This window comes from Geotrypetes seraphini, chromosome 3 (assembly GCF_902459505.1).
Source record: "Geotrypetes seraphini chromosome 3, aGeoSer1.1, whole genome shotgun sequence".
In the NCBI taxonomy this organism is placed as follows: domain Eukaryota; kingdom Metazoa; phylum Chordata; class Amphibia; order Gymnophiona; family Dermophiidae; genus Geotrypetes; species Geotrypetes seraphini.
Genome location: NC_047086.1, coordinates 328316551 through 329436877, shown reverse-complemented (window position 1 = coordinate 329436877; position 1120327 = coordinate 328316551). Strand labels below are relative to the sequence as shown.

At 44.4% G+C, this 1120327-nt stretch overlaps 4 protein-coding genes and 2 long non-coding RNA genes across 23 annotated transcripts; 5 read left to right on the top strand and 1 right to left on the bottom strand.

Moving 5' to 3' along the window:
* The first annotated feature begins 54149 nt into the window (after positions 1-54149).
* On the top strand, positions 54150-203350 carry PNPT1 (polyribonucleotide nucleotidyltransferase 1). 2 transcript variants are annotated; one of them, XM_033938048.1, is made up of 28 exons: positions 54150-54399; positions 55350-55410; positions 63649-63723; positions 67240-67366; positions 78674-78723; positions 79796-79859; positions 80639-80686; positions 83893-84006; positions 90705-90891; positions 105857-105908; positions 114242-114299; positions 124657-124753; positions 131476-131578; positions 135066-135136; positions 135590-135626; positions 144403-144469; positions 144704-144793; positions 159963-160016; positions 161239-161348; positions 165695-165766; positions 166189-166252; positions 171794-171877; positions 184318-184401; positions 185155-185261; positions 185353-185408; positions 188960-189038; positions 199107-199154; positions 203052-203350. In XM_033938048.1, the coding sequence occupies exons 1-28, from the start codon at positions 54200-54202 to the stop codon at positions 203205-203207; spliced, it is 2415 nt and encodes an 804-aa protein (XP_033793939.1). In that variant the 5' UTR covers positions 54150-54199; the 3' UTR covers positions 203208-203350. The 2 variants fall into 2 exon arrangements, with proteins under 2 accessions (XP_033793939.1, XP_033793940.1); XM_033938049.1 differs by having other exon boundaries at positions 54153-54399; positions 67240-67345.
* Positions 203351-242034: 38684 nt separating this feature from the next.
* Positions 242035-476920, top strand: PPP4R3B (protein phosphatase 4 regulatory subunit 3B). Of its 5 annotated transcripts, none has more exons than XM_033937914.1 (16): positions 242035-242562; positions 258464-258519; positions 293433-293531; positions 299921-300544; positions 312294-312371; positions 336952-337068; positions 341246-341362; positions 353834-353965; positions 383542-383644; positions 392191-392232; positions 393525-393683; positions 410196-410365; positions 430803-430942; positions 456189-456346; positions 465849-466039; positions 475507-476920. In XM_033937914.1, the coding sequence occupies exons 1-16, from the start codon at positions 242421-242423 to the stop codon at positions 475600-475602; spliced, it is 2424 nt and encodes an 807-aa protein (XP_033793805.1). In that variant the 5' UTR covers positions 242035-242420; the 3' UTR covers positions 475603-476920. The 5 variants fall into 5 exon arrangements, with proteins under 5 accessions (XP_033793805.1, XP_033793804.1, XP_033793806.1 ...); XM_033937913.1 differs by having other exon boundaries at positions 456162-456346; positions 475510-476920; XM_033937912.1 differs by having other exon boundaries at positions 242038-242562; positions 456162-456346.
* Positions 476921-503655: 26735 nt separating this feature from the next.
* CFAP36 (cilia and flagella associated protein 36) lies at positions 503656-743662 on the bottom strand. Of its 5 annotated transcripts, none has more exons than XM_033936498.1 (11): positions 742977-743500; positions 698219-698283; positions 670283-670384; positions 661927-662041; positions 652171-652258; positions 631797-631845; positions 571578-571698; positions 553381-553562; positions 521211-521372; positions 506027-506115; positions 503656-504467 (listed from the first exon to the last, which is right to left on the bottom strand). In XM_033936498.1, the coding sequence occupies exons 1-10, from the start codon at positions 743077-743079 to the stop codon at positions 506065-506067; spliced, it is 1038 nt and encodes a 345-aa protein (XP_033792389.1). In that variant the 5' UTR covers positions 743080-743500; the 3' UTR covers positions 503656-504467; positions 506027-506064. The 5 variants fall into 5 exon arrangements, with proteins under 5 accessions (XP_033792389.1, XP_033792391.1, XP_033792386.1 ...); XM_033936495.1 differs by lacking the exon at positions 506027-506115 and adding an exon at positions 743514-743662 and having other exon boundaries at positions 503667-504467; positions 742977-743104; XM_033936496.1 differs by lacking the exon at positions 506027-506115 and having other exon boundaries at positions 503670-504467; positions 553381-553553; positions 742977-743361.
* On the top strand, positions 743300-787067 carry LOC117356796. The gene is made up of 3 exons (XR_004538714.1): positions 743300-743435; positions 744298-744398; positions 786665-787067. It is a non-coding gene; the product is annotated as an uncharacterized LOC117356796 (long non-coding RNA).
* Positions 787068-802938: 15871 nt separating this feature from the next.
* LOC117356795 lies at positions 802939-815113 on the top strand. Its single transcript, XR_004538713.1, has 3 exons — positions 802939-803025; positions 814353-814480; positions 814743-815113. It is a non-coding gene; the product is annotated as an uncharacterized LOC117356795 (long non-coding RNA).
* Positions 815114-920136: 105023 nt separating this feature from the next.
* FOXA2 (forkhead box A2) lies at positions 920137-1015725 on the top strand. Of its 9 annotated transcripts, XR_004538874.1 has the most exons (6): positions 920137-920271; positions 921130-922509; positions 925411-925558; positions 1006598-1006628; positions 1009511-1009570; positions 1011512-1013194. XR_004538874.1 is itself a non-coding variant. In XM_033939020.1 (2 exons), the coding sequence occupies exons 1-2, from the start codon at positions 920185-920187 to the stop codon at positions 922357-922359; spliced, it is 1317 nt and encodes a 438-aa protein (XP_033794911.1). In that variant the 5' UTR covers positions 920137-920184; the 3' UTR covers positions 922360-922727. The 9 variants fall into 9 exon arrangements, 1 of the variants encoding a protein (XP_033794911.1); XR_004538879.1 differs by lacking the exon at positions 925411-925558; XR_004538875.1 differs by lacking the exon at positions 1006598-1006628.
* The last annotated feature ends 104602 nt before the right edge of the window (positions 1015726-1120327 follow it).

Here is a 1120327-nt window from a genome sequence, read left to right as displayed (position 1 = left end):
TTTTTGAATAGAAAAAAACAATTAGAAAATTATAATTGAAGACTAAATATTCATCTTTTGAATTTTCTGAAGGCTTGTGGTGTGGTGCCTATAGATATGTTGAAGAGATATTTGATTGAAGTATTAAAAATGTCCCCTGAACATATACTGCCATTGAATCACATATATTATTTGCCAGCTAAGAAAGTAGTAGGTGCCAGTGACGTACCAAGGGGGGGGGGGCGGTCCGCCCTGGGTGCACGCTCCGCCCTGGGTGCACGCTGCAAGGGGGTGTACAGCCGGCCGGGTCCGGAACCTCCCGCGCTGCTGAAAACCAGGGCCAGATCTTCCCATTTCTGCCATGGCAGATCGCAGCACGGGGAAAGCTTCGGGGCAGCAGAGACAGCAGGGCTGCGGCCAATCCATGGCGGGAAGCAGACGAGCATGCGAATCAGGAGGAGAGGTGGGGGTGAGCAGCAGTCCAGGCGAATCGATGGGCTTCGGTGGGGCTCGGCGACTCCGGAAGTGAAAATCGGCAGTAAAAATCCTCCTGATTCGTACGCTCGAAATCGGAGCAGGGCAGTGGAAGGAAGGATGTGATGTCACTCGCCCAACGAGTCCCTCGTCTTGGGGCGCGAGCTGCACTGGGATCGGGATGACCTCGGACCGATGCGCTTTCTCATGGCTCCCCTTCCTGTCTCTCACCTGTTCGTGTTGGTACGGGCTGGCCGCGCGCCCAGCGTCTGGGACTACGAAGTGCCGATTCCATACTCAGCATGCGTCCTGCCATGCTAGGGTGATGGTTGCAGCATGCAGCTTTTGTGTAAGGGGAATGGGTGGCATGGAAGGGCATGGAGGGTGACAAAGGGGGGTCAGGATGCTATGGAAACATGGTGAAAGGGGAATCAGGGTGCTAGGGAAACATGGTGAAGGGTGACAAGGGGGGGGGTCAGGGTGCTATGGAAACATGGTGAAGGATGACAAAGGGGGAGGTCAGAGTGCTATGGAAACATGGTGAAGGGTGAGGGGGGTCAGGGTGCTATGGAAACATGGTGAAGGGTGACAAAGGGGGTGTCAGGGTGCTATGGAAACATGGTGAAGGGGGTGTCAGGGTGCTATGGAAACATGGTGAAGGGGGGTCAGGGTGCTATGGAAACATGGTGAAAGGGGAGTCAGGGTGCTAGGGAAACATGGTGAAGGGTGACAAAGGGGGGGGTCAGGGTGCTATGGAAACATGGTGAAGGATGACAAAGGGGGAGGTCAGAGTGCTATGGAAACATGGTGAAGGGTGAGGGGGGTCAGGGTGCTATGGAAACATGGTGAAGGGTGACAAAGGGGGTGTCAGGGTGCTATGGAAACATGGTGAAGGGGGTGTCAGGGTGCTATGGAAACATGGTGAAGGGGGGGTCAGGGTGCTATGGAAACATGGTGAAAGGGGAGTCAGGGTGCTAGGGAAACATGGTGAAGGGTGACAAAGGGGGGGGTCAGGGTGCTATGGAAACATGGTGAAGGATGACAAAGGGGGAGGTCAGAGTGCTATGGAAACATGGTGAAGGGTGAGGGGGGTCAGGGTGCTATGGAAACATGGTGAAGGGTGACAAAGGGGGTGTCAGGGTGCTATGGAAACATGGTGAAGGGGGTGTCAGGGTGCTATGGAAACATGGTGAAGGGGGGGTCAGGGTGCTATGGAAACATGGTGAAAGGGGAGTCAGGGTGCTAGGGAAACATGGTGAAGGGTGACAAAGGGGGGGGTCAGGGTGCTATGAAAACATGGTGAAGGGGGGGGTCAGGGTGCTATGGAAACATGGTGAAAGGGGAGTCAGAGTGCTAGGGAAACATGGTGAAGGGTGACAAAGGGGGTCAGGGTGCTATGGAAACATGGTGAAGGGTGACAAAGGGGGGGTCAGGATGCTATGGAAACATGGTGAAGGGGGGGTTAAGATGCTATGGCAACATGGTGAAAGGGGAGTCAAGGTGCTAGGGAAACATGGTGAAGGGTGACAAAGGGGGGGTCAGGGTGCTATGGAAATATGGTGCAGGGTGACAAAGGGGGGGGTCAGAATGCTATAGAAACATGGTGAAGGGTGAAGGGGGGTCAGGGTGCTATGGAAACATGGTGAAGGGGGGTCAGGGTGCTATGGAAACATGGTAAAAGGGGAGTCAGGGTGCTAGGGAAACATGGTGAAGGGTGACAAAGGGGGGGTCAGGGTGCTATGGAAACACGGTGAAGGGTGAAGGGGGGGTCAGGGTGCTATGGAAACATGGTGAAGGGTGACAAAGGGGGGTCAGGGTGCTATGGAAACATGGTGAAGGGTGGGTCAGGGTGCTATGGAAACATGGTGAAGGGTGACAAAGGGGGTCAGGGTGCTATGGAAGCGTGGTGGATAGAGAGAAAGGGGCAGATGCTGATGGAAGTGGGGGGAAAGAGAGAGAAGGGACAGATGATGGAAGTGGAGAGAAGGAGAGAGAAGAGGGCAGATGATGGAAGTGGGGGGGAAATAGAGAGAAGGGGCAGATGATGGAAGTAGGGAGAAAGAAGAGGGCAGATGATGGAAGGAGGGGATAAATAAAAGGAGGGCACATGATGGGGAAAAGGATTGAGTTAGGGAAATACTGGAGGAGGTGAGGGAAAGAATGTGATTAGCTGTAGGTAGACAGTAAAAAAGGAAATTGATGAGAGGGTAGCAAGAACGTAATATAAATGGATGCAGAAAATAAATTGAAAAGGAAAATGAGGGAAGAAAGGGATTGCAGAAGAGAGTTGTGGGTGAGGGAAGGAGAGGAGATGCCAGACCAAAGGAGAGATGAAAGGGGGAGGCATACAGTTTCTGGAAGGGGCATAGAAGGAAAGAAGATGCCATATACGGGAAGAGAGACGGCAGACAGTGGATGGAAGGAAGAGAGTTACAAGAAGATGAGGAAAGCAGAAACCAGAGAAGACAGGTAGAAAATAATTTTCTATTTATTTATTGCTTTAGGAGACATTTGTCACTGTTTCTATGTTGTTGCATTGTATGCAGAATCCAGCTTCTTGCTGGTTCAATTTAATCTTTGTCTATGTATTTCTATTTTATCCCCCCTTTTACAAAACTGTGGAGCGTTTTTTAGCGCCAGCCGTGGTGGTAGCAGCTCTGATGCTCAGAATTCTATGAGCGTCACCGTGGCTAAAATCCACACTACAATTTTGTAAAAGGGGAGGGGTTCGTTTGTGATGACATATTCCATTCTATGCGAAGGTGTTTCTGTGTGTTCGAAAGACATGGTTTTCTGTTAGGATTGACGGTATAGGATTGATCTGTACTAGTCTGGCTTGTTTAGTTTTACAATGGGTGTATTGATGTACTGCTCACTGCATATGTAAGATGCTGCTTTTTCCTAGGCGTGACGTGTGGCTTGTTACTAAAAATCATGTTTTTCGTATAGATGGGGAGGTGCCAAAAAATGATGGGCCCCGGGTGTCACATATGCTAGGTACGCCACAGGTAGGTGCTACACCAGAAATAGAGGAATTACATACAAAAGGGCATGATTCATTAAATATTACTGAATTGTTAGAAACCACATTGTCTGAAACTACAGAGAGGGCTACTTTATTGATATCTTTTGTTTGTAAGCAAGACGTTAATGTTGTCATGAGACTGTATTTTTGGAACTCTCAAAGTTTGTTTCATGGAAAAAAAGTTTGGATATTCCCCGATGTCACAAGAACTACACAGGAGCGGAGAAAATTGTTTCTAGCTATGAGCATTGAGACATTAACTCTTGGAGCAACATTTCTTTTGGCATACCCATGTAAATGTTTGATAAAGTATCTGGGAATGTAATATGTCTTCTATATACCAGAGCAGTTACGAGTCTTTCTGGACTTGAAGAACCTGGCAGCTGGGAAGGTTTGCAATTGTTGAACAGCAGTTAGGTTATGGGGTCTTTGCTGTTAAGCCTATTCCTTAATTGGATTTTTTCAGTTGAATTTCTCTTCACTCATTATATCCTCCTCTCTCAAAGTTTGTGGTCTAAGAAAGATTAAGCCGTTTTGTATGGTTGTATTACTGATGAGTTGCTTATTTGATGTTTTCCGTCTGTTTTTCTTGTACAAGAGAATTAAACTGAAATTAAATGAAATTTTAAATAAATGGCAGAAGATTGCAGGATTAGCAAAAGAATCTTGTGAGACTGCGAGGGAAGACATCTAAATGTATCTGTTTGTTGGGAGTTTTAAACTGCATTTATGAAGACATTACTCTCAAGACAGAGTACAGAGGTATACCTTGACATAAAACTTAAAATTTAGGGGCTCCTTTTACAAATCCACAGTAACGAGTCCTGGCATGGCAAATGCGAAGCAACTATTGGAATTGAATGGACTATGGGAATTGCTACCAAAGTTTTGTAAAAGGGACCCTTAGTTAACAGCATTAACAATAAATTGACCAAATATAAGGATAAATGCGAGGTAAACATGGAGATTGAATCCTAGTAACAGGACTAACACCTTTAATAGTACTGAGGGGCATTTTCGAAAAGAAAGTCCAAATCAAACTTGGGATGTCCTGCTCATAATGTCCAAAAAAAACATCTATCTAGTAGCCATTTTCGAACAGGAAATATAATGGGTTTCCTGTTCGAAAATATGTGCCAAATGAACAGTCATTTTACAAACTGAAATGTCCAAATAATGATTGCAATAAATCCAGGGACAAGAATCTCTCTCTGCAAGCATTTTAACTGAAAAGGCCACACAGATGTCATTGCAGAACAAAGGGGCAGCACAGTGGTCAGTGCAGAAGACTGTAAACCAGGGCACCCAGGTTTATATCTCCTTATACACATCCCACTCCATATTCGTGGGTTCAGAACTTGTGACTTCGGTTATTTGCAGTTTTCATCTGGGTGACCCACCCACCTCCCGGACCTCTCCACTTTAAAAAAAAAAAAATTATTTATTGATTTTATTAAACATATCAAAAGTGCAACAGAAATACATTCAAGAATTCAAAACAATAGCACTTACATACTTGCCAATTGCTTAAATCTCATTATCTATCCCCCCTCCCTTTTCCTCCCCCCCTTCCTGGATGCATGGAATTACAATCAACTCTGCCGCTGATGACTTGATGCACAAATATAACACCTGAAATTGCTTCTTTAAGACCATGTCCAACCCTGCGATCCTGAGAATTCTTTAGCATCACTCCTCCTTCTCTTCGGAGAGCTATTCACTTAGTGACTTCAGCCACTGCAGAGTCCACCTTCGGCTGGTCAAACAGCTGCTGAAATTCTGGGGCTATGGGATAAAGCCTGGACATAAGCTTTCATCACCTTTAAAAAGCCTTCAGGGGTCTCTCATTGCTCTGTGACCAGAGCAGTAGGAGACCAGGTATGCTGGAAAAACTCAGCTAATCTGCGTCTGAGTGGTCATTGGCACTAGGAACCAGATCACTAATCTCTGGAAGAGAAGACACTCTCTGGAAACACAGATGTGCTCTCCGTCTACAAAGTGTGGCCCAGGTCCATTAAATACACGCTCCACATGAGATGGACAAATTCTGGGGAGAACCCTTGCACAAGGGCAATAACTGACTCCTGATGAACCACTGGCGAGGCTCTCGTGAAATCCATAGGCTCCATGCACTGGCACTTCACCAGTTTAGGGTACCAGGCAAGATTTTGTCCCCATCTCCCAGATGTAGGACTGTTCCTCAGCCCTGGAAGACATGGATGGGGCTAAGCTCAAAGCTCCCATCCTTTCCTTGTGTGTGCCAAAGCACGTGGTACATGTATGTTCCTCCGTCAGCAATCTGGTGCAATTGACACTTGAATTCATGTTATCACCTGTTGAGGAGTCCATCCCTATCAATTTTGTAAAATTGAAGAGTTTTGAGAAGAGAGCACATGTTTCAGTGATGGTCCAAAGAGAAGAGAGCCACATGGTTCCAGCAATGGTCCCAAGGGAAGATAGAGCACATGGGTGAATCTTCTGGTTTTATGGATGTTTGGTGGATTGAAATTGGTCCAATGAGGCACCAGGAGCAATTGTCCAATCCCATGGCAGGAACTCAGGGGGCTATATCTCCCCCCTGAGATTGGCATTGCATCCAATCACAGAGCAGTATTCCAATTCCAGCTTTTCCCGTTGTTTCTAGGTGGATGATGTCATCTGATTAAATTTTGTCTGAGTGGCTTATTGTCCTTGCAGACTGGGGGTAATCCTGAATGTGGTATGAAGTGATACACCCTGCCCTTCTTTTGTTCTCCACTGATACACCTTCTATTATGGTGCAGTAGCACTGATATCCACCCTGGCCGCCTTTTCATTCATTCCTGAATGAGGCACCTAACTTCTGGGCAGATGGTTGAAAGCAGTGCTGGCTCAAGTCTTTCAGAAACCAAGTTAGAAATATACTTTCAAAATTCAATCATTTGTTGGCTCAGGCAATAAATTTATACTTTAACTACCGACCCATTGCCAATCTCCCCTTTATCGCTAAATTAATAGAAAAGGTTGTTTTCAATCATGTAAGCAACTTTGTAGAAAAGACACATACATTAAATCCAAATCAGACAGGTTTTAGATCTAATCATTCAACAGAACACTCTATGATAGGTCTTACAACCAATATCCAATGCCACCTAGATCACCATAAATCTGTCCTCCTGATCTCACTTTATCTATCTGCAGTATTTGATACCATTGACCATCATTTACTCATCAAGAGACTGTCTTCCATTGGCATTTTTGACCAAGTGCTAAACTGGTTTAAATCATATTTTCAAGATAGGTCAGCCAAAGTTATTTTCAACAATTCATCATCAAACAACTTTGCAAACTCTTATGGCATCCCTCAAGGCTCAATCTTGTCCCCTCTTTTATTTAATATTTTTTTGTCGCCACTACTCACTCTAAGTCAATCCATTGGATTTTCCTCTTTTGCCTATGCAGATGACATCCAGCTTTTATATCCATTAAATATAGCTGATTCCAATGAGATAATAAATATAAATAATAAGTTAAAACAAATAAGTCAATGGCTTAAAGACAACATGTTGGCCCTGAACGCAACCAAATCTTCAATAATGGTTTTTCCATGGAAAAAGGATCTTACATTCTCATCACAAATATGCCTAGATAATTTCCCATTACAAAAAGTAACAATGACGAAAATATTAGGAGTATCATATCTACATTGCTGGAAACTTCTGCCCAAGAGTTAGTTACTCCTGCTACTCTGTTAATCACAATGGCTCTATCTCCGGATAGAGATTGGCTGTTGAATATGTTCTTCAAGAATAGGAGGAAAGCATTCCTGGGATTGAATATTCAAGTATTACCTGATGTTTCAAAGGAAACTTGAAAAAGACGTTGTCAGTTTCTTTTGTTAAAACCTGGGGTGATTCAGATCAGAGGAATTTTTTTCCTCCGATATCTTGTAAATGCATAGTTAGATATAATTTATTTAAATATGTTTTTTTTTAATCTGAGCTATTTGACATCATTTATATCTCAAAAATGAGCAGAAAAAGAAGGAACTATAACAACAATCACTCATGAATAAATTTTGGGCTACTGGTTTAGCAGCAGACATTTAAGTTTCATTATAACTTTATTTTTCCTGAAATGTTGTTATTCAGTAATTCTTGGATCTGATAGTCAGTAATTCTTGGATCTGATAGTCAGTAATTCTTGGATCTGATAGGACTTGAGTGTGATTAATTAATTATAACTATACTACTTTTTTCACTTAGTATGGTATCCTTATTGTTTGTTCAATGAACTATGTCTTATTTTTTTTATAGGTTAACCACACTATCTGTACAAGATTAATATGCTTGGATGTTTATGGAAAATTGAATAAATATATAATAAAAATAAAAAAGGAGTATTATTAGGCCAAGAACTTTCTTTTCATGATCAGATCAGTTCCGTAGTTAAAAACTGTTTCTATTAAGTTACGTCTCAGATCTTTATCCAAAGCCTTAAAACCAGAAGCTCTCTTCATATGATACTGTATTATTTGGTATGTCAATGAGAGCAAAGAGTCAGATATCATCAAATAATAACAAGTTACTACTCATAATGACTGGGGTTGCCATTCAACAAATTACTTATAACTGGAAGAACTGGAGTAGACTAAATTATAATTTTTGGTGGAATTCATTATGTTATATGTATAAAATGGAAAGAGTAATAGCAACATAGTGAGGATATATTAGGAAATTTCAAGATGTGTGGGAGCCATTAACAAAATTTTGTAAATGATTAGATGTTACTTTTCCCTTAATTCTTAAAGTTCATTTTTCAGGGAGGGGGGATTTTAAGTATAGCATCCTATATAAAGTAATTTAATTACTTGTTATGAAGGGGTGGGAAGGGAGGGAGATAAGATTTTATGATTGGTATTTTTGCTGAATATTAAGTGATATTCTCAATGTGCAAATGTGTTTATGTATTATCACACTTATTGTATGTATAAAAATGAATAAAGATTTACAAAAAAAAAGAACTATCAAAAAACAACCAGAAGCTCTTAACATTCTAATTCATTCCTTGGTTATTTCTAGGCTGGAATACTGCAATACATTGTATCATGGCATAACTCAGAAAGAAATAAGAAGGCTACAAATTATACAAAATACAGCAATAAAAAATATTACTAATTCCAAAAAATATGATCATGTCACACCTCTTCTACAAAAAGCACACTGGTTACCAATTTTGCACAGAATAATCTATAAAATTGCACTGATAACCTTCAAAATCCAACAAACCAACACACCAATATTTCTAGATCATTTCTTGATACCAAACTCTCCAGCCAGGACACTGAGATCAACAGAACAGCATTTGCTGACTATCCCTTCTCTAAAAATAATAGGTACCAGAAGAGCTACAATTTTTTCAGTCATAGCACCCCAGCTTTGGAACAATTTACCAATCTATTAACGTGGAGAAACCTCATTAGAAAAATTTAAAAGCACATTAAAATGCAACCTGTACAAAGACACATTTGAGTCATAGATAGGATAATTCATCTATCATTAATCCCAGGCTCAAATATCTAATTTTAACCAGACCTATTTATAGGTCACAACCTTCCCTATCCTCTTTTTAGGCTTAGCCATATTTTTAAAACATTCTTCATTACCCTCCTGATGTTGTTTTTTCCTTAAATGTATTTTTACTTTCCTTAAATATTGTAGTTCACCCCTCTTCCCTTTTGTAGCGCTAATTACTTGTGTACATACATAGTATGTTTAATTGTACAAATTGTTTTATTTTGTCTCCCAATTTTAAATTGTCATACACATTGAAGTATTTGATATTGCGTGTACCACAAACTTTTAATAAACTTGAAAACTCCAGCAAAATTAATCATATCATGCTATACATACACATGCAATCCTTTGCGGCACATCTTACGCTCATCATGCTTTTCATGTTCACTGTATTTGCTCTGCTTCTGACACATCAACTATTGTCAGCCCTATTCCTGAAACCCTATTCCTTATTCATCATTGAATGCCTATTTATTTTCATTTTTCTGCGACGTTCTTTTTCGCCACCATGGCTGCCTGAGGATTTTACTTGTGTTGCCATTGGCCACGTAAGTTTTTTTTTATGTTTAAATTTACCTATTGGTAATAATGCATTTATTTTTTCTTCATACTTCACATGGGATTTTTTTTCCTGTTATGGGAAAGCCTTTCATGCTTATGTCTTTCAGTTCAGTTGTTTCATGTAGTTTAGCTGCATTTTCTATGTGACAGCCCTCTAATGATTATTTCTCTGTACAGTATTGTTTCAATTCCCTACTTATTTATTATCCTATTTTTGATTTTCAGTTTTTATATTTACGTTTTTCATATTTTCATTTTACTTGCTCCGGTATTCTTTTTGTCACTATTAAGTGCCCAGTCATTTTGGTTTCTTCAGGGCGCCTCTTTTGCTGTAGTGGTTGTGTTAAATTTTTACCTGCTTGGCAAACGTAATAAGCAAGTTTTGGGGAGTTTTTTTGCTGCTCTTCACCTGAAAGGCACACTGCGTGCATATTTACATTTTTTAGCTTATTGCTTAGTGCTCATTGTATTATGGCTGGCTTTACTAAGCTAGTATACAGTATTGTGCTATGACCATCCTCTAATTTTTATGTTTTAATATTTTTGGTTTTAACATTTTAAGTGCCCAAATGGGCTTATCAGCCATTATCATCTTCATTTTTTATTATTTTAATCTTGTTAGGTTTTTATTGATTATCTTTGATTCTTGTTCATCATTTCAAGGTTGGTTCCATTCATTTGTTCTATATCCACATTTGATACCTTCTTTGTATGTATTATTTTATTTAGATTTCCTCACTTTGCACATCGTCCTGCGCTTTGCTGTGGCCTAATAGTTTGGCACCTTCGTATTAATCCATCTAGCTTCAAGTTTTATTAAAATTTGATAACAACACAAGAAATTTCCAAGCGATTTACAATGTAAAAATAGGCATCTTGAAATATATAAACGACAGACAGTACACAAGTCAAACTTGTTAGGGAGGATAAAAAAGAAAAGCTACAATTTTCTTAGAAAAGCACATAAATGAGGAAGAACATTAGGGAAGGGATTAAGAGCAGTCTAAAATATAAATGTATTTGTTCTTGGCAGGACAAAGATTGTGAGGAGGTAGACCGATCAATCAAATTATTCTTGTTATTTTTCAAAAGCATCTATATAGAGAAAGCTTTTGAGGGAGCCTTTAAATCTCTCCAGTATGGTTTCTTCTCTAAGGTAAAATAGCAAATAATTCCACGTTTGGGGAGCAGTAATCGAAAAAATTTCAGCACACCTTGTATTTATAATTCTCATTGAAAGAATAGATAGGTGTTGGTTTGTGGATCTGAGTGTCCTCGGAATCACGCAAGGTATTAGAAGCTTATCCAGAAATGCTGGAAGTTTTGACTGTTGACTTTTGAAGGTCAGGAGGGCTATTTTATAAGTGATTCTGTACGAAGTTGGTAACCAGTGAACTTTTTTGAGAAGTGGAGTGACAGTCAAATTTCCTTGAGTTTCTAATTATTTTTATTGCGGTGTTTTGGATTATTTGTAAGCGTCTTATTTCTTCATACTCAACAACATTTTTATTTTATTTTTTGACTAGATCACATATTATCTTATGTATCCATCACCTTTTGCTTTTATGCATTAGTGTTCCATATTGGTTCTGTCAGTTTACCGCATACCTTAGTTATATACTTTATAGCTAAATTCAGATTTTCACACATTCATTCACTACAGTTTCATCCTCATTCATTCTCATTTCATTTTGTTCACTCATTTTAATCATGACTCAGTATCTTATACACATATTCACACTTTCTAGGACCCCTGAAGATGGCATTTTAGTCAAAACATGGACCATGTCGGGTACATACCATCACATGTGGAACCTGTAATTTGATTGTATTATTGCATTGTTTCACTGATTGAATAAACGACTGAATCAGGAACATCCTCTCCACAGTACTTTTTTTGCTTTTGACTTTCCCTGAGAAACAAGTCTGTTTTGCCAGCAAGCGAGTTATGAGATGACAGAGAGAAACAGAAACCAAAGCCTGGGACCAACATTGTCTGAAAAATAAAATGACCAGACAAAAGGTAGAAAAATAATTATATATTCTATATTGTGATTAGAATATATGAGAAGTTCTTGGAATTTTGTTATATCTTTTCTATTTTAATAATTGTTTACTCATGTACTTTAACTAGATTGCGAGCCTTCGGGATTGATAGGGAAGTTCTAAGTACCTGTATTTTATTGTAAACTGCTTAGATCTGTAATATGCTTAAGCAGTATATCAAATGTTAAAATAAAACATAAAACATAAACTGAAATGTTTATCCTGCCAGTGCTGGTGTTAGACAGTAGTAGGGCCCAGGGCAGAAATTTGGAAGGAGACTCAAAAGTCTACTACTAGCCCATGCCATCTTCAGCTTTCTGCAGGCTTAGAGCTTTCTCTAGCCAGGAGGCACTAGAATGTGGAACCTCAAAAACATCCTGTGATGTGGGGAAATGGGGATATGCAGATAGCCCTTTGTTAAGTCCAGCGAGGCAAGAAATTCCCCCAGTGCCATGGAAGCAATGACCAACCTTACTGTTTCCATACAGAAACATGATACCTTGAGAGCTACATTGACCAATTTCAGATCCAGAATCAGCCTCCAGTCTTCTGAGTCTCGTTTGGGTACAATTAAATATATGGAGTGTCTGCACAAACCCAATTACATTACATTACATTACATTAGTGATTTTTATTCCGCTTGTACCTTGCGGTTCAAAGCGGATTACATAAGAAGAGAACTGGACATTTCCAGGATGGTACATGACAATAGAGAATACAGTTTGAGGATTGAGACTTAATGACAGAATGATAGTAAAGACTTAATAACATCGGAAGATGTTTTGGACGGCAGTGTTTTGGTTTCTTGGGGGAAGGGGTGAGGGAGGTTAGGTAGATTGTATATATTTTTTGAACAGCAGTGTTTTGATTTCTTTACGGAATGTCTTGAGGTCTGATGTTGTGGTTAACAATTTGGTGATGGAAGGTTCGAGTTTTGCAGCATGTGTTGCCAGGAGGCTATCATAAAGCTTTTTGCGGTGAGTACCCTTGAGTGGTGGGTATGTGAATGATGTCAGTGTTCTTCTTGTTCTGGTTGGAAGGTTACGGTTTAGGCGGTCATTTAGGTAGGTGGGTGCAGTACCGTTAATTACTTTGAAGAGTAGACAGTATAGTTTGAATTGAATTCTGGCTCGAATTATTCATCTGAGATGGCTTCTATGGCTGCTAGATCTAGTAGCCTCTTTACTGTCGCTTGGACTTGGACTGCCTTCTCTGCTGGAGAATCCAGAAAGAGGTCTGAAAGGGGACAAAAGAACTTGAGCTTGTACCCCTCCTGAGTAATTGCCAGTGCCCAGTGGTCTGATGTGATCTTCGCTCATGCTTCCCAATAAGCTGCCAACCTCCCTGCTATCCTTGGAGATACAGCTCCTAATCTGGCATCAAAACTGTTTCTTGGGGGCTGCTGGGGTGAGATTTGGAAGACTGGGGATGCTCAGCATCCCCAAATTCTTTGCAAACATTCAGCAAAATTCATTTTAAAAAAGACATCCTGTGGATAAGTGTAACTTAGTGGTATTAAAATTTCAATTTAATTTGGTTTGTGATTCTCAGGTAAGGTAACAAATCTTGGTTGTAATTTTTTTTACATAAATTCTGTTTTTGCTTTTTGATTTAGAGGATATTTTGGTTGTTGTTTTTGGAATTTGGAGGAGGTTGGGGAAGGAATGATTTTCTATGCTGCTTCTGGTACTTCAATTTTAACAAAACTGGATAAAAAAAAGATTGATAGTGTCCCTATATCAAGATGACAGTGCCAGCATCTATTAGACTTAGAACTATCAAACTTTTGCAAACGAACAGGGGTCCAGAAAATTCTATACAACAGAAAAAACCAAGTACATCTCATCCTCCAAGTCCAAATCCGTGGCCATTGAGTAGCAGAAATCTGTTCTATTGTCCCTTGATACTTAGATTTTGGAGGTCTTTATGGGGTAAAATCAATATGATATTGGAAGTTTCACTGTCATTGTCATATGACATAGGGCCTGTTTTACAAAGCCGTGCTAGCGGCTACTGCGCGGTAACGGCTTCGAAGCATATAGAGATTTAAAGGGCTTTGGGGCTGTTGCCGCGTGGCTTTGTAAAACAGGCCCATAGTGTTATTTGGAACTCTTTTAACACCTATTAAAAGAGTTCCATTCGCATTAATTGGACTAAGAATAATGCGAATAAGAATAGATTAATGCGAATAAGAATAATTACTGCGAATAAGAATAGATTACTCCTTATCATGACAGGAGTTGCTATGCAGCTAATTACGAAAAACTGGAAAAATTGGGACAGAATAAATCATAACTTTTGGTGGGAAACCTTGTGCCAATTTTATAGGTTTGAGTGAATGAACTTGATACAGTTGGGACATTATAATAAATTCATGGAAATTTGGGGTCCATTAATAAAATTTTGTATGAATTGATCATTAGTATTATCCTTTGATTTCTGAATGAGTTTCACACCCATCCAGGGTGGGCGGGAGGGAGGGAGGTGGAGGGAGATATGAACTAATCTTATTATTTGATAGTTATAAGTGATGTCTGTTGTATCAATTGTATGTTCTGTTGTACTTGTGTTGGATTAAAAAAAAAAAAAAAGAATAAAAAATTGAGAAAAAAAAGATTTAAACTGAAGCATATAAGTATATTCTATTCATATCTTCACTGGAACCACGATTATCACTGCAGGCACCTCAAGATAAGATAGTGCCCTTTTGATATGCAACCATCCTATTTAGCTATTTTCTGCAGTAGAGAAATTTGAGTACATAAAAGGGCAGGAAAGCAGTAAGTTCATCCAGACCCAATGGACACAGCCCTGGGGGGGGGGGGGTTAATCATTTATTTTATTTGGAAGTCTTAAAATGCGCTTTTTGTCTTGTTGAATTCTGTTTCTATGACTGCAAGCAGCAAGCACTGCTTATGTTTTGCATGGCTTTTCGTGTTTATTACTTTAAAACTGCCATTAAAATATAGAGCATCTGGTGTTCTTTTCATATGCTTTGCATATGGGGCCCACCAGGGAAAAAGACCTACTTTTAACATGAGATATTATTACGCCCTCACATTGCTAACCCACAGCATCATTCCAGCTTAGTGGCAGCTTTCCATGCTTTCCAGCTGGGGGAACACCTGCATAACACAAGCCCACACTATGGTACAGCTGGTTTTTAAATAAAGCCCAACTTTTTTTTTATTTGCCAAGCAGATATAGCTATCAAACAAACTGATCAGCAAAAGGCTAAAATGTTAAACTTCCATCTTATTTAAGTGAAGACAGATGTCTTATTAAACCTCATATTTCATATGTAAGCAGAAAATGGGTTCTATATGAAAAAAAAATCAAACTGGAGCTGCAAAGACATTTTGCTGCTCAGTACTACTGTGCACAGTTTTCTCATCTTCTTGTACAAGCACCAGAAAAATGAGACCTTTTGATTTTTAAATAGTTATTAATGAAAGATTAGGTCAGGCCTGCACAACTCAAAAATATCCAGGGCCAAAACGAAGTAGGAAAATGTAGCGAGGGCCGCAGGTAGTGGCCATGGCTCGAGGCACCTGGAACTGTGTGGACGTTGCCATGATGACATGTGTGACATCATCACGTTGACATCTGCACATACACAGAGGCCATCCAGATGGGCTCTGAGGCGCCAGTAGGGAGTGCCAGCAGGGAAGAGAGGCACTGGTAGCGGCTGATTGCCTACAGTAGTGTTTCTTAACTACTTCAAGCTAAATACCCCCAACCACAGACCTCCCAAGCTCCGCCCTAAACCCACCCAAGCTGTGCCCCAGATCTTGCCCCTTTACTAACTGTAATGCAATTTTTTCCTTTCATTTTTCATATAAACACACAATACACACAGCAGATATAAATTCTCAAAACTGACACATTTCGATCACTAAATTGAAAACAAAATCATTTTTTCTATCTTTGTTGTCTGGTGATTTAATTAGTTTCTGGTTGGACTTCCTTCTGACTGTGCATCCAACATTTCTTTTACAATCCAGCCCCATCCCCTTTGAGTCTATCTCTTTTCCCTCTGCTTACCCTCTCCAGATCCAGTGTCAGTTCTCCTTTGCACCTACCACCACCTTTGTTCCAGGTCTCCCTCTCTCTCCCTCCTCTGTTATGATCTTCCATCTCTCTGTTCTTTCTCAGGGTCTCTCCCACAGTCCAGTATCTACCTCCTGTCTTTCCCCTTTGAGCCTGTCTTTCTTCTGCATACAACCCTTCCTCCTACCACCAATATTTGTTCTCCTTTCTCCCAGGTCTTTCTCTGCTTCTCTCTTTCTCCTCCCTTCCTCCCTCCCTGGTCCAGAATCTTCCCACCTCTCTCTTCCCTCTATACACCCTCAAATCCAACATCTGCCCCCTTCTCTTCTGCCTCCCCTTTGTTTCAGGTTTCTCTCTCTCTTCCTTCTGCTAACATTTTGAGTCCTCCCACCTTTGATCCAGGCCTTTCTGTCTCTCTCCCTCGGTCTTCCCCCTCCTCAGGGCCTGGCATCTCTCTCTCCTCGGTTCAGGGTGTTTCCCCTCTCTACCTCCACTAGACCAGCATCTTCCCTGTCTTTCCCTGTCTTCAAGTCTATTTTCCTGCCCCTTTTCTGTCTCTCTCCCCCCACCCACCTCTCCTCAAGGTCCTTTTCTGTCTCTCCCCCTCTCCTGGTGTCCAGATCCAGCATCCTGTTGGGGCCCTCGTGACAAGTGGGGCCTTACCTCTGCTGCTTCCCGCACTCAGCAAGAGAAGTCGTCTTCCGCGGTCCGCCACTCTGCAGAGTGAACCTAGCAGGCTGCCATTGTGTGCAGAGACTGATGGCAGCCTGCTAGGTTCGCTCAGTAGGCTGCCGTAATTAGCTTGTTGGTCCTCAAAAATGGCAGCGGCACTTTTAAAGGTGAGACTAGGAGGGAAGAGCAGGAGCAGGAAAGCGGAGTAAGAGCTGAGCCTCAGTGAGAGCTGTTTTAGGCTGCATGCAGCCTGGGGTCATTTGTTGTGCAGGGCTGGATTAGGTTCTTACCTCAATAATCTTCTTTCTGGTAGATGTGTCTAGGAGTCCTGAGTATAGGTAATATACATCTGGTCACGAACTGATTGCAAAAGGATGTCATATACATCTTTTGACTCTGCCTCCTTACCTAGTGAACTGTACTTCCACCTTCAGTTTGTACCAAAACAGTTGATCAGAACTATAATATAAGAAATCAGAAGGAAGGGAATGGGGAAACCTCCCCAACAATACATTTCTGTTCTGCTCTGTAACAAATAAAGTGAACAATGATAACTCAATATTATAAACCTAGGTGGAACTAACCACCCACTGTGTGCAACCAGCACTAACACATTTGGAGCTCTTAAAGTCTCTTCAAATACTTTTTTTTCCCAAGATTTGATAAATTCTCATCCTACTGTCTGGAGAAGATCACCATTCCAGACCCACACATCTGTCCAAGGCAGCAAGCAGGTGAATTCTAACTGACAGGGTGGGGCATCAGAACATCTACCAGTATGATTATCAAGGTAAGAGCCTAATCTTCCATTCTGGTGCAATGTGTCTAGGAGTCCTGAGTATAGGTGACGTATCAAAGCAGTATATTACATCTAGGTTGGGACAGATGAACCTTCCCATAAAACCAAAAGACTCAAAAGTGGCAAATTCACTTGCCACTATGTCCACCCTGTAGAACTTAGTAAATGTATGGAGAGTAGATCATGTAGCTGCCCTACATATCTCCTCAGATGGAACTTCCCGAGACTATGTCCATGAAGAAGCCACACCTCTGGAAGAGTGGGCTTTCAGTGAGGCTAGCAGTTGGTTACCACAGCCAATGTACGCCAACAAAATTGCCATATGGATTCATCTAGAAATAGATGCCTTAGTAGCTGGACTGCCTTGTTTAGCCTAATTAGAACAAAAAGATGGTCTGAGAGACAAAAGTCATTGGTCTTCTCCAAATAGTGGAGCAATGCTCTTACAATGTCTAGCATCTGCAATAACTTATCTTTCTTTGATGAACCCATGGACTGAAACGCAGGTAAATTAACCTCCTGGTTGACATGGAAGGCTGAAACAACCTTCTGCAGGAAAATCCTCGCTTCTGTGATCCTGAGAAATGGCTCTTTGCATGAGAGTGCTTGTAAAGCACAGTTACTTTCCATAACAGGTGTTATCTGGGGGCAGCAGGTAGATATTCTCAAATGTGGGTGACATCATCCACGGAGGCTGATACAGAGAGTTTTAAAAATGCATTATTACTTTAAGTTTTTAGAAACTTTGTGACTGCCCACACTGCGCATGGACAAGTGCCTTCCTGCCCATTGGTTCGCGGTACCTCAGTTCTGTAAGAAAGCTAAGAAGCCAACTAGGGGAGATGGGATGGATGTGATAATATCTGCCTGCTGTCCCTGGATAAAACCTGTTATGGTAAGTAACTGTGCTTTATCCTAGGACAAGCAGGCAGCATATTCTCACATGTGGGACTCCCTAGCTTACTGCAATGGGATGGAGGTCATTAAGAAGAAAATTAATTCTGTAATCTGCTTGGCCAAAATGACCATCTTATCTGGAATAGGATTCTAGACAGTAGTGAGATGTGAATATGTGAATTGAGGAGCAAGTAAGCAAAAATCTTCAATAGGAGTGGAATGCAAATAGTCACTGATGCTGCCATAGCTCCTACCTTAAGTGCTGTAACACGCCCCTTGAGCTGCAGCCCAGCCTGAGCATAGCAGAGGAAATACAGGCCACTAACCATGTGGAAATATTTGTTTGGTGACAGGGAGGCCCAATCTGTTAGGATCAAATGAGATGAACAGTTGAAGTGAAGATCTGTGTGGCTTAGTCTAATCTAATCTAGTCTAGTATTGAAGATTTCCTGTTTACAGATGTGATAGTTGTCACCGATATGAAAACTGAGATTGTGAATGAATCAAAATTAAGTGAATATATTCAAATTTGGAACCTCAGATGAGGTTTAGGGACAAAGCCTTGAGACCTTGTAATTAAAAGATTAAGCTCACAGATTGGCAGTCTTTGTCTCAATTGCTGATTCTATATTCTGTTAAGGTAAATTTTGTGACTCTTAAGACATAAATTTATGTACCATTCTTCATATACATCCATGGAGTTTATAGGTTCTCAGAGGAACAGGAAACTTGGGTGTTTTATAGAGAGAATCTGTTCCTTGTAGATTAGAACATACAGTGCTAATTGGGAGGTCATACAGATGCCAGGATGTAGATGTCTTTACTGGTTTTTTTCTGATATGATTGATATTTGAAAAGATCAGAGATCAAAAGTGATTTAGAAAGAAAAAGTAAAACACTGCCACCTGCTGGGTTTAAAAACTTAACAGAATGGACTGCACATTAAAATTAAGGATTTAAATGTAAAATTGACGTAAGGCATTTTTGGAAAGGAAGTCATGTGATCAAATGTGCCATCACGGATCAGTCTATTCTAAGAGCCCCTTCCAAGTGGGTCCCTCCAGGCCCATTGGATCCGGCCCTTCATACTTTTCGTGAATTAATTCTCAAAGATCTAGACAACTTGGAAAAATCTCTTAGTAATACACGTAGTTATTCCAACCTCACTAAAAGTGAACGGGCTGCTCTTATGTCTCTTAGTCATGACGATCGGTGTGTGATTAAGTCTGCCGACAAAGGCGGCTCGATTGTCATTCTGAACGATCAACAATACGTCACAGAGATCAATAAACATTTATCAAACACTCGATTTTATTCCATACTTTCAGGTGATCCCACAGATTCCCTCATTTCCACTATCGCGCAGATAGTGGATAAAGCATACGATGAGGGTCAACTTACCAAGGCGGAGACTAAATTTCTTAAACTAACATCTCCCCGCCGCCCCACTTTTTACATTGTCCCCAAGGTCCACAAGAAGGTTTGTCCTCCTCCAGGTAGACCTATTGTGTCCCTCCGGGGCACGGTTCTGGAGCCCTTATCCAAATTTATAGATTGGTTTCTCAAACCGTTAGTAACCCGTGCACCTTCTTATCTTAAAGATACTACTCATTTTCTTACATGCATCTCTCAGTTGACAGACATTCAAGATTCGCACATACTTGTTACCATGGACCTTGAGTCCCTTTACTCTAACATACCCCAGTCAGCTGCTCTTGAACTTATTTCCAGAACATTCATGCAGGATGTTCATCATGATAGGATTAGGGCAGATTTTCTTATTCAGTTAACACAATTAGTATTAAACCACAATTATTTCCAGTTTGACCAGCAATTTTTCCTCCAGACACACGGGGTTGCAATGGGTACAGCCGCTGCCCCCAGTATTGCCAATCTATATGTAGCACGGTTTGAGGAACGTTATTTATATTCCTCAGCCTGGTATACATACATCAAAGTATGGTACAGGTTCATAGACGATGTTTTTTGCATCTGGACGGGACCCATAGAACTATTACCTCATTTCGTTGATTGGTTAAACTCATTGGACTCTAATCTGAGATTCACCATGGAGTCCAATTTATCCCATATATCTTTTTTGGATGTATGGGTCACTAAGTCAGAACTCATTTTAACTACTACAGTGTACAGAAAATCGGTTGAAGTTAATAACTATCTCAGTTACACCAGTTGTCATCCTACAAAACTAAAACAGTCCTTACCGGTCAGCCAGTTCCTCCGTGTCCGTAGGATTTGTTCTGACACCAAAGAGTTCCGCTTTCAAGCGAGGAAACTTTACGCCAGATTCAAGGAGAGAGGGTACCCTCATAACGTTCTACAGAACGCTTATACTAGGGCCCTTTTCGCTAATAGGGAACTCCTCCTTTCAACGACTTCTACTCAAGAAGCGGAGGGCACCACATGCATATTGACTTTTTCTAATCATGCTGCCCGTGTTGCCCAGAGCATCCGGAAACATTGGTCTATTCTTCAGCTTCACCCGGTCTTCCAGGATTTTCCCCGCATAGCGTATTCCCGGGCAAAGAACTTAGGAGACTACCTGGTTCATTCTAGGTATAGCAAGAACAGGGGCTTTACTATGCGGGAAGGCCGTCATTCCAGATGCAGTGACACTTGTGACATTTGTCATACTACCATTCAGGGCAATCAGTGGCAACATCTTAATACTGGCAGATTATACACTTTAAAGTCAGACACCACTTGTAAATCCATGTGGGCTATTTATGTTATCATCTGCCCCTGCACTATGATCTATGTGGGTCGCACACAGAGAACTGTCAGAACCCGATTGATAGAACATCGGTCACGGATCAACACTCAATCATTGAATTCTCCTATGGTCCCCCATTGTATCCAATATGGCCATACTTTCCGAGACTTACGCTGGTTCATTATTGAACATCTGTTTGCTGACTATCTGGGTAATAAAACCAAGTGGTTACAGAGAAGAGAACAATACTGGATATTTGAATTACAGACCCTTATTCCTAACGGACATAATGAGTATATAGAATGGCAACTTACATACTAGCCTTTTTTGCGAACTGACTTTTGCCTAATTTCCTTTTTTTCGTACACACAGTATAATCCCATTTGCATTTTTTGTGGGACTTACTTCAGCTGATATGCTGTCATTTTTTACTCTTTTTTGGTATTCAGGGAATTTCCACCTCTTCCCTCAAGAAATTGGTCATCTGACTTTTTCATCCAATAATACTAGTGGCTGCAGTTTAAATCTGGAGGCGTTTCCCTCTGTTAGGTGCCATTTTCTGCCTTACTTTCCAAGCCACGCCGGAGGAATCACCAGTCTTATTACAGTCCAGTTGTTCCTGAGGAAGGGGGTGTGCACCCCCGAAACGGAGTCCCGTTGGACGGATGATGTTACACATCGGCTGGCTGTTCTACAGTCTAAAGAAGCTAAGTACTTCCATTTATTGACTGGCTTGGTTCTGATTTGGACAGATTTGGACACTTTCCTTCCTTGTTTGGCCCCCCTGGCAAGGAGTAGAGACAAGAATTTCTTAACCTCATAGTGTGTTTTTTTGATTTCTAGAATCTTTTTTCACACGTAGCACTTTTTGGGGGTGCACTTGATTTATTCTCACTCACAGGAAGAACCCGGGGATGTTTCACAGTTTACACTCTTTCTGAGTGTCAGCCGGTGACAGCCTTTCCCTTAGTGGGTGGCTGTGTTACTGAGGGTTCTCCTGTTTCACACTATGTGCAATTTGCTGATTAATTTAGATTGAGGTTTCTTCTTGTCTCTCCCCCTTGTCAGTTGGTTTTCTTGGGGTTGGGGAGGTTTTGCAGCAACCATTGTATTCTAAAGCATGATAATTATTACAAATGTCACATAGGGTATAAATCTGTTTGTCCTTGCTTTCTCCCTTTGAAGAGCACTAAAATTGTGAGGACTTGCTCTTCCCAGACAATAGGAGCACTGTTAATAAATTCTAATTGTTTATTACATGGCTTTTCCTCATGTCTGTTATTTGAATTCACAGAATGAAGTCTTTAGCCCAGTCATGTGGGAGAGAGAATCCATTCTGGTAATTCTTTTGGCCTCGATGTTCAAGTCTTCTAGCGTGGCTTGGACACTAGTCTTCAGTTTATATATTGGGTCATCTCTCATCGGAGCTTGACTCGGTTTACAGATGATCAAAGACCAGAATATGCATTAGTAAGAGAGATGAGATTAGTTAATCTGTCGTAAAAATGGGTCTTACAATGCTGTCAGTAAGTTTATTCCATAGATAAACCATTTAAATATTGTGAAAACAACAAAGTTTTTAAGACCTTACGAAATCGTTGTAGCTGACCTATCAATCTAACTGAGTCAGGAGGTCCATTCCAAGTCTCTACCAACTTAAAAGCAAGGGATTAACTAAGCTTCTCAACAGATTTAATTCCCTCAGGTAGCAGGATCTGAGAGTATTCCAGTGTAAGGGAATCAAAGGGTCAAATATTCCATAAGTTTAAAAACAACACAGACGCATTTGAACTGAATTCTAAAACGGATTGGGAGCCAATGGAGCTTTCTTAGTAAGGGAGAGACATGATCGTACTTTCATTTTCCGCTGCCGTGTTTTATATCAATTGAAGGCGTTGTAAACAGAGTTACAGTAGTCCAATTGAGCAAGCACAGGGGACTGTACCAACACTGAAAAATGTTCCTGATGGAATAATGATCTAACTTTTTTCAGCATGTGCAGGCTAAAAAAGTACTTTTTCACCAAAGAGTTTATCTGTTCATGAAATGTACACAGATAATACCCAGAACTCCTGGAAGAAAACTTGATGTGTAGTTCTTTGCATGTAGTAAGCCAAGGCACACTTAGTCCAAAGTGTGTAGAGCTGTTTCTCCAGGATGAGAATGAGGCTTTGGGAAAAAAAACTAGAAGCACAATGGATTGATTCAGGTGAAATTCAGTTACTTCTTTTAGGAGAAATTTAGGATGGGTCCCAAGAACCACCTTGTCATAATGAAATACTGTGAAAGGTGGGTCGCAAACTAATGCTTGAAGTTCACTCACTTGATGAACAGAAGCAATAGAGATCAAGATCACTTTCCAAGTGAGAAACTTAAGATGAGTAGTTGCCAGTGGTTCAAACGGCAGCTTCATCAAACTGGCTAGAACTACATTAAGATCCCAAACAACTGAAGGTGACTTTAGCGGAGGTTTAGAGTTGAAAAGTTCTTTCATAAACTGGGAAACAAGTGGATGAGTGGCTAGAGGTTTATTGTTGACAGAAGCATGGAAAGCACGATGACGGGACTAAATCGCGTGAGACAACGGCGCGCCGACAACTGAGCGCAGACAACTGAGCGCAAGGTTGACGGTGCGCCGAAGAAAAGCACTATTTTAAAGGGCTCCGACGGGGAGTGTGGGGGGGAACCCCCCCCACTTTACTTAACAGACATTGCGCTGGCATTGTGGGGGGTTTGGGGGGTTGTAACCCCCCACATTATACTTAAAACTGAACTTTTTCCCTAAAAAACAGGCAAAAAGTTCAGTTTCAAGTATAATGAGGGGGGTTACAACCCCCCAAACCCCCCACAACGCCAGCGCAATGTCTGTTAAGTAAAATAGGGAGGTTCCCCACCAACATCCCCCGTCGGAACCCTTTAAAATAGTGCTTTTCTTCAGCGCACCGTCAACCTTGCGCTCAGTTGTCTGCGCTCAGTTGTTGGTGCGCCATTGTCTCGCGCAATTTTGTCTATGAACCGGAAAGCACTAATAGCACTGACCAAAGTAGTCTTGTCCAGAATTGGATAAATGGAGAAGATAGTCCAACACTGAAGGAAGAGAAAAGGAGGAAGCATCCAGGTCAATGAGATTACACCATGAATTGAAGAATTTCCACTTATTTATTTATTTAAAACATTTCTTCCCCGCCTATCTCCTAAGCAGGTTACAATAGAAAACATACATATTCAAAACTTACTCAAACATAGTACAACAGACACACCCTATCCATTCTTTCCAAATATAATCTTTGAAAAAAGCATAATGCTAATAAAAGGTTCACTCTATCCTGCGCAACATAAATGTTGAACAATAGGACAGATAATGCAGACCCTTGGGGTGCCCCTTTCTTCATTGCCTTGATCTCAGAAGGCCATGATCTACATTTTACAACAAATTTCTGATCCATGAGAAAAGACCTAAATCAATTTAACACCACTCTGCCCATTCTACCCTACTGTAATCTATCTAGCAATATCAATGTATCCACAGTATGCTGCCTGTATATCAAGAGATACCAGGCAAAAAAGCCTACATCAATTCCCCTTCTCAAAACATCAGAAGTCAATAGCAACAAAGTTTTCACTCCATGCCCTTCCCTGAACTCATGTTGTTCATTATCTAACCAACATTGGTTGCTGTACATGAAAAAGGACATAATACTACTCGAAAGGGTTCAGAGAAGAGCGACAAAAATGGTTAAGGGACTGGAGGAGTTGCCGTACAATGAGAGGCTAGAGAAACTGGGCCTCTTCTCCCTTGAAAAGAGGAGACTGAGAGGGGACATGATCAAAACATTCAAGATATTGAAGGGAATTGACTTAATAGAGAGAGACTGCTCACCCTGTCCAAGGTGAAGAGAACGAGAAGGCACTCGCTAAAGTTAAAAGGGGATATATTCCGTACAAGTTCTTCTTCACCCAGAGAGTGATAGAAATCTGGAACCATCTTCCAGAGGCTGTTATAGGGGAAAACACCCTTCAGGGGATTCAAGAAAACATTAGATAAGTTCCTGCTGGACCAGAACATACGCAGGTAAGGCTAGACTCAAATAGGGCGCTGGTCTTTGACCTAAGGGCCGCCGTGTGAGTGGACTGCTGGGCACGATGGACCCCTGGTCTGACAGCAGCGGCAAATCTTATGTTCTTTCTCTCAAACAATTATGTTGAGACAGGTCAGAATTGACATCCAGCACTCCAGGAGATTCTCTGTAGGATGAAGATTTTCTAGGTTGAGGAGTCCGATTAGTGTGAGAGCATCAAGAAGAGCTTCTTTGACAACGTCGGTATTGATCCGATGATGATCGATGTCAATGCAATGGAGAGTCAGGCAGCAGTACCATGTGATGTCGATGTTTGGTGATGCTGCATTGCAGAGCAGCACTGTACCAATGCAGATCTCATACCGGTACCATGTGGCCTTGATGTGCTAAGCTCAGGCTGGGCCAGTACCGAAGGAGTCGATGTAAGCACCAGAGCTGAATGCAACTTATAATAGGTCACCGAACTCCCTCTGGAAGAAGTCTTTCAGTTGTTCTCTGAATACTTGCATCGGTACCCTTAGCTCAATAGCTGGTACCATCGGTGCTGCAGGGTGTCGAGGAGTGAGAGGCCTCAATGAGGATGCACACCCCATAGGAGATACCGCTTGCACTGAAGGAGATCGATGGGTCAACTCTTGGCTTGTATCGAGGGACTCAATGCTGTAGAGGCCTGCCAAGCTTGTTGGGAAGAGGATAGCTTCTTAGCAGGCTTGCCCAATGATCAGCATCTGATGTTGATGTGGCTCAGATTTATCATTGGAGACCATGGCTGAGCAGCTTTTCCTACTGGAAAAGGCAAGCCTTTAATGAGTGTATCTGTAGTGTAGAATGAATATAAGTGTCTACTTAATGCTCAGGCCCCAAACACTGTATGCACCAACTGTGTGAGTCAGTGATTGAATAAGGGCACCAGCACTGACAGCACTTTTTGAAACAACTTGAAGGTTTAGACATGGATGGAAAAATCTCAGCAGCAAAGTCAAAAGATTCAGTGGTGACACCGAGGACAAAATACCATTGAAGTGGAATAAAGAGGGCCCAAAGACCCGACTGCGGTAACAAAAAGAAAAGATATATATATATATATATATATATACATAAAAATAATAATTTTATTCTTTTATACCACCATAACCAAAAGTTCTAGGCAGTTTACACTAAAAAGAGCTGGACAATCAGCAAAATACAATAATACAGTAAAAAATATAAATATTTGTAAAATAGAATTTCAGAATTAAAACTCACTAAGTAATAAACTTATCGAACAAAGTGGTCTTAATTAATTTCCGAAAACTGCAATAGGATAACATAGCTTACTGAATACATTTACCTAACCAAGATTGTTACATTTACCTAACCAAGATTGTTTCCTAGCTTAAAATGCTAGGGTCCTATCTAAGAAGGTCTTATATCTACAACCATTCATTTTTGGATAAGCAAATAAGTAGAAGTTTCTAGTTTCTCTTGATGGTCTGTGCAACACAAAATGAGGAAAAAGGTAAGCTGATATAGGAAAATTTGAATAATACTCTTGCCTCCAAAGGCAGCTAATGAAGTAAATCATAATATGGACTAATATGGTCGTTCTATTTTTAAACCAAAAATCAATCGAACAGCTGTGTTCTGAATTATCCTTAATTTCCTTTGAATTTTTTTGGGTGCTCCTAAATAGATGATGTTACAGTAGTCTAAAATAGATAAATCTAATGCCTGCACTAATAGTCTGAAAGATAAAGGATCAAAATATTTTTTATAGTTCTTAATTTCCACAATGTAAAAAAGCATTTTTGTACCACTAAGTTCGTGTGTTCTGTTAATGTTAAATGTCGGTCTAGTGTGACTCCCAGAATTTTGATAGATTTAATAATTGGATAGATATGACCATTAAGATGAAGCAAGAAAAGTTTGGTCTTTTCCGTATTGAGTTTCAGTTTGAAATTAATTGTCCACTGTTCTATCTGAGTCATAATAGAAGATATCTAGTTTAAAATTTCAGTGGTAAAATTATTTAGAGGGATTAAAATAGAAATGTCATCTGTGTATATATAAAATTTTACATCTAAACTCTGTAATAAATGTCCTAAAGGGGAAATGTAGATGTTGAATAAGGTAGGCGATAGCAGAGAACTTTGGGGCACACTAGATGGGTTGCTCCATGAATAAGAATAGTTACCATCACAAATCACTTAATAAGATCTTTTGTTCAAAAAACAATAAACAAAAGGGGAAAAATAAATTATTAGTTATAATCAATCCATACAATATTTTGTTAATGGCTCCCAAACATCATTAAACTTTTTTAAACGCCTTTGCTGAATAGCTATTATTCTTTCCATTTTGAAAATATGGCACAATGAATTCCACCAAAAACTATAATTTAGTCTATCATAGTTTTTCCAATTTTTCATAATATGTTGAATGGCAACTCCTGTCATTATGAGTAAAAGTTTATTATTTTTAGAAGATATTTGGTTCTTTGCCCTCATTGATGTACTAAACAATATTGTATCATATGAAAGCGATACCGGATTCTCAAGTAAATTATTAACTTGACCCCAAATAGATTTCCAAAAGCTATGTATCAGAGGACAATAAAACAATAAATGATCTAATGTCCCAGCTTCAAGATGGCAGTGCCAACATCTATTAGACTTAGAGCAATCTAATTTTTGTAAACGAACCGAAGTCCGAAATGCTCTGTGTAACAGAAAAAAACAAGTTTGTCTCATAGATGCTGACACTGTACATCTCATCCTCCAAACCCAAATATGTGGCCATTGAGATGCAGTAATTTGATGCTTGATCTCAATGCTCCAAATGTCTCTAAGACTAGTCTTTGGTTTCTTATTTAAAAATCCAGATATTTGTTTATTAAAGTACAGAGGGGGGGAGGGTGAGTTTATTTTAATGATATCTTGAGCTAAAGTGTTATTAATGATTATAAAGGAAGGAGGGAGGGTATTTGTTATGAATTAGTCTTTGCTGGATTAGTAAGTGATATTAAAGTGTACATGATTGTATTTTTGTTGCATTCATAAAGAAAGATAAGTTCTGTTTCAGGTTTTAAATTCCTTTGTAAATCCTGCAGGCTTAAAATAATGTCAGCCTCAGCAGGTTCAGTAAAACACAAAAGAAAAGCAAATGTTCATTTCTGAGCACTGGGGCACTCTTCAGTCAGAAAAAACCCCAAAAAGTCTTTGAAACCTAGCAGTGAGTTCTTTAAACACAAAGGGCTAGATTCACTGTGGGCGATTGGAGGCAGGCCGACCAATTCATCAACCATCTTCATGCAAATAGGGGAAATCGGAGGCACCCCCCCCAAACCGACTGCACAGATCACTAGAGCTCTGACAGTAGTGACAGGAGAAGCAGCCTCCTGTCACAGCTGTCAAGGCTTCTGCCAGCTTTTAACATTTTTTTTTTAATCGAGCAGATATTTTGCATGTTTTACACACACAAAATATCAGCCCGATTAAAAAAAAAAATTAAACCCCCCCTCCCCCTCCCTCTCCAAACCAAAAAATAATGTGTGCCTCCCCTCGCCGATGCCCGACGCCACTTTTAAAATTATGGCAGGAGGGTTCCCCCACCCCCCAAAAAAAACAAATGACAGGAGGGATGCCAATGGGGTTGGAGAAAGTAGTAGAGCTGGCAGGAGGGAGTGGGAACCCTCCTGCCATAATTTTAAAATTGGCATCAGCGCCTCAGCCAATCAGGCCGCAGTCGTCATTGGAGGAGGCCTGGAGCAGGAGGGACTGAGCACCACCTCCTGTTCCCAACTGTTTAAAGGTATGGGGAGGGGTGGGTTGATGGTGGGTTTGCAATGGCAGGAGGGAATTGGCATCCCTCCTGCCATATTCATTCATTTATGCGCAGGAAGGGGGTGGGCAGCGTTGGGCCCAATGGCAGTGGCGATGGTGGTGGATTTCAGTGCGGGAGGGGCATTTTTTGGTTCAGGGAGGAGGGCACACTGTCGGATTAAAACCACTGACTCGCAAAGTTTTGCAGAATATATAAAAAAAGGAAAAATTCCTTTTTTATATATTCTGCTAAAAAGCATTGCGAGCCCGTGGTTTTAAAGGGCAGAAGAGGGCAGGAGAGTCGGCAAAGATAGAAGCTTCTTTTCTGATCGGCAAGCCCAATCGGTATTGTAGAAATTGTTTAGTGAATCGGTGCCTTCCAAAATTTGCATGCCATTTCCCTCATTTGCATGCGCTGATCGGATCGGGAGGAAGGTTAGTGAATCGAGTCAGGGAACAATCGGGTCACAAAGGGGCAGTTCTTTAGGTTTGGCAGGAAAAATAGTGACCTTCTTAAAACAGACATTTAGGAACTCCAGTTACCAGCATAAGTAGAAAATAATAGCAAATCTTCCTTTGCAACTCCCACAGTAAGAACAGATTTTTCACTTGCCTTTAATCAGCCAGCACAAGTCCCTGTTCTGGAGGGTTGCTGTTCTACAGATCTTCTTAGTGGAGCTTCCTTCTTCCACGTCCTGGGGCTCTGGATTACGTTCCTTCCTTCTCCAGCTAACCTCTCAAGGCTCCTGTTTCTCTTTCTCCTCTCATCTCCAACTACTCATCCCCTCTTAAGGACCTGCAGCCCCGCATCTCCCCCCCCCCCCCCAACCTTCAGGTGCGGGACATCCCTATAGTATCTCCTGACAATCAAGGAGAGATCCTGCAGTGTGCTATGTGGGGGTGTGCAAGATACCAAAATTTTTTCCATAGAGTAATAGTTGATTAAATGCAAAAGCTTCAGTCCCACCACTCCACCGCTGTTAGGATTCTGAACCGTGGGAAGAAATTACGTGGTGACTTTCATCATTGGCTCTTGTGCATTTACCAATAGTCCAATACTAATATCTCTAGTTTTTTATATATATTTAAATATTCATTTTCTATTTTTCTTCAGCTATTTTATCATATATAATGTGCACTTATCTCTGCATTGGCCAACATCTGGGAGCCTGACCCGACATGTTTCGCGCCGTTGCGCTTTATCAAGGGTCTCCTGAGGTGGCTGCTGTCATCCGACTCCAAATGTAAGCTTTTAAAGGAGATCCTCGGGAGGCCCTTGATAAAGCACAACGGCGCGAAACATGTCGGGTCAGGCTCCCAGATGTTGGCCAATGCAGAGATAAGTGCACATTATATATGATAAAATAGCTGAAGAAAAACAGAAAATGAATATTTAAATATATATAAAAAACTAGAGATATTAGTATTGGACTATTGGTAAATGCACAAGAGCCAATGATGAAAGTCACCACGTAATTTCTTCCTGCGGTTCAGAATCATAACAGCAGTGGAGTGGTGGGACTGAGGCTTTTGCATTTAATCAACTATTACTCTATGGAAAAAATTTTGGTATCTAGTCCCATTTCTTACCATTAAATCATAACAGTATATGGACGGATATTAAGGTTGGAATAATACAACTAACATAGCCATTATTCAAGTGCTTTAAATGTGAGGCTGGCACTGTGTGAGTTCCTAAATGCCTTGCTGTCACTGAGCCACTACTAGCAGGCATAGGCTTGCTCACCACCACTTTTAACACTGTCCATACCGGGGTCCTTGAACGGCGACACCTATATGTGAGAATATGTTGCCTGCTTATCCTAGGATAACTCTCATAGAAACAATCATTACTAGAAACACAGACTTTACTGTGAGATTCATCAGGAAAGCCTGCTGAAGAGGCTTGTATGGAGCCCTACTAACTCCCCCTTTTATGAAGCTGTGTGTTTTTTTATCGCCGGCTGTGGTGGTAAAAGTTCTGATATTCATAGGAATTCTATGAGCATTGGAGCTTTTACCACTGTGACCGGTGATAAAAAATGCTAACGTGGCTTCATAAAAAGGGGGCTAAGTCCCTTCAATGTTAAGATTCCAAGACCGGAAAAGCTGCTATACAGGCCGCAGGCGGAACCTGAGCACTCCCTTTAAAAATCTGGTCATGTGTGGGTGCAAAGCCCAAAAATCCTTTAATATTTGGGCTCAAAAACACAAGTGACTTGCTACTTGTACTTTAAGTGATCCCACTGCCAGATCCTTTTCTAGTTCAGTTTATTGGAATACCAGGATCACCAAAATTGGAGCTTTAAAAGTGCTCCATATCATCTTTGGCACTCCAGTGCTGAAAAATCTTTCAGGCCTTTTCATAGGCTGCAACAGTCATAGGCTTCTTAGCTCTGAGTAGGGTAGAGATAACTACTTCCGAGTATCCTTTACATGTTAAGACTGCGCTCAAGATCAAAGCATTCTGGGAACTGTTCCCTGACTGAGAAGATCCATATTAGAGTTGTCCAGAAAAACCTAAAATTGGAAAAACTATGTAAATTGAAGTTTTTCCCATGAATTTGATTGTGCTTGATCAAAAAAAAAAAGGAGACCCTCAAAGCCACTGATTACATAAAGCTCCATGTTTCTTTTTTTTTAATTTATAAATTTAATAGTTAACAATATCAGACGATACCAAGGAAAAAAAGGTTTCTTAAACAGAGTTTAACAGTACTTATACAACACAAAAATCCTTTTCAAGCCCACAATACTGGGGAGATATGCTACTTACATTTAAACAAAATTTAAGGAAAACTAAGAAATTGGTTCTTGATTCATATGAATCTTAACCATTCCCTACTATTTGGAACTTCTAACATCCTACCATTTTCTCAGTGATGAATCATTTAAAGGCAAAGGAAAAAACTCATTTCTGTTCTTGAGCTATTAGGAATTGTTGCAATTGAATAGGATCCCAAAATACATATTCAATGTCTTGTACTTTGACAAGACATTTACATGGAAATTTTAGGTAAAAAGATGAATTTCAGAAATTATTTCCTTCTTAGCTGCATTGCTCTTGAGACATCAGGAAAAATTCTAACCAAATCTCCACAAAATTTAGTCAACCTATTTTTAAAGTAAAGTTTCATTATTAGCATCTTGTCTATCTCACTCATGCATGTTATTACCATGGTGGACCTACTCTGGATCACATCCTGGGTGTCCTCCAAAAATTCTGTCAAATTTATTTCATCTGTTACCAGGTGGTCCGCCTCCTGGTTGGATTGTATTTTCTTTTGCGGAATATAATAACAATTATTTATTGGGAAATTTTCCGCATTGGGTAATCCCAGTATTTCTTTAAAAATTTTTCTTAACAATATTTCAGGAGATAACAAATGAGTTACTGGGAAATTAACCAAGCGGAGATTCCTCGCTCTATGCATATTTTCCAACATTTCCATTTTAGAATGTAACATCATAGAATCCTTAACAGCAGATACTGAGACAACTTGCAGTGTATTACTTTGAGTTTCAACCACACTTAATCTTTTGTCCAGACAACTTAAGTTAGAATCCACATTCTCAAACTGCTTACCTTTTGTTGGGATGTTTGGAGGAGATCTTAGTCGCTGCCCCGTGTTACCCTCAGCAACAGCAAGGCCCGGAGGTGGAATTCGGGCAGGCACTATGGAAGACGGACCCTTGATGTCATCAGGTACGTCTTTCCTTGCTGGGATTTTCTTTAAATTCAAGTCTGTTGCCGCGGAGTGCCTGGGAGCTGCTTACCTTTTGTTGGGACGTTTGGAGGAGATCTTAGCCGCTACCCCGTGTTACCCGCAGCAGCAGCAAGGCCCGGAGGTGGAATTCAGGCAGGCACTGTGGAAGACGGACCCTTGACGTCCTTCCTTGCTGGGATTTACTTTAAATTCAAGTCTGTTGCCGCAGTGCGGCCAAAGTCGCGTGGCCAAAGGGGCGTGCCCTAAGGGGCAGGTCTCGCCCCTTGGAGCAACGTAGAGCCAGGGAGCGGGAGCTCAGGTCATATAACTCTAATCTGTTATTATAGGTAAAAGAAAAATTAAGCCCAAGAGCTCAACATCTGCTGTTTCTGGTCCTATGGACAGACATTTGACATTCCCTACAGAAATTCCATCACAACCTTCACTTGATATGAACTCTCCCACATCAGGAGCATCGTTAAGCCCCCTCAAAAGGACACCCCCCTTCATCCAGTATCTGGTGGTAGCGGGAATATTACTCCCGCTATTTCTACTGGATTAGTGGTATCCTCTACTCAGACAAGTAAACTAGCTTTTACTGAAATACCTAAACCACTTGAATTCTCAGGTGTAGTAGAGGATCAACCACAAACAGTGGAAAAACAAGATATTACCCTTAAAGATTTGTGGTTAGGTATTTCTAGAGTTGAAGGGTTTCTCAGAGAATTAGTGAAACAAACACTGTAATATTCACATTCTGTGTCTCAAGCTCCATGTTTCTTAAAATTTGCTATTTTGGCTTAATGGTGCAAATTTCTTGGTATTATAGCTACAACTTTTATATTTTCACACTCAGCAATGATACATTGATAAAAAGACATCACAACTCCTCGTAACAAGATACTGAGTGCAGTGTGAGGCCTTGATGCAAGGACCTGAACAGTTTCACAGGCTTTATCCAATCTCAAGAAGTCATTGACCGCTTGAATGTTTGGATGACCTACACCAAAGTGTACGTGTTTAGCTATTAGCGAAGTATGTTAAATTTCTGTTATTTTTCACAATAAAGTGCAGAAATTGAAGGTTCATTTAATAAAATACTGTTAAATATTTTTGCATAAAATGTCCTTTTATCATTATTTGATAATAGAAGAATGTTTTCATATTCTTTTGTGGTTGTAACACTGTATTAGTGGGGTTCTAAGGAATCGAAGCGTATCGAACAGCAGTTCTGTCACAAACCAAAAACTCCTGTAACCAATCAGAAAGGATACGAGCATACCTTTCCAGAGAAGGAGTTGCTCCATGGAGATGCATTCAACAACCAAAGAGGATGTCCTGCACACAGGAAGCTTCAATCAGTTGGCACAGCTCCATCTTCGGATGTAGAGCGTGCCTACAAACCTTACCATATATGCTTGACCCCTGCGATGGCGTTGTGTATAGTCTGTCAAAACCGAGCTTTGGATAGCAGCTCAAATCCGAGCTGTGCTCCACCTTGGAGGTGCAGCCAGTCTCTACTGATGAATCAGTGTGTGATATCCTGAGATGGAGCTTCACCCATAATCAGCTTCGTCATACTTCTAGCGAGAAAACTGTGCCAAGCAGGTAGTTAGCGCAGCACTCTACACCAAAAGATAAAGTTGCGCCAAGTATGCACTTGGAGTGATGCTCTTCATTTAGAGATAGAGAGGCAGGCAGTCAGCATCCGGAACAGCGCTCTACATCCAAAGATGGAGATGTGCTAGGCAAGCATCCAAAGCGGCGGTCTACATCTGAAGATGGAGGCGTGCCAAGCAGGCAAGAGGAGCCATGTTCTACATCAAAAGTTAGTGCTGTACCAATTGGGCAAGTGGAACCGCGCTCTACCTCCAAAGATGGAGCAGTGTCAAACAACCTCATGCTCTACATCCAAAGATGGAGCTGTGCCAAACAGCCAAATGGAGCTGAGCTCTATTATCCAGATATTGAGCATAACCAAACAGTCTACATCCAGAGATGGAGCAGTGCCAAGACTGGGAGCCAATGGCAACCAGATATATGAAGCCACGATTCATATCTCAAGATGGAGCTTGGGCCCATGCAGTTGGGGCTGTGCTCCACATTCCAGCAAGGGAGCCTTGGCATCGATGCAACTGGAGCTATGCTCTACATCCAGTAAAGGAGCCTACACAAACAGGTCTGCATTCAGAAATGGCACTGCCCCACAAAGATTGAGAACCATGAAAGGAACTGTGACAAACTAGCTTAAGGCACCCCATCCTACGTCCAGAAATGGAGCTAAGTCATAGATGATGCTGTGCTGAAAGGGCAGGAGGCTCCCTCTGCAGATTACGAGGTGGAGTAGACCCCTAAATGGAGTCACCCCAATTAGGCAGAAGGTGCTAAGCGCTACCTGTACAGATGTAACTGGACCCTAAACAGGCAGGATGAGCTTCGCTCTATAGCCAAAAAAAGGACTGAACCATAGAAAGAACCAAGCCCTAACAGAAGGGGAACTGGTCCATTGATAGAATTTATCCAGAGATAGAACTGAGCCAAACAGGCATAAGGCACTATGCACTACAGCAAAAGAGGAGCATGCTAGGCAGAAAACAAACCTGGAAACGTACATGCCAGTGCACTAGCATGTACGTTTCCAGGTTTGTTTTCTTCCTAGTAAGGAATATGTAATCACAAACTAACTCCTCCCTCTTTTACAAAACTGTAGTGTGGATTTTAGCTACGGAGGTAACAGCTCTGATGCTCATAAAATTCTGAGCATCAGAGCTGCTACCACCAAGGCTGGTGCTAAAAACGCTTCACAGTTTTGTAAAAGGGGGGATAAAATAAAAATACATAGACAAAGGTTAAATTGAACCAGCAAGAAGCTGGACTCTGCATACAATGCTTCACAGAAACAGTGACACATGTCTCCTAAAGCAATAAATAAATAGAAATTTTTTTCTACCTTTGTCTTCTGTGGTTTCTCCTTTCCTCATCTTCTTGTAACTCTCTTCCTTCCATTCACTGTCTGCCGTCTCTCTTCCCCTATATGGCATCTTCTCTCCTTCTATGCCCCTTCCAGAAACTGTATGCCTCCCCCTTCCATCTCTCCTTTCACCCCATTGGTCTGGCATCTCTCTCCTCGCCTTCCCTCTCCCACACCTCTCCTCATAGTCTGGTATCTCCCCTTCCCTGATTCTCTGGCATCTCTCTCCTTTCCTTTTCTTCCATCTTTCGTTCCCCCTCCATGCTCTCACATCTCCCCCTTCCTTTTCCCTTAGACTGGCATACCTTCCTCCTATGCTCCAAGCCCTGGCATCTCCTTTAATTCCCTCCCTCATCTTCCTTCTCCCTCCAGCTGGGTACCGCAACACTCTTCCCTGCAGCTCTGCACTTCCCCACAATTGCCATGCTTCGGTTCCTCTTCTTCCTTCCTTCCTCCCCCCCCCCCCCCCCGCGGGACCCTGCGGCACCATCAACTCTTACTCCCTCTAATGTCGGCCCTGCAGCTCCAGACTTCCTCGCACCTTCTCCCCTCCCCCTTTGGATCGCTATTATTTTAAATGTTATAGCCGTGGAGATGTCTAACCTCGGCCTGCCCCGGAACTCTTACTGCAGCAGCCGCCCGTCTAGGCAGGAACAGGAAGTCACTGTTGCAGTAAGAGTTCCGGGGCAGGCCGAGGTTAGACATCTCCACTGATGGATACAGCTCCGCGGCTATAACATTTAAAATAATAGCGATCCAAAGGGGGAGGGGAGAAGGTGCGAGGAAGTCTGGAGCTGCAGGGCCGACATTAGAGGGAGTAAGAGTTGATGGTGCCGCAGGGTCCCGCGGGGGGGGGGGGGGAGGAAGGAAGGAAGAAGAGGAACCGAAGCATGGCAATTGTGGGGAAGTGCAATCCCCCCAATGCGTCCCCTTACCTTACCTCCCCTTACCTTTGCGACGCGTGTGTGCACTGTGAAGAGAAACTTTGCGCTGCGATGTAATATTTTGTGCGCGCGCGCAGGCCAGCGCACCTTAGCGGGAACACTGGATATAACTATACCAGGATACAACCTGATTCGGCAAGACAGAGAGTTAGGAGGAGGGGTAGCACTTTACATCAAAGAAAACATCATAACAACCAGGATCACGGATGTCAAGTATACTGGGGAATCCATCTGGGTAAACCTGGCCAGAGGCGGAGAAAAATGCCTGTACCTTGGTGTGGTGTACAGACCTCCAAGACAATCGGAGCTCAAGGACGCTGATTTAATTGATGACATTGAAAATATCACCTTACGTGGGGACGTTGTTCTATTGGGGGACTTCAACATGCCTGATGTAGACTGGAACACACTCTCAGCGACAACTTGTGATAGCAGGAGGATATTGACGTCCATGAAGGGAGTACGGCTCAAACAATTGGTACTAGAGCCCACTAGAGCCCAGGCCATCATGGACCTGGTACTTACGAACGGGGAAAGTGTCTCAGAGATCTCGGTGGGAGAACCGCTAGCCACCAGTGACCATAACATGGTATGGTTTAACCTTAGGAAAGGCTTTCCTAGATCACAAACAAAAACAAGGGTACTCAACTTCCGGGGTGCTGACTTCGCACACATGGCAGACTTCGTCCATCAGACGCTTCAGGTTCAAGAAGGAACGGATAATGTGGAGGTTATGTGGTCAACCTTGAAATCGACCCTTCATGAGGCAACTATCCACTACATAAAATCAGTAACTAAACAACAAAGAAGAAAGAAACCCCAATGGTTCACTGATAAGGTCTCGCGCCTCGTCAAGGAGAAGAAAAGAGCATTTCTCTCGTACAAACGCACCGGGGAAAAAGAAGCAAACATTGAATACAGGACAAAGTCTGCAGCGGTCAAAACGGCAGTTAGGGAGGCCAAACTTCGAATGGAAGAAACTCTAGCGAAAAACATCAAGAAAGGGGGCAAATCATTCTTCAGGTATATTAGTGACAGGAAAAAGAACGCAAACGGGATAGTACGCCTTAGAACGCCAGACGGGAATTATGTGGAAACAGATTCTGAAAAAGCCAAACTTCTGAATGATTACTTCTGCTCAGTCTTTACCTGCGAGGCACCAGGGCACGGGCCACAGCTGGAAGCAAAGCAAAGTAAGGAAGACCCATTTCAGAATTTTGAGTTCACACCAGCTGATGTTTACAGAGAACTGTCAGGACTCAAGGTGAACAAAGCCATGGGACCGGACGAGTTGCATCCAAGAGTGCTCAGGGAACTAGGCAATGTTCTGGCAAAACCGTTAGCCATGCTCTTCAATCTCTCCCAAAGTACAGGGAAAGTACCCCTGGACTGGAAAACAGCAAACGTCGTTCCTCTGCACAAAAAGGGTTGCAGAGCAGAGGCAGCGAACTACAGACCAGTGAGTCTCACATCAATAGTGTGTAAACTCATGGAAACTCTACTTAAAGGTAAATTAGACTCGATATTGGATGAAGGGAATCTAAGGGATCCCTGTCAACATGGATTCACCAGAGGCAGGTCATGCCAATCTAATCTTATAAGCTTCTTTGATTGGGTGACAGGAAAACTAGACTCAGGAGAGGCTCTGTACATAATATACTTGGATTTCAGTAAAGCTTTCGACAGTGTCCCACACTGTAGACTATTAAACAAGATGAAATCGATGGAGTTGGGTGAGAAACTAACTGCATGGGTCAATGATTGGCTGAGTGGAAGACTTCAAAGGGTGTTGGTCAACGGCACCCTCTCTGAGACTTCGGAGGTGACTAGCGGAGTGCCGCAGGGCTCAGTCCTGGGATCATCCCTTTTTAACATATTCATAAGGGACCTGACCCGGGGGCTTCAGGGTAAAGTATCACTGTTTGCCGCCGCCGCCAAACTGTGTAACATAGTAAGTGAAAGCAACCTCAAGGACAGTATGACGCAGGATCTGATCATGTTGGAAAACTGGTCCTCGACATGGCAGCTGGGCTTCAATGCTAAAAAATGTAAGGTCATGCATCTCGGCAGCGGAAATCCATGCAGAACATACTCCTTGAATGGAGAAACGCTAGCTAGGACTTCAGAGGAACGGGATTTGGGGGTAATCATCAGTGCAGACATGAAGGCTGCCAAACAAGTAGAGAAGGCCTCATCTAAGGCAAGGCAAATGATGGGATGTATCAATAGAAGCTTCATCAGCCGCAAACCTGAAGTCATAATGCCACTCTACAGAACCATGGTGAAACCTCATCTGGAATACTGTGTGCAATTCTGGAGGCCACATTACCGGAAAGATGTGCTTCAAGCTGAATCGGTCCAGCGGATGGCCACTAGGATGGTCGCCGGACTCAAGGGTCTCTCATACGAAGAAAGACTGGGCAAACTGCAGCTCTTTACCTTGGAGGAGCGCAGAGAACGGGGTGACATGATTGAGACATTTAAGTACGTCACTGGTCGTGTCGAGGTGGAAAACGATATATTCTTTCCCAAGGGACCCTCGGTCACAAGGGGTCACCCCCTCAAACTCAGAGGGGGGAAATTTAGTGGTGACACCAGGAAGTATTTCTTCACGGAAAGGGTGGTAGATCACTGGAACAAACTTCCGGTGCAGGTGATCAAGGCCACCAGCGTGCTCGATTTTAAGAATAAATGGGACATCCACGTGGGATCCCTACGAGGGTCAAGTTAAGGAACTAGGTCACTAGCACTCAATGGGGTGGGTCAATAGAGTGGGCAGACTTGATGGGCTGTGGCCCTTTTCTGCCGTCGTCTTTCTATGTTTCTATGTTGTTTATTTTAAGTAGGTTACATACTATAGACAGGTACTATTCTGGGGCAAAGAAGAGAGAAGTGACTTGACCAGAGGTACCAGGAGCTGCCGCAGGAATAAAGCCCTCAACTTCATATAGCAGGGGTAGTTACCCTAATCAGAAGGGCCTCCCTTTTTAGCAGGTGCTTATATGGATTGAGGGGAGGTCATAATACCAGCTATAGATTCCAGAAAATGGAGAATCAAGCCACTTGTAAAGGATTACAAGGAAATAAGGCGGCACTAGCATAGGGATTGCTATCCCAATGCAAAATGTATGGTGCTGCATAACTCTAGTAGCGCTATAGGAAAAACAGTATGCAGAGGTCCAGAGAGAGCAGCATGACTTAAATCTGGGGGAAGAGCAGAACAATCCCTGGGAGGAGGGGTCATGGTGCATACCTGTTCAGCAAAGCACTTGGAAAGAAGGCCACAGGCTCACTCCTCCGGAAGAGGGTGCCAAGATGCCTCAGAGAAGCATAGGAGAAAAGATATATAATTGCCCCCATGCTACCATAAGTGTGAATGGCCCATAGGAGCTAAGGCGCATGCTGGGGACAATGTGACAGAAGGCAGTGTGGACCTGCCTAGAAATGTGATCCAGTGGCCAAAGAATGCCTCCTTACTGGATAGAGTGGCTGCCATTTTCTCTCTCCTGGCCAAGATAGCCGAGGCTGTAGGGCAAAACAAAGAAATGCGTACATGCAACTGAAATGCGAGAGGCCTCGAACCTTGGCACAACCTGACAGCACAAGAAAAGCCAACTTCCACCATGTGGGAAAAACTGGCATGGCAGCCACCCACCAAAAATAAACCTTCCCTGCAACGCACACCTGTTGCGAGTTCCCAGAGTCGGACAAGCTTGAGCTTCAGAGTTACAAGGGAATGTGGTTACAGACTAGTATCGGTGAATCTCTGTAAAGCACCCCTCCAAGGAGTGCTCACTCATCCCTGAGAACAGACAATATCCACCAATGTAGAAATTAAAATTTGAGTGCAGCCACCCGACACAGCTCTTCGAAGGGGACAGGGAGAGGGAGGCAGTTTGAAACAGCCAGCTGGGCTGCATTCTGTAACTGAGGCAGGCCTAACTCGGACTCAGAGCCTAAACAGCTCCCCTCCCCTGTGCTCAATGGTCAGTGGAATGCACCCCCAGCCCAAACATGGGAAGGCTATGGGAACTAGGGTTACCAAATGTCTGGATTTACCTGGCCATGTCCTCTTTTTAGAGGACTGTCCAGGCGTCCGGACAGGTTTTCAAAACCCGGCACTTTGTCTGGGTTTTGAAAACCATTGAACTTAGAGCCGTATCTGGAGGTTTGTGTGAGGCTGGGGTTGGAGTGAGGAACGGGGCAGGGCTGTGGGTGGAACAAGGTGGAGATGGGAGCAGAATGAGGCAGGGCCATGCATACTCTTTTTGGAAGTAAAAATCTGGTAAAACCTAATTGAGAACTGAAACAGCAACAAATGTGAATAGTAAAAGAAAAAATAAACCACAACACATTTATTTATTTATTTAAAAAATTTATAGCCCACATTTCCAACAATTCTATGCAGTAACAACATAACATGCATAATAAAATCACAATTGACATAAAAGACGTACAATCAAAGCAAATCATTATAATGACATAATAAACATACAAAGTACAATTTACTATGAAACTAACAGCATTCCTTCTTACTTTTAAAATTCACCAACATCATCAAAAAATACATAATAAAAAAACAAGACTTCAAATCACTATACTTCATTAGGAGCCCTGAGTATTAGATCTTCCAACTAGAGAATGACACGGGGAAAAATATCTGTCCCCGTCACTGCACCAGTTCCCAGCCCACCGTCCCCTTCACTGCCCCGTCACCATCATCCCATTCACCGCCCCGTCACTGTCACTGCCATCCCATTCACCGCCCCGTCACCGTCCCCGCAACATCCATACAAGCCTCAGTACTGCAATATTTAGCTTATTCCTTCCTTATAAATCAAAGGGCTGGCTGCTGAACTGAAGAAAGAGATGTTCAGCTGGCAGGGCTTTGTTTATAAATTTTTATCAACACAACTAATATACTACTTTATCCTAAAGAAAAAAAAAAAAAGAAAAAGAAATAGAATTTTTTTTCTACTTTTGTTGTCTGATTTCTGCTTTCCTCATCTTCTCATTCAATTCCTTCCATCCACTGTCTGTCTTCTCTCTGTATCTTCCATTTGCTCTGTTACTATGCCTCTCCCTTTCTCCCCCCTTCCAAATTGATCTGGCACCCATCTTCTTCCCTCCGCTCCACCCATAGTCTGGCATCTCTGTCTTCTTCCCTGCCAGCGTCTTCTCCCACTCTGTCTTCCCCATGTGCTTTCAGTGTCCTTCTCCCCCTCTGTCTTCCCCATGTGCTTTCAGCGTCCTTCTCCCCTCCTCTGTCTTCCCCATGTGCTTTCAGCATCCTTCTACCCCCCATCTTCCCTATGTGCTTTCAGCGTCCTTCTCCCCCCCTGTCTTCCCCATGTGCTTTCAGCATCCTTCTCCCCCTCTGTCTTCCCCATGTGCTTTCAGTGTCCTTCTCCCCCCATCTTCCCCATGTGCTTTCAGCGTCCTTCTCCCCCCCTCTGTCTTCCCCATGTGCTTTCAGCATCCTTATCCCCACTCTGTTTTACCCATTTCCATTCAGTGTCTTTTCCTCTCCACCCCAAATTTCCTCCTCCCTGCCCCTTACCTTTGTGGCGCTTTCACCCCTCCACCCCTGGACAACAGGCCCAGTCCGACAAATCTCCCTGCCCTTTACCTGTGGCCAGCAATGTCTAAACTGCCTTCTTACAGCAGCCAGAGTGTTGTAGTTGCATATGGCTGCCATAAAGGTCATCTCTGATGCAACTTCTGGTTGCATCAGAGATGACCTTTATGGCAGCCACACGCATCTTCAATACTCCGGCTGCTGTAAGAAGGCAATTTAGACTTGCGGCCACGAAGGTAAGGGGCAGGGAGGGAGAAAGGGAGCTGATTCAACTCAGTGGCGGCAGTAAGGAGGGAGCGCTATAGGTGACCGCACGCATTCCCTCCCTTAACTGCGGGGACAAGGCCATTCACTGCTCCACGGGGCGGTGAATGGCCTTGTCCCCATAGCCACGGTGAACACAGGTTTTTCCTCACCGTTTTGACGGATTACCCGCAGCTAGCCATGGGTAACAGCCACCGTGTCATTCTCTACTTCCAACAGACACCAAACAGATAGATGTCTAAGTACTTCAACTCATATTGCAAATGTCCATTCAAATAATACAGTTTTTAACATCTTCCTAAATTGTAAAACACTTGAAGCTTGCTTTATTTCCAAAGGCAACATATTCCAACAAATTGGTCCCTGTACTGTTAACATGTTTTTGTGATGTCCAGATAACCTCACCACTCAAAGGAGAACATTGTTCCATAGCTGCCTTCTTATGTTTGCAAAGCCTCCGGTCTACTGCACTCCCTCTGGGTTTAATCTTTTTTTTGTATAACATGAGGAGGAAGACAGAAGTATATCTTAAAATAGTCACCCAGAAGGCTTAATCCCCATGCTCAATTGAGTTAGCAGAGCCAAAACAGGAGCTGAGATGCACCTGAAGCTGGACCAAGACCCCACTGGTAGGCCAGCCTGAGCAACAGATGCAGAAGCAGGAGAAACGAACATCCATTCACCTGTGGAGATAGAGAATATTGAATTATATGACAGAGCTCAGCTTGGTGCTATGTCTGCCTGTTGGTAGATGGACACAACCCACTCATCTGGATTCGTTTGTTGCTGATGACAAGGAAATCTGTTTTACTCTTTTGGGATCTTGCCATGTACTTGTGACCTGGATTGGTCACTACTAAAAACAGGATACTGGGCCTCATGGACCTTTGGTCTGTCCCAGTATGGCAACTGTTATGTTCTTATGATGTTTCAGCAGACTGTCCCAAGCAAAAGTTTTAAGCAAAGTTCTAACAGAGTGCCCCTGCAGATGACCTAAAATGAAGTCCCAAATGATGTTCCAAAAAGGCAAAACATAGGGCTTCTTTTACTAAGCTGCGCTAGTGTTTTTAGTGCCCGCAAACCCCTGCGCTACACGAAAAATACTAATGCCAGCTCTATGGAGGCATTAGCGTGTAACGCACAGCAATGTAGCACACGCTAAGCGTGCGCTAAAACCGCTAGCGCAGCTTAGTAAAAGGAGCCCATAGAGTTAGGATTATACTTTCATCAGGAAGGGGGTAAATGTTTTCTGAAGCCAATCAGAAAGATGGATATTTTCCTTCTCATGGTGTCTGGTAGTGTCTTTCATGAAATGATAAGAAGGGGCTAAGCACTCATATTTTTTTTGTAATAATGAGGCAGGATCTCTCATAATCAAAGCAGAGGAAAAGAAAACATGATCTTGTAGCAGTCTGAGAAATCTCGTAGCCAAAGAAGAACATATGTGGTTTAGCAATGAGCTAGACTCACTCAAAATAATCAGTTTTCTCCATCCTGCATCAGCGATACCTTAATTTACGTGCAACTTTTATAGAATTGCCATGGTATTCTATTACAGAATTTGAACGTCCAGATGCTTTTATAAAATAGGCTTTAATAGGGTAGCATCTGGGTGCTTAAAATAGGGGGGCACCCACTTACAGAATTCCTCCCCAGGCAGAGAGTACAGAACTTATCCCAACTTATCCCAACAGTGACAATATTCAGTCCGCTATCCAGCTAACTTATTCAGAAAATTTAGGACAGATAGAAAGCTGTCCTAAGGTATCCGGATAGCAGACTGAATATTTTCACTATCCAGATAAGTTCCATCACTGACTGCCTTTACTGAACACTAACCAAATGTAGTTCTAAATATCTGGATATTGTTTGATCACCCACAGCCAGCATTGAAAAATAAAGAATGCTGACTTCTGGGAGTAATAGTTCCCAAAAGCTAGCCAAATCAGTCCATTAAAAAGATATCACCTTATAATTTTTGTTGTTTGGTTTGTTTTCTTTCTTATCCTTTCTTTCTGTACATTCAAGTGGACTAACATAGAAACATCACTTCTTTAGACAATTGCTGAAAAACGTGCTATCATTTGGTTTTAACATTTAATATAACCCAACAAAGCAAACCTTATTTCATCACTTACCCACAGTATAGGGAACAATAATGTTTTTGTTAGTAACTTTATAGCATAATATTTTTTGGCTGCAGTATGGAAGTGAAAAAGCCAATCATTTGTTTGGTCTTGCCTTATTTCATGTTTTACCCTGACAAAGTTGTACTTCTTAATTGAGAGAAGGATATATAAGGAGAGGCTATATTTATGTGTTATCACTCTTGTACAGCAAATATATATTAATCCTACAGCAACTAGTATTTTGGATTTTTCAGAAAAGTGGCAAAGGTAGTATTCTACTTCAAAAGTAAACAAGTAGGAACTTGCAGAAAATTCATTAACTGGCAGACAGGCTATTTCATTCTTAAAACCAGAGCCATGATTAAAATAGTAACATGAAACCTTAAGAGAAGAAGAATACATTTTCTTTCCTCTTGTGTGCAGAAATAAAAATTCTAAATTATGAGTAATTAATGAAGCACAAACATTTCATATAACTAAGATAAAACTATGGGCTCCTCCTTTTACAAAGGCGTGCTAGGGCCTTAACGCGCGGAATAGCATGCGCTAAAATGCCCCGCGCGCTAGCCGCTACCGCCTCTTGAGAAGGCGGTAGTTTTGTGGCTAGCACGCGCTAATCCGGTGCGTGCACTAAAAATGCTAGCGCACCTTTGTAAAAGGAGCCCTATATCTTTTTCATACAAGATTATCAAAACTTAAAACTTACATAGGATATAAACCAATATTTCAGTAAAGTGCTCCTTCAACATGGCTATGAATAATCATAACATTTTATAAGGACTGAGACATTTCAAAAGTTATCACAAATCTCTAATAAACAATCTACAGTCATACTTCAACATTTTGATACACACATGCATAATAAGAACTTGATAGATATTTATAATCAGTGTAGAGAATACTAGAATTCTGCTTCATTAAGAACACTAGAGCCCTCTGGTGGCTCTATTAAATTACTGGACTTTGATTTCTAAATACAGTATTCCCACAGCTTCTGGTACAAGGGGAGTGCTCTCTTGACCAGTGGGAGACCATCTAGGAGGGAAATGATGGCTGATATATAATCCCCAGCTACTTCTGAATTTTTTGCCTTCTGCTTTCCTGATGATCATACCATACCAGAGGTCTTTCCTAGCTTAGCCATAAAACCAGGAGCAAAAAGGAATGGATAGTAGTGACAGGGCAGCAGAGTCTTCAGCACTAGCTATTTAGGGGGCAACTCTATAATTGTTGCTTACATGTGTATTATGGCCCTGATTCTATAAATGGTGCCTAAAACGGTAAGCACCTAGGGAATTTGTGCCTACCGCATGTCAATCAAATTTAGGTTCAAAGGACAAACAGCAAATGGGACCTCTGTGTTCAACAAATTTATTGGTTGAAAGACTCAACATTTAGGTGTTTTGGCCTAACCGATCTGCATCAGGAGTCTTGATGACTGATGAGTATAAATCAGTAACCCACTGTTATCATCTGGGATTGAACACTCTCGACACTATGTTGTTTTTGAATGCTCGAGTCTAAGCGTAATGTAATTGCAAATAAAAACCTGCTGTTGCGTCTGTTCACAAAGGAGTAGTGAACAGATGCAACAGCAGGTTTTTATTTGCAATTACAAAGACTAGGGGACACACGATGAGGTTACAGGGAAATACTTTTAAAATCAATAGGAGGAAATTTTTTTTCACTCGGAGACTAGTTAAGCTCTGGAACACATTGCCAGAGGTTGTGGTAAGAGCGCATAGCGTAGCTGGTTTTAAGAAAGGTTTGGACAAGTTCCTGGAGGAAAAGTCCATAGTCTGTTATTGAGGAAGACATGGGGAAGTCACTGCTTGCTCTGGATCGGTAGCATGGAATATTGCTACTCCTTGGGTTTTGACCAGGTACTAGTGACCTGGATTGGCCACCATGAGAACGGGATACTGGGCTTGATGGACTATTGGTCTGACCCAGTAAGGCTATTTTTATGTACTTATGTTCGTTGTTTGTCCTTTGATTCTCTGCTGCGAGGATTTTTTTCTTCTGTGTGCATATCCAATCAAATTTAGGTGCCATTTGTAGAATCACACTTACCAGTATCTAAAAAGAGATTATGTCCTTACCTTGATAATATCTTTTCCAGTAGATAGGTTAGATATTCTAGACATGTTATCTCCCAATTACCAGAAACCATCTGCAGAAGGAATCCACTCTGGATTTTTTCTCTGACCCTCTTTTACTTCAGTAAAAGCTCTACTGACATCTGTAGTTAGTACCTAAGCACAAAGAGCTCTAACAACCGCATGTGAAGTAGGGTCACTGTTCTGCTCAAAAAGGACCCTTAGAACAACAAACAGCCAACAAAAGCATCAAAGGAGCTCAGGAAGTATTCCTGCATGTGCTTTGAACATATTTACAGAATTCTTCAAGGCCCAAGAAGGGTTGGCTGGCATCCAACAAACCGGCCCGGAGTAGCAGGGAGCGAGGCGAAGTCGGGAGGCAGCAGGAGAGAAAAGCCAACTAGCAGGAGAGAAGCAAAAACAACAAACCAACGAGTGCAGGTGGAGAAGGCAGACGAGAGGGGCAGCGGCGAGAGGTTGCTCCGCCCACCCCTCTGACGTCGGCGATCAGATCCGTAGCTCCGCCTTAAAGGAGGAGGGGCCAATGGCGCACAGCCGTTCGGCGCACGTCGAAGGCGAGCATCAAAGGCGCTCGCCTTAGCGAGAGCGCCTTTGCGAAGGGCCTTAAGAAGGGCAGCCACACTACCAGCCAGAGCAGAGGGAGACGCTAGCAGCCAGAGCAGAGGGAGACGCTAGCAGCCAGAGCAGAGGGAGACGCTAGCAGCCAGAGCAGAGGGAGACGCCAGCAACTAGAGCAGAAGGAGAAGCCAGAGCAGAGGGAGAAGCCAGCAGTCGCACCAGCTAGCAGGGAGAAGCCAGCAATGGAAGCAGCAGATGGAAGCAGGATGTTGAGCTACCCAGTTTTCTGCATCGTTTGCCATATGTATGACTACCTCCCCTCTGGGAGGCGGTCTTATATATGCAGTCGATGCGGGGAACTGGAGCGCCTGAAGAAACAAGTTAGACTCCTGGAAGGCAGAATACTTGAACTAGAGGCACTTCATTCAGCGGAGGACGAGGACAAAGAGGCAGACAACTTCATGACAAGGGAAACTACTGAAGAAGAAGTCCGGGAGTTAGAGAAGTTCATCGAGGAGGCGTACAGAGAGGCCGTGGAGAATCACCAACAACAGTGGAACTACCAAGACACACCCACAGTGAGTGAGGACCATCTAGAGCAGTGTTCTTCAACCTTTTTACACCCGTGGACCGGCAGAAAAAAAATAATTATTTTGTGGACCGGCAAACTACTAGGACTAAAATTTAAAAATCCCGTTTCCGCCCCATCTCCGCGAGCTCGGTCCCCACAAATCATCTGATCCCATCCACACAAGCCTCAGTTATGATTTTATATTGAATGTATTTTATTAAAGTATAAAAAGAAACAATATTCTATAGAATTGTCATTTTATAAATACAAATAATTCAGAGCAAGGATCAACAAAACCCCTGTCTCTCCTCCCCTTCACATATATCCCCTCTACTATCAAGAAAACTGAACAAGCCAAATTATTACAGAATGCTACACAGAAATATCATGCTAACAGAATACTGAAGTAACACATGACAGGAATAGTTTTAGGGGAGTGCAACTAGGGCAACTGCCCCCTGGTCAGAGAACGCCCTAAGCCAGCTGAAAGCTAAAGAAGCACTGCCTGGGTTTTGCAGTCCCCAGTTATGTCTAACACCAGCTCTAGCAGGATATATATTTCAAATCTGATATATTCTAATCACAAAATAGAAATAAAATTATTTTTTTCTACCTTTTGTCGTCTCTGGTTTCTGCTTTCAATCTTTTTTTCACTCTCTTCCTTCCAGCGTATGCCCTCTCTGTCTCTTCAATCCAGCATCTGCCCCTTCCATCCACTATCTGTCCTCTCCCCCTTCCATATGGTATCTGTCTTCTTTCTATGTCCCTCTCCCCTTTCCATCCAGCTTGTGCCCCTCTCTCCTATTTACATGATTCATTCCAGCTTCACTGCTCTCTTCATTTTTATCTCTTCTACACCAGATCTATCATCGTTGTCCCTCTGCTTATTTTTCTGCTGACCCCTTCCTATCATCAATCTCTCTACTTTCTCATGCCTGTGTCTCCTCTTCCCCTCCTCTAATCTCTCTGCCAGCTGTTTCCTTCCTTTTTTCATTCTCCCTTCCCTCCTCCTCCTGTCCAGCAGTAACTCTCTTCCCTTCCTCCCCTCCCAGCAGCATCTCTCCGTCTCCCTCTCCAGTAGCAGCTGTCCCTTTTTTTTCCTTGCCCAGCAGCTTCCCAGATTCCTTTCCCTCCTCCCCTCCCAGAAGCATCTCTCCTTCTTCTCCCTCTCCAGTAGCAGCTGTCCCTTTTTTTATCTTGCCCAGCAGCTTCCCAGATTCCTTTCCCTCCTCCCCTCCCAGAAGCATCTCTCCGTCTCCTTCTCCCTCTCCAGTAGCAGCTGTCCCTTTTTTTCCTAGCCCAGCAGCTTCCCAGATTCCTTTCCCTCCTCCCCTCCCAGAAGCATCTCTCCTTCTTCTCCCTATCCAGTAGCAGCTGTCCCTTTTTTTTCCTTGCCCAGCAGCTTCCCAGATTCCTTTCCCTCCTCCCCTCCCAGAAGCATCTCTCCTTCTTCTTCTCCCTGTCCAGTAGCAGCTGTCCCTTTTTTTTATCTTGCCCAGCAGCTTCCCAGATTCCTTTCCCTCCTCCCCTCCCAGAAGCATCTCTCCTTCTTCTCCCTCTCCAGTAGCAGCTGTCCTTTTTTTTTCCTGGCCCAGCAGCTTCCCAGCTTCCTTTCCCTCCTCCCCTCCCAGATGCATCTCTCCTTCTCCTTCTCCCTCTCCAGTAGCAGCTGTCCCTTTTTTTTTCCTGGCCCAGCAGCTTCCCAGATTCCTTTCCCTCCTCCCCTCCCAGAAGCATCTCTCCTTCTCCCTTTCCAGTAGCAGCTGTCCCTTTTTTCCCCTGCCCAGCAGCTTCCCAGACTGATAGTGGTTTTCTCCCCTCCCAGCAGCTCTTCTTACTTCCCAGCGAAGCGATTCACGAAGGCAGCCTCGGGTCCTTTGTTGGGTCGCGCCGCCTCTGAGGAAAGAGGAAGTTGCATCATCAGAGGCAGCCGCGACTCAGCAAAAGCCCCGAGGCTGCCTTCGTGAATCGCTGCGCTGGGAAGTAAAGGAGAGCTGCAGAGAGGGGAGAAAGCCACTGTCGGAGGCTCCCCAAGATCTCTCCGGCCCAGCGCACGCTTCCGATGCTGATCTTGCCGGTCCTGCGCGGACCGGCAGGAAGTTCAAATGAGTCAATCTTGCCGGTCCTGCGCGGACCGGCAAAAATTTCCTGCGGACCGATACCGGTCCGCGGACCGGCGGTTGAAGAACTGTGATCTAGAGGACACCCACAAGGAGGAAATGAGTAACACAGCAGCAACACTTGGAAACAGTGAAGGGAATCCACAGGAAGATGAGACCAGAGCAAGCCAGCACCAGGATGAGGGAAGATGGAAGTACACGAGGGACACGGACCTACGGCTGGAGAGATGGACATTCACCAGGGACATGGACCTGAGGCTGGAGAGGCAAGAGAAGACAGAGAGGACAGCGATCATCGTGGGGGACTCCATCATCAGGCAAGTCGACAGCCACATAGCAGGAGGAAGACAAGATCGCTTGGTGACCTGCCTACCAGGAGCCAAGATAGAAGACATAGTGAGCCGCATCGACAAGATCATCGACAGTGTGAAAGAGGAATACATGGCAGTGGTGATCCATGTGGAGACTAACAACGTGAGCAACAGGAATTACAGCAGAGAAGTACTGAAGGATCAGTTCCGGATGCTAGGAAGGAAGCTGAAGACCAGAACACAGAGGGTAGCGTTCTCGGAGATCCTGCCTGTACCCAGGGCTGATGAGAAAAGGCAGATGGAGCTGCAAGCAGATAATGCGTGGATGAGGCACTGGTGTGAGGAAGAAGGATTCCATTTTGTACGCAACTGGACGACGTTCTGGGGGAAGATCAAGCTATACAGGAAGGACGGACTCCACCTCAGCAGAGACGGAACGAGGCTACTTGCAAGCAACATCAAGAGAGAAATCGAGAAGTTTTTAAACTAGGAAAAAGGGGAAAGCCGACAGTCGACCAAGAGAGAGAGTCGATGATTCGGGAACCGGTATACCCAGAGAATACCGTGCAGGAAGATAGTGGGGAAGATTCACCGGATCTCAGGCAAGACAGATCTAAAGAGATGCAAGGGGAAAGGAAATGCAATAAAGGAACAGGCCACAAACTCAAGTGTATGTATACGAACGCAAGGAGCCTAAGAAACAAGATGGGTGAATTAGATGCTGTGGCACAAAATGGTAACATTGACATCATCGGCATCACGGAAACATGGTGGACTGAAGAAAACGTCTGGGACACTGTGCTACCGGGATACAAACTATACCGCAGAGACAGAGTGGGACAAAAAGGTGGGGGTGTTGCCCTATATGTCAAAGAAGGCATCAAATCTACTGGAGAGAACACGCCTGAAATGACGAGTAAGTTAGAGTCTCTATGGGTCAAAATTCCGGGAGCCAGTGGATTGGAAATGAAGATCGGCATCTACTATCGACCCCCAGGGCAGTCCGAAGAAATTGATGGAGAAATGATAGATGAGATCAAACGCAACTGCAGGGGAGGCAATGCAGTTATCATGGGGGATTTCAACTATCTGGGAATAGACTGGAACGTAGGTACCTCCGGCCAAAGCAGGAGACCCAGCAGAAACCTGCCCCTGTTTCTCCAATACAGGGGGAAGGTCACCTGAGGCTGCAGACAAGATAGAGGAGCTTCCTGCCAAAATCGCCGTAAAATCTGCTGAAAAACCTTCCCAGAGGCCTGCAGCAGCTGAGAGGTCTGAAGTGAACCGCCCCAGCTGCTAAAGCAGGCAAGCCGGCAGCAGCGGTAAGCGAGTCCCCAGTACTATCAGCAGTAAGGGAAACTTTATTTCCCTGACTGTCAGCAGCTGAATAAATCCCTGTGTGGGCAGTGAGGAAAGCCCGGGCTTCCCCACTGCCTGCTGCCAGCTCGCAAGACACTTGCGAAGGGGATCCCTGGATGCCAGCACCTGAAGCCGACAAGCATTCCCCTTCGCGGTGGCCAGTGCATCGCGAACACAGGCTGGTCACATCGACCTCACATCTGGAGCGCAATGAGCACTTTTTCTCTTTAAAAGTGCTCATTGCGCAATATGTGACCTAGCAGGACTCGCGAGAACTGACGGCAGTCATTTAGGGAGTGGAACAGGGCCTGGCTGGAGCACAAAAAGCTCACTCCTGCCTTGTGCGCCGCTGGCCGCAAGATATGATGAGGCAGCCGTCCAGCAAAGGAGGGGCAGGAACGCGGAAAGTTTGCTCCTGCCGATACACCGCTGGACCACCAGAATTTAAAAAGGTACTGGGGAGGGCGTAAAAAAAATGGTTATATTCGCTCCATAAGACGCACAGACATTTCCACCCACTTTTGGGGAAAAAAAGTGCATCTTGTGGAGTGAAAAATACGGTACATAATCTCTTTTTCCAGTGCAATAGGTAAGACATTCTAGATAGCTGGGACGTACAAAAGCAGTCCCTCAAATAGCTAGGGTGTTAGCAATGAGGACCTGAAAGCTGAGTTCTGTCTTGCAGCTACATCCACGCTGTAGAACTTGACAAAAGAGTTAAGAGAAGACCACATTGCCGCCCTGCAAATCACCTCAGAAGAGACAGATCTAGCTTCGGCCTATGAAGAAGCCACACTCCTGGTAGAATGTGCCTTGACGGAAACAGGGGAATGTTTCCCAGAAAGAATGTAGGCTGACGAAATGACCCTATGGATCCATCTGGAAATTGTGGCCTTAGAAGTGGAAGTGCCCCGCTTAACTGAATGAGTCAGCACAAACAAATGGTCAGAGAGACAAAACTCTCTGGTAACCTCCAAATAACGTAGAAGAACTCTGCACACATCCAGTTTCTTCAACAGGCAATCCTGTGTCTTGGAACCTGTAGACTGAAAAGGCAAACAAATACACTTTCCTACTGGGAAATAGACACAGCATTCAGCCGTAGTGAATAGGATTCTCAGTCATTCTAGCGACTGCGTGAGCATCAGATGGCTCTTCCTGAAGTCAACAATCCAGCCCAGGTCCTCCAGCACCTGCTCTACCGTGAAGCGTCCCTCGGCCAACAAGGGAGCTCTGATCAGCTAGTCTGCCAAGCAAGGGTGAACCTCTATACCCATCTTTCGGAGGTAAGCCACCCTACCACCATCACCTTGGTGAAGGTCCAAGGCACTGTCAGCAGCCCAAAGGGCAGGGCCGAGAACTGGTAATGCTGTTCCAGAACATGAAACCCCAGAAATTTGCGGTGGGCCGGAAAAATGAAAATGTACAATTAAGCCTCTGTGGCACTAGCAGAAGATCTAGACTAGGCCTCCAATCATCTGAGCCTGTCTTTGGCATGAGAAAACAGACAGAGTATCTGCCTGATTCCGAGAGGTCAAGGAACCGGCTCTACAGGCTGAACATCTAGCCAGCACTGAACGGTTGCCTGAACTCTGAGCGCTAAATCTGGGCACCTCAAAGGAGAATCCACGAAACAATCTGACAGACCTGGCAAATTTGAGCATGTAGCCTAACCGAAAATTATGCAAGACCCACTGGATTGATGTGAGTTGCATCTAGGCAGGCCCCCTATCTGCAGAGGGGCATTCCTCGGCCTGTCGGCCTCATGGCTTTCTAGCAGGAAGCGCAAATTTAGAGGTGGAAGGCTGGGGACGCCTTCAGCCATCATACCATCGTCAGCAGCTCTGTGAAAATCTCTGCAATGTGGCAGAAACATACGATCTGGAGCAATGTAAGCCACGAAAATGAGAATAACCAGAACCCCAAAAGGGTTTGGGTCCACGATCAGGCATGGGCTTAGGACAAAGGTCCAGCACAGAATCCATGAGACCATCCAGGCCTTTGCCAAGCAACAAGTGCTCCTTAAAAGGCAGCCTAGCTAATATTGCCTTTAAAGTGGAATCACCAGTCCACTATCTGACCAAGAGCAATTGGAAAGCCAAGAGCGAGTACGCTGACAATTTTGTTAAAGCTCTCAAGATGTCCTAGAAGGCATCCGCCAAATAATCCAGTCCAGCCATAAGAAGCTGAGGAGGGGAAACCACTGCTGCACTCTCCAGTGTGTGCCGCCAAGAGAGACAGGCGCATGCCACAAAGATGTCACTGAAGCACCTTTGATACCTAAAGTAGCTGCATCAAAAGGTTTCCCGAGGACCACAGGCACACAGTGGTCTTGCATATCCTTCAACACCATACCATCCCCACTGGAGAGGGGGGTGTGCTTGGACACCTGCACCACCAAAGAAGCCACTTGGGCTGACCCAAACGCTGCAGATACTCCTATGCAAGAAGGAAACAAGCATGACAAAGCCCCATAAATTCAGAGCATCCGAATCAAACTGCTCCAAGACCAGAACACCTATATCCAGATGTCAGCACACAGCACAAAGCCAGGAGGTAGAAGTAGACGGGGAAGGATGAGGGACGAAGTTCAATTCCTGCAAAAACTCATCAGTAAGGTCCGGCAGAGCTGAAAACTGAAATAAACTCAGTACCGTAATATCCACATCAGGATCCAAGATCCCTGAAAAGTGCTTCATTAAGTAGAAAACAATGTCCAGCTAGGAATTAAAAAAAATGTTTGTAAGTAGTCAAAACCAAAGAAAGAGTCATACCTGACCCAACTATAAACTACCAGCCTAATGTCTGTGGAACGTACGTAGTGGGCGTGGCCAAGGCGGTTAGCCGGTGTCCAATCAACTGTGGTATTACTGCCTTGTGCTATCAGTGACCGAGTGTCATGGCGGCCCACAGGGTCTGGAGGAGAGGAGTGTTGGAGAGCAGTCGTTTAAGGTCGCTTTTATTACCTCTAATTATTGGACATCGTGCCATTATGGGCCGGTTTGTACCTGAATTGCTGAGTCGTTTGCTGCACGGAGACTCGGCTTCTAACGGTAGTGCTATGGCCGGTAACAGGGTTTGCCTGAACGTGGACAACAGGTACAGAGGCGACTTTTCATTTTAAGCCTTTGCTACATAAAGCCAATATTCTTTACCCTCAGAGAAAGGATGTGGAAGTCGAAGGCTTCTGTTCCTCTGGCTCCCCAATGAAGACGTTTAAACTGCTAGTCAGGCTCTCAAAACTGATGATGTGATAGCACAATAATTATTTTTATAACTTGTTTCTTTTATCCTATGAATCTTTGTGGAGAAAAAAAATCGTATCTTTAAGTTTTGAAGATCAAGGGATGTAAGTGCTTGCAATGAGATTAAAATCGAAGTTGATTGAACTCATTAGATTGGAATGCTTAAAATTAAAGAGCTAAGGGCTCCTTTTACCAAGCCGCGCTAGCGGGGTTAACACACGTGACATTTCATCACGTGTTAACCCCTGTGCTGGCCTAAAAACTACCGCCTGCTCAAGGGAGGCGTTAGCAGCTAGTGCGGGCGGCGGTTTGGCATGCAGTATTATGTGCGTTAAACCGCTAGCGTGGCTTGATAAAAGGAGCCCTAAGTGTATATATTTTATATAAAATGTCAATGGTTCACAAGTATTAGGCTGCCTTGCCTGGTCTTATTGTCCTGTCTCTTTCATTATGTGACTTGTCTTCACTAGAGTGTAAATCTAAAGGAATAGGAACTGTTATTCTTTGCTCATAACAGCCCTGTGTACATCTGGTATGTGCTATACATAACATGGGGCTCTTTATCAAGCCACGCTAGCAGGGTTAACGCACGCATCCCCGATGGCCTAAAAACTACCGCCTGATCAAGGGAGGCATCAGCGGCTAGTGCGGCCGGCGGTTCAGCGCGGCTTGATAAAAGGAGCCCATGGTGATTATGATAATATAAATATAAATATATATATATATATATATATATATATATAAATATTCTACCTAAATCCAGCAGATAAAGCAGTATTAATTGTTGTCTTGTTTGTTCAACAGAAAATTGGAAATATCATCTGGGAAGCTAGCAAGATTTGCTGATGGATGTGCAGTTGTGCAGGTAATGGATTTGTCATCTATTAGAGGGAAATAATGCTGCCCCCCCAAAAAAAAATAAAAGTGTTTAGTTAAAGAATGGCATAATATATATTACCTTCTTTCTCTTTTCTCTCCAATTTAATTTCCCTATCACTTAGTCTCCCTCTCTCCCTTTTCCTCTCCTCTTCCTCATGTTCTTTATTCAGCCTGCATGAGTCCCACAATAGGAAAAAGCATCAGAGTTGTCCCTGGTGGTGGTGTAATCTCTTCCTCTCCCCACCATCCTCCTCTGGTCCAGCACCTCTCTTATCCTCACCTGCTGCCCCTCCCTTAGCCATGCAGCAGCAGCAATAAAACAGTAAGAAAATGTGGCACCTTTGAGCCATGCATGTCCTGAAAACCTGCTGCATCCACCCCTCTGATGCAGACATTTTCTTCTGAGGGAAGTAACATAGCTTTCAGTGCATTCACAGACCCAAAAGCCTCATTATTATTGTTTTGTTGCCATTGCTACACATCTAGTGTAAAAGCAGCGAAAAGGGGGAGGGGAGGAGGTGGATCCAAGGATCTTTTACACTTGGGGTTGGTGGTGCTGGACTGTTTGAGCATGGAGAGGAAGGGATGTGGAATATAGTGAAAGACTGAGAAATAAGATGTAGCTTTCAGTCTCTTTCCTTCCTAGCAAATAGATGAAATAAAAATTGAGGAAATTGAGTACTGGATGGAAAGAAAAGGGAGTATAAAAGCAAAATGTAAATGGAAGAGCACTGAAAGGCAATAATCCATCTATGAGATGAATATAGGGGAGAAAATGGAAATAGGACTAAAAAAAAGAAATATCAAAAGGACAGGAGACTTCTGGAAAGAGCTGTAAATGGCCACTGGACTATCTCTCCTGTAGCTCTAGATCTCAGCTAAATTCTCTTATAATGCGTCCAGAACCTGCTGTCTCACTTTGCCAGTCTGAAATATACTATTCTTGTTAATAAATGTCCCACATTTGATCAAGTCCTCCTTCCCAGCTTAAGTTTTGGGTTCTTGTTTATGGGATTCATTTGTTTTCAGCGTTTTGATATAGTTGTGTAAACTTACATTTAACATCAGTGATGATGTAGCTCTGAGAGACATAATAAAAGAACAAGAGAGCATTCAGAAAAGTTGAAATGGGACAGATTCAAAACGAATGCTAGAAGTTCTTCTTTACCCAATGTGTGGTGGACACCAGGAATCCGATTCCAGAGGATGTAATAGGGCAGAGTACGGTACTAGGGTTCAAGAAAGGATTGGACAATTTCCTGCTGGAAAAGGGGATAGAGGGGTATAGATAGAGGATTACTGCACAGGTCCTGGACCTGTTGGGCCGCCGCGTGAGCAGACTGCTTGGCACGATGGACCTCAGGTCTGACCCAGCGGAGGCATTGCTTATGTTCTTATGAAGATATGTATATGCATGAGAGAAGATCTCTGTCATGCATATTCATTGTGAAAATCCAACTGTCCAGATAGTCCCTGGGCTGAAACCTACTGCTTTAAAGGATTGGAGAAAGGCTAATTTGGTCTTTCTTCTCAAAAGCAAATCAGAACAGGAGGGAAATTGTAAGCTAATAAGCCTAAACTAAAACTTAAATTTATAGATTGCCCTGAACCTTGAACAAGGTAATGATGGTAGTGGCGGCTCATCTGAGGAAGATGGGGTTGCAGGTTCACCCTTATCTAGACGACTGGCTGCTCAGCACCCCTCCTTGTCAGAGGGGCGACGCTTGGTGGGGCAGGTTCTCCAGGTAATGGAAGACCTGGGCTGGATTTTCAACTACAGGAAGAGTCATCTGATGCCTACGTAGTCACTGGAATACCTGGTAGTTCTTTTCGATACTGCAGCGGGCCGTGTTTACCTTCTGCAGGCTAACAGGCAAAAGTTGTATGCTTAGATTACAGCTCTTTTGAAGAAGTCTGCTCCTGCGGCGTGGGACTTCTACAGGTTCTGGGATCCATGGTGGCCATGCTGGATGTCGTCCTTTGGGCGAGAGCGCACATGCGTCCCCTTCATCATGCCTTGCCTTCCCGCTAGGCATCCCATAGGGATGCTTTGCAGATGTGTCTGCCATGGACTTTGGAGGCCCGAGCAAGCATGAACTGGTGGCTTTGTCCTCAATCGCTCTGCAAGTGTGTTCCATTGCACATTGCCTCCTGGACTATGGTGACTATAGATGCCAGCCTTTGGGGCTGGGAGTGCACTGCAATTGTCATCCTCTTCAGGGATGTTGGACTCCTCAGAAAAGGTGATCAATCAACATCTGAAGCTCAGGGCCATTCATCTCACCCTGAGAACATTGCAAGTGCCCCTGGAGGGACAGGCAGTTTGGGTCTTCTCCGACAATGTGACGGCTGTGGCCTATGTCATTCAGCAGGGAGGGACTAAGAACTCTCCCTTGGCTCTGGAAGCCCACCTGCTTTTCCTTTGGGTGGAACATCATCTATGTTGCTGGAATGGACAACGTTCAAGTGGATTTTTTCAGCTACAGACTCTGGATCTGGGTGAGAGGGGGGTCCTCTCACGGAGGAGTTCCAGACAATTGTGCGGTGCTGGGGGCAGCCCAGCTTCGACCTCATGGCCACAGCAAGGAACAAGAAAGCACAGCACTTCATCAGTCGCAGATCTTAGCCCAGAAGCGAGGGGCTCGATGCTGTAGTGCAACCGTGGCCTCCAGGAGTTCTTCTCTTGCCTTTTCTCCATGGCCAATGATTGGCTAAGTCCTTCGGAGGATTGCAGGTCATCCTGGGCGCGTCATTCTGGTGGTGCTTGATTGGCCTCAAAGACTGTGGTACCTGGATCTGCTGCAGCTGCGCATGGGAAGCAGTCTCCATCTGGACCTTCTCTGTCGGTCTGGTGGCCATGGAAGATCTGGGTCGCTTTGCGCTTATGGCATGGCTCTTGAGCATGCTGCCCTAGAATATAAAGGATGTTCGGATCTAGTAGTTGATACGCTTCTCAGAGCTAAGAAGTGATCCACAGTGTTGTCTAATGTGCTAAGGCGTGGAGACCTTCCAGCAATTGGCTCTGGTCGCATAGATTCTCGCTTTTGTTCAGGCATGTTTGGATAAAGGCCTCACTGTGGCTTCTCTGCGGCTTCAGGTGGCCGGACTGTCCTGTTTTAGATCCCAGGACAGTCAGTTCTCTTTGGTGTTGCATCCAGATGTTGCTCGATTCTTGAAGGGAGCTCTTTGGGTCCGGCCGCCCGTTAAGAGTCCTTTCCCAGCTTGGGACCTTAATTTGGTGATGTCGGGCCTTGCTGGAACTCCCTTTGAGCCTCTTCGAGATGCCTCTCTTGGATTAACTCTCAAGACTGTTTTTCGTGTTGCCATCAGCTCTGCCCATAGGGTTTACGAACTGAGGCATTGTCTTGTAGACATCCTTTTCTCCGTATTTCGGAGGTGGGGTTTGCGGACAGTTCCTTCCTTTTTGCCGAAGATTATTTTGGCTTTCCGTGTCAATCAGGAAGTGTGTTTACCTGCTTTTCAGCCTACAGGCTCCAGAATTCAGGATCGCCTGCTGAAGAAATTGGACGTGCGCAGGATGCTTCTACGTTATTTGGAGGTCACTAATGAATTTTGAGTCTCTGACCATCTGTTTGTGCTGTTTCATTCTTTTTTTTTTCTCAGATTTTGGGTCAGACTCCCTGAGCCTTGGGCCACAGCCCTTGGCTCAGTGGTTGAGATTTCTCTGAGAAGACTTCCTCCCAGGATCTGAGCCAAAGTCAGACCACTGGTTGAGGTAATAATAATAATAATAGTTTATTCTTATATACCGCCATACCCAGCGAGTTCAAGGCGGTTTACATCGAATTAGATTAGGATCTGCATGGACAGGCAGATTTACAATAATTTGTCAGAATTACAGAATTACAGAATTATTTATCAGAATTACAGAATAACAGAATTACAATTATTTATCAGCTTTAATCGAACTAGACAGAGGAAGAGGGAAGTAGGGAAAAAGGGGAAGGCCTCAAGAGGGAGGCGGAGTGGGGAGGGGGGGAGTTATTGTCAGGGGGGGGGGGACAATTTGGGTCTTGTTTGATGAATAGGTAGGTTTTAAGTAATTTTCTAAAGCCAAGGTAAGTGGGGGCCTCTAGTATCATTTGTGCTAGCCATGGGTTCAGCTTAGCTGCTTGGAAGGCGAAAGTTTTGTCAAGGAATCTTTTGAAGTGACAAAGTTTGAGCGAGGGGAAGGCGAACAACTGAATACGACGGGATTTCTTGTTGGTATGATAGAGGTTGAAGTGGGGGTTGATGTAACTTGGTGAGGAACCATTTACAGCCTTGTAGCAGAAGCATGCGAATTTGAAAAGGACTCTAGACTCGAATGGCAGCCAGTGAAGTTGGTGGTAGAATGGGGTGACGTGTTCCCATTTCTTTAGGCCAAAGATGAGGCGCACGGCAGTATTTTGGATTATTTTTAGTCTCCTGGTTGTTTTCTTCGTGGCGTTAAGGTATATGATGTTGCAATAATCTAGAATGCTGAGGATGGAGGATTGTACAAGAAGGCGGAAGGAAGTGTCATTGAAGTATTTTTTTATGGTGCGAAGTTTCCAAAGAACAGAGAAGCTTTTCCTGACGATGAAGTCGGTGTGATTTTCTAAGGAAAGATTTTTGTCCAGCGTGACTCCCAGGATTTTTAAGGTTGGTTCGAGGGGGAAGGTCATTCCTTTCAGTTGAATTGAAGCTTCTTTGATTTTGTCATTGGGGGTGGCTAGGAAGAATTTAGATTTGTCGGGGTTTAGTTTCAGTCTGAATGATAGCATCCAGAGTTCAATCTGGTTGAGAATGTTTGTAATGTGGTCGAGTATTTCTTGTGAGAAATTGGTTAGTGGGATGGATATTGTGATGTCGTCTGTAGGCTGTTGGTTCCTCCTCAGTGGCTCAGAGCCCCAACCTATAGGCTTTTGCTATATGTGCGGGGCTGCACTGGGGCCTGTGGTGACATGAAGCAGGGGTAAGTTCCCATCTACCTCTGCACCCCCTCCCCTTCCCAAGTTTATTTGATATACTACATTAAAAATGTATAAAAATTGGGAAAAATAATTAATACTTAGACAAATACAAGACAGACTGAGACATAAGGGAAGAGAGGTAGAACTACAATCATTTATAGGAAAGAGGCTCTGGGAAAAAAAACATTAGGGTCTGATTCTATTTCTTCCCTGTTGGTGGAGAACAGAAAGCTGAATCACAGTAGCCTTGCCCAGCCCTGCTCAGGCAGGTGTCAGCCCTGTTATAGGATCTGAGGCAGGCAATTTTGTCTCTTTGGGGGCTGAGAGAGGGCCATGCCTCTGATACTGCATCCTAGGGGCCAACAGGAACTTGTATTATGCCGGTTAAGGGCTGTTCCCTTTAAAACGGGGAGGGGGTATCATTCCATTCAAGTCATCCTTACATGGCAGTCTTGATCATAGCCTGGAGCTTAATTCACTAAGGGTCTCGTCTATTAAACTGCGCTATGAGCGTCGGGAGCAGTGCGGGCCATTCAATGCGGCTCTTTGTGCTAGAAACTGCTAGCGCAGTTTAATAGAAGAGGGAGTAAGGGTCCAGGTAGCAGTATGGATTGATTCAGTGGCAAAGTTGTTAGGGCCTGTATTGCAGCCCAGCTGGATGCAGTGCATGTTTTATTGGTGATTAAATTGATTTGACCCCCACTTTGAGCAATAGTGCCCTTATAGGATCTTGGTTTTTGATGGTGTTGACCCTTGCCGGGCACTCCTTTTAAATCCCTTAAGTGTGCCTTCTCCAGTATGAGCTGGCATCAACTAGGTAATTGACATTCTTTTTTATGGCTCAGTCATAGTGAACAAACTTTCCTGTCCACTAAGAGAATTCTCCTATCTAAATTTTGATAGCCCTTGAACACATTTATTTTCTCAGGTGTTCTTGGACTCATTGCCCCTTAAGGCGAGTGTGTGTGTGTGAGGTGGGAGCACATAACAGCTCTCTGGTCTGTTTAGCTTTTTCTAATTTTGCTTTATCTTCTGTGCTATAATTTGGATGAAGTTCTTTGAAAATTTGTTTTTCATATGCTGCTGTCAGTTTGTGATATATCAGATAAAATGCTCTTAAAGAGGTTTTCCCTGTGGTTGTCTGGCCAGAAGGATTTCAGAACTGCAGGTGCTGTCTTGCAGGATCTTATTTGTGCATTCTTATATTTTGTCAAGATATTATATCTTGGGGAAAGTGTAGTTATTATTGAGTATTCTTGGGATAAAGATTTTGGTATTTTGGATTTTGTTCTCATATTTTGTTGCATACTGTTCCCTTCTTTCTGGCAAAGGTATTTTTTTTTCATTTGAACCATATGGTATTTCTTACTACCTTTCAGAGTTCCTTAATGTTGGAAACATAGTGGAACTTTTATGAACTGGATGTTAGTGCTACCTGGGAGATTACTAATGCTTTTTGGATATTGGATCTTTTTTGTCCTTTTTTATGGTCCTTGCAAAGGACATGTAGATCTAGGTCTTTGAATGCATAGTGGATTAAGTAGATTATTGAGTTAGCCTATATTCTTCAGAGAAAACAAAATGGTTCCTCAGGCTGTGTCCTAGGCTGAAGCAGGAGCTGTTGCCTAGAAAGACACTTGCAGGGCTGCAGCATGGTCCTCCTGTTCCCTTGTTTCAGACCATAAGCTTGATGTTTGGGCTAGGCGATACAGTACCTTTGGTAGGACAGTCCTGGAATATATTGCCTTTCCACCCTGTGCAATAAAAGCTCTTGTACTTTTCATAGATCTTAACATCCTGTTAGTTTAGGCAAGTAAAATTTATTCTTAATTTCTTTTCCTTGAGTCTTGCTAGACAAGACTTGGTTCTTCTCTGGAAGACTGAGGGATTCTGTAGATTTTTGAGTCCTAGGTCTGCTGTCTGTCTGTATATAGTCAGTTCTGCAAAGGTAGCCCTATGAGGCCTCTATTCTAGGTTGTTTGGTTCTCTTGTGTTTTTCCTCCCTATTAAAATGGTTGGTGGTCTTTGTCATAAGGCATTTTGGTCTTTCTGCCTGAGTTTGGCTTTAGCATACTGGAATGTTCCTTGGCTGCACCACTTGTTAGACTGATTTCATCAGAATTTTCAAGTCTTTGCTTCCACCTGCCAATAGAGGGACATATAATCGTACATCTGGACTGGCTTAGCAGGAGTCAAGGAAAGGAAATTTAACAAGTAATAACAAATTCCTATTTATATCTTCACATCATTCCAGATTGCTTTGTCAGGCACCTGTACCAGCCAACGGAGCCTGTGTAGTCCTTAGGGTGTCAGTGTTTTTCAGTCTCTAGTAGATGGTGGACATGTTTAAGTCTGTGTGGTCTGGACTAGCTTGGTAGGCTCAGGGGTCTGGTATCCATCCATTATTTTATTTAAAAGAAAAAAACTTGTGGCACAAAAGAGGAGTGGAACTTGGGTGTGATAGTGTATAATGATCTTAAAGCCAAACAGTTGAAAAGAAGATAGCGAAAGCTAGAAGGATGCTTGGGAACATAGGGAGAAAAATGGCCATTAGGAAGAGGTAATGATGCCCCTTTATAAGACTGATGAGACCTAATTTAGAATATTGTATACAGTTCTGAAGACTGCACCTTCAAAAAGATGTAAACAGGATAGAGTTGGTTCAGAGGAAGGCTATTAAAATGGTTGGTGGTCTTTGTCATAAGGCATATGGGAACAGACTCAAAGATCTCAATATGTATACTCTAGAGGAAAGGCAGGAGAGGGGCAATATGATAGACATTTAAGTATCTGCATGGCATAAATACACATGAAGCAAGTCTCTCTTTCATTTAAAGAAGCTGCAGAGTGAGAGGGCATGGGATGAAGTTAAGAGGCAATAGATTCAGGAGTAATCTAAGGAAATACCTTTTTACTGAAAAGGTGGTAGATGCATGGAATAATCTACCGGTAGAGGTGGTAGAGACAAAGATTGTGTCTGAATTCAAGAAAGCGTGGGACAGGCATGTGGGATCTCATGGGGAGAGGGAGAGATGAGGCTGCAAATGGATAGGCTGGATGAACCATTTGGCCTTTATCTGTCATGTTTCTATGCAGATATCGGTCTACCTTCTCAACCCCTTCCCCCATTTCAGCCTACATAGTACTCATTTTCTTCTAATGCATGCTTGACATAAAAATGAATTCAGCACACTTTACCATATTCCCTACACTGTTAATTTTGTATTAAGTGTTCTAATATTTATGGGTTTCTTTTTTTCCCTACACAGTTAGAAGATACATCAGTGATGGTAACAGCAGTGAGCAAAACAAAGCCCTCACCATCTCGGTTTATGCCTTTAGTGGTAAGTACACACTGTGCAATATATTCCTTCTAAGCATATACATTTAAAATGCTGCTTTAATACTAGGATTAGTTTTAATGTAAAATGCATAGGTCTTTCTCTTGCTACCTTTTAGAGTTCCTTAACGTTGGAACTGTAGTGGACATTTCATGAACTGGGCATTAGAATAGGTTAAAAATCCAGGCATAAGCCGAATCTTTAAAAATTTACTAGATCAGTGTTTCTCAATACTGAGGACTGGAGAAGGATGTGGTCCCTCTACACAAAGGTGGAAGAAGTAGGAAATTACAGGCCAGTCAGTCTGACTTCTGTGGTAAACAAATTAATGTAAACACTTTTGAAACAGAATGGTAAAGTTTCTGGAATCCGGTGAGTTACAGGACCGGAGGCAACATGGATTCACTAGATGTAGGTCTTGTCGGACAAATCTGATCAATTTTTTTGACTAAGTGATTAGAGAATTGGGTAGAGGGAGTGTGCTAGATGTAGTGTATTTAGATTTTAGCAAATCCACATAGACATCTAATAAACTGAGTGCCTCGGGATAGGCCCACTCTGTGTTCCCCATTTCCCTTCAGCATCTTTTCCTCTCCATCCCCCTACTCCCAGCACCCTTCACGCAGTCCAGGAGCTCCCTCCCACTGGCCAGCCGTGCATCTCCCTCCCTTTCCCTTACCTTCTCTTTGTGGCGAATCTGGCGATTTCTATAAGTCTATGCGCTGTATTACAGCCAGAGCCATGAAGTTGCGTCGCATTGCCTGCTGGAAAAGTCTCCTCCAATGCAACCGGAAACAGGAAGTTGCGTCAGAGGAGATTTTTCCAGGAGGCAACGTGACGCGACTTGAAGGATCCGGCTGTAATACAGTACATAGACTTATAGAAATCGCCAGTTTCGCCACAAAGAGAAGGGGAGGGAGGGAGATGGCCGGCGGGAGAGAGGGAGCTGCCGGACCGCATGCTCGTTCACCGCACATGCTCACCATTCACCGCTCCACAGGGCGGTGAATGGCCTTGTCCCCTATCTCACGGTGACCTTTTTTTTGTCATCGTTTTGGCGGGTTAGCCACAGGTAACAACTACCGTGTCATTCTCTAGGCAGCGTGACCCATCAAAGAACTCAAGGCTGCTTAAGTGAATTGCTGTGCTGGCAAGTACCGAGAGCTGCTGGGAGGGGAGAAAGCCACTGTTGGAGGCTGGGAAGCTGCTGGACAAGGGAAAATAAAGAGACAGCTGCTACTTGACCTGGAGGGAGGGAGAAGGAGAGATGCTGCTGGGAGGGGAGGAGGGAAAGGAAATGGAAGAGAGTTACTGCTGGACAGGGGAAGGAGGGAAGGGAGAAGGAAAAAATGAAGGAAACAGCTGGCAAGGAGATTAGAGGAGGGGAAGGAGTCAGGGTGGAATGGAGAGATCAGATGAGGGAAAGGGGAGAGATAGAAATGAGAAAGTAGAGAGATTGATGCTGGGAAGGGGATCAGGAGAGAAATAAGGAGAGAGGGACAAAGATGCTAGATCTGATGTAGGAGAGATAAAAATGAAGAGAGCAGTAAAGCTGGAATGAATCATGTAAAAAGGAGAGAGGTGGCGCAAGCTGGATGGAAAGGGGAGAGGGGATAGAAAGATAGCAGATACCATATGGAAGGGGAAGAGGGCAGACAGTGGATGGAAGGGGCAGATCCTGGATTGAAGAGACAGAGAGGGCAGACGCTATATATCCTGCTAGAGCTGGTGTTAGACATAACTGGGGACTGAAAAGTCCAGGCAGTGCTTCTTTAGCTTCCTGCTGGGCTCACAATCTATCTAACGTACCTGAGGCTATGGAAGACTGAGTGACTTGCCCAGGGTCACAAGGGTCACAAGTTCTAGTACTTGATCAAATCACAAATATCTCTCTCTCTCGCCTATCACTTCCTCTTTCTGTGATCTTTTGTAGTTTATGAAAGCTAACCTCTTATTCCTTACCTTCTCACTACTACTTTTGAGAACCAGCCCTTGCAATAACTCCTTTCAGTTTTGCCCACTACATTTCTAATCCCATCCAGACAACAATTCCTTGACGTAATCTTCCCCCCAAAGTTGTTGTTTTTTTTTAAAGTCTAGAACCTTTACTTTTGAATGAGCCTTCTCCATACCTGTCTTAATATTAAACTGTACCATGCAGTGATCACTCATGCCAGATGATCACCAATTGTAACATCAGAAACATTTTATAAGTTTAGTAACGATTTTGTGCTGGCAAGATATAATTATGAAAAAGGAGAGACTATCATAACAAACTTTGGGGCTCATTTTTATAAGTGAACCATTTTAAGAAGAGATAATAAATAATAAAATGGTGACAAAAGAAAGTAGTTTCAGTATTAGGATTTATTTACTGCTGTTTTGAAGGAATTCATTCAAAGCGGTGTACAGCCAGAATATATCAAACCTAAGCAATAGACAATTATACAAGTAAAAATGTTCAAAGTATGGCATTGTATGCTACATTACAGCATCATCACAGTATGCAATAAAATAGTTTAATGGACAGCAAAGGGTAATGTTGAAACTTGTCATGGAGACCTTGGAATATGAGGAACGACTTAAGAGACTGGGATTGTTCTCCCTTGAGAAGAGGAGACTGCGAGGGGATATGATCGAGACTTTCAAAATACTGAAAGGAATTGACAAAATAGAGCAGGAAAAAAAGTTATTTACAATGTCCAATGTGACATGGACAAGAGGACATGGACTGAAGCTAAGGGGGGACAAATTCAGGACGTTCTGCTTCACACAATGAGTGGTGGACACCTGGAATGCTCTCCCAGAAGAGGTAATTGCGGAATCCACCGTTCTGAGATTTAAGGGTAAGTTAGATGTACATCTCCTTATGAGTGGCATAAAGTGACATAGGTAAGGGTAAGCTAGATGCACATCTCCTTATGAGAAGCTTAGAGTGATATGGGGACTAAAACTATGCCATGCTACACCTGGTGGGGCCTCCGCTTGTGCAGATCGCCGGTCTTGATGGACCTAGGGTCTGTTCCGGAGATGGCACTTCTTATGTTCTTATGTCTACTTGAACAGGAAGAGGAAGACAGAACTGAATAAATGATGGTATTTCAAGAAGTTGTTTAAAATTTAAATGACCTTTATAATGACTATAAAAATGAAGGAATTGGAGCTAGAGAGAAACTCCAATTTAAATAGAAGGAATGTGGAGACCCAAAGAGTTCTGAGGCATAGAACTGGCACATGGCTAGAACAGAGCCAGTAAATCCCAGAGATGAAAGTATACGCATATGGCTGATGGCACTAATAGCAGGAATGGTCCAGGAAAATGAGTTTAAAGACACCAGGCTTTGGTTGAGGAGTCAGAAACAAAACAATTTAGAATCATAACTGCACAGGAAAGATTGACAGGGGATGGCATGGATGTGAAGGTCTATTCCTGGGATTAGTGGTGGGGAGGGGTCCATCTATCATTCAATTAAAATTTTTTAACCTCATCATTAAACCGTAATTCACTTGTGCTTTTAGGTTGATTATCGTCAGAAAGCTGCTGCAGCAGGAAGGATTCCAACCAACTATCTCAGAAGAGAACTTGGGTCTACTGACAAGGAAATTTTGACAAGCAGAATGATAGGTACAACAGAAGTGTTGCCAAGTATGCAAGATTTGAGATGTATGGCTATTGTGTAATACTTAACCTTTTTGTCTTGCTGTATATGCCTGGAAAAAAACTTAAATTGCTAAGAATGCTGTATCTGAGATTTATATGTAGCATGGACCAAAGACTATTTTTATGAACACAGGGTTGTCTTGAGAAGGTTAAAATATACCAGAAACTTGCCAGTTGGAGAGAAATTATCAATACTCTGACATGATTCCATCTGATGGTGTTTCTCCTTGCCTGCCTGCTTACTGCAGGGAGAAACACAGGCCTGGCTGTGAAGTTAAAGCAGCTTATCAAACAGACAATGACTCAGTGCATCTGCAGAGGGCCCATGGTGGTCCCATCACCTCCCATGTGGGGGTTTTTTTTTCCCCCAAGAAGAAGCCTGAAGAGAGAGGACTGGGCCTTGGTATTATTGTAAGCATGCTGTTGTTCTTACTTCTTTTCCCTTTCAGTCTGCAGTGGCTGTTCTGCCTGTAAGCAACCAGACAGAAATTCCCCCTTCCACCCTGTACATCTCACTTTGGCAAAGATAAAGTAGTTAGGAAGTGGATGTATGAAGCCCAGTAGCAAGACTAGGTGGTTCTTTGACACTTAGTTTGTCTGAATACTAGAAAAATAAAAATCTATGATTTGGTTAGCTGTTAAATAAAATTTACAAATTTAGGGCCCCTTTTACAAAGCCACGGTAGCAATGCTGCTGTGGTAAATACACTGAAGCCCATTCAATTCCTATGGGCTTTGGTACATTTACCGCAGCAGCATTTCTACTGCAGCTTAGTAAAAGAGTTCTTTAAGTAGAATGGAGCCAAAAGCAATACTTATAAGATTCCTCATCTGTTTCAACTTCTGTATGCAGCCCTTTGAGTGGCCAGCTTTCAACTCATACACAGCTAGCATGTATTATGGGGTCTTGCAGCTAATAAATCTATCCATTTTTATTCCAGGTGATTCTTTTTGGATATATGCATCAGTGATTTGGTTCTTATCTTTATCCTGTTGACTGAATGCTGTGGCTGCTAGGCTATCCTGATTAAGCCCATGAATGTGTATGGCACATATTAGCATAAATTGTTATATTCTCATGTCTTCAGGTGCAGAGTCACTTCCAGGAAAGTCTGAGACTGTTTAAGTAATTTGCCCTTTCTTGAAGTCTCTGCTTTTGTTAACCGCATAGAACTTAACGGTTATGCAGTCTAGAAATTGATTTTGTTATGTTTTGTTATTTAATTGAAATTAACTCTTATTTCTTTAAAAATTCTCTGTTTCTTGAGACACACTATACAAAGTAGGAACAATAAGATTAATTCAGAATTGGTGGGTGAAATAGTAAGTGAACACCAACACTTAGTTTCCCTTTGCACTTATTGACTAATTAATATCAAGTGCTTAGTTGCTGCCAAATTATTTAAACAGCCAACATAAGTAAACTTGCTGGGATGGAGTCCTTGGGCTCTCCTTATGTGGATTCTTTCCAGGATTGCACAAATGTAGCGCTTTTCGGCATGTGGCACAGCCGGGGGGCTGCAGTATCCAGCTTAGCCTCTCCCCCTGCTGAAACAGATGACCAAACGCTCAGCTAGCCTGGCGGGGTGGCCATCGTAGTTTTCAAGGCGTGGTAAGGCTGGTAATTCTGTCTGCCAGGCTGTGGACCCTAAGCAGCCTCAGAAACGTTCAGTTTAGCACCTTAGTGTGACCTATGCACCAAGAGCTGGCCACCTTTTCAGAATTTTTTCGCTCTGGATTTCGGACCAATGTATTCTACCCCTGCGCAGTCCCAATCCACCTACATGACATCATTCAGTGGTGTTGCTCCTTTGGACACATCCTAAATTCACCCTGCCACTATGCTTACGCTGCCTGATCCTGATCTGGAGGATCCGAATGTGGATGATTTGCTTGCTGACCCCTTATTCACAGGTGCAGCGCTTCCCAGGGCGAGAGATCAGAGACTGTTTGCTGTATCTGTGGAAAAACTCAGACAAGACTGCACCTGTTTGAGTCTATGGCTTTGCCAGACATTCTTTCTGAATCTTTACAGGAGGTCCTTTTGGTCACTCAGCAGCTTTGTCCTGGCTTTGTGGTGTGTGCTGACAATCTGCTACCTTCCCCTGGCATCCTGATATGTGTGTTCTGGTCTCAGAGCAGTTTGACTCTCCAGAGAGTGCTCTGCCTAATATTATCCCCAACCTGGTGCCTTCTAAATAAAGCTAGATTGGTCCAAATGTATCAATCCAGTTAGCACCTTGCCCAGTCAAATAGCCAAAACTTTAGCTATGATCTTGGCATCTACATTTAAGAGAGATATCGGTCGATAACTCCATGGCCAGTTAGTTCTTATCTGGCTTTAAAATCACAGCTTCCCCCATTGATTTAGGCAAAGGTCTACCCTCTTGCACCCCATTCGCCATCCACACTAACCAAGATGCCAGAGGATTCTGTAATTGTAAAATTTATTGGACTATCCATCTAGTGCCGGGGCTTTCTCGATTTCAAATTCTCCATAACCCCCCACAATCTCCCGTGCTAGGAGAGGCTCATTTAATTCCCTCATCATCTGAGATAAACTCAGAATATTCAATGGCTGTAAAAACCAGTCTGTGCTCTGTGTCCACCTCTTTAATTGGAATATAAAGTTCTATATAATATTTGAGAAAAGTTTAGCCAATAGTAGCATCAATGCAATGCTCAGCCCTCTTAGAGTTTCTAATTGTAGTAATAGATGTTCTAGCTTGTTTAATTTTAATAAATCTAGCCAACATGGAACTAAAGCCCTATTACTGTACTCATATATTGCCAGTTTAAGCCTAGCTCTCAAAAAATCCAGCTCTTCCATTTGAAGAATATGTAATTCACACTTTTTTAAGCTGCTCATAAACAAGGAGATCCTGGTTTCTCTTATGAATACTTTCTAATGCCACCAAATGCTCCTTTTTTTTTCCTGTTCCTTTTTTCTGCACTTCCCATTTAATCAATATCCCCCGAACAACTACCTTTAGGGCATTCTATAAAAGTGCATCAGAAACAGTCCCATTGTCATGCCGGAGATAAGAATTTATTGTAGAATGAACTTCTTTTACAACATGGGGATTGAGGGATACAGATAAGGGTAGATAAGAGTATGGAAAGAGTATAGATAAAAACAAGAGGGCTATAGGGCTAAATCAAGATAACATGACAGGTCATGGACCTGATGGGCCGCCGCGGGTGCGGACTGCTGGGCACGATGGACCTCTGGTCTGACCCAGCGGAAGCAAATTCTTATGTTCTTATGGGTATCCCCCAAGAGGGACTCATTAAGTCTCCAATAATGTGTTCCTTTTTCCCCCATAACCCCTTCACAAGTAATCCACACAGGGGAGTGGTCTAAAATCTGCATGACCCCAGTTTCAGCCCGTTTTATCGTCCTCCATAAATTCCTATGAAGCCATATACCATCTATGCGGCTATATGTCTGCTGTGCATGGGAGTAATGTGTACAGTTTTTGTGTGAGCCATGTAACTTAGTAACATAGTAGATGACGGCAGATAAAGACCCGAATGATCCATCCAGTCTGCCCAACCTGATTCAATTTAAATTTTTTAATTTTTTCTTCTTAGCTTTACCCAGTACTGTGCTTGGGTTCCAACTGCCGAAATCTCTGTTAAGACTTACTCCAGCCCATCTACACCCTCCCAGCCATTGAAGACCTCCCCAGCCCATCCTCCACCAAACGACCATATACAGACACAGACTGTGCAAGTCTGCCCAGTACTGGCCTTAGTTCAATATTTAATCTTATTTTCTGATTCTAGATCCTTTGTGTTCATGCCACGCTTCTTTGAACTCAGTAATCTCCAGCAATCCACTAATCCAAGTGTCTGCATTAGTCAGCAAGGCTCTCCTGTGTCGTCTAGATCACAGTTCTTCAACCGCCGGTCCGCAAAAAAATCTTGCCGGTCCGCAAAGGATTCAGGACCCCGCCGCAGCAAAAGGTGCCGGCGTCAGCTGACGTGCAACTTCTTGTTGCCATCGCTATGCCGGCACTCCTGCCTGCCACCACCGACTCCTGCCGCGTATGTCTCAGCACCCCAGAAAAGCAGCGGCAGGTCTGTGTGCTTTTAATTTCGGCACACAGCTGCCCCTAGGCAGTATTTTAGCGCGGTTTCATGAGGCAGCCTCGGAGCCTTTGGTAGGCCGGCCCACATCGCATCATCAAAGTGGGCCGACCTACCAAAGGCCCCGAGGCTGCCTCATGAAACCGCGCTAAAATACTGCTTAGGGGCAGCTGTGTGCCGAAGTTAAAAGCACACAGAGCTGCCGCTAGCCTACATAGAGGAAACATTTGCTGGAGAGGGAAGGGAGTAGAGGTGCTCCTGGACAAGGGAGGGGAAGGGGCTACTGCTGGCAGGGGAGAAGGGAAAGGGAAGGGATGAGAATTACTGTTGGATATGGGGAGGAGGAAAGGGAGAAGGGGTACTCCTGGACAAGGGAGGGGAAGGGGCTACTGCTGGCAGGGAGAAGGGAAACGGAAGGGATGAGAATTACTGTTGGATAAGGGGAGGAGGAAAGGGAGAAGAGGTACTCCTGGACAAGGGAGGGGAAGGGGCTACTGCTGGCAGGGGAGAAGGGAAAGGGAAGGGACAATAATTACTGTTGGATAAGGGGAGGAGGAAAGGGAGAAGGGGTATTCCTGGATAAGGGAGGGGAAGGGGCTACTGCTGACAGGGGAGAAGAGGAAGGGAAGAGAGTTACTGTTGGATAAGGGGTGGAAGAAAGGGAGAAGGTACTGCTGGACAAGGGAGGAGGAACATTGGAAGGAAACAGCTGCAGGGAGATTAGAGGAGGGGAAGGAGTCAGGATGGAATGGAGAGATCAGATGAGGGAAAGGGGAAAGACAGAGGAATGACAAGGTAGAGAGAGATTGATTCTGGGAAGGGGGGTCAGATGAAAAATAAGGAAAGAGGGACAAAGATGCTAGATATGGTGTAGGAGAGAGGGGTATAGAAAGAACGCAGATACCATATGGGAGGGGTAGAGGGCAGACAGTGGATGGAAGAGGCAGATGCTAGATTGAAGAGACAGAGAGCAGACGCTGGATGGAAGAGAGTGAAAAGACGATGAAAGCAGAAACCAGAGATGACAAAAGGATTTAAAAAAATAATTTTATTTCTATCTTGTGATTAGAATAGATCAGATTTAAAATATGTATCCTGCTAGAGCTGATGTTAGACATAACTGGGGAGTGCAAAGCCCAGGCAGTGCGTCTTTAGCTTCCAGCTGGCTTAGGGCTCTCTCTGACCAGGAGGCAGTTGCCCTCCCCCTAACACCATTCCTGCCATGTGTGACTGCAGTATTTTGTTAGCATGATATTTGTGTAGCATTCTGTAATAATTTGGCTTATTCAGTTTTCTTGATAGTAGAGGGGATATATGTGAAGGGGAGGGGAGATGGGGGTTTTGTTGATCCTTGCCCTGTATTATTTATATTTATAAAATGACAATTGTACAGAATATTGTTTCTTTTTATACTTTAATAAAATATGTTCAATATAACTATTTGAGGCTTGTGCGGATGGGATCAGATGGTTAACGGGACCGAGCTCGCGAGGACAGGGTGGCAATGGGGTTTTAAAAAATTTCAGTCTTATTAGTTTGCCGGTCCACGAAATAATTATTTTATTTCCGCTGGTCCATAGGTGTAAAAAGGTTGAAGAACACTGGTCTAGATCAATGGTTCCCAACCCTGGCCTGAAGGACCACCAGGCCAGTCGGGTTTTTGGGATAGCCCTAATGAATATGCATGGAGCAGATTTGCATGCCTGTCACCTCCATTATAGAAACATAGAAACATAGAAATAGATGGCAGATAAGGGCCCACGGCCCATCTAGTCTGCCCACCTTAATGTCCCTCCCCTACCTTTGCCCTGTGAATAGATCCCATGTGCCGATCCCATTTGGCCTTAAAATCAGGCACGCTGCTGGCCTCAATCACCTGTAGTGGAAGACTATTCCAGCGATCAACCACTCTTTCAGTGAAAAAGAATTTCCTGGTGTCACCTCGTAGTTTCCCGCCCCTGATTTTCAACGGATGCCCTCTTGTTGTCGTGGGACCCTTGAAAAAGAAGATATCTTCCTCCGCCTCGATGTGGCCCGTAAGATACTTGAACGTCTCGATCATGTCCCCCCTCTCTCTGCGCTCCTCGAGCGAGTATAGCTGTAATTTGTCAAGCCGTTTTTCGTATGGTAGATCCTTGAGTCCCGAGACCATCCGGGTGGCTATTCTTTGCACCGACTCCAGTCTCAGCACATCCTTGCGATAATGCGGCCTCCAGAATTGCACACAGTATTCCAGGTGGGGCCTCACCATGGATCTATACAATGGCATAATGACTTACGACTGACGAAACCCCTTCGTATGCAGCCCATGATTTGTCTTGCCTTGGACGAAGCCTGCTCCACTTGATTGGCAGACTTCATGTCCTCACTGACGATTACCCCCAAGTCTCGTTCTGCTACCGTTTTTGCTAGGATCTCGCCATTAAGGGTATAAGACTTGCATGGATTCTGGCTGCCCAGGTGCATAACTTTGCATTTTTTGGCATTGAAGTTGAGTTGCCATGTCCTAGACCATCGCTCCAGTAGGAGTAGGTCGTGCATCATGTTGTCGGGCACTGAATCTTCGTCTGTTGTGCATTTGCCCACTACATTATTCAGTTTGGCGTCATCGGCGAATAATGTTATTTTACCTCGAAGCCCTTCTGCCAAGTCTCTTATAAAGATGTTGAATAGGATTGGGCCCAAGACTGAGCCCTGTGGTACTCCACTAATCACCTCCGTCATTTCGGAGGGGGTGCCGTTCACCACCACCCTTTGGAGCCTACCTCCAAGCCAGCTCCCAACCCATTTCGTCAATTTATTACCTAATCCTATAGAACTCATCTTGCTCAGTAACCTGCGGTGTGGTACGCTATCGAATGCTTTGCTAAAGTCCAGGTACACGATGTCCAGGGACTCCCCTATATCCAGCTTCCCCGTTACCCAGTCAAAGAAGCTGATCAGGTTGGATTGGCAGGATCTCCCCTTAGTAAATCCATGTTGTCGGGGATCCCGTAGATTCTCCTCATCCAGGATCTTATCTAATTGGTGTTTGATTAGAGTTTCCATTAGTTTGCTCACTATCGATGTTAGACTCACTGGTCTGTAGTTTGCCGTCTCCATCTTTGAGCCTTTCTTGTGGAGTGGAATGACGTTAGCCGTCCTCCAGTCCAACGGGACGCTGCCTGTACTAAGGGAGAGGTTGAAGAGCGCGGACAGTGGCTCCGCCAAGACATCACTCAGCTCCCTAAGCACCCTGGGGTGCAGGTTGTCTGGCCCCATTGCTTTGTTAACCTTGAGCTTTGACAGCTCACCGTAGACACTGCTGGGCGTAAACTCAAAGTTACTAAATGGGTCAACTGAGCCAACCCTTGTCTGTAGCTGAGGGCTGAGCCCTGGCGCTTCTCGGGTGAAGACTGAGCAGAAGTATTCATTTAATAGTTGGGCTTTTTCCGAATCCTTTTCCACATAGTCTCCGTCTGGTTTCCTAAGACGTACAATCCCGCCTGAGTTTTTTCTTCTATCACTGATATACCTGAAGAAGGATTTATCTCCCTTCTGGATGTTCTTTGCTAGAGACTCCTCCATGAGGAATTTAGCCTCCCTGACTGCTGTTTTGACGGCTTTTGATTTGGCCAGGTAGTCTGCTCTAGAGTCCTGCTTCCCTGATTGTTTGTAAGAGATGAATGCTTTTTTCTTCTCCTTGATCAGGTCTGAGATCTCCACAGTAAACCACTGTGGCTTATTGTTCCTTCGCCGTTTACTTACTGATTTTACATAGCGGTTTGTTGCTTCTTGTATGGTTGCTTTCAAAGTCGACCACATGTCTTCCACGTTATCGGTTTCTTCTTGGCTTTGTAGCGCCTGGTGAACGAAGTCTCCCATTTCTTTGAAATTTGTGTCCTTGAATTTGAGGACTTTGGTTAGTGTAGTAGATTTAGTGAAACCTTTCCTGATATTGAACCATACCATGTTGTGGTCACTGGAGGCCAATGTGTCGCCCACCGAGACCTCTGTGACACTTTCTCCATTGGTAAGTATCAGGTCCAGTATTGCCTGATCCCTTGTCGGTTCCAACACCAGTTGCCTGAGGCTTGCTCCTTTCATAGAGTTTAATAGCCTCCTGCTGCTGCCGGAAGCAGAGGTAAGTGTAACCCAATCCACATCAGGCATGTTGAAGTCACCTAGCAATACTGTGTCCTCACGCAAGGTGATATTTTCTATATCTTCGATTATTTCCATATCCAGGTCATCCTGTTGTCTTGGGGGTCTGTAAATTACGCCAAGATACAAGCATTTGTCCTTCCCTCTGGCCAAATTAACCCAAAGGGATTCCCCAGTATACTGGACATCTGAGATTCTCGTGACCTTAATGTCATCTTTAGTATATAATGCTACACCCCCTCCCTTCCTACCCTCTCTGTCCCGGTGAAGCAAGTTGTAACCCGGTATGACCATGTCCCACCCGTGGGAGTCTGTGAGCCAGGTTTCGGATATCGCCACCACATCCAGGTTGGCATTCCTTATTTCTGTTTCCAATTCCAGGATCTTGTTTCCTAAACTGTGTGCAAATCTCTCTCATGCATATTCATTAGGGCTATCCCAAAAACCCAACTGGCCTGGTGGTCCTCCAGAACAAGGTTGGGAACCACTGGTCTAGATAATATCCCCCACCTCTCCTAGAATGGTAAAGTCTAGCATCCGGAGCAACATTAAAATCAACCCCTAGATCAGGGATCTCAAAGTCCCTCCTTGAGGGCCGCAATCCAGTTGGGTTTTCAGGATTTCCCCAATGAATATGCATTGAAAACAGTGCATGCACATAGATCTCATGCATATTCATTGGGGAAATCCTGAAAACCCGACTGGATTGTGGCCCTCAAGGAGGGACTTTGATACCCCTGTCCTAGATATATAGAACTTTCCACAAAATCCAGAAGATCAGGTAGAATAGAGCGAAAGAACTGATCTTGGCCAGTGTTGGGACCATAAATAGTAACAAATGTAACTGGCTTCCCCTGTAGAGAACCCCACAATGCGAGGCATCTACCCGAGACCTCATGACATACCTGAGACACCACCAACCCCAGTCCCTTCTTTATTAAGATGGCCAGTCCTCCCACTATTTTGTGCGTTCTAGGTAGCAGTCTTGGTAGTTCTCAGCTACTACTACTATTACTATTAATTATCTATAGATTGCTACCAGATGTGTGCAGCGCTATACAGAGTCACAGGACGAGAGAGGAGACAGACCCTGCTCGAGTGAGCTTACAATCAAGGCAGACAAACAGGATGCCAGGGTAGGGGTTACAGAGGGAATGTAAACTACTAGCTAAGGTGGTGAGCAGATTTCTTGACAAATTGGCTTAATTTAGAGACAAATCCAAAAAAATGAAGAGAACAAAAATATCCAAAAAAACAGAATCTCAACGAATGGAGAACACAGGAAAACAAGTAAACATAAGTAACCAGACCTTAAGTTTCCCAAGGCATCTCTTTTAATCAAATAATTGCCCTTTTAGAGAAAAACAGTTCAGTATTGGTCATTAGGTCAAGTGACATGTGCTGTGCAAAAAATTCACATTTAAAGTGCATAGAATGTCCAATGGAAGGCATTTATCATACTCGCTCGACGGCTGCCCAACCGTTTCATATTTTCAGCACTTTAAGCACTTTATATGTGAATGTTTTGCACAGCACATGTCACTTGACCTAATGACCAGTACTGAACTGTTTTTCTCTAAAAGGGCAATTATTTGATTAAAAGAGATGCCTTGGGAAACTTAAGGTCTGGTTACTTATGTTTACTTGTTTTCCTGTGTTCTCCATTCGTTAAATTGGAAACAAAGCAACTTTCTATAATCTTCGAGAGAACATCGATTAGAAACTGGCTGATAACGCACTAATACAGAAGGGTCAAGCATTAGCTTTTTAAATATTGGTTGGAGTATAGCTTTTTTTTTTCTATCAAGAATGTCATCTGGCCATGTCCTAACTTAAGACTGACCATGGAAAGAACAAACGAAAGCAAACCTAAATTTGAAATTTGTATGTTCTCCTAAATGATTTGTACAGATTAAACCAAACATGGAGGCAGCCTTGTTAAACAAGAGTGCCAGCTTTGAATGAAGAGGCAATGCTTTATTTAGGTTGCAAATAACAGTAGAAAGGATTGTACTTGCTGCAAATTGAAAATGGAGTGCTTCTCCAGATTGATCTTAGGTAGTCTACAAGTTGGATCAGTGCGATATGTACAGACTGACTGTACTCTGCCTTCACAAGCTGCATCTGTTTGAGAAGAGATGATGGAGCTTTCAGAGTTGGAGTTAGCTCATCGGTGAACAGACAGCTGGAGAGGATTATTTATTGTATAATGTTGAATTGGAGAGAAGGAGAGGAAGGGAAAGGAGGTTGAGGAAGGTTCGTGTAAGGGGTAGGTGTACTGAAGGAAAAAATGCATCTTCTGTTCAGATTTTTTTAAATCTGTTTTTAATAAATTTAAGGAAAAATAAATCTAGTGGGGTTGCATCTTGGATAGACAGAGTCAGTGTCCTGACCGAAGCGCCATTGAAATGTAAATGAGCTGAAACAAGCCCTCAAATGTCTCATAGGAGAATAGGGCGAAATTCCTCAAGGGCGATGTGATAGGCTGATCAACAGCTAAAGTTAACATTTAGCTGAAGGAATTTAGCTGCGCAAGGAATGAAAAGGTTCATGTACTTTTTTTTTCATTTGAGTGTACTTAGAGCTCCTTTTACTAAGCTGTGGTAGTGTTTTTAGCACGCGCTGCGGATTAGCACGCACTAACCCCCGCGCTACGCAGAGACACTAACGCCAGCTCAATGGAGGCATTAGCGTCTTAGCGCGTGCGCTAAATCCGCTAGCGCAGCTTAGTAAAAGGAGCCCTTAATGTTGGAAATATTTTTGATGAATAAATCAGAATATATTTTGATCATTTCATAAGGTCATGTGTTGTCATTACTTAGATTAAAATCTAATCATGAAAAGTGTTGAAAAGCTCAAGCTATCTTTTGGGGGGATCACAGGTATTTTCTCAGCACTGGAAGGAGAAAACGAAGATTCAGGAGTTCTTTAAACTCTGATTAGTAATTGCATACAATGTGTTTTACCCCATTATAATAAAGAGAATTGGACACTGCATTGTATTTGTCTTTTTACTATATTTCTAACTATAGACTCATCCTTATAAATGTTTTACAGATCGCTCAATTAGGCCCCTTTTCCCAGCAGGCTACTTCTATGATACACAGGTGGGTTATGTGAATCGTATGTTGTTTTAATCCTTATGAGGCTCTTCAGCCATTCAGAAACGGTCTATCTCCCGAGTACATTTTTTAGTTTTATTTTGTTTTAATAAATTTATTCAATTTTCTCATTTTAACAAATATTTCTGAAAAAAATCATTCCCGATCTTGCTGGCCTGAACTGTAAAAGAGCTCTCTTGTAACCTTTTAAAACAGATATGGAGGGATAACTCTGACTTAAGGATGTGTCAGGGAGTTCTCAAACCTGTCCTGGAGGAACCCTCAATCAGTCAGGTTTTTAGGATATCCATAGTGAATATTCATTAAATCAATTTTTCATGCACCATAAATCCAATCTCATGAATACTAATTGTGGTTATCCTGAAAACTTTGCTAGCTGGGCTCCCTCAGGGCAGTTTTGTGAATCACTGGGATATTTAATCAGATGCAGAAATTCAGATCATAATTCTTATAAAATTTTAAATACAGTGCAAGTAGTTTTAAACTCAACACTTGTTTGTATGGGCAGTCAGTGACAGATGGATAATGGTGTAACTATCATATTTCTGCAAGTCATAAAGCTTTTTGACAACTGTATTCTGGCAGAAGCTGAAGCTTATGAAATAAATTAGAAAAAATATTAAGTAAAGCAAATAGCAGTAATCAAGCTGTGAAAGAATTATAGCCTGAGCAGTCTTTCTAAAATGGATTACTTGAAAGGAGAACCTAAAAGATCATAATTGCCTCAGCCTGAAAAATATTCTCCTGGCTATATTTACCTGTGGCTCAAATGGTAAACTACAATCCAATATTATTTGCAAAACTTGAACCATGAAGTTTATTATCCAACAGAGACCTGACATAATTGTATTTTGGTGAGTGTGCCTACGCAAGGGTCAAAAATTCATTCATGGAGTGGTCAGCAACCATGTACCGTCCAGTTTGTCAGTCAAAAGTGAACTGTCACAGTGGCTCAGTGTTTTATGTTAATAGCAGCTGTCTCATAAAGAACATGTAGTATGTCTCTTCTAAAATTTAATAAATTTTAATGCTTTCTTTAATATTTGTCTTCCACCAGATCATTTGTAATCTACTAGCTGTGGATGGTGTCAATGAACCTGATATCCTTGCAATTAATGGAGGTACAGAAAGACAAATCAACAAAATTACCGTAAATAGCATGATTTGAATATATAGGCAGCAAGGTTATATATAGTCTGTTAAATTTATATATTCTGTTAAAGCATGAGAGATCACAGAATTAACTCTAAAGCGCTTTATTCCAGTGGAATCTTGGCTTGTCCTTCTAGTTTGGTCCTTACTGCTGTACAGGCGAAGTGTGTTCCTTTTTTTGGAACAGATTCTTACTATGTTTGACATGTAGGCAGGGCCCAGCTCAAGTGGCTGTGAACACACATAGCTTGAAAACAAATCCATAATGATTCTGGAGAGAAAAGATGGTTCATGGCCTGATAAAGATGTAAAGCCTCCAAAAGGCAAGGCAGGGACACCCTACAGATACTGCAAAACTTGGGCTTGAAGCACTAGAGGATGCTAGTGACCTCAATTAGTACATTGTCAAACCCAAGTACAAGAAGGTGTTTTCTATAAACCCTTGCTTCCTGTCTTATCACATATCTTTTATCTTTAATGAACCACCTAACCCTACGTTTTTAGCAAGATTAAGAAAATTGATTGTTTGGTTGGTTGTTAGCTTGATGTATATTCACTGTTGATCTATATATTTAGCCAGATGCTATCAAGAGCAAACAGCGTGAATTATAATGGCTCGTGATGCCTGATCTGGAGGATGATGGGCTCACAATATAGAACCCTTGTAATGGGGTTTATGCATGCCTTCAAATATAGTAAAAAACAGTTGATAAGGAAATGATTTTTTTGTTTTGTTTGTTTTTTTTAGCCTCTGCAGCTCTTGCACTGTCGGACATACCATGGAATGGACCCATTGGTAAGCAAATATTTTAAAATCAGGAAGCATAACATAAATTATTTATATACCACAATACCTTTTGGTTTGATTATTATTATTCATAAAAGAATAAAAACTAAACATATTCAGTGAATAACGCATGTCAGTTAACATAATGCAATAAATTTGGAATACAAATACATTTTCAACAACTTCCTGAAGTTCATATAAGATACTGAAACTAAAACCAAAGGTCGGAACTCAGAATCCCAATGGGCAGCCTGATAGAAAATCTGCCAATCCACATATCTTTTATACAAGCAACCCTTTACTGAAGGAAAAGTAAAATGTGAAGGCTTGCACATGGAGCAACCTGATATAGTAAATAAAAACTGGTCAGTTAAGTAATTTGGTACTAAACCATGCAACACTTTCTAGAAAATGCAGCTAAACTTATACAGCACTCGAGCCTGAAGGAGTTGAAAAAAATGATCCCATAACTTTTCTTGAACAATTCCTTCCTAAAGTTTTACCCTTAAAATCTAAAGTGCCTCTTGAGATTGAGAGAGCGCACAGGATACCTGGTCAAAGAACACCCTCGCAAAAAGATCCACAAGAAACTGACGGAGGGTAGTGAAGGTAAAACTGATATCAGAATTAGAGAATGACTCGGGGACAAATTTGTCCCCGTCCTCACGAGTTTTGTCGCTGTCCCAGCCCCATTCCTGTAAGCTCTGCTTTAACCGCACAAGCTTCAAACACTTATGATATTAAAGTGTTTGAGGCTTGTGTAGATGAGGATGGAGCTTGCAGGAATGGGGCAGGGACAGGGAAAAATTTGTCTTTGTGTCATTCTCTAATCAGAATTTCTAAAAGCACAGACTAAAATACACAGGGTCTCTGGCAAGAGAGTGGGGATGAAGCACTGGAATAATCCTTCATGAACCAGTGGTTCTGCATGAACTAGTCTGGTAATATTTCTTGCAGCAGGTACAGAAATTGGTTACAGTGAGTAAGTAACGTGGAGGAATACATTGAGACCTACTTGAATAACAGTAAAACATAATGTAGGACACTGGTTCTAAACTTAATCTTTGGACCATGTAGTGTGTCTGATTTTTAGACCATGTGGTCATCCAGAATCAGGTTAAGAAATCACTCATCTTAGAATATGAGCAACAGCATAAAATAAACTCTAGGAGAAACAGATCTTAGATACTGCTCACAGTATGTCAGTTGTAACTAGCATATTGTGATGTAAGTTACACTTGGAATATTTTAATATTCAATTTTTTATTGCTTATGTCGTAGTTACACTTACAGTACAGAGCCTTAGATGAATTTCTGAAAAAGGTAGTAAATCCAAATAAATCGTTTTTATAATTGATGAGGTAGAAAGGAGATCCTTGCTTCCTATATCAAAGAATACCATATTTAAATGCAGTAAAATGCAGGAATTCTATGTACTGGTAGTATGTCTAAAGACAAAAAAAATAAGTAATATGCACACAGCAGTGTAGAAGATGACGACAAAACAAGACTACAGTAGACTCTCAGCTATCCAGCACCCATGGGGATTGTTGAATGCTGGATAACAAATATCTTGATAATTTAATCATGTTTTTTAAATGGGCATAACTAATGGGCAGACTGGATGGACTGTTCATGTTATCTGCTGTCATTTACTATGTTACTATGATAACTAGTTTCTGGTTGCCTGAGAGTTACTGTAAAAATAGTTTTGTCTTCCTTTCCACCTCACTCTATCATCCCCCTACTACCACTTATAGGTCCAGCATCTGTTCTTCCCTTCTTTCTGGGTCACTTTCCCTCCCTTACCCAAAGTAGCAGAGCTGGTCCTGACAACCCTCCCTCCCTCCATTTCCAAAGCAGCAGAACCGATCCTGACAACCCCTTTCCCTCCCTCACTCACCTGAAGCAGTATTGGTTGCCGGCGAGCAGATGAAGCACTGGTAAATAGGCAGCTTTTGGCCAGCCCCGGTAGGGCCTTCCTATCAACCCACTCTCTCCTTCCCTCCTTTCTCGAAGCAGAAGAGCCAGTCCTGATAACCCTCTCCCTCCCTCCATTCCCAAAGCAGCAGAACTGATCCTGACAACCCCCTTGCCTCCCTCCCTCACCTGAAGCAGTATTGGCTGCTGCCAAGCAGAGGAAGCGCTGGTATAATAGGCAGCTTCTGGCCATCCCTGGTAGGGTCTTTCTTCTGCTCCTGGTGCCTCTGGGCTGGGAGGGAGGGAGGTGGATGTTGGGTCAGGAGCATGACTTTGGATATTGTCTGAGGAGTGTGGGAGTCTTTTTTTTCTGACAATTTTTTTTCTGGTTGGTTGAGAGTGCCGGTTAACTGCGAGTCTACTGTAGGTGGTCCACTAAGTCTGCCCATTTGTATCTTCCCTGTTTTATTATCATGGTCCTCCCTTAAGCTGCGCTCTTTTCTTTCTATGCCAGTAAAAGTCCCTTTCTGGCTATTTTATGCATACTTGAATTCTGCCATCATACTGTAGTAACTCATATAATGTCCTCTTGTCCTTAAAACTTTTTATTCCAACAAGAACGAAAGAAGTTATCCTGCCGCTGTACCGGGCAATGGTGCGTCCGCATCTTGAGTACTGCGTCCAGTATTGGTCACCATACCTTAAGAAGGATATGGTGTTACTCGAGAGAGTTCAGAGGAGAGCGACACGACTGATTAAGGGGATGGAAAGCCTTTCATACGCTGAGAGATTGGAGAAACTGGGTCTCTTTTCCCTGGAGAAGAGAAGACTTAGAGGGGATATGATAGAGACTTACAAGATCATGAAGGGCATAGAGAGAGTAGAGAGGGACAGATTCTTCAAACTTTCAGAACATAAAAAAAACAAGAGGGCATTCGGAAAAGTTGAAAGGGGACAGATTCAAAACGAATGCTAGGAAGTTCTTCTTTACCCAACGTGTGGTGGACACCTGGAATGCGCTTCCAGAGGACGTTATAGGGCAGCGAACGGTACTGGGGTTTAAGAAAGGATTGGACAATTTCCTGCTGGAAAAGGGGATAGAGGGGTATAGATAAAAGATTACTGCACAGGTCCTGGACCTGATGGGCCGCCACGTGAGCGGACTGCTGGGCGCGATGGACCTCAGGTCTGACCCAGCGGAGGCATTTCTTATATTCTTATGTTAAAACACTAACTTGTACTTCTGTGAAGTCTGCTACACTTAAATGATGGCTTAATTTCTGAATTACTTGTAGGTGCTGTCAGGGTAGGCCTGATAGATGGAGAGTTTGTTGTCAACCCAACGCGAAAAGAAATGTCATCAAGCAAATTGAATTTAGTGGTGGCTGGAGCTTATCACAGTCAGATTGGTAAGTTGTGATTAAGTTTTGTTTTTCAAATGCTGCTCCAAATGCTGCTCCAGTTGTATCTTTCAGTAAAATACTGTTATCACATGCCATAGAAGGCATTGTTTTATTGCCTTTGTAGTGCTGGATGTATAACAATAAATTCACATGAAACTTTCTCTTCCAAAGGGATTCTGTGCTGTTGGCGTGCAGCACAGACACTCTGATGTCTCCAAAATAAATTATTGAGGCATTGAAATACTTAAAAACACTTTTCACTGTAACATCTATTTTAAGGGTCAATTTCACTAAAGCTACTCAAGCCCTGACATTACTTATATTTTTGGTTTGTTTTTTTGTGGTCAAGGCAATTCATACCTTGTATAGTGTTGCACACATGCTAAGGAATAAGTGTAGAAAAACACACAAAAAAAGGTGGACAGCTATTCTTGGAGGTGCATTTTTCCTCCCAATGCTGTAATTAAATTTCTTGGTAACTTGCATTAGTCATGTTTTATTACAAATCTATCAATATCCGTCGTTCCTCAGTGTGCTGCCACACTGTGTTCACTGGTGGGACTGCAGCTCAAAAATTCCCCCCCCCCCCCAAACACACATTTTTTTTATCTGAGGTGGTGATGTCTCTTCAAAAAAATATTCTGGTTCTCTTCTGCTTATCCTGAAGATATAGTTTCTGCAGTTTTAAATGGTTAAAACACAGATAAAGCAAAACCATTAAGAAAAATAAAAGCTGCATGGTGGTATTTGCACCTTACCAGAACCCTATCACCATGACTGTGTAATCGGCAAATTCTGAAACATATCCTACTCCTTGGTAGAAACAGATAATAGATCTTTCCACATCCCCTTAAGGTCAGTGCTGGAGTGAAGGGCTGGTTGAAAAACTTTTGTATAAGTGTAGGCAAGTAGATGTTTGGTCTTCAGTTGCTTTAGAATGTGCTGTCTTATCTGTACTTTGTAGCCGGGGACCTGATGTATTGCAGGATTTGTTTTTTTCACCCCCTCCTAAATCTTATCAAGCAGCTATTTCATGGTCTCCTTTCTTCACAAACCCCTTAACCAGCAGGTGGAAAATAAGTTGACCTGTGGTACTTTTCTACTACTCAGCCTCTATAAAGCAGCAGATTGCTAGTCTGAAGCCAATGGAGGGAGGAGATAGACTCTGACATAGAGAATGGCGTCAAATAAAGACCATACATCTGTGCTTTTCTTGCTTTCTTAAAGTCTGATACAGTCCTTGTCTACCACTTCACTAGGAGGCTATTCCATACGTCGTCGTCATTTTTTAAAAATTAAATATTTCACTAGATTACGCCTGTCTATTCCCTTACCTTCATCTTATAACTCCTCATTCCAGAATTTCCTTTCAATTGAAGGAGGCCCACCTCTATGGTATTTGTGGAGGTTTTAAAATCCTCTATCATATCTCCCCTTTTCTGCCTGTCTTTAAAGTATGTATGTTAATATTTCTGTCATTCCCTATATGCTATGTTGAAGATTACTGATCATTTTAGTTGCCACCTTCTGTACACAATACTTTTAAGGTCTCACCAGAGACTTACACAGAGGCACTACTGTATCTCCTTTTTCCTGCTGGCTATTCTTCTTGCTATTCACCCAATCATCCCAACTTTTTGTTGTCATCTTATTTTGGCCACTTTGAGATCATCAGATACAATCAAACCTAGGCTTCTTTCATGCACAGTACTTGACCCCCACCCCATACCAGGTATTCTTAACTTGTGGTGTCCACATCACAGTGTAAGCTGAAGGGACTGCAGAGAAGTCTTGAAATCAGAGGAAATGTATTGACATTTTCTAGACAGTTGTTGATTGTATAATTCAGGGATCTCAAAATCCCTCCTTGAGGACCGCAATCCATTATTGGGGTTTTCAGGATTTCCCCAATAAATATGCATGAGATTTATGTGCATGCACTGCTTTCAATGCACATTCATTGGGGAAATCCTGAAAACCCGACTGGGTTGCGGCCCTCAAGGAGGGACTTAGAGATCCCTAATCTCAAATGTTGCTCCAGATGCTAGACTTTACCATTATAGGAGGGGGGGGGATATTGTCTAGACCACAGTTCTTCAACCGCCGGTCCGCGGACCGATACTGGTCCGCAGAAAATTCCTGCCGGACCGCGCAGGACCAGCGAGATTAATTTCTTCAATTTCCTGCCGGTCCGCGCAGGACCAGCAAGATCGAGGAGCGCAGGGCTGGAGATAGAATGGGGAGCCTCCGACTGTGCTTTCTTCCCTCCCAGCGGCTCTCCTTACAAGTGCAGCGATTCAGGAAGGAAACCTTGGAGCTTTTGCTGAGTCGGGCCGCCTCTGATGATGCAACTTCCGCTTTCCTCAGAGGCGGTGCGACCCAACAAAGGAACCGAGGCTGCCTTACTGAATCGCAGCGCTGGTAAGTAAGGAGAGTTGCTGGGAGGGGAGAAAGCTGCTGGCATGGTGAAAAAAAAAAAGGGACAGCTGCTACTGGAGAGGGAGAAGGAGAGATGCTGCTGGGAGGGGGGAGGGAAAGGAGTCTGGGAAGCTGCTGGGTAAGGGGGAAAAAGGGACAGCTGCTACTGGACCTGGAGAAGGAGAGATGCTGCTGGGAGGGGAAGAGGGAAAGGAGTCTGGGAAGCTGCTGGGTAAGGGGGAAAAAGGGACAGCTGCTACTGGACCTGGAGAGGGAGAAGGAGAGATGCTGCTGGGAGGGGGGATGGAAAGGAGTCTGGGAAGCTGCTGGGTAAGGGGGAAAAAGGGACAGCTGCTACTGGACCTGGAGAGGGAGAAGGAGAGATGCTGCTGGGAGGGGAGGAGGGAAAGGAAAAGGAAGAGAGTTACTGCTGGACAGGGGGAGGAGGGAAGGGAGAAGAAAAAATGAACGAAACAGCTTGCAGGGAGATTAGAGGAGGGGAAGGGGAGAGATAGGAATGAGATGGGAAGGGAGGGTCAGCAGAGAAATTGAGAGGGACAAAGATGCTAGATCTGGTGTAGGAGAGATAAAAATGAAGAGAGCAGTGAAGCTGGAGTGAATCGTGTAAAAAGGAGAGAGGGGCATAGGCTGGATGGAAAGGGGAGAGGGGCATAGAAAGAAGACAAATACCATATGGAAGGGGGAGAGGTCAGACAGTAGATGGAAGGGGCAGATGCTGGATTGAAGAGACAGAGAGGGCAGACGCTGGAAGGAAGAGAGTGAAAAGAAGATGAAAGCAGAAACCAGAGACAACAAAAGGTAGAAACAAATAATTTTATTTCTATTTTGTGATTAGAATATATCAGATTTGAAATATATATCCTGCTAGAGACATAACTGGGGACTGCAGTATTCTGTTAGCATGATATTTCTATGAACTTGGCTTGTTCAGTTTTCTCGATAGTAGAGGGGATATATGTGAAGGGGAGGGGAGACAGGGATTTTGTTGGTCCGTGCTCTGTATATTTGTATTTATAAAATCACAATTGTTCAGAATATTGTTTCTTTTTATACTTTAATAAAATGCGTTCAATATAAAATCATAATTGCGGCTTGTGCAGATGGGATCAGATGGTTTGCGGGGACCGAGCTCGTGGAAATGGAGCGTAAACAGGGTTTTTAAATTTTAGTCCTATTAGTTTGCCGGTCCACAAAATAATTCTTTTATTTCTGCCGGTCCACGGGTGTAAAAAGGTTGAAGAACACTGATCTAGACGACACAGGAAGGCCTTGCTGACTAATGCAGACACTTGGATTAGTGGATTGCTGGAGATTACTACATGGCTCACACAAAAATTCTACACATTACTCCCATGTACAGCAGACATATAGCTGCATAGGTGGTATATGGGTTCATAGGAATTTATGGAGGACGATAAAACGGACTGAAACTGGGGCCATGCAGATTTTAGACCACTCCCTGGTGTGGATTACTTGTGAAGGTGTTATGGGGGAAAAAGGAACACATTATTGGAGACTTAATGAGTCCCTCTTGGGGGATACCCATGTTGTAAAAGAAGTTCATTCTACAATCAATTCTTATCTCCGGCATGACAATGGGACTGTTTCTGATGCACTTTTATGGAATGCCCTAAAGGTGGTTGTTCGGGGGATATTGATTAAATGGGGAGCGCAGAAAAAAGGAACAGGAAAAAAAAAAAAGGAGCATTTGGTGGCATTAGAAAGTGTTCATAAGAGAAACCAGGATCCCCTTGTTTATGAGCAGCTTAAAAAAGTGTGATCTGAATTACATATTCTTCAAATGGAAGAGCTGGATTTTTTTGAGAACTAAACTTAAACTGGCAATATACGAGTATAGTAATAGGGCTAGTTCCATGTTGGCTAGATTTATTGAAATTAAATAAGCTAAAACATCTATTACTACAATTAGAAACTCTAAGGGGGCTGAGCATTGTACTGATGCTACCATTGGCTAAACTTTGCTCAAATATTATATAGAACTTTATAGTCTGATAAAACAGGTGACTTTTTACAGCCATTGCATATTCTGAGTTTATGTCGGACGATGAGGGAGGAATTAAATGAGCCTCTCTTAGTACGGGAGATTGCTCCAGCACTAGAGATTTTACAAACAATTACAGAATCCTCTGGCATCTTGGTTAGTGCGGATGGCGAATGGGGTGCAAGATAAGCCAGATAAGGACCCTACTAGCTGTGGAGTTATCGACCGATATCTCTCTTAAATGTAGATGCCAAGATCATAGCTAAAGTTTTGGCTATTTGACTGGGCAAGGTGCTAACTGGATTGATACATTTGGACCAATCTAGCTTTATTTAGAGGCACCAAGTTACTCACACGAAAGAGTTAGCAGAGGACCTAGTACTCTCATAGTGCACTGCTGAGAAACCTGTCAACGACAATCGTACTGATCGCAATGCTCTGAGGGGCCTATAAAGTGTCATAGCTTATGACAAATAACATGGGGATCCCTTGGTGAATGACCTTGAACACCATCATTGTCTTAAAAATAATAGGTGATCGTACAGAATTAAGTTTTCTCAGACCACAAATCAACCGTGCAGCAACATTTTGAATCATCTGCAGAGCTTTACATTGTATGGTCTTAATCCCGAGATAAAGGGCATTGCAATAGTCTAATTTCAAAATGATTACTGCCTGCACCACAATGCGAAAATCAAATATCAACATCATCATTTTTAATCTTCTCAACAACCGCAACTGAAAAAAGCAGATTTTACTACAGAAAATATCTGGTCCTTCATACTAAGGTTCTGTCCAACCAGACCCCTAATATTTTTAGATTTCTCTATATCACAAATATCTGATTACATACCCCAACTTCTGTAGGCCATTGTGGGTCATTCTTTCTGCCAATCAAAATATCTGATTTTGCAATATTTAAGACCAGTCTGTTTCACCAACCACTCATTCACCACTTTCATACATTCAGTTAATCTTTCATTCAACTCTTTTCTTGCATCAGAAGGAAAAGTTAGATGTCGTCTGCATAAAGACGATATGCCACTCCTGTATTCCAAAAACTCTCACCTAATGATGACATATACAGATTAAATAACAGTCATTTGCTGCTCTAATTTATCCAATTTACTCTGTATACTTTTCAAGTTCTCAGAAGTTATTTTGCAGACGTCAGAGGGAAGGCTTCTGGGTCAGTGGACTGTGTGCAGGAGCCGCCAATGGTAGGTTTGCAAAGACCAGCGGACCGCATGCAGAAGCCACTGCTCGTGGCTTTGCCAACAGAAGTGCAGCTGGGAGGAGGGAGCCAGCCAGAGGAGGCAAAAGCAGGAGGCACGAATTTGGTACAGAGTGGGGCGACCAGGAGTGTGTTGGGACATGGAAGGGAGGAACAGGGTCATGTTGGGACAGGAAGGGAGGAAGACGGATTGCGTTGGCATAGGGAGGGAGAAACTGGGTTGCGTTGGGACACAGAAGGGAAGGGGGACACAAACATCGGACAAAGGATGGAATAAAGGAGGGAGGAAGCATGAACATGGGACACAGAGTGGAGTGAGGGAGGGAAGCATAAACTTGAGACAGGATGGAAAAATGGAGGAAGTGAAGGAAAGAGATTCTGAGGTGGGGGAGTGAATAGGGAGAATTGTTGGGCATGGGTGTCTGAGTGAGAGGGAAAAAGAAGAGGAGAACTGTTGGGCATATGGAGGGAGAAAGAAATATTGGACATGGTGGTGGAAGGGGCGTGAGGCACAGATGCATGGGGAAGAGAGAGATGAGAGGGCGAAATGTTGGATGTGGTGGAGAGGGAACAGTGGGACTGATGAACAAAAATAAGTGTAAGCCTCCTATCTTTTCTTTCTATTTAAACTACAGTACATTCTTTTGAGGACTGTTTCTTTACTGTTTAATATTTTTATGACTGTATACTGAACAGGATTTGAGTTACATTCAAATTCAACTTAAGAATGATTTTAAAAATGGAACTCGTTCTTAACCTGTGGACTGCCTGTAGTAGTTATGCATGAAAATTTGCAGAAAGAAGTCTGCTTCTGTTCATTTAGGGATTTATTGGATTTGGAGCTAAATGTTTGCACACTACTTTATTTACTGGAAGGGTTTGCCTGCAAACTTATCAATACTGTACTAGAGATATAATCATAATAAAGACATAAACCAAATGGAGAAACATTGTTCAGTCTACTCTATGCTGATGTTATAGCACTTGAAAATCTGGTTCACCATAAATTTTACATTTTTGGTTTAACAGTTATGATGGAAGCCACAGCAGAAAACGTATTGCAGCAGGATTTTTGCCAAGCCATCAAATTTGGTGTGAAGCACACTCAGAAAATAGTTCAAAGCATAGAGCAATTGGCAAAGGAACACGGGATGGCCAAGAGAATTCCCGAGAAGATTTTCAGTGCTCCAGTGGAGATAGTAGAATGTGCAAGGCAGTAAGTACAAACTGCAGCTTTTTCATACTGAAAAGCAGTGAGAATGTATTCTGGTAGAAAATTATGAATTGGCTTGCTGTGGGGAAAGTTTTATGTTTAGTACTCTGAAGTATTGTGGGCAAAAAAAAAAAACTTAGAAAAATACTAAAACATTTCTGTTCCCTGATGTTGGAGAGTAGGAGCCAGAAATGTTTTGTGTGAGTTTCTCCTTTCTGCCATTACACAGCTGACTTGCATTTTTTACTCTTGGTCAATGACATAGAAACAGAGAAAAATGAAGGCAGATAAAGATCATATAATAATAATAATTTTATTCTTATATATCGCCAAAGTCATGGTAGTTCGAGGCGGTTTACAATAAGAAGAGCTGGACAATCAGCGAAGTAGTCACAATATTAAATCATCGGATACATGTATACAGAATAGGAGAGATAATGAAATATAAATCATTAGGTAACAAATCAGTTAAACAGTTTCGTTTTCATTAATTTTCTAAAACTAAAATAGGATGAGGGTGCATAATAATATTACCCAGCCAATCGTTCAGTTTACCTGCCTGAAAGGCTAGAGTTCTGCCAAGGAATCTTTTATAATGGCAGGCCTTTATTGTTGGATGGGTAAACATGTGGATTCTATGGGTGGGCCTAATAGCACAGTCCAAATTAAAGTGGGAAGCCAGGTATAAAGGGGCCACACCAAAGATTGATTTGAAACAGAGACAAGAAAATTTAAACAGAACTCTTGCTTCCAGAGGCAGCCAATGAAGTTTTTGATAATAGGGAGTTATATGATCCCATTTTTTAAAACCGAAAATCAGTCGTACTGCTGAATTTTGAATAACTCTGAGTCTTTGAAGGGTTTTCTTGAAAGTTCCCAGATAGATGATGGTGCAATAGTCAAGCATGCTTAGAATAGAAGTTTGCACCAGTAGATGGAATGATGCTGGCCTATCTAGTCTGCCTAACCATGCCATCTTCTATTCCTTCCTCTCTCTTAGTGATCCAACATACTTATCCCAAGCTTTCTTGAATTCAGGTTTATATTCGCCTGGATTCTCTAACCAGTGTCGTTGTCAGCAGCCATCTTAAAAGCAGCAGCCGGGGGTGTGGCTTAGCGCGCACACAAAATGGTCGTGTGATCGCAGCGCTCCTCTTACCTGGGCAACCGTTGAATAAATAAAGATTTCCTTTTAAACTATTTTCGGCTGAAAACATCGGAGAGGACAGCGGGAGCATGGCGAGCACCCGACAGAGTAAGAGTGAAACCGGAGGGGCTGTGAAAAGGCAGAAGCAGGATCAAATTACCCCGAGTAAGGTTCCGCTTCCTGCTGATGTATCAGAGGAGTTAAGCAAAGCTGAAGTTATGGGGGAACTGAGGCAAATCAAACAAATGCTGACAGAGACTGTGAGTAATATGGCAGAACTGAAGGAAGAAATCCTAAATATACACAGACAAATGGAAGTAGCTAATAAAAGAACAACAGAGTTAGAAGTTAAAATGGAGAGCTTAGAATGTGAAGGAAAAAGATGCAAAAATGACAGTTTGGAAATAATTCAATTGAAAAGTCAGCTGGAAGATTACGAAAACCGTGGAAGAAGAAAGAATATAAAACTTTTTGGAATACAGGAAAATTTGGAAGGGAAAAATGCAATACAGTTTTTAGAAAATTTAATTCCTAGATTATTGCAGTTGGATTTCAAACAGCCTTTGGAAATAGAACGGGCACACAGGATTCCAATAAAGAGTCTGGAAAATCAAGGGAGACCAAGACCATTAATATTCAAGATGTTAAGATACCAGCAAGCAATAGAAATTTTAAATGCTGCCAAAAAAGATAAAAACTTAAACTATAAAGGATCCAAAATATGGTTTTTACCAGACTTTGCTAAAAATACAGCAAATATTAGGAAGAAATTCCTTGATCTGAGATCTCAATTAAAGGAAAAAGGATATAAGTATGGGTTATATTACCCAGCAAAAATGAGGGTATCTTGTGGGGATAAATCTTTGTATTTTGTTGATCCGGAAAAACTAAAGACCTTTCTTTCAAAATCAGAACCTATGTCATTTTAGCACAATGGGTGTTGAAATGAAGGGATAAATACTAAGACTGGATTGGTGGATATTGAACAAAAAATTAAATATAAAGAACTATGGGACTTTTGTTTGTTGGAAAAAGAAGAATATGCAACAAAGAACAGGAAATAAAAATGAACAAGTGAAAAAGAAAATAAAAGAATGTAAAGAAGAAAGTAGAAAGAAGGATAGACTGGAAAGACATTAAAGTGAAGTTATTAGACTGAACTTTTAGGAGACTGAAAGATGGATGGTTGGAGTAAAGAATGAACAAGAAGGATTAAAGGACTGGACAAATTAACACAAAAGGAAAAGTGAAGACTGAATAGGAAAATAAATAGATGTGAAGAAGAAGAAAGCAGGACTGATAGACTAAAAGGATATTATAAAAAAAAAAAAATGAATGACAATTGGCAGTCAAAAGTCTTTAAGAGTGGATGGATGGAGATAAGAAATAAATATGAAAGTTCAGTTTATTTAATAAGTCAGAAAAGGAGAAAGTAAAGAATGAAAAGACAATAAGGAAAAGATTGCAGAATGGACTAATGATAGAAAGGACAAGTTATATGATATTTAAATGCAAGTAAAGGAAAGGAAAATGAATAATATAAAAGAAAGATACATAAGAATTTATTGGTAGCTGAAGGAATGTAAAGATTGATGTTGTGATAATATAGTTTTAAAAAGATTGGATTTAATTTGGAGAAGAGGAAATATAAAAAGGGGGAAAAAAATTATTTTGAAAATTAAATACAAATGTTTAAATACAAATAGGGGATAAAAACTTATAAAATTGAATTTTTTTTTTTAACAGAAATATATGAAGAGATGGATATTTGTTGTTGGATATTTAAAGGAGGATATGAGAAGATGGATTAGATAATATAAGATATAGGAAAATGATACTTTTTATTAAATATATGACTATGATAGTATTTTCTTGAATGAAATAAAATGTTGGGAAATGAATTAGAGATTGGTAAAATGATAAAAATGCATTAATAGAATGTTAGGAAATAAATATGGTTATGTGACTAAAGGTTAAATAATAGATAGAGAAATTAATTACTTTAAAATGGAAAAAAGAAAAAAGGTTTTATGATTAGAAGAGAGATATAATTAGATATATTGTGGAGAGGTAGTGAGTTTGTCTCAATAAAGGATAAAGGGGTTATTAATAAATATTGGTTGCCTGGGGGGGAGGGGGGAAGTTGGGATTACTGTCCAATGTGTGTCCTTAAGCAGTCATTATATTGGGGGGGAGGGGTGGGAAGAAGGTGGGTATTAAAGATATTACTAGGATGATTAAGGAAAAGATTAATAAGGGATTGGGTAATTTGGAGGTAAGAATGTGTGCCATGGGGAGAAGTTTTTTAGATCTTAGTTATGGAAGAAGGGAAGAGGAAGATTATGATAAGGAGTATAAAATATATTATGTCTTTCAAGATATTTTTTATTAATGTCAATGGCCTGAATCATGTAATCAAAAGGAAAAAGGTATTATCATTTTTAAAGAAGCAAAACACGGATGTTTATTGTCTGCAGGAGACCCATCTTAATATAAAGGAATCACAGAAACTAACGGGTGGGTGGGTGAAAGAATGTTTTTTTGCTCCAGCAGAGGGTAAAAAAGCAGGAGTAGCAGTTCTTATAAATAAAAAGTGTATGGCCAATTTTAAGATAGTAAATTCGGACCCACATGGAAGATGGCTACATGTTGATATAAGTATGGGAAATAATGCCCTGACGTTGTTCAATATATATGCCCCTAATTCGAATCAATCAGAATTCTTTAAAAAATTGCAGAGTATGTTGTTACCACTGGCTGCTTCTAATTTAGTGGTAGCTGGAGATTTTAATGCTGTAATGGATCTATTAATGGATAAAAAACCAGGTAAAAGTATAAAATCTTTAGGTTTAGATAATTTGGTTCAATCATGTGATTTGAAGGATATATGGTGTATTCTTCATTTTAATGATCAGGAATTTTCATTTTGTTCACAGGTTCATAAATCATTTTCAAGAATAGATTATATTTTGATTTCATCACATAAGGTGCAGCAAGTGATTAAGGCTTCCATTGATCCCATTATCATTTCGGATCATGCAGGAGTATGGATAGATTTACAATTAGATCAATTAGAAAATAGAAGACCTCTTTGGAGATTTGATAATGCATTGCTTGTGGATGAAAAATTTTTGGAAAATTTTAACACACAAATTAGTGATTTCTTTCAAATTAATTTAGTGGAAGATACATCTATTGAAAATGTATGGGACGCTTTTAAAGCGACTATGAGACGTCATATTATATCATATTCGGCTTTTGTTAGGAAACAGATTAAAAAACAGTATATAGAGTTAGAAAAAGAAATTAAAATACTAGAAACTAAATTGGTAAGCAAATGGGAACATGATGTATTACAAGCTCTTTTGAAAGCAAAAGGTAAATATAACGAATTAGCTTCAAAAATGATAAGAAGAGACTTGTTTTCCAAACAGACAATGTATTATGGAAATTCTAATAAGGCGGGAAGATTATTGGCAAATTATCTTAAAGCAAAAAAAAAGAAGAACTAACATTAATGGGATAAAAGATGATAATGGTATAATAACCAATCAAACGGATATAATTTTAAAGCAATTTCTAAAATTTTATAAGGACCTGTATTCTTCCGAGCCTTATTTGGAGAGGCAAAAAGATGGTAAAAATTTTTTAGATTTAATTATTGGACCTAAGGTTCCTGAACATATAAAACGGAGTTTAGATGAACCTATATCATTAAAAGAATTAGAAACAGCGTTGAGATCTCTTAAGAGTTGGATCCGCTCCAGGTGGTGATGGTTATACAGTAGAATTTTATAAAACATTTCAAAATGTCCTTTCCCCATATTTACTAAATTTATATCAGACACAACTTATAAAAGGTGATATTAAAGGTACTATGGCTGAATCAATAGTAATTGTTTTGCCTAAGCCAAATAAAGATCCTACTTTGGTTTCAAACTACAGGCCTATATCTTTAATAAATGTGGATAATAAACTTTTGGCGAAAATTTTGGCTTTGAGATTAGCCAAAGCTCTCCCACATATTATAGACACGCATCAGACGGGTTTCGTTGCTAAAAGACATTCCTCTAATAACTCTAGATTATTGTTTCATATGTTAAATTTATCAAAAAAAATGGATGAACCGGCTTTTACAGTTTCCTTGGATGCAGAAAAAGCGTTTGATAGGGTAGAATGGAATTTTATGTATCAGGCTTTAGAATGGTTTGGTATAGGTTCTGGATTTATACAAATGGTAAAAACATTGTATAGCTTCCCGATTGCAAGATTAAATATTAATAATATGATATCTGATGGTTTTCAATTGCAGAGGGGAGTTAGACAAGGTTGTCCTTTATCTCCTTTGTTATTTGATGTTGTATTAGAACCCTTATTGTTAGCAATACAGCAAGCAAGGGGGATACAGGGTATTCTATATTCTGATATGGAATATAAAATTTCAGCTTATGCGGATGATATTTTACTTTATTTGATGAATCCAGAGTCTACCTTATCTTGTCTATTGGAATTAATTGATATGTTTGGCAAATTTTTAGGTTATAAAATTAATTGGAGTAAGTCTGAACTTATACCTTTAAATGTTCATTGTGTAAAATGATTATTTGACGCTTTTCCGTTCATATGGAAAGAAGAAGGATTTAAATATCTTGGCATTCAAGTTAAAAATACAATTGAAGATACAGTAAAAGAAAATGAAAAATTTGTATTGAAAAGAGTTACAGAGTTATGTGAGCAATGGAATCCGTTACATCTTTCTTGGTGGGGGAGAGTTCAAACTATTAAAATGATGATGTTGCCTGTAGTTTGCTACCAAATGAGTATGATACCTATTTATTTTCAGGGGTCCTTTTATAAAAAGCTTAATAGCATTTTAACGAAATTTCTTTGGCTTGGTAAAACGCATAGAATAGCTTTGGTATCTTTGCAAAAATCAATTAAGGAGGGAGGGGTAAATTTTCCAAATTTTTATAGGTACCATCAAGCCTATATTTTACGTCAGGGTATGTATTGGATCCTCCCAGAACTGATAGATAATGCACCGGATTGGTTATATTTGGAATGGCGCTTTATGTTTCCCCTAAATTTAGTTCATCTTCCAAGTATCAACATGCCTAGAAGATACAGAGAAAATAAGATATTAATGGATACTTGGAAAACGTTGAGGTTTATTAGTAAATTAACACCTGTCCCAATAAACAAGTCAACTAATCAGTCTTTATGGATAAACTCCAAGATTAAAATTAGCGGAGCTCAAATCCTTTGGAAGGACTGGATTATTGCAGACATCTGAATGATGTTATTTCGGAAGGTAAACTGCTGGAATTTTCACAATTGCAACATAGATTTGGTCTTAGTAAAAAACAAAGTTTTAAATGGTTGCAATTGAAGCAGGCCATTCAGGTTGGGTTCCCTGAATGGAAAACATTGAATAATCAATATAGTTTAGAGTTCTTATGCTTCCAAGCAGACTTCCTAGGGCATCAAGCCGCATTGTGGTATAAATTAATATCTGGATATTTGAATAAAAAACCAAAAAATGGTCTAAGAGACATTTGGAGCATTGAGATTAAGCATCAAATTACTGCATCTCAATGGCCACTAATTTGGTCTTGGAGAATGAGATGTACAGTGTCAGCATCTATGAGACAAACTTGGTTCTTTTTATTACATAGAGCTTTTTGGACCCCTACACGTTTGCAAAAATTAGATAGTTCTAAGTCCAATAAATGCTGGCACTGTAATCTGGAACCTGGGACGTTGGATCATTTACTATATCATTGTCCCTACATTAAAAGTTTTTGGAATGCAATTTGGCCACAAATTAATAAATTGATGGAAAATCATGTAGCAATATCATATGATACAGTGTTATTTGGAATGATGATGAGAAAAAAAAGTCAAATTTCACCAGAAAATAACAAGCTTTTACTAGTCATGATAGGGGTTGCCATTCAGCATATAACCAATAACTGGAAGAATCATAGTAACCTTAATTATACATTTTGGTGGAATACAATTTGTCATATATTCAAAATGGAAAGAGTAATAGCAATACAAAGAGGGACATATCCTAAATTTATAAAAATATGGGGGCCATTGACAAAGTATTGTACTGAATGAATAGTAGGATTTATCTTCTTCTTTTCCTCTTTTTCTTGTCTTCTTTATGGCACACATGGAGGGGGGGTAGTGAAAATAATTTTACATAACATGTTATAATATGGTATACAATATGTATAAGGTGATTGGAAAGTACTTGAAGGGTGGGGGGTGGGAGAGGGGATAAAAAAAATTTGTTCAGAATATTATGTAATAGATATAAAAGTGATATTGTGTATTCATTAGTTGTAACTCAATATTTTGTACACTTCATGTAAAATATGAAAATGAATAAAGAATTATAAAAAAAAAAAAAAAGCAGCAGCCGATCGCGTGTCAATCACGTGATGGCGCTGGTTAGAGAATTGGACCTCCGGCAAAGGTAGATGTGGAAATGTAGGCCAGTTTTTCCAGGCCAACATATCCAGGGCTTGCCTTTGATGTGAATTGCGCCTCTGTCGGCACTTTATGGCACCTAACACCACTTTCAGTGTTAGCCACACCTATAATGGCACTAGTCCCTGTAAAATGCCTATGGAGGCCCGATTCCAGCACTGATTTTATAGGCACCTTGAAAATTGGTGAAAAATGTCGTTAAACACCATTGTTCACTGAGCTTGGGCACCTAAAATACCAGCGCCTTTTAGAGAATTTGGGCCTTTTTGTTTCCACCACTTCTACCGGGAGGCTGTTCCATGCATTCACCACCCTTTCCGTGAAAAAGTATTTTCTGAGGTTACTTCTAAGTTGGTCCTCTTTCACCTTCATTCTATGCCCCCTAATTGTAGAGTTTCCTTTCAATTGAAAGAGACTCACCTTATACACATTTATGCTATTAGGTATTTAAAAGTCTCCATTATATCTCCCCTCTCTCGCTTTTCTTCAAAATAATATATATTGAGATCTTGAAGTCTGTACCCATATGCTTTATGATAAAGTCCACAGACAATTTACCTTTCTGTGGATCGACTCCATTCTGTTTATATCTTTTTGAAGATGTGGTCTCCAGAATTGTATATAGTAATTTTAATGAGGTCTCATCAGAGTCTTATATAAGGGCATCATTACTTCCTTTTTCCTACTGACCATTCCTCTTCCTGTGCACCCAAGCATCCTTCTAGTTTTCGCCATTGCCTTTTCAACTTGTTTGGCCACCTTAAGATCATCACATACTATCACAACCGTCGCACTCCTCTTTCGTGCACAAAAGTTCTTCACATTCTAAACTTGTACCATTCTCTTGGGTTTTTGCAGCCTAAATGCATGATCTTGCATTTTTGGGCATTAAATTTTAGCTCCAACATCCAAACACCACCTGACTTTTATCTCAACATCACATTTTTAAGTGTAAAAAGTGCTCAGAACCATATTTGGTAAAAAGATCACAAGCAGGGTACTACCCCAAAAGCTGCATCTTTTTCTTTCAATCACTGCACTTGAATTACTTATATGGTCACTAATGATCCAAAACTTTGTCATGCATATAAACAATTGCACTTATCTCAAAAAGAAGATTGTCCAAATCCTTTGGGTTCTGACGCGCTTCACCAGACTGGCTTCTTCAGAGAACCCATTTGACTAGAAAGTCTTGTAACAACCAATGTGATCTGTGAATGAAGTGAAACAAATTATTACTGCTTGATCTCTGTAAATCTATACTCACAGTGTACTCCCGACAGCTCTGGAGGTTACCTCACATCCTTCAAACACTTCACTTCCTCTTACTGATGATTCACCCGCCTCCTGTTCGTTTATCCTGATGTAACCAGAAATGATGTATCAGCTGTCAATGTAGAAATGCCCACCATTCTACCTCACGGTTAAGACCACGAGGCATAACTGTTTGCCAGTTGAAAATCCAAGACTGTTCTTTCTTCCATAGGCAGACCTGAAGATTACCACCCCTAGTCAGGTCAGGTGCCTCCATCACTACATATTTCAAGTCTTCCACTGTGTGACCGCTGTCCTGCCAATGTTGAGTCAAGGGAGCCGTAACATTGCCTCGTCATATTTTGCTAAGATGTTCCATAATCCTTACTTTGATGGTTCTGGTAGAGTACCCAATATAAAACATTTTGCACGGACATTCATTAAGATATACTACTCCAACAGTTTTACACTTGGTTTGGGAACGTAACTTATATGTGCGTTGTAAATGTGAATGAATCACAATGTCAGTATTCATAGCTGGTTCACACACACTGCAATGTCCATACCTGTCTTGTCCATGAACATCAAATGCTGTAGACCTATCAAGTGACAGATAGTATGACTTGCTTAACATTTCCCGCAGATTTCTGGTTCGTGAGAACGCAAAATGCGGGATGGAATGAAAAGTCTCATGATGTTGAAGAATATGCCAATTTTGTTTGATAATTTGTTTAATTTGGAAAGCTTTATGTGAATAAGGCAGTACACAGACCAAAGCTGAATCCTCAGTTTGTACTGTATCCTGTAGCAATAATTGTCTCTGCATAGAGAGCCCTTTAATATGAGACTAAGATTTCAAGAGAGGGGTTGCCCTTTGAGGGTTGTAAAAAAAAGCATATAAAAGGGTTCTTTATGCACATAGACAATTGCTACAAATAACTCAAATTCCTATTTGTATTTTAGGAAATTATTGAAAGCTTATCTATTTGTTAAATTTTTGGATTATAAACTGTTTACTAGGATCTTAGCTAAACGCTTACAGATATATATGCCCCATTTGGTGGTGGATGATTAATCTGGGTTTGTATGGGGTTGCCAGACATTTGATAACATTCGAAGAGTGTGCCATATATTGTGGCAAGCTGCTAGTGGACACGACTCAACTCTTATTTTGGGTATTGATGCTGAAAAGGCATTTGATAGGGTATATTGGCCCTATCTATTTTAAGTGTTAGAAAAGATGGGGATATTGGGATTTTTTCTCCACTGGCTTCGATTGCTATATATAGATCCCTTGGTTTCGATTAATATTAATGGAAGCTACACTGATTGTTTTACATTGAGGAGGGAGACCCATCAAGGTTGTGCATTATCACCTGTACTCTTTGCGTTAGCTATGGAGCCCTTTGCCCAGTCGGTACAACAAGCTTTAAATATTACAGGCATAAGTTGTGAAGGTATGGAAACAAAACTATTATTATTTGAAGATGACATTCTCTTTACAATTTGAGACCCTCCCACCTCGTTGAAAGCTGTAGTAGACATTCTGACAGCCTATGAACAGGTGTCAGGATAAATATGTCTAAGTCAGAAATTTTGGATCTTATCCTATCAGATTCAGACCGTAGGTGGATTTCCAATAATTATTCTTTTAAATGGGCTCAACAAACACTACGATACTTGGGGGTCAACTTAACTAAGCAAATCGATATGTTGTATACAGCTAACTACCCTCCCCTTCTGAAATTGTTTTGGCAGGAATTGGAGAAGTGGAAACACCTTGATATTTCCTGGTTAGGCAGGTTGCAAACAATTAAGATGGTGGTGCTACCGAGATTATTGTACCTTTTCTCAGCTTTACTGATCCCTTTACCTAATAAATTCTTCCTCCACTTGGAGCAAAAGATATTTGCTTATATATGGCAATATAAGACGCCAAGAGTAGCTCAAGCCATGATGTATCAACCTAGGAAGTTGGGAGGAATGACTGTTCCCCACTTTCGATATTACTATCAAGCGGCCCAATTACGTTATTTAATCAATTGGAAATGGGATAAGGAAAAATCATGGGTGTGTATGGAGCAAGAGCTATTGGGAGAATTCCCGCTTTGGGCAATACCCTGGTTTCAATATTCACAACTTTCTATTATAGCTAAGAAATCGAATCCTATAATATGACACACTCTCGATCTGTGGACCCAGCTGTATAGGTGATGTTTAGGAGATAAGATTTATTTCATGGGTGCAGCTATTACATATATGCCTAATTTTGCTCCAGGTGACGTTGATGTGGCCTTCAATATATGGGGTAAGAAAGGGCTCAAAACATTGGATCAATTACTGGATGATGGGAAAGTTATTCCTTTTGAAATATGGGTGGAAGAATACGGTCTTCTACCGAGAGATTTATTTTTTTATAAACAAATTGAAAGTTTTATTAGGAAAGTAGTCATTAAAGAAAAGTCAAATTTAGGCAGAGCTATAATAAAGGAAAGTGGGAAAGGCAGTATTACTAGATTATATAATGCACAATTGGAGTATCTTCAATCACCTTTGAAATATAGGCGCCGCTGGGAAAAGATCATTGGCAAACATTATACTGAGAAAGAATGGTCTAAAATAAGGCACTCCCTTTTATATGTCACTATAGCTAGCAATATGATAGAAAATGGTTATAAGATGTTATATTGCTGGTATTATACTCCAGTCCGATTGCAAGCTATGTATGGGAAAGGATCAGATAAATGTTGGAGAGGATGTGGGGAAGTAGGTACGTTTGAACATGTATGGTGGTATTGTATAAAGGCACAAACATACTGGGATAGAGTGATATACTTCATAGAAGAAGTGCTAGGAAGTCCAATACCTAAGACCAGGGCTGCCCAAGTCAGGTACTCGAGATCTACTGGCAGGCCAGGTGTTCTGGATATCCGCAATGAACATGCATGAGAGAGATTTGCATACCAAGAAGGCAGTGCAGGCAAATCTCTCTCAGGCACATTCATTGTGGATATCCAGAAAACCTGGCCTGCCAGTAGATCTTGAGGACCGGACTTGGGCAGCCCTGCCTAAGACTATGGAGTGCTGCTTGTTAAATATAGGACCATCTGCTTTGCCAGTTAAACAGTAGAGATGGATTCATTTGATAATGACAGCTGGGCAATTGGTCCTGGCATCGGCTTGGAAACAGCCAGATTTGACGGCACTTCAAGTATTGCTGTCTAAAGTCCAATACATACAGCAAATGTCAAAATTAACTGCTCTCCGAAGAAACCAGATACAATACTATTTGGGGTACATATGAAAATTGGATTAATCCCCATGAAGGAACAGCGCTATAGATCTCTAAATTATAGCTTATCACACCAGTATAATTCATGAATCTCCTGCACGCGTCCCCTTACCGAGGTGGGGGAGTAAGGGAGGGTTATAGAAGGCATTTGTTTTTTTTAAAGCTAAATTGATATTTTCAGTATGTATTAAGAAATTAGATATAAAAGGAATTAATGTATATTTAAATATTGATTATATAAGATTGATGTTTTAAAATATTTGAATCAATAATAATAAAACGCTAGAGCGCGCATGCGCTCTTGAAAAATCATGAGTCCTGGCGCCATGAGGTGTGCTTCTGTGGCAGTATTCTAATTGATACCTCACGGCGCTTGCAGGGGCTGGAGGCGTGCAACTGTGGAGTTTTTTCAGCGCGGTCGTCTTCAGGAGCATTTGGCTGTTTGTGGACCAGCAGGAGAGTGGTGGTGGCGGTGGCGGTTTCAAGCGGCAGCGCCGGCATTTTCTCTCCTGTTAGTGGAGAGTGGCGGTTCCGGGGTGTGCAGCCGCTGTTACAAAGTTAAAAAAAAAATACAGCTCAGGGAAGTGGAGGGGGAGAGGGAAAGGGGGCTACTTTGAAGGGGGTGTGTGCTGGGAGGCCGACAGAGAGAAGGGGTTCAGAAGAGACAGAGAAATACAGGAAGAGAGACAGAGAGAAAGAAAAACAGGGAGCCAGGCAGAAAGACAGAGAGACAGACAAACAAAAAATGGGGACCAGGGAGAGAGACAGCCAGAAAGATAAATAGGGGGCCAGACAGAAAGAAAGACAGCCATCCATACAGTGGCCAAGGAAAGAGAGAGAGTCAGAAAGAAAGGCAGGGGTCAGGCAGAAAGACAGAGAGACAGAAAAACAGGGGGCCAGGCAGAGAGACAGACAAACAAAAACTGGGGGCCAGGGAGAGAGAGAGGGGGCCAGGCAGAGAGACAGCCAGAAAGATAAACAGGGGCCAGGCAGAAAGACAGACAGAAAGAAAGACAGCCATCCACACAGCGACCAAGGAAAGAGAGAGAGAAATAAAGAAAAAATGACAGTGGGCCAGAAAGACAGCCAGCCAGCAGCCAAAGACAGAGAGAGAAAGAAAAAAACCAGACAGATAGACAGCGGCCACGGAGACAGAGAGAAAGAAAGAATGACAGACAGACAGAGGGCCAGAGAGACAGACAGAAAAGGAGAAAGACAGACAGAAGGAAAGACAGACAAGGGGTCAGAGAGACAGATAGAAAGAAAGATGGAAAAACAGACAGGATGCCAGAAAGACAGACAGACAGAAAAACAGATAGCCAGCAGCCAAGGAGAGAGAGAGAAAGAAAAAAAAATACAGAGACAGACAGCGGCCAAGGAGAGAGAGAGAAAAAAAAAGACATACAGACGGCCAGCGGCCAAGGAGAAAGAAAGAAAGAATGATATACAGACAGGGGGAGAGAGAGACAGACAGAAAGGGAGAGAGATAGACAGAAATAAAGACAAGACAGCCAGAAGCCAAGAAAAGAAAGATAGAAACAAACAAAAAAAAAGACACAGTGGGCAAGGGAGAGAGACAGAAAGAAAAGGGCCAGGGAGAGAGAAAGAAAGACATACATCCTATATAATGTTCCCTGCCGCCGTGTTTTCTGATCCGTGGCTGGATTCTATTTTAGAACGCGGCGGCAGGGAACACTCTGGCCACTCCACTCCTCCCATCCTCGCTCACCAAACGCTGGAGGAAGCACAGGCAAGCTCTCACCCTGCCCGCCGCCCTGTCATTCCTCACACGCGCACGACGCCGAGCCAACAGGTCACTGCCCAGCAGAGGCCCCAACACAGCGCCGACCATAAGGGAATTGCGCACAGGAGCCCCGCCCCGACACAACCCTCCGAAGGCAGCCCGAGAACACGTGCCGACTCTGCCGAAAAGGCACCGCGCACCAACTGAAGAAAACGCCATGGATGCCCGCCCGCAAGGCAGGCTCTCAGGACGACGCTTGCAGCTCCAAGCAGCCAGCGCTCCCGACTTGCAGCCCGCCAGGAAGAGGTGCTGTTGGACAGGGGGAGCAGGGAAGAGGTGCTACTGAGCCGGGGAGCAAGGAAGAGGGACAGGGGGAGCAGGAAAGAGGTGCTACTGGGCCGGGGAGCAAGGAAGAGGGACAAGGGGAAGCAGGGAAGAGGTGCTACTGGGCCGGGGAGCAGGGAAGAGGTGCTACTGGACCGTGGGAGCAGGGAAGAGGGACAGGGAGAGCAGGGAAGAGGTACTGCTGGACAGGGAAGTGGAGTGGGGAGGGAAATGCTGCTGGTGAGAAAAGGGGGCTCAGGCTAAAAGGGAACAGATGGGAGAAGGGGGCTGGTGGGGGGGTAAAAATGGGTTTGGAGCTGGGGCTGAAAATAGGGGACATGTGAGGGAAGGAGGCTTTACTAGCACCCGTTAATGTTAACGGGCTTAAACACTAGTTATCAATAAAGTGGTTTTGGAAAAAAAAGAAAATTGATGGTTTGTATTTTGCTGTGAATTACTCAGTCCTCTTTTATTTTGTTAACCGCACTGATCTGCAAGATATTGCTGTATATAAATTTTTAATATTATATTGTCTGTCCAGTAATGCTCTAAAAATAAGTACTACTAATAATAAAATAGATGCTGTCTTAGTCTTTCAACACAGAATTTCAATTATAACCTTCCACAATGTATAAAATTATTTTTTAAACTGTGAATTGCTTTTTCTTAGAATAAACTCTTTTTGTTGGCTTTTCTTCTTGTCTGATAGGCTTGCTTCTGACAAGATATATGCTGTGTTTTCAGATTGTACTCATGACAAGGTAAGAATTCTCCATTATAAATTTGATTTTGATTTTACAGTTTGCTACTCATGTTTTCTTTCCTTTACTTGACTGTACTTTTCTGTTTCATGCATTGCATTGATACATCTCAGGTATTAAGGAAATGCAGTTAATACAATTTTGAAAGCAGTTTCTGTTGGTAAAACAATACTTGATGGTTTTAATGGTTATAAACTTCTTTAATAAATGTATTTTAAGGGCAGTATATCAAGTATATTGAGTGAAGGTTTGGCCTAGTGGTTAGAGTTGCAGTATCGGCACCTTGAGGTTGCAGGTGCAAGCCCAACGCTATTCCTTGTGACCCTGGACAAGTCATTTAACATTCCATTGCCCCAGGTACGTTGGATAGATTGTGAGCCTACCAGGACAAATAGGGAGAAATACCTGAGTACTTGAATGTAACCTGCTTAGGCTAAGTGGTGTATAAGTACTAAAATAAGTATTGGATTAAACTAAATTTGCCTGCAGAAACGGGCTTCTGGTGCAATAGGTGTGTCATTCTGAACAGTATGGTATTCTCCCCATGCTCTCAAGTTGTGCAGAAGGAATGTAACTCCTCCTCCAGAGGGCTTTGCTACCCCTTTCAGTTTTTCCTTCTGACCGTGAGCCTGAAGGTTCTTACCAAACTTTCAGGAAGTCAATCAAAACTTATCTCTTTGATAAATTTCTCTGACTCCACTTCTGCCTTAATGTACTTCTAAAACACTTCCAGGAAAAATTTGATCATACCATGCTAAGTTTTCTGCAATATTGCTGTCTATACAGTCTCTTCCTCTGTAAACCACTTTGACCTGTTTGTGGTATTGCAATATATAAAAATAAAGTTATTATTATTCTTTAGCACTCTCCAGACCAGTAGAGGTTAATCTTTACGAATGGTATATCCAATCATGACCAGAAGGTGGAGACTGAAAACAAAACTGTGGAATAGTATATAATATCCGTCTTCTTTCAATCTCCAGCAGGTGTTGAGTGAGCTGTACCCATCTCCCTTGGTAGGGCTGTTGGAATTTGTTTAGGGGGTTTCTAGTCCCTGTTTTTGGCCGTCCCTGTTTTTGGCCGGACAGAGCTTGGGCGGGCCCTGTTTGGGGGTCCGTCCGACCTCGGAGGTGTCAAACCCAGCGGGTCTCGAGCGGGGTCCCTCCCCCCCACTTCCTCCACCTCCCCACATTTTTTTAGAGGAGCCTCAGCAGTCAGCCTTGCCCCCTAAATCAAGCTTCGAGAGCCTGTGGAGTCTGTTCTGAGAAAAAAAAATAAAAATCCTGAGGTAGTGCAGGGTTGCTTCCCTGTCAATTTACTGTATTTTACTGTATTTTTGCACTAACCGGCACTTTTCTACTAGCTAGGTCGCATATGGAGCAATTATGCCCTTCTCCGGGGGAGTGGGACACAATTTGGTCCAGCCGCAGGCACTTGCAGCCGGCCTGAACTCGGCGATTTGGGCCGGTGTGGTCATGGAGCTCTGTCGGCAGCGGCTGCAGGCATCCAGAGCTCCCCGGCCTTAGTACCTCATGAGCCGGCTGAAGGCAGTGAGGCAGCCTGGTCTGCTCTCACTGCCTCCAGAGGGATTCCCCGAACCGCCGACGCGGCTTGGCCTGCTTTAGTGTCTGGGACAGTTTAGGTTTCCCAGCCGCTACAGGCCCTGGAGGGTTTATTTTTGGCGGGATCTTCGCCATTTTGACAGACCCCTCTATTTTGTCTGCAACCTCAGGTGACCTTCCCTCTGTATTGCAAACACAGGGGCAGGTTTCAGCAGGGACCCCTGGGGGGTTTTTGCCCCCGATTTAATTTCTTTCTTTGTGCAGATAATTGGGGGTCCCACATGCGCCTGGGGGTTTCGGGGGTGGTTTCCCTTCGCGCCCCCTGTTGCTTTGCCTCCCTCTTTTCATTTGGCGTCCCCTCTTCTGCCTCCTTCATCCAAGCGCCCACGGGGGGCTTGGATTGCACATTGGTGGTCAGAGGAGCATGTTGGCGTGGATGAGGACCTGGCTGCTATGGCGGGCTTCCAGGATCCTCTAGAGGGGACGGCGGGGCGTCAGGTTTCCCGTCTTCCGGCGCAGATGTGTCCGTGGTGCGCCTTTGATTCAGAGGGATGCGCGTTTAGACCTGATTTAGCAGGTCTCCTCGGTGCTGCATTTTTGAAGTTGCGTATGGGGGCCCCTCTGCTTCAGGCGGTCTGTCCTGTTTCATGCTCTTTTCCTGTGCGTCAGGATTTTTGGGATTTTGTGCTGGCGTTGTGGAATACGCCGGGGGTGCCATTTCAGTTGGTGCGCCTTGGCTTGTTGGTATCTCATCCCAGAGGGGGATAGGGCTACCTTAATTTCGCCAGTGGTGGACGCGGTGGTCTCGGCGATTGCTAAGTGGATATATGGCAGATTCATGCTCGTGAATTTTCTTTTTGCTCACTTGTTCATAAATCATTTTCATGTATTGATTACATTTTTGTGTCAGATCATTTAATTCAACAGGTTATAAAAGCCAGCATAGACCCAATCCTTTTGACAGATCATGCTGGAATTTGGATAGAGTTTCATTTTACTGAAAAAAGATTCTAATAGACCTGTTTGGAGATTTAATAATACACTGCTTGCAGATTCAAACTTTCTTGAGGAAATTCAAATAAAAATGCATGAGTATTTTCAACTCAATACCTCGGAGGAAATCTCTTTAGAAACTATTTGGGATGTTTTCAAAACTACAATGAGAGGGCAAATAATTTTGTATTCGGCACATATTAAGAAATTGTTAAAATTAGAATTTTCTAATTTGGAACAAACTATTTTGACTTTAGAGTTACAATTGGCCTTGAAATGGGATCAGATTACCTTGCAGGCCCTTTCGAAAGCTAAATATAAATATGAGATTTCCTCACAATTGGCTAGGAAAGATTTGTTTTCTCAACAAGCTCTGTATTATGGAAACTCGAATAAAGCGGGAAGATATTAGCTAATTACCTTAAAGCAAAAAAGAGAAATGTTAAAATTGTGGCCATTACAGATGAAAAAGGTAAAAAACATACTCAAATTGGAAATATTTTAAAACAATTTTTGGAATTTTATAAAGCTTTATATTCTTCTGAGCTTTATTCAGATAAAGAACTTGAAGGGTCAGAATTTTTAAAGTTAATTAAGGGGCCAAAAATTCCCGAGCATATGAAAAGAAATCTTGAGGCACCTATATCACTTAAGGAACTTCAGAAAGCGTTGAAGTCCCTCAGAGCTGGATCTGCTCCGGGTGGTGATGGTTTTATGGTGGAGTTTTTCAAATCATTTCAAATTTTTCTTTTACCTCATCTTCTAAATTTATATCAATCTCGACTAACTAAAGGTTGTATTTCAGGTACTATAGCAGAATCTTTAACCATTGTTTTGCCGAAGCCAAATAAAGATCCCCTTTTGGTTTCAAACTAAAGGCCTATTTCTTTAATTAATGTGGATATCAAACTCCTGGCTAAGCTAATGGCTCTAAGATTAGCCAAGGCTCTCCCTTATATGATCGGTATGCACCAAACTGGTTTCATTGCTTAAAGACATTCTTCAAATAATACTAGATTGGGATTTCATATGCTAAGTTTATCAAAAACAATGGCTGATCCGGCTTTCCCTGTCTCTTTGAATGCAGAGAAGGTCTTTGATCATGTGGAATGGACTTTCATGTGTCAGGCAATGGATTGGTTTGGTATAAGATCCAGATTTATTCAAATGATTCAAACCTTGTATAGTTCCCCCTCAGCCAGGCTATATATTAATACATTTTCTGAATGTTTTTGTCTGAAGAGGGGAGTTAGACAAGGATGTCCCTTATCTCCTTTGCTTTTTGATATTGTTCTGGAATCCTTGTTGGCTATACTGCAGGCAAAGGAGATACAGGGGATTCCTTATGCAGGTTGGGAATAAAAGATCTCTGCTAATGCAGATGATATTTTGCTTCATTTGAAGAATCCCAAAACCACCATTCTGCATTTACTGGAATTAATTGATAGGTTTGGTAAATTCTCTGGATACAAAATAAATCGGAGCAAATTGGAGGTTCTTCCGTTAAACGTGCATTGTGCAAAAGGATTATTTGATCCATTCCCCCTTTCCTTTGGAAGGAAGAGGATATAAAATATTTAGGTATTATGATTCAGAAAACATTGGAAGACACGATGACAATAAATGAAAATTTTTTATTGCTGAAAGTCAAAGAAATGTGTGAGCATTGGAATCCCTTACTTCTCTCTTGGTAGGGGAGAGTCCAAACTGTCAAAATGATGATTTTTCCTGTAGTTTGCTACCAAATGAGGATGTTGCCAGTTTATTTTCAAGGGTCCTTCTATAAAAAAAAAATTAAATGGTATTCTTACTAAATTTATTTGGCTGGGTAAAACTGCTAGAATTGCTTTAGTATCTTTACAAAAACTAATTGCGGTGGATGGGGTAAATTTTCCAAATTTTTATACATACCATCAAGCATTTATTCTGCGTCAGAGTATGTATTGGATCCTTCCTGAGGTTTTGGAGCATCTTATAGATTTGCTTTATTTAGAATGGCTACTCATGTCCCCAGTACGATTATCTGAAATTGTTGCCACAAAATTAGTGCTTAGCAATATATCCACTCTTATTGGCACTAACTCTATATACTGAAATCTTATTATATCTTTTTAGGTAAAGCTATGTGATGCTCGCTCATTGATGGAGGCCCTTAATTGATTTCTTTCCATTACACTATTCTGAAGGTTAAAACAGCAACCCATATATATTTTCTATAATATAATTCTATTTGCATATCGTTCATACACACACACATACACATTTTCATACACTATTTCTTATTGGAGCTCCAATCAACATTCACTTCATATTTCAAAAATTCAAGAAAAAATTAAAAGGGGGGAGGTAGAGTAGCCCATATAACCAGAGAACAAAGAGAGTCTTTTTAATTTTTTACCTCTACAAAGCAAATTTTTAATACATTTACCCCCTCTTTTACTAAGGTGCGCTAGCGTTTTTAGCGCGCGCTAACCCCCGCGCTACGTGTAAAAACTAACGCCAGCTCAATGGTGGCGTTAGCGTCTAGTGCGCGCTAAAACCGCTAGTGCAGCTTAGTAAAAGGAGCCCTTAGTCTTTCCTGAATCCTGCTATCTAGTATACCTGGAAAGTAGTGGAAATGCAAGTAACTATGTAAAAAGATCCGCATTAGCCTAGACCTTTATATGCTATTCTCCCATGTTATCCAGAGCACCATCTCAGGAATGTTTGAGCTCCATAAATGTTTGCTTATATTGGTGATTTCAATGTTTGGAATGTTCAATTATAATGTTTAACATGTTTGTTATACAGTGGAACCTGGGTTTACGAACATAATTTGTTCCAGAAGTATGCTCGTAAAGCAAATTGCTCGTATATCAAAGCGAGTTTCCCCATAGGAATGAATGGAAACTCACTTGATTCGTTCCCCCCCCCCCCCTCAAGGCCACCGGCGCTGCTCCATACACCCCCCTCCCCGAGAACCGGCATTGCACCCCCCCCCCCCCCCCGCCAGCGAACGCCCCCCACGTGATCCGGCATCCCCTCCGCTTGTGTGCCCCCCCCCCCCCCCGCGATCCTGCATCCCCCCGCTGAGCACCCAAATAGCATCCCTTACCCCGATTTGGCACCGGCACCAGTACCAACGCACAGGACATGCCGGTGCCCGAAGATCCTCCCTCTTGACTGAGCTGGGCTGGACTGGGCCTTGAGCATTTGCGCATGCTTAGGGCCTTCTGGTCTCGCTCTCTTGGCCCAGTCCAGCCCAGCCCAGCCAAGAGGGAGGATCTTCAGGCACCGGCATGTCCTATGTGTTGGTGCTGGTGCCAAATTGGGGTAAGGGATGCTATTTGGGTGCTCAGCGGGGGATGCAGTATCGCGGGGGAGGGGGCGACATGAACAGGGGGGATGCCATAACTTTGGGGGGGGGGCGCTCGTAAATCAAATCAAGCTCGGTTTCCAAGGCGCCGATTTTGCGAATGTTTTGCTCATCTTGCAAAACATTCGCAAACCGGTGCACTCAGAGCAGAACAGAAATGTATTTTGGAGAGTCTCCTTGTACCCCTCCTTCTTATGTTTTCTATATAGTGCTGTCACTTGCTTTGGTACAAAGCTGGGTTTTCCCAGCAGCGATTCAGTCAGGCTTCTTCCGGCCACCCCGGGGACTTCTCTCTTCTGCAGCTTCCTGTTGCCAAATGGGAGGGACGTACAGAGGGAAGATCCCTGGGGTAGCTGGAAGAAGCCTGGTTGAATCACTGCCGGAAAATCCCAGCTTTGTAAGACCATCAAATGTGGATGGGAGGGAGGCAAGCAGGCCGGCTGACTGAGAGAGAGCCAGACTCAGACTTGCTGAAGGGTAGAGGGAGAAGAGGGTGAGAGAGACCAGACTGGACTGCATAGAAAAGGGATAGAGTGAATGATGCAAGGTCATGATTGGGGAAGGGGAAAGTAGACAAATTCAACAGACTTGTGAAGGGGGCAGGAAAGGATGGCTAGGAAGGAGAAAGACTAGATGGACTGGGCAGGAGAAAAGGGAGGGCTACAGTGAGAGATGCCAGCCCGCAGGAGATATGGGATGAAGAGTGCAAGAGGAAGGATAAAGAAAAGGGAGAAGCTGGGCATTGGGAGGGAAAGAGATGAAATGTTGGAGGGAGCACAGGAACAGGGATATGGGGTAATGCTGGAAAGGGGGAGAAATAGAGATAGAGGTGTGATGCTGTATGGAAAGGAAGAGAAGTGAGAAGGAGGGAGGAGATGGTACACATGGCTGGATGGAGGGGAAGAGAAGAGAAAAGATTTTGCACATGATGGAAGGCAAAGAATGGGAAACAAGCTGGAGGAGATGGTTCATATAGATGGAGAAGGGAAAAGAGCAGGAGGGAGAGGATGCACATGGAGGAGAAGGGAAAGTAGATAGATTTGAGGAGGTAGAAAAATGGAAATATCAGCACCAATGATTAAGGCAGAAAGTTAAGAAAGGAAAGAAAAAAATATCAAATGGACAGGAGGCTCTGAATTAAGAGCAGAGACTGAGAACAAGATGATTAGAAAATAAAATCACCAGACAAAAAAAAAAGTAGGAAAAATAATTTTATTTTTTGTGTATTGAATGAAATGTGAGTATTGAGTATTTACATTTGCTGTCTTTTGTATTTTGAACTGTACACAAAGAAATGCATGTTCTCTTTTTCTTTGGTGGTGAAGTGCATTCAGAGTCTGGTATCTTAGTATAGAGCCTTAGTTAGTAATGTGCAGCCTAAAGGCGTAACCAGCCACCTAAAGTGGGTGGGCACAAGAATCCCATCCCCCCCCGGCTTGGCATCTTTCCTTATACTCCCCCACCCCAGGCAAATGATCAACTCTAAATTGCCCTCCCACTCCTCCATACCTTTTCAACCCTGAAATGCTTTACTAACAGCAAATAGTGACTCAGGGCAAGATTCTCAAAAGTTTAACGCAGTTGCTAAACTGTTTTCCGGAGGTTTAGCCTGTATGCAGTATAGCGGTGGATTATAAAAACGGATTATCTCCGTCTTTAGCGACGCTAGCAGTCTCTGACATTGACATGCAAATGCACTCTTCAACATTGAAATGAGCCATCTGGTGGATTCTTAAAAAATGCCGAGCCATTTTTAAAAAGCGACATCGGCTTTTGGTGTCTAAAAAAAACCCGACTGGTTCAGGGGTGCCGGTCAGTGTCAGATTGTTAGAAAACCCATCCAATAAAAAAAAAAAAAAATCTTGCCTGAACATGCCCCCCCCCCAAGCAGCAGGAAAGATGCCCACTCTCCTGCTGCACTAAATAAAAATAAATCCTGCTTGACCTAACCCAAATGCCCCCTCCTCCCCCCCGGCAGCAGAAGAGATGCCCACTCACTCTTGCTGCAAATAAAAAAAAAAATAATTAAAAATCCTGACCGGAACGCACCTTCCCCCCCCCCGCAGCAGGAGAGATGCCCACTCTTTCCTGCTAGTAGTGACTCTCTTCTCCTGTCTCTGCTGTACCCCTTCCCTAAACAGATAGCCAACAGGACATCCTCCTTGCAGCTGCTGCTGCCTGGGATGCACCGGGGTGGAGCCTGAGGCTTCTGGGGTCACTATAACTAGGGCTTATATTAAGACCTACCCTGAAAATCATGCTAGGGCTTATTTTCAGAGTAGATCTTGTTTTTGGGGAAACTCTGTAGGATTAAATTGCATTGATGGTTACAAGGTGTCCTGAATCACAGGGTGGCAGGATGGCTTTTAAAAAATGTGTTGCTTTTTAGTTCAGGGATTCTGATGATCTCAATTTATTCCTAGATTTCCAGAGATGAAGCAGTTAATCAGATAAGACTTGAAACAGAAGAAATACTGAAAGGTATAGTGAATAGATAAGGGGATTTATAAGCCTTTGCTGTATTGCTATGTTATGTTATGTATTCCACCTTTATCTATTCAGTTCAAGATCGAATTACATTACAAGAGGTTGAATCAGTTACCCAGGAAGTTAAAATGGACAGTTTGATACAGACATTCAATACAGTTTCTAGTACAGGTAGATCAGTACAGTTATTAATATAGTTAAGACATAGTTACACGTTCAAGTAGGTCATCATTGGCTCATCATTATGTCCCAGGAGTTGTATTAGACAGTTTAGAAATGGGCTTTTTGCATTTACCATTTTAGTTAATTCAGGCTTGGCTCCCTGTCTTTGTACAAAAATGCTTTTAAAAGTTTTCTGAATCTGAGATAGTGGTCACAAGATCGTAGTTGGTTCCAGCATTTTGCTAATTGATATCAGATTGGTAAGATAATTTGCCTGGTAGACTTTATATTGTTGCATGCTGGGAATTTTAAGTGGAAAAGATTTTTGGTGGAATATCTGTTGGAGGCACCTTGAAGTAGGATGGGGGCATTGCTTGTCAGGATCTTAAAAACAGTGATGCCTAATTTAAACTTGATCCTTGTAGTTATAGTCCGCCAATGTAGATTCATATAGTAGGGCTGTGAGTGTTCAGATTTCCATATACGAGTCTTACTGCTGCATTTTGAATTAGTTGAAAATGTGGTAGCAATGTGTTAGAGCAAAGAACTAGTATTACACCAGTAGTCTAGTCGAAATAAGATTAAAACTCAGCCTCTGTTTCAAGTATTTTCTGATGGAGCTTAGCTTTTTCATCACAAGGAAAGATTGTTTTATTATTGATTGATTGTATATGGCTCTTCATGGCTAGGTGGTTATGAATTTCTATTCCTAAGATTCAGGATTGTAGTTCTAATGGAAAGTCTGTGTTGTCTACTGAGGTGTAGTGTGGATCAGTTGAGATTCTTAAAAAAAGGAATTTGGTTTTGTTCTTATTTAGTTTGAGGCGGAGGGTTGAGGTCCAGTTTTCTATGAGGTGAACACATTTTATGACAAAGGTGAAGGTGTTGGCTAATGCAGCTGTTAACAGGTAGCATGATCGTTATGTCTGCATAGGCAAAATGTTTTATTTGTGCGAGATCTAGGATGGCTCCCAAGGATTTCACTGATAGTGAAAGTGGGGATCCTTGGGGAACCCTGCTGGAAGGGTGCGACATGTCAGAAAGTTCACTATCCTTACATACAGCATAGTGCAGAGAGGTTAGGAAGCCTTGGAACCAGGAGAGGACTGGGCTGCTAAATCCAAAATCACTGATGATCTCGGACATTCGATCGAAGTCTCCTCTCTCGTTCCTCCCTGCCCTTCTCATGTGCCCTGTGGAACGCCCGCTCCTTATCCAACATACTTACCTTCATCCATGACCTCTTTATCTCTAAAAAGCTCCACCTGCTAGCACTAACTGAAACCTGGATCGGCCCTGAAGACTCTGCTTCAGCTGCCGCCCTGTGTCATGGAGGGTACCTTTTCTCACACATGCCTCACCCAGATGGTCATGGAGGCGGTGTTGGACTCTTACTTTCACCGTCTTGTAAATATCAACCCCTTCTTCTGTCTCAATCTCACTGTTCTCCTTCCTTTTGAAGTTCACTCCATCTGTCTATTCGCAGTTATCTACCGTTCCCCTGACAAATCCTTCTCCTTCCTCACTGAGTTTGACTCCTGGCTCTCCTTTCTTGAACCCTCATTTCCCTCCCTTATCCTCGGCGACTTCAACATCCATGCCGATGACCCTTCTGACTCCTATACGTCCAGGTTTCTCGCTCTAACGTCCTCATTTGACCTCCAGCTGTGCTCCATCTCCCCTACTCACCAGAAAGGCCACTGCCTTGACCTCGTCCTCCAACTGTTCTGTCACCGAATTCTGCACCTCTAATATTACCATCTCTGACCATCAGCTGTTAATCTTCACAACTCATCACTCTCCACCCCTTCCCCAACCGGTCACTACCCATACATTTAGGAACATTCAGGCTATTGACCCTGACGTGCTCTCTACCACTGTCTCATCTCTCCTTTCTGCTACTATGTCAGATAAGTCTACTGATGAAGCTGTCCTCTCATATAACCCCCTTCTCTCATCTTCTATCGATACCTTCCCATTTCCCGTCTTGTAAGACGTGCCAAACCCAGCCCTGGTTGACCACCAAAATCCGTTACTTGTGCTCCAGTGCCCGAGCTGCTGAACGTCTTTGGCTTAAATCCTGCACATTTACTGACTTTGTTCATTTCAAATTCACGCTGACGTCCTTTCAATCTACCCTCTTGCTTGCCAAATAGGACTACTACAACCATTTAACTAATTCTCTTAATGCCAACCCTCACCGTCTCTTTGCCACATTCAGTTCTCTACTCAAAATGCCCCGCCTCCTATCCCCTCTTCACTCTCCCCCCAGATGATGACAGAGCTCTTCCATGACAAGATTCACCTTGAATTCTCTACAGTGCCACCTCCCCCACCACCCCTTCCGACTGTCCGCTCTGTCAACCTCCCTTCAGCAACCCCTACAACCCTTTCTCCCTTTCAGAAGAGGAAACTGCTCATCTTCTCTCCTCCTCTAAACCCACCACCTGTTCCTCTGATCCGATTCCTACCTGCCTACTCTCATTCATCGCTCCCACTGTAATCACTCCCATCTGTCACAACCTCAACCTTTTCACTCTCCACTGCTACAGTTCCTGAAGTCTTTAAACATGCTGTAGTTACACCCCTTCTTAAGAAGCCCTCACTAGACCCTACATCCCCCTCCAACTACTGCCCTATCTCCCTCCTCCCCTTCCTGTCCATACTATTTGAACGTGCTGTTCACTGCTGTTGCCTAGACTTCCTTCTCATAATATTCTTGACCCACTTCAATTGGGCTTTTGCCCTCTCCACTCTACAGAAACTGCCCTTGCTAAAGTCTCTAACGACCTGTTCCTGGCCAAATCCAATGGACTCTACTCTATCCTCATTCATCTCGATCTGTCTGCTGCCTTCGACACTGTTGATCACCACCTCCTTGTCCTCGCTGGGATTCCAGGGTTCTGCTTTCTCCTGGTTTTCTTCCTGTCTCTCTCGTCGTACCTTCAGCGTATGTTACGTGGATCCTCTGCCGCCGCAATCTCGCTGTCTATTGATGTACCCCAAGGCTCTGTCCTAGGCCCTCTCCTCTTTTCCATATATACCCGCTTTCTTGGTACATTGATCTCCTCTCATGGTTTTCGATATCGCCTCTATGCTGATGACTCCTAGATCTACCTCTCCACACCAGATATCTCTACAAGAGTTCAGGCCCAAATTTCAGCCTGCCTGTCCGACATTGCTGCCTGGATGTCTTACTGCCATCTCAAACTGAATATGACTAAAACTGAACTCCTTATCTTTCCACATAAACTCACTTTCCCCCTCTTGCCGTTCTGTTTCTGTGGATAATACTATCCTCCTCCTTGTCTCGTCAGCTTGCAACCTTGGGGTGATTTTTGACTCCTCTCTCTTCTTCTCTGCTCAGATCCAACAAACTGCCAAATCCTGTCGCTTCCTCCTCTTTAGTATTACCAAAATCCATCCTCTTCTCTCTGAACACACTACCAAAACTCATCTCTCTCCTCTGCTCAGATCCAACAAACCGCCAAAACCTGTTGCTTCCTCCTCTATAATATTACCAAAATCCACCCTCTCCTTATCCATGCTCTCATCACCTTGCGCACCCATCTCTCACCTCTTCAATCCGTTCAAAATTCTGCTGCAAGACTCATATTCCGTGAAAGCCATTATTCTCACATTACCCCTCTCCTCATGTCACTTCATTGGCTCCCCATCCATTTCCAAATACAGTTCAAACTCCTCTTGCTGACTTACAAGTGCATTCGCTCTGAAGCCCCCCAATATCTATCTTCACTTATCGCCCCCTATGATTGTCTATTGTTTGTTAAATGTACAGCACTGCATACACCTTTCAGCGCTATAGAAATAATAAAAGTAGTAGTAGTATGTTGAGAGTCTTAGCTCCTGTTGTAGAAGTGGAGAATTCTCAGGCTGACTATCTCAGCCGGCAGACACTGGACCCAGGAGAGTGGTGGTCGTCCCCACAGGTGTTGGACAGCATTGTGCGGCAGTGGGGATGCACACTAATGGATCTGATACCATTAGCAGTAAATGAAAAAGTGGATTGCTTTTAACAAGCCTTTTCATGTTTCAGAGCTCAAGGGAAGAAAGTCTCTCTAGCCTCTCATCCGGATGTGGCAAGATTCTTGAAGGGGACCCTCCTGTTGCACCCGCTGGTGCAGATGCCCTTTCCTTCTTGGAATCTTCTTAGAATTATCATACAGTGTCTCAGCAAGGCTCTGTATGAGCCTTTGTTGGAGGCTTCCTTACTGGATCTCACTGTCACGACAGTGTTCCTGGTAGCAATTGCTTCTGAGACGAGTCTCTGAATTGCAAGCACTTTACTGTAGGGAGCTGTTCTGTAAATTACGGAAGCAGGGCTTTCCTTGCACACAGTCCCATCCTTTTTACCAAAAGTTGTGTTGGCCTTCCACATCAATCAAGAAGTCCAATTACCTGCGTTTCATCCCACGGGATCAAAGAAAAAGGACAAAGTTTTGAGGTTACTGGATGTTTGGAGGTTCTTCTCTGTTACCTTGAAATTACCAATGAATTTTGGCTCTCGGATCATCTTTTTGTTCTGTCTAGTCAAGCTAAACATGGAAGGCCTGTGTCAAAGGCTTCTATCTCCAAATGGATTAGAGTGGCGAATTCTGCTGCATATGTTGGCTGTGGGAAGCAACTACCAATCTTTTTGAAAGTGCATGCCATCATGCTTCACTCTTTTACCAAGTTTTATAGGGTGGTCGTGATAGCCAGTGAGGACACCGCTTTTAGGGCTTCTGTATTGAAGTCCCACCATAGATTTTTGTAAAACTCTACTACTAACTGCTTCTAACAAGTCAACTGGCCATGTCTAACTCCTTGTAAAGACCTGTTTGTTACCTCTTGGCAATTTCCTTATTAACTGCCTGCCAATTTATACTGTAGCTCACTGACTCTAGTCAGTCTAGGCTTTTGCGTTATGATTCAGGAGACTGCTTTGGTACATCTCTAGCATTCAGGACTACTAGACACATTGCACTAGAAAGAAAGATCAGGTTCTTACCTCTATAATCTTCTTTCTTGTAGATGTGTCTAGTAGTCCTGAAGCACCGCCCTGTCAGTGATATTCACCTGCTTTCTGTCTTGGTGAGAGTGTATGTCTGGAACTAGAGAATTGTCTGTGTCTCAGCTAGGAAAAAAAATGTTTTCTGACTGACATCAGGACAGCAGACTAGCTACGAGCTCCATAGTTAGTGCAGGTTGCACGCCATTGCTATCATAGATTTTACTAATGTTTTTTGTTAATAATTCTTTCAGAAAGGAATTGTATACTCGGGGAGATTCCCTATTCCCCTCTTATTTGTCTATGCCTCTTATACTAGTGGTTTGTTAAATGTACAGTATTTTTTGACTGCTTTAATACAAACTGAGCCAGCATGGGCCAGTCTACAGTTCGGCCCCATTCAGTGACAGTGCTGTTCCCCTCTGCTCTTCTCGCGTCCCACCGCCCATGGGTCTCGGGAGTTGCTGCTGGTTTGGCAGGAGCAGTCTTTTGGTTCTCAGGACCTGGACCTTTTGGGGAGCTCTCCAGGATCCTCTGGGGGATACAGTTTTCCTGCTAGCGGCAGCTTTGCACTGCATCTGCTTGTGCCAATGCGTCCATGGGGTGCGTTTTTTGGCAGGACGAGCTCCGTGAGATGCCTTTTCCGGTCTCCTCTTCTGTGCTGATCTGAGGACACCGTGTCGGAGCCCCCTTGTGAGGTGGACCCTTTGCTTTAGATGCTCTGCCCTGTTTCCCGCTCTTTCCCTATGCATCAGGATATTCGGGATATTATGCTTGCACAGTGGTAGGTGCCGGAGGCGCCCTTTCGCTTTAAGCGTTCAATGGCCCACCTATACCCCATCCCGGAAAGGGAGCGGGACTCTCTGAAGTCGCAGGTGGTGGACGCTATGGTCTCGGCCATCTCGAAGCGGCATACCATGCCTGTGGAGGGCGGTTTTGTCTTTAGGGACCCTGAGGAACGTAAGTTAGTCTCTCCTCAAACAGAGTTTTGATGTGACAGCTCTGGCAGTCCAGGCGGCGATTTGTGGTGGGCTGGTTGCTCGGGGGTGTTTTCACTGGGCTGTTCGTGTCCTTGACAGTGGGTCTGATAATTGGGACATAGTAGAGCAGGAAGTTGCCAGAATTGAAATTGGTGCTTCTTATCTCTTAGATGCCTTGTATGATCTCTTGCGTGCTTCTACCAAGTCTATGGCTTTTGGAGTGGTAGCACGCCGTACCTTGTGGCTTTAAGCATGTTCGGCGGATGCGGTGTCCAAAGCTCAGCTGATGAAATTCCCCTTTAGGGGTCTTTCTTGTTTGGTGAGGATCTGGACAAGTTGGTCAGATTCTAAAGTGCCTCGTTTGCCTGAAGATATAGCTAGGCCACTGGCACGGGGTGGTACTGTTCATAGATGTGGGTGTGATTTCTGCCGTCGCCACCCTGGGCAAGGGGCCTCTTCTTTTCAGACCCCTGGGCTTTCCAGAGGTCAGTATTTACAGTGCATGCAGTCTTTTTGAGGGGCCCGCCGGGCTGCTGGTTGTGCCCCCCCTGGTTCACCTGCAGCCTATCCTACCCAATGACTCCTTTTTGGCGCCTGCTCTAATTTTGGTAGACGTCCGGCTGCATGATTTTAATCTACAGTGGGTAGAGATCACGTCCAATCAGTGGGTACTGGAGGTGATTTGAGACAGTTACGCTTTGGAATTTGCCCATTCATTGCCAGATCATTTTCTCGCTTCTCCCTGTCAGGCAGCGTGGGAGAAGCAAGCTTTTTGCCAGACCCTTAAAGGCTTGCTAGATCTCAAAGCAGTAGTCCCAGTGCCACCTTGTGAGTGGTACATACTCAGGGATTCGATTTACTTTGTGGGGCCACAGAAAGAAGGGACACTTCAGCCCATCTTAGATTTGAAAGGGGTCAACAGGGCTCTCCAAGTTCCGTCCTTCCACGTGGAAACTCTGCGGACTGTGATTCTGGCAGTTTAGCCAGGGGAGTATCTAACTCTTCTAGTTCTGATGGAGGCCTACTTGCTTATTCCAATTCGGGCTTCTCATCCTTGCTTCCTGCGCTTTGCAATCTTGGGGCAGCACTATCAGTTCTGTGCACTTCCCTTTGATCTGGCCGCAGCTTCCCGGACGTTCACCAAGGTTATGTGGTCGTCATGGCGGGATTGCACTAAGAAGGTATTCTGGTTCATCCCTACCTGGACGTCATTGCAGAGTCATTGCAAAGTCATTGCAGGAGAGTCTGCCTGGACGTCATTGCAAAGTCGTTGTAGGAGAGCACCTTGGTCACGGCTCGGGTGGTGGAGTTTCTGCAGTCTCTGGGATAGGTTATCAACCTTTCCAAGAGCCAGTGGGCCCTTCTCAGTGCCTGGAGTATCTTGGAGTTCTATTCGACACCTCCTTGGGGAAGGTCTTCCTTCCAGAGGCCCGGGTAAGCACATTACAAACTCAGATTCGCCTGCTTTTGGCAGCCTAGTGTCCTCGGGCACAGGATTTCCTCCAAGTCTTGGGGTCGATGGTGACTTCCTTAGACATAGTGAGGTGGGTTCCTGCCCATTTGCATCCTCTTCAGTATGCTTTCTACGGAAGTGGTCACCTCAGAGGCACAGTCTGGATCTTTCTGTCCTTCTGTGGGGCTTGGCTCGCTGCAGTCTTCGTTGGTGGCTCCAGACCTTTCATCTAGTGCAAGGGTCGAGTCTGGATCAGCCGCAGTGGCCGGGGCTGCTCATGGATGCCAGTCTCCTCGGTTGTGGAGCACAGTGTCTAGGTCACTCGGCTCAGGGCACCCGGTCCACGGAGGAGGCGTCCTGGTCGATCATCAGTGTTCTAGAAACAATAGACATCCATTTAGCGCTGTTAGCCTTCCGGTCCTTTCTGATGGGCAAGTCAGTCAGGGCTGGGCAGAGTCTCACCTTCATGACGTCTCAGCCTCCCATATAGCAGGCGTGGAAAAAGTGTAGGTGGACTTTTTGAGTCATCATGCCCTAGATCCCGGGAAGTAGTGTCTAAGTCACGCAGCCTTTCAACTAATAGTGCAGTCTTGGGGTCAGCCCCTTATGGACCTGATGGCCATGAGTATGAACGCCGCTTCTTCGGTCAGGTCGAGGGGCTGGATGCTCTGGTTCACCCATGGCCAATGGAGGGTCTGTTGGATGTGTTCCCTCCGTGACCATTAGTGGGTAGAGTTCTTCTCCACATTGTTCGTCATCCAGGCCTGTTGATTCTGGTGGCTCCAGATTGGCCCAGGCGCCCGTGGTACACGGTCCTGGTGAGGCATCTTTTGGCGGATCCTCTTCCTCTTTCGACTTACCTTCTGTCTCAGGGCCCCATTCCAATGTTCGATCCGGGTCACTTTGGTCTTAACGGCTTAGCTCTTGAAAGGGACCACCTAGGTAAGAAGGGTTATTCAGATAGAGTGATCTCAACCCTTTTGGGGTCTTGGAGATTTTCCACTTCTTGGGCTTCTGTGCGGGTTTGGTGTATATTTGAGAGGTGATGTGCTGCGCAGAGTGGTCTCTTTTTGCACTTCCCTACCAAACATCTTAGAATTCTTGCAGGATGACCTGGACAGGGGCCTGGTTTGGTCTTCTCTCTAGGTTCAACTTGCGGCCTTGTCAGCCTTTTCATGGGTTGTTGAAAGGTCAGCGTGATTCGCTTCTTGCAGGTGGCCCAATTACTCAAGCCTCCCGTGCGGCCCTCTGTTCAACTTGGGATCTTAATTTGGTCCTGTCTGTTCTGGTGCGTCCACCCTTTGAACCTTTGGGTGACCGCTCTTTGAAGGACCTTACTCTTAAAGTGGTCTTCATGTTGTCAATTTCATCTGCTAGACATGTTGCTGAGCTGCAGGCTTTCTCTTGTAGGTCTCCCTTTCTCGAGTTCTCTAGGGAGTGGGTTATCTTGTGGCCTGTTCCTTCTTTTCTGCCCAAGATAGTTTCGCATTTTCATGTCCATCAGGCAGTGGTCCTCCTGGTGTTGGGTAGTCGGGAGAGATTTTCTGAGCAGAAACAGTTGCGCAAGTTGGATGTTAGTCGGGTCCTTCATGCTTATGTTCAAAGGACCCAGGAGATCAGGAAGTCAGATTATCTTTGTCCTGTTGTCAGGAGGATGGTGTTTCTAAGGCTACCATTGCATGCTGGATCATGGAGACTATTGCGTCCACTTCTCTTCTTCAGAACAATCCTGTTCCTGAATTTCTCAAGGCTCATTCCACTCGGGGTCAAGCAGCGTCTTGAGTTGAGTCTTCTCTTGTGCCTCCGGTGGATATTTGCAGGACTGCAGTTTAGTTTTCTCTGCATTCCTTTGTCAGACACTACCATGTGGATGTTCATGCACGTTTGGTGTATTCATGAGCGTGTTCTGGTGTTGGCCCTTCGGGGGTCCCACACTTGTAGGGTACTGCTTTGGTACGTCCCATCTGTACAGAATAACTATACTGGTCTAGCAGGTGACACAGAAGGAGAAATTAGGTTCTTACCTGCTAATTTTCTTTCTGTTAGCCTGTAAACCAGTATAGTTTCCCACCCTTTCTGTCTTTATGCAGTGTTTGTGGGTTTTGCTCACGTGCAGATTTTGATTTTTCTGCGGGTTCTACTATTTTTCTAGGGCCGGGGAGATATGAGAACAGTGGCTATGGCTCAGCTGGCTTAGCTAGTGAGTTGTGGGGACATTTTCACTGCAGGATTTTAGTTCTGTACATGTTCCAGCAGTTGTTACCATGTGTTTGTTGTTTTTAACCTCCTGGTTGGAGTGTTTTTACTGTTCTCAGTTAGTATTTTCCTAGGTTCTGCTTGGCTATTTGCAGACTGGATTGCTAGATGGAGCCTCAGCTAATATACTACAAGTTTTTGTCTCAGTCTCCACCTGCTGGTCATAGTGAGGTATATACCCATCTGTACAGAATAACTACTGTATACTGGTCTTCAGGCTAACAGAAAGAAAATTAGCAGATAAGAACCTAATTTCTCCTTTCAGTTCTTTAGTGGCTACTTCAGGCCATATCTTAATTTGATGTTCTCTTTTCAATTAGCTTCAGTTACATTGTGTAGCTATTCTGTCATAACATAGATGACAGAGATAGAAATAGTTTATTTAATCTGCCATTCTGTGCAATCTTCCCCCCCTACATGCATATCTTTTTCTATTTTAAATTCTTCCACTTTCATATTTTAATTTAGTTTTTTCTCTGCACTTTTCAGAAAAATTCCCGGAGGCTGATCAATTTGAAATAATGGAATCCTTCGGTACTGTTTCGAAGAATGTTTTTAGAGACCTGACTTTGAATGAATATAAGCGGTAAAATTAACTACTTTAGTTTTTTTGTTTGCATTATAAAACCTAATTTTTTATAAAACATCTAGATGGAAAAAGAACCATTCAAGTTGGGGTGTTCAAAGATAACTGGAAATTTTACAAAAGGCTTGCTACAAGTGTAGCTTTTTATGAAATGGTTAAGACCTTAGAAAAATGTATGCATATTTGGCTCCATATACAGTGTGAATATCCATTTATAAAATGACATGTTACAAAACTTCAATTCCTTAGCAAAGCAGCAGATGAATCCAGAGACAAGTGGGATATAGCTCACATCGACCAGCAGGTGGAGATAGAGAAACTGATTTACAGTTGGCCTTATAGCCTGGTGTTCCTCCTGTTGAATCAGTTTTGCTCTATCTCCCAGCAGGGGTGGAGCTATCTCACTAGCTCCTGGATTCTGACGGTGCCTGGTGGATTGGTGATCATTTAGTCTCCTCTGTTGAGCCTTTGGCTCTTCAGTAGGATCGGGGTGCCTGGCTGAGTGGTGCCGGCTTTAGGCCCTCCCAGGTCCCTTCTCCACCCTCCCCTCCGAGTGATTGAGGGATTTTCCTGCTCTCAGCGTTGGTTTCTTCATTCCAGTTTAAAAAAAACAAAAAAAAACGCTCCTTCCTGTGAATCTGAGCTGTGCCCTTTTGAGGTAGCTTTCGGTTTAATTACCAGCTTTATCCTTACGGAAGGGGGGCGGGCTGAGAGTGTGGTGAGTAATTTGCTTTCTTTCTTCATTTTTTATTTGCCGCCTCAAGTGCCGGTCCGGTTGGGGGGGGCGGCGTTGTGATGGCAGAAGATTCTCGTCAGCGGTGTTCACGCTGTGGGAAGCGTCGAACACCGGCGGGATTGTGCTCAGCCGGGTGCTTAGAGGCACCGGCTGAGGATCCTTTCTTGCAGGCTTGCGAGGGGGCCATTGCCCGCGTCAGTGAAGCGCGCTCGACGTCCCCGCCCCTCGCGGTCGGCTCGGCCTCGCGGCGAGGTGCTTCCACGGCCGAGGGGGGGTCGGCAGGGGGCGGGGAGTCAGAAGTGCTAGAGGGAGCGGGGGCTCCGCTCTCCGGCGCCGAACAGGGGGTTTCAACAGCGGTTGGCCTGGGCTCGTTCACATCGGAGTTCATTATGCTAATGCATAGGGCTTTCATGCTTCAGTGCAGTCAGCCTGCTCATCCGGTCTCGGTGAACTTGCCGGTTCTTACTGTGCCCTCTTCCTCTGCTGTTCCCCTGAAAGTGGATGCGGGGGAGGCGGCGAAGGGAGATAGTTCTCCAGTAAAATCGCCGGTACTTAAAAAGCGCAGGCTTGCGTCCGCGGACGAGCCTATGGTAGTTTCCCCTTTTTCCCTTCCGGAGTCTTTGGAGGAAGGTGAGGTAGAGGAGTGGGAAGCGGAGGATCCCCCGTGTAGGGAAGTGGATGACCCTTCCGCGCTCCGTCTTTTCCATCGGGAAGAACTTTCCTCCTTAATTTCGAAAGCATTACTGGGTTTGAACATCTCTCAGGTAGATTCGAAAGTTTCGGGTAACCCTCTTATGGCAGGTACCTGTAGGCCGCCTAAGGCTTTTCCGGTGCATGAAGCCATGCAGGAGCTGATCTCGGCACAATGGGATACGCCGGAGGCCGGGTTACGGGTAGCAAAGGCCATGCGGCTTTTGTATCCGGTGGACCCATACGAACTTGAGAAATTTAAATTGCCTAAGGTGGATGCACTGGTAGCCGCGGTTACCAAACGGACGACCTTGCCAGTAGAAGGGGGGGTTACGTTAAAGGATGCCCAGGATAGGAAGGTTGAATCTTCCCTGAAGTTGTCTTTTGAGGTAGCTGCAGTTACTTTGCAGGCCGCAATTTGCAGCTCTTATGCGGCAAGAGCCTGTCTGCAGTGGTCTCAAGTGATGGCGGATAATATGATGGAGTCCGGGGGTTCTGTCCCTTCGGAACTGGCTGATTTGGAATCAGGTTTGGCTTATTTAGCGGATTCCTTATATGATATTATTCGCTCTTCGGCTAAACAGATGTCGCTTTCAGTTGTCTCTCACAGGTCTTTATGGCTTCGCCATTGGGCGGCAGATGCGGCTTCTAAGCTTCGACTGGTGAAACTCCCTTTTAAAGGGGGTTTATTGTTTGGAGAAGATTTAGATAGATTGGTAAAGGATTTTGGAGATACCAAAACTCAGCGGTTACCGGAAGATAGGCCTAGGCCCCCTTTGAAGTCCTCATCATCTAGACCTCGTTTCAGAGAAGTGAGGAGATACAGGTCCGGGAAACCATTCTTCGGTTCCGCGTATGGTTCTTTCTCTTCTTCTAGACCTAGGGGTCGGCAGAGAAGTTCCTTTCGTACGACGAAACCCGCTTCAGGTCAGCCAGCTTGTACCCCGGCAAATCGCGCTCCACAATGATGGGGTCTTGGCCCCCTCTGCTTTTCCATTAGGGGGACGCCTGTCAGCGTTTTGGGCGGAGTGGGCCAAGATCACGTCAGATCGTTGGGTGTTGGACATTATTCAAGAAGGGTACAAGTTAGAATTCGCCTCTCCCGTCGCCGATTCTTTCTTGGTATCCCCGTGCAATGGGGCGGCCAAGGGAGACTCGGTCCGCTTAACTCTTCAGATTCTCCTGGATCTAGGGGCGGTGGTGCCAGTACCGCCGGAAGAGGTGGGCCGCGGCATATATTCCCTTTACTTTATTGTACCAAAAAAGGGGGGTTCCTTCAGGCCGGTGTTGGATCTAAAAGGAGTCAACAAATTTCTCAGTGTTCGCCATTTCAGGATGGAGACGGTTCGCTCGGTGATTGCGGCCGTACGGCCGGGAGAGTTCCTCACGTCCCTCGATCTCAAGGAGGCGTACCTCCATATTCCGATCTGGCCTCCGCATCAGAAGTTTCTGAGGTTTGCGATCCTCGGCCAGCATTATCAATTTCGGGCTATGCCCTTTGGCCTGGCGACGGCTCCCCGCACCTTTTCAAAAGTTATGGTGGTGGTGGCTGCCTTTTTGCGCAAGGAAAGGATTCGGGTACACCCGTATTTAGACGACTGGTTGATCCGCGCGTCGTCCAGGCAGGAGAGTGTGGCGGTAACTCAACGGGTAATCTCGCTCCTTCAGTCGCTGGGGTGGATCGTCAACTTTCCCAAGAGTTCTCTGTCCCCTTCTCAGTCTTTGGTGCACCTGGGGGTCAGGTTCGACACTGGTCTGGGAATGGTGTATCTACCCCGGGAACGGGGAGAGAAATTACAGTCTCAAATTCGGGGTCTTCTCGGGTCACCCAATCCTCGGGTTTGAGATTATGTTCAGGTTCTGGGCTCGATGGTGGCGACTCTGGAAGTGGTTCCCTGGGCTCGGTTCCATATGAGGCCCCTGCAGAAGTCGCTTCTTTCTCGGTGGTCCCCGGCATCTCTGGACTACAGTCGCCGGCTCCGATGGAGTCCTCGGGTGGCTCGCGGCATGCACTGGTGGCTGAACGAGGTCCATCTTTTCCGGGGCATGCCGCTAGCGACGCCGGATTGGGTCGTGATTACGACAGATGCCAGTCTTCGAGGATGGTGGGCTCAGTGCCGGCAAGCTTCCGTGCAGGGGGTGTGGTCCTCGGTAGAGACCCAGTGTTCAATCAATTTGTTAGAACTGAGGGCTATAAGGCTTGCGCTACGGGAGTTTCGGTCCATGATTCAGGACCATCCGACCAGGATCTTTTCGGACAGTGTCACGGCCGTGTCATATATCAATCGTCAAGGGGGGACTCGGAGTCCTCAATTGGCCGAAGAGGCGATGCTGCTGTTTCAGTGGGCGGAGGTGCATGTTCCGCTTCTTTCAGCAGCACACATTGCGGGTCACGAAAACATTCAAGCGGACTTCCTCAGCAGGAATCGTCTCGATCCTGGCGAATGGGAGCTGTCTCCGAGGGCGTTCGAGCTGCTGGTCCTTCGGTGGGGGCTTCCAGACATGGATCTCATGGCCTCATCCCGCAATACAAAGCGGCCTCGGTTCTTCAGCAGACGGAAAGAGAGGGGCTCGGAGGGGGTGGACGCATTAGCTCTCCCGTGGCCTCCGAATTCCCTTCTGTATGTATTTCCCCCTTGGCCGATGATCGGTCGAGTGTTACAACGCATCGCTCTCTTTCAGGGCAGGGTGATCCTGGTGGCTCCGGATTGGCCGCGTCGGTCTTGGTACGCGGATCTAATGCAACTCTCGACGGGCGATCGGTTGAAGTTCCAGGTGACTCCGGACTTGCTGACTCAGGGTCCAATCTCCATGGACAATCCGGCCCACTTTGGTCTTACGGCCTGGCTATTGAACGGTCGCGGTTGAGAAAGAGGGGCTATTCGGATCAGGTAATTACCACTCTTCTTCAAGCGAAGAAGATTTCTACTTCTACCTCTTATGTTAGAGTTTGGAAAGTTTTTGAGACTTGGTGCGGGAAGCAGAGTATTGCGCCCTTCCAGGCGTCTCTGTCGGCTATTCTGTCTTTTCTACAGGAGGGCATATCTAAAGGGTTAGCCTATAACTCGATAAAGGTTCAGGTGGCGGCCATTGCTTGTTATAGGGGCCGGGTGTCTCGCTCGTCAATAGCTTCTCACCCGGACGTGGTGCGATTCCTTAAGGGGGTTCACCATATCCGTCCGCCGGTAAAGCGCACCTGTCCAGCATGGAATTTGAAGCTGGTCCTTAATAGGTTGCAGGCGGCTCCGTTTGAGCCTCTGTCTGCGGCGACTCTGAAGGATGCCACGTTAAAAACAGTGTTTTTGGTAGCTATGGCGTCTGCAAGACGGGTGTCGGAGCTGCAGGCGCTGTCTTGCAGGGATCCTTTTTTGCGCATTTCGGATGCTGGTGTGTCTGTGCGGACGGTGCCGTCCTTTCTTCCTAAGGTGGTTTCTTCGTTTCATGTAAACCAGAGTTTATTCCTCCTGGCCTTTCGGAAGGAGGATTGGGGGGCGCGTTTCGCGTTGTTACGGCTACTGGATGTACGCCGTATGATTCTTCATTATTTAGGAGTGACTAACGACTTTCGCCGGTCAGATCATCTCTTCGTGGTATTTGCAGGTGCAAACAAGGGTATGGCGGCGTCTAAAGCTTCGATCGCTCGTTGGGTAAAAGAGGCTATTGCGTCGGCTTATCTGTTGGCAGGGAAGGTCGTGCCGGAACAACTTCGTGCTCATTCAACTCGTGCATTGGCAACGTCTTGGGCGGAGTCCGGTGGTATGTCTTTGGAGGAAATTTGCCGAGCGGCCACTTGGTCTTCGGGGAACACCTTTTCAAAGCATTATCGTCTGGACGTGGCAGCCTGTGCGGAGGCAAATTTTGGCGCTTCGGTTATTGCAGAGGCGACTTTGGCTTCCCACCCAGTTTGAGTTTGCTTTGCTACATCCCACTTGTCTCTGGATTCATCTGCTGCTTTGCTAAGGAATGTAAAATTATGTCCTACCTGTTAATTTTCTTTCCTTTAGAAGCAGCAGATGAATCCAGAGCCCCACCCAGATGGTCTCTCTCTCTCTTGATCTATTGGGTTCTTAGTTCGGTTGGGATATTGTTGGTGATTATTATTTTTTCTTACATTTCTGATTAGAAGGTTTTTCACTGGAATGAAGTTTTTCCTTTGGTTTGAATGCTCATGCTCCTTTCTTGGGATGCTGGGGCAAAATGCATAACTGATTCAACAGGAGGAACACCAGGCTATAAGGCCAACTGTAAATCAGTTTCTCTATCTCCACCTGCTGGTTGATGTGAGCTATATCCCACTTGTCTCTGGATTCATCTGCTGCTTCTAAAGGAAAGAAAATTAACAGGTAGGACATAATTTTACAATGATGCTGTATTATTTTGGAAGTACACATGTAAGAAGGAAAGTTATCAATGTAACCCCAGTTATTAGTAAATAGCTCTCATTTCATAAAAACAGGATCTCTCCCTATTTTACTACTAAAGGACTATTTTGGTAAAGGGGATGGGATTTGATATACCACCTGTAGTAATCAAAGCAGTTTGCATATATATATATATATATATATATATATATATAGCTACTTATTTTTTTATACCTGGGGCAATGAAGGGTTAAGTGACTTGCCCAGAGTCACAAGGAGCTACAGTGGGAATCCACACAAGTAGAAAAAATTAATTTTTAATTTAGGATAAAGTAGTGTCATCATCATGTATCCTACTCTAAAGATTAAAATGTATAAAAAATTAAACAAATACGTAGACAAATTTAAACCGAACCCTTAAGAAGCTTGGCACAGAATGCAGGCAGTCCCCATTTTATGAACATCCAACTTACGTCTGACTCGTACTTACGAACGGGGGTCCTACTCTACCTTCGGTGTCCCAACGCACCCCTCCCTCCATTCTGTGCTCCAAATATGTTCCTCCCTCCGGTGAGTGTTTATCTTCTGGCTGGCTCCCTCCTCCCAGCCGCAGTTGTTTCTCTGCACAAAGCCATATCATGCGGCTGAGCCGGCAGCCTTCCCTCTGACATGGGAAGAGCTTCCTCTGATGTCAGAGGGAAGACTTTTGGCTCTGCCGCGGGATGCGCATAGGAGCTGCTGCCGGTGGCTTTGTGCAGAGAAACTACTGTGGCTGGAAGTAGGAGGGAGCTGGTCAGAAGATAAACTCTCGCCCTTTGGGAGGAGAGGCTAAAAAAATCAAATAAATAAATAATGCCCAACCTTTCTAAAATGACCTGCATAGTGATATTCTGTAAACATACCCTGATTTTTGTTTTCCATTATCTTTTTCACAGCTGTGATGGCAGAGATCTCACTTCTCTCAGAAACATAAATTGTGAAATTGATTTGTTTAAACCTCTCCATGGATCGGGATTATTTCAAAGAGGGCAAACACAGGTAATATAGTCTTAAAACAGTGGAAGTCACCAATCTGCAGTTCATTTCCAGGAGTTCTTCAGGAGTTCTTCCAGGAGTTTTTCAGTTGGCATTAATTTTTAGTACATGTACATAGAATTGGTTCAGAAGCGCTACATTATTTTTGCTTACAAAAGGGCCATGATAAATACAGGTGTATAGATAATTTTGATCCTGGCTGTATTTTAAGTACAGATTACTTAACCTGTATTCTATTATATCCTTTTTCTTTTTTGTTTTCTGTTTAACGTTCGTTAAAGTAACAGGTCCTTTGTTTGTTGCATTGTGTATTTATGGAGATGGTCTTTGTATGGCGGTTGAAAAGAATAAATATGGAATATTGCTATAAAGGACAATGCAGTTTCAAAACTCGCAGACTTCTGAGATGAGTGATTATAGCATTCATTTGCAATAATCCTTTTCTCCAGGGGTAGCAGACTAAAGAGTTGTGCGGGGACAGAAATCAAACCTGTCTCCATCCATCCTTGCTGGAATTCAATCCATCCCTGCCGTCCCCATCGACTTCAGAAGTAGTTATTTTAATTAATTATGCTACTGATTTTGACGGAAGAAAAAGATTGCGTCCTGAGCAGAGCACATATTGGAGTGCTCTCCGTCAATGGGGCAATTTCTTTTGAATTACTATAATTTCCACTGCTATCCAATGTCCAAAAGACGTGGGAAACAGAGGGGACTCCCTCCACTTACCTCTGTTTTCGCCAACATGCGACAGACTATAATGCCATCATTTACAGTCCATCCAACCACTTTGGGCGGATCTGCTGCTGAGTCTAGGGGAAGACTCAGCTTGGACGGCGATTTATCGCTGAGCCCAAGAGAGCCACACATGCCCCCAATGCCTGGAGGAACATCGAGGGACCGGTCGCCGTGGGGGAGCTCCCCGAATGTAGCGGGGGAGACGCTACCGAAACCCGATGTTGACCCGGAAGTGTATACATCAACGCCGACATCGATTCCTGCTGGGGAGTCGCAGCGGCTAGGGAGCAGTGAACCCCAAGCAGCAAGTGGTAGAGAGGCTGAAGGAACCCAGGATTCGGCACCTGGAGGAGTCGCTGAGGAGAAGCTAGCGGCTATTTCCCCCCTCAAGCCACTTGTGAGGCCTCAGGCGGTCACACTTGACTCTATCTGGACAGCTTTGGAGAACCTGCATTTGGTATGTGTTAACTTTGTCTCAATTACTTTAAACTCAACTTCTAAGATAGACCTGTTGGAGACATCACTTCAGCAGCAACAAATAGAGATAAAGAATCTAGAGAAAACAACAACAGAGACTAAAAATTTGATGACTAAACAAGTTTCTGATAAAATGCTTCTCCTGAGGAAGATTGAAAACTTGGAGAATCAACATAAAAGTTTGAACCTGAGACTTTTAAATTTTCCAATAGCCAAGTTTATGTCACCTTGGGAAACTTTTAGGAATTTCATGACAACTATATTGAAGATATCAGAATCTGATCTTCCACCATTACAAAAAATCTATTACTTAAAGAAAAATTCCAATAAAGAAGGAGAATTAGTTAGAGGTGGAGACCAGATAGATTTATCTGATATATTACAATCATCTGATATCGAAATAGAGGGTCGGGCTACTTTACTAGTCTCTCTTGTATTTCATCAAGATAAAGAATTGCTGCTGAAATTGTACTTTAAATTGAAACAAGTGTCCTACTTGGGAGGACGAATATATATGTTTCCTGATGTCTCAAAATGGACGCAATCTAGAAGAAAAGAATTTCTAACATACCGAATGAAAGTGATATCAGTAGGGGCAGTTTTTCAGTTAAGATTCCCTTGTAAATGTGTGGTTTCCTTTCAGGAAACTAAATATGTATTTTTTGAACCTGCCCAATTAGGCTTTCTCTTAGAAGATAAGGGTGTCTCTATGCATCCAAATTGAACCAGGATTGTGTGGCGTTAATTTATGGAAGGCTGTTACTGCTCTTTATTTTAGAATTCTTAATTTGGTTAAAGTATCCCTTCACCTAGGGGTTGTTTCTTTCTCTTCTTTTCTCCTTCACCTATTGTGGACTATGTTGAATGCAATATTTCCTTATGTTAATTTTGCTTATCAGCATGTACTGATTGTATTGTATTTCCTTATCATTGTGATGTAATGATAATTTGAAATGATAAATAAAAATTAAAAAAAAAAAAAAAAAAATTATGCTACTGATTTAGAGGCTATGGTAGAGACCCATTTACAAATAAGCAAAGACAGTTTATTAATTTGGAAATATTTAAAGGGAAGAATACATATTTTGCAAATGGGTCTCTGCCAGAGCCTCTAATTTAAATATAAATACTCCAGTTGTTGAGAACCTTCAAGCTATGTCAACTGACTACTTTCTCTGAAGGTACCCCAAAATCCCTTTTAACAAGCTTTTCAGCTGGTCAGATGTTGAAGATGCTAATCTACATGCCTCCACAGTTCATGTATCTCCCCTAATCTACTTCAATTTGAGGCAGATTCAATAGACTCTATCAAGTGGTCAGAGGTCATGGGGAACCTTTAGGACATTTCCATCACATTCCACTTTGGATCTTACTGTCATGGTACAGTTCAAGTCCAAAAATCTGGACTGCTTGGGGATTGGGTCAGTCTGAATTTTTGGATTTTTCAGATTCTCAGGCAGTACTTTAAAAATTCACCTTTTCTGTCTTCCTTCCCCTACACCCCACCCGGTGTCTCTATCTCTGTGGCTTCCTCCCTCCCCCCTAAATCCAGCATCTCCTTCTCTCTCTTTTTTTGCTGCTATCCTCGGCTTCTAAATGGAACTGCAAAGATGCTGATGAGGGACCGTGTTCCTGCACGCATTGCTGCAAGGTTTGCCGATCCCACCCTTATGAAATAGACTTCTTATATAACAGAGATTGGGACTGGCAGACCTAGAAGCATTGTGCACAGGTACATGGTCCTGTGTCAGCATCTCTACAAGTACGTTTAGGATGTGAGGACCTCATCAAACCCGAGGTAGGGAGGAGATGGGTAGAGAAGGGTGCCCATGGAGAAGAGAGGGGAAAAGATGATTATAAAAATAAAATAACTAGATTTTATTTTTAGTAGGGCTGGACATGCTAAATTTATTTCAGCTCTTTTACATTTGGATCATGTGATTAAAAATTTTAATCTATGTATAGCCCTAATAAATATTGGTCTGAATATGAAAAAGGTGGGCCTTGCACTTGATGATGAAAAGATTGCATTTCCTGTTTCATTTTTTGTTTCTCTCTATTCACTTGGTTTTCCATCTTGGACAGAGCTGCCTCCATCTCATTCTTTCCAAAGCCATGTTGTCCCATTTGCTGAGATTTCAAGATTTCTGAGGTTGTCTTTAACTTGATGCATATTGCAAAACTTTGGTTCAAATTTTCTTTCCATAAATATTGTAATGCAATAAATTTATTTTTGAAGACAATGCCAGACATTCCTTTTTTTATTGCATTGTAGGTCCTTTGTACTGTAACATTTGACTCTTTGGAATCAAGTGTGAAGTCTGACTTTATTACAACAGCTATAAGGTAGGCTCTTTTGCTTTTTGGTGTATTTTGTTACCTGTGCATTAAGGCTCTCGGTCTGGCTTTTGGTTGAGACTCAGGATCCCAGGAAATAATGAGTTGCACATCTTTGACTTTGATGTGAGGTAGAGAGCAAATAAAGCCATTTTTCCTGCTATGTTCAAAGCTTGCATAACTCTCTCTAGCTGTGTTTGTGTCTACTATCTGATTACAGGATAAGTTGTATTTATTCCCTGACATGGTTTGCTTATACTTCTTGTATTAGCAATGAATGATGTCACTGGTCTCCTCCTATAGCCTTGCACACACTAAAAATAAAATCTTTCTTTGCACTTAATTTAACTGATACCCAAATCCTTGCTACAGCAAAATTTGTTTATAGTTCATAGTGAATATAATATATAGTCAAATTAAATTGCTCAATGCTTGTTTCTAATACATGTTCTCCTCTTCCAGTGGAATAAACGAAAAGAATTTTATGTTGCATTATGAGGTAAGTTGCATGGTATAAAGTCCCTTAAAAAATGAGTTGAACATTATGGACTAGATTCAGTAGATGGCACCCAAATTTGTGCACAAAATTTTGGCGCCAAGTGCTATTCTATAAATGGCACATTGAGTTGCGTTTCATTTAGGAATCCATACCCAACTTTAGGCACTAGTATTAACATCAGCTGAAACCTGGTATAAATCCTGGTGCATAAGTTAGGCACAGATCCTTCCCTGCCTCCTCCAAACTCTGTAATACTGTGCCTAACTTTAGTGAACCCTCTGGCCAGCCTATGCTCTTCTCATTGTCACATCCCTTTTCAGTTATGCGCTAAATGATTTGAGCACACGTTTTATAGAATAGCATATAGTAAGATGCACATGCAAATTCTAATTGGAACAAATGATTGCTTCTGTTACGGATCCACAGAAGTCCATACTTGAGATGTTGATTCCTAGGGGGACCCCAAGCTCCTGAAGGAACCCAAAGCAGGCTGACTCCTCAGGTACTCAGAGATTGACCTGGGAGCAGCAGTCCTCCCACGCGGCACTGCGTCCTTTACCCAGCAAAGTATGCCTGAGCAGGGGAGCTCCAAGAACCAAAACCACAAAGAACTGCAAAAATCTGGCAGAAAACCCACCAAAAACAATAAAGGAAGAGCAGAGCAATACACACCTCCTGAATTCACTTGCAGAAGGAGTAATTGAGGAGGATGCTGTGCTCCACCACAGAAGGGGAGAAGTTTTCAAGTTCTTAAAGGGATATCCTTCTGCAGTTTGTGGGAAATGGGAATCAATAGCTCAAGTATCCTGCAGACTCATATGTACAAGATGCAGGCAATGTTTATTATACCAAATATTTTAGCAGTTGAAAATACCACCTTATAACAAACCAAGGGACCTGACACGGTCCGTGTTTTGGAAAACACTCCTTTTGCTTTACTAGTTTTGCGTCGCACATTTTCAGTGGAGAAGGATACCATACAGGCGGTTGTTTTATACCTTTCATTGCGGTTTATTTTATACCTTAGCAACCATGGACCTCTGAGGAAGGAGTGTTTTCCAAAACAAGGACCGTGTCAGGTCCCTTGGTTTGTTATAAGGTGGTATTTTCAACTGCATAAAATATTTGGTATAATAAACATTGCCTGCATCTCATACATAGGAGTCTGCAGTTTGTTTTTTGTTTTTGCTTTGGCTGGCGATACTGCAGTTTTTGTTGGATTCCTTTGTGTTCTCCTGTGTATCCTAACAGAAGTACAGAACCCAGATTACCGAGGTTAAAACCTAATCTGTCATTAGCGCCCAATTATTGCTAGCTATGGATATCAGATATTTCCCTGTTTTAGTATGCTGGGTGAGGCTAGTTTCCCTCTGATGTTCTACTGTAACTGTACCATATCTGTGGACTTCTCCTGGGGTGCAATTCCTGTTTATAAATTCACTGTTTGTATTTGTATTTTTGTATTCGCACTTTTGGGTCACTGTTGTTCCTGTTATCTTGTTGAACCCTTTCTAATAAAAATGATTTACAAAAAAAAAAAAATGTGTGTGCAGTTTTGGGCACCATATATAGAATCCAGGGGTATATGTTCAGAGGTTTTGTTTGGTTAAGTCAGGGGTGTCCAATGTCGGTCCTCGAGGGCCGCAATCCAGTCGGGTTTTCAGGATTTCCCCAATGAATATGCATGAGATCTATTTGCATGCACTGCTTTCAATGCATATTCATTGGGGAAATCCTGAAAACCCGACTGGATTGCGGCCCTCGAAGACCGACATTGGACACTCCTGGGTTAAGTGGTTCTCAGCATGTGTTGTGGGTTGTCGGCATATCTTCTCTGTACCATGACTGAGAATAGGAGTGTTCTTGCTGTTAGTGGCACCAATATCCAGGGTGAAGGATGGAGCACTGTTGCCAGTAATAGTGGCTTTTCCACAGTGGCTCTCATGCTGTAGCCCAGGCTCCAGAAGAGAAATGAGAAATGGACAGCAAATGCTGGCAAAAGAGCTAAGAGAGAGAGACTGGGACCAATACAACTGAAAAAATATACTCAGACAGCAAAAGTAGAAAAATATTTTATTTTTTACTTTATTTTCATAAGTTAACATTCTGGTTAATAGAAATCTATTTCTTGTACAGAACAAAGAATAAAAGGCATTCACAATGTACATTTTCTATTCTTCAGTATTGTGGTACTGAGTGTTTCAGTTCCCAGTTCAGTTTTCATCATCATTTCTATTCTTGTTTGTGGTCCCTTGTTCCATATTTGAGGATCTGTTTGTGGGTTTTTTGTGTGGCTAATGTGTGATACTCTAAAGGCATATAATACTCTATGGGGTTCATAATAAAAAAAAAAAAAAAAACGTCTAAAAAGTGTCCTAAATGGCTACTTGGACGATCAAAAAGCCTGATCGTCCAAGTACCCATAACCAAAGCTGGTTTTTAGACGTATCTAAAAACAGCTTAGGCCTTTCCCCTGCTTCTAAACGCACAGAGAGAAAAGAGGCGTGTTTAGAGGAGGGGAAAGGGCGGGCAGTGGGCGGGAGGTGGACCGACCTACACCTAGGCAGGCGTACAACAGGTATAACCAAAACATTTGACAGGTTGCCTAGTCGGCACTTGAAAATTTTTGACTTAGACGAAGTCAAACCAGGTCTAAGTCCCGAAAAAGGGGCCGCTGACCTGATGGCCGCTGGCGCGATCAGTTCAGCGGCCCGGCAACCTACCCACCGCAAGCATCGCTGTAAGAGAAATGCCTCATCTCCCCTATCGCGATGCGATCACCCCTCTACCCGAACTGCCGCAACCCGCAGCAGTTCGGGTACAGGAGTGATCGCATTGCGGCAGGGGAGATGGCCAATCTCTCCTGCCGCAATACATCACCCCCCCCGACAATATCGGGGCAAGAGGGAGCCCAAGCCCTCCTGCCCCGCGGCAGCCGTGGCACCCCCGACGATATCGGGGCAAGAGGGAGCTCAAGCCCTCTTGCCCCAGCGATCGTGCCCCCCCACCCCCCCGCCAAGTACGAGCAGGCCAGGAGGGAGCCCAAGCCCTCCTGGCCCCGGCAACCCCCCCCGACTGGATTGGGCCAGGAGGGTACCCAAGCCCTCCTGGCCCCGGCGACCCCCTAACCCCTACCCCCCACTAAAATACGGGCAGGAGGGATCCCAGGCCTTCCTGCCCTCGACGCAACTCCTCTCCCTCGCCGACCCGCAAACCCCACGACCCCCCCACCCCCCTTTCCCCATACCTGTTAAGTTGGCCAGACAGACGGGTGCCAAGCCCGCCCGTCCGGCAGGCCAGCTGGGTCCAGAATGGGGCCGGATTGGCCCAGGCGGCAGAAACCCCGCCCACAGGTGGGGCCTGAGGCGCCATAGGCCCGGGAGCCTTAGGCCCCTCCTGTGGGCGTGGCCTTAGGCACATGGGCCAGTGGGAGGGCTGATCGGGGGTTCTGGGGGGGTGGTTGTTGGGGGGAGAGGGAGGTTGTGTCGAGGGCAGGAGGGCCTGGGATCCCTCCTACCTGTATTTGGGTGGGGGTAGGGGGTCGCTGGGGCCAGGAGGGCTTGGGCTCCCTCCTGGCCCAATCCAGTCGGGGGGGGTCGCCGGGGCCAGGAGGGCTTGGGCTCCCTCTTGCCCCAATGTCGTTGGGGGGGTCGTGGATTGACAGGGCAAGAGGGCTTGGGCTCTCTCTTGCCCCGATGTCATTGGGGAGGGGGGTCGCGGTTCGACATGGCAGGAGGGCTTGGGCACCCTCCTGCCTGGATCGTTGTGGGGGGGATTCTGTAACCGGTGTTGTTTTTGACAGACACCGGTTACTGAATCCAGCTTTTAGGCGAAGGACTGGCTCCTCCTTCGCCTAAAAGCTGTTCTGTTGGACGTTTGGGGCTTAGGCGTTTTTTTGGTTCATTATGGCCAAAAAGTGTAGTCGTCGTGGGGATGTACTTGTAGACGTAGTGGTGATCTGGGCGTTTAGTAGAGGCAGGCCATAATCAAAACAAGGACGTTTGTTTTGGTTATGGACACCTTTCCTGCTTCTGCTTTGAACGTTTAAGGACTTAGGCCAAAAAGGGACTTAGATGTTTTTTTTGATTATGCCCCTCCACATGCATAAAATTGTTAAGCTATGCGGACAATATTTCCATCTTTTATTTATTTATTTATTTATTTTTTATAAATTCTTTATTCATTTTTACATCTTACAACAAGTGTTTCAATAAATGACAGTTGAAATTGAATACATCACTTTAATCTCTATCATGTTTAATATTAAATCATAAAATTTACCCCCTCCCTACCATAACCTATGTAATCACATATTTCCTATACCATTTTTTTTATTAATCTAAACATCTAATAAAATTCTAAAATCCCTCCCTCCCTCCCTCCCCCATATTTACATTGTATTTATAATGGAAAAATGGTATCTATTCATTACAATAATTTGTCAATGGCCCCCATATCTCTTTAAATTTTTTATAATTTCCTTTTTGTATGGCTATTGTTCTTTCCATTTTATAAATGTGACATAATGAATTCCACCAAAAACTGTAATTGAGTCTGCTGCAATTCTTCCACTTACTTGTAATATGTTGTATGGCGACTCCTGTCATAATCAATAAAAGCTTATTGTTTGATGACATTTGGCTCTTTGTTCTCATTGACATACCAAATAGAATCGTATCATACGATAAAGTCACAGGATTCTCCAATAAACAATTTATTTAGGTCCAAATTGATTTCCAAAAGGTCAGGATAAAGGGACAATATTATAACAAATGATCTAATGTCCCAATATCAAAATTACAATGCCAACATCTATTAGACTTAGAGCTGTTTAACTTCTGTAATCTAACTGGGGTCCAAAGTGCTCTATGTAAAAGAAAAAAACAGGTTTGTTTCAGATGCGGACACTACATTTCATTCTCCAAGACCAAATTCGTGGCCATTGAGATGCAGAAATTTGATGCTTAATCTCAATGCTCCAAATATCCCTGTCCATTTTTAGGCTTTCTATTTACAAATCCATTTTTCAATTTATATCACTGTGCGGCCTGGTGTTCCAAAAAGTCCACCTGAAAGCATAAAAATTCCAAACTATATTGCGTATTAAGATTTTTCCATTCAGGGAACCCTACCTGAATGGCCTGCTTCAGCTGCAACAATCTAAAGCTTTGTGATTTATTAAGACCATATTTATGTTGTAGCTGTGAAAATTCAAGCAAGTTTACCATTTGAAATAACATCACCTAAAATCCTTATAACTGCTATCATCCAATGCTTCCAGATGACCTTAAATCCGCCAATTTGAATCTTGGAGTTTAACCATATAGTTTGATTCATCGATTTATAGATTGGAATAGATGTTAAATTACTGACATATCGTAAAGTTTTCCATGTATCCATCAATATTCTATTGTCTTTATACAATCTAGGCATTTTGATGCTGAGAACATGACATAAACGTAAAGGGAACATAAGTCGCCATTCCAACCACAACCAGTCTGGGGTATTATCAGTGAGTTCTGGGAGGACCTAATACATACCCTGGCGTAAAATATAGGCTTGATGATACCTATAAAAATTAGGAAAATTTACCCTACCCTCTGTAATTGGTTTTTGTAGAGACACTAGAGAGATTCTAGGAATCTTACCCAGCCAAATAAATTTTGTAATAATACGATTTAATTTTTTATAAAAGGACCCCTGAAAGAACATTGGTATCATTCCCATTTGATAACAAACTACAGGCAAGATCATAATTTTGATAGTTTGAACTCTTCCCCCACCAAGAAAGATGTAAAGGGTTCCATTGCTCACACATTTCTGTTATCTTATGTAATAAAATTTTTTCATTCTCTTTCATTGTGTCTTCCAATGTATTTTTAATCCTAATACCTAAATACTTTATTCCTTCCTCCTTCCATAGAAAGGGAAATAGATTAAACAAGCCTTTTGTACAATGTACATTTAGTGGAAGAACTTCCGATTTGCTTCAATTTATTTTATATCCTGAAAATTTTCCAAATTTTTCTATCAATTCAAGTAAACATGGAATGGATGTTTCTGGATTTCTCAAATGAAGCAGTATTACCATCATTTTACCAATTTCTCAATCAATCGTAAACATTAGGTGAAAAATTGAAAGGACATTTCAGACTGTTGAAAACTGGATGTCAGAATTTAAATTGAAACTTAATCCAGAAAAAACAAAACTCTCTATCGCTTCTCCATTACATACACCTACTGAAACATCTTTGAAACTAAATAACATAATGTATCCAATTCAATCTATCAAAATTTTAGACGTAATTTTAGATCAGAACCTAACCATGCAAGATCAAATGGATGCATTAGTGCGGAAGGTATTTTATACATTATGGAAATTGCATAGTATAAAATCATACATTAATGTATCAATGCTGGTCCAATCTTTGGTATTGAGCCAATTGAATTATTGCAACATAGTGTATTTTGCGGGCACACAAAAGAATCTGTCAAGATCGCGAATAGTACAAGATGCCGCAGTCCATTTAATCTTCAGATTGAAGAAGTTTGAGTACCTGATTGTAAAAACCGCTTAGATAACCTTGATAGGCGGTATATAAAATCCTAATAAACTTGAAACTTGAAGTTTGATCATGTGTCCCCATATTATCGAGAATTTCATTGGTTGTCCGATGAGGCCCATGTTAAATTTAAGTTCAGCTGTGTCTGTTACATAGCCTTATTTGGTTTGTCTTCCAGCTACATAATGGATTCATTCACCATTGCTCACTCTATACCTATGCGAAGATCTCAATCTTTTCAATTTTCCCTCGGTAAAAGGTTGTCATTGCAAAAATTTTAATCAAAGTCTTCTCTCCTTTCAAGCAGCACTCTGGGACAAGCACTTGAAGTCTCTATTATAATAATAATAATAATAACTTTATTCTTGTATACCGCCATACCCAGAAGAGTTATAGGCGGTTCACATCAATTAAAACAGAGTAACAAGCGGTTCAAGACGAAATTGATCAGAGTTGCCAGGGGGGAAGGGGGAGAGGTAGTGAGGGGGGGAGGTTTATTTAGTTAGGAAGGGACATTAAGGATCCTGGTCTTGGAAGAGGGTTTTGAGCATTTTTCTAAAGCCGAGGTAGTTGGGGGCCTTGAGGGCCATTTGGGTTAGCCATGGGTTTAGCTTGGCAGCTTGGAAGGCGAAGGTTTTGTCAAGGAATTTTTTAGAGTGGCATAGTTTTAGGGAGGGGTAGGCGAAGAGTTGAATTCTTCGGGAGTTCTTGATGATGCGATTCAGGAGGAAGTGAGGGATGATGTAGCTTGGGGATAAACCAAACACGGTTTTATAGCAAAAGCAGGCGAATTTGAATAGGACTCTGGATTCCAGTGGTAGCCAGTGGAGTTTGTGATAGAAAGGGGTGACGTGTTCCCATTTTTTCAGGCCGAATATGTGGCGGTCAGCGGTGTTTTGGATCATTTTGAGTCTCCTGATGGTTTTTTTTGTGGAGCTCAAGTAAATAATATTGCAGTAGTCTAGTAAGCTGAGGATGGAGGATTGTACTAGCAGGCGGAATGAGGTGTCGTCAAAATATTTTTTTATGGTGCAGAGTTTCCAGAGCACCGAGATACTTTTTCTGACTGTGATATCAGAAATTTATCAAGGGATAGATGTTTGTCCAGTGTGACTCCCAGTATTTTTAAGGTTTGTTTGAGGGGGAAAACGGATCCTTTTACTTGAATTGTGGTGTCTTTGATTTTGTCTTTGGGGGTCGCTAGGAAGAATTTTGTTTTGTCCGGGTTTAGTTTTAGTCTGTAGGATAAGCATCCAGTGTTCTATCTGGTTGAATATGCTTGAGTTTGGAGTCATATTATCACTTTAGAAAACAATTGAAGACTTATTTGTTTCCTAAGTAGTATCATTCTTAATGTTTATATGGCTTTGAAACTAGTAAGACATACTTCTCTCTAGTGCTAGCAAAAAATGGCAAATCAAAAATATATTAAAAAACAGCACAAATAATTATAAGCATTAGCATGGCTAGTAATAGGAGAAAAATGTACTGTTTGCCTCTGGTTGGAAAATACAACCAAAGCAGTCACAGCAAATGTCTTCACTGTGCTCTGTAGTCTTTGATGGGGGAGGAGCCAGAGATTTCTGTGGATGCAAATTGTTGGGTTTTTAATACCTTTTGAAGGAACGTATGATAAAGGGCTGTGACTCAATGGGGGTTAATAGTGCATTGTCCTATATTCTTTCCCCCCTCCCCAACTCAGCCTGTAGGTGCTGAAGCCCACACTACTGCTCTCAATGCAGTTATTGTGGCAGGGCAGGTGGCAATCCTAACTTGGCAGTGAAAAAGAGAAAATCCACAGGTGCCCACAAATGCAATGAAAAACTAAGAAAATTTGTCAGAAGGATTCAAAAATTGTTTCAATTTGTCAGACAACACCAATCTGTTTAAAAAGAATTTCCAATCACATCTTGATATGTTGCCTGTATACTGTATATTGTACCTTATGACCTGCCAAATGAGTTTTTGGAACATTGCAAGTGTTAAGATGAGCATTATCTCAGTCTCTCAGATTTACCTTAGCAAAGGGTTAGTTTTATGTATTACTATGAGAGGAAGAAATCTCACCAAGTTGGAAACATTACCCTTAGAGAGATTGTGTAAACTTCACTGGGATACCAAGGTGACCTTTTGTTTTAAGATATGTAACTTTTTTTTAAAGATATTAGGAAAGGTCTTAGCAATAATTTCTGCGTCTTGTTCTTTTTCCACAGTTCCCTCCTTTTGCAACAAATGAAATTGGCAGAGTTACAGGCTTTAACAGAAGGGAACTTGGACATGGTGAGTGATAACCTAGAAAAAATAATGAAATCCACAATATTTTTGTATTTATCAAACACTGTTAAATCCTATGCGTGATACAATTCTGAGTAATTTTGTAAATGAATTTGAGAAATATGCTTGTTTGTAATGCTTATTTTATTCATATAGAAACATACAAAACAAAATGACAAACAATATACACATAACTGAAGTGCTGTTCTTGTATTTAAATTACTTTGTTTTTAAGTACAGGTGCCCTGGCAGAGAGAGCCTTGATATCTGTAATTCCTAAAGATTTCCCTTTCACAATAAGAGTCACTGCTGAAGTCCTGGAGAGTAATGGTAAGTACAGGATTCACAATGAAGAAAATACTAATTAGAATATGAATGAGCAAATTTTCATAGTCTGAATCCAGCAAAGGATAGGCTGGAGTAAACTTCAACAGCAACTCCAGTAGTTGGAACCTAAAGACAGTACTGGGTAGACTTCTAAGGTCTATGGCCCAGAAATAACAATGAAAAAAGACATTTAAATGTAATCATGAAATTGTAATGCATGTGATTACAGGGCAGACTGGATGGACCATTCAGTATCTGCCGTCATTTACTATGTTACTATGTTAACTAGATCATGGTTTTACAAGTAAGGTTGTTATACAGTACAGTGGAAACTCAGTTTGCGAGTTAACCCAGTTTGCAAGTGTTTTGCAAGACGAGCAAAACACTCTCGCAAACCTTAAGTCGCAAAACGAGCACTGTCCCGCTAAACGAGCACCCCCCCCCCGCTCGAATCGGCATCGCACCCCCCACCCGCGAATGCCCCTCCATGAGAACCGCATTGCACCCCCCCATGCTGGAAGTGGCATCCGCCCACCCAAACAAGCTCCGTACCCCATCTGCTGCATGCCGGTGCCATTTAAGGAAAGATCCCACCTCTTGCCTGGGCTGGGCTTGAGCATCTGTGCATGCTCAAGGCCTTCTGGCTCTCGTTCTCTCTGAGATCTCCGAGATACAATGGTTCCTGCTAGCACTGTGAGAAGAGTTTCTTCAGGCTTTTACTTCCATCGCTTCCTTAAGAGGTTGGCAACTGGCCATAAAAATCATATTGCCAAAATGACGTTCATATCAAAAGTCTATCTCCCACAGCCCTGAAGTAATTTTTTTTTTTTAATAGTCACAATTGTGTGTGGACTTGGGTGGTGGTACTGGTGTGTATATTTCAGAATCAGAGACACCACTTTGACAGTAAGGGTAGAAGACTGCTTGCTGACAATGTAAACTCACAAATGTTTCCCCGTTGGAATTAACTTTTATACCCAGGCATGTATCTATCTGAAGTTAGTTGATCTACACATTCTTTAAGTACATGAAGGCCTTATATTACATTACATTACATTAGAGATTTCTATTCCGCTATTGCCTTGCGGTTCAAGGCGGATTACCAAAGAATTTCAAAAAAGGTATTACATGAAGAAGATATCTGGTAATTTCTAGAGGAGATAAGGAGTAGATGAGGTTGCTTTGGGGAGTGGAATTGGGAAGGAGCTAGCGGTATTACATCGTTTGCAGGAATTTCTTGAAGAGTTGAGTCTTTATTTCTTTTCTGAATGTTTTGTAGTCTGGGGTCATAATTAATAGATTGGAGATTTGGTTGTCGAGTTTTGCTGCTTGTGTGGCTAGGAGGGTATCATATAGTTTTCTCCGTTTGACTTCTTTGATTGAAGGGTATGTGAATGGAGTGTGGGTTTTCTTATGTCTAGTTGATGTAGTTTGGATGAGACGGTTGTTCAGGTAGGTTGGGCTGTCGCCGTTTATGGTTTTAAATAGTAGTAGAATTATATAGATATATGGTCACATCAACATGGTCACACAATAGTTGAATGAATTTTAATTACTGATGAGGCCTGGAGAATGAGTGACCAGCTACCCTTTCCCTCTCAGAGCTGCAGGAAGGAGAATACAGTCCAAGCTCCTATTACTGACCTATAAGTGTGTTCATTCTACTGCCCCTCAAAATCTTGCTTCTTTTCTCTCTCCTTATACACTACCCAGAAAACTCTGTTCCTCAGATAAGCTGCTCTTAGCTGTACCTTTCTCCTCCATTGCCAATTCCAGACTTCATTCCTTTCAACTAACTGCCCCCTTTGCCTGGATTCAAATTCTGTCACCCCAGTATGGGTAAATATTAGCAGCGTGAAGGACTATTTCATTATCCTAGGACAAGCAGGCAGCATATTCTTAACGTATGGGTGACGTCACCGACAGAGCCCCGGTACGGACATTTTTAACTAGAAAATTCTAGTTGGCCGCACCGCACATGCGCGAGTGCCTTCCCGCCCGACAGAGGAGTGCGTGGTCCCCATTTCATTTGCTTTTATTTTAAAAAAAAAAAACAAAAAAAACTCGTCGAGTTTTCTTATTTTTTCGGCCCGGCCCCGGCAGGGCCTGTTGCCACCATACAGGCCTCCGGCTTCGATTTTGCGGAGGCCGTGTTTCCCTTCATGCCCCCGCAACCGGGCTTTAAGAAGTGCCAGCGGTGTGCACGCCCGATCTCTCTCACCGACCCGTACAATTGGTGCCTGCAGTGCTTGGGTCCAGAGCATCGGGCTGACACCTGCACCCACTGTGCTACTCTTAAAAAAACTCACATTGAAAAATAGGCAGATCCAGCAAAATATTATTTTCGGCACCGGATCTGCCATGGAACCTGCCGCGACGTCGACAGCACCTCAAAAGTCGGCACCGACTACTTCGATGACGCCAGATCCTTCTTCGGGGTCGCTGGCCCCAGGTAAGCCGGCTAAGAAGCCTTCCACTTCCCTTGAGCGCCCTCCTGCCACGGTTGCGACGCCGGTCCTTCCGACACCGCACCGACCCCGCAAACGCTCCGCTCCGATATCAGTGAGTGCCTCGTCATCGGCCTCCTCATCGCCGGAGCGTAGAGCGGCACCTATGGTACCGAAGAAGAAAAAAGCGGTACCGGTGCCTCCCCTGGACGACCGCATCGCGGCCATACTCCAGACCCAATTACAGGAGCAGCTGCAGCAACAACTCCAACAACTGTTGCCGGCACTGCTGGCCCCACACCTTCCGGTGCAGGACCGGTCCGAGCCTCGCACGATCCCATCGGTGTCGACCCCCTCGGTACCACTTAACACTTCCATGCCGGTGCTCTCGGCTGAACCACACCGTTCCCAACCTGTGGTGCAGGCCCGTTCTGATACCGACCCTTCCCGGTACCAGGCACGGCACCGGTCTTCCTCTCCCGGTACCGCCTCGGTACGCTCCGGCAAGTCTCTCTCCAAGACCCGCCATGCCGAGCCCTCCACACCGATGGCCTGCCGTGCGCACCCCGACATCAGGGACCTTGACTTATGGGAAGAATCCCCGCACGGTACCGAGGAAGACGCTTCCTCGACGGACGAGGAACCCTCGACGATTGATACCGGTTCAAAACCTGAACAGTCCTCTTTTACCAAGTTCCTCAGGGAGATGTCGGCTGCTCTTTCCATTCCATTAGAGTCCGACTCTAAAAAGAACCAGGCTTTTCTCGATGCCCTAGACTTTGAGCAACCTCCCAAGGAATTCCTTAAGTTACCCGTCCATGACATCCTACGGGAAACTTTTTACAAAAATTGGGAGAACCCCCTCACTGTTCCCGGGGCCCCTCGCAAACTGGATAGCTTGTACCGGGTCATTCCGATCCCGGGGTTTGACAAGCCTCAATTGCCCCATGAATCTCTCCTGGTGGAGTCCACCTTAAAGAAATCTCAGGGCTCCAGTGTCTATGCCCCCACCCCTCCTGGCAGAGAGGGGAAAACTATGGATAATTTGGCAAGCGCCTTTTCCAGAATGCAATGCTGGCCAACAGGGCAAATAATTACACTTAAACTTCTCCTATATGAAGCATCTGGTGCAACAACTCTCCTCCTTACAAAAATACATTCCTGAACGTAAGGTCCCTCTTTTCCAACAGCAAATTTCCAGTCTGCTCCAACTTCGGAAATTCATGGTATGCTCCATTTATGACTCATTTGAGCTGACCTCTAGAGCATCTGCCATGGCTGTTGCCATGCGGCGTCTGGCCTGGCTGAGAGTTTCTGACCTCGACATTAACCACCAAGACCGCCTGGCTAACGCACCTTGTCTTGGTGACGAACTCTTCGGGGAGTCCCTGGACTCAACCACCCAGAAACTCTCAGCGCACGAGACTAGGTGGGACACTCTGGTCAAACCTAAAAAGAAGACTCCGCCTGCTCGCCCCTAAGACAGCAGTCCTCCTACCAACGCAGGTTCTCGGCCAGACCTCTCAACCCGCCTCAGCAGCAGCCTCGCCGTCCTCGTCACCAGCATCAACCTCAGGCTCGTTCCCAGTCTCATCAGCCTGCCAAGCCTCTCCCTCCATCAAAACCATCTCAACCCTTTTGACTCCTTTCTCCAAGGCATAGCCAGTCTCCCACCATCATTGCCTCTTCCTCAGCCTATCGGAGGACGCCTCCAACTCTTCCTCAGCCGTTGGGAGGTCATCACATCAGACCAATGGGTCCTCAACATCATTCGCCACGGCTATTCTCTCAACTTCCAGACTCTTCCACCAGACAATCCTCCCATAGAGTCTGCTTCCCAATCCCCCCTCCTCCTGCAGGAGGTCCACTCCCTCCTTCTTCTCAACGCCATCGAAGAGGTACCATCAGACCAAAGGGGCCAGGGATTCTACTCCCGCTACTTCCTGGTTCCCAAGAAGACAGGAGACCTCCGTCCCATCCTCGATCTCAGGGACCTCAACAAGTGTCTGGTCAAGGAGAAGTTCAGAATGCTCTCCCTTGCCACGCTTTACCCTCTTCTCTCTCAACACGACTGGCTATGTTCCCTAGACCTCAAAGAGGCCTACACTCACATCCCAATCAATCTGACTTCACGGTGCTACCTCCGATTTCAGGTACAGCACCGTCACTATCAGTACAAAGTGCTACCCTTTGGCCTCGCATCATCGCCCAGGGTATTCACCAAGTGCCTTATTGTGGTGGCGGCCTTCCTCAGGTCTCACAACCTCCAGGTGTTCCCCTACTTGGACGATTGGTTGGTGAAAGCACCTACGTCTCCACTTGTGCTACAAGCCACTCAACACACCATCTCTTTCCTCCATCTCCTGGGGTTCGAGATAAACTACCCCAAGTCGCACCTACTTCCCACAAAGCAACTTCAGTTCATTGGAGCAGTTCTTGACACCACTCTGATGAGGGCGTTTCTCCCCTCCGACCGACAACGGACCCTGCTCCACCTCTGTCATCAGGTGCTCCTTCATCACTCCATCCCAGCTCGGCAGATGATGGTCCTCCTGGGCCACATGGCCTCGACGGTCCATGTGCTTCCTCTGGCGCAACTCCACCTCAGGACACCTCAATGGGCTCTTGCCACCAAATGGTCACAGACCACGGATCCTCTTTCTCATCCCATCTCTGTGACATCGTCTCTTCAGCAATCTCTTCAATGGTGGTTGAACTCCTCCAATCTTTCCAGGGGTCTACTCTTTCATCTACCCCCTCACTCCATGATCATAACCACAGATGCCTCCCCCTATGCGTGGGGAGCTCACCTGGGAGATCTTCTCACCCAGGAACTCTGGACCCCTCAGGAGCGTCAACATCACATCAATTTCCTGGAACTCAGGGCCATGTTCTATGCTCTCAGGGCCTTCAAGCACCTCCTCTACCCACAGGTTCTTCTCCTGTGCACAGACAACCAAGTCGCCATGTACTACATAAACAAATAAGGCGGCACCGGATCTCCCCTCCTTTGTCAGGAGGCCATCCGCATCTGGACCTGGGCCACGGCCCACAGTCTCTTCCTCAAGGCTGTCTACATCCAGGGCGAACAGAACTCCCTGGCCGACAATCTCAGCCGCATCCTTCAACCTCACAAGTGGACTCTGGATCCTCCCACACTCCGCTCCATCTTTGCTCGCTGGGGCACTCCTCAGGTGGACCTCTTTGCAGCTCCTCACAACCATCAGCTGCCCCAGTTCTGTTCCAGACTCTTCTCTCCTCATCGTCTGGCCCCGGATGCATTCCTGCTCGACTGGACGGATTGGTTCCTCTATGCCTTTCCTCCACTGCCTCTGATGTTGCGGACGTTATTCAAACTCCGCAGGGACAGAGCCACCATGATTCTCATCGCCCCTCGGTGGCCTCGCCAACACTGGTTCTCCCTCCTGCTCCAGCTAAGCTCCAGAGAACCCATCCCTCTGCCTGTGTTTCCTACTCTACTTACGCAGCAGCATCAGTCTCTACTACATCCCAATCTGTCCTCGCTCCACCTAAAAGCTTGGTTTCTCTCGGGCTGACCTCTCCAGAGAATCTGTCTCAGCCTGTCCGTCGTATTTTGGATGCCTCCAGGAAACCGGCCACCCTCCAATGTTACCATCAGAAGTGGACCCGGTTCTCCTCTTGGTGTCTACTACATCATCATGATCCCACCTCATTGGCAGTGGAAACTGTACTGGACTATTTGCTCTCTCTGTCCGACGCTGGCCTCAAGTCTACCTCAATCAGAGTCCACCTCAGTGCCATCACTGCGTTTCATGAGCCTATCCTGGGAAAACCTCTCACGGCTCATCCCGTGGTTTCCCGGTTCATGAGAGGCCTTTTCAATGTCAAACCACCTCTGAAGCCTCCTCCAATCGTCTGGGACCTGAATGTGGTTTTATCAGCCCTCATGAAACCCCCATTTGAGCCTCTTGCCACAACTCCGCTCAAATTTCTTACATGGAAGGTGCTTTTCCTCATTGCCATCACCTCTGCCAGGAGGGTTAGTGAACTGCATGCACTTGTTGCCGACCCACCTTTCACTGTTTTTCACCATGACAAGGTGGTTCTGCGTACCCATCCTAAATTCCTTCCCAAGGTGGTCTCGGAATTTCACCTCAACCAGTCCATTGTGTTGCCTGTCTTTTTCCCTAAGCCCCATTCTCATCCTGGGGAACAGGCATTGCACACACTGGACTGTAAGCGTGCCCTTGCTTACTACCTTGACCGTACCAGGGCTCACCGCTCATCTCCTCAGCTCTTTTTGTCCTTCGACCCTAACTGTCTGGGTCGTCCTGTCTCTAAACGGACGCTTTCCAACTGGCTTGCTGCCTGCATTGCGTTCTGTTATGCTCGGGCCGGTCTCTCACTGGAAGGTGCTGTCACGGCCCACAGGGTCAGAGCTATGGCTGCTTCTGTGGCTTTCCTCCGTTCCACGCCCATCGAGGAAATCTGCAAGGCTGCCACTTGGTCCTCAGTTCACACGTTCACTACTGTCTGGATACCTTCTCCAGACGGGATGGGCACTTCGGCCAATCTGTGTTGCACAATTTATTTTCCTAATGGCCAACCATCCCCCCTCCCTCTCTGTTAGCTTGGAGGTCACCCATACGTTAAGAATATGCTGCAGAGAGGGTCACGTGATGCCGGGCGCTTGAACGGACGTGTCTCTCTACAGCTCCGGGCCATGCCGATATAAACCTGCACAATACCCTCCGTAAATTCAGATTTTTTTCTGCTTTTTTCTGCTATATCTTTGTGCCCTTTGCTTGGCTGACTTGGTGGCACGATTCTTTGGAGCGCTTGTACGTGCGATGACCGTAAAAACACAGCGGGGTGTACGGGACAAAGTGAAACAGCAGGAGCCAAAGATGGCGGAAGGCCACGAGGTTCCAATGTTTACACTACAAGAGGCCGCAGTGCAGGAACTCACCCGATCTCTAACCTTGGTGATGGAGGACAAGCTTGCCAAAATACATACATTTATGGAGGATATCAAAGAAAGCCTTGATTCTCATGCGGGTCGTTTGCAGCGTGCAGAAGATCGCGTGGCACGCCAGGAGGATCAGGCTGCTAACTTTGAAGAACGGCTGCGCGCCCTGGAGTCCACTAACAAAACCCTGATGGACTGTGTAGATGACCACGAAAACCGAGGGAGGAGAAAGAATTTGCGATTCATCGGTTTTCCCGCTTCTATCCGAGACGTGGATCTCCGCAAGTGCCTAGAGAGCTGGCTGCTAAAGATTTTGGACCCTACGGATCCGGGCATGTCTATTCAAATCGAGCGGGCGCACCGCGTGGGCCAAAGGCAGGACGTTGAGACGTGGCCGCGCCCTGTGCTCGCCTAGTTCCTTAACTTTGCGGTTAAGGAAAGGATCCTGGCTCACTATCGCAAGGGGGCGGATTTTATCTATGATGAACGCAAAATCTTAATTTTCCAAGATTTTTCCCCCCAAGTTTCCTCCCGGCGCAAAGCGATGGCACCACACTGCAACACCTTGTATCGCCGTAACATCCGAGTATCCCTCCTTTATCCAGCCCGGGCTCGGGTTTTCTATAACAATAAAGTTCATTATCTGGAGACACCTAGAGAGCTGGAGCAATTCGTTCTTCAACTGCCAGCTCCTGTGCATCCTGAATCGGTACCTACCTGACCTCATATGCCGGGGACTTGGATTTTTGCATTGCGGCATGGCCGCATGTGCTCCTCTGTGAGCCTAGCGGTTGGCGGCAGATGGCCTTGATTTTCGCTCCTTAGCCAGCGGCAGTATTGTCCTGGTGGCTGTACCTTGACTTTTATACCTTATTTGCCAGCAGTGCACCAGGAGATTTGTTTCTTTTGTTTGTTCATGCATTTTTCTCTTGGATGAGGCTTTGATGCCGGTTTATCATTAGTTGCCTTTTCTTTTATCATTAGTTGCCTTTTCTTTTATTAAATGCTGACATAAAGCTGCTTTTATGTTATATTGTTCTATGGTATTGTCGGTTATGCCTTTACCCTATGTGTGGGGCATGGCCTGGAGCTGTTATTTGTATTTCATCCTCACTTACTGTTTGTTGTTCTGGGACGCTTGTATGGTTCTGGGGGGAGGGGGGACTGGATTGAATGTGGGGAGGGGAGTGCATGGGGTTTTTGTATGAATGTGTATGTATGGGTTTTGTTTGGGTTCTGTGCTTATGGCTGTCTGGCTCACGTAGATTATTCTCTTGTGCATTTTTGTACTGCTGTCACTCATGTGTGGAGGGGGGATTCGGCTGGGACGTCCCCCGCTCCGTGTTTCTGTAAGTATATGCTTTGCTATGTAACTGTTACCATACATGTAATGCTATGTCTTCTCTGACAGTGACATCCCTCAATGTGGATGGGATCCACTCTCCCATCAAACATGCCAAACTCCTTGCATACCTCTGACGAGAACGCACGGACGTAGCTTTTCTCCAGGAAACACACTTCACAGACGAGGAACATCGTAAACTAAAGCGGGATTGGGTGGGTCAGATTGGCTTTGCTTCTTACAGCTCTAGACAGCGTGGGGTGGCTATCCTCATACATAAACGCATACCGTTTACTGTTCTACAACAGGTCTCGGACCCTGATGGGAGATATGTCTTGCTAGTGGGTGAATTATGGGGCCAGTACATCGTTTTTTGCAATATATATGCCCCTAACACTTATTCGCACGCTTTTTTCTCTCACCTTGTAACTCTCTTGGCCCCCCATGATTCTAGTTTGCTTGTGTTGGGGGGAGACTTCAATGTGCCTGCTAACCCAGCCTTAGATTGCCAGCCAGTGAGAGACGCCCCTAGGGAACATTTCAACAGGGGTGTGAACTACCTCATGGGAGAATTGGGCTTGTTGGATGTTTGGAGAACTCTACACCCCGAAGAGCGTGATTTTTCCTTTTACTCCCACCCCCACCTGTCTTATTCTCGTCTTGATTATTTCCTTGTTTCTGAACTCTGGTTCCCTAAATTTGCCTCGGCCTCCATGCTCGCTCCGACTCTATCTGACCACTCTTTGCTCTCTATCTCTCTTCAGTTTTTGCAGTCCTCCGGTGAACGCACATGGCGTATGTCACCACAGCTTTATACCGATAAGGTATTTCATGAATATTTTTCCAAAAAATGGGAGGAATTTCTTCACACTAATTCTGTCTTGGATGTGGGGCCTGTTGTCTTCTGGGAGGCTGCAAAATCTGTCATGCGTGGTCACATTTTGGCATATTCTTCTGCTCTGAAGAGGCGACGGGAAGGTGAACTCTTCGCCCTTACTCGGGAACTGCAAGAGCTTCGACGGGTACACATCTCCCAACTTACCCCATCGATCAGGGCCTCACTGAAACTATTGAAAGATAAGATCAATCATCTCCTTGACGTGCGAGCCCAACGTAGCATATATTTTTACAAATATAGACTGCATGCCTGGGGTAACAAAACAGGACGTATGTTAGCAAATTTGGTCAGACCACCCAATGCCAAGCACGTCATCACCGGTATTAAGGATAGGACGGGCCACCTACACACTAACCCTACGGATATCGCGGCTCATTTTGTCAGTTTCTATCGAGACCTTTACACGGCCTCCCCGGTTGACTCCCAGGCCCGAGATGATTTTTTCAGGGACCTCCCTCTGCCATCTCTTTCAGAGGAATAGGGGTGGATATTGAACTCCCCCATCACGGGGCAGGAACTACAAATAGCTATTGGTAAACTTACACTCGCAAAAACACCGGGCCCGGACGGTATGGGGCCGGAATTTTACAAATTGTTGCCCCCTGCTGTTTTGCCGACATTGCAATCCTACTACACCGGACTATTGACCGACCTTCCACCTGGGGACACTCATAATCGAGCACACGTTATCCTTCTCCCCAAACCAGGCCGACCCCAGGACCAATTGGGCTCATATCGACCAATTTCCCTTCTCAACCAAGACGTCAAGATTTTAGGTAGTATACTGGCGGCCCATCTTAATACCTTTCTGCCGGAGCTGATCCACGAGGATCAGGTCGGCTTTGTTCCCGGCCAACATGCATCTCTGAATCTTTTAAAGGTTTTGTCGGTTTTGCAGTCATCCCATGCGCCGGGGGACAGGGCCCTTATCGCCAGTCTTGACGTTGAGAAGGCGTTCGATATGGTCTCCTGGGAACATCTTTTTTGGGTCCTGGGGCGTTTTGGCATCACTGGTGATTTTGTTCGGTGGGTGACGGCTCTCTATACCCGACCATCTTCGCAGCTTTTGGTGAATGGGGCATTGTCTGATTCTTTTCCTTTAGGACGTGGCACCCGTCAAGGATGTCCGCTGTCCCCTCTCCTCTTTCTGCTCTCCTTGGAGCCTTTGGCACAACGTATCCGACAAGACTCGTGTCTTGAAGGTCTCCGTGTAGGGACCCATGAATTCCGCATTAGTCTATTTGCGGATGACATGCTTCTTTACGTAAATCATGCTGACACCATTATGCCCCGTCTTATGACACTGATACAAATTTACGGGCGTTTTTCAGGCCTTAAGATCAATTTTGAAAAGACGGAGGCTCTTTTACTTGGGACGTCTGGTGTGCCTCGATGGACTGAGACCCTGGGCGTGGGAGTGGCCCCTGGGAAGCTTAAATACTTGGGAATAATGTTGTATTGCGACCCTAAGCGTTTATACACAGCCAATATTTCCGCCGCGCTTGGTAAGATCAAAACCTTGTGCCATCGGTGGTGAACCTTACCACTGTCCCTTATGGGAAGGGTTGCATTAGTCAAGATGGTACTTTTTCCCAAATTACTGTACCCTATTCAGACTATCCCCGTTTGGGTGTCTTCTTCTGATGAGCGTTCTTATCTTGCCACTATTAGATCTTTTATTTGGCGAGCTGGGGCACCTAGAATCAGTTTTTCTAAACTTTCTCGGGCTAAACAGCACGGTGGCCTGAACATCCCTGACTTACGCATGTACAATGTGGCAGCTTTATTTCGCTGGATACACCCACATTTGGCACCTGATTCCTGTTCTTCTCCCTCGACCCTTTTGGAATCCTGCTGTGCCCCTATCTCCTTTTCCTCTTTTCTCCATGGCTGTTCTGGGGGGGGGGGGGTTCAGCCTTCCCTCTTCTTCTTCTACTTTCTCTTCCTCTTCCTTCCTTCCTTTTCTTTTCTCTTTTCAGAAGGCTTGGGCATGGTGGCGCAAGAAGCAGAATCTGCTACCTGGTTTTTCCCCTTTTGTTTCTCTCCTTCGCAATCCTGATTTCCCCCCTGGCATGAAACGTTTATGGGGTCTGTTAGATCGAGGAGAGCGGGATACAACTGTGGGGGCGGTTCTGGACATGGGAGGGGGGCTCTTTCCCTCTTTCTCTCAGGTGCGGGCGCATTGGGGTCTCCCCTCCCAACTCATTCATACATATTTACAGATACAGCACTATATTACTCCTCAACTAGCTCGCTATGCGAGCCGATGGGAGAGTGGGTCCCTTGATAATATTTTATGGAAACCCCGTCGTCCAGGAATACTATTTCCCGCTGGTATTCTGCGTGTAGAGACCACCAACCTGAGTTGGGTTTGGTGACACTAGCTAGGGACTGGTCCTCCAAGCTGGGAAGAACTGTCACTGTTCAGGATTTGCATATGTTCTTTCAGAACATTTATACCTTGGTTAAAGCAGTCTCTCTTCAGGAGACACAGTTTTAAATCCTCCATAGAACATATATAACAAGAACTCATGGGGTGCTCATGCACTTATGGACCGATGCTCTCTGCACTCGCTGTTCACAAAGCCCTGGTACCTTTCTCCATACCTTTTTTGACTGTCCAACTCTCACGATGTAGGGCCGGGTTCATCACTGCCTTGAATCGGTCCTTCAATATACTTTTGAATGGAACTGTGTGGCGCTTCTGCTAGGGGATGTCCAAGATTTGATACAACAAGGTGTAGACCAGGGGTGCCCACACTTTTTGGGCTTGCGAGCTACTTTTTAAATGACCAAGTCACAATGATCTACCAACAATAAAATTTTAAAAAAACACAACGCACACTGTACGCATAGAAAATGTTAATCATCATTCCTATTCCAGGGTTTTCAAAGAGGTCAAAGCAGATGACTCTATGCACTATCACTTCAGTAACAACCATACAAAAATAGACAAATATACTCCCTCCCTTTTTACTAAACCACGTTAGCAGTTTTTAGTGCAGGGAGCTGCGCTGAATGCCCAGCGCTGCTCTCGACACTCCTAGGCTCCCTGCGCTAAAAACCTCTATTGCGGTTTAGTAAAAGGGGACCTTAGTGTAAAATATAGACAGCAGATATAAATTCAGACACATTTTGATCACAAAATTTAAAATAAAATCATTTTCCCTACCTTGTCTGGTGATTTCATGAGTCTCTGGTTGCACTTTCTTCTTCTGACTGTGCATACAATCTTTCTTCCCTTCTTTTAGCCTGTATGCTTCTTCTCCTCCAGACCTCATTTCTTCCCCCAACTTTTCCTTCCTCTTCCCTGCCCTTTCTTTCTCTCTGCCTCCCTTTCATTTTTTTCTGTTTCTCTTCTTTCCTTCTGTCTCCCTGCCTGCCCTTTTTCTTTCTTTCTCCCTGCCCTCCCCCAAGCCACTGCCACTGCCATTGCCATCGGGGACCAGGACCCAAACGCCACCAATAACAGGCCCCAAGCTCTCCCTGCTTCGGCCAACCAGCATTCCTCTCCCTGACGTCAATTCTGCCATCGGGAAGAGGAAGGCTGATCAGCCCAAGATCGCGATCGACCTATTAGGGGAAATGCTGCCGGGTCCTGCCTTCGCGGAAACAGAAAGTAGGCAGGACCCGGCAGGAAGAAGAACAAATGCTTGTCTCCCGCATTAGCCCGTAGCGAACGCTTGCTTCAGGGCTCTCAACATGTGCGCGCCGGCTTCCCTTCTCCCCTCCCCCCCCCGGACATAACTTCCTGTTTCGGAGGGAAGAGAAGAGAAGCCGGCACGCACATGTTGAGAGCCCTGAAGCAAGCGTTCGCTACGGGCTAATGCGGGAGACAAGCATTTGTTCTTCTTCCTGCCGGGTCCTGCCTACTTTCTGTTTCCGCGAAGGCAGGACCCAGTTTTTTGTTCAGCAGCGGCAGATGACAGCTGGGCGGATCGCCCAGCTAAAAGGCCCTAGGGAGAAAGAAAACTGAAGAGGAAGGCTGATCGGCCCGTAGATCAGGACGGCAACACGAGTCTATCACAGAGCCCGGGATAGGCTCCGCGATCGACTCGCGTTGCCTTCCTGAGCTACTGGTCGATCGCGATCGACGCGTTGGGCACCCCTGGTGTAGACCTTCCAGCCCAGAAATTCGTCTTGCATGCTGTTCTTCTGGGCAAAAAACTTGTTTTGCAACAATGGTCTACTGCAGAGGCCCCTGCCTTCAGTCTATGGCTTGCCAGAATGAGGATGCAGGCCAGATTTGAACGCGATACTTATTCCTCCAGAACTCAAGCTGTGTGGATTACTTATTGCGCACTATGGGACTGTTTTTTGGCTTTGCACCCACCTGCAACTACACCTTCCTGACTTTTGTGTATTCCTGAGGCAGACTTTGAAATGGAAGGCTTGGGTTCTCGTTTTCACATTTCACATTTGACCTACTGTAATTTGCTTTCCTCTTTTGAGTTATGTTTATTTTTTGGCAGCTCTGTTGAGCCTCGGTTAATGCGTGCAATGTCTGCTTTGGGTTTGAATGGGAGTATGTGTGTGAGTAGAGGAATGTCTGTGAGTTCGTATGTTGATCTGTGAGATTGCATTGGTGAATCATTTGGGGATTCACAGGTTTCTCTCTATTTCTTTGTTAAGTAAAAACTGGGCAAGTGTGAACCATGTTCTTTTTTGTACCATCATTATTGCTATTGTTCTGCGAATTCTATTTGTTCATTTCAATGAGCTGGTTTTCCGCTGTTCTGCAACCTGTACATGGTTTTGATTGCCTAATAAATATGATATTACAAAAAAAAAATAAAAAAATATGCTGCCTGCTTGTCCTGGGATAAAGCACAGTTACTTACCGTAACAGGTGTTATCCAGGGACAGCAGGCAGATATTCTTACGTCCCACCCTCCTCCCCGGGTTGGCTTCTTAGCTGGCTTATCTTAACTGGGGACCACGCACTCCTCCGTCGGGCGGGAAGGCACTCGCGCATGCGCGGTGCGGCCAACTAGAACTTTCTAGTTAAAAATGTCCGTACCGGGGCTCCGTCGGTGATGTCACCCATACGTTAAGAATATCTGCCTGCTGTCCCTGGATAACACCTGTTAAGGTAAGTAACTATGCTTTTTGTCTAGTTTAAAAAAAATAAATTGTGATAGAATGACTTTCTTTTTGGACAGTGTTTCAACTTAGGAAAATTAAGCTGGCTTTATAGTTGATGGCTCTCTGAAAACACTGACCCAATATTTCCTCCTCCTACATGCTAAATGTGAATATCTGTCCTTTTTTTGTTTGGAGAATTAATTATACCTTTGCACAGGTGAATGGATGAGCATTTATTCCTTCTTTATTTTTCCGATGTTCTATATGTGGGGAACTATAAAAAGTCAGAAACTGAAGTTCACATTCTTTAACAATAACTTGTGTAGCTATCAAAAACCTTAATTTATATTTTCAATTTCCCTGTTTGCTTTTTTTTCTCTTAAGTATTGTTCATATTAAATCATGTGAGTAATATGTGACTTCTCATTCTGCAATTGTAAATCCTGTAGGATCATCCTCCATGGCTTCTGCATGTGGTGGAAGTTTGGCCTTAATGGATGCAGGTATAGTAGGCGATATGACAAATTATCTTACATGTAAATTAATTCATGCTTTTTTTTTTTTTAATTCTTTATTCATTTTTAAGCTTTCATCACGTGTACAAAATTCATATTAACAATATTAAATAGACCATTTGAACATCTTATCAGTATACTTTATAAACATAAAAGCAACCCTCCCCCGCCCTCCCTCTAAGCCAGGGGTCTCTAAGTTCCTCCTTGAGGGCTGCAATCCAGTCGGGTTTTCAGGATTTCCCCAATGAATATGCATGACATCTATGTGCATGCACTGCTTTCAATGCATATTCATTGGGGAAATCCTGAAAACCCGACTGGATTGCGGCCCTCAAGGAGGGACTTTGAGATCCCTGCTCTAAGCCCATTATTAATTGTAAGATCATAAACCCTCCAATAGAAACCCTCCCCCCTCCCAACACTAAATGGTGTATAATTAATAGAAAAATGGCATTTAATCATGACAAAAAGATGTTAGTGGCTCCCATATTTTTATAAAATTTTTATAATTTCCATTCTGTACTGCCAGTGATCTTTCCATTCTATATAGGTGACACAACGAATTCCTGTCATGATCAATAAAAATTTATTGTTACACGATGATATCTGACTCTTTTTTCTCAGACATTCCCTCTCACTCCTTATCCCATTCATAGCTTTTACTGCTCTGGTTTGGATGCTATGGCGAATTGTACAATACTGGATTACTCTCCTTGTTTACCAATTATTATGTACTTTCGCTGTATCTCAGTTTAAAGACTGTTGTTTTGTTCTACTATAATCCTAATAAAAATTTTGAACTAAATAAAAACACCAATTTATTTGATCCCAGATTGAATTCCAAAAGGCTAAGATATGAGGATCCAAAGTCCCTACATCAAGATTACAATGCCGGCATCTATTAGACAAGGAACTATTTAATTTTTGTAATCTAACTGGGGTCCAAAAAGCTCTATATAAAAGAAAAAACCAAGTTTGTCTCATAGATGCATTGTACATCTTACATCTTACATTGTACATAAAGGCATTGTACATCTTATTCTCCAAGACCAAATTTGTGGCCATTGAGATGCTGAAATCTGATGTTTAATCTCAATGCTCCAAATATCCAAATTAATTCATGCCTTTATGATGATAAACATTATCAGCTGTGATATATTTAAAATATTTGTATGCTATTGCTTTTTTTTCCTCTTATCACAATCATTAGGGGTCCCAATTTCATCTAGTGTGGCTGGTGTGGCAATAGGTCTGATTTCAAGAGTCAATCCTGAGAAGGAAGGAGAAATTGAGGATTATCGCTTGCTGACAGATATCTTGGTGCGTACAGTTTTTTGTACTGTCACATTCTTTTCTCCTATAGAAAGCTATCTTATTTTTCTTGGCACAGAATGGTTTTCACACAAAAAAAACCCACCTCTGTTCCTCTTTTATGCACCACCTTTGTACGCAATATTCTGAAATCTGAGTCTGTATTAGTGCAGTCTACTAAACTACTGTGATCTTATTTAAAAAATAAACCCAAATTTGAGACTAAGGCAGAGAAAATCAGCTCTCTATAAAGTTGGCTTGATAATATTGTATTTTCAGTTTGAATTATTTCCTTATATTTGTTTGTATTATCTTAATCTGTTATAAGTTGTAACAAATTAATAAATTTATAAATAATAAAAAATAAAATAAACCCAGTAATTGGAGCTTGCCCTAATTAGGCTCATGCTTCTGTAAACCCTTAATTAACAGCCATTAGTTTTCTGCCTTCTCCACCCTATCCTCACCATTTTTATTCTCTTACTCTCTTCCCCACTGCAACATATTAGACTTAGCCCTTGATAATAGACCTCATATAATGACAACTTCTAGTGCAATGTGTCTAGTGGTCCTGGAACTATAGGTTCTATATCTCAACTCGCAAGTTGCTTGTAGAAAACTGTCTATCATGTTTTCAATTCTACCTTCTTCCCAGGGAGCTGCTCCTGCCCCCTCAGTTTGTTTTCTGTAAGCAAGTTGCTCAGAAGTGCTTCTGATCTGCTCTATAGTTTTATTATTTTTAGGTATTTTTTTTCTCTGTGTTCATTTGGAGGCTTGGTGCCTAGAGGTTCCTACTTGTTGGGGATCCCTCTGCCTGGGAGAAGGCATAGACCTGTGTGGCAGAGGTCTGCTGCTAGCAGGATCAGCCCTTGGGGACACCTAGCTAGCTAGCCTTCTTTTTTATATTTTAGCTGCTCGCATCCCTGATTTATTCAGGCTATTTGGCTTCTTCCCAGCTTGGCAGGGGCTAATAATTTGCTGGCTGCGTGGTCCTCCCCTCATTCGCGGCAAGGCTTTTTTGGGGTTGAGGCTGTCTGACCTCGGCCCAACTGGCAGCCAGAAGATCAGGTTCATCCAGCGAATCAGTGAGGCAGTTCTTCTCCATTTGTTCCACCTGAAATCCTATGCTGAGGCAGACAGGCAGGCACCGCATGGCGCAGTGAGTAAGGCTATTATAACCTATGGAGAACATCGGGGGGGGGGGGGGAGTTCTCCAAAACTCATTTTTGAAGGTTTCTGCAGCCAGAGCCTAGGTCCCACACCTTTAAAACCCTTTTCCCTAAATTTTTTTTTTACTTTCAGGGTAGTCTCTATGAGCTATTTTTGGCGTGATTTTTCTGATGGTGGCCATCTTGGATATTAAACAATCTTTTTTTTCTGAAGCCTCCATCTGCCTCAAAACCTCTTGATTTTGCTTAAGATCAGAAGGAACTTTACGATTGATAACAGATGTACATTATGCAAATACTAGAGCATCTGCAATTTTCGATGGTAGGTATATCATTGTGGAATAATTTGACAGGTTTATTACAAATGCTTCCTGATATCCAGAGATTCAAAAAGGTTTTGAAAACTACTTTGTTCATGGAAGCTTATACTTGATTGGATTGTGTTATTGCCTGAGGTAGATATCAGATAAATTATGTTTTATTATTTTAATGTTTGTATGTTAGATTATAATTGTTTGTATTTTTGTAAATCACTTAGGTTTAAGAGGTCCAGGCGATTTTTTAAATAAATAAAATAGACAGGAATGGATTCATCAGGTCTTATCTCTATATCATGCCAAGTTTGTGCTGGATGGTCAGCAGGGAGTATCCAGGTCCTGTTTGTGACAGAGTGTGCTGGGGAGGGGTGGAAGCCTTGGGCTCAGCCTCCTAAGAGTTCTCCAAGGCTGGGGATCTGCAGGAGGTGCATTCCTAGAAGAGACCCTTTCTAGTGCAATAGGTGAGACATTCTAGACAAGTGTTTGGTTGTGTTCCCATGGCTGCATGCCATCTGCAGAAGGAATCCACTCTGGAATTTTCTGTGTATCTGTTGTACTTCACTGGGCTCCTTAGCTCCATCTACAGCCTTTCCCTTCTGCACGCGTGCGAGCAGGCGTGTGTTTTGCTCTCCATTTTATTATTTTATTTGGTGCTATCTAGTCTTTCCAAGACTCCCTTGAGCCCCTTCGGGATGTTTCCTTCTTGGGCTTGATGCTCAAGACGGTCTTTTTTTGTTGCTGTTCCACCAGTGAGGCATGTCTCCAGATTTCAGGCTCTTTCTTGCTGTGAACCTCCGGATCTTGAAGAAGGGGATTTCCTTGTGCACGGTTCCTTCCTCTCTGCCGATGATGGTTTTAGCTTTCCATGTTAATCAGGGAATCCGTTTGCCTGTTTTTCAGCCTACTGATTCAAAGACACAGGATTGTGTTTTGAGGAACTTAGATATGCATAGAGTGCTTCTTCGCTATCTGGAGGTCACAAATAAGTTTTGTCTTTCTGATGATTTGTTTGTGCTGATTCATTCTGTCAAGTGGAGTGCTCTGGCTTATAAGGCTACAATTTCCAGAAGGATCTGTGAAGCCCTTTCGTCAGCCTACATTCTTTCTGGGAAACAGTCTCCTGTTTCCATCAAGGCATATTCTTCTAGATAAGTGGCTTCTTTGTGGGCCAAAACTAGTGCTGTCTCACTTGAGATTTGCATGACAGCAACGTGGTCCTCTCTCCTATGTTTGCCCAGATTTACAGAGTGGATGTGGCAGTGAGACAGGACTCTGCCTTTGGGTTCTTAGTCTTGAGGTGCAGTAAACCCACCCTAGCTTTTTGGGGACTGCTTTTGTATGTCCCACTTGTCTAGAATGTCTCACCTATTGCACTGGAAAAGGAGATTATGCACTTAACCCTGATAAACCCTTTTCAGTAGGTAGCTGAGACATTCTAGACTCCTGCCATGCCCTTTCTGCACCTGACTACTTCTCAATTTGTTTCATGTGTCTCCAAGTTCGAAACTAGGATGCCAGTCAGCCGTTGGAGGCTGGGGAGTATACTGTGTATATACAGTATAGATAGATATATTCCTCTTTTCAGTGGGAGTAGTTTCTGAGTGCCCTTGTGGTTTTTAACAACTGTTCGCAGCCAATATTCTCATGTTACTCCATTGAGCAGAACAGTTACTTATAGCCTTGATTGTTATGGGTATCTCTACTTCATGTTGGTTTGATGGCTGTCGGTGCTTGGGTACTAACTGTAGGTGGAGTTAAGGAGCTCAGTGAAGTACAGAGGAGGCACAGAGAAAAATTCCTTCTGCAGATGGCATGTGGTCATGGGGACTCTACCCACTTGTCTAGAATGTGTCACCTATCTACTGGGAAAGAGCTTACCAGGGTAAGTACATAATCTTTTAACTTCCTCCAACTTTCCCACAACCCTTTTATGTTTTTACCAGCATCACACTTTGCATATCCTTCTTCTATTTCTCCAGAATCGTGATCTGGTAGCTTGGGATTCCCACCTGTGAAAATATTATACCTGCTTGTCCTCGGAGGAGGCAAAGAAATTTATGCAGCAGGTATATATTTTCACAACCCTCCCACCTCCCGTATTTGGCAACTTAGCTTTGTTACAGAACTACAGGTCCTATGAATTGATGTTGGGCGGGAAGGCATGAGCACAAGCATGGTACAGGTAGTGCCTTAAAATTTAAAGTAATCAAAATGAAAAACCCAGAGGTAGAACACCTCAAAATCAAATTCTATAATAGTTCTTCAAGTGCGCACTGAAGGTGAAGCAGAATCCCCTCACACAATTGTATCACTATAAATAATAATTTAGTGATGTGGAAGTCCTCAGTGTGAGTTGCATAAGTCAGAAAAACGCAAAGCGTTCAATACTTATCTCATGCATGAGCACAAGGCTCAATGCAGCACACCATCACAGGATCTTCCTAGTGCGTAATGATAATAATAGTGTAGGGTGTAAACCCATTCAAATAATAATATAAACAAGAAAATAATAATGGAATGAGTGGAGGAACTCAAAAGTGCTACAACACTTTACAACCTACTAAGAGTACAAAAATGAAAAACTTATATTGTGCTGGAAAATGTTGCCATAAGGGAATTTGCAGCTCCCGGTTCTATGACCACCCCTTCATCAGAAACCTCCAAATTGCTGCTTGAACAATAACTCTCAGTTTTAAAGTAGAATTTTCAGCAGAGCAAAACTTGCATGCTGAGCTGGGCAGCATATGAAATTCACTTATGACAACATTTTTCAGCACAAGATAAGAATACAGGTAAGTATTTTTGCTTTTCCTGTTTTTAAAGATGGCTGTTGTGATTCAGGCTTCTAAATTATCTTTTACTTTGGCAGGGGATTGAAGATTATAATGGTGATATGGACTTCAAAATGGCAGGCACAAGCAAAGGAATAACTGCGTTACAGGTATATTTTGCTTTGTTAATTTCATTATTATGAGAAAGTCACTGGGCTAATACACTTCATTTTTTATAGTTTAGCCTGCAATATTTTTCATCCTTGTGGAATTCTGGCCCCCTCTTAGAGCAACAGTGATATTTGCCTTCATTGTCAACTATGCAAGAGTGTTTCCTACTTGAATCTTCTCTACATTTTCTGGTCCAACTGTTGGAATTAGTTGTTTTGGCTTAAGAGCATGGATTGTGTTTTTCTCCAGTGCTGTCTGCTTTGCTGTTTCTTGGCATTTGGGTCTCCTTGATGGGGGCTTTTAATGCAGTCTATATGGTGTAAGTTTTGTCACGAGGAGCAGGTCCACAAATTTCTTCTTGGTATATTGATTTGTTTATAGTTATGGGTGGTATTTTTTTTTCTTTTTTCTTTTTTGCTAGGCAGACATTAAAATACCAGGACTACCTTTGAAAATTGTAATGGAAGCCATTCAGCAAGCTACAGGTATCCACATCACGCCGTCCATTTTATTTTATTCTTAATTTTAAGATATTTAGGGGTGTGAAGTTTTACTGCAATAAATGCTTGCTTAATTTTAAATGTATTGTACAGCATAATGACATGTTTAAAAGCAGATTCTAGTTAAGTCAGGATTTGTAAACTCATCTGCATATGGCTGTCATTCTAACATGCTGCATTCTTACTTCATTTGCATGTTTTCATTAGCAAATGAAGGTCTCAGTTTAGCATAAAGTGTAACTTCAGGGGTAACATTTTATACATTTCCTCCAGGGTCATCTGCAAAAAGCTTGGCATTTTTTAAATCTACACACCAAGTTACTTTGCATATAAACATTTGACATCAATAGCCAATTAAAGAAGCCCATCATCAGCTCTTATTCTCATCTAGTCAGAGCAGTTGCATTCATTCTCTCTTCTGATCAGAAACCAATTAATGGAGTTGTTCAATATATTCAGTTCCACAGTGTTCCTAAGGGACCCCCTCCCCCACTTGTTCTAATCTCAGCAGAGCCTTTTCTTGATCACTACTGCAACTGTTTAATTTCTCTTTGGTGACAGGATGGCTTTTGCCAGCCACATAAGCACCTGTCTTGAACTTCCTAAAGAGTGATGTCTATCAGCTGCCCCAGGTCCCTTACAGAGGCAGCTGACAGGGTGGGCTTTAACAGCCATGTAGGCACTATATGAGGACAATATGCAGGATAATTTTTAGACCATTTTCCCCTTGCTTTATTAGCTGAATTGTAAAATTAGCTTCTTTTTTTTTTTCACAGTTTGAGTTTACAGCTTGACTTTCTGCTTTTGTGAACAAAATTTAATCAGTCCAAAATCTTGTGTAAGTTCTGAAATAACAGTCAGCGTTCTGAATTTTAATTTCTTCTCCTTAAACCCAGATGACGCTATATAGTCTTTTTTAGAGGGAATAACATAATCTGTGTTGGCAAATGTAGACCAGTTAGTCTATCCATTCACCTGGATGCCCTCTAATGACGTCCCCTAGTTGTACAATGCTTGACTATATAGGCTCTTCTGGTGTTAGTTATCACTTAGTAGGAATATCTCTTAGTTGTCATCTTTACAAGCTAGACCACACTGAGAGAAAATTTAAATAGAGATGCAGCACAGCTTGCCAGCACCAACATTATCATGAGGCAGGATCTAGTCATGATTTAATAAGCAAAGAAGTGATGTCAGCCTCACAGCACTGGTTTTTTTTTCTCATCTTTTAATGTAATGGCTCTCTTCTAATGGTTTACACTCCAAAGTTGGTTCTATTGTGGTAGCCACCTTCTCAAAGTAAATGGGTCTTTTGAGTGAAGACATTGATTTTGCTTATCTTCATGTACTCTTTCACATACTTTGTTTTCTTTACATCTGCTCTAGGAAGAAATACCCTACTAACAGAGGCTTAGCATTGCCTGCAATGTGCATAAAAACAATTTCTTAATTTTATTTTTTAGAGTAAATCAGAGGTTTATTGATCTTAGGTAGATTTATTGGAAAGGCTAGTGCTGTAGATGGGGGGGGGGCACATTGTTTCAGGGCACCTATCTGGCTATCCTGCACTAACACTGAGATAGCTTGGGAACTGTTCCCCTTAAAGCACTGCTTATTCCTTGTATCTGTGGATGTTTTTGGGTCTGAGCGCAGGCTGATTGGCACCTGTGTCGGTTCCCGGGGCTTTATTGGGTGCTGGCTATATCCTCATCCCCACTGAAGGGGAGTGAGGAGCTGCGAGGTCCTGGGATTCAGGCTGTAATCCAGTCTGAGAAGCAGCCAGAAGATGCAACAGATCTTTTTGGCTAGCTTCTTTTTTATTCTTGGCTGAGGCAATAAGCCTTCACCAATTTCCAGCTTGGCTGAGGGAGGCTGTACTGTGATTACTGAGCCTTTATTTTCTATGGGGTAAATTGAGGGGGCTCTCTAAATCTATGTTTTGGGGGTTTCTGGGGCATGTTTTTGAGTTCCCCACCTCCAAAACCCCCTTCACCGTGATTTTGGAATTCTTATATCACTGCTTCTTGCCGTCTTTTATAACCATCATGTAGCCAGGGCGGCCATCTTGGATTTTGGGGCCCAATTTTCAAAGCCTCTATTTGCCTAAAAAATGGCTTAATTTGGTTCAGAATTGAGAAATATGAACTCTTCACGGAATTTGACATCTGGATTGTCAGATTTTTCCTGGATGGGCACCTGAGGAGCATCCATGCACCATGTACATGTGGCATGTGAGGGTGGGTAGGCTCCATGCAGTTAGCCCCCACTGACCATTCTAGGGTATCAAAGTTGCAGGGTTCCCCTTCCCTTGAGCTATTGGATAGCAACCTGCCTTCTTCAGTGAAGTGCAGTCACACAGGACCTTCAGGAAGCACACAGGGACAGAGGGAGCCAGGGAGGTTAATAATTGTACACCCCCACTGAGCTTTACCCCTGCTCTTGTTTGGCTGATGACACTATATAAAATGGGCAGTAAGAGTAATTTCCTAATTGTTCATGCCTAAAAAGTATAGAAAATGTCTGTTATTCCCATAAGACTTTGCTTTTGTGAACAGGATAGTAATCAGATTTTGCAGTTTACCTATTTAAAATGTGAAAACACTGAATTTTCATCTTTTCATTCTTATAAAGTCATAGAAAGCATCATATGAATCATAATTAACATTTATATTAAAGTTATACAAAGATGACCACAGAAGATTTAGAAGTGAGTTTTTCGAGATTTGCAATTACTTTACCAAAAAGTCCCCTGATGAAGTCTCCCATCATGTTCTCATTATATCGTCCTTGGAAGCAGAGTTATAAGTCCAGTATATCCTGGTGGAAGTACTCATCTTGCTCCTCTTGAGTATGCTCACATTTTATCCTTGAATGTCTCAAGATGAACATCAGGGACATGGACTTTGAGAGACATCTCCTACAGCTTATTTTATTGTAGTTCTTCACCAGATTCTCAACCAACTCCACATAGTTTTTTTCAGCCTTGTGATTGCCCAAGAAGCCCTGAACCACTGCAACAAAGCTTTCTCCTTCCTAGTTGGCTTCCTGGAAAATTCCTTGCACTCCAGGATTTTTCTTTATCTGTGATCCAACGAAGACACCAGTTTTGACCTTTGCCTCAAACAGATTAGGAAAGATGTCTTGAAGGTACCTGAAGACTGCTTATCTAGAGCTTTGACAAATTCTTTCATTAGGCCCAATTTGATGTGCAGTGGTGGTATCAGCACCTTCCAGGGGTCTACCAATGGTTCCCATTTGACATTGTTTCTCCCCTCAGAGAACTTGGTCTGCTGTGGCCAATCCTGCCTTTGGTAGTGCGCCTTTGTGTCTCTGCTGTCCCAAAGGCAGAGCTAGCAAGGAAACTTGGTAAAAACCGCCTTAGAGACCCATTAGGAATGCCATCATTTTGAAGTTGTACTCATACTTCAAGGTGCCTAGTAAGGTCTTGATGCTGTTATAATCCTCTTTGAGGTGCACTGAGTGAGCCAGTGGAGAAACATAGAAACATGATGGCAGATAAAGGCCAAATGGCCCATCTGGTCTGCCAATCTGCAGTAACTGTTATCTCTTTCTCTCTCTGAGAGATTCCACGTGCCTATCCAAGGCCCTTTTAAATTCAGACACAGTCTCCATCTCCACCAGTGGTTCCATGCATCTACCACTTTTCTGTAAAAAAGTATTTCCTTATATTACTCCAGAACCTATCACCTCTTAACTTCATCCTTTGCCCTCTCATTGCAGAGTTTCCTTTCAAATGAAAGAGACTCGACTCATGCACATTTAAATTACAAAGGTATTTAAATGTTTCTATCATATCTCCCCTCTCCCGCCTATACAGATTGAGTTTCTAGAGTTTTCACCAACTCTAGAAAAAGGCTTCCCTTTGAAACTCTCTCTGATAGTCAACAGTTGAACTATCAGGTTTTCCCCCAGGTTTTCTCTCAGTGTGCCACTTGATCTGCTCCTGCTCTGGAGTCCGCAGAGGGTTGAATATCCTGGACAGCTCAACAATTTTTAGATGGACACGTCTGCAGAGGTAAAATTCTTCCTGTTTTGAAAAAAAAAAAAAAAGTACATAAATTATGAACATATCCGCCTCACATTGTATGGTTATTATTTCAGTGTTAGTGCTTGTTGCTTTGTGGTATGGTTTGCTATATGTTCATTTTCTAATCAATTTTCTTTACGATCAGAGCCGACTTGGGCTAAGTGGGGAGTTCTCCATACTACATCTTTCTTTCGTTGTATTACCTTTTTGACTGCTTTGGCCCAGACGTATAAGGCCCCACCCTTGGGGAGGGGAAGGCCCGCCATTTTGAAGAGGCCAGAGGGAGTAGGCATCCCTCTGGCCAACTATCTGAAAATAAAGTAAGGGGGGTCGTCGGAGGTACGGGAAGTGTGTTGTGTGGCGGCGGGAAAGCTTGGGCAACTCTCCCGCTGCCAAGGGGAGTTGGGGAGTGTGTTGGTTGGGCGGGAGAGATTGGGCATCTGTCCTGCTGCCGAGAGGAGTTGGGGTGGTGGTGTTTGGCAGCAGGAGACATTGGGCATCTCTCCCACTGCCAGGGAGGAGGGTGGCGGGAGAGACAGCATCTCTCCTGCTGCCAAAGAGAGCTATAATGCAGTCAAAACACATGCCACAAGATGCACTTTTTAACAGTGTTATCACTGTTCCGACACCCCCGAACCAGTCGCCGATTTTTGTTGCCAAAAGCTGCTGCTGCGTTTGAAGAATGGCTTGGCGATTTTTGAAGAATCCACCGGAGTGCTCATTTCAATATTGAAGAGTCCAATTTGCATGTCAGTGACAGAGACGGCTAGAAAGCTTGCTAAAGACCGAGATAAGCCGTTTTGATAATCTGAAGCTAAAATGCATGCAGGTGAAACCGTCGGAAACCAGTTTAGTGACAGCGTTAAAGTTTTGAAAATCTGGACCTTAATCCTTCATTGCCCCAAGTACCACAGTTAGATTGTGAGTCTGCCGAGACAGATAAGAAAATATTTAAGATTACCTGATTACTGTTCAATGTACTATAATTCTGGTTTGTATCACTACTGTTGATAGTAACTCCCTTATGTCAACAAAGGAAAAGCTTAAGGCACAGAAAAGACAACTAGATTTCTGTTTTTTAGATGCAATACTACCACCACAGATAGCACCATCAGTTCATGCATACCAGGGCATGTTTCTAACAATGAGAGTATGTATGTTAGCCCTCAAGTGCTATGGAAAAGTTTCCAGAATGTTTGAGATTAGTTTAATATATTATTCAAGGTAAATATACTTGGATATCCTGAAACAAGAACCATTTATGCCAGTTTGCTGTCCCTCTTCCATTGCTTCTTTCCAGGTTCCCAGCATTCATCAAACACCAAAGAGAAATTAGCATTATTACAACTTTTCACCTCAGTGCTCACATATGTGACAGGAGAATTCTGCTATAAACGTACATTGAAATGGAGGGAAAACAAACAAATACATAAGACCAATATCTGCTGTTGTATTAAACTGCTGTCTTTTTCTTCTAGTGGCAAAGAAAGAAATCATACAAATAATGAACAAAACCATTGCAAAGCCCAGAAAAAATAGAAAGGAAAATGGACCCGTTGTTGGTAATATCAGTTGTATTATAGCTTTAAAAATAAGTAATGTTTACTTAGGCCACCCTTTTTCAAAGACTGGCAGTGCCCATAGAAACTGAATGGCCATCAAAGCCAAACACTTGCCTGCACGGCTTTGTAAAAGGGGGCCTTAGTTTGATAATCATGAATTGTTCTCTAATTATTAATCAAATTACTGAACTTTGGCTGCTAGCAATCCCAGTGCAAAAAGCACACGAGTCCTGAACCTGTAGATAGTAGAGCTGTCTGATTTAGGAAAAAATATTTTTTTGATTTGATTTTTGCCAATTGAATTGATTTTTCAATATGATTCTGTACGATTCAATTCACTTTCTATGATATAGCTTTAAAATTAGGGTCCAGTCTTAAGGAGAAAAAATTCTGCCTGTCCCTTCTTCTTATGTCTTCCTCTTCATCCAGCTACCCCTGGCAGTTTGTGAGGAGCCAGTACCCTCACTCTCTTCCCTTCCAGCCCCTCCACTCCATGTGGCCAGCACCCTCTCTCTCTCTTCCCTTCCCTCCAGCCACCAACACCACCACCACCCCATCCCACCTCTTGTGGCTAACACCCTTGCTCTGTTCCCTTCTTTCTAGCACCTTGACCCCATATGACCAGCACCCTTTCTCTCTTCGCTTCCCATCAACCTCAGCCAGTCAAGCCCCTCTCACTTCCCGCCCTCCCCCCCCGGGTCCAGCATTCTCTCTCCCTGCTGGGCCTTCCCTCTATCTCCCCCACGGGTCCATCCGTGGCAGCAACCCCCTCCCCCCAATGTGGGTCTGAGTCCAGCAAAGGCAGTGCCCACCACTCCTTGGGTCCAATGGAGGAAGCAGCACATATAGTACCAGAGGGAGTCCTTCCTTCTGATGTAACTTCATGTTTTGCAAAACAGGATATTGCATCAAAAGGAAGGACTCTTGCAGAGGGAAAGCTCAAGAGCAGGCCTGAATTGGTGAGTCCATTTTTTTTTTAAAATGAATTGATTCAGCCAAACTGAATTGGTGAATCAATTCGAATTGTGAATGGTGCAACACTAATGGGTAGTGCATCTTCCCCGCAAGGGATGCAGAAGGTATCTTCTTATCATTTTCAACTCCTTTCTCTCTCATATTTTTCCTTTTGCAAGTGAGGAAGATAAGTCTTTCATCTGTACTGCTTAATATTTATTATTTTCAGGTATTAATCTGAGTTTTTTTGAGGCTTTGGGTGCTTTAGATCTCCCCAAAGAAATCCAAGGACATATATAACTACCAAAGTACTCAAATTATGTCCTATTGGAAACACCCTTTCTCTATTCTCTTCCTTCCAGCACCTTCACCCCATATGACCAGCACCCTTTCTCTCTTTGCTTCCAATAGGACATAATTTGAGTACTCTGGTGCTTTAGATCTCCCCACTAGTCCGGGGTCACCTCTGCCTGGGAAAAACTGCAGACTCGTGGTTCTGAAGTCTTTAGTTGGGTGGGCCACCCTTGCTGCAGAGCACCTGTCTGGCCTTCCTGCTGTACTACTTAGATCAGCTTGGGGTTCGGCCCCTGGGAATCTACTCACCTGGTTTTATTCAAAGTGCTGTTTTCGGGCTCTGTAGTGGTCAGGAGACCTTGCAGGTGCTAGCTGCGCCCCCCCCTGAAGAAGTGTGTGACTAGTGGGGTAGAAAGTTTCAGGCTTGTTCATCCTGTGTAAAAGGCAGCCAGAAGAGACAAGACCCTGGATATCCTGCTTGCCACAGTGTAAGCTGATGCAGATACAGCACATGGCAGCACAGTGAGCATACATAATTGCTGTCTATGAGAAACATTGGACAGAACTCGTGGTAAAGATGTTTTTTTAGTAGCTATCATTTCAGCTAGAAGAGTTTTGGAGCTTCAGGCACCGTCATGCAGAGAACCATCTTTCAGAATTATGGAGGCAGGAGTGTCTGTGTAAGATTCCACTTTTCTGCCGAAGGTAGTGTTTGCATTCCATGTGAATCAAGAAGTCCGACTGCCAGCATTCCAGGCCACAGGTGTAAAGAAGCAGGATAAAATACTATCATGCCTAGATGTCAGAAGGGTTCTCCCTCATTACCTGGAGGTGAGCAATGATTTTAGGTTGTAAATTCATCTTAATGGGCTCTGGATGCAGAGGAAGACTGGCCTCAAAAGCCTCGATTACCAGATGGAAACGGGCAACTATTTCCTCTGCTTACATAGGATGTGGTAAAAGTCAACCAGTTTCTTTGGGAGCTCATTCCACCAGAGGTGTGGCTTTGTCATGGGAAGAGTCCAGGACAGATTTGCCTGAGGAGATTTTTAGGACAGCTATGTGGTTCACACTACACACACTTTGTTTTTTACAGAATGAATGTAGCAGCAGGAAAGTACTTCACTTTTGGGTCAGCAATGCTAGCAGCAGGCTCTTCTTTCCCTCCCTAGGCTCGAGGGGCTGCTTTGATATATCCCACAGGTTCAAGACTCATGTGCCTTTTGCACTGGAACAGAAGATTAGGTTCTTATCTCAATAATCTTCTTTCCAGTAGAAAAGCACAAGTCCTGAAGCCCTGTCCTATCAGTTTTCAGTGTAGCCTGCTTTTAGCCTCAGATAGATATATTTCTGCAGAGGTTTATCTAATGGCACTCAAGCAAGATGAAACTATATAAAGCTACAGCCTCAGAGAGACAGGAGTGTCTATACAGGTTTGTTCTTGACAAAGTCAGATCCAAACAAGCATTGCAGTCAGGTAGGTGGTTGTTTTCGTACTGCCTTTTTGGTGCTATGTTGCATTTGTTAATAAGTTGTGTTTTTTTGCAGAGCAGATTAAAAAAAACTTATCAGGAAGTTTCCCTGTACCTTTCCTTGCTTTTGTCTCCTCTGTCATAGAAACAGAAACATGATGGCAGATAAAGACCAAATGGCCCATGTAGTCTGCCCATCTACAGTAACCATTATCTGTTTCTCTCTCTGAGAGATCCCACGTGCCTATCTCAGGCCCTTTTGAATTCCGTCTCCACCACCTCTTCTGGGAGACTGTTCCATGCATCTACCACCCTTTCTGTAAAAAAGTATTTCCTTAGATTACTCTGGAGCCTATCACCTCTTAACTTCATCCTACACCCTCTCATTGCAGAGTTTCTTTTCAAATGAAAGAGACTCGGACTCATGCGCATTTACATGACAAAGGTATTTAAACGTCTATCATATCTCCCCCTCCCACCTTTCCTCCAAAGTATACAGATTGAGATCTTTAAGTAGCCTTCTTCTGGACCGACTCCGTCCTTTATATATCTTTTTGAAGGTGCGGCCTCCAGAATTGTACACAATATTCTAAATGAGGTCTCACCAAAGTCTTATACAGGGGCATCAATACCTCCTTTTTCCTGCTGGCCATACCTCTCCCTACACAACCTAGCATCCTTCTAGCTATCACCATCACTTTTTCAACCTGTTTGGCCACCTTAAGATCATCACATACAATCACACCCAAATCCCGCTCTTCTGTCTTGCACATAAGTTCTTCACCCCCTAAACTGTGCCGTTCACTTGGGTTTTTGCAGCCCAAATATATGACCTTGCATTTCTTAGCATTAAATTTTAGCTGTCAAATTTCAGACCATTCTTCAAGCTTTGCCAGGTCTTCATGTTATTCACACCATCCGGCGTGTCTACTCTATTGCAGATTTTGGTATCATCTGCAAAGAAGCAAATCTTACCTGACAACCCTTCAGCAATATCGTTTAAAAAATGTTAAAAAGAACAGGCCCAAGAACAGAACCTTGAAGCATACCACTGGTAACATCCATTACATTACATTATTGACTTCTATTCTGCCATTAACTTGTGGTTCAAGGCAGATTGCATAAGAGGTTATCTGGACATTTCCAGAAGAGTTGCAGAGTTGAGTGAGTTACTTCAGGGGATTGAAATGCTTCCTGCGGAGTTAGTTTATTTTGATGGATTTCTTGAATATCAGGGTTTTTATTTCTTTCTGAAAGTTTTGTAGTCTGGTGTTGTGATCAGTAGATTGGATAGTTGGTGGTCAGGTTTCACTGCCTTTGTGGCCAGTAGGCCATCTTACATTTTTTTGCGTTTGACGCCCCTGATTTGGGGATGCGTGTATGGTGTCTGTGTTCTCCTTTGCCTGGTTGTGGTAGTTCGGATACGGATAAAATGGTTGTTCAAGTAGGCTGGGCTGTCTCCATTCATGGCTTTAAATAGTAGACAGTAAAATTTGAATAGTATTCTTGCTTGTATTGGGAGCCAGTGTGAGTCAAGGTATGTGATGATGATGTGGTCATATTTCTTCAGCGAATAGATCAGTGTCAGGGCTGTGTTTTGTACTGTTTATAGTTGCTTTTATCATGACTGCGGGGCAGGGGAGATAGAGGATGTTGCAGTAGTCTAGAAGTCCTAGGACTAGGGATTGGACCATGAGTTGGAATTGTTTTCTGTCAAAGAATTTTCGGATTTGCCTTAAGTTTCACATGACCGTGAATGATTTCTGTATTGTTTTGTTGATTTTTGGTTGCATGGTACAGCAGCTGTCTATCATGACTCCCAGAAGTCTTAGGGTGGGTTGAATGGGGTATGTGATTGAGTTTATTACTAAGTTTGTTATGGTTGGGGTTTTGTTTTTTTCGAGAAGAATAAATTTTGTTTTGTCAAGGTTCAGTTTTAGTTTGTGGTCTTTCATTCATATAGCCACTGTTTCTAGTGTTCCCTTTCCTCAGAGCGATCTCTACTGATCACTACCCTCTGTCCCCTTCCACTCAACCAGTTCTTGATCCAGCCCGAGGGAGTTTATTTATTAGATGTCTGTGTGGCACACTGTCAAAGGCTTTGCTGAAATCTAAATACACTATATTTAACACACATCCTCTATCCAATTCTCTGGTCACCCAGTCAAAGAAATTGATCAGATTTATCTGACAAGACCTAGCTCTAATGTTGCCTCCGGTCCTGTAATCCACAGGATTCCAGAAGCCTGACCACTTTATGTTTTAAAAGTGTTTGTTTCCATTAATTTGCTTACCACAGAAGTCGGACTATAATTCCTTACTTCCACTTTTGTGGAGAGGGACCACATCCTCCCTTCTCCAGTCCTCCGGTACCACTCCCGACTCTAGAGACTCATTGAAAAGGTCAGTCAGTGGAGCTACCAGAACTTCCCTAAGTTCCTTCAGCACCTTCGGATGTACACCATCCAGTCCCATCACTTTGTCTACCTTTATTTTAGCTAGCTCCTCATGAACACAACCCTCTAAAAATCGATCAGGGTCTATTTACTCCTCCATCCATTCAGAGAAGAGAGAATAGTGCCCAGGGAGGCAGAGTTGAAAATGTAAGATGATACCTTCTTCATCCCTCATGGGTGAAGATGCACTACTCACAGGTTCAGGACTACTGGAAAGAATATTATTGAGGTAAGAACCTAATCTTCCATAAGCATTTTGAGTTTCAAATATACTGCTTAAATTTCCACCTTATTTTCAGCTGGAAAGTCATCTTAATTTTTAGGTCCTTTAAAAGTCGTGCTTATAAATTTAGACCTGCTATTCACTGGCCTATATGAGCCTAGAGCTGGAAATCAGTGCAAAGCTCCTAGCTTTTTTAACTGTCCTAAATCCACCTCTGTTTATGAGCATTACACTCAAGTGCATAAATCCTATTTTTTTTTTTGTCTCTGCACAATTGAAATGTAGTAATTTAATAGAAATGTTACTAGCCGTGGAGCCTGTTTACTTAGTGTGATACAATTTTGCAGTCACAGAATGTTAAAGGCAAACATTGATATGTGCTAAGCACAAAACTTGTGCAGCCAGTATGCGCTCATGAAGTTACTGCATAGGGCAGATATTTACTGCATGGTAGATGCTTGCTGATTTATGCAGATCCACTTGCCAGAGAAAATAATTACATCTGTATGCATTTGCAGTGGCCCTGACATTCAGCCCCTTCCCTATCCTTTATAAAGTTTTATTCTTTAGCACTCTCCAGACCAGTAGAGGTTAACTTTACGAATGGGTATATATCTAATCATGACCAGCAGGTGGAGACTGAAAACAAAACTTTGGGACAGTATATACTATCCTCCCTTCTCTATTTCCCTCAGTCTTCTTTCAGTCTCCAGCAGGTGTTGAGTGATCTGTACCCATCTCTCTTGGTAGGGCTGTTGGAATTTGTTTAGGGGTTTATTGTCCCTGTTTTTGGCCGGACGGAGCTTGGTCGGGCCCTGTTTGGGGGTCCGTCCGACCTCGGGGGTGTCAAACCCGGCGGGTCACGAGCGGGGTCCCTCCCCCCACTTCCTCCACCTCCCCACATTTTTTTAGAGGAGCCTCAGCAGTAAGCCTTGCCCCCTAAGTCAAGCAAGGCATATTGCTTCGAGAGCCTGTGGAGTCTGTTCTGTAAAAAAAAAAAAAAAAAAAAATCCTGAGGTAGTGCTGGTCTGAAGGGTTGTTTCCCTTTAAGAAAACTGTATTTTACTGTATTTTTTCATGTAACCAGCACTTTTTTATAGCTAGGTCGCGTCTGGAGCAATTGTGCCCTTCTCCGGGGGAGTAGGCCACAATTTTAGTCCAGCCGCGAGGCACTCGCGGCCGGCCTGAACTCGGCGGTTTGGGTCGGTGAGGTGGTGGAGCTCCGTCGGCAGCGGCTGCAGGCACCCAGAGCTCCCCGCCGATGGTGCCTCGCGAGTCGGCTTGGAGCAGTGGGGAAGCCCGGTCTTCCACAACCGCCCACGGAGGGATTCCCCGAAGGATTCCCTCTCAGCTGATTTTTTGACAGCTGATGCCGACTTGCCTGTCTTAGCGGCTGAGACTGTTCAGTCTTCTCAGCCGCTACAGGCCATGGAGGGAGCATTTTTGGCGGGAACTTCGCCATTTTCTTTGTCTGGCCCCTCCATTTTGTCTGCAACCTCAGGTGACCTTCCCCCTGTATGGCGAACACAGGGGCAGGTTTCAGCATGGACCCCTGCTGGGGCAGGGAGTCCCTGGGGACCCCCAGGGGTTTTTTGCCCCCAATTTATTTTCTTTCTTTGTGCGGACTTTTGGGGGTCCCACGTGCGCCTGGGGGGTTTCGGGGGGGGTTTCCCTCCGCGCCCCCTATGGCTTTGCCTCCCTCTTTTCGTTTGGCGTCCCCTCTTCCTCCTCCCTCATCCAAGCGCCCGCGGGGGGGCTTGGATTGCGATTTGGTGGGCGGAGGAGCGTGTTGGCCTGGTTGAGGACCTGGCTGCTTTGGCGGGCTTCCAGGATCCTCTAGAGGGGACGCCTGTTGGCAGCGGGGCGGCGGGTTTCCCGTCTTCCAGAGCAGATGCGTCCGTGGTGCGCTTTTTTATTCAGAGGGATGAGCTTTTAGACCTGTGTAGCAGGTCTCCTTGGTGCTGCATTTTTGCAGTGGCGCCGCCGGAGACCCCGCGTATGGGGGCCCCTCTGCTTCAGGGGGTCTGTCCTGGTTCCCGCTCTTTTCCTGTGCGTCAGGATTTGCGGGATTTTGTGTTGGCGCAGTGGCCTATGGGCGCAGTTTCGTTTGGTGTGCGCCTTGGCTCTTGGGTATCCCGTCCCGGAGGGAGGTAGGGCTACCTTAATTTCGCCAATGGGGAACGCGGTGGTCTCGGCACTTCCTAAGCGGCATACCGTGCCTGTTATGGACGGTTCTGCTCTTAGGGTCTCGGAGGCGCGTGCGTTAGAGACTCTTCTTAAGTATGATTTTGATGTCTCTGCCTTTGGGGTCCAGGCGGCTGTTTGTGGGGAGCTAGTCGCTCGCGCCGTGTTTCGGTGGGCTGAGCGTGTCCTGGATCGGGAGTCTGATGACTGGTCTCTAGTGGATCAGGAGGTAGCGAAGATTGCGATGGCTGCCTCGTTCCTCTCAGATGCTCTTTATGACTTGGTGCGGATTTCGGCTAAGTCTATGGCATGGCCGCGCGGCGTATTTTGTGGCTGCGCGCTTGGGCGGCGGATTCTGCGTCCAAAGCTAAGTTTACTAAAGTTCCCTTTAGGGGGTCTTTTTGTTTGGAGAGGAATTAGATGAGTTGATTCAGACTCTGACGGACTCGAAGGTGCCCCGTCTGCCTGAGGACCGTGCCCGCCCTGCGTCTAGGTGTGGGGCTGCCCGGGGGCGTTTGCGGGAATTTCGCAAGTATCGCCCGGGGCGTGGGGCTGCTTCTTTCCCGGCTCAGGGTTTTTCCCGGGGTCGGTTCTTCCAGCGCATGCAGCCCTTTCGGGGGGCCCGTCGGGGGGCAGGGAATCCCTCCGCCGGTTCCCCCGCTTCCCGTCCTGCGCAATGACTCCTTGCCGGCGCCCCCTTTGGTTCCGGTGGGGGCCCGGCTGCGCAAATTTTTCCCCAAATGGGCCGAGATCGCGTCCGATCAGTGGGTCCTTGAGGTGGTGCGGGACGGTTACGCTCTGGAGTTTACCCGCTCTCTGCCGGACCTTTTCCTCGCTTCTCCATGTCAGACTCCATGGAAGACGCAGGCTTTTCGTCAGACCCTTCAGCGTTTGCTAGATCTCGAGGCAGTGGTGCCGGTGTCCCCTACGGAGTGGGGCACCGGCAGGTACTCCATTTACTTTGTGGTGGCCATAAAGGAGGGGACCTTTCGGCCCATCCTGGATTTGAAAGGGGTCAACAGAGCTCTCAAGATTCCGTCTTTCCGCATGGAAACGCTGCGGTCGGTCATTCTGGCGGTTCAGCCGGGGGAGTTTCTTACGTCTCTCGATCTGACGGAGGCCTACTTGCAGGTTCCAATTCGGGCCTCTCATCAGCACTTCCTTCGCTTTGCGATCTTGGGGCGGCACTTTCAGTTCTGTGCGCTTCCCTTTGGTCTGGCCACGGCTCCTCGGACGTTCACCACGGTAATGGTGGTCGTCGCGGCAGCCTTGCGGTCGGTGGGCATCCTGGTTCACCCCTACCTGGACGACTGGTTGATTCGGGCAAAGTCGTTGCAGGAGAGCTCCCGGGTTACGGCTCGGGTGGTGGAGTTTCTCCGGTCGCTGGGCTGGGTGGTCAACCTTTCCAAGAGTCGGTTGGTCCCGGCTCAGCGTCTGGAGTGCCTTGGGGTTATGTTCGACATCTCCTTGGGGAAGGTCTTCCTTCCAGAGGCCCGGGTGAGCAAATTGCAATCTCAGATTCGCCTGCTTTTGGCGTCCCGGGGTCCTCGGGCGCGAGATTTCCTCCAAGTCCTGGGGTCAATGGCGGCGTCCCTGGACGTGGTGAGGTGGGCGCGGGCCCACATGCGTCCTCTTCAGTATGCTCTGCTCCGGAGGTGGTCTCCCCGGAGGCAAGATTTGGATGTTCCGGTTCCCCTGCGAGGCTTGGCGCGCTGCAGTCTGCGCTGGCGGCTCCGGACCCCTCACCTGGTTCAGGGGGTGGGTCTGGATCTCCCGCAGTGGACGGTGCTCCTTACGGATGCGAGTCTCCTCGGTTGGGGGGCTCAGTTTATGGGCCACTCAGCTCGGGGCACCTGGTCCGCGGAGGAGGCCTCCTGGTCGATCAACGAGTTGGAGACCAGAGCGGTCAGGCTGGCGCTGTTAGCTTTCCACTCCCTTTTGCTGGGCAAGTCGGTCAGAGTCCTGTCGGACAATGCCACGGCGGTGGCTTATGTCAATCGTCAGGGGGGCACCAAGAGCACTCCTGTGGCGCAGGAGGCGGCTCGGCTCATGGTTTGGGCGGAGTCCCATCTTCTGGACCTCTCGGCTTCTCATATAGCCGGGGTAGAAAATGTTCAGGCAGACTTCCTCAGTCGTCACTTCCTGGATCCAGGAGAGTGGTTTCTCGGCGCCGGAGCGTTTCGGTTGATAGTGCAAGATTGGGGGCAGCCCCTGATGGACCTGATGGCCACGAGTGGCAACGCCAAAGTGCCCCGCTTCTTCAGTCGTCGCAGGGAAGGGCTGGCCGAGGGTCTGGATGCTCTGGTCCAGCCGTGGCCAACGGAGGGGCTGTTGTATGTGTTCCCTCCTTGGCCGCTGGTGGGCAGAGTGCTTCTTCGCATTGTTCACCATCCGGGTTTGGTGGTGCTGGTGGCTCCGGATTGGCCTCGACGTCCGTGGTATGCGGATCTGGTGAGGCACCTGGTGGCGGTTCCTCTTCCTCTGCCTCTCTCGGACGACCTTCTGATGCAGGGTCCCATTCCCTTGTTCGACCCGTCTCTCTTCTGTCTTACGGCGTGGCTCTTGAAAGGGGTCGCCTTAGCAAGAAGGGATATTCAGACAAGGTGATCGCTACACTGTTGGGGTCCCGGAGGCTTTCTACCTCTCGGGCTTATGTGCGGGTTTGGCGTCTCTTTGAGGAATGGTGTCGGGCGCGGGGAGTGACCTCTTTTCGCGCTTCTCTGCCTAACATTCTAGAGTTCTTGCAGGATGGCCTGGATAGAGGCCTGGCTTGGTCTTCTCTCCGGGTTCATCTTGCGGCCCTGTCGACCTTTCGAGGGTTGGTGTCAGGTCAGCGTTTATCGGCTCTTCCTGATGTGATTCGGTTTCTGCGGGCGGCCAAGTTGCTTAGGCCTCCCCTACGGCCCTCGGTTCCCTCTTGGGATCTTAATCTGGTTCTCTCTGTTTTGGTGCGCCCGCCTTTCGAGCCCTTGGACGACTGTTCTTTGAAGGACCTTACTTTGAAGGCGGTCTTTTTGGTGGCCATTACTTCTGCTAGGCGTATTTCTGAGCTGCAGGCTTTCTCTTGTAGGGCTCCCTTCTTGGAGTTGTCTAGGGAGCGGGTCGTCTTGCGGCCTGTTCCTTCCTTTCTGCCGAAGGTTGTTTCTCCTTTTCATGTCAATCAATCGGTGGTTCTCCCGGTCTTGGGTGGTCGGGAGGGCTCTTCTGAGCAACGGCAGCTGCGCAAGTTGGATGTCGGTCGGGTCCTTCGCTCTGATGTGCAGCGGACCCAGGAATTCCGGAAGTCCGATCATCTCTTTGTCCTCCTGGCTGGTCCTCGTCGGGGAGCTGGCGCTTCTAAGGCTACTATTGCGCGCTGGATCAAGGAGACGATTGCTTCCGCTTATCTTCTGAAACAGCAGCCTGTTCCGGAGTTTCTCAAGGCTCATTCCACTCGGGGTCAGGCGGCTTCTTGGGCTGAGTCGTCGCTCGTGCCTCCGGTGGATATTTGTAAGGCTGCGGTTTGGTCCTCCTTGTATTCTTTTGTTAGACATTATCGGGTAGATGTTCAGGCGCGTCGGGACGCGGTGTTCGGTGAGCGTGTTCTGGTATCGGCCCTTCGGGGGTCCCGCCCGTGAGAGGGACTGCTTTGGTACGTCCCATTCGTAAAGTTAACCTCTACTGGTCTGGAGAGTGCTAAAGAAGGAGAAATTAGGTTCTTACCTGCTAATTTACTTTCTTTTAGCTTCTCCAGACCAGTAGAGGTCCCCACCCTGTCTGTTGTTGTTGTTGTTGTTGGGGCTGTTTTCGCGGGCAGTTTTTGTTTTTTGCTGCGGGTTCTAGTATTTTTCTAGGGCCGGGGAGAATTAAAGAACAGCGGCTGTGGCTCGGCTGGCTTAGCTGGCGAGCTGTGGGGACATTTTCCTTCGGGTATTTCTCCTCTGCATTTTCCAACAGCATTTGGGTATGTTATTTGTTACTCCTGTTCGGAGTATTGTTTTCTTCCTGTTTTCCAGTTCTTGGTTCTGCTTGGCTATTCGGCAGACTGAGGGAAATAGAGAAGGGAGGATAGTATATACTGTCCCAAAGTTTTGTTTTCAGTCTCCACCTGCTGGTCATGATTAGATATATACCCATTCGTAAAGTTAACCTCTACTGGTCTGGAGAAGCTAAAAGAAAGTAAATTAGCAGGTAAGAACCTAATTTCTCCATTTTTCCTCCCTACTCCAGGCTTTTACCAGTATCCCCTGGTGCCTAGTGGGGGATCAAGCAATCTCCACTTGCACCATCAGTGATCTAGGATCAGAATTGAACTTCTGATCTCCAGTGGTTGTCTCATGGTACTGCTGCTTGTAATCAAGCTGACATAGATGTAGTTCCAAGAGACAACTGCTAGGGGTGAAAGAAACTATCCATTTTGATCTCAGGCCACTGGCAGTGCAGAAATGATTCCTAATAAATGGTGGTGGAAGGGGAGGGGGAGCAGATAGTGCAAAACTTTGTAAAGGATGAGGGTAAGGTAGGAGGGTATGAGAATGGTGGTGTTGCACTAAATGCATTTGCAAGTAGTGCAGATGTATTTAGCATCCCCCCTTTATAGTGTGTACTGAAACTTTGCAGTTAGCATTGGTATGTTTAACTCCTCCTAAAGTACCATCCACAAACTGCAATGTCCAGTCCATGCCTATTCTCCACCCATAGTCCACCTATTTTCCATCATATAACACAGCTTGCAGTTAGTGTGCAAATCAGTGCATACTGTCATACCAGCTGTTCAGTAACATCATGTGCTAATTTGTGTATTAACAGCTTAGTTCAGCTATACAAGAGATTCAGATAACTACTTTTTAGAATAAATTTTTGTCTTGTGCATTTCAGAGACTGTTCAGGTGCCACTGTCCAAAAGGGTGCGATTTGTTGGCCCTGGTGGCTATAATTTAAAGAAACTACAAGCAGAAACAGGTAAGCATGTGCTCTAGTAGTGTGTATTTAGATATGATTACACAAGATGAGCCAGGGACTCTTATTTTTTCACTGCAACACTTTGTTGCTAGTGCCTATAGTAAACTAAACATGTCTCTCAAAATCATTTTCCTATGAGTTTATCTCTTGTTCTTTTGCAATAGAAGAGTTCTTGAAGTCATTACTCTGAGTCAATATTTTATCACGCCACCTTTAGAGTCAGCGTTTATGCTCTAAAAGCTTGATTCATTGAGAAACATCAAGAACTACATTTCCACAAGTCTTGACCATTATCTAAAGGCTGTTGTAACACTATTAAGCTTTTTGAAAGCCAACAGAACTAAACTAAACTAAACCTTAAGTTTATATACCGCATCATCTCCACGGATGTTGTGGAGCTCGGCACGGTTTACAAGAACTTAAAATATAGGAAGAGAAGGAAAGAAAAAGGTTTACATGAACTTATATGTAGAAGAGAAGAGTAAGGGGGGATAGAATTACATTTTAGTGAAAAGCCAGGTTTTCAGTTGCTTGCGGAATAATTGGAGGGAGCCCAAGTTCCGCAGCGGGGTAGTAAGGTTGTTCCAAAGACCTGTGATTCTGAAGAGAAGGGATTTTCCCAGTTTGCCTGCAGAAGTCTGATTTATGAGGTTCCATTGTCAAAGGTTATTTCATAAATTTGTAGTAACTTTTCTTGCCATTGCTAGTCTTAAAAATATAGTAAAAAAAAATGTAATTCCTTATCTTTTTAAGGAGTTACAATAAGTCAACTGGATGAAGAAACATTCTCTATATTTGCTGCAACGCCTGGTGCAATGCACGAAGCACAGGAGTTTATTAGTGATATCTGCAAGGATGATGTAAGTGCCATGTTTATTATTTTACCTTTGCCTCTTTTTTTTTTTTTAATTGTATCAAAATGCTGTTTCTAACTCTTTCCTTTCTGTACAGCAAGAGCAGCAGTTGGAGTTTGGCGCCATTTATACAGCATCAATAACAGAAATTAGGTAAAACCCTCATCTTTTCTGAAAATGTTCTTTCCTTGCATATGATTTCTACTGCTAATATTCCTAACTTGAATTTATTTAAAAAGGTGAATTGAAAAATAAACTTTATGGAGTAAAGTTTCAAATGGCTAGTTGGGAACTGCCCATGTTAGGACAGGTGGTATACATGCTGAAATGGGGGTTTCAGCCTACTAAAAGTCTGAGCATGCACTTATGTCACCTAAAATGAGGTAAAGTATGCACCTTTGTCTATCCATACATATGTATTTAAAACTAAAGGTACACATCTAGCTCATTTTTTCTGCCTTCTCCCAACCATGTTATGCCCTCAGAAGTGCTTATCTTTTCTAGGGATAAATGTTTGTGCACTGTGAAAATACATGCAGATTACGACAGGCTGAAAATTCACCAGCAGATTGCATGCTATCCATATAAACCCAGTTTAGTATGTCGCAGCCTGCACTGGTGGATACAGTCTTCCAATCTAATTTAGGGAGTGAGTCTAGATCAGCCCCAGTGGACAGTGCTTCTCACAAATGCCAGACTCCTTGGTTGGGGGGGAGGGGGGCTCAGTGTCTCGGTTGCTTGGCTCAGGGCAACTGGTCGCCGGTGGAGGCTTCCTGGTTGATCAATGTTCTGAAGACAAGAGCCATTTGGCTAGCATTGGTGGAATTCCAGTCCTTGCTGGAGTGGAAGTCAGTTCAAGTTCTCTCAGATGATGTCACAGCAGTGGCCTATATCAATAGTCAGGGGGGGTACCAAGAGTCATCTAGTTGCGCTGGAGACCTCCATCTTTCTGGAATGGGCGGAGGCCCATCTTCTAAACATCTCGGCCTCCCACATAGCTGGAGTGGTCAATGGCCAGGTGGACTTCCTCAGTCCTCATGCTCTGGATCCCGGCGAGTGTTGTCTCGGGCTAGAGGCCTTCGAGTTGATTGTTCAGTCATGGGGATGGCTGATCATAGACCTCATGACCTCGAGTGTCAACGCCAATGTGCCAAGGTTCTTCAGTTGACACAGGAATTTCCATGCCGAGGGGCTGGATGCTCTGGTACAGGCTTGGCCTACAACCGGCCTGCTGTATGTCTTTCCTCCATGGCCTATGGTGGGCAGAGTTCTTCTTCAGATTGTGCAACACACAGGCCATGTGATCCTGGTAGCTCCGGATTGGCCCGAATGTCCATGGGACACAGATATGGTTTGTCTGCTCGTGGCAGATCCCCTCCCACTGCCCCTCTTGCCTGAACTTCTGACGCGGGGTCCCATTCCAATGTTCATTCCGGGTCCCTTTTGTCTTACGGCCTGGCTCTTGAAAGCCTAAGGAAGAAGGGATATTCAGATAAGGTGCTTCACTCTATTAGGGTCTTAGAGACTTTCTACCTCTCGGGCTTATGTGCGTGTTTGGTGTCTCTTTGAGGAGTGGTGGTCCATGCGGGGAGTTGAGCCCCTTCACGCTGCTTTGCCTCACATCTTGGAGTTTCTGCAGGATGGCCTGGAGTGCGGCCTCACATGGTCCTCTGTTAGGGTGCAGATTGCTGCGTTGCCTTCCATTCGCAGTCTCTTGCATGGTTGGCCTCCGAATGTGATTTAATTCCTGAGAGCAGCGAAATTGCTACCACTGCCTGTTAGGCTGTCAGTTCCTTCTTGGGACCTCAATCTGGTTCTCGCTGTGCTCGTTCGTCCTCTGTTTGAGCCTCTCAATTTCTGTACGTTGAAGGACCTTACTCTTAAGGCAGTCTTCCTGGTGGCCATTACTTTTGCAAGACACGTTTCTGAACTGCAGGCTTTCTCTTGTAGGCCGCCTTTCTTGGAGTTCTCTAGGGAGTGGGTCAGGTTGCAGCTGGTCCCCTCATTTCTGCCTAAGGTGGTTTTGCCTTTTCATGTCAACCAGTCCATGGTCCTCCCAGTCTTGAGTAGTCGGGAGGATTCTTTGGAGCAGAGACAGTTGTGCAAATTGGATGTCAGTAGGGTCCTTCGCTCTTATGTTCAGAAGACCCAGGAGTTACGGAAATCAGATCGTCTTTTTGTCCTCTTAGCAGGTTCTTGTAAGGGGGACAGTGCTTCCAAAGCTAGCATTGCGCGATGGATCAAGGATGCTATCGCTTTGGTGTACCTTCTTCAAAACAAGCATGCTCCGGAATGTCTTATAGCTCATGCCACTCGGGGGTCAGGCAACTTCTTAGACAGTCTTCTCTTGTACCGCCGGTGGAGATCTGTAAAGCTGCAGTTTGGTCTTCTCTCCATTCCTTTGTGCAACACAACTTTGTGGACGTCCAGGCGCGTCAAGACATGGTGTTCGGTGAGCGAGTTCTAGTGGCAGCCCTTTGGGGGTTCCACCCACGATGGTTACTACTTTGGTACGTCCCATCCATTTCTGTACCGGTCTGGAGGGCCAAAAAAGGAGAAATTAGGTCCTTACCTGCTAATTTTCTTTCTTTTAGCCCCTCCAGACCGGCATAGAATCCCACCATGTCATATTATTATGGGTTTTTTGCGAAGAGTATTTTTTTTTTTTTCTGTATGTGTTGGGTGTTGGTTGTTGGTTCGGCTGGTTTAGCTGGCAAACTGTGGGATGTTTGGGGAAGGTTCTTGTTCTAATCAGTATCCAACAGTGTTTTCCTGGTCCAGTTGGGCTAGACTTCTGTTTTCTCAATGTGAGTGTGGTGTTGTATGTTCTGGAATCAGTGTACTTGAATTCTGCTTGGCTATTCGTAAAAACTGATTGTAAGAGAAACTGCAGAGCCCACTTTTACTGATGCCAAACGTTTGTGTCTCAGTCTCTACCTGCTGGCAGAGGAGCATAAACCCATCTGTTTCTGTACTGGTCTGGAGAGACTAAAAGATAGAAAATTAGCCGGTAAGGACCTAATTTCTCCTTAGTGCATAGGAAAGACCTTTCTAAGGGCGTCTTAAGGCCAATTTCTACCACATCTTAGTAAAAAGATCCCTAAATGACTAAAAATATGTGGGCAAAAGATACACAGTTTTCCTGATATGGTGCATTCCAGTCATCCATGGTGGAAAACTTCTTATGAAAACTAGAGTATTGACAAAGGGTGGTACTTTTTTATGTGTAAATATCTTACTCTCTGAGCCCACTCAGCTGAGAAATTATTGGAGGAACCTTTGAATTTTTGTTTAGCGTTAATGGGTGTTAAGAGTAATTGATCTATCTATATTATAGCCACTAAGAAGTAAGGATCATATTCAGTAACCTTTAGGGCTCCTTTTACTAAGCTGCGTTAGGGCATTAATGCACGGAATAATGCATGCTGAATTGCCCCGCGCGCTAGACCTTAATGCCAGCATTGAGCTGGCGTTAGTTCTAGCTGCGTAGCGCGCGGTAATATGCTAAAAACGCTAGTGCACCTTAGTAAAAGGAGCCCTTAGATTTTCTTCACTTCCCTGGATGTGGGCTAGTGTGTTCATACTGGACAGTTTTTATAAATATGTATTCAGGGTTATGGAGGTGTGCCATTTTTGGTATGTATTGTTTCAAAAGAATAATAATAAAAACAAACTGACCAAAAATGTTTCCTTTTTTGCTGCAGAGATATTGGCGTGATGGTAAAACTATATCCGAATATGACTCCTGTGCTACTACATAACTCACAACTTGATCACAGAAGGGTAAAGAGAAAAGTTTGTCTGATTTCTTATTAATTTCTACATGTAAAGTTTTGAAACAAATCAAAACCCATAAATACTCAAACTTGGTATGCTGTTGTAAGACCAAATAATTTTGAATTGTCAAGAATTTTATTACAATTAGTGATAATATAGTTGGATCACAATCATAATTGATTACTACAGATTAGGCCAATGTCTCTCAAATATTTTTAACCCTGGCACACTAAACTAAGCAAATATTTTCGTGTCACATTAAGTGGAACAAATGTTCTTCGCGGCACATTATAATTGAAATTATAAAATTTTGCAAAACCAAAAAAATTTAAAATTTGAAATTTATTTAATGTTCTTTTAAGTTATTTATGGGTAATTGTAACAATGGTGAAACTAAAATAAATAGAATTGCTAGTCAATACGATGGATGTGCATGCTTTTGAGTGCAAATTAACTCAAAACGTGGTTTGTTAGTTGACAAGCAAACACAGATTTCATTATCTACCATCTGCAGTCGTTCTCTTTTTTTCAATTTAATTTCTGTCAGAACTGAAAATCCAAGTTTACAAAGGTAAGATCCAAATGTTAACGAAGCCTCGATTGCTTTGTTGCTCAAATTAGGACAAAAATAAAATAACTTGTTAGTTTTCAAGGACCAATCGCGTCAAAGAATGCTTGTCTGGGCGGTTGTATCCTTTTGCACACAGATGCTCATAACATTGACAGACTCTTGCATATGTCATCTATTCTAGTGTTAGGGTGGCATATGGACCTAGGTCCCCTTCTCTGCAGTCCATGGAATGCCCACCATGCTACTCCAAAGACTGGCTTGCAGTTATACTAGGAATGGCCATAGTATCTAGCTATCAGAGAAAGATATGAGTATATTATTTCATGCAGATTTTTGAGGGTGAGTGGGAGGGGGTTAGTGACCACTGGGGGAGTGTGTGTGGGGGCCATATTTTCATCCCTCAGTGATCATCTAGTCAATTTGGATACCTTTTTGGCCCTTATTCATTTTATAAACAGGTCTAGCCCAAAAGTCCAAATTGTCAATAGGAAATGGCTGCCATGAGCTCTCGCCATAGTCTCGAGAGACTACGGGAACTCACGGCAGTCATTCCCTATTGGCGATTTACACAGGGCAGGAGCGTAGGAAGATCACTCCTGCCCCGAAAGCCTCCTAGACCACCAGGTAAGGCCGGGATGCCGGTGGGTCAGAGCCGGACGAGAAGATATTCGCGGTTTTTCTCCACTTGTGGTCTGGCTCTGCCCCTATTCCCCACGAATACCGAGGGAGAAATGTACAGCTAAAAGCGGCTCTGGGGACGAAAATAGTTGTCGGTTATATCCGAAAGTCCGTTATATGTGAGTCCGCTATATCCGATGATTTTCTGTTTGCTTATAATGGCGCTCGACCGGGACCAGCAGACCTCGTCCGCTATAGGCGAGTCCATTATAATGAGATTATACTGTACAGTGTTTCCTCGGATTATGAGCATAATCCGTTCCAGGAGCATGCTCGTAATCCAAAATGCTCGTTTATCAAAGAAAATAGTGGCAACACCAAAGATTCGTTCCAGAACCCGGGGTCTGTACCTGTCGGGTGCCAGGTGCTGCAGTGCCGTCTCCTCCATCTGCCTCCTCCGTCCATCATCTGAAGAAGAACCCTACAGTGCCGCTTCAGGGAAGATGCCTCTAATGTCCGCCAGCCGCCGGAGAACCCCGCAGTGCCGCTTCAAAGGATGCCTCCTCCATCCGCCGGCCAGCCCTCCACGTCGGATGCCCCATGCATGCTTGAGAGCCCCCACCCGAGCCCACGCAGCTGAGCGCCGGGGCACCCGCACGACACGCACAACGCAACGCGCAGGCGGGACGGCACCCGGCCGTGCAGGCTCAGACAGAGGTCCTCCAACCTGCGGAAGGCACCCGACATGGAAGGCTAGACAGAAGAGGAATCCCCCGAAGCAGCGCTTCCTGGACTGTAAGTGCTCGTTTATCGGAGCAGTGCTCGGTTTGCGAGTCAAAAGTTTGCTGAGTGTTTTGTTCGTCTTGCAAAACACTCGCAAACCGGGTTACTCGCAAACCACTGTATGTTTATTCAAACATCAAAGAAATGAAGCAAATTGGTGAGGCAAGACTTCACTTGGCTGAATCCATGCTGACTTTATACCATTAGACCATGCCTGTATTGTGTACCATATATACTCGAATATAAACCGGGATTTTTAAATGGGGGTCCCGGTTTATATTCGGGTCAATGCCCTCTCCAAGAATTTTTTTTTTTTAAGGCTTCTGCCGCCAGGCTCTGCCCCCGCCTCCCTCCCTGCCCTATCCTCATACAGTACCTCATCTTGGCGATCCGCGGTGGAGGTGCAGTAGGCAAGAGCGAACTTTCCAAGTTCCTGCCCTGCTGCTAACTGGCTTCCACAAGTTCCTTCGGTTGCTGAGCGTCACGAGCAGAAGCGCAATTTTGCACTGCTGCTCAGTACTGAGAGGCATCCTTACTGGCTCCTGCAAATTTTCATGAGAATTTGCGGGAGCCAGTAAGGATGCCTCTCAGTACCGAGCAGCAGCGCCAAATCCTCATACAGTACCTCATCTTGGCAATCCGCAGTGGAGGTGCAGCGGGCAATAGCGAACTTTCCAAGTTCCTGCCCTGCTGTTAACTGGCTGCTGCGAGTTCCTTCGGTTGTTGAGCATCACAAGCAGTAGCGCAATTTGGTGCTGCTGCTCAGTACTGAGAGGCATCCATACTGGCTCCTGCAAATTTTTCTGAGAATTCGCGGGAGCCAGTAAGGATGCCTCTCAGTACCGAGCAGCAGCGCCAAATCGCGATCCTGCTCGTATCGCTCAGCAACCGAAGGAACTCGCGGCATCCAGTTAGCAGCAGGGCAGGAACTTGGAAAGTTTGCTCTTGCCCGCTGCACCTCTACCACGGATCGCCAAGATGAGGTACCGTATGAGGCTAGGGCAGGGAGGGTGGCGGGGGCAGAGCGTGGGAGGGTCTGAGGGTTCAGAGTCTGACAGGGGAGGGGGGAAGGAAGGAAGGGGGTTGGTGCAATGCCTGACAGGGGAGGGGGGAAGAAAGGAAGGGGGCTGGTGCAATGCCTGACAGAGGAGAGAGGGAAGGGTGCTTGGTGCAGAGCCTGATGGGAGTGGAAGATTGAAGGATGCTGAGCGTAGAGCCTGACAGGGGAGGGGAGGATGGGAGGGTGCTGGGCGCAGAGCCTGACAGGGGATGGGAGGATGGAAGAGTGCGGGCGCAAGCCTGGGAGGGGAGGAAGGAAGGGGGCTGTGTGCAGAGTCTGATGGGGCAGGACACTTGAATATTAAGCCGCCCGATTTATATTCGAGTCAACCATTTTTTTTCTCCTTTTTCGGGGGAAAAGGGATTCTCGACTTGTATTCGGATCAACTTATATTCGAGTATATACAGTAATTTTTATTCTTTGCGATAATTTTCCACTGTTTTGCCCAGTAGTGAAGTCAGGCTTACCAGAATGCAATTTCCTAGATTGCTCCTGGAACCCTTTTTAAAAATTAGTATTATATTTGCCACCCTCCAATCTTCAGAAACTATGGACTATTTTAATGACAGGTTACCGATCACTAACAGCAAATTAGTAATTTCATTTTTGGGTTCTTTCAGTAGCCTAGGGTGCATTCCATCTGGTCCAGGTAATGTACTACTCTTTAACTTGTCAATCTGGCTTAGTACATCTTCCAGGTTTACAGAAATTTTTCAGTTTCTCTACATTGTCACCCTTGAAAATCATTTCTGGTACAGGTAGATTTCTTACATCTGTAAAGACTGAAGCAAAGAATTTGTTTTGTCTCTCTACTATGGCCTTGTCCTCCCTGAGCGCCCCTTTTACTTTTTCATGATCTAACAGTTCCATGGAGTCCCTCAGTCTCTCTGCTTTTGATGTACCTAAAAAAGTTGTTACTATGGTCCAGATTCTTTAAACGGCCCCATTAAGTTAGGCGCTGGTAGGCGCTCTACCGACGTCTAACTTAAGTTGAAAACACCATTTTAAAATTGATTGAAAGCATTTTTTTTTTAAAATGTAGGCGCCAGAATTGTGCCTACAGAGACGTTTTACAGTGCTGAATGCAACTGGTGTGGCTAAGGCCAGAAATGGCGTTGGGTGTTGTAAAGCGCCTCCATAGGCACAATTCACATCAAATGTAGGCACCAGAAATATAGACCTTTGAAAACCCTGGCCTATGCTTTCAGCACCTACCTGTCTCGAAGGCACAATTCTATAAATGGTATGTGGACCGGCAGCTCTCACTGGCTCCATCTGTGTGTGTTGACTCTCACTTCAGTAAATATCAGCAATCAAGTTTATTAGGGTAAGCACAACTCACTGGCCCTTTAAATTCCAATACACTCAGCTAGGCATCATGGTTCAGGATTGTCTTTGTATACGAATCTTAATCCTCTCACTTTTCTTCAAGACAGCCCCAAATCACAGTCCCTAGTTCCATGAAGGCAAGTTACAGACTCCAAACAAAAATAAAAGTATAAAGTATTAGTTAAGCTGGTTGCCCTGGGAAAGCTCCTTTCTATTAACAAGGTTTAAACTTCTCAATCCTTACTGGTGTAACGCAGATAGGTTTACTCCCTTTTAAAGTTAATTTTTGAGAAAACCCCCAAAAAACTCTTAATCTGCTTCTCTCTTTCTTGGATAGACTGACTGCCCTAATTAGGGTTACCAGATTGTCTCTTAAAAAATAAAAATAAAAAAAGGACACTTGGCCGCACCCCATTCTGCCCCCCTCCCCCCCCTTGCAAACCTCCTGTGCCCTTCCCTAAGCTCTGGGCTGCATCTAGAAGGCCTCCAAGCATGCGTGGACATTGATGTGATGACATCACATCACTGTCCACACATGCGCAGAGGCCCTCCAGACACTGCTCAGTGCCTTCCAAAACACGGATAAACATCTTCCTACTTGGGGCAATGATACCATTAACGCTTCATGACATTCATTCCTACCAGAACACTTGGTCTTGGTCACACTTGTAGAACACAGATAAGCCCTATGCAAATACAGGACCACAAACTAAAAGTCCTAATATACACAAAACCCTAAGATGCCAGGTTCTGTGTGCAGTACAATACCAGAGAAAAAGAAAAAAATACATTTTTTTCCTGAACAGTCAAAATATAGACAGCAGATGTAAATTCTGAAAACTGACACATTTCAATCACTAAATTGAAAATATAATCACTTTTCCTACCTTTGGTGATTTTATTTTTCTATTCATCTTTTCCCAGTCTTCTGTACTGTTAACTGTATTTCCAGGGCCGCCTTATCCAAATGCTGTTTTTCTCTCCTTCATTTTATGTCCTACATCCATCTTTGGCATTAACTTTTAACATTCAACTTTCTTCCATTTTTCTGCTTCCTCTTCAAATCTACTTCCTTGTCTTCCCTTCCCATCTATCCATGTGTACCATCTTCTCCCTCATTCTCCCCTATTCCCATCTATCCATAAACAGCATTTCTTCCCTTTTCTTACCTTCCCCATTCCTCCCATCCCTAAGCACCATCTCCTCCCTTGCTCTCCCGTCCCTGTGCACCATGTCCTCCCTCTCTCTCCCCTTCCCCTCCATCCCTTTGTGCCATCTCGTCCCTGTCTTTCCCTCTTCTATGATCTGGGATCTCTTTCCTCTCCTTCCTTTCCCTTCTCCCTTTGTGGTCTGGCGTCTATCTGACTTTCCCTTCCCCTCCCCTCCCCCTGCCATAGTCAGGAATCCTTCCCTCCCTCCCTCCTTTTTCAGGTATGAAATCTCTCTTTTCTTCTCCCCCCCCCTTTCTTCATCCAGTGGTCTGACATCTCTCTTCTTCCCTTCCCCCTCCTCCCGTGGCCTGGTATCTCTGTCTGCTCCTTCCCTTTCTTCCCCTGCAGGTCTAGGGCATCTTTCTTAACCCCCGCCCCCCCCCCCCCCCCACACACACACTTTGGGATCCGGTCCTTGGTTATTTGGCGCTACTATAACTCTTCGTGCTGCCTTTGCCAACCCGGAAGCTTTTCCTACGGAGAATTATAGCAGCACTGGGTGAGCAAGTACAGGATCCTGGAGAGGGAGGAGGACTCTGGATAGGGGCGCGAGCTGCTGTAGGATTACTAGATGTCCGGTTTTGCCGGACAAAAGTTGTAAAATTCAAAGACCGCCCAAACTTCTGACAGAGTCCTCAAAAAGAGGACGTTTCCAGAGAAAGCAATAAAAACTTACCTCTTCTCATGAATCCAGTCACTCCCTTCAAACCATATATATTTTAATGTAAGCTGAACTAGATTCACTATGGTTAACTGAAGATGGAAATAACCATATGTTAACTTATTGTAACTACTTTGCTGATTGTCCAGCGCCTGTTGCTGTAAACCGCCTCAAACTATCATGGCTTTGGCGGTATATAAAAATAAAATTATTATTATTAAAGACTAAATTGTATGCTAAACTTGACTCTGTATAACTAAGATTACTGTACAAATATAAATTCATAATTTGTTTGTGTATGCTTTAAGTATCTTGTTACTCATTCTGAGCTTGTTGGGGAAGATGGGATATAAACTAACCAAATAAATAAACTTGGTAACCTTAGCCTTAATCCACGCTCAGCCTAGTATAGCTTTGCATTCCTTTCTTCCTCATACAGGGGATTCACCCACAAGGATTCTAGGAATTTCCCCCAAAACTCACAGTTCAGCTTCATTGTTAAATGGGTCCCAGTTTCCTGTAAAGAAAATGTCCATAGCTTCTTCTGGGGAGAGTTCCCTCTTGCTGGCCAGGTTTCGTTTCTCAGTCTCCCCCTCACTCGTGGCAGCTGTAAGCTCTTAAAACCCCTTGAGATCAATTCCCAGGGGAGAACCTCAAATCATGGAAGAAATTTGGGCTGGGCTTGGTTTTGACTGGGACTACCCATTGCCTCCTCTTTTCTCAGTCCAGTCCAGTTTTACTTCCTCTAGTTGTAATCCTATTTGGATTGGGCCAGCTCTGCAATACAGGGAGCTAAGCTTTCCAGCCTGTCTTTAAGGGGTATGGGGGAGGGGATCTCTGTGCTAATCTGCTGAGGATTTCCTTTAAAGGTACAGGGACTGTTTTGAGGGGCTGTTTTTTTGGCTTTCTGTCACAGGTGCTGTTATATGATTGACCCTCAAACGGCGACCCTTTTTAAAAGCTGCTGATGACAGCACTGTATATAGAATCCGGGCCTATGAGTTTTTGCCTCAATGGCAAGTTTCTCTTCATATTCTTTTAGCCACCTTTATCAGTGCTTTACATCTAACTTAGTGGAATTTATACTGCTGCTTATTTTCTTAATTCAGATCTTATTGCCATTCTTTTGAAGGTTCTTGTAGCTCTAATAGCTTTTCTTTTAAAAAGGTTTTGAAAGCCTGGCACTTTAAACCAGCATCTGATGAGACTTAAAAGGAATGCCAAATTGTCTATATTTTTGTTTCCCTGCTTCTCTCTCAACTGCTTGCCTATTTTTCTATAATTCTTTTTATATCTTTGTGACCATCCTAAATTGATTGATTTTACATTGTAAATCATCTTAATGGCTGTTAAGCTTGAAGGGCAATCTAATAAATGGCTGTAAATAATGGTGTTACAAGGGTTAAAATCATACACTGTATGCAGTGTTAAAAGAAAATTAGCTGAGTGGTTAAGTTGAAATGCTGCCGCCTTCTACAGGTAAATAGTGTGTTAAAATGCAGGCTCATACTCTGGAAGAAGTAATTGGAGCTAAAAAAAAAAGTACAAAGACATGAGTTTTTAGCAAATTAGATACTTTTGGAATACATTTCTGAAGCTTTGCAGGTAAATGTGTGTGTTTAAATATTCTTTTACCCAAAGCACAACAACTGGGTGTAGAGTAAACAAATTATTGTTCCAAAAGGTAATAATCACAAAAAACGTAAAGGGAACAATACATAGAAATTTTCAACACCTTTTTAAACCCGAATGGTGCTCAGAATCCACAAGTGGATAGGAAAAAGCTTTAGCATGGGGAATAAACCCCTAAGGCATTTTCACGGAATCTATCATTGCACCACCGATTTTGGTAGAAAGGTGAATAAAATGTCTCTAAAAAACCGGTGTAATAATTATTATATATCCATAAAGTGAAAAAATATCCAATACGTAAAAACTTCAAAACTGGTGAACTTAATTAAACTTATCTCAAATGTCCATGCAGCGATGATCTTGACAGGTTCTGACGCGTTTCGCCGAAATAGGCTTAGAAGGCTTCTTCAGAGAACCTGTAACGCTGTGTGAAAGATTCAGTTTGTAAATCCTTCCTAAACAAAAACACAAGGTGAAACTGTAATGAAATTCAAAAAACAAGAATAATACAAAGTCTCGACGCGGTCGGCTGGATACCTGGTACAGAGGAAAAAACCTTTCATTTCCTGTGACGTCAGTGCTCAGCTGAGCACCCTGTATTTGTAATGTGCAAAACTGTCCATCATCAGTGAAGGAACGCCCACCATTCAACTTCACGGTTCAATCCAGTGGGAGTCACTGTCCTCCAGTGGTATATCCATCTCTGCTCATGTTTCCATAGCCAGGCTTGAACATTACCGCCTCTCTTGAGGTGAGCTACTTCCAAGACTAAAAATTGTAAGTCATTTAGCTGGTGTGATAGCGAGTGCCAGTGCTGCACTAAGGGGGCTCCCATATCACCCCTCCTGATCTTGCTCAAATGCTCGGTGATACGTACCTTAATGCTACGAATAGTGTGTCCTAAGTATAACAATTTACATGGGCACATGATCATATAAACTACACCCCGAGTGTCACAGTCCGTATGATGTTGAAGAATATGGGATTTAAATAAACTGGGGTGGTCAATTCGAGTGGTCTCAAGAGCATGTGAGCATATTGTGCAGCGACCACATCTAAAGTGACCTTTAGACTGAGCTGAGATGTTAACATGTGCACTAACAAATTGAGAGGTCGTAATGTGATCACGTAAATTTCTGCCTCGCGAAAACGCAAACAGAGGGGGTTGAGAGAACCCTGGATGTACTTGTAAAATGTGCCAATGGGCTTTAATAATCTTTTTGATGGCAAAAGCTTTATATGAGTGAGGTAAAGTGCACACCATACGAGCTTCTTCAATGGCAGGGGAATGCTGTAATAAATACTGGCGGTGAGCATATAAGGCCCTTTTAAAAGCCTTTTTGATGATACCACTCGGATATCCTCTGTCTATGAACCTTTGTCTCATTTCCACAGAGCGTGCCTTATACTCCTCTTTATCACTACATAATCGTCTGAGCCGCAAAAATTGGCCCATGGGCAAATTATCCCTCAAATGACGTGGATGGTAACTGTCATAGTGCAATAGATTGTTCCTATCTGTCTGTTTACGGTATATCGTGGTATCAAAATGCCCCTGACTTAGAGTGATACAAATGTCAAGAAAAGCAATCTGAGTAGTAGAAATGGTAGATGTGAATTGTAAATGTGGATTACAGGTGTTTAACCACAACAAAAAACTGTGAAAAGACTCCACCGTATTGGTCCATATCAAAAAGACATCATCTATATAGCGCTTCCACACATAAATATCTGTGGAGTAAGTGGAGGTATAGATGTAAGTCTCTTCAAAATCTGTAACATACAAACATGCCAAAGTGGGGGACTTTTTGAAGAGACTTACATCTGTACCTCCACTTATTCCACAGATATTTATGTGTTGAAGCGCTATATAGATGATGTCTTTTTGATATGGACCAATACGGTGGAGTCTTTTCACAGTTTTTTGTTGTGGTTAAACACCTGTAATCCACATTTACAATTCACATCTACCATTTCTACTACTCAGATTGCTTTTCTTGACATTTGTATCACTCTAAGTCAGGGGCATTTTGATAGGGGTTTATTCCCCATGCTAAAGCTTTTTCCTATCCACTTGTGGATTCTGAGCACCATTCGGGTTTAAAAAGGTGTTGAAAATTTCTATGTATTGTTCCCTTTACGTTTTTTTGTAAATATTCTTTTAAACATTTTTATGAAAAGAACATACTATATGGATTTTTTTTTCCAGATTAAACATCCTAGTGCCCTGGGATTAGAAGTTGGACAACAAATACAGGTATTTTATGATGAGTGATTTTTGAAAGTAAGCATAAGCATCTGGGAGTGAGGGAAGCAAAAATTTATAGCATTTGTTAGACATATAGATATATTATACAACTGAAATAGAAAATGGGATTTTCTCTGCATAGAGTGTGCTTTGGGGGGGTTATTTTGTGGCTACTATTATGTATTAAGATTATATTGTGTGTATATGAAAAATGGAGAAATTGCATTACAATTAGTACTATTATTATGGGGGTGGGGCAGGGAAAGAGCTTGGGTGGGTCTTGGGGGAGCTGGATGGGGGGGTACTCAGTTTAATTTGTTAGGCTTAGGGGGTACTTGGCTTGAAGAAGTTGAGAAACACTGGCCTAGAGAATACAAAGTGCCAGTGGCCTGCAAAGCTGCCCATGGAGTTTGTCGTCCTCTCTAAAGCTTATTTTCCAAGGAAGATGCAGTCTCTTGTAATGTAGCTTGTTGTTGCTATATCTTAAGAGTTATGAATACGCTACATTTCTTCCATTTTTCATTTACACACAATATAATCTTATTAATACATAATAGTAACCACAAAATTTAAAAAACCCCACAAAGCACACTCTAAGCAAAGAAAATGTTAATTATCATTTATATTCAGGGGGGGTTCAAAGAAGTCAAGGCAGATGACTTTAAAATATGCAATCAGTAACAGCTATAGAAAAATAGACAAATATAGAGTAAAATATAGACAGCAGATATAAATTCACAAAACTTGACGCATTTTGATCACTAAGTTGAAAATAAAATTATTTTTCCTACCTTTGTTGTTTGGTGTTTTCATTAATCTCTGGTTGTATTTCCTTCTGACTGTGCATCCTATATTCCTTTCTTTCTGTCTCCTGCACACTTCCTCTCCTCCGGACCCCATTCCCTTCCCCAACCAACATCTCTCTGTTTCTGTCCCTCCATGAGTCCAACTTTTCTTCCTCTCTTCTCCACCCCTATTGGCAATATGTCTCTCTTTCTCTCACTGTCCATCTGTCTTGAGAGATCCAGGCATCTCTGCCAACATTTCTCCCTCTCTCATCCCCCGGATCATTTGCAGCATTTTTCACCACTGCCCACCAGCCCCATGCCCATTTCTCCTTCTATCAGTCCCTCTCCAGCAGAATGCCACATTTTTCCCTCCATCACTATGTCCAGCATTCCTCCCCCTTACATCCCCTTCAATCTGTCCCTCTGTTCCCTCTCCACCATTATATCCAACATTTCTCCTCTCATTCTTCTCTCCCCATGCACCTCTAACCCTCCTCTTTTTCTCTATGCCCAATCTTCCTCTTTCTTTCCCTCTGCACAACAATTCTCTCTTTCTATTCCCTCCTTCTGTCCCAAGTTAGTGCCCCCTTCCTCCTTCCCTTCTGTGCCCCATGTTCATCCCCCCACCTCCTCCCTGCCTTCCAAAATTAAGTTACATGCTGGGGATCCCTGCCTGCCCAGCCTGCACCACCCCTCTTCCGAAGCCAACCCAAATTGTCCACAGAAGCTGGTCCCTGCCTGCCTCACTCACCTGCACCCCTTCTCCTGAACTGTCCACAGAAGCCAATCCCTGCCTGCACCCCCCCTCCCCCGGAAATCAACCCAACCCGTCCACAGAAGCTGATCCCTGCCTGCCTCACCCGTACCCCCCCCCCCCCCGCAACAGAAGCCGATCCCTGCCTGCCTCGCCTGCACCTGCCCTCTCCCGATCCATCCACAGAAGCTGACCCTTGCCTGCCTCGCCTGCACCTCCTCCTATCCCGAAGCCAATCCTATTATTTTGTTGGAGCCGGACTCGCTCCATCCTCCCCCAACAGCAACTTCATGCAGGGACAGTGCGTGCAGTGATTCACATGCTGCACGTGGATGGCCCACAAGCCTTCCCTCTGACATGAATTCTGGCGGAGCGTAGGTTCTAGGTCAGCTACGCAGCATGTGAGTCTCTTCTGGGGGAGTGCTGCTGGGGGAGGAGGGAGCCAGTCTGGCTTCAATGAAGTAACAGGGTTGGCATTGGGGGTGGGGGGTGGTGCAGTGGGAAGACAGGCAAGCAGGGAGGGAGGGATCCCTGGCAGCAGCTTGAGCAGCGGGAGGCAGGCAGAGATCCCCGGTGGTGGTGGCCAGGCCGCGTATCCCTAACAAGCCACCCGCATACTTCCAAGGGTATGCGTATCGCATATTGAGAAACAATGCTCTAGGCCTGCAAATAATTTTTTGGGATGGGGTAGAAACTCTGCAGTTTCCCTCTGAAAATTCAGGTGTTATTCACAATGTGGATAGTTCCTGCAAACAGGTACAAAGTACATCTGTTGGGGAAGGGGGTAACAAAATTAATTCCTGTAAAATATAAACAAAAGTATTTTGGCTGCACACCCTTAGGGGTAAATTCTATAAACAGCGTCCCGATTGTAGGCAGCGGTAAGCATCCTACCGCTGTCTAACCAACCAACCAATTGGGATGCATGTAAAAATAAATAAATAAAAACCCTGATGCAGACTGCCTACACTTTAGGCATCTGTTGCATGTACAGGGATTTTTAATTCTTGGATTTCAAGAAACTGACTACTTGAATATTCCTGCATTGCCATCCATATGCTGGATTTGTTCAAATGCTCAGCTGCATATCTACAGTAATAATATGCACTTCTTTCTCAAACAAGGTAACAAAACAGTAATTCCCTTGAAAAATTTGGAGATCAAATGTTAAGCCGGTTCTTGGTTAGAGTTATCTTTATTTGATATACTACCTTTCCTCAGCAGATATCAAAGCAGTTTATATTACACTTCTCCCTCGGTATTCGCGGGGGATAGGGGCAGAGCCAGACCACAAATTGAGAAAAATCACGAATATCTTCTCGACCGGCTCTGACCCACTCCCGCCTTCCCCCCGGCATCCCGGGCAGGGCCTGGTGGTCTAGCAGATCGCCAATAGGAAATTACTGCCGTGAGTTCCCGTAGTCTCTCAAGACTATGGCGGGAGCTCACGGCAGCCATTTCCTATTGGCGATCTACATAGGGCAGGAGCGTAGGAAGATCGCTCCTGCCCCGAAAGCCTGCTAGACCACCAGGTAAGGCCAGGATGCCGGGAGGAAGGGTGAAGAGAGGCGGGGACGTGATAAAATATGGGTTCCCCCCCAAAAAATGTGAATTTGTGAAACCGCAAATGGGGAGGGGGAAGTGTACAATACATTAAATAGTAAGTAGGTCCTCTAATTAGTTTCCCTATCTGTCTCATGGGGCTCACAATCTAACTATGATACCTAGGGCAGTGGAAGGTTAAATGACTTGTCCAGGGTCACAAGAAGCAGCGCTGGGATTGAACCCGCAACCTTGGAGTGCTGAGCAGCAGCTGCCGTAACTACTAGACCACTGCTCTACTCTACTCCTTCTAGCATGATCCCATCAAAAAGAAGTTGCCATTCTTTCAATTCCAAACTCCAACCCACCTTCTAAGCATCAATATATCTTATCATTTCTTCTCTAATTCTCCCACCTGAACAGTGTATTGATGCTCCTTCTTATCCAATTTGTCTTGACTTGATTGTAAGCTCTTTTGCGCAGGGGCTGTCTCTTCTGCGTTCCGATGTAAAGCGCTGCATATGTCTAGTAGCGCTATAGAAATGATTAATAGTAGTATTTTGATAGGGCTCATGCAAAGAGGAGCACATCCAGCCCTTCTTTATTGTAAACCACCTAGAACTATTACGGCTTTGGCGGTATATAAGAAATTATTATTATTATTATTAGTTCTGGCATTGAATTACCTTCAGATATATAGTGGAAATAAGTCATTGTTTGAAGAATTATTTGCTGCCCTTCCCTACCCAAAGTGTTAGGATACCATGAGAAAGGGATGCTATTCATTGAGCAATTGTTAATAGTGATTTTTTTGTCTTATAGGTGAAATACTTTGGACGTGACCCAACAGACGGTAGAATGAGGCTTTCACGTAAAGTGCTTCAGGCTCCAGCTGCAACTGTAGTGAAAAATTTAGGAGACAAAAACAGTATTGTAATGGGAGGTACAGTTCCTGAATCATCTAGTTCTTGCTCCTAATGATCTTATGGATAATGGGAGATATTATGGACATTTATTCATGGACATTTCGTTCAATTCAAATTCACAACACTTGGATACAACAGGCTACTATCATGTATAGCTATTTTAATTATTTGTATAAAATCTATTTGATAAACTAACTTTGCCTTGTAGTATTTTCTGTGTTGACTCAAGAGTGGTGTCCTTTTTACTTTTAGACTTCAAGCTTTAGTAGAATTGTCCTATTTTGAGCATGAACCTTCCTTTACAACTAGTCATTCTTGTCTCTTAATTTTCATCCCCTCACTACATAACCCAGTTATAGTAACATTCCATCCGATTTGGCTCCTGCCTACTTAAATACCTTGGGGCCACCTAACTCGATATTCAGCAGCACTAAACCGGGATGTGGGGGAAGGAAGGAGGGGCTTTGTAAGGAAATTGGAGGGGGGGGGCTTTAAAATAAAATTATGTAGGTCCTAGCCAATATTCAGCTTGGGCTCACATAATTGCCTTATATGGGGCCCTAGATGAATATCAGTCGAAACTGTAAAAGCTCCAGTAACCTACCCACCCACATTAAACCCCTGTAATTCAGTGCTGGTGCCTGGACATAGCCCAGCACTAAATATTGGCAGCTAATTTAGATAGTGATGGTAAGCATTTTTTTTTAAGTGTTGACCACTAATGATAATAATTTTAGTCTTATATACCGCCATATCAAAAAAGTTCTAGGCGGTTCACAACAAGGTGAGCTAATACATTGGATACAGATAAAATACAAATTAGAATAATGGACTTAAAAACAGATAAAGACAGAAAGCATTTACAATATAATGCAGAAAATACCGTCATGGCAGGGAAAGAAATAATACATAGAACAGATAAAATACATGAAGTTGAATATAAGGAACTTGTTTGAAAAAATGAAGCAGAATGCATTAAGATACCAGCCTATCAAAGATTTGAGTCTCTAACAATTTTTTAAAATCAAGATAGGAAGAGACCTCTAACATAATTTTTCCAAGCCATACATTCAATTTAGTGGCTTGAAATGAGAGGGTTCTCTCAAGGAACTTTTTATAATGACAGGATTTTATGGAGGGATGTAAAAACAAGTGCACTCTACGTGTGGTCTTTTTGCCATGACTCAAAGAAAAATGAGACACAAGATAACCTGGTAACAAACCCGAAACAGATTTATAACAAATACAAGAAAATTTGAACAGAAAGGAGTGATATGCTCCCATTTTTTAAAACCAAAAATGAGGCAAACGGCAGTATTCTGAATCGCTCTCAATTTTTTGAAAATTTTCTTGTAAGCACAGATATATAATGTTACAATAATCAAGAATATTTAAGATAGAAGACTGTACCAGTAAATGAAAGGAAGTTTCATCGAAATACTTCTTAATGGTACAAAGCTTCCAAAGCACAGAGATACATTTCTTAAACAATAAATCCATATGTTGTTCCAATGTGAAATGTTTATCCAGAGTCACACCCAATATTTTTATGGATTGTTCTATATTATAGTCCAACCCATTCACGCATATTGTTGTTTCTTTAATCTTATTGTTGGGAGTTGCTAAAAAAATTTTTTTGTTTTTTCCGCATTTAATTTCAATTTATAAGCTGAATATCAGTTGTATTTTTTTTTTTTTGCCCATGGGGGCCAAAGATCATTGCTACCTCCAGAGCACATTAAGCAGATTATCTCTATTGGTTGAGTGTGAAGGAGTCAAAGATTCTTCCTCATGAATGATGCTATTATATCAATGGGCAGCAGAGTGTGCTAGTTCATTGAGCTGGCAGTTAGGCTATCCTCCAGGAAGTGGTGCTAACTGACCAGAACAAGTCCTGTCTGACTCTGACGTGGGGCTTAAGCAGAGAGCAGTATATCTGTTCCAGTTTGGAATTCATTAAGGGAGGTCCCTGTGGGAGGAGACTTCCCTGAGCAGAAGAAGCTCAGAAGGGCTGCCTGGGGGCCCTTAGGATGAGATGGTTAGTGTTTAGCTGAGGTCTGTGGTAAGCCAACTTTATTACTTGAATACTGTGAGAGCTGGGGAATTGATCAAAAGCTGAGGCTGTTGAACTGAATGTAACATATAAAAGTTAAGGGTATATCTTTGCCTTCATTTAGCCTATGAGGGAATAGGCTCGGGTGGATCTCTCAATAAAAGTGTTTGTTACACCTTCTAAAATGGTTTAAGGAGAAATTAGGTTCTTACCTGCTAATTTTTTCTTTTAGTCCCTCCAGACCGGCACAGAAACCGATGGTTAATAGCTCACCATGACCAGCAGGTGAAAACTAAGACAAACTTTTGGCTTTAGTACAAGTGGGCTGTGCAGTCCCAAGTACAATCAGTCTGACGAATAGCCAAGCAGAACTAAGAACATAAATGCCTGCACCGGATCAGACCTGGGGTCCATCCAGTCCGGTGATCCGCACACGCGGAGGCTCAGCCAGGCATACCCTGGCGAATACATTAGTCACTCGTATCCCTCAATGTGTCCCGCAAGAAGATGTGCGTCCAATTTTTCCTTAAATCTTAGAGTGGTGGTTTCCTTCACCATCTCTTTCGGGAGAGAGTTCCAGGCGTTCACCACTCGCTGTGTGAAGCAGAATTTTCTGACATTTGTCCTGGCTGTGTCCCCTCTCAGCTTCAGGCCTGACCTCTGGTCCGAGTCTGGGTCACATTTGCCAATGTGAATAACACTGTTTCTTGCTCACCATCCTTTCCCTCTGCCGGTGAGTGAGCTTGCTCCATTTTGTCGATTCCTTTTAGCAATTTAAAAGTCTCTATCAGATCCCCTCTTAGTCTTCTCTTCTCAAGGGTGAATAATCTCAGTTTTCCGAGGCGTTCTTTGTAGCTCAAGTTCTCCATACCTTTTACTAGTTTCGTCGCTCGCCTCTGCACCCTCTCCAGCAGAGTTATATCCCTCTTCAGGTATGGAGACCAGTGTTTGACACAGTATTCCAAGTGTGGTCTGACCATTGCTCTATAAAGTGGCATTTTGACCTCCCTTGATCTACTCGCCTAACATCCTGTTAGCTTTCTTTGCCGCCGCTGCACATTGAACCAACGGCTTCAGGGTCCTGTCTATCAGTACCCCCAGGTCTTTTTCTTGTTCGCTCTTCCCCAATGTTATACCTAACAGTTTATACTCATACTCCTTGTTTTTGCTGCCCAGGTGCATCACTTTGCATTTTTCTACATTAAAACTCATCTGCCAATTTTCTGCCCATCTCTCAAGTTGCTTCAAATCTCTCTGGAGTTCCTCGCTGTCTTTTTGTGACCTGATTGCCCGGCATAGCTTTGTGTCATCTGCAAACTTGATGATAACACTGGTCGTTTCTTCTTCCAGGTCATTTACAAAACTCCAAGCTAACCCTCTCTTACTCTCTCCACCAACAAATTGTATCTAAACGCATATAACTTTCCTTAAACTAAACTACTGTATTTCCCCCTTCTCTCTTTCTGCTATACTCTCCCTGTACTCAATTCTCTCCAAAATCTATAAATCCAATTACTAAACCTGTTGTATTACTTATATATCTATTTACTCTCCACTATGTATGTTCATTGTAGACCGTTCTGAGCTACTGGGAGGACGGGATAGAAATCCAAATAAATAAATAAATAAATAAATAAATATTGAATAAGATAGGCCCAAGAACCAAGCCCTGAGGCACACACCGCTAGTTACTTTCTTCCAGTCTGAGTACTTCCCATTTATGCCAACTCTCTGTCTTCTGTTTTCCAGCCATTTTCCTATCCATCTTAGTATATCCCCTTCTATTCCATGGCTTTGTAGTTTATTGAGAAGTCTCGCATGAGGTACTTTGTCGAACGCTTTCTGGAAGTCCAAGTATATTATGTCCACCGGTTCTCCTTTATCGATTTGTTTGTTCACTCCCTCGAAAAACTGAAGTACCGTATTTTCATGCATATAACGCGCGCGTTATACGTGTTTTTACAAACCGTGCATAACCTTGTGCGGTATACGCGTGAGCGCGGTATATAAAATTTTTTTTACATAGTTCCCACCTCGCCCGACACCCGATTCATCATCTGGAAGGACCGCTCGCACTCCCACCCCGATGGACCGCTCGCACTCCCACCCGAAGAACCGCTCACACCCCCACAGTCTCCCCCCTCCCCCATGGAGAAGCTGTCTACCTTGTTTCCGGATGCCAGTGAGCCCAGCTGTTTCCTCTGCCGGCGGTCCTGCCCCTTCTCTGAGCCCTGCTGCGCTGCTTCCTCTTCCGGCGGTCCCGGCCCTTCTGTGAGCCCTGCGCCTGCGCTGCTTCCTCTTCCGGCGGTCCCGCCTTTTCTCTGACGTCAGAGAAAGGGCGGGACCGCCGGAAGAGGAAGCAGCGTAGCGCAGGGCTCAGAGAAGGGGCAGGACCGCCGGCAGAGGAAACAGCTGGGCTCACTGGCATCCGGAAACAAGGTAGACAGCTTCTCCATGGGGGAGGGGGGGAAGGCTGTGGGGGTGCGAGCGGTCCATCGGGGTGGGAGTGCGAGCGGTGGGGGTGCGAGCGGTCCTTCCGGATGATGAATCGGGCGTCGGGGGGGGGGGGGCATCAGGCTTTCAGGATGGGGACAGGACTTCAAGGGGGGGCAGGCAGACCTTCAAGGGGGGACAGGACTTCAAGGGGGGACAGGCAGACCTTTAAGGGGGGACAGGACTTCAAGGGGGGACAGGCAGACCTTCAAGGGGGGACAGGACTTCAAGGGGGGACAGGCAGGACTTCAAGGGGGGACAGGACTTCAAGGGGGGACAGGCAGGACTTCAAGGGGGGACAGGCAGACCGAAGGGAGTGAAAAAGCTATAAAATAAACCCACCAGCATGTCAATGTGTTGAGAGGAAGAGATGTTCTGGGAAATTCTGCTGAGAAAACTCCGGGTCCATTTCCACCCCCCAGTTACCGTAGTCCACTCCACTGAACTGGTTCACACACTGAGTGGTGTTGTGCCTGCGTAGTTGTTTTGGGATCTCTTCTAGTGGTTTGTCAGTATCTCCTTGTGGTCCAAGGAAGGAAACTTTGTTAACCTTAGCATTGACCTTCAGAATATATTTGTGTGGCATTAGGCTATGTAGTGATCGAAAGAAAAAAACAGACCTTTGCACATTTTTGCACTATATGGTGGGTGTATGAGGAGATTCACATTTCCTGCACAGCTAAGTCCTTGTGAAGTTACCTTGTTCTTTCTGTATTTGACATCTAGCAAGGTCTCTGTTTGGAAGGAAAGATTTAAGTTATGGTAAAAGCAGATAGCGTTGCTGGTTTTAAAAAGGTTTGGACAAATTCCTGGAGGAAAAGTCCATTGTCTGTTATTAAGACATGGGGGAAGCGTCTGCTTGCCCTGGATCCGTAGCATGGAATGTTTGCTATTCTTTGGGTTTTGACCAGGTATTAGTGACCTGGATTGGCTACCGTGAGAATGGGCTACTGGGCATGATGGACCATTGGACTGACCCAGTTAGGCTATTCTTATGTTATGTTCTCATCTGTAGGGGCCTTTGTTTTCACTTCTTATTTTAATGTATTTTTTTCTGGAAACTTATCAGTGTTTTTTATAATGGGAACAAAAATGGAAGAGAATTACCGTAATGTGTGTGGAATGGGGGGGGGGGTGTTTAACTACCATAATTTCTTCAGCTAAATACCGGTAATTCAATCCACCTCAACCAGACATAGGAGAACTCACGCACCATTCACACACCCTCCAACCAAACACGTGAAAAGAAAAAAACTGTTCATTCTTATAAACAACCGTATAACTTTTAATCTAGAGTTAGTGAGTATGAATTCAGCAACAAGAACAGAAATTACATGTTCATTCTTATAAACTATAACATTAACCGGTAGATCAAACGAAGTATCGAGGACAAAATAATCTAAATACAGTTACCGTAATTACGGTAAAGTTGTAAATAAACAAAGTTTACAGGTTTATTCAGTCATCATCATCACAGTCATCTGAATCCTTGAATCCATCAAAATCTGAATTGTCATCATCGTCATTAAATAAAGTGAGCACGGCCTGCAGACGATCCTCGTTTATTTCCGAAGTAATATCGTCATCATCATCGCTGATATCCATGTTGTTGCCTCCTTCCGCTGCACTGGTAGTACCCGTAGTGTCATTGGTTTCATAAACAATGCCCGCTTTTCTAAATCCGTTTCGAATGGTATCTGGTGTTATTTTGTCCCATGCTGAAGCCACCCACTTGCAGACTTCTGTGAAAGTTGCCCACTTCAGCCGCCCCGCGGGTGTGTACTCGTGCATGCCACTCTGCATCCACTCCTTCCACTCCTTTCTAATAAAAGTCTTGAATGGATGATTCACTGCGATGTCAAGTGGTTGCAGCTTACATGTTAGGCCTCCAGGTATCACAGCGATGTGGGCACGAGTAGAATTAATGTAGGCCTGAACATTTTTTTTCTTTGTGGGCAGCCATGGCATCAAAAATTAACAAGGATTTTTTTGCAAAGAATCCACCCTGTCTTGCCCTAAAGCATTTATCTACCCACAATCTCATTACGTCGCAGTCCATCCATCCCTTCTTGTTGCAGTGCACAACCACACTGGTGGGCAGCTTTTCACGGGGCATAGTGACCCTTTTGAAAATGAGCATGGGCTTTAACTTAACCCCGCTAGCTGAGCAACCAAGAACGACTGTAAAACACGTTCTTTCATGCCCAGTTGTGGTGATGGCAACAGATTTAGTACCTGTGGGGGCTATGGTTCTTGTCGCTGGAATGTCGAATGCCATTGGAATTTCATCCATGTTGATGACGTCCTTTGCAGTGATGCCAAGTTCAGATATTTCTTTGGCGACAAAGTCACGGAAATCAATCAATTTTTGCTGCCAGTCATCTGGAAGTCGCTGGCCAACAGTTGTTCTCATTCTAACTGATAGTCCGTTCCTTTTCATAAATTTTGAGATCCATGTGAAGCCAGCTTTGAAGTCGGGTATTCCTCTTCCATTGGCAAGTAGTTTTGCCTTCATCTGAATCGCAACAGTAGAGACTGATTGATTTTTCTCCCTTCTCGCCAGAATCTACTGCTTCAAGTCATCCTCCAGCTGAGGCCATTTTGGTTTGGCCCCACGATGTGCCCGTTTTCGCGGATTGCATTTCTCCAGTTTCTTCTTATCTTTTCTCCATTCACGCACCGATGTTTCTCCAACATCGAACTCTCTCGCTGCGGCCCGGTTGCCTATTTCCTCAGCTTTCGCAATGACTTGAAGCTTAAAGTCCGCTGTATATGACTTTCGTCTCATTCCTGCCATTATGGCGGTAAATTTAATTGATAAACTCTACTACCGGGTAGATATATGCAGAATACCAATCTGAAGAGATCAAATTAAAATGAGGGCTCTACATGCAGCATTAATCTTTTATAGGCTTACCCAAAGGCTGAGATGCTGTTATATAGTCAAAATAGTATTCACTGGGCAAATTACAAGGCCAGATAGAGGGGGGCCACAGCCACGTGGTGAAAAGCACACCGCCAGAAAAACCGCCTTGGTGACAGGTCAAAAGCGCGTCCCCACAACCCGGCGCAGAAAACTAAGCGGCAAGCATGCTCAGACCATTGCGCATGCTTACAGAGTCGGGGCAGCGAACGGAAAGTCAGGGCAGCCAGAGGAGAGTCGGGGCAGCGCACGGAGAGTCGGGGCAGCGAACAGAAAGTCGGGGCAGCCAAAGGAGAGTCAGGGCAGTGAACGGAAAGTCAGGGCGGGTGAACGGAGAGTCAGGGCAACCAGAGGAGAGTCGGGGCAGCGAATGGAGAGTCGGGGCAGTGAACGGAGAGTCGGGGCAGCGAACGGAGAGTCGGGGCAGTGAACGGAAAGTCGGGGTGGGTGAACGGAGAGTCGGGGCAACCAAAGGAGAGTCGGGGCAGCGAATGGAAAGTCAGGGCAGCCAGAGGAGAGTCGGGGCAGTGAACGGAAAGTCGGGGCGGGTGAACGGAGAGTCGGGGCAACCAGAGGAAAGTCAGGGCGGGTGAACGGAGAGTCGGGGCAGCGAACGGAAAGTCAGGGCAGCCAGAGGAGAGTCGGGGCAGCGAACGGAGAGGAGAGTCGGGGCAGCCAGAGGAGAGTCGGGACAGGTGAACGGAGAGTCGGGGCAGCGAACGAAGAGTCGGGGCAGCGAACGGAAAGTCGGGGCAGCCAGAGGAGAGTCGGGGCAGCCAGAGGAGAGTCGGGGCAGCGAACGGAAAGTCGGGGCAGCGAACGGAGAGTCGGGGCAGCGAACGGAAAGTCAGGGCAGCCAGAGGAGAGTCGGGGCAGCCAGAGGAGAGTCGGGGCAGCGAACGGAAAGTCGGGGCAGCTGAACGGAGAGTCGGGGCAGCTGAACGGAGAGTCGGGGCAGCCAGAGGAGAGTCGGGGCAGCCAGAGGAGAGTCGGGGCAGCAAACGGAGAGTCAGGGCAGCGAACGGAAAGTCAGGGCAGCCAGAGGAGAGTCGGGGCGGCATGCGCGGTATACCCGTGAGCGCGGTATATAAAAATTTCTTTACATAAATTTGTGTTTTCCGCGCGCTATACCCGTGTGCGCGTTTTACACGGGTACGCGTTATCTACGTGAAAATACAGTAAGTTTGTCAAGCACGACTTCCCTTTCCTAAAGCCATGCTGACTACCTCTCAGCAGGTCATGGTTATCCAGATGCTGTACTATGTTGTCTTTAATCAAAGCCTCAACCATTTTCCCAGGGACCAATGTGAGACTCGCAGGTCTATAGTTTCCTGGTTCTCCCCTTGATCCTTTTTTGAAGATTGGGATGACGTTCGCTATCTTCCAGTCTTCTGGTATCCGTCCGGTTCTAATTGACATGTTAGCGAGGGATTGCAGTAGTTCTCCGATTTCCACCTTTAGTTCCTTTAATACTCTCGGGTGAATTCCATCTGGGCCAGGGGATTTGTCACTTTTTAGTTTGTCAATCTGATAGTATACCTGGTCCAGATCCACCTTCACTGTGGTGAGGCTCTCCTCTATTTCCCCCTTGAAAACTTTCGCTTTCAGGTATTGATTTGGTGTCTTCCTTGGTAAAGACAGAAGCAAAGAAGGAATTTAATCTGTCTGCAATCTGTTTGTCCTCTTTGATGTATCCTTTTCTTCCTTGGTCGTCGAGAGGGCCCACTGTCTCCTTTGCAGGTTTCTTCCCTTTAACGTATCTAAAAAAGGGTTTGAAGTTTTTGGCCTCTTGGGCTATCTTTTCCTCATAGGCCCTTTTGGCTTCTCTCACCGCCTTGTGGCACTTCTTCTGGTCGTCTTTGTGACTGTTCCAAGCCTCGGTTGTTTTCTCACGTTTCCATTTTTTAAATGAGTCCTTCTTTTCCCTAACTGCATCCTTCACCTCTTTGGTTAGCCAAGCTGGTTCTCTTTTGGCTTTAATTTTCCTTCCTTTGGCTATCTGCGGAATGTATAGATTCTGTGCTTTGGTGATAGTATTTTTTAGTAGGGACCATGCTTGGTCTACCGTTTCGATTTCGGCTATCCTTTTCTTGATCTGTTTTTTTACCATGGCTCTCAGGTTATCGTATCTTCCTTTTTTAAAGTTAAAGGTCGTGGTTAGGGTCTTGGTTCGCTTCCCCTTCCCGATGTCGAGTTTAAAGTAGATCATACTGTGATCACTCGTCCCCAGCGGGACTGTGACTTCTACTTCTTTTGTTTGCCCAGTTATGCCATTTAGGACCAAGTCCAAGGTGGCGTTTCCTCTTGTCGGTTCTCCTACCATTTGTTCTAGGAAGCAGTCACCCATCATTTCCAGGAACTTTATTTCTTTGCCGCAGCTTGAGGTTACTAGGTTCCAGTCTATTCCTGGGAAATTGAAGTCTCCCATGATTGTTACATTGCCCGTCCTACATTCATGTCTTATTTCTTCTATCATCTCAGAGTCTGTTTCCTCCGTCTGTCCTGGGGGTCGATAGTAGAGACCTATTTTTGTCTGCTCCGTTCTGTCTGGGGATCTTTACCCAGAGGGACTCCAGTTTCTTTTTCTCCTCCGCCTTCCCTTCTCCAGTAGACTCTACTCCTTCCTGGACATATAGGGCAATGCCTCCCCCTTTCTGCCCTGTTCTGTCTCTTCTGTAAAGCTTGTATCCCTGCAGTACTGTATCCCATTCATTTTCCTCGTTCCACCATGTTTCTGTTATGCCAATGATATCTATTTCTTCGCGTCTTGCTAGTGTCTCCAACTCCCCCATTTTATTTCTCAGGCTTCTGGCATTTGTGTACATACATTTAAGCTCCCTTTGTGCTGCTTTCTTGGACTTCTTGGGCTTCACAGTCCTTATTGTGTCTTTTACGGCATCTATTTACGCTCCATTGTTGTCTCCTTCATTTGCTGCAAGTTCTTCCCCTTAAGAACTGTGAACTATAACAGCAACAGCACTTCCAGAAGGAGAATAGCAACTAACAGAGATATTGATTAGAATAAGAACCTTCAAAAATGTCCCCACAGCTTGCCAGCTATGTCAGATTAACCAAATGCTGCTGTTCTTTTAATCTCCCCTAAAAACCCAGACAAAAAGTTACCACAGAAAAAAACATACTCTTCGTGCAAAACTCTGAATAAAAACGACAGGGTGTGGTCTGTACCAGTCTGGAGGGACTAAAAGAAAGAAAATTTGGCAGGTAAGAACCTAATTTCTCCTTCTTTCTTATCTCTCCAGACTGGCACAGAAACTGATGGGACGTACCAAAGCAGTACCCATCATGGGTGGGTCCCCCGAAGGGCTGCCACAAGAGCGCATCGAACACTGTGTCCCGATGTGCCTTAACATCCACACGATAGTGTTGTGCAAACTAATGGAGAGAAGACCAAACCGCAGCTTTACAGATGTCCATCAGAGGTACAAGAGAAGACTCAGCTTAAGAAGCTGCCTGATCCTGAATGGAATGAGCTTTGAGAAATTCAGGAATAGGTTTCTTTTGAAGAAGGTACGTTGAAGTGATAGCCGCCTTGATCCATCGCGCAATGATAGCCTTGGAAGCGACCGAGACACTGAGCTCCTTAACCGAGAAGACTGGCATCCTTAATGAGCACCGTCCACTAAGGCTGGTCCAGATTCACTCACTGCACCAGATTGGAAGACTGTAGCCATCAGCGGAGGCTGCAGCAAACTAACCCTGAAGAGGAACGGAAGAGTCCAGATCGTGCATCTGAGGAAACCACCACCAAAGAATGGCATACTGAAGGGGGCACATGTAAGCCTGAGCCCACCTGACCATGTCCAGGGAGGCCGCAATCGACCCCAAGACCTGTAGAAAATCCTGCACCCGAGGACACAGACAGTCCATCAGGAAGTGAATCTGCGACTGCAACTTGCACACTCGGGCCTCTGGAAGGAAGACCTTCCCTAGGCAGGTGTCTAAGAGAATCTCGATATATTCCAGGCGCTGAGACGGAGCCAACCGGCTCTTGGACAAGTTGACCACCTATCCCAGTGACTGCAGGAACTCTACAGCCCGAATTGTAACTCTGGAGCTCTCCTGAAAGGACTTTGCTTGAATCAACCAGTTGACCAGATAGAGATGGACTAGGATGCTCTCCTTGCGTAAGGCCGCCTTCACCATCGCCATAATCTTGCTGAAAGTCCACAGAGCCGTGGCCAGACCAAAAAGAAGCGCACAAAACTGATACTGCTTTCCCAAAATTGCAAAGCGAAAGAAATGCTGATGGGAGGCCTGAATAAGAACATATAAGTAGGCCTCTGTCAGATGAGGGAAGTCAGGAACTCTTCAGGCTGGATCACCAGAATGATAGATCTCAGGGTCTCCATATGAAAAGACGGAACCCAGAGTGCCTTGTTGACACCTTTCAGATCCAAAATGGGCCAAAACGTTCCCTCTTTCTTGGGCACCATAAAGTAAATGGAATACCTGCCGGTGCAAACTTCCCAAGGGGACACTGGGACCACCGCTTTGAGGTCAAGCAACCTTTGCAGCGTTTGATGAAAAGCCCACTTCTTCCAAGCTGCCTGACAAGGAGAAAGAGGAAACAATCTGGCAAGGGCCAGGAAAACTCCAGAACATACTTCCAGGACCCACTGATTCATTGTGATCTGGGCCCACCCCTGGTAAAATTCTCACAATGAGACTCCCACTGGCATCAGGGAAAGGGCCTGCAAGGAGTCATTGGGGGCCGGGCGGGTGGCAGAGGGGCCTCCGGATGAGTCGCGCCTCCCCCCGGCTGGTGCCCCAAAAAGACTGCATGTACTGAAAGAAACGGCCCCTTGAAGGAAAAGCCGCCCCCCTGGGCGACTCCACCCCGCAAAGGTGGGTTAGAATGGTCCTCAGGAAGATGGGGCAACTTAATCAGTCAAGGCCTGAACCAGCCTGTCCAAATCCTAGCCAAACAAGAAAGAGCCCCAAAAGGGAAATTTACGAAACTTAGCCTTAGACGCCACAACTGCTGACCAACCCTGGAGCCACAGGGTACGGCGAGCAGCTATTTTGAGAGCCATGGACTTGGCCAAAGCCCACACCAGATCATACATGGCATCTGAGACATAAGCACCCAGCTCAATTTTAGCAACCTCTTTATCACCAATGACCAGTCACTCCTGGTCAAGAACACGCTCGGACCACTGGAAACAAGCCCGGGCCACCAGACCGCCACACCTTGCCACCTGGACCGCTAGGGCATCCACGTCAAAACTTTGCTTAAGAAGATACTCCAACCTACGATCCTGAGAGTCCCGCAAGGCTGAGCCTCCTTCAATTGGCACCGACAAGCGATGGCTAAGGACCACAGCATCAACCACATGCAACTTCAAGGTATCCATATCCCCATCAGGAATTGAATAAAGCCAAGCCATGGACCACGCCAAACAAAAAGGCACTTCCTTCCATTGCACGTTCACTACACCTGAATATCCTGATGCATAGGAAAAGAACAAGAGGCCAACCAGATCCCCCAAAGCAGGATCCACCAAACACGGGGGCTCTGCGTCTTCCTCAAAGTGCAAAACCGATGAAACCTGAAGAATAAGCTTCTATAGCTCTTCCCACTGAAAACTACGCACCACCGATGCATCCTTGGCAGCCGGCGTCTCTGAAAAACACATGTCCATGTTATCCGTCCCCTCCTAAGAGGATCTTGGGGATCTAACACCTCATCAGACGAAAATGCATCTGTAAACAGAAAATACTTGTCCCACGAAACTCGCGACTGCTTGGACGAAGGTTGAGGGGGGGGGGATTGGGCTGTAGCCAACGCTGAGGGGGGCAGAATGGGGGTGGACATGGAAGGCAAAAGCCCCCCGGGAAAACCAGAGACCCTCAGGGAAGAAACAGGACCCCCCGACGCCTACAAGTAAGCCTTATACATGGCTAAATCTAAATCTGGGGCAAACCCCCCTGGTGGAAAAGCAGGACTCACTGCAAAAAACCTGCAAAAAAAAATCCCCTGAGTCCTGCAGCAGCAAAGAGGCCTGAATAGATCCAGCCATTAAAGCCGGCATCTGCGAAAAGGCATTATTGGCAGTAAGGGAAACCTCATTTCCCTGACCTTCGGCGTCTGAGAAAATCCCTGTGTGGGCTTCCCCATTGCCTGTTGCCGATGAGCAGTGCACACGCGAAGGGAAACCCTGCTTGCCGGCACCTGAAACCGACGAGGATCCCCCTTCATGGCGGCCGCTGCACGTGCCTGGAGCACAATGAGCTCATTGCGAAAACCACTACAGGGGAAAAGAAAAATGATGGTTAGCAATAAAATGCAATTAACCTTAATTGAAGGCTTCCCTTCAGACTGGCACTGCCTTAGAACTTTTTTTTTTTTCAATACAACTTTAATTAAAGTTGAACAGACCCCATTGGCTCTCAAAGCTATATGCCTGGCCGGTAGTTGGTGGCAAGGCTTACAACTGAGGCACCTCTACAGAAAAAAATTCAGGGAGGTGGGGGGAAGGACTCGACCAGCCAAGTGTGACAGACCTGAGATCTGATGGACCTCCGAAAGGGTTTCCCAGGCTCAATCTGGCACCACAACCAGGGACAAGAAGGCCAATTAAAAACAACATCCAACAGCCCTACACTAAACCAAGGAAAGACCTCCACCTGGAGACTGAGAGCAGACTGACTGTACTTAGGACTGCACAGCCCACTTGTACTACAGCCAAAAGTTTGTGTCTCAAGTCTCCACCTGCTGGTCGTGGTGAGCTATTACCCAGTTTATGTGCCGGTCTGGAGGAACGATAAAGAAGTGTGCTGTTTGGGGTGAATGTGCAGGATTCCTGGAAAACCCGGCCAGGAATGCATCAAATTGAGTCTTCATATTGCTTAGCACAAAAGTTTAAACACTGCTGTTATAGCATCTCAAGCTTGTCTAGGAGCAAAGTGAGACCCAAGAATTAAACCAAGATTTTTGCTGTTCAAAGAGTCATTGGATTTGTTTTATTTAATTAATTTTTATACCATTCTCCTAGGGGAGCTCAGAACGGTTTAGATGAACTTATTCAGGTATTCAAGCATTTTTCCTGTCTGTCCCGATGGGCTCACAATCTATCTAATATACCTGTGGCATTAGGGGACCAAGTGACCTGCCCATGGTCACAAGGAGCAGCGTGTATCAGATCCCACAACCCAGGGTGTTGAGGCTGCAGTTCTAACCCCTGTGCCATACTCTAATATAATATGGTAAGATATAGCATGGCAAACATTGTCTGACAGGGATGGCAAAACAGTTAACAAATCATGGTAAATCATAATATGACAATCCAATAAACTGCTGCTTCTTTCTCAAACCATATAAATTCTGTGTAAATGGATGATAAACACTTGTTTACTCCAAAGGTCTCAAACTCAGGTCCTCAAGGGTTGTGAAAAAAATTATGCAAGTTATATGCCCACTCTCTCCACTGCATATACATTTACATTTTTCCTAAAGTTCAACTGGTGTTCAGCCTGGTTTACACAGGGGCAGCCTGTAATAAAAATGGATAATGTCTGGCCTGCAGTACTGATAAACAGTTACATGCATTTTTGTGATATGAGTTTATATTTTTAATTTAGTAGAACAGGCATTGCTTCTGTAGCAAATGCCAACAGATTGACTTAATGATTTCTATACTCATCACCACCACTATTCAGAGAAGCACTTCAATGTTTAGAGTTCTACTTATCCTGTTCCCATTTGTCCAGTCACTAAAGGTGGTGACAATGTTGTTGCTTTCCAAGGGAAATAGAGAATTTCTAGAGTTATGAGGTCTGGCAATTAAGTTTGTGAACTCATCCTAGAAGAAATGCTACCCGCATGCTGAGGACCGCGTGCTGAGGACAGGCAGGGAGTGAAGGAGAGCGGGGAAGAGCAGGAGAGGCTCGGAGAAGCAGGAGAAGGGAGCCGCCGAAGGAGTTGGAAGGCGGACAGGCAGGCTATCAGCAGGGTTAGCGGCGAGAGGGAGCTCTGCCCCCTCCCTCACCGCATCAGAGACAGCATCAGCGCTCGGGCTCCCCCTTAAAAGGAGGCGAGCCAACGGCGCGCGGCCGTTCATTGCGCAGTAAAGGCGAGCAGCAAAGGCACTCGCCTTAGCGAGAGCGCCTTTGCGAAGGAGCCTTGTGAGGGAGCCAGGAGCCCAGGCCGCACAGCATACCAAGTTTTAAATCGTCAAAAAAGGTACTGTACTTCTTTTCTCTCATTCATTCATTCATTCTTTCTTGTTCTTCTCTACTTTTCCAGCACAGCAGGAGCCACCTTAGCAAACCACACACAGGGAAACTAAGAAGGAGGAAAACAAATGGAGGCGGCAGGAACCCAGAGGAGCTTCCCGGTGTACTGCACTGAGTGTCATATGTACGACTACCTCCCTTCGGTTAATGCAGTCGGTGTCAGGAACTGGAAAGCCTGAAGAAGTAGGTCGGTAGACTGGAGGATAGGATCCAGGAGCTGGAGGGACTCCACACCTCAGAAGAACCGTGCTGGGCGACTGAGGATCCCGTGAGAGAGAGCCACTTCGATGAGCAAGTTAGGGAGCTTGAGAGATTCATCGAGGAGGCCTGCAGGATGGTGGAGATACAGGATCACCAGCAACACAGACAGGAACCAGCAGATGGAAGACAGAAATCACCAGACACCGGGGGAGTAGGACCTTACGAAGAAACTGAAAATACAGAGGAGGCAAAGACTCACCAGAACCCTGAGGGAGAAGTAACGTACCACACTAAGGACACATACCTGAGACCGAAGAGGAAGTTGAAGAAGGGAAATTCTGCTATCGTAGTGGGAGACTCAATCCTGAGAGAAGTGGACAGTCGTGGCAGGAGGAAGAGAGGACCGGCTGGTGACATGTCTCCCAGGGGCAAGAACGAAGGACATCACTGATAGAATCGAGAGGATCCTGGATGGAGCTGAGATGGAAGAGACAGTGGTGATAATCCACGTTGGGACCAATGATGTCAACAGAAGACACTACAGCAGGATTGCACTAACTGACCAGTTCAGGATCCTGGGAAGGAAACTGAAGCTGAGGACACAGAAGATAGCTTTCTCAGAGATCCTGCCAGTACTGAGGGCGGATGCAGAGGCAGGCCGAGCTACAAGCAATAAACGCATGGCTGAGGAGATGGTGCGACGAGGAAGGTTTCCACTTCATAAGGAACTGGACAACCTGGGGAAAGAGCAAGCTCTACAGGAGGGACGGACTGCACCTGAGCGCAGCAGGGACGAGACTGCTGGCAAATAACGTCGAGAGAGAAATAGAGAAGGCTTTAAACTGAGGAGAAGGGGAAAGCCGACAGCTGACCTGATGTTGATGCTTCGGACAAGAGTATCCAATAAAGATACTGAACGGGAAAAATGCGTGGAAGAGGTCAAAGGTGAACTACAGGGGTCCAAGGACCAAGTGAAACCAGAGATCAAAAAGAAGAGGAAACAGCAGGAGCATGAAAAATGTTGGGAAGAACCTAAAAGCCAACTACAGGACAAAAAAGACGTACCACAGGGAGAGGAGAATCAAAGCGAATTTCAGGGGTTGGCAGCCCGTGAGGGGGACAGCAAGAGAAACAAATCGCGAGAAAAAGCAGCAGGGGCAAAAAAAAAAGCGGGACTTAAATTGCCTATACGCCAATGCCAGGAGCCTAAGGACCAAAATGGAAGAACTGGAGATCATGGCCATAAGAGAGGACCTAGACATAATTGGAATCACAGAAACATGGTGGACAGAGGACAACAAATGGGACGTGGTACTGCCGGGGTACAAACTTTATAGGAGAGACCGGACTTGTAAGAAGGGAGGAGGAATAGCACTATATGTAAGGGACTCCATCCACTCAGTCAGGATGGATAAGGCAGCAAAGGCGGAAGGACTGGAATCAATTTGGGTCAAATTAACAGGGAAAAATGGAGCTGACATAAAAGTGGGACTGTACTATCGCCCACCTGGAAAACCAGAAGCAAACCTCCACGACCTGGAAGCAGAATTGAGATGGGAGTGCAAAAGCGGAATTGTGATGGTGATGGGGGACTTCAACTACCCAGGGATTGACTGGAGTATTGGTCACTCCAACTGCGCAAGGGAAGAGGAATTCCTAGAGGCTGTGAGGGACTGCTTCATGGAACAGCTAGTCAAGGGACCAACGCGAAGGGACGCCACTCTCAACCTAATCCTCAACAGATTAGGGGGACCTGCAAAGGAGGTGGAAGTAGTAGGGCCTCTAGGCAACAGCGATCACAACATGATCCTGTATAAATTAGAAGTAGGGACCTCAAGGGTGAAGAGAACCACATCGACAGCGCTCAACTTCAGGAAAGGGAACTATGATGCTATGAGGAAAATGGTGAGAAAGAAACTCAGAAACAGCTCTAGAAAGATGGGGACCATAGAGGAAGCATGGTCCCTTCTCAGGGACATGGTGCAAGAAGCACAAAACCTATACATCCCCAGGTTTAGGAAGGGGTGCAAAAAAAAATCGAACAAAAGACCCGGTATGGATAACAAACGAAGTAAAGAAGGCGATAGGTGACAAGAAAGTGTCTTTCCGAACATGGAAAAAGGACCAAACTGAGGAAAACCGGAAGGAACACAAAAAACACCAAAAGGAATGTCACCGAGTGGTTAGAAATGCTAAGAGACAATACGAAGAGAGGCTTGCTGGGGAAGCAAGGAACTTCAAACCATTCTTCAGATACATGAAAGGGAACCAGCGAGGGAGGAGGTGGGTCCGTTAGATGATGGAGACAGAAAGGGAGTGGTTAAAGAGGAAAAAGAGGTAACCGATAGGCTAAACCGGTTCTTCTTGTCAGTCCTCACAAGTGAGGACACTTCCAATGTACCGGAACCCGAGGAGACCATAAGTGGGGATCAGGATGAAAAACTGGAGACCTTAGAGGTAAGCTATGAGGATGTCCTCCGACAGATAGACAGACTGAAAAGTGACAAATCACCGGGCCCGGACGGAATCCACCCAAGGGTACTAAAAGAACTGAGGACGGAAATAGCGGACACACTTCGACAAATCTGTAATCTATCCTTAAGCACTGGGAAGGTACTGGAGGACTGGAAGCTAGCGAATGTCACACCTATCTTTAAAAAGGAATCGAGGGGTGACCTGGGGAACTACAGGCCGGTGAGCTTGACTTCGGTTCCGGGCAAGATGATGGAAGCATTAATAAAGGATAGCATCTGTGAACACATAGAAAGAAATGGACAGCTGAAACCGAGCCAACATGGCTTCTGCAAGGGAAGATCGTGTCAAACAAACCTACTGCACTTCTTTGAAGGGATAAACAGCCAGATGGACAAAGGGGGTCCATAGATATCATTTATCTCGACTTCCAAAAGGCCTTTGACAAGGTGCCCCATGAGCGGCTACTTAAGAAGCTGTGGAACCAAGGAGTGGGAGGGGATGTACACAGATGGATCAGGCACTGGTTGGCCGGCAGAAAGCAAAGGGTTGGAGTGAAGGGCAAATACTCCGACTGGCAGAGAGTCACGAGCGGTGTTCCGCAGGGGTCGGTGCTGGGACCACTGCTGTTCAATATATTTATCGATGACTTGGAAATGGGGACGAGGTGTGAAGTTATAAAATTTGCTGATGACACCAAACTCTGCAGCAGAGTTAGGAACACAGAGGAGTGCGAAGACCTGCAAAGGGACCTAAGCAAACTGGAAGAGTGGGCAAACAAATGGCAAATGTGCTTTAACATAGAAAAATGCAAGGTCATGCATATAGGCAAAAGAAACCCGAGGTTCAGCTACAAAATGGGGGAACATTGCTGGGGGAGAGTAATCTTGAAAGGGACTTGGGTGTACTGGTGGACACAACAATTAAATCATCAGCGCAATGTGCAGTGGCCTCGAAGAAAGCTAACAGAATGCTGGGCATCATTAAGAAGGGAATTACAACCAGGACGAAGGAAGTCATCATGCCACTGTATCGTGCAATGGTGCGCCCGCATCTGGAGTACTGCGTCCAATATTGGTCGCCATACCTCAAGAAAGACATGGCGATACTTGAGAAGGTCCAGAGAAGAGCTACGAAAATGATAATTAGTATGGAGGACTGTTCATACACTGACAGGCTGGACAAGCTGGGGCTCTTCTCCCTGGAAAAGAGGAGGCTTAGGGGAGACATGATAGAAACTTTCAAGATCATGAAGGGCATGGAGAAGGTAGACAAGGATAGATTCTTCAAACAACGGAGAATCACAAACACAAGAGAGCACTCTGAGAAACTCGAAGGGGACAACTTTAAAACCAATGCCAGGAGGTTCTTCTTCACACCGAGGGTTGTGGACACATGGAATGTGCTCCCGGAGGAAGTGGTCGGGCAGAGTATGCTACGGGGATTCAAAGAGGGATTGGATGGATTCCTGAAGGATAGGAGGATTGAGGGATACAGATAGGGGTAGATATCAGCATGGAAAGAGTATAGATAAAAACAAGGGGGCTATAGGGCTAAATCATGATAACCTGACAGGTCATGGACCTGATGGGCCGCCACGGGTGCAGACTGCTGGGCGCGATGGACCTTTGGTCTGACCCAGCGGAGGCAAATTCTTATGTTCTTGTATCTCATTGCTGAATATCACTATGGTCACCTGTGAAGTAATTCCCTGGAGCAACTATGCACCAGCGCCTAGTCCACCCTTCAAAGCAATTTTGGAACTCTTTTTCTAGCATGCCCATCAAAGCTGTCATTGTACTATTCTTGATGTCCTGAATGTCATCAAAATGTATTTCAATATTTCCTTCTGGTAAAGAAAAAAAGTCATTGAGGGCCAGATCAGGTGAGTTACATAGTAAATGATGGCAGATAAAGACCTGAATGGTCCATCCAGTCTGCCCATTAGTTATACACATTAAAAAATACATGATTAAATTAGCGTGTCTCTTCTTTTATATTTCTGGGTTTTAGACTGTAAAATCCACCTGGTATTGTCCTAGGTTCTAAATGCTGAAGTTGCTGTCCAAGCTCAATCCAGCCTATCCAACCATCCTGTTTGCAAGATACCTACCATAAAGTCTGGCCAGTAACATCCTCATGTTCCAAGTTAGTAGAGTTCCCATTGATGCCCATCCTACACCAAATTACCATATATGGAATACAGACCGTGCAAGTCTGTCCAGTAGTAGCTTTAGATCTTTAATTTACATCCTTCGTTTTCTAATTAGAGATCCTCTATGCTTATCCCACGCTTTTTTTAATTCCATCACCGTTTTCCTCTCTACCACTTCCCTTGAGAGGGCATTCTAGGCATCTACCACTTGAAAAGGCTTAGGTCCCAATTCCTGCCCCATACTTTCTGTGTCTCTGTCATTTGAAAGTCAGATGCATCTGGGGACATATCTTAAAGACCAGAAATCATCTTCCAAAACATGTCCGCTTTAATATCAGCTTCACATTCCTTTTATATCTTTTACATGAATCAGTGTTGTCAGCATGTGTCAGCATGTGACGTAAACACAAACCATATATGGACACAGGTCACATGAAACTTTAAACACATCAGCATTTTCCTCTATCTCTGGCTGGAGTCCAAAAGGTCAGAAAAAGCCTTAACCAGCAGAACTTCTAATCTAAATCTGTCTGTAAATACGGCTTAACAAAACAATTGAATTCACTTCACAACATCTCTGTTCAAACATACATGTCCTTGTAGTATTTTCAAAGAGGGAAAGACAAACAGAGTCTGGCTTTCTTACAGCTGGAAAACATGGCCTAAGGACTTGATACGTGTCCCTTCACCACTCTCTCCCTGAAAAAGAATTTCCTAACATTGTTCCTGAGTCTTCCTCCCTGCAACCTCAAATTATGTCCTCTAATCCTACAGACTAAAACTAAACCCAGACAAAACAAAATTCTTCTTGGCAACCCCCAAAGACAAAATCAAAGACACCACAATTCAAGTAAAACGATCCATTTTCCCCCTCGATCAAATAAAAATACTAAGAGTCACACTGGACAAACAGCTATCCCTTGAGAAACACACTGATATCACAGTCAGGAAATGTATCTCGATGCTATGGAAACTCCGTACCATAAAAAATACTTTGACGACACTTCATTCCGCCTACTAGTACAATCCTCCATCCTCAGCAAACTGGACTACTGCAATATCATTTACTTGAGCGCCACAAAGAAAACCATCAGAAGACTAAGGATAATCCAGAACACCACTGTTCGCCTCATATTTGGCCTGAAAAAATGGGATCACATCACCCCTTTTTACCACAAACTCCACTGGCTCCCACTAGAATCCAGAATCATATTCAAATTCGCCTGTTTTTGTTTCAAAACAATATTTGGTTTATCCCCTAGCTACATCTCCCCTCACTTCACCCTAAACCACAACACTAAGAACTCCCACAGAATTCAACTCTTCGCCTTCCCCTCCCTAAAACTATGCCACTTAAAAAAATTCCTTGACAAAACCTTCGCCTTCCAGGCCGCCAAACTAAACCCATGGCTAGCTCAAATGGTCCTCAAGGCCCCCAACTACCCTGACTTCAGAAAATTACTCAAAACCCACCTATTCCAAGACCAGGACCCTTAATACCCCTTCATTAATCTCCACCTCTCCCCTACTGAACCCCCCCTGCCTCCCCCCTCTCCCCCATACTTCTCTTCGCTGTTCGCAACTCTGATCAATCTTGTATGGAACCACTTGTAACTCTGTTTAATTAATGTGAACCGCCTAGAACTCATCTGGGTATGGCGGTATACAAAAATAGTTATTATTATTATTATTATAATGTCACCATTTTCTCTTCGCTGGAAAAGATTTGGTTCTATATTAATATCTTTCAAGCATTTAAATGTCTGTATTATATCTCCCCTGTCCCTCCTCTCCTCCAGAGTATACATATTTAGGTCTTCCAGTCTCATACTTTTTTTGGTTCAAACCCCTTACCATTTTTGTTGCCTTCCTCTGGACAACTTCAAGTCTTTTTATATCCTTCACCATATATGGCCTCCAAAACTGAACACAATACTCCAATTGTGGCCTCACCAATGACCTATATAGGGACATCAATACAGTTATTGTTTTCTGGCTAAAAACTAGACAGTACTGTGTGAGCTGGTGTATTGTTGTGATGTAATAGCCATGAGTTGATGAAAAGTTCAGGTCATTTTTGTTTAACTTTTTCATTGTCTTTTCAACACTTCCAAATGGTACAAATTAATAACAAACCAATACCTCTGATATCAAAAAAAGGTTAGCAACACTCTCTTGATTTGGATTGGCAGAACTTTTTTGGTCATGGAGAATTGGCTGACTTCCACTGTATACTTTGATGCTTTGTTTCAGGGTCATATTGGTACACCCATGTTTCATCACCAGTGATAACATGGCCCAAAACATTGTCTTGCCTCTCCAAAATGTCTTGGCAAACTTTGATTCTCCTTTGCTTTTGTTCATCGGTAAACTCCTTTGGGACCTTTTCTCATGCCAAGGTTTTCAATTAAGATTTTCCTTCTTCTCTATCTATATTTAATTTGTTTGCTATGCTTCTCATAGTCAGCTGACAATTTTAATTCACAATTCGACAGTTTTGCAATGTTTTCATCATTTCTGCTTGTTACTGGCCGTCCTGACCTTGGTTCATCAACGATGCTTTCTTTCCTTTCAGAAAAACATTTAATCCATTTGTACACGGTCTTTTTCTTTATGGCATTATTCCCATAAACTTGGAAGAACATGTCCTTGATTTTACTTCCACTCTTCCCAAATTTAACAAGAAATTAATGTTTGTTCATTGCTGTAATTCAAGCTCCAATATTCTTGTGATGGCATGCAACAACAATAATGAACGACACTTCTACATGTTGACACTTATATACCCCATGAACGCCTACTTTGGAAACTGAACAACCATGGGATGGAAGGAGACGTACATAGATGGATCAGAAACTGGTTGGAGGGTAGAAAACAGAGGGTAGGAGTGAAGGGCCACTACTCGGACTGGAGGAGAGCCACGAGTGGAGTCCCGCAGGGCTCGGTGCTCGGGCCGCTGCTATTTAATATATTTATAAATGATCTAGAAACAGGGACGAAGTGTGAGATAATAAAATTCGCGGACGACACCAAACTATTTAGTGAAGCTCGGACTAAGGAGGACTGCGAAGAATTACAAAGGGACTTGAACAAACTAGGGGAATGGGCGACGAGATGGCAGATGAAGTTCAACGTTGAGAAATGTAAAGTACTACTTCTGGGAAGCAGAAACCCGAGGTACAGCTATACGATGGGAGGGATGTTATTGAATGAGAGTACCAAAGAAATGGACTTGAGGGTAATGGTGGACATGACAATGAAGCTAACGGCACAGTGCGCAGCGGCCGCTAAGAGAGCGAACAGAATGCTAGGTGTAATCAAGAAGGGCATTACTACCAGAACGAAAGAAGTTATCCTGCCGTTGTATCAGGTGATGGTGCATCTGCATCTGGAGTGCTGCATCCAGTATTGGTCGCCGTACCTTAAGAAGGATATGGCGTTACTCGAGAGGATTCAGAGGAGAGCGACACGTCTGATAAAAGCTATGGAAAACCTTTCATACGCTGAGAGATTGGAGAAACTAGGACTCTTTTCCCTGGAGAAGAGGAGAATTAGAGGGGACATGATAGAGACTTACAAGATCATGAAGGGCATAGAGAGAGTGGAAAGGGACAGATTCTTCAAACTTTCAAAAAATAAAAGAACAAGAGGGCATTCGGAAAAGTTGAAAGGGGACAGATTCAAAACGAATGCTAGGAAGTTCTTCTTTACCCAACGTGTGGTGGACACCTGGAATGCGCTTCCAGAGGGCGTAATAGGGCAGAATACGGTACTGGGGTTCAAGAAAGGATTGGACAATTTCCTGCTGGAAAAGGGGATAGAGGAGTATAGATAGAGGATTACTGCACAGGTCCTGGACCTGTTGGGCCGCCGCGTGAGCGGACTGCTGGGCACGATGGACCTCAGGTCTGACCCAGCGGAGGCATTGCTTATAGGCATTGCTTATATTCTTATGTTTGTACAGTGCTGCCAACATAAGCCCAAGGAAGCAAGTTCATGATCTTAATTGTCAGACCTCATATGTTCTAGAGCACTGTATCACAAACTGTGTGCCTCCTGAGATTTCAGGTGTGCCGTGAGATGCTGGGGAGGAGGAAAGGCACCGGCTGCCTTCCTATAGGATGTACCTCTCACCGGGAGAGGCACATCCTATCCTTTTCTCCACACATCTTCCTTTCTGGCATCCCTCACTGGCAGCTCAGGGCCCATCTGAAGGGCCTTCACACATGGCAGTATCGTGTCGACATCTGCGCACTTCCGGTTGCCTGGAGCCACTACATTTAGTGTGCTGCAACTTGACAAAGTTTGCGAGACACTGTGCTAGAGATATCAGAAATAACTTTTAGAAAAGATGCTAGGTAAGTAGTAAATTAGAAAGTATTGAAGGATTAGATAGCTATATGGAGAGCATCCTACACTTTTCAAAAAAAAAAAAATACAACTCCAAAATAATCTCCAAGAATATTGCCTCCTTCCTTGAAATACCCAGAGAAAATCTATTGCAGTACAAAGACAAGAAAACCACAGAGATTGCCCCTGGTAGTGCCATACTGGAGAATGACATGATGACAGAATTAACCAACATTCCCCTCCCCACAGATAACTGCGGGAAACCATCCCATTTCATTGTTTAGTGTCTTGTCTCCATTTCAGTCCTTCTACAACAGCATTCTTCAATGTATGTCTTGAGGGTCAGTGGTTGTGCCCATTCATACTCTGATTCTTTCTTCTCCCCTTAAAGAATGATACGGGGATGGTTTTCTGTGGTTATCCACAGGGATGGGACTGGTGATTAATTATGTTACCGTGTCATTCTCTACACAACCCAGGGCTCGAAAAACAGAAAAATTATAAAAGATTTACAGCCATACTCCAGGAGCATGAATTACTTTTAAAAAATATGCCCAGCTCCATCCATACTTGCTTTCTAACTAGAGAGCTGCAAGGGATTAGGGCCAATGGAAATCCCACAGGGATCCCGCAAAGATGGATGAACCTCTTGTAGGGCTCCTGCAGGTGTATTGTAGTTCCTACACACTGCCCATAGCTGACCAGAGAGAGGGTTTCCGGGTCAACCATGGGCAGTGTGTAGGAACTGCTGCCTGCAGCTTTGTGAAGAAGCAATTTCAGCTGGAAGGCAGGAAGAAGGAAGCTTATATGGATGGTGCTGGTACACACTCGCAGGAGGGGGAGCGTGTTGGGACAAGAAAGGGAGAGAGGGGGCATGAACTTTTCAGACAAAGGAGGAAAAGGGCAAGGAAGGGGCATAAATTTGGGACAAAGGCTGGGAGGAGACAGAAGGGAAGGAGGGAGCATGAACTTGGGACATAGGATAGAAGAATGGAGGGAAAGAGATGCTGAGGTGGGGAAAGGAATAGAAAGGGAGAATTGGGCATTGTGTGAGAGGGAAAGATTGTACACATGGGGAAAGGAGAATTGTTGGATATGGTGGTGGGAGAGGAGTAAAGTAGAGATGCAGAGGGAAGAGAGATGAGAGAGAAATGTTGGATTTGGTGGTGGAGAGGAAACCGTGGGACAGATAGAAAGGGATGCAAGAGAGGAGGCATGTTAGATGTGGTGGTAGAGGGAGAGATGTGGCATGGTGCTGGAGAGGGGTGATAGCAGAAATATTGAGCATGAGGCTGGTGGACAAAGGCGAAAGATGCTGCACACGGTCCAGGGGATGAGAGGGAGAAATGTTGGATGTGAGAGTGGAATGGGTGGGAGAGATGCACCCTGGATCCCTTTCTTCATTCCCTTTGCAGCAAGGGAGGGAATGAGAGAGATGGTGGACAATGAGAGAGGGAGACATGTTGCACATGGGGGTGGAGGAGAAAGAAGAAGAAATGCTGTGCAGGGGTGAAGAAGAGAAAAAGAGGGAGATGATCCAGGATAGAAGGGAGTGAGGATGCTGTATAATGGGAGAGAGGGAAGAGAGAAATGCTGGACCATGGTAGGAGGACAAACAAACAAAAATTGACCCTTGATGCTACATAGAACTGAAATGCAAACAAAAACAAAAAACACTGTGGAGAAGATGTGCAATATGCAGGCTTTATTGAAGATACAATTGTTTAATCCACTTGATAAAATGTCTAGGACCCAAAAGATGGGGACTATGGACCTAACACGGTCTGTGTTTTGACTACCCTGTCTTCATCTATGGCGAAAACACGTCTTTGATCCAAGAAAAATTTGCATAAGAAGGAAAGCTGAAAAAATGAGAAACTGGAATCAACTTGATGGAAAAATAAATCTCCAGACAACAAAGGTGTTAAAAAAAATAATTGAATGAAATATGTTAGTTTTGGGAAATGTATATAGGAGATGCCTTTGTATTGTGTTAAAACAGAAAATGAAATGTATTTCTAGTTTTATTTCTCCAGTGTTGAAGAACTTGCTGACCCTTACTGTAGCTAGTGAGGATTCCCAAGCACCACCAGCTCTGGATCTCCTCCAAAGGTGGCCAGAACTCCCTTCTACCAAGTGTTAGCAGTTGCTGGCAACATCCTTGAGCCCCTGAGGTGCCAGCATCTGTGGTTTAGGGATGTTGCTGCTGCCTGCCAAGCTTGGTAAAAGGGATTTTTGGCCAACTTCAGAGGAAGTTTTCAGCTGACATAACTTGAGGATCCTCATCAGCTGGAGTATTTTATATTTACATTGGAGGCTCTGGCAGAGACCCATTTAGAAAGTGTGTTCTTCACAACTACTATTTCCAAATTAAAGTGTCTTTGCTTATTTGTAGAGACCAATTTACAAATAAGCAAAGACACTTTAATTTGGAAATATTAGTTGTGAAGAACACATACTTTCTAAATGGGTCTCTGTCAGAGCCTCTAATTCAATAGCATAATTAAATGAAATAACTATTTCTGAAGTTTATGGGAATGGATGGGGACAGATTCATTTCCACCGGGGTTGGGTTTGATTTCTGTCCCCACGCAACTCTACTTTCAACAGCCAACTAATCTAAATCAAAAAATTGGTGAAAAACATCTCCTCAAATCACAAAGAAGAGACTGGCACACATCCCTGCAATATAACAAGCTTCAAACTATGCCGACACATTTCACAGAACCCCACAGTCATTCACATGGGATAAACATTCATTAGAAGGGAATCCTATACATACTCATCTTCTAATGTGGAAGTGTAAAGAAGGGTGCTACATTAGAGAAACAAGCCAGACGCTAAAGACTAGGATTAACTTACTCAGATATCATATTAAAAATTGCAATGCCAACTCGGAGATCACCTGTCTGTTAGAACACTTCAGAAAACCAGAACACTGCATCAATGATTTTCTGGTACAATAGAGCTAAGAGTCCTGACCATAGGTAATATCCCCCTGCTCATGAGTTGTGTTGCAGAAGGATGAAATTTACATTCTTCAACTCTGCTTCCTTCTCCAGTGGCTATAGTGCCCTCTTCAGTTTTTCCTTCTATTAGTAAGTTGAGAAAGTGGTGTTCTGATCTGTTCTTATCATTTGTTTCTTATTTTTCAAGTTTTTATCTAAAGCCGGAGGTTTTGCGATACTCAAGAGGTTCTCAGTGGCCCTCAGATAGGACACAGATTTGGGAGGAAAAAAGTCTGAAGCTAGCAGGAACACCCTTGGGTTACCTATCTGGCCAGCCTGCAGTAGGACTTCTGGAGCTCTGGGTCCACTCCCCTGGAAGTTGGCTCGCAACCTGATTTATCAGGTGCATCAGCATAGGCTCCTTTGCCCCTGTAGCGGTCCAGTTGGGCTTTGGCGGGTGCTGGGTGAGTTTTCCCTCCCCTTTAGTGCGTGGATCCATGGGGGTTGAGGTCTTAGTCTGACTTTAATCCAACTGGCAGCCCAAAGATTGCAGCACTTGGATTTGTTTTGGTGCACTGAGGCAATGTCTTTTCCAAATTCCAGCTCCTGTGATATCTGCAGCAGGCTAGCACCAGCACAGACCATGAGTAAGGGTATTGTAGCCTATGTGGGGGGTCTAAAATTCCATGTTTAAAGCATTTCTGGGGCTAGATATAGGGTCCCCAGCCTCCAAAAACCCCTTCCCAGATTTTGACCGTTGTTTTTCTTGGGCCATTTTTGGTGTGACCAAGCTGCCATGGTGACCATCTTGGATTTCCTGATTTTTGTTTAAAAGCCTCCATCTGCCTTAAAACCCTTCAATTTTGATTTTGCTAAAAATCACTTGAAATGGACCACTAAGCTGGCTAGTCAGCTGAGGAGCATCTGTGTGCTGTGGAGCACATGAGGAAGGGATGGAAGCTTGGTCTTAGCCTCTCCCAGTACCTCCAGGGCTGGGAGATCACAGATGGCTCCTTTGTTTGGGAAAAAAATCCCCTCTAGAGCCTCTGGATAACGATTGGGCAAAGTGCAGGTGCGTGTACCCCAAGGTGCCCAAGAGGAGACCACAGGAAGCCTTGAAGGGGTCCTTGGGGACCTTCTAGTCAGGGCTTTACCCATGATTTTGTAAGCCTAATGTGTACAGCCTATTTAAATTGTTGGGGTTCTCAGGCTCCAGTGGAAGGAGCGCTGGTGGCTGCGCAAGGGGGATTGCCCACTTCAAATATTAACCCTTCAGAAGGGGTCCCGAAGCAAGATGGCTGCGGTGTAGACGTGAGGACGCCAACTTTCTGTTCTGCTGAAATTATTCTTACCTCCGAATGAAGATTTCCCCATGCCGAAAAGGAGGGGGAGAGCAGCTGCCACAGTCCGGCAACCCGAACTCTCCTCGCGACAACGGGGGACGATAGACAGCCGGCTATGCCAAGTCAGAGGGAGGTCTCGGCACTCGGGAGCGAGGTATCGTTCAGCCCAGCAGGACCTGTCCCTCCCCAGCAGCAACGAGAAGGGGGAACTACAGCGGCTCAGAAGGGACAGGTAACTACTTCCCTTCTTGAGCTGGAGGACTTACCGGTGTCCCTGGATGTACACCTGGCAACTGAAGAGATCGAGGAGAGGGCAGACAAGCCAATTCCAGAGGGAGGACAGATTCCATCTATTCCCCCACTGGAAAGGTAAGCAGAGTTCACGTTGGAGTCTATCTGGAAGGCTTTAGACTCCTTGTATCAGCTCTGTACAGGAACTCTACCCCTAGTCAAGGATTATGGAAAAAAGATTGAAGAACTACAGGAAAGAATGAAGACACAGGGGGTAAGAGTGGATTCCTTGGACCAACAGGTTCAAGGGATACAAAAATCTCAAGTTACCTTAATGCAGGATAGACTATTGCTAGTAAGGAAAGTTTAAAATATGGAAAATTATACTAAAATGCTCAATTTAAGAATTCTTAACTTTCCTAAGGTACTGGCTATGTCTCCAAGAGATTTATTTAACAAATTTTTAAAGGAAGTGTTTAAATACCCTGAGTCTGGACTTCCACCTTTACATAAGATATATTTCCTTCCAACATCTAAGAATCAGAGGCATTACCTGATTCGACAAGTGCAATGGACTTAACAAGAATATTGGAAACCTCAGTGAATGAAGCCATCTCATATTCTACACTTCTGGTGACTTTTGTTTTCCAACAAGATAAAGGGGCACTTCTTAGACTTTTTTTTAGGCTTAAAGAGGTGACCTTTATGGATTCAAAGATTTATATGTTTCCAGATGTTTCAAAGATAACCCAGACTAGAAGGAAAGAGTTCCTGCAATTGAGACAATCCATAAATTTCAACTTAGATACCCTTGTAAATGTTTGATCCTTTTGGATCAACATTCTTATACTTTTTTTAACCCTTCCCAGTTACAGTTTTTCCTTGAAGGAAAAGGAGTAACCCCTCCCAGTACCTCCACGTGGACTTAGTCCTTAATAATTTAGAAGATGTACACTGCATTATTGATATGGTTAATTTTTATATTACTTTGATGAACTATCAGATCCCGTGATGGTATGTGTATTGCTTCTCCCAAATTCTGGACTTACTTTTAGACAGATTGTTTAATTCCTAGGGATTATACTTTATTTTATTTTCCTGTTTAACTATATGTAATAAGAACATAACATAAGAACATAAGCAGTGCCTCCGCCGGGTCAGACCATAGGTCCATCATGCCCAGCAGTCCGCTCCCGCGGCGGCCCAAACAGGTCACCTGTCTGAATCACCAGAAGGGGCCCCCTTGCCACCCTGGTTTCCCATTGAAGTCCTATCTTCCCATCGAAGTCCTAACCCTCCGGTTTTGCACATGCACGACCTGGTCGGGATTCTATACTTATTTCCTGGATACTTCTCTCAGTATCCCACGATCCCTTTATCCCTCAGGAATCCGTCCAATCCCTGTTTGAATCCCTGTACCGTACTCTGCCCGACCACTTCCTCCGGCAGCGCATTCCAAGTGTCCACGACCCTCTGGGTGAAAAAAAACTTCCTTGTATTTGTTTTGAACCTATCTCCCTTCAGTTTCTCCGAGTGCCCCCTCATACCTGTTGTCCCCTTCAGTCTGAAGAATCTGTCCCTATCCACCCTCTCTATGCCCCTCATGATCTTGAAGGTCTCTATCATATCTCTCCTGAGCCTCCTTTTTTCCAGGGAGAAGAGCCCCAGCCTATCCAACCTCTCGGCGTATGGGCAGTGTTCCAGCCCTCTTACCAGTTTCGTCGCTCTCCTTTGGACTCTCTCAAGCACCGCCATGTCCTTCTTGAGGTATGGCGACCAATACTGAACGCAGTATTCCAGATGCGGACGCACCATCGCTCGATACAATGGCATGATGACTTCCCGCGTCCTGGTTGTGATGCCCCTCTTTATGATGCCCAGCATCCTGTTGGCTTTTTTTCGAGGCTGCTGCGCACTGTGCAGATGGCTTCAGTGATGCATCCACCAGCACACCCAAGTCTCTCTCAAGTCTGCTGTCTCCCAACAATGCCCCCCCCATTTTGTAGTTGAACAACGGGTTCTTTTTCCCTATATGCATGACCTTGCATTTTTCCACATTGAAGCGCATTTGCCATTTGTCTGCCCAGTCCTCCAGCTTCTCCAGGTCCCTTTGCAGGTCCTCACACTCCTCCCTGGACCTAACTCTGCTGCACAGTTTGGTATCATCTGCAAATTTTATGACCTCGCACTTTGCCTCTTTTTCCAGGTCATTGATAAATATGTTGAAGAGTAACGGCCCCAGCACCGATCCCTGTGGCACACCGCTTGTGACTCCCCGCCAGTCAGAATATTGGCCCTTTACTCCAACCCTCTGCAGTCTACCCGACAACCAGTGCTTAAGAACATAAGAACATAAGAAGCGCCATCTCCGGATCAGACCTTCGGTCCATCAAGTCCGGCGATCCGCACACGCGGAGGCCCTGCTAGGTATACACCTGGCTTATTTTATAGCCAACCATATCTTTATATGCCTCTCTCAAGGAGATATGCATCTAGTTTGCTTTTGAAGCCTAGGACTGTCGATTCCGCAATAATCTCCCCTGGGAGAGTATTCCAGATGTCAACCACTCTCTGTGTGAAGCAGAACTTCCTGATATTAGTCCTGAACTTGCCCCCCCTTAGCTTCATTTCATGTCCTCTTGTCCGTGTCAAATTGGACAATGTAAATAGTTTTTTCTGCTCTATTTTGTCGATTCCTTTCAGTATTTTGAAGGTTTCGATCATATCCCCACGCAGTCTCCTTTTCTCAAGGGAGAACAATCCCAGTGTTTTAAGTCGATCCTCATATTCCAGTTTCTCCATACCCTTCACTAGTTTAGTAGCTCGTCTCTGCACCCTCTCCAGCAGTTTTATATCCTTCTTTAAGTAGGGAGACCAATGTTGGACGCAGTATTCCAAGTGGGGTCTGACCATTGCCCTATAAAGCGGCATTATAACTTTCTCCGATCTACTCGAGATTCCTTTCTTTATCATGCCCAACATTCTATTTGCCTTATTTGCCGCTGCCGCGCATTGTGCCGACGGCTTCAGGGTCCTATCTATCAGTACACCCAGATCCCTTTCTTGTTCACTTTTTCCCAGAGTTGCACCTGACATTCTGTACTCGTATTCCTTATTTTTACTGCCTAAATGCATTACCTTGCATTTCTCCACGTTGAACTTCATCTGCCATTTCTCCGCCCATTTTTCTAACCGACACAAGTCGCTCTGGAGTTCCTCACTGTCCTCCTGCGATCTGATTGCCCGGCAGAGTTTTGTGTCGTCTGCAAACTTGATGATCTCACTGGATGTTCCGTTTTCCAGGTCATTGATATAAATATTAAAAAGGATCGGCCCAAGTACCGAGCCTTGGGGTACACCACTAGTCACTTTCTCCCAGTCGGAGAACTTCCCATTTATGCCCACTCTCTGCTTCCTGTTTTCCAGCCATTTGCCTATCCATCTTTGTATATCTCCCTCTATGCCATGGCTTTGTAGTTTCCTAAGAAGTCTTTTGTGTGGAACTTTGTCAAATGCTTTCTGGAAGTCCAAGTATATTATGTCCACCGGCTTTCCACTATCAATTTGCTCGTTCACGGTCTCAAAGAATTGGAGTAAATTCGTCAAACACGATTTCCCTTTCCTGAATCCATGTTGACTGGGTTTCATCAAGTCATGTGTGTCCAAGTGCTGAACTATGCTATCCTTGATCAGTGATTCAATCATCTTGCCGGGGACAGATGTAAGACTCACAGGTCTATAGTTGCCCGGTTCTCCTCTCGATCCTTTTTTGAAAATTGGCGTGACGTTCGCTTTCCTCCAGTCGTCTGGTATCTGACCAGTTCTGATTGACAGGTTTGCAAGTTTTTGCAGTAACTCTCCGATTTCGACCTTCAATTCCTTCAAGACTCTCGGGTGAATTTCATCCGGTCCAGGGGATTTGTCACTTTTAAGTTTGTCGATCTGGTAGTATATCTGATCTAAGTTCACTTCAACTGTGGTGAGGCTGTCCTTTATTTCTCCTGTAAACAGTTTCTCCACTTCAGGTATTGTTGAGGTGTCCTCCTTCGTAAAGACAGACGCAAAGAAGGAATTTAGTTTGTCTGCGATTTGTTTATCTTCCTTGATGTACCCTTTTCTTCCCATGTCGTCCAAGGGTCCCACTGCCTCTTTTGCAGGTTTTTTCCCTTTCACGTATCTAAAGAAGGGCTTGAAGTTTTTGGCCTCCCGGGCTATTTTTTCCTCATAGTCCTGTTTTGCATCCCTCACCGCCTTGTGACATTTCTTCTGTTCATCTTTATGTTTGTTCCAGGCTTCGGTTGTCTTCGTGCATTTCCATTTTTTGAAAGAGTCCTTCTTTTCTTTTATGGCTTCCTTCACCTGTATGGTAAGCCATGCTGGTTCTCCTTTGCCTTTAGTTCTCCGATCTTTGGAAATCCTCGGAATGTAGAGATCTTGTGCTTCTGCAATAGTATTTTTCAATAGGCACCATGCCTGGTCTACTGTTTCAAGTTTGTCCACCATCTTCTCGAGTCGTTTTGTTACCATGGCTCTCATGCAATCGTATTTACCCTTTTTAAAGTTTAAGGTGGTGGTTAAGGTTTTGGCATGTTTCCCTTTCCCGATGTCAAGTTTAAAGTTGATTACATTGTGATCACTCGTTCCCAGTGGAACCACGACTTCTACTTCTGTTATCGGTCCGGTGAGACCATTTAGGACCAAGTCCAAGGTGGCGTCGCCTCTTGTCGGCTCTTTTACCATTTGCTCCAGGAAGCAATCCCCTAGCACCTCCAGGAACTTGGCCTCCTTGCCGCAGTTGGAGGCTCCTAGTTTCCAGTCTATTCCTGGGAAATTGAAGTCTCCCAATATAACTACATTGCCTGTCTTGCATACTTGTTTGATTTCCTCCATCATTTCTGAGTCAGTGACCTCCGCCTGTCCTGGGGGACGATAGTAAAGGCCAATTTTTGTATCTGCGCCATTGTGACCAGGAATTTTGATCCAGAGGGACTCCAGCTTCTCTTTCCTGTCTGTTGTAATCATTCCAACAGAATCTATTCCTTCCTTAACATATAGGGCAATACCTCCACCTTTCTGCCCTTCTCGATCCCTTCTATATAGTTTGTATCCCTGTAGTACTGTGTCCCATTTGTTTTCTTCATTCCACCATGTTTCTGTTATGCCAATGATATCCATGTTCTCATGTCTTGCTATCGTCTCTAGTTCTCCCATTTTGTTTCCTAGACTTCTAGCATTTGTATACATACATCTAAGTTCCCTTCGTGTTACCTTTTTGGACCTTCTACTCTTGGCTGTCCTTACAGTTTCATTTACGGTATCCTTTACTGCTCCTGTGTTATCTCCCATGTTTGCTGTGTGGTCATCCCCTCCTGTGTCTGAGTTGTCCCTTCCTGCTTGTTCTCCTTTGTTGGCTGTGAGGTCGACCTCTCTTGTGTATGAGTAGTAGTCCTTTGTTCCTACGTCGGGGCATCCTGTTGTCCGTGCCATCGACCGGTGGTCGACTGTCGGCTTTCCCCTGTCCTTCAGTTTAAAGCCTTCTCTATTGCTTTCTTCATGTTGCCTGCCAAAACTCTTGCTCCTTCCTTGTTGAGGTGTAGTCCATCCCTTCTGTAGTATTTACTTTTTCCCCAGAACGCCGTCCAGTTGCGCACGAAGTCGAAGCCTTCGTCTTCGCACCATCGTCTCATCCAGGCGTTGATCACTTGCAATTCCCCTTGTCTCTTTCCATCTGCTCTTGGTACAGGGAGGATTTCAGAGAAGGCCACCTTCACCTCCCTGATCTTCAGTTGTCTTCCGAGTGAGCGGAGCTGGCCCTTCAGCTCTTCCCTGTCATACTTCCGCCCGCTCACATCATTTGTTCCTACGTGGATAAGCACAGCGGTGTCCACTCCCCGTGCGCCATCTATGATCCTGGAGATCCTGTTGGTCACATCCTTTACTCTTGCTCCAGGCAGACAGGTGACTACTCTGTCCTCTCTTCCTCCTGCGGTATGGCTGTCCACGTGTCGTATAATGGAGTCGCCTACGATGATCCCCATCTTCTTTATTCGGGAGTTCCTTGGGGGGCGTAGGTCCACGTCCTTGGAGTAGGGCCTGTCTTCTTCCTCCAATGATACTCTTGAAATTGTTTCCTGTTCTTTGGGTGGGGGGACATCTTCCTGTGCTCTCACTATTCCTCCTGGTGTGCGGTTGTCTCCTACCTCGTCTTCATTTTCTTCTGTGTTTGCATGGGTGTCTTCTCTCCTCACTTGGGTTTCCTGAGTACAGTTTTCCAGCCCTGGGATCTCTACGTGGTGCTGATGGGCTTCCTCTATGAACATTTCTAGATCCTTGACCTCGTCGTTTGGGCTGTGCTCCACTAGAATCTTCTCCTGTGCTCGGATTCTGTCTTCAAGTTCCATCACTGTTCCCTCCAATAGTCTTACCTGACATTTCAAGCTATCCATCTCCATGCATCGATCGCAAATGTATGCCTGGATCCCCGAAGGGAGGTAGTCATACATATTGCAGTCGATACAGAAGACAGGAAAGCTCATCTTCTGACTTCCTTGGGCTTCCATTTCGTGACCTACTGCTGCTCTTTTTCCTACTGATCCTACCTCCCCCTTACCTTCTGACTTCCTGACTGCAGTCTTCCTATTTGAGTGAGTCTGTTTGTGTTACAGTGCCTGTACCTTTGTGTGCTTGTGTTCCTTACCTGCTGCTTCCTTGTGTTTCTTGCCTTGTTGTCTCTCTCGTGTGTGCTGTCTCTGCTCTACCTCACCTTGATTGTATGTGCGGGTTGGTTTCTTTTGTGTCTGTCTCTTCCTTCTCTTCTGTGCTTGTCGGTTCCTTACCGGTCTGTTCTCCTCTGGTGTTCTTGAGAGTAGCGCTCGTCCCTTGCAAGGCCCTTCGCAAAGGCGCTCTCGCTAAGGCGAGCGCCTTTACCGCACGCCTTCGCCGCGCGCCGAACGGCTGGGCGCCGTTGGCTCCTCCCCTTTTCAAGGGGGAGTCCGGCGCTGCCTGTGACGCGTGGGGGGGGGCGGAGCGAACTCTCGCCGCTACCCCGAGCCTACTGTCCTCCTACTTCCTTCGGTGCTCAGCACCAACGCTGCCTGCCTCCTCTGCTTCCTGCTCCCCTTCTCTCCTCTCTCTCTTCGGCACCGCGTGTGCCGCGCTGGCTCCTCCCCTTTTCAAGGGGGAGTCCGGCGCTGCCTGTGACGCGTGGGGGGGGGGGCGGAGCGAACTCTCGCCGCTACCCCGAGCCTACTGTCCTCCTACTTCCTTCGGTGCTCAGCACCAACGCTGCCTGCCTCCTCTGCTTCCTGCTCCCCTTCTCTCCTCTCTCTCTTCGGCACCGCGTGTGCCGCGCTGGCTCCTCCCCTTTTCAAGGGGGAGTCCGGCGCTGCCTGTGACGCGTGGGGGGGGGGCGGAGCGAACTCTCGCCGCTACCCCGAGCCTACTGTCCTCCTACTTCCTTCGGTGCTCAGCACCAACGCTGCCTGCCTCCTCTGCTTCCTGCTCCCCTTCTCTCCTCTCTCTCTTCGGCTTGATCCATCTGTGCACATCTCCTCCCACCCCGTGGTTCCACAGCTTCCTAAGCAGCCTTTCATGTGGCACCTTGTCGAAAGCCTTTTGAAAATCGAGGTAAATGATGTCGATGGGTTCCCCATTGTCCACCCGACTGCTTATTCCCTCAAAGAAGTACAGAAGGTTCGTTAAGCACGACCTTCCCTTACAGAATCCGTGCTGGCTTGTTCTCAGTAGACCATTTCTTTCAATGTGCTCGCAAATGCCGTCTTTGATCATAGCTTCCACCATCTTCCCTATAATTGAAGTCAGGCTCACCGGCCTGTAGTTCCCGGGGTCACCCCTCGATCCCTTCTTGAAGATAGGTGTGACATTCGCCAACTTCCAGTCCTTTGTTACCTCTCCAGTTTTCAAGGATAGGTTACAAACATGCTGGATTGTGCCCGCTATTTCCTGTCTTAGTTCCTTCAGAACCCTTGGGTGGATCCCGTCCGGACCCGGTGATTTGCCGCATTTTAACCTGTCTATCTGTTTGAGGACATCCTCCTTACTTACCTCTATGTGTTCCAATTTTTCAGCCTGTTCCCCATTCATGAGCTCCTCTGAGTCCGGTATATTAGATGTGTCTTCTCTCTTTTTTTTCCCCCCTATATATAGATATTGTTATTGTATATCTATAAATTGAATAAATATATAAAATAAAAAAGAAGAGGTCCCCAGGCAGGTCCAAAGCTATCAGACAAGGTCTGGGTAGTAGCACTGGACAAGAGGGAGGACCTGTTTGTTGACAGCCTTGTTAAAGTTTATTACAGAGATGCTGTGAGAGATAAAACTGGATTCTCCACAAGCGGCTACTACGCAATGCTCTATTATGAGTGCTTTCCAGGCTCAGACTTCTTTTTATCCCTCGCATCCTGATCTCACTTCCTTAATTACGGAGCATTGATGATTATTAAGTGTTATATTTATTGTTAATTTGTTTGGATATATTGTTACACTTATTGTAAATTTGAAAATGAATAAAGAATTAAAAAAAAAATAATTATGGAGCATTGGGCCCAAGGCTCCTGTCCCTCCCCCATGCAGGACACAGATGCTCTTCAGCCAGCCATCTAGCACAAACCTGGCATGATACAGAGGTAGGAAGGTCTGAGCGGTCCATTCCTATTGTTTTAAGTAAAATCGAGGGGGTTTGAAGCAGATGGAGGCTTAGGAAAAAAAAGGATAATTTAAAATCCACGATGGCCACCACCATACTAGTCTCAAGCACATATTCTTGCTAACTTTTCAGGAGCATGTATTTGAAGTCCTGGTGAGTACTGTGGTGAATTTTGCAAACAATATACCATCATAGCAGGGTGCAGACAGAGCTCTGCCAGTTAGCAGCCAAGTAGGAAGAGTTCCACTGGAATCCAGTTTGTAACTATCATGCTGCATAGTAATTCTAAACAGTTTTTTTTAAAAAAAGTAGCACTGGCCTTTGGATTTTTTTCAATTCAAGTCCCAATGGTAGCTGTTAATTTTTAGTCGATTGGCAGTACAGAATGGAAAGTATAAACATTTTATTAAAATATGGGAGCCATTTAACATCTTTTTGTCATGATTAAATGCCATTTTTCTATTAATTATACACCACTTAATGTTGGGTGGGGGAGGGTTTCAAATATAGGGTTTATGATCTTATAATGAATAATGGGATTGGAGGAAGGGTGGGGGAGGGTTACATTTATAGGATATAATGATAAGATGTTCAAGTGGTCTAATTAATAATGTTTATTATGAATTTTTGTACACTTGATGAAAGTTTAAAAATGAATAAAGAATTAAAAAACAAAACAATCTGGCCAGGTGGCGAGCAGCACACTAAAACTGAGAACCACTTCTCATCTGTAATAGTAATGCTGCTCGCGCCGTCGTGACGTTGGGGCGCACATGCGTCAGTGGTCTTCAGCCGCTTTGTCTGGATCCATTTGCTAGCGTAATGAGGTTTTCCCGGAAGACTGTGGAGCGTCGCGCTCAGTCTCCTCCTCGTCGCCTCTTGAATGGCGTAACACTTGCGCGACCAGCCCGTAGCGTCGGGGTCGCCGGCTGACTGGAGGAAGAGAAAGAAGAGAATCAGGTTACAAGATGGCGACCGAGTAATAGTTACCAGGAGAGAGAAAGAGAGGAGAGCTGAAGCGGCCGTTCTCCTCTTCTGTTCCCGCAGAGGCCTGGTTTGTTCACCGCTGACCTGTGCGGTAACTGGAGCGGTGAAACATGCTGGTGCAGTTCGCCTGTCCGCGGTAGCAGCTGAGGTGCTGGAGGGGTGGCGGTAAGCGCGCGGACGGCATCATGTCGGATACGCGGCGGCGGGTGAAGGTGTACACGCTAAACGAGGAGCGGCAATGGGACGACAGAGGCACCGGTCACGTCTTATCCACTTATGTAGAGCGGCTGAAGGGGATGTCTCTGCTAGTGCGGGCTGAAGCGGACGGTAAGAGCCCGGGAGCGAGGGTACTGAGAGATCAATTGGCTGAAGCAAATCAATAGAGGTCTTGTCCCCGTAAAGTTCCCCGGTGGGCCACCTAGACCCCGACCCAAACTGCCACCCATCCCTAATTCGGCAATCAATACTCCCTTGCTAGCACCCCACTGTGTATCATTGTGTTTTTCTTATCTTTTTCTATTTCAAATCATTTTGTTCCACAAGAGTCATCGCAGGTTGACTTGTATACAGTCGGCCAACGAAAGTCTTCATTATATCTATTTCGCGGCCAGGGCTGCTTTTCCTCTTTGAAGATCACGGTTTTTATAGACTGGTGAAACTGCTTTATTAGGGGCCTTTTATCTCCGTCATTGTGGTTTTTTTTTTTTTTCTTCCCTGCTGTTTTTTTGCAGAGGTTTTCATGAATAGATTGTTCGGGTTTTTAGTTCTGGTTGTTTGTTTAAAAAAAAAATACTGTACATCTTAAGGACTCAGGGTTTTTTTTTTTTTTTGTAGTACTTGCAACTAAAATTACCTTTTGTTACTCTGATGTACTTACCAGGCACACATGAAACTTGTCTTGAGCTTTGCAGCTTTTGTAGCCTCTTTATTAGCTGAAAAAAGTGGGGAAGGGTAGAAATATTATGTATTCTAGTGGCATGATTGTGAAGCTTTGGGATTGTCAGAAGGCATGATAAAGAGGGTAATATAAAGTATTAAATCCCATTCCCAGGGGACATGTAGGCAACTACACAGCCTAGTTTATTTGGCAGACCCTAGGACAGTGTTTCTCAGACTGTATGCCATGGCACAGTGGTGTGCCCTGAAGAAATTCTAGGTGTGCCAAGAGAGATTTCAGAATTTTACTTTATTTTAAAAAATTCCCTCCATAAGTATACACTAGTATAGATGACACGTAGGTTGCATTTGCAAGAGTCTATCAATGTTATGAACCCAGACAAACAACATTCTTTGACGATTGGTCCTTGAAAATTAACCGCAACTAATTTTAGTTTTATTTTTTAATGCAGTAGTTATCCTAACTCGGTGTCTCAACTACGGCACAGTGGTGTATCCCAAAGAGATTCTGGGTGTGCTATGAGAGATTCCAGAATTTTACTTTATTTTTTTAAAAATTCCCTTTATAAGTATACACTAGAATTAATGACATGCATGTCGCATATGCAAGAGTCTGAAATATTATGTGTCTGTGTGCATAAGGATACAACCACCCAGACAAGTATTATTCCTTGAATTGATTGGTCCTTGAAAACTAGCTGCAAGTAATTTTTATCTTTTATGCAGCAGTTATCCTAACTTGAGCAACAAAGCAATCAAGGCTTTGATATAATTTGGATCTTCTTATCTTTGCAAACTTGGATTTTCAGCTCTGACAGAAATTAAATTGAAAAAAAAAAAAGACTGCAGATGTTGGTTGATGAAATGTGCACTTGCTTGTCGACTATCGAGCTACGTTTTTATGTAATTTGCACTCAGAAACAAGCACATTCATCACATTGATTAGCAATTCTATCTATAGGCAGTCCCTGGGTTATGAACTGTTCTTAAGTTGAATTTGTATGTAACTTGGATCTTGTACAGCACATTAAAGAAACAGTCTTCAAAACAAAGTACTGTAGTTTAAATAGAAACTTTTGTTCTTCATTCCTCCCACTGTTCCCTCTCCACCACCACATCCAACATTTCTCCCTCTCATCTTTCTTCCCCATGCATCTATACTTCAGGCCTCTCCTACCATCATGTCCAATATTTTTCTTCCTCCCTGTGCCCAACAATTCACCTCTTTCTTCGTTTCCTCATATGCACTGTCTCTCTTTTGCTCTCAGGCACCCGTGACCAACAATTCTCCCTTTCTATTCCCTCCCCCACCTCAGCATCTCTTTCCCATCACTCCCTTCATTGTTCCATCCTATCTCCCAAGTTCATACTCCCTCCCTCCTTCCATCCTTTGTCTGAAGTTTATGCTTCTTCCCTTCCTTCTGCTCCAAACGCGACCCTCCTCCTCCCTTCTGTGTTCCAATACGCCCTTTGTCGTCTTTCCCTCCGTTCTGCATCCCAAATTCTGCGGGTGTTTACCTCCTCTGGCCAGCTCCCTCCTAACGCAGTTCTCTTTGCAAAGCTGTGACTTGCAGCTGACCTGCTAGCCCATTTGTGCCTCCGCTGATGTTTACCTCCTCTGGCTGACTCTCTCCTCCCAGTGGCACTTCTTTTCACAAAGCCGTGGCCGTTGGTTCCTGCATGTGGCTCGCGACTGACCCAGAAGCCTTCCCTCACGTCAGAAGGAAGGCTTCCAGGTTAGCCGCAAGCCACATTCAGAAACCAGTGTCTGCGGCTTTGCGAAGAGAAATGTCACTGGGAGGAGAGAGCCGGCTAGAGGAGATAAACACCCGTGGGAGGCAGGAAGAGGTTGTCGGGGTCAGCTGCTGCTTTGTAAAGAGAACTGCAATGGGAGGAGGGAGCCGGCCAGAGAAGGTGAACACACGTGAGACGCATGAATTTGGGACGCAGAATGGAGGGAAAATTGACGAGGGGCGCATTGGGACAGAGAAGGGAGGAGGAGGGTCACATTTGGACAGGAAGAAGGGGAGCGTTGATATAGGAGGGGAAAAGCAAGACCCCGTTTATTTTTTTAATATGAGTTTAATGTAAGTCGAGCATTCTTAAACCGGGGACTGCCTGTACTTTAGTTTCACCATTGTTATAAATACCCATACATAGTTTATGTTGAATCATTTTTATTAAATAGTACGAGAATAACAACGTTCACAGCAAAATGCTTTTCAAAACATACCAGAAAGCCAATCCCCCACCCACCAAACCAAACCCCCCACCCACCCCGGCAGCAGCGGTGGAATCAAGAGAAAAGAAAAAATAACTAAGGAACTCAAACATTCCAAATTTGAGATTGAACATAAGCAGTAAAAGTCAAACTAAATAGGTACCAGCATTGATAATACAGACGTCCAGGTTTGGACGACAAGTCCATAATCTCACGGCGTTCCAACAACATTTGTTGTAGCATTAATGCTCTCCATTGCGATATATCAGGGGGTTGTGGCGATAGCCATTGTAGTAATATACATTTCCGTCCCAGCAGCACTGTTTTTCGGAGAAAGGCTGCACAGCCTGGTGTTGGCGGGTGAAATCGAATCTGCATAGTAAAAAGGAAACTGGGGTGTAGTCTCCAAGAGCAATTCCAAAGTCGTGCCACCCAAGTCACCACTTGTATCCAAAAAGAAGATATCATGGGGCATGACCAGAACAAGTGTCCAAACGATGCCATAGGACAGGCACATTTACCACAACAATGCCCCACACTAAGTCCCATTACATGTGTCCTCTTTGGTGTATAGAAGGCTCGTAGGAGGAACTTATAATTCCGATCTCTTTCCACAGCAGATATTGTAGCGGCCCTACCAGCACGCAGGCCCTTTCTGATTACATCAGCTGATATTTGCAATTGAAGATCCACAGTCCATTTCTGTGCCAAATAGGAAAAGTCCAATTCACCAGCACGCTCCTGTAACCACTTATGATAGAAACGAAGCGGTATGGACTCTTGTGCTGTAAGAGAAAATGCTTCTTGAAAGTTGTCCTGAATCTCCTCACAGAGCCCCGCTGGAGACAAAGCGTGTAAATAATGCTGGAGCTGTCGGTAGGCCAACCAATCCGTGGGCAATAGGTAATATTTCACTTGCAGATCGCTAAAGGATAATGGAGAACCAGTAGGTTGTATGGTCTGAAACACATAGGTGAGGCCTGCACGGGACCAACGTCTAATCACTTTAGAGTCCAAGCCAGGTAGGAAGTCCCCATTACCCGCTATGGGCAGGTATGGTGTAATGTGCGAGGTAGTCCTAAGCGTCTTGCATAACAATTTCCAGGCTTTACTCATTGCAGGTAGAAGAGGGTGAGACAGCAACTGGGGTATATCTGGCAACCTGGATGTATGTAGAAGATAGCTAAAATGGAAGGGCTGAAAAAAGAAACATTCAATCACAGGCAAAGAGAAATCTGTAGTATTACAAAACCAATCATGTATGTGACGCAGCTGACATGCAAGATTAAATCTAGCTATACATAATAAACCTAACCCCCCTTTAGTGAGCGGCAGCGTTAGTTTGGCCAAGGCTATCCTCGCTCGTTTACCCTGCCACAAGAATTTAGATAAATGAGACCTATGGAGCGCTAAATGTTTTGCAGATAACATGACTGGTAACATTTGTAGAATATAAGTCCATTGTGGTAGTACCATCATGTTATAAAGGGCTATACGGCCGGACAGTGAAAGGGGGAGTTGTCGCCAACCATGCAAGGTACTAGAAGATTTACGAAGTAAGGGCAAAACATTAGCAGTGTATAGTCTATTCAAATTCCTGGGAATAATCACTCCCAAGTACGTCAGGGAAGAGGAGGCCCACTGCAATGGAAATACACCCGGCCAAGTCTGTTGTACCTCCAATAGTGTAGGGAGTGCTAGAGATTTCTGCCTATTTAATTCCAGGCCCGAATAGAGGTGAAATTCATCTAATATTTCCAACGCTCGTGGCAAGGAAGTATGTGGGTCCCCTAATGCAAGCAAGAGGTCATCCGCGAAGGCTAACACTCGCAATTGCGACTCACCTTCCGATAGACCTGTGAGGACATCATCTCTGAGGATGGTACGCAACAACGGGTCTAAGTATAATAAAAATAATAAGGGAGATAATGGGCATCCCTGTCGGGTCCCCCTACCTATTTCAAACGGTGAGGATCGTACCCCATTGACCAACACCGAGGCCGTCGGACTAGCGTATAGAGCTTGTATGTATGACATAAATCCAGCAGGGATCCCTATAAAGTGAAGGACCTGGAACAGGTAATGCCAGTGAACTTTATCAAAGGCCTTAGCTGCGTCAAGTCCAGCTAACAAACCCGGGCGTTGTTCCAGTTGCGCACGAGAGTAAGCTAAAAGTATACGGCGAACATTAACCGTAGATTGTCGGTTCCTAACAAAACCTACTTGTTCAGGTACAATAATGGAGGGTAAAATATGAGCTAGTCTGTCAGCCAAGATTCGGGCCAGTATTTTGACATCTACATTCAATAGTGAGATTGGGCGATAGGATTCCATGTTGTCTGGTGGTTTAGATGGTTTCGGGATCAATGTAATCAGAGCTACATTACAGTGTCTTGGGAAAGCCCCACTTTCCTGAATAGATACATAGTAATTTAACAAAGAAGCACTTATAACCGGGGACAAAATTTTGTAAAATTCAGGGGAATATCCATCCGGTCCTGGTGCAGTACAGGATTTCAAATTTTTTATGGCCTGGGTCACCTCAAGGGCATGTAACGGACGATCTAACCTAGATATCTGGGCAGCTGTCAGGCGAGGTAATCCCGCATCTGCAAGATAGTCACATACATCAGGACCTGCGTAGGGGCCAGGGGACGCATAAAATGTCTCAAAATATTTCTGAAAACCAGCTGAGATATCTCCTGGAGTAGTTAAAAAGTTCCCAGAACCATCTCGTATTGTGGGGATATATCGAGATACCTTCCAACTTTTAGTTATGGAAGCTAGTAATTTCCCGGCCTTATTACCATGTTTGTAGAAATGGAATTTACGGTAAAACAGGAGTTTCTTAGTACGTTCATGAATTAAAGAATTAAGTGCCGTTAGCACCACCCTATACTCTTCATTGGTGGCTTCTGAGGGGTCTTGCAATAAGGCTTGTTTCAGCGTTGTTAACTGTCGTTCTAGGTGTACTATGCGACATGCTATTCGACGGGTTCTAGTCGCAACATATGCAATAATATCGCCACGCAATACCGCCTTAGCAGTATCCCAAAATAAGGTTGGCTGGTTTACATGTTGCGCATTATGTGTGCAGTAAGTCTCCCACTTTTCAAGCAAATATGAGTTGAAGTGTGCATCAGTATGTAAATAAGAGGGAAAACGCCAACCTAGCCCAGGACCTGGAGGACCACCCAATGCCACGTCAAGCCAGATCATATTATGGTCTGATATTTCAAGGGGACCTATTGTGACCTCAGTGACTTTAGGAAACAATGTCTCAGAAAGTAATATGTAGTCAATTCTGGAAAAGGAGCCATGTGCTCTGGACTGGTGTGTATAATCCCGTTCAGTCGGGTGTAGCAATCTCCAGGGGTCTACCAACCCCAAGGTTCGACACAGGTAGGGAATGCCCCTGACCTGGCTCCCCCCTATCCCACTGGCCAACCCTGAGCGGTCCATAGCCGAATTGTGTACTTGATTCAGGTCTCCCACCAATATTAAGGGGCCATCCTGATCTTGCACACAAATATTCACCAAATTCTGAAAAAATGAATGCTGATAGCCATTAGGACCATAGCCCACCAATATTCTAAAGGTCCCACTAGGCCCCTCCACTTTCACTAGTAAGTACCTGCCCTGGGGGTCGCGTCGTAAGACCCGTATGACCCCTAAAAAGCCCTTACGGAACAATATTGCCACCCCAGCTTTTTTCCCAGGTGAGGAGGCAAAGAATATCTCTCCAACCCAGCCTCTCTTGAGTTTCAAGTGTTCACTATCAGTAAGCCTGGTCTCCTGTAAGCAAGCTATATCTGCAGAGTGATGTTTCAGTTGAGTCAATATTTTAGTGCGCTTAACAGGTGAAGTTATCCCTGACACATTCCAAGAAAGTATGCGTAATTTCCGATCACCCATAAGATATTATATCCTGCCTGGAAAGATAGCTATGCCCACTATGAACATATGTCCCAGGGCGCCCAGCCTCACCCCGAGGACCAACACTCAACCCCCAACCGGACCATCTATTGAGCTGTATTTGTACCTGGAAAGCATAAAAAATAGAACTGTAAATAAAAATATACCACACCGCTGCTGCCCCAAAACAATTCCCAACCCCCACATCCCTGTGCACACACCCAAAACCTCCCATTTAGGAGATCTAGAGTCACTGAAAATGACCCCTCCGGGACAGCCCTGACAGAAAATTGTCAGCCCCAATGATAACAGTCCTGAAGCGTTCAGTCCTCAAGATCAATGCAGCCCAAGCATCCATGTCAGCCACAGGCCCATTCAACTCGCGGCCAAACCAGTCATGCAAGTCACGCATTCGGGACCACTAGCTGTTTTATGTAGTCATCTGCGGCCTCCGGGGTCTGGAAGGATTTCCAAATTCCATTACATTGAATCTTCAGTTGAGCCGGGTAGGTAAATTGGAAACGTTGCTTTAAATCCACCAGGCGGGAGCATAGAGGATAATAGGGTCTCCGCCGTTCCTGCAGGGCCACAGAAAAGTCCTGGCTAATGCGGACCGGATTTCCGTCGAATTTCAGAGTATCTTTCATGAGTCTGTATTGGCGAAGTAATTCAATCTTGTGCTGGTAATTCAGGAGCTTTAGGATCACAACACGTGGGCGCGCCTCCAGACCAGGTCTAAGGCCTAAACGATGGGCCCGCTCGATGCGCAGGGGACCCATCGAAGGGCGCAGATCAAATTCCGCCCTAAACCAGCTCTCCAATTGCTCCGGTAGCGAGCGGTCCGGCAGTGTCTCGGGAATGCCCATCAGACGCAGGTTAGAGCGACGAGACCTGTTCTCCAGGTCATCGAGTTTGTCTGCCTGAGCTCTAACCTGCGCCTGCAGCGTGCCAAGGTCAGTGTCCCGCGCCGTAGTGGAATCTTCTAGGTCCGACACCCTCTTTTCCAGTTCCGTCGTGCGGGCTGCGGCTGTTGCCATTAAGGTTTCTATATTTGTTATCTGGGCAGCAAGCGTCTCCATTTGGGGCCCCAGGACCTGTTCTAAAGCAGTTTTAATGTCTCTCAGGGCCGACTCAGTCAGGCCAGAGACCGCCGTCGCGGGGCTCGCCGCCATTTTAGGATCCACAGGTCTGGCGCGTTCTCTGTCCTTTTTAGCGGTTTTCGGTGGCATAGAGTCGGGTGTCCTGGTGAGATAGCGATCCATACAACGGCGGATAGCGCCGGATACCGCACACGCTGATTCTGTTTACGGGGGATCAGTATTTCGTGCAGAATTTAGCAGGGCTGCCCCGGAGCGAACGAGGAGACGTCCTCACTCGCTCATATCATCACGTGACTCCCCCATACATAGTTTAAAGAATTTTAAATACCGTATTTTTTGTTCCATAAGACGTACCGAATCATAAGACGCACACTAGATTTACAGTAGGAAAACAAGAACAAAAACATTCTGAACCAAATTGTGTACTAATATATATACCAGGCTCTGCACCCTGTCCCTCCTCCCTTTCGACAAACAGTAAAAGGAAAATGAGCGACACTTCTTCCAAGACATTCCAATAGCATCTTTTCTGCAAGATTAAAGTCCTATGCTGGTTTTGCTTTTCTTAAACTGTGAATTTGTGTTTGCAAAGATAATATGCTTCACAGCAAAAATGTTATAAAATATACAGAGTTGAGAAAAAGAACTTGGCCCCATTATTCCTTTTTAAATCAATGTACATAGAATCAATCCCTTACCTCTTAAGTGCTAAGATTATAATGTATACCTGCACAAAGAGCTAAGTATGAGGAGGGAGGAGCAAGCAGTGAAAGTGAATATGAATGATTAACCTATTAAACTGGAGATTACATTACATTAGTGACTTTTATTCCGCCATTTCCTTGCAGTCCAAGGCGGATTACATAAGAGGTTATCGGGACAATTTCAGAAGAGTTACATAGTTGAGTGGGTTTCTTTGGGGGACTGAAATGCTTCCTGCGGAGATAGTTTGTCATGACTGCGAATGATTTCTGTATTGTTTTGTTGATTTGTGGTTGCATGGTACAGCTTCTGTCTATCATGACTCTCAGAAGTCTTAGGGTGGGTTGAATGGGGTATGTGATTGAGTTTATTATGGTTGAGGTTTGTTTGTTTTTTTTCCCCGAGAAGAATAAGTTTTGTTTTGCTTTGTTTGGGTTCAGTTTTAGTTTGTGGTCTTTCATTCATGTAGCCACTGTTTCTAGTGTTCTGTGTAGTCTGTCAGTCATGGAGTGTGTTGGTTGATCAAAAGGAAGGAGGATGGTGATGTCGTCTGCATAGCTATAAGAAGTTAAGCCTAATTTGTCTAGGCAGGTGCCGAGGGATGCAATGTAGAGATTGAAGAGTGTTGGGGATAAAGGCGACCCTTGGGGTTCGCCACAGGGGTTGAACCATGGTTCTGATTTTTCTTTGTTTATCTTTACTGTTTAGGTCCTGGATTGTAGGAATCCTTGAAACAAAGTGTACGCCTGTCCTGTGATTCCTTTTGTTTCTAATATTTGTAGTAGAATGTCATGGTCTACCAGGTCAAATGCTGCGGTGAGATCTAGTTGTATAACCAGCATTTTTTTGCCTGTGCTGAGATGTTGTCTAGCTGTGTCCAGGAGGGTTCCTAGTAGTGTCTCTGTGCTGTAGTTGGTTCTAAAACCAGACTGTGTTGGTAGTTGGTGAGGTGTTTAGCTTTGAGGCCTTCCATTAGCTTGACATATAATGGTATTGAGGCTATGGGTCTGTAGTTGTATGGTAGATCTGTTGCTACTTTTGGGTCTTTTATGATCGAGGTGATGATGATTTCACTGAGTTCTTGTGGGAAAAGGCCTTCTGTGAGCAAGGATTGTATCCATTGAATGAGGAGAGTGTAGAATTTTGTGCTGGAGGATTTTAACAGGTATGGAGGGCAATGGTTGAGGTCGCAGGCTGCATGGCTGTATTTTTTGTAAAGTCTGCTTAGGTTGGACCATTGTATTGTGGTGAAGTCGGACCAAGTTCTATCTGCTGCAGCTGATTCTTTTTCTGTAGGGGGCCATTGTTATCACATCAAGGTGGATTGGGGTTCCTGCGAAGGTTGCCTGGCTATTATAATTTTGTTTCTAAAGTATTCGGCTAGAAGGGTGGCTGAAGGGGGTGCAGTGTCGTTATTGGCTAGGAAGGGTTTAGTGTCTGTGAGTTCTTTTAGTAATTGGATTAGTATTTTTGTGTCTTGAACTTCTATGCCTATGTGGTTGGTGTAGTATATACTTCTCTTTTCTTTTAGCTTTTGCTTGTATTGTTGGTTTAGTTTTCTCCATGATGTTTTTATGTGTTCTTGGTTACTTTTTCTCCATTTTCTTTCTAGTCGTCTGCATTGTCTTTTGAGTAGGAGTAATTGGTTGTTGAACCATTTGTCTGATCGTCTGTTGATTCTGGTTTTTGTTTGTACTGGGGCAAGCTCATCTAGGATAGCCATTAAGGAAGCTACTCAGCACTGAGAAGCAGCGCCAAATAGCGCGCCTGCTCGTGCTTCTCAGCGGCTGAAGATACTCGCGGAAGCCTGTTAACAGCGGGGCAGGAACTTGGAAAGTTCGCTTCAGCCCGCTGCACCTCCACTGGGGATCGGCAGTAAAGGTATGAGGCTAGGGCAGGGAGGTGGGCAAGGTGCAGAGTCTGACAGGGGAGGGAAGGAAGGGTGCTGGGTGCAGAGTCTGACAGGAGAGGGAGGGAAGGAAGGGGGCTGGGTACAATGCCTGATAGGGGAGGGAGGGTGCTGAGTGCAGTGCCTGGCAGAAAGGGAGCTGGGTGCAGAGCCTGAAAGGTCAGGGCACTTGAATATTAAGCCGCCCAATTTATATTTGAGTCAACCATTTTTCCTCCTTTTGGGGGGAGGGGTCTCAACTTATAGTCGGATCAACTTATATTCGAGTATATACGGTAGTATCCACGTTTTTCACATCTGTTCCTATGCTCTGAAACTCATTGCTTTTGGAGATACGTTCAGAGCTTTCTTACATGAAGCTTAGTGCACTCTTGAAGGTTTACTTATTCCAGAAGGCATTCTTGTGGGACTCTTAACCTATAAGAATAGCCTTACTGGGCTAGACCAATGATCCATTTAACCCAGTAACCCATCTCTATGGTGACCAATCCAGGTCACAAGTACCTGGCAAAAACCCAAATAGTAGCAACATTCCATGCTACTGATCCAGGGCAAGCAGTGGTTTCCCCCCTTGTCTGCCTCAATATCAGACTATGGACTTTTCTTCCAGGAATTGGTAACATCACTTTATTTTTATTCTGCAAAACCTTCCAGTTTTATGCGGATAACAAAATAAGAAAAACTGCAAAAACACAGTGAGCTACAAAATTGTAATCAATAAAACACATTAACCAGCCAAAATAAAATTTTAAAACAAATAAGTCTTAAGTAACTTTCTAAAATGAAAACACGAAAGAAACAGAGGTAAGTATTAATGGATGAAACCCAGATTCCCAGCTAGCAGCCTGATAAGAAAGTAGTCACCCATAATGTTTCTTGTAAACATAGGGCCTCTTTTACAAAGCCACGCTAGCGGCTGCCCTGCACTAAAGGCCCCAAAGCCCATAAAGATTTAAAGAGCTTCGGAGTTGTTGCTGTGCAGCTTTGTAAAAGAGGCAGATAGCCTTTGGGCAGTGGAAATATAAAAAAAGACCAAATTACACTGAACATACAGGAGTAAAAAAATAAATAAAAATAATTTGGTAGCAAACCATGTAACACTATGTAGCAAAAACAACCAAATTTAAAAATAACCCACACTTCCATTGGAAGCCAGTGTAATTTGTGAAGGTAAGGTGTTACATGTTCAATTCTGTCCAAATTAAAATGTTTATTCAAACCAGACCTTTTTTAAAGCCAGCTACATTGCCAGAAGATGTGGTATGAGCAGTTAATGTGTTCCAAAGCTTAATTATAGACAGAGTAAAAAAATATTTCCTCCTATTGGTTTTAAAAGTATTTCCTTGTAACTTGGAGTGTCCCCTGGTCTTTGTAATTGTTGTGGGGTAAAAAATCGATCTACTTATATCCATTCTATATCACTCAGGATTTTATAGACTTAAATCATATCTCCCCTCAGCCATTTCTTTTCCAAGCTGAAGAACCCTAACCTCTCTAGTCTTTCCTTATATGAGAAGAGTTCCATCCCCTTTATCATCTTGGTGACTCTTCTTTGAACCTTTCCTAATTACACTATATCTTTTATGTGATAAGGTGACCAGAATTGAATGCAGTACTCAAGGTGAGGTCACACTATTGAGCATTACAGAGGCATAACATTCTTAGTCCTGTTTACTATACCTTGTCTATTAATTCCTAGCATCTTGTTTGCTTTTTTGGCCACCACCGCACTTTGGGCAGAAGGTTTTAGTGTATTGTCTACAATGACATCCAGATCTTTTTCTTGGACGGTGACCCCCAAGGTGGACCCTAGCATTAGAGAATGACACGGGGACAAATTTTTCCTTGTCCCTGCGGGAACTCATTTTCCTATCCCTGCCCCATACCTGCAAGCTCTGTCCTCATCTGCACAAACCTCAAGCACTTTAAAATCATAAGTTTGCGAGGCTTGTGCAGGTAAGGCAAAACTTACAGAAATGGGGCAGAGGTAAGGACAGCGACAAAACTTGGGGAGACAGAATGGGGAAAGTGAGTTCCTGTGGGGACAGGGAAAATTTTGTCTGCGTGTCATTCTCTACCTAGCATATAGTAACTATGATTAAGGTTATTCTTCCCAATGTGCATCACTTTGAGTTTGTCCACATTAAATTTCATCTGCCTTTTGGATGTCCTGTCTTCCAATTTCCTAAGGTCTGCCTGCAATATTTTACAGTTCACATGTGTTACATAAGAACATAAGCATTTCCAATGCTGGGTCAGACCAGTGGTTCATTGTGCCCAGCAGTTCGCTCATGCGGCGGCCCTTAGATCAAAGACCAGTGTCCTATTTGAGTATAGACATACCTGCATATGTTCTGGTTTGAATCCCTGGAGGATGCTTTCCCATATAACAGCCTCTGGAAGAGTGTTTCTGATTTCTACCACTCTCTGGGTGAAGAAGAACTTCCTTACGTTTGTACGGAATCTATCCCCTTTTAACTTTAGACAGTGCCCTCTCGTTCTCTTCACCTTGGAGAGGGTGAACAATCTCTCTTTCTCTACTAAGTCAATTCCCTTCAATATCTTGAATGTTTCGATCATGTCCCCTCCGTCTCCTCTTTTTAAGGGAGAAGAGGCCCAGTTTCTCTAGCCTTTCATTGTACGGCAACTCCTCCAGTCCCTTAACCATTTTTGTCGCTCTTCTCTGGACCCTTTCGAGTAGTACTATGTCCTTTTTCATGTATGGCGACCAGTGCTGGACGCAGTATTCCAGGTGGGGGGTGTACCATGGCCCAATACAGTGGCATGATAACCTTTTCAGATCTGTTTGTGATCCCCTTCTTAATCATTCCTAGCATTCTGTTTGCCCTTTTTGCCGCCGCCGCATATTACACAGATGGTTTCATTGACTTGTCCACAAGCACTCCCAAGTCCTCTTTCCTGGGGGATCTCTCAGAGTATAGCACCAGACATCCTGTATTCGTGCATATGGTTTTTGTTACCGACATCACCTTGCACTTATCCATGTTGAACCTCATTTGCCATTTCGTGGCCCATTCCTCGATTGTGTTTGTGTCTCATTGTAGGTCTTCGGAATCTTTCTGTGTCCTCACTACTCTGCATAACTTTGTATCATCCGCAAATTTAATTGCCTCACTCGTACCAATTTCCAGGTCGTTTATAAATATGTTGCTTTGAATAGTTTAGTGTCGTCTACAAATTTAATCACCTCACTTGTTCCAATTTCCAGATCATTTATACATAAGTTCAGTAACACTGGTCCCAGTACTGGTCCCTGTGGCACTCCACTATTTATCCTCCGCCATTGAGAAAAATGGCCATTTAAACCTACTCTCTGATTTCTGTCCGATTAACAAATTCCTAATCCACAACTGAACATTGTCTCTTATCCCATGACTTATTTTCTCAGGAACCTCTTAGGAGGAACTTTTGTTAAATGCTTTCTGAAAATCTAGTTATATTACATCAATCAGATCACCTTTATCCACATGTTTATTCGTACCTTCAAAGAAGTCAAGCAGAGTTATTGTTAGTAATTTTTCATTTATCTTTAAAATTCAGCATGCTACTAGAAGATTGGAGGGTGGCCAATGTAAAGCCAGTTTTTGAAAAGGATTCCAGAGGTGATCTGGGAAATTATAGACCGGTGAACCTGACTTTGGTGCTGTGCAAAATAGTAGAGACTATTAAAAAGAGCAAAATGACAGAGCATAAGCATAGATTAATGAAACATTCAACATGGATTTAGTCAAGGGAAACCTTGTCTCTCCAATCAACTACATTTCTTTGAAAGGGTGAATGAACATGTGGATCAGGGTGAGCCGGTTGCTACTGTGTATCTGGATTTTCAAAAGGCATTTGACAAATACACTTCTCCCTCCGAATCCACAGTTTCAGTATCCGCGGAATTGGTTATTTGCGATTTTTTAAATTTTTTTTAAAAAAAGCTAATTCTGGAACTTCCCTGCCTCCCTCCCAGCATCCCAGACCTTACCTGGTGGTCTAGTGGGCTTTCGGGGCAGGAGCGATCTTCCTAAGCTCCTGCTCCATGCAGATCACTCATAGAAAATGGCTGTGGGGAGTTCCCTTTAATCTTGAGAGACTATGGGAACTCACGGCAGCCATTTGCTATGAGTGATCTGCATGAGGGAGGAGCATAGGAAGATCGCTCCTGTCCTGAAAGCCCGCTAGACCACCAAGTAAGGTCTGGGATGTCGGGAGGGAGGCGGGAAGGTCTGGAATGAGGTGGGGGTGGGTCAGAGCTGGTCAGAAACTTATTCGCAATTTTTCACACTTTGCGGTCCGGCTCTGCACCCAACCCCTGCGAATACTGAGGGAAAAGTGTAACTCATGAAAGACTTCTGAAGGAATTGGATAGTCATGGGATAGGATTTTAATGTCCTATTATCACATAACATAAAATTTTATTTCTATCCTGCAAAACCTTACAGTTCAATGTGGGTCACAAAGAAAAGAGAATTGTACATTCAAAGTGAATTCCAAATTAATACATACAATAATATTAAAACAGTTTAAACATCCAAAAATTTCTTAAATATATTTTCAACAGTTTCCTAAATTGTAAATAGGAAATAGAGGTCAATAAGAGGATATACTTCAGTTTATCAACTGTTTTTGTCCATCTGGCCCTGTGTCATTTATCATTTATTTAAATCTTTTATTCTACAGTATCTACAGTTATGTTACAGCCTCTTCTTTAATTTTACACCACAAATGACCAGAACATTAAATTAGTTTAATAGTTGTCAACAATAAATAAATACACACCAGAGAAATACTAATTTTTAGTACTTTCTTGCACATCCTATTGCTTCCCTTCTGTTTTTGTTCTTTTCCATACTATCACTTTCAGCTACACAGATGTATGTATTTTATTCAGTTGGAAAAAGTTCCCAGAAAACAATAATAAAAGTTGACTTTTGTGTACTCTCCCCACTTACTCCCCCTTTTTACTAAACCATGATAGCAGTTATTAGCATAGGGAGCTACATGCTGTACACTGCTCCCAACGCTCATAGGAACTCTATGAGCAGCGTGGAGCATTCAGTGTGGCTCCCTGTGCTAATAACAGCTATCGCTGTTCAATAAAAGGGGGGGAGGTTAATTAGGTGGCGTATAAATACCTAAATATTCAATTTATTTGTACCTAAGAATGTAAGCCTTAAACATGGTTAAAGCATATTTTTATTTAATAGGCATTTTGGGTTATTTTTTTTGCAATTCTAGAGCCTTGTTTTCACTCTGTGCTCTTGTGTGCCATCAACAGGTCAGGTTTTCAGGATACCTCAAATGAAAATGCATGAGACAGATTTGCATACACTGGAGGTAGTAGACATGAAAATCTCTCATGCATATTCATTATGGATATTCTGAAAATCTGATCTGTTGGTAGCCCTCGAGGAATTAGAGTGAAGACCAAGGTTCTTGAGCTCAGTACTGATTTTGTTTGTTTTTGTCTCACAGGTTCACTTCTTTTGGAATCAAAAATAAATCCAAGCACGGCATATCAGAAACAACAGGTATGTACTTGTTTTCATTCTTTGTTGCTGAAGTGCTAATTTGAGAATTGATGATTTGATCTAACCTAAAAGTTAGAGCAGCAAGCTGAGAACCAGAGAAGCCAGGGTTTAATCCCATTGATGCTCCTTGTGGTCTTGGACAAGTCGCTTAATCTGCTGTTCTCTCAGCCATAAGTGCAAATATTTCAAAGTGATTGGGTTTGTCAAACATAGTAAAAATTATTTTTCCCTGGATACAGTAAAAGTTTGCTTAATATTGGGGGTGCTCAGCAGCCACTGGCATCCACAGAGCTGGCTTTTATGGCCTCTGGTACAACCTTAAGATTGTGAGCCCTCTGGAGACAGGAAGTTGCCTGCTCTACCTGAACTTAACTCATCTTGATCTATTATTGAAAAAGCATGAGATAAATCTAAAACCCCTATAATCCTAATAAAGGACAAATCTGGATATCTTAACTAATTCAGTGGACAGCTGGGATATTTGAGCATTTCAAAGGTTACCTACTGTTGTTAACTGTAGAAATATAAAATGGAACATAACTTTATTTATTTAGATTTATATAGATTTATATCCCATCCTCCTCTAAGAGCTCAGAATGGGTTACATTCACAGTGCTAAATCTACTTTACATGTATTGTAGCTACCTTCACTGTCCCAAATGGGGTCACTAACTAAAATACTTTAGAGAAAAACATAAGTTAGATAAAGATAAATAGAAAAGAGGGAAGAAGGAAAAAGACCCCCCAGAGAAACATTGTTAACAAGGAGCCCAGAAGAAGAATGAAGTAATATGGGTAGAGTAGTCAACTTTTAAGACTTCCCTGTGGTCCCAAAGTTGCATGGTGGAAGAACAAAATGAATTGATTAAACAGGCTATGTTACTCTATGGGGATTTTCTTTTTAAGTCAGAGAGAGCACAGTCCTTCAAAGATTTAGGTATACTGTATATATTCAAATATAAACTGAGATTCTAATTTTTGGGCCTATTTTTGGCCCCCAAATCTCAGTTTATATTAGATTATGATAATCCACTTTTCCTCAGCAACAGCAGCAGATGAATCCAGAGACTAGTGGGATAGCACCCATCTACCAGCAGGCGGAGAAAGAGAACTGATTCAGTGTTCTCCCCAGAAATTTTTTCCAGCCGGGTGGCATGAAAAAGTAGCCGGGTGGGGCGGGATGGGGAAATTTGGTGGTGGGGAAAATTAAACCCCTCTTTTACTAAGGTGCGCTAGCATTTTTAGCGCGCGCAAACCCCTGCGCTACGTGGGAAAACTAGCGCCAACTCAATGCTGGCGTTAGCATCTAGCGTGCATGGCAATTCCTCCGCGCGCTAAGCGCACACTAAAACCACTATCGGAACTTAGTAAAAGGAGCCCTAAATGTATACTATTTTTATTAGTTAATTATTATTATTATTTTCCAATGCTCATTATGACTTCCTTTTTTTTTTTTTTTTATGTTTGAATCATTTTTATTAAACAGAATTTGCGGAACAACAGGCACAGCAAAACGTTTTTCAAGACATACCAGAAATCCAATCCCCACCCACCCAACCAAACCCCCCACCCTCCCACCCACCCACCCCCCACCCCGGCAGCAGCGGTGTAATCAAAAACAAATGGAACTAAGGAATTCAAACAGTCCAAAGTTGGGATTGAACATAAGCAGTAAAAGTCAAACTAAATAGGTGCCAGCATTGATAATAGAGACGTCCAGATTTGGACGACAAGTCCAGTATCTCACGGCGTTCCAACAGCATTTGTTGTAGCATTAAGGCTCTCCATTGTGAGATAGTAGGGGGTTGAGGCGAGAGCCATTGTAATAATATACATTTCCGTCCCAGAAGCACCGTTTTTCGGATAAAGGCTGCACAGCCTGGTATGGGCGGATGAAATCGAATCTGCAGGGTAAAAAGAAAACTGGGGTGTAGTCTCCAAGAGCAATTCCAGAGCCGTGCCACCCAAGTCACCACTTGCATCCAAAAGGAAGATATCATGGGGCAGGACCAAAACATGTGTCCAAACGAGGCCATAGGACAGGCGCATTTACCACAACAATGTCCCACACTAAGTCCCATGGTATGTGTCCTTTTCGGTGTATAGAAGGCTCGGAGGAGGAACTTATAATTCCGATCTCTCTCAACAGCACAGATAGTAGCAGTCTTGCCAGCACGCAAGCCCTTTCGAAGTACATCAGCCGATATAGGTAGTTGAAGATCTACAGTCCATTTCCGTGCCAAAGAAGAAAAGTCCAATTCACCAGCACGCCCCTGTAACCACTTATGATAGAAACGAAGTGGCACAGACTCTTGTGCTGTAAGAGAAAGTGCTTCTTGAAAGTTGTCCTGAATCTCCTCACAGAGCCCCAGTGGAGTCAAAGCGTGCAAGTAATGGTGAAGCTGCCAGTATGCCAACCAATCCGTGGATAAGAGGTGATATTTCTCTTGTAGGTCGCCAAAGGATAATGGAGAACCAGTAGGCTGAACGGCCTGAAACACATAGGTAAGGCCGGCACGGGACCAACGTCGAATCACTGTAGAGTCCAAACTAGGTAGAAAGTCCCCATTACCCACTATGGGCAGGTAAGGTGTAATGTGCGAAGTAGTCCCAAGTGTCTTACAGAACAATTTCCAGGCTTTACGCATTGCAGGCAGAAGTGGGTGAGACCACAACTGGGGTATATCTGGCAACCTAGAGGTATGGAGGAGATAGCTAAAATGGAAGGGCTGAAAAAAGAAACATTCAATCACAGGCAATGAGAAATCAGTAGTATTACAAAACCAATCATGTATGTGACGTAGCTGACAAGCCAGATTTAGTCTAGCTATACATAATAATCCTAACCCCCCTTTAGTGAGCGGCAGCGTTAGTTTGGTCAAGGCTATCCTCGCTCGTTTACCCCTGCCACAAGAATTGCGATAAATGAGACCTATGGAGCGCTAAATGTTTTCTAGACAGCATGACTGGTAACATTTGTAGTATATATGTCCATTGTGGTAGCACCATCATGTTATAAAGGGCTATATGGCCGGACAGTGAAAGGGGGAGTTGCCGCCAACCCTGCAAGGTGTGAGAGGATTTACGAAGTAAGGGCAAGACATTAGCAATGTATAGTTTATTTAGATTCCTGGGAATAATCACACCTAAGTATGTCAGGTAAGAGGAGGCCCACTGCAAAGGAAATTCACCCGGCCAAGTCTGTTGTACTTCCAATAGTGTAGGGAGAGCTAGAGATTTCTGCCTATTTAATTCCAGGCCCGAATAGAGGTGAAATTCATCTAATATTTCCAACGCTCGTGGTAAGGAAATATGCGGGTCCCCCAGTGCAAGTAAGAGGTCATCCGCGAAGGCCAGCACTCGCAATTGGGACTCACCTTCCGAAAGACCTGTAAGGACATCATCTCTGAGAATGGTACGCAACAATGGGTCTAAGTATAATAAAAATAATAAGGGAGATAATGGGCATCCCTGTCGGGTCCCCCTACCTATCTCAAACGGTGAGGAACGTATCCCGTTGACCAGCACCGAGGCCGTCGGACTAGTATATAGAGCTTGGAGGCAGGACATAAATCCAGGAGGGAGCCCTACATAGTGAAGGACCTGGAACAGATAATGCCAATGAACTTTATCAAAGGCCTTAGCTGCATCAAGGCCAGCCAACAAACCCGGGCGTTGTTCCAGTTGCGCACGAGAATAAGCTAAAAGTATACGGCGAACATTAACCGTAGATTGTCGGCCTCTAACAAAACCCACTTGTTCAGGTACAATAATGGAGGGCAAAATATGGGCTAGGCGGTCCGCCAATATTCGAGCCAGTATTTTGACATCCACATTCAGCAGTGAGATGGGGCGATATGAATCCATACTGTCCGTTGGTTTAGAGGGCTTTGGAATTAATGTAATCAGAGCTACATTACAATGTCTAGGGAAAGCCCCACTATCCTGAATAGAAACATAATAATTTAAAAGAGAGGTGTTTATAACCGGGGATAAAATTTTGTAAAATTCAGGGGAATATCCATCCGGACCTGGTGCAGTACAAGATTTTAAATTGTTTATGGCCTGGGTCACTTCAAGGGCATGTAGCGGACGATCTAACCTAGATATCTGAGCAGCTGTCAGGCGAGGTAACCCCGCATCTGCAAGATAGTCATATACATCAGGACCTGTGTAGGGGCCAGGGGACGCATAGAATTGTTCAAAATATTTCTGGAAACCCTCCGAGATATCACCTGGAGCAGTTAAAAATTTACCAGATCCATCTCGTATTGTGGGGACATAACGAGATCCCTTCCAACTCTTAGTTATGGAAGCCAATAACTTCCCGGCTTTATTACCATGTTTGTAAAAGTGAAATTTACGGTAGAACAGGAGTTTTTTAGTACGTTCATGAATTAACGCATTTAAGGTCGTGAGCACCGCCCTATATTCTTCATGATTGGCGTCAGAGGGGTCTTGCAATAAGGCTTGTTTCAGCGCTGTTAACTTTCTTTCTAGGTGTACTATGCGACATGCTATTCGACGGGTTCTAGTCGCAACATATGCAATAATATCGCCACGCAATACCGCCTTAGCCGCATCCCAAAACAAAGTTGGCTGGTGTATGTGTTGGGCATTATGTGTGCAGTAGTTCTCCCACTTTTCCAGCAAATATGAGGTGAAGTGTGTATCAGTATGTAAGTAAGAGGGAAAACGCCAACCTGACCCAGGACCTGTAGGACCCCCCAATGTTACGTCAAGCCAAATCATATTATGATCCGATATTTCTAGGGGACCTATTGTGGCCTCAGTGACTTTAGGAAACAACGCCTCTGAAAGTAGTATGTAGTCAATTCTGGAAAAGGAGCCATGTGCTCTGGATTGGTGTGTATAATCCCGTTCGGTCGGATGGAGCAATCTCCAGGAATCCACCAACCCCAGAGCTCGACACAGGTATGGAATGCCCCTGGCCTGGCTCCCCCCCTTCCCACCGGCTAACCCTGAGCGATCCATAGCCGAATTATGTACTTGATTCATATCTCCCACCAATATTAAAGGGCCATCCTGATCCTGCACACAAATATTCACCAAATTCTGGAAAAATGCATGCTGATAATTATTCGGACCATAGCCCACCAATAATCGAAATGTCCCACTAGGCCCCTCCACTTTCACTAGTAAATACCTGCCCAGAGGGTCGCGTCGTAGGACCCGTATTACCCCTAAAAAGCCCTTACGAAATAATATTGCCACCCCAGCTTTTTTCCCCGGGGAGGAGGCAAAGAATATCTCTCCAACCCAGCCTCTCCGAAGTTTCAAGTGTTCACTATCAGTCAGCCTGGTCTCCTGTAAGCAAGCTATATCTGCAGAGTGATGTTTCAGTTGATTCAATATTTTAGTACGCTTAACAGGCGAAGTTATCCCCGACACATTCCAAGAAAGTATGCGTAATTTCCGATCACCCATAATATATGATAGGGTGCCTGGAAAGACATCTATGCCCACTATAACTATAAGTCCCAGGGCGCCCAGCCTCACCCCGAGGACCATCACTCAACCCCCAATCAGTCCCTCTATTGGTCAGTATGTGTACCTGGCAAACAGAAAAAATAGAACTGTAAGTAAAAATATACCACACCGCTGCTGCCCCAGAACAAATCCCAACCCCCACATCCCTGTTAACACACCCAAAACCTCCCATTTAGGAGATCTAGAGTCACAGAAAATGACCTCCCCGGGACAGCCCCGACAAAAAAATTGTCAGCCCCAAAGATAACCTTCCTGAAGCGTGCAGTCTTCAAATGTAATGTAGCCCAAGTATCCATGTCAGCCACCACTCGCAGCCATATCCATCATGCAAGTCACTCATTCGGGACCGCTAGCTGTTTGATGTAGTCGTCTGCGGCCTCCGGGGTCTGGAATGATTTCCAAAGGCCATTACATTGAATCTTCAGATGAGCCGGGTAAGTAAATTGGAAACGCTGCTTCAAATCCACCAGGCGGGAGCACAGAGGGTAATATGGTCTCCGCCGTTCCTGCAGGGCCACAGAAAAATCCTGGCTAATGCGGACCGGATTTCCATCAAATTTCAGAGTATCTTTCATCAGTCTGTATTGTCGTAGCAATTCAATCTTGTGTTGGTAATTCAGGAGTTTTAGGATCACCACGCGCGGGCGCGCCTCCAGGCCAGGTCTAAGGCCTAAACGATGTGCCCGCTCAATGTGCAGGGGACCCATCGAAGGGCGCAGATCAAATTCCGCCTTAAACCAGCTCTCCAATCGTTCCGGCAGAGAGCGGTCCGGCAGCGTCTCGGGGATGCCCATCAGACGCAGGTTAGAGCGACGAGACCTGTTTTCCAGGTCATCGAGTTTGTCTGCCTGAGCTCTAACCTGCGCCTGCAGCGTGCCAATATCAGTGTCCCGTGCTGTAGTGGAGTCTTCGAGGTCTGACACCCTCTTTTCAAGCTCCGTCGTGCGGGCTGCAGCTGTGGCAAGCAAGGATTCAATGTTGGTGATCTGGGCAGTAAGCGTCTCCATTTGGGGCCCCAGGACCTGTTCCAAAGCATTTTTTATGTCTCTCAGGGCCGATTCAGTCAGGCCAGAGACCGCCGTTGCGGGGCTCGCCGCCATTTTAGGGTCCACGGGTCTGGCACGTTCTTTATCTTTCTTTGCTAATTTCGGCGGCATAGAGTTGGGCGACCTGGCGAGATACCGGTCCATGCAACGGCGATTCGCGTCGGATACTTTACAGGCTGCGGTTAAAGTCGGATGAGCGTTAAATCAGGCACGATTTTACAGGGCTGCCCCGGAGCGAACGAGGAGACGTCCTCACTCGCTCATATCATCACGTGACTCCATGACTTCCTTTTTTAAGGTTTGACACTTGTACCAGAATATTTTTACTAAATTTAAGAAGTATTTGCCCTCTTTCAAATGGTATAGAGGTCTAAAAAAGGGAAAGGCATTAATTAAGTCATTATGTTCAATCTAGCCATTTATTTGTGCATGAATTTAAACTAAAAAAAAAAGATAAATATAGCTCATCCAGTCATACAAGAAATGACTGTACAGCAGGGGTGCCCACACTTTTTGGGCTTGCGAGCTACTTTTAAAATGACCAAGTCAAAATGATCTACCAACAATAAAATTTTAAAAAAAAACCCCACAAAGCACACTGTCTGCAGAGAAAATGTTAATTATCATTTATATTCCGCGGGTTTTCAAAGAGGTCAAGGCAGACGATTCTATGCAATGTCACCTCAGGAACAACTATACAAAAATAGACAAATATACCCCCTCCCTTTTTACTAAATTGTAATACTGGTTTTTAGAGCAGGGAGATGCACTGAATGCCCTGCGCTGCTCTCGATGCTCATAGGCTCCCTGCGCTAAAATCCGCTATTGCGGTTTAGTAAAAGGGGGCCATAGTGCAAAATATAGACAGCAGATATAAATTCTTAAAACAGACATATTTTGATCACTAAACTGAAAATAAAATAATTTTTCCTACCTTTTTGTCTGGTGATTTCATGAGTCTCTGTTTGCACTTCCTTCTTCTGACTATAAATCCAATATTTTTTTCTTTCTGCCCCTCCCCTTTTCTTTCTGTCTCTCTTTCTTTCTCTCACCCCCCTGCCCCCCCCCCAAGCCATCGCGCCAATTTCTCCACTTCCCCGATTCTTTCCCTACCCCCTAAGCCACCATGCCGATTTCTCCCTGCTTCCACGAGCCAGACCAGGAATGTACAAGCGCTGGACTCACAAGACTTCACCTCTGATGTCAATTCTTACGTCAGAGAGGAAGAGCCAGGCAGCGATTGGCTGGCCCAGAACTTCCTCTCTGACGTCAGAATTGACGTCAGAGATGAAGTCTTATGAGTTCGGCGCTTGTACGCACCTGGCCTGGCTCAGGGAGGCAGGAAGAAAAAGATTGCCAAGGCAACGCGATTGACTCACATTGCCTTTGTGATCTACTGGTCGATCGCGCTCGACCATTTGGGCACCCCTGCTGTTATGGTATGGTATCCTGTCCTGACCTGAGGAAAGGGGTTTAGTCCCCAAAAAACTGCCTTATTTCCATTTCCTATTTATAAACTTTAATCAATAGATACAATACTACTTGATTCTACGTAAAGCAACAAAAAAATTTTTTTCTACCTTTTGTCGTTTCTGCTTTAATCATCTTGTCTTCACTCTTCTTTCTAGCCAGCATCTGTCCGCTCTGTCTTCCATGCAGCATCAGCCCCTTCCATCCACTGTCCACCCTCTCCCCGTTCCATATGGCATCTTCCCTCTTTTTATGCTCCTTCAATAAACTGTCTATCCTGTGCCCCTTCTCTTCTCCTTTGTACATGATTGATTTCAGCTCTGCCACCTCTCCATTTTTCTCTCTCTGTCAACACCCCGTCCCCTATGCTCTGGGAACTCTCTCTTCTCCTTTCTTTCCTTCGCACCCCACAGTCTGGTATCTTCCCTTCCCTGATTCTCTGGCATCTCACTTCTTTCCTTTTCTTCCATCTCTCCCTCTCCCTCCATGCTCTGACATCTTCTTCTTCCTTTCCCCCTTCCTTTTCCCTTGGTTTGGCATACTTTCCTCCATCCCTCCAATCCCTGGCATCTCGTTTCATTCCCTCCCTCATCTTCTTTCTCCCTCCAGTTGGGTGCAGCAAGTCTCTCCCCCTCTGCTCCTTTTCCTCCTTCTGTCACCCAAGGCCTGGCGTCATGAACTTCTTCAGGCAGCAGCATTCACAATTCGCTGCTGTTGCCAGCTTCGGGCCTTCTTCTCTGCCGGGTCCTGCCTTCATAGAAACAGAAGTAGGCAGGACCCGGCAGAGAGGAAGGCCTGAAGCTGGCAACAGCAGTGAATTGTAAATGCTGTTGCTAGCTGAAGAAGTTCATGATGCCAGGCTGAGTACCTGGGGCAGACTGCTACTATCCCCCCCACAACCTTCCTATCTCTTCCTCCTCCCATCACGAGACTCTAAACAGCACTGCTCTACTCTAAGCAGGCTGCTTCAGGGCTTTCTCCTGCCGTGATTCCCTCTGGCACCTCACTGATGAGGGAAGGAGGTAGAGATAGGAGGGTCAGATCGGGTTGGGGGGGGTGCCCAGGATGATGATGAGGCTGCTGCTGCTGCTGCCAGCGAATCCAGCAAGGGTGAGGCCCCAAAGCACAGCACTGGCGGGACCCCCCTGACCATTTCAGGTCCTAGGCCTGTGCCTACTGGGCCTATCCTTTAATCTGGCCCTGCTTCCCCTCCCCCCCATATGCCCTGACATCTCTCTCTTCCATTCCATGATATGGTATCTCCTTTCCCTCCCTCCCATGGTCTTTGCATCTCTTTCCTCCTTTTCCTGATCTTCCTTCTCCCTCCCCAATTGGGTGCAGCAGCATTTCTCTTCCCCTCCCCCCATTAGGTACAGCAGTATCATCATTTCTCTTTCCTCCCCCCAATTTGGTACAGCAGAAGCAGCATTTCTCTTCACCCTCCCCCCTAATTGTGTGCAGCAGCATGACTCTTCCCCCTCCCCCTATTGGGTACAGCAGCAGCATTATCAGCATTTCTCTTAAACCCCCCCCCACAATTGGGTACAGCAGAAGCACCAGCATTTCTCTTCCCCCTCCCCCTCTAATTGGGTACAGCAGCATTTCTCCTCCCATTAACCCCCCACCCCGCCGTCTCACACACCTGGCAGATTCGCTACAGACAAAGGCAAGTAGCAAGTTTCCCTTCGTCGCTGACCTATCTCCCAAAGGTCAGTGACAGAGGGAAGCTTACAACTTGCTGCTCTTGCTTACTTCGGGCCTTTCTCGTTGCCGGGTCCTGCCTTCGCGGAAACAGAAAATAGGCAGGACCCGGCAGCGAGAAAGGCCTGAAGTAAGCAAGAGCAAGTAAGCTTCCCTCCGTGGCAGGCCTATCTCCCACATGCTCCGGTGCTCTAATGGTCCCTGCCGGCTTCTCTTCTCTACCCCCCCCCCCCCGACGTAACTTCCGGTTTCGGAGGGAAGCCGGGTTCGAGTCGCTTGCTTGGTTTTGTTTATTTTAAAGTCCGGCAGGAGTCTTTCGGCGGCTCTTCAGGCTGCGCGTTAAGCAGTGGTGGCAGCAGGATTCGGCAGATGACAGCCGGGCGGTAATCTAAATTTGCTGGGCGGAGCGCCTGGCTGAAAAGCGCTGGGGAGAACACTGTGATTAACAGGTGGACCTATTGGTTGGTACTCTCCCTGTATCCTCAGTATTCTCTATCTCCCAGCAGGTGATGGTTGCTGTTCCACAAGCTCCTGGATTCTGGCTGGTTTTAGGATTACTCTACTGTTGAGAATTTTTCTCTTCAGTTAGATTGGGGTGATTGGCTGTGCGGTGCCAACTTTGGGAGTCACACCTGGGCCCCCCCAGGTCCCTGCTCCACCCTCCTCTCTGGTGGATTGAGGTTTCTTGCTGGTCTTCTGTGTTTTCTCCTTTCCCTGCATCTAGGCTTAGAATATTAAAAAAAACAAACTAAAAAAACAGTATGCTGCTGCTGGACGGTGCTTTGCTATCTGTCCAAGACTGCAACTACCAGCCTTAGCAAAAGGGTGGACTCGGGTGAGAGTGATTTTATTTCTGTTTCATGTGCTGGTTTTCTTGGGACTGTCGTTGGTCGCGGGGGTTGTTGTGCTGTTGGGTTTCTTTTGTGCTTGGCAGTTGTAATGGCGGCAGAGGCGGATAAGAGGTGTTCTGCTGTGGGAAGCGGCGAACACCGTTGGGCCTCTGTTCAGCGGGTTGCACGGATGTTGTAATAGAAGACGTACAGATCACGCCTGATGCGCCGGTAGTTTCCCGTGCTGGGGGAGTCAGGCCTGCTTCTCCCGTGCTTGCGGCGGCTGCCATTCCGCTTCAGTGCACGTCAGTGGCTGCACCAGCGGTCAGCGGCGTTGCTACCTTTGCAGGGCAGATTTCGGGGCAGGAGAAATCTTTTGCTCTGCATGCCCCATTGACTCTGGTGGCGTTTTCCCTGGAGTTTGTAATGTTAATGCACAAGGCCTTTTTATTGCAGAGCTCTCAGCCTGCTCAGCGCCTGGACTGTTCTTTGGACTGGTGGTCCTTCTCTGGAGTCTCAAGCCACTAAGAGATGCAGGATGGCGCCTGTGGACGGCGGTGACCCTGCTTCAGACTTCGCCTTTTCTTTGTCTATTCCAGATTCTCTGGAGCATGGGGAGGTGGCAGATTTGGAGCTTGAGGATGCACTGGCTAGGGAAGTGGATGATCCTACTGTACTCCGTCTCTTTCATAGAGAGGAATTGCCCTCCTTTATTACCAAGGCTCTGCGGGGCCTTAATATTTCTCAACAGGAGGCTCCCGCATCGGGCTCGGCTAATCCTCTTATGGCGGGCACTAGAAAACCTGCAAAAGCGTTTCCAGTGCACGAAGCGATGCTGGAGCTTATTTCAGCGCAGTGGGACATGCCGGAGGCTGGTCTGCGGGTGGCGAAGGCTATGCGCCAGTTATATCCCGTCTCTCAGGATGAGCTTGACAGATTTAAGAACCCCAAGGTAGACACTTTGGTGGCTGCAGTTACCAAGAAGACTACCTTGCCGGTTGAAGGGGGTATAGCCCTCAAAGACATTCAGGATAGAAAAATTGAATCTTCTCTCAAGCTGTCTTTTGATGTAGCGGTAGTTACCTTGCAAGCGGCGGTGTGCAGTTCCTATGCGGCACGGGCTTGCCTTCATTAGGCTCAAGATATGTCAGATAAGATGATGGAGACCATGGTGCCTGTACCGTCCGATTTTCCGGATGTGGAAATGGTCTAGCTTATATGGCGGACGCCCTCTGATATTATTAGGGCTTCGGCGAAACAAATGGCACTGTCTGTTGTTTCTCGACGTTCCTTGTGACTCCGTAACTGGGCAGCAGATGCGGCTTCCAAGCTTAGACTCGTGTGGCTTCCTTTTAAGGGTTGCTTGTTGTTCGGAGATGATCTCGATAAATTAGTGAAGGATTTTGGGGATACCAAAACGCAGCGGTTGCCGGAAGATAAACCTAAAGCCCCGCTGAAGGCTTTGTCTTCCAGGAATCATTTCCGGGATGTCAAGAGGTATCAACCTGGTAAGCCGTCCTTTCCGCCTTCGTACGGTTCTTCCTATAATTCTAGGCCTAGGTTTTCGCAAAAGAATTCCTCTTGTCCTGCAAAATCTCAACCTGCTCAACCAGCCCGTACCCCGGCCTTGTGCAATTCCCAATGACGGGATGTCGGCTCCCTCTGTCGTGACCATAGGGGGTCGTTTGTCTTCCTTTCTGACGGAGTGGGCCAAGATAACGTCCGATCTGTGGGTATTGGACATTATTCGAGAAGGTTACAAATTAGAATTTTCCTCTCCCGTCGCAGATTCTTTCTTGGTCTCCCCGTGTTCGGGGGTGGTGAAAAAGGAATCGATGCAAGTCACCCTTCAGGTTCTTTTAGAGATTGGGTCAGTAATTCCCGTTCCTCCAGAGGAAAGGGGGCAGGGAAGATATTCCATTTATTTCGTGGTGCCCAAAAAGGGGGGCTCGGTCAGACCTGCCTTGGATCTCAAGAGTGTCAATCGCTTCCTCAGGGTCAGGCATTTCCGGATGGAGACAGTACGGTCGTTCATTGTGGCTGTACAGCCGGGGGAATTCCTTACGGTGCTCGACCTCAAGGAAGCTTATCTGCACATTCCTATTTGGCCCCCCGCATTAGAAGTATCTGCAATTTGCGATCCTTGGCCAGCACTATCAGTTTCAAGCCATGCCATTTGGCCTGGCCACGGCTCCTCGTACGTTCTCGAAGGTCATTGTGGTAGTGGCGGCTTTCCTTCGCAAGGAAGGGGTTCGGGTACATCCTTACTTGGACGACTGGTTGATTCAGACGTCTTCCAGGCAGGAGAGTTTGGCGGTGACCCAGAGAGTGATCTCTCTTCTCCAATCTTTAGGGTGGGTGATCAGTTTTCCGAAGAGCTCTCTTACCCCGTCTCAATCGTTGGAGCATCTGGGGGTGCATTTAAACACTCGTCTGGGGAAGCTGTTTCTATCCAAAGACCGGGGAGTGAAGTTGCAGTCTCAGGTTCATCTGCTTCTCCAGTCACCCAGACCGAGGGTTTGGGATTATGTGCAGGTCCTGGGGTCGATGGTGTCGACTCTGGAGGTGGTTCCCTGGGCTCGCTTCCACATGGGACCGTTGCAGCAGTCCCTTCTCTCCCGGTGGTCCCCGGTGTCTCAGGACTACAATCGTCGTCTTCAGTGGACGTCTCCTGCGGAGCTCAGCATGCATTGGTGGCTCAGCGAGATCAGTCTGTTCAAAGGACTTCCACTTGCGACACCGGACTGGATCATAGTTACAACAGATGCCAGTCTAATGGGATGGGGAGCTCAGTGCCTTCAATCGTCGGCGCAGGGGGTCTGGTCTCCAGAGGAGACTCAGTGGTCCATCAATATGCTGGAGTTGAGAGCGATCAGGCTAGTGCTTCTCGCGTTTCAGTCCACGATTCAGGACTGTCCGACGAGGGTTTTTTTGGACAACATAACAGCAGTAGCTTATGTCAACCGGCAGGGAGTCCTCAGTTAGCCAGCGAGGCTATGGTTCTGCTTCAGTGGGCAGAGGTTCATCTTCCTCTTCTCTCGGCGGCGCACATTGCGGGGCGAGCAAATGTTCAGGCGGACTTTCTCAGCCGTAATCTTCTAGATCCCGGGGAATGGGAACTCTCCGCTCAGGCATTCGACCTGCTTGTTCAGAGGAGGGGTCTTCCGGTGTTAGATCTCATGACCTCATCTCAAAATGCCAAGCTGCCTCGGTTCTTCAGCAGACACAGGGAGTTGGCGTCCGAGGGGGTAGATGCGTTGGCTCTACCGTGGCCTCCGAGTTGTCTCCTTTATGTGTTCCCTCCTTGGCCGATGATAGGTCGGGTGTTACATCGCATCGCTCGCTTTCCGAGCACGATGATTCTGGTGGCTCTGGATTGGCCACGTCGACCTTGGTATGTGGACCTGATGCGTCTGTCGACGGGCGATCAGTTGGTGTTTCTTGTGACTCCGGACTTACTCAGGGCCCGATATGCATGGAAAATCCGTCCCACTTTGGTCTTACGGCCTGGCTCTTGAAAGGTCACGGCTGAGGCGGAGCTGGTTATTTCCACTCTTCTTCAGGCCAAGAAGAGGTCTACTTCTACCTCGTATGCTAGAGTCTGGAGGGTTTTTGATTCCTGGTGTTCGGCTCAGGGTCTTTCGCCCTTCAAGGCTTCTCTCTCTTCCATCCTTTCCTTTCTTCAAGATGGGGTTGCCAAAGGGTTGGCCTTTAATTCTCTTAAGGTTCAAGTGGCCGCTATAGCTTGTTACAGAGGCCGCGTGGCTCGTTCTTCTCTTGCATCACAACCTGATGTGGTTCGATTTCTTAAAGGGGTGCAACATATTCACCCTCCTCTTAAGAAGATATGTCCAGAGTGGAGTCTTAAAGTAGTCCTTGGGGGATTGCAAAAGCCTCCCTTTGAGCCTTTGTCAACGGCAACTCTGCAGGATGTGACGTTGAAAGCGGTTTGTCTTGTTGCAGTGGCTTCGGCCAGGCGAATGTCTGAGTTACAGGCGTTGTCTTGTAGAGATCCCTTTTTGCGTATTTCGGATTGGGGGTTTCAGTGAGGACAGTCCCTTGTTTCTTCCTAAAGTGGTCTCAGCCAGGATTGGGGGGAGAAGTTCTCTTCATTGCGGTTACTGGATGTACGTAGGATACTTCTCCATTATCTCGGGCTTACTAACGACTTTCGCCATTCAGATCACCTCTTTGTGTTGTTCGTGGGCCGCAACAAGGTTATGGCTGCGTCTAAAGCTTCCATTGCTCGCTGGGTTAAGGAAACCATTGCTTCTGCTTACTTGACTTCTGGTAGGCGGTTGCCTGACAAGCTGCATGCTCATTCCACTAGGGCGATGGCTACCTCTTGGGCTGAGTCCCGAGGTTTTTCTTTGGAGGAGATTTGTCGGGCGGCTACTTGGTCTTCTAAGAATACTTTTTCTAGGCATTACCGGTTGGATGTGGCAGTGCGTGTGGAGGTTGCCTTTGGTGCATCGGTTATTGCAGAGGCGGTGTTCGCTTCCCACCCTGATTGAGGATTGCTTTGCTAGCTCCGGACATTCCTGATTCTCTTTGGACAGTGCTGCAGTTCCCAGATATGGGAATCTGGACTTAAGTGCTGGATCTGCGGATCCTTTCGTGTTTCCGGATCCTAGAGAAGATCCGACTGTCAGGTGCTTGTTTAAAGTTTGAGGCACTACCGGATCTCATTGCTGCATCTTTACCAGAGTTGAGCATGAATTCCCAGCCCACTCCTTTCATTTCTTCAACTTTTCTCCCTAGCTCTGCATCATTTGCTCAGTGAGGTTCAACGTGGATAAATGCAAGGTGGTACATGTTGGTAACCAAAATCATATGCCCGAATACGGGATGAATGGTGCTATACTCGGAGAGAGCCCCCAGGAAAGAGACTTGGGAGTACTTGTAGACAAGTCAATGAAACCGTCCGCGCAATGTGTGGCAGCGGTGAAAAGGGTGAACAGAATGCTAGGAATGATACGGGATCACGAACAGATCTGAAAAAGTTATCATGCCATTATACCGAGCCATGGTACGCCCTCACCTGGAATACTGTGTCCAACAGTGGTTGCCTTACATGAAAAAGGACATAGTTCTACTCGAAAGGGTCCAGAGGAGAGCAACAAAAATGGTTAAGGGGCGGGGGGGAGTTGCCATACAACGAGAGGCTAGAGAAATTGGGCCTCTTCTCCCTTGAAAAGAGAAGACTGAGAGGAGACATGATCGAAACATTCAAGATATTGAAGGGAATTGACTTAGTAGAGACAGAGAGATTGTTCACCCTCTCCAAGGTGAAGAGAACGAGAGGGCACTCGCTAAAGTTAGAAGGGAAAAGATTCCGTACAAACACAAGTAAGTTCTTCAAATAGAGAGTGGTGGAGGTCTGGAACACTCTCCCGGAGGCTGTTATAGGGGAAAGCACCCTTCAGGGATTCAAGACAAGGTTGGATAAGTTCCTACTGGAACAGAACATATGCAAGTAAAGCTAGACTCAAATAGGGCACTGGTCTTTGACCTAAGGGCTGCCGCGTGAGCGGACTGCTGAGCATGATAGACCACTGGTTTGACCCAGCAGCGGTAAATCTTATGTTCTTATCTGTGACTTTTCCTGGCATCCGGATATGAGCTCATAGTTCTGGAGCAGTTTGACACTTTGGAGGGTCTTTTATGGAATGCTCGGGTTAATGTCTAGCTTGCATCCTTGGGCGTAGGAGTGTCTGCAGTTTTGTGTCAGCCCAAGGGAGCTTCCCTGATGGCTCAGCTGATCTGGTGCAACTCTCTCCTTAGTGACAGGATAGTTGTGCTGAAAGCTATGCAAGAAAGCCAGGTGGATGTGGTTCTCCGGAAAGTTTTGAACCAGTATTTAACCATTGGAGGTGCGGTGCCTATGTCCTTTGTGGCAAGCGTCTGTCTAGCTCAGTTACAAATGCCTTTTCCTCAGCTTTATGGGCTGAGATGGCCTACCAGGCAGATGGCTTCTATGACCTTTTGAAGGTGCTGGCAAGGGTGTCAGCGGATTCTGTTCCAGCCCACCAAATACTCTGTGTTCGGCAGTGGGCTGGTGATTCCTTCTCCGAGGCAACTCTGGCGCGGCTACCTTTTCAGGGGCAGTTGTTGTGTGGCAAAGATCTGGTTGACCTCTTGAATTTGATATGGACTGTCGCCTGAAGACCTGGTCGGATAGTTGAGCATGGCCCAAGGGTGCTGGGCAACCTCCCTTGCGTGGCTCATAGGAACATAAGAATTGCCGCTGCTGGGTCAGACCACTACAGCGGCTCCTGCCGATATTTTCATAACTACAGTCAAGATTTTTCATGCTCTTCGCAGAGATTTTCTCAGGGTTCCAGGCTGCAGGTGCTCTCTGTCTACCGCTGCTCTTCCTGCATGTACACCCTGCCTGTACGACCCAATGACACCAAAGAGCCAAGGGCCCCTCTGCGGATAGGAGGTTTGGTCCTTGCAGTTTTGGCCTACCTGGTTGCACATTATTAAAGTTCAAGTGGGTCATGGAATTTATTCAGTTGAGCTGCAAGCTGGTTCGTATCTTATGTCGGGAGTCCAGACACTGTGAGCTTTCTCCAGGCTGCTATTTCAGTGTGTGTTGGAGATTAAAGCAGTACGGCGAAGAGCATGCAAAATCTTGACTGTAGTTATGAACCTTCGGGTTTATACAGATACTTTGTTTATTTTATCATTCCTAAAACAGGAACAAAATTTTGCAGAACGATTCTGCTTTTGCAGCACTTCCATCCGGTTCTTAAGCTTCCTCGGTTCTGGATGGAGATCCTGTGATGCGTCCTTCCAGCAATGGCTGCAGGGGAATTTCTGGCCTCTCTGCATCTTACGGAGGCGAATTTGCACATTCCCATTTTTCCAGATCACTGCAAATTTCTGCGGTTTCCTGTGCTGGATCAGTCCTTTTGGGCTAGCAACTGCACCCCGGACCTTCGCTACAGTGATGGTGGTAGTAGCAGCTCCTCTGAGGTGAGTGGAGTGGCAGACTCACCCTTACCTGGCCGCCTGGTGGCTCAGAGCGCCCCCGGGAAAAGGGGCACACTACAATAGCGACAATTATCCCAGGACAAGCAGGCAGGTATTCTCACTAGTGGGTGATGTCATCAGACAGAGCCCCGGTACGGACGTCTCACAAGCACGTGTTGCTTGTAGAAACTTAAAGTTTCTAGATGCCCGCACCGCGCATGCGCTGGTGCCTTCCTACCCGGAGATCCGGGCGTGTCTCCTCAGTTCTTTCTTTTCCGCGGAGCTGAGAAGTTCAACTTCTTCATGCGCTAGCTGAATTCAGTTAAATTTGCCTTCCTTGTCCGCGTTTTCTTTTTCTTTTAATTACAGTTAACAGTTCTTTTCTTTTTCAAAAAAAAAAAAAAAAAAAGAAGATTATTTCCTCCGGCGGGTCGAACGGGCTGGCCACGTGGCTCAGGCCCACTGGCTTCGACCTCGCGGCGGAGATTTTCCGGCCTATGTCCCGGCCAATCACCGGGTTTAAAAAGTGCAGCAAGTGCCAACGCGCGATTTCACTCACAGACCCTCACTGGCGCTGTTTGCAGTGTTTGGGCCCTGACCACATCCCGAAATCGTGCGGGCCTTGCTCTACCCTTACGGCACGCTCATTCAAGCGGCGTTGCCTATTGTGGGAATCGATGTTCAAGATGGACGCAGCTAAGGATCCCACAGCCTCCACTTCATCTGATACCTCCCCGGTTCGGGCGAAACCGGCATCGACCACCCCTGCATCGAGTGTGGTGAAACCGGCATCGCTCACCCCGACACCATCCACGAGCTTGACGTCGGTGCCTGCCCCGGTCTCCTCGGTTCAGGTACCTCTTCCTTCCACAGTGCCACCAATGGTCATCAAAGTGCCGAAAGCTACTAAGCAGAAGCACTCGACCTCGAAGGAGCGCGATGTCCGTGCAGGAGGACCCCCTTTCGGTGCGGATCCCTCCCTATCGGCTTCGCTACGGTCCGTGCTGGAAGCTCAATTCGTTGAGCTCATGCAGACCATCGGACCCGGGCTCATCGCTGCCATACAGGGTGACCTCCCGGTACCGATTCAAAGGGGCGGTCCGCCCCCTCCCCCTCCCCCACACCGTTCGACCTCGACAACCGACGAGGACGAACGGGGGAGGGCGGCGATGCCCACGCGGCAAGCCTCGCTTACCGATATGCCGCCATTAGAACCCATTACGCCTCCGCGCCAACATGGGACCAGACCTCCGCTCGATACTCGAAGCCCTGGGCATAGTCAGGAAGAGTTCTTCCGTACTCCTTACCAGACTTGGGTAGCATCGCAAGAACCCGCATCGCAAACCCAGTTGCGATCCACCGCTTCCAGCCCTATCCACTTGGGGGCCTCGGGAGACCATGCGATGCACAGACGATCCCGATCCCCGTCCCGCCACCGAGACGGGCACCGATCGAGACACTCATCCTGGCACTCCTCACGCCATTCGGAGGTGTCACCGCAGAAAAAACTGCAACGTAGGGGATACTCCTCATCAGAGGTGTCCCCTCCGAGGGGCCCGGAGTACGAGGAGACACCGGTACCCGATTCTCCTTGTCACTCCCCGATGTCCACGGACCTGGAGGCCTCATCCTCCTCCAGCCCGTCCCACAGATCGACGCTGGCGGAACAATTGTCCTTCTCATCATTCCTCCGACAAATGGCGGATGATCTGGATGTGACCCTTGACACGGGCTCCAGATACTCCAAAGAGTATCTGGACACCATGCACTTACCTAACCCTCCAACGGAGTCGCTTCGGCTCCCCTTGCATAAATTACTGGACCAGACCTTCATGCAGTGCTTCGAAACGCCGTATTCCATACCGGCAATCCCCAGCAAACTCGATGCTCGATACCGCATCGTGCACCATAAAGGGTTCGAGGGCCCCCAACTCTCCCACCAATCCCTACTGGTCGAGTCCTCCCTTAAACGCTCTCATCCCTCCCAGGTCTACGCCTCTGTACCGCCGGGCCGAGAGGGAAGAACGATGGACAAATTTGGTAGAAAATTCTACCAAAACTCCATGATGGCGTCACGGGTGCTAAACTACAACTTCTTTTTCTCTTCCTATCTGGAGTTCTTCTTGCCGGTACTCCGCAAGTTCACTCCGTTCATAGACAACCAAGCTCGATTCGAGTTCGAGGAAGTGGTAGCCTCCCTCTCCCAATTACGACTCCAGCTGATGCAATCCTCCTTCGATGCATTCGAACTCTCGGCACGCGCCGCCGCAAGCGCGGTAGCTATGCGTCGCCTGGCATGGCTCCGTACTATCGATATGGATCCCAACCTACAGGACAGACTCGCCAACGTACCATGTGCTGGAGCTGACCTGTTCGATGAGTCTATCGAAACTGTTACCAAGAAGCTGTCGGATCATGAAAAATCCTTTCAATCCATCCTACGGCCCAAACCCAAACCTCAACAGTCTCGACCCTCCAGGCCACCCCTGATTTACCAGCGGCGTTACATGCCCAGACAAACGCCCGCTGCGAGACAGCCTGCGAAGAGACAACCCCCCCAGAAGTCTCAGCAAAAACTCCAGCCACCGGCTGTACCTAAGGCTCCCCAGCCCTTTTGACGCCCCTCCCGGGAGCATAACCTCGGCCTCTCCCATAGGGGGCCGCCTCCATCTTTTTTACCACCGATGGGAGGCCATAACCACGGACCTATGGGTCCTCTCCATCATAAGAGAAGGATACTCTCTTCAATTCCACCGGGTCCCCCCGGACCATCCTCCAAGAGAGTATCCTTCAAGCTCGACGCAGACCGCCCTTCTTCTTCAGGAAGTCCAAACCTTACTTCAGCTTCGGGCTGTCGAGACGGTCCCGTCAGACCAATTGAACCGAGGGTTTTACTCCCGGTACTTCCTCGTCCCGAAGAAAACGGGCGACCTGCGACCCATTTTAGACCTTCGGGCCCTCAACAAGTTCCTGGTCAAAGAGAAGTTTCGCATGTTGACTTTGGCTTCTCTATACCCCCTCCTCGAGCAGAACGACTGGTTATGCTCCTTGGATCTCAAGGAGGCCTACACTCACATCCCCATTCACCCGGCCTCCCGAAAGTTCCTCAGATTTCGGGTGGGAAATCTGCACCTACAGTATCGAGTGCTACCATTCGGCCTATCTTCGTCCCCCAGAGTCTTCACAAAGTGCCTGGTGGTAGTGGCCGCAGCACTCCGGGACAGGGGTCTACAGGTCTTTCCATACCTCGACGACTGGCTCATCAAGGCCCCGTCAGCCCCAGAGGTCACTTCGGCGGCCTTGGCTACAACCTACTTCCTCCAGAATTTGGGCTTCGAGATCAACTTCTCCAAGTCCCATCTACAACCCACCCAGTCCCTCCCCTTCATCGGAGCGGTCCTGGACACCACCCGACTCCGAGCATTCCTGCCCCGGCATCGCATGGAGTCTCTTCTTCATCTCTGCCAGTCGGTGGTCACTCACCAAACCATACCGGCGAGACAACTGATGGTGCTCCTGGGCCATATGGCCTCCACAGTACACGTGACACCCTTTGCCAGACTCCACCTCAGGATTCCCCAGTGGACCCTGGCATCACAGTGGAATCAGACATCCGATCCACTATCCAAACGCATCGTAGTCACACCTGCTCTTCGGCAGTCTCTACTTTGGTGGATGACCTCTTCGAATCTATCCAGAGGTTTGCTGATGCACTCTCCCCCCCATCAGAAAGTTCTCACAACCGATTCGTCGAATTACGCATGGGGGGCCCACCTGGAGGGTCTCCGCACCCAAGGATTCTGGACCAGTGCGGAAAGACTACACCAAATCAATCTACTGGAACTCAGAGCCATCTTCAATGCGCTCCAAGCTTTCCAACATCTACTTCACGACATGGTAATCCTCATTCGCACAGACAATCAGGCTGCCATGTATTACATCAACAAGCAAGGGGGCACGGGCTCGTCCCTCCTTTGCCAGGAAGCTCTACGAGTCTGGGACTGGGCGGTGCGCCACAACGCCCTACTCAGAGCAGTATACATCCAGGGGGAGAACAACGTCCTAGCAGACAAACTAAGCCGTCTGCTACAACCGCACAAATGGACTCTCCATTCCAACCCCCTTCACCAAATCTTCACGCAATGGGGGACGCCTCAGATAGACCTCTTTGCGGCTCCCCACAACGCCAAACTGCCTCAGTTTTGCTCCAGGATCTACACTCCTCATCGCCTCGAGGCAGATGCTTTTCTACTGAACTGGGGGAAACGATTTCTATATGCGTTCCCACCATTCCCGCTGATCCAGAAGACTCTGGTCAAGCTGAAACTCGAACGGGCCACCATGATCCTAATAGCTCCTCGGTGGCCCAGACAACCTTGGTTCTCCCTCCTACTTCAACTCAGCAGCAGGGAACCAGTACCACTTCCAGTGTTTCCTTCACTACTTACTCAACATCAAGGATCACTACTTCATCCCAACCTGCAGTCTCTCCACCTGACAGCTTGGTTCCTCTCAACGTAACCCCTCACCAATTCTCACAAGAAGTGAGGGAGGTCTTGGAAGCTTCCAGGAAGCCCGCCACTCGACAATGCTACTCCCAGAAATGGACCAGATTCTCCTCATGGTGCGTTTCTAAGTCAAAGGAACCTCAGCGAGCTTCCTTATCCTCCGTGCTGGACTATCTCCTGCACCTATCTCAATCTGGGCTCAAGTCCACATCCATACGAGTCCACCTGAGCGCTATTGCGGCGTTCCACCAGCCTCTACAAGGGAAACCCCTCTCGGCCCATCCGGTGGTCGCCAGATTTATGAAAGGACTCTTCCATGTTAACCCTCCTCTCAAACCGCCCCCAGTGGTTTGGGACCTCAATGTAGTCCTTTCCCACCTCATGAAGCCCCCGTTTGAACCACTCAACAGGGCCCCTCTGAAGTATCTCACCTGGAAAGTGCTTTTCCTTGTAGCCCTTACGTCCGCTCGCAGAGTCAGCGAACTCCAGGCATTGATGGCGGACCCACCATTCACAGTATTCCACCATGACAAGGTGGTACTCCGCACTCACCCGAAATTCCTGCCTAAGGTGGTCTCCGAATTTCATCTCAACCAATCCATTGTACTTCCAGTATTCTTCCCTAAGCCTCATTCTCACCACGGAGAATCGGCCCTTCACACTCTAGACTGTAAACGTGCCTTGGCTTTCTACCTGGATCGCACCAAGCCACACAGAACCACTCCTCAACTTTTTGTCTCCTTCGATCCTAACAAGTTGGGAAGACCCGTATCAAAGCGCACCATCTCTAACTGGATGGCGGCTTGTATCTCTTTCTGCTATGCCCAGGCTGGATTATCACTTCCTTGTAAGGTCACAGCCCATAAGGTCAGAGCAATGGCAGCCTCAGTAGCATTCCTCAGATCAACACCAATCGAGGAAATTTGCAAGGCTGCCACCTGGTCCTCGGTTCACACATTCACCTCACATTATTGTCTGGATACCCTCTCCAGACGGGATGGACAGTTTGGCCAAACAGTATTGAAAAATTTATTCTCTTAAGTCGCCAACTCCCCCTCCATCCCACTGAGGTTAGCTTGGAGGTCACCCACTAGTGAGAATACCTGCCTGCTTGTCCTGGGATAAAGCAATGTTACTTACCGTAACAGTTGTTATCCAGGGACAGCAGGCAGCTATTCTCACGTCCCACCCACCTCCCCTGGGTTGGCTTCTCAGGCTAGCTACCTGAACTGAGGAGACACGCCCGGATCTCCGGGTAGGAAGGCATCGGCGCATGCGCGGTGCGGGCATCTAGAAACTTTAAGTTTCTACAAGCAACACGTGCTTGTGAGACGTCCGTACCGGGGCTCTGTCTGATGACATCACCCACTAGTGAGAATAACTGCCTGCTGTCCCTGGATAACAACTGTTATGGTAAGTAACATTGCTTTCTCCGTGTACTGGAATTCCTGGGCTGAATTGTCAACTTACAAATAATAATTTTTAAAAACCCCACTCATGCAGTCGCTGGAATAGTCGATACAGCAGTGGGCCATGGTTACCTGCCCAAGGCTCGAAAATAGAAGCTCTGGGCACAGATTTTGGAGATATTGAAGGTGGCAGCCCCTTCGGCATGGGATGTCCTACAGTTTGTGGGTTCCAGGCTTACCAAGCTGGACGTGGTTCACTGGATGAATGCACACATTCATTCTCTTCAGAATGCCTTCCTTTCTCACTGCCCCCCCTCCCCCCTCATAAAGATATCTTAGAGCTGAGTCTGTGGTGGACTCTGGAGGCCAGAGTGTGTATGACCTGGTGGCTTTGTCCTCAATCACTCTGCCAGAACGTTCCATTAAGCTTTGCCTCCTGGATTGTAGTAACCATGGATGCCAGCCTTCGTGGCTGGGAAAGGCTTTCTACGGTCGTCGTAATTTTCAGGACTGTTGGGCTTTGTCACCACAGAAGAGGTTGATCATTGATGGCAGTGGTGTCTGTTATTTGTCAGAAAGGATGGTGGCGTCTCTGCGGATCCCGGTGGCTAGTCTCTCCGGTTCTAGATCCCAGGATTGGCAGTTCTCTTTGGAGTTTCATCTAGATGTTGCTTAATTTTGCAAAATATTTTCGGGTCTGGCTGCCCTTTAAGAATCCATTACCAGTCTGGGACCTTAATGTAGTACGGTCTGGCTTTGCAAGGCCTCTTCGGGTCTGGCTTTGCAAGGCTTCTCTCTGGGATTTAGCTCTCCAGACTATTTTTTCTGGTTGCTCTCTCTTGGGACCTTAGAGTTTCTGGATAGTAGGAGTTGTCATGTCTACACCCTTTTCTCCGAGTTCTGGGAGCGGGCAGTTCCTACTTTTTTTTTTTTTTTGCTGAAGGTAGCTTTGGCTTTCCATGTCCATCCAGAAGTGGGTTTCCCGGTTGTTCAGCTGAAGGGTTCCAATCTCGGAATCGTCTGCTAAAGAACTTGGATGTGTGCAGGGTGTTCCTGCATTATTGGTGAGTCTCTCATGAGTTTTGCTTTCTGACCACCTGTTGTGGTGGCTCATTTTATTCTACGGGGTTCTCCCGCTTCTAAGGCTACGATCTCTTGATGGATCCGTAGAGCCGTTTAGTCAACTTACATTCTTGTGGGACAACTGTCCCCTATTTCTGTTAAGGCACTTTCTTCCAGGAGATAGCTTCTTCATAGACGGAAGGTAGTTCTGTTTCTCCTGAGGAGATTTGCAGGGCGGTGATGTGGTCTTCTTTTCACATGTTTGCCAAGTTCTACAAGCAGGGGTATCCAACCTGCGGCCCCGGTATTTTGTGCGGCCCCGGTCGAGGGCAATGCAGTGTTTTCCTCTGCTGCCCCCGGGTGTTTACGTCTTGCCAGTTCCCTCCTCTGTCTTGCTGCAGCATTTGCGCGGTCCCAGAAACATTTTTTTTCGGCCAATGCGGCCCAGGGAAGCCAAAAGATTGGACACCCCTGTTCTACAGAGTGGATATTGCTGCCAGACAGGACTCTGCCATTTGGGTCCTCAGTCTTAACAGCCGGCGCAGCAAGCCCACCCTAGCTTTCTTGGGGGACTGCTTTTGTACATCCCTATGGTCTAGAACACAGTTCTTCAACCGTCGGTCCGCAGACCGGTGCCGGTCCGCAAAAAAATCTTGCCGGTCCGCGAAGGATTCGGTCCCCGCCGCAATGAAAGGCCGGCGTCAGCTGACTTGCAACTTCCTGTTGCAGTCGCTGTGCCGGGACACCTGTCTTCCACCGCGTTTGCCTCCTGCCTTGTCTCCGCACCTCCAGACCAGCAGCGGCAGCTCTGTGTACTTTTAACTTCGGCACAGAGCTGCCCCTAAGCAGTAGTTTAGCGTGGTTTCATGAGGCAGCTTCGGGGCCTTTGCTAGACCGGCCCACATCGCATCATCGAAGCGGGTCGGTCTAGCAAAGGCCCCGAGGCTGCCTCATGAAACCGCGCTAAACTACTGCTTAGGGGCAGCTCTGTGCCGAAGTTAAAAGTACACAGAGCTGCCGCTGGTGGTCTGGACTCTTGGGCCGCTGAAGGAGGGCAAAGAGCAGCTGTCCTGGAGGTTTCCCTTCCTCTCGCCTTTGCAGGTCCCTTTTTTCCACCTTTTTTTTTCCTTCAAAGGCCAAGGGGCCCCAGCATCGACATCAATCAAGTAAGTTCAACTGTTCCTTGCAAGCGGTTCTGCTCGGTCAAAGCTTCCCTTCTGACATGAGCCACCCTCAGGGGAAAGAAAGTGACCCGCAAAGGTGAGGGGAAGGGGGGCAGATGATGGAAGTTGGGGGGGGGGGAGAGAGAGAAGGGGCAGATGATGTAATGGAGGAGATGAGAGAGAGAAGGGGACAGTTGATGGAAGTGAGAAGAAGGGAGAGAGAGAGAGCAGAAGGCAGATGGATGTCAGTTGAGAGGGGAGAGCAGATGCTGAATGGAAGTGGGAAAGAACACATACTGGATGGAAGGAGGAGATAAAGGGGGAAGAAAATAGTAAGATAATGGAGGGGTGAGGGAAAGGGGTGACAAGCTGTGGGTAGACACAGTGAAAAGAGGGAAACGGGACTAAATAGTAAGAAAGAATTTAATTTAGATGGAGGAAGAAAATAGAGAAGGAAGACCAGAGAAGAAAAGGGAAGAGAGAGCAATGAATGATATCAGATCTGAGTGGAGGAAATGAGAAGAGAGAGATGCTAAAAACCACAGGGGGGAGGGAAGGACAGAGATGCCAGACCATGAGGGGAACAGAAGGAAGATGATGGATACCAGACCAAATTGGGGGGAGGGGGGGCAGGAGGAGAGATGGCAGGGAAAGACAGACAGTGAATGGAAGGGGCAGATGCTGGACTGAAGAGACAGAGAAGGTTATCATGCCGCTGTACCGGGCCATGGTACGCCCTCACTTGGAGTACTGCGTCCAGCAGTGGTCACCGTACATGAAGAAGGACACGGTACTACTCGAAAGGGTCCAGAGAAGAGCGACTAAAATGGTTAAGGGGCTGGAGGAGTTGCCGTACAGCGAAAGATTAGAGAAACTGGGCCTCTTCTCCCTTGAACAGAGGAGATTGAGAGGGGACATGATAGAAACATTCAAGGTACTGAAGGGAATAGACTTAGTAGCTAAGGACAGGTTGTTCACCCTCTGCAAGGCAGTGAGAACGAGAGGGCACTCTCTAAAGTTGAAAGGGGATAGATTCCATACAAACGTAAGGAAGTTCTTCTCCCGGAGGCTGTCATAGGGGAAAACACTCTCCAGGGATTCAAGACAAGGTTAGACAAGTTCCTACTGAACAAGGACGTACGCTGGTAGGGCCAGTCTCAGTTAGGGCGCTGGTCTTTGACCAAAAGGGCTGCCGCGTGAGCGGACGGCTGGTCATGATGGACCTCTGGTCTGACCCAGCAGTGGCAATTCTTATGTTCTTATGTTCTTAGGGCAGACACGAGTTGGAATAGAGTGAAAAGGCAATGAAAGCAGAAACCAGAGACGACAAAAGGTAGAAAAAAAATAATTTTATTTCTATCTTGTGATTCAAATATATCAGATTTGAAATATGTATCTTGCTAGACATAACTTGGGAATGCAAAGCCCAGGCAGTGCTTCTTTAGCTTCCAGCTGGCTTAGGGCTCTCTCTGACCAGGGGGCAGTTGCCCTAGTTCCACTCCCCTAACACCATTCCTGTCATGTGTGACTGTGGTATTCTGTTACATGATATTTGTGTAGCATTCTGTAATAATTTGGCTTATTCAGTTTTCTTGATAGTAGAGGGGATATATGTGAAGGGGAGGGGAGACAGGGGTTTTGTTGATCTTTGCCCTGTATTATTTGTATTTATAAAATGACAATTGTATAGAATATTGTTTCTTTTTATACTTTAATAAAATATGTTCAATATAAAATCATAACTATTTGAGGCTTGTGCGAATGGGATCAGATGGTTTGTGGGACCGAGCTCGCGGGGGACGGGGCGGCGATGGTTTTTTTTTTAAAAAAATTCAGTCTTAGTAGTTTGCCGGTCCACGAAATAATTATTTTATTTCCGCCGGTCCATAGGTGTAAAAAGGTTGAAGAACACTGGTCTAGAATGTCTCACCTATTGCACTGGAAAAGGAGATTATGTACTTACCCTGGTAAGATATTTTCCAGGTGATAGGTGAGACATTCTAAACACCCGCCCTGTCCTTGCTGTGCCTGTTCTCAGTTTCTGATTTCAGATTTCATTCTCCTGCTTATCCTATCTGTTTCTTAGAGACTGGTCAACCTTTTGGGGTTAAGAAGAGTTTGTACATATGTATAGCCTGTTGTGGAAGTAGTTCTGAACTCCTTTGACGCCCCTGTTGGAGTTTAATGGTACTGTTTAGTTGTTTGAGCAGAACAATAGTTTAGCCTATCGTTACAGGTGTCTCTATTTCACAGATAAGTGTGTCACTCTATGCTTGGATACTGACTGCTAGAGGGTTGTAAACTAGCCTGTGAAGTACACTAGAGGCAGAGTGAAAAACCTGTAATGGATTTCTTCTGCAGACCATGCGAGTAGTGGGAAATAATCCTATGGTCTAGTGTCTCACTTATCTACTGGAAAAGATCTTACCAGGGTAAGTACATAATCTCCTTTTATGGTATATGCCTGCCATCTCCTGATGATGTGGGCCTATTTGAGGGCCCGAGCCACAGTTTGGGAGTCACTGATCCAAACCATCATTCCTTATTATGCCTGCAAGTCCAGTCCATAAGTGGGTTGTGACCCCTTCTTACCAGCAGATGGAGGTAGAGATACTGAATTTTTCCGGTGACATCACTAGTATAAGGGCTTATGCACCCTGGAAGCTTGCCAGTATTTCTCTGCTTCAAGCAGATGGTAAAGGTTTGTTTGGACTGGTGGAGTAAGTCCTAAGCCAATATCCCCAGAGTGCAGTCTACAGCCTACACTCCTGTACTTGTGCCTCAGAGATTTGCTTCTGGAGCTTGGTCGTACAGATTTTTGTCCAATTGAGTCAGAAGGCGTTTATTCCCTTCAGAGATCAAATAGCTTAGTGAGGCTTCCAATTCATGTCTGTGCAGGGCCCATGCCAGCAGGAGAGTGTAGGGTCCACCCCCTCCCTTTTGGTCCCATGGACTTCCTTTTTTGTTTTATGGAGCTGTAGGGAATTTGGCTTTCAATATTTCCTACGTTCTGGTCAGATCCTGAGGAGCAAGGTGACTGTGGCAGTTGGGTAAGTGTCCTTAAAGCTGGGAGCCAGATTAGGCCTGCTGGATGGGGTGGGACAGTGCTGTGCACAGTGTGGAAGCCAGAAGCTCTCTTTGCCTTATATGTGTCGGGCTGTTCTCAGTTGTGTTTGGAATGGCACCCGAGGGCCCTCTAGATCATTTGTCTCAAACTCATGGCCCGCCAGGTACTATTTTAAGGATCTTGGTTTGTTTATCATAATCACAAAAGTAAAATAAAACAATTTCTTGATCATATGTCTCTTTAGCTATTAATTATTATTATTAAGACTTGACCAAAAGGAAAGATTTATAAACTACAGTATAAGAGTTTTACCTCATGCAAAATTGTCATTTCTTTAATAAGACATGAACTATTTTTTTCTGAAGCCCTCCAAGTACCTACAAATCTAAAATGTGGCCCTGCAAAGGGTTTGCGTTTGAGACCACTGCTCTAGATGGTGGATCAGGCATTTCCCAATCTGGATCCTGCTGCTATTCCAACACCTGCAGTTCCTTTGACTTTGCTACATAGATTTAAAAAAGTAAGAAAATATATTCAGCAAGATAAATTTAGGCTAGCCCAATCATTGATATTGTCTAAATTAAATTACTTTGTGTGTTTTAAGGGCTTTGAAAATGAGCCACTTAGGGCTAGATGCGCTGAAGATAGCGACTCTATTGCTGTTGGCTGATTCTCTGGCCGATTCTCCAGCAGCGATCGATGTGCTATCAAGATTGCATGCAAATGATTTCGGAATAAAAATCTCTAATGTAATGTAATTTGCACGCAAACGCAACTGATCAATTGCTTAGTGAGCAATTGACAAATGTGCCGAGCCCTAACAGCAGTGACAGGGGAAGCAACCTCCTATCACTGCTGTTAGTGCTTTTTTTTTAATGGAACAGATTGTGTGTGTGTCTGTTCCATTAAAAAAAAAAAAAAAGAACCCCCCCATGGCAAAACAGCAGGAGGGATGCCTACTCCCTCCTACCACAAAGGCCCCCCATGCCAATCGCCCCCCCCCAAAAAAAAGAAAAAGGCACTGCCACCAGAAGCCTCCCTCATCCCCCTCCCTTGTACCTTTTAAGTTGGGAGCACGAGGGGTGCTCATTCTCTCCTGCTCCGTGGCCACCTTTTACAATACCGGGCCTTAGGCCCCTCCCCGGTGTATCATATGGTGCACGGGAAGGGGCCTAAAGAAGTCCCAGATTGGCTCAGATGCTTTAGGCCCCTCCCCTTGGGAGGGGTCTTAGGTGTCTGAGCCAATCGGGGACTTCCTTAGGCTCCTTCCTCTCTATCCCTGAAACAAGGGGGAGGAGCCTAAGACCCTGTAATTACACTTTAGATATTCAAACTAGAGTTTTGGGCATTCAGTTAGTTTATTGAGCTTGGAGCATCAAGTCAATCTGGTTAGTAAAATTATTTTATTTCTTTTAAGGAAATTACAAGGATTGCCCATGACTTCTCCAATTCATCTTGATAACACCCAACTAGAAATGGTCACTAACATTAAAATATTAGGTGTCGTCATTGACCAAAAACTGGCCTTCCATGATCATATCAGCTCAGTTAAAAACTGCTTTTACAAGCTCAGGATGATTAGATCGTTAGCAAAGTTCTTAGAGCCAGACTCACTAAATGTCCTGATCCATTCTCTAGTAATTTCCAAACTATATTACTGTAACTCGTTGTTTAAAGGCATCTCACAAAAAGAAATACGAAGGCTTCAAATTATCCAAAATACAGCAATTAAAATCATTACAAACACAAGAAAATACAATCATGTCACACCTCTTCTTAAGAATGCTTATTGGCTCCCAATAAACCATAGGATAATGTACAAAACAGCGCTAATAATCTTCAAAATTCGATCATCAAAAGAACCACATTCCTAGATAAATTTCTCATTCCTTACTCCTCATCCAGAACACTTCGATCAAATGAACAACATCTTTTATCTGTTCCATCATTGAAAGCGATCAACACATGATGTAATAGTATTTTTTCAGTTACAGCTCCCTAACTCTGGAACACTGCCAGCTTATTTAAGGGAGGATAAAGTTTTAAAGGATCTTTAAAAAGCTTTCTCTACGCATTTGAACTTTAAGAAATTGAACATGAATACTGTAAGAAACTTCTCTTTTATATTTAGGACCACCTTTTATTCTAGTCCTATACTAATGGTTCCAACCAATACCCTTCCCAATCTGTTTTTTCCTTACATGTTCTTCTGTTCTATATTATATTGTAGTTCCTGACCCCTCTATCCCAATGGTGAAGTAAGTATAATGTACGTCTGATTGTATTTGTCTGATTGTTAAGCCCCCATTTTTAAATTGTATATCACTTAGAAAACCGATAAGCGTTTATATCAAATTTTAATAAAAATTTGAAAAACTTGAAGGTAGTTTGGAAATATTTTAATAAGTCAGTTTTTGCACTTGTGGTTCAATCGCTTATTCTTTACAAGATAGACTGTTGTAATGTTGTTTATTTAGGATGTGCTAAAGGATTGTTGAAAAGATTACAAACCACAAAATACTGCTATATTTCATTAAATTACATTGGTTGCCAGTAAATGCAAGGATTTATTTTAAGCTTTGTATTATGATTTTTAATATTGTATATGACATGGTGCTGTATTTATTTTTAAAATTTCTATTCCAATTAGAACTTTGAGCAGACAGACATAAAAATTACACATTGATTTAACAACAATTACAAATCCCACAGTGGAATTGATTTAATTACTAGCAAGAAGACCAGAACATATTGTATGAAAGCATTTCTATCTACAGTTTCCCTCACCAAAGACAATTGGATCCTTTGTTCAATGGAAGGCATCCTTTTTTTATCAGGCTTCGTTAATTTGGCATGATCTCTCTATTTTAATAAGATCAGTAGGTTAATATACTGTGTTAAAAAACTTTTAGAGACATTCTTGTTTAAAAAATTTTTGTCTTGAAATCTATCATCTTCTACTGTTAATGTACTATTTGAATTTTTGTTATTGCATTATGTTTAACTAGGTTTGTTCCCAGTAATAGAAATATATTGTTATCCACCATGAACTCGTAAAGTCTTTGGCAGAATATACAGTCATGTGAAAAAATTAGGATACCCCATGAAATATTCAGTTTTTTCTTAAGAAATGTTCACATATCGATGTCAAAAATGTTTTTTTATTTATCTCTGGAAAAGAAAGCAATGTAATTGCAGGTAAACAACAAAATATTTTCCTTGATTTACTCATGAAACAAAAGATATCCACAAAAATTTATTCTAACTGAGGAATAAATTAGGACACCCTATACCCTAATAGCTAATGAAATAACTGCAGTGAGACGCTTCTTGTAGCCATCTACCAGTCTCTGACATTGGTCTGAGGAAAATTTGGCCCAAGCTTCAATTCAGAATTCTTTCAGCTGAGATGTTTTAAGGGGGTTTCTTGCATGTATAGCCCGTTTCAAATCACCCCACAGCATGTCAATGGGAATAAGATCAGGACTCTTCATTTCTTATTTTTCAGCCAGTCCTTAGTGGATTTACTGGTATGTTTTGGGTCATTGTCGTGTTGCAGGGTCAAGTTCCACTTCAGCTTTAATTTTCTTACAGATGGTCTCACATGTTCCCCAAGTACCCTCTGATACACGATAGAATTCAAGGTGGATTCTATAATTGTGAGCTGGCCATGTCTTGCTGCAGCAAAAGCATCCCCAAACCATGACACTTCCACCTCCATGCTTCACAGTTGGTATGCGGTTCTTTTCCTGGAATGCTGTATTTGATGTACGCCAAACATGTCTTCTTTTCTGATGTCCAAATCAATTTTAGACTAATCTATTCATAGAACACTATTCCAAAAGTCCTGGTGTTTGTCTACGTTCTCTCTGGCAAACCAGTCTGACCTTGATATTTTTCTTAGAGAACAAAAGTTTCCTCTTTGCACACCTCCCATGCAAGTTAAATTTTTGCAGTCTCTTTCACATCAACAGTAGCAAGAGCCTGTTGTAGGACCCATGATGACATTTTAGGGTTTTTGGAGACTTCTTTTAGCATCTTGCTCTAGGGGTCAATGTGCTTGGACGACCAGACCTGGGCATGTTGGCAGTTGTTTGGAAAGTCCTCCACTTGTGCACTATTTTCCGGACCGTGGAATGGCTAATGTCAAATTCTTTTGAGATCTTTTTAAATCCCTTACCAGTCTTATAAGCTGCTTCAATCTTCTTTCTGAAGGCCTCAGACAGCTCTTTTGTTCTCACCATGGTGTTCACTCTCACCGCAGCAGTCATGAGCACACCAAACTAAATGTCTGAGGTTTAAGTAGGGCAAACCTCCTTCAAAATGCTGAGTAACGATGTTCTAATCATGTGCATCTGATGTGATACACCTGTGTGTGATTTGAGCCACTTTATGTGGGAGGATATGTGTGAGTGTCCTAATTTATTCCTCAGTTAGAATACACATTTTTGTGGATATCTTTTGTTTCATGAGTAAATCAAGTTAAAGTTTTGTTGTTTACCTTCAATTACATCACTTTCTTTTCCAGAGATAAAAAAAGATTTGACATCGATATGTGAAAGATTTGACATCGATATGTGAACATTTCTTAAGAAAGACCTGAATATTTCATGGGATGTCCCAATTTTTTCACATGACTAAGTCAGAATGTAATGTAATGTGTTATCCATGGACAGCAGGCAGATATTTTCACAACCCTCCCACTCCTCTAGTTGGCTTTTTATTGAACTGATGGTTCCGCGAGCCAACGTCTGGTGGGAAAGGCACTGGTACATCATGTACGGTATGGGCGGTCTTAAGACTAATAAATAAATTTGAAGTGACCATACACTTTTGCACTGTATGTATGAATTTGGTTTAGAATTGGTTTTTTTCTTGTTTTCCTCCTCTAAATCTAGTGGCACAAATGGGTGACTTCTCTTCAAACTTTGGAGTGGATCTTTAAATTTCCAAAGAGATCTTTTATCCCAACCCAATCATTGGTATATCTGGGGGAAGTGTTCAACACGAAGGTGGGGAATGTGTTTCTTCCCAGATATAGAGGCATAAGTTCGCTGCCTTCTCCTTCAGTCACACAGTCCGATAGTATGGGATGCATGGATGATGTCGCCCATCTGTGAAAATATCAACTTGTTGTCCCTGGATAACCCAAAATACAAAATCAATTACAAACCACTCATTTAGGAAAGTACATCTAACAGCTCTCAGCTAGTCTTACAGGTATTTTTTACAGGCCTCAGAGTTGGAGCCTATGCACAGTTGTGATATCACAAACTGAGATCCTCAGCGTAGTGTTCTTGCTCCTGCTCCAATCATCAGCCAGGGGACCTGATGTTATTTCTACTTTATTTGTAAAATTTTTTGTTTTTTTATATATCTATATTCTCAAACTTCATGAATGTTCTATTAAACCATTTTTAAATCTTATTTGCAACGGTATTTTCTTCACCATATTTCTTCACCAACGTCCACATGTTCAGCAATTTGTTAGCGTGCACTTATCCAACTGGTTGTAAAAGATTGACAAGAAAACTACTTATCTTCAGCAATGCTACTTGTTCTTAAAAATGTCGACGCAGCCAGCGTTTCGCGGAGTTTATTCTTATCCTCTGCTTCAGGGCCAGTGCTCAGGCATCAACTCTGCCCTTCTGGAGTATAAGGCTCTGGTGCACTTTGGTTTCCTGGCAGAGAAGGTCTGGTTCCCTTTTCTCTCCCTGCTGGGTTGCTCCTATATGGGCTCCTAGTTACAGGCGGTTTGCTTATCCCTGTAGGCTTTCTGCACGCATCACCAGTGCCCCAAGTTGGCGTTTCAATTTTTAACCAAATTAGTAGGCAACGGAGGTGTACTGTGCTTAAATGTTTGGGTGGGTAGAGGAAGAGGTTTCCAGGCAAGTTTTCGTAGAATTATTTTACTCACTGAAAAAGCCTGATAGTGCAATGTCAGTATTCTATATTTGTGTCACATGTAATTTTGATTTGCTCAGTGTTGTGGGTATTTGTTCTCATATACTACTGATTTAATTTTATGTTCAAATGTTTTTAGGTTTAATTGTTGTATTTTACATTTGAGTTTGTGTTTTCAATTTTATTATTATATACTGTACATAGCTGCTGTAGAAGGGGTGATATACAATGTGAGAGAAAAACTAATTTATTCTTTTAAAACAGGACACCCTAATTGTTTGGTCAGAAGCTGAAAACTATGACTTGGCCCTTAGCTTTCAAGAAAAGGTTGGCTGTGATGAAATCTGGGAAAAGATTTGTCAGGTAAAGATTTTTGTTTTATTCAGCTTCTGTTTATTTTAGAATTTGTATGTGTTTTTGGTTTTGGATTCAAGTACATTTCTGCGCTACTTTTCAAAAAGAAAATTGTGACCTTTTATGAAAGTTTAATTCACCTCTTTTTGTTTTTAGAAAACAAACTTGGTGTTAATTTATCCCTTTGTTTTAAGCTCTGTCAAGTGATTAGTGCTGCTGAATAGTAATTGTCTTACAAAGGCCTATTTGAAAAATATGCATTAACTCCTCTCAATCTAATCAGTAGTCTTACATTCCACTATTTTTCAATTCATATTCAGAGTGGATTACAACAAGAAGAACCCTACATTAAAGGGAGCACATATACCATATTTTTCGCTGCATAAGACACACCCTTATTTACACCCCCAAAATACCACGTACCCCCACCCCCCGGTACTTGATGTAATCCTGGCGGTCCAGCACTGCATCGGTAGGCTTCCCTGCTAGATGGCCGCCAGGCAGGCTCGAGCTCCGAGCGTGCCTGCCTGGTCCCGTGCCACTACCCGAATGGTGTCAGCTCAGCCCAGCGCTGCATCTGCAACCGTGAGCCCCGAGCGCGCCAGCCTGGTCCTGTGCCGCCGCCTAATTGGTGCTGTTGGTTCTCGCGATACTCGCGGGAGCTGACGGTACCATTTGAACGGCGGCGAGGGACCAGGCTGCCTTTCACTTTCGGAGCAGATGGGGGAGCCTGCCGATGCAGCGCCGGTCCGAGCTTACACCATTCGGACGGCGGCACGAGACTAGGCAGGCGCGCTCGGGGCTCGCGTTTGCCTCTCACTTCTGCGGCAGATGGGGACTTGGGTGGCTGTCCAGCAGGGGAGGTTGGCGATGCAGCGCTTGACTGCATCAAGGGGGGGGAGAGGGTCCTGCAGAAACTGGTTCCGGGGGAAGGGGGCCCTCCTCCTGCCAGAATTAAATTAATCAGGAGGCTTCCCAGCTCTGCAGAAAGTTACCCTACAGAAAAATACCAGGGAAGGGGGCCCTCCTGCTTGAATTGCAGTAAATTAATCACTATTTACATTTACAACAAATGTTCAGCTGAGGCAAGAGGCCTTGTGCTGGACATGTGAATTGCTTTAAAAAAATTTAAAAAGAGTAAATAAAAATTTAAAGGTATTAGAGAGGTGCATTTTCCAAAGCTGAGCAGGAAACAGAAAGACTTCCCTGTCCCTACCTGCCTGCCAGCCACTAGGCATTGCCTTGTCCCCGCCTGCCCTGTGCCCTGTCCCGGCCTACCACTAGACCACAAGAGGAGGGACAGGGTACAGAGCCTGACAGGGAGGGGGAACAGGGTGCAGAGCCTGGCAAGGAGTGTGGGGTTGGGTGAGGAGCCTGGCAGGGAGAATTTGGTTTAGAATCGTTTTTTTTCTTATTTCCTCCTCTAAATCTAGTGGCACAAATGGGTGACTTCTCTTCAATCTTTGGAGTGGATTTTTAAATTTCCAAAGAGTTCTTTTATCCCAATCCAATTATTGGTACATCTGGGAGAAGTGTTCAACACGAAGGTGGGGAATGTGTTTCTTCCCAGATATAGAGGCAATAAGTTCCAGTGTCAGGTTTGCTGCCTTCTCCTTCAGTCACCCAGTCTGATAGTATGGGATTATCTACCTGGTTCTAGAATCCAGGGTTGCGACTCTAGAAGTGGGACCGCGGCAGCATTCACTTCTGTCCCAGTGGTTTCCGCTATCTCATGGCCATAATTGTAGTCTTCAGCGGTCTCCTCAAACATTGATTAACATGAATTGGTGACTCAGCGAGATCATTCTGTTCAAAAGCTTGCACACACTGCTCTATCTCATTGTTTCTAAGAATGCCGTCCGTTGGGTAGGGGAGCTTAGTGCCTTCAATTTTCAGCGCAGCGAATCTGGTCTCAGGAGTGATCGCTCAATCTTCTGGAATTGTGGACAATCAGGTTGAGCTTCAGGTGTTTCAGGCCATACTTCAGGATGGCCGATGAAGGTCTTTTAGGACAGTGTCACGGCGGTGGCATTTCTCAGTAGCCAGCGAGGTACGCAAAGTCCTCGGTTGTCTAGCAAGGCAATAGTCCTGTTTTGGTAAACGGTACCTCATCTTCTATAGGTGGCTCACATTTCGGGACAGGAGAACTGTTTTAGACTTATTCAGCATAACTCTTTTACATCCCGGAAATTCGGAACTGTCAGCTCAGCTCTTCCAGCTCATTGTGTAGAGGTGAGATCTCCTAAACTTGGTTATCATGGCCTAGTTTCAAAATGCAAGCTTCCTCCGTTCTCGGCTTTTTTTTCTTCCATTTGCATCTTTGCTTTCCTGACTACACGACCAGCTTCTCTTAACTTTTCCAGATATATTTGCCAGTCTTTCTCTTTCTGTGATCTTTTGTAGTTTATGAAAGCAAACCTCTTATTCCTTACCTTCTCAGTTACTAATTTTGATGACCAAAGCGGCTTTCTTTTCCTCTTACTTTTACTTACTTACCTCGCAAAAAGGTTTGTTGCTCTTACAATTACTCCTTTCAGTTTTGCCCACTGCATTTCTACTCCTTCCAGACGTTCCCATCCAGACGACAATTCCTTGACGTAATTCCCCATCTGAACAAAGTTAGGTGTTTGGTTTTTTTTTTTTTTTAAAGTCTAGAACCTTTGCTTTTGAATGAGCCCTCTCTATACCTGTCTTAATATTAAACTGTACCATGCAGTGATCACTGGATGCCAGATGATTACCCACTATAACACCATAAACATTTCTGTCTTCAGCCAAGCCTACTACGTGCCCCTCAGACCCTATTCCCACCCCTCTACTCGACCCCATCTCACATATTGTTATTCCTCCCATATGCCATATTCTCAATCTATCTCTTTCCACTGTAACTGTCCCTGCTGCCTTCAAACATGCGGTGGTTAAGCCGCATCTCAAAAAACCCTCACTAGACCCCTCCTGCCTGTCCAACTATCGCCCTGTCTCCCTTCTTCCGTTCCTATCCAAGATACTCAAGTGTGCTATTCTCCATCACTGCCTGGACTTATTTTCAACTTGACAGATTCTCGATACTGGTTTTTGCCCCCAACACTCCACTGAGACTGTCCTCACTAAGATCTGTAATGACTTGTTCATGGCCAGATCTAAGGGCCTTTACTCTATCTTTATCCTTCTTGACCTGTCTGCTGCCTTTGATACTGTAAATCACAGCGTACTCCTTGATACACTGTCCTCGTTTGGATTCCGTGAATCTGTCTTCTCCTGGTTTTCCTCCTACCTTAACCAATGCACCTTTAGTGTATGTGTTGGTGGGTCCTCGTCTGCTGCTACCCCGCTAGCGATTGGCGTACCCCAGGGTTCTGTCTTAGGACCTCTTCTCTCTCTACACCTCTTCCCTCGGTGCCCTGATCTCCTCCCATGGCTTCCAATATCACCTATATGCTGATGACTCCCAGATCTACCTCTCTACACCTGAAATTTTAAATATTAAATATTTAAATATTAAAGTCCCCCAAAAGTCTCTGCTTGTTTGGCTGACATTCCTGCCATCATCTGAAACTAAATATGCCCTAGACTGAACTGCTCCTCGTTCCTCCTAAACCCTCTGTGTCTGCTCCTCCTCCTTTCTCCATCTCAATAAATAATACTGTCATTGTTCCAGTCTCCTCTGCTCGCAACCTTGGAGTGGTCTTTGATTCCGACCTCTCAGTTTCTACGTATATCCATCAAGCTGCTATGCTAAGACCTGTCGCTTCCATCTCTTCAATTTCACCAAAATTTGCCCCTTCCTGTCTGAGCACACTACCCAGACCCTTGTCCAAGCTCTCATAACCGCACGCGTAGATTACTGCAATCTACTCCTAACTGGTATCCCGCAGTGTTGCCTTTCTCATTGCAATCTATGCAAAACTCTGCTGCACAACTCATCTTCTACCAACCTCGCCATGTCACCCCTCTCCTTAAGTCATTTCACTGGCTTCCTATCTGCCATCGCATACAGTTCAAGATCTTATTGCTCGACCTACAGGTTCTGCTGCCACTCAATATCTCTCCTCGCATCTCTCTCCTTATACACCTCCCAGAGAACTCCATTCCTCAGATAAGTCACTCTTAACATTACCCTTTTACTCCACTGCCAATTCCAGACTTTGTTCCTTTCATCTAGCTGCCTCCTGTGCCTGGAATAAATTACCTGAGTTTGTCCATCAAGCCCCTTCCCTTGTTTAAAAGCAGACTTTTTGATATAGCTTCAGTCCTTAACCCTACTCCTCTGCCCTCCAACCCAGCCTGCTGATTAACTGTTCCCCTTAACTGTATCCATGACATCCTGTTTGTCTGTCTTGTCTGTTTAGATTGTAAGCTCTTTCGAGCAGGGACCGTTTTCTTATTCTTTATGACTGTGCAGTGCTGCGTGTGTCTGGTAGTGCTCTAGAAATAATTGATAGTAGTAGTAGTAGTAGTAGCAGCAGCAATAGTAGTAAGCACTTAGTCCAGTATGACCCTTTTCCGCTTGGGTTCTATTACCAACTGCTGGAATAGTTATCCTTGTAGAGAATTCAGGATCTTCCTACTTCTAGAAGGCCCCGCAATAGGGATACCCTAATCAATATCCAACATGTTAAAATTACCTATTAGTAAAACTTCCCCTTTTTTAGATATATTCTGAATGTCTACTATTAAATCTCTGTCCACTTCTTCCATGATGAAAACATGCACCATTTTAGTAGCCTTCCTCTGGACCGACTCCATCCTTTTTATATCTTTTTGAAGATGCGGTCTCCAGAATTGAACACAATATTCTAAATGGGGCATCAATACTTCCTTTTTCCTACTGGTCATACCTTTTCCTATGCACTCTAGCATCCTTCTAGCTTTCGCTGTCACCTTTTCAGTCAGTCTATTTGGCCACCTTAAGATGATCAAATACAATCACACCCAAGTCCCACTCTTCTGTCGTGCACATAAGACATTTTTGGATGAGACTAAATCTGGTCATTCTTAATTGAAGCACATACATAAAAATAATAATTTTGGTTGCAGCTAAAGGCAAAAACACTGTTGATAGGTGCTGTTATCTGGATAAGTGATTGTTTGAACATACTAATAATAGTGTGTGAAATCGTTTGAGTTCATTCTGGATTTCTAGTTTTCTTTTTTTATTCTGTTCTATATCAACAAGTAAGCAGAGTATAAGAAAATTACTCTGTAGGGTTCCTTTGATCTCTAAAAAAACAGTTAAAGGAACATTTAGAAGGGAGAACATTTGCCTTGTTTGGCCAGTAGGTAATAAATTAACAGGATCAAAATCAGCTTAGGAACCAGTTCTTCATTTTTTTAGCTTTCCTGTGAACTCAGTTATGTCTTATCAAAGTTGCAGCAATTACAAGTCCAGAGAATCTGTAAAGCATCTCTGGTTCCACCGGGGAATATGTATAAATTGTCAACAATCAGAATGATAGTAGCAATCTATTTAGACTTCAAAGTACATGTACTAGTATTTGGCCTGATATTCAAAAGATTTATGTTCTATGAGAGTTATACTTATAAATTGGCCTCTTTGAAAATTTACTAGGACTAGTTGTGTAGAGGGACATTTTCAATGAGTGCTAAATCTAGCAGAGCAGTGAGGCATCCTAGGGGGCACTGCAGTGAACTTCACATACAAGTACACATCTCACCAATATCTGTGTTATTCCCTCTATAGTCCTCTACCCCATCCATCTTGTAAATCCTTACCTGAGCAATATTCATAGATTCACCTTTTATCATGTGTCTGTCTCAATTAGATTGTAAGCTGTTTAATGTACAGTGCTGTATGCATCTAGCAGTGCAATAGAAATAGGCAATATTAGTAACAGGCCACTTTGCAACACACAACGACCAGTCAACAACATGAGAGGTGCCTGAACTTGACACACGTAATAATATGGGGAAACACATGGATACTTAACCAGAACTGGGAGGAGGGCCTGCTAAGGGTTATCGGAATCCTAGTATTTTTCTGGGTAGAACATTTGAAGGAAGAATGAAAGAAACCTTGGCTGTAGTGGATGTTGTGCTGCTGTCATTATAACAGTAGCACATGACCTCTGCAGTTCTCTGTACTAGGAATCACCAGTGCTAGGTGGTATAGAAAACTATTTTATTTTGATATGGATTTGTAATGTTTAAAAACTAATTTTATAAATAAAATAATTTAAAGGAACTTTGGTCACATGGAACAATAACTGAAAAAAATCCATGTGTTCATTTCACATTGAAAAAAGACAAAAAATTGTAAGTAGCAGCAGTCATTCTAACTCTAGATTTGTCCATTCCTTTCTGCATGTGATGAATGTATTTGTCTCTACTAATTTAATCAGGGTTGTGGGGTTTTTTTTGTGTGTGTGTGTGTGTGTTAGGTTCAAGGTAAGGACCCTTCAGTGGATGTCACACAGGACCTCATTGATGAATCGGAAGAGGAACGCTTTGAAGAAATGCCAGAAACAAGTCAACTAATTGATCTTCCTATTTGTGAAATCAACAAACTTGAAGAGATTGCTGACCTAGTGACCTCTGTTCTATCCTCTCCCATCCGTAGAGAAAAGTTAGCATTAGCCTTGGAGACTGAAGGCTATATTAAAAAACTGTTGCAGATCTTCCAAACCTGTGAAAACTTGGATAACACAGAAGGCTTGCACCATTTGTATGAAATTATTAGAGGGATTTTGTTCCTCAATAAAGCAACTCTCTTTGAGGTGATGTTTTCAGATGAGTGTATTATGGATGTTGTGGGTTGCCTGGAGTATGACCCAGCTTTGGCTCAACCAAAAAGGCACAGGGAATTCTTGACCAAAACAGCAAAGTTTAAGGAGGTTATACCTATAACAGACTCTGAACTTAGGCAAAAAATTCACCAAACTTACAGGGTCCAATACATTCAGGATATCATTTTGCCAACGCCATCTGTTTTTGAGGAGAATTTTCTTTCCACCCTCACTTCCTTTATTTTCTTCAACAAGGTTGAGATTGTCGGCATGTTGCAGGTAAGTGAATCCAAGATTGCCTTTAGAGTTGAGTTACTTTCATTTTTGTGAAATAATATGAGCTTTATAAATGTAAAGGCTAGTTTAATTTCTTCTCTGACTATGCATAGGATTTTTTTAATTCTTTGAAAAATATTTGCAGTCATTTTTATTATAATAATGGTAAGGTAAGTTGGATGGAAATAGTGGTTTCTAAAAATGCAAATTATTGATCTATAAAGTTACTTTATATGGCAGTATATGTATATATTAGGGATACATTTTTAATTAAAATTTTAATCATGATTAATCATGTGATTAAAGGTATGTTTATTTTTCCCCACTGCAGCTCCTTATGACTCTGGATAAGTCACTTTAACCCTTCATTGCCAAGAATCACAAAGAGCTGTAGTGTGGGGGAAAAAAATGTACCTTTTTTTTTTGTTCTAATCTTTTTTAATAAAAAGAAATAACCATAAACAAAATCAAATATACAAACAAGCTTTTACAATAAGATCCACCCACCATGGAGAACTGGGTTCTGATATCCTCCACAGCCTCTGCTAGACACCTTTACCCCAAGCAGCAACCCCCACCCGAACTCCCACCTTTTTCCCCAACCCTCAGCAATCAATGCACAGACAGATAGTAGGACATAAACAGGTGGGTTGGTATACAGCTGAAGTTGATTGAACATGCGACTACGACTCCCTGGAGACAAAATGTTCAAGTAAGGAGTCCAAGTATTGACAAAGTCTCTGCTCCTTCTACAAGAAGAGTAAGCCAATCTAGCCTCCCAGCCCATCAGTTCATGCAGTTTGTTTCTCCAATCCCAAAAGGAGAGTGGCTCTGCAGACATCCAGTAATTCAAGATACATTTATTCCCCGAAATTAAACATTTACCAAGAAACTGTCTCTCTGCAAAGGTATACACAGAAAGCAGAGAAAACTGAGCAAACAGCATGGAAAGCGCAGAGGCAGGAATAGGGACCTTGCAATAACCCTCTCAGGAAGGAAGCCAGGCCCCTCCAAAACCTCTGGATCCCCTCACAGCGCAAGAGCCCATGAAAATAAGAATTCACCTCAGTAGAGCGCTGCACACATAATTGAGTATACACACATCCCATATAATAAGCTTGACTTTGGGACACATACGCTCTCAGAACTGTACAATAGTGACATTCCCTCAGCTCAGCATTATATACCAGACCAGGAGTACATTTCAGCACTCCTAGCAGAAAGTCCTCTCTAAATTCCCTCCCTAAATCCTGTTGCCAGGCCCCCAATATAGAAGAAAAATCCCTGGGGAGACTAAGGTCAATGATCCATTTATGAAATCGAAATCTTGGTCTCTGGATCTGCCTCCAAAAAAGAACAGAAACGGACCCCAAAATTCCCAGCCAAGAAACCCAATGGAAGAGATCCCATAATGATTTAGCTGACAATAAACTATATTAATATATGGTCTCTAAGGTATATCTTCATAAGTACTTTCAAAGGTTTATAAACCTCATTAGGGTCTGCTGTATGAAAACAAACTTTCTTCCATACAGACAAGTGACACGCTGAGATTGATAGTACAATTTCTTTATTAGCTCATGAAGTATAAATAGTCATACTCATCTCAGTCTACGCGGGTGGGGACAGCACTCCTGACATAGAAACTATGTTTCGCCCTAGTCGGGCTTTATCAAGGAAAGTCCCCCTATAAAGTGCAAACAGCAATTCAAATATTATAAGAAGCAATAAATATACTTTTAAATAACTCAATAGCATTTTATAAAACATTAGCAAATATAAATAGATAGATAAATAAATACCTTACGCCATACAGCTCATGCTCCCTGCTCTAAATTGTTCAGTCAGCTAGGGAACATGGCCGCTGCGTTCTCTCAATTTATATTCTTTCAAACAGATCATGTGATGATGACATAATGTTAATTCGTCCCGCCCCTGGCCAACCAAAAATAAACCTATCATACTAACGTCATCCACTCTACTGCTGAATTCAAACCCCAGGGTTTCACACAGTTTAAATTGTAAATTCATTTTATTCTTTAAAATTTAGTTTTTCTTAAAAGTTCCCTCCCTCCCACCCAATCTGTATCTGATATATAACTCTCCAGCGAATGTCAGAGATTTTATGTTTCATTTCTTGCCAATGTTGGACTAAAGGTGCCTCAAGGGCACACTGGGTCTCTGGACATACTATTTGGAGTTATTTGGCTTTTAGCTGACAATAGGCATAAGGGAGACCAAGACGTGGGACTCCCCTCTTCAACAGATCATCACAGGAGAGCAGGGCTCCATCATCCTGCAGTACATGCATCAGCTTCTCAACTCCCTCAGCCCGCCACTTACCAAAAACAGGAGTTACCTCGTTGGGGGGGGGGGGGGTAAACTTAAATTCCCTACGAAAGACAGCAGGACACTAACATGAGAATCCTGGTGCCATAAAAATATCTTCTGCCATCATCCAAAGAGGTTGAAAAAGTATACTACCTCTATACTGTCTAGGCAGCACTGCTAGTTTTGCATGGAGAAGATAAAGAAGATGAAGGTAGAAATAATCTTACTCCAAATCAGATCAGTATATAGTGAAGTACCCAGAATCCAATCGCAGATATGATGAAGCAGACAAGCCTGGTTATAGGATAAGATATTCGGCACTTCCAAGCCGCCCCGAATCCAAGGTCCCAATAACTGATGCCAGCGCAATTTGGGCTTCTTCCCCCTCCCCCAAACAAAACATCGATAACATCGAATATAAGACTCTAACATCTTTCTGCAATAAGTATAAGGGAAGAGTCTAAAGGTCATAAAACCACTTTGGGAATAAAATCATATGAAAAAGATGTACCCAACCCATCAAAGAGAGCAGCAGATCCTGCCATTTAATCAAAAGCATTTGTGTATCGGAAAGCAATTTATCCACATTCAGGTAATATAGTTGAGTAAGATCCATAGATAACCTGACCCCTAAGTACCGGAAAGAGGACCCTGCCCATTTCAACGTAAAGCTCCCCCCCCCAACGACCCTTAAAGTTGCTCTAAGGAAGCCAGCGCATCTGACTTCCCCAGATTCAATGCAAATCCCGAAAAGTCACCATATTCTCGTAAGCTTTCCAATAAAGTTGGCAGAGACTGATGTAGGTTAGTCAGAAACATCAAGAGGTCATCAGCTAACGCTGCAACCTTAAAATGAACCGCTGATGCCACATTAGATTGTATCTCTCAAATCAAAGGATCCAAAGAAAGCACAAACAAAAGCAGCGACAAGGGGCACCCCTGCCAAGTGTCACAATGAATCGCAAAGGGGGTCGATAATTCTCCATTCACCTGAATTCACACTGCAGGATCACTATACAATGCTTGAATAGTGATAAAAAAAGAAAGGACCCACCCCATAAGCCCAAAGCACCGCAAAGAGGTAGCTCCACTGTACTTGATCAAAGGCCTTCTGGGCATCAAAGCTAATAAGAAAGGAGGGGCTACCATCCGCATGCGCCCTTTCCAGGGCCAACAAGATATGTCTGATATTTTTAGACACTGGTCGATCTCTTACAAAGCCCACCTACTGTTCCGATACCAGAGAGGGAAGCATCCGGGCCAAGCAATTAGCAAGAACCTTAGCCAAGAGTTTAGCCTCGTAATTCCTCTAAAGTGCTAGGCTGCATCCTGGATGATACGCTCACGATGGAACCACAAATCTCCAACCTCCAGAAAAAGGCCATCTTCACCATGTGTCAACTAAAGCTCATTAAACCATACTTTCATCAACACCATTTTGTTCTGATCGTCCAATTGATGGTTTTGCCTCAGCTGGATTATTGTAACTCTGCTTACATGGGAATCAACATCACCCTAGTCCACAAACTGTAACTCATCCAAAACACGGATGTTAGACTAATTTTCATTTTAAAGAAATACGACTCGATCTCTGCCTTTTTCAAACTACTGCACTGGCAACCCATCCCATCATGGATATACTGCAAAATATCATGCATCTTACACCACATAACCATGGAAACTCAGCCACCCCTCTCACCCTACTATTCTTAATGGCCTGGTCCACCTCCAGGAGACTCATTAATAAAATACAACTAAATCTGCTGTACACAAAAAAATTTCCATTACAGGCGAGTGTTCCACTCCATGTTTACATTCCTGGGCGTAAAAACTTGAAATGCCCTACCAGAAGTGATCCGAACAGAAACTAGTCACACCCTATTCCGGAAGAAGTTGAAAACCTTCCTCTTTGACAACTTAACCTACAAGCTTTTCTCAGTAAAAATTAACTGCACCTCCACTTCAGAAGAAACTGTAAAACTCTTCCCTTTGATTACAGAACTCACATGCTTCTCTCCTCTCCCTCCTTTCTAGCCCCATAGTCCTCCCTGCCCTCTTCTAATCCCTCCCTCTGTAAGTCACATAGAGCCTGTATAGGTATGAGCGACACACAATAAGGAGATTGGTCTATATGATTCTAGTAAGGTCGGATCCTTTCCTGGCTTCAGACGTACAATGATTTGCGCTAAATTCAAATAACGGGGCAGGAAACCTTTAGCCAAACTCAAATTGAAAACCTCCGCCAATACCGGAGCAACCTCAGTCAAACTCACCCCTTTATCCATCCAGTCCCGGTGCCTTTCCCAAAGGACTAGCCTGGACCGCCCACTCCACCTCCTCAGCTGATATATGACTCTCTAAAGTGGCCGAATTTCTAGGAGACAGGCTAGACAAATCCAGACTGCCCAAATACACTTGCCAATCAAGAACTTCCGACCCTGGATCAGCATATAAGTCTACAAAGAAATGCTGTGAAAAAATCACTAACCTTCGCAGTCTGATGATGGAGAATACCTTGCGAATCTCGAAGAGCAGTAATGCCCTCATGCCCCTTTTGTGAATTTACCAAGCGGGCCAATAGGCGACTACTTTTATTGGCAAAGTGAAATAACTGAAATTTATAATAAGTCCATGCTCTCAGTGCCCCATGATGCAGTAACTCGTTCAATTCCTGATGGGCCTCCAACAACTGTTTCCAAAGTGACAAAGAAGCCTGAAGACCATACTGCCTCTGCAACAATGTCACTTGACATTCCAGGCCAAGGATAATCTTATGATGCATCTTAGACCGATGAGCCACAAATGCTAAAATTTCCCCGCACAACACTGCCTGCGCAGTTTTCCAGTAAAGAATGGGATCGTCCTGATGTTCCCGATTGGTATGCTGAAAGTCCTTCCACTTTTGCATCAAACTCATAAATCAAACATCTTGGTACAAATAGCAAGGAAAGCTCCCTTGCCGACTGTCCCAGGGATCCCCCCAATTCCAACGAAGTCCCACCCAAGCATGATCTGAAATCTCAATAGGGCTCATCATTATCTCCTGCACTGTGAGGAGTAATTCACGAGAAATAAGAATGAGATCAATACGGGAAAGCGTCCCATGCGCCTGGGAGAGATGAGAGTAATCCCACTCTAAGGGTGTAATACTCGCCATATATCTAGCAGCCCCAAAGAATCTTCCAATAACAAAGCCCCTGTACAACTCTTAGTAGTCTCCCTTCCAGAAGACAGAACGATTCACTTTCGGGTCAGGGACTTTATTAAAATCTCCCCCCACTGTTAGCGGAATATCCCCAAATTGCAGCAATTGATTACATAGTCTCCGAAAGAACCTAGCGGAAGGATTGTTAGGGGCGTAGACGTTACACAGTAGTAAAGGCCTATATTATTAAGAGAGACGGAGGCAATAAGATAGCGCCCATTGGAATCCCGTATTACTCTATGGGTCGTCAGCTGAAGGCCTTTATGAATTAAAACCAACACACACCCCTTCCCACCAAGGGCCGGGGCCTCCAGATGTGCTCCCACCAACCATGTACAAAGCTTAGCATGCTGGGACAAATGGGAGTCAGCATGTTAGTAGCACAGATGGCTCCTATTGTCCCATTTGTGAGAGAGAGTAATTTCTTCCATGGGCGACTCTGGTCATCTCAGATACAGCTGGATTATTGATAAGGTCAGACAGTAGGCTTTCACTGGGATTTCTGAGGAACTGGTTTTGGCAGAACAATGGCCATTTTGTCATTAGATTACCATCGTTGGCTCTGGTGCAGTTTGCTTCAGATTCCTGCAGGGCTTTGGGCTCTCTTCTTCCTACTATAGGGAAGGGGAGATGAAGGTGATGATTCAGGGCCCTGTATGTTCAATCACTATCTGATTATTTAAGGTTTTGCTCCAGGGTTTTCAAGGGGGTGCCTAGCCAGGGTTCACAGGTAGGTCCAGTTTCACAGTGAAGGCTTTGAGCATGTTCAGAGCCCTCACTATGACAGTGGACCCACTTGTGACATATGGAATGTAGATGCAGTGCATGATGGTTTCCTCTTGGGTTTCCTCCTTAACTGCATGAAGATGAGGAAAGAGCTTGCTTCCTGGAGCAGGACTCTGGCTCTTTGCATTTTTGTATTCACTCAGGAGGAGACTTCTGATGGGGATTCCATTCTTGGAGGTCTCTGCAAACATTTACCGTAACCTTTTCCTATCATAATACATTTTATGTTACGCTAGTTCCAATCGTAATTATTTTAGCAAAGTTTTGTATTATTCACCGTTATCATTTACATTATGTTTATATTGTAAACATAATGTAAATAAATCATAAGTCTGTAAATTCAAATATTTTGTGTTCCTGGCTCTTTATTAGTATGGCAAGATCAACTCGGATGTGTGAAAATTTAATAATGCTCAAATATACACTTTCACCAGAAAGATACAAAAAAATGTCATATAAGAAGTGAACAGTGCTGCTGTAGTTTAAATAAAAGGAGTTTCAAAAAAATGGAGGAAAAGCCTCAGACTGGAACCCTCCCTCCACCACAATGGTGGTCCAAGGTGGTTGGGCGATCACCTCACTGGCAAAAAACCTCCATTTGCTCTCCCACAATATAAAAACTTTAAGCAGGGCTGTTTGTGCAAAAATGATAGAAGAAACTTTCAACTTATCTTCGGTTGATCGGTACACCGACGGTGGCCAGCGTTTCACAAGTCTGCTGCCTCAGGGTGTAAAATGATCCGATCAAACTTTAAATGGGACACCGAACCGCATCCCATTTAAAGTTTGATCGGATCGTTTTACACCCTGAGGCAGCAGACTTGTGAAACGCTGGCCACCGTCGGTGTACCGATCAACCGAAGATAAGTTGAAAGTTTCTTCTATCATTTTTGCACAAACAGCCCTGCTTAAAGTTTTTATATTGTGGGAGAGCAAATGGAGGTTTTTTGCCAGTGAGGTGATCGCCCAACCACCTTGGACCACCATTGTGGTGGTGGGAGGGTTCCAGTCTGAGGCTTTTCCTCCATTTTTTTGAAACTCCTTTTATTTAAACTACAGCAGCACTGTTCACTTCTTATATGACATTTTTTATATCTTTCTGGTGAAAGTGTATCTTTATTAGTATGGGACATACGATGGCAATAATATTTTTGGAATGTCCCGTCATCCAGGACACACGATAGGAAAAGGTTAAGGGCCTGCTCATTTCATTAGAGTGACAGTTGCTGGACAGGTTTCTCTGGGGCCATAAACTCATGTGCAGGGTTGCTTTCCTTCCACTAGAGGATTTTGATAATGGAAGAAAACAGAAGAGATGTTTAAAGGAGACAGACCCTCCAACATGATTAATTTTTTAATTGTGATTAATAATTAATGCATTTTTTGCAGCATTAACTGTGATTAACTTGAAGCCCTAAGCTTAAAATAGATCAAACAATCCATGGCAACCAATGAAGTTTTTCCAAAACGAAGAAATGTGATTATGGTGGTCTCATTTATTAAAAGACTAGTTGCTACATTCTGAGCCTGTTGAAGTCTCTAATTGGGTTTTAATAGATTATTGTAATAATCTAGCTTCTATGTACGATATGTGTGGATTAATGTGACATGTTCTTCAATTTTCTAGTTAAAATCTGTTGGTATAACGTTCCTTTGTACAGAATGAATTTAATTTCATTCGATATTCTTATATTAGTCCACTTATCCCTATCCTTCGGAACATTTTATCTTGAAACATTTGTTCAGAATCATCATTCCCAAGATATGAGTGCTCAAAACATGCTGCTTTCAGTAAACTTTTCCTTCTAATTAGATTAGGTATCCTTCCCAATGGAGCAGAGGCTATAATATGAGATTGGTGAGAATGAGAGTTTATTCATTCATCTAGATTATTCTCCTAATCCTTACATTTTATTGTACACCATTTAGATCTTTTTAGCCAAAAATAGATGAAACTTGAAAACTAAACAAAAATGCCTAACTAGCCATAAGATAACAAATTGCTGCTTTCCCAAATCAAGGGAACAGTGTCACAGTACTAGGACTCCCCTTTGAAGCCTTGCAAAAGAGACTGCTGGCATTTTGTCTTCAGCTCAAGGAAAGTTTGAGAAGGTGTATCTGTATCTACTTAAAATGAAGCAGACATTTTGATTCTGATTCTGGAAATGGCACCTGCAAAATGGGTGCCTACTGCGTATCAATCACTGGTAGGTGCTGTGTCCAGAATCACATCTATTTTCTTCTACAGACGCCTTAAATGTAGGCCAGCATTTTACAGGCCTACATTTATGGCGTCTGACTTGTACCTATGAGAAGCAGTTAGGCAAGCCTATGGATGCCAAAGGCCACTTCCCCACTGTTCCCTCTAAGCTGAGCAGGAGTCCTCCACCCACAGTCTCACCAATAGAGGGTGCTGTTTTACTGTCACATTTTTCAATTGTGAGGGACAGGCAAGTTCTGCAGGACTCCAGGGAACATACCTGTCCTTAGCGACTGAAAATATTCCACCCCCTAGTGGTAGCAATGCAGCTGGAGGACACCTGCTCAGCTTAGAGGGAACAAGTTTCCAGCATAAACCATGCCTTCACCGGCCTTGTGTCTATATGCATGCCTATACGTCTCCGTATGTATGCGATCCCCTACATTTTAGGCATCCTTTGCTCAATTGATTTAAAAAAAAAAAAATGCATCTCGGTTCGTTAAATGATGGTAGGACACCTACCGCCGCCTACAATTGGGACGCTGTTTAAAGAATCAGGCCCTTTGAGCAGAAGTATTCAGAATAGTAAGTTTCTAGTGGTCCAGTTGAAAGAGCAGATGATCCTTAGTCAAGGCAGGGAGAGATGATCTTTAATGAGGATGAGATCAGGGCAAGGTTTGCCTGGTACTATGAGGAGTTACACTTGATTGAGGTAGAAGGAGGAGAATTTCTTTGCCTGGTTGTCAGGTTGTACCTCTGCATCCTCAATGTGCTTCCTTAATTTTATAATCTCTATTGGAAGTCCACAGACAGGATAGCAATCAGATCACACTGTTATGATATCCTTTTTTAGATTTCCAAATAGCTTTTTAAACACACTGGTGAGATCTGCTTATCACTTTGGAGTCCATCACCTTTCTCTCCCAATGCTTTACGCTGCATATGGTCACTCAATGCCATATTTGATCTGTCATGTCACAGCATGCAGGTCCCATTGTAGAACTATTCCTTGAAGATTAACTGGTTTCTTTTTAGAAGTTATTGGGCAGTTACACAGCACACTTCAGTTAATACAGGCATCCTGTAGGAAGCTAGGGAAGATGTGGCATTGTCTAGTTTCTTTAAGTTTGGAGAGGCTATTCAAATAGTTTATTGGTTTTAGTCAAAAAGAAAAAAGTACAAACATAACAGGAACAGAAATGGTAACAGGTAAGTTTGGAGAGGCTGAACAGAACTACTGGCTTATGCAGCATCCAAGGTGGTGACATTGCTTACTTCAGAAGCTCACTTTTATCATTACTTTCAAGTTAAAGTTAGACATTATCAAAATGAAGCCTTAAAAACATGAATGAAGCCATTTGATTACTGTTCATGGAAATGGTAGCACAAAATGACTGAGAGGGTAATTTTATATGAAACCATCTAACATATGGCAGGTTTGCGCATAGGTTGCCCCAATTTTCTAAGGAAAGGTATGTGCATTTTTTCTCTACTACCTCACAGCAACTGCACGCACGTACTCTTTCTGTTAGTAAACAAAGGTTTCCTGACTTGACTTGTATATATGTGCTTATTTTATGAAGGGTTTATAAACGCTAACTCCCTCCCAGCAACACCCCTAAGAATTCTCCCTGCCAGGCTCTGCACCCAACCCCACACTCCTTGCCAGATATATGAGCACCCTGTCCCCCTCCCTGCCAGGCTCTGTACCCTGTCCCCCCCTCTGGTGGTCTAGTGCTAGGCCAGGACAGGCCAGTCAAGCCTAGTGGTAGTCAGGCAGGCCTAGCGGCCTAGTGACAGACAGGCCTAGAAGACTAGTGGCAGGGCAGGCAGGCAGGCAGGGCCACCCCTCCCCCTCACGACAGGGCCCCCCAACCCGAGGCAAGCAGGCTGGGCCCCCCACCCTGAGGCAGGCAGGATCCCCACTTACCTTAACTCCGACTGCGAGAACTGGGGCAGCCATTCACAGAGCAGCATGGGACAAGGCAGGAAGAGAAAAACTTGTACCTGCCTGTTTGCCGCTCTGCTGCTGCCGCTCGGGGTGGGGGGGTGGGTGGGAGAATGCAGGAGACAAGGGCAGGAGGCTGAAAGCTCCTGCCCTACAGCGCTGGACCACCATTCATGGAGCGGCAAGGCAGGAAGCGAAAAACTCGCGCCTGCCTTCTTGCCGCTCCGACTGACGCTGCCTGGGGAGAAAGCCGGATGGAAGGGCAGGAGGCTGAAAGCTCCTGCCCTACAGTGCTGGATCGCCCATACCGCCGGAGAAATGAAGGTAGGGGAGGGGGGGGGGTTAGTTAGTATTCACTCCATAAGACGCACCCTTATTTCCACCCACTTTTTTGGGGAAAAAAGTACGTATTAAAGAGCAAAAAATACAGTATATAAACTTAGATACTTACAGCATAAGTTTATGGGTATATAGTGCATACGTTTATGGGTATATAGTCTGGACCAATTTATAAAAGGCTATTTCTGTATACAGTGGAACCTTGGTTTAGAGCATAATTCGTTCCAGAAGCATGCTCGTAAACCAAAATACTCGTATATCAAAGCGAGTTTCCCCATAGGAACTAAGGGAAACTCGCTTGATTCGTTCCCACCCACCCCCACCCCCTGAGGCCAGCGGCGCTGCTCTACCCCCCCAAGAACCGGCATTGCTCCACCCGCTCATGAAGGCCTCCACCCGCATAATCCACCATCCCCCCACTCGTGTCGTCCTCCCGCTTGATCCACCATCCCCCCGCTTGTGGCTCCCTTCCCCCCCTCCGCGATCCGGTGCTCCCCCCCGCCGCGATTCGGCATCCCCCAGGCACCCACCCACCCGATCACATTCCTTACCCCCCATTTGGCACCGTCACCAATGCACAGGACATGCCGGTGCCCGAAGATTGCCTTCTTTATGCTGGGCCTTGAACATCTGCGCATGCTCAAGGCCTTCGGGTTCCCGTTCTCTCCGATATTCTCGGATCTCCGAGGTGCTGATTTTGCGAGGTACCACTGTATAACAATATTTTTTACATGTGGGAATGTCTTAATATTTCTTAAGTGACAAAATGTATTAATGTTCCATATCACGATCTAATTCTGAAATTCATGGTTTGCTTTGTAGTTCCTACATACAATATTTCCTGTTTTTGAAGTTACTTGTCACAATCCTTTAAAATGGAATCTTTTGTATTGCAGGCTTTTGTTTTATATTTCTGTTTTATGAGTAATTCTGTGTTATACAGGAGGATGAGAAATTTTTGTCTGAAGTTTTTGCACAGTTAACTGATGATGCTACAGATGACAGCAAAAGACTTGAACTGGTAAGTTTTCTCTTTCTGGACGCATTCTACTACTTAAGTGCAGTGTGTGTTCAATTTTCTGTTAGCTCTGTCTCGCAGGAATATTTTTTTATTTTAAATTTTCTATTTTGCTTAAAACCTAAGTTGATTACATGTAAAACAAGCATATCCAAAGGTTCACAAATTTAAGAGACTGCTAGATACAGTTATTTATGTTAGCATACAACATTGAGCTAGGCCTAATGCAGTTAAGGAGTTAAAAAAAGCACTTAAAACTGTTTTGTTTCAGAAATTCAATCTTGGTAGTTAATAATGGGATAACGTCTTAATATTTATGTTTATCCCAGGACAAGCAGGCAGGTATTCTCACTAGTGGGTGATGTCATCCGACAGAGCCCCGATACGGACATCTTGAAAGCATGTCTTGCTTGAAGAAACTTAGAAGTTTCGAGATGCCCGCACCGCGCATGCGCCAGTGCCTTCCCGCCCGATGTACCGGGCGTGTCTCCTCAGTTCTTTTCTTTCCGCGGAGCTGAGAAGTTTGTCTTCATTCTGCGCTGACTGAATTTCAGTTTTTTTGCCTTCTTTAACACGCGTTTTTGTTTATTTCTTTAAATTTATTTCACTTTTATTTTCTTTAAAAAAAAAAAAAAAAGTTAAAAATTATTTCTTCCGGCGGTTCGGCCGGGCCGGCCTCGTGGCTGCGGCCTAGCGCCTTCGACCTTGCAGCGTCGATTTTCCGGCCTATGTCCCGACCAATCACCGGTTTTAAAAAGTGCAGCAAGTGCCAGCGTGCGATTTCGCTGACGGACCCGCATCGACGCTGCCTTCAGATTCTTGGTCCGGAACACGTTCCGAAATCGTGCCGGCCTTGTTCCACGCTCACTGCGCGCTCGTTTAAGCGGCGCTGCTTGCTCTGGGAGTCGATGTTCAAGATGGAGACTGCCAAGGACATCTCTGCTGCTGCGGCTGTTGAGGTTTCGCCGGTCCATTTGAAACCTACATCTGCGACTCCTGCATCGAGCATCGTGAAGCCCGCATCGTTTGCCCCGGCTTCAGCTTCGAGTTCAGCATCGGCGCCTGCCTCCGTCTCCTCGGTTCAGGTACCGCCTTCCACTGTCCCTCCCGTGGTCATCAAAGTGCCTAAAGCTAGCAAGCAGAAGCACTTGGCCACGAAGGAACGCGAAGACCGTGCAGGAGGACCCCCTTTCGGTGCGGATCCCTCCATATCGGCTTCGCTTCGATCCCTGCTAGAAGCTCAGTTTGTCGAGCTTATGCAAACTATGGGACCCCGGCTTATCGCCAACATTCAGGGTGAGATTCCGACCCCGGTTTCAGGGGGCGGTCCGCCCCCTCTCCCTCCTCCTCGTCGTTCGATCTCTCTGCTCGACGAGGGGGATCGGCGGAGGGCGGCGGAATCCTCCAGGAGGGCTTCCCTTCCTGAAATGCCGCCTTTGGAGCCCATCACACCTCCACGACAACAGGGTGCTAGGGCGGCTCCTGATAATCGTAGTCCTGGGCATACTGCATCGCAGGAGGAGTTCTTCCGCACTCCATACCAGACATGGGTGGCGCTGCGTGAATCCGCATCTCTGCCACCTCTGCGATCCACTGCATTGAGTCCTATCCATTCCTTTGAGGCTTCGAAGGATCAATCGATGCATAGAAGATCTCGTTCTCTGTCCCGTCACCGGGAGGGGCATCGATCTCGGCACTCTTCTCGGCACTCCTCACGTCATTCGGAGGTGTCTCCGCAGAAAAAGATGCAGCGTTTGGGGTACTCCTCGTCGGATGTGTCCCAGCCGGAGGGGCCAGAGTACGAGGAACCATCTACCTCCTATTCTCCATGCCGATCTCAGCTCTCCCTGGACCCGGAGGCTTCCACTTCTTCTAGTCCGTCTCGTCGGCCGGCCTTGGCAGACCAACTGTCTTTCTCATCCTTTCTCCGACAGATGGCGGATGACTTGGATGTGACTTTGGACACTGGGTCTAAATATTCTAAAGAGTATTTGGACACCATGCATTTGCCTCACCCTCCGGCGGAGACACTTCGGCTTCCTCTGCATAAACTGCTGGACCAGACTTTCATGCGCTGTTTTGAGACACCGTATTCCATGCCTGCAGTTCCCAGTAAACTGGATGCTCGATACCGCATCGTTCACCACAAGGGGTTTGAGGGAGCTCAACTTTCTCATCAGTCCCTTCTAGTCGAGTCCTCTCTCAAGCGTTCTCATCCCTCCCAAGTCTACGCTTCCGTGCCTCCGGGCAGGGAGGGGAGAACGATGGATAAGTTTGGTAGACGTATCTATCAAAACTCGATGATGGCGACTCGAGTGCTCAATTACAACTTTTTCTTCTCTTCATACTTGGATTTCTTCTTGCCGGTGCTCCGCAAGTTCATTCCTTTCATCGATGCTCAGGCTCGTTTCCAGTTTGAAGAGGTGGTGGCGACCCTGTCCCAGTTACGTCTTCAACTGATGCAATCCTCCTACGATGCCTTCGAGCTCTCGGCTCGAGCTGCGGCATGTTCGGTCGCCATGCGTCGCCTGGCGTGGCTTCGAACCATCGATATGGATCCGAACCTCCAAGACAGACTTGCAAATGTACCTTGTGCAAGAGCGGATCTGTTTGATGAGTCTATAGAAACTGTTACTAAAAAGCTGTCGGACCATGAAAAGTCTTTTCAGTCTATTCTGCGTCCTAAACCGAAGCCTCAGCAGTCTCGTCCCTCTAGACCGCCTCAAATTTACCAGCGGCGTTATCAACCGAGGCAGACTCCTCCTGCGAGACAGCCTGCGAAGAGACAGCCTCCTCAGAAGACTCAGCAGAAGCCTCAGATGCCGGCTGCACCCAAGGCTACTCAGCCTTTTTGACTCTCTTCCAGGGAGCATAACCAACGTTCTGTCTTCCCCTGTTTTTCCCATAGGGGGTCGTCTCCATCATTTTTGTCATCGATGGGAGTCAATCACCACAGACCTTTGGGTCCTTACCATCGTAAGAGAGGGATACTCTCTTCATTTCCAACGGGTCCCCCAGGACCACCCTCCAAGAGAGTATCCTTCCAACTTAACGCAGACCGCTCTTCTTCTCCAGGAGGCTCAGGCTTTGCTTCGGCTTCGGGCCGTCGAGCCGGTTCCGTTAGATCAGCAGAACCAAGGGTTTTACTCCCGGTATTTCCTGGTTCCGAAGAAGACGGGCGATCTGCGGCCCATTTTGAACCTTCGAGTCCTCAACAAGTTTTTGGTCAAGGAGCGGTTCCGTATGCTGACCCTTGCCTCTCTCTATCCCCTCCTCGAGCAGAACGATTGGTTATGCTCTCTGGACCTCAAGGAGGCCTACACTCACATCCCGATTCATCCGGCCTCCCGCAAGTTCCTCAGATTTCGGGTGGGACATCTACATCTGCAGTATCGAGTGCTTCCATTCGGCCTTTCCTCTTCGCCCAGAGTCTTCACGAAGTGTCTGGTGGTGGTGGCCGCTGCACTCCGGAACATGGGTCTCCAGGTGTTTCCATACCTCGACGACTGGCTCATCAAGGCCCCGTCGGCTCCAGAGGTCATTTCGGCGACCTTGACTACGATTTGTTTCCTGCAGAACTTGGGCTTCGAGATCAACTTTCCCAAGTCACATCTTCAGCCCACCCAGACTCTCCCCTTTATCGGGGCGGTCCTGGATACCATCCAACTTCGAGCGTTCCTTCCTCCTCAGCGCATGGATGCTCTTCTTCTCCTCTGCCAGTCGGTGTCTTCTCGCCCGTCCATCTCAGCGAGACACATGATGGTCCTCTTGGGTCACATGGCATCCACAGTTCATGTGACGCCGTTTGCCAGACTACATCTCAGAATTCCTCAATGGACCTTGGCATCTCAGTGGACTCAGGTGTCCGACCCGTTGTCCCGCCACATTGTAGTCACTCCTGCTCTACGGCAGTCTCTTCTCTGGTGGATGACCTCTTCGAATCTATCCAGAGGTTTACTGTTTCACTCTCCTCCCCACCAGAAAGTTCTCACCACCGATTCATCGAACTATGCATGGGGAGCTCATCTGGATGGTCTTCGCACTCAGGGGTTCTGGACCAGTGCGGAACGACTCCATCAAATCAATCTTCTGGAGCTCAGAGCCATCTTCAATGCTCTTCAAGCTTTTCAACATCTGCTTCACGACATGGTGGTCCTAATTCGCACCGACAATCAGGTCGCCATGTATTATGTCAACAAACAAGGGGGCACGGGCTCGGCCCCTCTTTGCCAGGAAGCTCTTCGAGTCTGGGATTGGGCGGTCCGCCACAACACCTTCCTCAGGGCTGTCTACATTCAGGGGAAAGACAATGTCTTGGCAGACAAATTGAGTCGTCTTCTCCAGCCTCACGAATGGTCGCTCCACTCCGACCCTCTTCATCGAGTCTTTGCACAGTGGGGGACGCCTCAGATAGACCTCTTTGCAGCCCCCCACAACTTCAAATTGCCTCAGTTTTGCTCCAGGATCTACACTCCCCATCGCCCCGAGGCAGACGCTTTTCTACTGGGTTGGGGGAATCGCTTCCTATATGCGTTTACTCCTTTTCCTCTCATTCAAAAGACTCTAGTCAAGTTGAGATCAGACCATGCCACCATGATTCTAATTGCTCCTCGGTGGCCCAGACAACCTTGCTTCTCCCTTCTACTTCAACTCAGCAGCAGGGAGCCAGTACTTCTTCCAGTGTTTCCTTCACTACTCACTCAACATCAAGGTTCACTACTTCATCCCAATCTGCAGTCCCTCCACCTGACAGCTTGGTTCCTTTCAACATAACTCCTCACCAGTTTTCTCAAGCAGTGAGGGAGGTCTTGGAGGCTTCCAGGAAGCCTGCTACTCGTCAATGCTACTCCCAAAAATGGACTAGATTCTCCTCCTGGTGTATTTCCAATGCCACGGAACCTCAGCGAGCTTCCCTTTCTTCTGTATTGGACTATCTTTTACACCTGTCTCAGTCTGGTCTCAAATCTACCTCCATACGAGTCCACCTGAGTGCTATTGCGGCTTTCCATCAGCCTCTACAGGGGAAACCTTTGTCTGCTCATCCTGTGGTTTCCATATTTATGAAAGGGCTTTTTCATATCAACCCTCCTCTCAAACCTCCTCCTGTGGTTTGGGATCTCAATGTTGTCCTCTCTCATCTCATGAAGCCCCCGTTTGAACCTCTCAACAAGGCTCCACTTAAGTATCTCACCTGGAAGGTGGTCTTTCTGGTGGCCCTCACGTCTGCTCGCCGGGTCAGTGAGCTTCAGGCCCTAGTGGCGGATCCACCGTTTACTGTATTTCATCATGACAAGGTGGTTCTTCGTACTCATCCGAAATTCCTGCCTAAAGTGGTCTCTGAATTTCACATCAACCAATCCATCGTGCTTCCAGTGTTCTTTCCAAAGCCTCATTCTCATCCTGGGGAAGCTGCTTTGCACACTCTGGACTGTAAACGTGCTTTAGCTTTCTACTTGGATCGCACAAAGCCTCACAGAACTGCTCCTCAACTTTTCGTCTCCTTTGATCCGAACAAGTTGGGTCGACCTGTATCGAAGCGCACCATCTCTAACTGGATGGCGGCTTGTATCTCTTCCTGCTATGCCCAGGCTGGATTATCCCTTCCCTGTAAGGTCACAGCCCATAAGGTCAGAGCAATGGCAACCTTTGTAGCCTTCCTCAGATCGACACCGATTGAGGAGATTTGTAAGGCTGCCACTTGGTCCTCGGTTCATACATTCACCTCTCATTATTGTCTGGATACTTTTTCCAGACGGGATGGACAGTTTGGCCAAACAGTGTTACAAAATTTGTTCTCTTAAAATTGCCAACTCTCCCACCATCCCATTGGGGTTAGCTTGGAGGTCACCCACTAGTGAGAATACCTGCCTGCTTGTCCTGGGATAAAGCAATGTTACTTACCGTAACAGTTGTTATCCAGGGACAGCAGGCAGCTATTCTCACGTCCCGCCCACCTCCCCTGGGTTGGCTTCTCAGGCTAGCTACCTGAACTGAGGAGACACGCCCGGTACATCGGGCGGGAAGGCACTGGCGCATGCGCGGTGCGGGCATCTCGAAACTTCTGAGTTTTTTCAAGCAAGACATGCTTTCAAGATGTCCGTATCGGGGCTCTGTCGGATGACATCACCCACTAGTGAGAATAGCTGCCTGCTGTCCCTGGATAACAACTGTTACGGTAAGTAACATTGCTATATCCTAGTTTAGTTAATCTAGTTCTTTGTATATAATCTGCTATGTACTATTTGTTGACTTAAGTCCAGTAGTATATGGGGAAAACCAGAAAACTGGTACTCTACTAAGAAGAGTGATTAAAGGGAAGCATACACAAGTCAGAAAATCAAATCACTCAAAAGGTGTAATGATGAGATTCATACTTCTAGAACAAACACACTTAGGGTCCTTTTATCAAGCCGTGCTAGCGGGGTTAGCGCGTCAGACATTTCATTACGCGCTAACCCCTGCGGTCGGCTAAAAAACTAATGCCTGCTCAATGCAGGCGTTTGCGGTTAGTGCGGCAGGTGGTTTAACGCGTGGTATTACGTGCATTAAACTCCTACTGCAGCTTGATAAAAGGACCCCTTAGAATTAAAAAAAATATGCTCAGAGACACAAAGGCAAAAACGAGCTACAGCCCTAAGAAAAAAATTGCCTCACCACGCAGTCATTGCATATTATAGATTCAAGTGACAGCAAAATTTGTTGCTGTAAACTAGCATAGAGCGAATTTTCTTATACTTTAAGCTGTTACAAGCAAAACACTTAGCTTGACCAGAGGTTCTGATGGGGCCCGTTTCGATCCTGCATCGGGGAACTGAGTGGAGAATTCAATAAACTCTCAAAAAATGTGGTGGTGTCTCAAAAATTCAAGTTTCATTCATATATATGAGCCTCCTCCACTGATTTCTCCAAGCTTGTTTTAGAAGTATGAATCTCATCATTACACCTTTTGATTGATTTTCTGACTTGTTTATGTACTATTTGTTGGCAATAGCCGAATATAAATGATTTAATTGTAACTATTATAAAAATTTGTGCTGCGTTTTGTACTAATTATGAAGAAAATGCCATTGTATTGCTTATTTCTCCTCATCTCCTTTGCTTTGTAAAGGGGATGGGAGCAAATATTTTGTTCCCATTTTCTTAATTGGAGAGGGCTGTCTTTGGCTTCATTTAGTCTCCACCCTGTGTTCTAGATCAGTGTTCTTCAACCTTTTGATACCTATGGACCGGCGGAAATAAAATAATTATTTTGTGGACTGGCACCGGTCCTCGGACCGGCAGTTGAAGAACATTGGGCTAAGTGATGGGCCAGACTCCGCCTATCTTCACCCAATCTCCACCCCAGACCCCGCCCCCATAATAATACTAATTGTAGCACCATTTTTTCCATTCATTTTTCATATATGTACACAATATAATTGTATTAAGACCACATAATGGTTAACCACAAAATTAAACTACTCAAAGTTAACTATGCTTCTCAATATTCATTCCTACCAGAACACAGATAACCCCATGTAAATATATGATCAAAAACTAAAAGTACTAATATATACAAAGAAACCCTAAGATGCAAGACTCTGCATGCAATACAACCCCAGAGGAAAAGAAACAAATGCATTTCTTCCTGAACAGACAGCAGATGTAAATCAATCACTAAATTGAAACATAAAATCATTCCCCCTACTGTTGTTGTCTCCCTCCCTCCATGCTGTGCCTTGCCTTCTGGCCTGCCTCATCTGGAAGCCTTCCCTCTGACGTTGAGTTGTCAGAGAGAAGGCTTCCGGTTCAGTCGCAGGATGTGCGTAGGAGCCTCTGCTCATGGCTTTGTGCACTGCAGCACTGAGGAAGAGGGTGCTGGCTCGAAGACAATGCTGCATCGATCGCACCATGGACTGGTGGCTGAAGATCACTGTCTGGGGCCTGATGCACGGGCCGGCCCTGCAGACCAGCAGGAAATTTGGACCGGCGGTTGAAGAACACTGTTCTAGATTGTGATCTCACTAGGGACAGAAAGAGAACCTGCATATAGTTTATGTAAACCTCTTTGATTGTACCTACAGAATGGCTATCCCCCCTGTTATTTAATCTCTATGTTAGACCTGTCCTAGACATAGCCTGCAAGTACTCTGAAAAATAAGAAACTACTTTCAGAGTCTGACTTCACCCAACTACTCTATGCCTTAGTACTCTGCCACATGGATTATTGCAATGCACTATTCAGTGGTCTCAAACAGTGAAGAATGTACAACATCTCCAGCGTGTTCAAAACGTGGCCATCGGTCTCCTAAAATTGCTCCGTGCCCATGACCCTGTCTCCCAGGCTCTAGCGTCGGCTCATTGGCTGCTTGTAGCCAAACGCTGTGCCTTGAAGGGCCTGTTGCTAGTGATCAAATCTTTGTACAATATGGCCCTGGCTACATGATGGCTAAGCTTCCTCCGTACGTGCTGAACTGGTCCCTCTGCTCTAGGGATGAAATGCACCTCAAAACAACTCCTGGTCTTGCCCTTCAACTACAAACCGCCAAACGACGATCCTACTCCACGCCGAGCCACTGGAATTGACTGCCCTTGCATATCAGATCCCTTCAAGTACTCCTCAGCTTTAAAAAAGTAATAAAAATATACCTCTTCACCTAAACCCCTGCCCTTGACTGATGACTACAATGAAATGTATATTGTTACCAGAACCAGTATGTTACATAAGAAAAACTTGTACTGAAAACCTTGCACTGTAAGGAGAACTATGGCAAATTGTAAACGGTAAACTGTATATTATGTTTATTAGACCCTAGTATGTGTCAAGTTAGGATAAAAACCTGTTTTGTTAGCTTGTACTGAAATTATGTATGTTAACCAGTAACCCGTTCTGAGCTCTTTGGGGACAATGGGATAGAAAACAAACAATAAATACTTTATACAGTATACTTCATTGTGCCCAAGAAAGACTCAGATGACTGGAGGCCAATCCTGGATCTGAAGTCAGTCAATATAGCACTAAAAGTGCCCCGATTCTGGATGCTGCTTGGCTGGCCCGGCCCTTCTCTCTGACATTAGAATTGACGTCGGGGGAAGGCTGTGGGCTGGCCGTGTGCAATCGTTGCATGCGCCTTTCCCTTCCTTAGTTCCCGCGGTTATAGTTAAATGCGGGTGGCGGCGGGGGGTAGGCAGGCTTTGGAGGAATCAATAGCAGAGAGGCAGGCAAGCTTTGGCTTGGAGGGAGGGAGGCAGGCAGGCTTCGGCAGGGAGGGAGAGGGGCAGGCAGGCTTTGGTGCAGCAGGGAGGGAGACAGGCTATCTTCAAAGGACAAAGGACAAAGTTTCAAGTTTATTATGGTATTTGATATAATCGCAGTATCCAAATCCAATGCGATTTACAAAATTAAAAGTAGGTAAAATAAAAAATAGATTTTTTTAACAGACAGGGCATTGAAGACAATTATGACATAAAAACACTAAAGAAAATGAGGGGGGGGGGGAAATGGATTAAATACAATATAAAAATAAATGAAAGGGTGGGTAAGGAAACAGAAGGTTAGGGGACAGTACCATCTTAATCTCTACTTAACAGTGTTCCTGGTCCAGATAAGTTCAAAGAAAGAAGTAATGTGATTAAGAAAGATCAGTTAAAGGCATCCCTAAACAGCCAGCTTTTTAGTAAGCCTTTGAATTTAATTTTTCTTCTCTTATATTGAGAGGAAGAGAGTTCCAAATTTGGAGAGCTGTGACTGAAAAGATCAGATCCCTCCTTGAATAAATGTTTTTAGTGAGGGAGTTACCAGCAAGGATTTTTCTTCTGATCTGAGAGATTTTACTGGCGTGTATGGTATTAAAAATCTTTCTAAAAATGCTGGAGCTTTATTTACTAATATCTTATGTGTCAATAAAGCTATTTTATAAGTAATTCTGTGATTTACCGGTAGCCAATGATTTTCTTAACAGTGGGGTTACATGATCAAATTTTTTCCTGTTCATGATAATTTTTATTGCGGTGTTTTGGAGAATTTGTAATCTACTCGTTTCTTTTAAGATAATCCCTTTGTAAAGAGCGATACAATAGGCTGGAAAACAGTGAGGGGGAGGGGCACAAACTTGGGACATAAGGAGGGATGGAGGAAGGGGGCATTAACTTGGGATATATGGAGGGAGGGAATAGAAAAGAACAATTGTTGGGCTTGATTGTGTGAGAGAGGGAAAGAGATGGGTACACATGGGAAAAGGAAGAGGAAAATTGGGCATAGAGAGGAGTGAGGTAGAGAATAGAATAGAAGGATGAGAGGGAGAAATGTTGGATATGGTGGTAGTGCAAAAGGGTTTCCACATGTTGTGGAAAATATGCACCATTAGAGCATATTTTGTTTCTTCCTTTAAATTGTTGGTACAATCTTTGATCTTGAGTCACTTGGATTACTGTAATATTGTTTAATTTGCTGGCATTGAAAAAAATCTTTATAGGTATCATCCAGAATGCAGCTGTTCGATTGATTTTTAAGCTGAATAAGTCTGACCATCTTACCCATTTTCTTCGCGACTGGTTGCCTGTTGAGGGTTGAGTGAAATTTTAAGTTTGAATGTATTTGTTTCAGGGTGTTATCAGGTCAAATACCAAACTATCTTGGCCCAAAAATCCTGGTTTATATTCGAGTATATACGGTATTTTCAGTGTCTTTATTCGTATCAAGCAGCATTGTGAGATAAGGATCTCAAATCTATGATATTAGCCTCTAGCTCTTATCAACATTTCAGGAAATCAGGGCTGTGGAGTCGGAGTCGGAGGAAATTTCGGGTACCTGAAGTCGGAGTCAGAAGTACAAAAAACTGAGGAGTCGGAGTCGGAACATTTATCTACCGACTTCATTTTTGAACTTGGCATACCAATCACGAGCGATTCTTTCAGCTATAGCACTCACTATATACACAGCACAAATGTTGCGAGCAGCTTCTGCGGCCTTAGAATCTTGATTAAAAGCAAAAAGAAGGTGGTGTCGAAAATGCTCATTTCTCTCAACTTGACATTCCATTTTAACGATCTGAAAACTTTACCCAACAACTTCCAACTTATTGTGCCGATATTGCTTCTGATGGAGTCCTGGATGCGGGATTTTAAACTGAAATTAAATTGGGACAAAACTAATTTTTTTTTCATTTTGTCTCAAAAGATCCCTCTTGAACCAATAATGAAGATTAATTCAGTATCATACACACTAAGTCCAACAATTAAAATACTGAGAGGCGTTCTCAATCAATGCTTGACTGTGAAGAATCAGATCGATACAGTCGTCCAAAAAGGATATTATACTTTATGGAAATTACACACCATTAGACCCTATTTTGAGGTTGCTGCTTTTAGAACCCTTGTTCGGTCACTATTTTTGGACCTATTGGACTATTGTAATATAGTCTATCTGAAAAACACCAAGAAAAATATGGTTAGACTGACCTTAGTGCGTAATATGGTGGTAAGATTTATGACCTCAGGAAGTTTGATCATGTGACACCTTGCTACCGTGAATTGCATTGGCTTCCGGTGGAGACTTGGGTAATTTTTAAGTTGGGATGTTTACATTATTATTATTATTTTTTTATTATGCTTTTGAATACTTTACAATATCCAATATTTCCAAAGGAAAAAAGGAAACAAAATCACACAAAGTAATACATAATCAAATCATACATACATAATTCCTTTCAAGCCCACATCAATGGGGAGAACATGTTACTATTTCTAATCAAATAAATTTAAGAAAACTAAAGGACAATAATTCTCGGTTTGTACTAACCTACCTTGAATCATTCCTTACTATGAGATATTAAATTAATTACTCCTCTTATTCTCAGCTAGGTGAAACAAAATCATTTCTATTCTCTCGCAACTAGAAATTGTTGTAGTTGAATAGGATCCCAAAAAGCATATTCAATATCTTGTAACTTAATTAAACATTTACAAGGAAATTTCAGGTAAAAAGATGCCTCCAGAGCCAAAACTCTATCCTTCAATTTCAGAAATTCTTTCCTTCTCAATTGAGTGGTTCTGGAGACATCCAGAAAAATCCTAACAAGATCCCCACAAAATTTCATTAACCTGTTCTTGAAATAAAGTTTCATAATTAATGTCTTATCCATCTCACTCATGCATGTTATCACCAGAGTGGACCGACTCTGGATCATATCCTGTGTATCTTCCAAAAATTCAGTCAAATTTACCTCTGGTGTAGCCAGATGGTCCACCTCCTGGGCAGATTCTATTTTTTTTGGAGGAATATAATAGTAATTATATATTGGAAATCTCTCCGCATTAGCCATTCCCAGTACTTCTTTAAAAAACTTCCTTAACAAAATTTCAGGTGACAATAAATGAGTTACTGGAAAATTGACTAAGTGGAGATTTTTTGCTCTATTCATATTCTCCATAGATTCAATTTTAGAATGTATCACTGTAGAATCTTTAACAGCAGATACCGAGACAGCTTGTAAATTATTACATTGAGTTTCTACAATATTTAATCGTTTGTCCAAGCGACCTAAGTTAGAGTCCACATTTTCTAATTTTGAAGAAACAGACTGAGAAAAATCCCCCATTTGTTTCATCATTGTCCTGAGACGGGATGTTTACATTATAAAGTAGCCTTCGGACTTGCCCCATAAAATCTTGTTGACAGGTTCGATATTTTGTCGCATAAAAATAGTAGGAAAACACATGCTCTGTTTACGTTTCCTTTGGTCAAGGGCTGTAAAAGTAAGAAATATCACAAACATACTCGCTTATCAGGCGGTGTATTATGACTAAGATTTCCGACTAATGTTAGATCTATTTCATATGAACATTTCAGAAAGTTGTTGAAAATCTTTCTTTTCTAAATTTTTGATTAGATACCTTTGTAATCTTTATAACATTCATTATTTTTTTTTTCCTTAGTATAATCTTTTGTAACCGCATTGAAGTCATGGCTATGCGGTCTAGAAATCTGCTGTTATGTTATATTATGTCATTAAATAGAAAGCTTTTATGGGTGCTCTTGAATTTATCTAATCGTACTTCTTCTCTTATGAATAATTTATTTGTTTACTAGATTCTTGGGCAACTAAAGCATTTTATCTGATTGTATATTTACTCTTCTTTGTAAACCGCATTGAACTTAATGGTATTTCAGTATAGAAATGGATTTTATGTTATGTATATGTTATGTTATGCTGCCTCTGTATTGCTGTTCTTCCACCCTCTGCTGCCATTTTCAGCTAGTTGTCTTCATGCTATTCTTTGCCGTTTTCATCTGACTAACTACCCAGTTCAGTTTAGCATTGCTAATATGAACAGTCCTGATAACAAATTGAATGAATCAAAAATATGGCTTGCGGCATGAAATGCTGCAAGTGAAATTCTTATACAATAAACACTGGAATCTTCACCAGCAGGTTTGTGTATTCTCTAGTTCTGAGCTGCAGGTACTCCAAAACAAACCTTTTGCCCCTTCCTAGGTATATACATCCTGTCACGTGCCTTAGAATTCGTCTGTTCCTGCAGGTTTGTCTTTTCTGCTCGTGCTTCATTGTACATTTCTAGTTCTTTTAATTCGTCTTTTGGCACGGGTTTTGCACTTGTGCTGTGGATTTCAGCCTTCAGGGACATTCTTTGGTGAGAGATTGCAGACTTGGGTATTTACATCTTATGTTTCTGAGAGAGCACTGTTAGTAAATCCCTCAGACAGCTTGCAGGTCAGATCGGGTTTCTGGATCGGGAGCCACCTCAACCTGGGTTCATCCACGATAGGGTAGAGCGCAGGCTGCTCCGGTTCCGTGGAGGTACGCCGGGATTGGAACTGGACCGTGTGTCTTCCCTAATTTTCCTGTGAGGTCCTGAGAGTCCCTGTCTTGGGTGACTGAGAAGGTGAGGCAGACAGAAGATCTGAAATCCAGTTTTTATCAGCTCCTGAGGTGTATGATCTCTCTGCTTGCTCTGTTAGTTAGCTGCCATTGATTTCTATTGCAACACATGTCTCTGTGTGTGTTTGTGTACTCCCAAGTTTGGCGATTTTGGGGGAGTTCTGGAAAGGGGTTTATCCCAGGACAAGCAGGCATGATATTCTCACATGTGGGTGACGTCATCTACGGAGCCCCAGCGCGGACAGCTTTTCAAGCAAACTTGATTGAAGTTTCAAGTTTGCTACACTGCACCACGCATGTGCATGCCTTCTTGCCCACTAGAGGGCGCATCCCACCTCGTGGTCCTCAGTTCAGTTTTTTCTGCGGAGCCAGAAGCCCTGTGGAAATTGAGCTCTGCTGTTTTTGCCTTCTGTCACCGCGTCCGGTGGTTTTTGATCGGTCGCTGTGCTTTTCTTCATCTTTTCTTTTGTTTTGGTAGTTTTCGTTAAAAAAAAAAAATAAAAAAAGTTTTCATCCGTTCGGCTCTGGGGGCTCCCTTGAGCCGCGGCCGCGGCCGACCTTGCTTTCGGCCGGTTCGGTTTTTCATGTCCCGTCCCTTGATGGGTTTCAAGAAGTGCACCCGGTGTGAGCGGTTACTTTCCATTACCGACCCACACCGGTGGTGCTTGCTCTGCTTAGGACCCGAGCATCCGACTGACTCTTGCGATCGGTGCTCCACCTTTCAGGCCAGAGCGCTCCGCCGACGCCGTGCAAGGATGGCGGAGCTCTTTGCCGTCGACTCCGCACCGGGGAAGGCCTCGACGTTGGCCTCGGCTTCGGCCCCGGCCTTGACCTCGGCCTCGGGATCCTTGGCTTCGCCGCATCCCTCGACATCGAAGCCTACTCCTTCGACTAAGCCTGCCTCGGGTAAGTCCTCTCTTCCATCCTTGACTCCAGGGTCGACCAAGAAGCCATCTTCGGGCTCCTCAACGGCGGGTGGGTCGTCCTCGGCCCCGCCCAGAACTACGGCCACTAATGCCCCGAGGGAATACTCGAGACTGAGGTCGCCCTCCAGGGAGCATCCCCTGGCCTCGGACATGCCCACCATGGTGGGGATCCCGGCGTTCCAAGATTTGCTCCGAGCACTGATTGCCTCGGAGCTGTCTGGGGCCCTCGAGCACTTGCAGCAGGCTTCGACCTCGACTGCTCCGGCCTCGGGGGCTCCGACCTCGGCCTCGGGTACCGGGGCGGCACTGACCTCGGCCCCGACCTTACCCTTGACTTCGGCCTCGGGGGCCCCGCCTGAGAGAAGCGTAAGGCCCCGTGACAAGGTGCGCAGGGTGCGGCGGATCTCCTCCTCCTCTTCCTCGAGGTCCTCACGGGGCTCCTCACCCTCGGGCCGGCCTGGGGCGAGGCGTCGTCCGAGGAAGCCCAAGCGTTCGCAAGGTTCTCCTTGGCAACGTGGTCGCTCCTCGCCGCTCGGGGGTGAGACCTTGCGGGTCTCGGAGCTCCGCCTCGACAACCCGAGGCTGCTCCGTTCCCCCGCGAGAGGGGGTTCGCGTGACTCCTCACCAAAGAGGAGGGGGCGTGCCTCGGTACCTCGGACACCTGGGACCTCTCCCAGGGGTTTTTCGAGACGTAGACGTTCCCCGACCCCCTCGAGGCCATTGGATCTGGCTTCTTGGGACTCGGGGTCCGGTAGGGAACCGCGCTATTCCCACGAGGCTTCCCCCTTCTGTTCGGCGGAGAGGTCGAGAACCCCCTCGCCGCCCGCCAGACCGTCCTCCTTCTCCAGTTTCGTGCAGGACATGGCACGTGCCTTGGGTCTGGACCTCATGGCTGGATCTCAATACACCAAAGAGTTCCTCGAGGAGCAGGACCTTCCCACTCCCCCGAGGGAAACCCCCCGACTTCCTTTGAATAAGGTCCTTCATCAGACCTTCCTTAAGAACCTGACTTCACCTCTTACGGTCACAGCGGTGCCGTCTAAGATGGAGTCCAAGTATAGGACAATACCACCCAAAGGATTCGATAAGGCTCAAGTCTCCCACCAGTCCTTGCTTGTCGAGTCGGCGCTGAAAAAGACGCAACCCTCCAGAGTTTCTGCGGTGGTCCCGCCCGGCAGGGAGGGTCGAACCCTGGACAAGTTTGGTCGTCGCCTCTATTCGAATTCCCTTATGGCAACCAGGGTTCTCAATTATGCCTTTACATTCTCATCCTATTTACGTGGCATGGTGAAGGACCTGCCTCAGTATCGCGAAGCCCTGCCGGATTCCCGTAGGGAAAGGTTTGCCAGGTTCATGTCCAACCTGTCTCAATTGCGCCTGTACCTGTTTCATGCTGTGTACGACGCGTTTGAGCTTGTGTCGAGGGTGTTGGCATTTGCTGTAGCTATGCGCCGGCTAGCGTGGCTACGCACCCTCAATATGGATCCAAACCTGCAGGAACGCCTAGCGGATTTACCTTGCGTGGGGTCCGAATTATTTGATGAATCCTTAGAGGCGGCGACCAAACGGTTGTCGGAGCAGGAGCGCTCGTTGGCCTCTTTGGTCCGTCCGAAACCTCGGGCCATGCCACAGAAACCCGTCCGGCCTCCTCCAAGGCGTTACCCTCAGAAGTCGACGCCGGCTTTTTCTAGGCCTCTGCCACGGCGTCCACCTCAACAGGGAAGAGGGGGACAATCGAAACCTCCGGCGCAGGGTCCGTCCAAGCCAGCGCCGTCCTTTTGACGGGCTATGCGGATGGGGCCGGCCCCCCTCCGCGATCGTGCCGGACCCCCTTCCTATAGGGGGTCGACTCCGGTCCTTTTATGCGGCTTGGACCGAGATAACATCCGACGCTTGGGTGCTCCGGACCGTCTCCGAGGGCTATTCTCTCAACTTCTGGTCTGCGCCGTGGGAACAGCCACCGGGGGCTCGCCCATACAATCGGACCCAGCTCCCCATCCTCCTGGCAGAGGCCAGGGCCTTGTTGAGGCTTCGGGCGGTGGAACCTGTACCCCCCGACCAGCGGGGGGGGGGGGTTTACTCCCGTTACTTTTTGGTCCCAAAAAAGACCGGGGACTTGCGCCCCATTCTAGACCTCAGGCAGCTCAACAAGTTCCTGGTCCAGGAGAAGTTCCGTATGTTGTCGCTCCCGGTATTGTATCCTCTCTTGGAGGAAGGGGACTGGATGTGCTCCCTAGACCTGAAGGAAGCGTATACCCATGTTCCGGTGCATCCCGCCTTCCGCAAATTCTTACGGTTCCAGGTGGGCGAGCTTCACCTACAGTACCGGGTCCTCCCCTTCGGCCTGGCTTCGTCCCCTCGAGTCTTCACGAAGTGTATGGTGGTAGTCGCTGCAGCCCTGAGGTCTCGGGGACTTCAGGTCTTCCGCTACCTGGACGATTGGCTGATCAAGGCCCCGACCAGGGAGGGGGTTATCTCAGCGACCCTACAGTCTATCGTCTTCCTTCAACGACTGGGGTTCGAAGTGAACTTTCCCAAGTCCCAGTTGTGCCCGACCCAATCACTTCAATTTATAGGCGCAGTGCTGGACACTGTTCGCCTCCGTTCCTTCCTCCCTCCTCCTCGTTTGGAGGCTCTGGTTCGGTTGGCTCGTCTGGTTTCTCGGCTACCTGTTGTGTCGGCTCAGCGTATGATGATGCTTCTGGGCCACATGGCGTCTACGGTCCACGTCACTCCGTTCGCCAGACTGCATCTGAGAATTCCTCAGTGGACTCTGGCCTCTCAGTGGCGCCAGGATTGCGATCCTGTCTCTTGTCTCATAGCGGTGACTCCTTCTTTGAGGCGGTCGCTCCGTTGGTGGACCGACTCTTCGAATCCTTCCGGGGGTTTGCTCTTTCTCGTCCCTCCACATCGCAAAGTTCTGACCACGGACTCCTCGGAGTACGCATGGGGGGCCCACCTCGACGGTCTGTGGACCCAGGGTCTGTGGTCGGCGGAGGACCGACGCTGTCACATCAATGTGTTGGAGCTTCGTGCCATCTTTCTGGCGGCTCGAGCATTCTGCCACCTACTCCGCGATCAGGTAGTCCTCGTGCGAACGGACAACCAGGTGGCCATGTATTATGTGAACAAACAAGGTGGAACGGGCTCTTGGTCCCTTTGCCGGGAAGCACTGCGCCTTTGGGAATGGGCGATCTCCCAGAACATCTTCCTACAGGCGGTCTATATCCAGGGAGAACGCAACTGCTTGGCAGACAAACTCAGTCGGCTTCTCCAGCCGCACGAGTGGTCGCTCAACTCCAGGGTCCTGCGCGAGGTCTTCGACCGCTGGGGGACTCCGCAGGTGGATCTGTTTGCCTCTCCGGAGACTCACAAACTACCCCTGTATTGTTCTCGGATATACTCCCTGGACCGTCTCGAAGCAGATGCCTTTCTTCTCGACTGGGGAGGGAGGTTCCTTTATGCGTTTCCTCCTTTTCCTCTGATCTTGAGGACGTTGGTTCATCTCAAATCATCCAGAGCCACTATGATTCTCATTGCGCCTCGGTGGCCTCGTCAACACTGGTTCTCCCTGCTTCTTCAACTCAGTGTCAGGGAGCCTCTGCTTCTGCCTGTGTTTCCCTCTCTGCTATCTCAGAGTCGGGGTTCGCTGTTGCATCCCAATCTTCAGTCTTTACACCTGACCGCTTGGTTCCTTTCTCCTTGACTTCGGTTCCCGTTTCTCGGTCTGTGCGGGAAGTTTTGGAAGCCTCGCGCAAGGTCTCGACCAGGCTTTGTTATTCCCAGAAATGGACCAGGTTTTTATCCTGGTGTGCCTTGCATCATCTGGATCCGGATTCGGTCCCGGCGTCTTCGGTGCTGGAATATTTGTTGCATCTGTCGAATTCGGGCCTGAAGATGACATCCGTTCGGGTGCATCTCAGTGCCATTTCTGCTTTCCATCGTCACTTGGACGGCCGTTCTCTCTCGCTTCATCCTCTGGTGACTCGTTTCATGAAGGGTCTAGTCAATGTTTGTCCTCCTCTGAAACCGCCTCCCGTGGTTTGGGATTTGAATGTGGTCTTGGCTCAACTGATGAAGCCTCCCTTTGAGCCTATCGACAAGTCTCTCCTGAAATTTCTTACTTGGAAGGTGGTATTTCTGATTGCGCTCACATCTGCTCGACGGATTAGTGAGCTGCAGGCTTTGGTTGCGGACCCACCTTTTACTATGTTTCATCATGACAAGGTGTTTCTCCGCACCCATCCTAAATTTTTACCTAAGGTTGTGTCTGATTTCCACCTCAATCAGTCCATTGTTCTTCCTGGGTTTTTTCCTAAGCCCCACTCCCATCCTGGCGAGACGGCGCTCCACACGCTTGACTGTAAGAGGGCGTTGGCTTTTTATCTCCAACGTACCAGGTCTCATCGGAAGGTTCCTCAATTGTTTTTGTCCTTTGATCCTAATCGTTTAGGACATCCTGTTTCCAAGCGCACCTTGTCCAACTGGTTAGCTGCTTGTATTTCTTTTTGCTACGCTCAGGCTGGTCTTACGCTCCCGGGTCGAGTCACAGGGCATAAGGTCCGGGCGATAGCAGCTTCTGTTGCTTTCCTCCGGTCTACTCCTGTGGGGGACATATGTAAAGCTGCCACTTGGTCTTCGGTTCATACGTTCACCTCCCACTACTGTCTGGACACTTTGTCCAGAAACGACGGCCAGTTTGGCCAGTCGGTGTTATGTAACCTGTTTTCCTAATTGCCATCCTCCCACCTGCCCTTTTTTGGTTGGCTTGGAGGTCACCCACATGTGAGAATATCATGCCTGCTTGTCCTGGGATAAAGCACAGTTACTTACCGTAACAGGTGTTATCCAGGGACAGCAGGCATATATTCTCACAACCCGCCCTCCTCCCCGGGGATGGCTTCTTTGCTAGTTATGGAACTGAGGACCACGAGGTGGGATGCGCCCTCTAGTGGGCAAGAAGGCATGCACATGCGTGGTGCAGTGTAGCAAACTTGAAACTTCAATCAAGTTTGCTTGAAAAGCTGTCCGCGCTGGGGCTCCGTAGATGACGTCACCCACATGTGAGAATATATGCCTGCTGTCCCTGGATAACACCTGTTACGGTAAGTAACTGTGCTTTTTAGGTGGTTTCCCTGCATGCCCTAGCCCCCCCCTGTAAAATCTAAAAATCACCGTTTTCTGGGTTTCCTGTGGGGTTTTTTTCCCCCCTGGGGTGTTTTAAGGAAAAATTGGCACCCGCAGCGGCCATCTTGGATTTACTTTCAAACGTTTAAAAGTATATTTTTTACCCTTAGAAACTTTGTTTTTGCTCCAGATTTCACAGATAGCCACCTCAGGACAAGATGGCATGCATTCATGCCTCGATGGTGGATTCGTGGCTGCAATTCATGTGCGCTGCGGCCCGCGTTGGGGGTGGGATGTGCGCAGATTCAGCATTTTCCTCCAGAGAGTCCCTCTTTACCTCCACTTCTACCAGAGATGCTTTTGGCGCATCAGGTCCCCCTCAAACGGGTGCGAACCACGCTGCATGGAAATGCAAGAGCAGCTTTGGGGGAGAATGTCTCATTTTTTTACTAAGAGCATCAATCCTGCGGCACGCAGAGCGGCTTTCGCTGCCAGTGCCTATTTCCCGTCTGCAAGTGTCAGATAATGTGTCAGGCTTTCTGGTTGAAAGAGGCTGTGCCTGCTTCTTCCAAGTTGAATCCAGTGCTGCAGATGGGATCTGCCCTCCCTCTGGATGCCATCAAGTCTTTGTGTTTACTTTCAGTGACACCGAAGAGCAGACTGTTGGTTTTACCAGCACTTCTGCCCCGGTCTCTGTCCCTTTGCTGGCGCAGTTTTTTTTCTACAGCTTCCACTAGTGTGGCTTTTCTGGCAGATATTCGGGATCCCACTGACGGCGAGTTCCCTGTACTGGGGTTATCCTGGCTGTGCACAGGTTCTTCCGGTCTGTCAAGTGACCTGCCCTCCTTTCTGAGTCCTCGGGTCCCTGAACCTGATTTCAGACCTCCGGCTGCTGACAGAATGTACCTTCTTGAGTGATCACCGCCTGCTGCCCGCTTCCTTTCTGGACTGGGATGGGATGCCTTTAGTGACTTGGGAATCCCAGGAGGGTTCCCTTAATTGTGCCGGGGTTTTAGCGCTCTTGCTCCCATGGACCCGGAATTCTCCAAGGGTGTAGCTTTGCTGACAGTGGTTTCGGCTGTGGTACAAATCTCTAAATGCACTTTCTTGCTCTCTGTTGGAGGGATTGGGCTCCGGGACATACTCAATATACTTCTTCATACCACAAAAAGGCTCCAAAGATTGGAGGCCTATTCTGGAAATCAAGTCCATGGATACCTTTCTGCATGTACCCCGTTTCTGGATGGGAACGATGCGTTCAGTTTTGGCGGTGGTAGCGCTTGGAGAATTCTTGGCTTCCCTGGATCTCATGGAAACTTACCTCCTCATTCTGATTTTTCAGGAGCATAGGAGGTTTCTGCGGTTTCCTGTACTCAGTCGGCATTTTTGATTTGCAGCTCTGCCTTTAGACTGACAGTGGAGCCCTGTTCTTCCACAACAATCATGGTGGTGGTGGCTGCCCACCTGCGTTTGCAGGGCATGCTAGTCCATCCGTCCCTAGACGTCTGGTTATTCAGGACCCCCTTAATGGAAGAGGGCTGCTGGGTGGTTCACCAGGTGGTTCAATTGCTGGAGCATCTCGGGTGCTCAATTTGAAGTAGAGCCATCGAGTATCAATGCAGGCATTGGAATATCGGGGAGTTCAGTTCCACACGGGCACGAACCAGGTGTTTCTTCCGGACTACCAGACGCTCAAGCTATGGAGTACCATTCAGGCCCTGTTGCAGGTTCCGGTGCCGACAGCCTGGCTGTACCTGCAAGTCCTGGGTCTGATGTTTGTGACCATGGATGTGTTTCTGTGAACTGGAGCACAACTTCGACCTCTTCAACGGTCTCTCTTGGATCGATTGAACTCCCAGCGAGCTTTGCTGGGTGTGAAACTGCTTGGGTTGGCAGCAGCCCGCAGCAGCATGCCGTGATGGCTATCTCCTGCGATGCTAGACAGGGCTTCCTCTGAGGGTCCTGGCCTGGGTGACCCTGCCGACAGATGCAAGCCTGTCTGGTTGGGGGGCAGTTTGCAAAATTATCCAGCTCAAGGCTGGTGGACGGTGCTGGAGTGCAGATGGTCCATCAATCGCCTGGAACTTCGAGCGATCCGGCTGGCCATATTGCAGTTTTAACTCTCTCTCTCCATTGGAAGGCAGTTTGGGTGTTCTCCGATAACGTGACAGCGGTAGATTTGTCCGCCGTCTGGGGGTCGCAAATAGTTCCCTGCTGAGTCTGGGGGCTCGGATGCTCTTTTCACGGGGGCAAAAGCATCTGGTGACTTTGTACGCGGCCCACGTGGCCGGCGTAGACATCGTTCAGGCAGACTTTCTCAGTTGTCAGATTTTGGACCCGGGAGATGGGTCATTATCCAGGATGGCATTCGAGGCCATAGTTCGGTGGTGGGGCTGTCCAGCCTTCGATCTGATGGCGTCCACCTGGAACCGGAAGGTGGCCAAATTCTTCAGCCGATGCAGAGAAGCCGGCAGCGAGGGGCTGGATGCTCTGGTCCAGTCTTGGCCCCGGGGGGTGAACTTCTGTATGTGTTTTCCTCCGTAGTCCCTGATAGGATGCGTTTGGTGCGTTGAGTGCCTGCTCAAGTAGGCCTGGTGATCCTAGTGGCCCCAAATTGGCCCTGGAGAACATAGTGCGCAGATCTGATGCAGTTGCATAGGGACCGGTTGTGGCTTCCCTGTCTCCGGAGGTTGCTTACTCAGGTCCCCATAGCACTTCAAGTTTTGGACTGCTTTGGTTTTACGGCTTGGCTCTAGAGCGCATGGCTTTGACAGCTTGGGGTTATTTTCCTGCGGTCATCACTATGCTGCTTCAGTGAGCGGATCTCTACTGTCTGCCTATGCCAAGGCCTTGAGGTGTTTCCAGGTTTGGTGTGTGAGGGCTTGGGTGGATCCTCGACTTCCTGCAGGCTGGGCTCCAGGGTCTGGCAGTGCCTTTGCTCTGTGTCTAGTTGCGGGACTTTCGTGTTTGGGTCCCACTGCTCTCAGGGGTTCTCTTGCGTCTCTTCCAGACGTTGTCCAGTTCTTGCAGGGGATGGAGAGGCTGCGGCCTCCGTTAAGGATGCCTTGTCCCACATGGGATTTGACTTTGGTTCTGCTTTTGCTGGCTAGTCCGCCCTGCAAACCCCTGGCTCAGATCTCTCTCTGAAAGATCTTACCATCAGGACCGTGTTTCTTGTAGCGGTCCTGTCTGCACATAGAATGTTGGCGTCTCCTTTTGAGATGCCTTTCAGACCATTGGTTTGTTCTGGCAGGTCCAGCTCACAGGGGCCGGCCTGCTTTTATGGCTACCATCTCTAGATGGAGCAGTGCAGCCATTTCCGCTGCTTATATATCGGCAGGGGTGCCACCTCCCCTTGGGGTGGAGGCTCATTCTGACAGAGGCTTCCTCTTGGGCCGAGTCACCCGCTGTTTCTCCTGTGGAGATTTGCAGAGCAGCCGCTTGGGTCTTGCTTCATATCTTTTCCCATGTTTTCCCGACTTGATGGGACGGCTAAGCAATATACTGCTTGTGGAGTTTCTGTCCTGGTGGTGGGCTAATGCCCCCCCCCCCCAAAGTGTTGGGACTGCTTTGATAACGTCCCACTGATGAAGATTCCAGATTTTATTGTACAATAACGAAAGATTAGGTTATTTAACTCTGCTAATCTTCTTTCTTGTAAATAGACTCTGGAATCTTCACACTCGCCCATCTATTCTATCCGATTCGCAGATCGCCTGACAGTACCTGGTAAGTGGATGTCTGTCTTGACCAGCCTCCTTGAGACTCCCATCTGGTCCCTTCTATGTGGGGTTGGGGTTTAGAGGGTCCCTGGGTGGTGGCCCGTCTGCGCCCTCAGGCTGTGTCTCTTTTTCAACGTTATACTGTTCTTTGACATTGTTCCAATTTAAAGTTATACAAAGTTTGGCCGTTTACCACTAATTGTTCTGTTTTGTTTCTCCTGAGTAGAATTGAAATGTTGCGGAAGTCCCCGCACCCCTCTCTTTCCTTTCTGGTGTTTCCTGTTTTTCTTAGGTCTCCCTGGCTTGTGTACAGACTGGAATTCTTAGGCACGTGACAGGATGTATATACCTAGGGAGGGGCTAAAGCTTTGTTTTGGAGTACCTGCAGCTCAGCTAGAGAGGATACACAAACCCGCTGGTAAAGATTCCAGAATCTGTTTACAAGAAAGAAGATTAGCAGAGGTAAATAACCTAATCTTTTGTTGGTAAAATAGGGTACCATCACAATCAGTTGAGAGAGATGGAGGTAGACATATAAGGAAGATATGGAGAGTGTAAAAAGGAAATCCAAGAGGGAAAGGAATTAAATTAAGCAAAGAGAGAGAGAAAAGGGCATGAAAAAAATGCATAGAACGAAGAGGGTAGAGAAGAGATCAGATAAGAGCAGGGTTAAGAGGGTAGGATGGGTTGATGTGATGCTGGGAGGAACAGAGGAGGTATTGGAGAAAGGAGAAAAAGATAAGGGAGGGAGGAAAGGAGGAGAAACTGATATTGTGACTGAGGTAGTGGAAGGAGTTAGAGAGGAGTAGGAAATAATAGCCAGTTATTTCACTATAGTTTGTGTAGCTGTATTTACACAAATTGCATCTGTGTACAACATATATTTTTCAAAATGCAGGTTTTCAATATCTTAAATTTATCTTTTTAGGTAAACTTTTTCAAGGAGTTTTGCGCATTTTCTCAGACATTGCAACCTCAAAACAGGGATACATTTTTCAAAACTCTGGCAAATCTGGGAATTCTTCCTGCCCTTGAAATTGTGATGGTGAGTGCAAATTAGATCATATTGTTTGGAAACTCATCAGAAGTTTAATTTTCTTTCCAGTACTGTTACAATAACATTTATAAAAATGCATTTCTTTTCTCCTTAAACAAGCAGGACTTGTATGGCTTATTTTTTTCTTCTTGCTTATAGAGAAAATAGAGTTGTCTGCCAGGAACAGATGTTCTTCAGAGACAAGCAGGGGAGATGCAGTCCACACTTGGTAAAGTCCTAAGACTGATCCTGTGTGTCAGTGCTCTCCCCTTGCAATTGAAAGCTTTTGGCAGACTTGCAGAGACTCCCACCATCAAGTATCAAGGGGCTCCTCCCCTTGATACTCAGTTTTTTTCTTAGCTGATCTTGACAGGTCTAAGCTCTTTCCTCTCTCTCACACACTTAAAAAAAAATCAAAAGGAGAGAAAATATATTTATCAATTTCTTTTTTATACTTTTTTTCTGACAAACCTATCTTTAAAAAAAAAAAAAGAGCAAAGAAAAGGAGTAAAGGAAGAGGACCCTCCTCAGAGGCATTAGGGCCCTACAAAAAAAAAGAAGATTAAGCTGTGCTTGTTGCAGGTTTCCAGGTCTCACTACATCTTTGTCAGGTTGAAACAAGTTTCAGCCATCATGCTGTGGTTGACGGGACAAAAGCGCGCGAGACTTTAGCGCGCTGACATTGCAGCGCAGACAATTCGGCGCAAAACCCCAGTGCGCCACTGAAAAAGATACTTTTAAAGAGCTCCGAAGGGGGATGTGTGGGGGAACCCTCTCACTTTATTTCATACTCTTCGCGCTGCTTTTGGGGGGGTGTGGGGGTGCAACCCCCCACATTATAGAGAAAACTTAACTTTTTCCTAAAAAATTGGGAAAAAGTTGTTTACTCTATAATGGAGGGTTCCAAACCCCTCCCAACAGCAGCGCAAAGAGTATGAAGTAAACTGGGGGGTCCCCTACTCACACCCCACGTTGGAGCTCTTTAAAAGTAACTTTTAGGCGGTACGCTGGGGTTTTGCGCCGAATTGTCTGCGCTGCAATGTCGGTGTGCTGAAGTCTCGCGCGTGAATGACTATGAACCATGCTGTGGCTTTCTTCAGAGTGTGCTGTGAGGTCTACACTGTGACTTTGGAAATAGTGAGTTCACTGACCTGATTGGGAACAGGGCAGTCCACCAATTTGAATTTTGGTGGGAAAGTCAGTTGGTTGGAAGCACAATGCCAGCTTAGGAAACCCTGAGAGAACATCTAACCGAGCTCCACGGGGAGAACATCTTTAAACCTACCAGAGACTTTTTCATTCTATGGACTTTCACAACAAAATTCAAATTTCCTGCTGAAAAAGAGCAATAGCTCCAATTTCACTGAGGCTTCTCCCTTCAATGACATGACCGTACTGTATTTGACATCCTCATTAATGGTTCCCTTCCCCTAGGGCAGGGGTGGGCAAACTTTTTGACTTGTGGGCCACAATGGGTTGTTAAATTTGACAGAGGGGCCGGACCAAAAGCAGATGGATGGAGTGTTTGTGTGAACTAATATAAATTAAATGTAAACGTCATAACATAAACATCATAACATAAAAGGTTTCTGTATTTTTTGCACCATAACATGCACCTGACCATAAGATGCACCCTAGATTTGGAGGAGGAAAACAAGAAAAACCCCATTATGAACCACTTTCATTATCTGCCTTCATTTTCTCTGTTTCTATAATAATCCTATTTTTAACCTGCATTTCAGCCTGGGCACAGGAGCATATCCCTTCAGTCTGTACACCAAAATGTAGTCAAATAAACAAGAGATTTGAAAACTTTAGTTATAGCAACATCATGGCTTTAAAGAACTGAGGAAGTAGGCTATAGTTCAGTGAGTAAGGGTCAAGCAATCCATATACCCAAGTCAACTAACATGGCAACAACAGAAGAAAAGTTAAATTTTTCCCAAACTAGCACCGAACACACCTTTCCAAAGTTAGCAGACAACGTACTCTTACCTTACTGATAATGAGGGACTCCCCATGCTCCCTGCCCCCCTTGAGGGTGAACTCCCAGGGAGCTCTTGCATCAGCTTCCAGCCGTCAGCCTCCCTCCCCGGGAGCTGTGCCGACCCACTCGAGTCTCCACATGCACCGAGGAACGAGAGTGACACCTCGTCAGCCGCTTTCTTTTCTCCTTCAGGGCCAGCAGTGCACAAGGCAGGTGTGAGCTTTTCACGCTCCAGCCTGGCCCCGCGCTGCTTCCTGACGGCAGCCATTCAGGGAGCAGTGCGGGCCCATGCTGGAACAGTTAAAGTTCGCGCCTGCCTTGTGCACACTGGACCAGCACAATTTAAAGGTATATTCACTCAGAACAAAAAATACAGTAGTAATAAAATTTAGACAAATTCGGCGGGCCAGATTAAAAAACTAAACGGGTCAGATATGGCCCGCGGGCTGTAGTTTGTCCATGTCTGCCCTAGGGCCTGGTTTTAGCACCTCTGGGGGAGGTGATTTGCCGCTTCCTGACAGGATTTCAATGGGAAGGAGTGGCAGAAAGAAGTGGAGCACAGCAGTGAACAAAACAGCCGATGAGGTTCCCATTCCTCTTGTTCCCTTCTACCAGGGTCCTGTTTCGGCCCACTGGAGGAAGTGAATTGCTGCTCCCTACTTCCCAGGGTCTTGTTTCGGCCCGCTGGGAGATTTGAATCACCCTCACTGACACCGACTCATGAAAAGGAAAAAAGATAATCAGAACTGCAATACATTGCTTCCCCTTTGTCTCCAGCAATCTGGAGCAATCACAGACAGAGAAGGTTCCCATGGGCCAAGTTTCAGCCTTGCAGTCCTCTCTCGTTTCAAAGAAGTAGAAACTACAGACTAGGAGGATTCCTGCGGGCCAGACTTCGTCCTCGCAGTTTCTCTTTCACTTCAAAACAGCAGCAGTCTCCAAGGAAAGGTAAGCACCCTCATCAGTAGCAACTCCCTCCCACCCCCAATCTAAGACTCAGATTAGGCACTGCAGGAGGAATTGAAATCAAGAGACCTTTTCAGCCTCAATTCCTACCGCCCTCCTACACCTAGCTTTGGTGATGGAGGGGGCAGACCTCAGTTTGGGGAAAGCCAAATAACCAGCAAAAGGATCGCTGCTTTCACTACACAAAGCCCTGCAATTACTTCTCCCGTAGGCTCACAGAGATTAAACATTTTTACATCAGGCTCATTCCAGGTCCCCTGCTTCCTCCTCTAACTATTCTGAGCAGACAGCAGGCATTAAAAAACATTAAGCAATTCAGAACTTCACACCAGTAGAAGATCTTGCTCTCCTGCAACCAGACTGTTAAAGGGGCTCCTTTTAACACTTTCTCTATTATTCCCTATTCTAGAATTTTGCTGTCAGGCACATGTTCAGGCATAAACAACAGGTCTTTTACATTTATTTACCCTTTTTCTACAGAATGCTCTAGGTCTTCTAGATATAATTATCAGAGTCGCACTCAATACAGGCTTTTAGTGCCTCATACCTCTGCACATAACCACGTTTATATATTAGTAATCTTCATTCTTTTTAACAATAAGATCCTAGTTTTAGCCATACTCAGCCAGATCCTCTTTAGAATTGCATATCCTTCCTTAAATCTTTGCCTTTTAGTTGCTCATCTACTGAAATGAACAGCTTTCAGTGTCCTAATCCAGAGCAAAAACCATATGCTGAAAATCACCAATCCAACCTCTTCCAGTTGCTTGGCATCTTAATGTTATACTTAACCACTATGAAGAAACCTCCCATCAACAGCTCAAGTAAAGTTGTGTGATCTACCATAGAACATTACCAACCTATCAGGCAGAAGTATTAAGACCAGGTGTCCATTTTTATTGCCTTGATCAAGAAGTTCACAACAGTAAAATTATGGGCCTTAGTTATCATTGTAACCTAATGAGGCATGTGGTAAAACTTATTTTACCACATGCCTCATTTTATGCAGCGAGATCTAGTTACTAATAACTAGAGTTGAAAGTAAAATAGCATGTCTCAATTGTAGCCCACATTGATAATTTCCCCTGTTTATTTCTTTTCTTTGCCATTTGTTGGTTACTTGGTTACAAATATCTCAAAATGGGCATCCTTTTTGTAATGTACAGTATTATTGTACTGGTATATACAATGAAAGAATTTTGCTGATATTAACTGCATGCTGATTTATTCTAGGGTATGGATGATTTACAGGTCAGATCTGCTGCTACAGATATATTTTCATATCTAGTAGAGTTTAGTCCCTCCATGGTCCGAGAATTTGTTATGCAAGAAGCCCAGCAAAGCGATGATGTAAGTAATAAAAGTTTTCATATTTTTGAGTCTTATGCCAGAGGGTTTCTCTAGTACTTTGCATATGGAAGTATTCAATATAGGACTAAATACCATTTCCAGTGCAATAAGTGAGACATTCTAGACCAGGGGTGCCAAAGTCCCTCCGAGGACCGCAATCCAGTCGGGTTTTCAGGATTTTCCCCTAATGAATATGCATGAGATCTATTAGCATACAATGAAAGCAGTGCCTTGCGCGAGTGCCTTCCCGCTCGATGTAGGCGCGCGGTCCTTCAGTTTCTTAGTTTCCGCGGAGGAAAGCAGATGCATTTTCAATGGCCGTTGAAATTTTTCTCGCTGCCTTCCCGCTCTCGTGGATTTCTTTGACTGTTTCAGTCATTTTTTTCTTTCTTTTCTTTTGCCTTGTAAAAAAAAAAAAAATATCATTTTTTCCTTAGCAACAGCAGCAGATGAATCCAGAGACCAATGGGATAGCACACATCTACCAGCAGGTGGAGATAGAGAAACTGATTAACAGGTGGTCCTATTGGCTGGCACACCTCCTGCATCTTCAGTATGCTCTATCTCCCAGCAGGTGATGGTCGCTATTCAACTAGCTCCTGAATTATGGCTGTGACTGGAAATTATTTTCTCCTGTTGAGGTTTCTCTTCAGTGAGTTGGCAATTTTATTTCTCCTGTTGAGGTTTCTCTTCAGTGAGACAGGGGTGTCCGGCTGAACGGTGCTGGCTTTAGGGGTTACACCTGGGCCCCCCCCCCAGGTCCCTGCCTCACCCTCCCTCCAATGATAGAAGGTCTGACTGGGTCTCGGTTTTTCTTCTTTCCCTTCACTGTAAGAAAAAAAAAAGAGACCACAGTGACTATTAAACAATTCTGTCCTCATAGTGCTGAGCAACCGGCATCTTCTGACACTATCAACAAAGTTATGAGTATATGCTTTATTTGAACTTTGTTTCTGGTTGTGGTGGAGCTGCGGATTCGATGTAAGTCTACAGAAGAAATATGTTTTTTATCAAACACTATATTTTGTAGAGTTGTGGAAATGGTTTAGTGACTGACAAGTAAATTTACATTTGTATGAAGTTTATTCAGTAAAGGGCTTCTGGTATATGGATAGAGCTCTATTGACGGAACTAGTGCCTTCCCGCGTGTTGTAGATGTTCGCTTGTTTTCATACTCTGGCAGCAGCACCACAGCGGTAGTGGGATTTCTCCCCGAGGTGGACTCTGCTTGGCAGTTCCCGCGGCTGGTTGGAGGTAAATATTTGGACAGCTCCGGGTGTGTTCTTCACATAGCCGGTTCCTGACTGAGCGCAAGAGGCATGCGCTTATTTTCCTAAGTTGAGAACGAAGCAGCATTCATTTATTTCTCTCCAGTGTTCATTTTAAGCATTTTACACCATGACAGTGTGAAAAATATTTTAATGGTTGGCTCTGGATAGTTTTTTAATGCATTTTTGATAGAGACAGCTCATTTTGCCATTAAACAGGCACGCGCTCGAGTCTCCAGCGCTAGCGGGAGCACCGCAGCGTTCATGGAGTTTATTTTGCAGCTGACTTAGGTCACTATCCCGCGGCTTCCCTGTTTTCGGGGTTCTACGCGTCAGGAGTGTTTCAACAGCTTTTGCCACTGTTGCAGTGATATACCTTGTGTGTATGTTTCCCCACTCTCTCTGCTTGAAAAGACTTAACTACTTTAATTGCGACTGTACTGTTATGCCTCACAGTGCTTAAGAAAGAGATTCTGCCCTGTGCTCAGCCGCCCAATCTCAGTTTTTTTGCTGTTATGGGTCGGCAGAAGGCAAATTGCTGCACAGTGATGTCAGCGGCATGAGAGTACCCTGTGTTTCATACGGGTATCTTCTTGTCTCTCTCGGTGTCCCTGAAGAGTGAGTCTATGGAAGTTTAGAGCTTTTCTTCTTCTTTGAGCCTCTGTGCAGCACTGTGTATGTCTGGTAGCACTAAAGCGCTGTGTGTGTCTGGTAGCACTATAGAATTGATTCCTGAACTGTCTTTTCTATTTCTAGGGTGCAGTGACTGCAAGTTTCAAAGCTTCTCGCACAGATTTCTCAGGTTGCCATCTTCTCATGGCACCTGCTAGACAGTCCTTCAGACTGGCAGGAAGAGCTGTGTGGCTCCTTCTAACGAGGGGCAAGTCACTCAGTCCTCCATAGCCTCAGGTATGTTAGATAGATTGTGAGCCCAGCAGGAAGCTAAAGAAGCACTGCCTGGACTTTTCAGTCCCCAGTTATGTCTAACACCAGCTCTAGCAGGATATATAGCGTCTGCCCTCTCTGTCTCTTCAATCTAGGATCTGCCCCTTCCATCCACTGTCTGCCCTCTTCCCCTTCCATATGGTATCTGCTATCTTTCTATCCCCTCTCCCCTTTCCATCCAGCTTGCGCCACCTCTCTCCTTTTTACATGATTCATTCCAGCTTTACTGCTCTCTTCATTTTTATCTCTCCTACATCAGATCTAGCATCTTTGTCCCTCTCTCCTTATTTCTCTCCTGATCCCCTTCCCAGCATCAATCTCTCTACTTTCTCATTTCTATCTCTCCCCTTTCCCTCATCTGATCTCTCCATTCCATCCTGACCCCTTCCCCTCCTCTAATGTCCTTGCCAGCTGTTTCCTTCATTTTTTCCTTCTCCCTTCCCTCCTTCCCCTGTCCAGCAGTAACTCTCTTCCCATCCCTTTCCCTCCTCCCCTCCCAGCAGCATCTCTCCTTCTAACTCCCTCCAAGTCCAGTAACAGCTCTCCCTTTATGCAACAGCTTCCCAGCCTCCTACAGTGGCTTCCTCCCCTTCCAGCAGCTCTCAGTACTTGCCTGCAGGAAGTTGCCCGTTAATCACTGCCCTGACAAGTAGGAGAGCTGGTGGGAGGGGAGACAGCCACTGTGAAGGCTCCCCAGGATCTTGCTCGCACACGCTGACCATCTCCCTCCCTCCACCTGCACCTGTATCTGCAGCTCTCTGCGTTCCAGTTGCAACTTTCCCGCGGCCCTCTTCAGCAACTCGGTAGGGGCGGCGATAAAGACAGGCTGCCGACGTCAGGACCTTCACTCTCTGAGTCATGCCTATTTTGTTTCAACTTCCTGTTTCCTAACAGGCAAGACTCACAGAGGGAAGGCCCCAACATCGGCAGCCTGTCTTGATCGCCTGAGGCTGGGAGGAACCGCAGTCGGCAGGAAATTTAACTGCCAACTTTATCTCGCCGACCCTGCACGGACCGGCAGAAATTTTCTGCGGACCGGCACCAGTCCGCGGACCGGCGATTGAAGAACAGTTGCTCTAGAGCAACTGTGACCTCCGGAGGTTCTTCTTTATATATTTTTACACCTTGGCTGCTGTTCGGCTGGGTCCTTCAGAGGATTGCAACTCACCCCGGCCGTGTCATTCTGTTGTTGTCCGGTTTGCATTAAAGGCCATAGTGCGCGGATCTGATGCGGCTATGTGTGGCATACAGTTTGCGCCTGAGTGATTTTCCTGAGTGTCTCAACTTGGCCCAGTTGCCAAGAAGGATCTGGGTCATTTTGCTCTTATTGATTAGCTCTTGAGCGCACAGGTTGAAAAAATAAATAATAATTCAATAAATAAAGGCTATTTGGAGCTAGTCATAGCTACAGCCAATAACAGATAGGCCCTTTTTCAACTCAAGTGTAGCGACTCAGCGGTCACGCTTTTTCAAAGCGTGTCTTTCTGGATAAAGGCCTCATGCCCTGTGGATCCTGGTGACAAGTCTATCTGGTTTTAGATCCCAGTGTTCTCTTGGGCATTACATCTGGATATTGCTAGGTTTCTACAGAAAGATCTTCGGGTCCGGTTGCCCATTAAGAATCTGCTCCTGGCCTGGGAACTTGATATGAGGCTGTCTGACTTTGCCAGGGCTCATTTTGATCCGTTGGGGAATACTTTTCTCGGGGATTTATTACTCCAGATTGTTTTTCTGGTTGCTCTCTCATGGGTCTGTAGGGTTTCAGACTGGCAGGCGTTGTCGTGTCTTTGCCCTTTGCTCCAAGATCCTGAGACTAGAATTTCCTGGCGGACAGTTCCTTCTTTCTTTTTGCCGAAGGTGGTTTTAGCTTTCCATGTCCATCTGGAAGTTGGATTCCCGGTTGTTTAGCTGAAGGGTTACAATCTCTGGATCGTCTGCTACAGCACTTGGACATGCGCAGCATGCTCCTGCATTATTGACGACTCTTTCATGAGTCATATTTATTGGGGAAATCCTAAAAACCCGACTGGATTGTGGCCCTCAAGGAGGGACTTTGAGATCCTTTGTAAGTTGACTAGAATGTCTCTCATATCTACTGGAAAAGATCTTACCAGGGTAAGTACATAATCTCCTTTTGTACTCAAACATTGAGATTTTTTTTGCTAAATAAAAGGCATCAAAAATTGAATCTTGATTTATATTGGAGACCTATCTCCCTCCATGGTGTCCAGCATTCCTCCCATTCTCTTTCTTCCTGTGTTATCCCTCCTCCTCTGCAACCACCACTGCTGCCTGCACCTCACCTCCCAAACAGGCAGAGCTCCCACCTACTCCCTTGCTCCCTTCTCCAAATACACAATCCCCCCTTTCCCAAGCCAACCATAATTTCCTGGTGGTCTGATGGCACATTGGGGCAGGAGCAATCCCTACTTGTGCCCATGCCATCTCAGTAGTAAAAAAATGGCTGTCATGACCTCCAGCACAATCTTACTGCTGGTAGTTGTGACAACCATTTTGGGGTTGGTGTTAGCTCCATTCCTAAAATGGCTGCAATGACCTCCAGTGGCACGCGTATGAGATGACCACTGGGGGTCACAGCAACTATTTTTATTAAAGAGGCAGCATGAGCAAAAGCAAATAGGAATCACTCCTGTTCCAGTTTGCCTCTACAGCACGCAGCCACTTTGGTAGGCCCAGAATCATAGGCAGGGGAAGCTACCAGTAGGTCCAGGAGAGGGGTTCATCTGTTTGGGGAAGAAGAAGTAAGTAAATGGGAGCTCTGCCAGTTTTGTGGGAGTAGAGAATGACACGGGGAAAAAAATTTGTCCCTGCGAACTTTGTCCCTGTCCCGCCCAATTTGCGTGAGCTCAGTCCCCGTCCCGTCCCCGTCAGCTCGGTCCCCATCTCCGCCAACCATCTGATCCCATCTGCACAAGCCTTAAATAGTTTTATACTGAACTTATTTTAAAAGAAACAACATTCTGTACAATTGTTATTTTAAAAATTAGAGTTCTGGCTGCTGAACTAGAGGAATAGATCTTCAGCTTTCAGGGCTTTGTTTGTAAATGTTTATCAACACAGTTACAATACTACTTTATCCTAAAGCAGAAAGAAAAGAAATATAATTTTTTTTCTACCTTTGTTGTCTGGTTTCTGCTTTCCTCATCTTCTCATTATTCTCTTCCTTCCATCAACTGTCTGTCTTTTCTCTGCCTCTTCCATATGACATGTCTGTATCTCCCTTCCATCTCTCCCTCTCCCCCCCATATTGGTCTGGCACCCATCTTCCTCCCTCTGCCTCCCCATGGTCTGGCATCTGTCTTCTTCCCTTTCATCTCTCACTCCCTTCCCCAGGTGGTTTTTAGCATCTCTCTCCTCCTTTCCTCCCTTCAGATCTGGTATATATCTCCTCCTCCAATGCTCTGGTATCTCTCTCTTCTCTTCCTTTTCAATGTGTCTACTACCTCTTGTCTACTTTCTTACTTTCCAGTCCTCAAATTCCCTTTCATTGTGTCTACCTACAATTTGACATCTCTTTCCCTCACCCCTTCCTCTATCTCACTAACTCTATCCTCTTTCCCCAATCTAGCATGTGCCCTTTTTCTTTATCTCTTCCTTCCATCCAGTATGTGATCCCCTCTCTGTCCTCCCCACTTCCCTTCATTGTCTGTTCGCCTCTCTCCCCTCCCCACTTCCATCCAGTGTCTGCTTCTCTCTTTCCTCTCTACTTCCTTCCAGTATCTGTTCACCTCTCTCTCTCCTCCCCACTTCGGCACCACTCGACCTCTTCCCCTCATTGGACCATCTCCCTTCCCGTCACCTTTGCGGGGGCTTTTCATAATCAAGGTTTTTTCTCCGAGTGGCCCAGACACCAGCCTTATTGGAAGGTCACACACAGCTTTTCCGAAGCTTCTCCTCTGATGCAACTTCCTGTTTTCACCTCGGCAGCTCACATCAGAGGAGAAGTTTTGGGGCAGTCGTGCAAGACTTGTGAGAAGGCTAGTGTCCGGGCCGCTCGGAGGGAGATGGCCTGACAAGGGGAAGAGATGTCCGGACCAGGGCGATCGGGAGGGAGGAGGACTGCTGACCGGGAGGGGTGGGAAGGGAGGCAACACGCGGCAGATACTTTACTGCAGGGACAAGGCTATTCACCACTACATGGGGCGATGAATGACCTTGTTCCTGTAATTGCAGCTATCAGTCTTTGCCCCCCCCTGCCGTTCCTGTGGGTTAACCGTGGTTAACATTCACCATGCCATTCTCTATGTGAAGGGAAAGGGGCAGCAGAGGAAGAAGAGGAACAACACAAGGGAGGGAAAGGGAATGTCACACATCATGGGGGAGGAGGGAATGCTAGAATATAAACCTTCAATTATTTCAATTTAACATTCCCTTTCCCCTTTTTTCTTTCTTTTTTTTGGGGGGAGGGTTGACTGTTATCTCGGTTTTTATTTGGATGGATTTATATTCAAGTATATATATTGCTGTAGTTTAGGAACCAGATAACTTGAAGTGTTTTCTGAAATTTTCTCATTCCTTTAGCTAATATTTATTTTATTTTTATTTATTTATATACCACTTATCCTAAGTGGTTTACATTCAGGTACTTTATCATATTTCCCTATCTGTCTCAGTGGGCTCAAACTCGAGGGGACTAAGTGACTTGCCCAGGGTCACAAGGAGCAGTGAGGGTGCTGAGGCTGTAGTTCTAACCCCTGCGCCACACACTCACTAATATTTAATGTTTTATTTTTTTTCTTTTCAAAGCAACACTGTTGGGAAAAAAATTGTACATGAGTACATAAGTGCTTGAAAATCCATCCGTCTAGGACAAAATGACTTTCTGAAAAGTGGATGTAACAGGCCCAGAATTGGCTTGGGGAAGAATCAGTGAAAAGACACATCAAATTTCAAAATGGGCTGGTTTGAACTTAATTCTAGAGAAATTTTTACATTCTAAAAGGGTCCCAGGGTTTTTTTGTGGAAGAGACAATTGCAGCAGCTACAGATTCTGTTTCCTAAGCGTCTCTCCAGACCAGCACAGCTCACTGATGGGTAATAACTCTCCATGACCAGTAGGTGGAGACTGAGACATAAAGTTTTGGCTGTGGTACAAGTGGGCTGTGCAGTCCCAAGTACACTCAGTCTGTTCTCAGTCTCCAGAATGTAAGCTTGTACAGTCTTCCCTGGTTTAGTGTAGACTTCCAATGTGGAGGAGGCGTCTTGGTCGATCAATGTCCTGGAGACCAGAGCCATCCAGTTGGTGGTGTTAGCTTTCCAGATGTTGCTGATGGGCAAGTTGGTCTGGGTTCTCTTGGGCAATGCCATGGCGGTGACTTAGGTCAATCGTCAGGGGGGGAACCAGGAGTCATCTGGTGGTGCAGGATGCGGCTCTATTCATGGCCTGGGCAGAGACTCATCTTCTTGTCATGTGATAGATCCCGGAGAGTGGTATTTCGATCCTGCAGTTTTCAGAATGATTGTGCAGGCTTGGGGTCAGCCGGTCATGGACCTGATGGCCATGAGTGTCAATGCCAAAGTGCCCCAGTTCTTCAGTCAGCGTAGGGATGTTCAAGCCGAGGGTCTGGATGCTCTAGCGCAGCCTTAGCTGTCAGAGGGCCTCCTGTACGTGTTTTCTCCATGGCTGATGGTGGGCAGAGTCCTTCGCATTGCTTGGCACTCCGGCCGCGTGATCCTGGTGGTGCCAGACTAACCCAGGTACTCATGGTATGCAGATCTGATTCGTCCTCCACTGCCCCTCTTGCCTGACTTTCTGTCTCAGGGCCCCATTCCAATGTTCGATCTGGGTCTCTTTTGTCTTACGGCTTGGGTTTTGAAAGGGAACGCCTAGGTAAGAAAGGTTTTTCAGATAAAATGATCTCCACTCTCTTGGGGTCCCGGAGACTTTCCACTTCTTGGGCTTATGTGCCTGTTTGGCGTATCTTTGAGGAGTTGTGTTCCATGTGTAGTTTGGTTTCCATTCGCACCTCTTTGCCTCACATCTTGGAGTTCTGGCAGGTTGGCCTGGACAGGGGCCTTGCCTGGTCTTCCCTCCAGGTTCAGCTGGTATTTCGAGGTTTGCTGCATGGTATGTGTGATTCATTTTTTGAGAGTGGTCAAATTGCTTCAGCCTCCGGTGCAGCTTTCGATTCCAGCCTGGAATCTCAAGCTGGTCCTGTCTGTGCTCGTGCGCCCTCCCTTTGAGCCCCTGGGTTCTTGCTCGTTACTCTTCTTCTTGGTGGCCATTACTTCTGCAAGATGTGTTTCAGAGCTGCAGGCTCTCTCTTGTAGGCCTCCCTTCATGGAGTTTTCTAGGGAGCGCGTTGTACTACGGCCTGTTCCTTCCTTTCTGCCGAAGGTGGTTTTGCCTTTTCATGTCAACCAGTCCGTGGTCCTCCCAGTCTTGGGTAGTCAGGAGGACTCTTTGGAGCAGAGGCAGTTGCGCAAGTTAGATGTCTGCCGGATCCTTCGCTCTTATGTTCAGTGGACTCAGGAGTTCCGGAAATCGAATCGCCTTTTTGTCCTCTTAGCTGGTTCTTGTAAGGGGGACGGTGCTTCCAAGGCCACCATTGTGCACTGGATCAAGAAGACTATTGCTTCTGCATATCTTCTTCAAAAGAAGTTGGTTCCAGGCTTTAAGGCTCATTCTACTTGGTATCAGTCTGCTTCTTGGGCTGAATCTTCCCTGGTGCCTCCGGTGGATATCTGTAAAGCGGTGGTCTTGTCTTCTCTCTATTTCTTTTTTTTAATTCTTTATTTATTCATTTTTCCAAAGTTACAAACAAGCACATTAATTACTTGAGTACAGATTTGCATTAGAAATCAAAGAAAACTAATAATCCTAATCACTGCTCACAAAGGCAATGTAAGGTAATTAGAAATAAAATATATATTATTTAGTCCACAAATAAAAGTAAAGGTAAAGATCCAAGTATTGGAATTAATATAAATAAATATACATATGTATACAAAACATCAATTACAAGAGCAGCCCAGGAGACGGTGATATAAACCCCCCAAGAGCCTGTACTTTAAACTGTAGGAGCTACTAACGGACCAATCACCACTCCACCCCCTTCCTTGGCCGAAATAAATTCCAACAATTGCTTTGGTTCAAAAAATAAAAAAAAATTTCCTTGAAGTGATACATAACATTTGGTCGGAAATTTCAATAAAAAAGATGCACCCAAAGCCAGAGTTCTGGGTTTATACAACAGAAATTCTTTTTGCCTCTTTTGTGTTACTTGAGCAATATCTGGAAAGACCCGGATTGTCGAACCAAAGAACTTATCATTCATGTGTCTGAAGTAAAGTCTAAAAACCAAGTCTCTGTCATGCTCTAAGGCAAATGTCACCAGGAGAGTAATCCTTTCCGTGACTACTTCCAAGGAATTCTCCAGAAAGTCTGTTAAATTAATTCTTTCTGAATCAGCAGGAGTTGAACTATCCTGTTTCTTCCCTGAAGATATAATTTGAGCCGTGGTGATAGTTGGTAGATTATCCTCCGGGATCAATAAGATATCCTTCAAGTATCTACGCACCATTTCCAATGGAGATATTACTGGAGATTTAAGAAAATTAAACAGTCTTAAATTGTTTCTTCTCTGTTTATTTTCCATAAACTCAAGGTTTTTTTGAATAAAAGATCTTTCTTTAATAATCTCCATTTCTACCTTTTTTATTTGCACAATCTGTTCTTCATGCTTTTTTAAATTCATCTCCCTATTCTTTTAACTTTTTCTCATGGACCCCCCACCTGAGAGTCGACAGAGACACAATCTGCCTGTACCTTAGTCATTGCCTTTTGGAGGTTAGAGTCCATGACTTCAATAGTCCTCCATAGTTCATCTAAGTTAACTATTGCTGGCTTTGTCAACAGTCCAAACTGAATATTACTCATGAAGGTTGAGATGTTTCTTGCCTCTGCTTCGAAGGCCGATGTTTGGGCTCCAGTAGAGTATTCTTCCAATGCCCCTTCTCCTCCCACTGCTCCTCCGTGGCTAGACAGCATACCACCTTCCTGGATATGCTGGTTAGCCACTTTCTCTGCAGGGCTACTTCCGGGTTGGGCTGGACTTCGCCCCTGAGGAAAACCCGATCATTACTGAGGTTTGTCGTGATCAGCGTTCCTCCCAGAGTTGAGGGCGTCTTCTTCATCTGAGACATCAACATCCCATCCAGCGTCATCTGCACCTGGGGTTTGGCGGTTCCAGTTGCCGGAGGAGTCAGCTGGGTAGTGCCCTTCCTTTTCCCCATCGGGTCGCGTCTGCGCCTGGTCCAAAGCGCCGTTCAGGGCCCTAAAGGAAAAAAAAAAGTTATCTCACCGGTAGAGAAAAACAGCTGCCGGCGATATCCAAATTCCCACGGGCAAGCCGCGTTAGAGGTAAGAGGGAAAAGGTATTCCTCGTAGTGCAGCAGCACTAGAGAGGAGCTCACCTCTCAGCATCTGCTCTGAACGCCATCTTGGATATTGTTGCTCAGCTTTCTCCTTCTCTCCATTCCTTTGTGCGGGAGTACCATGTAGATGTTCAGGCGCGTCAGGACGAGGTGTTCGGGGAGCACGTGCTTGTGGTGGCCCTTTGAGGGTCCCACCCATGATGGGTACTGCTTTGGTTCATCCCATCAGTGACCTATGCCAGTCTGGAGAGACATTTTAAGAAGGAGAAATTAGGTTCTCATCTGCTAATTTTCTCTCTTTTAGTCTCTCCAGACTGGCACAGCCTGCACCCTGTCAGTTCTTTTGGGATTCGCATTGAGTGCATTTTTGTTCAGCAGGATCTCGTGTTTTTCCCCTGTCCAAATGTTCCCCCTCATGTCTCCTCCTCTTCTCTCCCTGCCTCTCTCTGCTTCCTCTCACTTCTCTTTGTAAGTCGCCTTGAGCCTGCTTAGGTATGAGTGATGCAGAAATAGAAGATTAGGTTAGATATGAGTAATGTATCTGGAGCAATATTCAGGACCAAATCAAATTGAATATGAATAAATAAGCATTGCATAGCTTAGGAAACTTTTTGCACCTCACTTTCATTGACAATATTGGAACTTACTAAGAGTGATTGTGTTTGTGTGTCTGAATGTTCATGTGGATTTGTTTGTTACAGTGGTTCTCAATCCAGTTCTTGGCATATAACCAATCTGTTTGGATTTCAGGCTATCAACAGTAAAATATTTATGACACAGATCTGTATACAAGGATGGCAGTGCACACAATTGTTTTATATATATTCATTATGAATACAGGCAGTCCCCATTTTACGAACATCTGACTGGGATTCTGTTCTACCTTTGGTGTCCCAATGTGCCCCTCTCTCTCCTGAGTCCCAACGCATCTCTCTCTCTCTCTCTCTCTCTGTCTCTGTCTCTCTCTTTCTGTCTCTCTTTCTCTCGTCTGCAGTCATTTCTCTACACAAAGCCATGGGCACCAGCTCCTACATGCATCCTGCGGCTGAGCCGGAAGCCTTCTCTCTGACATTGGAGCAAGCTCCTCCCACGTCAGAGGGAAGGCTTCTGGCTCAGCCACGGGGCGTGTAGGAGCCGCCGCCTGCGGCTTTGTGCAGAGAAATGACTGCAGCAGGAAGGAGGAGTGATCCGGCCAGAAGGTAAACACCTGCCGGAGGAAGGCACGTACTTGAGGCATAGAATGGAGGGAGAGTGGTGTATTGGGACTCGGGAGGGAGGGAGCACAAACTTCAGATAAATGATGGAAGGAGGGAGAGAGCATGAACGGGACACAGAATGGAGGGAAAGAGGGAAGGGAGCATGAGCCATAGGATGGAAGAATGGAGGGAGTGAGGGAAAATGATGCTGAGATGAGAGGGAATAGAAAGGGAGAATTGGGTATCTGAGAGAGGGAAATAGAGATGGTGCACATGGGGGAGATAAAGAAAGAGGAGAATTGTTGGTCATAGGGAGGGAGAGAGAATTATTGGATATGGTGGTGGGAGAGAAGTGAAGTAGAGACGCAGGGAGAAGAGAGAGATGAGAAGGAGTAATACTGGATGTGTTGGAGAGGGAACAGTGGGATGCAAGAGGGGCCTCAAGGAGGTAGAGAAGGTGGGAAGAATACTAGGATCCGAGTTACATACAAATTCAACTTAAGAACGGTTTAAAAAAACAGAACCCGTTCTTATCCCGGGGACTGGCTATCCCAAAAATCTAATTGGCTTGGTGTGACCCAAAGGCTGGTTGAGAACTTTTAGTCTATTAATATAAGTAGGGTTTTTAAGAAAATGTTTTAAAACTGTATTTTGATTTTCTACAGGATATTCTGCTCATTAATGTAGTAATTGAACAAATGATCTGTGATACTGACCCTGAACTTGGAGGAGCCGTTCAGTTAATGGGACTGTTACGTACTCTAATCGATCCAGAGAACATGTTAGCCACAGCTAATGTAAGAACAAACAAATGGGGTAAAGAATGTTTGCTGTTTCATCAAATGTCATAGGTGGTTAAACCTTCTAATTGAAACATAATACAGTGTGTTTAGTAGTTGTCCTCAGATTTTATTTGATAGGTCATTTATGTATCAAACATCAGCACATTGAACCCAGCATTTCCCTGATTCAACATAAAATAGCATAATAAATCAGATAATCTGTGACATGATAGTATGCATGCACATTTATCGCAATATGCATTTGCTTCTGTGGAGTGTAATGATTTTTTCAAGCAAGATTTGTTTTGACTGGTATCTATTTAATTGCTTTGTATTCTGGTAATATTAATCAGGATGCTTCCCATTATTTATAACCTTCTAAGTAAGTGCTTTTGGGTAGAATTGTGTGCTTGCAAAGAGTACCTGTTACAGATAAGCAATTTTTATTTTCTCTGTCAACAAAGAAGATTGACTTGGGCACACAAGTGGATGACGCCCAAGTTCAGAATTTCTTGAATTTCTTAGATAAATGCTTCAGTGTTGAAAGTTGAATAGAGTTGAATGCACTATGTCTGATTGAACCAAAGAATGTCATAATATCAATATCAATATCATAATACCTATTGTGAGCTCTAATATTGGCTTTGAGTGGCACATTATGAGAGTTCCTCCATTATTATTATTTTTATTGCTGCTCTGGATATTTATAACAAGGGTTTTTACAGTACAGGCAGTCCCTGTTTTACGAATATCTGACTTACGTCGGACGTTCACTTATGAACATGGTCCTTATTAAACCTTCGGTGGTCCAACGCGCCCTTCCCCTCCCCCCGTGTCCCAATGCACTCCTCTCTCTCTCTCACTCCATTCTGTGTCCCAAATTCGCACTTCCTCCCGCGGATGTTTACCTTCTTGCCGGCTGCCTCTTCCTTCCTGCCGCAGTCATTTCTCTGGACAAAAGCCGCGGGCAGAGGCTCCTACACACGACTCCTATGACTGACGTGGAAGCCTTCCCTCTGATGGAGGGACATGAGAGTGAGGGGCACGTTGGGACTCGAGAGGGAGCACAATCTTGGACAAAGGATGGAAGAAAGGAGGGAGAGGGCATGAAGTTGGATCATGGGATTGAAGAATGGAGTGACAGAAAGAGATGCTGAGGTGGGAGAGGGAATAGAAAGGGAAAATTTGGTGTGAGAAGGAAAGAGAGATGGTACACATGGGAAAATGAAAAAAGAAGAGAATTGTTGGGCACAGGGAGGGAAAGAGAATTATTGGATTTGGTGCTGGGACTGGGAGAAGAGTAAGGTAGAGATGCATGGGGAAGGGAGAAATGTTAGATGTGGTGGTGGAGAGGGAACAGTGGGTTGGATGAAAAGGAATGCAAGAGGGGCCTGAAGGTGGAAAGAATGCTAGGATCCGAGTTAAATACAAATTCAATTTAAGAATGGTTTAAAAAACGGAACCTGTTCTTAACCTGGGGACTGCCTGTATATAAGTACTATAATTTATTGAAGCATGGTCCAAGCAGTAGTATGACATTAAGCTATAGAGCATTGTCCTCAAACTCGCGGCCCGGGGGCCACATGCGGCCTGCCAGGTACTATTTTGAGGCCCTTGGTATGTTTATCATAATCACAAAAGTAAAATAAAAGTGTTTCTTAATCATATGTCTCTTTAGCTATAAATTATAATATTATTATTAAAACTTAGCCAAAAAGAAAGATTTATAAACTATAGTTTTACCTCATTCAAAATTGTCATTTCTTTAATAAGACATTAACTATTTTTTTCTGAGGCTCTCCAAGTACCTACAAATCCAAAATGTGGCCCTGCAACGGATTTGAGTTTGAGACCACTGCTATAGAGCAAAGCCCATGTAAAGGGGTGTCCATTAAGTAGATTGACTTTTATGGTCCACTCTTGTAACATGGCTTTATATAAGATAAATGGCTTTTTCTTGGAAGACAAACGCCGGAACTTTTCCATTAAAACCTGAAGTTGTTTTCGTTTTGATTTCTGAAAGACAGGACTACATGCATTGCAGAAGCCATGTGGCCTAACATTTATAAATAAGCACTAGTTGTGACTAAAGGGGAGCACTGAGCAGTTTCAACTGATAGGATCACTGTTTCTTGTCTTTCCTGCAGAAGAAAAACTTTTGTTTGCTCTGGGTCCAAAAAATGCTTCTATAAAGAACATTTTCTTTTAGGCCAGTAGTTCTCAACCTTGTCCTGGGGGGACCCCCTGCCAGTCGGGTTTTCAAGATATCCCTAATGAATATGCATGAGAGAGATTTGCATATAATGGAAGTGACAGGTTTGCATATAATGGAAGTGACAGGTATTCAATTCTCTCTCATGCATATTCATTAGGGATATCTTGAAAACCCGACTGGCTGAGGTTCCCCCAGGACAGGGTTGAGAACCACTGTTTTAGGCAGAAGGGCTGACTTGTCAACATTTACAAGGAAATTGTGGGATTGAAGAAGGTGGATAACTATCCCTTAGGAGGAAGGCCAGATCTGGCAATGGTGTCATTAGAAGCCATTCCTTATAATCCTGCTAGATATGAATACAGTATAATCTCGTTATAACGAACTTCAAGGGACCTGGAAAAACAGTCCTTTATATCCAGACTCCGTTATATCCAGAGTTGCATATTTTAAAAACTTTATTTAGGGCAACTTGAAACAACATTCAATCAATGAACAACAGTCACTGCACAAGCATATCAGCAACATCAAGAACAAAACTCAGCAAAACATTGGTATGGCACAAAATGATTGCAAAACCAGAACACTAAAAGATGTTCTAAAGCATTGTTCTTCAACCGCCGGTCTGCGCAGGGCTAGCAAGATTGAGTCGGCGGTTAAATTTCCTGCCAACTGCTGTAGTGTTGACGGAAGGCTGCTGTTTCACCCTGTCTCGGGCGATCAAGACAGGCTGCTGACGTCAGGGTCTTCCCTCTGTGAGTCTCGCCTATTTGGAAACAGGAAGTTGAAACAAAATAGGTGGGATTCAGAGAGAGAAGGTCCCGATGTCGGCAGCCTGTCTTTATAACCACCCCTGCCGAGTCGCCGAAGAGGGCCGCAGGGATTGTGCAGGTGGAAGGGAGAAAGTTGCAGGTACAGGTGGAAGGGAGATGGTCAGTGTGCATGGGAGCAAGATCAATGGGAGCCTTCGACAGTGGCTGTCTCCCCTCCCAGCAGCTCTCGTACTTGCCAGGGCAGTGATTCACCGGCAACTTCCTCTTTCCTCAGAGGTGGCAACGGACCCAAGACTGCCTAAGTAAATTGCTGCTGCAGGCAAGTACTGAGAGCTTCTGGAAGGGGAGGAAACCACTGTTGGAGGCTGGGAAGCGGCTGGATAAAGGGAGAGCTGCTGCTGGGAGGGGAAGAGGGAAAGGAATGGGAAGAGAGTTACTGTTGGATAGGGGGAGAAGGAAAAAAGGAAGGAAACAACTGGCAGGGAGATTACAGGAGGGGAAGGGGGTCAGGGTGGAATGAAGAGATCAGATGAGGGAAAGGGGAGAGAGAGGAATGAAAAAGTAAAGAGAGATTGATGCTGGACAGGGGGTCAGCAGAGAAATGAGAGAGGGCTAAAGATGCTAGATCTGGTGCAGGAGAGATAAAAATGAATAAAGCAGTGAAGCTGGAATGAATGATGTAAAAAGAAGAGAGGAGGCACAGGCTGGATGGAAAGGGGAGGGGGCATAGAAAGAAGTCAGATACATATGGAAGGGGGAGAGGGCAGACATTGGATGGAACGGGCAGATAGAATAGAATAGAATAGAATATATGACGGCAGAAAAGGGCTGTAGCCCATCAAGTCTGCCCACGCTAATGACCCACCCCCAGACTTCACCCGGCTAGAGATCCCACATACATATCCCATTTCTTTTTGAAATCGAGCATGCTGCTGGCGTTAATCACCTGCAATGGAAGTTCATTCCAATGATCGACTACCCTTTCGGTGAAGAAATACTTCCTGGCGTCCCCATGAAATTGCCCACCTTTGATTTTCAGCGGATGACCTCTTGTGGTTGAAGGTCCTTTAAGAAAGAAGATATCGTCTTCCGCCTCGATGCGGCCCATGATATATTTAAAAGTCTCAATCATGTCCCCCCTCTCTACGTTCCTCGAGCGAGTATAGTTGCAATTTATTCAGTCTTTCCTCATATGGGAGGTTCTTGAGTCCAGAGACCATCCTGGTGGTCATTCGCTGAACCGACTCGATTCTCCGCACATCTTTTTGATAATGTGGTCTCCAGAATTGAACACAATATTCAAGATGAGGTCTCACCATGGATCTGTACAGGGGCATTATGACTTCGGGCCTCCGGCTGACGAAACCTCTACGGATGCATCCCACCATTTGTCTAGCCTTGGATGCAGCTTTCTCCACCTGCTTGGCAGTTTTCATGTCTTCACTAATGATTACTCCCAAATCACGTTCTGCCCTAGTCCTAGCTAAGGTCTCACCATTCAGAGTGTAAGTTCTGCACGGGTTTTTGCTGCCAAGGTGCATGACCTTACATTTTTTGGCATTAAAGCCTAGCTGCCAAGTCGAGGACCAATGTTCCAATAAGAGCAGGTCCTGTTCCATACTGTCGGGCAAGGTGCTGTTATCTACTATGTTGCATAGTTTGGCGTCGTCGGCGAATAGTGTTATTTTACCTTGAAGCCCTTGAGTCAGGTCTCTTATGTATATGTTGAAAAGGATCGGTCCCAAGACCGATCCCTGTGGCACTCCACTGGTCACCTCCGATGTATTGGAGGGGGTACCGTTAACCACTACCCTCTGGATTCTACCGCTTAACCAGTCATTGACCCATGTCGTCAATATCACTCCCAATCCCATCGAAGTCATCTTGCTCAACAATCTGCGGTGCGGGACGCTATCAAAAGCTTTGCTGAAGTCCAAGTACACGACGTCTAGAAACTTCCCCATATCTAGTTTCCTTGTAACCCAGTCAAAGAAGCTGATCAGATTGGATTGACAGGACCTTACCTTTGTGAATCCATGCTGGTGGGGATCCTGTAGATTCTCCTCGGTCAGGATCGTATCTAATTCGTGTTTAATAAATCTTTCCATGAGTTTGCTCACTATTGAGGTGAGACTGACCGGTCTGTAATTCGCAGTCTCCGTTCTGCAACCTTTTTTGTGCAATGGAATGACGTTAGCTGTTTTCCAGTCCATGGGGACTTTTCCGGTACTTAGGGAAAGATTGAACAGCACGGATAGCGGTTCCGCCAGGACATCACACAACTCCCTAAGAATCCTGGGGTGTAGATTTTCCGGTCCCATGGCTTTGTTCACCTTGAGTTTTGATAGTTCGCCATGGACACTGCTGGGTGTAAACTTGAAATTTTGAAACAGGTCTTCCGAGGTTTGCCTTGCCTGCAGTTGTGGACCGGTCCCCGGCGCTTCACAAGTAAAGACTGAGCAAAAGTATTCATTTAGTAGTTTGGCTTTATCAGAATCCGTTTCTGCATAGGTCCCGTCTGTTTTCCTGAGACGTACTATCCCATCTGTGTTTCGTTTCCTCTCGCTAATGTATCTGAAGAAGGATTTATCCCCTTTTTTAATGTTTTTCGCTAGTTGTTCTTCTTTTTGAATCTTGGCCTCTCTGACTGCCGCTTTGACTGTTTTAGACCTGGTCAGATAGTCTTCTTTTGCCACCCTGTTTCCAGTATGCTTGTAGGAAATAAAAGCTTTTTTCTTTTCCTTGACAAGATCCGAGATCTCTGCAGAGAACCACTGGGGCTTGTTCTTCCTCCGTCGTTTGCTTACTGTTTTTGTATAGCGGTTTGTTGCCTCATGTAAGGTGCATTTCAGGGTTGACCACATAGCCTCTACATTATTGGTTTCAACTTGGTTTTGTAGCGCCATCTCCCATGCGTTTAAAGTCAGTGCCCCGAAAGTCGAGGATCTTTGTTGCTGTTTGATCTAGTGAAGCCTATCTTGATGTTGAACCATACCATGTTGTGGTCGCTGGAGGCTAGTGTATTATCTATCGAAACTTCTGAAACGCTTTCTCCGTTGGTGAGTATCAGGTCCAGTGTCGCCTGATCTCTGGTGGGCTCCAGCACCATTTGTTTGAATCGCGACCCTTTTATGGAGGTTAAAAGCCTTCTGCTGCTGCTGGTAGTAGCGGAAAGTGTCTTCCAATCAGCATCAGGCATATTGAAGTCCCCTAGCAGAACCGTGTCCCCGCGTAAGGTGATGTTCTCAATGTCTTTGATTAGTTCCATATCCTGTCTTCCTGCTGTTTTGGTTGCCTGTATACTACACCGAAATACAAGCATTTTTCGTTTCCTCTGGCCAGGTTCACCCAGAGTGATTCCCCGGTGTAGTTGACATCTGTGATTCTGGTGACTTTGATGTTATCTCTAGTGTATAGTGCTACCCCACCCCCTATTCTTCCCTCTCTGTCCCAACGAAGTAAGTTGTATCCTGGTATAGCCATGTTCCACCCATGTGAGTCTGTGAACCAAGTCTCAGATATCGCTATTACATCGAGGTCGGCGTTCGTTATCTCTGTATCTAATTCTAGAATTTTATTGCCTAAGCTGTGTGCATTAACATACATAGCCCTCCATACTTTATGTTTGCTAAGACCCTGTGTAGAATTTCCCGCCTGAGTTTGAGTGGCTTTTATATGATTGTTTTTACTGTGTGAACTTACCTCGGTCTCAGAAATAGAGTGTCGATTCACCTCTCCTGGAAAATTACTTACTGCGCTAGTACATGAGTGGGTACCCTCCCCCAACTTACCTAGTTTAAAGCCCTTCGGAGTAGGTGGGCTAGTCGATGTCCGAAGACGTTCTTGCCTCTCCTTGTCAGGTGGAGTCCATCTGGTCCCTGCAGTCCCTTTAGTGCCTCTCCATGGTCCAGGAAGCCGAAGTTCATGTCCCTGCACCATTCATGTAGCCACTGGATTGAAGAGACAGGGCAGACACTGGAAGGAAAAGAGTGAAAAGAAGATGAAACCAGAGACAACGAAAGGTAGAAAAAAATAATTTTATTTCTGTTTTGTCATTAGAATATATCAGATTTGAAATATATATCCTGCTAGAGACATAACTGGGGACTGCAAAGCCCAGGCAGTGCTTCTTTAGCTTCCATCTGGCTTAGGGCTCTCTCGGACCAGGGGGCACTCCCCTAACCCTATTCCTGCTATGTGTAACTGCAGTATTCTGTTTGCATGGTATTTCTGTGTAGCATTCTGTAATAATTTGGCTTGTTCAGTTTTCTTGATAGTAGAGGGGATATATGTGAAGGAGAGGGGAGACAGGGGTTTTGTTGGTCCTTGCTCTGTGTATTTGTATTTATAAAATGACAATTGTACAGAATATTGTTTCTTTTTATACTTTAATAAAATACGTTCAATATAAAATCATAACTGCGGCTTGTGCAGATGGGATCAGATGGTTTGCGGGGACCGAGCTCGCGGAGACGGGGCAGAAATGTTTTTTTTTAAATTTCAGTCTTAGTAGTTTGCTGGTCCACAAACTAATTCTTTTATTTCTGCCGGTCCACGGGTGTAAAAAGGTTGAAGAACACTGTCGTACTATACTGGAAAGAAAAATACTCTGTCATTTTCTTCTGGGCTGCATTTTGATACTATATCACCGTGCCTTTTAGGCGGAGCCTGCATATCCATTATAGCCAAAGAAAACTACAGCTAAAAGCGGCTCTGGTGACCAAATTGGTTGTCTGTTTTATCCAAAAGCCCGTTATATTCGAGCCCGCTATATGTGATGATTTTCTGTATGCTTATAATGGCGCACGGCCGGGCCAGCGGACCTCATCCGCTATAGGTGAGGTTCCGTTATAAACGAGTCCGTTATAACGAGATTATACGGTATGTGCCATCCTGCCATTAGATTGTGAGCCCACTGAGACAGAGAGGGGAAAATGCTTGAGTACCTGAACAAATTCATGTAAACTGTTCTGAGCTCCTCTGGGTGAAAGGTATAGAAAACTGAATGAATGAATAAATAAATAGATGGAAACAGAATACAGATATGAGAAGAGTCCTAAATATGCATACCTTAAAAGAGAAGGGAAACAGGGGATATGATACAGAACTTTAAATACTTGAAAGGAATTACTGAATAAAGAACCCTTTTCCAAATGAGGAGAAGTTCTAAAGCTGGAGGACATGAGATAAAGCTACAAGGAGATAACATCAAATGCAACATCAGCAAATATTTTTTCACAGAAAGCTGGATGTCAGAAATTTGAAGTGTGAATTTGCTATGCCAAGTAGGAAGTGAAAGCATAGAATCTTGTTTGTTTATAGGAGTGGAAGAGGATGTTTGGTCAGAACAGCATGAGCTAAAAAGGATCTATATTAGATAGCATTGGAAATTTGTGCCAGAACTGTGAAATTGTTTTGTATGTGCAGATGATGACACTGAATTGTTTTATAACTTCTTGTGCTTTGGGTTGGTGCTATGTAACATGATTCCTGTTCTTATCTTAACAAGTTTTTTTATATTCCACCTTTACTTAAATAGTTCAAGGACAGATAACAAATAATAATTTTAAAAAACAGACCAATTTGTTTGTAAATTACAGATTTAAAACATAAAACTTACATGGCAAAATTAAGCCCAAGTTAAATCGAAACAGAAAAGATTTGAAAAGTTTTCAAAACCAAAGATAATACCCACAGAAGCATAATCTCAAAGAAAGTTGGCCACAAAAATGAACCAGTTGATATTGACTTGACGAAGAAATGGTATAATATAGACACATTCTGTTGCAAAAACACAGGATTCTGTACTGAAGCTCTGTTGTCATCCTTTATTTGCAAACTTTACAGAAGGCTGTCACTCAAATCTATGTTCTTCTCCTTCAGCAGTGGAGAATAGCTCTCTCTTCAGGTTTTTCTTGTTCAAGTAAACTGTGTTCTCTGCTCTCTCATTATTTTGGGGCATTTTTGGCCATCAGTTCCTTTTTTTCCTGCGTGGCTTCAGTGCTCAGGCTCCCTTCTTGGACTTAATCCACCAGAGAAAGGAGGGCTTGCAGGACAATCTCTTGGAGTACCTGTGGAGCCAGCCTACATTGCAGTCCATCATGAGCATGGGGTCCATTCCCCTGGGAACTTGCTTGCCTGATGATTTATCAGAGTGTTGACTTTAGGGCCCCTGTGTAACAAATCTCTGGGTATTAGAACCGGCTACAAATTACCTCCCCCAACGTGTCACATGGGTTTTGGGGGGTCGGAGTCCTTGGTCAGAGTCCTGATTGGCAGCCAGAAGATTTCCAGTGGTGGATCCATTCCCAGCTGCTTCTTAGGCAGACATCCTTTCCCTGCAGGCAGGCTGCTGCAAGCTGGCAGGCACCAGAAGTCACAGTAAGTACTCCCATTATTCCCAATGGAGAGAATCGGACGGGGATGGTTTCTGAGTAGGACTGTGGAGTTGGTAGATAAATCCTTCAACTCTGACTCCTCAGTTTCTGGTACCCACAACTCCAGGTACCCAAAATTGTCTCAGACTCCTCAGTTTCTAGTACCCACAACTCCAGGTTCCCAAAATTGTCTCAGACTCCTCGACTCCGACTCCTCAGCCGACATTGCAGCGCTGACAATTTGGTTCAAGACACCAGCGTGCCGCCTAAAAAGTGACTTTTAGAGAGCTCCGACGGGGGGTAGCACCCCCCATTTTACTTCAGACTGTTCACGCTGCCATTGGGGGGGGATGCAACCCCCCACATTATAGAGAAAACTTAACTTTTTCCTAAAAAATCTGGAAAAAGTTAAGTTTACTCTATAATGGAGGCTTCAAACCCCCTCTCAACAGCAGCGCAAAGAGTATGAAGTAAACTGGGGGCGTTCCCCACTCACACCCTGTGTCAGAGCTCTTTAAAAGTCACTTTTTAGGGGGTGCGCTGGTGTCTTGCGCCAAATTGTCGGCGCTGCAATGTCGGCGCGCTGAAATCTCGTGCACGAATGACTATGAACCATTTCTGAGGTTGGAGATAGGTTCCCACACCTCCAAAATACCTTTTTCCGTATTTTTTTTTTTTTTTCAAGAAAGTTCCCACGGGCCATTTTTGGGGTGATTTTACTGATGGCACCATCTAGGATTTTTATTTATTTTTTTCAAATGCTTCTTTTTGCCTCAAAACCCATCATTTTGACCTGGCATCATCAGAGGAGAGACACCAGCAGCCACACCAGTAAGCAGAACAGAGGGGAAACACCAGCAGCCACACCAACAGAGGGGAGACACCAGCAACCACACCAGTAAGCAGAACAGAGGGGAGACACCAGCAGCCACACTGACAGAGGGGAGACGCCAGCAGCCACACTGACAGAGGGGAGACGCCAGCAGCCACACTGACAGAGGGGAGACGCCAGCAGCCACACTGACAGAGGGGAGACGCCAGCAGCCACACTGACAGAGGGGAGACGCCAGCAGCCACACTGACAGAGGGGAGACGCCAGCAGCCACACTGACAGAGGGGAGACGCCAGCAGCCACACTGACAGAGGGGAGATGCCAGCAGCCACACTGACAGAGGGGAGACGCCAGCAGCCACACTGACAGAGGGGAGACGCCAGCAGCCACACTGACAGAGGGGAGACGCCAGCAGCCACACCGACAGAGGGGAGACGCCAGCAGCCACACCGACAGAGAGGAGACACTAGCAGCTGCACCAGCAAGGAGGGAGAAGCCACTTCATATGGACCAGCAAGCAGACAACAATGGAAGCAGCGAACGGAAGCAGGATGTTGAGCTACCCAGTTTTCTGCACCGTTTGCCATATGTATGACTACCTCCCCTCTGGGAGGCGGTCTTATGTATGCACTCGATGTGGGGAACTGGAGCGCCTGAAGAAACAAGTTAGACTCCTGGAAGGCAGAGTACTGGAACTAGAGGCATTTCGAGCAGTGGAGGAGGAGGACAGAAACGCAGACAACTTCAAGATGGACACTTCAAACATACCGGAACCTGAGCAATTCTTTCATGGAAGTCAAACAGAAAAATTAACATCCATAGAAGTGAGCCTTGAAGACGTACGCAGGCAGATAGGAAAACTAAAACCTGACAAATCCCCGGGTCCGGACGGAATACATCCAAGGGTTCTGAAAGAATTAAAGGAGGAGATAGCGGAACTACTACAGCAAATTTGCAACCTGTCCCTAAAAACAGGCGTGATCCCGGAGGATTGGAAGATAGCCAACGTTACGCCCATCTTTAAAAAGGGATCAAGAGGAGACCCTGGAAATTACAGACCAGTGAGTCTGACCTCGGTTCCGGGAAAAATGGCAGAAGCTCTGATAAAAGAAAACATCGATGAACATTTCGAAAGGAACGAACTACTGATAACCAGTCAACATGGTTTCTGCAAGGGTAGATCGTGCCTAACGAACTTATTGCACTTCTTCGAGGGAGTTAACAAACAAATGGACAGAGGAGACCCCATAGACATCATATATCTAGATTTCCAAAAAGCCTTTGACAAGGTGCCCCATGAACGTCTACTCCAGAAGCTGAAGAACCATGGGGTGGAAGGAGATGTACATAGATGGATCAGAAACTGGTTGGAAGGTAGAAAGCAAAGGGTAGGAGTGAAAGGCCACTACTCTGACTGGAGGAGGGTCACGAGTGGTGTACCGCAGGGCTCGGTGCTCGGGCCACTGCTATTTAATATATTCATAAATGATCTAGAAACAGGGACAAAGTGTGAGATAATAAAATTTGCAGACGACACCAAACTTTTTAGTGGTGCTCGGACTATAGAAGACTGCGAAGAATTGCAAAGGGACTTGAACAAGCTAGGGGAATGGGCGACGAGGTGGCAGATGAAGTTCAACGTTGAGAAATGTAAAGTATTACATATGGGAAGCAGAAACTTGAGGTACAACTATACGATGGGAGGGATATTATTGAAGGAGAGTATACAGGAAAGGGACTTGGGGGTAATGGTGGACACAACAATGAAGCCGATGGCACAGTGTGCAGCGGCCGCCAAGAAAGCGAATAGAATGCTTGGTATAATCAAGAAGGGTATTGCGACCAGAACGAAAGAAGTTATTCTGCCGTTGTATCGGGCGATGGTGCGCCCGCATCTGGAGTACTGCGTCCAATTTTGGTCACCATACCTTAAGAAGGATATGGCGTTACTCGAGAGGGTCCAGAGGAGAGCGACACGTCTGATAAAAGGTATGGAAAACCTTTCATATGCTGAGAGATTGGAGAAATTGGGTCTCTTTTCTCTGGAGAAGAGGAGACTTAGAGGGGATTTGATAGAAACTTACAAGATCATAAAGGGCATAGAGAAAGTAGAGAGAGACAGATTCTTCAAACTTTCAAAAAATAAAAGAACAAGAGGGCACTCGGAAAAGATAGAAGGGGACAGATTCAAAACGAATGCTAGGAAGTTCTTCTTTACCCAACGTGTGGTGGACACCTGGAATGCGCTTCCAGAGGACGTGATAGGGCAGAGTACAGTAATGGGGTTTAAGAAAGGATTAGACAATTACCTACTGGAAAAGGGGATAGAGGAGTATAGATAGAGGATTACTGCACAGGTACTGGACCTGTTGGGCCGCCGCGAGAGCGGACTGCTGGGCACGATGGACCTCTGGTCTGACCCAGCAGAGGCACTGCTTATGTTCTTATGTTCTTATGGAGGACACCATTGAGGAAGAAGTCCGAGAGTTAGAGAAGTTCATCGAGGAGGCGTACAGAGAAGCCGTGGAGAATCACCAACAACAGTGGAACTGCTGGAACACACCCATAGTGAGTGAGGACCACCTGGAGGACAAACACAAGGAAGAAATGGGTAACACAGCAGCGACACCTGGAAACAACGAAGGGAACCCACAAGAAGATGAAAGACATCACCAGGTTGAGGAAAGATGGAAGTACACAGAGGACATGGACCTACGGCTGGAGAGATGGGCGTACACCAGGGACACGGACCTGAGGCTGGAGAGGCAAGAGAAGTCAGAGAGGACAGCGATCATCGTGGGGGACTCAATCATCAGGCAAGTTGACAGCCACATAGCAGGAGGAAGACAGGATCGGCTGGTGACTTGCCTACCAGGAGCCAAGATAGAAGACATAGTGAGCTGCATCGACAGGATCATCGACAGAGCGTGAAAGAGGAAGATATGGCGGTGGTGATCCATGTGGGAACTAACAACGTGAGCAACAGGAATTACAGCAGGTAAGTACTGAAGGAACAGTTCCGGATGCTTGGAAGGAAGCTGAAGACCAGATCACCGAGGGTAGCGTTCTCGGAGATCCTGCCGGTTCCCAGAGCAGATGAGAAGAGGCAAATGGAGCTGCAAGCAGTCAACGCGTGGATGAGGCGCTGGTGTGAAGAAGGATTCCACTTCGTGCGCAACTGGACGACTTTCTGGGGGAAGAGCAAGCTATACAGGAAGGACGGACTCCACCTCAGCAGAGACAGAATGAGGCATCTGGCAAACAACATCAAGAGAGAAGTTGAGAAGTTTTTAAACTAGGAAGCTGACAGTCGACCGAGTAAGAGAGTCGATGTTTCTGGAGGATACCGTGGAGAAAGATAGCGGAGAAGACTCGCCAGATCTCAGGCAAGACAGATCTAAAGGGACACAAGAGGGAAAGAAATGCAAGAAAGGAACAGGCCACATACTCAAGTGTATGTACACGAACACAAGGAGCCTAAGGAACAAGATGGGCGAATTAGAAGCTTTGACACAAAAGGATAACTTTGACATCATCGGCATCACGGAAACATGGTGGACCGATGAAAACATCTGGGACACTGTGCTACCAGGATACAAACTATACCGCAGAGACAGAGTGGGTCACAAAGGTGGTGGCGTTGCCCTATATGTCAAAGAGGGAATCGAATCTACTGGAGAGAACACGCCTGAAAGTATGAATAAGTTAGAGTCTCTATGGGTCTAAATTCCGGGAGCAAACGGATTGGAAATGAAAATCGGCATCTACTATTGACCCCCAGGGCAGCCTGAAGAAATGGATGGAGAAATGATAGATGAGATCAAACGCAATTCAAGGGAGGCAACACAGTTATCATTTCAACTACCCGGGAATAGACTGGAATCTAGGCACCTCCGCCTGCGGTAGGGAGACCAAGTTCCTGGATGCTGTAGGCAATTGCTTCCTGGAACAACTTGTCAAGGAAAACACGAGAGGAAACACAATTCTGGACTTTATTGTAAATGGACTACGAGGACAGGCGCAAGCTGTAGAAGTAGAGGGGACTTGGGCCTGGGGAGCACTACACTGCCTATGAGCACGCAAACTCCAGGACAGGGAGAGTTCTATTCCATGCAGACCTCGCAGCCTCGGAACAAGCCGGCTCTAAGTATCGGTGACCATTCAGAGCAGGACTGGGAGGACTGAAAGACCCTTTCTGTGTCTTTATTATCTTAGGCATCCGCTGCATCCTTGGATGATATGGGATCCCTGTCTGGGACTGGAGGTCAGAAGGCTGTGGCTGCTGTTGATCAGAATGATGATCCCTCAGTGCGCTGTCTCTTCAAGTCTGCAACTTCTTCATGTCATTTCAGACACTCGAGTTGAAGTTGGATCCTCAACAGCCCTCTACCTCCCAGTGTTCTGTTATGTGGTGCAAGCACTGACTACCTTTTTTCCAGTCCATCTGGACATCACTTCATTAGTCACTGACCAACAGAAGGCTCCCTAAAGGTGGCAAATGGTATTGTACCTTCCTCCCTAGCAAGGGAGGGATGATGCTGAAGAATGCACATGATTGCAAGGTGGACATGGTCCTTAAAAGACAGATTGAAGCACTAGGATCACGCAGCAGCTCCACCAACAAAAAGCCACAAGCAGTCTATTAAGCCTTCATATTCATATAAGCACATAAGCATTGCCTCTGCCGAGTCAGACCATAGGTCCATCATGCCCAGCAGTCCGCTCCCGCAGCGGCCCCCCCAGGTCAATGATCTGTAGTGATCTATTATTCAAGAGCATTTTGTACTGTATAGTAACCCTCTAATTGTACCCCTGGATCCCCTTTCCCTTCAGGAACTCGTCCAATCCCTTTTTGAAACCCAAAATCGTACTCTGCTCAACCACCTCCTCTGGAAGCGCATTCCAGGTGTCTACCACCTTCTGGGTGAAGAAGAACTTCCTAGCATTTGTTCTGAACCTATCTCCCTTCAATTGTTTTGAGTGCCCTCTAGTTTTTGTTGCCCCCGCCAGTCTGAAGAATCTGTCTCTCTCTACCTTCACTATACCCTTCATGATCTTATAAGTTTCTATCATATCCCCTCTAAGTCTCCGCTTTTCTAGGGAAAAGAGCCCCAGCTTCTCCAGCCTCTCAGCATATGAGAGGTTTTCCATGCCCTTTATCATTTTTGTTGCTCTTCTCTGGACCCTCTCGCGTATTGCCATATCTTTCTTTAGGTATGGCGACCAGTACTGATCGTAGTATTCCAGATGCGGTCGCACCATTGCCCTGTACAGCGGGAGGATAACTTCCTTGGTTCTGGTAGTGATACCTTTTTTGATAATGCCCAACATTCTGTTCGCCTTTTTTGAGGCTGCTGCGCATTGTGCTGCCGGTTTCATTGTTTTATCCACCAAAACCCCCAAGTCCTTTTCTAGGTTGCCTTTTCTCAATGTCATCCCCCCCATCATGTAGTTATGCATCAGGTTCCCTTTCCCTATGTGCATAACTTTACATTTCTCCACATTGAAGCTCATCTGCCATTTATTTGTCCACTCACTCAGTTTGTTCAGGTCCCTTTGGAGTTCTTTACATTCCTCAACAGATCTAACCATACCCGAGAGTTTTGTGTCATCCGCAAATTTTATAACTTCACACTTTGTCCCTGTTTCCAAGTCATTAATAAATATATTGAATAGCAGTGGTCCCAGCACTGACCCTTGTGGGATGCCACTTGTGACCCCTTTCCATTCAGAATAGTGTCCCTTTACTCCTACCCTCTGTTTCCTGTTTGCCAGCCAGTTTCTGATCCATCTGTGTATGTCCCCTTCCACCCCATGGTTCCACAGTTTCCTTAGAAGGCACTCATGAGGTACCTTGTCGAAGGCTTTCTGGAAGTCCAGGTATACTATGTCTATCGGGTCTCCTTTGTCCAAATGTTCGCTTATCCCCTTGAAGAAGTGCAGCAGGTTTGTTTGGCAAGATCTTCCAGTACAGAAACCATGCTGGCTTGTTCTCATCAGCTTATTTTTTTCTATGTGCTCACTGATACTATCCTTGATTAATGATTCGGCCATCTTCTCCAGAACTGAGGTTAAGCTGACCGGTCTATAATTCCCCGGGTCGCCTCTGGATCCCTTCTTGAAGATAGGTGTAACATTCGCTATCCTCCAATCTTCCGGTATTACCCCTGTTTTCAGGGATAGGTTGCAAATCTGCTGCAGTAACTCCGCTATTTCGTCTCTAAGTTCTTTTAGTATTCTTGGGTTAATTCCGTCCGGGCCCGGGGATTTGTCAGTTTTTAGCCTCTCCAACTGTTTGAGTACGTCTTCGAGGCTTACCTCCATGCATGATAATTTTTCCTCTTGGTCCCCCTTGAAGAATTTTTCCGGTTCCGGAACATTAGAAACATAGAAAGATGACGGCAGAAAAGGGCTACGGCCTATCAAGTCTGCCCACTCTTCTGACCCACCCCATCAAGTCTGAGTGCTACTGACCCAGTTCCTTAGCTCGACCCCCTGTAGGGATCCCACGTGGATGTCCCATTTATTCTTAAAGTCGAGCAAGCTGGTGGCCTTGACCACCTGCACCAGAAGTTTGTTTCAGTGATCTACCACCCTTTCTGTGAAGAAATACTTCCTGGTGTCACCATTAAATTTCCCTCCTCTGAGTTTGAGCGGGTGCCCCCTTGTGACCGAGGGTCCCCTGGGGAAGAATATATTGCTTTCCGCCTCGACACGACCTGTGATGTACTTAAATGTCTCAATCATGTCTCCCCTTTCTCTACGCTCCTCAAGAGTGTAGAGCTGTAGTTTGCCCAGTCTTTCCTTGTATGAGAGACTCTTGAGTGGCCATTCGCTGGACCGATTCAGCTCGAAGCACATCTTTTTGGTGGTGTGGTCTCCAAAATTGCACACAGTATTCCAGGTGAGGTCTCACCATGGTTCTGTAAAGTAGCATTATGACTTCAGGTTTGCGGCTGATGAAGCCTCTATTGATACATCCCAACATTTGCCTTGCCTTGGATGAGGCCTGCTCCACTTGTTTGGCAGCCTTCATGTCTGCACTGACGATTACTCCCAAGTCCCGTTCTTCTGAAGTCCTAGCTAGTGTTTCTCCATTCAAGGTGTAAGTTTTGCATGGATTTCCGCAGCCGAGATGCATGACCTTACATTTCTTAGCGTTGAAGCCCAGCTGCCATGTCGAGGACCAGTTTTCTAACGTCATACTATCCTTGAGATTGCTTTCACTTACTATATTACTTAGTTTGGTGTCGTCGGCGAACAGTGTTACTTTACCCTGAAGCCCTTGGGTCAAGTCCCTTATGAATATGTTGAAAAGGGATGGTCCCAGGACTGAGCCCTGCGGTACTCCGCTAGTCACCTCCGATGTCTCAGAGAGGGTGCCGTTGACCACCACCCTCTGAAGTCTTCCACTCAGCCAATCACTGTGTCCTCTTTCGTGAAGACCGACGAGAACGTGTTTAATCTGTCTGCCACTTCCTTTTCCTCCTTTACCACTCCTTTCCTATCCCCCTCATTCAGGGGTCCCACCTCCTCCCTCGCCGGCTGTTTCTCTTTCACATATCGAAGGAAAGGTTTAAAGTTCCGTGCCTCCTTTGCAAGTCTCTCTTCATACTCTCTCTTTGCTGTTCTGATCACGCGGTGACATTCTTTTTGGTGCTTCCTGTGCTTTTTCCAATTTTCCTCGGTTTTATCCTTTTTTCACGACCTGAAGGATTTTTTCTTATCTCCTACCACCTTCTTAACTTCTTTTGTTAACCATGCTGGGTCTTTTGCTTGATTCTTTCTGCACCCTTTTCTAAATCTGGGTATATACCAGTTTTGCGCCTCGTTCACCGTGTCCTTGAATAAGGTCCAGGCTTGGTCCACCATCTGTGCCTTTCTGGAGCTGTTCTTGAGTTTTCTCTTTACCATGTGTCTCATGGCATCATAGTTCCCTTTCCTGAAGTTTAACGTTGTTACAGTGGTTCTCCTCCCCTTTGGCATACTTAGTTCCACTTTGAATTGGATCGTGTTATGGTCACTGTTCCCTAAAGGACCCGCTACTTCCACTTCTTGGGCAGGTCCTCTCAGCCCGTTGAGGATTAAATCCAGAATAGCTGTCCCTCTCATTGGTTCCTTGACGAGCTGTTCCAAGTAGCAGTCCCCTACAGTCTCTAGGAACTCCAATTCCTTTGAACAATTGGAAACTCCATGGCTCCAGTCTATCCCTGGGTAGTTGAAATCTCCCATAACTATGGTGTTTGCGTTTTTACATTCTCGCCTCAACTCGGCTCTCGGTTCTTCATCTATTGCTTCTGTTTGCCCGGGTGGGCGGTAGTACAGCTCCATCTTTATCTCGGTTCCCTTTCTTCCTAGTATTTTAACCCATATTGATTCCAGTTGGCCATTAGTTGTTGGTGCATCCACTCCGATCAATTGAATTGTATCCATTACGTAAAGTGCTATTCCTCCTTCTTTCTAATGTGTCCTGTCTCTTCGGTAGAGCTTGTACCCTGGTAGTGCTGTGACCCATTTGTTGTCCTCGTTCTACCATGTTTCCGTGATTGCTATGATGTCTAGATTCTCATATTTGGCCCTGATTTCTAGTTCCCCCATTTTGTTCGTCAAGCTTCTTGCATTAGCGTACATACAGTTTAAGTCTCGATAGTTTTGTTTTCTTGTTGGTTTCCCTTGCGATTCATTATTCTTTCCGTCCCCTTCTCGTTCTGCAGACTTTTGCTTATTGTCTCTCTTGTCTTCCTCCTGTGGGGCGTGGTATGTTTCTTTTTTACGTTCATTTTCTTCTTCTTGCTCCTTATTGACTTCCCCATGTAGTAGATTCCTCCTATCCCTTTCCTGATTTGTCTGGCTCCGCTGGTATTTTGTTGCTTGTTTGACGTTGTTGGTGTCTTCCCTGCACTTTTCCCACTCAGTATCCTTTCGGGATACTGTCTTCTGAATCATCAACACCTGGTCGACTCTCGGCTTTCCCCTTCCTCTCAGTTTAAAGCTTGCTCTATTCCTCTCTTGACGTTGTTTGCTAGTAGTCTAGTTACCGCCGTGCTCAGGTGTAGTCCATTTCTCCTGTAGAGCTTGTTCTTGCCCCAGAACGTTGTCCAGTTCCTCTCGAAGTGAAATCCCTCTTCTTCACACCATCTCCTCAGCCATCCTCAGCCATGCCATCTTCAGTTTATGAGAGGTTATAAACTGATAAACCTTCTGCTTCTAGGCCACCACCGCAAATTAAGCAAAATCAATAGCGGCCTCAGATAGCTCAGGTGGCAGCTCCTCAAAAACCTGCCCAGTCTTTTTGATGTGTTCATGGAGAGCATAGCTGCTTTTCCCCTCTCTCAGCCTCTTACTCAACCAATCTGAGGTCTACAATTATGCCATCAATGTTGGACTCTGATAACAACCAACCTGTGGGTTCTCAAATTCATCAAGGAAGGTTACTCTCTTCATTTTGTCACTATACCTCCAAATCATCCTCCAAGAGAGTCCTCTTTAAACCCCCAGCAGATGTCCCTTCTTCTTTGAGAAATAAAGACTCTGCTTCATTTAAATGCCATAGATTTAATACCCCCTGCTCAGAAAAATCAGGGGTTCTACACCAGGTATTTTCTCATCCCAAAGCACATGGGATGTCTACGTCCAGGTCTCGACCTCCGAGGCTTAAACCAGTTCTTCGTAAAAGAAAAGCCAAGAGTGTTCACCAAGTGCTTAGTAATAGTAGCAGGAGCTTTAAGAGCACAAGGGTTCCAAGTGTTTCCCTATCTCGATGATTGGCTCATAAAGGACGCCTCTCCTCAAGGGGTACTCTCAGCAACACAACTCAGCAACACAACTCAGCAACACAACTCTCAACAATCCTGTTTTTCAGTAGTTGGGGTTTGAAGTCAACTTTCCAAACTCTCAACTTTCCAAAATCTCAACTTCAACCCTCTCAAACTCTACAATTCATAGGAGCCCTGCTAGACACAATTCAACTAAGGGTGTTCCTGCCTCAGCAAAAACAAGACAATTTGCTTCAACTTTGCAATCAAGTTTTATCATCATCCATCCATCTTAGCCAGACAAATGATGATCCTATTAGGACACATGGTGTCTACAGTCTGTTACCCCTTCGTGAGACTCCATCTCAGGACAGCTCAGTGGTTCCTGGTGTCTCGATGATCTCAAGCTTTCGATCCATTCTCACAAGAGATTATAGTTACATCATAGCTTCATCAATCTCTGCAGTAGTGGATGAAATCTTAAAATCTTTCCAAAGGGCTGCTGTTTCAAATCCCTCCACATCAGAAAGTTCTGACCACAGACTCATCCAAGTATTCTTGAGGATCTCACCTGGTTGGTCTTCTTACACAGGGTCACTGATTTGCTCAAGAGCAATAGTTCCACATAAACCTCTGGGAACTCAGAGCCATTCACAATGCTGTCAAAACTTTTCAAGACATTATATCTAATCAAGTCCTCCTAGTACACCCGGACAATCAAGTTGGGATGTATTACATAAACAGACAAAGGGGAACGAGTTCTTTGATTCTCTCCTCAAGTCACTTCTTTGGCTCACCATCCATTTCCAAAAACAGTTTAAACTCCTCTTGCTGACTTACAAGTGCATTCACTCTGAAGCCCCCAATATCTGTCTTCACTCCTCTCCCCTTATGTTCCTCCCCGTGATCTTCGTTCATCAGGTAAGCCCCTCTTATCTGTACCCTTCTCTTCCACTGACAACTCCAGACTCTGTCCCTTCTTTCTTGCGGCACCGTATGCCTGGAACAGGCTGCCTGAATCAATACATCATGCTCCATCCCTACCAGTATTCAAATCCAAGCTAAAAGCCTAATTTTTTGAATCTGTTTTCAACTCTTAACTCCCACTCACTGCTGTCAGATACCTATACCTACTGTCTCATTTCCTCTACCATAATCTCCCCAACCCTGAAATGTCCTGTCTAAATTAGATTGTAAGCTTTACTGAGCAGGGACTGTCTCTTGCAGGGGTGCCCAATAGGTCAATCACGATAAACCTGTAGATAGCCAAGGCAAAGTGAGTCGATCACGGAGCCCATCCCGGGCTCCGTGATAGACTCACTTTGCCTTGGCGATCTACCGGGCCGATCAGCCTTCCTCTCACCAATGTCAATTCTGCCGTCGGAGAGGAAGTTTGGGCCAGCCAATCGCTGCCTGGCTGGGCCAAACTTCCTCTCTGACGGCAGAATTGACGTCGGGGAGAGGAATGCTGGTCAGCCCGACGCAGGGAAGCAGGGAGAGAGCTTGGGGTGGCGGCTTTGGGGCCTGTTACCCGATGGCAGTTGCGGCTTGGGGGCCTGTTCCCCAATGGCGGCAGCAATGGCTTGGGGGAAGGCAGGGAGAAAAAGAAAGGGAGCAGGCAAGGAGACAGAAAGAAAGAAAGAAAGGAAACAGAAAAAAAGAAAGGGAGCATGAAGAGAGAAAAAAAGAAAGGGAAGCAGGGAGAAAGAAAGGGCAGGGAGAGAGGAAGAAAAAGTTGGGGGAGGGAATTAGGTCTGGAGGAGAGGAAGCATACAGGCTGAAAGAAGGGAAGAAAGATTGGATGCACAGTCCAAAGAAGAAAGTGCAACCAGAGACTCATGAAATCACCAGACAACAAAGTTAGGAAAAATGATTTTATTTTCAATTTAGTGATAAAATGTGTCTGAATTTATATCTGCTGTCTATATTTTGCACTATGGCCCCCTTTTACTAAACCGCAATAGCGGTTTTTAGTGCAGGGAGCCTATGAGCATTGAGAGTAGTGCTGGGCATTCAGCGCAGTTCCCTGCGCTAAAAACTGCTATTGTGGTTTAGTAAAAAGGGAGGGGGTATATTTGTCTATTTTTGTATGGTTGTTACTGAGGTGACAAAACCCCAGAACAGGAATGATAATTAACACTTTCTCTGCGTACAGTGTGCTTTGTGTTTTTTTAAATTTTATTGTTGGTAGATCATTTTGACTTGGTCATTTTAAAAGTAGCTCGCAAGCCCAAAAAGTGTGGGCACCCCTGGTCTATTGTATATTAAAATGTAGAGTGCTGCATATGCCTTTCAGTGCTATAGAAATAATAAATAGTAGTAGTAGTAGGCTATTGCTCAAAACATATTTCTAAAAGCTGTCTATGTCCAAGGAGCACAAAATACTCTTGCCTACAAACTAAGCAGATTTCTTCAATCACACGAGTGGATGCTCAACTCCTTAATCTTGCATCAAATATTCTTTCTTTGGGGGACTCCTCAGGTAGACCTGTTTGTGTCCCCTATCAATCACAAGCTGCCTCAATTCTATTCTAGGAAATATTCTCCTCATTGTCTTGGATTGGACACACAAATTCCTTTATGCGTTTCCAATGTTTCCTCTACTCCCCTCCCCCTTCTCCCTCCTCTCCCCCCACTTCACTCCCTGCTGTTCGCAACTCTATGATCAATTCGATATGCAACCACTTGTAACTACTCTCGCCTTGCTGTTTGCAACTCTATGATCAATTTGATATGTAACCACTTGTAATCTCTGTTTAACTAATGTGAACCGCCTAGAACTCTTTGGGGTATGGCGGTATACAAAAATAAAGTTATTATTATTATTCTTCTCAGGATGCTAGTCAGGCTCAAGCATCAGTCGAATAAAGAGAAATGGGGAGACCCAATGACCCACAGTGAAAACAATCCACCAATGAAAACAAAAAACTGTGGATACAGATATTCTGGAGATAATTTTTTATACACCGACATATAAAAACATGAAAATTCAATGAAAAAAAGTACAATGATAAAAAATACAGTGGTAAAAATCCAACTGGACCCTACACGGTCTGTGTTTTGGCGAACATGCCTTCCTCAGGAGTCCAATTGTTTGTGAACTCACATATATAGAATTGGACAGTCTATTGTCTTTAAACATGTGAGCAAAGAACACCGCAGACTAAGATAATTTTCAAAAAAGCTAAGTGAAGTGTTCATTAACTATTCCAGTGATTTCTTTGCTTATTTGCAATTTAAGATATTTAAAAATTATCTAAGAAAATGAAGAGCTGATATAATTTAAATATTTAAAAAGTGAAAAACATATATAAAATTCATTCAAGTCTCGGAGAGTGATCATATATATATATATATATGAAGTTCGCAATTACTGGACGGTGAACTCTTACCGCAAGGGGGGTGATATACCCCCTCTTTTGGAGTTTCATATTAGAGAATGACACGGTGGTTGTTACCTGCGGGTAACCCACTGAAACAGGGGAGAAGAAAGGAAGTGGTCGCCGTAGGTACGGGGAGAAGACCATTCGCCGCCCTGTTGAGCGTGGAGAGTGAAGGTAGGGAACGTGTGCGATCACCGATCGCGCTCCCTCCATACTGATAGCCGCCGCCCGATTGACGCCACCGCTAAAGCATCTCCCTCCATCCTGATTGCCGCCTGAGCACGATCACATCTCCCCCTCCCCCCCGGCCTTACCTTTGCGGCAGGGAATTTCTCTAAAAGTGCTACTTTGCCAGCAGCCGGAGCATTGAAATCACATGTGGCTGCCATAAAGGTCGTCTCTGATGTAACCGGAAGTTGCATCAGAGACTATCTTTCCTGCAGCCACACACGATTTCAACGCTCCGGCTTCTGGTAGGAAACATATTTAGAAATTGCCTGCAGCGAAGGTAAGGGGCAGGGAGGGAGAAAGGGAAGAAAGGTGGGGTGGAGTAAAATTTTAATTTTAATTTAATTCTTATATACCGCTAATAACCGTGAGGTTTCTAAGCGGTTTACAAAAATGATGCATTAAAAGATACAATAAATAAAAATAAATAAGATAGGTACTTGGAAACAGACGCTGAAGCCGGGACCTGGGGAAGGTGGGGTGGAGAAAGTGAGGCGAAGACGCTGGGAAATCGGGAAGAGAGAGTGGGAGAAGATGTTGAAGGGAAATGGAGAAGAGAGTGTGGGGAGAAGACGCTGAAGGGAAATGGGGAAGAGAGAGTGGGGAGAAGACGCTAGAAGGGAAGAAGACAGAGATGCCAATCTTTGGGGGAGTGGAGGGAAGAAGATGGGTGCCAGACCAATTGAGGGAGAGGAGTGAAGGGAGAGGCACAGTAACAGAGCAAATGGAAGGTGCAGAGAGAAGATAGACAGTGGATGGAAGGAATTGAATGAGAAGATGAGGAAAGCGGAAACCAGACAACAAAAGTAGAAAAAAAAATTATATATATATATATTTTTGCTTTAGGATTAAGTGGTATATTAATTGTGTTGATAAAAATGTATAAACAAAGCCCTGCCAGCTGAACAGCTCTTTCTCCAGTTCAGCAGCCAGAACTTTGATTTATAAGGAAGGAATAAGCTAATTATTGCAGTACTGAGGTTTGTATGGATGCGACGGGGACGGGACAGTGAATGGGATGGCAGTGACAGTGACGGTGAGGTGAAGGGAATGGTTGTGACGGGGCGGTAAAGGGGATGGTGGGCCAGGGCAGTGACGGGGACAGATTTTTTCCCCATGTCATTCTCTATTTCATATCTCTGAGCGTATTATATAAAATTTGATCACTCTCTGGAGACAGTAACTTCATTGAAGTCAGTCTTTTTCACATTAATCCTAAATGCTTTTCTGACTTCTCCTGTATTGAATCCACATTCCCTGACTTCTCTAAGGAAACAGACTTGCATCCATCTTTGGCATTAACATTCAATTTTTCTGCTTTCTTCTCAAAATCTGCTTTTCCATGTCTTCCCTTCCAATCTTTCTCTCCTTCCCTCCCTATTTCCATGGTCTGACATCTCTCTCCTTCCTTTCTCTTCCTCCCTCCCTCCTTCATTCATTTCACCTGGTCTGGCATCTGTCTCTTTCCCTCACCCCTGGCATTTCTCCCTCCCCCTCCATGGTCTTATATCTCCTCCCATGGACTTGGCATCTCTCATTCCTCTCTTCTCCCTTGTCTTTCTTCTCCCTCCTTCTCTCTCTCTCCCCAATTGGGTGCAGCAGCAGAATTTCTCTTTCCCCTTCCCTCCCCCCTTCCCTGTGCAGCAGCAGCATTTCCCTCCCACCCTTCCCTGTGCAGCAGGGCAGCAGCATTTCTCTTCCTCGTTTCTGCCGGCTTTCTTGCTGAAGTCATCTTTCAGTTCAAAGCCGCGGGTGGTGGCGGCTCCTTGCACGATCCGCGCCTGCATCGGAAGCCTTCTCTCTAACGTTGTGACGTCAGAGAGGCTTCCGACGCAGTTGTGGCTCGTGAGAGGAGCCACTGCCACGGCTTTGAACTGAAAAATAACTTCGGCAAGGGAGCCAGCCTTCAGAGAAGCTTCTGACACAAGCCCGGATGCAGGAGGAGCCGCCACCACTGCCCGCGGCTTTGAACTGAAGAATAACTTCAGCAAGGGAGCCGGCCAGAATAGTACTGGGTGGCCGCGAGTTTGAGACTGCTGCTTTAGACTGTAAACGAACCTGGGCTTACTGCTTACTACTTACAATGGACTAAGCCACATAGAACATCTCCTCAACTGTTCATCTCCTTTGATCATAACAGGTCGGGCTGGCCTGTAACCAAGAGAACTATTTCCACATGGTTGATGGCCTGTTTTGCCTTCTGCTATTCTTGGGCTGGGCTGCAGCTCGGGGGTCGTGTAACAGCACATGAGGTCCGAACTATGGCAGCTTCAGTTGCTTTCTTACGTTTTGCTCCCATAGATGAAATCTGCAAAGCAACTACTTGGTCCTCAGTTCACATGTTCACGTCTCACTACTATCTGGAATCTTTTTCCAGATAGGCTGCTTATTCTACCTCAGTGGAGATCCTTCCTAAAGGCATTAACCACGGACTGATATTTTATATTCCAAATCAAATGCAGTCGACTCCGCTTTAGTGCAAGGCCTCTGGACTGAACCGCCATGTGCACTTAAACGAAGTGTGCGCTTAATCAGAGTACCATTTTTTATAGCCATGAAAAATCACAGTACGCTGTAGTCAAATGCAATAAAACTTTTATTCAGCAATAAAAACCACCTAAAACAATTCTACATGGTTCAGTTTTAGAAACAGCACTATTCCGTCTAATGCAATAAATATACTGTAAACCTTTTTCTAAACCAACATTCTACTGAAATAATCAGTCATTGTTTTCTGCACGCAGATTGCACGATTCAGGCTGTGTATCTGACTACTGATGCTGTAAAACTGGCCATAGTCATTACATCCATTTATCTGCAGATAACAACGCAGCGGTTGTATGGACTTCAGTGCGTCCAAGAAGGAAACAATCTCTGCAAATGTTTCATTAGTCGTGATGCCCACAGCAGTATCCTCGTCATCATCAGACTTTTGGTTGTCTGCAGTGTCCTTTATGACTATACAGATATCGGAATTAGTGCTGTCAGATGATGTGGGCACATCATTGTCAACGACAACATACAGCTCAAACTCTTGTGGCGAGAGTCCAACTGGGAGTTCAGTGGATGAAGTGTCAGCTTTAGTTCTCTCATCAGATGCGTGAATGAAGCTCGCCCGTTGATAGCAATTTGAAATCGTTGATGAGACTGGACTCCACGCCTCCCGTACCATGTGAAGCGAGTCGAGCACCATCATTTTTCTTGCGAGTCCAGCAGCTCTGGGGGCTGGATTCCGTGCTTGCATCAATCACTGCCATCACATATCTTAGGACAAGCGGCCTGTAATGATGTTTGAAGTTGGCAATTATCCCCTGGTCCATCGCTTGAATCAAAAAGGTTGTGTTTCGTGGCAGAAACACGAGTTTGATGTTGGTTAGTCGTACGTTATTGCTGTGTGCTGCACAGTTATCACACAGCATTACAATGTGTCTCCTATGCCTTCTCATCAGTTTGTCAAGCTTCTGCAACCATTCAATCCACAGTGTTGCCGTCATCTATGCGTTTTTGTTGCTTTCATATTCAACAGGCAGGCATTTAATGTTTTTGAAGCACTGAGGATTTCGATTCCTCCCAATCACCAGTGGCTCGAGCTTTTTACTACCGTCCATATTGCAACTGAGCAGCAATGTCAATTGTTCCTTTGGCACCTTGAAGCCATCAGTTTTGCTGCGTTTGAAAGCCAATGTTCCATCAAGGATGGCACGCCAGTACAGGCCCGTTTCATCGTCGTTGAAAATGTTGTATGGTTCATATCTACCAATGACTGATGGCAACACTTCCATAACTAATGTGACCATTTATTTTTTTCATCAAAACGGGACATCTATTAATATTCAGTCCCGCCCCCAATTTCTTCCATTCATTTTTCATGTACACACAATATCTTATTATTTCATAATGGTAACCATAAAATTAAAAAAAAACACAAAGCACTCTATATGCAGAGAAAATGTTAATTATCATTTATATTTGGGGGGTTTTCAAAGATGTCACCTCAGTAACTATAGAAAATAGACAAATATAGTGCAAAATATAGACAACAGATATAAATTCTCAAAACTGACACATTTTGATCACTAAATTGAAATCACCTTTGCTGTCTGGTGATTTCATGAGTCTCTGGTTGCGTTTCCTTCTGACTATGCATCCTTTCTTTCATTTCTTTCTGCACTCAGGCTCAACAATTCTCCCTTTCTATTCCCTCCCTCTTTCCTTCCTATGGCTTTAGTGCCTACCTCCCCCAGAATTATCTGCCTGCCTACCTCCCCCAGAACCAGCCTACCTCCCCCAGAGCCTGCTTGCCTCCCCCCAAAGCCAGCCTGCCTGCTTGCCTCCCCCAGAGCTAGCCTGCCGGCCTGCCTCCCCCAAAGCCAGCCTACCTGCCTACCTCTCTGCCGCGCCAAAGCCAGCCAGCTTGCCTGCCTCCCTCCTTCCCTCCCTACCACGGAAAAAAAAGCCTCCCTCAATTCTGATGTCGGAGAGGACGTTCCGGGCCAGCCAGGCAGCGAATGGCTGGCCTGGAACGTCCTCTCTGACGTCAGAATTGACGTTGGGAAGAAGGCTTCTGGGCGCGATTAGCAGCAGGGAAGTAAGCAGAGGAGCAGCGGCGGTGGACCGGGGGAAGTTTAAATCGGGCCTGGAGGGAGGCTTGCATTTTTTTTTTTTTTTGGTGCAGTAGGGAGGGACAGGAAGCGATCGCCTGTCCCGTTGTCCCCGCGCACAGCTTCGGGATGCTGTCCCTGAAAACGTGACATTTTGGCATCCCGAAGCTGTGTGTGGGGACAACGGGACAGGGGATCCAACAACGGGACTGTCCCGTTCAATACGGGATGTATGGTCACCTTATCCATGACCCATCTTTCTGTACCAAACTCAGCGTCTTGTTTTTCGCCATGGTGCAGTTTTGAAAGTTCAAACATCTGGCCAGGCCTAGACTGCTGATCCGAAACACTTGGCCCATCAGTGTGAGGACGTGATTGCTTTTAACCAGAATGAAAGTAACGTGAACGAATAGAAGTGGGACCTAAAACATCAGTGCACATAAGCGGATTGTGTGCTTATCAGAATTGCAATTAACTGGAATTTATGTCCATTGACTTAAAAAAAAACCCAAAAAAACGGGACCATGGTAGTAGGCTGCGGATAACCGAAGCGTGCGCTTAACTGATGTGCACTTAGGTGGAGTCGACTGTAAACTTTTATTGTTAGAATAAAAAGTTATAGCAGCATAAGCATATCGGAATTAAAATCAGTCTAGATATACAATGGAGTGAAATCATACAGAGTGCCACCATATTTCTGTAAGTATGGCGCGCATCTCTGATCACTCTGCCCAAGCATGGGGAGTTTATACAGAAAGTTTCTTTGTCCTATAAAACACACCTCCAGCTCTGTTTGTGTACCGGCACTATTGGTGCAAATCTGCTGCCTGTCTAACCTACCCCCAATCCACACCTCTATCCTTCTCTGGGGGGCCCAGGACAGGAATGTCTTCTTGAACTTTTCTGCTTCTCGAACTTTCCATTCTTCACACACATAAACTAAAGGAAAATATCAAAAAGCGCCTGAAAACAAGAGAAGAAAATACTATTTTAGTGAAAAAATTGGAAGAGCATTATTTCTATGTTCGAGTGGATAAAAACAAAACTGAGGAGACCGAGGGTAATCCTGCTTGTGGGAAAGGGCCATGATCATTCAGAATTTTAATCTAGTTCTGAGCTCTGGGATAGCTGGTCTGAACTGGCACTGTCAAATGATGTTGCCACTTGTGTGGCTGATTTCAGTTGTATTTGTTAATGAATAAAGTTACCTATGCTGCACAAATAAATAGTTTGCTTTTCTTTATTTCAGAATTTTCAAATTTAGTTCAAAGTATAGTCTCCAGTAAGGAATGTATTCAACTAAATGCTCAATTCCCTTTAAATGTTGGTACTTAGTGGGCAGCTGCTATGCTATATTTTGCTTTTTATTAGAAACAAATTATTATTATGTTGCTTAACAACTGTTGAACTTAAAATTCTATATTTTTCAGAAAACTGAAAAAAGCGAATTTCTTAATTTCTTCTATAATCATTGCATGCATGTCCTCACTGCACCACTTTTGGCCAATACTTCAGAAGATAAACTTGAAACAGGTAAGATCACTGTTCAACTGATATTTCTTACAATTAGATTCCTTATGTATTTTTAGATGCAAGCTATCTGGTTGCTAATTACTCACTTAACATTAAGATGTGCTAAAATTACCAAGTTTATGTGCAGTGCTAGATATTTACTGAGGCTTCTATTCAGATAACAAATAATTTTAGGCTCCATATCTTCTTCCTTATCCTAGTTACCGTATTTTTCGCTCCATAAGACGCACTTTTCCCACCCCCAAAAAGGGGATGGAAATAAGGGTGTGTCTTATGGAGCAAATTCCCAACCTCCTTCCTCCCCCCCATTACCTTTTTAAAATTCTGGCGCCCTCCCTCACTGGACGTGGCTGCCTGCCTGGTCTCCGCCGGTTCCCGCGAGCACTGACAGCTGATGCAGCTGCCTCCAAATCCTCTTCCCTTGCAGAAGAGCAGTGCACAAGGCTGCAGCCTTGTGCGCTGCTCTGCTGCAAGGGAAAAGAAGAGGACTTTGGAGGTACCCGCATCAGCCATCAGTACTCGTGGTGACCAGGCAGGCAGCCGCGTCCAGCGAGAGAGGACGCCAGAATTTTAAAAAAGGTAATGGGGGGAGAGGGAGGCTGGGAGCTGCCCTGCCGAAATAAAAAGAGGGGAGAGAGGGGCCGGGGCCTGCCTACCCACCCTGCCGAATTAAAAATGAGGGAGGAGGGAGAGACCAGGCCTCCCTGCCTGTCTGTGTGCCCTGTCCCTACCTACCAGCCTGCCAGCTACTAGGCCTGTCTACCCTGTCCCTACCTGCCTGCTAGCCACTAGGCTTGCCTGCCCTGTCCCGGCCTACCACTAGACCACCAGAGGGGGGACAGGGTGCAGAGCTTGGCAAGGAATGTGGGATTGGGTGCAGAGCCTGGCAGGGAGAATTTGGTTCAGAATGTGTGGGGGGTTTTTTTTGGGGGGTTTTTTTTTTCTTGCTTTCCTCCTCTAAATATAGGGTGTGTCTTATGGAGCAAAAAATACGGTAATTTTTCTTACTGGAAGAATTAGTGATCTTCCCCCATACTATTGAAAGTTGTACACTTCTCCCTCCGTATTTGCGGTTTCAGCATTCGCGGTTTCGATTATTCACGTTTTTTAGCTTGCTGGCTCCTCCCCCCAAAATTACATCAACTTGCATAGAGAAATTGCTGATTCCAAACGTTTACAGAGAAAATCGCTGATTCCCAGAACTTTGTTCACCGTGTTTTGCCTCTCCTTCAGAAACAGGTCTCCCACCATGTTATTTGCGGTTTCACCATATTCACGATGGTTTTTAATAGAAAACGACAAATAACACATAAAGTTATTCACGGTTTTTCAGTATTTGCGGTTCTGTTAATCCTCTATCACAGCGAATACGGAGGGAGAAGTGTAGTATGAGAGAACTGTTGCATTACCTTTTGGGCACAATTTTACTTGTACATAATTCTATAATAGAATATTGTAAAGCACTGTTAAAACTGTGAATCAGGAAGGAGATTAGAGAGCAGCATCAGGAGAGATCAGATATCCTCTGGTTATAGCTGTATTTTTGTTTGTCGTGATGATGATTTTATAGAGCGGTGTTTCTCAACTTCTTCAAGCCAAGTATGTTTAGCCTGTAACCCGTTCTGAGCTCTTTGGGGAAAATGGGAAAGAAAATGTTTTTAATAATTAAATGAGTACCCCCGTAAGTCTAACAAACCCACCCTAGCCCAATCCCAGACCCACCCCCATAATAATAGTACTAATTATACTGCAATTTATTCCATTCATTTTTTTATAAACACACAGAGCTCCTTTTACTAAGGTGCGCTAGCATTTTTAGCGCATGCACGAAATTACCGCATGGTACGCTTCTAAAATAACACCAGCTCAATGCAGACGTTAAGGTCTAGCGTGCGCGGCAATTTAGTGTGCAATATTCCGCCCATTAAGGCCCTAATGCACCTTAGTAAAAGGAGCCCACAATATAATTTTATTAACAGTACATAATGATAACCACAAAATTAAACTACACAAAGCACACTATATGCAGGAAATATGTTAATTATCATTTGTCCTGTTTTTTCAAAGAAGTCAAGGCAGATTACTTTAAAATATGCAATGCCACTTCATTTAGAGCTACAGAAAAATAGACAAATATAGTGCAAAAGATAGACAGCAAATATAAATTCTCAAAACTGACACATTTCTATCACTAAATTGCAAATAAAGTCATTTTTCCTACATTTGTTGTCTAGTGATTTTATTTTTCTAATCATCCTTTCCCAGTCTCTGGTTGCACTTCCGTCTGTCTGTGCTCTTAACTGTGTTCCAGGGCCATCTTATCCATTGACTATTTTTCTCCTCTTCTTCACTTTTTGCCCTGCATCCATCTTTGGCATTAACTTTTAGCATTAAACATTTTCCCATTTTCTGCTTTATCCTATTGCTTCGGACTTCCAAAAGCTGTTTGCACAGGCAAAGGTAGATTCAAAGATTAGATTTAATATTAAGACATTTTTATTCTATATATTGTCACCTGGAAGCAAAAGTAATTTGTATATAATTTTTGCATGAAGAGAGACAGACATATGGTACATTTCAGTACACTGTTGTAAGATTGTCTTAAATGCCAAACCTTCTTAGCTCCTGAAAGGTCATATCTCAAGTAGAAAAAATTAAAATGTTGATATATTAGTGATTTATGTTTAAATCTTTTTATTAAGTTTTCAGAGTAACTAACAAGTACAATAAACAGTAACATAGAAAAGCAAAAATACAAGAGAGACAAACCCCCCTCCCATCCCCCCACTCCCCTTGGGAACAGCTACTCAATTAGTCCTCAACCATGATGAGCGTGTCAATTCAAGTCTGCTTCTGGTAGTTGGAGTTAAGAGTAGAACAGAAGGGCAACCAGCATCGAAGAAATAATGTACCAGGTTTAGAGTCCATATCAGAGAGAGCTTGGCGCTCAAACCCGGCTAATTGAATCATCTGAGTACGCCAATGCACCATCATGTGATTATGTGGGGACAGCTAGCATTGAAGGATAGTTTTGAGACCCATAAAAATAGCCTTCTGAACAAAAGCAGCAGCGCCCAGTCGAGCTGGTACCAGCAAGAGTTTCAGAGTAAAAAGGAACTTGTCCGTGGGTAGATTTTATCTGGGAACAGAGACGTCTCCAATAGGCCCGATTGCCAGGATAAGACCAAAACATATGGCCTAAAATGGCTCGGGAAGCCGCACATTTTGGACAACAGTCTGTGGCACTGATATGCGCCCTATAAGCTCTGTTAGGTGCAAAGTAAGCCCGAACCAAAAACTTATAATAGCATTCTCTTTCCACTGCTGAGATCAATAGTTGTGCACTGAGCGTGACACTCCGCTTAATCAGGTCTGCGGAAATCTGTATGTTGAGATCAAGAGACCAATTAGTTGCCAGTGCCTCGTAATCCAAATCACCGGCCAGCTCCTTCAGGAAATGGTGATGAAAACGTAGTGGTATCGGTACTTGTGCAGTCAAACAACGGGATTCAGACAACTTCTCCTGAATGTTTTCCAACAAAGCTACTCTGGGTAGAGAGTGGACATAATGCTGCAATTATCTATATGAATACCAGTCCTTATTCTCCAAATGAAAGGACTCTTTCAGCATCTGAAAAGGTTGCAGAGTTCCATCAGACTTTAACACCTGGGATAAATATAACAAACCCTTCATAGGCCACATATGGAATGTCCCTTGACTCATCCCAGGGATAAAGTCCCCATTTCCCCCAATGGGCAAACACGGGGTCACATCTGGCCTAATAGTCAACTGTGCACATAAACGTTTCCAAGTTTTGCACGCTGGAAACAAGTACCTATCCCCATAAGAATGAGCATGCTCAGGCAAGCGTTTAGCATGGAGTAAGTAACTAAAATGATAAGGTAAGTATGCATGACATTTTGCTTCTGTTGCTGAAAAATGATCTGTCCTACAGAACTAATCATTCACATGTCTAAGTTGACAGGCTATATTAAGTCTTCCCAAATGTAATAACCCCAGACCTCCTTGATCTGTAGGAAGTGTTAGTGTATATAAAGAAATCCTAGGATGTTTGCCCCCCCCCCCCCAAGTACCCTGTCAGAGATCTGTTTAGTAATGTCAAATGACAGCACTGTTTTAACAATGCCAGTGTCTGGAGAAGGTAAAGCCACTGAGGTATCACCATCATATTGTACAGTGCTATTTTACCAAGAAGAATCAGTGGGTATGATTTCCAAGTCCGCACCTTCTGTCTTGTTTTCATGAGCAGCGGAAGCACATTAAGTGTGTAAGTTGGGTCAGATCCTGAGGCAATGTAATGCTTAAATATCTTAAGGAAGATGGAGCCCAGCCCAAGGGGAAGGACCCCGTCCAGTTGTCCCTAACCTCCATTTATAGGGGAAGCACCATGGAGTTTTGCCTATTCAGTGTTAATCCTGAAAATATATTGAAGTCAACTAGTAATTCTAGAGCTCGAGTCAACAATCTCTGGGGTTGCGCCAACATGAGCAGCAGATTGTCAGCAAAGGCCAACACCCGTAATTGTGAAGATTCCTCTGGTAGCCTGGACAACTCTTCATCCCTCTGAATGATACGCAGAAAGGGCTCTAAATACACAAGGAAGAGCAAAGGGGACAACGGGCAGCCCTGACATGTCCCTCTGACTACCGTAAATGATCTAGTTGGATCCCATTCATCAGGACTGTAGCCGTTGGGGCTGAATATAATGCCCTCAAAGAGGTCATGAACCACCCTCCGATGCCTACAAAGTCTAACCCTTGAAAAAGATAATGCCAATGAACTTAATCGAAAGCTTTAGCAGTGTCCAGGCCCACTAAAATGCCCGGTATCTGAGTGGGTTGAGCTCTAGCCATAGCCAACAGAGCCCGCCTAACATTTAGTACCGAGTGCCTGCCTTGCACGAAGCCTACTTGTTCTGGAGATATTATATGCGGTAAGAGGGGTTAAATGGTTAGCAAGCAGGTGAGTCAAGATCTTCAGGTTCACATTTATTAAAGAAATAGGACAGTAAGACTCGATCTCATCTCTGGGTTTATCGGGCTTTAGAATTAAGGTAATTGTAGCTTTGTTCGCATAAGTTGGAAATTCACCATTCACCAGAGCACTAACATAATAACCCATAAGAGGCTTACATACCTGCAAGGATAACATTTTTTAAAATTTGGTGGAAAACCTGTCTGGGCCTGGGGCCATACAGGAGCATAAATGTTTTATTGCCTTTTGAATCTCTGTGCCTTGTAATGGTCGATTCGCTATTTGTTGTAAATCTGAGAATTTTTGCATACTTACATCCTCCAAATAATCCAGAATATCTGGACCGCAGTAAGGGCTCGGACTGGCATAGAAGTTTGAAAAGTGTCGGTAGAAGGCGTCAGCTATGTCTGTAGGCCTTGTATAATAGGAACGGGAGCATATTTAATCTATGAAATATAGCGATCATCCTACCAGTTTTTAGTCAGTGAAGCCAACATTCTGCCCATTTTATTCCCATAGCGATGAAATTTATATTTCCGGTAAAAGTAATTTTTTTTTTTTGGTACGGTCATGTAATAATGTGTTAAGTTCAACCTGCACCGAGTGTAATTCTTCATGCAATGCGGGAGATGAGTTCCGAAGGTAACGAGCTTTCAAGGTCGTATATTGCTTTTCCAAACGGAGTATACCACTCAAAATTCATTTACGGCGGGCCGCAATGTAGGCTATACTGTCCCCTCATGATGACTGCTTTAGCGGTCTCCCAGAAAAGACCAGAACTCTATTGATGTTGTCCATTCGTGAGTAGAAAAACATCTCATCTCCTTCGAAGGTAATCCAAAAAATCTGGATCATCCTGCTGATACGAGGGGAAGTGCCACTGAGAAGACCCTAAAGGAGAAATCCCCCAGGACAGATCCAACCAAATAAGACAATAGTCCAAGACCTCAAGGAGGCCTATATGAGCATCAGTGCCCTTTGAAAATAGAGTCAGAAATTAAAAGGTAATCCAGTCAGGTAAAAGTCCTATGGACATGAGATTGGTGGGTGTAATCCCGTTCAAAAGGATGGAGTAGCCTCTATGGGTCCACCAGTCCAAGGGATTTACACAAAAGGGGATACCTTTAGTGATAGTTCCAGAAGAAGTAGCTATTGGACTAGATCTATCAAGCATAGCATCTAACACTTGGTTGAGGTCTCCCACTATGGTAAATGGCAGTGAAGTGTCCCGAAGACCCAGAGAAACCAATGTGTTAAAATAGTCCTGTGAGTAAGTGTTAGGACCATAGGCTATCAATAACCGAAAATCTTTGCCCTGTAAGGAGATATGAAGTAGCAAGCATCTGGCCTGGGGATCTTGATGTTGGATTTGAAAAACACATTTCAGGCCCTTGTGGACCAATAAACTAATTCCTGCCTTCTTTCCCGGGGAGGAAGCATAGAATATTGTGCCCACCCAACCTCTCTGCAATTTTTTATGTTCTTCCTCTGTTAATTTTGTTTCCTGTAAGCAGGTGAGATCAGCTTGGTGATGCTTCAGCTGTCTCAAAATTTTTGTACATTTAACCGGGGATGTTATACCAGAAACATCACGGAGCGGTCGGTCACCCAGGGGCACTAAACATTAATACAATTACAGTGTAAGAAACACAAACCCCGCACCTGGGTGCCCAGCCCCACCCCAGTGCTTACCAACAATCGCCTGCATGAATTAGCCCAAGAGTCAACAACCTTATCATACATCTGAACAAGTACGATCCATCCAAGAGCAGACCCCAGAATAACAAACAAAAATGTTGTTCCCAACCAATATCCCTTCCCCAAACATACCCTTGTGGCATATCCCTAACAGGAATATGCACCAGGCCCGTAAAAGACACCTTACGGAACTCTACCCTTCCAAATACCAAAACAAGAAAAAATGCAACTCTGGAGCATCAGCTTACAGTAACAATTGACAATTAGATATTCAGAACACAGACAACCCTAGTATGAGGCCCAGGATTCCCTGTGGCCAGGCAACATTCACGGAGGGTCCATGGACTGTCCAAAAATCACATTGATGTGATCCGCTGCCTCCGAGGCCATGGTAAAGGAGTGCCAAGTGCCATCATGTTGTATTTTCAGTAGTGCTGGGTATACAAACAAAAAGTGTGCCCTATAATCCACCAACTTTATACAGAGGGGGTAAAAGGCTTTTAGTGGAGTAATTCTGGCTGATACGCACAGTGGCGCCCTGAAATTCAATGACTCTCTCTTAGCTCGATATTGACAAAGGATGTCCATCTTATGCCGGTAGCTAAGAAATTTAACTATCACTACTCAAGGCTTCGAGTCTCTGGTAGGGCACACTCCAATGTGATGAGCACGCTCCAAGCAAGCTGGGCCAAGAGAGGAGGTGTCTAGGAATTCCAGCTCCAACCAACCTTCCAACTCGGTCAGCAAAAGTGCATCTGGAATTATCTCCGGAATGTTCAAAAAGTGGAGATTACCTCTGCGAGACCTATTTTCTAGGTCCTCAAGTTTGTCTGACTGAAGCCACACCGTTTCTTTTAAGGCAGCAATATCCAGCTCATGCGAATTAACTGTGTCTTCGCCGTGGACACCCGATGCTCAAGATCAGTAGTCTGGGCCACCGTCTCCGTCAATAGCTGTTCTAGGCGGGTCATCTGCGATGCCACGCTCTCTATTTGCGGCCCTAGCACTTGTGCCACTGCTATTTTTATTTCATCAAGTGCCGTGACCGTGAATTGGGAGACCGTGGTGCCCGGTGTGTCCGCCATTTTGGAATCCCCAGGTTTAGTACGATCATGGTCTTTACGCACTGATTTCATACTTGCGAACTCCTGGGAGCGAGTAATATATCTGTCCATTAGTTCCCACACACTGTGAGAGTCCAAAAATCAGCTGTTAAATTAAGTAAGCTAATATACTCTGTTTAAAAGAGCAGGGCCCCGGAGCCGATCAGGAACACATCCTCACCCATTCATAGCATCTTGTGACATCCCATATTAGTGATTTATAATAAGCATATTAAAGTTCACTTCTTATTTTCTCTGTTTCATATCATATGCAACACTTTTACTTTCAGACAGCAATATAATTGATAACTGGTAGTCAAAATAATCATTGATTCATATAATTGATAACTGGTAGTCAAAATAATCATTGATTCATATATTCACAATGCTCCCTCTTTTTAGAGAATATTATATAAGCTAATAATGCATTCACAATTCAGATTTCACCTTAAAGATATGCAGGGTGATCAAAAAGTCCCTGTGCACCTACCATACACTAATGTAAGTACTATTGTTATAAGTACTAAGGACCATTTTATCAATTTATTTTGGATTATTAACAAAAAGTAAAATGGTATGCCAGAATTATCACTGATGATCCACTGTAAATGCTAATTTTTATATAAGCAATTTCCACCAAGAATTTGACTGCTTATTACATTATGGTTGCACAATGTCTTTTCAGTCAACCAGTATAAATTATTATAACTTTACAAAAGCTAAACTCTCTATTGGTTTATACTTATCAGATGCAGTAGTTGAATCCAACAAGTCTAACACAGTTTGCCCAGGTAAGTGCTAGCTCTTTGCATATAGATACACTAAGAGGGGCATAATCGAAAGGAACGTCTAAGTCCGTTTTCGTCCAAGTCGTCCAAAGTAAAAAAAAACAGCTTAGGTCACATTTTCAAAAAATACGTCCAAATTATTTTCCGTTTCGAAAATCGTCTAAGTATACGTCCTGCCGATCTGATCGTCCAAGCTACTAAATTGTCTATCTTTATACCACATTTTCATCCAACTTTTCATCCAAGTCAAAAACGCTTAGAACAAGCCCTGTTGGACATGGGAGGGGTCTGCAAAGTGATGGACTGAACACCCAGACATGGCACCTAAATAGTGGGGTACCTTACATGCACTGCTGTGAACTTCACAAAAAGGGTGCCATCTCATCTCACTACAGCTCCCTTATAGGTCATGGTGAGACCTCCAAACCACCTCCAGAATCCCTGAGATCCACTTATCTATCACCCAATAGCTCTTATGGCTGCAGGAGCCACTTATATGCCAGTACAAAAGGATTTTGGGGGTGCATAGGGGAGTGCAGTGATTACAGGGGCTTAAGAGCATGGGTCCTCCTCTCCATTGGTCCCTAACCCACCCCCAAGATGACTTAAGACGCCTCTGTGCAGCACGACTAGGCTTTCCTATGCCAGGCTGCCAGGTGATGATGTTCTGGAGGCACAATTTTCAAGTTGTTATTAATATTTTTATGGGGGGGTGTCGGTGATCACTGGGGTAGTGTGTGTGGGTCTGTAGTTTGTGTCTGCAGTGCTTATCTGGTGACTTTAGGTGGGTTTTTGTGACTTAGACCATGTTTTAAATGGTCTAAGTCACAACGTCCAAGTTCCGTCTATGCTGTGCTGTATCACTTTCGGTTATACATGCAGTATGACTAAGTCTAAGCCTGCCCACGTCCCGCCTAAATCCCACCCTCAACATTCCTCCTGAAACGTCCCATTTAGCTATGGTCGTTCAGCGGCACTGTGAAGGCCTAGGTCATTTTTAAATACGTGCAAAACCCGGTTTTATTATCGGCACTTGCACGTTTTTGACTTATGATCGTCCAAGTGCCAATTTAGGCCGGTTTATGGATATTTTTCTCTCTTCGATTATGAGCCCCACAGGGTTTTAAAATCCATATTATGGTTTCATATTTAATTTGCATATCGTGTCTTGGTAGTAATGTTGAGCTTGTAGAATGTACATTTAATCAAGTTATGGGAAACGGTGCATAATTAATAATTTAGATATTGAAATGTGTTTCATTTGGATAATTGTATTTCCCCTCTGTTCTTTGTAGATAACTATCAGACAGCACAGCTACTTGCCTTAATTTTGGAATTGCTCACTTTTTGTGTGGAACACCATACATATCACATAAAAAACTATATTATGAACAAAGATTTGCTGAGAAGAGTGCTGATCTTGATGAATTCTAAACATACGTTTTTGGCCTTGTGTAAGTATTAAGTGTAATTGTGATATATTAGGCTTTACATGGGAGAAGGGAATATCAAAAGCCATGTTTTCATTTTAACCTTTTGGCCTCAAATTGTGAAGTGAATTTATACACTCAGATGCACTGAGTATTCTTTAACTATTTGACTTATTTGATTTATTTACTTAATATACCGCTTAACACGGAAGTACCAAAGCAGTTTACAATAAACCATTTTACAATTTTTGTTTTAAAGTCACACAAAACAAAGATAGTAAATTGCAAATGATCAACATTACCAAAATCACCCTTTCCCATCCCCCAATATTCCTCCCACCCAAACCCTACCCATAGAGTGCAGCAGTGATCAAACAACAAGTTTACAATAGTGTACAAAACCCAAATTCTGGTGCACATAGCATATGAGTCCTGATGAATGGGTTATCTTCCCCCAAACATAAGCTGTGCAGAAGGAATCGCATACTTTTTCTTCAGCTCTGCCTCCTTCCTCATTGGCAGGTTTCTTCAATTTTTTCCTTCTAAACTTGAGCTGAAAGGTGTCTTTCTGATCTTCTCTTAGAAGTTTTATTATTTTTGTGTTTTTTATCCAAAATCTGAGGCTTTCAGTGCTCAACAGGTCCCCAGTAGCCTTGGGGCAGCTCTGCCTGGAAGAAGATGTAGATCCTCTGAGTAGCAGTCTGCAGCTAACAGGGCCTGTGAAGAATCTTTCTAGCCAGCCTGCACTAAAGCTTAAGGAGCTCAGGGACCATTTCCCCTGGGAGCAAGGCTTGCACCCCAATTTATTAGGCGCTTGAGTGCAGGCTGGCTCTGCAGCAGTTCGGGAGGACTTTGATGGGTGCCGGATGTGTTTTCTTCCCCTGTTGCTGCATGTGGGTTTGTGGAGGTCTGAGGTCTCAATTAGAGAATGACACGGGGGAAAAAAATCTGTCCCCGTCACTGCCCCGTCCCCGTCCCACCATCCCCTTCACCGCCAGCCCATTTACCGCCCTGTCACCGTCCCCGCAGCATCCATATAAGCCTCAGCACTGCAATATTTAGCTTATGCCTTCCTTATAAATCAAAGTTCTGGCTGCTGAACTAGAGAGAGATGTTCAGCTGGCAGGGCTTTGTTTATAAATTTTTATCAACACAACTAATATACTACTTTATCCTAAAGCAAAAAGAAAAGAAAAAGAAAATAGAATTTTTTTTTCTACCTTTGTTGTCTGGGTTCTGCTTTCCTCATCTTCTCATTCAATTCCTTCCATCCACTGTGTGTCTTCTCTCTGCGTCTTCCATTTGCTCTGTTACTGTGCCTCTCCCTTCACCCCCCCCCCCAATTGGTCTGGCACCCATCTTCTTCCCTCCGTTCCCCCATAGTCTGGCATCTGTCTTCTTCCCACTCTGTCTTCCACATTTCCCTTCAGGGTCTGTTCCTCTCCACCCTCCTTCAATGTCTGTTCTATTCCTTTCTACCACAATACTTCCCTCCCTTCTTCACCATCTGTTCCTTTCTATTACCCTTTAGCTCCTCTCGCGCGGCCTATCTATCTACCTCCCTCCCTCTTACTTTTGTGGCACATTACAATGTAATTTGTGCAAGCAGCTGGAGCCTGCAAACTCGGTCCCCAAACAATCTCGCTTCTGTGTTCCTATTTTCCCCATTTCTAATATCTCCCCTATGTATCTGGCATTACCCCCCACCCCTGTGTCCATATACCATCCCCATGGCATGTATGTCCCCTTTAAGTCTCCCATGCACATAATTTCCCCTGTTTCTGTTATCTTCCTGTGTCCAGATTTCCCCTCTCTTCCTCTTCCACACCAATGTGTCTCTTCTCTTCAACCCCATCTAGCATTTTTCCCTCTTTCTTCCCTCCTTCCCTACTTCCAGCATCTGGCTCACCTGCCTGTCCTCCCCTTTCTTTCCTGCTGTGAATTTCTTTCTCTCCCTCTTCATCTCCTTGGCCCAGAATTAGAGAATGACACGGTGGCGGTTTACCCGCGGCCACCGCATTTTAGCCGCGGGTCACCCGCCGAAAACGGGGAAGAAAACTAGCAGTCGCTGCGGCGACGGGGACAAGGCCATTCACCGCCCGCGGGGCGGTGAATGGTCTTGTCCCCGCAGTGAGGCATGAAGGATCGCGCGGTCCCCGCAGCTCACACCCGCCTGCCCAATCGATTCTAGTGTTTAGCCAGCTCTCTCCCTTCTCCTCACCTTAGTTTGTAGATTTTCTTTTTCGGCGACCCGCACGCTATCAGAGAGCCGCGCACGCGCGGCTGCTCAGTGTTCAATCTTCTGCTCTGACGCAACCGGAAACAGGAAGTTGCAGCAGAGCAGAAGATTGAACACTGAGCAGCCGCGTGTGCGGGTCGCCGAAAAAGAAAATCTACAAACTAAGGTGAGGAGAAGGGAGAGAGCTGGCTAAACACTAGAATCGATTGGGCAGGCGGGTGTGAGCTGCGGGGACCGTGCGATCGCTATTGTTCCCGGCTCAAATTGGAAGGAGGGAGTGAAAGGGAAAAGTATTCTGGGCCAAGGGGATGAAGTCAGAAAGAAAAACCCACAGCAGGAAAGAAAGGGAAGGACTGGCAGGTGAGCCAGATGCTAGAAGCAGAGGGGGGGGAAGAAAGAGGGAAAAAAGCTAGATGGGGTTGAAAAGAAGAGACACACTGGTATGGAAGAGGAAGATAGGGGAAATCTGGACACAGGAAGGTAACAGAAAGAGGGGAAATTATGTGCATGGGGCATAGGGACAGAGACATAAAGGGGACATGCCATGGGGATGGTATATGGACACAGGGGGGGCAATGACAGATACATAGGGGAGATATTAGAAATGGAGAAAATAGGAGCACAGAAGCGAGATGGTTTGTGGGGATGGGACAGGGACCGAGCTCGCAGGCTCCAGTGGCTTGCACAAATTACATTGTAACGTGCCATGAAAATAAGAGGGAGGAAGGTAGATAGATAAGCCACGTGAGAGGAGCTGAAGGGTAGTAGAAAGGAACAGATGGTAAAGGAGGGAGGGAAGGGTGGTGGTGGAAAGGAATAGGACAGACATTGAAGGAGGGTGGAGAGGAACAGACCCCGAAGGGAAATGTGGAAGACAGAGTGGGAAGAAGACAGATGCCAGACTATGCGGGAGCGGAGGGAAGAAGATGGGTGCTAGACCAATTGGGGGGGGGGGGTTAAGGGAGAGGCACAGTAACAGCAAATGGAAGACGCAGAGAGAAGACACACAGTGGATGGAAGGAATTCAATGAGAAGATGTGGAAAGCAGAAACCAGACAACAAAGGTAGAAAAAAAAATTATATTTATTTATTTATTTTTTGCTTTAGGATAAAATAGTATATTAGTTGTGTTGATAAAAATTTATAAACAAAGCCCTGCCAGCTGAACATCTCTTTCTCTAGTTCAGCAGCAGGAACTTTGATTTATAAGAAAGGAATAAGCTAAATATTACAGTACTAAGGCTTATATGGATGCAGCGGGGACGGTGACGGGGCGGTGAATGGGATGGCAGTGACGGTGACGGGGCGGTGAAGGGAACGGCGGTGACGGGGCGGTGCAGAGGATGGTGGGCCGGTGACGGGGCGGTGACGGGGACAGATTTTTTCCCCGTGTCATTCTCTACCCAGAATCTCTTTCCCTTTCACTCCCTCCTTCTTCATGTGAGCCGGGAACACGTACGATCGCACGGTCCAGCAGCCCCCTCCCGCCTGAATGCAGCGTTCCATCATCTCCCTCCACCTCACCTTAAATGCCAAGTTTGCCGGCTTTCTTTTTCGCCCAGCCGCACGCTTTCAAAGAGCCGCGCACATGCGGCTGCTCTGTTGTTAAATCTTCTCCTCTGACACAACCGGAAACAGGAAGTTGCAGGAGAGGAGAAGATTGATCAATTCCAGCAGCCGCGCGTGTAGCTGGGCGTAAAAGAAAGCCGGCAAACTCTACATATAAGGTGAGGTGGAGGGAGGGAAATGGCAGAACGCTGCGATCGGGCAGGTGGGGCTGATGGACCGCGCGATCCATGATTGCCTCACTGCGGAGACAAGACTATTCACTGCTCCATGGGGCGGTGAATGGCTTTGTCCCTGTCCCTGCAGAGACCACTATTTTTTCTTCCCCGTTTCGGCGGGTTATCCCGTGGCTACTCGCTGCGGGTAACAATCACTGTGTCATTCTTTAGTCTCAATCTGGCTTCGGCCTGACTTGGCAGCCCAAAGATCACATCATCCTGGACTGGGGATATGCTTGTTTGAGTCAGTGGTCTTCACTATCCAGCTGCAGTGTGAGCTGAAGCAGGCAACAGCACCAGTGCAGCATAGTAAAGTGAGTACTGGCAATTGTAGGAAAAATCATGGGGATGAGTGTCTCAGGATTGCAGTTTGGTGGTTTCTGGGGCTAGCTATAGAATCCCCCACCTCCAAAAAGTCCTTCCCTGAAATTTTTTAGATTTCACTGCAGCATGCCTGGGCCGATTTTTGGCACAAAAATGTTGCTGTGGTGGCCATCTTGGATTTCCCAATTTTGATTAAAAAATCTCTTATCTGCTTTATCTGCTTAAAATTGATTATTATGGAATCCTCAGACCCTTCTACCCCTATATCATGCCAGGTTTGCACTGGATGGTTGTATGAGGAGCTTCCATGTGCCACAGCGCATACGAGGGGGAATGGAGGCATGGGCTTTGCCTCCTCTTGTACCTGGGGAAGTGCTAGCTAGGGGCTCATTTTTCAGGGAGAAAATCCCTCCTGGAGCCCTTGAAAAGCAGTTTGGCAAAATGCAGATGGATGGACACCGCTGAGCCCAAGAGACATAAAGGTGAGTCCATGAAGGGGGTCCTCTGGGTTTCCTGCTCAGGGCTTTACCCCAGATTTTGTGATTTCTATGTGGAAAGCTTACATAAGTTGTTGTGGTCCTGTGCCATCTGAAGGTGCAACAGTTCCTGCACAAGGGGGTTTGTCCTCATAAAGCACACTCCCTCCAGAAATGGCTACTGATCAGGAACCAGAAGACCAGTCAGAGTAGGACTGGGAGGACTAGGAATCAGAGTCCATGCCTTTATTGCCACAGAGTAAATCCTTGCTCTGAGGAGATTCAGGGTTTCAAGCTGATGCTGGTGGTGAATAAGCATAGGTAGCTCGTGACCAGAGGGAAGACTCAACAGTGTGTCATCTTTTCAATCCGATAGCCTTGCTTGAGATTATTACTGACCTCGGCAACACAATGTTTGGCTATGAGTGGCTCTAAGACTTATACCACATTTTTCCCCTCACATCTTGACATTACTGTTAGTCACGGAGCATTGGGAGACTCCAGAAGGACTCCTTATGGGTCGCTAGGACTATGTCATTCTGGCATCCCATGGCTCCTGAATTTCAGCAACTGTTAAGCCTAAAGTGGATTCATTGGTAGTGCAAATTATCAAATGTATTTCTCTACCTAGTGAAGGAGGAATAATTTTAAAGGATGTGCAGGATCGCAGAGTAGATGTTGTCCTTAAAATGCAATTTGAGACCCTGGCTTTGGGTATTAAAGCAGCAACAGTGGCCTCATTCGTGGCATGCGCTTGCCATACCAGATTATGTCAGACTTCCATGATGGATGACTGCGTTTACCCCCAGCTGATAATGGCTATGTAGCAGATGCCCTATATGACATAATCAGAGTTATGAGAAAAGTTTCTGCTTAGGCTGTCTCTACTCCATTATGCTCTGGATCAGACAATGAACAGGAGATTCTGCTTCTGAGCAACACTAAGCACGCTTCCTTTTAAGGGACTAAAGATAAAACTTGGTCAGTCAGCAAACCACGAGCCCTTAGAGGGTTGAGTTGAGCTAATTATTTTAGCTCTCGGCATTTTGTCAGTACTCAGGAAGAGCCTCTGCATAGAGATCATATCAGGCATCTCAACAGAACTATGGAAGCACTAGGTGACCTCAGTCCTCTGGTTCTTGCTCCATAGCAACCTCCAAGAAATTTGAATGATGCCAGGTAACCATACCTCCCCAGATAGACAGGAGGTTGTCAGCTTAGGAGTTGGCCTGGGTGCTGATCTGCTCAGACCGTTGGGTGCTAGACAGCATTCAAGAGGGATGCAAGCTCAGATTCTGTTACCCATTCCTGGATCTATTTGTGGACTCTACGGCCAGGTGGCAAGAGAAAACAGTCAAAGTCAGAGCAATGGTGATAAGGCTGTTAGACAGTCAAGTCATGAAGCCTGTTACACCCGAAGAATCGGACTTGGGCAGATACTTTATATACTTCATAATGCCCAAGAAAGACTCAGACAACTGGAAACCAATCCTGGATCTGAAGTCCATCATGAAAGTGCCACAGTTCTGTATGGAGCCCATATGTTCAGTCATGGCGGCAGTACCACCAGGGGGAATTTCAAGTCTCCCTAGATTTGACGGAGGCTCATCTTTATTTTCCAATATTCCCAGAGCACAGGAAGTACTGGAGAGACATTTTCAGTTCTCTGCACTCCCATACTGTCTAGCAACAGCTCCACGCACATTTCACCATGGTGATGGTTGTGGTAGCGGCGCACCTTCATAAGACGGGAATACAGGTGCATCCATACTGAGATGATTGGCTGTTCAAAGTCCTGTCTAAGTCAGAGAGAGAAAAGGCAGTGGTGAAAGTGGTCCAACTGTTGCGAAACCTGGGTTGGATTGTCAACTTCTGGAAAAGCCACTTAATACCTTCCCAATCCCTAGAATATTTGGGAATTTGTTTTAATATGGCAGAAAGCTGTGTTTTTCTTCCTAGGCCACACAAACAGAAGATTTTGCGACAAATTTCAGACTTATTGATGATGCCAGAGCCTACAGTGTTGCACTGTCTTCAGGTGTTGCAGTTGACAGCAGCAACCATAGAGGTAGTTCCTTGGGTAAAGGCTCATATGCATCCATTCCAGGACATCCTATTGTATCACAGGTCCCCACAGACTTATCCTCTTCAGATACCGCTGGCCTGGCCGGAGGAAGCACAGTCTGCGTTAGTGGCTTCAGTCAGAGTCTCTGTCAAGGGATATGCCCTTCTGGATAGTTTCGTGGGTGATATTGATGACAGATGCCGGCATTTAAGACTGGTGAGGTCATTGCAATAGCTATCCAGTTCAAGGCCAATTGACACCTTCTCAGAGGCAGTGGTCGTTAAAAGGACTGGAGCTGCGAGCCATATGCTGGGAAAATTTCTGGAAGGCAAAGCGGTCAGGGTTTTCTCAGACAATGCCACAGTGGTGGCTTATGTCAACCAGCAGGGAGGCACCAGAGGTTCCATTGAGACTGGAGACCCAGTTGTTCCATTGGGCATAAATTCCCCTACAAGCAATCTCTGCAGCTAATGTAGCGGGAGTGGAGAATGTGCATGTTGACTCTCTCAGCCGGCAGACATGGGACCCAGGATAGTGATCGTTGTCCTGGAAAGCCTTTCAATGTGTTCTGCGTCGTTGGGGATGATAGACGGTTGACCTTATGGCTTCAGGAATGAACAACAAAGCAGATTGTTTCTTCAGTCAAACATTAAAATCCGGAAGTGCTAGACTTGGACGTCTTGGCTGGAGAAAGAGCTGTTGTACGTGTTCTCCCTGTGGCCCCTGATAGGCCAGGTCATCCGCAGGATAGCACTACATCCAGGATTGATAATCCCGGTAACCCCAGATTAGCCGTGTCAACTCTCGTATGAGGATCCAGTGTGCCTGCAGAGAGACAAGGAAAACAATGCTGGTTCATGTGGATTTACTATCACAGGGTTCAGTGTATATGGAGAATCCAGAGTGCTTTGGGTTTCTGACATGGTTCTTGAGCATACAGCTTTAATGTGGAAAGGGTATTTGGAGGTGGTTATCACTACTCTCCTTAGAGCTAAGAAGCTAGTGAAGGTTGTGGCCTATGCTAAGACTTAGAAAATGTTTCAGCTTTGGAGTACTAAAGACAATATGAAGCTCCTATTTCAGTAGTCCTAGTATTTCTGCAAGATGGACTTGAGAAGGGTCTAGCGGTTATATCTCTCAAGGTACAGATAGCTGACTTTTCGTACTTTAGAGCCCGAGTGGAAAAGGTTTTCCAGACTTGTCATTCAGATATAGCCAGATTCTCAAAGGAAGCGCTCAGGTTGTATCCTCCAGTAAGACAACCTTTTCTGACATAGAACCTTAACTTAGGATTCTACTGTGATACATGCTAAAATTGAATCTATGGAAAATATGCATAGAGTGAGAAATCTCCGCTTGGTCAATTTCCCTGTAACTCACTTAATATCACCTGATATTTTGTTAAAGAAATATTTTAAAGAAATACTGGGATTGCCCAATGCGGATAATTTTCTAATAAATAATTATTATTATGTTCCTCAAAAAAAAAAAAAGAATTTGGCCAAGCATGTGGATCATTTGGTCACAACTGAAGTTAATTTGACTGATTTCTTGGAAGATACTCAAGATGTGATTCAGAATCGATCCACACTAGTAATAACATGCATGAGTGAGATGTTAATTATGAAGCTTTATTTTAAAAACAGATTAACAAAGTTTTGTAGTGATTTAGTTAGAATTTTTCCTGATGTCTCTAGAGCCACTCAATTTAGAAGGAAATAGTTTTTCGGTTAAAAGTTAGAGTTTTGGCTCTAGAGGCGTCTTTTTATTTGAAATTTCCATGTAAGTGCTTAGTCAAATTAAAAGAAGTTGAATATGTTTTTTGGGATCCTGTTCAACTACAGCGATTTTTAGTTGCCCGAGAACAAAAATAGGATTAATTTCTATTAAGTTTCATCACTAAGAAAGGTGAGGTGAAATTTATCCCTAGTACAGTAAGGAATGATTCGAGGTTCGCATAGGTGATCTGAGAATTATTCTTTTATCTTTTCTTATACTTTTCTGTTGTAAATTGTCTTATGTCTCCCCTTTTTGTGGGCTTAAAAAGGAATTATGTATGATAATTATGTATATTTGTTTAGAGATTTCTCTTTTTTTCCTTATTTGGATAATGTATTATTCAAATTATAATAAAAAAAACTATTGAACAACGAGAACCTTAACTTAGTTTTGCAGGGTCTCAATAAGGCTGCATATGAGCTGTTGCAAAAGGTGTCCCTGCTGTTGGATCTCTCAAGCCACAGATAGCCAGCCTTTATTGCTTTAGAGCCCGAGTGGAAAAGGTTTTCCAGACTTCTCATCCAGATATAGTCAGATTCTTAAAAGGGGCGCTCAGGTAAGACAACCTTTTCCAGCATGGAACCTAGTTTTGCAGGGTCTCAGTAAGGCTCCTTATGAGCCATTGCAAGAGGCATCACTGCCGGATCTTAAGACAGCCTTTCTAGTGGTAGAAACATAGAAAAATGACGGCAGAAAAGGGCCCAAAGCCCATCAAGTCTGCCCACTCTAGTGACCCTTCTCCTTGATTTTGCTCATCACCCCCTGCCTTTACATTATTAGAAATCCCACATGAATATCCCATTTATTTTTGAAATCTGCCACGCTTGTTGGCCTCAATCACCTGCCATGTCATTCATTCCAATGATCGACCACCCTCTCGGTGAAGAGATACTTTCTGGATTCACCATTAAATTTCCCTCCCCTGATTTTCAGCGGATGCCCTCTGGTGGACGAAGGTCCCATAAGACGGAAGATATCCTCTTCCACCTCGATACGGCCCGTGATATATTTAAATGTCTCAATCATGTCCCCTCTCTCTCTTCTTTCTTCAAGTGAGTACAGCTGCAAGATGAGTCTCGGAGTTGTAGGCACTTTCATTCAGAGAGTCGTTCCTCAAGGTTCCAGAAGCCAGGGTCTCTCTGCACAGTTCCTTCCTAAAAAAAAGTCTTATCTCCCCATTTTAGCTATTTTTTCTTCCATTTGCATCTTTGATTTCCTGACTGCTCGACTAGCCTCGCTTAACTTTTCCAGATATTTTTGCCTGTCTTCTGCTTTCTGTGATCTTTTGTAGTTTATGAAAGCTAACCTCTTATTCCTTACCTTCTCAGCTACTACTTTTGAGAACCAAAGCAGCCTTCTTTTCCTCTTACTTTTACTTTCTTGCCTCACAAAAAGATTTATTGCCCTTACAATTACTCCTTTCAGTTTTGCCCACCTTTAGCCTTCGGATTGGTTCCACCTTTGAATGTTGAGCAAGCATGCTAGCACCACTAGCCTTCGGGGGTGGATGAATTTGTGGTGGTCGAGCAGAAATGCTGCCACCTCTAGCCTTCAGGCATGGCTGCATCTCTGGTTGTAAAGTGAGGGCGCTGACTTCTCTACACTGCGGGCTTGGCTTCATCTGTGTATAATGAGGGCACTGGAACCACTAGGCTGCAGGCCTGGCTCCATCAGTGGATATAGAGCAATAGCACTGACACCTCTAGCCTGTGTGAGTAACTGCATCAGTGGATGTACAAAGACAGTGCTGACTTCTCTAGCCTGCAGGCATGGATATAGAGTGGATATAGAGTGAGAATGCTGGCTCCTCTAACCTACGGGCATGGCTCCCTCTGTGGAATTGTAGCAAGAGCGCTGATGTCTCTGGTATGTGGGCATGACTTCAGTTTGTGGATGGAGAGTGAGAACACGGGCAACTCTAGCCTTTGGAAGTGGAGCGAGCTCACTGGCTACTCTGGCTCTAGCTCTATCAGAGATGGTATAGTGGGAGCGCAGTCATCTCTAGCTTTGAGGGCAATGAACTAATGTCTCCAGCCTAGCATGGAAGCGCTAGTGTTGGCAGCCATTTCTGAGGGTGGAGCAGGCGCATGCCCATCTCTGGTCTTTGGGAATAGGTCCATCGCTGGATGGGAGAGGGAGAGTGCACTGGTTTCTCTATCATCTGTGTATGTCTCCCTATCACAAAGATGGTCTATTGTGAACTGCCTTCATACTTTGAGAGAAAAGTGTTGGCATCATATACCATGGGCTTTCTGAAGCAGTAGCCGTAAAACGTGACAGAACCCAAATAATTCACGAGTCTTTTGAAAAGTGCAGATAAGTGAATTTTCTAATAATATATACAGCATTGGACAATAGCAAGTTAAACATGTGCGATGATTGAGAGTCCAGACACAGACTTATAGCAGTGCGAACAAGACCCGACATTTGGTCTGAGATTGGAAACTTTGAGCACTGTTTGAAGATAGCTTGAGTTCATTCAGTTCCTAGGAGAGAATGTAGTGTGCTAGTTGCAAACTTTTATGTTTTGGTGTTACATGACTTCTAGCCGATCTTTAAACCATTTTCCCTGGATTTTTAGGTTTTACCCTATGTTCAGCATCTCCCTTCTCCATCTCCTATACTTCTCTTTCTAGTATTTCCCCTATGCCCATCTCCCTACCTTCATCAGCATCACCATTGTGTCCCTATCTCCTCTTCCTATGTCCAGTGTCACTCCTCTGTTTCCCTATGCCCCTCCTAAGTCTAGCATCTCTTTTGCATTCCTATTCTCTCTCATGTCTAGCCATCTTTCCTCTGTGTCCATATACCCGCAGATGTCTGGCATTGCCCCACTGACTGTGTACATATACCACCCTCATTCAGCGTTCCCCTTTGTGTCCTTGTTCTTATGCTCCCATCCATGCCCACCATCTCTACTTTTTTCATCTACCTCCCTGTTTCCAGTTTCTCCCTTCATACTCCTTTAAACCAATGTGTCTCTCACCTACTCTTCCTTCTTTCCCTCCCACTCTCCTTATGCTGTGTTAAATATTTCACTCCCTCTTCCTTCATCCCTTGGTTCAGTATCTCTCCCTTCCCATCTCTCTCCTCCTCCCTGCAGGTCCAGCACCTTTCCTTCAGCATTTCTCCAATAGATTGAACACCTCTTTCATTCCTTCTAGTCCTCCTGCAGGCCAGCACCTCTCCCTTACCTCCAACACCCCCCCCCCTATGAATCCAACATCTTTCTCCCTAACTCCAGCTCCCAGCCGCAGGTTTGGTACCTCTTCCTTCCCTCTAACACCAGCCCCCTCCCCCACTCATGGGTACAGTACCTCTCTCCCATCCCACTAGCCCCCAACATGGGTCCAGAATCTCTCTCCCGCCCAGCCCCCAGACCTGATCCAGCGCCACCCTTCACTTCATGTACAGGTTTGGAGCACACCCCTCCCTTTTGCAGGTCCGTTCAGCTCTGGAACCAGCCAGCCAGCAGCCCCCTCCCATGGGTACAGCTGCAGCAGCATCCCCACCCCCCACGGGTCAGCATCTAATTTCCAGAAATTACATCAAGGATGAACTCGGCAGAAGGAAGACCTCAAAGCAGGCTTCATCATGGTATGGCTGGATTCTGAAGGTAAAACAGGTTCAAGGGGAACTGGGGAGGAGATGCCAAGTCCAATCTGGGCTCAATTTTTTTTTTACCATGGGAGTAAGACTTTTTATTGCTCTCAAAGGGCAGTAAACTGTTTTGCTCCCGTTCTCACTGTAAACGAGTAGCAATTTTCCCATTCCCGCAGTTTTGCTGCAATTTGCCACAGGAACCTATCCTTGTATCATTCTCTATTTTGGCTGTTCAGTATGCTTCCTCTCCAGCTCGTGGTTCGGCATGGTTCCCTTTCTAGATGTGAATAGCAGCTTCTCCTGGATGCTCGATATGGCTTCATCTTTAGTTGTCAGGCACAGTTCCTCCTCTCTGCTTAGCATGGCTCCAGCTTAGATGGTTGTAGCACATGGTCTGGCGGGTGTTTCTTCTTGGTTACATCTCTGGGGGTGGAGCTCTTGTCCTACAATCCATTTTGCAAAGCTTTACCTGCCTTTCCACTTATGCTCTATCTCTGGTGCAGGGTGTGGCTCGTACTAGTTGTTCTCACAGCTCTAGTCTCCTGTCGGTATAATTATGGCTTGAATTGTAGAGTGGGTCCAATTTGCTTGTCTAGCTCTTGTCTAGCCCTGAATATGTATACCCTAGAAGAAAGGAGGGACAGGGGAGATATGATTCAGATGTTCAGATACTTAAAAGGTATTAACATAAAATAAAATATTGTCCAGAGAAAGGAAAATGGTAAAACCAGAGGACATAATTTGAGGTTGAGGGGTGGTGGACTCTAGAGCAATGTAAGGAAATTCTTCTTTACGGAGAGGGTGGTGGATGCTTGGAATGCGCTACCAAGGGAGGTGCTGGAGAGGAAAACAGTGAGAGAGTTCAAAAAAGTGTTGGATGACCACAGAGGATCTCAAATCAGAAAATAATAGTAAATATTGAAGAACTAAGGCCATTACTGGGCAGACTTGCACGGTCTGTGTCCATTTGGTTGAGGATGAGCTGGGGAGGGCTTCGATGGCTGGGATGGTTTAGATGGGCTAGAGTGAGCTTTGAAGGAGACTTAAGTAGATGGAACCTAAGCACAGTACAGGTCAGAGCTTTGGGGTTCTGGCCCAGAAATAGCTAAGGTTGAAAAAAAATTAAATTAGTAATTTAAAGAGTAGGTAAAGTTGGGCAGACTGGATGGACTATTCGGGTTTTTATCTGCCGTCATCTATGTTACTATGCTTGCCATATGCTGATCCATAGCTTTAGGTCATGTCTTGTTTCATCTCTCCAGGTGCGGTTTATTGAGCAGTCTGAGGCAAGCTGACTTTCTTAGCATCTCTTCTGGCGTTGGAGGCATTTTCCTTGTTTGGCTTTTGGTCAGCCCCTTCTTTTTTGGACTCATTCTTCGCTGCCTTGGCGAGGCGCCTTCCTGGTTAGAGTGTATCCTTGGTGCAGCTATCCATTAGAAGGCTGATTGGGCGGTATAAGAAATTTTAAATAAACTTGAAACTTGAAAATGGGCATATGAATCTTCTTCCCAGTGCACCACCTAAACTGCAGTTGCAGCTCATCCTTTAAGGCTCAGAACGCAACTGCTTCGGGCTGTTCAACACCGGTCGGCTCCTTGAAGAACCGCGGACTACTTGACTCTTATCTCTTGCTCTTCTCCATTGTAGTCTCAGTCCCACCCTACTGAGGACTGCTTTGCTACATCCCACTTGTCTCTGGATTCATCTGCTGCTGATGAAAGGAAGGAGAAATTATGTCTTACCTGTTGATTTTCTTTCCTTTAGTCACAGCAGATGAATCTAGAGTGCTACCCTCTTTTTTTCTTGTTTCTTTTGCTTAGCAGGGGTTATACCTTCCAATAACTTGCACTTGAACTTGTTATACACTGCTGTGTTTGGAGCTGTGAGGAGGAAGTTACTGGCCAACTGGCTATTCATGTTGGTCCGGCTGCTTGTTAAGAGAAATACTGGATTACCAAGGAGCATCCCATCCTATATGATGATGAATGTATTTTATAGTTTGTATTGTGCAAATTTTTTATTAGTGTTATGCTAGTGTTTTGAGATTTTGGAAGAACAGGACAGGATGATGTTTAGTCTTATAATATGTCCGAGTATATTTTGATTATGTATGTTTTTATTGTAACCTGCTTAGGCAGTAAGCAGGAAGAAATTTTTAAAATAAATAAATTACAGAGAACACCAAACTGAGCTCTATCTTCACCTGCTGGTAGGTGGTCATAACCCATTCATCTCTGGATTCATCTGCTGTGACTAAAGGAAAGAAAATTAACAGGGAAGACATAATTTCTTCATTTCTTTAGTCAAAGCATTTCATAAAGAAGGTCAGATATAGCAAAAGCTCTATATTTAGTAGCTGTCAAATTGACCTGTGACAGTAAAGGAAGTTGCAATGACTGATGCTGACAGAAGTGCAAAAAAATCCTGAAAGATATTTAGGAACGCCTATCTTCAAGCATTTGAATACTAAAGGGTATCAAACATAATTCTTTTTTTTAATTCTTTATTCATTTTAAAACTGACAAACAAGTGATTAATATTAAAACATTACATTACTAATAAAATATACAGCACTTGACATTCTTATACATATAATCCATTAAAGTAGAAATTATAACCCTTTCCCCCCACCCAACAATTCTTCAATGAAATTTTCATAATACAACAGAAATCCAATCATTAAATAAAAATATTAATCATCCAATTTCCCCCTCTCCCCAATAAAATACATGTAAACATAATTCTTGATGAAATTGCCAAAACCAGTGAACATCAAATAAGATAGTAATAACATGATCTGTTACTGTATATACTTGAATAGATGAGATTTTTGGGCCAAAAATGGGGGTCTCGTCTGATATTTGGGTCACTGCCCAGTGTCCACCTGTCCTTCTGGACATTTTGCAGGCCACTGCCAGCCTGCCGGGACAGGAGGGATCCCTCCCGACTTAACATTTCCCCCCCCCCCCCCCGCTTACCTTTTGAATCCCTGGTAGTCCCACGAGAACTGGCGGCAACCATTCAGGAAATGGCGCAGGGCCAGGCAGGAGCGCAAACTCGCTCCTGCCTGGTGCACCACTAGATCTCAGGCAGCCATTCAGGGAGAGAGGAGCTCAGCGCGGGGCAGGAGCATGGAAAGCTCGCTCTTGCTCGATACATCATTGGACTACTAGGGATTCAAAAAGGCGCAAAAGGTACGCAGGGGGAGGCACAAAAGGTACACAGGGGAGGGGAGTAAAAAAAAAAATGTTAGTCGGACAGGAGACGGGAGGGATCCCTCCTGTCCCGGCCTACTGCTGGACCACCAGATCATTCGACAGGCTCGGTGGAGGTCTGCAAGACATCAGGAGAGAGGGGGGTACAGGGTAGGAAGGTGGGACAGGGTGCAGAGCCTGGCAGGGAGTGAGGGGGCTGGAGGCAGAGCCAAGGAATGAGGGAGGGGACGCTGGGTGTAGATACTTGGCATGGCACTTGAATATTAAGCCCCGTTTTATATTCCAGTCAACCATTTTTCTTTCTTTTTGGGGGGAGAAATGGGGGGGTCTCGACATATTTGAGTATATATGGCATCTTTTTTCCAGCAACAGGTTGAGCGGTAGTTCATCTTAAGCTGCTTTTCCGTAAACACAATGGGAGAATATTTGTAATACATACGGTCCCATGTTTCTTATATTTTTAAAATTCTTATTTATGCAGACAGCAAGAAGACCGACTGTACATCATATTGAGAAATCACATGAACCAATACACAGCAACAGTATAAAAAAAACAAACAAACTCATATTTCCTCCTCAGTGGTTTCTTATCTTAGAGGAAAACCAATGTCAGGCAACTCGCCCACATTTCTTAAAATACATCTGTTCATCTACTTAAACTATATTGGCTATCCTTTTAATTTTATGAAATAATGGAAATTATCCAATCTTCTGAAATAACAAATTGTTAATCATAGTATGACTAGATGCTCAATCTGACAGTACAGCATCCTGCAAAAAATTGCCTCATTATGCTGTATGACTGGGGGGGGGGGTGCTCACTAAATAGAGAAAAACATGCTCTTATATTTTCCTGGGCATGCTTCTGTCTTTTTTTTTTTTTCTTGTAAAAGCAAAAAGTGTGTGTGGAGGGGGGAGGCATGCAAGTTGATTTATAATTGGCAATGTGTGACACGTGCAGTGAGCAAGAAAACCTTTTTATTTTTATTGACAAAGATACTCCAACAATTGTATTAGTGCTTTGTAACTATTTTTGTAAATGTTTAATCAGGTGCTCTACGATTCATGAGGAGGATAATTGGTCTAAAAGATGAGTTCTATAACCGTTACATTATAAAGGGAAACCTTTTTGAGCCAGTTATAAATGCCCTCTTGGACAATGGAGCAAGATATAATCTGCTGAATTCTGCAGTGATTGAACTGTTTGAGTTTATTAGAGTGGTAAGTCTAAATTGAATTTACACTATTAATAGAAAGGCACTTTAAACTGGTAGAATATCCTATTAAACCTTAAGTGTGGAAGTAGCTTTTCAATTAAAATGTCATATGAAAAAGGATTTATTATTGCTCATGTAGAGATCACTAGTGAGATGCCATCTGATGGTCCGTGTTTAATTCTGGAAGCTGTACTTTTGTAAGTGCATTGAGTGGATTGAAACAGTTCTCAAAATAGTGACCAAAATGGTACGGGGTAGCATCATTGAACAGTCTGACAATGCATGATGAGGCCTTTGCTCCCAAATACTGATATTTAGTGCATATTTATCATTAATGCATGGTACTGACATCCAGAAATCTACATGCACAGGAAACTGAAATTTAAAACTACCTTGGTCACTTAACAAAAGTGTTAGAATGTCTGATCAAAAAACATTCATATGCAGTATAGGAAAAGCTAGCTGCCATAGAGAAAGTAAGAAATGGTGAAACATGGATTGCTTGAAAATGAAGACAAGCTCAAAGAATTTGTGAGCAGCATTGACAACAGCATGTGACAAAAAAACCCATGATGTTAATTCAGCTTAACTAGTATTGGACAAAGCAGTGTTTACCTGGTTCAAACAAGAACAAACCCCCTCTTTTACTAAGGCGCGCTAGCCGATTTAACACACGCTAAACGCTAACGCATCCATAGAATATAATGGGCGCGTTAGCGTTTAGAACGCGCTAAATTGGCTAGCGTGCCTTAGTAAAAGGAGCCCAAAGTGAAGTTGTGCCTCTAAGGGCATTTCCTTAGTAGTTTAGCTTGCCTACTGATTCACAGGGGATTGAGCGAAGGCTGTTAGCATCTGCAGGGGGCTCTTCAAGGTGCTTGCTGCGATTTCACCTCCTTCTTTTGTGTTCACGGTTCCACGGGAGTTGAGGATCAGTCCGACTTCGGTCTGACTGGCAGCCCAAAGATTTCAGCATTTGAGGCAGAGATTCTTTTTCCAAAGCCACATAAAAAAAGGATAAATACAACAAAAAATATAATGTATAATACTTTGGATGTAAAAATGTGTCGCATAAGATCGAAAGTAAAAGCGAGTGCAGGGTGGATGTGGGAAGATGACATGTTTAGACAAGTAGCTGACATCATCAAAACTTGTACAAAATGTACGTTGACAAAAGCTGAATGAAATTGGAAGGTGAAAAAAATGAAAAGTGCATCCAATAAAGATTTAAAAAATGGGCCAGCAGCATAATGGGATAAAAAATAAATAAATGAAATAAGATTGAAGACACTTATGTAGGAGGGCTAGCAATGACCAATCATGAAAGATGTACAAAAAAGAGACCAACCAGGAGATATTGTATGGTCGCTATATAAAAAAGGGATTTACAACAAATAATAAAAAAGTTAAAACATATGTAATAATGGTGATATTAAAACTGCTGCTATAGAAAACACTATACCTAAAAAAAAGAAAAACAATTAAATGCGCCAGATGATGGGTGTGTATGGTTCTCAAATGCATGACACAACAAGGGGTACCACAACAGAATATGGTGGGTCATAACACTTGGTCTAATAAATATTAAACCATTACAATGCCCTTTGGGTCAGAAAACAAATTAAATCCAATAAACAGAGCACACGTATTCTCCTTTAGTGTTAGCGAAAAATGCTATACAGCTCCCCCTCCCGATTCGCGGTTTCCCCACTCGCGAATTTGGTTATTCGCAATTTTTTACGCCAGATTTTTTTGCCTAGTTTTTAAAGGCTCCCTGACCTCCCCAGACCTTACGTGGTGGTCTAGCAGTGTCGCGGGACAGGAGCGATCTTCCTACGCTCCTGCTTTGTGCAAAGCCGTCATCAAATGGCTGTCGTGAGTTCCTGTTGTAGTCTCGAAGTTGCAGAAATCCACAAACTTTTCTGAGCACATGCTCCACTCCCTTGGCCTGAGAACTAGCAAACATATTCAGTTACAATTTCTGCAAGCAATCCGTTTAGAAGTCTTTTGCATTTGCTCTGCTTCTATTTCTTATTTTTTTCACTTAAAGTTTGTTCAGTTGGTGGCTTCAGTACTTTGAGACCCCTTCTGTTGAGACCCTTTCTGTTGGTTCCCTGTCAGAGGAAAGGATACAGTCCCACGGTGCCAGACTGCTGCTTCACAGTGAAACTCTGGTGGATCTATGAAGCCAGCCTCTATGTGCCACCCTTCTTTAACTCAGGGTTCCTTCCCCTGGGAGTTTGCATGTCTGCTGACTTTGTCATGGGCTTCAAGTGCAGGCTGTGCGCGTCTGGAGTGAAACCCCCGGGTTTCAAGGCACAGGCTACTTTTCCCGCCCCGACTGTGTGGTTCTGGTACTGAGCGTATGCACTGGACAGTGGCATTCATGTAACAAGTGTTCCCAAGATTTGTCAAACCACATGGCAACTCCTCTGTCATGTCTTCTACAAAAACAGGTTGAACTGGTTCTTCAGGAAGTGCCTCAGCTGAACCCATCATTAATAGTGTCATTTCATTCTTTACTTTTATATTGCCCCACTCATCCTTTAGAGTTCCTCCTTTCTCCGTGACTTTCTGTCTAGAAGGCTGTGGGGGACGGATGTCACAGTTGGTGTTTGGCCGACTGGCAGTCTGAAGATCTTAAAGTCTGATCAATTGGAGCAGTTTCTGAGGCATAAATATCCTCCCTTCCATTCTGACACTGTGAAAAGTGCTGGCAGGCTGGTACTGCAGAAACTGAGTACCGTATTTTCTTGCATATAACGTGCGCGTTATACGTGGTTTTTACGTACCGCGCATACCCTTGCGCGTTGTACAAAATTTTTTTTACATAGTTCCCCCCCCCGACGTCCAATTCACCCCCCGCAGGACCGCTCGCACCCCCACCCCGAAGGACCGCTCGCACGTACTCGCACCCCCACCCTGAAGGACCGCTCGCACCCCCACAGCCTCCTGACCCCCCCCCATCATGTAGAAGCTCCTACCGGTGTTCTGCTGCTTCCTCTTTTTTTTTTTTTTTTTAATTTAATATTTTATTGAACAAAATGAAAACAATACACAGGCAGCATGCCAACAGCAAAAGTACATTGCCCATATGAAACAACATAACCCCCCCACCCTCCCACCGAGTGATACAATATAGGCCTAAAACAAAGGAAGATGAAAATGAAAATAAGAATAGTTCAAAGAAAACCCCGCCAGGAGCCATAACGAGACCACTGACGATGAAACGTACCACAGGAATCATTATTTAAAGCAGTCAGTTTAGACATCAAGTAAATTTGGTCAATCTTTTGTAACAGTTCAGTACGAGAAGGCAAAGAGGCACGCTTCCAATAGGTAGCCACAGTGAGTCTAGCTGCCGTAGCAACTAGGGCCACAAAGTGATTCTGATCTACATCCAAACTCCCCAAAGGATAGTTAAGTAAAAATATTTCCATACGCAATAGAATGGGTAGGTGTAATACATCAATCATCAGTTGTTGAACCATCTTCCAAAAAGGTACAATCTTAACACAATCCCACCAGATATGCCCAAAAGTGCCCAGACACCCACAGTTACGCCAGCAGTGTCCATCTCCACAGTGATAGAAACGGTGCACCTTTTCCGGCGTAAGGTACCACTGAAATAGCATCTTATACCCTTGCTCAACTAAGGGGGATGCTAAAGAGACTCTCAGCAATGTACCATAAAGGCAGTCCCATTGTTGATAATCAAAGGCCTTCCCCAGCAAGAGTTCCCAACGATGTTCATATGAGCGGGCCTGTGGCCTAGTGTATAAAAGAGCCCTATAAAGACGTGAAATAAGGCCCACCCCAAATCCCATCCTAAAAACTTGAAGAAAAGCAGAGTCTGCCCCTTCCCACTCAGGGATCACCCTCTTCACCATAAAATCTCGAAGTTGGACATAGGCGAAAAAATCCGTCGAGGGAAGGTCATATATAGATTGCAAGGCAGCAAAGGGTACCAGATGTCCACCCACTATCAGCTGACCTAGGACCCTAAGTCCCTCCATTTCCCAACGCCGAAAAATCACAGTATCTCTAGCAGGCAGAAAATCAGGGGCAAATCTAATGGGAGTAGCATAGAAATAGCGCTGACGTGGGAACCAAGCTCGTCGAACCCGGCTCCACGCATGCAAAGTACACTCCATCCCATAAGATGTCCCAGTCTGCAGATCCCGAAGGATATCAAAAGACAGCCAGGGCACCGCTGCCAATGGGTAGGTAGGTTGTAAAGCCTGTTCCAGAGAGACCCAGCGCTGGGAGGGATATGCCCAATGAAACAGTCCTTGCAGTTGGGATGCATAATAATATGTAGAAAAATCAGGGACACCCATTCCCCCATGTAACCTGTCCCAATACATACGTTCCCTCCGCACCCTAGGGGGTTTACGTGTCCAGATATAAGCAAAGGCCCGCCGTTGTAGCCTAAGCAAGAACCGTTTAGGGATTGAGAGAGGCAGGCAGGAGAACAGATACAAAAAACGAGGCAGCACATTCATACGCAAAGCACTAATCCTACCCATCCAAGACAATCTCAATCCCTCCCATCGATCCAGATCAGCAAACACAGTTCGTAGCAACGGAGGGTAATTCAATTCAAAAAGGTCAGAAAGTCTTCGAGATATACGCACACCGAGGTATTTAATGGATTTAGCCGCCCATCGAAACGAAAACGTAGCACGTAAATCCGTTACCAACAGGTCCGGAAGGGAAACATTAAGCAATTCAGATTTTTCAATGTTAATTTTAAAGCCAGCCACCACACCAAACATAGTCAAAACACGAAGCACCTCCGTCAAAGAATGATGTGGGTGGGTCAAGGTAAATAAAATATCATCAGCATACAGTAAGATCTTATGTTCTTCGTCACCCACCACAATCCCTTGAATATCAGCATTCGCACGTATAGCAGCTGCTAAAGGTTCCATAACCAACGCGAAAATCAGCGGTGACAAAGGGCACCCTTGCCTAGTTCCTCTACGAATCATAAAATTAGCAGTATATCTTCCATTAACCCTTAAGCAAGCCTCCGGAGCAGCATATAATAAGGTCACCCAATGTAGAAAAGCACCCGAAATGCCCATCTTCTTCAAAGCTGCTAGCATAAACGGCCAATAAACCCTATCAAAGGCTTTTTCAGCGTCAACTGATAACAAGACAGCTGGAACAGAATCCTGATGGGCCACTCCAATAAGATCTAACACTCTTCGAATATTATCACCAGGTTGCCTCCCTGAAATAAAACCACACTGATCACCATGAACCAGGAAAGGCAAAAAACGTTGCAACCGGACTGCCAAAATACGGGTAAACAGCTTATAATCAACTCCTAACAACGAAATAGGGCGGTAAGACCCACAAAGGAGGGGATCTCTCCCGGGTTTAAGAAGAAGAGAGACCGCAGCCTGACGAAACGAATACGGCAAACAATCCCCCTCCAAAAAAGAATTAAACAATCTAGTCAAAGGAGCGACTATATGGGCCTCCATTTTCTTATAAAACAGGGGCGAAAAACCATCAACACCCGGTGCTTTAGAAGCAGCCAAATGATGTATAGCCGCCACCACCTCAGCGGGTTGAATAGGGGAAGAGAGCCACTCCGCATCAACTTCCGCCAAACAAGGCAAAGTGACGTTAGATAGAAAAGCATCTATCTCCCCCTCCGTGGCTTCAATTTCCGGAGAGTACAGAGTCCGGTAGAAGGATAAAAAAGCCTGATGAATGGCCCCGTCATCTGCACAAAGCTGTCCCGATTCATTACGAATCCGAGTTATGGAATGTTGTGCCTGAGTTTGCTTGATCTGTGTAGCTAACAAGCGACCCGCCCTACCACCCCATTCGAAAAACCGTTGTTTCCGTCTCTGTAGGGCCCAAGCCATGCCCTCTAAATCAAGGTCCTGTAAATCCCTCCGGCACTCCGTCAGCGCTACCCCCCTCAGCCACCGACGGAGCTCTCTTATGAGCATTCTCCAGGCGTCGAAGGCGGGACACCAGCTCTAATCTACGAGCCACTCGACATTGGTTACGATACGACCCTCTCGAAATACAACAACCCCGAAGGGTGGCTTTAAAACTTTCCCATAGAATCGCAACATTAATGCCAGCCACGTCGTTAAAAACAAAAAATTCCTTGACATCAGCCTCTAATAGAGTCAAGGTATTGGGATCTTTCAACAAAGAGTCATTCATACGCCACAAACGACGACCACCTCTAACCTGTCCAACCTGTAACTCCAGAGTCAAGGGAGCATGATCTGACCACACCCGGGGTTCAATACTGGAGGCCAGGGCTCGAGGCAGAGCAACACGAGGCAGCATCCACATATCAATTCTAGTATATGAATCATGTTTTGATGAATAAAAGGTGTAATCCCGCGTGCCAGGGTGTAAATAACGCCACACATCTATCAAATCCTGCCTACGCAGGAAGCGCAGAAAAGCCCTTCTGTCGCTTCTAGCATAGCGGATGGAAGAATTGGAATTATCCTCCTGAGGATAGCAGGTAAGATTAAAGTCTCCACCTACAAGGAGAGTACCTTCTACATGATCTAACAGCACACGTTCTAACAACGTAAAGAAGGCCCCCTGACCAACGTTTGGGGCATAGACATTCAGTAAACTATATAAGGTGCCATCTAACTCAGCCTTGACCAGTATGTAGCGGCCCTCAACATCCCGCACCACCTCTCTCAATACCACCTGGACACGTTTATGAATTAAAATACCCACCCCCTGGGTCTTTTTCCGGACCTTATTAGAAGAAAGGAAAACATGTGGATAACTATGGTGTGTAAGCAATTTCTCATAGTGAGATTGAAAATGGGTCTCCTGAATAAATCCAACCGCACTATTCAGGCGGCTCATTTCCTTAAATAACAAGCGTCGCTTTTGTGGAGAATTCAGACCATGTACATTATAAGACAGCAAAGTAAGTTTATCCATTTATACTAGAGAAGAAAAAGCACTTCATCACCAAATCAATATCCTGTTCCAAAGCAGCCAAATCAACCAACCCCTGCAATCGCAACCCTAAGAAAAACAATACACAAACATACTCCCTTACAATCATACAAAAAAGCACTCGGTCACAACCCTTCCCAACACCAACACCCCTCCCTCCCCCCAACCCCCCAACAATACCCCACATGGTCCAGCTACCAAAGCACCTGGCAACCACGGTACAGGAAGTGTAGAGAAACAGTTCACAAAGGGACCCCCAGAACAAGCCCTATAAACAACCTTCGCGACAGAAGCCGCTCAGCAAAAAGAAGAAGAAACATACACAGCACAAAATTTCAGGAACACATCTCACAAACACAAATGTTCAAATGGATGAGGACGTGGCCGCTTCCAAAGGGCGATGGGCTGCAGCCGACCTAGCCACTCTCTGCCATCCCAACCCTCTTCCAGATTTGGGTATAGGTGACCTCTGAGGAAGTGGAGCCATTTCCGAAGCCGTCATCAAACCCGCTTCCACCAGTCGAGACTGAACATCCGCCACAGATATTGCAGTGTAGTTCTTGCCTGCATGTGTAAAAGCCAATCCGATAGGATAAATCCATCTATATCGAACACTGCGCTCCTGCAGTATACGGGTACAGTCTCTATATGTGCGACGGCGGGCCAGGGTTGCTGGAGCTACATCAGGATAGACATCAATGTCCGCTTCTTCCCATTTAACAGTTCCCCCAGAACGCCTTACCGCCCTAAGCACATGTTCTTTATCCATATAACGATGGAAACAGGCCACAACATCACGAGGGCGGTTCACATCACGAGGGCCAGGGATGCGATGAGCCCTATCCAGCAATGATTTTCCCACTTCCACAGGTAAACCAGCGGACTCTAGTGCCTGTATACATATATGATCAATCACCTCCATACAGCGAGAGTCAGAAACAGTGTCAGGCACACCCCGAAAGCGAAGGTTGCACCGTCTGGAGCGATTCTCCAGATCCTCCAGCTTTAGGGTGCTCACATCAGCTTTTTCCTCCAGCGCTGCAATCCTGTCTCTTAACTGTGTTAGTTCAGAGCCATGTGCCTCCACTGCAACCTCTGTCTCTCCCACTCGATTCCCGATTTCACCCACCTCACGTTTTAGCTCAGCAACAACAGCATGGATATCAGCTCGAACTGCAGAGATTTCAGATTTCAATTCCTGGAACCAGCCACGCATCTCCAGCTGTAAAGTCGGCAACGCTGCATCAGCATGTGAGCCCTCCGCAGCCGCGGTCGGGTCGGGCGCCATTTTAGAGCCAATCTTAGGAGGCCCATTCGGGATCGGTGAAGAAAACGCTTTTATATCGGTTTGTTTTTTTTGCGTCGCCATCGAGACGCAGCAAAGCAGCTACACAAACAAGCTGAGGGAAGTAGACAGTGCAGGCACGCGAAATCGCGCGAAGATAGCCGAAATCAGCACGGGGGTCCGCGGAGCTATCGCTCTAGGCTGCCATCAGCCACGATGACGTCACTTCCTCTTCTGCTGCTTCCTCTTGGCGGTCCCGACATCCGACACGATCGGAGCAAGAGGGAGCTCAAGCCCTCTTGCCCCAGCCAACTGCGGCACCCCCGACACGAACGGGGCAAGAGGGAGCTCAAGCTCTCTTGCCCCCCCCCTGACTCCCCAACACGATCGGGGCAAAAGGGAGCCCAAGCCCTCATGCCCCGCCGACTCCCCAACTCCCCGACAATATCAGGCCAGGAGGGAACCCAAGTCCTCCTGGCCCTGGCGACCCCCCCCCCCCCCGCTAGTTGTTCGGGCCAGGAGGGAGCCCAAATCCTCCTGGCCATGGCGACCCCCCTACCCCACCCCACACTACATTACGGGCAGGAGGGATCCCAGACCCTCCTGCCCTCGGCGCAAACCCCCCTCCCCCCAACGACCGCCCCCCCCAAGAACCTCCGACCGCCCCCCCCCAAGAACCTCCGACCGCCCCCCCCGCCGACCCGCGACCCCCCTGGCCGACCCCCACGACACCCCCACCCCCCTTCCCCGTACCTTTGTGTAGTTGACCGGACAGACGGGAGTCAAACTCGCCTGTCCGGCAGGCAGCCAACGACGGAATGAGGCTGGATTGGCCCATCCGTCCCAAAGCTCCGCCTACTGGTGGGGCCTAAGGCGCCTGGGCCAATCAGAATAGGCCCGGGAGCCTTAGGTCCCACCTGGGGGCGGGGCCTGAGGCACATGGGCCCAACCCGACCATGTGCCCAAGGCCCCGCCCCCAGGAGGGACCTAAGGCTCCCGGGCCTATTCTGATTGGCCCAGGCGCCTTAGGCCCCACCAGTAGGCGGAGCTTTGGGACGGATGGGCCAATCCGGCCTCATTCCGTCGTTGGCTGCCTGCCGGACAGGCGGGTTTGGCTCCCGTCTGTCCGGCCAACTACACAAAGGCATGGGGAAGGGGGGTGGGGGTGTCGTGGGGGTCGGCCAGGGGGGTCGCGGGTCGGCTGGGGGGGCGGTCGGAAGTTCTTGGGGGGGGGGCGGTTGTTGGGGGGAGGGGGGTTTGCGTCGAGGGCAGGAGGGCCTGGGATCCCTCCTGCCCGTAATGTAGTGCGGGGTGGGGGTAGGGGGTCGCCGTGGCCAGGAGGGTTTGGGCTCCCTCCTGGCCCGAACAACTAGCGGGGGGGGGGGGGGTCGCCAGGGCCAGGAGGACTTGGGCTCCCTCCTGGCCCGAACAACTAGCGGGGGGGGGGGTCGCCAGGGCCAGGAGGACTTGGGCTCCCTCCTGGCCCGAACAACTAGCGGGGGGGGGGGGGTCGCCAGGGCCAGGAGGACTTGGGCTCCCTCCTGGCACGATATTGTCGGGGAGTTGGGGAGTCGGCGGGGCAAGAGGGCTTGGGCTCCCTTTTGCCCCGATCGTGTCGGGGAGTCGGGGGCAGGGGGGGGCAAGAGGGCTTGAGCTCCCTCTTGCCCCGATCGTGTCGGGGGTGCCGCAGTTGGCTGGGGCAAGAGGGCTTGAGCTCCCTCTTGCCCCGATCGTGTCGGGGAGTCGGGACCGCCAAGAGGAAGCAGCAGGACACCGGTATGAGCTTCTACATGATGGGGGGGCAGGAGGCTATGGGGGTGCGAGCGGTCCTTCAGGGTGGGGGTGCGGGTGGGAGTGCGTGCGAGCGGTCCTGGGTGGAGGTGCGGGTGCGTGCGAGCGGTCCTTCGGGGTGGGGGTGCGAGCGGTCCTGCAGGGGGGGGTGAATCGGACGTCGGGGGGGCATCAGTCTTTCAGGGTGGGGACAGGACTTCAAGGGGGAGAGGAGAGTCGGGGCGGGCGAAAGGAGAGTCGGGGCGGCCAGAGGAGAGTCATGGCGGGCGAAAGGAAAGTCGGGCGGCGATGGGAGAGTCGGGCAGCATGCGCGGTATACGGGTGTGCGCGGTATATAAAAATTTCTGTACATAAATTTGTGTTTTTCGCGCGCTATACCCGTGTGCGCGTTTTACACGGGTGCGTGTTATCTACGTGAAAATACGGTAACCCTCCATTATGTCCTATAGGAACTTCAGGAGTGGATTATTTAAGTTGTTTAAAACTGTTTTTCAGTTTATGAGGGTAGGGTTCAGGTCCCCCACCTCCCCAGACCCCAAATCGCCGTTTTTTGCACCAATTCATGACGGCGGCCATCTTTGATTTTAAAACTTTTTTTTTTTCAACTTTTATATCTGCTTCAAAAACTCCTTGATTTCATACAAAATCATTTTGGATATACTACCCAGCCCCTAATCTGTCAAATTTATACATTGTTTGTGCCAGATTGGCGCCAGTTTAGCGACTGTGTACCACGTGCCGTATCATGCTGGGGGAGGGGGCAGGAGCTTCAGACTTTGAACATATGAACATAAGAATTTGCCACTGCTAGGTCAGACCAGTGGTTCATCGTGCCCAGCAGTCCGCTTCCGCAGTGGCCCCCAGGTCACAGACCAGCCCTACCTGCTTACGTACTGATTCAACAGGAACCCGTCCAACTTTGTCTTAAATCCCTGGAAGGTGTTTTCTCCTAAAACAGCCTCTGGAAGAGTGTTCCAGTTTCCCACCACTCTCTGGATGAAGAAGAACTTCCTCACGTTTGTCTGGACACTGAGAAACCGGCCTGGGTACGTGACTTTGGTGAGATAAAATCTTGCCCAGAGACCGTTCTGCAGTTTGGCGCAAAACGCCTGTGTTCTGAATCTGGGGACTTTTTTTGGGCGGCACATGTGCCTCAACAGAGCCCTGCCATGATTGTGGAGTGTACCTTTTCTTTGGATTTATTTGACTTTTCTGGAAGGCATGTTCTTCATACCCCGCTTGTTTGATGCGGCTGGCAGGAGCATTGGATTTTTCTCGCAGGTGACAGAGCTTCCTGTTCAGGAGCCCTCTTGTCTGGTTGTGGCAGGCCTCAATTGCAGTAGTTGCCATGCAGATATTATGCCTTTTCTGTCTCCTGACACTGCTTTTTTATTGGATCCGGCTACTATCCTTCCCAGGGCTAGTCTCCTTGGCTGCCCTGAGAGTTTGGATTTAGGTGATGATCCTTCTGTCTGCAGGCTTTTAAGCATGGTTCTGTCCACCTTTTTGCTCCTGATGTTCTGAAAGAGCTCCAGTTGGATTCTCCACCTCCCACTTCTCGGGCTTTGGGCATGGACTGTTATAATGTGCTATCTCCCCATTTTCCATCCCACCCACAGCTTCTTAGTCTGGTTTCTGGACAATGGGATACCCCAGAAAACTCTTTCCGGCCTGCTAAAGTTTTTTCATGGTTTACCTTGTGGCTCCTGATTTTCAGCAGCTTTTGACAGTCTAAGGTGGATTTTGCCGTGGCGCAGGTTATCCGGTGCACAGCCCTACCTAATGATGGGGAAGCAATGCTTCAGGATTCTCAAAATTGCAGGGTGGACATTATGTGAAAGAGCCTTTTGAAGTGACATCTTTAGGTATCAAGGCGGTAGCCACCACTTCCTTTACGGCACAAGATAGTCATACCAGTTTATGTATTGCGTCCTCTATGGAGCTGTATGCCTGTTCTCCGCTGGTGATGGATGGTATGGATTACATAGCAGACGCCTTTTAGGATCTCTTTTGAGTTCTCAGTAAAGTCTCTTCTTATGTTTGCATGCCAGCCTTTTTAGATCCATAATTGGGCTGGGGATGCTGCCTCAAAGTACACTTTAAATAAACTTCCTTTCAAGGACTAGCTTCTTTTTGTTATAGATGACATCATGACCAGTGTTGCCAAGTGCCGCTCTCAGTCTCTCCCTGTGAACATTTCACCGGAAGTCAGGAGGAAATTGTAGTAATTTTCGTTCTCCCAAGGTTTTGTCAGGGATCCACAGGATTTTCCTCCCAGAGATATTCCCAGGGCTACTACCCTCGTTACGACAGTTCACATTCTAGACATCTTCAGTCCTCTGGTTCCCGAGCAGCGGCTGTGCCTGAAAAGCCCCAATGTCACCTGGGTTAGGCGGGGTTTTCTTCATTTCGGAGGCTGACTTTTCTCAGTTTCTCAGAAACTGCACTCACATTTCATCGGACCAATGAATGCTGGACATCATTTGGGAGGCAGGGTATTTTCTTTTACCTGACTCTGGATTTGTTTCTGGACCCTCCGGCAGGTCGGCTGGCAATGGAGTTCAGGTTCAGCACTACTCTGCAATGTCTCTTAGACATCGGAACGATAGAACCCATTCCAGAACACGAATTGGGCTTAGGCAGATACTCCTTATAATTCTTCATACCAAAGAAAGGCTTGGAGGACTGGAGATCCATTCTGGATCTAAAGTCGGTTAACCGCTTCTTACAGATTCCTCATTTCCACATGGAAATAGTGTGCAGTCATAGCTGCTATCTCTCTAGGAGAGTTCTGATGTCCTTGCCTATTAATGAGGCTTGCCTCCATGTTCCAATCTACCCAGAGCATCTTAGGTTCCTGCGTTTCCATGCTCTGCAATAGCATTTCCAGTTAGCAGCTCTGCCCTTTGGCCTCGCAACTGTGCCCCCACACTATCACCAAGATGCTTGTGGTGGTTTTTCTCCACTGGCAGGGGTCCAGATAAATTCTTATTTGAATGATTGATTGATCTGGGCAGTGCAGACGGTGGTGTCTCTGCTGCAGGTGTTGGATTAGATTGTCAATTTCAGGAAGAGCCACTTGACACTCTCCCAATCCCTGGTGTATCTGGGCCTTCTCTTTAACACTAGACAGGGTCGTGTGTTTCTTACAAGGCACGTTGACAGAAACTTCCGAATCAGATCAGAGGTCTTCTGGACTGTTGGCTTCCACGGCCTGGCGTTATCTGCAGATTCTGGGGTCCATAGCAACATCCTTGGAGGTGGTCGTCTGGGCCAGAGCACATATAGGAGTCCCTCATCTCTTGGTGGTCTCCATAGCATTATCCCCTTCAGATGCTGGTCTCCTGGATGGAGCCAGTTCGCAGCAGTTTGAGCTGGTGGCTTCAGTGGCTCTCCACCAGGACAGGCTTCTTCGGATTTCAGAGTGGACCAGCCTGTTGGGTTGATGTGCTCACTGAGGGGACCGCTCTATTCAAGGGCAGTAGGCTCCTCATCAGAAGCATTGGTTGATCATTCGACTGGAGCTCAGGGCAATTTGGCTAGCTTTACTTGTAGAGAATGACACGGTGGTTGTTAACCGCAGCTACCCACCGAAACGGGGAAAGGAAAAATAGTGGTCGCTGCGGGGAAGGGGACAAGGCCATTCACTGCCCTGTGGAGCGGTGAATGGTCATGTCTCCGCAGTGAGGCAATCAAGGATTGTGCGGTCCAGCAGCCCCCACCCGCTCGATCGCAGCGTTCCGCCATCTCCCTCCCTCCACCTCACCTTATATGCAGTTTGCAGCTTTCTTTTTCGCCCAGCCTCACACTTTCAAAAAGCTGCGCAAGCGCAGCTGCTTGAGTTTTTCAATCTTCTCCTCTGCTGCAACTTCCTGTTTCCGGTTGCGTCAGAGGAGAAGATCGAACAACTGAGCAGCCGCGCGTGCGGCTGGGCGAAAAAGAAAGCCGGCAAACTCGGCATCTAACGTGAGGCAGAGGGAGGGAGCTGACGGAACGCTGCAATCGGGCGGCGTGTTCCCGGCTCACACTATGAAGGAGGGAGTGGAAGGGAAAGAGATTCTGGGCCAAGGGGATGAAGAGGGAGAGAAAATCCCACAGCGGGAAAGAAAGGGGAGGCCAGGCAGATGAGCCAGATGCTGGGGGGGGGAAGAAAGAGGGAAAGCAGCTAGATGGGGTTGAAGAGAAGAGACACATTGGTGTGGAAGAGGAAGAGGGGGGAAATCTGGACCACAGAAAGGTAACAGAAACATGGGAAATTATGTGCATGGGAGACATAAAGGGGACATACATGCCATGGGGATGGTATATGGACACAGGGGTGGGGGCAATGCCAGATACATAGGGGAGATATTAGAAATGGGGAAAATAGGAACACAGAAGCGAGATTGTTTGGGGACCGAGCTCGCAGGCTCCAGCTGCTTGCACAAATTACATTGTAATGTGCCACAAAAGTAAGAGGGAGGGAGGTAGATAGATAGATAGGTCGCACAAGAGGAGCTGAAGGGTGGTAGAAAGGAACAGATGGTGAAGGAGAGAGGGAAGGGTGGTGGTGGAAAGGAATAGAACGGACATTGAAGGAGGGTGGAGAGGAACAGACCCTGAAGGGAAATGTGGAAGACAGAGTGGGAAGAAGACAGATGCCAGACTATGGGGGAGCAGAGAAGAAAATGGATGCCAGACCAATGGGGGGGAGGGGGGGGTGAAGGGAGAGGCACAATAACAGAGCAAATGGAAGACACTCAGTGGATGGAAGGAATTGAATTGAGAAGATGAGGAAAGCAGAAACCAGACAACAAAGGTAGAAAAAAAAATTCTATATATTTTTTGCTTTAGGATAAAGTAGTATATTAGTTGTGTTGATAAAAATTTATAAACAAAGCCCTGAAAGCTGAACATCTCTTTCTCTAGTTCAGCAGCCAGAACTTTGATTTATAAAGAAGGAATAAGCTAAATATTGCAGTACTGAGGCTTATATGGATGCTGCGGGGTGGTGAATGGGATGGCAGTGAAGTGGATGGCGGTGACGGGGGTGGTGAAGGGAATGGTGGTGATGGGGCGGTGAAGGGGACGGTGGACCGGGGACGAGCAGTGACAGGGACAGATTTTTTCCCCGTGTCATTCTCTGGTTACTTGCTCTCCATTCCCTTCTGGAAGGACAAGCAGTGTGAGTATTCAACAACGATGCTAAGGCAGTGGTGTACTTGACTCGATCAGAAGTGCTCCCTTGGGTCAGAAAGCTTGCATGATGTTTTGCTGGGCGGCAGCACATCTTCTGTCTTTCTCAGCAGCTCACGTGGCTGGAGTCAACACTGTTCAGTCAGGTTTCCTCAGCCGACAGGTCCGGGACCCAGGAGACTCTCGCAGAAGGCTTTCCGCCTGATTGTACAGTGCTGGGGTCAGCCCCAGATTAACTTCATAGCTTCAGCAGAGAACTCGAAGTCCAGATTTGACCACCATAGTGCAGAAGCATGGGGCTGGATGGCTCACAAGCTCCTGTATATGTTCCTCTTTGGCCTCTGGTTGGTTGGGTCATCCGCCAAATAGCATCCCAGCCTGGTTCTTCTAGTAGGTTCAGGCTGACCTCATCGCCCATGGTATGTGGATCTTGTCCGTCTTCATTGGGGTGAAAAACTCGGGTTCCCTCTTCATCGATAAGAAGCCGATACCCATGGAGAACACACAACGATTTGGTCTTATGGCATGGCTCTTGAGCTCTCAGCTTTGATGAAGCATGGTTTTTTGGATGTAGTTATCTTGACTCTATTGTGTGCTATGAAACCCTCTACTATAGCGTCTTATGCCAAAGCCTGGAAGACTTTCCAACAGTGGTATGTTAAGGATTCTGTGGAGCCTGAGAGAGCTCCCATTTCAGTGGGTCCTGGTTTTTCTTCAAGCGGGCTTAGAAACAGGTTTAGAATGTCCCCCTTTAAAGTTCAAGTTGCAGGCCTTTCATGTTTTAGAGCACGCAGAGGCACAAGTTCATTTACTCCTCCTCCAGCTGTTTCCAGGTTTCTGAGAGGGGCACTTCATTTGCGACCTCCCTTGTGTCTTCCTTTCCTTTCATACAATATTAACATCATTCTGCAGGGCCTTGGAGAGGCCCAATTTGAACCACTGAAGGATGCTTCTCTTCTGGATCTGACAGTCAAGACTGTCTTTTCTGCTCATCATTGTCTCGGCACGGGATATATTGGAGCTTCATGCTCTTTTGCGCACAGAGTCCTTTATATGTATTCCGGACGTGGAAGTTTTCTCTGTACTGTACCTTCCTTCCTTCCTTTCTACCGAAGGTGGTTTCTGCTAGAGAATGATATGGTGGCTGTTACCTGTGGCTAGCCACGGGTAACTCGCCAAAATGGGGAGGGGGGGAGTGCTCATTGCGGGTACGGGGACAAGGCCAACACCACCCTGTGGAGCGGTGAATGGCCTTTTCCCCCCAGTTAAGGGAGGGAATGCACGCGGCCCCCTCCCTCCTTCCTACCTACCCGAATCTATCGATCTCCCTCCCTCCCCCTTACCTTTGCGGCGCGTTTTAAGATTGAGTAACTTGTTCAAAGCTGTCGGAGCCTGTGTTCAGTCACGTGCGTCTGTGGGCAGAAGTTTCTCCTCTGATGCAACTTCCGGTTGCGTCAGAGGAGAAGCTTCCGCTCGCAGACACATGCTACTTCTTGCAGGCTCCAACGGCTCTGAACAAGTTACTCAATCTTAAAACGTGCCACAAAGGTAAGGGGAGGGGGAAGAAAGAGATTCGGGTAGGTAGGAAGGAGGGAGGGGGCCACGCGAAGGGTGCCAAAGGACGACAGTGAGGTGGTGAGAGGGAAGGGTGGTGGAGGAAAGGAACAGAGGATGAAAGGGGTGGAGAGGAACAGACACTGAAAGGAAATGGGGAACAGATAGTGGGGAGTAGACACTGAAGGGAAATGGGGAAGAAGATGCTGAAGGGAAATGGGGAAGACAGAGTAGGGAGAAGACACTGAAGGGAAATGGGGAAGACAGAGTGGGGAGAAGACGCTGAAGAGAAATGGGGTAGAAGATGCTGAAGGGAAATGAGGAACAGAGAGTGGGGAGAATATGCTGGAAGGGAAGAAGACAGATGCCAGGCTATGGGGGGGAGTGGAGGGAAGAAGATGGTTGCCAGACCAATTTGGGGGGGGGGGATGAAGGGTGAGGCACAAGTTCAGCAGCCAGAACTTTGATTTATAAGGAAGGAATAAGCTAAATATTGCACTATTGAGGCTTGTGACAGAACGCTGGAATCGGGCGGCGTGTTCCCGGCTCACACTAGGAAGGAGGGAGTGAAAGGGAAAGAGATTCTGGGCCAAGGGGATGAAAAGGGAGAGAAAATCCCACAGCGGGAAAGAAAGGGGAGGCCAGGCAGGTGAACCAGATGCTGGGGGGGGGGGAGGAGAAGAAAGAGGGAAAGCAGCTAGATGGGGTTGAAGAGGACGAGACAGTGAGGACGAGTGGTCGTGGGGATGGGACGGGGCGGTGACAGGAATGGTGGTTGCGGTGACGGGGATAAATTTTTTCCCCGTGTCATTCTCTAGTTTCTGCCTTCAATGTCAATCGGGAAGTTCTTTTCTCTGCATTTTCCTTCTGCAGGCTCAGAGCAAAAGGATTGCATCTTGCCAAAATTGGCTGTCAGAAGAGTCTTGCTCCACTGTTTGGAGAGGACTAATGCTTGCCGGATGTCTGATTGCCTATTTGTCCTGACTGCTGCGCCTCTCTGGGGTCGGGCGGCGGCCAGGGCTTTGATTGTTCAATGGATTTGAATGGCCATTTATGCGACTTCCATTGCCCATGGCAAGCAGCCGCCATTTCGCTTAATGCCCACTCGTCTGTTAGTGTGGCTGCGTCATGGGTGGTGTCTCGCACAAGTCATCCTAATGAACTTTGCGGGGTGGCTACTGGGTCCTCTCTCCATACTTTTTCCCGGTTTTGCCAAGTGGATGTGGCGGCTCATCTGCCACTTTTGGGACCTCGGTGTTGAGGGCAGGCTCTTCTGTCCTTTCCTAGCTGTTACCATTGCTTTGGTACATTACCTAGCGTATGGAATCTGGAAGGGACATACCAGAATGGAAGGTTAGGTTTATACCTTCTATAATCTTCTTTGTTAGTCTCTGTAGGATTCCATACGACCCGCCCTCTCTGTGTACACTCAATTGTTTAGAATAGCTCGCTTCTTTCTGCCTTGATTATTCTCCTTACAGGCTTGAGCGCGTTCCAGCCAGTTGACAGATCCTGCAGAGCATTTTCTGTGAGTATGCGCATTACTGAAGGCCTGCCTTGGGGTGCTCGTTGCACATAGCAGGTTAGTTCAACATTGTTTCTCAATGTTTTTCTGAGTTGCTTTTGTGCCTGTTTATCGCTTATTAATATTTTGCAGAGTAAACCAGTTCAAAAATTACTTATGTTGCTTGGGATCCTCCCCCCCGTGCTCCCTTTTCATGGATTTGTCCAGGTATGTTGCTTGGTTTTGGGACTTAACTGAATATGTTTGCTAGCTCTAAGGAGGTGGAGCATGTGCTCTGAAAAATTTGTGGATTTCTGCAACTCCCAGATTGCAGGTTGGGATTGAACATCTAGCATACGGAATCCTACAGAGACTAACAGAAAGAAGATTGTGCAGACTACAAATATTTAAAGTGAAGACATACAAAGTGCCCTCTTTGCTTCCCTCAGCATGCACACAATAGCTGTCTCTCGAAGATGAGTACCCCATATATCTTCCTGTATCTCAAACTTCCTCTCTCAAAGCTGCCTCCTACCTGTATAACTGAATTTCTTAATCTCTTCTCACCCCTGTACATACCTCCCCAATTCCTTCACCCCAACACTCACTCAGCTTTCTCTATTCATGCTTCATCCCCCTTCTCTCCACAAAGACCTCCAGCCCTTTCTTCTTCCTATGGTCCACGGACATCTATCTTTTGCTCTCCCCCCCATCCCATATCCAGGCACACTGATACCAACCTCTTCCTCATACCCCTCTCAGCACACCAGTGCTCCCTCCTGCTCCCCCACCTCCCTCCTGTAACACACAGATACCCATCTCTTGTTGCCTCCCCTGCAGGTCTAAGACACCCATGTTTTGCTTCCTTCTTCTCTTCTGGATATGAAATGAGGAGTAGTGGCTCGTGGCCAGCAGGGGGTGATTTTATGGGACGGTAATGGAATGGACATGATAGTGCAGTATTTTTGTGGAGTTTTTCTATAAAAGCGCCTGTTTTTCGTATGATTCTGGGTAATTCTAGTTAGATACAAGTATATGTGTCAGGGACACGCCTAATAGAAGCGTACGAAAAAAGGGTGAATAAAAATCTAAAAATGAATGAAACCAAGGCCAGAAAAACACACTACAGATTAATATAAGGGAAAGCATAATAATATCTGTTTATGTACTTTGCTATTAGGCTAGATCATGGAGGAAATCATAAAGGAAACCAGAGAAATCCATTTTGGGTTCTTGGAATCCATTTTGTGTTTCCAGGTCTTTGTTCCCAGCAGCGTGGTGTTAATTAATACCACATGTGCTTGCTTTAGACTAGTTAGTAACGTGTCCCAAACTAAGATATAACAGGAATTAAATATAGTTTTGAATGAATGTATGGAAGCTTGGCCAAGCAAAGTATAAATCAAGCAAATATGACTGGAGTGGATGTGTGGCTGTGTGTTGAACAAAGGAATAGGTTTTGAAAAACATAATATATATTTGCAACCTAAAGAAATCCTAAAGCAACATCTGGAAGTAATTGTCAGAGATTCCTGCTCTAACATAGGAAGGCTTGTGTGTGAGACTGTCAGCTCAGGCATCCCCTCCTCCTCCTCCTGTGGGCTACAGCTATGTAATTTGAACCAGTCAATTTAGGGAGAGTTTTTTCCTCTAAGACAGAACTTTTCAGCATCTTTTTAACAAATAATTTCTCTTAATATACTTTAGTGAAAATTATGATTTATATTCAGAAACGACTATAAGCAAACAAATGTATTTTTCTGAAACTTTTCTCTTTGTCTAATTTGAAACACCTCTTTTGTTATTTTATTGGTTGTCAAACCTGATGATGTCACTGAGCCAAAAGTATATAATAGAATGACCGGAGATATTAAGGCGAGTTCGTTATTAGAAGGCCAGCATTTGGCAACTATAACGATCTCCCATTAGCGCAACTGTTAAGCAATTATACTTGATTCTTTTGATCTCATAATGGAAAAATAGAAACAATAACTCAATAAATCTTAATTATAATTTTTAAACCCTTGCGCTGGTGTCATTTTGCATATTTTATTATTTTTAAAACCGTGAGCTTTCATGAGGGCATCAATTCCTATGCTCAGTAAGTAAGAAGCAAAAAATGTCGAGTTTAAAAACTATATTGAAGTTTAAAAATTTTTCATTTTACAGGAAGACATCAAGTCACTAACAGCACATATAGTTGAAAACTTTTATAAGGCACTTGAATCCATTGAGTATGTTCAGACATTCAGAGGGCTGAAGACCAAGTATGAACATGAGAAAGACAGACAAAATCAGAAACTGAGTAGGTAAGCATCATTCCATTATTATGAAGCTAAATTATTATTTCAGTTAAAGAAATGAAGCAACTGAAGAGCTGTGTTAGATTATAGATGAAGATTCTGTTCTTAAATGTTTATAAATTTAAAATGCATTTGTTTATTACCAAGTTAATTAGGGGTTCTTTAATGATAGAAAAAAATGTTCATGATGGATACTATGTCACAGATTGTATGTTTGTGTCACTCAAAGGTGCCAGCTCTGAATGCCTTAGCACCCACAAACTTTTCCCTGTAAGTTTGTAGTTCTAAGGCAGCAAGCTCCATGTTGCAGAGCTACAGGAAAACACAGGAAGAAAGTGCTTCTGTATCTTAACTGCTACTCCCACCTCTCCCTGCAGCCTATTGGCTGGCTCCTGGCTCATCCTGCAGCCTGTCCAGTAGACTGCAGAGGGAAGAGGAAGTTGCTTCTACCAATGGTGAAAGGAAATGCATCAAACATTCACAAAAGAAATAGACAGATTCAGATAATTTTCTTGGCATGACAGTTTTATCTCTATTGCCAAAGTAATACCTATAGCAATTAAAAACAAACAAACCTGAAGTTCTGGGAAAGTAATAAATGGGCTAGGGTAGGGTTACCAGATTTTTATTTTAAAAAAAGAGAGTGCATGGCCCTGCCCCGTTCCACTCACCAACCCCAGCCTCACACAAATCTTGTCTCTTCAGGGCTGCATCTGGAGAGCATTTGCACATATGCAGATGTGCCACAATGACATCACACGCACAGATGCCCTCTAGACATGGCACAAAGCTCAATGCTTTTCAAAACCTGGCCAAACTTCCAGGTTTTGAAAACCTGTCCTTACGCCAGGACATGTTCTCCAAAAAGAGGACATGTCCAGGTAAATCTGGACATCTGGGAACCCTAGGCTAGGAAGAAGTGAAATGATTTAAAGGGTTTACTGACTGGGGTAGATGTTGGAAGAATGAGAAAGGACTTGTAAAGAGAGAAGAGAAGACTGAGTGATGGGGAGAGGGATTGATAATGGAGCTGTGGGAGAGGAATAGACAGAGTGAGAGGAACTGGGGGAGCAGAGCATGAGCTTTTTGGGAGAAGGTTGCTAGCAGAAGGAGACATGATCTGGGAGAGAGGAGAAAAAGCATAAAGGGGACGTATGCTGCAGTCAGAAGAGAAAGAGTAGCTGACATGGAGAGCAGTTGTGTGGGTCTGGGAGAAAAGTGACTAAGGGAAAGGTGGGGTCATGGTGGAGAGAACAGACATGAAAAGTGAGAAAAGGGTAAGAAACAGAGGAGGGAGTAAGTCTAGAAGTGAGATGAGAGAAACAATGAAGGAACAAATTATGACAACATGAACAGAAAACTGGAAAAGAATCCTTAAAATAAGGAATGTGAGGACAGAGAGAAAAACAAGAACAAGTAGAAACAGAGGACTGAAGTTAAATTACAGATATAAAGATTGAAAAATTAGGTTTTTTAATAAAGATTTCTGTACCAGCTGGGCTGGACCAAGGTTAGGCAATAGCTGTATTATCCCAGGAGAAGCATGTGGGTGACGTCACCGACGGAGCCCGGATGCGGACGCCTCACAAGCAGATTTGCTTGAAGAAACTCGAAGTTTCGAGTCGCCCGCACTGCGCATGCGCGAGTGCCTTCCTGCCCAGCACAGGGCGCGTCTCCTCAGTTCTCAGTTTTCCACGGAGCCGAGAAGTCCGTGTTTGACTCTCTGCGTTTAACTTCGTTCACTTTGTGCCTTCTCTACAACCACGGTTTGTGTTTTTTTCTTCATGAATCACAGTTTTATTTTATTTCTTTTATTTTAGTTAAATAAAAACATTTTTTCTTCTTCCGTTCGTTTTCCGGGACAGACCGCTCTGCCGCTGCCTGAGGGCTTCGACTTTGCGGCGGCTATTTTTCCGTCTATGTCCCGTCCTGCTACGGGCTTCAAGAGGTGTAGCAAGTGTCAGCGCGCGATCTTTCTTATGGACCCTCACGGACGCTGCCTCAAGTGCCTTGAGCCGAAACATCATCCTAGGTCTTGCCTGCCTTGCCAAACACTTCAGCCTCATGCTTTTAAGTGTCGTTGCATTCTGGTGGACAAGCTTTTCGAGATGGAGTCTCCTTCTGATCCCTCGACTTCGAAGGCGTCTTCGGCCTCGACTTCCACCGAGGCTCCTTCTGCGCCTACTGCTTCCACCCCGAGCCTCATCAGACCTTCATCGTTTGCAGTGGCTCTTGCTTCTGCGTCATCTGCTGTATCTTCCCCTGTTTCCTCAGGTCAGATAGCTCAGCATTCGATTCCGCCGGTGGTGATTAAAGTGTCTAAGACTACCAAGTCGAAGCACACTCACACTACCTCGAACTACCAAAGCAGGTGGTCCGGTTTCAGATGCAGATCCATCCTTGCCGTCTTCTTTCCAGAAGCAGTTTATTCAGTTCCTTACTAACATGGGACCCAAACTGCTTCCTCTTATCCAGCCTGGGCATTCAGCAGCCTCCTGCGAGGTCGAGCCGCTTCCTCTGCCCCAGTCTGAACTTACACACTCTTTGCAGGGAGCAGAGTCTCTGCGAGTGTCTGGTCTGGCATCCAAGCACGAAAAGCAAGGAGCAGATTCTTTGCGAGTGCCTCAAGAATCCTCACACTCTAAACAAGGAGCAGAGTCTTTGAGAGTGCATCGAGGTTCCTACACCAAGCCTCTGGAGCTTAGATCTACAGCCTCTAGTCCTATTCACACATCGGCATCGGCAGTCTATGTCTCCGAGGCAAAATCTCCTCGATCCTCGAGATCTGGTTCCAGACACAGTTCTCACCGATGTTCGAGACCTTCATCAAGGCATCCTTACAGGCATCGTTCTTCTCATGATAGACCATCTTCCTTGAAGCCTCAATCTACTCCAACCTCGACCAGACCACTGATTCCTCGTTTGAGGTCTCTGATGCCGGACCTCGATGATGTTCCGGTCTCGATTGCTTCGTCCAAGTCACCAGGTTCCCTTGATGCCTTCTTCCCTGCCGAAGCATCTTCTTCGACACAGGCTACCTCGACATCCTCGAGTCCTTCTCGAGGCAAAGCATTGGCAGATCAGCTATCTTTCTCTTCTTTCCTGCGACAGATGGCTGTAGACTTGGATATTCAATTGGATACTGGCTCCAAGTATTCTAAGAAGTATCTAAAAGTCATGCATCTTCCTCAACCTCCGGCAGAGTGTCTTAAGCTTCCACTTCATAAGCTTTTGAATCAGACTTTTGGTCGATGCATGGAAACACCTTTTTCCATACCAGCTGTTCCAGGAAAATTGGACTCTAGGTATAAAACTGTGCATCGTACAGGGTTTGACAACTCACAGTTATCTCATCAATCCCTACTTGTTGAATCCTCCTTGAAGAGATCTCATCCTTCCAAGGTTTATGCCACAGTTCCTCCTGGAAGGGAGGGGAAAACTAAGGACAAATTCGGCCGTCACATTTATCAAAATGCTATGATGACCTCTAAAGTCCTCAATTATAATTTTTATTCCATCATTTTTACAACCGATGGACGATAATTACATCCGACCTCTGGTGCTTACCATCATCAGGGAAGGATTCTCTTTTAATTTCACTCAGGTTCCACCAGAGCTTCCTCCAAGAGAGTATCCTTCCAATCCATCCCAGACCGCCCTTCTTCTTTAGGAAGCTCAATCTCTGCTTTCTCTCCATGCCATCGAACCAGTTCCCTTGGAACAGCAGAACAGGGGTTTTTACTCCCGTTACTTCCTTGTTCCAAAGAAGACGGGCGATCTGCAGCCCATTCTGGATCTCAGGGCTGTCAACAAATTTCTAGTCAAAGAAAAGTTTTGAATGTTGTCCCTGGCATCTCTTTATCCCCTTCTCGAGCAGAACGACTGGTTATGCTCTCTGGATCTCAAGGAGGCCTACACTCATATCCCTATTCATCCGGCCTCCCATCAATACCTCAGATTTCGGGTGGGGAAATCTGCATTATCAATACAGAGTACTACCTTTCGGCCTGGCCTCATCTCCCAGAGTGTTCAAGTGCCTGGTAGTGGTAGCAGCAGCTCTAAGGAATCATGGTCTTCAGGTATTTTCCTACCTCGACGACTGGTTCATCAAAGATTCCACATCTCAAGGGGTTATTCTAGCGACCCAATGGACTATAGTTTATAGTTTATTCAATTTTTGATTAAACGCCTTTTCGATACTACAAAGCGTTGTACAGAGTAAAAAGTATTAACATTTCACAAAAATGACGATTAAACATACTTTCCTATAGTAAACTACAGGAATACAGACCGTACAAACTGGGTAAATGTTGACCTATTTGCCATAGAAACATAAGGATAAGTGGGAAGAAAGGACTACCTGGTTCCTACAAAGTTTGGGATTTGAAATCAAATTTCCCAAATCTCAACTTCACCCCTCACAGAATCTACAATTCATTGGAGCTGTTCTGGACACTGTCCCAACTCAGAGCATTCCTTCCACAACAATGTCTGGAACCTCGTCTTCAACTCTGTCATACAGTGTCTTCCCGCTCTTCCATCTCAGCGAGACACATGTTGGTACTTCTGGGTCACATGGCCTCCACAGTACATGTGACTCCTTTTGCCAGAATTCACCTCAGAATTCCTCAGTGGACCCTGGTATCTCAATGGATGCAAGTTTGCGACCCTAATTCTCGCCACATTTCAATCTCTCCTTCCTTGAAGAAGTCTCTCCATTGGTGGATGCTCTCTTCCAATCTTTCCAGAGGCTTGCTTTTTCAAATACCACCTCATCAGAAGGTCCTCACGACAGACTCTTCGACCTATGTTTGGGGCGCTCATCTCGATGGTCTCCGTACTCAAGGCCTCTGGACCAGTACAGATCGTCAGAATATCAATCAGTTGGAACTCAGAGCGATCCTCAAAGCTCTCCATGCTTTTCAACATCTGCTTCACGACACGTCCTCGTTCGGACGGACAACCAAGTCGCCATGTACTATGTCAACAAACAAGGAGGGACAGGGTCTGCCTCCCTTTGTCAAGAAGCTCTGGAGGTTTGGGACTGGGCAATCCGCCACAACACCTTCCTCTAAGCTGTCTACATTCAAGGGGCGAAGAATTGCTTGGCGGACAACTTGAGTCGTCTACTGCAACCTCACGAATGGACTCTCCATTCCTCGCCTCTTCGTCACATTTTTTCACAGTGGGGAACGCCACAGATAGACCTCTTTGCAGCTCCCCACAACTACAAGCTGCCTAGGTTCTGCTCCAGGATATACTCTCCTAACCGCCTCAAGGCAGATGCTTTTCTTCTGGAATAGACAAATCTTTTCTTCTACGAATTTCCTCCATTCCCTCTCATTCTCAAGACTCTGGACAAATTGAAGAACGATCATGCCACCATGATTCTAATTGCTCCTCGGTGGCCGAGACAACCCTGGTACTCTTCTACTTCAACTCAGCAGCAGGGAGCCATGCCTTCTACCAGTTTTTCCTTCTCTGCTTACACAGAGTCAAGGATCTTTGCTTCATCCCAACCTGCAGTCTCTACACCTGACAGCCTGGTACCTCTCAACATAACCCCTCTTCAGTTTTCTCAATCTGTAAGAGACGTTTTAGAAGCGTCTAGAAAGCTTACAACTAGACAATGCTATCACCAAAAATGGACTAGATTTTCTACATGGTGTTTTTCTCATCATAAGGAGCTTCAGCATTCCTCCTTATCTTCTGTTTTGGACTATCTTTTGCACTTATCCAATTCTGGCCTGAAGTCTACATCTATACGAGTCCATCTCAGTGCAATTGCGGCTTTCCATCAGCCTATTGAAGGGAAACACCTCTCTGTTTATCTGTTTCCAGATTCATGAAAGGATTTTTCAATGTCAAACCTCCTCTCAAACCGCCTCCTGTGGTTTGGGATCTCAATATTGTCCTTTCTCAACTCATGAAGCCTCCATTTGAACCAGTTGATAAGTCTCATCTGAAGTATCTCACTTGGAAAATGGTGTTTCTTATTGCCCTCCTCACTTCTGCTCGACAAGTCAGTAAGCTGCAAGCTTTAGTTACTGACCCACCATTCACTGTGTTCCATCATGACAAGGTGGTTCTTCGTACTCATCCTAAATTCCTCCCTAAAGTGGTCTCGGAATTTCATCTCAACCAATCCATCGTACATCCAGTGTTTTTTCCAAAGCCTCATTCTCATCCTGGAGAATCAGCTCTTCATACTCTGGACTGTAAACATGCTTTGGCCTTCTACTTGGAATGCACCAAACCACACAGAACTGCTCCTCAACTTTTTGTTTCCTTCGATCCAAATAAATTGGGCCATCCTATTTCTAAGCGTACCATTTCCAACTGGATGGCGGCTTGTATCTCTTTCTGCTATGCTCAGGCTGGATTACCCCTTCACAGTAAAGTCACAGCCCATAAAGTCAGAGCAAATGCAGCTTCAGTAGCTTTCCTCAGATCTACACCTATTGAGGAAATTGGTCCTCGGTTCATACCTTCACTTCTCACTATTGTCTGGATACTTTCTCCAGAAGGGATGGACAGTTTGGCCAAACAGTATTACAAAATTTATTTTCCTAAATTGCCAACACTCCCACCATCCCATTCTGGTTAGCTTGGAGGTCACCCACATGTGAGAATACCTGCCTGCTTGTCCTGGGATAAAGCACATTTACTTACCGTAACAGGTGTTATCTAGGGACAGCAGGCAGCTATTCTCACAACCCACCCTCCTCCCCTGATAGGCTTCTCTGCTAGCTATCAGAACTGAGGAGACGCACCCTGTGCTTGGCTGGAAGGCACTCGCGCATGCGCGGTGCGGGCAACTCGAAACTTTGAGTTTCTTCAAGCAAGTCTGCTTGTGAAGCATCCGCATCCGGGCTCCATCATTGACGTCACCCACATGCGAGAATAGCTGCCTGCTGTCCCTGGATAACACCTGTTATGGTAAGTAACTGTGCTTTTTATCCTTCTCCAGCCAGAATTAATGTTTATTTTCCTGGAAGGATATTGGGGAGCAGGAGGGGATTGTGGCAGCATATGATGCCATGATCTGAAAAAATATATTTAAAATTGCTTTACACTGGAGGCTCTAAAATGCAGAGACCTATGATCAAGTCTCAATTTGAAAGGGGAATAAAAAGCAACTCATCTTTTTTCATCATACCTTTGTTACATCTTATGGGAGATTGTGGTGTTACATTAAGTGGGCTCATTATGCTGTATCATCTCAAAGAAATAGCATGGCAGCAAGAAGATGTTACAGGAAGGGGGTAAGGGATTCACTGCCCTCCAACTATGTGGTATTTGGTTTCCCTCTTGGCTCAGTTACTAAGTCCTGTCTTTCCATTCTCATTCCTAGGACAGCACTGCTACAGCATAGCTTTTGGGATGTGTGACCTGTGTGCCACCCCCATATCCTTCCACATCATGTGAGCTGTGGAAAAAATAAAGTGGGGAGATAATGGTGCTGGGAAAAGAATATAGGAGAAATAAGGGGATGTTTGGTAAAATGAGAGAGAAAGAGTGCTGTTGTACTGGAGTCACCACTAATAAAGACAAGGCTGTTAACACCAGTGAGTTGCCAGTTTCCATTTTTGCAGAAGGCACTAGAATCAATGCTAACTCAGCTTGTAGGGCAAAGGATTCCAGATGATGGGTTTTATACCCCTGGTCGCAAATTGCTTGCAGAAGGATGTTGTCTACTTCTTTCAGCTCTGCCTCCTTCCGCAATGGACTGTACTGCCACTTTCCGTTTTTCCTTTTGCAAGTGACTTGAGAAGGTGTCTTTCTGATCTGCTCTGCTTAATTTTATTATTTTCAGGGTTTTCTCTTTTAGTCGTCAGTGCCCAGAGGTCCCCAACTTGAGACAACTCTGCCTGGGAGAGGATGCAGACCCTGGGAGCAGTCTGCTGCTAGCAGGGCAATTCTCAGGTGTACCTGTGTAGCCGGCCTGCACTAACAGTTTTTGGAGCTTGGGGTCTGTTCTCTTTGGAGCTAGCTCTCACACTGATTTATTAGAGGCTTGAGCATAGTCTGTTTTGCCCCAGGGGAAAGTCATTTGGGCTTCATGGTTCGGCTACGATTTTCTTCCCATCGCACACGGTCTCAGACTTGACCTGATTATTAGCCCAAAGATCAAGTTTTTGGACTTGTGGAACTCTGTCCAGAAGCAGAAAGTCTTCTCCTTTCAGCTGCAGCAGGATTGACACAGGCAGTCACCATCAAGGCACAGTGAGAAAGGCTATTACAGTCTATAGGGAAAAATTGGGAGGGTCTGAATTTGCCTGTTTTAAGAGTTTTTAAGGCCAGAGATAGTCCTCCACCTTCAAAAAGCCTTTCTCTGACTTGAGTTTCAGGGTAGCTCCCCCCAGCCATTTTTGGTGAGAGATCACTGCCGCAGTGGCAATCTTGGATTTTCCCAATTTAATTTTAAAAGCCTCTATCTGCCTCAAAACTCATTTTTTGTTAAAAACGATAAGAATAGACTCTTCTTGTTATTCTATCCTAGTTTTGTGCTGATAGTCAGTGGAGGAGCATCTGCGTACCATGGGGCACATGATGGAGGTGTGGGAGCCCATATGCTCAGCCTCCTCAGAGATCTCTAGGGCTGAGGAACTGCAGAGTGCCCGAGTTTTATGAAAAAATTCCTTTCAGGATGCTCAGAATAGCGAAGGCACCAAATGCAAGCATGTAGAAGATGCAGCGCCCAAGAGAGATCTGTCTGAGCCCCTACATGAATCCGTGGGGCTGTCAGCACAGGGTTTTACCCTGGACTTTGTTAATTTCCTAGGGAACGCCTACTTAACTTGTTGGGGTCCTCCTGTGCCGCCTACAAATGTGCCACTGCTGTCACAGGGGGAGTTTCACCCCCAGAGTACCTCCACTCCGGAGAGCAGCATGTCTCTGGGCCAGCAAGCCCAGCTGGAAAAGGTCAGATGTCATACCTTTACTATCCCAGTGTGAGGCTTCGCTCCTGGAGGATCTAGGTTGTCCTATAAGGCTTAGAAATCAAGATGCAATGGAGGTCTTTCACAAGGGGGAGGGACCTCTCAGTGTGTTGGCTTTTTAAATCAACATCGGTGCTGCACATTATTACAGACTCCCTGAGGGAGTTGAAACTAGAATCGCAGACCACATTTTTTTCCGCACATCCAAACAGCACTACATAGAAACATGATGGCAGATAAAGGCTAAATGGCCTACCCAGTCTGCCCATCTGCAGTAACCATTGTCTCTTCCTCTCTCTAAGCAATACCACGTGCCTATCCCATGCTTTCTTTAAATCAGACACATTCCCTACCTCTACCGGAAGACTGTTCCATGCATCTACCACCATTTCTTTAAAAAAGTATTTCCTTAGATTATTCCTGAGCCTATCACCTCTCAACTTCATCCTGTGCCCTCTCATTCCAGAGCTTCCTTTCAAATAAAAGAGACTCAACTCATGCGCATATACATCACGTAGGTATTTAAACGTCTATCATATCTTCCCTCTCCCACCTTTCCTCCATAGTATGAAGATTGAGATCTTGGTCTGTCCCCATATGCCTTATGACGAAGACCACGCACCATTTTAGTAGCCTTCCTCTGGGCCGACTCCAACCTTTTTTATCTTTTTGAAGGTGTGGTCTCAATTGTATACAATATTCTAATTGAGGTCTCACCAAAGTCTTATACAGGGGCATCAGTACCTCCTTTTTCCTACTGGCTATATCTCTCCCTATGCACCCTAGCTTCCTTATAGCTTTTGCCATCATGTTTTCAACTTATTTGGCCACCTTAAGATCATCATATACAATCACACCCAAGTCCTGCTCTTCTGTCGTGCACATAAATTCTTCACCCCCTAAACTGTACTGTTCCCTCGGGTTTTTGCAGCCCAAATGCATGACCTTGCATTTCGTAGCATTACATTTTAGCTGCCAAATTTCAGACCATTCTGCATGTTTCGCCAGGTCTTTCTTCATGTTATTCACATCATCCTGGGTGTCTACTCTATTGCAGATTTTGGTATCATCTGCAGAGGCAAATCTTACCCGACAGCCCTGCAGCAATATTGTTTATAAAAAATATTAAAAAGAACAGGCCCAAGAACAGAACCTTGAGACACACCACTGGTAACATCCCTTATCCCAGGACAAGCAGGCAGGTATTCTCACTAATGGGTGACGTGATCCAACGGAGCCCCGATGCGGACGCTTCTTTGAAGAAAACTCGAAGTTTCGAGTTGCCCGCACCACGCATGCACGAGTGCCTTCCCGCCCGATGCACCGGGCGTGTCTCCTCAGTTCTTACTTTTCCGCGGAGCCGAGAAGTCCATCTTCGACTCTCTGCGCAAAGTCCCTTCGCTTGTGCCTTCTAAGTCCGCGGTTTTGATTTTAATTGATCGTAATCGCTGATTTTCATCGTGTTTTATTGTTTTTTTAAAAATTTCTTCGTACCGTTCGACCGGGCAAGCCACGTGGCCGCAGCCCCGCGGCTTTGATCTTGCAGCGGAGCTTTTTCGGCCTATGTCCCGGCCTATCACCGGTTTTAAAAAGTGTGCCAAGTGCCAGCGTGCGATTTCGCTAACGGACCCTCATCGACGCTGTATTCGGTGTCTCGGGCCTAAACACATCCCGAAATCGTGCCAGCCTTGCTCCACACTCACCGCATGTGCTTTCAAGTACTGTTGCATCCTGTGAGAATCGCTCTTCATGGAGTCCTCGATGGAGCCGTCGACCTCAAAGGGACCTGCTCCCTCGACATCATCCGCAGTCCCACAGTCTTCCACCTCTACAACACCGAGTCTCATCAAGCCTGCCTCGTTTGTCCCGGCTCAGACTCCAGCGCCTGCTGCAATGCCTTCCTCAACCTCCTCAGGTCAGGTAGCCCAGCAGCCCATTCCCCCAGTCGTGTTGAAGTGCCCAAGGCCTCTAAGTCCAAGCACTCACACGCTGCTCTGAGGGAATGCGAGGCCCGGGCAGGTGGTCCCATTTCAGATAAGGATCCATCCTTTCCGGCCTCGTTCCAGACCATGCTACAGAAGCACTTCATTGAGCTCTTTACCACGATGGGGCCTCAGCTTCTCTCTCAAATCCAGTCTGGGCATGCGGAGGCCTCCCGCGAGGTCGAGCAGCCTCCAGTGCCTCAGTGGGGAACACACTCTCAACAGGGAGCAGAGTCTCTGCAAATGTCTGGTCTGGCAACAATGCATGCATCGCAAGGAGCAGAGTCTTTGCCCATGCCACCTTTGGAACCGATACACTTGATGCAAGGAGCAGAGTCTTTGCGAGTGCCTCCGTTGGAGCCGATTCACTCGATGCAAGGAGCAGAGTCTTTGCGAGTGCCTCCGTTGGAGCCGATTCACTCGATGCAAGGAGCAGAGTCTTTGCGAGTGCCTCCGTTGGAGCCGATTCACTCGATGCAAGGAGCAGAGTCTTTGCGAGTGCCTCCGTTGGAGCCGATTCACTCGATGCAAGGAGCAGAGTCTTTGCGAGTGCCTCCGTTGGAGCCGATTCACTCGATGCAAGGAGCAGAGTCTTTGCGAGTGCCTCCGTTGGAGCCGATTCACTCGATGCAAGGAGCAGAGTCTTTGCGAGTGCCTCCGTTGGAGCCGATTCATTCGATGCAAGGAGCAGAGTCTTTGTGAATGCCTCCATTGGAACCGATCACCCCAACGGGGTTCGAGCCCCTACGGCAGCAACCCCTGCTTCAATCGACCGCTTCCAGCCCCATCCACTACCTGGGGGCCTCAACGAAGCCTGCCTCACCCCGTCCATCGAGGCCAACCTCTCGACACCGATCGAGGCATTCCTCGAGACATTCATCCAGGCATGCCTCGCCTCGGCGGAAACAGGCATACCTGGACTATTCACCTCCACCGAAGCCAGAACTCGAGGACACAATGGGATCTTTCTCACCATCTCGATCCCTGTCCCCAGCGGACCCGGAAGCCTCGACCTCATCGAGCCCATCACGGAGCCAGGCAACGGCAGACCAACCATCCTTCTCCTCTTTCCTCCATTGGACACGGGTTCCAAATTCTCAAAGGAATACCTGGAGACTATGCGCCTCCCTCAACCACCCGCTGAGTCCCATAAACTTCCGTTGCACAAGCTTCTGGACCAGACCTTCGCTCGATGCCTCGAGACACCTTACTCCATCCCTGCTGTCCCGGGTAAACTGGACACCAGGTACCGTACGGTCCATCGCAAAGAGTTCAACAGCTCTCAACTCTCACCAGTCCCTGTTGGTGGAGTCATCATTGAAGCGATCCCATCCCTCCCAGGTCTACGCCGCCGTCTCGCCTGGCAGAGAAGGAAAAACAATGGACCGATTCGGCAGGAGAGTGTATCAGAACTCCATGATGGCCTCGAGAGTTTTGAACTACAACTTCCACTTTTTAAACATACTTGGAGTTCCTTCTATCGGTATTCCAGAAGTTTATGCCCTACGTGGACACGAGGACACACTTCGAGTACCAAGAAGCGCTGGCCTCGCTATCCCAGCTCCGGGTACAGTTGATGCAGTCCTCGTACGACGCTTTTGAGCTCGCGGCTCGGGCAACAGCATGCTCAGTGGCCATGCGCCGCCTGGCATGGCTGAGGACCATCGACATGGATCCCAACCTCCAGGACAGGCTCACAAACGTTCCCTGCGTTGGCACCAACTCTTCGACGAATCCATCGAGGCGGTGACCAAGAAGCTATCGGACCATGAACAATCCTTCCAGTCCATCCTACGTCCGAAGCCCAGGCCTGCTTCTCCTCACCAGCCTCGCCCGCCGCTGGTATACCAGCGGGGCTACCCTCCAAAACAGGCTCCCCCCAGCAGCCTGTGAAGAGACAGCACCCGCAGAAACACCAGCATAAGCCTCAGCCACCGGCTGCACCTAAGGCCCCCCAGCTCTTTTGACTGTCTCAAAGAGGACATTTTCTCCATTGTCCTCCATTGTCCTCCCTTCCTCAGTAAATCCACCCATCGGAGGTCGCCTCCATCATGGACAACTATCACCACAGACCTCTGTGTTCTCTCCATCATAAAAGAAGGATACTCCCTTCAGTTCCACCAAGCTCCTCTGGAAGAGAGTATCCTTCCAACTTGACCCAGACCGCCCTTCTTCAGGAAGCTCAGGCCTTGTTACAGCTGGGGGCTGTCGAACCGGTCCCCCAGGACCAACAGAACAAGGGGTTTTACTCCTGATACTTCTTTGTTCCAAAGAAGACGGGTGACCTGCGACCCATCTTGGACCTCAGGGTACTCAACAAATATCTGGTCAAAGAAAAGTTTTGCATGCTGACCCTGGCATCACTGTACCCCCTGCTCGAGCAGAACGACTGGTTATGCTCACTGGATCTCAAGGAAGCCTACACTCACATTCCAATTCATCCAGCCTCCCGTCAATATCTCAGATTCAGGGTTGGACACATTCACCTCCAATACCAAGTGCTACCCTTCGGCCTGTCCTCGTCAACCAGAGTCTTCACCAAATACCTGGTTGTGGTGGCCGCAGCACTCAGGAGCCTTGGCCTCCCAGTGTTTCCTTACCTGGACGATTGGCTCATCAAGGATTCCACGTCTCAGGGAGCCGCTCTCGCGATCCAGAAGACAATTTGGTTACTGCAATATCTGGGATTCGAGATCAACTTCCCCAAATCCCACATGCAACTGTCCCAGACTCTTCCCTTCATTGGAGCGATTCTGGATACTACCCAACTCAGCGCGTTCCTCCCGCCCCCACGCAGGGACGCCCTTCTTCATCTCTGCCACTCAGTGTCCTCTCGCACGTCCATCTCAGCGAGACAAATGATGGTCCTTTTAGGCCACATGGCCTCTACAGTTCACGTGATTCCACTTGCCAGACTTCACCTCAGGATTCCCCAATGGACCCTGGAGTCCCAGTGGTCCCAGACGTCCAACCCTCTGACTCACCTCATCCGGGTCACTCCTGCTCTACAACAGTCTCTTCGCTGGTGGATGCTCTCCTCCAATCTATCCAGAGGCTTGTTATTCCACACCCCCCACCTCCAGAAAGTCCTCACGACCGACTCGTCAACTTATGCCTGGGGGGCCCATCTGGACGTCCTCTGCACCCAGGGTTACTGGATCAGCACGGACCGCCAGTGCCATATCAATCTCCTGGAACTCAGGGCGATCTTCAACACTCTCCAGACCTTTCAACACCTCCTTCGCGACCAGGTTGTCCTCATTCGCACAGACAACCAGGTCGCCATGTACTACGTGAACAAGCAGGGAAACACGGGATCGGCCTCCCTCTGCCAGGAAGCTCTGAAGGTGTGGGATTGGGCGACTTGCAACAACACCTTCCTCAGAGCAGACTACATTCAGGGGGCGGACAATGCCTTAGCAGACAGCCTGAGTACCGTCTTCTGCAACCTCACGAGTGGACCCTCAATTCCACGCCCCTGCATCATATCTTCTCTCTGTGGGGAACGCCTCAGATAGACCTCTTTCCAGCCCCCCACAACTTCAAACTGCCTCACTTCTGCTCCAGGATCTACACCCCTCAGCGCCTCGAGGCAGATGCATTCCTCCTGGACTGGGCAAATCGCTTTCTATATGCGTTTCCTCCATTCCCTCTCATCCAAAAGACTCTAGTCAGGCTGAAGTCGGACCATGCCACCATGATCCTGATTGCTCCACGGTGGCCCAGACTACCTTCTACTTCAACTCAGCAGCAGAGAGCCATACCTCCTACCAATCTTTCCATCTCTGCTTACACAGCATCAAGGATCTCTGCTTCACCCCAACCTGCAGTCTCTACACCTGACAGCTTGGTTCCTCTCAACGTAACCCCTCTCCCGTTTTCTCAACCTGTGAGAGATGTCCTGGAAGCTTCAAGGAAGCCGCTACTAGACAATGCTACCACCAAAAGTGGACTAGATTTTCTGCTTGGTGTTTTTCTCATCATCATGAGCCACAACACTCCTCCTTGTCTTCAGTTTTGGATTATCTTTTGCACCTTTCCCATTCTGGTCTCAAGTCTACATCGATACGAGTCCATCTTAGTGCAATTGCTGCTTTCCATCAGCCTCTTCAAGGGAAACCTCTCTCTGCTCATCCGGTGGTTTCCAGATTCATGAAAGGACTCTTCCATGTAAATCCTCCCCTCAAACCGCCGCCGGTGGTTTGGGACCTCAATGTGGTTCTTTCTCAGCTTATGAAACCTCCATTTGAACCTCTTCACAAGGCTCACCTGAAGTATCTCACTTGGAAAGTGGTGTTTCTCATTGGCCTCACTTCTGCCCGAAGAGTCAGTGAGCTACAAGCCTTGGTTGCGGACCCGCCTTTTACAGTATTCCATCATGGTTCTCCGCACACACCCGAAATTCCTTCCTAAGGTTGTCTCAGAATTTCATCTCAACCAATCCATCGTTCTACCAGTGTTCTTTCCGAAGCCACACTCACTCTAGAGAATCTGCTCTTCATACTCTGGACTGTAAGCGTGCTTTGGCATTCCACCTAGAACGCACCAAACCTCACAGATCTGCTCCTCAACTTTTCATCTCCTTCGATCCGAACAAGTTGGGACGCCTCATTTCCAAGCACACCATCTACAACTGGATGGCGGCTTGAATCTCATTCTGATATGCCCAGGCTGGATTGCCCCTTGACAGAAAAATCACAGCCCACAAGGTCAGAGCGATGGCAGCTTCTGTAGCCTTCCTCAGATCAACACTGATTGAGGAGATTTGTAAAGCTGCCACTTGGTCCTCGGTTCATACCTTCACTTCACACTATTGTCTGGATAAGTTCTCTAGACGGGATGGACAGTTTGGCCAAACAGTATTGCAAAATTTATTCTCCTAAATTGCCAACTCCACCACCATCCCATTCTGGTTAGCTTGGAGGTCACCCATTAGTGAGAATACCTGCCTGCTAGTCCTGTGATAAAGCAGCGTTACTTACCGTAACAGTTGTTATCCAGGGACAGCAGGCAGCTATTCTCACGTCCCACCTACCTCCCCTGGGTTGGCTTCTCAGCTAGCTGAACTGAGGAGACACGCCCGGTGCATCGAGCGGGAAGGCACTCTTGCATGCGTGGTGCGGGCAACTCGAAACTTCGAGTTTTCTTCAAAGAAGTGTCCGCATCGGGGCTCCGTTGGATCACGTCACCGCATCGGGGCTCCGTTGGATCACGTCACCCATTAGTGAGAATAGCTGCCTGCTGTCCCTGGATTGCAACTGTTACGGTAAGTAATATTGCTTTTCCTCAGAGCGATCTCCATTGATAACTACCCTCTGTAGCCTCCCACTCAACCAATTCTTGACCCAGCCTGTCCCTTTGGATCCATTCCCAGGGCACTCAGTTTACTTATTAGATGTCTGTGTGAAACACTGTCAAATGCTAAGCTAAAATTTAAATACACCACATCTAGCGCACTCCCTCTATCCAATTCTCTGATCACCCATTCAAAGAAATTGATAAGATTTGTCTGACAAGACCTACCTCTAGTGAATCATGGATCAGTGGGAGACTCCAGAGGGCGCCTTACAAGTAGCTAAGACTGTGTCTAGGTTTCACCCCATGGTTCCTAAATTTCAGCAGGTTTTTGTTCAGCCGTAAATGGATTCCACAGTGGTGCAGTTTACCAAGCATACCTCCTTGCCTAGTGAGAGAGGCGTGATGCTAAAGGGTGCATAGGATTGAAAGGTGAACATTGTCCTAAAAAGGCAATTTGAGGCCCTAGCTTTGGGAATCAAAGCTGCAGTGGCAGCCTTGTTTATGGCACAGGCATGCCACAGCAGGTTACATCAGACTTTGGTACCAGGTTATGACATATGTCCTCAGCTGGTACTGGAGGGAGTAGATTATGGCAGATGCCCTGTATGATATCAGAGTAACAAGCAAAGTTTTGGTAATGGGCAGGAGATTCAACTTCCAAAGCTACTTTGAGCAGTCTTCCCTTTAAAGTACAGATACTCTTTGGTAAATGACTGGATGACCTTATGGCCAGTGTAGTGGATCACCACCTTAAGTCCAGAAGAGGTACTATGAGAAGACTTCTAGAGACAGAGATATCTTCACTGTTTGAATCAGCAAGTAACTAGCAGCACATAAATAGGACACTGCTGATTTCCCCTCTCAGTCCAGAAGAAGGTACTATGAGAGGACTTCCAGAGACAGAGATCTTCATTGGTAAGACTTTGCTGAGTAATTGCTTACAGATTTAGGAAAAGGGAATCCTAAAGTTAAATAGATAAGCTCAAGGACTTACTGTATTTTTACACTATAAGACGCACCTAGGTTTAGAGGAGGAAAGCCACTCCATGGAAAACAAAAAACTGATGACCTCGTGAGCTGGCATCAGGTGGGAAGGCACTCGCGCATGTGCAGTGCATGCAGTCTAAAAAAACTTGCTAAAGCTTAAAGTGATACTACACTTTTCACTGCTTTGCTGATAAATTGCTTACAAATTTAGGAAAAGAGAATCCTAAAGTTAAATAGATAAGCTCAGGGACTTACAGTATTTTTTTGCACTATAAGACGCTCCTGACCATAAGACGCTTAAAGGTTTAGAGGAGGAAAATCACTCCACGGAAAGCAAAAAACTGACAACCTCACAAGCTGGCATCAGGCGGAAGGCACTCGCACATGCGCGGTGCTTGCAGTCTAAAAACCTTGCTCCATATGTACATAGAAGAACAAACGTCCGGATGCTGTGGAGCAAAACAAAAGGGGGGACCTGTTCTTGAAAAAGCCTTCGGGCGAAACTGGTTGAACCTTAAGGTCCTTCCTGAGGTTTAAAAAAAGAATGAAGAAATATCTAAAGCTAAGTACAAAAGTTTTAAAGTTGTATAAGAAAAGTTAATCGATTTGCACAAAACATAGAATATAGAGCACAAGCACTTTAAAAAAAACAACTAAGATCTGATGATGAATAAAAGCCAGAAAGAGAAACAAGCTTTCAAATAATTTGGCTGGTGGTTGGCTGGAACTAAAGACCATAGAGGTACTTAGAAATGTATTATCTGAAAAAAAGATCACTTAGAAATTAGGCACTTTGAAGTTTATTATATGCCGTTGGGGATTGATGGTGTATTTTCCTGGATTAGGACACATGAAGAAGCCAACTGAACTTCCAAACAGATTTCCTATATTGTTCCGTAAATATAGAGTGCCCAGAAAAACACTCCTTGATTTTAAATGGTTACAAAATCAAAACTTATTGGAATGTTTACAAATAAGATGACAGCAAATATAAGTCCCAAAAAGCATGGTTAGCAAGATCTTACACAGTTGCTTGCACTTTCATCCTTATAAGTTGCAATTGGTGCAGAAGTTATGACCTTCAGACAATGCAATGCAACAAAATGACCAGGTGTTCTTCAAGTGGCCCTCGAGATCACCAGACAATACTGTTTGTGACTTTTTTCTTTGAGGGTACGTGAAAGACAGAGTGTATGTATCTCCACTACCTGCAACTATGGATGATCTGTAGGAACGCATCACTGAAGCTATAAACGCAATTATGCCAGATATGTTTTGGAGAATCTGGTCCAAACTCAGTTATCAATGTTTGCTTAGTAACAGGTGGGGCGCACATCGAGTGTTTATAATCAACAGATACCATATGAAACTTTGAGTTGAGGAAACTGTATCCTAAAAGATGAAAGAATATTCCAATAAATTTTGGTTTTGTAACAATTTAAAATCAAGGAGTGTTTTTGTGGGCACCCTGTATGATTCAAATCAACCTCCCATTGTTTTCTGAAGGAACATGAAAATTTCTCCCAGCCCCTGAGATAGGTATATAATACAAAGATTGGCCTGGGAACCCTACCCAATAAGGACCATAAGATTTTACAGGTACTCGGAGGAAAATGGGGATACATCCAGCCAGCCTTGCACCTGCATAAAGTGGCGTAGCTGCATATACTGTAAAAAGAAAAAAAAATTCCTAGAAGGAATCTGATATCTATCCTGAAGAGTGCTAGCCTATTTCCCTGAAAAACCTATAAACCCAAGGCTTCCCACCTAGAAAACACCCCACTATCTCTCCCCGCTACAAAAGTTGGTTCCCCCTGTACAGCTGCTAACATAGATATCTTATGCTCTCTGCCCAATTTATTTTGAAGAGTTCCCCATAACACAATCAAATGATGAACAAAGGGGTTCGTCACCTTGAGCAATCTGTCTCTACGGGAATGGGAGGCTCACATCCACCATCTCAAGGGCTGTGATCCTACAAAAAATTGTTTGATATGTAATCCTAGGTTGTAATACCAAAGTAAATTAGGGACAGCTATACCACCTTGATTCCTAGGAGCCCATAAAACTTTTTCCTCAGTATGGGAAATTTAACCCCCCTCTCAAAATAAACAAATAAATAAAATAAAATAATGAATTTCTTCTGTAAGTTCTGTAACAACCTTTTAGGGACTGATATGGGCAAAGTTTAAAATAAGAACAATAAGCGTGGCAGGGCGTTCATCTTCAAGACCGCTATCCTACCCCACCAAGACAACCAGAGCCCCCTCCACTTTTGAAGATTGAGTAATATGTTGCATAATCTGTTCATAATTAATTTGATTAAAGAAAGGATTAGATAATTTCCTGAAGGAAAAGGGGATAGAAGGGTATAGATAGAGGATTACTATACAGGTCCTGGACCTGATGGGCCGCCGCATGAGCGGACTGCTGGGCACGATGGACCTCTGGTCTTACCCAGCAGAGGCACTGCTTATGTTCTTATGATACAGATGATTCAGCTTGAATGGTAAATATATCCCTAGGTACTTAATATGAGGCCCCACAATTTTAAACGAAAAAGCCACTCCTATCCTTTGTTCTTCCTCAACTGTCAACTGCAGACCCATAAACTCAGACTTGTCCAAATTGACCTTAAATCCTGCCAAACCTCCATAATACTTGAATATCTCCAAAAGTATTGGACGTGTAAGCCCAGGGTCTCTAATATAAAGCAGAATATCTTCTGCAAATAGTGCAATCTTGTATTCCTGTCCCCCCAACCCATATTCCCCTAAAATCTGGATGATCTCTAATGTAAGTTGACAACTTAGAGATAGCAAATAATGATGATAAGGGGGCATCCTTGCTTCGTACTCCTCCCTATCAAAAAGAAATCTGTATAGCAACCATTGATCTTTAAATATGCTCTTGGTTGTGTATATAGGGCCCACACCCAAGAGCAAAATGTAGCCACCAGACCCATTTTTTTGCATCACTGCTCATAAGAAGTCCCAATTTACTCTTATCAAATGCCTTTTCGGCATCGATAGCCATAATTGCTGTTTTCTCCTTTTGCCTCACTGCATTCCAAATCAAGTGCATTGAGTTGTGCACATTATCACACACCTGCCACCTCTGAAATTTGAATGGCCTGTATTTCAGCTTTTCCTAAATCCCCCCACTGATTGCAATGAGCCCGTATGTCATCTATCCGTAAATAAGTTTGGGTTGCATGTGAATGTTTATCCTACACTTTTTTGAATTCCATCACTGTTTTCCTCTCCACAACTTCCCTCGGGAGGGCATTCCAGATATCTACCACCCTCTCTGTGAAAAAGAATTTCCTAACATTGCTCCTAAGTCTTCCTCCCGCAATCTCAAATTATGCCCTCTAGGTTTACCATTTTCTCTTCTCTGGAAAAGATTTGATTCTACACTTCTCCCTCCCTATTTGCGGTTTCGATGTTTGCAGTTTCGATTATCCGCAATTTTTTTTTTTTTTTTTGGGGGGGAGGGACCTGCGTTTCGGACCTTACCTGCCTCCCTCCTGCCTTCCCCATGGCATCCCGGTCTTACCTGGTGGTCTAGCAGGCTTTCGGGGCAGGAGCAATCTTCCTACTCTCCTGCCCTGTGCAGATCGCCAATAGGAAATGGCTGCTGTGAGCTCCCGTCGTAGTCAACTTCTGGAAGTCAATAAGGGGACAGATTAACCTCATACTGGAATCAACAATCCCTTTGACTTATGAGGCAATTATATGTGGAACATTGCTGCATATCAAGCCTCCCATGGATCGCTACAAATGTAGGCTTTTTCTAATTATGACAGAGATAGCTATGCAAATGATAACCTGCAATTGGGAAAATTGCAACTGCCTCAACTGTCCTTTTTGATGGGCTAGTTTATGTTTAGGTTAAAAAGATGAATGATATGTTGGGGCATAGCAATTTTTTAAATTTGGTTTGGGGCCCGTTGACATCCTTTGTTACTTCAACATAGTTGTCTTTTATTTTATATTATTTCTATACATATCCGGGACGGGGGAGGTGGTGGGAGGGGAAATCTTTTTGGTTTATTTCTTGATTAAATTATTGGATGGGAGGGGAGGGATATTTTTCTTCCGCATTGTTATTGATGGAATTTAAGTGCTTACGTTGATTATTAATGTCTGTATAATTCCTGGGACTTTGTATTAGTTTTGAAAATTAAAAAAAGATTAAAAAAAAAGAACTCTTGACTCTTCTCTAGCAGAATGCAATAGAGCCTGCTCCTCTACAGAAGAGAGTCCGGAAGTTCTACTCAGATTATTTCCTGATGCCAAGCTAGGGTGGTGTTGCAAGGCCATTTAACTGCCCACAGTGTACAGACTATGGCTGCCTCAGTAGCTCATTTCTACTCTGCATCTATTGAAGACATCTGCAAAGCGGCTACCTGTTCCTCAATATATACTTTTACTTCTCATTACTGTTTAGAACACAACTCCAGAATAGACAGTCAATTTGGGCAAGCAGTTCTGCAGAACTTAGTCTGTGCCTAAAGCTAACTTTTCTTCTGGCTCTGTTTGAATTTGCCAGGCTCCTGTTTGTTCAATGTTTAACCTCTTCCAAAGACATGATCCTGGTGGTTTGGGAATGCCATATCTAATATAATAAAACGCTAAGCCGCGCATGCGCACTTCCTCTGCGTGCGTCCGTTTTCCGTGAGCTGTAGCAACCCGCAGGTAGGAGTTTGCATGCGCGGCTTAGGGTTCTGTTTTTCGATCTGACCTGCTCCCTGCTGCTCCTTGCCCTATTGTATTTTTTAGTTGAAAGACGCAGCGGTGGCTCCTCTCACGATCCCCGCCTGTGTCGGACTTCCGACGCAGGTGGGGATCATGAGAGGAGCCACCGCTGCGTCTTACAACTAAAAAAAAAATACGGCAAGGCGAGCAGGAAGTAGACCAGACCGAAGCTCAGAATTGAACTGCCAGTTGGCCGGCTCCCTTGCCAGAGTTATTTTTTCTGTTTAAAGGTGCCGCCGCAGCTCCTGTCACCAGCCACACCTGGCTAAACACTAACACACCGCGACTCCCCTCCCCCCCCCCCCCCCGACGACCCTACCCGGCACAACTGAAACCCCCGTTGGCCCTCCCACCGCTACAGGGCTGACAAACCCGGCAGGAGCAGCAGCGTCCCAGGCACACTAAACGCTGCTTCGGGTCTTCTAATGGCCTAATTTCTTCTGCCGCGTCAGGGACGCGTTTAGTGTGCCTGGGACGCTGCTGCTCCTGCCGGGTTTGTCAGCCCTGTAGCGGTGGGAGGGTCAACGGGGGTTTCAGTTGTGCTGGGTAGGGTCGGCGGGGGAGGGGGGTGTCAGGCAGGCATCGGGGTGGGGGGGTTCAGTGGAAGGGAAAAGGGAGGCAGGCAGGCTGGTATCGGAGGAGGGGTGGGGGGGTTCAATGGAAGGCAGACAGGCAGGATGGCATGGGGGGTTCCATGGAAACATGCTGCTCAGGGGGATGGGAGGCAAGCAAGCAGGCAGGCATGGGGGTGGGGGGGAGTTCAGTGGAAGGGGAATGGGAGGCAGGCAGGCTGGCATCGGAAGGGGGATGGGGGGTTCAATGGAAGGCAGACAGCCAGGATGGCATGGGGGGTTCCATGGAAACATGCTACTCAGGGGGATGGGAGGCAGGAAGGCAGACTGGCATGGGGGGGTTTCGGTGGAAGGGAGGCAGGCAGGCTGGCATTGGAGGGGGGGTGGGGGTTCGATGGAAGGCAGGCACGCAGGATGGCATAGGGGGGGGTTTCCATGGAAATATGCTGCTCAGGGGGATGGGAGGCAGCCAGGCTGGCATGGGGGGTTTAAATGGAAGGGGGATGGGAGGCAACGGAGGGGGTTGGGGGTTTTCAATGGAAGGCAGGCTGGCATCGGAGGGGGAGGAAGGAGGCACTGGGGGCACTAAGGACATAGAAAGGGGCACTATGAACATAGGAAGGGGCACTAAGGACATAGGAAGGAGGCACAGGGAGATTCACAGACAGAAAAAATGACAGGCAGCATGCAAGGAGAGAGAGACAAAGAAAAAAATACCCAGACAGACAGACATGAAGGGAAGGGGGGGCCGACTAAGAAAAGGACTCGAGCCGCAAGGAAGAAGCTGGGCCTGCCTGCCTGTGGGGAACTCTATAAGGGAAGGGGTGGCCATGGAGCAGGCTAGACCACGGGAAGGGAAGGGAGAGTTGCTGAACAGAGCAGCCAGATCGCAGCAGGACACAACGCGAGGGAGGGGCTGAACGGAGCAGGCCAGATCGTGGTAAGAGAAGAGAAGGGGTGGGGGAAATACTGCAACTGCTGCACAGGGACCTGGAGGGGAAGGCAAATACCGCTGCTGCTGCACAGGGAAGTCGGGGGGGGGGGGGGGGAGGGAGGGAGGGAAATGCTGTTGCTGTTCCACAGGGAAGTGGGGTGGAAATGCTGCTGCACAGGGAAATGGAGGCAAAGAATGACAGACAGACAGCAGGGGGGAGGGAGACAGACAGAAAAAGGGAGCCAAGGAGAGAGAGAGAGAGACAGAAAGAAAGAAAGAAAGACAGACAGACATATATTCTAGCACCCGTTAATGTAACGGGCTTAAAGACTAGTGTGAGAATATTATGCCTGCTTGTCCTCGGAGAAAGCAAAGATACATGCCTATTAGAGAATGACACGGTGACAAAATTCATCACCGTTCCCGTCCCCGTGGATAACCGCGGGAAACCATCTTCATGTCATTCTTTAAGGAGAGAGGGAAGAATCAGAGTATGAATATCCACAACCACTGACCCGCAAGCTTTGCTTTGAAGAATGCTGGTGTAGAAGGACTGAGTTCAAAATAGACACTAGAAAATGACATGAGATTATTTCTCGCGGTTATCCGCGGGGACGGGAACGGTGATGAATTTTGTCACCGTGTCATTCTCTAATGCCTATGTTTTCATGTTTCTTTGTTTACCTGTAGCAGGTGTTCTCTGAGGACAGTAGGCATATATTCTCACAACCCACATTCCTCCCCTAGTTGACTTCTTAGCTTTTTACTGAACTGTTGGTCTTGCATGCTGATGTCAGGCGGAAAGGCACCTGCTTGTGCATGGTGTGGGCACTACCTAATGTTTTAAAATGAGAATGCACTTGGCAGTGTCCATTCCAGATTCTGTGGATGGTGTCACCAACGTGTGAGAATATATGCCTGCAGTCCTTGGAGAACACCTACTACAGATACGTATTTTTGCTTTTTGTTTTGGAGGTGTTTCATTGGTGTATATCACTTAAAATCTAATATTAGAAGCTTAGGTATAGATCAGAATTGGATTCTTAGGCCATCATATTCCTCTTTTTTTGAGTAAGAGGGACGAGCACTGCAAAATCTGCATTCAGCCTTAGTATAGAAGTCACCAGCAGCTGATGGCTGGGATAAAAGGATCATTGAACAAGCTTTAGAAAAGAGAGGTTTATGCTGCCTTCCAGACCAGTAAAGTTCTTTGTGATGCCCCAGGGTCAAGGCATGAGGAGTAAGGTGTGTAATTTCCTAGAGTATCCATGAAAGCTCTGTTGGACACCTTTCCTTATTCAAGGTCTTTTCTTACTGTCAGTCTTTTTGTTGCTTGCAGAGGGAGTTTGTTCATTCTGAATTGACTTTGTTTTATGTTAAATGGTGAATGTGACAAAAACCAATACAGTTGGTTGCTAAGTAATACTTTATTACCTTCAGCTATTGAATATTTGTGAAATATATCATAAAGTCTCAAACTTCGCTATGAAATGGCTTGACGTTTTGACCTACCTTATTAATCTGTTAATATTATGAATTCACAAGTTGCATGGTTTTATAATTGCATTGTTTTCCCCACACCATGTGATCTCTCTTTTTCATCACTTTGATTCTCTTATATAATACTATATATCAATAATTAGTAAAATGTGTTAATTTTCACATAGATATGTTAGTAGCAAGTAGACTATATTATTTTAGTTATCCTATTAGTCAAAAGAAATGACATATCCATGTAACTTTCTTACAGTGTGCCATCTATATTGCGTAATAATAGATTTCGCAGAAATACAAGAGCCCTTGAAGACGACGAAGAAATGTGGTTCAATGAGGATGAAGAGGAAGAAGGTGAAGCTGTCGTGCCTCCTGTTGAGAAACTGAAACCTGAAGATGAATTTCCTGATAGTTATGAAAAATTTATGGAAAGTAAAAAAGGTATTTTAGATGACTTGGCTGAGCTGTAAAAATAGAATCTGTCCAACTATATTTAAATTGCATTAAAGTGCTGTTTTGGTAAGCCATTCTTATAACTTCTATACTCAGTCAAGTGCTAAGACCTTCACTTATGTCTTAACACCAAGTTTTGTAATAGTTCAAATTGCCATCAAAACTAGTGAAGCAGTTGTCTGAGCTTATAACCAACCCTTTCTCCTGGGAAAAATGGTTCTCCATGCTTGTTACCACAACCACCTTAGAAGCCAATGCAGCTCTACTAGTACTTCTTGCACAACTCAAACGCTCTCCCTCATTTGTTTTATTCAGTTCACAGCAGCCAATAGCCAAAAAGGATCAAAATCAGTATAGAACCCCATTCTTTTATAATCTTTTCCCCCCAAAGGTTCGTACCCATCTTAAATTTGGGTGCATTTGTTATTTTTGTCCATACTAGTTTTGGTTGTGTTCAACTTTACCATACCTATTTTCAAATACTAACTGAATGTAAAATAGTTTCAAATACTAACTAAATGTAAAATAGATGTATTTCCAAATTTTGCATTTTAGGGCACATCTGCTAATTAAATTGTTATGTCCCTTCTGGATTCCATATGCTAGGTGTTCAATCTCAACCCGCATTCCAGAAGTTGCAGAAATACACAAACTTTTCTGAGCACATGCTCCATCCCCTTAGCCTGAGAGCTAGCAAACATATCCAGTTACAATTTCTGGAAGCAATCCGTGCAGAAGTTTTTATAATTGCTCTGCTTCTTTTTCTTATTTTGTTTCCTTAAAGTTTATTTTCTTGGTGGCTTCAGTGCCTTGAGACCCCTTTCAGGTGGTCCCCTGTTGGAGGAAAGGGCACAGTCCCACGGTGCCAGACTGCTGCATCACAGAGAAACTCTGTTGGATATGTGGAGTCAGCCTGCTGTGTGCTACCATTTCTAGACTCGGAGTCCCTTCCACTGGGAGTCTGTTTTCCAGTGACCTTGTCACAGCTTTCAAGTTCTGGCTGTTTGCGTCTGGAGTGAAACCCACTCGGGTTTCAAGGTGCAGGCTGCCTTTCTTGCCCCCAACCGCATGGATGAGGATCTGTGGGGGCAGAGGTCAAGATCAGTGTCTGTCCGTCTGGCTGTCTGAAGATTTCAAGTCTGGATCCATTTCGAGGAGTTTCTAAAGCATAAAATCCTTTTCCTCCATTCAAATGCTGTTTAAAGCTGCTGACAGTCTGGCACTGCATACTGTGAGTAAACCTCTATTCTCTACTATAGGAACTTCGGGAGTTGGCTTGTAAAATGATTTTAAAGTTGTTTTTCACAGTTTCTGAGGGTAGGGTTCAGGTCCCCCAGAACCCAAATTGCTATTTTTTGTTTTCGGTTTTTATTTTTGCTGTTTTTGGCACGAATTCGTGATGGCTACCATCTTGGATTTTAAAATCAATCTTTTTTCTAACTTTTATTTCTGCCGCAAAAAACCTCAATTTGGGCCAGACCTCGATTGCAGTAGTTGCCATGCAGGAATTATGATTCTTCTGTCTCCTGTCACTGTCTTTATTTTGGATCTGGCTGTTGCCTTTGCTGAGGCTGGTCTTCTTGGCCGCCCTGAGCACCCAGTTTTGGGTGCTTGCTCTTCTTCGCAGATTTTTAAGCAGGCTTCTGTCTGCCTCTTTATGGATGATCTGAAAGAGCTCCATTTGGATTTTCTACCTTTCACTCAGGCTTCAGTCCTGGACCATTCTCCTGTGCCCTTTTTTTTCCATTCTGTCCACAGCTCCTTGGTCTGGTTTCAGAACAATGTGATACCCCAGAAAGCTCTTTCTGACCTTCTAAGCTTTATCACCTGGATCCTGATTTTTGACAGGTTTTGAACAGCTTGAAGTAGATTCCGCCATGGCGCAGGTTATCTAGCGCGCAACCCTCCCTAGTGATGGGGGAGTGAGGTTTAAGGACTCATAGGATCACAGAGTGGATATTATGTTGCAAGACATTCTTTTCTAGCGGCATCTTCAGGTAGCCAAGCAGTGGTGGCCACTTCTTTTATGGCACGTGCCTGTCATTGATACCTCACAATGCATCCTCTGTGGAGGTGCAAGCCTGTCCTCCACTGGTGATGGTTGGAGTGGATTAGGTGCTTGGCGCCCTTTATGACCTCATTTGAGTTCTTAGTACATTCTCTGCTGGTGCAATGTCTGTGTGCCAGACTCCTTGGATCCGTCTTTGCATTGGGGACGCCTCAAGGATCACCTTAAGCGGACATCTTTTCAAGTGCCAGCTTCTTGTTGGTATAGATCTGGATGACCTCTACTCAGGTGTTGCCAAGCACCGTCCTAAGTCGCTACCTGTGAGCAAGTCGCGCTGGACATCAGGAGGGGGACGTAGTACTCTTTGTTCCTCTCTCAAGTGTCATCAGGGATACATAGTAACATAGTAGATGACGACAGATAAAGACCTGAATGGTCCATCCAGTCTGCCCAACCTGATTCAATCTAGATTCAATCTAAAAATTTGTTGGGGTTTTTTTTTTTCTACTACTACTTAGCTATTTATGGGCAAGAATCCAAAGCTCTGCCCGGTACTGTTCTTAGGTTCCAACTACTGAAGTCTCCATCAAAGCTCACTCCAGTCCATCTACACTCTCCCAGCCATTGAAGCCCTCCCCAGCCCATTCTCCACCAAATGTCCATATGGACAGACACATGCTGTGCAAGTCTGCCCAGTACTGGCCTTAGTGCTTCAATATTTATGATTATTTTCTGATTCTAGATCCTCTGTGTCCATCCCATGCTTTTTTGAACTCCGTCACTGTTTTCATCACCACCTCTCTCGGGAGCGCATTTCAAGCATCTACCACCTTCTCTGTAAAGAAGAATTTTCTTACATTGCTCTTGAGTCTACCACCCCTCAACCTCAAATTATGTCCTCTGGTTTTACCATTTTCCTTTCTCTGGAAAGATTTTGTTCTACGTTAATACCTTTCAAGTATTTAAACATCTGAATCATATCTCCCCAGTCACTCCTTTCCTCTAAGGTGTACATATTCAGGGCTTCCAGTCTTGCCTCATACATCTTTTGGCACAAGCCTCCTATCATTTTCATCGCTTCAAGCCTTTTTGTGTCGTTCGCCAGATACAGTCTTCAAACCTGAACACAATACTTCAAGTGGGGTCTCACTAATGACCTGTACAGAGGCATCAACACCTTTGTTCTTCTACTGGGATACACAGGATTTTCCTCCCAGAGACATTCCAAGGGTTACGCCCGCGTTACAACGGTTCCAGTTCCAGGCGTCCTCAGGTTACTGTGCAGTGGCTACGCCTAAAAAGCCCCGATGACGCCGGGGGTCGGGCACAGCTTCCTCATCTCGAAGGCTGACTTCTCAGTTTTTTCAGAAGTTGACTCGACTTTCATCGGAGTAGTTAGTCCTTCTTTTCCCTCCTCTAGTTTGGTTTCTGGACTCCAGCAAGTCGACCGGAACGAGGTCCATGGTCTGCGATTCTCTGCAACGCCTCTTAGACATCGGGATTCTGGAACCTGTTCCAGAACATGAATTGGGGCTTAGGCGGATACTCCTTATATATCGTACCAGAAAGGCTTGGAGGATTGGAGACCCATTCTGGATCTAAAATTGGTCACCCACTTCTTGCAAATTCCTTTTTCAAATGGCAACAGAATACATGGTGATAGCTGCCGGCTCTCCAGGATAGTTTCTAGTATCCTTGGATCTACCAGAAGCTTACCTCTATATTACAATCTACCCGGAGCATCACAGGTTTCTCCGTTTCCATGTTCTGCAACAGCATTTCCAGTCTGCAACTCTGCCCTTTGGCCTCACGATGTCACCCGCACTTTCGACAAAGTGATGGTAGTTGTAGCAGCTTTCCGCCATCAGAAGGTCCAAATCCATCCTTCCTGGGACTGCTGGTTGATCTGAACTTCATCTTGGGTGTATGAAAGTGCGGTGGAGACAGTAGTGTCAATGCTGCAGGCATTGGCAAGTTCAAGAAGAGACGCTTGGTGTCCTCCCAGTCCCTGGAGTTTCTGGGGCTCCTCACCATCTCCAGACAGAGTTGTGTATTTCTTCTCAAGGTACGTAGACAGAACCATCGACAACAGATCAGAATTCTCCTGGACCGTCTGACTTCCTCGGCCTGGTTTTATCTGCAGGTTCTGGGGTCTCGGGCAACCTCCTTGGAGGCGATCCCCTGAGCCAGAGTGCCCATGCGCGCTTTACAGAAGTCCCTCCTATCTCTGATCTTCTTAGAGTTTTCCCCTTCAGATGGCACTCCCTTGGACGGTGCCAACTAGCAGCAACTTGAGCTGGTGTCTTCAGGGGGACACTCTCTGCCAGCTGGCTTCGTTGGATATCCAAGTTGATGATTTTTAGGATGGATGCCAGCCTTTTGGGTTGTGAGCTTACTGTGGGGCCCGCTCCATTCACTCCTGGTCCAAAGCATTGGTTGACAAATCATCTGGAGCTTCAGGCAATTCAGCTGGTGCTACTCGCTCTCTAGCCCCTTCTGAAAGGACCAGCGGCGCAAGTTTCTACGATGATGTCAAAGCGGTGGCATACGTACATCACGAGGGAGCTCTAGTGCTTTCTCTCTTGGGCCAGAAAGATCATAGAAACATAGAAAGATGACGGCAGATAAGGGCTACAGCCCATCAAGTCTGCCCATACCATTGACCCCCTTTTAAGTCTACTGGCCCCCTTAACTCTACTGACCTGCTCTATTAAGTCTATATCCTAGCGACCCTATTCATTGGTATGACTCTCGCAGTGATCCTACATAGGTATCCCATTTATTCTTGAAGTCTGGGATACTGCAGGCCTCGATCACCTGTACTGGAAGCTTGTTCCAATGCTCTATCACTCGTTCCGTGAAGAAGTACTTCCTGACGTCTCCACGAAACTTCCCTCCCCTGAGTTTGAGCGGATGTCCTCTTGTGTTCGAGGGTCCTTTGAGAAGAAAGATATCATCTTCCACCTCGACCCGTCCCGTGATGTACTTAAATGTCTCAATCATGTCTCCCCTCTCCCTACGCTCCTCGAGAGTATAGAGCTGCAATTTGTTCAGTCTCTCTTCGTACGAGAGACCTTTTAGCCCCGAGACCATCCTGGTGGCCATCCGCTGAACCGACTCAATTCTGAGCACATCTTTATGGTAATGTGGCCTCCAAAATTGCACACAGTATTTCAGATGAGGTCTCACCATGGCTCTGTACAATGGCATCATGACCTCAGGCTTCCTGTTGACGAAACTTCTCTTGATATAACCCATCATCTGCCGTGCCTTAGATGAAGCCTTCTCCACTTGAGTAGCAGTCTTCATGTCTGCACTGATGATCACTCCCAGGTCTCGTTCTGCTGTAGTCTTGGTCAAAGTTTCTCCATTCAAGGTGTAAGTTCTGCATGGATTTCCATTTCCGAGATGCATGACCTTACATTTCTTGGCGTTGAAGCCCAGCTGCCAGACAGAGGACCAGCTTTCTAAAGTACAGAGGTCCTGTTCCATAGTATTCTGCAGATTGTAGCCGTTTATGATATTGCATAGTTTGGCATCATCAGCGAATAAGGTTACCTTACCTTGAAGCCCTTGAGTCAAATCCCTAATGAATATGTTGAAGAGGAGTGGACCCAGGACTGAGCCCTGCGGCACTCCGCTGGTCACTTCCGACGTTTTGGAGAGGGTGCTGTTAACCATCACCCTCTGAAGTCTGCCACTTAACCAATCTTTAACCCATGCAGTTAGTGTTACTCCTAACCCCATTGATTCCATCTTGTTCAGCAGTCTGCGGTGTGGGACACTGTCAAAAGCCTTGCTGAAGTCAAGGTATATGACGTCTAAGGACTCTCCCGAGTCCAGCCTTCTTGTTACCCAGTCAAAGAAGCTGATAAGATTGGACTGGCAGGACCTACCCTTGGTGAATCCATGTTGACTGGGGTCCCGGAGATTCCCCTCATTCAAGACCGTATCTAATTTATGCTTAATTAGTATTTCCATGAGTTTACACGCTATTGAAGTGAGACTCACCGGTCTATAGTTCGCAGCCTCAGCCTTGCAACCCTTTTTATGCAGAGGAATGACATTGGCTGTTTTCCAGTCCAATGGAACTTTCCCCGTGCTTAGTGAGAGATTGAAGAGTACGGCCAACGGTTCCGCCAGAACATCTCTCAATTCTCTAAGCACTCTTGGGTGTAAATTGTCCGGTCCCATGGCCTTGTTCTCCTTGAGCCTTGTCAGCTCACTGTAGACGTCTTCAGGTGTGAACTCAAAATTCTGAAACGGGTCTTCCGCAATTTGTTTTGCCTTCAGCTGTGGTCCGTGTCCCGGTGCCTCACAGGTGAAGACTGAACAGAAATATTCATTTAGTATTTCCGCTTTTTCAGAATCCGCCACTGCGTAGTTTCCGTCCGGTCTTCTAAGGCGTACTATGCCGTCTGTGTTCCTTTTCCTATCACTAATATACCTGAAGAAAGATTTGTCCCCTTTTTTAATGTTTTTTGCCAAAGTTTCTTCCACCCGAAGTTTGGCCTCCCTAACTGCTGTTTTGACCGCTGCAGACCTGGTCTTATATTCTACTTTGGTTTCCCTTCTCTGCGTACGTTTGTAGGAAAGAAATGCTGTTTTCTTCTCCTTAATGAGGTGCGAGATCTCCTCAGTGAACCATTGGGGTTTATTGTTTCTTTGCCGTTTGTCTACTGATTTTATGTAGCGATTAGTAGCTTCGTGTATGGATGATTTCAGGTACGACCACATAGCTTCCACATTACCGGTCTCTGCTTGGTCCTGCAGCGTCTGATGGACGAAATCTCCCATGCGTGTGAAGTCGGTGCCCCGGAAGTTAAGTACCTTTGTTTTTGTGATTGATTTAGGGAATCCTTTCCTAAGGTTGAACCATACCATGTTATGGTCGCTGGAGGCTAGCGTATCTCCTACCAAGACCTCTGAGACGCTTTCCCCGTTGGTGAGTACCAGGTCAAGGATCGCCTGGGCCCTAGTGGGCTCCGTTACCATCTGTTTTAGTTGTGCACCATTTATGGAGGCCAAAAGCCTCTTGCTGCTACTGGTGGTTGCTGAAAATGTGTTCCAGTCTGCATCAGGCATGTTGAAGTCCCCAAGCAGTACAGTGTCGCCCCGTAGAGTGATATTCTCTATGTCCTCAATTAATTCCGTGTCCATGTCTTCCATTTGTCTTGGGGGTCTGTATACCACACCAAGATACAGGCATTTATTGCCACCTCTTGCCAGGTTAACCCAGAGGGACTCCCCGGTGTATTTGACATCTGTGATCCTGGTGGTTTTGATGTCTTTTTTAATGTATAGTGCTACCCCACCACCTAACCTGTGTTCATCATCTGTGTTCCACTGTGATCATCTGTGTTCCACTGGATGGAAGTGCATCTTCTGTTTTTCTCGATGGCCCATGTGACCAGAGTCAACAATGTTCAGGCAGGCTTCCTTTGCCGAAAGTCCAAGCACGTGGTCCCTCTCGCAGGAGGTGTTCCATCTGATCGTACAGAGCTGAGGTCAGCCCCAGAGGGACTTGGTTTTGGCAGAGAATTCAAAGGCCAGGCACTTTTTCGGTTGATGAACAGCGAGGAAGCTAGGGCCAGATGCCTTGGTTTGGCCCTGGCTGGCTCACGAGCTCCTGTATGATGATCCCTCCGTGACTTCCAGTTGGTCGGGTCGTTCCCTGGATAGCAATGCATCCCAGCCTGGTGATTCTTGTAGCTTCAGACTTGCCTCGACGCCCATGGTATGCGAATCTTGTCTATCTTCTGTGAGGTGAGAAACTCCAGCCCCCTCTTCGATATCTTCTCAATCAGGGGCTGGTGTTCATGAAGATCCCATAGCACTTTGGTCTTAAAGCATGGCTATTGAGTGCTCAGTTTGGAGGAAGCATAGTTTTTCAGATGTAGTTATCTCGATTTTTTTTTTTGCATTTGATAAAACCCTCTACTATGGCGTAATATGCCAAAGCTTGGCAGGTTTTTCAACAGTGGTGTGCTAAGAATCACGTGGAGCCTTAGGATGCTTCCTTTTCGGTGGTCATGGTTTTTCTTCAAGCTGGTCTAGAAACAAGTTTAGCAGGGGCATCCCTTACTATTCAGGTTGCAGGCCTTTCATGTTTTAGAGCGTGCAGAGGCGCTAGTTCGCTTACTGCTCATCCTGCTATGTCCAGGTTTCTGAGAGGAGCACTTTGTTTGCGACCTCACTTTCACTTTCTTTTCCCTTTGTGGAATCTTAACATCATTCTGCAGGGCCTTGGAGAGGTCCATTCAAGCCACTGAAAGATGCTACTCTTCTGTATCTAACAGTCAAGACTGTCTTTTTGGTTGTCGTCTTTGCACAGTGTTTTGGGGAAGGGGGTGCCATACAGGGCATCCGTTTTCTACATTCTGTACCTTCCTTCCTTTCTACCAAAATTGGTTTCTGCCTTCAATGTCAAAGTTCGTTTGTATGCCTTTCCTTCAACAGGCTTGGAGCGAAAAGATCTGATCTTGCACAAATTGGCTGTCAGGGGGAGTCTTGTTCCACTATTTGCAGAGGACTAATATTTTCTGTCTGTCTGATTGCCTATTTATCTTGACTGCTGTGCCTTGCTGTGGTCAGGTGGTAGCCAAGGCTTCAATTGGTCGATGGATTCAAATGACAATTTTCCACAATTTCCATCACTGCATGCAGCCGCTGATTTTGCTTGTTGCTCACTCAACTGAAAGTGTGGCTGCATCATGGGCAGTGTCTCGTGCAATTAAACCTGATGAACTTTGCAGGGTGGCTACTTGGTCCTCTCTTCATACTTTTACCCAGTTTTTACTGAGTGGATGTAGTGGCTAGTTCTGATGCCACTTTTTAAGGACCTCATGCTCTTCTATCCCTCCCTGGATGTTACCATTGCTTTGGTACGTCACCTAGCGTATGGAATCTGCAAGGGACATAACAGAATGGAAGATTAGGTGTATACCTTGATAATCTTCTTTCTGTTAGTCCCTGTAGAATTTCATATGACCCTCCCTCTCTATGTACACTCAGTTGTTTGGAATAGCCTGCTTCTTTCTACCTTGATTATTCTCCTTACAGGCTTGAATGCTTTCCAGCCAGTTGACAGATTCTTTGTGCCTGTTTATCGCTTGTTAATATTTTGCAGAGAAAACCAGTTCAAGAATTACTTCTGTTGCTGGAGATCCTCTCCCGTACCCCCTTGTCATAGATTTGTCTAGGTATGTTGCTTGGCTTTGGGACTTAACTGGATATGTTTGCTAGCTCTCAGGCATGTGCTCGAAAAAGTTTGTGGATTTCTACAACTCCCAGATTGCAGGTTGGGATTGAACACCTAGCATATGGAATCCTACAATGGTATAAACCTAATCTTGCATTAGCTAGTCTAGGGCTTGCAGTGAGATTCTGTATTACTGTGGGTTAAAACTTTGTTATCTGCATATTAATGTCAGCCCATTGCTAATTTTGATATTCAGGAATGTAATGCTGTTATTTCTTCAGCTAAAGAGTGTGAAGACAAGGAAAACTTTCCAAAGAGGACAGCTACAGGTGGCTTCAAATTCACATTTTCCCATTCACCTACTACAGCTAATGGAGCAAATAGTACCAACAGTAAATCTGTGGCAACACCACCAGCAAGTTCTAATGGTTCATCTTCAAAAAATACAAACTTAACAGTAACTACAACAAAGGTGAGAATTGGCAGCATGTTAAATGCATTGAGAGATATATTGGTTTATAGCTGCTGTTAAGACTCGGTAGTATTTTGTCATGTTTTTCTTATTGTTTAGCCTGTCCTCATCCAGGTGAGATTAATGCCCTCTCTTTTCCAGTTTCTGTATTTTGCATTTATGGGTCTGAAGTTTTAGAGAAAACCAATGTGAGTGTTTGTGAATGGGGCATAAGACTGCTCAACACGACAAAGAAGTCCCTTAGTACTGCTCCACTCAGTTTTCATGGCAGACTCTCTGGATTGAGTCTGTAGCTAGCAGGGGAACCTTCCTTGCCAGCCTACACTAACAATTTTGAGGCTCAGGGACTATTCCCCTCACAGCAGAGCTCACTCATGGCTATCCAAAGCGTGAATGCAGGCTGTTTGGCCCCATGCCGGTCCTGAGTGCTTTATTGGCATCCAGCAGCATTTCCTTCCCCCTATGACACAATTGAGGTCTCAGTCACATTTATTGGTTTGACTGGCAACTTTTGAAGCCATTTACACAAATGTCTGAGGCAGAAGTCTTCTCTGTATTTCAACAGGATTCCCAACTAAAGCAGTCTCAGCAGCAGCAGCAACTATAAGTACAGGCTTTTGCAGCCTATGGGAGACATTGGGAGTGGTTATAAATTGCATTTTGGGGGGCTGCTGGGACTTCCTTTAGGGTCTGCAATCTCTAAAAACGGTGACGGGACAATCGCGCGCCAGACACCAGAGCGCCGACAATTGAGCGCTGACAATTCGGCGCAAGACACAAGCGCGCCGCGGGAAAACTTAGTTTTAAAGAGCTCCGATGGGGGATGTGGGGGAAACCCCCCCACTTTACTGCATAGTATTCGTGCTGCCGTTGGGGGGGTGGGGATGCAACTCCCCACATTATAGAGAAAACTGAACTTTTCCCGAAAAAATCAGAAAAAGTTCAGTTTTCTCTATAATGGAGGGTTCCAACACCCCCCCGAACAGTAGCGTAAACACTATGCAGTAAAGTGGGGGGGGTCCCCACTCACACCCCGCTTCGGAGCTCTTTAAAACTAAGTTTTTTCGCGGCTCGCTGGTGTCTTGCGCCAAATTGTCAGCGCTCAATTGTCGGCGCACTGGTATCTCGCGTGCCACTGACTAGGAGAAGAAAAAAGCATTTATTTCTTACAAACGAACGGAGACTAGGGAAGCTAAACTAGAACATAGGGTGAGGTCTGCAGCGGTCAAAACGGCAGTCAGGGAGGTCAAACTTCGAGTGGAAGAGACTCTGGCAAAGAACATGAAGAAAGGGGACAAATCCTTCTTCAGGTATATTAGTGATAGGAAAAAGAACACAGATGGGATAGTACACTTTAGAAAACCAGATGGGAACTGCGCAGAATCAGATTCCGATAAAGCAGAACTACTGAATGAATACCTCTGTTCGGTCTTCACCTGTGAGGCACCGGGGCACGGTCCGCAGTTGCAGGCAAGGCCCAGCTTGGAAGACCCGTTTCAGAATTTTGAGTTCACACCTGGCGACGTCTACTACGAACTGGCAAGACTCAAGGTGAACAAAGCCATGGGACCGGACAATCTACACCCCAGGGTGCTCAGTGAGCTGCGTGATATCCTGGCAGAACCGCTATAAGGACTCTTCAATCTCTCCCTAAGTTCGGGGAGAGTCCCCATAGACTGGAAAACAGCTAATGTCATTCCACTGCACAAAAAGGATTGCAGGGCAGAGGTTGCAAACTACAGACTGGTGAGTCTCACATCAATAGTATACAAACTCATGGAAAAACTAATCAAACGTAAATTAGATGCAATCTTGGATGAGGAGAATCTACGGGATCCCAGTCAACACAGATTCACCAAGAGTAGATCCTGCCAATCAGCTTCTTTGACTGGGTAACAAAACAGCTAGACTTGGGAGAATCCGTGGACATCGTATACCTAGACTTCAGCAAAGCTTTCGATAGTGTCCCGCATCGCAGGCTGTTGAGCAAGATGAAATCAATGGGGCTGGGAGAAACACTAACTACATGGGTCAATGACTGGCTGAGTGGCAGACTTCAGAGGGTGGTAGTTAACGGTACCCTCTCTAAAACATCAGAGGTGACCAGTGGAGTACCGCAGGGCTCAGTTTTGGGCCCGCTCCTTTTCAACATATACATATGGGACCTAACTCAGGGGCTTCAAGGTAAGATAATGTTATTCGCTGACGACACCAAACTATGCAATATAGTGAGAGACGGCAATTCACCCGATAGTATGACACAGGACCTACATTTGTTGGAGCTTTGGTCATCGACCTGGCAGCTGGGCTTCAACGCTAAGAAATGCAAGATCATGCACCTCAGCAGCAGAAATCCGTGCAGAACTTACACCTTGAATGGTAAGACCTGAGTTAGAACTTCAACAGAACGAGACTTGGGAGTGATCATCAGTGCAGACATGAAAACTGCTGATCATGTGGAGAAGGCTTCATCTAAGGCAAGACAGTTGTTAGGTTGCATCCGCAGGAGTTTCGTCAGCCAGAAGCCTGAAGTCATAATGCCATTATACAGAACCATGGTGAGACCTCATTTGGAATACTGTGTGCAATTCTGGAGGCCGCACTACCGAAAAGATGTGCTGAGAGTAGAGTCGGTGCAACGGATGGCCACCAGGATGGTCTTGGGGCTCAAGGATCTATCGTACGAGGAAAGGCTGAAAAATTTGCGGCTGTACTCACTCGAGGAATGTAGGGAGAGAGGAGACATGATTGAGACATTTAAGTATATTACCGGCCGTATCGAGATGGAAGAAGAGATTCTCTTTCTCAAAGGACCCTCAGCCACAAGAGGGCATCCGCTCAAACTCAGGGGCGGGAAATTTCATGGCAACACCAGGAAATATTTCTTCACCGAGAGAGTGGTTGATCCTTGGAACGAGCTTCCGGTGCAGGTGATCGAGGCAAACAGCGTGCAAGAATTTAAGAGCAAATGGGATGCCCATGTGGGATCCCTTAGAGCAGGGGTGTCAAAGTCCCTCCTCGAGGGCCGGAATCCAGTCGGGTTTTCTGGATTTCCCCAATGAATATGCATTGAAAGCAGTGCATGCAAATAGATCTCATGCAGATTCATTGGGGAAATCCTGAAAACCCGACTGGATTCTGGCCCTCGAGGACCGACTTTGACACCTGTGCCTTAGAGGGTTAAGCCAAGGGAACCTGTCATCAGGAGTGGGATCCCTAGGATAGTAGACTTGGGGGTGGGTCAATAGAGTGGCAGACCTGATGGGCTATGGTCCTTATCTGTCGTCATCTTCTATGTTTCTATGTTTAGGAACCCTAAAAACTGCTTCCCTGAACTTTTTGCTCTTCTGGGCTGTTTTTGGCACCAGAACGCTGTTGTGGCTGTTAACTTGAATTTTTCATTCCAACTCAATCTGCCTCAAAAACACCTCAATTTCATTCAAAATCGATAGTAGGACTCTTCAGGTTGTTATACTCCTATACACCAGATTTCTACTGTATGGCCGAAAGAGGAGCATCCATGTGCCATATGCTATGGAGCACAAGGGGGGGGTGGTGGAAGACATGAACTAAGCTCCTTTGATCCCTCCAGGGTCATGGATTCGCAGATGGTTCAGTCTGTGGATCAACCCTCCTCCCCCCTTCTCAGAGCCCAGAAATAGCAACTTGGCATCTACGGCAAAGCATTATTGCACGATCACCCCTGAGACCTCAAGGAAACATAGAAACATGATGGCAGATAAAGGCCAAGAGGTCCATTCAGTCTGCCTTTCCAAAATAACCATTATCTCTTCCTCTCTCTAAGAGATCCCACATGCCTATCCCATGCTCTCTTGAATTCAAATACAGTCTCTGTCTCCACTACCTCTTCTGGGAGACTTCCATGCACCTACCACCCTTTCTGTAATAAAGTATTTCCTTAGATTACTCCTGAGCCTATCACCTCTTAACTTCATCCTACGCCCATCTCATTCCAGAGCTTCCTTTCAAATGAAAGAGACTTGCTTCATGAACATTTATGCCACATATGGTAGAGATGTTTAAATACCATCTTTCCTCCAAAGTATACATATTGAGATCTTTAAGTCTGTCCACATACACCTTATGATGAAGACCATGCACCAATTTAGTAGCCTTACTCTGGATCGACTCCATCCTTTTTATATCTTTTTAAAGGTACGGTCTCCAGAATTGTACACAATATTCAAAATGAGGTCTCACTATAGTCTTATACAGGGTCGTCAATACCTCCTTTCTTACTGGCCATACCTATTATTATGCACCCTAGCATCCTTCTAGCTTTCATCGTCACCTTTTCATCCTGTTTGGCCACCTTAAGATCATCAAAAAATGATCGAAACCTCTAAGAATGACTATTCAAAATCTAAAACCAGGTTTCTAGAACACAACTTAAAAGTTGTCTGAGTATGTTGAGAGGAAAAGGTCTCAGAAATCCTGCTCCTTTCAATGAATAAACATTGGAGTTCACAAATGCAGGTTGGATTTTCTTTCATTGACCAAAAAACCTCTCACTCATTAATTTAAATCCTTTAAATTATGTGCTTAATATATATGTGCTTAATCAATATCAGCTAAAGTACACTTATTTTAAAACTTGTACTAAAGTGCCTTTGTACGATATGCAGTGTACTTCACAATAGTCGCCCGACGGGGCCCGTTTCGCCAATTGATAATGGCTTCCTCGGAGGTCTTTGATGGAAATTGTAACATAAAATTGCAGATTCTATTGTGATCCTTATAACTTTTAAATTGTAAAAAATGTTTAAACAATGTACTGTTAACAATTATAGCGTTAACTTCCACAAAATGGTGCCTAGTAGATTGAAGACGCCAGACATGCGCATTAAATACAATGACGATGGAGTCAATTGTGAATTCAATTGGATAAAACTCACTAACCATTCAAACCCATTCCACCAACCAGAATGATAGTATCAAAAACAGAAATAATGAATGAAAAACAGGAAATGTGAATGCAACTATTCGGATTATTGAGGAAATTGTTAAAAAATGTCAAAAAAATGATTTCCATCCAATGTTAATATTCAATCCGTTAGGTATCAATGAATGCAATTTAAAGATCCATCTTGCCTCACACTGTAACAGTCTTTTTTGACAGTCGCCTCCTCTCATGTTCTTAGGTTCTTTATCAATACAGAGACATTTGAGTTGGCTAAACTGGTGATTCATTTGTGACTATGCCCCGTTTTAGACTGGATTTATGTTCACTCATTCTAATGCGGAAAGCTCTGATGGACCATTGATATGGATCCCAACATTCAGGATCGTTTGGCCAATATTTCTTGTGAAGGCAATGACCTCTTTGATGAATCCATCGAAGCCACCACCAAGAAGTTGTCTGAGCATGAGAAATCCTTTGCTTCCATCGTCAGATCAAAACCTAAACCAACTCCTCCTAAACCTTCTCAGCCTCTTCCATCCTATCAGAGGCGTTATCCTCCGAGGGCAGCTCCTTCCACTTGAGCACCCCCAAGAAACAACAACAGCAGAAGAAACAGAAACCTCAGCCTTCTGCTACACCAAAGGCTTCTCAGCCTTTTTGACTGTCTCAAACAGAGCAGAACCTCCATCGTTCTGCCTCTGTCCTCCCCCCCTTCCCATAGGAGGTCGTCTCCATCATTTTTACCATCAATGGGAGATCATTACATCTGACCTCAGGGTTCTATCAGTAGTCAGGGAAGGATACTCTCTTCATTTCGCTCAGATTCCAACAGAGCGTCCTCCAAGAGATTATCCTTCCAATCTATCCCAGACCGCCCTTCTTCTTCAGGAAGCTCAAGCTTTACTTCGTCTCCGTGCCATCGAGGAAGTTCCCTTGGAAAAGCAGAGCAGGGGGTTTTACTCCCATTATTTCCTAGTTCCGAAGAAGACGGGTGATCTATGGCCTGTATTGGATCTTAGGACCCTGAACAAATTTTTGGTCAAAGAAAAGTTTTGCATGTTGTCCCTGGTATCCTTATATTCCCTTCTAGATCAGAACGATTAGTTATGTTCTCTAGATCTCAAGGAGGCTTACACTCATATTCCCATTCATCCATAACCTCATATTTTGGGTGGGGAATCTGCATTTTCAGTACAGAGTGCTACCCTTCGGCTTGGCATCATCTCCGAGAGTGTTCACCAAATGCCTAGTGGTGCAGCACCTCTGCAGAACCTTGGTCTTCAGGTGTTTCCCTACCTGGACGACTGGCTCATCAAAGATTCAACATTTCAGGGGGTTATTGTAGGGACCCAACAGACTACGTGGTTCCTACAAAACTTGGGATTCAAAATCAACTTTCCCAAATCCCACCTTCAGCCCTCTCAGAATCTGCAGTTCATCGGAGCTGTCCTGGACACTATTCAACTCAGAGCATTCCTTTCTCAGCAATGTCTGGATGCTCTTCTTCAGCTTTGCCACAAAGTGTCTTCCCTTTCTTCACTATCAGCGAGACACATGATGGTATTACTCGGTCACAAGGCCTCGACCGTTCACGTGACTCCTTTTGCCAGACTTCACCTCAGAATTCCTCAGTGACCCTGGCATCTCAGTGGGCGCAGGCTTGCGACCCACTCTCTCAACACATTAGTCACTCTGAGACAGTCTCTCCACTGGTGGATGCTCTCTTCTAATCTCTCCAGAGGTTTACTGTTTCAGACACCCCCTCATCAGAAGGTACTCACAACAGATTCCTCGACCTACGCTTGGGAGGCTCATCTCGACAGTCTCCATACTGAAGGCCACTGGTCCAGCACGGATCGTCAGTGTCATATCAATCTTTTGGAACTCAGAGCGATCTTCCATGCTCTCAAAGCTTTTCAACATTTTCTTCACGACCAGGTAGTCCTTATTCAGACAGACAATCAGGTCGCCATGTACTACGTCAACAAGCAGGGAGGAACAAGAAGCTCAAAAGGTGTGGGACTGGGCGATCCATCACAACACCTTCTTGAAAGCAGTCTACATTCAAGGAGAGAAAAACTCTGGCGGACAAATTGAGTCATCTTCTGCAACCTCATGAATGGACATTCAATTCCTCGCCTCTTCATCACATTTTTTCTCAGTGGGGAACTCCTCAAATAGATCTCTTTGCGTCTCCCCACAACCAAACTGCCTCAGTTCTGCTCCAGGTTATACTCTCCTCATCGCCTCGAGGCAGATGTTTTCATTCTGGAATGGACAAATCTCTTCCTGTATGCATTCCCTCTCATTCTCAAGACTCTTGTCAAGCTCAAGAACGATCATGCCACCATGATTCTAATAGCTCCTCAGTGGCCCAGGCAACCCTGGTTCTTCCTTCTACTTCAGCTCAGCAGCAGGGAGCCATACCTTCTACCAGTTTTTCCATCTCTGCTTACACATTCAACGATCTCTTCTTCATCCCAACTTGCAGTCTCTACACCTGACAACTTGGTACCTCTCAACATAACATATATTCCATTACTGAAAGAAAGGAAGTTTTTTATGCCAATCACATTCTTTTGACCCTGATTGTACATGACCCAATCTCTGGAGGGAAGTGGCAGGGCTCTGAGGCTTTTTCCTCCTTATCTTATGTGGTCTATATCAGTGTTCTTCAACCTATGGACCGGCGGGAAAAAAAATTATTTTGTGGACTGGCAAACTACTAGGACTGAAATTTAAAAACCCCGTTTTTGCCCTGTCTCCGCGAGTTCGGTCCTCGCAAACCATCTGATCCCATCCGCACAAGCCTCAGTTATGATTTTATATTGAATGTATTTTATTAAAGTATAAAAAGAAACAATATTCTGTACAATTGTCATTTTATAAATACAAATAATACAGAGCAAGGATCAACAAAACCCCTGTCTCCCCTCCCCTTCACATATATCCCCTCTTATCAAGAAACTGAATAAGCCAAATAATTACACAGAAATATCATGGATACACAGAAATATTCTAACAGAATACCACAGTCACACATAGTAGGAATAGTGTTAGGGGAGGGCAAACAGGGCAACTGCCCCCTGGTCAGAGAGAGCACTAAGCCACTGGCTTGGCTTTGCAGTCCCCAGTTATGTCTAACACCAGCTCTAGGATATATATTTCAAATCTGATATATTCCAATCACAAAATAGAAATAAAATTATTTTTTTGTACCTTTTGTTGTCTCTGGTTTCTGCTTTCATCTTCTTTTCACTCTCTTCCTTCCAGTGTCTGCCCTCTCTGTCTCTTCAATCCAGCATCTGCCCCTTCCATCCACTGTCTGCCCTCTCCACCTTCCATATGGTATCTGTCTTCTTTCTATGCCCCTCTCCCCTTTCTATCCAGCCTGTGCCCCCTCTCTCCTTTTTATACGATTCATTCCAGATTCAATGCTCACTTCATTTTTATCTCTCCTATACCAGATCTAGCATCTTTGTCCCTCTATTTCTCTGCTAACCCCCTTCCCATCTCTACTTTCTCGTTCCTGTCTCTCCCCTTCCCCTCCTCTAATCTCCCTGCCAGCTGTTTCCTTCTCCCTTCCCTCCTCCCCCTGTCCAATCATAACTCTCTTCCCCCTGTCCAATCATAACTCTCTTCCCTTTCCCTCCCAGCAGCATCTCTCCTTCTATCCAGGTCCAGTAGCAGCTGTCCCTTTTTTTCCCTTGCCCAGCAGCTTCCCAGCCTCCAACAGTGTCTTACTCCCCTCCCAACAGCTCTCCGTATTTGCCAGCGCAGCTATTCACTAAGGCAGCCTTGGGTCCTTTGATGGGTCGCGCCACCTCTGAGGAAAGAGGAAGTTGCATCATCAGAGGCGGCTGTGACTCAGCAAAAGCCCCAAGGCTGCCTTAGTGAATCGCTGCGCTGGTAAGTACTAACAGCTGCTGGGAGGGGAGAAAACCACTGTTGGAGGCTCCCCATGATCTCACCGGCCTTGCGCGGATCTGCAGCTCGTCGATCTTGCTGGCCCCGTGTGGACCGGCAGGAAATTGCAGCTGTCGATCTCGCTGGCACTGCGCGGACCAGCAGGAATTTTCTGCGGACTGACACCGGTTCACGGACTGGCAGTTGAAGAACAGTAAGACGTCTACATGAGCCAAGCAATTGTTAGAATGATCTACTCACTTAATAACAGTTGAAGATATTCTCTGTCTGGACACTCCTTATGTGAGATTTAAGGAGTAGTACACGGCTTCACATTTATTGCTCTGTAGCAGTGTTTTTTGTTTTGTTGTGTTTCATGATAAGACATTTATAATCACATTTATGCCCCTCTAATCACTACTTCTCTAAGTTGTTTATAGTCCTGACTTCTGCAGAAGTCTTTATTGATTTTTATTTCTGAGCTGTTGGCATCTTCCTTGAACAGATTTCTGCTCCTGGTAGAAAAAGTGACTTTTCAACAGGCATTAGTGAAATATGTTTGATATTATTTTGATGAATTCTGAGTGTGAAATTAGCCCTTTTTATTGTTTGTCTTTTTTTTGTTTGTTTATACCAGCAGGGGAGTCTTGTTGGCTTAGTAGATTATCCAGATGATGAAGAGGAAGAAGAAGAAGAAACCTCCTTAAGGAAAAGACCTCGTCTTGGCTCATAAAAAAATTACCTTTATTTCAAGACTTGTTAAAATGCTGCAACTGTTCTTTAAACTTAGTCCAAATCAGACAGAGTTCTCCCTTAATACTTGGCAATATATGTAGGAAAATAGTTAAGTAGAAGGTTTTAATTTTGTAAACACCAAGCTTCCAGTGAACTTGTTGCTTTTGTAGATCTTAGGGAGTCTGTTCAGACTGTCTGCAGTGGTGGATTAATTATCAAATTCTAAATGGCTGGTTTCACAGCAAGACATGTTTGGAGTGTATGGAGGATCTTTGGAAGGAACAAGTCAGAAAATAGTTTTAATATTGCCAGATTGCCAAAGTATATATCAGAACTAGAACAATATGGATAAAGCTTTCAGTTGCAACCCAGTGTTCTTCATCTTGTAATGGTGCTGTCTATAGTATATTTTATCAATTGCCTCTTTTAAAAAAAGGAATAGAAATATTACTCTACTAGACTAAAATATAAAACAAAACATTCTTTATGAGAAACTGGAAAGGGCAAAGGAACACATTGCAAATAGTGCAAGTTGAGTTTAAAAGAAAATTTTCAGTGTATACGGTATCTGAAACATTAAAAAAAGCTGTAATTAGTATGGAAAGATCTGCAAAGATATATTTTTTGGGCTGCACTTCCAGCAATAACTGATGCCATGGATAATCTTTTGTCAGAAATTACGTGTCGGTCAAACAACTGCAATGTTGTGTGACTGGCAGTGTTTGTTTTTACTATACAAAATATACAGTATTAAATCGCTGTCTGTTTTGTTAGTAAACATATTTTCCTGTTAGCACAGCTTATAAAGTGTGTAATTTAGATGGTTATAAGAAACACTAGCAACAGGAAGCTTGATTGTGATGAATGTAGTGTGTTTTAAACTGAAAAGTCATTTTGGACCAAGATGGAAAGTGGAGATTTTGATAAAAATCCATCAGTCTGTTTGAGACAACACGCAGCTTTTAACTATATTTTCAGTCACAGCGTAACTTTGGAGAACTTATTTTAAAGAAAAATGGAAAACAAACATTCTGCAGATGTAAATTAATTACAAAACTAGTTGAAACAAACAGTTCTGGAGATTTTATTTTAAGAAGCTGCATATGAACTGTAAATATTTTAATGTTCACCCATATATGATCTGAGATCATGCTGAAGTGAGAAGATTCCCCAAACTGTGAATGTTTAAAAAAAAAAAAAGAAAGAAGGGGGGAGAGCTCAATATTAAATTGCAGTCTGTTAATGTATAGAATGCCCCAGGAATGTGTTGGATCAATTGTTTTCTGAAATAGTTTAAAATAAAGCAGTTTTCCTGTTTTGGAGATTGTGTTAATTTCTGTTTTAGCTATTTGGAAAAGATGGACTGTTTTGTGTAGATATGAAGAATAATTTTTCCATAAAGTTTATTTTGTATTAAATACCACTGGACTTGTTTTACACTATTTGTTTTATGTGGTGATATTAATACTGAACTGTAAATTCAGGAATTAAAATGTGACCCAGTAATTCCATAATTACTGATTTTGTTTCATTTGTTGGAAATAGTAAATAAGTATCACTATTTTTAGAATATGATTTCTAATAAGTGAATTCAAATTATTTATACAAGCTTAGAAATGTATGTATGTGTATATATATATATATATATATATATATATATTTTTTTTTTTACTAGATCAAAAAAGCAGTTACTTACCATAACAGGTGTTATTTGGGGACAGCAGGCAGATATTCTCACATGTGGGTGATGTCATCCATGGAGCCACTTTGTTTTTAGAAACTTTGCGACTGCTCGCACTGTGCATGCGCGAGTGTCTTCCCGCCCAACGCCGGCTCACGGTATCTCAGTTCCATAAGCAAGCTAAGAAGCCAACCAGGGGAGGTGGGAGGGATGTGAGAATATCTGCTTGCTGGCCACGGATAACACCTGTTAATGGTAAGTAACTGCTTTATCCTAGGACAAGCAGGCAGCATATTCTCACATGTGGGACTCCTTAGTTTTCTGTAATGGGATGGAGGGAGAGTTGGCCATTAAGAAGAAAATAAATTCTGTAATACTGCTTGGTTGAAACAACCTTCTCATCAGGGTTGTCTGGGCCACTGAGTAACTATTAGGATCATGGTGGCTGATTTGCACTTGAGCTTGACTAAAGTCTAGAATGAGAAGGATTGGCAGAAATGCATAGAGGAACCTGTTCATCCAATCCAGAAGAAATGCTTCTACTTCGAGACGATGAGGAGAGTACTGTCTGGAGCAGAATTGAGGCAATTTGTGGTTATGAGGAGATACAAACAGGTCTATCTGAGGAGTCTCCCATAGAAGATGTAGCGCAAGACTTTGGAGTTGAAGTCCACTCGTGCAGCCAAAATCTGCTGGGCTTGTGGGCTAGGGTATTGCCCAGTTCCAGATATGCGTGACTTCTTGATACAGAGGAAGAGTCTGTTCCCCTGTTTTTTGATGTAGTATATCACTACTTGATTGTCTGAACAAGGATGACTTGGTTGGAAAGACTCTCCTGAAAGGTTTTTAGAACATTTCAAATTGCCCGCAGCTCTAAAAGGTTAATGTGGAATGTCTTCTCTTGAGCAGATCATCGATCTCGTGTCCTGAGACTGTCCGGGTGAGCTCCCCAAGCATACATGGACGTGTCTGTGGTGAGCACTCTCTAATGGGGGATGTGAAACAGCAACCCCCTGGAGAGATATTTAAAATCCATCCACCACTGAAGAGATTGGTGAAAAGGCAAGGTGACTGATCCTTCGGGATAAGGGATTGAGAGCTTGAGACCATTGAGATGCTAGAGTCCACTGATCTAATCTGATCTGAAGTCATTCGAAAGGGGTAACATGAACCGTTGATGCCATGTGACCTATGAGTCGCATCATATGTCTTGCTGAGATGGTTTGTAGAGTGGAGACCTGATTGCAAAGATGAAGTAAGGTGTCTTGTCTTTGTTGAGGTAGAAAAGCCCGTAGCAGGGTGGTGTTGAGTAGGACTCCTATGAATTGCAGTAGTTGAGAGGGTTGAATCTGCAACTTGGGGAAGTTGACTTCAAACCCTAAAAGCTGGAGAAAAGTTGTCAAGTGTGTCTCTTCTTGAAGAGATGTGGCTTTTATCAGCCAATTGTCCCAATATGGAAACACTTGAAACCCGTAAGTATGTAGGGTTGCTGCCACAACCACTAGATACTTGGTGAATACTCTTGGAGAAGAATTGAAACCGAATAGCAAAACTTTGTATTGGAAGTGTTGAGCTATCCGAAAACGTAGAAACTTTGTGATCGGGGATGTATGGATGTGTGTGTATACGCCTCTTTGAGGTCCAGAGAGCACAGCTCTCTTTGTTCTAGAAGTAGGTATAGAGTTCCTAAATATAGCATGCAAAACTTTTTTTAATAAATGTTTGTTTAAGGCTTAGAGGTTGAGAATTGGTTGAAGACCTCCTGTCTTCTTTGGAATTTGGAAATACCTGGAGTAGAACCCTTGATTGTTTTTCTGAGAAGGGAGAACTACTTCTATGGCATTTAGTTGAAGTAGAACTTCAATTTCCTGAAGAAGGGACATCTGTTGTTATGTTAAAAGAGGACTCTCTTGGAGGGTGGTTTGGAGGAATGGTTATAAAATAGAGAGAGTAACCTTCATTGATCTTGAGGACCTAGGTATCTGTGGTGATGACAGTCCAGCACCAATGATACAACCTTTGATGGGTTGAGGAAGAGTCTGAGGAGGAATTTTGGCTATAGAAGATGCGCCAGAAAGACAGGGCTAGTTTTTGAGGAGCCAAAGACTAAGGCTTCTAAGGTCTCTGTTGTTTCTGTTTGTTCTGTGGTGAAAGCTTAGAAGAAGAGGATGTTGTAGGATACAGTCTCTTATAGGAATAAGAGAGAGATTTTTGAAGAGGCTTAGTCTTAGATCTTATTAAAGAATTCCAATTCTCATGCTGATTAAGTTTTTGAGTAGCAGCCTCTATGTTGTCACTAAAGAGTTCTTCATCAAGACAAGGGATGTTGGCTAACCGTTCTTGAAGATTGATATCCGTGTTAGAGACTTGTAGCCAAGCAGGACATCTCGTAGCAACAGACATGGCAGATGCTCTGGATGACATTTAAAATGCATCAAATGCTGTTCCTTGCCATATATTTTTGTGTTTGAAGTAGACTTTAAGTAATCTGCTGAAAATCTATTAGGCGGTCAGATGGAATATGCTGCTTAAAATCAGCTAACTTCTTTATGAGATGTTTAAGGTAAAAAGACATGTAGAAGTTATAATTATGAACTCTGTTGGCCAATACACAGTTCTGGTAAAGACACAACCAAATTTATCCATAGTACGACCCTCAGGTTCTAGTGGTGCAGTGGCATAAACCCTTGAGCTTGAGGGTTTTTTTAAGGGTTGATTCAACAAGCAGCGATTGTTGTGGCAGTTACGGTTTATCAAAGGCAGGGCAAGATATGATTCTATAAAGTGAGTCAATTTTTCTAGGAGCTATAGTGACAAAGATGATTCTCCAAGTTCTTAAAGAGCGCCTCTTTGAGGTAGATTATATAGAGACAGCTTAAGAAGCTCTTTAGGAGGCTCACTGAAATCCAAAGCATCAAGGAGTTCTGCTCTGAGCTCAGTGTCTGTCTTCAATTTAACAGATCTAAACTGTCTGGTATACTTGGTAAAGGAAAGTCCCTCAGGAGGAGATCTTCTAGGAGAAGGAGACATATCTGAAGGATAGCATAGGATTTAGGAGCTAGATAATGTAGACTCATACTCGGTATGGTGACGGGACAGGTTAGAATCAACTTCTTGTACCCCAGGAGATTCTCTGTAAGATGAAGATTTTCTAGGTGGAGGAAACCGATGAGTGTGAGAGCATCGAGAAGAGCTTCTTTGACATTGGTACCAATCCAGTGGCAATGACAAGCAACGCGAATATCTTTTGGATCTGAAAGCATGGGATGTGGATGTACATTTATGCTGTGATGCGGAACTTCGATGGAGTGTCCATGCTTCGATGGAGAATGTCGATGCTGAGAATGAAGAGTGCCAATGCGATGTAGAGCAGTGCTTTGATGCACACTTGTAATTGATACATGTGGCCTCGGAGTGCTTTGCTCAGGCTGTGCCGGTACCGACGGAGTTGATGTAAGCAATGGTGTTGAGTGTAAGTTAAACAGGTCACTGAGCTTCCTCTGGAAAAACTCATTGAGTTGTTCTTTGAAGATCTGCACCGGTACCCTTGATTCAATAACCGGAACCATCAGTGCTGCAGGGTGTCGAGGGGTGGGAGACCTGGATGAGAATGTACGGCCCTGTAAGAAATACAGCCTGCACTGACAGAGATCGATGGTGTCGACTCTTGGCCTGCATCAAGGGACTCAATACTGTAGAGGCCTGTGACACTTGCTGAGAAGATGGATTCTTAGGCTTGCCCAATGGAGGACAGTTTCTGCTGTCAATGCTGGTACCAATGGCTCGGATTTATCACTGGAGTCCATGTTCGAGCTGAACAGCTTTTCCTGCTGGATACATTGAGCCTTCAGTGAGCATTTCTGTAATGTAGTATAACAAACCCACTGTCTCAAGACTTTGTTCCAGTGGGGGTTAGGAAATACAGACAGCCCCAGTGCCATAGAACTGACCAGGTCAGTGTGATAGAGCCTGAATGTGATGACTACTGCTGGATGAGCCAGCATAATGGGGAAGAAATACAGCAGAGTTTGTCTCCCTGTAAAAGGGGATCTAATGCTAATAGGAATGCAAAGCATAATTACCTCCCTGCTCTGTTAGGAAAGGGTCAGGAAAAGCTCCCTGGTGCTAAGCTAAGACAATCAGCCAGAGAGCTAGCCCCCTTCACCCATGCCAAGCTGAGAGGGCTGGGTTTGGAGCATGCTAAAAGCCAGCCTGCTGCTGAGAGAAGAAGGGAGAAAGAGAGAGGGTGCGTCTCTTCAGAGCTCCAGGAGTTAAACCAGGATGTCTGTGAGATAGAGGTAGACACTCTTCAACCTGAACCGATTGAGTGTATGGACTTCCAGGAAGCAGGATTTAGCCCTAGTGGGAGTGAAGAGGCAATTGACATTAACTGGTGCAAACGTGAGTTTGTAAGCTTGCTGTAATTAATGACTGGCTAGAAATGTGTTTGGAGCTACAAACCTGGGTGGCTTAAACCCTGGAAACCACTGTTGTTCTTTTTGGTTTTCTTACATGAAGTTTTGTTCTAAAGAAAGCTGGGACATTATTTTGAGAAACTCTAAGCTGTGCAGAGTTGATGAACTGTTTGTTTTTCCTCCCGTGAGAGACATTTTCTTGGAGCTCAGGCAGACTGCGGTAGCTAATTAAAAAAGCTTGCAAGCAGCTGTGACCAGGAGCTGCTGTAGAATGGCAGAGTGGCAGAGTATTTGACTGCTGTATATGTTGTGACAGGGAAGCACCTGTCACGAGGAAAAACCCTGCTCTAAAACTCTCAATCCCTAAAGCTAAGCCAGTTCAGCAGCCAGAGAATAGGGTTTTAGGCAGAGTAAAACAAGCAGGGTTAAAACAAGAGAGCCATCCATCAGGAAACCCAATGGAGAGGGCTCCCAAACCAGTCTTAATTGCCATTATTCTTTTCCCAAGAGCAGAGAAGTTTCCCTGCAAAACCAAGCTGTGAAACAGAGAATCAACCCAGAAGGGGGCAGGGCTACACCTGGGAAGCTGCAAGCATGTTAGCCTTCAAGGGAAATAAACACAGCTGAGGCTGGAAGAGAGATTGGAGCCCAACACATAGCTCCATGCTGGACATGCCCTCCACAAAGAAAGGCAGCTCTTTGCCACCCAGAGAAGGACAAACAGAAATTCCCCAAGCAGCTAAGTACTGGGACCTTGCAGAGGAATTTGTGAGGGAAAGGCAAAGTTATGCTACACAGGGAAAAAGGGAAGCTTGGCCAGCCAGTTCTTCTATCTACAATGTAAATGCAGAAAGCATGGATATGGCTGATTATGATACCAGTATGGGCTGGGAGAGTCATCCTAATATCCCAGAAGAATATAATTTGCCAGAAGAAGGCATGGAGTTGTAATATAACTGCTCACCAACACTGCTCTTTGCAAAACGTTTCTCCAGCCAGAATATTAAATGAGCTAGTAATATGTACGTGCTGGGGGAGGGCTACAGAGTGCTGACAAGAAACAGGGACCAAGCACAAGTGCTAGGGGAATTAGCCATTCCGTGAACAAACCTCTAAACTGCCGTGAAGTAGAAAGGGGTGCTTGGAAACTCGGAGGAGGGGGGGCATAAAACAACTATGCACAGGAAGGGTTGTTTGTTTCCACCCCCGCTGCTTGGCAAAATGGGAGAGGTCCCAAGAGAGAAAAGCAGTGAATGCTGAGAAGTTAAAAGCCAATGAATATGATTTTGCTTTATTGTTGGAACTGGCTATCTTATAATATAGCAGGCATTGCCTTGAGAGAGGGGAGTTACAATAATGGATGCTTTACCCAGGTGGCAGTGAAGAATGAACTGCATTGAAATTATCACTGGATTTAAATTTGATATATTTTTTTGGGGGGGGGATTCTTGTGGACAAATAAAGTGTAAACCTTATTTTGAATTGAATCCAGAAAAATTCCGTGTTTTTCTTTTCAACCAAATCAAAGGTGCCCAAAATCTTGCCTGTGGTCCGAGCCAGATCTTTTGCTAGCCGAGAGAGCTTGGCCTGGCCACATTGTTTACTTGCCTTTTGGTGCTATATTTTGAAGAGTTCCTGTGAATTACTTTTGCTGAGCTGGAAAATAACTGAATTGAACATTTATCATATTATAGAGCTATGGCTAACGGACAGGCTGTGGTGTGGTAAATAACCTGCTGAATCAGTAGGAGCCTATAAGAAGCCAGTTGAAAATCCTAAAGCCCTTTTTCCTTTTTTTTTAATTCCTTTGAATAGGAAACAATGTGATATGTTTTGGTTTGAAAGTTAGATTTTCCCTTTTATACTGTTTCCCTGAAGGAAGAGTGTTTTGTGACTTGCTGGGTCAGCAGCAGAGTAGTGCTGTGATCCATAATAAAAGCTTGAAAACTGAAGCCATTCTGACAATTGTGCTTTATTACCAAGAGGAAAAGGGTACTTAACAATGTCAGCTTGTAGACCACAATAAACCTGGTAAAAAGGGACCTGAGAGTTCCTCAAGTTATAGGGGAAATGTCAAACTAAGAGCTGTGGGAGACAGCCCGGAACCTGGGTGTCACAGTATCCCCTTTACACTACCCTCGTAGAGATCCGACGTGGGCATCCCACTTTTTCTTGAAATCTTGCACGCTGCTGGCCACGATCACCTGCACTGGGAGCTCGTTCCAATGGTCAACCACTCTTTCTGTGAAGAAATACTTCCTAGTGTCGTCATGAAACTTTCCGCCCCTGAGTTTAAGCATATGCCCTCTTGTGGCTGAGGGACCTTTGAGAAAGAAAATATCATCTTTCACCTCGATACGACCAGTGATATACTTAAATGTCTCAATCATGTCTCCCCTCTCCCTACGCTCTTCGAGAGAGTATAGCCGCAATTTGTTCAGCCTCTCCTCGTACGAGAGATCCTTGAGCCCTGAGACCATCCTGGTGGCCTTATCTGGAGTACTGTGTACAATTCTGGAGACCACATTACCGTAAGGATGTGCTGAGAGTAGAGTTGGTTCAGCAAATGGCCACCAGGATGGTCTCGGGGCTCAAGGATCTCTCGTACGAGGAGAGGCTGAACAAATTGTGGCTATACTCTATCGAAGAGCGTAGGGAGAGGGGAGACAAGATTGAGACATTTAAGTATCGAGGTGGAAGATGATATTTTCTTTCTCAAAGGTCCCTCAGCCACAAGAAGGCATATGCTTAAACTCAGGGGCGGGAAGTTTCATGGTGACACCAGGAAGTATTTCATCACAGAAAGAGTGGTTGACCATTAGAACGAGCTCCCAGTGCAGGTGATCGCGGCCAGCAGCGTGCAAGATTTCAAGAAAAAGTGGGATGCCCACGTCGGATCTCTATGAGGGTAGTGTAAAGGGGATGCCATCAGAGTGTGTCCCCTAGGAGGGTAGTTTGGGGGGAGGGTTAATAGAGTGGGTAGACTTGATGGGCTATGGCCCTTTTCTGCCGTCATTTCCTATGTTTTCTATGTTTCTACAATGAGTAAAGTGTCTACTTGATGCTCAGGCCTCAAATACTGTAAGCACTAACTGTGTGGGTCAGTGATTGAAATAGGGTGCTGGCACTGACAGCACTTTTTGAAACTGCTCCTTTTTGAAACTGCTTGAAGGTTTAGACATGGACAGAAAAATCTCGTCAGTGAGGTAAAAAATCTCAATGACGAAAAACAAGAATGACAGCTGCCGAGTTAGGAAAAAAAGGCCCATCTGAGGCACAAAAGATAAAAAAGGAAAATAAGAAGGATAAGTTAAAAATAAAACAATAAAGTCGAAGGGCCAAAAATAGAAAACTGTTGAGGGGAGTCCAAAAAAATAGCACTTCGCTCTGCAGAAAACAAATTACTGAGGTACTGCAAATTGGCATTGGGCGGGAAGGCAATTGTGCATGCATGGTGCAGGCAGTCGCAAAGTTTCTAAAATCTTAAAGTGGCAATGATCTTTTACCACTGTCCATATCGGGCTCCTTGGATGATGTCACCCACATGTGAGAATATGCTGTCTGCTTGTCCTAGGATAATAAGCTATTACACATTTTTCTTTTCCTAAAAATACGGTAGAAACAGATTGCTGTAATAAGCATTCTGTTGCAAAGACATAGGATTCTGTACTGAAGCTGTTCTTTAGTTGCGAACTTTGCAGAAGGATGTCACTCAAATCTCTCAACTCCTCCCCTTCAGCAATGGAGAATAGCTCACTCTTCAGTTTTTCCTTCTGAAAGCGAACCGAGGTGTGTTCTGATGTGTTCTGCTTTCTATTATTTGTGTGTGTGTGTGGGGGGGTTCTGTCAGTTCCTTTTTCTTCATGGCTTCAGTGTTCAGAGGTTCCCTTCTTGGGCTTACTCCGCCGGGGAAAGGATGCAGACCCCATGAGGGTCAGTGCTGCTTGCAGGCCAATCTCTTGGGAGTACCTGTGGAGGCAGCCTGCTTTCTTGTCTGAAGCTCAAGGTCCATTCCCGGGGGAGCTTGCTCATCTGCTGATTTATCAGAGGCTTGAGTACAGGCTGTGGGTGAGACCTCTGTATAAACAACCCTCTGGGTATCAAGGAGTCAACTGTGAATTTTTTTCCTCGACGCAACATGTGGATTTTCAGGGGTCACAGTTCTTGGTCAGTGTCTGTCTGACTGACAGCCAGATTTCCAGTGGATTCCATCCCAGCAGTTTTTGAGACAGTAATCCTTTCAGGCAGGCTTCTGCAAGATAATAATAATAATAACTTTATTCTTCTATACCGCCACAATCTTGCGACTTCTAGGCGGTTTACAATCAAGAGTGCTGGACATTCATGTCAGACACGTACCAAAAGCCACGAGTACTCCCATTATTCCCTATGGAGAAAATTAGGCTGGGGTCTGAAAAAGGCAGATGAGGGTTTCTGGGGTTAGAATTAGGTTCCCCCACTTCCAAATCACCTTTTTCAACGTTTTTTTGTTTTTCAGGAAAGCTGCCATGGGCCGTTTTTGGTGCGGTTTTACTGGGGCGGACATCTTGGATTTTTATTGCTTTTTTCAGAAGCATTGCTCTGCCTCAGAACCCCTTGTTTTGCCCACGGATCATCTGCAATGGATTCCCCATACCAATCTGTCCCTGTTTCATGCTGTTTTTGTGCAGCTTTAGCAGCAGATGAACGACCGTGTTCCATGGGGCTGATGATGGTGTCACTATGGCATAAATGGCAAGGTATGGCAGGTCTTTCACAGCCTGGGGAGTGTAGGAAGCAGTTTGTGAGTATATGCAAATATATGTATGTAGCAAGTAGATGAATAGGATAACTATGAACAAAGAGGGTAGAGAAAGAAACAATATAAAATAAGTGAGTTCTTAATGCATCTTTAATAAGAATTCAGGTAATAAGAGTTGAATTAAAAACTAAAATTTGCAGAGGCAGATATTCAGAAGTTTACCTTATAATCAAAATACTTTTTACTCCATTCCTTACTTCTTGTCCTTAGCCCTAAGTATATATTAGCTGAACCCAGTTTTTCTGTCTTTGCTTTCTGTTGGTTCCCCCAAACTGACTTACAATGCATTCCAAAAAGCAATAAAAACCGCCCTATTCGACAAATTCATTGACTAAAACAGACCTCCCTTAAACTAAAACAAACCCCCCGTAAACGCTATTCAATCTCCCAGGAAGCTCCAATTTTCATGTATTATTTACCCATGGAACTTAAATTAGTATGTACCTTGTTTATGTAACTTTTCTATTTTAGGCTCCTTATCATTCGCTGACTGTCCAGCCTTCTTACAATGTGAACCGCCTAGAAGTCGCCTGACTGGCGGTATAGAAAAATAAAGTTATTATTATTATTAAAGTTATTATTACAGGAAAACCTTGGATTGCAAGTAACTTGGTTTGCAAGTGTTTTGCAAGACAAGCAAAACATTTTATTAAATTTTAATTTGATATACAAGCAATGCCTTGCAATACAAGTACACACAGTATACACACATCACAACTGAGCCGATGGTTCTTCTCTCTCTGACACTGCAAGAGTGTAGTGACTTCTAAACAAGCAAAGTCTTGAATTACAAGTACACACAGTATATACGCATCACATCATCACAACTGAGCCGATGGTTCTTTTCTGATGCTGCAGGAGTGTAGTGACTGTTCTAAATGAGCGAGGTCTTGCAGTACAAGTACGTATATAGTATTTTGTATTAAAGTTTTTGGGTTGTGGAACAAATCGTCTGAGTTTCCATTATTTCCTATGGGGAAATTCACTATGATATACGAGTGCAATTACAAGCATGCTTCTGGAATGAATTATGCTCGCAAACCAAGGTTTTATTGTATAATGCTTTAGGTTTATATTTAGATTTCAGAGTTAACAAGCCTTATTTGCTAAGATTGTGTTGTGTGAAGTGTCTGGGCCCAGAAAGAATGCATGTATATATGAATTGGAAAATATTGTGTGCAACATTTAAACAGTGTTATAAAAAATATTTATTTTACTGTTAGAAGGATGTATTGTAAGAATAGTTTGGCAGCGGGCCTCTTTTATCTTTCTTACATAGACATGACTTGCAGAAGGTAGCATATGTTCTGTATGCTGTACTAAGACACAACTAGAAAAAATGCAGGGTTACATTTCAGGGTATACTATATTGTGACTTTTTATATTTTATAGTGTTATAACATTTAAGGTTTTAATGCGTTAAATAAGAAACTTCTTATTGTATTTTATAGAACAAACTGCAAGAAGAATTCCCTATGTAATAGAATGGAAATGCTTTTGACCAAGGGGGTGTGGAGCATGAGAAATGTCACATAGCTATTTAATAGTATATAAGAAGGGACATGCTGAAAAAGGCTTTGAGAACTTTGAACAGAAAGTCAGATGATTTGAAACTTTCTGTCGTACTTCTCCTTGTACAATTGTATCTTTATTGGAACTCTATTGGAAAGGCTGCATTTGTAATTAGCTGTTTTAATAAATATTTTCAATTGAAAATGCATATAATTGTACAATCTTTCAATTTGGGGTATCCTTGTTGGGCAAGTACCTATAGTCTTTGCCCCCTGCTCAGGTTGCAGGAGGAAGGGGCTGGAGTTTCAGGCTTAGCCTCCTTAGTCCTTCAGGGTGAGAGAACCCCAAAAAAGCCATATGGGGAAGAGATCCTATTCAGAGGCTACATGCAATGAGGGTGCAAAACGCAAGCGTGGAGGCCCAAGTACCCCAGTCAGGGGTCTTGCAGGGGACCTTGGGGCCACCTGTCCAGGGGTTTTCAGACTTTGTCAGTCTCTTGTAGAAAGCCTATTTGAAAGGGCCTAGGAGTGCTGCTCTGCATGCAGGTGCCAGCTCCGGGGGGAGGGGGAGGGGCTCGATGCAGTGAGGCTTTCCTGCTTCAAAACAAACTATCTCCAAGCATCAATGACCATTCAGTGCAGGACTGAGAGGACTGGAAGTCCCTTTCCATGCCTTTATTATCTTAGGGATCTGCTGCATCCTTGGATGAGTTGGGTTCCCTGTCTGGGACCGGAGGTCAGGAGGTTGTGACTGCTGTTGATCAGGGTGATCCCTCAGTGTGCCGTCTTTTTAAGTCCACCACTGTTTCTCACATCATTTTGGACACTCCTGTGAGTTAAAGTTGGACCCTCAACAGCCCTCCACCTCCCAGTGTTCCATTATGAGCGGTACTAACACTTTTTCTGGCACATCTGGACATCACCTCACTAGTCACTGACCAACAGGAGTCCCCAGAAGGCTCCCTAAAGGTTGCAAAAGCTATGTCTAGGCTTTATCCTAAGGCTCCGGACTTCCAATAGCTGTTTTTGCAGCCAATGGATTCCGCGGTAGCTAAAATGATTAGGCATACCTCCCTTCCTAGCGAAGGAGGCATGATGCTGTAGGACACACAGGATCATAAGGTGGACATGGTCCTTAAAAGATGGTTTAAAATACTAGCTTTGGGTAGCAAAACAGCAGCAGCTGCCTCCTTCGTAATGTGAGCTTGTTATACCAGGTTATGGCATTGTCCTTCGGAGCTGGAGAATGTCTGTCCCCATTTGATTAAGGAAGGAGTGGATTATGTGGCCAATTCTCTTTGACATCATCAGAGTCATGAGCAAGGTATCAGCTTGTGCCATTTCTGCCTGCTGGATGCTAATGGCAGTAGGAGGGCGATTCAGCCTCCAAGGCTTCTTTAAACATTTTACTCTTTAAGGGTCAGATGCTTTTTTGGCAAAGGTTTGGACGACCTTATGGCAAGTGTGGTGGATCACCATCTCAAATCTTTACCAGACAGCAGAGTTTGATGTTCCACTGGGGGCGGCAGAGGCAATTTTTGTTCCTCTCAGAGGTCCCACCAGTTCTCCAGTTCCTTCCAGAGACCTTTACAAGGGTCCAGATAGAGATTTTGCAACTATAGACACCAACAGCCCTCAGGGTTGCACGGTGGCTCAATCAATAAAACTAGTAAAAGGCCTAGCAGTTGCATCTCTCAAAGTACAGGTGGAAGGCCTCTGATTTTGGGTTCGAGGAGGCAAGCAGTCACTAGAGTCTCAACCAGACATCACATGGTTCTTGAGAGGGGTGCTCAGATTGTGTCTTCCATTGTCGACCTTTCCCTTCATGGAATCTGAATGTCATTCTGAAGGGCCTATCTTAGGCCCTATTTGAGTCTCTGCAAGACACATTCCTTTTGGACCTCACAGTCAAGATGGTCTTTCTGATGCCCATAGCAAGGAGAATCTCAGAATTACAGGCTCTCTTCTGCAGGGAACTGTTCATCAGTTTTATGGAGTTTGGTGTTTCTCTGCGAATGGTACCTTCCTTTCTACTGAAGGTGGTCTCAGCTTTTCACGTCAATTAAGAAATTTGTTTGCCTGCTTTTCAACCTACGGGTTTGGCTAAACAGGAAAGGGTTTTGCAGAAGCTGGATGTGCGAAGAATTCTACTTCACTACCTGGAAAGGACCAATGATAATATAAGAATAGCCTTACTGAGTCAGACCAATGGTCCATCTAGCCCAGTAGCCTGTCCCTACTAGTACCTGACAAAAACCCAAAGAGTAGCAACATTCCATGCTACCGATCCAGGGCAAGCAGTGGCTTCCTCCATGTCTGTCTCAATAACATGGGAAAGTCACTATGGACTTTTCCTTCAGGAAATTGTCCAAATTTCTTAAAACCAGATACGCTAGCTGCACTTACCACAACCTGTCAACCACCTTTTTGGTCTGATCCGGCAATCAAGATGAGGCAGGCCAGTCTCCAAGGCTTCGATTGCCAAATGGATTTGAATGACAATTTCTTTTTCATATATTGCCTATGGGAAACAGCCACTTATCTTTATCACAGCACATTTGACTAGAAGTGTTGCTGCTTCCTTGGTGGAGTCCCAGGTAGTTCCACCTGATGAAATCTGTAGAGAAGCTACTTGGTCTACTGTTCATATCTTTACAAGGTTCTACAGAGTGGATGTGGCAGCCCAAGAGGATGCAACATTTTGGTCCTTAGTGTTGTGGACAGGCTCATCAGTCCCTCCCTAGACGTCTGTCGCTGCATTGGTACATCACCTTCAGTACAGAATCCTATGTCTTTGCAACAGAATGGAAGATTAGGTTCTTACCTTGGTAATCTTCTGTTAGAAGACACAGGATTCTGTATGGCCCACCTCCTACAGACTTCTGATTTGCCTGTTTACTGTCTCAGATATTGCTGGTGTCCATCACAGGATTTCTTTTCCTGTCATTGGAAGGGTAAATAAATGAAGCTATTTTTAGCCCTTGAGGCCTTTATAAGATAGGAGTATGCAGGAACCAAACTGCTATGTGGAACTCACACTGAGTTCAGGTTATTGTTTATCGTTAATTATTGTTCTTTTGTCATGATTATTTACAGAGCAGAACAGAAATGTAGTTTGCCTCCGGGGACGTTCCCAGTGTCCCTCCTTCTCTTTTCTTCTGTTTTACTGGAGTTTGATTGCTTTAGTACTAACTGGAGGGAACTATTCTCCAATACTGAAGGGGAGAAGTTGAGAGATTTAAGTGACATCCTTTGCGACTAAAGGACAACAGCTTCAGTACATAATCCTATGTCTTCTAACAGAAAGATTACCGAGTTAAGAACCTAACCTTCCATTCTAATTTATAATTCATTTGAGAGCCCAAAGATGTCTTATCAAAATACACAACAGATAGAGTTTAGCATCAGTGTCATTTTAAAAGTTGGTAAATCTGAATTTTTCATTGTTAAAACACTGTTTAGAATCCAAAAGATTTATGGTGGCCTTCTCAAGAAATACAAATTTGAATATTTTGTGTCATACTGCCAAAGAAGGTTTCATGGAACCTGTTTGGACATCATAAACCTTGTGGACACTGCTCTGTTTGTGGAATAATGGATTCATTTCATTCTTTTAGGAAGCTTGGATGGGTAAAGAGTATCGTCTCATGCATAAAACCACTTCATTCAAATTAAAAAGAAAAAGGAATTACTGTATGTTGGTCAGACATCAAGAAAATTTGTTACCAGATGAAGCATAGAAGCTGTTTAAACACTAAGAAAATGTTGGCTCTTTTAGTGGCTCATTGTGTCAAGAAAGGCCATCAATTTTTGACACTTAAATGTATCATTATTGATAAATTACCAGATTTATTATGCCTGGGGGATTTCAAAAAAAGTATTATGGCAGAAAAAGCAACAGTGGATTTATCGCTTAGAAACTATGTATCCTCAGGGCTTGAATACTGCCATGGAATGGCAACCTATTTTTGACTAATCAAAGGGAACATAACAGAAAGATGTCATCAGTAGGTGCTTTTCAATGTTAGCATTTGTCCCAACAGCTGTGGCCATTTTGAAAGAGTTGAGAGAAGTGGAATTAAGAGCCATATAGAATGTGAAATGTAAGTTTTCTTGTGATCCCTGGTATAGTTTGATATAAGTGAAACAAGAGGTTCTGTGGGGAAGTAAAATGAAAAGAGAATTCATGTTGACAACGGAAGTTATGTAAGAAGACTATGAAATAATGAAGATAAGTAAAGCTTTCACTGTTGAATTGTAGTTGAATTTTGTATTTTGAAATGTTTTGACCCACATGAACATATATAAAAAATGTTGTATCTTAGAAAATAGAAGCAATTTAATATGGACTCACATCAATGTTATATTATTCACACAAGTTAACAATTGAGATAAAAGGATGAAGATAATGATTATAGTGGAGGGTTGTTTTTTTAACATCAACCTGATGATGATGTGCTCTTATAGATTTATTTAAAGCTGAAGAGCTATGATATTGAGGTCTTCTTTTTTTTCCTCTACAAATTTTTGAATGAGAGGTGTGTTTGTGAGTCCCATGGCTTTTCAGTGATTTTGGTTGGACCGAGCTTTGTGTTATCCCAGACCTGTCATCTGTGAACATATACACCACAGTGACCCCTGATGCAGGTGTTCCATAGATGCCGAAACACAGTGCTGTGTCGGGTCCACAGCTTCTGTTTATGTCCTTTTCTGAAATAAACAAGTTGGTTTTACATCAGTGATCTTCAGTGGAGTGTTCATTGTTCGTTCCCACTTCCTTTTGTACTGTTTTATATCTGTGGGTTCTCTGTCCTGTTGGACTTTTTGGTGTTTGCTCTAACCACTGCACCATACACTCCTAAGTGTGCACCACACAATCTAAGTGAATTTTCCAAGATTATTGTTTATATACCACCTATCAATGAAAGGTTGTCTGAACCTGGATGCCTAGTTCTAGAACAGCCAAGCCTCCACTTCTATGATTTATGTGCAGAGAAGTCATAAGAAAACCCTAAGGGAGAGAGATTGGTAAAGATAGGCTATGCCAGAATATTGTGTCCAGGTCTCAGTGAGACATAATCAGATATTGTTTCCCTTTAATTGAATGAGAATTTAAAACTCCTAATTGTCTGCTTTGAAAATTGAACATATCTTGGTCAGTGGCTATTTGTGTTGAGACTCTTACTTGGAAATTCCTTGTAATTAATGAATGAGAAGACCTGTTTTCCCTTATAATTGGAATTTGAGAGGGACCATCTATTGAAATGATATATAAAATGAATGCCAAAACATAACTGCTAAATTCTAGTTGCAGAAGTTGCACATGAAAGAGCACACTAAGAGCACATTCTCTTCCTCCTCAGGGTACATGTGCAGTAATAGTTTGAATTTACAAAGATAAAGAGCCTACGTCACTTCCAGGTGTCACTATGGGTGGTGTCAAGATTCCACAGTTTCACGGGCTCACATGGGACTGTATAGGAGAAACACCTCTGGTGTCTGCAACACATAAGAGAAAAGTGGCAGAACATTATAGTACACATTTAGAATAAAATATGCCATAGTGGCTTAAATTTACAAGGTTAGAATGATTACCTTAAAGGCCTGGTGTTATGAACGGGATGTTTCAGCCTTAATGGCTTCAGTAGTAGAGGTGTTAGATTTTCTACAGGCAGTTTGGACAAAGGTTTAGCTTTAGCCTTGCTCAAGGTTCAGCTGGCAGCTTTGGCTTATTATAAAAGTCTGGTTAAAGGCAAGACCTTGTTTTCTTACCTGCACATGATGTTAAATGGTCAGCCATGATGTCCAGTAGTTTCACTGTGGGACTTGACTCCCATGTTAGCCTTGGTTTGATCTCTATTTGAGCTATTGAGATCCAGTTCTTTGAAAGGCATAATGTAGAAGATGGTATTTTTGGTAGTTATCTAGCAAGAAGGACTTTGGAAACCCTTCTTCCTGGTGTTTTCTGGCGAAAAGTGGTTTTGAGACCTGTTCTTCCTTCTCAAGGTGGTGTTTGCCTTTCATATTAATCAGTTTATTTTAAAAATTTCTATACCGTTTAAAACCTAAACAGTTTACATAGTGTTACATACATAAGTTTACAAAACAAAATAAAAACAGGCAAACATAAATAATCCTCAGGAAAATCAGCAATAGGAAGACAATAGCCAAAAGAGGTTTATACAAACAATTATGAAAAAGTTCTCAAGTCAGCAGTCATAAAGAGTCACTATCTAAAAGAAGGCATCTAGAAACAGTTGTGTTTTAATTAGTTTCCTAAATTTGCCTTTTTTCACCATTTTTCCACATTTCCATAATTGACTCACAAGTGAGTTCTACAATTTAACCCCTGTACAACAGAAAGTCTGAAGCCCCTTCTGGTGATTCAGACAGGTCGTGACCTGTTTGGGCCGCCGCGGGAGCGAACTGCCGGGCAGGATGGACCTATGGTCTGACCCGGCGGAGGCACTGCTTATGTTCTTATGTTCTTAACTGGTCTCAAAATATTTTTGATTTACATTTGCCTTTAATAGGGCTAAATTTTCAGAGCACAGTGATCTATTCGGTAGTCATGTTGCTCTTAAATAATTCAGGTATAATGCCGTACAAGAATTGATGACAAATCATCACTGCTTTATACTGAACTCTGAAAATGACTGTCAGCCAATGTAGTTGTTGGAGATAGGGTCAAATATTAACATATTTGTTCCCATTATCAATCTGGCTGCTGCGTCTTGTACAACTTGCAGTGCCTTGCACCTCATCTTAGTTATTCCAAGGTACAAGGCATTGCAATAATCAAGCCTCGACAAAACCATCGCTTGAACAACAGTATGAAAATCAAAGGGCACCAGCATAGATTTCACTTTATGCAATAAATGTATCTGTGCCAAACATGCTTGTACTGTCTTAGCAACTTGTTGGTTCATTGTAAGGCTGGAATCCAGCCTTATGCCTAAAATAGTCATAGACTCACTCACTGGAAGTACATAATCACTTTCAGTTCTTTAGGCCACTTACGATCAGGTTTCCCCACAAGCATTACCTCTGTCTTGTCCACATTCAGTCTCAAACCCTGCTCTCCCATTCATTCAACAATTTTACTCATATAATTGCTCAATAACTTTTCCAAATCTTCTCCCCATCCACAAAAAGAAAATGTCATCTGCATATATTCGATATTCAACTCCCAGGGATTGAAACAATTGATCGCAAACTTTTTCGAGTCGGGGCACACTAAACCTAGTGTCCCTAGCTTGAGACACCTAGAAATGTGCTGGTGTTGGCGTGATGATGTCACACGCATGCGCAAAGGCCCTTCAAATGGGCCTTGCGCCGAGGAGAGAAGAGTTGGAGAGAATGGCTGGTAGAGAGAAGAGGTGCCAGCATCGGGAAATTACTTACAGGACGTGCCTCTCTTTGCGAGAGGCATGTCCTGTAGACAGCTGATGCCAGCATCTCTCCTCTTCCCCAGTGTACCGCAGCACACCTGAAATCTCAGGAGGCATACTGGTGGGCCACGGCAGTTTTCAATACACTGAATTGACCTAAAGCAGCCATATAGATATTAAATAGAAGCGCTGAAAGTGCCGATCCCTAGGGAACTCCAGTTTTCACTAAATATTCACCTGAGATCTTAAACCGTTTCTCATGTATTGAACCATTTGAAAACAGCATCTTTCCATTTCAAGGTTGATTTATCTTCCTGTGCTGAAAGACACCAATGAAGATAAGGAGCAAAGGCAGATTCACATGCTGGATGTCCAGAGAATTTTGTGAAAGTACATTAGAATAGATGAGTTTCATTGTTCAGATCAGTTATTTTCTTCAGGGGATGAAAGTGAGGAAAAGCAAATTGAAGACCACAATAGCCTGTGGGTTCAATGAGGTAATTGTCTCAGTCTATGTCCTCAGGGGCCGTCCTGTCCCTGAGGTACTGAAGTCCCATTGGACTAGCGACCATGCAGCCTTGTGGGCAGAGCATTGGCCTGATTCCCCTGCAAGACATCTGCAGGGCAAAAATCTGGTCATTTGTACATTCTTTTGTGACACACTTTTATTGGATGTTCAGATTTGGCAGGATGGAGCTTGAATGAGCCTGCACTATGAGGGGGAGCTTCTTTTCGGCTGCCACATAAGCCGCAGAAATGGCCATGTGAATCCACCTTGAAATAGTAGCCTTAGAAGCTGGCCTACCTTTGTGGGCAAGACCCACCAGAACAAACAGGTGGTCAGAGAGGCGAAACTCGTTTGTGACCTCCAGATGCCGCAATAAAAGTCTGTGCATGTCCAAGGACCATAACACCTGATCCTGCTCCCTCAAACCAGAGGAAGCAAATGCAGGAAGCTGATCTTCCTGATTCACTTGGAAAACAGAAACCACTTTCAGAAGACAAGCAGGAACAGTCCGCAGCATCACAGCGGAATCCGTAATACACAGAAAGGAAACCCTGCAGGAAAGAGCCTAGAATTCCGAGACCCTTCGGGCTGAGGTAATAGCCATCAGAAAGACTGTCTTGATCGTGAGATCAATCGGAGACACCTGATCCAAAGGCTCATATGACAAACGAGCCAGAGAACGAAGAACCCAGTTCGGACAGGGAAGGCACAACGGAAGCAGAAGCCATAGAGTTCCCCGCAGAATGCAAAGTTACTTACCGTAACGGGTGTTATCCAGGGACAGCAGGCAGATATTCTCACATATGGGGTGACATCATCCACAGAGCCCTGGTAATGACAGCTGCAAAAGTGCATCGGCACTTTAAGAACTTTAGAAAGTTCACAACTGACCGCACCACACATGCGCGAGTGGCTTCCTGCCCGATGTAGGTGCACAGCTCCTCAGTTCAGTAAGCCTATTGGCCACAGAGGAAAGACATAGAGGAGACCTTCCAGTGGCTAGGGCTGAACCAGAGCATCCAGGCCTTCACTGCCGGCCTCGTGACGATGACTGAAGAATCAATTGGCTTTCTTGTTGGCTGCAGTCACCATGAAGTCGAACGTGGGGCGTCACCACTGATCTACTATGCACTCGCACACTCTTTGGGACAGGGACCACACTCCAGGGTCCAGCATCTGACAACCGAGAACATCTGATGAGCTTGAACATTGTCCACTCCTGCCATGTGGGCTGCTGACAGCAACACAAGATGTCTTTCTGCCCACCAGAAAAGAAGCTGAGCCTCCATGCTCAGAGAGGGCTCTTTGTGTCTCTCCCCCCCCCCCCCCTTGACAGTTGATATAAGCTACTGTCGTGGCATTGTCCAAGAAGACACATACGTCTTAATGAGAGAGACTACTCTCGAAGCGGAGAAGAGCCAGCCGAATCACCCAAAGCTCCAGGCGACTGATCGACCACTTGTGCTCTGAGGGCACCCACTGGCCCTGAACAGGGACAGTCATACACACCACTCCCCAGCCTTTTAAACTCGCACCCATAGACAGAATCATCCAATCCGAGATCTGGAGGGGAAGGCCCCTGGAAAGCAAGAAGGGTCACAATGACCATGTAAGATTGTTCCATGCCACAGTCGTCCAGGGCAGGGGTGCATGTAACAAGTCCCGCTGGGGATTCTAGCCCGAAAGCAGAGCATCCTGCAGCGGACGTAGATAGGCTCTGGTCCAAGGGACCACATCGATCATTGCCACCATGGTCCCCAGAACCTGAAGGTACTGCCATGCCATCGGAACTGGAGTGGCCAGAAGGTCCCTGACAGCTTGTCAAAGCTTCTGACGGGAGACAGACAGGAACACTTTGTTCTGTCCCATGTGAAACTAAACTCAAATGTATTCCAGATCTTGCATTGGCTCAAGGTGACACCCAGGTGCTGCAACTGCACCACCTGCTGAACAGCCTGACACCCCTCGGACAGTGAGGGAGCAAGATCAACCAGTAGTCCAGATACAGGTGAACCAGGACACCCAGGATGCGAAGATGGGCCACTACCATCACTTTGGTGAGTACCATCACCAATCCAAAGGGACCTCAGATACTTTGGTGTTCAGGAAAATGGAAATGTGGAGATATGCCTCAGTCAAATCTAGAGAGGCTAGAAACACTCCCGGTGCCACTGATGCTATCACTTAGCGCACTATCTCCATGCAGAAGCGGGGCACTTTCAGTACCGTATCGAAACTCAAGGTGAACAAAGCCATGGGACCGGACAATATACACCCCAGGATTCTTAGGGAGTTGTGTGATGTCCTGGCGGAACCGCTATCCGTGCTGTTCAGTCTTTCCCTAAGTACCAGAAAAGTCCCCATGGACTGGAAAACAGCTAACGTCATTCCTTTGCACAAAAAAAGGTTGCAGAACGGAGGCTGCGAATTACAGACCGGTGAGTCTCACCTCAATAGTGAGCAAACTCATGGAAAGACTTATTAAACATGAATTAGATACGATCCTGACCGAGGAGAATCTACAGGATCCCCACCAGCATGGATTCACAAAGGGAAGGTCCTGTCAATCCAATCTGATCAGCTTCTTTGACTGGGTTACAAGGAAACTGGATATGGGGAAGTCTCTGGACGTCGTGTACTTGGACTTCAGCAAAGCTTTTGATAGCGTCCCGCACCGCAGATTGTTGAGCAAGATGGCTTCAATGGGATTAGGAGTGACATTGACGACATGGGTCAATGACTGGTTAAGCGGTAGAATCCAGAGGATAGTGGTTAACGGTACCCCCTCCAATACATCGGAGGTGACCAGTGGAGTGCCACAGGGATCAGTCTTGGGACCGATCCTTTTCAACATATACATAAGAGACCTGACTCAAGGGCTTCAAGGTAAAATAACACTTTTCGCCGACGCCGCCAAACTATGCAACATAGTAGATAACAACACCTTGCCCGACAGTATGGAACAGGACCTGCTCTTATTGGAACATTGGTCCTCGACTTGGCAGCTAGGCTTCAATGCCAAAAAATATAAGGTCATGCACCTTGGCAGCAGGAACCCGTGCAGAACTTACACTCTAAATGGTGAGACCTTAGCTAGGACTAGGGCAGAGCGTGATTTGGGAGTAATCATTAGTGAAGACATGAAAACTGCCAAGCAGGTGGAGAAAGCTGCATCCAAGGCTAGGCAAATGGTGGGATGCATCCGTAGAGGTTTTGTCAGTTGGAGGCCCGAAGTCATAATGCCCCTGTACAGATCCATGGTGAGACCTCATCTTGAATATTGTGTTCAATTCTGGAGACCACATTATCAAAAAGATGTGCGGAGAATCGAGTCGGTTCAGCGAATGACCACCAGGATGGTCTCGGGACTCAAGAACCTCCCATATGAGGAAAGACTAAATAAACTGCAGCTATACTCGCTCGAGGAACGTAGAGAGAGGGGAGACATGATTGAGACTTTTAAATATATCACGGGCCGCATCGAGGTGGAAGACGATATCTTCTTTCTTAAAGGACCTTCAACCACAAGAGGTCATCCGCTGAAAATCAAAGGCGGGCAATTTCATGGCGACGCCAGGAAGTATTTCTTCACCGAAAGGGTAGTCGATCATTGGAATGAACTTCCATTGCAGGTGATTAACGCCAGCAGCATGCTCGATTTTAAAAAGAAATGGGATATGTATGTGGGATCTCTAGCCGGGTGAAGTCTGGGGGTGGGTCATTAGCGTGGGCAGACTTGATGGGCTACAGCCCTTTGCTGCTGTCATATTCTATGTTTCTATGTTGAGGTCCAGAATAGATCTCCAAATGTCGGAGCCTTTCTTTGAAACGATTAAGTATGAGTATCTCCCAGAGCCTGAGTCTCGCTCTCTGGAACGGGTTCTATGGCCACAATATCCAGAAGCTTGTGGACTGTGGCTTGCACCTGAAGCACCTTCTCGGGGTGGCCCGCAGGAGAATCCAGAAAATACTTGGTCAGAGGACAGAGAAACTCTAGCTTGTAGCCATCTCTGGGAACCTCCAGCACCCAGTGGTTGGAGGTAATTGCCTGCCAATCTGCCAGAAAGGCGGACAACCGCCCCCCTATTCACAGGGGGAGAGACACCACATTGGTGCCAGAATTGTTTCTTTGCTGGAGCCACCAGCCGACTTCCTATGGATTGCTAGCGTCGGGACCCGTTGAAGCGTGGTCTGGCAGATGAAAAGAACTGCTGTCCTGAGGACTGACCCACATATAGACAAGAGCGCCTGCAGAGATGAAAATTAGAATGCCCCAAACCCCTGGTAGGATGGGATCTATTCACAGGCAGCGACTTAAGCCTGCAATCCTATACATTGGCCATAAGGTCATCCAGACAACAGCAGGCCTTTAAATAGCAACTGACTCAAGGTCGCCTTAGAAGAGGAATCACCAGACCACTACCGGATCCAAAGCATCCTGCGAGCTGAAATGGAATAGGCGGCATGCTTTGTGAAAACTTTAAAGATGTACAAGGCATCAGCCATAAAATCCACACCAGAGATGAAAAAATCCAAGTCGCAAAGCACCAGTATCAGGATCATGGCGCAACTTGGAATGGCATGCCCGAGCCACAAAAGAGGCCGATGCCAACTTGACACCTGCAGCAGCAGAATAAGACCCTTAAGGACAAAATCAACACATCTGTCCTGAACATCCTTCAGGACCACTCCCCCATCACTGGGGAGAAAAGTGAGCTTGGGGACCTGCGCAACCGAGGAATCCACCTTTGGGCAAGCAAAGTGCTTGTTAAGGCATCCACCATGGGATAAAGCCATGCCATGGCACAAGCACATTTCAGGGGATCCTCAGGAGTCTCCCAGATGGCCGTAAGAATCTGAACAAAGTCAGGATGATCAGGAAAAGAGGCGGATTGTTGCCTCTGGTCACTCATGAGGGAATATTCTGCAGTGACAGGCTGCTCAGACTGCAGTTTAAATTTCTGAAGAGATTCTGAGATAAATCAACAAGGTACGTGTGCTTGAAAAATCGTCATACAGTGGGATTGTCCCCAAAATCTGGGGCTCTGCACTGATCTGGATCCTGGAGATCCACCAAGTTTGCCACATCTGTGACCGCCGCAGTGCCTGCTGGCCAAAGCAAAGCATAGAAAGAGCGCCTGGTGCAACAGTGGGCTCAGCCGGCTTAGCTGCCCGCACCCCTGAAAGAAGATAAAAGACCTTGGTCCTGCATGGCAGGGGTCCCTGTGATTGGTGCCGGAGCTGGCGGAAGGGAAAACAGAGACTTTTTAAGTATGCCTGATAAAGCATATTCATGAATTCTGGTGTGAGCCAACCTCTGTGCATCTGGTTTGGACTATTTGAAGGATTTGCGAGGTTTCTTGCCAGACATGCTTGCATTTAGTCGAAACATCGCCAGTGCGCTCCCCAGGGTCCCTCGATGTCATTTTCGTGGGAATTGGGGCAGAAGGTGCTAGAAGACCCTCTCTGGAGGTCAAAGGCACCAAATCCGGACATGTCTTATAACCCTTGCGGGCCTCAGCGCACATTGAACATGACTGCGCATCCGACAGGCATCCACTGCAAATGAAGCATGAATCCATCTTATCCTGACTTGGGGAGGCCATCTATTAAGTTTTATTGCAAAAACAAAGCTTGGAAGTATGAAAAATATATTTAATTCAAATCGGGAAAAATCCAAGATGGCCTTTGCAGATGACGATGTTGAAGAAAGAGCCCAGGAAAAATTCAGGAACCATCGGAAAATGGCAATTTTGGGATTTTAGAGGTGGGGAGGGGTAGGGAATGCAGGGAAACTACCCCAAACCTCCTTTTTAAGACCATCCAAAATCAATGATTTAGGCTGTCAGCCTGTACTTACTGTGACATGTGCTGAATGAAACTGCAGGCAGAGCTGAAAACATCTCACGGGGAGATCCTGTGCGTCAGTGAACTGGAAATCTGGATTTCAAGTCTTCTGATTACTCCAACGTCCTGACCATCGGGCCTGGAGACCTCTGCCACCCTTGGATACATCATGCAGACGTCTGGCGGAAGAATGCAGTCTGGCTCCGACCCTGGTCATACCTCTATGGAACTGCTCAGCCTAGCGGACGAACCTGGGGTGAGCAAGCTCCCAAGGGAACAGGCCCTGAGCCCTGGCCTGTTGGGCAGGCTGTCTAGGGGGCTTACTGAGAAACAGAGAACCTTCTAGAATCAGACTTTTCCGAAAGGTCTGCAATCTCCCACAGTCAAGGATGTGCCCACAGGGGACTTCCACAGCACGTGGGTGAAAACCGCGAATGCAAAACACTGAAAACTATGCGAAAAAAACCATGAGCAGGCAAGATAGACTCCTACAGCCTGGCTTGTAGGAAGGAAGAGTGAGGAACTGGGATGCTGGCAGTGATGAGGTATGATGGGGAGGGGTTTAAGTCTTTGACATTCTGAGGCTTCCTACAAAGTCCTGGTAGGTAGAGGGGAAATAACCACCACTGGTTCCGGAATAAGTGGGATTGTACAAGAACTAAAGATGTACAGAGATATGCTTACCCTTGCATAATTTTGAGACCAGACTCAGAAAGGTGAAGAAAGTATTCAAACAGTTTTTGTGTAGAGCAGGAGAAAGGCCCTAGGACTTTTTCCTCACAACAGATGGCAACCTTCTTTCACTTAAAATTGTATGACCTCTTAGTGAAATCCTTAGAAGAAAGCAGAATATGGGAGACAATCTCATGCAGCTTTAGGGAGTTTGAGATGCAGAAGAAATCTCTTGTGTTGTGTGTAATGAGGATTGGAAAGCTCTCTAGTTTCCAAAGGCCTTTGGAAGAAAACTTCAAAAGCAGAGGGACCTATATCTGCCTCAGTCAGCAAGACACAGTTGGGATCATAATTTCCTGGTCCTTCCTGACTATTAGCAGGTTTCCCTATGAGAGAGTATTTAGGAGGATATGAATACAGAAAACCCTACCCCCAGTGCAAGAGGAAGATATTTGAGGGTAGTCTGCAATGTGATCCATCTGAAGCAATACTGAGGAACTTTGTTGTTGAGATGATTGGCAAGAAGATCCCCTAAGAATGGACTAGGGCAGCACCAGAGCTAACACTGACACCTTTGAAACCTTGGCTGAGCCAGGGTATGCTCCAACTGTTCCTGCAAAAGGACCCAGAATTGCTCGTTGAGGACAGATATTGGGGAAAGCCTGGGCTGGTACCAGTGTGGTCAGGTCCTGGCATGTAGGAGACTGGCAGATCTGTGCCTAATCAATTCTATTATTTGTATAGGAAGAAAATCTACTTATGAGAGTCAAATTCAAATGTTCAATGAACTTTATGTATTTTTTTTAATATGCTGTTACTTTAGAAATTTTTTTGTCTTAATAGGTGAAATATGAGCTAGTCAGTTGATGTGGTGGACAATTTTTAAGTTCTTTGTGGAAGACTAAAATCCAGTCATGATATTAGAGATTCCTTCAGAAGCCAACCATAAATTTCAAAAGAAATGACACATTCAGGCTTTGGTTAAGAGCTTTTTCGCACACTAAGTTGAAAGAATGGCTATCTATTAACTTCATGGGGGAAATGTGATGAAGGGGGCAGTATTATATAGTAACAAAGTGATGTGGGTTTGCTAAAAAATCTTCCCAGATCTGATCAATTACATTTTCAGCAAGACAATACCATTCCGTGGGTTCTATGAACATCTACTTTTAACTATTTTGTTTTTTTGTAACAACCTGATTTTCTAGACTGCACAATAGCAAGAATTCAGAAACAGATGCCAAAGAGTTAACAAAAGTAGATAGAATACATATTGTTGTATTTTATTATTGTTTTAGTGCACAAATACAACAGTTATGATTCAAATCCTTTTGAAGTCATAGCTTATATGAGAAAGAGGGAATTTGCTGTATAAAGGAATGCATTAAATAATTCTTTTATTTAAAAAAATTACAGGATTTCAATGAAGACTAGATCTTCGTGTTGCTTTTGAATTGTTTAAAGAAATGACAGGAATAGGAGAGGTGTATTTTAAAATTCTATAAAATGATATATTGTAGGTTCATGGCTTTAAAAAAAATTGCAATTCTGTGTAAGTATATAAATATGCTGTTGAACAATTTGGAAACAAACACAATTTGGAAACATGACAATATTCAATATCTACAGATTTTTTACAAAATTAGGGCTCCTTTTACAAAGCCGCAGTAGAGGTTTCTACTGTGGGCCAGCGAGGTAAATGCTCTGACACTCATAAGAATTCTATGAGCATCGAAGTATTCACTTCGCCAGCCTGTGATAAAATCCTCTACCACAGCTTTGTAAAAGCCAACATTAATTTAAATAACCTTTCCTCTTAAACTGAGATTTTTATGTCTTAAGATGCAGAAATTACACCCAATGTGAAAATAAAATGGTCTCAGTTTCTGATTAAATAATTTTATATAAAATATTTTGTCCATAATGTTTTCTGCTGTGAATTTCTGCAAGACATCACTTATTAATCACTTCCTTTTTAAGCTTTTCTGCTAATTGTCGTCGTCTTTGTAAGTTTTTAATTTCCTCTTCTGTCATGCCCTGTAAAAATAAAATTGTCAGAATTACACATATATTCTATTGTCGTATCTTATTCAATTAACTAAAACTGAAGAGATGGGTTGTTCAAAATATTTTTCTTATTTTGTGACGATTACTATATTTGAAATACCTCCCCCACTGTACAAAAAACATTTTTTTACTCCCTGCCATCCACATTTAAACTGTTAAAACTCCATCTTTTATTTACTTATTTATTTAAAACTTGCTAGATCACTTTATCCAAAAACAAATAAGGAAAGGAACTAAAATACTTAGGGCTAGATTCACTAAACTTACCAATCCTGTAATGATGGTCGGAATAACAGCTTTACTAGTTTTGCGATCGTTAGTGTTCTCCAACCCGATTCACTAAACTGCTGTCCGATGATTCTCCTATCTGATCCACCCATGTAAATGAGTAAAACCCCATGCAAAATAGCCAAGCGATTGATTCCGTAACAATTGCTTGGCTAGACTGCTGTTTACCAACAGGTCTGCCTGGTTTTTTTGTTTTTGTTTTATTTTTTAATGGGCCAGATATTTTGCATATATTGCACATGCAAAATATCTGACCAAGAAAAAAAAAAAAATCCTCCCCACCCTCCTGACAAAGCGCTCCCTCCCTTCCCCCTCCCAAAACCCCAAAAAATGGCAGTAGGGATGCTCACTCCCTGCTGACATCGGCTGACTTCTTCCTTCCCCTCCTCCCCAAAACAAATGGCAGGAGGAATGCCCACTCTCTACTGCCACTGGATGCCCCATCCCCCTCCCCATACCTTTAAAAGTTGGGAGGAGGGATGCTCAGTCCCTCCTGCTCCATAGGCCTCAAGTGACGCAACTGGGCCTTAGGCCACGCCCCAATGCATCATGGCCAATCAGGGACGTCCTTAGGCTATTCACTAAGGAAGTCTCTGATTGGCTTAGGCACCGCAGGCCCCTCCCAAGGGAGGAGCCCAAAGCGCCTGAGCTAATTAGGGCCTTAGGCCCCTCCCCATGCATCACATGATGCACCGGCGCATCACTGGAGGCCTACAGAGCAGGAGGGACTGAGTACCCTTCCTGATCCCAACTTTTAAAGGTCGAGGACATCCCTCCTGCCATATTTTTGATCACGGTGGGGGGAGCACTGACGGCAGGAGGGAGTGGGCATCCCTCCTGCTATTTTTGGGGTTCGGGGAGGGGGGAAGGGAGGGAGGGAGCACTTTGTCGAGAGGGAGAGGGAGAACTTTTTTTATTGGCCAGTTATTTTGCATGTCCTGTCACTACTGTCAGGGCTCTGCCCCGACTCAATCGCTCACTGAGCGATTGAGTCAGGGAGTTTGCATGCAAATAATTTGCACCTTCGTGCAAATCATTTGCATGCAAAAAAGATAGTGAATCAATCACTGTTTAAAAATCAGCCAGAGAATCAGACAACAGCGATTGAGTCACTATCTTTAGTGAATCTGGACCTTAGATAGAACAAAGGTTGCTCATCCTAGCACAACACTAGGTCATTCATCCCAACATAAATTAAACAAAAACATTTAAATACAATTTAAGTGTCAGAGTCCTGCTACCATTATGAGTGGCGGAGAGGAGATGAAAGCCTCATTCTTCACAAACCCCTTTGGATCTGTCTGACAGTACCTCTTTTATCTTGAACTATCTAAAAGGAAAGGGAACAAATTTTCATGTGAAGTGCAAATGCTACATGAAAACTGCTGTTATAACACTGACTGTACCTAAACTGAATCACTGGAGTACAGCTGCTTGCAGTCATTACTAGAGAGTGACACAGGGATAAAGATTTATCTCCATTCTATCCCCGCAACCAAAGATTTTTTTCTGTCCCCACACCATTCCCACAATCAAGCAGACTTTTTGCAGCTCCATCCTCTCACCGACCCGCATCCTCTATACCCATCCCTTCAGTCCTAATTTTCTTCCTGCAACTCCCCACTCAAAGCTGAAAGAATGATTTTATGCAATTTTATGGGCCTAATAGGTACTGTATACAATTTAGGACTACAGTTAAGACTAATAATATTTAATACTGATATCGAAACACAAATAATAAAATTATTCATGTATTCAGAAACTGAATTGACAGTAAATCATCTATTGTCTCAGTGTTTCATAATGAAGTCCACCAATCCTCAACTATACAACCAGAGAACACAATTACCAAGACAATTTTGGCAACAGATGAAAGCTTTGGCCAGACATAAGATTTCATATGCCAAAACTTAATAAGTCATCTGATGAACCTGTACCTGTAGAGGCCAAATAACAAATCCAACTTATCAGGAATGTCTGAGACCATCTTATAGATGCCATTAATGGTACACAACCAATGTTCAATATTCAGCTCTTATTAGTACCTTGCTCACTCATCAATTCCAACAAACTACAAATATAGAAAGGAGTAGAGCAATATAAACCATCTATAACATTAGCATAAGCTCTTTTATTAGGTCATCAGATGTGCTTTCAACATTTGATCACTTTTAATCAACAGAAATACTGTATGTGCTCAGCTTAGGCAATGATATGAATTTAATCATTACTTAGCTCTCTTCATTGACCCAATGCATAAAATTGGGTCAATGAAGAGTGCTAAGTAACTATTAAATTCATGATATTGTTGCCTAAGCTGTGCACATATTTCCGTTGATTAAAAGTGATCAAATGCGGAAAGCACATTTGATGGAGTCATTCAGCAAATGGCCAATAGGATGGTCTCAGGACTTAAAGATCTCCCATATGAAGAACGTCTGAGCAGGCTGCGATTATATTCTCTCAAATAGCGCAGAAAAAGGGGGGACATGATAGAAACATTTAAATACATCACGGGCTGCATTGAGGTGAAGGAAGAAATCTTTTTTCTTACGGGTCCTACAGCGACAAGAGGGCATCCGCTAAAACTCAGGGGGGGGGGGGAAGATTTCATGGGGACACCAGGAACTACTTCTTCACCAAAAGGGTAATGGATCGATGGAATGGTCTTCCACGTCAGGTAGTTGAGGCCAGTAACATGCTTAACTTCAAGGGACGATGGGACAGACAGGTGGGGTCGCTCCAGAAGAATGCTTAAAAGATGGATTCTCGAGGGAGAGAGGGTTCTTGAGTGGGCAGACTTGTTGGGCTGTCGGCCCTTTTCTGCCGTCATACTCTATGTTTCTATGCAAAGGGAAATGGCTGTCAAAAATGCCGCAGTTTAAGTTTCTGATTAGAGAATGACACGGGGACAATTTTTTCTCCATTCCCGCAGGCACTTATTTTCCTGTCCCAGAGAGTCCTTTTCCTGTCCCTGCCCCATTTCTGCAAGCTTTGTCCTCATCAGCACAAGACTCAAACACTTTAAAATCATAAGTATTCAAGGCTTGTACAGCTAAGGCAGAGCTTACAGAAATGGAGTTTATGCGGGGATGGGGACAAATTTGTCCCTGTGTCATTCTTTATTTCAGATACCAATCGTGATTTTTATTTTAAAAATAAACTTAGGTTGTTTTTAGTCATTGCCACTGAGCTGTAAAAGAAAATTAAATACAAATGGCAAATGAGTGAAATTTGCAAATCAGGTAACAGTTGATGATGGCAGCTAAAGATCCAGTTTGCCCAACCATAAGGTATATGATGTGATACCAACAACAAAATAGAGATAAAAAAATGAAGTTTTCGAATATCTAATATAAATACAGCAAGAGAATTCAATCAAGCAAAGGAATAGATACAATACATAGTTTGATAATTTAATAATTAAACATACTAATATTAATATACTCTAAAACCAGAGGAAGGCAAAAACATCATTCAGTACTTCTAGTAATCTAAATACACAGATAATCATTTAGACACATGAGATAGGCACCATGATCCAAAAAGGGAACCAATCTCAAAATGATAGCAGGTGTCCCAGTAGTCCAATAATGATCCGATGATACAAAAATCAGCAGAGAAGTACCAGAAGAGTCCTACACCAACTGGAAAATATATTCAAATGTCTGAATGTTACTCAGTCCCAGCTTCTTCACACAAAAAGGAAAAGGTGCAAGTGCATCAGTGAAAATCCAAATTCATTATTCATGCAAATTCAATATGTGAGATAAAATGTAAAACTTTCAACACGAAATAGACATCTTCAGCTCCCTCAACACGAGACATGTTTTGATAGGTTCTTTCTCAAGATGAAAGAAAGCATGGAGAAAAAGAAAACATACAGACATCCAACATAACAAACTAGATCAACCACCATAAAAACATAAAATATCCAAAAAGCACAATTTAAACATATCAAATAAAGAATATTATCCCAGGACAAGCAGGCAGCTATTCTCACATATGGGTGACATCATCGACAGAGCCCGGATGCGGACGCTTCGCAAGCAGACTTGCTTGTAGAAACTCAGAAGTTTTGAGACAGCCGCACCCCGCCCAGCGCAGGGCGAGTCTCCTCAGTTTTCCACGGAGCCGAGAAATCTCTCTTTGACTCTCTGCGTTTAACTTTCTTACTTCGTGCCTTCTCTCACCGCGGTTTGTGTTAGTTTTCTTCACGAATCGCTGTGTTTTTTTTATGTTTCTTTTATTTCTAGTTAAAAAAAAAAAAAAAAAAATTCATTTCTTCCGGTCGACTGGAGGGGCAGGCTGCCCGGCCGCAGCCCAAGGGCTTCGACTTTGTGGCGCCTATTTTTCCTTCTTGTCCCGGCCAGCAACAGGCTTCAAGAAGTGTAGCCAGTGCTAGCGTGCAATTTCTCTCATGGACCCACACCGTCAGTGCCTCAACTGCCTTGGGCCGGGCCATCAACCAAAGTCTTGCGAGTACTGTGCTACTCTTCAACCTCGTGCCCGTAAACGTCATCAAATTTTAGTGGAGAAGCTTTTTGGGATGGACTCTTCAGTCACACCCTCGTCTACAAAAGCAGCCTCGAGTCCACCTTCTACCGAGGGTACTCCTGCCTCCACAACTCCGACCTCGAGCATCATCAAGCCTTCGTTTGTGGCAGCTCTTGATTCGAGTACACCTGCTGTATCTTCCCCTGGTTCCTCAGGTCAGATAGATCAGCAAAAAGTTCCAGCGGTGGTCATCAAGGTTGCTAAGACTTCCAAGTCAAAGCACATTTCCACTGCCACTTTGGAAACTCCAGCCAAAGCAGGTGGTCCGGTTTCAGATGCGGATCCATCCTTGCCGGCTTCTTTCCAGACCATGTTAGATAAGCAGTTCATTCAATTCTAACTAATATGGGACCGAAGCTAACTTCTCTAATCCAGCCTGGGCATTCTGCAGACTCCCGCGAGGTCGAGCCTCTTCCTATGCTTAATCTGATCTTATGCCCTTAAATGCAATCTAAAAGTATAACCGTATTTTCACTCATATACCGCGCACACAAATTTATGTAAATAAATTTTTATATACCGCGCACACCCGTATACCGCGCATGCCGCCCCGACTCTCCCGTCGCCGTCCGACTCTCCTTTCGCCCGCCCAACTCTCCTCTGGCCACCCCAACTCTCCTCTCCCCCTTGAAGTCCTGTCCCCACCCTGAAAGCCTGATGCCCCCCCGACGTCTGATTCACCCCCCCCTCCCGCAGGACCGCTCGCACCCCCACCCCGAAGGACCGCTCGCACTCGCACCCCGAAGGACCGCTCGCACCCCCACAGCCTCCCCACCCCCCCACCCCCATCACGGAGAAGCTCCTACCGTTGTCCTGCTGCTTCCTCTGCCGGCGGTCCCGGCCCTTCTATGAGCCCTGCGTCTGCTGCTTCCTCTTCCGGCGGTCCCGGCCCTTCTGTGAGCCCTGCGTCTACTGCTTCCTCTTCCGGCGGTCCCGGCCCTTCTGTGAGCCCTGCGTCTGCTGCTTCCTCTTCCGGAGGTCCCGGCCCTTCTGTGAGCCGGAAGAGGAAGCAGCGCAGGCGCAGGGCTCACAGAAGGGCCGGGACCGCCGGAAGAGGAAGCAGCACACGCAGAGCTCACAGAAGGGCCTGGACCGCCAGAAGAGGAAGCAGCAGACGCAGGGCTCATAGAAGGGCCGGGACCGCTGGCAGAGGAAGCAGCAGGACAACGGTAGGAGCTTCTCCGTGATGGGGGTGGGGAGGCTGTGGGGGTGCGAGCGGTCCTGCGGGGTGAATCGGACGTCGGGGGGGGGGGGGGGGGAGGGGGACTATGTAAAAAAAAAGTTGTAAAATGCACTCACGCTAATGCGCATGGTTATGCACGGTTTGTAAAATCGTGAAAATACGGTAATCTAGACTAAAACTCTCAAGGCTACATTAGTGCCTAAGTAATTTTGCTGAACTAAAAAAGAGAACTACAATGAAATAACCTACTGAAACCCAAGTTTACTTTTTCCAAGTGTGAATGCCAGCAGACAAGATATTCCAATGGATGTTTCTTCTCCTTAGCAGAGCATATCTTCCCTCAGTACCTCTTCATGTGTGGAGAAAGGGTGAGTATCCATTAGAGAATGACACGGGGACAAATTTTTCTCATCCTGCAGGGACTCATTGTCTTGTTCTGTCCCCACGAGTTCCTTTCCTGTCCCATTCATGCAAATTGTCCTCATCTGCACAAGCCTCAAACACTTTAAAATCATAAGTGTTTGAGGCTTCTGCAGTTAAGGCTTACAAGAATGGGACAGAAAAAGCGACAACACTCATGGGGACGGGGCAGGAAAATTGAGTTCCTGCGGGGATGGGGAGAAATTTGTCCCTGTGTCATTCTCTAGTTTCCAGATCTGGTGAAGAAGGTTCGGAATCATCTCTCCTCCCTCCCAGTGTGAGAGATGACTCAAAGATGGGACAGATGCCAGAGTCCGGAGAAGGGTGATGTAAGGAGGGAAGAGAGAGAGATGTCAAGACCACTGGAATGGGAAGGAGAGAGAGAGAGATGCCAGACTGCAGAAAGGAGAGGAGAGAGAGGTTAGACCTCGGGAAGAGGGAGGGAAGGAGAGAGTTTTCAGGCTATAGGAGGGAGAGGAGAAAGATGCCAGACCATACTACCATTGTACAGATCCATGGTGAGACCTCACCTGGAGTACTGTGTCCAGTTCTGGAGGCCACATTATCATAAGGATGTGAAGAGAATGGAGTCGATCCAGAGAATGGCCACTAAGATGGTATCAGGACTTAACGATCTCCCTTATGAGGAACGTCTGGCTAAACTGCGCTTATATTCTCTCGAAGAGCGCAGAGAAAGGGGGGACATGATAGAAACATTCAAATACATCAGGGGCCGCATTGAAGTGGAGGAAGAAATTTTTTTTTCTCAAAGGTCCCACGGCGACAAGAGGGCATCTGCTGAAACTTAAAAGGGGGGAGATTTCATGGTGACACCAGGAAATACTTCTTCACTAAAAGGGTGATTGATCGATGGAATGGTCTTCCACGCCAAGTGGTCGAGGCCAGCAATGTGCTCGACTTCAAGAGACGATGGGACAAACACATGGGGTTGCTAAAGACTTGCTTGTAAAACTTTTAGAAAGTTCGCGACTGCCGCACCGCACATGCGCGAGTGCCTTCCCACCCAAGGTAGGGCGTGCTTCTCCTCAGCGTCTCCTCAGTTCAGATAACTAGCTAAGAAGCTAACCAGGGGAGGTGAGTGGGTTGTGAGAATATCTGCCTGCTGTCCCTGGATAACACCTTGTTACGGTAAGTAACTGTGCTTTATCCAAGGACAAGCAGGCAGCACATTCTCACATGTGGGTGATCTCCAAGCTAACCAGAATGGGATGATGGGAGTGTTGGCAATTTAGAAGAATAAATTTTGTAAAACTGCCTGGCTGAAATGGCCATCCCGTCTGGAAAAAGAATCCAGACAATAATGAGAGGTGAAAGTATGAACCGAGGACCAAGTGGCAGCTTTGCAGATTTCCTTAATATGAGTACATCTAAGGAAAGCTACTGATGCCGCCATGGCTCTGACTTTGTGGGCTGTGACTCGAATCTGTAGATGCAGTCCAGCCTGAGCACAGCAGAAAGAGATGCACATAGCCATCCAGTTGGAGATAGTGCACTTGGAAATTGGATGTCCCAACTTGTTTGGATCAAAGGAGACAAAAAGTTGAGGAGCAGATCTGTGTGGCTTAGAACATTGCAAGTAGAAAGCCATTATAGCCCAGAGTATGAAGAGCTGTTTCTCCAGGATGAGAATGAGGCTTTGGAAAAAACACTGGAAGTACAATGGATTGGTTGAGATGAAATTCTGAAACCACTTTAGGTAAGAATTTAGGATGAATACGGAGGACCACCTTGCCATACTGTGAAAGGTGGGTCCGCTATTAAAGCTTGTAGCTCACTAACTCTGAGAGCAGATGTGAGAACAATGAGAAAAATCACTTTCCAAGTGAGATATTTAAGATGAGCCGAAGCCATTGGTTCAAAACGAGGCTTCATCAATTGAACAAGAACAACATTGAGATTCCAAACCACTGGAGGCCGTTTGAGAGGTGGCTTGACACTGAAAAGTCCTTTCATAAATCTGGAAACCACAGGATGGGTAGAAAGGAGTTTTCCTTCTATAGGCTGACAAAAAGCAGCATTTGCACTGAGACGAACTCGAATAGATGTGGATTTGAGGCCTGATTGAGAAAAATGGAACAGGTAATCAAAGATAAGGAGGTAGACTGAGGCTCCTTGTGGTGAATAGTGCACCAAGCAGTAAATCTAGTCTATTTTTTATTGTAACATTGTCCAGTGGTAGGTTGAGAAAACTGTAGAGTGGCAGTTAGGTTGAGACGTACCAAGCTGTCAGGTGTAGAGACTGCACATTGGGATGAAGTAGAGACTCCTGACTCTTTGTAAGCGGAGAGGGAAACACTGGTAGAAGTAGTGGCTCCTTGCTGCTGAGTTGAAGCAGAAGGGAGAACCACGGTTGTCTGGGCCATCGAGGAGGAGCTTATCAGAATCATGGTGGCATGTTCATGTTCGAGTTTGACGAGTGTCTTGAGAATGAGAGGAAATGGAGGAAATATATATAGAAACTGGTTTGTCCATTCCAGAAGAAAAGCATCTGCCTCGAGGCAATGAGGAGAGTACATCCTGGAGCAGAATTAAGGTAGTTTGTTGTTGTGGGGAGATGCAAATAGATCTATCTGAGGAGTCTCCTACTGAGAAAAAATGTGATGGAGAGGCAAGGAATTGAGTGTCCATTCGTAAGGTTGTAGAAGACGACTCAATTTGTCCGCCAGACAGTTTTTCTCCCCTTGAATATAGACTGCTTTTAGAAAGGTGTTGTGAACGATTGCCCAATTTTACACCTTTTGAGCTTCCTGGCAGAGAGGGAGAGATCCTGTTCCTCCCTGCTTGTTGACGTAGTACATGGCTACTTAATTGTCTGTCCAAATAAGGACTACTTGATCGTGGAGAAGATGCTGAGAAGCTTTGAGAGCATTGAATATCACTCTGAGTTCCAAAGGATTTATGTGACACTGAAGATCTGTGTTGGACCAATGGCCTTGAGTATGGAGACCATCGAGATGAGCCCCCCAAGCATAGATCGAGGAATCTGTTGTGAGGACCTTCTGATGAGGGGGCGTCTGAAACAGTAAACCTCTGGAGAGATTGGAAGAAAACATCCACCAGTGGAGAGACTGTCTTAACAAAGGAGTCAATGTAATGTGCTGACAGGGTGGGTCAAAAGCCTGTGCTCATTGAGATACCAGGGTCCACTGAGGAATTCTGAGGTGAAGTCTGGCAAAAGGAGTCACATGAACTGTAGAGGTCATGTGGCCTAGGAGAACCATCATGTGCCTCGCTGAGAGTGAAGTGACGGATGACACTTTGTGACAAAGTTGAATGAGAGCATCCTGACACTGCTGAGGAAGGAATGCTCTGAGTTGCACAGTATCCAGTACAGCTCCGATGAACTGTAGAGTCTGAAAGGGCTGTAGTTGGGATTTTGGGAAGTTGATTTCGAATCCCAAGCTTTGGAGGAACCAAGTAGTCCATTGGGTCGCTACAATAACCCCTCAGATTTGAATCCTTGATGAGCCAGTCGTTCAGGTACGGAAAAACCTGAAGACCTTAGTTTGCTGAGCTGCTGCTACCAGTACTGGGCACTTGGTGAAGACTCTGGGAGATGATGCCAGGCCGAAAGGTAGCACTCTGTATTGAAAATGATGATTTCCCACTCAAAATCTGAGGAACTTGCGAGAGGCTGAATGAATGGGAGTATAAGCCTCTTTGAGATCTAGAGAGCATAACCAATCGTTCTGATCTAGGAGAGGATACAAGGGTGCCAGAGACAGCATCCGAAATTTCTCTGTGACAAGAAATTTGTTGAGTGCTCTGAGATCCAAAATAGGCCACAGATTGCCCATCTTTTTCGGAACTGGGAAGTAATGGGAGTAAAACCCCTTTTTCTGCTGAGGAACTTTCTCGATGGCACGGAGACGAAACAGAGCTTGAGCTTCCTGAAGAAGAAGGGCAGTCTGGGAAGGATTGAAAGGATACACTCTTGGAGGAAGATCTGGAAAGACCTGGATGAAATGAAGAGAGTAACCTTCCCTGATGATAGAGAGGACCCAGAGGTCAGATGGAATGAGTTCCCATCGATGATAATAGAGATGGAGACGGCCCCCTATGGGAAGAGGAGAGGACAGAGGAAGAACTATTGAGGTTATGCTCTGTGTTAGATGGTCAAAAAGGCTGAGAGGCCTTGGGTGCAGCAGGAGTCTGAGTTTTTTTGCTGACGTTGTTGCTGCTGCTGCTGTTGTTGTTTCTTAGGAGGCGGCCTTGCATAAGGAGTCGCCTTCTGAGGAAATCACCTCTGGTAGGATGGAACAGGCCTAAAACCTTTGGCAGTGGTAGGCTTTGGACTGATGATGGAAGCAAAGGACTTCTCATGTTCAGATAAACGCTTGGTAGCTGCCTAAATAGAGTAATCAAACAAGTCATCGCACTGGCATGGGATGTTAGCCAGGCGTTCTTGGAGATTCAAGTCCATGTCCATGGTGCAAAGCCAAGCAAGATGACGCATGGCCAATGAAAAAGCAGTGACTCTAGAGGACAGTTCAAACGCATTATATGAAGATTGAACAGGATTCATGCGAAGTTGCCCCAGAGTGTTGTGAAGTTGTTGAAACTCTGGAAGTCTATGTTGAGGAAGATATTTGAAGAAATCAGGCATGGTGTTAACCAAATGCTTAAGATAAGATGTGAAGACAAAGTTGTAGTTCAAAACTCGGGTCACCATGAGTGAGTTTTGATACAGGCGATGACAAAACTTGTCCACAGTCCTGCCCTCTCTTCTATGCGGGACGGTGGCATAAACCTTGGCAGGGTTGGTTCTTTTTAAAGAAGATTCCACATGTGGGATAATTGAGACTTGTCAAATCCCTTACCGTGGACCAACTTTGCTGGCACAGCAGGAATGGAATATGGTGTCTCAAGATTTCTCTTGAAAGTTTGAGAAAGAATGCCATTGATGGGTAATTTGAGAGACTCTATAGGAGGATGAGGCATTCCCAGCTCTTCCAGATTCTAAAGATATGTTAAAATCTTTACTCATTTTAGAGAGAAACTTGGTAAAGGATACCTGGTCTGAAGAGGAATGACCTCGTTGAGGAGAAGGTGATCAAGAACCCCTCGAGGTCCCTCTCATAGCAGAGAATGAAGGTGAAGCCTCTCTGGAGTATTGATACCTAATATCCAAGTCCAGAGGCAAAGATGACTCACTTCTGGAATGTGAAGAGAACCTCGGAGAAGAACTCAACTGACGAGAATGGTGAGGCACTGCAACTGACAAAGGAGTATGAGGTCTTGATATTGGATAAACGAGACTTGTCTCGAGAAGACTTAGGTCTCGATGAATGCCTCAACGGATGTCTCGAATCACGGTCCTGTGATTGAGTCGGATCCAGTCTGGAAGATGAATGTCGAGGAGTCCTCGTCCTATTCCTCAAAAAGGGCAACACCTTATGTGAAGAGGAAGGACTGGTAGACGAAGTTCGAGAACGAGATGCCAAAAAGGACTCAGCTCTTTGTAAAGAGGTATCTTGATGCACTGTCAAGGACTTGACTCCTTGTATAGTGTGTGCAGACTCTTCTCGAGGCACTCTTAAGGATTCGACTCCTTGTATAGAGTGACTAGGTTGAGCTCGAGGCACTGCCAAGAACTCGACTCCTTGTACAGAGTGACTAGGTTGAGCTCAAGGCACTGCCAAGGACTCAACTCCTTGTATAGTGTGTGCAGACTCCTCTCGAGACACTCTTTAAGGACTCGATTCCTTGTACAGAGTGACTAGGTTGAGCTCAAGGCACTGCCAAGGACCCGACTCCTTGTAATACTGCTGAGTGCTCAGGCTGGACTGCAGGAACCAGAGTTGAGACAGGAGTTAATTTGGCAAGCATGTTACCAAACTCCTGATGCAGAATAATCTCTATCATACTCTGCAAAAGCGGCACCAAGACCACTGGATCTGGTACATTTGGTGCGGCTATAGTCTCTGAGGAAGACGACCTTTGAGGAAGACGACCTTGAAGAAGAAAGGTCTGGATTTTGAGACATGTTTCTTAGGCAGCTTCAGAACCACCGGTGCTAAGGGTGGCATATCTGAAGAAGGTGGTTTAGCTACCTTACCCGAAGGAGGCAGTGAGGATAACAGCTCCTCAGGAGAAGATTTAGGTGATTTCCCCAAAGACGAGGATTTTGCAAATGAGGAAAAAGCTAGATCCCCTTAGAAGACTTCACTGGGGTCGGAGTAGAGGTCGAGGCTAGGTCTGGAATCGAGGTCAAGGCCTTATCCATACCGTCAAAGAGCTTGTCTACCTGAATTCGACGTTTCAGGACTTGAGGCTGAAGGGAGAATTAGAAGTCCTTGAGCATGCCCAGATGCATCCTCAAGGCCGGCAGAAGCAGGAAGATCTTCTAGCGGCACCAGCACGTCCTGTGGGCTACGTGCCGGTGCCAGACGGGGGGTAAGTTTAAGTTGTTCGGGCGGAGGGTGCCGGTTCGCACGGGGGGGGTGGGCGGTTCCCGCGGAGGGGGTCTTTGCGAGTGGGGGGGGAGCAGCGCCGCTGGCCTCGGGGTGGGTGGGAACTTATCAAAACGAGTTTCCATTATTTCCTATGGGGAAACTCGCTTTGATATACGAGTATTTTGGTTTACCAGCATGCTTCTGGAACAAATTATGCTCTTAAACCAAGGTTCTACTGTACATATTTTAAATGAAACACGCAAATAAACACAGCAACCCTATAAAGAAAAATATACGCGCCACGGTGAGAGAAGGCACGAGTTGAACTAAGTCTAGCGCAGAGCGTCAAAACGAGTGGCTTGTCAGCTCCGCGGAAAACTGAGAACTGAGGAAACGCGCGCCCTACCTTGGGCGGGAAGGCACTCGCTCATTCGCGGTGCAGCAGTCGCGAACTTTCTAAAAGTTTTACAAGCAAGTCTGCTTGCGAGGCTGTCTGCTCTGTGGATGACGTCACCTTCATGTGAGAATATGCTGTCTGCTTGTCCTGGGATAAACTATTTTATTTTCTATTTTGTGATTACAATGTCAGATTTGAAATGTGCATCCTGCCAGACCTAGTGTTAGCGAGCATGAGCTAGGACCTAACAGAGAGAGGAAAAGCACAGTTACTTACTGTAACAGGTGTTATCCAGGGACAGCAGGCAGATATTCTCTACATGTGGGTGACATCACCGACGGAGCCCCCTAGCCGGCGATGTTACAAAGTGGTTTGGCAGGAGGGCAGAGATGGTCTGTGCCAATCGGAGACCAGGCCGATAAAAAGGCTAATAGCTTGCCCCCTATCTGGGGGAGCTCAGCCTCTGGCCTGGCGTTATTGTGCTTTCTTTGCAGCTGGTGAGGGGTGAGAGTCCAAGGCTTGCCGGCCCCCGCTGAATCTCTGATGCAATCTCTGAAAGAGCCTTTACATCGTTTGTCCTTCCAAATACATACAAAATCATCAGCAGCCTCAAAAATTGCCCTGACCCAAACTCCGGGCAGTCTGGGGTCTGCTGTCCAGTAAAGATTTGGGGTGATGGTCCAATACACTGGCCATTAGATCATCTAGCTGCCAGTCGTACTGAGGTCAGATTGAACCTTGACCCCCCAGAAAACCGTACTTCAAAAGGGGTAGGATCATACAGTCATCTTATTGTTAGTCATGGCAGAACCAGGAAGACCACAAAGCCTGCACTCAGGGATACGAGCAGCTACACAGGGGATGGCCCCAGAGCTATAAAAAAATTCTTGCAGGCTGGTTAACTAGGTGTCCTCAAGGGGCTGATCCTGCTAGCAGCAGACTTCTACCGTGCAAACTTCTCCCAGGCAGAGGTCCAACCAAGTGGGAACCTCCAAGCACTGAGCCTCCAAAGAGCACTGAGCAAACAAACCTGAAAATAATAAAACCACAGAACAGATCAAAAACAAAATGAGGGGACAGAAGCAACACTCTTGAAGAAGGCAGAGTTAGAAAACATAATTGACAGTTTTCTGCAAGCAACTTTCTGGATCAGATAACTACACATTGCACTAGAAATTGTGATTACCCCCACTGATGTGCATACGTAAAACTATTCCATTTGGAGAAATTGCCCCTAAAAAAGAATTTAAAACTGAAAAAAAGGAGAAATCAGGAAGGCAAAAATAATGGCTCAAGAACATATGGAACCCTTTCTCAAAAATTGGCGTTGCACTGCCACCCTCCAATCTTCCTGTACCATGATAGATTTTAAAGATAAATTACAAATAACTAACAATAGCTCTTCAAGTTAATTTTTCAATTCTAGTAATACTCTTTGTATTACCAAAGTTAGATTATGGCAATTTAGTATATGCAGGCATTGGGTTAGGACAGCTGAAGCGCTACAAACTGCAGAATACCGCAATTAGATTATTAGGTCGGGCATATATTTGTGATCACCTTTGTATCTAAAATTCCATTGGTTACCAATGGAATTTAGGATTAAATTTAAAATTCTCATGTTGGCACATAGAGCATTATTTCAGCTACAGCCTTCATATCTTTTTAACTTGGTGATATTTTACACCCCAAGGCGACTATTACGATCTCTGAATAATAGGGTAGTCATTCCTCACATTTCGAAGGCACATCTTGCGTCAACTAGAGATTGTGCATTCTTTTATTTAGTTCCACAGTTATAGAATAACCTTCCCATAGACTTGAGAAAAGAAGAATCCTAAATAAATTTTAAAAGACGTTTAGAAGCACATTTTTTCAATTGGCTTTCTCAAATTAGAATAGAGTTAGGGATTGTGATCTGTGTTTATGTAATGATTGATTTTGCAATGGAGAATTTTTAGTTGTATGTATAAATTATGGTTCATTGAGATTTGAATGTTTTATTGTTTTGCCATTAGAATGGTTCTTATTGAGAAGTTTGTTATAATATTTACTAGTGTTTAAGCCCATTACATTAATGGGTGCTAGAATAGATGTGTAGAATTTCTTTCTATCTCTCTCCCTCCCGCTGTCTATCTTTCTTTTTCTTTCTTTCTGTCTCTCTCACTGCCCCATCTTTCTTTCTTTCTGTCAGTCTCTCTCCCTTTCTCCCTGCCCCTGTCTTTCTTTCTTTCTCTCTCCCTGTTCCCTTTCTTTCTTTCTTTCTTTCTATCTCTCTCCCTGCCCCTGTCTGTCTATCTCTCTCTCTCCCTGCCATCTGTCTTTGTCTTTCTTTCTTTCTCTCTCTCTTCCTGCCCCCATCATTCTTTCTTTCTCACTCTCTCTCTCTCCCTGTCCGCTTTCTTTCTGTCTTTCTTTCTCTCTCTCTCTCTCCCTGCCCCCTGTCTGTCTGTCTTTCTTTCTCACTCTCTCTCTCTCCCTGTCCCCTGTCTGTCTTTCTGTCTTTCTTTCTTCTATTGGCTTCTGGCGCTATCCATCACCATTTCCTTAGTCCCTTTTGGCCCTCATTGATCCTCCACTGCATTTATCACCCTTTCAGTCCCAGCTCCATTCCTATCTATCCTTCCTTCCATTGCCTCCAAGGCCATTCTTCCTGTCCCTATACCCCCCCCCCCAGTTTCTCTTCCTTTTTTATCCTTTCTCTTGTACCCAACCCCAGGACCAATTTCTCTCTCGTCTCTCCCCTGCCCGTCCCCACGGTACTGCAACTCTCCACTTACCCATTACTTTAACCCTCTTCACCAACACCAGAGCCTGCACTAATTCAAACCTCCTCCCCCTCCCCCACCTACTGCACTGAAACACTTCCCTGCTTCGCGGTTCCTCCCTGTTCGGCGGTTCTTCTACTCCGCATGCGGAGGCACGGAGTTTCAAGTGTGCGTGCGTGGCTAGGGTTTTATTATTATAGATGAAGAAAAAAAAAAAAAAAAAATTTAACTTCTGTTCTTAATCTTTCCTTTTCTATTTTTAATGGAGGTCTTTTAATGATGAATGTAATTTATGCATTGTAAACCACTTGGATCCTTTTAGGCCGTTATGCAGTATATAAAGTTTTTAATAAACATAAATATTCTCTGAGATGTATATCATTTGGCCAAGTCAATTTGCTACTCTTTTTTTGCCTGAAGTGGCCTGTAGCAGCAGTCATTAATATTGTAGTAGTGGTCATTAATAGCAAATTTGTCAAAACACTGTATTTTAAGACTTACCCCCCTCTTTTACTAAGGTGCGCTAGCAGATTTAGTGTGCACTAACGATTAGCGCGTGCTAAATGCTAACACGCCCATTATATTCTATGGACACGTTAGCATTTAGCGTGTGCTAAATCGATTAGCACGCCTTAGTAAAAGGACCCCTTAGTTCAATTAATAGCAGAATTTCAGTGTCTTTACCTGCTGTGATGCCGAAGAAGATGCTTTTACTTCATGATCTTCATTTGCTTCTTTATGTAGCTTAAACCTTGATTCCATCTTTTTAGCCATTAATTTATCTCGCTTTTGCTTTAAATACTCTGCTCGTTGTCTTAGCTGCTCCTTTTCAAGAGATGTTAAACTCTGGAATGATTTCAAAAACCACACATGGCAATAGACAATCCATTAACAAGTAACCATTATACTAAAACAAAAATATGTACTTTTTAACATTAGAACTGCCATACTGGGACAGGCAAAGGTCCGTCAAGCCCAGTTTCCTGTTTCTAATACTGGCCAACCCAGGTCCCAATTATGGTACCTAGCTAGATCCCATGTTGTAAAACAGATTTTATGCTGCTTATCCTAAGAATAAGCAGTGGAATAAGAGAAAGGAATTCAGTTTCTCTAGTAAAGTTTTGAATCTTAGCATTTAGATTACTTCTTTGTATTTCCTTAAAGCAGCAATGTTTCTTATTCAAAGTAAAATGCAAACATAAGGAATAATCTTATTTTAAGGCAAGCATCAGATTTTGTTATCAGGCGAAAAGATTTAGTGGCAGGAATGAAAGATGCTATGATTAGATAACCCACTAGGATTCCGAGTGCTAGATTTTCAAAAAATCGCATATAGTAGAGATTTTAGGTTCAAACAATTTTTATTGATGCAAACAACAACTCCAGGGCACTCCAAGGGTGCACAGTACAAACAATGATGCATCATATACAATAATAGAACAAGCATGTACAGAAGAAGAGTAGCAGCAACCAAACTCCCCCCACTCCCCTTCCTACTCTACATAGGGCGAGCAAGACTAATGAGGACAGAAAGGCACTCCGAGGCCCTGGATTCTTATGAGCCCCGAAGATGCCACACCACCCCCTCCCCCCACCGAACCCCACTTATCATATCCGTGACTAAATGCCAGAACGTTTCAATACCCCCCACCTTCCCTCCCCAATTCCTCCCTCCCCCCCAGTTGTACTCTCTATCCCGTCCCACCAGTACTCACCATTGCTCTCCCAGCCCTACTTACTGAGCGCCCAGATTACAACACCCATCTTAAAACCTCACTGCGACCCTTTGGATGCAAGGCTTGCAAATATGGCTCCCAGATATTGAAGAACAACATCTTTTGCTTCCTAGCCCCTCCGGCATCTCGCGCCTCCCAGGTGACCAACTGATGCAACTGGTTCTGCCAATGCCAAAACGCCGGGGGTCAGGGACCGTCCAGCCAGGCCCTAAGACAGACCGTCTTGAAGAATTCTAAGAATCAAGGCACTGACGGAATCGATGGATTATTATGTTTCTGGATACACCAGATCTGATAACATTTCCAAGCTTTCTCATAGGCCGCCAACTTGGAATTCTTTTTGCTACAGAGAATAGTCACTGTCATGGACGAGGAATAGTCCCTGTGAACTAAGGCCGCGGTCTCAATAGCCAGGCCATAAGACCAAAGCAGTACAGATCATGAAGTGCACTGGGGCCCTGAGCGAGAAGGTGAGGGTGACAAGGGGGCTTGAGACCCTGATCCAGTTGCAGCCAAAACAGGTCGGCATATATAGGTGCCTAGGCCAGTTGGGCGCCATGAGAATCACCCGATCCCTGTGTGTCACAATTCTTCTCAACAGGCAATCTATCATGGGCCATGGAGGAAAGACATGCAGCATACCCTCCAATGGCCAAGGCTGAATAAGGGCATGCAATCCTTTGCCGCCAGTTCCACGATGGCAGCTAAAGAACCGATCTGCCTTCTCGTTGGACGCAGACACCATGAGGTCGAATGTGAGATAGCCCCAGCATTCCACTATACAGTTGAACACTCTCCAGGACAGAGACCATGACTGAGATAATCTGCCTGGATGTTGTCCACGCTAACCACGTGCGCAAATGAAAATGCCATTAGGTGGTTTTCCACCCACCGGAAGGGAAGCTGGACCTCCATGCGCAGGGAGACGCTCCTGGTGCCCCCCTGGCAATGGATGAAAGCCACTGCTGTGGCGTCCAAGGTGATGACCTTAGAAGTGGAGAGAGCCACCCGGAGCGCCTGAAGCTCCAGGAAATTGAGTGACCACTTCCGCTCAGAGGGAGCCAACCAGCCCTGAAGAGGAACTTCCAGCAAACAGCACCCCAGCCTATGAGACTGGCATCCATCATCAGAATCACCCAGTCGGTGATCTGGAGGGGAAGACCCATGGATAGGGAAAGAGGACAAAGCCACAAATTTAGGCTGCTTCGCGTCACCGCAGCTGGGCATGCAGAGGAACAATTTGCAGACTCCAGCATGAAATCAGAGCATCCTGGAGAGGGTGCAAATGAGCTCAAGCCAAAGGGATCCCATCGATCATCGCCACTATGATCCCCAGAACCTGGAGATACTGCCATGTCTTTGGAACTGGAGTGACCAGCAATTTCTGGACCATCTTGCGTAACTTGTCCTGGCATGATACGGGCAGTAACACCTCATTCTGACCAGTATGGAAGAGAACAACCTGATGCCTCTTTGACTCCGACAGGGCCCGGATCAGCCAGTCAGCTAGATACAGGTGAACCAGAAACCCTAGGGTGCGCAGATGAACTGCCGCTACCGCCATCACCTTGGTAAACGTCCTGGGCGCCGTCACCAGAACAAAGGGCAATGCCACAAACTGATGGTGCTGCTGCAGAACGTAGAATCTCAGGAAATTCCTGTGGTCTGGAAAGATGGGAATATGGGATATGCCTCCATCGGATCCAAGGAAGTCAAGAATTCCCCCAGAGCCACTGAGGCAATCACTGAATGTACGGTCTACATCTGGAAAGTGGCATTCTTAGCGCTGCAATGACCACACTGAGGTCCAGAATTGGCCTCCAGTCATCGGAGCCTCTCCTTGGCAGGATAAAGTATATTAAATAATGCCAAAACCGGGTCTTGCTCAGGAATGGGTTCTATGGCTGCAATGTCCAGCAGTCTGCAGACAGGGGCCTCCAACCTGCCAGAGAATCCAGAGAATAATCCGCTAGGCCATGATGCAACTCAAGTTTGTATTTTATTAACTGTAAACCGCCTAGATATTTCTTTTGATAGATGGTGTATCAAGAAAATAATAAACTTGGAAACTTTGTAGCCATCCCAAAACGTCTCCAGGACCCAACAGTCTGAAGTGGTGGCCTGCCACACCATCAGGAAGGCAGAGAGCCACCCTCCAATCCGTGGAGGAGCGGCCAAGGGCCTGGTGTCAACATTGTTTCCTAGAAGGCGCTGCCGGACAGCTCCTCGGGGATGGAACCACCAAACCTCCACCTGGTAGGCTAATTAGAGTGCTACCCAGAGAAGGTCCGAAAGTACTAATGGGATTGTCGGAAAGGATGAAAATGCAGGCACCCCAATCCCCTGGAGGGCTGGGGCCTGCTAACTGTCAAGGACATGGGCCTGCGGTCTTGCACACTAGCTATGAGGTCATCCAGACCTTTGCCAAACAGAAGTTGCCTCTTGAAAAGCAATCTGTTCAATGTCGCCTTTGAGGACGAATCCCTGGACCACTGCCGGATTCTCAACATCCTACGCATTGAGAAGGATGTAGACTGACAGCTTGCTGAACACCTTGAACACATCGTACAGGGTATTCATCGTGTAATCCACCCCTGAAAACAGGAAGGTGAGGTCTTAAATCACGAGAGTGTCAGGATTAGGGCGGAGTTTAGAATGACGATCTCTGGCCACAAAGGAGGCCGCCGCTGCCTTCAGTCCGGCAGCTGTAGTCACAGGCATTTAAGGATAAAATCCACTCTGTAGTCTTGAACATCCTTCAGCACCACAGTCCCACACTGTAGAGAATAATACATTTAATAACCTGTACTACTGAGGAAACAGACAAAGCGCTGGCTAAAAGTGTCCACCATTGGGTAGAGCTGAGATATGGCCCTAGAGCCTTTTAAAGGGCCTATAGGAGTCTCCCAGATGTCCGTGAGCATCTTGACTATGACTGGATGAACAGGAAAAGTAGAAGACTGCGGTCTCCTTGCCATTCATAAGAGAGCATTTTATATGGACCAGCTGCCCAACCTCCAGCTTCAACTCCAGGAAGGACTTCAAAATCAAACCCACCAGATTCGCAGGCTTGAAAAATTTCCTCACCATGGGATCCTCCCCTATATTTAGGGGTCCACCCGGATCCTGGTCCTAGAGATCTGTGAGGGCTGCAACAGCCCCTGCTGAGGTGGTGCCTGTCTACTTAAGAAAGGGCATGGTCACGGCATCCTGTTTGATGACAGAAACTGCCGGTGCAAGAGAGCAAGGCACAATCCCCATGTTCTGGGAAGGAGGGGAACCCACAGCTGGTGAGAGAACCTGTGGAGTGGTGGCTGGCACCAATTTCTTTACCAAAGAAACCTGATACATCAATTTGATAAATTTGGGGAAAATACATTATTTGGAGCAGAAGCTGCCTCCTGTGGAATGTTCTGTCAAGTCTTGGAGAACTTGTTGTGAGCTGATAAGGGAGGGGGAGGAGAGAGAGAGAGTCTTGTACAGGTGAAGATTTTAAGTTCTCTATGAAACTATAGATGAAGACAAAACCCCCTGAAAATCCCCCAGAATAATAGGCCAATAAACAGTACTAAAGGCCTAAGATGGCTGAGAATGCTCTGACTAAAGCTGTCAGCCTTTGCACAATCTAGGCTTGCTGAAATCAGCAAGCCAAGCGAAACTTATTCTTTTACATGGCAACTGGTACTATATCTGCTGTAGTGCCATAAGAACAGGGAAGTGAACACAAAAAGGATGAGGACATTTCCTGACCAAGAATATAAAAATACATCATTTTGCAAGATATATCCTGGAACGGGTGGTTCCTTAGTGGACCCTTTGCTCAAAACTGATGATTTGATATTAAAATGGCATTTGACGGGACTAGATAGTTATTTTAGTAAACAGGGCGTGCATACAGTATGACACAGCATGACACAGATAATGTTGACCAATTAATAAACTGATAAATGTAATAACGTTTGTAAGTAACCAATAAAAACTAAAAATGTAATATACACCCACGTGGGCTTGGGCTATCAGAAGCATATAAAAGATAGCTCTTTTGGCTATGAGAGGAGGACAAACATCCAGGTATACTCAAGCGCTTGAGGCATACTATCTGTCAGCTCCATACGCTGTAATGATTTTTTCTTGTAACCTGTTATTGATTATTAATAAAATATATATTAATTATACCAGCATATTTGGTTTCCGTGAGGTCAGTTATTGAAGGCCGTAAACAGGTGTTTTTTTAGAGCTTTGGTCGCCAAATTGCAGCTGAATTTTCCTCAGGGCCCATTTTCGACTTTTTTGCATGCCCCCAGGAAGGAATGGCAGTAGTGCCTCCTTCAGAAGTCAAGGGTACTTCGGCCGATGAAATTCCGCTCCCTCCCATGCTGCAATGCACATAGAAAACAGCCGTGCGCCTGATAGCTACCCACCGCAAATAGGGCATGAATCTATCAAATTCTGCCAAGGGAAGTCCATCTGGGCGATTTTCTTACGAAAATTAAGCTTCTAGAGGCTAAAAATAACTTTTTAATTGAATTGTAAAAATCCAAGATGGCCACCACAGGTGCTATTTTTAGCACAAAACAGCCCGGGAAAGGCACAGATGCCACTAAAAAACTGTGACTTCTGTATTTTAAGGGTTGGGTGTGGGGCACGGCACACTCCCAAACCTTCTAAAAACCTACTTTTAGAGACAAACCACCCCCTCCCCCCCCAAAAAAATTGCTGATTCAAGCTTTCAGTCCAGTAATCTCTGTGCCATGTGCTGCTGTGGACTGCTGAAATAGAAGCTAAAACTGCTTACTAGGAGATCCTCTGTCTCAACAAACACACAAACTGGACTGCCGGTCTTATGACAGCCCCACCAGCTGACACCTACAACCGGGACCTCTACCACTCTGGGACACACCGTGCACATGACCTGGCGGAGGATGCAGTCAGCTCCAGTACCAGGTGTACCTCCATGGAGCCATGCAGCCTGCACTCGATCCACTAGCAGATGAACCTGGGGTGAGCAAGCTCCCAAGGGAATGGTCCCTGAGCCACCTCCTGGAAACAGACTTTACGCAAAGTCTGTGATCTCCCACAGTCAGAGCTGTCCCTGTGGGGAACCTCTGCAACATAAGGGCAGCAATCATGAATGAAACAAACTGGGTAATAAACACGAGCAGAAAAGCCAAACACCTACAGTCTGGTTTGAAGGAAAGAAACTGGATTCCTGGGGGTAAGTTCTGAGGTTAAGAGGGGAGGGGCTCAAGACTCTGTATAATTAGGTTTTCTACAAGCTGTCTGGTGACCACAGGAAAATAATCCACTAGTCCAGGAATACAGTGGGATTGTACAAGAAAGAGGGTTTTAAAATTATATTGAGAAAATCAAGGTGGCCACAGCGGCAGTATTTTTGGTGCAAAAAAACAGCCTAGGAGAATGAAATAAAAGTTTTTTTAAAAGCAGGAAAGGGGTTTATGAAGGTAGGGGACCTAAGTCCTAGCCCCAGAAACCTCCAAAAATGCTATTAAAGACACCCCCCCAAAAAAAAAAAAAATGTCTCCCATAGACTGCAATGAACTGTACTAAAAGTTCAGTTGGTGCTGTGCCTGCTTTAGCTTAAACAGCAGCTGGAAGGTGGAGAAGATTACTGCCTTAGACAAGCATGTAAAGATCTAAATGCTTGTTTCTTTGGGCTGACAGTCAGACCATCAAATTTACTGATATCCCAGACCCCCTACAGCTCCACATGCATCATCAAAGGGGGTGGGAAGAATGCAGTTGGCACCTGATAAAGTCCTTAGGACCAACGCAGAGCCACACAGGCTACACTCAAGATCTGATAATAACCAGGAGTGAGCCTTGCTACTAAGGGAGTGGTCCCCGAGCCTTCCAAAAGTGTCAATGCAGGCTGGCTAGTTAAGTGTCCTGTAAAAGGATTGCCCTCCCAGTTACAGACTTCTGTGTCTTCTTCCAGGCAGCCGAAAAATGTAGATAATGCCTCCAATACAACTCACAACTAGAGGTGAATAACTCACTAGTTCAAGACTCATATGCTTTTTGCACTAGAAAGTATGTTTGAAGATCTAAGGAGAAATTAGGTTCTTACCTGCTAATTTTCTTTCTGTTAGCCTGTAGACTGGTATAGTCCTTACGACTGGGTTATATACCTCACTGCTACCAGCAGGGGGAGACTGAGAACAAACTTGTATATCAGGATAGTTCCCTCTTGCAATAGAGTCTGCCAAATAGCCAAGCAGAACCAAGGAAAGACTTCAACTGAAAACAGTAAAACATACTCCGAACAGGAGTGTAAAAAATAACAAACATTTGTAAACAACTGTTGGAACATGTGTAGAACTCAATCCTGGTATAGAAAATATCCCCAGAGCTCACCAGCTAAGCCAGCTGAGCCATAGCCGCTGTTCTTAATTCTCCCCAGCCCTAGAAAAATACTAGAACTCGCAGGAAAAACAAAATCTGCACGCGAGCAAAACAAAAACTCGCAATCACTGCACAAAGACAGATAGGGTGGGGGACTATACCAGTCTACAGGCTAACAGAAAGGAAATTAGCAGGTAAGAACTAGAGAGCTGCACGGGAACGGGGACGACGGGAATCCCGCGGGACCCGCGGGCATCCCGCGGGTTCCCCCTTCGGGTCACGGGGATCCCGTGGGGACGCCCCTAGGGTCGCGGGGATCCCGTGGGGACGCCCCCTAGGGTCGCGGGGATCCCGTGGGGACGCCTCCGGGGGTCGCGGGGTTCCTGCGGGGCTGGATTTACTCAGTCGCGCGGCTCTTCTCCCTACCTTCTCTGCTTGCAGCACAGAGCCGAACGGAAGTCTTCCCGACGTCAGCGCTGACGTCGGAGGGGAGGGAGGGCTTAAACAAAGCTTAAACAAAGCCCTCCCTCCCTCCGACGTCAGCGCTGACGTCGGAAAGACTTCCGTTCGGCTCTGTGCGGCAGGCAGGGCAGGTAAGGAGGAGAGTAGCCTCGCGGTTCGAGTGGCTACCAAGGGAGGGGGCGGTCCGCCCCGCCACACCCCGCCCCGGGTGCAGCACAGCCGGCCAGGTCCCCTTACTTTTGTGGCACTTCCCCGACCGACCGACAACAGCCCCGGTCCGACAATCCTCCCTGCCCTGTAGCCACGAATCTAAATTATCTTCTTACAGCAGCTGTAAGAAGGTAATTTAGATTCGCGGTTAAGGGCAGGGAGGTTTGTCGGACCGGGGCTGTTGTCGGTCGGTCGGGGAAGTGCCACAAAAGTAAGGGGACCTGGCCGGCTGTGCTGCACCCGGGGCGGTAGAAAAGGAGGGGGAGAAGGACGATGAAAGGCCATGGGGAAGACGGGAGGGGGGGGAAGGACTCTGAAAGCACTTGAAGACTGAGGAGGGAGAAGGACGCTGAAAGCACATGGGGAATACAAAGGGGTGGAGAAGGACGCTGAAAGGCCATGGTAAGGGCGGGGGGGGGGAAGGACTCTGAAAGCACTTGTGGAAGACAGAGGGGGGAGAAGGACGCTGAAAGCACATGGGGAATACAAAGGGGTGGAGAAGGACGCTGAAAGGCCATGGGAAGGGGTGGGAAGGACTCTGAAAGCACTTGTGGAAGACAGAGGGGGGAGAAGGATGCTGAAAGGACATGGGGAAGACGGGGGGGGGGTGGAGAAGGACGCTGAAAGGCCATGGGGAAGACAGAGAGGGAGAAGGACGCTGAAAGGACATAGGGAAGCAGAGGGGGGAGAAGGACACTGAAAGCACATGTGGAAGACAGAGGGGGGAGAAGAACGCTGAAAGGAAATGGGGAAGAGAGAGTAGGGAGAAGACGCTGGCAGGGAAGAAGACAGATGCCAGACTATGGGGGGAGCGGAGAGAAGAAGATGGGTGCCAGACCAATTTGGAAGGGGGAAGAAAGGGAGAGGCACAGTAACAGAGCAAATGGAAGATGCAGAAGGAAGAGAGACAGTGGATGGAAGGAATTGAATGAGAACATGAGGAAAGCAGAAACCAGGCAACAAAGGTAGGAAAAAAATTATATTTCTTTTTTTTTATTTTGCTTCAGGATAAAGTAGTATATTAGTTGTGTTGATAAAAATTTATAAACATTAGAGGCTCTGGTAGAAACCCGTTTGCAAAGTATGTATTCTTCCCAATTAATATTTTCAAATTAATAAAGTCTTTTTGCTTATTTGTAAATGGGTTTCTACCAGAGCCTTTAATTCAGTAGCATAATTAAATGAAATAACTATTTCTGAAGTTTATAGGGACGGGCGGGGACGGAGGGGATTCCTCGCGGGGACGGGTGGGGACGGAGGGGATTCCTCGCGGGGACGGGTGGGGACGGAGGGGATTCCTCGCGGGGACGGGTGGGGACGGAGGGATTCCTCACGGGGACGGGTGGGGACGGGTGGGATTCCTCACGGGGACGGGTGGGACTTTGGCGGGGACGGGTGGGGACGGGTGGGATTTCTGTCCCCGCGCAACTCTCTAGTAAGAACCTAATTTCTCCTTCTGTAGCACCTGGTAGACTGGTATAGTCCTTACGAATGGGACATGCCAAAGCAGTACCCATCAAAGGTGGGACCCCCGAAGGGCCGACACAAGTGGCATACCTAGTATATGTATATCTATAAACAACTCAGATGTATTGGAAACCAATGTATATGTAAGCAACTCTTCCAATGGGAGACAAGTATGGTCATAAGATGTTCTAAATAAAATTATTGCAGAAGCAAAAGAGAAGACAGTATCAAATCTTTATTGCTCTAAAGGAAGGAAAACGCCTCAGAAAGGGCCCTCCCACCTCCACAATGGTGGATCTTAAAGGTGGTTAAGCGATAACCTCATAGGCAAAACCTTCTTGTTAAAGTGAGCAATTAAACCATAAACTGTGCTTCACATAAATGCTGAAATAGATAGAGGCAAAACAACCACTTATCTTAGAGCTGATCGGCACACCGACGGAGGCCAGCGTTTCACCGACAGGCTACATCAGGGTGTGACCCGACCGATCAGTCTGCAAAAATAAAAGAAAAAACACAGGAACTTAGCAGTTTCACAATGAGTTAACTTTTTAATATAACAGAGCTAAAACGTACCTAATCAAGAGCGTATACAACGCTTCAAAAGTCCAAAAAATGGCTCCCCTGGGGCGGCTCCAAAGTTACAATTTTTAAATCTACGCGGTGGGACACGTCACCACCGGAAGTGAATGAAATGACAGCTGAGAAGAATCTGACAAACACAGATCTCATCGCCTCAAACAGAAACAAAAACAGGAACACGAACCAAACACAAATGGTCTTGTTGATATAAAATGTGTAGTTACAATTATGAATGTAACCACCATTTGTTTAAATGTGTTTCTCTCTTTCAGTTTTCTGTTGTTCATGATTTTATGTTTGTATCATTTATTAGTTGTCCCACCGCGTAGATTTAAAAATCGTAACTTTGGAGCCGCCCCAGGGGAGCCATTTTTTGGACTTTTGAAGCGTTGTATACGCTCTTGATTAGGTACGTTTTAGCTCTGTTATATTAAAAAGTTAACTCATTGTGAAACTGCTAAGTTCCTGTGTTTTTTCTTTTTATTTTTGCAGACTGATCGGTCGGGTCACACCCTGATGTAGCCTGTCGGTGAAACGCTGGCCTCCGTCGGTGTGCCGATCAGCTCTAAGATAAGTGGTTGTTTTGCCTCTATCTATTTCAGCATTTATGTGAAGCACAGTTTATGGTTTAATTGCTCACTTTAACAAGAAGGTTTTGCCTATGAGGTTATCGCTTAACCACCTTTAAGATCCACCATTGTGGAGGTGGGAGGGCCCTTTCTGAGGCGTTTTCCTTCCTTTAGAGCAATAAAGATTTGATACTGTCTTCTCTTTTGCTTCTGCAATAATTTTATTTAGAACATCTTATGACCATACTTGTCTCCCATTGGAAGAGTTGCTTACACATACCTAGTATATGTGACACCCGGGCCCATCATTTTTTGACACCCCCCATCTGTATGAAAAACATGATTTTTAGTAACAATCCACACGTCACACAAGTGTACCTAGGAAAAGGCAGCATCTTACATATTGCAGTGAGCAGTACATCAATACACCCATTGTAAAACTAAACAAGCCAGACTAGTACAGATCAATCCTACACAGTCAATCCTAACAGAAAACCATGTCTTTTTGAACACACAGAACACAGAAAAACACCTTCACCTGGTATTTAATCCAGGGCTGTGGAGTTGGAGTCGGAGTCAAGGAGTCGGAGGAAATTTCAGAGTCGGAGTCAGAAGTACAAAAAACTGAGGAGTCGGAGTCGGAACATTTATCTAAGGTGGTGTCGAAAATGCTCATTTCTCTCAACTTGACATTCCATTTTAACGATCTGAAAATTAACCAGTGCTGTGGAGTCGGAGTCGAGGAGTCGGAGGAAATTTCGGGTACCTGGAGTCGGAGTCAGAAGTACAAAAAACTGAGGAGTCGGAGTCGGAACATTTATCTACCGACTCCACAGCCCTGATTTAATCACAAACTAACTCCTCCCCTTTTTACAGAACTGTAGTGTGGTTTTTAGCCATGGAGGTAACAGCTCAGATGCCAATGCTAAAAAACGCGCTACAGTTTTGTAAATGGGGGTAGAATAAAAATACGTAGACAAAGGTTAAACTGAAGCACCAAGAAGCTGGACTCTGCATAGAATGCAACACCACAGAAACAGCGATGCATCTCCCCTAAAGCAAAAAATAAATAAATAAATAAATAGAATTTTTTTCTACCTTGTCTTCTCTGGTTTCTGCTTTCCTCATCTTCTAGTCACTCTCTTCCTTTCATCCACTGTCTACCCTCTCTCTGCCCCTTCTATATGGCATCTTCTCTCCTTCTATTCCCCTTCCAGAAATTTTATGCCTCCCCCTTCCATCTCTCCCTTCACCCCCATTGGTCTGGCATCTCTCTCCTCTCCTTCCCTCTACCACACCCCCATGGTCTGGCATTTCACTCTCTCCTCTCCCTTCCCCACTTCCATCAGCATCAGCCCCCTTTCTTTACCTCCAACCCAATTCCATCCAGTATTCTTCCCCCTTATGTCTCTTCCCCTTTTCCCTGCAATTCCATCAGCAGCTGCCCCTTTCTCTCCCTCCACCATGCTTCCATACCACCCTGACCCCCCTTTCTCACCCTTCACGCTTCCATACCACCTGACCCCATTTCACACCCTTCACCACGCTTCCATACCATCCTGACCCCCTTTTTCTTCTTCCACCACCCTGCTATGCTCCTTTCCATCCAAATCAGCAAGGTCCCGCAATGACTACTTCTGCTGCCTCTGCTCCGGAACAGGTAAGTGACGTCGGAGGGGGGCTGGGCCGGCAGATGCAGGGATTTGCAGCAAGGTGCCGTCCACCCCCTCCCTCCCGACGTCACTTACCTCTTCCGGAGCAGAGGCAGCAGAAGTAGTCATCGCGGGACCTTGCTGCACTTCAGCGCAGCTGCCGTACATATTTCAGAGTAGAGTGGGCAGTCGCGCTGAGGTGCCATTTTGAGCAGTGCGGGAGCTTCTGGACCCGGCCGGCTATGCACCCCCTTGAAGCGTGCACCCGGGACGGACCGCTCCCCCTGCTCCTCCCCTTGTTATGCCAATGGCCGACACCAGAACACGTTCACCGACTACCATGTCCCAACGCGCTTCCACACGGTAGTGTTTGACAAAGGAATGCAGAGAAGACCAAACTGCAGCCTTGCAAATATCCACTAGAGAAGACTCAGTCCAAGAAGCTGCCTGACCTCGAGTGGAATGAGCCTGGAACAGACTTTTTCTTCAGAAGATAAGCGGAAGCAATAGTCTCCCTAATCCAGCGCGCAATAGTAGCTTTAGAAGCACCATACCCCTTACGAGAATCCGCGAGAAGGACAAAGAGATGATCTGATTTCCTGATCTCCTGGGTCCTCTGCACATAAGAGGGAAGGACCCAACTGACAGCCAACTTGCGCAACTGTCTGCTCGGAAGAGCCCTCCTGGCTATCCAACACCGGGAAAACCACTGCCTGATTAACATGGAAAGGAAAAATTACCTTTGGCAGAAAAGAAGGAACAGGCTGCAAAACAACCTGCTCCTTAGAAAAATCCAAAAGGGAGCCCTACAAGAGAAAGCCTGCAGCTCAGAAACACGTTTAGCTGAAGTAATTGTCACCAAGACAGCTTTAAGAACACTGCACAACAAAGTTTTTGCTTCCTGAACACTGCTGGGTGTTTCTTATAGAATTTTGGGTGCTGATCATGAATATTACATCAAAAATTACCCATCACGTACCATTTCAGAGAAATCTTCAATTTTGTCGTGATTTTTTCTTATATTTGGATGCAAACAATTTTTTCTCCCATAAGTGTCTTATCAACAACGGTTTGTGCCGCCTGGGTATGTCCATGCATAAAATCTAGCCAGGTTGGAAGCTGTTTTATGGAAGATGACATCCTGGGCATGTCTGGGCAGGTCTGAACGAGCTTGCGCTGTCTCACCATGCTATAATGGTGGCTTCCATACACCGATCCTGCTCATTTGGTTAATATAGATAGTCCGTGTGTGTATATAGTATCAGTATAGTAAAGTATAGTAGTATAGTAGCTGTAGCAATATAACAGTAAGTAAGCTTGATGCTATAGACGTTTTGGTGTCGGGCAATATGTCTCGTCGGTGTCTTAACAGCCGCGACACATTCTGCTATATCTGTGGGGAATATACACTTACGCCTCAGAGACGTTCGATGACTGCCCTTGTAAAGAAAGCCTATCATCTGTATTTTGGCTGCAAAATAGGTGATCAAGACAAGCAATGGGCGCCTCACATTTGCTGTGCGACATGTGCTGTTAGTCTGAGAGCCTGGCTCAGAGGTACTCGAAAGACGATGCCATTTGCTGTTCCGATGATATGGCGAGAACAGAAAGACCATGTGACGGACTGTTATTTCTGTTTGACTAATGTGTCTGGTTTCTCTGCCAAAAACAAGAAGTCAATTGAATATCCTAATCTGCCTTCAGCAATGAGACCCATGCCACATGATGACAGTCTTCCAGTTCCGAAACCACCAGAGGATTGGACCTTAGACGAACCAGATGAAGAAACTGCAGTGCAGGGTTCTAACAGTGACATTGACCCGGATTTTGAACCATCCTCATCAGGCGATCCACATCTGATAACACAGTCCGAATTGAACGATTTGGTCAGAGATTTGGGTCTGTCAAAAGCAAAAGCTGAGCTGCTAGGTTCGAGACTGCAGGAATGGTGTTTGCTATCACCAGGTACGAAAATTTCTGTGTTTCGAGACCGGCATCATGATATAACCAAATTTTTTGCACAAGTCGACAGTCTCTGTTTCTGTTGTGACATTGAAGGATTGTTCTCGGTCTTTGGTTGTGATCACAACCCGGAAGAGTGGCGTCTTTTCATTGATTCGTCAATGTTAAGCCTGAAAGCTGTTCTGTTGCACAATGGCAACGTTTATCCTTCAGTACCTGTTGGCTATGCAGCACATATGAAAGAAACATATGAGAATATGGAAATGTTACTAAAGTATGTCCAGTATACCAGGTATAACTGGAATATCTGTGGAGACCTCAAAGTCGTTGCTCTGTTACTAGGACTGCAGCTTGGCTATACAAAGTACTGCTGTTTCATCTGCGAATGGGACAGCCGAGACAGAGAGTCGCACTATTCTAGAAAGAACTGGCCACTCCGTAAAAAGTTAGTTCCAGGACAGAAAAATGTAGCACATGAATCGCTTGTTGACCCGACAAAGATATTTTTGCCTCCTCTTCACATTAAACTGGGACTCATGAAGAATTTTGTGAAAGCAATGAACAAGGAAGGGGAAGGTTTTCGTTATTTAAGACAGATGTTCCCAAGAATAACTGATGCCAAGATCAAAGAGGGTATTTTTGTTGGCCCCCAGATCAGACATGTTATGAGTGACAAGCGATTTGAAGATCTGTTAGTTGGGCTGGAAAATATTGGCTGGAAAGCCTTGAAAGACGTTGTTGACAATTTTCTGGGCAATTACAGAGCCCCAAACTACATTCAGCTGGTAGACAAACTTCTCAAAGCATACAAGAGAATGAAGTGCAATATGTCACTCAAGATTCATTTCCTCCATTCACACTTGGACTTCTTCCCCGCAAATCTCGGTGCTGTGAGTGACGAGCACGGTGAAAGGTTTCATCAAGACATAGCTACGATGGAGAAACGATACCAGGGCAATTGGAATCCGTCAATGCTTGCCGACTATTGTTGGATGCTACAACGTGATGCACCAGACACTGAATATAAAAGAAACTCGGGAGCAAAACACTTTTAATTCTGTTTCATTTAGTCGCTTGTGCGAAACGTAAACTTGACTATATATTTTATTGTCAGTAAACATAAAAATGTCTATTTCTCATAGTTCTTACGTGATGCAGTAAAACCAAAACCATATTTGAGCATACCAAGTTGGTACCTGTCATAATCACCAAAAACTTTTCAGGAATCAAGACTTAACCAAAAAATTGTTGTGCAGTGGAATAAGGTCCTTCAAAGAACAGTTGCCCAACGGTTAAAAGGTGGGCGCACTAGAAAAGACAGAACCCGATTCAGAACCCAAGATGAAACAGAGGATCGTACAGGAGGTTTGAGCAATTTGGCCGCCAGCCCCCTGTCCAGGCCATCCTGCAAGAATTCTAAGAGGTTAGGCAGGGAAGCGCGAAGAGACCATTCCACGCGCATCACACCACTCCTCAAATAGACGCCAAACTCTCACATAAGCCCAAGAGATAGAAAGCCTCTGGGACCCCAAGAGAGTTGAGATCACTTTATCTGAATACCCCTTCTTACCTAGGCAACCCCTTCCAAGAGCCAAGCCGTAAGACAGAAGGGACTCGGATCAAACATTGGAATGGGACCCTGAGTCAGAAAGTCGTCCAAGAGAGGCAGAGGAAAAGGATCCGCCACCAGATGCCTCTCCAGATCCACGTACCACGGTCGTTGGGGCCAATCCAGAGCCACCAGAACCACAAGGCCCAGATGCCGAACTATGCGGAGAAGAACTCTGCCCACTAATGGCCACGGAGGGAACACATACAACAGCCCCTCCGTTGGCCATGGTTGAACGAGAGCATCCAGGCCCTCGGCCTGACCATCTCTGTGATGACTGAAGAAGAGGGGGTGTTTTGGCGTTGACACTTGTGGCCATCAGATCCAAGAGGGGCTGACCCCAAGACTGCACTATCAACTGAAAGGCCACGGGACTTAGACACCACTCTCCGGGATCTAGCATGTTACGACTGAGAAAGTTTGCTTGAACATTCTCCACTCCGGCTATGTAGGAGGCTGATATTTCCTGAAGATGAGACTCCGCCCAGACCATGAGCAGAGCTGCCTCCTGTGCCACCAAAATGCTCCTGGTGCCCCCCTGATGATTGACATAGGCTATCACCGTGGCATTATCCGAAAGAACCCTGACTTGCCCATCAGAAAGGACTGGAAGGCTAACATCGCCAAACTGATGGCTCTGGTCTTCAAGACATTGATCAACCAAGAAGCCTCCTCCAGATGCCCGGAGCTGAGTGACCTAGACACTGAGCTCCCCAAACGAGAAGACTGGCATCCATGAGCAGCACTGTCCACTGCGACTGGTCTAGACCTGCAGCTTCTACAAGATGGGAGGTCTGGAGCCACGAACGAAGACCGCACCGAGCCAAGTCCGGAAGCGGAACAGGATAATCCAGACATGTGCCTCTTTGGTGACCACCTCCGAAGAAGAGCATACTGAAGAGGACGCATGTGAGCCCATGACCTCACTACATCGAGGAAAGCCACCATCGACTTCAAGACATGGAAGAAATCCTGCGCCCGAGGACACCGGGATGCCATAAGCAGACAAATCTGAGATTGCAATTTGCTTACCCGGGCCTCCGGAAGGAAGACCTTCCCCAGGGAGGTGTCGAACAGCACTCCTAGTTACTCCAGGCGCTGAGATGGAGACTACCCATCCCAGTGACTGCAGAAAATCCACCACCCGAGCCATGTCCCAGGTGCTCTCCTGGAATGACTTTGCTCGAATCAACCAGTCATCCAGATAAGAATGAACTAGAATGCCCTCTTTTTGCAACGCTGCCACAATGACCACCATTACCTTGGCAAACATCCGTGGAGCAGTGGCCAGATCAAAGGGAAGTGCACAGAACTGATAGTGTTGCCCCAAGATCACAAAGCACAGGAAGCGATGATGGAAGGTCTGAATAGGTATGTGCAAGTAGGCCTCTGTCAGATCTAGTGAGGTCAAAAACTCCCCCGGCTGAACCGCCAGAATTACAGACTGCAGAGTTTCCATGCGGAAGGAAGGCACGTGAAGAGGCTTGTTGACCCTCTTCAAATCTAGGATGGACCGAAAGGTCCCTTCTTTCTTTGGTACCACAAAATAAATCGAGTACCAACCTGTGCTCCACGCCTGTGGGGGAACTGGAATCGCCACGTGGAGAGCCAACAATCTTTGAAGGGTCTGGCAAAAGGCCTGCTGCTTCCACGCCACCTGTGAGGGAGAAGCAAGAAAACGATCAGGCAAGGAACGGGCAAACTCCAGAGCATAGCCGTCCCGAATCACCTCCAGAACCCACTGATTGGACGTGATGTCTGCCCATTTTGGATAAAAAATCCTGCAGCCAGGCATCCACCGTAACCAAGACAGGCGCCGGCAAGGAGTCATTGAGCAGGACGGGCGGCAGAAGACCCGGCGAGGACGCTACCCGCATCCCAGCGGGCCCCACGAAAGGACTGCATGCTCTGGAAGAACCTGCCTCTAAAGAGCCCAGGAGACTAAAAAGAAGCAGCCCCTCAACCAGGGCAAAAGCGGTGGACATCATGCCCACGCGCAGCACCACCTTGAGCCAGCAGCCTAGGCCTATCCTGAGGCAAACAAGGCACTTTAGAATCTGTGAGAGTCTGAACCAACTTGTCCAGGTCCTCACCAAACAAGAAAGATTCTTCAAAGGGAAACTTTGTCAACTTAGCTTGGGACGTTGAAACCGCTGAACAAGTATCAAGCCACAAGGTACAACGAACTGCCACTGTAAACACTAACAACTAGGCAGAAATTCGCAAGAGGTCATACATGGCATCTGAAAGATAAGAAGCACCCAATTCAATCTTTGCCACCTTGCGTTTTAGCAATTCCCAATCCTCAGATTTACTGTCAAGCACATTCTCGGCCCAGCGAAAACATGTCCGAGCCACCAGCCCGCCACCTCGACTGCCAAAGCGTCACATCAAAACTCTGTAATTGGAAAAATTATTTGAATCTTAGTTATTCTTTTTGGTGGAATTCACTTTGTCATATTTACAAAATGGAAAGAGCAATTGCTTTGCAGAAAGGAAACTATGATAATTTTAAGAAGATCTGGGGGCCATTAGAAAGTTATTGTGATGAGTGAACATCATTTTCCTTTGATTGATATATATATTTTTTTTTTGGGGGGGTAGTTTTAGGGAAGAAACATTTTATCTATTGTAATTTGATATGTTTCTACTTGAAATATGTTTATTTGTAGTATTTGAAGGTGGAGGAGGGTGGATGGGTGGTAAATTTTTTATATTTTATGATTATATGAGAAAGATTTCCAAGTGTGATATGTTTCTTTATGTACGGTTAAGCACAGTTACTTACCGTAACAGGTGTTATCCAGGGACAGCAGGCATATATTCTCACATGTGGGTGACGTCATCTACGGAGCCCCAGCGCGGACAGCTTTTCAAGCAAACTTGATTGAAGTTTCAAGTTTGCTACACTGCACCACGCATGTGCATGCCTTCTTGCCCACTAGAGGGCGCATCCCCACCTCGTGGTCCTCAGTTCCATAACCAGCAAAGAAGCCATCCCCGGGGAGGAGGGCGGGTTGTGAGAATATATGCCTGCTGTCCCTGGATAACACCTGTTACGGTAAGTAACTGTGCTTTATCCCAGGACAAGCAGGCATGATATTCTCACATGTGGGTGACCTCCAAGCCAACCAAAAAAGGGCAGGTGGGAGGATGGCAATTTAAGAAAACAGGTTACGTAACACCGACTGGCCAAATCAGCCGTCGCTTCTGGACAAAGTGTCCAGACAGTAGTGGGAGGTGAACGTATGAACCGAAGACCAAGTGGCAGCTTTACATATGTCCTCCACAGGAGTAGACCGGAGGAAAGCAACAGAAGCTTTCATAGCCCGGACCTTATGCCCCGTGACTCGACCATGGAGCGTGAGACCAGCCTGAGCGTAGCAAAAAGAAATACAAGCAGCCAACCAGTTGGACAAGGTGCGCTTGGAAACAGGATGTCCCAACCGATTAGGATCAAAGGACAAAAACAATTGAGGAACCTTCCGATGAGACTTGGTACGTTGGAGATAAAAGGCCAACGCCCTCTTACAGTCAAGTGTGTGAAGCGCCGCCTCACCAGGATGAGAGTGGGGCTTCGGGAAGAACACCGGAAGAACAATGGACTGATTGAGGTGGAAATCAGACACAACCTTAGGCAAAAATTTAGGATGGGTGCGAAGAACCACCTTGTCATGATGAAACACAGTAAAAGGTGGATCCGCAACCAAAGCCTGCAGCTCACTAATCCGACGAGCGGACGTGAGCGCAAGCAAAAAAAACCACCTTCCAAGTGAGAAACTTAAGATGAGATTTGTCGATAGGCTCAAAAGGAGGCTTCATCAGTTGAGCTAAGACCACATTAAGATCCCAAACTACAGGAGGAGGTTTCAGAGGAGGATGAATATTCACGAGACCCCTCATGAAACGAGTTACCAGAGGATGAAGAGAAAGAGACCGACCCTCGAGATGCCGATGGAACGCCGCAATGGCACTGAGATGCACCCGAATGGAAGTCGTCTTCAGCCCAGACTTAGACAGATGAAACAAATATTCCAGCACCGAAGACACTGGAACCGAACTCGGGTCCAGATGGTTCGAGGAACACCAGGATGAAAATCTGGTCCACTTCTGGGAATAACAAAGCCTAGTCAAGACCTTGCGCGAGGCTTCCAAAATCTCCCTCACAGACTGAGAGGCAGGAACCGAAGTCAAGGGGAAAGGAACCAAGCGGTCAGATGTAAAGACTGAAGATTGGGATGTAACAGCGAACCCCGACTCTGTGACAGCAGAGAGGGAAAAACAGGCAGAAGCAGAGGCTCCCTGACACTGAGTTGAAGGAGCAGGGAGAACCAGTGCTGCTGCGGCCAACGAGGCGCAATGAGAATCATAGTGGCTCTGGTCGATTTGAGATGTACCAACTTTCTCAAGATCAGAGGAAAAGGAGGGAACGCATAAAGGAACCTCCCCCCCCAGTCGAGAAGGAAGGCATCGGCCTCGAGACTGTCCCGGGAGTACATCCGAGAACAATAGAGGGTCAGTTTGCGAGTCTCCGGGGAGGCAAACAGATCCACCTGAGGAGTTCCCCAGTGGTCGAAGACCTCGCGCAGAACCCGGGAGTTCAGCGACCACTCGTGCGGCTGGAGAAGACGACTGAGTTTGTCTGCCAGACAGTTCCTCTCTCCCTGAATGTAAACCGCACGTAGGAAGATGTTCTGGGAGACCGCCCATTCCCAAAGGCGCAGGGCTTCCTGGCACAGGAACCAAGAGCCCGTTCCCCCCTGCTTGTTCACATAATACATTGCCATCTGGTTGTCCGTCCGCACGAGGACTACCTGATCGTGTAGCAAGTGGCAGAACGCTCGAGCCGCCAGAAAAATGGCACGAAGCTCCAACACATTGATGTGACAAAGACGGTCCTCTGCCGACCATAGACCCTGAGTCCGCAGACCGTCGAGATGAGCCCCCCACGCGTACTCTGAGGAGTCCGTGGTCAGGACCTTGCGATGCGGAGGAACGAGAAAGAGCAAACCCCCGGAAAGATTGGAAGAGTTGGTCCACCAACGGAGCGAGCGTCTCAAAGAAGGAGTCACTGTTATCGGACAAGAGACTGGGTCGCGATCCTGACGCCACTGCGAGGCCAAGGTCCACTGAGGAAGCCTCAGATGCAAGCGGGCGAACGGAGTGACGTGGACCGTCGATGCCATGTGGCCCAGAAGAATCATCATGCGCTGAGCCGATACTACGGGCATCAGCGAAACCTGGCGACTCAATCGAAGCAGGGCCTCCAACCGAGGGGGGGGGGGAGGAACGAACGGAGGCGAACCGTGTCCAGCACGGCTCCGATAAACTGAAGGGATTGAGCCGGGCACAACTGAGACTTGGGAAAGTTCACTTCGAACCCCAGACGTTGAAGGAAGATGATAGTCTGTTGGGTCGCTGAGATAACCCCCTCCCTGGTCGATGCCTTGATCAGCCAATCGTCCAGGTAGGGAAAGACCTGTAGCCCCCGAGATCTCAGGGCTGCAGCGACTACCACCATACACTTCGTGAAGACCCGAGGGGACGAAGCTAGTCCGAAGGGGAGGACCCGATATTGAAGGTGCGACTCCCCCACCTGAAACCGTAAGAATTTGCAGAAGGCGGGATGCACCGGAACATGAGTATATGCTTCCTACAAGTCCAGGGAGCACATCCAGTCCCCTTCCTCCAAAAGAGGGTACAAACCTGGAAGCGTCAACATACGGAACTTCTCCCGGACCAGGAACTTGTTGAGCTTCCGGAGGTCCAAAATGGGACGTAAGTCCCCGGTCTTCTTTGGGACCAAAAAGTAACGGAAGTAAAACCCCCGCCCCCGCTGGTCGGGGGGTACCGGCTCCACCGCCCGAAGGCTCAACAAGGCCCTGGCATCCGCGAGGAGAAGAGGAAGCTGGGCTCGATTGCATGGAGAGGCCCCCGGCGGATGTTCCGGCGGCGTGGCTGAGAAATTTAACGAGTAGCCCTCGGAGATGATCCGGAGCACCCAAGTATCTGAGGTGATCTCGGTCCAGGCCGCATGAAAGGCCCGCAGCCGACCCCCGATGGGCAGGGGGTCCGGCGAGAGTGCGGAGGGGGCCCGCCCCCATCCGCACATCACGTCAAAAATACGGCGCCGGCTTAGACGCCCCCTGCGCCTGAAGTTTTGGTTGGCCCGCTCTACCCTGTTGCGGGGGGCGCCGGGGCGGAGGCCTAGAGAATGCCGGCGTGGACTTATGCGGGTACCGCCGCGGGGGAGGTCTGAATGGTTTCTGCGGCGGGGCCCGAGGTTTAGGACGGACCAAAGAGGCGATGGAGCGCTCATGTTCCGACAGTCGTTTGGTCGCCGCCTCCAGGGACTCATCAAACAATTCCGAGCCAACGCACGGTAGATTGGCCAGACGCTCCTGCAAGTTCGGGTCCATATCAACCGTACGGAGCCATGCCAGCCGGCGCATCGCCACTGCAAAGGCGGAGACCCTCGAGGCCAGTTCAAATGCGTCGTAAACTGCGTGGAACAAGTACAGACGCAATTGGGACAAGTTGGCCATGAAAGTAGCAAAACCTTCCTTATGGGAATCTGGCATGACCCCATAATAGCGGGGCAAGTCTTTCACCATGTGTCGAAGATAGGAGGAAAATGTAAAGGCATAATTGAGGACTCTAGTAGCCATCAATGAATTCGAATAGAGGCGGTGACCAAACTTGTCCAGGGTCCGGACAGCCGCCGAGACCCTTGAGGGCTGTGATTACTTCAGCGCCGACTCGATGAGCAACAACTGGTGAGACAGTTGTGCTTTCTCAAAGCCCTTACATGGGATGGTCCGGTACTTGGACTCCCTCTTAGACGGCACCGCTGTGACTGTAAGAGGGGAGTCCAAATTTCTCAGGAAGGTCTGGTGTAGGACCTTATTGAGAGGCAGACGAGGAGTTTCTCTCGGGGGAGAGGGCAAGTCCTGCTCCTCCAAAAACTCCTTCGTATACTGAGAACCTGCGAGTAAGTCCAGGTCCAAAGCACGTCCCATATCCTGCACGAATTTTGAAAAGGAAGAGGGCTTGGAAGGCGGGGAAGGAGTTCGTGAAACACGCGCCGCCAAGAAAGAGGGGGAGGCCTCGCAGGAATAACAAGGCTCCCTACCAGACCCCAATCCCCAGGAGGCCACACCCAGCGACCTGGAGGGGGTCGGGGACCGCCTATGCCCTGAGGAGCCCTTGGGGGAAGTCCCCGGGGTACGAGGCACCGAGGCACGACCCCTCCGTCTCGGCGAGGAGTCTCTCGAGCCCCTTCCCTCGGAGGACCGGAAAAGCCTCGGATTGTCGAGGCGGATCTCCAAGACACGCAATGTCTCACCCCTGGTCGGCGAGGAGTGACCGCGTCTCCGAGGAGAACCCCGTGAACGCTTGGGCTTCCTCGGCCGGCGCCTCGCCCGAGGCCGACCCGAGGGCGAGGAGCCCCGGGAGGACCTCGACGAAGACGAAGTGGAACAGATCCTCCTAACCCGACGCACCTTGTCCCGAGGCCGCACGCTCATCTCAGGTTGGTCGACTGAGGCCAAGGTCAAGGTAGGGGTCGAGGCCGGGAGCACCCCGGGGGCCGAAGCCGAGGGCACCGAGACCGAGGCCGCTGACGCCGGGGCAGCCGAGGTCGACGCCGGGGCAGTCGAGGCTGAAGCCTGCTGCAGGTGCGTGAGGGCCCTGGACAGCTCTGAGGCAATCAGCGCTCGGAGCAAGTCCTGGAAGGCCGGAACCCCCATCATGGCGGGTAGGTCCGGGGCTGTAGGGTGCTCCCTGGAGGGCGACCTCAGTCTCGAGTATTCCCTCGGGATGCCCGACTTCGGCACTCGGGGCGGGGCCGAGGACGACCCACCCGCCGTCGAGGAGCCCGAGGATGGCTTTTTCGCAGACCCTGGAGTCGAGGACGGAAGCGAGGACTTACCCTGGGCAGGCTTCGTCGAGGTAGCAGGCTTGGACGAAGTCGAAGCGTGCAGCGAGGTCGAGGGACCCGAGGCCGAGGTCAAGGCCGGGGCCGAAGCCGAGGCCAACGTCAAGGCCTTCCCCACCGCAGGGTCCACAGCGAAGAGCTCCGCCATTCGGGCACGGCGGCGGCGGAGCGCTCTAGACTGAAAAGTCGAGCACCTATCACAGGTGTCCGTAGGGTGCTCAGGACCAAGACAAATCAAGCACCACCGGTGTGGATCGGTAATCGAGAGCAACCGATCACACCGGGAGCACTTTTTAAAGCCCGTCAAGGGACGGGACATGAAACCAAAAAGGCCGGGAACGAATGAGGTCCCACAGCTGCGGCTACCGGGAGCCCCCGGAGCCGAACGGAACAAAATATATATATATTTTTTTTGACGAAAAACAACCGACAAACTAAGAAAAACAACAAAACAAGCACAGCGACTGAGCGAATACACTCCGCCGCGGTGTCAGAAGGCAATTTGCTAAGAGCACGATTTCCACAGGGCTTCTGGCTCCGCGGAAAAAACTGAACTGAGGACCACGAGGTGGGGATGCGCCCTCTAGTGGGCAAGAAGGCATGCACATGCGTGGTGCAGTGTAGCAAACTTGAAACTTCAATCAAGTTTGCTTGAAAAGCTGTCCGCGCTGGGGCTCCGTAGATGACGTCACCCACATGTGAGAATATCATGCCTGCTTGTCCTGGGATAATAATTTGTACACTTGTTGATAGATTTAAAATGAATAAAGAATTTAAAATAAAACTCTGTTTAAGGAGGGACTCCAACTTACGCTCCTCAGAATCCTTCAATGCTGCACCGCCCCCAACAGGCACGGTATGCCACTTAGAGATGGCCGAGACCACCGTGACCACCACAGGCGACTTCAGAGTATCCCTATCCCCTTCAGGAATGGGATACAGGCGGGCCATGGAGCACGTAAAATGAAAGGGAGCTTCCGGCACCTGCCACTGTGCGAGCATAATGTCTCAAATATCCTGATGCATAGGAAAAGAACAGGAAGCAGAATGGATCCCCTTAAGCAAGGGGTCCACCATATGTGGGGGCTCCGACACGGTGTCCTCAAAGTGCAAAAACCGAGGAGACCTGAAGAATTAACTCATGAAGCTCTTCCTGATGAAAAATGTGCACCACAGATGCATCTTCGCCAGCAGGGGAGTGATCGAAACCCTTGCTGGCAGAATCCGGCCCCCAAGAGGATGCTGGAAATTTTCCCAGGTCCTCATCAATAACATCCTGTTCCTCTGGGCAAAAATCCTCATCCCAAGATACCCTCGGGCACTTGGATGAAAGAGAGGAGTAGAGGGGGGCAAAACCGTCGCTGTATGGGTCTGCACCGGGGAAGACGTTGAGGTCAAACACCCCTCCTCCCCCGAGACCTCAGAGTGGACATGGAACCTCCAGCCACCAGCACATAATCTTTACCGAGTGCCAACATAAATTCAGGTGGAAAAACCCTCAGCGGCCCCAAGGGTCTCCTACCTCAGCAGGGGACCCTACCATACCTTGCCCCTGTATTTCCAGAATAGGGAGAAGGTCACCTGAGGTAACAGAAAATTAGACCGGAAAACGCCAAAATCAGAGCTCCTGTGGTCTGTTGAAAAGCCTGGGACTTTCCAGATGCCGAGGCCAAGGAATCGTCCGACGCGAAAAGGGAATCCCCAGCCGCTCCAGCAGTAAGGGAATCCTTCGCGAGGTACATGCGGCAAGGTGCCCTGGCCGCTGGAAACCACTGCCGACGAGACTACCCCACCGCTCTGGCCTGCACAACGCTTGCACAGGCCGGTCGCGAGTACCTCGCGTCTGGAGCACAAGGAACATTTTTTGCCTTAAAAGTTCTCATTGTGCTTAAAAGACGCCCTAGCTGTAATAAAAGTGCCGGCTAGATGAGAAAAACAATACAAACGGCAGTTTTAAAGGGAATTGATCCCTTTAGACCGGCACATCTCAGGAGTGGTATTTTTTTTTTTTTCCACTTAGTCAGAACAGACTCCACAGCTCTCAAAGCTGAAGGCTGACCAACTAGGGGGCCAGGCCGCCGGCTGAGACACCGCTACAAAAATGTGGGGAGGTGGAGGAAGGGACCCAACGCGAGAACCGCCGAGTTTGACACCCCTGAGGTCGGACGAATCCCCAAACAGGACTTCTCCAAGCTCTATCCGGCACAAAAGGGGAACCCAGGAGTCTAAAACAAAATTCCAACAGTACTAAGAGGGGAGCCGAATTAGTCTTACCATCTGCTATGGAGACTGAAGAAGACTGGATTGCAAGAGGGGAACTATCCTGATATACAAGTTTGTTCTCAGTCTCCACCTGCTGGTAGCAGTGAGGTATATAACCCATTTGTAAGGACTATATACCAGTCTACCAGGCGCTAGAGAATAGTGCTTTATTACATTTCTGAGGCTTTTTACTTCCTTATATAAGCTGATAGTACAGTATATTCACATCATACCTTATTATAGTACTGAAGGAAAAGCACAGTTACTTACCGTAACAGGTGTTATCCAGGGACAGCAGGCAGATATTCTTAACACATGGGTGACGTCACCGACGGAGCCCTCGGTACGGACCTTTTTAACTAGAAGTTTCTAGTTGGCCACACCGCGCGTGCGCGAGTGCCTTCCCGCCCGACGGAGGAGTGCGTGGTCCCCAGTTAGGATAAGCCAGCTAAGAAGCCAACCCGGGGAGGTGGGTGGGACGTAAGAATATCTGCCTGCTGTCCTTGGATAACACCTGTTACGGTAAGTAACTGTGCTTTATCCCAGGACAAGCAGGCAGCATATTCTTAACACATGGGTGACCTCCAAGCTAACAAAGAGGGAGGTGGGATGGTTGGCCATTAGGAAAATAAATTTTGTAACACAGATTGGCCGAAGTGTCCATCCTGTCTGGAGAACGCATCCAGACAGTAGTGAGTAGTGAATGTGTGAACTGAGGACCAAGTGGCCGCCTTGCAGATTTCCTCGATGGGCGTGGAACGGAGGAAAGCTACAGAAGCAGCCATAGCTCGGACTCTGTGGGCCGTGACAGTTCCTTCCAGTGAGAGACCGGCCCGAGCATAGCAGAATGCAATACAGGCAGCAAGCCAATTGGAAAGTGTCCGTTTGGAGACAGGACGACCCAAACGGTTGGGATCGAAAGACAAAAATAGCTGAGGGGATGTTCGGTGAGCTCTGGTACGATCAAGATAGTAAGCAAGGGCACGCTTACAATCCAGCGTGTGCAACGCCTGTTCCCCAGGATGCGAGTGAGGCTTAGGGAAGAAGACGGGCAGCACAATGGACTGGTTGAGGTGAAAAGCTGAGACCACCTTGGGAAGGAATTTAGGGTGGGTACGCAGAACAACCTTGTCATGGTGAAAAACAGTGAACGGTGGGTCGGCAACCAGTGCATGCAGTTCGCTAACCCTCCTGGCAGAGGTGATGGCAATCAGGAAAAGCACCTTCCAGGTAAGGAGTCTAAGTGAAGTTGTGGCAAGAGGCTCGAATGGAGGTTTCATGAGAGCTGAGAGTACCACATTCAGGTCCCAGACGACTGGAGGAGGCTTGAGGGGTGGTTTGATATTGAAGAGCCCTCGCATAAATCTGGAAACCAGAGGATGAGCCGTGAGGGGTTTTCCAAGAATGGGCTCATGAAACGCAGTGATGGCACTGAGGTGGACTCTGATGGAGGTAGTTTTGAGGCCAGCATTGGACAGCGAGAGCAAATATTCCAATACGGTTTCCACCGCTAAGGAGGTGGGTTCCTGATGATGCCGGAGACACCACGAGGAGAATCTGGTCCATTTCTGATGGTAACATTGGAGGGTGGCCGGCTTCCTGGAGGCGTCCAAGATGAGGCGGACCGGCTGAGATAGGTTCTCTGGAGAGGTCAGCCCGAGAGAAACCAAGCTGTCAGGTGGAGCGAAGACAGATTGGGATGCAGTAGAGACTGATGCTGCTGCGTAAGTAGAGTAGGAAACACAGGAAGGAGAATGGGTTCCCTGGAGCTGAGTTGGAGCAGGAGTGAGAACCAGTGTTGGCGAGGCCACCGAGGTGCGATAAGAATCATGGTGGCGTTGTCCTTGCGGAGTTTGGACAAGGTCCGCAACATCAGAGGAAGTGGAGGGAAGGCATACAGGAACCGATCCCTCCAGTCGAGCAGGAATGCATCCGGAGCCAGACGGGGAGGAGAGAAGAGTCTGGAACAGAATTGGGGCAGCTGATGATTGTGAGGTGCTGCAAAGAGGTCCACCTGCGGAGTGCCCCATCGAGCAAAGATGGAGAGCAGCGTCGGAGGGTCCAACGTCCACTCGTGAGGTTGAAGGATGCGGCTGAGATTGTCGGCCAGAGAGTTCTGTTCGCCCTGGATATAGACCGCCCTGAGAAAGAGATTGCGGTCCGTGGCCCAGGTCCAGATGCGCAGAGCCTCCAAACAAAGGGGGCGAGATCCGGTGCCGCCTTGCTTGTTTATGTAGTACATGGCGACTTGATTGTCTGTGCACAGGAGGAGGACTTGAGGACAGAGAAGATGTTGGAAAGCCTTGAGGGCGTAGAACATGGCTCTGAGTTCCAGGAAATTGATGTGATGACGACGCTCCTGTGGGGTCCAAAGTCCCTGGGTGCATAGATCTCCTAGGTGAGCTCCCCACGCGTAGGGGGACGCATCTGTGGTGATGATCATAGAGTGGGGGGGCAGATGAAAAAGTAGACCCCTGGAAAGATTTGAGGAGTTCAACCACCATTGGAGAGATTGCTGAAGAGATGATGTCACAGAGATGGGATGAGAAAGAAGATCCGTAGTCTGTGACCATTGGTTGGCGAGAGTCCACTGAGGCGTACGAAGGTGGAGACGTGCCAGAGGAAGGACATGCACCGTCGAGGCCATGTGACCCAGGAGGACCATCATCTGTCGGGCAGGAATGGAGGGATGCATGAGCACCTGACGGCAGAGATGGAGCAGGGTCCGCTGGCGATCGGAGGGGAGAAAGGCCCTCATTAGCGTGGTGTCCAGAACTGCTCCAATGAATTGAAGTCGCTGGGTGGGAAGCAGATGCGACTTGGGGTAGTTGATCTCGAACCCCAGGAGGTGGAGGAGAGAGATGGTGTGATGAGTAGCTTGTAGCACGAGTTGAGATGAAGGTGCTTTCACCAACCAATCGTCCAAGTAGGGGAACACCTGGAGGTTGTGAGACCTGAGGAAGGCCGCCACCACTATAAGGCACTTGGTGAAGACCCTGGGGGAGGAAGCGAGGCCAAACGGTAGTACTTTGTACTGATAGTGGTGGTGCAGCACCTGGAACCGCAGGTAGCGGCGAGAATTCTGATTGATGGAGATGTGAGTGTAGGCCTCTTTGAGGTTCAGGGAACATAGCCAGTCGTGTTGAGAAAGAAGAGGGTAAAGCGTGGCAAGGGAGAGCATTCTGAACTTCTCCTTGACCAGACACTTGTTGAGGTCCCTGAGATTGAGAATGGGACGGAGGTCTCCCGTCTTTTTGGGAACCAGGAAGTAGCGGGAGTAGAATCCCTGACCCCTTTGATCTGGAGGTACTTCTTCGATGGCATTGAGAAGGAGGAGGGATTGAACCTCCCTCAGGAGGAGGGGGGTTTGAGATGAGTGTGAAGCAGACTCTACGGGAAGGTTGTCCGGTGGAAGAGTCTGGAAGTTGAGAGAGTAGCCGTGGCGGATGATGTTGAGGACCCACTGGTCCGACGTGATGACTTCCCAACGGCTGGAGAAAATGGTGAGACGACCCCCGATAGGCTGTGGAAGAGGTAGCAAGGGTGGATGACTGGCTATGCCCTGGAGAGAAGAGTCAAAAGGGCTGAGATTGTTTAGCAGGCTGAGGAGGCTTAGAGGGTTGAGTGGCCTGAGATCGAGCCTGGGCATGGTGCTGCTGTTGACGGGGTCGCCGAGATTGTTGGGGAGGCGGATTGAGTGGCCTGGCTGAGAACCTCCGCTGGTAAGATGATTGAGGTCGATAGGGTCGGGCAGGCGGAGCCTTCTTTTTCGGCTTGATCAGGGTGTCCCACCTGGTCTCATGGGCAGAGAGTTTCTGGGTGGTGGAATCCAGTGACTCTCCAAAAAGTTCATCCCCGAGACAGGGGGCGTTGGCCAGACGATCCTGGTGGTTGATGTCCAGGTCGGAGACTCTGAGCCAGGCTAAGCGACGCATGGCTACGGCCATGGCAGAGGCCCGAGAGGTGAGCTCGAAGGAGTCGTATATCGAGCGGACCATATACTTGCGCATTTGGAGAAGGCCAGAGATGTGTTGTTGGAATAGCGGGACCTTGCGCTCAGGAAGGTACTTCTGGAGGGCAGACAGTTGTTGGACCAAATGTTTCAGATAGAAAGAAAAATGGAAGGAATAGTTGTTTGCCCTGTTGGCAAGCATGGCATTCTGGTAAAGCCTCTTGCCAAACTTGTCCATGGTCTTACCTTCTCTGCCAGGAGGGGTAGAGGCATAGACACTGGAGCCCTGAGTCTTTTTTAAGGTGGATTCAACCAGAAGGGACTCATGGGGCAATTGAGATTAGTCGAATCCAGGAATAGGGATGACACGGTAAAGGTTGTCCAGTTTACGGGGGGCTCCCGGTACCGTGAGGGGATTTTCCAAGTTTTTGTAAAACGTTTCCCGCAGGATGTCATGCACGGGAAGCTTGAGGAACTCCTTAGGAGGTTGCTCAAAGTCTAAAGCCTCTAGAAAGGCTTGAGACTTTTTTGAGTCAGATTCTAGGGGAAGGGACAGGGCAGCAGACATTTCTCTCAGAAATTTAGAAAATGAGGACTGCTCTGGTTTAGAGGTGGCATCGGGTGCCGATGGTTCCTCATCAGATGAGGAGGGATCCTCCTCGGTACCGAGAGGAGTTTCCTCCCATAAGTCAGGGTCCCTGACCTCTGGTGCATGTCGAGACACCAGGGTGGAGGGCGCGGTATGGCGAGTCTTGGACAAAGACTTTCCAGAGCGCACCGAAACGGTACCAGGAGAGGACGACCGGCGTCGATCTCGGTCCCGGGAAGAATGCCGTACCGCCTGGTGCCGAGGAGGATCCAATGTGGCATGGGAATGAACCACCGGATCGACATGGAGTTGTTCGGCCGAAAGGATCGGCATGGAGGTGTTTACAGGTACCGAAGGGGTGGACACCGGGGGCTCGGTACGGGGCTCGGGCCGGTCTGGTACCGGAAGGAGCGGTGCCAGGATAGTGGGCAACAGGTGTTCAAGTTGTTTCTTTAACTGTTCCTGGAGTTGAGCCTTTAAGATGGCCGAGATACGGTCATCTAGGGGTGGCATCGGAACCGCTTTCTTTTTCTTCGGTTCCTTGGATGCCGCTCCACGCCCCGGCGATGAGGAGGCCGATGACGAGGCACTCACCGAGATCGGGGCGGAGCGTTTGCGGGACCGGTGCGATGCCGGTAGGGATGGTGTCGCCACCGTAGCTGGAGGGCGCTCGAGGGAAGAGGAAGGCTTCTTAGCCGGCTTACCTGGCGCCAGCGACGCCGATGTGGGGTCGGTCGGTGTCGAGGTCGACGGTGCCGATTTTTGAGGTACCGCCGTTGAAGTTGAGGAGTCCATCGCTGACTCGGTGCCGAAGAGAAGAGTTTTTAAGGGTTCTCTTTTGAAGAGTGGCACAGCGGGTGCAGGAGTCCGCCCGATGCTCCGGACCCAGACACTGCAAGCACCAATTGTGTGGGTCAGTGATGGAGATCGGGCGTGCACACCGCTGGCACTTCTTAAAACCGACCTGCGGGGGCATGAAGGGGAAGATAGCCTCCGCAAAATCGAAGCCCGAGGCCTGTATACTGGCAACAGGCCCCGCCGGGGCAAAAACGAAAAAAAAAAGGGGAAAAAAGCAAAGTTTTTTTTTTTTTTTTTTTGGCAAATCAAAGTAAAATAAACCCGAAGGTAAAGAAAGAAAAATAAGGAAAAAAAAAAGCGCGAGCGGGAAGGCAAAAAGTGGTTTCAACGGCCGTTGAAAAAACACACGCGTCTTCTTCGCTCCGCGGAAACGAAGAAACTGGGGACCACGCACTCCTCCGTCGGGCGGGAAGGCACTCGCACACGCGCGGTGCGGCCAACTAGAAACTTCTAGTTAAAAAGGTCCGTACCGAGGGCTCCGTCGGTGACGTCACCCATGTGTTAAGAATATGCTGCCTGCTTGTCCTGGGATAACAACATTGTATAACTTTTAGGTATTAGCTTCACAACATTTCTTCTGTTTGTACATAAATGCTATTACATGACAAATTTTTAAGGTACATGTTCTAAATGAATAATACTTACAGTTACAGAACTAAAAATCCCAGCTTCTTTCCTTGCTTGTTCTAACCAGGCTTCTGCTGCTTCAGAGTTGCTCCTTTCCTTTAGTTTAACGGTAGGAGGTTCTAAAGGACATTCCAGTACTCCTACTGCTGGCTGCACTGGTATTATAGTTTCACAACACTTGATATGTTCTCCTTTGCGAACATTTTAAATACAAAAAAAGAGAGAAAAAAAACGACACTATACATCCTCAGCAAATTAAAGTCAAAGAAATAAATATCACTAAAATGTTTGAAAAGACTTGTATCTCAATTAAAGATTTACCAAACTTATTAAAAATACATAAGCAAGCCTAGAAAATGTTAGCACTTAATGGTTAAGGTTATAACATGAATGGTGGACTGCAGATGCAATTACCGTATATACTCAAATATAAACCGGGATTTTTGGGCCAAAAAATTGGCCCATAAATGGGGGTCTCAGTTTATATTCGGATCAATGCCCCTTCCCAGAATTTTAAGGCCGCCACCGCTGCAAGGCTCTGCCCCCCTTCTCCTCCCTGCCCTATCTGCCGATCCTTGGTGGAGGTGCAGCGGGCAGGAGCAAGCTTTTCAAACTCCTGCCCCGCTGCTAACCGGCTGCGCGATCGAATTTCCTCATCTGAGCGGCACGAGCAGCAGCGCGATTTGGCGCTGCTTCTCAGCGCTCAGTGGCTTCCTTACTGGCTCCCGTGAATTCTCGCAATGGCTGTAAAATCTGTCCGCCTTTCTATTCCTGGCTGTTGCCATGATGACCCCCCACTGATACACTATGCTTTCAAAAGCTATGCTTTCAATTATTATAAGGACAGAGACCACTCTCCAGGTTCCAGAGTCTGTCGACTGAGAAAATCCGCTTGCATGTTTTCTACCGCCATTGATTTGTCCGAGAGCACTTGGACAGCTTGACGATGGAGACACTTCAGGCAATTGATCAACCACCCGAGGGAGACCACAGACCCTGAACCGGAGCAGACATACAGACTGCTCCCCAACCAGAGAGACTCATGTCCCTGGATAGAGTCACCTAGTCCAAAATATGCAGTGGCAGGCCTTTGAACAGTCACAGGATTCAGCCACCACTGCATATTGCTGCGTACCACCGCCGTCCAAAGCAGCGGCGTTGTCAATGAATCCCGTAGCAGGCTCCACTGGGACAACAGCAACTCCTGAAGGGGACGCAGCTGGGCCCTGGCCCATGGAACCACATCGATTGTTGCCACCATGAGTCCCAGGACCTGAAGACATTGCCAGGCCGTCAGAGCTGGAACTGCTAACATTGCTCGAATGGTTTGTTGGATCTTCACTTTCCGAGACTCCGAACACCTTGTTCTGGGACGTGTGAAATCGGATCCCCAGATACTCCAATTCCTGCATTGGTTATGTAGGGGTGTTTCCTTCTTCACACCTGAAGGCCTCTATGACGTCACTAAGCCTGAACTATATTTCCAGCATGAACCATTGTCTGCAAGAAGAGAAGAAGAAATCATCTTTACTGTTTATGCCTGCCTGATGCCTGATGCATTCTGGGTATGTACCAGAACTGTATTCTAGTCAAGGACATCCAACTATGCCTACATGCTCAGCCTGTGTGAATCTTGTGGGAGGCATTGCTTCTGTGCTGTTCTTATCTCCGAAGGCACCTCTGTTACACAGCCTGTACCAGACTTTACACAGAAAGGCTATTGATCCAAGTTCTGTTTCTGGATTGGTCCTCAGAGGTCATCTGACGAAACCTAAGGAGAAGGTGGCTTATGATTTTGGATAGTCTGTGCTAAGATGTGAGAAAGCTTGCATCTTAACATAGTTTTTCTCTGCACATCTTCTATAATAATTAAGACCTGAAAAGTACCTCTTGTGACTTAGCTCTCTGAGGAGAGTGAAAATAAAGAACTGCTTTTGAAACAGATCTGGTTTTTCATCACATAAGGAAACTGTTGGTGACAACCTAATTTACCGCTGTTCCAGTGACCGATGGACTTTTATTCCTAATCAAGAGAATTCATATCCTCCATGCTGAGAAGATGACTCCATCTCCCTGAGTTTGCTATGGCCTAATCTGATGGTGAGGATAAGGAAATTCTCTATATTTTCAGCTGGGCTTAGATAAAATAATTTTATTGTTGTATGGGATAAGGAAGTGAAGTTCCTGGGGTGATAAGCTATTTTTAGATTGCTGCTAATCAGGAATTATCTAGTGTGTAAGAATTAGTTAATCATTTATCTAGCAAGTGTCATGTGATAATTATGTACTGAGTTTCATATATGTATTCGGATATTTTGTGAAAAATAATTAGTTATTATTTGCTGCTGGCTTATGAATTATATTTTTCTATTTCTATAATAAAATATTTCATATAGCCTTGGTCTGTTTCGTATAAGTAGGCAAAGATTGCTTTATCCGGAAAGGTGTTTATGGTGTATCCTAGCAACGAGATATGCACGTAACTTTGTTATACCCATAAATCTACCTACAGTTCGAGGTTGCTCTTTCTCAGGTTGATCACCCAACCCAGGCGTTGCAGCAGGGTACTGCCCCAAGGGAGGGAGCTCTGATCAGCCATTCGTCCAGATATGGATGGACCAGGAAATCCTGAGAGCAAAGGTGGGCTGAAAGTCCTGGGCGCAGTTGCCAGGCCGAACGGAAGGGCCGCAAACTGGAAGTGTTGATTCAGAACATGGAACCGTAGAAACTTCCTGTGACCCAGAAAGATGGTGAAGAAACTGATGGGACGATTATGGGGTTATGAGAAAAAATTTTTGATGAATAGCTTTCGACGGGCAAAATACAATCATCGATACAATCATCGAGACTATTTGTTGGAAGCAAAAGAATCACAGGAAGTTCTGGAGGATACAGATATTTTTACCTTTATAATGAAATACACAAATGCTAGTACCACTCTGAATCGCATCGTTAGGAGAAATTGGAAGGTTGTACAGACTCATCCTATTTTTAAAGACATCACACTAAGAACTGCATTTAATAGGGGGCATAATTTAAAGGAAATCCTTCGTCCATCTGATACTACCCCGAGGTATAAGACTAAAAGCATATTAGGGCATTTTAGGCATAGACCCTGACAAAACTAGGAGTGAAACGGTTGGGCAGCCGTCAGGTATAAAGATAAGTGCCTTTCCTTCACAGCACTCTATAGCACTTTATAGCACTCTATGCACTTTATAATTTATGCAGAGCCGGAAGAGAAAACCAATTCCAATGATGAAAACACCACCCCAGTAAGGGTACAAATAGAAATATAAATTAGTACCTTGGGTGTTTGAGGTCTAGCAGAAAAATCCATTTAACATAGTTTTGTCCTCATCGCTTGATGTTTATTTATTTGGACATTTCTAGAAGTTTCCTTGTTTGGTTGATTCAGAACTTGGAACCGCAGAAACTTCCTGTGACCCAGAAAGATGGCGATATGAAGATATGCCTCTGTGAAATCCAGGGAGGCCAGAAACTCCCCTGGCGCCACTGTTGCAATGGCCGATCTCTCAGTTTCCATTCTGAAGCAAGGAACCTTCAGTGCCGCATTGACCGCTTTTAGATCCAGAATCAGTTTCCGATCTTCGGAGCCTTTCTTTGGAACGATGAACTATATTGAGTATCTCCCCGAGCCTCAGTCGTCCTTTGGCACAGGTTTTTTTTAAATTTTTAACTTTATCTTTATTCATTTCAATTATTTATATGTTCATCAACATCATTTCAAATAAGCAATGTCTTAATTCTTTACAAAGAAAAAAAGGGAAAAAAAAATTCCAGTTAACAAAATATTTAACATTGCTCCCTTGTTAATCCACAATATATGAGGGAGATAGCTTTAAAAAGTCGGAAAATCATGAATTATTATCAAATCTTCATAAGGAAACTAAATAGCATGCCTGATTGCTAACCTAGTACTAAATTTTTTGAGCCTTACTCCTGGGATTTAGCGGGGGTACTTGCAGAAATCAAATCTTTACCCATTATAAACCTTGAAAGTTGTGATGACTCAAGGAAAATATATTTAACTCCTTGAAACTTAACAAAACATTTACATGGAAATCTAAGTATAAAAGTACCCCCAAGTTTTAAGACCTGAGATCTCAAAAGGAGAAATTGTTTCCTCTTTTTTTGGGTAACGGGAAACATTCGGATACATTCTAACTTTCTGATCTAGGAATAATTTATCTTTATACTTGAAGAAAATTTTCAAAAGCCAGTCTCTGTCCAAGACCAGAGTTAACTGGACAAAAAGTGTAGCAACTCTCATCTGCTCAGAATCTGAAGTCTCCAGAATATTTGTTAAATTCAACGTGTCCATTTCTGGAGCTTGTTGGTCTTCAGCTATTTTCTTCTTCCCTTTCGGTAGATAGTAAATTTTTGAAACTGGGGGATACGCATTCTGAGGAATCTTCAAATTCTCTGTAAGATACCTTTTGAACATATCATGGGCAGATATAGTTATTAATTTCGGAAAATTAATTAATCTCAAGTTATTCCTTCTTGATGCGTTCTCCAACATTTCTAATTTTAAATTAATATTTCCGTTATCTTTCATCAATAATTGATTTTGTATCCCCATAGATTCCACTTTTTGTTTTTGTTCAGCTAGATTTATTTCAATTTTTTCAATTCTTTGCTGAGTATTCAGTGATTCCGAAAGTATTCCAGAACAGTAAGTAGTTAAATTCTTCATCTGAGTTCCCAATGAGGATTGCAACTCAGAAATCGCTTCCCAAATAGAGTTCAGGTCTACCACTGGGGGTTTCTTTAAAGGAGCAATCACAAAATTTATCACAGTGAATTTAGAGTTCACAGTACCTGCTGAGGAAATTATTGAAGATAAGTTCTGCCGTTCCTCCACCGATTCCAGGAGTTCACATGGTGAAGTATGATCTTAAAAATCAGCTGGAGTTCATAGCACAGCAAGTTCTTCTCCTTCGCTGCCATCTAACAACAACGCTGTCCCACTTCCCTCACCCGCCGTGCTGAACTCCAATGGCTGTGGGTGTGGTGCACTGGTGCTCCTCGCTCCTCCGGAGAGAAACTGATTGCCTCGATTGAAGCCTGAGAGTCTTCCGACCGATTCTCGCCTCTAGCCGAGGACTTCTCATTAGGTTCCACCCTAGGCTGCCTCTCAATGAAAACATCCATCGGGCCGGATTGATGAGGTATCTGCCCGGGTTCAGAAGGAAAAACCCGGGTCTTAGATTTCCTTTTAACCATAGTTTAGGATACGATCCGACAGCGTTCCACTGAGATAATTCAGGACGTCATCTTGGCTAGGCTCCTCCCGCTGGCCGCACAGGTTTGATAGATGCAATATCCAGCAGTCTGTGAACCGTGGCCTGTACCCGGAGCACTTTTCAGGATGCCCTGAAGGCGAACCCAGAAAGAAATCCAAGGTCACCGTCTCCCACTCCACCAGAAAAGACAAGAGATGCCCTCCGATTCGGGTGACAGGGGCCAAAGGTCTGCCGTCAGAACTGCTTCTTCGTGGGAGTGGGAGTACGTCTGTTTGATGACTGCTGACTGGCGGGCCCTCAAAGCAGGGTCTGGACGAAGAATTGAATCTTTGACCCGACGCCGAGAGACCGGCGTACTGATGAGGGCGCCGGAAGGGATAAAAATTAGGACACCCCGAACTCCTAGCGGGCAAGGCTTGTTGCCCGGCAGAACCTTAGGCTTAAGGTCCTGTACACTGGCCATAAGGTCATCCAGACCCTGGCCAAACAAGGGTAGTCCTTTAAAGGGCAACCTACTCAGAGTGGCCTTAAAGGAAGAATCCCCAGACCACTGTTGTATCCACAGCATTCTTCTGGCAGACACGGAATAAACTCCCAGCTTGGCAAAGACCTTCATCATGTCATATAAGGTCTACCAGATAATCCACTCCGGAAATCAGAAAATCAAAATCCTGGACCATAACATCAGGATCATGGCGAAGCTTGGAATGGCGCACTCAGGCTACAAAAGATGTGGCTGCTGTTGCTCTGATCCCAGCCACTGCCAAATCAAAAGGGCTGCCTATCCTGAAGATCTTTCAGAACCACCCCTCCATCGGAGGGTAGGGAGGTACGCTTGGTGACCTGAGCCACAGCTGAATCTACCGTCTACCTTTGGCGAAGCAAAACATTTGGAAAACTCTGGTGCCATGGGGTAAAGTCTCGCCATGGCTCTAGCACATTTCAGGGGACCCTCCGGGTTATCCCAAACTTCTGAAAGAATCCAGACCAGATCTGGATTATCAGGAAATTAGGCAGAGTGGTCTTTGGTCACTCATCAAAGAACATTCCACCTGGACAGGCTGATCCGACTGCAGATTTAATTCCCGCAGGGACTCCGAAATGAGATCCTCAAGATGGTTTGGCTTGAAAAACCTGTGTACAGATGGATCATCTGCCAGATTTTGGGCCCCACATGAATCTTTGGATTGGGCCTAGATTAGAAAATCTCCCTGCTGACATTATATTGAAATTAGGCATCTCACTACACCTAGATTTTTCCTCCAGAATTTTAGGTATTATTCTGGATTCTTCTCTTACATTTCATGATCAGATAAACTCTTTGGCAAAGAAATGTTTCTTTAGCTTGCGTATACTGAGGAAGGTTAGACCACTATTTCATCATGATCATTATTTATTATTGGTACAGTCCACTGTCGTCACTCAGTTGGACTATTGTAAGTCTGTCTACTTGGGTGTTAAACAGGGTAGTTTAGACCGGCTGCAGTTAATACAAAATACAGCGGCTAAACTTATCTTTGGAAAGAGGAAGTATGATCATGTATCCCCATTACTGAGAAAACTTCATGGCTACCAGTTCGTTATAGGATACAGTTCAAGTGTGCATGTGTTATCTTTAAATTCCTTTATGGAATATTTGATCCTTTTATCCCTCTATGTTGGAATGCTACTAGATCCTGTTATTCAAGGATTACAACAATATATAAACAAGGATTACAACAATATATAAACTATAATTTCCTTCTTTTAGAGGACTTAAATGTGCTGGGAAGCTTAGCAAATCTATGGCATTCACACTGGTTGAAATTTGGAATGGGATTCCTGATTCCACCAGACTGATAGGACAGTATCTACAATTTCGGAAAGATCTAAAAACTTAGCTGTTTACATTATATTTGAAACGTTTACCTGCTGAAGTGCTGTAGCAACACTATACCCTAATCTTTTTAGCCTTTAATTAATTTTATTTTTTAACTTTATTTCAGTGTTGTCTTTGCAATGATGCACTTATAATTACTCCACTCTTAGGCTTTCTTTCATAGGCTTATTCTTATGTCATTCTAATTTAGTCACTTGTGAACTGAGTTGAGCTCCCTTGGGAGATGACCCGGTATATAAACTGAAGATTAGATTAGATTAGAAGGTCAGTTAGGTTAGTCACATCAGTGGATGATGCCGAGATGCCCTGAGGCAACAGAGCGATGGAAAGAAATGCAGATGTGATGGAAAGCATCGCCCGCCTGTGCTCTGGGGTCCCCATCTGTGAACACAAGAGACAGACTGGAGTCCAGTGGAGAAGAACCCAAATGCTGGGATGGATTCTGAGGTGGAGCCACAGGCATGGCCTTTTAACCAAATATGCCTAATACATCATATTCACAAACTCCGGAGGAAAAAAAATCCCCTGCGGCATGGGCCGCTCTATGCGCCTCAGACTTAGAGTGCTTGGACGATTTATGAGACTTTTCCCCAGAACTGCGCTTGTGTTTCACTGAAACGCCACACCATCCTTCTGAGGGTCTCCAGGCGTGATTTTTGCAGCGCTTGCAGCATTAGATCCAAGAAGGACCTCTTCAGAGGTGGAAGGCATGGAATCCATGCACACCTCGCCTCCTCTCGTGGGCCATGGCACACATGGAACATGGCTGCGAATCCAACAGCCATCCGCTGCAAACGAGTCATGAATCCATGCCATTATGTCCTGAGGAGGCCATGTGAGAAGTATGGAGCGAAAACGAAGCTCTAAGTGCAAAAAATATACTTTTTAAAAGTTTGAAGAAAATCCAAGATGACCGCCGCAGGTGCAGATTTTGCCCTAAAATAGCCCAGGAAAAACACAGGAATCTTTGGAAAACAGCGATTTTTCAAGTTTAGAGGTTGGGGGGGGGGGGAGGGCATGCAAGGAAATTACTCAGAACCCCCTTTTTAGGACCCCCAAATTTGCTAAACCAGGCAGGCAAGCAGCTACTCACTGTGCTATGGTACTGTAAGGGAGAAATGGTAGGTACTATTGAAAACAGCATGCAGGGAGATCTCAAGCCTCATCAAGCTGGAAAACTAGATTTCAAGTCTTCTGACTGCCTCACCTGCCTGGTCATCTCGATCAGTGACTTACAACACCTCCGGATTACACAAGGAAGGTACGCAGTCCAGTCCCGATCCCGGACATGCCTCCATGGAACCGCACAGCCTGTACTGTACCCATTAGCAGACGAACCCAGGGTAAGCCAGCTCCTGGAGCCCCTATTTGACATGTAGATTGTCTGGGGGGCTTACTGCAGTGGAAGATAACCCTCCAGAGGCAGACTTTACTCCAAAGTCTGCGATCTCCCGCTAAAAGGATGTCCCCGAAGGGTATTTCCACAGCACAAGGGCAAACCCGTGAAAAAAAAAGATTAAAATAATAAACTAAATTTAAGAAATGAAAACACGAGCAGAAAAGATGAGCTCAATGAAAAATTGATTATCACCCTGCAACGAGACATGGAAGACCTTTCCAACCGCAGCAGAAGATCCAACCTGAGAATCATTGGATTACCTGAATCAACAGAGGGCTCTGATATGATTTCCTTCTTGTCTAATTTTCTGCCTAAAACTCTCGGTCTTGTCTTCTCTCCTCCATTGGAAATAGAGCACGCTCACCGTGTACCTTCTCATCTTTCATCACATGCTTCCTCTCCTCGACCCATAGTGGCAAAGTTGCTCAGATTTCAACACACGTTGCAAATCCTTACAGCTGCAAAATCTAAACCTCAACTTCTCCACCAAGGTAGAAAGTTCTTTATAGTTCCAGACCTGGCCAAATCCACGGCCTTGAAGAGAAAAGCATTTCTTTCCCATCGACAGGAGCTTAAAGATATAGGAGCCAAGTATGGTCTTATGTACCCAGCAAGGATGAAAGTGACCTACAACAACCGCACATCTTCATATACTGACCCTAAAGACTTAGTTGCATTTCTGGAATCTTTAAAAATGCGCTGACATGATTTGCTGCAAACATACTCACTTGTTTCTCAGTTATACCGCAAATATTGATAAGCACACCAATTTTCAAGTTATTGATATTGTATGGGTGTGGGGTTCTTTGCTAGCTTTCCCATTTGTGTTATATCTTTATGCTCACAGGAGCACCCATAAAAATTTTTAACTCTATGTATGAGAATGTGATCCTTTGTGATGACATTTTATACTTTTTCTCTACTACCTATATGCTCTTTCTTTTACTTTCTGACAGGAGTGTCTACCTTAAACATTCTCTTTGCTATATACACACATTGAACATGTGCAAAATATACTGCAATATAGTAATGTATTTAAAAGATTATGGCTGACTTGCATATTTTTTCCTTTAATGTGAATGGACTAAATCATCCCATTAAGAGGAAAAAGATAGCTAACTATATTTTTAATAAGCACCCTGATGTGGTTTTTTTACAAGAGACTCACCTGCCTCTCGCTGCTGCCTTAAAATTTCAATTAAAGGGATACTCCTCTCACTTTTATTCTCCTGCGACCCAGCGTAAGAAAAATGGAGTCTCAATATTTTTCCATGATAAACTCTCTCCTGTAGTTCACTCTTCTACGACGGACAAGGATGGAAGATGGTGCTTGGTGCACGCTGCGTTGCACTCAGTGAACTTTGTGTTCCTTAACATTTATGCTCCAGTCCTAGACCACCCAGAATTTTTCCAAGACCTTCAGATGGCGTTAGTAGAATACAGTTCTTGCCCTTTAGTACTTGGAGGCGATTTCAATCAAATTCAAGATATTTATATTGATAGATCATCTTCTTGCAAACCCTCCAAATCCAAGTCATTCACAGCCTTACATGCCCTTAAAGATGCCTTCTCCCTTGTAGATCCATGGCGTTTGTTTAATCCAAAGGGTAGAGAATACTCTCACTTCTCACCACCTCATAATACCTACTCAAGAATAGACTTCTTTCTTATATCCTCCTCTCTCATTCAGGACCTGGCAAACAATGTTATTCACCCAATCTCTCTTACAGATCATGCGGCCACCTCCCTACACCTACTTATCTCTGCCCCCCGCAAAGAATCTTCTTCTTGGAGACTAAACAATGCTTTACTCTTAGACTCAGAAATAGCTGACAAAATTCAATCTTTCACTGCTGAATTCTTCGAACTTAACTCCAAAGATCCAGAAATTTGCCCATCCATTGTCTGGGAGGCTTATAAAGTCTCCCTTAGGGGTGAACTTATCAATCTCGCCTCTTGGAAAAAGAAACAATCCATGAAAAAAGAGAAAGACTTAGAATCTTCTATTAAAGAGTTAGAACTACAACATATGTCTGCCCACTTACATGATCCATCTATTTTTCAACGTATACAAAATCTTAAATACGAATTTAACACTTTAGTTTCCAGTACTGCTAGACGGGATATTTTTATCTCAACCTCTGGACATTATATGGGAGACAACCTTATGGGACGCCCTTTGGCTAGATATCTTAAAACTAAATCCAAACGCCTACATATCACAGCCATTCAAAACCCATTGGGGCAGATGGTTAAATCCCGGTCTCTGATCTCCTCTCAGTTTGAAAACTTCTATACTACTTTATATAAATCTGATTTTTCTGCTTCAGAATCGGGGATAGACTCTTTTCTTGCTTCTTTGGTTCATCCGACCTTATCGGACTCTGTGAAATTGAAACTGGACTCTCCCATTACTGTATCTGAAATAGAAGCCGCAATATCAGCTATGCCTACCGGCAAAGCCCCAGGTCCTGACGGGTTTACCAATGAATTTTTTAAGCAGTTTCATAATCTTCTGGCTCCTCATCTTCTTTCTTACTATGAATTCCTCCACTCTGATCCAGACAAACAATTCAACTTCACTGAGGCCACTATAGTAGTCATTCCCAAACCTGACAGAGACCCTACCTTGGTTAAAAACTTTCGCCCCATTTCTCTTCTTAATTTAGATTACAAGATCATGGCAAAACTTCTTGCACTGAGACTCAACAAAGTGATCCCCTCTCTTATTCACAAAGATCAAACGGGGTTTATTAAACAAAGGTTTATAGGAGACAATATACGCCTCTTTCATCATATTAATGCCCATGCTAAAACACTCTCAGATCCCGTAATCGGTTTGGCCATAGATGCTGAAAAGGCCTTTGACCGAGTTGAATGGCCTTTTCTATTCCAAATTTTAAAGTGGTACAACTTTGGCCCGTTCTATACAGATTGGATTAAAACTTTATATCATCAACCCACAGCTCGCATTTTAATTAATAATTCTCTCTCCAACAAATTCTCCCTACATAGAGGCACTCGCCAGGGCTGCCCTCTGTCGCCGCTGCTATTTAATTTAGCGTTGGAACCTCTCCTCTCTGCTATCCGACAATGCCCAACAATAACAGGAATTGAAACCACTTATTGTCATATCAAATTAGCAGCATACGCTGATGATGTCCTTCTCTTTATCCGAGATCCTGTTGCTTCCCTTCCCTCACTCGTTAATATTGTCTCTCATTACTCCAAGCTTTCTGGATACTCAGTTAACTGGGAAAAATCAGAAATTTTCCCTCTTAATGATCTCATTTACCCCTCAGATCTCGCCCAATTTCCCTTCACGTGGTCACACGGAGCTGTAAAATACTTGGGAGTGTTAATACATAAAGATCCAATTCAAACTCAAGATCTAAACATATCTAAAATTAAAAGTTTAGTTCTTAACACCCTGTCTCGTTGGTCTCCACTCTTCCTTTCATGGTGGGGCAGAATAGCTTCTATCAAAATGACCCTTACTCCTCAGATAAACTATACCCTCTCAATGCTTCCCTCCTTATGCAAGAAGAAATTTTTTCATTGGTTGAATAAGAAAATATCTGACTTTGTGTGGAATAACAAAAAACCTCGTATTGCTCTCGACAAGCTGAAAGCCTCTAAAATTAATGGGGGTTTGAATGTACCAGATTTTCATTTTTATTATATCGCATCATTGGCCAAATATGGAGCCTATTGGATTATTAACCCTAGTACCCAAGACTCACCAACCTGGTTTGACCTGGAACGGTTTTTATGTGCACCATTACATGTTTCATGCTTGTTGACGGTGCCAGTGCCCAAACTTTTGAGAAAATACTCCTTATTGAGTGCAACGCAGCATGCCCTTCATATACTAGACGTAATCGCAGAGATTTCAATTAAAGACAGTCCACTCTTGTCCATTTGGAATAACCCCAAAATCCAAATCAATAGTAAATCTCTTTCATGGAAAAGGTGGCAGCGGGCTGGTTTGTGGTCTCTCCATCAGATAACTACTCTCACTTCGTTTGTTCCCTTTGTCACAATTTGCTCTACTTACTCATTGTCTCCTTCTGCTTACTCACAGTGGCTTTCTCTTACTAAGACGTTATCTTCTATGTCTATACGCTTTGATTATATGACATCCATTCACACTTTGTATCACTGGTCCACATTGGCTATATCAAAAGGTAAAGCGATATCTCTCTTCTATAGTATTCTAAGAGATCACTCTTTCACATTTTCCTCTCATTCCATGAAACATTGGGAATCTATGCTGACAACCTCACTTACTGATGTTGACTGGGAACTCTTCTGGTCATCGACAAACCGACCTCTTTTATCATCCAGAGTCTCACAATCAATGTTCTTCATTATGTGGAATGCGGTATGGACACCCTTTCGGATGTGGAAAGCTAACCTAAAACAAGACTCTATATGTTGGAATTGTATGAAAGAAGCTGGGACTCTTGATCACATGCTTTTCCACTGTGCTAAAGTTCGTTCCTTTTGGACATGCATTTGGGACACCATAAAGTCTATTACCAATTGTTCAGAAGAAATTTCCTTTGACATTATAATTCTCCGATCTCAACACCCTTGTTTTACACAGTCTAACTGTCCTCCTAAACTCATTGATGCAATGTTTGTGACTGCCCTTATGCACATCTTGAAAAATTGGAAGTCCTCTTCATTACTAAACTATACCTTTTGGTGGAATTCTTTGAGCATGTATCATAAATTTGAATCATATGCTTATGAAAAGAAAAATATAATTCGACTTTCCAAAAGTTTGACACAATGTAAATCACCCTGGAAATTCCTAGACTCATATGTTCAATCTATTTCATAGACACTCCTCTCTTCTTCTTCTTCTTTACCTTCATCTTTTTCCTCATTTTATTCTTTTTCTTTCTTCCTTCAATTTCTCTTTCCTCTTATCTTTTCTTTTATTATCTTTTCATGAACAGTCCTAGTACTTTAGATCTTTTAAAACGATTCAATTCTACATTGCACAATATAACTGAATATTTGTTATACTAAATGTTTTGTTTTATTTTTTGATACCCTGTACTTGAACTGTTTCTTATATTTTTTCAAAAAACTCAATAAAAAATATTGAACTTAAAAAAATAAAAAAAAATAAAAAAAGAAAAGATGAGCTTCTACAGCTTGGCTTATAGGAATACAAAACTGATGTCCATGGAGCATGCCCATCAGAGGAGAGATGATGGGTGGAGCCAAAACATCTAACAAGTGAAGTTCCCACAGATCTTGGCTGCCCAAGATATATAACACCCAGTGATCCCCAGCATAATGGGGGATTGTACATGAATGTCTTGTCTCCCCGTTTTACCGTGTCAACTAATTTTTCTTCCATTTGTATCTTTGCTTTCCTGACTACAACTCTCTTAAGTTTTCCAGATATTTTTCCCTGTCTTTCTCTTTCTGTGATATTTTGTAGTTTTTGAAAGCTCACCTCTTATTCCTTACCTTCTCAGCTACTACTTTTGAGAACCAAAGCGGCCTGCTATTCCTCTTACTTTTACTTACTTGCCTCACAAAAAGGTTTGTTGCTCTTATACTTACTCCTTTCAGTTTTGTCCACTGCATTTCTACTCCTTCCAGACATTCCTATCCATACAATTCCTTGACGTAATCCCGCATCCGAACAGTTAGTTTTTTTTTTTTAAGTCTAGAACCTTTGCTTTTGAATGAGCCATTTCTATACCCATATTAATATTAAACAGTACTATGCAGTGATCATTGGATGCCAGATGATCACTCACTATAACATCAAAAATGCTTTCCCTGTTTGTAAGCACTAAGTCCAGTATGACCCCTTCCCACATGGGTTTCATTACTAACTGCTGGAACAGTAGTGGACTAAAAAACTGTGCCTGTTTTGTACAAACTGAGGCGCCTCTTTATTTTTTACCTTTTTTTTTTTTTTTGTGGCTCTTCTGTCATATCTTGACTAATGAAGTCTTTATCATATCTGTGCTAAATTCATCTTAATGTCTCTCTCCTATTTGAGTTACTTTCTGCTTTTTCTAAGTAAATAAACAACTTTAGTGTCTTTTATAGCAATTACAACAAAATAAGTTCTAATAAACAAGCATCTGAAAATAGTAAGTGTGATGCTATTTCTAGATATTTATGAATAAGGTCAGGGTTATTAATTTATCAAAAGAGGAAGCCAGAAAGAATTTAAATGCAACAAAAAAGCTGACTTTAATAGAAAATAGTCTATAGAGATCCAAGATGGCGTCCGGTACCTGTGACTGGTGAGACGCTGTGGAAATCACCGAATGTTTTCTTTCGATTTCAGTCCTTTTTCTTCCACTGTGATGCCGAAGAGACGGGGCAAGAGCTCTGCTGCAGCCTCGCGGCGCTCTGAACACCCCCCTCTTGCTTCCATCGAGCAATTTTTGCAGCGTCTTCAGAGGGAGCCTGCAGTTTCGGGGAATTGCCCATTGGACCTTGCGGTGTGGAGTGACGTCGACCCGGAAGTCCTAGGGATAGATACAACTCTGAGCCCCGATCAAAGGATTCCACCTCCCCCACCGTTGAGCGCTAGCTCGCCACATGAAGGGAGCGAGCCAGAAGAAGCAGTACTCCCCGACCGAGAGGCTGAACCATCTGGGGGCCAGCAAGGAGAAGTCTCTTTGGACTTTTTAAGCCCAGAGACAGTTCCAGCGGACAGGAGATCAGTGGGAGGAGAAAACCCGGACCGGCAGACAGAAGGCAGCCAAGATGAGCCGTTTTCAACTTTATATGAGCTTTCCTTTAAACATGAAAAACCAGCTGAAGTGACTCTTGACTCAATATGAGACTTGGTTTCCAAACTGGGAGACTCACTAACTAAACAGATTAAAGAAGGTGAAAAGAATATAAGAACTCAAAAACAAACAATAGAGGAAAATAAACAGGAAATTTCCAATATGAAAGAAAAAGCAGGAGAAATTGAAAAAGAAGTAATAATAATTAAGCTAGTTCAATCTACAATAATAAAAGATAATCAAATTATTAGAAGAAAATTGGAAACAATGGAAAATAATTATCGGGCCAATAATCTGCGCTTGCTGAATTTCCCAAAGGTTCCATCTATAAACCCAAGGGAGATGATAAAAAGGTACTTTAAATAGATATTAAATATCCCCGAGGAATCAATACCTCCTCTCACTTGGGTGTACTATTTGCCTACTAAAGTAATGGATCAGCAAGCGGAGGATCAGAAACAGGTTGAACAAGAACCTCAATTAGATTTAACAGAAATCCTGGAAGTATCTGATAAAGATTTGGCTAAACCAGCAACTCTTCTATTATCTGTGGCGTTATTGCCAGACAAAGATTGGATATTAAAAATGTTTTTTAAAAATAAAAATAAGGAGTTCCTGGACTTGAAAATTCAAGTATTCCCAGATGTTAGTAAAGAAACTCAGAATCGTAGACGTCAATTTCTTTTGTTGAAATCAGGAGTTGCGCAGTTGGGTGGTATTTTCTTTTTGCGCTTTCCATGTAAATGTATAGTAAGGTATCGTGATAACAAATATGTGTTTTTTGAACCGGCCCAACTTACAGCTTTCTTGACGCTGAAACGTTTGGAAAAGGAAGGAACAACAACAACAATGGACTTGACTGATAGAATATAAAGCTCCTTAACCCAGACTTCAGATACCTTTTTCTTTGTATAGGATTTATTATTTGAATTTCCTTAAAATCCACTCATAAGCTCTTGGATCCAATATGAGGACTTGAGATTGTTTGAGTAGAGACTTATTGTGGAAAATTGTTTCCCTTTTTTCTTTTAAATATATGTACAATCAGACAATCTTTCTGTACAAAATGTTTGATTTTGTTAAAAATTTAAAACTGATAAATAAAGAAATAAAAAAAAGAAAATAGTCTATAGAGTGTGATCAATTAAATGTATAAAATGCTCAGACATGAAACTCTTAAGGGAAGGTTGCTAAACCTCCCTAACTGGCGGTTGGAACTTTTCAGAACTAACATTTAAATCCAGCAGCGATGTGACTGAACATCACGGAGTTTAGAGAATTACTAAAATTTACAGCACTAAGCTTTTAAAACACCTTCAATTGGGTCTCCTGAAGCAGAGATCGAAAAGGGGCCACGTTGGGACCCCTTATGCCAAATATAAAAGCTAAGTAAATGTTAATATATCTAATGAACATAGTGATGGCTGTTTTTTGCTAAAAGAAGAGAAGATATCACTTTCAGCATATTTGAAGAACTATAAGAACTTTTAAAAATTTTTTACAAATTGTTCTCAGTGTCTTAGAGTGTGATCATGGATTTATGAAATTGCAATGACTGGAAGGTGAACTCTTTTTTAGGGAGCTTTAGCAGCCTTCTCTTCAGAATTTCATGTCTCTGAACATTTTATACATTTAATTGATCACAATCTATAGACTATTTTCTATTGAAGTCAGCTTTTTTGTTGCATTTAATTTCTAGATCTTTGCCATCTTTAGAATTAAGGCAAAACTCGGCTATCTCCTACTGAATATTTGGTTTGCTTGATTGGTCGATGACCAGCTATGTCACATGATATAACTGGTTACTACCAATATTCATCAGTTGATAGCTAAGGCACTTGATCAGATAGACCTGACCAAAAAACAGGTCTATCTTTGGCCACTAGATCTTAGCTAGCCAGCTGATAAATATCAGCTTGGCAGGCTAAATCTGTGATGATGAACTTAGACCCAGATATTCAATGCCAGTGGCTGGATATGGCCCTGATATTGAATATCTGGGCTTGCCACATACTGCGGGAGATAAGCTAACTCCTGTGGTCTCAATGTCAGGTCCTAATAAATTCACCATAGGAAAAAGATTTTGATCCCACAAAAAAACCATGAAAAGACTGAGATTGATCATAGCGGTACAACTGATCTTCGGGCTAAAAAAATCAGACCACATCACTCCATATTTAAAAAAACTCCATTGGCTACCAATCTAGTCTAGAATTATCTTCAAATTCGGGTGCCTATGTTACAAGACACTCTTCGGCACCTCACCCACCTACATTCTGATACACTTTGTACTACAGGACAAACAGCTCCTCTCTCGCAGACCATTATTCTTCACCTTCCCGAATCCCAATACAAGAGATTTCTCAACAGGACACTATCCTTCCAAGCAGGCATCTGGAACCCTTCCAGAATTCCTCGACATACCAATCTCTCAGAAAAGCAATGAAAACTCACCTATTCAACAAATTTGTCTGAACTCCCTTCCTTCAAACCAGTCTTCCCCCTCCAACTTCTCCAATCTCTTGTCTCTCACCTACCCCTATTTTCCATCCAAACTCTGACACTCATGTACAAGCTATAACCCTGTTCTTATAGATCTTCCTACACCTTGTAATCTCTGTTAGCTGCAATACTGTATACCCGCACTCTTTAATCACGCGGCAATACCGTACGTATACCTATACCTTGTAACCACTTTGCTCACTGCTATACTGTAAACCGTCTTGAACTGAATAGGTATGATGGGATATAACGCTATTATTAATAAATGAAAAGGAAAAGACAAATTTTAATTACTGTGCATGTTCTAACAGTTTTGATGATGATGTAGCTTTAATAGCACTCAATTTCAAATATAAAGAATTTCAATCTAAATGTAGTACCAGTACCTGATGATAATATTGCAGTTTTTTCAATTTCTTCAAATGGCACATTTTTGGGATCTTCACTTAAATACCCTGAAGATTCTTCTCTTGAGGTTTCTGATGAATCCAATATTTTACTACATGGCTTAAATACAAAAATATTTTTTGTTAAGCGTTATTTTAGAAATAAGTAACTTGATAAAATAATTTCAAAATATGAATTCAATTAAATAATAATGATTGACAAAATTATTATATAATGATTAGGGTCTTACCTCGATAATCTTCTTTCTTGTAGATGTGTCTAGTGATCCTGAACTCTAGGGTTATACATCTGAACCTGCAAGTTGCTTGCAGAATGCTAGCAATCATATTTTGAACTCCACCTCCTTTCAAGGGAGCTGTTCCTGCCCCCTCAGTTTGTACAAAACAATCAAGTAGCACTATAATGAGAGACATAGCTGGAAGGCGGGAAATGGGAAAAATCTCCGACACTACAATTCTGTTCTGCTCTGTAACAAATATTACCGATTAACATGATAACATTCAAGTAACTGCTCAAATCAAATACAAAAACATTTGCGACAAGCACTAATCTTATTTGTAGTGTACATTTACCACAATTTAAAATGGCTTAATGCTCTCAGGTGTCCTGTGGTAATTTCCTAATCTGCGTGCAATAAAAATTATTTTTTATTTTTGTGCAGCAGGGGTGTGTTTGGGGTAGAGAGTGGGTGTTTCTGCATTTATCAGTGCAGCTACTGTGTGCTAATTAGCACAGGATTATTACATGAGCCCTTATTAACACTTACTTTGTAGATTGTAAGTACTAACGTGGATTCTATTGTGAGTGCAATACCGATGGTATCTGATAGTGATTACAAGTGCCAGAGGAAATAGTGAGTAATATGCTTTGAACCTGTAAGTTAACAGTTGTGACTGGGGTCTGTGTTCACCGGTAGAATTGCAGAGTTTTTTAGTTAGGCAAAAAGGAGAACACCTCACCTTAGAGTATAGGTAGATAACAAGAAGGCAAGGAAGGAGTCTTTTCAACCAAATGATCAAGTATTTATTAAAAAATAGGTAGTCTCAACAAGGATCTCAGTTTCGGCGTATGATGTACTCTTTCCTCAGAGGACACTAACATAAATAATATAACACATAAAAAATACATTTATAAACAAGTCAAGATATCAAAAATGCAATAGAACAATGGACCAAAACCAACAATGTAAAAGGAACAGTGAATAACCCAAATGAGTTTATCAGAGCAGTGTGCTGGTGCGGATTATTATCATCATCTTACAGAATGGAATGATTCCGGATAGATAGCACAGTTACTTACCGTAACAGGTGTTATCCAGGGACAGCAGGCAGATATTCTCTATATGTGGGTGACGTCATCAAAGGAGCCCCCTAGCGGACGTTCTCGCAAGCAGACTTGCTTGGAGATCTTCATGCTTGCGAGTGTACCGCGCATGCGCGTTTGCCTTCCCGCCCGACTAAGGGCGTGCGTCTCCTCAGTGTGGCCTCAGTTCAGCCAGCCAGCAAGGAAGCCAACCCGGGGAGGTGGGTGGGTTGCGAGAATATCAGCCTGCTGTCCCTGGATAACACTTGTTACGTTAAGTAACTGTGCTTTATCCCAGGACAAGCAGGCAGCATATTCTCTACATGTGGGAGACCTCCAAGCTAACCAGAAAGGGATGGTGGGAGAGTTGGCAATCTAGGCAAACAGATGTTGCAAAACTGACTGGCCAAAATGTCCGTCATGCCTGGAGAAAGCATCCAGACAGTAGTGAGAGGTGAAAGTATGAACCGAGGACCAAGTGACAGCCTTGCAGATTTCCTAAATCAGAGTCGATCGGAGGAAAGCAACAGACGCCGCCATCGCTCTGACCCTATGTCCCGTGACCAGACCCGGCAGGGAAAGACCAGCCTCAGCGTAACAGAAAGAGATACAAGCGGCCAACCAGTTAGAAATGGTCCGCATAGAAACAGGACGCCCCAAACAATTGGGATCGAAAGAGACGAAAAGCTGGGGAGCAGTCCAATGAGGCGCAGTGCGCTGCAAATAAAAGGCCAGCGCACGCTTACAGTCAAGAGTATGGAGAGCCGCCTCACCAGGGTGAGAATGGGGCTTCAGGAAAAACACCAGAAGAACCACGGACTGGCTGATGTGAAAGACCTAACAACCTTAGGCAAGAATTTAGGATGGGTACGAAGAACCACCTTATCATGATGGAAAACAGTGAAAGGAGGGTCCGCCACCAAGGCCTGCAGCTCACTGACCCTACGAGCAGAAGTGAGCGCAATAAGAAACATAACCTTCCACGTGAGATACTTCAAGTGAGCCCTAGCTAGCGGCTCAAAGGGCAGTTTCATCAAGTGAGTAAGGACCACATTGAGATCTCAAACCACAGGAAGTCCGTTGCCGTTTCGAAGGTACAAGCCTCGAAGGCGCGGAAGCCCTCGATCGAGGGCTTGCCCAGGCCACCCGGAAAGGCGCATGCCTCGAATCCGGGGAAGAAGAATTGCTCAAAGGCAAGCGGCGAGACTTGCGAGACGAGCCTGGAGGAACCTCAGAAGAACCCCCAGGCTGGTCAGGCTGGGGTTGGGTCGAAGCCAGGGCCAACTGATCCAGAACTGAGGAAATCTGCATAGTAAGGATAGCCTTAAGCATGTCCTTGAACATAGGCACCAAGACCAGAGTAGGCTGGGTCTGGGGTGCAGCAGTACACTCCTTCGGGGGTGACCTCGAGGTAGAGTATTCCCGACGTGAGGAGGCACGCTTAGCATGAGGTCTCGAAGAGGCCGAAGAAGCGGCACTCACATGAGACTCCGAGGGAGGCTTCTTTGCTGGCACACCTGAGAAGGGAAGAGGAGACTTATCTGAGGCCGGGGCAGCAGGCGGAGCTGAGGTCGAGGCCTTCGAGACGAGGGCGACTTCATCGAGGTAGAGGATTTCGAAGCCGAGGATTTCGAAGCCGAGGCTCCCATCGAGGCCCTCAGTCTCCATAGGGCCAAAGAGTCGGAGGATTTTGGCCACACGCCGACGAAGGGCCTGCGGTTGAAGAGTTGCACAACACGGGCAAGACTCGGCGTGGTGATCAGCACCAAGGCACTCCACACACCAACGATGGGGGTCGGAGATCACCTGGTTGCACTTAGTGCGGTTCTTAAACCCGGACAGAGGCCGTGACATAGGAAAAAATATAGCCGCGGCCCCGTGAGGCCAGGCGGCCTGACAAAAACCGGCAGCCCGGTCGAAAAAAAGATACGAAGGTTAAAAAGTTGGTTTTTTTAGAAAGAAAAGACGCGCCGCACAGCGACTTACCCGAAAATAATAAAGCAAGCCGCGCTGCAAGAGGCACTACGAAATTGCGCAGAGCAAGGGAGCAGGGCTTCTGGCCTCGCGGAAAACCATAGAACTGAGGCCACACTAAGGAGACGCACACCCTGATTTGGGCGGGAAGGCACACGTGCGGTACACTTGCAAGCTTGAAGATCTTCAAGCAAGTCTGCTTGCGAGAATGTCCGCTAGGGGGCTCCGTTGATGACATCACCCACATGTAGAGAATATGCTGCCTGCTTCTCATGGGATAAAAAAAAATTCTACCATAAAGATAGAAAGATAGATGTAGAGGCGATTCAAAACTTTTGAGCTTTTCCAGTCTTGTCAAAAATCATGGAAAAGGTTATCTATCTACCAGCCCTGAAGACTGGTATCTGGCATCACCATGACCCAGGAGGAATTCCGCAATGATATGCCCTTACATAGCAATTGCAGGAGAAGCCACCAATCATGCTGGCCTGAGCCTCCAGAGACTAGGGAAGACTGGTCTGTTCCCTGTGCGGAACCCAGCAAGAAAGACATGCTATAGAGGAAGCCTATGCGCTCTCGCCCAAGGAACCACATCCAATGTGACCACCACAGATCCCAGGACCTGAAGATAGTGTCACGCCGAAGGAGCTGGTTGACCCAAAAGAGAAAAAAATCTGGGAACACAGATTCTGTCTGCGTGACCCTGGAGAACAGAAAGAATTCCAGAGACTGCATGAGTGAGACTGCTGTTTCTGTAATTCACAATCCAACCAAGGTTCTCTAGCACTTGGATCTACTGATTCACCGTGTGTCGACCCTCGGCCAACAAGGGAGCTCTGATTAGCCAGTCGTTCCAGAAAAGGTGTACTTTGCAGACCCATCTTACTTAAGTAAGCCACTATGACCACCATCACCATGGTGAAGGTGCAAGGGGCCACTGCTAGTCCAAGAGCATAGCCAAAAACTGGTAATGTTTGTGCAAAATGTTAAACCGCAAGTATTTACAGTAAGCTGGAAAGATCAGAACGTGCAAAGTATGCCCCCGTGAATCCAGAGAGGCAAGGAATTCTCCCACGGCCACCACTGCTATGACAGATTGCACTGTTTCCATGCAAAAGAGCAGAATCTTGAGAGCTGCATTTACATGCTGCAGCTCCAAAATAGGCCACCAACTGTCTGAGCCATTCATTGGCACAATAAAGTATATAGAGTATCTGCAAGAGCCTGAAAGGTCAGGTGACACCTGCTCTAGAGCTTGAATATCCAGCAAGTGCCGTACAGTGGCCTGAACTTGGAGCACTTAGTCCGGGTATCCTATGGGAGAATCCATGAACTAAAGGGTCAGAGGCCAAAGTCCAACTGGAACCCAACTGAATAAAGTCCAGAATCCACTGGTCAGATGAAATGCAAACCCAAGCCGGCAGGAACACTGATAGCCTGCCACCTATTTGTAGAGGGGGGTCCCCCAGCCTGGTGTCATTGCGCCATCTTGGCAAGGGGGCGCAGGATAGGAGCCAGATGGCTGGAGAGGTCTGTATATGTGGATTTTGTACGTATTGTTAAATATAGTTATTAGCAGGGACTCATTCAAGCTGCATCCAACAGAAGCATTGACGTCACTTAGAACATATAGAAAATCAAAACAATAATAATAATAACAACAATAACACGGAGAAAAATAAACCTCAATTGTGAGAGGTTGGGACTACACAAGAGGTCTGTAGCCAGATTACCTCTGCCAGAAGCTCTGGCCTGAGATGTGGTACTGGAATATGAATGGTAACTCCTGGAACCATGAAAATTAAGAGTGACCAGAACCCCTCGAGGGACATTATTAATTTATAGAAGGGTTGGAATGGATTATATAATCCTTTTAAGTTAAAGGTTTTTATAGGTAAAGTAATGAAGGGCTGGGAATTCATTAAATGGGAAGAGTTAAATATGAATCTTTTAATTTTGAAAATATAAAATATCTAAGATTCATATTAATTTTGAAGAGAATATTTAATTATTTAAAGAAAATAAATACAATTTAGTATTAGTTCATAAAGGAAAGTGAATTTTATTATGTTTCACATAGTAATTTTATTTTTTGTCGGATAGAAATATGGATTTATTTATCTCATTGATGAATTTATTAATATCAATTGTTTATTTTTAAGGAGGGGTTTGAATGCTGAATTCTTTTATATTACTTATGAATCAAATTTAAAATTAATTAGATTATTATATTTAGCTAGATAAATGTATTAAGATAGCCTGTAAGGAGTTTCTTATACTTGATCTAAAATCTACTTATCCAAATTTTCACTATTAAATTAGGAGGGACGGGATGGGATGGGAGGTGGGTATGGGAGGTCGGGTTGGGAGGGTATGTGGGTTTATATTTTAGATTTTTATTTTGGGGAAAATGATTTTTCATTAAACACTATTTATAATTTGATTCATCAGAGGATAATTTTAAGCTTCAAATATAAAATGTATAATGGATTTTAAGATATTTTCATTAAATGTTAATGGCCTCAACCATCCGATAAAAAGAAAAAAAACATTATTATTTTTTAAACAACAAAATTCAGATATTTGCTATATCCAAGAGATTCATTTGTCGGATTTAGAATCTAAAAAAACTGGAGGGTGCCTGGGTTAAGCATTGCTTTTTTCCCCCTGCTGTTGGTAAAAAGGCTGGTGTGGCTATTTTAGCAAACAAGAAATGTACTGCTTCATTTAAATTGAGGGCTTCAGATCCCTTAGGAAGATGGGTACATGTGGAAATGAGCGTGGGAAATACTATAATGGCGCTTTTCAATGTATATGCTCCTAATTCGAACCAAAATGAATTTTTCAAGACTCTACAACAGGGGTGCCCACACTTTTTGGACTTGTGAGCTACTTTTAAAATGACCAAGTCAAAATGATCTACCAACAATAAAATTTTAAAAAAACACAACGCACACTGTACGCATAGAAAATGTTAATTATCATTCCTATTCCAGGGTTTTTCAAAGAGGTCAAAGCAGATGACTCTATGCACTATCACCTCAGTAACAACCATACAAAAATAGACAAATATACCCCTCTCCCTTTTTACTAAACCACGATAGCAGTTTTTGGAGCGCAGGGAGCTGCGCTGAATGCCCAGCGCTGCTCTCGACGCTCATAGGCTCCCTGCGCTAAAAAACTCTATTGCAGTTTAGTAAAAGGGGACCTTAGTGTAAAATATAGAGAGCCGATATAAATTCAGACACATTTTGATCACTAAATTTAAAATAAAATCATTTTTCCTACCTTGTCTGGTGATTTCATGAGTCTCTGGTTGCACTTTCTTCTTCTGACTGTGCATCCAATCTTTCTTCCCTTCTTTTAGCCTGTATGCTTCCTCTCCTCCAGACCTCGTTCCCTCCCCCAACTTTTCCTTCCTCTCTCCCTGCCCTTTCTTTCTCTCTGCCACCCTTTCTTTTTTTTCTGTTTCTCTTCTTTCCTTCTGTCTCCCTGCCTGCCCTTTTTCTTTCTTTCTCCCTGCCCTCCCCCAAGCCACTGCCACTGCCATCGAGGACCAGGCCCCAAACCATCACCAATATCAGGCCCCAAACCGCCACCAATAACAGGCCCGAAAGCCGACCCGCCCCAAGCTTTCTCTGCTTCGGCCGACCAGCATTCCTCTCCCCGACGTCAATTCTGCCGTCAGGGAGAGGAAGGCTGATTGGCCCAAGATCGCGATCGACCTATTGGGGGAAATGCTGCCGGGTCCTGCCTTCGCGGAAACAGAAAGTAGGCAGGACCCGGCAGCAAGAAGAGCAAATGCTTCACTAACCTGTCTCTCGCCTTAGCCCATAGCGAACGCTTGCTTCAGGGCTCTCAACATGTGCGTGCCGGCTTCCCTTCTCCCCCCCCCCCCCCGGACATAACTTCCGGTTTCGGAGGGAAGAGAAGGGAAGCCGGCACGCACACGTTTAGAGCCACGGAGCATAAGTTCGCTACGAGCTGAAATCTCCAAGCCGGTTTTTTTTGTTTTTTTTAAATGTTAAGCAGCGGCGGCAGCAGCAGATGACAGCTGGGCGGACCGCCCAGCTAAAAGGCCCTAGAGAGAACACTGGAGAGGAAGGCTGATCGGCCCGGTAGATCAGGACGGCAACACGAGTCTATCACGGAGCCCAGGATGGGCTCCGCGATCGACTCGCGTTGCCTTCCTGAGCTACTGGTCGATCGCGATCGACGTGTTGGGCACCCCTGCTCTACAACAATTGATACTACCACTGGCTGCCTCTAATTTAGTGGTGGCTGGAGATTTTAATACTGTTATGGATCCTTTGATGGATAAAAAACCAAGTAAAATTATGGTCACTAGGATTAGACAATTTCGCACAGTCTTGTGATTTGAAAGATACCGTATTTTCACTCATATACCGCGCACCCATGTAAAATGCGCACACGGGTATAGCACGCGGGAAACTGTAATTTATGTAAAGAAATTTTTATATACTGCGCACACTCGTATACCGCGCATGCCGCCCCGACTCTCCCGTCGCCGCCCAACTCTCCTTTCGCCCGCCCCGACTCTCCTCTGGCCACCCCGACTCTCCTTTCGCCCGCCCCGACTCTCCTCTGGCCGCCCCAACTCTCCTCTCCCCCTTGAAGTCCTCTCCCCCTGAAAGCCTGATGCCCCCCCCGACATCCGGTTCACACCCCCCCCCCCGCAGGACCGCTCGCACCCCCACCCCGAAGGACCGCTCGCACCCCCACAGCCTCCCCCCCATCATGGAAAAGCTCCTACCGTTGTCCTGCTGCTTCCTCTGCCGGCGGTCCCGGCCCTTCTGTGAGCCCTGCGTCTGCTGCTTCTTCTTCCGGCAGTCCCAGCCCTTCTGTGAGCCCTGCGTCTGCGCTGCTTCTTCTTCCGGCGGTTCCCGCCCCTTCTGTGAGCCCTGCGTCTAGGCTGCTTCCTCTTCCGGCGGTCCCGCCCTTTCTCTGACGTCAGAGAAAGGGCGGGACCGCCGGAAGAGGAAGCAGCGCAGACGCAGGGCTCACAGAAGGGCCGGGACCGCCGGAAGAGGAAGCAGCAGACGCAGGGCTCACAGAAGGGCCGGGACCGCCGTCAGAGGAAGCAGCAGGACAATGGTAGGAGCTTCTCCATGATGGGGGGGGGGGCTGTGGGGGTGCGAGCGGTCCTTCGGGGTGGGGGTGCGAGCGGTCCTGCGGGGTGAATCGGACATCGGGGGGGGGGGGGGAACTATGTAAAAAGAAGTTGTAAAACGCGCTCACGCGTATAACGCGCATGGTTATGCACGGTTTGTAAAATCGTGTATAACGCGCATGTTATATGCGTGAAAATACGGTATTTGGCGATTACTTCATTTTCATGGTCAGGAATTTTCTTTTTGCTCCCATGTTCATAAATCTTTTTCAAGAATAGATTATATTTTTGTTTCAAACCAATTATTACAACAGATAATGCAAGCCTTCATAGATCCAATTATTTTATCTGATCATGGAGGAGTGTGGATTGAACTCAAAATTGATGATCAAGAGAATAGTAAACCTGTATGGAGATTTGATAGTACATTGCTTATGGATCCAAAATTTTGTGAAGATTTTCAATTAAAAATGAATGATTATTTCCAACTTAATACCACAGAAGAAATCTCTATGGAAACTTTATGGGATGCTTTTAAAGCAACCATGAGAGGACAAATTATTTCTTTTTCGGCATATTTTAGGAAACAGGTTAAAAAACAATTTTTAAACCTGGAACAAGAAATTAAGCTTTTGGAGTCAAAATTGATTGATAAATGGGAATATTCTGTGTTATAGGCTCTCTTAAAAGCAAAGTGTAAATATAATGAGATTTCTTCTAAATTGGTAAGGAAAGATTTATTTTTTCAACAAGCTTTGTATTATGGAAACTCAAATAAGGCGGGAAGTTTATTGGCAAATTATCTTAAAGTTAAAAAAAAGGACGAAATTAATTGCCATTAAAGACGAAAAAGGTGATACTTATACTCAAGTGGATCCTATTTTAAAATAATTTTTAAAATTTTATAAAGCTCTTTATTCTTCTGAGCCTTATTTAGATAAAGAAAAAGATGGTTTAGAGTTTTTTAAATTATTAAAGTGACCTAAAATTCCTGAACATATAAAAAGAAGCTTAGAAGAGCCTATATCATTAAAAGAGTTGCAAACAGCGTTGCAATCCCTTAGAGTTGGATCCGCTCCAGGTGGTTGTTTCACGGTAGAGTTTTATAAATCGTTTCAAAATACCCTATTGCCTTATCTGTTAAATTTATATCAGACTCATCTGAATAAAGGTTGTTATTACAGGCACTATGGCAGAATCTTTAACTATAGTTTTGCCAAAGCCAAATAAAGATCCCACTTTGGTTTCAAATTACAGGACTATTTCTTTAATCAATGTAGATGGTAAACTTTTAACTAAGACATTGGCTTTACGCTTGGCTAAGGCACTCCCTTTTATTACTGATATGCACCAAACAGGATTTGTTGCTCAGAGACATTCTTCTAACAACACTAGATTGGCTCTTCATATGTTATATTTAACAAAAGCCATGAAAGAACCGGCCTTCTCCGTTTCCTTAGATGCAGAGAAGGCCTTTGATCGAGTAGAATGGACCTTCATGTATCAAGCCATGGGTTGGTTTGGTATAGGTTCAGGATTTATACAAATGATCTAAAACTTATATAGCTCCCCTGCTGCTAAACTGTATATTAATAATAACTTTTCAGATCGCTTTAGTTTACAGAGGGGAGTTAGGCAAGGATGTCCCTTGTCTCCTTTGCTTTTTGATATTGTATTAGAACCCTTGTTATTAGCTATTCAGCAAGCAAAGGAGATACAAGGTATTCCTTATTCAGATCGGGAATACAAGGTTTCTGCCTATGCAGATGATACACTGCTTCATTTGAGGAATCCTGAAACAAGCATTCCATGCTTACTTGACCTAATAGAAAAATTTGGAAAATTTTCAGGATACAAGATTAATTGGAGTAAATCAGAAATTCTTCCTCTTAACGTGCATTGTACAAAAGGTTTATTTGACTCATTTCCCTTTCTGTGGAAAGAGGATGGAATAAAGTATTTAGGTACTTGGATAAAAAATACGATGGAAGACACAATGAAGGTAAATGAAAAATTTTTATTACAGAAGGTAACAGAATTATGTGAGCAATGGAATCCTTTACATTTGTCTTGGTGGGGAAGAGTACAAACTGTTAAAATGATGATCTTGCCTGTGGTTTGTTACCAAATGGGAATGATACAAAAAAAACCCCAAAAAACAGTATTCTTATAAAATTTATTTGGCTGGGCAAAATTGCTAGAATTGCTTTAGTGTCTTTGCAAAAGCCAATTGCGGGGGGGAGGGGGGGGTGCTGGTAAATTTTCCCAATTTTTATAGGTAACATCAATCCTATATTTATGCGCCAAGGTATGTATTGGGTCCTCCCAGAGCCCATTGAAAATATTCCAGATTGGATATGGTTGGAATGGCGACTCATGTTTCCTCTGCGATTAAACCATGTTCTTAGTATCAAGATGCCTAGAATATATAAAGATAATAAAATATTAGTAGATATATGGAAAACCTTAAGATTTGTGAATAATTTAACACCAATTCCAATACATAAATCAACAAATCAAACTTTATGGCTTAACTCCAAGATTAAAATTGGTAGATATAAGATCATCTGGAAGCATTGGATGATGGCAGGTATACGTGTTCTAGAAGATGTTGTATCTTGAGTTTTCACAGTTGCAACATAAATTTGGTCTTGTTAAATCACAAAGTTTTAGATGGTTACAATAGAAGCAGGCCATTCAGGTGGGGTTCCCTGAAGGGAAAAATCTCATAAATCAATATAGCTTGGAATTCTTATGCTTTCAGGTGGACTTCCTGGGACACCAGGCCGCATAGTGGTATAAATTGATATCTGGATATATGAATAAAAAACCAAAAACTGGTCTCCGAGACATTTGGAGCATTGAGATCAAGCATCAAATTACTGCATCTCAATGGCCACAGATTTGGTCTTGGAGGATGAGATGTACAGTGTCTGCATCTATGAGACAAACTTGTTTTTTTCTGTTACATAGAGCATTTTGGACCCCTGTTAAATTACAAAAATTAGATAGCTCTAAGTGTAATAGATGCTGGCACTGTAATCTCGAAGCTGGGACTTTGACCATCTATTATTTTATTGTCCATTCATTTTGGCTTTCTGGAAATCAATATGGGGCCAAATAAATTGTCTATTAGAGAATCATGTGGCACTATAATATGATACTATTTTATTTGGCATGTCAATTAGAGCAAAGAGTCAAATATCCGCAAATAATAATAAGCTCTTGCTAATCATGACTGGAGTTAGGAGGACCGCAACAACTGCGCTGAACTTCAAGAAAGGGAACTACGTTGCTATGAGGGAAATGGTGGGGAGGAAGCTCAGAAACATCTTTAGGATGGAGACTGTGGGAAGCGCCTGGACCCTATTCAGGGACACCCTGCAGGAAGCACAGAGAATGTACGTCCCCAATTTCAGGAAAGGCTGCAAGAACAAGCGATCAAAGGACCCGGTTTGGATGTCAATAGAAGTAAAGAGGGCGATAAAGGACAAAAAAGTATCTTTCCGGAGATGGAAAAAGGACCCAACAGAGGAAAATCACCAGGCGCACAGGAAATGCCAAAAGGAATGCCACCGGGAGGTTAGAAAAGCAAAAGAGAAATACGAAGAGGGGCTGGCCAAGGAGGCGAAAAACTTCAAGGCATTCTTCAGTTACATTAAGGGGAAGCGACCAGCGAGAGAGGAGGTAGGGCCGTTGGACGATGGGGACAAGAAGGGAGTGATTAAGGAGGATAAAGAGGTAGCTGAGAGGTTGAACACGTTCTTCTCGTCGGTTTTCACGAGCGAAGACACATCTAATATACCGGACTCAGAGGAGCTCATGAGTGGGGAACAGGCTGAAAAATTAGAGCACATAGAGGTAAGTAGGGAGGATGTCCTCAAACAGATAGACAGGTTAAAATGCGGCAAATCACCGGGCCCGGACGGGATCCACCCAAGGGTTCTGAAAGAACTAAGACAGGAAATAGCGGGCACAATCCAACATGTTTGCAACCTATCCTTGAAAACTGGTGAGGTGCCAGAGGACTGGAAATTGGCAAATGTCACACCGATCTTCAAAAAGGGATCGAGGGGTGACCCCGGGAACTACAGGCCGGTGAGCCTGACTTCAATAATAGGGAAGATGGTGGAAACTATGATCAAGGAAGGCATTAGCGAGCACATCGAGAGGAATGGCCTACTGAGAACAAGCCAGCACGGATTCTGTAAGGGAAGGTCGTGCCTAACAAACCTTCTGTACTTCTTTGAGGGAATAAGCAGTCGGATGGACAATGGGGAGCCCATAGACATCATTTACCTCGACTTTCAAAAGGCTTTCGACAAGGTGCCACATGAAAGGCTACTTAAGAAACTGTGGAACCACGGGGTGGGAGGAGATGTGCACAGATGGATCAAGCACTGGCTGTCGGGTAGACTGCAGAGGGTTGGAGTAAAGGGTCAATATTCTGAATGGCGGGGAGTCACGAGCGGTGTGCCATAGGGATCGGTGCTGGGGCCTTTACTCTTTAACATATTCATCAATGACCTGGAAAAGGAGGCAAAGTGTGAGGTTATAAAATTCGCAGACGATACCAAACTGTGCGGCAGAGTTAGGACCAGGGAGGAGTGTGAGGACCTACAAAGAGACCTGGACAAGCTGGAAGACTGGGCAAACAAATGGCAAATGCGCTTCAACGTGGACAAATGCAAGGTCATGCATATAGGGAAAAAGAACCCGTTGTTCAGCTACAATTTAGGGGGGGTATTGTTGGGAGACAGCAGACTCGAGAGAGACTTGGGTGTGCTGGTGGATGCATCACTGAAGCCATCTGCACAGTGCGCAGCAGCCTCGAAAAAAGCCAACAGGATGCTGGGCATCATAAAGAAGGGCATAGCAACCAGAACACGGGAAGTCATCATGCCATTGTATCGAGCGATGGTACGTCCACATCTGGAATACTGCGTTCAGTATTGGTCGCCGCACCTCAAGAAGGACATGGCGGTACTTGAGAGAGTCCAAAGGAGAGCAACGAAAATGGTAAAAGGGTTGGAACACTGCTCATACGCTGAGAGGCTGGATAGGCTGGGGCTCTTCTCTCTGGAGAAAAGGAGACTCAGGGGAGATATGATAGAGACCTTCAAGATCATGAGGGGCATAGAGAGGGTGGATAGGGACAGATTCTTCAGGCTGAAGGGGACAGCAAATACGAGGGGGCATTCTGAGAAACTGAAGGGAGACAGGTTCAAAACAAATGCAAGGAAGTTTTTTTTCACCCAAAGAGTCGTGGACACTTGGAATGCGCTACCGGAGGAGGTGATCAGGCAGAGCACGGTACAGGGATTCAAGCAGGGATTGGATGGATTCCTGAGAGATAGAGGGATCGTGGGATACTGAGGGAGGACCTGGGATGTAACACGGGTGTAGGAAGTTAGCCAGGAAATGAGTAAACCAACCTGGTCGTGCATGTGTAGACCGGAGGGCTAGGACTTTGATAGGAAGGCAGGACTTAAATGGGAAACCAAGGTGGCAGGGGAGCCCCTTCTGATGATTCAGACAGGTCTTGACCTGTTTTTGGGCCGCCGCGGGAGCGGACTGCTGGGCAGGATGGACCTGTGGTCTGACCCGACAGAGGCACTGCTTATGTTCTTATGAGTTGCCATTCAGCAAATTACATTTAATTGGAAGAATTGGAGTAGACTGAATTACAACTTCTGGTGGAACTCTTTGTGCCATATATATAAAATGGAAAGAACGATAGCCACACAGAAATGACATTTTAGTAAATTTCAGGATGTTTGGAGGCCATTGACAGAATATTGTAATGAGCAGATATCATTTTTCTCTTAATAATACAATTGAAAATGAGGGGATAGGGAGGGAGGGCTTTCTTATTCTTTATTAAATACTTGAATTAATAGGAAGAATATATTGTCTAATATAAGTGAATGCATATGAAATGGTAGGGATGAGAGAGGAAGGATAAATTTTATATATTTAAGATGACTGTAATGGAAAATCAAGTGATGTTTTTAAGTTCAAATGTTATTTCCGGATACACTTGTTGTAAGTTGTAAAAATGAATAAAGATTAAAAAAAAAAAAAAAAAATTTTGATGTATTGCAATATCATAAATTCAAAGCAATTTACAATTAAAAACAGGGTCTAAGTTACAAACTACAACAAACACATGAACATTACAGACTTATACATAGAGGAAGTGGGGAAAACTACAATAAGCATAGTAAAGTAAACAAGAAATGCTCCGAGCACAAGAATCCTGAAAATAAACAAAAGGACTTTAATCAATGAATAAAATAATAGAGGAGAGAGCAGAATAAACACATACCTGCTGGCACATGTGAAGAAGGAAAAAAAACTGTAGGTGGAGCTAAGGAGCTCAGTGAAGTACAGAAGAGGCACAGAGAAAAATCCAAACTGGATTCCTTCTGCAGATGGCATGCGGTCATGGGGCACAACCCATTTGTCTAGAATGTCTCACCTAGTGCACTGGAAAAAGAGTTTTGGGGAACTTGGAAGCAAGAGACTGTAGCAAAGAGAGGTAGCATAATCATTTTCCAGGTGCAGAGGCTACAACAGAAGCATTTTGTGAACACAAGCTAGAGGAGTGAGGGGGATAGAAGAAAAAGAGTACTGGGATGAAGGCAGGAGGAGTGAGTTGGAGAGAGAGAAGAAATGAGAGGGCTGTATCAGGTGAGATGAAAAAAGAGAGAAAGTAGTAAAATGGGGAGAAGTAAAGAGTGAGGAGAAGGAGGACAGTGAAGAGGGTGGGGCAGTTTAGGTAACTGTTGGAGAAGAGGGTTATTGTTTGCATGGACTGTTGGAGAATAGGAGAGATGATGTGGTAAAGAGTAAATGGACTGCACTGGGATAGAATAAGGGTGGTGCAAGAGGAAAAAGGCCTGCACTAAGGTAGCAAGGAGAGGATGTGCATTTGCTAGGGGGGATATGTACTTCCAATGCGGCGTCCATTTCTGCTGCTACAGTCATGTGAAAAAATTAGGACACCCCATGAAATATTCAGTTCTTTCATAAGAAATGTTCACATATCAATGTCAAATCTTTTTTTATTTATCTCTGGAAAAGAAATTGATGTAATTGCAAATAAAGAACAAAACTTTTCCTTGATTTACTCATAAAACAAAACATTCACAAAAAAGCACAGTTACTTACACTAACAAGTGTTATCCAGGGACAGAAGCCAACCAGGGGAGGTGAGTGGGTTGTGAGAATAGCTGCCTGCTGTCCATGGATAACACCTGTTATGGTAAGTAACTGTGCTTTATCCCAGGACAAGCAAGCAGCCTATTCTCACATGTGGGCAACCTCAAGCTAACCAGAATGGGATGGTGGGAGCGTTGGCAACTTAGCAGAATAAATTTTGTAATACTCTGTGGCCAAAATAGCCATCCCGTCTGGACAAAACATCCAGACAATAATGAGAGGTGAAAGTATGAACCGAGGACCAATTGACAGCTTTGAAAATTTCCTCCATAGGAGTGGATCTGAGGAAAGCTACTGAAGCCGCCATGGCTCTGACTTTGTGGGCTGCGACTCGACTCTGTGGATGCAGTCCAGCCTGAGCATAGCAGAAAGAGATACAAGCAGCCATCCAGTTGGAGATAGTACACTTAGAAATTGGATGTCCCAACTTGTTTGGATCGAAGGAGACAAAAAGTTGAGGAGCAGATCTGTGTAGTTTGGTGCATTCTAAGTAGAAGGCTAAAGCACACTTACAATCCAGAGTATGAAGAGCTGATTATCCAGGATGAGAATGACGCCTTGGAAAAAAACACTGGAAGTACAATGGAGTGATTGAGATGAAATTCTGAAACCATTTTAGGTAAGAAATTAGAATGAGTACTCAGGACCTTGTCCTATGCCTTAAGTAGTTCTGAGGTGGGCCAGCTTTGTTTACCTGGGCAGGTACAAGTGAGCAAACATGAAATAAAAAAATTCAGCTATTACACTTTCTCACATTGCATCAGGATTTACTAGCTAGAAAGAAAAGAAAAACTGTTGATAGATAGGGCCTAATCCAAGAGCAAGTGAGAATGTGGATTAGTAGCTATAAATGAAAATTGGATGAGCTGGAATAAAATGATCAGAAATACAAAAAGTTTAAAAAACAGGAATTTTAAGTTACCATATGGATTTGATATATGTTATGTGCTTGACGGATATAGGGAGGCAGGCTAAGACATTTTTGTGATTGATGACTACCATATCAAATGTACTCCAGATGGGAAGCTTAAGTTTCTTATAGAGCTTCTTTGTGTTAGAGTGACCAGCCTGAACTAGGCCAATCCTCAGGGAAATGTAGGCAGACAGGAGTTGGCTTTTGACCTGGTATCCACATACCAGGGGGCCCTGGTTTGCCATGACTTGAGTTTGCTAAGGACAAATCTAAACCACATGTGTATCATGGTATGAATTGATCCAAAGTTAAGTATCAGAAAGTTAGGAAAAATTACATAATAGAAATTTTCTTAGGTAGCTATAGGAATATATGTTAACAACCAATATAGATTAGATAGGAATATATGTTATTTTGATTTTCATATATCTGAAATCCTGAAGAGATCCTGATAAGGCAACAGATGGTGTTTGACCTCTGACCTTGAGCAACTTTTTTACGTAGAACTTTGATGGGAGGGGTACCTGCTCTTTTCCATCTTTTCTTTGTGAGACAGAGATCTCAGAATAGAAAAGAACACTGACATTTACAGGAAAGAATATAGAAGCTGAGGAGTTTTGTAAGTATATTATAATATTGGTCTATGTATTTCTTCTTTTTATAAAATATGTAAGCTTAATGTGAGAATGTAACTTTTTTAGATATAAGAATGTAATTTGTGACACGCCTATATGAAGCTAGCCTTATATGGGAATAAATAATGTGAACCAATTAGACTGCAGATGGATTGTAACGAAGGAATGTCGTCATTTAGGATATATATGGACGTGTAACTGGTAAAACGTTGGAATTTTTTATGAGCAAGGCCAGCTTTTGGCTTCTGTAATAATTCTCTGATGCAAAATGATACTCAATTGATTTGCTAATCAATTAATTGAGTACTCTTATGATCTAATATTGATATCTAATAAAAAATAAGATTTTGGATTTTATTAAAATATTTTGCATCATTATTTTTTTTCCATTTTCATTTTACAACCCTAGAAAGCTTTAAGTACGCATGCGTGCAATTATCCTGATCAGTACGGAGGACCACCTTGTCATGATGGAAAATTGTGAAAGTTGGATCAGCAACTAAAGCTTGCAGCTCACTGACTCTTTGAGCCAGTGGCGTACCTAGGGTATGTGGCTCCCGGGGCCCATCATTTTTTGACACCCCCCCCCCATGTAAAAAAATATTTTTTGTAATAACCATGAAAAATAAATGGTCATAATAGAAACAGGCACTGAAAATTTTCTTTTATTGAACCTCATATATGTAACCATTAATCCAAACATAAAGCACAGTTACTTACCGTAACAGGTGTTATCCAGGGACAGCAGGCAGATATTCTTTACGCATGGGTGACGTCACCGACGGAGCCCACGGTACGGACCTTTTTACTAGAAAGTTCTAGTTGGCCGCACCGCGCGTGCGCGAGTGCCTTCCCGCCCGACGGAGGAGTGCGTGGTCCCCAGTTAGTATAAGCCAGCTAAGAAGCCAACCCGGGGAGGTGGGTGGGTCGTAAGAATATCTGCCTGCTCTCCCTGGATAACACCTGTTACGGTAAGTAACTGTGCTTTATCCCAGGACAAGCAGGCAGCATATTCTTTACGCATGGGTGACCTCCAAGCTAACAAAGAGGGAGGAGGGATGGTTGGCCATTAGGAAAACAAATTCTGAAGTACAGATTGGCCGAAGTGCCCATCCCGTCTGGAGAAAGCATCCAGACAGTAGTGAGTAGTGAATGTGTGAACTGAGGACCAGGTGGCCGCCTTGCAGATTTCCTCAATGGGTGTGGAACGGAGGAAAGCAACAGAAGCGGCCATAGCTCTTACCCTGTGGGCCGTGACAGCACCGTCTAGTGACAGACCGGCCCGAGCGTAACAGAACGCGATGCAAGCTGCAAGCCAGTTGGATAGCGTCCGTTTAGAGACCGGTCGACCCAAACGATTCGGGTCGAAGGTCAGGAAGAGCTGAGGGGACAAGCGGTGAGCCCTTGTACGATCGAGATAGTAAGCTAGGGCACGCTTGCAGTCAAGACTGTGCAATGCCTGTTCCCCGGGATGTGAATGAGGCTTCGGGAAGAACACAGGCAAAACAATGGACTGGTTGAGGTGGAAGGCTGAGACCACCTTTGGAAGGAACTTTGGATGGGTGCGCAGAACCACCTTGTCATGGTGAAAAATAGTGAACGGTGGATCGGCAACCAGTGCATGAAGCTCACTAACCCTCCTGGCAGAGGTGATGGCAATGAGGAAAAGAACCTTCCATGTCAGAAATTTGAGCGAAGTTGTGGCAAGAGGCTCAAAGGGAGGTTTCATGAGGGCAGACAAAACCACATTCAGGTCCCAGACGACCGGAGGAGGCTTCAGAGGTGGTTTGACGTTGAAGAGGCCCCTCATGAATCGGGAAACCAGAGGGTGAGCCGTGAGAGGTTTTCCTAGGACAGGCTCATGGAATGCCGTGATGGCACTGAGATGGACTCTGATTGAGGTAGACTTGAGGCCTGCTTTGGACAGGGAGAGTAAGTAGTCCAGGACGGTTTCCACCGCTAAGGAGGTGGGATTGTGATGATGACGGAGGCACCAAGAGGAAAACCTGGTCCACTTCTGATGGTAACATTGGAGGGTGGCCGGCTTCCTGGAGGCGTCCAAAATGAGACGGACAGGCTGAGACAGATTTCCTGAAGAGGTCAGCCCGAGAGAAACCAAGCTGTCAGGTGGAGGGAAGACAGATTGGGATGTAGTAGAGACTGATGTTGCTGTGTAAGTAGAGTAGGAAACACAGGTAGAGGAATGGGCTCCCTGGAGCTGAGTTGAAGTAGAAGGGAGAACCAGTGTTGACGAGGCCACCGGGGAGCTATGAGGATCATGGTGGCTCCGTCCCTGCGGAGTTTGGACAAAGTCCGCAACATCAGAGGCAGAGGAGGAAAGGCATAGAGGAACCGATCCGTCCAGTCGAGAAGGAATGCATCCGGGGCCAGACGATGAGGAGAGAAGAGTCTGGAGCAGAACTGGGGCAGCTGATGGTTGTGAGGAGCTGCAAATAGGTCTATCTGCGGAGTGCCCCAGCGAGCAAAGATGGAGTGGAGCGTGGGAGGATCCAAAGTCCACTCGTGAGGTTGAAGGATGCGGCTGAGATTGTCGGCCAGGGAGTTCTGTTCGCCCTGGATGTAGACAGCCTTGAGGAAGAGACTGCGGGCCGTGGCCCAGGTCCAAATGCGAAGAGCCTCCTGACAAAGGAGGCGAGATCCGGTGCCGCCCTGTTTGTTGATGTAGTACATGGCAACTTGGTTGTCCGTGCACAGGAGCAGAACCTGAGGGCAAAGAAGGTGCTGGAAGGCCTTGAGAGCATAGAACATGGCTCGTAGTTCCAGGAAATTGATGTGATGGAGACGCTCCTGCGGGGTCCAAAGACCTTGGGTGCGAAGGTCTCCTAGGTGAGCTCCCCATGCATAAGGGGAGGCATCCGTGGTGATGATCATGGAATGCGGGGGCAGATGGAAAAGAAGGCCCCTGGAAAGATTTGAGGAGTCCAACCACCATTGTAGAGATCGCTGAAGAGACGATGTCACAGAGATGGGATGAGAAAGAAGATTCGAGGTCTGTGACCACTGGTTGGCCAGAGTCCATTGAGGTGTTCTGAGGTGGAGTCGTGCCAGGGGAAGCACATGTACCGTCGAGGCCATGTGGCCCAGGAGGACCATCATTTGTCTGGCAGAAATGGAGTGATGAAGGAGCACCTGACGACACAGGTGTAGCAGAGTTCGCTGACGATCGGAGGGGAGAAACGCCCTCATTAGCGTGGTGTCAAGAACCGCTCCGATGAACTGAAGTCGCTGTGTGGGAAGCAGATGCGACTTGGGGTAGTTGATCTCGAACCCCAGCAGATGGAGGAGAGAGATGGTATGATGAGTGGCTTGTAGCACAAGTGGAGACGTAGGTGCTTTCACTAACCAATCGTCCAAGTAGGGAAACACCTGGAGGTTGTGAGACCTGAGGAAGGCCGCCGCCACAATGAGGCATTTGGTGAACACTCTGGGAGATGATGCCAGGCCAAAAGGTAGCACCTTGTACTGATAATGGCGATGGTGCACCTGGAACCGTAGGTAGCGACGTGAGGATGGATTGATTGGGATGTGAGTGTAGGCCTCCTTGAGGTCCAGGGAACATAGCCAGTCGTTCCGAGAGAGATGAGGGTACAGTGTGGCAAGGGAGAGCATTCTGAACTTCTCCTTGACGAGACACTTGTTGAGGTCCCGGAGGTCGAGAATGGGACGCAGGTCTCCTGTCTTTTTTGGAACTAGAAAGTAACGGGAGTAGAATCCCCGGCCCCTTTGTTCCAGAGGTACTTCTTCGATGGCATTGAGGAGAAGGAGGGATTGGACCTCCCTCAGGAGGAGGGGGGTTTGAGTTGAAAGAGAAGCAGACTCTACGGGAGGATTGTCTGGTGGAAGAGTCTGGAAGTTGAGAGAGTAGCCGTGGCGGATGATGTTTAGGACCCACTGGTCCGATGTGATGACCTCCCAACGGCTGATGAAGATGCGGAGCCTGCCTCCGATTGGCTGAGGAAGAGGCAATGAGGGTGGAAGACTGGCTAAGCCCTGGAGAGAGGAGTCAAAAGGGCTGAGAAGGTTTGGCAGGAGGCAGAGCCTTGGCCGGTTGGTTAGACTGGGCACGAGCCTGGGCGTGCTGGTGTTGGCGGGCCCGCCTGGGTTGCTGTGGAGGTGGATTGAGCGGCCTAGCGGAGAACCTGCGCTGGTATGAGGTCTGTGGCCTGAAAGGGCGAGCAGGTGGAGCCTTTTTCTTAGGTTTAATGAGAGTGTCCCATCTGGTCTCATGGGCAGAGAGTTTTTGCGTGGTGGTATCCAGGGACTCTCCGAACAATTCATCACCAAGGCATGGGGCGTTGGCTAATCGGTCTTGATGGTTGACATCCAGATCAGAGACCCTGAGCCAGGCTAGGCGGCGCATGGCCACGGCAATGGCAGATGCACGGGAGGTGAGCTCAAAAGAGTCGTAGATAGAGCGCACCATAAATTTTCGTAATTGAAGCAGGCTGGAGACATGCTGTTGGAAAAGTGGGACTTTATGCTCTGGCATGTACTTTTGCATGGCGGAGAGTTGCATTACCAGATGTTTGAGATAGAATGAAAAATGGAACGAGTAGTTGTTTGCCCTGTTGGCAAGCATGGCATTCTGATAGAGCCGCTTGCCAAACTTGTCCATAGTTTTGCCCTCTCTGCCAGGAGGGGTGGAGGCATAGACACTAGAGCCCTGAGTCTTTTTTAAAGTGGACTCCACCAGGAGAGACTCATGAGGGAGTTGGGGTTTATCAAATCCTGGGATTGGTATAACCCTATAGAGGCTGTCTAATTTACGGGGAGCCCCAGGAACAGTCAACGGGTTCTCCCAATTTTTATAAAAAGTTTCCCGTAAGATATCATGCACGGGCAACTTTAGGAACTCCTTGGGAGGTTGATCAAAATCTAATGCCTCCAGGAAAGCTTGTGACTTCTTAGAGTCAGATTCCAGTGGCAAAGACAAAGCACCCGACAACTCCCTGAGAAATTTTGAGAAGGAAGATTGTTCAGGTTTAGATGCGGTATCGGGTGCCGAAGGCTCTTCGTCCGATGACGATGCATCCTCCTCGGTACCGGTGGGGGATTGTTCCCATAGGTCCGGGTCTCTGACATCGGTATGTGCGTGTCGAGAGACTGGAGTGGAAGGCTCGGCATGGTGAGTTTTAGACAAAGATTTGCCTGAGCGTACCGAGACGTTACCGGGTGATGTAGACCTGTGTCTGTCTTGGTCCCGAGAAGTACGGTGCCGGTCAGAGTCGTGAGGAGACCGGTGCCCTGCCCGGTCCCGAGGAGGATCGGTCATCGTCAAGGCCATAGCCTCGGCATGGGAGTGGAGATGCGGTGCCGAGAGAATGGGCATGGAGGAGTCCATAGGTACCGAAGGGGTGGATACCGGTTGGACGGTATGGGGCTCGGGCCGGTCTGGTACCGAGAGCAGCGGTGCCAAGATAGAGGGTAAGAGCTGCTTAAGTTGCTTGTGGAGTTGTTCCTGCAACTTGTCCTGGAGGATGGCCGCAATGCGGTCATCCAAGGGAGGCACCGGAACCACTTTTTTCTTCTTTGGTTCCATAGGTGCCGCTCTACACTCCGGCGATGAGGGGGCCGATGACAAGGCACTCACCGAAATCGGAGTGGAGCGTTTTTTGGCTCGGCGTGGAGCCGAAAGGACTGGTGTCGTCCCCGAAGAGGGAGGGCGCTCAAGGGTGGAAGGCTTCTTAGCCGGCTTACCTGGCGCCGGGGGTGCCGATGTCGACTCAGGCGGTGTCGATTTCGACGGTGCCGCAGATGAAGAGGTCGAATCCATAGTCGGGCCGGTGCCGAAAAGTAGATTTTGTTGGATTTGACGATTCTTCAAAGTGCGTTTTTTAAGAGTGGCACAGCGGGTGCAGGAATCCGCCCGATGATCCGGTCCCAAGCACTGTAAGCACCAGTTGTGTGGATCAGTGAGGGAGATCGGGCGTGCACACCGCTGGCACTTCTTAAAACCGGGCTGCGGGGGCATGAATGGGAACACGGCCTCCGCAAAATCAAACCCCGAGGCCTGGATCGTGCTAACAGGCCCCGCCGGGGCAGGACGAAAAATAAATCAAAAGAAAGAAATTTTTTTTTTTTTTTTTGTAATAGAAAGAAAAAAGCACCCGAAGGTGAAAAAATCGAAAAAAGAACGCGAGCGGGAAGGCAAAAAGGAGTATTTCAACGACGTTGAAAAACACACGTCTTCTTCGCTCCGCGGAAACGAAGAAACTGGGGACCACGCACTCCTCCGTCGGGCGGGAAGGCACTCGCGCACGCGCGGTGCGGCCAACTAGAACTTTCTAGTAAAAAGGTCCGTACCGTGGGCTCCGTCGGTGACGTCACCCATGCGTAAAGAATATGCTGCCTGCTTGTCCTGGGATAACATAAATTATGTCTGAATTGTCATAACATCAGAAGTATATATGGAGTAGTTGCAGGTGATGCTTGGGACAGTTCTGATTGTGTTAGTTCGGTTTTATGTGTTTTTTGAATAGAAGGGTTTTTATTCTTTTTTGAAGGTTTTGTAGTTTGTGGTCGAGGTCAATAGGTTGTAGAATTGGGGGTCGAGTGTTAGGAGGTTGACGAACAGTTTTTTTTCTTTTGACGATTTTGGTTGGAGGGTGTGTGAATGGTGCGTGAGTTCTCCTTTGTCTGGTTGAAGTGGATTTAATTATTTAGCTGAAAAAATTAGTAAAAAAATCCCCCCCCCCATTTCACACACATTAATTCTCTTCCATTTTTGTTCCCATTCTAAAAAACACTGATAAGTTCCCAGAAAAAAAAATACATTAAAATAAGAAGTGAAAACAAAGGCCCCTACAGATGAGAACATAACATAAGAATAGCCTAACTGGGTCAGACCAATGGTCCATCATGCCCAGTAGCCTATTCTCATGGTAACCAATCCAGGTCACTAGTACTTGGTCAAAACCCAAAGAGTAGCAACATTCCATGCCACCGATCCAGGGCAAGCAGACACTTCCCCCATGTCTTAATAACAGACTATGGACTTTTCCTCCAGGAATTTGTCCAAACCTTTCTTAAAATCAGCAATGCTATCTGCTTTTACCATAATTTCTGGCCACTTCATTTTTAAGCTTAGATCTTTCCTTCCAAACAGAGACCTTGCTAGATGTCAAATACAGAAAGAACAAGGTAACTTCACAAGGACTTAGCTGTGCAGGAAATGTGAATCTCCTCATACACCCACCATATAGTGCAAAAATGTGCAAAGGTCTGTTTTTTTCTTTCGATCACTACTAGAGAATGACACGGTGGCGGTTTACCCGCGGCCACCGCATTTTAGCCGCGGGTCACCCGCCGAAAACGGGGAAGAAAACTAGTAGTCGCTGCGGCGACGGGGACAAGGCCATTCACCGCCCGCGGGGCGGTGAATGGTCTTGTCCCCGCAGTGAGGCATGAAGGATCACGCGGTCCCCGCAGCTCACACCCGCCTGCCCAATCGATTCTAGTGTTTAGCCAGCTCTCTCCCTTCTCCTCACCTTAGTTTGTAGATTTTCTTTTTCGGCGACCCGCACGCTATCAGAGAGCCGCGCACCCACTGCTGCTCAGTTTCAATGTTCTGCTCTGACGCAACCGGAAACAGGAAGTTGCAGCAGAGCAGAAGATTGAACACTGAGCAGCCGCGCGTGCGCGGCTCTTTGGGAAAGCGTGCAGGTCGCCGAAAAAGAAAACCTATAAACTAAGGTGAGGAGAAGGGAGAGAGCTGGCTAAACACTAGGATTGATTGGGCAGGCAGGTAGTGGCTGCGGGGACCGTGCGATCGCTAGTGTTCCCGGCTCAAATTGGAAGGAGGGAGTGAAAGGGAAAAGGATTCTGGGCCAAGGAGATGAAGACGGAAAGAAAAACCCACAGCAGGAAAGAAAGGGAAGGACTGGCAGGTGAGCCAGATGCTAGAAGGAGGGGGGGGGGAAGAAAGAGGGAAAAAAGCTAGATGGGGTTGAAAAGAAGAGACACACTGGTATGGAAGAGGAAGATAGGGGAAATCTGGACACAGGAAGGTAACAGAAAGAGGGGAAATTATGTGCATGGGGCATAGGGACAGAGACATAAAGGGGATATGCCATGGGGATGGTATATGGACACAGGGGGGGCAATGAGAGATACATAGGGGAGATATTAGAAATGGAGAAAATAGGAGCACAGAAGCGAGATGGTTTGTGGGGATGGGACAGGGACCGAGCTTGCAGGCTCCAGTGGCTTGCACAAATTACATTGTAACGTGCCATGAAAATAAGAGGAAGGAAGGTAGATAGGCCACGCGAGAGGAGCTGAAGGGTAGTAGAAAGGAACAGATGGTAAAGGAGGGAGGGAAGGGTGGTGGTGGAAAGGAATAGAACAGACATTGAAGGAGGGTGGAGAGGAACAGACCCCCAAGGGAAATGTGGAAGACAGAGTGGGAAGAAGACAGATGCCAGACTATGCGGGAGCGGAGGGAAGAAGATGGGTGCTAGACCAATTGGGGGGGGGGGTTAAGGGAGAGGCACAGTAACAGCAAATGGAAGACGCAGAGAGAAGACACACAGTGGATGGAAGGAATTCAATGAGAAGATGTGGAAAGCAGAAACCAGACAACAAAGGTAGAAAAAAAAATTATATTTATTTATTTATTTTTTGCTTTAGGATAAAATAGTATATTAGTTGTGTTGATAAAAATTTATAAACAAAGCCCTGCCAGCTGAACATCTCTTTCTCTAGTTCAGCAGCAGGAACTTTGATTTATAAGAAAGGAATAAGCTAAATATTACAGTACTAAGGCTTATATGGATGCAGCGGGGACGGTGACGGGGCGGTGAATGGGATGGCAGTGGCGGTGACGGGGCGGTGACGGTGACGGGGCGGTGAAGGGAACGGCGGTGACGGGGCGGTGCAGAGGATGGTGGGCCGGTGACGGGGACAGATTTTTTCCCCGTGTCATTCTCTAATCACTACATAGCCTAATGCCACATAAGCAGCTCTGTTAAAAACATATTCTGAAGGTCAATGCTAAGGTTAACAAAGTTTCCTTCCTTGGACCACAAGGAGATACTGACAAACCACTAGAAGACATCCCAAAACAACTACCCAGGCAGAACACCCAAAGACCCACTCAGTGTGTGAACCAGTTGAGTGGAGTGGACTAACTGGGGGGGTGGAAATGGGCCCGGAGTTTGCTCAGCAGAATTTCCCAGACCACCTCTTCCTCTCAACACAATGACACGCTGCCGCCACCACCACCACCATTAGGAACACCTCACCGGGTAGGCCAGCAATGCTTATAAACTTTATAAAACACATTATTATATTTTCTTATAAAGCACATATTTTAACTGAACTCTCTGACATCCTCAGCCTTGCCATTCACAAAAATAGAAGGAAGAAAAGTTCCCGTTTCCTGCTGTCTCATGTCCCCGGCCTATACAATATTTTTCTTCTGCAGACCCTTCAAAAGTCTGACGAAATCCTCGTTTCACTTGCATTATAAAGTACTGAGGATGCCATCTCTCTCCAATCCCAGGTCCTAAAGTCTAAGACAGTAGTGCAAACTAGTGCTGCCCGATTCAAGAAAAAAAAAAAAAAATTCGATTCGATTCAGCCTATTGAATTGGTTTTTCGATTCAACTTTCCTGCCCAATTGGGTGTTTGTTTGTTTTTTCAAACATCCTGGTGGGTTTATTTTATAGCTTTTTCACCCCCCTTTGGCTTCTCCTAACCACACTGGTGCTGTGGTGTAAATAAAATAAAGAAACAAAAAGGACTTTTCCTCTCTGTTAAATCCTAGCTCATGTTTGCGGTCTAACACCAGCTCTGGCAGGATACACATTTCAAATCTGACATATTGTAATCACAAAACAGAAAATAAAATTAGTTTTTCTACCTTTTGTTGTCTGGTTATTTTTCAAATCTTGTTGGTCCAAGGCTCTGGTTGTCTTCTGATAACTTGCTTGCCAGGGTCTCCTTCTTCCTTCTTTCTGCATGCTAACCATCCATCTGCCATCTCTGTCCTCCCCGTTTCCCTTCCCTCCCCAGGAGGTCTGGCATCTATCCTTTTTTCGTCTCCCTCTACAGATCCATCTTTTCTTAACTACCCTTTCATCCAGCATCTCCCCCTCCTTCCCCACCACCCCAGGGTCCACCATCTCTCCCTTTCTTTTCCCAACTACCCTCCTATTCAGTATCTCTTTCCCCCCCCTCTACACCATCCCTTGTGTCCAACTTCTCTCCCTTTCTGTTCCTTCCCTCTCTAAAAACCATGGTCCATCATCTCTCTCTTCTCTATTTCCAGACCCATTATTTCTTCCCACCCAAAGTCCGGCATATGCGCGTCTCTTTGAACCCCCCCCCCCCCATTCCCTCCGTGTATTTCTACACCAGGGCCCCCCTCTCTGAAGGCTTGTCCCCCCCCCTTAAAGGTCTGCATCCCACCCCTGAAGGTCTGTATCCCACCCCTGAAGGCCTGCACCCTCCCCGAAGGCCTGCATCCCCCTTGAAGGCCTGCACCCTCCCTTGAAGGCCTGCCTGTATCCCCCTTTGAAGGTCTGCCTGCCTGCCTGATCCCCTTGAAGGCCTGTCCCCCCCCTTGAAGGCCTGCACCCCTCGAAGGCCTGTGTCCCCCCCCTGGAAGGCCTGCCTGTCCCCCCCTTGAAGGCCTGTCCCCCCTTTGAAGTCCTGCCTGCCTCCCCTTTGAAGGCCTGCCTGTCCCCCCCCCCTTGAAGGCCTGCCTGCCTGTCTGTCACCCCCTCTCCCCCTTGAAGGCCTGCCTACCACACCCCGAAGGACCGCTCGCCCCCTGGCCTCCCTGCACCACCTATGAAGCAGCCCGCAGCGGGATCACAATGTCAGTGATCCCTGCGCTGCTTCGGAGCTGCTTCCTCCGCCGCGGTCCTGCCCCTCCTCTGATGTCAGAAGAGGGGCGGGACCGCGGCGCAGGAAGCAGCGCCGAAACAGCTGAGGAATCGCTGACATCGCGATCCTGCTGCGGATTGCTTCATAGGTGATACAGGGAGGCCAGGGGGGCGAGCGGTCCTTCGGGGGTGGGGGGGACTGAACGGCAAGGCCGGGAGCACCCCCTCAGGGCTTGCACCCGGGGCAGACCTCCCCCTCCCCCGCTTAGTACGCTACTGCTTCGAGCATATGTGAGGGCAATGAGAAACACCACTTTCCAAGTGAGATATTTCAGATAAGCCGAAGCCATTGGTTTAAAAAGAGGCTTCATCAATTGAGCAAGAACAACATTGAGATCCCAAACCACTGGAGGTGGTTTGAGAGTAGGTTTGACATTGAAAAGTCCTTTCATAAATCTGGAAACCACAGGATGAGCAGAGATGGGTTTCCCTTCGATAGCTGATGAAAAGTAGCAATTGCACTGAGATGGACTCGAATAGATTTAGACTTAAGGCCAGAGGTAGATAAGTGCAAAAGATAATCCAAGAAGATATCTCAAGGCTCCTTGTTCTGAGAGATGCACCACGTAGAAAATCTAGTCCATTTTTGGTGGTAGCATTGTCAAGTGGCAGGCTTTCTGGAAGCCTCTAAAATGTCTCGAAAACTGAAGAGGAGTTATGTTGAGAGGAACCAAGCTGTCAGGTGTAGACTGCAGGTTGGGATGAAGAAGAGATCCTTGACTCTGTGTAAGCAGAGACTGAAAAACTGGTAGAAGGAATGGCTCCATGCTGCTGAGTTGAAGTAGAAGGGAGTAACAAGGTTGCCTGGGCCAGAATCATGGTGGTATGATCGGTCTTGAGCTTGACAAGAGTCTTGAGAATGAGATGGAATGCAGGAAATGCATAGAGGAAGAGATTCATCCATTCCAGCAGAAAAGCATCTGCCTCGAGGCGATGAGGAGAGTATATCCTGGAGCAGAACTGAGGCAGTTTGTGGTTGTGGGTAGATGCAAAGAGATCTATCTAAAGAATCCCCCACTGAGAAAAAATGTGATGAAGAGGCAAGGAATTGAGAGTCCATTCTTGAGGTTGCAGAAGACGACTTAACTTGTCCGCCAGACAGTTTTTCTCTCCTTGAATGTAGACGAAGACGTTGTGAAGAATTGCCCAATTCCAAACCTTCAGAGCTTCCTGGCAAAGAGGGAGAGATCCTGTTCCTCCCTGCTTGTTGACATAATACATGGCGACTTGATTGTCTGTCCGAATGAGGACTACCTGGTCGTGAAGAAGATGTTGAAAAGCTCTGAGAGTACTGAAGATCACTCTGAGTTCCAACAGATTGTTATGACACTGACGATTCGTGCTAGACCAATGGCCTTGAGTACGGAGACCATCGAGATGAGCCCCCCAAGCGTAGGTCGAGGAATCTGTCATGAGGACCTTCTGATGAGGGGGTGTCTGAAACAGTAAACCTCTGGAGAGATTGGAAGAGAGTATCCACCAGTGGAGGAGTGACTGTAATGTGTCGAGAGAGTTGTTCGCAAGCCTGCATCCACTGAGATGCCAGGGTCCACTGAGGAATTCTGAAGTGAAGTCTGGCAAAAGGAGTCACATGAACTGTCAATGTCAATGTCAACTGTCAACTGGATATGTTTTTATGTCTATTGTTTAAATAATTTATTTCCCCAAATTTTAATCTTTGTAATACACATTGAAAATATTTGATATTGCTTGTAAATCAAAATCTTAATAAACTTGAAACTTGAAACTTCAAGGCCATGTGACCTAGTAGTACCATCATGTGTCTCGCTGAGAATGAGGAGCGGGAAGACACTTTCTGGCAGAGCTGAAGAAGAGCATCCAGATGTTGCAGAGGAAGGAATGCTCTGAGTTGGATAGTATCCAGAACAGCCCCGATGAACTGTAGATTCTGAGAGGGCTGAAGGTGGGATTTGGGAAAATTGATTTTGAATCCCAAGCTTTGTAGGAACCATGTAGTCCATTGAGTTGCTACAATAACCCCCTGAGATGTTGAATCTTTGATGAGCCAGTCGTCCAGGTAGGGGGACACCTGAAGACCATGGTTCTGCAGAGCTGCTGCCACCACCACTAGGCACTTGGTGAAGACTTGTGGAGATGATGCCATGCCGAAGGGTAGTACTCTGTATTGAAAATGCAGTTTCCCCACCTGAAATCTGAAGTACAGATGGGAGGTCGGATGAATGGGGATATGAGTGTAAGCCTCCTTGAGTTCTAGAGAACATAACCAATCGTTCTGATCTAAAAGGGGATAGAGGGATGCCAGGGACAAGATGCAAAATTTTTTTTTGACTAAAAATTTTGTTGAGTGCTCTGAGATCCAAGATAGGGCGCAGATCGCCCATCTTCTTCGGAACTAGGAAGTAACGGGAGTAAAACCCCCTGCTCTGCTGTTCCAATGGAACTTCTTTGATGGTATGGAGACGAAGCAGAGCTTGAGCTTCCTGAAGAAGAAGGGCTGTCTGGGACTGTTTGGAAAGAAATTTTCTTGGAGGAAGTTCTGGTGGAATCTGAGTGAAATGAAATATCCTTACCTGATTATTGTCAGCAGCCAGAGGTTGGATGTAATGGTCTCCCATCGATGGTAAAAATGATGGAGACGACCGCCCTATGGGGAGAGGGGAGGATAGAGGCAGAACGATGGAGGTTATGCTCTGTATGAGAGAGTCAAAAGGCTGAGAAGCCTTTGGTGTAGCAGAAGGCTGAGGTTTCTATTGATTCTGTTGTTGTTGTTTCTTGGGGGATGCTCGAGTGTAAGGAGCTGCCCTTGGAGGATAACGCCTCTGATAGGATGAAGAGGTTGTGTAGGCTTTGCAGGAGTTGGCTTAGGCTTTGGTCTGATGATAGAAGCAAAAGATTTTTCATGTTCAGATAACTTCTTGGTGGCAGCCTCTATGGATTCATCAAAGAGGTCATTGCCCTCACAAGGTATATTAGCCAGACGATAATGAATATTGGGATCCATATCAATGGTGCGAAACCAGGCCAGGCGGCACATCGCCACCGAGAATGCAGTGACCTTGGAGGAAAGTTCAAAAGCATCATAAGATGACTGAAGATGCAACCTGAGTTGCACCAAGGTAGCAGTAACTTGCTGAAACTCCAAGGCCCTGATTCTCCAAAGTGCATCCCGATTTTAGGCGTCCTACGGCTGTCTAATCAGCCAATCGGGATGCACGTTTAAAAAAAAAAAATACTCCCCAGGCAAGCCTGAAGGCGCCTCCGGGAGCCTAGGGAGACCTGCAAGATGCCTAAGCTCGTCTAAGGGCCTTAGGCGGGCCTTAGGCTGAACCTAGGCGGCCCTACGCGTCTCCCTAGTAGAGGAGAAACTTAAAATGTAGGCCAGCAAAATGCTGGCCTACATTGTAAGTAGACGCGGCCACTATACTTATCGCGGCAAGGGATCTCTCTGCCGCTATAAGTATAGCGGGCCGTGGCCCCCTGACCAGGAGGGTGCCCAAACCCTCTGCCCGAAGACACACACCCCCCACCCCCCGACACTACCGACCGCCCCCCCCCCGACATTACCGATAGCTGGCAGGAGGGTGCCCAATCCCTCCTGCCCTAAGACGCACCCCCCCACTACTGACCGCCCCCCCGACACTATCGACCGCCCCCCCGACATTACCGATCTCCCCCTCCCGACAATATCGATAGCTGGCAGGAGGGTGCCCAATCCCTCCTGCCTGAAGACGCACCCCCCCCCCCCCCCCGGCGCTAACCCCCACTCCACCAAACCTGTTCTTAGATGAGTCTTGCACGTCTTGAGCCGGCAGGCACGCCTCGGCCTGATTGGTCCAGGCTTCTAGAGCCTGGGCCAATCAGGCCTTAGGCTTCGGCGGGATGGGCCGGGAAGGGGCGGGCCCGCTTCATTTCGACGAGGCGTGCCTGCCTTCTAAGAACAGTGGAGTGGGGGTTAGCGCCGGGGGGGTGCGTCTTCGGGCAGGAGGGATTGGACACCCTCCTGCCAGCTATCGATATTGTCGGGAGGGGGGGATCGGTAATGTTGGGGGGGGGGCCGTCGGTAGTGTCGGGGGGCGGGCGGTAGTGTCGGGGGGGGGGGGTGCATCTTCGGCCAGAGGATTTGGGCACCCTCCTGGTCAGGGGGCCGTGGCCCGCTATACTTATAGCGGCAGAGAGATCCCTTGCGATAAGTGTAGTGGGCCGTGTCTAATCTAACCCGTTTCTCTAACCCGCGTCTGTAACATGGACGCCGGTTACAGAATCGGGGTTTAGTTTAGGCCGATTCTGAATAGGACGCCTCTCCCGGGCGTCCTATTCAGAATCAGGGCCTAGGTGTCTTGCGGGCCTCGCCTTCAATATAGGCGGCCTGCCTGGGGAGCATTTTTTTTAAAAAACGTGCATCCCGATTGGCTGATTAGACAGCTGTAGGACGCCTACAGCTGCCTAAAATCGGGACGCACTTTTAGAGAATCAGGCCCCAAATGTCTATGAAAAACCTGGAAGTATATCAATCAAGTACTTGAAATAAGTAGTGAAAATAAAATTATAATTTAGGACTCTGGGAGCCATCATTGAATTTTGATAAAGGTGACAGCCAAACTTGTCCATGATTGATGCCCATGGTATGTGATACTATTACTGTTTACGCTTCACTGCTGATAACTTACTGCCACTCTAATATTTTATCACTTGTTTCCTGTACCACACTTCTACATACCTATATTGTGGTATACCCTACCTGCGTGTATTGCTCGATTGTATGATCTGATTTTCTTGTGTATTTGACCCTTTACAGACATTGGTTTTCTTCTCTGTATTTGATACTGTTGAAATGTTTTTTGTTTTCTATTTTCACTTATAAATGCAATAAGCTTTACTGAACTTAAAAAAAAAAAGAAGTCCTGGTGTTTGTCTACGTTCTCTCTGGCAAACTTCAGTCTGGCCTTGATGTTTCTCTTAGAGAGCAAAGGTTTCCTCCTTGCACACCTCCCTTGCAAGTTAAATTTGTACAGACTCTTTCTAATTGTAGAGGCATGCACTTTCACATCAACAGTAGCAAGAGCCTGCTGTAGGTCCTGGGATGACATTTTAGGGTTTTTTGGAGACTTCTTGTAGAATCTTGTGGTCTGCTCTGGGGATCAACTTGCTTAGGCAATTGGCAGTTGTTTGGAAAGTCCTCCACTTATACACTATTTTCCGGACCGTGGAAAGGCTAATGTCAAATTCTTTTGAGATCTTTTTAAATCCCTTACCAGACTTATAAGCTGCTTCAATCTTCTTTCTGAAGGCCTCAGACAACTCTTTTGATCTTACCATGGTATTCACTCTCACCGCAGCAGTCATGAGCACACCACACATGAGGTTTAAATAGGGCAAACAGCTTTCAAAATGCCGAGTAATGATGTTCTAATCATATGCACCTGATGTGATGCTCCTGTGTGTGATTTGAAACACTTTAAGTGGGAGGATATGTAGGGGTGTCCTAATTTATTACTCAGTTAGAATATACATTTTTTGTGGATATCTTTTGTTTCATGAGTAAATCAAGGAAAACTTTTGCTGTTTATCTGCAATTAAATCACTTCTTTTCCAGAGATAAATTTAAAAAAAGAATTGACATCGATATGTGAACATTTCTTAAGAAAGAATTGAATATTTCATAGCGTCCTAATTTTTTCACATGACTGTATGTCCATACTGTAAAACTTTGTAAAAGTATGGAGAGTGGGTCATGTAGCCACCCCACAAAATTCCTCAGATGGAACTGCCCGGGACTCTGCCCACGAAGAAGCCATGCTTGTTCAAGGAAATCGACAGCTGTTTACCACAGCCAAAGTATGCAGATGAAATAGCACTGGAAATAAAAGCCTTAAAGGCAGGCTTTCTCAGCCAGCTAGGACTGGTGAGCACAAAAAATTGATCTGAGAGACAAAACTCATTCGTCACCTCGAGGTAATGGTGGATAACTCTCCTTGCATTCAGTAACACCAAAACTTTGTCCTTTTTCTTCACCCTTATGGCATGGAAAGCAGATAGTCAGACTTCCTACTTGACATGAAATGCCAAAACCACCTTTTGCAGAAAGGAAAGCATCATGTGCAAAGATACGCCAGCATCTGCAAATCTGAGGAAAGGCTCTCTACATGGCAGAGCCTGAAGCTCAGAAACCCTTCTGAGCAAGGCGACAGCTACCAGGAAAAATACCTTGATGGTAAGATCCATCAGTGACACCTCCTGTAAGGGTTTATAGGGGGCTTTATTGAGGGTCCATAACACAAGATTAAAAATTCCACATAGAAAATGGAAACAAAACGCTCCATTTAGAAATCTGGTATATCAGGATGGGAAGCCAAGGACACTTTATCCACTTGAGCCCTACAGCACAAGAGGATTGCCACCTGTACCTTGAGTTAGACCTTTTACAAGACTGTCCTGAAAAAAATGACAGAACTCTGGAAATCAGAGCCCTAAAGGGGCTGAAAAGTCTTCCAAGCCTTAGCATAGGCTGCAACCATTGTTGGCTTCTTAGATCATAGGAGGGTAGCTATAACTACCTCTGAATATCCTTTCTGCACTACGGCTGCACACTCAAGAGCCATGCTGCAAGCCCAAAGTGTTCTGGACTCTCTAGGGCAATTAGCCCCTGTGAGAGAACAGCTGGAAAAAGTCTTAGACACCTGACCCATTGTAGCCGAACTAGAACTGCGTCCTATGGACATTGTGGCCAGTCCAGTGCCAGGAGAATCACTAACCTGTAATAGGTTGCTATTCTTAGAATGACCTAGCCTATCAATGGCCATGAAGGAACCCATACAACCGCTCCTTTGTTGGCCAAGATCATACTAAGGTGTCTATGTTGGCACGTCCCAACTTGAGTCTCCAGCTGAAAAACAGAGAGGCCTTCTTGATGTCTGCTGATGCCATTAAGTTGAACATTGATATTTCCCAGCACCTTATACTTTTATTGAAGGTACCCCCACCAACATGGCTCCACGAAGAGTAGGTCCTGTCAATCTAACCTGATAGGGTTTTTTGACTGGGTAACAAAAAAACTGGACAGGGAGAGTCCCTTGACATCATGTACTTGGACTTCAGTAAAGCTTTTGATAGTGTTCCGCACCGCAGGTTATTGAACAAGATGAACGCGATGGGACTAGGAGAAACTCTGACTGCATGGGTAGAAGATTGGCTCAGCGGCAGACTTCAAAGGGTAATGGTGAACGGTACTCTCTCAGAAACGTCAAGAGTAACCAGTGAAGTGCCGCAGGGCTCGGTCTTAATCCGATGCTGTTTAACATTTTTGTAAGTGATCTGACTCGAGGACTTCGAGGCAAAATTACGTTATTTGCCGACGACGCTAAACTGTGTAACGTTGTTGGCCGGGCAACTGAACCTAACTGTGCAACCGCGCAAAACACTATGGAGCAAGACCTACTTTTACTCGAACAATGGGCCAGTACTTGGCAACTAAATTTCAATGCCAAAAAATGTAAGCTGATGCATCTTGGTAGAGGGAATCCTTGCACTACATACACCTTACATGGAGAAAAATTAACAAGAACTGTAGCAGAAAGGGACTTGGGAGTAATCATCTGTGAAGACATGAAGGTTACAAATCAGGTGGAAAAAGCCTCAGCAAAGGCTAGACAAATGCTTGGCTGCATCAGAAGAAGCTTTATCAGCCGAAAGCCCGAAGTTATAATGCCGTTATACAGATCCATGGTGAGACCGCACCTGGAGTACTGCGTCCAGTTTTGGAGGCCACACTACCAAAAGGATGTGAAGAGAATTGAGTCGGTTCAGAGAACGGCCACAAGGTTGGTCTCAGGACTCAAAAATCTTCCATATGAATGAGGGGATCAGTGCTAGGGGAAAGTAACCTTGAAAAAGACTTGGGTGTGCTGGTAGATACAACAATGAAATCAACAGCACAATGTGCAGCAGCCTCAAAGAAAGCGAACAGAATGTTGACCAAAACCACATCGCAATCCAAAAAAATAACATACACCTCATGCAAACATATCGAGCCAACCATTTTCTGGACAAAAGTAGATGAAACAATCTCGGACTGCGACCCAAAAGACTTCATTTCTCACTGGAAGAATCTGGCCACCAACATCCTTGATGAACTAGCCCCACTACAAACCAAAACCAGAACCAGCAGGAGATCAGATCAATGGTTTGACAATGAATTGCTCCAACTCAAAAGACAATGTAGAAGATTAGAAAGAAAATGGAGAAAAACAAACCTAGATCATACAAAAATCACTTGGAAAAAAATCAACAAACAATACAAACTTCTACTAAAGGACAAGAGAAAAACTCACTACACAAATCTTATAGGCACTGAAACCCAAGACTCCAAAAAACTATTCCAAATCTTAAAAGATCTAACAGACACCAAACCCTACACAATCACTTACAATACCCCACCCCCCTCAGCCACCCTCCTAGCAGATCACTTCAAGAACAAAATTACTAACGCCAGAGCTACCCTCAATTTTACCCCATCCCACCTAAACGTAATCACAATTCACCCCACAGAAAAAAACTCAACTGCAGCAGACAGAACATGGTCTCAATTCCCCATTTTACAATGGTTCGAACTCAATAAACTCTACAAAAAATACAGCCACGCCTCCTGTGACCTCAACCACTGCCCTTCATATCTCCTTGCTACCTCCAGTGTAAAATTCTGCACACTACTTCTACAATGGATTCAAACCACGCTCACGGACGGAATTTTTCCTACTGTCCTCAGCGAAATCCAAAAAGACCCAAAAGGACCACAAGACCAACCATCCAACTTCAGACCTATTGCCTCAATACCGCTATACGTCAAACTTATAGAAGGCCTAGTAGCCAAATTCCTCTCCAATTATCTGGATGACCATAACCTACTCCACCCCATGCAATCTGACTTCAGAACCAACTTCAGCACAGAGACACTACTAGGTTCCCTTATGGACACAATCAGACAACACCTTAGCACAGGGAAAAAAATGCTCCTCATACAACTGGACCTGACTGCAGCATTCGATCTAGTTGACCATAATATCCTTCTGCAAATCTTGGATGCAATATCTCGGATAAAGTATACTCTTGGTTTGAAGGCTTCCTACAGTGTAAAATCAAACAAAGAAAAATCAGAACCTTGGTCAAACCCCTGCGGAGTACTACAGGGATCCCCACTATCCCCTACCCTCTTTAACCTATACACCGCCTCCCTCGGAACACATCTGGACAATGTTGGCATAACCACCTATAGTTATGCGGATGACATCACCATGCTCATACCATACAATCAGCCAAAGGCCACTATGACAAATGTACTACATAGAACACTAGAAACTGTTACGACCTGGATGAAAGATCACAAACTTAAACTCAACCCAGACAAAACCAAATTCATCTTCCTCGAAAATGACAAAATCCAAACCGTAACCAATTTAGAACTAAACTCAATCAACTACCCCATCCAAACCACCATAAAACTACTAGGAATGACTATAGACAGATGCTGCACCATGCAACCACAAATAAATAAAACAATACAGAAATCCTTCGCAATCATGAGAAACCTGAGACTAGTCCGGAAATTCTTTGAAAGAACACAATTCCAGCTTATAGTACAATCCCTAATCCTAGGACTGCTGGACTACTGCAACATCCTCTTCTTTCCATGCCCTGCTACTATGACCAAACTACAAACAATCCAAAATATAGCTTTGAGACTCATCTACTCATTGAGAAAACATGACCATATCACAGAAGCTTACATCAACTCACATTGGCTACCAATCCAAGAAAGAATACAATTTAAATTCTACTGCATGTTATTTAAAACCCTAAACGGAGACAGCCCGTCCTACCTGAACAACCGCCTCATCCAAGCATCCACAACCAGACACAGAAAAACGCATTCCCCATTCATACCTCCTCCGATCAAAGAAGTAAAACGATCAAAACTACATGACGGCCTCCTGGCCACTCTAGCCGCAAGGCTGGAGGGCCAGATCTCCAACCTTCTGATGACCACCCCAGACTACAAGACATTCAGAAAAGAAATAAAAACTATACTTTTCAAGAAATTCCTGAAACAAAGCCCTAACTTCACATATTCTCATCAACAATAAAATTGACAAAAGATCTACTCTTTACTACCCTAGTAATGACAATTTTACTTCCATTGTAACCCCCTTCTATAATTCTTTATATACCGCCTTAATCTTAACAACCCGAGAAATGTCAAAAGATCCACTTTTACTACTCTAGTAAATCGATTGTTCTCCCATTGTAACCCCATTTTATAAATCTATTGTAAGCCGCCTTGAACCGCAAGGTAATGGCGGAATAGAAATCCCTAATGTAATGTAATGTAATTATTAAAAGGGGAATTACGACCAGGACGAAGGAAGTCATCATGCCGCTGTATCGCGCGATGGTACGCCCGCATCTGGAGTACTGTGTCCAATTTTGGTCACTGTACCTCAAGAAGGACATGGCAATTCTTGAGAGGGTTCAGAGGAGAGCGACGAAAATGGTAAAAGGGATGGAGAACCTTTCTTACGCAGACAGGTTAGAAAGGCTGGGGATCTTCTCCCTGGAAAAGCGGAGACTCAGAGGAGACATGATAATAATAATAATAACAACTTTATTTTTGTATACTGCAATACCACAAAACAGTTCAGAGCGGTTTACAGGAGAAGAGACTATACATTTACAGTGAAGATGCAGAGTCAGATTAACCAGGGTAAAGTAACCAGTAACAGTAACAATTAAAATTAAAAATAAAGATAGGTACTTAGAAATCTAACTAAAGTACCTTGAGAATAACAAAGAAGTGAAAAATAGAGATAGAGGAAAAATAAGAAATAAACATTCTAACAAGACTACATTGATCTAAAATACTTTGGAAGGATGAAGAGAGGAGAGAAAGGAATATATACAGTTACAAGGGAGTGCAGGATGAGGATAGTAAGATCTGGGGAAAAAGAGGTATATAGGTGAGGAAGGAGAGGAAAGGAAGGAAGGATGGGGTTAGAGAAATTTATCAAAGAGGTAAGCTTTGAGAGATTTTCTGAAGGATAGGTAGGATGGGGCAAGAGAGATGAGGGTGGTAAGGCAATCATTCCATATGCCAGCTTGAAAAGAGAGGGTATTCTCCAGGAATCTTTTGTAAATACATCCCTTTGGCGAGGGGAAGGCAAACAGGTGGGCATTGTGTGTTCGGTTAGAGCCTGGGAACACAAAGTGACGTGACAGGTATGTCGGGGATGATCCAGTCAAGGTTTTAAAGCAGAGGCAGGCGAATTTGAAGATGACCCTTGCTTCAATTGGAAGCCAATGAAGTTTTCTGTAGAAGGGGCTAACATGGTCAGACTATTTTAGGCCATAGATGAGGCGGACGGCGGTGTTCTGAATAAGTCTAAGATGTTTAATGGTTTTCTTGTAGGAACCCAAATATATGATGCTGCAATAATCCAAGGTGCTTAAGATTAGGGATTGGACCAGCAAACTGAAGGTGGAGAAATCAAAGTAGTGTTTGATAGAACGGAGTTTCCAAAGGGTGGATAAACATTTTTTGACCTGAACATTGGTATGATCTTCAAAGGTGAGGCAGCGGTCCAGGATGACTCCGAGAATTTTAATGGTGGGATTGATTGGATATGTTAGACCGTTGAGTTGCAGGGTGGTGGTCGTAAGTTTGTGGTTGGGGCTTGCAAGGAAAAATTTCAAGATCATGAAGGGTATAGAGAAGGTAGAAAGGGACAGATTCTTCAGCCTATTGGGAACCACAAGAACAAGGGGGCACTCGGAGAAATTGAAAGGGGACAGGTTTAGAACCAATGCCAGGAAATTCTTTTTCACTCAGAGGGTGGTGGACACCTGGAATGCGCTTCCAGAGGTTGTAATAGGACAAAGTACCTTACCGGGCTTCAAGGAAGGATTGGATAACTTCCTGAAGGACACGGGGGTTGAGGGATACAGATAGAGGTAGAGATAAGTTATGTAAGGGCTTACAGAGAAGGCTAAGGGGATTAAAAGGACTTAGACGCCAGTCACCTTACAGGTCATGGACTTGATGGGCCACCGCGGGAACGGACTGCTGGGCGCGATGGACCTCTGGTCTGACCCAGCGTAGGCAATTTCTTATGTTCTTATGTCCGAGCAGCCTGCGCTTATACTCGCTCGGGCTTGGGCTCCCTCCTGGCCGGATCGTGGGGGGGGGAGAGGGGTTGAAAATCACAGGGCCAGGAGGGCTTGGGCTCCCTCCTGGCCCCATCGGACTTGGCCAAGGGGGGTTTAGGGATCGCGGAGCAAGAGGGTTTGGGCTCCCTCTTGCCCCGATCTTTAACAGGGGTTCAGGGGTGCCGCGGGGCAGGAGGGCTTGGGCTCCCTCTTGCCCCGATAGTGTTGGGGAGGTCGGGGGTGCCGCGGGGCAGGACGGCTTGGGCTCCCTCCTGCCCCGATAGTGTCAGGGAGGTCGGGGGTGCCACGGGGCTTGGGCTCCATTCTGCTCCGATGTTGTCGGGGGGGTTGGGGATCGCGGAGCAAGAGGGCTTGGGCTCCCTCTTGCCCCGATGTCATCGGGGGGAGGGGGTGGATTCTGTAACCGATGTTGTTTTTTACAGACACCGGTTACAGAATCCAGCTTTTAGGCAAAGGACTGGCTCCTCCTCCGCCTAAAAGCCCTTGTTTTGGACGTTTGGGACTTAGGCTTTTTTTAGGTCGATTATATGGTATAAGTTTAGACGTAGTGGTGGTCTGGGTGTTTAAACAGCTGAACGTAGAGGCAGGCCATTATCAAAAAACCCTCCTTTTGGACGTTTTTTTTTGATAATGGACATTTTCCCTGCTTCTACTTTTAACGTTTAAGGCCTTAGGCCAAAAGGGGACTTAAGACGTTTTTTTTTTAAATTATGCCCCTCTTAGTTTCTGTTACATCACAAAACGAACTGGACACCTCAGAAACTTCATGTGGCAGGGCTCTTACCGTCAAACTGATGTTGGAACTGTGACTCACTTCCATGTACTTTATTGCATATGCTATTTGAATGTCATTGCTTATTGAATTTTTGGACTGAAGTTTGGTCAGTCATGCAATCAGTCTTTGACATGCAGTCTAATATATCTGCTAGTATAATTATACTGAAGTCAGAAGCCCCCTCTATTGAAATTCCAGCATCTCAGCATGCCCTATTTGATATACTTCTCATCTTTGCTTTGAGACTAATCTTATCCAACTGGAAATCTTTTGCTCTGATTAATGTACACTTTTGGATGAAATCTGTGTTACTACAATATAAACACAACAGAATGATTTCCACTTCTCTGCCCCTGAATAACAAAATTACAGTATTAACAAATGGGCTATCTTTGAAGATTATCTGGCTTCACTTTAAACCTTACACAACTTTCACTGTAACTTATAAGCCCTTAATACTTCTCTCTTTCCTTTTTCCTCTTTGGCCTCTGGGGGCCCTCTCTTTCCCTTTATTCTGTTTTTTCCTTTTCTCTCCCTTTCTAAGATAGTCCTTCCCTCTTATTTTCTCCTTTCCTCTCGTTATTCACCTGTCCTTTTTGTTCCCATCTAATATTGGTACTATATAGAACGGAGAAATAATTTTGTTTCATTTATCTTTAACCTGTATGAAAGTTTGGTGAGCTTTCTTTGTTCCCATTACTGAAAAGCACAGTTACTTAACGTAACAGGTGTTATCCAGGGACAGTAGGCAGATATTCTCACATGTGGGAACTCGCATGTGGGTGACGTCATCTACGGAGCCCCGACGCGGACAGCTTTTCAAGCAAACTTGATTGAAGTTTCAAGCTTGCTATGCTGCACCACGCATATGCATGCCTTCTTCCTCCACTAGAGGGCGCATCCCCACCTCGTGGTCCTCAGTTCCATAGCTAGCAAAGAAGCCATCCCCGGGGAGGAGGGCGGGTTGTGAGAATATCTGCCTGCTGTCCCTGGATAACACCTGTTACGGTAAGTAACTGTGCTTTATCCCAGGACAAGCAGGCAGCATATTCTCACATGTGGGAGACCTCCAAGCCAACTAAAAAAGGGCAGGGTGGAGGATGGCAATTTAAGAAAACAGGTTACGCAAAACTGACTGGCCAAACCGGCCGTCGCTCCTGGACAAAGTATCCAGACAGTAATGAGAGGTGAAAGTGTGAACCGAAGATCAAGTGGCAGCCTTGCAGATGTCCTCAACAGGAGTAGACCGGAGGAAAGCAACAGAAGCCGCCATAGCCCGGACCTTATGCCCCGTGACTCGACCATGGAGCGTGAGACCAGCCTGAGCGTAGCAAAAAGAAATACAAGCAGCCAACCAGTTGGACAAGGTGCTCTTGGAAACAGGACGTCCTAACCGATTAGGGTCGAAGGACAAAAACAATTGAGGAACCCTCCGATGAGACTTAGTGCGTTGAAGATAAAAAGCCAACGCCTTCTTACAGTCAAGCGTGTGAAGTGCCACCTCACCAGGATGAGAATGGGGCTTCGGAAAAAACACCGGAAGCACAATGGACTGATTGAGGTGGAAATCAGACACAACTTTAGGCAAAAATTTTGGATGGGTGCGGAGAACCACCTTGTCATGATGGAACACTGTAAAAGGCGGATCCGCAACCAAGGCCTGCAGCTCACTAACCCGCCGAGCAGAAGTGAGCGCAAGCAGAAAAATCACCTTCCAAGTGAGAAACTTGAGATGAGATTTGTCCATAGGCTCAAACGGAGGTTTCATCAGTTGAGCCAGTACCACATTGAGATCCCAAACCACAGGAGGAGGCTTCATAGGAGGATGGATGTTCAGAAGACCCCTCATAAAGCGAGTAACCAGAGGATGAAGGGAGAGGGACCTACCCTCAAGGTGCCGATGAAACGCAGCAATTGCACTGAGATGCACCCGAATCGAAGTTGTCTTCAGACCGGACTGAGATAAATGAAGCAAATATTCCAAGACCGAAGCCACCGGAACCGAGCTCGGGTCCAGATGATGAGAGGAACACCAGGATGAAAATCTGGTCCATTTCTGAGAATAGCAAAGTCGAGTGGAGACCCTGCGCAAAGCTTCCAAAACCTCCCGGACAGAAGGAGAAACAGAAACCGAAGTCAGGGGGAAAGGAACCAAGCCGTCAGATGTAATGACTGAAGATTGGGATGCAACAGCGAACCCCGACTCTGAGACAGCAGAGAGGGAAAAACAGGCAGAAGCAGAGGATCCCTGACACTGAGTTGAAGGAGCAGGGAGAACCAGGGCTGACGAGGCCAACGGGGCGCAATAAGAATCAGATTGGCCCGAGCAGATTTGAGGTGGACCAACGTCCTCAAAATCAGAGGAAAAGGAGGAAACACATAAAGGAACCTACCTCCCCAGTCTAGAAGAAAGGCATCTGCCTCTAGACGATCCGGAGAGTACATCCGAGAACAATAGAGAGGGAGTTTGTGATTCTCCAGGGAGGCAAACAGATCTACTTGAGGAGTCCCCCACCAGTCGAAGGCTTGATGCAGGACCCGAGAGTGGAGCGACCACTCGTGCGGCTGGAGAAGGCGACTTAATTTGTCCGCCAGACAGTTCCGCTCCCCTTGTATGTAAACTGCACTAAGGAAGATATTCTGAGAGACCGCCCACTCCCAAAGGCGAAGGGCCTCCTGGCACAGAGACCAAGAACCCGTCCCCCCTTGTTTGTTCACATAGTACATCACCACCTGGTTGTCCGTCCTTACTAGGACTACCTGATCGCGCAGCAGGTGGCAGAAAGTCCGAGCCGCCAGAAAGATGGCGCGAAGCTCCAAGACATTGATGTGACAAAGACGGTCCTCCGCCGACCACAGTCCTTGAGTCCGCAGACCGTCGAGATGAGCCCCCCAAGCGTACTCCGAAGAGTCCGTGGTTAGGACCTTGTGATGCGGAGGTCCACCAATGGAGCGAGTGTTTCAAAGAGGGAGTCACCATCACAGGAGCGGAGACCGGGTGGCGGTCCTGACGCCACTGGGAAGCCAAGGTCCACTGAGGAAGCCTCAGATGCAAGCAGGCAAACGGCGTGACATTGACTGTGGAAGCCATGTGACCCAGCAGAATCATCAGGTGCTGCGCCGATACCGAGGGCAGCAGCGAGACCTGGCGACTCAGGCGGAGAAGGGTCTCCAATCGCGGAGGAGGGAGGAACGAGCGGAGGCGAACCGTGTCCAGCGCGGCCCCGATGAACTGAAGTGACTGAGAAGGGCACAATTGAGACTTTGGGAAGTTCACTTCGAACCCCAGACGCTGAAGGAAGATGATAGTCTGTCGGGTCGCTGAGATAACCCCCTCCCTGGATGGAGCTTTGATCAGCCAATCGTCCAGGTAGGGAAAAACTTGCAGGCCCTGGGATTGCAGAGCTGCTGCGACTACTACCATGCACTTCGTGAAGACTCGAGGGGACGAAGCCAAACCAAAGGGGAGGACCCGGTATTGAAGGTGCAGCTCCCCCACCTGGAAACGCAGAAATCTGTGGAAGGCGGGATGCACTGGGTATAAGCTTCTTTCAGGTCGAGGGAGCACATCCAGTCCCCCTCGTCCAGTAGTGGGTACAGGACCGGCAGAGATAGCATACGGAACTTCTCCCGGACAAGGAACTTGTTGAGCCTCCGGAGGTCCAAAATGGGGCGCAGGTCCCCGGTCTTCTTCGGGATCAGAAAATAACGGGAGTAGAATCCCCTCCCCCGCTGATCGTGGGGCACCCGCTCCACCGCCCGGAGATGCAACAAGGCCCTGGCCTCTGAGAGGAGAAGGGGGAGCTGCGACCTGTTGGAAGGACACGCACCGGGTGGACTGTCAGGCGGAATCTCCCTGAAGTTGAGGGAATAACCCTCCAAGACGACTCAGAGAACCCAAGCATCGGAGGTGATGAGAGTCCAAGAGGAATGAAATGCCCTCAACCGACCCCCAATGAGCAACGGGGTCGGTGACAGTGCGGAGGGGGCCCACCCCCATCCGCTCAAGGCGTCAAAAAGACGGGGCAGGCTTAGATGCCCCTTGCGCCTGAGGCTTCTGCTGCTGAGCCCTGGACTGCTGAGGGGGTCTCCTCGGCGGGGGCCTGGAGAAAGCCGGCGTGGTCTTCTGTGGATAGCGCCTAGGTGGAGGACGGTAAGGCTTCGGAGCAGACACCTTCGCCTTAGGACGCACGAGGGAGGCGAAGGAGCGTTCGTGCTCGGAGAGGCGTTTTGTAGCCGCCTCCAGAGACTCATCAAAGAGCTCCGAGCCAACGCAGGGCAAATTGGCCAGGCGCTCCTGCAGATTGGGGTCCATATCCACGATACGCAACCACGCCAGGCGACGCATCGCCACCACAAACGCGGAGACTCTAGAGGTCAATTCAAAGGCATCGTAGGTGGCGTGGAATAGAAAAAGGCGTAGCTGGAACAGAGAATCCATTAGCTTTCCAAAGTCCCCCCTATGAGATTCAGGCATGACCCCGTGATAACGGGGCATGGACTTGACCAGATGACGGAGGTAGGAGGTGAATGTAAACGCATAGTTTAGAACCCTATTCGCCATCATGGAATTTTGGTAGAGGTGCCGCCCAAATTTATCCAGTGTGCGCCCCTCCCGCCCCGGCGGAACCGCCGCGGACACCCGAGAAGGCTGGGATTTCTTAAGAGAAGACCCCACTAGCAAAGACTGGTGGGACAACTGAGCCTTCTCAAAACCCTTACAAGGCACCGTGCGGTATTTGGATTCCATCTTGGAGTGGACAGCCGTCACCGCATAGGGGGAATCCAAATTCCGCAAGAAAGTCTGCTGCAGAACAGGTCCAGATCCAAAGCCTTCCCCATGTCCACCACAAATCTCGAAAACGAGGAGGGACGCAAAGGAGGGGAAGGAGAGCGAGAGCCCCACGCCGCCGAAAACGACGGGGATGCTTTGCGCGAGTAGCGGGGCTCACGACCCGTGCCAGCCTCCGACCCCCAGGAAGCCGCACCGAGGGAATGCGCCGGGGTCGGAGACCTCCGAGGCCCCGAGGAGCCCCTCGGGGAAGTCCCTGGAGTACGGGGCACCGAGACCTTCCGCCGCCGCGGGGAGGAATCCCTCGAACCCTTCCTCGCAGGGGAATGGAACAGCCTCGGATTTGACAGGCTGAGCTCCGAAACCCTAAGAGCCTCGACCTCCCAGGCCGGCGAGGAGCGACCCCGCCGCCGAGGAGACCCACGAGGACGCTTGGACCTCCTGGACCGGCGCTTCGCCCGAGGCCAGCGGCTCCCAACGAGGAGTCGGAGGAAGAAATCCTGCGAACCCGGCGCACCTTGTCCCGAGGTTGAACACTACGCTCAGGCTGGTCCGGAGCCGAGACCGAGGCTAAGGCCGGGGCCGAGGCAGGTGGCAACACCGGGACCGAGGCCGGAGCCGAGGCTGGGGCAGAGGACGGCTGCAAATGTGCCAGAGCGGAGGACAGCTCCGAGGAGATAAGCGCTCGGAGCATGTTCTGGAACACAGGGACGGCCATCATAGACGGCATGTCCGACGCTGGTGGGTGCTCCGCAGAGGGCGACCTCGGCAGCGAGTATTCCCGAGGAGCACCCGACTTCGACGTCCGGGGTGGGGCCGAGGACGACCCACCCGCCCCCATCGAGGAGCCCGAAGACCCGCCCCCATCCGCCCCCATCGAGAAGCCCGAAGACCCGCCCCCATCCGCCCCCATCGAGAAGCCCGAAGAAGCTCCTTCGATGGAGCTGAGGAAGGAAGCGGGGACTTACCCGGGCCCGACTTCGGGGTCGAGGATGAAGACTTCGAGGAAGAAGGCATCCGAGGCGAGGTCGAGGGTACCGAGGCCGAGGTCAAAGCCGGGGCCGAAGCCGAGGCCGACGTCGAGGCCTTCCCCGCCGCGGGTTCCACAATGAAGAGCTCCGCCATGCGGGCTTGCCGGCGGCGGAGCGCCCGAGGTTGGAAGGTGGAACACCAAGGGCAGGAGTCCGTAGGGTGATCCGCACCCAGGCAGATAAGGCACCACCGGTGGGGATCGGTGATCGAGAGCAACCGATCGCACCGGGTGCACTTCTTAAAGCCCGACAGAGGCCGGGACATGTACAAAAAACAAGGCCGCGAACGAACGAGGTTCCGCGGCCGCGGCAACCGGGAGCCCCCGGAGCCTGGACGGAAGTATTATTTTTTTTTTTTCGATGATGTACAACTACACGATGGAAGGAAAAACAAAAAAACTCACAGCGACTAAGAAAAACAACCCAGCCGCGGTGACAGAAGGCAATTTAGCACGGAGCAAAAACACAACAGGGCTTCTGGCTCCGCGGAAGAAACAGAACTGAGGACCACGAGGTGGGGATGCGCCCTCTAGTGGAGGGAGAAGGCATGCACATGTGTGGTGCAGCATAGCAAGCTTGAAACTTCAATCAAGTTTGCTTGAAAAGCTGTCCGCGTTGGGGCTCCGTAGATGACGTCACCCACATGTGAGTTCCCACATGTGAGAATATGCTGCCTGCTTGTCCTGGGATAATGCTTTTTACTTTTGTATTGGTTCTTTCCCTTTTTGTGTATTGCTCAAATATTCAATAAAATTTCATGGAAAAAAAAAAGAATAATTAAAATTTTTTTTAAAAAAAGTAATAATTATTATAAATTATTGGATAAATAGAAAATCGAGTAGAAAACTTGAATTAGACTGACATACTTCACAGTAATTTAAATGTGAAGGTTTTGGTCAATGAAAGATAACCTCAACCACCAATAAAATTCAAAGGAGAATAGAAATATGATCTTTGGGGTGGTCAACAGAGATCTTTCCTTCACGATACACAAGAGTCTATTTAGTTAACCTTGTATGGAGCTGTTATATTGTGGTTAACACATTTTTCACATTTCTGGGACCTGAACCCTACACACAGAAACTGTGAAAAAAGACTTTTAAATTGTTCCACACGACACCCCCAAAGTTCCCATAGGAAATAATGGAGGTACTCACAGTTCTATAGTGCCTTTGCTTGTCAGCATTTTTAAAAGCAGTTAAGTGTAGAAAAAGGACTTTCTGCCTCAGAAGCAGCACCAAATGCCCAGAATGGAAGATCTTCAGACTGCCAGCTGGCTAGATAATGACTACAACCTCCGCCCCCACGGATTCTCTGCCACGCAATCAGGGACAGGAAAGGCAGCCTGCACCTTGAAACCCAGGCGGGTTTCACTCCAGACGCACACAGCCTGCGCTAGAACCTGTGACAGGGTCACCAGCCAGCAGACTCCCAAGGAAGGAACCCAGGCTAGCTCCACAGATCTACCAGTTTCTCTATGGAGCTGCAGTCCGGCACAGCAGGACTACGTCCTTTTCTCTGACTGGGGACCACCGGGGAGGGGTCTCAAGGTACTGAAGTCACAGAGAAACAAACTGAAGAACCATGAGGTGGAAGGAGACATACATAGATGGATCAGAAATTGGTTGGCGGGTAGGAAACAGAGGGTAGGAGTGAAGGGCCACTACTCGGACTGGAGAAGAGTCACGAGTGGTGTTCCGCAGAGCTCGGTGCTCGGACCGCTGCTATTTAATATATTTATAAATGATCTAGAAACAGGGACGAGGTGCGAGATAATAAAATTCGTGGATGACACCAAACTATTTAGTGGAGCTCGGACTAAAGAGGACTGCGAAGAATTACAAAGGGACTTGAACAAATTGGAGGAATGGGCGACGAGATGACAGATGAAGTTCAACGTTGAGAAATGTAAAGTACTACATGTGGGAAGCAGAAACCCAAGGTACAGCTATACGATGGGAGGGATGTTATTGAATGAGAGTACCCAAGAAAGGGACTTGACAATGAAGCCGACGGCACAGTGCGCAGTGCTGCTAAGAGAACGAATAGAATGCTAGGTATAATCAAGAAGGATATTACAACCAGAACGAAAGAAGTTATCCTGCCGTTGTATCAGGCGATGGTGCGTCCGCTTCTGGAGTACTGCGTCCAATATTGGTTGCCGTACCTTAAGAAGGATATGGCGATACTCGAGAGGGTTCAGAGGAGAGCGACACGTTTGATAAAGGGTAGGGAAAAAGCAATGTTACTTACCGTAACAGTTGTTATCCAGGGACAGCAGGCAGCTATTCTCACTAGTGGGTGATGTCATCAGACAGAGCCCCGGTACGGACGTCTCACAAGCACGTGTTGCTTGTAGAAACTTAAAAGTTTCTAGATGCCCGCACCGCGCATGCGCCGGTGCCTTCCCGCCCGGAGGTCCGGGCGTGTCTCCTCAGTTCAGGTAGCTAGCCTGAGAAGCCAACCCAGGGGAGGTGGGTGGGACGTGAGAATAGCTGCCTGCTGTCCCTGGATAACAACTGTTACGGTAAGTAACATTGCTTTATCCCAGGACAAGCAGGCAGGTATTCTCACTAGTGGGTGACCTCCAAGCTAACCTCAGTGGGATGGAGGGGGAGTTGGCGACTTAAGAGAATAAATTTTTCAATACTGTTTGGCCAAACTGTCCATCCCGTCTGGAGAGAGTATCCAGACAATAATGTGAGGTGAATGTGTGAACCGAGGACCAGGTGGCAGCCTTACAAATTTCCTCGATTGGTGTTGATCTAAGGAATGCTACTGAGGCTGCCATTGCTCTGACCTTATGGGCTGTGACCTTACAAGGAAGTGATAATCCAGCCTGGGCATAGCAGAAAGAGATACAAGCCGCCATCCAATTAGAGATGGTGCGCTTTGATACGGGTCTTCCTAACTTATTAGGGTCGAAGGAGATAAAAAGTTGAGGAGTGGTTCTGTGTGGCTTGGTGCGATCCAGGTAGAAAGCCAGCGCACGTTTACAGTCTAGAGTGTGAAGGGCCGATTCTCCGTGGTGAGAATGGGGCTTAGGGAAGAATACTGGAAGTACAATGGATTGGTTGAGATGAAATTCTGAGACCACCTTAGGCAGGAATTTCGGGTGAGTGCGGAGGACCACCTTGTCATGATGGAATACTGTGAATGGTGGATCCGCCATCAGTGCCTGGAGTTCGCTGACTCTGCGAGCGGACGTAAGGGCTACCAGGAAAAGCACTATCCAGGTGAGATACTTAAGAGGGGCCCTGTTGAGTGGTTCAAACGGGGGCTTCATGAGACGGGAAAGGACTACATTGAGGTCCCAAACTACTGGGGGTGGTTTGAGAGGAGGGTTAACATGGAAGAGTCCTTTCATAAATCTGGCGACCACCGGATGGGCCGAGAGGGGTTTCCCTTGTAGGGGCTGGTGGAACGCCGCAATAGCGCTCAGGTGGACTCGTATGGATGTAGACTTGAGCCCGGATTGAGATAGGTGTAGGAGATAGTCCAGCACGGAGGATAAGGAAGCTCGCTGAGGTTCCTTTGATTTAGAAACACACCATGAGGAGAATCTAGTCCATTTCTGGGAGTAGCATTGTCGAGTGGCGGGCTTCCTGGAAGCTTCCAAGACCTCCCTCACTTCTTGAGAGAAGTGGTGAGGGGTTACGTTGAGAGGAACCAAGCTGTCAGGTGGAGAGACTGCAGGTTGGGATGAAGCAGTGATCCTTGATGTTGAGTAAGTAGTGAAGGAAACACTGGAAGTGGTACTGGTTCCCTGCTGCTGAGTTGAAGTAGGAGGGGGAACCAAGGTTGTCTGGGCCACCGAGGAGCTATTAGGATCATGGTGGCCTGTTCGAGTTTCAGCTTGACCAGAGTCTTCTGGATCAGCGGGAATGGTGGGAATGCATATAGAAATCGTTTCCCCCAGTTCAGTAGAAAAGCATCTGCCTCGAGGCGATGAGGGGTGTAGATCCTGGAGCAAAACTGAGGCAGTTTGGAGTTGTGGGGAGCCGCAAAGAGGTCTATCTGAGGCGTCCCCCACTGTGTGAAGATTTGGTGAAGGGGGCTGGAATGGAGAGTCCATTCGTGCGGTTGTAGTAGACGACTCAGTTTGTCTGCTAAGACGTTGTTCTCCCCCTGAATGTAGACTGCTCTGAGGAGGGCGTTGTGGCGCACCGCCCAGTCCCAGACTCGTAGAGCTTCCTGGCAAAGGAGGGCCGAGCCCGTGCCTCCTTGCTTGTTGATATAATACATGGCGGCCTGATTGTCTGTGCGAATGAGGATTACCATGTCGTGAAGTAGGTGTTGGAAAGCTTGGAGCGCATTGAAGATGGCTCTGAGTTCCAGTAGATTGATTTGGTGTAGTCTTTCCGCACTGGTCCAGAATCCTTGGGTGCGGAGACCATCCAGGTGGGCCCCCCATGCATAATTCGACGAATCGGTTGTGAGAACTTTCTGATGGGGGGGAGAGTGCATCAGCAAACCTCTGGATAGATTCGAAGAGGTCATCCACCAAAGTAGAGACTGCCGAAGAGCAGGTGTGACTAAGATGTGTTTGGATAGTGGATCGGACGTCTGATTCCACTGTGATGCCAGGGTCCACTGGGGGATCCTGAGATGGAGTCTGGCAAAGGGTGTCACATGTACTGTGGAGGCCATATGGCCCAGGAGCACCATCAGTTGTCTCGCCGGTAGGGTTTGGCGAGTAGACACCGACTGGCAGAGGTGAAGAAGAGACTCCATGCGTTGCAGAGGCAGGAATGCTCGGAGTCGGGTGGTGTCCAGGACCGCTCCGATGAAGGGGAGGGACTGGGTGGGTTGTAGATGAGACTTGGAAAAGTTGATCTCGAAGCCCAAATTCTGGAGGAAGTAGGTTGTAGCCAAGGCCGCCGAAGTGACCTCTGGGGCTGACGGGGCCTTGATGAGCCAGTCGTCGAGGTATGGGAACACCTGTAGACCCCTGTCCCGGAGTGCCGCGGCCACTACCACCAGGCACTTTGTGAAGACTCTGGGGGACGAAGATAGGCCGAATGGTAGCACTCGATACTGTAGGTGCAGATTTCCCACCCGAAATCTGAGGAACTTTCGGGAGGCCGGGTGAATGGGGATGTGAGTGTAGGCCTCCTTGAGATCCAGGGAGCATAACCAGTCGTTCTGCTCGAGGAGGGGGTATAGAGAAGCCAAAGTCAACATGCGAAACTTCTCTTTGACCAGGAACTTGTTGAGGACCCGAAGGTCTAAAATGGGTCGCAGGTCGCCCGTTTTCTTCGGGACGAGGAAGTACCGGGAGTAAAACCCTCGGTTCAATTGGTCTGACGGGACCGGCTCGACAGCCCGAAGCTGGAGTAAGGTTTGGACTTCCTGAAGAAGAAGGGCGGTCTGCGTCGAGCTTGAAAGATACTCTCTTGGAGGATGGTCCGGGGGGACCCGGTGGAATTGAAGAGAGTATCCTTCTCTTATGATGGAGAGGACCCATAGGTCCGTGGTTATGGCCTCCCATCGATGGTAAAAAAGATGGAGGCGGCCCCCTATGGGAGAGGCCGAGGTTATGCTCCCGGGAGGGGCGTCAAAAGGGCTGGGGAGCCTTAGGTACAGCCGGTGGCTGGAGTTTTTGCTGAGACTTCTGGGGGGGTTGTCTCTTCGCAGGCTGTCTCGCAGCGGGCGTTTGTCTGGGCATGTAACGCCGCTGGTAAATCAGGGGTGGCCTGGAGGGTCGAGACTGTTGAGGTTTGGGTTTGGGCCGTAGGATGGATTGAAAGGATTTTTCATGATCCGACAGCTTCTTGGTAACAGTTTCGATAGACTCATCGAACAGGTCAGCTCCAGCACATGGTACGTTGGCGAGTCTGTCCTGGAGGTTGGGATCCATATCGATTGTACGGAGCCATGCCAGGCGACGCATGGCTACCGCGCTTGCAGCAGCACGTGCCGAGAGTTCGAATGCATCGAAGGAGGATTAGAAACATAGAAACATAGAAAGATGACGGCAGAAAAGGGCTATAGCCCATCAAGTCTGCCCACTCTACTGACCCACCCCATTAAGTCTGAGTACTAATGACCTAGTTCCTTAACTTGACCCTCGTAAGGATCCTACTAGGGCATCCCATTTATTCTTAAAGTCAATAACGCTGGTGGCCTTGATCACCTGCTCTGGAAGTTTGTTCCAGTGATCTACCACCCTTTCTGTGAAGAAATACTTCCTTATGTCACTATCGAATTTCCCTCCTCTGAGTTTGAATGGATGCCCCCTTGTGACCGAGGGTCCCCTGAGAAAGAAGATGTCTTCTTCCACCTCGACACGTCCCGTGATGTATTTAAATGTCTCAATCATGTCCCCCCTCTCCCTGCGCTCCTCTAGAGTGTAGAGCTGCAATTTGTTCAGTCTTTCTTCGTACGAGAGACCCTTGAGCCCCGAGATCATCCTGGTGGCCATCCGCTGAACCGACTCAACTCTAAGCACGTCTTTACGGTAATGTGGCCTCCAGAATTGCACACAGTACTCCAGATGAGGTCTCACCATGGTTCTGTACAGTGGCATTATGACTTCAGATTTGCGGCTAACGAAGCTTCTATTGATACATCCCATAAGTTGCCTTGCTTTGGATGAGGCCTTCTCCACTTGTTTGGCGGCCTTCATGTCTGCACTGATGATTATTCCCAAGTCTCTTTCTTCTGAAGACCTAGCTAGTGTTTCTCCATTTAAGGTGTAAGGTTTGCATGGATTTCTGCTACCGAGATGCATAACCTTACATTTCTTAGCGTTGAAGCCCAGCTGCCATGTCGAGGACCAGTTTTCCAACGTAAGCAGATCCTGCGTCATACTATCCTGCAGATTGCTTTCACTTACTATATTACATAGTTTGGCATCATCAGCGAACAGAGTTACTTTACCCTGAAGCCCTTGGGTCAAGTCTCTTATGAATATGTTAAAAAGGAGTGGACCCAGGACCGAGCCCTGTGGCACTCCGCTGGTCACCTCCGATGTCTCAGAGAGGGTGCCGTTGACCACCACCCTCTGATGTCTTCCACTCAGCCAATCCTTGACCCATGCAATTAGTATCTCACCTAACCCCATTGATTTCATCTTGTTTAATAGTCTACGGTGTGGGACGCTGTCGAAAGCTTTACTGAAGTCCAAGTACACTATGTCCAGAGACTCTCCCGAGTCCAGCTTTCCTGTTACCCAATCAAAGAAGCTGATAAGATTGGATTGGCATGACCTACCCCTAGTGAATCCATGTTGACTAGGATCCCTTAGATTCCCCTCATCCAAAATCGTGTCTAATTTACATTTAAGTAGTGTTTCCATGAGTTTACACACTATTGATGTGAGACTTACTGGTCTGTAATTTGCAGCCTCTGCTCTGCAACCCTTTTTGTGCAGTGGAACGACGTTAGCTGTTTTCCAGTCCAGGGGGACTCTCCCTGTACTTAGGGAGAGATTGAAGAGCATGGTTAATGGTTCCGCCAGGACATCGCACAGCTCCCTGAGTACTCGTGGGTGCAATTTGTCTGGTCCCATGGCTTTGTTTACCTTGAGTCTTGACAGTTCGCTGTAAACATCAGCTGGTGAGAATCCAAAATTCTGAAATGGATCTTCCTTGCTTGGCTTTGCTTCCAGCTGTGGCCCGTGTCCAGGTGCCTCGCAGGTAAAGACTGAGCAGAAGTAATCGTTCAGTAGTTTGGCTTTTTCGGAATCTGTTTCCACATAAATCCCATCTGCTGTTCTAAGACGTACTATCCCGTTTGTGTTCTTCTGCCTGTCACTAATATACCTGAAGAAGGATTTGTCCCCTTTCTTAATGTTCTTTGCTAGAGTTTCTTCCACTCGAAGTTTGGCCTCCCTGACTGCTGTTTTGACCACTGCAGACCATGTCTTGTATTCAATTTTAGCTTCTTTCTCCCCGGTGCGTTTGTATGAAAGAAATGCTCTTTTCTTGTCCTTGACTAGGTGTGAGATCTCATCAGTGAACCAACGGGGTTTCTTCTTTCTTTGTTGTTTATTTACCGATTTTATGTAGCGGATAGTTGCTTCGTGTAGTGTCCTTTTCAGTGTTGACCACATAGCTTCCACATCATCCGTTGTTTCTTGAGCCTGTAGCGTCTGATGGACGAAATCACCCATGCTTGCGAAGTCAGTGCCCCGGAAATTGAGTACCTTCGTTTTTGTTTGTGATCTAGGGAAGCCCTTTCTAAGGTTGAACCATACCATGTTATGGTCACTGGTTGCCAGCGTTTCTCCCACCAAGACTTCCGTGACGCTTTCCCCGTTCGTAAGTATCAGGTCCAGGATGGCCTGGGCCCTAGTGGGCTCCAGTACCATTTGTTTGAGCTGTATTCCCTTCATGGATGTTAATATCCTCTTGCTACTACAAGTTGTTGCTGAGAATGTGTTCCAGTCTACATCAGGCATGTTGAAGTCCCCCAACAGGACAACGTCCCCCCGTAAGGTGATGTTCTCAATGTCTTCAATTAATTCTTTGTCTTTGTCCTCCGATTGTCTTGGAGGTCTGTATACCACACCGAGGTATAGGCATTTCTCTCCGCCTCTGGCCAGATTTACCCAGATGGATTCCCCAGTGTACTTGACATCTGTGATCCTAGTTGTCTTGATGTTCTCTTTGATGTAAAGTGCTACCCCACCTCCCAACTTACCCTCCCTATCTTGGCGAAGCAGGTTATATCCTGGTATAGTTATATCCCACCCATGAGAGTCAGTGAACCATGTTTCGGATATTGCCACCACGTCCAGGTCTGCATTTACTATTTCTGTTTCTAGTTCTAGAAATGTATTCCCTAGGCTGTGTGCATTTACATACATAGCTCTCCACTCTTTGTGTCTAAACTCTTTTAGAGAGTTACCCATCTGAATTAGAGTGTCTCCTAGCGAATCTTTTGCAGCAAGGGTACTTACCTCTGACCTAGAAGTGGAGTTTTGGTTCGCCTTATCAGGATTGTTACTTACTGCTCCGGTATATAAATGGGTACCCTCCCCCAACTTACCTAGTTTAAAGCCCTTCGAAGCAGGCGGGCTACTCGGTGTCCGAAGACGTTCTTACCTCTGTTGGTCAGGTGGAGTCCGTCCGATCCCTGGAGTCCCTGTAGTGCCTCCCCGTGATTCAGGAATCCGAAGTTCATTTCCCAGCACCATCGTTGTAGCCACTCATTTGTCTTCAGAATACGGTCGTCCCTGTCTCTTCCCTTGCCCCTAACAGGAAGAATTGAAGAGAATACTACCTGTGCTCCTGTCTGCTTCAGCCTCTCCCCCAGAGCTCCGAAGTCTCTAGCTATGCCCTCCAGGGTGTTCTTGGCAGTGTCATTCGTTCCGACGTGGATGAGCAGCATTGGGAAGTGGTCCTTGGGCCTGAGAAGCCTATCAAGACAGGCTGTCACATCTCGTATTCTGGCTCCAGGCAGACAGCAGACCTCCCTCGACTGCATATCTGGTCTGCATATTGGTCCCTCGGTGCCCCTCAACATGGAGTCCCCGATGACTATTACTCTGCGCTTCCTTTGGGGATGTTGATCAGATGTCCCCGGAACTGGAGTCGTGTGATGGGCGTCTTCCTGATTCTCGTCGGCCGTTCCTTCCTGTAAGATCTGGAATCTGTTCCTCAGGGTGAGTTGTGGGGTTGATGTGATTGCATCAGCTGGAGGCGTAATTGGGAGAGGGAGGCTATCACTTCCTCGAACTCGAATCGAGCTTGGTTGTCTATGAACGGAGTGAACTTGCGGAGCACCGGCAAGAAGAACTCCAGATAGGAAGAGAAAAAGAAATTGTAGTTCAGTACCCGTGACGCCATCATGGAGTTTTGATAGAATTTTCTACCAAATTTGTCCATCGTTCTCCCCTCTCGGCCCGGCGGTACAGAGGCGTAGACCTGGGAGGGATGAGAGCGTTTAAGAGAGGACTCGACCAGTAGGGATTGGTGGGAGAGTTGAGGGCCCTCAAACCCTTTATGGTGCACGATGCGGTATCGAGCATCGAGTTTGCTGGGAATCGCCGGTATGGAGTACGGTGTTTCGAAACACTGCATGAAGGTCTGATCCAGCAATTTATGCAGGGGGAGCCGAAGCGACTCCGTTGGAGGGTTAGGTAAATGCATGGTGTCCAGGTACTCTTTGGAGTATCGGGAGCCCGTGTCAAGGGTCACATCCAGATCATCCGCCATTTGTCGGAGGAATGATGAGAAAGACAATTGATCCGCCAGCGTCGGTCTGTGGGACGGGCTGGAGGAGGAAGAGGCCTCCGGATCCATGGACATCGGGGAGTGGCAAGGAGAATCGGGTACGGGTGTCTCCTCGTACTCCGGTCCCTCCGGAGGGGACACCTCCGAGGAGGAGTATCCCATACGTTGCAGTTTTTTCTGCGGTGACACCTCCGAGTGGCGTGAAGAGTGCCAGGATGAGTGTCTTGATCGGTGCCCGTCTCGGTGGCGGGACGGGGATCGGGATCGTCTGTGCATCGCATGGTCTCCCGAGGCCCCCAAGTGGTGGATAGGGCTGGAAGCGGTGGATCGCAACTGGGGTTGCGATGCGGATTCTTGCGATGCTACCCAAGTCTGGTAAGGAGTACGGAAGAACTCTTCCTGACTATGCCCAGGGCTTTGAGTATCGATCGGAGGTCTGGTCCCATGTTGGCGCGGAGGCGTAATGGGTTCTAATGGCGGCATATCGGTAAGCGAGGCTTGCCGCATGGGCATCGCCGCCCTCCCCCGTTCGTCCTCGTCGGTTTTCGAGGTCGAACGGTGTGGAGGAGGGGGAGGGGGCGGACCGCCCCTTTGGGCCGGTACCGGGAGGTCACCCTGTATGGCAGCGATGAGCCCGGGTCCGATGGTCTGCATGAGCTCAACGAATTGAGCTTCCAGCACGGACCGTAGCGAAGCCGATAAGGAGGGATCCGCACCGAAAGGGGGTCCTCCTGCACGGTCATCGCGCTCCTTCGAGGCCGAGTGCTTCTGCTTAGTAGCTTTCGGCACTTTGATGACCACTGGTGGCACTGTGGAAGGAAGAGGTACCTGAACCGAGGAGACCGGGGCAGGCACCGACGTCGAGCTCGTGGATGGTGTCGGGGTGAACGATGCCGGTTTCACCACACTCGATGCAGGAGGGGTCGATACCGGTTTCGCCCGAACCGGGGAGGTATCAGATGAAGTGGAGGCTGAGGGATCCTTAGCTGCGTCCATCTTGAACATCGATTCCCACAATAGGCAACGCCGCTTGAATGAGCGTGCCGTAAGGGTAGAGCAAGGCCTGCACGATTTCGGAATGTGGTCAGGGCCCAAACACTGCAAACAGCGCCGGTGAGGGTCCGTGAGTGAAATCGCGCGTTGGCACTTGCTGCACTTTTTAAACCCGGTGATTGGCCGGGACATAGGCCGGAAAATCTCCGCCGCGAGGTCGAAGCCAGTGGGCCTGAGCCACGTGGCCGGCCCGTTCGACCCGCCGGAGGAAATAATCTTCTTTTTTTTTTTTTTTTTTTTACTGAAAAAGAAAAGTACTGTTAACTGTAATTAAAAGAAAGCGAAAACGCGGACAAGGAAGGCAATTTTAACTGAATTCAGCTAGCGCATGATGAAGTTGAACTTCTCAGCTCCGCGGAAAGAAAAGAACTGAGGAGACACGCCCGGACCTCCGGGCGGGAAGGCACCGGCGCATGCGCGGTGCGGGCATCTAGAAATTTTTAAGTTTCTACAAGCAACACGTGCTTGTGAGACGTCCGTACCGGGGCTCTGTCTGATGACATCACCCACTAGTGAGAATACCTGCCTGCTTGTCCTGGGATAACCTTTCATACGCTGAGAGATTGGAGAAACTGGGACTCTTTTCCCTGGAGAAGAGGAGACTCAGAGGGGATATGATAGAGACTTACAAATCATGAAGGGCATAAAGAGAGTGGAGAGGGACAGATTCTTCAAACTTTCGGAAAATAAAAGAACAAGAGGGCATTCAGAAAAGTTGAAAGAGGCCAGATTCAAAACAAATGCTAGGAAGTTTTTCTTCACCCAACGTGTGGTGGACACCTGGAATGTGCTTGCAGAGGGCATAATAGGGCAGAGTACGGTACTGGGATTCAAGAAAGGATTGGACAATTTCCTGCTGAAAAAGGGGATAGAGGGGTATAGATAGAGGATTACTGTTGGGCCGCCGCGTGAGTGGACTGTTGGGCACGATGGACCTCAGGTCTGACCCAGCGGAGGCATTGCTTATGTTCTTATATTGTAAAATATGAACAAGAAGCACAGCTATTGCAAAAGACTTCTGCACGGACTGCTTGCAGAAAATGTAACTGGATATGTTTGCTAGCTCTCAGGCTAAGGGAGTGGAGCATGTGCTCAGAAAAGTTGTGGATTTCTACAACTTCTGGATTGTGGGTTGGGATTGAACACCTAGCATATGGAATCTGGAAGGGACATAACAGAAGGGATTTTGGAGGTGGGGGACCTGATCCCTAACCTCGGAAACTTTTAAAAGAACTGTTAAAGATCTCTCCCCCCACTCCCCATAGGCTGCAATAGCTTTACTCATGGTGTAATGCTGCTCTGCTGGAGCTGCATAGGGAAACCTCAAATGAGAGAAGATTGCTGTCTCAGACAATCCTGGAGTTCAACAGATGGCTTGCTTCTTCGGACTGCCATCCAGTCCCTGAGGTGGGAATGGACCTCAGATCTCCACTGGAGCCATGCAACTTCGTGAGATGAGAAACATAGTTGGCTCCAAACATGGATAAACCGCCACGGGATCCACTGAGCCCACTGTGGACAGAACCTGGAGCAAGCCACTCAAGCCCACTGCAGATGAACTTGGGGCGAGATTATTTCCAAGGGTACGGACTTTGAGCTCAGAGAACTACTGATGCAGACTGGCCACACAGGAATCATGGGAGGCATGTGCCTGTGGGCTACATACCTCAGCCCTGAGAGTCTGTATCTTCTCGCAGCCAGAGATGCCCTGGAAGTACCGGGATCCTCTGCAGCACTGAAAGCTTCTGACTGGATAATTTACAAAAAAAACCTGAAATAATGAAGATTAAACTCGAGTAGAACAGACAGGCTCCTTACTCCTTGCTTGTAGAGAGTATGACTGAGTGGGTGGAGCTCATCCAAGAGTGATGGGAGATGGAGCATGAAAACAAACAGTGGGCTCTCTACAACCCTTGCAACTAATGGGGGGTTTAACCCTATGGTCAAGACTACCAGTCTTGTTGCACAAGAATCCACTTTGTATTGCTAGGTCATGCTGCCGTTATTTCTTCATTTTTTGCAACTAAGGATCCTTTGGGCTTATTATTTAAACAATTTCAAGCAAAAGACAATACACTGACCTTGGTAACTTTAGTTAGCTGTTCTTGCTCATATTCTTCCTTTGATCGTCTACAAAAGAAAAAAAGCAATATGTAAATATAACCACAACAGTCAGAGATGTGATTATTTGTTGAGGCCTTAGGTGTGCAAATTGTTTTAAATTGAAGGGATAGAGGGTTGGGGAAATGAAGGGGAAAGTTTGTTTTGGTCAGTAAAATGAAACTGATTGTATAGTCAAGTGTTATGATTTATTCATTGCTATTGTTACTAGACTCTATACAAATTATATCAAATAAATAAAACCACAATTATTATATGTTCATGGTAAAAAAGTAAATGCTGTGTACTTCAAAATAGAATACTGACACAAAGTGCTGTGATGAATATAAAAATAATTTGAGTAGCTTAGGAGTAGGGAGGGAATGTTTTATAGTTCCTATAGTGCTTGCAAGCTGGCATAAATGAGCCTCCAAGCAAATTTTGAAAAGGAAATTTCTCTGTTTCCCTTGGAAAATTCTTTACCCTGTGTACTTAGTTGCAATGTATGCAATGTAAAACAGATATTTTAGAATCCCCATAATATCTCCATGCACACTTTGCTGGCCCTTCTCCAACAAAGCCCCCTATGCCATTCCATTACCTGTGGGGAGGGGGAATGTATTGTAGACAGTGTTCATACTTTTCTCATCTGTTTATCTGCAGAAATTCACTTTGAAAATGTCCCCCCCCCCCCTTTCAAAACTAAAAGTAAAAGTTCTGGTTCAATAGTGCACTAGAGAGTTGCAGAGGGACAGAACTCTGACCCATTCCTGCCTGCTCCCGCTAGAATCTAACCCATCCTCACCCGTCTCAGCTAAAATCCATTCCATCTCCAATCATAATCTTTTCCATTCCCTGCCCATACTCATAACCTTCAGAAGTACTGTAATTTTTGCACTATTAGATGCACCTGACCAAAAGATGCACCCTAGATTTAGAGGAGGAAAACAAGAAAAAAAAACAACCATTCTGACCCAAATTGTGCACCCAACCCCACACTCCTTGCCAGGCTCTTCACCCTGTACCCCCCTCCCTGCCAGGCTCTGCACTCTGTCCCCCTCTCCCTGCCAGGCTCTGCACCCTGTCCCCCCTTCCCTGCCAGGCTCTGTACCCTTTCCCACTGCCCTGACCTGTAACCTGCCCCCCCTCCCACCTCTGTTTGTCTAGTGGTAGGCTGAGACAGGAGGGATCCATCCCAGCCGACTAACAATTTTTTCCTTTTCCCCCTCCCCTCCCGGTACCTTCTTAAAACACGCCTGCCCTTCCTTCCTTTTAAAACACCGCCCTCCCCGCAATAGCTTTTTAAACGCCCCTTAAGCCTGGTGGTCCAGTACTGTATCGGCCGGCAGGAGTGTGCTTTGCTGTTGCCTGGGCTTGCGTCGCTTTCTGAATGGCTGTCGTCAGTTCTCGTGAGTCCCGCGAGAATTGATGGCAGCCATTCAGAAAGTGGCACGGGCCCAGGCATTTAAAAAGGTACTGCGGGGTGGGGGTGTTTTAAAAGGAAGGAAGGAAGAGTGAGGGGTGTTTTAAAAAGGTACCGGGGAGGGGGGAGAGGTGGTCATCCTCACTGCATAAGATGCACTGACATTTCAACCCACTTTTGGGTAGAAAAAAAGTGCATCTTGTAGAGCAAAAAATACGTGATTTCATCTAATTATGCTACTGTGAAGTACATTATAGGCTCTGACAGAGAGCCATTTAGCACAGTTACTTACCATAACAGGTGTTATCCAGGGACAGCAGGCAGATATTCTTGACTGATGGGTGACGGCACTGAAGGAGCCCCGGTACGGACAATTTTAGAGTGATTGCACTCTAAGAACTTGGAAAGTTCTAGCAGGCCGCACCGCGCACGCGTGAGTGCCTTCCCGCCCGACGGAGGTGCGCGGTCCCCAGTTAGGATAAGCCAGCTAAGAAGCCAACCCGGGGAGGTGGGAGGGATGCAAGAATATCTGCCTGCTGTCCCTGGATAACACCTATTACGGTAAGTAACTGTGCTTTATCCCAGGACAAGCAGGCAGCATATTCTTGACTGATGGGTGACCTCCACTCTAACAAAAAGAGGGATTGAGGGAAGGTTGGCCATTAGGAAAACAAATGTTGCAAAACAGATTGGCCGAAGTGTCCATCCCGTCTGGAGAAAGCATCCAGACAATAATGAGATGTAAAAGTATGAACTGAGGACCAAACAGCAGCCCTGCAGATTTCCTCAATAGGAGTGGAACGGAGGAAAGCTACAGATGCTGCCATAGCTCTAACTCTATGGGCCGTGACAGAACCTTCCAGTGTCAATCCGGACTGAGCATAACAGAATGAAATGCACGCTGCAAGCCAATTGGACAATGTGCGTTTAGAAACAGGATGTCCCAATTTATTCGGATCAAAGGACAGAAAGAGTTGGGGAGTTGATCTGTGGGGCTTAGTACGCTCCAAATAGTAAGCTAAAGCCCGCTTACAGTCCAAAGTATGTAAAGCCTGTTCTCCAGAATGAGAATGAGGTTTTGGAAAGAATACAGGCAGAACAATTGATTGGTTGAGATGAAATTCAGAGACAACCTTAGGGAGAAACTTTGGATGGGTACGCAGAACCACCTTGTCGTGATGAAAGACTGTAAAAGGAGGATCCGCAACTAGTGCATGCAGCTCACTGACCCTCCTGGCAGAGGTAAGAGCAATAAGGAAGACCACTTTCCAAGTGAGGAAAGGAGCTGTAGCTAAAGGTTCAAACGGAGGCTTCATTAAAGTGGAAAGAACCACATTGAGATCCCAGACAACAGGAGGAGGCTTAATTGGTGGTTTCACATTGAAAAGACCCCGCATGAATCTGGAAACCAAAGGATGAGCTGAGAGAAGTTTACCATGAACTGGCTCATGAAAAGAAGCAATAGCGTTGAGGTGGACTCTGATGGAAGTAGACTTGAGACCCGAGTCAGACAAAGAAAGAAGATAATCTAACAAGGTCTCCACTGCAAGGGAAGTGGGATCATGATGATGGAGAAGACACCAGGAAGAAAACCGTGTCCACTTCTGATGGTAACATTGAAGAGTGGCAGGTTTCCTGGAGGCATCCAGAATAGAACGAACAGGCTGAGACAAAAGAGTATCATTAGAAGTCAGCCCGAGAGATACCAAGCTGTCAGGTGCAGAGACTGTAGGTTGGGATGCAGAAGGGTTTCCTGATGCTGTGTAAGCAGAGAAGGAAACAATGGAAGAAGAATGGTTCACGGAAGTTTCGCCCCCCACATTTCGCCCCCCACATTTCGCCCCCCACATTTCGCCCCCGCACATTTCGCCCCCCGGATGTTTCGCCCCCCCACATTTCGCCCCCGCACATTTCGCCCCCCGGATGTTTCGCCCCCACACATTTCGCCCCCCCACATTTCGCCCCCCCACATTTCGCCCCCCCACATTTCGCCCCCATCTCGGAGCGCAAATCCTTACCTCGGAGCGCAAATCAGTCCAGCTACTGTTGTGAGCGCGAGAGAAGCCAAGGTGGGATCGAGGCTTCTGGAGAGATGCAATCAACTGCAGCATTAGACAGCTGTATTAGAGAAGGGTGGGATGTGTGTGCTGAACACGGCTACTTTCCCCTCCCCCCATACACGCCAGTGATTATCCAAGCAGGAGCACCTGGCCAAAAGCGAGACAGCGTCCCGCGAGAGCTGTTCGCGAGCGAAGCCTAGGGGGGGTAGGTCAGTCCAGCTACTGTTGTGAGCGCGAGAGAAGCCAAGGGGGGGGGTAGGGAGACGAAGTCTGGGGATGAAGGGGGATCGGGGCTTGGGCCGAAAGGGAACATGAGCGAAGCCAAGGGGGGGTAGGTTTGCTTTGGAGGGCCAAGCTGTTCATGCTCCTCCATTTCCCTTATTGATTTTTTTGTTGGGTTATCACCCTACCAATTGATTTCCCACCTCATTCAGCTCTCTAGTACATTACATCCAAATCTTCTAGCCCATATATGCCCATACAGTTCAATGTGGGTAACAAAAGAAGAACTATACAAATTAAACTGCTTCCTAGACTACAAATGTCTAGCTGATGGAAAAGTTAATAATACCTGGTTTCCAAGACCATGCATAATGTTTCCATTTAATCACTGAAAATAAATTTGCATATATTCTGGTAAATTACCCTACAATGCCTTGTGAGCTCAAATGAAGATCCTTCAAAATAAACTCTTATCATAAACAGAAAGCCAGCAAAGCTCAAAAAAGTGGTTATCATGTTTAAATATAAAATAAATCAGTTTGACAGCTGCATTCTGTACTAACTGCAGCCTGTGTTTCAAAAATTTCAAGCAACCAATGATTACATAAACTGGATTACACACAGCTCATGTTCCCTTTCGGCCCAAGCCCCGATCCCCCTTCATCCCTTTCCGATGTCTTGCTCTGGCGTTGGGCCCGATCCCCCTTCATTCCCATGCTTCGACTCCCTACCCCCCCTTGGCTTCGCTCAGCTCATGTTCCCTTTCGGCCCAAGCCCCGATCCCCCTTCATCCCTTTCCGATGTCTTGCTCTGGCCTTGGGCCCGATCCCCCTTCATCCCCAGGCTTCGACTCCCTACCCCCCCTCGATCCCCCTTCATCTCTTTGCGCTGTCTCTCCCAATCCCCGATCCCCCTTCATCCCTTTCCGATGTCTTGCTCTGGCCTTGGGCCCGATCCCCCTTCATCCCCAGGCTTCGACTCCCTACCCCCCCTCGATCCCCCTTCATCTCTTTGCGCTGTCTCTCCCAATCCCCGATCCCCCTTCATCCCTTTCCGCTTTCTCTCTCTGAGCTTGGGCCCGATCCCCCTTCATCACCAGGCTTCTCTCGCGCTCACAACTCCCTCCCCCCCTTGGCTTCGCACCCCCCCTTGGCTTCGCTCAGCTCATGTTCCCTTTCGGCCCAAGCCCCGATCCCCCTTCATCCCTTTCCGCTTTCTCTCTCTGAGCTTGGGCCCGATCCCCCTTCATCACCAGGCTTCGACTCCCTACCCCCCCTCGATCCCCCTTCATCTCTTTCCGCTGTCTCTCCCAATCCCCGATCCCCCTTCATCCCTTTCCGCTTTCTCTCTCTGAGCTTGGGCCCGATCCCCCTTCATCACCAGGCTTCTCTCGCGCTCACAACTCCCTCCCCCCCTTGGCTTCGCACCCTTAGCCTTCGCCTTCGCACCCAAGCCCCGATGCCCCTTCATCCCTTTCCGCTGTCTCGCGGGAGTCCCTTCCGACTCCCTACGCCCCCACACAACTCCCTCCCCCCCTTGGCTTCGCTCGCGCACAGCTCTCGCAGGACGCAGGACGCTGTCTCACTTTGGCCAAGCCTCTCTCGCACTCACAACAGTAAGCGCTCCGAGGTAAGGATTTGCGCTCCGAGTCGGGGGCGAAATGTGTGGGGGCGAAATGTGGGGGCGAAATGTGTGGGGGCCAAATGTGTGGGGGCGAAACATCCGGGGGGCGAAATGTGTGGGGGCGAAATGTGTGGGGGGCGAAATGTGGGGGGCGAAATGTGGGGGGCGAACCTTCCGGATCCCAAGAAGAATAGGCTCTCTGGAACTGAGTTGAAGTAGAAGGGAGAACCAATGTTGCCTGGGCCACCGTGGAGCAATCAGAATCATGGTGGCTTGTTCCCTCTTGAGTTTGAACAAGGTCCGGAGCATGAGAGGCAGAGGAGGGAAAGCATACTGGAAGAGATTGGACCAATCCAGAAGAAATGCATCCGCTGCCAGACGGTGAGGAGAGTAGAGTCTGGAGCAAATGGGGCAGCTGATGATTGTGGGGAGCTGCAAAGAGGTCTACTTGAGGAGTGCCCCATTGAGCGAAAATGGACTGGAGAGTCAAAGAGTCGAGAGTCCACTCGTGAGGCTGGAGAATCCTGCTGAGATTGTCCACTAAGGAATTCTGCTCTCCCTGAATGTAGACAGCCTTCAGGAATAAGTGGTGGTCTATCGCCCAAGACCAAATCTTCTGGGCCTCCTGACACAAGAGGCGAGAGCCTGTCCCACCCTGTTTGTTGATGTAGTACATTGCAACTTGATTGTCTGTGCACAGGAGGAGAACTTGGGGGAAGAGAAGATGTTGGAAAGCCTTTAGAGCATAAAACATCACTCTGAGTTCCAGGAAATTGATGTGATGCTTCTTTTCCTGGGCTATCCAAAGGTCTTGAGTTTGGAATTCGGTTAAATGAGCTCCCCAGGCATAAGGGGAGGCGTCGGTGGTGATGACTAGTTGATGAGGAGGTAGATGGAACAGAAGACCTCTGGAGAGATTTGAGGATATCAACCACCATTGTAGAGATTGACGAAGAGATGATGTCACAGATATGTGTCGTGAGCAAGGATCCGTCGCTTGTGACCACTGGGTAGCTAAGGTCCATTGAGGAGAGCGCAGGTGAAGACGTGCGAAGGGGGTGACATGAACTGTCGAGGCCATGTGACCCAAGAGTATCATCATTTGCTTGGCAGAGATGGAGTGCAGTGGAAGCACCTGCTGGCATAGAGATTGAAGAGTCTGAAGACGGTTGGACGGTAGGAATGCCCTCATGAGGACTGTGTCCAGGACCGCTCCTATGAACTGAAGTCTCTGAGTAGGGATGAGATGTGATTTGGGTAGATTGATGTCGAACCCCAGAAGTTGTAGTAAAAGGATGGTTTGGTTGGTGGCAAGAAACACTGTCTGAGAGGAAGTGGCTTTGATTAACCAGTCATCCAGGTAAGGAAAGACCTGAAGGTGATGAGAGTGGAGAAAAGCAGCCACCACAACCAGACATTTGGTGAACACTCTGGGAGAGGAGGCAAGGCCGAAGGGTAGCACCTTGTACTGGTATTGACAGTGATTGATCATGAACCGGAGGTACTGTCTGGAGGCCAGAGTGACCGGTATATGAGTGTATGCCTCTTTGAGATCGAGGGAGCATAGCCAGTCGCCCTGATTGAGAAGAGGGTAAAGAGTGGCCAGAGAAAGCATTCTGAATTTTTTTTTGACCAAGCATTTGTTGAGATCACGAAGATCTAAAATGGGTCTGAGATCCCCGGTTTTTTTGGGGACCAGAAAGTAACGGGAGTAGAATCCCTGCCCCTTCTGTTCGAGAGGAACTTCCTCTATAGCATTCAGAAGAAGGAGGGATTGAACTTCTTGTAGAAGAAGGGAGGACTGAGAACTGTTCAAAGCAGACTCTTTTGGCAGACTTTGGGCAGGAAGGGTCTGAAAGTTGAGAGAGTAGCCGTGGCGGATGATGTTGAGGACCCACTGGTCTGAGGTGATGATCTCCCAATGGCTGATGAAGAAAGGAAGACGACCTCCTATGGGTTGAGGAAGGTGGGCAGATGGTAGAACACTGGCTATGCCCTGGAGAACGAAGTCAAAAGGGTTGGGTAGACTTCTGTTGTGGAGGTGGCTTCACTTGTTGCTGCTGTGGTGGCCTAGGAGTTTGTCATTGTTGCTGACGTTGACGCCTAGATTGTTGAGGAGCTAGTGGTAAAGGGCGAGCCACATAGCGGCGTTGATAGGCCGATTGTTGTCTGAAAGGCCGGGTAGATGGAGTCTTCTTCATGGTTTTTAGAAGAGTATCCCATCGAGTCTCATGGGCGGATAGTTTTTGGGTGGTAGAGTCCATGGATTCGCCAAAAAGTTCATCCCCCAGGCATGGAGCATTAGCCAGGCGATCTTGATGGTTGACATCAAGCTCTGACACTCTGAGCCAAGCTAGACGACGCATGGCTACAGACATGGCCGTGGCTCTGGTGGTAAGTTCGAACGTGTCATAGATTGACCGGACCAGGAACTTACGAAGCTGGAGGAGAGAGGAAGAACACTGGTGAAAAGCAGGTTTCTTGCGGTCAGGGAGGTATTTTTCAAAGGAAGCCATGGTGTTGATGAGATGCTTGAGGTAAAAAGAAAAATGAAAAGCATAATTACCCGACCTGTTAGCCAGCATAGCATTCTGGTATAACCTTTTGCCAAATTTATCCATGGCCTTTCCTTCTCTACCAGGAGGGACGGAAGCGTACACACTAGCTCCTGCAGACTTTTTAAGCGTAGATTCCACCAAAAGAGACTCGTGTGGAAGTTGCGGCTTATCAAAGCCAGGTATAGGGATGACTTTATATAAAGAATCTAATTTACGAGGGGCTCCTGGTATGGTCAAAGGAGTCTCAAGATTTTTATAAAAGGTTTCCCTCAAGATATCATGGAGGGGTAACTTGAGAAATTCCTTTGGAGGCTGGTCAAAGTCCAATGCATCAAGGAACGCCTTGGACTTCTTGGACTCAGCCTCCAAAGGAATAGAAAGAGATTCACACATCTCTTTCAGGAAAGCAGTGAAAGAGGTAGAATCTGGCTTAGAGGATGGATCTGGAACAGAAGGATCCTCATCAGCCGATGAACACTCACCCTCAGAGAGAAAAGGCTCTTCGGAGTCACCCCACAGATCTGGGTCCCTAATTTGGGAACTGCGATCCCGAGATTCCGGTGTGGAAGGTTCAAGGTGACGGGATTTACGTACCGACTTACCCGACCTCAAGGAAGCAGTGCCAGGAGAAGTTAAAGGCTGTATCGGTGCCGAAGTTTGAACAGCCTGATGCAGCGCTCTCGGCTCCGGTGCCAGAACTGGCATGGAGACTGAGGAAGCCGAATGCCCCACCGTCGGTACCGGGGGCTCAGACCGGACCGGGACTGGAAGGTTCGGTGCCAATAGAGCAGGAAGGAGCTGTTGCAGCTGCTCTTTAAGCTGCACCTGGAGGACAGCCGCAATTCGGTCGTCCAGCGAAGGCACCGGTACCGCTTTTTTCTTCTGCGGTACCTGTGGTGCGGCTCGACGCCCCGAGGATGAGGAGCCCGAGGTCGAGGGACTCACCTCAATAGGGGCGGAGCGCTTCCGCGGGCGCCTCGTGGTCGGCAGGACTGGGCTCGCTGCCACCGAGACCGGAGGACGCTCCAGCGGGGAAGGCTTCTTAGCCGGCTTACCTGCTTGTTGCGACGCCGGCGCGATGTCGAAGAGGTGGGTGCCGATGCCGGTGTCGATGTCGCAGGGTCAGACATATCGGCACCGAAAAGTTGCTGAATTTGACGGTTTTTTAAAGTCCTTTTTTTTAATGTGGCACAGCGGGTGCAGGTGGAAGCCCTATGCTCGGGACCCAGGCACTGTAAGCACCAGTTGTGCGGGTCGGTGAGAGAAATGGGCCATGCACACCGCTGGCACTTCTTAAACCGTGGCTGGGGGGGCATGAACGTAAAAACGGCTTCTGCCAAATCGAAGGCCGAGGCCTCGATGGTGGCAACAGGCCCCGCCGGGGTGAAACCGAAATAAAATAAAAAAGAAAAGGATTTTTTTTTTTTTTTTAAACAATAAAATAATAACAGAAAAAGGAAATATTATTTCCTCACAGGTTTTCGCGAGCGGGAAGGCGATACAAAAAAATATTTTCAACAGCCGTTGAAAAGGATGCGTCTTCTTAGCTCCACGGAAACTAAGAAACTGGGGACCGCGCGCCTCCGTCGGGCGGGAAGGCACTCGCGCGTGCGCGGTGCGGCCTGCTAGAACTTTTCAAGTTCTTAGAGTGCAATCACTCTAAAATTGTCCATACCGGGGCTCCGTCGGTGCCGTCACCCATCAGTCAAGAATATGCTGCCTGCTTGTCCTGGGATAAACAAAGTATGTATTCTTCCCAATTAACAATTTCAAATAAGCAAAGACACTTTATTAATTGGAAATATTAATTGGGAAGAATACATACTTTGCAAATGGGTCTCTGCCAGAACTTCTAATGTAAAGCACACTTATCTGTAACAAGTGTTATCCAGGGACAGCAGGCAGATATTCTTACACATGGGTAACGTCATCCACAGAGCCTGGAATGGACTGTCCACAAGTGAAGTCACTATAAAATTTGAAGATCACTGCACTGCACATGTGCAAGTGCCTTCCCGCCTGCCATCTGATTGCAGGACCATCAGTTCAGTAAAAAAGCTAAGAAGTCAACAACGGAAGGTGGGAGATTTGAAAGACTATCTATCTGCCTGGTGTCTCTGGATAACATCTATTACAGGTAAGTAACTGTGCTTTATCCCAGGACATGCAGGCAGCATATTCTTATGTGTGAGACTCCTTAGCTGAACCCAAATGGTTTGGAGGGAAGTTGGCTTCTAAATAGAAAATAAATTCCTCAGAACTGTTTGGCCAAACCGACTATCTCATCTCGAATGATTCTGAAAAAAGTAATGAGACATGACAGTTGAGATGACACTCTGGCTAACATGGATGGCAGAGAATAGTGAACGTATCAAGGTGAACAGTGTCCCAGGGAAGGCAGGTATTGTCATATATATAGGAAGATCCAGGCTAATGTGGATCTTTCTATATACAGTCACTTGCATTTCTACTACTCTAGGCATACTAGTTAGAGAATGAACTTGTTGGAAGAGATAAGGCACTGCCTAAACGGAGTAGGTGAATTATACATGGGACAATAATAAAATAATTTGAATAGAGACAAGAGTTCACTGATGGCCAGGAAAACATGGCTAAGCAATCAGAATAAGAAAAGAAAATAATGTGAATTTTGCTAGGTTATTAAGTAAGAATTTAGGAAAGATTAAGGGCCTGTTTTACAAAGCTGCGCTAGCGGCTGCAGCACTGTAACGGCCCCGAAGCCCAAAGAGATTTAAAGGGCTTCGGGGCTGTTGCCATGCGGCAGCCACTAGTGCAGCTTTGTAAAACAGGCCCTAAGTGGATTTTTTTTCCTCTTTGTTCCCTGGACATATGGGCTGCTCTCCACCCACTTTTCCTCTCCTAGTACTGAACATAACAAACTGGTGGAATCCTTGGATGCTCTAGGAATTCAGAGCAAAGTGTTCTCATGGTTAAAAGGGTTTCTTGAATCAAGATTATACCAGGTCAGTTTCAATGGCATATCTTCTGCTTTCTGGAAAAATCCCTGTGGAGTCCCACAGGACTCTCCACTTTCTCCAATACTTTTCAATGTGTATCTATCGTCATTGGGCCATTCTTTAAGTAACCTGGGTATAAAGTTGTTTAGCTACGCCGACGATATAACGATAGTGATTCTATGCAGTGCAGCTTTATCCAAAAGTGCTCAACTTATAGAGTTAGTGTTGAATTTGATGAAGTTCTGAATACAGGAATTCAAATTGAAATTGAATCAAGACAAAACCAAATTTTTGTTATATTTCCTCACAAAAGACTACCATTGAACTAATAATCAAGAGAAATTCAACATCATATACAATAAGTCCAACAATTAAAATATTGGGAGATGGTAGGGTTCCCTGAATGGAAATCTTTACATGATCATTATAGCTTAGAATTCCTATGTTTTCAGGCAGATTTTCTGGGACACCAGGCCGCCAAGTGGTATAAAATTTTATCTAATTATTTGAATAAGAAACCTAAAAATGGATTAAGGGATATTTGGAGCATTGAGATTAAGCATCAGATTAATGCATCTCAATGGCCACGTATTTGGTCTTGGAGAATTAAAGGTACGATGTCGGCATCTATTAGACAAACATGGTTCTTTTTGTTGCGTAGAGCATTCTGGACCCCTACTAGATTACAAAAATTAGATTGCTCTAAGTCTAATAGGTGCTGGCATTGTAAAATTGAAGTTGGAACTCTGGATCATCTTTTATTTTATTGTCCATATATTCAGGCATTTTGGTTATCAATATGGGATCAAGTTAACCTCTTTATGGAAAATCATGTGGCATTGTCATATGATACAGTTTTATTTGGAATGTGTATGAGAAATAAAAGCCAAATATCTGCAGTAAATAATAAGCTTTTGATGATCCTTACAGGAGTAGGGATACAACAAATAACATTGAATTGGAAAAATTGTTCTAGACTAAATTACAGCTTCTGGTGGAACTCAGTGTGTCATCTGTACAAAATGGAACGTTTACTTGCAAAATACAAAATGGTCATTTTAATAGATTTAAAGATGTGTGGAGGCCAATAATAAATTATCATAATGATTAATGTTAATGTATTATTCTTTTTCCTTATATGATAATTGACAGAATGGGGGGATGGGTGGGTTATGATAATTTAATATATATGTGCATAATTTAATTGATTAATATACATAGGAATTATATTATTCATGTATAGATATGATATGGGGGTGGGATATAAATCTTTTAGGTATGGAATTATCACATGATAATGTAATATGTTGTGTTCATATTGTAATGTACACTTGATGTATATGTTAAAATGAATAAAGATTTGGAAAAAAAAATATTGGGAGTTGTTCTCGACCAGTGTTTGACCATGAGGAACCAGATAGATGCAGTGGTCCAAAAAGGATACAACACTCTATGGAAATTGTGCACCATCAGATCCTATTTTGAAGCTGCTGCTTTCAAAATCTTAGTTCAGTTGTTACTTCTGGGTCTATTATACTAATATAATTTAGTTTATTTGATGAGCACTAAGAAAAATATGGCTAGACTGACTTTGGTTCAGAACACGGCAGTGAGATTAGTTTACAGTTTGAAGAAGTACGATCATGTAACTCCTTATTATCGTGAGTTGCATTGGCTTCCTGTGGAGGCTTGCGTGATTTTCAAATTAGGATGTCTATGATACAAAGCTGCCTTTGGAGTAGCTCCATTATACTTAGTTGACAGGTTGCTTATAATGTCACATAAGAATAGCAGAAAATCACACACCCTCTTTACGGTTCCGTCAGTTAATGGTTGCAAAAGTAAGAAATACCATGAGCAAATACTCTCATACCAAGCAGCTTACTATGATAAAGATTTTCATCCACTGATACTCAAGTCCAGCTCTTATGAACACTTTAGAAAACTGCTGAAAACTTTTCTCTTTTCTAAATTCCTGACCAACTAGATTCATGTTCTTTTCTAACATAATTTGTCTTCAAAGCATAGCTTTTTGTTAACTGCATTGAACTTATGGTTATACGGTCTATAAACCTGTTGTTATGTTATGTTTACTTTTTCTTTGTTTAACTAGTGAGTTAGATGTTAGAGTTAAAAGCATTCTAATAATTATTGAATCTGTAAAATATGTATGAATGTTTGGGAACCCAAGAAATGAATGGTGTATGAAAATGGGTATGTATGGGTAATATTCAAATAGAATTATGTTATAGAAAATATATATGTAGCTGTTTTTAAACTTTAGAATAGCGTAGTGGAAGAAATCAACTAGTAGGGGCCTCCGACCTTTGTTGACCTCTTAGTTTTCTGCAGAGGTGTCTCTTGGACCATTGCAATGGAAGCATGATCTGTGAAATGTAAGAGCTGAACTCCAGAATCTTTTCTTCTGTTTATATGTTCTTGAGGTCTAGCTGCTTATGTTTCTTTGTTTTAACTTTACACAATAATGTATTAAGTTTTAGAAGGAATAACTCTTGCTACTTCATTTTCATAATAATTAGGAATATGCAGTGTATGCATACATAGAGATTTGTTATTTTAAAGTTAAGATGTATGTTTCCTTGTAACCCGTTCTGGGCTTCTGGGGAGGCCGAGCTATAAAACTAACTAAATAATTTATTAGGCTGAAGATACAAGAAACACTTAAGGGCTTCTTTTCTGAATCTATATAAAATATTCAAACAGGGCTATATTATAAGGACACATGCTTTGCTCAGATTGGATTGTGAACATTATGGCCTGGCAACGACCTCTTTGACCCCTGGCTCTTGGAGCAGAGGTACTGAAGAGAGAATTAGCTTGGTTTGGTGAAACCCTTCCTTAATACCGATTACTATGAAACTGTCAGCTCTGCCAGAGAAAGCAGACTGGGATTAAAGGATCAGAGAAGTATTTTGATTTTATCTTTAAACATAAATTTTTCTCTATAGTTTGCATCTAAGGGCTTTCTTTCTGTGGAACACACTTTTAAGCCTGCAAGGGTTATAATGGGAGAGTATGTTTTATATTTCTTTAGTAAACAATGGACAGAATGGTGGGGACTAATTAGCTTGCATTACAATCCAGCACTATGGTCAGAGAGACATACTGCTCTTGAAAGATATCTTCATATTTCTTTTTAAGGGTAAAAATTATTATCTATATTTAATGATGCATATTTCTGGAATCCTTTCTGTTTTTTAGAATAAGGATCTTTTGTCTGCCTATAAAAAAGGCACTGTTTAAGGATAGGATATATTTTCTCTTTCTAAAATAAACATGTTTTGCATTCCTTTGGTGGAATGTTTTGAACTGTCAGCTTCACTGAGACAGAGAAATCTAGTATTAGGGTCAGAGAGCCTCTTTGATTCATCATATGATTTTATATATTTTAGTTCTTTATGAACTGTTTTAAAAGTTTATTATTTTCTTTACAGAAATATACCTAACTTTTTCTATAATTTGTTAAGTTTCTTTATAATGTGCTTTAGAAAAAGTATTGTTTCAAGCTTAGGAATTTATTTGTCTGTAAGATCACGTGTTAATAATAGTCCTGCCTTCTGAATCAAACTATATGCCATAAATGGAATTAAAAAATGCTGTAACCAATCATGTGGAACTAGAGAAATGATGTTACAACAGCCATTTAGCAGTGTATATAAAGAGATGCAAGCTAACAATCCATTGAGATTTCTCTCCACAGACAGATGATTGAAACCTGCTGTGAGAGACTCTTCCTCGAACAAAGGTTAACTATGGGATTTTGTTTAATGGAAAGACTGCATTATAATTGGCATTTTAATATAAATTGAATAAATATTTTTTTTATTGAAAATGCATAACTTTGTGCAAGTTATTGGTTTGGAGAGCTGCCATGTTTGGCTGGATTGCAGTTATCCTAGCTCAAGGTATGGATTGCAGATATCTTCAATAGGAAGATAACGTAGGTGAGCTACTGAAGTTGCCATTGCTCGTACTTTATGTGAAGTGATACGTCCCTGAAGCGTCAGCCCAGTCCAAGCATAGCAAAGGGATTTACAGTCCACAACCCATGTTGAGATGGTTCTCTTGGTGACAGGAGCTCCAAGTCTGGCCTGAATGATAGGAACAGCTGGGTAGAAGTTCTTTGAGGCTTAGTCCAATCCAAGTAATAAGTGATGGCTCGTTTACAGTCCAATGGGTGTAGTGCAGCTTCACCAGGGTGAGAATGTGGTCTTGGAAAGAATACAGGTAGAACTATAGTCTGGTTCAGATGAATTCCTAAACAACCTTATGGAGGAACTTTGGATGAGTACAGAGAACTACCCTGTCATGGTATGACGTTGTTAAAGGTGGATCAGACACTAGTACATGAAAGTTTCCTTTGAAAGCGAATGGTATAACCCTGTCTGACAACCTGGAGGACGCATCTGTCTGATGTTATCAGGATCCAGCATTGATGGTAATGGGTAAGACGACCTCCAATAGGTAGAGACTTAGGTGGGTGTTGAGTAATACTGGCTATACTCTCCAGAAGTTTAAGTCAGTAGGACTACTGTTGTTTGGACTGAGATGACACAGTGGTATTCTGCTACAACTATAGCAATATCTCTGTTTCAAATAGTATGAGGACCTTCAAAGGACATTAGTATATCTTCATACTGGTTGAGACTGGCAATATTTGGAGGACAAAGTAGTCATATAGTCAGTATTTTTTTTTATTTTGCGAGTCTTCCTCTATTTGGTCGCCAAATAAATCATCCCCTATACAGGGTATATTAGAAAGATGGTCCTGGATATTGGCATCTAAACTTAGAAACATAGAAATAGATGGCAGATAAGGGCCACGGCCCATCTAGTCTGCCCACCCCAATGACCCTCCCCTACCTTTCTCTGTGAATAGATCCCACGTGTCTATTCCATTTGGCCTTAAAATCAGGCACGCTGCTGGCCTCAATAACCTAAAGTGGAAGACTATTCCAGCGATCAACCACCCTTTCAGTGAAAAAGAATTTCCTGGTGTCCCCGTGCAGTTTCCCACCCCTGATTTTCCACGGATGCCCCCTTGTTGCCGCAGGACCCTTGAAAAAGATATCTTCTTCCACCTCGATGCGGCCCGTGAGATACTTGAATGTCTCGATCATGTCACCCCTCTCTCTGCGTTCCTCGAGTGAGTACAGCTGCAACTTATCCAGCCGTTCCTCATACGGGAGATCCTTGAGTCCCGAGACCATCCGGGTGGCCATTCTCTGGACCGACTCCAGTCTCAGCACATCCTTACGGTAATGCGGCCTCCAGAATTGCACACAGTATTCCAGGTGGGGCCTCACCATGGATCTATACAATGGCATAATGACTTCAGGCTTACGGCTGACGAAACTCCTGCGTATGCAACCTATGATTTGCCTTGCCTTGGATGAAGCTTGCTCCACTTGATTGGCAGTCTTCATGTTCTCACTGACGATCACCCCTAAGTCTCATTCTGCTTCAGTTCTTGTTAGGATCTCACCATTAAGGGTGTAAGTCTTGCATGGATTTTGGCTGCCCAGGTGCATGACTTTGCATTTTTTGGCATTGAAGCTGAGTTGCCAGGACCTAGACCAGCGCTCCAGTAGGAGTAGGTCGTGCATCATGTTGTCGGACATTGAATTTATGTCTGTTGTGCTTTTGCCCACTACATTGCTTAGTTTGGCGTCATCGGCAAATAATGTTATTTTACCTCGCAGCCCTTCTGCCAAGTCTCTTATAAAGATGTTGAATAGGATCGGGCCCAGGACCAAGCCCTGCGGCACTCCATTGATTACCTCCATCATTTCGGAGGGGGTGCCGTTCACCACTACCCTCTGAAGCCTACCTCCAAGACAGTTCCCAACCCATTTCGTCAATGTGTCGCCCAATCCTATAGAACTCATCTTGCTCAGCAACCTGCGGTGTGGTACGTTATCGAATGCTTTACTGAAGTCCAGGTATACGATGTCCAGGGACTCCCCAACATCCAGCTTCCTCGTCACCCAGTCAAAGAAGCTGATCAGGTTGGATTGGCAGGATCTCCCCTTAGTAAATCCATGTTGACGGGGATCCCGTAGATTCTCCTCGTTCAGGATCATATCCAATTGGCGTTTGATTAGAGTTTCCATTAGTTTGAACACTATTGATGTGAGACTCACCGGTCTGTAGTTTGCTGTCTCCATCTTGGAGCCTTTCTTGTGGAGTGGAATGACGTTAGCCGTCTTCCAGTCCAACGGGATGTTACCCGTACTAAGGGAGAGATTGAAGAGCGCGGATAGCGGTTCCGCCAAGACATCACACAACTCCCTGAGCACCCTGGGGTGTAGGTTGTCAGGCCCCATTGCCTTGTTAACCTTAAGCTTTGACAGCTCGCAGTAGACACCGCTGGGTGTAAACTCAAAATTACTAAACGGGTCATCTGCGTCAACACTTGTCTGTAGCTGAGGGCCGAGTCCTAGCGCCTCGTGGGTGAAGACTGAGCAGAAGTATTCATTTAACAGTTGGGCTTTTTCCGAGTCCGCTTCTACATAGTCTTCGTCTGGTTTCCTAAGATGTACTATCGCGCCTGAGTTCTTATTTCTGTCACTGATATACCTGAAGAAGGATTTATCTCCTTTCTGGATGTTCTTCGCTAGAGATTCCTCCATGCAGAATTTGGCCTCCCTAACTGCTGTTTTGACGGCTTTTGACTTGGCCAGATAGACTTCCCTAGAGTCCTGTTTCCCTGATTGTTTGTAAGAGATGAATGCTTTTTTCTTCTCCTTGATGAGGTCCGAAATCTCCGCACTGTGGCTTATTGTTCCTTCGCTGTTTACTTACTGATTTAACATAGCGGTTTGTTGCTTCTTGTATGGTGGCTTTCAAAGTCAACCACATTTCTTCCACGTTATCGGTTTCTGCTTGGTTTTGTAGCGCCTGGTGAACGAAGTCTCCCATTTCTTTGAAGTTTGTGTCCTTGAATTTGAGGACCTTGGTCAGTGTGGTAGATTTAGTGAAACCTTTCCTGAGATTGAACCATACCATGTTGTGGTCAGAGATTCTCAGCCAGGCTTGTCTGCGCATAGCTATTGAGAATGCAGAGATACAAGAAGTGATGTCACAAGCATCAAATGTAGAGTGTACCTTATACTTCCTGGTTTCCAAGGCCAGACGCCCAAGGCAGGAGAGGACAAAACCTTGGCTCCGGGAGACAGAGATCCAACAGCCCCAATGCCAGCTGCAAAAAGGCCTCATGAGCCTGCAGTTCCTCGCAGACCTTAATGTAAGACTTTAACTCCACCAAAGTGTCACAAAAGCAGGGTCCGGAGGCCTCCAGGATGCGGACCCGCGCCGGGAACAGCGGACGCCCTGGTTCCTCAATTCAGCACAGTATGGTGCCAGGGCATGTCTACTGGCTGCCACCGCTGGTGAATAGTCATTGAAAAGGATTCATTTCATGCCCTCATATGCCAACGAGCCAGTCTTCCATTACAGACCAATCTTTAATTGCTGTGTTTAAGAAGCGGGCGATCACAGAGCGCGGTCTTGGCTCACCCGGTCGGAGGTTCCCAATGAGGTGGACTCTCTCCACCACCGCTCTCATCCCCGCCAGATCCAGACCCACGAGCTTCCATAAATCGGCATCATGAACACTCTCCGGCAGCTCCAGGAGTCGCAGATTATTTCGTTGGCCGCAGGAGTGTTGAGCACTGAGCCTCTAGGGCCCACATGCGGTCAGCCTCGAGATTGCAGCGGTCCTCCTGCACCGAGTCTCAATTTTCCAAATGAGCAATTTGGGACCCGTGCCACTCCACGCTGACTTTAATATCATTAACGGATGCTTGGAATTTGGTAAGCTTGTCGTCTATGAGTGCCGAAAGATGCCGGAGGAGTTCCCTCAGCGTTTCCTCCTGCAGGGCGACTGTTGTTCGCGTCGGAGTCCCCTCCGATGCCATTTTTGGGGAGAGCGTGGTCTGCCTGTATCATGGTGGCCATGGGACCTTAGCAGGCATAACACTGTGATTTTGCCCCTGCACACCTCGAGCCACACACCCTCCTGTGCCTGCAGCTAATGGGCATCAAATAGTCCAGTGTAGGCTGAGAAAGGAAGGTTGCAAGCTGGCGAAAACAGTGATTTAGAGCGGGGGGAGGTTGGAGCTCAGGCAAAGAGCCACCGCTCAGCAGCACGTCATCACGCGACTCCTCCAGATCATTTATAAATCAGTTAAATAGCACCGGTCCCAGTACAAACCCCTGCGGAACTCCACTGTGAAAAATGACTATTTAAACCTACCCTCTGTTTTCTATCCGATAACCAATTCCTAATCCACAACTGAACTTTGCCACCTATCCCATGATACTTTAATTTTCTCAGGAGCTCTCGTGAGGAACTTTATCAAAAGCTTTCTGAAAATCTAGATATACTTTATCAACCAGCTCACCTTTATCTACATGTTTATTCACACCTTCAAAGAAGTCAAGCAAATTTGTGAGGCAAGATCTCCCTCAGCTAAGCCCATGCTGACTCCGTCTCATTAAATCATATTCGTCTACATGTTCCACAATTTTATTTTTTATAATTGTTTCTACAATTTAGCCCGGCACTGAAGTGAGGCTTACCGGTCAGTAATTTCCCGGATCGGTATAACATTTGCCTTTATCATCCTGGTCGCTCTTCTTTGAACCTTTTCTAGTGCCGCTATCTCTTTCTTGAGATAAGGCCAGAACTGAATGCAATACTCCAGATGAGGTCGCACCATAAAGTGATACAGGGGCATTATAACATTCTTAGTCTTTTTAACCATCCTTTTTAAAAATAATTCCTAGAATTCTGTTTGCTTTTTTGGCCATCACCACACATTGGATCCTATTCTTGGGCGCTAACTCCTAAGGTGGACCCTTGCATCCGGTAACTGTAATTTGGGTTATTCTTCCCAATGTGCATCACTTTGCATTTGTCCACATTAAATTTCATCTGCCTCTTGGATACCCAGACTTCAAATTTCCTATAGTCTGCCAATCCAAATGAGTTTTAACAATTTTGAACAGTTTAGTGTCATCTGTAAATTTAATCACCTCACTCGTCGTCCCAATTTCCAGATCATTTATAAACAAGTTAAATAGCATCTGTCCTAGTACAGACCCCTATGGCACTCCACTGTTTACTCTCCTCCATTGAGAAAAATGACCATTTAACCCTACCCTCTGTTTTCTATCTGATAACCAATTCCTAATCCACAATTGAACTTTGCCACCTATTCCATGACTCTTTAATTTTCTCAGGAACCTCTCATGGGGAACTTTAACAAAAGCTCTCTGAAAATCTAGATACACTACATAAACCGGCTCACCTTTATCCAAATGTTTATTCATACCTTCAAAGAAGTCAAGCAATATAAGTCCATGGATAGTACTTACATTTGGAGAAAGAAAAGTATCATTCACACTTTCATTATTAACACTGCTGTTTCATGGAATGCACATTATATGAAATTTAATAGTTTTACCTAAGAGCTTCTGTCAGTAATTCCATCTCCTTTTGCTCCAGGTTAGCTACCATATCACTACCATTTGTCAAACAGTCAGGAAGAACACCTGTCAGAAAGAAAGAAAAACACTCTTGGTCTGAGAAACATGCTTGCTAGAACAAATTAAACCTTCCCCCTCTTCTGAACCTAACCCCCTCTTTTACAAAGCCAAGCTAACAGCTGCCGTGCAGCAGCAGCCCCGAAGCCCTTTAAATCTCTATGGGCTTCGGGGCCATTACGGCAGCAGCCTGTGCTAAATGGCTTCATAAAAGAGGCTCTAAGGGCTTCTTTTACAAATCTGCGCTAGCTGCTACCACCTCCTTTTAAGCAGGCGGTAATTTTTCGGCTAGCGCACACTAATCCAGTGCGTGCACTAAAAACACTAGCGCACCTTTGTAAAAGGAGCCCCAAATCTCATAATTTCAATAAATATTCAATTCTTTAAAGCAAATTAACAACTACAGTGGAACCTTGGTTTACGAGCATAATTCATTCCAGAAGCATGCTCGTAAACAAAAATACTTGTATATCAAAGCGAGTTTCCCCATAGGAACTAAGAGAAACTCGCTTGATACGTTCCCATCTCCCCCTCTCCGAGGCCAGCGGCGCTGCTCCACCCCCCCCCCCCCCCGAGAAACGGCATCGCTCCCCTCCGCTCACACAGCCCTCCCCCCCCGCGTGAACAACTTCAAACTTACCCCCTGTCTGGCACCGGCAGATCTCCGAGAATCTCGGCAAGAGGGAGAACTAGATAGCCTTGAGCATGCGCAGATGCATGCTCAAGGCCCAGCAGAGACAGGAACTTCTTCAAGTCCTGTGGGCTGCGTGCCGGTGCCAGACGGGGGGTAAATTTGAAGTTGTTCTGGCGGGGGGGTGCTGGTTTGCGTGGGGGGGCCTGTGTGAGCGGAGGGGGAGCGATGCCAGTTATCTGGGGGGGGGGTGCTCGCAAATCGAGTCAACACTCGGTTTGCGAGACAAGATTTGCGAGAATGTTTTGCTCGTCTTGCAAAACACTCGCAAACCGAGGTTTGAGTGTACTCAGATAATTGATGCATACATGCAGAGTACCAAGTAAAAATGTTTCCAAAGAGGAGAAAGGACTGTTGTGGTGCGTAGGGATCAGAGACCCGAAACGTGTGAAGGTTTGGGCCCTTATAACAAGCCCATTTAAACATCTACGCACTGGGCAAGCCATGCCCATGAAGCACCAGTAAAGTGATGGAGGAGTAGCTTGTTAACGTTACCTTTCCTTTATTTTGTAGGTGTCTCCATGGGCAACACAAGGTAAAATACAAAAGAGTGGAGCTAACTTCAGGGAAAAGGGGTTCATGTTTTAAAGTGTCCGTACCAGGGCTCTGTGGATGACGTCACCCACATGTGAGCATATGCTGACTGCATGTCCTTGGATAATAGACTTGATTGCAAAAAGGAAGCAAATTAACTTGTTGTTGCTGAATTAGGATCACCCTGAGGTGAATCATGTTGAGCAGGGCCCCTATGAAGTTTAGAGGGTTGAAGTCAGGATTTTTGAAAAACCGACTTCAAACTCTATTTCAAGTGTTATATTGGAAGTATAATGTGTGGTATTTGTACATTTGATGTATGTTTTACAATGATTAAAGAATTTTAGGTTGCTTTGAGAGGGGTGGATGGGAGGGGGTATATATTTTTGTTCTAGATCATATGATATAGATTTTCAAGTGTTATATTGTAATTGTAATGGATGTATTTATGTACACTTGTTTATGATTTATAATGAATAAAGAATTTATAAAAAAAAAAAAAAAAAGAATAAAATAGCATTGGACTGTGGAACCCTTGGGGTCATAAAGTTGGTGCCAAAACTATCAGGCACTTAGTAAACAGTCAAAGAGAAGATGCCAGGCTGAAGAGCAGAACTTTGAAGTAAAAATGTTGATGGGCTAATCAAAACCACAGAAGCAGTCCAGGCACAGAAATAGCTGATATGTGGGTAACTATGCTATCTAGACAGCATAGCTAATCGTTTTGATCTAAGAGTATCTTTAAGATCCCAGAGATAAAAGTTGAATGGTTTCTTGAACTAGAAATAATGCGTCAATTCCATCATCTTTGGAGTGAAAAATACCTGAAGTAGAGCCCCTAATTTTTCTAAGAAGGGGGGTACTAGCTCCTGGATATATAGGGCCTGTTTTACAAAAGCCTTACTAGCAGCTGCCGTGCGGCAACAGTCCCGAAGCCCTTTAAATCTCTATGGGCTTTGGGGCCGTTACCACGCAGCAGCTGCTAGCGCAGCTTTGTAAAACAGGCCCATAGTTGAAGCAGAGTCTCTATGTCCCGAAGAAGGGAAGTCCTGTGAGCTAAAAATGGACTCTCCTGGATAATTTGGCGGTATGTTGACAACATAATAAAAACAGTAACCATCCTTGATGACTGAGAGAACTTACAGGTTGGTTGTTATCAAGACCAATGCTGTGGTAAAAATGAAGATGACTCCCATTGGTAAGGAAGTGGCTAAGAAGGAGAAAAAAGCAGGTATGTTTGACCTAATACACAGAAGAATTGAGATCCGAGCTTTTTTTTATTGTTATTGCTTCTTGTGCAATGGCAGTCCAGAAGCAGAAGAATGCAGAAGCATATTGCCGCTAATGTGAATAACAATGCTTAGCAGAATGCTTCAATGTATGAGTTGTAGACCTTGGCATTTTCATTGTCCATCTTTGTGTGGCCCTCTCTATAGAATTGCCAAAAAGCTCTTCCCTTAAACATGGGATTTTGGTTAATGTATTTTGGAGATGGATGTTCTAGTTGACAATTCAAAACCATCAGAGGCTGACCCTGATACATACTTTCTAGTCTGTAAAAAAGGTTGAATATTTTACTGATATTCTGCAAGATGCTCGGACAAAATATGTTGCTCAAATCAGGCAATTTTGCCACCAATTGTTTGAAATATATAGACATATAAAAACTGTAAGTAAGGATCCTGCTTACCAGTATAGTACATAGTATGGCCGTCACGCCCTGTAAGCAATGAGGCAGAAGCACTTGCACTGAAATATTTTTTAGGGCTGACTCCACAAGGAACGATTGATGCTGAAGCTGTGGTCTAGCAATCCTGGAGGAGAACAGATTCTGTAAATGGAATCTAGTTGTCTTGGAGCCATCATGATAAAGGCATTTTGCAAGAAGCATCTTTATAAAAAAATGTCATGGAAGAGTAACTTGAGAAGCTCTTTGGGAAGCTCAGTATAGTCCAAAGTATACAAGTATTCAACATTTGGTCCAGTGTCAGTTCCAACGAGATAGGTAGGGCTTTGCCCAACTGCCTAATATAGCTAGTAAAGACAAGTCCTCTGGAGAAGATCTTCTTCTAGGAGGCGTTTTCCGTGGTGACAGTTCTGAGGTATATTGGAAGACTCAGAGCCAGATAAAGCTAGTGCTTCAGATTCTTTGGGAAAGTTTACAACGTCTTCGGTACCGATCCAATGAAGCTGATGATGAGAATCTCTTTTACGCTTCAACGCATGGGATCAATGAATGAGGACCATCGTGGCAAAAAAGAACACTGATGCTTCAAGGTAGTGGCTTGATGACTCAATGGAAGACTTCAATGCAATGAGTTAAAAACACATGTGAAGAGCAATGCCTGGAGGTAGATTGTCGTCTAGATGGGGATGACAATGCCTCTCAGAAGATCCATGAAAAATAGCCTGATGCTTTGATGGAGAGCTGACATCAGTACCTGGAGGCCTCAAGTTTCAAGTTTATTCATGATATTTGATTGAACGCTTTTCCAAATTACAAAGCGTTGTACAAAAGGTAAAAATATGATTTTTAAAGAAATCACAATATACATAATATATTAATCAGACCTACAGGGTAATTGACTTTTAAAACCACGGGAAACAATAGGAAAGAGGGGTAGAAATACAATTTTTGAAGAAAAGGTACATAAAAGGGAAGTACAATAGGAGAGTAGGGGGAAGAGTATTAATGGCAGAAGAAGGATCAAAGGAAAAGGCTGTTAGTAATCTAGTTTTAGGGGAAGATAGTAATCTTAAGGTATTACAGATGCAATGAACTTTATTGTTTTTTGGGCCGGTACCGAGGGAGTCGCTGTGAGCACCCATATGCATAAACATTATACCAATCTCCCTCCTGAAAGTATGCACTGGTACCAATGGCTCAATAGCCAGTACCCGCAGTGCAGCAAGTTTCCTCGAATTGGGTAACCTCGATAAGGATATATGTCATAATGCACCAGTACCGATGGCTCAACTGCTGGTACCAACAGTGCAGCAGGTTGTCTCAAAGCAGGTGACCTCGATAAGGAAGAACACCATGAAAGTGAGACATCCTGCAAAGCTAGAGAATGGTGGCATCGGTGCTTGGTCTGCATCAAGAGACTCGAAGCTGTAGAGACCTGCTGAGAATGCACCAGTACCAATGTCTCAAATGCCAATACCATCGGTGCAGCAGGTTGCCTCAAAGCTGGTGACCTCAATGAGGATGCACACCCTGAAGAAGAGACAACCTGTGAAGCTTGATAACGTTGGCGCTGATGTTTGGACTGCATCAAGAGACTCGATGCTGTCAAGACCTTCGATGCTTGCTGGTAAGTGGATGGTTCTGAGCTGGCTTCCCCGATGCTATTTGTTCTTCCAATGTCGATGCAATGCAGGAGTTTTCGATGTCAATGGCTCTTAAGATTTAGAGATCCATGGCCGAGTCGAAGAGCTTGTCCTATTGAATGTAACAGGCCTTGAAGGAGCGCTGTTGTAAGGTGTAGAAGACTCAACTCGGTGTTCAGACCCAAACACAGTTGACACCAACTATGAGAGTTGGTGATAGAAAAAGGCCACTGCACTTCTCAAAACTCGTCGATGGTTTCAACATAGAGGGAAAAGAAATTCATGAGATTATACTCAATGCAAAACAGAGACCCGCTGAGGAAAAAAATCTGAGGACGAGTCCAATTTTTTTTAAATTAAATTTTCCATTTCTTTTTTTTTTTTTTTAAGTAAAAAGATAGCAATACAGATAAGAAAAAGTATAGAAAAAAGACGTAAGAGAAAGAAGGCAATGTAGACTGAACAGAGTTCAGTAAAAAATGTATTTCTTTGCTCTGTGGAAAACAAAGAACTGAGGTACCGCGAACCTATCTTGGGCAGGTAGGCACTTGCGCAGGTGCGGCATGGGCAGTCACAAAGTTTTCTTAAAACTTAAAGTGACAATGCACTTTTAATTGTGTCCATACCAGGGTTCCATGGATGACGTCACCCACATGTGAGAATATGCTGCCTGCTTGTCCTGGGATAACTCCGATTTATAAAATGACAATTGTACAGAATATTGTTTGTTTATATAATATAATAAAATAAGTTCAGTATAAAACTAGTCGAGGCAGAGGCTTGTGCGGATGGGATCAGATGGCTTGTGGGGACAATGACCGAGCTCAGGGGGATGGGGCGGAGACAGGGACTGAGCTCGCGGGGATGGGACAGAGACAGAGACCGAGCTCACAGGACAGGGACTGAGCGCATGGGGACAGGGTGGAGATGGGGACAATTTTTTTTCCCCCATGTCATTCTCTAGATCCGCAATCTTGCTTGAGTTTCAGCTAGGTCCTCTCTATAAGAGATATCGGATAATATGCGTATAGAAGACCTGTCCCCCAATTGAGGAAGACATTCAGTGCTAGCCTGTCATATGATCTGATCCTAGAAAAGAATTGGAGGACCTTTTTGTTCAGATGAGTGGCAAAAACATCCACTGAGGGGGTGCTCTACTCTCCAAAGATCTTGTGAGCTGTGCTTATGTTGAGCACCCACTTGTAAGGTTGCAAGCCCCTGCTCAGTCTATCTGCCAGGTTGCTCTTTTTACCTGCAAGGTAAGTGGCTCAAAAGACCATTCTATGAAAGAGAGCCCACTGTCACAGCCTCCTGACACAAGAGGTAGAAGCCTGTACCCCCCTCCCCCTGTTTGCTCATATAACATATTGCAACCAGGTTCTCCATTTGAATGATCACCAACCTCTAATCTGAGTCAAGTTGAATGAAACCAATCTCAAAATCCAAATGGATTGAGAGGGCCTCTGCTCAGCAATCCGATGCCCATACCTCAAAAGGCGTCAAGGCACAGCCCTACTCTTTGACTCCGGGGAAGCTTCCTACCCCGATGTTGAAGACGGTATTGCAAGGGCCAATTCCAGCACCCCTCAAGGTACTGATGTCAAGGATAACTCTGCAGGCCTAGTGAAAGTCTCAGGGAAAGTGAGAGCTGAGTCTCAACTGACACAAGCACCCTCAAAGCCTGAGCAGGTTTCAGATGAAGAATTTGCATTTGCTCTTCCCTGAGTATGATTGGGTACCACTCATTGGAGATAGGCATCAACAAAGGCTGGGGAGCCGAAGCAGAGCCAGCCTGAGAAGGAGTTGGTGCTAAACTGGAAGTGGGAACCTGGCTGCACTTACAATGATACAACAGCATCACCAATAAAGAGGGGAAACTCTCTTCTCAATTCTGACACTTCTCAGGTATTGGGGATTTTGATGTCATAGTGTTCCTGGCATAATGCATCGAAGAGGACCAATGCTTGTGCTTCTTGGGCCTCCCCTGATACTCTGCATCACAGTCATTTGGTTCCGAAGATGATTTTAACCTGTACACATCCTCGGTGTCAAGAGTGATGCTGACCAGTCCCAGGGCCAACTAACAGCACACGATTTTGAGAGGTGGAGACTTCTTGTTTCTACTGTACTTCCAGTGTGTTCCAATATCTACGTCTCAGTGCCAACATCAACAGCTTCAAGGAGCTAAAAAGCTTCTCCTGTTGAGCATGTCATGCTCTCTGTGTCCTCAACTGCATTTGCAAACAGAGAGAACAGGAGTTAGAATCATGGTCAGGTCCAAGGTACCCGAAACACTAAGTGTGTAGGTCCATAACTAAGATCACCCAATTATATTGGGCACACCTCTTGAAACCACTGGGGGTCTTCCTCAACATTAAAAAATGGGCATGCTCAAATTGAGGTCAATGCTCCAGACTACTCACAGGCCTTGAACTGCAAACACAAAAAAAATTTTAAGTGCCACAAAAAAATCCCAAAAGAAGTATAATGGGTTTTAAGAAAAAGAAGTTACTTACCGTAACAGGTGTTATCCAGGGACAGCTGGCAGCTATTCTCACATATGGGTGACGTCATCGACGGAGCCCGGATGCGGACACCTCACAAGCAGACTTGCTTGAAGAAACTCGAAGTTTCGAATCGCCCGCACCGCGCATGCGTGAGTGCCTTCCCGCCCAGCGCAGAGCGCGTCTCCTCAGTTCAGATAGCTAGCAGAGAAGCCAACAAGGGGAGGTGGGTGGGTTGTGAGAATAGCTGCCTGCTGTCCCTGGATAACACCTGTTACGGTAAGTAACTGTGCTTTATCCCAGGACAAGCAGGCAGCCTATTCTCACATATGGGTGACCTCCAAGCTAACCAGAATGGGATGGTGGGAGTGTTGGCAATTTAGGAGAATAAATTTTGTAATACTGTTTGGCCAAACTGTCCATCCCATCTGGAGAAAGTATCCAGACAATAGTGAGAAGTGAAGGTATGAACCGAGGACCAAGTAGCAGCCTTACAAATTTCCTCAATAGGAGTAGATCTGAGGAAAGCAACTGAAGCTGCCATTGCTCTAACTTTATGGACTGTGACTCTACTGTGTAGGGGTAATCCAGCCTGGGCATAACAGAATGAGATACAAGCAGCCATCCAGTTGGAGATCTCCATCTCCATCTATCTCCATCTATGGTACGCTTAGAAATAGGATGTCCCAACTTATTTGGATCGAAGGAGACAAAAAATTGAGGAGCAGTTCTGTGTGGTTTGGTGCGTTCCAAATAGAAGGTCAAAGCACGTTTACAGTCCAAAGTGTGAAGAGCAACTTCTCCAGGATGAGAATGAGGCTTTGGAAAAAAAACTGGAAGAACAATGGATTGGTTGAGATGAAATTCCGAGACCACCTTAGGGAAGAATTTAGGATGAGTACGAAGAACCACCTTGTCATGATGGAACACTGTGAATGTTGGATCAGCAACTAAAGCTTGCAGCTCACTGACTCGTCGAGCAGAAGTGAGGGCTATGAGAAACACCACTTTCCATGTGAGATATTTCAGATGAACCTTATCCAGTGGTTCAAAAGGAGGCTTCATCAATTGAGCAAGAACAACATTGAGATCCCAAACCACAGGAGGCGGTTTGAGAGGAGGTTTGACACTGAAAAGTCTTTTCATAAATCTGGAAACCACTGGGTGAGCAGAGAGAGGTTTTCCTTCAATAGCCGCAATTGTAATGAGATGGACTTGGATGGATGTAGACTTGAGGCCAGAATCGGATAAGTGCAAAAGATAGTCCAAAACAGAAGATAAGGAGGAATGTTGAGGCTCCTTATGATGAGAAAAACACCACATAGAAAATCTAGTCCATTTTTGGTGACAGCATTGTCTAGTGGTAGGCTTCCTAGAAGCTTCTACAATATCTCTTACAGATGGAGAAAACTGAAGAGGGGTTATGTTGAGAGGTACCAAGCTGTCAGGTGTAGAGACTGCAGGTTGGGATGAAGCAGAGATCCTTGACTCTGTGTAAGCAGAGAAGGAAAAACTGGTAGAAGGTATGGCTCCCTGCTGCTGAGTTGAAGTAGAAGGGAGTACCAAGGTTGTCTCGGCCACCAAGGAGCAATTAGAAGGCAATGAAGGGCTGCAGAGCTGAAGTGAAGAGGACTTCTCGGCTCCACGGAAAACAATGAACTGAGGTACCTCACAGGAGATGTGCACCCTAACTCGGGCGGGAAGGCACTCGTGCATGCGCAGTGCAGCATTCATAAGCTCTTATAAAGATCTTCAAGCAAGTCTGCTAACGAGGCTATCCGTTGCAGGGCTCTGTTGGTGACGTCACCCACCTGTTGAGAATATGCTGCCTGCTTGTCCTGGGATAATGGCTGGACAGCAATTGGATGCCTACCACCGCCTACAATCGGGACGCCTTTATAGAATATGCTCCTATTTCTTTACATCAAATGAATTATTGTCAATTTCAAGAGCATAATGGGGGGGGGGGAGGTTTGCTTCAGAGACATATTTATTGCCAATTTCCAGGCATTTTTCTGCCACTGTATTTCCAATCACCGATATACTTGTCTTTCAGCCTTCAAGTTCTTGGTGAACCAAGGAGAAAATTTTGCAGATAACTACATAATCATGATTTGGTGCAGTAGTATTCAAAATATTAGTTACTATATGATCCCAGTTATCAAACATTTTAACAGGATTTTGTAAAGACCACTAAGCTGAAAAGATACATTAGTCCAAAGTTGATTAGAAATTAGAATCAATATTTCCTCTAGTTAAAACACACCTCTTAGAAGATTTATGTGGAAAATATCCCAAGATAGATAAAAATTTAAATGACAATAAAAAATAGTGTGACCATAGTACTGCAGACCATTCTGTAGATGAAACAAAATGAGAAAGAACCTTTATTGGTATAGTGTGATAAAGAAATTGAAAATTAGGTTAGAATAGATTGATAAAGTTTACTTTTGGTTACCAGTTATCCTACAAGTATATTCTCTACTTAGTTTTAAATGTAAAATACTTGTAATAACTGAGGTACCAAATCTGATACCTCAGAAGGGCAGGCTAAACTTTAATTTAAAATCACATATTTTCAACAATTAATGCATTAAAAACATATTTGTAAATATTACCATTTCTATCTTGAATTAATTGAATTGCTTGCAACTGTAGTTCAATGTTTTTCTGCACCATCATGGTCTTAAACATATTAAAATCTTCTGCAGCCAACACTGGTTGTAGGATCGTCTGTGAAAAAAATATGTTTATATTAATCCAGACCTGATAACATTTAAAAATTCTTAATGAAAAATCATACAAAATTGCTATTATGGTTTTTAATTATATTTTTATGCCTGAAACCTGTGTACTCTGCTGGGCAATTGCTCAGTACACAAAGATCAGACACCAGGTCAAAATTTAAAATATCATAATAAATGTGCTGTCAATTTACAATGATTCCAAGATACTTCCTGTGATGATTTCCTATGTGGGTGCCACCCTTTGTGGGACAGTCATCTCTGGGGTTAACTCATTAATGCATGATTCCAAGATACTTCCTGTGATGATTTCCTATGTGGGTGCCACCCTTTGTGGGACAGTCATCTCTGGGGTTAACTCATTAATGCATGTTGAACAAGAAAGTCAGAGCTCAACAGAAATGAAAACCGCACTAACATTATCAGAAATGCTCACCAAAGCATTATTGATAAAGAACAGTTACTTACCTAACAGGTGTTATTCGGGGACAGCAGGCAGATATTCTTACAGATGAGTGACATCATCCACAGAGCCCAGTACAGTGATAAAGTGTACTGTCATTTTAAGTTTCTAGCGAAGCTTGGAGACTGCCCAAACCTTACATGCACAAGTGCCTTCCTGCCCGATGCTAGCTTATGAGGTTGTCAGTTCTATGCCCTAGTGAAGAAGCCAACTAGGGGAGGTGAGCGTGCTGTGAAAATATTTGCTTACTGACCCCAGATAAAGCACAATTACTTACCGTAGCAGGTGCTATCCTGGGAGAGCAGGCAGATATTCTCACTTGTACCAGGTACGGACAGTGGAAAGTGTAGTATCACTTTAAGCTTAAACAAGCTTTTAGCCTGCCTGCATCGCACATGCATGAGTGCCTTCCTTCCCGATGCCAACTCATGAGATCATCAGTTCTATGTGCAGAAGCCAACTAGGGGAGGTGGGCAGGTTGCGAGAATATCTGCCTTCTGTCCCAGGAAAACAGCTGTTACGGTAAGTAACTGTGCTATATCCTTAGACAAGCAGGCAGCATATTCTTATATGTGGGACTCCCTAGGTTTAGTAAAGGGATGGAGGGAGAGTTGGGTTCCAAGAACTCAGAAAAATTTAAGTTGCCTCACAAAAACCATGACCTAATGTCTGATCCGAGAGTGCGGAGGCAAGGGAAGAAATCTAATGGAAAAAATAAATAGAGGAACTCCATATAGGTAAAAGGAGAATTCTGAGAAAACTCATATGTATGGAGGTTGAGAAAATAATAAACAACCTCCTAGAGGCAGTGAATCTAAATATAGGTGATGGAGATGCCAAAAAGATTCAAGAATCAAATAAGTAAGGACTACTGGTAAATGCACCCATATGGAGTAGCAGACTAAATGAGTAGGAGAAACCAGCCAGGTCTCAGAGTAGACACGAATGAGAAGGGAAAGAAATTTTGAAAGCAACGAAAGCATGGTTCTCATGAAAAGAATAGTCTGAGAGGATAAAAAAGAGGACCTATTTTAGAAGGAAAGAAAAGCAAATGTTATAAAGTATAACATTAAAATGACATAATGGCTTACTGTGGAGAAAATAACCTCCTGATAAAAAATATTGTTATTATATATATATACTGTATATATTTTTTTTTTTTTAATTATCTCTCAAAGGCTGAGAAAGAATTGTAATAAGCCTTAAAAATGAAAAAATCAGCAGAGAACAGAAAGTGGAAGCATATTACACAGTAAAGATGAAATCACCTCAGATTTAGTAAGGAAAGATGAATAGAATTGTTTAACATCCTTGTAAAAACAAAAAAGTTGATGAAATGATTTTGGGTTTTTTAAGGCTCCATATTTATAAAAAAAAAAAATAGGAGCTTAGTAAGGTGTTAAATGTGTTATTAAATGTGTTATTAAAACTAGGACCTGAACCCTTGAAAGTATATTTCTGAAAGTAAAGTAGTGTAGCCTTCAAACTACTATCCTTGGTTAATTGTGCGTTAGAAACTTGGGAATCAAATATATATAAAATTCTCCCAGTAAAAATAAGGAACGGAGAAAAGAGCCATGATAAATGTGACCCCGAGTAGAAAATAAGTGCAACATGAAACATGTGTAACCAAGAATGTGAACAGCAAAAACAAGTAACAAGCCTTTGTATTGCACTCCTGTACCCTCTCACTTTGCTATAAAGGAGGGATGATGGGTAACAGAGCTTAGTCGCGTGGTACCCCAAAAAATGGAACAAATTTCTTCTGAGGTAGCAGCATCAACTGAAGGTAAGAAGATGTCAGAGAGTTGAAAGCGACCTAACTAAACGGAAAAAGGTAATATGCCTGCAGAGTTGAGGTGCTGAAAAGAATCTTCCTGGGAAGTAACAGATGTGCTCCAAGAAAAGTGGGCACATGTAACAGAAAATATAACAGGAAATGGGTAACCAGAAGGAAAACTTAGCATTGAACAGAGAAGGATGCAATGAAGATTGACTGGATGCATCCACCACTGAAGAGATTTTGAAGTGACCTTAATGTTCTCAGATAAGGAGTCAAACAACTAAGATGCCAGAAACGACTGAAGCACTGAGGCAAATAGTGAAGCAAGAACTGTGGATGCCATTTGACTTATGCATAAGCATCGATATTACAATGCATTTAGGAAAACATATTCATGAGAAGAAATCCCACTCAATTACTTTGAAAAGTGGAGAAAAGACCTCAGTGTCATGTAGGATCTAATAAAAACCGATCCTCCGGACAAAACAACTTCAAATAAAGATTTAAAGATGTAAACACATCCTCGGTCTTGAAAAACTCCACATATATCTATTCCTTATTTGAGTAAAAATCTAGTGTTCATCAATAGCATATAACTTTCCACTGCTATAAATTAGGAAGTTAGGGGGTGGGTCATTAGTGTGGGCAGACTAGATGGGCCGTTGTCCTTTTCTGCCGTCATTTTCTATGTTTCTATGTTTCTAACCTCATTTGCCATGTCGATGCCCATTTCTTGAGCTTGATTATGTCACGTTGCAGATCTTCGCAATCCCCCTCTGTCTTCACTACTCTGAATAACTTCGTATCGTCCGCAAATTTAATCACCTCACAGATCATTTATAAAGATGTTGAAGAGCACGGGTCCAAGCACTGAGTCCTGAGGCATCCCACTGGTGACGCTCTTTCAGTCTGAGTATTGTCCATTTACCCCCACTCTCTGTTTCCAATGCTCCAGCCAGTTTTTAATCCACGTGAGTATTTCACCCTCGATTCCATGGCTCGCAATTTTCTGAAGTAGTCGTTCATGTGGAACCTTGTCGAACACCTTCTGAAAATCCAGATATACAATGTCGACTGGATCGCCCTTGTCTATCTGCCTGTTTACTCCCTCGAAGAAGTGCAGCAAGTTCATCAAACAAGATCTGCCTTTACTGAAATCATGCTGGCTAGTCCTTATCAAACTGTGTCCATCAAGGTGATCAATGATGCGGTCCTTTACCAGCGCCTCTCCCATCTTTCCCAGTACCAAGGTCAGATTCACCAGTCTGTAATTTCCCAGATCTCCCCTCGAACCTTTTTTGAAGATCAGCATAACAATCGCCACCTTCCAGTCTTCCGGAATCTTTCCCGATTTGATCGACAGATTGGCTATTAGTTGAAACAGTTCAGCTATAGTCCCTTTCAGTTCCTTGATGACCCTCAGATAGATGCAATCCAGTCCTGGGGATTTATCGCTCTTAAGCCTACAAATCTGGGTGCATACCTCTTCTAGACTGACCGTCAACCCTGTCAGTTTCCCTTCTTTGTTTCCAGTATGTAGCCTGATGGGTTCCAGTATGCTGTATGCTCTTCGGTAAATATAGATGCAAAAAATGTGTTCAGTTTGTCGGCAATTGCTTTGTTCTCCTTTAGCACTCCCTTTATTCCATAGTCATCCATCGGTCCCTCTGCTTTCTTCGCGGGTCATTTCCCCTTAATATGCCGAAAGAACGGCTTGAAGTTTTTTGCCTCCTTGGCTATTTTTTTCCTCATAGTCTCTTGACCCCTTTTACCGCTTTATGGCACCTGCGTTGATGTTGTTTGTGCTTATTCCAATTTTTGTCCGTTCTTGACCTTTTCCATTCCTTAAACAAAGTTTTCTTGTCTCTGATCGCTTCCTTCACCTTTACAGTGAGCCACGCCAGTTCCTTGTTCTTTTTCCTCTTGGATCCCTTGTTGATACGCAGTATATATAGATTTTGCGCCTCGGTGACTGTGTCCTTAAAAAGGGACCAAGCTTGCTCTAGCGTTTTTACAATGTTTATCCTCTTCTTAATCTTCTTCCCCACCATGAGTCTCAACCCTTCGTAATTCCCTTTTCGGAAGTTCAGTGCCGTGGCCGTCGTTCTGCACCAATGTTTCGCCCCTGCGTCCAGGTCGAAGCGGATCATGTTGTGATCGCTGTTTCCCAGCGTCCCTTCTACTTCTACACCTTGTGCCGGTCCTTGCAGTCTATTTAGAATTAGGTCCAGAATTGCATTTCCTCTTGTATTTTCCTTGACAAGTTGTTCCAGGAAGCAATCGCCTACAGTATTCAGGAACTTGGTCTCCCTAGCACAGCCAGAGGTGCCTAGTTTCCAATCTATCCCCGGATAGTTGAAGTCACCCATGATAACTGTGTTGCCTCCCTTGCAGTTGCGTTTAATCTCGTCCGTCATTTCTCCATCAATTTCTTCGGACTGCCCTGGGGAATCGGTAGTAGATGCCGATCTTAATTTCCAGTCCATTTGTTCCCGGAATTTTGATCCATAGATACTCTAACTTATCCATCTGTTGTGGCGTGTTCTCTCCAGTAGATTCAATTCCCTCTTTGATGTATATGGCAATGCCCCCACCTTTTTGAGCCACTCTGTCTCTGCGGTATAGTTTGTATCCCGGTAGCAGTGTCCCAGACATTTTCCTCAGTTTTCCATGTTTCCGTGATAACAATGACAACCACGTTATCTTTTTGTGCCATAGCTTCTAATTCACCCATCTTATTCCTTAGGCTCCTTGAGTTTGTATACATATACTTGAGTTTGCGGCCTGTTCCTTTCTTGCATTTCCTTCCCTCATGTCCCTTTCGATCTATCTTGCTTGTGATCCGGTGAGTCTTCCCTTCTATCTTTCTGCCCGGTATCCTCTGGGTATACCGGTTCCCGAACCATCGACTCTCTCAGTCGACTGTCGGCTTTCCCCTTCTTCCTAGTTTAAAAACCTCTCAACTTCTCTCTTGATGTTGCTTGCAAATAGCCTCATTCCGTCTCTGCTGAGGTGAAATCAGTCCTTCCTGAATAGCTTGCTCTTCCCCCAGAACGTCGTCCAGTTGCGCACGAAGTGGAATCCTTCTTCCTCATACCAGCACCGCATCCATGCGTTAACTGCTTGCAGCTCCATCTGCCTCTCCTTGTCGGCCCTGGGTACCGGCAGGATCTCCGAGAATGCTATCCTCTGCATTCTGCTCTTCAGCTTCCTTCCTAGCATCCGGAATTGGTCCTTCAGTACTTCCAAGTTTCAAGTTCAAGTTTCAAGTTTATTAGGATTTGATATACCGCTTATCAAGGTTATCTAAGCGGTTTTTACAATCAGGTACTCAAGCATTTTCCCTATCTGTCCCGGTGGGCTCACAATCTATCTAACGTACCTGGGGCTATAGAGGACTGAGTGACTTGCCCAGAGTCACAAGGAGCAGCACGGGGTTTGAACCCACAACCCCAGGGTGCTGAGGCTGTAGATCCAACCACTGCGCCACACACTTCCCTTTTGTAATTCCTGTTGCTTATGTTGTTCGTCCCCACATAGATCACCACCGCCGTATCTTCTTCTTCCACACTGTTGATGATCCTGTTGATGCGGCTCACTATGTCTTCTACCTTGGCTCCTGGAAGGAAGGTCACCAGCCGATCCAGCCTTCCTCCCACTATGTGGCTGTCAACTTGTCTGATGATGGAGTCCCCCACCACGATTGCTGTCCTCTCTATATTCTCTTGATTCTCCAGCTGCATGTCCATGTCCCTGGTGTATGTCCATCTCTCTAGCTGTAGGTCCGTGTCCTTCGTTCCCATCCATTATCTCTTATCCTGGCGTTGGCTTGCACTGGACTCGTCTTCTTGTGGGTTCCCTCCGCTGTTTCCAGATCTCGCTGCTGTGTCACCCATTTCTTCCTGGTGGTTGAGCGTTGGGTGGTCCACACTCTCTGTAGGTGTATCTCGGCAGTTCCACTGTTGCTGGTGATTTTCCACGGTCTCCCTGTATGCCTCCTCTATGAACTTCTCCAGCTCTCGGACTTCTTCCTCGATGGTGTCCTTAGTCTTGATGTTCTCTGCATTTCTGTCTTCCTCCTCCACTACTTGAAGTGCCTTCAGTTCCAGTATTCTGCCCTCCAGGAGTCTGATTTGTTTCTTCAAGCTCTTTACTCCGCATCAAGCGCATACATAAGACCGCCTTCCAGAGGGGAGGTAGTCATATATATGGCAGACAGTGCAGAAAACTGGGTAGCTCAACATCTTGCTTCTGTCTGCTGCTTCCATTACTGCCCGCTTGCCGGTCTGCTATGGATGTCTTCTGTGTCTGCTGTGGCTGTCCTCTGTGCCTGCTGTGTCCTCTGTGTCTGCCTGGTTGTGTGTCCTCTGCGCCTGCTGTGTCCTCTGTGTCTGCCTGGCTGTGGGTCCTCTGCGCCTTCTGTGTCCGTCCTCTGCGCCTGCTGTGTCTGCCTGGTTGTGTGTCCTCTGTGCCTGCTGTGTCTGCCTGGTTGTGTCTCCTCTGCGCCTGCTGTGTCCTCTGTGTCTGCCTGGCTGTGTGTCCTCTGAGCCTGCTGTACCTGCTGTGTCTGCCTGGTTGTGTGTCCTCTGCACCTGATGTAGTCTCCTTCTGCTCTCCTTTAGCGGTGGCTCATCCCTTTTCAAGGCCCTTTCACAAAGGCGCTCTCGCTAAGGCGAGCGCCTTTAACACTCGCCTTTATCGTGCGCCGAACGGCTAAGTACCGTTGTTCCTTCCCCTTTTAAAGAGGAGCTCCAGTGGATGATGTCAGGGGGTGGCCGAAGCTACCTCTCGCCGATGCCCCTTGCTCTCTCCTGCTTGCCTGCCCAAGCCTGTTTAACTGAGCTTCGTTGGCCCCTCCCTTTTAAGGAGGAGCTCCAGTGGATGATATCAGGGGGTAGACGGAGCTACCTCTCGCCGATGCCCCTTGCTCTCTCCTGCCTTCTGTTGCTCCTTCTTCCCCTCTCCTGTTCTCTGCTCTGCTTTTCTCTCCTCTTTTCCTGCCTCCTGCTTGCCTGCCCAAGCCTGTTTAAATGAGCTCCGTTGGCCGCTCCCCTTTTAAGGAGGAGTTCCGGTGGATGATGTCAGGGGTGGGCGGGGCTACCTCTCACCGATGCCCCTTGCTCTCTCCTGCCTTCTGTTGCTACTTCTTCCCCTCTCCTGTTCTCTACTCTGCTTTTCTCTCCTTCTCTGCAACACAGGCATCGATGCTGATGCCTTTGGCGGTGTCGTCAGTGTCGGGGACTTCAATTTGGATGGTATCGACGGTGCATCTGCCTCCATGCTGACACCGAAGAGTTTTTCTTGCTGGAGGATATGATTTTTGATGGTACGTTTTTGCAACGAAGAGCAGCATTTACACAATTGTACACGGTGTTCAGGACCCAGACACTGCAGGCACCAGCTATGGGGGTCCGTTAAAGAAATAGTGCAAAAACACCGACCACACTTTTTAAACCTCGTCAGAGGGCGTGGCATTGATGAGAACACTGCCTCAGCCAAATTAAACTTGATGGCCGAGGCGTAAATGTAGGCCACACCGAGATGAAAACCCGCGGACGGCGAAAAACTTAAAAGAAAAAAATTAATTTTATTTTTAACTTTTAGAGAAAATAAAGAAAGGAAAAATGTCTAAATAGACATAAAAGAGTATGAGAGCGAAAAGGCAAAGAGAAAAAATATCGAGGAAACTAAGAACTGAGGGACTGCGCACCTACGTCAGACAGGAAGGCACTCGTGCATGCGTGGTGCGGGCTATCACAAACTTTCTAAAATCTTAAACTGACGATGCTCTGTGGATGTCACCCACTTCCACATGTGAGAATATGCTGCCTGCTTGTCTTGGGATAATAATAATAATGTAACTCGACTATGTATTTGTTTGACTGTTCTATTTATTTATTTTATTGTGAAAAATGAACTACAAAAATACTGTGCTTTTTTTCCATTTAATAGACAATATAACTACATTGTAAAACTAAATATACCTGAAGTGAATGAGACTCTGCAAAAGGCGATTTACATGCATCTTGAAATTGTTCTTCAGTAATTCCAATATCTTGAAGATAACCTTCTAGAAGTTTTTCAACCTACAAGAAAAAATATCAGATGTTTACATTCCTAAAAGCACAGTTACTTATCGTAACAGGTATTATCCAGGGACAGCCGGCAGATATTCTCACATGTGGGTGACGTCATCCACGGAGCCCGGATGCAGACAGCCTCACATGCAGACTTGCTTGTAAAACTTTTAGAAAGTTCGCAACATCAGCACCGCGCATGCGCGAGTGCCTTCCCGCCCGACGTAGGGCACGCGTCTCCTCAGTTCAGATAGCTAGCTAAGAAGCCAACCAGGGGAGGTGGGCGGGTTGTGAGAATATCTGCCTGCTGTCCTTGGATAACACCTGTTACGGCAAGTAACTGTGCTTTATCCCAGGACAAGCAGGCAGCATATTCTCACATGTGGGTGACCTCCAAGCAAACCAGAAGGGATGGTGGGAGTGTTGGCAATTTAGGAGAATAAATTTTGTAAAACTGCCTGGCCGAAATGGCCATCCCATCTGGAAAAAGAATCCAGACAATAATGAGAGGTGAAGGTATGAAACAAGGACCAAGTGGCAGCCTTACAGAATTCCTCAATAGGAGTACCGGTAGTTCGAAGGAAAGCAACAGATGTTGCCATGGCTCTGACTTTATGGGCTGTGACTCGACCCTGCAGATGCAGACCAGCTTGAACATAGCAGAAAGAGATGCAAGCAGCCATCCAGTTGGAGATGGTGTGCTTGGAAACTGGATGTCCCAACTTGTTTGGATCAAATGAGACAAAAAGTTGAGGAGCAGATCTGTGTGGCTTAGTGCGTTGTAAGTAGAAAGCTAAAGCACGCTTACAGTCCATGGTATGAAGAGCTATTTCTCCAGGATGAGAATGAGGCTTTGGAAAAAATACGGGAAGTACAATGGATTGGTTAAGATGAAATTCTGAAACCACTTTAGGTAAGAATTTAGGATGAGTATGGAGGACCACCTTGTCATGATGGAATACTAAAGTTTATAGCTCACTTACTCTGCGAGAAGACATGAGAGCAATGAGAAAAACCACTTTCCAAGTGAGATATTTCAGATGAGCCGAAGCCATTGGTTCAAAAGGAGGTTTCATCAACTGAGCAAGAACAACATTGAGATACCAAACCACTGAAGGTGGTTTGATATTGAAAAGTCCTTTCATAAATCTGGAATCCACAGGATGAGCAGAAATGGGTTTCCCTTGAATAGGCTGACGAAAAGCAGCAATTGCACGGAGATGGACTCGAATGGATATGGATTTGAGGCCTGATTGAGATAAATGCAAGAGGTAATCCAAAACAGAAGACAAGGAGGTAGATTGAGGCTCCTTGTGATGAATGGTACACCAAGCAGAAAACCTAGTCCATTTCTGGGTGTAACATTGCCTAGTGGAAGGCATTCTAGAAGCCCTTAAAATGTCCTTAACAGACTGAGAAAACTGTAGAGTGTCAGTTAGGTTGAGAGGTTCCAAGCTGTCAGGGGTAGAGACTGCAGGTTGGGATGAAGCAGAGAGTTGTGTACGCAGAGGGAAAAACTGGTAGAAGTAGTGGCTCCCTGCTGCTGAGTTGAAGTAGAAGGGAGAACCAAGGTTGTCTGGGCCACCGAGGAGCTATGAGAATCATGGTGGCATGTTTGTGTTTGGCGAGTGTCTTGAGAATGAGAGGAAATGCATACAGAAACTGATTCGTCCATTCCAGAAGAAAAGCATCTGCCTCGAGGCAATGAGGAGAGTATATCCTGGAGCAGAATTAAGGCAGTTTGTTATTGTGGGGAGACACAAAGAGATCTATCTGAGGAGTCCCCACTGAGAAAAAATGTGATGGAGAGGCGAGGAATTGAATGTCCATTCGTGAGGTTATAGAAGACGACTCAATTTGTCTGCAAGACAGTTTTGCTTTCCTTGAATATAGACCGCTTTCAGAAAGGTGTTGTGAAGAATTAACCAATTCCTAACCTTCTGAGCCTCCTGGCAAAGAGGGAAAGATCCTGTTCCTCCCTGCTTGTTAACCTAGTACATGGTAACTTGATTGTCTGTCTGAATGAGGACTATTTGATCATGGAGAAGATGCTGAAAAGCTTTGAGAGCATTGAAGATCGCTCCGAGTTCCAAAAGATTTATGTGACACTGATGATCTGTGTTGGACCAAAGACCTTGAGTACGGAGACCATCGAGATAAGCCCACCTCCCCCCAAGCGTAAGTCAAGGAATCTGTCATGAAGACCATCTGATGAGGAGAGATTGGAACAGAGCATGTGGAGAGACTGTCTCAACGAAGGAGTCACTGTAATGTGAAGAGAGAGTGGGTTGAAAGCCTGCGCCCACGGAGATGCCAGGGTCCACTGAGGAATTCGTAGGTGAAGTCTGGCAAAAGGAGTCACGTGAACTGTAGAGGTCATGTGACCTAGGAGAACCATCATGTGTCTCACTGAAAGTGAAGTGACAAAGTTGAATGAGAGCATCCTGACTTTGTTGAGAAAGGAATGCCCTGAGTTGCACATTATCCAGTATAGCTCTGATGAACTGTAGAGTCTGAGAGGGCTGTAGTTGGGATTATGGAAAGTTGATTTCAAACCCAAGCTTTGGAGGAACCAAGTAGTATATTGGGTCGCTACAATATCCTTCTGAGTTGTTGAATCTTTGAGCCATTCGTCTTGGTCCGAGAAAACCTGGAGACTATAGTTGTGCAGAGCTGCTGCTACCACCACTAGGCACTTGGTGAAGACTCTGGGAGATGATGCCAGGCCGAAGGGTAGCACTCTGTACTGAAAATTATGATTTCCCACCTGAAATCTAAGGAACTTGCGAGAGGCTGGATGAATGGGAATGTGAATATAAGCCTCTTTGAGATCCAGAGAGCATAATCAATCGTTCTGATCTAGAAGGGGATACAAGGGTGCCAGAGACAGCATCCAAAATTTTTCTCTGACAAGAAATTTGTTGAGTGCTCTGAGATCCAAAATAGGTCGCAGATTGCCCGTCTTCTTCAGAACTAGGAAGTAACGAGAGTAAAACCCCTTGCTCTGCTGTTCCAGGGGAACTTCCTCGATGGCATGGAGGTGAAGCAGAGCTTGAGCTTCCTGAAGAAGGGTGGTCTGGGATGGATTGGAAGGATACTCTCTTGGGGAAAGATCTGAAGGAATCTGTGGATGAAATGAAGAGAGTAAACCTTCCTTGATGACAGAGAGGACCCAGAGGTCGGATGTATGAGCTCCCATCAGTGGTAATAAAGATGGAGGTGGCCCCCTATAGGAAGAGGAGGACAGAAGCAAAACGATTGAGGTTATGCTCTGTGTGAGATGGTCAAAAAGACTGAGAGGCCTTTGGTGCAGCAGGAGTCTGAGGTTTTTGCTGCCTTTGTTGCTGCTGTTGTTTCTTAGGAGGCGGCCTTGAATAAGAAGCTGCCTTCTGAGGAAAACGCCTCTGGTAGGATGGAACAGGCCTATAACCTTTGGCAGTGGACGGCTTTGGCTTTGGTCTAATGATGGAAGCAAAGGACTTCTCATGCTCAGATAAACGCTTGGTAGCTGCCTCAATAGAGTCGTCAAACAACTCAGTGCCCTGGCATTGAATGTTAGCCAGTCGTTCTTGCAGATTTGGGTCCATGTCCATGGTGCGAAGCCAGGCAAGATGACACATGGCCGTGAGCCTAGAGGACAGTTCAAACGCATCATAGGCAGATTGAACCAGATGCATGCGAAGTTGACCCAGAGTGTTGTGTAGTTGTTGACACTCTGGAAGTCGATGTTGGGGAATATATTTGAAAAAATCAGGTATGGGGTTGACCAAATGCTTGAAATAAGACATGAAGACAAAGTTGTAGTTCAAAACTCGGGTTGTCATGATTGAATTTTGATACAGCCGACAACCAAACTTGTCCATAGTCCTGCCCTCTCTTCCAGGCGGGACAGTGGCATAAACCTTAGCAGGATTGGTTCTTTTTAAAGAAGATTCCACGAGAATGATGGGATAATTGAGACTTCTCATATCCCTTACAGTGGACCATGCAATATCAAGATTCCAACTTTGCTGGCACAGCAGGAACGGAATTTGGTGTCTCAAGATTTCTTTTGAAAGTTTGAGAAAGAATGCCTTTTATGGGTAATTTGAGAGACTCCTTAGGAGGATGAGGCATTCTCAGTTCTTCCAGATACTCCTTAGAGTATTTTGAGTCGGATTCTAAAGATATGTTAAGATCCTTACTCATTTTGCACAGAAACTTGGTAAAGAATACCGGGTCTCAAGAGGTATGACCTCGTTGAGGAAAAGGTGATCGAGAACCCCTTGAGGTAACTCTCATAGCAGAGAACAAAGGTGAAGCCTCTCTGGAATATTGATACCTGAGATCTGAGTCCACGGGCAAAGATGACCCACTTCTGGAATGTGAAGAGAACCTCGCAGGAGAAGAACTCGACTGACGAGAGTGGTGAGGTTCCACAACAGATCTCCTCGCCGAACGAGTTTGTGGTCTTGAAGAGCCTCGATGCCTGGAGAAACGAGACCTGTTTCGAGAAGAAGACCTGGGCCTCGATGGAGAAGTATGTCTCAAATCACGGTCTCATGATTGAGTCGGATCCAGTCTGGAAGATGAATGTCGAGGCGTCCTTGGCCTGTGCTTCGAAAAGGGCAACACCTTATGTGATGAGGTAAGACTGGTAGTTGGAGAACGAGGCTGAGATACCAAAAAGGACTCAGCTCCTTGTAACGAGGTATCTTGAGGCACTCTTAAGGACTCAACTCCTTGTACAGAGTGTGTAGACTGAGCTCAAGGCACTCTCAAGGACTTAACTCCTTGGATAGAGTGTGTAGATTCATCTGGAGGCACTCTTAAAGACTTGACTCCTTGTATAGAGTGACCAGGTTGAGTTCGAGGCACTGCCAAGGACTCAACTCCTTGTAATACTGCTGAGTGCTCAGGCTGGACTGCAGGAAGTAGAGTTGAGGCAGAAGTCAATTTGGCAAGCATGTTATTGAACTCCTGATGCAGAATAGTCTCCAACATATTCTGCAAAACCAGCACTGAGACCATTGAATCTGGTACATTTGGTATGGCTATAGTCTCCGAGGAAGACGACCTCGAAGAAGAAAGATGTTTCGATTTTGAGAAACGTTTCTTCGGAAGCTTCAAAACCACCGGTTCGAAGGGTGGCATGTCCGGAGGAGTTGACGTAGCTATCTTACCTGAGGGAGACAGTAAGGATAACGGATTTAGCTGATTTTCCCGAAGACGAGGACTTCCCAAACGAGGAAGGTTTGATTAAAGTTGAGGTGAAAGGTGATAGCCCCATAGACGACTTGACTGGATTTGAGGTCGGGGTTGGAATCGGGGTCAGGGCCTTAGATAAAGGCCCATCCATGCCGCCGAATATTTTTTTCTACTTGAACTTGACAATTAAGGGCTCGAGTTTTGAAGTGTAGCACAGCGGGCACACGACTCCGGATGATGGTCAGGCCCTAAACACTGTACACACCAGTTGTGTGGCTCAGTGAGGGAGATCACGCGCTGGCAGCGGCTACACTTCTTGAAGCCTGTGACCGGCCGGGACATAGAATGAAAAACAGCCATGGCTAAATCAATGCCCGCCGGCTGAGGCCATGGGTTAGGCCATGACACGAAGAAAAAACCAAACCAAACTTTTTTTTTAATTTAAAGAAAATGAAACACGCAATAAACACAGTGACCCTATAAGGAAAAAACACGAGCCATGGTGAGAAAAGGCACGAGTAAAACTAAGTCTAGCGTAGAGCGTCGAAACGAGGACTTCTCGGCTCCATGGAAAACTGAGAACTGAGGAGACGCGTTCCCTACGTCGGGCGGGAAGGCATTTGCGCATACGCAGTGCGACAGTCACAAACTTTCTAAAAGTTTTACAAGTAAGTCTGCTTGCGAGGCTGTCCACATCCGGGCTCCGTGGATGAAGTCACCCACATGTGTGAGAATATGCTGCCTGCTTGTCCTGGGATAAAATATATACCATGAAACTAAAACTGTATAGGAAAAAATACTAACAATTATTCTTCCCCAGGCTATAAAAGGTATGCCAGAAAAAAAATCTGAAGTGGCAATGGAATCCAAGAAAATAATCACTGTATTAAAAAAAAAAAAACAACCAACAACCAAGAAGACTCTGTCATAACATGTATTCTCTGAGGACAATAGAACATGTACCGTACACATGGTGACATCATCCAATGGAGCCCAATAAGAACAATGCCCACCTAATATCATTTTAAGAAGCTTCTGCAGCATTCCCATCAAGCATGTGTAAGTGCCTTCCTGCCTGACACTCAATCATCAGATCTCCAATATTATGAAAAAGCTAAAAGAATAAAACTCCTAGGGGAGGAGGGAGGGGTTTGAGGGTTGCATGTTCTACTTTCCTCAGGGAACACCTGAAACAGGTAAGTAACTTCACTTTCTCCAAGGATAAGCAGCCCAGTGTATCTACACATTAGGATATGTCAATTTTGGAGATATCACACCAAAGAACCTCAATACTCATAGAAACATGATGACAGATAAAAGCCAAATGGCCCATCAAGTCTGCCCTTCCGCAATGACCATTATCTCTTCCTCTCTCTAAGTAATATCGTAGATGACGGCATCCAGTCTGCCCAACCTGATTCAATTTAAATTTTTTCTTCTTAGCTATTTTTGGGCAAGAATCCAAAGCTCTACCCGGTACTGTGCTTGGGTTCCCACTGCCGAAATCTCCGTCAAAACCTACTCTAGCCCATCTACACCCTCCCAGCCATTGTAGCCCTCTCCAGCCCATCTTCCCCAAACAGCCATATACAGACACAGACCGTGCAAGTCTGCCCAGTACTGGCCTTAGTTCAATATTTAATATTATTTTCTGATTCTAGATCCTCTGTGTTCATCCCACACTTCTTTGAACTCAGTCACCGTTTTCCTCTCCACCACCTCTCTCGGGAGCGCATTCCAGGCATCCACCACCCTCTCCATAAAGTAGGATTTCCTAACATTGCTCTTGAATCTACCGCTCCTCAACCTCAAATTATGTCCTCTGGTTTTACCATTTTCCTTTCTCTGGAAAAGATTTTGTTCTACGTTAATACCCTTCAAGTATTTGAATGTCTGAATCATATCTCCCCTCTCCCTCCTTTCCTCTAGGGTATACATATTCAGGTCTTCCAGTCTCTCCTCATACGTCTTCTGGTGCAAGCCTCCTATCATTTTCCTCACCCTCCTCTGGACCGCTTCACATCTTCTTACGTCCTTCGCCAGATACGGTCTCCAAAACTGAACACAATACTCCAATACTCCATCATGACCTGTACAAGGGCATCAACACCTTCTTCCTTCTACTGGCTACGCCTCTCTTTATACAGCCCAGCATCCTTCTGACACAAGGCTCGGCGAAGGTGCTCCCGGAACTTACTTTATTTATTTAACAATTTATATACTGCATAAAACTATGCAGTTTACACATTGCTTACATGCATTATTAACTTAATCGCCCTTTAGTCGCTGAACATATGACACAAACAATAGACAAACATAGATTTCCCATCCCCCGAAGAAAAAAAAATAATGCAATATCAAAGCAAGCATTATCAAATCATAAAAGCTATACAAACATTATCAAGTCATAATTTCAACAAACAAAATGTAGAAAACATTGAATATTAAATTCAAGTTAAGAATGTTCTTTAACACAATATCTTAAACTGAAGAGGCTACTGAAACATTAGCATAGAAGGCATTGACAAATAAGCTGCGTTTTTAACATTTTCTTAAAACTGATCTTTCCCGCACAAAATCGCAGAATGCCAGGCAGGGCATTCCAAAGTTTCACACTGGCCACCGATATCATTGATGCTCCAAGCCTGACATGTACAATAGACATTTGGCCCTCTGTACTCAATTTCATTGTATTTTCAGATCTCAAATTCCTTCTAGGTTAGTAAATTTCAAACATCTCTTGTAGTACCCTCGGAGGGACATGGTACAATATCTGGTGAATAATTGCAAGAGTCTTAAAATGCACTCTTTGCTGTATAGGCAACCAATGCAGCTGTTTCAATACAGGAGATATATGTGCACTCCTTGGAATCCCCATAATGAATCGTGTAGCAGAATTAATGAGCATCTGTAATGCCCTCATTTTCCCTTTAGCAACTTCCTCTTTTCACATCCCAGCATGTTTTCCCTCCCGCGCCGGTCCGATGTCACCGTCATGCTCAAAAATCTGCCAGCCTTGGCAGTGATTCAGCAACGTTATCCGCAGCTCCACTTTTGGCTTTCCGTCTGCCTTGGTCTGTCTCCAATGATGCAACTTCCTGTTCTGCCCGGGTTGACCATGGCAAACAGAAAGCAGGAAGGAGTCACGGACGTTGCTAAATCACTGCCAAGACTGGCAGATTTTTCAGCATGACGGTGACATCGGACCAGCACGGAAGGGAAAACATGCTGGGTTATAAAAAGGGGAGAACTGTCTTGGGCCACTTTTTCAGCGTGACGGCAACATTCGACTGCGCAGAGAGAAGAGGGAGGACATGTTGGGCCGAGGAAGCTTCCTGGACTTAACTATGAGGAGACATTGATTGAGCAAGATAGCAGATCTGTGGTGTTGAGAAACGCTCCTATGAACTCTAGAATTTGAGTTGGTTGAAGATGAGACTGAGAAATTTATTTCAAATCCCAGGAACTCAATAAGGTTTATGGTAGCTTGAGTAGCTGACTAGACTATCTGAGATGATGTAGCTATGATTAACCAGTCATCTAGATAAGGAAAGACTTGGAAGCTGTGTGACAAAGATGTCGCTACTACAACTAGGTATTTCGTGAACACTCTTGGAGATGAAGCTAGTCCAAAAGGTACAGATGATGTTGCACATAAAATCTAAAAAGATACACAGTAATCGTGATATCAATGAACACAACAGGGGAAAAAGACCTCAACTTCCCCTTTGTCAAAAAAACAAAGTTTTTGTAATGACAATCGAATGGGGTTAAGGTTTTTGTCATAGGTGAAAAACTTTGTTGTGACATTGGTGTATAGAAAATTTTTTTATGATTTTTAATAAATAATCACCAACCTAACACCAAATATAAAAGTGTAATTCAAAACTTTTTTGAAAATATTTTTTCACTAAATCAGTGATCTTGTTGTTTCTAATGGCTGCATTCAAAAGAACTGCAAAGCTATTAGCAAATGTAAAAAGCTGTGAACACATTCAAAAAAAGAACAGCCCCAAAATGGAAGAACACTTATCTTCAATGGCCCAACGGAGGCCTGGCCGTTTCACTTGCAGCTTCTTCGGGGGGGGGGGGGGACAGAGAAGGTCATACCACTCTCTCCTGGTTGAGTCAGTTCTCAAGAAGTTTTCCAGTACATGTGTTTATGCCAGTGCGCCACCAGGTAGATAAGGTCATATATTGGATAACTTTGGACGTCGTCATTTTTAAATTTCCATGCTCGCAAGTAGAGTCTTCATTTTCAAGCAGAAGGATCAAGCCGAGATCACAATCACAGTGACACAGCCGTTGGCTGGTTTATAAATTTCCATGTAACATGCTGACATCATTTTTTTTTGAAGAGGAGCCCCCCCCCTTCTTCAAAAGCATAAACACATGTACTGGAAAACTTCTTGAGAACTGACTGAACCAGGAGAGAGAGCGGTGCTTAAGTTGCGGCCTATCAAAGCCTAAGCATGATTGTACTCTGCATAGTCAATTTGTCTAGGAGCCGTAGATAGTGTGAGAGGAGTCTTCCAGTTTTTGAACATGGTTTCCTTGAATAATGGTGAAAAGGAAACTTAAGTAAGTCCTTGGGCACCTCATCAAAGTCTAAAGCCTCAAGGAGTACCGCCCTCTGCTCACAGTTTGTCTCCAGTTTGACTGTCAAGGCCTTTCCCATTTGTCTCATGAATTTTGTGAATTACAAACCTTCAGGTGGTGACCTACACCTGGGTGAAGGAGGAGATGGATCAGAAGGAATGCCATATGACTCTGGAGCAGATAACTCAAGTTCAGGGTTAGTGTCATCATGAACGGAGATATCTTAGTTATATTTCCTAGGTGATTCTCTGTAAGAAACTGGAGAAGCAGGTTTATTCTTAAGATGCTGAGGAGTATGACATTGAAGGGATTGCTGAGAACTCCTGTGAGACCACCAGTACCGATCCAAGAAAGAAGAGGAGGAGGTCCAACAACAAGAATGAGTAGATTTAGACTTACGGTGTGGAGAATGAGATCCCATAACCTGAGACCTTGATGCTCTCTTAGAAGTGTTCTTTTTCATGAGGAGAGTGAGAACCGGTACAGTGTGACCTTGATGCACCATGCTCAGGCTGGGCTGGTACCAAGGAAAACTGTGTAAGCATCGGTACAACTTGCGTTTGGATTATAGTGGCAAGCTCTTGATGCAACAGCTTTTTAATTTGGTCCTGGATGGACTGCACCGTTACCGTTTTCTGAACAGCTGGTACTTCTGGTGCAACAGGGTGACAAGGAGTTGGTGACCTCGATGATGAGGCACATCTCAGAGGTTACACAGCCTCCGCTGAAGGAAAACTCTGTTGTCAACGCTTGGCATGCATCGAGGAACTCAATGTGATGACTGTGATACTTGTTGGGAAGAAGTTGACTTCTTAATCGGTTTACTTGATGCCGGTACTGACTCTGATGTTGCAGGAGGTGTCGTTGCTAGTACCGTTGGTGTCGATGTCTTTTCCGCTAATAAAGATGTAGACGGTTTCCTGAAAAGTTTCTCCTACTGAAGGCGTTGAATTTTGAGGCATTGAGCTATCTGCAACATAAAGCAGCAGGTACAAGAGTTCACTCAATGCTCTGGCCCAAGACACTGAATCAACCACTTGTGCAGATAGTGATAGAAATGGCCCAGTTACAATGAGTGCACTTCTTGAACCCGCTGGAAGGCTTCGACATCAAAGGAAATATTTGAGCAGCAAAATCGAAATACTCAATGGCTGTGCCAGTGAAGAAGGAAGTTAGAAAATCCTGTCAAAGTCGACGCCCGAAGGCTAGACTGAGGCAGAAGGTCTGAAATGAAGAGAAAATAAAAAACTTCTGATTTAAACAAAAAAATGTACTTAAGTTGAAGCGAGATACACTTTGTAACAAAGGAAACTAGAAGAGTAGGAAAAAAAACCCCAAAAGGAAATATGAAAAAAAAACGCAACAAGAAAGCAACTCTTATGGACGAAATCCAAAACACAGCTTCTTCGCTCTGCGGAAAATGAAGAACCGAGATACCGCAAATGAACGTCGGGTGGGAAGGCACTTACACGTGCATGGTGCGGGCAGTTGCAAACCTTCATTGAAGCTTAAAGTGACAGTACACTTTTCACTGTCCGTACTGGGTTCTGTGGATGATGTCACCCACATGCCTGCTTGTCCAAGGATAATCCTATATAAACATCATTTTTCACCACACTGCTAATGCAGCAATGAATGCAGACAGAAAGACTACTAGAGACTAACTGGATGCGAGTATAGTGGGCCAGCATCAGTACAAAGAACAAAGAGAGATATACTGAGAGTGGCGGGGCAGGAAGGTTTCATCATGTTACTCAGAATAGTGTGCAATTTCTGGTATTTTCCATTTATGTTTTCAGGCTGCGATAAACCTTAGATAACTGAAACTGCAAAAACTTAATCCGAGATAACGGGATTTCTCCAGTATAATATATGGATAAAGAAGTCAAGAGGAGGGAAGAAATGCTGCACTCTTAGAAGAGTAGAAAAGGGAAAGGAAGGGGAGATGCTGAACACCAGGGGGTGAGAAAAGGGAAGAGGAGATATTGGAAACCTAACGAAATCCTATATTTATAGCCTTGATTTATGCATAGGTCAATGCACTTTAAAGCTTTGTTGGCACAAAATTGCCTATCAATTAACAGACAAAAATGACTTATACATGATACAGAATTGTAGATACTTAGGGCTCCTTTTACTAAGCTGCGCTAACGCTTTTAGCATGCACACTAAACGCTAATGCCTCCATAGAACTGGGGTTAGTTTTTCCGCGTAGCGCATGGGGTTAGTGCACGCTAATCTGCAGCGTGCACTAAAAATGGTTTTGTTTTTTTTTAATTCTTTATTCATTTTTACATCTTACAACAAGTCAGAAAATATCATTTGAACTTATGCATTAACACTTGATTAGTTTTCATCTACAACTTAAATTATAATATTTAAACCCATCCTCCTCTCCCTACTATTTCATATATTATATAATTTTTCTATTAATCTAACATTTAATATTAGATCAGAAGTCCCTCCCTCACTTTACAATTGTACCAATAAGGGAAAAATGATATTTACTCATCACAATATTCTATTAATGGATCCCAAACCTCCTGAAATTTATTGAAATTTCCTTTTAGTGTGGCTAACGTTCTTTCCATCTTATATATATGACACAGAGAGTTCCACCAGAAACTGTAGTTAAGTCTACTCCAATTTTTCCAATTAAATGTAATTTGTTGAATGGCTACTCCTGTCATAATAAGTAATAACTTATTATTTTTTGCAGAAATTTGACTTTTTTTCCTCACTAACATTCCAAATAATATAGTTTCATATGATAAAGCCACCGGATTTTCTAATAAACAATTTATTTGGCCCCATATTGATTTCCAAAAACCCAAAATGAATGGACAATAGAATAATAAATGATCTAGAGTCCCTGCCTATAGATGACAATGCCAACATCTATTAGACTTAGAGCTATCCAATTTTTGTAAACAATCAGGGGTCCAGAATGCTCTATGCAACAGAAAAAACCAAGTTTGTCTCATAGATGCTGACATTGTACATCTTATCCTCCAAGACCAAATCCGTGGCCATTAAGATGCAGTAATTTGATGCTTTTATCTCAAGGCTCCAAATGTTCCTCAGACCAGTTTTTGGTTTCTTATTCATAAATCCAGATATCAATTTATACCATTGTGCAGCCTGGTGTCCCAGGAAGTCCACCTGAAAGCATAAGAACTCCAAACTTAAGATTTTTCCATTCAGGGAATCCTGCCTGAATAGCCTGCTTCAGTTGCAACCATCTATTACTTTGAGATTTATCAAGACTGAATTTATGTTGCAACTGTGAAAAATCAAGCAGTTTACCATTAGATATAACATCATCTAGAACCCGTATACCTGCCATTATCCAATGCTTCCAGATGACCTTAAATCCGCCAATTTGAATCTTGAAGTTAAGCCATATAGTTTGATTTGTTGATTTATGTATTGAAATAGGTGTTAAATTACTCAACAATCTTAAGGTTTTCCATGTATCAACTAATATTCTGTTTCCTTTATATATCCTAGGCATCTTGATACTAAGAACATGGTTTAATCTCAGAGGAAAAATAAGTCGTCATTCCAACCACAACCAATTGGATTATTTTCAATGGGCTCTGGGAGGACCCAATACATACCTTGGCGCATGATATAAGGGGAAAATCTACCCCTCCCTCCTCAATTGGTTTTAGTAAAGACACTAAAGCAATTCTAGCAATTTTATCCAACCAAAAAATTTTGTTAAAATACTATTTAACTTTTTGTAAAAAGACCCCTGAAAAAATACTGGAATCATACCCATTTGATAACAAACCACAGGCAAGATCATCATTTTAATAGTTTGGACTCTCTCCCATCACACATTTCTGTAACCTTCTGTAATAAAGATTTTCATTTACTTTCATTGTGTCTTCCAGTGTGTTTTTAATCCAAATACCTAAATATTTTATTCCATCTTCTTTCCATATAAAAGGAAATGAGTCAAATAAGCCTTTTGTACAATGTACATTAAGCGGAAGAACTTCTGATTTACTCCAATTTATCTTATATCCTGAAAATTTTCCAATTTATTTATTAATTCAAGTAAACATGGAATGGTTGTTTCAGGATTTCTCACATGAAGCAGTATATCATCCGCATAAGCAGAGACCTTATATTCCCGTTCTGTATCCCCTTTGCTTGCTGAATAGCTAATAACAAGGGTTCTAATACAATATCAAAAAGCAAAGGAGACAACCGGGACATCCTTGTCTAACCCCTCTTTGCAAACTAAAATGTTCTGAGAAATTATTATTAATATACAATCTAGCGTTCGGGGAGCTATACAAGGATTGAATCATTTGTATAAATTCTGAACCTATTCCAAACCATTCCAATGCTTGATACATAAAGGTCCATTCAACATAATCAAAGGCCTTCTCTGCATTCAAGTAAACAGAAAAGGCCAGATCTTTCATAGCTTTTGTTAAATATAACATTTGAAAAGCCAATCTGATGTTATTAGAAGAATGTCTCTGAGCAACAAATCCTGTTTGGTGCATTCCGATAATATGAGGGAGAGCCTTGGCTAAGCCAATGTTTTAGCTAATAATTTTTCATCAACATTTATTAAAGAAATAGGCCTGTAATTTGAAACCAACGTAGGATATTTATTTGGCTTTGGTAAAACTATAGTTAATGATTCTGCCATAGTGCCTGTGATGCAACCTTTATTGAGTTGAACCTGATATAAATTTAACAAATGTGGTAATAGGGTATTTTGGAATTTTTTATAAAACTCTACTGTAAAACCATCACCACCCAGAGCGGATCCTACTCTTAAGGATTTCAATGCCGTTTGTAATTCATTTAATGATATAGACTTATCTAAACTTCTTTTTATATGTTCAGGAATTTGGGGTCCTTCTAATAGTTTAAAAAATTAATAATAGGGATGGAGGGAGGGTAGGGTAAGGATTTCTTTTGAGTTAATAGAGGATAATAATAAGTTTTTCAAGTGTTTAACTAAGTGTTGTTTCTTATAATTCTTGTACACTTTATGAGAGGGTAAAATGAATTAAGCAAAATAGTGTTGGGAGGGAGGGTTGGTTATGGGTTTATATATATATACAATTGTTATTGTCTTGATGGATTTATCAAGTGTTGTTTCTGAGACTATGTATGATTTTTCTTGTACACTTGTTGAATGATTAAAAAGGAATAAAGAATTAAAAAATAAATAAATAAATAAAAAATTTTAAACCATCTCTTTCTTTATCTGAATAAGGCTCAGAAGAATAAAGAGTCATAAAAATTTAAAAATTGTTCCAAAATAGGACTAATTTGAGAGTGAATATTTTCTTTCCTATCTTTAATTGCAATTATTTTTGTCTTTCTTTTCTTTGCTTTGAGATAGTTTGCCAATAATCTTCTGGCCTTATTTGAATTTCCATAATACATAGCTTGCTGAGAAAATAAATCTTTCCTAACCAATCTAGAAGAAATCTCATTATACTTACATTTAACTTTTAAAAAGAGCTTGTAATGTAGAGTGCTCCCATTTTTCAACCAATTTAGATTCTAAAATTTTAATCTCTTTTTTCAAGATTAGAATATTGTATTTTAACCTGTTTCTTAATATATGCTGATAATGAGATAATTTGCCCTCTCATGGTAGCTTTAAAAGCATCCCATAAAGTTTCCATAGAGATTTCCTCTATATTATTAAATTGAAAATATTAGTTCATTTTTAATTGAAAACCTTCACAAAATTTTGGATCTGCAAGCAATGTATTATCAAATCTCCATATAGGTCTATTATCCTGATCAACCATTTTAAGTTGAACCCACACCCCTTCATGATCTGACAAAATAATTGGATCTATGGAGGCTTGTGTTATCTGTTGTACTAATTGATTTGAAACAAAAAATGTAATCAATTCTTGAAAATGATTTATGAACATGGGAGCAAAAAGAAAATTCCCGACCATCAAAATGAAGTAATCGCCATATATCATTTAAACCACATCACTGTGCAAAATTATCTAGTCCTAATGATTTCATAATTTTACTAGGTTTTTTATCCATCAAAGGATCCATAACAACATTAAAATCCCCAGCCACTAGTAAGTTAGAAGCAGCCAGTGGTAGTATCAATTGTTGTATAGCCTTAAAAAATTCATTTTGGTTCGAATTCGGGGCATATACATTGAAAAACGCCATTGTAGTATTTCCCATACTCATATCTACATGTACCCATCTTCCTAAAGGATCTGAAGCAACCAATTTAAATAAAGCAGTGCATTTCTTATTTACTAAAATAGCTACCCCAGCCTTCTTTCCTACGGCAGGGGCAAAAAAAATATTGTTTTATCCATCCTCCCTCTAGTTTTGTAGATTCTATAGCAGACAGATGTCTCTTGGATATAGCAAATATCCGCATTCTGCTGTTTTAAAAATGACAGTGTTTTTTTCCTTTTAATCGGATGGTTGAGGCCATTAACGTTTAATGAAAATATTTTAAAATCCATTGTACAATTTATACATAATGCATACAAATATCTTCCCGTAATTCAAATTATAATGAATATTTGCTAAATAATCATTTCTCCCAAATTTAAAAACTGGATTAAAAACACCTATTTTCCCCCATTCCCTCCCTCCATAACCCCATCCCACTCTTTCCCAACCCTCCCAAATTAATAGTGATAACTTGGAAATGCACATATGAAATCAGGTGATCAAAAACTCTTCAAAGGCTAAATTTAAAAACTAATTATACAATTATAATAAGCAAAGAATTCTATAATATGAAACATAAATTATATATTATTAATCTAACTTTTATACCCATCCTTTGAATTATGCTATTGATAATTGTAAACATTTAAATAATATAAACCTTCAAGAATCCATTCATTCTAAAAATAAAAATATATTTCTATAACTTTAAATAGTAAGTACCCTGTTGAAATAACAAGTATTATTAAATTACAGCTATTTCCTATAGCAATATAGAACTGTATTCTTTGCAAAATTAATAAAATACTTAGGTGTAATTCCTAATATCAATAAACTAGATTTTATATATATATATATATATATATATATATACAGTGTTCTCCCCAGCGCTTTTCAGCCGGGCGCTCCGCCCAGCAAATTTAGATTACCGCCCGGCTGTCATCTGCCGAATCCTACTGCTTAATGCGCAGCCTGAAGAGCCACTGAAAGACTCCCGCTGGACTTTAAACAAAACAAAACCCAGCAAGCGACTCGAACCGGCTTCCCTCCGAAACCGGAAGTTACGTCGGGGGGGGGGGGGGTAGGGAAGAGAAGCCGGCACGGACCATTAGAGCCCCGGAGCATGCGGGAGATAGGCTAGCCACGGAGGGAAGCTTACTTGCTCTTGCTTACTTCAGGCCTTTCTCGCTGCCGGGTCCTGCCTATTTTCTGTTTCCGTGAAGGCAGGACCCAGCAACGAGAAAGGCCCGAAGTAAGCAAGAGCAGCAAGTTGTAAGCTTCCCTCTGTCGCTGACCTTTGGGAGATAGGTCAGCGACGAAGGGAAACTTGCAACTTGCTTTTGTCTGTAGCGAATCTGCCGGGTGTGTGAGCCGGGGGGGGGGTGAATGGGAGGAGAAATGCTGCTGTACCCAATTAGAGGGGGAGGGGGAAGAGAAATGCTGGTGGTTCTGCTGTATTCAATTGGGGGGGTTAAGAGAAATGCTGATGATGATGCTGCTGTACCCAATAGGGGGAGGGGGAAGAGTCATGCTGCTGCACCCAATTAGGGGGGAGGGTGAAGAGAAATGCTGCTTCTGCTCTACCAAATTGGGGGGAAGAGAAATGCTGATAATATTGCTGTACCCAATGGGGGGAGGGGAAGAGAAATGCTGCTGCACCCAATTAGGGAGAGAGGGAAGAAGGGAGAAGGAAGATCAGGAAAAGGAGGAAAGAGATGCAAAGACCATGGGAGGGAGGAAAAGGAGATACCATACCATGGAGTGGAAGAGAGAGATGTCAGGGCATATGGGGGGAAGGGGGAAGCAGGGCCGGATTAAAGGATAGGCCCAGTAGCACAGGCCTAGGGCCTGAAATGGTCAGGGGGGCCCGCCAGTGCTGTGCTTTGGGGCCTCATCCTTGCTGGATTTGCTGGCAGCAGCAGCAGCCTCATCATCATCCTTTTACTAAGTTACGATAGAGGTTTTAGTGTGCGCTTAGCGCGCGGAGGAATTGCCATGCGGGCTAGATGCTAACGCCAGTATTGAGTTGGCGCTAGTTTTCCCACATAGCGCACGGGTTTGCGCGCGCTAAAAATGCTAGCGCATCTTAGTAAAAGAGGGGGTTAATTTTCCCCACCACCAAATTTCCCCATCCAGCCCCACCCGGCTACTTTTTCATGCCACCCGGCTGGAAAAAATTTCTAGGGAGAACACTGTATGTATGTATGTATATATATATATATATATATATATATATAAACATCTCAATTCATTAAATCCCATATTTTCAATAAATCATGTAATAAAATATTTAGATAATATGAACTATATATCAATTCTATTCCTCCTAAAATTTTATATTACCCCTTTTAATGGTTAATGGAAGTCGCTCGAAGGACGGAAAAATGACTAGTGGAGTCCCTCAGGGTTCGGTGCTGGGGCCAATCCTGTTCAATATGTTTGTGAGTGACATTGCTGAAGGGTTAGAAGGAAAAGTGTGCCTTTTTGCATATGATACCAAGATTTGTAACAGTAGACACCGAAGAGGGAGTGGAAAATATGAAAAAGGATCTGCAAAAGTTAGAGGAATGGTCTAATGCCTGGCAACTAAAATTCTTTTTTTTTTATATAATTCTTTATTCATTTTTAAAACTTTCATCAAGTGTACAACAATCATAATAAACACAATTAATCAGAGCACTTGCATATCTTATCATTATAATCTAAACATACAAATGTAACCCTCTCCCCACCCTCCCTCAAAGCCCTTCATTCATAATAAGAAACCTATATTTGTATCCCTCCCCCCTCCCAATACTATATGGTGTATAACTAATAGAAAAATGGCATTTAATCATGACAAAAAGACGTTAATGGCTCCCAAATTTTATGTTCTTTTGTTATAGGCATTACTGGCAACTAAAATTCAATGCAAAGAAATGCAGAGTAATGCATTTGGGGATTAATAATAGGAAGGAACCGTATATGCTGGGAGGAGAAAAGCTGATATGCACAGACGGGGAGAGGGACCTTGGGATTATAGTGTTCGAAGATCTAAAGGCGAAAAAACAGTGTGACAAGGCAGTGGCTGCTGCCAGAAGGATGCTGGGCTGTATAAAGAGAAGCGTAGTCAGTAGAAGGAAGAAGGTGTTGATGCCCCTGTACAGCTCATTGGTAAGGCCCCACTTGCAGTATTGTGTTCAGTTTTGGAGACCGTATCTGGCGAAAGACGTAAGAAGACTTGAGGCGGTCCAGAGGAGGGCGACGAAAATGATAGGAGGCTTGCGCCAGAAGACGTATGAGGAGTGACTGGAAGCCCTGAATATGTATACCCTAGAGGAAAGGAGAGACAGGGGAGATATGATTCAGACGTTCAAATACTTGAAGGGTATTAACGTAGAACAAAATCTTTTCCAGAGAAAGGAAAATGGTAAAACCAGAGGACATAATTTGAGGTTGAGGGGTGGTAGATTCAGGGGCAATGTTAGGAAATTCTACTTTACGGAGAGGGTAGTGGATGCCTGGAATGCGCTCCCGAGAGAGGTGGTGGAGAGTAAAACTGTGACTGAGTTCTAAGAAGCGTGGGATGAACACAGAAGATTTAGAATCAGAAAATAATATTAAATATTGAACTAGGCCAGTACTGGGCAGACTTGCACGGTCTGTGTCTGTGTATGGCCGTTTGGTGGAGGATGGGCTGGGGAGGGCTTCAATGGCTGGGAGGGTGTAGATGGGCTGGAGTAAGTCTTAACAGAGATTTCGGCAGTTGGAACCCAAGCACAGTACCGGGTAAAGCTTTGGATTCTTGCCCAAAAATAGCTAAGAAGAAAAAAAATTAAAAAAAAAAAAAAAAAAAAAAAAAATTTAAATTTAAATTGAATCAGGTTGGGCAGACTGGATGGACCATTTGGGTCTTTATCTGCCGTCATCTACTATGTTACTATGTTTTAAATTCTCCTTATTCTATTCTGTTATATTATTAATTAGGTTATCATGTATAACCTTATCTGCCCTCAATCAATCATTATTTATACTCTTTACTTATTACTTATACTTAATAATAGAGTCCCACCAATTTAATATGCCTTCAATAAAAACATTTAGTTAATATGTATTACTAATGAATTCTATTCATCTTAAAATTTAATCCTATCCAATTAAATTTCCTTTAATCCTATATAATAAAACGCTAGCCGCGCATGCGCACTCAGACCTGCGAGATCTGTGATCCCTGATCTGTGATCCGTAGGTCCGTGGTCAGAGTGCGTATGCGGCGGCCAGATCGGGAAAGTAAAGCGCAGCACAGCACAGCCGGCGACTCCCCCCTCCCGCCCTCACTCACTGCCAAAACCACCACCGCCAAAGATTCCCAAGAAGAAGCCCTGCAGCAGCCAACAGATCCGACTGGGAACTGGACTCTGATCCAGCAGAGAGTTGCAGCCATATTGTTCTCACCCACAGGAGAAAAATTGTGGGAAACTGAAACAGCCACCGAGGAGGCAGAAGTGCCAGAATCCTGCAACCTCATTACCAATTCAGTCGCATGGAAATCTGATGGTCCCGCAAATCTCGACATACTGTCTCATCTCAGAAACTGCTGCATAAACTGGGCCTGTCAGTTTCTGTAAACAACAGAACCTTACCCTGAGGAAGTAGTGTAGGCAGAACTCTCTCCTAAATATAGCCACAGCAGCCTTCAACTACTTACTCTCAAGTTCCTTTCTTTTTAAACCTGTGGGGAAGGCAGGGCTTCATCCGCGTTTAAATTGAGAAAAGCGTTGTACCGCGCTAACGCTGGCTTTGCCGTCTTCTGTCCACTGCGGCCCGCCCTCTCTGACTACTTCCTGTTTCCGCTAGGGTTGGCCGCAGTGGATAGCAGACTCCAAAGTCAGCAGTAGCGCTTTTCTCTCCATTTAAACGCGGCGGCTGGGAAGGGGGCGGCGGGAAATGCTGCTTCTGCACAGGGAAGTGTGTGAGTGTGGGGGAAATGCTGATTCTGCACAGGGAAGGCCAGGAAATGCTGCTGTTGCACAGGGAAGGGTGGGAAATGCTGCTTCTGCACAGGGAAGTGTGTGTGTGTGTGTGGGGGGGGTGAAATGCTGCTTCTGCACAGGGAAGGCCAGGAAATGCTGCTGTTGCACAGGGAAGGGTGGGAAATGCTGCTGCTGCTGCACAGGGAAGTGTGTGTGGGGGGGAAATGCTGCTGTGTGGGGGGAAATGCTGCTTCTGCACAGGGAAGGCCGGGAAATACTGCTGCTGCACAGGGTTGTGTGGGTGGGGGGGGAGAAAGCAATGTTACTTACCGTAACAGTTGTTATCCAGGGACAGCAGGCAGCTATTCTCACTAGTGGGTGATGTCATCAGACAGAGCCCCGGTACGGACGTCTCACAAGCACGTGTTGCTTGTAGAAACTTAAAAGTTTCTAGATGCCCGCACCGCGCATGCGCCGGTGCCTTCCCGCCCGGAGGTCCGGGCGTGTCTCCTCAGTTCAGGTAGCTAGCCTGAGAAGCCAACCCAGGGGAGGTGGGTGGGACGTGAGAATAGCTGCCTGCTGTCCCTGGATAACAACTGTTACGGTAAGTAACATTGCTTTATCCCAGGACAAGCAGGCAGGTATTCTCACTAGTGGGTGACCTCCAAGCTAACCTCAGTGGGATGGAGGGGGAGTTGGCGACTTAAGAGAATAAATTTTTCAATACTGTTTGGCCAAACTGTCCATCCCGTCTGGAGAGAGTATCCAGACAATAATGTGAGGTGAATGTGTGAACCGAGGACCAGGTGGCAGCCTTACAAATTTCCTCGATTGGTGTTGATCTAAGGAATGCTACTGAGGCTGCCATTGCTCTGACCTTATGGGCTGTGACCTTACAAGGAAGTGATAATCCAGCCTGGGCATAGCAGAAAGAGATACAAGCCGCCATCCAATTAGAGATGGTGCGCTTTGATACGGGTCTTCCTAACTTATTAGGGTCGAAGGAGATAAAAAGTTGAGGAGTGGTTCTGTGTGGCTTGGTGCGATCCAGGTAGAAAGCCAGCGCACGTTTACAGTCTAGAGTGTGAAGGGCCGATTCTCCGTGGTGAGAATGGGGCTTAGGGAAGAATACTGGAAGTACAATGGATTGGTTGAGATGAAATTCTGAGACCACCTTAGGCAGGAATTTCGGGTGAGTGCGGAGGACCACCTTGTCATGATGGAATACTGTGAATGGTGGATCCGCCATCAGTGCCTGGAGTTCGCTGACTCTGCGAGCGGACGTAAGGGCTACCAGGAAAAGCACTTTCCAGGTGAGATACTTAAGAGGGGCCCTGTTGAGTGGTTCAAACGGGGGCTTCATGAGACGGGAAAGGACTACATTGAGGTCCCAAACTACTGGGGGTGGTTTGAGAGGAGGGTTAACATGGAAGAGTCCTTTCATAAATCTGGCGACCACCGGATGGGCCGAGAGGGGTTTCCCTTGTAGGGGCTGGTGGAACGCCGCAATAGCGCTCAGGTGGACTCGTATGGATGTAGACTTGAGCCCGGATTGAGATAGGTGTAGGAGATAGTCCAGCACGGAGGATAAGGAAGCTCGCTGAGGTTCCTTTGATTTAGAAACACACCATGAGGAGAATCTAGTCCATTTCTGGGAGTAGCATTGTCGAGTGGCGGGCTTCCTGGAAGCTTCCAAGACCTCCCTCACTTCTTGAGAGAAGTGGTGGGGGGTTACGTTGAGAGGAACCAAGCTGTCAGGTGGAGAGACTGCAGGTTGGGATGAAGCAGTGATCCTTGATGTTGAGTAAGTAGTGAAGGAAACACTGGAAGTGGTACTGGTTCCCTGCTGCTGAGTTGAAGTAGGAGGGGGAACCAAGGTTGTCTGGGCCACCGAGGAGCTATTAGGATCATGGTGGCCTGTTCGAGTTTCAGCTTGACCAGAGTCTTCTGGATCAGCGGGAATGGTGGGAACGCATATAGAAATCGTTTCCCCCAGTTCAGTAGAAAAGCATCTGCCTCGAGGCGATGAGGGGTGTAGATCCTGGAGCAAAACTGAGGCAGTTTGGAGTTGTGGGGAGCCGCAAAGAGGTCTATCTGAGGCGTCCCCCACTGTGTGAAGATTTGGTGAAGGGGGCTGGAATGGAGAGTCCATTCGTGCGGTTGTAGTAGACGACTCAGTTTGTCTGCTAAGACGTTGTTCTCCCCCTGAATGTAGACTGCTCTGAGGAGGGCGTTGTGGCGCACCGCCCAGTCCCAGACTCGTAGAGCTTCCTGGCAAAGGAGGGCCGAGCCCGTGCCTCCTTGCTTGTTGATATAATACATGGCGGCCTGATTGTCTGTGCGAATGAGGATTACCATGTCGTGAAGTAGGTGTTGGAAAGCTTGGAGCGCATTGAAGATGGCTCTGAGTTCCAGTAGATTGATTTGGTGTAGTCTTTCCGCACTGGTCCAGAATCATTGGGTGCGGAGACCATCCAGGTGGGCCCCCCATGCATAATTCGACGAATCGGTTGTGAGAACTTTCTGATGGGGGGGAGAGTGCATCAGCAAACCTCTGGATAGATTCGAAGAGGTCATCCACCAAAGTAGAGACTGCCGAAGAGCAGGTGTGACTAAGATGTGTTTGGATAGTGGATCGGACGTCTGATTCCACTGTGATGCCAGGGTCCACTGGGGGATCCTGAGATGGAGTCTGGCAAAGGGTGTCACATGTACTGTGGAGGTCATATGGCCCAGGAGCACCATCAGTTGTCTCGCCGGTAGGGTTTGGCGAGTAGACACCGACTGGCAGAGGTGAAGAAGAGACTCCATGCGTTGCAGAGGCAGGAATGCTCGGAGTCGGGTGGTGTCCAGGACCGCTCCGATGAAGGGGAGGGACTGGGTGGGTTGTAGATGAGACTTGGAAAAGTTGATCTCGAAGCCCAAATTCTGGAGTAAGTAGGTTGTAGCCAAGGCCGCCGAAGTGACCTCTGGGGCTGACGGGGCCTTGATGAGCCAGTCGTCGAGGTATGGGAACACCTGTAGACCCCTGTCCCGGAGTGCCGCGGCCACTACCACCAGGCACTTTGTGAAGACTCTGGGGGACGAAGATAGGCCGAATGGTAGCACTCGATACTGTAGGTGCAGATTTCCCACCCGAAATCTGAGGAACTTTCGGGAGGCCGGGTGAATGGGGATGTGAGTGTAGGCCTCCTTGAGATCCAGGGAGCATAACCAGTCGTTCTGCTCGAGGAGGGGGTATAGAGAAGCCAAAGTCAACATGCGAAACTTCTCTTTGACCAGGAACTTGTTGAGGGCCCGAAGGTCTAAAATGGGTCGCAGGTCGCCCATTTTCTTCGGGACGAGGAAGTACCGGGAGTAAAACCCTCGGTTCAATTGGTCTGACGGGACCGGCTCGACAGCCCGAAGCTGAAGTAAGGTTTGGACTTCCTGAAGAAGAAGGGCGGTCTGCGTCGAGCTTGAAGGATACTCTCTTGGAGGATGGTCCGGGGGGACCCGATGGAATTGAAGGGAGTATCCTTCTCTTATGATGGAAAGGACCCATAGGTCCGTGGTTATGGCCTCCCATCGATGGTAAAAAAGATGGAGGCGGCCCCCTATGGGATAGGCTGAGTGCAGAACGGTGTCGGTTATGCTCCCGGGAGGGGAGTCAAAAGGGCTGGGGAGCCTTAGGTGCAGCCGGTGGCTGAGGTTTTTGCTGAGACTTCTGGGGAGGTTGTCTCTTCGCAGGTTGTCTCGCAGCAGGCGCTTGTCTGGGCATGTAACGCCGCTGGTAAATCAGGGGTGGCCTGGAAGGTCGAGACTGTTGAGGTTTGGGTTTGGGCCGCAGGATGGATTGAAAAGATTTTTCATGATCCGACAGCTTCTTGGTAACAGTTTCGATAGACTCATCGAACAGGTCAGCTCCAGCACATGGTACGTTGGCGAGTCTGTCCTGGAGGTTGGGATCCATATCGATTGTACGGAGCCATGCCAGGCGACGCATGGCTACCGCGCTTGCGGCAGCACGTGCCAAGAGTTCGAATGCATCGAAGGAGGATTGCATCAGCTGGAGGCGTAATTGGGAGAGGGAGGCTATCACTTCCTCGAACTCGAATCGAGCTTGGTTGTCTATGAACGGAGTGAACTTGCGGAGCACCGGCAAGAAGAACTCCAGATAGGAAGAGAAAAAGAAATTGTAGTTCAGTACCCGTGACGCCATCATGGAGTTTTGATAGAATTTTCTATCAAATTTGTCCATCGTTCTCCCCTCTCGGCCCGGCGGTACAGAGGCGTAGACCTGGGAGGGATGAGAGCGTTTAAGAGAGGACTCGACCAGTAGGGATTGGTGGGAGAGTTGAGGGCCCTCAAACCCTTTATGGTGCACGATGCGGTATCGAGCATCGAGTTTGCTGGGAATCGCCGGTATGGAGTACGGTGTTTCGAAACACTGCATGAAGGTCTGATCCAGCAATTTATGCAGGGGGAGCCGAAGCGACTCCGTTGGAGGGTTAGGTAAATGCATGGTGTCCAGGTACTCTTTGGAGTATCGGGAGCCCGTGTCAAGGGTCACATCCAGATCATCCGCCATTTGTCGGAGGAATGATGAGAAAGACAATTGATCCGCCAGCGTCGGTCTGTGGGACGGGCTGGAGGAGGAAGAGGCCTCCGGATCCATGGACATCGGGGAGTGGCAAGGAGAATCGGGTACGGGTGTCTCCTCGTACTCCGGTCCCTCCGGAGGGGACACCTCCGAGGAGGAGTATCCCATACGTTGCAGTTTTTTCTGCGGTGACACCTCCGAGTGGCGTGAAGAGTGCCAGGATGAGTGTCTTGATCGGTGCCCGTCTCGGTGGCGGGACGGGGATCGGGATCGTCTGTGCATCGCATGGTCTCCCGAGGCCCCCAAGTGGTGGATAGGGCTGGAAGCGGTGGATCGCAACTGGGGTTGCGATGCGGATTCTTGCGATGCTACCCAAGTCTGGTAAGGAGTACGGAAGAACTCTTCCTGACTATGCCCAGGGCTTTGAGTATCGATCGGGGGTCTGGTCCCATGTTGGCGCGGAGGCGTAATGGGTTCTAATGGCGGCATATCGGTAAGCGAGGCTTGCCGCATGGGCATCGCCGCCCTCCCCCGTTCGTCCTCGTCGGTTTTCGAGGTCGAACGGTGTGGAGGAGGGGGAGGGGGCGGACCGCCCCTTTGGGCCGGTACCGGGAGGTCACCCTGTATGGCAGCGATGAGCCCGGGTCCGATGGTCTGCATGAGCTCAACGAATTGAGCTTCCAGCACGGACCGTAGCGAAGCCGATAAGGAGGGATCCGCACCGAAAGGGGGTCCTCCTGCACGGTCATCGCGCTCCTTCGAGGCCGAGTGCTTCTGCTTAGTAGCTTTCGGCACTTTGATGACCACTGGTGGCACTGTGGAAGGAAGAGGTACCTGAACCGAGGAGACCGGGGCAGGCACCGACGTCGAGCTCGTGGATGGTGTCGGGATGAACGATGCCGGTTTCACCACACTCGATGCAGGAGGGGTCGATACCGGTTTCGCCCGAACCGGGGAGGTATCAGATGAAGTGGAGGCTGAGGGATCCTTAGCTGCGTCCATCTTGAACATCGATTCCCACAATAGGCAACGCCGCTTGAATGAGCGTGCCGTAAGGGTAGAGCAAGGCCTGCACGATTTCGGAATGTGGTCAGGGCCCAAACACTGCAAACAGCGCCGGTGAGGGTCCGTGAGTGAAATCGCGCGTTGGCACTTGCTGCACTTTTTAAACCCGGTGATTGGCCGGGACATAGGCCGGAAAATCTCCGCCGCGAGGTCGAAGCCAGTGGGCCTGAGCCACGTGGCCGGCCCGTTCGACCCGCCGGAGGAAATAATCTTCTTTTTTTTACTGAAAAAGAAAAGTACTGTTAACTGTAATTAAAAGAAAGCGAAAACGCGGACAAGGAAGGCAATTTTAACTGAATTCAGCTAGCGCATGATGAAGTTGAACTTCTCAGCTCCGCGGAAAGAAAAGAACTGAGGAGACACGCCCGGACCTCCGGGCGGGAAGGCACCGGCGCATGCGCGGTGCGGGCATCTAGAAACTTTTAAGTTTCTACAAGCAACACGTGCTTGTGAGACGTCCGTACCGGGGCTCTGTCTGATGACATCACCCACTAGTGAGAATACCTGCCTGCTTGTCCTGGGATAATGCTGCTGCTGCACAGGGAAGGGCAGGAAATGCTGCTGCTGCACAGGGAAGGGTGGGAGGGAAATGCTGCTGCTGCTGCTGCACAGGGAAGTGGAGGGGACGGAGAGGGAAAGGGGATCTGGGAGCAATCTTGCTTTGCTTTGGGAAGGGGAGACAGAAGGGGGCCATGGAGAGACAGAAAGACAGGCAGGCAGGCAGCGCATTAGAACGAAAGACAGACACACAGAAAGACAGCAGGCAGGGAGAGAGACAGAAAGAAAGAAAGATAGACAGAGGGTGCCAGAGAGAGAACCAGAAAGAAAGAAGGACAGACAGCGGGAGGGAGAAAGAAAGGAAGAGAGAGACAGGGGCAGGGAGAGACACAGAAAGTAAGAAAGAAAGACAGACAGACATATATTCTAGCACCCGTTAATGTAATGGGCTTAAACACTAGTCTACTATAATCATTACCAGTATTAAATCTATCATTACTTATAGTTATCATTCAATGAAAAATCATATTTCATATATTTGACAACTCAATAATGAATTATTTCAACCTATCACCTATCTACTATCAAAAATAATTTGATTTTGACATATAATAAATAAAACTTTACTCTTCAATAATAAATTTCTTAATCCAAAGATAAAATATTTCTATTTCGTTGCGCTAAAAATGCTACCGCAACTTAGTAAAAGGAGCCCTTAATCTTGGTATCACATTTTTTTAAATTATGAATTATGCTCACCAGTTCTTTGTATTCCTGATGAATTTCTGTATAGGACAGCTTGTTTTCCTCTTCATCATCAAAAACTAAATCAAAAAGTTGACAACAAAAACATGCAACAAATTTTAGGGCCACATTTCTGAAAAAACAATGTGCATACAAAATAGTTACAGTACTTATCTGTAAGTTACAGACTATAAGAGGTATTTTCCCGAGGACAGCAGGATACATAGTCTTACATTTGGATGATATCAAGTTGGAGAGAACAGAAAGCACAGTTACTTACCGTAACAGTTGTTCTCCAGGGACAGCAGGCAGATATTCCCACACATGGGTGACGTCACCGACGGAGCCCCGCAAGCAACTTGCTTGAAGATCTCGAGCTTTTGAGTGCTGCAGCGTGCATGCGCGCGTACCTTCCCGCCCGAAATAGAGGGCGCATCTCCTGTGAGGATCCTCAGTTAAGATACCAAGCCAAGAAGCCAACCAGGAGAGGTGGGAGGGTTGTGGGAATATCTGCCTGCTGTCCCTGGATAACAACTGTTACGGTAAGTAACTGTGCTTTATCCCAGGACAAGCAGGCAGCATATTCCCACACATGGGTGACCTCCAAGCTAATCAACAAAAAGGGATGGAGGGAAGTTGGCAATTTAAGAGAATAGATTTTGCAAAACAGATTGGCCAAAATAGCCATCCCTCCTGGATAAAGTATCCAGACAGTAATGAGAGGTGCAAGTATGAACCGAGGACCAAGTGGCAGCTTTGCAGATTTCCTCAATAGGAGTTGACCTGAGGAAAGCTACCGACGCCGCCATAGCTCGAACTTTGTGGCCCGTCACTCGACCTTGCAGAGGAAGACTAGCCTGAGCATAGCAGAACGAGATGCAAGCAGCCATCCAGTTGGAGATGGTACGCTTCGAGATAGGGCGACCCATTCTATTCGGATCAAAAGAGATGCAGCACTCTAAAGCTTGAGATCTTCAAGCAAGTTGCTTTCGAGGCTGTCTGCTGCGGGGCTCCGTTGGTGACATCACCCATGTGTGGGAATATGCTGCCTGCTTGTCCTGGGATAAGCAAACAGTTCCCACAGATCAGAAAGCAACAGTAGAACAGTTGAGATGACCAAATAACCAGTGTGTTGACAAAAATGTCTTCGAAAGAAGTAATTTATTGGTAACAGCTCATACAAATACATGAAGAAGTACACAGCCACTAAAAGGACTTGGCACTGGCCGTGTATCGGCTATATTGTCTGCATTAGGAGTCCAAATGTGAATATGTCAAATGCAAGGAATTATACACAATTCACTATATGCAGTGTGGAACCTATAGAGCAGTGTCTCACAAACTTTCTCGAGCCGGGGCACACTAAAGGTAGTGGCCATGGCTTGAGGCACCCAGTCAACATCCATGCATGTACAGAGGCCCTCCAGACAGGCCCTGAAATGTCAGTAGGGCGTGCCAGCAGCGAAGTCTAATAAATATCAACTGAGTACCCCCAACCACAAGCCTACCAAGCTCCAGCCTAGACCCACCAAACCTCATCCCCGGATCCTGCCCCCTTTACTAATTGTAAAGCAATTTTTTACATTAATTTTTCATATACACACAATATACACAGCAGATACAAATTATCAAAAATGACACATTCAATCACTATATTGAAAATAAAAATCATTTTCTCTACCTTTGTTGTCTGATGACTTTATTTTTCTGTGCTTTTAACTATGTATCCAGGGCCTTTTTATCCACTGACTGTTTACCTCTCCTTCACTTTCTGCCCTGCATCCATCATTGGCATTAACTTAACATTCAGTTTTTCCATTTTTCTGCTTTCTTCTCAAAATCTACTTTTCCGTGTCTTACCTTCCCTTCCTCTCTCTCTCATAAGAACATAAGCCGTGCCTCTGCTGGGTCAGACCTGAGGTCCATCATGCCCAGCAGTCCGCTCACGCGGCGGCCCATCAGGTCCAGGACCTGTATACTAGCTCTCTATCCCTTCTATCCCCTTTTCCTTCAGAAAATTGTCCAATCCTTTCTTGAAATCCAATACCGTACTCTGCCCTATCACTCCCTCTGGAAGCACGTTCCAGGTGTCCACCACCCGTTGGGTGAAGAAGAACTTCCTAGCATTGGTTCTGAATCTGTCTCCTTTTAATTTTTCGGAGGGTTAAGTTGTGGAATAGTCGAGCTCATTTAGGAAAATGCTGAAAACACAACTATTTGCAGATGCATTTCTTTGAGAAATTGATTTTATGTAAGGATTGAATCTGTTCGTTTTGTTCTTACCTTGTTCTGAATTTTATGATATTTTATGGATGTAACTATTTGTAACCCATTTTGGAACAAAACGGTATAGAAATTAAAAAACAAACAAACGTAAAAACACCAGCATAAACAATAGTAACATGACCAAATATATAAACATAAATACGATCAACGAGGTAAACATGGAAACGACAAAATGGAACCTAAAAATAAGATTAACATGAAACAGTATCAGAAATATGTACATTTACGGGTACATTCTATATATGGTGCCTAAAATATTGGTGCTGAAACCCTCCCCCCCTTCCACTGAGCGGTATTCTATAAATTGTGCCTAAAGTTTTAACAAGGTTTATAGAAAGCACAGTTACTTACCGTAACAGGTGTTATCCAGGGACAGCAGGCATATATTCTCACATGTGGGTGACGTCATCTACGGAGCCCCGATGCGGAAACATTTTCAAGCAAACTTGATTGAAGATTTTAAGTTTGTTCTGCTGCTCCACGCATGCGTGCCTTCCTGCTCCACTAGGGGGTGCATCCCCTCGTGGTCTCCAGTTCACTTAACTAGCCAAGAAGCCAACCTTGGGGAGGTGGGCGGGTTGTGAGAATATATGCCTGCTGTCCCTGGATAACACCTGTTACGGTAAGTAACTGTGCTTTATCCCAGGACAAGCAGGCATGATATTCTCACATGTGGGTGACCTCCAAGCTTACTGAAGAGGGATGGAGGGAAGTTGGCAATTTAAGCAAATAGATTTCGCAATACCGATTGGCCGAACCGGCCATCGCTTCTGGACAGGGAGTCCAGACAGTAGTGGGAGGTGAAGGTATGAACCGAAGACCACGTGGCAGCCTTGCAGATTTCCTCGATAGGTGTGGACCTGAGGAACGCTACGGAGGTTGCCATCGCTCGGACTTTGTGTCCCGTTACTCGACCATGCAGCGCGAGACCAGCCTGAGCGTAGCAAAAGGAGATGCAATCGGCCAACCAGTTGGACAAGGTGCGTTTGGAAACTGGGTGGCCTAACCGGTTTGGGTCGAAGGACAGAAACAGTTGTGGGACTTTCCGGTGTGGCTGAGTGCGTTGGAGGTAAAAGGCCAACGCTCTTTTGCAGTCAAGAGTGTGGAGCGCCACTTCTCCGGGGTGAGAGTGGGGCTTGGGAAAAAACACGGGTAGGACGATGGACTGATTGAGATGGAAATCAGACACTACTTTAGGTAGGAACTTTGGATGGGTGTGGAGTACCACCTTGTCGTGATGGAATACCGTGAAGGGTGGGTCCGCTACCAGCGCTTGTAGCTCACTAATCCGCCGTGCGGACGTGAGCGCGAGTAAGAAAATTACCTTCCAAGTGAGGAATTTTGGATGGCATTTGTCTAGTGGCTCAAATGGGGGTTTCATTAGTTGAGCCAGAACCACGTTAAGGTCCCAAACCACCGGGGGAGGTTTGAGAGGGGGGTGGACGTTCAGCAGACCCTTCATGAAGCGAGTGACTAAGGGATGGAGCGAGAGGGCTTTCCCTTCCAGGGGTTGATGAAAGGCCGCAATCGCACTGAGGTGTACTCGAATGGAGTTGGTCTTTAGGCCGGAATGAGATAGTTGAAGTAGATAGTCAAGGACCAGGGGGACGGGGACCGACACCGGGTCCTGGCTGTGGGAGGAGCACCAGGTTGAGAATCTGGTCCACTTTTGGGAGTAGCAGGTTCTCGTCGAGGTTTTTCTGGAGGCCTCCAATATCTCCTTGACTGATTGAGACACGGGGAGAGCAGTCAGGGGGAGAGAAACCAAGCATTCAGATGAAGAGATTGAAGATTGGGATGTAACAGTGAACCCTGACCCTGTGACAGTAGAGAGGGAAACAGAGGCAGAGGCAGTGGATCTCTGGCACTGAGTTGAAGTAGAAGGGAAAACCACGGCTGGCGAGGCCAGCGAGGGGCAATCAGGATCAGGGTGGCTTGTACTGTTTTCAGGTGGACAAGCATCCGCAGTATTAGAGGAAACGGCGGGAACGCGTACAGGAACCTTCCCTCCCAGTCGAGGAGGAAGGCGTCGGCCTCGAGCCGGTCCGGGGAGTATATCCGGGAGCAGAAGAGAGGCAGCTTGTGGTTGTGAGGGGACGCGAACAGGTCTATTTGAGGTGTCCCCCACCGTTCGAACACCCCTCGTAGGGTCTAAGAGTGTAGTGACCACTCGTGTGGCTGGAGGAGGCGGCTGAGTCTGTCCGCCAGGCAGTTTTGTTCTCCTTGTATGTACACCGCTCGGAGGAAGGTGTTGTTGGAGATTGCCCATTTCCAGAGGCGCAGGGCTTCCCGACAGAGGGGCCAAGACCCTGTCCCCCCTTGTTTGTTTACGTAGTACATCGCTACCTGGTTGTCGGTTCGGATGAGAACCACTCGGTCGTGGAGCAGATGTTGGAAGGCTACAGCTGCGAGATAGATGGCCCGGAGTTCTAGCACGTTGATGTGGCAGCGACGGTCTTGTGCTGACCACATTCCTTGGGTGCGTAGGCCGTCCAGATGGGCTCCCCAAGCGTACTCCGAGGAGTCCGTGGTGAGTACCTTGCTGTGGGGTGGGGTGAGGAAGAGCAAACCTTTGGAAAGATTTGAAGAGTCGCCCCACCAGCGGAGCGATCGTTGCAATGAAGGAGTCACTGTCACGGAGCGGTCGATCGGGTCCCGGTCTTGACGCCATTGAGACGCCAGGGTCCATTGAGGGATTCTCAGATGGAGGCGGGCGAAGGGTGTGACATGGACGGTGGAGGCCATGTGGCCCAGGAGGGTCATCGTCTGTCGAGCTGATACCGAGGTCAGCAGGGAGATCCTTCGGCTCAGACTTACTAACGCCTCCCGGCGCGGAGGGGGGAGGAAGGAACGGAGGCGAACCGTGTCCAGCGTGGCCCCGATGAACTGTAGGGACTGTGAGGGGCGTAGTTGAGATTTTGGGAAGTTTATTTCGAACCCCAGACTTTGTAGGTAGGTAATAGTCTGTTGGGTCGCTGAGATAACCCCTTCCCTGGACGGGGCTTTGATTAGCCAGTCGTCCAGGTAGGGAAATACCTGGAGGCCCTGGGAACGTAAGGTTGCTGCAACCACCACGAGGCACTTGGTGAAGACCCGAGGTGATGATGCTAGTCCGAAGGGGAGGACTCGGTATTGTAGGTGCCAGTTCCCTACCTGGAAACGCAAGAACTTGCGGTGAGCGGGGTGCACTGGGATATGTGTGTACGCCTCCTTGAGATCGAGGGAGCAGAGCCAGTCGCCCTCGTCGATCAGGGGGTAAAGTGTCGGTAGTGAGAGCATCCGAAACTTTTCCCGTACCAGGAATTTGTTGAGGCGTCTCAAGTCTAGTATTGGGCGTAGGTCTCCCGTTTTTTTCGGTACTAGGAAGTAACGGGAGTAGAAGCCCTTCCCCCGTTGGTCGGGGAGAACCTTCTCCACTGCTCTCAGGCGAAGCAGGTCTCGGGCTTCGGAGAGGAGTAGGGATAGCTGAGTCCGGTTGGGAGGGCAATTCCTTGGGGGGTTGTCCGGGGGAATGGCCCGAAAGTTGAGAGAGTACCCTGATGAGATCACGCCAAGGACCCATGCGTCCGACGTGACTTGTTCCCAGCGAGGGTAAAAGGCTTTGAGTATACCCCCGATGGGGAGGAGGCCTGGGACTATGGCGGAGGGGGCCCGCCCCCTTCCGCATGCCCCGTCAAAAGGACGGGGATGGTTTAGTGGTCGCAGGCGGTTGGGACTGGGTGGGGGCCGCGAGAAAGCAGGGGTGGACTTTTGTGGGTAGCGGCGCGGAGGGGCCCTGTACGGCCTGGCCGCTGGCGGTTTGGGCTTTTGCCGGACAAGGGAGGCAAACAAGCGTTCATGTTCGGAGAGGCGTTTTGTAGCCGCCTCGATAGTGTCATCGAACAATTCCTTTCCCACGCAGGGGAGGTTAGCCAACCGGTCCTGTAAGTTGGGGTCCATGTCGACCAGGCACAGCCAAGCTAATCGGCGCATGGCGATAGCGAAGGCTGCTTCTCTGGAGGAGAGTTCGAAGCCATCGTAGGCCGCATGGAATAGATGAAGGCGCAGGTTGGAGAGGGACTCTAAAAGCAGGCCGAACGTTCCTTGCCGGGAGGCCGGTAGGTCAGTCTCAAAGGCTCTCAATAGTCCAATGAGGTGTTTGAGGTAGGATGTGAAGGTGAAAGTGTAGCTTTGCACCCTAGAGGCCATCATTGCGTTTTGGTATAGTCTCCTGCCGAACTTGTCCAGGGTTCGGCCTTCTCGGCCTGGGGGGACCGCTGCTGAGACCCGGGACGGGTGAGCCTTTTTCAAGGATTCTACTAGCAGCGATTGGTGGGAGAGCTGTGGTTGCTCGAATCCCGGGTAAGGTACTGTGCGGTACTTGGCCTCCATTTTGGAGGGTACGGCCGTGACCATGTAGGGGGTCTCCAGGTTCCTGAAGAAGGCCTGTTGGAGTACCGGGTTAGGTGGTAAGCGGAGGGACTCTCTGGGCAGTGATGGCATATCCAGCTCCGCCAGGTACTCCTTAGAGTATCTAGAGTCGGACTGGAGGTCTAAGTCCAATGCGTGGCCCATGTCTTGGACGAAGCGAGTGAAGGATGGACGGGATGTCCCCGGGGCCCCGTGCGGGGTCGGGGAACGAGACCTTCGTCGGGTGGAGAAGGATAGGGAGGCTTCCCTCGAGTATCGAGGTTCATGTTCCGATCCCTGCTCCGAGACTGGGGAAGCACTGTGAGAGTGTTCCGGGGTTGTCGATCTTCGGCGTCTCGAGGGGCCCCTCGGAGACGATGCCGGAGTTAGGGGTACCGATCGATATCGGATCGGTGACCTCGATCCGGACTCCCTCGGAGAATACGTCCGAGGGGGAGTTCGGAGGATGCGCGGGTTGGAGAGTGATAACTCAGCCACTCTTAGTGGTCCCGTACGAGGTGTGGGAGAATGGCCTCGTAGAGTTGGTGAACCTCGGGCCTTCTTGGAGGTACGGCGGTTCGAGGTTTCTGTCGTTTTAGCCTGACGTTTTGCCCCTCGGCGGTCTGCGGAGGGGGAACGTCTCGGGCGCCTCGGCGAGGAGTCTGAGGAGGATGGGATGCGGCGAGGATTGCGCACCTTTCCTCGAGGTTGATCGGTGCGAGGCTCAGGCTGGTCTGGCACGTTCGAGGTCGAGGCCGATTGAAACTGGGCCATTGCAGTGGACAGCTCCGACGTGATCATCGCTCGGAGTAGGTCCTGGAAGACGGGCACGGACAGCATCGAAGGCATGTCCACTGCCTCGGTGCACTCCACCAGGGGCGACCTCGTATCAGAGTATTCCCGTGTGGTGGAGGCACGGCCCGAAGGCTTGGAGGGCTTAGTCGCTGTAAGCATGGGGCTTCTGCCATGCGTCGACGTTGTCCCCGAGGTTGGTTTCTTCGCTGTTACAGAACCTGAAGAGGGAAGAGGGGACTTACCTGGGGCCGAGGCTTTCTGTTGTCCCGAGGACTTCGGGGTCGAGTCTCGAGGCGATGCCGAGGTATCAGGGGCCGAGGTCAAGGCCGGGGCCGAGGCCGGGGCCGACCTCGAGGCCGAGGTGGAGGGTTGGTCCGGAGTGAAGAGGTCCGCCATGCGGGCTTTTCTTCGGCGGAGGGCCCTGTTTTGGAAATTAGCGCACTGGGGGCAGGAGTCGGTTGGATGAGCTGCCCCCAGACAGAGGATGCAACGGCGATGCGGATCCGTGAGAGAAAGAAGCCGCTCGCACCGGGTGCACTTTTTAAAGCCGGTCAAAGGCCGGGACATTAAATCGAAAGTGGCCGCGGCTCGATTAGCCACGCGGCCACGGGGACCCGGAAGCCTCCGGGTCGTCGAAAACGAAGCAGGAATCAAGTAAAGTTGAAAAGAATTCGCGCACAGCGACTTAATCGAGAAAAAACAAGAAAAAAATTGCGGTGCTAGAAGGCAGTTGGGGCAGAGCATGAGAAACACGGCTTCTAGGCTCGCGGAAAATTTTGAACTGGAGACCACGAGGGGATGCACCCCCTAGTGGAGCAGGAAGGCACGCATGCGTGGAGCAGCAGAACAAACTTAAAATCTTCAATCAAGTTTGCTTGAAAATGCTTCCGCATCGGGGCTCCGTAGATGACGTCACCCACATGTGAGAATATCATGCCTGCTTGTCCTGGGATAATAGCACTTACACCCAGGAGCTGCGCCTAACATTAGGCAAGTTCATTTCCACCAAATGTGGAGCACACCTTACAGGGCTCCTTTGTACATAGCCGTGGTAGCGAGTCTATTGCGTTACATCCACCTAAGCCCATAGGAGTTGAATGAGCATCGGTGCATTTACCGTGGAAGACTCCCTCCTGCAGCTTTGCAAAAGGGACTATTAGATGCGGATGCCCCTTGTTCTCTAATTGCACATGTAAATTTTTGGACTAACCCAATAGGCTCGTGACTCTTCCATTTCTGTTCCCTCTGTTTAGCACTGCGTGTAAATTTTAGGTACAGATCCTGTACCCTAAATTTACGTGTATAAATTTAAATTAAATCCAATTAATGCTAATAATTGCTTGTGAAGCCAATTAGTGCTAATTGGTTTGTTAATCAATTAAGCTGAATGCACAAATTGGGTGCATTTCCAAATTTGCATGTACAGCTCAATGCACCATATGTAGAATTAGGGGCTCAACAGCACTGCAGAACGATAATATAACAGGAACAATGCATGTTTTTGTCATGCAATGCTTTGGCCACATTTTGTCATACTGTCACCTTTTCTCACTCACTCTACAATGAATAGTATAGTGTCTTTCAATTATATTTGCCACACTGTCTACCATGATACAAATTCTCATGCTATTCTCATTACACAATATTTGCCATCCCATGTCTACTATGCTAGGTTCTACCATGTTACATAATCATACTGTGATGTCATACTAGATAATCATCCTATATAATAAAACACTAGCCGCGCATGCGCATTCAGACCTGCGTGATCTGTGATCCCTGTTACATGATCTGTAGGTCCGTGGCCAGAGTGCGTATGCGGCGGCCAGACAAAGCGCGAGAAACAGACTCGAGCGCTGTGGCCGACTCAGGATCGTGGGAGGATGCGCCGGAGGGATGCCGGAGGGGGAGGTACATATCGCTTCTGCACATACCGGTACAAACCTCCCTCCAGCGTTGGCCGCCGCAGCACGTTAAACAGGCTGCTTCTCGGCTTTCTCCTGCAGTTGAGTCCCTCTGCCGCGTCACTGATGACATCATCAATGACGCGACAGAGAGACTCAACAGCAAAAGAAAGCCGGGAAGCAGCCTGTTTAACTTGCTGCGGCTGCCAACGCTGGAGGGAGGTTTGTTATTAAAAGTCATCTCGCTGGGAGGGTCGCAGAGTCAGCGGGGGTTGGGCTGGGAGGGTAGAGAAGCGTCTGCCTCGGGTGCTTCAGGCAGCAGCAGCGTTTACAATTCGCTGCTGTTGGGGCTTCAGGCCTTCCTCTCTGGCCGGTCCTGCCTACTTCCTGTTTTCATGAAGACAGGATCCGCCAGAGAGAAAGACCTGAAGCCAGCAACAGCTATGAATTGTGAATGCTGCTGCTGCCCAATGAAGTAATTCAAGGAGGAAAGGGAGCAGAGGGGGAGATAATGGCTTGGAGGGAAGAAGAGATGGCAGGGCATGGAGGGAAGGAGGAAGGTATGCCAGACCAAGGGAAAAGGAAGGAGGAGATGGAGAGAGGCCATATGGAACTGAGAGAGAGAGGGCGGACACTGGATAGAAAGAGAAGAGAGGGGCAAGACAGGGGGTGAACAGTAGATGGAAGGGGTAGAGAGAGGGAGACAGACACTGAATGGAAGTGTGGAGGATAGGGGGAGCAGCATGCAGGATTGAGGGAAGAGGATAGAGTTAGAAATAAAGATAGACAGGGGGCCAGGAAAAGACAGAGATAGAAAGAATGACAGCATCCAAGGAGAGAGAGACAAATAAAAAAAAACAAACAGACAGACAGACATCTACTCTAGCACCCCGCGCGCATAAAATGGTCCCTGCGGTCTTGCCGGCTCCCCATCACTCACAGTAAGTAATTTCTTTGTCGGCAATCCCCCCTCGCACCCCTCCTCGAAGCACCTGAACCCCCGTTGACCCTTCCATCGCGGTCTGACCCTCTCATTCCTTCCCGCCGTCTGACTGACTCACTTAGTCCCTTGACGCCACCCTTCCCTTCCCATGGTTCTGACCGTTGACCCTCCCATCACGATATGACCTTCCCATCCCTTCCCGCCGTCTGACTGACTTAGTCCCTTGCCACCCCCCTTCCCTTCCTGCAGTCCCGACAAACCTGCCCACTCCAGCAGTGTCCAAAGCACTCTACACATGCTGCTTCGGGGTTTTCTACTGCCCTGATTTGCTCTGCTGCATCTCTGATGATGTCATCAGGGACGTGCCAGAGTAAATCAGAGCAGTAGAAGGCCCCAAAGCAGCGTTAGAGTGCTGCGCTGCTTCAGTCGGCAGGTTTGTCGGGACCACGGGAAGGGAAGGGAAGGGGGGGCGGCAAGGGACTAAGGGAGCCAGCCAGACTGCGGGAAGGGAAAGGGGTGGTAGGGGAAAATGCTGCTGCTGCACAGGGAAGTGGTGTGGGGGAAGGGAAATGGAGGGGGAGGGAATGCTGGTGCGGCTGCTATACAGGGAAGTGGGGGGAAGGGAAATGCTGGTGCGGCTGCACAGGGAAGTGGGGTGGGGGGAGGAAAATACTGCTGCTGCTGCACAGAAAAATGGAGGGGGAGGGATAGAAGGAAAGACAGACAGTGTGAGGGAGGGAGACAGAAAGAAAAGAAGAAAGATACAGGGGCAGGGAGAGACACAGAAAGACAGAGACAAAGGAGGCCAGGGAGAGACAGACAGAAAGAAAACCAGTGGGAGGGAGAGACAGAAATAAAGAAAGACAGACAGACATAGATTCTAGCACCCGTTAATGTAATGGGCTTAAATACTAGGGGCCCAAAGAGAGACAGTCAGGGAGGGGGAGAGGGAAAGGGGGCTGCTTTCTAGCACCCGTTAATGTAACGGGCTTTAACACTAGTAAGAACATAAGAAGTTGCCCCCGCTGAGTCAGACCAGAGGTCCATCTTGCTCAGCGGTCCGCTCCCGCGGCGGCCCATCAAGCCTAGTGCCTGAACAGTGGACCCTGATTAATTTTGTAACTTACCTCTAATCCCATCCCTATAATCTACCTCTACTCTTATCTGTACCCCTCAATCCCTTTGTCTTCCAAGTACCTATCCAAAGCTTCTTTGAACCCCTGTAGCGTGCTCCTGTTTATCACATAAGAACATAAGCAGTGCCTCTGCCGGGTCAGACCACAGGTCCATCCTGCCCAGCAGTCCGCCCCTGTGGCGGCCCAACAGGTCATGACCTGCCTGAATCACCAGAAGGGGCCCCCTTGCCCCTAGGTTTCTCATCGAAGTCCTATCTTCCCAAAGTCCTAACCCTCCGGCCTTGCACCTGCACTGAGTTGTCTATACTTATGCAACACCCCAGCACCTCCCTCAGTACCCTCAGTACCCCCACGATCCCCTTGTCCTTCAGGAATCCGTCCAATCCCTGTTTGAATCCCTGTACTGTACTCTGCCGGATCACTTCCTCCGGGAGCGCATTCCATATGTCCACGACCCTTTGGGTGAAGAAAAACTTCCTTGCATTTGATTTGAACCTATCCCCCTTCAGTTTCTCTGAGTGCCCCCTCGTACCTGTCGTCCCTTTTAGTCTGAAGAACCTGTCCCTGTCCACCCTCTCTATGCCCCTAATTATTTTGAAGGTCTCTATCATATCCCCCCTGAGCCTCCTCTTTTCCAGAGAGAAGAGCCCCAGCTTATCCAGCCTCTCGGCGTATGGGCAGTTTTCCAGCCCTCTTACCAGTTTCGTTGCTCTCCTTTGGACTCTCTCAAGTACCGCCATGTCCTTCTTGAGGTGCGGCGACCAATATTGAACGCAGTATTCCAGATGTGGGCGCACCATCGCTTGATAGCGCGTTCCATGTATCCACCACCCTCTGTGTGAAAAAGAAATTCCTGGCGTTTGTTCTAAACCTCTCCCCTTTCAATTTCTCTGAGTGCCCCCTTGTACTTATTGATCCCCTTAATTTGAAAAATCTGTCCCTGTCTATTTTTTCTATGCCCTTCATGATCTTGAAGGTGTCTCCTCTAAGTCTCCGCTTTTCCAGGGAGAAAAGCCCCAGCTTTTTCAGTCTGTCAGTATATGAGAGGTCCTCCATGCCCTTTATTAGCTTAGTTGCTCTTCTCTGGACCCTCTCAAGTACCTCCATGTCCTTCTTGAGGTACGGCGACCAGAACTGAACACAGTACTCCAGGTGCGGGCGCACCATAGCACGATACAGTGGCAGGATGACTTCCTTTGTCCTGGTCGTGATACCCTTCTTAATGATACCCAACATTCTGTTTGCTTTCCTTGAGGCCGTGGCACACTGCGCCGACGCCTTCAATGTTGTGTCTACCATCACTCCCAGGTCTCTTTCAAGGTCACTCACCCCTAGCGCTGATCCCCCCATTTTGTAAGTGAACATCGTTTTTTTTCCCCTATATGCATGACCTTGCATTTCCCTATGTTGAAACTCATTTGCCACTTTTTGGCCCATTTTTCCAGTGTTGTCAGATCTTTTTGGAGATCTTCGCAGTCCTCCATGTTATTGACCTTGCAATATAGTTTGTTCCTCACATTTTGTTCCTGCCTCCAGGTCGTTAATGAATATATTGAATAGGAGCGGTCCCAGCACCGACCCCTGTGGAACTCCGCTCGTGACCCATTGCCAGTCTGAGTAATGTCCCTTTACTCCAACCCTCTGTTTCCTGTCCGCCAGCCAGTTTTTGATCCATCGGTGGACCTCCCCTTGCACCCCATGGTTCCATAGCTTCCTTAGTAGTCTTTCGTGTGGCACCTTGTCGAAGGCTTTTTGGAAGTCAAGGTAAATGATATCTATGGATTCCCCTTTATCCACCTGGCTGGTTACCCCCTCAAAGAAGTATAATAAGTTCGTGAGGCATGACCTGCCCTTGCAGAAGCCATGCTGGCTCGACTTTAGCTGCCCATAGTTGTCGATGTGTTCCCAGATGCTGTCTTTAATCAGTGCTTCCATCATCTTTCCCGGGACCGAGGTCAAGCTCACCGGCCTATAGTTTCCTGGGTCTCCCCTTGAGCCTTTCTTGAAGATGGGCGTGACATTTGCTATTTTCCAGTCTTCCGGAATCTCTCCAGTTTTTAGGGATAGGTTGCATATTTGTCAAAGTGGCTCAGCTATTTTGTTCCTTAGTTCCTTGAGTACCCTTGGATGAATGCCATCCGGACCTGGCGATTTGTCGCTCTTTAGCCTGTCTATCTGCCTGAGGACATCCACCTTGCTCACCTCTAGCTGGACCTATTCCTCCTCCTTCCCTCCCCATTTCCATGATCTGACACCTCTCTCCTTCCCTCCTCCTCCCCCCAGTAGTTCGACATCTCTCTCCTTCCCTCCCTCCTCCCAGTGGTCCAACATTTCTCTCCTTCCTTTCCCCCTTCCCAGTCTGGCATCTCTCTCCTTTCCTTCCCATAATCTGGCATCTCTCTACTACTACTACTATTATTTCTATAGCGCTACCAGACTCCCTTCCTTCCCTTCCATTCCCTGGTCTGGTATCTCTCCCTTTCTTTATTCATCTCTCCTTCCCCTCCCCCATGTAACATTTTCTCTCCCTTCCTCCTTTCTGCCCCCTGCAATCCATCTCCTTTCCCTTCCTCCTTTCTGACCCCCCTCCCAGTCCATCTCCCTTCCCTTCCTCCTTTCTGGCCCTCCTCCCAGTCCAACATTTCTCCCTCCTTTCCACCAGTTCAACATGGGCAGACTAGATGGGCCATTTGGCCTTTATCTGCCTTCATGTTTATATGTTTCTATATTTCTTTCTCTCTTCCTCCTGCATGCTTCTTCTCCTCCAGTCCTCCTTCCCTCCCCTAACCAACATCTCTCTCTCTCCCTCCATGAATCCAACTTTTCACTCTCTGCCCTCTCCCCCTTCCCCCCCGTATGACATTTTTCTTTCCCTCCTTTCTGTCTTCCCCATCCATCTCGCCCTCTCCATGAGTCCAACTTTTTGCCTCCCGCATACTTTCTCTCCTTGCATCTTCCCTTGAATGACATCCTTCCTTCCCACTCCCCAACCCATGTTCTCTCCCAATGCACCATTTCTCCCTCTCCCATCACTCTCACACCTCCTGTAACAATTTTCCTTCCATCCCCCAAACCCCACTCACAGCTAGTATGCTCTCTCCCCATCCACCATCTCATCCTCCCCTCCAGTGTGTAGCATCTTTCCTTTCCCTCCCCTTCTGCCAGGACCAGCAGCATCTCTTCTCCTTTCCCTGCCTCCTATCCAGCAGCACCTCTTCTTCTCCCCATGTCCAGCAGCATCCCTTCTCCCTTCCCTCTGCCCCCCCTTCCCTCTGCCCAGCAGCACCCCTTCTCCCTTCCCTCCTCCCCTGTCCAACAGTATTTCTCCTGTCTCTAGCGGCAGCTCACTGTGTGCTTCTATCTTGGCCACACAGCTGCCGCTAGCATTAATTTAAATGCAGTTTCATCAGGCAGCCTCGGGGCCTTTGCTAGACTGGCCCGTCTCTGACGAAAGAGGAAGTTGCATCATCGAAATGGGCCAGCCAAGCAAAGGCCCCGAGGATGCCTGATGAAGAAAAAATGATGTTCTTACCTGTTAATTTTCTTTCCTTTAGACGCAGCAGATGAATCCAGAGACCAATGGGATACCACACATCTACCAGCAGGTGGAGATAGAGAAACTGATTAACAGGTGGTCATATTGGTTAGCACACCTCCTGCATCTTCAGTATTGCTCCTTGCCCAAGCATCCGTAACCATCAATATGCTTAGCATGTAGAAAACTTCTTTCCCATAACAAATTTCAAAACGTAATAATACAGAATACAACTATCAATAATATCAGACTTTGAAAGTTACAAAAGAAAAAAATGACAGTCAATATCCAGAAAGGGTGGGGCTCTGGATTTATCTGCTGCGTCTAAAGGAAAGAAAATTAACAGGTAAGAACATAATTTTTCCTTCCTTAGCAACAGCAGCAGATGAATCCAGAGACCAATGGGATGTAGCAAAAGCAATCCTTAATCTGGGTGGGAAGCAAACGCCGCCTCCGCAACAACCGAAGCACTAAACGCAGCCTCCACATGCACCCCCACATCCAACCAGTAATGCTGAGATAAAGTATTCTTGGAAGACTAAGCAGCTGCATGACAAAACTCCTCCAAGGAAAAAACCTCTGGACTGAGTCCACGTAGCCGCCATTGCTCTGGCTGAATGGTCATGAAGTTCTTCCACCAACCGCTTCCCTGCCAACAAGTAAGCATAAAGAATGTCATCCTGGACCCTTCGAGCGATGGAGGCTTTAGACGCTGCCATACGTTTGTTGCGTACCTTGAAGAATACAAAGAGGTGATCTAAACGACTAAAAGTCATTAGAAACCTACAGATTGCCAAGAATGCTACGCACTTTTAAAAAACGCAGTGAAGAAAAGCTCGCCTCCCCATTACTCCTCCCAGGAAGAAGGAAGGAAAAGTGAGAGCGGCATAAAAGAAAGGATGATACCACCTTAGAAATAAATTGTGGTACTGTCTGAACCGACACCCCAGAATTTGTAAATCAGAAATAAGAATCCCCGCCGTACAAGGCCTGCAACTCAGAAAACTGCCGAGCTGAAGCCATGGCCACAAGAAACACCATGTTCAACGTCACAGCCTTTTGAAGTCTCAAAAGACAAGGTTGAAACGAAGCCTTCTGTAAAATGCGAAGAAGTACCTTAAGACTGTACTCCGTATAGGGCTTCTAAAGAGGTGTACGAATATACTGTACTCCTTTTAGAAATTGAACTACATGAAGCTGAAAAGTAAGCGAAGAGCGAGATACCTAGTCCTTGTAAAAAGCTAAGATTGCCACTTGAAGCTGAAGGGAATTGAACGTTAAGCTCTCGGCAATACGCTTGTGCCAAAAAAGAAAGAATATAAAACATAGAACTCTGGAAGGATGCCAATGTTGAGAAGTACCCAAGAAAGGAAAAGCCTCCAAAAGGAAGCATAAGCCACAGGTGAAGACGTCTGTATCGCCTGGAGAAGAGAAGAAATAACCTCCTTCGCATAACTCTTACACGTCAACCATGAATTTTCAAAAGCTAGGTCGTAATATCAAAGTAGGACAAACATCCATGTTGATTAGACCCTAGGTGAATAAATCTGGAGATACCAGGAATCTCAACAGTTCAGCCGTTGAAAGACTCATCAGATCCGCATTGCAAGGATGGCGCAGCCAATCCGGAGATTCTCTAATTACTGAGCCCTGAAAGCGAACTTGAGATGGCAAATCCATCCAATCATTAGCCAGGGGAAAACACTTAAAAAGAGAAACCAGAGGTGAGAAAGAAGCAATGCTGCTACCCCCTCTGACTGCAACTCCCTGCATCTGCTGAAGAAGCTAGGAAGATTTGAATTTCGAGATGAGGCCATGAGGTCTAGTTCTAGGATATCTCACCTTTATACAAAGAGCTGGAACGCCTGAGCAAATAGTTCACAATTTCCAGGATGTAGAAGATTTTATTATTTCTAAAGTGCTGAAAGGCGTACACAGCGCTGTACATTTTAACATACAATAGATGGTCCATGCTCAAATTTTGTGGTGAGAAAGTCTATCTAAACCCTTTTCCTGTCCTGTAAAATGATGTGCTGACAGAAGAGGAAGAAGAGATTCCACCCATTGAAGTAGAACCATTACTTTACTCGCCAACTGAGTACATCACGTACTTTCCTAACTGTAGAGAAATACCACCGTCATAACACTGTCCTAAAAGACCTTTATCGTCATTCCGGAAGAATGCTCTGAAACTCCTGAAACGGTAGCCTGATCATGCTTCAGTCCAGAAAAATGAAAGAGTACTGACTCCTTGCGCTGAGGATTGAAGGCACTGAACCCCCCAACCCGACAGCTTGGAATGTTTGGCGACTTTGAGCCAGTCCAGCAAAGGCCTAGGCATGCCTTTGAAAAGATTAATCTTGCTGAGCCACCAAATTATATTGAGCAATGCTTGAGGAGCCTATTAGATACTACAATTGGAGCCTTGAGATACCAGGAACCACTGGAACAAAAGCGACTGCTGTAGCGTTCTCATGTGAAAGCGAGCTGAAGTTCCCAGTGGAGTCGCCACCATAGATTCTAGAACCTGTATAGAATCCCATACTCTTGTTCTTGGTGATGGAAGAAGGCAAACCTGAGACTGTAACCTGTCGCCCCAGTCTCTGGGAAGAAACACATTCCTCTCCTACGTGAACAACATCCCCTGATATTCCAATAATTAGTATAGGAGAAAAGAGCTCTTTGGAAATTTGAAGATTCACATCCAAAGAATTGAAGAAAAGAAGTTCAAATAAAAGAAATCACCCGTTTGTGTCTGACAAATTGACCTGGCTGGAAGACATCAAAATCAAGCAATCGTCTAAGAAAAAAAATACCTGAATCTCTTGTTTGCGCCAAAACACCACTATTGCCCTCATTTTCTAAAATGTTCATGGAGCCATGGCTAGGCCAAATGGCATCTGCCAAAACTGATAGCGCTGCTCGATAAGAGCCAAGCGAAGATAGTGCAAATTCAGTGTTCATAGGGAAATTGTAAATATTCTCACAGTTTTTCTCTGGAAATGTCTAACTTTGAGAAACTAATTTACCAGAATGAGATCCAGTCCCCTTCTGACCAATTCCCCCATCTTAGGCACTATGAAGTAAATGGAATAACTTCCCTTAGTTTCAAAAGAACTAAAACTACTGCCCCGAGTACCAGTAACACTTAAAAGGGGTCTCGCTCGATCGTAACCTTTGGAAGCTCAATACATGGTCACTCTTAAGAAAGAATCTGAAATGGGATGAGGATTCAAAGTTCCAAGCATCCTGAAAAATGCCCAAAGCCCCCTGACCTGACATCATAGTGTCTCCCCCTCACGAGAAAGCATAAAGAGTTATCAAAGGAAGTGAAGACCCCTTCAAAATGAAAAGCATACAGTCTAGGAATGGCTGGACTAGAGCTGTAAATTCTGGAAGAAAGGAACTTTCCCAGAAAAAATCCAGCTTTGCGATATAAGATGGAGTATGTTGGAATTCTGAAAACAGTACTAACTCCATGTAATGTTAGCCAAAAACTTACTGCCTTTAAAGTGAAGACGTACTAGATGTAATCTAGAAGCTGCATTGACCGCCCCATGGGAAATAATCTGCACCCTAATTGTTATCAGACAAAGCTCACATCCCTAAAGAGAGCTTCAGGGATGATTCCAACAGCCACAAAGCATTTGCTACTCTATGGGTTTGGGAGAATTGGTAATTTGTCCCTGGTTAGAAGGAGCCACACAGCTCTTCCTGCCAGTTTGAGGGACTGTCTAGCATGAGAAGATGGCGACCTGAGAAATCTGTGCGATAAGTTTTGAAACTTGCAGTCCCTGGCACACTAGAAATAGAAAAGACAGTTCAGGAATCAATTCTATAGTGCTACGAGACACACACAGCACATTTTTTTGCTACCAGACACACAGCGCTGCACAGAGGCACAAAGAATAAGAAAACCTCTAAATCTACATAGACTCAGCCTTCAGGGGCACCGAGAAAGACAAGAAGATACCCATATGAAACACAGGGTACTTTCATGCCGCTGACATCACTGTGCAGCAATTTGCCTTCTGTCGACCCATAACGGCAAAAAAACGATTTGGGCGGATGAGCACAGGGCAAAATCTCTTTCTTAAGCACCGTGAGGCATAACAGTACAGTCTTAATTAAAGTAGTTAAGTCTTTTCAAGCAGAGAGTGGGGAAACACATACACAAGGTATATCGCCGCAACAGTGGCAAAAGCTGTTGAAACACTCCTGACGCATAGAACCCCAAAAACAGGGAAGCCGCAGGATAGTGACCTAAGTCAGCTGCAAAATAAACTCCGTGAATGCTGCGGTGCTCCAGCTAGTACCGGAGACCCAAGCGCGTGCCTGTTTCATGCTGAAATGAGCTGGCTCTATCAACAATGCATTAAAAACCTACCCCTGCCATCGTGCCGACTCCTTCCTTCCCACCTCCCCCCACCCCACAAAACAAACGGACGTGGACACTTGAATTCCCACTTTCTTGAATTAAATCAGTCTTTGTCTCCACCACTTCTACCGGGAGACTATTCCATGCATCTATCACACTTTCTGGTTACTGGATAGCACAGTTACTTACCATAACAGTTGTTATCCAGGGACAGCAGGCAGATATTCCCACACATGGGTGACGTCACCGACGGAGCCCCGCAGCGGACAGCCTCAAAAGCAAACTTGCTTGAAGATCTCGATCTTTCGAGGAATGCACTGCGCATGCGCGCGTGCCTTCCTGCCCGAACTAGGGGACGCATCTCCTGAGAGGATCCTCAGTTCAGATACCTAGCCAAGAAGCCAACCAGGGGAGGTGGGAGGGTTGTGGGAATATCTGCCTGCTGTCCCTGGATAACAACTGTTACGGTAAGTAACTGTGCTTTATCCCAGGACAAGCAGGCAGCATATTCCCACACATGGGTGACCTCCAAGCTAAGTAAAAAGGGATGGAAGGAAGTTGGCAATTTACGAAAAAAGGTTTTGCAAAACAGATTGGCCAAAATGGCCATCTCTCCTGGATAAGGTATCCAGACAATAATGAGAGGTGAAAGTATGAACCGAGGACCAAGTGGCAGCCTTACAGATTTCCTCAATAGGAGCTGATCGGAGGAAAGCTACAGATGCCGCCATAGCTCTAACTTTGTGGCCCGTCACTCGACCTTGCAGAGGAAGACCAGCCTGAGCATAGCAGAAAGAAATGCAAGCAGCCATCCAGTTGGAGATTGTGCGTTTTGATATAGGACGTCCCAACCTGTTCGGATCAAATGAGATGAAAAGTTGAGGAGATGTTCTGTGCAGTTGAGTGCGTTGGAGGTAGAAAGCCAAGGCACGTTTACAGTCCAAGGTATGAAGGGCCACTTCTCCAGGATGAGAATGAGGCTTTGGAAAAAATACAGGTAGAACAATAGACTGATTGATGTGAAATTCTGAAACAACTTTAGGTAAGAATTTAGGATGAGTACGGAGTACCACCTTGTCATGATGAAAAACTGTGAAAGGTGGATCTGCAACCAAAGCTTGTAACTCACTGACTTGTTGAGCAGATGTGAGGGCAATCAAGAACACAGCTTTCCAAGTGAGATACTTGAGGTGAGCTTTGTCAAGTAGTTCAAAAGGAGGTTTCATAAGTTGAGCTAAAACAACATTGAGATCCCAAACCACTGGAGGTGGTTTAAGCGGTGGATGGAGATTAAGAAGTCCTTTCATAAAGAGAGAAACCATAGGATGTGCAGAAAGGTTTTCCATCCAGAGGCTGATGAAAAGCACCTATAGCACTAAGATGGACTCGAATAGATGTAGTTTGGAGTCCAGATTGTGACAAATGAAGCAAGTAGTCCAAAACTGATGCTAAAGAGGACGATATAGGTTGCAAGTGACGCGTAGAACAACAAGTAGAAAATCTAGACCATTTCTGGCCATAACATTGTCTAGTTGATGGCTTTCTGGAAGCAAGTAATATATCTTGAACAGACTGAGAAAATTGAGGAAAGTCTGTTGTGCAGAAAGGTACCAAGCCGTTAAGTGTAGAGACTGCAGATTGGGATGAAGCAAGGATCCTTGATTCTGCGTGAGTAGAGAAGGAAATATTGGCAGAAGTAGAGGCTCCCTGGTGTTGAGTTGAAGTAGAAGGGAGAACCAAGGTTGCCTGGGCCACCGAGGAGCTATCAGAATCATGGTGGCATGTTCTGACTTCAGTTTGACAAGAGTCCTGAGAATCAGAGGAAACGGAGGAAAGGCATAAAGGAACTGATTCCTCCAATCCAGTAGAAACGCATCCGCTTCGAGACGTTGAGGATTGTAAATGCGGGAGCAAAACTGAGGCAGCTTGAAGTTGAGAGGCGATGCAAACAGATCTATCTGCGGAGTTCCCCAACGAGCAAAGATTTGGTGAAGAGTAGGAGAATTGAGCGTCCATTCGTGAGGTTGTAGAAGACGACTCAATTTGTCCGCCAAAATGCGTAACTATGCTAAACGACGCATGGCTACAGCAAAGGCAGATACTCGAGACGAGAGTTCAAATGCGTCATATGAGGCTTGTAACATGAAGAGTCGTAATTGAGAAAGAGTCCTGAGGATGAGTTTGAATTCTGAAAGACGAGTGGTGGATATATCCGGGTAAAAAGATGGTAATATCTTCAGAAAATGGTTGAAGTAGGATGTAAAAATGTAGCTATAATTAAGAACTCTATTTGCCATCATAGAGTTCTGGTATAAACGGCGACCGAACTTATCCATGGTACGACCTTCTCTGCCTGGAGGAACTGAAGCGTAGATTTTAGAAGGATGAGCTTTCTTCAAAGAGGATTCCACTACCAGGGATTGATGAGACAGTTGAGACTTTTCATAACCTTTACATGGAACTGTTCGATAACGGGATTCCAATTTAGATGGAATGGCAGTGATGGAATAAGGAGTCTCCATGTTACGAACAAAGGTTTGTTTAAGAACAGGAGTCATTGGTAAACGTAGTGACTCTTTAGGCGGATGAGGAAGCTCCATATCTGCTAAATATTCAGGAGTATATTTAGAATCAGAATGAAGATCTAGTTTGAGAGCTTGTCCCATATCAAAGATAAATTTGGCAAATGAAATGGATTTGGAATCAGATGCTTCCTCAGGAGACACACTGCGAGATTTAGGAAGTGCTGAGTATGAAGGAGAAGCCTCTCTGGAATATGGTGACAGTGGTTCTGAGTCTAGACGTAGAGTCACAGAAGAAGCTGTATTGTGAGGTGGAGTAAGAGAATGTTTTCTCTTAAAGCTCCTGGATGGAGAAGTACCAGGTGTACGTGGTACCGAATGAGTCGAGGTCTGAGGTGAAGTGTCTCGACGAGCAGATTTCGACGGTGGAGTCTTCGGTTGAGAAGGACTTCGAGTCGATGCGCGATGGTGTCGGGATCCATGCTTCGACTTCGAAGAATGAGGCAGAGAAGTCTCGGTATCCAAAGCCGAAGACTCCCTCCGAAGCTTGGAAGCAATATGCCTCGAATGCTTCGACCGGTGCTTCGGAGGAGGTGATTCCGGAGAAGAATCAGATGAAGGAATTCTCTTCGGTGTCCGGGATCAGCCTCGAGATACTGGAAGCTCCGGTTGGGTGACAGGCTGATCCATCCGAGGCAAGGTCGAGGACGGGACCAATTGAGCCACTAAGGAGGAACTCTGAGTGGTCAGTATAGATTTTAGCATGTCCTCCAGCATCGGCACCGAGACAAAAGGTTCTGATCTCGTAGGTGCAGCAGTACGCTCCGAAGAGGGCGACCTCGAAGGTGAGTTTTCCCTTATCTTGGAGGTACGCTTGGAAGATGGACATACAGAGGACTCTGGTGGCTTCTTGGGTATGGTACCTGAAAGAGAACCCGGAGACTTCCCCCCCATGGAAGACTTCACCGATGGCACCGTCTTCGAGGGAATCGAAGCAGGCAAGGTCGAGGCCTTTGAGACCGAAGCTCCAGCCAGAACTTGGGTCGAAGCCTTCGAGACTGGGGCAGCCGCCGAGGTCGTAGTTGAATCCGAAGGTTGCTCCATGTCTCTGAAAAGTTGAAAAAATTGGGCGCACCTGCGTCGAAAAGCCCGTGGAGTGAGAGTGAAACAACGATGACAATCTTCTGGGGAATGGGTTGGACCCAGGCACTGTAGACAGCGGCAGTGGGGATTGGTGACCGAAATCACACGATTGCACTGACGACAACGTTTAAACCCGGTGAGAGGCCGGGTCATAGAAAAAATAAAGTCCGTGTCGAACGGAAGGAGCAATTGGGCCTAGGCCCAAGGCTCACCGGCCGGACAAGAAATAAAAGAAACAATTTAAATTGGTTTTTTTTTTGAAGGAAAAAAAAGAGAAATAAAATAGGAGAGCACAGCGACTGAACTTTACTGAAAAAAAGAAACAGCCGCGGTGAAGAGAAGGCTAAATTGCTGCAGAGATGTAGAAAAACGTATCTTCTTGTCTCCGCAGAATTAAACGAACTGAGGATCCTCTCAGGAGATGCGCCCCCTAGTTCGGGCGGGAAGGCACGCGCGCATGCGCGGTGCAGTCCTCGAAAGATCGAGATCTTCAAGCAAGTTTGCTTTTGAGGCTGTCCGCTGCGGGGCTCCGTCGGTGACATCACCCATGTGTGGGAATATGCTGCCTGGTTGTCCTGGGATAAACTATTATATTACATGTGAGACTCCTTAGTTCCATGGGGAGAATGTAAGGGGGCAAAGCAAGCTCAGTGTGCCATGGGGAAAGAGCAAAATAAGTGTACCGAGGGGGTAGAGCAAGGTGTGTGCCAAGTTTCCAAGTATATTAAAAATTTGCTATATCGCCTAATCAAGCTTCTAGGCGGTGTACAAGTTTCAAGTTTAATAAAATTTTTGATTAATCGCTTAATCATATTTCTAAGCGATGAACATTTTTAAAATTACAGTATTTGGGGGACAATACAACACTTTACAATATTTTACATCCGAGCGGACTAAAAGACAGACATTACAAACTATGGACACGTGGGAAAAGGAGAATGAAATACAAAATCATTAAAGAAAAGTAAGACAATCAGGGAGTAAAACAAAAGGTAGGGAAAACAATAGTCATAAAATTAAACAATGGAATGAATAAGGAGTTACATAAAATATGAGTAGTAATACAATCAGACGTTACATAAAAAAAACATATAAACAGACTAAATTAATAAAAACCTTGAGAGTGGAAGGGTAAGAGACAGAGCATGATGAGTGCACCTTGAGAGTGGAGGTGGAGAGAAGAACAGGGTGAGTGTGTCTTGAGAATGGGTGGGTGGGTGTACCTTGAGAGAGGGTGAGCACAGCAAAGTGAGTGTTTAACATGGGGAGGGAGGAACAGAGAAAGGTGAAAGTGTCCTGGGGCTTTGGGGGGGCGGGGAGAGCAGAAAAAGCTGATAGTCTACTATGGAGATGAGAGGAGGAGCAGAGAAAGCTGAGATAGTGCCATGAGGGTCCTGATGAGGATACAACAAGCCCAGACTGTGGCACTGGTGTGGGGGAAATTAAACTTGAGGGTGTGCCATGGCAACGAAAGATTAAGGGTTAGATTCACTAAACTTACCGATCCTATAACGATGGTCGCAAAACCAGTTTTACAATCGTTAGTGTTCCCTGACCTGATTCACTAAACTGCTGTCTGATGAATCTCCTTTCCAATCCAATCCACCAAATGATTAAAACTCCATGCAAAATAGTTAAGCGATTCATTCACTAACAATTGCTTGGCTATTTTGCATCAGGTTTTATGATTGTAAAACTCAACTGCTGTAGACCATTTTTTTAATGGGCCAGATATTTTGTGTGTATTACACACGCAAAATATCTGGCCAATAAAAAAAAAAGAAAGAAAAAAAAGCCCCTCCTTTCTCACCTCCCCAAACCCCAAAAAATGGCAGGAGGGACTGCCCACTCCCTCCTGCCATCGTGCCAACTCCTTCCTTCCCATCTCCCCCCACCCCACAAAACAAACAGCAGGAGGGATGCCCACTCTCTCCTGCCACCGGATGTGGACGCTCCCTTCCAGACCCTGCACCTTTAAAAGTTGGGAGCAGGAGGGGTGCTCAGTCCCTCCAGCTCCGTAGGCCTGCAGCGATGTGACTGGGCCTTAGACCCCTTCTCAGTGCATCATGTGATGCACGGGGAGAGGCCTATGGCCCTGACTGTCTCAGGCGCCTCGGGCTCCTCCCTTGCCTAGCCTAAGGAAGCCCCTGATAGGCCATTGCTTTGGCAAAGTCCCAGAGTTCAGAGCCTGTTAACTACATGGAAGTACAGCAGAGTGGGGGATGGTCTGCAGGAAGTGAAACAGAAACAAATGCTTTTGAAATGGACATGCTTGAAAGTGGCATTGTGGGAGATATACAGCAGTAAAGGAAATGGGAGTGCGATATGTGACTTAAAAAATGAAAATGTTAAGGTCTACAAGGTCAGCATCTATGAGTCAAACGTGGTTATTTTTGTTACATCGAGTTTTTTGGACCCCTACACGTTTACAAAAGTTAGATAACACTAGATCCAATAGATGCTGGCATTGTAGATTAGAAGTTGGGACGTTAGATCATTTAATTTTTTTCTGTCCCTGTGTAATTGCTTTTTGGAAACTAATTTGGCCCCAAATTAATAAATTATTAGAAAATCATGTAGGACTCTCTTATGACACTATATTATTTGGTACAGCAATGAGAGTTCAGAGTCCGATTTCTGCAAATAATAACAAGTTATTATTAATATTGACAGGGGTCGCCATGCAACAAATTACTCAAAATTGGAAAGATTATACTAAGTTAAATTATACATTTTGGTGGAATTCAGTTTGCCACATATATAAGATGGAAAAGATGATAGCGTTACAACAAGGGAATTTTCATAATTTTAAAAAAATATGGGGACCATTGATTATTTACTCTAATGATCAGATATCTTAAGCACATGGGTAGTTTATAGTTGGGTTGAGATGGGGAATATGTATCTTATGGAAATGGGAAAGGGGGGTATTTATTTTATCTTATATGAATATTTGATTGTAAATACAAGTGATTTGTGAAAATTTTTTATCTTAAATAATAAAATGGTAGCCGCGCATGCGCACTTGCCTCGCGTGTTCCCTGATAGCAATGTTACTTACCGTAACAGTTGTTATCCAGGGACAGCAGGCAGCTATTCTCACTAGTGGGTGATGTCATCCGACAGAGCCCCGATACGGACATCTTGCAAGCATGTCTTGCTTGAAGAAACTCAGAAGTTTTGAGATGCCCGCACCGCGCATGCGCCAGTGCCTTCCCGGCCGATGCACCGGGCGTGTCTCCTCAGTTCAGGTAGCTAGCAGAGAAGCCAACCCAGGGGAGGTGGGTGGGACGTGAGAATAGCTGCCTGCTGTACCTGGATAACAACTGTTACGGTAAGTAACATTGCTTTATCCCAGGACAAGCAGGCAGGTATTCTCACTAGTGGGTGACCTCCAAGCTAACCTCAATGGGATGGAGGGAGAGTTGGCAACTTAGGAGAACAAATTTTGTAACACAGTTTGGCCAAACTGCCCATCCCGTCTGGAGAAAGTATCCAGACAATAATGAGAGGTGAACGTATGAACCGAGGACCAAGTGGCAGCCCTACAAATCTCCTCAATCGGTGTCTATCTGAGGAAGGCTACAGAGGCTGCCATTGCTCTGACCCTATGTGCTGTGACCTTACAGGGAAGGGGTAATCCAGCCTGGGCATAGCAGAAAGAGATACAAGCCGCCATCCAGTTGGAGATGGTGCGCTTCAATACAGGTCGTCCCAACTTGTTTGGATCAAAGGAGACGAAAAGTTGAGGAGCAGTTCTGTGTGGTTTGGTGCGATCCAAGTAGAAAGCCAAAGCACGTTTACAGTCCAGAGTGTGAAGAGCTGATTCTCCAGGATGAGAATGAGGCTTTGGAAAGAACACTGGAAGCACAATGGATTGGTTGAGGTGAAATTCAGAGACCACTTTAGGCAGGAATTTCAGGTGAGTGCGGAGGACCACCTTGTCATGATGGAATACTGTGAAAGGTGAGTCCGCCACCAAGGCCTTAAGCTCACTGACCCTGCGAGCAGATGTGAGGGCCACCAGAAAAACCACTTTCCAAGTGAGAAACTTTAGTGGAGCCTTGCTCAGAGGCTCAAAAGGAGGTTTCATAAGCTGAGAAAGGACAACATTTAGATCCCAAACCACTGGAGGCGGTTTGAGAGGAGGATTGACATGAAAAAGTCCTTTCATAAATCTGGAAACCACAGGATGAGAAGAGAGAGGTTTCCCTTGTAGAGGCTGATGGAAAGCCGCAATAGCACTCAGGTGGACTCGTATAGATGTCGACTTGAGACCAGACTGAGACAGATGTAAAAGATAGTCCAAAACAGAGGATAGGGAGGCTCGCTGAGGCTCCTTAGAATTGGAAATACACCATGAAGAAAATCTAGTCCATTTTTGGGAGTAGCATTGACGAGTAGCAGGCTTCCTGGAAGCCTCCAAGACATCCCTCACCGCCTGGGAAAACTGGTGCGGAGTTACATTGAGAGGAACCAAGCTGTCAGGTGGAGAGACTGCAGGTTGGGATGAAGCAGAGACCCCTGATGCTGAGTAAGCAGTGAAGGAAACACTGGAAGTAGGTACGGTTCCCTGCTGCTGAGTTGAAGTAGAAGGGAGAACCAAGGTTGCCTGGGCCACCGAGGAGCTATCAGAATCATGGTGGCATGGTCGGACTTCAGCTTGACCAGAGTCTTTTGAATGAGAGGGAACGGCGGAAATGCATACAGAAAGCGATTCCCCCAATCCAGCAGAAAAGCATCTGCCTCGAGGCGATGAGGAGCGTAGATCCTGGAGCAAAACTGAGGCAGCTTGAAATTGTGGGGAGCCGCAAAGAGGTCTATCTGAGGCGTTCCTCACTGAGCAAAGATCTGATGAAGGGGCTTGGAATGAAGGGTCCATTCGTGAGGCTGGAGAAGACGACTCAGTTTGTCCGCCAAGACATTGTCCCTCCCCTGAATGTAGACAGCTTTGAGGAAAGTGTTGTGGCGAACCGCCCAATCCCAGACTCTGAGAGCTTCCTGGCAGAGGGAGGCCGAGCCCGTGCCCCCCTGCTTGTTGACATAATACATGGCGACCTGATTGTCGGTGCGAATGAGGACCACCATGTCGTGAAGCAGATGTTGAAAAGCTTGAAGAGCATTGAAGATGGCTCTGAGCTCCAGAAGATTGATTTGATGGAGTCGGTCCGCACAGGTCCAGAATCCCTGAGTGCGAAGCCCATCCAGATATGCTCCCCAGGCATAGGTCGAGGAATCGGTTGTGAGAACCTTCTGGTGGGGAGGAGAATGAAACAGCAAACCTCTGGATAGATTCGAAGAGGTCATCCACCAGAGTAGAGACTGCCGAAGAGCAGGAGTGACTGTGATGTGTCGAGTCAACGGATCCGACACCTGAGTCCACTGAGATGCCAGGGTCCACTGAGGAATTCTGAGGTGGAGTCTGGCAAACGGCGTCACATGAACTGTAGAGGCCATGTGGCCCAGGAGGACCATCATGTGTCTCGCTGAGATGGTCTGGCGAGAAGACACAGACTGGCAGAGATGAAGGAGAGCATCCATGCGCTGAGGAGGAAGGAATGCTCTGAGACGTACGGTATCCAGGACAGCCCCGATGAAGGGAAGAGACTGGGTCGGCTGTAGATGAGACTTGGGAAAGTTGATCTCGAATCCCAAACTCTGCAGGAACAGAATCGTTGACAGGGTTGCTGAGGTGACCCCTGAGGCCGAGGGAGCCTTGATCAGCCAGTCGTCAAGGTAGGGGAATACCTGAAGACCTTGGTTCCGGAGGGCCGCGGCCACTACCACCAGACATTTGGTGAAGACTCTGGGGGACGAAGACAGGCCGAATGGAAGCACTCGATACTGCAGATGGAGATGTCCCACCCAAAATCTGAGGAACTTGCGAGAGGCCGGATGAATGGGAATATGAGTGTAGGCCTCCTTGAGATCCAGAGAGCAAAACCAGTCGTTCTGCTCGAGGAGGGGGTAGAGAGAAGCAAGAGTCAGCATGCGAAACCTCTCTTTGACTAGGAATTTGTTGAGGACCCTGAAGTCCAAAATGGGTCGCAGGTCGCCTGTCTTCTTCGGAACAAGGAAGTATCGGGAGTAAAACCCCTGGTTCAGTTGGTCCGTCGGGACCGGCTCCACGGCACGAAGCCGGAGCAAGGCCTGAGCTTCCTGAAGAAGAAGGGCGGTCTGAGTCAAATTGGAAGGATACTCTCTTGGAGGGTGGTCCGGAGGGACTCGATGGAAATGAAGAGAGTATCCTTCCTTGATGATAGTAAGGACCCAGAGGTCGGTTGTTATGGCCTCCCAGCGATGAAAAAAATGATGGAGGTGCCCTCCGATGGGAAAAACAGGGGGAGGCAGAACGAGGTTGGTTATGCCCTCGACGAGACAGTCAAAAAGGCTGAGTGGTCTTAGGGACAGCAGGCGACTGAGACTTAGGCTGACCCTTCTGGGGAGGCTGACGCTTCGCCGGTTGCCTCGCAGGTGGAGTTTGCCTCAGCTGATAATGCCTCTGATAAATCAACGGCGGACGAGAAGATCGAGACTGCTGAGGCTTAGGTTTTGGCCGAAGGATAGATTGGAAGGACTTTTCGTGGTCAGACAACTTCTTCGTGACAGTCTCGATGGATTCGTCAAAAAGATCCGCCCCAGCACACGGGACGTTCGCCAGGCGGTCCTGAAGATTCGGGTCCATATCAATGGTCCGCAACCAGGCCAACCGGCGCATCGCCACCGAGCAGGACGCCGCTCAGGCGGAGAGCTCAAACGCATCATAGGCAGATTGCATTAACTGAAGCCGAAGTTGGGACAGCGAAGCAACCACTTCTTCAAACTCAAACCTAGCCTGGGATTCGATATATGGTGTGAACTTCCGAAGCACAGGTAGAAAAAATTCCAAGTAGGCTGCAAAGTGGAAATTGTAATTCAGGACTCGAGACGCCATCATCGAATTCTGATAGATGCGTCAACCAAACTTATCCATGGTTCTGCCCTCGCGGCCCGGAGGCACTGAAGCATAGACCTGGCCAGGATGAGACCACTTGAGCGAGGATTCGACCAGGAGGGACTGGTGAGAAAGCTGAGGACCCTCGAAGCCTTTATGATGCACCGTGCGGTACCGCGCATCCAATTTGCCAGGGACCGCAGGGATAGAGTAAGGAGACTCGAAGCATCGCATGAAGGTCTGGTCGAGGAGCTTGTGCAGGGGAAGCCGCAAGGACTCTGCTGGAGGACGAGGCAAGTGCATGGTATCGAGGTACTCCTTGGAATATCGAGACCCAGCATCGAGAGTAATGTCCATGTCATCCGCCATCTGCCTGAGGAACGATGAAAAGGACAGTTGGTCCGCCGTCGCCGGTCTGCGAGACGGACTAGAAGAAGAAGAGGCTTCAGGCTCCAGAGAGGCCTGCGAGCAACAGGACGAGTAGAAAGCCTCGGTGTCCTCGAACTCCGGGCCCGGAGGAGGAGACCCAGTCGAAGCAGCATACCCCAACCGAGGCAATTTCTTCTGAGGCGAGACGGTCAAGTGTCGAGAGGAATGCTTCGAAGAATGTCTAGATCGATGCCCCTCCCGATGCCTGGAAGGGGATCGAGCCCGTCTGTCGCAGAGGCGGCGCCTCCCCCGACGCCGCCCAGGTTTGATAGGGGGTTCGGAAGAACTCGTCCTGCTTCCTGCTATACCCAGGACTGGGTGGCCCCGAAGGTGGACGCCACACTGAGTCATGGGGCGGAGTAATCGGTTCCAAGGGAGGCAGGTCACTAAACGAGGCTTTCCTCGAGGGGATGGGCTCCAAGGGAGGCATATCACTAAGGGAGGCCCTCCTCGAGGGAATCGGTTCCAAAGGAGGTACGGCGCTAACGGAGGACCTCCTCGAGGACCCGGACACCGCTCGCCGCTCCTCCTCGCCGAGCAACGAGGTCGTGCGGCGAGGAGGAGGAGGAGAGGGCGGTCCGCCCCTCGAAGCCGAAGCTGAAAGGTCACCCTGGATGGTGGCAATCAGCCGAGGCCCCATGGTCTCTTTGAGCTCCACGAACTGAGCCTCCAGGATGGACCGCAACGAAGCCGATATGGAGGGATCCGCACCAAAAGGGGCCCTTCCGCACGGTCTCCGCGCTCCTTGGGTGCTGCGTGCTTCTGCTTGCCAGTCTTCGGCACCTTGAGCACCACCGGTGGAACTGTCGGGGTCGATACCTGCTCCGAGGAGACGAATGAAGGCACCGGCGCCGAAGTCGGGGCCGAAACCGGTGTGAACGATGCCGGTTTCAGGAGGCCCGAAGCAGCCGGGGAGGCAGAGGGCTTCGCCGAAGCAGTCGAAGCACCCGTCGATGTCGAAGCTGCAGGATCCGATGAAGCTTCCATCTTGAACATGGACTCCCACAGCAGACAGCGACGCTTAAACGCTCTCGCCATCAGAGTGGAGCAAGGCCGGCACGATTTCGGGAAGTGATCCGGTCCCAGACACTGTAAGCAGCGTCGATGAGGGTCCGTGAGCGAAATCGCGCGCTGGCACTTGCTACACTTTTTAAAACCGGTAATCGGCCGGGACATAGGCCGGAAAAGCTCTGCTGCAAGGTCGAAGGCGCGGGGCCCCAGCCACGCGGCCGACCCGGTATCGGAAGGAAAAATTTTTTTTTTTTTTGAAAAAAGAAATCAAAGAAAGAAATAAATGCACAGGAGAGCCAAAAGAACTCAACCTGCGGCACAAAAGAAGGCAAAAAAGAGATTCAATGGGCGCAAATTGAAGATAGACTTCTCAGCTCCGCGGAAGAAAAAGAACTGAGGAGACACGCCCGGTGCATCGGGCGGGAAGGCTCTGGCGCATGCGCGGTGCGGGCATCTCGAAACTTCTGAGTTTCTTCAAGCAAGACATGCTTGCAAGATGTCCGTATCGGGGCTCTGTCGGATGACATCACCCACTAGTGAGAGTACCTGCCTGCTTGTCCTGGGATACCTGCTGTCGGGATGTGGCAAGACAAGTGCGCATAGTACGTCAAGCCGGGACCGCAGCCAGCCAACGATCGCCTCCACAGCGCGGAATTACTTATCTGCCAAGCCCGCGAGGGGAGGAGGGAGAGGGCTGGGGCTGTCCCGCTGGCAGCATGGCCCCGATCCCCTTGCGCTGCAGCAGTGTCGGAAGGGAATAAGTCGACGACTCCCCCCCTCCCGCACCAACCACTGCCGCTCCTGTTTGAAGCGGCCTGATGAGGTTCGCGGCCGGCTGTAGCGAACCTCGCAGGCCGCTCTCCACATGAAGCACGTTCCCTCTGACGCGATCACGTCAGAAGGAACATGCTACCATATGGAGAGCGGCCTGTGAGGTTCAATACAGCCGCCCATGAACCTAAGCAGGCCGCTTTGAGCAGGAACAGGAACGGCAGCAGCGGCAGGAACCATGGATGGATGGAGGGAGGTAAGAACGGGAGGGGAAGCCAAAAAAGAAGGGCTATGGAGCAGGCAGAAAAGGGAGCTGTTTGGTGGGAGGGTTGTGCTGTGTGCACGAAGCAGGCAGGCAAGTATTGCACAACAGGGGGAGAGGCAAAGGGGGCTGCTTTGGGGGGATGGTTGTGCTGGGGGCTGACAGCAATCATGGGGGGAACAGAAGAGGGCCACGGAGCAGGCAGGCATGGCACAACAGGGGGCCAGAGGGAGAGCGAAAGGGGGCTGCTTTGGGGAGAGGGGTGTGCTGGGGGCAGACAGCAATCATGGGGGGAACAGAAGAGGGCCACGGAGCAGGCAGGCATGGCACAACAGGGGGCCAGAGGGAGAGCGAAAGGGGGCTGCTTTGGGGGGAGGGGTGTGCTGGAGGCAGACAGCAATCAGGGAGGGGGAAGGAACAGAAGGGGGGCCATGAAGCAGGCAGGCATTGCACAACAGGGGGAGAGGCAAAGGGGGCTGATTTGGGGGGATGGTTGTTCTGGGGGCAGAAAGCAATCATGGGGGGAGGAATAGAAGGGGGCCATGGAGCAGGCAGGCATTGCACAACAGGGGGATAGGGGGCTGCTTTGGGAGGAGAGTTGTGCTGTGGGCAGACAGCAATTATGGGGGAGAACAGAAGGGGGCCACGGAGCAGGCAGGCATTGCACAACAGGGGGAGAGGGAAAGGGGGTTGCTTTGGGGGGATGGTTGTTCTGGGGGCAGAAAGCAATCATGAGGGGGGGATATAAGGGGGCCACAGAGCAGGCAGGCATGGCACAACTGGGGGCCAGGGGGGGAGGGAAAGGGGGATGCTTTGGGGGGGATGGTTGTTCTGGTGGCAGACAGCAATCATGGGGGGGAACAGAAGGGGGCCAAGAAGCAGGCAGGCATTGCACAACAGGGGGAGAGGGAAAGGAGGCTGCTTTGGCAAGCAGGGGGGCCAGGGAGACAGACAGAAAGAAAGACGCACAGACAGGAGACCAGAGAGAGACACAGACACAAAGAATGACAGACAGACAGCGTCCAGGGAGAGAGAGAGAGACAAATAAAAAACAGACATACAGACATCTACTCTAGCACCCGTTATTGTAACGGGCTTAAACATTAGTTATTTATAATTCACTTGATGTAAGAATCAAAAATGAATAAAGATTTATTTAAAAAAAAAATGAAAATGTTCTGTATCGCTGGTGTACATCTGTAAAACAATCTACCTGCACATCTGAGATTGTGCACAGAATGTGTCAACTTCAAGAAATTATTAAAGACTCAACTATTTGTTGATGTTTATATGCAAGAGGTAGAAATATCTCCCATGTCTCTTTGGACATGTGACCGCCATATATATGCAAACAGTGAATGCTGTCTATGTATTTATAGATATGCAGATAATGAATGTTGATCTTATGAAATTTATGAATGTTTTTGATACTAGAAACTGCCTAGAGCAGGGGTGTCATACTCAATCACATAAGGGGGCTGAAATCTAAAACATAGGCTACGTCATGGGCCAAATTTTTTATTAAGATACTTAGGGGTCCTTTTATTAACCGATTTAGCGCGTGCTAAAGATTAGCACTAAATGCGCACCTTAATAAAAGGACCCCTTGGTCTTAGTAGAAGTATAGGGTTACAACCTCTCAACCCCATGCCAGCTCTGTGATGTAAACAAAATAAATAAAGACTTTTCCCTCTCTCTTTTAGGTCCTAGTTTACGCTTGCTGTCTAACACCAGCTCTGGCAGGATACATATTTCAAATCTGACATATTGTAATCACAAAACAGAAAATAAAATTTTGTTGTCTGGACATTATTCAAATAAGTTTAAAAAGATTTGGGGGCCATTGACGATTTATTCTAGTGATCAGACATCTTAAACACCAGAATATTGGATAAGATAAGGGGGGGTGGGTGGGATTATGACAAATAATAATTGATAGTTGTTATTTATTGATATATGGGTGGGAGGGGTGGGTTTCTTATATAATTATTTATTTGGAATAATACAAATAAGAATGTCAAGTGATGAATTAAGGTATTTCTGAATGACTATTGTACACTTGTTGTAATTTATGAAAATGAATAAAGATTAAAAAAAAAAAAAAATTATGTGGGTCCTAGGCTCTGGTTGTCTTCTGATAACTCACTTGCCAGGGTCTCTTGCCCATTTGTCATTTTCTTCTTTCTCCATGCTAACCATCCATCTTCCATCTCTGTCCTTCCCTTCCGTTTCCCTTCCCTCCCCCAGGGGTCTGGCATCTTTCCTTTTTTTTGTTTCCATCCCCGCAGCTGCAGTGATGGACCCCGCCATCCCCAGATCTACCCTTTCATCCAGCATTTCTCCCTCCTTCCCCACCACCCCAGGGTCCACCATCTCTCCCTTTCTCTTCCCAACTACCCTCCTAACCAGTATCTCTATCCCCCCCATACCATCCCTTGTGTTCAACTTCTCTCCTTTTCTGTTCTTTCCCTCCCTCCATCCAATTGTCCACCATCTCTCTCTCTTCCTCCCCCCCCCTACTCTCAGTCCGGCATATGTAAGTCTCTTTGGACCCCTCCTTCCCTCCCTCTGTGTACTTCTACACCAGGGCCCGCCGCCTGCATGTTTTCCCCCTTCTTTTTTGTGTCCTCCGGCTTCCCGGTCTCACCTTCAAAGCAGTCTGCGGAGGATCGCCGGTCGGCTTTAGCGAACCTAGCAGGCTGCTGTCTGCCACGGTCCCGCCCCTTCTCTGACATATGGGACCGCTGCAGAGGGAACATGCTGCGGAGGTCGACGGCATCCTAGTAGGTTCGCTAAAGCCGACCAGCGATCCTCTGCAGGCTGCTTTGAAAGTGAGACCGGGAAGCCAGGAGAGAGATGGTGGACAATGGAATGGAGGGAGTGAAGGAACAGAAGGCCAAATCTCGGGCCAAATCTAATTACCCTGCGAGCCAAATTTGGCCATGAGCCTGAGTTTGACATCCCTGGCCTAGACTCTAGGTGGTATATAAATGTGTTAAATAAATAAATACAATCTAAACAGACAAGACAAACAGGATGAGCCGTGCCATGTCACATATGGAACAATGATCCCCCTCAGACAGGCATCCGTCGTAAATTGACATGAATCCAAGGGATCGCCACCTGAGGAATCCATATATGCCCTTTTTAAGTAAAAACAAGGGGTTCTGAGGCAGATGGAGGCTTTTAAAATAAAACTGGGAAATACAAAATGGCCACGTGATTTTAGAACCTAAAATTGCCCATGGAGGCAAAAATAAAACACAAAAAATTCAGCCTCAAAAACCAATACAATTAACTTTTAAGGAACCCCGTCACACGATTTTCTCATAGGCTGTAACAGCCTTACTCATTGTGCTATGCTGGATGCTGGGAGCTTCTCACAAAGAACCGAGTCTAGACAGAGATATGAGAAAATTTCTGCCTCAGACAAGTCTGACAAAGGGAAACCGGCTTGTTTCTTCGGGCTGCCATCCAGTGTCCCTGTGAGACCTGACTCTCAGACCCCATCAGAGCCCGCACAATGTTATAGGGGAAGGAAAGCGGTCATCCCCGATCCTGGTACAAAACTGCCACAGAAGCCACACAGCCTGTGCTCAAGCCCACTACAGACGAGACCTGGGGCAAGCTGCTCCTAAGGGTGGTCCCCGAGCCTCTGGACTGTTAATGCAGGTTGGCCACACAGGAATCATGCAAGCATATATATGCCTGTGGACTACAGACCTCTGCCCTGAGAGTCTATATTCTCTCACAGCCAGAGATGATTCGGGGGAACCGAAAGTCTTTGCAGCACCAAAAAAACCTTGCTTCCAGGAGATAAACCTGAAATATAAAGAAAAATAAATGCGAGCAGAACAGAGAAACTCCTACAACTTTGCTGTAGAGAGCAAGACTGAGGAAATTCAGCCCAACCACTGTTGATATTCCTGTTGCACAAAAAACATGTGTTAATATGGGAGAGTTCTCTGGACTTATGCATGCAAGGGTCTGTGCTAGTGCCAGCTAGCTGATCACAAATCAACACCCAGCTTAATTATTAAAAAAAAAAATATTATACTAATATACTTTTAAATTAGTTGATCTTCAGTAAGAGTGATAATGTGAAACTATGTTACACGAACGCCTTCCCTGTTGCAGTAGGCAGCAAATCAGCGCTAATATCAATGTTGTGAAATAGTAAAGTACTGAATTCCTTCCCTCGTTCAGTGAACAGTGAAACAGTGCTATGTCGGGAGCTTGTTTTCTCTATGATTAAGAACAAAAGAAAAGATCTGCAAGAAAATCAAATGATACTTGTCTGTATCTGCACAGAGTAGCTGAAAGCTACAGTACCAGGAGTTTAAGGGCTCCTTTTACTAAACAGTGCTAGAGGTTTTTATCGCAGGCTGGCGAGATAAATGCTCTGGCACTCACAAAATTCCTATGAATGTCGGAGCATTTACCATGTCGGCCCATGCTAAAAACCTCTAGTGCCATTTAGTAAAACCCTAGCTAAATGTGCTGTGCTCTGATGTGTGCACTAGGATTTGCACATAGCTCATAGGCAGAACACATTTTTGCACAGGGCACCCACAAAATTGTGTGCTAAAGCCAAGCTAACCAGTGTGCTGGCACACTTTTTTGCACCAGCCCCTAAGGAAGCAGGAGATCAAATCATTTTTTGTTGCTGTAATTGTTTTATTACTTTTTTTGTTGCTGTTGATGTGTTATTTTGTATCAATTTTGTAGACTGGGTGTGTATTTTTTCAGTTTATGCAAATGTTTCTTCTGTTTGTTGAAGGAATAGCCTAATTGTTAATACTGTACAACAGACTAGGGGGAAACTGGGTTCAATTCCCAATGTAGTTCCTTGTCATCCTGCATTGCCCCAGGTACACAAAACTTAAGATTGTGAGCCCACTAGGGAGAGAGAAAGTACAGTACCTGCATATTATGTGTACAGCACATATGCCTAGTAGCACTATAGAAATTAGTAGTAGTAGTAAGCAGTTTAGAAAAATACTGACAAATGCTTGTTCCAGCTGTACACATAATAAAAGGATTTGAAAATATAAAAGCAAATGTGGATATAAGCTGGCCATACTCAAAACAAATCTAATGTTTGAGGAGCAGTTGGGCAACATTTCCCAGTTGGGGCAGAGGGGCTGTATAAATTATGTTGTGTATTCATAACGTGACCATTAATTTTTTTCATCAAAAAGGGACATCTATTAATATTCAGTCCCGCCCCACCCTAATCCCGCCCTAGACCCGCCCCCAATCCTACTCTAGCCCCACCCCCAATTTCTTCCATTCATTTTTCATGTACACACAAAGCACAGTTACTTACCGTAACAGGTGTTATCCAGGGACAGCAGGCAGATATTCTCACATGTGGGTGACGTCATCCACGGAGCCCCGATGCGGACAGCTTTTCAAGCAAACTTGATTGAAGATTTCAAGTTTGCTAGTGCTGCACCACGCATGTGTGTGTGCCTTCCTGATCCACTAGAGGGCGCATCCCCTCCTCATGGTCTTCAGTTTAGATAGCTAGCAAAGAAGCCAACCTTGGGGAGGCGGGCGGGTTGTGAGAATATCTGCCTGCTGTCCCTGGATAACACCTGTTACGGTAAGTAACTGTGCTTTATCCCAGGACAAGCAGGCAGCATATTCTCACATGTGGGTGACCTCCAAGCTAACCAAAAAGGGACAGAGGGAAGTTGGCAATTCAAGAAAACAGATTACGCAAAACCGACTGGCCAAACCGGCCGTCGCTCCTGGACAGAGTATCCAGACAGTAGTGGGAGGTGAAAGAATGAACCGAAGACCAAGTGGCAGCCTTGCAAATCTCCTCGATAGGCGTTGACCTGAGGAAAGCTACAGAAGCCGCCATCGCTCGGACTCTATGTCCCGGGACTCGACCATGCAGCGCGAGACCAGCCTGAGGGTAGCAAACCAGCAGCCAACCAGTTGGACGAGGTGCGCTGGGAAACAGGGCGTCCCACCCGAGTAGGGTCGAAGGACAAAAACAATTGAGGAACCGTCCGATGAGACTGAGTGAGTTGAAGATAAAAAGCCAACGCCCTCTTACAGTCAATCGTATGAAGCGCCACCACGCCAGGATGAGAGTGGGGCTTCGGAAAAAAGACCGGAAGAACAATGGAACGATTGAGATGAAAGTCCGAAACCTTCTTGGGCAAGAACTTGTAATGTGTACGCAGGACCACTGCGTCCTGATAAAATACAGCAGAAGACGGGTCCGCAACCAGAGGTTGCAGCTCACGGACTCTACGAACAGACGTGAGACCAACCAGGAATACCACCCGCCAGGTGAAACAGATCAAAAGAGCGTTATCAATGGGTTCAAACGGAGATTTCACCAATTGAGCCAGGACCACCCTAAGATCCCAAACCACCGGAGGGGGCTTGAGCGGAGGATGAACATTGAAGAGACCCTTCAGAAAGCGGGAAACCGTCGGATGGACGGAGAGCAGCTTCCCATCCAGCGGCCAAGGAAAGGCAGCAATCGCACAGAGGTGGACTCGGATAGATGTCGATTTGAGACCAGACCGAGACAAGTGGAACAGAAAATCCAGCACTGAAGGGAAGGAGGCAGAGAGTGGATCCATGCAGTGCTCAGCACACCACGCAGCAAATCAGGAGCATTTCTGGGAAAAGCATTGCCGAGTGGAGCCCATACGAGAAGCCTCGAGAATATCCCCACCGACTGAGAGAAACAGAAGGAGGGAGGCACGTTGCGAGGAACCAAGCTGATAAGTGTAGAGACTGCAGATTGGGAGGCAACAGAAACCTCAACACTGAGACAGCAGAGAAGGGAACATAGGTAGAAGCAGAGGCTCCCTGACACGCTGAAGGAGCAGGGAGAACCACAGCTGTCAGGGCCACAGAGGAGCCAGCAAGATCATGGTGGCGCAGCCCGACAGGAGGTGCATCAAACATCTGAGAATCAGAGTAAAGGGAGGGAACGCATAGAGGAACCTGCCCATCCAATCGAGAAGGAAAGCATCCACCTCGATGCGAACCCGGGAGAACATCCTCGAGCAATATCGAGGCAACCAGTAAGTGAGGGGCGAAGCGAACAGAACTACCTGTGGGGTTCCCCACCGAACAACCACATGCCGCAGAGTCTGAGAATGGAGCGACCATTCATGCAGCCGAGAAGGGCGACTCAACGTGTCCACCAGACAATGCTGCTCGCCCCGGAAATACACCGCCCGAAGAAATAAGTAGTGGTGTAACGCCCCCTGCCAATGACGAAGGGCTCCCCTGCAAAGTAACAGGGAACCTGTACACCCTGGCTTGGTCACAGAATACATCACCACCGGGATGTCGGGATGCACCAGGACCCCGCAATCTTGCAACCAATAACGAAAATCCACCCCGGCATTATAAATGGCCCGGAGCTCCAGCAGATTGATGCGGCTGCGACGGCCCGCACCCGACCAAAGACCCTGAGTCCGAAGGCCGTCGAGGTGCACCCCTAAGCCTATGCCGAGGAGTCCATCGGCAGAACCTTCTGATGCGGGGATACGAAGAGGTGGCCCACCAACGAAACAAGCGTGTCAAGGAGGGAGGCACCACAATGTGCTTGGAAGCGGGATCCCGATCCTGCCACCACTGAGATGCTCGGGTCCAGCGGGGAACACGAAGATGAAACCAGGCGAACATCGGGACATGAACCGTGGAGACCCATGATCCCAAAAGGATCAGCATCAGCTCGGCCGAGGCCGAAGACTGTGGAGACACCAGCTGACTCAAGCGCAGACAGGCGGCCTGCCAAGGCAGAAAAGACCGGAGGCGGACAGAGGACAGAGGGGCCACCTTCCGGCATAAACAAACAAGGGCCACCCCCTGAGGCCGAGACAAGAAGGAGCGCAGACAAACTGGGTCCAGGTCCGCCCCGACGGACTCCCGAGACTGGGGCGGGCAGAGTCTGAACCACTCCCGGACTAGAACTAGTGCAGGTCACGAAGGGCCTGGACCAGACGCAGATGGGAGGATGGGAATGCCCAACCGACAGAAGCGAGGCTATACTCCCGGTGCGTAGACATGGAGACACCCCTCCCGAAGGGAGGGGAGGAATCCCAGAAGGAGAGCAGCCCGGAGGCTATGCGAGAATAGTCAAAAAGACGGCCAGGAGTCGCCGAAGCCGGCGACTGGACCATAACCCGGCGCTGCTGCAGCTATTGCGGCTGCTGCGAAGGAGGCCGAGAACACAAGAAAGGTATCCGGAGGGCCCCTCCGGAGAAGGAGTCCAAACCACCAAGGCAGACGGGATTCAGCTGAAGGCGTCCCGATAGGCGAAGGACCGGTCGCGTTCTGAGAGGCGGTTAGTGGCCACCGCAAGAGAGGCCTCAAGAAGCGCAGAACTCACGCAAGTAAAAGTGGCGAGACGATCCTGGAGGTTTGGATCCTCAGCCACACTCTGCGCCAAGCGAAATAACGCATGGCAGGAGCAATAGAGCCGGAGCAGGGAGAGAGTCTCCTCCAGGCAACCAAACTCCATACTACAAGATTCCGTCACGGCTGCCCGGAATGAACCGAAGAGAAAGCGGGGAACCCTTTCGAACAGGAGCCGGAGACGCCGAGGCACAGAGCCCCAGACGACGTCAAGACACTAAGCCCCCGTCGATAACGGGGCGCAAACCCGCAGTCGCCGCCGGGCCCAAAGCCTCAGCCGCTGCCGAGATATAAAGCCCCCAGCGACGTTGCGGCACCAAGCCACAGTCGACATTGAGACACAAGGCCACCGCCAACCAAAGGGCAAAGCCCCAAGCGACGTCAAGTCACAAAGCTCCAGTCGACGGCGAGACACGAAGCCTCGGCAACGACGATATCTTTCATCTCAAGGGACACTCGACCACAAGAGGACATCCGCTCAAACTCAAGGGAGGGAAGTTTCGTGGAGACGCCAGGAAGTACTTCTTCACGGAGAGAGTGATTGAGCATTGGAACAAGCTTCCAGTACAGGTGGTCGAGGCACGCAGCATCCCAGACTTCAAGAACAAATGGGATACCTATGTGGGATCCCTACGAGGTCATGCCAAGGGATAGAGTCACTAGGACTTGAATGAGCGGGTCAGTAGAGTGACAGTATAATTAAATTGTACTTTAGGGGGTCAGTAGACTTAAGAGGGTGGGTAAATGGTGTGGGCAGACTTGATGGGCTATAGCCCTTATCTGCCGTCAACTTTCTATGTTTCTATGACAATGAGGCCCCCAGCCTCAGTCGACGTCGAGGCACAAGCCTCAGGTGCCATCAAAGCACGAAGCCCCAGTCGACGGCGAGGCACAAAGCCCCAGTCGACGGCGAGGCACGAAGCCTCAGTCGACGTCGAGGCACGAAGCCCCAGTAGACGTCGAGGCACGAAGCCCCAGTCGACGTCGAGGCACGAAGCCCCAGTCGACGTCGAGGCACGAAGCCTCAGTCGACGTCGAGGCACGAAGCCCCAGTCGACGTCGAGGCACGAAGCCCCAGTCGTCGAGGCACGAAGCCTCAGTCGACGTCGAGGCACGAAGCCTCAGTCGACGTCGAGGCACGAAGCCTCAGTCGACGTCGAGGCACGAAGCCTCAGTCGACGTCGAGGCACGAAGCCTCAGTCGACGTCGAGGCACATCGAGGTTCAGAAGTCGGCACCGTACCAATGAAACTGGTAATAAAGGTGCAGCAGTGCGCTCCATAAAGGGCAACCTCGAGATGAGTATTCCCATGAAAGGAGGCACGCTTTGAAGGTCTCGTAGAGGCGGGCACAACTGCACTCGATGCCTGGAATGCCTGAGACTCAGCCTGTGGCATTACCGAGGTAACGCAGCTAGAAGAACAGAAAGAAAGAAAGAAGACTTACCGGGGATCGAAGCTACTCAGTCCGATTCCAACGAAGGAAAAATGGTCCTGGCCATCCTGCTCACACGAGGTGAGCCCAGAGAGAGGCCAGGGAAGAAGAAAATACAGCTGCAGCCAAATGAGGCCTAGCCGCATGGCTGAGGCCCAAGAAGGGCCTGCCGGTGGAACCAGCAGAAACACAATAAAAAGTCCTTTTTTTTTTTTTTGAAACAAAGAAATACACGATCAATCAACAAACGCACAGCGACTCCCTAACAAAATAAAGAAGCCGCGGTGCTAGACAGGCTAAACTGAAGACCATGAGGAGGGGATGCGCCCTCTAGTGGATCAGGAAGGCACACACACATGCGTGGTGCAGCACTAGCAAACTTGAAATCTTCAATCAAGTTTGCTTGAAAAGCTGTCCGCATCGGGGCTCCGTGGATGACGTCACTCACATGTGAGAATATGCTGCCTGCTTGTCCTGGGATAATATCTTATTATTTCATAATGGTAACCATAAAATTAAAATTAAAAAAAAAACACAAAGCACCCTATACGCAGAGAAAATGTTAATTATTTATATTTGGGGGGTTTTCAATGATGTCACCTCAGTAACTATTGAAAAATATACAAATATAGTGCAAAATAGAGACAGCAGATATAAATTCTCAAAACTGACACATTTTTATCACTAAATTGAAAATAAAATCATTTTTCCTACCTTTGTTGTCTGGTGATTTCATGAGTCTCTGGTTGCGTTTCCTTCTGACTGTGCATCCTATCTTTCATTTCTTTCTGCACTCAGGCCCAACAATTGTCCCTTTCTATTCCCTCCCTCTTTCCTTCCTTTGTCCTTAGTGCACCCAGTACCTTCCTATATCCTTAGTGTCCCCAGCGCCTCCTTCCTATGTTCTTAGTGCCCCCAGATACAGTGTCAGTTCTCCTTTGTACCTTTGTTCCAGGTCTCCCTCTCTCTCTCCCTCCTCTGTTATGATCTTGCCTCTCTCTCTCTGCTCTTCCTCAGGGACTCTCCCCCTCTGTCTGCACCTTCCAAAGCCCTGCTTCTGTCTCCTGTCTTTCCCCTTTGGTCCAGGCCTTTATCTCTCTAGTCTTTCTTCTACTTACAACCCCCCCTTCTCTGCCGTTTTCTCTCCTTCCTTCATCCCTCCTTCCTATGTACCTTCACTGCCTTCCAGCCTTTGTCCCACCCCCTCCCAAAAAGCCTGCCGGCCTACCTCCCCAAAGCCAGCCTTCCCCAAAGCCAGTCTGCCTGTCTACCTCCCCCAGAGCCAGCCTGCCTGCCTCCCCCAAAGCCAGCCTGCCTGTCTCCCCCAAAGTCAGCCAGTCTGCCTGCCTACCTCCCCCAGAGCCTGCCTGCCTGCCTACCTCCCCCAAAGCCTGCCTACCTACCTCCCTCCCCAAGAGCCAGCCAGCCTGCCTGCCTACCTCCCTCAGAACCTGCCTGCCTGCCTGCCTGCCTGCCTCCCTCCCCCAAAGCCTGTCTACCTACCTCCCTCCACCAGAGCCAGCCAGCTAGCCTGCCTACCTCCTCCCCCCCTACCGCGGAAAACAAAAGCCTCCCTCCAGGCCCGATTTAGGTCAACTGCCGCTGCTCCTCTGCTGCCACTACTCGAACCCGGAAGCCTGCTTCCCGACGTCAATTTTGACGTCAGAGAGGACATTCCAGGCCAGCTAGGCAGCGAATGACTGGCCCGGAACGTCCTCTCTGACGTCAGAATTGACATTGGGAAGAAGGCTTCCAGGTTCGAGTAGTGGCAGCAGAGGAGCAGCGGTGGTGGACCTAAATCAAGCCTGGAGGGAGGCTTTTTTTTTTTTTTTTTTGGTGCGGCAGGGGAGGGACAGGAAGCGATCGCCTGTCCCGTTGTCCCCGCGCACAGCTTCGGGACGCTGTCCCTGAAAATGGGACATTTTGGCGTCCCGAAGCTGTGTGTGGGAACAACGGGACAGGGGATCCGAAAACGGGACTGTCCCGTTCAAAACGGGACGTATGGTCACCATATGTATTCAAAATAAAATTCTAAGATTAAAAAAATAATAAATAAAAATTATACAAGTGCATGCAAGATTAGTGTATAAGTTAAGCACAGCATCAGTTAACCCTAATCAGAAGTGCCTTTATAGGATCCTAAAGAAAATCTATTATTCCTACCTAGCAGCTGCTTTTCCAAGTCTACATATTTAATACTAATTTGTGGGCTTCTCAACAAATTCTATACGGATTAGTTTTTAAAAGTGGTACTTATTCATCCGTTAAGTCAGAGACCCTAGAAACGTAACTGGCCTGTAATTAGTACTTAAAAGATCTAAACTAAAATCAATGTCCGAAAAAAAAAAAAAAAAAGTCAAATGGTAAAGTGAAACAATAAAAAAAAATACGAAAGACAACAATTTCCCCAGGAATTTGTAAATGAAGCTTTGCTGAAATCAGTGAATTGAGCACACAAACCGGGGGTTTGATTGATGGGTCCCAGGGCTAGGCCTCTCTCACCTGAGCAGTTCTGCTCTACGAAGTCCAGCACCGGCACAGACCAGACGGGCCCGCTGAGGAAGCCGAAGATACTCTCCACCACCCATTCGCTCTCCTCAGTCATGACGAAAGAGAGACGGAGCGCACCACTAAATAATCAACAAAAAAACATTAACGAGCACCTTGGTTTCTGCTTGTGAAGCGGAATGCCTCCGTCCTTTCTCTTTAGGAAGGCGCGGGAAAAATGCGAGTACACTGATAATTATTTGGAGTAACAGTAGACGTAGTCAGTGTGGAGAAAAAGCGCCAGACACAGGCCTTCTCCACACTGTTTATTCCCTCTCTAGAAAGAAGGCGAGGAACTGAGACCACAGCCTCGGGCGTAGAATGTCCCGGATGGAGAGGCAACGATTGAATCGGTCGCTATGACAACTAACGTCCGCGAAGAGTGCTCGCGAAAGTTTCTGGACCAGTTCCAGGGTAACGTCCGAAGTTCTGTCAGTAATGCTATAGCAGGAGCTTAGAAGAGGGGCGGGTGATGGAGCTTCACTTACGTACCTCTTATATAACAGAAAAATAGCTCGCAGGGGGCATTATTTAAAGCAGGGGTGTCCAACCTGGGGCCCTGTGAAGTATTTGGTGCTGCCCCTGTCGAGGGCGATGTAGTGTTTTCTTCTGCTTCCCCGGGTGTTTACCTTCTTGCCGGCTCCCTCCTCTGTCTTGCTGCAGCGTTTGCGCGTTTGTGCAGCTCCAGAAACATTTTTTTTAAGCCAATGCTGCCCAGGGAAGCTAAAAGGTTGGACACCCCTGATTTAAAGCTTAGTTTGAAGGCAAGTCAAGAGAAGGGTGAAAGAAGCTGCAACAACATACCATTAAAAATATTCCCACCACCACCACACATTTTTTTTCTTAATGAGAAAATAGTAAAACTGCTTTTTGGTTTCAGAATTTTATTGGGTTGCGCAGAGATGCTTTTTTACTGTCACACAACCAGTAATTAAACTCTTGAAGTTGTTGCCAGAGAATGTGATATAATCAAGCTAGCTTATGAGGGTTTTAAAAAGACTTGGATAATTTCCTAAAAGAGAAGTCCATAGGCCATTATTGAGATGGCTTGGGGAAATCCACTGCTTATTCCTAGGATAAGTAGCATGAAATCTGTTTTACTACTTGGGATCTAGCTAGGTACTTGGGACCTGGGTTGGCCACTGTTGGGCTTGATGGACCTTTGTCTGTCCCAGTATGACAATTCTTATGTTCTTAATGTGTTCTCTCCTATTTCTCCTTTACTCATCACTTGGCAGAATGATACATTCTCCTTTACTCCTATCACCATGCACAGGTGGCGGTTTTCAGCGCTTTCCTACTACACTTCCTACAGCTGAGCCAGCAGCAGTTTCTGTACGCTGGTTGTCCTTTGCACTCTAAACAACAAAAAAAAAGGTACGTGGGAGAAGGGCCATGATAAAAAGACAGGCGGGTGGCACGGAGATAGACAGACAGAAATAAAGACACATACAGAAAGTCAGGTAGGTGGGAGAAGGGGCACGATTAAAAGACAGGCAGGGTCAGGGAGATAGACAGACAAAAATAAAGACACACACACAGAAAGACAGGTACGTGGGAGAAAGGGCACAAGAAACAGACAGACAGCGGCCAAGAAGAGAGACAGCAGACAGCGGCCAAGGAGAGAGAGAGAGACAAAAAAAAAAGACAGACAAATAGCGACCAAGGAGAGAGATAGAAATAAAGAAAGACAGACAGACAGCGGCCAAGGAGAGAGAGACACAGAAAAAAAGACAGACAGACAGATAGCGACCAAGGAGAGAGACAGAAATAAAGAAAGACAAACGGACAGCGGCCAAGGAGAGAGAGAGAGAGAGACAGACAGAAAAAAAGACAAACAGATAGACAGTGGCCAAGGAGAGAGAGAGAGACAGAAAAAAAGACAGACAGACAGATAGCAGCCAAGGAGAAAAACAGAAATAAAGAAAGATAGACAGACAGTGGCCAAGGAGAGAGAGAGAGAGAAAGACAGACAGATAGATAGCGGCCAAGGAGAGAGGCAGAAATAAAGAAAGACAGACAGTGGCCAAGGAGAGAGAGACAGAAAAAAAAGACTGACAGACAGATAGCGGCCAAGGAGAGACAGAAAGAAAGACAGATACAGTACATCTATTCTAGCACCCATTAATGTAACGGGCTTAAATACTAGTGACATAACCAGAGCAGTTTTTTGGAGGCCCAGAGTTAACAGTGGGAATGCAATAGGCATGTTACTATTTCCCCTATCAGTATAACGAGCACGTAACAGTGGCATCAAGACAGTAGCCATAAGGGCATGTCATGTTAATCCTCACTGCTCTATCCTCGCATATGCAGTGAAATCTCACTGATGGTGTATTCTGTTCACAAGATAATGCCTATGAGGTTTTATGTATGTCCTGTCAATCAAACATCAGAAAAGTCAGGGCTTGTAGATCTCTTCTGCTAGCAGGGCTTTGGAATCTCCACTAACCATGGTAATTCACACTGACTGTGGTTGGACTAAGAGAATTGAAGGAACCTGAGATAAAAGTAGGGCATGTGCCCCTCTAGGCCAACCTATAATTATGCCTCTGAAGCATGTATGAGATGCTATGCTTCTGAAACATGTATGAGATATACTTGCATTTATTGGGGACAGTAAGTAAGACACAAGGCTGAAGGTTTGCCTTGAGCAACTAATATTCTTGCATTGGCTCTGCCCTCCCTCTACCTTAGACAGAGGCCGGTGCACTAGTATGTTGCCAAAGCTCTCCTCCTTTAATACAGAGTTAGAAGCCCTGGTATGTCTTTACAGTCCTCTTCTGACAATTGGACGCCAGTAATCATTAGAGATTTTACTGGCCTGGTGCTCTGATGAGCCCCCACACCACTAGGAGAACCAGATAAGAGTTGTTTCCAGGATTTCTCATCCAATTAGCCATGGAAGTTATGAGTACCCTCCAAATCAATACCTTTGTGCCCAGGGCAGAACATACGTTTTATTGGTATGGCTGTGGCAGCATCCAGGTCATGGATGTTGCACAAAGCAGTACAAATGCACCACAGACAACAGAATATATGGAAAATATAACCAGTCAAATATCTAAAAGAAATAAAAACAGGCAACTCTAAGAAAAAAATTTGTTTCTATTTGAATTGTAAAATATTATTTTGAAATAAGCTTGTTAAATAAATAGAAAAGAAAGTGTACTGTATTTCATTTTATATTCTGCCTTGTATAAACTTGTACAATAAAAAAGATTTTAAAAATACAAAATATAAGCAGTGTGGCAAAAGCCCCAAAGCCCTTAAAATCCTTATAGACTTTGGGGTAGTTACCACTATGGCAGCTGCTAGCATGGCTTTGTAAGGGAGGGGGAAATTAATCATAAAAAATAAACTAGTCTTACTCCCCTTGTTCTCTGATTTCATGTTGCTTATTTTATTATTTGTTATGCTACAGCTCAGTGCTCATTATTTATATTCAATCAAATATAATATTTTTCATTATCTCAGGACAAGCAGGCAGCATATTATCCAAGGACAAGCAGGCAGCCTATTCTCACATATGGGTGACATCACCGACGGAGCCCCGATGCGGAAGCCTCGCAAGCAGACTTGCTTGTAGAAACTAGAAGTTTTGAGTCAGCCAAACCGCGCATGCGCAAGTGCCCTCCCGCCCAGCACAGGGCACGTCTCCTCAGTTCTTAGTTTTCTGTGGAGACAAGAAGTCCCTCTTTGACTCTCTGCTATCAACTTACTTATTTTGTGCCTTCTCTCACCGCAGTTTGTGTTATTTTTCTTCACGAATTGCTGTATTTAGTTTATTTCTTTTATTTCTCGTTAAAAAAAAAATTTTATTTCTTCCGTTCGGCTGCCGGGGCAGGCCACTCGGCCGCAGCCCAGGAGCTTCGACCTTGCAGCGGCTGTTTTTCCTCCTATGTCCCGGCCAACAACAGGCTTCAAGAAGTGTAGCCAGTGTCAGTGTGCGATTTCTCTTACGGACCCACACAGTAAGGGGTAAATTCTCTATTACTGCGTTTAACTTAGGCGTGCTTTGGACGTCCGATGTAAGTGAATAATTACGGAGTTAAGGGTCTTAATTAATGTTAATTGGGAGATAAACGACACATAGACGTCCCTAAGAGGTAGTTGACGGACTGACGTCTACAGAAAGCATAGTCCCGTCTCCAGCTCTAAACGTGGGCGTTCCGTGGGCGTGCCAAATGGGGACGCTAGATAGGCGCTACCTGAGCGAACGCCTGCGTCTAAATATCGTGTATTATGTAGACGTAAGAAACCCTGGTCTAACTTGGATTTCAATGCCGTTTCAACTTTCGTAATTGCGGCTCTTTGTTAGACGCGAGGCAGACTTTCGCTGTGTTTTTTCATCAATAATTCCAATAGTGAGTTTGAATAGGTAATTTTCATCTTTTCTCTGTCCTAATAAATATAATGTCAATGGAACACATTATATTGCATGGATAACAAACCACATTTCTGCCCGAACAATAATATAATTTACACATGGCTTTTACAACCCCCTTTTTTTTCTCAACAAACAGCACTGCATTTGTAAGGTGCACATTTCCCTTTCCAGGCAAACCTATTTTCAACTTATCATGGCTCGGACATCCTAAGCAGTGATGAGAGCACATTAACCAGGCGATCCACAAATGTCATCTTGCTGTCAGAGGAAAGGTTTCCTCTCATCACTGCTTAGGATGTCCGAACCATGGTAAGTTGAAAATAGGTTTGCCTGGAAAGGGAAATGTGCACCTTACAAATGGCAAAGTCCACCATGTAGACCCTGTTATAAGAGCTAATAGGAAAAAACTAGGACCTTATTAAAATGAGCAAAGGTGGGAGTCGAACCGGGGAGTTTCAGAGGTCAGAACAGGAGCATTACCATGTTGACCTAGAAATGCTTTCTTGTGCTTATAGCAGTTTGGATTTGCTTATACTGCTTCTTATAGGCAGTTAATTCTGCTAGGAGACAAAACACTGCAGTTGTATATTATTGTTTCTTCACCATTTCAGAAATGTATACTTTACCATGATAAAAACTAACAAAGTATGCCATGTTTAAAAGGAGAAATATAAGATGAATTGAACTCAAATTCTTAGCATGGAAGGGGGAAAAGTTGTACAGTAATGTTATATTCAACTCCTATAAGAAGTGGAAAGCATCATCAAGGTGCACCTGGAAGGCAGATATGCCACAAGTAAAACACAGGCTGGGATTTGAACCCTCAAAGCCCGGAGGATTGGTAGAGTGCCTTTCCTCACTGACCTACAGCAACTTTTGCTCCAATGTCTCTGGCTCCCTTGTTATATCATATCTTAGTGAAGTGCTAAGGGAAAAGGAGTTTAGCTATAATGTCATAGTAGGCTGAGACAAAAGAGTGGTAGCTCAATGGTTAAAAAGCGCTGCTTTCACTGAGCCCCAAACCCATATTCCCAAGTATGCTTGAATGCATGTGAGCTGGAGCTCCATTTTTCTCACATGCTAATCTTCATTCTAAGCACTGTACTAATGGATATATGACTGTAAGTAATCTGTTCCGTTTAGGCGTCATACTGGAAAAGTGGTGTTTTTTTGCCCTTACCGATCAGCGTCATTTGTGCTGCAATTCTTTAATACGTATTTGATATTTGTTTTCTACTTGAAAACCTTCCAAATCTTTAGGCATTCCTTTGCTTAAACTTATTTGAGTTCATCCTGATATGATAGCTAATGAGCATAGACAGCTCAGTCAAGTATGATATGAAAGGGTGGTGAGATGGATCTAAGTAGAAGCAGCTGTAGCTCTATGTGTTAGGAGCCAGCCTGTGCTCCTAACATCCAGAGGTTGTGAGTTCTACACCCAGCACATCTTTTAATTGTGGCATACTACTTTGAAGGTGCAGATTGATGAGGTCACAATGAGGTCAGTTTTGTGCAACTGAAGACCTCCATTTTGCAATGAGGGAAGCTTGAATGTTAAGATGTGTATCTGTTTATTCTCTTTTTAAGTGCTGATAATGTGAGCTGTTTTTTCTTTGCTTTCAAAAGAGAGCCGATTGCAGTGCTGTTTGTTGAGAAAAAAAAGGGGGTTGTAAAAGCCATGTGTAAATTATATTATTGTTTGGGCAGAAATGTGGTTTGTTATCCACATTTTTCTAATGTCCAACCCAGACCATGCTCACACGCTAATCTTCATTCTAAGCACCTTCACTTTTGTTTCCTTGCATCCTAACAGTTCTCAGAAGTGGTGGAATTTGCTGTTTCTCCTCAGCATTCTGCAGCCACAGGTGCATGAGATACTTTCATTTGCTCCTAACTGCAAGCCATTCTAGTAGGAATGTGTTTCTTTTGATGCAATATAGGCATTGGCCAACAGCTATGAGTTAAATCAAACTTCAGAGGGCTTGGACAGGTGTTGAAGAATGATCCAGTTAGGGGGGGATGTTTTTGGTGGGGGGAGGGTGTTCAGCATGAGAGAGAACAGGTTGCATTAAATATTAGACAATGGGCTGCACATAATAAAAGCTGAAGCAAAATATTGATATGTAAAGGCAAGGCTAAAGAGTTACCAGGTGTCCTGGCTGAGAAATGAATATAAACTATTTGCTAACCTTATTCAAGACTTGAACCCCCTGATGTATGGAAGATGAAAAGCAATGCCTTAAGGCATAGAGCTATAGAGGTAAGTTTGTTTAGAACATAGAGCTTCGTATCAAAGCTTAGAGATGTGAAGGAAATGACTACAACGTCACTACAGCTGTATATGGCAAAATGACATCCAATACACATCCAATTAGATTTGAATCCTAACGGTTCCTATGACGTCAGCCGCTAATTAGGCGTGCTTAGTATATAGAAAGCTTTGGCACAGCCATTTTTCCTATGTAAGACCCCCTCATATGAGTTGGTGTTTGTGGTGTTCCGTTTCCTCAATGATGAAACTTTGTGCTATGACTTGGCTGTTCTCCTTTATACTCCCTTCTGCCTTTGACACTCCTCCCCATCCCCATTATCTGTATTTCTTTAGTTTATGGATTTTTCTGGGTGTTGGTGTGAGGGATTGTTGAGGACTTAGGTTTTGTGTTAAGTGTGGAGGGGAATCAATTGTTAGGGAAAAGAAGGGGCCAGGCCAGGTTACACACAGATGCCCACACCCACCACTCTCCCTGCTTTCATAATGTCATGGTCTGCCCCACCTCCATTTTCCATATCTGCAACTCTCCATGCAAGAAATTCGATTTCCGTTTTGGAGCCATGTTGTAAGGTGAAGACATCTTTTCAGGCTACTTGTAGAACACGTTCAAACACCCCCCCATAGGACAGCCAATGAGGTGTGATGGGCGTGGTTAGGAAGCGGGACAAGCAACCACGCCCGAACGGCGCCCAATAGGCATTGAGAAAGTTTTCCCGCCCTACTGACGTCAGACGCTACATAGGCGTGCATGGGTATAAGAAGGTCCAGGTGAGTAGTGTTTCCTTTCTATTCTGTCCTATTGCTTATGCAGATGTTTGAGACTTTATGCTGTCTTAGTCTTTTACATTTTTTTTCCTATCTCTGCCTCCCATTTCTCTCTATTCCACAGAGCCATTAACAAGCTACATGTCATTCTAATATGTTGTTTTATCTTTTCTAGAAGCAGCTCAGATAGTAAGTCCAGGTGAGAATGATATTTTGTAAGCTACTTAGGTGTCCTTATGATAGAACTAAAGAAACCAACCCGCAAAAACTGACTTCTCTTTATGGGCTTTCATTGTGTGCTATTGTTTATAATAGTTATTTTATTTCTGATATCTCTTACTCTCCATTCCACAGGGCTGACAAAAATGACTGAGAAGACTGATAAAGACCATGCTGGTAGATATTTTGCTGGTAGAAAAATGGATATGTAAGTAAAATGGATGTGTTCATACATCTGAGAGGGTTTACTCATAGAGTTAAAGTTAATTCTTTGTAGAATCAAATTACAGGCAAGTTAAAATCAGGTGAGGAATGGTTCTGTGTACTAACTCATTGATAAGAATAGGTCGGGTGTGTTGGGGGGGGGGGGGGGGGAAACACTGCCATTCAGTGGACATCCAATCAGTGTACATGGTTCAGGTGGAAAACTCCTAATGAGTGCCTAATGGCTGCCATTTTTAATAAGGGGTCTAAAGCTATGTTATCACCTCTGTTACTTCTAGGTGTGTGTTCTGCCACAACTTCAGTGTTTAATTTTGGAGACATAGGTCTTTGTTAACAGTTTCTCTTTATTCTTCATTTCAGGTTAACTATGCTCATCACCTATGTATTTGCCAGAGAGAGACCAGACGAGCAGCTCAGCACACCAGCTTGCACCTAGCCAAACAGTTGTAGGTGAGAATGATATATGGTAACCTTTATTTGCTTACTCTACTATTCTTCACTTGAGTCACTCTTCTGATGAGTGAAATAAATGTTTCACACTTCTATTGTTCTCTTCACACAGGTATCCTTGATGACTTTCAGGAACAATAGTAAATTGATAATGTTGGCCTCATAGAACACCATGGCACGCATTCCTGCTGTTATATGCACACAAACTTTTTGTTTTCAGTTAGTCTATTCCCTCACATGAGTTCTAAGCAGTAGCAGTGGAGGATTACAGGTGATATTAACCCATACCATCAGAGAGTTAAGGCTATTGCTTTAACAACTATACCACGGTGACATCTAAGCAGCTCAACATAAATGAGGTTAACACATTGCTTCAGGGAAGGGAGGACAGATATGGACCTTGGGGGTTGAACCCCCTGTTTGTGAACCTTGTGTAAACCAGCTTCTCCTCTTTTCTGTTTTCAGATGTCTTAGACAGGCAACTGCAGTATTGTCAGATGGAGTTTTGTATTACTGAGAGCAGTGCAGCTGTGAGCATCTTTGTGGTTTCCACACCTGCTTAACCAAAATAGTGCAGCTCAAGAACCAGGAGGATAGATTGAGGTATCTGGCCTTTACTTCCATCACCTTCTGTGAAAGGAAGAAAAACCCACATGTCTCATTTGGATTCTCCTGGGGTGGAGCCAACTCTTACTAGCAGTAACCCTATTCCTTAACAACAAATCTACCACAGTGACTTATATTCTCTTCCTTATGTAGCCATTTACTTTGGAACAGGGACTGGCTTACTTTGCACATCATAGCTGAGATGTCGTCATCTACCTACAGTTGCATATACCCTTGCATTCACTTGCTTTTTTCCTAGATTCTGCAATGATTTGACATCAGAGTGGCTAGCAGGTAATAGAATGAATGACAGACCCCAATAAAGATTGTCAAACTTTCTATATGTCATCTTGTTGTTATATTGAAAAGGGCCCATTCAGCAGTCCCTCCTGAACCCCTATCTACCTTGGACTCTCTCCACTAAACTGATGATGCTACAAGGTTAAAACCACACAGGCATGTTTAAACTATAAACAATTTTTTTATTAAAATATAAAACTTTTAGAAACTTAAACTTCTTTTTAAAAAAACTATTTACATATATAACATATAACGCAGGGAAAGAGGGTGGGTGCCCCCCAAGAGCAGCTTGAGCTACCTCAGGCGAGGGGGGCGGAAGAGGTACAGACATTGAGAGGGTGTATGGCTGCTGGCACCATGCCCTCTTTCGGCTACCAGCTGCAAGAGGGCATGTTCCATCCTCTCCACACACCCTCTCAATACCTGCACCTCCTCCAAGATGGCAGAGTAGGCCTCCATCTCCCTGCCCGCCCCCTCCTGAGGCTGGTCGGGCTGCTCCTGGGGGGGAACAGAAAGGAAAGGGGGTGGGATGGGATCAGGAACAGGAAGGGCAGGAGAGTGATGGGAAGGGCTATGGGTGGGAGAAGGGGAAGGTCCAACAGGGGATGGTGGTGGGGGTCCTGGAGGTAGTGGTGGGGCAGGCGGTGGGGGTCCAGGGGGCAGTGGTGGGGCAGGCAGTCCAGGGGGCCGTGGTGGGGCAGGCGGTATGGGTGGTCGTGAGGGTTCCCAGGGAGAATAATCCCCCTCCTCCTCCTCCTCCTCCCCTTCTTCCCTCTCCTCCTCCTCCGCCGAGGACCAGGGTGGGGCTCCCTCCATCACCTGCGGTGCCTCCTGAGGGGGTGCCTGCGCTGCTGCTTGACAAGAGGGAAACAGGATCCAGTCAGATATGTCCACAACACTTTTGAACATGACATTCTTTACTACGTTATTTTCTTCAAATGCTAATAACAGGATGCAAAGCACCTACTCCACTGTAAACATCAAAATGTAGCATAAGTAAGTAAGGCAAGTAGAACACCATAAAGCCATTGTGACATGATATCACAATAGCAGCTTTACTGCAGATTTTATGATTAAGAATGGTTTACAGCTACTCAAGCATTTTCATCTATTTATTATCCCAGGACAAGCAGGCAGCTATTCTTGACTGATGGGTGACGGCACCGACGGAGTCCCGGTACGGACAATTTTAGAGTGATTGCACTCTAAGAACTTGGAAAGTTCTGGCATGCCGCACCGCGCACGCGCGAGTGCCTTCCCGCCCGACAGAGGCGCGCGGTCCCCAGTTTCTTAGTTTCCGCGGAGCTAAGAAGATGCGTTTTTTCAACGGCTGTTGAAAATTTTTTGAACTTGCCTTCCCGCTCGCGTAAACCTTTTTGGCTTTTGCCTCTTTCTTTTTCTTTCATTATTTTCAAAAAAAAAAAAAAAAAAAACTTTTGTTTTTTCATTCAATTTGGCTTTTCCCCTGCGGGGCCTTCTGCCACCATCGAAGCCTCGGCCTTCGATTTGGCTGAAGCGGTGTTCACGTTCATGCCCCCTCAGCCAGGTTTTAAAAAGTGCCAGCGGTGTGCTCGGCCCATATCTCTCACGGACCCACACAACTGGTGCTTACAGTGTTTGGGTCCTGAGCATCAGGCCTCCACCTGCACCCGCTGTGCCACACTGAAAAAGAGAACATTAAAAAATCGCCAAATACAACAGCGATTACTTTTCGGTGCCGAGATGTCCGATCCCGTTCCATCGACTCCGACTTCGGCACCGGTTCAGTCGGCACCCTCTTCTTCGACGCCGCGAGATTCCGCACCGGCGTCCCAACATGCAGGTAAGCCGGCTAAGAAGCCTTCCCCGCTGGAACGTCCTCCGGTCTCGAGTGCAGTGAGTCCAATCCTGCCGACTGTGAGGCGCCAGCGGAAGCGCTCCGCCCCTATTGAGGTGAGTCCCTCGACATCGGGCTCCTCATCTCCGGGGCGTCGAGCGGCACCGCAGGTACCGCAGAAGAAAAAAGCGGTACCGGTGCCATCCCTTGATGACCGTATTACGGCCATTCTCCAGGAACAGCTCAAGCAGCAATTGCAACAGCTCCTTCCATCGATCCTGGCACCGAACCTTCCGGTGCCGGTCCGCACTGAGCCGGTACCGATAGTGGAGCAACCTATATTGTCGGTATCCACTCCCTCGGTACCGATTCACTCCACCTCATCGACATCGATGCCAGTCCTTGCGCCGGAGCCGAGGGCTCAGCATCAATCGGTGCAAACTTCGGCTCCGGTGCAACCGATTACATCGCCTGGGTCGATGTCGATGAGATCGGGTAAGTCGGTGCGCAAGACCCGGCATGCAGACCCAACTACCCCTGAGTCTCGAGATCGTTCTCCCCATGTCAGGGATCCTGATCTGTGGGGAGATTCAGAAGAGCCTTTTCTCTCTGAAGGAGAATGTTCCTCAGATGAGGAGGAGTCTGCTGTACATGACCCGTCCTCTAAGCATGACACTTCATCTTTCTCCAGTTTCCTGAAAGATATGTGTGATTCTCTGTCTATTCCTTTGGAGGCTGAATCCAAAAAGTCTAAAGCTTTTCTGGACGCCCTGGACTTTGACCAACCTCCAAAGGAATATTTGAAGCTCCCTCTTCACGACATCTTGAGGGAGACTTTTTACAAGAATTTAGAGACTCCCTTAACGGTTCCAGGGGCCCCACGTAAGTTAGACTCTCTGTACAAAGTAATTCCCATTCCTGGGTTCGACAAACCACAACTTCCTCATGAATCTTTACTTGTCGAATCCACCCTTAAAAAATCTGCAGGAGCCAGTGTATATGCTTCTGTTCCTCCTGGCAGAGAGGGCAAAGCCATGGATAAATTTGGTAAGAGGCTCTACCAAAATGCAATGTTGGCAAATAGAGCTGGAAATTATGGCTTTCATTTTTCTTTCTATTTGAAACATCTCCTTACCACCATGGCTTCCTTTGAGAAATACCTTCCTCAACGGAAACAACAATCTTTCCACCATTGCTTGTCTTCTCTGTTTCAGTTGCGTAAGTTCATGGTTAGATCCATTTATGACACCTTTGAACTTACATCCAGAGCGACAGCAATGTCTGTGGCAATGCGTCGCCTGGCCTGGCTTCGGGTATCTGAACTTGATGTTAATCATCAAGATCGGTTAGCCAACACCCCATGCCTAGGGGATGAGCTTTTCGGAGAATCCATGGATTCGACTACTCAAAAGCTGTCGGCTCATGAAACACGTTGGGATACCCTTCTTAAAAATAAGAAAAAGCCTCCCCCAACAAGGCCTTTTAGACAACAGTCAGCCTATCAACGCCGTTTCACAGCTCGGCCATTGCCAACAACTGCTCAGCAACCCAGGCGTCAACGGCAGCAACAGCGTCAGCCTCCCAGGCAACAACAGCAACAGCAGCCTGTAAAGCCAACTCCACAGCAGAAGACACAGCCCTTTTGACTTACTTCTCCAAAGTATAGCCAGTACTCCTATATCTGCTCTCCTGCCTCAACCTATAGGAGGTCGTCTCTCTCTATTCCTCAGCCGGTGGGAAGTTATCACTTCGGACCAATGGGTCCTCAACATCATCCGCCACGGCTACTCTCTCAACTTTCAGACTCTTCCATCCCAAAACCTGCCAAAAGAGTCTGCTTTGAACAGTCCTCAATCTGCCCTTCTCATTCAGGAAGTTCAATCCCTCCTTCTTCTAAACGCTATAGAAGAAGTGCCTCTAGATCAAAAGGGTCAGGGATTCTACTCCCGTTATTTTCTAGTCCCCAAAAAAAACAGGAGATCTCAGACCAATTCTAGATCTTCGCGATCTCAACAAACATCTGGTAAAGGAAAAATTCAAGATGCTTTCCTTAGCCATTCTTTATCCTCTTCTCAACCAAGACGACTGGCTATGCTCCCTCGATCTCAAAGAGGCATACACTCACATACCAATCAATGTAACTTCAAGACAGTATCTCCGTTTCATGATCAATCAGTGTCATTACCAGTACAAGGTGCTACCCTTCGGTCTTACTTCCTCTCCAAGGGTGTTCACCAAATGTCTCATCGTGGTAGCTGCTTTTCTACGCTCTCACCACCTTCAGGTATTTCCTTACCTGGACGACTGGTTAATCAAGGCCACATCCGCTCCAGCAGTTCTCTTGGCCACCAACCAAACCATCCAGTTTCTTCAAATATTAGGATTCGAGATCAATCTACCCAAGTCTCATCTCATTCCCACTCAAAGACTCCAATTCATTGGAGCAATATTGGACACACTCCTCATGAGAGCATTTCTACCATCCAACCGTCTTCAGACTCTTCAGTCTCTATGTCAGCAGGTACTTCCACAACATTCCATCTCTGCCAAACAAATGATGATACTCTTGGGTCACATGGCATCCACAGTTCATGTCGCACCCCTCGTACGTCTTCACCTGCGAACTCCTCAATGGACCCTTGCTACTCAGTGGTCCCAAGCGACGGATCCTTGCTCACGACACATCTATGTGACATCATCTCTTCGTCAATCTCTACAATGGTGGTTGGTATCCTCAAATCTATCCAGAGGTCTTCTGTTCCATCAGCCTCCTCATCAACTAGTCATCACCACCGACGCCTCTCCTTATGCATGGGGAGCTCATTTGAACGAGTTCCAGACTCAAGGTCTTTGGACAGCCCAGGAAAAGAAACATCACATCAATTTCCTGGAACTCAGAGCGATGTTTTATGCCCTCAAGGCCTTCCAACATCTTCTCTTTCCTCAGGTCCTTCTGCTGTGCATGGACAATCAAGTGGCCATGTACTACATCAACAAGCAAGGGGGGACAGGCTCTCGCCTCTTGTGCCAGGAAGCACAGAAGATCTGGACTTGGGCCATAGATCACCATCTCTTCCTGAAAGCTATCTACATTCAGGGAGAACAGAATTCCTTAGCGGACAAGCTCAGCAGAATTCTCCAACCTCACGAGTGGACACTCGATCCTGTAACTCTACAGTCTATCTTCGCTCAATGGGGCACTCCTCAGATAGACCTCTTTGCAGCTCCTCACAATCACCAGCTGCCCCTATTCTGCTCCAGACTCTACTCTCCTCACCGTCTGGCAGCGGATGCATTTCTCCTCGATTGGTCAAATCTGTTCCTGTACGCTTTCCCTCCTCTGCCTCTCATGTTGAGAACCTTATTCAAGCTCAAGAGGGAACGAGCCACCATGATTCTGATTGCTCCGAGGTGGCCCAGACAACATTGGTTTTCCCTTCTACTTCAACTCAGTTCCAGGGAACCTTTTCTTCTTCCACTGTATCCTTCTCTGCTTACACAGCATCAGGAGACCCTTCTACATCCCAACCTCCAGTCTCTGCACCTGACGGCTTGGTATCTCTCGGGCTGACTTCTCATGATACGCTTTTGTCTCAGCCCGTTCGTTCCATTCTAGATGCCTCCAGGAAGCCAACCACTCTGCAATGTTACCATCAGAAGTGGACGAGATTTTCTTCCTGGTGTCTTCTTCATCATCTTGATCCAACTTCCCTGGCAGTGGAGACGTTGTTGGATTATTTGCTTTCTTTGTCTGACTCTGGCCTTAAGTCTTCTTCCATCAGAGTCCACCTCAGTGCCATTGCTGCTTTTCATGAGCCGATCCATGGAAAACTTCTATCAGCTCATCCCCTGGTGTCCAGGTTCATGCGGGGTCTTTTTAATGTGAAACCACCTCTTAAAGCCCCTCCTGTTATCTGGGATCTCAATGTGGTTCTTTCCGCCTTGATGAAGCCTCCATTTGAACCTTTGGCTACCGCTTCTTTCAAGTTTCTCACTTGGAAGGTACTTTTTCTTATTGCTCTTACCTCTGCCAGGAGGGTCAGTGAGCTTCATGCACTGGTTGCAGATCCACCTTTTACGGTCTTTCACCATGACAAGGTGGTTCTGCGTACACATCCAAAGTTTCTCCCTAAGGTTGTCTCTGAATTCCATCTCAACCAATCCATTGTTTTGCCTGTTTTCTTTCCAAAACCTCATTCTCATTCTGGGGAACAAGCTCTGCATACTTTGGATTGTAAGAGGGCTCTAGCTTACTATCTAGAGCGTACGAAACCCCACAGATCAGTTCCCCAACTCTTTCTGTCCTTTGATCCGAATAAATTGGGACGTCCTGTTTCTAAACGTACGTTGTCTAATTGGCTGGCAGCGTGCATTTCATTTTGTTATGCTCAGACCGGACTGACACTGGAAGGTTCTGTCACGGCCCATAAAGTCCGAGCTATGGCAGCATCTTGTAGCTTTCCTCCGTTCCACTCCTATTGAGGAAATCTGCAAGGCTGCTACTTGGTCCTCAGTTCATACTTTTACATCTCATTATTGTCTGGATGCTTTCTCCAGACGGGATGGACACTTCGGCCAATCTGTTTTGCAAAATTTGTTTTCATAATGGCCAACCTTCCCTCCATCCCTCTTTTTGTTAGCTTGGAGGTCACCCATCAGTCAAGAATAGCTGCCTGCTTGTCCTGGGATAAAGCACAGTTACTTACCGTAACAGGTGTTATCCAGGGACAGCAGGCAGATATTCTTGCGTCCCTCCCACCTCCCCGGGTTGGCTTCTTAGCTGGCTTATCTTAACTGGGGACCGCGCGCCTCTGTCGGGCGGGAAGGCACTCGCGCGTGCGCGGTGCGGCATGCCAGAACTTTCCAAGTTCTTAGAGTGCAATCACTCTAAAATTGTCCGTACCGGGGCTCCGTCGGTGCCGTCACCCATCAGTCAAGAATATCTGCCTGCTGTCCCTGGATAACACCTGTTATGGTAAGTAACTGTGCTTTCTGGTAGGCTGATCACAAAGAAACACACGCTGGACTCATTACTCACCGGCTTCAGCGCGCAATTCCTCCCTCACCCCCTCAAGGAAGGCCCGCTCCTGGCGCCTCAGCAGCCGACCCCGTTTCCTGAGATCCTCAACCTGGATAATAGAGAGAGAGAGAGAAAGAACGGAGAGGGAGGGATATGATGAGTGCCATCTAGTACTGTGGCATAACATGTTTACTTAAGTATTGACCTCTATAAGCACATAAAAATGGAGTATGCTGCCCTCCAAGAGCCCCTATCCGCTTTGCTGCCTGCCTCCACCCCCTTCTGCCACATGTTTTACATGAATGTATTCACGTACTCCAGCATTTTCCCCTTTCTGTGCTGGAGGCATCGCTATCTCTCTACTGTACCTGGGACAGTGGGGGGGGGGGGGGGTTTGAGGTGACATGGCCAGCATCACAAGGAGGAGTTTGGGATTGAACTCACAACCCCAGGGTGCTGAGGCTGTAGCCTATCAGCACTGCCCCACATTACAGCATGTCCTGGTGAGTTTACAATCATGCAGCAGGGGCAATAAAATAGTTTGGTCAGAAGGAGCAGCGTGGCTTGAAACCCCCGACGTCAGGGTACTGACGCTGTCACTTTAAATGTCATGCCACTATCTCCCTAGACCAGCAGATTGATACAGGAAAGTTGTAGGTACTTGAAATGACATAGCAGCACTTTAATATATTTGTTTTCCTTTGGCAAAGTTGATTTAAAGATGTTTCTATTACAAATGCGATGCTCGTGACACAAAAATTAGTTGTGTGCATGTTGTGAATGGAATAGATGCCTTGTAGGAGCTGAATTTGTCTTTGAAATCCTACTACTGCTCCTTTGGGATGTGCTTTAATTTTAGTATTCAATGTAAAAGATTTATTATGCACAATTGTAGTTTTAAAAAGGAATCACAAAAAACATGACCAATTTGATTGAGACAGGTTTCCATCATAATTACTTTTTACATGATTAATTGTGAGGGCCTGACTTGGAATACTTACTTCCCTGGGACAGGAGGCTCTACGATTGTACCGCCGGGTCAGGCGGGTCCATGAGTCCCTGAATTGCAGGTATGACCTGCGATGGCCAGGCACTACAAAATAGTGGTGCTCCCGGGAGAGAAAAAGCCTGGTCAGCAGCCTGGAGTCCTGGGTGGAAAAGTTTGGCTGTCTCCTGGCAGCCATTTTAGGAGAAATAACTGCGTATGAAGAACGGGTGATTCTATGACATCACAACGCAAAAAAACGCGATGACGTTTTTGTGCCGCTTGGGTGTGCATGCAGCGGCCACTCCGCGCTACATCAATACTGTTGATTACATCCTAAAGCACGCCGATATCGCTGTTATACAAAAAAGTATAGCAGAACGCTTAGAAGCTTACCATGTAAACCTAATGAAACTTCACCTCCCCCAAACACAATGACAAGTTATAAATTAAATAAATGAAGATTGGGAAGTGAGGTTCACATATTTTAGCTTAGCTATGCATGTTTGGGTGGGTGGAAAATAAAAAGAATATTATGTCTTTGGTAACCTTAATTAGGACTTGAACCCCTGACCTTTGGAAGATACATGCAGTGCTTTTAAGCACTGAGCTATGTTGGGGATTTGGGAATGAGAGTCTCCAGAAATGACTTTAGGTACAAGCTTAGAAGCTTACCATGTAAACCTAATGAAACTTCACTTCCCCCAAACACAATGACAAGTTATAAATTAAATAAATGAAGATTGGGAAGTGAGGTTCACATATTTTAGCTTAGCTATGCATGTTTGGGTGGGTGGAAAAAAAAAATATTATGTCTTTGGTAACCTTAGTCAGGACTTGAACCCCTGACCTTTGGAAGATACATGCAGTGCTTTTAAGCATTGAGCTATGTTGGGGACTTGGGGATGGGAGTCTCCAGAAATGGCTTTAGGTACAAGCTTTGACAAGGGGTAATCATTGCAAGTATCTACAGGTGTATTTGATCTGAGAACACCCAATGAACGTCCAAAACGATTTCAAAATTCTAATGGCTTCTATGACGTCAGATGCTACTTTATGGTTAGGGTTAGGGCTACAGTTAAGTAGCTCGGTAGCTCAGTGAGTAAACACGCTGTACCAATTATCCATAGGTTGTGAGTTCAACTCCTGGCTTGTCTTTTACTTGATTATAACATGAGGGGTTTATGCTGCAGGAGTGTGTTGTTGGGGTGTTGCAGGGGTGTCTAGGATGACAGAGAATAGTCACTTGCATTTTCAACAATGCATTTGAATTTCTTAAGATGAAACCTTAGTGAGCCGGGGGAGGAAGGTCACCGCAGCCTCGCGCCTCAGATGAAAAGGTTAATTTTTTAGGGACTGTGTAAGCTGATCTGGGACAGTCTTCAGCGACTCGGAGCCCTCCTCCCGGCTGGGCAGAAGGAGGAGGCTTTGGCGGTGGTGGTTTTGGTGGTGAGTGAGGGCGGGAGGGGGGAGTCGCCTGGCTGCTGCATCTGCACTCCTGCTGGCCACAGACCTACTGATCACAGAGCAGAGATCACAGAAGCACGCAGGTATGTGCGCATGCGCGGCTAGGGTTTTATTATATAGGATATACACCTATCGCATCTCATTTTCATCACAAACACATTAGCGAGACTATACACAATACATTACAAAGTTGAGCTTGGGTTTGATAAAATAAACAGCATAATTTTGACTCTGTATTACATTTATTGAACCATACTTAAGAATATGGGTGTTGCAGCCGTGACAACGGTGCTTTATACCATTGAGCTACCAGTCTTTTGCCTCAACTGACTGTGATATGATAGCTAAGTAGAGTATACTTTAGCACATCACTAAGGTATGCTATGACAGGGGAACCAGAGACACAGGTGTAGGTCAGTGAGTAAAAGCACTATATCAATCATCCGTAGGTTATGAGTTCAACTCCTGGCTTGTCTTTTACTTGTGGCATATCTACCTTCCAGGTGCACCTTGATGATGTCACAATGAGGTCAGCATTGTGCTGCTGGCTACTTCCTCTTCCTGTGACCTAGAAGCCACATTCAGGTCTAATCTGTGTTTTGATTCTGTTTCTAAGTTGGGCCAGTGTAAGTTATGGGATTTACCTTTGTTCTGAAGAATGAGCTGATTGTTGCAATGTTTTAAGACCAGGAGAGTGTTCTTTTGAGCAAGATATCACTTCTAAACTATCCTCTCTGAAATAATGTCTCTGGGAAATTGAGAGAAAGCTTATTGGATGACTTAGGGTGCCTTTCCTGCCAGTCTTTGTGGAACTTAAACGAAGTTTATAAGAAGTCTATATGGTGTTCAAAGTCCTATCCTTTCCACTTCTAATAGGAGGTAAGTATGACATTTCTGTACAGCTTTCTGTGTAGCATACATCTACCGGTTCCCACCTTCCATACTGATAATGTAAGTTCAACACCCACTCGGTACGTTTCATCTTCTAGTTCTCCTTTGAAACATAACATATTTTTTTTCCTTGTATTAATGGTAAACTGTACAATTCTGATATCCTAGAGGAAAAAGATACAACACAGCAGTGTTCTCTGTCTGCCATTCCCTACCTCACTGATATTGCTAGATCAACTAATATATAGTTTACAAAATGGTATACTGTGTTTTGGTTATCTTTTTCATCATCCTATACTTACAATGCTGAATGAGTGATAATAAAGAGTATAAAAAAAGTATAATCTAAAAATAAATAAATAAATCGTACCCACGTCTATCACAGGTCCATTGGAGACGTCTTAATGACGTTTCAGAAACCTGCGTCTATCTTGCGCCAAGCGGTTCTAGAGACGTCTACCGCATGCCTAAGTACCGTTTGATTGACACTTGCGTTTGCCGGACGTCTAAAGCGCACCGAAGTTAGACGTACTAATAGAGAATTTACCCCTAAGTGCCTCAAGTGCCTTGGGCCAGACCATCACCCAAAGTCATGCAAGCGCTGTGCTATTCTTCAACTTCGAGCCTTTAAACGTCATCTGCTTTCAGTGGAGAAGTTCTTTGGGATGGATTCGACCACTTCCTCGACTCCGAAGCCGACCTCGGTCTCACCTTTAATCGAGGTTCCTCCTGCCTCCACTGCTTCAACCTCGAGTCTCATCAGACCTTCTTTGTTTGCAGCGGCTCTTTCCTCGACGACATCTGCTGTATCGTCCCCTGTATCCTCAGGTCAGATAGCTCAGCAGAAAGTTCCAGCGGTGGTGCTTAAGGTGCCTATGACTTCCAAGTCGAAGCACATTTCCACTGCCTCTGTCGAACCTCCAGCCAAAGCAGGTGGTCCGGTTTCAGATGCGGATCCATCCTTGCCGGCTTCTTTCCAGACCATGTAAGATCAGCAATTCATTCAGTCCTTCACTCATATGGGACCGAAGCTTGTTACTCTAATCCAGCCTGGGCATTCTGCAGACTCCCGCGAGGTCAAGCCTCTTCCTGTGCCTCAGACTGAGACTACAAACTCTATGCAGGGAGCAGAGTCTCTGCGAGTGTCTGATCTGGCAACTATGCACGTAAAGCAAGGAGCAGATTTTTTGTAAGTGCCTCGACAGGAATCCTCACACTCCATACAAGGAGCAGAGTCTTTGGGAGTGCATCAAGGTTCCTCCATCAAGCCTCTGGAGCTTCAATCCACAGCTTCCAGCCCCATCCATTCCTTGGTGCCATTGACTGTTTCCATCTCCAGGGCGAAGTCTCCACAAACTTCGAGGTCTGCTTCCAAGCACCATTCTCACCGACGTTCAAGGCTTCATCGAGGCATACTTCCAGGCATAGCTCTTCTTCCAAAGAGCGTCCTTCTTCAACTAAGCCTCGATCTACACCTTCCAGTTCTACTAGACCACCGACTCCTCGATCGAGGTCTCCACTTCCAAACCTTGAGGACTCAGTGGCTTCGATTGCTTCATCCAAGTCTCCCTATTCTTTTGATGCCTTTTTTCCAGCCGAAGCTTCATCTTTGACACAGGCTGCCTCGACAAGGCATTGGCGGATCAGCTATCTTTCTCCTCTTTTCTTCGTCAGATGGCTATAGACTTGGACCTTCAATTGGATGCTGGTTCCAAATACTCTAAGGAGTATCTCAAAGTCATGCATCTTCCTCAACCTCCGGCAGTCACTTAAGCTTCCTCTTCACAAGCTTTTGTCTCAGACTTTTACCAGATGCCTGGAGACTCCTTATGCAATTCCAGCTGTTCCAGGCAAATTGGACTCCAAATATAAAACTCTCTATTGCAAAGGATTTGAGAATTCACAATTATCTCACCAATTCTTACTTGTGGAGTCATCTTTGAAGAAGTCCCATCCTTCTAAGGTTTATGCTACCGTTCCTCCTGGAAGGGAAGGGAAAACTATGGACAAATTCAGACGTTGCATCTATCAAAATGCCATGATGTCCTCTAAAGTCCTTAATTACAATTTTCATTTTATAGCTTATTTTGAGCTCCTCATTGCTCTTTTGCCTAATTTTATCAGTTATTTAGATACTCAAAAGTACTTTGAATTTCAAGAAGTTATAGCTTCTCTATCACAACTCAGATTACATCTATTTCAGTCTTCTTATGATGCCTTTGAGTTGTCTGCTAGGGCGGCTGCTTGTTCTGTAGCAATGCGCCGCCTTGTTTGGCTTCGTACCATTGACATGGATCCTAATCTTCAGGACCACTTGGCTAATATTCCTTGTGCAGGCAATGACCGCTTCGATGAATCTATTGAGACAGCCACCAAGAAATTGTTTGAGCATGAAAAATCCTTTGCTTCTATTGTCAGACCTAAGCCAAAGCCAGTTCTTGCCAAGCCTGCACGCCCTCCTCCTATTTATCAGAGGTGTTTTGCTCCAAGAGCGGTTCCTTACACTCGCCCTCCTCTTAAGAAACAGCAGAATCAGAAGCAACAGAAACCTCAACCTTCTGCTGTACCTAAGGCTACACAGCCTTTTTGACTGTTTAAAACAGAGCATAACCTCCACCGTTCTGCCTCTGTCCAATCTTCCCCCTATTGGAGGTCGTCTCCATCATTTTTACCACCGATGGGAGACAATCACATCCAACTCTGGGTGCTCTCTTCATTTCACTCAGGTTCCACCAGAGCTTTCTCCAAGAGAGTATCATTCCAGTCCATCCCAGACCGCCCTTCTTCAGGAAGCTCAAGCTCTGCTTCATCTCATGCCATCGAACCAGTTCCTTTGGAACAGCAGAACAGGGGTTTTTACTCCCGTTACTTCCTTGTTCCAAAGAAGATGTGCGATCTGCTGCCCATTCTAGATCTCAGGGCTCTCAACAAATTTTTAGTCAAAGAAAAATTTTGCATGTTATCCCTGGCATCCCTTTATCCCCTCCTAGATCAGAACGACTGGTTATGCTCTTTGGATCTCAAGGAGGCTTATACTCATATTCTCATTTATCTGGCCTCCCGTCAATATCTCAGATTTCGGGTGGGGAATCTGCATTATCAATACAGAGTGCTGCCCTTTGTCCTGGCTTCATCTCCCAGAGTGTTCACCAAGTGCCTGGTAGTGATAGCCGCAGCTCTCAGAAACCATGGTCTTCAGGTATTTCCCTACCTGGACGACTGGCTCATCAAAGATTCAACATCTCAAGGGGTTATTGTAGTGACCCAACGGACTACGTGGTTCCTACAGAGTTTGGGATTCAAAATCAACTTTCACAAATCCCAACTTCACCCTCTCAGAATCTACAATTCATCGGAGCTGTTCTGGATACTATCCAACTCGGAGCATTCCTTCCGCAACAACGTCGGGAAGTTCTCCTTCAACTCTGTCATACAGTGTCTTCCCGCTCCTCCATATCAGCGAGGCACATGATGGTACTCCTGGGTCACATGGCCTCCACAGTACACATGACTCCTTTTGCCAGACTTCACCTCAGAATTCCTCAGTGGACCCTGGCATCTCAATGGACGCAGGTTTGCGACCCACTTTCTCAACACATTGCAGTCAATCCTTCATTGAGACAGTCTCTCCACTGGTGGATGCTCTCTTCCAATCTCTCCAGAGGCTTGCTGTTTCAAACGCCCCCTCATCAGAAGGTCCTCACAACAGATTCCTCAACCTATGCTTGGGGCACTCATCTCGATGGTCTCCGTACTCAAGGCCACTGAACCAGTACGGATCATCAGTGTCACATCAATCTGTTGGAACTCAGAACGATTTTCAAGGCTCTCAAAGTTTTTCAACATCTTCTTCAAGATCAGGTAGTCCTCATTCGGATGGACAACCAAGTCGACATATATTATGTTAACAAACAGGGAGGGACGGGATCTTCCTCCCTTTGTCAAAAAGCTCTGAAGGTTTGGGACTGGGCAATCTGCCACAACACCTTCCTCAAAGCTGTCTACATCCAAGGGGCGAAAAATTGCTTGGTGAACAACTTGAGTCGTCTTCTGCAACCTCACGAATGGACACTCCATTCCTCTCCTCTTCATCACATTTTTTCACAGTGGGGAACGCCTCAGATAGATCTCTTTGCAGCTCCCCACAACCACAAACTGCCTCAGTTCTGCTTCAGGATCTATTCTCCTCATCGCCTCGAGGCAGATGCTTTTCTTCTGGAATGGACGAATCTCTTCCTATATGCATTCCCTCCATTCCCTCTCATTCTCAAGACTCTTGTCAAGTTAAAGAACGATCATGCTACCATGATTCTGATTCCTCCTCGGTGGCTGAGACAACCTTGGTATTCCCTTCTCCTTTACCTCATCAGGGAGCCATACCTTCTACCAGTTCTTCCATCTCTGCTTACACAGAGTCAGGGATCGCTGCTTCATCCCAACCTGCAGTCTCTACACCTGACAGCTTGGTACCTCTCAACATAACTCCTCTTCAGTTTTCTCAATCTGTAAGAGACATTTTAGAGGCTTCTAGGAAGCCTACCACTAGACAATGCTATCACCAAAAATGGACTAGATTTTCTACATGGTGTTTTTCTCACGATAAGGAACCTCAACATTCCTCCTTGTCTTTTGTTTTAGACTACCTTTTGCACTTATCCACCTCTGGCCTCAAGTCTACATCAATCCGAGTCTATCTCAGTGCAATTGCTGTTTTCCATCAGCCTATTGAAGGAAAACCTTTTTCTGCTCATCCGGTGGTTTCCAGATTCATGAAAGGACTTTTCAATGTCAAACCTCCTCTCAAACCGCTTCCAGTGGTTTGGGACCTCAATATTGTTCTTACTTAATTCAAGTTTCAAGTTTTATTAGGATTTTATATACTGCCTATCAAGGTTAGCTAAGCGGTTTTACAATCAGGTACTCAAGCATTTTTCCCTACCTGTCCCGGTGGGCTCACAATCTATCTAACGTACCTGGAGCAATGGGGGGATTAAGTGACTTGCCCAGGGTCACAATTGATGAAGCCTACATTTGAACCAATGTCTACGGCTCATCTGAAGTATCTCACTTGGAAAGTGGTGTTTCTCATTGCCCTCACTTCTGCTTGAAGAGGCAGTGAACTACAAGCTTTAGTTGCTGATCCACCTTTCACTGTGTTCCATCATGTCAAGGTGGTTCTCCGTACTCATCCTAAATTCCTACCTAAAGTGGTTTCGGAATTTCATCTCAACCAATCTATTATTCTTCCAGTGTTCTTTCCAAAGCCTCATTCTCATCCTAGAGAATCAGCTCTTCATACTCTGGACTGTAAACGTGCTTTGGCTTTCTATTTGGAACACACCAAACCACACAGAACTGCTCAACTTTTTGTCTCCTTCGATCTAAATAAGTTGGGACATCCTATCTCTAAGCGTACCATCTCCAACTGGATGGCTGCTTGTATCTCCTTCTGCTATGCCCAGGCTGGATTACCCCTACAGAGTAGAGTCACAGCCCATAAGGTCAGAGCAATGGCAGCTTCAGTAACTTTCCTCAGATCTACACTTAATTGAGGAAATTTGCAAGGCTGCTACTTGGTCCTCGATTCATACTTTCACTTCTCACTATTGTCTGGATATTTTCTCCAGATGGGATGGCCATTTTGGCCAGACAGTATTACAAAATTTATTCTCCTAAATTGCCAACACTCCCACCATCCATAGCTTGGAGGTCACCCATATGTGAGAATAGGCTGCCTACTTGTTCTGGGATAAAGCACAGTTACTTACCGTAACAGGTGTTATTCAGGGACAGCAGGTAGCTATTCTCACAACCCACCCACCTCCCCTGGTTGGCTTCTCTGCTAGCTATCTGAACTGAGGAGACGCGCCCTGTGCTGGGCAGTGCGGCTGACTCAAAACTTCTAGTTTCTACAAGCAAGTGTGCTTGTGAGGCTTCCACATCATGGCTCCGTCGGTGACGTCACCCATATGTGAGAATAGCTGCCTGCTGTCCCTGGATAACACCTGTTATGGTAAGTAATTGTGCTTTCTCAACTTGTGGGCGACGTCATCCACGGAGCCCCATAGTGGACAGCCTCGCAAGCAGACTTGCTTGTAGAACTTTCAAAGAGTTTGTAAGTGCTGCACCACGCATGCGCAAGTGCCTTCCTGCCGAACGTAGGCCATGCGTTTCCTGTGAGGTACCTCAGTTCAGATAGCTAGTTAAGAAGCCAACCAGGGGAGGTGGGTGGGTTGTGAGAATATCTGCCTGCTGTCCCTGGATAACAACTGTTACAGTAAGTAACTGTGCTTTATTCATATTTGGTCGAACAGTAAAATATGCTATTTGCTACATTTCTACTATATAGTCCAGTATCCTGTTTCTAGCAGTAGCCAGTCCAGGCCACAAATATCTTGCAGAGTCTCAAAAAAGGCAAATGTCCAGATTCTCTATAGGGCGCCGATATTGGCAGCCGCTGATCATGTGAAGGTGTCCTATAGAGAAATGCACCTCCGAGAAAGATAGGTGCTGGAAATATAGGCTAGGGTTTCCCAGGCCTTCATTTCAAGTGCCTATCTTGCCATGAATCATGCCTACACAGGTGCTTTATGGCATCTAATGCCACTTCTAGGTGCTGTAAAGCGCCTACATAGGTGTGATTCTGTTGTTTTATTTAGGTGCCAATAGGCGCTTTAATATTGCATTTTTTCCACTTTAAACAGTGTTTAATTAACAAAATGCCATACTACTTAATCCCAAGGATAAACAGCGGCTTTCCCCAGGTCTACCTTAATGATTTATGGACTCTTTTTCCAGGAATTTGTTCAAACATTTCTTAAACCCAGCTACATTAACTGTTTTTACCACTTGCTCTGGTAACGAGTTTCAGAGCTTAACTATTCATTCACTGAAACATATTTTCTCCTGTTTGTTTTAAATGTACTACTATGTAAGCTCTTGGAATTTCCTCTAGTCTTCATACTTTTTGAAAGAGTAAACCAATGTCTTGCAAACTTTGTTGAGCTGTGGCGTGCTAAACATAGTAGCCTTGGTTCGAGGCATCCGGAAGTGCGCAGATGTCAACGTGAAGATGTCAAGCGCATGCATGACATCATTACGTCAACGTCCATGCATGCATGAAAGCCCTCCAGATGGGCCCTGAGCCACCAGTGGGGGGTGCCAGCAGGGAAGGTGCAGAGAGAAGGAGAGACGTTGACGCTGGCTGATTGCCTACAGGATGTACCTCTCGCCACAAGAGGCATGCCTTGTAGGCAATCAGCCGGCACCAGCACCTCTCCCCCTCCTCATCGTCTTGTGGCACACCTGAAATCTCAGGAGGCACACAGTTTGCGATACACTGGAGTAAACAATCAATTCATATTTAACCCATTTCACTCCATTCAGGATTTTACGAATGTATCTCCCCTCAGCCATCTCTTCTCCAAGCTGAACAACCCTAAACTCTTTAGCCCTTCTTCACATGACAGTCCTTCCATCCCCTTAATCATTTTGTACTTTTCTGTACATTTTCCAGTTCCACTATATCTTTTTTGAGATGCGGTAACCAGACTTTCACCCAATATTCAATGTGTGGTCTCACCATGGAGTGATACAGAGTCATTATGATATTCTTTGATTTATTCTCTAGTCCAGGGGTGTCCAACCTGCAGCCCCGTGATGTATTTTGTGCGGCCCCGGTCAAGGGTGATGCAGTGTTTTCCTCTGCTGCCCCCGGGTGTTTACCGTCTTGCTGGCTCCCTCCTCTGTCTTGCTGCAGCGTTTGCGTGTTTGTGCAGCTCCAGAAACATTTTTTTCAGCCAATGCGGCCCAGGGAAGCCAAAAGGTTGGACACCCCTGCTCTAGTCCTTTCCTTATAATGCCTAATATTCTATTTGTTTTTTTGGCTGCCGCTACACACTAAGCACATTTTAACATATTGTCCAATGATGACCTTAAAACCTTTTCCTCAGTGGTGATACCTAATTTTTTCGGTATGGCAATATATAAGAATAAAATTATTATTACTATTATTTATTTTGGTTATTCTTTTCAATGTGCATCATTTTGCACAAGTCCAAATTAATTTTCATTTATCATTTGAGTGTCCAGTCTTCGAGCCTCTTAAGGTTGTCCTGCAATTTCACAACTTTGAATGGTTTTGTGTCCATCTTTAAATCTAATCACCTCAGTCATTGTACCCATTTCCAGATCATTTATAAATAAGCACTGGTCCCAATACATATTCTTGTGGCACTCCACAATTCACTTTTCTCCATTGAGTGAACTGTCCATCTAACCCTACTCTCTATTTTCTATCTTTTAACCAGTTCTCAATCTACAATAGAACACTGCCTCCTATCCCTTGACTTTTTAATTTTCTAGTTTGTCCATAGCTTTCTGAAAATCTGCATCGACCATCTCCTCTTTATCCACATGCTTAATTGTGCCATCAAAATAGTGTATCAAATCTGTGATGTAAGATTTCTCTTGGCTGAATTCATGACTTTGTCTCATTAAACCACATTTATGTGTTCAGTAATTTTGTTCTTTATATTAATTTCCACTATTTTGCCCAGGACAGATGTCAGGCTTACCAGTCTGTAGTTTCCAGATCATCCCTGGAACCCAAAGTGATCCTTTTATTCTTTGATGATCTAATGGCCCAACTGTTTTTTGGTCCAGCTTTTAATGTATCTGGAAATGTCTGGTCCAGCTTTTAATGTACCTGAAAAAGTTTTGCTGAGTTTTTGCCTCTACAGCAAGCTTCTTTTCAAACTCTCTTTTATTCTACTTTGTCAGTCTTACATCTAGCTTGACAGTGCTTATGCTGTTTCCTGCTTTCTTCATTTGGATCTTTTCCCCAGTTTTTAAAAGATTTTCTTTGGGCTCTCACCTCACTTTTTATGCATGCTGGCTGTTTGGCATTTCTTTCTTCTTTTTTGATACTTGAAATACAGTACTTCTAATCTGGGCTTCTAAAATGGTAATTTTAAACAATATCCATGCCTGATTTAAACCCTTAAGTTGGCAGCTGCTCCTTTCATTTATGGCAGGGGTCCTCAAACTTGTTAAACAAGGGACTAGTTCATGGTCACTCAGACTGTTGGGGGCTGGAGTATAGCTTGAAAAAAACAAAACATGAACAAATTCCGATGCACACTGCCCAAGAACAATAGACTATTTAAAATGAAGAACAACTTTAACTAACATAAACTTACCAGTATTTCAATGGGAAGTGTGGGCCTGCTTTTAGCTGATGAGATAGTCAATGTCCGGTTCCATGTTTGTCACTGCCAGTCGTAACAAGCGATACAAGTGTGCATAAGTTAGTCTGGATCTGGTTGGAGATTTCTGATGTTTCATTCGGGGAAAAAGTCTGTTCACAGACTTAGGTGCTGCCAAAGATGGTTGCCATTTTGAGTGCATGGTTCCTGAGATTAAGATATGTCTCAGAAGGGAGAGATGCATAGAAATTAGTAAGACTGCTTGACTTGAATGCATCTTTCAGAGTCACAATTATGTAGTTCAGCCAGTTCCATTTGGTAAATCAGATCAACAATGTCAATGTTAACAGAACATGGGCTCCTTTAAAGCTGTATGTCCCGTTTATGGAGATAAAGCTCTTTAAATCTCAGTTGAAACTCCCTTTGCAACATTTCCAGTGAATCACACATTTTTTGTTTGAGAATGCAACTGTTGGTTTCTCAGCCAACAGCTTTTGAGTAGTGGGGAGATGGCACAAGTTTTCCTCCTTCACTTGTTTAATTAAGAGGCCCAATTTTACTTCAAATGCTTTCACATGTGAATGCATATCACAGATAAGTTTCCCCTTTCCTTGAAGTTGCACATTGAAACTGTTACATCTGTCAGAACAGCAAAGTGTCATTTCCATTTTGCATCTTTAAGCTCTGGTACTTTTATTTTTTGAAAGCAGAAACGTGTGGAAGTAAGCCATAAAAACATTTCAGAACTCTCCCTCAACTCAGCCAATGGACTTCTGTGTGGTACAGAATATCTTCATAGGCAACATTCAGCTCAGACAGAAATTCCTGAAACTGTCTGTGGTTTAGTGCATGAGGCCTAATGAAGTTAACACAGGACACCACAACTTTCATGACAGAGTCCCACTTCAGTGATTTACAACACAGCACTTGGTGGATGAGGGAGTGTATGGCTATTGGACGTGAATGGTTGTGTTTGTCCATTTCTTGGTCAATGCATGCAACCACTCCTTTCAAAGACTCCACCATGCTAGGAGCCCCATCAATTGTCACACTGGCTAGTTTAGCCCAGTCCAGCTCCAAATCATTCACAGTTTGGCAAATCTTTTCTTTGATAGTCTCTCTGTTGTTCTTCCTTTGATGCTTTGCAGTGCAGTAAGTTCCTCTGTAACTTTGTAAAGACCATTTGTCCCTCAAATGAAATGAGAAGTTGTGCAGAATCATCAACATCATTGCTTTCATCGAGGGTCAACGAAAAATAGCAAAGTTTTTTTGAGGTGTTTTGCAAATGCTATTGCAAATTGTCCCACATTTCTTCAATCCTTTGTGTAATTGTAAGTCCTGAAAGACTCTCTGTACTAAATAAATCAGCCTTCTCTGGACACATCTCTTTGGCAACAGAAAGAAGACATTCTTTAACAAATTCTCCCACTACGAAGGGTCTGCCAGTGCGCGCTATTAGCTTGGCAACTTGAAAACTTGCTCGCAGTGATGAAATATTTAGCTGCTTCTGCTTCACAAAAGCATTTTGCTGAGTTTTCAATCCATTTTTCAGTTTAATATTTTGTCTTTTCTCACTTGTCTGACCAAACAATCATATTTATCTTTATGTCAAGTTTCGTAGTTTCGACACAAATTGTATTCCTTGAATACAGCCACTAAATCCTGGCATACCAGACAAACAGCTCTCTCCTTGTACTGCATGAAAAAGTAATCATAAGTCCACTGTTCTTTGAATATCCTGCACTCGAAGTCAGTTTTTCTTTTCCATGACATAATTGTTTCCTAGGGATGCACAATGGCTATTACTTCTTTGGGATGGGCATGCTAAGCTATCACGTCTGCTCTGGCCTGTGCTTCTGGGTACTGGGTGGCAGGCAGTAATGAATCTGCACACTTTTTTGTTGGTGCTGTGGGGCTCTGGTCAGGCCCAGGGTGTGGGCAACTGACCGATTTTGGCCTGGCCTGAGCTCAGGGCCTGACTGGCGGCTTTGCTGGCCTGCTTTTGTGTAGGCAGTAAGTAACTGAGAGAGGGTGGGGGGCCCTGCTCTGGGCCTGGCTACTACCTGTCTGCCTCAGCATAGTAATGGTGGCTTGGCACATCCTTGGCCCCAGCGCATCATGTCACCGTGTCCCCCCAGCTGACGCTAATGACACTGGAGCAGCAAAAAACTAACAGATGGTCATGGGAGATCACAACAAAGTACTCTAAAACACCTGCAGAAAGAAGTAGATGATAACGCCAGAAAGAGTCTTGGAACACACAGAGAAAAGCTTTTGGAGCACCAGCATGAGGTTTGAAATATCCTGAGAAAAGTTATAGGAGTGCCAGAATGAGGTTTGGAATTCAAGAAAAGAGCCGAAACAGCATACTGAATTTTGGAATGTTCAGTGAAATACTACCAAGCCCCTGCAATATAGTAGCCCAAATATCTAGCAACTCACCAATGCCAAAAGTTTACCACCCTATTATACTGATTGTTTTACAGGTCTATATCCTCAGTTCACTACACATACAATTCTAGGACCTGTATTAATATAATTAGTCACATTCTTTATTTAGTAATTGTTTGTAGTTTGTCCATATAAATTCATCACAAACCTTTTTCCATTAACTTGTTTTAACCGACCAACGCCATCAGAAGCGGCACTCTTTTGTGTATACAACACAGGTAGTAAAGAGTTTGTTTTAGCCGCGTTTGCTTCCTCCTCAGCCATGGTGGTTATTTTGACTTTTTTTTTTTAAATAAATATTTCCATTTATCAATAATAATAAAATGCTAAAGGCGCATGCTCTTGAAAATTCGTGAGCGGTGGCACCGTGAGGTGTGCTTCTGTGCCAGTCCTCAAGGCGCCTGCGCGTGACTGTGCAGAAGACACCAGCGACTCCTCCCTCCCGCTCCTTCAAAGCGGCCTGCTGAGGTTCACCAACCGCTGTAGCGAACCTCGCAAGCCGCTCTCCACATCCGTGCAGAAGAAGGAGTCGCCGTGTCACCTCCCGCCCTCACTCGCCACTGCCGCCGCTGATCCTCCTCTTCAGAGCAGCCTGCGATCGTGGCCGGCTTTAAAGAACCTCGCAGGCTGCTCTCCAGCTTCAGTAGCACGCTCCCTCTGACGCACGGGATCGCGTCAGAGGGAATGTGCTACCAAGTTGGAGAGCAGCCTGCGAGGTTCGCTAAAGCCGGCCACCACGATCGCAGGCTGCTTTGGTGAAGAGGAGCAGGCCAGAAGACGCCTGGATGTTGGGAGGGTAAGAAGGGAATCAATACTGGGAGCCAGGGGGAAAGGGAAAGGGGGCTGCTTTGGGGGGAGGGGTGTGCTGGGGGGAGACAGAAGGGGCCATGGAGAGATAGGGAGAGGGAAAGGGGGCTGCTTTGGGGGGAGGTGTGCTGGGGACAGACAGCTTTGCTCGGGGGGGGGGGGAGACAGAAGAAGGCCATGGAAAGACAGTTAGGGAGAGGGAAAGGGGCCTGCTTTGGGGGGGAGGTGTGTCCTGGGGGCAGACAGCTTTGCTCGGGGAGGGGGGGGGAGACAGAAGGATACAGACAGCGGCCAAGGAGAGAGAGAGATAAAGAAACACAGACAGACAGCAGACACATCTATTCTAGCACCCGTTAATGTAATGGGCTTAAAGACTAGTATGAGAATAATTTATATTTTAAACTTGTAATTATCTTTGCCTTTGAACATAGCTATTTTTAAGTTTTGGTTCCTGTGTGTGTTGGGCTTCATATTACCAAGTAAGTTTTACCAAGAAGCTTTAATTGCTCTGTACTGATTTTTGTAATGAATGAGTAACTTTTCCCATGATAAGATATTTGATTAGAGGGGAAAAGGGGTGGGATTTTATTTCTGATTATTACATAATATATCAATATTTGAATGAATTCACAATAAAGATGATTTTATATATTATTGAATTGGGAGGGAGGGAGGGATGGGGGATTATTATATTCAATAAGAATGATATAAATTTAGATTTCTTACATAATATTTTAACATTATAGAATACTAATTTCCTAATGAAATGTTAAATTTGATGCTAATATGTGAGTTAATCAAGTGTGCATCTTTAAATTTTATATGAGTTTAATTGATACACTTGTTGTAACATACAAAAATGAATAAAAAATTAAAAAAAAAAAAAATTGCTCTGTGCAGTGTTATGGTTAGTCTAGTGTGTGTCCTGTTAGGACTTTCACTACTACACCAGGATTTTATTATAGCTGTAGCATTGTATTTGTTTTCCTTTACAGTATTTTACTTTCATGTTGATGGGACTCTCCGATTTTAAATTTTGGGTATGGTGGCTTTATATTCACGCAATCTACTGGTTTTTAATTTTCAGCATATTTATCATCATACCGGAAGTTCGTATGTATGTGGGTTTGTTTCACCCACAAGATTCTTAAGGTTTTATTTTTGTATGCACGTGTGAGGCTTGTTCCCCTTCTCGTTTCACTTTTTGTTAGTTGTTTTAGATATGTTATGCCCCATTTTATCCCCTTTTGGCCACATTTGCCGTTAGCTGCTTCAAACATGTTATGTCCTGTTTTATAATTAATTCTTATTTCATTTACAAGACTCTTAAGGTATGTGAATTTTCCTGTTTACTTTTTATATGATTAGTCCAATTTTGTTGTAAATGCCATGCATTGTCTTTTACCATTTCTCAGATTGCTATTGTCAATTGCTCACTTTTTTTGATACGTTTAGCTTGTCTTTGCCGTTAGCACTTTGCACTTTTATTCACATATGTATATTTTGGTGAGCCACTTTGATGCTATATGTTCTTGCCTATGATAGTTTTTATTTTAAGTTTATTAATTTGATTCACTTATGTGATGCCATGCTTGCATTTTATGTTTTGCAAAATTTGCATCGTGGCACTATTCATTTTTAACAGTTGCTGTTGTATATCTTGAACACCTTCTATAAACAATTATATATATGTATATATATATTTATATATATAATTTTGTTAAGATTATACAAATGTGGATTTAATTTATGTTTGATATATTTTAATGTTTATTTAGACATATAGATTATCAATTGTGTATTTGGTTATTCCATTTTTGTTGTACTACAATGTCATTTTGTGATATATGGATGTTTATATTTTGTTCACATTGTTGTTTTGTAGACTCCTGAGGCAGGCCATTTGAGGCCGAAACATGTACATGTTGAGTTATTGAGTCTGATTTGTTATTTATTTGATGAATAAAGGACTTTTATATGATAAATAGTGTTCACCAATCCTATTAGGGCATATCCATTCTTTGCTTTTGCGACTTTGAGTTTGTGGATTTGATTCTCCTGTGTTTATCTCTGTGAAAAGTTTACCACCACCAGTACCGAACTTCCAAAAAACCTCCCAGTGGTAGCAGGGCTATGCACACCAGCCAACGTGCTCAGTGGATAGGTCACGTGGCATGTATGCATGGCCATCCAGCTCACTTGAGGGGGTTACTGGTGGCACGCAGTGAGCGCTATAGTGAGAAAGCCACAATGGGGCAGGTCAGCAATGGTTAGGAACATGAGCAGTAAACTCTCAAGGAGGGCCAGGTAAATGACCTTGGAGGGCCATATCTGACCTGCGAGCCATAGTTTGAGGACCCATGATCTATGGTGCCCTTTTACTAAGTGGTGGTAAGTACTAAAACTTGCTTACCATTGCCTAAAAACAGCACTAGTTGCAAGTGTTCAGGAACCACATGCTAACTGCAGGTTCAGCATGCACCTAAAATAATACATTTCATTTTTTGACATGGGGGACATGTATAGGGGCAAAGAGTAAGCATGTCCTGCACTAATCAGTTAGCATGTGGGCATTGGTGCACACTGATCAATTAGACAGGATTAGCATGGGAACCTTTAACATCTACTAAATAGGTGGAATCAAGGATTCACATGCTAATAGCCATGTGCTAATTTTGTAATTTGTGCTTGGCCATTACGAAGAAAATGGTGCTGCCAGCCATCTTAGAGCTGCACTAAAAAGAGGCCTCAGCGCATGGGAAACCCACATGCTATAAACAAGCGCTGGCCTCTTTATAGCATGGTTTAGTAAAAGTACCTATTAATTGTTACCTTTATGCTATTAAATGTTCTATTTTTATTGTATTTTGTACAATATGAAAACTTAAAAAAAAATTGGGGGGAAATTTCTGAAAAATTGGCTGCTAACAGGCTAAGGAGTAGAAAATGGCATTGCCTTGCATAGTAAGACTAGCTAGGAAATTAAGAGGATTTATTGTTTGTGCTTTAAATAATTATTTTTTATGAATATATGTGTGCAGTTTGTGAATTGTTGCTATTATAAACCGCTGTGATCAAACATTTCTTGTTGGTATTGGCAATATGTACATTTTTAAAATAAAGATAAAGATAATGGGTCCAATATTCAAAGTGATTTAAGTAGGTAGGAGAGGCACCTGTTCGCTTATATTGCACTCAGTGGGCTGGCCACCAATATTCAATGGCACTTAAATTGGCAGTGCTGTTGAATATTGGCCCTAACTGGCCATTTTGTTAGTGGTCAGGAGAGGAACATTACAGGAGGCAGAGTATGGAAGGAGCCAGGAGTTATGTGGTTTTGGCAATATTCTATGCCATTGTCCACATAACTAAACAGGCCAGTTAACTATACAGTTTCTGCATAATTATGGAGTTGCGGCCTGAAGCTGATCCCCCACCCTCCTGCTTTCCCAACAAGGTCTGATTCCACATCCTGCCCCCGACAATGTGTGATCCTCCCTTCTAACCACATGATGTATAAGCATCCCAATCCACTCCAAGACCAAACAGGCCTCATGGGATTACCTGAACAGGCCTGGTGATCTAGTGGTTGTTGGGGCAGGAGCAAACCCCACTTATTTCTGCCCTTGTGGCTCCTGAATGAAAATGACTGCCACAACCTCTAGTGGTAGTCTCTCAGCCCTACCACTAGGGTGTCAGCATCTGGTAGTAGTACTACAAGACTACCTCTAGAGTTCGCTGTGGCCATTTTCAATCAGGAACTGTAAGGGGCAGGAGTGAGTGGGGTTTGCTTCTGTCCTGATGACCACTAGACCACTAGGTCTGCTAAGGTAGGCCCTGGGGACCTATTCTGTCTTGGGTGGGAGGAGGAAGGACAAAATTAGTCAAGAGGTGGCAAAAGAGGGAAATGTAGACTTCTTTTATGCAGGTTCTGGCTGATATTCAGCAGGGACCCACATACATATTTTATGCAGGTATAGGGTGTATATTGACTGTATATGCACGCAAGTCTATATCACGCAAGCCAATAGCGCACAACACAAATGCGTGCCGACACATGCACAGAGGCTATTATCATGCTAGACAATAGAGCGCAAGACAAATGCGTGCGGACACATGCGCGCAGGTCTATATCATGTGCGCAATTGTGTCACATGCAATTGTCCTGCGCTGAAATGTCTGTGCATATTTGACTGCGTGCATTTGTCTTGCATGAATTTGACTTGCCACCAGTTATTTTGCATTGGATATAAGATGCTTTGTATTTCTGAATTTCAAATCTCAATAAAAATTTCAAGTAAAGTAAACCCCAAAAGTTGACTGCCACCAGCTGAATAATGACTATTATTTTATTATATAAGAAGCTAAGATCCAGGCTGTATGTAACATAATAAAGACTATTATAAATGAACTAGTATTTTAGCCCGTTACATTAACAGGTGCTAGAATATATGTCTGTCTGTCTTTCTTTCTGTGTCTCTCTCCCTCCCGCTGTCTTTCTTTCTGTCTGTCTCCCTGGCCCCCTTTGTCTGTCTGTCTTTCTGTGTGTCTCTCTGCCCCTGTGCCTTTCTTCTTTTCTTTCTGTCTCCCTTCCTCTCGCTGTCTGGCTTTCTTTCTATTTATCTCTCTCCCCCCCCCCACTTCCCTGTGCAGCAGCTACAGCAGCATTCCCACCCCCTCTATGTCCCTGTGCAGCCGCATCCCCTCCCCCTCCACTACTTCCCTGTACAGCAGCATTTAGATCCCCCCTTCCCTGTGCAGCAGCCACAGCAGCAGCAGCATTCATCCCACCCCACACCACTTCCCTGTGCAGCAGCAGCGTTTCCCTTACCCCCCCCCTTTCCCTTCCCTCGGTCTTCCTGCTCCCTTAGTCCCTTGCTGCCCCCACCCTTCCCTTCCTGCGGTCCAACAAACTTGCCGATTCCAGAAGGGTGTGCAGCACTCTACACACGCTGCTTCGGGGCCTTTTACTGCCCTGATTTACTCTAGCACGTCCCTGGAATCAGCTGGTTTAGAGTCGGGACTGCGGCATCCCTTTGTGGCTGGAGTGTTGTGGGCTTCCCTTCCCGCCCTGCAAGGTGTCGCCGCGGCTCCTCTTGATCCTGCAGCGTCAGAAGCCTTCTCCGACGCTGGTGTGGCTGGTGAGAGGAGCTGACACGGAGAACAGGGAGTCCAGTGCTGGCGTCCAGTTCTGCCAGCGAGTGATAGGTGCTGGGAAGTAAGGCTGGGGACTCGCGCATGCGCACTCCTGCGGCCACAGACCTACGGATCATGGAAGCACGCAGCTAGGAGTGCGCATGTGCGAGGTAGGCTTTTATTATATAGGATGCTCAACATAAATAAATACGTGAAAGGGAAACAACCAGCGAGGGAGGAGGTGGGTCCGTTAGATGATGGAGACAGAAAGGGAGTGGTTAAAGAGGAAAAAGAGGTAGCCGATAGGCTAAACCGGTTCTTCTCGTCAGTCTTCACAAGTGAAGACACCTCCAATGTACCAGAACCCGAGGAGACCATAAGTGGGGATCAGGATGAAAAACTGGAGACCTTAGAGGTAAGCTATGAGGATGTCCTACGACAGATAGACAGACTGAAAAGTGACAAATCACCGGGCTCGGACGGAATCCACCCAAGGGTACTAAAAGAACTGAGGACAGAAATAGCGGACACACTTTGACAAATCTGTAATCTATCCTTAAGCACTGGGAAGGTACCGGAGGACTGGAAGCTAGCGAATGTAACACCTATCTTTAAAAAGGGATCGAGGGGTGACCCGGGGAACTACAGGCCGGTGAGCTTGACTTCGGTTCCGGGCAAGATGATGGAAGCATTAATAAAGGATAGCATCTGTGAACACATAGAAAGAAATGGACAGCTGAAACCGAGCCAACATGGCTTCTGCAAGGGAAGATCGTGTCAAACAAACCTACTGCACTTCTTTGAAGGGATAAACAGCCAGATGGACAAAGAGGATCCATAGATATCATTTATCTCGACTTCCAAAAGACCTTTGACAAGGTGCCCCATGAGCGGCTACTTAAGAAGCTGTGGAACCACGGGGTGGCCGGCAAAAAGCAAAGGGTTGAAGTGAAGGGCAAATACTCCGACTGGCAGAGAGTCACGAGCGGTGTTCCACAGGGGTCGATGCTGGGACCACTGCTGTTCAATATATTTATCGACGACTTGGAAACGGGGACGAGGTGTGAAGTTATAAAATTTGCTGATGACACCAAACTCTGCAGCAGAGTTAGGAACACAGAGGAGTGCGAAGACCTGCAAAGGGACCTAAGCAAACTGGAAGAGTGGGCAAACAAATGGCAAATGTGCTTTAACATAGAAAAATGCAAGGTCATGCATATAGGGAAAAGAAACCTGAGGTTCAGCTACAAAATGGGGGGAACATTGCTGGGGGAGAGTAATCTTGAAAAGGACTTGGGTGTACTGGTGGACACAACAATGAAATCATCAGCGCAATGTGCAGTGGCCTCGAAGAAAGCTAACAGAATGCTGAGCATCATTAAGAAGGAAATTACAACCAGGACGAAGGAAGTCATCATGCCACTGTATCGTGCAATGGTGCGCCCGCGTCTGGAGTACTGCGTCCAATATTGGGCGCTGTACCTCAAGAAAGACATGGCGATACTTGAGAAGGTCCAGAGAAGAGCTACGAAAATGATAATTGGTATGGAGGACTGTTCATACACTGACAGGCTGGACAAGCTGGGGCTCTTCTCCCTGGAAAAGAGGAGGCTTAGGGGAGACATGATAGAAACTTTCAAGATCATGAAGGGCATGGAGAAGGTAGATAAGGATAGATTCTTCAAACAACGGGGAACGACAAACACAAAAGGGCACTCAGAGAAACTCGAAGGGGACAAGTTTAAAACCAATGCCAGGAGGTTCTTCTTCACACAGAGGGTTGTGGACACATGGAACGCGCTCCCGGAGGAAGTGGTCGGGCAGAGTACGCTACGGGGATTCAAAGAGGGATTGGATGGATTCCTGAAGGATAGGAGGATTAAGGGATACAGATAGGGGTAGATATCAGCATGGAAAGAGTATAGATATTCTGGGACACCAGGCCGCCAAGTGGTATAAAATTTTATCTAATTATTTGAATAAGAAACCTAAAAATGGATTAAGGGATATTTGGAGCATTGAGATTAAGCATCAGATTAATGCATCTCAATGGCCACGTATTTGGTCTTGAAGAATTAAAGGTACGATGTCGGCATCTATTAGACAAACATGGTTCTTTTTGTTGCATAGAGCATTCTGGACCCCTACTAGATTACAAAAATTAGATTGCTCTAAGTCTAATAGGTGCTGGCATTGTAAAATTGAAGTTGGAACTCTGGATCATCTTTTATTTTATTGTCCATATATTCAGGCATTTTGGTTATCAATATGGGATCAAGTTAACCTCTTTATGGAAAATCATGTGGCATTGTCATATGATACAGTTTTATTTGGAATGTTTATGAGAAATAAAAGCCAAATATCTGCAGTAAATAATAAGCTTTTGATGATCCTTACAGGAGTAGGGATACAACAAATAACATTGAATTGGAAAAATTGTTCTAGACTAAATTACAGCTTCTGGTGGAACTCAGTGTGTCATCTGTACAAAATGGAACGTTTACTTGCAATACAAAATGGTCATTTAAATAGATTTAAAGATGTGTGGAGGCCAATAATAAATTATCATAATGATTAATGTTAATTTATTATTCTTTTTCCTTATATGATAATTGACAGAATGGGCGGGAAGGGGGGATGAGGGATGGGTGGGTTATGATAATTTAAAATATATGTGCATAATTTAATTGATTAATATACATAGGAATTATATTATTCATGTATAGATATGAGATGGGATGGGATATAAATCTTTTAGGTATATATTGTTATGGAATTATCAAGTGATAATGTAATATGTTGTGTTCATATTTTAATGTACACTTGGGGCCTGATTCTCCAAAGTGTGTCCCGATTTTAGGCAGCTGTAGACGTCCTACAGCTGTCTAATCAGTCAATCGGGATGCACGTTTTTTAAAAAAATGCTCCCCAGGCAGGCCACCTATATTGAAGGCGCCTCCGGGAGCCTAGGGAAACCTGCAAGACACCTAAGCTCGCCTAAGGGCCTTAGGCGGGCCTTAGGTGAACCTAGGCGGCCCTACGCGTCTCCCTAGTAGAGGAAGAAACGCTTAAAATGTAGGCCAGCAAAATGCTGGTCTACATTGTAAGTAGACGCGGCTGCTATACTTATTGCGGCAAGGGATCTCTCTGCCGCTATAATATAGCGGGCCGCGGCCGCCTGTCCGATCGCTGGCAGGAGGGTGCCCAAACCCTCCTGCCAGAAGATGCCCCCCCCCGACACTACCAACCACCCCCCCCCGACATTACCGATCTCCCTCCCACCCCGACACTACCGATCGCTGGCAGGAGGGTGCCCAAACCCTCCTGCCAGAAGATGCCCTCCCCGACAATATCGATCGCTGGCAGGAGGGTGCCCAATCCCTCCTGCCCGAAGACGCACCCTCCCCCCCCGACAATATCGATCGCTGGCAGGAGGGTGCCCAATTCCTCCTGCCCGAAGACGCACCCTCCTCCCCCCCACGACGCTAACAGCCCCCAAACCTCCACCCCACCAAACTAACCTTTTCTTTTGGCCAGACGGTCTTGCCCGTCCTGCCGGCAAGCCCGCCTCGTCGAAATGAGGTGGGCCCGCCCCTTCCCGCCGAAGCCTAAGGCCTGATTGGCCCAGGCTCTAGAAGCTTGGACCAATCAGGCCTTAGGCATAGCGGGTCCGCCCATCCCCACTAAGTCTAAGGCCTGATTGTTCCAGGCTTCTAGAGGGATTGGGCACCCTCCTGCCAGCGATCGATATTGTCGGGGGGGCATCTTCTGGCAGGAGGGTTTGAGCACCCTCCTGCCAGCGATCAGTAGTGTCGGGGTGGGAGGGAGATCGGTAATGTCGGGGGGGGAGGTTGGTAGTGTCGGGGGGGGCGGTCGGTAGTGTCGGGGGGGCATCTTCTGGCAGGAGGGTTTGGGCACCCTCCTGCCTGCAATCGGACAGGGGGCCGCGGCCCGCTATACTTATAGCGGCAGAGAGATCCCTTGCCGCGATAAGTGTAGCGGGCCGTGTCTAATCTAACCCGATTCTCTAACCAGCGTCTGTAACATGGACGCCGGTTACAGAATCGGGGTTTAGTGTAGGCCCGATTCTGAATAGGACACCTCTCCCGGGCGTCCTATACAGAATCAGGGCCTTGATGTATATGTTAAAATGAATAAAGATTTGGAAAAAAAAAGAAAGAGTATAGATAAAAACAAGGGGGCTATAGGGCTAAATCATGATAACCTGACAGGTCATGGACCTGATGGGCCGCCGCGGGTGCGAACTGCTGGGCACGATGGACCTTTGGTCTGACCCAGTGGAGGCAAATTCTTATGTTCTTATAAATATAAATGCTTCCTTTTGCATTTCCCTCTCTTTCCTATTTTATAATGTTCTTCTTTACCTTAATCCTATCGTTCCAGTAGGCCCTGTATGTTTTAATGTATGTTACCCTATTTTACTATTTTTATTATGTACAAACCGCTTAGAAGATTGATAGTATATCAAATTTTTATTAAACTTGAAACTTGAAAAGACTTTCCATATTAAATAGGAGCATAAAACTTTATATATTTAGAGCAGTGTTTTATGATTTCTATTTTATATCAGCGTTAATGTGATTGTGGCCACAGGATAATAGTAAGTGTGGGAAAATAACACTAATTATGATTTAAATGTCAATGTGTATGTGTTTCATTTGTATTCGTGACATTATTTTAACCTGTAACCCGTTTTGAGCTTTTTGGGAAAACGGAATAGAAAACAAATTAAATAAATTCATAAATAAAATATGTATGGTCATTTATAAATTGCCTAGGTGTATGCAGTGTATACATTTTTTTAAATAAATAATAAATATATGAATATTTTGGAGGTGACAGTTATAATTTTTCAACATGCAGTTTTTCTATTGACCACTAGATGGTGCCAACACATTATTACAGATAGAAACATAGAAACATAGAAATTGACGGCAGAAAAGGACTATAGCCCATCGAGTCTGCCCATACCAATGACCCACTCCCTGATTCTTACTCTCCTAGAGATCCCACATGAATATCCCATTTTCTCTTGAAATCTAACACGCTGCTGGCCTCAATCACCCTCTGAGGCAGCTCGTTCCAATGATCTACCACCCTTTCAGTGAAGAAGTACTTCCTCGCATCACCCTGAAATTTCCCTCCCCTGATTTTCAGCGAGTGTCCTCTGGTTACTGAGGGCCCTGTAAGACTGAAGATATCATCTTTCACCTCTATACGCCCAGTAATATACTTAAAGGTCTCAATCATGTCCCCTCTCTCTCTTCGCTCCTCCAGTGAGTACATCCGCAGTTTTTTTAACCTTTCTTCATACGTGAGTTCCCTGAGCCCCGAAACCATCCTGGTAGCCATTCGCTGAACCGACTCAATTTTCAACACATCTTTTCGGTAGTGTGGTCTCCAGAATTGAACACAATACTCGAGATGAGGTCTCACCATGGATCTGTACAGCGGCATTATGACTTCAGGTTTTCTGCTGACAAAACCCCTACGGATACAGCCCATCATTTGTCTTGCCTTGGACGATGCCTTCTCTACTTGATTGGCAGCCTTCATATCGTCGCTAATGATCACTCCTAAATCACGTTCCACCGAGGTCCTTGACAAGGTTTCACCATTTAGTGTGTAAGTTCTGTGTGGATTTTTATTGCCTAGGTGCATTACTTTACATTTTTTAGCATTGAAGCCCAGCTGCCAAGTTGATGACCACTGTTCAAGCTGTCTTAGGTCCTGCGTCATAAAGTCAGGCACACTGCTTTTGCCAACTATGTTGCATAGTTTGGCATCGTCGGCAAACAGTGATACTTTTCCTCTAAGTCCTTGGGTCAAATCTCCTATGAATAAATTGAATAGAATCGGCCCTAAGACGGAGCCCTGAGGTACTCCACTCATCACTGCTGACGTTTTGGAGGGGGTACCGTTTACCATCACCCTTTGAAGCCTACCATCTAGCCAATCCCTTACCCATGTTGTGAATGTATCCCCTAATCCCATCGATTTTAGTTTGTTCAACAGCCTGCAGTGTGGAACGCTATCAAAAGCTTTGCTGAAGTCCAAGTATATCACGTCAAGGGACTCACCGGCATCCAGATGACTGGTCACCCAATCAAAGAAGTCAATCAGATTAGATTGGCAGGACCTTCCCCTGGTGAATCCGTGTGGATGACCTGTAACAATTCTGAAGAGAAGAAAGTATGATGCTCTTGGGAAGCTGTTTTGTCACTATAAAAATGATAATCTACTAAAATATTTTACCCCCCCCCCCCCTTTTACTAAGCTGCAGTAGAGGTTTCTAACATGGCCCAGAATGTTAAATGCTCTGAAGTTCATAAAATTCCTCTGAGCGTTGGAGCATTTAGCGCTTTGGGCCATGTAAAAGGGGGGGGGGGGGGGTTAGTTTTTTAATGTATTGAAAGTATATTATTTAGGTTAGTTACCACAAACAAATTTGTATTAAATGGAAACAGTCAGGCTGGCTGATATGGTCCACAAGAAAATTAATTATGCAATGGAAAAAGGTACAGTAATATATGGAAATAAAACGAAAGCATAAATGAAATAAGGTGATACCTTTTTCATTGGACTAACTTAATGCATTTTTTATTCGTTTTCGAAGGTAACCCTTTTTCAAATCAGAAATCAAACAAGTGGATACCCAAGGTCAGTGATGAAGTCAGCAGGTAAAACAACACGTTGGAATCACTGATTTACCCTTGTGGACTTTATTATAGGGGACAGACTTCACATCAGCTTTGGACTCAATTGATAGAACATTGACATTGTGTAGCAGCTAAGAAATTAATGGAGAGACATTGTGTATCACAGACGCATGAATTTTCTTCTTTTCGTTGTGTGGTTCTAGAACAACTCAGGGTCAATGCCCGTTGAGGGAATATACACTGTTGCTCGAGGCAGAAATAACAACGTTGAATATTCATTTTACAATCAGTGGCACCTTTGGGTTTAAATTATGCTATGGAGTGGAAAGCATTCTTATAGGATGAGCTACTTTAATGACATCACGCTGGTGACATCTTTTTTTTTCCAATGTTTTTATTAATTTTATAAGATAAATGTACAAATATTAAATAAAACAAGAAACAAATCATATGTACAAAACAATACAAATACAGATAATAAATAAGACAAAAAATAGATCAAATGTACAAATCATTATGTATATATGTATCTATATAATTACATAAAGGGCTCCTTTTACTAAGGTGCGCTAGCGTTTTTAGCGCACGTACAAGATTAGTGCACACTAACTGAAAAATTACTGCCTGCTTAAGGTGGTAGCAGCTAGCGCGAATGGCATTTTAGTGCGCGCTAAAACCGCTAGCACACCTTTGTAAAAGGAGCCCAAAATGTATATATCAGATGAATAAGGGGGACCAGCACATATATTGGCAGCTTATGATACATAGCAATCATATTAAAATATGGACCTTTCAAGAGGCACCATCAGCTATATAAATTAAGATTAGCAATATATTATGAAAATCCTGTTTGTCAATGGTCTAAAGCGCAATAAGTTTGAACAGGGCTCCATATTTTGAGGAATGTGCTACTGGAATGATGTTTTCTTGCAATTACAATTTCATATTTGTTAGTAATATATGTGGAGGGGCATAATCGAAAGGGACGTCTAAGTCCGTTTACGTCCATCTTGCAAGTCATCCAAAGTAAAAAAAAAACAGCTTAAGACATATTTTCGGAAGATATGTCCAACTTTTTTCATTTTGAAAATCGTCTAATTATACGTCCTATCGATCTGATCATCCAAGCCACTAAATCGTCTATCTTTATACCACATTTTCGTCCAACTTTCCGTCCAAGTCCAAAATGCCTAGAACAAGCCCTGGACGTGGGAGGGGGTCTGAAAAGTGATGGACTGCACACCCAGACATGCTACCTAAATAGTGGGGTACCTTACAAGGCACTGCTCCCTTATAGGTTACGGTGAGCCCCCCAAACCACCTCCAGAATCCCCTAGACCTACTTATCTACCACCCCAATAACCCTTATGGCTGCAGGAGCCACTTATATGCCAGTACAAAAGGGTTTTGGGGGTGTATAGGGGAGTGCACATGTTTAAGTATCAATGCAGTGATTACAGGGGCTTATGAGCATGAGTCCTCCTCTCCGTAAGTCCCTAACCCACCCCCAAGATGACTTAAGCTTCCTCTGGGCTGGACAACTAGGCTTTCCTATGCCAGGCGGCCAGGTGATGATGGTCTGGAGGCTGAATTTTAAAGTTGTGATTACAATTTTTATGGGGGGGGTTGGTGATCACTGGGGTAGTGTGTGGGGGTCTGTTTTATGTGTTTGCAGTGCTTATCTGGTGACTTTAGCTGGGTAGTCCTCATGTTTTAAATGGTCTAAGTCACAACGTCCAAATTCCATCTAGGCTCTGTTGTAAAACTTTCGGTTATACATGCTGTACGACTAAGTCTAAGCTGGCCCACATCCCGCCCAACTCCCGCCCTCGACACGCCTCCCGAAACGCCCCATTTAGCTTTGGTCGTTCAGCGGCACTATGAAGGCCTAGGTTGTTTAGAAATACGTCCAAAACCCGTTTTTATTATCGGCACTTGGACGTTTTTGAGAAATGTTCGTCCAAGTGCCGACTTAGGCTGGTTTTTGGATGTTTTTCTCTTTCGATTATGAGCCCCACAGTGTTCCACCATGTCATGAACTCTACCTTGGATAGATTCTTCCAACAGTGCAAAATGTTTTTAATGGCCAAGAACAATAGTATGTTAAGTAAGCGAGCATTGAGCTCAGAAAGGGGTTGCTTGAGGCCCTGTTGTCCTAAAACAATAATTTTAAGATTCAGCGGCTCTTGGATCATTAATATCAAGGAAATGGTATTCCAAACTCTTTCCCAATAAATCTTGAGCTGTGAGCATTGAAATATCATATGAGGCAATGCACCCACATATTTCTCACATGTCCAACATAAATTAGAAACTTTATGTGAGAATTTAGCAATTCGCTGTGGAGTCCAGTGAGCCTGATGTAAAAAAAAGTATGTTGATTGAAGTACTGAAGCAGAACAAATTGATTTAAATAATCTTGTCCACACCACTTGCCATACTTCATCATTTGTGGATATATCTAAATCAGGTTGCCAGGAACTCATCAGCGTTGATACAGATACCGATAGAGCTCGATACAGTAATCCATACCATTTGGAGGCAACGCCTTTGAGAGGAGTGATAGTAATACTTTGGTGTAGAAGGTCAGGCGTAGATTTTAATTTATTCAAATCTGAAAATGCTGCACTAACACATTGCTTTAGTTGCATCCATCTTTTATAGTTGTTATTGTTTTGCTGTGGAATCTCCATGCTGCTGGAACCCCTGAAGACACTGTAGCTGAAACAGGGTACTCCTGTTGGGACTTTGAATGTGGGATTTCTCAGAGTATTTGAAGTAAACGATGGCTCAGGAGATTACTATTATTTACTCTTGTTATACCGCTTTTTCTAACTGGCAGGTCAAAGGAGTTTCCAACACCAAAACATAAATAGAAAATAAGAAATGAACTACAATAATTTCAATAGGAAAGAAAATCTCACACTTAAAATAAATCTTAAGAATTTTCGGGGGGGGGGGGGGAGAGAGAGAGAGAGAGAAGGAAGGGGAGGGGAGAGGGATACATCCAGTGATATTCAAAATGGTTAAAGGCCTGTTGCTGAAGTTAAAGAATAGCTGCTATGATATTTTGTTTGCCTACTTACTGTGAGAAAGGACTCTGAGTTTTTTTAAAGACCTATGATAACAGTGAATCTACTACGATACAGCTTTGTACTGGAATGCAAGGCTCCTTTTCTATGGTGAGGTCTTTTTCTCCACTATTTAGAATATAGTGACTTTAGTGGAAGAGAGTAGACTGGTACCCACAAAACAAGGTGTAAAAGAAGTGGCACTGATGCACAGAGAAAGGCGTGTTTTTTCCTAACACGCAGCTGCCACACTGTGTAGGGAATGGCATGGCTGCTATAAGATTCAGCAGTACTCCTGAAGGAATGCACATGTACTGACTACATCTACAGCAGATCAAAACCAGGAGCTAAGAAGGCAAGATTACCAGGTCCAGATTAATTCTATATTGGACCCCTTCCACTACCCTTATTTCACCTCTTCAGAAGTAGCAAGGTAAAGTGCAGAGCCTAGCTATGGGTATGGTTTGTGAGTGAACATGAGGACTATGCAAGCACATACTTTGAAAGGAGAAGCTTATTGGGTAAAGCTGGAGAGAAGTCAAGTTATCCAGTTCAAGAGGGAAATTCAGTCCTGGATTTCTGCAACCCTATCCTGGTACATTATGGGACCTGAAACGCTTTTTTCAATTGGTAGTTTCAGGGATGACATATAAAACACTTGGGATATAAGTTCAAAAACAGAACTGGGTGAAAAGTCTCCCTACTGGAGCTGGGTAACTTGGTAGCTCTGCAATAGAGGGCTGAGAATCAGGGTAGAGAATGACACGTTGGATGTTACCCGCAGCTAGCCGCAAATAGCTAGTTTTGGTGGGTAACCCGCCAAAACGGTGGAGGGGGAAAAGGTGCTCACCAAAGATACGGGTCAAGGCCATCCACTGCCCTGTGGGCGGTGAATGGCCTTGTCCCCGCAGTTAAGAGAGGGAACGTGTGCGACCCCCGATCACATGTGGCCCCCCTACCCTCTTTCCTACCTACCCACTCGAATCTACCTATCTCCCTCCCCCCCTTACCTTCACAGCGCGTTTTAAGGTTTCAGTCTTGTTGAAAGCCGCCGGAGCGTTCGTGCAGTCACGCATGTATGGGTGGAAGCTTCTCCTCTGATACAACTTCCGGTTGCATCAGAAGAGAAGTTTCCGCCCACACACGCATGAGACTGCACGAAAACTCCGGCAGCTTTTAATAAGTCTGAAACCTTAAAACACGCCTTGAAGGTAAGGGGGAGGGAGGGATATGCACGGACCGCGCGAGGTGTGCCGAAGGGCAGTGAGGTACCGAGAGGGAAGGGTGGATGCTGCGGGGACGGGGTGGTGAAGGGGACGGCAGGGATGGGGATGGGGCGGTGAAGGGTCGGTGGTCCAGTGACAGGAACAGATTTTTTCCCTGTGTCATTCTCTAAATCAGGGAAACTGGGCAAGTCATTTTCACTCTCCATTGCCACAGTACAAACCAGAGATTCCAAGGGTGGACTGCTCAAAAGAGTGTGATTTAAGGGCAATGTGTACAAGATATAAATTTACAAAGTTTTACAAGTGAAAAAAGGTTCACAAATGGAAAAATAAAAATAAAATATTCTGGGTTTGTTTAAAAATGCTCCTGAAAGGATATAGGCAGAGTGAAGGAAGTATTAGGACAGTGTTTAAAGAATTTGCTCATGTAATTTAGTAGTTAAGGTAAATTCCTTGGGCTGAAAACTTCCCTCTACTTAGTAAATAAATGCACAGGTGCCAATGAACCTCTTCATTCCAGCCCAGATTTTCAAAGGGAAGCTTTATTTATATGAGACTGTCCTCTTCAGTGACACAGAAACACAAACAAGTGCTTGCACTCTCTAACTCTTTTCTAATGCTGCCTTGTTGTTCATATACACCTTCAGCCACCATCAAGTAAATTATGGCATTTGCTGCTAGTTCTTTTCCTTAGCTGACAACAAACCCTTCACATTTCCCCCATTCTTCAGTCCTAATCCTTTTCAACAACCCCCAACTGCAGACCACTCATTAGTTTCAAAGACCCTGTCCACAGCTCTTCTTTTTTTTAAGTCAAGGTATTTTTATTGAAATTTTTGAAAATATAACAAGGTACATAGAGATGAGCTGTATTTCAAATATCACACTTGCATACAATAACATTGCTAGGTACGTATATAAACATGAAACTGATGAGATAAGTAAAATCATCGAAACCATCAACTCTACAGTGTAACATTCGAAGAATGAGCCCTTATGGCTAAGAATAACATTCCAGCATGAATACAGGTAAATAGGATAATAATAATAATAATACAAAGGAGAAAACAAGTGAAGAAGTAGACTGAATTAAAGAAAAACAAAGTAAGAAAAAAGAAGATTAAGGAGTTTGTAAAAACAGTTTAAGAGAATTCCAGACAGATTGAAATCTGGTATGACAGTTAGAGGATTTAGCTAAATAAGCCTCATACCTGTATGTCAGGCAAACTAGGTTCCACCAGTGTAAGTGGGAGACTTTTGATAAGTCTTTCCAGGAGCCAAGGAGGATTTTTAAGGCTAAGGTCAAAAGAATATCTAATAGTTGAGCATCAGCTGTGGATATATGGTCCTCAACTGCAGAGGACTTTAACAATAGCATCTGGTAATTTAAAGAAATATTGATATGCAAGATTGAGGATATTGTTATCTCGACTGATTTCCAGTATTCTCTTATAGACGAACAGGAAAAAAGTAAGTGACTTAAGGATCCAGGTTCCGAATTGCAAGTCCAACAGGATTGCGAGAAAGAGGGGTTAATTCTATGGGACCTTATGGGAGTCCAATGAGCTCTATGGAGGAGAAAAAACATGCTGTGTAAAATGGAAGCAGATCTAGAGGTACGAAAAGTGGAATGTAAGATATGTTTCCAGGCAGAATCCGAGATAGGAGAGCCAAGATCAGATTCCCAGGAAGCCTTTAAAGATATGATAGGATTGGGAGAGATAGACGATAGAAGTTTATAAAATTTGGAGGCTGTATGTCCAAGAGCTAGAAACTAATGGGATAGGAGGAGGAGAGAGGGAGTGGAGGTGTGGAAAGGCGTGGAAAGGCCAGATTTCTTGATTGATGAGCGTAATTGCAGCCATTGGTAGAACTGAGAAGCAGGAAGAGAATATTTTGTCATCAAATCATGAAAGGACAGCCAGGAGCCATCAGGTTGGCAGAGAGAGGCGATATCCCAAATGTGGTTTTCATACCACACGGGCCAATTTATGGTTTTTTTATCAATGAGAAGTTTACGGTTACCCCAGAGAGGGCAGTGCGTAGATTTTAACCATGTATGATCAAGGCGTTTATCAAGATCCATAAGAACATTATACGTATGGCGTATGAGAAAGTTTAGTAATATGAGAAGTTCCCAGTATTCGGAGAAGAGGGAAAGGATGGAAGAGTGCTCTTTCAAGTGTAAGCCAATTGGGTATGTCACATGAGTCATGAGAGGATAACCATTCCGCACCTTGACGGAGAATGAAAGCTTTGTGATATTGAAAAAGATCTGGAAAATTTACTCCCCCTATAAGTTTTGGGGCTTTAAGTTTTTTCAATGAGATTCGGTGGGGTTTCTCATTCCAAAGGAACTCGAGTAATAGTTTTTCAATTTGTCTGTAGAATATAGGAGGGAACAATATGGGAAACATGTTAAGCATATATGTGATTTTTGGGACGACCATCATTTTAATGGTGTCAAGCCTGCCCCACCAGGATAGATGTAGCGGAGTCCAGGAAGCACAGAGATCCTTAACTTGGGAGGTTATTTTTGTTGAGATTAACTGAGATGTTGAGGTAAGATCTCTATCAAAGGGTATACCCAGATATTTAAGGGAAGTTGAAACCCAGGTAAAAGGGTATGAAGGAATGGTAAAAGGAGTGCAATCTATATTTAGGAGCATAAGTTCCGTTTTATCCCAGTTTACCTTATAACCAGAAAGAATAGAAAAGGAAGAGATTAAGTGCACAAGAGAGTTTAGAGAAGTTTCAGGGTTAGATAGATACAATAAGACATCATCAGCGTAGGCCGAGATTTTAAATTCACAGTTAGCTATGGTAATGCCCTTTATGGAATCAGATTGCCTAATAGCAGATAACAAAGGTTCTAAAGCTAAGTTAAACAAAAGTGGGGATAGGGGGCATCCCTGCCTGGTGCCTCTATGAAGGGTAAAGGAAGGAGAAAGAACATCATTAACCAATATACTTGCAGTAGGACTGTTGTAAAGCAGGGATATCTGATCTATGAGTGGTTTTGGGAAACCAAATTGAGCCAAAACACAAAATAAGTAATTCCACTCTACCCGGTCAAACGCCTTCTCAGCATCTAGGGATGCTAGTAGTAAAGGTTGGTGTATAGACCGGGCAGAGTGTAGGATATGACACAATAAACGGGTATTATCAGCACCATAGCGACCTTTCAAAAAACCAACTTGATCTCTATGTATTAATGATGGTATAATTCTTTTTAGTCGAAGGACAAGTAGTTTGGCAAAGATTTTATAGTCCAAGTTCAACAGTGAGATAGGTTGGTAGTTCTTGACTAGTTGTGAGTCTCTTCCGGGCTTTGGCAGGATAACGATGGTTGCTTCATGGAAGCGGCGAAGGTTATTAGGGAAATTGTGAAGGTCTTGATAATATAATAGAAGATGGGGTGAGAGGAGAGATGAAAATGACTTGTAAAATTCTGAAGGGAGTCCGTCAGGTCCAGGTGCTTTTGCTGAAGCCATGGAGGAGATAGCTGTGGAAATTTCAGAAAGAGTAATTGGTTGTTGCAAAGTTTGACGTTGAGACTCAGAGATGGAAGGTAGGTCAATAGACTGAAGAAAATATTCAATCTGGGAAATCGAGGAAGAAGATTCAGATGTGTAAAGAGAGTTATAGAATGTTTTGAATTCTTCCAAGATGTCTTGAGTAGAAGTTGTAATTGATCCAGAAGAAGTTTTGATGTGTGAAATTCGGTGCTTCGTTCTTTTGCCCTTCAGATAAAGAGCAAGTTGGTGGCCAGATTTATTAGAAGAGGCGTAATATGTAGCAGATCTGCGAAACAGAGTCACAGAGGCGAGATTGCTAAAAATTTCATTGTATTGGAATTTGAGTTGTAGTAGAGATTTGTAAGTAGAAGGGTCAAAACGTTGATGCAGTAGAGTCTCAGTATTATGTATTTCATTTTCTAATCTCTGGAGATCACTTTTCTTCTGTTGAAGTCGGAAAGCTGAGTAGCTTATCACTTCGCCCCGAAGCCATGTTTTATATGCTTCCCAGAGGGTAGAATAGTTGGTGACAGAGTTTGTATTTGTAGCGAAAAAAGATTTCGATGTGGTAGTAATATGGGAAACAAAGTCATCATCTTGGAGAAGAATATTGTTCAATCTCCAGGGTCTATTTGAGGTAGGTGCAGACCAATGAATGGAACAAGATACAGCTGCATGGTCGGAAACAGTGATATCATGGATTTTTGCACCAGTGATTGTTGATAATATGTCTTTGGAGCATAAGAGATAATCAATTCGAGAGAAAGTCTTGTGAGGTGCAGAAAAGAATGTGAAATCCTGCTCTTTAGAATTCAAAATCCGCCAGACGTCAGACCAGCCAATTGTATGCATAAGTTGCTTCACAGACGTTCGAACTCGGAGTTTAGCTGGATGACAGGTAGACGACCTGTCCAGATATGGGTCAAAAGGAAAGTTGAAGTCGCCCGCGACAATTGTATTATATGTTAATGATATTTTGTGAACAGATTTGAGAAACTGAAAAAAGGAGGGGTCATCAGTATTCGGAGCGTATATGTTTACAATAGTCAAAGGTCGACCTTCAATGGTTCCTTCAAGCAATGACCATCTACCAGCAGGATCAAACTGATGAGAGGCAAGTTGGAAGTGAAGAGACTTGCTGATTAATGTGATGACTCCATTTTTTTCCCCTAGAGCAGGGGCCGCAAAGCAGTATTGGATCCAGCCTCCAGCTAATTTATGTGCCTCTTCTATGCTGAGATGAGATTCTTGAATGAGGCATATATTGGCTCCCAGGTGTTTAAAGTAATGTAAGATTTATTTTCTTTTTATAGTACTGTTGATTCCTTTAACATTAAGAGATGCAATATGTATGTGAACCATATTCATTCAGTAATTATGAACAACAGAGGACATTGTAAGTTGAGCAGAAATAGTCTGTTTATAGCTCCATAATATGTTAAATTAAAATCCAAAAATAAAAATGATGAGAAAGAGTAAATCAAATAAGGGTATTCATGCTGATAGGCAAAATATGAAGGTGGAAAGATACTCCATCCATGGGGTCTCATGCCAACAAGATAGGTGTAATAAGGCACCCTCCAGACCTCCAAATAGATGAGTGCGGTCCCCAAAGTAGAAAACTAGAACAGTCACAAGGCTCAGGTCATGGCGCTAGCGTTGTCATCCAGGAATTTCTGAAGATCTTGTGGTTCATCAAAAAACTTTGTAGTATTACGATATGTGATTTTCATACGAGCAGGGTAAAAAAGCCCGTATTGAGCTCCAACGCTTTTTAATAGAGGGCGCATGGAGAGAAAAGTTTTTCTTTTATGCGTTGAAGTTTTTGATAGATCAGGAGCGAAGAATATTTTCTTACCATTTAAAAGTAAGGAAGGCTGAGCCTTTGCAGACTGCAGAATTTGTAGAGCTTGTGTATATCTCAGCAATTTTAGCACTATCGGACGAGCTGGTTTCAATGGAGATGGGGGGCTCCCGGTGTGCTCTTTCGATCTCAAGAGGGGGATCAAATTTAATATGCAAGATTTCAGGTATGAAGGAGTTAAGATAGAACATAAGATCTTTCCCTTCCGTCCCCTCAGAAATCCCGATGATTCTCACATTGCTCCGTCTCATACGATTCGAGAGGTCATCAATATCACGTTGCAGTAGTGAAATTTTTGCAAGGCCTCTCTGTACCTCGAGGAATTGGGTATCGTGGGCTGACAGCCTTTCTTCGGTGAGGTCAATCCGTGCATTGTGCTGCTTTAGCTGCTGTAGGATGTTGCCGATTTCAGATTTTATATCGACGGTAGCAGCTAAATTTTCTTGCATTAAGGACCGCAGGGTTTGGAGATCGTGGGACAACGAGTCCTCGTGGTCCGTGGCTGTGGCGGCCTTAACTGGTGCGGGGGCTCATGTTTAGTTCTTTTAGACGCATTATGCGCCGTTGTAGAGGCAGAGTGGGAAGCGCCGTCGGGCTTATGCGGTTTAGTAGCCATTCGGAAAGAAAATATGCATCGCACTGACCTGAGCCGATGTTGCTAGGGGACGAAAAAGATATTTGAAACGCGGGCTGGAGCGGAAGAAAAATATCACACAGCCATCTTGTGAGTGGTCACGTGACACCCCACAGCTCTTCTGCTTCCCCCATAGCCCTTGCAGCTCAGCCTCTCCTTCCTTTGACTAGAGTAGCCTTCCTATTGGTTAGAGCAGTGTATCACAAACTGTGTGCTGCTGCACACCAGTGTGCCTCCTGAGATTTCAGGTGTGCCGCGACACACTGGCGAGGAGGAGAGTCGTCCACGCCAGTTGACTGCCTACAAGATGTGCCTCTTGCAGTGAGAGGCATGTCCTGTAGGACGTCAACTGGCACAGATGACTCTCCTCCTGGCTAGCATCTCTCCCCGCACCTCCCGGATCCCTCCATCGAAGCGGTCTGGGGTCTGACCAGCTAGATGGGCCTTCGCGCACTTCTGGGTGCCTTCTGGCCAGGGCACTGGATTTAGTGTGCCACCGGCCGGAAAGCTTGCGAAACACTGGGCTAGAGCATACCATAGCCTCAGCAGTGGAAGGGGGGAAGTATGGAAAGCTGTAGTGGGCTAAACTCTTGAAAAATATCCACACACATAGCCATCCTTCTGGCTTTTGAGGCACATAATTCACGACTTTTTAGAATCCTGACAAAATCCAGACAGTTGGCAATCATAGCCTTCTGAATCCTGAGCACATCTAACAGGCCCCCATAACAGTCAAACTGCCATATAACAAAAGCAACTTTCCCAAAATGACATATTATGCCTAGAACACAGGTCAAAGGTGACAACCCAAAAGCTAAAAAACTATGGCCCCCCTTTAACAAAAGTGATTATCATGGTGGGCCGCAATAATCGCTCTGGGATGCAAAGGACGTCAGAGCATTTGCCATGCAGCAGCCATTACCGTGCATTTGTAACGGGGGGGGGGAGGGGGGTATATATTGATCCTCAATTTCATCATAAATGTGCATTGAAATATCAAGGCAGTGCTAGAAATTAGTATTTAAAACACCACTTGAGCAGTAAAAAGTACACTTACTATCTCTCTCTCTAGCATACACTGCTGCACGACTTGCGGCTGAAGTGAATTAAACACTTTCTTACAGTATAATTTTTTTTGTACAAAAGAGCCTGTTTGATTTATTACAGCTGCAAGTTGTGTTAGAGAGTGAGTTGAGAAAGAACTAGTAAGTTTGTCTTTTACTCTTTATGTGTCGTTGTTGTAAATGTTGATTTTAGACACCCTTTTTATGAGTGGGGTTTTTTTTTTTTTTTTTTTAGCTATGTAGTTTTGATTGCTCCAGTAGTCATAATACATGGGCTTGTCATGCCACTGGGGCTTGTGCATATAGAACAATGAGAGGAATATCTATCTATATCTATCTATTATTAGTTACAATTTAGGGATCTTTAAACAAGGAAATGTGCCACAAAATAAAATGTTAGAGAAGAAGAAGTTTGTTTGCAGAGAGTGGCTGGAGGAGATGATGACTTTGCTGGAAGAAAAGTTCTTCAGGTACAGATTTTTGGAACATATGGCATCTTAGATGTAGAGATTCCAGCAAGGTGTATTGCAGAATGTCCAACAGAAATCCAAAAAGGAGGAGCTTAGGTGAATCTCCCCTTTTTATGGACTATAGGGGCTTGAAGTCCAATCCAATCATAACTCAGGAGTGGTGGTCAATCACAATTCAGGAGTAGTGGCCAATGTCTGGGTTTCCCTAGACATGTCCTCTTTATGAGGACTCTGTCGGGAGTCCAGGTGCTTTTCTACTTTACTACTTTTTTTCTGGGGAATCTGGATATCTATTATCCATACAGCAGCTCACGCATCTATCCAGAGTCCAATCCCCCTCCCCCCTTCTCCCCCAACAGGATCTGGTGCTTGCTTCCCAGCGGCTGTGCTCTAACTCTTTGGGCTGCCAAAAGTATGACTGAAGTAAATATGCTGCTTTCAGCAACCTGGAAGCTTTTCCCCTGCTACTGCTTCCTGTTTCCACATAGGTGGGAAGCAGTAGCAGAGAGAAACCTTACTGGTCACCGAAGGCAGTGTGTTTACTTCACTCATACTGTAAGCGGCCCGAAGAGTTACAGCAGCATTGCTGGGAAGAATGGTGAGCAAACACAGGATCCCTTGGTGGGAGGAATAGTATGGGGAGGGTAAGAGAGATAGGGAGGAAAGGAAAGGAAAGATGCCAGCGCTCCAGGAGAAGAAAAGGAAGGTAAGGAGCAGATAGATATGCCAGACCATAGGAGGGGGGAAGGGAAGGAGAGAGATGTCAGACCCCTGGATGGGGAAAGGGGATGGGGGAGAAAACAGAGGAAGGAAAGATTTTACACTAAGGCAGGAGGAGGAGAAGGGAAAGACAGAGAAATGCCAGATCACAAAGGGGGGGAGGAGGGAAAGGAAGGAGGAGAGAGAGATGCCAGACTGGGAAGGAGAGGCTAAATATCCCAGACCACAGGAGGGTGAAAGGGGAAAGACAGATGTCAGGCCCTAGGAGAGGGAAAGAGAGGGAGAAGATGGTACACAGGGATGGAAAGGAAGGGTAGAGAGAGGGAGGACATGGTGCACAGGGATGGGAGGGGTGGGGAAAGGAAGAGAGATGGAAGAAATTCTATATATGGATAAACGGGAATAAGGGAGAAGAATGAGGTAGGAGATGACACAAATGGATGGTAGGAAAGGTCAGTGCACATGGATAGATGAGAAGGAAAGACATGGAAAAATAGACAGATTTGAGAAGGATGCAGAAAAATGTAAGAAAGTTGAATGTTAAAAGTTAATGCCAAAGATGAATGTAGGTTTATTCCAAAATCACAAAAATGGGGATACTATAAAAAATAACTAATTGAGAAGAAAAAGGATAGGCGTATAAAAAATTGATGATGAGTATAGGATAGAAAGTAAAGGAGAGAAAAACAGCAAATTGATAAGAAGGCCCTGGAAATAGACTTAAGAGCACAGGCAGAAGGAAGTAACATAGTAAATAAAGACAGGCAGATAAAGACCTGAATGAACCATCAAGTCTGCCCAACTGTACACTCTCTATAAATTAATGATTTAATTTAAATTGTCTTTTTTCTTAGAAACCCAGAGCTCTGTCCGGTACTGTGTTTAGGTTCCATCTACTGGAGTCTCTGTCAAATCACTCCAGCCCATCTAAACCATCCCAGCCATCAAAGCCCTCCCCAGCCGCTACTCACCTTTCCTTCCTCTGAGCAAACTCCATTAACCACCACCCTCTGGCGTATGTCCATCAAACAGTTTCCAATATAGTTCACTACTTTGGGTCCTAACTTCAGCCCATCAAGTTTGTTCAAAAGCCTCCTATGAGGAACCGTGTCAAAGGCTTTGCTGAAATCTAAGTAAATTATATTTAATATATGTCCTTGATCCAATTCTCTTGTCATCCAATCAAAAAATTCAATCAGATTCGTTTGGCATGATTTACCTTTAGTAAAACCATGTTGCCTCAGATCCTGTAATCCATTAGATTCTAGGAATTTCACTATCCTTTCTTTCAGCAATGCTTCCATTATTTTTCCAATAACCAAAGTGAAGCTTACTGGCCTGTAGTTTCTCGCTTCATCTCTACGATCATTTTTGTAAATAGGGACCACATCCGTTCTTCTCCAATCCCCAGGAACCACTTCTGTTTTTAAAGATTTGTTGAACAAATCTTTAATAGGACCCATCAGAATCTCTCAGAGCTCCCTCAATATTCTGGGCAGTGCCACATGTCCTCTTTTTTTTTTTTTTTAAGAGGAAATCTGGTAACCCTAGACCAATCTCAACTCAGGAGTAGTGGCTAATAACAACTCAGGAGTTCAGTTCAAACTTGTTTCTGTTCTGGCTGGATGATGTCATCTGGTTTGCTTTCTAGCTGGGCAGAGCTTTGATTGAATTTTAATAGGGTCATTGTCCAGTGGCTTTGTTTTATCCCAGTGGTCTCAAACTCAATCCCTTTGCAGGGCCACAGTTTGGATTTGTAAGTACTTTGAGGGCCTCAGAAAAAATGGTTAATGTCTTATTAAAGAAATGACAATTTTGCATAAGGTAAAACTCTTTATAGTTTATAAATCTTTCCTTTTGGCCAAGTCTTAATAATACTGTTATTTATAGCTAAAAAGAAATATGATCAAGAAACTGTTTTATTTTACTTTTGCGATTATGATAAACATACCGAGGGCCTCATAATAGTACCTGGCGGGCCGCAAGTTTGAGACCATTGTTTTATTCCAACTTCTGCACGTAGACTTAGGGTAGTTAACACTTCTGCTCCAAACCCTGTCCTTTTGTTCTACTCCAGCCTCTGTTTGCTGTTCATAGCTTGGAGAATAGAGTTCAGTTTAACACTGCTATACCTTCTTTTATGGTGCATATCTTGCAGAGTAAAAGTCTGAGGAAATACTGCTGCTACTACATCCTTCCATCCTTTGTTATCTACTGAGTGGGTACTTAGCTTCTTTTGTTTCAGGCTTTCAGCCAGATTGCTTTTGTTCAGGTAGTATTTTTATAATGGCTAGATCCAGCAAGATTTAATCATATCATGCTACATGCACATCTGAAAAGCTATGCCATCAGTAGTTTCACTATCAGCAGGGTCTCCAAAGGTAGACAGGTTTCAGCGGAGATGTCAGACTAACGATGTACCACTCATCTGGGCAGCAGCAGATAGGCAGTGCTGGAGGCAGATAATCACATTTGATGTGACAACATCTAAATTTTTACTGTGCAGAAGAAAGGCCTGGCAATCTACTCCTTTATTCTGCCATGGAAACTTGATATCCATCAAGTTGCTAGGACTTGAATATGAACCAATGGCACCTAACAAGTTTTGATTGATGAGGTGTTGCCCATTTTTGAATGGTGTTTTAGAGGGGCAGTTGAAAAGTTCTCAGCCCAACCAAGAAAAGAATGATGTGGAGCCATGATACAAAATGAAACAAAAATTGTCATGAAAAGTGTGGAATAACTTGTAAGTTTCATGGCTCCACATGGCTGAGAACTATTCAGTGGTTCCTCGTATGAGTTGTGGTAAAATAACCCTTTTACTGTAACCCACATTGATAACTTACCTCCTAAGATGAGTAAACAAGTTTCAAGTTTATTTAACTCTTGATATATCGCCTATTTAAATATTCTAAGCGATGTACATAATATCGTAAAACATAGAAACATTAATAAACATTTAAAAACAGTGAATTTCAATTTTCAATAATGACTAACAGGGAAGCGAGGGAAAGGGGGCAAAGTTACAATAAGGGTTTAAGAAAAAAGGGAAAAAACGAAAGGTTGGGTAATTTGTTACAAGGCACTCAAAGAGAAAATTAATTTTAACAAAGTAAATCCATTAGGGCTTTAAAGATCGTAGGCATCCCTAAACAAATAGGATTTTAAAAGTTTTTTAAAAGCTGAGATGTCGTGTTCCATTCTGATGTACTGAGGAAGGGAGTTCCACGCTTGTGGACCCGCTACAGTAAAGATGTCTGCTCTCCGTGTACCGATGATTTTTAGAGATGGGATAGTTAGTAAGTTTGATTCTGATGAACGTAAGGATCGTTGTGGTTTGTAAGGAATCAGAGATTTTGAAATGAATTGTGGCTCGCTAGATGTTAAAGTCTTAAAAATTAGAAATATAATTTTGTACAATATCCTATGATTTATTGGTAGCCAGTGTGCGTCAATCATCAGAGGGGATACGTGGTCAAATTTTTTAGCATTATAGATATTTTGGCTATAAATTTTCTAAATACCCTATGGACATGAATTGAACTAAAAAAAACATGATCAGGAAGTACAAAAGTAAATCAAAAAGTAAAGACAAAATACATTTAATAGTTTTTTAATAGAAGTAACTGTAAGCAATTGAACATATCCCTTTTCCACATAGTACCCGCGCAAGAAGACACATTTTCTGTATCGTTCAACTAACTTCTGCATTCCTGCAGAGAAGAAGTTTATCGGCTGCTCCTGAAGCTAGGTAAGCACCGCTTCCTTTACTTCATCATGCTTTATCTTTTGCTCTCCGAGTCGCAGTAAAGCATCCATGTTTTGTCGCCAGTGACAATTCTCTCCAGAATACTCAGATATTCCGTCTCAGGAACTGGGTTGCAACCTCCACACGCTGATGCTTGTACAGATCAGTAAGCTGTTTGGGAACCCATTGTGCGCAGACTTTCCTGTATCCCAAGTCATCATGCATTATGGCAAATGCAGATCCATAGCTGATACCCAAATCTGCAGCTAATTGAGACACTATAAGGTTACATCTGTTCTTCCCGCTTTAAACCTTTTTACCTACTCATAAACCTTTCGTTGATTTATGGTGCTATGTCCATACTGAGGCAATATCCACAGGTTTCACTCCCTCTGCTCAAAGAAAGCGCACTACTACACGTTGTTGTTCAATGGTGCAATCTTGCAATGGAGCGTCTATGTTTCTGACCTTGTGGCTGTCACACAACTAAAGGTCAAGCGCTGCACTGTATGTGGACAAACTATCCAACAGGCAATGTACGAGTACATATGTTGCATTTCCTTAGCTCTGTTCCAGTTATCATGTAATGTAACAATTGCCTTTAATTTTTGATCCACCCTCATATGTTGGTGGATAAACATGGTAAGTAGAATGCAGTGAGGGAGTCGTGAGAGCAGGATGTCATGAGATCAGCCAAGGGTGTATTGTTCGAAAAAGTCACGTCATTGATGGATATGCCGCAATGGCTCAATAGGCTTGACACTGGCAATGTTTCGGTGCCTTTATCAAGAGTCTGGCTTGAATACAGTGCATACGTGCACTTGGGGAAACGAAAAGCGGGATGATTCTCTGCCGTCCCACCTTTCCTACCAGTAATCCTGAGCTTCGTATCAGACACTAGTTTTTAGTTTTGCTTTCATCAACATCTTCACAGCGCATCTCCCTGAGTGCACATGTGCACTGTGCTTCATTCAAGCCAGACTCTTGATAAAGGCACAGATGCCGAAACACTGCCAGTGTTGAGTCTATTGAGCCCTTGCGGCATATCCATCAATAAAGTGACTTTTTCGAACAATACACCCTTGGCTGATCTCTTGACATCCTGCCCTCATGACTCCCTTGTTGTGCGCTTTCATCTCGTCATTGAGGCCTGTCCTTGACTTCCGATTAAGTAGAATACAGTGCAATCAAGCAAGTTACTAAAATATGCAATCCACCTCTTTTTCACTCACTTTAGATGAGAATAATAATTTTGCTTCAGACAACACGTTTTTCACCTTATATTTTAAGCAGAAAATGACCTCCTAAAGCTGGGTTCAAATTCACATTTATTTCCAAATGCATTTCAATTAATTCCCCTAAAGCTCTAAAACCTTCCATTTTCTAGTAGATGGAAAATCAGGGTAACTGATTTGATAGGAAATCTGATTATATAAAATGGAAGATGTGAAAATGCGAGAATATATTAAGAGGGGAACAGTGGGTCAGCAGTAAAAGAATGTCATTCCTATTAGTTCTGGCAGATTTTTAATACCCCAGTTATCCTGACATTTCAAACACATATTTTCTAGCATGCATATTCAGGAATTAAAGCAACTTGACAAAAGTAAATATGTAAATCTGACTGAATTTCATCTACTTCTAATAATCATAGAGTGCTTATAAATGTGCTGAACACAGAAATGCAGCTTTGGACAGTTAGATTTTATAGGTGCTTATTGTAGCTTCTAAAGATAAATGTAGAGTTGAAATGAATAGCTGGATGAGGCTCCTGTTGTTCTAACTTTCTTTGTCTTATTGCACTTATAAAAGTAAAGGTTGCCCCTAGTGGACCCTTCTAAGGACTGGAGTAATTAAACGATGAATCCTCAGTTAACAAACAAGCATCAAAACACATTGATGTGCCTAACAAATATACTGTATAATGTCAGTCCAAGATAACTGTTCAAACAGGCTATTCAAATAAAGTATTTAGAAATAGTACTCTGTATCAAATCCAAACTTTTTGATAGTACCTTAATATGATTTAATATTCTTCAGAAACCTCAGCGATGCCACCCTTAACAACTCAAAATTTCATTGCCAGTAGGGATTTAAGCATCCAATCATCACCAGTCTCACTTAATTAGGATGCATAATTTAAATTTCATTTAATATAATTTTGTATATATTATACTGGCCAACACTCATTTTGATGCCTCACATGTTAGACCTGTTTCTGGGTATATTTGACCCGCTGATTCCAAAAATGACACCAGTTTTCTCATATCAGCTCTACGTTTTAAGATACAGAACATGTGCCATATATCACTGTTCACTCAGCTTGCCCAATAAAAAATCAGGATATTTTAATGTAATGTTTAAATTAATATCTTTTAAGCTTGAAGGAAACATATTAAAAATTAAAAGAAAAATATACAACATGAAAATCTATTTATTTTATACCAAAAGCACAAGTTTATGATGTAAACTTTCCAGTCATTTGACACACAAGAAGCTCCTTTTGTAAGACTTCCAAGAGTGGGATCTGCCAGGACAATCCTGCAAAAGATTCCAACAATAGTCTGCCATCTTCTTTGGCATCTGGCTTCCATTGTTTTTATGTCTTGGTGAAATCTTTCACCTTGCTCTTCGCTTAAGTCACCAAGGTTCTTTGGAAAGCGATCTAAGTAACTGTACAGATAATGGACTTTAACACTTTTATTTTACAGCCAAACCTGTTGAAATGAAAGAGCATATGCTCTACTAATTGTGTGTAGTTGTCTGCCTTCTTGTTGCCAAGAAAGTTTTTCAGAACAAGAACAAATGAAGACCAGGCACATTATTCAATTTCATTAATTGATGCTATGAAATGTGGTTCATTTATAAGTTGTCTGATCTGTGGAACATTGAAAATTCCTACCTTCAGTTTTTCTATGGTAAGTCCAGGTAACATATGCACACGTATTCAATGTAAGTACCTCTTTATTCAAAACCTTTACAAATTGTTCCATCAGGCCTAGCTTTATATGTAGTGGTGGCAGTATGATTCTATCTTGTGTTACCAAAGGTTCATTGATTACATTTTGTCCTCCAACCACCATATATTCCCTCAGAGGCCATTAATTCCATTAGTGTGTACTAAGCTATAGTAAAAGGACCCCTATGTTTGTACCTGAAACAATGGAGGGTTAAGTGACTTGCTCAAGGTCACAAGGGGCAGCAGGAGCAGGGGCATGGTTACCATCGAGTGAGCCCATCAAAATGCCAAGAGTTGCCCAGCGGTAGGAGGATATGCAACCTCCCCCCCCCCATGTGTCCAACATTGTACTTGCTCTCCCCTGTTGGCGGTCTAACACATATGGTAGGAAGAGCACAGAAACCTGCCTTTCCTGTGCATGTTCTGCATGTCTGATGCAACTTCCTTTTGGCATGATGGCCTGAGAGGTCCTGTTGGTCAGAGAGGTAGGTTTCAGTGCTGTGCTGCTGTGTGTGGAGGACCAGTAGCAGAGAACAGCTGGTACAATGTTGGATCCATAAAGCCGTGGGAAGCAGGGGAGAAGGACAGGAAGGACAATATGCCGGAATCGGGTATGGGGTGGGGGGGAGAGATACTGAACTGGCCCATAGGTGTGGGGCAGAGAGAGGTCTGGAACAAAGGGAAGGGGGAAGAGAGGGGAGAAATGGGGAAGTGGGGCTAAGTGAATGGAGAGGAGAGAGAGAGACCTGGTACAAATGAGATGGAGAAGAGAAAAGACAGATTGGGGGAGGGAGGCTGGACTAGGGGAAATAGGGGGACAGATGTTGGATCAGCAAAGGGAAGGGGAGAGAAATGTCAGACCATTGAGAGTTGGGGGGGTGTTTGTGCAGAACAAGAAGGGGGTGTGCTGGACAAGAAGGGATAGAGACATAGAAAAGGTGCTAGCCCTAGAGAGAACAGGGCAGGGGAAGAGAGGGGGCAAATGCTGGATGGTGGTGGGCAGTGGGGATTGGGGGAGGGAGCAGAGAGATTTGAACAGGGGAGAAAGGGGTATAGATGCTCGACCAACAAAGGGAGGGAGAAAGAGATGTCAGACCATGGAGGGTTGGGGGAGGAGGGGGGCTCAGGAAGAAGGGAAGCTGGACATGGGGTGAGTCAGGGACACAGAATAGGTGCTAACCCTAGAAGGAACACAGGAACAGAGGCACAGAGATGCAATACTGGATACAAGGGGAGAGATAGGGACACCGAAAGAGATACTGAACATGGAGGGGAGGATAGGAACAGGGATAAAGAGAGGTGACTCTGGATAGGGACACACAGAAAAGATATATACTGGACATAGTAGAAATGTCAAAAGACCAGGAGACCCGAAGAAAACCAGAAGAGAGACACTAGGACCAAAGCAGACAACAAAGGTAGAAGTTTTTTTTTCTAAATCTGTTAATTGTAATATAAAACTTTTGAGAAATGTCACAGACTCACTCACCACACAGATTAATTAAATCAGTGGCGTATCTAGCATATGTGACACCCGGGGCCCATCATTTTTTGACACCCCTCCATCTGTGTAACAAGCCACATGTCACACCGAGTACCTAGGAAAAGGCAGCATCTTACATATTGCAGTGAGCAGTACAACATCAATACACCCATTGTAAAACTAAACAAGCCAGACTAGTACAGGTCAATCCTGCAGTCAATCCTAACAAAAAACCATGTCTTTCGAACACACAGAACACAGAAAACACCTTCACCTAGTATGGAATATTTAATCACAAACTAACCCCTCCCTCTTTTACAAAACTGTAATGTGGATTTTAGGAACGGTGGTAACAGCTCTGACGCTCATAGAATTCTGAGCATCAGAGCTGCTACCACCATGGCTGGTGCTAAAAAACGCTCCACAGTTTTGTAAAAGGGGGGGATAAAATAGAAATACATAGACAAAGGTTAACTTGAACCAGTAAGAAGCTGGACTCTGCATACAGTGCACCACAGAAACAGTGACACATGTCTCCTAAAGCAATAAATAAATAGAAATTTTTTTTTCTACCTTTGTCTTCTGTGGTTTCTGCTTTCCTCATCTTCTTGTAACTCTCTTCTTTCCATCCACTGTCTGCCTTCTCTCTTCCCCTATATGGCATCTTCTCTCCTTCTATGCCCCTTCCAGAAACTGTATGCCTCCCCCTTCCATCTCTCCTTTCACCCCCTTTGGTCTGGCATCTCTCTTCTCTCCTTCCTTCTCCCTCACCTCTCCTCTGCAATCCATTTCCCTTTTTCCCCTCATTTTCCTTTTCAATTTATTTTCTATATCTGTCTAGATTATGTTCTTACTACTCTCTCATCAATGTCCTTTTTTACTGTCTACCTATAGCTTGCCACCTCTTTCTCTCACCCCTCCAGTGTTTCCCTAACTCAATCCTTTTCTCCCCATCTTGTACCCTCCTTTTATTTATCCCCTCCTTCTCCTCTCTCTGTCCACTTCCATTCAGCGTCTGCTCCCCTCTTTCTTTCCTCCCATTTCCTTCCTGCATTTGCTCCCTTATCTCTCCCATCTGCACTTCCATCCAGCATAGGCTCCCCACTACCAAACAATGTCTGCCCTTTCTCTCGCCATCCACCCTCTTCAATCAGCATCTGTCCCCTTTCTTTCCCTCCAATATCCTTCCCCCTTATGTCTCTCCCCTTTCTCTGTACATCAATTCCATCAGCACCACCCTTCCATGCCACCCTGCCCCCTTTTTTCCCTCCACCATTCTTCCATTCCAGCAAGTCTGCTCCTTTCTCTCCCTTCATGCAGCAAGGTCCCACGATGACTAGCTGCTGGCTGCCAGTCCACCCCACTCCGACGTACTTGCTCTGGAGCAGACTCAGCAGCCGCATGCTGAAAGGTCCCATGATGACCCGTCTGCTGGCTCTGCTCCAGAAGAAGTAAGTTACATCGGAGGGGGTGGACCTGGCAGACGCAGGGAGTTGTGGCAAAGTCCCGCAAAGACTGCGTCTGCCGGATCCACCCCCTCAGACGTAACTTACTTCTTCTGGAGCAGAGCCGGCAGACGAGTCATCGCAGGACCTTCCTGCACCTCAGCGCGGCTGCTGACTCTGCTGCAGAGAAAGTAAGTCAGAGGTAACGTGATCATTTATTTTTTTCATCAAAAGGGGACATTTATTAATTGACTGTGTATCCTTTCTTTCATTTCTTTCTTTCTGCACTCAGGCCCAACAATTGTCCCTTTCTATTCCCTCCCTCCTTTCTTTCCATGTCCTTAGTGCCCCAAGTGCCTCCTTCCCGTGTCCTTAGTGCCCCCAGTGCCTCCATCCTGTATCCTTTGTGCCCCCCAGTGCCTCCGTCATGTGTCCTTAGTGCCCCCAGTGCCTCCGTCCTGTGTCCATAGCGCCCCCAGTGCCTCCATCCAGTGTCCATAGTGCCCTAGTGACTCCTTTCCATATCCTTAGTGCTCCCAGTGCCTCCTTCCCGTGTCCATAGTGCCCCATTGCCTCCGTCCTATGTCCATAGTGCCCCCAGTACCTCCGTCCTGTGTCCATGGTGCCCCCAGTGCCCCCTTCCCGTGTCCTTAGTGCCCCCAGTGCCTCCTTCTTATGTCCCCCCACTGCCTTCCAGATTTTGTCCACCCCCAAAGCCAACCTGCCTGCCTACCTATCTCTCTCCCACCCTGCCATGCTAAAGCCAGCCAGCTTGCCTGCCTTCCTCCTTCCCTCACTGCCGCGGAAAAAAAAAAGTGCCTCTCTACTTTCTTTCCCCCGGTCCGCGCCTGCAATCTTACCTCCCCGCTGCTGCTGCTAATCGCCGACAAGAAGTCATCTTTCCGACGTCAATTCTGACGTTGGAGAGGACGTTCCGGGCCAGCCAATCACTGCCTGGCTGGCCTGGAACGTCCTCTCCGACATCAGAATTGATGTCGGAAAGAAGAATTCTTGTCGGCAATTAGCAGCAGCATCGGGGAGGTAAGATTGCAGGCGCGGACCGGGGAAAATGAAGGGCAAGATGACCCGGACCTGGCCAGCTGTGCACCCCCCAAGCCGTACACCCGGGGCGGACCTCCCCCCCGCTCCCCCTTGGTACGCCACTGAGTTAAATAGCTATATAAATTGACAACACCTCTAAATATATATTAGATATACCCATCAAACAATTTTTCAAATATTTCACCTTGGCATTAAGATGGTGAGATATTGTAGCTTAACTCTCAAGGAATTTCACCTATTTCTTCATTAGGTCAACAAGTTTTTAGCAATTTAGCAATTTCTATATTTATTGAAAAAATGACATCTTCACTTCACAGTCAGCAAGCCTTAAAGTGCCATACTCTCAGACCTCAGCGGTGCAGTCAGTATAAGTATGAAACTATATAGTTCATCGGTGATATATTTGATTAAATGTACCTGTCAATTAATTTATATAAGAAGGATGAGTCAGAGAATAAATATCCGGCTTACCGAGCATAAATCTAGGATTAACATGGGTAACTTGAAAGCCCCGCTGGTACAACACTGGCAGGAGAAGAGACATAAAATTTCTGATATTAGATGGCGGGTCATGGATGAAGTTCATGCTGGGTGGGAGGGTGGAAATGATAAAGAACGTCTAAATGTTAAAGAGCAGCAATGGATTTACATTTTGAATAGTGTAAAACCTATGGGGTTAAATGCAGAAATCAAATGGATGACATTAATTTAATTTAATTTAATGGAATGAATGGATAACTGTGTCTGCTGATAGGTTGGTCCATGGGAGTAACATTAAGTATGATGTCAGTACGTTATAGGACCACGAGTTTATTATATAAAGAAATCCACGGCCATATTTCTGGTCTAAGTTGTTTGGCATGGGGAATTTGAGTCTGACAATTTAAAGGTATCTCTGTTAAAATGTATTAATATAACTATTGATTGAGGATAATAAGGATGCTATTAATGCTGGTGTTATATATTTGCAGGGGGACTTCCTTGATACAGCCTAGTAAAGGCGAAACATAGTGATAACCCCCCTCCGAATAGACTAAGATGAATATAAAGCTGTATTTTTTCTACTTGAAATTATTTAAAGATTAATATATATTTAAAAGCATATTTATTTAAAATAAAAAAATGAGACCAATGACGATCTTGGTGCTGACTTGTGGTATGTGAACAAAGTTTAATACTCATACTGACTGCACCGCTGAGGTCTGAGAGTATGGCACTTTAAGGCTTGCTGATGGTAACGTGTATGGATGTAGCCTTAAGAGAGAACATTACTGAAAGTTTACAGCCAGGTACTACTTATCTTCACTTCAGCATATGAAATAAGGATTCAAAAATTGGAGATGAATAGGGAACAAACGTCTTCAGTTTTTGAATCCTTATTTCTTAAGCTGGAGTAAAGATAAAAACTTTTTTGACCTTATGAAGAACTCTGGGAAATATGACATCTTTTCTCCCCACCCCCACCTTGGGAACAATGGTGTTACATTAGACTATGAGCCCACCAGGACAGATAGGGAAAATGCTTGAAGTACCTGTATGTGAACCGCTATGATGTGGTTCTATAACTATTACAAGGTGGTATACATCTCCCAATCCCTTTCTCCTCCTCCCTAAAAGGGGCTAATCTCAATTTTTCTTCCCATGGCCCATTCAGTCCTAACTATGCCATTGAGCAGCAGGATTTGAACCAAGCTTTCCTGGTTGTCAGCCTAGTGCCCTAAACACTAGTCTACGCTTCTACTTCAAAAATTCTCTAAATCTAACAATTCTTTCTTCAGTAAAGATCAGGCGCAGCTTTGGAAATAAGCTACAGTAATTTCTCAAAGTCTATATTTCTACAGATGAGTAAAGTACATGTGTAAATTACAGTTTCTACGTCCTTTCTAAAATGTTCTTGCAAAATGTGTGTGCATTTAGAGCATTAAAAACAGTTTGTGATGGGCTGCAGTGAAGCAATCATCTGGTTAATATTCTACTTGCTCCAGTCAGCATGCTTTTTTGCACTGTTTGGTGTTGGTTAAATTAGCCCCAGAGATTCAATCAATGCTGGGCCATGTCTGGGCACTGGCATTGAATATCAGGGTATGACTGGACTTCTGGCTGCTGGCACTAATACAGGTCATCTGAGATCTGCGAAAGACACTTATGTGGGTGCTGGTTGAATATTGGCCAGAACCTGCATAAGGGGATCTGTGAGGATGTCAAAGCCTTCCCATTCTAATCCACTTTCCCCAAATCACTGCCTGATTCCCCTCCCGATGGCTATAAAGGCAAGACATTGATGGGTATCTACTGAGTAGCCAACCAGTCGCTTCCCTCCTCCCCATTCCCCGGACAGTTCCTACCCACCAATTGCCACCTGGACCATAATCACTGCAGACTATTGCCACCAAAGCATAGTTCCCACCTGGACAGTGCCCCCTCTCCCCCCCCCCCCCCCCACAATTGGTGTATTACCTTTTTCTCCTATTTCTGCCCAGGAAAAAATGCCCCTTTGCTGTAATAGATTGAAAGGACAATTTAGGTGATGGGGTAGAACTTCTTAATATCCTTACTAATATCTCTATTGCGGTGTGGGTCTTCTATGTTTGTTCTCAGTCTTGTGTCTCTTTTACTTGGTTTGGATTATTTTCACAGCAGGGTAGCAAAGTCCATTTGCTAATGAATGTCACACAATGTGTAATGTGCTGTGTACGTATAATTGATTATTATGGATTTAATGATTGCTTTTTTTGTTTTGGGGATATCACACAAACTACCACAGTTGTGGTTTCCTTTATCCTCCTATGCTGCTGGTAACTTCCTTTTTCTGTTGTTCCCCATATTAAAATTATAGCCATGACCATTTGAAGGCTGTGCTAGTCTTTTTATTTTGCAGGCAGATATAAAAAGCTCTTCCTATTTCCAAACAAAATTTTAATAACGAAATGTCCACAGCATTTGTATCAGTGCCGCTTTTCTGCTCCTGCTGCTTTGAGTGTATTTGCTGATAGGAATCCTTAAACCGAGCCTTAAAGCAATACAGTATTTACTTCCATTGTTTAGAAAATTTCATCAACTTCTTTCACATGGAAAAACCTTATTTTACATGTGTAAAAAGGCTTTTATATAATAACTCCAGGGATTACATGCATATACCCCCCATTTTACATAACCGTAGTGCGATTTCTAGTGCCAGTTGTGGTGGTAACTTCTTTGATGCTCATAGAATTCCTGTGAGCGTTGGAGCTGCTACCATAATGGCTGGCTCTAAAAACCATGCTACAGTTTTATAAAAGGAAAAAAAAAACAAGAGGGAAAAATTAGGATGAGAACTCCATTATTTTGACAGAAAGGGGGGGGAAGGGGAAAGGGGATTTTATTATATATGGCACTGAAAAAATTGGTGTGTACTAGAATAACACTTAGTGGGATTCTACAAAAGGTATGCACACCCAGTGGCATAGTAAGGGGGGGGGCGAGGGGGTGGTCGGTCCTGGACACCATCTTGTTCGGGGCACCTCCACCCCTCCTCCTCTCCGCCCCTCTTCCCGCACCTCCCCCTGTCGTGTGCGTATCCCTTCCCTTCCCCTGTACCTTTTTAACTTCGGAGCGAGCAGTTACCAACTTGCTGCCCGCATCGGCTTCGGCACTCTCTGTGACATCACTTCTGAGACCCGCACCTAGGAAGTGACATCAGAGAGAGCGCCGAAGCCGTCGCGGATAGTGATTTGGAGGCTGCTTGTGCCAAAGTTAAATAGGTATGGGGAAGGGGTGCACGTGCATGGCGGGGAGGGGGGGTACCACCACCCCAGGAACCACTTGTCCTTACTATGCCACTGTGCATACCTCATAGGATTGCGCTAAGCACCAGTGCAACAAATAACTTTTAGGCACACCCATTTATGCCAGGGAAAACCAGGCCTAAATCTCTGTGCTTAATTTGTGCATGCATTGGGCGCATTCTATAAATTTTAAAGATGTGCATGAATCGCCCAGCTTCTGCCCTGGCCATGCCCACTTTTCAGATTCACACACTAGAACTGGTGCACATTACTTGATAGAATACGCCAACCAATTTGCATGCATAACTTTTAATTAGTGCCAATTAGTGTCAATTATGAGGTGTTAAGCGCCAATTATCAGTGCTGAATAGGCTTATTAAACATTTAAGTTGCACGTGCAAATCGGCACCATCTGGGGGGGGGGGGGTGTTATCCTCCAAACCCAGGCAGCCTGGTATAAAATGATCCTGTCAGGTAACTGAAAGACGCATAAAATTGTCCAGGATCATAGAGACTGGCTTGCTAGGTTTTCTATTTGCTAGACCAAAAGTGTTGCCTTTTTTTTGTTTGTTTTACTGTCTGATTCCTAGACTTTTCCTTTTTCTAATTCATTTCAGTGGGAAGTGATCTCTCATTTCCTGTGACTCATTAAGGGCTCACGGATGGTGCCATCTCTCATGGAGCACCTGAAGGACAACTTGAATATATCCACTGAGGTTAAATGCTTCACTTCTTTGAAATACAGGTAGATATGATGCCCCCTTCTTGGTCATGTGTTTCTCAAACTGGAGACTGAATGCCTTGTTTGGTGGTTACAAAATGTTTTTTTCTGAAAATATGTGAAGTGCTTTAAGGGTACATCAATACACATCTTTAAGATAATTGCCTCAAACTGTAAAATGAACAATTTGAAATTGTATGTGTTACAAACGAGAAGAGCAGCATGGGTCTTCCTGAAGAATACTGAATACACACACATCTTTAAAAAGTGCCATTGATCCCAACAGTTACTGTTTGCCCACCTGAAGGACACAAGATACGCTAGTTAGAAGGCTTTTGGCATAGAGGAAGAGCAGGCAGCTGGACCTAGAGCAAGCCAGGAAGTGTCTTTTGGGCTCCCCAGGACATATCTGCATCACAAGGAGAACATTATTTCCTACAAGAGGAAAGCTGTGTTTGTCTTCAACCCCAGGGAGCTGATGAGGTGAAAATGTGTGGACTGTGAGTGTCATTCTTCCTCAGCTGTAAAATACCATTGGCAATGAGAACAGAATTACTGTGGGGGATCCAGGGCTATGTAAACACAGATTGCACCCTTGTACTCTTACACTGACTTGAACTGTTAGAATCTGTCAGCAGATGTACAAGCAATAATGAATTCACTAATTTGTTCTAGTGTCACACTGGTTTGGGACAGTGAAGAGGATATGAATAAAAATCAAAAGCTACCAAGGCAGATAATGTGATGTGAATAGTAAAATAAAAGCTACTTTTTATTTGAAGAATTTGGCTATTGGTGGAATTCTATGTGGTTTGGGATATTGGGTGAGGTTGATTTGTATGATTCTAATTAGTTTTTTATATGTTGCAAATGGCACTGATCTAATAGTGAAAGGGTGGTCAAGAAAATACCTTAAGCACCCCCACCTAGGTAAATAAATATATAAATATTAGTCTAACCAAATGCAGTATCAAAAAAGGTTACTGACTGTGAATCATGTCCAGAAATCTGCTTGATTTGTCTCATAAGAAAGCAAGCTACAGCACTTAAGTGTCCTGTGGAAATGGGCAAATGGAGCACACCACAGAGAGAAGGATAATTTTATAATAGATCATCTTAGTGGAGGAATCCATGTGGATCTATTTTTGGCCAATTTTATAAAGACACATTAACTGCTATCACACAAGAGTGGCAACTGTTACTGCATTGGTTTAGCAGTTAGCACGTGCAAATTCAAGCATTAACATTTAGGGCCTGAGTCTATAAATGGCAATTTAGGTGTTGCTAGGCGCTGTAATTAGGCCACCTAGAGATGCCTAACTAAGGGCTAGATTCACTAACCTGGAGATCCGTGTTCAATCCATGGGCAATTGCAGGCAGGCTGACGAATTCACTAAAGGCCTGCATGCAAAAGGGGTGATCGTTGGCACACCCCCCCCCCCACCAACCGAATGGATCGCTGGAGAGCGATCCTTGAGCATCTTCTTTGACTGTAGATGGTCTGCACATGGGCTGGCCCTTCGTGCCTGGCAGAGCTTTTTTACTTTTTTTTACTTGCTGACTATTTTTTTACTTCGCGAGCCCGTAGCTTTAACCTGCTCTAAACCCACGGGTTTAAACCATGGGCTCGCACTGCGGGGAAGGGCAGGGCAGGCAAGTTGGGGCTGAGCAGGGCAGGCAAGTCGGGGCTGAACAGGGCAGGGGAGTCGGGGATGAGCAGGGCAGGAGAGTCGGGGATGAGCAGGGCAGGAGAGTTGGGGCTGTTCAGGGCAGGCGAATCAAGGCAGAAAGGCAGGAGAAGTCAGCAAAGAGCAAGAAAGGTCATGAGCGACTAGTCCCCACCAGTCGCTTCTTTCTGGATCGGCTAGCCCGGTCGGTATTGCTGAAAAAGTTTAGTGAATCGCGTCCTTCCTGCTTTGCATGCCGCTTACCCTCATTTGCATGTGCGGATACGAATCAGATCGGCCACGAGGTTAGTGAATCGGGTTGAGGTCGCAAAGGGGTCGCAAACCAATCAGTACATGATCGGTTTCCTTAGTGAATCTAGCCATAAGGCTCAGATTCACTAAAGATAGTGTCTGAATTGCTGTTGGCCAATTCTCTGGCCGATTTACAAACAACGATTGATTCACTATCAAGTTTGCATGCAAATGATTTGCATGGGTTTTTTTTTCCCCATTTTTTTAATGGCACAGATATTTTGCATTATTACACACAAATTATCTGAACAATAAAAATTGAAAAAAAAACCCCCCTTGACAAAGCACCCCCTCCCACCTTCCCTCCCCGAACCATAAAAAATGGCAGGAAGGGTGCACACTCCCTGCTGCCATCGGACTGGGACCCCAGAACCCTCCATACCTTTAAGTCGGGAGCAGGAGGGGTAATCAGTTCCTCCTGCTCCTCCACTGGCCACTCTCTGCGCATTGCGGGCCTTAGGCCCCTCCCTGGTGCATCAAACCATAAAAAATGGCAGGAGGGATGCCCACTCCCTCCTGCCACCAGACACTCTCCCCAACGCTCCCCCCTCCCACCGAATATGGCAGGAGGATGCCCACTCCCTCCTACCATTGGTGCACTCCAACCGCCCCGCGTGCGTGCACTGAACTAATATGGCAGGAGGGATACCCACTCTCTCCTGCCATCGGACTGGGACCCGGGACCCCCCCCTTATCTGGCCACTCTGCGCAAAACCGGTCTTAGGCCCCTCCCCGGTTTATTGTGTGATACATAGGGAGGGCCTATGGACCTGAATGACTCAGGTGCCTTGGACTCCTTCCTTGGAAGGAGCCTGAGGTGCCTGAGCCAATCAGGGACATCCTTAGAGAGGAGCCTAAGGAAGTCCCTGATTGGTCAAAACAATGGTCAATCAGGGACTTCCTTGGACTCCTCCCTAAAGAAGTCCCTGATTGGCTCAGACCCTGTTTGACTCCCTCTTTTAGGGGGAGGGCCTCCTAAGTGTGCATTTTAATGCAGGATCTGCAAGTTAAATGCTGAGAACACTCCCAATAGTTGCTGTGTTTTTGCACTTAACGTAAGTACATTTCTTCCATTAAAATATATTAACTGCAAAATCTAACGCATTTTAGTATAAAGGCCTATAATTACCTATGTCTCTTTCTACAATACTAGCACAAATCCTGCAGAAATCACAGATAAAATGAACCCATGCAAATCTGCACCTGTTTGAATGCACATATTTATTTAATTCATTTTCTATCCCGTCCTCCCCAAAGAGTGCAGGATGAGTTACAGGTTAACATACATAATATACAGTTTACAGGTTAAATTTGCCATAGCTACAGTGCAAGATTTTTCAATACAAGTTTTTATCCTAACTCGACACATACCGGGATCTAGTACCAATATACGTTTCTTTGTAATCCATTTGTCATGGGCAGGGAAGTCAGGTGAAAAGGTATGTTTTTATTGCTTTCCTAAATTTGAGGAGTCCTTCAAAGGATCTGATCGGGGCAGTTGATCTAGTGGCTTGGTATGAAGTGGGTGTAGGAACGTCATTTGGCAGTTTGTAGTTGAAGGGCACAATCAGGGGCCGATTTGAGACATATTTCATCCTGGGAGTGGAGAGACCTATTCCGCACGTATGGAGGGAGCATGGTCGTCATGTAGCCCGGCACCATGCTGTGCAAGGATTTGAATGCTAGCATCAGGCCCTTGAAGACACATTTGGCTATGGGCAGCCAGTGAGCTGACAATAGAGCCTGCGAGACAGGGTCATGGGCATGGAGGTTTTTTAGGAGTTTAATTGCTGCATTTTGAACACGCTGTAGACGTTGTACGTTCTTTGCCATGAGACAGTTGAATAGCGCATTGCAGTAATCCATGCAGGAGAGTACTAAAGCATAGAGTAGTTGGCTGAAGTTGGACTCAGAAAAATAGTTTCTTATTTTTCAGAGTTGTCGCAGGTAGCAAAATAAGGAAGATACCACCTGAGAGATATGGTTGGAAAGCAATAGGTTGGAGTCAAGAAGTATTCCTAGGCTGCGCGCTTAGTCTTTTGCAGTTATAGTAGTCGACTCCCAGCACAGCGAAGGATGGGCACGGTTTCAGTGTTCTTTGCAGATCCAAAGGAGTTCTGTTTCGGAGGCGTTTAGTTGTAATTTAGTTGACAGACATCCAGTTTTTGATTTCTGAGAGGCAGTTTAGGAGTTTCGTTATCTGGACATCACAGGTTTCTCCTAGCAGTAGATATAGTTGGATGTCATCCGCGAAGGAGTGAATCTGTATTTGGTATTTGTGGGCTATGTCTAGGGCAGGTCTAATGTAGAGACTGAATAATAGGGGGGGATAATAGAGCTCCTTGCAGAACACCATATTTGATCAGTTTCGGTTTCAATAGCGCATCGTTGAGCAGTACACTTTGGGATCTATTATTCAGGAAGGAGGCAAACCATCATAACGCAGTACCAATTTCAGACAGCCGTGCAAGGAGGTATTCTCAGCAGGGACCTAGGTCTGGAGAATGGCACTTTTCTGAGAGATCAGAGGTCCTCCCAAAGGGAATTTTGTGTCCTAGGTTCTTTGTGTAACTGCTGTCTAGTTGCTATGTTCCTCTACTGGGACTGTGAATATTATAGATGCACAACCACAAATCTCTCCCTCTGCTGAGCCCCAGCACTGGGAAGTTTCCTGAAAAATATATGAGCCACTCTGGGTTGGATTTTTATCACTGCATTTTTTATCATTGTACTTTTTAAATTGAATTTAAATTGAATTTTTTATATGTCAGTGTTTAATAAATTATCTCCAGAACATCTGTATCCACAGTTTTTTGTTTTTGTTTTCCTATGTGTTATGTGACACTGTACTTAGCTTCTCTCACAAGCTGTATCTACTAACAACTTCAAATTAGGAGGCTAGCAAATCCAAAGTGTAGAAACAGAAAGGGGAAACAATGCCTTCTCTATGCTTTCTCTACACAGGGTTACAGATTTTGCGATCCTAAAATCCGGATCCATGGCCCCGCCCCCAAGGCCTGCCCAGTTCCACCCAGCCCCAACCTGTTTCACCCAAGTCACGCCTGTTCTGCTCCAGCCCTGCCCCCAACCTCTTCTCATGCTCAGAGCCACACTGGGAGGGCATCCGTGCATGCGCAGATGCCCTCCTGACCTGGTCCTGAGCTGGAAGCTTTTCAAAACCCAGACAAAGTGCTGGTTTTTGAAAAGCTATCCAGATGCCTGGACAGTCCTCTAAAAAGAGGACATTTCTGGGTAAATCCGGACATCTGGCAACCCCTATCTCTACAGCATGTGGTGGCTAAAGAGGGTTCCTTTTTCTTCACAGAAGAGAAGAGAGAAAGAGAGAGAGAGAGAGAGAGAGAGAGAGAGACTAGAGTCACATGCTTCCCCAATGCACTCTGGGTGTTTGGCTTAAAGACTCAACTCTCACTGTTTACATATCTAAAAATAAGCCATATGCACTGCAGCCATGCACACTGAGAGCTGGGGGCTCCACTTACTAAACCCTCAACAGTATACACTATTTACATCTTAAACAGCATTTTGCTCACATGAATATGGGACGGAACAATGGCTTTTATCTTCTTTTCTGTCAGTTTGTTAGCTAACACTTTGCTGGGTCTATGTCCCTGTATGTTTGCATATCAAGCTGCTAGACATTGGGAAGAGTTACCATGTATTGTAAGAAATCAGGCTGACTACTGAAAATTTTGAAAATTATTGAAGACTTTTTATTTAAGAAATATTTGATTAGACAACCGTAATCTTACATCTGTTCTTCTTAATGAAAATCGTGTTTTATTGATGCACAATCAGTAATTACACAAAACAAAACAATGGTTCAATAAGATCGAGAATACCAAGAGTACAACAAACAGGTTTTTCAAAGAAACCCCCATCTCCCAAATGCAAACACACCCCTCGCCCCAGAACCCCCCCACACACCCTGGGAACCCCTATCCAGTACCCCCGAAGATAGCAAAGCAGAGAGACTGCTGAGCTAGCTGTGTTCTTATGCCGCTCAGTAAACATCAAAGAAAATAACCCCGCCCCCACACACCCCCACACCCCCAGAATCGAGCCCCTTACCATCCTACGTATGGACAACACTCACCCAACCATCCATACCAACCATCCACACTCAGCCAAACAACACACCAACCAACCCGGAGAAGCAGCCGAGGACACACGGTATCAGCAGCTAAAACGAGTTTAAGATCAGACTTCTGGCCCTAGGATAATATATACTGTATATAGCAGCTCTGTGTTGTATCAATTTGATTTTATTTACTGAGAATGAATTATACTTGCATTGTATTTTATTCCTGAAGAAGCCCATACTTTTTAAATTGTGAGTCACACTGAACTTGATAGGTATGTATGGAATATAAGTGTCATGTATGTAATGCTCAAATAACCTTTGTTTAACAGATCAAGATCATATGCAATTAGCACAGCATCATGTTCTGCAAGATCTTTTCTAACCCTTTCCAGCTCCCCATTTAGTTGTCTAGTACCCCCCCCCCCCGCCTTGTGGTCTTTCTCCAGAAGTGATAATCTTTTGATAGAACTTGCTCTCCATCTTTTACCTCTTCTTCATTTATTTCTAGTGGTCAATAGTAGAGAATGACATGGGGACAAATTTTTCCGTGTCCCCACAGGAACTCAATTTCCCTGTCCCATTCTCACGAGTTTTGTTGCTGTCCCTGTCCTTGCCCCATTCCTGTAACCTCTGCCTTAACTGCACAAGCCTCGAACACATGATTTTAAAGTGTTTGAAGCTTGTGCAGATGAGGACAGAAGTTGCAGGAATGGGGCAGGGACAGGAAAAGAACTTGCCAGGACATAGTAACATAATAAATAACGGCTGATAAAGACCCGAGTGATCCATCCAGTCTGCCCAACTATATATGCTCCATAAATTAATTATTTAGTTTAAATGGTCCTTTTTCTTAGCTATTTCTGGGCCAGAAACCCAAAGTCCTGCCCAGTAGTGTGCTTAGGTTCCATCTACTAGAGTCTCCATCAAAGTTCACTCCAGCCCATCGTAACCATCGAAACCCTCCCCAGCCCGTCCTCAACTGAATGTTCATATAGGGGATGGGAAAATGAGTTCCTACAGGAACGGGGAAAATTTTGTCCCCGTGTCATTCTCTAGTCAATAGCACTATACCCCTAATGTAGGCCTTCATAGAAACATAGAAAGATGACGGCAGAAAAGGGCTATAGCCCATCAAGTCTGCCCACTCTACTGACCCATCCCCTTAAGTCTATGCCCTAATGACCAATTTCTTAACTTGACCCTCGTAGGGATCCCACATAGGTATCCCATTTATTCTTAAAGTCTGGCACGCTGCTGGCCTCGATCACCTGCACTCAGACCCTCCCATATAACATCTCTTAATTATCTCATGATTATCATTTTGCAAATATATTCCTCCAACTCCTTAGCTAATTTTGGCAGACCTCTTCTTTCTCTGAAATACTGTCATCCTCCAAGAAACAGATTTGTGCCTCCTTTTATCACCTCTATTTTTACCCAAACCACAACATGACTGAATACTGTAACAGATTCCAGCCCTACCTTCTCTATTCTATTCTACCTTTCATGTCTTAGAAAAAAAAGTATAGTTGATGGCATTACACTTCTTATACTGCCTGGTGCCCAATACATTAAGGTCCTCCAGAAGCTGTCTTAATTTTACTTTGTGCCTCCTTATATTTGCCTCTGAACAGTACACCAAATATTGTCAATCTTGAGTTTTAAAGTCAAAATTGCCCCCTTATAATTACCACTCTGTTCCTCTATTTTCAGCACATCACATATTTCCTCATAGAAATCTTCTTTCCTCACATAGGGACCACCAGAATAAATTTGCGTAGCTGCTTTTAAGAAAGGTTTGGACAAGTTCCTGGAGGAAAAGTCCATAGTCGGTTATTGTGAAAAACATGGGGAAGCCACTGCTTGCCCTGTATCGGTAGCATGGAATATTGCTATTCCTTGGGTTTTGGCCAGGTACTAGTGACCTTGATTGGCCACCTTGAGAATGGGCTACTGAGCTTGATGGACCATTGGTCTGACCCAATAAGGCTATTCTTATGTTCTTATGACCACCTCTATTGTATCATCTCTATGGACCTTCAGAACATCCACTTTTTATCTCCCATGAATCAAAATCCCCAGCCCTCTGTTCTGATGCTCCCCCTCTATCAGTCACACAAAACCAGAAGTGGAGATAGCCAGGCGGAGTGAATCAATAGAATGCAGATGGGAGTCACACAATATTTATTTATTTATTTTGTCTTCTAGCCCATACTCCCCAAAAGAGATCAGAATGGGTTACAGGTTAACATACATAATATACAGTTAACAAGTTACAATTTGGAATAGTACAAGTTTTTTTGATACAAGCTTTTATCCTAACTCGACACATACGAGGGATCTAATACCAATATACATAATATACAGTTTACAGCAGGGGTGCCCACACTTTTTTGACTCGCGAGCTACTTTTAAAATGACCAAGTCAAAATGATCTACCAACAATAAAATTTTAAAAAAAACACAACGCACACTGTACGCATAGAATTGTTAATTATCATTCCTATTCCGGGGTTTTTTCAAAGAGGTCAAAACAGATGACTCTATGCACTGTCACCTCAGTAACAAGTTCAACCATACAAAAATAGACAAATACCCACCCCTCCCTTTTTACTAAACCACAATAGCAGTTTTTAGCGCAGGGAGCTGCGCTGAATGCCCAGCGCTGCTCTCGACGCTCATAGGCTCCCTGTGCTAAAAACCACTATTGCGGTTTAGTAAAAGGGGGCCATATTGTAAAATATAGACAGCAGATATAAATTCAGACACATTTTGATCACTAAATTTAAAATAAAATCATTTTTCCTACCTTGTCTGGTGATTTCATGAGTCTCTGGTTGCATTTTCTTCTTCTGACTGTGCATCCAATCTTTCTTTCAGCCTGTATGCTTCCTCTCCTCCACACCTCATTCCCTCCCTCAACTTTTTCTTCCTCTCTCCCTGACCTTTCTTTCTTTCTCTCTTCATGCCCCCTTTCTTTTTTTCTGTTTCTCTTCTTTACTTCTGTCTCCCTGCCTGCCCCCTTTCTTTCTTTTTCCCTGCCCTTCCCCAAGTCACTGCCACTGCCGCTGCCATTGGGGAGCAGGACCCAAACCGCCACCAATGAATAACAGGCCCCAAAGCCGCCGCTGACGCCGCCCCATGCTCTCCTTTCTTCAGGCCGACCAGCATTCCTCTCCCCGATGTCAATTCTGCCATCGGAGAGGAAGTTCTGCCCAGCCAGGCAGCGATTGGCTGGCCCGAACTTCCTCTCCGACGGCAGAATTGACGTCAAGGAGAGGAAGACTGATCATCCCAATAGATCGCCAAGGCAAAGTGAGTCCTGAATGATCGACTCACTTTGCCTTGGCGAGCTACCGGTCGATCGCGATCGACCTATTGGGCACCCCTGGTTTACAGGTTACAATTTGTCATAGTTACAGTGCAAGATATGAGTGTAAGCCTTTCCAGTGGTGTGAATGACTCAACATGGCTATATTTTAATATGTGCCTGTATAGGGATCCCAAAAATCTGTGCATTCAAAGGTATATCTAACAATAGCCATAAAAGTCCTCTTTATCTAATCTACTCTATCTAGTCTTCAATTTATATACTGGGCCATCTCCCAATAGAGCTTGACTCGGTTCCCATGTAATTAAGACTAGAGTACATAAGAAAGAGAGCACAGAAGAAAAAAAAGCTGGATTATTGTCAGTTCTTTGATACTATAGTTAAGCCATTTAAGTTTTGTGTAAACAGCAGAGTTTTCAGGGCTTTACGAAATTGTTGTAGCTGGCCTATCAGTTTAATGGAGTCAGGAAGTCCATTCCACATCTCTACCAGCTTGAAGGCAAAAGATTGACTAAGCTTTCCTATAGATTTAATATCCTTAAAAGAAGAGAAAGATAGTTTATATCTCTGTGTATTCCTCAAATGGCAAGATCTGAAGGGGTTCTAACATAAAGGAACTAAAGGATCAAATATTCCACAGAGAAGCTTAAAGATAATGCATGCACATTTAAATTGAATCCTGAAGTGGACTGGAAGCCATGATCATACTCCCGAATATAAGCTTAGCTGACGTATTTTTTATCAGCTGAAGTCGTTTTAGACTGCCCTGTTTAATGCCTAAATAGACTGAATTACAATAGTCTAGTTGGGCAAGCACTGTAGATTGTATCAATACTGAAAAAATGTTCTTGATGGAACAATGATCTAACTTTCCTGAACATATGTAGACTAAAAAAACACTTTTTGACAAAGAATTTATCTGTTCGTGAAATGAAAGTGATGAATCAAGGATAATACCCAATACTCTAGAGGAAAAATCTATGTGCAAAGAGATACCTATATTCAGTATAACAGAAGTAGGAAGTTTTGCTAATCTTGTAAATGTGTGAACTTTTTTTTGCCTATTGTTATTATTATGTGGATGCTGCGGATATTTGTGTAGTGTAATAGAATACTGCTGAAATGCCCAAACTGGGCACCAGGATTTATACCTGGTTCCTGCCTAAGTCCTGGTGCCCAGATTTTGGTGCACTGTTCCACTAAAAGTGTTCAACCCAGAGCACACTTTATAGAATAGTACTGAGCACCAGTTTTTTTCTGGGCATTAATTAATGAATTAAAAATATTTATTATCTGCCTGAAAACTAGGCGGATTATAATAAAACATTAAAAATCATCAGATGCATACAAAACAATCCAATGATACTGAAAAACATCCTGAATACAAACACAGTACTTTTTAGTGGAATGTCTGTACATAAAAGTGAGTTTGTTCCATAATGTACAGAGGAATGTAAGTTACACACTAAAATAGTTTATTTACATAGTAACATAGTAACATAGTAGATGACGGCAGATAAAGACCCGAATGGTCCATCCAGTCTGCCCAACCTGATTCAATTTAAAATTTTTTTTTTTTTTTTTTTTCTTCTTAGCTATTTCTGGGCAAGAATCCAAAGCTTTACCCGGTACTGTGCTTGGGTTCCAACTGCCGAAATCTCTGTTAAGACTTACTCCAGCCCATCTACACCCTCCCAGCCATTGAAGCCCTCCCCTGCCCATCCTCCTCCAAACGGCCATGCACAGACACAGACCGTACAAGTCTGCCCAGTAACTGGCCTAGTTCAATCTTTAATATTATTTTCTGATTCTAAATCTTCTGTGTTCATCCCACGCTTCTTTGAACTCAGTCACAGTTTTACTCTCCACCACCTCTCTCGGGAGTGCATTCCAGGCATCCACCACCCTCTCCGTAAAGTAGAATTTCCTAACATTGCCCCTGAATCTACCACCCCTCAACCTCAAATTATGTCCTCTGGTTTTACCATTTTCCTTTCTCTGGAAAAGATTTTGTTCTACGTTAATACCCTTTAAGTATTTGAACGTCTGAATCATATCTCCCCTGTCTCTCCTTTCCTCTAGGGTATACATATTCAGGGCTTCCAGTCTCTCCTCATACGTCTTCTGGCGCAAGCCTCCTATCATTTTCGTCACCCTCCTCTGGACCGCCTCAAGTCTTCTTACATCTTTCGCCAGATACGGTCTCCAAAACTGAACACAATACTCCAAGTGGGGCCTCACCAATGACCTGTACAGGGGCATCAACACCTTCTTCCTTCTACTGACTACGCCTCTCTTTATACAGCCCAGAATCCTTCTGGCAGCAGCCACTGCCTTGTCACACTGTTTTTTCGCCTTTAGATCTTCGGACACTATCACCCCAAGGTCCCTCTCCCCGTCCGTGCATATCAGCTTCTCTCCTCCCAGCATATACGGTTCCTTCCTATTGTTAATCCCCAAATGCATTACTGCATTTCTTTGCATTGAATTTTAGTTTCCAGGCATTAGACCATTCCTCTAACTTTTGCAGATCCTTTTTCATTTAGGCATATTTATGCCTGTTATTGATATGGTATAAGTGGGCGTGCTTAAATGCATAGGTGCATAGATATCAATTTGCATTAGAATCTTAGTACCCAGATGCAGTTATAGAATTTGCACCAAATGTTCTGTATTTAGGCACCTAAATTGTGACACCCAGTTATTCAATTACTCATCTTATGCTCTGAAGATAAATCTTGTCAGAGGATCCATGCCAGGGTTTGCAAGTGATGTATGGGACCTTAGTCCTAGTATCCCAGCCCTAGAGGAATCCCTGGAGTGTCTGAGATGCCAAGTAGTGGGGTGAGGGGCAGGAGATCTGCAAGAAATAAATAGACTTTTCAAGAAGCAAAGACCTAGATTCACTAAAACTAAATTAAACTAAACCTTAGGCTTATATACCGCATCTTCTCAGTAGAGCTCAGCACGGTTTACAAGAAATTAGAAAGGAGAACAGATACAATATGGATTTGGAATAGGATGGAGAGGAGCGGAATTTACAATTTTGAAAGTAGCCAAGTTTTCAGATGTTTTCGAAATGGTTGGAGAGAGTCCAGATCACGCAGTTGAATAGGAAAATCATTTCACAGCTCAGTAATTTTGAAAAGTAGAGACTTCCCTAATATGTCACTGATTGTGTCCCGACCAGTTAGCAATTGTTCCCCGACCCGATTCATTAACCTTCTGGCCGATCATTCTCCCACCCAATCCAATCCATCCATGCAAATGGGGGGAAATGGCATGCATAAGTAGGAAGCTATTGATTCACTAAACAGAAGAAGAAATACCAATTGGGTTTGCCGATCTAAAATGAAGCGACTGCTGAGGACCAGTCACTTAGTTACTGTCCTTGCCAACTTTCCTGCTCTCTGCCGCCCTGAAATCCCAGTATCGAGGTTACAAAACAACCATAAAAATAAAAATAAAATTGTACATTACTCCCCATATATTCTGCAAAAAGCGCTGTGTGGTGCGAGCACGTGGTTTTAAGTTCTGTTCCATAATCTGGTGCTCTCGTCCAGCCCCTTATATTTTCTTTCCTACAGGAGACTACAGGCAAGCTCGAGAGAGAGGGAGGAGGAGTTAACAGAAGGGGGCCGAGAGCCACAGGTAGCGCCTAACAAGATTCGTTGCACAACGTTCTGTGGGCGGAGGAACTCCTTCCCCTTGTAGCGCTGATTGGGTGGACATTAAGAAATAGAGAGTGGGCGGTGCTTCCCCAGGTCCCTGTCTAAACACAGAGCGGGAGCGGGGCTCATGAAGTTTAGTGTGGATGGATTTAACGCTGCTGCTGTTTGTTGTCGAAAGTTTCAAGTTTATTAAAAATTTGTTGTACACGCAATGTCAAATATTTCAATGCATATGACAAATTTAAAAATAGGAGACAAAAATAAAACAATTTTATACAAATAAACATAATAATTACCGATACAAAAGGAGAGGGGGATGAACTACAATCTTTAAAGAAAATAAAGAAACATTTAGGGAAAGAACATCTGGAAGGTAACAAAGAATAATCATGAAGGTAAAGAAGATAAAGAAGATTTCAACCTATGAGGGCTGGCGTTGGGTGATGCAGTGTCTCTTGCAGGTAAAGCCTGTTTCCGATGTTGTGTAGGCACACGTTAGCTCAACTATTCAAAGCATCACAATAACTTGACAAGAGTAAGTGCTTGCGCAATTCGCATCTACAAACAACAATGATAATAGGCGCATGCATCTCGATCGTTCTACAGCGTGTATCCGATCAGATCATTTGCATGCTGAATCTGTAGTGAATTGGTCGCTTGGCAGAACTCAGCCACGAATCTCCCAACAACGATCCAGATTGGTGAGTGTAGTGAATCTAGGCTAAAGTCTGGAGAATGAAGCAAAAATAATTGCTGAAGACTGTTTTGTAGAACTCAGGTTTTCTAAAGCTAAAGCAAAAGAAAGGTAATAGATATGGCAGAAATATTCATTTAAAAATAATTATACTTTGCTTCTGCGCACTCTTTCTCCAAAGAGTTCTGCATATAAGAGCCCAGTGAAGGATGTCAGTCCAGAAGTAATCTCTGGTTACTAATTTACGCTTGTCCTTGTGTAGCACTTCAAAAAATATTTCTTTAAAGGAGTAAGCAAGCATATCATTGTTGGCTTCCAAATGTATCCAAGCTGACAGCAAATTAGCCAGGACTTTCTGAAGGGGTTTCCCTTTTGTTCTTTTTCTTTTGTGCTCAAGTGGAGATATATTGTAAGCTTTACAACGGGACAGCTACAGGGCCAGGTTGTAACCGATCTGCATGAAATACACTATGAAGCTTTTTAGCTGCTCCGCAGTGGAAAATATTTGCCACCTATAGCCTGTGGTGACAGCAAACATTCCTAAGCAGGATCGGACTTTGGAGGCCTCATTAAGTGGCACAGCTGTGACAACTCTGGTTGGCCATAGGTTTGGGACCTGTCATAGTGTGTTTACCTGCAAATGAATCTGAAAGGCCACAGGACAGGGGCTATACACAAGACAACCGAAGGAAAGAAAAGCAGCTATTTAAGGCAAAGGACTGTATATTTCATTCACTGGCTCCCATTCACATGGGCAAACAACACTTATACCTAAGCAGTAAGAATGTCTTCACATAAAAATTCCATCCATTTAAAGGTCCTTTTTCTTATTAAAAGGCAAAAACCATCTTGCATGCACCAACCATAAACAGGGTAAACATTTTGAGGGTGAATGGTTGATGGATTTGCATTTTTGCTGTTTGTGTTGCATGTAGTTTGCAGGGCTTTAGTAATTCTCATGCAAACTGCAGATCCCATCTGCTTGTTTGCCCTTTCCATGGTATTTCATACTGAGCAGAGAAATATGATGCCCTCAGATATGGCTAAAAAGGGAAACAGGAAAATAAAAATTAATACCAACAGTTTGCTTAAAATATTTGGAAAGTTATTATTGCTTATAATGAATTCACTGGCAAGGCACGGTTTCCAAATGACCCATTTTCAAGACAGACACATTAAGCCATTCCTTTAGTTGAATTTTAGTAGCTGTTTACATATTTATTTACTGATGTTATTCTTTTAATCAGTTTTTACTTTCTTGCAGTAGACCTTATGCTGTCTATATTTTGGCATTCTTTTCTAGTTTCTGAATTTTAATATTGTAAACCACTCTGACCTGTACTTCGAATAGAGCAGTATATAAAGTTTTAAATAAACATAAACCAAACATATGTCTCTCCACTCATATTCACTTGCCTAAGTTCCAGGTTCTCCTTTGTTACTCCAGCACTCAGCGTCTATTCTCCCACCAATATGTACTTCAGTGCCTTTGTTCATGTATAATCCAATCTCTGAAGGGAAAATTTTGATCATTCATGATTTGTAAACTTTTATTACAGTATAGTGTAGCATTTGTAGCTCAGCTTCTTCCATCTGAAAGAAACATAACATAGAAACATAGAACATGACGGCAGAAAAGGGCCACGGCCCATCTAGTCTGCCCACACTAATGGCCCACCCCCTAACTACCTCCATGAAGAGATCCCACATGCCAATCCAATCTTTTCTTAAAATCTGGTACGCTACTGGCCTCAATTACCTGTTGTGGAAGATTATTCCATTGGTCAACCACCCTTTCGGTGAAGAAATATTTTCTGTTGGGAAATTTCACGGCAAAATCAGAAAATATTTCTTCACCAAAAGGGTGGTTGACCAATGGAATAATCTTCCACAATAGGTAATTGAGGCCGGCAGCGTGCCAGATTTTAAGAAAAGATGGGATTGGCATGTGGGATCTCTTCATGGAGGTAGTTAGGGGGTGGGCCGTTAGTGTGGGCAGACTAGATGGGCCGTGGCCCTTTTCTGCCGTCATGTTCTATGTTTCTATGTTATGTTTCTTTCAGATGGAAGAAGCTGGTCATTTAGAAATACATCCAAAACCCATTTTTAGTATCGGCACTTGAACGTATTTGAGAAATGTTCGTCCAAGTGCCAACTTAAGCCGGTTTTTGGACGTTTTTCTCTTTCGATTATGAGCCTCATAGGGTATGCAGTTCACATATTGTAAAAAACTGAAAAGTTCCATAAAGAGGTACAAAGAGCTAAAATGATCAATACATAAGTTTGTAGAAACCCCATCCTAACTGCGTGAATCCACTAGAAATGGTGGCACTGCTTTAAGCCCAGGCATGCATATATTATATTTGTGAATGCTTCTTTCAGCAAGAAACAAAACCTGACATTTACATTTGCCCTCTTGATCTGTCAGATGTATGTGCACTTAGCAACATGTGCAAATTTTCTTTACAGATTTTTGTTTGTGCCTGATCACTGGTCTTTCTATCTTCTCTTATGGAGTACACATTAACTGTCAGAAGCATTTTCTTGAACAAATGCAGCTATTTTGAAAAAAGCTGAGATCAGGGCTTGACTGGTTTAAGCAAGATTAGGAATGGTTTTAGTGTAATGGAAGGGATAAAATGTTTGTGTAGTGGAAGAAATGAGGGCTATAAAGCACAATTAACTTAGCTGATCCCATAATATGCCATAGTGTTGCTAGTTTTCATTGGCACAATGAACTGCCTTACAACATGCCTTAAAACTCTAGATGAGAGTTATTGCTTTAGGGGTTCACGCTATAAACCAGGTAATATGACTCTAAAATCTCAATCCAGACTTTCAAATCTTATCCTGCAAAGAAAGGCAGGGAATGTGCCATTTTATGGGCCTTTTATCTCAGGTGCTACACTACAGAGCTTAGGAAGCTGACTATAATTTATAGTAGTTCTTCTGATCCTTGAATGATGATCAGCTTGAACCTATAATTTTCTGTCTATAATTAGTGGAAATCTATAGATTTCTGCTGTCGAGATGGAATTAGTTGCAGGAGACATGGAGTGTTGGTTCCTGTGACAATGCAAAAATAAGACTCCTAATCGTGTGTTTTCTAATAATTGTCTCATAAACGTTTAAATTTATAATGTAATCTCCTTCACTTACACTCAGGGCTCCTTTTACAAAGGTGCGCTAGCGGTTTTAGTGCACGCTAAAATGCCGCGTGTGCTAGCCGCTACTGCCTCCTCTTGAGCAGGTGGTAGTTTTCCGGGATGTGCGCTAAAAACGCTAGCGCACCTTTGTAGAAGGAGCCCTCAGAATTGTGTAATTCGGCCAAGAGCCGAAGCTCCTATAAGTCGAACCCACTACCCAATCGCTGTGTATGGAATAGTGAAAAAGTGTGAGTAAAAGTGCTATTTAAAAATTAGAATCAATATTTTCAATTGTGAAAAAGGAATAATTTCACTTATCTTTTAGGGTTTTCTGCAAGTCCTGACATGGACCTTGTTTCAAATATCTTTTTCAAGGAACCCAGAGTAAGAATTAAACGGCTTAAATGCCAGACTGGTACAAGTGAATTGGGTCAAATGGTGTTATTCTATTCTGTCATGTATAAATAGTTGAGTGAAAAACTTCTCTACCTCTTTCGTGTTGGTTCCTGTGCCACTTTTTTTTCCTGCTATTATTATTTGGTATAATTTTCTGCATTCCACAGATCTTTATAAGGCTGAGTGTCTCTATACATTCCACATTTACATAATTCTGCCTATTGTCTTTTGCTGTGCAGGTAGATCTTTGCAAAAATATTGCCTGTTTGGTTATGTCCCTGCATTTTAGGTTTTGCAGTTTGAACAGTGAAAAGGGAATAAAGAAAAGCACTGAGACCAGGGTGCACAGACACTGCCCTTAACCTGATCTTGTGCCACAGCTTTCTTTTATTTCTTCTCTGCTGGAGAATGGCAATGATTTTTAGACACCAAAATGTCTATTTGGAACCTGCTCTATAAAGGAAAATGGACACCTACTTTTCTTTATAGAATACTTATGTAGCAGCTCAAATAGTAGTTTTATTATGTGTGTTCAGGTTTGATATCATGTATGCTGCCATTTTGTTTTAATGTGTGTTTTTTTTGGTCAAAATGCATTGTTTGATGGTGCTTTTTAACGTTTTTGTTATATAGCCTTGTACTACCAAAGGACTTGTTATCTGCGGATTACAACACTACAGGTTTGCTTTTATTCATTCATCTGGTTGTCTTTTGGGAACATCTCCATTTTATCAACATTATTACAGTTTCATTATTTATTTATCTTGTTGTCTCTTTGGTATCTCTTACCTGTTTTTATTAATATTTGTATTCTTTTTACTTGTATTTATTTAGTTATATCTCATGATCTAAAGTTTTTATTATGTTTTTATGTTAGTGACCCCCTGATGCAGGCGTTTTTATCCACTAAAACACAGTGCTGTGTCGGGTCCACAGTTTGTGTATGTCCTTTTTTTGGAATAAACAAGGCTGTTTTTCTGCCATAATCAATCATTTTAGGAAATGCCCAGGGGACAATTTGGATGTTTGGGGCTAGTCATGTTTTAAAAATGAATAAGTGCCAAAAAGGTACCCAAACTGACCAGTTGACCTCTGGAGGGGTGGAAGCAAGACCCCCTTCACCCTACAAAGATATGAATGAAACAGTACATACCTGCCTCTGGAAACTTTTTTTTTTTTAGATACGGCAACCAAAATTGCCTACAGTATTCAAGGTGTGGCTGTACCATAGAGCAATACAAAAGCATGAAAACATTTTCATTTTTATTTTCTATTCCTTTCCTGATAATTTCTAACATTCTATTTGCTTTCTTACCCACTGCCACACACTGAGCGGAAGGTTTCAACGTATCCTCAATGATAACAACTAGATCCTTTCCTTGGGTGGTGATTGCTAACATGGAACCTAGCATCACGAAGCTATAGTTTGAGTTTCTCTTCCCCACATGCATCACTTTGCACTTGCTCACATTAAATGTCATCTGTCATTTAGACGCCCGGTCTTCCAGTCTCACTAGATTCTCTTGCAATTTTTCACAATCCTCTTGTTATTTAACAACTTTGAACAACTTTGTGTAATCAGCAAATTTAATTATCTTACTAGTTATTCCTTTCTCTAGATCATTGATAAATATGTTAAAAAGCAGTGGTCCCAGCACAGACCCCTGGGAACTCCACTATTTACCCTTTTCCATTGAGAATATTGACCATTTAAATCTACTCTCTGTTTTCTTTCAGCCAGTTCTTAATCCATAATAGGACATTACCTATTCCATGATGTATTTTGCCAAATGTCTTTTGAAAATCCAAATACACAATATCGCCTGGTTCTTCTTTATCTACATATTCATTCACCCCTTCAAAGAAATGTAGTATATTGGTGAGGCAAGATTTCCCTTGACTTAAGGCTCCTTTTACGAAGCCGCATTAGCAGTTTAACGCACGTAATAGTGCACGCTAAACTGCCGGCTGCGCTAGCCGCTACCACCTTCTCTTGAGCAGGCAGTAGTTTTTTGGCTAGCGCGGGGGTTAGCGCGTGATAAAAAGTCACGTGCGATAAAGCCGCTAATGTGGCTTCGTGAAAGGAGCCCTAAATCCATGTTGGTTTTATCTCATTAATCCATGTTTATGTTCATGTTCTGTCATTTTGCTCTTTATAATCATCTCTACCATTTTGCCTGGCATCAAAGTCAGACTCACCGATCTATAATTTCCCTGATCACTTCTGGAACCCTTTTTAAAAAATGGCATTACATTGGCCACCCTCCAGTCTTCCCATATCACACTGGATTTTAAAGATAAATTACTAATTACTAACAATAGCTCAGCAAGTTCATTTTTTTATTTTATCAATACTCTGGAATGTATACCATCTGGTCCAGGTGATTTGCTACTGTTCAATTTGTCAAACTGACCCATTACATGTTACAGATCATAGCATCTATTTTGAAGAGGAGCCGCAAGAGGCAGAAGCAAGCGGGCTGTGCTTCTACTCTCAATGACCCCCCACTGAACCACAAGGGAGAGAGGTAGGCCTAGGGGGGGGGGCTACCTAGACACTGGGAAATGGAGATGGGAAGCAGGGAGGCAGGAGCATTTTGGAACTCATTGCCAAAGGATGTGGTAAAAGTAGTTAAGGTAGCTGAGTTTAAAAAAGATTTGGGTAAATTCCTGGAGGAAAAGTCCATAGTCTGCTATCGAGACAGACATGGGTGAAGCCAGTGCTTGCCCTGAAATTGGTAAAATAGAATGTTGCTATTTGGGTTGGCTACTGTGGAAACAGGATACTGGGCTAGATGGACCATTGGTCTGACCCAGTATAGCTATTCTTATATTTTTATATACTGTCCTTTACAGAATAGGTTCTATATAAATGCCCTTTTGTAGAATTGCCCTCCAAATGGCTGGCCCAGCAATATCTAAAACCTGGGTAGACTTTCTAGTAGTCTGAGGAAATCATGAGCTCTCCTCCTTACACTAAAGAGATTTCTCCCAGAGCTCTGAATAATTTTAAGAAATTAAGATCTCAGTAATTTAATTTACAACTTTACACCTACCTGGTAAAGTAATTTCCTTCAAAGGAGAGTCTGAAAACACAAAGATGTAATGGCATTATCAGGAAAGACTTTAAATATTTTGGAAACTTGACGAAGAAACACAAAATAATTGCCATGTAGAGAGCATTTATCTGATGCTACAGTTTTTTTGCTGTTACCAAAAAAAGTCCTTCCCCCCAAATAAGATTCATAATAGAGGCAAAGTACTAAATAAGCAAAGACACTTTATTAATTTGGAAATGTTAATTGGAAGAATACATACTTTGTAAATGGGTCTCTGACCAAACCTTTAATGTAAATATAAAATATAAATACTCTACTCCAGCTAATGAGAACCTTCAAGTTATGTCAGTTGAAGACTTTCTTTGAAGGTGGTCAAAATTAGAGAATGACACGGTGACAAAATTCATCACCGTTCCCGTCCCCGCGGATAACCGCGGGAAATAATCCCATGTCATTTTCTAGTGTCTATTTCAACCTCAGTCCTTCTACACCAGCATTCTTGAAAGCAAAGCTTGTGGATCAGTGGTTGTGGCCATTCATACTCTGATTCTTCCCTCTCTCTTTAAAGAATGACATGAAGATGGTTTTCCGCGGGACGGGAACGGTGATGAGTTTTGTCACCATGTCATTCTCTAGTCAAAATCCCTTTTACCAAGCTTGACAGACAGCAGCAGCAGCCCTAAGTCATAGATGTTGGCACCTCAGTGGCTCAAGGATGCTGCCAGCAACTGCTACGCTTGGTAGAAGGGAGTTCTGGGCACCTTTAGAGAAGGACTTCAGCTGGCGGTGCTTGGGGATCCCCACCAACTACAGCAAGTACTTCAGCATGGGACAAAATAAAACCAGAAACACATTTCCTTTTCTGTTGAACAGAATTCAAAGACATCTGTCATATACATTCCCCAAAGCTAACCTATTTTAGTCAATAAATTCCTTTTTTTACTTGTTCTCTGGAGATTTATTTTTCCATCAAGTTGGTTCCAGTTTCTCTTTTTTTTTTTTTTCTTTCTTCTGCATTTCTTTCTCTCTCTCTCCTCCACCCCCATGTCCAACTCCGCCCCCAACAGCCCTTGCTGAGCCATTCTTCAAATCTGAAAAACTGCCATCTTTCCTGCTCAGCCCTTCTTCGGCTCCAGCCACCGCAAGGGAAAGAGTTGGCCGTCGTGGGAGACCAACTCCACCCCCAACAGCCCTTGCTGAGCCGTTCTTCAAACCTGTAAAACTGCTATCTTTCCTGCTCAGCCCTTCTTCGGCTCCAGCCACCGCAAGGGAAAGAATTGGCCGACGTAGGAGACCAACTCCGCCCCCTACAGCCCCTGCTGAACAGTCCGCTGCCTCCACTCTGCCTGCCTGGCTTAAGTCTCCCATGTTCAAATTCCATCGTGATCTGTACAGTTTACTTGATTGCATTATAAAGGCTCTTACCCAATTAGCCATCGCTAAGCCCCTCCGCTGGAATTTGTCCAGTTACTAGTCTCTGCCCATTGCTAAGGCCCTTTTCTGACAAAAAAAACAACAAAACCAAACCATGAAGCCACCCCTTTGGGTCCTTATAGTCCTGCTCTGCTCATCTCTCAACACCTCCCTCTGCCTGAACCCTCCCTCTCCCAACCTGCTCGACTCCTCAAATAGTCACAATTCTGGCCCTGGCACCAGAATCCCCACCCTGACGCGCCCCAGGAATCACCCCACCAGAAAAAACCCCCGCAAAGTCAATCCCACCTCTCTAAAGCCTGTCCCCCATGCTAACCTCCCCTGCCATGCCTCTAACTCTCTCACCCCTGTCCCGACCCTTTACTGCAACGCCAGATCCGCATGCAATAAAATTCAAATTCTGAAGGACCTCCTTGAGGACCTTGATCCTGGATTCCTGTGCATCACAGAATCATGGATCTCAAAAGATGACCTCTTCACACAAAACGAACTCTGCACCCATAGCTACCAAGGCCTCTTTTCACCCAGAATCAACCGCAAAGGAGGTAGCCTGGCACTCCTCTACAAATCCTTCTTTGATGTCCAGCTCCTCGAGAGAGGCACCCACGCTTCAATAGAATATATGCTAGCCTCAATCAATGATGAGCTCCGTCCTCACCCACTTGGCATCCTGTTACTATACCGTCCACCTATCCCTTGGTCCAATTCCTCTAACCTTGTCTTCGAGACCATAACTAATGCCTTTCTCAAATTCCAAAGATTACTAATCATCGGAGACGTTAATCTCCACCTTGACGACTCCACCAGCAAGGACACGATAGAATTCAATGACTTCCTCATCTCCCTAGGTTTCTCCCCCCCAACATCTGCTCCTACCCATGAAAAAGGGCACACCCTAGACCTCATCCAGTTCCTCGACCTCACCGCTTATAAAACGTCTGCCGAAGACACCCGTTGGGAACACATCCCGTGGTCAGACCATCTCCTAGGGGCCTTCTGCCTCCCCATCTTCTTGTCTCATCTCGGATCCCCACCCCGATCCCCCAATTCTATTACCTTCCGGAAAAAAATTTCGAGTGATCTGTTCTGGACCAAATTCCTCAACCTCCTCCCCTCCATTCCCAAGCTTGCAGACTCTGAAAACAATTGGCACAACTGGATCGCCCTTTACAAGTCCACCTACCACTCCCTCGCCCCCCAAACCACTAAATCCATCACCTATCCCCATAAAGCCCCTTGGTACCTTCCACTCCATAGAGACCTGAAACAAAAATGTCGAGCCTTAGAGCGAAAATGGAAAAAATCCAAATCCTCATCTGACAGACAGGCCTGGAGAGTCAATATCAAACTCTACAACTCAAAATTAAAAAAAGCAAGGAAGAACTTCTATGGAGACAAGATCTCCAAATCCAAAAACCAGAATGGCACATTGTTCAACATTTGGCGCTCCCTAACCACTAAAAATGACTCCACCCTTCTTCCCTCATCTCCTTCAGCCGAGGTCCTAGCAAAATTCTTCAATGATAAGATCTCTACCTTAAGGCGCTCCTTCCCCCCGCAATCTCCTACAATTCTCTGGTGCCCCCCGAACCCAACCCCACCCTAGCTGCTCTCAACCCCATCCCTGCCGACAGAACCTGGACTGTCTTCGAACTCATATCTGATTCTTAGACCCTTAAACTCTGCCTCAAGTTAAAATCATGCAACTGCATCCTGGACCCATTTCCCTCCTACCTATTTGAGAAAATCCCTGCACAGGCCATCACATCTCTTACCAAACTCATAAATTCTGCCCTATTATCAGGCCTATTCTCCACTGAAATGGGACACATCGCATTGACCCCTTTACTGAAAAAAGCTGACCTAGACCCCTCCATACCATCCAACTACCGTCCAATAGCAAATATCCCTCTCCTCACCAAACTGCTCGAGTCTATCATATCTACCCAGCTCTCTTCCTACTTAGAAAGATTCTCCATCCTCTTACCTTACCAATATGGCTTCAGACCCAACTTCTGCACTGAATCCCTATTGGCCTCTCTAATCTCTAAGGTTCAGCAACTGCAATCTCGTAACAAGTTTGCTGTCCTTCTACAATTTGACCTCTCCGCAGCTTTTGACGTTGTCCACCACGACATTCTAATTTTCCAACTCTCCAAGATAGGCATTAGCTCCATAGTTCTTGATTGGTTCTCCAAATTCTTGCGCTCCCGCTCTTACATGGTTAACATGAGCGGCACCTCATCCTCCCCCTGGACCCCGACTTGTGGTGTCCCACAAGGCTCACCCCTCTCCCCAATCCTCTTTAACATTTACATGTCCTCCCTGAAACTACTCCAACTATCCCCCCTTGAAACTCTTTACACTTACGCTGATGACATCCTCGTCCTCCTTGAGACCGACTCGAACCTCACTAACCTCTCCACGAACATATCCTCATGCATAAAGAACCTCCAATCCTGGGCATTCACAATGCATATGAAACTAAACGAGTCCAAAACAAAACTCCTTTGGCTCGGCCCAAAATTAGACCATCTACCTTCCTCCATCCCATTGTCCTCCGGCCCCCCATTACAGCTCGAGTTCTCAAGCAAAGTTCTGGGTATCACCTTAGACTCTTCTCTATCCTTCAACGAACATCTCCAATCCCTGGTGAAGAAATGCTTCTTCAGCCTTCACATGCTAAGGAAAGTCAGACCCTATTTTCACCAAAAACACTTCACAGTCCTAGTACAATCCATCATTCTCTCCAGATCCTCTCCAATTCTATCTACCTCAGCCTAACCAAGAAAAGCCTCCACAGACTTCAGCGGATTCAGAACGCCGCAGCTAAGCTTGTTTTCGCGAAAAGCAAATTTGATCACGTCTCACCACTCCTGTCTAAGCTCCATTGGCTCCCAGTATTCCCCAGGATCCACTTCAAATGTGCGTGTCTGGCCTACAAGATCCTACATGGCATCCTTCCTGCCGTTATCCCTCTATCCTGGAACTCCCCAACCCCTACTTTCTCCAGATCCTCCCAAATTTTTTAACTATCCTTCCCTTCCATAAAAGGTATTTCCCATGCAGGCAAACTTGGGTCATCCCTCCCCTTTAGAATCACTGAGATCTGGAATAACCTCACCTCCCCACTCCGAACCTCAAGCTCCCTCTAACTCTTCCGCAAACACCTAAAAACCTGGCTATTCTCAAAACTGTAACACTTCCCCCCTCTTAGGCCTCTCACCTTCCCCCTTTACACCTAACTCTTTAATCTCTCCACTGTAGTTCCTCTCTCATCCTTCTTCCTGTAAACCATGCCGAGCTCCGCATTCATGGAGATGGTGCGGTATATAAACCCAAGGTTTAGTTTAGTTTAGTTTAGTCTCCCTTTCTCTCTTTCACTGTTCACCTTATTTTTTATTATTATTATTTTTCAATTCAAATCTAATATAATAAAATGCTAGGCCGCGCATGCGCACTCCCATCTGCGTGCGTCCATTTTCCGTGAGATGTAGGGCACCTTAGATAGGAGTGCGCATGCGCGCTTACGTCACCAGCCGCCGATGCCTCCACAAGCCGGGACTGCAGCCAGCCGCCGATCTCCGTTCCTCCAGCGGGCGAGCGGGTGGGCGGGGGGGTGTCTCGGAGGAGAAGGATCGCGGCCGCTCAGCGCCCCCACCGAGGAGCCCAGCAACTTTCCGCCCTGGATCAGGACCCAAGTCCTTTGCCGCCCCCCCCTTCCCTTCCCGCGGATCCGACTACCTTGGCGATTCAAGCAGTGTGTGCAGCAGTCTTCACATGCTGCTACGGGCCCTTCTACTGCCCTGATTTGCTCTGCCGCATCTCTGATGATGTCATCAGTGACGTGCCAGAGTAAATCAGGCCAGTAGAAGGACCCGAAGCAGTGTGTGAAGACTGCTGCACATGCTGGAATCACCAGGTTCGTAGTCTGTACCGGAGGAAGGGAAAGGGGGGTAGAGGAAACGCTAATGCTGCTGCACAGGGAACTGGTGTGGGGGGAGGGAAATGGAGGGGGAGGGAATGCTCCAGACAGAGGGAGGAAGGGAGACAGAAAGAAAAGAAGAAAGACACAGGGGCAGGGAGATACACAGAAAGACAGACTGACAAAGGGGGCCAGGGACAGAGACAGACAGAAAGAAAGACAGCGGGAGTCGCATCAGGAGGGGTGCGGCAGAGGGAACTTTTCCAATGGGTGCAACTGGGCGGCTGTCGGGAACCTCTGATCAGGGGCAGAGCAAGGTAAGTGTATCATAGGGATAAGAAGGAGGGGGGGGAGAAAAAGGAAGGGACGCCTACTGCTGGACAGGGTGAGAAGGAAAGAGGTGCTGATGGACAGGGGGGGTGAAGAAAAAGGAACGGAGACCTAATGTTGGACAGGGGGAGAAGGAAAGAGGTGCTGCTGGACAGGGGGGAGGTAAAACAAAGGGAGAAGGGCTGCTGCTGCATAAGGAGAGCAGTGAAGGGGGGGGGGAGTGGACACAGGGGAGGTAAAAGGAAGGGAGAATGGACAGGGGGAGCAGGCAAGGGGATGATGGACAGCCAAGGAAAAAGAAAGACAGAAAGAAAGAAAGCGGCTAAGGAGAGAGAGAGAAAGAAATAGACAGACACACACACACACATATAATCTAGCACCCGTTAATGTAACGGGCTATAAGACTAGTTTTCTATATTGTTCTCCCAAGAGAGCTCAGAATGGTTTACATGAATTTATTTAGGTACTTAAGCATTTTTCCCTGTCTATCCCAGTGGGCTCACAATCTATTAAAAGATGCCAGTCGTGTAGTCAGGAAAGCAAAAATGAAAATAGAAGAATAAATAGCTTACATGGTAAAACGGGGAGACATGACATTTTTTAGATATATTAGTGATAGGAAGAAGTTCAAAAGTGTCATTGTGAGACTGAAAGGTGAAGGGGAGTAATATGTAGAAGCTGATAAAAAAAAGGCTGAATTGTTGTCCACTTCTTCTGTCTGTGAAGGAGACCTGTATATCACATCAATATAAATACCATAGTTAGATTATTATTAAGCCCACTGGGACAGATAGAGAGAAATACTTGATTGTAAACCACTTTGAATAGAAACAGTATATAAGAAATGTAAATACATAAATAAATAATTTTTCCATTCCCTCTTTCCAGATTGACCCATAATGCCTCTTCTTTATGCTGTAGGTTCTGCAATTGTGTGGCTTTAATATGATCTTTAACATATAATAAATAAATACCATTAAATAGTGCTCAGACCCACAACCTATTAATGTTCAAGTGACGTGAACCAAACATAGGTTGACATAGATTTCTGTTGCGTTGGTGTATTGTATAGTCTGTCCGTGCAATAAGTTTTACATCAGCCACACTAAGCGATCTATAAAAATTAGAATAGCGGAACACTTGAGCAATGTTCGTTGTGTACAAATATCAGCCCCACTGGTCTCGCATTGGTTAGAGGCTGATCATGTGATTGAAGATCTATGTTATACTGTATTACTACATCTGCCTCCTACAAAGGTGACGTTTCTCAATTTTTGTTGGGGAAGGAACACTGGTTTATTTATAATTGGCACCCTGAGCCCTGAAGAACACAACGATGATGTCAACTGGTTTCAAGTGTAAGAGGAGGATTGATCTGAATTCCGTAGAGTGAAGCCATTTGGTTCATCTATTGGGGGTTTAAAGGGAAGTGACATCAGGCTGCCTCCTTTTAAAAAAACTGGAGGGAGTCGGTGTCTCTTTTTCAGTTGGTCAGTTGGCTGAGTTTGGTCAGTTTGGATAGTCTGTGTAATTGGAGCCTTAAAAAGGTATTTATGAAGGGTTAAAAGTAATTCAAAATGATTTGTTATGGGATGTATTGTGAGGTGTATATGATTTGCTTTATGTGGGTTATTTTTGTATTTTAGAGTTTCCCCTCCTGAGGAAGCATGTTGTCGCGAAACTCGAGTCAGTGGGAAGACTTTTGTTTCACAGCTTCAGGAGTTTTTTTAATGGTGCACTGGCACTTTTTACACATATGTCTGCCTGTCTCGTGCCCAGCCCATTTCAACCACCGCTAGCAGATTAGTGGATTTTTATTGCCATTCTGCTTATGAATATGAGTTTGACCTTGGTGGTACAGACATCGTTGGTGCTATGATGGTCTGATGGCAGCCTTTGTTTGGTTCACTTCACCTGAACATTAATAGGTTGTGGGTCTGAGCACTATTTAATTAATGAATGTGTCATATATATTTATGAAATCGTGATGTAGATTTATTTATTTGAAATAGTATCACAAATTATTATATAGTTACTCCCTTAGTTTATATTGCTTTAACATATAACGTCATGCTCCCTCCTTTTCTTCCTACCCTGTCTTTCCTGAACAGATTATAGCCCAGTATAACTATATCACAATCATGGTTCTCCATGAAATATGTTTCCATGATCACCATGAATTCCAAATCAGCCTTTGCCATCACAGTCTCTAGATTCAGAACTATATTTCCCATACTACGGGCATTCGTATATACTGCTTTGCAGACATTGTCCCTTTATCCACTTGTGTAGAGGTATTCAATGATTCACTTAAATGAGGACTAATACTTACCTGGGGGCTTTGGTCACCCTGCCCCAGCAATTCTAGTTTAAAGCCTTCTTCGGTAGGTTTGCAAGTCTACTGCTAAAAACACTTTTCCCTTCTTTGATAGAAGAACACCATCTCTGTTCAGCAGCCCTTGAAAAATCATCCCATGGTCTAGGAAGCCAAAACGCTCTTGATGACATCATCTGTGCAGCCACACATTCATCTCCAGGATGTAAGCTTATTTGCCTTGGCCTTTACCATCAACATAGAGGTTCAACAAGAATACCACCTGCTCACCTGTCCGTTTCACTTTCTCTCCCAGAGCCATGAAGTCACTTTTGGTATGTTTGGAGGGACACCTAGCAGTATTGTTTGTGCCAACATGGATGAGCAGCATCACGTTAGGCTTGATGGGTCTTGGCAACCTCTCCATAACATCTTGAATTTTGGCACCAGGCATCATGCCTGTTCTGCAGATGGAGGCCTCTATACCCCTCAGAAGGGAATCACCAACTACCACTACCTTTTGCCTCATAGAGATCACGGAGTCAGAAATTTGGGGGACTTTGAGCTTTGGTTCTTCCTCTCCCTTGGATACTCTCATCACCTCCACTTTTAGGGCTGCATACCGGTTCATAAGTTCGAAGGCAAGTGGAGTCATGGTGTCAGTCCTGCAGGGTTCCATAATCTGAGTCCAGCTGTTCTCCCTCTGCACACCCTCCTCTTCCCCAGTGCTAGAAATATTTGATGCCTCATGAAGCATTTCATCGATGTACTTCTCATTCTCACAGATGCTTCTCAGTCTTGCCACCTCCTCTCTCAGCTCCTTCACTCCCTTCATGAGGGATTCAAGCTGAAGACTTCCTGCATATGGAACCATCCCGTTTCCTTGGGTAACATATTCTCTCTGCATAAAGGCAGAAGTTTTAACAGGGGCAACAGCTTTGGTGACATGATGTTTCTTAGCCATACTATGGTTGCAGAAGTACTTGCACCTGATGAAAAAAAAGAGAAGAGAAAATAGAAAAAAAACCCTACCAAAGGAATTTTCTCCTTCTAATTGGCAGAAAAGCCTGTAAATCAAAAGATCAGCCTTAGGGTTAGTGGGAGAGAAATCAGCCTTGGGGTGGGTGGGAGGGAATTACACTAAACAGAGGATTTCACTCAAATGCTACCTGTGCTCTAAACTGATATTATCTTAAGCTCCAAAATGCAACCTAAAATATTAATCTAGACTCTAAAACACTTTTTATATCTTTTGTTTATTTTTATACATGTCCAGGACGGGGAGGGTAGGTTGGGGGGGGGGGGGGGGAAATATCTTTTTGGATTATTTATTGATTAAATTGATGGAGGGGAGGGGTGGGATATTTATCTTATGCATTGTTATTAATGGAATTTAAGTGCTTATATTGTTATTCATGTCTGTATAATTTATGGCACTGTGTTTTAGTTTTGAAAATCAATAAAGTTTAAAGCAAATAAAACACTTTTTATAGAAAACCGTAACTGGGACTTTAAAGGCTACACTGTTGTCTAAACTGTCTTTGCTAAATAATCAGAGTAATTAACCCTTTATTTGACATGTGTCTTCTATGGCTCTTATGGGAGTTCTGCACTCCAAATGCCTGTTACATTGGCACCATCTGCCTATTAAAGGGTTAATTAAAAAAAAAAAAAGTAAAAGAAAAAAAACAATGAAATCACCTCCTGAAGCCCAGGTTTACCTTTTCCCAAGTTGATTGCCAGCAGTTAAGATACTTCAATGAAGTTTTTCTTCCCTTTAGCAGATCCTCACTTAGCATCTCGTCAGGACTCAGAGCAGCTGAGTTACACTGCCTCCTTGGTATGCAAATCTCTCTCAAGCACATTTATTATGGATATTCTAAAAGTTGGCCTGCCTGTGAACCTTGAGAACCAGAATTGAGCAGTGCTGCTCTAGGGAATAAAGGGACAACTTTATATATCTAGTCTTGACATCATAATGCAGAAATCTGTTTGGGTAATGATGACCAACAAACAAGGTCCTCAAACAGAATGGACCCAGCTAATGTTCTACTAGTAATATCAACTCATTCTGATTGATTAAGGAATGAAATTAGTTAAGATCAATCAGATGAGCTCACTAAAGTGTCTGACTCAGTTTGGGTGCGATAAAGTTAAAGGGGATAAAATCAGTTAACCAATATAACACCTTAGTTTGGCATGTCAATAACTTCTTGATGGATAGAAACCCCTACCCCCTCCCCAACTGAACTTCAAATCTGAAAGAGAGAATTAAAAAGATAAACTGCATCAACTTCCCCTCCTCACTCTGACAGAAATTCAAATGCCAAATATGTGGAAATTTTTGTGGGATTTATTCAGTTTATTCAGTGTAATTTATGCTGTTTTCATGAAATGTATACTTTTAAAAAATTTAAGCTGTATTTTGCAGACTATTGTTGCTGTAACTATTTAGCGGTTCTTTTTTTAGGGGCCCTTTTTCCAAGCAGTGCTAAAAGGTGGCCTATGCTATCCCCAGTGCAGGTCTTTCCCCACACACTGAGGCCACTTTTAGCACAGAAGTAAAATGGCCATATTTTCCATTTTTCCTACTAATGCCATGTGTTAATTTTCCTACTAATGCCATGTGTTAATTTTCCCATTAACACATAGCCATTAGCACGAGTCCTTACTATCACCTATTTTGTAAGCAGTTAGGGCTTATGTGTTAACACACTCTAATTGGTTAGCACACAGTGATGTAGTTGCGCTACTGCTCTCCGCCCCGGTGCTAAAAAATAAAATCTATTTGTTAGCACATGAGTAACATACGCAAATCACAAGACTACTGCAGGATGCTTGAATGCACCCCACCAGTGGCTAGTAAGGGGAGGGCAGTAAGCCAGACAACAAAGGTAGGAAAAATGATTTTATTTTCAATTTAGTGATCAAAATGTGTCAGTTTTGAGAATTTATATCTACTGTCTATATTTTGCACTATATTTTTCTATTTTTTCTATAGTTGTAACTGAGGTGACATTGCATATTTTAAAGTCATCTGCCTTGACCTCTTTTTAAAAAACCCAAAAATGAATATAAATGACATTTTCTCTGCATACATTGTGCTTTGTGGTTTTTTTAAATTTTGTGATTCAGAAAATTATTGACACAGTTATTCGTAGATGCCCTTTTTAGGTATTTCCGCTAAAATTGATGAATTATCTATGATCTCTTCTATCTTCACCATGGTATTTTCCTGAGGATTGGATGTATACTCATTTTATTACATGCGTATTTCATTATGTATTTGTTTTTAATTTTGTCTTTATTTTAATATTGTGTATGTAAATTATGTAAACCGTTTAGTTCTAAATGGTATATAAATTTTTAAAATAATAATAATACTATTGTTATGGGGGTGGGGTCAGGGGCAGAGCTTGGGCGGGTCAGGGCGGAGCTGGGCAGGTCAGGGTGGAGCTTGGGCAGGGGTACTCATTTGATATTTGTTAGACTTAGGGGGTATTTGGCTTGATGAAGTTCAGAAACTCTGATCTACAGGATACAGAGAACTTAGCACCAGCAATCAGAACTATGTTTCATTTACCTTGTACAAATCCACAATAATTTGAATTATGTACACAGTCAGCATGGATTTATTGAGAAGCACCAAACACAATTACTTATGAGGAGACTACTTACAGTAGCTGATAGGTTCAATAAAGTATATGATTTCAGCCATAAAGAAAAAAAATCTATGCAGTATAATTTTCATTTCAAATGCTGGATGTGATGCCGTGAGTCACTAAACATTATTTACCTTTATTTTTTAATAACTCAGTGGCAAATTTCTGGTTCCGGGGATGCCAGCCCTGATGTTCTTCTTGTTTACCTAACTAATGTGCTAGGTGATAGCACCACATATGAGGAGGTCACATGGCCAACAGCAAACAGCCAACAGATGCACTATATTTATTTTGTTTCAGAGGCTTTTCATAACTTTTCATAAGCTCACATTGCTCACATAAGCTTGTCATTGTGCTCTACCATCATCAGACTTAAGAGCATAAGAATATAAGCATTGCCATACTAGGTCAGAGCATAGATCAATCAAGCCCAGTATTCTGTTTCCAAGAGCAGCTTGATCCAGGTCACAAGTACCTGGCAGGATCCCAAATAATTACTAGGGAGATTAGAGTGGAAGATGAAATAAAAATAATAAAAATGTATCCCTTTAAACATAAATGCTTTACTATGATATAACCTACCAAAGATGTTTTCAGTGTAAACTGAAAACCAAGATAAGAACTTTCCTGTTTAGAATGATTCTATTGGTTTGAATATGAGATGGCTCTTGATCTAAATATAAGGCAATAATTTCTTAGTTTTTGGCCAATGTGGTACAAATTGCAAATGAAAGCAGAATGGAGGAGTACCAAGAAAACCTGCTGTTTCTGCCCTACTCCAGGTGGATGAGGTTGACAGCTGTGTGAAAGAGAGTACCCTTACACTTAGGGACAAAAAGAGATCACGCAGGAGAGGAGGTAAGAGATTGAGAGTTTAGAGAAGGGGTGAAGGGGAGAGAGTGCAGGATGAAGAGGTAAGTTACAGAGGGAGATCAGGGAGAGAGACCCCAGGAGGAAATGAGGGAGTTGAGATTATAGGAAGGAAGGATAAAGACCAGAAGGGTAAAATGAAGAGATCACATAATATAACATAAAATCAACTTATAGACTGCATAACCATGAGGATCTATGTAGTTTACAAAAGATTAGCCTAAGTCACAAATAAAACTCTGAAGAAATTAGTTACCAGAAATCTAGAGAACATATAAGTCTTCAAATGCCTTCTAAAATCCAAGTATGACATGGATAGAAATAATAGTGATTTAAAATCTTTGTCACAGAAGCAGGTGAGGGGTGAGGGGGGTTATCTGTTAGGGAAAAGAGACAGAAAGCAGAGAGGTAACTGAGAGACTTGTCATGGTGGAAGGCAGAGATAAGAACATAAGCAGTGCCTCCGCTGGGTCAGACCAGAGGTCCATCATGCCCAGCAGTCCACTCACACGGCGGCCCATCAGGCCTCTATTTAAATCCTCTATTTATACCCTTCTATCCCCTTTTCTTTCAGGAAATTATCTAATCCCTTCTTGACCCCCTATCACACCCTCTGGAAGTGCATTCCAGGCGTCCACCACCCTTTGGGTGAAGAAGAACTTCCTAGCATTGGTTCTGAATCTGTCCCTCTTAATATCTCTTAAATATCTACCTCAGTTCATTAGGAAATCTGCTACAAAGCCTAGGGCTCATCTTCTGCATTTACGTAGACGACATTACTGTAGTGATTCCGTTAACCACCCTAACGTCACAATACATCAACTCCTTAACCAACATCCTAAATCAGATAGAGCGCTGGATGATGGCCTTCAAACTGAAACTCAACAAAGAAAAAACCAAATTCTTCCTGGCATCCCCCAACGAAAAGATAAAAGAAAATACAATTCACCTACAGAGTCAAGAATACAAAATTGACCAAACCATAAAAATACTGGGGGTAACACTTGACAAACACCTAACCCTGGAAAATCACACAAACCTATTGTTTAGAAAATGTATTTCGGTTCTATGGAAACTTTGCACTATTAAAAAATTCTTCGATGAAAAGTCCTTCCGTTTACTAGTACAATCATCCATCTTAAGCACTCTAGATTACTGTAATATCATATACCTAGGAGCTTATAAAAAGAACCTCAAAAAGCTGAGACTAATTCAGAACACCACAATCTGACTAATCCACGGTTTAAAAAAAATGGGAATACATTACCCCTTATTATCAGAAACTCCACTGGTTACCCACAGAATCCAGAGTCCTCTTCAAGTTTGCTTGTATTTGTTACAAAGCTCTCCTTGGGATTCTTCCAGCTTACCTAATCTCCCAGTTCTCTCTCAACGAGTCCAACAAGAACACTCGCAGAACAAACCTATTTAGTTACCCCTCCCTGAAATCTTACCAATACAAAAAGTTTCTAGATAGAATGTTATCATTCCAGGCAGCTAGGCTGAACACATGGCTTGGAAAACCCATACTTGAAGCCACTACATATGCAGACTTTAGAAAATCCCTGAAAACTCGATTGTTTAACAAATTCTAAATTCCCAACCCACCTCTTCCTTGCTACGGCCCTCTTCCCTACCTCGCCACCACCCCAATTCAAGGTTTGAAACTAACTTATACTCTTTCCTTGTACTGACAAAATGTATCTTTACTGTAACCCACTTGTATCCCATGTACTGACAAAATGTATCTTTATTGTAAACCACTTGTATCCCATGTACTGACTAAACGTATCTTTATTGTAAACAGTTTGTATCCCATGTACTGTCAAAATGTATCTTTATTGTTAACCGCTTTGAACTTCATGGTATAGCGGTATATAAGAAATAAAATTATTATTATTATTATTAATTTTTCCGAATGCCTTCTTGTTCTTGTAGTTTTCGAAAGTTTGAAGAATCTGTCCCTCTCCACTTTCTCTATGCCCTTCATGATCTTGTAAGTCTCTATCATGTCCTCTCTAAGTCTCCACTTTTCCAGGGAAGAAAGCCCCAGTTTTTCTAATCTTTCAGCATATGAAAGGTTAGTCATACCTTTTATCAATCGTGTTGCTCTTTTCTGAACCCTCTCGAGTATCGCCATATCCTTCTTAAGGTACGGCAACCAATATTGATCGCAGTACTCCAGGTGCGGGCGCACCATCGCCTGATACAACGGCAATTGATAATACCTAGCATCCTGTTCGCCTTCTTAGAGGCCGCTGCGCACTGTGCCAATGGCTTCATTGTCTTGTCCACTATTACCCCCAAGTCCTTTTCTTGGGTACTTTCACCCATTACCAGCCCTCCCATCATTTAGCTGTACTTTGGGTTTCTGTTTCCTACATGCAAGACTTTGCATTTCTCTACATTAAACTTCATCTGCCATCTCGTCGCCCACTCTCCTAGTTTGTTCAGGTCCCTTTGTAAATCTTCTCAGTCCTTTTTAGTCTAACTCCACTAAATAGTTTGGTGCCGTCTGCAAATTTTATTACTTCGCACTTTGTCCCTGTTTCTAGATCATTTATGAATACATTGAACAGCAGCGGAACACCACTCGTGACCCTCCTCCAGTCCGAGTAGTGGTCTTTCACTCCTATCCTTTGCTTTCTACCCGCCAACCAATTTTTGATCCATCTGTGTACATCTCCTTCCACCCCATGGTTCTTCAGTTTCCATAGTAGGGGTTCATGGGGTACCTTGTCAAAGGCTTTTTGGAAATCTAAGTATACGATATCTATGGGGTCCCGTTTGTCCATCCATTTGTTAATTCCTTTGAAGAAGTACAATAAGTTCGTTAGGCACAATCTTCCCTTGCAGAAGCCATGTTGGTTTGTTTTCATCAGATTATTCCTTTCTAGATGCTAATCGATGCTTTCTTTTATCAGCGCTTCTGCCATCATCCCCGGAACTGAGGTCAAACTTACCGGTCTGTAGTTTCCTGGGTCACCTCTTGATCCTTTTTTAAAGATGGACGTAACATTAGCTATCTTCCAATCCTCCGGGATCACGCCTGTTTTCAGGGATAGATTGCAGACCCGCTGTAGTAGTTCCGCTATTTCCTCCTTTAGTTCTTTCAATACCCTAGGGTGGATTCCGTCCGGGCCCGGAGATTTGTCAGTTTTTAATCTATCTGCTTGTGTACGTCTTCAAGGCTTACCTCCATGGATGTTAATTTTTCTGCTTGATCTCCTTTGAAGATTTTTTTCAGGTTCCGGCACGTTGGCTGTGTCCTCTTTTGTAAATACTGACGAAAAGAACATGTTTAGTCTATCCGCCACTTCTTTTTCCTCCTTCACCACTCCTTTTTTCTCTCCGTCATCCAGCGGTCCCACCTCCTCCCTTGCCAGCTGCTTCCCTTTAACATATCTGAAGAACGGTTTGAAATTTCATGCTTCCCTGGCTAGCCTCTCTTCATATTTTCTTTTTGCTCTTCTAACCATGAGGTGACATTCCTTTTGATGCTTCCTGTGTTCTTTCCAGTTCTCTCCAGTTTTGTCCTTTTTCCACTTCCGGAATGAATTTTTCTTATCTCCTATCGCTTTCTTCACTTCTTTAGTTATCCACACCGGGTCTTTTTTTCGGTGCTTTTTGCAACCTTTTCTAAATCTGGGGATGTACAGATTTTGCGCCTCGCTCACCGTGTCCTTGAATAAAGACCAGGCTTGCTCTACAGTATGCGATTTCTTTGAGCTGTTCCTAAGTTTCTTCCTTACCATTACTTCCATCGCTTCGTAGTTTCCTTTCTTGAAGTTAAAAGTTGTCGCTGTGGTTCTCTTTCCCTTTGATATTCTTACTTCGACTTTGAACTTGATCATATTGTGATCGCTGTTTCCCAACGGTCCCACTACTTCCACTTCCTTTGCAGGACCTCTTAGCCCATTTAGGATTAGATCCAGAGTGGTATTCCCTCTCGTCGGTTCTCTGACAAGCTGCTCCATGAAGCAGTCCTGTATAGCCTCCAGGAATCCGGTCTCCCTAGCGCATTGTGAGCTTCCAAAACTCCAGTCTATCCTGGGATAGCTGAAGTCTCCCATAACAATCGTGTTACCGCTTTTGCATTCTCACTTCATCTCGGCTTTCATTTCTTCATCGTTTGCTTCGATTTGCCCAGGTGGACAATAGTACAGGCCCATGTTTATCTCGGACCCTTTCCTTCCCGGTATTTTAACCCATAGTGATTCCAATTTGTTGGTCATCGCTGCTGTGTTCACTCTGGTCGAGTGTATGTTTTCTTTTATGTATAGGGCTATTTCTCCTCCTTTCTGACCTAACCTGTCTTCACGATAGAGTTTGTACCCTGGCAGTGCTATGTCCCATTTGTTTTTTTCATTCCACCATGTTTCAGAGACCCCAATGATGTCTAGGTTCTCTTTTTTGGCCATGACTTCCAATTCTCCCATTTTATTCCTTAGGCTCCTTGCATTAGATACAGCACATGTCTAGGGAAGATTAGAATATTTCACATCATGGGCTCCCTATCCATTTCCGCATACAGTTCAAACTCCTCTTATTGATTTACAAGAGCATTCACTCTGCAGTTCTGCAATATCTCTCCTCTCTTCTCTCCCCTATACATAGGGTTACTATATGCAGTGGCGTACCAAGGGTGGGGCAGGGGGTGCAGACCGCCCCGGGTGCCAGCCCAAGATGGGGTGCACAACTAGCTGGGTCTGGAACCTCCCGCGCTGCTCTAAACAGCACCTCAGCGCAGCAGCCATACTTATTCTAGAGCAGAGTCTGCAGCCGTGCTGAAGTACAGGAAGGTTCTGCGATAACTGCGTCTACCGCCTCTGCTCCGGAATTGGTAAATGACGTTGGAGGGGGGTGGACTGGCAACCACAGTCATCATGGGACCTTGCCGCAACTCCCTGTGTCTGCCGGCCCACCCCCTCTGATGTCACTTACCTCTTCCGGAGCAGAGGTAGCAGAAGCAGTCATCGTGGGACCTTGCTGATTTGGATAGAGAGAGAAAGGAGCATAGCAGGGTGGTGGAAGGAGAAAAAGGGGGTCAGGGTGGTATGGAAGGGTGGTGAAGGGTGAGGAAGGGGGTCAAGGTGGTATGGAAGGGTGGTGGAGGGTGATAAAGGGGGCCAGGATGGTATGGAAGGGTGATGGAGGGAGAGAAAGGGGGCAGATGCTGATGGAATTGGTGTGCAGGGAAAGGGGAAAGAGACATAAGGGGGAAGTATACTGCATGGAATTGGGTTGGAGGGAAAGAAAGGGGCTGATGGAAGTGTGGGGAAGGGAGAGGAGAGAGTGAAATGCCAGACCATGGGGGTGTGGGAGAGGGAAGAAGAGGAGAGGAGAGAGATGCCAGACCATTGGAGGAGGGAAGGGAAGAAGATGGATGCCAGACCAATGGGGGTGAAGGTAGAGATGGAAGGGGGAGGCATAAAGTTTCTGGAAGGGGAATAGAAGGAGAGAAAATGATGACATATAGAAGGGGCAGAGAGAGGGTAGACAGTGGATGAAAGAAAGAGAGTGACAAGAAGATGAGGAAAGCTAAAACCAGAGAAGACAAGGTAGAAAAAAAAATTCTATTTTTTTTTTTGCTTTAGGGGAGATGCATCGCTGTTTCTGTGGTATCGCATTATATACAGAGTCCAGCATCTTGGTGCTTCAGTTTAACCTTTGTCTACGTATTTCTATTTTATCCCCCCTTTTACAAAACTGTAGAGCGTTTTTTAGCGCCAGCAGTGGTGGTAACAGCTCTGATGCTCAGAATTCTATAAGCATCTGAGCTGTTAACACCGTGGCTAAAAACCACACTACAGTTTTGTAAAAGGGGGAGGGGTTAGTTTGTGATTACATATTCCATATTAGGCGAAGGTGTTTTCTGTGTTCTGTGTGTTCGAAAAGACATGGTTTTCTGTTAGGATTGGCTGTGTAGGATTGATCTGTATTAGTCCGGCTTATTTAGTTTTACAATGGGTGTATTGATGTACTGCTCACTGCAGTATGTAAGATGCTGCCTTTTCCTAGGTACACTCTTGTGTGACATGTGGATTGTTACTAAAAATCATGGGAGGGGGGGGTGTCAAAAAATAATGGGCCCCGGATGTCACATATGCTAGTTATGCCACTGACTATATGGCTCCAGAAAAAAGATGACAGATTGAGACATCTGGGTTTTACTTCCATTGCTTGCAATGTGCGGCGGCGGCAAAAACAGCGAAAAAAATGCTAGGAATGATTAAGAAGGGGATCACAAACAGATCGGAGAAGGTTATCATGCTGCTGTACTGGGCCATGGTATGCCCCTACCTGGAATACTGCATCCAGCACTGGTCGCCATACATGAAAAAGGACACGGTACTACTCGAAAGAGTCCAGAGAAGAGCGACTAAAATGGTTAAGGGGCTGGAGGAGTTGCTGTACAGTGAGAGATTATAGAAACTGGGCCTGTTCTCCCTTGAAAAGAGGAGAATGAGAGGGGACATGATCGAAATATTCAAGATTATAAAGGGAATAGACTTAGTAGATAAAGACAGGTTGTTCACCCTCTCCAAGGTAGAGAGAACGAGAGGACACTCTCTAAAGTTAAAAGGGGATAGATTCCGTACAAACGTAAAGAAGTTCTTCTTCACCCAGAGAGTGGTAGAAAACTGGAATGCTTTTCCGGAGGCTGTTATAGGGGAAAACACCCTCCAGGGATTCAAGACAAAGTTGGACAAGTTCCTGCTGAACCAGAACGTATGCAGATAAGGCTAGACTCAGTTAGGGCACTAGTCTTTGACCTAAGAGCCACTGAACGAGCGGAATGCTGGGCACGATGGACCACTGGTCTGATCCAGCAGTGATAATTCTTATGTTCTATGTTTTGATGTAAAGCGCTGCATATTTCTGGTAGTGCTATTGAAATGATTAGCAGTAGTAGTAGTAGTAGTAAGGGACAGTAGAATGCAGAGCAAAAGGAGATCATTTCCAAAGGTTATGCATAAAACAGGGTGAGGGGGAACCTAGGATAATCAAACCCATCAGAGCAAAAGTAGGCCCTTACCACGTTGCTACTCCTTAAGAGCTGCATCTTGTGGACAGTGGTATAGTGAGGGTAGGAGGCGCCCCATGTGCCCTCCTCTTCACCCTCCCCACACCTTCTGCACCAACCAGCCCACACGCCCTCCTCTCCCAACTCCTTCTGCACCAAACTTGTACACTCCTTTCCCACCCATGTACCTCTTAAAATCTTTGCCAGCGCAAGCACAAGCAGCTTCTACAGCCTGCTAAGTAAAATCCGTCATATCGAAATCCACTGACTCACTAAAACACAAGCTTACAAAATTGCACAGAACAAAACAACCTGACCACTCAGCTGCACGCCCTTTCCTGATACAGTCTTTTATTCAATCAATAAAATGTTGCAATGATACATTCAAAAAAGGAAATCCACATATGCTTAAGATGATGCGGAGCCGACACGGTCCATGTTTCGACTACTTTGGTTGACTGAGGATTACAACAGAGTTGTCTTTGGACAAGTTGATGCTACATCCACATTTGTTCACCTCCTTGGACCCCTGAAGAAGACGGTATAGTCGAAATCTGGACCGTTCCTTATACATATGTGGATTTCCTTTTTTTACTATATCATTGCAACGTTTTATTGACTGAATAAAATGAATATCTTTTCCACAGTATTTTTTTGTTTTTGGAAATTGCCCTCATTATCTATAAGGGCAATTCTATAATCTAGATGCTAACATTTAGATGTGCGTAAATGTTTAGAATATGAACATATATGCACATATGTGCCAGCATGCTGCCTTGGTGCTATTCTGTAAATGCCTGCTTTAACTTACATAGTGTGTATTTGCAATGGGAGGTATACACATGGATAGAGCATGGGTGGTACATAGGCAGGGCTTCCAATTATGATTGTAACTAATAGAAAAAAATGTATGTAACATACATACCTGCAGCATTTAAAGCACATGCACACACCAGCTCTATGGCTGACATACGTGCCTACAACTAAATGTTAGAGAGGAGTGGCCTAGTGGTTACAGCTACAGCCTAAGCATCATGAGATGGTGGGTTCAAATCCCACACTGTTCCTTGTGATTATGGGCAAGTCAATCAATCCTCCGTTGTTCCAGGTACATTAGATAGACTTTGAGCCCCATAGGACAGTTAGGGAAAAATGCTTGAGTACCTGAATGTAAACCACTTAGACAACCTCTATTGATATGGAGTATATATACATAAACATAGTAAATGACAGCAGATAGAAACATAGAAACATAGAAAGATGACGGCAGAAAAGGGCTACAGCCCATCAAGTCTGCCCACTCTTCTGACCCACCCCATCAAGTCTGAGTGCTAATGACCCAGATCCTTAGCTCGACCCCCATAGGGATCCCACGTGGATGTCCCATTTATTCTTAAAGTAGAGCACGCTGGTGGCCTTGACCACCTGCACCGGAAGTTTGTTCCAGTGATCTACAACCCTTTCTGTGAAAAAATACTTCCTGGTGTCACCATTAAATTTCCCTCCTCTGAGTTTGAGCGGGTGCCCCCTTGTGACCGAGGGTCCCCTGGGGAAGAATATATCGCTTTCCACCTCGACACGACCTGTGATGTACTTAAATGTCTCAATCATGTCTCCCCTTTCTCTACGCTCCTCAAGAGTGTATAGCTGTAGTTTGCCCAGTCTTTCTTCGTATGAGAGACTCTTGAGTCCGGAGACCATTCTAGTGGCCATTCGCTGGACAGATTCAGCTCGAAGCACATCTTTTTGGTAGTGTGGTCTCCAAAATTGCACACAGTATTCCAGGTGAGGTCTCACCATGGTTCTGTAAAGCGGCATTATGACTTCAGGTTTGCGGCTGATGAAGCCTCTATTGATACATCCCAACATTTGCCTTGCCTTGGATGAGGCCTGCTCCTCTTGTTTGGCAGCCTTCATATCTGCACTGACGATTACCCGAATGGTCCATCCAGTCTACCCAACCATACACGCTCTATAAATTAATCGTTTAATTTAATCATAAATAATTCATACCTGGTTTTTGCTAATATTCTGCTCAAGAAAATAGGTGACTTCTTTCTTTTATACAATAACGCTTCTATTGTGCCTTATTATAGTAAGCCCCCTTGATGTCCACTTATGCATTTTTACAGGATCGTTCTGGAAGGGGAGGTATGATGATTATCATCGTTGGTTTAATGATTAAAATCTAGGCCATGAAAGCTATTTGAAGGAGGCATGTGGCCTAGTGGCCAGAGGTGCTGCCTCAGCAACCCAAGGTTGTGAGCTCAATCCCAGCTTGTTCCCTGTGACCCTGGCCAAGTCATCTAACTCTCCATTGCCCCACATACCACAGCTAGATAGTGAGCCTGCCAAAGCAGTTAGGGAAAATACTTAAAAGTACTTGATTAGCATTCATAAGAACATAAGAATAGCCTTACTGGGTCAGACCAATGGTCCATCGAGCCCAGTAGCCCGTTCTCACCAGGTCGCCAGTACTTGGCCAAAAACCAAGGAATACAGTATAATCCCATTATAACGGACTTCAAGGGACCTGGAAAAACAGTCCGTTATATCCAGAGTTGCATTTTTTAAAAACTTTATTTAGGGCAACTTGAAACAACGTAAATCGATGAACAACAGTCACAGCACAAGCATATCAGCAACATCCGTCCGCTATATGTGAGGTTCCATTATAAGCAAGTCCGGTATAACGGGATTATACTGTAGCAATATTCCACACTACTGATCCAGAGCAAGCAGTGGCTTTCCTCCATGTCTTTCTCAATGCATTGTAAGCTGCTTTGGGTGAATCTCTTCATGAAAAGGCAGTTAATAAATCCCAATAAAGATTCCTAATACCCTTGTACCAGCCCTGTCTTTCTTGGGATCTAGGGTAACAACAGGATACAGCTGCCTGTTGTCATTCAAAACCATTCACCTCTCCATCTTTCATCCTCACTGCCATCCTTTTCCTTGCTAAACTTGTCACCCTTCACAGCCTTCCATCATCCTTCTCGTTTTTCTTTCTCTCTCCATTATATCCTTCTCTTTTCTCAGTGCTACCTCTCCTTTCTTTCCTTTTCTCATTTTCTTGAGCCCCTAAAGTTCCTTGCACTAGAAATCTCTGGACCATGTCAGTCACTACCAGCTCATCTCCCCTACAGCCTCTGAGCGGTGTTATCCACTGCTGGCAACTCCTCTCTCCTGCAGCCTCTGGATTGTATCCGTCACATCCACTTCCTCTCTTCTGTAACTTTGGGCTGCAATCAGTCACTGCTGGCCTCTTTCTTCTGCTCTCCGCACAGTCAGCTCTTTGGCCTTGCAATCAAACACCACTGGCTCTTCTCCCGTGCAAACTCAGAACTGCATCAGCCACCATATTGTTTCTGCATATCACCTCTATTTAGCCTACCCAATCACTGGCTTCAGCACGGTCATGGGAGTAATAATACAGAACAGTCCCTATGACTAGTGCTCTCTTTGTGGATAGGAAGTGCTCCTCTGTATTGATGCCTTATGCTGCTGTTACTGCATCTACCTGTGCTCCAAGAAGCTTGTAACTTCTTCCACTGCCATGGTAAGCCCAGTGGGTAGTCCAGGAAGGCAAACAGATGACCTCAGCCTCTGTCTTCGCAGGGCTGGTTCATTTCTCTCTCCTCATATGGGTTCTACTTTATAGCCAGGGATCCTTGGCTGTGTTCAGTTAGCCTAGCCATTAACCAAGCATGTTGATTCTGTCAGTCTGGGACTATATTGTGTTCCAAGCAACTATCGTCCTGATGCCTTTGTTCCTCCACTATTCTTTTATATTTCAAATCTCTAGCTATGTGTGCACATTTCTGGAATAAGTACTGATATGACAGGATACAGGGAAACAAACTGCTGGAGCATTTGGGCAGGGAGATTGGGAATGCTGATGGTGTAAATAAACAAAATAAAAAATGCCAGCTGTGCTCACCACCTGGCATGCCTGGCTCAGTCGGCTGATTGGCTCACATATTTCTGAATAGTTTCCATGAGTTAAGAATTGAGAACCAGAGATTAACCATTAGCCTGTGGTGTATGTCTGGGGACCAGAAAACAGAAGGAGGCTCCAGGAGAACAATTAACCCGGGCATGAGAAGAAAAAAAAGGAAATATTTTTTGTGTTGACTCATTAAATGTTATTTACTGTTCTGGTTATGGCACAATACATTAGTATGCAGCCGGATAGAGTCATATCAAAACATTACACTAGTCAAAAGATTATTAACTCAAATTTAATTTTGCTTTTGCTGAGTCTAGTTTCTTTCAGTATGATACAGTACAGTAGTAGTCTTATTTTTATTGAAAATATGTGCATTTGAAATCACAATAAACAAAACATTTTCAAAGCCATATATCACACATATCATAAAATTTATGGAAAATTAAAGCATCTTTTTATTGGAAAAAACTAACCTCTCCTTTACTAACGCGTAGTTTTTAGCAGGTTTTAGCAATGGCAGCGGCGGTAACTGCTTCCATGCTCATATGAGCATCGGAGCAGTTACCGCTGCTGCTGGCGTTAAAACTCACGCTATGCATTAGTAAAGGAAGGGGTAAATTTCATATTATTAGGATTTCTACTGTGATTGTGAAAGCCAAAGACAAGATGACAATACATTTTACCTCCATAAAATAAAATCTAAGATATAAAAAGGGGATAGAATTCGAATAATTATTCTTTTCTAATATTAATCAGTAGAGAAGATGGCAATCTTCGAAATGGCAAAACATTTATTCTTTTTTAAAAATTGACCATTTCTAGATGTGATTGTTCTTAGTACATCTATCTTTTTTGACCATTTTTGGGGAAAAAAACCCCATCCAAATGAAAAATGCACAAAACGAGACATTGGGATGTAGGAGGGGTTAGCGATCTTAGTAGACCGAACACAAAGGCATCCCAGCAGAGCAGTGGAGTAGTTTAGGGGGCACCGTAATGAACTTCACATAACAGGTCCCAGGTACACATTTCACCATAACCCCTTTATATTGTGTGGTGAGCCCTCCATAACCCACTCAAAACCTACTAGACCTAACTGTACACCACACCAATACACCTTATGCCTGAAAGTGTCACCTATAAGTCAGTACAGTAGGTTTTGGTAGGCTCACACTTTCTACCAAAAGTGTAGTAGTTAGAGTAGGATGTTGACCTGGGTCCCCTTCTCTGGTATCCACTGCATTGACAACGAGGCTACTCGAGAGACCTGCTTGCTGATCTAATAGGACTGCCTAGAACATCTGAAGTTATCATACAGACAGGTATGTACTGCTTCATTCATATCTTTGGAGGGTGAGAGAGGGTCAGTGACTACTGGGGGAGTGTGGGGAGATCATGTTTACATCTCTCCAGTGGTCATCTGGTCAGTGTGAGTACCTTTTTTTGTATTTATCTAATCTAATCTTCCATTTGTGTGTCGCTCATACCTATTCAAGCTCTAGGCAACTTACAGAGAGGGTTAAAGGGGCAGGGGGCAACTTGGAAAGAAGGCCTTGTTTGAGGGTAAGGAAAGGAGGGGAGCGGGAAAGGCTCTGTTGACAGGTAGTAGTAGTCTGATGCATCCAGAATATGATGAGATTAGGTTTAATTCAAGGAGAGATGTGTTGATTCAGTGGTCAAATAAGAGGGTTTTCTGCTTCTTCCGGAATGACTTATGATTAGTATCTTTTCTGATCATTTCTGGTAGGTCGTTCCAAGCTTTTACGCCAATGAAGGTAAACATGGAGTGGAACATTCGCCTGTAGTGGATATTTTTTGTAGAAGGCAGACTTAGTTTCTCCTAGAGGTGGACCAGGCCTTTGAAAATAGCTGGGTAAGGGGGTCGGCTGAGTTTCTGTGGATTATGTGATGTAAGATGCAAGATATTTTGAAGAGGATCCTCAATGAGACTGGTAGCCAGTGCAGTTGTTTGAAGAAGGCTGAGATCGAGTCATAGTTCTTTAGGTTGAGGTTCTGTATGAGCTGTAGTTTGTGAACTAACATGGTATTGATTCCCATGGCCGAGTTGCAGTAGTCCAGCTGAGGCATTATCATCTGCACAAAATGATGTTCATGAAATTATGGCTTAATGAATGTTAGTTGGCACATGGAGAAGATGGTCTTTTTCCTGAGGGTAGAGACTTGGGGTTGCATTGTGAGTGTGTCATCCAGGATGCAGCCTAGCACTTTTGAAGATTTCTCCACTGCGAGGATTGAAGATGAATGCTTGTCAGGGTGTTCTGCTGAGCTGTGTGGAAGCAGATGGCTTTGGTTTCGGTGGAATTAATTTAAGTTTGTTTGTAGTTGCTTAAGTGTGAATTCTTGCTATGCTGTTTGAGATTTTCTCCTCGGCTGGTTGGTTGTTAGTTATGGGTATGAGAAGAAGAATACAAACTAAATGCAATCAACCCAAGTGGTCAAACTATCCTGTACTCATATATAAAGTAATTACCACTTCATATGAGGAATACACTATGTATATAACATAATGCTATTCAGAAACATGGCCTCAGATTCGGAGCCTACGCGTAGTCCTATCATGGACTGAGCGGTCAGCGTATTATTACAGCTCCATACTCCAGTCATAGGCCACACATCTCGAATTAAATTTTTAAAAAAAAAATTTTTATAAGTGAAGCTTAGGTTCAGTGTAGAGCTCATGGGTACTAAGTTGGTGGTTGTTAGGAATGTTAGATTTTGCGACTTCTGCTTGGACTGACTTGATTTTGTTGAGGAAGAAGTCTGCCAAGTCATGTGCGGATAGTTTATTGGCGTGGTCGGCTGGTTCTTGGTTCGGTAAAGCTGTTGGCTGTCATACCAGATGGAACAGTCCTTTGTTGCCGGTGGTTTCGTTTCCTAGGTTGTTGGTGTAATAATTTTTCTTGGCCTCTGTTGGGTTAAACTTGTATTTGTTAATATCTGCATGCCATTGTGCTCTGTGCTCTGATGTTTTACTCTTCCTCCATTTCCTCTCCAAGCGTAAACCAGGGTGAGGTTTTTGTTTTGCACAGATGGAGGGGAGTTATAGTGTTTAGTGTGTTATTTATGATTTCATTCCAGCTGGTTAACATTAATGTTGTGTTGTTCGAGGGGGAGGAGATAAATTCAGACACTGCGTTCCAGAAGAGGTCCGGTCTCGTCTTTCTGTGCACTAGTCTTGTAACCTTGGTGGCTTTGCTGTTCTTATCTGTTTCTTTGAGGTTGAGGCAGAAGTTCAGGAAGTAATGGTCCGACCAAGGGACCGGGGACCAGCTGACTTTGCTGGTCAGATTTATGGAGGAAGAGGACGCAAGCACAGGGCCGCCATCAGGGCAGTACTACCAGTCCTGCATTCAGGGGCCCGGAGGTGACAGGGGGCCCGGGTTCCCCCAGGGTCCTAGGCAGTGTTCCCTCTAAGGCAGCGGTCTCAAACACGCGGCCCATGTGTGGCTCTCCAGGTTTTATTTGTGACCTGCGGTCTGGAGGCATCATTCTCTTCCTTTTGGAGCAGCAGCCGGCTCGTTTGTTCAAAGCCGCGGGTTGGCGGCTCCTTGAGCTATCCACTCCTGCATCGGAAGCCTCTCTGATGTCACAACATCAGAGAGGCTTCAGGCGTAGGCGCGGATCTCGCAAGGAGCCGCCACCCGCTGCTTTGAACTAATGAGCCGGCCAGACACGCTGCTGCTCCAGTGGCGTACCAAGGGGGGGCGGTCAACTGTTCTCCTTAGCGTGCGGCTCGTCTAGAGCAGTGGTGCCCAACCTGCTTCCCTTCCCTTCTCACTGCTGCCGTCGGAGATCAGGCCGGCACCGTGTCTTTGATCTCCCTGCTTCTCTTCCCTGCTGGGCCGACCAACTCTCGCGGCGGCCCGACGTCAATTCTGACGTCGAGAGGACGTTCTGGCTAGCCAATCGCTGCTTGGCTGCCTGGAACGTCCTTTCCTACGTTAGAATTGACGTCGGGCGGCGAGGGTTGATCGGCCCAGTGCAGAAAAGAAGCAGGGAGATTTCGGCCTGTTCCCGATTGCAGCAGCGGCAGCAGCCTATTCCGCGGCGGTGGTGGCATGGGGGAGACAGGAAGGAAAAAAGAAAGAAGGTGTGGGGGGGGGGGGGGCGGGGACAGGGAGCCAGAAAAAAAAGCAAAAAATGGGGCATGGAGGAAGGAAGGAAGAAAGAAAGAAAGAAGGGGGGGGGGAGACAGGGAACCAGAAACAAAGCAAAAAAATGGGGCACAGAATCAAAGAAAGACAGACATAGAGAAAGAAAGAAAAAGTTGGGGGAGGGAATGAGGTCTGGAGGAGAGGAAGCATACAGGAGGCTGAAAGAATGGAAGAAGTATTGGATGCACAGTCAGAAGAACAAAGTGCAACCAGATGAAATTACCAAACAAAGGTAGGAAAATGATTTTATTTTCAATTTAGTGATCAAAATGTGTCTGAATTTATATATGCTGTCTATATTTTGCACTATGGCCCCCTTTTACTAAATCGCAATAGTGTTTTTTAGTGCAGGTAGTCTATGAGCATCGAGAGGAGTGCTGGGCATTTAGCGCAGTTCCCTGCGCTAAAAACTGGTATTGTGGTTTAATAAAAAGGATGGGGGTATATTTGTCTATTTTTGTATGGTTGTTACTGAGGTGACAATGCATAGAGTCATCTGCCTTGACCTCTTTGAAAAAACCCAGAATAGGAATGATAATTAGCATTTTCTCAGCGTATAGTGTGCTTTGTGTTTTTTTATTTTATTTTTGGTAGATCATTTTGACTTGGTCATTTTAAAGTAGCTCGCAAGCCCAAAAAGTTTGGGCATCTCTGAGCTAGAGCGTTGAAACTGTGTATTTCTATTTTATCCCCCCTTTTACAAAACTGTGGAGCGTTTTTTAGCGCCAGCTGTGGTGGTAGCAGCTCTGATGCTCAGAATTCTATGAGCGTCAGGGCTGTTACCACCATGGCTAAAATCCACACTACAGTTTTGAAAAAGGGGGAGGGGTTCATTTGTGAAGACATATTCCATACTAGGCGAAGGTGTTTTCTGTGTTCTTTGTGTTTGAAAGACATGGTTTTCTGTTAGGATTGACAATGTAGGATTGATCTGTGCTGGTCTGGCTTGTTTAGTTTTACAATGGGTGTATTGATGTACTGCTCACTGCAATATGTAAGATGCTGCCTTTTTCTAGGTACTCATGTGTGACATGTGATTTGTTACTAAAAATCATGTTTTTCTTACAGATGGGGGGGGTGTCAAAAAATGATGGTCCCCGGGTGTTACATATGCTAGGTACACCACTGTATGTAAAGATACCAGAAAGCTGGCGTAGCAAAAACTTTAAGTAAATTGTTATTCTTCTAAGTTTTGAGTATTTAACCCTCCCACAATCTCACGGGCACTCGTTTCAAGTTTATTGAGATTTTGATTTAAACGCTTATTACAAAAATAAATTTGGGGAAATAAATAAAACCATTTGAACAATAAACATACAAACATATCCATAGATGATTAAAAATACATAAGGAGTACAAGGATAAACTACATTTGTTTAAAAATGCGTCCGTGCCTGCTCATAAATTTGTGGAGTATGTAACTTGTCGCTCATGCATATTTTTTTTTTCACACACCTCATCAATCCTTAGAGGAAACATTGGTCCTAGGCCACCATAGCACAAATTCCTGTATTATGCTTCTGCTGTGCACAACAATAAACAATAAACACTGCTGTCATACTTTTTTTTGTCCTCTGCCGATTTCCTGATAGCACCCCCCCCGGACAAAAGGGGGGGGAAGGGGTGCATGGGGGGGGCCCAATAGGATTGCTCAGTAAGGGGTCCAGAAATTTCAGATGGCGGCCCTGCGCAAGCAGATCAAGAGTGTGACCTTTCTCATGCGTGGGGCCAGAGGGCAGTGGTGTACCTAGCATATGTGACACCCGGGCCCATCATTTTTTTACACCCCCCCATCTATATGAAAAATATGATTTTTAGTAACAATTCACATATTGCACAACAAGAGTGTACCTAGGAAAAGGCAGCATCTTAAACATTGCAGTGAGCACTAGAACACCAACACATACATTGTAAAACTAAACAAGCCAGATCCTGCACAGTCAATTGATCCTGTACAGTCGATGCTATCAGAAAGCCATGTCCCTTTCATACACACAGATAGATACACCCTCGTCCAATATGGAATAATCACAAACTAAAAATAGAAATATGTAGACAAAAGTTAAACTGAACCACCAAGAAACCAGACTCTGCATACAATGCAACACTACAACACCACAAAAACAGTAATACATGTCCTCTAATACTGTGCAAAATATAAAGACAGTAGATGTAAATTTTAAAAAAACTGATACATAACAATCACCACTTTACAAATTAACAAATAAAAATAAAACAAATAATGAGAAATAAGAAAATACCATTTTATTGGACTAATCCCCATAAGTGCGGTTCCCATCCCCGCAAACCACCTGATTTCATCCACACAAGCCTTGAATTGTTTCATATTGAACTTATTATATTAAAGTATAAAAAGAAACAATATTCTGTACAATTGTCAATTTATAAATCAGCGTCTTCTCCCTACTCTCTCTTCCCCATTTCCCTTCAGCGTCCTCAGCCCACTCTCTCTCCACTTTCCTTCAGTGCACGCACATAAAAACAAGCAATTAATTTTATATCATTTTCATTTTATTCATTCATAGAAATTAAAGTCTAAATAATGCCAGTCACATAACAAAACATGATTTTACAAAAATAATTCCCTGCACAGTCAAGCCTGCAAGGATTATTAGATGTCTTTCAGCAGCTCCCCTCCCTCCCTCCCCCTTACCTTCATGGCCAAGTCAAAATGATCTACCAACAATAAAATTTTAAAAACACAAAGCACACTGTACGCAGAGAAAATGTTAATTATCATTTATATTCTGCGGGTTTTCAAAGAAGTCAAGGCAGATGAATTTATGCAATGTCACCTCAGCAACAACTATACAAAAATAGACAAATATACCCCCTCCCTTTTTACTAAACCACGATAGCGTTTTTTAGTGCAGGGAGCTGCGCTGAATGCCCCACGCTGCTCTCAACGCTCATAGGCTCCCTGCGCTAAAAAACTGCTATTGCGGTTTAGTATAAGGGGCCCATAGTGCAAAATATAGACAGCATATATAAATACTCAGAACGGACACATTTTGATCACTAAATTGAAAATAAAACCATTTTTCCTACCTTTGTTTGGTAATTTCATCAGTCTCTGGTTGCACTTTATTCTTCTGACTGTGCATCCAATATTTCTTCACTTCCTCTCCTCCAGACCTCATTCCCTCCCCAAACTTTTTCTTTATTTCACCCTGCCCCTTCTTTCTTTCTCTCTCCATGCCCCCTTTCTTTCTGTATGTCTGTCTTTCTCTCTCTCTCTTTGTGCCCCATTTCTTTCTTTGTTTCACCCTGCCCCTTCTTTCTTTCTCTCTCCATGCCTCCTTTCTTTCTGTATGTCTGTCTTTCTCTCTCTCTCTCTCTCCGTGCCCCATTTTTTTCTTTTTCTTTGTTTCACCCTGCCTCCTTTCTTTCTGGCTCCCTGTCCGTCCCCCCCTCCCCTGTTTCTTTCTTTCTCCCTCCCCTTTCCTCCCCCATGCCACCGCATTTGGGAAAATGCTGCCACCGCTGCTGGGCAATAGGCTGCCACTGCTGCCATCGGGAACAGGCCGGCTCCGAGTTCACCCTGCTTCTCTTCCCCATGGGGCCAACCAACTCTCGCCGCCCGATATCAATTCTAGCCAGGCAGCGATTGGCTGGCCCAGAACGTCCTCTCTGATGTCAGAATTGACGTCCGGCGGCGAGAGTTGGCAAATGAGGTTCAACGTGGATAAGTGTAAGGTGATGCATGTCGGTAACAAAAATCTTATACACGAATACAGGATGTCTGGGGTGGTACTTGGAGAGATCCCACGGGAAAGATACTTGGGAGTACTGGTTGACAAGTTGATGAAGCCGTCCACGCAATGTGCGGCGGCGGTGAAAAGGGTGAACAGAATGCTAGGAATGATTAAGAAAGGGATCACGAACAGATCGGAGAAGGTTATCATGCCGCTATAACGGGCCATGGTACGCCCTCACCTGGAATACTATGTCCAGCACTGGTCGCCATACATGAAGAAGGACACAGTACTACTCAAAAGAGTCCAGAGAAGAGTGACTAAAATGGTTAAGGGGCTGGAGGAGTTGCCGTACAGTGAGAGATTAGAGAAACTGGGCCTCTTCTCCCTTGAAAAGAAGAGACTGAGAGGGGACATGATAATGAAGGGAATAGACTTAGTAGCTAAGGTAGGGAAAACGAGAGGCCACTCTCTAAAGTTAAAAGTGGATAGATTCCTTACAAACATAAGGAAGTTCTTCTTCACCCAGAGAGTGGTGGAAAACTGGAATGCTCTTCTGTAGGCTGTTATAGGGAAAAACACCCTCCAGGGATTCAAGACAAGTTAGACAAGTCCCTGCTGAACCAGAACGTACGCATGTAGGGCTAGTCTCAGTTAGGGCACTGGTCTTTGACCTAGGGGCTGCTGGGGGAGCGGACTGCTGGGCACGATAGACCACTGGTCTGACCCAGCAGCGACAATTCTTATGTTCTTATGAGCCTGCACATACAGCTTTGGTATGGTGGCGCAGCTATCGGGGACTGCAGATGATCCAGCATGGGGAAAAAAAGGGGAGAAGCAATTATATGGGAGTAAAGTTTACATTTAATGTGCAGGCTAATCAAGTACCACTGAAGCAGTAAGATTCAAGCAGGCAGCTCACCTCCTGCTACATTCCCAAATCCTGAGGAATGACTGTATGTTTTCAGGAAATGGGTGGACATGAATTTCTCTGGAAATAAGAGAATAACGACGCAAGTACTGCCAAACTTGGTCAGACTAAAGGTTCATGAAGCCCAGTATCTTGTATGTGATAGTGGCCAGTCCAATAACTTCTGTGGGAAGGAAGGAAGGCTTGGATGATCAGGTCACCAGTGCAGAATAGAGGATATTTCAGTGCCATGGAGATTGGAAGAATCCAAAAGGGCATCTTTGAGTAATGGGGTCTTTCTGTGAGATGAATGTGTGCTAAGGAGATCTGGGAGACTTGGAGGATGAGAAATAGGGAAAGCCTAAAATACTGCCTTCCCCACAAGTTAACTGCTATTTATACCAGCCCCTGCAACGGAATAATTTCATTTTCCTCGGCAATGCAGCCAAGGTAAATTTAAACCATCTTTGCAAATATCATAGTAATGAGTATTGAAATCATTACCACAGTATTTGCACATGTATGTACTGGTGGACATTTGAAAAAAATAATATCTTTATTGTGGCTGCCTTAGCCTTAGCTGTGTTATGAAACCCACATACTATATAGACTCAAAAGAGATACTAGCATAGAGTAGCTATGGAAAATTAGATTCCTAATATGTTTTGAGTTGTTTATTGTGGCTGCCTTAGCCTTAGCTGTGTTATGAAACCCACATACTATATAGACTCAAAAGAGATACTAGCATAGAGTAGCTATGGAAAATTAGATTCCTAATATGTTTTGAGTTAGAATAATAACTTGTATTGAAAAAACTTGCACTGTAAGGATAACTATGGCAAACTGTAACCTATAAACTGTATATTATGTATAGTGGTATTAGACCCCCCCCCTAGTATTTATTAACTTTTTTTGTAAACTTGTACTGTAATAAGTTATAACCTGTTTACTGCATTTTGTGTATGTTTAACCTGTAACCCATTCTGAGCTCTTTGGGAAAAATGGGATAGAAAACAAATAAATAAATAAATTCTGAAAATGGGCTGAATAATGTTTACCTACACACATATTTGCTGTAGGAGACTGAGGGCTAGATTCACTAAGCCCATGGATCGGATCCGATCTGTGAGTGATCCAATCCATGGGCAGGGGGCTGATTCATGAAGTGTCCTCATGCAAATGAGGACGCTCGGAATCACTCCCCCAACCGACTGCAGGGATCACTGAATAGCGAACTCGACGCATGCGCAGACCATCTGTAGATGGTCTGCGCATGCTTACAGAGCAGTGACCTTTTTTACTTTATTTTTTTTAACTTTTGACTATACCGAGCCTATGATTTTAACCCGCTTTAAACCCACGGGTTAAAACCAGGGGCTCGCACTGCGGGGGAAGGCCAGGAGAGTTGGGGCAGAAACAGGGCAGCGATCGGGGCAGAGAGCAGGAGACTTGGGGGCAGAGAGAGAGAGAGAGAGCTGGAAAGTCTGGACAGAGAGAGCAGGAGAGTCGGGCAGAAGCAGGGTGGCGATTGGAGCAGAGAGCAGGAAAGTAGGGGCAGAGAACAGAAGATGTAGTTGGAAATGACATGAGCGACTGGTCCACAGCAGTCACTTGTTTGTTGATCGGCCAGCCCACTCGGTGTTCCAGTTTTTGGTTAGGAAATCACTGCCTGCTTACTTTACATGCCGTTTCCCCTCATTTGCATGTGCAGATTGGAGGATGATCGGCCACGAGGTTAGTGAATCGGGTCAGAGGGAAATTGGGTCGCTAAGTGGTCGGGACTTGATCGGTGGGCTTAATAAATCTAGCACTCAGAAGACAACAGCAGAGCTTCAAAGTTCTGGGGTTTTTTTTTACCCTTTGGCTCCTTCATGGCTACAGATTAGAACCACTTAGCATTACTCATCTTTGCTTATTGGCCATCTCTCCCCTCTCATTCTGGGTGTAAAAGAAATGGAGAAATGGGTGTAAATGGAGGGAGTTGTATAACTCCACTAGGCTATAGGACCACATCAGTTCTTTCCCTTGCTGTTACCCTGGTTTAGCCTCCTCTCCTTTTCCCACCCCCAATGTCTTGAGACAGACTCCAGGAGGTTGTTTGTAAGATAGGTCCTTCCCTCAATTCAGCTTATTGCAAGCCCTGTAAATACTTATACAATGTTATCATACCTTTCTTTAGTCATTCAGCTTCAAGAGCAAACAGTCCCAATCTCTCTTGCTGAGCTAGATATGATAAATGCCCTAATCTAATCCTTTTAACTGCTTTGGTGCTATTCTTTGGACCACCTTAATCTCCTTAATATCTCCCAAGTCATGTAGTAAGCAAACTGCTCCTCATATGCAAAATGGATTCTTTTTAGACCTTTGACAGGGCAGCATTACTGCTAATTTTCCTTTGCATGTGGGAGAACTCTGCTGGTTACTGATAAAAGGCTAGATTCACTAAACTCTTTTTTGGGGGCGATCCATGGGCGATCTGTGTCCGAGTCTTACCGGGCGACCGATTCTCTAAAGAGTCCCCATGCAAATGATATGATCAGACACACGTCCACAAGCGATCCCATGGATTGCTGCAGAGCGATCCAGATGCTTTCGCAGACCATCCTCTCTGCCTGGAGATGCGATCTGCGCATGCACTAGCTCTCCGCACAAGCTTGAGGTCAAAACAGAAGGGGGGGGAGGGGGTGCTGCACTTGCTGGCCCCACGAGAATCATTTTGGGACAGACTGGAACTTTGCAGCCAAATTGGAACAATTAAGCAAAACACGCCGTAGTGCAGCCCCGCTTTAAACTTGGGGTTTAAAAACACGGGTTTGCAGAGAGGAAGGGCGGCAGAGAGCAGAGAGCAGAGCAGCACTTTTTGCACAAAGAAAATGTTTTTTTATTTTGATGATTTCAGGGCTGCAGGGCTGGGATTTCAGGGTGGCAAAGAATAGGACAGTCGGCAAGGATGTGAGCGACTGGTCCTCAGCAGTCGCTTCTTTTTGGATTGGCAAGCCCATTCGGTGTTCCTTCTGTTTAGTGAATCTCTGCCTTCTTACTTATGCATGCATTTCCCCTCATTTGCATGTGCGGATCAGCCCGGGTGCGGATAGGATCAACCAGAAGGTTAGTAAATCGGGTTGGGGTCGAGGAACGATCGCAAACTGGTTGGAACACGATCGGGACACGTTCAGTGCATTTAGTGAATCTGGCCCAAAATACTTTAAATTCATTTTTAGTTTGTTAGGTATTTACCAGGAACCCAAGTCTCACAAATACCACAAGTCCATTTCTATGTAACTGAAGCGCTATAGACATTTTGACACCCCTCTCTTGCAGTTTACTGAAATTACTTTGGAATATTTTCATGAATAATTTTCATGAGGTATCTTTGGAGATACCAAATGAGGAATCAAATCAAACAGAGGCATAGAAACCCTGACCATTTGTGCTTTTTTTTCTATTCTGTTCATTTGGGAAAAAAATGACATTACTATTCTCCTTTCTCTATGCATGTCTGTATTTCTATGTATGAGTTGATCATATTATAATGTTTATTAAAATCTTTATATACCACATATACAGCCATAAAAGGATCAAAGCGGTGTACAATATAATTCAATCAAAATTATGAAAAGAACTCCATTTAAATAGAAAAAAAGTAACATTCCTAATACATAATATTATGTAACAATCTAAATTAATAAAATTAAAATTAATTAATTAATTAAAAATAAATGAAAAAAAATATATAAGAATATATACATGCAGATTGAAGTCCCAAATTCACATCTTGTCAGTTTAAAAAGGCCAATTAAAAATAATGTGTCTTTAGATGTTTTTTAAAAATTTGGAAAGATTCTTCCTTTCTCAATTCTATAGGCAAACTATTCCATAAAATTGGAACTAAATTTAAAAAAATGCACAATTACAATGTAAATAGGGCAACTTTCATATGAATTCACCCTCCCCGCTTTCCTATCAAATGTTGTAGTTCTATCATCTAACACCTCCTATTCTGTCACATTACTTCATGCTGTTTTTGCTCAGATAATACGCTTGATGGATGGGATAGAAGGCCCTAAATAAACTTGGAAAGTAAGCTTGATATTTATATAATCAAGGCAGATAATGATAAAAGCAAGATAAAACTCATTCAAGTCAATATTCAAAAAGCAGTTATGCATTTGCTCCCAAATTCTATACAAAAGCGCTAAAAATTACATTCATAATTTTGGTTGCATGCCCAAATGGTGTGCCCTATTTAATTGAATAGCAAGCTAATTAGAGCCAATAACTGGCTTCTTAACAAGCAAATATTGGTGCTAATTAAAATCAATTACAAGTTACACATGTACATTTAGAATCAGCATTTAAATTTTACATATGAATCAAAAAGGAGCACAAAAATGGGTGGGTCATGAACGTTAAAGTTACGTGCGTAATTATAGAATATGGGCATCCATGCCTAAATTTAGGTGCAGGTAATTTGCACCATGTTTTCCTTAGTGCAAATGGGCATGCCTAAAGTTAGTCATGGTTTCTGGCAAGCAGTCTTCTATAAACTGTGTCTAACTTTAAGCATGGCTTATAGAACAGCACTTATTTTAGTGCCAATTTTTTTGGCTTCATATAAAGTCAAAGTAGAGCGACCAAGATGATAAAGGGGAGGGGAAGGAACTCCTCTCGTATGAGGAAAGACTTAGGGCTAGATTCACTAAGCCCACCGATCAAGTCCCGACCACTTAGCGACTCCTTTGCAACCCGATTTTCCTCTGACCTGATTCACTAACCTCTGTCTCGATCATCCTCCGATCCACGCATGCAAATGAGGGGGAACAGCATGCAAATATAGACAGGCAGCAATTCACTAAAAAAAGTGAGGTACACCAAGTGGGCTGGCTGATCCCAAAACAAGCGACTGCTGGGAACCAGTTGCTCACTACTTTCCGACTGCATCTCCTGCTCTCTGCCCCGACTCTCTTGCACTCTCCCGCCCCCCACTTTCCAGCACTCTGCCCCGATCGCCTTCCCCACAGTGTGAGCCCGTGGTTTTAACCCACAGGTTTAAAGCGGGTTAAAACCTAGGGCTTGTGAAAAAGTTTTTAAAAAAAGTTCTACTGGGCACGGAGGGCCAGCACATGTGCAGACCATCTACAGATGGTCTGCGCATGCGTCGGGTCGCTGGAGTTCGATCTAGGCGTGCTTTTGAATGCCCTCATTTGCATGAGTGCATGAGCGCGCTTTGTGAATCGGCCCCCCGGCCATGTATTGGATCGGATCACTCATGAATTGGATCCGATTCATGGCCTTAGTGAATCTAGCGCTAAAAAGGTTAGGGTTCTTCAGCTTGGAAAAGAAATGGCTGAAGGGAGATATGATTGATGTCTACAAAATCCTGAATGGAGTACAATGGAGTACAATTTCCATCAAAAATTATAAAGGCTAGGGTACACTTGATAACGTTGCAGGGAAATACTTTTAAAACCAATAGGAGGAAATATTTTTTCACTCAGAGAATAGTTAAGCTCTGGAACGCATTGCCAGAGGTTGTGGTAAGAGTGGATAATGTAGCTGGTTTTAAGAAAGGTTTGGACAAGTTCCTGGAGGAAAAGTCCATAGTCTGTTATTGAGGAAGACATGGGGGAAGCCACTGCTTGCCCTGGTTTGGTAACGTGGAATATTGATACTCTTTGGGTTTTGGCCAGGTACTAGCAACCTGGATTGGCCACTGTGAGAACGGGCTACTGGGCTTGATGGACCTTTGGTCTAACCCAGTAAGGTTATTCTTAGGTTCTTAAAGTCATTTTGCACCTAACTTTAGGCATGAGTATTTATGCCTGCCAAAAGCTAGTGTAAATGTTTGCATCTAACTACTATCAGGCGCGGAACAAGAAGAATTCTGTAACTTCATCTGTAAATCCTAGAAACACTTATGACCTTCCCATGCCCTTCCCTTGGCCACGCCTCATTTGGAGTAGCTGTGAGAAAGGTTAGGTGCTCAGTTTACAGAATTTATAGAATTTCAGGGATCTATGTATTGCATTATATGTATTTTCAGCTGAACATGTTAAGAGTAATTCTATAACTGAGCTAGAGAGTAACTGAAACCTGGATTCTCAATTTCGACTGATATTGAATCAGCAGCTGAAATTTTCCATTCAGTGTTTGGCTGAAAACAAAATCAGAATCATCACTCCACCCCCATATGAGAGTCATTCCATCCTTTTAATTATTTTGGTCACTCTTTGTACATTTTCCAACTATCTTTTTTAAGATGTGGTAAACAGAATTACGGGTCCTACTGGGAACAACGGGTCCTACTATGCCAGCTACCATCACCCTCCCTCTTGGCCACAACCCCACCATCTGAAGGCCCTCCTGAGGCTTAACTGTAAATGCCTTGGTTAGGGTTATCAGATGTCTGTGAAAACCCGGACATGTCCTCTGCTTAGAGGACTATCCAGGTTCCCGGACAGACTTTCCAAAACTCAGCAGTTTGTCCAGGTTTTGGAAAGCCCCAAGCTCTGTCCGTGTATGGAGGGCCTTCAACAACCATGCACGGATGACATCATATGCATCCGCGCATACTGGAGGCCCTCCAGATGCAGCCTGGAAGTCAGAAAAAAAAAAAGAGATGAGGCTTTTGGGGATGGGGCTGGAGGTGGAATGGGGCGGGGCTGGAGGCAGAATGGGGCAGGTTAGAGGTGGAACAAGGCAAACCTGGGGCATAATGGGGTGGGGCAATGCATCTGGGTTTGCCCTTTGTAAAATATTGTAATCTTAGTCCTGGTGGTCTAGTGGCACCCCTACTCCAGACTACCCAGGCCTACCTTTTAAATGTCCTGATGGTCTAGTGTACACTTCTCCCTCCGTATTTGCTGTGATAGGGGATTAACAGATCTGTGAATACAGAAAAACCGTGAATAACTTTTTCATACGTTATTCGCTGTTTTTTATTAAAAGCCATCGTGACTATGGTGAAACCGTGAATAACATGATGAGAGACCTGGCCTGTTCCTGAAGGAGAGGCAAAACACAGTGAAGAAAGTGCTGGGAATCAGCAATTTTCTCTTAAACGCTTGGAATGAGCGATTTCTCTATGCAAGCTGACATAATTGGGGGGGAGGAGCCAGCAAGCTAAAAACCGCAAATAATCGAAACCGCAAATGCTGAAACCGCAAATACAGAGGGAGAAGTGTACAAGCAACTGGGGAAGACTCTTGCCTAGGGTTACCAGATTTCTACATTGAAAAAAGAAGACAGGTGGCCCCAACCTGGTCCACCCACCAAATCACCCCATTCCTCCCCCCCAACCATGTCCGCACACAAATCTAATCTCTCCAGGGCCAGGTCTGGAGGGTATCCGTGCATGCTCAGATGTGATGCAATGACATCACATGCATGCACGCATGCATGTGATGTCATCACGTCACATCTAAGTATGCATAGATGCTCTCCATATGTGGCCCAAAGCTCCCATCGGTTTTCAAAACCTGGACAAATTGTGAGGCTTTGAAAACCCATCTAGATGCCCAGACAATCCTCTAGAAAGATGACATATCCAGGAAAATCTGGACATCTGGCAACCCTATTCTTAGAGGAGGCAACCCTACTCTTGGAGAACATCTGGAGGAGGCCACTAGACCTACAAGGGCCTACAGTGGTCGAGTAGCCCGAGGGGGACAAAGAGCAATCAGCTGAAAGTATAATCCGGATTTCAGGCCAAATCCAAAATCAAAACCAAAATTCAGTCGGCCTCTAAACTGGGTGTTTACAGTTATGTGCCCCTTGAACTTACCCATAAAAGTTCCAGCAGTATATATAAGTGGAGTAGCACATAAATGTGAGTAGACATTTATATGGGTAGAACATGGCCAGGGCTCCCACTTAGATGTGTAGTTTGCAGAATACTATCAGTTATGTGTCCCTGTCTCATTTACATGACCAGAGTTATGCCATGCTTATGGTTAGTGTAACTCTTGGCACATAAATGTAAGGTGTGTTGATATAGGATTATACTAGTATTCTATAAAGAAATCTGGGTGCCCAGATGTTAGTGTACATAGGCACTCATGGTGCCCAATCATTTATAGAATTGATCCTTTAATGCTGTTTGTAGAGCATGGAGGGAAGGGTATAGCTTTCTGAGACACAGCCACAAATCCATATAAATTATGGAGTCAACATTGATCCCTCTCCTACCAACAACCACTAATTGCTGACTCTTGGTCCAATTCTCTGTTACTCCCCCCAGGAATTCCCCTTGAATACCCCCTCCCAAGCGGACCGTAAGTCGTTTCTCTTCCAAGCATTGTTCTGTCCAATGTAATCCCCTAAATAGCCCCCCAAGCTGTCCACAAGTTGCTGTTCTTCCAAACTGTGCTTAAGTTACTGTATTGTCATTTGTACTGTCCAATGTAATCCACTGTGAATTTTAACTTGTAACCCGTTCTGAGCTATTGGAAGAACGGGATAGAAATTGAATTAAATAAATAAATTTAAACAGGAGAGGCTCCTGCTCACTTAAACCCTGCTCAGCAGGCCTTCATTATATATTCAGATGCACTTAATGGCATAGATGTCCCCTCTGACCACCTCGGCACTGTGCTATTACTGCCAGAGTGGTTAGTGGGCTGAGTCAGAAAGGAGCAGTCGTGCAGGTCCACGCATAGCTACGCGAGCAGCTAGGACGACACAAAAAGCAGTCCTTTGCTCACTTAGCTATGTGGGTACCAGCACTGAATATCGCCCCGCATCCATATGATTTCCAGACTGGCGACTGACCCAGATATTCAATGCCTGAGCCTTTGCTCAGCATTTGTCCAAATGTGGCAAACAGGTATAACTTGGTCCAACTGAACCAAACATGTAACCAGTACATATAGCATGGGTTTTCAGGGTCTTTTATGTATGAGTTATACCTAGAAGCACTGATGTTCAGATTTTCTCCTCTTAGAACAGCAGAACATAAGAGTTGATCTACTGGGTCATAACAAAAGTTCATCTAGCTCTGCATTCTCTTTCTAACAGTGACCAATCTAGGTCATATGTATCTAGCATAATCCCAAAGATTCCATGCTATTTTATTTATTGATTGATTTACCACCTTTTTGAAGGAATTCACTAAGGCATTATACAGCAAGAATAAGTCAAATATAAGCAATAGACAATTACAGCAGTAAAAATATTCAAATTATAATTAAAGTATGGCATAGTATGCTAAATTACAATGTCAACATAATATATGGTAAAACATTTTAATAGCATAGGTGTGTGTGTGAGAGAGAGAGAGAAAGAAAGAGTTAGATCTTCTATTAAAGGCCAAGCTTTCAACTGCTTCCTGAAGTACAGATAGTCTTCAGTTAAGCAAAGCCTTTTAGGCTCACTGGCAGGTATCACATTGTGTGATGTTCTTTGGAGAGGGTGTGGTTAGGGATGCTCCCTGGGAGGACCTCAGTGACCTTGGAAGGATAAAAGCAATGGCTTTCCCATTTTAACTCCAGCTACATTAATATCTTTTAGCATTTTCTCTGACCTCAAGTTCCAGAGTGTTGAATGAAAAAACATTTTCTTCTGTATTAAATGTATTGCTATATAACATAAAAGAGCAACAATTCATGTTTACCTGTTCCACTCCACTCAGGATTTTACAGACTTCTATCATATCAAATCCTGCATTCTTTTCTCCAAGCTGAAGAATCTTAACCTCTTTAGCCTTTCCTTATATGAGAGTCATTCCATCCTGTTAATTATTTTGGTCACTCTTTGTATATTTTCCTACTATCTTTGTTGAGATGTGATGAACAGAATTGCACACAACACTCAAGGTATGGTCTCACCATAAAGCGAGCAAAAACCACAGCTATCACCACAAAGAATTATGAATTCATAGAAAACAAAATTCTGAAGTGGCCATTATCGCTCTCAGGCTCTATCAGGGTTAATACAAAATACACTAAAATCAAAAATTCTAAATATTACAATTAAATAGCATATACAATCATAAATTATCTCCCCGCTTCCCCTTTTACAAAACCACAGAAGCCGTTTTTAGCGCAGGCCAGCATGCTGCATGTTCTGTACTGCTCCCAATGCTCATAGGAACTCTATGACTGTCGGGAGCAGTGCAGAGCATTCAGCGTCCTGGCCTGCACTAAAAACTGCTTTTGCAGTTTTGTAAAAGGGGGGGGGGGGTTAATTAACCATAAATTATGTTGAATTAATATACCCCCTCCTTTACAAATCTGCTCTAGCATTTTTAGCACTGGCCGTGGCGGTAACAGCTCCAACACTCATAGAATTCCTATGAACGTCTGAGCTGTTACCGCCATGGCCAGCGCAAAAATCACTAGCGTGGCTTTGTAATGGAGGAGGATAATTATTGTCAATTGTGCTAAATGAATAATTAAAAATATAAATGGGCACTAATTTCTCTGATTACTACATATTCGTAAATGTGGAAGAAGTGGTGGAGACAGAGACTGAGTCTGAATTCAAGAAGGCGTGGGATAGACATGTGGGATCTCTCAGAGAGAGAGAATGAGACAATGGTTACTGCGGATGGGTAGACCAGATGGGCATTTGGCCTTTATCTGCCATCATGTTGCTATGTTTCTGTATTCTTAATAAAGAATATAAAGAATAAAAAAAATTAAAACATGCACATTTTCATAGTATATAATACAATAAAGTTAATAAATATGATTATGTTCTCACAAAACCAAATATAGGGGTCCTTTTACTAAGCTGAGGTAAGCACTAATGTGTACTTACCACACATTAAAAAGGCTTTACAATGGGATGCGCTTAGGATTTCCACAGTAACATAGTAGATGACGGCAGATAAAGACCCGAATGGTCCATTTAGTTTGCCCAACTTGATTCAATCTAAAAATTGTTGGGGGGGGTTTCTTCTTCTTAGCTATTTCTGGGCAAGAATCCAAAGCTCTGCCCGGCACTGTTCTTAGGTTCCAACTACTGATGTCTCCGTCAAAGCTCATTCCAGTCCATCTACACCCTCCCAGCCATTGAAGCCCTCCCCAGCCCATCCTCCACCAAACGGCCATATACAGACACAGACCGTGCAAGTCTGCGCAGTACTGGCCTTAGTTCTTCAATATTTACTATTATTTTCATCCCACGCTTTTTTGAACTCCATCACTGTTTTCATCTCCATGGCTTTTTGATGTACAACATTAGTTTTGGGACTGACACAGGCAGTGTGTTTGGGGACAGAGAGTAGGAATGCCCTGTGCTAATCAATTAGCGCCGCTACATTGCCACGTACTAACCAATTAGCATATGGTTAGAGCGGGAGCACTTAGGGCAAAATTCTGTATAGAATAGCTACATTAGGTGCTGCTAGGAGCCTAATCAAGGATGTCTAGTGACGCCTATCTATGGAAACCGCTCGCAACTTTTTATTTAATTGGCATGGTAAATTGACCATGCCAGTTTTCAGCCAATCAAAAAATAAGCAAACCACCAATTAAGAGTTTGGCATGGAACTCTTAGGACGCCTAGTGACGCCTAAGTCGAGGCAACCTCTGATGTCCAATGACAGCTATCTATAAAGTAGGTATGGTTAGGGGCAGAGAATAGGTGTGGATGACTTAGGCATCGCTAGACACCCAAGTTAAGTGCCGGTACATTTGGTCAAGCAAAATCTGGCTTAATATACTGGCACCTACCTCTAGGATGCCTAGAAATGCCTAAGCATGCCTAGGTGCCGCTTGGCAGGATTCTATAAAGGATGCCTAGTGTTTGATTGACAACCATGCTGATCAGCGCCTACAATGTAAGTGTGCTTAGGTGGCGTATATAGAATCTGGCCTAGAAGATAGGTGGCAGTAAGAGCTAATGCTCCTCTGACCTGCTTCTTGCTTTGTTCAGAATGCCCTAATACTTGACGCTGTCATAGAGCCTTGTATTCCTTTCCAGTTTCACTTTGAAGGGAGGAGGGGGACAACAACCACTGGAGGGATTCATGAGGTGTCAAGCCTTAATTTCTCCATTGGTCAGCTGCTCAATCACAGCACATTTTTGTACCCTAGATGTGACTGAAATAACAAATGTCTTTCTTTTTAGACTTGGGCATTTCTTCCTGTTTGTTTATTGCTGTTGTTTGTCCTAATTTTGGGCCATCCCTAGTCCTGCCCAAAATATGCCACCTTGCTATTTGGACAAACTGCAAAGGTGACCCGGTCGACATTGTATATCTGGATTTTCAGAAGCCGTTTGACAAGGTCCCGCATGAACGACTACTTCAAAAAATTGCGAGCCATGGGATTGAGGGTGAAATACTCACGTGGATCAAAAACTGGTTGGTGGATAGAAAACAGAGAGTGGGGGTAAATTGACAATACTCGGACTGGAAAAGCATCACCAGTGGAGTGCCACAGGGTTCGGTGCTTGGGCCTGTGCTCGTCAACATATTTATAAACGACCTGGAAATTGGAACGACGAGCAAGGTGATTAAATTTGCAGAAGATACAAAGTTATTCAGAGTAGTGAAGACGCAGGAGGATTGCAAAGACCTGCAACGTAACACGCTCGAGAAATGGGCCGCAACATGGCAAATGAAGTTTAACATGGATAAGTGTAACGTGTTGCATGTCGGTAACAAAAACCTTGTACACAAATACAGGATGTCTGGTGTAGTACTGGGAGAGACCCCCCAGGAAAGTGACTTGGGAGTACTGGTCGACATGTCGATGAAGCTGTCCGCGCAATGTGCGGTGGCGGCAAAAAGGGCAAACAGAATGATTGGAATGATTAAGAAGGGGATCACAAACAGATCGGAGAAGGTTATCATGTCGCTGTACCGGGCCATGGTGCGACCCCACCTGGAATACTGCATCCAGCACTGGTCACCATACTTGAAGAAGGACATGGTATTACTCGAAAGAGTCCAGAGAAGAGCGACTAAAATTGTTAAGGGGTTGGAGGAGTTGTCATACAGCAAGAGATTAGAGAAACTGAGCCTCTTCTCCATTGAAAAGAGGAGACTAAGAGGGGACATGATTGAAACGTTCAAGATAAAGAAGGGAATAGACTTACTAGATAAAGACAGGTTGTTCACCCTCTCCAAGGTAGGGAGAACGAGAGGGCACTCTCTAAAGTTAAAAGGGGATAGATTCCGTACAAACATAAGGAAGTTCTTTTTCACCCAGAGAGTGGTGGAAAACTGGAACGCTCTTCTGGAGGCTGTCGTAGGGGAAAACACCCTCCAAGGATTCAAGACAAAGTTAGACAAATTCCTGCTAGACCAGAACGTATGCAGGTAAGGCTAGACTCAGTTAAGGCTCAGGTCCTTGATCTTGGGGCAGCCACAGGAGTGGACTGTTGGGCACGATGGACCACTGTTCTGACCCCAGCAGCGGCAATTCTTATGTTCTTATTATATCAGTGTCATTGTATGGAGGGGCATTGGGGCAGACCACTCTGGGTGCCATCTTCACAGGGGGGTGCCAGCGCCTCTCCTTCTTTCTGCCTTGCACATCTCATTAAATGTTCATGGTGAGAGCAGCATCTTCCATGTGCTGCTTGCGCTGGCCTCAGCTCCCTTCTGAATCACTTCCTGGTTGCAGGACCAGGACATGATGTCAGAAGGGTGCCAAAGCCAGCGCAAGCAGCAAGCAGAAGATCCTGTCAGTCAACATTTCAAGTCAGTGAACATTTCAAGAGGTACTTGGGGACGGGGGTGCTCAAGCGGTGGGGAAGAATGGAGGTGCACTACACAGCGATACTGGATACCATCATCTCAAGCAACAACTTCCCTCGCTATACCACTGTATGATATCCAAATTCTGCCATTTCAAAATTGTAATTTGGATGTTTTTGGCAGATGGACACTTTTTTTTAATTTTTTTTTTTACCATTTTGAGACATTCAAGTGCTTTGAAAATGAGCCTTTCTTTCTTATAAAACAACAATGTTTATTTACCCCCATAAAACCAAGTAGGTTCATCAAAGGGCAAAGTAAAGAATCCCTCTCATTCTATAACCTGAGAGGAGAAAAAGAGGGAAGAGGACATTGTGACCTGGTGGGTCTGACCTAAACTTGTCTAGCACATAAACACTGACCGAGCGGAGTCACATGGAGTGGTGGATATCATAGAACTGTGGGAAAAAGTTATCAAAAAGAATCCTAGTTTCACCCATAGGAGGGGCCTTATGTATCTGGACCAATCAGAGCCTCAGGCCCCTCCCCAAATGCAAATAGGGCTCTGATTGTCCCAGATGCATAAAGCCCCACCCATAGGAGGGGACTTAAAAACAACTTGAGCCAATCAGAGCCTCAGGCCCCTCCCCAGGCACCGGGGAGGGGAAGGCCCGCCATTTTGAAGAGACAGGCCTGCTGGCCAGAGGTAGTAGGCATTCCTCCAGCCAGCCATCTGAAAATAAGGTAAGGGAGAGGGCGGGGGTTATCAGAGGCAGGGGGAGGGGTTGTGTGGCAGCAGGCGAGCATGGGCAACTCTCCCACTGCCGAGGGGAGTTGGGGGGTGTTGATTGGCAGCAGGAGAGATTGGGCATCTCTCCTGTTAAGGGTGTGTGTGGGGGTGTTGATTGGGCGGGAGAACATGGGCAACTCTCCTGCTTTCGCGGGGGTGTTGGTTAGTGGTGACACAGCAGGAGAGAGAGGGCATCTCTCCTGCCGAATTTAAATTTGGGATCTTTTTTTCAAAACACACACCAGAAATGTATATTTCACGGTGCTGTCACTGTACCAGCACCCTCGGACCAGTTGCTGATTTTTGTCACCAAAAGCCAATACTACTCTTGGAGAATGGCTCGGCTATGTTTAAGAATCCACTGGACTGCACGTTTGAATACTGAAGAACCCATTTGCAAGACAGTGTCAGAGATTGCTAGAGAGCTCACAAAAGACCACCATAAGCCGTTTTGATAATCTGCCGCTAAAATGCATGCAGGCTAAACCGTCGGTAAAACAGTTTAGCGACCGCATTAAATGCTGATTTTATTTTTTAGAATCTGGGCCTAAATCCTGTGTTGTTCTCAGTTTTGCAGGAACCCTCATTTCCTGTTATCAAAAAAGCTCCTCAAAATCTGGCTCTTTCAAAAGGTATTTTTTATTTAAGACTATATTTCGCTGTCTCCTCTGTTGTCCCCCATATGGCTCCAGAAAAAGGAAGATGGATTAAGATATCAGTTAGCATAACAGGGTTTAAGAAAGGTTTAGATAATTTTCCAAAACAAAAGTCCATAAGCCATTATTAAGATGGTCTGGGGAAATCCACTGCTTGTTCCCGGGATAGGGAGTACAGAATCAGTTTTACTCCTTGGAATCTTTCCAGGTATTTGTGACCTGGATTGGCAACTTTTGGAAACAGGATACTGGGCTTGATGAACCTTCAGTCTGTCCCAGTGTGGCAATTCTTATGTTCTTATGGTATGTTCTTATATGATCCTCATATAGAAGGTGGATAGGGCAGAGAACAAAAAAAACATAAAACATGCCCCAACTCTGTGTTGTGAGAACATGTTCACTTATTACCTTGCTCCAACTTATATAAGTCTGGTCAATGAAAAGTAAAGCACCAATTAGACTCAGTGCTGTACAGGTTTCAATGTACTTTTTCCAGTCTAAGTCTTAGTCAGACCACGAAATACATTCCATCCCACACCCACTTACCCTCTGCACAATGGATGTACGAATGCACTTTAGAAGAGGAAGAATAATTACATGCCTTAGGGTTCATTTCTTGTCAGTCATGTCCAAGATTTCACATGGCTGCTCATGTGCAGGGCCGCTCTGCTCTGGCACTGTTGGCTATGCCATTTCTCAACCACCTCTGTCATCACTTCCTGTATCAGATCAGAGGACTGACACAGCCAACAGTACACCAGAGCAAAGCAGCCCTGCGTGTGAGTAACTGTGTGAAATCAGTGAGCGATGCTCACAAAAAGTATGTGTTCACCTTAGAAGGAACATAGTTTCCTACTGCATTGTGAATGGCGGTATATAAAGCATTTTGAAATAAAATAAATTAACAAGGGTGTCAGCACTGAGCATTCTGTGAGAGCTATGTAGTACCAAATGTGAACCATGGCTCTACCTCCCACTGGCTTCATCCAGGAGTATCCAAAGCCACAACATGCCCTCTAGTGCTCATGCCCCAGCCACCATTTTGCAGCCAGGAGACAATGGATGGGGAACAATTTTTATACCCTTGTCTTGCTTATGGCCTATGTTACCTTATCACACAACCCTCGGGATTGTCCTTGTTTGACTTCTCTTGTCCCACTGACTTAAGGTAAATTCTGTTCAACAGCTATTAAATTTTGCCCTTGCACAAATTCCGTAAAGTGCAGTTGTGCAGAATTCCCCCAGGAGTAACAAATGAAGACACAATAAAGTTTTAAATGCCTGTTAAAATGGGCAGGGCAGTTCTTTAACTGGGCACCTGCAGTTATAGTTATGCATACACCTTAATTTGCATTTATGTACACAAGTTAAAAAGATGATGGCAAAAGCTAAAAGGATGCTAGGGTGCATTGGGAGAGGTATGACCAGTAGGAATAAGAAAGTATTGATGCCCCTGTATAAGACTCTGGTGAGACCTCATTTAGAATATTGTGTACAATTCTGGAGATTGCACCTTCAAAAAGATATAAAAAGAATGGAGTTGGTCCAGAGGAAGGCTACTAAAATGGTTTTTGGTCTTCATCATAAGGCATATGGGGACAGACTTAAAGATATCAATATGTATACTTTAGAGGAAAGGCGGAAGAGGGGAGATACGATAGAGATGTTTAAATATCTATGTGGCGTAAATGCGCATGAGTCAAGTCTCTTTCATTTTTTATTTTTGAAAGGAATCTCTGGAATGAGATGGCATAGGATGAAGTTAAGAGGTGATAAGCTCAGGAATAATCTAAGGAAATATCATAGAAAGGGTGGTAGATACATGGAAGTGGTAGAGACAGAGACTGTGTCTGAATTCAGGAAGACATAGGACAGGCACGTGACATCGCTTAAACAGAGGAAGAGATAATGGTTACTGCGGATGGGCAGACTCACTGGGCCATTTGGCTTTTATCTGCCATCATGTTTCTATGTTTCTAAGTACACTATGTACTATTCTATAAGGAAGCTTGCAAGGGGGCATGCATGTAGGTGGTGTGGGTGGGACATAGATACTATAAGTTGTGCAGTTAGGCATGTCACCTTATAGCAGCCATAAACCTGGTGTAAATGGGAATGCCAATATGAAGGCATGCCAGAGTTATGTGAAGATTTCAATTAAAGAATCAAGTGAAGATTCTTACTAGAAGGACTTTTGAGTGTTTAGTCCTTTTCTGCTGTTGTTTCCTCTACTGTTTTTGCTTTGGGCTGCCCTTTGTATGGAGGTCTGTTCTGTTTTCATTGACATGTGAATGATGACTTACACTACTCATAGTATTCTATAATAGAAATCTTGGTGCCAAGATAACATTACAGGCAATATACAAGGGTTCTTCAAAAAGTTTCCGCACTTTCATATTTTCATGAGAAATGATTGGGGTGGGAGAAGAGGTAAGACAGTGTGCTAGTAGGATGCTGGGAAAAATGTATAATACGTGCAAAATATCTGTGCCATTAAAAAGAAGAAAAAAACACCCCAGGCAGACCTGTCAGTAACACAGTTAAGGACAGGCCTACAGCAGTCAGGTTTTAGGATCGTAAAACCCGATGCAAAATAGCCAAGCACATGTTAGTGAATCAATCGCTTGGCTATTGTGCATGGAGTTTTACAAATTTGCATGGCCAGATCAGAAAATGGGTGATCGAGGGGAAAAACACGCAGTGGGCCATTTTGTAAATCGGGTCAGTTAGCAGCAATCGTGTAGCGACGGTTTAGCGACGATCACTGACTTTAGTGAAACGGGGCTGTAGCCTCTAGTTCTACCATTTTCCCTTCTCTGAAATTAAGGCCATTTGTAGCCTATTATTCCTCATTAACACCAATTATCAGGTCTTTATTAAAAAGATGTGCTGGCTGTGTTAGTTCACTTTTCAAGGCAATATATAGAAATAAAACAAAAACATAAATTAATTTATGCATGCAACTGACCTTATTCTATAATTTCCATGCACAATTTTCTGCACTAAGTGTAAAGTCTAGCATTCAAGTTTTAAAATTCAGGGGTGAGAATTTGCAAAATAGCGCTTAAGTGCAAAGCAAGCTTTTATCTGTTAAACTACACATATATGCCCGTAAATGCTAGTATTCTAAATATTTAGGTGCCTGTTTATAGAATTACCTTGTGTAGTGCAAGAATTTGTGTGCACTGTCATGTCAGCCCAGTAATGGTTACTGCACCTGTGTGTTCATAGTTACCCCATACCAATTCATGTGCTAATTGACGCATTTTAGTAAAAGGGCCCCTGAAATGTCATATGTACATGAACTTTGCCTTCATAAAGTAGTTTCTATATAGGGATTACACATTTGATTACAGGGGTTCCTAGGAGTTCACATATTCCTCCTGTATTGAAGCGATTGCATTGGCTGCCCATTCAGCAAAGAGTGCATTTTAAGATTCTTGCAATTATTCATCAGATATTGTACCAAGTCTCTCCAAGGGTATTACAAGAGTTGTTTGAAATGTACCAACCCAGAAGAAACCTAAGATCTGAAAATGCAATGAAATTGAGTCTAGAGGGTAGGATGTCTATTGTGCATGTTAGGATTGGAGCATCAATGATGTCGGTGGCTGGTGCGAAACTTTGGAATGCCCTGCCGGGTATTCTGCGATTTTGTACTGGGAAGATTAACTTCAAGAAAATGTTGAAAACGCAGCTTTTTGTTAATGCTTTCCTATGCTAATATTTCTGCAGTTGTTTCAGTTTTAAGGTACAGTGTTAAAGAATATGTTGTCTTGAGCGCAATATTCAATGTCCTTCTGCAGTTTTATTGTTGAAATCCTGATTTGATAATGTCTGTATTGGTATTGTGCCACCTACTATGGGGGGGGGATGGGAAATTTACATCTGTCTATTGTTTGTGTCATATGTGTGCGACTAAATGGTGAGCAGGATAATATGTACATAAGCAATGTGTTAGCCGCATAGTTTTATGCGGTATATAAATTGTTAAATAAATAAATTTAAAAACCCTGTTGCTACATACTTCAAATATGTTAATACCGCACCCCAGAAATCCACACACAAGCGTGAACTAGCAGGTTGCCAGGGCAACTCTCTCCAAACTATTCCTCTTACTGCTATGGAATATTCTTGCATGTTGTAATCAATTCACTAATTTGATCTCCCGTTAATCTCCATAAATGGAGGGATAAGAGGATCTGAGAAACATGCACCCTGTGCATCACCATATTCTAGCGTTTATTTTGCTTAATGAATTTCCATTTGAATTTGAAAGGAGTGCTTAATATCTCTCCCAAAAGGTTTGCTAGATAGAGGCACAAACAAATGAAATGATCAACCAAAATGAATTACAGCTGTTCCTTGAAACATGCCCGTTGTGCATGGTACATTTGATGCGGATGGAAATGATTTTATGTACGCCGCCTAGCCGCTCCCTCTAGTTCTTGCATGATTTATGACAGGATTCCTTCTGTATCTACTTTATAGGCACTTATGAACTGTGTGTTATTCTGGGTTTAATTCAATGCCTAAGCAAGCCTTTCTCTTATTCATCATGTCATGTTTCCAAGTTGAAAATATACAATTTCAGTTACATATACTGTAGTCCCAATATTAAAAAAAAGCCGAGTGTCTGATATTCGGCAACAGCGGTGAGCATTGTGCTCACCACCAATTGAGTTATTCCCTGTTACTGAAAGTCAACACCTGTGCAGGCTTCATCTTTGAATGCTGAAGTGCTAAATTTTGACTTAAGCTGAATGCTTAAGTGCTGAATTTTGACTTAAGCAGTTACATGTTAGCTGAGTTTAAGCCAGCTAACATGTAACTGCTTAAGTCAAAATTCAGCACTTAAGCGACCATAGGCTTTTATATAGTCCTATATATACTCTAAACCTGGCTGGTTGTTAGTGCCATCAACTTGTGTTCGAATCCTAGTGACTTGATGACATCATCAAGTTTTTGTGGCAGAATAATGAAGTAGATTGCAGGGCAGAATATAGAAGTAGACTGCCTTTCTTCTACATAGTATAAATTCGATGTTGTTGCATCAAATGCTATCCTCCGCCTCCAACACTGCCTGTCTGCTGCTGCCCAGATGGGTGGTACATCATTAGTCTGACATCTCCGCAGAAACTTGTCTGCCTTGGGAGGCTCTGCTGGTAGTGAAAGCTTCACAGTGGCACGAGAAGCCCGTGTACCATGACTGGCTGGTTAAGGGCTGAATATCAGCACTTAAGCGGCCAAATGCTGACTCTTCCCTCAGTACACTTAAGGCCTGATTCTATATATTGTGCCTAAAAAATTGGCACTGATCAGGATGGCACTTAGCGTGATTCTGTAACATGTATGCACACCTTATAGAATCACGCTTACCAACAGTGCATGTCATAACGTTTAGGCACACCCATTCAAGCCAAGGAAAACCAGGCCTAAATTCCAGTGCTTACTTTGGGCTAGATTCACTAAGCAAACTGATCGTGTACCGATCGGTTTGTGACCCCTTAACGAGCAAATTTGCCTCCGGCCTGATTCACTTACCTCTCCTGCGATCTGCTTTGAATCCGTGCATGCAAATGAGGAGAAACGCATGCAAATTGGACAGCGATGCGATTCAATTCACAAAATTTCACATCTGACAGGGTTGGCCGATCAACGGAAGAAGCGACTGCTGTGGAGCAGTTGAAAACGTCCTTCTGACTCTCCTGTTCTATTGAAGCCCTGTTCTCTGCCCTATCAGCCCCGATCTCCTGCATCCCCGAACGCCTCCTGCAGCCCTGATCTGCCTGTTTCGATCTGCCTGCCCTGGCTCTTGCGGTCCTGCACTGTTGGGCTTGCCTGCCCCGAATGCCTGCCTGACGTCCTCTCTGCCGCCTTCCCTTCAGTGCGAGCCCGTGGGTTTAAAGCGGGGCTGCATGCCACAGTGCAGCCCCGCTTTAAACCCACAGACTCGCACTGAAGGGAAGGAGGGAAGAGGCTGCCGCTGCCGCATGGAAGCAAGAGAGTGAGGCCCGAACATGCCTGCCTGCTCCAAACACGTCTGCACCGACTGCCTGTGTAAGCCCATGGGTTTAACCCGAAGTGGGTTAAACTCACGAGCTGCAAAAGTTTAAAGTTAAAAAAAAAAGTCGCGGCTGGGACGGGTCTGCGCAGTCTGTGCATGTGCACCGATCACTCATGTGTGAGCCATGCAGGCAGATGGAAGCATTCTTCCGATCGCCCCCATCTGCATATTTTTGTTTCCTGAATTTGTCGGACCTGCCCGGATCGGGCAGGTTAGTGAATCCTGGCCATTGTGGACAGATTCTATACAGAGCGCACAACTTTTAGGAACACCAAAGATCCCCTCCCCACTCCTCACCTAGCCATGCTCCCTTTTCAGATTCACGTACTAGATGCGACACATAACACTTTTGTACAATGCACCTACCAAGTTGTGCATGTAACTTCTACTTAGTTCCAATTAGCGTCAATTAGTAGGTGTTCATTTCCAATTATCAGCCATGATTGATCTTGTTAAACAATTAAGCTGTACGCATATTGGTTGTGCGCACCGATTTGCATGCACAACTTATGGCACTGTGTACAGAATTTGGGGGTTACTACATAGTCAAATTTGGGGGTTACTACATAGTCGAGAGCTTTTCTGTGTGGGAACTCCATGGGAACATGCTGAGAATACTCCTAGAAGTTAGTGCATAGGCTCTGCACTCACTGTGTGATAATTTGAGCATTTAGGGCCTGATTCTATAAACGGTGCCATAAGTTAAGTGCGAGTAGGTGCCCTACTGCAGCCTAACTTAATTGCTTAAATTGACTTGAATCAGTTTGGTAATTAACCATGCTGTTTAAAAAAACAATTAAAAACTAATTTTAAAAAATGTAGGCATTGAAATTGCTCTACAGTAAGGCACCTAGTTGTGCTTGAGGCCAAAGTAGACGTGGTTAGGAGAGGATATGATAGAGACCTTCAAGATCATGAGGGGCATAGAGAGGGTGGATAGGGACAGATTCTTCAGGCTGAAGGGGTCAACAGGCACGAGGGGGCATTCGGAGAAACTGAAGGGAGATAGGTTCAGAACAAATGCAAGGAAGTTTTTTTTCACCCAAAGGGTCGTGGACACTTGGAATGCGCTACCGGAGGAAGTGATCAGGCAGAATACGGTACAAGGATTCAAACAGGGATTGGACGGATTCCTGAGGGATAGGGGGATCGTGGGATACTGAGAGAGGTGCTGAGATGTAACACAGGTATAGAAAGCTAACCAGGTAATAAGTATAGAAATCCAACCAGGTCGTGCATGTGCAAGACCGGAGGGTTAGGACTTCGATGGGAAGATAGGACTCAATGGGAAACCAAGGTGGCAAGGGGGCCCCTTCTGGTGACTCAGACAGGCCGTGACCTGTTCGGGCCGCCGCGGGAGCGGACTGCTGGGCAGGATGGACCTATGGTCTGACCCGGCGGAGGCACTGCTTATGTTCTTATGTTATGTTCTTATGATATGAGCTTAGGCACGGCTAGGCACATAGACATCTGCAATATATGTCAGTAAAACTCTGGCCTACATTACTAGCAACTAAGTTCTGTGATAGGTGCCGTTAACCATGATTCTTTAAATGGCGCCTAAGCGTGATTAACACGGCTAGCGTCTTTTTTTTTATAGGCAACTGCTATTTAGGCACAGAATCTGGTCCTTATTGTATAGTAAGTGTACAGCTGTACCACGTACTAGTAAAAAGGGCCCCTCAGTTAACCTCTCAATCATTGAATGGACAGATTGAGAGAGGCAGGAACTTTACAATTATTTTTCCTCATGCAAAGCCTGTTTTACATATAGAAAAGGGTTTTTATAAAATTATGTGACCACATACATGTGTAAAAAAGTAGATGCATAGTAAAAGTGTGACTACTTCTATACAATCTGTGTGTAAACATTCTAGAGGGTATAATTTAGGCACAACAGAGATGGAGTTGTGCTATACACCCATATTATATAAAATACATCGTACATGGATACAGTACACATTTGCACCATTTTCTGAGCAGGTGTAATCTGTTCTCAACATTTGTACACTATTGGGGCTGGTTCTGGGAGCCTATTTTATGAATGCACATTGGGGGTGATTCTGTAACAGGGTGCATATGCTGCCTTTCTATAAGGCTGCCTTTTTCTCAGGCAGCAGACTTCTTCGGCTGATGGATCATAGGTATCCACCAGCAAAGGTAGCACTCCATGCCGTTGGGAGGGGAAAGAGACCTGAGAAGAAATGTGTAGCTTAGGATGTCATTGACCAAGAAAGTTTTCTAAACCACTACAATAGAATTTTTTTTTTTTCATCCAGTTCAACGTTCATTTATTTTTGGATAGTAGAGGTTCTTTTTTTTAATTAGGTATTTATATACTGCCTATCAAGGTTATCTAAGCGGATTACAATCAGGTACTCAAGAATTCTTCCCTATCTGTCCCAGTGGACTCACAATGTATCTGGGGCAATGGAGGGATTAAGTGACTTGCCGAGGGTCACAAGGAACAGCATGGGGTTTGAACCTACAACCTCAGGGTAGCTCTAACCACTAGGTCACTCCTTCCTTCCTGATCTGACTTTGAATATGTTAGGGTTATTTGTTTAAAGTACAGGTACCCTCTTTTTTCTTCTCCTTCTTTTTGTTTTTGGATCCCGCTTCTTCTGGTATTGTTTCTCGGCTCTCTCTACATATGGACTACTGTGTTCAAGTTGTTTCCTGCACTGGGTGTTAATGTGATGTATATTCTTTATTCTGAGCTATTTTTCTGTGCAAATATCTTCTTTGTTGATTTGGTGCAAAATTATAAATAATAATCTAAAGAATTATCCTCTGCAAGGCAATAATCAAACTACTTGCTTTGCTGCAAGCTTCATGCCTAGGAGGTCGATATTTGAAGTGGCTTAACTGCCCCAAAATAGCTCCTGGCTGGTTAAATTGCTTATTTGGGGCTATCTGCTGATATTCAGTGGCACATAACTGGTTTGTGCTGCTGAATATCATCATAGAAAAAAAGAACCCCCCCCCCCCCCAGACGACTGTTCACCAAGGGTAAAAAGGGTGACTGAGTGAGGAAGCCAAATGTTCAATATATAAGTCTGTGTTGGATAATGTGAAATGACTCAACGTGAGATGTGTTTCGGCCACAAGGCCTGCCTCAGGAATATAAAGACATACAAATAACTGTTAACATATAAAAACATTAATGGGTTCATAAATTAATACTTACACATAAAATAATGATATCAGATGGTGACTACTAAATATAAATAATCAAACTAAGGGAACAATAAACTCATTATAAATACATATAAGAATAAAAAAAGATGTATATCAATATTAATAAACAGATAAAGAAGATGTAAGTAACATATATCAGGTACTTTAGCTAGACTGTGAGCCTTCGGGCCAGATAGGGAAGTTCTAAGTACCTAATTTTATTTTATTGTAGCCCGTTCTGAGCTCCTGAGGAGGACGGGCTAAAAAAATAAACAAACAAATAAATAAATCTACCACTGGACCAGGAAATCAAAATACCATATTGTGCAATAATGCACAATGATAATGGTAAGGGACACTTTTTAATGAATATAAAATAAAATATATAATAAGATATAAAAAAAGTTAAGATACTAAAAATAATTCTTAAATTCAATTTAAAAAAAAAAAAAATTTAAATTGAATCAGGTTGGGCAGACTGGATGGACCATTCGGGTCTTTATCTGCCGTCATCTACTATGTTACTATGTTACTATGTTACTATGTTACAATTAACCATCCTCCCTCCCCCTTTTACAAAATTGTAACATGGTTTTTAGTGCCAGCCGCAGTGGTAAAAGCTCTGATGCTCATAGGAATTCTCTGAGTGTCAGAGCTAATACCATCGCAGTCAGCACTAAAAAACACGATACAGTTTTGTAAAAGGAGGGTATAATGGGATAATGCCTTGATCATAATGAATAGGGAAAGCACGTAATGCAAAGTAGGTTAAAAATGCCAATTTATATAATTGGTACTTGTGAAAGAATGAGAGTCACTAGAGACACTACTCCATATGTCAAAATAAATATCTATCATTCAATTTAATAAGTGTATATGTAGCCTCGGTGTGATTGTGTAGCTATTATGGCTACTGCCACAACGGAAGTCCCAGCTTAAATCAATCGGCAGCTCTATTGCAAGCCATGCCCAAACCATCATAGGCTTACACGTGTGGGCTTACACCATCATAGGCTTACACATCATAGGCTTACATGTGTGGGCGTGGCTTGCAATAGAGCCTGCCGATTGATTTAAGCTGGGACTTCCGTTGTGGCAGTAGCCATAATAGCTACACAATCACACCGAGGCTACACATACACTTATTAAATTGAATGATAGATATTTATTTTGACATATGGAGTAGTGTCTCTAGTGACTCTCATTCTTTCACAAGTACTATTTTTTACCTGATCATTGTGACATACTTGATTGGGTGCTTATACGCTAATTTATATAACTGGGCATGCTATTCACAAGTAATATAAATAAAACTAAACAATATAAGTAAAACCTACTGTGCCACTCTTGATAGTAGTAAATATTTAAGTCACCTCCTTCACATCAGTCTAATTCATATAAACCTGTCTATCTAAACTGACCAATGCATAAACCATTTCTTTTGTTTCTTTTAGGGCTTCAGATATGCCAATCGTTGTTCGCTATTATTTTTGCGATACAACCAAACATTTTTTATTTGGCTATGGCTGTGGCTTCCTCATTTGCCCATATATTCTATAAATGATTTTTGTGTTAATTTAAATATTTTTAAACCTTTTTTTGAAAGTATTTCTCAATAAATATATAATTTGTAAAAAGTTCACTTAGCTTTTCCTTAATAGGATCAAGTCGGGGTTTGTCACATCGACATGTTTCGCCTGAACGGCTTTTTCAAGATATCAACCCCTATTGAAAATAAAAGCAGATATTACCACATCTTTCCATTTTAAATGATTAATATCCCTTAAGGGGACCACGCAGCATACTCTTCATAGCTAAATGCTCACCCTTCGTTTTTCTACTACCAGACCATCCCGATATTCAATACTCTTTTGATCTTTCCAAGATGGCCGCGGCGTCTTTTTTCTCCCTTTAAATACCACCCTCATTTGATGACCTCATTTTCCAACTGACGAATCAGGAACGTCCCATTAGATTAAAGTGTTCCACTCAATTTCTTGGTTTAAACCCCCCGGTGTCACTGTATTTAATTTGAAAATCCACTTCTGTTCCAACCAATTCAGTCTGCGTTTGTGATTTCCACCCTCCCACCCTTCCTTTATATGAGATATAATGCGCCATTTTATGTCCGTGCTCTCATGCCCCATGGTCTCCCAATGTTCCACTAAAGGGGCTTCCATTACTTTATTGATGATCCTGGATTTGTGTTCATTGAGTCTAACATTCATCCGCCGGCTTGTTCTACCCACATACATCAACTTACAGGGGCACAGTATGACATAAACTACATTATGTGTGCTACACGTAGTTGTTGCATTAGCTATGATATTTATTTCTCTATAAGGAGGCTGCCATTCACTTCCTTCAATTGTGCTACTGCACCATTGACATCTCTGGCATTTCTGATGTCCCTGTGTAGGCTGTATTTCATCCACTTCTGTAGTGTAGCGATGTTTTGCTAAATATTCTCCTATATTTTTACCCCGTTGGTAAGTAATGGTAGGAAATTCTTCAAAAACCTTAGGAATTGTTTGTAAAATGTGCCAGTGTTTTTTCATACTATTTACTATATGTTTAGACTCCATATAGAAGGGTAGAACACATGTCATTCTGGTATAACTTTCTTCAGGATTCTTCACCTCACTCCCAATAGTGGATGTCTGTTGTAAAAGTAACTCACGATTAGCGTATTTCGCCCGTAAAAACGCTTTTCGGATAGCTCTATTTGGGTACCCTCTCATTTTTATCCTCTTTTCCAACTGTCTAGACTGGGATATAAAATCCTGATCTTCCGAGCACAGGCGGCGTAATCTTAGAAATTGTCCTATCGGCAGATTGTATTTCAACCGATATGGGTGGTGGCTGTGAAATTTCAAAAGTGTATTTCTCGCCACTGGTTTACGGAACAATGTTGTGATGAACTTTCCATGTTCAAATCTTATTGTAAGGTCCAGGAAGTTAACTTTACCCTTACTGTATTCAGCCGTGAATTTTATATGCTGGTTCAAAAGATTCAATTCTCCTATAAAATTTAATAATGTTTCCTCAGAATCACTCCAGACGACAAACACGTCGTCCAGAAAACGTCTCCACATCCCCACTTTTTCAAAGTTTCGCATGGTATAAATGGTATTTTTCTCCATATCTGCTAAATACAAGGTGGCAACCGAGGGGGCCAGCGTCGCCCCCATCGCCACACCTTGTATTTGATGGTAATATCTCCCATTAAACCAGAAATAGTTTGCTGTTATCACCAATGTTGCTAATTCCATCAAGAATTCTGTTTTTATTCTAGGTTGCCCTATACGTGACTCCAACACTTTTTTGATAATATCTAACGCTGCTTGTTGAGGGATCATAGTATAGAGTGAGGTAATGTCCAAAGAGGCCAAAATAGGAGTTTCTGTTGGCCGTTCCATTTCCCTTAACATGGTGATAAAGTGGGAAGAATCTTTTATGAATGAAGTGACTTTCGCCACAAAAGGTTGTAGAAAACAATCCACAAACTGTGATAGCGGTTCTAAAACCGAGCCCTTTGTGGATACTATTGGCCTCCCCGGAAATACGCTAATCGTGAGTTACTTTTACAACAGACATCCACTATTGGGAGTGAGGTGAAGAATCCTGAAGAAAGTTATACCAGAATGACATGTGTTCTACCCTTCTATATGGAGTCTAAACATATAGTAAATAGTATGAAAAAACACTGGCACATTTTACAAACAATTCCTAAGGTTTTTGAAGAATTTCCTACCATTACTTACCAACGGGGTAAAAATATAGGAGAATATTTAGCAAAACATCGCTACACTACAGAAGTGGATGAAATACAGCCTACACAGGGACATCAGAAATGCCAGAGATGTCAATGGTGCAGTAGCACAATTGAAGGAAGTGAATGGCAGCCTCCTTATAGAGAAATAAATATCATAGCTAATGCAACAACTACGTGTAGCACACATAATGTAGTTTATGTCATACTGTGCCCCTGTAAGTTGATGTATGTGGGTAGAACAAGCCGGCGGATGAATGTTAGACTCAATGAACACAAATCCAGGATCATCAATAAAGTAATGGAAGCCCCTTTAGTGGAACATTGGGAGACCATGGGGCATGAGAGCACGGACATAAAATGGCGCATTATATCTCATATAAAGGAAGGGTGGGAGGGTGGAAATCACAAACGCAGACTGAATTGGTTGGAACAGAAGTGGATTTTCAAATTAAATACAATGACACCGGGGGGTTTAAACCAAGAAATTGAGTGGAACACTTTAATCTAATGGGACGTTCCTGATTCGTCAGTTGGAAAATGAGGTCATCAAATGAGGGTGGTATTTAAAGGGAGAAAAAAGACGCCGCGGCCATCTTGGAAAGATCAAAAGAGTATTGAATATCGGGATGGTCTGGTAGTAGAAAAACGAAGGGTGAGCATTTAGCTATGAAGAGTATGCTGCGTGGTCCCCTTAAGGGATATTAATCATTTAAAATGGAAAGATGTGGTAATATCTGCTTTTATTTTCAATAGGGGTTGATATCTTGAAAAAGCCGTTCAGGCGAAACATGTCGATGTGACAAACCCCGACTTGATCCTATTAAGGAAAAGCTAAGTGAACTTTTTACAAATTATATATTTATTGAGAAATACTTTCAAAAAAAGGTTAAAAAATATTTAAATTAACACAAAAATCATTTATAGAATATATGGGCAAATGAGGAAGCCACAGCCATAGCCAAATAAAAAATGTTTGGTTGTATCGCAAAAATAATAGCGAACAACGATTGGCATATCTGAAGCCCTAAAAGAAACAAAAGAAATGGTTTATGCATTGGTCAGTTTAGATAGACAGACTCTTGATAGTAGATCACGTTTCCACTAAATGAAACAATGCACTTAAAGCACCATAAAATAATCAAAGATCACCTAGTAAGAGAAAAATTATTTATTTGTATGTCTTTAGACTCCTGAGACAGCCTTTGTGGCTGAAAAACATAGCTCGTGTTGAGTCATTTCACTTTATCCAATAAAAACTTTTGCATTGAACATTTGACTTCCTCAAACATAAGAACATAAGAATAGCCTTACTGGGTCAGACCAATGGACCATCAAACCCAGTAGCCTGTTCTCAAAGTGGCCAATCCAGGTCCTTAGTACCTGACCAAAACCCAAGGAGTAGCAATATTCCATGCTACCAATCCAGGACAAGCAGTGGCTTTCCCCATGTCTTTCTCAATAATAGACTATGGACTTTTCCTGCAGGAACTTGTCCAAACATTTCTTTAAACCAGCTATGTTTTCTTAAAACCACTGTTACAACATCCTCTGATAACATATTCCTGAGCTTAACTATTCCCTGAGCGAAAATTTTTTTCCTCCTATTGGTTTTGGAAAGTATTTCCCTGTAACTTCATCGAGTGTCCCCTAGTCTTTGTAATTTTTGACAAAGTGAAAAATCAATCCACTTCTACCCATTCTACTCCACTCAGGATTTTGTAGACTTCAATCATATCTCCCCTCAGCCGTCTCTTTTCCAAGCTGAAGAGCCCTAACCTTTTTAGTCTTTCCTCATATGAGAGGCGTTCCATCCCCTTTACCGTCTTGGTCACTCTTCTTCGAATCTTTTCTAGCGCCACTATATCTTTCTTGAGATAAGGAGACCAGAATTGAACGCAATACTCCAGATGAGGTCGCATCATGGACTGATACAGGGGCATTATTACATTCTTAGTTTTATTAACCATACCTTTTAAAATAATTCCTAGCATCCTGTTTGCTTTTTTGGCCGCCGCCGCACATTGGGTAGAAGGTTTTATCGTATTGCCTACGATGATACCTAGATCCTTTTCTTGGGTGTTAATCCCCAAGGTGGACCCTAACATCTGGTAACTGTGATTTGGGTTATTCTTCCCAATGTGCATCACTTTGCCTTTGTCCATATTAAATTTCATCTGCCATTTGGACGCCTGGTCTTCCAATTTCCTAAGGTCCGCCTGCAATTTTTCACAATCCGCATGTGTTTTAACAACTTTGAATAGTTTAGTGTCATCTGCAAATTTAATCACCTCACTTGTCATTCCAATTTCCATATCATTTCTAAATAAGTTAAATAGCATTGATCCCAGTACAAATCCCTGCGGCAGAACATCCTTTCTGCCATTGGTGGACAGTTGTCTCTGCTGTTTTGTTTTTTGCATTTTTTTTTTTTTACAGAGATATTTGTTATTCTTGGTTTTGATTTGAATAATATCACAGACCACTAAACTCGAAGCCTGTTATTTTGTGGGTAGTCTGAGGCGGAGCCGGCACTTATGTGGTTAAGTGCTGATATTCATAAATGTCAGTTCTATCTTTAGGTGGTGTTGCTTATGAATATTGCACTGGACGCATAAACACAGATGTTCAATGCCAGTGCCTGGACATGACCCAGCGTTGATTATTCGAGAATAATGCTGGCAGCGGCAAAAAAAAGTGCTCACCGCCTCTGGCTAAATATCCACAGTTTTTGCTTGCAAGGTTTGTACCAGTAATTAAAGCAAAACTATACAGGTAGTTTTGCTTTAATATTCCCCTAGGCAAATATGCCCCCAGGGATTTGTGTCTACATTTTTTTGTTGTTAGGTATTTTATTTAAGGAAAACCAACATGTCTAGCTTTGAAAATGCAGGACTGTTTACATTATTGTCTCTTCCAATCGACCCTTTCTTCCCCAGGGAATGTTTCCAAATATTGCTAGTAGAAGTATGGGCGTTGTTCCTCGGCGTGCATATTTATACCTTTACAGAAAGTAGCCAGTTTAGGTGAGTAAAATATTTCTTTACCTGCAAAAGTGGTTTTGAAGATAGTTCTTTACATAACATATCAAATTCTACTACTTATACATTGGCAAACCTCAGTTCTTTATTCATGATTTGACAATATTGATCTGCAGCTTAATGACTTGGATGAGTTAAAGGTCCTTGACTTCAGAAAGACGTCAGCTCTACAAAGCAGACTGCTGACTAATAAGGTGTCCAAATGTAGAGCATCTGGCTTCCTACTTTTCATTCTTAGTCATTAACTATAGTTTCCCACAGTCCTCAGTTTAATTATTAGAATAGGACAACTTTTACCATTCTATTACTAAACTTTAGTGCTGGGCGACAATGGTCCTGATTAGAGAATGACACGGTGACAAAATTCATCACCGTTCCCGTCCCCACGGATAACCGTGGGAAACCATCTTCATGTCAATTTTTAAGGAGAGAGGGAAGAATCAGAGTATAATTGGGCACAACCACTGACCCGCAAGCTTTGCTTTGAAGAATGCTGGTGTAGAAGAACCGAGGTTGAAATAGACACTAGAAAATGACATGGGATTATTTCCCGCGGTTATCCGCGGGGACGGGGACGGTGATGAATTTTGTCACCGTGTCATTCTCTAGTCCTGATGAAATTAAATGCCGCAAAGACTAAGGGCTCCTTTTACGAAGGTGCGCTAGCGTTTTTAGCGCATGCACCAGATTAGCGCGCGCTATAGCGTGCGCTAGCCAAAAAACTACCACCTGCTCAAGAGGAGGCGGTAGCGGCTAACGTGCATGGCATTTTAGCGCGCGCTCTTCCGCACGTTAAGGCCTTAACGCGCCTTTGTAAAAGGAGCCCTAAGCTTTTATGGCTTGGCCCTAAGTTAGATTCTCTCCCTTCTGCTGTGATCTTAGACTCAAGAGAATCTTCGAAAATTGAGTTTTCCTCGTTAATACTAGGTATTGTTATTGATTCTTCACTTACATTGAAAGACCAACTAAACTCACTTATTAGAAAGTGTTTTTTCAGCCTCTGTGCTCTGAGAAAAGTGAGAGCACTTTTTCACCAACAACACTTCTCTGTCAATCAATCACTTTGTCAAGGCTGGATTACTGCAATTCAGTGTATTTGGGTCTTTCAAAGGTCAGTCTGCAGAGACTTCAATTAATACAGAACATTGCAGCTAAACTTATCTTCGGTAAGAGTAAATGTGATCACGTAACCCCTCTGCTCAAGGAACTACATTGGCTTCCAGTGTATCTCAGAATTCAATTTAAGTGCATTTGTATTGCATTTAAGACCCTATTTGATATTTTTGCCACTTTGATTCCTTTAGACTGGAATGTTCATAGATCTCATCTTGCCAGAAGTTCTCAAAAATTAAAACTTACATTCCCTCTCTCAGTGGTAAAAACAGAACCTTTAAGAGATTTAGTTATTCTTTTGCTTTTAAATTAACCAAATTCTGGAATGCTTTACCGCTTACAATATGAAGTTTAGGTTCTTTAGCTTTATTCCGGAAAGTTCTGAAAACTTTTTTGTTTGCTAAACATTTTGGAAATTAACCATTTCAGTCTACTTTTTCTTGTCAAATTTATGTATTATGTTTTACATTATTGTAAACTGAGTCGAGCTCCTCTTGGTTGATGACTCGGTCTATAAAACTAAGTTTTAGTTTAGTTTAGTTTATTTATGTCCTGAAGAGCTCATTGAAGTTGATACTTCTTTTAAAAATAAATTTAATAAGACTGATCTTCAGTCAGCAGGTAAGTGTATAGATAATCTTGTGACCCCCCTGTGCAAGTCACTTACCCTCTCCTTTACAAAGTCACGCTAGTGTTTTCAGTGCTGGCCATGGCAGTAAGAACTCCGACGCTCATAGAATTCCTGTGCAACTTTTTAAAGGATGGTTTTACTCCTCCACTAATGATACATTGCAAGTCCATTAGGACAGATAGGGAAAATGCTTGAGTACCTGTATGTAAACATAAGAACATAAGAACATAAGAAATGCCTCTGCTGGGTCAGACCCAAGGTCCATCGTGCCCAGCAGTCCGCTCACGCGGCGGCCCAACAGGTCCAGGACCTGTGCAGTAATCTTCTATCTATACCCCTCTATCCCCATTTCCAGTAGGAATTTGTCCAATCCTTTCTTGAACCCCAGTACTGTACTCTGCCTTATAACGTCCTCTGGAAGCGCATTCCAGGTGTCCACCACACGTTGGGTAAAGAAGAACTTCCTAGCATTTGTTTTGAATCTGTCCCCTTTCAACTTTTCCGAATGCCCTCTTGTTCTCTTATTTTTCGAAAGTTCGAAGAATCTGTCCCTCTTTACTCTCTCTATGCCCTTCATGATCTTATAAGACTCTATCATATCTCCTCTAAGTCTCCTCTTCTCCAGGGAAAAGAGACCCAGCTTCTCCAATCTCTCAGAATATGACAGGTTTTCCATACCTATTATCAGACGTGTTGCTCTCCTTTGAACCCTCTCGACTAACGCCATATCCTTCTTAAGATACGGCGACCAATATTGGACGCAGTACTCCAAATGCGGGGGCACCATCGCCCGATACAACGGCAGGATAACTTCTTTCGTTCTGGCTGTAATACCCTTTTTGATTATACCAAGCATTCTATTCGCTCTCTTAGCGGCCGCTGCACACTGTGCCGACGGCTTCATTGTCATGTCCACCATTACCCCCAAGTCCCTTTCCTGGGTACTCTTATTCAATAACATCCCTCCCATTGTATAGTTGTACCTCGAGTTTCTGCTCCCCACATGTAATACTTTACATTTTTCAATGTTGAACTTCATCTGCCATTTCGCCGCCCATTCTTCTAATTTGTTCAAGTCCCTTTGCAACTTTTCGCAGTCCTCTGTAGTCCGAGCTCCATTAAATAGTTTGGTGTCGTCCGCAAATTTTATTATCTCGCACTTCGTTCCTGTTTCTAGATCATTTATGAAGATATTAAATAGCAGCGGCCCGAGCACCGAGCCCTGCGGGACACCACTCGTGACCCTCCTCCAGTCGGAGTAGTGACCCTTCACTCCTACCCTTTGTTTTCTACCCTCCACTTTGAATGTGGTTGTATAACTTCAAAAAGGTGGTTATACAAGTCCCTATCCCGTATCCCATATCTTTATATCTGGATAATGTTAAATGGATAACTTTATCCAGATAACGTTAGGACAGTCTTTTTGCTGACCAGATTCATCCATCTAACTTTACCTAGCCAGCACTGAATATCACCTCATGTCCCTCTTTTCTGTGGATAAAGTTTGTGCTGAAAGCAATCTTCTCCGTTAAAATTTCCCTGTTCAACAGAGGGGAGAGTAGGAGGGAGGATGGGGAAGGGAAATTGAACTTCGAAATTTAACTTCAATAATTCCAAATTGCTTTGGGTTGGACCAAGTTTATGTTATACCGAATACAGGTATCTCATTGCATATGGATTTTTCCTTTTTAGTATTGGGTATTATCCTTGATTCATCACTTTCATTTCACGAACAGATAAATTCTTTGACAAAAAAGTAGTTTTTTTTTGTCTACGTATGTTGAGGAAAGTTAGATCATTGTTCCATCAAGAACATTGTTCAGTATTGGTACAATCTACAGTGCTTGCCCAGTTAGACTATTGTAATTCAGTCTATTTAGGCATTAAGCAGGGCAGTTTAAAACAACTTCAGCTGATATAAAATACATCAGCTAAGCTTATATTCGGGAAGCGAAAGTACGATCATGGCTTCCAGTCCACTTCAGGATTCAACTTAAATGTGCATGCATTATCTTTAAGCTAAGCTTCTCTATGGAATATTTGATCCTTTAGTTCCCTTATATTAGAACCCCTTCAGATCTTGCCATTTGAGGAATACACAGAGATATAAACTATCTTTCCCTTCTTTTAAGGATATTAAATCTATAGGAAAGCTTAGTCAATCTTTTGCCTTCAAGCTGGTAGAGATGTGGAATGGACTTCCTGACTCCATTAAACTGATAGGCCAGCTACAACAATTTCGTAAAGCCCTGAAAACTCTGCTGTTTACACAAAATTTAAATGGCTTAACTATAGTATTAAAGAATTGACGATAATCCAGCTTTTTTTTTTTTTCTTTTATGCTCTCTTTCTTATGTACTCTAGTCTTAATTACATGTGAACTGAGTCGACTTTCATTGGAAGATGACCCGGTATATAAACTGAAGACTAGATTAGATTAGATATAACCTATAACCCAGTCGAATGTTATTTAGGCCCAAATTCTCTATAGTGTACCATAAATTAGGCGACGGTAGGGGCTCTACCGCTGCCTAACTTAATTGTTTTAATTGGTGATAAACGGAGCAGTAATTCACTGCGTCATTTAAAACCAATTAAAATCTAATTAGAAAAAAAAATGTAGGCGCTTGCAAGTGCCTACAAATGATAGCATCTAGCACCCGTCCATAGAGGTGCCTACCAGCACTTATGTCTAAGGTAAGCGTGGTTTATGCCAGAAGTGGATGTAGGCACCAGTAGGCACCTCTATGGATGTGATTCTCATCAAAACATGAGGGCCGGAAATGTAGGCCTGTAAAACCCTGATCTACATTTTCAGCGCCTACTTCTGACGTGGCCGTGATTCTCTAAACAGCACCATCAAGTGATTGACATGTGATCGGTGCCACTTTTCCAAGTGGCAGCCGCTAATGGCGCTGTTTAGAGATTCCAGCCCTTAGTGATTTTATGGTGTCTTTATTTAAGTGACTGTATTTCTGTGACTCGAACACGAATCAATGGCACCTAACTCTTTCTGTTTTATTATGTTTGCATGGTTGTTTGCAATATGTGTTTGAAACTGCTTATATGAGTGCTTGTACTTTGTAAAAGAGAAAAAAAAGAGAACAAGCAATGAAAAGTGAAGCGCCCCAGCTCCCCAGAAGCAGCAACTCAGCCGCCAGCTCTCCCTCCTCTGGAGCTCATCACGTAGGCAGTAAGCTTGGTACAAGCAGATGTCACGTAGGCATGGAGCTCATCACGTAGGTAGTAAGCTGTGCACAGACACACATTGGTTCAGCTGTAGCACAATGGGCCAATCACAAATGACCTTAGAACTCTGAGGTCATTTGTGATTGACCCGTTGTGCTGCAGCTGAACCAATGTTTGCCTGTGCTGAGATTGCTGCCTTCGTGATGAGCTCCATGCCTACGTGACATGCTGCAGATTCGTTGGGACTCGGATCTCAGTGCAGCACCGGACTGGAAATAAGGTAGGCCTCGAGTCGGGACAGGAACCCCAGTTCCATCTCTGTGGGAGTCCCATGGGCCTTGGAGGGTTCCCCGTGGGAGTCCCGTGGGCCTGGGAGGGATCCTCGTTGGAGTTCCGTTGACTTAGGGGGGGATTCCTGCGGTTCTCCCGTGATCCCCGTTCCCATGCAGACCTCTAGATGGGACCCAGGCAGGAGGAGATTCATATGCTCAGTCTGTTCATTCAGAGAGGTCCCCCTGGGAGATAAGCCCTAGAGAGAGATAGGGCTCAGGGAAGAAACCTCCACAGAGACTGTGAGAGAGAGTATGGTTGGTTGAGAAGCCTGCTATATGTATTGGAGGTTTGGACAGTAAAGGTGTTGGCTAAGGTAAACCAATTACTATTTGCTTGAGGCTGTGTGCTGAAGAGCCTTACACTGCTGAGAAAGGGACAGTTAATGTCTGGTGTAGCTGAGATAAGCCATGCAGGTTTTGAAATTGCTAAAGGCTGATTAATTGACTAAACAAGGTTCATAGTCAGTCACGCGCGAGACACCAGCGTGCCAACAATGGAGGGCAGACAATTTAGCACATGACACCAGCGCGCTGCGGGAAAACTTAGTTTTAAAGAGCTCCAAAGCGGGGTGTGAGTGGGGAAACCCCCCCCCCCCACTTTACTGCATAGTGTTCGCGCTGCTGTTGGGGGGGGTTGGGGGGTTGGAACCCTCCATTATAGAGAAAACAGAACTTTTTCTGATTTTTTTGGGAAAAGTTCCATTTTCTCTATAATGTGGGGGGTTACACCCCCCCACACACACTCCCCAACGGCAGCGTGAACAGTATGCAGTAGAGTGGGGGGGTGTTCCCCCCACACCCCCCGTCGGAGCTCTAAAAAACTAAGTTTTCTTGCGGCGCGCTTGTGCTGAATTATCAGCGCTCGATTGTCGGTGCGCTGGTGTCTGGTGCGCGATTGTCCCGTCACCCTAAACAATGAGGATTGCTGAACTGAATGGGAATTGAAATTGTCTATAGAACAAACTTACACTGGACTAAGGCCTAGATTCACTAAACTCACCGATCTGGGCGATCCATGCCGATCCGTGACCGAGTCTTGCTGGGCGACCGATTCACTACAGAGTCCTCATGCAAATGAAGTGATTGGACGCACACCTCAAAGAGACCCCACGGATCGCTGCAGAGCGATCCAGACGCATGCGCAAACCATCCTCTTTGCCTGTAGATGTGATCCGCGCATTCGCTTGCTCTCCGCCCATGCTTGATGGCAAAACGAAAGGGAGAGGGGTGGCTGCTCTCGCTGGCCCAACGAGTGGACTTCAGGAATCATTTCAATAGAACAGAACACGCTTTGCAGCCAGGCTGGAACAACAAGGAACAGAACACGCCGTACTACAGCCCCGCTTTAAACCACAGGCTCGCAGACAGGCAGGGTGGCAGAGAGCAGGGCAGCAGGGAGATTTCATGGATTTCAGGGTGGCAGAGAGCAGGAGATTCTGCAGGGACAGTAAGCGACTGGTCCTCAGCAGTCACTTCATTTTGGATCAACAAGCCTAATCGGTGTACCTTCTTCTTTTTAGTGAATCGCTGCCTTCCTACTTATGCATGCCATTTCCCCTCATTTGCATGTGCAGATCGGATCAGGTGCGGATCGGGCAGAAGGTTAGTGAATTGGGTCGGGTTCAAGGAATGCTCACAAACTGGTCGGTACATGATCAGTGAACTTAGTGAATCTAGCCCTAAGAGATTGAACTTAAAGTATAGAGTTTGGTTTCCCTGAGCTTGTGAGGGAACAAGCTCAGGTTATGTGAAAGAATAAAAGTTCTATTGCATCTTTTCCAGTGCTTTTGTTGGTGTATTTTTTTGGTATTTATGTATGAGTACACAGGGGTTATTGTAGAACATGGACAGGAGCACTGTAGGTGCTGGTCATATGATTGGAGATGACCGCTCGGCCTGTTCACTTACAACCATGTTCCAGTGGAATTGCCTACAGCAGAGTCAAACATTCCGACAGCTGATTATGATAGATATTAACATGCTAGCTTCAGTGTTTAAGGAATAAATTATGTTCTCTGATAATGGAGAACAAAACTTAGGGCCGGATTCTGGTAACTGTGCCTACATCGGCTGGTGCCTATGTAAATGGCACCATCCACGTGTCAATCACATGTAGATGCCAATACCAGAATTGTGGCTACCATTAAACAGAGGCGACGGTAATGTAGGTCAGATTTTTGAAGGCCTACATTAACAGTGCCTATGTTTGATGTGAATCGTGTCTACAGAGACGACTAGCTGTCAATTAATGCGGCCACAAAGGTTTTTCACGATGCCTAATGCCACTGTAGGCATGGCTAATGCTGGAAGTGGCGTTAGGCATCATAAAGCACCTCTGTAGTTGCAATTCACGTGAAAGGTAGGAGCCAGATATGTAGGCCTTGAAAACTCTGGCCTTTTCCGGTGCCTATCTTTCACGAAGCCACAATTCTATAAACGGCAATCAGCAATCATTTAGTATGTGGTGGCTGCCACTGCTTATAGAATCCGGGCCCACATGCATGCAAAGATGACTTGAATGCCAACATATATGTGTATATGTGCGCACATACATGTTTATGCACCAAGTTTCCATTTAAGCACTATTCTGTAAACAGCATGTATCGCATATAGTGTGTATTTGACAGGTGAGTGTACACACAGGCAACATTTGGGCACAGCATTGGTAAGACTTTCACTAATATGCACAACTTACAGAGGGGCCCTTTTACTCAGCTATGGTAGTTTTCAAATTGGTGCACACTTTCCATGTCCTAAAAAAACTGTTATTTTTTAGCACTGAAGGCATGTTTGGGCCGGGGTAGAGACTATACACTGCACTGTACAAGGAAGTGCTCATGATTAGCCATCAAGCTCCAGTTATGTCTCCCTGATTGGTGGATGTACAGAGCTCTCTCATGTGCGTGGCAATCAGCAACTGGTGCACTGAGGGATCGAAGAAACTTAGAGGGAATATTGGAACAAAGGTTGGCTGGCATTTCCGTAGGAATCCCGGAGAACCAGTGTCCATCCCTGTGGGAATCCTGTGGACCTAGGGGGGATCCCCGCAGGAGTCCCATGGATTTCCGTAATCCCCGCTCCCATGCAGACCTCTAGTTCACATACATATGCACACATGCATATATACCAGTTACACTAGTATTCTATAAAGCAAAGTAAGCACCTACTTTCTATCCGAAAATAGGCTCCACATTTGGTGTCCTTCAGACACCTAAGTATAGGTGCACTTTTATAGAATTGACCCCTTAACCAATACAATGACAGAACTTAGAATAAAACTAAGATCAACATAGCTTATAATAACTAATTAAATGAAAATGACAGTTCTCACAACGTACAGCAGGACAAGAGGGCCTATCATATAGTTCAGGAAGCCTACCCGCAAAATAAAAAAGCTGCCATGGTGGACAGGTTAATAGCCTGAATTAGTCTCAAAGACCAATCTAAAAAGCCATGGGATGTATATTCAGCCCATGGCAGTCAGTGTTTTTTTTAATGCTAACCACCACGAGCAGATTTAGCCTAGGATATTCAATGCCGGGCCACTGGGTTTATGTGGGTTCTGATCAATATTCAGCTGGGACTTGCATAAGACACTTCAAAGTACCACAAGGCTACCATTTTAGGGAGCAGCCATGACAGGTAGAAGTGAGTGTCTCATTTCCCCACTGGACAACTGAGGAAAAGGACAGGTAAGCCTCAGACTGGGGGGGGGGCAGGGAGGGGGATCCAGCAGAGGGAGGTCTTGCTGTGTTTCTAAGGAGTAGGTATCGGAAGGGGGATTTTTCATGGTATTTGAGGGGGGGGGGGACGGAAGGGGTGTTACTGTGCTTCCAGGAGGGAGGTAGGGATGGGGGATCAGAAGGGGGAGTTTGGATGTTCCAGGGAGGGAGGGGGATGGTAACACCTGAATGTTAACCCAGCAGTGGCCAATATTCAGACCAGTGCCCAGTTGACTTTGATGCATAAGGTTTGGGCAGCATTTTTTTCTGTCCTAACTTTATGCAGTTGCTCAGCTGGTTAGCAGACTGAAAATCTCTGCCTATCAGGTAGATTTCTGCTCCCGTCCTAACTCCGCCCCCAGACTGCTCACAAACTAGCAGGTTTTGGCACAGGCAATTAGAAGAGATAGTCAGCAGCACTATCTGGTCAAGTGCCACTGGATATCCCCAGATAGCCCCTCAGAAATGATTTAAATGGCCAGAAGTCACTCCTGGTCATTTAAACTGCTTTGAATATCTACCTCCATATTTTCAACTTAGTCCTGAATAAGAAGGCAATATTTGCCTTCATACCTGGTAGGACAAAATTCCAGAGAAATAAGGGCTTAATAACTAATGGCTACATGCCATGTTGATTCTAACTTCATCTTAGAAGAAGGTTGAATAACCAGTCAATATTGGTCCTAAAAGCATAAACTCCAGAAAGGAATGTAACAAAGCTAAATGTCTGACAGTTAGAAGTGTCTACCAGAGAACAAAACTGCATATGTTGGGTGCCAATCTCAAAATGACTGCTGGGACCTCCTGTGGTAGTAACATGAGGCAGCCATTTTGATTCAGCAGTGGCAGTGAGCAGGAACAAGTGGGCTCGATTCCTGCCCCTGAAGAGGCCATGACCACCAGGATTTGTTATGGTAGGTCTGGGGAGGGCCTACATGGTGGTCAGGCAGCCCAAGAGGCCAGGTCTATGCTGGGAGAGCTGTTACACAGCAGTAATAGAGAGTGATCACAGAGGAAAGGCAGTTTTAGCTTCTGCTGAAAATGCCACAGATTCAGTCAGTCTCTAGTCTCCCATGGAGTCTCTAGACTCCATCCACCATAGAGCCCTGACTTAGGGCCAATCAGGGACTTCCTTAGACTTCTCCCTAAGGAAGTCCCTGATTGGCTGAGGTGCCCCAGGCCCCTCCCAAGGGAGGAGCACAAGGCGACTCAGTCAATCAGGGCCTTAGGCCCCACCCCTTGCAAGACTGAGCACCCCTCCTGCTCCCAACTGTAAAGGTGCGTCCGGGAACTGGGAGGGGGCGTCCCTTGGGTGGCAGGAGGGCGTTGGCAACCCTCCTGCCATTTGTTTTTTGGGGTGGGGGAGTAGTAGATATGGCAGGAGGGAGTGGGAACCCTCCTGCTACAATTTTAAGAGCCATGGTTTAAGGTATGGGGAGGGGTGGGTCAGGTCCGGCCGGGCCGATGGCAGGAGGGAGTTGGAATCCCTCCTGTCATAATTTTAAAAGCAGCATAGGATTTTTGGGTTCGGGGAGGGGGTTTAATTTTTTTAAAATCAGGCTGATATCTTGCGTGTGTAAAACACGCAAAATATCTGCCCGATTAAAAAAAAAATTAAAAAGCCAACAGAAGTCCTGACAGAAGTGACAGGAGGCTGCTTCTCCTGTCACTACTGTCAGGGCTCTAGCGATCCATTCAGTTGGTTGGGGGGGGGGGGGGGCGTGTTAACGATCGTCCCCATTTGCATGCAGGCCTTTTGTGAATTCGTCGGCCTGCATGCAATTGGGCATGGATCAGACACAGATCGGAGGGTTGTGAATCTAGCCCTTAGTGCCATGCAATTTCCATCTTTTTCTACAATTGTAGAAATACCTTCAGGAGCACCTGCTTGACTCAAATGAAGAGGTAAAAAGGACTATGAGCAACTGGTTGAAGAGAGAAGATGTGCAATTTTTTTGTGATGGCTTCCATAAACTTGTCTATTGGCAGAAATGTGTGGTGAATAGTGGCGACTATGTAGAAAAGTAAATCCGCATAACAAAAGAGCAAGTTTGAATCATTATTTTTGTTTTTTATTCATTACAATATCTTCATTTACATAACATAAAATCAATTTCTAGACCACATAACTGGAAAGTTCTATGTGGTTCACAAAAGATTAAGTATTCATCAACATCAGAAAAAGAAAGTAGGGACAAAGAAGATTAAACATTCTTCAACATTGGAAAATGAGAGGAGGGGACAAAAAGAAATGCTAATTGTCCAAGAACTTTGAAAACAAATAAGTTTTCAATTGTCTTCTAAAGTGTAAGTAGGAAATTGACACTTTAAGAATGCAAAAGTTATGGCATCTTTCAATCAATCCTCGTCTTAGTCAACCCTCATTTATTTCAACAGTGATGCTGAAAAGAAATCCTGAGGTGCTGTAGATGGATTGAATGAAAGAAAGAAGAGCAGCCTCTAGAACCAGACCCAATGTTGAGATTAAATCTTAAGCCAGATATATCAAAGCCAGAAATCCCTCCCTGAGTGATTCCATAAAACTTTCCTCTTGATGCACAGTTGTTTCAAATTCAGTGTAAGTAGGAAATTGACACTTTAAGAATGCAAAAGTTATGGCATCTTTCAATCAATCCTCGTCTTAGTCAACCCTCATTTATTTCAACAGTGATGCTGAAAAGAAATCCTGAGGTGCTGTAGATGGATTGAATGAAAGAAAGAAGAGCAGCCTCTAGAACCAGACCCAATGTTGAGATTAAATCTTAAGCCAGATATATCAAAGCCAGAAATCCCTCCCTGAGTGATTCCATAAAACTTTCCTCTTGATGCACAGTTGTTTCAAATTCAGTAACATCCTCTAACATGTGGTTACGTTCTATTTCAGCTTTTCAGTCCATAATTTATCTGTCAATTCATTCAGCAGTGCATACCACACAGTTCTTGAATTAATCCTTTATAGAGAGCTTAAAGGCTAGCTTTGTCTCACATACAGCTTGAAGCAGACTAAATAACCTCTCCTCTCAGGACAGTCAAAAGAAAAAACCACTCATGGACTATCCTCCATCCCACAGTTATTTTTGCATTAAACAACAAGAAGAAAATAGTTCACCTGTTTGCATTCATTTAAAGTGGAACGTGCCACTGTTTTAATACTTCAAAATTTGCTTTTACCTCATTAGGTCCTGCTTACCAGGTTCCATCAGTTTACTGTTCCTCCACTTGTCCCAAAGGAAATGACTTGCCCCTTTTCAGTTTGCTCATGAAAGCTTATATGGATCTACAGCAGGGGTGTCAAAGTCCCTCCTTGAGGGCCGTAATCCAGTCAGGTTTTCAGGATTTCCCAAATGAATATGCATGAGATCTATTTGCTTGCACTGCTTTCATTGTATGCTAATAGAGCTCATGCATATTCATTGGAGAAATCCTGAAAACCCGACTGGATTGTGGTCTTCGAGGAGGGACTTTGATACCCCTGTTCTACGGGAACTGATGTTTTTATTCCTTCACTGTGACTGAATTCTTATCCACAAAAGGACAGGGGATGGGGAATGTACATGATGGAAACCTAGGAGCGAGAGTTTCCCTCTCCCAGCTGCTAAAGAGTCTAAAGTCCTGGGTTCCTTTAAAAAAAAAAAATAATCTCTAGCTTTTATGGGTTGTCTTAGTTGCTTTTAATACCCTTGGCTGATCTGTTGGGTATTTCTCTTCGCTTTTATTTGTCATTCCCTAACACAGATATCACCTTTTTGTGCCAGAGATGGGTATGGCTTAGCATCGAGTGGGTGGGAATTCAGCAAGCTACTTATCCTGCTCAAGCCTACCTCTTCTTTCCTCATGCTATCTCAGTGGATAGCACTGTCATCCTCTCTGTCTCATCAGCTCGCAACCTCAGGGTCATCTTTGTTGCCTCTCTCTCCTCTGCACAAATCCACCAGACTGCTAAAACCTGCCGTTTCTTTATAATATCATCAAAATCTCACTCTTCCTCTCTGAGCATTCTACCAAAATCCTTATCTACACCCTTATCACCTCTTGCCTAGACTACTGCAACCTGCTTCTCACTGGTCTCCCAATTAACCACCACTCTCGCCTTATATTGCATGACTTGTATTCTATCAGAGTTGCAATGTTCACATCACTTCCCTCCTCAAGTTGTTTCATTGGCTCCCTATCCATCTCCGCATATAGTTCAAACTCCTCTTATTGACCTACAAGTGCATTCACTCTGTAGCTCCTCAATATCTCTCCTCTGTTATCTCTCCCTATACTCCTCCCCAGGAAGTCCGTTCATCAGGCAAGGCTCTCTTATCGGTGCCCTTCTCCTCCACTACTAACTCTAGACCAGTGGCTCCCAACCCTGTCCTGGAGGACCACCAGGCCAATCGGGTTTTCAGGCTAGCCCTAATGAATATGCATGGAACAGATTTGCATGCCTATCACTTCCATTATATGCAAATCTCTCTCATGCATATTCATTAGGGCTAGCCTGAAAACCCGATTGGCCTGGTGGTCCTCCAGGACAGGGTTGGGAACCACTGCTCTAGACTATGTCCCGTCTCTCTTGCAGCACCATACGCCTGGAATAGCCTGCCTGAGTCAGTACGTTTAGCCCCGTTCCTGTAGTATTCAAGCCCAGACTAAAAGCCCACCTTTCAAGGTTGGTTTTTAACTCATAAAGCACCCACTGTAACCCCTTGTGACCCTGGGTAGGTAACTTGGCACTCCATTGTTCCAGGTACAAAAAACTAGATTGTGAGCCCATTAGGAACAGAGATAGTACCTGCACATAATATGCACAACTCTGCATGTGCCTAGTAGTGCTATAGAAATGATTAATAGTAATAGTTGTAATAGTAAATTTTAAAATTTTCAATGTCATTTGAAAATATATATGAAATATTTTGCGAGAATCTCATACACATTAGTCATAGGTGAAATAAATGTATTGTTTTCATTACCACAATTTCATTTTGTTGTTTACAGGATGGTACAGAGGGGAAAATAGAGCCATGAAGTTTGCTATCCCAAGAATTTGGCAGGAACCCATTGACCACTCAAACTGCTATTTTTGCATGGTAGACCCTTCCAAACAACAAACTGGCAAACATTCATCTACAATCACATGTCTGGACAGTCCTTTATTTATCACCCCGGTTTTACATTGCCCAGAGCTTCCCATACCCATTACCCCAGAGAGAGAAAACAGCTGTCCTCAGAGCAGCAAGTCAGAGAGTGAGGGAGATGTTGTAGATCCAGTTTGCAGTATCAGTAGTGCAGCTGATGAGAGAAACCCATGTCATCCAAACAAAAAAAAACCTCAATGACTTGATCAGGGAGCTTGGTCTCACCAAGTCCAATGCTGAGCTTTTGACATCTAGGCTCATGCAGTGGAACTTGTTGGACGAAAGTTTGCAAGTCACAGATCAGAGAAAGTATCACCAAGCTTTTTCTACCTTCTTCACCCATCAAGATAGGTTCTGCTTCTGCCACAATGTGATCAGTCTGTTTGATGCAATTGGAATCGCCTGTAACCTGAAAGAGTGGCGTCTCTTCATTGACAGCTCATCCAGGTGCATCAAAGCTGTGCTGCTACGTAATGGGAACAAGTACCCATCTCTTCCACTAGCTCACTCAATGCACCACAAAGATGATTACAACAGCATCATGACCTTACTAGGTGCCTTGAAGTATGATGAATATGACTGGGAGGTCATCGGAGACTTCAAAATGGTGACTTTCCTAATGGGTCTTCAAGGTGGTTTTACCACGTTTCCCTGCTATCTCTGCCTTTGGGACAGCAGGGATAAAAAAGCACACTACCAAAGGTGGGACTGGCCACCACAGACTGAGTTCTCTGTGGAGAGAAACAATGTCAAATGGGAGCCACTGGTGGACCCCTGGAAGGTGCTGATATCACCACTGCACATGAAATTGGACGTAATGAAACAATTTGTCAGCGCTCTAGATAAGGAGTCGGCAGCCTTCAAGTACTTTCAAGACATCTTCCCTAATCTGTCTGAGGCAAAGGTCAAAGCTGGTGTCTTTATCAGACCACAGATATAGAAGATCCTGAAGTGCAAGGAATTTCTCAAGAAGCTAACTAGGAAGAAGAAAGTGGCTTTGAACAGCTTTGTTGCAGTGGTTCAGGGCTTCCTGGGAAATCACAAGGTCAAAAATATGTGGAGTTGGTTGAGAATTTGGTGAAGAATTACAGTAAAATGGGCTGGAGGGTGTTTCTCAAAGTCCGTGTCCTTGATGCTCATCTTGAGATATTCAAGGAGAACATGGGAGCATATTCAGAAGAGTAAGATGAGCACTTTTGCCAGGATATACTGGACGTCAGACACCGCTACCAAGGACGATATAATAAGAACATAATGGGAGACTACATCTGGGGGCTGATTTGTGTCAGTGACATAGTACTACTAATGATAACTATTTCTTGAGCACTACTAGATATACACAGCATTGTACAGAGTCACAAAGGAGACATATCTCGAAAAACTACTCTCTTCTACATTGTCTGTGGTCATCTTTGTACAACTTCAGTATAAATACATGTTAATTGTGATTCATATGTTGCTTTCATGACTTTATAAGAATGAAAAGATGAAAATTTGGCATTTTTACATTTTAAATAGGTAAATTGCTAAATTTGACTTTCCTGGCCACATAAGAAATAACAGACATTTTCTATACTTTTTAAGCATGAGCAATTAGGAAATTATTCTTACTGCCAGGAACAAAAATTGTGAACCAATTGTGATGCATTCAGATGGCTGTAGCCAATAGGAAGTATATAAAACACAAAAAATGAAAATGAACATCTTTGCCTTCCTGCACCTGTTGTGCAGCAGCTAGGCGCGATAAACAGGACCACTGCCCTATACCAGCCTCCGCCTTAATTTCTGGTGGCCTTAATCATTTGCCTGGGTGCTGTTGCCAGGCGCAAGTTTATTTGGATTTGGGTCATCCGCAAATGTGACAAATTGCATTGATAATTAACAGCAAAGGTTGTTAGCAGCTCTAATACTAACAAGAGACTGTCTAATACTTAGCATAACAAGAACCATCAAAACAGATTGTGGCACTTAAGCAGGTTGGGGGGGGGAGGGAAACATATGGCTGGCTTACGGTAGAAAGAGGGCAGGTCTTAGGAAACACAGGATTTTTAAAGAACCCGCTGTTGCTATCTGCTCTGCCTCCAGTTGCTGAGGCCGCCATTAGCTCCTCATGATGTCGAACTGATTTCATGGGTGGTGCACCTAAGGTAATCCCCCTCCCTTGCTCAACCAATCAAGGCCTTGGGAGGTGGAGTGCTGGTCTGAGCATCCAGTGTGGTCACCCCCATGTTATTAGTGACCATGCTCATATGCTCTCGCAGGTTTTCTTTTATAAGTCCATGCCTAAGTGCATTAACATTGGCTGTTACCTTGTATTAATTTACTCATGTTGTATTTATTTATTTACTGGGATTTATTAACCACCTTTATGAAGAGATTCACCTAAGGCAGTGGTTTTCAACTTCTTCATGCCAAGTACCCCCTAAGCCTAACAAATACCAACCGAGTACCCCTGCTCAAGCTCCGCCCCAGTCCTGCCCAAACTCCACTCCAGACCCACCCAAGTTCCACCCCTGCCCCACCCCCACCCCCATAACAATAATACTATTTGTAACGCATAACACGTGTTGAGAAACACTGACCTAAGGGGTGTACAAGAGATATACTGTGATGTTAATGACATGCAAATAAATGTTGTGTTCATTTACCAGTGGCAATGTTAGTGCATTAAGATGGATGGTATGATAAAAACCCAAACAAACCAACAACTATGAGGGGTGATGAAAAGTTCCCAGCCCAGCCAAGAAGAGAATGGTGTGGATATGGTTCAATCAATGATTTGAAACAATGTCAAAACATAGAATTTCATTTCTGCAAATTGGTACTTAATGAAATAACACTCTTTTCAGCTACAGTGGCAAAATAATGCTCAGAATTTAGGAAGCAGTGAACTTTTCAGCACCCCTTATATATCTGCTAGAAGTGTTGCTAAGATCTGTCTGTGTTCATTTTTCTGAATTTTAATATTTTCCAGGTATTAATAGTTATTGTTTTGCATAGTTTTCCATTTTATTACCTCATTAATATAACTTTTTGTAATTCTTGCAAGCTAATCCGTAGATGTTAAAAGTGTTGTTGACCCACATAAACTATATTGCATGAGTCAACAGCTTGCAAAGAGTAGTTTAACACTCTCCAGGAGTTATGCTGAGTCTGGGGCATCTTACCCAGGCCAGTGCATGACATGGACTCTGATTTATTTATTCTATGATAGGATTGTAAACTTTAGCCCTAGCACCGTGTTGAGTATTGCTTGGCTTTACAATGTCCAAATGCAGGTGAAATAAAGACTGTGATAACTAATTACTTTACCCAACGATTTTGTGCACTTTATTTTTTTTTTTTTAACTTCTTTATTCATTTTTAAAACTACAATTGTGCACATAAGATGATATAATTACATAGAAGATTAATATTATAGCACAATACACTTTCAAAGACAATAAGAAGGCTTATTTCCCCCATCCAATTGGACTACAAAATTTTAAAAATATATACAAACAATCCAACCATACTTTCTAATCAATCCCAGAGCATATCCCCCCTCCCCAGGATGTGTACATTTTCCTTATTAATTTAAAAATAATCAATCCTTACAATATTTAGTTAATGGTTCCCAAAAATCCACAATTTTTTTATAATATCCCTTCTGAATGGCTATGTACCTTTCCATTTTAAAGACATAACATAGGGATTCCCACCAGAATGAATAATTTAATCTGTCCCAATTTTTCCAATTCTTTAAGATAAGCTGCTTGGCAACCCCCGTCATTATAAGTTTCAAGTTAATTAGGTTTTTATATACCGCCTATCAAGGTTATCTAAGCGGTTTTTACAATCAGGTACTCAAGCATTTTCCCTATCTGTCCCGATGGGCTGACAATCTGTCTAACATACCTGGGGCTATGGAGGATTAAGTGAAAGTTGTAAGCAAAAGTTTGTTATGTTTTGCTGAAATTTGACTTTTTGCTCTCATAGATGTTCTAAATAAGGTAGTATCATACACTTCCTTTCATATTTTCCATTGGATGCTAGGAAAAAAACCCAGCACCATTCGGAAGTGAACATCATTCCCTGCCAACCGTAAAGCATCCCATATACAGTGGTGCCTCGCATAACGAACGCCTCGCACAGCGAACGCTGCGCACAACGAACTTCATGTCTTGCTTCCTACAACGAACTTCGTTTCACACAACGAAGTTGCCCGAGCTGCATCGTTCCGCGCAGGCACTGCGCTTAACTGCCCTCTCTCCGCCTGGCTCCCTGTGCAGTGGCGGACCGTCGGCTCGCAGGGGCCCGGCGCCTACTGCTGATGCGTTGGGGGGGCGGAGCTACTCTCGCCGCTTCCCCGATGCTAGAAAAAAAAAAAAAATGAACAGTTAAGTCCCAGTTTTTGCCGCTGAGACTCTGCACTCTCTCACTGTAAAATTAGACTCTACTTAGTCTGTCTTTAAATTTAAAAAATGTGTGTTTTAAAAAACAATTATGTTTTTAGATGTATCTAAATAAAAATAATAACAAAAAATTTATCTTTTTTTATGTCATCTTAGCATATTTTATGCTACAGAACGAATTATTTTTTTTAACATGTATTGTTATGGGAAAACGCGTTTCACATAACGAACTTTTCGCATAACAAACTTGCTCCTGGAACCAATTAAGTTCGTTGTGTGAGGCACCACTGTAATGCATTGCCATTCCCTCTTTACTCCCCTACCTCTAGTCCCTTATATAGTATTTCCTCAGCCAAACAACATGTGTAAGACTTTGTTCTATATCCTATTAATTAGATTGTAAGCTCTTTCGTGCAGGAACCGTCTCTTGCATGTTTGTTGCACAGCATTGCGTGCGTATGGTAGCACTTACATAGTAGCAGTAATAGTTATTCATTGGACTAAATATTGAACTCAGTGATCAAACAACAGGGGGAGCTCTGCCCCTAGATAATAATTAGATCAAATTATATGAGAGGTGAGATAAGACTCTTGCAAAACCACCATCCTTTGGTGTCAGTTTCTTAATATTGCAGTCACCAGGGTCTGTCCTAAAAGGAGGGGGGGGGGGAAGGGGGCAGTTAATCTGGTCCTTAAAATCAGTTAACTTTTCCACTCTTTCATTAATGGTATCTTATTATTATTATTTTTTAATTTATTCAATACCGTTCTCCCAGAGGAGCTCAGAACGGTTTACATGCATTTATTCAGGTACTCAAGCAGTTTTCCCTCTCTGTCCCAGCGAGCTTACAATCTATCTAACGTACCTGGGGCAATGGGGGGATTAAGTGACTTGCCCAGGGTCACAAGGAGCAGCGTGGGTTTGAACCCACAACCTCAGGGTGCTGAGGCTGTAGCTTTAACCACTGCGCCACACTCTTCCTACCTGCACCTAAAGAATGTCAAAAAATATTGATCTACATAGCTGAGAGAGAAGAATAAAGACCACTTAGTATGTTGACCATTTTCATTTTTACTTTGACATGGATGCCTTGGACGCCTTGAATTAAGGGAACCCGTCCAACCAAGATTGCAATTTCTTTTTCCCAACCTTCTGAACAAAACAGTAGGGGATTTCAGATTACACAAGGTGGTATCACACCATTAAGTGAAATTACTTACCTGTAACAGGAGCGCTCCATGGACAGCAGGATGTCAGCCACACCTGGTGATGTCATCCAATGCGCCTAAATCCAATTTAGGTTCATTGGATGACATCATCAGGTGTGGCTGACTCATCCTGCTTGTCCATGGAGAAAAGCCAATTACCACAGGGAGAAAATAGATGATACTTTATTAGGAAATCATTTTGACTGGATTTTGTCACAGGAAACTGATTTTTTTTTTAAATCAATCTTATTTGGGGAGAGGTTGTATGGATCTGATCAACTGATATTGCTGAATGAGTTCCATTTTTTCGACTTTAAAAAGTGTATTTCCCAAATAAAACTTCTGTACCTGGGCTAAATACTTTATTCTGTCACCCTTATTTATAAAGGCTTTTTAGTAAATTTGCACCCTGAGCCTTGATGGAGCCATTTAATCAGACAAAAGATAGCTAGTTAATTTTCCATCTACATTGTGTTCCTAATAAGTATTCAAACCCCTATAAAAAAAAAAAAATCCCAACAAAAACAAAACAAACAAACAAAAAAATAGTTTTAATTCCACTTCAGACAAGAGCTGTTTTCCTGGGGCCCAGTTACTTGCCATCACTAAGAAGATCCTGTTAAATCTGCGATGATCAAACACGTTAAATAAACTTTACTTTGTTTAATATGTCAAACAGTAAACGTGTGTCCTCCCGAATAAATAGGTTGTAGCAGCATTGGCAAGACTATTCCTTTGGAGAAACCAGGCAGAAATGTGGTCTCAGCCACAGCGGGTCTAGCTGTTGGATGTATTCTCTTGGATAGAAACAGTCTCTAGTCTTTTGCAACACTTCTGTTTATTATTTTTGTCTATCTAATTTGTGTTAATAACTGAGATTCTTCTAAACCTGCTGTAAACCAGAGACAGAGAGAATGCACGACTTAAACTCCCTCTTTTGGATTGGAATATATATATGTTACCTGCTGCTTGCCTGACCTTGGGGTCTTTGGATTATCAAGAGGAATTTGATGGGTTTTGCTTTACGTGGAGACAGTGATAACGAAATGACAGGGCTTGTGGTTTTTTTTGGTTTTTTTACGGGTAATTCTGTCCTTTTTCGTCTGTTGGCTTTCTCTGACTTCTGTTTACTTTTATTAGGAAAGACCTGAGGTTCATTGGTTACCGATTTAGCCTTGGAACAGATTTCTGGTAGTAAAAAAAAATAAATCGAAAAATATATAACAAACCGGTAATTCTAAACCACTACCACATTAGTCAAATCAAGTTATTTTCATAAACCGCTTGCTCTTGGTCAGAGGCATTCCGACTATTATACCATAAATTGTAAGAAATAGGAGGATTCTTTTATTTGTTACACATTGTTTTTGTCTTATTGAAGAAAATCTGAATCAATTCGAAGATGCATAATTTATTCCCCCCCCCCCCCAAATTGACTTGGATTCAAGAAATTAAGACTTGGAACAATAAAGGAAGTAAAACGATAGAAAAAAAGATACTGAATAAATAATTCCAGGATGAATTCCCTGTTGAAATTTGCACCAAAATGTTTAAAAATGACACGTTTAGACAACAACACGTCTAATAGGCCCTTTCGTCCTTTTTGAACGACTAATGCACAGCCTTAGATAAAATGAAAATAGGCAACAAACCCCTTTTCCTTCCCCCCCTTTTTTTTTTCCAGCCCTCCCAACCAGATGAAATCTTAATGAATCTATTGAAATGGGGTTCCTTTGAGCCCGGGGCAGGTGTACAATGGGGGGGGGGGGGGCGCCCCAAGGCCAGTAGTCTCACGCCTAGGTGTGAGCTGATTATTCAAATCGGCTGGCGAGGACTTGGGGGATTGGAGGCTCTCCCCTGGCGCTCGGCGCTATATCACCCGTCACCAACGTCACCGCAGCACTCGTTATCATCGTCCCGAGGTCTCCTTTGCCAGCTCCTGAGTCTTCCCAACTCCAGCCCCCCACGCGCGGCTGCCCCCCAAAGCAGCCTGCAACGCCCTGCAACAATAGAAGCGAGCGGGAGCAGAAAGAGCCATTGCCAGCGCTCGCCTTCCTCCTCCTAGAGAGAGAGGGAGGAGGGAGGTTTCTCTCTCTCTCTTTTTTTTTTTTTTTTTTTTGGGTTGCTCTTGCCGCTGCGTCGTTCTTGTTGCTGTTAAATTTTAAACTGCCATGCACTCGGCGTCCAGTATGCTTGGAGCAGTGAAAATGGAAGGACACGAGCATTCAGACTGGAACAGCTACTACGGAGATCCCGAGGTAGGAAGAAACTTACCTTTTTAATATACTGTATATATATATTTTTTGTATCTCTCCCTCCTGCCTAAAATGGCTCTCTTTTTATACCACACTGTTAGCCCTGAGATAATATTAACTTTGTGATCAAATATTGACTTGTGGCGCCTGAAATCCTCTTCCATGACTGAGCCACACACTATCCCAACAAAGTTGTGTTTGGCATGGGGGGGCAAAGGGGGGGGGGGAGAAAGTTTATTGCTGTAAATCTCACACCTAATCTTACTTTAAGAAGGGTCAATTTGGTTTCGAAGATTAAGCTCTCTCCCGTTGGGACCGAGAAGGAAATTATTTATTAATCGACTTTTTGGTATCCAGATTGTGTAAAGGTTACATGCGAGAGCCTTGTATATTGTGTTTCGGGGCTGTTTCCTTGGCTGCTTAGTTTATTCACTGGGTTTTCCTGGATTCCAGGTCGCTGTATTATTGTAGTTTGCGGGTCACTGAGTATTTGGCAGAGGATTTTTTTAAACGTGTTTTTGAAGAAAAAAACCCCCCACCAAAACCAAACCCAGACATGTATATATATAACTGTGACGCAGAATTACAAATAAGTAAATATTTATCTGCAGTCGACTTTGGTGAGCAGGTAAATGGGCAATCTCTTTCCAAGACGGACACTTGAGGAGGCGGAGTTATAACTCACTCCGCCAAAAGTTGAACTCTTTTTAACTGTCAAAAAAAACCTTGGTCGATAAAAAGATATCAGATCTCACTTAGAAATGGCGATCTGCAGTTGATGTTATCTGGGACGATATATTTAATATTTTCAGTAGTTGTCTGAACACTGGAATCTAATCATTTCATTGAACTTTTTCCCAGGGCTATTCCACCGTAAGCAACATGAACCCAGGACTGGGAATGAATAGCATGAACACATACATGAGCATGTCCGCTATGAGCACCACTGCCAACATGACAGCAAGTTCCATGAACATGTCTTATGTCAACACTGGTATGAGTCCCTCTCTGACTGGCATGTCACCTGGTGCTGGAGCTATGACTGGTATGGGTACCGGGGTGGCAGGCATGACTAGCCACCTGAGCCCCAACATGAGTCCCATGAGTGCCCAGGCCACGTCTATGAATGCACTGGCACCCTACACCAATATCAACTCTATGAGCCCAATGTACGGACAGTCCAACATCAACCGATCAAGGGATCCAAAGACATATCGCAGAAGCTATACCCATGCCAAGCCACCTTATTCTTACATCTCTCTGATAACCATGGCCATACAACAGTCACCCAACAAAATGTTAACCCTTAGTGAGATCTACCAGTGGATCATGGACCTCTTCCCTTTCTACCGCCAGAATCAGCAGCGGTGGCAAAACTCCATCCGCCACTCCTTATCCTTCAACGACTGTTTCCTCAAAGTGCCGAGGTCTCCGGACAAACCCGGCAAGGGCTCCTTCTGGACCCTGCACCCAGACTCGGGGAACATGTTTGAGAATGGCTGCTACCTTCGCCGGCAAAAGCGCTTCAAGTGCGAGAAGCAGCTCTCCCTGAAGGAGAGCGGCAAGAAGCTCTCGGAGGGAGCCTCCAGCGTGGGTTCGGCTGCCACCAGCAGCAGCTCAGACAGCCCCGGGGGCCGTGACTCCCCCCATTCCGGCTCCCCGTGCCAAGAGCAGAAAAGGGCCTTGACGGACCTGAAAGCAAGCCAAGCACTGAGCCCCGAGCATGCCGCCTCGCCCGCCTCCCAAGCCCAGCACCTGCTCTCTCAGCATCACTCGGTGCTGACCCACGATGCCCAAGGCCACCTGAAACCTGACCACCACTACTCTTTCAACCACCCGTTCTCCATCAACAACTTGATGTCGTCGGAGCAACAGCACCATCACCACCACCACCACCACCACCACCATCACAAAATGGACCTGAAAGCGTACGAACAGGTGATGCACTATTCCGGCTACGGGTCCCCTATGGCAGGAAGTTTAAGCATGAGTGCCGTAACGAACAAATCGGCCCTGGACTCGTCGCCCATTTCCAGCGACACCTCTTATTATCAAGGTGTGTATTCCAGACCTATCATGAACTCCTCTTAAACTGCCGCAAGGGGATGGACTTTTGGCAATCTGTGTACATACGTCTAAAAATTGAAGTCTGCTGCCCAGTCCCACCCCTTACTTAACTTGGTTTTCAAGAAAAAGCTTCTGGAGTCCTCCCCCGCAGCCTCCACTAGATGTCAAAAACCTGTAAGCTATGAGTGACTTTTTTTTTATTTTTTTGTCATTGTTGCAGGGAGTGTAATTTTTTTGTGAAAGTTGCCGAATCTAATATTTCTGTGTGAAACTTGTAGTTTTTACTGAGGACCAAAGTATGTCATATTCATATTGTATAAAAAGCGGGATATATTGTTGTAATTGAAAAGCGTTGATGTTATCGGGACAGTAAAATGTCTGGAACTGTTTAATTTTTGGCTTCTGTATATTTTATTTATGAACCTATAAATGTGCTCTTCAGTAGATGGCAGTCAGATACTGAAAGTCCTCTATATGTTGAGACTTTTCACTAGATTTCAATTCTGCAATGACAGATGAAAATCCTTTTTCTATAAATAACCTGCATTACAAACAAAAAAAAGTATCTTATATAAAATGAATGCTGCATTCTTCAGGTTTCTTCTATTAGCCACCAGAGGGGGAGGGGGGGGGATTTGACTAATGGGATACTATTGTTTTAGTTTCACAGGTCCCTCCTTTCTCCTTTGTAACTTCTGATTAAAGTTATGCCGCCAGCAGACAGAGAACAATGCACCAAACCTGAATTTAGGAGGATTTTATTTCTCCTTCAGACTTATCTTAAATTCCTGTGGTACACAATAGTTCAAATGACCTTAACGAATAGGAACAATGGCGAACGACCCTGCCCCAAATAGATAGGTCTTACCTGTATTACCGAAGACAACAACTGATAATATACCAGAGGTCTGCTGAATCAAACACGACCTTCGGTGGCGCCAGGTGAGAGGTAGCTCTGTCTGCTTTCCCTCTCCCCATGTTTGGACACGGAGGGTGGCTCGATTACAGAAGCCTTGGAAGGTTTTACTGCGGCTAAAAAGGGAGAGAGGAACCTGAACTCGAGGAACTTATTGCAGACACTAGGCTATAATCAGACACACAGGGGTGATTCACTACAAACCCAGGGCTCAGGGCATGGATCATTTAGCCAATAAACACTGCAGGCTTTAATTAAGGATGTTTCCTTTACATGTCAAAATAAAGTACACTTTTTTCCCCCTTCAAATTCGCTTTTAAAGCATAGGAATAAGTAACAGCTGTAGCTTCAGCTTCTCTATCTGCTTAGACCAGTGGTCTCAAACTTGCGGCCCGCCAGGTACTATTTCAAGGCCCTCGGTATGTTTATCATAATCACAAAAGTAAAATAAACCAGTTTCTTGATCATATGTCTCTTTAGCTATAAATGACAATATTATTATTAAGACTTAGCCAGAAGGAAAGATTTATAAACTATAAAGAGTTTTACCTCATGCAAAATTGTCATTTCTTTAATAAGACATTAACTATTTTTTCTGAGGCCCTCCAAGTACCTACAAATCCCAAATGTGGCCCTGCAAAGGGTTTGAGTTTGAGACCGCTGGCTTAGACCTACCTACAGAAAATATTTTATGTTTCTCAATGATAAGACACGCAGGTTTCTGAGTGAAATTATGGACAGTGGTTACCCCACACACTCTTTTACTGAGATATTTTAATCCCTATCTGTTACTGCATTCAACTAAAAATCGCAACCCGTTTAAAGTTTAATTTCTTCAAATTTACTAAGAATCATGCACAAAAGTAACGGGGCTCTCTATATGGTCGAATATTGTAAAGACAAATTCAGTAATTCTAAAAGCATACTTGCTAAATATAAATATATATGATGATATAGTACTTTACTGGTTACCTACTGATCATATTTTATGTTTTAAAACTGCCCTGTTTGAATGAATGTGATAAAAAAAAACACCATATCCTTTCTGCAATTCTGTAAGGGAATTAAAAATCTCATAGTTCATGTAAATTGATGATCTAAGAGGTAAACAGTAATTTCATTGTAAATTGTAAATATGACAAGCATTGAAATGTACAAATAGATTTATTTAAAAACAACAAACAAAACAAAAAATTACTCTTTTGAGCCTAGCACCGGTGCCCTTTAAAGACGATGAGGGATCTTCAGCCTCAGAGACAGCGAAACCTGTTAGCTGAAATTATTATTATTTTAAAACTGAGTATAAATCGAAGCCTGGCCGTGTCTCCCTTTCCATCAACTTGTTGTTTTCCCACGCAGTTAAGAGTGTTGTCAGAGAATAACTTTCAAATCCTACTTAAATTCCGCAATTGTTCCGAATCTAGAGGAGGTGTGGGCACCAGAATCCAGCCAGAAATCTGTCCTGTCTCTGTACTGCGAGGACACACACGTTGGGAACTAAGCATAAAATGTGTTTCATTATCACATAAAAGTCTCCTGTGGGGAAGGAGAATAGAGGAGAGAAATGGGGCTGATTTGGGAACAATAGCGGGTGAATGTGATGCTCTAACTTGTTATGTCCCATATCACTTGCCCATTGTTAAACGCTAGTTTTAAACTACTTAGCGTCTCCACTCCGCTGATTCCAACAGATAAGATGTAGTTTTGTCCGAATACATAAAAAGGGATGCCATTTTGACGCCTGTTAGTCACCAATCTCTCCCTCCCTGTTCATTCACAGCTCTTTCTTTCTCTTCCTGGCTTTCTTTTAGTTGCATTTTTTTTTTTTCTTTCTACCTGTCTGGATCCTACGGTTTGTGGGTTGTACATGAGGGGGGGAAACATGACCCCACTTTACTACATTCAGTCTGAAAGGGCTTCTCGCATGCTAGTTTAAGCAACCATGCTCTGTGAATAAACAAAGTCAGTAAACAAACAAAAAAAAAAAATCTAGATTCAGATTCCAGGAGGGTAAACTTTCAACACCACGTCACACTTTTAGCAAATTTACACAGATATTATAGTTGGATTTTTTTTTTTTTTAAACAATCACTATGCGTAACTGGATTTTTATCACCCTGATCGATATCTTGGTATAATATTCATTTCTTTTTAACTAGCGGGGTAGTGAAATCCTGCTTTGTGCTAAAGTCAACAGTCGCACAGTTGGAACTCAAATTCAGAGATGCCTCCGGTACGCGCAGTCCATACCACTCCTACGCTGGACTGTCGTCGCCTTCAAATCTGCTGCAGAGAGAAAGGCATCAGGTAGGGATTCCTATCACTTTCTATTCAATTCTGCAGACAGCAAATATTTTCACAAATGCACCCGCTGAAAAGTAACACATTTAACTTAAAAAAGGCACAAATAAATAATTTTTGTTTTCAATTCGGGTTTTCTTATATGACCCAATAAACCTTCTACCGAGAAGGGTGGGAGGAAAATTCCAACAGAAGCCGTTAAAATAATTAACACTAGCACATCAACAATTAAATTTACTAGGTATTTTTAACAGCCTACAAAATTGCAGCTTTTCAAAGACTTTTTTTTTTTTTAAATGAGGGCACTTTTCAATGACCAATTAAGATAGCAATAGACATTATAACACAAGAAACCCTGGTGTCTTAGATTTAACCACCCTGTCCCTCTTGTACGTTATTAATTGCTTATTAAAATGCATAATTTTATCAGTATGGTGCAGATGTTGAACTGCATATCATGGTAAGACTCCAAAACTCGATTCAGTAATTCTAAACATTCATTCTCTGTAGGCAATATCTCACTATTTTCTTTTAACAAATTGGGTGGGAGGCGCACAACGTGTGAACCTATAAATTAACCTGCCTGCAAAAGTCTGGAATTTCGTCTATAGGTGAGAAAGAATAGTTTTCTAAAATCCTATAGAAGCTTAAATTCCACTGAAGGTACACTATCATTCTACAATTTGATTATGAGGGGCCGCTGAAAAGTTCTCAGCCCAACCAAGAAGAGAATGATGTGGAGTCATGAAACTTGCAAGTTATGCCACACTTTTCTTGACACTTTTCGTTTCATTTCCTAGCACTGAAACGAAAAGTGTCAAGAAAAGTGTGGAATAACTTGCAAGTTTCATGACTCCACATCATTCTCTTCTTGGTTGGGCTGAGAACTTTTCAGCGGCCCCTGTATACTTGCCTTTAGTTAAGAAATGCCCTTCATAGATACTAAATTCAACAATCGATGAAAAAATAACATAAGCTGCAGACTCAGCAGCCTAGTGTAAACTTTGGTGTTCTGGAAATCCAGGATTAAATGTCATGAAAAAATACTCATCCTAGTATTTAGACCTTTTGCGGTAGAACAAGGGTGGATGCATTTTATCATCTACCATCCAACAATGTATACGTTAACTACTGATATCTTTCGCTCAAGGTAAAACAACGAACTATGAATTAATTTGGGCATATACTTTTCAACCCTAAACTTCATTATATAAATAAGAGACATTCACGATGTTTAATAAAAGGGATTGATCTCAAGTGAAATGTATAAATTAATTTTGTGTTACACTTTTGACAAAGCAATTTCATTATTGGCAAACAAAAGTCTTACAACTGATTTCAGGGATAGGTTTCTGAACTATTTTTTGTTTTCTTTCTTTTTTTTTATGGGCGGGAGGGTACTTATCTGCTTCTGATATTACGGTTGATGTTTTTCGCCTTGAATCTTATTTTTCTTGTGCCTAAAATGATTTAGTTGGGCAGGAAATCCTCTGACCCAGCCTGTCTGACTGATGTGATAAATTATATTTCCAGAACAAGATGAAATCAGTGCAGGACACACAGAAAGGCTAATCGTTTTTAAATAATTAATACCCTCCTATTTTGCTGGTAATGTCGGGCCTTCGGATTTGTCAATTACGTGTCCTTAAATGAGTGTATGCCCACGTACTTCATTTCAGATTCTTTGATGGGGGAATAACCTCAGTCAAGACCACTCCACTGCTGAATTAAATGGGAATGGCCTTTTGATATCTCTGGTCCAGAGTGGCCAGTTGCTTAACGCGATGGCACTTTTGAAAGAAAGACTGTTGCATTTAAGAGATTATCTTTAAAATGACCAATTTAAACCTCTGATCTTCGGAGCCTGAATTTTCTTTCCATCCTCGATTTTATACGAATAATAAACCAAATTGGAAAGGGTTGTAATGGTAAAGAGCAAATAGTGCACACTTAAGCTTCCCACACAAATCGGAGTTCCATATGAGTTTTAGAAAGTTTTGTGGGGTTTTTTCCTGGTGTTTTGCACTATGAATCCTATACATGGTGAGCATACAGTACTCGCTGTTATTAATCTCAGTTACCTTAAACCAGCCCGTATCAAAGCGTCCTTTGTACCTTTTGACAGGGTTTGCATTGATTATCCTTTAAAAAGAGAACTACAACAGAATGGTTTCGGCTAACCAGACGAACAAAGTAAATACCTTCAAAAGCAGAATACATTTTGATTCAGCTAATTCACAGAGGATTTGGGCATAGAGATAATTTGCAGCTCTCGCCTTTAAAAGTGAAGAATTGACTTCACCTCCCCTATTCCGAAAACTGGATTGCAATGTGCAAGGTTACTATGATCAATCAAAGGCGAGAAGGCACTTCTTATTCTAGAAATCAGACGGATCGCTCACAAAAAGGTTTAAAATGTCAGCAGAGCCCGAAATGCCTTCGGTTAAGACTCTAGTACATCACAGGCGAACGCTTTAGAGTTGTTATGGCAACTGGACCAGCAATGGTCTATACCGCGCCTTGTTGATCCTTTTTTCACTTTGTAACTTGATTTAATTACATTTCTTTCCAGTCACCAGTTTTGCATATTCCGGCAAACAAGATCAGAGACTTGCCTTTTCACTTTGGCTGAAATGATGCCAGATAGGTTTGACCCTGTTTGACTGTATATCAATGTCTTTCATTTTGATCAAGTTCTCAAGTCATTTAGGAATTTTCTCCTAGATGAAACGTGAATATTGTTTTAAGGGAAATGAACGCTTGACTGAAAGATTAAAATAGGCACATCTCAGAATAACTGCATTTCAGAGATCGGCCTTCAGTAATCAAAACTATTAATTCTAAAACCTTCAAAAAATTGGTTATTAGAGGGAAAAAAATGCTATACTATAGAAAAAAATGCAGGAAAACTAATATGAAGTCAGATGGTTCGGTTTTTAAATCTGTTCATCCAAATAACAAACATAAGTTTATAGAAAAAAAATTAACCTAACTAAAATCTTTGGGCTAGTAAAAATGGAAGTGAAAAGACATCAAACAGCAAAGAACAAGGAACATTTTCATCAGTTTGGGTAGAAAGTCACACTTCTAAGTTTTAAGAATGATGTTAAGTTACAGGACCCTCACGCCAACTAACTGCTAACTTTGAGAAAAGGTTGATGGCTTTAAAGGAGAAATCCACTATAATTACCGTATTTTATCTTTTGTTTCGTTTTCATTTATTCAGAAACTAATTAAGAGCACTTTTAATGTCCCAGTTTTAGACAGCGTCGAGGGCTTGGTTTTTTGAATTATTAAATTTGGAGTAAGACTAATTGTTGGGGCTAAGAAGGCCTGGAACACCCAAGTAGATCTGTCTCCTGGGAGACTGATGGAGACCTATTTTACAAGCTGTAATTCTGTTTTCGTCGATTGCAGGCAAAGGCGGTTCACACTATTCCGATGTAGCGCCTTTCTTTAGACATATTCTTAATCCTATATTTCAGCAGAAGTTGTTATACCAGCGCTGTATATTAAACCAATACTCGCACAAAGCTGTGCGGTTCCGAAAACCAAAGTTTATTGCCTCCCCAGTTTACTACTCCCCCTCCCCCTCATTTAAACACTCCAATCTCTGTACCCTTCCAACCAGTAGATATGAAAAAGCATGCCCTCGATGATTTATGGTTGGCTCTCTTATTATTTACTTGACAGATTCAACACGGAATTTTTTTTTTTTTTAGATCATTGAAAAGACTGGACAATTTAGTTAGTGTTTTTGTGTTGTTTTTCATGTTGCTTCTAAGTAAGTAAAAATTTCTTGTGGCCCACACTCCTTTTGCTACTCAAGACTAGGAACGGCAGCACAGACATCTCTGGGCAGAAAAAATTATATCTTCTACGATTCACAATTTATTAACACCAAACAAAAGGATTAGTAATTGGCTTCAGTGTAGTACAAAGGCATTATTTTTGGAAAGAGGCAAGCGACCCGAACTTGTGAGTATTATTTCTATGTAGTAACTACTTTTTTGAGCGACCAGAATATGGACTTGTAAAACTGACATTTCAGTTTGAGAAACGGGGCGTGGCAGTAATAATATTGGAGACGTCCAAAATTAGGACGTCTGAAAAATTATGAACATCTTAAAACAGACAAAGAGCATTTGAGAAGTTTAACTGTGTAGGAATTAACTAATTTAACAGTACAGCAGCTCCCTAAAAAAAAAAAAAAAAAAAAGATATTTTCTTTATTCCTTTTTAGTACAATTTTATCTGGGTTATTACTAAACAGGATGCAGTTGGGAACTGTGGCTCTTTTTATACTGAATAAGTTTTCCATAGTTCATAGGACATTATAGGGTCTTACAAAACTAGATGCTTGTAACTGCTGCGTTTCTTTCTGGTTTTATTACACATAGGAGGGTGGTTTGAAAAGTTTGGTAAAAAAGCAAGTTAAACAACGTAGTCTGAGTTTTTTTCTTATCGTAGAAAAAATAGCTTACGAAAAATAGCTCTTCTTGAAGACTTATTTAACTTGCTTTTTTTTTTTTTAACCAAACTTTTCAATCCGCCCAGTATTGTGTTTTTGTTGTTTGTTTGTTTAAGGCAATCATTTGGAATAAGCAAAAGCACTGAAAGCTCTTTAGTGGGTATTTGGACATCAGATTTTATGTGTTACTGGAGACTGAGGCACATCTGTCATTTTTTTCTTTTTATTGGCTAGCTATAATTTTGTATAATTTAACATATTTCACAAAACAACAATATCAGAGCCACGACTGTGATTAAGAAACAAGATTAGCACTAATCAACGGCTGTTAACAGTTTAGTGCCCATTGCATCTCATTACCCTGTAATATAAGGAATTTAGAAGCATTATTCAGGATTCGCCGACTTCCTCAGTCCTCTGATTTTACCTTTTGACCAAGTTTCTAGTAATTTTTCTAGCAGCTGGGTACCCAGGCAAAATCCCTGCATTAAAAGAAAATTTACGAAACCATCCGTGGAAATTCCACCAGACTTCCATTTAGTTCATTTGCCTGATTTTGGCGGATTCCCCCTTGATAATATAGAAAAATGCTGTACACAAAATAGATTTTTTTGTAGTGACCCTATTGTGGTTGGAAAGCATTTCACTCATACAATGCACCGACGACGATACTCGCCAAGCCTTCCATATGCTAGGGAAATGTTTATAGTGCATTATTTAAATGCAAATTTCAGTTGGACAGAGAATAAGGAAGCAAGTTAATATCGTAAACACACGTTGTATGCAAGAAATCAAATGGAGGAGGCGTGGGTTCCCTTTAAAATCTAGTCAGTAGGCACTAAAGATTTTCTTAGGCCTTAGGAGCATTTTAGGGCTCTTCTACATCAATGAATCCTGAAGAGGTGCAACACCAAACCAAAGGTTGTCCAGGAGGGTTCATTTGACCTACATCCCCTGAAAAACTGCAGGGTTTTTTTTTTCTTTCAGACAAAAGTTTCATTTAGAAAGAACATTACAAATCGAGGCAATCCGTTTTGGACATACAGTCCTCTGTCTTTTCGATAAGAAACAGCAAAAGAGAGATAATTCAGACACAATTTCCAACATGGAATGCTGAAGAAATTTTCATTGACTTTTTTTGTTTTGTTTTATGTTTATGCATTTATTTTTATTTCTAACGTTACTAATAGTTGTATAAGTTTTTGCGTTTTCACATTCCCTCTTCACCTATACCCCAGGTTTGCTTCACCCTGTATATTACTTGTTAGCGGTGCAAATATGGAAATCAGTGAAGGGAGCAGTTGAGGCAAGAGTATGTCTTGGTTTCAGAGATATTGGCGGGAATACAATCTTTTGCCTCGGGCAAGCACGTTTCACAATATTCAGTGTGAAGCATTTTGAAAACAACAATAATCCCCGGTTTTTCCAAGTAGTAACCTGCAGAGTTTGCTCTGAAAAGTGACATGAAAGGAGTCTGCTGCTGAACTCTGCTTGACCTTACCTGAAGATCTCGATAAACAAAGGATAGCCCCATTATACCCAATGTAAATGATTAAAGGGACTCCATTCTGCACTATTCTAGTCATGTGTGGACTTAAAACATGCACTTGTCATCATATGGACCATATATCATGTTAACTAAGTACTACCAAAATATCCTATATTATATCTACATGAATTTTTAGTAGCCTTTTCCAAATCTGAGCACAAGGTGAGTTACATTCAGGTGCATGGGTTATTTCCCTGCCCAAGTAGGTTCACACTCTAGTAGTCTAAAGTTATTCCTGGGGGAATTCCATGCTATGACCAGAATTCCCCTTCTGTACATCTTGAACCCTAGCAGTAGTGGTTCAGCAAGATCAGTCTGAGCCCTAGAGCCCAGAGGGTAGGAGCAACCAGGCATTACTCCTGACCCTACCATTAGCTCCTAGGGAAACCATAAGTAAATGTAGCTGCTAGATCAAGGATGGGGTGGGGCATTATTTGTTTCTTCTGGGGGAGATGGAGGTGGAGGATTCTTTGATGTTTGGGGGAGGGGATTACAGAGTGTACCTTGCTATTGGGGGTGGGGCATTGCAGTATCGGGAGATGAAATGGGGGTCAAAGCTCTTTTGCACCTGCACTTTTATGGACTTTTGTGGGGCAATTGGTAGGCCACTTGCTTACTGCATCTATGACCCGAGTTCATATCCCAGGACAATGACTAACCATCCCACCAATAGCCTTCTAAGAAACCTTCATGTCACTAACAGCCCTCAAAAAGCATTCATCATTTGGTATTTGTGTACAAGGGGCTACCTTTGCCATTTGTTTGCACTTGCTCTGGGCAGATGCAAAAGTAAATGCGGAAATTATCCTATATAATAAAACCCTAGAGCGTGCATGCACTCTTGAAATTTCGTGATCCCTGCCGCTGTGATTTCTGATCCGTGGCCGCCAATTCGGCAGCAGGGAACATTTTGGCCACTCCCCTCCTCCCGCCCTCACTCACCATGGAAGCCAGGCAAGCTCTCTTCCTGCCCGCGTCCTCAGCAGGGAACACACCTCCCGCCCTAACTCGCCGCTGCCACCGCCACTGCTGCTGCTGATCCTCCTGTAAAGAGCAGCCTGCGATGGTGTTCGGCTTTAGCGAACCTCGCAGGCCGCTCTCCACCCTCAGTAGCACGTTCCCTCTGACGCAAGGGATCGCGTCAGAGGGAACATGCTACCGAGTTGGAGAGCGGCCTGCGAGGTTTGCTAAAGCTGGACACCATCGCAGGCTGCTCTTTACAGGAGGATCAGCCACTACGGGGATCGTGAGAGAGCCACCGGTACTTTGAAACTTGCAGGCCAGCGCACGGGAAGGGAAGGGGGAGGGGCCGAACGGAGCAGGACAGCTCACGGTAAGAGAAGGGAATGGGGGGTGGGGGAAAATGCTGCTACTGCTTCAGCAGGGAGCTGCTACCGCTGCTGCTTCTGCAAAGGAAAGTGGGGGGGGGGGGGGGGGGAGAAGGGAATGGGGGGTGAGGGAAAATGCTGCTACTACTTCACAGGGATCTGGAGGGGAAGGGAAATATCACTGCTGCTTCTGCAAAGGAAAGTGGGGGGAGGGAGAGAAGAGAATGGGGGGTGGAGGAAAATGCTGCTACTGCTTCAGCAGGGACCTGGAGGGGAAGGGAAATACCGCTGCTGCTTCTGCAAAGGAAAGTGTGGGGGGGGGGGAGAGAAGGGAATGGGGGTGGGGGAAATGCTGCTACTACTTCACAGGGATCTGGAGGGAAGGGAAATATCACTGCTGCTTCTGCAAAGGAAAGTGGGGGGGGGGAGAAGGGAATGGGGGGTGGGGGAAATTGCTGCCACTACTTCACAGGGACCTGGAGGGGAAGGGAAATACTACTGCTGCTTTTGGAAAGGAAAGTCAGGGGGGGGGAGAGAGACAGAAAGAAATATAGACAGACAAAGGAGGCCAGGGAGCGAGACAGACAGAAATAAAGACAGACAGGGGACCAGAGAGACAGACAGAAAGAAAGACAGACAGACAAAGGGTGCCAGGGAGAGAGAGAGAAAAATAGCAGGAGGGAGAGAGACAGAAAGAAAGGAAGAAAGAGACAGGAGCAGAGAGAAAGACATAAATAAAGAAAGACAGACAGGCATATATTCTAGCACCCGTTAATGTAACGGGCTTAAACACTAGTTTAAAATATGCTTCTTCCTCCAAATTCACGAGGGTTAGGGGCTGAGCCAGCCCTCAAATATGGAAAATCGTGAATAACTTTCATGGCCAACTCTGACCCACCCCCGCCTCCCTCCTGCCTCTCTCCTGTGTCACGGACCTCCCCAGACCTTATGTGGCAGCCTTTTTTGTTAATGGCTCTGCACGGGGCAAGAGCGTAGGAAGATTGCTCCTGCCCCGCATCACTGCTAGACCAGCAGGTAAGGTCTGGGGAGGTCCGGGACTCAGGGATGGATCCGAGGCAGCCTTTAAAAATTAGGAGGCAAAAAATTGTGAATAACCGAATTTACGAGTTCTAAAACCGCAAATTTGGAGGGAGAAGTGTAGAAAGGTGCTTCCATTGTGAAATGGGTTATATATGTCTACTTTTGGGTGCCATCCAAACCATGCCCCCCATCATGCCTCTGAGAAGGCTAGACATCCAGGGGATCTGCACACACAAATAGCAGCTCTCTAAAATCACTATTTGCCTGCAGTAGCGTAGTAAAGAGGGGGGTGATGGTGAAGAGATGGACTGCCCCTGCTCCTTCTCTGCCTCCCCACTACCGTGTGGATGCACGCCCTTCCCTTTCCCCGTACCTGTTTAATGTTCTGGGCTCGAGCAGGAACCCCCAACCTGCTGCTCGCACCAGCATCGGCTCTTCCTCTGATGCCACTTTCTGGACCTGTGCCTAGGATGTGACTTCAGAGGAAGAGCCGATGCTGTGCCTTTAACGATAGATGCTAAACCAGCTGCTATTCAATATATTTATAAATGATATAGAAACAGGGACGAAGTGCGAAATAATAAAATTTGCAGATGACACCAAACTATTTAGTGGTGCTCGGACTAAAGAGAACTGCGAAGAATTACAAAGGGACCTGAACAAACTAGGGGAGTGGGCGACGAGATGGCAGATGAAGTTCAATGTAGAGAAATGTAAAGTATTGCATGTAGGAAGCAGAAACCCGAGGTACAGATATACAATGGGAGGGATGTTATTGAGTGAGAGTACCCAAGAAAGGGACTTGGAGGTAATTGTGGGCAAAACAATGAAGCCGACCGCACAGTGCGCAGTGGCCGCTAAGAGAGCGAATAGAATGCTAGGTATAATCAAGAAGGGTATTACAACCAGAATGAAAGAAGTTATCCTGCCATTGTATTGGGCGATGGTGCGTCTGCAATACTGTCGCTGTACCTTAAGAAGGATATGGCGATACTCGAGAGGGTTCAGAGGAGAGTGACACGCTTGATAAAGGGTATGGAGAACCTTTCATACACTGAGAGGCTGGAGAAACTGGGGCTCTTTTCCCTGGAGAAGAGAAGAATTAGAGGAGATATGATAGAGACTTACAAGATCATGACGGGCATAGAGAAAGTAGAGAGGGACAGATTCTTCAAACTTTCGAAAACTACAAGAACGAGAGGGCATTCGGAAAAGTTGAAAGGGGACAGATTCAAAACCAATGCTAGGAAGTTTTTCTTCATCCAACGGGTGGTGGACACCTGGAATGCGCTTCCAGAGGGCGTGATAGGACAGAGTACGGTATTAGGGTTTAAGAAGGGATTGGACAATTTTCTGAAGGAAAAGGGGATAGAGGGGTATAGATAGAATACTACACAGGTCCTGGACCTGTTGGACTGCCGCGCGAGCGGACTGCTGGGCACGATGGACCTCTGGTCTGACCCAGCAGAGGCACTTCTTATGTTCTTATGTTCTTAACTGGTTTAGTGCCAAAGTAGTTTAGCTCCCGGTGCACATAATGGCTTTGCATGGTTTTTTCCGTGCTTCGTAGCATCCTCTGATAACATTATGCAAATATAGTACAACAAGGTCATTAATATTATAATGAGCACTGGATGATACCCAGGCATTGCCTGGTGATGAATGAAATGAAGCGCTGATCTTTAACTTGAAAACTATCAGCAGGTCTGGAGGTGCTGGTAGTGTGCTATAAAGTTTGTCTCGGGTGCATGTGTTAAAGGCACGCCTCATGTGCGTACATCAAAAGTATACAACAGCAGTTCTAGGGTGCAAATTGCATGAGTGATGGAAGTTGATTTTACTTGATGGGCGGTGCCATACACGTGTGTGTTAAAAGCGCATTTCATGCACATTTATTTATTTAATTAGTTTTTGATCCCGTTCTCCCCAGTGAGCTCAGAATGGGTTACAGGTTAATATACATAATATACAGCAAGGGTGCTCACACTTTTTGGGCTTGCGAGCTACTTCTAAAATGACCAAGTCAAAATGATCTACCAACAATAAAATTTTTAAAACACACAAAGCACACTATACGCAGAGAAAATGTTAATTATCATTTATATTCCAGAGTTTTTTTCAAAGAGGTCAAGGCAGATGACTCTATGCAATGTCACCTCAGTAACAACCATACAAAAATAGACAAATATTCCCCCTCCCATTTTACTAAAACGCGATAGCAGTTTTTAGCACAGGGAGCTGCGCTGAATGCCCCGCGCTGCTCTCGAAGCTCATAGGCTCACTGCGCTATAAACTGCTATCGTGATTTAGTAAAAGGGAGCCATAGTGCAAAATATAGACAGCAGATATAAATTCTCAAAACAGATACATTTTGAACACTAAATTGAAAATAAAATAATTTTTCCTACTTTAGTTGTCTGGTGATTTCATGGAGTCTCTGGTTGCACTTTCTTCTTCTGACTGTGCATCCAATATTTCATCCCTTCTTTCAGCATCCTGTATGCTTCCTCTCATCCAGACCTCATTCCCTCCCCCAACTTTTTCTTTCTTTCTACCTGCCCCCTTTCTTTCTGACTCCCTGTTCCCCCTTTCTTTCTCTTTCTCTTTCCCTTCTTTCTTTGTCTCCTTGCCCCCACCTTCTTTCTAACTCCCTGCCTGCCCCCTTTTTTTCTTTCTCCCTGCCCTCCCCCAAGCCAATAGGTTTGCTGCCTCCGCCATCGGGGAACAGGCCCTCAAGCCACTAGGTTTGCCGCCGCCGCAATCAGGGAACAGGCCCCCAAGCCACCACCGCCCCAAGCTCTCCCTGTAGAAGTGGCACGCTGACCAGCATTACGCTCCCCAATGTCAATTCTGACGTCGGAGAAGAGTTCTGGATCAGCCAGGCAGCGATTGGCTGGCCCAGAACTTCCTCTCCAACATCAGAATTGACTTCAGGGAGCGGAATGCTGGTCAGTCCGACACTTCTGCAGGGAGGGTGGTGGGGGACGTCGGGGAGAGGAAGGCTGATTGGCCTGGTAGATCAGGACGGCAACACGAGTCTATCACGGAGCCCGAGAAGGGCTTTGCGATCGACTCGCGTTGCCTCTCCGATCTACCGGTCAATTGCAATCGATGTATTGGGCACCCCTGATATATAGTTAACGGGTTATAATTTGCCATAGTTACAGTGCAAGATTTCTCAATACAAGTTTTAAAAAAAAAATCCTAATGTGACATATACTGAGGATCTCGTACCGATATATATTCCTTTTGTAATCCACTGGATGTAGGCAGGGGAGTTAGGTGATCAGGTATGTTTTATTGCTTCCCTAAAGTTCAGGCGTCCTTCCAGGGATCTGATCTGTAGAGGCACGTCTTAAAGGTGCGTCTCATGCGTGTCCATTAAAAGTATACACCAATTGGTCTGGGGCTGCCAATTGCATGGTTTGCTGGTTGCTCTCCATCCCCTCCACCTATGCCAGGGTCTCGCAAACCTTTTTAAGCCGGGGCACACTAAACCTAGTGTCCCCGGTTCGAGACACCCGGAAGTGCACTGGCGTCGGGTGTCAGCGTGCCGCCGTCAGTGCATGCTCAAAGACCCTTCAAACGGGCCTTGCACTGAGAGGAGCGAAGAGCCGGCGAGAAAGGAGAAGAGCTGGAGAGAAGGGCCAGCAGAGAGAAGAGGTGCCGGCGTTGGGAGATTGCTTACAGGATGTGCCTATCTTTCAGAAGGCACACTAGTGTGCTGCAGCACACAGTTTGTGATACACTGACCTATGGCATTGACAGACATTTGTGATGTGCACCACTGATGCACTATAATAAGGCACGCCTATGAGTGATGCTCATATGTGCCTATGGTGTAGAATTTCCTGGTGCATGTGCAGTGGCATAGTGAGGGTGAGAAGTGCCTTGGGCAGTGGAAACTCTCCCCCACCCTCTTCTCAACCCCCCCATCTCCACACACTCATTCCCTGCTCCGCGCATGCAAGTTGCTTCCCTTCCCCCATACTTCTGTAATGTTCCTGGTGCGAACAGCGACCCCCAACCTGCTGTCACGCCAGCGTCAGCTCTTCATCTGACATCACTTCCTAGGCGTGTGTCCAGGAAGTGACATCAGAGGAAGAGCTGACGCTGGCGTGACAGCAGGTTGGGGGTCGCTGTTTGCACCAGGAACATTATAGAAGTACGGGGGAAGGGAAGCAACTTGCATGCGCGGAGCAGGGGACTGAGAGGAGGATGGGTACTGTGCCCTCGCCAAGATGGTGGCTGGGGTGGACTTCCCCCCACCCCCTTACTACCCCACCATTCCTGTGTATATGCCACTTTTCATGGACTATTCTATGCATATGCCAGTCACTTTCTTCAACGATTGATCAGATGGAATTATCACGGACCTCCATAGAGCTCATTTGCATGTGAAGTTTTTGCAGCATCGCTCATCTTTGTAACGGTAAGTTTAGAACATTGGGACCTTAGTCTTTCTGTAAAGTCATTCAAATGATTAGCAGGATTCTTTCCGGTTTTAACTCTTTATTAGTTTTATAACGTCATTAAGAAAATGCATAAAATGTAATACAATAAAATCCATAAAAGCATTTCAGTTCTACCTATGAAACAATAAGTCCCTTTCCTCCCACCCACCCTCTCTCCCAGCTCCACCCTCCCTCCCAACTCCACCCTCTCTCCCAACTCCACCCTCTCATTCTTACTCTAGACGTGCTTTCGGAATTTGAAAGTTGACAGGATCATATAAACCTTATTTAAAGATCTTTTATGTAATTTTCCAATGGTCCCCATATCTCCTTAAATTTCCTGGAATCACATAGTTCCTCTGCTAATATTTTCTCATATCGATAGTACAAACAAAGAGTCTCCTACCAGAAAGGTAAATTTCATCGATCCCATTGTTTCCAATTTCTCATAATCATTTGTAAGGCAACTCCAGTCATAATAAGGAGAAGATGATTCTTATGTTTTTTAAGTGGACTCTTATTCATGATTGAGATCCCAAACAATATGGGGCTCATAATAATAATGAAAAAGTCTAAAAAGTGGCCTAAATGGGTACTTGGACGATCAAAAAGCCTGATCGTCTAAGTACCCATAACCAAAGCTGGTTTTAGACATATTTAAAATCAGCTTAGGCCTCTCCCCTGCCTCTAAACGCATAGAGCGAAAAGAGGCATTTTTAGAGGAGGGGAAAGGGTGGGAGGTGAATGGGAGGTGGGCCAACCTAGACATAGCTGTACATCAGGTATAACCAAAGGTTTAGGCAGATTGCCTAGTTGGCACTTATACGTTTTGACTTAGACCTAGTCAAAACACTTATGTGCCGAAAACTTCTGGTTGCGTCAGAGATGTCCTTTACGGCAGCCACACGCAGCTTCAATACCCCAGCTGCTGTAAGAAGGTAATTTAGACTCGCGGCCACAGGGCAGGGAGGTTTGTCGGACCGGGCCTGTTGTCAGTCGGTTGGTCGGTCGGTCGGGCGGTGGGGGGTGGGGAAAGTGCCACGAAGGTAAGGGGACCTGGCCGGCTGTGCACCCCCCCTAAGGCTGCACCCGGGGCAGGTTGCACCCGGGGCAGATCGCCCCCCCGCCCCCTCCCCCTTGGTACGCCACTGTTAATAGGAATTCCATCTACTAGTTTAACAATATTTAATTCAGCTGTACCATTTCATATCTAACTCAAAAAAGGTGCACATGGCACCTGAAAAATGAATATGGTCAAGCTGCTAAAATATTTCTTTTACAACTGATAATGGACTATAAACAACATTTGGGACAGCTCCCCTCATGCTCTACAACCCTCTCCCCAATGCTTTCCAAATGCTTGTAACTTGCAAAGGAAGAGTATAAGGAGCATGACTGTCCCAAGCCAGAAATGCGGGAGTCCGGTTAACTTCTATTGCAGTACAGGCTAATGACATTCAGTTCATGTCCTGGAACATGGATGTCTACATATGAACATAGCTGTTGTCTCCCGGCTCTCTCCACACATTCCTTTAGGTGTATGGCTCTGGTGTCTCTCTCTGTGTTTTGGATACTACATGTACTTCTGGCTGCGTGTTGTGCTGATACCCTCCTCCTTCTAAATAGGCATGGGTCTGCTTGCTGTATTATATTATATTAATAATATTTTGTGACTCCTTGCATTGATGCAGCTTGTATGTATCTTGCCTTGTTAACATTTATTGTACTTTTATATGCTAAAATCAATCATAAATTTTGAACTTAAAAAAGAAATACGCCCTAATGCCCCCCCCCCCCATGAGCTTCTATCCCACCTATTAAGTCACAGCTAAACAGAAAAGGCAATGGGCAGGGCTCAGTTTTACAGCTCCTACCTCCCTTGCATCCAGTGCGGTCCCATTGCTTGCATATAGCTCGCTTTGACACAAGGAAGGAGGTGCCCAATATGCATATTAAGGGGTAATTTTATAAAGTCATTTGTGCACATATATTCTAATATATGAATTTATAGTGCCTCACAAAAGTACCAGTGGTGTAGTAAGGGGTGAGGGTGGGGCGGTCCGCCAGGGCACCATCTTGGTGAGAGCGCAGGAACCCATCCTCCTCTCCGCCCCCCCCCCCCCGCTGCACATGTGCGCCACTTCCCTTCCCCTATACCTCTGTAATGTTGCGAGCAGCAACCCCCCAAGCTGCAGTCACGCCAGCATCAGCTCTTCCTCTGATGTCACCTCCTGGGCCCGCACTGAGGAAGTGATGTCAGAGGAAGAGCCGATGCTGGTGCAACAGCAGCTTAGCGGTTGCTGCTCGTGCAAGGAACGTTACAGAGGTACGGGGGAAGAGAAGCGGTGTGCACGTGGCAGGAGGGGGCGGGGAAGGAGCGTGTGGAGGTGGGGGTGGAGATGAGGGTGGGGGAGGGGGTGCCACCACCCCAAGCACCTCGCTACGCCACTGAAAGTACCCCATCCATAAAATTATGCATCATTGCAAAATCATATGTACTTATACACAGATTTAGGGCTCCTTTTACTAAGCCGCATTAGGGGTTTAATGCGCAGAATAGCGTGCGTTAGTTCTAGCTGTGTAGCGTGGGTTTAGCGCGCGCTAAAATGCGTGCGCTAAAAACGCTAACGCAACTTAGTAAAAGGAGCCCTTAGTGTAGGTTTGCTCTAGGGAGTTTGGGAGAGCATTTTAGGTGCGTGTTGTATAAAATATTGCATCTCCTGCACATGTCTTACAGGCGCACCTCATGTGCTTTTATTAAAAATGTACACCGGCATGTCTGTGGCTGCCAATTGAATGGGAGGTGGAAGTTCAAAAAATCATGAGGGCAGCATACGTATATGTCCTGCTGAAGCAGTATAGAAAAAAGCATTTGCATTTGCACGGTTTGGAAAAATGTATATAACTAATTCGGAAATCATACTATCAAACTTTACTATATCCTTTCCCATATATCTTCTAAATAACAGCCAGACTATCAGACAGTAGATTCAGAAATATAATATTTTTGTTGAATTTACCCAATTCTTCATAGGTCCATTAATATTATTTTACTACAGTTTTTTAAAATTCACCAACATAATTTTTCACTTTTTCAGTTTTTGATTTCTCCAACACCAGTTTTTATGATAAATAGAGACGTGGCCCTTATCTTATAAAACTCGATCAGAGATTTGCCTTCAGGTACCTTCCCAATATGATCATGTTTGGCCAAGCTGCATCAAGGCAGAGATTTCTGCAATGAAGTCAGATATCAAGGCCATATCCCAATTATACATCTTCAGGCACAAACTATGCACTCTTTTCAATAAACTGCTTATGTGTAACTTAAAAACAATAACTTGTGGTGCACTTGACATTTCATTTATTCTTCAATACCAAATGGCACTAGCGTTCTTCCTCTATCTTAAAAAAATCAGCTGACACATCTCGCCAATCCAGTCACACCAACCTCATCCACTCGGTAATCCCCCATGGTGCTACTATATTCACTATACAAATACAACTTTGTTCGCTCTAGTTCAAAAATCCATCATATATATAAAATATATGCAACTGCATGCATTGCATGGGCAATACACACACACACAAAGGATGGTGTTAAAGATCCAAAAAAGAAACTAAGAAATTAGGGTGCATACCCATAAGGGGTATGCACCCTATGAGGAAAGGCTAAAGTGGCTAGGGTTCTTTAGCTTGGAAAAGAAACATAGAAACATGACGGCAGATAAAGGCCAAATGGCCCATCTAGTCTGCCCATCTGCAGTAACCATTATCTCTTTCTCTCTCTGAGAGATCCCACGTGCCTATCCCAGGCCCTTTTGAATTCAGACACAGTCTCTGTTTCCACCACCTCTTCCGGGAGACTGTTCCACACATCTACCACCCTTTCCGTATAAAAGTATTTCTTCAGATTACTTTGGAGCCTATCACCTCTTAACTTTATCCTATGCCCTCTCATTGCAGAGTTTCCTTTCAAATGAAAGAGACTTGACTCATGCACATTTATATTATGTAGGTATTTAAACGACTTTATCATATCTCCCCTCTCCTGCCTTTTCTCCAAAGTATACAGATTGAGATCTTTAAATCTGTCCCCATACGCCTTATTACGAAGACCACACACCATTTTAGTAGCCTTCCTCTGGACCAACTCCATCCTTCTAATATCTTTTTGAAGGTGTGGCCTCCAGAATGTACACAATATTCTAAATGAGGTATCACCAGAGTCTTCAGAGGCATCAATACCGCCTTTTTCCTACTGGCCATACCTCTCCCTATGCAACCAAGCATCTTTCTAGCTTTTGCCGTCACCTTTTCAACCTGATTGGCCATCTTAAGATCATCACATACAATCACACCCAAGTCCCGTTCTTCCGTCGTGCACATAAATTCTTCACCCCTTAAACTGTACCGTTCTCTCTGGGTTTTGCAGCCCAAATGCATGACCTTGCATTTCTTAGCATTAAATTTTAGCTGCCAAATTTCAGACCATTCTTCAGGCTTTGCCAGGTCTTTCTTCATGTTATTCACACCATCCAGCATGTCTACTCTATTGCAGATTTTGGTATCATCCGCAAAGAGATGGTTCATGGGTGATATGATAGAGGTCTATAAAATAATGAGTGGAGTGGAAAGGGTAGATGTGAATCATTTACTTACTCTTTCCAAAAATATTAAAATTAGGGGGCATGCGATGAAGCTACTAAATAGTAGATTTAAAACAAACTGGAGAAAATATTTCTTCACACAACATGTAATTAAACTCTGGAATTCGTTGTCAGAGAATGTGGTGAAATCAGTTAGCTTAGCAGGGTTTAAGAAACATAAGAATAGCCTTACTGGGTCAGACCAATGGTCCATCAAGCCCAATAACCCCTCCTCATGGGGCCCTATCCAGGTCACTAGTACCTGGAGTAGCAACATTCCATGCTACCGATTCAGGGCAAGCAGGTTTGGATACCTTCGTAAAGAGAAGTTCATAGGTCATTATTGGGATGGCCTGGGGAAATCCATTGCTTATTCCTAGGATAAGCAGCATAAAATCTGTTTTGCTACTTGGGATCTAGCTAGGTACTTGGGACCTGGGTTGGCCAGTGTTGGAAACAGGAAACTGGGCTTGATGGACCTTTGATCTCTCCCAGTATGGCAATTTTTATGTTCTTATGATAATTCTATAACTGTGTGCCTATATATAGGCACTTAGAGGGCACCTGATTGGTGCATATTCTATAAAGGAAAGTGTGCATTTACTTTCTTCTATAGAATGCTAGTATAACTAGGTATATATGTGCATATGTACTTATCCCAGCTAAAGAGCTGGTTTATGTGTGTGAACCTATATTCTGCAGATATACTTGTAACTTATAGTTTAATATAAATTATACAGGCATAACTTGGCACCCTCATGCCCTGATGCTGCCCATGTATATGCCCACCTGCAAACTTGTTGCTATGGGAGATATACTGTACATGTAAAAGAATAGTGCTTAGGTGACATATTGGCATATATGTGCATATTATAAAGAGGAATAAACTATATAATCTTACTAACAAAGCCTAGACAATATATACTGAATATAATCAGAAAACAGGCTAAGCACATTAGCAATTATATCAGTAGAGACTGCACAAGTTTCAAATGGTGGAGAAAAGAGACCTCAGATATCTTGCTCCAACAAGTTCCAACTTCGTGAGACTGAATATATATTTTTAAAGCAGCTTCTCCGGTGATTGGTGAAAAATCCTCCACTTTAAGTATATCACTCTATTGCAGTCATCAATAAAATGGCAAAAAATGTGTCTTTAAGCACAGTTTTCATAGACACAATCCCATATCATTCACAACTCACAATCATAACAGTTGAAAAAAAGCAAAGTCCAGCTGTATTCTTTATCTTGCATTCACAAAAATGCCCAACAGCAGCCCTGTTTCGCCTCCAGCTTTTATCAAGGGCTGCGGCATTAATTCTCCATCAGCAGTCTTTGCCAAATACAAAATTCTTCACCCTCACTAAGGGATTGCACCAAACGGCTCATTTCTTTGCCATGTTACTAATGGATTGCATGTGTATGAGACACTCATACAGTGGTGTAGCAAGGGTGGGAGGCGCCCCCTCTCTTCTCTGCCCCCCCACCTCCACACTCCTTCCCCACCCCCTCCGTGGCCAGGTGACCGATTCACGACGAGTCTGCATGCAAATTGACTCGCTCAGAGGCACGCCCCAGAATCATGCGCAGACCATCTTCTTTGTCTGTAGATGGTCTGTGCATGCGCTTGCTCTTCTGACTTCCCTCTCGCCACCCATGACCACTTTGCCTCTCTCGGTTCCTCTGCCTTTCGTCCCTCCCGGCTCTGGTGCCTGAGTTGTGGCGGCAGCACCCGCTGCTCTCCCTCTCCACTTCTTTGGCTCTCATAAGGGAGTCTCACTGGCCACCCCTCTGCCTTTCCATGTCCTCTCCACCAGAGCCCTTTCCCCTTTCCGCTGGCTCAGCTGACCGAGTCCTTCCGGCAGTGCTCGCTCTCCCTGTCCTCCTTCACTGTCCTTTTTCTGCCGGTTCTGGTGTCCGTAGTGCAGGTTAAAACCACAGGATAAAACCACAGGCTCGCACTGCAGGGAAGGCCAGCAGAAAGCACGAGAGTCAAACAGTTGGCGTTGAAGCAGAGTGAAAAAAAAATTGTATGCAGCTGGGAAGTACTGTTTCTGTGCAGGCAGTTTGGGATTTTGCTTTGGAAACTACTGTAGAGTCGGGGCAGCAGAGAGCAGGAAAGTCGGCAGGGACGTGAGCGACTGGTCCTCAGCAATCGCTTCTTTTTGGATCGGCCAGTCCAGTCGGTGTTCCTTCTTCTCTTTAGTGAATCGCTGCCTTCCTACTTTGCATGCCATTTCCCCTCATTTGCATGCTCAGATCGGAGGTTGATTGGCCACAAGGTTAGTGAATTGGGTCGGAAGAAAATCGGGTCGGTACAAGATCGCAAACACGATCGGTAGGCTTAGTGAATCTAGCCCTTGCAACTTCAGCGTTTGGAACCTAGGACAATACCAGGTGGACTTTACAGTCTATGACCCAGAAATATCAAAGAAGAGACAAGTTAATTTAATCATGTATTTTTAATGGGTATAACTAATGGGCAGACTGGATGGACAGTTCAGATCTTTATCTGCTGTCATTTTCTATGTTACTATGTTAATTTAAACCATTTGTTTTCTAATTAGAGATCCTCTGTGTTTATCCCACACTTTTTGGAATTCCACCATTTTCCTCTCCACCACCGCCCTCAGGGAAAGAACTTAGGAGGAGAGAATGTACAAAACAGTCTTAAAATGGTTTGCATCTTAAACTAAACTAAACTAAGGGCTCCTTTTACGAAGCCGCGCTAGCGGTTTAACGCGCGTAATAGCGTGTGCTAAACTGCTGGCTGCGATAGCCGCTACCGCCTCCTCTTGAGCAGGCAGTAGTTTTTCGGCTAGCGCGAGGGTTAGCGTGTGATAAAAAGTCACGTGCGATAAAGCCGCTAACGTGGCTTCGTAAAAGGAGCCCTAAAACTTAACTTTATATATCGAGTCATCATTCAAAGAAAGCTCGACTCGGTTTACAGCAGTTAAAAACAAAGAAAAAATTTACAATGATAAATAGAAATTGAAGAAAAATATAAGATTTCAAGGGAATTATCTTTCAAAATGTTTAGCAAAGAGAGTAGATTTTAAAGATTTACGGAAAGAATGAAACGAACTAGAGCTCCTCAGACTAAAGCTACCAATCGGTACTGCTCATTTTATTGGAAGAATGAAGTGCCCCTAACGGGCTCTAAAAATTTGATGTCCCTCATGGGTCATTATTACCCCCTCCCCCCCCCACACACACACTCTTTTCAATTTATAGCTTGAACCTCTGGTAAGGATTGTAGATACTTTTCACTTTTTCGTGGATAACATCCAATTAATTTTTTTCTGGATGATAATCAATTGTTTATCTGAAATCTTAATGAAAAATTATGTCAGTTCAGTTGTCAAAGTAGATGTCAGATCATAATCTGGTATAAAAAAAACATAGAGGGCATAATCAAAAGGAACGTCTAAGTCCGTTTTCGTCCAAGATGCCCAAAGTAAAAAACAGCTTAGGACACATTTTCGAAAAATATGTTCAAATTTTTTTTTCGTTTCGAAAATCGTCTAAATATACGTCCTGCCAATCTAATCATCCAAGTTGCTATATCGTCTATATTTATACCACATTTTTCGCCAACTTTTCGTCCAAGTCAAAAATGCCTAGAATAAGCCCTGTTGGACGTGGGAGGGGTCTGCAAAGTGATGGACTGAACACCCAGACATGGCACCTAAATAGTGAGGTACCTTACAGGGCACTGCTGTGAACTTCACAAAAAAGGTGCAATGTCTTCTCCTCCCTACAGCTCTCTTATAGGTCATGGTGAGCCCCCCCAAACCACCTTCAGAATCCCCTAGACCCACTTATTTACCACCCCAATAGCCCTTATGGCTACAGGAGCCATTTATATGCCTGTAAAAAAGGGTTTTGGGGGTGTAAAGGGGAGTGCACATGTTTCAATATCAATGCAGTGATTACAGGGGCTTATGGGCATGGGGCCTCCTCTCCATGGGTCCCTAACCCACCCCCAAGACAGCTTAAGACGCCTCTGTGCAGCACGGCTAGGCTTTCCTATGCCAAGCTGCCAGGTGATGATGTTCTGGAGGCACAATTTTCAAGTTGTGATCAATATTTTTATCGGAGTAGGGAGGGGGGTCGGTGATCACTGGGGTAGTGTGTGTGGGTCTGTATTATGTGTTTTCAGTGCTTATCTGCTGACTTTAGGTGGATTTTTGTGACTTAGACCATGTTTTAAATGGTCTAAGTCACAACGTCCAAGTTCCGTCAATCCTGTGCTGTATAACTTTCGGTTATACATGTAGTACGACTAAGTCTAAGTCAGCCTACGTCCCGCCCAAATCCTGCCCTCGACACTCCTGAAATGCCCGTTTAACTATGGTTGTTCAGTGGCACTATGAAGGCCTAGGTCGTTTAGAAATACGTCCAAAACCCATTTTTATTATCGGCACTTGGACGTATTTTGACAATGTTTGTCCAAGTGCCGACTTAGGCCGGTATTTGGACGTTTTTCTCGTTCGATTATGAGCCCCATCAAGTATTGAGAGCCTCATCTGAGATGGGCAAAAGTTGCCACTTCTTTCTCATATAATTTCTCTGGGAGTGTGCTGTGATGCTGATTTAAGTTTTAAACGTCAAACAGGCCATGTTGTAAAATCCTGCTTTTATTATTTACTACTGAAAATTTGACAAAGTTAGTTCACACTTTCATCACAAGTTGATTGGATTATTGTAATACACTTTTCTTGGATTGAACAAGATGAGCCTTTAGCGCTCACAGCTCATCCTGAGCAAGAAACTGCTAAGCTCCTTTCAGCAGCAAAGAAAACAGAGCATATTACTCCAGTCATTTATGGTTTGCACTGGCTACCTGTGTCCAAACATACAGATTTTAAATTGTTATGTTTGGTATTTAAGGCTTCCCAAAAACAATTGGGAAGAAATGAAACTCAAAAAAGAAAAAAAAAACACTTCCAAAGAGACAAATGCCAGAAAACTAAAGGAAGGGACAATGATAAACTCAAAACTAAAGTGATTCAAAATACTACTTATGCACACATCTCAGAAGTGCTCAGAGGATGGGTTGTCAGACTGCGGGACAAGCAAGGTGGAGCATCTGAAATAGTCACCTTCTAATCATAACACATGAGAAGTAGCGCATATATTTCTTTTCTTTTTTTTATAGCGTGGAAACTTAAAAACATGAAAAATCTAAAAACTTGTCTGATAGATAAGCTGGACGGGATTCAGAAACACGTTCTGGGTTCTGACGCGTTTCGCCAAGGCTTTTTCAAAGAACCCGAATTGCAGCGCTCAGATGTGATTCTGCCACACTCAGCTGTAAACATCTTTACAAATGTTGGCCATTGGTGTGCTTAGGTTCTATCTATTGGAGTCTCCATCAAAGATCACTCCGGCCCATCTTAACCATCCCAGCCATCGAAGCCCTCCTCAGCCCGTCCTCAACCCAGAACGGGTTACAGGTTAACATACATAGAGTGGCATAATAAAAAAACAACTTCTAAGTCCGTTTTGGGCCTAAGTCGCTAGTCAATCAAAGTCAGCAGTGTCCAAAGTCCATTCTCGAAAAATGTCCAAAATATTTTTTTTGCAAGAATCGTCTACTTGTACATCCAGCCGTTTGATCATCCAGACTGTTAAATCATCTGTCTTTATACCCCATTCTCGTCCAAAAAATCGTCCAAGCTTAAAACACCTTGAAAAAGACCTTTTGGACGTGGGAGGGGTCAGCAAAGTGATGGACTGGCCACCCAGACATGGCAACAAAGTAGTGAGGCACTTTATAGGGCATTACTGTGAACTTCACAAAAAGGGTGCCATATAAACATCTCACCACAACTCCCCTATAGGTCATGGTGAGCCCCCCAAACACCCCCAAAACCTACTATATGCACCTATCTAGCACCCCAATAGCCCTTATGGCTGCAGGTGGCACCTATATGGCAGTACAGTAGGGGTTTGGCAGGTGCACATGTTCCACCATGAATGCAGTGGTTACAGTGGCTTATAGACCTGGGTCCTTCTCTCTATGGTTCATAAGCCTACCCCCCAGACTACTTAAGCTACCTCTGTGCATCTCTACTAGGCTTTCCTAATCCAGGTGCTGATGTTCTGGAGGCAGGTATGTATGTTATTATTCCCCAAAAAATTTTTTGGGGGGTTAGGGGTCAGTGATCACTGGGGAAGTATGTGGGGGTCTGTACTTTGTTCCTGCAGTGGTTATCTGGTCAATTTGGATACCTTCTGGGCACTCAGACCTGTTTTTAAATCACCTAAGTCACAATGTATAAGTTCCATCTAGGAAGTTTCATTGAACTTTCGATTATCGCTGCAGGATGACTAAGTCTAAGTCGGCCCACTTCCCGCCAATCTCCTGCCCTAACCACACCTTCAAAAATGCCCCTTTTCACTCTGGGTGTACAGCAGCACTGAAAAGGCCTAAGCTGTTTTTAGATACCTCTAAAACCCATTTCGATTATTGGCACTTGGACGACCTGTCTTTTAGGTCGTCCAAGTACCGATTTAGGTGGGTTTTAGACATATTTCCATTTTGATTATGAACCCCATAGTATATAGTCAAATGGGTTACCGTTTGTCATACTTACATAATATACAGTGAAATGGGTTATAATTTGCCATATTTACAATAACAAGTGTTAATCCTAACTTTACATATACATATACTATACATATACTTTACATATATCTAGTTTCACTGTACAATTTACCATCCTTATATAATATATAGTCAAATGGACTATATATTATGGACTATATATAGTCAAATGGACTATATATAGACAATTTGCCATATTTACAATACAATTTGTTTATCCTAATTTAGCATATAGAGAAGATCTAGTTTTGCTACACATTTCTTTCCAATCATATGGCAATCAGTAGACGAATTAGGTGAAGTGGTGAATTTTTATAGGTTTCCTAAAGTTCAGGAGCCCTTTGAGAGATTGATCAGTGGGGGTAGTTGATTCCAGTAGCTTGGTATGAAATGGGAGTAGGATCATTGCGTGGCATTTTGCAGTTGATCGTAATTTGTTGATGTACAAGAGGCAATTAAGAAGTTTCATGATCTGGGAGTCATAGATTTCACCCAGAGGAAGATATAGTTGGATGTCATCTGCAAAGGAATAAATCTGGATTTGGTGTTTGTGGGCTATATCAAGGACAGGTCTAATGTAGAGATTGAATAATAGGGGGGATAGTAGAGCCCCTTGAGGGACACCATATTTGATTGGTTTTGGTTTCGACAGTGCATTGTTGAGTCGAATGCTTTAGGATCTATTACGCAGGAAGGAGGTGAACCAGCATAATGCAGTGTCTTGGATGCCAATTTCAGAGAGCCAAGTAAAGAGGAGAGCATGGTCAATGGTGTCAAATGCTGCACTGGGTTGGGTTGAGAAGGGGTGCCCTTAGATACCTCTTCTTTCAACCAGCTCTCAATGCTGCTCCAGACCATGCATTCATTTTCTGGTGCTAAGGGCACTGGGCAGCCCCCACTTTTTTAAAGCATTCAGTGGGCTCACTAATGACCACATTAGAGCATTCTGTGCACCCTAATGCTAGCACTATTCCAGTGTTAATTGTCTATAGTGCTGGTGTTAGGTTTTGAGCAACGGCCCATCAAATAGGAAAAACCCTACTGTAAAAGGGGTGGGAGGTCTTTATTCTTCTGCAGTGGACTATCAGAGTCTAGGTCTACTGCAACATGATTCATGCTTTGTTTATGCATCTGGGGAGTGGGGGGGGAGGGGGGCTTGGGACTGTTGTTTTGTATCTGGGTTTCTCTTGTTGTTGGTCCATTGTTGGTTGTCTTTTGTTGGATGAGTTTTCTCATTGAAAATAAAAAATTGTTTACAAAAAATAAACAAAAGGCAGCACCTTAGAATATCAATATACTTCCTGCTGGAAAATATAGAACAAGTCAGAATGCTGCAACTCTTTACATAAAATCCAAATACTAGTAAAATAACTTACTTCTATCACTTCTACAGAATACTGACAGTCTCTAGTGCAGAATAAGCTACCATAAACTAGAAACAGAAACCAAAAAGTCTGAATGCAATGCCAGAGCAAGAGAAACAGGAATGTATTTCCTTTTGTACTGTGTAAAATATGAAGTTTTCAGGTTGCACATTTCAAGATGACATATTCCAATTACTTGGTTGTAAATAAAATATGGTAAATTGTAATGGTAAACTGTAAATTATGTATATTAGTATTGGACCATGGTATGAATTAAGTTGGAATAGTGACTTGTGACACGGACTTATACTGAAATTATGGCAAATCCAGTGCAAATCATAACCTGTAACCCGTTCTGATCTCTTTGGGGAGAACGGGATAGAAAATGAATTAAATAAATAAAAAAAATGTATTCTACTATTGTTGTCTGGGTATTATATATTATAGATCTACTTCACCCCAGTCTCTCCTGCCAACTTTTATTGTGTCATTGTTATCTAAGTTCATTTCTTCTTCTTCTCTCTACATCAGTCTTTGAAACTGATCATATCCCTTAATCATTTTCTCTGGTTTTCTCCTCTGTGAATCTCTGCTCAGCATCTAGAATTTAGGAGTGGATGTCCCAAAATATTGTTTGTGTTTCTTTTCTTTTTTTTTTCACTGCTGTCAAATAAGTATCATTACAAGAGGTGAGGCAAGGCCTAGTGGTAGAGCTGCTGCCTCTGCACCCAGAGGTTGTGAGATCAAATCCCAGCACTTTTCCTCGTGGCCCTGGGCATGTCAACTAATTCTGCATTGCCCCAGTACTTGCACACATATAAACTGCTTTGAATGTGCAACCACAAAAAGGTGGTATACAAGTCCCATTTCCATACACACTTACGGGGAATTTTAAAAATGGCTCCCAAAGTTAGGTGCTAATTCAGAGCTAATGCTGAAACACATTCCAACAGATGCGAGGGGCACTGAAATGGCAAATCAGTGCAGTAATGCATTTGCATGCCCAGTTATAGGATAGCACTTGTGTATACATGCAAGTGCAAAGGGGCATTCCCATGGGAGGAGCATGGGCAGCTGCATTCCCAGAAAATTGTATGCAGTATTATAGAATACTGTGGATGCATCCTAGGATTTACACCTGGTTTTAGTTGATATAAGTCTTCGCCTCCAAAGTTGGGCCCGGAATCCAGCAATCAAAGGTATTCCATACAGAGCACTTATCCTGGAGCACACTTTATAGAATAGCACTGGGCATTGCGGTGGTGTAACTCCCCCATCCCCACCTGCTCCTCTCTGTGCCCCTTCCCCCATACCACTTCAGTGTTCCCGGTGCGGGTCCAGGAAGTGATGTCAGAGGAAGAGCCAATGCTGGTGCGAGCAGCAGGTTGGGGTTGCTGCTTACGTTAAGGAGGTACGATGGAAGGGAAGGGGCGCACGGTAGTGGGGGGCGGGGTGGGGAAGGAGTGGGTGGGGCGGAGAGGTGGACAGGTGCTGGCGCCCCCCTTACTATGCTACTGGGGCATTGATTGGTTTTGGTGCCCATAATTGTGCACCATTTACTGAATCTGGCCCATAGTGTGCACTTTTAAGAAAGAGGGCACACTAATTTCAAATAGTGCCCATTCTTTCCCAAGACAGCACGTAAGCGTTATGGTTTTTGCATGTGTACTAGAGCGTATGGGGCTCAGAATCAAAACATCCAGATGCCCAAAAGCCCGCCTAAACCGGCACTTAGACGTCCTAATAGCCGAGACGTCCAGGCGCCGGTTTTGAAACCAACTTTCTGGACATCCAGCAGAACTTCTAAGCTGCTGTACATCTGGAGCTCAAAGGGGTGTGTTGGGAGACATATTATGGGCAGGCATTGGTTGGGCATAGACCTGGACATACTACAGCGCTAATCGAAGCTTTTCAGGATGTCTTAGAACAGTGGTCTCAAACTCAAACCCTTTGCAGGGCCACATTTTGGATTTGTAGGTACTTGGAGGGCCTCTGAAAAAATAGTTCTTGTCTTATTAAAGAATTGACAATTTTGTATGAGGTAAAACTCTTTATAGTTTATAAATCTTTCCTTTTGTCTAAGTCTTAATAATAATATTGTAACTTGTAGCTAAAGAGACATTTGATCAAGAAACTATTTTATTTTACTTTTGTGATTATGATAAACATACTGAGGGCCTCAAAATAGTACCTGATGGGCCGCATGTGGCCCCCGGGCCGCGTGTTTGAGACCACTGTCTTAGAAGGAACTTAGATGTCTGGAGTTAGATGTGTCTAAGTGCCCCAGAGGTGCCCAAACTCACCAGAAGACCACTGCATGCATTAAAGAATGAGCCCCCCCTCCACACTCACTTAATGCTCATAGACCCCCCTCCCACCCCCAAAATATCCTATTTAATCAGTTCATACCTGTGTGAAGAACAGCAGCATCTGGTATGAGAAAGCTTAGTATGGCATCACACAGGTGTCTTAAGTAGTCTGGTGGGTGGGCTGAGCAATAGAGAGGAGAACCCAGACCCATAAGACACTCTAACCACTACATTTATGGTGGAAAGTGTCAGGCCACCAAAATCCTACTCTACTTCCATATAGATGCTACCTGCAGCCATAAGGGCTACTGGGGTGGTAGACAGGTAGGTATAGTAAGTTTGGGGGAGTTTTGGAGGCCTCACCCTAAATTATAAGGGGGTTTTGATGAGATGTACATATGGCAGCCTTTATGTGACGCTCACAGCAGTACCCTCTAAGGTGCCTCACTGCTCTGTTGGCACGTCTGTGTGCCATTAGGCCTGTCCATTATAATGCTGGCCCATACCATGTCCAAATGGTCTGCATTTGGACGCTTAGAGCTTGGACACATCAGTGGTCGAAAATGCCACATAAAGTTAGATGTCTTGTCAGCCAAGGCATCCAAGCAGACGATTTTCAGGAAAAAAGTTGGACATCCAGAACATTTGAAAATAGCTGGTTTTTTCCATATCTGACTTTGGATATCTAGTGGTAAATGCATAAAATCAGACTTAGATGCACTATCGAAAATACCCCTCCACGTGTGTACTTCTTGGGAAAGAGTGCACATTATGTGCAAATAGTGCACTCTTAATCATGAATGATATTTGTTTTAAATGACTGTCCATCCCTACTTCATTTTACCTATCATTCTTCCCTTCTCTTTACCTCTAGTCTTCAGGTTTTCCTCTTTTTACACCTCACCTATCTATGAGCTTTCCATCTTCCACTCTTGATTCTCCCCAGCCCTTATTTTCCTTTCTCCAAGTCTCATTCCCTCACTGTTTCTAGCTATTATCTGACTTTCAGTCCCTCCTGGCATCAAGTACTCTTCTTTTTTTCTCTTACCTGATACCCAGGTTTCTCATTTCCTTCTCAGATTTGTACCTTTCGTCTTTTCCTTTCCAGGGCCTCTCAACCTTTTCCCACTTTCTCCAGCTCCTTCACACCTTCCCCTTTCTCACTCTTTTCTTCCCCTCCAGTCTTTCTCTTTCTCATCTTTCTCCTTCCACCTTTTTCTTCTTTCTCAGTTTATATCCTTGGTTAACATTTCCTCATTCCTTTCTTCTGACTCCTTTCCTCCAGTTCATACCACTCTCTCTTTTCCCTTCCTAAACTCTGAATCCCTTTTCATCATCTGCCTCTTTCCATTGCCCATCCTCAGCCTTAACCCCCCTCCCAGCCCCAATATTAGACCCATTTTAAGCCCCACCCCCTTCTCTCATTTGCCCTACTCTTAGTTCCCTGCCCTCAATCCCCTTCTTTCAGGTACAGTACTAGAACACTTCTCTTACATCCAGCCTTTAACATCTGCCCTTTTTCCCATCCCCAGTCCGTGCGTTAGGTTTAAGCCCTCTTCTTCCAGCCCTAACATTAGACCTTTTTCACAACCTTAATTTAAACTCCCTTCTACCCCTCAACTATCTACCAACAACATCTCCCTTCTGCCATCCCAAGCCTCTGAGTCAACTCGCTTCTTCTTTCTCCCACTTCCAGCCCCCATGTCAGCCTTGTACCCCCCCCCCCGTCCCCTATCATCCCCAAGTTACAACAGCTCTAGGGTGATAATTGGGGACCCATGGAGTAGAGGGATAAAAGCTTCCAGCTTCCCTTTCCCTCCCTCCCATGGTGAATTACAATCTTGTAACTCCCCTACCCCTCCTCTCCAGTGGTCCAGTCTCTCTCACTCTCTCTTTCACTGCTTCTCACCTCTTTGGTCCCCTCTCTCTTGTCAAACATCAAGCATCTCTCCTTTCCTTCTTTCCACCTCCAGGTCTGACCTCTCTGTCTCTCTTCCCATCCTCCCTCCTGTTTTTACTACTACTACTACTTATCATTTCTATGGTCATCTCTCTACTTCCCCTTTACCCACAGTCCCGCACTCTCCTCCTACTGCCCAGAACACAGTATCTCTCCCCTTCTCTCAACCTTTTCTCATATGTTTATCTTCAAATGTCTCTGGTAAAGGTCACCGGCAGTAGCAGTGCTTTACACCCAGAACATTCCCTTTAATACATCCTGGAGACAGGAAGTTGAATGGGGGGGGGGGGGGGAAGCAGGAATTCAGAGGGAAGACCCTGAAGCAGGCAGTGGGTATAAAGTCCTGTGGCTGCCCGTGACCTCTACCAGAGACATTTTAAGATGGAAGGAGGGAAAAGGGGTTGAGAGAAAGGGAGAGATGCTGGATTGTGAGTAGGGGATAGAGGGGAGAAAGGAGAGATGCAGGACCATGGGAGGAGTAGGAAGGGGAGCACTGACTTGATAGGACTTAGGTCAAATAGCTCCTACCATTAGGCTGCCCTGGGCTTTTGCAAGGTTTGCTTAAAGGTTCTTATGCCCATGGCATATAAAGAGACAAATGGACAGATTCTCCTCAACAGACACAATCACATCAGTGAAACATGCCAAGAAACTAATGAATAAGAGCACTGTCAAATCCTAAATGTTGGAATGCAAATGCAAATGCTGACTTACACTACATTTTTTTTCTAATAATCCATGACAGAATGTGGGAGACTGAATACCATTATAGAATTAGGCCCGGATTCTCTATAAGGTGCTGATTTCAGTGGCCGCCAATCACATGTCAATCACTTGACGGTGCTATATAGATAGGTGCAAGAAATCTAGGCCAGGGTTTTCCAGGCCTACATTTCCGTTATCTATCTTTGTCGTGAATCATGCCTACATAGGCACTTTATGGCACCTAACACCACTTCCAGCATTAGTCATACCCATAGTGGCAATTCCGGTGCCTATTCTTTAGGCACTGGTAGGCACTTTAAATTTGCTATTAACTTAGGAGCCATTTGTAGATTTTCCCCCTTAGTGGTCTGCATCTTGGGGCCTAAGCTTCCCTTGGGGGGAGTTCAGTAAGTGTACACAAAGATCTGTGATCCATGCCCCAAACTGACCTATAAAGAATTTGGAGGTACAGTAGAATCTCAGTTATCCGGTACCCATGGGGATTGGTGGATACCAGATAACTGTTTTTCTGGTTAATTGAGAGTGTGTTAGAAATCTTGTCTAACACAGTCTCACTCCCCCACCCTCCTGAAACACCAGTGCAGCAGCGGTCCTGAGCCGCAAAGCCCTCCCTCCCTCAAGCCCCGAAGTGGCAGAAACAGGTGGTGGTTCAGAGCTGTGAACCCCCTCGCTCACTACCTCTCTCCCTTCCTTAACTGAAGCAAAGCCGGTCAGCAGGAGGCAGCCTCAAAACAGGCTGCTTGTGGCCAGCCCCGGCAGGGCCTTTCCTCTGATGTGTTGGAAGTGACAGATCAGAGGAAAGGCCCTGCTGGGGCAGGTCATGAGCAGCCTGTTTTGAAGCTGCCTCCTGCTGACTGGCTTTGCTTTGGGTAAGGAAGGGAGAGAGGAAGGGAGGGATCGAGGGGATTTGCGGCTCAGGACCACCGCCTGCTTCTGCCACTTTGGGGCTTGAGGGAGGGAGGAGGGATTTGTGGCTCAGGACCGCTGCTACACTGGTGCTTCAAGGTGGGAGGGGGGTTTGTCTCTCAGCTGCTTGGGGACTTGAGGAAGGGGGGAGAATAATTTGTGGCTCAGGATGCTGCCAAACTGGTGCTTTGGGGCAGGGGAGTTCCTTTCTCAGCTGCTTGGGGGCTTGAGGGAGGGAGGGAGTTTGCAGCTCTGGACTGTTGCTGCCTCTGGTGCTTCAGGGGACATTATTTTTTCACCGATGATTTTTTTTTTTCCGGTTGGGTGAAAGTTCCATTTAAGTGAGACCTGGTTAACTGAAATTCTACTGTATATGTTTAGTTCCTGGCAGTGAGAGTTGTGTACATATCTTCAGTGCTCTTAGCTAGCCTTATAATGGCACATAATATATATATTTATGTTTAATACTACAGCTGGTGTTTAAAAGAAAAAAAAACGCTCACTGCTACTGTTGAATATTGACCCACAAGCTATAAATTAGTAGAAAGGCTTAGATCAACTGACAGTGAATCCTTGTTTTTTGGTACACTCCCATTTTACATTCTTGGGAGCAGGGATCTTCAACAAATTCCTTTGTGGATGATCGTGAAGATTGTGCAATGGTGCAGGGCTGGAGCACTGTATTATGCATCCTAGGTGAACCCTCAGCCTTAAGCCTTCAATGTTTAGTCTCATAGGGCAGGATGCACAATGCTCCGACAACCCAGTCCACAATACTGGCTTGGCAGCGATTTTAATTCTCCAGGGCATGATCAGCTCAAATGACATGCAAATCATACACACGCTATTTGTGCTGAGTATCCCAGAGAAAAGGGAGAGGAACTGCACCCGGCACCTGCGCACATGAGTTAAGCGGAAGGCACGGCTCTTCTGTGCAGGCCCGAGTGCAGTTCCAGATCTGCAGGATGTGCAAGCACGTTTATTTTCTGTGTTATTGGCACAATTGTTCAGTGTGTGTTGTGTGAGTGTATATCCCGTTCTTAACAGCTGCGTTTTGACCATAGGCGCGGAGCATACACTCGCACAACAGACACAGCTACCAGTAGCTCCAGAAAATGTTGCCTGGTAAGAGGTGGGCATTTCCTTCTCAGCATTAATGAGTTCCTTGTAATGCATTTGCATAGGGTTCTTGATTGGTAGAAGCCCTCCCTCCCCCCGCCCCTAAGACTGGCTAAGACCATAGGATCGGTCCCCCAAGATTTTGTTAATTAAACAACAATGGCCATTTCAATGCCACTGCTCTTCAAAAGGATACTGTAAAAAGGCACATCGTAAGTATTTGTGTGGTTGTCCAAACTTATCACGCTATAACTATAGCTGCTCTTTGGCGCCCCCCAGAAGCTGCTGCCCTGAGTGACCACCTAGTCTGCCTAATGGTTAATCCAGTCCTGCAGTGATCTAGTGTACAAGGGGCAGCTGAAAATAGAGAGTTGCACGGGGACAGAAATCCCACCCATCCCCGCCAGGATCCTCTCCGTCCCCACCCGTCTCCGAAAGGAATTACCTCCATCCCCGCCCATCCCCATAAAAAGTAGCAATTACTTCTGACAGGATCATCAATTCCACAGTTTCTTTTGTGTTTGCGCTGCTGTTTTCCTTGTGGAATCTCTTTGGTGGAACCCTTTTTTTTGTTTTCTGTTCAGGTAATTAACTTATAAACCCCCTCTTTTACTAAGGCTGACCTGCCCATTATATTATATGGAGGAACCCTGCTTCCAAAGCCTTCCATCCCCGTGGGAGTCCCGTTGGCTAGAGGGGGGTCCCCGTGGGAGTCCTGTGAGCCAGAGGGGGGTCCCTATGGGAGTCCCATGGGTTAGGAGGGGATTCCCACGATCCCCATTCCCATGCAGACCTCTAGCTGAAAAGTTCTCTAGTCCAACCTAGAAGAGAATGATGTGGAGCCATGCCCAAAACTGACCTATAAAGAATTTGGGGGTACAGTAGAATCTCAGTTATCCGGTACCCATGGGGATTGGTGGATACCAGATAACTGTTTTTCTGGTTAATTGAGCCATGAAAGTTACGAGTTATTCCACACTTTTCTTGACACTTTCTGTTTTGTTTCATATCATTGAAACGAAAAGTGTCAAGAAAAGTGTGGAATAACTCGTAACTTTCATGGCTCCATTACTCCATATCATTCTCTTCTTGTTTGGGCTGAGAACTTTTTAGCAACCTCTAAATATGCTGACCCTGCTTATGTAACACCTTAATGTAATGATTAGTCACTTGAATTGTGATCTAAATTTAAGAAAGAGCCAATGCAAGCCCTCTAAATTTGGCTTTAAGTGACCTCTTTGTTGGCTGCTTTTGTGCAGTGGGGCATCTGTATTTTGCATTAATTTTAGTCCTTTCAACTTTAATTGAAGTAATCCAAATTAAACTGTATAACAGAAAAAATGCAAACGATTTTCATATAAAGGAGCTTTTGAGCGCACAGCAAGAAATGCAAGTAACACTCAAATCTATGTAAAACTTTCACTGAAATATTACATTTTCAGACTCTTCTCACCAAATCTAGATCTGATCTGCCACAGGAGATTTCTCTAGAACAGGGGTGTCCAATGTCGGTCCTCGAGGGCCGCAGTCCAGTCGGATTTTCAGGATTTCCCCAATGAATATACATGAGGTCTATTTGCATGCACTGCTTTCATTGTATGCTAATAGATCTCATGCATATTCATTGGGGAAATCCTGAAAACCCGACTGGATTGCGGCCCTCGAGGACCGACATTGGACACCCCTGCTCTAGAAAATTTTCTCTCTGACTGGGATGCTGACACTCCACCTAATTCGTACAAATTGTCCACTATATCCCACTTCGTATATTTGCTGAATTTGTGAATTGCTCATTGCAGAAAAAATGCACTTCGCCTGAGTATTTATAACACCGTAACATCCGAAAGGAGAAAAAAGTCAATGTCTTTGCCTAGGGCAGGAGTAGGCAATTCCGGTCCTCGAGAGCCAGAGCCAGGTCAGGTTTTCAGGATATCTACAATGAATATGTATGAGATGGATCTGCATTCACCACTTCCTTGAGATGCAAATCTATCTCCTGCATATTTATTGTGGATATCCTGAAAACCTGACTTGGCTCCGGCTCTCGAGGACTGGAATAGCCTACTCTTGGCCTAGGGCTAACAACAACAACAAAAAAAAAAACAAACTAAAAAAAAGGACAATTTGAAATGAAACCACAAAAGTTTAACTGCACTTCCTAGATAGGTCTGGATCTTGTGAATTGTCAATTAGTCCACTCGACTATGTAAAAAGGAAAAAGGGATTCGGCTAACTAAATACATTTCTGGACTATCTTTGCCAAATTTGTGGAACGATGAAGTATTCCTTAATATTGGGGCTGGGATGTTTGGCAAATTTACAGAAGGGAAAGTGGTCCTGATGACTTTTTTTTTTCCTGATTGCATATGTGCACAAATGCACGTATGAGTATCCTCTGGGCGTGTGTGTTATTAGCTCCGCATAGAACTTCTTGTCTCCCAAAGGGACATGCACTAATATTGATCTTTAAAAGTGCAGTTTCATTTTGTTTGCGCTATGATGTTTCTCTCAGAGCCTCTATTTTCAATGTTAGCTTTATTAATGAATATTTATGATGCTAATCTGTAGAGCATTATGGACTATACTGTAGGTCAGGGGTGTCAAAGTCCCTCCTCGAGGGCTGCAATCCAGTTGGGTTTTCAGGATTTCCTCAATGAATATGCATGAGATCTATTAGCATACAATGAAAGCAGTGCATGCAAATAGATCTCATGCATGTTCATTGGGAAAATCCTGAAAACCAGACTGGATTGCAGCCCTCGAGGAGGGACTTTGACACCCCTGCTGTAGGTGTATGTGTGATGGGGGGGAGGGGAGGATACAGCTCTCTCCTACGGAAAGGGGGAAGGGGTAAAACGGGACCTCACGGACCTGACTGACCTGGTGGATCTAAACCCGCACGACCTTAAAAATCTGAGGTCCGTGTCCGTGCCACTTGCAGTTTCTGTCTCTGACAGATCTCGATGAGATTTTAGCGCTGACGGATCCTAATACTTTTCCCACCCTATGCTGAGACGGATCCATCAGCGCTAAAATCTCATCGAGGTCTGTCAGAGACAGAAACTACAAGTGGCACGGACACGGACCTCAGATGTTTAAGGCCATGCGGGTTTAGATCCGCAAGGTCCGTCAGGTCTGCGTTTTACGCCTTTCAAGGAAAGGCAAATACACTTTAGTCCTATTCTCCTGGAATGTATTAATGATGCTCCTCTAATTTTTCTGAAGTCAGCAGCTTTCCCACGAGTAACAATTAAAGAGCTTCCACTATTTCCTTTCCACCTATCGAAAAGCAAGCCAATTAAATCTCAGCAGATAAGGTAGGAGAGATGGCTCCCTATCTCCTCTCTAATCAGGCGCATTGGAAGCGTTTATCTAGGCAGCCTAACCTGCAGTTCTCAGAATGGCAGCCCCATTTAGGGGAGCTCCCTTCTGTAACCTGAGACAACTCTTTATTGATTATTTAAAGTGCTGGTTTGGATTCTGCCCCCTGTTCGGTAAACAGCAAAAAAAAAAAAAAAAAAAAAAAGTGCTGCCTTTGCTTCAATGCACCCAATGTTGCACTACTTATGTCACTTTCAGCACAGCAGACAGCACCCCCCTCCCCTCCCCCGGCTTTTCGTTTGGCTCCTCGCTAGTGTCTCACTATTTAAAAGTTGCTTTCAGGGCTGGCGGTGAGAGGGAAAACGTGGAAAGGTGTCTCTTTTTTTTTATTTTTTAAATAAATCTGAAGCATGAAAGAAGCAAAACAAATTCCTTGAGGAGTGGCCTTGGAGACCCAGAGCCGGGTTATACGTCAGATGATCTGGACTACCATTAAAAAAAAAAAATAAATCTGTCCTATTATAGTGTAAAGTGAAACAGTATTTGGTTTTCTTTCATAATTCATATTGCAAGCTTTATTCTCTTATGCTCTATTGCAAATTTCTTTTGCTCAGTCTAAAATATGCAGCATTTATCCGTATATCTTATTTTTCTGTTTCTTTTTCAACGTCTTTAATTTACGAGTCTTATTGGGGAAGGGGTAAAACGCGGACCTTAGGGCCCTCGCGAATCTAAACCCGCACGTTCTTAAAAAATCTGAGATCCGTGCCACTTTTTAAGTGTAATCCATTTTTTAGTTTCAAACAGAAAAGCAACCTACAAAGTACAGGCAACCGTGGAATAACAGCAAAGTAAAACCAGAATACAAAATAGACAAACCCAGCACCCCGCCACTTTTCGGTTGTGGCTCTGACTGACCTCCATGACACTTTCAGCTCTGACGGACCCTAATGCTTCTCCCTCCCTATGCTGAGACTAAAAGTGTCACGGAACTCAGGGCAAAAGTTTTGCCACTTTTAGTCTCACCGCAGGGAGGGAAAAGCATTAGGATCCGTCAGAGCTAAATTGTCATAGAGGCCTGTCAGAGCCATAACCTATGCTGAGACTAAGGACGTGCGGATTTAGACCCGCGTTTTACCGCTTCCTGTGTTACTGCAGAATGCGCGCAAATATTCCTGCTCACTTTGAGCTGCGTTAAAACTGGACACCCCCCCCCCCCCAAAAAAAAAAAAAAAAAAAAAGATAGGAAGAAGCCAGACAGGAGTATCGTTTGTCTTTAAACGGCTCACAAAGTTTTAGGAAACAGAGCTTGCAGTGTTGTTTCTCTTAAGGCTGCTGCGATTGTAATAGCACCTAGGTGCTACATTCTCGGCCTAACTTCCTTGCTGGATAAAATCCCCTTTGTCTGGTCCAAGTAATGAGATGGACTAGAAGGCCTCACATCTGCAGAAAAGAAAATACGTTCTTTCCCCTCCCCCTCCCCCCCCTCATAATTTTCCAACACTCGCCTGCTTTCCGGTATAAACGTTTTTCGCGTATTCTTTAAAGCTAGTTGGCTTTAAGGTGGTTTAAAATAGGGAACACGAAGTCTATGAGGATCCTGCAAATCCCGGTTTTACCCGGACCCTTAAAATAGGCTTTCCAGGGCTTCCAGGTAGAAACAGCGGGGAAGCTGTTGATTAGTTGAGTCCCTCGATTTGTTCAGAGTAAATAAATCCCGAGAACACATTCAATACTGAGAACATCCAGAACTGAAATTTGCAGCGCCCTACCTATGAGGCATAATACGTGTAAGCCATAATACATCACCGTTTTCTGTTCAGGCCCGGGTGCTGGTGAGGAATGGTTAAATAAAGGCGAAAATGAACCTGACAAATTAAGTTGTTGGAATAAAGCTCGATTTTGCTGTGTCTAATTACTCTCTCTCTCTCTGAAGTTCTTGTATGGGGTTGTAGTGTTTGTAAAGATACTAAGCTAACTGGAAATGTCTAAAATGGAGTTTTTATTTTAATGCTGGTTTTTACCATCTCAGATCTCTCATTGTAGGATTATTGTAGAGCCATCCTATTTCATTTGCATCCCCGAGCACCTTTCAACTTTCCTGCCTCTATTCTGTTGAAATATTATAACTGAGCATCTGTGGTACATTTTTTTTTTCTTCTGTCTAGGTTATTGGTCTGTAGTCCTATTAATCTGTGAAAAACTAGGTTTCGGCAGCGAAAACTTCTCAAAAGCCTCAGCACAGCATCTGCTTTTGCAGTTCCAAGAGTATAAGAGGGTATTTTACCGTGGAAACTGATGGAAAAAATGTGGAGATCGGCAGAGCTGCCACTTTTGGAGTCTCAGGTTAATTGCAGCTGAAGTATAAAACTATTTAGGTATTTTTTGAGTTTTATGAACTTGGCTAAGTATATGTCGTCTTAGTTAATATTTTGACCTAAATAGCAAAAATGATGTCTCTCTCAAGCCTGGTATTTCGCTCCAGAGAAAACTGAACATTCTAATGATGTTAAAACTACATAAAACTAATTTATCAGTTTTAGGGACTAAATAGTTTCCATGGATGCCATGCCACATCTGAAAAAAGCACCAGAGGTCCAAAACAAGAAGCACTAATGAACAATAATTCTTTTGGTGATCTAAAAAAAAAAAAAAAAAATTAACACATTGTTAATGACTATTCTTTTTATTTTATTTATAAATTTCACTTAATGATCATGTATCATGGAATAAAAATTACCTATTACATGAAAAAGGAAAAAAAAAATTAAGACAATTATATCAATACTTCACAGGTAGGCAAAATATCAAATTGAGGAAATAGAGACAGTAATAAAAAAAAAAAAACAAAAAACAACACCCCGGAATGAATATATCCTGCATGTGGTAAGTTCAGAGGCATGTACAGGTGACGTAAAATGAAAGGTCAAGTTGTTAAGAAGTAAGCAATAGGTTTTCTGACAAAAAATTAGGGAGTGTTGCATTGACAGTATCTATCTGTTTTATTTGAAGTCTAATCATCTTGGTGAAGCCTTAAGGTGGAGAAAGAAATCACATTAAACATTAAAATGAAATATGGTAATCGGTTCACACTTCTCTGTGACTTCTGTAACTACTCCCTTGGGATCCACAATTTTCCCAAGCCTGTTAACCGGTGACAATGAATGAGTGCCCAGTTTAATTTAATTTTCCTGTCAGACTAAATAAAGCTACATTGTAAACCATAGACTTACAAGATTGGAAAGCCTTGTTTTGCCATTTGCACCATAAAGACCCCCTCCCCCCCTCCCAGAACGAGTCAACGTATTGTGAGCTTCATGCTTGTATGGACTTAATACCTTTTTACATTAAAAATCCCCACACCAATTTGCATAACTTGATTTTGTGTATTCAGCATTAGAATATAATAAGGTATAGGGAACAAGGAATAAACATACTGAAAACCAAGCAGGTAAGATTAGATGAATGACCCTGGGATCATTTATAGTTAATGATTGCTTTACTTAAAACATTTCAGGACATAATGTTAAAAAATATATCATACATACCCTGTATGTGTGTGAGTGTGTTTGTGTGTGTGTGTGTGTGGGGGGGAGGGAGACCTATTGTAATTCCTTGGAATTCTAGGGCTCAACTTTTCACAATAATAAAAGGTGCCACTGAAAATGCAAGACAAATTATCCCTCCTTGGATGGAGTGAAGGACTTGTGCACAGCTCAAGGGGGGGGGGGGGGGGGAGGGGGTGCGCTGTAGCACCCATTGCTCCCAGAAACTTTGCACCTATGTTGGGAATGAATCAAAATAACCTCTCTTTTTCCTCAATTACTGGACACACCATTAATGGGAGAAAACAACCCATAACTGAATAAAGATGTCTTAGGTTATAATTCTGATTTGTAAACATCAAGCCATAGTGAAATGTAATATCTATTCTATAGCAATACCTCATGGACGTGTTAGCATTTAGCACGCTAAAACGCTTAGCACGCCTTTGTAAAAGGAGCCCTCAGTGAAGGCTTGGAGCTTAGGTGAATTTTACCACTGTTAAGCTGAGAAATCCCAGGTCTGTGTTTGCCATTTGAATCAACTTCAGTCTAGGAAGCAAGATACTGACATTTTCCTTACCTCTAGCATCCCCAGCTTTTAAATTAGTTGAAAATAGAGGCTTATCAGTGAGAAAATAAGATGGTGTCTTATATTCATTTGGGGCCCCAAAAAGGCACTAGATCTTATTTTCAGGTAGGGCTTATTTTTTTCATGTACATGATCATCTCTCCCTTCCTCTCCTTCACCCCAATTCTTCCTCTTTCCTTTCCCCCACATGTGCAACATCTTTCCTTCCCTCTGCAGCATCTTTCTATTCCTCCATCCCTCCCATCCCCCTGTGCAGCAAAACCCTTGCCCAGCTTCCATCCTTCCCTCCCTCCCATCCATCGTGCAGCAGAACCCTTGAGAAACCGCTGCTGCCCCTGCCGCGCAGCCGAACCCCCACTGACCCTCCATCCTCCCTCCCAACCAATCCCCGCCGACTGCGACCATAAATACCTTCTGGCAGAGGAGTGTTGGGCCAGCAGCACTCACAGGCTGCTTCGCGGCCTTCCTGCTGGGACCTTCTGTGTACTGATGGCATCATCAGTAACGTGGTACACAGAAGGCCCCAGTGAGAAGGCCTCGAAGCAGCCTGTGAGTGCTCTTGGCCCGACGCTCCTCTGCCGGAAGGTATTTATGGTCGCAGTCGACGGGGAACGGTTGGAAGGGAAGGATGGAGGGTCAGCAGGGATTCGGCTGTTTGGCTGCACGGCGGGGATGGGGTCGGGGGGGGGGGAGGAAGCGCAGCTGCCTAAAACTAGGGCTTATTTTTGGGGGTAGGGCTTATATTAAGACTTACCCCGATAAACATGCTAGGGCTTATTTTCGGGGTAGGTCTTATTTTCAGGGAAACACGGTATATAGGAGCCAATGTTCACAACTTACACCAGTGCTAGAAGCGGTTAGTACCTGATCTGCAGAATGCTCAAAGGGCTGGAGCGCGGCTTTTAACATGACTACAAATTGTATTGAAATGCATTTAAATGGATGCAAATGAGATTGACTGGTATTCCTTCCCAATGCTCAGACGGCAGTGGTGCAGTGCACAACGAAAATGATAGTCTCTGCGTATGGTTAGTAGCGCTATAGAAATGATTAGTAGTAGTAGTAGTGTAGGGCCTTGAAATGGTTAACTGTTGTTTAAAATATTGCTCTGGCCTACATAGCTGAAAACAGTGTACTGTTCTCATCTGCCTAAAATGTATGTCCCTACCTTACCACATTGTAAGCTAAATAGATACGAGTTTGAGTCATGATGTACCATGTAACATTTAGAACTGTAAGATTTAGATAAGCAGAGAAATGAGCTAGTTTCCTATAGGACTATAAGCTGTAGCCCTGAACCTATCATAAGTGCTGGCTTAGGACCAATAATAATTGTAGAAAAGTTATAGAAGTAACAGATGAGAAGTTGTAGTTTTTGCATGTATTAGTTTGCATATGTTTAGTGAAAAGGGCATAAAAGTCCATGCATTTCCTGATTCTAACACTCTAGTAGGCAGGCTGTTCACTGCACTAGAGTCCAGCATGCTGTAATAAACCTCTTGTACTTTCTTCACGCCTCTGACTTTGTGTGTCCAAGTGATCTTTCAGTAGTAGAATGTTGAAAACTTACTACTAAGGGCTGGATGCTCTAAAACTGCTGTTAAAATCCTGTAGGTCGCTGTGGTGCCAGTAAATTGTCCGGTTTGAACATGGCAATCGATGTTGAAACAATTTTGCATGCAAATGAACTGATCCAAAGGGACTGACACATGAACAGAGCCACAAGGGACGTTAACACATGTGCAAAGCCATATACAGATGGTATAAATAGGTACGATGCACATATATTTAGCTCATGTATTGCAACACCTTTTCTGAAGCACATGCATACCGCGCAGAATTGACTTTCTAGTCATTAGTAGCAGCATAGAAGCTTGCAATAAACCATATTTTACAGACTTGTTTGAATTCCAACAAACTAAGGGGCTTGTCTTTTGTGTTCAATTCTGGTCTCCTCAAGAAAAATATAGTGGCGCTAGAAAAGGTTCAAAGAAGAGCGACCAAGATGGTAAAGTGGACGGAACTCCTCTCGTATGAGGAATGACTGAAATGGTTAGGGCTCTTCAGCTTGGAAAAGAGACGGCTGAGGGGAGATATGATTGAAGCCTACAAAACCCTGAGTGGAGTAGGACGGGTATAAGTGGATCGATTTTTCACTCCGTCAAAAATTACAAAGACTAGGGGGACACTCAATGAAGTTACAGGAAAATACTTTCAAAACCAATAGGAGGAAATATTTTTTCCACTCAGAGAATAGTTAAGCTCTGGAACACATTACCAGAGCAGATAGCTTAGCTGGTTTTATGAAAGGTTTGGACAAGTTCCTGGAGGAAAAGTCAATAGGCTGTTATTGAGAAAGACATGGGGGAAGCCACTGCTTGCCTTGGATCGATAGCATGGAATATTGCTACTCCTTGGGTTTTGGCCAACTAGTGACCTGGATTAGCCACCATGAGAACGGGCTAGTGGGCTTGATGGACCATTGGTCTGACCCAGTAAGGTTATTCTTATGTCCTTATTGCAAGTTTATTCTGAATAACATGCTAATTGTACAAAATGGCTTGTGTTCAACAATATGCCATATAAGTGTGGGAATGCTATATTGGGTTTCAGTTGTCTTGGGGATCCTTTTACTAAGTTGCACTAATGCGTGCTTACAGCAGATTAAAAAAGCACAACTGTGGGAAGCGTTCAGGTGTCCCATGGCAGTTTTGGGATTGGCACGTGCTTTCCACATGCTAAAAAATAAATAAAAATCTATAAAATAATTTCTTTTTTTAGCATGGGGGTATGTTTGGGGGAGGAGAGAAAATATACCCAGCACTAATCAGCGATCACATGGGCATTGGCATTTGCTGACCAATCATCACAGGGTTAGCACGGGAGCCCTTAGGGCCATATTCTATAAATGGTGTCGTAAGTTAGGCGGTGGTAGGCTTTAATCGATGTGGTACTTAACCATGTCATTTAAAACCAATTAAAATGTCATTAAAAAAGTAGGCATCCACAGGCATATCAAAAAAGGGCATCGCAATCGCATCTACAGAGGCACCTATCACTGCCTAAGGTCATAGTAGGCATGGTTTCATCCGAAAATAACTTTAGGCGCGGCCAGGTTCCTCTGCAGACGCAAATCACATCAAACATAGGCACCGAGAATGTAGATCTTCAAAACCCTGGCCTACATTACTGGCACCTATGTTTAATTTATTTATTTTCACACTTTCACACAAAGGCGCACTGAATGCAGTGAGAAAAACTCCACAAGAACTCTGAAACTCATTCAAAAGGTAACATGCATGAGTTAATTCAAACGTGAAAAGGAGGAAAAAGCTTCAGAAAATGCAGCGCACGCCAGCCGCAACAGCGGCTCGAGGCCTGCCTGGACAAAACCTCGCGGGTATAAAACCCCCCCCCCTCCTTTTTAACACATTAAAAATGACTGTGCAATGCAGTGAACGAAAACAAAAGTTCCAGATAATAGTGTAAAACTACTTATTTCGTATGAAGGATCGGCACATCAACGATGGCCAGGGTTTCACAATATGCAGTGCATGCAAATCCATCTCATACATATTCATTGTGGAGATCCTGAAAACTTGACCTGGCTCCGGCTCTCGAGGACCGGAATTGCCTACCCCTGGTCTAGACCATAAGAGCAATTTTAGATTGAGGCTGATATGACTTCCTAGTCAGAGCAGTAATAGAGATAGCCGAGGCTTCTGTGAAGAAAATTAGTTTATTACTTTAATAGAATTACAATACAAGATGCTTATAGAAGTTCTATTCAAAGCAGAAAGTAGTTAGTCAAGAACTAAGACTTAATAGAATGCTTGGGCATTTCTTTAATTGTATGCCAAGGTATATAAAATAAAAGAGAAATGTACACCAGGAATAACCCTAGGCAAATGGCTGATATCTTTCTGAAGTTTCTTATTAACAACTGTCCATTTGACAGGATCAATATTTTGAAGGAAGAAGTAAACACTTACTAAAGACCTACAATTGTCTCCTTTTCCTTCAAGGAATGATTTATTTTACAAATACATTTGAAAGCAAAGTAGAGAATATAGCCCCGAGACTTTTATCTCCAGGTTATGCAAATCACATTTATTTTGGATTTTATCTTGTGAATTGTAGGTTGATCCCATACATATAGATTGATTTTGTTCAGATAGATAATGAAAAGTCAAGTGGAAAATTTACAGCTGGCACTCACAGTCTCAGTTTTGTATTGGTATATAAATTGGTATATTATTTCTAGAAATCACAGTTGTGAAAACTAGCACTGCTGAAAAACTCCTTCGGAAGAAAGGAAAATGTTTTTCCCATCCAATTCTTGTCGGACAAAAATTGTTATTGAATTAAGCCGTAAAAATCTTCTGCAAGCTAGTTGCCCTAAAAGACAGCTGTACTGTACATTCCATGCAATGTGACATTTTCCAAAAGTGCATTTGATATGTAGGCATTTTAATCCTATAATAACTAAGTGTTATTAGTAGGTTGTTACTTGTGAAATCCGTTAAACTAGTTTATTTCCCTTTCTCTGACACTAATCACCTCAGATGGAATGAGATCTGATTGGATCAGGCAGTACCTATAGACCAGTTTTATCAAATGAATATCCTTCTTCCAAACAAGGAAACACATAAATACATTTAAAGTAGTGACTTAACAGTAAAATAAACTGTACTGATTGAAAAACTGCAAATGGCCATAGATAGGGCATTCTTTTAAAGCACCTTCCCACTTATAAATGCCGCGTTGTGGGAATGAATTACTTTGGCCCCATATAGATGAGTTCTGTGTGATGTCAAGGTAATAATTACTTTTGCATTCGATGAAACTATTCTTGTAGGGAGAATTCTATAAAGTGGTGACTAACTGCCTCTTTTACAAAGCCGTGCTAACAGCCCCGAAGCCCATAGAGATTTAAAGGGCTTCAGGGCTTTGTAAAAGAGGCCGTAAATGTAGGTTCCACAAAGGGGCACGTATAGCGCCATATCTATAATGGTATTAGGGTGCACCTAACCCATTATAGAAGAGCAATTTTGGCTGAAACTTCAGACCAACAACTTATGCCAGGTCTACAATTGATATATGTTGTTGTGACTAAGTACAAGAAAAATCGCAAAGGTGACATGAAGTGCTCAATTTCTTGATTATGTTGATTGAGGGTAGGAAACAGAGGGTAGGGGTGAAGGGCCACTACTCAGACTGGAGGAAGATCACAAGTGGTGTTCCACAGGGCTTGGTGCTCGGGCCGCTGCTTTTTAATATATTCATAAATGATCTAGAAACAGGAACGAAGTGTGAGATAAAATTTACGAACGACACCAAACTATTTTGTGGAGCTCGGACAAAGGAAGAATTGCAAAGGGACTTGGACAAACTAGGGGAATGGGCAGAGAGATGGCAGATGAAGTTCAATGTTGAGAAGTGTAAAGTATTGCATGTGGGAAGCAGAAACCCGAGGTACAATTATACGATGGGAGAGATGTTATTGAATGAGAGTACCCAAGAAAGGGACTTGGGGGTAATGGTGGACATGACAATGAAGCCGACGGCACAGTGCGCAGCGACCGCTAAGAGAGCGAATAGAATGCTAGGTATAATCAAGAAGGGTATTACAACCAGAACGAAAGAAGTTATCCTGCCGCTGTACCGGGCAATGGTGCGTCCACATCTTGAGTACTGCGTCCAATATTGGTCACCGTACCTTAAGAAGGATATGGCATTACTCGAGAGAGTTCAGAGGAGAGCGACACATCTGATTAAGGGGATGGAAAACCTTTCATACGCTGAGAGATTGGAGAAACTGGGTCTCTTTTCCCTGGAGAAGAGGAGACTTAGAGGAGATATGATAGAGACTTAGAGGATCATGAAGGGCATAGAGAGAGTAGAGAAGGATAGATTCTTCAAACTTTCAGAAAATAAAAAAACAAGAGGGCATTTGGAAAAGTTGAAAGAGGAAAGATTCAAAACGAATGCTAGGAAGTTCTTCTTTACCCAACGTGTGGTGGACACCTGGAATGCGCTTCCAGAGGACGTTATTGGGCAGAGTACGGTACTGGGGTTTAAGAAAGGATTGGACAATTTCCTGCTGGAAAAAGGGATAGAGGGGTATAGATAGAGGATTACTGCACAGGTCCTGGACCTGTTGAGCCGCCGCGTGAGCGGACTTGCTGGGCGCGATGGACCTCAGGTCTGACCCAGTGGAGGCATTGCTTATGTTCTTATGAGACTTGACACTTATGTGTTTCAGCCACAATGGCATGCTTCAGGAGTCTGAATCTTGTACTTAAAATATTAATTGATATCACCTATATGAATAGCCTTATTATTAGTCTTGAGAAAAGAAAAATTAGAAAGTTTGTACTCTTTATCAAGTCAGTATGCTTGACGCTGATACAGCTCAGAACAAAAGTGACCTGATAATTAATGTTATAAGTACAAGATTTAGACTCCTAAAGCAGGCCATTGTGTCTCAATCAACATAATTCTGAGCACCTCAGGTCGCCTTTGCTGTTTTTCTTGGTTTTCTACCTTGGGAAGGTAGTATCTCCTGTTCTGGTTGTGACTAAGTACACCATGTAGTGTGCACAACTGATAGTATTCTATAAGTTGTGTATGTCCTTTGGTAACACACTCATTACACATCCATGCTCCACTCATGGTAACAGCCCACTTTCAGGTACTGTGAAGAAGAGGCAGCTCTGAGCTTAGGGTGAAAGGGGGATGGTGAGAGAAGGCCTGGTTCCTGTGGGTTTAGTTGGGAGTCCTGGGACAATAAGAAGGAAGACTCGAGATGGAGCCCCAAGGAAGAAGAAGTTCTCCCAAATCATAGTAGGAGAGGAGTTATTCACCCTTTCTGCAAGAGGAGGCAGCAGGGAGCGGAGGCCCAATTCCCCATGGTTAGGAACTAGTGTGCCATGCCTCCTTGGGGGAGGGAGAGGGAGATGTTAGATCTGGATCTCTACCCAACAGCCAAAGGGGAGGTACCAGAAAAGCTCATAGAGAGAGAGTGGAAGAGAAACTGATGGACTGGGCTGTAGAGGGACTATCCGACCAAGAAAGCCTGGAGGCTCTGGACTGCAACTTGTGCAGGAGCACCAGAACTACCAGACCCTAGCAACCTGGTGGGAGATCACTGTGAGTGGGAGGTGGGTTGCCATCAACCCTTAGAAGAGGAAGCAAAAGGGGGTTAGGGAAGGGGAGGGGAGAAAATCCAGAGACAAACTGGACAGTGCTGCGGTCAAGACTCACTATCAGGTTGGGGAGTGCAATTGCTATTTGGGAACCCTTTATTATAGTTGATGGACTTGTGGGAATAAAACCTTGACTGTTTATGGACATATTGGATAAAACCCTGACTGTTTGTGTAATACAATAGCAATATGCTGATCACTGTATTTGCATTTTGAATCACAATGACTGATGCAGAAGGCTTCCTAGAGCTGCGAGCTTGAGTGTCCCAAAGACTCCTAGGGTCTTCACATTACTCACTATGCAAGTTGTATGCCAAGTTTATAGAATAGTACAAACAATTATGCACATAAGTGCCAATTAATGGCACCGCGCATATACATAAGTTCCTCTATTCTGTAAATGTTGTGTGGATGGTACCTTACTTTAACCAAATCTTATAGTCTCTCAATTACTTTCCATGAAATGGATCATTCAACTCATAAGGCAGAGTACAAGTCCACCTCTGATGTGGCTAATTGAGGCGGAGGGCCATTTTCGACAGGATGTCTAAGTTCAACTTTGGACATTTCCCACAAGACGTCCAAAGTTGGAGGTGAAGAAACGGCCATCTTTGAAACCAGAAATATTGCCAGATGTCCAAATTTTTTTTTTTTTTTTTAAAATCGCATACTTAGATTAGATGTTTTGGCCGCCAGGATGTCCAACCCTTAGGACATCCAACTTTATTCACCATTTTCGACCACAAAACCATCCAAGTTCAAAACATTCTAATCTAGATCATTTGGATGTGGAAGGGGCCAGCATTGTAATGGACTGGCCACAAAGACAAACCAATAGAGCAATGGGTCACCTTACCACCCCAATAGCCTTTATGGCTGCATGTGAAACCTATATGGCAGTATAGTAGGGTTTTGGTGGGCTCACACTTTCCACCATAAATGTAATGGTTAGAGTGGCTTATGAGCCTGGGTCCTCCTCTATGGCCCACTACTCCTCTCTAAGGTTTACTAACCCACTCACCAGGCTACTTAAAACACCTGTGTGCTGCTTTACTTGGCTTTCCCATTCCAGGTGCTGCTGTTCTAGAGACAGGTATTTACAGTTTAATTCAGGTTTTTTTGGGGGGGGGATGGGAGGAGGGTCAGTGACCACTGGGGGAGTGTGTGGGGTTCAAAACCTAATCCTTCCAGTGGTCATTTGGTCTGTTTGGGTACCTTTTGGGCACAGACTCTCTTAAAAGCTCACAATATCTAAGTTCCATCCAGGACGTTTTAGAAAAGGTTTGATTATTACCGCAAGATGTCCAAGTCTAAGCCTGCCCAAAACCCACCCATAACATGTCTCCAACACAACCCCCTTTAATTCTGGATGCACAGTAGGTAGAATGACTCACAAGGTGTCCAGACAGACGGTTTTAAAAAATCAGCACTTGGACGTCCTAGCGATTAGCTGCATATACCAAAGGCTATTTGCATTTTAATAAGATTGGGTTTGATGATCCCCTGAGGCAGCCGACATGACCGGTGAAACAAGAGTTCTTGTCAGATTTCTGGAACTGGACTAAACATCCTTTGATATATACAGCTACTTGAAAGCGTTTGGAACTGATATTGAAGATTTATAGTGGCTGTGTTGCTCCAGATAAGTGTTTAACTTCCATGCATGTATGTTACAGTGTATGAGCTGCCTGTATTCACTGCAAGATGCACTAGGTTTTTATGTGGTTTTCTAAGTTTTAATATTATTTTAATATTAATAAAGTCCATCTCAGGAACATCATTTCTCCACATTGTTTTTTGTTTCTTATTTTTTTCAGCGCCACGTATAGAATTTGTTCCAATCTATCTACCTTTACACCTTCCTAATGTTCTCTCTTGAGACTGCTTTTTCCTTCCAACTGAAATCTTGTTTTTAAACTTGGCTGGGAGAATTCAGTGAAGTTAAAAACAGATTCTTGTTTGATTTAGTTTTCTAAATAGTGACTTCTTGTATTACCCAACTGTTAGATTCTATTTAGGAATTAGAGCTGTCACTTTAAAATACACTCTTCCTGTCTCCATTTTATTTTGAGTACCTCAACTTTATGTCAGACAGGTAATGGGGATGATTTAACATGAAGGTCCTTAGCAGCTTTGTGCTTAAATGAAATAATTATTGTGAGAATGGAACACAGTACACAAAGCTGAATTTTTCAGTCCCTTTGTGGACATTAAGTGCAATAAATCTGTCTTTAAGTTCATTCAAGTATTGGAGTGTATTATTAGGAAATATCAAAGCTTCTAAAGGCAACACTAGACACAGCGAATGGGCACAGCACAATGATAGGAAAAAGCATTTTAATACATACCTTAATGTGGAATGAAGTAATGCAATCATCATGATGCACAGACAGCTACTTGCTTAAATCACTGAGCTAGCTAATTGCTTTCAAAAACGTACAACCTAGGCAGTTCTCTTTATGTGTAAGCATAGTTGTATTTAATTCAAGTATCTTCAGTGCTCTTATTACACTGTTACACGCTTGATTCATTTTGTTTGCATGGTTGCTTGAGCATTTTGATAATACATCTGTTAATGCTAGTCTGGAATAATCACATAATAGGAAAAGTGTTTGAAGCTTGGCCAGGTTTTCCCAAATCTGTCCTGGGGATCCCACATCCAGTTGGATTCTCAGCGGGTGAAGATGCTAGGAATGAATGGACCCCGAGTGGAAAAATTAAGATAGACTCCTATAATATCATATTACATTACATTAGTGATTTCTATTCCGCCTTTACCTTGCGGTTCAAGGCGGTTACATAAGAATTGTTATGATATTAAGAAGTACATATTGTATGATAATAAGAAGTACTTAAGGAATAGTTTGAACTGGGGACAATGGTGTAGTAAGGGGGGACGGACCGCCCCAGGCGCATTCTTGGTGGGGGTGCCGGCACCTATCCACTCCCCCTCACCCCATTCGTGCCCTCCCTTCCCCACCCCCCTGTGCTTCTTTAAAATCTTCGCCAGTGCGAACAACTACTCTAGCCAGCTGCTCGTGCCGGCCTGGCTTACTCTGAAATCACTTCCGGGTCGTGGGGCCAGGAAGTGACACCAGAGGGAAAGCCAACGCCATTGCGAGCAGCAGGCAGGAGAAGCTGCTCATGCTGGCGCAGATTTAAAGAGGTGCAGGGATAGGAAGGGAGGTTGCAAGTGTGGCATGGGGCGCAGAAGGAGTGTGTGTGGGGGGTGTTGGTATGGATGGAGTAGGGGGTAAAGAAGAGGGCGTGGGAGGGTACCACCACCCTGGGCACCTCCTACCCTCACTACACCACTAACTGGGGATGAGGGGTAGGTGATGGTAGTCCTTCAGATAGTGCCAAAATCAAACACATTCCAGATCTCTATAGTAAACCTGTCAATACTGGGAGGGTTATGTTGGAAAAACACTCTCAGTTGTAGCTTGCGAATGAATTTAAAAAATGCTGCTGTGATCCGAAAAGGATCATAAGATGTGGTTGGAATAAAACTTAACCCTAACTGTAAAACCTCCTTTTCGGATCAGAGCAGCATTTTTTAAATTCATTCGCAAGCTACAACTGAGAGTGTTTTTCCAACATAACCCTCCCAGTGTTGACATCTCTATAAAAAAAAACCTGTGAATAGTTGGCTACCCCCAGGTAATACTCACCCTGCCATTTTAACTTTCCAAGAACTAGTGCTAGGGGACCTTAAGAGGGATGAACAGGAGGTCCTTACCAAACACACTCATGGAAATTTAAATAAAGAACAACGGGAGGCTTTGCAACAACTTATTGAATGGAAGGATACTGTAATTCTTAAAGCTGATAAAGGAGGAGCCTAATAATAAAGGGGGCAATATAATAAAGAAGCCCTTTTGCAACTAACAGACCAACAAGCCTACCAAAAATTAGAAGGAGACCCAAAAACCCAATCACTGGTTGAAGATACATTGAAAAATGGGATTTTAACAAAAAAAGAAGCTGCTTTCCTAATGGAAAACACCCCAGTACTCTGAAGATTTATTTTGTACCTAAGGTACATAAGGACATTAAGACCCCTCCGGGGAGACCTATAGTTTCTACTAAATGGTCTGTATTGGAACTCCTTTCCCAGTTTGTTGATTGCTTCCTCCAACCGATAACATCTAAAATTCCTTCTTTTATTAGGGATTCAGCCCATTTTATTACCATTCTACAGGAACTGGAAATACCGTGTGAACCTATCATCCTGGCTACTTTAGATGTTACCTCTCTTTATACCATGATACCCCAACAGGCAGCACTGGACATTATTAAATATCATCTGGATAGTAGAGAAGGTGAGCCACAAATAAAAACTGAATTCTTACTTAGCCTAGGAGAACTGGTGATTCGTTCTAACTACTTTTGGTTTTCTGGAACTTACTACATCCAAACACAGGGGGTGGCTATGGGAGCGACCCTGGCACCCTCAGTGGCAACACTTTATTTGGCAAGAATGGAGGAGACTCATATATATGGTGGAAATTTTTAAGAAAGTGTTGCTCTGAAAACGTTTTCTAGATGACATCTTTTTTATATGGAAAGACACCGAGGTTTCTTTGAAGGATTTTGTGCAGGAATTGAATACCTTGGACCCTCAAATAAAATTTACTCTTACATATAATAATCATAGTGTACACTTTTTAGACCTCACCATCATTCGGACACATGACTGTTTAAAAACTACACTGTATCGAAAACCAGTTGAGAGGAACATGCTGTTACAATTCCACAGCCATCATCCCTATAGACTTAAATTCAATCTACCAGTGGGGCAATTCTTGAGACTAAGAAGAATTTCCACTAAGAAGAAGAGTTTGTGAAACAATCAAGCATTTTGTAGACACGAATTCGCCAGAGGGGGGTACCCCAGGAAAGCAATACGGAAAGCTTTCCTGAGGGCAATATATGCCAATCACGATTTACTGTTAGCCCAAAAGACGCAACCCCAAGTAGAACAGCCTCAGATAGAACAACACACCCAAGAGGATAATAGACTGGTCTGTGTGTTACCATTTTATGATGGGTCGTACAACTTGGTGTCTAATATGAGAAAACACTGGCATGTGTTACAAATTATCTCTGAGCTTTTTGTGGATTTCCCCACTATTGCATATAGTAGAGCTAGCAATCTGGGAGAACAACTGGCTAAACACAGGTATGATGGTGGTGATATGATACAGGAGCAAGATCAGGACGTGGTGCACGCGAAATGTGGAAACTGCTAGTGGTGCACTAATACAATTGAAGGTGGGAAATGGAACCCTCCGGGAAGGGAGATTATAATCCATTCAAGAAGTAGGACAACATGTAAATCTTGTAATGTAGTATATAGCATTATATGTCCATGCGGTCTGATATACATTGGAAGAACTAATAGACCAGTCCATATTAGACTAAATGAGCATAAATCTCGCATTATGAACAATGTCCTGGAAGCACCGCTTGTACAACACTGGCAGGATAAACAGCATAATTTACAAGACATCCAATGGCGAGTGATAGATCATGTCAAAGAAGGGTGGGAGGGAGGTAACTATGAACGCAAACTAAATTACTGTGAACAGAATTGGATTTATAGGTTGAATATGGTATACCCGGGAGGTCTGAACCAGGAAATAGAATGGATGTCTCTTATCTGATTCCTGATTCGCTACTGCTGCCCCTGATGTCAGAGAAGAGGGAGGTTAAAAAGAAGAGCAAAAAATGCCGTGGCCATCTTTGTCACAAAATTTCCAGTGATCGGGATGGTGTGGAGCTAAAGCAGAAGCTAAAGGATTTGCCGGTTGGGAAGAACCCCTTTCTTTAAAGATGTTTTTAGAGATGTTTGCAATAGCAGAAAGGTCTTTTAATTAAATTGATATCTTATACTGAGTTTAATGAATACATTTTATTGCAGGGAACTTTTTCTTGATACAGCCTTCAGGCGAAACATGTTGGAATGACAGGTCCCTTCCCAATAACTATTGAGAAAGGGAAAACTCAGAAAATGCAGAAAAAAAGATAAGTTGAAAGATTATTTATTTATTTACTCAAGCACTGAAGTATAGAAGCACTAATGCACTAAAGCACTTTATATAAAACATAACGGTCTGATGAGGTGGCTAGTGCCACATAGTATTTGGCCACTCAGACCAATTGGCTAATACTGGCACTTCTGAAGACCAATGAATAAGTAAAAATTACAAATGAATATGTTATGAAGTACTGTTTGTAGAGAACACGAGTGATAGCGTAACAGTACAAAGGACTGCTGTACACATTACTTATTCAGGATACCACCTCTTGTGCATTTTCCATAGCAGGTCCATGGCCGTGGAATAGTCCGCCGTGGCGTTTTCAGTTTTGCACCTCGCTGCAACAATTTAAAAAAGTTTTAAAAACGTATTTATTTGAAGATGCATCTTCATTATGTGAGAATTGTTTTTGTCATTTATTTGTCGGGGTTATCTCAGTCTCTTCTTAATGTAGTTGTAAGAGTTGTTAGGGGTGTGGGGAATTTGTTGATTTTTATTGTAATAAATCATAAATAAGCCTCTACACCGAGGTGTCTGCCAGTGCCTACACAGCCCTAAAATGTTTAAGATTGCCAAGATATGCAAGCAAAGGGAATTTGATGTAACTTTGATCAAGAGCCATCTACATTTCCTTAGCTTTCATGATATTTTATTACTTATTTGTCAATTACTCAATGCTATTATTTTTCTTTGAATGTTTCAGTTGTCTTCCAATGTCTCGTGTCCATCGTATTAAGAGTACAATAAAGCCTTGGTGATGAGTTAATGGTATCGGATTCAGGAAGAACACAGTAATAGAGTCAGACAATCATATACATAGTATCACAGTGCACCGGTTCATAGACAAAAGCGTGCGCCGACAAAGGCACGCCGAGACAACTGAGCGCAAGGCGGAAGCCCGCGCTGAAGAAAAACAGTGTTTTAAGGGGCTCCGACGGGGGGTGTTCGTGGAGAACCTTCCCACTTTACTGAATACAGATTGCGCCGGCGTTGTGGGGTGGGGGGGGGGGTTGTAACCCCCCTCGTTATAAGGGAAACTTCAGTTTTTCCCTGTTTTTTTGGGAAAAAGTGAAGTTTTCAGTATAATATGGGGGTTACAACCCCCCAAACCCCCCACAACGCCGGCGCGATCTGTATTCAGTACAGTGGGTGCCCTAATTGCAGTCCCCTAGCGACATCTAAGTTTGGGATCCATGCAGAACTTAATTTTTTTCAACTGGCTTAATTGGCATGGTAATTGACCACACCGGTTTTCAGCCAATCAAAAATAAAAAAAAAAAGAAGCAATTAGTTTGGCGCCAAACTCTTAAGACGCCTAGTGATGTCTAAGAGGAGGCGCCATCCAATGCCTAGGGATACCTAACATGGTTATGGGTGGAGAATAGGCGTGGTTGACATAGGCGTTGTCAGGCGTCTGACATAGGTGCTGCCAAATTAGGCAAGCGAAAAACTAGCCTAATAGAGCGGTGCCTATGTCTAGGACACCTAGGCCCTCTTTTACTAAGGTACGCTAACCGATTAGCGCGCGATAAACGCTAACGCGTGCATGTTAGTCTATGGACGTGTTAGCGTTTAGCTCGTGCTAATCAGTTAGCGCACCTTAGTAAAAGAGGGGGTTAGTGACACCTAAGTCTACTTAGGCGCCGCTAGGCGTGATTCTATAAATGGTGCCTTCTTTTGATTGACAATGTAGGCGCCGTTCGGTGCCCTTTATAGAATCTGGCTCTAGGAGCTCTGCATTAATTGCATGATCCAGTTATTCCCCCCCCCCCCAATTCTGTATATAGGCCATAGGCTGTGCCTGCAAATCAGTGTACACAGCCGATTTGCGCACACAACTTAAATGTTTCATAAGACCCATCAGCGCTGATAATCGGCAAACGCCTCATAACTGATGTTAATTGGCACTAGTTAGAAGTTACACATACAGCTCAGTAAGATTGATTCTATAAAAGGTACATGCCAGTTCTAGTGCATGAATCTGAAAAGGGGGCGTGACAAGGCCAGATTGTGGGCTTTCCGAGAAGTTCAGCACACTTATAGAATATGCTTGATTAGTGCGCAAATTAGGCGAAGGGTACTGAGGCCTAGTTTTCCATGGCTTAAATGCGCATAAAGGGTATGATGCACTTTGGTGCTTAGCGCAGTTCGAGAAAAGGTACATGCACCTTATTGAATCATGCTTAGCACCATTTTAGTCGGTGCCAATTTTTTTGGCACCATATACAGGAAATGGCCCTTAGTGTACATTAATCATAAAGTGCTAACTGCATAGCTCAGGAGTGCCCACTCTCTGCCCATGTTATCCATCTTCCCCCCCAAATATTAAAAATAGATAACATGTAATTAGACAAAAATACTGTAAAACACTTTAATGCATCCTGTGGTAACCTGTTCTTGCATTTTAACTGCGCATTAAGGGCCTGATTCTGCAAATTGGTATCCCGATTGTAGGTGGGGTAGGCGTCCTGCCGCCGTCTGGCAGCCAATCAGGATGCACGTTTTAAAAAAATACTCCCTGAGACAGGATGCCTCCACTGTAGGCATTTGTTGCAGGATTAGGGAGACGCATAAGGACACTTAAGCTTGCCCAAGGCTGGGCATGGGCATGGTTTTGCCCGGAATTGACCTTGGGCGAATTTAAGCATCCCTACATTTCTCCCTAGAGCCACGAGAGACGCCTGAAATGTAGGCCTGCAAAATGCTGGACTACATTTCAATTGGAAAAGTAGATGCGGCCTGCTGAGCTGATCGCGGCAATGGAATCGCCGACTAGCTGAGCCGGCAGGATCCCTAACCAAAGAGAGGCAGCTGAGCCACCTATCTTTGTGATCAGGCAGGCGTGATTCTGTACTAGTGCTGGTGACATGGGCGCCAGTTAGAGAATTGGGGGAGCGGTTGTTCTTTAAGACAGATGCTGTTCCGTATAGGACGCCAGTGTGCAATTCTCAACTGCTTCTTAGGCGGCTGCCGAGACCAGCATCCTGTACAGAATCAGTACTAAGGGCTTAACATCCTTTAGTAAAAGTGCCCCTTAGTAATTAAAAAAAAAAATATTTATTGATTTTTTTTGATGAGCACATACAGTATATATCCCCCAGCATGGTTTGGGTCATGATTACATACGCAAATGTTTATTTTGTCTTACATTTTTGGGCTACTTTTACAAAGCCGCGCTAGCGGGTTTAACGCGCGTGACTTTTAATCATGCGCTAACCCCTGCGCTGGCCAAAAAACTACCGCCTGCTCAAGAGGAGGCGGCAGCGGCTAGCGCGGCTGGTGGTTTAGCGCGTGCTATTATGCGCGTTAAACTGTCAGCGCGCCTTTGTAAAAGGAGCCCTTTGTGTTATGCCATTTTGATCCAAAACCAGCTTGCTGTCTTTATCCTCTGTAAATTCTTCAGCAGGTTAGAATTATGACTGTAATTTGTTGCCTAAGGTATAATTTCATTCCATTGACTGAGGAGGAACCTGTTGTGGACATTAAAAACTGAATAAAAAGAAAGCTCGAATGAGAAAAAAAAACAAACCATTTTATTTTGCAAGACAACAATAAACATGTTGAATAAGAAAATATGTATTTTTGCAAAATTATGTGATTATCCCTGGGGCAGAGCCAGATGATGGTAATGATGTTCTTCTGTTCCAAAAGAGAAAGATGTCCTACAGTAAACATCACGTTGTCATAATGATTGAGAAAATGAAGAAATAAATGTCCAACATCAGCTGGCTGAAGTCATGTTGCTTGTGCAATAATACATTTAGATCGCTGTCATTCTCCTCTGAATGCTGTCCATCTTTCTCTGTATACATATTTGTATTCCTCAACAGCAGTGGAGTTAACTTGTGTGGTATGAGCTGCCAAAGGCAGTTTCTATATAAAATGCAGTGTACAGTGATAGGCTTCCTTTATAAAAAATAATAATAAAAAAAGGGTCGTCTATGAAGTAACAGCTTGGAGTGAAATACGACAGGAAATGTTTTTTTATTTACCTCTTCTGGACATTTGGTGGCACATACAGCATACTCCGGCTTAAAGCAATTAATTCAGGATACTGACATAAACTCTCCAGTTCTTTGACAGCTTGGAGCTGAAATAAAAATGCTAGTTCTCCAGGGAAAAGAAGAGGATAGTTGGCTCTTTTCTGGACTGTTTGCTTATAGGCCCAGAGAGCAATCTTCCTTGCAGAATGAAATGCAAGGACACAAACAATGTACCGGGGAGAGAATAGGAGATGGGAATGAACAGTTTGAACTATTTGCTCAGCAGAAGGGCAGCCACAATGGTCGACCAATGGCTTTCCCATGCATCAACTAGGGCGTCTTAGGCTCCTTTGTTGTTCATCTTCCTCCTCTGTCCCGATAAGAGCACAGCTGCAGAGTTGCAGTTCAATAAGGCCTAAGACTTACTCCCTCGATTCCCCGTTACATTGACTGTATATTTTACACCCTACATTCTCATTTTTTGGCTAGGCAGTTCTCTAACCCTTAGCACCAGTTTAATGAAAATCTTACATTAACACCCCCCCAGCAATTCTCCCAAAGGGATTATATTCTCAGTCAGTATTCAGGACGTGATTTTGACTGATATTAAACTGAAAGTCTAAAATTTGGCATTTTGTGATTTGCTACTGAAAGGTGATGCAGCAGCTTTTTCTGCTAGACCTCAGATCCAGGTTTGAATGTTTAAATTTTAATCATGGCTTCAGTCATTTTTCAGTTTAAGAATTTGAGCTCATATAATTTGATATGTACATTTTAACATAACATAAAATAAAACTTTATTTCTATCCCACTGTTACCTCATGGTTTTAAGCCGGTAACAAAAAAATATATATATATTGTTCATAAACAGCGAATTACAAAAAAAGAAAGTACTGATCCCTCCTTCTACAAAACTGCGCAAGAGATTTTTAGTGCTGGCAAGTGTGCTGAATGCTTTGCGCTGCTCTGATGCTCATACGAACTCTGTGACCGTCAAAGCAGCGCAGAGCATTCAGCGTGCCGCCCAGTGCTAAAAACCTCTTGCGCGGTTTTGTAAAAAGGGGATCAATACCTATAGTACATACAATAGCATACATTTATAATAAACATAAATCAATATTGACGGCTCCTTTTACAAAGCCGCGTTAGACTTTTTTTTATCGCCGACCGTGGTGATATTACCTCTGATGCTCATAGAATTCCAATGAACGTCAGAGCTAATATCGTCACTGCCGGCGATAAAAAAGCCTAACGCGGCTTCATAAAAAGGGGAAGGGGGAGTACATCTCCCAAAAATTCTTAAACAAGTATGTTTTAAAAGGTTTCCTAGAATGTAAATAAGAAGTAGAAATTAATAAAAAAAAGAAAGCATGTCACACTCCCTACTTGCTGCATGGTTAGAAAGTGTATGTAGTTTGACATGAAATCCAAGCAATTCCATTAGATTTTTTTCCCCACTCTGTGCCTATTGAAAAATCTTTTTTTGACTAAGGCCCATAATTTCTCATATTTAACACCACAATGGGAATAAAATATGCTACCAATCCATATTGTAAATTCAATATTTACATGCAGTTGAACTGGAAGTCAAATCAAACCTAACCGTTTATAATCTTCAATATGCAGTTTTTACTCTTTGTCCACTGCAGTACTGTTGGTTTTAGAACTAGAGACACAATGGGTAAATTTATTGTAATAAGGTTTATTTAGCCTGAATGGCATTCTGAGGTGAAAAAGGCAATAAAAAAAAAAGTTTTAACATGGAAGAAAATTAATGGTTTTCTAAGATCGCATTAAAGGGTTGCAGTCAAGGAGCACACCTGCAGTAAATACAAAGTTTAAACATGGCTCTTACTGGCAAAACCTCCAAAACCCTTCGCGTGTTTTTCCTGCTGGGTGGTCAGGGGGAAAGGCTGAAAAGCAAAAAGGGCTCCTATTGTCTCTGTGCTGTCTTAAGAACTGACCTCACGTGCCTCTATAGAAAGCAAGCACCTGTTTATTTCTAGTGATCCAGTGTGTCCTGCAGAGCACCATCTTCCTGTTACACACAGAGAACCGGCTTCTTTTGCAAAAGGCAGTTAAAAACTCCAGAATCAAGTGCGCCTTCCTCTGGACTCTGAAACCTTTCCACAACAAGGAATTCACCAGCTCTGGTGAATCAAAACCATTGTATTCTGTCTTTTGAAAAGGTTACTGAGATGCCATGTGCCATGCATAGAACCCCCCGAAAACATTCCCTAAAGATTGGATTTTAGCCCTGCCCCTGCTCTGCAATACGTGATCACCTTCATCAGTTTACAAAGAAGATATGGTACGAGGGGGTGCTGAAAAGTTCTCAGCCCAACCAAGAAGAGAATGACATGGATATGGTTCAATCAATAATAATCTGTAACGCCAAAACATAGGGCTCCTTTTACAAAGGTGCGTTAGGGCCTTAACGCGCGGAATAGCGTGCGCTAAATTGCCACGTGCGCTAGCTGCTACCGCCTCCTTTTAAGCAGGCGGTAGTTTTTCGGCTAGCGTACTAATCCAGTGCGTGCGCTAAAAATGCTAGCAGACCTTTGTAAAAGGAGCCCATAGAATTTTTGTTTCTGCAAATTGACACTTAATTAGGGTTACCATGTGGCTACTACTACTACTACTAATCACTTATATAGCGCTGAAAGGCATACGCAGCGCTATACATTTTGACATTTATAGACGGTCCCTGCTCGGAAGAGCGTACAATCTATCTTGGACAGACAAGACATGACATAAAGGGTAGGGGATGCAGAACCCAAGGTGAGAGGAATTAGGAGTCAAAAGCATTCTCAAAGAGGTGGGCTTTTAAACGGGCCTTGAACACTGCCAGAGCCTGCCGTAGAGATTTGAGCAGCTTGTTCCAAGCATATGATGCAGCAAGGCAGAAGGGACGGAGTCTGGAGTTGGCAGTTGAAGAGAAGGGCACAGATAGGAGGGACTTAGCAGCTGAGCAGAGCTCATTGGGGGGGGGAGGGGAGGGAATCATAGGGGAAGATAAGTGGAGAGATAGTGAGGGGCAGCTGAGTCAGTACATTTGTAAGTCAGTAAGAGGAGTTTGAATTGAATCCGGAAATGGATGACTCTAGAACAGGGGTTTCAAACTCAAATCCTTTTTGGATTTGTAGGTACTTGGAGGGCTGCAGAAAAAATAGTTAATGTCTTATTAAAGATGTCAGGGGCAGGATCGCGGCAGAGGGAACGTGCTGCTGAGGATGACGGCAGCCTGCAAGGATCGCTACAGCACCGGCGATCCTCTCTGCAGGCTGTGGTAATTATCTGAAGGTAAGAGCGGGAGGCCAGGGAGGAAGCTGGAGGATGCTGCAATGAGCAAGCAGCACTAGTACAGACCGCGGGCCGCAAAATAGTACCTGGTGGGCCGCATGCGACTCCTGTGCCGCGAGTTTGAAACTGCTGCTCTAGAAAAAAAAGGACAGATTGAGATATCCGGGCTTTACTTCCATTGAAAGCAATGGAAGTAAAACTCGGATGTCTCAAGCAATCCTTTTTTTGGAGTCATATGGTAACCCTACGCTTAATGAAATAAGATAATATTCTTTTCAGCTACAGTGGCAAAATAACGCTCAGAATTTAGGAAGTTGGTTGGCTGGACTGAGAACTTTTCAGCACCCTCTTGTGTCCCTTTTCAGAGGTGCAAAGCTGATCTACTGGCATCAGCAATAGTTGGAACTGGTGAAGGAACCACAAAGAATATTCTCATAATTTTAGCATAAAGGGCAAGAAGCTGAAGACACTAGATAGCACTTTAGTCAGTTCATGGCCTCAAACACTTATCGGACTTGATTTCAGAGGACATACGTGTAAACATACTGTAGGCCCTCTTTTACCAAGGTGCGCTAACTGATTAGCGTGTGCTAATTGATTTAGCGCACGCTAAACGCTAACGCATGCATGTTAGTCTATGGACGCGTTAGTGTTTATCACGTGCTAATTCGATTTGGGGATAGTGCTAGCAAGACATACATAGAAACCCCCTTACTAATGAAACCCCCCTTCCCCCCCCAATGTATATCAAGGTAGACATATTAATGAACTGCGTTCAACTTATTCACAACCCTCATACTCCGTGAAGAAAATAGGGAAATCCTATACCCACGTCTGAACTCGATGAGTTCCATTCACAACACCTCTCCTGCCAACGTGAGGGGTCATTTTATAAAAGTTTTATCAGCCTATTGTATACGCAGAAATGGATTTTTAGAAATTACACAGCTGCATGTGTGCATACAAAACAGGCCAAAGGAAAGAGCATAGCTGCAGCTATGTGATCTGTGCTTCTGGGTCATAGATGGTGCAGAGGCAGACTTGGGATGCTGCAGCATATTTTTTAAAATAAAGTATAAAGGTACATTCATAGAGTACACATCTACTTTTTTTTGGACTAGGTCAGGGGTGTCAAAGACCCTCATCGAGGGCCGTAATCCCGTCGGGTTTTCAGGATTTCACCAATGAATATGCATGACATCTATTTGCATGCACTACTTTCATTGTATGCTAATAGATCTCATGCATATTCATTGAGGGAAATCCTGAAAACCCAACTGGATTGCGGCCCTCGAGGAGGGACTTTGACACCCCTGGACTAGGTGAAAATTTGTGCATAGCCATTTGCACCCTGTTGGGTCTGGTTCTGGGAGTCAGTTTATTAAAGGCACATTATAAAATTGGCTTAAAATAGGAGCTTTTTTGGACTTTTCGCCAAGGCACCCAGTTTTAAAATTACCCCCCATTATGTCAAACTGTTTACTGGCAATGTGGACCATTCTCACTGGAGGAGGGCAATAGTGGAGTGCTGCAGGGGTCTATACTGGGACCGGTGCTATTTAACTTATTTATAAATGATCTGGAAATTGAAACGACGAGTGAGGTGATCAAATTTGCAGATGACACTAAACTGTTCAGTGTTGTTAAATGCATGCAGATTGTGTAAAAAAATTGCAGGCAGGCCTTAGGGTCCACCTTGGGGGTTAGCGCCAAAGAAAAAAAATCTGTAGACAACACAATGAAACCTTCTGCCCAATGTGTGGCGTTGGCCAAAAAAGCAAACAAGATGCTAAGAATTATGGATGGTTAACAAGACTAAGAATGTTATAATGCCTCTGTATCACTCCACGGTGCAACCTCACCTGGAGTATTGTGTTCAGTTCTGGTTGTCTTATCTCAAGAAAGATATAGTGGAGCTAGAAAAGGTTCAAAGAAAAGCAACCAAGATGATAAAAGGGATGGAACTCCTCTCCTATGAGCAAACACTTAAAAGGTTAGGGCTCTTCAGCTTGGAAAAGAGACAGCTGAGGGGAGATAAGATTGAAGTCTACAAAATCCTGTGGTAAAGAATTTTTCAAGTGGAACAATTTTTCATTCTGTCAAAAATTACAAAGACTAGGGGACACTCAATGAAGTTACAGGGAAAAAAGAGCCCGAGAGCTGGTCTCGATGTGCAACTATAATAATGAGCTGGATGGCCTGAGTTAGTCGCCCATGAGAAGACAGCTCATATAGGGGTGGTATGGTGTGGTGTGGTGTGGTGTAGATGATAGGACCGGGCTGCTCGTCTAGTAGCCGGAAGTGATTGGGCTCCGGAAGAGGTGCATGGCCCGTTTTGGGATCCCCTGTCCCCACACACAGCTTCGGGACGCCGAAATGTCCCGTTTTCAGGGACAGCATCCTGAAGCTGTGCGTGGAGACAACGGGACAGGCAATCGCTTCCTGTCCCTCCCTGTCGCGCAAAAAAAAGCCTCCCTCCAGCGCCTGATTTAAACCCCCCTCACCTGCTCTCCTTCTTACCTCCCTGTTGCCGCTGCTGGTAATCACCGCCCAGAAGCCTTCTTCCCGATGTCAATAATGATGTCAGAGAGGATGTTCTGGGCCAGCCAGGCTGTGATTGGCTGGCCCGGAAATCCTCTCCAACGTCAGAATTCATGTCGGGAAGAAGGCTTCTGGGCTGCGATTAGCAGCAGCAGGAAGGTAAGCAGTGGCGGCGGACTGGGTTTAAAAAAAAAAAAAATGACAAGAGCTTTTTATTTAGTAAATTGTATACAGAAAAATAACACACTCTATGATAGGACTTACAACCAATATTCAATATCACTTAGATCATCACAAATCTGTTTTTTTGGTTTCACTTGACTTATCTGCGGCATTCGACACCATAGACCATCATTTACTCATTAAAAGACTATCCTCAGTTGGAATCTCTGACCAAGTACTAAACTGGTTCAAATCATACTTTCAAGATCGTTCAGCTAAAGTTATTTTTAATAGCTCATCATCAAACACTTTCACCAGTTCATACGGGATTCCTCAAGGTTCAATTCTTTCCCCACTTTTATTTAATATCTTTCTATCATCTCTCTTAACCCTCAGTCAGTCTATAGGATTCTCATCTTATGCATATGCAGATGATATTCAGCTCCTGTACCCCTTAAATACAGCAGATCTCAATGAGATAACAACCATAAAACAAATAGCCAATGGCTAAAGGATAATATGTTGGCATTAAATGCAACCAAATCTTCTGTAATGTTTTTCACATGGAAAAATGATCTTACACTTTCATCACAGATTCTCTTAGACCAGTGGTTCCCAACCCTGTCCTGGAGGATCATCAGGCCAGTCGGGTTTTCAGGGTAGCCCTAATGAATATGCATGGAGCAGATTTGCATGCCTGGCACTTCCATTATATGCTGATCTCTCTCATGCATATTCATTAGGGCTATCCTGAAAACCCAACTGGCTTGGTGGTCCTCCAGGACAGAGTTGGGAACCACTGTCTTAGACAATATCCTTCTTCAAAAAGTAACCACAACAAAAATATTGGGAGTAGCATTAGATCAGGAACTTACCTATCATGACCAGATTAGTTCAGTGGTTAAAAATTGTTTTTATAAATTACATCTCATTAGATCCTTATCAAAAGTCTTAAAGCCCGAGGCCCTTAATATTTTAATACATTCATTAATCATTTCAAGGCTGGATTATTGTAACTCTTTATATCAGGGCATAACACAAAAAGAAATAAGAAGATTACAGATAATACAAAACACAGCAATAAAAATTATCATTAACTCAAAAAAAATACGATCACGTTACACCACTTCTACAAGCAGCTCATTGGCTACCAATCACACATAGAATAACCTTTAAAATTTTACTGTTAACTTTTAAAATTCAACAAACTCATGCTCCAACTTTTCTACATCGTTTCTTAACACCGTATTCTCCATCCAGGGCATTGAGATCAACACAACAACAGCTATTGACTATTCCTTCATTAAAGATAATAGGAACCAGAAGATCTACCATTTTCTCAGTTATAGCACCCCAGCTGTGGAACAATTTATCAATTTATATTCGTAATGAATCTTCTTTAGAAAAATTCAAGCGTTCCTTAAAAAGTTTTTTGTTCAAGGACGCTTTTGAAAAATAGACAACACAATTTCACAAATCACCAAACTTCTTAGATCTAAATTAGATTTCTGTATAGATTATAGATTCATCTTTTTTCTTCTATTTTTTCTTTTCTTTTTTTCTTTCCTTTCTTTTTTCTCTCCTTTTTGTGTTACCTACCAAATGTGTTCCCCGCTAAATGTTTTCTTTCTCTCTTTAAAGATTGTAGTTCATCCCTTTCACCTTCTGTACCAGTTATGTATTAGAATGGATATAATTTGATTGTAATTATGTTAAAGAGTTTTGTTCTGGGTTCTGTAGTGACAGGGTCTAGTAGTTGGTAGGGGCTGGCGTCGGGGGGGGGGGGGTCTAAGGTACGAGGACTGAGGCTCGGCGGTGTCTTTGGATGGGGGAGCACTTAGCGTGTTCCAGTTGGTTGCCGAGGGGGTTGCTGGGTTTGGTCATTAGCATATGGAACCCGAGGTCGCAGCTTTGTTGTTGGGTGGGGGGTCTGTATGTTACAGGTCTGTGGCGGAATTCCCGAGCTACAAAGTTCTGGTTCATTGGGAGATGGGCGGTGATTTGGTAGTGAGCGCAGTTGAGTGGCAATGCCACGGGTCAGGTTACCCAGAGGAGGGGGGTATAGAGGTCCATGCCTGACCCCCCAGGCTCATCTGGGGATGAGCAATTAGGGGGAACTGAGCTCAGGTGAGGGAATATGCCTTGAAGCAGGTGGTTCGGAATAGGGGGCATGGAAGGTCCATGCTACCCCTTAGGCTCTGGCTGACATGGCAGGGTCAGGGGAATACAATTTAAAGTTTGTAAAATTGCAATGTTTTGTAGCTCGGGAGGTGAAGCAATCATTGATTGCTTATTTATTTGTTGACCCAATAAATAAAGCTACGGCCTGGTTATTACCCATCAATAAAGTGTCTGTGGTTTTTTATTGTGGACATTATGGCTGATGCCTTATGAGCTTTGGTCAAGTAAAGCGAGGGGTCATGGTGATTAAAGGGGGTGGCGATAACGTGGCCATTCCAGATCCATATATTAATACTTTTAAAACCAATAGGAGGAAATATTTTTTCACTCATAGAATATGTAAGCTCTGGAACACGTTGCCAGAGGTTGTGGTAAGAGCAGCTAATGTAGCTGATTTTAAGAGGGCACTTCGACAATTTCCTGGAGCAAAAGCTCATAGTCTGTTATTGAGATAGACATAGGGGAAGACACTACTTTTGGTTTTTTTTTTGCTAGGTACTAGTGACCTGGATTGGCTACCGTGAGGATGAGCTACTGGGCTAGATGGACCATTGGTCTGATCCAGTAAGGCTGTTCTTATGTTCATTGGCTAAAATCTTTTCTACTTACATGGCCTGACATAGCAGTGCTGAACACAGCACAGGTTACTGTACTAAATAAATCTTGCAAATATCTATAGTACTGTGCAGGACTCTGAACAAGAAATTCCCCCTCATATCTATTCTCATGGCAGAACTTATAAACTCTGCATTCTATATTCTTCCCCCCATATCCCCTGCATGAATTTTTTTTTTTTTTGTTTGTTTTCTTCTTTTTCAGCTCTGTTGATGAATATTGAATGTTGCCTGATGTTAGTAAAACATGTGGAGGGGCATTTTTGATATGACATCTTAATCAACAGTTAGATGTAGGCTGGAAGATGACCAAAATCCAAGAGATATAATAATAATATTTAAAAAATACACCTCACATGCATGTAGTTAGGAAGACTTGGGGCTCCTTTTACAAAGGTGTGCTGGCATTTGTAGCGCACGCACACAATTACCGCATGCTAAACCGCACGGTACACTTCTAGAATAATGCCAGCTCAACGCACTATTCCGCATGTTAAGGTCCTAATGCACCTTAGTAAAAGGAGCCCACGGTTAAATAGCCAACATTGTGTGCTTTTTTTCTGAAACTGCAAACAATTCTTTTGTAGACATAGCTTGGGTGGGGGTGGGGGAGCATAGGATTTCTGTAGTAAGACTCTATATAAGTTAATGCTGCTTGTTAATGTCAGCTTTGAAATGCCAAAGTGGCAAAAAGGTGGTATACAAGTCCCCATTCCCTTTCCCTTTCCTTAAACCCGCAATAGTGATTCCCACACGGCAAATGTGACAAAGCCCATTCAGTTCGTATGGGCTTCATCCTATTTGCCACACGGGAATCAGTGCAACTTTGTAAAAGGAGCCCTTTGGGAAATATCATGTAATTGAATGTTACAGTAATTATAATGTGGGAGGAATAAAATGAAGTTGTATGATTTGTTCTTTACGAAAGCTTGCTTGGCATTGCTCTTCAGGAAATTTTTGTATTTCTTATTGCTTGTTTCTTAAGTGCTGGAAAGTGAACCAAGGTAATCCTCCTAGTACCCCGTGCAAATGTCAGGTTCAGGATGCAAACAAGCACGTATACGTAGTTCTGAAGAATGTTCGAGGGGCTGCTGAAAATTTCTCAGCCCAACCAACAATGTTGGGGCAGTCTCCCTTGAGGGCTCTAGACTTAATCCAGCAATTTTCCTCTTATTTCGTTCCGTATTTTTCTGACAGAATGAAAAAAAAGTGGAAACTCCCTGGACTAAGGCCTGGATTCTCAAACTGGCGCCAATATCGGCAGCCGCCTTAAAAGGGGCCCGTGATCATGTGTCAATCATGCATCGGCACCAGTTTCAGAATCACGCTGACACAAAAGACAGGTGCTGGAAATGTAGGCCAGGGTTTTCATGGCCTACAATCATTTCCAGCGCTTATCTTCATGAGAATCGCACCTAAGTGGACGCTTTAGGACACCTAATGCCACTTCCAGCATTGACCATGCCTACTTTGGCGTTTCGTGGCCTAAAGAGCTCTTTAGATGTGATTCCAGCACTGATTTTCTAGGCACCGGTATGCACCTCAAATCTCAGTTAAAAATGCCATTTGGTGTTTTTTAAGAGAGGTATGGACACCTACTGACACCTAGAAAATCAGCGCCGGTTCAAGAATCCAGGCCTAAGTGTATAGCCCACAATGGAGAATGCCCCAGCTTTGTTGGTTGGGCTGAGAACTTTTCAGCGGCCCCTTGTACCTGTAGCCAAAACATGGTTGGATATCTTATGATGTGGACTCAGCAACATGTTTTAGCACTTTAGCATTAAGATAGCCTTGCGTGTTTTGGACTATTTCCTTCAGTTGTTAACAACAATAGACATGAAGGAGCATAGTTATCAATGTTAAGCAGTGGCGTAGCAAGTGAGGTTGGCGATCAGGGCGTTGGCACCCAGCATCACCGTGCTGTGGGTCCCCCCACATCCACGCTGCTTGGGCACCCACCCACTTTTCCCCACTGCTTGAGCGCCCCCCCATGTACCTCTTGAAATGCTCGCCCACACGAGCAGCATTTTCCACCCACTGCTCATGCCGGTCTTGGATCCCTTGTGATGTCATGTCCTGTGACCAGGAAGTGACGTCAGAAGGGAATCAAGGCTGGAGCAAGCACCAAGTAGAAGATTCTGCTCATGCCACTGAACATTTAAAGAGGTAAGGGATGGGGGAAGTGGAGGGGAGGAGAGGTGCTGTTGCCCCATGTGAAGATGGCATCCAGGTAAGTCCACCCTCTGCCCCCTTGCTATTATTATTATTATTTTATCACTAACTCATACTATTTTAGCACAGGTCCCATTTTATGTAATGACATCAAATCTGCTATAATAAAACCCTTAGCGCGCAAGCGCAATTGAAACTTCATGCGTCTGTGATCCCTGATCCATGGCTCTGTGTTGCCACATGCACAGTAGGAGCCTTCGGCGGTTTGCGACGCATGCAGCGGTTTCTCCAGCAACATTCTTGCCCCGATCTTTGACGCCGGCTGACTTCTGACAATGCCTCTCCTTCTTACCCCTGGACCAGCAGCGGCAGCAGCCGTGGGGCATTTGCTAGGCCGGCACACTTTGATAATGCGAAGCGGGCCGGCCTAGCAAAAGCCCCGAGGCTGCCCGGCCTAGCGGATGCTGGACAGTGAGCAGGTAAGGGAGAATGGGTACTACTGGACAGAGGGGAGGTAAAAGGAACGGAGAAGGGCTACTGCTGGACAGGGGAAGCAGGGAAGGGGGTAAAAGGAATGGAGAAGGGCTACTGCTGGACAGGGGGAGCAGGGAAGGGGTGCTGCTAGACATGGGGGAGGTAAAAGTAAGGGAGAAGGGAAAACAGATAGGGGGCAGAGAGAAAGAAAGAAAGGCCTAAGTCTACACATCGATTCTAGCAGCCGTTAATGTAACGGGCTAAAAAAACTAGTTACTAATAACTGGGGTAAACAGTAAAATAACATGTCTTAACATTAGCCCATGTTGATAACTACCCTTCTAAATTGAGAAAAAAATTAAGGTGATAGACAAATAAATAAATAAATAGGCATGTAAAAAATGTTTGTGTTACAGGGGGAATACAAACTGTTATGTAGAAATATTAACCTTGCATGGGTTTAATTGCTAAGATATTTTTTTTCTGCTGCATGGGCTGGTTAATTTATGAAACATTAAAAATAATGGAAATACTGTCATTTAAAGCTGGTTACTTAAAGGTGCTGATTTGAAAACATTTTAAAAACGGACAAAGAGAGTCTCCAATAAATGCAAAGCAGTTTGAGCTTTGCTCCTGGAGAATGGATTTAAGAGAGAAATATAGCTATGCAGAATTTAAATTAAGGTTCCCACTAAGGCAAACATAGGAATGCAATTGCATGCCTAAGAAAATTGGCAAGGTTATAGGTTACAGTCATGTCTATTTTTGTAAAATGGTCCTTTAAATCTTATTCAAAGAAAACTGATGCAAGCTAAAAATATATTTTTTTTATTGAAAAGTGAAATAATCTTTGTTTTTTTGCCATTTCTTTTCAAGCACAGTGATTTATATTAAGATCAATGTATCTATTGATTTGTTTATTGAGATTGATTAACTGCCTTTGACCCTCCTTTACTAGGCTATGGAAGCGGTTTCTACCCTAGCCCAGAGCGCTAAATGCTTGGATGCTGCTCCAGTGCTCATAGGAATTCTATAAGAATCGGAGCATTTAGCGATCCAGGCCATGGTAGAAGCCTCTACCGTGGCTTAGTAAAAAGGGAGGAGAGTTTATGTAAAGATTCACTTAAGGTGTTGTACAGCAGGCACAGTTTTAACATGTTTAAAATGGGAAGGTTTATTATAATTTTAAGCTTTATATGAAATACCTTTAAAATATCTTTTCAATATTGCTAATTCCCACTTGATTGATTTCAGTGAAAATGTATCTCGTAGATATCACTTCTCCAAAAATTCCAACATGAACATTGTGTTATTTTCATAAAATCCTTGAAAGGACCCAGTGGTTCATTTCACTATTATCTTTTTCCACTTTAGATGATGAATCTGGGAAAATTTGAGCTATCTAAATATTTACAAACATGCAGCAATTACATGTCACTGACCCACAAGCCTTCCCCCGATGTCGGTTCTGATGTCGGGGGAAGGCTTGTGGGTTAGCAACTTGCAGTCGTTGCATGCTGGCCCTTTCCTTCCCTTCCTGGAATTGCGGCGCCACGGCAGCGGTGGACTGGGCAGAGGAAGAGGAATCAGCGGTGGGTAGGCAGGCTTTGGTGTGGCAAGGGAGGGAAGGAGGATGAAGGATAAAGCCTGGAAGGCAGTGAGGGGGAGTGGGCACGAACTTGGGACATGGGAGGGAGGGAATAGAAAGGGTCAATTGTTGGGCCTGAGTGAAGAAAGGAAGGAAGGAGATTCATGAAATCACTAGACAACAAAGGTAGTAAAAATGATTGTATTTTCAATTTAGTGTTCAAAATGTGTCAGCTTTGAGAATTTATATCTGCCGTATGTATTGTGTGTCTATGAAAAATGAAAGGAACAGCCTGGCAGGGAAGGGGAGACAGGGTGCAGAGCCTGGCAGGGAGGAGAGACAGGATACAGAGTCTGGCAAGGAGGGGGGACAGGGTGCAGAGCCTAGCAGGAATTGAGGGGGGCTGGGTGCAGAGCCTGGTATATATTAGTACACAATTTTGTTCAGAACTGAAAGGCACAAGCGGAATAGAAATCACTAATGTAATGTAATGGGTTTTTTTTTCTTGTTTTCCTACTCTGCTCTCACAGTTTGATAGAAGAGACCTTAAATCTAGGGTGCATCTTATGGTCTTATGGAGCAAAAAAATACGGTATACTCTTTCTGAAAGAATACATGCACTACAGATTTGCTTTCATAAAAACAAAAAAAGAAAAACCTGAACAGACTGAAAATTATGAACATAAGAATTGCCATACTGGGACAGACCGAAGGAACATCAAGCCCAGTATCCTGTTTCCAACAGTGGCCAACCCAGGTCCCAAGTACCTGGCAAGATCCCAAGGACTAAAACATATTTTATGCTACTTATCTCAGAAATAAGCAGTGGATTTCTCCAAACCATCTCAATAGTGGCTTATGGACTTTTGTTTTAGGAAATTGCCAAGCTAACTGACTTCACCATATTCTCCTGCAACAAATTCCATCTATAGTGTGCTGCATACTCTAGAACCTATATGTCCCCTATAGTGTGCCTTGGCTGGCCAAAGAACCTGTAGAAGGTATCAAACAAATATGCCAGACACAAAAAACAGAAAAGGACATACCTCTATGGTTGTTACCCTGGTTTATTGTTAGGCTGAGTTATTCTGTTGATAGAGCACTAGGGAATAAATTGATGAAGATCTGCAGAAGCCAATAATGTGAATTTCTGTTATTAAGGTCTGTCTTTTGATGCTGTGGCTCTCTTTGTGATATCTTATAGATCTATGTTAGCAAGAGGATTTTATGAGTTATTTCTTTTCCAGATGCCATGATTTGCTGTGACCTCCATTTTCTTAATTTCTGTAGAACCTATTGAATGACTCTATGTTTATATTGTTGGTCCTATCCACTTAACTGTCCACTGATTTCTGGATCCTCTAATTCTGAGGTGTTTAGATTTATGCAACTGGTCAGTTGGGTTATGGATTTGGCATTTTCTGCTTCCCTGTGGGTTGCCATAGGAAATTATTTGATGTTCAATCTCTACATACTCATCATTTCATTCATTTTCCCTAGGATGGATTATTGTAATGTCATTCTTGCAGGCCTCCCTTAATATCAAATTAAGCATTTTCTTCTTCTTCAGAATACTGCAGCAAGATTATTATTCAATGCTAAACGATCTGATCATATTATACCTCTTCTGAAAAAACTCTGTTGGCTCCTGGTAAGATTTTGCTTCCAAATTAAATTGCTTACAGTACTCATCATGCTCTTTTCCAAATGTCACTACCTTATCTTGCAAATTCACCCCCCCCCCATGCAAAACTGCGGAAATGGTTTTTAGCGCAGGCCATCAAGCTGAATGCTCTGCACTTTTCCCGATGCTCATAGGAACTCTATGAGTGTCGGGAGCAGCGCAAAGCATTCAGCATGCCAGCTGGCGCTAAAAAAACTCTTTTGTTGTTTTGTAAAAGAGGGTTTTAATCACATCTTTAAATTCAACCTATCCAGTCCATTCAATTACATGGGAAAGGTTATCCATTACCCCTCCCTTGTGTGCATGTCTGGAGTCGACATACCAGTCAGCTTTCTTTTATCTCTCCCCTTTACTCTGCAGAGTCTTTAAAATTTTAAGGTCCAACTGAAGACCCATTTCTTCACATAGGCCTTTGGGGACAGAAATCTGAATTAAAAACTCTTCCCCTGGGACTGTGCATCTTGTAAGGGATTTTTTTTTTACTCCTTAGTATGAGTGCTCTTGTTGAGTGTCAACTTTCCTATATAAATTAGAAATCTTTTCCTGATCTCTGTTTTTATTGTTATGTATGTTCACCGCTCTGGCCTGTATTTTCAGTAAGGGCAATATATCAAATCCTAAATAAACATTTACTTAAAGAGTTTTTTTAAATGGATGAGGCAAAACTTTAGTAGAATTATTTATTGCAAGATACAGTCCAGGGTCATTTCCTAGATCAGATATTTTGGCCTGAAACAACTTGTAGTAAGGCTAAGATTAATGAGATTATTACGGTCTCTTGATCTCACCATTATGTGGTTCATATAATTATTCCTTTGGCACTGTTCATCTTCCTCTTGGACCATAAATATAGCACATTCATAATTTACGTAGAATACTTTTATGTACAATTTTCTTGAATTGCTGAATGAACACCAGGAAATTTCATCTGAGGAAATGGTCACAAATTTATATATATATCTGTAATTGTACAGAGACTGATCTTACAGTTGCTCAAGGAGGTAGAGGTAAAAGGAAGTGCTAATTTCAGTTCAGTGAGGGGCTTACATTACTGAGGTTTTAGTTCTATAAGCTGAAAAAAACATAATACAGTTCTGAATTGGGAATGTTGTAATATGCATAAGTGATTTTATAAGAGCAAGATTTTAGAAGGTCTTGCTTGAATGATTAACTGTCCTAGAAATTTGTTTTCTCAGGTTAGACTGCTGGTAACTCTGAATGATCTTTTGACCCCTCAGTCCTCAGTAATGTGTGAGGATTTGCTTCCTTATTCTGAAAGTAAAATAGAATAGATGCACTCTGTTAGTCAGTGGGAGATTTTGAGTTTCAGAATTCTAAATTATAGGTATCTCAACTTTTGGGGAAGACCTATAAGGTGATGGTCAGCCTTTAGAAAGTTTGGGTGAGAGAGCTGCTGAAAGGGGGGCGGTATCTTGTCACCCCTAGAGAATCAGTTCAAACCTACCTTTTGTCCTTCTAGTGATCATAATGTTATGAATGTATAGTTGTGCTTTGAATGTGGGCTGCTTTTACCAGTGGGCAAAGGGGGCAACTGCCTCAGGCCCATCTTAACAAGAAACCCATAAGAAAAAGTGGTCCTGAGCACAGGGCCCACTTCAGCCCAGCATTCCCTTCCCCTGGTGCAGCTGCTGCTTAGGGATTAAAAAAAAATATATATCAGTCCATGTTACTGATGGCTCTTATGTTACTTCCTTTTTATCCTCAGTAAGCAAAGTAACCAGAACTGATGGACTGGGGGTGGGAAGGGGAGGGGGCAGGATGCTATTGGTCCAAGGTCCTCATTCACAAAAGTTTTGTCCATGGACCTATGAGTGATTAATAAAGCCCTGCCACTGAAGATCTTTAAATCTCTGTTGATGAATCTGTCCACCTGAGCTAATTAATAAATCTTTTGAGGAGGGGCAGTGACATAGTGAGGTTAGGAGGTGCCCGGGGCAGTGGCACCCCCATGCCTTCTTCTCCACCCTCACCCCTTCCACGCCACTCCACCCCCTGCTCCCTGCTCCTTCGCACCCCACACGCCACACTCGCGCCTTCCCTTCCCACCTCTGTACCTCTTTAAATCTTTGCCAGCATGATCAGCTTCTCCAGTCTGATGCTTGCACTGGCGTTGGCTTTCTCTCTAACATCATTTCCTGGCCCTGCAACCCGGAAGTGATTTCAGGGGATGGTAGGCCGATGTGAACAGCAAGCCAGGGTAGTTGCTCAGGCTGGCAAAGATTTAAAGAGGTATGGGGGAGCGGGGAAGGGAGTGTAGCATGGGGGGGGGAGGGACAGTGAGGTGCCAGCGCCCGCACCAAGGCAGCGCCTAGGGCGGTCTGCCTCCCCCCCTTACTACACCACTGCGGAGGGGACCTGTCCTGAGCTGCTAAAGATGGCTACAGTAAACCGTATTTTAAAGAAGGTTACTTTGGACTGGACCCAAATAAAACTCATGTCCAGTGTCAAATCTCTCCCTAATAGCAAAGACCATAGAGAAGACAGTTTGTGTTTAGATATCTTCCTGTCTGGAACAAGGTTATAAATAATAGGCTTTGATGATGCTGTTTTATCATGGTTTTAGGGTAAGATTCTCAAAACTTTAAAGTGGTCGCTAAACTAGTTCCAGCCACTTTAGCATTCATGTATTTTAGCAGTGGATTATCAAAACGGCTTACCATGGTCTTTTAGAGCTTCCTAGCAATGTCAGACTCTGCCATGCAAATATATTACAACGAGGTAATTAATATTTAAATAAGCACTCCGGGTGATTCTCTATTATCACTGGGTGATTCCCTAACCTCTCTGTTCTACATTTGCGAGCAAAATTTTTTGGCAGGTCTGAGGTGCCCTAGCCTTACTTTCTGGTCAGTATCTGAGTGCTGATTGGCTCAGGCATTGACAAGAAAGTAAGGCTTGACAGGTCAGACCTGCCAGAAAATTTTGCTGCTGTCGAGCAACCCCCCCAACCCCCCAGCATCAGGAGGGATGCCCACTCCCTCCCACCGTGCCATTAAACAACCCCCCTCTTCCAAAGTCATCCACTGCATGAAGGTATGTCAAATGTAGGGGTCCAGAGGCATCCACTGTCTGAGGGAGTGTTGAAAGAAGAAACCTATTTTAGAGAAAAAAAGAGCATGATGAGTTAGTGTAAGTAATTTGTATTGGAAATGGAATCTTACCGGGGGCCAACGGAGTTTTTTCAGAAGAGGTATAATATGATCAGATCTTTTAGCATTGAATAATAATCTTGCTGCAGTATTCTGAAGAAGTGAGGCTTACTGGCCTATAGTTTCCTGCATCATCTCTGCGACCACTTTTGTGAAGAGGGACCACATCCACTCTTCTCCAATTCCACGGAACCTCTCCCATCTCCAAGGATTTATTGAACACTGCTGTAGGCAATCAGCCGGTGCCAGCGCTTCTCCTCTGCAGCCCTCTTCCCTGCTGGCACCCCCTACTGGCTTCTCAGAGCCCAACTGGAGGGCCTCTGCACATGCACGGCCATTGACATGATGATGTCACGCATGCACGTGATGTCATCACGGTGACGTCCACGCACTTCCGGGTGCCTCGAGCCGTGGCCACTACCTTTACTGTGCTCGGCTCGAGAAAGTTTGAGAGACACGGCTCTAGATAGATCATTTAAAAAAAAAGAAAAAAGATAGACCTCTTGTGGTTTAAAAAATGGACCTTTTCTCAACTGGGTTTCTGTACATCTTTTCCAAAATGCCCAAACACAGAATTAGACGTTCTATCAAAAATGCCCCTCTAAATCAGGGTACAAGTAAAACAATAGAACTGCTGAGACATTATAAGAAAAGTCCAACTATGGACCAAGGAACACCCTCTAACATTCATAAATGAATACTTTAGACCTTAGTTTCAATGGACAGTAAAGATGGTGCATACACAGAGCACTTCCTTTGCCCAAAACTGGTTTTGGTGATGCCAGGAAGGTGGTACCACTTATCCATAAAATGTCAGGCTACAGCTGGAATATATTATAGTTTTCCTCTGGATATAGAACATTAGACTGTCAGTTAAATGTAAGGTTTTATTCATAAGATAAACAAAGAAACAAGTTCCTTTATAGCTCATCAGCTTAACATAGCATCAAAGCAGGGTAGGCAATTCAGCATTTACTGGCAGTACAGTCTGGGTCAGAATGTCTCAGAGTTTTCAGGTTAAGACAACTCACATGACGAGGCTTGAACAAAGGCACGGAACAATGCATCCGAGATCCACAGAGCAGACAAGCAGGCCAATCTCTTTTTACCTTTACATTACAAGGAGAAAGCAGGCCTTCTAAATTGTAATGAAGCTCACAATGTACTACATTGGAGACTCCCAAATAGGTCCTGAGGGATCCCCAGCCAATTAGGTTTTCAAGATATCTGTAATGAATATGCATAAGATTGATTTGCATGCATTTCCTACATGGCAGGTCAATTTATCTCATACAAATGCATTGCAAATATCTGGAGAACACAGCTGGCTGGGGGGCCCTTCAGAACAGGTTTTGGAATTGCTGTACTACGTGATTCAAGAGTGGATCTCTCCTAAAACCAAAGCACAGGGATTTATTCATTGCATTTGAGAAGCCCAGAACATTGTTTTTAGCTTAGGATGACAATATTTTTATTCACTGTACTCACAGAACATTTGTCTAGCACAGGTTTACTGAGTCCCAAATATTGTATGTGCTAGGGGTTATACTGGATAATAAACTCATCTCTCCAATCTAGTCAGAAAGTCCTTCTTCTTTCTGCCATGAGAAACATAAAAACATAAGAATTGCTGCTGCTGTGTCATACCAGTGGTCCATTGCGCCAAGCAGTCCGCTCACACGGTGGCCCCCAGGTCAAAGACCAGTGCTCTAAATGAGTCCAGCCTCACCTGCGTACGTTCCAGTTTAGTAGGAACTTGTTCAACTTTGTCTTGAATCCCTGGAGGGTGTTTTCCCCTATAACAGACTCTGGAAGAGCGTTCCAGTTTTCTACCACTCTCTGGGTGAAGAAGAACTTCCTTACGTTTGTACAGAATCTATCCCCTTTCAACTTTAGAGAGTGCCCTACCTTGGAGAGGGTGAACAATCTGTTTTTATCTACTAAGTCTATTCCCTTCAGTATTTTGAATGTTTCGATCATGCCCCCTCTGTCTCCTCTTTTCAAGGGAGAAGAGGCCCAGTTTCTCCAATCTCTCACTGTACGGCAACTCTTCCAGCCCCTTAACCATTTTAGTTGCTCTTCTCTGGACCCTTTTGAGTAGTACCATGTCCTTCTTCATGTATGGTGACCAGTGCTGGACACAGTACTCCAGGTGAGGGCGCACCATGGCCCGGTACAGCGGCATGATAACATTCTCCAATCTGTTCTTGATCTCCTTCTTTATCATTCCTAGCATTCTGTTCGTTCTTTTCACCGCCACCACGCATTGCGCGGGCGGCTTCATCGACTTGTCGATCAGAACTCCCAAGTCTCTTTCCTGGGAGGTCTCTCCAAGTAGCGCCCCGGACATCCTGTATTTGTGCATGAGATTTTTGCTGCCGTTTATCACTTTACACTTATCCATATTGAACCTCATTTACCATGTCGATGCCCATTTCTCGAGCATGTCACGTTGCAGATCTTCACAATCCCTCTGTGTCTTCACTACTCTGAATAACTTTGTATCATCCACAAATTTAATCACCTCACTCATCGTACCAATGTCCAGATCGTTTATAAAGATGTTGAAGAGCACGGGTCCAAGCACCGAGCCCTGCGGCACCCCACTAGTGACGCTCTTCCAGTCTAAGTATTGTCCATTTACCTCCACTCTCTGTTTCCTATGCTCCAGTCAGTTTTTTAATCCACATGAGTATTTCACCCTCGATTCCATAGCTTGCAATTTTCCAAAGTAGTCATTCATGTGGAACCTTGTCGAACGCCTTCTGAAAATCCAGATATATAAAGTCAACCGGGTCGCCCTTGTCTATCTGCCTGTTTACTCCCTCGAAGAAGTGCAGCAAGTTCATCAAACAAGATCTGCCTTTGCTGAAACCGTGCTGGCTGGTCCTCATCGGACCGTGTCCGTCAAGGTGATCAATGATGCCATCCTTTATCAGCGCCTCTACCATCATTGGCTTTTAGTTGAAGCAGTTCAGTTATAGTCCCTTTCAGTTCCTTGATGACTCTTGAATGGATGCCATCCGGTCCCAGGGATTTATCGCTTTTAAGCCTATTGATCTGCTTGCATACCTCTTCTAGACTGACTGTCAAACCTGTCAGTTTCCCATCTTCATTTTCAGCATATAGCCTGATGGGTTCTGGTATGCTGTGTATATCCTCTTCGGTAAATACAGACTCAAAAAATGTGTTCAGTTTGTTGGCGATTGCTTTGTCCTCCTTTAGCACTCCCTTTATTCCATGTTCATTCAACGGTCCCACCGCTTCCTTCGTGGGTCGTTTCCCCTTAATATATCGAAAAATGGCTTGAAGTTTTTCGCCTCCCTGGCTATTTTTTCCTTGTAGTCTCTTTTGGTCCCTTTTAACACCTTATGGCACCTGCATTGATGTTGTTTGTGCTTATTCCAGTTTTCATCCGTTCTTGACCTTTTCTATTCCTTAAATGAAGTTTTCTTGTCTCTGATTGCTTCCTTCACCTCTACATTTCTTGATTGTGAAGCCCTCGGTTTGCTTATTCACACATTAATTATTAACTACATTGATTATTGTAACACTTTCTATACTGGTCTAGCAGCTACTAAATTGAATTGCCAATGGCTCATTCAGTTCCTGTAGTATTCTGAAAGATCAGGCTGTGTTTTACCACTTGTAAATGAGCAGCATTGGCTACCAGTTGCCCCATGGAGTCAATTTTACCATCAGGTAAACCAGTTTACTTGCGTTATGTGTTATCTCTTGTTGTCATCATGTCTCCTTAGATTAATCCCAAGATAAGCATGTAGTCATACCTCATATAGCACAAATTTTTGAGTTCACATTCCACTCTGATTTTTTGTTGTTTTGCACGTATTCTAATTCTTCTTGCAAAAGGGTTTAGAAATAAGCCTGACAGATATATATATTTTTGTGGGAAAAATTAGACAAAGTTTGAAATTTGACAAAGATTCTTAGATAGCTTTTATTGATGCTACATCTGGGCTTATCAACAGAGTTTGGCATATATTATTATGCAATATATTCTGGGTAATATATTACTTTTACATGTAATACATTATTTTTCTTAGTAACAAACCTATACTAACACATGAACATTTACTTCTAATGACACCGATGTGCTAAACTGTGAAAATGCCACGAGTGGGTCTTCACATGTGAACCATCCCAAATTTCAAGGTTTTGAGGTGATTTTGTATACAATGCCCCATCTGCAAATCTCTTCACAATTTAGTACATCAACTTCGTAGGAAGCGATTTCAGGAAAGCATAAAAACATAGAAATTAAAAAAATAAATAAATAAATAGAACAGGAGCAGTATGACCTACTTATAATTTAATAATTACAATTTCTTGTCTTGCCAGTCTTTTCAGTGTTGATTTATGTAGGCTTATTTATTATATCAGCCAATATCTTATATCATCTGAAAGCAATGCATTTTAGCTTTCCAAATATGTCAACTACGAGTTATTTAACCAAACAAACCAATATGAACTATGAGTTTATGGGCTTACAGCCAAAGCTTCATTCTTTGTTAGTATTAAGAATCTTACAGTCCAAACAATGCAGGGTCACTATAAAGCAACTGGAGGCGCAAAATTCCACACTTTCTTTTCATCCTCATATTTCTTTAATTGCTAGGAAATCATTTGCTGTCCTTAGAAGAATAAGGTCACTTAAATCATATCTTGACTCTAGGTTGCTTAGAGCTTTATTATATGCTCTTGTTAACCGATTGAACTATTGTACAGTAACTCTCTTGGAAGGGATCCCTCTACATCAGTTAAAATAGCTTCTCTATGAGGCTAATGAGATAATTAAATGTGCTGATGACAATTATTCAAAACTGTTCAATCAAAAGAGAATTGCAAAAAATTGCAAGAGGACCTTTTGAGACTGGGAGCTTAGTGATGTCTTATTTAACTTTGAATTTATTTAACTTTGAATTATGGACAGAATTTTCTTCACTACATCGATATAAAATAAGTTTTTTGTAAGAGAGAATTTATAAGTTGTATTACCATACAATGATTCGTAGGAGTATACAGATGCCATATTATTTTCATTTTCAATTACTGTATATTATTTCTAATTTGTCCTAATTAAGTGTATAATTCATTCAATAAAGAACTGGAAAAATAAGTTGCAATTATACACCATGGCTCATATTTTATAAATGGCACCTTAATTTACCGGTGTCTAAGTGCAAAACAGTGTTTAAACGCACTACTGGCACCTAAAAAAATGATGCCGGATTTGTGCCTACAGAGATGCTTTACAATGCCTAATGCCACAGTAGACGTGGCTAATGCTGGAAGTAGCATTAGGCTTTGTAAAGCACACTTGTAGGCGTGCTCCACGTAAAAAGTATCATATCTACATTCATTCTTCTTTTCTTTTTTTCTATTTTTTTCTAAGCTCTTCAGAGGTGCCAGTTGTTAGCCAAGTGTTTTTAATGGCTAAAAACATTTGTGTGGCATTGGCCTCCTCATTAAACCTGTAAATTTTAATGAATTAATTATTCAAAAGTGCTCAGAAAAAAAGGGAAGAAGAATGAATGTAGATATGATACTGGTTTGTGTTTGAAGAGATGAACTAATTTCAGTATCTTACAACTGACTGCAAGATATACTGTCCACGTAAAAGGTAGGCAGCATAAATGTAAGCCTTACATTTCCAGCATCTTTACCGAAGGCACAATTCTATAAACGGCACCATCGCGTGATTGACACATGATTGGTGTCTGCTTTTAAGGCAGCAGCTGACAACAGCACCATTTATAGAATCCATGCCTATGTTTTTAATGTGATCAGACTTTGAAAAACTTTTATAACATCTATGAGGGTAAATCAAAAAGTAAAGGCAAAATACATTTAATAGCTTTAATAGAAGTAACTGTGAGCAATTGAACATATCACTAACATGAACTAACATGCACTAACATGCAAGATGATGCATTTCAACTAGCTTCTGCATTCCTGCAGTGATGAATTTTTGGGCTGCTCCTGAAGACAGGTGAGCACTGCTTCCTTTACTTCATCATGCTTTGTCTTTTGCTCTGTGGGTCGCAGTGATGCATCCATGTATCTTTACCGGTGACAATTCTCTCCAGAATACTCATCTCAGGAATTGGGTCACAACCTCCACTTGTGCAGATCAGTAAGCTGTATGGGAAACCATCGAGTGCAAACTTTCCTATATCCCAAGTCATAATGCATTATAGTAAATGTAGATCCATAGCTGATATCCAAATTTTCAGTCAACTGAGACACCATTATCCGTTGGCCTTCTCTAATTAAAGCATCTGCCCTCTCAATGTACTCTTGTGTATGCAATGTTGATGGGCGACCAGAACAACCTTTGTCAGTTATACTCATTACTCCCACTTTAAACCTTTTTACTACTACTACTATTAATTATTCCTTTAGCGCTACCAGATGTACGCAGCACTGTACAGTGTCATGAAGAAGAAGACAGTCCTTACTCGAAAGAACTTACAATCTTCTAAACAGACAAGACAGACAAACAGGATGTCAAGGATACAGTTAAGGGGAATGATTAATCAGCTGGCTGGGTTAATGGGCAGAGGAGTAGGGTTATGGATTGAAGGCTATATAAAAAAGGTGGCTTTTCAGTCTGCTTTTAAACAAAGTAAGGGAAGGGGCTTAGCGGCCAAACTCAGGTAATTTATTTCAGTCATAGGAGGCAACTAGATGAAAGGAACGAAGTCTGGAATTGGAAGTGGAGGAGAAAGGTACAGCTAAGAGCGGCTTATCTGAGGAACGGAGTTCTCTGGGAGGTGTATAAGGAGAGGGGAGAGAAATTGAGGGGCTGCAGAATGAACACACTTGTAGGTCAGCAATAGGAGCTTGAACTATATGCGAAGGCAGATAGGGAGCCAGTGAAGTGATTTAAGGAGAGGGGTGACATGAGTGTAGTGAGGTTAGTAGAAGATGAGTCATGCAGCAGAGTTTTGCACAGATTGCAAGAGGGAGAGGCGGCACTGCAGGAGACCAGTTAGAAGTAGATTGCAGTAATCTAAGCATGAGGTTACAAGAGTGTAGACAAGAGTCTGGGTAATGTGCTCAGATAGGAAGGGGAAAATTTTGGTGATATTGTAGAGATAGAAATGACAGGCCTTAGCAGTTTGTTAGATGTGTGTAGAAAATGAGAGGTCAGATCGAAGACAACTCCAAGGTTGGGAGCACATAAACCTTTTGTTAATTCATTGTACTATGTACATACCGAGTAATTTTATCTGACAGTGAATTTCCACAGGTTTCACTCTCCATACCCAAAGAAAGCGCATTAGCACACATTGTTCTTCTTGCAATGGAGCGTCCATGTTTCTGACCTCATGACTGCCATACGATTAAAGGCCAAATGCTGCATGAATGAATTATCCAATGGGCAATGTATGAGTACATATGTTGTATTTTTCTAGCTCTGTTCTGGTAATTTAAGAATTGCCTTTAATTTTTGATTCACCCTTGTACAAATCTAGGTACAGAAACTCTGTAAAAAACTTATTGTGGGCAATATTCATTTCATGGTGGTAGGAATTGTCACACCAAAGCTTTCAGGGAGAGACTGAATGGGGTATTACTGTTATACCAGTAAGACTGTAACTTCCAGGATCCCTATCTTTATATATAATTATCTGTGTTGTCATCAAAGTTTTGCAACAACAAAAATAAGCTTTCAAAGGTTGGAACAAGAAAATAAGCAGATCAACGTTAGATGACAACATTTTGTAGTATTTTCCCTCTCCTACTTCTCTGCATTACCCTCTTACTCCCACAGACAATGTACAAATCTAGTCACAAAAGTCTTATTCACCTTTGCTTTTATTTATCTGGCTAACCCCTTCCCCCTTTCACAAAACCATAGCGTGGTTTTTAGCGCCGGTCACGGTGGTAACAGCTCCGATGCTCATAGAATTCCTATGAGCGTCAAGAGCTGTTACCACCGTGGCCGGCGCTATAAACTTCACTATGGTTTTGTAAAAGGGGAGGGGAGGTAAGAGAGGAAGAAACCAGTTGTCTATTATTCAACAGAATAGATTGATCCCTTATCATCAGGATAGTCAGATAAGGGCTCCAGATATTAAGGAACATTTGTTTTGTCTTTTCTCCCATTGTTTCCATTGATATTTGTTCTATTCATGGCACCTTATGCAGATGATGTGAGGTGAGATAAGGTAGGTGGGTCAGTTGCTGACCATTGTAATAAAATGCATCTTTTGGCAATCAGTATGACTTAGTAAAAGAGCTGGAATTTGGACTCCTTCTCCATTATATCACCCATAATGTCCAGTAAGCTTCTACGAAGAATTGCCTCCCAATGGTGGTTAGGCATATGACTCAAATATCTCCAGAACAACTTCCAAGAGTCCAAAATTGGTGGACAGTCCCAGATAAAATGTTTGTAAGTTGCATTAATGGTACCACATTTAGTATATTTGCCTTCTGTTGGAAATCTCATCTTTTGTGCATGAGCTAGGTGGATATACATATGAAGGAGGAATTTTTAGTGGAGCTCTGGTAGCTGTGCGCTTTGCCCTAGTGAAGTACTCTGGCGCAAACTCATTTTTAGGTCATCAACTGAATAATCTCCAAAATCTGTGTTCCATCTATTCACCACATGTTGAAAAGGATGTATTCCCCAAACTTTTTTTCAGCCATTCTTAAAACTGATCTACCAATTCTTTAGTGACAGCCAGGAGAGGCGAATATTCATTGAATGCAGATTCCTGAAACTTAACACTATATGGTGATAACAAAGAATGAACGTAATATTGAACCTGCAAATAAGCATACTAATCCTGTGCTTGTAACACATAAATATTTCTCTCATCTTCTTCTACAAGGTGATATAATACTAATTTCTCCTTATAGAGCTTTCCAAAGTCACATCACAAAACTCTGACGAGCCAAAACTCCAGTCTGTAGCATAATGTAAGTGACATGCAATACAGTAGGCCTTTATATCCAGAAGGCCTAACCCTTCATTTCACTTCAGAATTTGCATATGTAAAAAATTAAATCTAGGTTTTTTTGCTCCTCATAAAAATTTTGGCAGTACCTTGTTCCAAGCATGTATATTCTTTGATTTCAAAACCTCCCTTGTCTTGAAACCCAGACTTAGGCCCTCTTTTACTAAGGTGCGCTAACCGATTAGCGCACACTAATCGATTTAGCACGCGCTAAATGCTAACGCATGCATGTTAGTCTATGGATGCGTTAGCGTTTAGCGTCTGCTAATTCAATTAGTGCGCACAAATCGGTTAGCACACCTTAGTAAAAGAGGGGATAAGTGTTCCCATCATAGTGGCTTGTAAGCTACTTCCAGCCATGGGCGATCTAACCCCAGATATTCAATGCTGGGGAATTGAATATCGCCCTACAATGAAACTCCCTGCAATGAATATCAGGGTATTTCCACTGACCCAGAAATTAACTGGGCACTGGCCAATATTAGGATCAGTGCCTTGTTAACTTGGGGGCTCATAATTAAAAAAAAAAAAGTTCAAAAAGTAGCCTAAATCTGGATGATCAAAAAGACAGATTGTCCAAGTATCGATAATCAAAGCTGCTTTTAGACGTATCTAAAGCCAGCTTAGGCCTTTACCCTGCCTCTGAACGCCTAGAGTGAAAAGAGGCGTTTTTAGAGGAGGGGAAGGGCGGAAGGTGGGCCGACCTAGACTTAGTCATATTGCAAGTATAACCAAAAGTCTAAGGAGATCGTCCAGTTGGAACTTATATGTTTTGACATAGACCAAGTCAAAACAGGTATAAGTTCTGAATAGGGGCCGCTGAGCTGATCGCAGCTGCCGCGATAAGCTCAGCAGCCCCGGCAATCTGCCCAACCCCCACCGCAACGATTGCGGCAGGAGAGATGCCTACTCTCTTCTGCTGTGATCGTGATCCCCACTGAACTGCTGTGAACCGGCAGGAGAGATGCCCAATCTCTCCTGCTGACACCCCCTCTCGACAAAATGGTGATCGCTGGCAGGAGGAATCCCAAGCACTCCTGCTGGCAACCCCACCCCCAGAACCCCGAACCAGCAGGAGGGAACCCAAGCCCTCCTGTCGGAAGGCATTCACCCTCCCCCCCTATGAATACCAGCAGGAGGGATCCCAAGCACTCCTGCTGAAGATGGCTCCTGAACCCCCCAACCCCCGAATACCGGCAGGAGGGATCCCAAGCCCTCCTACTGAAGATGGCCCTCCACCCCCCCACAACCCCCTTGAATGCCCCTCAAATGGCCCCTAAATGCCCCCAGTGCCCCGACCCCCCCTACCCCGGACCCCTCCACTGACCTGTCAGTTGGCCGGCTGGAATTGGCAGGTAGGCCATTCTGAAAAAAATCCTTAATTTGGACTTTTTTTGAGAATGGACATTTCCCTGCTTGCAACCTCGACGTCTACTGACTTAGGCCAAAAGGAGACTTAGACTTAAAAAAAAAAAATTATGCCCCTCTTGGCGCATAAAAGGCTCCTTTTAAAAAGCCATGTTAGGCTTTTTTATCGCTGGCTGCAACGGTATTAACTGACACTCATGGGAATTCTATGAGCGTTGGAGCTAATACCGCCGCGGCAGGCAATAAAAAAGCCTAACGTGGCTTCGTAAAAGGGTGGGGGGAGGGGAAGTTAGGACTGAATATTGATGCTAACCAGCTAAATTGCTGCTGTACCTTAACTCTGCCCTTGGCCTTCCCCTAACTTAGCCAGTTAGGGGATGGCTGGTTAATGGAGATATTTAGTGACACTTAACAGTTAACTACCACTGAATATTGGTAGCTGGTTAGCTCAGTGGAATTAAACTATGTAGTAGCCTCTTCTACCTAGTTAAACACTTTTGAAAATTGACCCAATTATTCTTACTCCAAAATACAGCAGCGAGGCTGATCCTGCGCAAGACCAAGTTTGAGAAGGCAAGTCCACTGCTTAAGGAACTACACTGGCTACCAGTCAAGGGCAGGGTCCAGTTCAAATCTGCATGTACAGTCCATAAGGTCGAATATGGAGAAAATTCAGCCGGACTCACTTCCGCCATCCAGGTCACACAGTCCTTCAATGACTCAAGAACAATCCAATGCTGGAAACTACCATTTCCCATCTCGCGCCTGGTCTGCTCTTTGCGAGACCACCTTCAAGTTCCAAAGCCCCAAAATCTGGAACAGCCTCCCAAGCAGCTTGCGCCAAACTCCTACATACTTCCAATTCAGAAAGGCACTGAAAATATTCTCTTCACTGCACTGACCTATTCGTATACAGTCATTTGTATGATGTCTATGCCTCTGTATCATTCCTAATATTATGTAAACCCCAAAGATTCCTAACTGATATTTGCGGGATATAAGAATCAATATGGTATGGTATGGTTTACAAAATTCCAGATTAACCTACATATAGAAAAATCCAGCTCTCAGTAGTATTAGCACTTAAAAGTAATAGAAAATCCATTTATCTTTCTATATAATTTAAATACTAATTGGTTTGATCCTTGCAAATAAAGGAGAAGTTTTGATAAATTAGTAAGTGATTTATTTAACAGAAAATAGTGCTGCACAGCAGAGTTCATGCAAGTAATATGTATTGTGCTAAATTAACTGTATTTACATACTGTAAGTGCTGGCCTTGAAATATATTTCCCTAGGAAATCCATGGCATGTTCACTAGAAGTGAGCCAAGTCAAATAAAGTATTACTATTATCACCTTTCAGAAACCAGAGCTGGAAAAAAAAAAAGAAAGACAGCCGTGTAAGTCACTTCACCCAGCTGAGCCTTTAGAGAGTGAGTCTCTTTTCATACTATAAAGTCATTACAAGTGTGTATTTAAGACATCAGAACTTCAGGAATGTTTTCATGAAAGAGTGCAATGCATTGAAAAGATAGAACCACCTTAATCTTTGCAAGACTAACAGAGATAAGAAATGGCATTAAGTTGGCTGAAATTAGCAAATGGGTTTGCTACACAATGCCGTTGTTACCATTAGCTATGACCGCTGAATGGCACGGGCAAAGTATGTCGGCAATGTTTAACAAACCATCCATCTTTTACCTGTTCTTACTTAACAGAAACCTTTGTTTGAACCGTGCACCTATTCAGTTAGACTACTATCTTTTATCAGGAAGATTAATCCACCGTTTATTTATCACTTTATTAATTTCTAAGGTCTTTATTATTTTGATTTCTGTTGTGCAATGTCACTTGCTTTATTTAGAAATCAGGAGGAAGAAGGTATTATTTCTGACCACCTCTTATGCTCTTTTTCCCAAACTGGAAAAAGCAAAATCTGCATTAATATGGCACCTGAACTCTCTTAATATATTTGACTGCTGATTCTTCTGCATTTGTTTATGCTTCTGAGGGTCAATTCAGCCTTAATTAGGGCTTAGAAATATGTCTGCCTGAAAGATTGCGGTTGATTTCAGTAACTGAAAAGAAGCAGATTCTAAAGTATATAGGAAAACATCAATCAGCAGCCTAGTGCATTGTGGGAAAACTGAATCAACCTACTTTAAGTTGTTAGGCAAACTCATGGCTGGAATCAAATAATAAATTATGCAAACGTGTCTTGGAGTCTTTATGCCATTGTTCTTTATTTATTGATTTCACATGTTACAATTCTATTGTCCCAGACAGGTCAGTAGATCCTTTGTGACAGGGCTGCAGTACAGATGAATGTTTAGGCTGCGCTCCAATCTTCCTTTCTAAGTAAGGGTACTAACACCCTGATTTTCACCCAGTGGCAGTCAGCATGTTTGTACATGCTGATTACTTGCAGCTAAATTATCCAGTGATATTCAGTGTCAGGCCCAGGATGAATATCAGGTTGGCTGCCTAGGTTTTTGGTTTCTTACCTAAAATTATAAAAAGAAATACCCCAACTCCCCTTACTCTCTACTTCTCCTGATCCCCCCAAACATGCTCCTCTGCCCTCCCCCCAGAAGGCCCCCCAACCCACCCAATGTCTCTGATGGTGCAGCAGGAGTCAGTGGGAGCAGGAGCGCAATCTCGCTCCTGCCCCTAGCAGCGGCTCTTTAAAATGGCTGCTGTGACCTTTCACAACAACTCATGGCACTTAGTGATCCTAAATCTGGCCTCTTCGTTTTGCGGGTGCTGGAACAGAATATGACAGTATCTACATAACCTGGGGTTCCTTCCCAGTGTTGTCCCTGACCTGCCCACTTTCTACTTGGGTGGTCTGAGGGAATAGTCAGTGGCACTCTCTGGTTAAGTGCTGCTGAATATCCCCTCTTAAGTGTTAGCAAGTGATTTAAGCGAGTAGGAGAGCTTCCTGTCTGCTTGAATCGCTCAGAATATTGGTCCCTAAGTCTTTTCAGATGATTTTTCTGGCAGTGCACCACAAAGCAGAATTTCTGTAGTTTTGTTATTCTGGACAAGCCTATCTATGGAGAAATGAACCATTCCAATGGGACATTTCTTCATAAAATTCCAACCTTAGCCTTACTTTGCCCAACATTCAGAGGACTGGAGTTGTTCATATCAATTATCCTAATAATTTTCCTTCTGGCTTAATTCACATACTCAGATTTTATCAATGGACCATCCCACAGCTTTGGAACCAACTTCCCCCTCAATTCAGATCACAGATGACCTTCCAAAGAGCTGTGAAGACCTTTCTCTTCAACTTAAGGTTCAGCCGCAAACAATCCCCTCTAAACTCTTTACTGCCAACGACCACTAGCTGGCGACTACCCAGGACCAATTTAATGTAATACAGTCGACTCCACTTAAGTGCAAGGCCTCTGGACCGGACCGCCACGTGCGCTTAAACAGAGTGTGCGCTTAATTGGAGTACCACTTTTTAGTCATGAAAAATTACAGTACGCTGTAGTCAAATGCAATAAAACTTTTATTCAGCAAAAAAACCCACACATAAAACAATTCTACATGGTTCAGTTTTAGAATCAGTACTGTTCCGACTAATGCAATACACTGTAAACCTTTTTTTAAACCAACATTCTTCTGAAATAATCAGTCATTGTTTTCTGCACGCAGATTGCACGATTCAGGCTGTGTATCTGACTACTGATGCTGTGAAACTGTCCATAGTCACGACATCCATTTATCTCCAGATAACAACGCAGCGGGTGTAGGGACTTCAGCGCGTCTGAGAAGGAAACAATCTCTGCAGGTGTTTCATTAGTCATGGACACGTTCAGCCAGAGACAATGACTTTTGACCAGCCAAAGACAAAGGTTTTTCTCAACGAGACGCCATGGTGCAGTTTCAAATGTTCGAACACCTGGTCAGGCCTAGACTGCGGATCTGAAACACGGAGCTCATCAACGTGAGAATGTGATTGCTTTTAACCGGAGTGAATGTAACGTGAACGCATAGAGGTGGGACCTATAACATCAGTGCGCATAAGCGGATTGTGCGCTTCTCAGAATTGCAATTATCCGGAGTTTACGTCCATTGACTTTAATGTAAAAAAACGGGACCATGGTGGTAGTCTGCGGATAACCAAAGTGTGCGCTTAACTGACGTGCACTTAGGTGGAGTCGACTGTACCTCCCCAGCAATTTCCTATGAATGTCCCTACCCCAGGCTTGTCCTTAAAATACTGTACTATCCAGGCTGTCTTCAAGTCACTGTATTGTCAAAATGTACTGTCTAATATAACCTACTATGAATGTTTGCTTGTAACCCATTCTAAGCTCCAAGGAGGATGGGATAGAAATCAAATTAAATAAATCAGAGGTGAGCTTCTCAAAATATCTTCTATGAGAGCATTTTTTTTTCTTTTACTAGTAAATCTTCATTTATTTATTTACTCAAGTTTTTAGCCCGTCCTCCCAAAGGAGCTCAGAATGGGTTACACATCAGGTACTCAAGCATTTTCCCTATCAGTCCTGGCTGGCTCACAATCTTTGTAATGTACCTGGTTAGTCCATTGTTTTTAAAGTTGTTATACTTATTTACTTGTGTGTAACACATATTCAATAATTTTTGAAAAAATTATAAATACTTATCTTAAACTTATATCCCAAAGTGGGTAACTGAATTTTGAGCATTTATATAATCCCCTTCAACTACGAGGGGCCGCTGAAGAGTTCTCAACCCAACCAACAAAGTTGGGGCAGTCTCCATCGAAGGCTATAAATTTAGTCCATTGATTTTCCACTTTTTTCATTCCATATTTTTTCAATGGAATGAAAAAAGTGGAAAAATTGCTGCACTAAGGGCTACTTTTACAAAGGTGCGTTAGGGCCTTAATGCGCGGAATAGCGCGCGCTAAAATGCTGCGCGCACTAGCTGCTACCGCCTCCTCTTGAGCAGGCGGTAGTTTTTCGGGTACTGCAAGCTATAGCGCGCGCTAATCCGGTGCGTGTGCTAAAAACGCTAGCGCACCTTTGTAAAAGGAGCCCTAAGTGTATAGCCCTTGATAGAGACTGCCCCAACATGGTTGGTTGGGATGAGAACTTTTCAGCAGCCTCTGGTATGCAACCAGACATTCGTCACCATCGTTTTTATCTCTGACCACTAGAACTGAAAAAAATACTACCTGTGCCTCTACCTCTACCTCACCTTCCCTCCCAGGACCTTGAAGTTTGGAATAGGAGAGATCACTTCTGGCCCTGGAAAAGAAGCAAGATACGGAAGAAAGAACAAAACTAAAGAAAGTTCTTTGAACATAGTCCAGGCCTACATTTTCTTGTTGGTCTAATGTCAATGAGCAGTAAGTGCTAAATCCTTGTTTTTAAATAATCTGGGAAATACAGCGACCGTACTTAGTAGAGAGAAAAAATGCAATATTAAACCATTGTTAGACTTAAAAAGGCATTTTTAGAGTGAATATCTGTCAAATAAAGAATTATTTTTTTCACTTGGATTCCAAACGTTGGCTGACACAGCGAGCAAAGTATGTCATTAATGACAAATCTGGAACAATCGGCATAGTGCACTGAATTCCTTTGAACACACCTATTCTTTTTTGGCACAAAAGCTACGGCCATATGCCAGCTTTAAGGCATGCAATTTATAGTCTAATTATAGAAAATGCACAGCCTGTACAGTACGATATGGAGCTATAACTTTTCTTTTAGAGACCATATAATAATGCACTTTGAGTTGTTTGGGACACTGACATTTATCATGCGGCAATGTATGAGTATAATCCACACTTTTCACTGTCAAGCACTATAGATTGGCATATAAGAAGAACTTTTTACTTTGAACATCAATGTAGAAAAATGTAATGGAACCACAAAATAAAAACAACCTCCCAAAAAGAAAAACAAAAGGTTTTGTAGCATTAACAAGTCATATTGTTTGATATATTACATCTTTTGGGGGGGTTGATATCAACCCATGTGGTAAGCAGCATCTAAGTTGCTCACAGCTTCAAGCTGAGTTAACTGGATATTCAGTGCTGAGGCATGTCCGATCTTCACATTGAATATCTGGGTTAGCGTGGCAACCTAGAAGCTAATGACATACCAGCTGATATTCAGACCAGTGTGTGGTTAGCTAGGGTAGTTAACATTATAACCTCTTCCATTCACTTAACCGTTTAGTGGATTGAATACCATTGATAGCTAGTTAAGTGCTAACTGACCCTGGAGATCATAAAACACCATAATATCTTTCTGACACTGCACACTCCCTAATTCACATGATTTTGGACTATAAATTATCTTCATCTTCTACCTTGTAGCATCACTCTTTAAACAGGACTAGTTCTTACCATGAACTAGTTCTTACCATGGACTAGTTCTTACCAATCTCTTATCGTATTGTAGGATGGCAAATCAAAAATTAAAGGCAATTATTAAATTATGGGATAACTGGAATGGAGCTAGTGAAATGCAACATGTGTATCTGTACATTGCCTGTAGGATAGTTTGTCCATGCACAGCACAGCCTTTAATCATGTGTCAGCCACAAGGTCAAAAACATGGATGCTTCATTGCAAGATTGCACCATCGAAAAACAACATACAGTAGTTTGTTTTCTTTGGGCAGAGGGAGTGAAACCTGTGGAAATTCACCGTTGAATATTGACTCTGTATGGACATAACACAGGCAAACAGTGAAAATTACTGTGCATTGCTGCAAAATGAACTTAAACCTGCAAAAGAAGAGGAATGTTGTCCAAAATGGTCTTGCTGCACCATGATAATGCATGTCCTCTAATGATGAGGTAAAGGATTCAGTGCCCACTTGGTTTCGGCAACAGACGAAAACTTCTCTGCAGGAATGTTGAAGCTAGTTGAACAATATAATAAATGTGTTATCTTGCATGGGGACTATATGGAAAAGTGATATATTCAATTGCTCACACTTACTTTTATTAAAGCTGTTAAATGGATTTTGCCTTTACTTTTTGATTTACTCTCGTACTATCTCTCAAACTGCTTTGTAATGTATTTCCTATAACATCCTTGTATTATACTAAATTGTATCACTTTAAATTGTACTGTAAATTGCCTTGAACCTATCTAGGCATAGTGCGACTCATAAATCCCTGATTAGATTAGTTCTGCCCATGCCCTGTCCATAAACAACCCATAATCTAGCCAGTTAGGGCCATATTTTATATATGGCAACCGAACATAAGAATAGCCTTACTGGGTCAGACCAATGGTCCATCAAGCCCAGTTGCCCATTCTCATGGTGGCCAATCCAGGTCACTAGTACCTGGCCAAAACCCAAAGAGTAGCAACATTCCATGCTACTGATCCAGGGTAAGTAGTGGCTTCCCCCATGTCAAGAACAGCACTTAACGCAATTCTATAAAAGTTACACACCTTAAAGAATTGGCTGTGTGTACCAATTTGTGTGCACAACTTAAGATGCCATATACAGAATGTGTGTGTGTGTGTGTGTGTGTGGGGGGGGGGTCAGTGTTTTGGCATTCATATGGGTTATTCTCAGCACATTCAGGAATGACTAGCTCAGCAAGGTTTAACCAGGCACGAGCCTCTCTTGCCCAGTTAAACCCTTTTGATTAGCGACCCCTTAATTTTTATCAATTTACAAACTAATACAAACAATTAAATGATGGCTAGAAACTAGAATAAATATTCAGAACAAATCATCTCCAAAAGGAGAAACTTAGCCAAACATTTCCCTAGAGGCTAGAATTCTCAGGTTGCCTTCTACCCTGGTATTAATCAAACCAACCTGTTATACCCAAACATGTTCTCAAAGGATATCTGTGCATTTCAAAACTATTGTTTAATGGTTTTTAAATAAAGGCCCTCTTTTATTAAGCGGCTGTAGAGGTTTCTACCGCGGCCCGGAGCACTATATGCTCAGACACTTATAAGAATTATATGAGCGTTGGAACAGCGTCAGAGCATTTAGTGCTCCAACCTGCAGTAGAAACCTCTACCACAGCTTAGTGGTGGTGGTTGTGGTGGTGGTGGGTTTAGGGAGATATTTACCAGATCTAATGGATCTTAAAGGTTTGTTTATTGATTTATAGATATTTCTTTAATTTGTTCTGTAAGTTTAATTGATGGCTGTTGAAATTGGCCTATATGGCAACTATAATTTATGTGGTCAATAAAATAAAATATAATAACGTAAAGCAGAATGCCAATTTAGTTTAAGATTTCTTTTTTAAAAAAAATTTATCAACTTTTCACTTTCAAATACAAGCATAAAAATTATACTTGAACATAGGATTTAAGACAAAAAAGGAATATATATATATATGGTGAAAACCTCGACCCAGAAAACTACCGGTAATCACTTATAGTCCACAATTTAGGAGGCCACAGAGAGAAAACTAATCAATAGAAACATTATATTCAAAAGAGATGGCTTAAAAGGTGTTGAACCAGCAGCTAGTTCTCATTAATCTGTGGGAGGCCCTACTGATCCTATTGTTACTCCAACTTCTTCTTTAGCCACAATAAAATCCAGCAATTGTTTTTGTTCAAAGAAAAGAACATTTTTCTCACCATGCGATATACAGCATTTTGCCGGAAATTTCAAAATAAAGGTAGCTCCCAAAGCCAGAACTCTAGAATGATAAATCAAGAAATCTTTCCTTCTTCTTTGTGAAGCTTGAGATTTATCAGGAAACACACGAATTGACGAACCAAAAAATTGCTCATTTATATATCTGAAATAAGTCTGAAGAACCAAATCTCTATCATATTCCAAGATGAATGTTACAATAAGAGTTGTCCTATCCACAACTACTTCCAGGGAGTTTTCCAACAAATTAATTAGATTCATCTCTCAATTCATTACTCCTACGTTGTCAGTAGGAGTAGAGCTTCCTTGTTTATTCCTGATAGTAAGATATTGAGCTCTCACTATCAGTGGTATCAATAAAATCTCACATAAATATCTTCATACCATCTCAACTGCTGACACAATAGGAGATCTAGGAAAGTTCAAGAATCTCAAATTATTTTTCCTTTGGTAATTTTCCATATGTTCCAACTTTTTTTTTGAACAACCCCCCCCCCCTCTCTTTAACAATATCCACTTCCAATTCCTTAAATTGATTAAGTTGTTCTTCATGTTTTTAAATACTCTCACTGTGTTTCCTTAAGTTTTCACTTTGGGTATTCACCAAGGCATTGATAGTAGCACAATCAGTCCTTAATGCAGAAACAGCTTTTTTAAGATTGGAGTCCATAACCTCAATAGCCTTCCACAGAGCCTCCATATTAATTATTGCAGGCTTAACCATTTCTCCAAATTGTAAGGTCTCAATCCCAAATGCAGTTTTTTTTCTTAAGTTCCATACAGAGTACCGTTGTCAGGGTCTCTACAGAGTAATTCTCTTCTAGAGGTTACTCTGCTGTTCCTCCAGGGCTAGAAATCGCTAATTCCTCTTGGGAAAGCAAAACTGAAGCTGTTCCTGCTGGACTCATGTTTCTGGGCTGGAGCAGTGCCTGTCTGAGTTCTGAGCTCAATGAAACCCGACCTCCGCTAAGATCCGCCATGAGATCTGGCATGCCTCCTGTAGCTGGCTGCACCTCTTTTGCAGATCGTATTACAGCTCCCAGTATGGTGTTCCGAATGAGACACTGGGGTGCCACAGATGCTGGAGGACCAGTCGCAGAGCACTTTTTCATTTCCCCATTGAAAAACAGGAAACCACAAGAAAAAAGAAGGTAAAACCGCCATGTTTGCACCCGCAGGGAGAGAGGAACACTTATGCATCTGTCTTCAATGCCATCTTGGCCTTCTTATGATTTCTTTTAAAGTTTTGATTACCATGCATAAAATTATTTAAGGAACTGTTTCTTATAATTTAAGAAAATTTGTTTCTGCTTAGGTTCTTGCTAAAACTGTAGGGCCAATGTAATAACTGACAGGAGGCTTAACCCACAGTTTAGCGTGGATTTTATGTACAATATTTTGCCACATATGCAAAGGAGTTTAGTGCACAAGAGCAGAGTGTGCAAAGAATTGTGTTCATTTAAATCCAATGGTAATGAAAATATTAGCTAATTAAAACCTAGATGCAAAGAAATGTGCAAAGGACCGAAAGATTTAATGCCTGATTTTCTAATGCTGGGGGTTCAAAGGGCAGTTCTATAACCTAGTTCCCCCTGTGGAATCTCTGACAAAAGTATGATTTTATTGCAGTAAACCACTATCAGGATCATACCACTGAAATAGTTATAGGGGCAAGGAGCAGAATATCTTGGGTACAAGCACCAATTTTTGGTTTGGAGTCAGGTGGAAGGAATCTCAGGAGGACTTGTGTAGAGAATGGAGCTACTAAGGAGCGTGCTCTGCTTCCTCTGACATCAGCATACTGGTGTGAATTGAAAAACAGTAGCCTCCCCATGATGCAGTTATGAGAGTGTGATTTAAAGTTCTGGGCCTTCTTTGATCGTGACCTTCAGAGTTCATAAGGAGTTTGTGGGGCCAAGATTCATTTACCAATTATGGAGAAGAGGAAGGGTAAATTGAGAGTGTACGCATGCCTTAGCTTCAAATCCTATGAATACTGGCTATGATAAGCATGTTGTGCCTGCTTCTCAGGTAATTAAGAATGTGTTGGGTATTTCTGGTTCATCTTCCTTTATATCAGGTGCCACTTTGAGCTCTTTTGACAGAAGACCTCCTCATACCCCTCTGCTCATTCTGGACACAGAAGGATTGCGAAGACCTACAAAGAGACATAAATACGCTCAAGGAATGGGCCGTGAAATGGCAAATGAGGTTCAACGTGGATAAGTGCAAGGTAATGCATGTCTGTAACAAAAATCATATATACGAATACAGGATGTCTGGAGCTATACTTGGAGAGAGCCCCTAAGAAAGAGACTTGAGAGTACTTGTAGACAAGTCAATGAAACCGTCCACGCAATGTGCGGTGGCAGCGAAAAGGGTAAACAGAATTCTAGGAATGATTAAGAAGGGGATTACAAACAGATCTGAAAAGGTTATTATGCCATTATAATGGGCCATGGTATGCCTCCACCTGGAATACTGCATCCAACACTGGTCACCGTACATGAAAAAGGACATAGTACTACTTGAAAGGGTCCAGAGAAGAGCGACAAAAATGGTTAAGGGACTGGGGAAGTTGCCGTACAATGAGAGGCTAGAGAAACTGGGCCTCTTCTCTCTTGAGAAGAGAAGACTGAGAGGGGACATGATCGAAACATTAAAGATATTGAAGGGAATTGACTTACTAGAGAAAGGTGAAGAGAAGGAGAGGGTACTTGCTAAAGTTAGAAGGGAAAAGATTCCGTACAAACGTAAGGAAGTTCTTCACCCAGAGAAAAGTAGAAATCTGGATCACTCTTCCGGAGGCTTTTATAGGGGAAAGCAGGGTTAGAACCACGGAAGACTGTGAGAACCTCCAAAAGGACCTAGCGAAACTGGAAAAATGGGCAAAAAAGTGGCAAATGAGCTTTAACGTAGAGAAATGCAAGGTCATGCATGTAGGGAAAAAGAACCCGATGTTCAGCTACAAAATGGGGGGATCATTGCTGGGGGTAAGTAACCTTGAAAGAGACCTGGGTGTGTTGGTGGATACAACACTGAAGGCATCGGCACAATGTGCGTCGGCCTCAAAAAAAGCGAACAGAATGTTGGGTATCATCAAAAAGGGTATCACGACCAGGACGAAGGAAGTCATCATGCCACTGTATCGTGCAATGGTGCGCCCCCATCTGGAGTACTGTGTCCAGTACTGGTCGCCGTACCTCAAGAAGGACATGGCAGTACTTGAGGGAGTCCAGAGAAGAGCAACTAAATTGGTAAGAGGTATGGAAAACCTTTCATACACTGATAGGTTAGATAAGCTGGGGCTTTTCTCTCTGGAAAAGCGGAGACTTAGAGGAGACATGATAGAAACCTTTAAAATCCTGAAAGGCATAGAGAAGGTAGACAGAGACAGATTCTTCAGACTGAGGGGAGCCACAAATACAAGGGGGCACTCGGAGAAATTGAAAGGGGACAGGTTTAGAACAAATGCTAGGAAGTTCTTCTTTACTCAGAGGGTGGTGGCCACATGGAACGCGCTCCCGGAGGCTGTGGTAGGGCAGGGCACGCTACAGGGGTTCAAAGAAGGTTTGGATAAATACCTACAGGATTGAGGGGTACAAATAAACATAGAGATAGGTATAGGAAAGGCAGGGACAGATAGACATAGAGATAGGTACAGGAAAGACAGGGTCACTTAACAGGTCATGGACCTGATGGGCCGCTGCGGGTGCGGGCTGCTGGGCTCAATGGACCTCCGGTCTGACCCGGCAGAGGCAACTCTTATGCTCTTATGTTCTTATGTTCACCCTTCAGGGATTCAAGACAAGGTTGGATAAGTTCCTACTGGAACAGAACATACGCAAGTAAGGCTAGACTCAAATAGGGCACTGGTCTTTGACCTAAGGGCCGCCACGTGAGTGGACTGCTGGGCACGATGGACCACTGGTGTGACCCAGCAGTGGCAATTCTTATGTTCTTATGTTCTCTGAAGGAGTTGGTTCTCTTATCATCTGTTCTTGAAATACTGTCTGGATTAGGAGGGGACCAGAACATTCCTAGTGAAGATTCTCAACTGGATGTTTTCTTGAAGGATATTTGGACTGTTGTTTCAGAGACTAAAACTATGATTCAGCAGTTTCTTCAAGTTGCCCAGTTCTCTCAGCACACTGTGAATAAGCTGGCAAAAAATGATTCTTGACTGCCTAAATTAGAAGCTTCGGGGACTATGCAGACCAGGTCTCATTATTTATTAAGGATAGCTTGTTCCTGCAAAGGCAGGATCAGCTTTTAGAAAATTCATACTGGGCAAGGAATCCAAGACTCCTAATTTTTCCTACCTTTCATTTACTTGACCCTAAGGAGCTGTTTTGATAAATATTTGAAGGAAATCTTAAGGTTGCCTGAGGTTGATTCTATTTTGATTTCAAACATACTATATTTCTTCTGTTAAATTGTTTCCAAAGATGTGTGGCAGGAGGGGACCACCAGTTGATTTAACAGCTTTTTTTAGAGGCATTTCAGGTTGTGATTTCCATCAGAGCCACCCTTTTGGTTTTTTTCGTTAGAGAGGAAGATAAAATAACCATATTAAAACTGTTTGCCCAACATAGGATGCAAATTTTTTTTGTGCGTGATAAAAAAATTAACAATTTTCCTAACATATCCAGGGCAACACAGATGTGTAGGAGACAGTGTTTGGCTCTAAAACTTAAAGAGTTCCTTTTACTAAGGTGTGTTAGCGTTTTTAGCACGCGTTGCAGATTAGTGCTTGCTAAAATCGCTAGCGCATCTTAGTAAAAGGAGCCCAAAGTGTTGCAGTTAGGTGCAAACTTCTTTTTTAGATTTTCTTGCAAGTGTGTTATTACTTACTGTGGAATAGGTATAATTTTTTGACCCATTGGAATTGGAATATTTTTTTGTACTGGGATAATGAAGTAGATGAGCTATGATTTAACTTTCCTACATTTTTTTCCTAGTGGGGTTTAAATATAGGTAGTAAGACTAAATATTATTATTTTTGAGATTATTTTCTACTGCTTCCTTCATTCCTTGTTGTCTAAAGCAGTGGTTCCCAACCCTCTCCTGGAGGACCACCAGGCCAGTCGGGTTTTCAGGAGAGCCCTAATGAATATGCATGAGAGAGATTTGCATATAATGGAGGTGTTAGGCATGCAAATCAGCTCCATGCATATTCATTGGGACTATCCTGAAAACCCGACTGGCCTGGTGGTCCTCCAGGACAGGGTTGGGAATCACTGGTCTAAAGTAATTATTGTATTCTTTGCTTATTGCTTATTCTTCCTCCTCTAATTCCACTATCTTGGAATATTTTTTGTACTGGGATAATGAAGTAGATGAGCTATGATTTAACTTTCCTAAATTTTTTTCCTGGTGGGGTTTAAATATAGATAGTAAGACTAAATATTATTATTTTTGAGATTATTTTCTACTGCTTCCTTCATTCCTTGTTGTCTAAAGTAATTATTGTATTCTTTGCTTATTGCTTATCCTACTTCCTCTAATTCCACTATCTTGGAATTCTACGAGACCTGCCACTACCAGATCCATCCAAAAACTTAGGGCTCATTTTACTAAGCTGCGCTAGCGGTTTTAGCACGCACATAGTGTGTGCTGCATTGCCGTGCATGCTAGATGCTAATGCCACCATTGAGCTGGCGTTAGTTTTCATGCGTAGTGCGGGGGGGCAGCACGCGCTAATCTGCAGCACGTGCTAAAAACACTAGCGCACCTTAGTAAAAGAGGAGGTTAAACTATCTTTCCCCTCACTAAAAGGTGTTATCTATGTTGGAAAATTAGGGAAATCTCTCTTCTTCAAAATCACTAAGCTTTGGAATAACCTTTCTGTCCTGCTGCGGAATCTGGGCTCCTTCCAAATATTCTGAAAGCATCTGAAAACTTGGCTATTCTTAAAAATGCAAATCTCGCTACCCTCTTTATAATCACTAATTCTTATTATGTTTTTCCTTCCTTATATTAAAGTTCCTGTAAACCGTGCCGACCTCCATCTCTATGGAGAGGATGCGGTATATAAACTTAAGGTTTAATTTAATTTTAGTTTAATCGTACTTTGACAAATGAGTAAAAAAGTATAAAAACATTATAGGGAACAAGGTCAAAATTTGTGGAACTTCAAAATACAAACTTATTAGGTTCTTGGAACACAATGCTTCTGACATCAGTCAGCGAAAAATATGGTTTATAAATGTGGGAATACTTGGTGACTGTGGAATTAATGAAAAAAAAAAAAGTTGGGATAAAAACAAAATACCAAGATTTTCAAATCAAAATAGAAAGACTTAGAAAGAAAAAAAAAAAATCAATGGTAATACCAATTGTGATTAGAGCTCTTACCCCCTCTTTTACGAAACTGAGCTAGCAGTTTCTAGCACGGGGAGCCGCGCTGAATGGCCCGTGCTGCTCTTGACACTCATAGGAACTCAATGAGCATCACGGGCCATTCAGCGCGGCTCCCCGAGCTAGAAACTGCTATCGCAGTTTCATAAAAGGAGGCCTTAAAGTGGTATTGTTTTGATTCCTAAAATACAGAGGAATTTTTAATTTAAAAAGATATAACCAATGTAAAAAACTACCTTGCTCAAAACAGCCGTATATTTTACAATGATATGATACTCCGATCTTTGGTTAGGATCCAAATTAGTGGAATTAAAGCCAATCAACACTGGTTGTGATGTGTCATAGATGAAGACATAATAATATTAATAATAATTATAATCTGATCAATATTCAGCTGGCAACGGACAGCATTTTATTAAATGATGACCATCACCTGCTAAAGTAGGTGAAATATTCAATACCAGGCCTTGTCCAAGAATAAGCATTGAATATCAGCGCCTGACTGGGACCTGCATAAGAGTATCTGTCTAATTCCTGATGTCCTGTGCCCCACTCCCCCCCAATTTTGATCTATCTCCCTCTTTCACCTCCAAAACCTGCAGGCCTCTCTCTGATCACAATCCATTTCTCCCACCCCTTTCCTACCACCTGCTCTCCCTCCCACCCTCCAGCAATAAATAGATTCTCCCAGGATCCCCTCCTTCCCTCCTCCCTTTCCTAGAATATCAGGAGACCTCTCCCCTGGTCTTATCTGCCTGATCCCTGGTGATCTACTTTAGTTTATTAATTTAAATACTGACTATTAACCTAGGTCAATCATATAGGGATAAATTCAAGAAAGGTTAACCTGGTCAAGGACTGCAGGAACAATGAAGAGAGAGAAACTGAAGTATACTCCACATGGCAGTAAAAGAAAATCATTAAGGCCCTGACTCTATAAATCCCGCCTACAGTTAGGTTCCAATATAGGGTCCGATTCCATAAAACATAAGCGCCCATTATAAAATCACGCTTAGCGTCACTGAAGTGTGCTTTGGTAGCATTCAGCATCCTAACATTTAGGCATCCCCAATTTATGCCAGGGTTTTCAATGCCTAAATTGAGGTGCCGATATCAGAGTCTAACGCCACCTGATTCACAAAGAGGCGCCTAACTCAAAAACACGCCCTTGATACAACCCTAACCATACCCACTTTTATTGTAGGTATTTTGGGCTAGGCGCCTACATTTTATAGAAATTGAGTTTTTCAAGTTAGGTACCTAACTTTTAAATCTGATTGGGAGGTGTTGAATTCTAATATTGGCATTGATTAAGTCTATTGCTCAATTAAATTAGATGCCTTTATCAGTGCTAACTTTAGGCGGACTTTATAGAATCACAAGAACGTAAGAATTGCCGCTGCTGGGTCAGACCGGTGGTCCATCCCGCCCAGCAATCTGCTCACACGGCGGCCCTCAGGTCAAAGACCAGTGCTCTAAATGAGTCCAGCCTCACCTGTGTATGTTCCAGGAGGGTCTAAGGGTCTTCAAGTATGGCACAAATAAACTGTTCCATTGATGGACCCGACAAGGGCCAAGTTTTGGTGCAACTGCCTGCCTCAGGGGGTCAAATAAATCCGTCCAGTATTGTAATAACATTCAAAGATAAAATGCTGTTAAATGAAACCCATATGTGAACAGGCTTTCTTTTACTCAATTGTTCGCGATGAGCCGTTGGTGTCTCCAATGATTGGAGAATATGCCTGGACTTTCTTATTTACCATAATGTAAGCCCCGTTCACATGGCATCTTTGTTAAGGATTCTGTGACTATCCTGCTGTTTCAGCTGTGCTCAGAAGGGGTTTACTCCACTGCTTGAGATGAACACCTGCATTTGATCTGCTCAGGGAGGGAGGATACAACTTCACCGTATGTGCCCACCTCACAGCTGTGTGCAAAGAAATTTTATTATCTCACATCCAACTGCCACTGCAGAAGGAGAGAAAATAAATGACAACTTTTATGCTAGACCTAAGTATCTCTCTTCTATTTTACTGCAATTACATCGTTTGGAATAAAATCATATCATCAGTAAAAAGAAGCCTTTATACATTGTTAACGATATTAATAGGTAGAAGTAAAGGTTGAGACGAGTTGAAATGAAACGTAGAGCCTGAAGACCAAGAACAAGCAAGCACTGAAACAGGGCCTGTGAGTCAATGTGTTCACTAGTACCTGGTTATGACTGCAGCTGACCTGATGGCAAATATGAAATATCAAAGAGCTTGTCAGCACTCCTGAATGGGACAAAGAAAAGGCACATTAATGATTAACTCTGCTAAAAGCCCAGGCTTTTGTATTCCCATGGTGCTTGGACTATCTCGATGCCATGTGACATGCTCGGGCCATTTTCTAGCAGATTGGGGAAAGCTAGTGAGCAAACACAGGTGCTTCCAGTCAGCACGGCTGTCAGGGACAACCACCAACAACACTAGCTATGCCTGGTTAAATTAACTCCTCTGTTTGCCTCCATTTTGGCTTCCTAGAGATCTTATGTTTTAAGTCAAATGTTTTTCTGCCTTATTTTTAACCAAGTAGTGTTAAATAAAAAAAAGAGATACAAACCGGCTGCTCTTTGAACCAACATTTTTGGCAACCAATAGCAAAATAAAGGCATACATGAACAAAACTGAGCCGTCAAAACCATTCAAGCTTTAAACTCACTAAACAGGGCACATTTATTTTTCTCGACTGTAGTTATTTTAATCATCATAAATATACAGAAAGACAGCAAAAATGCCATAAACACATGGTAAAAAAAAAAATAAAAAAAATGCAAGTATGATGTTGTTAGCCTTCTGCCTTTGTTCATGTTATTTTATAACAGATCACATACAGAAGATTGGAATAAGATAAAAAGATCTTTTGGGTCTCCATGCAGAACCATAAACCACATGGCAAGTATTATCCACATGTGCTGTGTATCTCTCCAGGCTGTGTGACCTCGACAGTATTGTAGTTCGGCATCAAGGTCCCTCTAGTGGTATTATGTGTTTTAATTTATTCCTTCCTCAGTACAAATTAGACAGATTTTCCTTTTACTGTTCAAATATTTATGTATGAACATTATTGCACTGAGCTTAAACTCTTTGCAATCAAACTAAGGGCAATAAAGAGCAGACTATCAGTGAAGGATGATAACTGGGTTTTAAGTAAACAGCAGAAATCAACATGTTTTTTTTTTTAAAAAAAGGGTTGACAATTTATGGAAAATTCAGCCTACCATTCTTTAAATACTCTAGTAGAATATATACAGCAAGAAAAGAGACTTGCAGCCACACTGGACTACTGCAGTATTGTTTCCTATAATTACCACGTTTTATTTAAACCTGAGAAATAAAAGAAGTCATTCCATATATTTTTTCAGAATGCAAATACAAATTCAATTTTAATTTAATTTAATTTTAACTTAGGCCCTCTTTTACTAAGCTGCGGTAGAGGTTTCTATCATGGCCCAGAGCGTTAAATCTTCAGACGCTGCTCTAGCACTCATAGGAAGTCTATGTACGTCGGAGCAGTGCCTGAGCATTTAGGCCACAATTCTATAAAGGGCACCTAAGTCATGCCTAAAGTTAGGTGACCAATCTAAGTAGTTAATGAACCAATTAAGGGTCTTAACAAGTGATAATTGGTACTTAGGCGTCCAAAGGAAGCAGACTCCACTTTGTAGATGCAGCCACAATTTCTCACCTAAAACCTGATTCTCTAAAGGATGCCTAAAAAGTTTGATGCCTAAATAGTGCTGAACTCCACTAAGTGTGATTCTACAAAAGACGCCTAACTTAGGCACCTAAATGGTGCCTAATGTTAGATTTGTTTTGCAGAATCAGGGCCTGAGTGCTCTGAGCCACAGTAGAAACCTCTACTGCGGCTTAGTAAAAGAGGGGGTTAATTTGAGCCCTTATATTCCACTTAACCCAAAGTAGTTCAAGGCGGATTTCAACACAACCAAATGCAACCATGCTGTCCAACAAACAGCAATTTCAACTGCTTCCTAAACACATTTATCATAACTTATGTTACAACTTTCACCCATTTACCCCTTCCCCTATCGCTATATACGAGGGGCTACTGAAAAGTTCTCAGCCCAACCAATAAAGCTGGTGCAGTCTCCTTCGAGGGCTATACACTCAGTCCAGCGATTTTCCACTTTTTTTTTGTTCCTTATTTTTCCAACGGAACGAAAAAAGTGGAAAATCACTGGACTACGTGTATAGCCCTCGATGAGACTGCCCCAACTTTGTTGGTTGGGCTGAGAACATTTTAGCGGCCCCTCGTATACTATACATAAGTATTCACTTGTCAAAAGGGCAATTTTATAACTAGGCGTGTATGGATGTGACTCTTTGTGCATGTTAAGACATAAAAAACAGAAACATAACAGCAGATAAAGGCCAAATAGCCCATCCAGTCTGTCTATCTGCAGCATTCACTATCTCCTTTCTCTATAAGATCCCACATGCCTGTCCCATGCTTTCTTGAACTCAGACACAGTCATTGTCTCCATCACCTCCACTAGGAGATTATTTCACATATCTACCACCCTTTCTGTAAAAAGGTTTTCCTTCTATTACTCCCCTGAATCTATAACCTCTTAACTGCATCTTATGCTCTCATTACAGAGTTTTCCTTCATTCGAAAAAGGCCCACCTCCTGCACATTAATTCCACAGTTGGTCTGATCACTTTTCCATTCACTGTGAATCAACTCAAGCAAAAATAGGACAAAATCCAATCAATCAACTTCCATAATGGTCCGCAAAATCAAAGAGAATATGACTGACTCATCAATTATAAATATCATCCATCCTATCCATCCTCTCACTTCCTCAAACAGTATATTTGTTTAGATCTTCCATCCAGTATCACCATCTGGCTAAATTTCCTCTTTGAGCTTGTAAACTCTATCCTTGATACTAAATGGTATACAATTAGTGACAAATCAAGGAATAGCTGGTTTCATCCAGGCCTATCTCTACTGAAAAGATAACTGAAGTATCTGGAATGCAAGTGGAGAAAACCCCTTTGGATAACTTACGTCGAAAATACAGACTACTTAGCAAATTGTATTATGGCAAAATCTTGAAGTGTAAAAGCAAATATATTGATACAAAACTTGAAGAAGGTAACAACCCACACCACCTATTCAAAATTGGCTAGTGTATGATCAAGGTCCCAAGCCATAACTTATTTGATAAGTATGAATTCTTGACTGCTGCAGACTTCGCTACCTACTTCAATAACAAATCATCACAGTACAGAATCACTGTTGTTAGATCTCATGGATGAAATCCTATGCAAAGCTGAATTGAGTTTTAATACATTATGGATCCAGCTAGATTTAATCTCTCACCTGAAATTTCTCCAGAGACTTAGAAAGTTCAGTTTGAATTCCACAGTTCTGCAATGGCTCACTTCTTACTTCACTAACCGATCCTGTTTGGTTTATTGGAACAATGAATGGTTCCGAGGTAAGGACCCACTTTGCAAACAGTTCTCTAGGAGCCACACAGACTCAGACAGGAATAGCCTTACAGGGACTTAGCAAACACAAAGAGTGGAGGGCCATGTATGTTAATGCACACAGTTTAGGTAACAAAATTCTAGAACTGGAAACTGAAATAGGAGATGCCAACCTGGACGTGGTGGCAATATCCGAGACTTGGTTCACAGACGCACATGGGTGGGATATGGCCATACCAGGGTACAATCTCCTTCGTCAGGACAGAGAGGGCAGGTTAGGAGGAGGGGAAGCACTATACATTAAAGAGGACATCAAAACCACCAGGATCACTGATGTCAAGTACACCGGGGAGTCCCTCTGGGTAAACCTGGCAAGAGGTGGCAAAAAATGCCTGTATCTTGGTGTGGTATACAGACCTCCAAGACAACCGGAAAACATGGACGCAGAATTAATTGAAGACATAGAGAACATAACTCTACGGGGCGACACTGTACTGCTAGGGGACTTCAACATGCCTGATGCAGATTGGAACACATTTTCAGCAACAACCAGCAGCAGCAGGAAGCTTTTGACCTCCATAGAAGGAGTACATCTCAGACAGATGGTAATGGAGCCCACTAGGGACCAGGCGATCCTAGACCTGGTACTCACCAACGGGGAAAGCGTCTCAGAGGTTTCAGTGGGAGATACATTAGCCTCCAGCGACCATAACATGATATGGTTCAACCTTGGGAAAGGATCCCCTAAATCAATTACAAAAACAAAGGTACTCAATTTCCGGGGCACCGACTTCACACGCATGGGAGATTTCGTTCATCAGACGCTGCAGGACCAAGCAGAGACCGGCAATGTGGAAACTATGTGGTCATACCTGAAATCATCCATACACGAAGCAACTAATCGCTACATAAAATCAGTAGATAAACGACAAAGAAACAACAAACCCCAATGGTTCACTGGAGAGATCTCGCACCTCATTAAAGAAAAGAAAAAAGCATTTCTTTCCTACAAACGTACGCAAAAAAAAGAAACTAAAGTAGAATATAAGACCAGATCTGCAGCAGTCAAAACAGCAGTTAGGGAGGCCAAACTTCGAGTGGAAGAAACTCTGGCAAAAAACATTAAAAAGGGGGACAAATCCTTCTTTAGGTATATCAGTGATAGGAAAAGGAACACAGACGGTATAGTACGCCTTAGACAACCGGACGGAAACTACGCAGTGGCGGACTCCAAGAAAGCAGAACTACTAAATGAATATTTCTGCTCAGTCTTCACCTGCGAGGCACCAGGACATGGACCACAGTTGAAAGAGAAACAAGACGTGGATGACCCGTTTCAGAATTTTGAGTTCACACCTGGGGACGTCTATAACGAACTGGCAAGACTCAAGGTGAGCAAAGCCATGGGACCGGACAATCTACACCCAAGAGTGCTCAGAGAATTGAGAGATGTTCTGGCAGAACCGTTGGCAGTGCTCTTCAATCTTTCACTAAGTACGGGGAAAGTACCGTTGGACTGGAAAACTGCCAACGTCGTTCCTCTACATAAAAAGGGTTGCAAGGCTGAGGCTGCGAACTATAGACCGGTAAGCCTCACCTCAATAGTGTGTAAACTCATGGAGACACTGGTTAAGTATAGATTGGATACGATCCTAAACGAGGAAAATCTCCGGGATCCCAGTCAACATGGATTCACCAAGGGTAGGTCATGCCAGTCCAATCTTATCAGCTTCTTTGACTGGGTAACAAAAAGACTGGACTCAGGCGAGTCCTTAGACGTCGTGTACCTGGACTTCAGCAAAGCGTTTGACAGCGTCCCACACCGCAGGCTGCTGAACAAGATGAAATCAATGGGGTTGGGAGAGACTCTAACTACATGGGTCAAAGATTGGCTTAGTGGCAGACTTCAGAGGGTAGTGGTTAATGGTACTCTCTCTAAAATGTCGGAAGTGACTAGCGGAGTGCCACAGGGTTCAGTCCTGGGCCCTCTCCTCTTCAACATATTCATTAGGGATCTGACTCAAGGGCTTCAAGGCAAGGTAACCTTATTCGCTGATGATGCCAAACTATGCAATATAGTAAACGACTATAATCTAAAGGATGCTATGGAGCAAGACCTGCGTACTCTAGAAAGCTGGTCCTCGATCTGGCAGCTGGGCTTCAACGCCAAGAAATGTAAGGTCATGCATCTCGGAAACAGAAACCCTTGCAGAACTTACACCCTGAATGGAGAAACTTTAACCAGAACTACGGCAGAACGAGACTTAGGAGTAATCATCAGTGCTGATATGAAAGCTGCCACTCAAGTGGAGAAGGCTTCATCTAAAGCACGGCAGATGATAGGTTGTATCAGGAGAAGCTTCGTCAGCAGGAAGCCTGAAGTCATGATGCCATTGTACAGAGCCATGGTGAGACCTCATCTGGAATACTGTGTGCAATTTTGGAGGCCACACTACTGTAAAGATGTGCTCAGAGTTGAATCGGTTCAGCGGATGGCCACCAGGATGGTCTCGGGGCTAAAGGGTCTCCCGTATGAGGAAAGACTGAGCAAGTTACAGCTCTACTCTCTCGAGGAGCGTAGGGAGAGGGGCGACATGATCGAGACATTTAAGTACATCACGGGACGGGTCGAGGTGGAAGATGATATCTTTCTCCTGAAGGGACCCTCGACCACAAGAGGTCATCCGCTCAAACTCAGGGGAGGGAAGTTTCGTGGAGATGCCAGGAAGTACTTCTTCACGGAGAGAGTGATTGAGCATTGGAACAAGCTTCCAATGCAGGTGATAGAGGCACACAGCGTCCCAGACTTTAAGAATAAATGGGATACCTATGTAGGATTCCTACGAGGGTCAGCCAAAGGATAGGATCACTAGGGTATAGACTTGAAAGAGCGGGGCAGTAGAATGGCATTCTTACAAATCTACTTAAATGGGACATTAGACTTAAAAGGGAGGGTCGATGGTGTGGGCAGACTTGATGGGCTGTAGCCCTTATCTGCCGTCATCTTTCTATGTTTCTATGTTTCTATGTTACCAGTAAATCCGTTATGTCAGGTGTTCCGCAAGGATCTTTATTATCATGAACTCTCTTTAACTTGTATCTGGTTCCTTTAGCAAAATTACTAAAGTCATTTAACATCAAATTTCACATCTTTGTGGATGATATTCAATTACTTATATTTGTGGGTAACAACCAAGAAGAAGTGCTCTCTGACCTTAATAACAAACTGATTGATCTTAACATTGGGCTTGCAGACAATAGCCTAATTGTTAATGCAGAAAAATCATTTGCACTAAGTAAACTTCCTGAACTAGCCGGCAAACCCAAACTGAAAACCAGAGTCAACACCTGCCAGTTAAGTGCCAATAGCCAAAGCCAAATAGCCAAAGTACTTAACTAGCCAGTTTAACTGCATAAATAGGACCCCGTAAAAGTCAGTCCTATCTTGAAGAGAGGTGGGAACCCCCATGCTCCCAAGATAACATGAGAGGCCTTGCCTTCCAAATTCTGAAGGGGACCATGCCTAAGTCCATACAGACCAAGTTAGAAAATATTGTTGGGATGGAGGGCCAAGCCTGGTCAGAAATTATTTCACACATAATTCACTACACCAAAACTTTAGATGATTCATAAATTAAAGATCAAAGGGAAATGGTACAGTTGCAAAAATGGGTGTTAGCTATGCAGATACAGGAGAAGGAGAAAGAAAAGAAAAGAAAAAAGAGGGGCACAAGGAAAATCCCACTGACATAGCCACAAAGGAGGCTGTAAAACTCGCACAGATCCAATGGTTACAGAATAATAGAGGTTTTGGGCAGAGTGGTAGAGGGATGGGGCCAGGTTCAAAAGGCAGAAGGTTTGGAAATCCTAGAGACAAATCCCAGATCCAATGCTATGCCTGTCACAAATGGGGGCATTATGCCTACGAGTGCAGGTCCAGGATCAATCAGAGAAGCGTCAAAGGAGGAGGCCAAGGAGCGCCCCCAGCAAACTACAATGCTTACACTGATTATAATGAATATTGGGACTAGGCCCCATGTTTTCCCTACCCTCGAGGCCCACCAGAACAATGGCATGGGCCCCAGGAAGTTCCCGTGACTTGGCCCAACAACCCCTTCACTGAACAATGTCTAACCCAGTATGCCCTCAAGATAGCTGTCACTGCACAAAAGGAGCCCATTAAACACATACAAATAGGAGATCACAAGAATATTCCATTCATAGTAGACACAGGGGCAACAATGCTACTGGGATAGAAGGGGGAGCACAAAATAGTCACATTATCCCAGATGTCCTCATGGTCATTGACGGACAGGTGGTGCTTGCAGATGTCTTGTATGTCGCCACCTGCCCCATTAATCTCCTGGTACAAGATGTCCTCTCACAGACAAAGCTGTGATAACATTTGTAGGCTTAGCAGAACAATGCCACAAATTAGCACCCAACAACCATACGGCTATGTTAAAAGAGTTGCCGGAGTCTAAAGGATCCGGATACAGGTCCTACTATCCCACAGTATCCCCTTAAGCCAGAGGCCCTAGAAGGCATTAAACCATTAACTGAGGACCTTCTTAAGCACGGAATTGTAAAGTCCATCGAATCCCCCTGGAATACTCCAGTGTTTCCAGTTCAGAAAGCAGACGGGAAAACCTGGCGCCTGGTACATGAACTGAGAGACCTGAATTGCCTCTTACAACAGGAATACCCTGTAGTCCCAAACCACGTCACTCTGCTCACATCACAAACTTTACAAACGTGGTTTAATGTTATAGACTTGAAGAATGCCTTCTATTCTATAGTGTTACATCCAGAGTCACACCCACTCACCGCGTTCAATGTAGGAACCTTCCACCTGCATTGGTGTAGAATTCCGCAAGGCTTAAATGAGAGTCTGGGAATCTTTTCCAGGGTTGTGTCACATGATTTATAAGAGTTCAGAGATTCCACTTACTTGTCAGTAAGGGGCACGCTATAAATACCAACAAGATCCAGTACTGTCAACAGGAAGTAACATTTTTAGACCACACTATTAGGAGTAACTCTAAATTCCTGTGCCCTACCTTATTGAAGGAAGTGGAGCAAATAGCGGCTCCTCAGACAGTAAAACAATTACTCACCTTGCTTGGACTCCTTAATTATTGCCGAGATTACATACCGTTTTTGAGCACTAGAGTCCTCCTATCTCTGAGAACATATTTGCGGGAAAACCCGCCAGGTAAAACCAAGATAGATTTGACAGAGGCAGACATAAAAGTCATAAGTTCCCTGAAGGAGGACTTAGAGAAAGCTCCCTAGTTTATGCTACCACAGAATTTGCTCCCTATAGAGTTATATGTTATTAACGACCCAGAGGGGTGGGCCGCTATGGCCTGCCAGAATGATACAAACTAACCAAAATCCAGTGAGGTGGATTCTATTGACTGTGGGGTGTCAGATTGACCATATCAGCAGGTCTGTCAACTCGTCATTCATCCCCTGCAGACAGTATTTTTTTTGTATCTTTTTTATATGCTTTTTATGTAAGTATATATTTATAAACTTTCATTTTTGACGTTTTTTCATAATAATTTAGTGATAAGAACAATATTAAAGGTGACTTAGCTTATTTCTGTGAGTATAGAAGTCATACTGATTTGAAGTTTTTTTCTCCGATGTTATACATAGAACACTCCCCTCTGCCAACGCGTTTCGCCAGTCTTTCTCAAGGCATGGGGTTCTGATGCATAAAATGTACCTAGTTTGCGTATCAGCGGCAACAGTTGCCGCTGATACGCAAACTAGGTACATTTTATGCATCAGAACCCCATGCCTTGAGAAAGACTGGCGAAACGCGTTGGCAGAGGGGAGTGTTCTATGTATAACATCGGAGAAAAAAACTTCAAATCAGTATGACTTCTATACTCACAGAAATAAGCTAAGTCACCTTTAATATTGTTCTTATCACTAAATTATTATGAAAAAACGTCAAAAATGAAAGTTTATAAATATATACTTACATAAAAAGCATATAAAAAAGATACAAAAAAAATACTGTCTGCAGGGGATGAATGACGAGTTGACAGACCTGCTGATATGGTCAATCTGACACCCCACAGTCAATAGAATCCACCTCACTGGATTTTGGTTAGTTTGTATTTTGAACTAGTCTTTGTCTCTTATCTATTTTGAAGACTGCCAGAATGATAACACAATTTGCTACATCTCTGGGTCCTTCATGCCAGTCGAAAGGTGCTTCAACCCATGTGAACAGGGCATGGTCGCTGCTGCCACTGCTGTTCTGAAGATATATCAGTTCCTTCCAAATGCCTGAATCACTCTGTATTCAATGCACACATTTCTTAAGATTTTAACCATACTGTCAGTATCCTTCACAACCTGTAGACTGGCCACCTACTTAGGCATTCTCTTGACAGGTAACATTGAACTGAAATCTGTTGCCCGTCCTGAAACGATTTCCACAAAGGTGGAACCATTTCTTGCCTATTTCGGCTGGACTGCCATAGCCCTTCATGGGTGTCCACAAGAAGATCCACCCAAGATGGAGTTGAAACCTTACAAAGATGGTTTCCACGTTTTTGTGGATGGTTCGCAGACAAAAACTGGGATCGCGTTTGCCTAGTTTGTATACAACACCAAGGAGCAGGTAGGGGAGAGTGGATGGAGCGTGATGCTCATCTCTGTAACTGCTCAGGCCGCAGAATTGGCCTCCTTGCTACGAATGCTTGAGACCTACCCTAACCAACCTACTATTTACTCAGATTCCCCCTATGCTATAAAGTGTATACATGAGAACCGTAACAAATTTCAAATTAGAGGGTTCATTGATAGCGCAGGAATACCCCTCCAACACATTGCCTTACTTGAACACCTTATGGCAGTGTTACAACAAAGATCTACTTCGGCAGCCATAGTGAAAATAAAGGCTCAGGGTAACCCTGACACTTCTTTCACCCAACAGGCACATCAGCATGTGGACCTCTTAGCAAAGGAAGCCACTAAGCACAGATACACCTTGTCCCAGCTCGTTTGCACCAGAGCAAACCCAGAGAATAATGAGCCCTCTTTTGTCATAGGGGCCACACCCACTGAGTTACGGCTATGGCACACATTAGGCTGCAAACAGATAAAAGGGGTATGGAAAACAAATGACATGAAAACGTGCATATCCACCTCTTCCCTGTAGTTATATGCACAAGATTATCAATGTTGTTCACCTTGGCTGGTTAAGTGCTGAATATTGCATTTAACTGGCTATGTGTTAGCCAGCTCCAGAAACCCAGAAATCCAGTGCCAGTGCCTGAACATGACCCAGCATTGAATTTCCAGGGTTAATGCCGGCAGTGGTCAGCAGAACTGAATATCGGGCCCAAACAGAATACTTGCGCATTTAATTGTATGCTTATCCATAAAAGTGACAGCAGGGTAGTTATGTATAATTCTGTTATGATGTATGCAACATAGAGAACCCAATAGTATATAACCTATATATATTATCCCAAGTGGTCTATAAAAGCAATACCAAATTTAAGTGACTTACTCCACTCAATAGGAAAAGTGCAAAGATTCTACAAACTAATCCAGGAAAAGGCCTCAGCGATGGAGCCTACGCACAGTCATAGACTGAATGAATCAGCGTAGCTTCTAAGCTCCTTGCTCCAATCATTGGCCAAAAACCTGTCGCCATTGTGTATTTTGCTGAGAACTGTTGATGAGACATTGCTACTAAGTAAGTTAGTTCTGTTGAATAAGTTTAATGATTTTATTACCAGTTACTAAACTGTTTTTTTTGTTGTATACAGAAGCCTGTAATGCCATGACTCTGGCCCTGACGCAGCGGATGGAAATACTGACCCGCGAAACGCTGGCCGCGTCGGCATGTTTTTGAGTTAATATTGCCCCGGCATTTCTTCAGGCTACTACCGCCTTCAGATAAGTGGCGTTTTTTTTAAATTAAAGGCTGTTTTTCTAAAAATAATCTTAAAGTCACTTTTCTCAGTGTCATGGATTAGTGCGCTGAAATTGAAGAAAAGATAAAAAGACAGAATACATATAGGAGATATTTTTAGCCTTAAGAAAGGGTTGTTGGTTTAAAAAAAAGCCATGATAAACAAAATAATAAAAATTTTAAAGAATGTTTTATAAAAAAGTTTGTTGTTGAGTTTCAATAAATAAGTTTAACAGGTTTTTGGCCAATAATTGGAGCAAGGAGCTGAGAAGCTATGCTGATTCATTCAGTCTATGACTGTGCGTAGGCTCCATCTCTGAGGCCTTTTCCTGGATTAGTTTGTAGAATCTTTGCACTTTTCCTATTGAGTGGAGTTAGTCACTTAAATTTGGTATGCAACATAGAAACATGATGGCAGATAAAGGTCAAACAGCTCATCCAGTCTGTCTATACCAGGGGTCTCAAAGTCCCTCCTCGAGGGCCGGAATCCAGTCAGATTTTCAGGATTTCCCCAATGAATATGCATGAGATCTATTAGCATACAATGAAAGCAGTGCAGGCAAATAGATTTCATGCATATTCATTGGGGAAATCCTGAAAACCCGACTGGATTGCGGCCCTCAAGGAGGGACTTTGAGATCCCTGGTCTATACGCAGTAACCATTATCGCTTCTTCTCTCTAAGAGATCCCACTGACTATCCCAGGCTTTCTTGAAATCAGTGGCATAATGTATAAATGAGTTCCCACTTATGCATATAACTTACAGCATACTGTAACATTACACTTTTCCTTGCCTTATTAATATGACTGCAATTATACCAAGCTTATGTAAGGTCCAACAGTACTGGGTTATATTAAAATTCTATGAGGGATCTTCAAAACGTTTACGCACATTTATTTTTTTTTAAGATTTCAAAAGCAAATTGCATCACTTTTCCAAATAAACACCCTGTTTTGCCATACATTTTTCCCAGCATCTTACTAACATGCCATCTTACCACTTCTCCTGCGAACCAACCATTTCCCACAAATATATGAAAGTACAGAAACTTTTTGAATCTGGATGCCCAAATATCGATATAGAATAGACTTTCACCAGGTGGCGTCAGGGTGCTAAATGGATGCGTCTACTCACAAAATCACTTTCTTAGTGCTAGGGCAAGCTCTGAGGATTTTAGATTTGCCGACGGAAAGGCTGCAAAACTAAAGTTACTATATAAAGTGTTTCTTGGTAGTTCTCTAAGATCACCATTAATATGATTTTAATATATTAGATGCTGTTTGTTCCTGAAAGATTTGAACCTTATTTAATGTTATCATATAAAATACTGTTTATACTAAACGTGTGAATACTCCAATGAATTATATTTTAAGCCATTATTTTTATTAACATTTTCTATGTTATAAACTAACTTCTGGAAAACCCCTGGATGAAAACATGTCTTCATTTATGCGATAATTTGCATTGAATAAATATCAATATGAACAAATTACATCTCCAAGGTTTCTGAAAAACATATGGGCATTTGCCTACCAGGGGTTATTAATTTTACACTTTCCATCTGGAGCCTATAAAGGTTCCATTCTAAGAGATAATAAAGATCCAAGGTCACATTAAAACAGAGTTGACTGAAGGCAGGGCGAACTGTGTATAAAATTAAGGTCATAAAACCTTTACTAATTCTAACATCCAAAGCCATGTTGTGAACACACAAACAAGAATTTTTCTTAAACACTAATTCACATAATAGGATTTAATTTTATTCCAGGGTATTTTAATGTAGTAACATGTATTCCTGTCAAAAATAAAACTTTCAGATGAATGACTGATGAGTTTATTTTTGCTCTATTGTGTGGGGTAATTTTATTTTGTAAAAATATCTTTATTGAGCATTTACAATGCAACATGAGTACTCATAGAAACATGACGGCAGATAAAGGCCAAATGGCCCATCTAGCCTGCCCATCCGCAGCAACCATTATTTCTTTCTCTTTCCGAGAGAACCCACGTGCCTATCCCAGGCCCTCTTGAATTCAGACACAGTCTCTGTTTCCACCACCTCTTCCGGGAGACTGTTCCACGCATCTACCACCCTTTCTGTAAAAAAGTTGTTCCTCAGATCAAGCCAGAGCCTATCACCTCTTAACTTCATCCTATGCCCTCGCATTGCAGAGTTTCCTTTCAAATGAAAGAGACTCGACTCATGCACATTTATATTACACTAGCTGATGCCCCGGCGTTGCACGGGTATTTAATTATAGCAATAACACAGTAAATGGATTCAAATAAAGATACTTTATAGTGGTGAATGAAATTATTTTTTTACAGCTTTATAAAAAGTACAATATTCAAATTATAATGTGAAATATTTGACAAAATGAATACAATACAACTAACACAAAACTTGATTATAAACAACATTTTTAGTTTCACCTCCAGGAGCAAGAACATATAAATTCTTGGGTGAACCCACCCTTGAGCAAGCAACATAGAGTTGTCCATGGGAAAAACAGGGGGATCTTAAATCCACTCCACAGTATGTAATAGTCTGTCCCTGTGATTTGTTGATTGTGATAGAGAATGCAAGTCTCACTGGAATTTGCAATCTCTTAAACTGAAAAGGAAGATCTGTTGGAATAAGTGGCATCCAAAAGTTTCAGTATTGATTTAAACAACTCAATATGTGGAAACTCAAGTTGAAAAGTAACTCCATGCAGTTTTTTCCCGGTTCAGAATGGAACCTGTGTTCCTAGTTCAGCATATGTGAGTACTCATGTAATGTAATAACATTATGAACTGGGGTGCATGAAGGAAACAGTTACAAACACAGTTAGAACATACAAACTCTATATGTATGGTGTCCGTGGTAGATGTCCCTAGTGGTTATAGTGTCATAGAAAGTGTTTTATAGTTGGAATTACTGTGAGAATGGCAGCTTTTTACATTTTTTCCATTGACATGAATGGGTGAAATCTGATGTTCTGTTTGTAGCTCCGCCCACGTGTGCAGGTGGGCCGCGAGACCCCCAGAACATATCACCCCAGGTAGTGAGGGATCTGCATACCACGTTGCGTTCAAATCGGTCAAGCCGTTTTTGAATTACTGTGAGAATGGCAGCTTTTTACATTTTTTTCCATTGACATGAATGGGTGAAATCTGATTTTCTGTTTGTAGCTCCGCCCACGTGTGCAGGTGGGCCGCGAGACCCCCAGAACATATCACCCCAGGTAGTGAGGGATCTGCATACCAAGTTTCGTTCAAATCGGTCAAGCCGTTTTTGAATTACTGTGAGAATGGCAGCTTTTTACATTTTTTCCATTGACATGAATGGGTGAAATCTGATTTTCTGTTTGTAGCTCCGCCCACGTGTGCAGGTGGGCCGCGAGACCCCCAGAACATATCATCCCAGGTAGTGAGGGATCTGCATACCAAGTTTCGTTCAAATCGGTCAAGCCGTTTTTGCGTGATCGCGGCACATACACACACACATACATACACATATACATACCTCCGATTTTATATATATAGATAGGTTTTGAAACGTCTCTATCATATCTCCCCTGTCCTGCCTTTCCTCCAAAGTATACAGATTGAGATCTTTAAGTCTGTCCCCATACGCCTTATCACGAAGACCACACACCATTTTAGTAGCCTTCCTCTGGACTGACTCCATCCTTTTTATATCTTTTTGAAGGTGTGGCCTCCAGAATTGTACACAATATTCTAAATGAGGTCTCACCAGAGGCATCAATACCACTTCTCTTTTGTGCAAAAATGTTCTTCATCCTCTAAATTGTCTGTTCCCTCTGGTTTCTGCAGCCCAAATGCATGATCTTGTATTTCTTAGCATTAAAATTTAGCTCCCAAAATATACAGTGTTTACGGAAGAAAAAGAAAAAAGAAGCTTAATTACATTTAAGTTGTAAGAGACTATGAAGTCTAAAATTTATGAAAAAATTTTTTCACACCCATGTTTATCAAGTTTCAAGTTTATTTATTCATTTGATGAATCGCCTATTAAAATTGCTAGGCGATGTACAGAGTCCATATAGAGAATAATACAAAGAAACTATCAATTAACAAAAATAATAACATAAAAACAAACATGAAAGGGTAGGGAAGGATTAAAGTTTACAATCTTATATTTGGTAGAAAGGGTAGGCCAAGAGGTAAGGGGCTAAAATCCAAAGCACAGTTCAAAACATCCTAAAAGTATTAAAAATATCCAAAACTTTAAATAAGATTTTAAAGTTTTTTTAAAAGTTTTAAAAGTTTTAAGTATTAAAAGCATCCTTAAATAAGTAAGATTTTAAAAGTTTTTTAAAAGTTACAATATCTTTTTCAGATCGAATATATTGAGGGAGGGCGTTCCACCATTGTGGTCCCATGACTGTAAACATGTCTGATCTCCTTGTACCTATGATTTTCAAGGAAGGTACTGAAAGCATATTTTGGTCGGAAGATCGAAGAAAGCGTTGGGAGTTATATGGGATTAGAGATTGTGAAATAAAAAGTGGTTCATTAGAAGCTAATGTTTTAAAGATAAGTAATAAGATTTTAAAGGTAATCCTGTGGCTGATTGGCAGCCAATGGGCGTCTTTTAATAGTGGAGAGACGTGATCATACTTTTTAGCGTTATATATTAGTTTAATGGCCGTATTTTGTAATAATTGCAGTCTCCTTTTTTCTTTCAGAGTGATATTAAGTAGAAGAGCATTGCAGTAGTCGATTTTTGAGATTACTAGGGAGTGAATAAGTATCTTTATCGATGTTAAACTGAGAAATTTAGCGATTGAGCGTATTTGTCGTAGTTTAAAGAAACAGCTTTTAACAATAAGAGAGATGTGTTCATGGTAAGTTAGTTTATCGTCTATAATTACGCCTAGTAGTTTAATGGAGGGAACCAAGTTGAGTGAAATGTTATTAAGAATAAACGGTTTTGACAGGATTATATCTTTTTTCCATGTGAATAACATTGTTTTCCATGTGAATAACATTGTTTTTGTCTTATTGATGTTTAATGCTAGTTTATTTGTATTAAGCCAGTCTTGAATTTTTTCCAATTTGTGATTGATAGATGTGATATCAGTGTTATTTTCTGGGTCTAACGGATGAATGAGTTGTATGTCGTCTGCATAAGAAAATGGAACAAAACCGATGGATTGGCAAATACCTAGCAGTGGTGAAAGAAAAATATTAAACAATAGAGAGGACAAAATAGATCCTTGCAGGATTCCAAATGAGGAAGAATAAGATGTAGAGTCTTCATTATTAAACCTAACTGATGTAGTGCGGTTAAGTAGATACGAATTAAACCATGAGAGAACATTCTCACTTATTCCTAGTTCTTCAAGTCGAGAGAGGAGCAAGTTATGATCTATAGTGTCGAAAGCTGCGGAAATATCTAAAGAAAAAAGAATGACAGATTTGTGATGATCGAGATAGTATTGAATATTAGATGTTAGGCCTATTAAGGAGTATTCTGTATTATGAAATTTTCTAAATCCTGTTTGGTTGGGGTGCAATGCGTTAGTGTTTTCTATAAAATCGGATAGCTGGTTGAAAATCAGTTTTTCTGTCAATTTCGCTAAGAATGGTAAATTGGCTATTGGGCGGTAGTTGGATAGTTCGTTAATACTGTTTTTATGATTCTTTAGAATAGGAGTGATAATGGCGGTCTTCCATTGAGATGGAACGGTAGCAGTGAGTAAACTTTTCTGAATGAGAGAATGAATGAAAGGCCCAAAGTGTGAGAAGTGTTTTTTCAAATAAAAAGGTGGAATGAGTTCAGAACGGGAGCCTTTTAGATTGACTTGTTGAAAAAGGGATTCTATGTCTTGAATAGATGGAATTTTAAAGTTAGAACATCTTGCTGTTGGAATGAATTTTTGGTGATCGGGGCAGGTAGGTTTGGATGTTGTGTTATGAGTAAAGGAATTGCGAATATTATTGATCTTTTGTGTAAATGCATCAGCTAAGTCTTGGGCTTTTAATGTGGATTTTTGAGTGGAATTGTTTATTTTGTTTTTTGGGTCTATTGATTTTAGGATATTGTACAGTGTAGAAGAATTTTTTGCTTTTTCGATTTTATTAGAATAATATGTTTTTTTTGCCTGGTTAATTTTTATTTTATAATGTGAGACGTTGTCCTTATATGATTGAAGATTATCTGAAGTTTTATTGTGTCGCCATTTTCGTTCCAAAGAGCGCAGATGTTGTTTGATCAGGCGAAGTTCAGTCATGTACCAAGGGTTTAAAGTTTTTCGTAAGGGAATGGTTTTTGATATTGGTGGAGATTTTTTGTCAAGAAGGGATATCAAAGATGAATTCCATGCAGATAGTTGGTTTTCAATGGAGTTTGGAAAGGACGTTAAGATTGTTGGGTCAAGAAATGAAGTTATGTCTGTATTGTCCAAGTTAGTATAATCTCGGACAATAATCGTTTTGGTTTTAGGAAATGATTGTAGTAGACTGAGTTTTGGTAGATCAAGAGAAAAGGATATGAAGTGGTGGTCGGACCAGGGAACTGGAGCAACTGACAGATCAGAGAAATTTGAATGTTGAGATAGTGGGACGAAGATCATATCCAAAGTATGATTTGCTATGTGAGTTGGTACTGATATTTTTGGGTGGATATTAAGAGGTGATAAAATATTTAATAAGTCTTTGGCGTTGGAATTGTTAGGGTCGTCAAAATGGATATTAAAATCGCCTAAGATAAATGGAATAGTTGTCGCAGAACAGAAGTTGAATATGATATCTTGAAGAAGCGAAAGTTTATTTTGTCCTACAGGGGGAGGAACATAGAGTAAAAGAAAATTGATTTGATTATTTGAATTATATTTGAGGTGAAGATATTCAATTGTAGCATCCTTTGGGGAATAATCATTTGTATTTAGAAGATCATGTTTATAAATAACTGCTAGACCTCTACCTTTGCGGTTATGGCGGTGGTTGAATAAATACTCGTAGTTAGGGGGACAACAGTATGATAAATATGCTTCTTCTCCTTCAGCCAGCCAGGTTTCTGTGATAAATAAAAAATGTAGATTGCTTTTAACTATGTCATCCTTTATTAAGTGATATTTATTTTTAATCGATCTAGCATTTATGAGCCCAATTCGTAAGCGATTGGTATTATGTGTTTCTGTGTTTTTGCAGGAGGGAGTAGAAATTGGAATTTTTAATAAGGAGGAGTGACGCGGAAAAATTGATTTAAAAATTGAAGGACGGTGGTCCCAAAAAGTTGGAATATTGTTCATGGGCATATTAGTTATCATTTTGGGTTGTGATGGGTAGATTAAATCAGAGGTTAGGATTCCTATAAAGTATAAGCCAATAAGTGTGAGACTTATGAACCAAATTATGTTACTAATAAAAGCCTTGTTATTAGAAGATGGTGGTGTGTAATTTAGGGCGCCCTCTGGATGCGCACGAAGGAGCAGGATCTGCTCCTTTTGCGCGCTCCTTTGGCGTGCGCCGCAGAAGGCCTGATTAAATGGGGCATCAGCTGACCTGGTGGGGGAGGTGTCCGGCGTGCTGCCGCTATGCGGCGGCAGAAGAAACAGTAAAACTAAACAGAAAAGCAACAGTAAAACAGTTAAAATAAAGGTAAACTTAAGAAACTTAAAATATCAGCTAAAATCTTTAAGCAAGTTCTTGAGTGCAGAAAAGGCTTGTGCAGTGGTGCTTTAGTGAAGTGTGCGCCGCAGAAGGCCCGATTAAATGGGGCATCAGCTGACCTGGTGGAGGAGGTGTCCGGCGCGCTGAGGTCTTTTTCTCCATTTTTTTCCTTTTTTCTGTTTTTGTGCATCTCTGCATGTTAAAATCATTTATTTGAATGGATGTGGTATAGATGCAGGTAGTGGTCTGTTCATATAGAAGCCAATGGTACATTATTATATTCTGAGTTTGGTTGTTGGACATGTGCTTTCTCTAATAAATATAGTGTAATTGAAATCACCAATTATTATACTGTTACCTAATTTGATAATCCCTACATACTTAAAACTCACTACCAATGTAATATTATGGTTGCTCCACGTCAAATGAAATCGTGGGCTAGTCAAACTTCCTGTTATACAACAAGCTTTTGTTTTATCAAAATGTAGAGCCGTGCAATTATTTTGCAGCCATTCTGCTATTTTATCCAACCATCTGAATATAGATATGAATTAATATCCACCTCTTGAATTAAATGAGCTCATGGACTTTATTTTATAAAGTAAAATAACATTTACATTGGTATTACATGTAGCTCACTCTTGTGTCCTCATTGCAGAGAATGGATCACTATGGATCTACTGAAACCGATGCAATACAGTATAACTCTAATGATTTGTTCTAAATGACAGGGAGTAAAATTTTTGAGTTTTGAGTCTCCTTTGGGCTTAAAATTCTGAAGACAATACAACACAGTTTTGATTATATGACTCTCACTAATCCGACCATCCAGCATATTGGAAAGACCCCCTCCCAGTGATGTCATTATGCCACCATTAAGAAGCGCACATGTTCTCTTCCTGTTTTCTGGCTTCACATGCTGCAAAGAAGCCATGTTTTTTTTTTGAGCTGAGAAGACCATGCCTTTCCAGCGGGTGTAGCAATATTTGGACCTTGGAACTTTTGCAATGAGGGAACTACTTTTGATCTGAGACTGTATTTCTCTGCAAGGGAACCATGCTTTGCATCTGATACTTCTTCATGCATCCCTCATCGCAGTTAAGAAGTGCATGGCTTCTCTTCCAGTTTTCTAGTACTAAATGTTTGGACCTGGGACTTTGATTTTTAAGTGAGGGAGCCTTTTTTTAAATTTTAGACCGTGCTTCTCTGCAAGGGAACCATAATCTTTGGACCTAGGACCCTGTTTTTGCAGCGAGAGAACCACTTTTGAACTGAGATGTTGCTTCTAACAAAGCTTGTTTGAGCATTGGATGAAGATAAAGGAAGTGCTAAGGAAAGTGAACAATAAAGATGTTTTGAGCTAAGACCTTGCTTTTTCAGCGTGGCAGCAATTTTTGGACCTGACACGCTGCTGCTCTGCAAAAGTAGCACAGTTTGACTCGAGAACCTGCCTTTCCTCCCAGGGAACTATTTTTGATCAGAGGCAGAGCTTTTGCAGCAAGGGAACAGCAGTAAGTTTTATGCAGTACAGTATGTGGTGGAAGCAGAGGATTGCATTTCATGTGACAATGGCAACAACATCAAATTTATACCACTGCCAAGAAAACTTGATGATGATGATGAGACATAAAGAATCGATGTGTAGTGCTGGAAGATGGTTCCCTAGGTCAGAAAGCGCTCACCATTCTACTAGGGCAGACATGGACAAACTATGGCCCGTTTAGTCTTTTAATCTGGCCCACCGACCATCCGGCCCTTCTCCACAGCTGGGCTTCCACTTAACAAACATTCAGCGCCTTCATGCGCCGAGCCTGCTTCACACATATTCTAGAGCCCTGTGGACCTGCCCCCCTTCTTCCTCCTTCATGTGGGTGGAGGAGTTTGGTGCCGCGGCAATGGTAACAATTCATCCTGAAACCCGCAGGGAGCGGGGCGACTGGTGTGCGTGAGCATCGCCGCCAACCTCTGTCCGGCTCGGTTTAGCGGGTGGCATGGTTGTGCATCCCAAATGGCCGAGAGGAGGTCTCACGCCTGAATGGACGAAGCACTCGTGGCAGGCGTGACCTGCAGCACTTTAGGGGAGCTGTTCCCTAGCTCTTCTCCTGCGCAGTGCTGTGGCGGTGGCGGGGGCTGCTGGACCGCGTGAAAGGTGAGGAAGTGGAAGGAACGAGGAGAGGAACAGACGCCAAAGGGAAATGGGTAAGAGAGTGTGGGGAGAAGATGCTGCTGAAGGGTACTGGGGAAGAGAGAGAGAGGGGAGAAGACACTGCTGAAAGGAAGTGGGGAAGAGAGAGAGGGGAGAAGACGCTCCTGAAGGGAACTGGGGAAGAGAGAGAGAGAGAGGGGAGAAGATGCTGCTGAAGGGAACCAAGCTCGCAAGGATGGGATGGGTCTGGCCCCTCTGTCAAATTTAAGAACCCATTGTAGCCCACGAGTCAAAAAGTTTGCCCATCCCTGTACTAGGGCAACATGAGGATGATGATGGAGGACTTTGTTGGACTAGCACAAAACCGACCTTTTTTTGGATCTGTAATTCAAGTCACTAGGACTCGATCCTGAGTCGATGGCACTTGCACATGCACACTTATTTCTGTTTGTTCATTTACATTCACAGCACTTTCTTTATTCTTATGCTAATTCTTAGATCTGCTTTGCCCGTGAACTTGGAGTGTGGAGAGTTTCCAGTTTTAGATCTGCTGTCTTGATGTCTGCTTCATACTGTTATTGACTGGAGAAGACAAAGCAGTTAGTTTGAGAACCAGAGCTCCAAACATGCTCTGTGCAATTGTTATTTTATATTTTGAAATGTACTGCTCATTTCTTATTTCTGATCACATTGCTTACTGCAAAAGACAACTCATGTGAGGTTGAACACGCAGTAGATAGATATGGCTTCCTTGCTCGGTTCTGTATTTCTGTTCACATTGTTTATGATTAGTATATTTCAAATACAGATACCCTATGTCTGCTCTTTATGCATAAAGGGCCTGATTCACCCACAATTTGTCTCTGGCTAGAGTGGCTCTAGACATACTGCAGGATGCGAATAGGCTTGTTTTCAAAGCACTTCGGCACACAAAGTACCATACTCTGTGTGTCTACATGCTTTGAAAATGAGCCCCTAAGCAACATTAGGTGCATTGTACGTATGTATATAGGGGTTTCTTCGCCTAAATACCTGCACCAAAGTTAGGCATCTAATGGCACCTAACTCAAAAACATGCCCACACCCGTCCCTAACCTTGCTCTCATTTAGATAGGCGCTTTGAACTAGGTGACTACTTTTTATAGAATTGTGTTTTTTGAGTTCGGTGCCTAATTTTCAATGAAGTCCAATTAATGGAAATTATGAGGTGTTAAGGCCCTGATTCTATAAATGGCGTCTAACTTGTAGGCACTGTTGAGCACAATTGTCAATCATCTACTAGGCACCATTTATGGAATGGTGCCTAGTGGTGTCTATGTGGTCTTAGGTGCCAGTAGGAGTTGAAACCTTAGGTGAACTCTCATTTAGGCCAAGGTTTTCTTGACCCAAATGAATATGCTTACTTTAGTGCCTATCAGTGCCCAAGTCAAATCATGTCCAAAATCTGCCCAGAATCCATCCCTAACTACGCCTACCTTCTGGTAGGCACCTCAGAGTAAATGCCTAGCTTGAAGTGGAAGGCATATACCGAGTTAGGTGCCTACAGATAATATTTTAAAAATTAATTGTTTATTAATGCTGCTTTCAATTAATGGTGTCGCTTAATCTAATTAAGAAAATAAGTTAGGTGCCTAGATCGGCTAGATGTGCTGATCTAGGCACCTGACTTCAGGCGCCATTTATAGAATCTGGGCCTAAGTGCCAATTATCAGCGCTGATTAAGCCTACTAACCAATTAAGTTAGACACCTACATCAGTTAGGCACACCAATGTAGGCATCTAACTTTAGTGGACTATATAGAATTTGCCAGACACTATGGGCTCCTTTTACTAAGCCGCGTTAGGGCTTTAACGCGCAGAATAGCGCATGCTAAATTGTCATACCTTTTTTCCAAATCAGCAGGAGGGATGCCCATTCCCTCCTGCTTGAAGGTCCGCCTCTTGAAAATACAGAAGAGTTTCAAATGCACTATATAATTCATTACTGCGTCTAACTTTAATCGTGGCTTATAAAGAGCGTATTTTACAGTGATGATTTTTTTGGGAGCAATATATGAATTTAGCCCTGTATGATCCTTGGCCTTCATAAATTAACTTATGCCATATTTAATTAATATGTATTACATAAACGAAACAATTTTCATTTGTGAGAATTTTATAGAATGTAAATCTTTGCGGTGATAGTCTTCTTAATTTCTGGCCAATTTCCTCTTCAAAAATCCCTCCCACATGTATATTTCTTCTCCCAGAAGCTGAAAAAAGTCTTTATGCTCTTTAATTTCTTAAGCCCTTTACGCTGATTGGCAAAACACTGACCTTCTCTCCCCTAGGAGGCATCCTTAAGTTCTAGAAAGGAATGTTTATTGTTCAGTCAATAACCAGCTGTTGAGTGTGAAAATCTGAATGTACATTTTTTAAATGGTTCAATTAGCAAAGATTGTGTTTTGACAGACTAGAACTAACAGATGACAGTTGCTTTGTGAGCTTAGCTTTGCAAATGACATGAGTTCATACCCTACAACCTGATGTCAGAAGACGAAAGTAATGCTGATCTTTGGTTATCTCTTAAGAACTTAAATACAGGCATCAGCGTGTTTATGGAATAAAAATGCAACAACCAGAACAAGCAAACAAAACAGCATAAATGGCTAAAGAATAGGGACAAAGCTGACTTTAATGGATGTGACCTGACATGACCCATGTTTCGGCATAAAGCCTGCGTCAGGGGTCTAGAAAAACAATATACAATGGTATGTCAATCACACAAATAACATAAAACAATTTGGCACATATAAATACAATATATTAACTTATGTCAAATAAATGCCCCCTTTTAAAAAGCTGAGTTAGGGTTTTTTTTTATTGCCGGCCACTTCAGCAAAAGCTCCAGCGCTCATAGGAATTCTATGAGCGTTGAAGCTTTTACCACAAAGGCCGGCGATAAACAACCGTAATGTGGCTTGATAAAAGGAGGCCAAAATCTAGATAGAAAATTAGGATGCAAAACTTAACATTCACTATATTAAATCATACTAGTAAATAAAAAAGCTAAACAATCATAACTGGAGCCCCCTGGATTTAACGGGGGCTAATAACCTTGGCACAGCTCAAACCCTAAGCAGAGAGGGAGGCAGAAAACAAATAGGGAATATGGGAGAGGTGGTAGGAATGGGAAGGTTTGGGAATTGGGGTAGAAGGAACGAAGAGGAGACAGAAGAGAAAGGTTAAGGCTCAATGGAGGAGGAGCATGCGACAACTGGATGGAGAGTGAAGGGTAGGGGGAAGATGGGCGAAAGGCAGGGAGAAGGTGGGAAGGTGGAATGAGACAGGCGAGCAAGCATTATTTGGGAGAGAGGTGGGTAACTCTTTCAATTCATCAACCATAAACAACTTGTGCATTGATGGGATTTTTTTTTTTTAGAGTTCACAATGATGATTCATGGGGTGATTTTTGATAAGTGTTTTACAATTGAACCACAAACACAGATAATTGCAGTTAAAGTTTCTAGATTATTATGGAAACTCAGACGCATTAGATCAACCTTTATTCCTGATACATTCCATTTTATTTTCTCAATAAATTTTTATTAACTTTTGTTTGTGCAGAAAATAACATGTACAAATCAATTGCATCCTGCAAAACATATCCCAAGTACAATCCCTTGTACCCCGGTACCTAATACAGAAAACATCCTCACTAAACAACAACATATGGCAAGGACAACACTACCATCAACACCAAGAGCACCCCAAGACAGCATTAACTTCATAATACAACCCCCCCTCCTCAAATAGCATCCCAATTACATGGACACTCATTTTGTCCTTCAGAGTACCCACACACCACATTCCCCTTCTCCCCTACCAAACAGCACCTCCCCCCATACCCCTCCACCAATAACCCCATTCAGGATTCAGAGAAAAGCTAAAATTTCACGCCAGGACCATGCCTGCTGTTCATAGTGCCCCTAATGTTTTGCAGTTAAGTGCTCCATCTGTGCCCATTTACACAATTTAAGAGCTCCTTTTACGAAGGCGCGTTAGGGCCTTAACATGCGGAATAGCACGCGCTAAATTGCCCCACGCGCTAGCCGCTACCACCTCCTTTTGAGCAGGCAGTAGATTCTTGGTTAGCGTGCGCTAATCCGGTGCGTGCACCAAAACGCTTAGCGCACCTTCGTAAAAGGAGCCCTATGTTTCCAATCCCCCCACTGTTGGAACCAACTTACTCTTCCAGCGTTGGGCCACAAGACATTTAGCAGCAGCCAGTCCCATAAGGAGCAATGTGGTTTGCCAAGAGGAACATCTCACATTTTGAGTACCTAAGAGACAGAAATTGTACCGGATCTTGAAGCCATGATGTCAGAACAGTAGTAACATGTAACCAAAAGGACCTGTTTGTCAGGACAGTTTTGAAGTTTGAAAGGGTTTTTGAGAAACTACATTGGTTGCCTGTGAAATCTCATTAAGGCCCCCTTTTATCAAACCACTGTAGAGCTTTTTACCATGGGCTGGCGAGGTAAATGCTCCGACGCTCAAAGGAATTGAGTGAGCGTCGGAGCATTTATCTCACCGGCCCATGGTAAAAAGCTCTACCGCAGTTTGATAAAAGGGACTCTTAATTTTTAAGTTATGCTAATTTGTTGTATTATTCAAGGATCAGTCCCTAGCTATGGTCTCCTTTTATCAATCCACGTCCTATGAGCGTCAGAGCTTTTATCGTAGCTGCTGGCGATAAAAAACCCTAATGCGGCTTGATAAAAGAGGGCCTATATGTTGCAGCTTATTAATCCATATGCCAGAAATTTTGATCTAGCTTCTAGGGATTCCCTAGTTTTACAATATCTAAATGCAAAGAAAATTATTTCTAAGACAAATTTTCAGCAATGTTCTCCTATCAAGCTGCTACTTGTAGGTGGTGGAATGATTTTCTCCACCTGACAAGATGTCAAACTACTTATATCTAATTTTATAAGTTGATAAAGGCTTAGTTCAAAGGTTTGATGTTTTAAGATAACTATGTATTTTAGAATTTTGTAGTTATACACAACTTTTAACAATTAGTTATGTTATTGTTTCAGTAATAAAATTCCTGGGCAATGTTCAGTCTCTTAGGACCTGTTTTACAAAACCACGCTAGCGGCTGCTGTGTGGTAACGGCCCCGAAGCCCATAGAGATTTAAAGGGTTTCGGGGCTGTTGCTGTGCGGATTTGTAAAACAGGCCCTTAATTTTTGTACACCACGCTGAACTCTTGTGGGATATAAATGTTCTAATGTAATTAATTGTAATGTAGTACTAATGAACCTCAGAACACAGAGTAAAACAGGATAAATGCTGTAAAAACTTCTCCATTCAGTCCAGGAAAATGTTCAACATTTAAAAAACATGCTCTATTCTTGAAAAGCAACTATATAAGAATCTCAATGTACTTATCTGTAACATAGTCCTAAACGCATATCTGACATAATTCTTTTTAAGCTGTGTGATGCCCGATTTGAGTTTCAGCAAACTCTAAGTGCTGCCAGTTCAAAAATCAAATATCTCCAGCTAACCAAATCCAAAAATGTATTGGAACAGTTTTGCATGATTTTAAAGCAGTCAAAAATTTTAGAGGAATAAGTGTGATGATACAAAAGAGCATAGTACGTCTCTGGTTGAATAAGGATTTTAGGAAGCTGGTTGTGATAAGAGCTTCTTTCCAGTTTATATCAGAAGGATCATGTGGGACTGATGAAATGAGTGCGTGAACACAGATGGAACAATCAAAACCTTTTTTTTTTTTTAGAACATGGAGCAAAAACGTCACACAGGCATAAGAATTTATACAAAAGAAGGCTGCTATCAAATCCAAATATAGATTGGAGCAGACCAGTGACCAGATCAACCAGCACGAGAGGTTATCAGTTATAAACATCTCAGACTAGAACATTCAGGCACCCTACATATTTCCCTGTCCTGAAATGGCTTCTAATTTAGATTTATATCTGAGACAACGGAAAGTTAATAGGGGCATTTTCGATCTGATGTCCATCCATGGACATTTTGTGGAACACACAAAAATCCATTAGCGAACATGACTATTTTCGAAACAGAAAAATGTCTAACTTTTTGTTTCAAAAACGACCATTTCTCAGATGTACTCGTCCTCAGTGCATCTATCTTTTGAACCATTTTTGAAAAATATACATCCTTACAAAAAATGCAAAATCATCGGGAGGGCCAGCATTTTTAGTAGACTGGCCACACAAATATCCCAGTAGAGCATTAGGGGGCACTGTAGTGAACTTCACATAAAATGGTCCAGGTATACATCTCACCATAACTGTCTTATACTGTATTGTGAGTCCTCCAAAACCCACCCAAAACCTATTGGACCCAACAGTACACTACACTAATAGCCCTTACGCCTTCTGGTCTCACCCATACAGTGGAATTAGGGTGGCTTATGGAAGGCTCATATATTCCACCACAAGTGTAGTAATTAGAGTGGGATTTGGGCCTAGGTCCACATCCCTATAGTCCACTGTACTGCCCACTAGGCTACTCCAGGAACCTACTTGCTGCTCTACTAGGACTGGCCATAACATCTGCAACTATCATATAGGCAAGTAGGCACTGTTTCATTCAGGTAGGAGGGGGTGAGCGACCACTGGGGGAGTGTGTAGGGGGTCATGTTTATATCACTCCAGTGGCCAGTTTGGGTTCCTTTTTGGCACTTACTCATCGTTATAACAGGTCTAGTCCCAGATGTTCAAATTGCACCCTGGATGTTTTCTAAAATGTTCAATTATTGCACAAAAATGTCCAAATCATAAGCCTACCCTAGTCCTGCCCAAACCACACCTCTAACATGCCCCCTTGAGATTTAGACGTATCACAGACAACCACCATAGAACTCCATTTAGAACTTTTTTAAAAGTTAAATAATAATTAAAAAATGAAAGAAAAATAGAGGATCGATGATGATTTAAGCAATATTTCTGTAACAAGATATGAAGGATTACTGTGCTAATTTCAGTTTATAAACATACACATGTAACTACTGTCAATGAGGAAGAAAGGCCACTGAATAAATGGCCTCATTTTGGAAGTGGAAATAAATTACAAGGGGTTAAGTAGAATGGCTCCTTTAATCTCTTGCATGAAGCCCTGGTCACAAAGAGCATTTTTTTAAATTTTAATCTATGCATGAATTTGAGTAGTTGTTAATCCTGAAATGGAAATTCTCCCTCATATATATATATTTCCTTTGCACAGTGGAGAAGCCATGTTGAGTTTAGTTCTGCCCCGGTCACGTTCAAGTCACACCCCTTTGAAATTTCTATGTGACATGGATATCCACATGTAAATCAGTATTTATCCATGTATTCTATACACATGCGCAAATAACACTATTTTAAGAACATAAGAATAGCCTTTCTGGGTCAGACCAATGGTCCATCAAGCCCGGTAGCCCGTTCTCAAAGTGGCCAATCCAGGTCTCTAGTACCTGGCCAAAAACCGAAGAGTAGCAACATTCCAGCATCTCAATGAATAGCAAGATTCCGGAACCCTAATGAGCGCAACATTCCAGAGTTGAGATTGTGATGTCATAATGCCTCATTCCACAGTGCCTCAGAGCCAACCTCAACAGTAATGTTACAATGGCTTAATTGTCCTATATTTGGCTCACGTAAGAACATAAGAATAGCCTTACTGAGTCAGACCAAAGGTCCATCAAGCCCAGTAGCCTGTTCTCACGGTGGCCAATCCAGGTCACTAGTACTGGCCAAAACCCAAGGAGTAATAATATTCCATAATTTTTAAAACAATGGCCTTAAGTTTACAAAATGGGACACATATACGTGGAAGTGGTACTATTTACATGGAAGAAGCCAGTCAGGTTTGTGCCATTTGGTTTTCTTCACATGTATATATTTGTAAAATGGCTGCCCCCACTCTGCTGGCAAACACATGTGCACTCCTGCATATTGTTATAGGTATTTTACAAAAGACTCTGGGGCCAATATTCAGACTCTGTGAGAAAGCATGGCTACTTTTCTCGGTCGGCGGTGAATCTAGATATTCAATATTGGAGCCATATTCAGTCACTGTCATTCAATTTCTGGGTTCAGTTCAGCTGCCAAAGATTTAGTCGGACAAGACAGTAGTCATCAGCTAGCCGACTGCTTTTTACAGTAGGTGGGTCTACCTGGCTGCTAACCAGCTATCTTCCGCTGAATATCAGTGGTTAACTGACTTAGCAGTATCTAGATGGCTGGGAGCTGTTCCTGGTTCAATTGTGCTGAATAGGGTTACAAGACGTCCGTGAAATCCTGGACTTGTCCTCTTTTTAGAGGACTTTCTGGGTGCCCGGAGGGATTTCCAAAACCCAGCAGTTTGTCTGGAAGTCCCTGAGCTTGGAGCCACATCTGGAGGCCCTTTGTGCATGCGCATGTGTGGATGTTGACATGATGATGTAATACGTATGTGTGTAACATATTTGCAAAGCGCAGAGGCCCTCCAGATGCGGCTCCAAGCTTGAGGAAGGAGACCAGAAGTTCATGTGGGGGCAGGACTGGAGCTGAATGGGACGGACTGGGGGAGGAACAGGATATCCTTTTTTATTAAAGAGGAAATCTGGCAACCCTAGTGCTGAATATTGGGTTGTCTGTGTTCGGGAAAGCTTTTTGCAAAATATCACCGGACATGAGCGTGTTCCAACCTGGATGTCTGAATTCCAGTCTTAATGATCTGTGTATAATGGGCCTTGAAATCTACTGTACATTCAACAAGCTAGAAAGTGGCTGCCTTGCTATATTTTTTATTCAGTTACACTCCTTGCTACTCGGAGATGCTGTTCTCTACATCATTTTCATCTGAGAAATCTTCTAAAGGTTTTGCATAATACCCCGTTGAATAAGAAACCAATAAATTCAGCTTTCAAAAGATTAAAGACTTTCAAGTACTACAGTACATACAAAACCCTTTGCTAGATCACAGTGCTGTTGTTTGAATAGCTTAACCAAACAGACTACAATATATGAAAGACAAGAATGAACAAAGACATTTCTTTATATACCTTGGTTCAATAAGTCAAAATATTAGCCATTTTCTTCATTGTTCACACATGCTTTTATCTATCACTGTATTATTGGAGTTGTCCGCTGGGTATCAGGTTTTCGTTCCCTATCCATAAAAACTGAGTTTAGTGGCAGGTGTGTAACCTTGCTATATAACATGGTCAGATATGGTTCTTTCCCACCTTCATTTGGAGAATCTGTCAGCAGGCTGCATTAGCTGCTGAACCATGTAATCAGAACCATTACTAGGGTAACTGGACTTCATGTTGAACAATCAGCTCCATATGGCAACCAAAAGGAAAATATTCAACACATAAAAATAGAGAAAAGAGTGCAGATGTTCTTAGCATGCTTGAATTCAAATAAATGATGCGTGCGTGAACAATGGAAACTTCTAGTCAGGTTGCTTTTCAACAGGAGCTCATAGAAATCTATTACCATTAATATTCTGGTAAAGAAACAGCAGCACAAGGTACACAGCTCAACCCCTCTCATTAGCTTAAAATAAAACGGGTAGTGTGTGGCACAGTGGTTAGAGCTACAGCCTCAGCACTCTGAGGTTGTGGGTTCAAATCACTCCCTTCTCCCTGTGACCCTGGGCAAGCCGCTTAATCCCCCCATTGCCCCAGGTACACTAGATAGAGTTTGAGCCCAGGGACAGAAATGGAACTATAATAAAGTACCTGAATGTAAAACCACTTAGGATATAAGTGGTACTTAAATAAATAAAATAATAATAAATCTAATGTCTAAAAAGGAGTAGATATTGAAAGGGGAGACTCCTGCCTGCTTAAACCCTTCTCATTGGGTGGCTCCCAGATATTTAGCAGCACTTAACCTCACTGGGCTGTTAAATATCTTCCCAGCCCTCCGCAGAACTGTGTGGTTAGTGCTGGGATGGTCCATGAACAAAGTCAGGGAGGAGCTGGCAGTTATGCGGATACTGGTGATGTTCAGCGCTAGTGGTAGTAGGACTAGACAAAAGGCAGACCTATTTTTGCAGATGCTGGCACTGAATATCACCTGGCTCCTCCCCTGGGTCTGCAGCTGACTCGGATATTCAATGCCAATGCCCGGACAAGGCCTCGGAATTGAACATCTGGGTTAGATTCAGCCCAATGCTAGTCAGTAGCATTACAACTGCTGGGCAGTTTGGACTGCTACTTGGACTTGAACGACTAGAATGATGTAGATTCATAATGCGCAGAAGATGATGCACTGCTGGCTGTTTAACGCAATAGCAAGGAAGGAGCAGATAGGAGGCAACTGCTCTCCCCTTCACCCACCCACCTACATTGCCTATCATCTGGCAATGGAGAGAGACTTTAGGATCTAGTTGGGGGGGGAGGCAATGGGAGAGAAGCTAATCAGCTTTATCAGGGGCCGCTGAAAAGTTCTCAGCCCAACCAAGAAGAAAATGATGTGCAGGTTGAGGGGGCGTGGCTGGGGGCTGGCCTGGGAGGCGGAGCCATGGGTCCAGATTTTCCATTTGGAAAATCTGGTAACCCTAGTGAGGATGGAATAGAAATTGAAATAAATAAATAAATAGAATCAGGGCCTTACTACAATCCGGGCTCATGAAGCTGATGCTACCATTGGGCCAAACTGCATTTTAACACCAATTGACATTTTATAACAGCTCTGAAGCAGCTCTAGGTGACACATAGCCATATTGGGCTTTTGTTTTTAGTACCCGGGACATGATATGTGAATCAAGTCTACTTTTTATTTTTACGGCGGCTTGCTGTTCTTATCGTTCGCACAATAAAACATGCAAATACTACGCCACTGCTCTGTGAATACATCTGAAAGTCTTTGCACTCCTCTTATTCCAGCACATTTCAGGTTTACTGAATACCACAGGGAAAACAAAAAAAAGGACCAGTATGATAAACAGGAAAGAAAACCTACATTCATCATTATTATTATACTGTATTATAAATATAACTCTCAAAGGACATGACAGTACGCAAGTCTTGATACATTTCTTGCTGCTTTTTGAAATCATGTGTCCTACAAAATATCTTTTCAGTGCAATAATATATTCACAGTAGCCTCTTTTTTTGTAAAGTGCTTAGTTTTGGGTTTTTCTTTTTTAAATGTTGCACTGAATTGGATCTGAGAATGTCTTATGAAAAAAATATTTTACTTCCATTTTCTTTTCTTTTATTGAAGGCAGGTAAGAGCATTGAAAATGAATTTGAAACAACTGCATCAGTTTGCCTCTTCCTCATTTAAATCTTTCTCTGATAAGGTAGAAGACATTTCTGTTGAAGCTCCAAAAAGCATTTGTAGTCCAAAGATATAAATGCATTTTTGTACCATTGCACAGTTCCTCTCACATGACTTTGAAAACCAGAAAAGCAAATATAGCTCTCTTTCAGGGAAAGCTTAAAAGTAAACACTTTACAACTTCTTTTCGTTTTTTAAACTTCAATTTTACTGGATGGTTATATTAGATTTTTAGATTTTAAAAGAAAATATTCTGCCAGAAAGTGCTATCAAAAGTTGTTTTTCTAAAATACAGGACATTCTGTTACTCTTTGTAAGCCACTATCAAGGTTAATGATTTACTACTGAAAGGAAGACAGGCACACATACATGCAGACACAGAGAATGCCACAAACTGCTTACTATATACCGTTTAAAAGGGGATGAACATGATAGAAATGTCCAGAAAACATCAGGCTGGCTATTCAGAAACATGTATCTGTATAGCTGCAGCTTCTGTGGAGGGTAATTCTTAAACATGGTGCCTGCCAAAGGTATTTATTATGGTGTCTATTTTAAGCTTATACAATAATGAGCAGTACAAGCCTACTTTTCGTAATAAAATACTAGCACACATGGCTGAAAGTGCACTTACATTAAAGCTGCAAATACACCAGCCCTATAGCTGGTATAACTGCCCTCACCCGGTTTTATGCCAAAACACAGAGAAGATACAGTATTCTATAATTTATACATGTACTTGTGTGCTCCACTCAAACTCTAACCAGTGCACACGCACCAGCAAATCAAGGCATCTAATTTTTCACTAATCGGTATTTTATAAGATGCCATTTAGGCCATGCACATGACTAAAATACTGCCATTTATATATAGTAGGAACCTAATTACAAAGAAATGTAAGTATCTACTTTCTCTTATAGAATCACTGGCATAGCGAGTGTAGGAGGCACCCGGGTGGTGGTGCCCCCTCCCCTGTGCTCCCCTCCTTCTGCACCACCCTTGCGCCCTCCCTTCCCACCCCTGTGCCTGTTTAAATCTTCACTAGCGTGAGCATCTTATTTGACTTGCTGCACGCGCTGTCTTTCCCTCTGACATCACTTCCTGGCCCTGCGACCCGGAAGGGATTTCAGAGGCTAAAGTAGTTGCTCGTGCTGGTAAAGATTTTAAAGAGGTATGGGGATGGGAAAGGAAGGGTGCAAGCATGGTATGGGGGTGTAGAGGTGCCGGTGCCCTTTTGAAGACATCACCTGGGGTGGTCCACTCCCTCCCCCCTTACTACACCACTATATAGAATACTAGGCTAACAGGACATATACATGTGTATTTTCTTAGGTACAATCACTTAAATCAGCCAAGGAGCTGGTGCAAGCAAGAGCACCTAAGTTCCAGAGTCTGCACCATCCAGATTTTGCCTATGTGAAACATGTACATATTTACAGACAGGGTTGGATTGGGAGTGATATGAGCTCCTGGGTAATAAGGAGAATGCCCTACTCCTACCTTATCCAGAAGAGATTACTGGTTCTGCATCTATTGTGGTGATAAGAGTCTTTTTCTTCCTTCTGCTACATCCTAATATGCATAAAATTATCTATTATCCCTTCTCAAGTGCTGCTCCATACTCTATATTAAAAAATAACCATTACTGGTAGGGGATTTCTTTGCTCCTTCCTTCCTACTTGTAATAAGAATGCTGTGTGCCTCCTGTTCCAAAAAAGTACAGTAGTGGGGTTCCTCAACTAGTACTATCTTTTTATGGCTAGTAGGAGGAGAGGGGTAAGGAATTACCTTTGCTAGTAACCCTTTTTGTAAGAAAGAGGTAGGTTTATGCATTTTAAAATGTGTAAAGAGCAGTGGCATGCAGTCAGGGCCTTCAGGGGATTTGCCTCACCCCCTAAAGGCCCTGAGGGCACTGCTCTGAATTTGATTGGTCGAGCAGGCAACAGGCAGATGCTACTCAGCCAATGAAATTCAGATCAGTACTGTCAGGACCTTCAGGGGGTTCAGAGAATCCCCAGCCCAAGAGCCCTGTTGTTGTTTTATTTTTTTTTTTTTTTTGGGGGGGGGGTACTTTTTTGATGCAGTTTGACTGTTATAAAAATTATTATTAAATGGATGGAACTCCACCAATAATATATATCCCTCTATGGCTTAGAGAAACATATATTATAAAGAACTATTAATCTGGGGAAAGTTAGCTAGCTTGATTAAAACTTAGCTCTGTTACAATAATTAAATATATATGTATGTGAATATTTATTCAAGAACTAAGACTCAGAACATTTATAAGCAAACTGAAAATTTATTTAAAAGCATTAAAATCAAGCAGGTAGAGCTCCAGGATCGTGAAGCAAAGATAATAGTATTACACAAGACAAATGTTGCTAAAGCAGAAGGATCAATTTATCTGGGTTCAAAAAGTTACTCACGATGTGAATAGTCCTTAAAATGGAGAGGAGGCTGCCTGGTAGGCCTGAGAGTGATGTTGCAGCTTGATCCAGGGAGAAGAAGAGTTGTTGCAGCTTGATCCAGGGCTGGTTCCAGAGAGAGAGAGAGAGAGAGAGAGAGAGAGAGTGAGTGTGTTGTTAGAAAGGATTTCCCCTCATATTTATAAGGCTGAGACCTGTTCTAAAAATAAAATCTATTCTCTGGATCCATGATGCATAGCAGTTCAGCATTTTTCTCTGTTCCTAGGTGGATGAGGTCATTTGATTGAATCTTCTTTGAGTGGCTTAACATGGTGTGAAGAGCTTCTAGTCCAGAGATGAATTTGCTGTGAAGGGCTTCTATTGATCTTACAGACTGGAGTAGTCCAGAGATGAATTTGGTGGGAAGAGCTTCTGTTGATCTACATCCTGTTCCACTGAAACACCTTCTATTATGGGTAGTAGAGTTCTGTTTAGCTCTGGTATCCACCCTGGCCATGTAGTTGTCTTATCTGAATAGGTGTATTTAACACTTTCTGAAGGAGAATGGCTCAGTCCTTTCTTTTGTACTCCATTGAATGGGTGCATTTAACACTTTTCTGAACAAATGGCTTTGCTGGCTCAAAGACCACATCAGAAATTCACTTTTAAATCCATCAACTTAATATACTTTAACTCCAAGCAGAATTATAAAACCATATCATTTTTACTTTAAGTCCCTCAGAATTAATAATCTCTTGGGTCACACAATAATTTAAATTTAAAATTCATCAACATTAACTATATCATGCTACATATTTAAATTCCAAGCAGAATTATAAAATCATTTAGGGCTCCTTTTACTAAGCTGCGTTAGCGTTTTTTGCACAAGCAGCTTTTTAACGCGCGCTAAACCTGCACTATGTGACTAGAACTACCTCCATCTCAATGCTGGCATTAGCGTCTAGCGAGGGGGGGGGGCAATTTAACGCGCACTATTCTGTACGTGAATGCCCTAATGCGGCTTAGTAAAAGGAGCCCTTAATGCTACATGACAAGTTGAGCAGCCCATAGAGTTAATTTTAAGGTTGAGAGGGAGAGAGAGCGGGGGTCAGGTGACAAAGTATTACTACAGGTCAAGAAGAATTATATTCAGGGACACGAAAGTCTGCTGAGGCTCTAATGCAGTGGTTCTCAAAATTTTTTCAGTCAGGGTACACCAGATGGACTAAGCTCATATATGTGACATACTGCATACATGACCCTCATAGACCTTTGGTCTATCATAGTATAACAGTTCATATGAGTTAAATGTTAACATGATCTGCATCCACAAAATCCACTTTCCTCCTTCCCTTCCCCAACAACAGGTGCAGAGGAGATATAGGGCATTTCTCCCTGGAAGGCACCAATGAACATGGCACCACAAACCGCCCCGCCCCTCAAAATTGCATTTTGCAACTGACCAGCCAACTCACAAATTGTCTCACTCCTAAACATGGTCCCTCACAACTATCCCTACATGAGTGGGCAGGGCCTGATTAGCCACACACACAACCCTCCCCTACCACACAACCTACACACATGCATTTACATACAAAGGAGATGGAAAGAATTCCATGAGTCATGTGCTGCTTGCATTCCCACTTGTTTTTGTCTTATATTACTATCATTTAGCTCAGTATAGCTTCTCATAAATTTTAAAAGGATGGCTTATTTATATTAGTGTAAATGTACTGGATTCAGAGTTCAAAAAAATGAAATAGGTGAAGAACTGAAAATATATATATATATATATATATATATAGTTACTATATGGCTCTAGAAAAAGGACAGATTGAGACATACGGGTTTTATTCTATATATTTAAATGCATAGTTGGCATGTGGCACTTAGGGCTCCTTTTACTAAGCTGCGCTAGCGGTTTTAGCGTGCACTTAATGCGTGCCGCAATGCCCCACTCGCTAGATGCTAACACCTCCATCGAGCTGGCGTTAGTTTTTGGTGCGTAGCGCGGGGTTAGCACTCACGGCAATGTAGCGCGCGCTAAAAACGCTAGCGCAGCTTAGTAAAAGGAGCCCTTAGTCTATAGTTTTATGTGATCATTTTGGGAAGAATAGTGTTGGGGCAATCATGATCACTGAGTTCAATTATCAAAATCTCATGATGGGGGGAGGGCAAGGGGGACCTACGGTCTTGAGAGTTAAACTGGGGTGATCAGGGCCGGCTCATGGTCCTATGGCACCCTGAGCCAAGTTTTGCATTGGTGCTCTCCCACCCCCACTGTTGGGTATCTCTCTCCTTCTCCCCCATCTGTGATCCAGTATCTCCCTCCCCCTCGCTCTCAAATCTCTCCCTCCTACTGGACCAGATAAGGTACTGGCTAAGAACACTGATGATAAAGGGTGACAAAATCCCAGTTTGACATCTATCCCTCTAGATGTTTGAAAGTAAGACCGACTGGAATTTTGATGCCCTTCATCACTGGAGCCCTGAGTCAGGGCCTCAGCTGGTCTTTAGGTTAAGTAAGCTGGCCCTGGGGGTGATTCCTAATGGTTTTGTACTGGCCCTGCTCTACAGTATTACCGGTAAATTTATATTAAAGAAAATCTTCAGTAACAACAATAGAAAGCTAATTTATTTATTTATTTTTCTATGCCATTCTCCCAGGGGAGCTCAGAATGGTTTATATGAATTTATTCAGGTGCTGAAGCATTTCCCTGTCTGTCCCAGTGGGCTCACAATCTATCTAATTTACTTGGGGCAAGGGGGGGATTAAGTGACTTGCCCAGGGTCACAAGGAGCAGCGTAGGTTTGAACCTACAACCTCAGGGTGCTGAGGCATAGCTTTTGAGGATATCATTTCCTGTAATAGCTAGAATAAATATTTGATAGCACTCAGTAGTTAAAGAGTATAAGGAATACTTATTTTAAAAGTAAAAATATTAATTAGTAAGACTATTGAATCTGTTCTTTGAGGCTATAATTAGCACTCGCTCTGACAATAGTAGAAAAGCAGAAGACCTTTCTGGATTGTTTACTACTTTGAGACATTTTAAAAGGTAATGAGTGTACAAACATCGTAGGGAAAAAGCACTCTGGTAGCAGTGGCTTAAACTCGTGATAGAAAATTCAAACAATATTAGATTCAAAAGTCAACATTAGACACACTTCTACTAAGGACCTACAAACAAACAGAGATACTCTGTGCACACATTAAGAAGTACAACTGAAATGATGATGGCAGCCTTCACCTTTTCACTGCCTTGGCTGTATTTGAAAGGTTTAGAGGTTTATTCTACTGTATAGGTTTTTTTATTTTTTAAAAGAAAACTTCTGTGTACAAACATATCGTCCCTTTTAGTGCAGTTTGGGTGCAATTGAACTTTAACTTTTGGAAACCACATGTTGAATGAGGTAAAAATCATATTAGTCCGGTTTCTAAGTAAAATATACAAGTCAATGATTTTATCTAGATTCCTGAGCCACCTCTAAACCTTTTTTGATTATTATGGTCGAGGCAGTCTTCCGATTAAAGGATTGGCTGCTCTTCCTGCTGCTTTATGAAAAACAAAGTTAGTACCAATAAAATCTGGTAAAGAAAAATTTGAATCTCACTTTATGGAAACAAGGGGGAAAAAAGAAACTACTTGTCTGATCCAATTCTTTTTTTTTTTTAATTCTTTATTTTCATTTTATAGTATTGACATAATATTAGTCAAAACAAAGAAAATAATACAACTCCAGTTCAAACATTAAAATGAGACGATAGGTAATAATGAAAATATACAATTGAAATACAAGAACAAAGCAAAATTTTTCTTTCTCATACGGCAAAAACATTAGACCCAAATATAAATTTTTACTGGTTTGTATCATTAGACCTCAATTAAGGGGGGAGAAAGCTTTACATTGGCTGAAATCTTTATCAAATAATACAAAGAAAATAAAAGATGGTAGCAGGAAAGAACAAACCTTATTTGTCTGATCCAATTCTTAAAGTGCATCAACATTTCAAGAAACTTTCCTTTATTTTTTGGTTAGAATAAGTGAAAAAGAAATGATGCGCCAGCAGTTCAGGCTCTCTCATACTAATGCACATTTGTTTTTTTAAAATACAGTCCTGAAAGTTAAAAAGTCGCTACAAATTTAGATTCTCTGAATCTCTGATAGCACAAATGAGTTCTTTCTTTCTCGCACAATGGCCCATTGCTGGTGCTTTCCCCAGCTTGTTATTATCATGTATATGAAGGACTTCATTTTTTTTTTCTTCCCAAAACAACATTCAGTACATTGCTTTTTGACAGCAAATGGATGTGGCTGGAACAATTTCCAAATGCCTTTTTTTTTTTTAATTCATTACAATAAAAAGAAACAATGCTTTATGTATTTTAAGCAACACACGGATATAGGTTTGAGTAATAAAGTTTGCTCTTCAAGTTGATTTACACCTCTATATTAACTAATTAATTGACATTAGTATTCATTTTTATATGGCTTATCATTCAGAGAAGACATTATTTTTAGAAACTACTATGTTTACAAACCAAAAAATGTGGTTATTCTAGTGAGAAACAACAAAAACAAGAACATATCTTTATGAGAAAACAAGCAAATCTCAAAGGCCAAAATCTTTTAATTGAAAGGAAAGTCTTCTAATAAAGAACACCTTAATTGTTATTACCCTAGTGCTTCATAGGGAGATAGTCAATAGCAAAAAACAGTCAGATCTAGGCCTGCAGATGCCCTCATAGTCTTTGATAATGCAATCCTCTTCCCAAGGATCAAGGTATTAAGGTTTAGGTTATTTGTATTGATTTTGTGTGCTGCCTTGCTGTGTCAGTCATGCTCATATTTGTGGTTCACAAATTCCTCTTTAAAATGTCACAGCCATTTCATCTCCTGTGGCCATCTCTATCACCAGCTTCAGGGTCTACTTATTAACCCCACATGCCTGATCTTTTTTTATTTTTTGATAACCCTTTCTATACAGGACATCCACATAAGAAGCAAACTTGATAAATATTGTTCAAAGGCTTGCTCAATAAATAATCTTTGTAGAAACTTAAAAAGAAAAGGTGAGTTCTCATAAACCTCAAATGTCTTTAATTAAAGTCATTGGACAGAATAGGCCTGACAAAAAGACAATTCTCCTCATGAACCTCAAGGTTAATCCATACTAGATTAATTGGATTCCTAATTAAAGGTTATATATTTTTGTTATCTTACTGGAGCTTTATTAAATGCATGGACATATTCCTTGATAAGGAAATTCAGAATCCCAGTTGTAAAGAATATTTTTCTTTGGCTCCATCATTTTACTTCAGTCAGTTTGTAGGCCCTCTAGTGGTTAAATGTTTTTAAAATATGTACTGTACATGTAATAGGAATGTACACAGCTGTAAAAACTTCAGTTAGCTTTTGGAGGTGTTTTCATAATTTTTTTCAGATTTGGGGGGTTTCTTCAGTTATTTTTGCATATTTGATCTAATAGGAAATTTTTAATGTATGCTAAACTGATTTAACATGCACTAATAAAAAATTAAGACATTAACGAATGCAACCCCTAGTATATAATAAGGAAACTTTTCAATCAGCTGCCTAAGAAAGTACATAAAAGTCTTTAGTACACACATACCAAACTGAAAGTCCTTCATAAACTACCCATATAATTTGTCTTTGACAGTCGGATGCGGTAAGAGCGTAAAATTTATGTGCTCACTACACTTGTAAATCAGGGGTATGGTTGGATCTGATTGTTTCTTTTTGGATGGGGGCAGGGGGGACCTAAGCACTAGACATACAGGTTTGAGTAAACTGCTAAAAACGTACCCCCCATTTACTAAACCGCAATAGTGGTTATTAGCGCAGGGAGCCGTGCTGAATGCTCCGCGCTGTTCCTGATGCTCATAGACCCCCCTCCTTTCCTAATGTGTAGGGTTGATTTTAGCGCTGGCAGCAGCAGTAACTGCTCCGACACTCATAGAATCCCTATGCGCGTCGGAGCAGTTACCGCTGCTGACGGTGTTATAATCTACGCTATGCGTTAGTAAAGGAGGGGGAGTGTTCGTATGAGCATTGGGAGCAGCACGGAGCATTAAGCGTGGCTCCCTGCACTAATAACTGCTATCGTGGTAAAGTTAAAGGGGGGGGTACTTTTTAAAGATGTAATTCTATATATATTTTGAAGGGATTGTATTAATATTTTTGTTTGGTTATTTTCATAAAATTTGGGGATTTATGTATGTTGCTCCTTTTTTTGATTTTATGGTAATTTGTACTAATGTCTTTTGACAAAGTAGCGGAAGTTTTTAAATATTGTTTTGTATCGTTGAGTCATTATAGCTATATTCTTGTTAATAGGTAATGCCTTAGGGCGGGGCTCTACAAAGTTTCTTAGGATCTAGAAGCCAGCGCAAAAATCTAGGAGCCAGACTTGAACGACTAGAATTTTTATTCGTTTATGCATATTTACATATTGTAGATTTATAATGCGCAGAAGATGATAACATAACATAACTTTATTCTTCTATATCGCCATAACCAAAAAAATTTCTAGGCGGTTTACACCAAAGAAAGCTGGAGAATCAGCGAAATACAGAAATGATATAGAAATACAAAGTGTTTCATAAAAGGATACAAAATACAAACATTTATTTAAAATACAATTTTTAGTAATGAAGACCTGTGTTAGGAGTTGAATTTATTAAACAGCGTCGTCTTAATAAATTCATCTCCTGAAGGGTGGTTGGGAGGATATGGGGGGGGTGATATATATTTATTATATCATTTGATTGTATTGAGTGCTGATTATTGTATTATTTGTTTGCTTATCTGTTGCACTTAGTGTTGGCTTTTGAAAATGAATAAAGATGTAAAAAATAAAAATAAATTTATCTCCTAACAGGTCATCATTACTAAAAATTGTATTTTAAATAAAGTTTTGTATTTTGTATCCTTTTATGATGCACTGCTGACTGTTTAACACAATAGCAAGGAAGGAGCAGATAGGAGGCAACTGCTCTCCCCTTCACTCACCCACCTACAGCCTATCATCTGGCAATGGAAAGAGACTTTAGGATCTAGTTGGTGGGGCAATGGGAGAGAAGCTAAAATTGCAGCCTTATCAGGGGCCGCTGGAAAGTTCTCAGCCCAACCAAGAAGAAAATGATGTGGAGCCATCAAACTTACAAGTTATTCTACACTTTTCTTGATACTTTTCATTTGAATGATATAAAATGAAATGAAAGGTGTCAAGAAAAGTATGAAATAACTTGTAAGTTTCATGGTTCCATATTAAGGTTACCAGATTTTCTGTCTGAAAAATCCGGACCCATAGACCCGCCCCAGTCCCACCCATCTCTGCCCTGTCACGCCCTGGTTCCGCCCCATCATGCCCCCGATCCTGCCCCCAAGTCTGCCCCAGCCCCGCCTCCAAACTAGAAATGGAGAAACAAATTAAAATGGAAACCTCCAAGAAGCCTGACTTTCAGCAGTGGAACATGAAACAAAAGAAAAGAAATACATTCCCTCCTGCACGGAACAAAATGCAAAACTATAAGACATTGTCAAATCTGACATATTCTAATTACTACAAAGTCAAAATAAAATGCCCTTGTTATCTGATAATTTTATTTTTCTAATCAGGTTAGTCCCAATCCCTCTTTTCTACATTTTCTTTATAGGCCTTTTAGGTTCTTTTCCAAAGTCTCTTTTCTACTGTTTCTTTCTTCCTCTCCCTGTTTTCTTCTCTTCCTTTCCTAACTTGATTACTCAGCCTAACATATTATTTACCTATTATTTTGCAAAGCACTATGCTGGTTCTACCTAACAATATTATATGTCTAATAAACTAAACTAAATTAAACTATCAACGATACTTTCCTTTCATCTTTCATATCTGTATTCTGCCACTCTATCCATCCATAGCTAGATTTTGCTCCTCCTTCTCCCTCTTCACCTTCAGGCTTGTTTTCCTCGCTTCACTTTTTACCTAGTTAACAGCTTTCTATTGTATAATCTGTTTTCTCTCATTCCCCGGTCTTCTATTCCTTCTTTTTACCCATTCTTTTCTCCCTTTATCTCCCTACTTTCATCCCTTCTTGAGTTCTCATTTACTTTCCTCTTCCTCTCATTTCCTTCTGACATCCCTGGTATCACCCATGAATACTGCATCTGCTCACAAGACCAGCCCTTTAAGAGAATAGACAGAGCAGAGGGGCTGACTTCAACTACTTCTTCTGTTGGAAGAAGGAAGGATTCTGTATTTCTTTAGCTATCAAGATCTCACCATCCCTGCTAGCTGGGCTGCTTCTCCTGAGCATGTCCTGAGGAGTCTGGAGGGACCTGAGTCAAAAATGAAGGGCCCAGGCCCCCAAGGCTCTCCTTGGCCACACCCCAGATAAATAGTTCTTTCCAAAGCTGCATCATTATAATACCTCATTTTACTGTGGTTGAATTCAGTGGCATAGTAAGGGGGAGTGTGGGGGGATAGTCTGCCCTGGGCACAGTCTTCCTAAGGGCGTGGTACCCCTCCCTCTCTTAGCTACCCCCCCTGCTCCTCTCCTTGCTGCTTGCCCCTTGACTCCCACCGTATTGTTTTTTACTTCATGCTGCGGTGCTCTCTCTGATGTCACTTCCAGGACCTGCACCTAGGAAGTGACATCAAAGGGTGAGCCGATACCGATGTGGGCATGCTGCTCACGTCAGAGAAGTTAAAAAGGTACGGGGAAAGGGAAAGGGGTGCACATGCGATGGGGGTCAGGGGAAGAGGACGGGGAGGGGTGCCACCACTCACCCTTACTACGCCACTGGTTGCATTCTTTGTAAAAAAAAAACATAAAACATTTCTCCCTCAATATTCGCGGGGGTTAGGGGCAGAGCCGGCCCGCGAATGTTGAAAATTTGCGAATAACTTTTTGGCCGGCTCTTACCCACCCCTACCTCCCTCCCGCCTTCCCCCCGGCATCCCAGACCTTACCTTGTGGTCTAGCGTGCTTTCGGGGCAGGAGCGATCTTCCTACGCTCCTGCCCTGTGCAGATCACTGAGAAAAAATGGCTGCAGGGAGTTCCCATAGTCTCTCGAGACTACATACTTTCAGTCAGCTGAAAATTCACTTAAGTGGATTCAATCAGTCAAGTAATCTAACCTTTAATTTTCCCTGTATAATCCTAACAAAGCCTTTGAAAAATTCCTCTGATATGTAGGAATTATGTTGCATTTATGGGAATTTATGTTGCATAGTTAAAATAAAGATATTTCAAAAATAAAAAGAATAAGCATCTGTATTGCCTGGGAAAAGCTCACCAACTAATTACAGTAGGAAATTATAATGGGAATGGGATTTGCATACCGCCTTTATGTAGTTTTTACAACCACACTCAAAGCAATTTACATACAGGTACTTTAAGCATTTTCCCTATCTGTTCTGGTGGGCTCACAATTTGTCTAATATACCTGGGGCAGTATAGGATTATGTGACTTGCCCAGAGTTTGAACCCACAACCTCAGGGTGTTGAGGCTGTAGTCGAACCACTACACCACACTTGGCTCAAGTCAGTGTTAGGTCAGAAAGACATCTCTTTGTGGAGGAGGCAGTGTAGTGTGGAGCTCTACACACCATTCCAAATATAGTAAAGAAAAGAAGGGTAAAATGAAGGTTTTTTCCTCAGAACCCCAACTTCAGCCTTCTGTTTCATTTCAAGGACTGTTAGATGTTTATCTGCAATGTGGAACACCAGTAACTCTGCATGTTAGAGGTTGATGGCTGCCTCTACCCCATTGCCAGGAGGAATGGCATCAGGCTATGGCTCTCAGTTATCTCTGATTCCCACTTTTAGCAAATCCTGGGACCCCAGTGGCAGGTGTTCCAAAGATACCATGGGACAGTTCTGTTTCCGGGGAGGGCTCCTATGACAATAGAGGAAGTGATTTCATCACCTTTGGAGCAGCCTGCTGTGTCGTCGGCACCGGGTGATTTGGTAGTAGAAACTGGGAAGAGAGAGATTACTGCTGCCACTGAAACTGCAGCAGCAGCAGCAGCAGCAGCAGCAGTAGTAGTGAAGGTAATATTCTCTGAGATTCAGCTTCAGAAGTCTTCAGTATTTACACTGGAATCAATTTGGACTGTGGTCTCTGATCTTGGTAAGGCACTTTGAATTCAATTTGCTTTGATGAATTCTACCCTTCAGAAGAATTTAGCTAATATAGCTTCTACACAAAATCAAGTCAATCAAGTAATTAGGACTATGGAAGCTCAAACTCAGAAAGTATCTAATCTCCAGGTGGTGAACTCAGTTATTATGAAAGAGAATACTTTATTGAGGAGGAAGATTGATAATTTGGATGGAGGTAGAGACCAAGATGGCGGCAGAGTAAGATGCGTTGGAAAAGGCTTCTGGATCGCTAACAAAAACTAAGTTTCTTTGTTAAATATCTTCAGAAAGAATGCCCAAGCATAGAGGAAAACAGAGGGAAATTCCTCCTGCTCCCCCTCATGACAAACAGCAATTACCACCTATGCTGTACCTATTAATCCAAGTGGATCTTCTGTTGGGGGTGGGAAAATGCTCGACTTGAACAATGAAGTTTCGTTGAGTCCAATGGGACCAGATTCTCCTCTACCTCCCAGAATGGTGTAGGGATCGCCAACACTACAGAAGGAGACATCTGTGATGTTTTGCTGCTGGTTCTCCCAGCCTCACCTTCGACCTCAGAAGAAATTCGATCTAAGCTGAGCACCTCGTATGGGGCCTCTTCTGGTGGAGGAGGTGTTTGGTAGTGGTGAGGGAATGGAGAAGCTTGGTGCTGGTTTGTTTATAGTAAATTTTTCATCTGTGACACCTCTTAAACCACTAGTGAAGACAGCCATTGTGAACATGGAAGCATTAAGGGGTGCCATTGAGAGTTTATATCAGGTATGTTCCCTGTTTATTTCCTCTACTACAAATTCTTCTAAACAGATTAGAAATTTGGAGGAAAAAGTTCAACAATATTCTGTTAGAATGGACTCTATTGAAAACATAATTTCTGATGTGAAAGTTCTCTCTAATCAACATTTAGGGGACAAAAACTTGTTAATAAGGAAGATAGAAAATCTGGAAAATACAAATACGAACCTCAATTTGAGATTTCTTAATTTCCCAGTCTCCAGACTACAATCTCCTAAAGATTTATTTCAATTGTTCTTGACCTCTATTTTGAAATATTCAGAAACCAATATGTCACCAGTGCAGAAACTGCATTATGTTAACTTAGTCAAAAGTGAAGAAGTAGTGGCAGAAAAACCTGGTGTGTTGGATCTCACTGACAAAGAGGCGATTCTACCATGATATTATAGATCTGAAAAGGTTGTTTACTTTGGATTCAAAATTGCAATATCTCCTGATGTTTCTAAATGTTTGACCTTACATCAGTCTGTTTTGAATTTGGGAGCTACCTTTCAACTGCGTTTTCCATGTAAATGTTGTATTCTTTATCAAAACAATAGGTATTCGTTCTATGAACCAGATCAACTACAATTCTTTTCGGAAGGCAAAGCTGTCTCAAGGACCCACGATAATAATGCTTGAAATTCTGGTCATGGGAATTAGATTAACAGTTTGATCTCTGCATTTCTTTATAGATGTAAATTTTTCTTATGTAATTCCAACTTTCCTTGAATGTGATTGGTCTCCCTCCACTCTTATTATATGGACTATATTGTGTAACCAATTTGTTTTTGCTTTCTTCTTTAATGGAATACTGTATTTCCTTAGTTCAAAGTATAATCTTTGATGTAAAATTAAATGCATTAAAAAAAAATTGATAATTTGGACAATGCAATTAGATACTCAAATCTTCATTACAGGTTTCAGATAATGCAATGCCTCCAATTGCCCATATTTGCTATCTACCAGCGGTAAGGAAAGAAACCGTGACATCATCTGATATGGAAACTGATGTTTTTGAATGTTTATGAAATCATTGATGCTTCAGAGACCAATCAAGTAGTTAAGTCTACTTTGGTTATCACTTTGGCACTGCTTTCCGATCATGCCTGGTTGTTGCAAATGTTTTTTAAGAAGAAAGAGATTCCTTTTTTGGGTTGTCAAATTAGAATGTTTCCAGATTTCACTAAAGAAACACAAAAAAGGAGGAAGGAATTCCTTCTCCTTAGACCGGCTGTCTTTCACTTAGGTGCTTTTCTTTTTTTCTAAAGTTTCCTTATAAATGCATGATTAAATTGAAATCAGTTTAATACATTTTCATTGAACCTTCTCTGTTATCTGATTTTGTTAGCATTAAAAAGGCTTTCATTAGTTCTCTGGTTACTCCACTTGTTAATGAACCACAATAGTAGTGTATTCTGGAGTAACCTATGATGCTGCTTTGCTGTTATAATTATCATGTTACATTTCCTTTAATTTCTGCTTGGTCTTTTTCCCACAGTGGGCTAGATGCACTAAAGATACTGACTGGATCACTGTTGGCCGATTCTCCAGCAGCGATCGATGCGCTATCAAATTTGCTTGTAAATGATCTGCACAGAGTTGCAAATCATTTGCATGCAAACCCAACCGATCAATCGCTCAGTGAGCGATTGACGCATGCGCAGAGCCCTAACAACAGTGACAGGGTAAGCAGCCTCCTGCCACTGCTGTTAGGGCTTCTTTTTTTTTTTTTATAATGGCACAGATGTGTGTGTGTTACACATGCAAAATCTGCCCCATAAAAAAAAGAAAAAAGCCCCCCACCCCGCACCATGGCCCGAGGGGGACATGGCATGGGGAGGGCGCTCTGTGTGGCAGGAGGATTGGACATCCCTCCTGCCATTTTTTGAGGGTTAGGGGGAGGGAGATGGCTCGGTGATATCTGGCATCTCCGAGCCACCATCCCCCTCCAAACCCAAACAAATGGCAGGAGGGATGCCCAATCCGTCCTGCCACGCAAAACACCCCTGTATCATGGCCCCTCTGCACCAGGCACCCAAGCCATTGTCCCCCCAAAACCCCCAAATGGCAGGAGGGATGCCCAATTTTCCTGCCACACAGAACACCCCACACCATGTCCCCCTGTTCCAGGCACCCCCAAGCCACTGTCCCCCAACCCCACCCCAAAAATAGCAGGAGGGTTGCCCACTCCCTTCTGCCACCGGATGCCTCCCCACCACCCCTGAATCTCCCCCCGAAGCCCGCTCTGAGGCTGCTGCTTTAGGCCGCCAGTCCTAAATGATGGGCCTTTCCCTCCCTGGTGCATCATGTGTTGCATGGGGTAGGGACAAAGGCCCTGATTGGTTCAGTCACCTAAGCCTCCTCCCAAGGGAACATGGCACGAGAGAAAATTGGCCAGTTGGTTTTTCCGATCGCTAAACCCCACTCCCTTTTATGGGGGGAATAGCCAAGCGATGTTAGTGCATCAATCGCTTGGCTACTTTGCATGGGGGTTTTAGCTAATTTGCAAGGCCGGATCGAAAAATGGGGATCGAGGTGGGCCGTTTTGTGCATTGGGTCAGTAAAAGCGATCATTGCTAGGGCTGTGAAAACAGGTTTGGCGACAATCTCAGACTTTAGTGCATCTAGCGTAATGTTGTGGACTTCAGTGAAAACTGTAATTCTTTTCTTTTTATGCCTGATTGTCCCCATCCTTTACAAAGCCGCGCTAGCGTTTTTAATGCCGGCCACTGTGGTAACAGCTCTGATGCCCATTGAATTCCTATGAGCGTCTGAGCTGTTACTGCCGCGGCTGGCGCTAAAAACGCTAGCGTGGCTTTGTAAAGGACGGGGGTGTATTATGTATTTTCATTATTTTTTTCTGTATTTCTAAATAAATGATTAAGCCCTGTGTATGTAATATATATATAAAATTGCAATAAATAAATAAAATTTTAAAACAAAGATATTTCTTTAACAGAGGTCTATGTATTCTTTCCTTTTCAGGTTAGAATTCAAGACCCATCCGGCATGTAGACATACATTTCACTCTCAATGCATAGCTATCGTTTTGTCCCGTCAGATATTTTGAATCATAAGGATGCTGATGACATTTATTACACACCTCTACTTCCTATTTTAGTTGTGATCCTTTAATAAACACCAAAGCTGACATAATAGCAAACACGTTTTGCCTCCATTTCTCAGCAAGAGCTCACTTAAGCTTTTATTATATTTGGCCATGAGACATTCAGCAAACTTGCTGATGATATCAGAGAATGATTTTACAAACAGTAAAAAGTTACACTATTGACACCTCCAAATTCAAGAGTATTTACATTGTGTTAGGTGCACACTTGTTCAGTAAGATTAACAAACATTACTGGAAAAGCTGGGGCCAAATCCACCCTGGTTGTTTATAAAACCTTTACAACTCATCAGCTTCCACTAACATACTGGCACTGTTCAATTACCATCACTTTTAGAGAGCCTTAGCAAAACATCCAGTGCCCATGTAAATAGACAAATCTGAAAACTAGCTGGTCTGTTGGCTTACATACTGTAGGTAATGTTTTCTTTTGCTCAAATTTGTTCTGGAAACTAATCACGCTCTGATAAAGCCATCTGCAAATATGAAAGAGATCGACATCCACATGTCAAAGTTTACACAGCCTGACCAAGTGTACATATGGTACAGATGATGTTAGGGCCCTGCTGTTCTGAGCTTCTTTAGGCCATGTTGGAATGGTCCATGTAGTACAACAATCCAAGCTCCAGTCCGTGAGCTAAATCACAACCACTGGTTTACTGTAGATTTTCTTCAGAAATAGCATTTGCACGCTTCCATTGTGGAATAATTTTAATGCCTGAAAGAACTGGGCACCATTTCCACAATTAAAATGCATATTTTATACTTCTCTGTGACATTTAACTTTGGTTAAATAAAGCAATGAGAGATTTCCATAGACAATATTTAGGCCTTTTCTTTCTTTTTGTAGTGGTAACATTGCCAGCTTGAGGATTTGTGGTGATATTACATAGGATGAGCAAGCTTATTCTATGGGGAAGGTGATAGAGTACCAAGTTTACTACAAACAGGGATGAGGAAGGAGGAACAATGTTTTCCTTTTTCAGGAGTGAAAGAGCAGCTGGGCTCATGCAGGTAAATATTTCAAGAAAGAAGAAAAATGAACAAATGTTCCTTCATTAATCAAAATATAATGTCTTTTTTATGATGTGGGCTGATTCCAAAGGTCTAAGCTGAACTTGCACTGAGTCAGTCATTTTTTGTCAAATCACCAAATGGAAAGCTGCAGCCTTCACTCTGTCGTGAAAAAAAAAAATTGGCATAATGTTACACATTCAGTGAAAACTACAATTTATTGATCAGGGGCTGCAGATTCCACAAAAAGCGATGGTTCAGGGGCAAACTCTCTTTTGTGAAGGGGTATTTGGAATTAAGTTGGTGTTAAAAATCTGGCCATGCGTCAGTTTCATTCTTTATAAAATAAGTGGTGGGTGGGACATTTTCACTTTTAGTTTTGAGAGAATATTGAATCACAAAAAGAATCAGTTCCTCTCCCCCTTACCCTACCCCCTTAGAGATCTACACCTTAAGTATCGTTTTTCTATTTGAAATTTGAGAATACCATTATGGCAGTTTACAAGTCATGAAAAATAAACTATAACAAAAACAAAACAGGTTCAAAAACAAAAAAGGAGAAAACAGAAAGGTTACACACAAAGAATACATATTATTATGTGCTGTTATGTATTATCTTGCTATGCCATGTATTGTCATTCACTGTCATTGCTGACACTTCCACACTTTGCCAGAAATTCCATGCTATACCACACCTAGTTATCATTCACATTGATGTATTGTCCTACCAGGCTATGCACTGTCATGTATCATAATGCACTGCCATGCTCTATTATGTACTGCCTTACCACGCTTCGTACTGCCAGGCACTATAATGTACTATCAAGCTCTATTAGTTACCACAAAGTCATACCAAACTTATAACATGACATAGAGACAAACATAGATGAATAAGAACAATGATTTATTGTTTTTATTGCCTGGTTTAAAGTATTATTTTGAATGTTTTAATTGTAAACTGCACTGGTTTGGAGTTTATATTTTGATGTTTACATTGGTTGGGGTTTATGTTTGGGTATTTAAATGTTTAATAAAGAAGTAGAATTTGATGACTTTTTTTGCACTTTAGCTGTTGTATAGCTATAGGTTTGCTAAATCTCACATAGAAACACGATGGCAGATAAAGGCTAAATGGCCCATCCAGTCTGCCCATCTGCAGTAACCATTATCTCTCCCTCTCTCTAAGAGATCCCACGTGCCTATCCCAGGCTTTCTTGAATTCAGACACAGTCTCTGTCTCCATCACCTCTTCTGGGAGACTGTTCTATGTATCTACCACCCTTTCTATAAAAAAGTATTTCTTTAGATTACTCCTGAGCCTATCACCTCTTAACTTAATCCTATGCCCTCTCATTCCAGCACTTCCTTTCAAATGAAAGAGATTCGACTCATGTGCATTTACGCCATGAAGGTATTTATATGTCCCTATCATATCTCCCCTTTCTCGCCTTTCCTCCAAATTATACAGATTGAGATTTTTAAGTCTTTAAGTCTGTCCCATACCAAAGACCACACACCATTTTAGTAGCCTTCCTCTGGACCGACTCCATCCTATTTTATATCTTTTTGAAAGTGAGGCCTCAGAATTGTACACAATATTCTAAATGAGGTCTCACCAAAGTCTTATACAGGGGCATCAATACCTCCTTTTTCCTACTGGCCATACCTCTCCCTATGCAGCCTAGCATCCTTCTAGCTTTCGCCATCAACTTTTGAATCTTAAAAAACTTGATGGAGTAAATCCAGATCCACATTCTCTGTTAGTGACTATTGATGTCTGTTCCTTGTATACTATAATCCCGCAAGATGAAGCATTAGATATTATTCATGATACTTTGGAGAAAAGGGTAGACCCTAGAGTACCAATGGACTTTATCTGTAAGTTAACGGATATAGTTTTACGTGACAGTTTTTTTATGTTTGAAGATTATCTTTTCCATCAACGATCAGGTATTGTGATGGGTATAACGATGGCCCCCGGTTGCAAATTTATTTATGGACAAGTTTGAATGTGACAAGGTGTATCGGTCAAATATTTTTAAGGAAGTTAAACTGTGGACCAGGTATATAGATGACATATTCCTAGTCTGGAATGGGGGATTGGATGAACTTTTGAAGTTTCTTTCGTATTTGAACACGTCACCCTAAAGTAAAATTCACGCATATATATAGCTCATCACAAATCTCATTTTTGGATGTGAATGTTGAGGTGAAGTATACACTATACCGAGTATACACTATACCGACTGACTGTATACACTATACTGACTGACTGTAATTCTGCTCTTCATTTTTCTAGTGCTCACCCTCCTTCACTGAAAAAACTGAAGAATTAGAAGGATTTGTTCCTCTATAACAGATTTTAAAAGACAGGCTGGTGAACTGAAAACTAAATTTTTACAATGAGGATATCCCTCAAAAATAGTTTCAGCAGCATATAAAAGAGCAAATTTTAGCCATCGTGAAGCCTTATTTGCCCCTAACAATTATGGATCTCAACAGGCAGGGGAGCAATGTATGACTTGTGTAGTAACATACTCGAGTAATAGCCATCAAATAGTTCGCTCCCTTAGGAAACATTGGGAGATCCTGAAGATATCTGGGGTCTTTAAAGACCATCATTTGAGAATAGCTTATTGTAGGAAGCGTAATTTAAAAGAGATTTTATGTCTCACCAGATTGCCCAATATTGATTCTAATATTGAAACACCTAGCCAGGGACATCGGAAATGTGGGGCAGGTCAAATGTGTGAGCTAATGATTTGCACTGATAAATTTTGTAATCTGAAGGATAAGAAGGAATATATTTTAAAACATACTTCTGATTGTAAGACACATGGGGTAATATACATATTAAAATGCCCTTGCGATTTGTTATATGTGGGACAAACATCTAGAACAGTGGTCTCAAACTCGCGGCCCGGGGGCCACATGCAGCCCGCAAGGTACTATTTTGAGGCCCTCGGTATGTTTATCATATTCATAAAAGTAAAATAAAACAGTTTCTTGATCCTATGTCTCTTTAGCTATAAATTACAATATTATTATTAAGACTTAACCAAAAGGAAAGATTTATAAACTGTAAAGAGTTTTACCTCATGCAAAATTGTTATTTCTTTAATACGACATTAACTATTTTTTTCTGAGGCCCTCCAAGTACTGACAAATTCAAAATGTGGCCCTGCAAAGGGTTTGAGTTTGAGACCACTGATCTAGAAGATTTAATATTCGCCTCACAGAACATAAAAGTAACATCAAAAACAGGATTATGGGGGCACCCCTAGCGAAACATTGTATTGAGAACAATCATGAATTTATGTCACTGAGAGCGCTGATAATTGAAGTGATGGAAAAAGGGAACAGAGGGGGTAATTTTAGACATTACTTAGCTCAACATGAACAGTGCTGGATTAATCGGCTAGACACCTTGAGTCCGAATGGTCTGAATAAGAACATAGAATGGCAATATTTTTACTAGACATAATGGATATAGTTTCCCGAGTTGGAAGTTTTGTCCCCTGAACTTTGCACCAATAAGAATGGTAGGGAGGAGCTACGTTAATACATCAGCGTAAGAGTATAAAGAAACGCTGTCGCCATTTTGACGGGGTTTGAAAATTGTTGACAGCATAATATAGCAATGTAAGTACTGCTTTGTTTAATTTGTAAGTTATATATTTTTACGGAGAAGTAATTACCTGTTTTAATTATAGAGTTGTTGCCTGAGCACTGGCCATGAAGCAGTGGATAAGAATAAACTCCGTGAAACGCTGGCCGAGTCGGCATTTTTAAGAACAAGCAGCATTGGTGAAGATAAGTAGTTTTCTTGTCAATCTTTTTCAGCCAGTTGGATAAGTGCACGCTAACAAACTGTTGAATATGTGGACACTGGTGAAGAGATATGGTGAAAAAAACACTGTTGCAAATAAGATTTAAAAATGGTTGGTTTAATAGAATATTTATGAAGTTTGAGAATATAGATATATAAAACATTAAAAAACAAAAAATTTTATTAAAAAAAGTAGAAATAACATCAGGTCCCCTGGCCGATGATTGGAGCAGGAGCAAGAACACTAGGCTGAGGATCTCAGTTTGTGATATCACAACTGTGCTTAGGCTCCAACTCTGAGGACTGTAAAAAATATTTGTAAGACTAGCTGAGAGCTGTTAGATAATAATAATAATAATAATTTATTTTTGTATACCGCCATACCCAGGGAGTTCTTGGCGGTTCACAACAAATAGATAAGTTACATACAGTGCAGTTGAAAAAGAAGAACATAACAAGACAATCGATGTACTTTCCTAAATGAGTGGTGTGTAATTGATTTTGTATTCTGGGTAATTTTTAGTCACCCATATACTTATATGCCTCTCGTAAGGAGATGTGCATCTAGTTTGCTTTTGAATCCTAGGACGGTCGATTCCACAATAACTTCCTCTGGGAGAGCATTCCAGGTGTCAACTACTCTCTGCGTGAAGCAGAACTTCCTGATATTTGTCCTGAACTTGTCCCCCCTTAGCTTCATTCTGTGTCCTCTTGTCCGTGTCAAATTGGACAATGTAAATAATTTTTTCTGCTCTATTTTGTCGATTCCTTTCAGTATTTTGAAGGTCTCGATCATATCCCCTCGCAGTCTCCTTTTCTCAAGGGAGAACAATCCTAGTCTCTTAAGTCGATCCTCGGAGCAAGTCGCTTGTTTACTCTTTCCAAAAATACTAGGACTAGGGGGCATGTATTAAAGCTATTAAGTAGTAGATTTAAAACAAATAGAAGAAAATATTTCTTCACTCAACATATAATTAAACTCTGGACTTTGTTGCCGGAGAATGTGATGAAAGCAGTTAGCTTAGCAGGATTTTAAAAAGGTTTGGATAATTACCTACAACAAAAGTCCATAAGCCATTATTAAAATGGACAGGGAAATCCACTGCTGATTTCTAGGATAAGCAATATAAAATATGTTTTACTTTTTTGGAATCTTGCCAGGTATTTGTAATCTGGGTTGGTCACTTTTGATAACAGGATTCTGGGCTTGATTGTCTAATCTAATCTAATCTAATCTAATCTAATGCTTAATTTGTATACTGAGACTTCAATCCAGGAAAGCTCGACTCAGTTTACAATGATTAAGTTAGGCCAATAAGGATATATAGAGAACTAGCTGATGCCCCGGCGTTGCACGGGTATTTAATTATAGCAATAACACTGTAAATGGATTTAAATAAAGATACTTTATAGTGGTGAATGAAATGATTTTGTTACAGCTTTATAAAAAGTAAAATATTCAAAGTATAATGTGAAATATTTGACAAAATGAATACAATTCAACTAACACAAAAATTGATTATAAACAACATTTTTAGTTTCACCTTCAGGAGCAAGAACATATACATTCTTGGGTGAACCCACCCTTCCCACGTGTGCAGGTGGGCCACGAGACCCCCAGAACATATCACCCCAGGTAGTGAGGGATCGGCATACCAAGTTTCGTTCAAATCGGTCCCACAGCTTCTTACATTTTTTCCATTGACTTGAATGTGTGAAATCTGATTTTCTGTTTGTAGCTCCGCCCACGTGTTCAGGTGGGCCGCGAGACCCCCAGAACATATCACCCCAGGTAGTGAGGGATCTGCATACCAAGTTTCGTTCAAATCGGTCACACAGCTTTGTACATTTTTTCCAATGACTTGAATGGGTGAAATCTGATTTTCTGTTTGTAGCTCCGCCCATGTGTGCAGGTGGGTCGCGAGACCCCCAGAACATATCACTCCCGGTAGTGAGGGATCTGCATACCAATTTTCGTTCAAATCGGTCCCACAGCTTTTTACATTTTTTCCATTAACTTGAATGGGTGAAATCTGATTTTCTGTTTGTAGCTCCGCCCACGTGTGCATGTGGGCGGCAAGACCCCCAGAACATATCACCCCCGGTAGTGAGGGATCTGCATACCAATTTTCGTTCAAATCGGTCCCACAGCGTTTTACATTTTTTCCATTGACATGAATGGGTGAAATGTGATTTTCTGTTTGTAGCTCCGCCCACGTGTGCAGGAGGGCCGCGAGACCCCCAGAACATATCACCCCAGGTAGTGAGGGTTCTGTATACCAAGTTTCGTTCAAATCGGTCAAGCCGTTTGTGAATTACTGTGAGAATGGCAGCTTTTTACATTTTTTCCATTGACATGAATGGGTGAAATCTGATGTTCTGTTTGTAGCTCCGCCCACGTGTGCAGGTGGGCCGCGAGACCCCCAGGACATATCACCCCAGGTAGTTGGAATTACTGTGAGAATGGCAGCTTTTTACATTTTTTCCATTGACATGAATGGGTGAATTCTGATTTTCTGTTTGTAGCTCCCCCCATGTGTGCAGGTGGGCCGCGAGACCCCCAGAACATATCACCCCAGGTCGTGAGGGATCAGCATACCAAGTTTAGTTCAAATCGGTCCCATAGCTTTTTACATTTTTCCCATTGACTTGAATGGGTGAAATCTGAAGTTATGTTTGTAGCTCCGCCCACGTGTGCAGTTGGGCCACGAGACCCCCAGAACATATCATCCCGGGTAGTGAGGGATCCGCATACCAAGTTTTGTTCAAATCGGGCAAGCCGGTTTTGCGGAGGCAGTTTTTACATTTTTTCCATTGACATGAATGGGTGAAATCTGATTTTCTGTTTGTAGCTCCGCCCAGGTGTGCAGGTTGGCCGTGATACCCCCAGAACATATCACCCCAGGTAGTGAGGGATCTGCATACCAAGTTTCGTTCAAATCGGTCAAGCCGTTTTTGCGTGATCGCGGCATATACATACATACATCCGATTTTATATGTATAGATTATCAAGAAAGATTAGTTTCCAAAATATTTAGTAAACAGAATGGTTTTCAGAGACTTAGGAAAAAAGGGAAGGGAACCAGAACTTCTTAAGTGAAGTGGAGGGTCGTTCCTACGGACTATCCCAGTATGGCAGCTCTTATGTTGCAAAATATGATGAGGTTGATCTTACCCATTAGTCCATAAGATAACATCCCTTTGTTAAAAGTTAATAACATCTACTTTAGTAATCAAGGTTCTGAAAACTAATTTGCAAAAGGATGAAGCACTGTTTAAAAAGCTATTTGACCTAATCTCTTCTAAATTGGTATGTCACATATTTAAAATGAATGTTTGTAATTTATTAATTAAACTGCAAAACATGAAGGCAGCCACGGAACATTTTAACTCTTCCTTTAATCACATTTTCAGCTCAGGACTGCCCGAGGCAATTAAAAAGGCTCCATGATTGCTAAGAATAGGTGTTCCTTCTATTACTTGTGGCTCCAAGAAGTCATTTGCGGAAACTGATATTGATGTAACCCACAGCCAGTGACAGAGATGGGCCTGAGAAGACAGGGAGAAAGGACTTTAAAGTAACTTAGGGCTAGATTCACTAAGCCCACCGATCGTGTCCCGACCAGTTTGCTACCACTTTGCAACCTTGACCCGATTCACTAACCTGCCTCCCGATCTGACCCTCACCCGAACCGATCCGCGCATGCAAATGAGGGAGAATGGCATGCAAAAGTAGGAAGGCAGTGATTCACTAAACAATTTCAGAAACACCGACTGAGCTGGCCGATCAAAAAAGAAGCGACTGCTGAGGACCAATCGCTCACGTCCTTTCCGACTGAAATAACTTCTCCCTTGTTCAAAAACCCTGCCGTTCTGCCTCTATGCAGCCTTGCTCTCTGCCGCCCTGCCTCTCTACCTCTCTGCCGCCCTCCTCTCTGCAAGCCCACGTTTTTGACTCGCGGATTTAAAGTGGGGTTACACTACAGCTGCAAAACGTGTCGCTGTGATCAGGTCGCTGCTCTCGCCTTCTGGAGAAGGACGTCGGCATGTATGCAGGCTTTCTGTGTGCCCCCCACCCCTCCCTGCAGAGCTACCCCGGCGCTGCCGATTACAGACGTAGCCTTTCTTCTGTGCTTGTGCGGAGAGCAAGCACATGTGCAGACCATCTACAGGCAAATAAGATGATCTGCGCATGCGTCTGGATCGCTCTGCAGCAATCCATGCAGTCGCTGCGGGGCGTGCCTCCAATTGCATTAATTTGCATGAGGAGGTGTAGTGAATCGGTCGCCCGGGAAGACTTGGCTACGGATTGGACAGGGATCAGATCAGATAGGAGAGTTAGTGAATCTATCCCTTAATCTCTCTGGCTCCCTCTCCTCTATAACGTATCCTTTATCCCTGAAAGTTAGTTACTACTTGGGCATCCTGAGTTATAGTATAAAACCATAAACTGTGTCTTGGCTCACTGGATCAAGAGTCATATGGAATCCCAAAAGCTTAAGTGAAAGACAGCTACGGCATCCCCATGACCACAGTGAGAACAAAAGATTAAGGTCAAACATCTATATGCTTTTCCAGTCTGCACACTATTAAGCGGCCTCTGTATTATCCTCAGTTATTCTTGGCATTATACATGAAAAACGCTTAGGGTTCCTTTTACTATGCTGCACTAGTGGTTTTAGCGCGCGCTACAATGCTGTGCACGTTAGATGCTAATGCCTCCATTGAGCTGGCGTCAGTTTTTCCGCATAGCGCGGCGGTTAGCGTGCGTTAATCTGCAGCATGCACTAAAAACGCTACTACAACTTAGGTGTCCTTTTACTAACGTGCTTACCTCAGTGTCAGTGGTGTAGTAAAGGGGAGGGGGTGTGGGAGGACCATCCCCCACGCTGTTTTGGTGGGGGTGCCGGCACCCTTCTGCCCCTCATGCCATGGTCGCGTCCTCTCTTCCCCATCCCCGGTACCTCTTAAAAAAATTTTTGCCAGCACGAGCAACTACTCTAGCCTGCTGCTCACCAAGGCCTGGCTCCCTCTGAAATCACTTCTGGGTTATGGGGCAAGGAAGTGACATCAGAGGGAAAGCCAACACCAGCTCAAGCAGCAGGCTGAAGAAGCTGCTCGTGCTGGTGAAGATTTAAAGAGGTACGGGGTGGAAAGTGAGGGTGGAAGCGGAGCGTGGGGGGGGGGGGTGCACTATGCCACTGCACTATGCACAGGTTAAAGGGCACTACCGTGGGGCATGCTCAGGTGACCCGTGGTAGTTTTGTGTTTGGTGCATGCTACCACATGCTCAAAAATAGGTAATCAATAGACATGCCTGAGACTAGAAATGGATGTCATAATGTAGGTATACAGTTTTCAACTTAATGACTTAATAATTATTTGTCTTTAGCTGCTAGGTTTGGCAGAGCCCAGCTGATCTTTTTATTTGCTATTATTTTCTGCAGTGGGTTTGCCTCTCTTCTGTGACTGGTCTGGACCCATGCATCAGGTACGGAGGCATACCCATAAGCCAAGACACATGTGATTGGATTCAAATCCTGCTTCTCTCACTGACGTTCCTTGTGACTTTGGGCAAGCAGCTTCACTCTGCATTGCCTTAGGTACAAGCTGACAGACAAATGTGAACCCAAAGCTTGTTGAGACTGGTAAAATGTGCAGGAGTTAAAATATGAAACTGTCGTGAAAAGGGCACATTTAGGAAATTGCTCAAGACGCAACTATTTGTAGATGCCTTTTTCTAGCCAATAATTGCCCTTCCTGGCAAAGCTGATGAACTATTCACGATCTTTATTAACATGGATGTAGTTTGTAGATATGATTTCTGAGGATTATTTGTATGTCTATGTTATGATGACTTTTTTAAAAAATTCTGTATGTAATTCTGTAAACTGTTTAGTTTTAAACGGTATAGAAAATTTTAAAATAAATAAATATTAACTAGAGAATGACACGGTGACAAAATTCATCACATTCCTGCCTCTGCGGATAACTGTGGGAAACCATCCCATGTCATTCTTTAGTGTCTAGCTCAACATTAGGGCTTGTTTTACAAAGCTGCGCTAGTGGCTGCCGCGCGGCAACAGCCTCGAAGCCCTTTAAATCTCTATGGGCTTCGGGGCCGTTACTGCGTAGCAGCTGCTACCACGGCTTTGTAAAACAGGCTCTCAGTCCTTCTACACCAGCATTCTTCAATGCAAGGCTTGAGGGTCAGTGGTTGTGGCCATTCATACTCTGATTCTTATGTGAGCCATGGATAATGAAGCCATTGTGACATCACTGATGTGATTGGCTCTTAGGCACTGGTGGAATGAGGCATTATGACATCACAATATCTGCTCTGGATACCAGAGACTGTCATTCTGTAGTGTCTGTTTCAACCTCAGTCCTTCTACACCAGCATTCTTCAATGCAAGGCTTGAGGGTCAGTGGTTGTGCCCAATTATACTCTGATTCTTCCCTCTCTCCTTAACGAATGACATGGATATGGCTTCCTGCAGTTATCTGTGGGGACGGGAACGGTGATGAATTTTATCACCGTGTCATTCTCTAGTACTAACTGTGAAACATTTTACCAATTAGTGACTGTTTTTGTAATGTTTAGTTATGGAATGCAAATGAGCTCCTGGTTCATTAGCATCCCAGAGATAAATATTCTAAGAAACCTTTTGCGCATTTTCAGGCAATATGAATTTTATTTTATTTTTGTAGAAATGGTTTTCTTGTCATGGTGGCAGCAGACTCTTAAAGAGTCCACTGATCCTATGTTGAATTTCCTCCAAGGGGGGGCTTCAAATCGCCAATGGGCTAGAGCAGGGGTAGGGAACTCCGGTCCTCGAGAGCCGTATTCCAGTCGGGTTTTCAGGATTTCCTCAATGAATATGCATTGAAAGCAGTGCATGCACATAGATCTCATGCGTATTCATTGGGGAAATCCTGAAAACTCAACTGGAATACGGCTCTCGAGGACCGGAGTTCCCTACCCCTGGGCTAGAGGCAGATGAAGCCTTTCTCAAAGCCCTGCTCCAGTGCTCATTGTAAAAACCAATGCAGCCCCTACCCCGAGAAGGTCTATCCCCTTAATACAGGGATCTCAAAGTCCCTCCTTGAGGGCTGCATTCCAGTCGGGTTTTCAGGATTTCCTCAATGAATATGCATTGAAAGCAGTGCATGCACATAGATCTCATGCATATTCATTGGGGAAATCCTGAAAACCCGACTGGATTGCGGCCCTCAAGGAGGGACTTTGAGACCTCTGCCTTAATACATACACATTTCCCTCTCCGAAACAACCCATGGACCCAAGGCTTTATTTTTTTGAGTGTATGTTTTCTGGGACCCTAAGCAATGAAAGACTTTGCTGGGCAAGTCACTTACGGTAATCCCCCCATTGCCCCACGTGCATTAGACAGATTATGAGCCAGGAAAAATGCTTGAGTACCTGAATAAATTCTAGTAAACCGTTCTGAGCTCCCCTGGGAGAACAGTATAGAAAATTGAAAAAATTAAAAAATATTTTTGCTTAGCTATGATTGTGCTGATGGGTTAAGGCAGGGGTAGGCAATTCCGGTCCTCGAGAGCTGGAGCCAGGTCAGGTTTTCAGGATATCCACAATAAATACGCATGAGATAGATTTGCATCTCAAGGAGGCAGTGCATGCAAATCCATCTCATACAAATTCATGGTGGAGATCCTGAAAACCTGACCTGGCTCATTGTAGCTCGAGAACCGGAATTGCCTACCCCTGGGTTAAGGGGTCAGAGCATGACAGAATTTGGTTTATTATTTTACCCTAACCAGAGGTGTATTTACATTTGTTTCCTTATTTTGATTAGGGCTCCTTTTACTAAGGTGTGTTAGGGCCTTAACGCGTGGAATAGCGTGCGCTAAATTGCCGTGCGCGCTAGACCTTAGCGCCAGCATTGAGCTGGCATTATTCTAGAAGCGTACTGCGCAGTGTAGCATGCGGTAATGTCATGCGTGCGCTAAAAACGCTAGCGCACCTTAGTAAAAGGAGCCCTTAGGGCTCCTTTTACAAAGCCACGCTAGGGCCTTAACGCACAGAATAGCACGCACTAAATTGCCGCGTGCGCTAGCTGCTACTGCCTCCTTTTGAGCAGGCAGTAGATTTTCAGCTAGCGCGCGCTATAGCGCGCACTAATCCGGTGCATGCGTTAAAAACACTAGCGCACCTTTGCAAAAGGAGCCCTTGGTGTTTACATCAGCTTCTATATTTTCTGTGATCTCCTCCTTTGATATTGTGGGCTTGAACTTGATGCTGTTAAGTTTTTTCCTTTATTTTTTTATTATATGTATATTTTCCTTTGATGTATGATTATGTTGTTCACCATTATTTTCTTCCCCCCTTTCATGAAGCCACGCAATGACACTGAAGCCAATTAATTCACAATGGGCTTTGGTGCGATTACCATGGGCTGCCACGGTAATTGGCTTTGTAAAAGAGGGCCTTTGTTTTGTATTTGTTAAATGCATAATAAAAAATAAAATAATATATATATATATTTTTCCCAGTACCACTGACCTTATAGGTGGGAGGCAAGCGAAGAGAGTAAAGTGCCTCTGGGTAATGTCTATGCATGTACTTTCCAACTTTTCTTTAATAATACCATTTTTTTCCAGTTTTTTTTAAATATGTGCAACAGTCAATAGGCACCAACTCTGTGGGTGCTAGAGCACCTCTAATTAGGGTTACCAGACATCCAGATTTACTCAGACATGTCCTATTTTTAGAGGACTGTCCGGGCATCCAGACAGCTTTTCAAAACCTGGCACTTTGTCCTGGTTTTGAAAACTATTGCGATCAAGGCCGAGTCTGGAGTGCTGCATTAAAAAGCTAAGGGCTCCTTTTACTAAGGTGCGCTAGCGTTTTTAGCGCACAAACCCTGGACTAAGCAAAAAATACTAATGCAAGCTCTATGGAAGCATTAGCATTTAGCGTGCGTGGCATTGTAGCACGTTAAGCGCGTGCTAAAACCGCTAGTGCACCTTAGTAAAAGGAGCCCTAATACAAGCTCTATGGAGGTATTAGCATCTAGTATGCATGGCAATATAGTGCATGCTAAGCGCGCACTAAAACCACTGGCGCACCTTAGTAAAAGGAGCCCTAAGTCATTTATTTGATAAATATAAGAGGTATTTATGAGTTATTTAAATATTATAATTAATAACTGCAAATAAGTTAAAGCACTTAGTGCAGGGGTGTCAAAGTCCCTCCTTGAGGGCCGCAATCCAGTCGGGTTTTCAGGATTTCCCCAACGAATATGCATGAGATCTATTAGCATACAATGAAAGCAGTGCATGCAAATAGATCTCATGCATATTCATTGGGGAAATCCTGAAAACCCTACTGGATTGCGGCCCTCGAGGAGGGACTTTGACACCCCTGACTTAGTATGTGAAATGCACAAGGATCAATGAAGAATGGAATTATTCTGTGAGCTGTTTGCCACAACGGCAATCTGAAGATCCTCAACAAACACAGGGATGACTCAATAATTGCAATTTCTAGTTTTTGGAAGGATTTCATTGTTGATTGTCTTATAGTTTGTAGCCTTACTAATTTTGATTTATAGTTTCCTAAGCTATAGTTTCCTGCCTTATAGGTATCTGTCCAATCAGAGTCTTAGGCCACTCCCAGTGCATCCCAGCATGCACTGGGAAGGAGGCCTAAGACTTCGATTGGCCCAGGTCTTAGGTATCTGAGCTAATCAGGGCCTTAGGCCCCTCCCCAGAGCATCCCAGAATGCACCAGGAAGGGGAAGGCTTGCCATTTTTGAGCGGCGGGCCTGCTGGCCAGAGGAGGTAAACATCCCTCTGGCTAGACTTTCTTCTATCAGGAATGAGGGGGGTCCAGAGAAGAGCGACTAAAATGGTGAAGGGGCTGGAGGAGTTGTCGTACAATGAGAGATTAGAGAAACTGGGCCTCTTCTCCCTTGAAAAGAGGAGACTGAGAGGGGACATGATTGAAACGTTCAAGATAATGAATGGAATAGACTTAGTAGATAAAGACAGGTTGTTCACCCTCTCCAAGGTAGGAAGAACGAGAGGGCACTCTCTAAAGTTAAAAGGGGATAGATTCCGTACAAACGTAAGGAAGTTCTTTTTCACCCAGAGTGTGGTGGAAAACTAGAATGCTCTTCCGGAGGCTGTCATAGGGGAAAACACCCTCCAAGGATTCAATACAATGTTAGACATGTTCCTGCTACACCAGAATGTACGCAGGTAAGGCTAGACTCAGGGCTCTGGTCCTTTACCTAAGGGCCGTCACGGGAGTGGACTGCTGGGCACAATGGACCACTGGTCTGACCCAGCAACGGCAATTCATATGTTCTTATGGGGGTGCTAAGTATTGTGGGGTGTCAGAGGTTCTGGGTTTTTTTGGGGTGGTGGCATGAGGAAGTGAGTATCCCTTCTGCTGATTTCGCCTAACATGTCGCGGGGGAGTACCCTGCCACAGCCGCTCCGCTGGTTGTGGCAGGGGTATTTTCCCTCCCGATCAGCTGAGCCGGCATGCTTCCCCTAAGCCTCTGCTGATCGGGAATTCCATTGCCATGATCAGCTCAGTGGCTGTGTCTATTTGAAATATAGGCTAGCATTTTGCTGGCCTACATTTCAGGCATCTGTCCTGGCCCTAGGGAGATGTCTAGGGCCACAAGCTCGCCCAAGGCTGGATGTGAGCATGGTTTTACCCAGAAGTGGCCTTGTGTGAGCTTAAGTGTCCCTAGGCGTCTCCCTGCACCCGCGACAAACGCCTATAGTATAGGCAGCCTGCCTTAGGTTTTGTTTTTTTAAAGTGCATCCCAATTGACTGTAAGATGGCGGTAGTTCGTCTACCGCTGCCTACAGTCAGGACGCCCGCTTATAGAATCTGTCCCTCACAGTTCATTGCAATATTTGATTACCATTTTCTGAACATCTCAGAAAATATATTGTTGAAGAAGAGTATGTCAATAATGAACTAATGTAAAGTGAAATGATTGCTTTATTAATATTTTACTTATCAGCAATTATGATCTGAAGTGAAAAACATCAGCTGCATCGACCCATTTAAAGTTACTAGTATCAAAAGAACTATGGTTTCATTGTCTAGCAGACAGTGGTCTAGTGCTTTTTTGTATGCATAAACTGACACTTATCTCTAAGGGTTATGGAAAACAGTGGGAACTGATTGTCAAGCTTGCCAACGAGATCAGACTGCAGACAAAATGCCCCACCCCAGGATCTCTCTAGCTTCTTTTTATGTCCTAGCTCAGGGCACAGAGAGGATCACAGACCCCATCCTGGTGGTGTTTACTTTAGGAACAATCAAGTAGCATATGAATAATTATGCCCCCCTCTGACCGTGACTAATTGAATTGTAGCATGCTGTGGAGGTGATGAGGAAGATTTTGCTCCTTGTTAGTCTATCTGTGATGTTTTTCAAGTAGCTGCAGACAATGATTGATACCAATTTTCTTTCTGAGACCTATCCTTAAACACCTTGAATTAGCATGCAAAAACTTGTATCTTTTCCCCAATTTAAACATAAGTTTGATAAATTAGTCTGCTTTGGCAGTGAGAAGAATAGCTGGGTGATTGAGAATCTGGGGTTGGATAAACACTTCAATAGCAAATATTCACTCTTTTGTCTAATTAAAGATGCGGTTTTCAATGGTAATTTGAGGCCTCATTCTGTGTTTATGGGAAAAGATTTTGAATTATGCCCTTCCCCGTCAAAACATCAGTGATATTGTACAGAAAGACATTAAATATGGAACTTATAATTATAAAATTGAAACATATGTTTTGGATATGCTTCTATATAATTTTTACACAACTGATAGATAATAGAGTATTCTATATTATCAAGAAGAACATAAGAATTGCCATACTAGGACAGAAATGCCCATCAAGCCCAGTATCCTGTTTTCAACAATGGCCAACCCAGGTCCCAAATACCTGGCAGAGTAGCAACATTCTAGAGCTGATATTGTGATGTCATAATGCCTCATTCCACCAATGCCTAAGAGCCAACCTCATCTGTGAAGTCACAATGGCTAGATTATCCCTATTCTTGGCTCACACAAGAACATAAGAATTGCCACACTGGAACAAACCGAAGGTCCATTAAGCCCAGTATCATGTTTCCAACAGTGGCCAACCCAGGCCCCATGCACTAAGCTACGAGGGGCTGCTGAAAAGTTCTCAGCCCAACCAACAAAGTTGGTGCAGTCTCCATTGAGGGCTGTATACTAAAGGTTCCCTTTTATCAAGCCACGTTAGGGCTTTTTATCACCGGCCACTGCAGTAAAAGCTCTGACGCTCATGAGCATTAGAGTTTTTACTTCAGCGGCTGGCAAAAAAAAAGCCCTAACACGGCTTGATAAAAGGGGGCCTTAGTCTAGTGATTTTCTACTTTTTTCATTCTGTCACAAAAATGTGGAATGAAAAAAGTGGAAAATCACTGGACTTAAGTGTAGCCCTCGATGGAGACTGCCCCAACTTTGTTGGTTGAACTGAGAACTTTTCAGCGGTCCCTCATAGATCTCAAGTATGGATACACTTACTTTATAGACTAAGGGGCTTATAATCAAAATGGAAATACTTCTAAAAGCCTGCCTAAATCGGCACTTGGACAATCAAAAAGACAGGTCGTCCAAGTACCAATAATCAAAATGGGCTTTAGACATATCTAAAAGAAGCTTAGGCCTTTTCACTGCCGCTGTGTGCCCAGAGTAAAAAGGGGCATTTTTCAAGGAGTGGTTAGGGCAGGAGGTGGGCTGGATATGGGCCAAACTAGACTTGGTCATCCTGCAGCGATAATCGAAAGTTTAACGAGACTGCCTAGACGGAACTTATACAATGTGACTTAGGCGATCTAAAACAAGGTATAATGCCCAGAAGGTATCCAAAGTGACCAGATAACTACTGCAGGGACAAAGTACAGACCCCCACACACTCCCCCAGTGATTACAGACCCCCCCTTCACCGCCATAAAATTCGGAATAAAAATGTACATATATGCACTGCTTTTAGCAGGTAGCAATTGTATCTTTAAGAATGAGCTCCTCCAGGACCCCCTGTGTATTATGGGATGCTTTCTATGGTTGCTGATACTCTAGCACACTGGGCTGGCAACTTTTTTGTTAGTCTTTCTGCTCTTTGTTTGAACTGTAGCTAGCTCTCTATGGCCTACATTAGGGGTGCCCAATAGGTTGATCGCGATCGACCGGTAGCTCGCCAAGGCAAAGTGAGTCGATCATCCAGGACTCACTTTGCCTTGGCGATCTATCGGGCCGATCAGTCTTCCTCTCCATGACATCAATTCTGCCGTCGGAGAGGAAGTTCGGGCCAGCCAATCGCTGCCTGGCTGGGCAGAACTTCCTCTCCGACGGCAGAATTGACGTCGGGGAAAGGAATGCTGGTCGGCCCGAAGCAGGGAGAGCATGGGGCGTCGGCGGCTTTGGGGGCCTGTTATCCATTGGTGGCGGTTTGGGTCCTGTTCCCCGATGGCAGCGGCAGTGGCAGTGGCTTGGGGAAGAGCAGGGAGAAAGAAAGAAAGGGGGCAGGCAGGGAGACAGAAGAAGAGAAACAGAAAAAAAGAAAGGGGGCATAAAGAGAGAAAGAAAGAAAGGTCAGGGAGAGAGGAAGAAAAAGTTGGGGGAGGGAATGAGGTGTGGAGGAGAGGAAGCATACAGGCTGAAAGAAAGATTGGATGCACAGTCAGAAGAAGAAAGTGCAACCAGAGACTCATGAAATCACCAGACAAGGTAGGAAAAATGATTTTATTTTAAATTTAGTGATCAAAATGTGTCTGAATTTATATCTGCTGTCTATATTTTACAATATGGTTCCCTTTTACTAAACCACAATAGTGGTTTTTAGTGCAGGGAGCCTATGACCGTCGAGAGCAGCGCTGGGCATTCAGCGCTAAAAACTGCTATTGTGGTTTAGTAAAAAGGGAGGGGGTGGGTATTTGTCTATTTTTGTATGGTTGTTACTGAGGTGACAGTGCATAGAGTCATCTGCTTTGACCTCTTTGAAAAAACCCCGGAATAGGAATGATAATTAACAATTCTATGCATACAGTGTGTGTTTTTTTAAAATTTTATTGTTGGTAGATCATTTTGACTTGGTCATTTTAAAAGTAGCTCGCGAGTCAAAAAAGTGTGGGCACCCCTGGCCTACATTTACTAAACTCAATGATCGTGTCCCGACCAGTTTGAGATCATTTCCTGACCATGACCCGATTCACCAACCTTCTGCCCAATCAATCTCCCATCCGATCCGATCTCCCATGGAAATGAGGAGAAATGGCATGCATAAGTAGGAAGTCATCGATTCACTAAGCAGAAGAAGAAACACCAGTTGGGTTTGCCGATCCGAAATGAAGCGACTGCTGAAGACCAGTCGCTTACTGTCCTTGCCAACTCTCCTGCTCTCTGCTGCCCTGAAATCCTAGTATTGAGGTTACAACCCTAACCATAAAAATAAAAAATATAAAACAAACTGCAAAACTGTAAAATATCTATACATATGCATACAAACTCCCTTTTTATATATTCTGCAAAAAAGTGCACTGCTAGACTGCGGTTTTAACCTGTGGTTTTATCCCGTGGGGTTAAAGTATGTTCTGTTCCATAATCTGGCTGTACAAAAATCATTCCTTTTAAAATGTCCACTCATAGGGCCAGCAAGTAAACAGCAGCCACCCCCCCCCCCCTCTTTATTTTGAGCTGCATCAAGGATAAGCTCTGCATGCGTCTCGATTGCTCTACAGTGATCTGTGGGATCGCTTGTGGGCATGCGTCCGATCAGATCATTTGCATGCTGAATCTGTAGTGAATCGGTCGCTTGGCAAAACTCAGCCACGAATCACCCAATGATCCAAATCGGCGAGTTTAGTGAATCTAGGTCTGTGTTTCAGCAACTGTCCCATTAAAAATCCTTAGTACTGTTAATCTCTAAAATCACAGCATTATTCTCAGCAAGCAGCTGAAGTACCCCTCTCAGTCCCTGAGGCAGGGAACTACTCTGGTAGAGGGTAGACATTGGCAAGAGCCACAATTCTGTACAAGTGACAAACTGTGAGTTTATTTTATTTTGAGTCTGTGTTAAAGAAGATTTGATTAAAGAATTGAGAGTCCAGCTTGTAATGTTCTGAGATTGCGGTGCAGAAAGGGTTTAACTGATGATATCCCTAGCAAGAGTTATAATAGCAAAAAGATTTTATTCTGGACAGTAAGGCCTAGATTCTATAACTGGTGCGGTTGTTGCCAGCTGCTGTAAAAGTGGCCACCGATTGCATTTCAATCACACAATGGCAACGAGTACAGAATCACACGATGGCAAAGGTAGACATCGGAAGTGTAGGCCAGGATTTTCCAGGCCTACATTTCCAGTGCCTACCTTTGATGTGAATTGCAGCTCCATAGGCCACCTAACGTCACTTCTGCCGTTAGCTCCTGAGAAACTACAAGAGAGAAGTCATCTATATGACAGAGACTTCAAGACAAGCCAAAAGTCATCAAGTCTTCAAGTTCCAGTTATGCATGGACTATGAATGGACTTTGGCTATTAATACGTTTGAGAAGAAATATATTCCTGGCGGAATTCTGCAAGTGTAAAATTTGTGCAGAATTCTACACCCCTTCAGGATGCATAGAATTCTGTACATGCTCTGTAGAATTCAGTGCAGACACAGGTAGTAGAGGTGTAAGTAAACCACTGTACAGTGGGTCACTTACTCCTCCTGTGCTGGCTTATACCCGACTGTTTATTTGAACCATGATCTTGCATGCATAGAATTCTACCAGGAGTACTAATAGTGGTATCTACAGATACTAGGAGGGGAGTGTTCAACCCCATATTCATGGGAGCAGATTATTTGTGTTGAAATGTGTGTTTAGAGGGTGGATACTGGTGAGAGAACTACAAGCAACAAACTATGAGTTTATTTTCTTTGTTTTGAATTTGTATTAATAAAGATTTGCTTAAAAAATTGAGAGTCCTGCTGGTAAATTTCAACTCCTAACTCCTCTCACCTTGGGTTCTGCATTCTCAACCCTATATGTCATGTCTGTCTATCCAAGTTAGATTGTAAGCTCTTCCGAGTAGGGATTGTCTATAAATGTCATAATGTACAGCTCTGCGTATGCCTTTCAGTGCTATATAAGTAGTAGTAGTAATAGTAGTAATATTCTACGATTGCAGTGCAGAAAGGGTTTAACTGATGATATCACCAAGGGGAGTCATAATAATAATAAATGGCAACTAAGTTCATTTTGTTCCACAAAAAGTGCTGATTTGTGATGAAAAAATGCTTCTGAAAAGCATATTTACATAAAGATTCTGATATGTCGTATACAATATAGTGTGACAGAGAAAGGCATTTAAAATACCTATGGTAAGATGAAAAAAAAAATTGACTCGTTAAGGAGATTCTTTCTCTAAATAGATAAGTAAAACAGACATCTGAACACTACTAGCTGTTATTCCAACCAGCTGAAAAAGGGTGACAGACTGGCCACATGTCATACAATACTCCCTGCACTATGTAAACATACTATTCATGTCCAGTAGTAAGATATTTACGACAAATTCCACAGTTACCATGTCAACACATCTAGCAACTACAAGCTTAAATCATGCTGTCAATAGACAAAAACAGAGGCACCATGCAAAAAAAAAAAAAAATTCGCTTACTGACATGAAACATTACATTTATCATTTTACGACTTTTTCAGTAGGTCCTTGCTTTTTGCATCTCCAATGCCTTCAGACAGATTCCTTGGGATAATACGGGACATGAGATGCATATGAATGAACAGCTTCAGATTTGTTTATTAAAATTGGCTTGATTGCTATGAATTTGCTGTCTTTCTCAGTTCTCTTTATTTCTGGGCTAAAGAAATCTGAAAGAGAATGAGAAAAGCACTGTGAAGGGTAGAAACTAATCTTATTTAAACGTTGTTAAGCCAATTTTTAATTGTTTAACACAGATAGATTGATAAAGGCAGAAATATTTTGATAAAATCTAATCTAATTCTTAGTCTTATATACTGAATCATCTCCTAAAAATAGGATCTTGGTTTGGTTTATATAATTAGATCACAAAGAAAGATCCATTAACATTCATTGGAGCTATAGCCTAAAAAGCGATGAAACATAGATTCACTAAAGTCCAGAAATTGATCCCATTCGTGTCCTATCCATTTCCGAGTCATTCTGGACGATCGATTCAGTAAAGCTTGTCCATGCAAATGATCAAATCATAAATACACAAATATTTGCGCACACATCTAGCTGTAACATCAATTGACACGCGTGCACACTGTATCCTTGTTGGTTTTGAAGCACATAACACATGTGCTAGCTCTTTAGCTTTTTAGGACCTTACTGCGTAGAAATGGGGCGGGATTTAATTGCGGACGTCATTGGCGGGCTCCAAATGCACCTACCGCAAAACATTGTTGTCGTAAAAAATGCAATATAAGAACTGTAGTTTTTACCAACCTCTCTTTTTTTCTTAAGTGCTGTTGCAAACCGTATAAGCTGTGACCGTAGCTTTTTGAAAAATTTGTTGGAGAGGTTTAAGGAGAAATAGCATCGGAGGTTTGTGAGCGAGCTGTGTAATTCTTCGAGTTCGTCCTTTTTTTATGGATTGATCTCAAAGTTTATTGAGGCTTCCAAACAGCCTGTTAAGTTGCTAGAAAGCACAACAGTTAACAGCAGTTGAATGCGCTGGGATCACGCGCTGTTATATACAGCCTACGAATACCAAGAGGCTGTGCAGCTCTTTCTGCCGTGAAGCACAAAGCAACCAAAGGCGACCCCATGGCATCAAATGCAAGCAACAATCTAGCTGGAAGGAAGGGAGGGGGGGAGGGATAGCTGGCCCTTAAAAGATATTTTGGATTTTTTTTTTTTTTAAATTTGGCATTGATATATGAAATGTACAATACGCAAGGAGAGCACGGGGTTAATCTGCGATTTTCTCACCATGTGCATTACAAATCCGAGATTCACTCCCACGCTCGCTATGCGTATTCTACAAAAAATTTAAAAATATTTCTTATGCTTATGTACATGAAAGTTTACATATATTTAAAGTTTAGATATATTTTTGGATTTTTTGCAGGATAGATATATATTTTTAATGGGGTTCTTAACATGCACGCGGCAGTTGCTAGGCTGGAATAGTCGGCGAGGATGTAAAGCGACTGGTCCTCAGTAGTCAAAACTTTTTGGATCAGAAAGGCCAGTCGGTTTGGATGAAATGGTTTCATGAATCGATGCCTTAAGAAATTTACATGCGTTTTTACTCATTTGCATATGCAGATCGGATCGGGTGTGGATGGGATCTGGAGGAAGGTTAGTGAATCGAGCCATAGTTGGAAAGTGATCGCAAACCGATCGGTATATGATCGGTTTGTTTAGTGAATCTAGCCCTTAATGGTTTTTATGGTTTTGTGAAAGATCTGCAGAGATAAACACGATCTAATTTGAGGAGGGAGTCCATTCCATGTTTGTACCTCTGCTAAATCTCTGTTAAAGCGTTCCCACGCTCCCCTCTTCGTTGCCTGTAACCTTGTTAAAATTTTATAAATCCGTGTGTCATCGCGGATCTTAATTAACGGATGTGAACCGCTTAGAACTTATTGGGTATGGCGGTATACAAGAATAAAATTATTATTATTATTATTGCAATTAGTAAGTATGGAAAGGAGTGTGAAATTTTACTAATGGACTTGATTCCTCCTAATGATGGAAAAGAGAGCTTTTACATATGAGTTGTTCTAGTGCCCAAAGATCTCATGATGTTTAGAGATAAAGATATCAAAGGAACAAATAGTCCATGTAAAATTTTAAAGACTATACAGACACATTAAAATTGAACTCTCAATTGAAATGGAAGCCAAAGTAATTTCCTCAACAGAGGTGATACGTGATCAAATTTTTTCTTTCCAAAGATCAGTCTGGCTGCAGCATTTTGAATCAATTGCAGCTGTTTCTCATTTCCTTTGCTTAATCCCATATAAATGGAATTACAGTAATCCAGCTGTGCCACGATAATGGTTTGAACCAATACTACTGCAAAATGATCTTGATGTAACAGATGACAAACTTTTCTCAGCGTGCGAAGACTAAAGAAATATTTTTTGGTAAGATTATTTGGCATTGAAAAGAGAGAGAAGAATCCAAAACAACACCCAATACTCTAGAAGATGATTCTATATGCAAAATATCACCGGAATTAAAGATAACTGAATATGGCAAATTACCAGTTTCTGGGCCAAACCATAATAATTTTGTCTTTGTTGCGTTAAGCTTCATATGAGCCTGAAGTGACCATGTTTGCAATTTAGATATACAAGTGTTTATATTAACTGTAAAGTTGCTCAAATTAGGATCAACTTCTAGCAGGATGAAGATATCATCAGCATAAGTGAACATTATTTTGATGGAACCTAATTTATAGTGTTTTAATGTGGTCATATAAAATGTTGAAAAGATTCAGAGACAAAGAAGAGCCCTATGGGACACCACAATCTGGCATCCATGCAGCAGATGTCTTACCTTCAAAATTTCAATCAAAATAACACATTCACTAGGATAATGCAGTAAGGATAGTGTATATCAAATAAAGCAGAAGCAAGGACAACCCTTTCAGGAGGAAAAGCCTCAGACAAGGGTGTTCAGGCAGGAAACCTCATAGGCAAAAAAAAAACCTCCTATAGGCACCAAAAACTCTCTGCAATGTAGTGCACATAAACGTGATCAATGGTATAAATAGAAAAAACTCAAACTTATCTTATAAGCTCGATCGGAACACCAACGGTGGCCAGCGTTTCGCCTTCGGTTGTAACCGATCCGAACATGAGCTTTAAAGTTAGTACTCGAGAAAGATGTCTCTCTGCTCAAAAGAATTCAAAGTTTACCACATAAGAGTGTAATGTAAGAAATCCTTTAAACCAGCTTAGAACTTTTTCTTATCCTATATCTGAGAGTAATTGAATCATAATATCATGGCTGACTACATCAAAAGAAGTGGAAAGGTCAAATTGTACTAAAATGGCATATCGATTCTGAGATTGTAAGCTTTGAACCTTAGAAATCAGAGAAACTAATAGAGTTTCAGCACTGAAATTGGGACGAAAACCATGTTGAGATGATAAAAGAATAGAGAATTTATCTGGATAGTTGTTTGGAAATAATAGTCTCGATCATCTTTGTTAATAATAGAATATTAGCAATTGGACGATAATTTGATGGTACTCTTGGATTCAAGTCAGTGCCTTTCAATAAAGGGGTAAGAGCTATACTCACAGAAAAATAACCATTATCCAAGAGATAATTTATCAATAACATTAACCAAAAGATAGCCTAGGAAGAGATTTTTTGAAAGACGTAAGATGGAAATGGATCCACAGAACATCTGCTATGTCCTAGTTCACTACATACCTTTCTAATCTGATCTTCAATGATATGTTCAAAATCACTCCAACATCTATTTACTGATACATCATCTAAAGTTTCACTTGAGGATATTAATACCCCCTTTTATTAAACTGTGCTAGCAGTTTTTAGCGCCAGAAGCCACGCTGAATGTCCCGTGTTGCTCCCGATGCTCATAGAGTTCCTATGAGCGTCGGGAGCAGCGCAAGGCATTCATCGTGGCTCCCGGTGCTAAAAACTGCTAGTGCAGTTTAATAAAAGGAGGCCTAAATCATCATGACTCGCAGTAGTAATAGATGCCCTAATGGTTCTGATGTTATCATCAAAGAACTTTGCAAGTTCATCTGCAGATGGTCCACTATTCTTGTGAGTGGACTTAGTTATGCTAGTAAGAGATTTCCAAAGTTTAAATAAAGCCTTACTCTAATCATTGTTTATGTTTATTAAAATCTTTATATACCGCAAAAAGGATCAAAGCGGTTTACAATATAACTTAATCAAAATTATGAAAAGAATTCCATTTAAATAGAAAAGAAAAAGGGAAAAAGAAACATTTCTAATACATGATATCCTATAACATCAAATTAATACATAAAATTTAAAATGAATTAATTAATACAAGTTTAAAAATTATAAAATTATATGAGTGCAGACTGGAGTCACGAATTCATCTCATCAATTTTACAAGGTCAGTTGAAGAAAACACACCTTTAAATGTCTTTTGAAATTTTAAAGATTCTTCTTTTTTCAATTCTACAGGCAAACTGTTCCATAATACTAGGCCTAAATAAAATGCATTTTGTGGGCTCAGTTTAGTTGCTGATTATACTCAGGGCTCCTTTTACAAAGGCGTGCTAGAGGTTTAACGCGCGTAATAGCGTGCGCTAAACCGCCGGATGCGCTAGCCACTACCGCCTCCTCTTGAGCAAGCGGTAATATTTGGCCAGCGTGGGAGTTAGCGCGTGATGAAAAGTCATGCGCATTAACCCCTCTAGCGCGCCTTTGTAAAAGGAGCGCTCAGTGATTTTTCTTCTCTAAATTAATTTATCAGCCTCTAATTTACTTTTTTTCCATATACATTCCAATCTTCTACAATCTCGGTGGTAGGTGGAATACCAGGGAGCTTTACGGGTGTAGAAAACTGTCTTAGAGGTTAGAGGTGCCATGAAGTCAAATGATTTTGCTGATTCCTCCCTCCATGTTTTCAATATCTCGTCAGTGTTCTAATCATTGGGATTTATCAACATGTCTAGATATACCTTACTGCAATAACTAGTTTTCTAAACATGCATTACATTATTGGTAATATCTGAATATTTTTTAGTCCCTTAAATATCTAACCTTGTCACATAATTTACACCCCCCCCCCTAATACAAAGTTGTGTTGGGTTTTTTATTTTTTTAAATAACCGGCCGCAGCAGTATTAGCTCCAATGCTCATAGAATTCCACCATGGCCAACAATAAAACAGCCTAATGCAGCTTTATAAAACAAAAAAAAGGGGCTGGATAGCCCTTCCAAAGTCACATTTGCTATTATTTTAGAAAAATATCCAATTGCCTTTACACATGTATATCACATAGACATGTACAGTAAACAGCAATTTGAGAAGGCTATTATAGATGTAGAGATTGGGTGTGGCTTGGGTGGGACTACATTTTACAAAGTGAATAAAACAGGTATAGGGAGAAATATCCACATCAGCCTGTACAGCTGCTCAAAGGCCTACATAGATTTTTTCTTTAAAGTGCTTCTTTCATCCAGGGTTTTACATGAGGATTAAGGGAGTTAGTCTCCTTAATCCTAGGTAGATTAATTATACCTCCAAAATGAAACCAACTAGAAAATGATGGCCTCACCACTTAATTGGCAGCAGTTTCACAAGTAGGCTTGTAAAATGAGGCAGCAACATGTAGAACTGGCAAAACTTTCACATGGATGTTGTGAAACAGTCACATTATATAAACACCGACAATATGAGCACTTGGGTTCATAGACTAAACCGCGCGAGACAATCGCGCATGGACAATGCCGGGCAGACAATCGCATGCAGGACGTCAGCACGCTGGATTAAAACAGTATTTTAAATTTCTCCAAGGGTGTGTGTGGGTGGGGAACCCCCCAAACACACTTTACTTAGAACTGTTGGCGCTCCCGTTTGGGGGGGGGTGTTGGAGGAAACAGCACTTATTCCCTATTTTTAGGGAAAAATTACAGTTTCCTCTGTAATGGGGGGGTGTTCCCCCACCCACCCCCCAACGGGAGCATCAACAGTTCTTAGTAAAGTGTGTGGGGGTTCCCACACACCCCCTCAGAGCGCTTTAAAATAGTGTTTTAATCCAGTGTGCTGACGTCCTGCGCGCGATTGTCTACCTGGCATTGTCCATGTGCGATTGTTTCGAACGGTTTTGACTCGTCTTCGTGCACACTTGGGTAGGTATGAGAAGTTTGTGTGTTAGCGGATTCTTTTCTAAAATGCCAATAGAATTGAGTACATCTCAACAGGATGTAGGACTCCACATCAGGTAAGTCTAGTTTGTTTTCTATACTGAGGTAAGAAAATAAGAAGCAGCTGGTCAACTAGATCCACCTTGAGGAGAAAACAAAGAAGCAGACCAAAGAGAAATCAAATGTCCAAGTCTTTATTTTAAAAACTTCCAGGAACAGAAGATGTGCCTGATGTGGTTGTGTTTCGCCCATGTGACTGCGTCAGGGGAAAACTAAAACCAAATACAAAATGAAAAAATTAAAATCATGAATCACATTTATACTAAAAACATGTTTTTTTATAAACCTTTGGGTGTAAATAGTCTCACACGCTATTAAAACTCAATATAGATACAATAAATACCTTCTGCAAAGGTAACATAAAAATATACATAAATATAAAATTATGGGCTCCTTTTACGAAGGCGCGGTAGCGGTTTAATGCACATAATAGCGCACACTAAACCGCCGGCCACGCTAGCCGCTACCGCCTCGTCTTCAGCAGGCGGTAGTTTTCCAGCTAGCGCGGGGGTTAGCACGTGATGAAAAGTCACGCGCATTAAAGCCGCTACAGCGGCTTCGTAAAAGGAGCCCTATGCATGTATAAAAGAAAATAAAAACTTACCCAGCTGGTGAAATGCATACTAATAACACCAAAGCTGCAACTACAAATGATAAAACAATAAAAAAGAAAGAAGATGTGCATAAACTGAACTTCCAACAAGTTTTACAAGGACGATAAGGTGAATTCTAGAAATAGCACCATAAGTTAGGTGGCCGCAGATGCCCTACTGCCGTCTAACTTAATTGCTTTAATTTGTTTTAATTGGTGTGTTAATCAACCATGCCACTAAAAAACAAAAGCTTATTAAAAAATATAGGTGCCCATGAAGGTAGGTGCCGGAATCATGTCTAAGGGTGCCTAAGTTCAAAGTAGGCATGGTTAGGGGGCAGAAATTACCTTAGGCACCATTAGCTGTGATTCTCCATCAAACCTAGGCACCAGTAAAGTAGGTCTTTAAAACCATGGCTTACATTACCAGTGCCTAAGTTTTTCTATTGCTGTGACTCTGCTAATGGCACCTAAGCATGATTGGTATGTGGATGGTGCCATTTTTGTAGACACCTGATAAGAACATAAGAATAACTTTACTGGGTCAGACCAATGGTCCATCAAGCCCAGTAGCCCATTCTCATGGTGGCCAATTCAGGTCACTAGCACCTGGCCAAAACCCAAGGAGTAGCAATATTCCATGTGACAGATACAAGGCAAGCAGTGGCTTCCCCCATGACTTTCTCAATAACAGACTATGGACTTTTCCTCCAGGAAATTATCCAAACCTTTCTTAAACCCAGCTATGCTATCCACTCTTACCACAACCTCTGGCAATGTGTTCCAGAGCTTAACTATTCTCTGAATGAAAAAAAATTTCCTCCTATTGGTTTTAAAAGCATTGCCCTGTAACATCATTGAGTGTCCCTTAGTCTTTGTAATTTTTGATGGAGTGAAAAATCATTCCATTTGTACCTGTTCTACTCCACTCAGGATTTTGTAGACTTCAATCATATCTCCCCTCAGCCGTCTCTTTTACAAGCTGAAGAGCCTTAACCTTTTTAGTCTTTTCTTATTCGAGAGGAAATCCATCCCCTTTATCATTTTGGTTGCTATTTGAATCTTTTCTAGTGCCGCTATATCTTTCTTGAGAAAAGGAGACTAGAATTGTACGCAATACTCTAGGTGAGGTCTCACCATGGAGTAATACAGAGGCATTATAACATTCTTTGTCTTGCTAACTATCCCTTTTAAAATAATTCCTAGCATCTTGTTTGCTTTTTTGGCCGCCACTGTACATTGGGCGGAAGGTTTCATTGTATTGTCTACAATGACACCCAGATCCTTTTCTTGGGCACTAACCCTCAAGGTGAACCCTAGCATCCGGTAACTGTGATTTGGGTTATTATTCCCAATGTGCATCACTTTATATTTGTCCACATTACATTTTATTTGTCCGAAAGAAGGTGCTGATGCTCCTGTACAGGTCGTTGGTGAGGCCCCACTTGGAATATTGTGTTCAGTTTTGGAGACCGTATCTAGCGAAGGACATAAGAAGATTTGAAGTGGTCCAGAGGAGGGCGGTGAAAATGGTAGAAGGTTTGCGCCAAAAGATGTATGAGGAGCGACTGGAAGCCCTGAATATGTATACCCTAGAGCAGTGGTCGGTAAACCGCGGCTCGCGAGCCACATGCAGCTCTATAGCCACTTGAGTGCGGCTCACGGCTCTGCTAGCTAGAGCAGGGGTGCCCAACCTGCTTCCCTTCCCTGTAAAGAGGATGCTGAAGCACTGTGCTGATCAACCTTCCCCACCCGATGTTAATTCTGACGGCGGAGAGGAAGTTCTGGGCCAGCCAATCGCTGCCTGGCTGGCCCGGAACTTCCTCTCCAATGTTAGAATTGATGTCGGGTGGGGAAGGTTGGTCAACCCGGTGCTTCAGGGTCCTCTTTACGGGGAAGGGAAGCAGGGAGAGCTCAGAACTCAGTGGTGGCCTTTTTCCCGATGGCGGTGGCTTGGGGGAGGGCAGAGAGAAAGAAAGAAGGGAGACGGGAGACAGAAAGACAGGGAGACAGACAGAAAGGGGGCATGGAGAGAGAAAGAAAGAAAGAAAGAATGAAAGGGGGGCACAGAGAGAGAGAGAAAGACAGACAGACAGAAAGAAAGGGGGCATGGAGAGAGAAAGAAAGAAGGGACAGGGAGAAAGAAAGAAAAAGTTGGGGGAGGGAATGAGATCTGGAGGAGAGGAAGCATACAGGAGGCTGAAAGAAGGGAAGAAATATTGGATGCACAGTCAGAAGAATAACGTGCAACCAGAGACTCATGAAATTACCAGACAACAAAGGTAGGAAAAATGATTTTATTTTCAATTTAATGATCAAAATGTGTCTGTTTTGAGAATTAATATCTGCCGTCTATATTTTGCACTATGGCCCCCTTTTACTAAACCGCAATAGCAGTTTTTAGCGCAGGGAGCCTATGAGCATTGAGAGCAGCGCAGGGTATTCAGCGCAGCTCTCTGCGCTAAAATCCGCTATCACGGTTTAGTAAAAACAGATGGGGTTTATTTGTCTATTTTTGTATAGTTGTTACTGAGGTGACATTGCACAAAGTCATCTGCCATGACCTCTATAAAAACCAGCGGAATATAAATGATAATTAACATTTTCTCTGTGTACAGTGTGCTTTGTGTTTTAAAAAAATTTTCTGTTGGTAGATCATTTTGACTTTGTCATTTTAAAAGTAGCTCACAAGCCCAAAAGGTTTGGGCACCCCTGAGCTAGAGAATGACACATCACCGATCAGGCATCTCCCTCCCTCCCCCTTACCTTTGTGGCAATTTTTTTTTTGTCTTCCAGCTGCCCAAGCCGGCTTTCATCAAGTCACGTGTGACTGCCAAAACTTCTCCTCTGACGCAACAGGAAGTTGCATCAGAGGACAAGTTTCGGCGGCCACATGCAACTTGATGAAAGCCAGCTTGGGCAGTTGGAAGACAAAAAGAAAATCGCCATGAAGGTAAGGGGGAGGGAGGAGAGCTGCTGAAAGACTAGTAATCCTTGCAGGGAATTATTTTTGTAAAATCATGTTTTGTTATGTGACTGGCATTATTTAGACTTTAATTTATATGAATGAATAGAATGAAAATGATATAAAATTGCTTGCTTGATTTTATTTGCGTGCACTGAAGAGAAGTGGAGAGAGAGTGGACTGAGGATGCTGAAGGGAAATGGGCAAGAGAAGTGGAGAGTGGGGAAAAGACGCTGATTTATAAATTGACAATTGTACAGAATATTGTTTTTCTTTTTATACTTTAATAAGTTCAGTATAAAATATTTGAGGCTTGTGTGGATGGGATCAGATGGTTTCCAGGGACGGGGACCGAGCTCATGGGGACAGGAACTAATTTGTCCCCTGTGTCATTCTCTAGGTTCTGCCACGAATCGATTTTGACTATGTCCAGGTGAGCGGGATGTCATTAAATGCATGTTTTGTCATATTTTTATTTTATTGTAAAAAATATTTTTTGTCAATAAATAAGATATTATTATCTTGAAAAGAAATTTGGCTCTCAAAATAAATCTTAATCGTTGTACTGCTGATCTTTGGCTCTTTTGACTAATGAGTTTGCCTACCACTGTCCTAGGAGAATAGTATAGAAAATTGAATAAATAAATATAAATTAAAAACTTATCTCTATATTTAAACACCCTCTTAACATTTTTCTGAAGGTATGCATCAATTTTACTGGTTAGACTATGAGAAGTTCCTCTCTAGACTATCCCATAGAATGACTGTAGATGTGAATGTGATAATTGTTCTGGATCTTTCCCAAAAGCGGCAGTACACAGGTTATTTAGGCACCCATGAAATTTAAGTATATGCAAACCACTTGTAAGTTCGTATAACAATGAATTATCATATGTTTCTGGTGTTATCATGTTCCACAACAGATATGCCTGAGAAAGGGTCTGTAGATGCAAAGATGTGGCTCTGAAGAGGACGTCAAAACCATATAGGATCATCAATCACTGTGGACTCTCAGAAAGACTGGATTACGTGTCAGTATTTTATTTACTGTTAATAATATATTTTAAGTGTGATGTGGCTTTTGTTTTGGGGTGTTTTTTTGTATTGTGCTTTTCCTCAGTTCTTTAAGACCATGGAATGCAGAAAGCTAATGAGGGCTGTGTTGTATAGGAGGTTGAACAGATTCTCCTTATCTACCTTACATTTTCTCTGCTAGATACATATTTATTTCTGAACTCTCAAAGCATACTGCTCTTTCCCAGGTATATGGTGGATCGAATTATTGTAGGTGTAGCATTACATGTTAAGAAGGGCCTTGAATCAAATAGACTAAAAATTCTAAAGGAACCAAAACACACTTTGGAATCCCTATGGGTAGAAATTCCATAGGCGGGGCGTTTTTCACTCTCCATGTTTGAGGAGTCGCCATGTTTAAACTCGGAGCTCCAGTGCAAGTACGTTGGGGCGTGCTTTTATCCGACGAAGAGGAAAAGATCTTCTCTTGAAGCTAAGTACTTTAAGCATTCTTATTATGTTTTCTAGGATTAACCACCTTATACATCCTGAGGCAGTTTATAACTAGCGAAACGCTGACCATCGTCGATGTGTGGTGTGCTTTTGTCTTCCATCTCAGATGAGTATCGTTCCACTGTGACTATTTGAGCATTAGTTGCCAATAGAGATTTATTTTCCTGATAAATTGATAGTGAATTGGAGATCTCTTTGGTTTGCATTGCACAAGGCTTTTTCTTAGTGAAATATTAAACGAGGAGATTTTTTATGCCAGTGATTTAAATTTACCCCGTTTAGCCTCCACTTGTTCACAACTTCAGTAGTTGGTTTGGTGGAGGAGGGGATCTGAGGCTTTTTATATCATTAAATATATTTTATTGAGCAAATACAATCAAAAACAAAGAACAACAAAATAGCTCAAAATTTAATACAAAAACCATTAAACCCACCCTACCCATCCCCCCCTCTCACTGATGCTGAATAAAATGAGGTAAATAAAAGAATACCCTAACAGTTCAAAAGGCGGCTACGAGCCACCAGAGATAATGTAGACCAAAAAGGCTCCCAAATTCGTTGGAAAGCCCATCCAGGCAATGAAGAAATGTCTTGAACACCTCTCCGTTCCCAAGAAAGCAACGTAATCATATGACTACGCCAAAGGTAATAGTCAGGAGCCTCCTCCTGAGGCTTTTTTATACCTCATGGTAATTTTCACAGTAAAAGCCGTTTGAGGTGTTTATCCAGAGGTCTCCATTTCTAGTCATACTCCCAGTGAAAATATTAATATTTTCCAAACAGCCCCATTTGTTTTGCATGATTTATATGTTTACTATGCTGTGAACTTTTTTGAGAGTATGGTTTGATATTATTGGGTTTTCTCAAGTGGGCTTGTGTTAGTTGGGCTGGTATATTAATATAAACCAGAAGTTTTAGACTGAGTGATATTTCAACTCATGATTTTGATTACTGGCACATAAGATACACCCCATATTTTAAGCGTATTTTGAGGGAAAGAAAGTACGTTCTATATGCCGGCAAATATGGTATATGCAAGGGTTACAGAAATTTACAAGCCTGTTTTCTTGAGTTCAGGGGATATTATAGTCCCAGTGACTTATTTTTTACTTTGAGGAGTATGGATTCTCCTTGCTGTGATTCCACGTTCTTATGATTGATTCTAATTTTTTTAAAATTTGGGGTGCTTTTATTTGCAATGTTTCTTACGAAGAGGTGCTGAGAAGTTCTCAGTCCAACCAACCAACTTCCTAAATTCTGAGTGTTATTTTGCACTATAGCTGAAAAGAATGTTATCTTATTTCGTTAAGTGCCAATTTGCAGAAAAGAAATTCTCTGTATTGACATTGTTTCAGATCATTGATTGAACCATATCCACGTCATTCGCTTGGTTGGGCTGAGAACCTTTCAGCACCCCCTTGCAGTGTGAAGAGTTTCAGTCTCTGGTAACCAGAGCTGATACTGTGATATCATAATGCCTCATGCCACCAATAAGAGCCAACTTCATCAGTGATGTCACAATGGCTTGCTTGTCCTATACAGTCAAACCTTGGTTTACGAGTACCGCGGTTTACGAGTGTTTTGCAAGACAAGCAAAACATTTGTAAAATCTGTGACTCGTAAACCGAGCTTGACTTGCTATACGAGTGTGTCCCAAAGTAAAACATCCCGCATCCCCCTCTCCATACCTTGCAATGCACACACACCGACTGCAGATTTTCTTTCTGATTCTCTTCCACTTCAGTTTTGCTTTGTAGGGTGTCCAACCTGCTGCCCCGTGTGGCCCGCTCCAGGGCAATGCGTTTGTTCCCTTTGCCGCCCCTGGATGATTGCCTTCTTGCCGGCTTGGTGCCCAGATGTTCCCACTTGGTAGAAGATGCAGATTTGCATAGTGGAAGTCTGCTGCTAGTGAGATCACTCCTCCTTGATGTGTTCGCTCGGGGCCGCGGGCGGCAGCTCCTGCATGCCTCCTGCGGCTGGCCCGGAGATGTTACCTCTGACATTGCGCCGTCAAAGAGAGGGCTTCCAGGTCAGCTGCGGGGGGCACGTGGGAACCGCTGTCCGCAGCTTTGAACGAGCACTGCGGCAAGAAGGAGGAGAAAGCCAGCATGAAGGTAGGCACTGCGGCACAGGGAGGGCTTCCGGGTCAGCCTTGGGGGGGCACGTGGGAACTGCTGCCCTTGGCTTTGAATGAGCACTGCGGCAAAAAAGAAGAGAAAGCCGGCATGAATGTAGGCACCCACGGCACAAAACGAACGAAAAAGAAGTTAAAGCTGCAAGGCCCCACTGAGGTTGGTTCGGCTGTGGAAAGAGCCCCAGTGCCCCAGAGCCCCAGTTCTGTTATGTTTATGTCGGTTGCTGGCAGCACTAGCAACGAATTGTCCGAGTCTCCATTATATCCTATGGGGAACTTTGCTTTGATAAACGAGCGATTTGGATTACGAGCATGCTCCTGGAACGGAACATGCTCGTAAACCAAGGTACCACTGTACTTGGCTTACTTTTATGACATACAAGGGGGTGCTGAAAGGTTCTCAGCACAACCAACCAAGTTCCTAAATTCTGAAGTTTATTTTGTCACTATAGCTGAAAAGAATTTTATCTTATTTCGTTAAGTGCCAATTTGCAGAAATGAAACTCTATGTTTTGACATTGTTTCAGATCATTGAATGAACCATATCCACATCATTCTGTTCTTGGTTGGGCTGAGAACTTTTCAGCACCCCTTTGTATGCATCAGTGGCCCTCAACCTCTCTTCTGTTGTGACACGCTTGACAGGCTATTCATGTATGTAAACACAGCTGAACAAAATGACTATGTATTTCATTGCTGGCACTAGGTTTAGTGTGAATTTACCTGAATTTCAATCCCATATCAAAAAAAGTGGATGCAACCAATCAGTCCCAGATTTTTCACTTGTCATACAATGCAAATATATGAGTACTGTATATTCAAATTCTGGTGTCACCCTCAGTAACAGCAACACAAAATTCCACCACTGCCACACACTGCAAAGCAACACCAAACCCTGCAAATATGCTACTCAAAAACTATGCAGCAAACCAACATGACTTGTAACATTTCCAGTTGGGGATGGTCGCAGTAGTTATCACTGAGTATGGTGGGAAAGCAGAAGGACTTTCAGGATCTCTAGTCTCTCTGGCATGCAGACACAGATGGTTTCTAAGGAAAGCAGAGGCATACGGTTTACAGCAGGGGTGTCCAACCTTTTGGCTTCACTGGGCCGCAATGGCCGAAAAAAATGTTTCTGGGGCCGCACAAACGTGCAAACGCTGCAGTAAGACACAGAAAGAAGCCGGCAAGACGGTAAACACCCAGGGGCAGCAAAGGAAAACACTGCATCGCCTTCGACCGGGGCCACACAAAATACTTCACTGGGCCGCAGGTTGGACACCCCTGGTTTACAGTATGCCAAATTTTGGAGGACACACTGGTTGAGAATCACTGTTATGTATACAAGATTGATTGGAATGTGTTTATCATGCATTTTTATAATTGTCATGGATTATTTTGTTTATGATTTAGGGGCATAGTTTTCAATATGGACTGCCTTAAAGGAGAGGAAGAATTATCAATTTGGGCTACCATGAGGGAGGAAGGGAGATAAATTATCAACATGGACTGCCATTAAAACAAATTATTCTACTGTTAAACCCCATTTATTAGTAACTAGCCCCCCCACCCCCGTCTTTTACTAAATGCTCTGACGCTGCTCTGATGCTTATGTGAATTCTATGAGCGTCAGAGCATTTAGCGCTCCAGACGGCAGTAGAAACCGTGGCTTAGTAAAAGGGGTGGGTGGGAGGGGTAGGTCTCATTGCATAAAATGGGGCCTGTGCTCAAATAGCACGAGTTAGTGATAAAATAGCACATCTTTTTTTTTTTTTTTTTAAATAAATATTTATTGAGTTTCTAAAGCTAACAAAAACGCAATACAATATCTATACAAATAATAGTAATCATAAATGCACTTATAATTAATCAGAATCCATACAACATTAAAAAACACCCACCCAACCACCATTTTCATAAGGGAATAGAACCATGCAAAAGAAATACCCGCCTCCCGCCCTCCCTCCCCCTGGATGTGTGTGTATTATACTAACAGAAATAAAGGAAAAGACAATTATAATGAATCCATAAAAGATGTCAGTGGGCCCCAAATTAACTTGAATCTCTTAGTGTGCCCCAGCATATCTGCATTCATCTTTTCATACCTATAACTTAAACATAAATTTGCCCACCAAAAAGTAAAGTTAAGGGGATCCCAGTTCTTCCAATAGCACATCTTAACGGAAGCTCATTTTGATAATTTCCCCTATTATTGTTATATTTAAGATTATTTTTCATATGCTGGTTTGATTGGATCTTTCTGGAAATGCAAGCTCTATCTATCTTTACACCTTATTTATACATCTATATGTATGATTGTGCCATTGTATATTTGTGATGTAAACGTTACTGTGTTGTAACTGAGTGCCAACATCTGCAGCTGCTTCTAGACTGACAGGACAGTTTGATGTGAATTATTTAACACAAAGTGCCATGACCTCTCTTCACAAAGGGAGATGCTTCAAGATCTGCCGGCAACACCATGGGAAGCAGCTGGATCAGAATCACACTACTTGAACAAGTTTTAGAATTTATTATGCGGAGCTACCGAATCTTACCATTATGAATGCACCAAAAAAAAAAAAAAAGCCTCTACATTATCTGTTCTTAGCTTTGGGAGCGGAATTCATCGAGGTAAACTTGGTGGTTAGATTAATTATGTATAAAAATACAGTTATATGAAAACCTGTGTGATTGCATGGGTGTTATTATACTTCGGGGAAATAAAATCATATTAAAATGTCTTTCTGCAATAAAACAAGGTTGACCTGAAAGAAATGTGTACTTCAGGACTTTAAATCTGAAACTTCCTAATCCCCCGAAGTCCACACTAGACTTCTCGCCTCCATGGAAACACCAAAGCATTCATCCAAGTGATTGGCTTCCAATGAATTTTAGATAAGACAAACTGGAAGGGAATTGATGTGATTTTAATGCAGAAGAAAGCGGTGGAAGGGAGGTCCACTTGGTTCATATTTGAATAAAGCAAACAGAAGAGACAAAAGGCTGACAGCTGTAAATGACATTGTCAGTACAAAAATTATCAGCCAGTTTACAATCTGTTTGCTTATGTTGAACAAACAGAATGTGTGTGGCATCCTTTGGCTTTGTGAATGGCAGAAATGCTTGGCGGGACCAGAGAAAGGCAGATATCTGTTCTTCTACAGCTCTGCTACTATTAGATAGTCATTTGACAGCCACACTGAATACGAAATTTGGTCCAATATTTTTTTCTTCCTCTTTTTAAAAAAAAATAAAAAAAAATAAATAAAAGTCAACCACTAAAGTTAGAAATAGACACTTGGCTTTCTGTATCAATGGTGTGAATTATATTAGTGGTGTTGCTGAATCAAACTGTTTACTAAGGCGTCTGACATTCCAAGAAACAAGCCTTTGGTAGCCTAGTGAGAGCGGTGGCCAAGGCTCTTCATTTTTTATTCCTTACAGGAAGCAGAATCCGGCAGCCTTGCAAGAGCAGCAATTTTCTTTTATTGTTCAGGTTGTCACATCGCTTGATTTGCTTTGAACTTTTTTTTTTTTTCTTTTTTGTAACACGAAATTTTGTGAGGAAGGGCCAAATAAAAATCCTTCCCAGAAAAGATAGCAGCATGGCAGACAACGGTGAGGTACAAACGTTACAGCGCACTTCAAATGGCCCCCTTCCCCACCTAAAAAAAAAAGTTGATATTAAGAAGGAATATTATACAATGAATACACTGGCTATTCATTAAGGAGAGGATAACGTAAAAAACAAGTTTAGTGCGACAGGTGGCATTCTAAATATTGGGCTAAATTTAGTAAAGCATGCTAGCACATTAGTATGCATTATTAGTAAAGAGAAGATCTCATTGCATCAAATGAGCCCTGCGCTATTGACACATTTGCATGCACTGAAATGTTTACAACGTGCGTCACGCAGATATTCCTGATCCTATTCAATAGGCCGTCCAGAGTTGGGTGCCAGAATTTGTGTGTGAATCCGAGATCCGCGCACCAATTAATTGCTTTAATTGGCACTAGTTAAGGGTTATGCGTGGATCTTGGATCTGAGTGCTCCTCTAATAACCGAACCTGTCGCTCCTGCGCGTCTAAAGTGGTGTATGCTAATGAGAGTGGCATGGGTGGGTCAGGAGTGGTCCACAAAGTTATGTGCCGCATTAGAAGATAATGGTTGTTGGTGCCTAACTTTGGGTGTGGGAATTATGCCAGTTTTTATGGGGCAAAAGTCCCGTGCCCACAATTAGGTATGACTTGGGCACTGAGCCCCTGTTCTTTAAACCCTCCCCTCTCCCCCCCTTTTATGATGTCATGTTAGCTGCTGCGGTAAAAGCTCCGATGCTCATAGAATTCCTATGAGCGTCAGAGCTTTTACTGTGATGACCCGCGATAAAAAAAACAAAAAACCCTTGTGCAGCTTGATAAAAGGGAGCCTAAATGTTGAATGCCCTTTATGGAATAGGGCGGCGGTCTTCAGCCTTTTCTGTGTAAATGGCTGCAGTGTGAATATGAGAAAGCTCTTAGAGCCACCAAAAGATTTCAAGCTTACACATACAGCTAATTTTATAAACTGACTTGACCTGCATGTTCTGACTGAATATTAAACATGAGAAATTAATGCTAATATTGATTCTATAACACTTCAAGGATATCGTTTAAAAACCTATTTTATTTTGGATTGTCAACAGTAACAAATTCCATAAATGAAACACCTGAGTATCACAAGAGATTGTTTGCAGCTACTGTTTGCAGCAAGTGAAAAATGAAATGAACACATTTATAGGATTTGAAGAGAATTTTAGCCAATTGTTTGAGGGCTGTAATGGAGGACTTTGGAGGCTGCATTTGTTGCTTTAAATATATATAGGCAGTGGCAAAGTAAGGGAGGTGCGGGAGGGGAGGGGGGTGCGGTCCGCCCCGGGTATGCTCTTCCTAAAGGTGCAGCAGCCCTCCTCCTCTCTGCCCCCTCACTCCTCTCCTTGCCACGCACCCTTTGCTTTCCCCAGTGTGAGGTTGCTGCCCGCATTGGCATTGGCACTCTCTCTGATGTCACTTCCGGGGCGCGTGCAACAGGGGGGCGGGATAGAGGGCAGGAGAGGGACACCTCCCCTTACTAAACCACTGTATATAGGGTTACCATATTTTTCTCTGGGAAACCATGGACACATGACCCCCATCCTGTTCCACCCCAGCCCTGTCCGGTTCCGCCTCCAGCCCCGCCCCCCCATAAAGCCTCCTGTCTTCTTCCGGATAAGCTCCAGCTGTGTCTGGAGGGCCCGGAGCACGCGCAGATGTGATTGACATCATCCGCGCATGCTCAGAGACCCTTCAGACGCGGCCGGAGCTCGTCAGGGCTTTCCAAATCCCGGACAAATGGCAGGTTTCGGAATGTCTGTTCAGGAGCCCGGACAGTCTTCTAAAAAGAGGACATGTCCAGATTTTCCTAGACGTCTGGTAGCCCTAAGTATATAGAGAGAATTCCCTCATAGGGCTCCTTTTACGATGACGCGTTAGGGCCTTAACGTGCGGAATAGTGCGTGCTAACATGGCGCACTTGCTAGCTGCTACTGCCTCCTCTTGAGCAGGCTGTAGTTTTCCGGCTAGCATGCGTTATAGCCGCGCTAATCTGGTGTGTGCGTTAAAAATGCTAGCGTACCTTTGTAAAAGGAGCCCATAGTGTGTAAATTTGCATATGGTACTAATGCACTGGCATGAAAATTACTATCACCTGGGCGTAACAGCACACACTAATTTACACGGTGGGTCATGGGAGGAGAATGTGCATGGACTTGCACATTGCAATTAGCATACGGGACTTTATCATGTGTTGTCACTTGAATATTAAGGCAAGAAAGACAGTGATTTATTATTCATTCTAGATGATTTATAATAGTACAGTACTCCCCTGATATTCGCGGGGGTTCCGTTCCAGGAACCCCCGCGAATGCTGAAAAACCGCAAATACGGTTTTTAGCGGGGGAGATAAGAGAGTGCAGCCGGAGAGGCAAGAGAGGGCAGCCGGAGTGCCGGCGAGTGAAGGAAATCACTCGCGGTATGCTCCGACCGCCTCTTCCTCCACTAAAGTCGGGCCTCACCAATCAGGAGCTGCTTTGACACACAACCTATGGCCCCTTTTTATCAAGCCACATTTGGGGTTTTTATTGCCGGCCACTGTGGTAAATGCTCCGACGCTCATAGACTTCCTATGAGTGTCGATGTTTTTTTTTGTTGTTTTTTTTACCACAGTGGCCAGCGATATAAAACCCTAATGTGGCTTGATAAAAAGGGGCCTATATATGTTTATAAAATAGGCTTCAACTAGATACCTTCTTACCCTCTCAATCCATGAAATTACCCTCCTAAACTGTAATTTTATGATAAGCGGGAAAGAAACAGAGAAGACGACTCAACAGCTAATGTGCATTACCATAAGTGTTAACTGCAAATAAGGCAGATAACTTAGAAGAATTAATTGTGCCTTCAAAAGGTTAGTGTCTGCTTCTTTTTTATTTGCTGCTGTGTTAACATGCGCTGACATGAATGGTGGCGCTATGTGTGTTCTATATGTAAATATGAAAATGTTATCGCTATAAAATCTTGTACAATAGCACATTTTTGTAAAACTTGGGCACCGCTAGATAAATATTGTAACTGTTTATGAGAACTTATCTTTATGTATCAGCTTGACTATATATTTCAGTATACATTATTATAGGTTTATAATTGTTAAATATTGCTTTGTTTATATTTTATGTACTTTTCTTAGTAACTTTTTAAATACAATAAAATTTATTGAAAAAAAAAGAAAAAGATTGACAGAAACAGTCTCTTTTTGATTTAAAATTACTGTGGAGGATTTGAAGTTGACACGTCCATTATATCCTATGGATGCATTGCCACACATTAGCATTAAGACGCATTAGCGCACCTTAGTAAAAGGACCCGTTAGTAAATAGTCCTTTAATATCTTATTTACCCCATCTTTTACAAAACTGTAGCACGGTTTTTAGTGCGGCTGTGGCGGTAAGAGCTCCGACGCTCATAGGAATTCTATGCGCATCGGAGCTGTCACAGCCGTGGCTGTCAGTAAAAACCGTGCACAAAGTACACAAAGTGGAGCCAGTCCTTGGATGCAGTGCTTGTCTGCTTACAATTTGAAATAAAGTATATTGCATTTTAAAACTCCTGCTTCCAAGGACTGGTTCCACTTTGTGTACTTTGTGGGACGTTCCTGCTTCTTTTGTGGAAGCCTGGTCTTTTGCTTCTGTATTGGGACCTCTGCTTTTTGCAGTGTTCCCTTTCAGCGGCTTTGTGGATTGAACTAAAAACCGTGCTGCAGTTTTGTAAAAGGGGGGTTTACTAAGGCTTTTTTCCCCCCCAATTGGAAAAATGGTCAGTAAAAGACCCTAAACTTGCATGTCTTGCAAAAAAAAAAAAAAAAATTAAAAATGCAGTTAAATTCAGCTATACGGTGTAATGCAGTATTTATTGCCAAATTACAAACCCCCACCTCCTTCCACCCATAAAATCTAACAATTGTCAACCTGGCTTTAGCATCCCCATTATTCTTTTCAACTATTTTTTTTAAATCGGTGTATTGAGTGCTTTTAATGCTTGCTTTTGTTGCTGAGGAAATTATTTTTAAAAAGTCTTTTGTTCTTGGCCATGTATAAAACCTCTTGTTTTGTGTGTATTTTTCTTGTTTTAAGAATAGTTTTGCAGCATTGCCTTGTTTGACTAGGAAGAAATAATGACAGGTGAGTGCGGCCTGCTCCCAACAGATAAAGACCGCATAATAAAATCAGAAGAATACGATGATTGCTTTTCAGTCACTCAAGCATCAAAATACATTCATGAGTACGGAGCGTTTATCCAATTATTGCTAACCAGCTGACGAAAGCTCAGGTTGCGTTACTTTTCCATTTTAATCTAAATTGATGCTTCCTTCCCTCTGATGTGGCAATCGGTCATAAAGGGTGGGCCATCATTACAACTGTTTAATTTGGAGTCTTGTAGTGTTTGACTAAGAGGGTAAATGCAAATTTGATGAAAGAATAAGGATAAATTTACATATCAGCTTCAGCTCACATGGAGAGAGTAAACACACTGTTTATCTCAAGTGTCACTTTATGATTTCAGTAGAATATAAAAGTGACCTTGGCCCAGTCATTGCAAAAAGACCTGAATGAAATATACTGCTGTCTAAATACAATTTACTGAAGTAGAGCTTGTCAGCAAACCTTGCGCAACTCAGCAAACAGGGTCAGAGAGCAGTAGCTAAAACCGTTCACAAAACATACAAAAATAACATTTTAGAATGTGTGACTTCTGTAAAAGCAGAGTAACCATACAATGCTTACATTTTATCATTGGGACATGCACTGAATTA

What these genes read in the sequence shown, in the direction of transcription:
- CFAP36 (XM_033936495.1), bottom strand. Translation starts at nt 743,079, where the DNA reads ATGACTGAGGAGAGCGAATGGGTGGTGGAGAGTATCTTCGGCTTCCTC. An exon ending in ATCAGGAATACAAAGAACTG is followed by an intron (nt 670,385 to 698,218) that starts GTGAGCATAATT and finishes TTTTTCTTGTAG; the next exon opens with GTTGAAAAACTTCTAGAAGG. An exon ending in TTACTGACAGAAGCTCTTAG is followed by an intron (nt 631,846 to 652,170) that starts GTAAAACTATTA and finishes TTTCTTTTGTAG; the next exon opens with ACGATCAAAGGAAGAATATG.
- FOXA2 (XM_033939020.1), top strand. Translation starts at nt 920,185, where the DNA reads ATGCACTCGGCGTCCAGTATGCTTGGAGCAGTGAAAATGGAAGGACAC. An exon ending in GCTACTACGGAGATCCCGAG is followed by an intron (nt 920,272 to 921,129) that starts GTAGGAAGAAAC and finishes ACTTTTTCCCAG; the next exon opens with GGCTATTCCACCGTAAGCAA.
- PPP4R3B (XM_033937912.1), top strand. Translation starts at nt 242,421, where the DNA reads ATGTCGGATACGCGGCGGCGGGTGAAGGTGTACACGCTAAACGAGGAG. An exon ending in AGATTGTCGGCATGTTGCAG is followed by an intron (nt 300,545 to 312,293) that starts GTAAGTGAATCC and finishes TGTGTTATACAG; the next exon opens with GAGGATGAGAAATTTTTGTC. An exon ending in CTGCCCTTGAAATTGTGATG is followed by an intron (nt 337,069 to 341,245) that starts GTGAGTGCAAAT and finishes GATTTATTCTAG; the next exon opens with GGTATGGATGATTTACAGGT.
- PNPT1 (XM_033938048.1), top strand. Translation starts at nt 54,200, where the DNA reads ATGGCGGCCCACAGGGTCTGGAGGAGAGGAGTGTTGGAGAGCAGTCGT. An exon ending in CAGAAGGGAACTTGGACATG is followed by an intron (nt 144,470 to 144,703) that starts GTGAGTGATAAC and finishes TTTTAAGTACAG; the next exon opens with GTGCCCTGGCAGAGAGAGCC. An exon ending in GTGATATCTGCAAGGATGAT is followed by an intron (nt 185,262 to 185,352) that starts GTAAGTGCCATG and finishes CTTTCTGTACAG; the next exon opens with CAAGAGCAGCAGTTGGAGTT.